Source organism: Triturus cristatus, chromosome 5_1, assembly GCF_964204655.1.
Source record: "Triturus cristatus chromosome 5_1, aTriCri1.1, whole genome shotgun sequence".
NCBI classification, from domain to species: domain Eukaryota; kingdom Metazoa; phylum Chordata; class Amphibia; order Caudata; family Salamandridae; genus Triturus; species Triturus cristatus.
Window position 1 is genome coordinate 472568909 of NC_140587.1, and position 1153433 is coordinate 473722341.

General features: G+C 46.0%; 4 protein-coding genes and 1 pseudogene across 9 annotated transcripts; 1 reads left to right on the plus strand and 4 right to left on the minus strand.

Annotated features, from left to right (window-relative positions):
• Window positions 1-73241: 73241 nt before the first annotated feature.
• Window positions 73242-297271, minus strand: DECR1 (2,4-dienoyl-CoA reductase 1). The gene is made up of 10 exons (XM_085605309.1): window positions 296960-297271; window positions 249012-249214; window positions 206692-206749; window positions 184053-184139; window positions 140400-140547; window positions 125745-125844; window positions 103532-103604; window positions 75596-75742; window positions 73564-73626; window positions 73242-73475 (listed from the first exon to the last, which is right to left on the minus strand). Exons 1-10 carry the CDS (start codon window positions 297062-297064, stop codon window positions 73416-73418), a joined length of 1044 nt encoding a protein of 347 aa, XP_085461435.1. The 5' UTR covers window positions 297065-297271; the 3' UTR covers window positions 73242-73415.
• A 192-nt stretch (window positions 297272-297463) lies between these two features.
• NBN (nibrin) lies at window positions 297464-741068 on the plus strand. 2 transcript variants are annotated; one of them, XM_085605307.1, is made up of 16 exons: window positions 297464-297599; window positions 330806-330939; window positions 364691-364839; window positions 373596-373755; window positions 397537-397640; window positions 437468-437585; window positions 491829-492019; window positions 519261-519358; window positions 560624-560765; window positions 567234-567515; window positions 569418-569874; window positions 586699-586788; window positions 619905-620057; window positions 647050-647163; window positions 653368-653417; window positions 739911-741068. In XM_085605307.1, the coding sequence occupies exons 1-16, from the start codon at window positions 297569-297571 to the stop codon at window positions 739942-739944; spliced, it is 2307 nt and encodes a 768-aa protein (XP_085461433.1). In that variant the 5' UTR covers window positions 297464-297568; the 3' UTR covers window positions 739945-741068. The 2 variants fall into 2 exon arrangements, with proteins under 2 accessions (XP_085461433.1, XP_085461434.1); XM_085605308.1 differs by lacking the exon at window positions 364691-364839.
• Window positions 741069-763960: 22892 nt separating this feature from the next.
• LOC146831079 (E3 SUMO-protein ligase KIAA1586-like) lies at window positions 763961-784864 on the minus strand (annotated as a pseudogene).
• A 6977-nt stretch (window positions 784865-791841) lies between these two features.
• On the minus strand, window positions 791842-1015334 carry OSGIN2 (oxidative stress induced growth inhibitor family member 2). 4 transcript variants are annotated; one of them, XM_085605311.1, is made up of 7 exons: window positions 1015183-1015316; window positions 999014-999106; window positions 939753-939895; window positions 922383-922519; window positions 880431-880622; window positions 815209-815300; window positions 791842-793199 (listed from the first exon to the last, which is right to left on the minus strand). In XM_085605311.1, the coding sequence occupies exons 3-7, from the start codon at window positions 939817-939819 to the stop codon at window positions 792167-792169; spliced, it is 1521 nt and encodes a 506-aa protein (XP_085461437.1). In that variant the 5' UTR covers window positions 939820-939895; window positions 999014-999106; window positions 1015183-1015316; the 3' UTR covers window positions 791842-792166. The 4 variants fall into 4 exon arrangements, with proteins under 4 accessions (XP_085461437.1, XP_085461438.1, XP_085461439.1 ...); XM_085605312.1 differs by having other exon boundaries at window positions 999007-999106; XM_085605313.1 differs by lacking the exon at window positions 999014-999106 and having other exon boundaries at window positions 1015183-1015334.
• Window positions 967297-972567, minus strand: LOC146831081 (uncharacterized). Of its 2 annotated transcripts, none has more exons than XM_085604099.1 (2): window positions 971657-972567; window positions 967297-968167 (listed from the first exon to the last, which is right to left on the minus strand). In XM_085604099.1, exons 1-2 carry the CDS (start codon window positions 972186-972188, stop codon window positions 967551-967553), a joined length of 1149 nt encoding a protein of 382 aa, XP_085460225.1. In that variant the 5' UTR covers window positions 972189-972567; the 3' UTR covers window positions 967297-967550. The 2 variants fall into 2 exon arrangements, with proteins under 2 accessions (XP_085460225.1, XP_085460224.1); XM_085604098.1 differs by having other exon boundaries at window positions 967297-969184.
• Window positions 1015335-1153433: the final 138099 nt, after the last annotated feature.

Here is a 1153433-nt window from a genome sequence, read left to right on the forward strand (position 1 = left end):
TGCCATTAACCACCATGAAAGCAGTGCGTTGGCACCCCTCCCAGTCCACCAAGACCAAAATCTGTGAGACAGGTCTATGTTGTGTCACACACCTATGATCCGTGTTCGCCTATGACAAAAATAACTAGCATTAGGGATCCAGACAACACTAAAGTTGGGCATTCAAGGCAGGGGTACATGTATCTTACCACACAGAGGACGTTTCCATCCTAATAACCCTTTACACTGTAACAAAGGGCTGCTCACATCCCAAATATTGCTAGCTGCTAAGCAAATTATCCTTTTATCATGGGGTCAGCAGACCCTCCCCCAGAGCATAGATGGATTGAAAAGCTGATGTGGGTTTTGAAAAAGGAAAATTTATCAAAAGGGGATTGTGGCGAACACAGATTTTACAAAAAATTGAGCCAGCTTCTCGACTCCACCCTTCAGCAAAGACTACAAAGAAGTCTTCTGTCCCAAGCGACTCAGGGCACTAAAGATTTTGGTGATTCAAAACTTGATCATTTCTATGCCATGGTCTTACCAAAGCAGTGAGATATCGTCCCCAATACTTGACTAATCCCAAGGAACAGGGAGTTAGGGTCAAAAAGGCAGTGATGGGGACCATGGAGGGAGGCGGCAGGAAAGGAAGGGGGATGACATTGAGGAAGGAGGGACGGAGGGGTTGGGGAAAATGTTTGTTTTTATATACCTGTCATGCAAATATAGTTAAAAAGCAATAAAAGGTATCTAACCTTAAAAAATGCATGAACATGTGTGATTTAAACAGAGATGGCTGATCAAGCAATTATAGAAAAGCCAATAAGACTGACAAATAACATTTAACTGTTGCCCCAGCAAGGAAATGCTAGGCTAGAGACAGGAAAAAGGTAGAAAATCTAACAACTGGGACTGTAAGGGTTGGATATGCTGGGAAGACACCAAGCACCAAAATATTCCCAGCGTCCCGCATAGATGGTCTTCGTAGAGGGAGTACTACCAAACCAAAACAGATTGAAAACAGGAGGGTCTAAGGGAATTTTAAAGACCACAATGGATTTATTCCCCACTCAACATGCTAACCAACAGTACAAAATCCTAGGGTCTAAAGAAAAAACTAAGAAAAAATGTGCTCTAAAAGCTACAAGCAGATGGATGTATTAACTATTTCAACAAAGTCACAAAATGCCTACCTAAAAACACCAAAGGGCATTTCCCTTATTAGGACCAAATCCCTCACTCACCACAAGGGTGACATGCTTCATCATGGGGATTCTCCTCTCCAAGGAAAACCTAGTTCCTTGGAGGGCTACAACCCTCTCAACTAGAGAGAGGAGCACAGGGATGTTTTTGACTATCTAATAGGATATCCTAAATCCTCATGTGACAAGCGGAAGTATGAGTGAAGGCGCAGCGCAAAAAAGAATATTGTTTATGAATGCAACAGTGTAGTATAAAACTGGATAAGGGTTGTACAAACAAGCATTTATTCAAATACACCCTTTGCCAGGATTAAAACCAGCGCACCAGCGGTATGGATTTAAAACCGCTCTGGTGACAGTGAAAAAGATGGTCGACATGTTTCAGCCATATCGCCCATACGTGGGGCAGGCTTTCATCAGGACCTTAACCAGGTGCTACTGCGAACAACGTGAGAACCAGTGCAAAAAAAAAAAAAAAAAAGGATACTGGATATAGTATGTCAATTTATCCAATCACTCTCAGTGATGAATTAATAGATAACAACCCGGCATTTCACTAATCAAACTATGAATCACATTTATTTTTTCTTCACTGTTATATACTTCTGTAAACATTATGATATTGAAACTGGATTATTAGTTAATAGTTTGTTTGTGAATTTTTCTGGTACCACAGTACTTCCGCAGTAGTAAGAAAAAAGTCAGTTTTGCTAATCTTTTTCTGGGGCAGCTTTATTACCGCTGTACCAATCTTACACCCCCAAAAAATAATAATAAGCAGCACCACTCCTGGTAGCAGAGACAACACAAGCAGCATAGAGAAGCGGAGCAGCGGGATGCCGAGCCGAGCCAGGGCGGGGTGCAGGTCACCGGCAGTTCAACCACTCTGCGGCTTGGAGTTTCACCCTCGTGAATCAGCCCCCGCGTTTTAACCACCTCAAACAATGGCAACGGCAGTAGCAGGCACAAGCAGGTGCCTGGGCAGGGATGAGCCATTCTGCAGAGCGGAGTTTGACCCTCGTGAATCGGCCCCCGCGTTTCACCACCTTAAACAACGGCCTCAAACAACGGCAGTAGCAGGTACCAGCAGGCGGCGGCAGCAAGAATGAGCCCTCGATTGCATCTCGGAGGCAGCCCAACTAGGTTTGGGTGCGGCCTGCGATTGCGCCCAGTGAGCCCTGCTTGACCCCCCCCCCCGCCCTCCCCCCTTGGCGTCTCTCTATACTCTGTCCTCCATGAGGCTTTCACCGGGCCTCTTTTACCATCATTCGCCACTTGCCAATAAGGGACCTACGGGAAGGCGACAGGAGCCAGGGAAGGACTGGAGACATACGACTTGTCACCCTCATCAACCTTGTCAATCTATCGCCATGCCCGCCATCTGGTACCCTCTTCCCCCTAGGGACCCGGACTTTGATCAGGTACCCTTTTTCCTTCTGGTGGCTGGTGAGCGTGAGCACGCACCTTGGGGTGCGGAGGGGCAGGGTGTGGAACAGCAAGGGTAAGGGCCGCATCACAGGAGCCAGAGTGGAATGCTTAGTACATCTTACATTTCCACCCCCCCTAGCCGGCCTACCTCACCTTTGGTCTGTTTCAGCGATCCTTCCACCTACTGACCTCTGCCAAGCCCCTTGAGCACTCTCCCACACAACACCCCTCCTCACAGGATCACTGGCACCCCTCCTCCTTCTCAAGGTCGGTTATAGGTGTTGCAATGTCCAAAAAAAGCGCCCGCTTGCCAACACTAAAACAGAACCCCAAGCCCACAGCTGTGGACATGCTTACCAACAAGGCGGCTAAAGGGGGGGGGCACCCGACCAGCCCAAGGACCAGCCCAAGGTTGGCAAATCGTACGATCTGACCAGTTGGGTAAGGCCCCAGGTCTCCGCCTCTGTAGTGAGCAGCCCAGTGTGGACAAACTTGGATGCAGTAAACAGGGACGACGAGACTTCCAAGAGTTTTGAACCTTTCATAGTTACAACGACCTCCACACTTATACACGATGACGAGGCCTCTAAGGGCTCCGAGCCTTTCACAATCACAACGACCCCCATAGCCACAACTGTAAAAGAGGAACACCCAAAGGCTAGCACCACAACAGGTGAGGGTGAAACAGGACTAGCCCCCCACTAACGGGAATGGAGCCACCCCTTTGGTCTACCACATCTATACTGCCTAGGAAGTGGAAGAAAGGATCCCAGGCCTGCCACAATTTGGGAGCTTCCCCAGCTCTACCTGACACTCATACATCAAACTATGTAGCAAACCAGGAAGGGGGCCCGTTATTGCAACAGCCGGGGGCTTACTGGACAACACCGATAATCCGCATAAAAGTCTAACAATTTCGGCTGACACCCTCTACACCCCCAAAAAAAGGCACGGTCACAGCTGCATCGTTACAGGGCGTAACAACTCACATGAGCAAGGATGGACCATGCATCACCATAGGATCATCCTTTGAGTCTGAGCCTGAGACAAGTGACTCTCTACATAGATCACCATCGCTCCTGCTATTTGAACTTTCATGTGCACAGGACAATCTGTTAAGGTCAGTCGGCTCCTCCCTTTCCACCGCCATTAACGTGTTAACATGGCAATCGGAGAAGCTCGAACTACAAATGGACACCCTCCAAGTTATGGCAACAAAAATGGCCGAGATGGCCAAGAGAATCGATAAGATGGCCCCAATCAGTGATAACCCCACCCTTCCAACTCCCTCCCCCGAATGTCTGTGCCCAGATCTAATTGACAAACCGGCATCGCTCCCGACTGTACTTTCCTTGCTGGTGTAGGAACGAAAACTCAGCGTTAGAACATGCTCAGACCCCGCTAGCATGGAGAAGAGCACACAGGACTTCACTGTAGTGTCCAGGGACGAAGACCCGGGATCAAACCAGCCACACCAGTTGCCAACAAGCACAGTAACTCGGCCCTACCCCCCTCATACCCAGAGGGAATGAAGGGAGGGAGTAACCACAAAGGGGATTTTGCCCCCAACAACACAGGGCCTACAAGCCAGCTGGAAGTATCTCAGTCTGCCCCGCCAATAACGCGGAGGGAGAAGACACGTCTTAAAACACTAAAAAAAATGCTAAGAGACCCCCAGCGAAATTTAACACCCTTAGAACAAAAAAATGGAGCAGCAAATCGGACAATTGAACCGTTAAACAAGCAATCCCTTTTCCCCATATTCTGCAAGAATCCTCACATTAAACCTCCATCAGTACTAGCCCCATTGACCATGCATACAACCAATATGCCCTCAAATGCGGAGGTCGCCACAAGGGGCGTTTCTAGGCAGATGGGGAGTAACACGCTCGGGGACATAGCAACAGCAGGTCTTGATCCAACACTGAATCAGCACTGTTCACCAGCACCCACCAATCTAACTGTAAACAACAATAGGAAGGCCAGTGTGGTGGGGACTGACTTAGCAGGAGGCCTTTCGACCGGGAACAATGCTACCACCTGGCCCCCAAATCGGGCTCCAAGTTCCATCGGAACCCAGAGTAATTTCAGACAGGGAAGAAATTCAACAAAAAACCTACACAACCTCAATGGGCAATCAACATCACACCTTCACCAGTCCAAGGCCGCCCCGATTAGAACAGAACCTACAAGAGCACACCAAGGGACTAAATTCGTCCTCCCAGGCCTCCCGCAGGTTTCTCAGCCCACGTCGAACCACACAGACAAAATTCCCACAGTAAAAAGGCCCCTCCATAAAGGCAGTATCTCCGGGTACAACACGGTATTGCAAGGTGAAGGTTACTCGGCAAAAACGAGAATGACCCCATTGTACATTTTGAAGGGTAACCTCGATTCTCTTAACAGAACAAATACTCTGACACTCCTCCAACATACACAGACATTGTCCCACAAGTAGCCTGTGGGACAATGTAGAGACATTGTCAGGGTGCAATTCGTTCCCTTGACCTCACAATCAGGGAAGGAACAAACCATTGTAACTTAGGCCAACCCGGACATTGCCGATAGTGTTCTCATTGAAAAAGAACAATTCCCAGAATGGGGAATCGACATGTGGAGGCTGGAACAGGAGAAGCATCCATCCATTCTACAGGCACCCACAAAGAACTCATCCACGGTTAGCATACTGAAGGGGATCCGACGTGGGGAAGGCACCCTTGTACATACAAATATGAACATTCAGTGCAGGGTTGATGGTTCGTGTGGGGGGAGACAGGTCACTTCCATTCTCAAAACCCTCTCCCCCTTTTGCGCCCCACCCTCTCCAAATTCAGCCTTTTGGGGCTGGGTTGCCTCCAACTTGGCCGACAAAACTCAGGCCCCCATCAAGTAAGGCGCCCTGGTCGTCAAAATCCAGGCCCTCCCCAAGCAACGGCTCTGTACAGCATAGATGCTCATCAGTTAGCATCCAACCATTAAGTATTATGACTTGGAACGTCGCAGGGATGACCAAGGTTCTGCAAAGTCCATCAGCGATCACATTCCTGGAAGGGGACGATTTAATCTTTGCCCAAGAAACGTGGGCAACCGCATCCATCCCATTATCAGGCTACGCGGAATACTTCAAACCCGCAGCCAAAGGAAACGTATTTGGGAGACCCTCTGAGGGTATCTCCATATATATTAAGCATGTCCTAAAACTACACTTTACAGAGATAAAGAACCCCTCTGACATGTTCCTAGCCCGCACTATGAAAGGCCTTAACACGGTTGATGGCCCATTATCAATACTTTTAATTAATGTATACCACAATCCCCACGGGCAGGGTTCTAAGGACAAGCTTACTCGGCTGATTATACAGATCGAAACCCTGCTCACACAATTTGCATCCATAGGGGAGAATTCATCTGACGGTAACCCCTCTGGGAGTACTGGGAGATTCAATGCCCTTATTCGGGCATATAATTTAGCAACAACTCACTCTCTATCTATAAAGTCCAAGCCAGGGGTAATTTACGTACCTACCTACAACAATCAGACCACTATAGATTATATTCTATTAAGTAAGAGGCTACAAAAACACATGCTAAATTATGCAGTGCTCCCACGGAGCGAAAGCGATCATGCCGCCTTAATGCTGCAGTTAACAGTCACAGCGGAATCCCGTCATACTCTCCGCTGCATTGGAGCGTCCAAGGGTGAAGAACAGCACAGGCTCCTTAGAAGAATTCAATGGGGGCAGACACCAATCAACGAATTCGCCTCATAGAAATCGACATGGATCGGCTGGCAGACCGGCCCAAACAATTGGGGTCTCATAGGTGAATGGGAAAAACTTGCATACGAACTAGCTTCGTTGCTCCTTGGGAGCACCACTTACAGAACTACAGTAAACCCAACATATACTCTGGGTCAAGTTCCAGCGATCAAGCAATGCTCCAAACAACTAAACATCAAACGCAGGGAGTACCAAAAAACTGGGTCAGAGTCTTCCAAAAAGCAACTTAAATTAGCAGCAAAGACCTACTCCCAACAGGTTTGGAAGGCAAAACGCGAATTCACAGAGGCAAAATGGATGAAGATCTTCGAGCTGCTGGCGTCTTGCAAGTCCCAAGAATTCTGGCAATACCTAAACAATCTAATCCATGGGACTTCCAACAGAGAGAACCCACTCGATGCTGGCAACTGGGTAGCTCATGTAAAAACTCTGTACACCGAAGATTTTAATGCATCTCCAAATAATTCTACAACATCAGGGGAGGGAATTGGCAACATCACTGCAGAGATCACGGTATCCCTGGCCAATCTAATTCTTCCAGGCAAGGGAATAGTTTGCACGACCCTAAAAAAGATACGGCACAACGGAGCGCCCGGCCCTAACGGTCTGCCTGGCTCCCTCTTCAAGGAGGACATTGATTTTTTGTCTGATAACCTGGTACAGCTATATGCAGAATGTAGGCTTTTGGAGGATGTCCCAGACACTTGGAGGAGCTCACTTTGCAACCAATATATATAAAAAGGGCCAAACCCCGATCCCAGGAACTACCGGATGATCGCCCTTTTGGACATCGAGGGCAAGGCCTACTCAAGTACACTTCTGGCGGAACTAGTTGATTGGGCTTGCACTAAAGGTCTTTTGCCCTTCTACCAGACGGGGTTCAGACCAGGGGGCTCTACCATAGATAACATTACTGCCCTGTCATATTTAGTCCAACAAGCGGTGGCCCATCACTCTCCGATACTCTTCGCCTGCTTCATTGACAATTCAACAGCCTTCGATGGGGTAGACCGTATCATCCTTGGCAGAAATTTGCATGCTGGAACAACAGCACGTCTTTATTACAAGCAATTAGATCGCTGTATTCTCGAACCTGGGTAAGGGTCACACTTTCCAGGGACTCTGCCACAGAGAAAATTACTACAGATCGGGGGCTAAAGCAGGGATGCGTCCTGGCACCAATGCTTTTAAATTTGTACACCGTGGACATGGGCTGAGCTTTGCATTGAACTACTTTAGCTACCCCCAGGATCGGCCACACAAGGATCTAGCTGATGCAATAATCCGACGACCTGGTTCTTTTGGACCATACTAAAACTGGACTTCAATAAGCACTTACAATCCTCTTCGAATATAACGCCCAAAACAAGCTGGTCGCTAACCCAAGCAAGTCCCAAATAGGGATTTTTGGACATTACCGAAAAAAAACTGGCAAAGTGGAGTTTAGGTCCACTGATCTTAGACTGTGTACAAACCTATAACTACCTTGAGGCTGGTTTAGCTAAATGGGTTGCCCACGGGCCCACCTTCACAAACTGCAGCAGAAAGGAAAGATGGTCACCCATACTCTCTGTAAACTATATGCCATCTTAGATAGTCCAACAACTACGGCCATTCAAATTGTATTGAGGGCCAAATTACTACCGTCACTCAACTACGCGCAATAGGCATTTCCAGGGAAGTTTGCGCAGGACTTGGAAAAAATCACTGTACAGCTTACAAAAATATATTTTGCTTACCAGCCTGTACTAGAAACACCTTGATTTGTCTGGAATTTGATCTCAACCGAACAAAATTAAAAGAGCTGGCTTCTCTGACGAAATACTTTTATCTAACAATGGCGGCTCCGGAGAACAGCATGAAGGCCGTCATAAAATTCATTTTCCTACAACCTAGCAACCCTTGGTCCGCCTGTCTCACTTCAGCCAAAGATCTTCTGCAACTTGTCACAGAGAACTGGGACCCTAGCATAATCGACTACACCACCATCAAAACAACAATAAAAAAGCATTTACGATTACGCTCTCGCAGTCTGGACATGAAATACTTGGCAGCCAGAGACTTTCATGAGACCCAAAGTCTCCCCCACATACGGCTTAGTCACAAAGCCCACCTCACGCAGCCCGTGGGGAGACAAGCCTTACATCGGATCCTAGCAGCCAGACTACATCCGCTCCCCCTAAAAGGATTATATCCAACTGGGAAAGCACGGCTAGGCATTACGGAGTGTCGCCTCTGCAAATACAAAAGAGAGTCCCTGGCCCACATCTTACTTTGCTGCCCTGCTCTGCGGCTAGTTCGCAGAACCCATCTTAGACCTATTCTTCTCCAACTGGGCACCCATACAGCAAAGGAAGCAGTCCAACAGCTTTACACTCTGGACATTGCGAAGCATATGGCCAACTTTTGGAAATTTGTTCACCATACCCGTATAATATTGAAGAACAAGTCCCCCACAGGCTGAGTGCGGTGAACAGTCCGGCGGCCCCTAAATGTCAGGGTCATTGTCTCGGAGGTCTGGCCATCGCTGAACTATTGTCTCACTTAGCTTCAAATCCCATCGCTATGTCACCTGTTTTAATAAAAGAAGGATAAAAAAAAAGTGATTTTAACAATGTCCTGCACATATATATATTCTTCGACCCCCAAAAGTGTTTAACGTTGTATTTTGTAATGGTTTTGATTAACCACATAAATACAGAATTCATTCATTCATTCACTCCTGACTTAGCACTAACCACAGCTCTCCAGTCAGGAGGTTGTGGAGAGATCACAACATATTAGCAGGCCCTGCCCCCAACGCCACACTCCCAAAGCCCCCTACAGCCACCTTGCTGCATCCAACGCCTTGCTCAATATAGTTAGTCCCTAACCTCATGGGCGGAGAACGGGCAGAAGAGAAAGGGGAAAGGGGCAGCAAGTTTACTATGGTAACAGCAGGTTAATAACAGCACAACGGACCACAGAGGTCCGGGGGGAAGGGGCACGGACACACACAGACAACGGAGGACAGGAAGGAGGAGGGTAGGGGCACAGACAGCAAACTGGTCACGGGGTGCCGGACACAAAGGACAGTAACAACAAGCTGACTTTGAAGGGAGGAGGCAAAGGGCATAGGCACACACACAGAAAATAAAGACCAGGATGGAGCGGTGCAGGGCAGCAAGCTGATCAGGCAGGACAAGCATTGGGGGCAGAAGTAGCAGAACGTATCATGGAGGGCAGGAGGGAGGGGCATGGACAAAGACACAGAGAATGTAGAACAGGTGGGCAGAGAAAGGAACAGCAAGCTGGCACAGGGAGCAGGCCGAATCAGGAGAGGAAGCAAATTGAACAAGGGCAAGGTGTGGGGTTGGGGGAAGGCAGCAGCACAACAGAGGACACCTCAGAACCTAGCAGGTTGGGCGAGGGCCAGGGGCAGCATTATGGACCACGTGGGAGGTTGGAGCAGAGCCAGTACGCGCAATATGGCGGACAGGGAGCATGTAGCAAGATGACCTCACAGGGCAAGGGGACAGGCAGCAGCAGCTAAATGGATCACACTGGGAGTAGACACAGCACCCGCACCACTGAGGGCAGGTTCGAGGCACCAAGCTGACCTCGGGTGGTAGCCTGGAGGAGGACAGGGGCAGTATAACAGATCACACAGGAAACGTGGTCAGCAAGCTGACCAGGAAGCCAGACACCAGGGGTAATGGCAGCACAGTGGACTACGAAGGGCAGGAGGGAAGGGCAGGGGCACACGCACAGAGAACATAGGGCAGGGGGGAGGAGGGAACAACCAGCACGGTGACCAGGAGGTAGTGGCAGCACAATAGACCACAGTGGACAGATGGGAGGGGCAGGAACATGCATGCAGAGAACAGAGGGCAGGCAATGGCAGGGACAGCAAGCTGACCACCTGGGCTATCCAAAATAGACAGAGGCAGCTAGCTGACCAAGGAGTGCAAGAGGGAAGGGGCAGAAATAGGCAGAGGGATCACAGCACAGCCTATTGTCTGGAAGCTTTTTATACTATACTGGAAGGTGAAAAAAAAGTCTCACTAAAGGTCATTATCTGTCAGCTTCGCCATCAACTTTTCCGGATACTTTGGTACCTCAGGAGTCCTAAAGCATTTTAATGCTTGGCGCAGCAGACAACTTAATGCAGCAAAGAAGAGACATCAGGAGGATGAAAGAACCTGACATGTTTCGGGCTCCGCCCTTCCTCAGAGGTTAATGCTGCTGCGCAGAAATTCCACCACGTGACTCTCCAATATGCACCCTTTAATCATGCATCAAACTCAGGTGAGTATCTTCGCAAAGAATCCTGGGATTGGAAGTCCAAATAATGCCCAAGTGAGCTGGCAGAATTCCTGAGCAAATTTAAAGTTCATTAATCGCGGGCACACTGCCAACACCCTCCCCCATTCAGCCTCTCGCCAGTTTGTTCCGCAGCGCTATCCAACAGAACAGCTGCGGAGCCGCTTGCTAACTCTACCTCCAGGTGATCTGGACTGATCCTGAGTCCCTGCGGGTGCCCTTAAGGCTATGTTAAGAAAAGCACTTTGGCGAAATACCTTGACTCAGCTAAATGAACGCTAAATATGGACCCAGCACAGTCGACAGACCTCCCAATCACTAAAGCACAACTAAAGAATAAATTAAAGATGCACGCCAGGAAGGTCAGGAGGGAACTTGACATAAATCGAGCAAAGAACATCAGAGGTGCGGAGGAGCTTGCAGCATTACGTGAAGCCTTCCTCTGTCAACCATACCTGAGAGCAACTATTGGAAAATACACTTTTAAGAATATCTTAGCAGTTAGGCTCCTAATAACGCCTATAAGGGAATACAGGGCACACTGGAAGAGCTGGGTTCAGGAACAGGAGTAATGTAGGCTGTGCCAATACCACTCCAAATCTGTTTCCTACATTGAATGCTGTTGTTTAAGCCTAATACAACAGAGACAAAGGTACTTAAGGCCAATCTTTTTTCAGCAAGGACAAAAACTTTCAAGGAGGCTCTATGGCTCATCTGTACCTCAGTGATTCCAAAGGAACTAGCACAGTTCGACAAAATCTTCTTGGAAGCCAGTAGGCTTCTACGAGAGGTTAGACAAGTGATGAGGACTGCCCGTCAGGGGACTGCTACTATTTTTTAAATATCTTAAGGTGTTCTTTATTTTCATTTACCGAAGTACAGTCCTATTCATTTTAACTTAATCTACTTGCCTAGGTGTAGTCTGGTCCAGCTAAGATCATAGTAGTGGACTAAACACTATACTAGTTTAGTGCACCTCAAACTCAGTACGATACATGAAGTACAACATGGACTGAACTTACAATGATATCCAGGCTATTAGTGCAGTTTCACACGCACAGTTTGTTCAATTGCTCATTTACACAAGTTTTGATCTCAAACCAGCTAAGTTTGCACATGTTACTCTGGTACTATCGCACACAGCACTTGCATGAATTATATAATGAGATGTGTATCCGTACAGATTTTTAAGTTTGATTTACCTATGTTTGCACTATTTTCACTTTGTACCAGGAATTTTAACAAACCTAAATTGTCTAAATAAACTATTAAATACTCAAACGTTATGGTTTGGACCACAAACCATAACTGGAGAACGAATTTTAGCCTATAATTCATTTTAACTGTCTTTTCTATTAATATATTCAGCATTTTTTTTATTTTTAAATGTGCATTTCATGTGTATTAGGACCGTTTACAAGTTACTTTCAACAGGGAGGATACATTTCCAAATATTTACTATTCAATTTATTTGCCGGACTAAAAGCCAAGTTCACTGCATAAGATGATAAAAAATGGGGGCCCACGTTTTAAGAACACAGGAAGACTTTCCAAATTAAAACGAAAATACTTCTGTTGGTTCTTTTAAATAAATCTATTGAGGAGGACATGCTTTGTTCGAATTCTTTTCTTCTGATCTCTGACTTCTGATTCCATGTTCAAGGACATTTCCTACAACTTTAGTGGTTGTCTTGGCAACCAACTTCCTGTGGCTGGCTCTTGCAGATTCTTCGAGATTAACAAGTGTCCCGTTGGCACACGCATTGCACCCGGTGACCTTGTACAGCTTGAAGGCTTACAGTGATGGCTCCATATTTCCTATGAAAATGTTTCTAACATTCAAAGAAAGAGGCTATAACATAGGATCAAGTCACAATATATTCAAAAGACCCCCCATTTACGTTCCATGTTTGCAAGAGTTGTGACTTTCAGGCTCCAACTGCTGTGTTTCTAGTTAAGGGATTTTTATGTTTTCGCTCGGGTAAATACTCATTAGGTCTCGCCTGACCCAGCGCATGCGCTGATCTGGCAAACCTTTTTGTGAGGGCTCAAAAAATGCTACCATGGCCAGCCTAGAGCTACAGTGCATGTGCGCGGGAGCACGCTTAGGAGCAGAGGCTGGCAAACCTCGTCATGCTCATTAAGCGCCCGCGATCACTTTCACTTTCGCCCGCGATCACTTTCGCGGCGCCCCTTTGATTTTCTTGTTCAAAGAACATCAAACATCAAACAACATGTTGTGTTAATACTTTGCTGCGCCCGTTTGACTTACAATGTGCTTTCTCTTTCCACAAACTCAATGTTTGTGTTCCTTTATTTTTAGATGCTTTTAGTATTACTGTTTTGTGACTTAAAGAACATTAAGGAAATGTTACTGTGAAACTGGACAACGTTCACAGTGTTTATTTCTGATCGCAGCGGCTGCTTCATGACCGTTGCACCATTCAGGGAGTCCTTTAGTTGGCGCTTTCATGAGGACATGATGAGGAAGCTGGAAACTTTTGGCACATTCTCTTTAAAAGCACAGCATGTTGGAGACTGGTTAATTGATTAGACCTATGTAGCGCTTTAGATCTCAAAGCGCTATGGTGGGTGCAGCAGATACAACTCATGAAATATGGGGTGCAACTCACAAGAAGGGGGCAGGTTTGAGTGCACATTGGCTGCAATCAAACTCTTAAGATGATGGGCTGTGTGTATCCATTATCAGCACTCAGTCTTCGCTAAGTGATCTTGTTTGTTTTGTTGTTGTGTTAATGCTTTGCTGCGCCCGTTTGACTTACAACGTGCTTTGTCTTTCCACAAACTCGATGTTTGTGTTCCTTTATTTTGAGATGCTTTTAGTATTACTGTCACACACACAACACAGACCACCACCACACCCACAACCACACACACAACCATACACACACAACCACACACGACCACACATACAACCAGACACCCACACACAATCACACACACACAACCACACACATATACACAACCACACACACAACCTCACACACACAACAACCACACACACAACCCCACACACACACACACACAACCACACACGTACAACCACACCCACAACCACACAACCACACACACACAACCACACACAAACACACACACACACAAACCACACACAACCACACAAAAAACCACACCCACAACCACATACACAACCACATACACAACCAAAACCACACCCACACACACACACACACAACCACAACCACACACACACACAACCACAACCACAGACAACCACACACACACACACACACACACACAACCACAACCACACATCCACACACCCACAACCGCACCCACAACCGCACCCACAACCACCACACACACACACACAACCACACCAAGCATTGGCATAGCCAATAGGTCTCGCCTTTGGGACCTTATAAGTGTTTAGCCATGAAACAGTTGATGTGGTTCGACCAAAGATATTGTGCTGCATAACTAAATACTTAGAAGGTCCCAAAAGCGAGACCTATTGGCTATGCCAATGCTTGTGCTTATAGCCTCATTGAACTGTCCTGATTTATTCGCAGTCACCCTGTGGCATGGACGTGGAGCCACCACGGTGGCTACCATGCTTCACATTGCCGTGAGATGGAGTCCTGATGGCGCGTTAGACTGGGCTTTAAGTTGGATGAAAAAACTGGGGGGTCTCTAAAAGGGGCGTTGCTAGTGTAATTAAGGGCGTGGCTTTAAAACACATAAGCTAAAAATGTGTGTTTAGCATAGTATGCCACGCGACTTGTATTTTGCTGTTTCTGTCATTGCATCCATATATACAATACAACAAGTAACATCATACCTACAACAAGTCAGGACTATTGGCTTTGTCAATAGTGGTTTGTTGCATAAGATATATAAGCAGAAACAATGGCGTGCATACTCATGGGTGATGGCCCTTCCTACCACCAACATGCTGTGGCATGGCTTTATACTGTCTGATGATTGAGGGCCAGTCCTCCAAAACACCTTGCTATGTGATTGCCTTAATTCTATCTCATAGGTGATGTTTCTTTCTCCTAACACCATGCTGTAGCATAGACTCGATGCTGTTTGGTGATGGGCGATTTTCCTAGCACCATGCAGTTGCATTGGTTGATGCTGCTTGATGGGGGGGGGGGGGCTCCCAACACCATGCTGTGTGATTGCCTTAGTGCTATCCCAGGGGTGATGTTCCTTCCTCCTAACACCAGGTTGCAGCATAGACTTGATGCTGTGTGGTGGTGGGTGATGGTCGATTCTGCTAGCACCATGCAGCTTGGTTGATGCTGTTTGAAGGTGGTGTGGGACTCCTAAAACCATGCTGTGTGATTGCCTTAGTGCGATCCCACGGGTGATGTTCCTTCCTCCTAACACCATGCTGTAGCATAGACTTGAAGCTGTCTGGTGGTCGATTCTCCTAGCACCATTGGCTTGATGAAGTCCGATGGGTGGTGTGGGGCTCCTAACACCATGCTTTTGATTATGTTTTCTGGTAGATGATGGTTGGCTGGATATAAATACTCAGCAGTCTTTGTAATCTTAGACAGCAAAGGGTTGATTAAGAGTTTGGTGGACAAGAAACTCTGCCATAAACGTGGTTGAGTACCCATCCATCAAATCCTTGGCTCGCGTCATATTTCTAATTGCAGTACCCCCAGTGGCTCGGCCGTTAGAAAGCTTACTCCGACAGAGTAGGGCCCTATTTAAGCAGATGGTCTGATGTGTTTTTTCTGTCAGTCACTACCAGGAAAAGCCTGTCTGAACCAGACTGAACCAAAAGGAACATCCCCCCTCCATACCTTGAGAGAACAAGCATTGGCATAGCCAATAGGTCTCGCCTTTGGGACCTTATAAGTATTTAGTTATGCAGCACAATATCCTCGGTGCAACAACATTAACTGTTGCATGGCTAAACAGTTATAAGGTCCCAAAGGCAAGACCATTTGGCTATGCCAATGCTTGTTTTTTCATTGGTCTCTATCCTTCACTGTTTGTTGGCAACATACATCTTTCTCCACGTCAGACAGTAATCTACTGAAGATCTGCAACTGCACCATCTCTTACTACTTATCACTTTGTTGCTGCGAGCATGATTTCCCCCAAAATGTGTGTGGGGATTTACTTACGCTTGGATTACTCTTGAATTTTCAGAAGTAACTCGCTCAATGAAAAATGCATCGGGAATTTTGGCAGGGTTGGGATTTGCTCTTTGTCGTATTCTGCCCTCTCGAGTATGTGTTTACTGTTTTTTTTTTTTTTTTTGCTCAGTTTTTGGTTATGTTAAACGATGACAGAATCTCTCCCATCTCAGTCAGTAAGCTTTCTGCTGCAGTCAGCTGGCCGCATTATGCTTCCAAAGGAGTGTTCAATGCACGTCAATGTCTTCAGGCGGTGTTCAGGGTTCAGCTTGAACTAAGAAATGTGATGCTCTAATTACACGTTTTCTTAAGGAGGTAGGTTGACAGATGACAAATCTACTAAATTGCTTTAGAAACATATTGCTTCATGTAAATATTTGCATGCCAGGCCTTCAAGCAGAAAGGCTCATATTATGTAAACATAGCGCTCTTCTGCCCTTCACATGATAAAACCAGCAAGAATTAGCGGCGATTAGATCGGTGAATCCCCAGCCAGCTGCGCCTATACCGGTCCTTACCGGAATGCCATGGTGGGTGAGCCTCATTGTTTGGGGAGGTGCCCTCACTACCTAGTAGTCAATTCCACTGGGAACTCCAGTGGGCCTCTCAGACAAAGACTTAGAAAACAGGACGCTCTGCCACTTTCACATCCCTTCTTGGTACTAACTTCTCTGACCTATAACGTTATGAAAACTTTTTCAAGACCTAAAATGGATAACCTGGTGGAAATGAAAAACACCTCTCAAGTTACAGCCTTAGACCTGAGATTTATTTTCCCTTTTAGTATCACTATTCTGCAATCTAATATGGGCCAGTGTTTCAAATGAGCATATGTCTATTGCAGTCAATCCTTTTGAAATGATAAAACGTTCACATTTTCCAAAATTCTAGCACCAGGGGGCTCTTTGACATCAGCAAAGGTGCAGACGTGGCCCATGGAATCATCTTAATGAATCTAACCCTGACCAATCAATCAATCAATCATCGTATTTATATAGCGCACTACTTACCCAGAGGGTCTCAAGGCGCTGGGGGGGGGGGGAGGGATCCGCTACTGCTCGAACAGCCAGGTCTTGAGTTGCCTCCTGAAGGCGAGGTGGTCCTGGGTCAGGCGGAGGTGGGTGGGGAGGGAGTTCCATGTCTTGGCGGCGAGGTAGGAGAAGGACCGCCCCCCTGTGGTGGCTCTGCGGATGCGGGGGATGGCGGCGAGGGCGTGGCTGGTCGAACGGAGCTGGCGTTTGGGAGCGTAGAAGTTGAGGCGGCCGTTGAGGTATCCTGGGCCTTGGCTGTGTAGGGCTTTGTGTGCGTGGGTGAGGAGACGGAAGGTGATTCTCTTGTTGACCGGGAGCCAATGCAGATCTCTCAAGTGTCCGGAGATGTGGCTGCGACGGGGGATGTCCAGGATGAGTCGTGCTGAGGCGTTCTGGATCCGCTGGAGTCTCTTCTGGAGTTTGGCGGTGGTTCCGGCGTAGAGGGTGTTGCCGTAGTCCAGACGGCTGGTGACGAGGGCCCGGGTGACCGTCTTCCTGGTCTCGGTGGGGATCCACCGGAAGATCTTACGTAGCATGCGCAGGATATTGAAGCAGGACGAGGAGACGGTGTTGACTTGTCTGGTCATGGAGAGGGAGGAGTCCAGGATGAAGCCCAGGTTGCGTGCGTGGTCTGTTGGTTTGGGTGCGCTGCCAGGGGCCACCAGGAGTCGTCCCAGGCGGAGGGTGAGGATCCCAGGATGAGGACTTCCGTCTTGTCCGAGTTCAGTTTCAGGCGGCTGTTCTTCATCCATTTGGCTACCTCTTTCATCCCTTCGTGAAGGTTGGCTCTGGCGGTGGTGGGGTCGTTGGTAAGGGAGAGGATCAGCTGGGTGTCGTCGGCGTAGGAGATGATGTTGAGGTTGTGCTGGCGTGCGATGTCTGCGAGAGGGCTCATGTAGATGTTGAAGAGGGTTGGACTGAGTGAGGAGCCTTGAGGGACGCCGCAGATGACTTCGGTGGTTTCGGATCTGAACGGGGGGAGGCGGACTCTCTGTGTCCTTCCAGCGAGGAAGGAGATGATCCACTCCAGTGCCTTCTCTCGGACTCCGACGTTGCTGAGGCGTTGTACTAGGGTGCGGTGGCAGACAGTGTCGAAGGCCGCGGAGAGGTCGAGGAGGATGAGGGCCGCTGTTTCTCCGTTGTCGAGCAGCGCTCGGATGTCATCGGTGACTGCGATCAGGGCGGTCTCGGTGCTGTGGTTGGCCCGGAAGCCAGACTGCGAGGGGTCGAGGGAGCCGTTCGTCTCGAGGAAGGCGGCCAGCTGCTTGTTGACGGTCTTCTCGATGACTTTTGCAGAAAACGGGAGCAGCGAGATGGGGCGGTAGTTCTTGAGGTCGGCGGGGTCAGCCGATGGCTTCTTGAGTAGAGCGCTGAGTTCGGCGTGTTTCCAGCTCTCCGGGAAGGTAGCGGTGTCGAAGGAGGTGTTGATGATGTCCCGCAGGTGGGGTGTGATGATGGCGTCGGCCTTGTTGAAGACGTGGTGAGGGCAGGGGTCGGTTGGAGATCCGGAGTGGATGGAGTTCATCGTGCGGACGGTGTCTTTGGTGCTGATCAGTGTCCAGGAGCGGAGGGTGGTGGTGGGGGGCGGTGGTTCGGTCGTGGTGCTCGTCGGTTGAGTGCTGAAGCTGTTGTGTATGTCCGCGATCTTGTTGTGGAAGTAGGAGGCGAGGGAGTTGCAGAGGTCTTGCGAAGGGGTGATGTAGTTGTTTCCGGCGTTGGGGTTGGAGAGCTCTTTGACGATGTTGAAGAGTTCTTTGCTGTTGTGTGCGTTGTTGTCTAGTCGTTCCTTGAATGCAGTTTTCTTGCTGGCGCGGATGAGTTGGTGGTGTTTCCGGGTGGCGAGCTTGAGGGCAGTCATGTTGTCCGGTGTTGGGTCTCTGTGCCAGGTTCTCTTGTGTGCTTGGCAGTTCCTCTTGGAGCTCTTGAGTTCGTCGGTGAACCATGGGGCTTTCTTGCTGCCGGGTCTGCTGGGTGGGGTCCTCAGGGGGGCGAGCTCGTTTGCGCAGTCGCTGATCCACTTCGTGAGGTTGGTGGCCGCCTGGCTAGGGTTCGTTGTGCTGGTGGGGGGGTTCGTGCTCAGGGAGGAAGCGAGCTGGTCGCCTGTGATCTTGTTCCAATTCCTGCGTGCAGCCTGTTGCTGGTGGTGGTGGATCGTGGTCCTTGCGAAGCTGAAGTGGACGCAGCTGTGGTCCGTCCAGTGGAGTCCGGTGGCGTGGCTGAAGGCGATGTCCTTGCTGGATGAGAAGACGGGGTCGAGTGTGTGTCCGGCGTAGTGGGTGGGGGTGGTCACCAGCTGCTTGAGTCCCAGGTTGGCGAGGTTGTCCAGCAGGGTGGTGGTGTTGCGGTCGTTGTTGTTCTCCAGGTGGAAGTTGAGGTCCCCGAGGAGGATGTAGTCAGCGGAGCAGAGGGCGTGTGGGCTGATGAAGTCGGCGATGTCTTCGCTGAATTGTGTGCGATGTCCAGGGGGTCTGTAGATGAGGGTGCCTCTGAGGGTGGTCTTGGGGTTGATGTGGACTTGGAAGTGCAGGTGCTCGGCGTTAGCGAGGGTGTCATCGGTGTTGGTCGTGATGCGGATGGTGTTCCTGTGGACGATGGCGATGCCTCCTCCGGTGTGGTTGATGCGGTCCCTTTGGATGATCTTGTAGCCGTCTGGGATGGCGATGGCGATGTCAGGTGCGGAGGAGGCGTTCATCCAGGTTTCCGTGAAGAAGGCGACGTCTGGGGCTGTGGTGTCGAGCAGGTTCCAGATCTCGATGGCGTGTCCAGGGTGACCAGATTATGAGAAACAAAAATCGGAACAGGCCAGACATAGAAGTAGGACTGAGCGTTTAGTTTTAACTCTGTCTTGTCCCGGTTTATGCTAGCCTTGTAAATGACTATATATATATATAGTCTTTATGTATGATCTATATACACATTTACAAGGTTACCAACATTAGGTATGAGGGGGCCTCCAGATACATGGCTTGATGAGATGTCCAGTGGCATATTTTTCTGCCACTTTGGACCCTGTGGCCTCCGCTTTACCTGGTTGTTTAAAAGCGGTAGCTGCCACTTGCACAAGTTTAGAACAAAGCGAGTCAATTGTGATGGGACACCCAGTAAAGGTGCATGTTCCACATTCAGTTGAAATTCTGCTGACAAGAACTCAAACTCAGTATCTTACCCCTAGTAGGATGACTAAATATGAAAGAATAATATTAGGATCTGAGAATGTGACAATAGTCAGGTGTACCGTTTTAAATCCACCCACTTTGTTGCCATATGTATACAGAGAGGAAGTGAAAGATGAAGTCGAGCACGACTGTTTGGACGTGACCAAACTTTGCACCAAACTCCGACCAGATATACGGGAAGAACCCTTGAAAATTGCTGAACATGAGCTCTTTGTAGATGGCTTGTGTATGCGCCATGAGGAGGAAGGACTACGTGCTGCTTACGCTGTGTGTACATTGGCTGGAATAGTCGAAGCATCCTATTTACCAGGAGTCAAATCTGCACAAGCAGCTGAATTAGTGGCTTTAATTAAATCATGCCGAATTGGGAAAAATTGGAAAATAACCATATTTACTGATAGCCAGTATGGTTACTGGGTTGTGCATGATTTTGGCCAGCTCTGGATGCAGAGGGATTTCTTGACTTCTTCAGGATTCCCATGGAAATTACGTAAAAGAATTGATTGAAGCAATACAATTGCCAAAAGAAGTGGCAGTGGTCAAGTGTGCCGCACATCAGTCAGGAAATGACTATGTGACAGCTGGAAATAGGTATGCTGACCAGGTTACCCAACACTGTGCAAAATATAAAATAGCAGTGAACAAAAAGACTGAGACATGCGGAATCAGTTGCCAACTTATGCTACTCTCTGTATTAGAAACATGGGAAGAAGTAAAGCAATTACAAGAGAAGGTAGACTTGAAAGAAAAAGAAGAATGGGTGAAAGAAGGATGCGAAAAAAGGTCCCAAGACAATGTGTGGGTTTATCAAGATGGCAGACCAGTAATGCCAAATTGTTTGCTTTCTCAATTTGCTAGGATGTACCATGGAGACACCCATGTAGGCAGGGATGCCATGATCAGACTTTTTAAACAGGATTGGTATAACACAAGGTTCAGGAATGTAGCAGAGAGTCTATGCTGGAGGTGTTGTAACTTGTCAGCAAATGAATCCAGGTCACAAGACAGTAGTCAGTACAGGGAAAATTGGTAAAGCAGAAGGTCCTTTTATGAGGCTGCAATTGGATTTTATTCAATTACCACCATGCAGAGGTTTGAAGTACATACTCATCATAGTTTGCTTATTCTCACTGTGGGTGGAGGGATACCCTACTAGAAGAAATGACCGTATAACAGTTGCCAAACTATTACTGAGAGAACTGATTCCACGGTTTGGTTTTCCAGTGACCTTGGAATCAAATAGAGGGTCTCGTTTTAATAATGAGGTAATTTAATTAATCTGTGAAGCATTTAAAATTGAACAAAAACTGCACTGTGCATACCGCCCAGAGGCTTCTGGAGCGGTAGAACAATTGAATGGCACTATAAAAGCAAGACTGGGAAAAGTATGTGCATCTACCCCTGGAATGGCCTGATGCATTACCTCTTGTTCTGATCGGGCTCAGAATCATTCCTGACAGGAATACAGGATTGAGTCCCCATGAAATACTCATGGGAAGAGCAATGAGGCAGGCATGCATACCAGGACATAAACTGTTAAATATATCTGATGACTTGGTATTGGAATATTGCAAAGAACTGGCTGACCTAGTGAGTTCTATCTCTCACCAGGTTGGAGAAGACGCAGTTGCCAGACAGCCGAACCAAGCACATGATCTGAATCCTGGTGATTGGGTGGTGGTGAAGGAACATACACGAGAATCGTGCCTGGCACCCTGGTGGGGAAAACCACATCAGGATATATTGGTTACAATCACAGCAGTGAAATGTGCAGGCTTGCCTAATTGGTTTCATGCGAGCCATACTAAGCGAGTACCAACACCTGACACAGAAGGTCCCCAACTGACTCAAGCAGTTGAGGCTGCAGAAGGTTGTACAGCTGAAGGATCTAGAATATCAGATCCTGAAGTAGCTGACCAAGAACAACTGAGCACAAGTCAGGATGACTGGATACCAGTGGTTGACATACCTGAAGTAATTGTGAGAACCAGAAGCCAAACTAGGCTAGAAAGACAGGAAAATAGTGAGGACCAGACAGGTATAGAAGAACAGGCTCAGGAAAGTGAAAATACAATTATTAGAGAACCTGAGCAGGAACAGATAAGGAAAGAACAATCTACTCAGACAGAAGCGGACAAAATAAATCACGAGTCTGGGAAGGGACAGATAGGTTTAGAAGAACGCGTTCAGGCGGCAGAAAGCCAAAGTGCAGTAAGACCTGATCAGGACCAGACAGGAAAAGAGAAACATGTTCAGGTAGAAGAGGATAAAATCGAAATGAAACCTGAACATGGTTTAGCTAAGGAAGAAGAACACATCCAGGCAGAAAAGGACATTGCAAAAACAAGCCCTGGACAGGACCAGACAGAGAGGGTTTTCGAAGACGAAAAGGATCAAATCGTGCCCCAACTTAATGAAAATAAAAGAACACTTGAAGACAGTGATAGTGCAAGCAAAAAGGGTCAAAAGAGGTGATAATTGGCCAAGTGTTGTGAAAAGATTGAAGTATCATTTCAAAACAATTAATCAAAAACCTGACCAAGTAAATGAAATTTCAAGCCAGTCTGAGACATCTGCTGAAAGACCCAGACGACGAAGTCAAAGACTAAAAGTATTGAACAATAATTTCAAAGGACCTGAATGGACATATGTAATTCTCAAAGATTTCGTGAATTTAGATTTAAATGAAGAAATTGATGAGGAAATAAATGCAGAACAGATTGCCGAAGAAGTGAGGCCAACTTGAAATTTCTCCAAGAAATTAATATTTCAAATTTTAATCTAAATTAAAGAAGAGAAATCTTATGACAAAATGGCTGATGATAGGGCTGCTGGAAAACCGAAACAAAATTGTGTACAAAAATGTTGTAAAATATGTATATGTAGTATATTTTTAGTGCTCATAATAATTTGGTTAGTTCTGACAGTAGCCATTCCTTATTTGATGGTTACAAATAAAAGACAAGTACGCACGAAAGGGTAGATAACATTAAAGAAGATAGAGTAGTATTAGAAGCACCAAATGAATCTAAGACTGAAAGAAATAGAGTAGATTTAGATGCATCAGATGAGTTTGATGTGCACCACACTGTGACAAATAATGACACTACTTTAAATGTTTTCACAAATTTATTAGTACAATATGTAGACACTATGGAAGTGAGTGATTGCTATGTGTGTATGAAATTACCAGCATCAGTAGCAGAAGGCATAACATACCATCATATTCCTTTAACATATGGTATTTCTTGTAGTGTTTTAGCAAGTTTGTTTTATAGAACAAACTTGCTAAAACACTACAAGAAATACCATATGTTAAAGGAATATGTGTTTTAGCAAGTTTGTTTTATAGAACAAACTTGCTAAAACACTACAAGAAATACCATATGTTAAAGAAATATGATGGTATGTTATGCCTTCTGCTACTGATGCTGGTAATTTCATACACACATAGCAATCACTCACTTCCATAGTGTCTACATATTGTACTAATAAATTTGTGAAAACATTTAAAGTAGTGTCATTATTTGTCACAGTGTGGTGCACATCAAACTCATCTGATGCATCTAAATCTACTCTATTTCTTTCAGTCTTAGATTCATTTGGTGCTTCTAATACTACTCTATCTTCTTTAAAGTTACAGTATTATTATTCTAATGTAGATGTGATTTTCTCTGAGGTACCTATGCGTAAAAGCATGAACCCATTTCTTAGTACTAAGGATGCACAGGTTATGGGAGAATATTTTCTAACTATGAAAACAATAGATCTAGCTGAAGCACACAAGCACAATTTAACATGTAAATTAAGTGAAGAAAAAATATATTTTTGAACTTAGTTGAGCAAAAGAGACAGGACTTCCAAAGAAAAGCTTCTGAACAGAAACCTCAGATACCTCAATGGGCTGAGAAAGAAAATATGTACACAACCGGCAAGACTCATGCTGCTATGTCCCTGTACTTTGAAAAGAAAGGGAAGGTCTGCCTCCATAGATTAAAGACTAACTATAACAAAGTATTTCTTGGTTCCAGTGAGTGTGAAAATAATTTTCTTGTAATTGGGGGATGGGGACTGAAAGGTGGAACAGATCCAGTATTTCCTGGGATTTATTATGTATGTGGAGACAAAGCATATTTTAGGCTGCCTGATCATTGGTACAGGAGTTGCTATTTTGGAATAGTACTCCCAAAGGTGTACCATGTGAAAAGAATCACAGGAAGCAATGAAAATGGACAGGAACTAACACATATAAAGAGGACTAGTTTATCAGAAATAGTAGGAGATATATTCAGTGTATTGATACTTTCAGTGGGAGTAATTCTAAACTCAGGTAGGATTTGTCAATTATCTATAGTGGTTGATCGTCTATCGACTGATACTGCTGGAGGGTTCTTGATGATTAACACAGAATGGTTGTGATTAGATCTATGGTTTTGCAAAATCGACTTGCTCTTGATATGTTATTGGCAAAAGAGGGGGGAGTCTGTAAAATGCTGAAAGCGCAACATTGTTGCACTTACATTCCTGACAAAAGTGTCGAAATTGGAGGGTATATTAAAAATATTACAAAATTGGAGGAAGAGTTGAAACCACTGGAAGTTGACAGTGCATGGAAGAAATTAAAAAAAATAGTATTACAACCATAGGTGGTTGGTTTTCTAACTTAGGTAATAGCCTTATAGGTCAAATTATATTACCAGTATTAGGAATAACACTATTAGTCCTAGCAGTAATGACATGGTTCAAGTGTTGCAAGAAGAGAAAGAGAAATACAGTAAACGAAAGGTGAAAGAAGAGAAAATACGATGAAATACAGTTAGAAGAAATGAAAGGAGATCTATACAAAAAGATGAAGAATTGACAAATTAACAACGAAAAAGAAAGGGTTGAAAAGATTGAAGAGGGAATTGAGATGTGCTAAAGTTGGCATCTGATTTGGTGGGAAATTAGTGATGGCATTAAATGCCATCAGAGAGGGGATTGATAGAGCAAGGACTCGTATAAAAAGAGACTTGCTCGGAGGCAATCCTCTCAAATAACTTGTAACTCCGTAATAATTGTGTTTGTACTAATTTGCACTACATGTTCGTACACACAAATCTAGGGGAAGCTTGCGTATGTGTTTTACTAACAAGTAATCCGAGTGTTTCTAAAATGGCTGCTAAATGCGGTATTCTGCATTGCGCATGCGTCTACTACATTTACGTAGTATGACATGCTATCGGTTGGAGGGAAATCTTTGCAGCTACGCAGTTGCTCCTAAAATGGCCGCTTGAAACTCACATGATAATGCGCATGCTTCGCTAAAACTAAACTTAGCAAGTTTTACCAAGATGCTAATGCGAAAGATTTTTATAAGTAAATGGGATTAGAGTGGAGATAAGTAGTATACAGTGAAACTATTTTATTTTGATTTCTAAAATGTCTCTTTCTGACTTTACTATTAATTCGTATTTGGGCCTCTGAGGGTGACTGAAATCCACACCCCACGTGACGACTGCACTTGCACAGTTGTAACCTGCCAGGAACCATGATGAAGCTCTTGAACCACAGCCAAGGCCGCGAATGTTGCATTGTCCTGGGAACCTAACTGTCTTACACGGAACTGGAGGAAGCTGAACATTAAATCGTATACATTGTATTGATTAACTTGTGAATACGGGTGGGAAACAAAGCATGGGAAAGTAAATTAAGGGGTGGAAACATTGAACAATAAGCTTAAAGAAAAGTATTAAACTTAGCATGGTGTGATGATCATCTCCCCTTGCTTGTCCAATCAGAATTAGGCGTTTCAAGAACATTGAAATATTTGGGAGTGGTGGTTTCCCTTAGAAGAGTATAATTGAGGTAGTTTAGTTAGTTACCTAGAGAGCTCATGCTGCAGAGATGCTGAGAGACAGAGATGCTGTCCGAGAATTGAGCAAATCCTAAAGAAGATCCGAACTACAAAACCTAGAACTAAACTAAATAGAGAACATTGCAGAAGAATCGAGGAGGAAGATAGTGTCAGAGAGGGGTGAGGCACAGGCGTCGTATCTAGAAGAGGTCACCTTTCCTGTCCTGAGTCTATCCTGAATCCTGTCTTGAAGCCTTTGGTCGCCTAACCTGTCCCAGGGGACTCTTTTTCCAGCTCCTAGGCCAAGGGGTTGGTTTCCACACCATTCTAGGTAAGTATAACTCTGTGTAGTATGTCATTGTACTGCTCTCTCTGATTTTCTTCCATTCCAGGTACTGTCATTTTATAACTTAGTCAAAGTTTCTGAATGATCTATTTTTTCCTTCCTTGTAAAGAAAACGGTATACGAACTGTGCTTTATGCTTCTGGTTTCACATGAAATTTATCATATAAACTTTTAAACTTTCTCGAGTCTGTGGTCATTTAAAGTATTTACTTGATGGTATTTACACCTAAACTGCTAACAACTAGGTCCATTGATCAGAGGAAATTATATTCGGACGGAAGAAATGGTAAGAATTGGTGAGGTAAATTTATCTCGCAGGCATTAGCACACAAAATTGATCCGAGCAGGCGCTTACTAGCGTATGAATGGTTATGGGCCCAGGTGAGTATGTGGATAGTGTGTATCATTTAGCTGGTAACGCTCCGCTCCATCAGCTGGCACTATACTTAGCTGTCTAGCTACAATGCAGGCACCCTTGCACCATAGTGCAAGGGTGTCTGCGTGCAGGGAAAGATTGTTTATGTGTAGGAAGGTGTCCCTTCCTGCAGATAAACAATCTTTAAATACTGTTTTGTCACTTCTATGTGAGCTGTATAATGTAGAAGTCCCAAAATTTCATTTTTCTAAAAAAATTGTTTATGTGCAGAAGGGGGCACCTTGCTACACAAACAATCCAAGGCGTTTTGCTTTTTCCATGTGTGCTGCACACCCATGGACAAAGCAAAACCAAGGAGAAATAAAGCACTTCTCTTCATTTCGTCAAGTTAAGATCAGGCTTTCCCTGGTTTTAATTTTGGCGCTGCCTCCTATTAACCCACCCTTATAGGTAGGGGCCAGCGTCAAAATCAATGGGTGTTGTGGTGGAACGCCCACCGCAACATCCACTGTCCACCCCTTTCACACTAAGCATAGCGTGAAAGGGGGCCTTATTTACAAGGCAGTGTTAAGCCACTTTAAGTGGCTTAACGCTGCCTTGTAAATAAGGCGAAGCCCCTATCGCCACAGGAACATTGGAAAAAGTGACGTTCCCTTGGGAATAGGGGCTTGTACATATGCCCCTGTGTCTCATCCTGAATCAGTGCTGCTCCCAGCATTAATTTTTGATCAGCTTCAGTTTTCCAAGCCAGTGGGCTGGGATTATTTACCCCACCTGCCACATTCGTCCTTAGTAGGGCCTAAGTGTGAAACCTGGACAGAAAGATTTCCGATAACTCTTTCCCCTGTACTATAATATGCTCTTCTAATCCTTTTCGCTCCCACATCTATGTATTCAAGGCAAGGCGTGGCGTTCAGATGTGAGAGTTTAAACCCAACCACATACCTCCCACCTTTACTTGCCTGCGACCGCGGATCAGAAACTCTTAGGAAATGTATTAATCATCTATTGTCCTTTCTATTTAAAAATGAGCAGGAAAGGAAACTAGGTTCTCCTGGCCTGTTTTGCATCACAAAGTATTGTCTCCGCACAACAACTGAACATCCCTGATAAAAAAGCATTGGCAAAGCCAGGGCACAAGTCCTATAAAAAGAAGTTGGGGGACTGACCAAGTTAGGCAGCATGCAAATGGCATAATGACGCATGCCATTACAGCACATGATGTCACAACCATGACATTCCACGTGGCATCACTGGAAGTGACATTACAAGAAGTTACATAAGATACTACGATCCCACATATATGTTTATCAAGTGTTTCATGAGTACATTTAAGTTCATTATGATATTTAACAAATGAGATTTGGAGTCGGGGTTGTGCCAAAAAAGTGGTGCAATCCTGACGCAAATTCTGGGCCTAAACTAATTTTAAAAAGTTAAACCCTGCCACAAAGAAACTGGCAACAAGAAAAAGCATGGTAGTGGATCTGTTCTGCTTAATTGGCTGCAAAGTCTGCATTTTAAAATATTTTAGGGAGTTAAGGCATCTGCTACAAAGGTGCCCAGTACATTTCAGGGAATAATAATAATGGTGAATTAACTCTGGAGGTTTACGTATTTGTTGGAGAGATCTGTGTTTTGTGTAGTCCCGAATTTGAATCAAAGTAGTATAGAAGATTAAGTTGTCTGCTGCAAAACATAATCACCCACTGTTCTTAGGGGGTGGGGAGATGGTGCATTTGGTAATTGTTGAACGTTTATTTTGTTGCTTCCTTCTTCGGGTTTGTTATTCATGATATTGCAACACGATCTTATACAATGTTGTGAGCATAAATGTATCCCTTAATTATGCAATTGTGCTCTGATATGTGTATGTTATAACTAATGGTGCTAAATGGCAGGAGTATTTAATCTACTATGGCAGGTATATAGACGATTGTCTTATTATATGGACTGGTAATGAGTCACAGTTGCAAGACTTCTTTAAATTCATGAATTTGAATTCATTTAACATGTCTTTCACCATGTCATAGAGTCGGGAAAAGATAGTCTTCTTAGATACTGAGCTTTTTGTGGCAGACGAAAAAATCAATAGTAGATTGTATAGAAAAAGTACCTCCTGTAATTCTACTCTGTATGCCACCAGTGCGCATCCTAAAGCCCAAGTAAACGCCATACCTTATGGTGAAATGTTTAGGGCACGGAGAAATAACAGTAGAGAGGATGACTTCCTTAGCTGTGTTAATGATATGGAAAAACGCTTTTTGGAAAGGGGCTATAATAAGGATATTATTATTCAAGCCAAACAAAGAACATTGAGACTATGTAGAAAGGATACCCTAAAACAAAAAACTACAGTTAAGGCTAACAAGACACAATACCTTAAATTAGTAACAGATTACCATCCAAAGTCGCACAAGATCTACAATATCCTTAATAAACACTGGCACCTACTAACCTCTGACCCCACACTAGGTGTTCATTTAAGCAGTAGACCCAGCATTGTATACAGGAGAGGTACGACCATTCGCAATCTGATCAGTCCAAGTTATCCCAGAAGTACTAAATCTGAATATTCCTGGCTGCACAAACAAAATATAGGGTCCTTCAAATGTGGACACTGTAGTATGTGCAGGTTTTCAATTCACAATATCAAGGAATTTGAATACAATGGCTCACCAAAATATAAAATCTTTCAACACATAGATTGTTCAACCAAATTTGTGGTATATGCCATTCGCTGTAAGTGCCAAAAAATATACATTGGTAGTACCATCAGATGCCTTAAAGAAAGGATGGCTGAACATTTTAGGGCCCTAAAAAATGTTGACCTCAGGTATCCCCTGGCTAACCATGCTAAAGACTGCTTAAGCCAGAAAGGGAGTTCTTCTTTCTCCTTTTCTTTTCATGGCATTGAAAACTTATTGCCTGACAATCGTGGGGGTAACAGAGAACTTAGAGTCCGCCAATGTGAGGCGAAATGGATTCTAAAATTACGGGCTGTGGAACTGGGGCTCAACGTGGATTCAGAGCTACAGTATTTCTTGGGCTGTTAAACTGCTTTACTGTATTACCCTAACTGTCCCATTGATTCACTGGACATGCTGCAGTCATATATGCAATTACCTATGGAAGTGTGATGGGAACTCATGAATATTACTGACTGTATAAGAAACTGTATGTTATGGTTTTTAACCAAGTGCATCTGTAACCAACATGATTGTTAGGGTTGTTATCAGTTTGGAATTTGAAATGTTATTGGTACCCCGTATAGGTTCTGTAATGTTAACCATATATATTTTTTCGATTGGGTTGTCTTAAGTAATTGCGAGCTAGCAACCTAGCAACGGTCTGTATCCCTTTCATTTCCCTTCTCGTTTCTCTGCCCTTCTATCTCGTGGTTTTAAATTACTCTTTACTTTATATTTCACTTTGCTTATGCACATCATCATAACGGCATGCTTAGATTTGCACATAGCATTAAAATAGAATTTTATGTCACTTAGCAAAAACTCAGGAAGCTAAACAGACTTATGCTGAGCCGTCATGGGATATACTCCTTCAATATAGGAAATAGATTATACTAATGGCTACTAACTAGACTTGAGATTCGTTTTTTCTTCGTTGTCAATTGGCGGTTTGATTTTCCCTTGGGATTTACTATTATTCTTCTTAAATAATAAGTTGTATGATGGTGTCTGAAAGTAATCTACCAGCGACGCTGCTCCCGTAACCTACTTTAAGATGGCGCTGGAATTAGAGACACAAACATCCTGTTAGTCCTTCCTTGATTGTTAAGAGCACCCGCCTTTTATATATAGAAAAACATGGCGCGTTTGTAAGACGCCAGCTGAGTGAGGCAAGATACGCCTTTACTCTTCGCCTCGTACTTGGAGGTAAGACATGAATTTTATAATGCATGGCCCGTTATACGTTTTTTTGTTTATTGTAAATATACAATTAGGTCTGATATGATATTGTGGGATAGCGTAATGGCTTTTTAATTCAATGCATCTAATCGGCTTACAAATATTGTCGATAACAAATGTCTGTGACCAATATGGTTGCGATGGTTTGTAGAACGATTAGGACCGTATGGGGTTTTTTATAATAATACTTCCAGCATACATTTATGCTTTTCTTTTAATTTTAGGTAACGGAATACTTTTCCGAAGGAAGCATCTAGTTGGGCTGGCAGGCACATATTTGGCCAACCCCACTTATTATTTCCAGCTTAAGCTAATTACAAGTTGGAACTAGGGTGAGTGCTTTATGTTATTATGAATCAGTTGTCGTGACACATATTTATAGGGTGTCAATATCCTTGAATTTATTTATTACTAGGATCGATATTGTCATATTGCGCACTGGTCTCTTAGACCGGACCGCTTATAAATAATGTTGACAATGTATTTCTCTAACCATTACTGTTGCTGTGGCTCTTTGGACGTTTAGGACCTTATTGGTTTTCATTTAACAATATCTCTAAGCAGTTATATATGCTTTTCGTTTTGTTCTAGGTAACGGAAAACATTGCTAAGGAAATATCTAGTTGGGCTGGCAGACATTAAATTGGCCAACCCTATTCATTCATTCACTTTTTCAAGCTAAAGCTAATCGAGATTTGGAACTAGGGTGAGTGCTCTATGTTACTAGAAACTTTATTTGTGACACATATTCATGTATGGTGTCACCGTTGCCTGAGTCACGGTTTATTTGGAATCATCGTTTGGCTGCTCTTGATACACGGCGTTTTTTCTAGTTTGGTTATTTGGCGGCTCTATGTTTCTGGACTAATATTTCGTTAGCTCACAGTGACTATTTCTGGTGTTTTCCTTTCTGTTCTTTTTTCTATGTTAATTGAGTGTCACTTGGATGACTTGAATTCATTTGTTGCCACACCTTGGTTTTTTACTTTTTTACTTTCTTGGTTTTCCTGACTTTTTCTCACAAACACGGGTTCTCTCTCCTAGGTGGAGGTCTGTAACTCGTCTAATTTAATAGAGATAGAATTTGTAATTTTGCTGTATATCTATTTATTACAGCCCTGAGGAAGTCTTTTGGATTATCAACCATAGACGAAACACGTGTTGGCTGTTCTCTCTATGACCGAATGAAATAAACCTTTTTATTTCGAACAAAGTTTTGAATGGATTTGGACTACTCTATGTCCGGGTAACAAGGCGTCTTTTATTTAAACAAGTCTCCGCAGGATAATATCAAAGTTATAACCAGAATCTACAACGGAAGATGAAGATCGGATATGGTTCTCATCTGTAAACACACAAACTTGTGATTTAAAAATTAACTTTCATGAACTTTAAACTGAAGTTAATATGTATTGAGTCTGCTCAGGGAACTATAATTTCTATGTTATAACATTTAGCTGGTTCTGAACTGGGGTGGTGAATTGAGCTAACGAATGATGATGGATTCAACCCAGATCTGTGACTCGGTGTGTGTCTGAAAAGTTTCAGCGCTCCGTCCATCATCTCCTTGTGTTTTCTTTGTTCGCCCTAAGTTGGCAGGGTATGCCCAGACGTGGGTCCCTTGCTCACTTTGCTACTGGATACAAGCTAGCCTGACTGATGAAGGGTGTTACCCAGAAACCGGTCCCAGGATGCTTGTTTCTGGTTCAGGGAAGACCTGGTTTGGCAGTTCAGGCTGGACTGTTCCTATGAGGCACATGGTCAAGACTAATTTGCATATAGCTGGGTCTGAACTGAGGTGGTGAATTGAGCTAAAGAATGATGATGGATTCAACCCAGATCTGTGACTGGAGGTGAGTGTCTGAAAAGATTCAGCGCTCTGTTCATCATCTCTTTGTGTTTGCTTTGTTGTAACATATGCCAACTGAAAATGCAATAACATTTGTAATAAAAAAAAGTATCCTCCGAAGCACATCATGTAACATGCAGATCACAGATTTTTATTTTATGTAGATAGGTAAGTGGATTACTGCTTTAAACACAGTGATCCTTTTGTTAATTGCAGTTCATAAATTGTTATCCTTGTAGTAGACCACAGTGAGCTATGAAACCCATTTGATTCCTAAACCTTGTAACCCTGGGTCGTGTCTCGTGTAACACATCTTGTACATTGATTTGCACACTTACATGATTTATTTTGAATGAATAATGTATACATTATGTAAAGCGCTCTAACACTGCATTGGGATGAGTAGCACTATAAAAGAAATAAAATACTGCTATTTACATTTTTATTTGTGTAAATACTAGGACCGACAAACCCATCTGACATTCTTACAGTGCATGCACTTATATAGAGGGATTGAACACAGTAAAAAGCATGCATCTATTAAGTACCTGTAAAGAGATGACAAGCTGTGTACTTTTATTTCCTCTTAGTTGCATTTGCATTTAAGTGTGAGGTTCCAGGCTGCCTCTAGTTTGATACTCGATCAAAAGGAGGCCTGATGGCCCCCCTAACTTCTGCCTTTATCTTTAACACAGTTGGAGGTGAAAAAAAATCCCCCTGGCTGCCTGCACGTTGCTGCTGGGAATGAAAAGTAGACAACGTGCAGGAGCGGCTGAATGTGTCCCAGAGTCTGAAAATGACAGTGGGACAAGTTCAACATATTTCTGTGGGGCCCAACTTCTTGGCAGGGAGGACGGTGTCCACCATGTGAAAATAGTGGGTGGACGCCATGTACCCGTGTGTAGCCCAGACTCGTGCCCTGGCAAAGCAAATAGGGGTCGCCTACAAGAGGAATCCATGTTGTACAGCAGTGCTGCTGCTGTGCAGCATGCTGAAAGTTAACAAAAAAAGCGCTATGCCTCAAAGCACTTTTTTTTAACCTTTCTGGCGCAAGAGAGGATGGGAGTCAACACAGTCAATGAAGAGTGTGGGAAATAATGAGGTATGATACAGCCAGCAGTGTCTGAGTCAGAGCATTTTTTTTGCAGCGGGTGGTGGGCTGCAAGGATGAATGAAGCAAAACAGACACCGATTAAACACCAACAATGCAAGGAGGAAGGGACAAGCAACACTGACAATGGGAGAAGGGATGGCTGGTCGGTATATGCAACATGGACAACAAACGGAGGAGGTCTGATTAAGACAAGCAACATGGACAATGGAAGCAGTGATTACGGACAGGGGCAAGAAACATGGACAAAGCAAGGAGGGAGAATGGAAGGACCATGGAGGGGTGAAAAGTACACAAGGGAGACAGCTCAAAAGCACATCTTGTAAAGTGCCTACCCACAAAGAAAGAACTTGCTCTAAAAAAATAAAAATACATCTGAAGTATACAAGTTATGCATCCGGGCACCAGGGGAGGGCTAAATACATTAAGAGAAACAAAACCTATGGTTGCTGACCGATCAAAAGCAAGCAAATGAGACTGACAGTGAAACCAACCAATGGTAAGCAATGGGTGTCCTTTAATCCTCTGTTAGAAAACAACACATCTTGCAAGAGGCAGCACATGGAAGACTTAAAAATTAGGTACCTTCTGCTGAAAGACTTTAAGATAGTCTCTGATTAGAGCATGGTAGAATGAGTCAGCCAAGGTCTGTATTTCTAGTAGGGTATGGAAGAAGGGAAAGGTACCGATCTGCCAATAACAGAACGCTTTTTGACTAGTGATCCTACTGCTCCTCAGAAAATTCCACTGTGGACTCTATCGGGAAACGGATACGTTGTCTCATGGAGATGGTAGCCAATTCAGCATGGATGCTCCAGGACGATGTTGTTGTATATTAAAGAGTCTTTGGGGGACATGCTACACTCAGCTGTAGCAGCAGATGTCTTCAAATCTCCACTGTAACCCGAAATAAATAATATAAGGGACTGTACGAAATTGGGTTTAGTTGTGCAGGATGTGAGGCCTGCACAATAAGTCCACATTTGTGTCCTTACTGGGAAACAAGTACACCATTGTACAACTTGACTCTCTATGGGTAGCGAAGCAAAGCAGTACAAGGCCTTCTCAGGGGGACAGCGTGGGCTAGTAAATTCCATCCACTGGCACACAACAACTAACACTCACTAAATTATTATTGAGTCAATGCTTTTTCTTTGAAAAAGGAAGCATACATTTATTACACACACACTACAAAATGCTATACATTAAGTTACAGATATACACCTTTGGTGACATTCTAAAATCAGATTTGACCCATAGTGGCCATGCCCCCAAAATCACAATACCCCCCCCCCCACCTACACCGGAATCAAAATCACATTATAAGGGGGTGTCGTTTGAAATAAAGCAGGCCTGTAGGCTTTGCATTAGGTCACCATGTTAAAATATAAAGCAATAATCCCATACTACGATTCAGCATTAAAACCATTTAGATTCATTAATCGTTTCAATGTATTCACTATCATATCATATGCATTATATTGTCTCAACACATTGTCAATAATACATAAAGTCCATTTAAATATGTGTTAGAGTCTTTCTGTTACCACTGCAGGCCACATAATGCAGCCATGACACTAACCATTAGGGGTTCTTACACTCCCGAACTGAAAAGCAGCAAGCTCCAGGAGTGCTTAAATAATGTTGCACAACCCCCCCAGGTCATGTATCCTATTACCTGGGAGTCATAGGCTTAATTGTCTTAAATCATTCCTGAGGGTGCTTCTGTTGCACCACCTGCAGCCCCCCCCCCCACTCAACGCACTGGGTAACCGTTATTGGTGCCTTTGCCCCTCTGTGGGGCACCACAAAGTAGGCAATATGCTAATGAGCCCCCTAACTGGACATTATTGAGCGTGCCAGGCCGGAAAGCCATGAGTACAAAATGAGCGGCTTCTGCCACTTTGTATGCTTTACTCCACAGCCTCAAGCTGTATTGTATCTTTAGTTTTGTTTTAATAATGTGTGCCTTGGTCTCACCTGGGGCACCCACAGCCATCCATAAGGTTAGGGCAGAGCCCATTCCCATGCAGCCCGGTGGCTCCCTGCCCAGCCGACTTGGGCTCATGCTAGCATGGGAGCTGCAGTGATCTTTTCACAGCCCATGTCTTCATGGGCTGATACTTGTAAGTGCTGGCCTCCCTACTTCCCCAACTCATGGACGCAGGGTGCAGGAGACAGCACAATTGTATTGGGGAGTTCCTTTCTCTTCCATTTTTTTCGTTATGGGGTCCATAAGACATTGCTTGCATTGGATCCCAGAGTATAGGGTCTCGGAGGGAGGCTCCATGTCCGTTCCTCTTCATGGCCAGTGACACTGACCCCCGGGAACAGGCCTACCCCAGGGATAGTTTGGATAGCAGCGGTGGAGTCACATACACTTTGTTTCTCTCCAGACAGGTGTAAATGGGCATCTTCAAAAGTGCATAACTAAGGCCTCGTTGGGCAAATTTTGTTTACCTTGGGCTCGTTTTGCTCCTGGCCTCTAAAGGAGTTCACTTTGTGGGGATCGGGTTTCACTGGCTCCCTGGGCCAGCCCACTCCATGGCTTTCCTCTCCACAGGTCCTATGGCCTCCGGTTCATCTTGCAGGGCACCTAGGCGGCAGTGGAATCCATATCTTCCCCTAACTGGTCCTCAGGTGGGGGGGGGAAGGGCGCCAGTGCCACTTGCCCAGGAGAGAGCCATCTAGTTCTTGGGTCAACTGTAGGCAAAGTTCATAGTCAATTAGGGGGCTTCTCCTTTGAGCGGTCTATGATTCTGTTGCTGCCGCTGTTCAGGTCCAGAATCTTGCTCACTGTCTGCCCCTTGTGCATGGATTTATAAGTATGAGTGGGAAGTTCAAGATGCTAGGAACCCCATGCCAATATTGGGATGACACATAATCACTCCACAAATGTCCCAACGCTCCTGCACCACATTTGGGGACAATGCAATATGGATGTACCATTCTTTCCCTGTGCAGAAGTCCTGAGCCCACCCAGAGGTGTGGTTAGGTCAAATAACTAACCCTCCCTTGTGGGCACTCCAAACCAGTTCTGGGAAAGCCCCCCCAACTTCCACTGGGTTTGGAATCAGTCTCACTGGAAGGACAATAGACGGGTGGCCCAGGTGTTAGCTACATCTGCCTGTGACAGGGAAGGCCCATCTGAAGATATTCCAGTTACTAGGCACAGCCCAGGCCATCCTTTTAAGGAAGGAAACTCCATTCCCACACCCAGGGCCAGATTTTCCACTCTCTGGGAGCAATCCACATTTCACCGCAGGAGAGCCATCTAGTTACCATGTGACAGTTGAATACTTCTAAGCTTTAGGAAGAATATTTGTAACTTTTTTTTAAAGTATTTTGCTGAATAGGTAGACAACATTTTATTTCACCATTAAATTGGATTTTTGATTAGCTATAAAAATGAGTCCTTGAATGATTTCTATTGTTGCTATCAACCTGAATTTAGCATTTATTAAATGTAACAATGTAGCCCAGTGAAGCAGTCAGCCTCGATACAGTGAAAATAGCATGTATGAATATTTTACTGTAAGGACATGTTCAACATTTCCTTTGACAAGTCCTATCTTTAAATAAGATGCAGTCTGCCGTTATGGGCAATAAGGCCGAATTACTAGTGACTTAGTAATATTTAGAAGGAAGGTTGAGGCCTGTCAAAAGTGGTTATTTTGACAAGTCAAATTTGCAGTTTACCTGTGTGCAGAGATCAGGCTGCGCGCGATGGTAGCCTCCCACGTGCATCCCACACATGTGCGCACTAGTGTGTGCACGCATGTGGCCCGCCCAATGCCCCTTACCAGAGCTGTGCTGCTGAAGTCTTATCTTAAAAGGCAGACACTAGCGATAAACATGCTAGGTTCAATTACCATGCAATTACAGTGAGTGAGACTTAGGTAGTCAAACTGCACCCATAGTAAAGGTCTAAAAACCATGTGATCAAAATCAGAAAATCCTGGCGGACTAAATGGGTGGAACCAATTTGCAACAGGACAGGGATCTCTACCAATCAGCCCAGTTCGATATGCAACTATCAGCGATATCTGCCATCAGGTGGTTTGGGTAAAATGAATCTTTGGATTGGTCCTGTCATATTTGGTAGTTAAAAATGGATTTTGATCACTAAGACTTTGTCATATTCCCTCTGGGTTAGGCTGGTTTGAGTTCCAACAGAAAGGCAAATGTAAAATATGCAGTCTGGTCCGGGTAGGTGGTGTTTCTGGCTCTGGCAGGTTGGGACGTTGGATGAAATGCTGGGGAGGAGTAGGATGAGTATGCTACACAGTTGCTGGTGAGCTGACAGAGTGAGGGGTTGAGATAGCTCTTGTGATTAGATGCGTATTTAACCTTCTTTTCACTTGAACGCTTGTGAGCAATTCCATTGCTATCAACCTCTGTGCACCTGACATCAGTAGCGGGGCTATTGGTGCTCAAATGGAATTTACCTGTAAAAAATGAATTATGTTGCAAGAATAATGAAATCTGGAGCACATAATGGCTTACTACTGTGTAGTAAAGCACCAGTCTGGCTCCTTAGTGACGTACCAGAAACACACACATTCCAACTGACCGCTGAGCATACCACGGCCTCCAGGAACTGGTTTTACTAAGCCAGATACTGTGACTAGATATATAAAGACTAAATTGTAATAATTTTCCTTTACTACACAATTTGGCACTGAAAGTTCAGCTGTTTCTCTACTTCTTTCCAGGCTGAGACTATTTTTGCTGAACTAGAGGAAGGCGAGTTGCAGAAGGTTGATTGAGGCCTGAGTATATGCAACATAGTTTAGGTTCTACACATGGACCCAGATGCCAAAGTCCTTAATAATGGGTGCTATTTCACCTACTACAGTGTGGAAGGTGTCACTTTCTCCAGTTCCATTCATCATGGAGCCTTTTGCTATACTAATTTAGAAGGAACATAAATACAAGGGTATGCTGTTGAGGAATAATCACTACAAAAAGAAGGGCCAGGGAGATGAATGAACAAAGAGAAAGTAGTACACCCTCCTAGAAGTAATGAGCAGTGTCTAGAAGAATGTGTAGTGTGTGGCTTGACTATGTAATGGCAAAACTATTCAAAGAACGTCAAACTCTCCCCACAACATGTGGTATGCTTCACCATGGGTTTTCTTCACTCTTCCAACTCCATGTAATTCTTATCTACACTACAAATGCTTTAAACCTCTTCACTATAGTCACTTGGTTGCATTGCTCTAAATTGTGTTCGAAATTTAACCCTGGGGCAAAGGGGTCCGTTTTCCAAATGGATTCTAAGCACCTCCCACAATGTTAAACATCATCAGAAACATGAATTCTAAAATCAGTGTCTTAATGTGCCCACATGATTCTGTATTCCACTGTGCCCATCAAGGGACCTGCACATTTATAAGAGCAAGATAGGGCTCAATGAAAATTATTGTTCTTGCCAAAGATGTAGAATCTCGATTGGATATAGCATGTGAAGGATATTGCTGTGATTCCAGCCCTTAGGCATGCTGATTAGGCCTGTGCCCAGTACGCATAAAAATGAAGTCCTAATCACGTTGTTACATGTGATGGAACTTGTGACTCTAAAAGCTATGCAAGTCAGGCATAACTGTAGCAAATTAATAAAGTTAATCACACACGGTATAGAAAGTCAAACTCGCCCATTCCACATAGACTTTATAGTAAGAACTACCAAATTCCTAATAATAAAATAGCTCCTTAATATCTAGTTTTCATTCCCTAGCGGTGAGTAGGACCAGCAGGAGGGATGAACAGACAATCTTGTCAGTGACAGTACATATGTAGATCAAAAATAATTATTTGCCAAAAAAGCGTGAGTTGGAGTGCTTTGCACAAGAACTGTTAGATGCTGCGAGAGTAGTTTACAAAGGAACAGCTCAGCATGCCTATTTGACATATAGACATTTACTAAGTACATGGAGCCAATGACTTGAGAATACACAAAAATATACATAAATATCATTAGTATAGTATCATTCGATTAATATGAAGCGTCATCGTGGCGGAGCTCGTTAAGGAAGATGTGTTCAGCATTACATCACTGATGTTTTAAATATATTTGAGAGCATCCTCCCTTGCTGAAGACCTGACAGGGCTGCAAGAGAGGCAGTGTGCAGCATGGTGAAATAAGCTGGCCTTTAATTCTTTCGTGATGAAGTGAAACAGAAACGTGCCTGCAATGCAAGGCGGGGCTGCTTGCCGAGTTAGAAATGTAGTTAATAATTAGGTATTCACAATGTGGCCTTCTCCATGGCAAAGTCTACATGCCCTGCGTGCATCAGCCCCAATGTCGTTTCCTTTGATCCTCCTGAGTCTCAACACCTGGAGGCATAATGCCCACAATACCAGAGCCGATTCTAGGATTTGTGGGGCCCCAGCCCGAAAGGGAGTGTGCGAGGCCCCTCTGATTTACATAAGTGACACATTCAGTGCTCCCAAAGATGCTTGTGCAGAAAGGGAGTGTGCGAGGCCCCTCTGATTTACATAAGTGACACATTCAGTGCTCCCAAAGATGCTTGTGCAGAAAGGGAGTGTGCGAGGCCCCTCTGATTTACATAAGTGACACATTCAGGGCTCCCAAAGATGCTTGTGCAGACTTCCCCTGGGCCGCAGCTCCTCCTCTCAGCCACCGACAAGCACCTCTTTTACAGCCCATATCGAGCTGAGGGTGTGAGAAATGCTTGATGGCTGAGAGTTAAAACTGTGAGGGCGCTAAAGTGGCGGACAATGGGCGTCCCGCAGTGTCTCTGAATGGGCAGCTGGGCAGGAGGCCTAATTGCAGGACAAACCTGCAAAATGTGTCTCCATGCAAATGGGACAAGAGGAAGTGTGCCCCTCCCCTAGGCCTCCCCACGCCATCACTGAGAGGCTCAGGGAGGGGGCTCTCTCCCAGAGGCCCAATTGCAAAAAGACAACTTTTCTTTCTTTCAATTGGATCGGCAGGAGTACAAGAGGACCGGAGGACCGGAGGCCCTAGGCAGATGCCCATGCCTAGCGCCGGTCCTGCACATTTCAAACAAGCATTGGCATTGCCAATAGGTCTGGCTTATGTATGCACTGTCAAGCCAAACCTAAAAATGCAAGTGTGTTGACTGCCCTCCTACCATCTGTGCAGTTGTCTGACAGAAACGTCATACATTATTTAGTTATTAAAGACACTTTAATGGCATTTCAATGGCATGTGGGTGCCTCTAAAAGTTCCGGCTCAGGCAGCTGGATTAATAAACCAAATAATCACAGCTGTGTGAAGGCCAAGCTCTTTTTTGTGGAAGCATAGAACTTCCGTCCAATCAAAACAGGGATTCCTGGATCCCAATATGTGGGTGGAGCCAAAACTCCTCTTCTGGTGATATTCACATAATTGCCTATTGACGGCTGCACTGTAAAGATACTTACTTACTCGTTTTCTATTAGAGCCTGCAGTGGACGCTTTAAGAGCGATACTCCCGCCAAATATACCTATAATTCTTTGGGGCACTCATCTATCATAGACTACTTTCTGGTGAGTTTGGCACTTTGTGCAAAAATTTTAGATTTTAATGTGCCTTCCCGCTTAGAAAGTGACCATAATCCCCTGATAATTGAGATGGACTATCAGTTATCTAGTGGGGACAGCGCCCCAGATAATTTTCCAAGTAATAATTTAAGAATAGTGCAAGGCGGGAGAAGAATCCGCTGGGCGGATGCCTACTCATCCATTGAAACTATGGCAAAACTATACCATGATGCCATCCCCTTCCTTGAAAGGGCACACTCCACCTTAATTGACTCTTCTAACATGGTGGTTGAGACAATGGCTGAAATCCATAATGGAATGGTTACCCTTCTAAAGGATACTTTCTATAGAGAAGGCGCTGCCAAATCTAAACAATGTGAAGGCAAAAATCTATGGTTCAATAAATCATGTAGGGATGCTAAAAATGCGCTATTGCAGGCTCTAAGGCTAGGCAGTAGGCCCGACGTCATCACAGCCAGAGTGGAATATAAAAAACTGTTAAAAAATGCAAAATCAGAATGGGAGGTGGATCGTTGGGTGGCCATCACATCCGCACTTGAGGCCAAGGACCCAAGAACCTTTTGGAATCTAGTACACACAGGGACTCCAGAAGGGAGAACCACGATCTCCCCGAATATCTCAGAAGAAGCCTGGTCCACATATTTTAAAGATCTATATTCACTTCCTCCGTCATGCATAAACCAAGTATCCCCTGGGCCTCCAGCTATGATTCCCATATGCCCAGTGCAATTTTTCACTCTGGAGGAAGTAAAGCTGGCCATTTTAAGTATTAAGTCTAATAAAGCGCCGGGACTCGATAAGATTCCCGGGGACTTATTTAGAGATGAACCAGCAGTCTGGGGCCCATACCTCCTGGTCTTATTCAATGCGATCTTGAAGGGCCTACCACTGCCAAGTACCTGGCTAGGGGCTGAGATCATTCCGATCTACAAAAGGGTTGTCCCCTCCAGCCCTCAAACTATAGGCCGATCAGCTTAATTGACGTCACACAAAAAATTTACGCTAGACTACTGCTTCATCGATTAGAGATTTGGATTAACGCCAATGATATATTGACACATTTACAGGCGGGGTTCCGGGCAAAAACATCAACAATTGACCAATTATTCCGGTTGCAAGTGCTTCATTGGAAGCACGTGACCTTGGAAGGGGGTAGTCTCTACCTTACTTTTGTTGACTTAAAGTCAGCGTTTGATATGGTGGAACGGAATCAGTTATGGTCCTTATTATTATCAATGGGGGCCCCACCCTATCTTTGTCAACAACTGAAGTATTTACATGATGGCACTTATGCGAGAGTACGGTTCGGTAAACAAGGACAGTTAACTGGTCCTTTCCCGATTGAGAAAGGTGTTAGACAGGGATGTGTCCTTGCTCCGACATTATTCTCTTTGTTTCTCAACGGGCTTATCGAAGACCTACTAGCCGCAAATGATATCGACTCCCCCAAATTGGGTTCCCGGAGATTCCCCGCTTTAATGTTCGCGGATGACACGCTTCTGCTTTCAAAATCCCCGATGGGGATGCAGCGCGTGTTAAATCAATTCTCTAAATTCTGCTCTAAAAGAAATCTGGTGATCAATGTAAATAAGACTAAATATATGGTATTCAACGCCAATACTGTCAACTGCCCCCATCCAACAATGGATGCCAGACCTCTCGAAAGGGTTCCGATCTTCGAATATCTGGGTCTGACCCTTAATGATAAAATGGGATGGGGCCCACAATTGACCAAAGCTAATTTAAGGCTAACACAATCGGCTGGAGGAATTCTGAAAGTACAAAAGAATTGCACACATAAAATAATAAGTGCCCCCCTTGAAATTTTTAAAGTCCAAGCCAGGGCATCTTCCCTGTATGGGGCAGAACTTTGGGGACACATATCGGTTAGTAACTTATCTCTAACTGAAAATAATTTTATAAGACAGCTGTTGGACTTGCCTCAAAGCACACCCTTGGTCCCCTTAAGACTAGATCTAAATATTTATCCAATCGCAGAAATCATTGCCTTTCGGCCCTTACTTTACTGGAAGCGCTTGTGGAGCACCCCAGAATTGGTGCACTACAAGGAGGAGCTCAAATTTGTGCTAGCCACAATAGGATCTGGTAAGATACCGTGGTTGGCCTTTGTAAAAAAATCACTTATATTGACTGGGCTCGAGGAACTCTGGCTTAACCCTGAAGTCTCCTGCCCAGCCATTTCTAAACAAACTATGATAAGTATGATTAAAGAAAAAAATCTAATGAACCTCTTCTGCTCCACAAAAAGTTCAAGTTTGACCGATAATTTCTTGGATATCAAGCTCTCCTATAGCTTTGAGTATGTGATTGACCAAATTCAACCCACACTGGCAAAGAAATTGTATCTACAATTTAGATATGGTACTCTACCTCTTTTTCAGAAAATTGATAGGTGGAAAGGGGGCCCCGCACGACCTTGCCCAGGTTGCCTACAAGAGAATGAATCTCCGGTACATGTCATGCTCTTTTGTCCAGCTTATTCCTATATTAGGAAGAAATGGATAATTCAGCTATGTAAGAACTTGGGCATAAGGCAATATTTGGCTTTTTTTAGGGTCTTGAAAACAGATACTGACGCACTGATCGCCTTTACAGTAGCTAAATATTTACACTCTATGTGGATAACACGAAGGAAGCTGATAAACGACACTGTAGCACTTTAATAATAAGCCTATGACCATCAAGTCCTTTGACCTACCTTTTTATATTTTTAATGATCTGTTTCTTATCAATTTTAGTATTTTTTTAACTTATTTATATTATTTTAAAACAAAATGTCTAATAATCATCTAGGAATATGAGATTTATGTATCGAAATGTATTAATTGACTTTTGAATTGTATTGTTTTTTTTTCTGTATGTGCTTTTATGGTAAATCTAACCGCAATAAAGCTGATTTGACTTGACTTGTAAAGATAGAACATAAAAACTAAACAATGAGGGCCAATGTACTGGACACAGCACAGGGTGCCAATAGGAAAATGGTGCCCACGCAAAAATAGTAAGTGTGTTTAGCAGAATGTGGCCTGAATATTTATTAATATTCCTTATACTGAAAGCCTGTTCGCTCAGAAAATAACTCTTCATATTTATAAATAATATGTCCTGATCCAAAATGCATACAATGTATTCTGCCCAATAGCTCAGCAAGTAGGTCTGTCACACAGCTTAACATCTTACTCATAATAAAGGTACTAATCTACCAGTCAACAGAGAAGCAAGTCTTACTCCACACCTTTTGTACACAATTTACAAATTCCAGGCATTCCAAATTACTCCCTTCTCTTCTTCGTCTACTGAGTGTATGTGTTGGAACGGCCATACATATAATGGTACATTGCCTGGGGGGGCAGGCCACAGACCATCCTTCAGTTAGATTTTCTTTACCCTGTGCCGGATTCAAAAACAGCATTTGGTAATAAGTAAAGTACTATTCACGTCGTACTACAAAATGCAATTCATAAACCAGGGGCTAGAAAAGGCCGCTTCTCTATCTAGACTGTGTGGAGGAATCTACTAAATGGGAGGAGGGGGTTAAGAAAATGTATAGAGGGGTTTGAAAGGGACATGCTAATATAAAACACACACCTATAAATGAATAGGACAATTGCAGTTAACAAATACACTTGTAAAGTTACTATATGCTAATACATAACACACACACACACCCACGAGTGAATAAGAATTGCAGCTAACAAAATACATTTCTACACTTACTACATCCCTAAAAGTGTCCAAACGTGTAAATGTACTCCAGCCCAGTCTTTAAAAAAAAAATACTTTTATAAAATTTTTACTGTCATTTTATACATAAGCAAACAAAGTGAGCATACCCACAATACATCATATTGTATTGTAATTGTATTTATATGGCGATTACTACCCCTGTCGAGGCGTCAAAGCGCTTTTTCAGCGAGTACCACGCTACTCCAGGACCCATAAAGGATTAGTGTTGAATTAGTATAGTAAAATATGCAAGCAATTTAAGTGGTAGATAGGTTAGTCAGTTATTTGGATGCGGAAGGATAGAAGAGGAAAAAAGGTTTGTATTTATAAAGCGCTTGTTACCCCTGATGGGGTGATGAAGCGCCTTTCTTTTTTTTGGGCAGTAGCACGCTACTCCGGAAACCCATAAAGGATTAGTGGTGAATTAGTTTGGCGAAATATAAAAGTAATTTGAGTGGTGGATATTAGTCAGTCATATGAAGCATTGAGGGATTACAGACATGGTTCATTGCCGAGAGAGAGATTACTACAGCACTGTCCATTATTGTTAGGTAAGTGATTGCAGGAGGGGGCATGGAGCAGTATCAGGAAAGAACATCCTTCGCTAATCTTCTATCTCCCCCAGCCAGGGCTTGGCAAACCATGTTCTATACTCAACCGAGTATTGGCTGCGAGCTTCCCCTCCCCAGGCCACAGAATACCCTTCATCGGCCCCAGATTTTCTTGTACTTCCTAGCGCAACCCCTAGCATTATAAACCACTTGTTTGACCCCCATGCAAGTGTCCGTTCCTGCAATCCATTATTCCTTGGTGTGGACCTTCTCTGCCCCTTAGAACCGCATAATGTCCCTTTTCACCACCACCAGGCCCAGAGACCAAAACACTTGCGTCTTGCACGATAGGGCTGTATCCCCCGGCACACCCAGGAGCATGAACTTGGGATCTGGCAGAATCTCTTCTAATATGTCACCCAGTTCTGAGCAACCAGTACTTCTGTATCGCTGAGCATCCCCACAGCATAAGATAGAATGAACCTGTATGCACATTACCGAGTAGGCATTTGGGAGATGGGATCCTCCCCATTTTCTGCAATCTGTCCTGCGCTATAAAAACTCTATGCAAGACTTTTAGCTGTATCAGGCAGAAGTGCGCCCTGATGGCCACCTCCCAGGAGTGCATTAGCCCCACCTCCCAATTCACGTCCTCCATTTCTCCCATGTCTCGCTCCCAGCATCGCCATAGGCTTCCAAAGCGAACAGATTAACGCTGAGTACTCTGTATGTGGACGAGACTGTCCTCCCTCCCCAAGAATCCTGTCTGCAGGTGGGTCTCTATCAGGAAGGTGTCAGACAGTGAAGCCCATTCCACCATCTCTGCCCGTAAAACCTGTCATAGCTCGGTCTATTTATAGTGTTGTGTGTGAGAGGTCATGTTCTTCTTGTAAGTAGGCAAATGATGTGTTTGCTCTGTCGGGTCTCGAGTCTCCCAATGACAAAAGCCTTGCAGCTTACTCACTTTGTGGAGTGTTTCTCACACCCAGATCAGTGTGGACTTAGTCACTGTCCCCTTCCATCCCCCCTGGGACTTCGCCTTACCCCATGCCATTAGCATCATACATGCAGGCATCAGAAGACTCGTTCAACCCTTCCCACCTTGTTCATAGTGCCTCCAAGAAGGGTCCACCATGGAGCACCTGCCCAGTTGCACCCCAGGATCATCCAGGTGTACCACAGGATGATCCCTCAGGGCATGTGCCCAGTCATTTATCACCTGTATTTGTGAGGCCCAGTAGTACGCCCTGAAGTGCATGAGTGAAATTATATCAGTATACACTGCACTGCAGAGTGTTGGTAACGCTATATGGGGGCTACCCCATCCCACAGAAGTCGCCTAACCTCCCTGCCCAGGCGACAGAAGAACGTTTTGGGTATGGGTAATGGTGTGTTCTGTAGGATATATCAGAGTTTGGGGAGGGTAATCATCTTGAGGATGGCAGCTCTACCCAGAAGCATCAGAGGGAGGTTCCTCCACCTGGCCACATCCTCCTGCAATTGCACCAGTTGAGGGTCCAGGTTTTTGTTTCCGAAAATGTCCCAATTCCTGAGTATTATAAATACCCAGGTATAGAAAGCCCTCTGATGTCTCCCGCAGGGAATAAGAAATCAGTATGTCCTGGTCCCGCTTTAAATAAAACTGACGTTCACCAATTTACCCTATAGCCAGAGTACTCTTCCAACTCCTCTACCCTTTCTAGCAAGGGATTCAAAGACACATGAGAACGTCAATCACATATAAAGAGATCTTCTCCGCCAGCCATGTTCTCAGGCCGCAACCCGTCTCCAAGGCCCGGACCCAGCAACCCAGTGGTTCTATGCACAGAGCAAATAAGAGAGGGGACAGGGGTGGCCCTGTCTGGTTCCCCACCCCAATGGGAACAGCGCCAAAGTCATTCCATTAATCCCCAATGTCACTGTAGGCTCGTGTTCAGAGGGGCCACCCAACAACAAAAGCACTTGCCAAAACCCAACTGTCCAACCAATTGTGCAGGGTCTGATGTTCTGTCTTGTGACTGACATGGTATGAATCCCGTCTAGTCGTGATGGACCAGAGTGGGTATCACTTCCTTCAATCTGCAAGCCAATATAATAGCCAGAGGTTTAGCCGTGCCATTCAACTAAGAAATTACTCGAGTCCTGTCATGAAGTAAGTCTAGCACCACACAACCACTCACTAGTACTGTAACATGCTCTAATAAAAATCAGTGGAGGCTGGGAATAATAAAACCACATGGAAACAAATACGAAATAAACTAAAATATATCAGTATTTAAATATATAAATATTTGCATGAAGTGATTAAAAAGTATATTTTTATATATAGATATGTATATTTATTACTCCTCCACATGATGCCGTTTTAGCTGCTGTGCACCAGACAACAGGGGAACGTCGGATTTAAAGAAGACAGCTTTCTTCGTGCTTTAAAACAATGTTGGACTGTTCACAAGAAATGACTAGCACAAATAAATGCTCTTGGCACAAAGAGTATGTACCAGAGGAATGCAGGGTAGTGTTCTATTGTTCAATTTTGAAAATGGAAAAAAGAATGAACATTATTTACAAAGGGTTGATATTTAGAAGTATATTTAAAGACACAGAAAGTATTTATTGATAGTACTATTTTTGTACGGTGAAAAGCATTTGAAAAAATTGTAAAACCTCTATGTTTGTGATGATGTAAGAGTTCATGCAAGCGTATATGACCAGAAAGAAAAAGGTGCCTCTCTGTTGTGAACAAGGCTGGCTAGAACGTCCGAAACACGTAACGGTGCAATAAACAAGAGTCATTTTGATCAGCTACCAGTGTCGGCTCCTCTTTCTTGTGAGCAGTTTAACGTTATATAACATATATATATATTTTTTTGTCCACTGGCAAAAAAACAAAGGTTACAGGGACATTATAGTTAGGCTCAGATATCACGGGAAGAAAACCACTGAAATTCAGCAGTTATAGTTACCTGAACTAGCTATAACTTACACTCATCAATGCACTGCTTATGACCTCACATATTACATTGCTCATGACATGGTCAGTGCATCACTGATGAAATCTCAAATGACATCACTGATGACATCATCAAGTGTTTTCTAAGAGTTTTAAACATATGTACTAACGTACTACAAAAGCTAGATTAGTACACTAAATGCAATAGTAATGAGTGATACTATTTTTAACATATTGTAATCTGAGTAGCTGTGTGACACTGTATCAGTGTGTGAGTGGGTGTCTGAATGCATGTATGGGTGTATGTGTGAGTGAGTGGGTTTCGGAGTAAGAGTGGTTGTATGAGTGAGTTTTTTAAAGTGGTTGTGTGTATGGTTTTGTAAATGTTGTGGGGGTGTGAGTGGGTAGGTAAGTGGTTGCATGGGTTTGTAAGTTATATGTGAGTTGTTGTATGGGTGTGAGTAATTGTATGGATGTGAGTGTGCGAGTGGTTGTATGGATAGGATTGGCTGTGTGGCTGTGAGTGGTTTTGTGTGAGTAGCTGTATGGGCCTGAAAGTGAGTGTTTCTATGGGTGTGTAAGTGTCTGTGTAGGTGACTGAGTACCTTTATGGATGAGTCAGTTTCTGTACTGGAGAATGAGTGCATGTGTGAGCGCCTGTATGGGTAATTGACTGCAATGAGCAGCATAATAGGAAGAGGAATTGCTATTCTGAAAATATAGTTATTTTATTAAGCCAGTATGAATGAATGTGTTGGAAATTAGATATGGGTGAAGACACACAATGGTCATACTGTTGTCAGCAGATTGAAATGATAACGGCTAATAGCATTTTTAGGATCATTCATTTTACGTTCCTGCACAGGATGTACTATTCCTCAGCACAGCTACATCGGTATAATCTAAAACCTACTGACAACTGCGAAAGATGCAGGGCGACTTCCTTCACCTAGCCTGCACGTGCAGATCTATTTCTAAGTACTGGGAGGAGGTGGGAGGGGCCCTATCCCAGATGGTGGGAATGCAGATAAGCCTCACCCCGCGGCACTTGGGTATCTTATGGCCAAGCACAGGGTAGCATGCAGGTGGGGAAGGGCCCCTAAGTTCAAGTCATGGTTGTAGGATCTGGTATATTGCCAGGAACAGCTTACCACGTGCAGAATTACTACCACTAAGTTCAACACCCCAAGACATATGGGGACCCCTCAAGGCATATCTCATGCAATCCTTATAGGCAAAAGACGCTCAGCAAGACCCATCCCACACATTAAAGAGAAATCAAAAAAAATAATTAGATGATGGTGCTTGCTTATTGTATGTCATTTACACCCACTTACACTCCCAAAAAACAACTTATCTACCCTCTACTCATCTAGCCAGTGAATGACACACTCAGTCGCACACCCATACAACCTTTCACACACCCCCTGACTCACCTATGCATCCACTTACATAGGCATTCACACACCCATATAGGCACTGTCACAACTACTCAAACACCTATACAGCCATTCACGTACCCAGCACTCAGTCAGTTACACAAACACTTACACACCCATACACCAGTTATGCACTCAGTCACCCATGCATACAGCCACTCATATACCCATGTATACACCCATACTCAGTTACACACCCTCTTACACACTGACATAACCACTTAAGGTACTCACTTGCTTTTAGTTGGCACTCTAATTGTATGTATACTCAAGTTAAATGGTTTTTATTTTGCTTTTCAGATATCTACTTGTGTTTAAAGATTAATGGAATATGGAAGGATGAGGTTGAACGAAATATTAAGAAGTATGCTTCTTGACAGCAGCCATAAACTGGACAGCAGATGGCATATTTAGTTCAACTGGCATTTGGCACAATGAGTGACCATGTCTTGCAGTTTTGCTTAAACAGTGGGGATGGTAAGTATCTGGTCAGGTGGTTAGGGCCCCACAGATGATCCAACTGCTGATAAGGCACTGCCTTCCCTCTCTCATCATCCTCTGATGCTTCTGTGTATGTATGGTTTTCAGGTGGTTCAAAACAGAGACTGTGCCATGTGAACACTTTTTACAGTACAGGTTGACAGTTATTTTTCTGCATAGATTGCATTGGGCAAATTTTGCATATTTCTTTTTTCTCCTGAAGAGAAAAATAAATATTTCCAAATGTATGAGGAATTCTTTGAAGGTGGTAAGTCGTCTTCTTTGTCCTGTTCTTTCCGTTCTCTTCTATCATCAGCAGACGAGCTCTTAACTTTGAAACTCTCTTCTTTGAAGGAAAGGCTATAATACCATAGAGCTGTGCTTCTGAGACTGTATCCAGAGAGAAATGACACAGAAATAACAGATTTAGGGTATGATTTCAATGTGAATGGGTGGACACATGCATGGGGGCATCGCAGTGGGTCCATAAAATGAATAGAAAACAGAGAACGACTTTGTGTTTTGTATTTGTAAAAAGTTTATTAATTATGTTCTGTTCATTTTGAAATGTATAATCATAAATGTGTAAATAAAAAGTATTTATAAACTTATAGAAATGTATGTTACTACATTGAACTTATAGGTGAAATTGTAGTACAATTTATATTAAAAATACCAGTGAAAAACATTAAAAAACAAATGTTACCAGGACGTCAAAGTTAGAAAATAGAATTAAAAAAAACCAAGTTAACTAAAGGAACCAAAGTTTACAGGGATGTTATAGTTAGGTTCAGATTATACACACAAAAAACCATAGCAGTTAGGTTACCTAAGCTAACTATAACCTGTGCCGCCGTAATGCACTTCTAATGACCTCACATATTGCATAACTCATGACATGATCAGTGATATCACTCATAACATCTCACATCACATCACTGATGTCATCATCCAGAGAAGTAATCTTCAATATACTTCATCAAATACCATTTAAATTTAAGACAACACAGGTGAGAGACGTACAGCACAGCGCTCACTGTAACCTTATCAACTACTACACTCACTTAAGTAAGAGACAGTTCTCAGCAGACAGTCATGTGTTCCTTAAACCACTGTTGTAAACACTAAAAATCAAAGTAAAATGTCTATCTGTATAAGCTAGTCTATTGCAAACCCCAATACTACTTGTGAACCTGGTAAGAAGTTTTAGTGCGAATGTCAGATTTACACAAACCACTAAAACATACAACCAGTAGTAAGATGTTAGCAGATGGGTCACTCTATCACAAACCACTAGTAAAATTAATCTTTATCCTGGACAAAGGTGTAAGCAGAGAGTTAAGTCTGTTGTAAATGTCTACTACACTGAGACATCACCCTAGAGAAAGGTCTTAGAGAACAGATTAATTTATTATAATTTACTACTAAAGTCATTCGTCACAAAGGACACTAGTCTAAGGAAACTGGTCAGTATGTCATAAAACAGAAATGTACTCAGCCATTACTGTGTAATGAAGTCTCAATGAATAGCTTAGACTTTCGCAAAGCACAAACATACACATACATCAGTATGGGACATGTGTCAGTGTAGAGGCTAGTTTACTGATAAATAGTACACCCACTTTCAAAATTGGAATATAAATCAGATGACATACGTTATAAAATAGTATCACTCAGTCGTACAGTAAGAATTAGTAATTTAACTTATGCAGTAGCTTAGTATATATATCTTAAAGTCTCAGAAACTCACTGGATGATTTCATCAGTGATGTGGTTTGAGATGTCATTAGTGATGTCATTGACCATGTCATGAGTAATGTAATATGTGAGGTCATAAGCAGTGCATTGAATGTTAGCTTAGGTAACTATATCTGCTGAATTTCTATAAATTGAAAATATATCACCCAAAGGTTACAGGGACGTTATAGTTAGGGTCAGATTTCACTAGCACAAAACCATAGAAATTCAGCAGTTATAGTAACCCGAAATAACTATAAATTACACCCCCTCAATGCACTGCTTATGACTACACATATTACATCATTCATGACATGGTCAATTACATCACTGATGACATCTCAAACCACATCACTGATGACATCATCAAGTGAGTTTCCACTGGATGATGGTACCTGGCATACCGAACCTGGGGTACTGAACCCCCTAAAGCTTTGAGCGAGACAAAGAGTCCAATTCGTACTCCAACTGTCCAGGAAGCAAGCACCAGTTGAGGGTCATCAAGAGTAAGACCCCTGTGATCCACTTCGTGGGTGGCGCAGCTGTCCCGGAATTGCCTCTCCAAGCTGCCTGCCCCCGACAGCAAGCACATCTTGATGCGTGCCTGACCTATATGCTCTGCACCCAGCCCGCCTGGCCTAGGCAATGATGTTCAAGCTCTGCTCCCATGGTCTTGAGGCAATTGTGACCTGCTCCTTCGAGTGAGACCCCTCCGGACTTACCTTTAATTCCCTTTGTGCCGTGTGTTTTCAAGAGGCTCCCTTCTTCGTAGCGTGCCAGCTACCAACAACCTCACCACTCTGCTCTCGGCGGAATCCGGTGCGCTCCTGAGAATCAGCTGGTGGAACATTGGGCCAGGCCTTACTACTTACTTAAATCCCAAATGTGAACCTTTAAATACAACTTTGTGATTTTATATTCATTTTTCAATTTTCTCTCATTGACTTCAATGGTGGGTAATTGAGCACAAAAGTAATTCTCTTTGCGAATTTTGAAAATTGTTATCAAAGTTCTTGGTCAGAAAAATGACAAAAATCAGTGTTATTTTCATAAATTGGTCTCTGATTTATTCTAGAGTGTGTCTCGTTTATTGCCTCTGTGAGTACAACAAATGCATAGCACTACCCTATAATAACTACTCACCCACACTACCACAAATAGACATTTACTATTATCTACTTTTGCCTCTGTATATCAATCTGAGTCTCACTTAGTTTTAGTACACTATATGGAGAGCCAGCGTCTAACAGATGTGCAATTATTTGTTCAAGTTGTGACTCACAGCAGGTAGCAGATGGGTTGTCTCCAAACTGGAGCAGTCACAACTTGAGCACAATGGAATGTGAGGTTTCTGCACCTCACTGGCATTAGCCTTGTCAAAGCAACAATCAGGGAGAGACAACGGAGCTTTCTGACCGTAAACAACTGATTCTGCAGTTCCACATTTCACTCCTACCATCTGCCAAATGACAGAACTCAGGAAGAACTAATCAGCAGCCACTTGCTAACAAAGTCTTAATGCAATTTCTAAAAGGAAAGCCCTCTCTTCATCCTCCTCATTTCAGTGTCTGGATATCCATCCCAGGAATGCAGGTAATACACTTACACTGTATGGGGAACCTGTCCTCATCCTTCATTTTGTGCCACACTCGACATACACAAAGTGTTAGAGCATGGTTCTGGGCATTCACATAACAAATAACTATTTACATAAAGACCAGTAGGCCACACATTCACTGACTCAGATAAAAATGGCCTGGTCACACTATCATTCACTAAACATGTAATGCTGCCACTGAGGAAAGGAAAAGTAGTCCTCTGTCCACTATGAGAATACTGTAGGTACGCCACTCCAGATGACAGGAAGGGCCTTGTTCTAGCACACCACAGTATTAGAACGACCATAGTCTCTCTCTCTCTATTGTTTATTTCTTAGGAACAGTGACTCCAGTGGGATTTAGTTGTTACATTCAGGAACACGAGTCACCGGACCTTCATCTAGCTCCTTGTCCCTCCCCTCACCCAGTATTTTGCCTTGATCTAGCATAGTCAAGGACAAGCCTAAACCTCTACGTACAAGGTAGATTAGTGCAACACCACGTCCCCCCCAAAAAGTTGGGATATTAGATACACATTCAGTTGGAACTTAGGGTAGGGGAACACGCCTGCATGCTATGAAAAGTAAAATGCGATCCCAAAAGTTAGGTTTCAAATACGTTGCTTGTAAAATTCAATTTTGCAGTTTAATAGCTGTGAACCAATCACAATTGGAATATAATAGAATTAATTATCTGGTCACAACTAAAACATGGATTTCCAACATATGTTGTCAGTCAACAACTGCAGGTCTGTGCCCTAGGGTTAAAATGTCAAAATTGAAAACAAGAGACCTAACCTTCAGTACCAATTTGATGCCATGATCCATACCAAAAATTAATCAAATGCATTTTGAGCTATATTTGAAGTGTAATATGAAATTGAGCAAACAGGACTTGCAAGAACATTTTCCAGAGTTTTATGAAATTAGGGTTTTGTCGTGTAGTTCCTATAAATCTATATAGGATCTGTGCGTTTTGACAACACAAACTAAGGGATTGGAGTCCAGACTGATTCCAGACACCCCAGAAGGATAAGTTAGTCTGTAGACTAGGTAGCTCACGGTACCACTATAAGCCCCACAACCTTACCAAGGAGTGAATAGTTTCTTAGCAACTATCGAACATGACAACCCTGACCCTGCTGGGATTGTGGAAACAGTAAAGTATGTTTTGCTCCTACGATGCTAACCCTAACTAGATGTACCTAGCATGTATGTAGGTGTATAGCCAAGAATCCCCCTAGAAAAGAGCAAACCTCATTACCGGATGTGAAAGATCGAAGGACCTCGTCTTGGTCTCGAGTTGGACACCCCACGAGGTTTGTCAGACCACTGCGAGCTGGAGTGTCTGCGTGCAGGGACTTCAGCGTCTCGTGTCAGCATGGAAGTTTCTTCTCCACTGGTTTACCCAGCGAAGATGTGGTGCTTATATACCCGAAAGGTACCCTCAGGGGTTCTACATAGATGTGACATGGTACCGTGGGCATGTCGGCCAAGGATGACGATATTGGTGACACTTATACAGAGTTATTATGCAGAAGATGGTAACCCTGCTATGATACTGAGAATCTTCTGGCTTAATAAATGAGGCTAGTTTTCAGAGAAAATCACACAACATTTATGAGGCACCTAACTAGGTAAAAGGTCAGGACCTGAACCGTTATGTAGAACAATGGTAAGACAATTGTGGGTAAAAGGTTGTGCAAGTACCTAGGCCTATATTGGGGTACAATGGGGTTCATAACACCTACTCCTCATCCAACCGGACGACAAAGTAACAAATGCTAAAATATGCCTGTTTAAAAGCATCTAAAATATGAGTATAAAAACATCTAAGATCACGGTATGGTTAAAAAACTATATGTGCTCAAATGAGTCAATATACTGATAGACCAACTGAGCACGCCGAAAGCTTTAGTGCTCAGTGAGAGCAAAGAGAAAAAATAAAACAAAAATTAGGTTTTGAATTCCAATTCAGGTTGTTTTTGAAAAAGCCAAATTGTTCCCAGCACACGGAGAGCCAAATGTTTATGTTTCCTGTGTGGGAGACGCAACTTCACTGCTGCTTGCCTTCGCAGACGACGGACACTGTACCACCTCTTGGATCAGGTCATAGAGCAAAGGTGATCTTCTCCAGTTCCCACAACCGTTGCTGAGGAAGTACTCGAAGCCTGTGGTAGAGCCGGTGTCCATTCCAACAGGAGCTGAAGCAACCCGTGAAGGCTCCAAGAATGCTGACATCAGAATTGGAATACGAGGACACTGCACTACATGGGCCTTGAATAGGTCCAGCAGTACGTCCACATCCAGAGGCCCAACTGATGGAAGTGTTAGACAGATGTCCAACACGCATTTGTGTCCGTAGAATAAGCAGCGGAGTACAGGCAAGAAACAGTGGACCAAGACTGATCTGAATGACAGAAACCAAATGCTCACTTAGCTCACAAAGCCAAGGTGTGCCCTGATGGAGTACCATGCGCTCACAGCAATGACAATCCAAGAGCACTTTTTCCATTTTTTTGGAATTCAGGACGTCCATTATGTAGAAGGAAAATTAAAACCAGGACACCCACTACACATAGTAGGACCAGCGGAAGCCCTCCAAAAACTCTTCCTAACACAGACTGATGGAATTACTCCAAAGATCGTCTGCTTAATAGCCCAGAACATATGTTCTTAAATAGATGTACAATCGTATCAAACATGTTAAAGATACGGTGTACCATTTCCCCGAAATGGAGCGGGAAGTTAGTTCGGACTAGTGCCTGTATCTCAGCTGAAGACCTTGCAACCTGGAGATCAAAACTCTCTCTCGCTGAGGTTAAGGCCACCTTCTTCTGTAAAAGTATGGCTTTCAGTCTGCTCAGAGAATCAAACTGTATAAGGGAAAATTCAACAAAGGCCACAGCTGCGCCTCCCTGACTGTGTGGGTCGATGAAACAATACTCGGAAACATGTAACCCTGGAACTCACTGTAACCAGATAGGCCGTGCCTGATGCATAAAGAACAATTGAAGGACAGAATGCAGAACAAAGTCATAATTTCACCCCAGTACAAAGATCTGGGCCTAAATCCATAGTTTTTTTGCTCCCCATGCCATTCCAGTTTGAGCCCAGCAATATGCAAATCAGTCTTTAACCTGCGCCCAAAGGGAACAGTTCAGCCCAAACTGCCAGGCCAGATCCTTCCTGGACTGGAAACAAGCATCCTAGGACCGGTTTTGAGGTTTCACCCCTCATCAGCCAGGATAGCTTGACTCCAGCAGCATGGAGAGCACGCGACCCACGTCTGGGCATACCCGTCCCACTCAGTGTGCCAAATACAAAAAGAACAATTGATGGACATAATGTTGAACGATGTCATACATTCATCCCAATACAGAGATACGGGCCTAAATCTATTGGATTTTCCTCCCCATGCCATTCCAATTTGAACCAAGCCATATCCAAATCAGTCTAGACCCTGAGCCCAGTGGGGGCAGTCCAGCCTGAACTGCCAGGCCAGGTCCTTCCTGAAATGGAAACAAGCATCCTAGGGCTGGTTTCGGGGTTTCACCCCTTATCAGTTAGGATAGCTGGACTCCAGTGGCATGGAGAGCACGGGACCCACGTCAGGGCATACCCGTCCCACTCGGGGGTGAAAAATGCAAAAAGAACAATTGATAGACAGAATACAGAATTATGTCATCGTGGTAGCATCCCACACCAACCTTGATCATTCAACATCAAATAACTCCAATTGAGAGCAGTTTGAACACCGGATGAATCACAGTAGCTGGGGACCCTTTCACGTGGCACGATAAGCTTGCCACCGAAGCATTACAAGCACCATGAAGCATAATATTCGGACAAATTAGAGACATGCTTAACGAAGTCTCGCAGTCTGTACTGCTGAGCAAGAATTCAGTGTCTTCATTCCTGCATCTAAATATGTCCGGTAATTCCTAAGATTCATGGATGTATTCCCAACCCAAAGCTTCATATGTGCTTACTTGGTGGTATTGTAGACAGTATTGAAATTGGAATGTTGTTAACGGCAAGCTTATATGCACATAGATTAACCATTCTGTGGAAGGTGACTCAGCCACAGTGAAAGGTAATTGGCCCAATTTTTCAAAGTACAGCATTGCATACTTTGCATCTCTTCGTGCCATTGTCACCTACCTCTGTTAGATCATAAGCAGTAAACAGAGAAGTACAGTTAATATATCGCCAGGTCACGTAACCAGAGCACAACAAATTTAGCGTCCATCCTAATAATAGAATGGATCGGAACTGTGATTGTCCATGTTGAAGAATGGACAGATCCTGTACCATTATATCTATTGCAGAAGATACAATGTTGCCTAGTGAATAAATCCTGGATGTTAGTGTGGTCATGCCATTGTCAACCACTGCCAAAGCCTTCTCTAGGTTAACACTATCAATTTCACGCAATCTCTCCGCAGTTTCCTGTTGAGAGATTTTCAATACTTCGTTGTTAATAGCGTAAAAAAAGAGTTTACGATGTGGTTTACGGTGACCTAGTAAAAAATCCCTTAGATCCATGTCCTCAGAAAGTGTTGTTTCACTGAGACAGGGTTGAGGTTGTTAGTCGCTTTAGGCATAACTTCCCAACACTGTAGGAGGTCACCGCCCCCAGATGTTCTTGTTGTACACAGCGTTATTCAGGCCTTTGGATAAAAAACCCTTCGGTGGACCCTTGAATCTTAACTCACACCCATTTGTGTCAAGAGGCCAAACCAACCATTCCTTCCAATTGGGGTCTGAAGAATTGTATGAATCCTTGTTTATAATGTCTAGCATATCCTCCATATGTTGTGTATGGTTTTGCCATCCCTCAAAGCGTGAAAGCAAGAGAATTTGAGCTGTGTTCAAGTCCTTTATCTTGGCTAGTCCAAGACAGGATGTCTGTTGCACTGTGTTGTTCAGGAAGATAATCTGCTGTAGTATGAGACAAGCTCTAAATAATGCCTCAGTTCCCTGAACTTCCCAATCTTTAGTCCCCCAGAAGGATTTTGTGTCCATGGCGTCCCTCCAAAAGTCGAAACCTTGTAGAGACAGCTGGGAAATAAAGGAAGCAGAGTATATCTGTTTCGTATTAGCATATTTTTCTTTGCAGGTCTAGATGCAACCGTATATTAATATGAGGTCGGGTCTGCAGTATTAAACCCAGAAAAATAAGCAAACTTTTGTGAACTGCCTTTCGGCGGTGTTGCGCAATGTTCCCAATGATGAAAAGTATAAACATTAAGTGGTATACTTGTTCTGTGCAAGAAATGATTACCATAATGTTCGGAACAATACACTGTGTCAAAATCAGATGTATCATCATACAATTAATTACTGGAAAATGTAGCATATTGTTCAAAATCAGCGAGCATAAAATTTAGTTTTAAAATCCCAATCATTAGAGAAAGTATTGGAGGTGATGATATCATTCAAAGAAATTCTGAATACATATGGTATTTTCAGAAAGTCAGTGGGACTAAATACATCATATGAAACCCTATCCCAAACTATTCCTTCAGGAACGGGAACTGCTGTAATGTTCACGAAGGACAGGTCTCTTTGTTCATGATGAGATGATGTATGTGGTTTCAGGACGAAGTTCACATGTTGTACTGCGGAGCATTCTGGGAGATAATGTCCATTCAAGAGCCGGAAAAAGACAGTCATTATGCCTATCCACAGGACTAGGAAAAGTAGACCAATTGCAATCCAGAGCTGTAACCGGGAGAAACAAAGTAGGTCTTTTTCAGCCAAAGATAGAGACAATATATTTTTCCTTTGTGGGAGACAGAAGCTGGTAGTTACTCACGTTCATTTGGATCCAGAGAAAAATCGATGAGGTAGCCAGATGCAGTGCGATCTCTCTTTGGTAGCTCAGCAGGTTTAGTTGAACTAGCAGATGACTCGTTTCGAGACCTATTCACATAGATGTCGGTATTAGGCCTTTCCATTGTTGCCGTCTCCATTACTTCGTACAGTAGAATCTTCAAACGTTAATAGTCTTTCTGTCTGAACTTCCTGTATGGTAGCGAGAGGAGATCGGCGGCTACCCAGGAGCCCACGCAGCCTGCTATTCAGTATCGTCCATATAGTGTGGTTTGATGAGATCAATGGAGACAAATCTCTTTTCTTTCTTGCCGGCAATAGGCAGAAGAAGTACTGTTCTTGTTCCTTCAATGGCTAGGATAAAGACAGGCATTCTGTAGGATGGCCCAAATTCTTTTTTGTCCACAATCTTTTCTCTGACCAGGTCCTCGATCTTCGGACCCACGCAGGTCTTGCTGAAACTGCTTTCACCTCCCTCAGTGGCTGTGCGTTTTACTTGGACGTTGGTTTGTAGTGCCCGGAATTCACTGAGTTCTTGTAAAACAGCCAAACGATCATTGATATCAAATGCTTTTTCATTTGCCACTGTGCTACCACAATCGAGGTCAGGTGCCCACATTCTCGTCCCAAACAGAACCTCATATGGAGTACGGCCTTCTAGGGAACTTCTTGGCATTTTATTAAGTACCCGCTGGACCCCTATATGTGATTGACCCAACTACCACCGAGCCTAAATCCCTTGCTGTTAATGATTGCTTTAAGCCCCAGTTTTTCCTCTCCACAATCAAATTTCCCTCTGGATGATACGGAGAGGAGTACCGCAATGCTACATCTAAACTTCCATGGCTTCCTTGTAAACGCGAGAGCTGAACGCTGGGCCACAGTCAGAATGTAATGTGCCAATTGCATATGTCCCTATTAAAACAAACAAATCCTTTATAACAGTTCGAGCCTCAGCCGGGCGCTGTGGCCAAACCCACAGGAATCTAGAGCAAGAATCCACTGCCACCAAGATGTATTTGTAAGCCCCATCAGATTGTAAGGGGCTGCAGTGGTCCAAACAGACACATGCAAGTTCTCTGTTCAATAGTGGTGTTTGTGGCAGACATTCTACGGTGGAACACGTCATCTGCTGACTGATGTCACACTCAAGGAAAAAGCCCTTGGTCTGTTTGGTAAGACCTGGCCACCAATAACGTTGTTTCAGTAATGAAACTGTTGCAGTAATACCTGCATGTGCTGAACCCAGACCCTTGTGTGCAGCTAGTATTAAACCAAATCTGCGATCCATATTTGGTATCTCCATCCCCCACGCCTGGAATTTGAGCATATGGTATGTTTTACACATTTAACTTGTAGGAGTACTGTAGTGGAAAACCTTTTGGCAAGGCTGAGCTACGGCAGAAGTTCATACTGTCGCACTGGCGGCATCATCGGCCAATGAATTCCCTTCAACCTGCACACCACCACGCTGACTCAGCGTATGAATCACGTGAGCCTGTGGCAAGCCTTTTTTCAGCTCTGCCACTTGTTCCCTAAGCAACTTTTTAAAAAATATCTTTATTGATATTTGAAACAATCATACAATATCCGCATATATAGTTCCGTAATCATACAGTTGGGATTCCTGAAGCTCCATGACCACCAGGTAGGTGAATGGAATTCATTCTATACAGTTGTAATGTTCCTACCTTCAGGAACTGGGTCCCATAATCATACATGCTACTTTGACGGATTCTAACCCCAAGGATCTTCATAGGTTATGTCCCAGCACTTGCACGCACCCGAGGTCAACAACATTAATCCCCAACACCCACCCCCAACTAATCCTTTATCCATGTCTGGTGTGGGTCTCATGCTTTAAAATATAGCGCTCCGAGGACGAAGCACATTCTCCATTAAAAAATGACAAACTCGTGAATTTGAATCAAATTGGTGTGCGGGACATACATTATTTTTTGCAGTCACATGGAATCGTCCTACTATGACCCAGCACCCGTAGATAAAGAAAATGAACTATGAATGGACATTTTTTATCATCTCGTCGATTATCAAAAACTTGTGTTACATTCGATTTTTTGAGGTTGATTTGTTGGGAGTCAGCTGAGCTAGCATTTCATTAAGTTTTTTGTTCAAATGAATTGTTCCCGTATATTTACAACATATTAGTCAACCATTTAGGGAGGGCGGGGTATTTAAAGTCATGATCACTGAAACTAGTCCAGTTAAATAAGAACGTGGATAAGCGTGTTAGACGAAATGTATGTTGGGAAACGTATGCTTAGAGAGTTAACATGGACACAAGGTGGAATTGATTAACCAAGTAGGAGTGGTTACGGGTTAGTTTAAAAAGAGGGAGGGTGAAACAGACGACTTTTCTGGAAGACGCAGAGTTCGCGTTTGCATTAGAAAGATTTAAGGTACGAAAGGACCCTTTATTAGTTTTACGATAAAAATCAGCGTGATATATTGATGTTTGATTTGCTCGGGGCAACATGCTAGATCAATCCACCATGGGAAGGTTTTTTGAATAATTTTAGCGGGAAAATGTTGTTTATGGGAATTCAGAGAACAACAGACAATTGATGTTGGTAAAAACCCACATATCTATGTAACGGTATCTTTTAGATTTTTTTACTTTACAGATATGTACCTCTGACGAAGGGCAATAATGTGCCCGAAATACATCGGGTTAAGCATTTGATATTCAAATATGGAACTGGGACTCCAGCATGCTTTATTTAAGGCGATTGAGCATAGTACAAGCATTTGAAAATTGAATATAACTGGTTTCACCATATATACAACTGAGAAATAAAATGAGAATCTTGTGAAGATATTTGGCGTGAATTTGATTAAATCGATGGTTATCATCACCACATGGTGGCAGCTTCCCAGGACTGATATTATAAATATCTGCAACCTCTCATGTTATTAACCCCCATCTCTGCCCTTACAGTGCAAGTCCACCATTGCCCAAGCTATTCCTGCTACTCAGCTTCTCTCTCTACCCCATTTCTCTCCGCCCCACTTGCTATCTTGTTCCCAAAGCAATTTGTGCTTTATTGTGCAACTTTTTGAATCTCTAAACCCATTCTGGCCCCAATAGTGAAGTTATTCATTGTAAGACTGGACACAGTAAAATGAATTGCACACAATAAGTGTGCAGAATTCGTAATCTGTGTTTTTTAGTACCATTATCAGGGCTTTCAGTTCTGCTAGCTGTGCACTGCAATCTCCTAGGCGACTGAGTCTGCCTATTGCTAGGACAAAACTTACCAACCTGCAAATGTCCCTTTACAATCACACATGCGGCGTTGTATTGCTGTTTGCTTCAACATCTTGGCAACCTGGATACTGGTCTTGACTTTGTCCGACAGCCGGTAAGACTTGAAGACTTGGTTTTTACTGGGGGGCTGTCCCCTGTGTCCACATCATGGGTATACAGGTGCGTGATCCCAGGAGTGAGGGAGAACAATGAGGAGTACTGCTCCAATACCTGGCGGCAGCCCCTCTGTTGCTCAGGGGTCAAGGATGGGGAGAGGACTACTCCCTCCACCGATCCATCATTCTCTTGGGCCGCCAGAAGGTCTGGCAGAGGCTCGCTCTCTTCCTCTTCGCTCCCATCCATCACCATAAGGAGAGTAAGCTCTGATCGCTCGTGGTGCGGCTTCAGGCGGTTGATGTGGAACACCCTGTGGGGTTGTAGGGGGGTCTTGAGATCTACTACGTAAGCGGTCTGGCCTCTTTTCTCCAAAATTTCATATGGTCCAGTCCACCGGTCCTGGAGGGCGCTAAGCTCCCCAGGCTCCATGACCCACACCTTCTGTCCAGCATCCAACTCCATTGTCCGAGCATTCTGTTCATATCACTCCTTCATGACGGCTTGACTGGCCTCCAGATTGTCTGAGGCTTCCTTCCACAGCTTGGCCATCTGGCTGCGGAATGCCAGCATGTAGCTGACCACATCACAGGGAAGCTTCCAGGGAGACTTCTCCCATCCCTCCTTCACAAGACTGAGGGACCCCTAACGGGGTGTCCATAGAGCAGCTCAAAGGGGCTGAAATCGACCCCCTTCTGCGGCACTCACGGTAAGAGAATAGCAGACAGGGTAAGAGGACGTCCCACTTCCGTCTCAAGTCCTCTGGCAGGCTCCGGATCATCCCCTTCAGGGTCTTGTTGAAGCGCTCTACGAGCCTGTTATTCTGGAGGTGGTAAGGAGTGGAGAACCGGTAGGTTACTCCGCACTCCTTCCACATGGCCTGCATGTAGGCCGACATGAAATTTGTGCCCCTATCGGACACCACGACCATGGGGAATCCCACTCGCATAAAAATCCCCATCAAGGCCCGCGCCACTGCAGGTGCAGTGATGGTCCTCAGAGGGATTGCCTCCTGGTACCGGGTGGCGTGGTCCACCAGCACCAAGATGAACCGGTATCCCGAAGAAGTCGGCGGGTCCATTGGCCCGACAAGATCAATGCCTACCCGCTCAAAAGGAGTACCGACAACCGGGAGCAGTTCCAGGGGGACCTTCTACTTAGTCCCAGTCTTGCCACTCACCTGACAAGTCTTACAGGTCTTACAAAAGGTGTCAGAGGCAACTCGCATTCTGGGCCAGTAAAAGTGTAGGACCAAACGAGCAAATGTCTTATCCTGGCCCAGGTGTCCTGCCAGTAGTATCTCATGTGCCAATTCCAGCAGGAGGGCTCGTTAGCATTGGGGGACCACTAAGGCCCTTGATGACCCATGCACCGGGGCCTTAGGCTCACTGTAGAGGAGGCCATCCTCCCAGTAAATATGGTAATTGCCGGTTTCCTTACCAGTCGCTTGGGCTTCGGCCTGCTGCTGCATGTCTTCAAGCATGAGTCACTCTCTGAACCTGACAAAATTCCTCCCGGGTAGGATCTCCTTCCACCTGCCACTCTGCAGGGGTTGGCAAGTCCCCCACGGGAACAACATCCACCTCCGCGGACTCCGGGGTCACCTCCACGGGCTCCTCATCCATCTCGCAGAGTGTATCCTCCAAGACGTCGTCTTGTCCAACAGTGGGCTGGGCCATTGTTCCAGGCTCCAACCCGGGTTGAGTTCCTTGCCGGGCAGCCATGGACTGCGTGACCATGCAGGTCCACCCTGGTAACCCCAGCATCTCAGCGTGGGCGTTGAACTCCACCTCCTTCCAGGCGGTATGTTCCAAGTCGTTTCCGAGCAGGCAATCAACTGGCATGGCAGGGCTCACCGCTACTCTCAACAGGTCCACTCAAAGGGAACTTGGGCCACGGGGTAATGACCCTGGCTGTTGTCAGCCATTACTACCGGGTGGAATACTCCCCGAATGACCTGCTCTGGGGACACCAGCTGACGTCTTACCATCGTCATGCTGGCACCCGTGTCTCTCAGAGCCTCCACCTCCTCCCCGTTAACCCAGACCCTCTGCCGCTACTTGGCAGTATTCGAGGGGACCTGAACCTGTGGGACCATCTCTCTATCCCCCAGGGACACTAGGGTCAAGCCTGTCCACGCACCCCCCTGACCTAGGGACAACTCCTCCCCCAGCGCTACACTGGCCACCCCGGGGTTCTTACCTCCTGTGGGGGCTGGGGTCCTTTTGAGAAACTGGGGATCCCCCTTGTAGCGTCCAACCTCCCCGCACTCGTAGCACCGGAGAGCTCTGGGCTGCTGACTCTTGTCAGGGTAAGTGGGTTTCTGGAATCCAGATTGGGGTGGGGAGCCTACCCCTTTCCCTTGCAGTCTATTTTGGGGGCCTTTAAAGAACTCCTTTTTATCTCCCCCCTCTCTCTTCTGAGAAAAACCCTGTCCACCTTTTGGGGGGGGGGGGGTCTCCCCCGGGTCCCTTGTGGGACACCCGAGTGCTGACCCAGGTATCTGCCTCCTCCGCAAGCTCCCGAGGATCAGTCAGCTTGCAGTCCACCAGGTGTTCGCGCAGCTCTGGAAAACATTTATCAAGAAGGTGCTCCCTTAAAAACAGATTGTACAGCCCTTCCTAGTCACTCACTTCGCTGCCAAGCACCCAACCATCTAATGCCGTGCGAGCATAATCAAAAAAATCCACCCAGTTCTGTGTGGGGAGCTTATGACTGTCAAAAGTGTATCCCTGGCCACCGGAGGTATGTACCTATACAGGCCACCCCGCCAGTAACTATCGGGCACCCCATGGGCTACCAGAGACACCTCATATGCCGCCAACCACTTATCAATGTCATCCCCTACACTGAAGCTGGCTACCACCTCCTTCGGTAGGTAAAACTTAGGCTCCCGTGGAGCCTCAGCGGGTACGCTGCCACCATTCCTGTTGCCATGCGCCCCTATCTGCAATGCTCGGAGGTCCAATTCCTTCAGGCTAAGCTCATGCGCAAGCTTCCTCTCTTCCATAGCTAGCCTCTTCTCTTCTCGCTCCTTCTCCATTTTAGCAAGCTCTAGCCTCAATTGCCTCTCCTCCCTCCTGTCCTCGTACTCCTACACAGACACACTCCCCGCTGACACACTACTACCTGCCCTGGAACGTCTTCCTGGCAGCACATTCTCACTGGTGTCTACGTGCGGTAGGTCTAGTTCTCCTGGAGCAGCCGGCTCCCCCTGTTCCTCATCCACTCTCCCTCCCGGGTGGGCCAATTCCCATGCCCTCAAGGCTTTCTGAAGCTCCTCTCTCTTGGCGCCTCGCTTGACGGACACCCCCATCCCCTGACAGAACTCCTCAGCTGCGCCACCGTAAACAGTTCTAGGTTGGCCAGCTCGAAATCCATCCTGACAGGTGGGGCCCCAGACAACTTAAGGAAAGAAAACTAGGACGTAAGCAACAGGTTTGACACAGGAGCCTGTACAATCAATCAGGCAGTGAAGGGTGAATTGTTAGGCTTGCGTTACCATAGGTGTCCTGTTGCGGCGCACACTGAATCACTGGAGGGTGCTGCACAACCACAAGTCCTTATCCCACCGCTGAACACCAATGTTAGAACTGGGGTCACCAATTCCGACATGGTAGCTTGGCGCGAGGCAGGAAGGCACCCGAAGGCAATGTGTAAAGCAGTGGTGTAGCACACACTCACCCTGAGACAGTAACTCGCACGCAATAGAAGGACACCACACCAGGTTGTTTTATGAAACAAGACTCTTTATCTACTTTTAGTTCAGGCAGGTAACACTTCTGAGGTACTAGGCTAATGTAGGCAACATCTCTTAGGCATCACTTCAATAAACATAATAATTCTGATATTCAGGGACAACATAGGCAACATTTCCCATAGGCATGGTCATCGCGTGCAACATTTCGTGGATCCGAGTACATCAAAACATTTCCTATGCATGTGGATTATTCAAGTAACATTTCTTAGGCCTGGGTATCATAGAAGTAACATGCACAACATTCCCTATGCAGGGGCACTCTAACCAGAACAGTCCCTATGCAAGGGTTAATTCAGGGTATAATTCTTAGGCAGTGTTCATACTCCAGGTAGTACCTTCCTCACTAGAGGCCCCACCTAGGCAGAGCATTATTCAATTTAGGCCCCGGGAAAGTGGCAATGCGGGGCAGATTCCCCTAGGAGTAGTCGTCCACCACTCCCTCCAGCGTGGGTTTGCAGGCGTCTGGCCCTCAGCTGTCTCTCACTCACCAGCCGAGTCCCGGGTAGGCGCCCCCTCCCCAGGCAGCCCGCTGCTCTTCTCTCGCGGGCAGAATTCCCTTTCGGGGATGGAGTCCGCGCAGGCAGGGAATCAATCAAGGGGCTCCCACTGGCAGCGGAGCCCCTCCGTTGATGTTCGTGACCCGCCCCGGAACTCAGGTCTCCTTGCGGCCCAAGAGCCAATAGGGTCGTGGCGTCCTGGGGGCGGCTGTCAGTGGGCGCGACTTGGAGGGGGGCGCGGCCGATGACGCGGCCTGCGCCCCAGTCGCGTAACAACGGGTGCGCGCGAGGCCTAGGCCCAGCGCGGCCTTCGTTAATACCGTGGCGGCCCTCCCCAGGCTTTGCGGGCCGCGGCGGTGCAAGGGACTGCACGCTCTTCTCCTCAGGCTGCCTCAGCTCATTTACTCTCCTGCCACACTGGGCAGCGACGGTGATTTTTGACAGATAGCGCGCTTACCGACACAGCACTAGATCGCAGGTACCTGGACTGCGGCGGTGATCGGGGCATGCAGCGCTGGGAAGTCACAGCGCCATGGCAGGGCACAGCCACAGTACACCAGATGGGGGACAGAAGCGGGCACTATAGCGCAGGATGGCCACAGCGCTTTAGGCAAAGGGCCCAGCCTCAGCAGGAGGCAGCAAAGCTTCTCAGTCCAGCGCTGGCAGCAGGGGCTCTTCAGATTAGCGCTTGGTTGGCACAGCGCTTTACCTGGTGATCCCCCAGTAGCAGCAGCGCTCACAGGGTCCTCAGCGCTTCAGTCCTAGCGCAGGTGGTGGTGGTTCTCTAGTTGCAGTTTCTTTGGTTGCAGTATCTTAGGGGAAAGGAAGGGGGTTGAGTTGGCAGGCACAAGAGGCAGGATGGTTCCCTGCAGCACACTGGAGTTAGTCTCCTGGGTTTCCCCCTCACTGGGCAAGGTCAGAAGTCTGGCAGAGTCCCTCAGCTATCTGGGGTACAGCAGGGCCTAAGCTCAGCCAGTCTCAGTAGTGTAGGTTCCCCCCTAGGTCCAGTGGTGCCCAACTGACTAGTCCGGTTTCCCTCCTTTCCTCTTATACCCCTAGGTCAGGTGACTCTCCTGAAAGGCAGCAAAGCATAACTCCTCCCTGGGCTGGAAGGTTCCAGGAGCTTCTACATGTCTGTCTATGGGACAAAAAGGCGGGACGGCATACAGTAGCATTATGTCCCAGCCTGCTCCTGACTACTGGTACGTGTGTGTTCAATGGCCACTCCGCAGTAGCAGGGTCCTGTGGCAGCCTGTTATTAGGAGAGAGCACCTGCACCTCAGCACTTTTTGGCAGTAGTAAGGCACCCAGAGGCCTAGGTCCAACAAAAAGATGGTGGCAAAAATAAGGCGACAAGGGCAAAAAAAACGGGGTAAGACCACCCTAGGGCTGACAGGTCTAGCATTATTCATTTATCGGATACCTCCAGCAAGCATGGACAAAGCCAACAGGTTGGTCTTGCTTTAGGTGCATCAGTGTTACCTTACTGGATACAGTGAGCTTATGGAGAGGCACAAAAAACACTGGTCAGTCGTAGCTATGGGAAGCTCAAGATTTAAGTTTGCATGTTTTAAGCAACTCCCTTATTTATATAGGTCCGCCTCTGAGAAAGGATTCCCAGTTATGCTTTTAGGTCACACCCCTATTAAAAACCCACCACTGTTTTCATCCCACTAAAAGCCCCGGGGAGAGAAGCACGTCAAGCTCCCATCATGCTCGCAGGTGAGCCAGTTCCGGAGCAAGCAGGATGGTCGCCGGATAGCAGAGTTAAGTGTCCTTTGCTGTCCGGCAAACAATCTCATCTTTCTTCCGTCTCTGCATTAATTACAGTGAATAGCTGCAAGCAGTAAACGGCAGCGGCAGACACGCAACGTCTGGGCATTTCTTCGATCACCTGAGGGATCTGTTTTCTGACCGGCTGGGGAACTGAAGGAGCCGAAGCTCACCGTAGCACATCAAGAGGCAGCCATGCGGTAAGCTTCTAATATAGCTTACAATGGCAAGAGGGTTAACAGTGGAGTAGTGTGTAGTGCAGTAATATCAGAATGCATGGCTTGACATTTATTTCATCACTACATCGTCACCTTTAATAGTTTTAAGGCCGCTCTGCCTGGGAAAAATCACAAGTTGCCCGAAGATTGGCTAGCACGAATCTGCGCTATTCAATTAAGTCGCTAAGTTGCTGAAACCCTTTCCACCCCTCCCCTAGTAGCATGCACAACTGCAGACTTAGGGGTGAGTAAAGAACTCTCGGGATATTGCTGGGGGAAGGTGCTTGAAGGTGAATATTATATAAGCAGCTGATGGAGTAGGTGTAGCGTGGTCTGAGTGTTTTGTAGACACTTTTGGTGTGTGTTGGCTTTGATAAGCCAGTCGTCTATGTAGGGGAAGACATTAATTTGTCTTCTGAGATGAGCTGCTATTACTGCTAGGCATTTTGTAAATACCCTGGGAGCAGTAGTTATTCCGAATGGAAGTACTTTGAAATGATAGTGTTTGCCTGCTATCACAAATCTGAGACATTTGCGATGAGCTGGATGAATGTGAAAATATGCGTCTTAAGTCCAGTGTGGACAAAAAATTCCCTTGCTCTAGGAGAGGAAGAACCTGTTGAAGCGTTACCATATGGACATTTTATGACAGCACGTAGTGGTTCAACACTCAAATCCAAAATTGGTCTTAGGAACCATCCTTTTTGGGAATCAGAAAATGAAGAAAGTAAACCCCTGAACCTTGGTACTGAAATGGAACTGGTTCTATGGCTCCCTTTTGTAAGAGAGATTGCACCTCTTGTTTGAGTAACTGCAAATAGCCTGACGACAATTTGTGAATGTGAGGAGTAATGTTTGGTGGATCGGAGGTAAGCTCCAGGCAATAACCATGTTGGATAAGGTCTAGCACCAATTTGACGGCTGTTATAGATTGCCAAATGGGGAGAAACTGTTGAAGTCTTCCCCCGACAGGTGTCGAGTGATCGGGGTGGGAGTGTGGGCAAGTCACTGTTTACTAGGGGAAGGGATGTTACCTGGTGTGGCGCCTTTACCCTGCCTATGGACTTTTTCATCTATATCCTCCTCTGTAGAAACCTTTAGAGGGAAAGGATTGATTGTTGCCTTTGTAAGAGGAAGCATTTGGTTCTGAGAATGTTGTTTCGGACCCTTCTCTGTAAAATGAGTGGCAAAAGGAGCCTCTACTGGATGGGGACTGGAGCGCCTCCATAGATTTCGCCACTTAAGTGTCCTTTTCCATTTTTCTAAGGATTGGTCATCTACAGGACCAAACAGGTGTTCCTTACCAAAGGAGATGTTTAAAACGGACTGTTGAATCTCAGGCTTAAACCCTGAGATCCTAAGCCATGCATGCTGTCTTTTAAGGAGAATGCTGGTATTGATTTCCCTAGCTGCAGTGTCAGCTGCGTCTACAGCACATCTTATTGAGGAGTTAGAGATGAGATTCCTCTGTTCAACTAACTGTTGTGCCTTAGTTTTGTGTTCATCTGGGAGATATTGGAGCAGTTGCTCCATCGCATCCCAGTGTCCCATTCGTACATAGCTAGTAGGCCCTGTGAATTTACGATGCGCCAGTGGTTAGCAGCTTGAACAGCTACTTGTTTTCCAGAGGCATCTGTAAGTTTGGATTCTTTATCTGGGGGGGTGCATCACCGGATGTTTGTGAGTTAGCTCTTTTGTGAGCATTGAACACTACTAGGGAGTCAGGAGGTAATTGTCCCTTAATAAACACAGGATCAGATAGTGAGGGTTTATATTTTTTATCTACCCTTGGAGTTAAAATACGTGCCCTGGCAGGGTCTTTAAAGATATCATCGGCATGCCTCATCAAGCCTTTAAGCATAGCGAGTGTTTGACTTGACCTATGTGTGGACTCAAATGTCTCAAATAAAAAGTTCTCTTCTAATGTTTCTTTATGTAATGGTACCCCATGATACTCTGCTGCTTTGACAATGAGCTGCTGATACACCATATTATCATCAGGTAGTGATGGTTTTGCAGTATAAAGGTCTGGCTCAAAGTCTACTGAAGGTTCAATGGTGTAATCATTCAATGGGTTTTCAGGCAAATTAGTATCATCATCACCCTGATCCACATCTGGGTCTGTGTATGGGGATCCCAGAGGTGCTATGTGTAATGGATCTTTAATAATCAACTGAAGTGAAGATGGTGAAGGTGGAGACGGTTGTGGGGCAGCATAAACAGGGCTAGTAGCCATGTATTTTTTTCCTCTTCAAAAGGAATCTCATCAGAAGTGTCCTCTGCAGGAAGCTTGTGTTTTGCTGGAGTTTTAGCCAAAATATGTCCAGTATCAGGATTAATATACATTTTCTTTTGATTGGGATCTAATTTGACCTTAAGAACGTCTAAAATTGGTTCTGGAGGCTCGAGAACAATGTCCTTGGATTTCGGCGTCTAAATCGACTTGTCTTTAGAATGTTTCAGCTCCGAAGGGTGTTTGTGTTTTGAAGCGGAGGGTTTCGGCTCCGGAGCATTTTGTGTTTCGAAGCGAAGGGTTTTGGCTCTGAACCATATTTGTCTTTGGAGCTTGATTACGGATCCAAAGGTTATTTCGGCAGACTTGGTACTGAGCCCGAATGCTTGACGGTTTGTTTCTGTGCCAAGCGGGGAGGCGGGCGTCGGAAACATTGTCTCTGTGCCGACCTTGGCCAGAAGGCAGAGGTGGTGTCGTAGCCTTATGAGCTTTGGAAGAAGATTTAGGGGGCAAGGGGTCTTCGGTACTCATGGCACCCTGTCCCACAGGCTCATCTTTGCACTCCAGATCGATCTTGAGCTCAGAAACGGACTCTGGAACGGAGAGGGCCTCTTCTTGCTTTGCGGCGGACGCTTCGGATCCTTCCCCGAAGATATCTGGAGTGTGTTGGATGCTTTGGCGCTGCATCTCTCTTCGTCAAGCCCGTTGATTGCTTAGAGTCTTCTTGGACCGAAACAACTTGCAAGCATTGCAGTTTTTCTCATTGTGCTCCGGAGACAGGCACAAGTTACAAACTTGATGTAGGTCGGTGCAAGGATATTTGGCGTGGCACCGAGGACAGAATTGGAATGGAGTCCATTCCATCGGCAGAAGGCTGGACCGACGCGGCTTAGCCCTGCGGCTGTCCACGAGGTTTTCTATCGAAAATGGAGAGTTTGTTGATCGATTCGATACGCAGAGAACAGGGAAGCGCTTACGGAGACAATACTGTGGAGGGCAGAGTGGACTGCGCACAGAGGGGAACCCGAAGAACGGTTTTCAACCCGGAGCGCAGCAACACACGTCTGAACCCGATGGCAGAAAAAAAAAACAATCTATCAATGGAGTTGATATTGATTTGTGAACTATCACATAAAGGAGGAGTCACCTTACCTCGTGACTGGAAAGACTTCTTCGAAGAAAAATAACTTGCAAACATCGGGACCCAACAATAGACAGCAGGAGTATGAAAAGCTTCCGTATCTACAGCACACATGCCTCAAACATAATGTTTAATGGACCTTTCCCAAAAACACTCAAGTGTTCTGGTCCAGCAAAACTGTGTGCTGCTCACCAAATTGTAAGTTTACTTTAGTCTTTGAAAATCTCTGCATCGTATGCGGTGCCATTCAATGGCACTGTGCTTAATGGAGGTCTGCCATATGCGACCCTCGGATCTTTCACATTTAAAAAGTGGTGACAAAAGTATTTAACTGGGCCTACAGTTTGTAGAAGCATACGTGCATATTTGTTGTTTTGTGCGTACACAATTAGTGAAACAATAAAAAAAGACAGACAGCCAAGATTTCACTAAGTGCTCAATGTAAAATTTCACTTGTTTGGCGATACACAAATGATGTATAATGAACATAGCTAACCTTTTAATGGCAGACTTTTTCGCAAATTCTCAGCAGCAATATTCTCCAGCCAGAACTGCCACCATTAGCGAACTTGTGAAAAGGCTTTTCTATACAGCTGATTAATGTACACTTAACATTAGACTTTGCAAATGTATTTACAATCGTATTATTCATCTTTAGCGTGTTTCCTCACCCTTATATACCAGTCACTACCAGCATTTCAACGGGCACACAGAGCTAGAACACAAATAATTCAACACAGAGGGCCAAGCTTAAGAAAATACAGAAAACATAAACAGAGGCCAATGTGGTGCAGAAGAACAAGGGGGAAGGATGTAAAACTCCAGGGAATCTAAGATGATAAAGTAGGAGAGAGATAGTGCACATGTACACCTTGATTTGCATTACGCAAGAAACATTTCTTACATTTAATAAAATCTGCTAGGTCAGAAATGTGTATACTTGCATTCCTAAATAGGTTAGTAACAATATAAACATTAGTGAACCATTAGAGTAAAAAAATGTATCATCAAGCTCTTCAAATCCAGTTCACACAAAAACACAAGTACGTTTTATGAGCCTTTTGTCTTCCGGATGAGTGATTCCATAACATCCCACTGTTCCTTGGTGACCTATAAAGGAGAAAGCAAAATGGACTTAGATTCTATGGTTTTTGTTAGAAGCTGCAACATTTTTGGATTTTTTTGGTAAACAAATTACCTGTTTTAGGTCATTGAATTCTCCTGCCAACGAAACATATTTTCCACCGTCCATTCGAATTATCTAGGAAAAGAAATATAAACAAACTTAAATCTAGCTGCCCGCATGACAGCAATGAAAGAGAAGCTGCTTCTAGAACATCTGCAATCATGAAATGCAGTCCATGACCAAAAGATTATTGTATCTGCTTTTGTGACAACTTTTGTACCAATCCATATCATGGATTGTAACTTTACCACCTATGTTTGTACTTTTGAAATGATGCAGCTTTTTTGTGTGTGGCTTGCGCATCTTTTTTCAACATGGCACTACTCTTCACAAAATGCTGGTTAAAAAACTGCCCGCACCTTCAACTGCAGTTACTTCAGGGGACAAGTCGGGGATGGAAGGGGGAGGACAGAGTCCACTTTTTTTTTTTTTTTTTTTTAGAGATGGGACTTCATTCTCCTTACCGAGGCCGAGGGGGAGGTGTCACCTGTTTCAACCCTATGTGTATACCCTGAATCAGGTTCTTTCTGTTTTTTATAAACCGGCTCGCAGGGGAAGCATCCCCTTTACTTGTGAAAGAGGTCCACTTTGAATCTCTTTATCTGATTTGTAACAGAGAACCTCGCACCATCAAACCTTTTATAGACTAATAAACTGCAAATGGGCAGCGTTTTTGTGTTTAGAAGCTGGATAAAATGTACCCGATGAAAGCCAAAATGCAACACCAAGTTTGACGGTTACAAAAAAAATACTCTGCACATTTTATTTACTCTCTGAATACTGCTTACATATGTTATACTAATTGTCATCTAAATTACTCATTGATATGTGGAAAACCTACGGGATTTATAGAAAGTAAAAAATTTACATTACTACGTGATTATGTGAAATTGTTGTTTTTGTAAAATTTCATTCAGTTTCAAGTGGGCAATATTATAAGGACATGACTACTTATTCCGACCTCTGTTCCTTTGACATCTTCGTCATTTTCACATGCTTAATAGTCACTACTCCTCTCACTGTTTTGCTTAGAACTTGTGCCATAAATAAAATGCATTTAAAACACATACGTGTCTTGCTTGCTCACAGTAGGAGTAGCAGAATAATTCCTCAATTAAGTAAAGCAGCCTGTAGTATTCTTACTTTGTCTTTCTTTTGCTTTATTGTTTCCTTGCATGTTTATTATGTGCCCTACCCCTTTAATCCCCGAGTTCCTTTTCAATCCTCCATTCCCTTTTAGATTCTTGTTGATAGAAGGCTCATTCACTGTTAGCCTTGTCTCCCACTTGTGCAGTTCTCTGCGCCCTGGGTCCTGTTACTTCTTATGCTACTTCTAGAAATAAATACAGCTGTTCCAGCCTTCATTTGCCTCCGGTTCCTGTTTACACGCTGTTCACCCACACCACACAGCCATTCATTTAAAATACATAAGTCTTGTTGCAATCACCCATCCTCTACATTGTGTCAGTGGATGCAGTGCTTAAATGGAAGTTAATTAAAGTTCACACGCGAAAATAAGTACCACACCGCCTTGGACATAAGGACAAATCAGTAATGGAAAGTGCACCACGTCACCTCACCACATTCTAAATACACAAGTGCAAACAGTGCACTTGAAGTGCTCTCATTCCACTGCACTTTAGGGACATAGGTGAATGCACGCTTTCAAATTCATGCATGGCTTTACACAGGCCGCATTCACAACCTGAAAGTGAACACGTGCTTAGGGTGCATTTGGATTAGACAAAACTGCACCTGTACCAGTACCACACAAAATATCCATCATTGTACATGCACAGAACAGACATCTTCACTGATTTAGAACTGCGTCTTTTTAAGTTCAATTTTACATAGCACTAACATGACCCTTCTGAGTGCTGTACAGCAGGAAAGGGAAAAGAAAAAAAAAAACACACATTTTGATCTTTCTCATCAAGTAAAATGTTATTTTAAGAAGAAAATTATTTTGTAGAAAATTACAATTTGTTTGGATTAACTGCCTAGTGATTTATGACCTTTAATGACAATGAAGGTTGATACGTACTCCTCCAGAAACCCAGCTTGCATAGTCACTGCAGAGATAAGCAGCCAGATTGGCAATTTCTTCAGGGGTTCCCAAACGTCCACACGGAATTTTCTCTTTCATTGGTCCCTCGAATGCGCCTGTGGGATCAAGACGACTAAAGGCACCCTAAAGATGGAGAATACATAGGAATTGGTAGAGTTATTTGGAATGTTCAGCACCTAACTCATTCTAAACCTACTTATAGTATTTCTGATGTATGCCAAATACTATAGAAACCAAGAATTTATTTGAAAACCCATCACCCAACTAGAACATGCACAACATTACAGGATGTTGCCGTTTGCAATTCTGGGTCTGGAGAACTCTGGATGTCTCAAGGAACGTGGGTGTACCATACATTGTTCCTGGACACTCATCCAAGGTGGAGGTCAAATTATAGACTCTGTTGCAATTGGAAGGTTCCCCATAACATGGTACAATCTGTACAACCGTGGATCACAATTCGAGCAGGGCAGAGCGTCCTGTGTTGCCAGCACAAATCGTTCCAGGATTGTTATAGCTTTGTTTATGAGCGGCAGGTGAATTAGTCACATTCCACTTCTCTTATGGATCGAGCAAACTAATGGTGTGATGTATTATTTTAGAAAAACGTAATTGGAATCCATACCATCCTGCTGGTTTACTGTGCTACGTTAAATGTGTGGTGGGAGTGCGTGGTGGTGGCTCATTTCTGGGAACAAGTGTTCCACCAAATCTCTGAGATCCTGAAAATTATGCTTGATCCCCATCCAATCCAAGCTCTTTTAGGAGCGCTGTGAAAGGAGGACGTCTTCACCCTCCTTCAGGCAAATTCATCACACACCATTTCATTGCCGATGCATTAGTGGTTGCTTTTCCTTTGAAGGGCCCAGAGGCCCAACCATGACCCTTTGGTGCGCTAACATTTGGGATCTATATGCCATGAAAAGGTTGACCGTCATGGTGTGCGACACGAGGCTTCATTTAGATAAAGTGTGGAACCCTTTCTTGACATACGCCCCTGACCTGTTGGGCGAGTCACAGTTCCGCATCCGCATCGCTGCAGGCCTGCCTCTTGTGCCTAGAAACCGCCCGCATTACATTGGCTTTTTGCGGATGACACTTTCTCCGCTGCTCTTGCCCTCCAGTCTTCCCTTGTCCCCTCCCACATCCCAGGACTTATATTGGAGGCTGCAGGGGGGCATGCAGCAGGCACACCACCGGCATGCCAAAGGCAAGCCCGTGGGCGCCTGGACCGCGCTCAGCGCCAGGACACCTGGTCTTTCCACCATCCACCGCTACACAACCAAGAGTTCCAGGCCCTGGACACCGTAGCACCAGCTGCTTCACGTCCTCCCCACAGTCGACCAAAGGACCCTTCACCTGCCACCCCTGCTGCTTCACCTGAGACTGTGGATCACCTACCCACACTGACACACGCGCCACCTCCACGCAGAAGACTACGAACAACCCAGAACCGCTCCAATGCATGCTGCTCAATGCGCGCTCCCTCTGCAAACAGAGTCACTGTGTGACAAAACACGTGCTGGCTGTTTATGAAAAAATAAATTGTGAACTTTTGAATGTACTGAAGACCATAAGTTCCTATACAGACAATAAATTATATTTATACTTTTGTTTGAAGAACAAGTCCTTAACATTTGGACCTCATACGAATTTGTAAAACTGTTGGAGCGCTTTTTAAAATTTTTATATCAGTTGCATATATTCGGTTTCTAAATATCCAGTGATAATCACACCTTGAGTAGTAAGTGTATAACCGGATTGCACCATCTCTGTATTAAACGTTTTACTTTACTATACCCACGACAAACATAGGTCTTCCTATAAGAAGTACAATTACCAAACCACTAATACACCCGACAGACCACGTCTGCAACCTCAGCATCATCCTTGACAGCCAACTGACCATGAAATGAGACGTCAGCCCAGTCGCCTCCTCCTGCTTCTATACCCTTTGCATTCTCCTCCGAATCTTCAGATGGATCCCAACCAACACCAGAAAGACCGTCACACCACTTTCTTCACCAGCTGCCTCGGCCACGGCAATGCTCTCTACACCGGATTTTTCACTCTGCTCCTCAAAATGTTCCAGACTGTACAGAACACCGCAGTCAGACTCATCCTGAAAATCCCCAAACGGACCAGCATCAACCCCCACCTCATAAACCTCCATTGGCTACCAATCCAGAAGAGGTGCCAGTTTAATGTCCTCACGCTCGCATACAAAGCTCTACACAACCAAGGACCTTCCTACATCAACCACCTGCGCTTTGAATTGCTCGTCTCGCAAACACCCCACGTAATCCAATGCAGCAGGGGCGTTGCTCCTCCTACATCGCAGCCAAGACCTGGACAACCTGCCCCTCCACCTCCAAACAGCACCCTCCCTGACGGACTTCAGAAAGAGACTCAAGGCCTGTTTTTTCGACGGAGACACAGCATCCCCAGCGCACAGACACCCTGAGGGGTGACAGTGCTGTGCAAATACCAGTGATTGACAGATTTACGCGGCAGGTGATGACACGCCCCTATGGCCTGACAGCTACTGCAGGCCTTGTGTGCAGCAATGGAGGAAACACTGACTGACAGGTGATGAGGAGCCTGGTAGTTCCTGGTGTATGGATTGGGGGCCCCCCTCCTTTGGTTCTCGAGGCCCTATGAGTTTGCAATATACTTGGATAGGGTGGTCGCTTGTTCATGTGGTATGATAGCTGAAGGGGCTGTATAGAAAATGTATTGGAGCTGAGGATTGCTTGGTTTTTATATTAATTTTGTGTTGCCTACTCTGGAACATCACCTGTGACCAATGGCTATTGAAGTACTCTTTTGGTTCCCACTGTAATAGGCTGACAGCTGACATGTAATTGCTTTTGTAGGCTTTGTATGTTATTCTTTTTGTTTTTCCTTTTGTCCTTCAATAAACAAATTTGTTAAAAAACAAAATGTCTTGTGACATCTGTCCTGATGAACCTCTTTAAATGTTGTTTTGAACAGTAGCCATATCAGACAACGCAAGAGTGAAAATCCATGTCTATACTCCAAACTTCTGTATTTTAATTTTGATGACAGCAAAAATCTTTTTTTCTTGTTGTGTTGCGAAAATAGACATTTTCTCAATTATTCACTTCACCTAATCACTGTGCCTACAGGCATCACACCTTAAATGTGTATGCTGAAGTTCAAGCATGGAGTTATAATTATGATCCCTTCCCTTGTGAAATTGTCTCGGAGGTCAATGATTTGATTCCACTTTAACTCTTTATGTTCTCATAAACATTGACGCTGTGTGCTCTTAATAACCAACATCAAAAAGGTGTGATCTTAGGAGTAGAATTAATCAGAAGGAGCCACTGTACATATACATACAATTAAATTACCTAGGAATATCGGGTTGCATCCTTGTTGAATATCTCTGTCTTGTTAGGTGTCATGCACAGGGAGGGAAAGCTGCCTTCCTTAGGTTCCGATTGTCACTTACAGTCAGATCTTTCAAAGAGAATAACCTGGTCATCACTGACAATTAAGCAAGTCAGGTGCAAGAACAGCGAGAAGCTATTTCAACATGCTAATCCCGGATTGTGATTAGTGCACACCTGGCTGGATGCGGACATGTGGCCTACCACTCGGGAATAATACTGTGATCGATAAAGACATAACACATTGATTAATTGTTCATCTCCAATTCTGATTTTCTCAGGCTTGCATAGAGTTTTTGTGAGAAACTGGGTTTTTGAATCACAGGCGTAAAAATCATTCTGAAGCAACAACCACAATCCTTGCCACTTTGAACCACAAAAACACTAAAGTAACTGGTGCTTAATCCTCTGGTAGCTTGGCATAAAAACAGTCAGGCTTAACTTAGAGGCAATGTGTAAAGTATTTATGCAGCTCACTAACAGTAATAAAGTAAAAAGACAACACAAGAAAAATCACACACCAGTTTACATAGTCAGAGTCAGAATAATCATTATTTGGTGATAAAAACATCATTACAATACATCACAGTATCTGCTCCTATTAAAAAACATTTGCAATGCAAATTGGTCTCGCATTTGTGATTCAAGATTCAAGTGGTCCCTGAGAGATTCTTTGACTGCAGTAACAATTTTGTTGCAAGGTTTTTTTTTTGTAAAGGGCGAAAATATTTTTTTCTAAACTTAAGTAAATCCAGAAAGATAGAGTACATAATCGGGGGAGGTCGGTGGACTAAATGAGTTTCACACAAGCTAAACTGTATTGTCAATAGGAATTCGGCTCCACGAACTTTCAAACTACCTTAGTGGACCACATATGAAGCAAAACGGCAAAAATTACTGTTTTGCACTGGGGTTCAGCATACTGTCAAAATCTTGACGGTTATAACTTTGAATCCAAAGTGTAGTTTGTGTATAGATTTGCTTTAGTCCCTACTTCCTTTCATTAGACTATGTGCTGGGCAGTAGATCCATCCCCGATATTCTTCCAAAATTACATCCGATATTTAGTTGACAGAAGATCAACTACTGCAAATAACAGTACCTTTCAGGAACGCCAAGTGAATCATATGCTTAAATAAACTGTAGTAGCCTACGAACATGCTTATAAACACTCTATACCACGCTAATCCTCCAACTCAACAAAAAAAGGTACAATGCGTGTTTCCAGTCTAATCTGACTCTGAGGCATTGGCTGTCTGAGATTAAACAATTCACCTGTCCAAATACTGGTCAAATCAGGATTTTGATTGTGGGTAACCTGAAAGGACACTGTCCCCACTACACTTCCCAATAAACCAGGAATACGTTTACTTGCATAAGCATCGATTGTTCGACTAACACTCCTCCAGCTAAAGGTGCAAAGCAGGCAATCTCTTATCTCAGGGATGTCACAAGTAGGTTTGACAGCCGTCAATAGCATAATCATGCAATCCTTAAGAGCAAGATGGGGGGAATGGAGATTTCACCATTAGAGGTATTCCAAGTTATATACTTGGACAGTGAGCAAGAGCTGTACAATCAATGAGCAGCAAATCATTAAACGTAGCAGGGGTAATCAATTTAACTAGCTTTCGTGGGGCAAAGACATTTGATTATATGAAGATAATGCACTCAAATCAATTAATGTAGAGCAAAAGGTTTGAGGGCAGAGTCAGTGCTCCCTTTTCGCATTTACTTAACTAAGTATATATGAATGATAACATTATGCTGCCACTTTACTAAAAACTCAGACATGCTGTCAAAATGACTGTATACCTGAGTAAATTACACTTATATAAGCAGGTTTGAATAGAACTATTAACATAACATTGAAATGGCAATCACGTCCAGATACATACACCCTACAATAGGGGAGAGATGAAAGCACAAGGCTGAGCATCTTCATTCGTTTATCCTAAACTCTTGCACACTCCCACAAGGATCAGTGAATTTGTGTGAAGTTGTAGCAAACAAGAAATCAAGAGTTACATACAGTTATTCAAAATGAGTAAATGTGTGTGTTTTTGAGCCTACTGGGTTAAAATGACAAAATATAGCATGTCAAACATTTTAAGTATTGGCAAGTGCAAACAAGTAAATACAACAACAATGGCAGGAAAGCCGCCAGACTTTACAGTACTTTACTAACACACAGTAGAGGTATGGGTCGGTTAGCAGCTCAAGGTTCTCTAACACACAGAACGGGTACATTGTAGGCAGCAGTGCAAGCTTCCCTGGCAAACAAAAGCATCCCTTGTGTTTGAGCATCTTGAAGTTTCTAGATTAGTGGTGTAACGAGCAGCTTTAAAACAGACCAGGTGCCCCGCAAAATCCCAAACTCTTACAGCCGCCTAAGGAATAAGTTTGCAATAGTCCTTATCTATTACAGGCAGGTGGTTGGGTTGTCCGACGCTTCTCACAGCTCCTCCCGCAAGGACTTGACTTCTCCCAACCCCCTTTCACATTAAGCTAAAGTTTTAGCCCCAGCTCTTCCACTTTACTAAAGTGCCCTGTGTACCCACAACCCGTAAGTGCCTGGCATCATCCTGTCCCAGCTCCACTCACCTGAGCCCGGGCCTTGCTCACTGGGTTGAAGCGCTGACTGAAGCTGTCCGCAACCAGGATGGCTTGCAGGGGCGGCTCTTCCTCCTGCTCAGCCGCAGCCGGCCCTCGGCCGCCCCTACTAGGGCGCTTCTCTCCCCCCGACTTGCTACAGTGGCTGCCATGTCCAGCTGAAGCCGGAGGCCACGCGCGATGACGTCAAAGACCATGGCCACGCGGATCTGCTGTCACTGAAAGAGTGCCGTGGACAGGGAATATAGACTACAGCATACAGACATCAAAACAAAAGAAGGACGTGTGGCGGGACTCGTTACTAGGCAACAGTTGGACATCCTATGTGCTCTTCCTCTGGTACTGTGAAACAATAAAAAAGCATTTGCAATGTAATAGGACTCGCATTTACGCGAGACCTACTGCATTGCAAAACAGGACTGCGGGCGGGAGAGAAGGCATGAACTCTCAAAGTGAAGGGGCCAGTAGCAATGGAAGGAAACAAATGACGACATGGCCATCATAAGGAGGGACTAACAAGCTTAAAACAAATCGGAAGGCAGCATTTAGGAATGACAAAGACACACGCCAATGAAAAAGATGGGCTGAGAGTGAGCGGAGCTTCCACTCCATACTGAATAGTGCATGCCTCGCAAAGCGAGCAGCACATGCGCGCTGCCGCTATAGGCTCGACCTAAAAATAGCATATCCATAGAGTATCTCAATCATAAAAGAAACCTCATCTTGAATAAATAGAATACAAAAATGCCTACTTCGTACAAATAAGAGGTTCAAGTAGGTTTGAGATTCCTTAGACCCAAAAATATCAGATTAAAAAGAGCAATGTGCAAAGGTAATTAAGACTGTGGATAGGGCGCTTATATTCATCACAGTCTCTGCCAAGCCATCCATCAATTGAAATATGGTAACAGAAATACTTTTACAGATATGGGCATATGACACATAACAAATTGCATGGAATCAACACTTGTTGCAATAAAATACTATTTCCCCACTAGGCTTCTCATTCTCACTTCTGCATAGATAAACTTATAAATCATTAGACCAATATATTTAGTTTGTAAGAGCTGTAAGTAAAACAGTTCAGGTTTGCACCTTTTAATGTTTATAGACTTTAACAGCGGGATTAGGAATGTTTTCCTGGGTGCATCATATAACTTACAGAAAAAAGAAAAAGTGCAGCGTAGACTACACTGAACACGAGTCACAGGGGTTTAAGGACAGAGTCTGTATAAACCTAAACCTCGCCAGTAAAATCTTTGGGAATGTTGGAGTGGAAACAAAAGATAGGGCTCCATTGAGTTTGCTGTTACTAATGGAAGATAGCTGAATTTCTTCTTTTTCCATCACTAAACCTTCTCTTCACCTTTAACATAGGGCTAGATAATTCTGTTTTAACTAATGTTTAGAAACAGTGGAGATATTCTGTGGGTAGCCAAAATAATCAGCTCTTACCAGCATGGCAAATTGCTCCTTAATGTAGCTAAGCCATGGGATGCTATGTGCCTACTCAAGAGATAAACAGTTATTTAACATCTCTTGGTTAAGTAAGGTTTCTTGCTTGGTCCAAATTGAGTGCCATAGCTTGAGTGGGGCTAGTTTAATACGATCTTCCAGAGCCCATATGCCAGAGAAATATACGAGGTTGTTGGGTACAGAGAGACGCCTTCTCAAGAATACATTTTCTTTAACCCGTGATTTTCAGGTGTCTCGATATCCTCAGAACCCAGCTCCATATGCAACAGTAGAGCAGAAGCATGCTTAATAGATATTAATCGTCACATCTATAGGTTTGGAGCACAGTTTGCTAGCAAATCGAAAAATGGCCTCAATGGTTTGATCAAACAGGGATTTTATAACCTTTATTAGATGTGACAATGTGACTTTACAATCCAATGGGAAGTCTAAATAGGTGAATGTTGGGACATCGGAGAGCTTTTAACTAATAATGTTGTTTGATCTCAGTCTAGTACATGTTTTACCTACTACCATCACATCTGATGTTGCAGAATTTGTCCTTAGGCCCACTTCATCCATACATAGTGCAAATGTATTCAGCAACCTCTGAAGGCCTACACCAATCCTTTACAACAGGGCACAATCGTCTGCGTAAAGTAGAGAAGAGCACTTCCTAAAGCCCACCCGGGTGCATCTGCCTTTCAAGTGTTTAGCCAGATGTCTAAGTTATTAATATATAAACAAAACAGGAATGGTGCCAAGATGCAGCCTTGTACTTCATTTCATGGGGAGGAGAGCATTGCCTGATTGCCCCATATCCTATGCAACCAGCCGCATCTTCATGCAACTGGGCCAGAAGGTGAAGCAATGCACCATCCATACCCATGTCAAATATTTTCTGCCATAGTTTCCCTCTGTTCACCCAGCCGAAGGCTGAGGAGAGATCCAGAAATCCTAGGTGGAGACAGCTCTTCTGTGCCACCATATATTTACTAATTACAAGGTAAAGATTGAGGCATTACTCAACAGTGACCAAGCTATGACTGAATCCATACTGCACCTCAGAGAAGCAACCCTTCTCAGCCACCCTAAAGGTCCACCCAATTCAATAAGATCCTGCTCATAACTTTACTTGATGAATTGATGTATAAGATAGGGAGGTAGCATCGGGGGTTTGCTCCGTCACCCATCTTAACTATAGGGATTAGAATAGAATTTGACCATGATTTTAGAGGTCCAACCACAATAGCACTCCTCCATACATTAGTTAGTAGTGGTGCCCATAGATCAAGATTATCAGTGAAAAAATCCACCAGGGTCAGGAGCCTTATTTCTAGTGCTTCTAACCTCTTTCAAGATGGATGGTACTACTAGCCCGTCCCTAAGGACTTTTGAGAAAGCAATATCATGAGTACTGTCTATTTCAGTATTGCTACCGTATACCTAACAAAAGTGCTCAGCCCACTTAGATAGTAAAATGGGTACATCAGAAAGAGTGTTGAGAGCATCTTCAAAATAGGGGCCATTAACCATTTGCCAGAAGAGGCTAAAATTATTCCATAAGCTGGCTTCATGCATGTGTCCCCACGCTTCTGACCTAATGATAGCCTATCTGTGCGCAATGACTTGTTTATAATTCTGTCTACAGGATCGCACCAGTCCCATGTCCTTCAGCATCTGGTTAAAGGCAGAGATAAGATCAGCATGTGGCTTCGAACACTTCCTGTCAAACCACCTTTGTTGCTTAGGCTTCCTAGCCGGACTCTAGCTTGTCAGGATCTCAACGGCAGAGTGATAAATTCCAACAAAGGCCTGCAGCTCATAAGCAGGGTCCCATTAATTGTCCAGAAAGATAATTACTTGCTCCCTACTTCTCTCAACTAATTCTTTCAACATGGCCTCTGAGTCGAACAGGGCCCATTTACGTTAAATACCCATATTCATTTTGAATACTATTGGCATGGTGGCAGGTGCATCATATTGCTTCTCCATGCCCAGAACAAAGGAAACAGCTCGGGTTATTGTCACTCTAACAGTTATTCAATATTGACAAATCAGTGGCTTGGGACTTATATTGCGGGGAAAGCGCATTAAGAATAGGACTACCCGTACCACTTCCTATATAAGTGATCTATTCAGTTGCAGGGCGAGCTACAAGATCAATAGCAAGGAAAACAGAATACTTAGTCAATATAGAATTAAAAACATCTCCACATAAGCTATGCTCGAAATGACATTGATTCTCAGCGTCTCATCCTATTGCCCCACACACGGAGTGCTTGGAGACTAAACGCAACTTACAATCAAAATTCCCTCCCCAAATCACAGTAAAATCCATGTTTCGCTCTGAAGAGAGTTAGCTATGTCTAGGCTACTGGATATGCAATTGTGATGGTAATAATTAACAATAACAAGCATTTCCCTGGGTTTATGCATGAGAATAGCAATTTGGAAGTGGGGGGTGGGGTTGGGAATCAAGATACATTTTAAAAATCCCCATGTCCATAGAGGTTGGAATCAGAGTCACCAATTTGCCTCTATGGTGCCCCCCACCTTGTAATTACCGCTGGGGTGTGAATGGATAAACAACTGTATATATGGACTGCATCACAGGCCCATGTCTCTTGTAAACATACAATATTAAAATTCTTGAATGTTTCAAACCATTCAGGATTCTTCACCTTGCTGGAGAGGCCAGCCACATTCCACAACATACATTTAAAATCATATTTAGGAACCATAAGTTGTTGGTCCAAGGTGAGCAGCTATAGTGGAATTTGTATTTTTAAGTCATCTGTGTCAGTTCGGCCAGTAGGGAAACTGGATTCTCCATCTCTTTGGCTAGGAACTTTAAGCTCTCTCTACCATTAGAGCTAAGACTCGAGGACATTATTGCCAGACACTCAGTCTTGGACATCGTCCATCCTTTAAGATTACATTTAAAGTCCAAAATTTCAGACGGACCATAGACGACCCCATATTCAAGAGTCAGTCTACTTGTTCCAAGAGCGAGAACCGATTACATGCTGGTATTGCAAAAGAGGCTTTGGTTAGATGCCACTCGGGTGGGAGATTTTTTTATATATACCTGTGCCAATAGGTATATAAAAAAAAGCCCAATGGTCCTGCCATAATGAATCAATGGGACGGATGTGCTAGAGTCCTACTTTACAGCAAAGTCTCCACAACCTGTTTGCTCCGGAAATTGATGAGTCACCAGACTCCACCTTGAGAATGGATCCTACCCAATAAACCCGCTGTACATTGATTATATTACTGAATAGAGTTTCACAGCTGTATTGCTCTGTAGATTTAGCCAACCAATGGGCCACTTAATTTTTTAGCTGATAGTTATCCTTGTCCTCGTTAGAATTTAAAACTGGGACATTTTTCAAAACTATCATCAACTAGGTGGCTTTGGGTGGTGGTTGGAGAATCCTGTTGGTTGCTCTCGAGCCCAGGCTTTGATGTTGCTGACCAGTTCTGTCTCACCTGCAGTGAGCTATATCTACTGTGCGGTGAACAGTTCCTCGATCAGTCACCAGAGTGGTGCTTACTGTTGCAGGGTCATTCTGTGGTATATTGGAGTTCGCAGAGCCAGAATGTACTTTGATACCCGGGGTGGTTTGGAGGGCTTTTTTAGTGGTCTCCAGCCTCTCCTCAATGCAGTCAATGTAACTATTAATTATTCCAATGGCATTTGAGATGACGTTCATAATAGTGGAAGTTAGTGGGGTTTCTTTAGATGCCTAATGGGGACATCTTTTCTCCATTAGGCCTTACCTTCGATACAGCAATGCAAATAAAGAGGATTAGTGAGATGGTAGAACCAAGAGGGGTGGTCCAGCCCAGCCTCGGACAGGCGTAAATGGGCCCTGTCTTTGTGCACGTGGGCAAGGAAAATGTACTTTGATACCCGGGGTGGTTTGGAGGGCTTTTTTAGTGGTCTCCAGCCTCTCCTCAATGCAGTCAATGTAACTATTAATTATTCCAATGGCATTTGAGATGACGTTCATAATAGTGGCAGTTAGTGGGGTTTCTTTAGATGCCTAATGGGGACATCTTTTCTCCATTAGGCCTTACCTTCGATACAGCAATGCAAATAAAGAGGATTAGTGAGATGGTAGAACCAAGAGGGGTGGTCCAGCCCAGCCTCGGACAGGCGTAAATGGGCCCTGTCTTTGTGCACGTGGGCAAGGAAAACCGCTAGAGAATGTGTTCCACGCAGCAGAAAGTGTCCTGCGCTTTTCAAGTGCATCACATTAAGTTTTGATCCCTCCTCGCCACTGAGAGAGCTGGAGGATGTAGTCACACCACATCCAGGACCTCCAATGCATTGCAGGTGGTGCGGGCAGGGAAAACAGCCTTAGAACGTGCCACCATTGCCAGAGAACGTGTCCACCAATATAGAAAAATAGAGTAAAATTAAGTAAATAAAATGAGCCAAACCAACAAAAATCCAATCAGTAGAACTGGAGATATTGAATTTTAAACGTTTAGATAAGAAGTAGCGTCAAAAGGGGGCAAAGCGCCAACTGATGGTATCTGGTCGCACCGGCACAGGCCAAAATCACAAGTTCAGGCTGACTGCAATGGTGCGCAGGCCGGGGCACAGGACCAAGATTGGCCCGTTGAGGATTGTACCTTATGTGCTTGGTGTGCATTCTGCACGGTGTTGCTTTGCGAGGCTTCACGTTGCCCAGCATCTGTTCTGATGAACCTGTACTGCGTTGCATCGCCGGGCTTTGTGTTGCTCTGCGTCAGTCCCCATGAAGCTGGCCGCTGTGCAGACAGGGCTTTGTGTCGATTCTGATGAGGCTGGCAGCTTCTGGTGAGACTTTCACGGAGATTTGCATTGTTCTGCATGTCTTCGTGTCACATCATGGTGGATTTAGTGTAAGAGCTCTCTCTGATGAAAGCCAAAGGCACAGACCTGGGGAGGCACCACTTGGGGATTAGGTATTCACACCAGCAAAGCCAAGCAGGACTCAGGTAAGTCCAGTTGAAGGTCCAGTGCAGCAAGTGAAATGGGCAGTTTCAGGAAGGCCTCTGGAGCATTTGTGCCCTTGTAGCTCAGAACAGGAGGTCAGTCAACTGACCCTTGGAGTCACTCGGGTAGCCTGGGATGAGGGGAGCAAGTCCAGTTTTCATTCTCAGGGAGCACAGCAGGCCTCAAGCAGCAGGGCTGACCTTCTATAGAGTGCTCAGGTGCGGGGGTATATGGAAGAGTGTGTTTGAGGGACCTATTTTTATTCCAGGTGCCAGCTTTAAAGTGGAAAGAACTTCTATAGCTTCCCCCCCAGATGGTTCTGAAATGTCCTTCCTCCATGTCATGGGGTCAGGATGTCTGGAGTGAAAAAAGGCTAGTGTGCAGTTCTTTCTGAATGCAAGACAGAGCCCCCATTGGAGTGCAAGTGTGGTAGGTGACAGCTCCTCCTCAACCCATCTTGTCACGATGACTGTCCTGCCAATATCCAGTCCCTCTTTGTGACACTGTCTGGGAGGAACTCACAAAGGCCTACTGTCAACTACAACTAGTCATGAGATCTACGACACAGGCTACAGGCACTTAAAGGTTAGAACAAGAAAATGTCAGCTTTCTAAAAGTGAAAAATGAATGAGCCACGAGAAACCCCTTTCGAGTTTGAGTATACAGTGAAAAAAGGTGCTACGCTAACAAGGAGATCGTTTTTATATGAACACAAAGAATCAGTTGAATTGTATGCCCTTAGAACGGTGACAGTATGAATATATCCAAGGGAAATCAATCAAATGAAGGTATATTAATATATACGTGTCAAAGAAAGGGAAGACAGGCGTATGGCATTGAGTTATTTATCTAAGTTTCACAGAACGAAGGGCCAATCAACAAACACATGAGACATTGAGCACACAAATATCTGATCAAAACAGAGTACACATAGCCATAGATTAATGCACCTAAATCCACTCTGAATGTTCATGTAGTCAGTTCTTTTACATGTATTCAATAGCATTTAGGACGATGAGCCAACAACAATTATATCACAGAAGTGAATGAGTTTTTACATGGATACTTACTGCTCCTGAAACGCAAACCCTTAAAGACTTAAAAGCTGAATCAATCAATCAGGCGTTTGTTAAGCGCGACTACTCACCTATAAGGGTCTCAAGGCGCTGGGGGGGTGGGGTTATCAGGCTCCTGTCCATCAGGAGGGGAGGGGGGGGAGGGGGGGGGGTCGTTCAAAGAGCCAGGTTTTGTGGTTTCTTGCGAAGATGGGGAGCGATGTTGTATGTCGGAGGTGGCGCGGCAGGGCATTCCAGGCTCGGGCTGCCAGGAAGGAGAAGGAGCGGCCTCCCGATCTGGTCTTTCTGGTGCAGGGGACCACAGCGTAGGAGAGCTGTGCAGATCGTAGGGTCCTCTGGGGTGCGTGGAAATTGAGTCAGCTGTTCAGGTATGCTGGGCCGATGTCGTGGAGGGCCTTGTGGGCGTGGGTGAGCATCTTGAAGGTGACTCTAGCTTCGGGAACCAGTGGAGTGTGCGCAGGTGCTCGGACATGTGGCAGTGTCTTGGCAGGTCAAGGACCAGTCTTGCGGCGGCGTTCTGGATGTTCTATAGCTTGCGGGTGAGGTTTTTGTTTATTCCGGCATAGAGTGCATTGCCGTAGTAGAGTCTGCTGGTGATCAGGGCGTGAGTGACGGTCTTTCTGTGTTTGAGGGGTATCCATTTGAAGGTCTTTCATAGGAGGCAGAGGGTGTGGAAGCAGGAGGACGAGACGGAGTTGATCTGGTGGTCCATTTTGAGCTCGGAGTCCAGGATGATTCCCAGGTTGCGGGCGTGGGGTGGGTGGGCTTCCGAGGGCAGGAGGCCACCCGGTGTCGTTCCATTCGTCGGGGTTTGGGCCCATGATGAGTACTTCTGTTTTGTTGGTATTTAGTTGTCGGCAGCTGGTTTTCATCCATTTGGCAACGGCTTCCATGCCGTCTCGAAAATTGTGTCTGGCGGTATTGGGTTTGTTGGATAGGGAGAGGATGAGTTGGGCGTCATCTGCGTATGACACAATGTTGAGTCCATAGATTCTGACGATGGGGGCGAGCGGAGCCATGTAGACGATGAAGAGTGTAGGGCTGAGGGAGGACCCCTGGGGGACTCCGCAGGTGGTAGGTGTAGGGTCGGAGAGGAAAGGGGGGGAATCTGACCCACTGCGTTCTGCCGGAGAGGAAGGAGCAGATCCAGTTGAGGGCCTTGTCTTGGATCCCTGCGTCGTGGAGTCTGTGTATTAGGGTGCGGTGAGAGACTGTGTCGAACCCCGCTGAGAGGTTGAGGAGGATGAGGGCTGCTGTTTCTTCTTTGTCCAGTAGGGTGCGGATGTCGTCTGTTGCAGCAAGGAGGGCGGTTTCTATACTGACTTTACCATTATAGATGGTTTTAAAATATATTTAATTTGAGTGTAAACATGAAATTCTTAACTGCTCCCAATCAAATGTTAACACTTATTAATTAAATATAATAAGGTAACCCAATGTTATCCAATAGGAGATGTAGGTTTTAGAGAAGTGAAAAACAAATTTAAGAGGTTAGTTTTTCACTATCCGGACTTTTAAAACTTAAAAGTAATTTCCAATTGTTTAAATACACTACACCCTGTCCTATGGTCTGATTAGGGCCTACCCATGGGACGTAGTACATTAAAAAAAGAAGGTTTAAGGCTAGCAAAAGGTTTATTTTGTCAGGTCGAAATGGCAGTTTAAAATTGCACGCAGACTGCAATGACAGGCCGGAGACATGTTTTAAAGGGCTACTTGAGTGGGTGGAAGAATGAGTGCTGAAGGTGCACTAGTAGCATTTAATTTCCAGGCCCTGGGCACAGGTTTTACCACTTTACAAGGAACTTCTAGATAAATTAAATGTGCCAAATTGGATGCAAGACAATTTTATCATGTTTAAAGGAGAGAGCACATGCCTTTAGCACTGGTTAGCAGTGGTAAAGTACACGCACAGTCCTAAAATGCCAACAAAAATGGGTTCAGAAAACAGGAAGTGAAAAGGGGAGAGGATGTAGACTAATGGCTAGAGCGGTTGACCTCAAAGCTGGGGAACCAGGTTCGAGCTCAACATCCTGTGATTCTGGGCAAATCGCTTAATCTCCTCGTGCCTACCAAAAATGAATGTGTCCGCCTGTAACGTAACTGGTGCTCATGTAAAGCACTCTGATACCTTCGGATAGAGTTTGCGCTATTTAAAACTCTTCAAATAAAAAAAAAGGCAAAAGATCAGGGGGTGACCCCGCAAAGAGGACCAAGTCACAGTTTTAATTTTTAAATGGCATAGAAGCATAATAAACAAAAACAAAAGTAGTGAAGAAGTAAGAGTTAATCCCATTCTACCTTTTTCAACTTGGAATATCTCCTGCAGGTATTATAAATTAGACAAAAACTCATATTCTTTGCATCTGCCCACTAATATATGTACCCCACTCTCCCACCAACCCAATATATTGCTATATAATTCTATAGAGATTGTGCTACCTTAAATCCACATGGCTAGTCAAGGTAAAACTACGACTTAAGTGGGAAGATTCAGTTACAGATGTAAGGATTAAGCCAGCTAACAGAATTATCCACAACCTCCCTTTACACTTAGCATGCACTAAAATACCCAGGATATATTCCAGTCAGCAACAGTGGATTGCATTACAGGCATTGTAGATCATATGTTTTCCTCACCTGACTTGTGGCCACACCTCACAAAGACACACAGCTGTGTCTCACTGTAAGAAAACTGTTTGTTGGTTGACTGGGGTGGGAGTCCTGGTCAAGCAGCAACCACAATCCTTGTCAGGGTAAGGCAGAAGCAACCCCCAAACTAACCTGTGCTCAACTCCCTGGTAGCTTGGAACAGAGCAGTCAGGCTTAATATAGAGGCAATGTGTAAAGTATTTGTGCAGCACTTCAAACAGTAATACAGTGAAAAGCCACCACAAGGAAACTCTCATACCGGTTTAGAAAAAAAACAAAAAGTAAAATCTAGTGAATTATTTGGCTCCAAAATAACAAAACTCCAATCAGTAGAATGGGATAAATGCAATTTTATGGTTTAATTCTCAGGACCCGGCTGAGATGCAAAGAAACATAACAGTGTCTCGAAGTAAACAATTAACACCCGACCCCCCCACCCACCCACTACCGGAAAAAGCGAAAGGATAAAAGGAAAAGAAAAGGCAAAAGCCACCCCCCACCCACCCATGGTCCAAGTTGGTGAAAGCGCGCTGGACCAGGTATGCATCAAGCCTGGTGTTCTTATATCTTAGGAGGCGGAATCTGGTACAGTTAGGCGCAAGAGAAGTAAATATCTCGGGCATGTCAGCTCCCGGAATTCTTGTGCAAGCAGAGTGAGAAAGAGCTGCCACAGGAAGGCGGAGCCTCTCTCGGCCAGAGTAAGAGAGATCTTTTCCATTCCCAAGACATGCCATAGTCTTTGATACCAGGAGTGCGGGGTTTTTTCCAGTGAAGCAAGATCTTTTGGACGGCTGTGCCTAGAGCTGTTTCCCTAGTCTAGATATTAGGGGATAGATAAGGGGGTTGGGCACCCCTAGAAGGACATACGCGGGGAGTCTAGGGAGTTCTGTATCAAGGGGTTTGTCCTCCTCGTCCAGTACGTGTGTCCAATAGTTACGTAGGAGTACGCAATCCCAAAGATAGTGAACTAGTGTGCTCCTCTCACCACACCCCCTCCAGCAATCAGGACTCTGTCGCGTCGGCTTGGTGGAGTCTCTCTTGGGTGTAGTTCCAGTGATAGACTGATTTGGTGAATGTTTCAGTGAGACCTACGTGTGTTGCTGTGTGGCGTGCACTATAGCATGCCCCTTCCCATTCCTCTGGAGTGAGGTTGCGCTCCAATTCTCGTTCACATCGGGCCCGCCCCGCATAGTAAGTGTGGGTGTATCTGGATTGTAGCATCTTATAGAGATCCGAGATCAGTTTCTTGTCCGAGGACCATGTTATGAGCCAACGCTCATATGGCGTAAAGAGTCTCAACGCCTGTGTACGGTTGCGCATACACTCCATTTCTGGGAGACCATAGTCGGTTCGGAGCTGCGGAAAGGAGATGATCTCTCCCTTGGCAAATAATAGACCTAACATGCGACATCCAGCCTCTCGCCACAAGCAAAAGGACTGGGAGACTGTCCCAGGGGCAAAAATCGGGATTATCCAAAATCGACGTAAGCGGTGAGGGAAAGGTCGTGACGCGTGTTCGTCTGGTCCCAGACCGTTAGGGTTGTGCACGTTACCTGCGAGGCATAGAGATTTGAAGGGAATCTTCATGAGAGAGGTGCCTGCAACTGCTGGGTCTTGGAAAAGCCAATTTTTCTCAGATTCGGCCCGGCTCCATTCGACCAGATATCTAAGCTGTGTAGCTTTATAATAGAGCGTGAGGTCCGGGATCTTGAGTCCCCCTTCGTGGGGTGGGAGAAAGCTAACTGCTCGTTTAAGTCGTGGTTTACGACCCTGCCAGATGAGAAGTGAGAGGTCTGATTGTACCTTCTGGAGCCAGCCAGTGCGGGGCGGCAGAGGGAGTGTTTGAAATAAATAGAGGATTTTAGGAAGCACTGTCATCTTTCATCTTTATCGCCGCGACGCGCCCCAGGCAGGAGATCCGGTGATGTCTCCACCGCTGGAGCTCGGAACATATGTCAGTATGGAGGAGTGAGAAATTAGCTAATCTCATGTCCAGCAGGGTTGGGGCCAAATGTATACCCAGATATGTGACGTGTCATCCGACTAATGGGCTTGGGGAGGACGACTATCGCTGCCTCCAGCATGGAGGGGGGGATGGCCCCGGACGCCGCAAAAGAGTTAAAAAGCTGGGTGAGCAGGAGAGTAAGTATTGCGCAAAATTGTTTATAGAAGGCTGCTGTGTAGCCATCTGGGCCGGGAGATTTACCCAGTTTCAGGCTGGTTAATGACTGAAATAACCTCCTCCAGCCTAATCTCTCTTTCAATATGGGCTGCCTGGTCTGGTGTTAGGGTGGGGAGGTGGGCCTCGGTTAGGTAGGAATCAATGTCCACCTCATTCAGCGGCTGGTCATCGTAGAGTTGAGGATAAAACTTGCGGAAGGTGTCGAAAATAGCCACGTCATCGGAGCACGTATTACCCGTGCCGTTCTTGGATGCCCTCACGTAAGCGGACCTCACGGAGCCTGTGCGCAAGGAGGCGGCCACATTTATCTTCGCCTGTCTAGAAGGAGTGTCGTAGCCGCATTGCGGCATATTCTGCCTTGTTCCTGTCTAAAGGCGACAGTTGCTTCCGAGCGGCCATGAGTTGTCTCCAAATACGGTGGCTCCAGTTCGTTGGTGCATCTGCTCCAGTTCACGCACCTTCTGCTTCAGTTCCTTCCGTTTTGTCTTGCGATCTGCATTATCCGCGGAAGAGAGAGCAATAACCTCTCCCCTGATGACCGCATTAAGGGCCTCCCAGCGCGTGGAGAGAGCGGTGTCTGGTGTGTCATTGTACGAGAGGTAATCCTCTATTGCACGCTTTATCTGGGTGACTGTGTCTGGCCTGTGCAACAGAGCGTCCCGAAAGCGCCAGTGCCTGGCCGGTCGTCGAATCTGTGGGAGTGCCAGCGTGATTTCCACCGGGTTGTGATCAGACAGGGAAGCCGTTAGTATGTCGATTGAAAGTGTGGCCTCGCGGAGAGTTTTAGTTCCGAGAAAATAATCGAGTCTTGCGTAGGTTTTATGGGCGTTGGAATAGTATGAGAATGCCCGCGAATGAGGGTGGTGGTGTCGCCAAAGATCTGCGAGGTCCAGGTCGTGTAGTCTGGTGAGCCCTGTGGAGGAAGAGCACAAACCTGGTTCGTGTGCTGTGCCGACCTGCCAAGGTCATTGTTGAATACTATGTTGAGGTCCCCCCCTAGTAATATGTGGCGCTCCTGAGTTGCAGTGGCAGCCATTAGAGCGTCTTGCAGAAAGCGTTCCTGTCCCTCATTAGGGGCGTATACTGAGCCCACAACCACTGTGTGCAACCCCTACAGTGAAGTGATAGGTGAGAAGTCTGCCCTTAATCTCAACTCCCTTCTAAGTTGCCTTCCCCTGGAAGAGAAGAATTGGGTTGGGAAGGCACGGGACCGAAGCCGGTGGCAGTCCTTGGAGAGGAGATGGTTCTCCTGAAGTAGGCAGATGTCTGCCCGCATACTCTCTAGGTATGAGAGGAGTGCCCTGCGCTTAATGGGATTAGTGAGTCCTCTCAAGTGAAAAGTAAGAACCTTAAGTTAAGGTGGCGGCATCTTACACCGAGATATGGATTAAAACAGCAGCACTACCAGGGCGCCTAACGCTAGCGCGAGAATAGAGGCCTCGTGATGCCTTCTGGACCGGGCTCCCCCAGAAATAAAGGACAGCGAAGAGGGATAGGTAAAGTGAAGAAAGAAGTAAAGACCCATGAGAATTGAAAAAGAGAAAACAAGGCACAACTGGTGCCAAAAGGGAAAAATAAAGAGTCAGTGAGTTCAATCATTAGTCCGTCATCCCAGGATGAGGAGTAAAAAAGGTCGAATGGTGGCCTATGTGAACTACCCCCCCACCCCCTCTGCCCCCGAACATCAGTGAAAGACCACATCACGGCAACTGTGGGACAGTTACTTGCTGTTTGTGGAGGCCAGGGCTCCCGGCAGTGCCGCTAGGGCAGCCTGCTGTTCATTCTTGGCCTACTGTGGATCGGCCTTCGTGCGTGGTGCCATCGACGCTGCCGCCTCCACCTCGGGAGGCCATCACTGGATTCCCGATCGAGCGCTCTCCATCATCAGAGTCCTCTGGAAGAGGGATCCCCAGAAGTTTGCTCGCCTCGGACAGAAAGCGTAGTTGGAACAGCTTCCCCTCATGACGGAAGACAAGGCGGAACGGGTGCCCCCAGGAATAGAGATGTTTCTTTGGCGCAGGACCTCTGTGATGGGCCGGAAGGTCCGGCGTTTTTGGAGAGTGATGGCGGCGAGGTCTCGATAGAGGGCCAGTAGTTGGTTGCGGAAAGTGATCGGCTGCAGCAAGCAGGCCTTACGGAGGATATCACGTGAGGCAACGATGCAAATTGTCTGCCAGCAGTCTGCGCAACCCCCTTCGGTGTATAGCTCTACATCCACCCTTCGGATCCGTGAAGGCACAGGCAGGGTGTGTTTGGGGATAAGGGCGACGGGCCACGGTAGCCCTCCGAGTCAGAGCATCCGTGCGTGTGGCCAGGGGTGATGGGCCCAGCATGGAGGTCTGCGATGCACTACTTTCAGGGCCCCGTTGCCTCGCCGAGTCACTTGGATCCACCGCCAGGGACCGGTCTAAGGCGCCCCAGGAGATCCGGCCTTTCAGGGCGAAGGGGCCGCAAAGGTCTGTCCAGTAGGCCCACCAGTCGTGGAAAGCGATCCAGGAGCACCCGGTCGGGGCCGGGCAACAGGGATTGCCACAGAGGTGCGCGTGCAGCAGGACTCACCGGCGAACGTCTCTGTAGTGCTTCTCTGCGTTGGGGCCCAGAACGCCCCAGGAGGGCCCGGTCCGCTCTCAACAGGCTCCTGCATTCTCAGGGCTCGCCCGCTCAACGCCAGTCTCCAGAGGGCCCTCACCGATGACGCATAGGCCTCAGGGACAGGCCCGCAGGTCGCAGCAGGAAAGGTCGGTGGAGCAGGGCCCGCCGCTGCAGGGCACCAGGTCGCCGTCTTGTGCTGCAGGCCAGGGGCCGAATTACCCCCTGATGGCCACCCCCCCACCGCCAGCTCTAGAAACGTGCAGAGGACGTTGCCGCCACCGGCCGCACTTACACGAGGCGGTGGCTCCCACCGCAGCAAGCAGCGGCCGCAGCGATGGGGCGCAGTACATCAGCCCACACAGCCGCGGGACTCCAGCCGCTGAAGCGTGGATGGGTCAGGGCACTCCAGGTGGACCGCCGCCACCGCCACCGCCCCCCAGTAGCTCCGGGCCTACCTCCACCCGGGTAGCAGTCGCCAGGTCCTCCACTCCCAATCATAAAATGGCGGGTTCCGTGTCTACGGGCGCCCACGAATCCGGAACTTCTTTTCATACCTAGCAAGAACTTATAGCAAAATAGGGGCGAAACACACATGATCATTACACTCTGCAAAGAATGCATAACCATGCTCACTCTCCATACCGAACTATTTTCTTTCAGATTTATCAAAAGCACATATACAGGAATATCAGATGTAATACGCACACAGCATCTACTTTAGGCGAAGCCCCTTCGCTGTGTCCTGGGACAGCCAGTGGTTACTGTGCAGTATTTGGGGTGGGTTCTGTTTTATGTTGGTGTGCTGGAGAATCATATATTGTTGAACTCGAAATGGATAATCAAGAAACTCACTTTGCACCCTTCAGTCTCAAAGAGTATTCAGGACAAACAATCAAAGTTTACTTTGCTACATAATGACATAGTAGTGGCACACAATAAGCTCAATGAAGTGTTAAAGTTATTACACTGAAAAATAATTTGTCTTTATTTACAAGTAGTGGTAAGTAGGGCATTTAAACAAAGTAAGCGCAAATAAACATCTGAGGCTTAAATATGATCCAAAATATATCTTTACAGCTCTTTTACAGTAAGGGGTTATGATCAAAATCACCTTGCAGTCTATTTGCAATTGTGTCCTTTGGGCTGAGATAAGTACTCCGCAAATAAAGCCATTGCACATCATCAGTGGACTCTAGGAAAGGATGTCAAGTTTACTGGGGCATAACAGAGTAATCGGGACCAATAGAGGTCATCATATGTGTCTTCTTGAAACATAACCCCTCACCCAACTAAAGGTAACATTCTTCATCTTGGGGATGTGCTCCTTGTTGGGCTGGCGCTGCAATGCCCAATGGCCCCCTCAAGGGGTCTCAATGAAGGACATCTTTTACCTTGCCTCAGGGTCTAGAGTCGTCAGACCTGTGTCCTCTAGACGTATATGTGGGGAGGGAATCTAAGTGAGGGATCGTGGAGACAGGTAGGCTTAATGTAGCGACTACAGACAGGTCAAATGACTATTTGGTAGTCAGGATTCCACAAATCCCAAGGGGCCCTCTTACTATGAGATTAGGCTCATATGCGCCTTTTGGACAACACTCGGTAATCAGGGATGTAAGTGTCAAAAGATTTAGCAATCACCTTTATGACACTAAATGCAGATCATGTTGAGGTGGGATTATATCTGTGTTCTAAATAGGACTCCCATTTCAAGTAGATTAGGTTTACACGCAGGTCCTGACAAACTGCCGCTGATCCAGGTAGGACGACAAAGGCATGAAACATGTTGACTAGATTTTAAGGAATCAAGGAGGCATCATATTCTCAGGATTCTCTTTAATTACCTTTAACAACGTAACTAAGGCCCAATAATAAAGTATTCTATTAGGAGACCTTCTATTATTTTAGCCATCTAAAGACCAATCTTCCGCTCACTTAGATTCTCCTCCCCACATATATGTCAGGAGGATACTGGTCTGCTGACTCTAGACCTTGAGGTAAGATAAACGATCTAAGGCATTGCAGCGCAAGTCCAACAAGGAGAACAGCCCAATGATGAAGCATACCACCTTGGGTGAAGAAGGGTTTGTGCTTCAAGGCGTCTCTGTGGACCTCTATAACTGCAGGCACCTTAAGTGGACGACTGGGACCTTCCCTATGGAACCGCACACCAAATGTTAGAGATACATGCACTTAACTAGGAGATGTGCTGGACAGGAATTCCTCTCTACCCCCTCCAACTATTTGGTAATGTGCAACAGAATAGGCCAGAAAAGCAAAAGCAGAAAGGAGGATGCAACTTTTGTACAGTAGGAGGACATTCATCCCTGCAATTTATCTCACCAAATTTCATTCTTAAACTACAGCATCCTCTGGTTGAGAGCACTGAAACCAAACATGTTGCATCCGAAGCACGTGACGCTTCAGAACGCATTCTCAAATGCTAACACTGCTTTATAAATTTTACATTAGCATTTTTAACTCTATATTCTCCTTTGTCATCAAACTTTATAAACTTTGTATTCCTATTTTTAAAGAGCAAGCCTGCCCCATATAAGCCACTTGCTCCAAGAAACCATTGGTGAACATGCACTCTATAAACAAAACTAACATAACCTATCAGTGCTTAGCGTTCGTACTGTGATGTTCAAGCAGCAGTTATCCAGAGGCATTATAAAGGGTAGCATACATTTCCATTCTTGGTTGGCATATATTAAATCAGAAGTCTAACTATTGTTAATAGGGGCATGTTCCTTATTCCAACGGGTTGAGTTTTGTTACTGAAGCTAAATTGATGTCCCTCAATGAATTCACTATAAATGATCCATTTTGGGGGCTCTCTTGGGGGTTGGAATGCTTTAAAAATAACTCAAAGTGAGTCTAAGACATGCAAGAGTCATGATTCCAGCAGCTTGAATTGTGTTGCCCTGCATTTGTGTTTCTTGAATTTGGCTTGGGCCATTAGTTTGGAATTGCATTCCTTCAGGGTATGGCTAGGAGTTTAGAGGATAACAACTTCCGTGCACTTTCTATTCAGTGGCCAAGTGAATTGGACAAATCTGGCGAAAAGTAATCCAAATTCTTTCGGCTGAGGTAGAATGATGGCTGCTGGTTTTGAATCCTCGGAAATTGACAGCTCTCTTACTGTGCTGCATTAGTTCAGATGTGATAATGCCAGATTCTGGTGAGATTGATACCATGATTGGCTAGGGGAGCAGGAAGGATCTCTGCATCATAGGCTGAATGCTGGAATATTTATTGACGGTTAGGCCCTTTTGGGCATACGGGAGGACAGGATCAAGCTAAATTCAGTGGTTTTTCACCTGTGTCGGAATTTCAATTTCACTCCGTTCCTGAGGTGAACAGATGGGACTGAATCAGGAAGGTGATCACCAGTGACCATCAGGTCAGTTTTTCATAGAGGCACAGATGAGTCTCCATCACTCTATGTCCAAGGCAGAACATGATTTAGTTCCCAAGTTCTGGTTTGTCCTGCTGTTGTATGTGGACCCATCTTATCTCAGCGCATATTTGTAATTTCAGTTAGTATCTCATGTTTACTTCTGGTAAAGACTGCTAATAGATGTTTAACAACAGTAGTGACAATACTGCGAACACTTCAGGCACACTACAGACAAAGAGTCTGCCCTTTTGGCTCTCAATTGCCATGAAGGATGGGAACCGATGTATGGCTGGCATGTAGATAATACAGTATTTGTTTTAGGTGGTCTAATAATGTCTAGCATGGATGACTAAAGGCTCTCTCTACCATAACCATGACAGAACTGGTGTCCCCTATTCTCACTACAGATGTTGCAGAATGTTTTTTTTGCGACTAGACTTTGCAATAGGCTTAGTTTTTAGGTCTCGCCTACGCAGCACGCATGCGCTGCACAGGAGGACCTTTAGCTGTCGCTCTGCTGTTTTTGGAAGCACACACTCGTGCTTGTGGCGGCATCCACCTTGCGGGAGCGAGCAGCGGCGCGCAAGCTAATTGGCTGTTGCTCGCTCCCCCAAGACGGATGGTGCCACAAGCACGAGTGTGCTTGAAAACAGGTGCTGCTTTCACTTTCATGGCCGCGCGGCCAATGCTTGTTTAGCGTTATTTTTATACACAATAGCTCGTCACTAAGCATCAGCTTTCCGCATTGTCTCACTTATTAACATAGTAGTTTAAACACATTCGCATGTGTAAGCGTGTACAACCAACATAGTTAGTCACATGTCTTAGCATGTACACCCAGCATACTTGCATCCCAGGTTAAAAGCGAGAGGCAAGTTGAAGCCACATCGCCTCAAGGCGCTTCCCATTTCAGTAGACGATATTCCCGAGGCACCATAGACACATCGATGCTCACAGACGACGCTGAGCTAAGTTCGGGAGGCAGCATTTGTAATCAGATCCCTAGGTTGGTAAAATCGTAACCTCACCACACCTCCTTCACTCATAGAGGGAGAACACACGCTTCCTTAAATGACTTGAAAACGCCAAGCATGCACCTTTAATAGAGTTAATAGAGTTATGACTTTGGCAAAGAAATCCAGCTAAAGGTGCAGCTGCTGCAAAGATCGCCCCTGGGTCCGAAATCGCATCCTAACAGGAACCACTCATCCTCTCGAAATTGCTGCTATAAGCACCGCTGGGTTGGTTAATACCAACGGCTGTTTGAGCGCCAGGCACCTCACGACATCGACTCTATGTGAGGAGCGTACCATTTGCATATTTGAAGGGCAGAAAAATCACCAAGGCAAATTACCGAACTCTTACTTCCATAGACGTGTGTGTGTTCATCGCTACGAAGAAAGCTCTAGTGCAAGGCATAGGGAGGCGCTTGCTGTCCTGTTTTCATTCAATCAGTCCTTCCTTCACAAAAATCATTGCCTTCAGGCGCTACATGTCAAGAACACCTAGGCTTGAAGATGGACTGCAGGGGGCCTGGACGATTGTGCTCACATAATGCAGTTACCTACTAAGGTATTCTCCTGTCAGAGTCCATGTAGAGTGGCTTAGAATGTCATCCCTGGAGTAATACTAGCGCTGCAACGCCATGTCAGCAGCAGACTACTCACTATACAAAAATATCTCTTACGTATTTTTTTTGTTGCTTTATGTAGTGCGAACTCGGGAGGCATTATATTAGCACCATTTATCGGTACACAAGGACACCATTTTTTTTTTGTAGGCACTGGGAGATTAAGTGATTTTCTCAGAATCACAGGATGTTGAGCCGACGCCGAAATTCGAATCTCGTTCCCCAGTTGCCAGGTAAGGAGTTCTGGCCATTGTGCTCCACATACATATGGTCTGGGAGTGATAGGGGGTAAACAAGCCTGCATAGCCCCGCTTTTCGCGGTGGAAAATCAGGCCTGCTAGGAGACCATCAGCTCTAGCGGAGGAGGGGTCACTGTTCAGTAAACACGCCTCCTGGGCGCCATTGCGGTGCCGAGTAGGGGAATGCTAACCATCCCAAAGGGCTAAGGCGGCATTCCGTGGATCCAGCTGACAAATTATTACAGCAGCTCTGAGTGACAGCTTCAGGCTTCCCCGTCGCCAAACTTCTGGCGCGAGCATCAGCATTCAGAATGAGGTAAGAACTTTCTGGAAGTATGAATAAAAGCACACTTTTCACACAGCTCACCCCGACAAGTAACTTTCACCAACGTCTCACCATGGCCACTTCTTCAGTAGTCATGCGAAACACCGGATTTTAAAAAATTCGATTTAGACACAAACACATTTAAAACAAGCATTGGCATAGCCAATAGGTCTCGCCTTTGGAACCTTATAAGTATTTAGTTATGCAGTACATTATCCTTGGTGCAATAACATCAACTGTTGCATGTCTAAACACTTAAAATGTCCCAAAGGCGAGACCTATGGGCTATGCCAATGCTTGTTATATTTGCAGCAATGCCAGTCTGTTATTCTTTTGAATAAACCTCGCATTTCAACAGAATTAAAGTGAATGCATAAATGCATGTCTGACATGATGTCCGTCAATCGTTGTCTATAAAGACCTCAACATCTCATTGACTGGGTTACCAGGGGTTCTGTGCGTCTGAAGATAACTAAGTAGTCTGATTTGGTCATAGAGCATCCTGTCACACATCAGGGAGACATTTGATGACACTGTTGATGATGTGCAGGCAGTTCTGCACTTGCACAGGTCACGCTTTTTTACAGCCTCAGCAGTACGTTTCACCTCGGAGGTGTGGCAGCCTTTGTGAATGAGGCTGTGCCACGCTGGACGGTTCAGTGCAAGGGTTTCCCACTTGGCGGTGTTGATCTCGAAGGACTTCAGGGAGGCCTTCAACGTGTACTTGAACTGCTTCTTTTGTCCTCCATCTGAAATTTTCCCTGAGTGAGTTCTCCGTAGAAGAGTTGTTTGGGGATGTGCTCACCTGAGAATTCTTACAACATGCCCAGTGCATCTGGTCTGGGCTTTCATCAGCAGTGTACGAACTGACGGCAGACTGGTTCTGGAAAATAATTCAGTATGCAGCACTTTGTCCTGCCATCCGATTATCAGAAGCTTGCACAAAAAGGATATGTGAAGTGATTGAGCCGTTGTGCGTGAATCCTGTGTATGACATAGATAGCATTACAAAGACTATGGGGGTTTTCTCCAAATCTTGGTGCTTTTAGTAACAAGCTGTACCATACACATTCACCTCTGAAAAACGTTAGTTTAGTTAAAAGGAATTTTCAATGAATGAGTGGCACTACTGAACACGAGTGATGTGTCCTGCAATACAGTTATTTATCTTGGTACAACAAAAGATTTCATGTTTTGATACTTTGCTTTCTGTTATTACATAATCCTATATTGCAATTTAACATATTCTGGTACAATATTCATTACCATGAAAATGTACACTTTTCAGATTGTGCCTGTGAAATATACGCACTTGGTGTGCAAACCAAACAAAGTTTACCTTGGTTTTTATTGGTCCTGGCTGAATCACATTAAATCGCATCCCATATCGACCCCATTCACTAGCGAGAGACCTAAAATTGAAAAGAAACCCCATTTAAAATGGATAACTCACACTCAAAGCCATAATTAATTAACCTGTTCATCCCACTGGGAAACTGACCAAACTCTGTCAATGACAAAATACTAAGCCACATGAGGTGAACTTTAAAAAACAAAATTAAAAAAACTAAATCCTGAACATAACAATAAAGAGGATCCAGAGCACTGTTTGCAGAAGGTAAACATGCATTGACCATACCGAAAGGTCTGCCCATGGCAGACTAGTGAAATTGATAATTCGCATTTTTTATTGGAAGGATATGCATGAAAAACAAAGAGTAAAAAAACATTCTGGCACCTAAACATGGCCATCATAAATTGAAATAAAAATGTAGAAATTTAAATCATTCACTGATATGGCTGTTTTATTGGCAATTTCATTAGTCCTGGGTGGTGAACTCCGCTCTGTTTGCGGAGTTTCCTGCACTCTGCAGAGCTTGTGGAGTGCAGAAATCTCCACTTCGCGTTGCGCAACAGAGTTTTTTCCCAGTACAGCGCGAGCTGCAGCTCGGGTAGAATTTCTACCCGAGCGGCAGGGAGAATAGCGCAAACAGCAGCTCGCACTACACTCCGCCACTTCCGCAACTATCACAGAGGTTTTTTGTAACTTTGCTGAGTTCCGTGTAGCAAAACTCCTCGAACTACACCCAGGGTTAGTTTTTATACACAAGGCCTTTGAGTTGTGCCATGCATTTTATTTTTAATTGTGAAGGAAACGAGAATAAATTAATGCCTAACCAAAACACTCAGAATACAGGTAGCTATAATCTTACGTTCTCACTTAGACACTTTATATGGCTAAACTTTTAAAAGGAGACAGAAAATGCACCACACAAAGAGCTGGCAGTCAACAATCGCTGTTAGGGTAAACAACAAAAGTCACTCAATGAGCCTGTGCTTGATTCTCTGGTAGCTGAGCACAACAGCAGCCAGGTTTAACTTGAAGGCAATGTGGAATTTATTTATGTAGAACTCAAACAAAAATAAAGTGAAAAAAAACAACACAATAAAAATCCCAAAACAATTTAGAAAAATAGTTTCAATAAATAAAATTACATCAAAATATCCAAAATCCAATCAGTAGAACCGCAGTAATTCATTTTTAAAGTTTCTAGAGGAAATAGCGCCAAACGCACCAATCGCTCTTAGACCTGGCATCCTTAGTGTGGTATTTCACCAAACGTTTTGCCTTCACTCCCTGATTTTTGCTGACCTCGTTTTAGTTTGCATTAGGACTTTGTGCACTTTACCCCTGCTAACCAGAGCTAAATTGCTTGTGCTCGCTCCTTGAAACATGATAAACATGGCCTAAACCTAATTGGCACATTTAATTTAGTTCTAAGTCCCTAGTAAATTGTAGCACCTATACCCAGGGCTTGCATGTTGAATAAGCTACTTACCAGTATGCATCTGTTCTTGGCATGTAGGGCTGCTGACATTCATATCTGTGCATAGATCGCCGCCTAGTGTTGGGTCCGGATGTTTGCACGTTGTTGTCCTGGAAGAGTCTTCGAAGTATCCTGAGATAGGTGACTCCTCCCCTGGACCACAGTGCGCATGGGCATCCTCTCCATCCCCAGATTGTTTTTCGCCATTGTGGCAGTGATGGAGTTGATACAGGAAGTGATGACCATGCTATACAGTAATTCTGAGAGCTGCAGCTGCTACAGGCGCCGGGGAGGAGGGTGGGCGATATGAATGTCAGCAGCCCTACATGCCAAGAACAGATGCATACTGGTAAGTAGCATATTCAGTTCGAGGCATGTGGGCTGCTGAATTCATATCTGTGCATAGAATACATAGCAGTACCTCCTATTAGCGGCGGCTACCAGTGCCAGCTGCAGCAGTCTGAAAGAGAGTTTTGAGAACAGCCTGTCCTACAGCTGCCTGCTGTTTTGAGTGTACATCTACACAGTAGTGTTTGGTAAATGTATGTATAGTGGACCATGCGGCTGCTCTACATATTTCCTGTAAAGGAATGTTTCTCAGGAAAGCCATGGATGCCCCTAACTTACGTGTTGAGTGGGCTCGTGGGGGAATCGTTAATGTGCGTTTAGCTTTTTGATAGCAAATTTGAATACATTTAACGATCCATCTGGCTATACCTGCTTTGGAAATGGCGTTGCCTTTGTGTTGTGGAGAAAAGGCAACGAAAAGTTGTTTTGTCTTCCTAAAGTGTTTAGTTCTGTCAATATAGTACATGAGGGCCCTCTTGACATCTAGTGTATGGAGCATTCTTTCAGCGACATTTTGTGGATTCTGAAAGAAAACGGGCAGTTCAATAGTTTGATTCATGTGGAACTGCGATATTACTTTAGGCAAGAATTTGGGGTTGGTACGCAGTACGACCCTGTTTGCGTGAACCTGTATGAATGGCTCTTGAATGGTTAGTGCCTGGAGTTCACTAACTCTTCTTAACGAAGTGATTGCGACTAGGAAAGCTACTTTCCATGTGAGGAATTGAATCTCACATGAGTGGAGAGGTTCAAAGGGTGGACCCATTAGTCTGGTGAGGACCAAGTTGAGGTTCCACACTGGTGCTGGCGGGTGTCTTGGGGGAATTACTCGTTTGAGTCCCTCCAAGAAGGCTTTGATGGCAGGCACTCTGAATAAAGAGAGGTGCTGCCTGTTCTGGAGATAGACTGCTATTGCGGTTAAATGGATGCGTATTGAGGTGTATGCTAGATTGCATCGGTATAGGTGTAAGAGGTAACAGATAATGTTTTGAATGGATGCGTCTAGCGGGTTGATGTCATTGTGGGTGCAGTAAATGACAAACCGTTTCCATTTAGCTGCATAGCAAGCTCTGGTAGTGGGTCTCCTGGCCTCCTTGATGATCTCCATACAGTCAGGTGGCAAGTTTAGGTAGCCAAACTCTAAGACTTCAGGAGCCAGATTGCCAGGTTCAGCTGTTGCGGATCTGGGTGCTGAATTTCGCCATGGTTCTTTGATGCGTTGCAAGGACGCTGCAACTTGTCGCACCGAGAACGCCGAAGGTTCTTTGGTGCCGAGTGGTTCCGTAGAGGTAGGCGTTGATTGCTTCGGAGCCACAGGCTCATTGAGTCGAGGAGAGGTAGTAGCGGTCGACGGAGTCGATGACTTGACCCGTATCGCTGCCTTTGAAGTGGACTCCGATGTAGCGGCCATCTTAACTTTGGTAGTTGGGACCGACTGCTTCGGTGCCGGGGGCCGAGGCGCTTTTGTGGGACCGACGGCCCTCTTTTTCGGGTCGGTACCGACATCCGCTGCAGCGAGTTCGGCGCCGAAATCCCGTTTAGTGCGTTCGGAGCCGATGGACTGTGCTGGCGTCAAAGGAGTGGAGGTCTTCGAGTGCTTCGATCCGACCACTGCCAGTTTCACTTTCAGTTTCTGAGGAACTGGTGCGACGATTGGTTTCGGTTTCGTTGAAGGGAAACCACTCTTTTTCGGTATTAATGGCTCTTGCTGGATGTTCGAGGCCGGGCCTGAAGGCGGGGCCGAAGAACTTTTGGATTGATCTCGGGTAAGGCCCGGAGGCGATCCCTCGACCGGAGCCGTAGAATGACGCACTTTGATAGCCTCCGTTTCGACGGGTAGGCCCTGCTCTTCACCAGAGCTATCTCCTTCGGCCCCAAAGGCCTCATCGTAGTCCCCTACCTCGTCGTCGGCTTCTTCCCTGTGAAAAAGCTCTTCATCGGCGTCTTCCGATTGGGAATCGTGTTCGGAAGCGGGGCTGGAGTTTATTTCTTCCACGCTTTCAACATCTTCGTCCTCGGTGCTGAAGATGTTTGCCGGGGCCGGTGCCGATTGCTGCGCTTCTAATCTCGCTGCCCGTCGATTCCGGAGAGTTTTCTTGGATCGGAATCGGGCACAGGCCATACAGGTCGATTCGTCATGATCCGGCGAGAGGCATTTGTTGCACACCGGGTGGACGTCGATGTGTGGATATTTGGCGTGGCATAAAGGACACCGCTTGAATGGGGTCCTCGATTCCATCGTCGATGTAATGTCGATGTTCGGATGAAACGGATCCGAAAACTGGAAGAAGTTTCTAAACTAAGTAAGAAAAGCTGTCGACACCGAGCGGGAACAGTACCGACGAAGCTAAAGGCCTTTTGGCCTTAAACGAAATTTTCCAAACTTGAGCTAAGATAAGCACATCCGAACCCAATGGCGGAAAAAAACAATCTGGGGATGGAGAGGATGCCCATGCGCACTGTGGTCCAGGGGAGGAGTCACCTATCTCAGGATACTTCGAAGACTCTTCCAGGACAACAACGTGCAAACATCCGGACCCAACACTAGGCGGCGATCTATGCACAGATATGAATTCAGCAGCCCACATGCCTCGAACTAATTGTTACTAGAAGTCAGCAGCACACTAAATTAGACTTTTAAAACATATCTCAGGCCTGCTGATGCAGCTTGTGTTGCAGTTTAAACTGCTATTTTGTCCTGGCAAAAGGCCCTTTTTAATACTTATGAGTCACCCCTAAGGTAGGCCCTAAAGTCTCTTAGGGCTGAGTGCATGGTACTTAAAATGTATGACGCGTGTTTAAGTTTAGCATGTCCCGACAGTGAAAACCTTAAGTTGTGAGGCCGATCTCTCCCATAGACTAAAACTAGGTTACCATATTACATTTAATAAGTGCTAACTACAAATTGGGAGCAGATAAAGATATGCTGTTTACCCTCAAATTAATTGTAATGTATAATCCTCTTAAAGGTGAAGTCGGATTTTAAGTTACAATTTTGAAAAGGCCCCTTTTAGAAAATTGCCATTTTCTTGTCCCAAACAACTGTGCCTTTCTGATAGTGTTCTGGGTCACACAACAGAGAATGGCTCTACTGTCGGGGATTGTGTATTGTCTCCAGAGAGACAAAGGAAACCTAGGTGTGAGTGGAGAGGGATTCCTGACAAGATGACTGGGGAGGAGCAGTCTCTTATCTTGATTACATTTCAAAGGGTCCTGCCTGCAGAACACACAAAGGAACTTGACAGCATGCCAGCCTTGCCTTTTGTCAGACTAGAGGGTTTGGAGCCAGGACCTGGGAAAGAGGAAGAACTGACCATAACCAGTTTTGGGAGTAGGTCAGGGAATTACACCTTACAAAGGCTGGCACGACATATAAAACTAGAGCCTTCAGAACCACTCAAGAGAATACTCCTGGACCTGTGGAAGATTCCGAAGAAGGACCTCCTGCCAGAAGGACTTACCTGCTGCTCGAAGGACTGCAGTGCTGTCTGAAGAAGGAAGATTAGACCTGCTTGCCTTGATCCCAGGCTGCCCAGAGTGGCTCCAAGGGTCTGTTGCCTGAACTGTGTGGGCTACAGGCTTCCAGAGACCTCCCTGCAACTACCCAGCTTACCATCATCAACTGGACCGGAGACCTGCTGCTGGCTACTGCTGGAGTGAGTCCTGATCCCCAAGAGGAGCCCCTCCAGGTCTTGAAACTTTGGCAGGCATCAGTAAGAGCTCCCCCTGGAGAAAAAGCTGAAAATCTTCAAGCTTGGGCTCTTCGCAACCATGATTGGCCTGTTCATGCAAACAGTCTGCTGCCTGTAATGACCGTCAAAGCGAAGATCAAAAAGGACTAGCTTTTTGTGCCAATAGTGACCGTCCACAGTGGTAAACCAACACAAGGCTCCAGCGATTACTTGTTTTTCATACTACAGCAACAATAATCGGTGATGTTCAGCCTCCACTTTGTGCCCTCCGCTAACACAAACTGAACTCTTTGTGTTGGACTTGAGAAGGGATCTCTTCAGAGGGACTAACCTGGTCTCTGTATCTGACCCACACTCCACTGAGGTTGGTCTGCTTTGAGGCGCTATTTTCACAAAAAACTTCATAAAAAATCAATATCTCTGGTCTACTGGTTGGAATTTTGTCATTGTGGTATCAGTTTATTAAATTTTTCTCTATGTTTCTAAATCAGTTTGGGATTTTTGTTGTGTTTTCGCTTTATTACTATTTCTGTGTAAAATAAATACACACTGTCTCCAAGTTAAGCCTGGCTGCTTTGTGGCAAGCTACCAGAGGGTTAAGCACAGGTTAATTTATTTTACTTTTATGGTTAACCCTAACAAAGATTGTGGTTTTTGCATGTTTGGGCCTTCTACCTCTCTCAGCCAATAACCCATTTCTATAAGAACCAATTGTGGTCAATTGGTTACGCTGGACCTGGCCAAAGTCATTCGTTTAGGCCGACTACGATGGAGCGCAGATCAGAATGCGGGACCAGGTTCTTCCCACGGATGATTTTACCTCCACTGGGTCCATGTACATGCGGGGCACTGCAGGGAAGCATTGATTGGGGGTAGATGCAAGGAGATCACTGTTGGGGAACAGGCCGGGAGTCACGGACGGTTCCCGTTCGGTATGACGAATCAGTCTTCGCTGGAGCTTTGCATTGGCAGTCACCTCAGACGCTGCCACTAGCGCAGGGATGAAGAGCAGGTTGTCGCTGGAGATTTCCGTAAGCGGACATCATGGATGGTCGTTGGGCAATGCAAGGAGTTGTTTGTGGTCGCAAAGAGCTCAAAAATGTCTGAATTGGAGTCTTCACCTGGATAAAAGGACCTGCGGTTTTGGGGCAGGAGGTCTAGACTCTCTTAAGCAGAGGCTAGCAACAGGGCTCAGACAGGTCCAATTGGTGCTGGTCAGCTTGGCAGTTGCAGAAAGGCCTCTAGAAGCTGGTTGTATCCCTGTAGCTCAAACAGGGGGTCAGCCAACTGACTCTTGGAGTCACTTCGGGGGCACCTGAGTTCAGGGCAAGCAGGTCCCCTCTTCCTGCTTCTGAGTGCAGGACAATCCTTTTCCTGAATCTTCCACAGGTCCAGGAGTGCTCTAATGAGAGGTTCTGATGGTGTCATTTTGATCCCTAGTGCCAGCCTGTGGTTAGGGGATGCCCATTTATCTAGCCTTCCGCCTTTACTGAGTTTGGCTTCGAAATGTCTTAGATAACAAAGGACAGGGAGGTCTCGGTGTGAGCTGGATTTGTCAGTGGCAGTGCAGGAACCCTTAGAAGTCATGGAAACAGTGGACAAGCCCTGAGGTTATCCTTCAAAGCTCATTAAGGTCCTCCCCACCCCCAGGAAATGCTCCACACACAAGGCCCTTTTGTCGCCAAGTCTAGAAAGAATACACAAAACACCACAGGAGAGACCTTGACGGTCATGTGACCCTGGGCAGTGGTCAAAAGGCGCATTTGGTATAGGCAGAAAAATGCCAACTTTTTAAAAGTGGTATTTTCAGAATAGTAACTTAAAATATCACTTTTTAACTGCAATAAGGCAACCCACTGTTAGTCTATGGGAAACAGCCTCACAACAATGAAAAACGACTTCAGGAGTTTTTCCCTGTAAGAACAAGTAAACTTAAGGAAGGTCCTAATTTTTAAATACCATGTGCCAGCCCTATGAGCCTTTAGAGCCTGCTTTAGGAGTGACTTATAATTATTATTTATCTTTATTTCGGCACAGTTTGAGCCAGAAAAGATTCACAATTCAACTATACATAATAGAATTAGCCAACACGATACATTTTATAGTTTGTGAGAGAACAGATACAAATGAGCAATGCAGTGCTGGAGGAGAAAGAAGGGGATCATAAAACAACGAAAACGTTTATAAAAATATTAAACACATCATATCAAAATTTAAAACTGAACTAAACAACAACAAAAATTAAAAATGAGCAGGGGGATGGATTAAATTTAACTACATGTAGACTCCCTAATGATCCAAACTTACAATTTAAGACCACTCTTTTTGCGAACAAGATATATTGAGAGAAGAAATCTACTAATACTAAAAGCAATCGTTCTTCTGGTATCTGATTTAATAATTCTCAGAGCCTCCTTACAAGCTCTTACACCAAGAAGATTGCATAAAGGCTTAATCCATTTTCTCCTCGCTATCAAATAGGCCGGACAGAAGAAAATGATGTGGCGATCATCCTCCTTGGAACTATCATGACACATAGTACAGAGGTCACTTAACATTGTATCATTTTGCCCTATTTTGCCCTCCCTGGACCATCTAGCCAGAGTTGAATTATGCATAAGATTACCATATCTCCATTTCATAAATAGACTTTTAGCTAGGGGTGGTTCGATCTCATCAAGGAAGCTCTCAAATCTGGGGCTATCCTTGAAGATCAAGAAATTGTTTGTCAAAGTTCCTCCTCTATGCTCATTAATCGTGGTGTTTTCCATATAGCCCCAAAAAGCAGTCTTAACCAGTTTTTTTGCGTTTTGAGGTAGGCTTTCCGGTTCGTCCCAAAATTCGGACAAGCCAATTTTCGTGAACCAAAGACGAACATGTTTGAGCCAGGCAATAGAGTTTAACACATCCAGGCTCATTATTTCTTTTAAGCCATCCCTATAATCTATGAGTTCTGGTATAGACCAAAGCCTCACCCAAAAAGTCAAGGGCCGCAAAATATTATAATGGTCTGTTCGTTTGATATTTAAGCCCAGCATTAGTGGTACTAGAGGGGTACCATTCGGCATCCTCACAAGACTTGTCAAAAATTTATTTTCATTAATTGTGAAGGCATTCTTGGACATTGGTCCCCAAATTTCAGCCCCGTACAGTGCAGCAGACTGAGCCTTACACTTAAATATCTCCAATGCCGGCGAAACTGCTTTGCAAGAGCTCGCACCATGCATTTTTATGATGGGTATGGTGTTCTGCGTAAACATCAGTTTACTCTTCTCTACTTGGTTTTTCCATGAAAATTTAGAATCAAGGGAAACTCCCAACTAAATGAAGCTCTTAACTGATTCTAATTTTTGTCCATTTAGTACCAAATTCCCCTTCTGAGATTTATGGGGATTTAGGGCCATACATTTGTTTTTTTTCGCATTTATCTCTAGTCCCTCTTTAGTACAATACTGATGAAATGAATATAGAAGTTCTTGGAGGCCTCTGGGAATTTGAGAGATTAGTATGGTATCATCTGCATATAATAACGCGGATACCCTCTCACCATTCAATTTAGGGGAATCGTTATTACAGCCTGCCAAATATTTGGGGATATCATTCACAAACAAGGAAAATAGCGTGGGGGCCAGCACGCATCCCTGACGAACCCCACGCTCAATTGATATATTTTGTGAAAGTTCCCCATTTGGGCCCCATCGCACCTTAGCGAAATTCTTTGCATGCAACCTTATTATCTGTTGCAGCAAGCAAGCTGGTAACCCTTGCGAATGTAAAGATTCCCATAAGAGATCTCGTGGAACTAGATCAAACGCCGCTCTAAGATCTACAAACGCGATGTAGAGATGTCCCTTCCTTATGTGCACATACTTCCAATAGAGGCAGCAGGGTCTAAAAACTTGATCTACGGTACTTATTCTATTCCTAAACCCTGATTGAAACTTACTAAGTACCGAATTGTCTTCCATCCACAGGTTCACCCTAGCTAAAATATGCCTAGAGTACATTTTTTGCAAAATATCCATTAGGCTGATCGGGCGATAATTAAATGGATCAAACCGATCCCCTTTTTTAAAAATTAAAGCACCCCTCCAGCTATCAGGGAAGTCAACCCCAGATGCTAATATTTTGCAAAAATAGTTTATATAAGGCGCCCAAACGCTCAACTCTTGTTTATACAGGTCGCCGGGAACTTTGTCTAAGCCCGGCGCTTTGCCATTTTTTTTTTTTTTTTTTTTTTTTGAAACCGTTTATTACAAGTCTTAAAAGTATACAAGTATGGGCCCACAACCTTCCGGCCGGCCGCTAGCAATGGTAGGAACATACGACATACATTTATGGAACACGTGGTATTACAGGAGGAGCATTTCTCAGTAGGTAACAATGTCAAAAGCCACATCATCCAGGCCCCATTATGCGGTTTCATTTTAAATTAAGAACAACAAAAATAAAAACCACACCCACAAGGCAACCCACAATCAAAAATAGCAGCACGTGCTCCCCTAGAGGGGGGATCCCAACTATACACAGAAGTATAAAGAGGGGGAAGAGAACAGAGCGAGGACTGGGGGAACCCAATGCCCGGCAGCGGGGGAATGAGTCGGCTAAGGGGACGGGGCTGGCGAGGCATCAGGCAGCAGCGGAGGTGCACAGATACCCCCTCGGTAGGCGTTCCAGGGGCCCCATACTTTCACCCACGTCCCAGGCTTACCCCTCACCACATACACCACCTTTTCTCGAAACATGCACCAGTCCATGTGTTCTTTCCAGGCCGAGACCGTCGGGGGCCTCTGGGACCCCCACAGTTGAGCAATATCACGCTTGGCTATCATGTATCCCAGAGTCACCCACCACGTCTGCGGCGCCGAGTAATCAGTCGGTTCCCACACATTCAACAGGCATCTTCTCGCTTCAGGCAACAGCGCCACATGCGTAACCAGTCGCAGCACCTCATGTACACCACGCCAGAACCCTTCCACCTCCGGGCACTCCCACAAAATATGTAGAAAGGTCCCCAAAGCACCACACCCACGCTTACACAACCCATCTCCAGCATAGCCCATACGCAGAAGCTTTGGCCCCGTCATGTAGACCCGGTGGAGTATCTTGAGCTGGACGAAGCGAAGGCGAGCCGGTATGGCCACCTCCTTCGGGGAGGCCACCGCGGAGGTCCAGTCCTCGTCGTCCAACTCCAGCCCGTCGGCAACCCAAGCCGCACGAAGGGCAGTCAACAGGCCCGAGCGGTCGTTTATGAGCTTTTTGTATATAAGTGAGATCGTGCTGTCCGGGACGTGCCCATCCAGCATTCTATCCTCCAGGGGGGAATATTCCGGGATGGAGGCAACGTCCGAGAAGACGGAGCCCAGCGCATGACGGACCTGCAAATACCGAAAGTATTCACTGCCCTGCAACTGAAATTCCGTCTGCAGCATATCGAACGTTTTAAATCCTCCCCTCGTCCAAAGATCCCCCACTTTACTGATACCTATTATGTCCCACTTCTCGAAGCCCTTAGAGGTCCACAAGGAACCCAACCGCTCAGACGCGTATAGTGGTGATGCCCGGGTCAAACGGTCCTTCCACCCCATAGCTGCATTGGCCGCGTGCCAGACTTGCACCATGACACGCGTGGGGCCCGTCAGACGAGCATCGGGCGGGCTAGAGTAGAGCGCTCGATTGTAGTCGCCACCTGGCAGGAGCATCTTGTCCATTTCAAATGCCGGGTTTAAGGCGGGCCCGTAGAGGCCATGGTTAATGGCAGCGAGCTGGGAGGCCCAATAGTACCGTTTAATATCCGGGAGGGCAATCCCCCCGTCAATCCATGGGAGCGTCAGCTTAGCCAGAGCTATGCGCGGCCTCCCGTCCCAGAACAGGCGGCGTTGCAGACTCTCCACCTCACGGAAGTAGCGCGCCGGGACCAAGTCCATAGTGTTCTGCAAAGCGTACAGAAAACGCGGCAGAGACATCATCTTGAACAATGCCGCCCGGCCGAGCGGCGAAAGCGGCAGGCGCCGCCAGCGTGCGACATCTACCCGCAGACGCTGGGAAGCAGATTCCGTTCATACCGGGCCTCCGGGTCCAGAGTAATGAAGACACCCAGGTACCGAAATCCCTGCGGGGCGATCTGGATCGGACAGCCCCGCGGGAGAATAGGAGCCTCCCCAGAGAGAACATACACACACGATTTAGCCCAGTTGATGACGAGACCGGAGTTACGACCAAACGAGCGTAAAACATCAACTAGCACTATAAGTGATTTACGTGGGGAGGCTAGGTACAGAAGGATGTCATCAGCGTATAGGGATACGCGGTCCTCATACTCGGGGGTCCAACGGAGACCACGGATGGAAGGTTCCCACCGCAGCCACTCCGCCAGGGGCTCCAAGGCAAGCGCAAAAAGGAGCGGCGACAAGGGACAGCCCTGTCGCGTGCCCCGGCCCAGCTCAAACGGGGCCGATACTCTTCCGTTCACGACCACCTGCGCCAATGGGCCCGCATACAACAATTTGACCCAACTGATGAATCCTGGGCCAAATCCGAACTTCGCAAGCATCGCCCAGATGTATGGCCACTCAAGCGTGTCAAACGCCATGGTGGCGTCTAAGGACGCCAAAATGGCCGGTTCCCGTATAAATGGGACGCGCGCAAGCACCCCATGCAAACGCCGCAGATTAAGGGCTGTATTGCGATGGGGAATAAAGCCAGACTGGTCCTGATGAACCAGATCTCCCACCACACCGACCAGCCGATTGGCGAGTACCTTAGCGAGAATTTTAGGCTCCGCATTCAGTAATGAGATAGGCCGATAAGAAGTAACCCGATCCCGAGGTCTCCCTTCCTTGTGGATCACCACGATTGTAGCCAGACGCTGGTCAAGCGGGAGGGAGCCCAGCGAGTGGGCCGCGAGGAACATTGCGCGGAGGTGAGGCGCCAATGTATCCGGTCGCAGCTTATACAGCTCGATAGGGATACCGTTCGGGCCCATGGCCTTGCCAGAAGCGACCGAGCGTATGGCGAGGGCGATTTCGTCGGAGGTGGGAGCGGCGTCCAGCGACACCCTGTCCTCCCCGGACAGGGAAGGCAGCGCGATATCCCTGAGCAGGGCACGGGAATCCTCTTCCGAGCAAGAAGAGACCTGGGAATACACCTCGCGGAAATACTCCGCGAAACAGGAGACAATTTCTTCTGGCTCAGTTACACACACACCATTCATTTTCTCAATCAGCGGGACCACACGATTCGCTCTCTCCTTTTTATCCAGCCACGCTATCAGTTTACCAGCCTTATCACCCACATCATACAGTCGCCCCTGTTGCTCTCTACTAAGGCCCCTGGCCGCCTCCGTAACGAGGGCCCTATAAGCCGCCTGTTTGAGCTGGAGGACATGTAGTGCAGCATCCGTCACCCCATCTTCTAGATTACCCTCCAGCTCAGCTATTTCAGCCTCCACCCGGGTCACCTCCTCCCGCTCGCGCCTCCGGGCGTGGGAAATAAGGGATAGGGCCTCCCCTCTAAGTACTGTTTTGAAGGCCTCCCACAGGGAGATAGCTGAAGGCACTGACCCCACATTCTCCTCAAAATAGCGCTGGAGGGATTTAATCAAGTCAGCGCGAATGGTGGGGTCGCGCAGGTACCAGGAATTGATTGGGACCACCCTGCTCTCAGCCCTCGGAAAGACATCAAAATGCAACAATAGCGGGGAGTGGTCCGAGATACCCCGTGCCAAATGGCGCACCTCCCCCACCCTCCCGACATGGGCCGCCGGGACAAGGACATAATCAAGCCGTGAGAGACTACCATGGGCCCCCGAGTGGAAAGTGTATTGCAGCTGCGTGGGATGTTTTAAGCGCCAGCAGTCCACCAATCCCAGTGTATCCAAGAGGCCGGATAGCCACGCCTGTGCCCGGGGGAGGTCCCTAGGGGGGTGACGATCCACAGTCCCAGAAACCACCGCGTTGAAATCCCCCCCCACCACCAGAAGCCCCCCCGGAAGGCCAAGGAGGAGGCGCCCCAGATCTGCAAAGGTGGTCGACTGCAACCCCGGTGGGACGTACACTGACACAAAGACAACCACTTTGCCCTCCATTCTCCCCACCAAGACAGTGTAACGTCCCCTGTCATCGTGGAGCACCTCATCAATTTCCAACGGGAGCGAGTTCTTTACCATGATACCCACACCCCTCGAGCCTGACGTGAAGCCCGAGTGGGCCACGAGGCGGTAGCCACGCCGATTCATGGCGCAGAAGGAATTGCCAATAAGGTGTGTCTCCTGCAGGAAGACCACATCAGGCGAGAGTCGCTTCAGATACTCTAGGACCACACCTCGTTTGATCCTGTCCCCCAGTCCATTGACGTTCCAAGACAACAAAGTTAATTCCCTACCCCCCATCATACACAGAAACCATCATTCGTCCCCCCGAGAGCACAGTAGAACCAACACAAAAAAAGGGTTGCCTTGTGATAATAACGAACAACACCCCATCCCTGCCCACCCACCCCAACAAAACTCCCCCCTCCCTGCACCCCTGCATGAGCCCAGACAGCCCCCCCAACGTGCAGTGTGCCTGTCGCCCCATAGATAGTTAAACTAACTAGACCCCCAGAGGAGGAGGGAGAACCCCCAAGAGACCCCACACAACCTCCATAGGAGGGGAACTTAAGCAATCCGACGTATAGTCAAAAGTGGCATCATTTTTGTCCCGAGCGAGGCCTAATATTAGCCCCTCAGTCTTGATCCGGCGAGCCCTCTCCCCCGGCCGCTCCCCCCCTCGCCACCCCGATCCCGATCTCCAGACAGAGTATCCAGCCAGTCTCCGGCCGCTTCGGGACGATCAAAAAAGTGTGTGCGACCTTCCACCTCCACTCGCAGCTTAGCTGGGAAAAGCATGGCGTATTTGAGATTTAGGTCCCGAAGACGGCGCTTGACACCAAGGAAGCTCAGTCTCTGCTTCTGGACCGCAGGGGTGAAATCAGGATAGAAATTAATGTCCATATTGTCAAGTCTAATCGGTCCCTGTAGTCTGGAGGATTGCAGGATAGCGTCTCTGTCCCGAAAATTAAAAATCCGGGCGATGAGAGGTCTCGGAGCGGCTCCGACCTTAGGCCTTCCCCCGGGAACCCTGTGGGCCCTCTCCACAGCAAAGAATTTACTCAGCCCCCGTGGCTGGAGATGAGTAACAATCAGGTCTTCCACGAAAAGGTCCGCCGCCGCTTCCTCACGTCCCTCCGGCACCCCGATGATACGGATGTTGTTCCTCCGGGCCCGACTCTCGGAGTCCTCCAGGCGATGATCCATCAGCGCACTCGCCCGAGCAAGCCGGCGCACCTCCGTTTGCAGGGCCGCCACATCTGTCGTAAGGCCCGATGCGGTGTGGGCCAAAGAATCGACTCGGTCGTTGGTCTTGGAGAGATCGGCCCTTATCAGGCCAACATCTACGAGGACCGAGTCGATCTTCTGCGCCAGTGTGTCAAAACGCTGGCCCACAGAGGCCTTCATCTCGGCGATGGAACCCATGACATCCCGCAGAGTCAGATCCGTGGGCAGATCGGGGGCATCAGTAGGGCCCTCAGGGGACCTGCGTGGCACCTCAGGAGATCCCTTCTGGAGGGTATAGCGATCCATGCTGTTGGACTGATGGGCTGCGCCACGCCGGGTCGATTTTACCTTTGCCCGATCGCCATCTTGTTTCGTGGCCATGGTCCCAGTCTCCCGATCGCACCAGCCACGTCGTGAAGGGCGGGCAAGCCGGTCCACGGGCCCCGGGGGGGTGCCACCCCAGATCTGCGGGGCGGATCACAGCCGGCGGGCAGGCAGGGTCCCCCAGCGAGGCCACACCAACACACGAAGCCCCGCGACCCAACCTCGCATAGACAGCAAGGAGGGTGCGAAAGCGAAAGTGAAAGTGCGGGTTACGCGAGCCACCAAGCCCTGTCCGCCGCTGTTATTCACTTCGTCACTGGATCGCCCCACAACGCAAATCCGGGGTTCGGCTAGGAGAAGGCCGCAAACCTCAATCGGTGTTAAAGTCGGTGTCCGAGGGCCGATTTGGAAGCGGAAAACGGGCGCCACCTCAGCTCGGGCTCACCAACACAGTCCCCTCATCTGGGACAGGATATGGTCAGGATAGTCATAGGAGGTCGCGGAGGTCCTCGGGAGCCTCGCACCTACGCGGCCATCTTGGTTGCGCGCTAGCCTCCTCCCCCGCTTTGCCATTTTTAACAGCATTAATGGCCATTTCTGTTTCCTCTAGACTAAAATCCAATTTTGTTTCACAAGGGATAAACCACGAGGCATCCTCACCAACAACAGTTACCAAATCGGGTTTTTTAAATAAGGTAGTGAAGTGGTTAACCCAAGTAAGTTCATCAAGATATACATCTTTTGCTACTCTTCCTACGTGGTTCCCGTTCGCCATCAGTCTCCAAAACCCGACATTATCCTTTGTCTGGGCCGCTGCCAGCAGGTCAGTCCAACATGCTTCTTCCCAGGCTCTCCTCTCAATCTTCTGGGTTTACTTGTATTCTTTTCTCGCTAACCTGATTTCAACTGGGGTTTTAGTCTTTACTGCCAACAGGAGACTAGCTTTTGCTTGACGACAGATTTTACCATACCATGGCTAACTATGGGATAGATTGTTTAACTTCCGATGCTTTTTTTTGGGGCATTTTAGTTACCAATAATTTTAGTGTTTTAAAGAACTCATTATGCAAATTAATAAAATTAGTAGGATTTTCAACCTCCAATGATATATTTGCATGAGAAGAAAACGTGTTAACTAAGAGTAGATAAATTTCCGCTAAAACTTCACCGTGCTCCAGTATATAGGACCATTTTAAAGAGCGCCTATTATTACTAACCAATATTACATCGCTCATACCAGTTTGGACGTCTATTTTGTTGTTAAAACCAACCCCATTAAGCATACAAGGATTAAATAGTAGGTCCAGGGGACGATGGTCGCTCTCAGACCTATCTTTTACCTCAAAGTCAGTCATATATTGCCAAATATCTAAAGAAACAATTATATAGTCGAGGTTGCTTTTTGAACTATTCCTTACAAAAGTCGGGCTTTTTTCTGAATCTGCCGGAAGGCGGCATTGCATGCCCTCAAGCCAAACTCCGCAGTCAACCTCATTATTTGGACAGCCAGAACTGAACAATGTACTGGAGCAATATTATCTAACAGGGGAATGTTTTTTGCTCTATCTTCTTCTTCAAATACATCGCCCATGCCTAAAATTGGCTCATAGTTGCAGTTCAAATCCCCGGCTATTATTACCGAATATTTGTCTGCTATTCTGTTTAGGAAAGTGTCCAATTTTCCCAGAGTCACTGATTCTTTTGATAGGGCAGAAGGTCTGTTGTAAACATTAATTAGATATAGTACATTCCCATCATGTGTGGTAACTTTTAGTGCCAATATGTCCATAGAGTCAGTCTCAATTACTTCAATCTTAATTTTCAGGGTAACTTTTACCCAGATAATAAGACCTCCCGAGGCCCTACCCCTTACGGGAGGTATTGCATTGATCCCAAATGTCTTATAACCTACTCTATAATGAGTGTTAAGGGACCATGTTTCCTGGAAAAAGCACAGTTCACTTGATTCGATATAGCTGGACCACTCAAATTTTTTGTTAGTCCAGCTATATTCCAAGATATCAATTTCATATTTGTGACTATGCTATTACAATTAGACTATTGCTCAAAAGTTTGAGAGTCAACTTTCCTACCCGTAATTTCTGTACAAGACACACCGAAGGGACTCCTAACCTCTATTCTATTGGGGCACGCACCTATGCTAGTACCGCATAACACAGATTCTGGGCATACCTCTAATCCCCCTGGCCACCTTCGACTATCAAGGTCTTGTACAGTGCCGAGTGTCACACCTCCCTGGTCATGGTCTGTCCTTAACTTGCCCCCACCGAGATCATCATTAGCGATTCCTATTTCGTCCCTTCCTGCTTTGAAATCATTATTAATCATGGCCTTTCGCATAAGGGGCCCCTCACTAATGTCAATTACGTTTTCCCTGGGCAACTGCAGTCAATCTACCATATCTGGGCAGCTAAACCTATTAGCTGTAGGTATCCCTCCCCCGCTGTTAATGTATCTATAGCTCCCACATTCCATCCCTCCCCGCACATGATGTTTGGCCCTGGTCCAAGTCTCTCCGCAATGTGGTCGCTCATCTGGGAAGTAAAAGTATGAAAGCGGTCTGGTTTCTATGTCAGCCCTATTATTTTGTGGTCTCCACGAGCAGATATAATTTACCGCTCGTGGGTCCTTAAAGTTCACTACCACACAGTCCCCATCGATTGTTTTCCTGTTGTATCCCACCCAAGACACCCTACGCACCATTAAGATTTTACTCATTACATTTGGCGGTAGGGGTCGGTTGGTATTTAACCAATGTGATACTTTGTTTTTAAGTGCCCAAAAAGGTTCCTCAGTTGATTTACCCAATTCCTGAACCCCTGTCAATACCACTACATATGGGCAAGCTTCTGGCGGTAAACCGATATTAAGACCGCCTTTTGTCGTCCTCTCTATCGAGGACTTGGTATTAGGACTAGTCATTACTTGACTGAGATGGTCATTAGTTACGGGGGTTTTTTCTAACAGTTTCCTTACTGGGTCCTTTGGGGGGTTAGAATGTGGTCTTTGTGTCGATGGCAAAGGCTTGTTTGTTACCTGTCCTTCCGGTACTATACTCAGAGGATCTTTGAGAGGCACTTTTTCCACCCTGGCACTATACAGAGTTCTTATGCTCTCTTCCAACTCATACAGCTTATTTTCAATATCTAGCAATCTGTTTTCCCGGGGAGTAAGAAGAGTTTTAAGCAGCTTCCCCATGTTGTTTAATAAAGGGCCGGCCACTTCGTCAAGTATACCTGAATTACCATCTACGGTATCATCTAGAGCTCTTCGGTCTAGGGTTTCAGTCAATGTGACTAATTGCAATGCTTCCTGGCCATTCTGCATGGCATGCCCTTGTTCACCCCCATGCTTGGTAGATATTTTACTAACGCCCCGGGCTTTAGCTACCTTGGGCTTTCTGCCACCTGAGGCAGTGATATTAGCTCGTTTACATTTCGAGATGGCACCCTCCCGCCTCTCCCGCAATTGTCTACTATTTGTTTCCTCTTGAATCTCGGCTACTGTAATTTCTGGAATATTTTTCGATATAGCTGGAGAAAGCGGGTCAATTGGAAGCAGTGTTTGTGGTTGCACTAATAGATTAGGCATACTGTGCACAACTGCTTGTGTCTCTATAAGAGTCACTCTATTAGTGTGTTCTGGGGTACGAGCATTAGCAATATGGCCCATAGATGATCTTTTGGCCAATGCTAGATCATGTGACACCCTCCGTTCCATTAGGCTGATGCCTTGGTCTATAACAGAATTAGCCCGTATTATGAAACTGTCTAAGGTGCCTGTAAGCTGGGGCCCTCCCAGTGCAACCTTACTCCTGCTCTCACGTGTAGCCATTTTTTGACAAACACAAGGATTAATACCACAGTTTGGTATATAAATAATGTTTACAACAGCATAAATATAGCTACGGTTTCACAGGCAAAAGAGAAATGGCCCGGTCCGGTCTTGAGCGGCCTTGAACGGGCTTAAACGGGCCCGCCCTTGGCCCGGGCTTGTCCCGCGATACGCGGATAAGGGCGTAGCTAAATAGGAGGAGGCAAGAGCGGGAAGAGGCTCCAGGTGCGGCAGATGGAGAGCCGCAAAGACTGCTGGTCCTCGCAGTCCCGCTCGCGTAGGTGTCTCCAGATCAGCCCCAAGGTGAGCACAAATCAGCCCCAAACCAGGCAAAGTTCCAGGGAAACTGGTGGAAATCCAAAGTGCTGGCAGTCCTAAAAAAAACACAAAGTCCCGACTACGAGCGGCTCCCGCGAAGTGGGGGCTGCGAGTCGTTTTCTAGTGCTGGGAGGCGGGAGCGGGAAGAGGCTTCAGGTGTGGCAGATGGAGAGCCGCAAAGACTGCTGGTCCTCGCAGTCCCGCTCGCGTAGGTGTCTCCAGATCAGCCCCAAGGTGAGCACAAATCAGCCCCAAACCAGGCAAAGTTCCAGGGAAACTGGTGGAAATCCAAAGTGCTGGCAGTACTAAAAAAAAACACGAAGTCCCGACTACGAGCGCCACCCTGTATCAAAAAGGGAGGTTTAGGCCTCGCTAAATCTTTATTTTGCCAGGTCGAAATGGCAGTTTAATACTGCAGTACAGTCTGCAGTAGTAGGCCTGAGCTATGTTTTACAGTGCTATTTCAGAGGGTTTACAATGACTGCTGCAGCCCACTAGCAGCATTTAATTCACAGGCACTCTGTACATTTAGAACCATTTAATAGGGACTTATAAGTAAATGAAATGCCCCAATTAGGTGAAAGTCTATTTTACCATGTTTAAGGGTGGGAACACGTGTACTTTACCGCTGGTTAGCAGGGGCAAAGTGCTCAGAGCCCTAATGCTGATTAAAACAAATTCAGTTAAACAGGGGAGTGAAGGCAAAGGTTTTGTGGGAATCCCACGCCAAGGATGTCAAGTCTCACAACATGCCTGTAATTTTCCATACCTCTGGTGACTTTGGACATGCTGGTGGAGAAGTTGGTTTGGGTGTTTGATATTTTGTCAGCTGCATAGGATCTAAAGTTGTTTTCATGGGTGCAAGTGATGCTGGTGAATGGGCCCATGCAGGCATTGAACACTGTGGGACTGAGCGAGGATCTTTGTGGAAATCCGCATATGAGTTTGGTGGCAGCTTAGTTGAAAGGAGTCAGGCTGGCCGACTGGGTGCGGATTGTGAAGAAAGACTAGATACAGCTGAGAACTGGCCCCTGAATGCTATAGACGTTGAATGAGGATGGGGTGGTATAAGGCATCAAACGCAGAGGAGCGATCCAGATGGAGAATGCCAGCAGTGCCTCATATGTCCATGGTCAGTTGGATGTCGTCCGTTGCAGCAGTGATGGCGGTTTCAGTGCTGTGGTTAGGTCTGAAGCTGGACTGGTTGGTGTTGAGGTGGTGTTTGTCGTTGAGGAGGTAGGCTGGCTGTTTGTTTATGATCTTCTCAATTACTTTTGTCAGGAAGGGTAGCAAGGAGATGGACCGGTAGTTGATTAGTGTTTAAGGGTTTACTAAAGGTTTCTTTAGGAGAGGGAGTTTTGGTGTGTTTCCAAGTGCCCAGAAAGGTGGCTGTGTCGATGGAGTCATTCATCATTGGGGTCAGCTGGGTGCAGAGGTCTTGTGAGTGAGTGACACTGGTGGAGCTTGCTTCTGGAGTGATTAAATCTTTCACAATGAAAAAGATTTAGTTTGTGCTGTTGGTGCTGCATTCAATGTGCTCTGTGAGGGTGGAGCGTTTAATAGCTCTGATTTGTTAGTGTTATAATCTAGGGTTGATCTGTAGTTGCTGTTGTCAGTGTCGCCCTGGCTTCACCTCCATATACGTTGAAGTTGCTTGCAGTGGGCCTTGGTGAGGTTGAGCACTTCTGTGTATCAGCTTGCTCACGCAGAAGCTGGTGTAGATGGAGTCTAGTGCGTGTGTAGCGTGGGTGGGGCCTTTCATTCATTGGGTGAGTCTGAGGTTTGTTAGGTCTTCCAAGAGGTTGGCTGAGTTGGAGTCAGTCAGGCCCTCAAGGTGGTAATGGAGATCACTGAGGAGAACGAAGGAGCTGGAGTCAATAATCAGGGAGCGACGAAGTCTGCAATTGTTCTTCCCAAGTAGGCTCCGTGCTGGGGGCGTGGGGGTCAGAAGTGGAGGGTGTCACTCCGGGTGTTGTTGGCAGTGATGTGGAGCTTGAAGTTCAGATGTTACATGGTGCTGTTGATGCTAGCCGAGGTAGGGGAGGCGGAGGGGATGGGGGTGATAGCTGTGTCAATGACGGGTATCAACATGGGAGTAAGTCAGGGTTCTGTCGGAAAGAGTAGGCCCTGTGTGTGGTCATACACCAGGTCCCAGATATCGGTGGTGTATTTGGTGAGAGACCGGGTGTTGAGGAAGAAGCAGGATAGGAAGGGGTTGGGCTTGATGTGATGGGTTGGGGGTCAAGTGAGTGAGGATTAGTGGGAGGTTGTGTTGTGTGCGGTGCATGCAGGATTGTGGGAGGGTGCTGAAGAAACCGGTCCCAGGATGCTTGTTTCCGGTCCAGGGAAGACATGGCTTGGCAGTTCGGGCTGGACTGTTCGCATGAGGCACAGGGTCAAGACTGATTTGCATATAGCTGTGTCTGAACTGGGGTGGCAAAGTGAGCTAAAGAATGATGATGGATTCAACCCAGATCTGTGACTGGGGGGTGAGTGTTTGAAAAGTTTCAGCACTCCGTCCATCATCTCCTTGTGTTTACAGGGTGCTGAAGAGAGCAGGAGAAGTGGTAGGCGGAGCAGGAAAATGCACTTTTGGTGCCTTAATCTCAAAGGTTTACTGATAGGCATGAACACTACAGCTAACAATTTACATAATATGTCTAAATAGTCAAGAACCAACCTTTTCAAAATATGTTAGAGGAACTAAAATGTGATTATATAATACTCTTTAAGAAAAGTATGGTATCTAAACATTTTCTTAAGGTAGGCTTCCAGCAAGGTGGTATCAGTAACCTAAGTACTTTAATGAAGGAGTTCAGATGATATTACATTACACACTTAGACTTAAGCAGAGATGATGTAGTCACTTACTTGAACAATGCTTCTACACCAGCCTTGGCAGAGGCACTGGGAGCTACAAACCCCGATCCACTCTCGGCATAGATTGTTGTAATTGCTAAAAATGCTGCTCCTGAAAATCATTTGAGAAAATGGTATATTGTTTAAACACGTCAAAGTACAGGAACACATAACTTGTGTGATGCACCTTGAGAAAGTGTGTAACTTTAATTTGCTAAAGTAACACAGATAAGGAAAGAGGCTTCACTTTGAAAACTTTAAACAGCAAAGTGAAAGATAGGGGCAATCGAACACATGCAAAACCTGGTATTTCCCCAAATTACATTTTGTAGGTAAAAAAAGCAAATAATGGTACACACCAGCAGTACATCTAAGACAAATAAAAACATTCAGAGCCTAATGCATATCCCCAAAGGAATCCAACACTTCAACTTGCCTGAGTGTAACAAGAGTTCTCAACATAACTATTGCATTTCAGCATTTGAACCTAGATGAGAGGATCTTAACATCAGTTGTTTAACTGATAGGATGGTTGATTGGGTTAACCACCGCTGCTGAAATGTGTGGAACCGGCAAGATATCAGGGGGAAGTGCTGCATTTCTCTGGTTATTCAACAGTCAAGATGCCTGCCATTTTAGACTCTGAATTTACAGCTACATTGGTCTACCATTCTATCATAAATCCACAACACAAATCTTCTGTAGGATAAATAATATGCCATTTTTTCTTTCTAAAATGCCAACAATGCCCTGACAGAACCGTCAGGGGCCCACAGAACATCTACCAAATATAGTAATATGGCTGGTTGTTAAGTCGCAAACAAAACATAAGTGTCAATAGTATTAATCGGGGCAGTAACCTGTATGCATTGAGATCTATTACTCACGGCTTTGAAAGTTCTCATCTTTTCAGTCTACAAAGATAACTGGCGTAAACAGTTAATCGCTGCAAATTCTGGACTATTTTTCTCAGATATATAAAAAAAATTGCATTGGAAATGTATACATTTCTAAGCCTAATAGAAGTTGGCCATATGTTTTCACAACATCTGAAAAGATAAAAGCAAACCAGATGCCGGCTACAGAAGGGAACTCCTGTGCCGGATGGGTTTGCTCAGCACAAGACTGCAAATAGCAGAGCCCGACGCCTTCTCCACATCTCGCCAAGGCACCTTCCCAGACCTACCTTTCTTCAATGCCGGAGGGAAGGTGGCGGCATTCCTTTCAGGATAGCTGCATCTTTGCTCCCTTGCATCTATGTGTTTACATAGCTCTGTATGTCACGCACAAGGCTAGCCTACTGAATCGTTCTATTGTTCTAACGTTGACATCAACATCGGTGCTACAGACATGGACATTTTTATGCGAATGGCACCGAAAGCCTATAATGTTTACTTGAAGTACTCGCAAATTCTGCCCGAATAGCGCCACGTGTAATGTGAAACTCCTACATTATCTGAAGCAGCAGAACGCGAAACTGTTTCAGCTGCTCCGTACTTGCGTTTAATGTGTGTCCTCTCGCTAAAGACAGCTTTAGCTCCCGGTAAATGACAGCCTCGTAACCAATACTTCAACATATACTTACAATGAGCTTTGGGTCTGCCTCTTGCTCATGACTGTAATTATATACATTAATTTTCTCATTTAGATTTGATGGTTTTCTTCTGTTTTTTCCTCCCTGGAACATTTAGGTTTCGCCCACCTTTTGGCTGGCTGAGTGTATCCTTACGCTGCTAACTGTAGTGAACTATTTTTCTTTTCGCGTGTTTTGCTGGCATTCCAAAGCAAAACAAATTGGCTTAGCAAATGCTCGTTTAAGAATAGGAGCTCCTTTTGATCCCTTTCCCCACTCTGCAGTACGGATTGTCCATTCAGGGTTGCTGCATTCTCCTTTGCAAGCACATCCAGGCGCCATCTCGCTTAAAGACAGCACCCCCCCCCCCCCAAACAATCAATCAATCAATCGATCAATCAATGAGGTGGGGTTTTGTGTGGGAAGGAATTAACTGGAGTTTTAATGTCTCTGACCAGTACTGAAGCGACATGTTCAATTTGAACAACTCAAGGCTACAGCTTCAATGCTTGTTATAACACAATACACGTGGGGAAGGAAGATTTCCTTGATGATGGGGAGGCAGGACATCCTGAAAGCAGTAACTGACGTCAAGACACCCCCATAATGGGACGGGACCACAATTGCGAATCACTCATGCCTAACTAACCCGAGACGTTAGTGTGTCTCTGAAATCGCAGTGGCAGACTAGACTAATGGAAGGGGGGAAACCTATGTCACAGTGTCAGTTTTGCAACAAATCTGATATTTCTTATGTATCTCCGAAACACGAAGGAGAGGCAAGCCACAGCTTGGCCTAGATTCTGTCCTTGTGTATGCCGATGCCACATATTCAGGAATCAAGAAATGCTGTTTAATGCAAATGGCACCACGTTGCTAACACGCAATATTAGTTATTTACATTTGTTTCCACTGTAAAATATATGTTGCGGTGCCACAGTAATGTAATGCTATATTCACGCTGGGTGAGTGTACGAGAGTGGCATCGACTGCATAGTTGCCCCAAACTTTTTGCTGATGTTTTGACTGTTTTATGACTCTAGCCAGGCTGTGGCCCTGCTATCCAGGACCCCAGCCTATCTGCTTCCTCTCTTAAATGATGTGAGTACCCTAGGTACAAACCAATTGGATGCTGAGAATGCCCTGACAGTCCCTTGTAGATGGTACCCTAGGCACCCAGAGCATGGGTCCCTCAGTAGGCCTACCAGGGCTGCAGCACTTATTGTGCCACCCTGGGACAGCCATACAAACTGACACCACCAGACCACCAATGTAGTCTGGGTAAGGTGGTGCTAGCATCCCTTACAGGGATATAGGTACCCTATATCCCACCCCATTACAACACATATACTCTCATAGGTCACCCCTATAGCAGGCCTTGCTAATCCTACAAGGCAGGGTGCTGAGGTATGTGTGAGGGGGGCCCCTACCTGAGTAGGGCCTCTCTGCAACCTTCGTAATATCATTGCTGGGTTGTTTGTAGTGTAGCCATACCATATACTCTTAACCGCATTATAAGTCTATCGCGAAAGCGTGATAACTTGAGAATGGCTACACAGAACCATATCGTGTTTGGTGTCAAACATGTAGGAATCCTACCCCCAGTCCAGCCATGGGCATGAGGGCACGATTCCCCCCTGCTAGAGGGGCAATATGGGAAAAGCGGCAGAATTTAGACACCAATTTAAAAGTGCACACGTAGTACAAAATGGCTACTACCCGCCACCCACACGACTCTGGCTGGCTGTTGCTGGGGAAAATCCCAGCCTCGCCAGCTGGACAATAGGGCTCCTGTGGCAGGGAGGTGCTAGCATCTCCCCAGACAGGATATGTGGATTGGAACAGGGTGGGTGCACCATATGTTGCCTTTCAGAGTTGTACGTAGGCAGCTACAGCGCCTACATTCTGCATACACCGCCTGGAACCGGTTCAGGGGCATCCTGCCCATCGCCCAGGTGGGAAACACACAAAGGGGAGAGGGTGTAGCCACCCTTTCCCGCCTCACCTCTCATTGGTGGACACTACTCTGGACACTCCCCTAATCTTGGGGATAAAGGTGAATAACGTGGCCTCAGAGCCTCAGATTAATCTTGGACTTTACAGACTTGACCTTCGACGAGCTGCTGCCCAGCTGACTGAAGAAATCTCGCTTGGGGTAAAGGAGTTACCCCCCTGCTTGGCAGGCACCTGAAACACTGCAAGTGACCCGGTCGGAACTTCGCTGCTCCTACGGACTTCGTCGACTTCAAGCAACCTTGAGGTGGGTTTCCTAAGCATCCCAGAGGCCAGTGAGCGTGCACAGCAAGTCTGAGCACCGTGGACCGCGTGGGTGCCGAGATTCCCAATACCCCAGGACACCGGCCACCTCTTGCATAGCACACGACCCTGACCAGTGGGGAAGTTGTGCTTTGGCCCATTTTTGAGCCAACCACCAAGCAGCAATTGTGCCACAGATCAGCGCCCTAGCCCCCTCCGGTGGCCCATGGGCTCCCTTTTACGCACTTCATTTTGCTGCCTTCCGTGGTCCCTTGTCTCTCGACTTGCGGCCCTAGCAGAGAACAATCTTGACATTTAAGAGTTCCCCTAGTTGCTCCAGGCCTGCTCTACGATCTCTCCAAAGGAGACCACTCACAGACCTCGTGGGTTTGCACCAGTAGCTGATTTGTTTATCTTGCATGCGTTGTGGTTGCCAAGGCTTAGTGGATCCAATCCGGACACGAACACCACAGCGACCCTCATCCGACGTGGGACAGTCTTCCTCCAGCAGCTGGCCTTCCTTGAAGCCTCCCGGAGCCCGTGGCTGCAGATCCAAGCTACACCTCTTTTCACTTGAAGCACCAGACATTGAAGGGCTCTTTCCTTTGAGCTCCCTGGTCACTGTGCCGTGACCCAGACTCTGTCCCCTCTGCTTTCAGGTTCTTCTCTACAAGATCTACAACTTCAATCTTCACGGCATCGATGCTTTTGGCTAGCAGCAGTTTTGTACATTTTCCCATTGAAAATCAGCCTGCGACCCGACATAGAAAACGACCTTTGCACCCGGCTTCCCTGGGGCAGGTAACAGTGGTACCTCGGTACTCTTGTGGTAGTGGGCTCCTCAAAAGCTTAACTCTAAGTTTTTAACTTTGAACTCCTGCTAGAAGTGACTTTAATCTGTTTAAATCAAACGGCGACATTCTCCATAGGCTTTAATAGAGATCCCGATAGCAGCTATTTCCACTGCACGCGCCTCCCATGGGTCCCCTTCCTCATAACCTGGGGTGGATTCTTAAGGGGCCAGCGATCCTAAATGCCCTAGGCATTGTCTGTAGAATTGTTGTGGTTCTTATACCACTTTCTTAATATATGGTTTGGTCCCCCCCTGGGGCCCTCTGATTCCAGTGCTATTTATTGTATCTATCAATGCTTGTTTGAATTGTAACTTTGCCTCAGCCTCATAAAGAGACTTGTGGGATTCTGTCTAGAATAAATACATATATTTTATATGTATACCTGTGTGGGCTACTCTTTCATTTGGTCATTCAAGAGGTTATCTATGGTAAAACAATAAGCTTAACACTCCTTCAAGACTTAGCCTGAAGGCTGCTCTCCACAGCTACCACTAGGATAGCTTTCTTTAAAGGTTGTCTTAAACCTATCATCAATAAGAGTCGAATTGGACTGGTGCAAGGTGTCCCCTATAACTAGGAGACAGCGTATGCCAGGCCAACTTCTCACATTGGTGTGCAGCGGTTGGATTCAAGCTTGCCATTGTTTTACCAGATAACAAATTGAATTTCTAAAGTGAAAGCCACTTGGTACCAAAGGTACATATAAATTCAAGCTTAGAATATAATAAGTTCTACTGAACTTAGGAGTTGTGTGTAGAGGGTTTAGCACACCTTGACTATAACTCAAGAAAGGGTTCAGTAGGCCACACCTAGTGTAGGTAGATACACCACTACCACTACACTAGAAAATGTCTTTAAATGGAGGTGCCCATAAGGCTCTGGAAGGATCCCCAAAGATCCCAGTCGACAAATATGATGATCTCTCCTTTGCTGAGCTTAGGGAGATGTGCACCACTAGGAAACTAAAGACAACCAAAGGTGCCAACACCCAACGCCTCAGGGAAATCCTGCTCATAGCAGACTTTAAGCAGACTCTAGTGTCTGATGGGGTAGGCAGGTCGGATGGGCATCCCTCAGAAGAGGACACTCCCAGAGTGGACTCTGATGAGGACCAGGAAGAGGAAAATGATCCGGACCTGGAAGATTCAGACCACTCACAACATGGAGGTGATGGCCCAAGAGGCACTCTCTCCATCCCTAAAGGGAGGGTGGTGGATCCAAATAGAAGGAACAGATCCCCATCAGAGGGGTCCAACCATTCTAGGAGATCCAAAAGGACCTCTGCCTCTCCTCAGAGGAGAGAATCCTCCCAAGAGAGGAAATGCAGATTGCTCCAGTTTGAGCAGGCAAAGCTTCAGCTCAGGAGAGAACAGTTAGCATTAGACAGGGAGTCCCTGGAACTTCAGAAAGCTTCAAGAACGTGGGGTCTAGAGACCCCTGGTGGCAGTAATAAAACCCCTAGAGTTAGAGAGAAAGTCCCTGACCATAGGAACCTCCACAAGATTGTGCCCCCCTATCATGTAGGGGATGACATCCACAAATGGATCTCTGCTCTTGAGGGGGCCTGTAAAGTACAAAGGGTCCCAGTAGAGCAGTGGGCAGCAATCCTGTGGCTCTCCTTTGCAGACAAAGGAAGAGACAAGCTCCTCTCTGTAAGAGAAGAGGATGCAGATGATTACTATATCTTGAGAGATGCTTTAATAGATGGGTTTGGCTTAACCACTGACCAGTACAGACTTAAGTTCAGAGACACCCAAAAAGCACAGAATCGCGATTGGGTAGACTTTGTTGATTGTGCTACCAAGGCACTGGAAGGTTGGTTAACTGGCAGTAAAGTAAATGCCTTGGTAGCACAAGGATTGTATAATCTCATAATGAGGGAGCAGATCCTTAATAATTGTCAGAATCAGCTCTTATATCAGCACCTGGTAGACTCAGATCTGACCTCTCCCCAAGAATTGGGAAAGAAGGCAGACAAATGGGTCAGAACCAGGATTAAGCAGAAGGTCCAGCCCTTCTGGGGTGCAACTAAAAAGGAAGATGCCAAAAACTCTGAGAAGGGTGGGGAAAAGGGAAAAGACCAGCAGTCTTCAACAGGCCCCCCAAAAGCAGCATCTGAGAATACCCAGTCCAACAAGGCTAAGCAGCCAAGGAAGCCATGGTGTAAATTCTGTAAACAGAAAACCCATTGGACTTCAGATTGTAATAAGGCCAAAGACTCCACCAGTACCACACCTGCCCCTAAGGCACCTGTTCCCCCTAGTCCAGCTATAGGTGGTGGTACACAGAACAAGGGCATAGTAGGGTTGACCCTGGGATCTGGAGAGGACTCTGGCCTAGTCAGAACTCCTACTCAGGCTGTTCTAGTTTGTGATGGGGACCTGTCCCTGTTTGTGAGCCCCAGTGGTCTGGGCAAATACAAACAACAGCCTAAAATAAATGAAAGGGAGTCATTAGCTTACAGGGACACAGGAGCCAGTGTCACAATGGTGACTAAGGACCTTGTGGACCATAACCAGATCATACTTGGGGAAACTTACCAAGTGACCAATGCAAGCAACGTTAGTACTAACAATGCTATAGCAGTTGTGAACTTCTCCTGGGGAGGGGTAACTGGCCTCAAGAAAGTTGTGGCGAGTGTAGACCTACCTGTTGAATGTTTACTAGGGAATGATTTGGAGACCTCAGCATGGGCTGAGGTGGAGCTAAGTACCCATGCAGCAATGTTGGGTATACCAGCAGAAGTGTTTGCCCTGACAAGGTCAAAAGCAAAGCTGACAGGAACTGAACAGGCCTTGGATCCTGGAAAAATGGACCAAGGACCTTCCAAGAGGAGGAGTAGCAGGGCTAAGGCAGAGCCTTCCCCCAGGATCAGTCTGTAGAGACTCTTTTAGCAGAAGAGGATCTATCTCCTGAAGAAGGAACTGCCCCAGATGAACTGGAACCTGATCAGGTTGAGTTCTTGGGGGCAGGGGGACCTTCTAGGGCAGACTTGAGCCTGGAGCAGCAGAGCTGCCCCACTCTTGAACCCCTCAGACAGCAAGCTGTTGCTGAGGCTGCAGAGAATGCCAGTGGGACCCATAAGATATATTGGGATGATGGGCTCCTTTACTCTGAGGGTCGAGACCCCAAGCCTGGTGCAGCCAGGAGGTTGGTCATACCTCAAAAGTTTAGGGGCTTCCTGCTAACACTGGCCCATGATATTCCCTTAGCAGGACACCTGGGCCAAAACAAGACTTGGGACAGAATTGTCCCTCACTTTCATTGGCCCCAAATGAGTGAGGACTGTAAGAGCTTTGGCAGCTCTTGCACTACCTGTCAAGCCAGTGGCAAGGCAGGTAAATCCACAAAGGCCCCCCTGATACCATTGCCTGTGGTGGGGGGGCCCTTTGAACGGGTGGGGATTGACATTGTTGGTCCCCTAGACCCACCAACAGCATCTGGGCACAGGTTCATTCAAGTGGTAGTGGATCATGCCACTAGATACCCAGAGGCTATTCCACTTAGGACCATCACAGCACCTGTGGTGGCAAGGGCCCTCCTGGGAGTCTTTTCCAGGGTGGGTTTTCCTAAGGAGGTATTGTCTGACAGAGGTACAAACTTTATGAGTAGCTACCTCAAGGCAATGTGGAAGGAGTGTGGGGTTAACTACAAGTTCACCACCCCTTACCATTCTCAATGCAATGGTCTTGTTGAGAGATTCAACAAGACCTTAAAGGGTATGCTCAAAGGGCTCCCAGGAAAGCTTAGGCGAAAATGGGATGTTCTTCTACCCTGCCTTCACTTTGCATACAGAGAGGTGCCACAGAAGGGGGTTGGCTACAGCCCTTTTGAACTTTTGTTTGGCCATCCTGTTAGAGGGCCACTCTGTCTAGTGAAGGAGGGATGGGAGTTACCTCTCAAACCCCCTAAACAGGATATTGTGGACTATGTACTTGGTCTCCGCTCCAGGATGGCTGAGTATATGAAGAAGGCAACTAAAAACCTGGAGGCAAGTCAGGAATTACAAAAAGCCTGGCAAGACCAAAATGCTGTACTGGTGGTGTACCAGCCAGGACAGAAGGTGTGGGTGTCGGAGCCAGTGGCCCCAGCAGCTCTCCAAGATAAGTGGAGTGGACCCCATACCATTTTGGAGAAAAAGGGAGAGGTTACCTACTTGGTAGACCTTGGCACTCCCATAAGTCCCCACAGGGTACTTCATGTCAATAGATTGAAAGCATATGTGGACAGGGCTGACATGGGCTCGCTCATGGCAACAGATGAGGGACAGGAGGAAGAGAGTGACCATCTCCCAGACCTGCTCTCTCAGAACCCTGACGATGGGTCAGTTGATGGTGTAGCCTTGGCAGGCAGCCTCACTGACCAGCAGCAAGCAGATTGTAGACAAGTTCTTCAGTCTTATAGACATATGTTTTCTCTGACTCCAAGTCAGACCCCCTGGTGCACTCATGAAGTGGACACTGGGGACAGTCTGCCTGTCAAGAATAAAATCTACAGGCAACCTGACCATGTCAGGGACTGCATAAGGACAGAAGTCCAAAAGATGTTGGAATTAGGAGTGATTGAGCCCTCAGATAGCCCTTGGGCTAGCCCAGTAGTCCTTGTACCAAAACCTCACACCCAGGATGGTAAGAGAGATGAGGTTCTGTGTTGACTACAGGGGACTCAATGCAGTCACTAAGACTGATGCTCACCCAATTCCCAGAGCAGATGAGCTCATAGATCGATTGGCCTCAGCCAAGTATCTGAGCACATTTGATCTGACAGCTGGCTACTGGCAGATAAGGTTAGCTGAGTCTGCAAAAGCTAAAACTGCATTTTCTACCCCTGGTGGGCATTATCAATTTATTGTGATGCCCTTTGGTTTGAAAAATGCACCTGACACTTTTCAAAGGTTGGTGAACCAAGTCCTCTCAAGCCTGGAAGACTTTAGTGCAGCATATCTAGATGATATTGCTGTCTTCAGCTCCACCTGGGAGGATCACCTGATCCACCTGAGGAAAGTTTTGGAAGCCCTGCAAAAGGCTGGGCTCACTATCAAGGCTACTAAGTGCCAGATAGGGCAGAGTCAGGTTGTGTACCTGAGTCACCTTGTAGGTGGAGGCCAGGTTCAACCACTTCAGAGCAAAATCCAGACCATCACGGACTGGGTTGCTCCAACCACCCAGACTCAGATTCGAGCTTTCTTGGGCCTGACTGGTTACTATAGGAGGTTTGTAAAGGGATATGGATCCATTGTGACCCCCTTGAATGACCTCACCTCTAAGAGGATGCCCAAAAAGGTTCAGTGGACTGTCAGCTGTCGGAAAGCGTTTGATGACCTAAAACAGGCAATGTGCTCTGCTCCAGTGCTCCAAAGCCCCAACTACTCCAAAGAATTCATAGTTCAAACTGATGCTTCAGAGGTGGGGGTAGGTGCTGTGTTATCACAACTGAATGAGGAGGGCCAGGATCAACCAGTAGCTTTTATTAGCAGAAGGTTGACCCCCAGAGAGAAACGTTGGTCAGCTATAGAGAGGGAGGCCTTTGCTGTGGTCTGGGCCTTGAAGAAGCTGAGGCCATACTTGTTTGGCACTCACTTCCTAGTTCAAACAGACCATAAGCCCCTCCTATGGCTAAAACAGATGAAGGGTGAAAATCCCAAACTACTCAGGTGGTCCATTTCTCTACAGGGGATGGACTATACAGTGGAACATAGACCTGGGAGCAACCATGCCAATGCAGATGGCCTCTCCAGATATTTCCACTTAGAACATGAAGACTCAACTGGTCAAGGTTAGTTTAATGTCCCTGCGTTTGGGGGGGGGGGGGGGGTTTATATAGGAGAGTGGCATCGAATGCATAGTTGCCCCCAAGTTTTTGCTGATGTTTTGACTGTTTTATGACTCTAGCCAGGCTGTGGCCCTGCTATCCAGGACCCCAGCCTATCTGCTGCCTCTCTTAAACGATGTGAGTACCCTAGGTACAAACCAATTGGATGCTGAGGATGCCCTGACAGTCCCTTGTAGATGGTACCCTAGGTACCCAGGGCATGGGTCCCTCAGTAGGCCTACCAGGGCTGCAGCACTTATTGTGCCACCCTGGGACAGCCATACAAACTGACACCACCAGACCACTAATGAAGTCTGGGTAAGGTGGTGCTAGCACCCCTTACAGGGATATAGGTACCCTATATCCCACCCCATTACAACACATATACTCTTATAGGTCACCCCTATAGCAGGCCTTGCTAATCCTACAAGGCAGAGTGGTGAGGTATGTGTGAGGGGGGACCTCTACCTGAGTAGGGCCTCTCTGCAACCTTTGTAAAATCATTGCTGGGTTGTTTGTAGTGTAGCCATACCATATACTCTTAACCGCATTATAAGTCTATCGCGATACCGTGATAACTTGAGAATGGCTACACAGAACCATATCGTGTTTGGTGTCAAACATGTAGGAATCCTACCCCCAGTCCAGCCATGGGCATGAGGGCACGATTCCCCCCTGCTAGAGGGGCGATATGGGAAAAGCGGCAGAATTTAGACACCAATTTAAAAGTGCACACGTAGTACAAAATGTCTACTACCCGCCACCCACACGACTCTGGCTGGCTGTTGCTGGGGAAAATCCCAGCCTCGCCAGCTGGACAATAGGGCTCCTGTGGCAGGAAGGTGCTAGCATCTCCCCAGACAGGATATGTGGATTGGAACAGGGTGGTTGCACCATATGTTGCCTTTCAGAGTTGCACGAAGGCAGCTACAGCGCCTACATTCTGCATACACCGCATGGAACCGGTTCAGGGGCATCCTGCCCATCACCCAGGCGGGAAACACACAAATGGGAGAGGTTGTAGCCACCCTTTCCCGCCTCACCTCTCATTGGTGGACACTACTCTGGACACTCCCCTAATCTTGGGGATAAAGGTGAATAACGTGGCCCCAGAGCCTCAGATTAATCTTGGATTTTACAGACTTGACCTTCAACGAGCTGCTGCCCAGCTGACTGAAGAAATCTCCCTTGGGGTAAAGGAGTTACCCCCCTGCTTGGCAGGCACCTGAAACACTGCAAGTGACCCGGTTGGAACTTCGCTGGTCCTACGGACTTCGTCGACTCCCAGCAACCTTGAGGTGGGTTTCCTAAGCATCCCAGAGGCCAGTGAGCGTGCACAGCAAGTCTGAGCACCGTGGACCGCGTGGGTGCCGAGATTCCCAATACCCCAGGACACCGGCCACCTCTTGCATAGCACACAACCCTGACCAGTGGGGAAGTTGTGCTTTGGCCCATTTTTGAGCCAACCACCAAGCAGCATTTGTGCCAAAGATCAGCGCCCTAGCCCCCTCCAGTGGCCCGTGGGCTCCCTTTTACGCACTCCATTTTGCTGCCTTCCGCAGTCCCTTGTCTCTCGACTTGTGGGCCAGAGCGGAGGACAATCTCGACTTCCAAGAGTTCCCCTGGTTGCTCCAGGCCTGCTCTACAGTCTCTCCAAAGGAGACCTCTCACAGACCTCGTGGGTCTGCACCAGTAGCTGATTTGTTCATCTTGCGTGGGTTGCGGTTGCCAAGGCTTAGTGGATCCAATCCGGACACTAACACCACAGCGACCCTCATCCGACGTGGGACAGTCGCCCTCCCAAAGCTGGCCTTCCTTGAAGCCTCCCGGAGCCCGTGGCTGCAGATCCAAGCTACACCTCTTTTCACTTGAAGCACCCGACATTGAAGGGCTCTTTCCTTTGAGCTCCCTGGTCACTGTGCCGTGACCCAGACTCTGTCCCCTCTGCTTTCAGGTTCTTCTCTACAAGATCTACAACTTCAATCTTCACGGCATCATCGACGCTTTTGGCTAGCAGCAGTTTTGTACATTTTCCCATTGAAAATCAGCCCGCGACCAGACATCGAAAACGACCTTTGCACCCGGCTTCCCTGGGGCAGGTAACAGTGGTACCTCGGTACTCTCGTGGTAGTGGGCTCCTCAAAAGCTTAACTCTAAGTTTTTAACTTTGAACTCCTGCTAGAAGTGACTTTAATCTGTTTAAATCAAACCGCGACATTCTCCAAAGGCTTTAATAGAGATCCCGATAGCAGCTATTTCCACTGCACGCGCCTCCTGTGGGTCCCCTTCCTCATAACCTGGGGTGGATTCTTAAGGGGCCAGCGATCCTAAATGCCCTAGGCATTGTCTGTAGAATTGTCGTGGTTCTTATACCACTTTTTTAATATATGGTTTGGTCCCCCCCTGGGGCCCTCTGATTCCAGTGCTATTTATTGTATCTATCAATGCTTGTTTGAATTGTAACTTTGCCTCAGCCTCATAAAGAAACTTGTGGGATTCTGTCTAGAATAAATACATATATTTTATATGTATACCTGTGTGGGCTACTCTTTCATTTGGTCATTCAAGAGGTTATCTATGGTAAAACAATAAGCTTAACACTCCTTCAAGACTTAGCCTGAAGGCTGCTCTCCACAGCTACCACTAGGATAGCTTTTTTTAAAGGTTGTCTTAAACCTATCATCAATAAGAGTCGAATTGGACTGGTGCAAGGTGTCCCCTATAACTAGGAGACAGCGTATGCCAGGCCAACTTCTCACAGTGAGACAAAATGAACGTTCGCACTTGCAAGTGTGATTTTAGGCCTTCTCCAGCGTGGAAGAGCGCTGCTGTACACAACAGGAAGCCCAGTGAGCCATCCAACCCTTACTCTGACACAGTGGACAAGGCAGTGCATCTCTGCATAAGCAGGTCTTGTCAGGAGAGCAGCGTTTGGGGTTTAGAACAGAGAGGTTTAAGAAGAAAAAAAACCACACTTATAGAAAAAATCATGCCATCAGCCCTTCTACTGACCTTTCACCATTAATGCCTCACTACAAGTTTGTCTCGCGACTCCTGTTGTAATGGAGGCACCGCCCCGCCACAAGAGTGGGGGGGTCAAACGAGGATGCATTCTTGTTACCACACCAGACCTTTTCTGGCTTATGCACCACTTCCCCAAATGCTTCCCTCTCGACAGGAGTTAATTCCCAGCACGTGGTCACCAGTTAGAAGGTTTTTCTCCCCAGGAAGCCTCGGCGGTCATAGGCTCACCCGCATGAATAATGTGAGAGAGGATGCTTTAAGTTGAACAGTGTAACCACCATCACTGCTGTTGGCACCAGAACCGCTGAAATGAGGTTGCCAATTGCTCCAGCTACAATTCTTTCACCGGAATCACTCCCATACTAACTGTAAACGAGATGGGGTAAAGGTGGGCAGATAGTAACATGGCCTGGGTTTTGGCAGATGTCCTGTTACCAGCCTCCTCTAGACTCCCCCACCACTAACATCATGACGTCTCCATGTCTTTAAGTCTTTGTTTTATTTGCAATTACTGCTTCTGGATGTCCCTGAAAACTGCCCAATCTCGTCTCCTGAAGGACAGAGGATTACAGATTGTGCCGCCATATTACAAATTCCTATTCTATTCTCTCTGACTAACTATTCCAGTATTCTTCCCATCTTCTCCCGGCATGCATGAAATACTGTGCTCACACCAAGCAGCCGGCAGGTGGAAGGTTTCTATACTATGCTTCAGATGTGACATGTCATACAAGGAGTATGCGCCCTCTTGAGTTATGCTGGATGTTGCTCTGCTACTTTGAGAGAACGCATTGGCATAAGTGCTCTACCAACAAACAACGTAACGTCAGCTCCTCTTCCGTTTACAATGTGTCGGAATGTAGGCTAGAAGGAACAATATGTTGGCTGCCCCATGCTAGCTTCTAAAGTTAGAAGAAAGGAACAGAAGTTTCACTGGAAAAAATAACTTGGACAATTCATGGATCTTGTATAGTGAGTCAGTCAATGTCCAAAAACGTGTTGGGTGGAAGCTGCCATTGAAGATGGATGGGCATAGTTGTTCATGAAAGAAACTTTGCTGATGCAGAGTACAGTGCATTGGGCAGGACGTAAGGCAGACAAAGGAGCGTCAAGGTTGTGTATGGGTGGTCCCAAGCCAGTGCTACTTACCTCTCTGCGCTTTGATCAGCTCCTTCCCAATTTCCAGTGTGACATAAGCAGCGCCATTCAGGACGATCTCTGTAATGGTTCTAAAGGAGTTTGCGGACAGTCGTTCAGATGGCGACACAAAATTTCCAGCGGCATTGTTTATGACAACCTAGCAGTGATGGAAGACATTAACATGAATATTGCAAAAAATGTATGTGTGCAAAGCAAATAACAGTACAGAGAGAACAGAGGGCACAAAGGGTGCAATAAGGAAAAGAGTTGAACGATGAACCCGAAGTTCACCTGGGAGGCAAACAGGGTGGTACACAAAACTCTCCAAACATAACCAACAAAGATGACCCGCTACCTGACCTAACCCCAGAGCTTCCTTCACCTGAAGGAATTGTCATGGTAAAATATGTTATGCAGGACCAGAGCAATGCTCCCTCAAGCTGCCCATCGAAAGTGCAGCTCACGTTTGCCTTGCCGCTGCTTTTTTTTTTTTTAGGAAGAGAACATGAAAGCAAGAAAAGTCCTTCAAGGAGTAGGGCTGACTGTTCGGGTTACTTGCCTGTAAGCACATGACTGGTAGTGCATGGTAGCAGAATGGCTAAAAGTTTAAAATGACTTATTAATGCTCCTACAATCCCAAATCTAGGGAATGACGCAGAGGCAGGATAGCAAGACACCTTGAGTTACACTGACTTCCTGTTCACCTAAGAGAGGCTTCTGAGACACTTACTAGAGATGGTTTCCATCCTCCCATATCTTAGAACACTGATGGTAATTCATGGCTCCCAGGAGGCGTCTATGACTTGGGTACATTCACCCTTGGTATGCTGCTGAACTATCATAGCTAGGGAAATTATTGGCACATTGGAGGCATCGGTGACATAGATTGTGATACATGGGCATGTCAGTCAAAGTCTATCCAAGTATTTTAGTAGCAAATATGAATACTTAAGGAGAATGATAAGTTGACGTTCAGTCATCCAACATGGTCTAATTAAAAATGTGGTATTTCAGGAAAAAATTGTTCTTTTTAAATGTGTATTTTACAGCACAATGTGTGCGTTTTCACACGCTGACAATCCGAGGTTTGGGGAAAAATTACTACATTTTCAACAATGTATTCAAAACAGCTATTTGCAAGAAAAATAGTACTAGTGGCCAAATCTATAGCATTAGTGAAATATGTCTGCTGCCCTAACCTGTAAAGTCTGCGTCAACTGAGTGGCAGCATAGCTATATAAGGATGTAATATCTGTCTAAGTCTGCAGTGCACTGCCATGAGATTGCAAAATTGGTGTCTTTTTTATTTTTTAACCTGGTTCCTTCGAATGAGACTGTCAGTAATAAGATATTATTGAGAATCTACTTGACATAAGCAAAATGAAAAAGAAATGGATTGTAGGGCGATGCTAAGGTACATGATAGGCATTTAATTGCATTTTCTGTATCACCTCGTTTAAAACCTTTTTAGGGTCACTTTTCTAAAAATTGCACTATTCTGACACCATTTACTAAAATGTGTTTTGGGGCAGGTGACTCTGCAGCACTTACAAGAAGATTCGGGCTTAGCTGACACACAATGGAAGTTCTGGGATTTTTCCTGAGTGCCCTTTCAGAAAATATGCCTTTTAGCAATTTTGTAAAAAACAATGCATTATTTGACCTCATTCAAAAAAAGAAACAACCACTGAACACACTGGACCCCGGAGGACCTGCTCACTGTGCTACATGCTGTGTTTCCAGACAGGTGATATGCCTTACCACTTTCAAACGATGCCAGCCAGCACTGTTCTGTACACTTCAGATTGAAGAGTGTCACAGGAACAGCTTTTTTTCATAACTGGATTCCTTCCCGAGTGTTTTTTTTTTTACAATAGCAATAGAGAAGTTCTCTCTTAATTAACAAAGTGGAGTTGGAAGAATCAAATCAATCGCAAGAGTTACCAGCAGCGTTTGTATAGCTTTGCTAAAAGTCAGACACAATAAACATTGGTTGGTACTTTACTCAAGCGCATATTACACAGATTTCTGGAGAGCCATTGCTCTTCCTGATGTGACGAGGTTCTACTCACTGCTTAGGAGCAAGTTAAGTGAGCTGAATTTGACCCACCCTTTATCAGGATTTGGAACTCTTAATACCTTGCACTGCAGAAATGTCTAACTTTTTGTCAGCGAGTTCCTTGCCCTAAGTATTTTAAATCTATCCCTGATATTTTCTTCAGAGGTTTTGTACATCCTGGATTACATCTTCAGCTCCTCCTGGATTATTTTCTAATTCTGCTGGATGTGGTCCTCATCTACTCTGGTTCGGGGTTTGTGAGAGCCAGGTCCATCTACAATTCTCAATCTTGAATGATCCTTGCCAGCTTGTTTTTTTTTATGTTCTTAGGCTTTTGTCTCCAATTAGAGATCCTTCAGGGACAAACCTGTTCCTGCCAAGCGATATTCGAGAGAAACTAGCAACACAGTAGCTACAGGAAGGAGTCACCCTGACATCTAGCAGGTTCAAGAAGAAAAGGTACAACCACTGTGTCCAGCAATTAACATGGCGAGGTAGTGGTTACAGCCTCCATTTTTGCTACTGTGCTGCCGGTGCATCAGGACTTGCCCTAGCCCTTAATCACTATGCCGCTACCTGCTGCTGTCAGCACCACCACCATCTTTATTCGACTCTTAACATTGAAGGGGAAGAGCTCCAAATTGTTTAAACTGGTTGTGTCATGAGCACCAGATGCCACTATTTCCGTCAGTGGTGAGGTTGATGGTGGACACTGCTACTGACAACCCATCACCTCCACTTCCTTCTTGGCATCAATCACTTTCTACCTTTGCTACTAGTGGGTTTCTACCAAAACCATTTGCTATGAGGTATAAGGGCGGGTCGGACATTAGGCTTATCTAAAAAAGGATGATGGCAGGCCACTATAATTTTGGATACGTCTAACCAATGACTTGATTGCAATGACATCTAATGCTGTTGATGTGTGGTTGTTAGAAATGGCATCCTAGACGTGGTTTCCCCAAACTGTTTGCCTTCAGAACTCCTGTTTTTTACTGACTTCGTTTTTTGCTGGCCCTAGGATTCTGCACATTTTACCACGGCTGACCAGTGCTAAAGTGCTTGTGGTCTTTCCCTAAAGTATGGTAACATTGGCTTATTCACAATTGCTATATTTAATTTACTTCCAAGTCTCTAATAAAGTGCACTACATGTGCCCAGGGACTGTAAATTACATGCTACTAGTGGGCCTGCAGCACTGATTGTGCCAGCCCTTCAAACATGTCTCAGGCATGCTATTGCAGAGCCTGTGTGCAGTTTTAAACTGTCATTCGACCTGGCAAGCTAAACCTCTTGCCAGGCCCAAACATCCTATTTAATACATATAAGTCACCCCTAGGGTAGGCCCTGTACAACCCAAGGGCGGGGTGTAGTGCATTTAAAAAGTTGTACATGTACTTCTAAGTTTTACATGTCCTGGTAGTAAGAAAGTGGGCATTTTCTTGCCTTAGCCATTTGGTGCCTGCAGCATGTCTCTGATCACATGTATAGGGTGGGTGACAGCTGGGCTTTGTGTATGCCATCTAGACATTCACACAATGGGAGCTTAGGGGTGACCTGATAGGACACCCGGACAGGATGGCAGGGAGGAGCTGGACAAAGCCTCATTTTTCACCTGAATGGGCTGTGCACTGCCAACACACAAAGGGCTGCATAGTCCCCTGTAGTGAGTCTGGAGACAGGATAGAACGGACAGGGCCTCTGTGCACATGCCTTTGAAGTTTCCCCCACTTCCAAGGCACAACTGGGTATAAATACTGGATCTAAGACACCACCACTTCAGTACACTTCTGGACCTGTGGATTCTTTGCCAGGAAGAAGGACTGGTGTGCTGCTGAAATGACTGCCACTCTGCTAGATTGCTACTCGGCTGAGATCCTCCTTCACTTTGTTGACCCACTGCCTGCTGCCTTCTTGCCTGGGTGAGAAGGACTGGATCTGCATCAACTGAACTCAGAGGGACTACAATGGCTAGTTGGCCGGCCTCCTGATCTGAAGGCTCAGGGACATATGACTTCCAACATACCCATTTCTGCACCTCGACTCTGCCATCTGCGAGTTTGCCCTGCCAAGTGGTGCCACTCCAGTCCTGGACCATTGGAAGGGAGGCATCAAATGCTTGCTTCAGTAAATCCCACACATCCTCACTCAAACCGGCACAGTGGCACCGGTGCGTGGATCAGAACTGGCGCATCGCTTCTGTTGCGTGACCAGAACCTGTGCATCACCTCTGGTGCATGGCTCGGCCCGACACATCACCTTTGGAACCACCACTGCGCGACACTCTACCAGGTGCAATGTCTGCGCATCTCCATTGACAGCAGCCATGATCACAATGCGGAGAACTCTGCAACGCAGACCCTGTGCTCCTCAGAACAGACGCATCGCTGCTGCTGTGTGGACCGGGACCAGCACATAGCCGCCACTGCATGGATTGGCACCAACACATCGTTTCAATTGCACCATGCATCCCTCGACATCAACGCATCCAGGATCAATGTACTTTTGTTCAGCAAGCCAACCCTGGTCCCTGTCGCCAGCTCACGCTCCATCGCAGTAAGTCTGAACTTTAGGCTTTGTCCTGGTACAGCGCGACCAGATACCCCAAGTAAAAACTTATTGCTTCTAAGCAATATTGTATAGTTTATTCTTTTAAAAAAAATCATAACTCAATTTCCTATTTGATGTTTGTAGTTTTGGTCTTGTTTAGTCGGTAAAATATCCTTTATTTTTTTAAATAGGAGTGGGATCTATTTGTCTGGTGTTTTCACTGTTTGCACAAATACTTTACACATTACCTTCAAGTAAAGCCTGACTGCTCTGTGCTAAGCTACCAGAGGGTGAGCACAGGTTAATTTGGGGATTGCTGGTGCCTTACACTGACTAGGACTGTGAGTGCTGCTTGACTATGGCTCATACCTCAGTCAGGGCGAGAAAGCAAAAGTCACACAATTGATGGACGGAATGCAGAACAAATCAAAACATTCACCCCCAGTCAAGAGATCTGGGTTAAATCCATCATTCTTTTGCTCACCATGCCACCCCCGTTTAGACCTGGCTATATGCAAATCAGTCTTGACCCTGTGCCTCATGGGAACAGTCCAGCCCGAATTACCAAGCCAGGTCCTCCCTGGTACTGGTTGTGTGGCATGCTTGATATCACTCACGCTGCTGCTTTTGGTATGATGGAAGACGATCAGCAGACAGTGGGCCACTGATGATTTTTCTTGTCATATTCAACCGATCGGAGAGTTTGTAGGGCCTATAATTTACACCAAAACAAACCCGGACATGAAATAAACCATAAATTTCAAATAATTAATACAATATTTCAGTTACTAGTCTACAAATTCAAAAATACTGGCAGTCATTAGGCAACTTACTCCTCCGTACTACCCAGAGGCAGTGGCGAAACAAAAGTTTAAGGGGCCCCCCTGCAATGTACCCAGGGGTCCGCGCTCCGGATTTCAAACTGAGCGCTCAGGTTTAAGTACTGTGCTGATGGGCCCCCTGAAGCTCGGGGGCCCCCCTGCCCCACGGGGGATGCGGGGGCCTGTGTTACGCCCCAGCCCATAGGGTCGATTCTCTCTGGATTTAGAATTTTCCTCAGCACTTGATGTGATGGATTTGTATAATCAATCAACTCTAAACAGGCCTTTAGTCCCATGGTACAATTAAAGAATATCAAAGGAGAACACTGGCTGAACTGCCTGTGCAAACAACATCCATTTGGTGCAAAATCAGTTTGGCTGTTCCCTAATTTATATGGTGTTGGAATGTGGTTTATTAGTAGGGTTAAGTAGGCACCTACCACTAGCAATTAGGCCACAATCTCAATATAAGATCCAGTCAAGGTCTCAAATTATTCCCTCGCTCCCTGCCTGCTCAAAGCCATCAACCCTTCGTAGGCTTCACTTAGGAGACAGGTGGGTAAAGCATTTAAAAACACCAATACATAAAATAAGTAAGGCAAAACATACAATAAAAATCCGACACTAGTTTACATAAATAGGAAATATTTTTATGATTAAAATGACAAAAATCTAATGTAGGGAACTGGAGATATGAATTTTTAAAGAATAAACACTTTCTAGGGCCTAAAAGCCAATGCGCTACTTTGGGACACCTGGTTACGCTCACTGGGGCAGAGCCAAAGTTTACAGGGAGAGTGGGTTGGATACAGTTAGGCAGACTGCAGATGTGCACGGCGAAAACGCCACGGCATGGAGATTCAAGGGGTTCTACCTAATACTGCCAGATGGGGCAGTTCTGAAAGAAACTCCCTCACACTTGGAAGCACATTAAGATATTCGGACACAAGACTAAATAGTCTACCTCTCCAGGTGCAGAAATTGTTAGAACCCCTTCCGGGTTGGAATTTTCACCGCAACTAAGAGACTACTTGAAACTGACCCAAGTCCTGAAGAAGTCGCGGGGTAATCCCCTGTAACAGCGACAAAACACGTGTTGGCTAAGAAGGCTTAAGATCTTTAATTAAAAACATCTGAAAATACAAAGACAAGCATCATTGTGATATTTGATGAAACTTTATGTATTTACTTTTAAAAGTGTGCAGAGGACTGGTATATATAGTAGAGTGGTCTGCTGGCCACACACTTGGGGATTTGGTGGTTTTTCCCTACCTTATGCACCGTGCCAGATTACCTGCCATAACTGATTTTTACTTGTGATAGACCTTAGAGCGCCATTTTCCCTATTGCTGACCACCGACTGTATACCTAAGGGATACAGTTAGTGGTAGTCAAGTTTTTACCTTCTGACTCGGTCACATTTTTGGAGCTTTGACACAGTTACTGTTGGAGATTCCTGGGGGTGCTAAGGTCTACCAGGTAGGTAACCTTAACCTTCTTCTCTAGGATTGTGTAGGGCCCAGTCCACTTGTCCTGGAGGGTCCGGGGACCTACAGGCTCCATCACCCACACCAATTGTCCTGGAGTGTACTCAGGCATAGTAGCCTTACCAGAGATTTATGAGCTCGTGGCTGGCCTCCAGTATACTGCTTGCTTTGCACTTGTACTCTGCAATGTGAAATGTCAAGCCTAGTACATAATCAGGCACATAGTCCTTGGCTTCCCAACACCCTCACACCAGAAACAAAAACCCTCTTACAGGGTGTCCAAATAGCAATTCAAAGGGGCTGAAGCCAACTCCTTTTTGTGGCACATCCCTGTATGCAAAAAGTAGGCATGGGCGGAGAAGGTCCCATCTCCTCCCGAGTTTGTCAGACAAACCCATGATCATGCCCTTCAGGGTCTTATTGAGCCCCTGCACCAGACCATTAGTCTGGGGATGATATGGGGTGGTGCACTTGTAGGGAACACTACATTCTGCCACTTCGCCTTCAGATAGCCAGACATGAAATTTGTGCCTATATCTGAAACCACCTCCTTTAGGAAATCCACTTTGGTGAACACACCAAGTAGGGCCTAAGCCACTGAAGGAGCAGTGACTGTCCTGATGGGTATTGCTTCAGGATATCTTGTGGCATTGTCCACTACCACCAATATAAATCTGTTCCCTGATGCAGTTAGTAGGTCTAGGGGACCAACAATGTTCACCCCCAGCCTCTTAAAGGGGGTTCCAACCACTGGCAATGATATCAAGGACGCCTTTAGCTTGTCCCCTCTCTTGCCACTGGCCTGACAGGTTGAACATGAGCTGCAAAAATCCTTCACTTTGGTGGACATGTTGGGCCAATTGAAGTGGTTAACAACCTAGTCCATGTCTTACTCTGACCCGCCAATGGGATGTTGTGGCTCAATGTGAGGAGGAATTCTCTATACTTTTGGGGGACCTCCAACCTCCTGGTCGTTCCTTCCTTGAGGTCTCTGGCCTTAGTACATACGACTCCCTAATCCCAGTAGACTTTGTGTAATCCACTAACACCACCCTTTTCTTGCCTGGAGGCGGTTTGCCTCAGGCTCTCAAGAGAGGGACCATCTCTCTGTTCCTGACACAACTCCTCTCTGAAGGGTCCACACGTTCCTGTCAATTCAACCAAGCCAGACAGATCTTGAAAGGGGTGGAATCCCTACCTTAGAGTTCAGATCCCCCTCCTCAGGCTCAGATTCCTCCTACACCTCTGGAGATCTTTGGGCTGGCTCATTAGACGCTGTGTCCCTTTCTTGGTCATTGGAAGCTTGGCCCATTGTTCCAGGTTCCAAATGTCTAGCATTTCCATTCTATGCTGTCTGTGACCTGGTCACAGCACATACCCAACTCAGGCAGATCCTGCATCCTAGCATGAACCATTCTCACCACCCCTCACCAGTCAGACGCTTCAATATAATTTCCCAGTAGTGACTCTACTGGGAAGACACTTTACTGGAGTGCAGGAGACACAAAAGACTTCTTAGGGCCTGTCACACCTCCCCATTGCAAACTCACCACTGTCATGGGATGGAGTTTGGCTCTGCTGTCCGCATAGGTTACCTGATGATACACATCAAGTCTGATCTGCCTTGGGGAGATCACTTTCTCTAAAATTATAGTCACATGATCTTCTGTATCCCTCATAGCCTCAGCCTCAGTTCCAATGATTTAAGGCCTTTGCCTGAACCTCTCCATACTGGGAGATAAGGCGGCCAGGGTTGCAATTTCAACTCAAGGACACAGAGGTTGCCTCTGTTAAACTCTTCTACATCTCTAGGACAATCTCCGCCCCCACACAAACAATGCCAATCCCGTGGGACTGCCACATGTGAGTGGCTTCTTTGTGTAGACGGCATCCTTCCTCTTGTGTCTGGCTGAAGACAGTCATAACACATCCCTGCCTTCATAAGGTCAAGGAACTTTTTCTGCCTTGGCAGAGTCATAGGACTTCCCCTGATACCCCCTACTCTTGAAAGTGGACTGGCTCAGGGCCCCTCCCCGTGCAGGTGTTTGTGGACCTTTAGAGGACTCTTAATTTTTTATATACTTTTTTCCCTAGGCTTATCCCTGGGGGGTGGGCCATTCTCATCTTAAGGGCCCTTTCAAATGCAGTCAGCCATTTGTCAATGTGGACCCCTCTACATCAAACCCACCAACCCCATGGCATCTCATCATCTTCCTCATTTTCGCTGCCACCATTTTTTCTTGTTTTTGCCTCTGCTCACTCCTCTCTAGCTTGGTCCAACTTCTTCTCTGTCAGAGCAAGGATGCTAATGAACAAGTTACTTACCTTCAGTAACGCATTATCTGTTAGAGACAATATCTACCTGCAGCTTCCTTAGCTTTGAATTTCCCAGGCGTCAGACTAGATCCGGAAACTTGTGTGAGCAGTTATCCTGTGCACCCATCAGGTGGCTCCATTCGGTTCCACACGGCACTGGATGTGGCGTTGCCGTGACCTGTAAAGGCGCCACCCAGGTGTGCCGACATCAGTTACTTTACAAGACTTTCCACACCAGAAGCGCAGAACCATGAAGTGAACTAAGTAGTGTGTTCCCAAACTATGGCCCTGAAAAGGGAGCAACACTATCACTATAAATGTGTCAGCAGAGCAGAGAGGCATGGGTGAGTCTGTCAGTAATCTGCAGCTAGATATAGTCTCTACCAGATAATGCATTACCAAAGGTAACGTATTCATCTGATAGAGACTTCTAGCTGCAGATTCCTTCCTTTGAATTGATGCCCAAGCCATAGCATCCAGGTGGTGGGCTGCAGACAAACACTCTAAACTAAGAAGTCCTGCAGGACCGAATGAGCTAAGTGCCAGTCCCTGCGGATGGGACTGTCCAGGCAGTCGTGCATGGCAAATGTGTGCAGGGATGCCCACATTGCTGCCTGGCAGATATCCAGGTCAGGAACACCACGAGCCAACGCAGTGGTCATAGCTTTTCCTGTGCTGAAATGGGCCCGTATGCCCTCAGGAGGATGCTTTTTGCGAGGATGCAGCAGATCATGATACAGAGAATGACCCAGAGCAAAATGGCTCGCTTAAGAATTGCCCGACCTTTTCTAGCTCCTACATAACTCACGAAGAATTGGTCGTCCACACGGAACCCTTTTGTGCAGTCAAGGTAGAATAGCAATGCTCTTTTTGGGTCCAGACGGTGAAGTCGATCCTCCTCTTTAGAGGGATGTGCAGCAGCATAAAAGGTGGGCAGGATGACAGATTGTACCAAATGGAATTGGGGCACCACTTTAGGCAGGAAAAAAGCCCGGGTATGAAGCAACACCTTATCCAGGAATACCAAAAGATAGGGAGGCTTGGATGATAAAGCCAACAGCTCATCCACTCTCTTGATAGCTCATCCACTCTCTTGATAGATGTTATTGCCACTAGAAAGGCTGTGTTGATGGTAACCAGCCGGAGGGGACAATTGTGAATCGGCTCAAAGGGAGCACACATGAGATAAGTGAGAACCAGGTTCAGATCTCACGGAAGCATTATGAAGGGCGAAGGGGGTAACCTATGCACAAGCCCTTATGGGAACCGAGTTACAACAGAGGACCTCAATAAAGAGGGTTGGTCAGGCAGCAGCAAGAAAGAGTATAGAGCAGAAAGTTAACTCCTGAGAGTGGCAAGAGCAGAGCCCTGCTGGGCAAAGTTGAGAATAAAGAGAAGAATATCAGAAAGAGAGCAAGAACGCGGGTCAATAGACTTTTCTGTACAATATTTAAAAAAATGTTGCCAATGGCAGGCGTATACTGTTTTGGTGGAGGGCCGCCTGGCCGGCAATATAAGTTAACAAACTGCGAGAGGAAGGTCAACTATCGCCGCTCAATCTCCACAAAAGAAGAAGAAGAGTTGACAGGTACGGGTGGAGGACCCTTCTCTGCTGCGGTGACAGAAGATCCTCCGGATGGGGCAGCCTGATCAGAGGGTCAATGCTCATTTTCAGAAGCTCGAAATACCAAGCTCTCTGTGCCTGTCCAGAGGCACAAGAATGACTTGGGTCCAGTCGTTCCTGATTTTCATGAGCATTCTGGGCATAAGTGGTATAGGCGGAAAGGCGTACAGGAGGCCTGAGCGCCACTTGAGACGAAAAGTGTAGCAGAGTGACAACTTCTGTGGAAACTCCAATGAGTAGAACGGCTGACATTGTGTGTTCTCTTCTGAGGAGAAGAGATCTAAGCAATGGTCTCCCCACTGCTGAAAGAGATTTTGCACCACCTCTGAGTGGAGACGCCATTCGTGAACCGCTAAGCATCGACGCCGGAGTTTGTCTGCCCTGGCTTTCAGAGAACCTGCCAGGTGTGAACCGGCAGGGTTATGTCCTGCTGTTTCAATCATGTCCAGAGACACTGGGTCTCTTGACAAAGGGTCCACGACCCCACTCTGCCCTGCAGTACCACATGCGGTAGTGTTGTCTGTGAACACCTGCACCAACTCCCCTTGACAGGGGGAAGGAATGCTTTCAATGCTAGTCTGAGTGCTCAAAGCTCCATCAGGTTGATGTGGAGTCCGGATTCTGCCAGAGATCAGAGTCTGCTGGAGACCAGAGTCCTCAGATCTCCACCGCTCCCAGATGGCAGCCCCATCCCAGGAGTGACGCATAAGTCACTACAGTGAGATTCGGTTAAGGAAGGGAGAGGGGTCTGTCTCCGACCCAATCGCGGTTCGTTAGCCACGACTGCAGATCCTTTGTAGTTCACTCCGAGATCTGCACCATGTCAGAGGGTGCCCCCTGATGCTGAACCCACTGGAACTTCAGGTCCCACTGCAGAGCACGCATACGCAGGAGGCCATGAAGCCCAGCAGCCTCAGAGTCATGTTCACCGAAATCCAGGAAGAAGGCTGAAACACCAGTATCATAACCTGAATCCCTTGGACTTGCTGCTCGGGAGGATAAGTCCGAAACTGCAGAAGGTCTGACGTAGTCTGGAGGTGGGATACGACAGTCTGGGGGAGAGGCCGCCTTCAACAGCCAGTTGGTAGGGAAAGACTGATCCCTCCCCCCCCCCCCCAACCTACGCAGATGAGCTGCTACTACCGCCATCACCTTGGTGAACACCAAGGGGTGGTGGTAAGTCACAAGGGAAACCCTTTGAACTAAAAGTGCTTGTGGCCTACCTTGAAACGCATGTAACGGTGGGCAGGCAGGACGGGGATGTGAAAATATGTATCCTGCAAGTCCAACGCCACCAGACGGTCTCCTTGGTCTAGAGCAGGCAAGACCCGAGCCGGACGGAGCATTATGAATTACTCCTTTTTGAGGAAGAGATTGAAGGTTCAGAGGTCTAGAATAGGATGAAGAACTTTGTTCTTTTTGGGTATCAGAAATTAGCGGGAATAACAACCTCTGCCTACTTCAAATATCGGAACCCTTTCTACAGCCCCCTTGGCCAGGAGAGCTGTAACTTCCTCTTGGAGGACGCTAAGATGATGCTCTGCCAGCCATTTATGAGATGGCAATAAAGTGGGAGGGAAAGTTTGGAACGGGAGGGAGTAACCCCTCTGAATGATTTGCAAGACCCATTTGTCCAATGTTATGGACTTCCAGTAGAGGAGATGATGTTGGATTCTCCCTCCAACTGGGCACCCATGGTCTTGCAGAACCAAACTAGGAAGGTTTACAGGCTGCAGCTGGCGTGGAGTTGGTGGCGGATGACTTCTGGCTACCAGTACCACAGGATCGGAATGATATGCATCCACGTCCTTGTACAACTTGGGCAGGTTGCGCAAGACAGAGGCTGGGATATGTCGGACGTGGCTGATGTGAGGTGGCACTGAGAGGTCCAAGAAATTGGCCATAGCCCGCGAGTCCTTGAAGCGCTCCAGCTTCATGTCTGCCTGCTCTCGTGCTGGACTTGGCCCTTTTTGCAGGGTCATCTCAGAACTTTTTGCTTTCCACCTGTATTTTTTCTGACCTGTTGTTGGTGGTTTTATGACTCTGGGCACTTTATTACTGCTGATCAGTGCTAAAGTGCATGCGCTCTCTCTTGTAAACTTGGTAAAATTGGTCTACACCTGTTTGGCATATTTAAATTACCTGTAAGTCCCTTGTACAGTGGTATCCCATATACCCAGGGCCTGTAAATTAAATGCTACTGGTGGACTTGCAGCGCTGCTTGCGCCACCCACCTAAGTAGCCTTTCAAACCTGTCTCAGGCCGCTGCCACTGCAGGGCCTGCGCGTGTAGTTTACTGCTGCCGTGACGTGGCACTTAAAGTAGTTGCCAAGTCTGCAACTCCCCTTTTACTCCCTTTAAGTCACCCTTAAGGTAGGCCCTAGCTAGCCCTATGGGCAGGGTGTTGTGTAGGTAAAAGGTAGGACACACATAATGGTCTACTAGGTATCAGTATTCCGGCCGCTATATAAACGGTATGCTATACGAGTCTATATGGGTGATAATACTGAGGTCAGTAGCCTCTGGAAATGGTGTGTCGTTTGTGACACTTTTTTTATGGTAACAAAAAGCGAATATATCGAATTGAGCAAGTTGCTTTACATGGACAATAATAATAATCTTCAAAAGATCTTTTAAAGGATGCGTTCGTGTATTGCACTCTTAAAGTTCCGCTACTGAATAAGACTGAAATAGGACTTCGATTGATGACAATTAAGTCACAGGTCACATTTTTATGTACTTTGCAGATTGACACCAGAGATGAATTCACGCTTTTTACATATAAAGTGAAGTCCACATTTAAAACATTTAGTGACCGCACAGAGACTTATGCAAATGAACCACGTTCGATTCTATTAGTGTTTTCTAATTTTTTATTTATATGAGAGACAGGCTATTGCATATACTAATGACTAATGAGTAGAAATCCATGCACTTTTCAATGTATTATTGATCTGATATGTTGTCACTGTACAAATAATATAGCATGTTCTTCAATACATTGTATACTATGATACATTTTTCTGTTAATACATTGAATATACTGTGATTTTATGTCGGAATATAATATGAACATGTGTTGAATCAAAACTTAGGAGCTAAGACACAATTGTGTTTGTTTATAGACATACAGAATTTCACGTGCGGTGCTGTCAACATTGTTCTGGCACTATACTCATTACCAAAAAAGACAGCACGCCGATGAGGTATGAATCACAGTATTAGAAGTGACTTATTAACATAGACAATATCTTGATGTAAATTAGAAGTCAGGGGTGATCTAATATATGATCTATGAATTTATTTACTGACTATGAGACAGCCAAATTGAATGAGGTATCGTAAGTAAATGTAAATGTAAATGTTGTAGACTTGTAAAGCGCACAGCTGCCCCAGCAACGGGGCGTCCCGGCGCTGTAGACCGCTGGGGAACCCATCCTGGCTATCCCTGTGAGATGGTCCCTTTCTGGGTATCTCCAAGGTGAAACCAGGCATCCCTGGCGTCTGTGGGGGGCCGTTGTAGAGATGAGGCAAGCTTAATGCCCAGAGTTGCCGAGTGTGTTCCTGGTTAGAGTAGGTACCGAGGCGAGAATTATCGAGTCCGTTTTGACCCTGGTCCACGACCCTGCCGCGTCGGGAATTGAACCCTGGTCCCTGGCCGATTCTCTGCTTACGGGTCTGCCGCCTCTAACCAGTGAGCCACACCTCTCCACAGTATATTTACTATAGAGTTAATACAGTTATTATACTACTTTAAAGCACTACAGAGTAGATGTGTTCCTTCCTTAATAAATTAAAATTGCGAAATTCCAGGTACTATACAAAGCAGCTCCCCAGTCCACTAAGCTTGTATTGAGAATATTTTCCATTCGCAAACATAAATTATGCGTAATTGTCATTGGTAGAGTATTGTGATATATAAAGTGATATAAATTGTTATTTAGGTGGTATGTAGAGGTCCACCAATGTTTTAGCACACAAATATTGTATATAAGAATTGTAAATAGTGTTTTTATAAATTGCTTTTTAGCCCTGAAGAAGTCCCAAGAGGGATGAAACGCGTTGGCAAAGCAATCATTTGATGATTTTAAAGGAAGATAATTGATTTTCAATAAAGAATGGATTAAATAAAGCTACAATCAAGACTTGCGTCGTTTATAAATAGATATATGCATGGGAAGCCTAATAACTGTTATTTTGTATTGTTTCTACCACAATAAGCCACACTATATTGGGTAAAGAATAAATACACATCTCTCGGGTGCAGGATCAGTGTGTAGTTTGGCAACGGTGGTTTTTAACCACCAAATTGGGGTGTATGTGGGTCACACCCCAGATCTTACTGCACCGAGGCACAATATTAATACAAGGCAAATTTATTGGTGACGTCCGGTGCTTTCCTCTAAAAACTCTGACCCTGTTTCTTTGGTTAATATAGTTAATCCTTGAGCTTAGAAGCACATTCGACCAAAAAGAAAAAGCTATATATAACGAGTCACTATGGATTTTGATGATAACAGGGAGGAGCTACTGGGAGACCTATTTGGCAAGAAGAATAATGATACTGTACAAGTATCATCCAAAACATCAAAGACTGAAGGTCTAAAAAATAAGTTTATACGCTTGGAGAGATTATAAAAACAAGAGCTCGCCAAATGGTGGGACGGGGCAACACTTTAAAAATACCTAGAAAATAGGTGCATCCCACGTGGTCTCCGGATTCTCATCTTCCCGAACTATGAAGATTTGGATGAGGATCACCTAGGCGAGTGGGAGGATAGACTATATAAGGCCTCCTATAATATGATGGATATTCTGATTCGGAACTCGGAGCGTAAAGTTAAAAAGATTAGAGATGACATTGCACAATTAGAGAAAGAAATCAGTGACACCAATATGACGGATGTCATTCAGAAGAACTATGTTATAATGAAAAAAGAGTTAGCTAATTATCAAATCTATTTGAAGGATAAAAAGCAGGAAAAAATACAACGTGATCAGGGTGATTTTGAACGGGGGAGGATCTTTACTTTTGCTAGAAAGTTTGATGACATTCCCAACAAACTGCCTCAAGCCCCTGAACGGGCCACTAAAGATCCAAGTGTTTCGTCCAGTATTGCTTCCCTCTCTTCAATAGGGAGTGATTTAAGCAAGGGTCCCAGCTCGAGTATGATTAATATAGAACCACCATCTGTTTTTTTAAGAGAAGTTCAAAGGTTCCGATTAGGGAACAAAAAGAAAAACCAAACAGAAGAACAAGTAGGGGTGGCAAAAAATACAAGGGCCGGTACAAAGGCAAGGATAGCAAATGGACAGACCAAATAGATGAGGAGATTGTGAGCCCTAGCGTGGACAGCAGTGATACAGAAAATAAAACGAACACACTAAATGTGGTTAACTTATCTTCACGAGTTTTGAGTGAAGGAGAATTGTCAGTCTTGTGCAAAGGATTAAACTATTGTCCAACTGAGAAACCATGTTTAGAAAATGTACATGTTGATTTATACAAATTTGTTCGCAAGTTACGTTTAAAACAATTTTTTGATGAACATCCAAAAGTACGTGATGTGTTGGTTGATAATGCATGTAAGTCTGATCTTACCATTGCTGACATTGATGAGTCACATACTATAGCAACACTTTATGATGAAGTGGAAACTAATGATCTGGTCGATTTTGCACGCAGTCTAGATGTTGTAGAGGACACCACAGTGGATAGTGGATTACGAAATACTTCTAAGTTTATACCTCCAAATCAATCATGTGCTTCAATAGATGAATTTGCACTAAGATTTACACAGGATCTTTATCATCTAGAGGAAACACATAACATACATAGTAAATGCAAACATGTGTTTAATTTTACCAAAGTAGAGAAAATGTGTTTGAACACACTCAGAGATGACAAGAATATAGTGATCCGCGAAGCGGATAAAGGAGGTAACACAGTCCTGATGGACTATGCAGACTACGTTACAGAAATAGACCGTCAGCTTAACAATGTACAATGCTATAAAAGACTCAAAACAAATCCTACAATGCAAATTGAGAGTAACATCAATGCCAAATTATTTGATTGCCGGGAGTCTGGTCTAATTACTGATCAGGAATATAGATATCTTTTTGCTCAAAACTCGCGTCATCCCTGTATCTACATACTCCCCAAAATACATAAGGTGGGTAAGTTTCCCACGGGCCGCCCTATAATATCAGGAAATGGCGGTCCTACAGAATATCTAGCGGAGTACATAGATACGTTTCTTCAACCTCTTGTTAGAAATCTTCCTTCTTATATAAGGGACAGTAAAGAACTACTCTGTGAATTAGAAGATTTTCAATGGGAAATAGACAGCTTCACGCTCGTTGCGATGGACGTGGAGAGTCTATATACATGCATAGAGATGACCCAAGGCTTAAGATCTTTGACATATTTCCTGTATAAAAGGAATGCCAGTCATTTGGAGCATACCCAGATGTTACTGGAGATTGCAAAACTAATACTGACTCAAAATGCTTTTTTACATGGGGAACAGTGGTTCCTACAACAACAAGGGACCACGATGGGCTCCAGATTTTCTCCATCTTATGCCAATTTATTTATGGGACTATATGAGATGGAGCATGTCTGGGGCCCAAGAGCGCATCACTGGATTGAGAACATTCTATTCTATGTCCGGTATATAGATGATATACTGTTGATATGGAAAGGCAGTGATGAAGATTTGCAAGAATATTGTCAATATCTCAATGATAATAACTTTAATGTGAAATTGACATCTAACCATTCTAAAACAGAGATCACATATTTGGACCTGCGACTATACACTCTGGGTGATAGTATTCAGAGTGACATATTCAAGAAAACTACTGCATGCAACAGTGTGTTGCATGCGGCCAGTTGCCACCCTAGTGCCACCATTATGGCCATTCCGTTTGGCGAAATGGTGAGGGCACGACGTAATTGTAGCCAGGAAAATGATTATGAAAGAACATTGAGAGGCATTGAGGGAGACTTTAAGGCAAGAGGATATAACAACACTTGCCTGAAAAGAGCCTTGACTAAGGCTAAAGGATTACGCAGAAAAGATACTCTTGCAGACAGAGTGAGAGGTGATAGAGTGATTCCTCCGAGTGCTTTTAGGGACAAAGTAATTAACCTTGCTCGTGAAGGTCATTTGGGTAGGAGTTTAACAAAAGCTCGGGTGAGGGAGAAGTACTGGTGGCCTAGTATGGATCACATGATCGAGGCTGTGGTTAAGGACTGTTTGTCTTGTGCTGCTAATGATAAGTCTCACACCCCTAGCAAAGCTCCTTTGTCTCCTGTTGAGGTTCCCGAGAAGGTATGGACGAAGTTGGGTTTGGATATAGTAGGCCCATTTGAACTGTTACCTTCTTTTGAAAGGTTTGTTATTTTGCTGGTGGATTATACCTCTAAGTGGGTGGTCACCAAGTGTGTGTCTGTGGCTAACACGAAAACGGTGATAGACTTTCTTAAAGATGTTTTTGTTTCAGAAGGAGTTCCAAGGTTCTTGGTTACAGACAATGGGGTACAATTTGTTTCCCATGAGATGTGTAACTTTCTTAAGGATTTTAACATTGTTCACCAGAAGACAACTTTGTACTCTCCCCAGGCTAATGGGTTAGCTGAAAGGATGAACAGGGTGGTTAAGAGTTGTGCTCAGCGGGCTCTGGAGTTGAGGATACCCTTTGGTACTGTTTTGAGGGACACCTGGTGGGCTCACCGCACCACACCTAATGCTATCACACTTCAGTCTCCTTTTGAAGATTTGAGGGGGAGGAAAGCTCCTTCCAAGTTGAATCCTAGTTGGTTACCTGCTAGTGTTAACAGTGGTATGTCTGCAGACATGAGACGTACCAGGGTTACTGATTACCAGAGGAGGTATAAATCAAGTTATGATTCTAGGATGAATGTAAAATACAAGAAGTGGTGTGTTGGAGATCAAGTGCTTGTGAAGAATCCTAGACACACTTTTAAAGGTAGATCTGGTTTTCTGGGTCCTTTCACCATTGTGGCCATCAGGATGAATGTGGTCAGAGTTGACACAGATTGCTGGTGGAGTATGTCTAGACTGGTCAGATATTCTGGTGATTTCCAGGATGTGGGAGTTCCCAGACCTGCATTGACGGGTGTAAGAAGTTCTGATGGTAATGGTGCCTTTGGTGGAGGGGAATCCAGATCTCATTCTGCTAGGTGCAGAAAAGTGCCCATCAAATTGAGGGATTACGTGTTGCATTAGGGTCATCTTCATTTTCTGTGCAGCTGCCCTTTTGTAGCTATAGTAAAGAAACTTTATGCTGTTCTGTGCTTATTTTTACCTTTCCTGTTTTAATTTATGTTTGTTACAGAGTGTCATCTTCTGTAATTATTTTATTGTTGTTTTCTTGAATCTGAATTTTATTGTTAACATGTGTTAGCGTTTGTTTATTGGGAGGGGGATGTGTTGTGATCTGTATTTAGAATATTGGAATACTCTCCATGTAATGGAATGGAGTGATGAATTGGATGATGCATCACTCATTCCAGAGGGAGAGAGAGCAACGGAGTAACGTTGGTGCTGTGCTATGGATCCGGCTGTTTTGTCAATAAACCATTGACTTCCAACCTTTTAAGTGAACGGATTCCTTATTGCAACGCCGCTATGCCCAGGGATATGTCTCGACATTGGATGCAGTCCACAAAAAAGACTGCATCCATATATTAATCCTACATTAATTCAAAGATGAAAGAAAATACAGATATCCGTATAATATTGTTAAGAAGCCACAATGAGGGTATATCATTATTTCATCACACCCATACAATGCTCAATTGTGTATTTACCCGTGTTAAGATGGCGCCAATGAATACGCACCTATGCAATGCTCAAATTGCTTATTTGCCTGCGCTAAGATGGCGCCCACGCATATGCGTGTAGTCATGTGATTACAAAACTTCTTTGGAAAGATTACAGGTGCAAGTACTTTTGAGAGAGGATAAAAGACTTTGCAATGGATAGTTCGTGTTTTCTAACCACGTTTTTGATTCCAGTGCGGCATGGACATGGAGAAGGCAACATAGCAATGTAAGCTTTTTTACCGTTTCGCTGAGTAATGGATAACATGAGCCACGTGCTATAAACACTATACTTAAGACGCCCATGTAATTATTTGCTATATTTACTTTCACGTTTTATTAGGTGTTTCGGGAAAGTGCATTATCGTGTGCAGAGTGGTTGGGAAAGGGGTCGGGGTCTCTGATGAGTTCTGAGCAATCCCGCTGTGAGGGACTTACTTGTTGATGTTATTTAGCCCCGGGGAGGGGGTGGTCCCCGCGGCATGGGGGTCTGCACGCCCCCCCCCCATTAATCTTTCTTTAGCCCCGGGTAGGTGGTGGTCTCCAGGGCTTATAGAGACCATGGAGGGGGGCCTTGTGTCCCCCTTCCTTTTCATCAATAAACCCCCAGGGATTTGGTAGTTCCTGGGGCTCAATGACCCTCAGGAAGGGGCCCGTGCGCTCCCTCCTTTTAATAAAAAATAAAAATACGCACAAAACATGGCCGACCCGGGAGCTGTATTTAAAAAAAAAGTGCAGGAACCTTTTGTTTGCTTGTTGGTTTTTTTTTGCCACGGATTCACGGTACTGTCATGTGTTCACAGCTAAAAAAAACAAAATACGATTTTTGGCACTGTCGGGGTCACAGGGGGACCCCACGACCACACCTGGGAGGTCAAGGTATTCCTACCTTGCACCTTTTCTTTTATTTAACCGTTATTTGTGGAACTCAGCTGAAGCGGAGTCCTATGATGGCTGCCAACAGTTCCTGGTTGAAGTATTGGCAGCCAATCAGATCTCACCATGAGATCTGTGCTTAGGCTCCACCCAGATATTCTTATTTGCTTTCCCTTAAATTACTCAACAACTACTGAACGGATTTATACAGGATAACTGTACGAGTGATCTGCAAACCAAAAATCTACCTTCTTGCCAAATTTGGTGCAGTTCAGTCCTGCGATTCGGGCTGTACTCTTTTTCAAAGCTACTACAGGAATTAACATTGGAACTCGTTTTTGTTTTTTTTACCCCTCCCCCCTTTTTTCCCGGCCTCCGCTTGACGAATCACCCTGAAACATTCCATGCACAAGACTCACTGACACTTTTTGACAAATTTTGTGAAGATTCTTCGAACGATGCTAAGGATATAGGCAAGTAAGAAAAAAAAAAAGTTTACGATTTTTCTATTGAAACATGGTCCTAACTATAACTACCTACTGGTGACCGCCAGTAGGATATATATATATATATATATATATATATTCTCATTCTCCGATTCTCTCTCTCTCTCATTCTCTTGCTCTCTCGACAAGGGGCCACTGCAACTGCAGAAAATAATCATCACAAAGGCTTGAAATTAACAAGAAAATGGGCTAGAACGATAATGGAAAACCTAAATTTTATGGAAAATAATTACGGGAGTTTTACTGTAGCAATGCTCCAATCATGTTCCCAGCTCCCTGGGGAATGAATGGGTCAGTGAACTCTAGAAAAGGGTTGTGGAACTATTTTCCTCACAAGTAACTTTAATTGTACATAAAAGTGAACATACAAGGTTAAGAGCAATGATAGCGATCTTAAGCTGCGGCAAGGAACAAATGTTAATAATAAATAAGAAAGTCTCAGATTGCTTAGGGGGCTCTACATAGCTCTTTGGAGCCTTTCACCTGTAGGCCTCGACTGCGAGGTCCTGCTCGTGCATGGTGGTGATGGATTTCAAAACTCGATCAACAATGGTCCCTTTGAAATGATGAGGAAAGGAGTGTATGTATATGTGTTTGTATTTTATATATATATATATATAAACATATATACACACACATACATATACACACACATATATACACACACGCACATATATATACACATTATTTTTTTTCCAACACTAAAGACACGTGCCTTCAAACAAAATATCATTTTGTTCCAGCACGAAAGCGTGCAAATCAACAGCACAAGCAAATAAGCAGAATTACGCTTTGGGCTACCTTCTCCCTTTACTCGAGATGCACAAATAACCATGCCAACACCGAATCCATGAATCATTTATGCTTAAACTTTTGCATGCAGGTTATCTGACTACAGTGCTGGTAGAGTGCCCTATTCTGGGCTGGCATCTCGAGCAAGACAACATACCTTTATAAGAGAAATTGCACAGCATGCCTGATCTAGTGCACTCCTACTACACTGGGTACAGGCCCTCCAGACACATAAGACTGGAGCTTCTCTCAGGGGTCTACCACCTAGCGAAGTTTGGACTCCATTACCAGATACCCAGAGGGTGACGGGGACGGGCTCTCGCTGGTGACAAGCCCCACAGTTGGGAATTGATGCCATGATCATAAAATGAAAGCAGGATTAGCTTGGTCTGTAGGGCGGTGTTCCCATGCAATGCTAGCTCACGAATCCTCGTAACACCGGCAGTTTACGCCAAATAAATCTTTTGAATTTCGCGCCACAAGGACAAACAATGCCAGCTTCTTGCTGGTTATAATGTGGACGGTATATGTCAGGCAGCTATGAGACCAACAGTCAAGTGATGTCCTTGGGGGACGCAATCCACCCTAGGAGAGGGGCCAGAGGAAACCCCACTGCAGTACACCATGCTGTCCCCCGCCAAAAGACGTTCATAGTATCTCCCGGACCGCCTCTGGAGGTAATGAGCAAGCAGACAGGAAAGCTGACCTTTTTCTCATCCACAGTGATGGAACAAGATTACTTTCTTGCAGAAAAGACATCAGCACACAGTGGATCAAATTATACATAATGAACTCTGCTATCTCCCTAGAATAAGAATTCTAATTGACACTTTTTTATGCTACTTTTCACCTAAGAAACACCATGGATTTCTGCTACAGTCACCATGTATCTTCCAGATGAGCACAACAGTGCATATATATTTGGGATGAGAGTAATATTGCAATTTGGCATACACACAAAGATCATACAAAGTACATGGTGTCCCAAACACACAAATCGCACCATACAAGCTTGATGTGACATCGCCAAGAAACCAATATAATAGGCAAAAGATATTAGAGGAGACACTTGAAAAGGTTAACAAGATTAATTCTCATCAAGAAGGCATTTGATCTTTCTCTCCCGAGTGCTCAATACAATAGTGAGCGCTGAGATGGAGCACTCTCGTCAGTCTACCTCCATCAGTATCGGCTGGTTCAGCATGAGCAAAAGAAGCTGCTTGTTTTTTTATTTCTTAATGGCAAATCCCTCAATTTATGAGAAGTCACAGATCCCCTCACAAGAGAAAGACGTGATGCATCGGTCCAAGAGGGTCACTACCCTGATTGGAATGGGAATGCAACTGTATGTTTAATGATCGAAAGACAAAATGCATGAATGATTACATATCACGCGGGTATGAAAGCTCCAAACAGTTTGAATATAATCCACACGGAGGCCTGAACAACAATAAACCCCATGGCACGTGTACTTGAGCTCGTCGTCAGCTGCTCCCACCACTTTTCCCCCCTCGGACTCCTCATCCGTGACCTCCTTCCACTGCACTTTGCCTATACATGTAAACCAAGCCTTTGTTCACCCCAGCGCCATTTCCGGCAGAGAAATTCAAGGCCCTGTCAATTTAGGAGCTGAAATAGTTACTGTATCTCTTGATAACGTGTTACCAGCCCATCCTCCTCCCTTCCTTGGGCGTTAATTTGCCCTCCTCCTGAAAAGAACACAGCCTTCTTGAACACTGCCTAGAAGCATATCAACACGAGGAGACGCTTTGATGCACAAGCGCCTCTCAGTTGAAGCGACACCACAGCCGGCAGCAACTGAGACTCTCCCCCATTTGAATAGTAAAGTTGCATCACTCCATGACAAGCACCCCCAAGTACTGCACACCAACCTACCTCACTGCCAAGGTTTTTAAAATATATTTGTATTGGCACTATGTACATACTTACGCCACATTACAGTGGCAGTGATCCTCTTGGACTTGAGTGCTGCCTTTGACACCGTGAGTCATCAGGTGCTCCTCCAACGTCTGTCAGAGGTAGGTGTCTCAGGGACGGCCCTGAAATGGTTGGAATCTTTTCTTTCTGACCGTTTCTACCAAGTCTGGGAAGGGTCAGAGCAATCTGCCCTAATCCCTCTTCAATGTGGAGTCCCGCAGGGCTCATCACTGAGCCCTACCTTATTTAATATATATATGACTCCACTTGAAAGAGTGGTCGCCCCCTCGGGGGTGAAGATCATCAGCTATGCTGATGATACTCAGCTGGTGGTGGGCCTCACTCAGCTGGCGGAACATCCTGAGGTGTTACACGACTGCCTTGCCAATGTTCTTCGTTGGATGTCTATCTCCGCTCTCAAGCTTAATGGAGGTAAAACCGAGCTGATGCTCCTGGGCAACTCCAGCCCCTCCATTATTGCTAGCTGCTGGCCCCGGTCTCTTGGCGACCCACCATCCCCCAAGAAGGAGATCAAGTCCTTGGGAGTATGGTTGGAAGAAGACCTGTCCTTCAGGACTCATGCCAGGAAGACTGCAGGGGTTTGCTTTGGCTTACTGAGATCAGCCCGAAAGGTGCTACCTCTGCTTCCTGATTCAGCAAGGAAGCTACTGATACGTGGCCTGATTCTATCGAGGCTTGATTATGGGAATGCGTTGTTTCTCGGTGCTCCTGAAGCGACCTTCAAAATCCTCCAACAGGTGCAAAACGCAGCTGCGAGAGTCCTTATGGATGTTTCCAGGAGGCAGTCTGCTGCCCCGGCCCTCAAAGCGCTTCACTGGCTCCCCGTGAAAGAGCGGGTGAGATTTAAAGCGCTATGTACAGCCCACAAAATTCTACATGGCAAAGGCCCCCCCATCCTTGCTAATATGGCCCGTCCTTACAAACCCCCACGTCTGCTACGCTCGGACCAAAAACACCTTTTGCAGTCAGCGAGAGTAAGAAGAGCTCGTTCTGGGGGCAGGCGCTTCTCTGTGCAAGTGGCCTCCCTCTGGAACTCTCTCCCCCTCAAGATTCGCTCAGAGCCTAAGATCCTATCTTTTAGGAAACTTCTTAAGACTCATTTGTTTCCTTAGCAGTGATTAGCTGTGTCTTTCCTTCTGATCTTTTGCGCCGGGATGCCCCCGGGTAAGCTGAGCGCATTACAAATTTCATATTATTATTATTATTATTATTATTACAATGTCAAATACGTTGCATGTTTATGTCGGCTTACATATGGTGTAGTACATCGATGACACATTCAATATTTAGCATCAGGTCATTTTACAGTTTCGTATTCGGTTAACAAACATAACTTATTAACATATTATCCGACCCTCCTCCCTAACCCTCTTTAAATATATATAAATGCACGCTTCATTGCTCCTTTCACCACTCAATGCGTTCGTCAGGAGCGCTGCGAATAGTAAGATTATTGCCCTGTGTATCTGCCTGGATATGTATCCGGGATAAGGGCTTCCGGTATCTACAAGCGTGAAGTATCTACACAGCAAACGTGTCATCGCTTTAATATATGTGTTTTGACATATTTACCCAAGGAAGGAACATGATAGGGGAGTTCACGGAGGTAGCTAAAATGTTTTTGGGTAGATGATTTCAAAGCTATCAACATACTATCCAAACTTTGGGCAATTAAAGTTCTTTTTCATCCTGCACGTTCTTCCCTATGTAAGGGCTCCCTTTCGACTTCCAAACATTGCACAGCTATTGACTGCCATCTTGTGGTGGAAGGAGGGTTGGTTCTTTTTTCCAATTCACGGGTTTGTTTCCGTGAGCCAATATTACCGCTAAAGCAATTAGCTTCTGCGGCTTTGCCCTGATTCGGATGTGTGGAAAGACCGAGTACACACGGCTCCAGTTACATTATAAACTTCGCAACCGGCGACGGTAGTGAGTGCAGTTGTGCTCCAATTCCAAAACAATCACCGCGAACCACAGGCCACATAATGCGAGTGAGTAGTGTCAGACTCCGTACAATTACATCGAGGGAGCTGGGGGGAGGCTCCGTGACACATCTGGTCATTTTCTGAGCTATAAAACACCCTCTAATGAACATTCTAAACTGAATACGTGTATATTGTGCGTTGCACGATACTTTATATGGATATATAAGGATGTTTTCTATTCGGACTCGTGTAAGTGCCCGGATAAATCGGCTTCCCATTGTGTGCGAAGCATACTATATGTGATACATCCGTATGTCGCATGAAGGCGCCACATACCTAGGTGTCTGCTATCGCCCAGAGTATGCAGTGTTTGCATAACTGCATCTGTGGGCGGTGCAGATGATCATATAGACCACAGTATATGTAGTGCGTGTTTAATTCTCTCCAAAGTGAGGAAAAGCCCGCTTGGAATATTATAATATTGTACTAATGTCTAAAACTCTTGTAGATGCCCATTCAAGAATTATGCCCCAATCGTGTCGATCCCATTTACAACCCAAGGACACAGCTGGGATGAGGTCAGCCAACCTAAAAGGTACCGAGAGTCCTAATATTGGGGTCTCAGGGGTGTAATGAATGCTCCAGGCACGACAATTATTATTAAATATGTGTATTTATTAGAGCTCAGTAACGCTATTACATCAACCTCTCATTCCTACTCTAAACTGCCCTAGTATTCCTTTTTCAACCTTCTTTTCGAGAACTCCTATCTTAAACTTCTAAATGACATCACTACAGTATTACATTCTTCCCCTTCCCCCCCTAAAATGAGTGAGAAAAATAAAAAATAAATAACAGTGTTCAATAAGTCTCTCAGGTCTTTTTGAAATTCTTTCAGACTTTCTTTGTATCCCTTCACTTTGTTGGTCATTTGAGTGTATAATCTCTTGTTCAATATTTGGTGTGATTTTTCAGAAGAAAGTTTTGTTTCTTGTTATTATTCTGTCATCATTTCTTGCAGTCATTGCTGTTCCTTGAACTTTTGTCATTTCTAAAGGCACAGTATGAAATCTACTCTGTGACTTCCTCACTTGCTGTTGCCGAACCAATACAAGATCACCAACTTGATAATCTTGGCTCTGACACGTCCTTCCTTTTTTAGCATAGTATTTCATTTTCTCTTTTGCCTCCTTGTTTTTTCCACCTCTTCCTTATGAACTCTCGGAGGAAGTGGTGGTAGATGTGGCAAACGAGTTTGCCTTGATTGCCCAAACATTAGGTCAGAAGGACACTTTCCAGTTGATACATGTGGAGTATTTCTATAGTCTCTTAAAACTTGACACAGTGCTTGATTTATTGAAATTTGTGAAAGTTTTGCTCTTTGCACAGCTTTTTTAATTGTACCCATCAGCCTTTCCACCATTCCATTGGCTCGTGGCCACATTGGAGTTATCCTCCTATGCACTATTCCTAGATAACTCATTAACTTTTGAAATTCATTTCCATTAAATGGTGGTCCATTATCTGTTTTTAAGATGCTTGGAATTCCCCAAGTTGAGAAGACCTCATCTAATACTGGAAGTACTGCGGACGTAGATGTTGATGATATCAACTTCACAATAGGGAAACGTGAATACTCATCTATTATTGCTAGTAAGTAATGTCCAGATTCTAATGGTCCATAGAAATCTGCTGCTACGTTGGACCATACATCATCCGGTAATTCTGACATATGCAATTCTTCTATTCCTTTCTCTTTTGAAGTACATTGGCATATATAGCAAGATTGAACAACTTCTTCTACTTGTTTGTCTAATCTGGGGAACCACAATTTTTCTCTTAGAAAATTCTTTGTTGCAGAGATGCCTCTATGACTTTCATGGGCAAAATCAATTACACGACATTGGAGGCTTTCTGGTATTACTATTTTGTTTCCTCTAAGTAGTATTCCTGAAGAAGTCACAGATAATTCTGAACTTATATTTTTAAATGCTAGTACATAATTTCTTAATATTTGGTTGAAACCGACTTCCATTGTTTATTAGTCTCCACTTATTCTCATATATAATTTCTTTTACTTCCCGAAGTGTGTCATCTTTTTGTGTTTCTTCAATCAGTTCATCTTCTTTTACAATTCCTGGAACTGCTGATCTGACTATGAAGCATATGTACTCTTCCACTTCTGATTGTTGTTCAGTATGTATCTTAGATGGATGTCTAGATAGATAATCTGCTGGGTTATATTCTTTTCCTGGTTTATGAATGATTCTAAAGTCATAATCCATTAGTCTCATTCCCCATCTTTCAATTCTTGGTGGCATTTTTGTTTTTGGATTTCCAAAAATAGAAATTAGGGCTTGTTGATCAGTAATAATTAAAAACGATTTTCCATTAATGAAATCATGAAAATGTTCACATGCCCAAACAACCGCTAAACTTTCCTTTGCAGGTTGAGAGTATTTCTGTTCCACTTTAGATAAACTTTTACTAGCATGGGAAACTACATATCTCGGGGTTTCTCTTCCAGGTTTATGCTGCACTAAGATTGCTCCCAGACCCACAGGACTGGCGTCCACTACAAGTTCTGTACACAGATGTTGATCAAAATACCTCAAGTATGCTGCACTTGATATTTCCAATTTTATTTCTTTAAATGCTTGTTCATCATTCCATTGAAATTTCCGTCCCTTTTTTGTCAGTTCTCTTAAGGGCGAACTTACAGTTGCAAAAATTTTTACATATCGTGCACAGTAACTCGCCATCCCTAGAAACGATCGCAATTCTGTTATGTCTTTTGGTCTTTGTATTGCATTTAAAGCTGTGATTTTAATGGGATCTGGTCTCATTCCTTTTGCTGAGAATATATGTCCAAAGAATGTTAACTCCTTTTTATTTATTTCACATTTCTTTATATTTAATGTCAGTCCAGCTTTTTGGAGTTGTTGACATACTCCATCTAATGCTTGATCATGCTCTCCTTGTGTTTTTCCAAAGACTAAAATATCATCACTGTAATTCATACAGTTTTCTACTGGCCTTATGATATTTTTTATAATCTCCTGAAAAATCTAAGCTGTTGAGCAAATCCCAAAATGTAATCGTTTATATCTAAACAGTTCTAAATGTGTTGAAAATGTTGTGATGTATCTGGACTGATCATCAATTTCCAATTGATGATATCCTTTGCATAAATCAAGTTTTGAAAATACTCTTGCCCCGTTTATTATAGTGCTTAGCATATCATTTAAATGAGGTCCTGGATATCGCTCTCTTTCAATAGCTGTATTCGGAATTCTTATATCTACACATATTCTAATGTCATTAGTGTCTTTTTTTGGAACAATAACAATGGGACTTACCCAAGGTGTCGGACCCGTTACTCCTTCAATTATGTCTTGTTCAAGTAATGATTTAATCTCCTTCTCCACTTTTTCCTTGCATATGAACTGGTACTCTCCTATGTGTTTGTGCCACTGGTTTTATGGTTTCATTTATATGCAAAGTACTTTTCTTGTCTTTTAATTTTCCTAGTCTATCAAATAAGCTAGGATATTTTCTCAGAACTGGATGATCTGTTGAGATATTGCAATTCATTGCTAATAGACCCATGAGTTGAGTAGTTACATTGCTCAATAAACATGGTCCTGGAACTTCACCTTTTAATACGTGTATATCCTCTTTACTTGCTACGTTTCCATATTGTAATGTTTCTTCAAATCTTCCCACACATAAAACAGGATGTTTAGCTCCCCACTGAAAAACACTAACGTTTGATGGACTCAATGTGGGTTGTTCTTTCATTTTCATGTATTCAGTTATACACATTATATTGCATGTTGCTCCACTATCTAAAACAAACGGAACTTTTTGAAGTCCAACCATTAAATCCACAGAAGTGTTTTTTTTAATATATTCTCTTCTAATCATGTTAAGTTGTTGAAAACCACTATTTTCTTGCATCATGTAAAGTTTTTCTGATTGTTCAAATTCTTCATCTGAATTTATCAATTCCTTCCATATGTCTTACATATTTTGTATTTCTACTCTTTTTTGTATCTAAATTAATTTGCTCCCACTTTTCTTTTCTCATTCCAAATTCTTTTTTTTCTCTCTTGAATCTGCACACACTTGCAAAGTGATTGTATCTTCCACATTCCTTACATTGATGTCCTATTGCTGGACATGTTTTCTGATGTGGAAACTGGAATCCGCACCTGTAGCATAGTCTTTCTCTCTGTGCTGTGTTTCTATTTTTCCTCCTATATTCACTTTTTTTGACATTTCTCTGATTTGTTCAATTGTTTTGACTCTCCCTTCTTCCATGTTTGTAGCATGCTTCTGAGCTTGCATTTCTGTTTTTGCTATGCGCAATATTTCCTGTAGGTTGTATGTTTTTTCCAAAAGTTTTTTTCTAAATTTTATCGAGTTACATCCTTGTATTATTCTTAACCGTATGGCTTCTTCATTGCTAAATTTATTGAATTCACAAAACGTCACTCATTTTTTTTTTTTTAAGTCTAGTGACATAATCATCCATCGTTTCATTTTCTTGTTGACATGCCATATTAAAATAGTATCTTTCAAAATCCAAATTTCTTTGAGGGTAAAATTTTGTATTTAAGCATTTCATAAGTCCTTCATAAGTGTTTCTTTCATGTTCTGGGAATGTAATTATTAACTCTTCAACATCATCTCCTACAAGGTTGAGTAATACATCTTTTGCTTGTTCATCAGTATGTTTTTTACATGTTGCTTTTAAAAAATGTTCAAATCTCCTTGTCCATTTCTCCAATCTTTGTGGAACATTTTCTTGTTCAGATAAATTGAAAGGTAATGGTCTTCTGAAGATTGTACTTGAAATATTCCCAGTAACATCTTCCTCATTATATATTTCTGAATTCATGTTTACAACTTCATTACTTGTGCCTTCTGAAGTCATATTAATGTTAAATATTTGTATATTTTAATTCCTTTTCTATGTTTGCTATTAATTCCTTTAATCTCCTTCTTCACTTCTTTAATATGGCATATGTGTATATTCCACTTCTTTACGTTTTTATTTATTGTTTTTATGTGCACAGTATACTATTTTCAGTCTTCTTTTATTCACAGTTGTTTATTACTGAGCATTTCCTGTGCGCATGTGTTCATGGGCAGTTTCTCTCCTTTACACGTGCGCATTACAAGATTATATTCATGCCTCATATTTGTACAAGTATGTGTTCATGTTTATTTCTGACAGCACGCACACGCACGCACGCTCTGCTGTTTCTTTTGAAGAACGCGCTCGTGGTAATTTCTGACAGCACGCGCACGCCTGCTCAGCTATTTTCTTTTAAAGAATCTTCCTGCGCTTGTTTCTAACACTGCGCGCACTGAGTCATTAATCTGTGTTCCTTGCTGCAAAATGCCCAAATTAGCCTTTTAGACGGCCAGCTACTCACGATCGGTGACAACTCCTGAGTTTTCTCACAATCAGCTTTCAGTTTCAGATCCCGATCAGAGACTTTCCGCAGATCGACACCAGTTGACGATCACGGTTGACAAGACTTTCCGCAGCAGGTCAACAATTAATAATCACAGCTACCATGTCTTCTAACGTGTTCTTTTTCCTCCTCATCGCCACTGTAATGAATGCTCAAACACGACAATTATTATTAAATATGTGTATTTATTAGAGCTCAGTAATCCTGTTACATCAACCTCTCATTCCTACTCTAAACTGCCCGAGTATTCCTTTTTCAACCTTCTTTTCTAGAACTCCTATCTTAAACTCTTAAACTTCTAAATGACATCACTACATTATTACAAGGGGAGTAAGGGGTGACGTGTTCAGTAAGAACAGAGGCAAGTTTCTACACGCCAGGACACAGTAGAACAGGCATCCTGACTCTAAGTTCCTTCTGTTACGGGACTGCCTGGTCAATGCAGGTCCCTGGATTATAAACCTGGCAACACAGCTCAAATAACTCACACATGGATGTCTGGTGCGGCAATAGATCATGTGCGGTCTATGCCCGTTTATTTTATAGATCCAGCACGCCTGGCCGGAGGACGTGCTCGGCGTAGTTCCGAATGATAACAAGTTAAGCAGGACCGCTGATCTGCTACATTCCCTCCCAACTCAGTCTTAAAAACCAATGTTCATTATAAATGGCATACAAAGTCTCTAAACTGTTGGCTTGGTGGAGGATTGGGCCGAAGTTGTACCGCTGGTGGTCGCTCCTACTCGGAAGGCTTGTGCGTTATTGCCCGGCACTCGGTCTTCTACTTGGCTTCTACCGGGCATTGCCATTGGTAAAGTCTAAATACATTCCACAGTCTCAGGCCAGTCGGCCTTGCGGTCGTGGTCTGCCTGATCCCCCTGTTGGGATGTGCTGTTAACCCTTTTGAACCAAGAGATGTTCCTAGAGACCATTTCCCCGCCCTTCCTGGCTGTCACCATGGTTTTGACGCTCTTCAGCAGTGTCCAGAGGGCTCATAGGGTGTTCGGAATTTCCACACTGGCCTGCCATCTCTGATGACTACTTCCTGGCAAGATCGACCATACCCTTGCTCTGTGTCTTTTTGATTCATGCGGATGTTGCACTGTGAGCGCCAAGCTTGGGCTCCGTGGATGTCATGGGCCGGTGGCGCCCATCCTGGGTACTTTGGGATGGTATCTTGGCAAGATCCATTAAACATCAGAGTCCATGGGGCTTGTTGGGTGGTGCAGTGTGATGTTCCTCAATACTCACAGAGAACGACTGATCCTCGACGTACCACGCCACGTCCACATCACCCCCCACCTGAGAAACCTGCACTGGCTGCCCGTCAACAAGAGGATCACCTTCAAGCTCCTCACCCACGCACACAAGGCACTTCACAAGACCGGCCCAGCCTACCTCAACAAACTACTTTCCTTCTACACCCCCAACTGCCAGCTTCGCTCCGCCGACCTCGCACTCGCCACCATCCCGTGCATCCGAAGAACAACCACAGACGAGAGGTCCTTCTCCCACCTATACACAATAGTATCTTCCCTGGTTGCTTTGACTTTTCTGCTATCACCATATGGGAGACCCAAAATGTTGGTCCGGAAACCTTCTAAATTACTCCTTGCTTCTCGTGTTTCTTGAGCTCTTGTTCAACTAGTGGTCGGAGATGGAATAGGCACTGTAGCATAGTGCCACTGGTGAAACTGGGGTCAATATGCAGCTTGGCAGGTGGTGATTTGAGGCATCCTAGTCTGCTGAAGAGTCCGGGGAATTGCTCCATTTGGGCAATCTGATGTGATTTTATGCTCCTGGTAAACACTAGGCCCAGATGTACCGTGGTGTGGCTCCCTACCAGGGTGGCAGCCTCCTGGTCTATGATGTGGAAGGTCATTGTGACTTCTTGGTTGTTGGATTGTACTTGCACAGACATGCGTCCACGGCGGGGTAGGGGCAAGTGACATCCATATGCAAAGATATTGGTGTGTGTGAGGGGGGCCATATGAGGTCTTGGTTGTAGGCGGTTGTACTGTTGGACTCCGATCACTTTGACTGAGGCTCCTGTATCAATGATGGCTTTGACTTTGGACCCAGCGATGCGGGCGACGCACGTGGGATGTGGACTCCGGTGTCATTTTAGCTCTCTCATGAATGAAATGAGGAAGGTCTCCTCCTCCTCGGGAGAGGAGTCTTCTAATTGGCGAAAGTATGGAGTGGAAGTCCAGAAATCAAAAGCATTACAGAAAACACGTTGATTGTATTTTAGTGCTAAAGATTTGGAGAGTCTAAACCAGTCAGGGAAAAGATTACAGAGTAACTAACTACCTTAAAGAGATTGGGAGATGTAGAGAGATGGGAAGACAGAAGGGCTAAAAAGAAAGAAGGCACGGTAGTGACTCTGCCTTTGTACCTGTTGAATGAGAAATAACAGATGGAAGCAGAGATAAAGGGGGTATCCCATGACAGAAGTACCAGGAGGAGGGTATGTCAGGAGGGTACGTCCATGTCCCTTGGAACAGATCAGACATTATCATTCACAGATGATTTCCCAAAAATGAGAGCCAAACCGGTTGAGTGGTATAAGCAGGTAAAGAGATTTGTAAAGGTTCCAAAAGTTTTGCTTAAGGATTTAGAGACCTTATTTGATATCGTAGTTCCATCTGATTTATGGACCGAGTGTAAGATTGCAGTTGATTGGCCCGGAACCGAGCCTGCAAGAGATCCTAAAACTGGTGCACCTTCAGCAGAAGTGATGAGAAGCTATAATCAAGTTATCACCTATCTGAAAGGGAAGATTTTGCAGCAGAGATTGGGTTAAAATAGCTAGAACCAGTCAGGAATTGAAGGAGACAGTTCATGCGTATTATGAAAGGTTTTTACAGGTATTCAAGCAATACAGTGTAATTGAGAACATAACAGAGAAGAATATGGGACATTTTGGGTATCAGTTTGTATAAGGCTGGAGGCCTGAAATAAGTGCCATGATGCAGCAACATTTGATCTGCTGGCAGAATAAACCCATTGATGAAAATCTTTGGTACGGAAAATATTGTTGAGATGACAGATTCACATCATAAGAATTGAAAGAGAAATTGATGTTGGCTCAGATGAGGGCGGCAAAGAAAGGAAATGTGGGTTTTGATAAAGACTTTCCAGGTATGGTGCAGGGAAATAGTCAGACAACGACTAGAATGTGAGGTGAAGCTGGAAATCAGCCGCAGACTTTTGTGCCTCAAGGAAGAGGAAGGCGAACCCAAATAAAAATGTTAAAAAAGCCTATTCATGTCACATTTGCAGCAAGTGCGGGCGTTGGAAACGCGAGTGTAAGTTCAATACAATTAATCAAATGAATGGGCACACAATATCAGAGGGAGTGAGGTAGCCACAAATTAATAATGAGATTCAGAATCAGCCAGGGCAGAGTCAGAGAAATCAGAATCAGAATATGCCACAAGCTCCTATGCCTCAGTTGGATGGATGGGTGCCGAGACACAATGCAAACATGAGTTTTTATACCAATGATCAAGTAAATCTGAATGCACAAGTGGCATCACAGTACCTGGTGCAGATCGATGACAGATTCAGAGACGTCCCAATGACGGTGCCTGAGAGCGGAGGAGGAATGCATGCTTGGCACATCATTAGAGGTAGCTTAGACTGTTCCTTATGTGGATGGAAAGGTAAATGGAACGTCCATTTCATTTCTTGTAGATACTGGTGTTATCCATTCCACTGTGAGAACTGTGGAAATTCCAAATCTACTCCTTTCGGGAGAAAGAATCCAAGTTGTAGGAGTGTCTAATCAATTGGTATCGACCCCAGTGACAGAACCTGTACAGGTACAAATTGGGATTTTCGAAGATTTACATAAATTTGTGGTGTGTGATTCTACTCTAGTGAATCGGTTAGGACGAGACCGATTGAGCAAATCAAATTGTTCGATCTATTGCACGCCTAGGGGAATAGAACTCCATACAAATGATAAAGATGTGGTATTTCACATGGCCAAACAGAAAACGGAAGTAGAGGGATTATATCCCCTGACTGACTGAAAATAATTTGCCACTTGAGTAACAAGGTCTTACCGGAGGTTTGGGATTTTACAGGAAAGGATATTGGCCTGAAGAAAGGAGTAGCTCCGATTCAACTCAAATTAAAATCAGATGCAGACTTTTCTAGAACTCCATCTTAGAATTTGAGCTCAGAAAGCATTGTAGGCATAACACTTTTGATTGAGGCTCCGATTGAGCAAGGAATTTTGAGAGAGATTTTAGGAAGTCCATGTAACTCACCTATTATGAGTATTCAAAAACCAAATGGGAAATATAGAATCATGCAGGATTGGCGAAAAATCAACCAGATTGTGATACCATGTTGTCTGGTTGTGCCAAATCCAGCTTTGATTCTATATCAGATTCCTTGCTAGGCTGAATGGTTTTCAGTGATTGATTTGTGCCATGCCTTCTTCTCTATCCATTTACATCCGGATGGCCAATATTTATTTGCTTTCCGGATCATAAACCGTGTCTTGGCATGGTGCAGAGTTCCACAAGGGTATACAGAGAGTCCTTCTATTTTCAATCAGATAATGAAAAGAAATCTGGAATCACTGGAGATGCCAAATTACTCTGTGTTGGTGCAATACATAGATGATTTATTAGTCGCTTCCGGTACCAAAGAGGCTTGTGTTTATGACACTGTTGCCTTATTGAATCATTTGGCAATAAGTGGACATAAGGAGTTGCCAGAAATGATCGGAGTTGCCAGAAAAGATCTGATTTTGTAAAAGAGAGGTTCTTTATTTGGGACACCACATTGAAAAAGGAGTCAGAAAAGTGTCCCAAGATCGGATTACTGATATCTTGCAATTGAATCCTACGAGTACACAAAAAGAGGTTTGCACGTTTCTGGGAATGGTTGGTTATTGCAGGCAGTGGATACCAAACCTTTCCCTGATAGCCAAGCCACTTCAACGAATTACACACAAAGATGTGTCCAATCCAGTCCTATGGGATGACGAATGAATGCGCTCTTTTAATGAACTGTGGGATAGTTTGTGTCGAGCCCCAGCACTGGGAATGCCCGACTTCAACAAGAGTTTAACCTTGTTTTGCAGTGAGCGTGAAGGTTGCACACTATCAGTTCTAACGCAAATGCACAGAACTGCACGCAGACCTGTTGCATACTTTCAAGCTGCGTTGGATCCTGTAGCTGCTGCATTGCCTGGATGTTTGAAAGCAGTTGCTGCAACTTGTGGGAGCTTGGAACAGCATGAAAACATTGTGATGGGTCATCCTTTGAAAGTGCCTGTGCCACACTCAGTTGAGATTTTGCTTACTTGTACTAAGATGCAACATCTCACAAATAGTCGATTGACTAAGTATGAGAAAGTGATTCTGGGAGCAGAAAATGTGACGGTGACGAATCCAGCTACCTTGATGCCCTTGCCTGGACATGATGAAATTGTGATTGTTGAGGCGGATCAGGACTGTTTGGAAGTGACTAAATTGTTTACAAAACTGTGTCCTGGCATTCAAGATGTCCCATTGCCTGAATCAGATCATGTGTTTGTGGATGGATCCTGCCTGAGACTCTGGAGGTTCCTTGTGAGCTGCATATGTAATTTGTACTGTGGTGGATGTAGTTGAAGCATCATGGTTGAAAGGAGTGTATTCAGCACAAGTGGCTGAATTGATTGCACTTACCAGGGCTTGCAACATTATTGAACAATTAAGAGTCACCATATTCACGAACAGCCAATATGGTTTCTGAGTTGTCCATGATTTTGGGAGTTGTGGTCTCACTCGGGTACATGACCTCTTCGGGTTCACCTATACGAAACCGAGAGAGCGTTGAAAACCTTTTGATGACATTAAACTGCTGGCGCAAATTGGGGCGGTGAAGTTTTCTGCCCACCAGCAAGGCAAAGATTATGTGACGGTCGGAAACTGCTATGCAGACAAGGCCACACGCTATTGCGCTCTAAATTCTTATGTTTTCAATGGAGAGCCATTGCAGGAACAGTCAGATGCCACAGAATGCAGAATAATGTTTTCAGTCATAAAAACATGGGAAGAAATTAAGGAATTACAGGATGCAGTGCCACAAATTGAAAGGGAAGGGTGGATTAAAGCAGGGTGTAACTGTCGCCAAGAGGATGAGGTATGGGTGTACACTGATGAGACCAGTTTTACCAGACAGTTTGCCGTCACCTATGACAAGAAATTGTCATGGTCCCGCACATGTGGGAAGAGATGCCATGCTGCGTCTCTTTCGGCACACAAATATAATCGCTGATTCAGAGCCACTGCAGAAATTCTGTGTCAAAGTTGTGTGGTACGTCAAAAACAAAATGCAGGAAGAAAAACACTGGTCAGTAAGACTCATATAAGGAAATCAGGGGGTCGTTTCACTAGAATGCAAGTTGTCTTTGTGGAGATACCCCCTTGAAATGGATTAAAATATGTACTGGTTGTTATGTGTCTGTTTTCTCGTTGGTTGGAAGCCTATCCTACAAGACCCAATGACAGTCTAACAGTGGCTAAACTGCTTATTAGAGAGCTTATTCTGAGGTTTGGATTTCCAACCTCTTTGGAATCAGATAGAGGGTCACATTTTAACAATGAAGTGGTGTGAATGCTTTGCGCTGCACTGCAAATTGAACAGAAATTGCATTGTGCCTATCAACCTGAAGCGCCCTGAGTTGTTGAGCAGGTGAACGGAACATTAAATTCGTGATTGGCAAAGGTGTGTGCATCTACTTCTTTTAAATGGCGTGATGGTTTACCCTTGGTGTTGATGAGTGTGAGAGGTATCTCAAACAGAAGAACTGGACTATCCCCACATGAGATAATAATGGGGAGGGCTATGAGACAGCCTGCAGTCCCAGCAAACCAGCTTGTGAATATATAACTGCTGACTTGGTACTTGATTACTGTTAAGGAATGGCTGATGTGGTGCGTTGTGTCTCACCAGGTTAGAGAAGCTGCAACTTCAGCAGAACAGGAGCAGTGTCACGATCTGTGCTTTGGGAGACTGGGTACTAGTGAAGAAACAAGTGTGAAAATCCTGTTTGGAAACTCGTTGGCATGGAAATGAACAAATAACCCTTGTAATCACAACTGCTGTTAAATGTTGTGGTCTGCCTAATTGGGTACATGCTACCCACACCCGTCGAGTCCCATGTCCCCGTGAATATTCTGGATCTGAAGTGGACAAACTGGTGGTAACAGAGAGACGTCACATTCAGGTTGACCGCAAAGTAGAGGAGGCACCAGCTACTGGTTCTCGAAACAATGGTTCAGATGAGAGTCAAGGAGAGTTGGTCCCAGTTGGTAACGAGGGTCAAATTGAGGGGATCTGACTAAACAAAGTATTTACTCAGATAAAGTGACCAGTGTAAAAGAAAAACAAGTGTGAGGAGGAGACCGTTGACCCAGAACATCGAAAATATTGAGGCACATTCTAACTGCAGGTAGAATACCTCCAACTGTGATTGAAGTCTCGAGCCAATCTGAGCAAAGTGATACAGTCGAGGAATCTGCAGTACGCAGAACAAAAATAGCAAGGGTACCAAGCCAGAGATACGCAGCTCCAAAGTGGACATTTTTAGAAGTTGCAAATGACTGGGGAAAAAAAGAGTATTACGCGTTTTGCCTTAAAGACTACAACTCACAAAAACCACCTTGAAAGAACTGTTGTGAAAAAGACAAAAGAAATAAAAGAAAAGAAATCATTTAAGGGACAAAAATTTAGAGGCACCAATAAGGACATTTCTGCAAAGCTTACGGTGCAAAGCATTCTATATAAAACAAAAAATATCTATAAGCACCCTCAGACTAGAGGTGGAAAATTAAAACCAGTTTTCGTTAAGGCGTAAACATGTATGCTCTTGCCTTTTGGAAGTTTCTGTCATAATACTGGAGTTGTTTTTGATAATACTAAACTTACCTCATCATATCTATGTGAAATCTAACCTTCCTGTAACTACAAATGCTGAAAAAATAAATGAAAAAGAGAATGCGTTGTGACTATTGTTCTAACTGAGGAGGTTGTGCATCATGACCAGTCTATTATGATTCCTCATTAAATGTATTTACTAAATTACTTTACGAGTATGTAGACACTATTGATGTGAGAGATTGTTATGTGTGCATGCAACTACCTTCTTTGGTGTCAAAGGGGGTAACTTATCACCTACCCTTAATCTATGGTAATTCCTGTAGTGTATTAACACGTTTATTTTACTGCAAAGGGCAATTTCAATATTACTATTCAACTTATGCTTTGTTCTTTTGAGAAGTTCCGGTTAAGAACTACTTAAATGTAGTACCAGATACACGAAATGCTGAGATAATGGGAGAATTCTTTCAACCTACATTAACCATAGATACAGTGTATGCACAGACATACTTTGACTTGTGCCTTGCATAGTGTAGAAAAGGATTTTTTAAATTCTGTAGAAGATCGATGTTGGGAAATAAAAAGAAAATCTGAATCATAAATAAGGATACCACCATGGGCATGTAGATTGCCTGAATCAGGTGACAGACCGCTCTCTCACTCCGGAGATGGGGACATGCTTGTTACTATGGTTTCCCTACACCCGCCGCACGAAGGTCACTAGCAAGTTCTACGACCTGGGGCTAATCTTAGCCAAGAGAGAATTGACCCTGCACTGGAAGTCCAGGGGGGGCCTAGCTATGTGCGGTGGAGGGCAGCGCTAGTGAGATGGGCGGGAGCAGAGGGTACACTCCGGGTGCAGGTGGCTCTGAGGGGTGACTATGAGAAAGCGTTAGCGACGGCAAGGGCATGGGAAGCGTTAGTAGTGGAGCTCCAGGGGCTGATGGCTGAGGTAGAGGAAGAAGGGAGCGCATCAGGTCAGCAAGAGGCGAGGGGAACTGAAGATTGAGTTGGGAAGGGGATGGGGCGGCCCCCAGACACATACCGGAGGCCTGGACACGAGGGACGATTTGCTTACATAGAGAGGAGGTGAGCAACTGCAATTGAACTCCAGGGTCGGGGGGGCACATCAAGGGTGAAATGGGGGACAGGGGCGCACTGACACAGGGGGGGAGGGGGGGGGACGAGTTGGGAGTGGGAGGGGGGCTACTTTTATGGCACATGGGAGCTAATGCTGTAATGTACAGTTGTTGTTGCTTTGAAAACTAATAAAAAATGTTTCAACAAAAAAAAAAAGGATACCACCATGGGCACACAGGGAGGGTGAATTGAAAAAGAGGTAAACACATGCTGCTATGGCTCTGGATTGGCAACATAAAGGGAAGCTATGCATATTGAGACGCAAAACTGATCATAACAATACATTTGTTGCTTCCAGTAAATGTGATCACACCTTCCTACTTGTAGGAGGGTGGGGGAAATATTTAGCTGGTGCAGATCCTGTATTCCCAGGAGTATACTATGTTTGTGGGAGCAATGCTTATTACAGGTTACCGAAGCAATGGTATGGATGTTGTTACATGGGTATAGTTTTTCCAAACATGTATCCTGTGGATCAAAACAGTGGAAACAATGAAAAGCAACACACTAGCTTGAGAAGGGGAATCAGTGCAGCTAAAATTATAGGGGATGTTTTTGGGGCTATAATACCCTCAGTGGGGATGATCCTAAATTCATACACAATTGGGAAGCTTTCAACTTTAGTTGATCGGCTATCAACGGATACCACCAGAGGATTTCTTGTTATAGACACAGAAATGGTTGCTATCCGATCAATGGTTTTGCAAAACAGACTTGCTTTAGACATACTTCTAGCAAAAGAAGGCAGAGTCTGTTAACTGTTAAAGGTTCAACAATGTTGTACTTATATTCCTGACAAAAGTAGGGATTTGCGGGATATATTAGCAACATTGGGCTTGGGAAACCATTGGAAAGGGATTCACATCTGTGGGAAGTTGGTTTGCAACACTGGGAGTAAGCTTAGTGGGTAAAATACTGACACCTTTATTAACAATTGCTATTGGCTTACTAACAATAGTAGTGATATATCGATATTGCAAACGCAGGGGTGTTGAAGAAGAAACAATAGGAAAGAAAAGGAATAGAGCAGAAATTGAATCAGAATATAGACAATGTGGATACTGTTATGATGACATGAAAAATTTGGCACAGGCTAGATTGAAACAAATGAAGACAACTGCATTCTAAAGCGCCATCAGAATTACATCAGATGATAGGATAAGATTGTGTGATGGTTTGATTTGACTTCAAAGGGAGAATTGATAGAATTGATAGACTGTGGATATCATCTAGCATCTATCTTTATCAATTCCTAACTGGAAAAATCATTGACAACACTTTTTATTGGATGAGACAGGATAACCTGCTTGTCGAGAACATGAGTTTGCTTCGTAAAAGCATGCAGAGTTTTCAGACAAATGATTATACGAAAATGTAAGCGAAATTAGAAAAACAAGAATTTCATGCTGATGCATTTGTGTGATGTGAGAAAATATGAAAATGAAATTAATACAGAGAGTTTTGTGAATAACAATCAAATGTGTATTAAAATGAGTGCAATATATGCACAGTTGTACTGAAGAAATTTAGAAAATGTTCTCTGCTAAGAAAAACGGTCATGACAATGACAAGGACAATGATTATAGGCCTCTGAAATGCATATGGAAAGAAATACATACACTGAAAAGTGTCACGTTAATAAAGACTAGGCAGAAAAATTGTATTACTGCTCAATATTGACATGTAATTCGTGAATATAGTCATAACTGAATTAATGAAGAAGATTAAATGACGTTGCAAATGTGTGATTTGTTTTAATGAATATTAAGGCAATAGTGATTCAGCTGTTTTTTCATGTAGGTTTCTTTCTTTACGTTAATGCAAAATCATGTGAGGCAGTCACCTAAGCCATATGAGCACTTTCTGCAAAGTTTCACTTCTGTTCTGGTTAACAATGAATGCACTTCTCACTATAAACATATTTGATAGAACTGTAGCAAATATTGTTGCAAACCCAGGGAAAGGCACCTGGGATCGAACTGCCTATGAACAAATGCAAGTACCTCCTACTTCTGTGGATGTGACGAAATGCTGAGTAAATGAATATTAATGGGGTTTACAAAAAAGGATTACTTAACTCATCTGGAATTATATGATTCACTGATCACCCCATAACAACCCACCGTGAGTGGCCAATGAAAACCCCATGAACTGATGGGATTGGTACGTTAAGGGAGTATAATTGCCCCATCAAGGGGAAGACAGGGGCTGGCTGTCACTTTTCATCTTCCTGTCTGGCATGCTGTCAGTTTGATATTCGATTTCCAATTATAATTTTCTATGTCCGTTTCCATGTACTAGTGATGGAAGACTCTGATGTACTGATCTTTATTTCAAACTGCAACCTCTAATAGTGTGCTTTGCTGGCTGGCAAAAGTGTGAGGAAATAACTTTTCGGCTGAGGGGTTATCTGACTCCTGCTGTGGCATGCGGTGCTTGGACTGAGTTATCTGAGGACAGACCTGAAGTGGGCTGCCTTGCTTGGTTTGTATGATTAATAAACTGAATCTGTATCTTTCCCATGCTCTCTGTAGGCTGAATCATTGTTATTGAAATTGATCAGTGCTAAACTGTGTGATTACTTGCAAAAAAATCTATCATTAAATTCAACCTCTAAATTGTTTCCGAACTCTCTATACAATGAGAGGCACTAGATGTTTTTCCTGAATTATCTTTATCGATTCAGTCTCATTATTTTGGTTGTATTTGTTATCCTAAGGGATCTATATGAGCGGCTAAAGAAAGATTTGATTAGTGAATTGTGAAGATTAGGGTTAGATTAGCAATCATCTATTCCAGGTCCTCATAGGATAATTGCTTGCATCTTCGGAGTATTCTATTCCCTATCAGCTCAACATAAAAGATCCACCGGAGGACCTAAATTGTGTGATAATGGGGAGTATGGAATGAAAGTTATTATTAATTAAGTGCAATAGAAAATGGACCAGATGATATTAGATTTTTAGATGTGGTAAGACAAGTTTAGTAAACATTCCGCTGCAACAGCAAGACACTTTAATCAAGCAATGGCGTAAATTGAGGAAAGGCTAAAGGGTGGCTGACCGAAATCCTACTCTGTGTATTATTCACAAAGGTCATAGTCTAGCCCAGACCTAGAACCCGGGGTTCAACTGAAAGCAGTGAAATAGCCTACAAGCATAGTTATTTTGCTTTGGTACTTGAGGATGCATCTTTGAGCTTGGATAAACTGTAGACATCTACAGAAAAAAAGGATAACATCACAGTGAAATACATAAAAATGCATTCAGTATGGGTGAAGAAAAAATAAACACATGAGGCACAAGATGTACTAAATATAACAACATGGCATTAAGATTTTTTCCCTAATTTATTGTAGTAATATTATGCACACTTACAGATGGGTGACCTGCAACTTCTATTAATTCTGCTACAGCACTTTTAACAGCTGCCGGGTCTCTCACATTGCACTGCACCGCATGGACCTGTTGTAGAAAGAAAAATATTTTAGCGGCCAACCTTTATGTGGAATACTTCATTTAGTTGATGAAAACGAGGCATACAAAATGAAGACTAAACTTTTAAGAATTGCCCTTTCGATCCCGTTGAAAAAAGAATCAGGTCTACAGTTCGACGTAGACTAAACATAATATGTGTAATGGAAAAAGTCTAAAAAGGCTTAGATAAGGGTTAAGTAACCCTTAATAATAAGCATTTTTTTCCCTGTTACTACGATTCAAATAGTCATTTTGATTTTGTGGAGTGATTCACGCTTTCTCGGTCACTCTTAGGACACAGTCACTTAGGTGGTAGGATTGTCTGAACTCTACTCTCTTAGCCATGGGGTGACAACCTGAAGTAAAACAATCTCCAACAAAGCAAGGCATTAAAAAACACACAAAGGGAGACAAACTTTCACAAACATGGACACTGACGCTCGTGTGGTGTCACTCATGATCAATTAACTCATTTGCGGTCTGGAAAAGTCACAGCTCAGCAATTTCTTTGTGACCATAGCCTTGATGATTGGTTAACCCTTTCACTTATTAACTTACTTGGACACGGAGTGTAAAAATTACTCAATGACTAGCTGATAGGTTGGCAGACACATTAAGTATTTATTTGTGTTATTTATCTCATAAAGCCCCTTGAGAGTGCTTTGTGACAGCTAAACATAAACATGTAACCATAACTGTGGTTTACTGTTCATCCACCGGATTCACAAAAAAGTCAGAAATTTAGACACAAATGCTTAAAAGCAAAACTTTTGAAATTCAAAAAGAACCCATAACGGTTATTGTTTCAATGGGGTACTTACATGCTTAAATCTTTTTTGCATAACGAAGTGCACATTTCAACATATGGAAATGTCAGGCTGAAGTGAAATTGCACCCGTTCGTTTTTATTTTGTTTTACCATGTGTAAAAATATACTTCCATTGAAAAATATTTTCGTCTAGACCTTTAACAGTTTGGGTGGTGCTTTCTCCCCTGTACTACACTGAAAACAAATTTCTACCTTTGACAAGAGTAAAGCTCCAATATTTGCTTAGTGGATACTCCCTACAAAACATTTGAAAATATCCATATTGTTTGAGAATCAGGATTAAAATACACGACTTGTGAAAGTGGTAAATTATGTATAATTTAATTTTCATGGTAAACCCAGAAATTCATCATGAACGCCAACGGATCCAATGGTGTTTTATTAAGAAGTGTGTTCCTGTTGCACTTGTTCTTCCTCTGCAGGAATATTAGGATCTTCTGCAGCATGGATTTTTGTGGAAAGCTGCTATGACAAATTATACAAGGGGTTGCGTGAGGGACATGGCGGAAAAATCGGAGAAAAACATTACACACAGGTCTTTTACTTTTTGTGTCGGGATAGCAAGTCTGAGGTAGGCTGAGAGGATATCAACCAATGTTTTGTTGTTGTACAGTTTACGCTTGGATTCGGTTTGCGTAGCGTTCCTTTAGGCAAAGATCATCTATATGAGGCTACAAGTTTTCTCAAAGACACATATGCTACTTTGATATACCTTCTGCAAGCGAAAATCTGATGATGTTATTGGATAATTAACGTTCCTGTGACCATGGGGCATTAGCCTTTGTACATCCTGCTCCTTTAAAGTTCTTCTTTGGTATGTAAATCTGGAGCGGAACTTAATTCGCAAAAAGCAAAAAAGCTAAAACTGTCAAATAATGAAGTGCAGGGGGGGGCATCATTTTTCTTTAGACTCTGCTAGTTTGGTTGCAGACTATCAAGTGTAAGAAATTCGATCATTAATTTGGGAGAGGGAAGCCAGTCAGCTTAAAATGCAATAACCTGTTAGTATAAAACACAGTTTTAATGAGAAAACCTTGCTCAATCCCTGATCGCCACTACATAAGCAGCAGACATTTCCTACAGAAATGTGTGCTAGGCATCTATATTTAGGTTTACAAACAACAAGGGAAACCCTAGAACAAGAACCTGGGGTAGTATCAACTATGTCCCAAGCAGTGGTTCGAGAGCTAAAATAAACTATAAACCAATTAATGTGGAAAAAAGAAAAGATTGTGCAAAAAAGGAAAAAAAGCTTATGCTAACATAATTTTGAAATAACCATGTACATAATCACAAAAATAGTATTTAATATGAATTGAATATAATACAAAAGAAAACCACAATAGTAATGTGAAGGGCGCTCAGACAGTTACACAGACAACAACCAAATTATGAACATTGACAAGCGTAAACTGAAAAAGCAGTGGCAGGGAAAAAACATACAAATACAATATTTGACACAATACACAATATAGCAATAGTGTCCTCTCTTAATTAGGCCACGTTTTGTATGCGTCTACGGCGTTTAGACCCAAGGTCATCTTCAGGACAGAAGACTTCAAGAGTGAGAGCGACCACTTTTTGTTCTCAATAGATTTCCGTCATGTACACAAGGAGGCGGTGCCACTCATCCTGTGTAGGGCCAAATTGGCAAAATTCGAAGGGAAATCCTACAACTGTAGGTATGCCGAACCAGAATCCAACTGAATAATTTGTATTCGAATAAAACTAAATAGACTCCGGTTGCCAAGTTAAAAGGGAAGATCAGGGTGTAGATGTACCCCGCAATCAGGTCACAAAGTCACAAGCAGGGTTGGTAATTCAATTATTCAAAATCCCTGTGTGCCGCGTCCTGTCAAAGGTTTGAGTCCCGGAAATGGGGGCCGACGATGTGTACATGATGGAAATCTATCGAGAACAAAAAGTGGTCGCTCTCACTCTTGAAGTCTTCTGTCCTGAAGATGACCCTTAAAGCAATCTTGGGTCAAAACGCCGTCGACGCATAAAAAACGTGGCCTAATTAAGAGAGGACACTATTGCTATATTGTGTATTGGGTCAATTGTTGTATTTGTATGTTTTTTTCTCTGCCACTGTTTGTTCAGTTTACACTTGTCAATGTTCATAATTTGGTTGTAGTCTGTGTAACTGTCTGAGCGCCCTTCCCATTACATTTGTGGTTTTCTTTTGTATTATATTCAATTTATATTAAATACTAATTTTCGTTATTATTTATGTACATGGTTATTTCAAAATTATGTTTGTATAAGTTTTTTTTCCTTTTTTGCACAAGCTTTTCTTTTTTCCACAGGTATTTATATTTAAGCAACAATATTACAGACAGAAAACCATGCAATACAATTCTGAAAGCAAGTTAGTAAAATATGGAAACAGTTCATTCCCAAAATAAGACACAAATGGTAAAAATCAGATTAATTGACCAAGAGATATGAATTTTTAACATCTTAAAGTAAAAATACACACTAATTAAGAACAAACTACCAATCGAAGTCCAAGGTTACAGCTGACCCGGTTCTAGTGGCGATTTCAGGCTAACTGCATGGACTGTCGGTTGGGTAAGTCATGTGGGTTGCACAAGTCAAAAATAGTTTGTTGGGACTTGAACTTTTTTTTAATGGAAGTAAAACTCTTCAACGAGGATGCTGATGCCAGGGAGGGTCCATCCAACTCAGTTACACCAAGACTGATCTCTTGCTAGCACCAACAGCTCCAACAGAGATAAAGTTGAATTCTGTAGCCAACAAAATTGCTTCGCTGCTGAGGTGACTTTGCCATCATGTCCCAATCCCAAGTTTGGAGTAACTTTTTTGATTACCAGAAATCTCCAGTGGGGCAAGGAAAGATTTTGTAGCGGACGAGGGCGGCACAAAGTCAGATACTTCCTTTTCGGTGGTCCCAGGGTAGCCTTGAACTTTGCTTGAAACGGCAGAGCAAGTGACAAACTGGAAATTCATAACTACTTATCTTGCGTCTTTTTCTCAGGAAGTTTTGACACCTTTTTCTCGCTTCTCTAAAGTTCAAGAAATTAAAATATCTTTCTTGTAGATGGAGTTAACAACAGTCCGGGTTTCTCCCTCAGCTTTCAGGGGTAGCTCTCTCTTCAGCAACATCACCCAAAGGGTTTAATTCAGTGCATTCTCAGCAGGGTAGATGGTTCCTACAAATAAGATGGAGTCCAACCCCTGGCCTTTTGTATCTCTGAGAACAGAAAAGGCTGATCAAATAATGGGCCAACCATCAGACCCTTTGAAAGCACTTCCAGTCTCTTGCTCCTAGTGGATGGAGCAGGACACCCCTGAGTCTCCTTAACAAGCAGGTCTAGACAGAAACTTCCTTAAACGTTTACACTAGGTTCAGTCGGGTTCAGCTGGTGGCGGGAAACCTTGTTTATCTTGTGCATTAACCAGCAATTGCTGACAACCTCTCTTCCACCCCTACAGGATTCCCACAAACCAAAGATTCCACTTTTGCAGTAATTCAAAGTAATTCCTCGTTCACTTTCTACAGACTATCCCAGAAACATGTGTTGATAATAGCAAGTTCCTGACTTCTCTGTCCAGGACTCCTTAACTCCACCTAGGCCTTGCTCTTAGAAAATAACCCCATGAACCCCAACTGTTCTAGAAGCTGGTTATACCCAACAGGGAGCCGAGGCGGAGGTCTATGAGGGGACCTCTATTCAAATGCATCCTTCTCACTAAACCTCAGTTTAACATAAATATGTTAAAAGATAGGCATCAGCTTTGGCTACTTCTGTTGCCACTTTTTCCAGTGCACTCCCAATTGCCACCTTCCAGATAAGTGGCTTATGATTACTACTCTCAGCCTGCTCCCAGAAGCAATTTGGTTATCTAAAGGCAGAAAGTCCTGGTCACGACTAGTATAGGCATGTCCGCAGGTAAAAAAACGTCCAATCCCCGCTCTGCTCTACGCGGACGATGCCGTGATACTGGCTCGTACCCCACGCGAATTACAGAAGGCTCTGGACAGGTATGCAGACTTTATGGGTAGCCTTGATTTACATATAAACATAAAAAAGACATATGTAATGGCAGCAGGCATAGGGAAAAAACGGGTCAAAGATATATTTCTTAGTAAACAAAAACTTGAAGTTACGGCCCATTATCCCTATTTAGGCATCATGATGGATGATAAGTTGAATTGGAAAGCCGCAGTTGAGGCACGAAAACATTCTTTCATGAGAGCCATTGCTGCACTTATAAGTTTCTCCCAAAGGCTGGGTAAAAGGTCCCCGGTAGAACTGTTAAAAATCTATAGTGCTAAACGCCAGGCAATAGACCTATATGGGGCGGGAGTATGGGGGCACGCTGACCTAAGTGCCCTGCAGGTGGCAGAAAACACGTTTCTAAGGTTCCTTTTAGCGGCACCCAAACGCTCTTCCATATTAGCATGTCATATGGAACTGGGGATCCCGTATTTAGGGGACCTGGTAAAAATTCAACCACTCCTTCTTTGGCGACGAATATGGATCTCTGAAAATAACCTATTAACCAAACAAATCATGATGGAATGTATGTTACTAGATCACTCAGTGAAAATCAGTTGGCTCCTCTATGTGCGAAACTTTCTAACTGATTTAGGGTTAGAGTCTTACTATATATCACCTGAGACAATCTGTGAGATTTCAAGGAAGGATCTGAAAGCTAGGGCATGGAGCCATTTAGAAATTTTAAGGCTCACAAATGAAGCAATGAAAGCTTCTGCCCAACATGCAATTGCGGTTCAGACCACCCTGCTAATCCAGCCCTATCTGACACTTGACCTCAAAGTGTTTGAGAGACTTCTTTTGACGAGATTCAGGTTAAATCTTTTCCACCGATTAGTCGCCTTTCCTGTAAGAAACAGTTGGGACCCAATCCTTTCGCCATGCCCCTGCGATGAAATATCAGAACAGACGACTATACACACTGTCCTGTTCTGTAAATTTTATCATGGTCATCGCAAACTCTGGTTATTACCTCTGTTGAAATTCTGGGGCCTTAGGCGTTGTCGCCCGGCTATGTTACGACTCCAGTTTCTAGATTCTGAATGTATCTGCTATTATGTCGTCAATTTTTTAAAATGTATTTTTAAACATAGAACAAATTTGTGAAAAGTCTTATCTGTGAATTGGATGACTTTCTTTTTATCTAATGTACAGACAGTGACGACAAATCTTAGTATGGAATTGCCCTTTTTCCCTTTAATTACAGTAATTCTGTAACATTGTGAGAATATGTTTTTAACTGATATGTTGCTTTTATGGTTTTTCTATGCTGTAAAACCGAATAAAGAAGAAGTATATATAGTATAGGCATGACCACAGAAGGGAGGGTCAGCAGAGAGAAATTAATTATTGCTAAAGCTTCCAGGCATCACAAAGAAGGTCTTCTTTTACAAAAGTATCTTTCCAACATATTTACAAAATCTACCTTCACCACTGAACAAGGATTTTAATGAATAATAAAAATATATTTCGAACTGTATATGCTTTTTCCACTCCAAACTTGCATCTCAATCGGAACACACTACACTAGCCTATACGGTGAACATAGCGCTCAATATCATTTAAGCGCCAGTATCTGTTGCTTGCTGAGATGTGGGGACTACTGCTTCCAGAATCCAGCAGTGCAATCTCCCGCCAGGAGGTGGCCAAGCAGCTTCTCATTTGTCCAGAAGTCCCTCTTAAGGGCTGTAACACTCCCACAGAGTGGGACGTGATCGTGTGTGCCCGGGCCAAGGGCAGGTCCATCTGCGCACTGAGGAGGCTGGGCCGGGCCACCCCCCTTTAATCTTGCAGGAAGTGGATTTAGTGGATTGTGTTGTGCCTGAACACCCAAGGTGAGATTTTAACTTTTTTCCATTCCTACAGTTTGCAATCATGGGGAAGCGCAAAGCTATCAGGAGTATTTACTGAACACGCCCTTCTGTTTGCATTGACAGTATGCTCGAGAGGGCTGTTGGGAATATTGCTAATGAAATAGAACTTGTAGAACACAGGCTATCTCTGGAGCATGGACTATTGCCGTCTCATAATTCCGTTGCCAAGATTAACGCTTTTTGGCCCTCAGTAGGCAGGGCAGGCTCACCGCCTGGGAATGCTCGCCCCTGTGGCTCTTGTGTTGATATAATTGTCACCACTGCGGCTGAGTACGAGTTTGGTAATCCCCTAATTCTTAGTCTGCCCCAAGCCTAGCGGTTAAGATGGAAAGATTACCAGGGAGGACTGTTGCTGCAAAGCGGAAGCAGCCTCTCCCTTGTCCATCAAATAGAGGTCAGCTGCTTTCCAGGGGCCAAACTCTATCGCAGTCAGCAACACAGTCTTCTGCAAGCCAGACATGTGCCATTATGCTAGCGAACCCCTTACATTGGATGATTTTGGTGAGAAACTCAGTAGAATCCCTGCAGAGAAAATTAAACCTCTGACAGAGCGACTGGTCTGGATAGAGGGTCTTATGGCTTTCACTTTTAACCATGTAAGTACTGATTCCACGGCAAACAAGGGAAGTGGTCCATTCAGTCATGATACAACACACCTGCAAAACTCACTGCACATAACTCGCAGACTGTGGGTAACAGCCCTTGCGTGACTAGTCTGGATAACCGAGGACCAGTGTAGATTTCAACTGGGAGGGCGCTTGGGCTTTGTGAAACCTAGAGCTTCAAGTACCAGCGCCCAACTTACCTCAGTTCGCCCCTGTCTGACACCCCTACACTCTTCTTCTCAGGTTACCAGCAATTCTGCTCTTGCTCCTTGTCAAGATACTTTGAATCTTCCCCCCAACAGCTTGTCCATATGTTCTAATCTTGGCTGGGGATCCCCCTCTCACAGCTGGTCAGCAGGCGTCATGTGATCAGCTTCAGAACAAGGTTGCTCATTGAGTTTCCAAGCACAAACATTTTAATGTATGTGACCATAATAATGTGACTATAATGGCGAGGAGGGTGGGCTGGCTTGGTCAGTCAAAGACAAATATACCAGGGGAGTGCATTGTTATAAATTTCTGGAGACCTGCCTTCGTACAGAACATATTGAGAGTAAAGGAATTTAAGTTTAACTGAAGCCAAGCTGTTCATGCGACCCCCTTGGTTATTTTTACAAGCCTTCTATCCCCTTTCCAGACTTCTGTGGTGGTCCAGACCAGTCTCTTAGTGTTCCCTGCACAAATATGTTCTTTTCACTTAGAGGCTTGGAGAATATACATTGACACCATGGTGACCCATCGCAGACACAGCAGCCATCTATTAATATGGATTTACTTACAATGCACCCTGCCACTACGATCCTTGGGGACATTCAGAAGGGCAGCGGCCCAGGATGCCTGTGCTGCATCACTTAAATACACACAATGTTGACCCTGTAACACATCCCTTTACTTCCAGTTCTGGGACTACTCCTATGGATAGGGGAGCCCTGCCAATAAATATATTAAGTTGTAATGTGGCCGGTCTCTGGGCAAAGATCAAAATACCGGTTTGACTTAACTTTATCAAGGGCTATGATATAGTCTGTCCCTGCAGTGCAGAACTAGTCTCATTTCTTACCCCCCTTGATTGGGTTAACGCACTACCAGCTGTAGGCCCGACTGAATGTGAAGTACCCACCTTTCGGGGTAGAGGCAGCTTTTTTATAAATAGATTACATGTTTGTCACTCGTAGCCTAGAGGACCTACATATCCATGGCACAGTGGTCCCATCCAGCTATAGCGACCACAATCCCATTGAGATAATGTTATCTCTTCCTTCCAAGGAAAGGTTTAGGATGGACACAGGAGCCCGCGACTTACAGCCTTCATCTGACAATTTAAGGTTGGTGTGGAGACTGCAAGAACCAGCTCAGTTTTTTTATCACCATAATTAGGGCACATCTGGAGACGTTGGCGTAGTAACTAACTGAAGAGACTAATGTCTGTCAAGTGGTGGAGGCCTTCACTACTCTATGCATTAGTATTAGGAAGGCCCTTCTAAAGCCTCTATGCTCCACGACAAATTTTTCAGGATGGCTTAACACTGAATGTTCAGCTGCAAATAGGGCACGGTGTTAAGCCTTGGCTTCTAAACCAAGGGACCGTGTACTGGTGCCCCTCTAACGTAAACAATATAAAAAGGCCACGACCAAACGGTGGCAGGAGGCATTTGTTAGTCAATGGGATATGTTAGTGCAACCATCACAGAAGAACAGAAGTACATATTTTTGGCTTACTATATCTGTGTTGAAACGTAAAAGTAGGCCCCTTAATCCCATCTCGTGCCACATTGCTAGTGAGATGAGGCAGGAGCGCTTTAGTAAAATATATGCTGCACCATTAACCTCCAACACTTTTTCTATAGACCTTTGTCTTGTCTCACAATTTCAGACAATGCTGATCGAAGTTGAGGAAGCCACCAATCAAAGCGTCGATGGCAAGGCGCTGGGTCTCGAAGGACTCTCCTCTAACTGATAGGTGGGGTACATCTAATGTTGTGCCCATTTTTAGGTTGAGCTAGACAGCACATGTGCTGTCTCTTCGAGACCCGCTGTAATCGGTCTGTGGGCTTCTAGGCCAACTTCTTTCTTGCAATTGCTTTTCATTTGTCGATGTCAGTGTCCTTTAAAAATCCATGCTTGCTAGTGGTCGGTCTTGCCTCTTTGTCCCTCCTTTCTCTCTTCTGTTCCTCCCACAGAGCAGGGACTTAGTACGGTCTCATTCCTCTATGGTTCTTTATCTGTTCTTTGAGGAACTATTTTTTTCTTGCTTTCCTGCTTTGTTACTGTTGGTCTGTGTTCAGCTTTAGCGCCCAAGCTGCTTACATTTAAATATAGCATTCTTCCTCCCATCGCCTCTTAATGACAGTTGTGTTACTGACGCCTCCTGCTTGTATTATTTTTAGCCATTTGTTTGCAATCCTGGATGTTGACCGTCAGTTGGGCTTCTTTTGGTAATATGTGTGGTCGGTTTTGGGCTTTCTTTTAAGTGGATTGGGCTTGCTTTAGCCTTTTTTCAAAAAAACTTTTGGATGTCGACTTTGTTTTATTTGTCCCTCATTCCCCCACCCATTGACCACCCCTCAGAGATCGCTGTTCATTTATTTATTTTTAATTTAAATTGCAAGACCATTATGTGATTTGCTAATAATTATAAAATGGTAAGCTGATGCCGAGGCTCAAACCCTGTTCCCCAGCTCCCGAGTCCGCAGCTCTGACAGCAAGTGACGCGGCACTCCTCCCCCGCCACAACCAATAGGGTAATAGGTTGTTTGTGCACGGGAAGCACTCCAGTGCTTCTGGCGCAGAAATGTCCCGCTTGCGTCCAGGCTGACCGGTCTCAGCCGGTCGGCCTGGGCGCCCTCTTTAAAAAGAGGTGGTGAGGAGCAGAACAGTCTCTTGTTCTTGCTCCCCACAGATAGGGTCCCCGGGCCGGCTGCGGGCCCGTAACCTTTCTTTCTTTTTGTATTTACAGGTTTTTTGCGTGCGTGGAAGAAGGAAGATCGTCGCGGTACAACGAAGATCACGAAGATTGGGAGAGGCGTCTGTGGAACCTGCGCGCCGTGACTGATTTCCCTTTGTGCGCGGATCTTTGAAAGCGGAGCTCTGGGTTTGGCAGAGAGTGGTCTCCAAGCAGCGTCGGTTACAGCGGGAGCATCGGCATCGAACAGGAGCCCCTGTCGTCAGCTGTTGCAGAACATTTATACGGCGGTAAGTGCGGCGGTTTCGCGGGAGGGGGTTCGTTGAGGCAGCGCTGCGAGAGGTCTGGGACTCGAACTCTCAAGGTTGCAGGTTTAATTGGCATTGATTCTGTTCAGTTAGATCTCTTTCAAAGCATCGTAGGGTTTTGGACTGGGCCTCCATTTTAAGAGGATCGGAGTGAATGTGGCCTAATGGTTAAGGTCTGAGACTCTTACTCTCAAGGTTGCAGGTTCAATTCCCATTGATTCTGATCAGGAAGATGTCTTAAGTTTGGTGCAAAAGCAGGGACAATACAGCCACGGTGCCCTAATGGTCAAAGTCTGAGACTCTTACACTCGCACGCTGCAGTTTCATTTCTCAGTGATTCTAAAAGGGGAGGTGTGCAATCCCTGTTGCTGAAGGCTTAGTCTATGGTGTCGGGACTGGTATTTCCGCTGTAAGGTGGTGGCATTTAAGAGTGGGGTTTCTGTGATTGTGCACTGCTACTGTGTATTAAAGGGGTAAGGTGGCTAGTATCTGATCTTGGACTGTTACTGCGTGCTCACTCAAAGGTGTAGGCAATAGTATTTCCTCTGAAAGTCATTCTCAGTCCCCTGGTTTCCCAGTGTGAAAGGGGGGGGCAGCAGGCATTAGTCCCTCCTTTCAGTTCCAAGACACTGTTACTGAGTGTGTACAGTGGGCTGTAGGGTTTGTCTGCGAACTAGCTAGGACTTCGCGCAGCGCAACTGGTTTATTTGTGTTTCCACAGCTCCAGCATTACGTGAACGACAAGACGGTACCAAGGTCCAACGAATTCACTGGTGGTGATTTGAGGGGACACGTTTGGGCGGCACCGGCTAGCCAGCATCTCATTGCTTCTGGGAGTCACAGAGGGTTTGAGCGGGCGGCTCACCTGAGCTTACTGGATTAGCCAGTAAGTCGTGGCTCTGGTTGCATGGGTGCAACGGTTGGTTTGTGGCTGCTGCTTCCACAGGTAAGGGGTGACACAGTCAACTGCTGGGGGGTTTACGGCCACCCAAACAGGCAGGTCCCATTTAAGTTTTTTACACCTGTTAGCAATGGCCCCTCTGGTCTGGCGGCACGAGAAGCGATCGCGCACGGACGCCCTCCTGGAGGCTTTAATGCAGCAAGTCCAGGTCATGGGGCAGACTCTCAACAGGTTGCAGGATAAGGTGGAAGGTCCTGAGGTCCCAGAGGGGAGGGGTAGGCGGCCTATTGTACCACCAAGACACTACTCCCCGCCACCGCCAAAGAGGTACAGGCGCAAGCCAGGTGGGAAAGGGGCAGCAGTCCCGCCATGACGTGAGCCTGCACCCGCAACAAGCCCCCAGGGTGAAGGGGGCGCAGGTGACCCAGTCCCACCAGTGGACACGCCGGGCCCAGGGGATGCTGTGCCAGCAGGACCCATTGTTGAACCCACTATCCTCCCGGTGGGGGGGCGGGCGGAGCAAATCCACCTGAACCCGACATAGCCGCCAATTTAGCGGTAGTCCTCCCCTGGCTGGAGACGGTAGGGAACTGGTCTCACGCCGCAGGGGCGACAACGGGCGGGGGGATGCCATTGAAAGGGCAAAGAAATTGATGGCTGAACTAGCAAAGAGGAGGCCAGGCGAGGTGCCGGCAGTACCGGCAGAGGGCGTAGAACCCGTTACCCCAGCACCGGTCCCCGGTGGCGAGGTGCCGGCAGTACTGGCAGGGGGGGCAGCGCCCGTTCCCGCAGCACCAGCCCCCGGTGGCGAAGGTGTCCGGGAGATAAGCGGCGATGCAAAGAACACAGACGCGGGCAAGACGGCTGATGCAGCAGCACCAGCAGGTACAAGGGCAACACTACCTCCGCTAGGTTTGGGGGAGCTGCGCTCCGGGAGGTAGCAGTTGGGGCGGCATTTGTCGAAGGAGACTAAGGAAAGGATCTGGAGAGGGGAGTACGTTAGCATGTTTTCACTCTTGATTGATGAGGCAGACAGGGAAGAGGCGAAAAGGAACAAAGAATGGACACACTACAAGGAATGGTCCAATATATTCCTGAAATACAGAGTTGAAGAGAACTTGGCCAATTGGATACAGGGTTTCACTATATTCATGGCCGTCCTATTAGAGCGTTTCCCAGAGGTTGGGTCTGAAATGGCGTGTTTTCAGAACAGGATCACAGTTGCCCATGCCACACAGGGTGGGGATGGGTGGAAGGAGTTTGACAAGGAATTTAGAAGGGCAAAAGCACAGGATCCAACCCTAAGATGGAGCCAGACAGACATGTTTATTCATCTGAGACATTTGGTGCAGGGCACAGTTGAGACTCGGCGGGGGCAGGTGCCTGACGCAGTGCGATCTCAGCCCTTTAAGACAGGCCCTGCCGGTAACACAGGGGGTTCACAGGAAAGGCAGGGAGCAATGGAAAAAAAGGCGTCTGTTTTGACTTTAACAAACGGACCTGCAGTAGAGCTCCAGGCATATGTAGGTTCAAACATTCCTGTGGTTACTGTGGTAATGCATCCCACCCAGAGTCCAGGTGTCACAAAAAGTCCAGAGGCAGGGGGGGAAAGAAGCAAGAATAGCAACCTACTACTAGGGAAGGCTATTTCTCCTATTAACATTAGCACTATGATACCTTGGTTGGAGTCTTACAATTGCCACGAGGCAGCCAGGACGATCAGGGAGGGGTTTGTAGAGGGTTTCAGGATACCAGCCTTGGGTTACAATGGGGTGGCGCACTGCCGGAACCAGCTGTCAGTGAGGTCCAATGTAGGGATAGCAACAGCAAAAATCCTTAAGGAAGTGAGCCTGGGTAGGGTGGCCGGCCCCTTTGATAACGTCCCAATGAAGGATTTTGTGTGTTACCCTCTAGGGGTAGTACCTAAGAAAGCGCCAGGCGAATACAGGATGATTCACAATCTTTCTGCACCAAGGGGGAGTTCAGTGAACGATGCCATCTCTGACACACTCTGTAGCGTTAAATATGCATCTTTTGACCAAGCGGTAGACATGCTTAGGTCTTTGGGGCAGGGGGCTTTGCTGGCAAAGGCTGACATTGAGTCGGCATTTAGATTGCTGCCGGTGCACCCCGCAGATTTTCACTTACTGGGTTTCCAGTTCCAGGGGAAGTATTATGTCGACAAATGCATGCCAATGGGTTGCTCAGTGTCCTGCTCCTTATTTGAGAAATTTAGCTCGTTTTTGGAATGGGAATTCAGACGGGAGTCAGGGCATCGCTGGGTGCTGCACTACCTGGACGATTTTCTGTTTCTGGGGCGCCACAATCGGGGGAATGCAGGTCAACATTGTCAAAATTCTGTACGTTGATGCAGGAGTTTGGTGTGCCTTTGGCACCTGGCAAAACAGTGCGCCCAAGCACAACAATCAAATTCTTGGGAATTGAATTAGATTCTGTCCAAGGAGTCTCGAGGTTGCCCACTGACAAAGTCAAGGATTTCGGGGCGGCTCTGCAGCACTGCCTCAGAAAAGAGAAGGTTACATTGCACCAGCTACAGCAGGTGGTGGGGCAATTGAATTTTGCACTACGCATAATCCCAATGGCACGCCCTTTCTCTCGCGCTATAGCGTATGCCATGTCAGGCCTCAGGGAAAAGCATCACCACACCAGGCTGTCCGGCGAAGTGAGGCAGGACATGTTGATTTGGAAAAGACATTTATGCGCGATTTTAATGGGAAAGTGGTGTGGCCCAGCCCACCTAAGTCCAGCCCAGAGTTGGGCATCATGACCTACGCTGCAGGTAGCGAGGGTTTCGGGGCCATCCTGGGGCGCGAATGGGTAGCTCAGCGTTGGCCAGACTGGTGGAGGGAATCTGGAATCACCACCAACATAAGTTTCCTAGAGCTTTCTCCAATTCTAGTGGCACTGATTGTGTGGGCAGAGGTTTTAAAGAATCAGTCTGTGATATTCTGGTCCGACAACATGGCAGTAGTAGACTGCGTGAATAGCCAAACAGCCAAGTGTAGCATGATACTGCGGTTGTTGAAAGAGATTGTGTTGCAGAGCATGAAATTGAATGTCCTTTTTAAAGCTGAACACGTGCCAGGTATTCTGAACCACGCGGCTGACGCACTGTCTCGTTTTAAAATGCAGGCTTTCAGGTCGCATATTCCAGAGGCAGCAGTGCACCCATCACCTTTCCCAGAACATCTCTGGCAGCTTGGTGCCCCCGAGTATCGAACCTCGTGGCAGCGAGCCTAGCATCCAGAACCAGGAGTGCCTACGAAGGGGCGTTTGGGTCTTTTTGCTTGTTCTTGGGGGAACAGTGGGAGCACAAATGGCAGGACCATGAATTAGTAGTTGAATACCTGGTGTACATGAAGGAGCAGGGGCACACGGTTGCAGGGGCGAGAAGGCATATCTCAGCCATATCATTTTTGGCAAAAATGAAAGGAAAGGGGGACCCCACAAAGAATTTCATAGTACACCAGGCGCTGAAAGGGTGGCAACGCTTGCAGGGAGGACAGCCGGATGTCAGACGACCCATAGGTTTCGAAACACTTAAGAAGTTATTGGGGTCGCTGCAGCGGGTTTGCACTTCCACAGACGAAGTCATTTTGTTTCAAGCTGCATTCTGCATTACATTTTACGGTGCTTTTAGGGTAGGCGAGCTAGTCGCCAGGAATAAGGAAGATTGGCTGGGGGGCCTGCAAACGGGACATGTTAGCATCAAGAAGGATTCAGTGCTGATTTTCATCCGGAAATCAAAAACCGATCAAGAAGGTAAGGGTGAGAGCATAGTATTACACAGAGCATGGAACACACAATGCTGCCCGGTTTACAGGCTTGAGGTCTTTATGGCCCAACAGGCACGCACTCAGGGAGGGCCTCTCCTGATACATGGGGACGGGACACCACTCACGGCATTTCAGTTCAGGAAAGTCATGCTCCTAGTGTTGAAGAATGCCGGGCTAGACCCTGCCGATTTCGGGACTCATTCGTTTAGGATAGGAGCAGCCACTGAGGCAGCAGCAAGGGGGCTGGGGGACGAGCGTCTCAAAAGGATCGGTATGTGGTCCTCTAATTGTTTCAAGAGATATGTGCGGGTGCACATGCTCTAGTACGGTGCGACTGTCCAACTATTAGGTGCACAAGGGGGTTTTCCCCCTTTGTCTCCCTGTTACTCAGGGAAAGGGGGTGTCACAGTGTCGCTAACTGACAGGTGCTAGATGCAGTTTCGTGGAATTTTGTGTGTTTTATGCCAGCGTGGCAAGGCACTTACCCCCCCTCTTTTTGTTTCATCGTCAGTTGCAGTTTCTTCATCCTGTGACTCAGGAGAGAAGTCTGGACTCTTTCGCACTCACAGAACGCAAGAGTAAGCAGTAGTACGGCGGGCGCCGAGTTACGGACAAACAGCAAACATGGTGGCGCAAGTTCACTCTTCGCACCAGGAGGATCAACATGTGTGGATGATGGGGCACTCATATGTTCGACGTTTGAAGAATTTCTTTTCAGGAGCTACCAAGACTAGGGCCACTCAGCTAGGGATAAACGTATCCTTTTTCGGTCAGGGTGGTTTGTGCGTAGGTCAATTCAGGGAGTTGGTGAACCGAGCTTTGAAACCAAGTACGGGACCACCAGCAATCTGGATCCTGCACTTGGGGGGTAACGACTTGGCCCATTTAGGCAGGAGTGTGCTGGTCGAGGATCTCCTGACAGAAGTTGAGTGGCTAGCAAGGCAGTGTCCTCAGTCGATAATAGCATGGTCACACATGATTCCCAGGTCACACTGGAGGGGCGGGGGGTGAGTCAGTGAGAGCGTTGAATTACGCGGTAAAGCGGATCAACAACGAATTTGCTAAACTAATTAGGCCCCCTAGACTAGGGTCCATAGGACACGGATACATCAAGAGGGAACAATTTTTTCTTCTGGACGGGGTGCACCTCTCACATAAAGGGAATAAGGCTTTCATAGAGGACATCCTAGCTTGGGTGCAGAGCGTAAGGCGCAGTGCATGACCTTCCTAGGGGGTGAGGGGGAGACCAGGTAGTCGGGCAACTACGCTGGCCTGTGGGGGTAAGGTCATGATTGGTAAGCATAGTCTTCGGTCCTCAACGGTCAGCACCATATAACTCCAGGGGGTAGTGACAGCCAGTAGGTAGGCTGTCTGGGTGCGGGGGCTGGGGGAGTCATCCTGCCCAGTGGGCCTGGGGCCACCCCCGCACGCGCATTAAGGCGCCACTATGCAGAAGTCTGCAGCCCCCACGTAATGGAGTGTAAGGCACAGGGCGTAGGGGGGGCCCGGGGGAAAGTATCCATCCGATAAGCTGTAACCCCCTGCGCAACCTTATTAGTACACGGGGACCGGGGGAGCTGCCAGTCATTGACTTTGCCGTAGGCTCTAGATGGGACACGCAGAAAGTAAATAACATGTATTGATAGATTTATGGCAGGAGTGTCTTGTGTATTAGACTGTGTTAAGGTTAGCCGTGGAATATCCGATTATCAAAATGTATCTGTACTTTCTGCGTAAAGTTTCTGTATATAATGTTTTTAAATTTGTTTTGTTAATGTTAATAAATACAGGGGGCGGGTTACTCCAACCTAATCCAAAAAGTAAAACTATCTGTGTGGTCTCACAAGTGTTACACTGAAGGGGAGGGAAATGTCATCCATGACCACAGGGTCAGTAGTTAAAGTAGGGGACATGGGTAAGTACCAGACCATATTATGTATATTTTGCTCTTCGATCTCAAAATGTTTGAAATTATTTCCACCTTAAACGAGATTAAGCTAGCATGACCCCATTCCCAGCGAGGGAAGTTACAGTTCCTATCTGCATGCTTTTCAGAAATCATTTGCTTTTTAAACCTATCTGCTCATTAATATTCATTAAAGAGAATGTTGAATTCTTATTTGACGCGTCTACTGTAAAAAAAAAAAAAAAGGCGTATCCATGGTGATCAACCTTTCTGGTTGTGTAGATGTCCAATTTGTTGCAAGATACTAGCCTTTCTACCCGATTGTTTATACGCTAAATATATTTTTTTCACGTACTTAAAAAGATGCCATGAATAAATGGGTAAAACATTGCTGTGGGTTAGCAGTTAACATGTGGGTCATTTATTGGTGTCTTTCATAATAGTCTCGTTCAAGTTGTCGGTTTCACAATTGCTTCCGGGTGACAAGCACTGCGACAGCATTTCACTTCCTGAGTTTGTCAGTGTGGAAATATTCGCTTGGACTTTGTCCCTTGCGCAGACGAAAGAACAAGCACAAAGGGCAGGAATTGTTTTCTTATTCAAGGTTGTGAAAGAGCTTGCGGATATCCGGGCACGAGTCTCTACATAACCAAGTTCAGTGAACCTTTAGATTTAGAAATCATAACTAGTTTATGTTGGCATGAATTTCATGTGGTTTCCTTAATGTGTATCTCTTCACCCCTCCACTCCTACTGTTGCTTTGAAGCCGCGCTCTAGGTGGGGTTAATTTGAACTCTAGAACAAATAGATATGTGCTGATATTTATTTTTTTTAATTAATTTAGCTGCTTTGACTATACTTCAAGAATTTACTTTATATTTTTTACCACCTAAAGAGTGCTTGTTTGAACCCACAAATGAAGGAAACTTGTAGTCTTGCATTGGGTCCGCAATCTTCATTTTCCTTTACCTTGTTTTGTGCCCACTGAACACTACATGCCTGCTCAGGGTCGCAGCCTATCTTGGGGACACAGGTGGTAATAGTACAGCATGGCCACCCCTCACCATAAACGCTAGAATGGAAAGGGGGGGCCCTTGGCCCCTCCGCCTGCATGGCAGTGCGGCGACCTCCCCCGGACTTCTCGGTGGTGGGGCGTGTTCACTGGGGGCGCGCCCTACCACCGATTGGCTACCTACGTGACCCGGATGACGTTAATCGACATCCGGGTCGGAGGGGAGGGGGGGGGCCTCTGGGGGGTTAAAGCGGCGGGGAGCGCCCAGGTGACCCCCTTGTTCCCTGGACGCTCCCCCACATCGGACGTGCCCTGGCGCGCAGGGCGGTAAATTTTCCCCACCCACCATCCCTGGAGTACGTGGTTGATGCGTTGCTAGTCCAACTAGCGGGCATTGGGCGCGTGAAACTGTTATGAGATGTTAGTTTCTGATGAGGTTTTCTTTTAGGACTTTTTCTCCCATTGTAGTGATCAATATGGTATTGTGCAGTTATGTTTTGACTATGCTTTCTTGTAGGCCTTGTTCTCCCTAGGTAGTGAATGATACTGTATTATGTGTAACTGATGCAGTCGTGTTTAGGCCTTTTCTTTCCCTTGTAGCTTTATGGTGTTATACATGACGTGTGATTTTAGTCAGTGTAGTTGTCCTTTAGAATTTTCTCCCATAGGTCGTCGTATTTATTAGGTATGGGGGCATGCGGTAAGGTCATGACCGGTGAGCAACTATTTGAAGGTCTGAGGGGGCGGGCATCATCCTACGGAGGTGCCCGCCCAGGGGGAGGGGCCATTGGCTCCTCCTAGAACTTCAGGGGCAAGGTAACTGGTGCTTCAAAGGGGCGCGGGTTGGGGAGTCACGCTTTCCTTAGGCTGGTAGCCACCCCGCGCGCGCATACTCATGACGTCACCGGATGGCGCAGAGTAAGGGCCCTCCTTCAGTGGGTAAATGGAGTTCACGGCGTGGACCGGGTAATTACCGGGCCCGGCTGCGCATGCGCACACCTGTAGGGGAGGCGCAGCTAGTAGGACCTGACACCGGTTAGCGACCTTGCCATATGGCCCAGAAATGTTAGTATACAAAAATGCAGAGGAGGATGTTAGACTCGGTTAGGAAACAATCTGTATTAGAGTCTTTGTTAAGGATAGTCACTCACACCTGTTGACAATAATGTATCTAATGTCCTGCTGAATTTTTGTATAATTGTTTATCATGCAAATTTAAAATTTATTGTTTTTGTACTTAATAAATACGGCCGGGGGGTCTCTCGACCTCCCGCCTTCCAAAGATACCACGTCCAGGGTGCTGTGTCCGGGGGTGGTGTGGACATAGGGGGAGGGCGGTAGCCAGTCACTGACCATGGAGAGACCGCGGACTCATGCTTCTTTTGGGGGTTGCTCCTGGTAGCCGCAGGGGTTTCTTAATAATGAAATGTATATTGAGAGCATAAACACGTCGTTAAAGTGGTTCACAAGGCAATGAGGAGCAGACTGGCGCTTATCTGCCTAGTGGTTGGTTTGTAAAATATGAGTTACTGCATGTTGCTTCTCCCGCTCCTCCCCATCAATCCTTATGTGTTAAACTCCCACGCTCTCAAGAATCCTCCATTTTGTTCCGCCCCTTCCCCCTCCCTGGTTGCTGCTCACTCTTGCGTGGATTGCTCTCCACAGCCCCCATACCAGATGGCTCCCAATCCCTTCACCAAGGCATTGTTTGAATAAATAAAAGAAAACAAATTGTTTGAATAATTAAAACGGAAACATAGTCCGGATCCTTTAGAAGCGGACTGTGCCAACGTTCATGAGAAAATGCTTTTATTGAATTTCCAAGTCATTAAAAGAAATGGAAACAAAGGCCTGGTTCTGCTCTCTAGCCTGTGCTTTGCCACAAGCAACTCTGACAGCGTGCCACAGTGTATACTGCACATACAGAGCTTGGAAATGAACTGAGAGTCTATGCACTTCAGGGGGCGATTATTGCTCCCCCTTTTGTTCATGCTGCACAGCATTGGAATTTTAGCAAAGCTGTGCAGCGTGTACATGCTTTGAGGCTGATCGCTTGGCATATCAGCACTATATGCATTGGATACAAATATTCGACTATTAACAACAACTAAAGCATATTTAATAAGTAAAACAGAACAACATATGTTTTAATATGTCAAGATTTTGGTGTCCCGTGCTATATGCTACGAAGAAATTTTAATAACTTCAAACTGTGCCAGTCAGGATTTGATAGTCTTATTACAAGGGTATTTGTAATTTATAACTATGTTAATACTACTTTATTTTATTAAGGTGGGGAGGGCATATCTATTGCATATGTAAAAAAATTGGCATTTACAAAACTAATAGCTCCAACTCAAACAATTACGAGACCTATTGCATTTCCAATGCTTGTTAAAAAAGGGAATCAATCACTCCCTGGTTATCGACCGATTTTGTTAATCGATATTACGGACAAATCCTGGAAAGAGTAATCTATAATAGGTTCAGAGAGTGGGTGAGAGATGAGTCCGTGTTATACCCCGGTCAGTATGCGTTCAGTCGTAAAGTGGGAACTGTTGAACAGTGTCTCAACCTAAACCTGGTCCTGGGAAAATATACAGTTGCCAAATAATCCTCCCTCTACTTAGCATTTATAGGTCTCTCATCTCATCGATTGAGGGTTGGACGTAGCACTAGTCCACTTTTTGGAATATTTACAAGTACAGGAAGGAAAGGGTCAGTATCAGTACACAGGGTGAGGTATCTGGAGATAAGGTCATACATCGGAGTAAGGCAGTTGTGTGTGCTGGCTCTCCTTTTATTTATTCTTTATATTAATAAGTTTCCTCTGTTTCTAGCATGCTCCACACCCGATGTTACGATAATAAAGGGTAAGCCACTGCCTGCACTTCTTTGCGCTGATGACGCAGTGCTCATGGCATGCACCCCTTGGGCACTGCATCAGTTAGTGAATGCTGTCATACATTTTATGGCCTCATTCGATCTGCAGACTATATTCACAAAGTCCCATATTATGTCTTGCAGCCCCAGGAGCAAACCTCTCTCAAACATGACCATTGGCTCTCAGCGTTTGAGTAGCACTAGCACTTTCTCGTATCTTGGGTGTGATTTTCTTGGCTTGAGGGTCATGGTCTGCTAACATTGTACACCATTGCATAAAATTCTTCATGGGAAATTGGCTTTTATGTAGCCTCCCTCAATCAGCGGGGGGAGCTGTGACTCTCTTGCACCTCTTTGCAAATATATAAATCAGAATGTCTACCCATTGCTATGTATGGTGCAGAGGTTTGGGGCATTTCTAATTGTAAGGCCATTCAGCGCTTAGAGAACACACTAGTTAGGAACCTACTGTCTGTCCCTATATCAGCCTCGCATCTCATAGGCCACAAAGAACTTGGCCTTTCGAACCTAGTAGATCGGATTAGGGTTCGGCCAGTCTTGCAATCTGGAGGAACTCAGAGGCCGCCCTATCTAGTGATATTATAATGGATTGTCTTTCCTTGGATAGCGGGTTACTTATCACATAGCTGGCAAATATGAAGGCAGAATATTGTAAAATTGGCATGAATTCTGCGTTTACTGACCCCCTATCTTGCACTAGGGTAGATAAAAAGAATGTGCCACAAGCACTATAACTATGAGGAATTACGATGCTAAGGGAAATGGAGGGGAAGCTGAATGTGACTTACTTAAGTCTGAGTGAGTCCCATTGTTCGACTGACCACATCTGGGGTGCACGCAGTCTCTGGGAATGCTCTCTCTGATTCCACTTCAGATCGGACACAATGAAATATTTGATTTGCTTCCCCCAGGACTTTGTACAGAATTTAGATGTTTCGCCCAGTACCTGTGACAATGTATCGGATCAATCGATGCTTCATTTTAGCTTTTTTTGTAAAAGCTATGTAAGATATAAGACTCTTTAATTCCGATTTTAAAAAAGAATTGTCAAAATGTTGGTCAATGCAGTCCTGCTTTTTGATTTTTATTGTTATTAGCAAACGATGAACGGGCATTTTTAAAACCTGCCGTCCAGGCTCGCAGGTCCAGCTTGTCTTAACCATTTGGCCTCCTCATTGTATTTTGTCACCGTTTTTAATATCATTTTCGTTTTAGTCTTGATTTTTGTATTTTATGAATTGCACGTTCTAACTATTTACATTGTATGACACTTTTATAGTTGTAATAATGTCTCCGAATAAAGCTTGCTTGAATTGAATTAAATGTGTTTAACAATTGGTAAATTGTGCTCAATGCACTTTCTGTCATCCTTTAAATTAGCAGCTAAAATCTTCACCCACTCTCTTAAACTTGGTATACAATCAGTTTGGAAATGCATGACATGCAAAACATAATCACACAAATAACCCCAACGTACCTTATTTCCAGTTTCTGCAGAAATTTCGTTTGCTGTTTGTTTCAAAACATCAATATTCCTGAAAGAAAATAGATGACATTTTATCTAATCATAAATTTAATTTCTACAACAATTTAATTGAACCTTTTCATGAATTAGAAAATGGGGAATTTAGGGGGGTTAAACCATTTCCTTACAGGGCCACCTACTACCCAAAAACAATTAAGGTGGCCTGTTCCTTTGACCCACCAAGATTACACTGATGCCAATGGAATCTTACAAGGTCAAAAAGGGCGTCCTACATAGGATGCACTGGCGCACACCCACCAAAGTGAAATACTTCAACTTCAGGCTGTGCTACTCGCTGGGCGGATCCTACAATACCCAGTTGGCACCAACAGGGGCTATTTGCCAGAGATCTTGTAATCACTCTGTCAGGTGTCAGCCAGACAGTGGAGCGATGCCCATCACTACATTCTGGAGGGGGTGTGGAAGATTGGAAAGGTGATTAAAACTGGCTATGGGCTGCCTAAATACCAAATCTTTAATACCCATGGCAAGATTAAGATAATCTGTGTACCAGTAGGGGGAATAATGGGCACTAGATTCATTCAAAAGCTCAACATGTTTTGTGCCAAATTGTGGGACTTGACCCACCCCGCAGGGTCAGCCTCAAAACCTTCGCATTCACTTTCATGTTTTCTGAACCCATTTTTGTTGGCGTTTAGGACTTTGTGGACTTCAACACTGGTTAGCAGTGGTAAAGTGCTTGCACTCTCTTCCTTAAACATGGTAAAACTGGTAGCTCCTGATTGCACATTTCATGTATTTGTAAGTCCCTAACAAAATGATACTACATGTACCCAGGGCCTGTTAATTACATGCTACTAGTTGACATGCAGCATTCATTGTGCCACCCATTTAAATAGCCTTTTAAACATGTCCCAGACCTGCAATTGCAGGCTGTGTGTTCAGTTGTAAACTGCCATTTCACCTTGGCAAAATAAGACTTCTGCCAGGCTTAACCCTTTCTTTTTAATGCAAATAAATCACCCCTAGGGTACACCCTAAATAGCCTATAAGGCAGGGTGTGTTGTACTTAAAAATGTGGGCATGTACTTTTTAGTTTACATGTCCTGGGAGGGAAAAACGTTCAAATTAGTTTTTCCTATATTGCAAGGCCTACTTCTACCGTAGGATAACATTGGGCTACGTTATTACATTTAATAAGATATAATGTTTGATTGGGAACAGGTGGGAAAGTCCTGTTTGGTGTCTGAGGAAAAAACTAGTTACTTACCTGTACACTATGGTTCTCCAGTATTGATATCTTTCATAGATTCACATGCTTTGTATCTTCCCCGTCGAGAAAAACTGCATAGAAAAACCCATAGGGAAGTATATAGTTTGGTAACATATCACCATTATTATTTGGTCAAAACACCAACCAATCAGCTGCCAGCCCTGAGATCACAATCCCCAGCAGAGCCACCATACCTCAGATTTCCAACCAGCCCATAGAGTGAGCCAGGAATGAATCTAGAGATAAAAAGTGGTCTATCCGCTAAACAACGGGGAGGCGGGCGGGCCGCATGTGGATCTATGAAAGATATCAATACTGGAGAACCATAGTGTACAGGTAAGTAACTAGTTTTTTCTCCAGTATTGAATCTTTCATAGATTCACATGCTTTGTATCAGAATAGTCAGCAGTAAATAACTGAAGCAGCGTTGGAAGGATAGACCCCCTTTTTCTTTCTGTGTAGGACTCTGTCTCCTATTAGACATCGTAATGAGTTATGCTGCTCCAAAACAAAAGTTGTGCATATAAATGCTTATCACCATGTTAATATAACATGAAACAAGATATAACAGACAATCAAATCAAAATAAATACACACACATGTACATACACAGAGAGAGAGAGAGAGAGAGAGAGAGAGAGAGAGAGAGAGAGAGAGAGAGAGAGAGAGAGAGAGAGAGAGAGAGAGAGAGAGAGAGAGAGAGAGAGAGAGAGAGAGAACGAACCTTAGTGAAACAGGTGCCGTAGAACTGCTTGTCCAACTGCGGTGTAAAGACAATAATGTCTGGTAAACGTGTGTCTATTTGTCCATGTCGCCGCTCTGCAAATGTCTGGAAGTGATACTCCCGCGAACAATGCGGCCGACGCTGCCATCTTTCTTGCGGAATGTGCGCAAACTCTAGCGCGCAAAGGCTTTCCTGCCTTCTCATGACAGAGTGATGGCCGAGGCTATCCATCTTGAAATGGAAGATCTTGATAAAGCTAAGCCTTTCCTGGGCCCCGCAAAGGCAATAAGCAACTGGTCTGTTTTCCGAAATGATTTTGTCTTGTCAATATAAAATTTGAGACATCTTCTGATGTCCAAAGTGTGGAGCGATTTCTCTGCCACTGAGGATAGATTCTTGAAATATGTAGGTAATACAATGAGTTCATTGAGATGGAACACCGTAGGGACTTTGGGGATCAATTTTGGATTTGTCCTGAGAATGACTCCATCTGATTTAAATTGAAGAAATGGTTCAGAGACCGAGAATGCCTGTATCTCACTGACTCTCCTGGCGGAAGTGAGGGCGAGTAATAATGCCACTTTCCATGAGACGAATTGTAAGTCAGCCCTGTGAATCGGTTCGAACAGAGGCTTCATGAGACCTGACAACACTACATTAAGCTGCCACGGAATGGATGGTTGCTTAACAGGAGGAAACACTCTGAACAGTCCTTTTAGAAATTCTTATATAATCCTCTGCGACCAAAGCGATGGATGATTCAGCGTTCTACTATACCTCGATATAGCTGCAAATTGTACTTTTATTGAAGCATGGGATAACCCAGCTTTGGCCAGGTGAAGCAGGTATGGTAGGATTTGCTCCGGCGAGGAGTGAAAAGACTGCAGATGCTGTTCAGAACACCAATGGCAAAATCTTTTCCATTTTGCTGTATAAGTTTTATTGGTAGATAGTGCTCGAGGGTTTGCTAATATCTCCTTGCAGTCCTGAGGAATGTCTAATGAATACAATTTGTGCTCATTAGGTTCCAGGCCAGAGGTTAGTTGCGGATGAAGGACTTGCCCCTCCCTTATAGAGCTTAGGTCTTGTATCAATGGAAACTGTACTCTGGGAGTTACAGACAGCTGAAGGAGTTCCGAGAACCAGAACTGTCTCGGCCAAGCTGGGGCTACTAGTATCAGATGACATGGTTACGCTCTCATTTTCCGCATCATCCTTGGAATGAGAGGGAACGGGGCGAATGCATATGCAAACATCCCCGTCCAACGAATGTGTAGTGCATTTCCCCACGAGCCCTTCGAAGGGAATCGTCTTGCAAAATGTTTGCATTTCTTGTTGTGCTAATTTGAAAATAAGTCCAGAGTTGGTGTACCCCATAGTTTGAATATCCTCAATAGCTGGGTTTGATTTAGCTTCCATTCATGACAGATTGAAGCTGATCTGCTTAGACGGTGTGCTCTCGTGTTTTGTACTCCAGGGACATGCTGTACCTGTAGGGAAATGTTGTGCTGAAGCATCCAGTTCCAAATTTCTTGGGCTTGTGCTGAGAGATATTTAGACTTTGTGCCCCCCTGTTTTATTAAGTAAAACATTGTTGTCGTACTGTCTGTCTTTACTAAACCAGGTGAATTTCGAATTCTGGGTAGGAAGGCTTGCAGTCCCAGGAACCCTGCTCTTAACTCGAGCAAGTTGATGTGTAATTGAGCTTCCTGCATTGACCAATGACCTTGTATTTCCAGTTCCTAAAGATGCGCTCCCCATCCGTTTAACGAGGCATGTTGTCATTACAAAGCTTGGAGACTGGGGTTCGAACAGCAGACCTTGTGATAAGTTTTCCCTGATGACCCAACATGACAGAGCTTTTCTGATCTGAGGGTTGATCGTAATTCGATCCTCGAAGGATCCTTGGGCTTGAACCCATTGTTTGTCGAGTAGTTCTTGCAGCAGCCGCATGCGAAGTCGACAATTGGGGACTAATGGAATGCAAGAAGAGATAATTCCCAGCAATGGTTTGTAGATCCTCACTGAAGCGAATCTTTTTGTTTTTATTTGTGCTGACCGTTCTATTATCTTTTGCGTGCGCTCCTTCGAGGGGTACGCTTTTGCTTCCTGAGTTCGTAATTCGGCTCCCAGGAACTGGAGCGACTGCGCTAGTACCAGGGAAGACTTCTCCATGTTGATTCGCAATCCTAATTTCTGGAATAGAACTACGCAGCTTTCTAGGGCTTGTTGTGCCTCCTGGAACGATGCTCCTTTTATAAACCAGTCGTCCAGATACGGATATATCTGGTGGCCTTGCTGTCTCAAATGTGCCGCGACCGGCGCCATGCATTTTGTGAATACCCTTGGCGCGGATCTGAGGCCGAAGGGTAACACCTAGAATTGGTAGTGGCGCCCCGCCACTGTGAATCGTAGATACTGCCTGTGTTTGACGTGAATTGGTATGTGAAAATAGGCATCTAAGAGATCTAACGATGCCATGTAATCTCCTCTGTGTAACATTAGGAGAATCTCTTGCAGTGACAGCATCCGAAACAAAGTCTTTTTTATATATATATATTCGTTCATGCCTCTCAGATCCATTACCTGCCTCCATTTGGAGGACTGCTTTTTTCGCACAAGGAAAAACTGCGGGTAGAATCCTTTCCCTCGCTGAAGAGAAGGAACCTCCTCTATAGCTCCTTTCACGATGAAGACCAAGACTTCCGCCTTGAGAGCCGAGAGATGATTCTGGTTTCTGTGAATGGGAGGTTGTGCTGGAGGTTTTTGTATAGACTCTAGGGTGTGACCATGATGTATAATGTCCAACACCCATTTGTCCGATGTTAATGACAGCCACTGGTGCAAATAGCGAGAAAGGTAATGGATCTGATTGGGGCATGACACGGCGGACGGCGCCTGAAAATCGTCACTGTCTCCTATTGGAGCCCTGTGCCCTTCCTCTTGTGTTAGACTTTTTCCCAGACTGCTGATAAGAGGTGTTCGAGGAGCTAAATTGCTGATTACTACTGTACTGACGGTATCCCTGTTGATAAGGTTGATATCTGTTAGATTGAAAGGAAGATCTCCGATTGAACCGACCTCGATCCTCTTCCACAAAAAGTTTGAAAATGTCCTTGCTGCAGAGAGCCTAAGGGTTTTGCAGTATCCATGTCTGCTTTTATTCCTAGTAATGCCTCATCAATATGCTTTCCGAAAAGGTTCTCACCATCAAAAGGCATATCCACTATTTTTGCCTGCCCTTTGGGCCGGAAAGATGCAGCCTTCAGCCACCCCGGTCGTCGAAGCGATACCGCTCCAGCCATTTGTCTGAATCCAATCGATGAAATGTCCATGGCTATGTCGATGGACTCGGAAGCAGCCCTAGCTCCATCTTGCAGAATTACAGCCGCCTCTTCCTTCTTGTCGTCCGGAAGACGAGCTAGAAGTGAAGCAGTGTCCGACCATATCTGCCGGTTGTAACGACTGACAAGCACCAATGCATTTGTAGCTTTGATAGAGGCCGCTGCCAAAACTGCAAAACGGTTCCCTGCGCCATCCATCTTTTTTCCCTTTTTGTCAGGAGGAGCTGACAATATAGAGACCGGGTTCTTGGAGCGTCTTTGTGCTGCTTGCATTACTACTGATCCGGTTCGAGGGTGACCGATCAGGCATGCTGGAGATATTTCAGGGGCACAATACTTCTTATAGATCCTGGGAACTGATACTGCAACAAGGCAGGATTTTGCATAATCTTCAGCCCTTCATTCCATATGTGATCAATAATTGGAATTGTCCTTAACGACTTTCAGGAGGTTTCTTAAAATCGTATAGAAAGCATTCATTTTCTTTCACCAGCATAGGAAGCTTGAATCTTTTGGAAGCCTTCTTCATAAGATCATGGAAACCACCAATGTCTTCTGGTGGTGAGTTTGCTGGAGGTGGCGCTGGACCCGGCGAAGGAATGACATATTGATCACACTCATCGACTCCATGGTCGTCTGGTATTAACTCTCCTTCCTCTGGCTGATCCTCTGGTTCGCTTTCTGCGAAGTCAGCCCTAATTGTTATAACCTTAGGGTAGAGATCTTCAATCTGTGGGGCGCGCCCCCCGGGGGGCACGACGCCATCTGTAGGAGAGTAGGGTCTGCTATCCTATGGTCACCCCAAATTTTTGCTTTTTGCTTCACTGGTTTTTGACATATTGGGGCTGTGGGCCTGCTAATCAGACCCCCAGCCTGCTGTTCTCTCTACTAAATTGACACTATGTACCCTAGGTGCATAACCAATTGGAACTAGATCACCCTGTGAGCCCCCTGTACCAGTGTACACTAGGTACCCAGGGCATTGGTGTATCTAAGGCCTACCAGGGGCTGAAGCATGTATTGTGCCACCCCTGGCCTGGCCTAACAATTTGACACAACTGGCTGATCACTCAGCTGGGGTAAGTTGGTGTAACCACCTCTTACTTAGGTGTAGTATACCTATACCTAACCTTAAATGGGACACATGTTAACCTATAAGTCACTCCTATGGCAGGCCTTAACAATCCTGAAGGCAGAGTGCTTGGTTCCATGTGAGATGGTGCTCTGGCATGAGCTGAGCCTGTCTGCAGTGGTCGGAACAACTTCCTTCTACCGTTTCCAGATATCGTCATACCATATACTCTTAAGTGCATTATGAACCTCGCGGTTAAATGCTATCTTTGGTTTGGCTTTATCAAAACATGTCGAGTAAGGTGTCATACGAATTGGAATACTAACCCCTCGCCAATTCTGGCGACGGGGTTAGCATTCCACCCTTCTAGAGGGACACGACATGTACAGTACCTGAATCCCGGGTAAAATCAGACATAGCCTCAGCTCCACAAAATGGATGCTGCCACCACCGACACAAGTCTGCCCTCCTGCTGCTGGGAGTCCTTCCAGCTTGGGAGACGTGGACAAAGGGTTTCCTGCCAGGGGAGGTGCGAGCACCACCCCAGACAGGATTTTGTGTATTGGTCAGGTAGGGCTTGAATGGAATCAGACATGCCTGAGGCTCACAAGGAGCCTCGGTGCATATGCCAGTTCAAACCGGTCCTGGGGCACACCAGCCCCGGACCTGGGGCGAGCTGGACAAAGGATTGGGGGTGTAACCACCCCCCTTCCTGGTCCCACCCTTAGGGAGGGACCTAGCAGGTAGTCCGGCCCCTAGAATCCGCTTAAAGGTAGGAGCTGTGTCCTAAGGCTTCAGACATCCTGGAATCAACTTGAACTAAAGAAGAAGACGGGAACTTCGACGCTCTGCTGCACAGAGGACAGAAGGAAATCTCCCCTATGGTCAGGGAGTGACCATCTTGCTAACGCAAGCACCAACCAGCTACTCGACGTCTGCTTTGCCGCCGCCTCCTGCCGGAGCCCGAGCCCGAGCCCAGAGCCCAACAAGAACTCAACCTCCAGACCTCTCACAGCCCGATCCACAGTCCCTGCAAAGAAGGAACCCGTGGAGGTACCGAGACACGTGGAGCCAGCCATCTTGAAAGACCCACGACAAGCTGCAAGCGCGACAACAGAGGCTCCCTCCAAGTTGTGCTTTGGGTCCTGAGAAGCCCAACTTCCGAGCAGCATCTGCACCAAAGGTGAGCCCTCCAGCATCTCCACGATCTACGTGGGGCCCCTCTGCACTTTGCATCTCGACGCGCCTAACCGGACCCTGGCCCGTTGGCGACCTAACTTGAAAACTACGACGCTGGTCTGGTTGCTCCAGACTGGCCCCTGCTTCCCTCCAAAGGAGCAGCCCCTCTGACCTTGCTGGTCAGAGTTACAAGCTTTCTTCACTTTCCACGACTCCTGCCTTTGCCAAGGCTTGTTTGCTTCTTTCGAGTCGCCGACACCGCGAGCCTGCGTGGGACAGCTCGTGAACCGACTCCTGGACGTCGTCGACCTTCAGGGACCACGTGGCTGCGGAGACAAGCTACACCTCATCACCTGTTTGCACCCGAAATCGCCTGGTACCTACCTGGTGCCACGCTGGTCACTGGCTAGTGACTGTGAACACTGTCCCCTCTGCTTTCAGGTCTTCTACAACTCCGATCCATCCTTGGATCCACCGCATCTCTTCTGGACCGGCCGCCTGCAGCATCTTTGTCACCAGGCTCCATTGAACAGATAGACGAAACCCGACGCACTTCGAGACCTATGCACCCGCTTCCTGTGGGTGAGGTAAAGCTGGCACTCCGGTGCCCAAGTGTAGAGAAACATCTCTAGTGTCTGTGTTTTAAGTCTTAAGTTCGTAGCTCACCCAGAAGACCCTTTTTGCAGTAACTTTTGAACTTTTACGCACCCATTGAAAACCTATGGGAGCCCGCGTGTAACTTTCCTCACTGCACACGCGACCCGTGGACCTCCTGGTCACTAACTGAAGTTAGCTCCTTGTAGGCCCAGCGATTCTAGAGGCCCTAGGCCTTTTCCCTTTCCTGTTCGTGGTACTTATACCACTATTTTAGTATATGGTTTGATCGGCCACCAGGGCCTATCCATATAAAGTGCAACTTCTGTATATTATAACACTGTCTTGTTTAACGATTTGTGCTCCTGTGCTCATAAAGAGTCTAGGGGATACTTTGAGTAATAAATACATATATATTTTGAATATATATCTGTGTGGTGTTCTTTCATTGGTATAAAGGGGGGTTACATGTGGTAAAACAGCCGGCTTAACACGCTTTAACGAGTTTAGCCTCAAAGACTGCTTAGCCTACGCTACCACTAGGGCAGCTAGTCCGAAAAGGTTGACTTACAACCACACCATAAGGGTTGCTTGGCATGGTACAAGGTGGTCACTTTAACTAGTGAACATCATATACCAGGCCAACTTCTCACATTGGTGAGCAGCGGTTGGATTTGAGCTTGCTGTGTTTTACCATTGTAATCTCTTTGTTACCAATTGAAAGATCACATAGGTACTTGTAGGTACATATAAAACAAGATTAGATATACTTCAGTTCTACTGAACTTAGTTGTTGTAGAGCAAAGGGAGTAGCACACCCTGACTACAACTACTAGATAGGTTTAGTAGGAAAACCCAAGTGTAGGTAGTTGCAACACATCCACCCACACTTAAGAGCAATGGCTGGGGCAGAGGGGTCCAATGTACCCATCTCTGTCGAGAGTGACCCCCAGAGGGCACCAACCATCTTTGCTACCCTAAATCAAAATGAGCTCAGGCAGTTGGCAAACATCAGGGGCCTTAAACAGCCCAGGAACCCTACCTCTGCTGAACTCAGAGAACTCTTACAGGCTGATAAAGATCAGAGAGCTCTCAAACCTCCCAGTTAGACCCCTTAGGGACAGGAACAGGAGGCCCTCCTTGTGAAGATGCCAGTGAAGTACCCCTTTCCCACAGTCGCCCCTTAGTTTAGAATCTGACTACAGATGATGAGAATCAGCATAGGGACAGGGATGACAAAGGGGGTGAATCTGACAGTAGCAGTAGTTCAGATGGGAGAGATAGCCCAGTGACAGGTGGTAGACCTGGCTCAGCTAACTTAAGGATACTTGGGACTGACAGTGGGTTCACCCCATTGAATCTCCCTAGTGGACTTAACCAGGGGCTTGGGAGGCAGAGGAATCACTCAGGTGACTCTAATGCTTCTCATGCCTCTAGAGGCTCTCAAGGTCACTCCAGAAGGAGGATGACCAGCCCTCAGAGGAGGGAGCATGAGGCCAGAATGAAGGAAGCTCAGCTGAAGATCAGGAGACAGGAGCTAGAAGTAGCCCTGATGGAAGAGTAACTGAACAAGGCTAGGCAACTTAGAGAGAGTGGGTCTATACCCACTGGTGGCAGCATTGTCCCTAAGGACAAAGATGGGGTCTTTGACAATAGGAACCTGTCCAAGGTTGTGCCCCCCTACAAAAGTGGGGATGATATCCACAAGTGGATGACTGCTCTTAAGAGAGCCTGCAAAGTGCAGCAGGTTCCTGAAGACCAGTGGGCAGCAATCTTATGGCTCTCCGTTGAAGGAAGAGGCAGAGATAGACTCCTCACTGTTAGAGAGGAGGATGTCAGAAACTACAGAGCCCTGAAGAGTGTCCTGGTTGATGGGTTAGGCTTAACCACTGAACAGTACAGGTTAATGTTCAGAGATACCCAGAAGACACAGACTCAGGACTGGTCTGAATACATTGAATGTGCCACTAAGGCTTTGGAGGGTTGGTTGCTGGGAAGTAAGGTATCTGATTATACAGGATTGTACAATTTGATGATGAGAGAACAGATTTTAATTAACTGTCAGAACCAGCAACTGCATCAACACTTGGTTGACTCAGATCTGACCTCTCCCCAAGAATTGGGAAAGAAGGCGGACAAATGGGTCAGAACCAGGGTTAAGCAAAAGAACCAGAACCAGGGCCAAGGGGGTGATCAGAAGAAAACAGACCAAAAGGGTGGAGATCAGAAATCCAAAGACCAGAAGTCTTCAACAGGGCCCCAAACTAGTACTAATGAGGGTGGGTCCCAACAACCTAAAGGGAAGAAGAAAGAAGGTCCAAAGAAACCCTGGTGCAAATCTTGCAAGAATACAACTCACTGGACTAGTGATTGTAAGAAGGGTGGAGCCCCCAACACTGTTGCCCCTAAGGCACCTGCTCCCAGTACTACTGTTAGCAGTGTTGGTCCCCAGACAAAGGGTGTAGTGGGAATCACTATGGGAACTGAAGGAGATTCTGACTTAGACAGAACCCTTACACAGGCAGTCTTGATCTGTGATGGGGACATGGATTTGTCCCTGACTGTGAGCCCCAGTAACCTGAGCAAGTACAGACAGACTCCTTTAATAAATGAAAAAGTGGCTCAAGCCTACAGGGACACATGTACCAGTGTCACTATGGTGACACCAGGCTTTGTGGACCCTGGACAGTACATACCAGGTGAGAATTACCTGGTGACCAACGCCAGCAATGCCACTACTTCACATAGTGTGGCTGTTGTTAACTTCTCATGGGGAGGGGTAACTGGCCTCAAAAGGGTTGTGGTTAGTGCAGACCTCCCAGTAGAATGTTTGTTGGGCAATGACCTAGAGAGTTCTCTATGGTCAGAAGTGGAGTACAGGACACATGCAGAGATGTTAGGTATATCACCACATGTCCTTGCTGTGACCAGGTCACAGGCCAAAAAGTGCCTTACTGAACCACAGGTCTTGGATCCCGGAACAATGGACCAAGCACCTACCAAGAAGAAGAACAGGAGGGTTAAGGCTGTGCCTTCCCCCCTGCCTCCAAGTGATGATCAGCCTTCCCAGGAAGATGATCTAGAGAACCCTGAAGGAACTGTCCCTGAAGAGCTTGAACCTGACCAGGTTGAGTTTCTGGGGACAGGGGGACCTTCCAGGGCTGACTTGGGGCAGGCTCAGTTATCCTGTCCATCTCTTGAACCCCTCAGACAGCTGGCTGCTGCTGAGGCTGCTGGGAATGCTCAAGGTACCCATAAAGTGTATTGGGATGATGGGCTCCTTTATTCAGAGGCTAGAGACCCAAAACCTGGTGCAACCAGGAGGTTGGTTATACCTCTGCAATTTAGGGGCTTCCTTCTTACCTTGGCCCATGATATTCCTCTAGCAGGACACTTAGGCCAGAACAAGACCCGGGACAGGCTTGTCCCTCACTTTCACTGGCCTCACATGAATGAAGATACCAAGGAGTTTTGTCGCTCCTGTGTGACCTGCCAAGCCAGTGGCAAATCAGGTGGCACAACAAAGGCCCCCCTAATACTACTACCTGTGGTGGGGGTTCCCTTTGAAAGAGTGGGAATAGATATAGTGGGTCCCATGGATCCTCCCACTGCATCTGGGCACAGATTTATACTGGTGGTGGTGGATCATGCCACCAGGTATCCAGAGGCAATTCCCCTTAGGACCACTACAGCTCCTGTTGTGGCCAGGGCCCTGCTGGGAGTATTCTCCAGAGTGGGGTTTCCTAAGGAGGTGGTTTCTGACAGGAGTACCAACTTCATGTCAGGATACTTGACAGCTATGTGGAAGGAATGTGGTGTCAACTACAAGTTCACCACCCCTTATCACCCACAATGCAATGGGCTTGTTGAGAGATTCAACAAGACCCTAAAGGGTATGATCAAAGGATTACCTGAAAAGCTCAGGCGAAGATGGGACATCCTTCTACCCTGCCTTCTGTTTGCTTACAGAGAGGTCCCACAAAAAGGAGTTGGCTACAGCCCCTTTGAATTGTTGTTTGGGCACCCTGTGAGAGGCCCACTGTGTTTAGTGAAGGAAGGATGGGAGTTACCTCTCAAAAAGCCTAAGCAAGACATAGTGGACTATGTACTTGGTCTCCGCTCCAGGATGGCTGAGTATATGGAGAAGGCATCCAAAAACCTTGAGGCAAGCCAGGCCTTACAGAAAGCTTGGCATGACCAAAAGGCTGTCTTGGTTGAGTTTCAGCCAGGACAGAAGGTATGGGTGTTGGAGCCAGTGGCCCCAGCAGCACTCCTAGACAAATGGTCTGGACCCCATACAATCCTGGAAAAGAAGGGAGAGGTTACCTACTTGGTGGACCTAGGCACTCCCAGGAGTCCCCACAGGGTACTCCATGTTAACAGGTTAAAAGCATATGTTGACAGGGCAGACATGGGCTTGCTCATGGCTACAGATGAGGGACAGGAGGAAGAGAGTGACCCTCTCCCAGACCTGTTGTCTCAGAACCCTGAAGATGGTTCAGTTGAAGGACTGACCCTTGGAGGCAACCTCACTGAGCATCAGCATATTGAATGTAGACAGGTTCTACAATCATTTAAACACATGTTTTTACTGATACCTAGTCAAACTGACTGGTGTACCCATGTGGTGGACACTGGTGACAGTCTTCCCGTAAAGAACAAACTTATCAGGCAACCTGACCACGTCAGGGACTGTATAAAGGCTGAGGTACACAAAATGCTGGAACTGGGTGTCATTGAACCCTCAGAGAGCCCCTGGGCTAGCCCAGTGGTTCTGGTCCCCAAACCTCACACCAAAGATGGCAAGAGAGAGATGAGGTTCTGTGTGGATTACAGAGGACTCAATGCTGTCACTAGGACAGATGCACATCCTATTCCAAGGGCAGATGAGCTCATAGATAAACTGGCGTCTGCTAAGTTTTTGAGCACATTTGATTTGACAGCTGGCTATTGGCAAATCAGGTTAGCTGAGGAGTCTAAGGCCAAAACCGCATTCTCAACCCCAGGAGGACACTACCAATTTTTGGTGATGCCCTTTGGTCTGAAGAATGCGCCTGCCACCTTCCAAAGGTTGGTGAATCAAGTCCTTACTGGGTTGGATGACTTTTGTGCAGCATATCTTGATAACATTGCTGTCTTTAGCTCCACCTGGGAGGATCACCTGATCCACCTGAAGAAGGTACTTGAGGCTCTGCAAAAGGCAGGCCTCACTATCAAGGCTACTAAGTGCCAGATAGGGCAGAGTAAGGTTGTGTATTTGGGCCACCTTGTAGGTGGAGGCCAAGTTCAACCACTGGAGAGTAAGATACAATCCATCAAGGACTGGTCTCCTCCAACCACCCAGACTCAAGTTCGAGCTTTCTTGGGCTTGACTGGGTACTACAGGAAGTTTGTTAAGAACTATGGGTCCATTGTGACTCCTCTTAATGATCTGACATCCAAGAAGATGCCCAAAAAGGTTCAGTGGACAGTAAGCTGTCAAAAGGCATTTGATGACCTGAAGAAGGCCATGTGCTCTGCACCTATCCTGAAAAGTCCTGACTACTCCAAAGAGTTTATTGTCCAAACAGATGCTTCTGAGTTGGGTGTGGGAGCTGTGCTGTCACAACTTAATATAGATGGTCAAGACCAACCCATTGCTTTTATTAGCAGAAGGTTGACCCCCAGAGAGAAGAATTGGTCAGCTATTGAGAGGGAGGCCTTTGCTGTGGTGTGGGCTCTGAAGAAGCTGAGGCCATACTTGTTTGGCACTCACTTCAAGATTCAGACCGACCATAAGCCCCTCTTGTGGCTAAATCAGATGAAGGGTGAAAACCCCAAACTGCTTAGGTGGTCCATTTCCCTACAGGGGATGGACTTTACAGTGGAGCACCGGCCAGGTACAGACCATGGGAATGCAGATGGTCTCTCCAGGTACTTCCACTTAGGACATGAAGACGAGACTGGTCAAGGCTAGTTTAATGTCCCTGCGTTTGGGGGGGGGGGGGTTGTGTAGGAGAGTAGGGTCTGCTATCCTATGGTCACCCAAAAATTGTGCTTTTTGCTTCACTGGTTTTTGACATATTGGGGCTGTGGGCCTGCTAATCAGACCCCCAGCCTGCTGTTCTCTCTACTAAATTGACACTATGTACCCTAGGTGCATAACCAATTGGAACTAGATCACCCTTTGAGCCCCCTGTACCAGTGTACACTAGGTACCCAGGGCATTGGTGTATCTAAGGCCTACCAGGGGCTGAAGCATGTATTGTGTCACCCCTGGCCTAGCCTAACAATTTGACACAACTGGCTTATCACTCAGCTGGGGAAAGTTGGTGTAACCACCTCTTACTTAGGTGTAGTATACCTATACCCAACCTTAAATGGGACACATGTTAACCTATAAGTCACTCCTATGGCAGGCCTTAACAATCCTGAAGGCAGAGTGCTTGGTTCCATGTGAGATGGTGCTCTGGCATGAGCTGAGCCTGTCTGCAGTGGTCGGAACAACTTCCTTCTACCGTTTCCAGATATCGTCATACCATATACTCTTAAGTGCATTATGAACCTCGCGGTTAAATGCCATCTTTGGTTTTGCTTTATCAAAACATGTCGAGTAAGGTGTCATACGAATTGGAATACTAACCCCTCGCCAATTCTGGCGACGGGGTTAGCATTCCACCCTTCTAGAGGGACACGACATGTACAGTACCTGAAACCCGGGTAAAATCAGACATAGCCTCAGCTCCACAAGATGGATGCTGCCACCACCGACACAAGTCTGCCCTCCTGCTGCTGGGAGTCCTTCCAGCTTGGGAGACGTGGACAAAGGGTTTCCTGCCAGGGGAGGTGCGAGCACCACCCCAGACAGGATTTTGTGTATTGGTCAGGTAGGGCTTGAATGGAATCAGACATGCCTGAGGCTCACAAGGAGCCTCGGTGCATATGCCAGTTCAAACCGGTCCTGGGGCACACCAGCCCCGGACCTGAGGCGAGCTGGACAAAGGATTGGGGGTGTAACCACCCCCCTTCCTGGTCCTACCCTTAGGGAGGGACCTAGCAGGTAGTCCGGCCCCTAGAATCCGCTTAAAGGTAGGAGCTGTGTCCTAAGACTTCAGACATCCTGGAATCAACTTGAACTAAAGAAGAAGACGGGAACTTCGACGCTCTGCTGCACAGAGGACAGAAGGAAATCTCCCCTATGGTCAGGGAGTGACCATCTTGCTAACGCAAGCACCAACCAGCTACTCGACGTCTGCTTTGCCGCCGCCTCCTGCCGGAGCCCGAGCCCAGAGCCCGACAAGAACTCGACCTCCAGACCTCTCACAGCCCGATCCACAGTCCCTGCAAAGAAGGAACCCGTGGAGGCACCGAGACACGTGGAGCCAGCCATCTTGAAAGACCCACGACAAGCTGCAAGCGCGACAACAGAGGCACCCTCCAAGTTGGGCTTTGGGTCCTGAGAAGCCCAACTTCCGAGCAGCATCTGCATTAAAGGTGAGCCCTCCAGCATCTCCACGATCTGCGTGGGGCCCCTCTGCACTTTGCATCTCGACGCGCCTAACCGGACCCTGGCCCGTTGGCTAGTGGCCATCTTGGCGACCTAACTTGAAAACTACGACGCTGGTCTGGTTGCTCCAGACTGGCCCCTGCTTCCCTCCAAAGGAGCAGCCCCTCTGACCTTGCTGGTCAGAGTTACAAGCTTTCTTCACTTTCCACGACTCCTGCCTTTGCCAAGGCTTGTTTGCTTCTTTCGAGTCGCCGACACCGCCGACAGCGAGAGCCTGCGTGGGACAGCTCGTGAACCGACTCCTGGACGTCGTCGACCTTCAGGGACCACGTGGCTGCGGAGACAAGCTACACCTCATCACCTGTTTGCACCCGACATCGCCTGGTACCTACCTGGTGCCACGCTGGTCACTGGCTAGTGACTGTGAACACTGTCCCCTCTGCTTTCAGGTCTTCTACAACTCCGATCCACCCTTGGATCCACCGCATCTCTTCTGGACCGGCCGCCTGCAGCATCTTTGTCACCAGGCTCCATTGAACAGATAGACGAAACCCGACGCACTTCGAGACCTATGCACCCGCTTCCTGTGGGTGAGGTAAAGCTGGCACTCCGATGTCCAAGTGTAGAGAAACATCTCTAGCGTATGTGTTTTAAATCTTACGTTCGTAGCTCACCCAGAAGACCCTTTTTGCAGTAACTTTTGAACTTTTACGCACCCATTGAAAACCTATGGGAGCCAGCGTGTAACTTTCCTCACTGCACACGCGACCCGTGGACCTCCTGGTCACTAACTGAAGTTAGCTCCTTGTAGGCCCAGCGATTCTAGAGGCCCTAGGCCTTTTCCCTTTCCTGTTCGTGGTACTTATACCACTATTTTAGTATATGGTTTGATCGGCCACCAGGGCCTATCCATATAAAGTGCAACTTCTGTATATTATAACACTGTCTTGTTTAACGATTTGTGCTCCTGTGCTCATAAAGAGTCTAGGGGATACTTTGAGTAATAAATACATATATATTTTGAATATATATCTGTGTGGTGTCCTTTCATTGGTATAAAGGGGGGTTACATGTGGTAAAACAGCCGGCTTAACACGCTTTAACGAGTTTAGCCTCAAAGACTGCTTAGCCTACGCTACCACTAGGGCAGCTAGTCCGAAAAGGTTGACTTACAACCACACCATAAGGGTTGCTTGGCATGGTACAAGGTGGTCACTTTAACTAGTGAACATCATATACCAGGCCAACTTCTCACACCATCTCAGGGGGGGCGCGCACTCCTCTCTAATCTTTCCTTACGATCCCATGCTTTGTTTTGCTAACTCTCGGGGGGGGGGGGGGGGGGGGGTTAATTCACAGAGCTGAAACGCTTCAGCTGCAGTGGGATGCAGGATGTCTCCTCTGCTAAAACCGAAAGCAAAGGAACAGACAGTCCTGTTCCTTCGCGTTCAATATCACAGCAGAGGAGACCTCTTGCCTCCCACTGCAGCTGAAGCATTTCAGGTCTATGAATTAACCCCCCTCCTGAGAGAGATAGCTCTTCCCAGAAAGGAGACAAAGTTTCCAGGGATGTTTTAAGGCATGGGCAAGGTGGGCTCTGGCCCATGGCCCCAGCCTTTTATAGCGGGTGGGGGTGCTGAAAGAGCCAGCTCTGTTCTACAGAGTCTTGCCCCTCATGACCGTGACATTTTTTTTAAACACATTGTTGTAAATAGCGTTTTCTATCATTCATTTTTAATGTGTAAGAGTCTATTACAGACATTTTGCAGCCAACAGTTGTTTATGCGGTCATGTAACATCCATATAAAAAGTTATTTTAGATCAATACAGGACCTCGCATATGAGAAATGGGAGGGTGTGACAGAGATTTTTTGCAGTAATATTAGTGAAGTGCTGTTGTGTTACATACTGAAAACACACATCACTATCCCTGAATATCATATGTACACATATTTAGTATTTGACCAAAGGAGGCATGAAAGAGCTGAGACTGGATTATAAAATCAAAGCTGGTCCGAACAGGGGGCCCCCAAAATACATTTGGCCCAGGGCCCTCAAAATCCTTAAAACATCCCTGAAAGTTTCTTTTAAAATTACACAGGCAGGCACGCAAAATGCCATCCAGCCATGTGTTGTTTAAACAGCATGCAAATTGCTTGTCTTGACACTAAATATGGTTATAAATAAAGTAGTATGTATTCATTTGTAATGTGACTTTTCTGTTTTTGTTCCCTTTTATTATCAGTCATGGATCATTCAGGCAGCACTAGAAAACAATTAAAAGTTCTTTCTATTTATATTTGCTGTTCAAAGTATGCACAGACAAGAGCTGAAAATACGGCTTTAGGTGACTGCTTATTTTTATACCATCTGTGACATCAAAATAATGAGCTGGCTACCCTAATCATACGACTGGAAGTTTGTTGAGGGATCAGCACACTATTTCTTTCCTCCACCCTGATCCCTGGTTACTGCCATAATAGCAATAGTTTAATACATTTGAAACCCTACGCTGCGGTCAATAACATGCTGAGTTACTTCAAGTGTCTGGGATTGCACCTTGCATTCAGACAACTCGCTCCTCATTCTCGCCGTTCACTTTCACCCTCACCCTGCACTCACACTGATCCGAGACACTCACACTTTTCACCCACTTACCCTCCACTCACACTGATCACCATGCACTCACACCATTCGCCCGCTCACCCTGCACTCACACTGATCACCATGCACTCACACCATTCACCCACTTACCCTCCACTCACAGTGATCACTCTGCACTCACAGCGATCACAATGCGCTCACACTGATCACAATGCGCTCACACTGATCACCATGCGCTCACACTGATCACCATGCACTCACACTGATCACCATGCACTCACACTGATCACCATGCACTCACACTGATCACCATGCACTCACACTGATCACCATGCACTCACACTGATCACCATGCACTCACACTGATCACCATGCACTCACACTGATCACCATGCACTCACACTGATCACCATGCACTCACACCATTGACCCATTTAACTTCCACTCACAGTGATCACTCTGCACTCACAATGCACTTGTGCTGTTCACCCTGTACCTCACCCTGCAGTCACACGAGCCCACGACTCAACCTGCACTCGTGACACTTCACTCAACTGTCCCCCTCACTGTTCAATCTGCAATCTCACTCAAATAAGCCCACCACTAACCATACATTCATTCGTCCCACTCGGCACCAACATGCGCACCCAAATTCATATGGTCACCTCACTCACCCCTGTACACAAGTATGGGCATGTCCTGCCCCATCAAGGTTTTCGTCCTAAATTACAAAAGGAGACATCTAAATGCACTGCAATCCAGCCTTCCAGGGGCTCCTTGATAGAGACAGTTCTGTTTTTGCCTTGATGGCCTGGAATAATTCCTAAACAGATTCTTGCAAATACCATTTTGTTTAATCTCTTTTTAATGCGATTGATGTGAGGGAGTCTATTACTATTTGCAGAGAAATGTGTTTGTTTCATGCAACCACCATAAAAACATTAACCATAAAAAAGTTAGCTCCAAGCGAGTCCTCACATATGAGAAATTGGAGGATATCACAGATATTATTCACTGTAAAATTAGTGGGCTGCTGCTTTGTTACAACAGTTAAAACACATCACTATCTCGGAATATTAGATGTAAACGCTTTTAGAATTTCGACTACAGTGCCTGTGCACCGTTAGTAGCCTGGCTAAATAGGGTATGGCAGAGCTGAAAGTAAATCATTTAAACTCAAAGTTGTACTGAACGGGGGCCCCCAAAATAGTTTTGGCCCAGGGCACCCACAATTACTAACATGTCCATGCCATCACAAAGTCTGTCAGACAACATTACCCTGAAGTAAAATAGACAACATAATTAATTTATTATTAGTTCTATTTTTTTTAAACATAAGCCCGACGTGTCCTAAACTCCCACTGCTTCAGGCAAGCAACTTATTGTACTACTTAGGAATTCTCAATTAGGTGTTCATTCAAAGCCCTCTCTGTGAACTATCAACTGTTTTCGGATCCATAACTGGTTGGTGGGCAATTATCCCATTATAATGCTGCCTAAAATGTTTGTTAATGATTTCTAGAGAAGAATTGTTTCTCGTGTATGAGCTCTGAGCTAGAGAGTGCTTGAAAAATCTAACACTGTCTGCCTTACAGTCCCTGTCTTGGCTGAAAATGTCTACAGAATATTCAGCTTTGGGAGAAACTGCTATCAAAACTCTCTTGCCTTTCAGCTCGTCCTATTTATGTGAGTTTGGGTTTTCAGCACTTGCGGTGTTAAATACTAAGTACCGTTCAAGACTGGATGTGGAGCACAATCTCAGAATGGCAGTAGCAAAAATCCATCCACAGATTGATCGTCTCTGAAAAACAGGCACACCTTGTCACATTAATGTTGAGGGTGTTAATATCAATCTAAGTCATGTGTAAAACAAAGCATCCTAGTAAAAACAATCTGCACACATTTTATCTTGAAAAGTGGCGTTTTGAGCTGTGTAATAAGCCTCTGTCATTTCACCACACCCACTCACAAACCTGCAGTTTACTAAACACTATTATTGTATTGAACATTATTTGCTGGATATGCCCGGAATATGCGTGTGGCGGTCGATTCCAGAAATTTCTTTCAGGTGGTGGGGGGGGGGGCCCCAACATCTAAATAAATTCAGCTGGGGGGGCTCAACGTACAAAAGTTTGAAGACCTCTGCCTTAGGGGTATGAACCGCTTGCACCTGAAGTGGAGGTTGCACTACCGGAGTCTGAACCGGCTGCTGTGGTACACTCGTGGTGTTAACGGCAGGAGTATTGGCATCTGGGAAACGCCGATAATAGTAATTGATCATATGTCTCAAGTCGGAGACTAGGGAAATAGACATGGATATTGAGTCTTCCCTGATATTATCGTCCTCCTCTTCATCATATTCATAGGCTTCCTGGAATTATTCGTACCTCTTGGATCCTTGAACTGGCCGAACCTTAAATGACTGTTCTTCTTGAACCTCCTGAGTGTCCTCATCATCGGTCTCTTGACTTTTAATGTGGAGTTGCGAAGGACTATAAGCTACTCCGTAAGGTCCTTCATCTTCTGACTCCTGTAACTCCAGTAGTGGGGAATGTGGAAGCGGCGAGATTTTTGTCCAAGCCGTAAATTCTTCTGTTTTCTTGTCTGTCGACGAGCCCGTCAATGGTGGGAAACTTTTTATTCTGATGGATCTTGTCACTGGAGATTTGAAAGTCGTCGTCGACGCCACGCTCGTCGACGAAGTTGGCACATTCGCCGCCGACGGTGTGGTCGACTACAGTGTCGTCGATGACGCTATTTGTCGTCGACGACATAGTCGTCGCTGTGGCCGTCGACATCTTCTTCGAGACTGAAGACACCTTGATCTTCGTCGACGGGAGCGACAACGGAACTCTTTCCTCTTCTTGAGAGGTGTATGAGGCAAAGACAACGATGAGTCTTTGACCTTTGGCTTCTCGGTTTTTTGTTTTTTCACCTCAACTTTCTCCTCAGACAACTCCCTCTTATGTTTAGAAGAGGAGTGTCCTTTAGATCCCCCCTCAGAGTCAGAGGCTGAGGCAGTCTTCTTCTTTTGAAGCCATAATAATAATAATCGCGCTTCTCAGTCTTTTAAGGTTTTTGCTGAGAAGGTGCGACAGTACTTGCACTCCTTAGGGACGTGCTTAGGGTGAAGGCAAAACAGGCATTCCTTGTGAGGGTCCTCAGAGTAGAATCTGGCTTTCCCACAAGATTCTGCTGGGGATTGTGATCTCAGGGCTGGCAGCTGATTGGTTGGTGTTTGGACCAAATAATAATGTTACCAAACTATATATACTTCCATATGGGTTTTTCTTTTACTGCTATGGTTATTCTTTTACCGTGAGAATCCCACCATGACAACGGTGACGATACAAAGCATGTGAATCTATGAAAGATTCAATACTGGAGAATTGTAATTTAAAACCCTCTTTTATGGTAAAGTCGGATTTTAAGAATATAAAACCCTCTTTTATGGTAAAGTCGGATTTTAAGTCACAATTCTGAACATGTCACTTTTAGGAAGTTGCCATTTTCTTGTCCTAAACATTTGGGGCCTGCAGCCTGTTCCTGGGTTACACGACTAGGTGTACCGGTCAGTTGGAGGTTGTGTATTCCGCCACAACAGCATCACAATAGAGGGTCTGGGTGTTGGCAGGGTGGAAGGGTGGAAGGGTCACCTATCACGCTTGCATTTCAAAGGCACTGGTTCAGCTCACAAAGAAAGGACTCAAACTAGTCTATTGGGCCCCCAGAATGGGACCAGGGAAGCTGGAAATTCCAGACCCCTCTGTAAGCTGCAAGGGGAAAATGCAGACGCTTCTCCCACTTCAGAGTGGTCACGAGGTATTAAAAGGGGAGCCTCAGACCCACTCTTCAGGTCCCTTTGGAACCTGTGGAAGACTCAGAAGAATGACTGCCCGGCTGCTCCGCTGACCTGCTACCTGAGGAAGAAGGACTGGACTTGCACGGGGGGTGCTAGGTGGCGCACACGCGGAATGGCCGCCATCGAGTGAGGCTGGCGCAGTCATCCTCCATTTATCCTGTCCCACGACTGAGGTAGTGCCATCTGAGGATGGTCTTCGATCGCGCCCGTACTGGGGTGCATGAGTCCTGAATAGCGGACACCGCGGAGGTGCTGAGCGGCAGATATCGTTGGCGGAAGGCGGGACCGCAGTGACCCTGGGTGCAGCTCGGAGCTCCTGCGGGGCATCGGTGAGCACGCGAGCACCGCGGCTTCCACGAGGTCTCCAGGCCGCGGTGCTGCTCTGGTGGACGGTGCGAGGTGGTGAGTGCCGGTGATCATCTGGTGCGGATCGCGGAGCTGCAAGCCTTTCTCTCTGGCTGCCGCTGCTGGATCGGAGCGGGGATTGGGAGAAGGAGGGGAGCGGCGTGCCAGCACTGCTCACCGCACGGGCGGCAGATCGGCCATAGGCGGGAGCGGCGAACCGATCACAGAAGGGGGCGCCTGGCGCACCGAAGCGCGCGCGGGCATAGTGAAGGCCCTGAGGGAAGCGGCAGACATTGTGTGCAGAAAAGCCGGTTTAAGCGGATGCTGAGTGGCAGGAATTACGGTGTAAGGCCGGCGGCAGACTCCGTACTAAGGTGCAGAGGGGGTTTGGTGGAAGGAGACTGCCCCGGAGGAAGGTACACATAGCCACCTAAGCACTGGTGAGGGCACTACGAACAGGAGGAGAACGGCGCGCTGCTGCGGATAGCGGCGCGTGCGGCGGACCGACCAGCCATAGGAGTGGCTCTCGTTTTAATGGGAGGTAAGGACATCATGAGGGATGATTACTTGTAGGTTTTGTATGATGGGCTATGATGCTATACAAACTGTAGTGAGTGTAGGGGCCACTCTAATATGGCGGCGCAGCACTCTAGGAGTAGGGAGGCATTATTTCTTTTCTGCAACATGGCTCCCCTGCTACCTTGAAATGCCGCGAGATGTATGTATATTTTGTATGGGCCTTCCCCCCTTCCGTTGAGTTTAACGAGGGAGTTTGTTACCCCCATTGTGGCCTCGTGCTTTTTTGCTTTTTCTTTGTGACATTGATATGTTGTGCACACGATTGTGGCACACTACGCTGTATTAAGCTAGTCTAATGCACGTTATTTATGTCCTCTCTCTCTTTTCTTCTCTTTCTTGTCCTAGGTCTTTGGTCAGGAGCAGCACAATGGTACGCCCTGCCAAGAATTCTGGGTATTCAATCCCCTTTTAATTATCACGTGCACTTCACAATTCTTTTTATATCCTGGTCCTGAAGAAGCGCCAATGACCTTTATGGCAACAGAGGCGCGAAACATGTTGACCTTTTCGTAACACCTAGGCATAATGTGCCATTTGGGATTACACTCTAATTTAGAGTTTTTATTCTGCCAAGAGGGTTACTACTTCAAAATAACCGTCTATAGGTTACCCCTTGCCAGTTTTTATTCACTATGCACGCACTTTGTTACCCTCATATAGGACCCACACCCCACACACCCACATGCAGCATCCGGCATGCCTTAAAAGATCTCCGACAAAGCGACCCTTCGGGGGACCCGTTGGGAATTGCAGCGCCGGCCCAACGAGGAGCAAATGCCCGATGATGAAGCATGACACCCCTCGGGTGTGTGAGGGCAACAAGAGGCAAGACATGTTCTTCCCCCTGTTTGATGGGCCCACCTCACCTAGGACTCTCTTTTCTTTCTGCTTTTCCTTAGCAGAAGGTCTATGGGTTTTTAAAAAAATCTTTTTTTGACCCTACTTTTGGAACAGTGTCCTCTATTTTGTCGTTAATGTAATTTTGGGGAGCATGGACACTGGACCATTAATTGACTCCCCGGTCCCCCTTCTTCCTTTTTTGATAGAGTGATAGCCCGAATGTCGACACCCCAAAATTCTTTAATACTGTATGGGGGAAAATTATAAATGTAGGGTCCACACACATTATTTGGGGAGGAGATTTCAACGTTGCTATCAACCCGGCTCTGGACAGGTCGAATACTGCAACATACCATTACAATAATTCACAAGCGGCACTGTTAAAATCTGATTTGCGATGTCAACATAATCGGCGCCATCTTGTCCCCTCTCAGACCCGCATGCTCCCTCAAGCAGTAGCCATTTTTGAAAGCGCCATGGCCCCTCTGCCCCTCGCCGATCACCAGCGCGTTCCCTAGGCGCTGCAAACACCCCCCCCGCGCGCCGGCCACCCCCGCTCTCTTATACATGGGCCATAAACCCTCTCCTTCTGCGCGACCCTGCCATGGAACCACCTCCCGCGCCTGACCAACACCCCCCTTTTTCTCATCCCATACATGGTCATACATCCTTTCGGTAACCCCTTCCTCCATGCCTGATCGTCCGAACTAATCCCAGGCCATCACCTAGCCCTGCGGACACAGTTTATTGCCCCTACTGTAAAGGAAACACCTCACATCTAAGGGATCGCAGTAGATCAAGGCCCCTAACCCTTGTGACCTGACCAGTCGCACTCACCCCCCGGGAATAGATGGAATGCCCAGCTGTGTGATGGCCATCTCCTACTGTGGGTGGGGTGGGGACTTTCACTGTAGTTATGTGTGGGAGCGGATCTAAGCCGGGGATTCCGAGGATGCTCTTTCATGTACCAAAACAATCTCAAGAATGTGCCATGTGCTGTAAACCGATAATAAAACAATAAACCTGTGTATAAGAGGCCAGGCCTCAGAGATGCAGTTAGGGCACCTCGTGACGATACCTTGCTGTCTGATCTGATGTGTTCTCCTCCGGAGAGAATAAAACTTTGTTTCCTGCCTTCCAGTCTCCGGCGCCTGCCTCTTTTGTTGGTTAAATCATCGAATGGTATAAGAGGCGATTATCGCCGGGCAATCCTTGAAAGGTTATCGACTGCAACTGCCGCTACCATTTAACAGCATTACAGGGGATCCTGGGTGAGGGCAACTTGATTGACAGCTGGCGGCATCTGCACCCTCAGATCAGGGAAGGTACGCATTTTATGGCGTGTGCAGGGACATGGGCTCGTATAGACTACTGTTTGTTGTCAGAGGGCTGGTATCTGCTCTGCGCGGTGCGGAACATCCCGCGCGCAAGTTTTCAGATCACTGCCCGGTGAAACTCTCACTTGTACCTCCTGGATATGACATGCCCAGACCCAGGTGGCGATTACAACCTACCGCCCGGTTGGATGCAGTGTTCCAGAGGGAGCTTGGGGAGGAAATACGGGACTTTTTTATAAGGAACAAGGGGTCGGTAGACAGTGTGGAGACGATATGGGAAGCCTTTAAGGTTACCATAAGAGGGATATGTATCTCTAAGAGCTTTGGAGTTTTGAGGGATATTAAGGGCTCGCTTAACAAACTAGAGGCCAATTTGAAGGCATTGGAGACGCGGATGGGGTGGGGTGAGACGGGTCAGGTGCAGAAAGAGTTCCGGGAGCTGCTGTCCGAATACGAAGGTACGGCGGCGCGGGAGGTGAAGTTCCGAGGATGGCACTGGACGGCTCGCAGGTACGGAGAGGGGGAACGCCCGGGGAAGGCATTGGCCGCAATCACTAGGCGCCCTCGCTTCTCAACACATTTTAGGAGTTGAGAAACCTGGGGAGTCGCCGCAGAGGGACACTTCGGATATACTAAATGCGTTTACCACGCATTATAAAGGCTTGTATACCACGCAACGCGGGGGGGTCCTAGATATGGATGGCTTCCTTGGAGATGTGGCCCTAGGGTGGCTGGGAGATACACAGCGGGAGTTTCTCTGCCTTCCTTTTGAGATTGACAAACTTAGGGAGGCGATAATGCAGCTAAAGAATGGGAAAGCGCCGGGACTCGACGGCATCCCTGCTGAGTTTTTATAAATGCTTCATTGACATCATGGCGCCGGTCCTTAAGGAGGTATTTGAGGAATCCCTGGACGTAGGCATACTATCTCCGTCGATGAGGGAAGCTCTAGTCATCTCCCCGTTAAAGCCAGGTAAAGCACCGGAATCTTGTGATTCCTATAGACCGTTGTCGCTCCTAAATTGTGACACAAAAATATTAGCTAAGGTGCTGGCTAACCGCTTGACCCTCTTGATGGATAAGCTTATTTTACCGGATCAGTCGGGATTCGTCCCTGGACGAGCCACCACTCATAATCTGCGCACCCTGTTTTCACTGCTGCAGACTGTCGAGCCTGAGTTCCCATTAGCCGCAGCCTTTTTAGATGCCACGAAGGCATTTGACTCCGTGGAATGGGACTAGCTCTTCGGGGTACTTCAGCGCATGGTGTTCCCCCTCCAGTTCATATCTTGGATAAGAGTGCTAAATGGGCAACCCACTGCCAGAGTGCTGATAAATGGCCATCTCTCCTCTGCTTTCTCCATCACTAGAGGCACACGACAGGGGTGCCCGTTGTCCCCACTGTTATTTGCTATAGCCATCGAACCGTTTGCTTCTAAGCTCCGTCAACATCACCAGGATAAAGCATTTTGTTGCTGCCTGCGTCAAATTCTGATCTCTTTATACGCGGATGACGTGACTTTATATATTAGGCACCCCCAGAAAAATTTCAACCCCTTGCTGAGGGAGTTCCTTGTATTTGGCAGGTTATCAGGGATTGGCATTAACTGGGGGAAATCTCAGTTCTTTTCACTGACGGCAGCGGTCTGTAGATTTGCTCTTGACTTCCCGCTAGAGTGGTGCGATGGTGAACTTCGTTATCTGGGTATACAACTGGCAGGAGACAGGGACAGCGTGCTGCGACTTAACTATGGCACAGCTATCACGCAACTATCAGATGACATTACGCGATGGATTGCTTTGCCTCTTTCTCTTGCGGGAAGGGCATCTCTGATTAAGATGGTGGTCCTACCACGGTTCTTATATCTCTTCATGAATATACCCTACCACCCTGGATCCTATTTCTTTAAAACGCTCCGCACGGAATTGATTAGACTATTGCGGGGAGGCAAGCAACCGAGGCTTCAGTGGTCTATGCTCACAAAACCATATGCTCAGGGCGGGTTTGATGTCCCAGACTTTGAGGTATATTTTATGTGTGCGCAAGCACATTATGCATACTATTGGATCAACCCCCCCGCTACATGCCGCAGGTGGCGGCGGAGGACTGGCTCGCAGATCCAATTCCGTTGAATGGGGCCCTATACTCGCGTGCCCGCTCCCGAACGGAGCCACCTACAACAGTCACGGGAACGGTTGATGCATGGCACCGAATTGCGGCCATGCTTGGCTCTCCGTTTCTGTATTCGTCGCGGCTTCCGCTGCCTTACCACCCCTGCTTGCCACTGCTACAGGAAAAGGGATTTCGGAAACTATGCGAGCGGATCCAGGTAACTAAATGGCGGGACCTCTTTCATAATGGAGTCTTCCGCTCCTCGGATCAGTTATCTCAGGGAATCCAACCTTCCGCATTGGATGTGTTCCTTTACATACGGCTCAGACAGGGAATTCGAACCATTATACCAGACTTCCCGCAAGAGCCAGTTAATTTTCTCCCACTACACCAAATGCTGGGGTCCACGGATGGGCGGCACCTAGTCTCCAGGATGTATAAAAGCGTACGCGCACAGCAAAGGGGAGTTAGCACCCACGCACGCGCACACTGGAGTGCAGAGTTAGGGGGGGAGGTGACAGATGAACATTGGGAATACTGTAGACTGCGCGTAATACACTATAAGTACTTGCATCGCATGTATTACACCCCTGCTAAAAAATATAGGTATAAACTGGCGGATAATGATAATTGTGAGCGATGTAGACGACCGGAGGCTGGCTTCATGCACTTGACATGGGAGTGTCCAAAGATACAGGAGTTCTGGGGGCAGATTTTTGAGGCGCTTGAGAAAATGATGAGTCTCACGCTAGGGAGGGACCCCTTGATAGCTCTGCTGGAGTATACTGCACAAATACCCAAGGCCTATCGCAAGTTTCTTGATGTGGCGTTCCTTCTAGCCAAGCGCAGGGTGGCGTGCCGGTGGGGACGGGACGTGCTCCGAAGTTCAAAGATTGGCTGGCAGATCTACTATATTGTCAGGAACAATTGACTGTGTATGCTGAACTACAGCCCAGAGCTTCTAGACCCAAGGATATATGGGGACCACTGAAAGCGTACCTTCTCCTGCAAGAATCTGATGGGGTGGATCCGTTGCCACAGGGACCTGAACAATGTTCGTCAACCGTGGCGTAATGTTCTGTGGGCTCTGATGCAGGGTTTCCCTTTATTATTGCTACTTGATACTGAGGAGATGTGTGGGGGGAATGGAGGGAGGGGCGGGACCAGGGTCTGAGACGTGGTGAAATTTAGAAATGTGTTTTACTGTACTCCTCCAGATGCGAGGTTGGTGGGCCCTCTGGTACTCGTATGATCCTATGATGGACAAGTGTGGACTGGGGCGGGTTCCTCCTGATATCGCTACCGGGGTTGCAAAAGGAAAAGCGAGTATAGAATGACTGATGGCTATACGTTGCAGGTGCTGACTGAACATGCTGTGTTTGTTTTGGATATTTGGCGGTGTAATGACTTCTTGTTTTATGCTGAAAACCAATAAATAAAAGGACTGGACTTGCACCCAGGACTACCATAGTGACTCCAAGGGCTAGTTGGCTGGCTTCCTGCTCTGAACAATACAAATACAACAAGCTCCAACATCCTTAAATCCTGCACATGGAATCTACCTGCTGTGAGTCCTACCAGGGACCATTGGATGTGGGGTTAAAGGTACTCTGCCAGACAAGTTGTGGTCCCCATCAGACCCAACTCAGCACAATTCAACCCGACACAGCACAATGCAACCCAATGCAGCACAAGGCAACCCAATGCAGCCCTCAAAACCCCTCATTGGAACTGACACAGTGCAACAAAACTCAACATAGACCTCACATTGCAGCCCCTCATCGGAACCTACAAAGCATGATGCAGGACCACGCATAGTTCCTTGCAACTGCAGTTGTGCGTCACAATGCCCTACATCAAAGACAAGGTGCAATTCTCTGCTGACCTAACCTGGTCCCTGTAACAAGCCCAAGCTACATCATGGTCGGACTGAACTTTTGACTTTGTCCTGATCCGCACAATCAGATAACCACAGTTGGGTGTTTGTGCTTTTAAAAAATATTTTACCTAAACATTTAAAATTGCATATCTCTGGGTTTTCTAGTTGCATTTTTGTCACTTTTGTGTCAAATAATTTATTATATTTTACTATATTTTTCTAAATTGGTGTGTGTTTTTTCTTGGGTTTTTACTTTATTACTGTTGAAGTGCTGAATAAATACTTAACACATTGCCACCAAATTAAGCCTGCCTGCTTTTGTGCCAAGCTACCAGAGGGTTAAGCCCAGGTTAATTAAGTATATATATTTAATAACAACAAGAGCACCCAAAGAAAGGTCAACCAGGGACCCTGGGAATTATGTATTTGCGAACAACAATAGTCCCTAGAAAGGAAGGAGTAAAGGTATCAATAAATAAGGACCCAATCAGTACTTATTTTTTTGAGACTTGTCCAGCCGGACAGAGGTCAAGAATTTTACTAGTATATTGATAATGTGAAAATCTCAAAAATTCATAAAGTGGGACACAAGCCTGTGTCCAGTACATACAACAAAACAAGGAAACAGAAAACAAGAGGTTCAGGCATGAAGCAAGGTTTGTTACAAGTAGCATAAAAAATGGGAAAACAAACAATTCATTCAACACCCTTATGTATCACAGTTAGTGTATTACAGCATACAGGGTGTTTGTAAGTGTCGACGGCGTTTCGATCCTTTTAAAGGAATGCAAGGATCATCATGAGGACAACAACAATAATGCCTGTAAAGTATAACCTGAATAACCGCGGCAGCGGTTGGTTCAACGACGTTATCGTTATTTGGAAACGAGTTCCGTTACGGGTGGGCGAAGGCGTGTTGTGCCTCGTCTTAAGTCCTTGACAGTTAGGTAGGCAGAGGTCGATTGGGACTCATAGGATAATCAATGTTATTTGGGCATTGTGGAAATTCGGCAATGCAGGGAGCAGTATTCCGTCAGTGCGGCAGCTAACGTCCTTATTTATTGATACCTTTACTCATTCCTTTCTAGGGACTATTGTTGTTCGCAAATACAGGTTAATTAAGTGACTTTTTGCAGTTCACCCTGATAAGGATTGTGGCTGTTGCTTAAGTAGGGATTCACCCCCTCAACCAACAACACAATTTCTCATACTAATGCGCTCTAATAAGTCAGCGGCAAATCATCAGGACCAGCAGTTAGTGCCCTAATCTACCCTGAGCAGGATGTGCTAGTAAGATTTAGGTTTTATCCTGCTGGTGCTGAAAGTCATGTCTATTGTGACAGTAGGTGAAAGGTTCTCACATTGGAGATCTTGAGCTCATATGACTTGTCAAAAAATGCAACAAACAATACATTTATGTTCACAAAGAGAAATCTATTTAAAATGTTGTCATTCATGTGAAAAATAGTACACTTTCTGTTACCCAAGAGGACACATACAACAGTCTACACGAAGTCTAACCCACAGGACACACCCAAGACGGCACCAACGCACCATGACACCTCCTGTTGCAACGTCACTACAGCGGAACGCTTGGGCTTTTTCCAGTCCAAGCGAGACAGGGTCAGATTGGTAAGGCGGCCACTTGGGCAATGGCCGAGGGGCCGTTATCAGAGTTCCAGATGTGGGCTCTTTTTTTGGGCAGCATGGGCCGAGCTGGGCGGTGCCTGTGTTTTTCAGATGCCGCCAGCCGCCCAGTGTGTGCCCGACTGGCTTTTCTGGAGGCAGATGGGCCTCCATTACCTCCCTTTTACCAACGGGGCAGAGGGGTCACTACCTTTCTCTCGCTGGGCCAGCCCATTCATGTATGCAGATTGAGCAGGAGTAAGGGGCCTGGGCAGAAGTGGCCTCACTTGTATTCAGGTGTGGTTCACCAGTGTGAACTAATCTGTGTTTTAAAAAATAATCTAAGTGTAGTTAAGAAAACATGCCTCTGTCAGAGACAACCCCACCCACCCCTTCTTTTCATAAAACGTCACCAAAGTAGGGTATTTGCAGGAAGGCAGTACGAAAATGTGGACCCCTTTATTTGCGTGCCCAGGCCGATTTTTGATCCCAGTCCAACCCTGCAGCGAGGAGCATAGCTTGATAATGAAGCATGCCACTTTGGTGGGTGAGGGCAACTCCGTAATTGTTTATGACTAGTCAATGCAAGGAAGATGGGTGCTGGACCTCCTAATTTATTTTCCTATCCCTTCTGTATTTGTGGATCCACCAACTACCCTGCTCTTTACACATCCTTCACACCAGCCAAACACACAGCAATATAACGAAACCTTTCTTACATCATGGTATTATATCTCCAGCTCAATCAGATTGTTGTAGGACAAAATCAATTACATTCCTTTTTAAAATGTATTACGTGTGTCCTCTGCCTTATGATATTAAGGGGGGTTGAAGAAATGAATCGTTCCACAATACCATAACAAAGAACATAGGTAAAACAGAGATCAAATATATATACAAAAAACATAAAGGTAAAATTCACACCACCAAGGGCAAGGCCAGTTATTCGTTGACATATCCTGGGAAGTGTAACCTAAGGAAAATATTGATGAGAGTGCTCCAAAAAGAGAACAGAGAATTAGGACTGCAGACTGACAGGTAGGGAGCTTGGCAGTCGAGGTGCAGGACTGAAAAAGCACGATTTGAGGCTTTGGCAAAATACGGGGCGATCTAAATGAAGCAGATTTCTACCCCTCTTAATCCCAGTCCCACACGCCACCTGCAACTGACTTGCCAGATACACCGGGTTAAAATAGACAACGCTACTATCCATGATGCATTAAATTATGAACTGGAGAGACAAGCAAAGCAATTAAAAAAAATAATGGGGATGGTAATTTTGTGCACCCACTGCCAAACATTCTTCAGAGACAAAAATACGCCTTACTGGCTCAAGATTAGACTGAGGAGCACCAATTCAGGAGAGTGTTACAACTAGTCTTGAAATTAAAAAAGCAAAATGATAGACCGAAAATGAGAAATGGAGAGAGTTGTTGTAAGAGGGGTGCCCGGGGCGAGACAAGCCCTTATGATGTCTCCCTCCAGGGGGCTTCTGGCTAGTAGTGCAGTCTAGGGCATTAGGGTTCTGGCTAGTTACCATTAAAGAGGGGTTTGTTGGGAAGTGAGGTGCAGGGTCAAAGACAGATGGGTCTCCTTCCTAAGGTCGGTGACCCTGGTGCTAGGATAACTGCCTTGTAGCTGTCCCTCCCTTCCTCAGAGTGATGTTGTGAGTTTACATGTTGAACTACAGTTATTGGCTCATCTGGCAGGTCGCTATGTTGGATGAGGTGGGTAGGTAGGCTGGGATTCTACTACTATAGGAGACGCTGTGGTTGTAAAAAGGCCGGGCTGATGCAGCCAGAAGGGCTGGGATGACGCCGAATGGATGCTTGCAGCTAGGAAGTGGTTACAGGAGGGGGTGAATACAGGTAGTGCTATTAAGAAGGGGGCAGAAGAGATTTAAAGATAGGAATGGCAATTGAATGCAACAGTTTGGATATGTACGGAAGGATGGTGGTAGGAGGTGGCATGACTGCAGTCATGATGTGGTTTCCCAGGGCAAAGAGATTATACCGGTAAGCTAGGAAGGGGGGGCGGGGAGATGAACAATAGAAGGCTAAGTTAAAACTGATCCATTAGTGAAGTGGGAAGTTTTATTAATCTAATGTTCTAAAGGATAGTGTATGGACCTATCCTAATTAAGTGACCTTTAACTCTCAAGTGGTATCCTGGCTTTCTCCTGCCCCATCTTGGCAGATTCTTATTTTGTAAGGACGTTGGCGGTAGCCACTTTGGAGGTAGGCTCAATGTACCTGCCTCCTTGTCTTCCTGGTGATTCCTGTGTGAATCTCATCAGATACAGGGAGTCAGTCCACCCACCCACACACTGAAATACTTTTAGAGAACAGCAACTTGCTCCTTGATGTGTCTGGATAGCAAAAATCTCTTCAGCTGCAGAGTCACTTATGTTTCTCGGTTTTAACAGGTGGCCCCTTGTTTGCTTTGCTTGTGCTACTCTGCTCTTCTGCTGGGATGTAGGTGGCTATGTAGATAGGCATAGCAAAGCAAGGAGAAGAGGGTGGAGATCAACATCCGGCCAGTGTGGTGGTTGTGAACAAGCCTTGGGCTTCAGCTCACTCCTTGCCACAGCACTCTATTCAGCAGCATCTGCCTCTGGAAAGCATGGTTTTCTGGACTTTCTAACTGGGCCCTCGCGGAGACGCTCACCTGCAGAGAGTTTGGTTGTCTCAGCTCAGAATAGAGATCATACTCACTCAAAATGGTGCCTTTCAAACTCTGTGACAAGTCTTTCAAGTAGCAGGACAACATATATCAATGCATAACATGCACCGGACATCCCCCAGACCTACAGATGCGCGCAGAGGAGGGAATGGAGTAGTACATCAGGCAGGAGGAGAGCTCTAAGCTGCTATGAGAATCTCCAGGAAAGCATGTAAGACTGACCTCAACTTAAGTGAATCCTCCTTAAGAAATTGTCCCTATTCAGTCAGATGCTGGAGCAAAGTCAGATGCTTATCAGCAGGCCCATCTGGGAACTGAAATCTATTATGGTGTGAATTATGAGAATTATTAATGATAATTAAAAACTCTGGAGAAGTCACTTTTTCCTTTATATGAAGTGGAGTACAGCAATGAGTATAAATGAGTGATTAAAACATGTTTAAAATGTATTCATTGCAAAATATGTTTGATTCATCATAACCTTTGTAGGGAATGGTCTTGAAACAGATACCTGAATGCTTTCATAACAAACAGAGACTACGCCCTTTGGCAGGACTGCGAGGGGGAGTACAAGGGGTACACCTGTGGTGAAGAATATCACAGGAGTTTGTATTACATGCAGATTCGCCCCCCTACTTTCCCCAAAGTCAGATAACTGCCCCTCCATGCCCTTAAGCTAAAAAGATGTAGGCTCAGAGTCAGAAGCCGGAATCTACGAACCAGGGATAGAAGAGATAAGGGGTGCAAATCATGTCCCTGTTTAGAGTGAAAATGAGGATGATGAGTATTTCCATTCGGGTCATCCTGTGTGTGAATCAATTACCCCCAGCCTCACAAATAACCATTCTTCACTCATCAGTGCCCACAAAACAAAAGGCCAGAACTCCTAGTCATGAAAAAGTACAAAAGCAGTGGTATCCTCCAACAACCAACTCTGTACTCTCTCACTGAAGTAACTAGCCCCCAGTGGGAAGCATATTAGAAAGATCACACGGTCAGTGACACTGGAAACCAAAAAAAACTTGTGGCTAGCCATAAAGTTTCTAAACAGTTGGGCTCACTGGTGGAAAGAAAAAGGGAGGTAAAAAGCAATGAGCCCGCCTTGAGGACATGTCCTAATCACTTAGGCAACAGCTTTTAGAGTAAGACCGAAAATTGAACAACACAGTATGGAAGTTGGAAGACAAGGAGAAATGCGTTCAGCCGGATAATTTGAGAGTTCTGGGTATTCCGTAGGGGGCTTGGCATGACGATTCCTGAAGAATATAAAGTCTGGCGATTCCAGAGGGCTTTTCTGAGGGAAACATCCAGAACGACGACTCTGGAACAACGAGTTCCGGAGTCACACAAGCCAAACAACAACTTTCCGTAAGATTAGCCACGGATGGCAGTTTACCGGGCATGCCTTTACCACAAAAATGTGTGCTAAAGGAATGCTTGGTAAAAAAAAATCGAGGGTAAGTCGCTAGCGTGGTAGAGACTGCGTTGTTAAGGTAGTCGTTGAGTAACTTGTTGTTCCAACATACAACCCTTTTCTAAACCTAGCACACAGGGATATGGACCATCAGAGTCAGAGGCCTTATCGTTTTCCAACTACAAAATTGTGATTTATTTTTTCCAAAGAGACACAGTGGGTCTCGAGCTGTTTTGCCCCTATGCAGGCAAATTCATCTTGCACCAGCTCACAAATCAAGTAGAAAGTCCGACTAACTCGGTTTAGGTAGAAGAATCCATTTTCTTTGTGAGTTTTGATTGACTTCATGTGATGGCAGACTGATGCGGATGGCTTGTGCCAAATGACAGGACTGACCCAGGCAGTCAAGAATAATTATTTTATTAAGAGCATGCCAAGATAAAGATCCTCCAGAATATTCAAACTATCATGTATACATCAGTAATACATGTAAAAGAATTGTAGAACAATTGCATAAAACAGGTAACCTCAGATGTTGATTAAAATATGGGGTGGGGGGGGATACCAGTTACTGAAAGGGAGCTCTGTTTCTTCTGGGATGGAGTCTGAGACAGAGATACCTTTGGTGGTAGTAATGTAAATTTTTATGTGTGAGGGCCCTCACTTTGGATGGGATGGACATGACTGGTTTCCAGAGAAGCATAGATAACCTAAAAGTAGAGGAGGTAGGGAGAGGAATAAGCTGGGGCGGGGGATGGAGGGATTAATGTGGTGGTACAGATCTTCACTTGAAATGTGACTGAGCTAAGACCAGGGGCTAAGATTCAAGAGGGGAGCAAGGAGATGAAATTTACTGGGACACACATGTTTCTCCAGGAAATGCATAGACTTTTGGGGGAAAATCCAAACTTAGGAACTTTGGATATAATGCCCTGGATGCTTCAACTCAAGAAACTCCCATTAAAGGGGTTGCCATATTTACCAAGGCAATGCTGCAACAGGAAGGCTGTTAACAAGTGGGTGGTGTTTGTCATGGTAAGGGGCTACGAGGTTGGGTGATTTCAAATGTTATGCTTTCACAGGTACTCTTAGAGCTTGCCAAATTGGAGGATCCTGTGTGGGGACATCAATTTGCCTTTGGAACCATTCATTGATGCATCAAATAGGTGGCTTTAGAATGGTCTGATCATAGGCTGATAGTAATCATATTATTAAACCATATGGTCTAGTGGATGAAGGCACACATGTCCATCCCCTACACCAGGTTTCACATAATTCTCTGCACTTCATAATCAGTATTCTAGGATAAACGAGATGTTGATTGCCCAAGATAAGTCATACTTTTCTATGCAGAGTTTGTGTCTGTTTACAATCGACTTCTACTTAATATAGCCTTAGAATTTCTAGCCATAGAAGTTCACCCCCAGAGGAGGACCTTTGGTAGGACCGTATTGATTGATCATAAATATCTTGACTACATGGATAAAGTTATAACAAAGCTTCAGAAGGAAAAAACAAGAATACAGCTCCAATAGGTATATTTTGGGAGATCATTAAAGGGGTAAGGCAGTGTAAACTTGAGGTGTTATAATCCAAAGAGACGAAGAGTGCAGAAAGAGACAGAAAGAACATATTCAGTATTCGCTTTTGACCTTAAAATTAAAACACGATTTACTAATTCAGGACAATCCCCCCCAATGCAAGAAGCAGCAGTATATAAACCACTGGTGACAACCAGAATATTACACAAGTAAACAGTATGGAAAAAACTGTTAGAATATTCCACAAACAAAGGGCAAGTCTTTTAAAAACTGTTAAACAAGAGCCATATATTACCACTAAATGTTAAGGAACACTCTTGAAGGAAACATATTTAGGTTGCTCTTGATAAACATGGATCTGAATTCAAAAGCCTTGGGTATATCTTCAAGGATTTCATGTATTTTAATCAAATCTTTATACTGATCACTGCAATTTCTCAGGTAAACCGACCAAAGAATAAAGGCTTGCTGGCAACTCTGTGCTGACACAGTTGTAAAGATCCAAGCTTGAGAGCCCATTTCATTTTTACAGCTTAGAAAAGCAACCCAAAGATTTTTCTGGGAAAGGAGGTGAGTTGCAACTCTGTAGCCTCTGAGTTTATAACACGTTTTCAAAGGCTCATTCGTTTTTAGGTTGAGCCTAGCGTCAGCGCGCATGCGCTACTCGCTCTGCCAGACTGATGTAGTAGATTATGGGAGAGAAACCGTGCCCACTCTCCGTCCATATTTTTCATTGGCTTGTGTCTTTCGTAAATGCTGCCTTCAGATTCGTTGATAGGCTTGTTAGTCCCTCCTTAGTATAGCCTTGTCTTCATTTGTAACCTCCCATGACTACTGGCCCCTTTACTTCGGTTGGTACATGGGACCTGTTATTTAGTCTGTAATCACTATTTACTTTGTTGAGTTTCTCTGACTGCAGGCTGGACATGCACTGCTTCAGGTGAAACCGATTGCATTTTTTAAGCAGCACGGCTGCCCCGTACAACGGGCACCTACTTTCAATCACTTTAACATTATCTTGTGTCTGTTTCAAGCCCCCAAGTAAAATGGATTTAGAAATGAATAGTGAATTAAGTCATATGAATTCCGGGTAGCACATAATTCTGTACTAATTGACTGAAGCGGACAACAGCCCATCTGTGTCACATGTCATCTGTACTAAAGCCACTTGATGGGTTGTTTTCAAAAGCCCCTACCATCACCAATACCACAAGCGATACCACCCTCACCAATACCATACCCACCAATACCAATACCACCCCCACCAATACCCCCCACCAATACCACCATCCCCAATACCACCACCCCGAATCCCACCACCACCAAAACCATCATTATCTCTCTCAACACCACCTATACCACCACCAATACCATCACCACCAAGAAGACCACCATCACCACCAATACCACCACCACCACCAATACAAATACCACCACCAATGCCACGGCCAATACCACCACCCCGAATCCCACCACCACCAAAACCACCAAAACCATCATTATCTCTCTCAACACCACCTATACCACCACCAATACCATCACCACCAATACCACCACGAATACCACCATCACCACCAATACCACCACCAATACCACCACCACCAATACCACCACCACCAATACAAATACCACCAACAATGCCACCGCCACCACCAATACCACCGCCAATACCACCACCACCAGTACCACCAATACCACCACCATTACCACAAATACCACCACAATTACTACCAACACCACCACCAAAACCACCACCACCCCAAATTCCACCACCCCACATACCACCAATACCCCCACCACCAAAACCACCAAAACCACCACCACCAGTACCACCACCACCACCCATACCACTATTGCCAATACCACCTCTGCCAATACCACTACCACTACTACCATCAAAACCAATACCACCACCAATACCACCACCACTATTCCTATGCCACCAATACCACCACCAATACCACCACCACAAGTGGCTTATCCCTGATTGGCATATTTGTAAGGTCATAGTAAATAGTACTACATGCATAAAGGGCTTGTAAATTAAATGGTACGAGCAGGCCTGCAACCCTCATTTTGCCACCCACTACAGTAACCTTATAAAATGTGTCTCAGACTGCGACTGCCACCTGTAGTGCAGCATTAGGGAGAGGATGTATCCTAACGGCCAGGGCGGTCAACCCCGAAGCTGGGGAACCGGGTTCGAGACTCGGCAACGACGCTCAACATCCTGCGATTCTGGGCAAATCACTCATCTCCCCGTGCCTAACGAAAATAAATGTGTCCATCTGTAACGAAACTGGAGCTCATGTAAAGCCCTCTGATACCCGATGTCTCGTGGGTCTGGTTTGCGCTATATATAACACTCCCCAAAAAAATTACACTGTATATTCTACCCCAAAAAACTTTTTTGCAAGGTCTGAACCTTCCTTTTTAATACATTTAACCCCTTCAGTGCCCATGACGAGCTGGACTCGTCATGGGCCGCGGTTGCGCTGTGCCCATGACGAGTCCAGCTCGTCATAGACCCCGCCCGCTAATGAAAGCGCCGGCACTGGGCGGGGAAAGGGGCGGGCACTGAAGGGGTTAAATCATCCCTAAGGTAAGCTCCCAAGAGACCACATGGAAGGGCGCAATGTATTTAAAAAGTAGGACGTGTTTTTAAGTTTTAACTGTTTTGGTAGTGAAAAACTCAAAAATTTGTTTTTCACTACTCCAAGGCCTATCTCTCCCATTGGATAACATTGGGTTATCGGTTATCTTATTATATTTAACAATGCTAACTTTCGATTGGTAAAAGTCGGGGAGGTCAAGTATGGACTCGAATGGTAATTTTTAACTCTTTGTAATGGTATAGTCATACTTTAGGTCCCCATTCTGAAAATGCCACTTTTAACAAGTTCATATCTCCTGAAGTGGAGAGTGATTCAGTTGTGGACTGTGGAGACTGAAATCCATGCATAAAGAATCAAAGTAGGGGTGGTGCCTCCCTAACTAAAAATCAAATGACACTGGATGAAACCAAAATATTGTTCCCTCTGTTGCAACAAAATATTTAAATGGCTACTTTACATTTTTTGTTGCACACTCGCAAACTAATCTTTTAACTGTATTTAAGATATGGTGACATTTGTGTTGTATATAAATTGTCTTCTGGATTAATTCTCTACAAGTATCCAAGAAATTTTGTCATCTTAGTTTTGTTTTCTATATACGTTGTGTCTCATGTCTGTAAATGTATAGCATGTTCTTCCTAAAAAACTTTTTATAAAAACAAGCAAAGAAAAAATGCTACGATTCAAGAAAAAGGATCCGTGATTTATTCTATAAAAAAGGTCTGAAAACCATACACACAGGCGTGATATATCAGAGTGTATACCTTGGGTGAAAGATTGACAAAATAAAAGCTCAAATCCAAAAACAACAGAGGGAACAATATTTTGGTTCCTTCCATTTAAGTGTCATTTGAGCGATGGTCTGGGAGGCACCACCCCTACTTTGATACTTTTAAAAAGCTGTAAGTTTCTTGTCCTAACAATGTGGTGCCTGCTGCCTGTGTTACATGACAGTGAATAGCTTGGCAGTTGGCCATTGCCTACTCCTCCCAGACAGTGAGACCAAGGGGGACCAACTGCTGGCAGGATGGGCCGTTCTGCTAGGATAGTGGAGACAGGGCTTTTCCTTTCTCCACTCACATTTCAAAGGGCTGCCTCCAGCACACACACAGTGGGACCTGACACCAGTCATTTGTCATCCAAGAGTACTTGGAGCCTTTGTAGGGGAAAGGAAGAACTTTCCAGAACCAGACTTGGTGGTAGCCAGGATGTCACTCCCATTTCAATGGTTAGCACCAGGTGTAAATACTGGACCCCCAGAACCACCTCTTCAGTACACTCTTCGACCTGTGAAAGACTTCAGAAGGACTGCCTTATACTCTAGAAAACTGCCAGGTTGCTTGAGGCCTGCCTTGTTCTCCAGGAGGACTGTCCTGCTCCTTGAGGCCTGCTTGCTCCCCAGAGGACCGCTAAGCTGCTCAAGACCTTAATTGCTGCTTAAAGGAGAGACGACCATCACCTTGAACCCAGGGTTATCAGCATTACTTCAAGGGTCAGTTGACTGGCCTCCTGTCCTGAGCTACAGGGACACAACCAGCTCCAGATGCCTCCCTGCAAGTGCCCAGCTGACCTGCTGAAACTAGGACCTGCCTGGACCTGCAACAGGACTTGTCCAAGTCCTGCTAGCCTCTCCAAGAGTGAGTCCCTGTTCTTCAAGTGGTGCCTCCCCAGGTCCTGAATGCTTGACTGGCATCACAGTGCTCTCCTCTGTGACGAAAGGAAAAATCCTGAAGTTTTTGGCTCTTCGCGACTGTGAATCAGCCTGTTCATGCCGAGATTCTGCTGCCTGCAACAACCGCAAATGAGACCCTTGGGGGTGAGTAATTTGCGCTTTACAATTACTGGATTTTACTCCCAGTGTGAGGGGATAGTTGCTGCATGCAACAGGCCGTTGCCCGTGTTTAAATTCAGGTCGGTGAGCCCCATATGCCAGGAGAGGGACGCTGTGAAGCCAACTGTGATTAGGTGCCGTACTAGGAGCGTGAAGGCTGCACCGCACCTTTATAGTGACCCCGTATGCCATATACGGGGACACTGCCAACAAGTGCTGAGACCACTGCTGGGCCTAGCGATGACCCCATATTCCAGCAGCGACCGCTGTGGTGTGAACAGCCGTGCAGAAGAAAGGCTGACGCCTTGTGTGCAAGTGCCATGCCAACCCTATATGCCTGGAGAGGATGTCAGCACTAATTAATTTGTGGAGTTTAGGGTGCCGCCCTTAAACTGAAGTGCGGTAAGTGTGTCGGAAACTAAGCATAGAGGAAATGCCCCCGACCCATCCTGGTATACAGGAGGAGGCTGTAAGTCTATCTATATCACTGGGACAAGATAGGGATTGCAAGGATTGACACTTTCCCCACAGTGCGGAGAAATGAAATTACCTTGGAGGAGGAAACGTCGGAGCACCTCGGATCACTGCTGAAGCCAGCAGCGCATGGTCACGGAGAGCCCACGCCTGCAGAGTGCTGCCGTGACTCCTGTGAACTGCTGTGCCTCTCACATGCAGCCCAACCTGACCAAACAGGACTGCAGCATTGCAAGTACCCGCGGATGGGGCACCCACTGAGACGGTGATCACTTCCTCGTTGCAGGAGTGGGTAAGACTTGATACAGGCTTGTAGAGCCCTGGGGGACTTCCTGCTAAAGGGGCTTGGGCACAAAAGTCACTTTTGATTACTTTACAAGAGTCAGAGGGGACTCTTCAGTAAGGCCTACTAGTGACCATTCCCTGGGTGCGGCAACCAGTGAATGGTGCATAACCCCTAACAGAGTATGAGAAATGGGTGGGAAAGGGATTGTCCACCGAGGAAGGCTTTGACTGGGTACTTGTCCCTGTTGCATAGGATCCATAGTGGGCTGAAACCCAGAAAATCAGGAGTAAAAGGCTTCAACCACCACTGTGTGGCCCAGTAGCCCCTGCATGCCCCATGGCCCCTTGAGAGGAGTTCAAACAGTCCTCTTAAGGTTATTGCAGATGTGATAGCTAAAACTCCAACTATGCTACACCAATAAATGGCACTCATACATCACAGTTCTAGGCAACGCCCCAGCAGGACAGGGTACAGCTGCATATTGACATGCCTGGGTGCAGTTAGACAAGATTGAAAAAATGAGAAGCTAGTTCAAGTTTCTCTTTGGAATTGGGAATCCAGATCATAAGAAAACTGTGAATACCAGAAATAAAGAAAATCACATTAATTACCTGCTTGCTATGACACACTCCGCACCCAAACTGGAAAGTGCTAGAGTCATTCCTTTACCAAGTCCAGTACCCCCACCAGTTATAAAGGCGACCTTTCCTTTGAATGTGTTAGGTGGCAGCATCACTGCTTGTAGGGGTGGAAAGAAGGATGCTTGTTGCAAGTCTTTGCTCTGGCATAACGGTCTTGTTCCATGACTTAATAACTGTGGGAGAAAAAAAAGGTAAGCATTACTACAAGTTCATACATACCGCATGTCTCCTCATCATAGTATAATTTTAATAGATTTGGTTATACACTGCTATTGTTAATGGGGAAGGGTTTCAGACAACAGCATGAAATAAATTCTGACATATTTAAACTGGGTGGAAATAATGATTTCTTCTTTGTTATAAAAATTATTTCCTTCATTGTTCATTAAACTTTTATTACACCTAACACAGCATTCTCAAAACAAGTTATTTCAAGATGGCAAACATTTTACTTCTTGTTTAAAGTCTAATCTCTTGAATATTGCAGAGTTTCTTAACGAAACACCTGCATTACACTTAAAAAAGCAATGGTCCCCACTGTGGGAACACAGAGTAAAATCAAAATCTACCAGTTTTAAAACGCAACTGTGATGCACTGTTCAATACATAATGTGTGCAAACTTAGGCTTGCATTCTGCTGAGTGCAATACTATGTCTTTCACAGAAACCATTTCACTCTAGTAGTAGTGGCAGAAATATTTGAATACTGTTTCTATGTTATGCTTATATGAAAAATACAATTATTTATTGGTGAATAACATTTTCAATAGGCACAGAACTCAAAACAATATGGTTAAAAGAAATCCACCAGATAACAAAAGAGCTAGTTGCGTACTAGGTAACATCAATGACTGAAGCGTAAGATGCTTTGTCAAACCACAGCCACAGAACAGTAACATTTTAAATCTCTCTCCTGAGATGGGACTGGTAAATATTACTTCCTCTGCTACAGCTTTAACCCTTTTGGTGCGGTGTTCGGCCAATGGCAGACAGCTGCACTCTCTACCCGATGCTGGGGAGGGCTAGAAAGGGCCCTCTGGTGTTTTGCACCAGAGGGTTTCCTTTATTGTTTCTGCAGCTCAGGAAGAGCTTACCAAGCAGTCTGAGTATTTTTAGGTCGAGCCGAGTCAGAGCACATGCGCGGTCTGCAAGACCTGCTGTAATCAATAACCGACTTTATTCCTGCCTGCTGCTTACCATTGGCTCACCCCTGCGTTGCTCTTCTTTGCTGCCTCCTAAGTCGTTCAGGCAGCCAATATCTCACTTCCATTAAAGGCTCAGGAGCACCGGCCAAGTACAGTCTAGGTACGCTTGCATTCTTCATATGTATTTTTGGAGAACTCTTTTGTTCAACTGTTCCTTTCCGCACTGTCACTGCCTGTGTCTTTAGGCTGCTTGTGTCTTTGGTGCAGAGCCCGGTGTCTTTCCTTCTCCTACTTAGTGCAGTGCTAGTGTGGTTTCTTTTTTGTATTAAACATAGTTTGTGCTTTTCATAAGCGCTACTGTTTTTAAGGCAGAATTCCACCGATTATTGTTTAAATGTGTTTTACTTAATACAGTTTGTGAAATCAATAAACCACAGTAGACCTGTTACTAGACTGTCTCCCTGCCCCTCCATCCCACCGTCTCTGCTCTGGATCCCCCTCGCTTCCAATCAGCCAACAGGCTCCAGCCTGCGCCGACGTCACAGCAGAGCAATGGAGCCAGGCAGGCAAAGAAGGAGGGCTATGTTAGACAGGCACACCTAAACTTACAGCGCAAGGCACAAAGGGGAGCTACCAGTGCTTAGAGACGGGCACAGAGAAGGAGGGCTTCACATATTATTGCACAAATCTGTGCTTGCTCACATAAATAACAAGCACATCCCTCAGATGTCTTGCATAATACCTTCAGGCATGAGCATTTTGTTAGTTGTTTAATTACTGTGCACAGGCACCACGCTTTGTTTTAGCATGGCGCCTACTTTTATACTTACAACACGGGCGCAGCACTTTATGTTTGAGCACGGCACACACTCCTATTTAAAGAAAGCAATAACTTTAAGTCTCATTTGGAATTGTACTTATTTTTGGCTTTGCATCTTAAATGCCCTTATCTGGTGGCATCTTTGCTTTAGAAACACACATAGTATGTTTATTTCATTTTCTCAAACACATACAGTATTTTTTTCCCCATTATCTTTGTTTGTTTGACCCTGGTCGTTTTTTTTAAATTGTATTTAGTTTTTTGCGGCTTTCCACCTAAAACACGCTTATCAGGTGGCATTTGTACTTTATAAACACAGTACGTTTGTTTTGTTTTCGTTCCTTGGCTCGTGTATTGACTGTATTTATTTTGGACTTTCAGACTACAAAGCGCTTATCTGGTGGCATATTTACGTTAAAAACACAGACGTGTGTTTCTTTCGTTTTCGTAAACACACATGGTATGTTTTTTTAACACGTTATTTTTCTTTTGCTTTCATTCTTTGACTTGTGTTTTAGGACTGTTTTTATTTTAGGCTTTGAGTACAAGAGGTGTAGATATGGAAGCCTGTATTGTTCTCTTTACTCTGCAGCAATGCACGAGTCTGCCCAGTAACTTCACTATACAGTAGTATTCTCAGGGCTGGCAGGCCTTCCCCTGCTGTTTCTTCATCGTCATCTCCTCTGTGCTGTTAGAACGCACACCGGCACGCAGAAGATCAGAAAGACGGCTGACAGAGCTGGTTGAGACAAAAATAAGTGCCCATTTGTGAAAACTTTTGATACTGAAAGCATGCAACAAATGTTGGTGGGCCTCCCGATGCATTCATATGAGTGCAGTGGCCCTTCACGAATGCTCACAGGAATGAGTCCCGCGGTAAAGCTTCAGTGGACCTCCTTTAAGGGGGTTATTTCCTGATGCAAGGTAACCTGGATCTTTGCACACCACACCATGCCTTGTTCCCGTTTGAATTAGTTCACCAGCCAAAACCGCTTTTATAAAACAACACTTGTTCTTAGCATTAGGTCTACTATTGTACAGTGTTTAGATCACTAAAGGGCTTGCCCATGGGAGAAATGGGCATGGGACGCTGGCAGGGTCTGTGATCTTGTATATCGGAGGATGGTAATTATTTTGGAATTTCCCACTATAACGCGGTTATCTGGTGGCATTTTTACTTTATAAACGCACACAATATATTTTTTTGCTGTTGACTTGAGGGTTTTGCTTTTGTAAACACGTTATACCATGCTAGTGCTTTCTGCACAGTGCAAGGGGGGGGCGACAAGAAATAACTCTTTAAGCACCAATGTAAATGGCAAAGGACCAATGTACCCGGCATAACTGGCTGCTGTGTATAACCAAGGCACAGAAGGTAGTTTAGTGATTTGAGCTCCTGCTGCCAGGGGCGGATTGGCACTACGGGCACTCGGGCATAGGCCGAAGGGCCAGTGTCTCAGTGTACTCTGGACCGTTGTTTCCCTTTCCCAGTCCACAGAGAGCACTGACCGGGAGAGGAAAGCAGCCTCGCTGCGCGGCCGTTCAGCGATCATCAGCTGTGGCCTCTCCTTCACCCCCTGCCCTGCCAAGCAATCACGCTGATGGTGAGCTGGGAGGGGAGATTGTGTGCCAGAATCGGCATCCCTGGGGGACAGGTTTTACTCAGGCCTTTGAGCCATTTTCAACTCAGCCACCCTGGGGCCCACGTAGCCCTGAAACAGTGTTTGCATTAACAACTCGCCCAATGCCCTTCTCATTCAGGGCATAGTGGGCAAGGAAGAATGGGTCTCGCTGTGGGGGCCAGGAGATGTTGGGAACTCGCACCATCGTCACCTTAGGGCCCCCCCCCCTCACTCCCATGGATGGCCCAGCAGCTGGGTTTTTAGGTCTCGCCTGACCCAGCGCATGCGCTGGTCTGGCGAGACTTTTTGAGAGGGTTCCAAAAAGTGCTACCAGGCCAGCCTAGAGCTACAGTGCATGTGTGCGGGCGCGCGCCGGGCTTTTCCGTGATTACTTTCACTTTCGGGGCCGCACGGCCGCTTGGCATAGCCAATAGGTCTCGCTTTTGGGACCTTATAAGTATTTAGTTATGCAACTGTTGCATGGCTAAACACTTATAAGGTCCCAAAGGCGAGACCTATTGGCTATGCCAATGCTTGTTTGCTTTATCCCCTCTCCTGCCAAGACACTGCCCTGAGGCAGTGAAGGGCTGGGGAGGGCTGAGTAATTTACAAATAGCTGGGCCCTTGCTGTTTTTCAGGTGCTCCTGCGCTGGAGGGCTGGGGAATAAATTTGCAATAGAAAGGGGCCTCGTGTTTTCAGATACTTCTGCGCTGGAGGGCTGGGAAATAATATTTTAAGAGAAAGGGGCCTCGCTGCTTTTCAGGTGCTCCTGCGCTGGAGGGCTTGGGAATAATTTTGTAATAGAAAGGGGCCTCGCTGCTTTTCAGGTGCTCCAGCGCTGGAGGGCTTGGGAATAATTTTGTAATAGAAAGGGGCCTCGCTGCTTTTCAGGTGCTCCAGCGCTGGAGGGCTTGGGAATAATTTTGTAATAGAAAGGGGCCTCGCTGCTTTTCAGGTGCTCCAGCGCTGGAGGGCTTGGGAATAATTTTGTAATAGAAAGGGGCCTCGCTGCTTTTCAGGTGCTCCAGCGCTGGAGGGCTTGGGAATAATTTTGTAATAGAAAGGGGCCTCGCTGCTTTTCAGGTGCTCCAGCGCTGGAGGGCTTGGGAATAATTTTGTAATAGAAAGGGGCCTCGCTGCTTTTCAGGTGCTCCAGCGCTGGAGGGCAGGTGAATACATTTGTAATAGGAAGAGGCCTAGCTGTTTTCAGATGCTTCTTCGCTGGAGGGCTGGGGAATAATTTTCTAAGAGAAAGGGACCTTGCTGTTTTTCAGTTGCTCAGCTTGTAGGACATTGTTACCTTGGCCCGGTGTCCTTCCCAAAAACAATATCCTCCCACTTACATTCCGTGTGTGTTTCATGAAAGGGCACGCCTGCGAATGTGGGCCACTTTTTCCGTCAGTGCCCAGGCCAAATTGTGATCCCAATCCGACCCTGCCTGCTGCTGTAAAGTGTGTGTAACCTGCAGCAGTGAGCGTTCATGTTGAAGTGGTTCTCACACCCATGCAGCCTTTCACCCTCCAAGAGGAGTGCCCCGGATTTGTGTAATATCTGTGATTTAGATGCCAGTGTGCCATCCCTTTGCAGCCTGGTGTGCGTCCTACTTACTTGGTCAATACTGCAACAATACAGGATATGTCCCTGGCCTAGCTAAACCTTGCAAGGTACATTCAGTCTGTGTCTTCCTGGTTTGGATTTAGAATATTTGTTACTCAGGCTTCCCTCCCCCACTGCTCTATCTACATTTCCTAAACTGGCTACAGGTGAAGGAGATGGTGCTTTTTGAAGTGCCTTTCGAGCAGTTTTAAGGTTTGGCTTCGTAAGGGCCCTGCCTTTTTAAACAAATATTATTTTGCTACTTTTTTGTACTCCATTTAGGTTAACATCAGAGTTGCGTATCATAAATAAATAAATACAGTAATGTACCGTGTGGTGCTCGGGAGCCACCCCCAGCAATTAGTGCTGGGGCTGGTTTTAAATGCACACAAACGACGACAAATGTTTTACATATCAACCACATGTTGTTTACTCGCAGTGATGCTGATCATTCTTGCGGGGAACTTTTACAAGTAAACATCGGATACAACCTTACTTACTGGTTTGGAGACAAAGCAACATACAAACCAGACAAGGCCTTTAAATCCTCAGGCTCAGCACAGCAGGCCTGTATCCATCCTGGGGCAGCTATATATATATTTTAAACAAAGAGTTGTGAACGCTTAATATTTGCTGTTTGTAACACACATTTGCTCGTGTTATAACACTTCGTTTCCATCAGAATTAAATGCAATTTATAAAATATTTTGCGAGCAGCTCCTTTCTTGAAACAAGCATTTGCAATGCAATAGGTGGCGCATTACTGAAAGTTTGAGATATTGGTGTTGCAAGTAATAATGCAATGCTCGTTTTATTTGTAATGACGATCAGCGCGCAGGGTGCGCTGATGTCATTGTTATTGAAAGTGAAAGCAAAACAAGCTGATGGGCTTGAATGACTCACTAAATCAGTGCTCAGGGGCATATCTCCCTGAGGGCTGATTCTCTGTGGAGAGGTATTGTTGGAAAGGGGAGAATCTTCCCTTTCCAATGGTACCACTGCCCCCTGGATTCCTGCTGTGGGATCACCGCAGGAGAGTGATCTCCAAGCAGGGATCCACCCACTAGACACCAGGGAATTGTGGGAGCGGCCCCTTAAGCAAAAATATGTGCTTCCCCTCTCCCCTTAAAATTATCTGTTTTTCTGCCCCCTGGCTGGTAGGAAAAAGCCCAGGAGACACTAGTGATTTCTTTTTTTTAATTAAAAAAAATAAATAAATAACGGTAGGGATGGCCATGCCTCCACTCCTTAAAGTTATGACAACAGACTTTCGGCACCCCGTTCATGGGTGCAGATGGGGGTGTTTACTACACTATACATCAGTTTTCTTTTTTCTTAAATAGGGGGGTGGGGTGCTGCCCACAATGGCATGGCCATGCCCCCACTCCTAGTAAATGGGGCAGCAGTCTTTCTGTCAACCCTTGAGGCATATGGGATAATTACCCCCGACCTGCCTCTTTGGCAGAAAGCTCATGGCTATTCACCCACCCAAACTAAATGGGCTAACAGTCTTTCAAACCTCCCTCCCCCCGGGGGCAAATGAGAGCAATTAACTCAGAGAAATATCACTAGGGACTGAATTCATGCAATATCCCCCCCCTTTCCGGCATGGGCCTGTGCTCCCTCTCCACCCGGGGGCCAAATAGATTTACCTGAATATGCAACCCCACCCCTTCCAGGGGGGACAAAAACCTTACTAGACACGAGGGATTTCAAAAGGGCACTAAAATAAACAAAAGGGTGGTGAAACTTACCCTGGCATTGAGTCATATACCTGCCCCGATAGGGTCAATACTAACTTTCTGCATTCTTGGGGTGGGGGGGGGGGGTAGGAGTCTTGTCCCAATTGGGGAAGCTGACCCAAACTTGACCCTAGGGGGATTTTGACTTTGGAGCCATGGTAGTCCCCTTGTCAAGACTCCCACTGGCATTGGTTTGATCTGCTCCAGTCGCGGGCACGAGGCCCAGCCATATGTGGCGTACCGTTTTTATCAGCACAAGTGGGGTAACGCTAGGTGGTAGGAACTGTGTGGATTCCTGAGGCTTTCGGAAGTTTCCATTACAGAACAGAAATGTAAGGAAAATTTGCAGGGTATTGTGCGAAAGAAAATGTTGTGGGATCCATGCGAGGCACATCACCTTGGACTCCCCCCATGTGTCTAGTTTAAAAAAATGTTTTATTAGGTTTCTCTAGGTGCCGGCTGAGCTAAGTCCCAAAAGCCACAGCTACCCACCTTGCAAATAAAGGGTCAGTTTAGAGTGGAAAATGTAAAGTATCCATTTTGCGTGCTTCCTGATAACATATATTTATTCTTTTTTGAGAATTTCAGGGAATAACCAGCTGAGCTATAAAGTATGTGCTTTTAAAGGACAATGAAACATTTCCTAGCTATCGTAACGGAAAGTTTCAATTCTATTAAGGACTCGGAGGCGAGGATTATGCTATACGTTCTTTACTTCATTTTCAATAGCAGCCATTTTAACCAATACAAACAAGACCACATTTCCCAGAAGCCCACGGAAATTGGTGGAAAAACAAACAAGGGACAAACATATCCCCAAGTCCGATGTCCAATCATAATGCTGGGTCCACCATATAGTCCCTCTTCAGAAGCAAGCCAATATTCTTTTGTTGCGCGAGTCACGCTATCCGTCTTATTCTATGCGTCCTGCTTCCCAGAATCCGCTCCTGGAACCCAAAAATGTTTTTGCATACAAACCAACAAATTATTATTGGACAGCAAAACTCTGAAGCTTGAATCACAAAAATTCCCAAGAACAACTGATCCATATTAGGATACAAAACCACTTCAATTTTATGCGATTATGTCAACCAGTGCAAAAAATAAATAAATAACTAAATAAAGAGGAGAAAAACTGTACTTACTCCCAACGGGCGGGCATTTCTGAAGATCTCCACGGGGGGCATAATCCTCGCCGCCGAGACCTTAATAGAATTGAAACTTTCCGTTTCGATAGTTAGGACATTTTTCATTCTATGTCAGGACTGGAGGCTTCGGATTATGCTAGTTTATAGCTTACTTATCACCAAATGCGCCATATCAAAAATAGGCTTGAAATAGAACCTTTTTAAAGGTTGAATCTGAGGGCCAATCCGCCGCATTCATTATGTCCTCTAATCTTGCTCCAAGCGTGAAAGCCTTGGGGGCCATCGCACCCATCGCTGAATGAGCTCAGAATTGCTGCAGGCGAATACCAGCCTTCTGCATGACCCATCACACCCAACGTGCAATCGTAGGAGATGACACTGCCTTATGTGGCTTCCGGAGAGCAATCAAAAGTTGTCTCTCCCCTGGAGGTCTAAGCTCCAAAGACATTTGTTCATAAGCTTTTAAGCAAAGAACCACACACAGTTTCAGGGAATCTGGAAACTCTGGGTATTCTATCACTTGAGTGTGACGTTTGGTCCTTCGCCAAATGGTAAATGACGCCCATGAGGGAGAAAAAAACATTGCCTGTGATGTCCAGGGCTCTCACATCCGAAACTCGCCTATAGGAGAGAAGACAAAGGAGCATCACCAGCTTAGCAGACAGCTCCTTCCTTGACAAAAACTCATTGGATTGCCAAGACAAGAGCAAATTGAGAACTCTTTTGACGTCCCATAACTCAAGTATCTCAAGTCAGGGAGCAGTGACAGCCTGAGTCCCCTCAGTAGCCGACAAACAAAAGGGTGCTCCCCAACAGGCGCTCCTTGCAACGGAACATGTCCTGCTGAAATGGTGGACTGAAAGGTGTTCACCGATCGGTAGGCTAAACCCTGTTGGTCTAAGCTCGCCAAGAAGTTGAATATCTGAACTAAATCTGCACCCATTGGGGGGTGGGGAGCTTGCCTGGCTGCAAGATGGCCGCTAGGTGATTGAGCTCCGCCATTTACTGCAACTATCCGCATAATTTGCAGCCTCTGCGGCTCATAACGTAGAAATGGGGACTGGAGCTGTGATCCTGGCTTTCCGCTGAATCTGCCGAAGTGATCCGGTCCTTTCCAATGCCGCTGGTCCTGAAGTTACGGGCTGCCAAAGATCCTGCAGCCGCGCGCCCTAGAAACGTGGCCGACGCGCACATCAACTGCAACGGAGGTGGGGGAGTGCGCTGTGATCACCCGGCGTCCTCTTGTTGGCACTGCGCTCGGCTCTGGAAAGCCGATATGAATTGGCGCCCGTGGCTCGGCTGACGTGCGGAGACCTTTGGGGTTCTGCGGGTCGCAGTCCTGAGGCGCTGCCCTCGCCGCACGGATGCTCCGGATCCACCTGACGGAGGCGGCGCGATCTAGCACCCGACGCCTTCCAGGTGAGCTGCATCTTCTGGCGACCTGGGGAGTGACCCCCGACGGGCAAGTGTGCCTCGGCTCCACTCTTGGCTGCCCTATATATCACCAGTGTCCTATATTCTGCGCTGTGGCGCTGCCGGTGGATCTCTGGGGTCGACTGACCCGACACTATTGGGGACCTGACCTGTCTGGGGCCTGAATGTCAGTAACTCCGCAATTCCTGTCTGGCTGGAGGTGGGAGTCTGTAGGATACGCGCGGCGGAGTGCGCCCTGCCTAATACACCGTCAACAACTATCGTGACGAAGAACTACCTATTTGACCATATTGGCAGCCCGGCTTCTTTATCTGTTATTACATCCGGCTCCCCGCACAGTTCCTGGACCTCCCGCATCACTGAGCCTGTGTGTTGGTGGGTGCCTTTGGCTGCACTTTCAGGGCACAGATTGCGGACGCCACCGGCGTCATCATAGGTAAGCCAGATAAATCCCAACCCAAACTAAGGTTCGAGCACCACAAGTCTAGGCAGCAGGAGGAGGAGGCGGCAGCTGACTCGGCGATGGTAGACTCGGATAGCTCTGCTGAAGACCCAGTGAGAGACATTACACAAATAATTGCTGCCATGCAGAGTGGTCTAACAGCTATAGATGCCAAGATAGACACGCTGGCCTACAGGATGGATCGGATGGTGGAAAGAGTCGACAAGCACGCGGAGCACCTAGATATGGCGGAACGCCGTATCACGGAAACAGAAGAAGCCCAAACTGATGCCAGCCCCACACAGCGGCAAGTAGAGAAGGCACTGATCGTGCTGCAAGACCACACCGAGGATTTGGTGGCTAGGTCGAGGCGATGCAACCTCAGTATCACGGACCTCCCTGAATCCACGCCCACGGGGCCCATTAACCTTTTCATTGAGCAGCTTCTCAAAAGGCCGCTGGGAGCTGAAACCTTCTCCGCTATGTTTGTAGTGGAGAGGGCACATCGCTCACTGGGCCCTAAGCCCCGTCCCTCCCCCTCGGCCCACTATTGCCAAGCTCCTCAACTACCGGGACAGAGATGCGGCGCTTCGCAAAGCGAGAGAACTGAGCACACTTCACTATGAGGGCTCCTCCCTCTCACTCTTCCCTGAATTTACCATCAAAGTGCAGGAGGCCCGGAGGCAGTTTGTTCCCCTAAAGTGTAGGCTGCGAGATCACCATCTCTAGTATGCTATGCTCTATCCAGCGAGGTTGAAAGTGCTTTCCGATGGCAAACCGCGTATCTTCTCTGATCCGCAGTCTCTACAGAAGGCGCTGAAGTGCTGGGAGGTAGTGGGTAAGCGCAGAAGAGCGGAGGGCGAAGTCACATACGATGATTCCTTGCCACACACTCTGGATGACAATGACTGAACGCAGGAACTGGGTACCATTTGTTGTTCCCTGGGAACTTGGTTGGGCTATTCGGGGTTCCACAGCTGTTTTTCTAGCCACAGAGGGAGGGGGGGATTCTTTCCCTTATATTGATGCTGTTGGCCAATTGTGGTACTGTTTTCTTGTTTGATGTCAATCCACAGTTGATTACTAATGCAATGCTGTTGACCTTTGCCCCCCCCCTCTGAAGTTCATCCTAAGTATTTGAGGCTTTCTATACGCTTAATGTGGATTGGTTTTTGGAGACTGCAACTTGGGTAACATCCGCCCCTAGGCGTTACCCGTTGATATTGAAAATGTTTTGGCGGTTGAGGTTTGTGGTCCTCATTTCATTTTTTTATGGGCATATTGGGTTAGTCTCATTCTTGGGAGGGTTGAATGTCGTTCTTGCCCTGTTGGGGTATGCAAGACGTGGGCGGGGGGTGGTAATGTTTTTTTTTTGTGTGTTTGTTCATGATGCTTTCTTTTTGCAGGTCACATGTGGTGGTTATTATTTCTTGTTTTGGGAGGTGGTGCATCCATCTAATGAGGTGCACAACATTGACGCTTGCTGTACATGCTCATCACTGGTCAGTAGGACTAATCGGAAACATTTGAAACTCTTGATGTGGAACGTTAGGGGTCTTAATGACCATAGAAAAGTGCGTAAAATCCAAGCCTATCTGAAGAGAAAAGAGGTAGACATCGCTCTCTTACAGGAGACACATCTCCATCCCAGCTGCAGCCTGCTGACAAGTAGTCGTATGTTAGGGAATTTTCATGCTGCTGATTTTACCTCACATTCTAGGGGCATTTTGACCTGGGTTAATCCTGGTGCGAAGCTCCGTATGGTATGTTGTGAGGAGGACCCTGCTGGAAGATACACCATCACCTATTGCTATAATTCCTTTATAGATATATTGGTAGTAAACTCCTACGGCCAGAATTATGACAACCCTCAGTTCTATTACTCTCTCTCCCGGGCTATTCAATCACACGCCCCTTCATCGGTGGTGTGGGGCGGGGATTTTATTTGCGTATTGGATCCACTGTTAGACCGATCTAAGGGTCCTATGAGGCCGCCTTCGGCTGCTGCCAGGGCGATTGCGGATGTGTCTATACAGTTACAGGTGGTTGATATGTGGAGGGCTCGCACGAGGGATATGGGTGGGTTCACACACTATTCAGCCCCTCACGACATACACACACGTATCGATTATTGGCTCATTTCCCAAACCTTGCTGCCCATGATGCAGGAATGTGAGGTGTTAGCGCGGACGTTCTCGGATCACTCGCCTATTCTGTTGACCCTATCTGTACCTCAGCGCGGGCCTCCTCCCTTCCTTTGGAGGTTCCCTCCCTAGTCATTGCTGGATGCGGTCTTTAAGGCGGAGCTCAGTGATGCTATATCAGAGTTCTTTGCGCTCAATGTCGGCTCAGTGGAGTCTTTTGCCACAGTCTGGGAATCTTTTAAGGTCTACATTAGGGGTATAGCCATCAGCAAATATGCGGGGGTACTCCTTTCCATCCGTGGTAGATTGGCGATATTGGAAACCCGAATTGCTGCTTTAGAGGACGAACCCCCTCGAGGGTCCTCTCCACAACTGCTGGACCTCCTGAAAGCCGCGATAGCAGAGTTCAATGATGAGGCGGATGCCGAGGTTAAGCACATGGGCAAATATGCTACTGCTCACGTTTACGGGGAGGCGGATTGGCTGGGATCGGTCCTGGCAGCCATGGCAAAGCATAGGGTAGGCTCCAGTTGTGTTCCCATTTTATCTTCAACTCCTGGCTCCACCGAGTCCGATCCGGTGGTTGTTACTGATCAGTTCCGGAATTACTATCAGGAGCTTTCTAGCTCTAAGGTTTCCCCCAGCGACGCAGACATTTTGCAATATATCGAACTCCCTTTGTTACAAAACTGGCATAGGGAATTCTTAATGCAACCTATAGAGCTGCAAGAGGTCAGACTGGCATTGAATTCTATGAGGGAGGGCAGCGCGCATGGACAAGACGGGCTCACGGTAGCGTTCTATAAAACCTTTAGCGATTTATTGATACCCCAGTTGGCCACGCTGTTCCAGAAAATTGGCGCTGCTGGGATTAAGCCACAGACAATGCGGGAAGCCTTGATCGTTACCTCATTGAAGCCAGATAAGGACCCACTCCTCTGTTCCTCCTACCGTCCGCTATTTTTGTTGAACGTGGACACTAAGATATTTGCCAAGATCCTTGCAAACCGTCTATCCCCACTGTTGCCTCAGTTAATTGGACCTGAACAGGCCGGCTTTAGTTCTGGCCTTACGCGTACGCAAAATCTTCGTACGGTGCTCTACAGCACACCCGTCCAAACATCCCGGCAGTGGTGGTCTTTTTTAGATGCCGAAAAGGCGTTCGATTCTATCGAATGTCCATTCCTCTATGCAGACCTGCGACGTATGGGGGTCGGCAATGTTTTTTTACAACTGGTTGGGGTCCTCTATAATAAGCCAGGAGCTCGAGTCTGTGTGGGAGATGTAGTGTCTGACCCTATTGTCATCTCCAGAGGCACCAGGCAGGGTTGTCCCCTCTCCCCGCTCCTATATGCGCTGGCAGCTGAACCCCTGTTGAGAGCCTTGAGAGAATATTATGGTCAGAGGCCTTCGCTTTCCTGATTACAATTTGATAGTATCAGCCTATGCGGACAATACACTTCTGTACATCAAACACCCGGAAGTACATCTCCCTCCGGTTATACGAGAGGTGTTACGTTATGGGGGATTAGCGGGACTGAACATTAATTGGGATAAGTCCTTGATTTTCCAGCTGACTCCCTGTACCACTCCCGTGGAGCTAGATTTCCCATTGCAGTGGACCACTGACCCGGTCCGCTATCTCGGTATCCGGGTCCATTTGGACGCTGACCTGGTGATTCAAGCAAACTATTGCAGAGTGATAACGAAACAGGGTGAGGATGTGGACCGCTGGATTCACCTCCCGTTGTCCCTAGTGGGGAAGAGTCTCACTGATTAAGATGGTGGTATTACCTCGCCTTCTCTTCTTATTTGCTAACATTCCCATAGTTGTCCCGCAGCATTTAAGGAATTGTGGGTGTTGATGGGCAGACTGGCTTGGGCGGGTAACACGCCGCGTGTCTCTATGGACACCCTTATATTGCCATGCTCTGCTGGTGGCTTGGGCGCTCCAGACTTCGAGCTTTACTATAGGGTCGCTCAGGCGTCCCATGCGCATGCCTGGGTACATGGTCCCCAAACTCTGCCACATGTTCATATAGGAAGAGTCGCTGCTGCACCCGAGCCATTGCCTTGGCTCGGGTAGGCGTAGCGGTGTCCTCGACTCGGTGAACTCTCTTGCCCATGCATGGCACACCCTGCTTGGTATGTTTGCCGGAGCCCAACTATATTAGCCGCGAATGCATATTGAGTGGTGCCACTGGTTCGTTTTTAGTTCGGATAGAGGCGTGCTCCGTGCTCTGCATAGTCTTGGTTTGTCTGACATGGGCGATTTCTTTAAAGATGGCAAGATGGCCAACTGGGATGACACGATTGCGAATAAGGAGCAGCCTTCGGCACTGATGCAGTTTCAGTTTTACCTCACGAAGCACACATTGCACGAGGTGTTGGGTGAGGAGTTAGCGGAACCTATGGACTTCCCTCCTCTGTCCCTATTGCTCCGATCTCAGTCCCCAGTTAAGTTGGTCTCTAAACTGTATGTGTCGGCCTTACAGATTAGGATATCTCCTTACACAAAGACTCGTCTGGCTTGGCAGGCCGACATTGGGGAGCAACTCTCGGACGACGTATGATTTTATTGCTGCAAAGTCACACGTAAAATCTCTTAACGGCAGGCACAGATTGGCACATTTTAAATTCCTAATAGGGTTCACTATACTCCGGAACGATTGTACAGGTATGGGCTGCGTGACTCCGATTGCTGTGAACGTTGCGACAGTCCGGGTGCTGGTTTTTACCATTTGGCATGGTTATGTCCCCCTGTGGTGGAGTTCTGGCGTCAAATTTTTGCGACTCTCACTGCTATTGTGGGCTCTCCTATCACACCTGATCCTTTATTAGCACTACTGGAATACACGAAACCCCTGCGTAAAAACATGTGTAAACTGATAGCCATGGGCCTTCTCTTGGCCAGGCGTAGGCTGGCCATAAGGTGGATGCGGGGGCTTTTACCAACAATTGATGAGATATGGTATATTGCAACACCCAATCAGACGTGTACAATGAGCTGCTTCCACCTTTCTCCCGACCCTTCAGTTTTTGGGGCCTTTTTTCTCAATATCAGGAATCCAACCGTCCCAATGTTGTAGAACCAGCGGACTAAAGTGGTGGGTTACATTATTTAAAGTCTGCCAGATGTATCATTATAGCGATGTGGTTGTTGACTCCTGTACAGCGACTGTGAGGTAATTACTTCCTTACCTGGTATATGTCTCCCCGAGGGATGCTAATGTTGTACTGAGGATGCTATGTATATGAAATGCCAATTGCCTCCCTCCTCCCCCTCTTTATCATTTTGTGGCATTTTGAATACTGTATGTGACCTGTGTTTTTTTTCCTTTTGTGTCAAAGTGAATGTATTTTCTGGTTTGTTTGCATAAAACTCAATAAATAAATATTTAAAAAAAATAATCTGAGCCCACGGGATCAAAACCCAGTCGCACACACCGACGACACCATCACCGTCAGGCTGATCGAGATCTCTTCACTGTACCATCAGCCCAGAGAACGCTGAAAGGCCTGGGATTGACCATCTACTCCTGTAATCTTCCACACCATGAGACGCAGGGATCTGCTAAGCACCATCTGATGAGGAACCTGATCCGGATTCAGAAGCAATTCTGGAAAGTGTGTGAGTCGGATTGGAAAATCCCAGGAAAGTTCCAGTAGAACTGGAAACTAAACTTGCGACCTCCAAATCAGGGTGATGAGAACCACATGAGCTTGCTGCCGCCTAATCTGGGCCAACGCGATCATTGCAAAAGGCGGGAACCCATAAGCTTGTTCCTTCGTCCAATCTTGCAGGAAAGCATCCTTGGCCACTGCCAATATATTCGGCCTCCAGCTGAAAAATCAAGTAACCTGGTGGTCCAGCCTGGAGGCGAAAAGATCCACTGAGAAAGGTCCCCAAAGGTCCTGTACCATTGTAAAAACATCCGGATGTAACTTCCAAAGACTGGAGTCTCTGAAGTGACGCAAGTGCCAATCCGCCACCTGATTTCTCCTGACCGGGAAGATACTCCGTGGTCACCGAAATTTGATGATCTAGGCAAAACTGCCATAGGTTTGTCGTGAGATCCGAAAGCACATTTGATCGGGTGCCCCCCAGGTGGTTTATATATCGGATTGCCGAGATATTGTCCATTTTTAAAAGGACACACGACTAAACCCGGTCCTTGGTCCAGCACAGCACGGCAAAGGACCCCGCCAACAGCTCTAAGCAATTGATGTACAGAGCCTGTTCTTGTGGAGACCATGATCCTCTTGTGGAAAAATCTCCACACCTGGAGCCCCAACCTGACCTGCTGGCATCTGACTCTATAACCAAGTTTGGGGTCGAGCTAAAAATTGCTTGACCATTCCAAGCTTCCATGTGAGACAGCCACCAACGAATTTCCTCCCGTGCCTCCTTGGACAGGGAAACTGGATGTGAATAAGGAAGCCCCTTCTGCAAATGCTTTAATTTCAGACGTTGCAAGGCCGGGTAGTGCAAGGGGCCCAGAAATATTGCCTGGATGGAGGCAGACAGAAGCCCCACTACCCGGGCGATCTTTCATAGCCGGACCCTCTCCTTAGTCAGAGTTCGACGCAACTCGTGGCAGATCTTGGACATCTTCCGCGAAGGAAGGCTGAGAGTTGACTCGGTAGAGTTGACTCGGTAGAATCTATCATGAAACCCAAAAAGGTGACCTTTGAGCTGGGACCAACAGTGACTTTTTGGTATTGATCATGAAACCTAGACTTTCCAGGAGATCGACTGCTTGTTGTAACTGATCCCGCAACACTTGTGGATCCTGTGCCAACAGAAGCATGTTGTCTAAGTACACAATGAGACAAGTTTCCCACGCTACGAGGTACTCCATGACTGGTCTCAGCACCTTCGTGAAGCACCAAGGAGCGGAGGAGAGCCCGAAAGGAAGAGTGGTGAATTGGTACACTCCATAGAAACTTAAGGAACTTCCTGTGTGGTGGAAAAATAGGGATTGCTAAGTAGGCATCTTTTAAATCCAAACGGACCATCCAATCCACCGGGCGCAAAACGTTCCTTAAGAGGTGAATTCCCTCCATTTTGAAATGGCGGTACACAAGCCATTCGTCAAATTCGTGCAGATTTAAGACCGGGCATTGCCCCCACATCTGTCTTGTCCTCTAGGAAAATGTTGTTTATGAAGTCCTGTGGTTGTAACGAGGTGAGACAAACAGCCCCTTTTTCTAAGGGCTTCTGCATCAATTAACTCCTCTTGTTGGGAGAATTGGATAGGTCTGGGCTCGACTGCCTGACTGGGGTTGTCGCAGAATTCTATTTGAAACCCTTGTACCATTTGCAACAACCAAGCATCGTTCGTGATGGTTTCCCACACACGCACAAATTCGGCCAGCAGGCCGCCCACTCACAACAGAGACGCGGAAGAAACACTAACCGGTGTTAGAGCGTTGCCTCCACCTCTGAAACCTCGACCTCTAGATCTTCGTCCACAGGAGGGGTAAAAGGTATTATAGCGGGCTTGACTTTGATATTGCCCTTGAATGGAGACTTGAGTTCTGGAGGGCCTGGCTGGTCATGCAGCCCCTGCCTCGACCAGCCCCACGGAAAACCCAGGAAGAGAACACCTTTTTGATTTAGGACTGAGCCTTATCAAGCGACGTGAACGTGTTAAACTTGGCGAGCTTCTTAATAAAAGGCTCGCCAAACAAACCTCCTTGGGCCACCGCCCCTGCCTCGGAGTCGGCCAGATCCCCCAGCTTTGGGTCCACCTTGATGAGGAAATACCTCCGCCACTCCGTCGTGAGAGCACAATTCGCATTCCCCAGGAACACTACCACTCGTTACGCCCAACCCGAAAGTGCTTCTGGGGATGTAAAGGCTCCTGAGACCTTGGCTTCCTCTGCCATGTCCAGGATCATGGTGAGCGGGCCCAGGGCATCCAGAAGTTTTTCCTGGCACGCCCTCCAGGACCTGTCAATACCCTTCTTAGGGTCCTTAATGAACTTGGCCAAAAAGGTAGCCATTCTAGGGTCTAATTCTGGGGTTTGTTTAGCTTTCCCATCAGGGCCACGGACACTCCAACCGGCGGTGGCTACGGGCTTCTTTCCCCATGGGAGTCCGAATAAGACTAGCCATGTAGCCTGCCACCTTCACGGAAGGTGTCCACTTAGATGACTGGGGGTGAATAATCAACTCTGGGTCCAACATGCCCGAGTTGCCCCCTGCTCCTTGAGGCGCAGTAGGCCCAGGAGTTGCTGACGGGCATCATGGTCTGGCTGGCCGAGCTCTTCATCTGTGTCTCCTTGGGTATCATCCCCAACCCCTTGCGACGGATAGGCAGAATGCAGGGAGGGGTGGGGTCTGAGGGAGTTGCCCAGGACTGGTTCTGAGCCAGGAACGCTTCCCTCAAGCGTTCAAAAGCATCTTGATCCACTCCGTCAATCTTGGGACGCTTGGCCAAAGCTGGTTCTCCCCCTTGTGCACCCTGTGAGTTGCCAGGCACATTCAAAACAGGTGGGGCCCACCTAGCACTCTCACGCCCGATTTTTTGCGCTAAACGTTCCTCCATGGGCACGACTTCCTCCATCGCCCTGTAAATCGATGCATTCCAAGGACGCTGGACTAAGGGCTCTTCGTCCCACTGCATGTCAGCCTGTTCTGGTATGCTTTAATAGAGTACCAAAATTGGGCAACAGATCTCTGCCAACTGTACCTATATACTAATGTAGCAGTTGGCTACCTCCCAAGTCCTGATGACTGCCTTATGAACGCTGGGGACCAGCTAATATTTTCAAAGGGCGCAGCCCTAATTAACAAATGGAGAGGTCAGCGCCCCCGGACACAACCTTGCTTCAAGGAATTGCACAAAATATAAATTGCTCCTCAACAGGCCCAAGATTCCCCTGTGAGGGTGTCCCTGCAGGCCAGCCTTAGAGCCTGCCACTTGCAATGAACTTAGAATACATCCTGGCATCACAATGTTCACACACACCTACTCAGAGTATATCACTCGGAGGGTCTGACAAAAAAGCAGGCTTTCACTTGTACAGACCCTCGTACACGCGGGCATCTCTCTCCAGGGGTTGATGGGGGCTCAACCAACGGAGTGCGGAATTGGAACTGACAGGAATCCAAATTCTGTGCGCCGTTACCATTGAGAAAACGCATTCACCACAGCGCCCACTACAGCAGAGGTACGCCGCAGGGAATGGAAGGCAGACGTCACGTAGGGCTGATGAGCGGACCCCCAACTAAAAATAGCTTAGGTAACGCGCCGCAAACACTCAGCACCAAAGCAAAAATCGGGGAGGGCCGAAAATCAATAAATAAACAATTTGGCAAAGTTTCCAATAATAAGCTCAAAAGGCAGGAAAACATTACCTCGCAGTCGCAGAAGACGGATACGTGGCTCTGCGACTGCGATCAATATCACATTAGACACTCTCTAAGAAATGTATAAGACAAAGGCAAAAACACTCATCTGATGGCTGCGAGCAGCAAAGAAAGAGGATGGGTAAGAGTCTGAAGAGGGACTATATGGTGGTCCTGGCACTATGATTGGACATTGGACTTGGGGATATGTTTGTCCCTTGTTTGTTATTTCACCAATTTCCCTGGGCTTCTGGGAAATGTGGTCTTGCTTGTATTGCTTTAAGTAGCTGCTATCAAAAATGAAGTAAAGAAAGTATAGCATAATCCCAAGCCTCCGGTCCTGACATAGAATTACTAAACAAATTCCACTACATACAGTCTGGGTATTACTAAAATCTATTTTTTGAAAGGCCTTTTTTGTTTCCTGTCGAAGGTAGCCCTACCCACACAAGTGGGGTACCATTTTTAATCAGGAGACTTGGAGGAGTGCTGGGAAGAAGAAAAAATGTGGCTGCCCGCAGATTCCAGAACTTTCCATCACAGAAATGTGAGTAAAATATGCTTTTTTTAGTCAAAGTTCGAGGTTTGCAAGAAAATCTGGGAATAAAAAAACATGAGGAAATTCAGGGTGGGATGACGTGTGCGTGTCTAGTTTTAAAAAATGTCAAGGTTTGGCAGGTTTCCCTAGGTGTTGGCTCAACTAGGCCCCAAAATTCACAGATTCACCCACCTTGCAAAAAAGGGTCCGTATTGAGTGGGAAGATACGATGTATTCATGTTGCATTTTGGGACGTTTCCGTTGCTGTTAATTAGGCCTACCCACACAAGTGAAGTACCATTTTCATCAGGAAACTTGGGGGAATGCTAGGTAGAAGGGAATTGGTGGCTCCCCACAGATACAGGAACTTTCCTTCACAGAAATGTGAGGAGAGTGTGCTTTTTACATCAAAGTTTGAGGTTTGCAAGGGATTCTGGAAGAAAAAAAACCTGGTGAGAACACACAAGTCACCCCACCCTGGATTCCGCTAGGTATCTAGTTTTTGAAAATATACAGGTTTGCTAGGTTTTCCGTAAGTGCCAGCTGCCCTAGGATCTAAAATTCACAGCTACCCAAATTACAAAAAGAAGGGCCAGTTTTGAGTGGGAAAATATAATGTATTCATGTTGCGTTTTGGTCAGTTTCCTGTCATGTTTAATTAGGCTTACCCACACAAGTGAGGTACCATTTTTATCGGAAAACTTGGGGGAAGGCTGGGTAGAAGGACATTCAACACAGCTTCCAGAACTTTCCATCACAGAAATGTAAGACAAATGTCTTTTTAGTCAAAGTTTGACATTTGCAAGCGATTCTGGGTGATAAAACCTGGTGAAAGCCACACAAGTCACCCCACACTGGATTTCCCTAGGTGTCTAGTTTTAAAAAATGTACAGGTTTGCTAGATTTTCCTGGGTGCCGGCTGAGCTAGGGCCCCAAATCCATCGCTACCAATATTGAAAAAACAGGTCAGTTTTTAATGGATTAGTGTGATGCGTCCATGTTGTATTGTGGCCAATTTCCCTACCCACACAAGTGAGGTACCATTTTTATCAGATGTAGGAACATAGAATAGTAGAACATTTGTTATTATCAATTGCATTTCACTGCATTTGTGCCTTCCAACTGTAAGCCAGTGTATAAGAAAGACATTTTGAAAAATATCCTCTAAATCTTATGCTAGTACGGGTGTCCACAAATTTAGAGTTGAACAAATAACTACTGCTGCTTAACTCCACATCTTATGCCCATTTCAGAACTACATAGGTTTCCTGGATACCCATTTTTCACTCCACATATTTCACCATATGAATTGGCTTAGCAGACGTCAATCAGTAGGGTCTAGTAGACGCAATGGTACATTGCTTTTGCAAATCTGCCATCGCCACAAAAAGTTACAGATTAAAACATCCCAAATGGCAGTTTTTTCCAACTCGTTTTCAACATTTCTTTATTTTAACAGTTAATTTCTTTGGGAAAACCTTGAGGGATCTATACATATGAACCCTTGCTGAATTCAGAATGGTCTACTTTTCAGAAATCTATAGCTTTCTAGGATCCCCCATTGGTTTCACACTAATTTCTACCACAATCTGGAAATTAGTTGAGAGTAAAGAAATAGGACAAATAGGCTAAAACTCTGCTAAAAAAATGTTTTTTTAATTTGGCTCTGCATGGGCCTCAAAGTTTTGAAGATGGTGACTTTAACACAGCATACCATTCGTGTATGCCATTTTTAGGGGAAAAAACTGTTAGTTTTATCAAGAGCACTGTTTTCCTATTTTTCTCCATAAAACTCCTAATTTAGCCATATTTTGCCTACTTTCTCAGTCTCCTCCAGGGCAATCCACAAACCCTGGGTACCTTCAAATCAACAAGATGTTGAAAAAAAGGACGCAGATTTGACATGGATACCTGGGGGGCGGAGGAATTATAGAGCTCAATGTGCAAACTACCTCAAATAGCCAAAAAAAGAGCTTGCCACTGGTTGGTGCGGCCAAGCAGTAATTGGGTGAATTGCCAAAGAAAACAAAGAGGAAATATCTCCTTCTATAGTAATGAACGGACATAACATTATTAAACAAATCATTTCCATCAGGATACATTATCATATTGAAAACAAACATAAAATTTGTCACCTTTGACATATTCCTGAAGCAGCGCAAACCGAAAGAGCGCGGACAATGCTAGTTGGTTTGACTTTAGGTGCATGTTATGGTTTTTTTGTAGTCATCATGTGACAGTTGTGTGATATGTTCGAGGGTAGTAGCTAGGCTGGCTTGGCTTGCCATCTGCACTATAACAAAATTTTAGTTTAATGTTTTATTACATTCCCTTTTGGTTCAACTAAATATCAGCAGATGTGTTTCTTTTTATAGTTTGGTTCCCAGAACATAATTCAAAGAAATGTAAACATGAGTTTTATCAATGGCAAAGATTATTTTAGCTGTAAAATAAAACAGTATTTATTGGCTTACGAAAGAGAGAAAGTTTTTTTAAATTTTTTTTTAACTTAATTAAAACAGTTCCTCAACTTTTTGGGAAAACACAACCATCCAGGAACGGTTAATTTTGACAAATGAAATGCTTCAGCAGAAGTGTAATGCATGCAGTCTACCGCACTGTGAAACTGAGGGAGGAGCAGAATGCTAAACAAGCGTTGCCAAGGTGCCTGCTTCTTTGAAAGTAACGTAAATTTGAGCAATGGGTTAATCTTCAAATGTAAAGGGTGCTTGGAAGCCAAGGTATTGATTTTAATTGATAGAGCCACTTGAAGCTTTCTGACAACATAGATTAATTTTTATCTGAGCGGTATTGCAAGGGAATTACCAGCTGAGCTGTAAAGTGTGTGCTTTTAAAGGACAATTATTAAACAAATTGCACTACATAAAGTCTGGGTATTACTAAAATCCATATTTTTTAAGCCTTTTTTTGTCTTAAAACATTTTTGCACATTTTGTAGCAACCTATCTTATACTATGTGTAATGCAAGTTTTAAAATAATGACTTGCATGTTCAGAGTGCTTTCTGTCACAGGCTCTCACCTCATAGCGCTAAACATAAACAAGTCACTATTGTCCACTGGACCAACCAGGATTCAATTCTGTGGCTCTCTGGTTACAGACACAGATCTCAGCAGTGCACTAGCTAATGGAGGTTTCATAATGCAGGATAGCGCATTTCCCACTGTCTATCTTAACTTGCATTTATTTCTCATTTAAGCGGTGTTAATTTATGTGCAGTTAGCTGAAGGTGAAAGACGAAAAAAGTTTATTTTTTATTTTTGTATTAACGCAGTTGACCCCACCACCACCGACCCAGCCCCCTTTGCGCACATCAAAGTTCCCATACTTTTTTTTAATAAACTTTGACCACTGCACGACAGAACCATGCACATGCAGTGTTGACAACATTGTATCATGGCCAAGAAGTAGCTTGAAGTTTTGCCGCAAAAACAAAATGAGATTTTCATTTTCCAAGGTCTATTTTGAGCTCTTACAATCTAATGTTGTTTCTCTTTTATTTCACTTACAGTAAAATAAAGATTCTCACTTAAGATTAAAAGTTTTGTATTTAGCAGTAAACTGTCCACCTTCAACATCATTCATTATCCGTTTTATATTCTTTGCTCACTGAATGATGTTGCAACTTTTCTAGGGGTTTGTTTTAAAAATGCATTCCTTTAAAGCAGCATGAAACTTTGGAGGTAGGCTTCAAGAAACGATCAGTGTTCCAGAACACAAACAGCGGAAAAATCAAAGCTGCTGAAGAGTTAATTATGATTGAACAAGTGGGTATTCCGGCAACCCTCGTGCCAAGGGAGCAGGAAGCAACTTCCATGTTTCATGCGCTCTTAAGAGAAAAGAAATTAAATAAAGCAAATGACATGATATAAATTGGGTTAAGTAGTCATGTTGATTATATGCTGTGGGGTCCTTGAAAAGACCTTCCAGTACATTGCAGCACAAACATGGAAATTATGCGGCATACTACTGCATTTGTTGCTGCACCTTATTTGAATGACATTTAATAGTTGTGTTCTGATAAAAAACAGGACGTGCGAGAAAAATCCATGGTGTATGCTCTCAATAAGCTCAACCGCATTCTGCCCATCACCCATGCTCTCATCTCATCCTCCAAGACTTAAGGAAAAATCACATTTGAAGTCAAAAAGAGCTATCCATCTTGTCGCGGAATTCCACAGAATGAAACAAAAAAATTGGGGATGAATCCCTGCTTCCTGCTCGATCAATTTGTGTGCTCTTACACAAATACTTTCTTTCACTGTCTTCTTTTTGTTCGTTACTACATTTATGAGAGGCTTGTAATATGTGTGCTCTAGATGTGCGCTGTAAAAAACATTATCACTTTTGTACAACGCACACACGGAGTTAACTTATTGCCAGGGGCTCACATGTGTTAACGACCTAATTAGCACACAGAGAGCGCCTTGAAATAATGGACGTGCAGGATGTGCGCTGTAGAAAAAGTAATATTTTTTGTGCATCTCACATCCTACACGTTATGGAATCAGTGAATGCTACAAAGACTCCAGCTAAGCAAGGAACCCACTCATCTATCTACATAAAATCCACATCTGTGACCTGCATATATTACATGTTGAACTTTGCTGCGGGTGCAGGCACATTGACCAGGTATGCCATTTTAAAAGGAGTCAAACCTCACAGATTTCTCCAAAGAAAGTGCTTTAACCGCTAGTTAGCCTTCTTCGATAACACCCCAGCAATTGGTGGGTAAACATCAGCAGAAGATGTCTTAACCAGTAAAATTTAAAAATAAAGTATGTGATCAATTAAGTATGCCAGAATGGTTTTCTTGCACATTTGTCCTTGCTGCCAATTTCTTTAGGCCACAGTTCAGCAAAATGAATGCGCAAGCTGACTTTGAGACACCACTGCACATCCGCATGTAACTACATTCCCTTTCTACCCCTCCCCTTGAACCAGCATTTAAGGGATCCCACAGCAATTCCCGCGGGTGGATAACAACATCCCCTCCAGTGCGACAGTACTCTTCTTTCACTAGAATGGGATGACGAAATACTTAGACACTCGGCTCCCTCCATTTACAAACGTGCATGTAAAATTGTAAGGACACCAGCAAAAACTGGAAAATTTGCAAACTTTGGCTAACACGCAATTCCACACATTGGGTTGGTGTGAAATCTCAAAAAGTGTTTTTAGTACTGGATTGGTTCAAACAAAAGATGTCTTGTGGGACTCTAGGGTGAGCAGAACCTGTATCAATTGAGACTAGTTAGAGCAGAGAATGTCTCTCGAGATATTTTATATTTAAATCAGTCCCATTGCCTGCTATATACAGAGCTATTTTTGACGGCAAAGGTACACCCTCGTTCATGTTTATGTGAAATAACGAGAAGAGACTATCATGCAATTTCATGCATGTTCTTGTTAGGTCTCGCCTGACCCAGCGCTGGACTGGCGAGACTTTTTGTGAGGGCTCAAAAAAGTGCTACCATGGCATGCCTAGAGCTACAGTGCATGTGCGCGGGAGCGCGCGCTTGATCGCGATCACTTTCGCGACCGCTTTGATATTTGATCACGATCGCGATCACTTTCACTTTCGCGGCCGCAATGATGTTCTCCATGAGCCAATGCTTATTTTTCCTGTTTATTACTTCTATGTAGTAATGGTGGCACCCGTGCTTTAGCTTAAACATCTTAGGCTAAAGTCGGGTGCTGCGATTGCTTCTGAAGTAAAGAAATAGACAATTCTTTACTTTTGAAACAATCTCGGCACCCGACTTTAGCTGAAGATGTACAAGCTAAAGCATGGGTGCCGCCATTACTACAGAGCAGTAATAAACAGAAAGAAGTATTGGCATAGCCAATAGGTCTCGCTTTTGGGACCTTATAAGTATTTAGTTATGCAACTGTTGCATGGCTAAACACTTATAAGGTCCCAAAAGCGAGACCTATTGGCTATGCCAATGCTTGTAATTTTCTTGAAATTAAGTTTTGCTGTTTCACACTGACTTGATCAAACATTTGAATGATTAAACATTTGTAATCGGTTTTATTGAAATAACATTATTTCAGTTTTAATAAGTAGGAATTGTGAATTAAAATGCCTCTAAAGCCTTATTCGGATTCAGTGGTGATGGAAAACATCAACCTTTCTCCAGGAAGCTGCTACATTGCTGTAACAAAGAACATAATTTTTAATTGTTGCACAAAACTTTAGCCCCTAACGTCGTGGCGTTAACCATGTCTCACTTGGCTAAAGTTCTGAAGGTATTTACTCAATTGTGAAAGTCCCCGAAATTTGGTAATTTCACCCACCTCTGGGTATTTGAGTCTTCACACACCAGTTGAGGGTGATGTCCACATCTTGGATTAGGGGGACCAGACACCAGACCAACCAACAGTTGTGAGAGCTACAGCAGATGTCTCCCTGCTGATCATGTCAGACCCCCAGCTGCTCAAACACTTCGTAGATGAGGGGAACCAAGAAAAGAGTGGGGGGCGAGGGACTCCAGGTATAACCTACTGCAGCACTATTGAAGGAGGATAAAAAATAAAACAAATCCGCAGCACCCAGGCATGAAATTGTGGGCCACTTCTGCAGTAAAATTGCGGTAGAGGAGTTTGGGGGGCTATTACTGAGTTTCAGCTGGTTGGTCAGATTGAAGAGGCCAGTGGCAGCTATTGCTGTACATTTGTTAACTGGGGTCCATAAAGCGCAAACTGCAACCAGTACCCTTTGTGTCATGGTCGGAGGTCTTTCGAGCATTAGGAGAATCAAGGTATCTTCAAAGTTGTAGCGGGTAAGATCAAATGATTTCATGAGGTCTGGTAGTAAGCATAAGTATGCATTAAAGAGGAGTAGAAAAATATTTGAACCTTGGGTGATGCAGACATTAGACTTCAAAAGCGGTAAGGAAAAAAGCAGTAGCAAAATTAGGTTAGATCTTTTGGAGAGGAAGGGGATAATGTAGGTACAGTATGGTACATTAAAAACCAAAGTCACTGTGCGGCACACCCCAATTGATGGGAGGCGCCACCTAGCTGTTGCTCTATGGTGGCAAGAGCAGCCTGTGCCTCGATGAGGGAAGTGACGCCCAGCGGGCAGATATTAGTCTGCTCGCAGTCGAAAGAGCCCCACTGCAGTCACTCTCCTTCAGCCCTAATCACATTTGCACTCCCTCACTTCAACACCACTACGGCATTGTTCCTTCCCACTCTTCCATAGCCCACTACATCCAACCTTCCATCTACAGGATTAATCTAGCCAATGCCTCCTCTCAATCACTACCAAGACTCCGATTATGAACCTTACTGATACTGGCACCCCCATTTGCCCTCTCTTGGCCAGTTCCCTACACCAAAGTGCTCTCTCCAACCTGGATCCTTCTAGGAGTCCCTTCAATGATTCCACATTTGACAGTGTAAAATCTGAATTGCAACTGATTAGGGCGGACATCCTCAAACTAGTTCATCTCACCTCCAACCTTTAACAGAAGAGGTCCTCACACTCCTATCGGTCCCAGGCTAACATCACAAACTTCTTCCTGATCCCCCTCTCTATCCCTGCCTACACATGGGCCTCAAATCGTTGCTGGAGATCCACACCTAAATATAACCACTCCTTTCGGCCCAACAGGCTAGCCAGACAATTATCGAATAACAATATACTTTCACTCCTTGACGCCTGTAAGCATACCACAACGGATCACGCCACACCGGCTAAAAGAATCAAGTTTATCATTACTCACTCTTGCATGACGTCACTCCCTAGCACTAGGCATATTAATAAAATGAACCTCAAACCACTTCCCAAAATCACATTCGCATACATCCTCGAGGCTCTAAAACTTCGCTTAAATGCTCACTACTTAACTGCCGCTCAGCTGTTAAGCACACAACCAACATATCCGCTCTTATACTTAACCACGACGTGGACATCCTCATTCTCACAGAAACCTGGATGAACAAATCATCAGCTCCCACCCTCACTTATTAGTTCCCCCCAGTCCCAACCTCATCATACTTGACCGCTAAGGTCATTCTGGAGGTGGCCTAGCCTGAATATACAGGTCCTTACTCTCTATAAAAACAATCAAACACACGGTCACTCTCCTCCTGCGAATACCTCAGGGTCAACATCACCACCAATGACAATTCAAGTTGCTCCCTTCACATGTTCTACCACCCGCCGGGAGATAACCACACATTCATCGAACAAATCATGGAGGTTCTCTCTTCCAACAATGAAGGCTTTAATAGCCAGATCTTTCAAGGCAACTTCGACAATCAATGGAACAATCCCAACAACGCTTGCATGAACAGTTTTAAATCCATCTTCCAAGACCTCAACCTTATCCAAGCCTGCAACACCCGACCTACAACAGGGCTACTCTAGACTTAGTCACTGTCAAAGAGACTAAAGTAAAAATGTTATCTATCGTACCCTGCGACTGGACTGACCATCATCTCATCACCTTACTTGTCTCAGAACAACTATATCTAAGGGCCAACCTGTGAGAGCCAAACACTGGGTCAGTGCCACCAATAACATCAACTCACTCTCCTTGTCCAGCGCATCCTACTCAACCACGTTCTCTCCGACCAGTCGTCAGTGACGCGGGGCGTGCCCCAAGGCTTTACTCTCTCCTAGAACCTATTTAACCTATACATGGACCCCTATCAGAAATCTTCAATCTCGCCCACATCTCTTACCATATGTATGCGGACGATACTCAACTCTACTTCAAAATCACATCACCTGACATCAATATCCTCAATCTCACCTTGACTGAAATGCAACACCGGCTGACTCAAAATCACCTGAAACTCAGTCACCTAAAAACTGAATTCTTCGTGATCTTGCCCCCCTCCATCGCCCCCAATATGGCTTCTACATCTTACTGCCTTTAACTGCACAGCACACATAGTTGAATATGCTAAATCCCTAGGTATAACCTTGGACTATGCCCTTTCCATACAAAAACACATCAGTGCCACCACCAGGGGTGCTAACCCTCAGTTGCATCTTCTTAGGAAACTTGAACCCTTCTTCCCTCCGGAAGACCTCAAAACAGTGGTTCAAGTTCTTGTACTACTTAAACTAGACTACAGTAACTCTGCCCTTGAGCGAAAAAGTGGGATGTCATGTTAACAGCTTGGGAGGTAAAATGAATATAGATGTCGAAGATGTACATGCATGTCCTAGTTCTTGATAAACTGGAAGCAGTGATTAATAAAAACAAGTAAAAAAAAAAAAACCTCTGCCCTTGCGAGCCTACCGAAAACATCACTTGCACCACTGAAGGCCACCCTGAATGCAGCAGCTGGGCTCATTACAGGATCAAATAAAAGATCACATCACTCTAGAACATCTATTCCTGAAATGGCTACCCTATGAGGGTAGGATCCTACTCAAAATAGCATGTATGACTCAAAGCATTGCACCACAATACCCCTTCCTACCTGGCCCAGAAACTGATCCTTTCGAGTGAAAACAGCTCTTCTAGAAGTTCAAGCACTCTACTCTTCCTCATTATTTGTCTCTGTCAGCCTAGTTAGTTACCAACATGTTGATTGGCATATCAGTGTTTAACGCTTTGGATGAAATCATAGAGCGTTCATTGCCCTTAGCCAGATCAATGACTACTGTCTAAATTACAATTTCCATTTTAATGGAGGTTTTCCTAGACTGTGTAAAAACGGGAGGTGGCTATGCGAACTGATGCATACTGAAAGCTAGAACAATTGATGGTAACAAGGCAGAGAATACACTGACACAGTACACTGGTTTGGCTCTATAAAAGACTCAATAATGCAACCAACTTTTTTCCAGTGCGCCATCTGGTTTCTCCCATTGTGATGACCAAGAAAAAGGCACGAGATAAGATTATGTGCGGATTTACGCATGTTAAACAAGAGTATATTGGTTGACTGTCATCCTATTACTAGAATACATGAATTACTGGCCAGTCTAGGCAGTGCCAAAGTGTTTTGATTTACGCTCTGCATTTCACCAAATTCCCCTAACACCAGAGTCTCAGGATGTCACTACCTTTGTGACACCATTTGGAGCGTACAAATATCTCGGACTACCCTTTGGCCTAGCCTCAGCTGCCAGTGTCTTCCACAAAATTATGCAGGGTGTGAAGGCTTACCAGGATGATGTTTTGATTTTTGTCAAGGATAGTCATACACGCAATCAATTGCTGGAAGAGGTTTTAGATCTTAGAAAAAGTTGGGATGACAATCAGGAGAAATGTGTCGTTTTGGTGCAGAAGAGCTGGAGTACCTTGGCAGTATTATGTCAGCTTATGGAATAAAACACTGATTTTGTTTGATGAATACCATTAGGCAGCGATGGTACTCTGAAGAGAGAGACAGCCTAAGATCCTTTCTAGGCTTGAGCAAATATTATGCTCGGTTCATGAAGGGATATGCCCAGTTAGTGGAACCACTTTACTTAGAAAAGGAACAAACTTTACCTGGAAAAGGTTTTATTGATGTAAAGAAATGCATAGAAGAAGTTCCTGTGCTAAATGCTTATGAAGCAGGTAGTAAATGCATGATTACGGTAGATGCTAAAATGACAGGGTTGGGCCAATGCTCAGCAGGCAAGGAACAGACAGCTGGATTTGCCTCGAGGGCTCTTGGACAATCAGAAAAGCACTATAGCATCATCGAAAGGGAGACATTGGCATGTGTATGGGTGGTACACACGTTCAGGGTGTATATATGGGGGCACCAATAGGAGTTGCACACTGACCACAAACCCCTTGTTAACATCTTAATGAGAAAAGGATCAAATAATTTGCCTGCTAGGTTAGTAAGGCTGGTTTCAAATCTTCAAGAATGTACTTTTGAAGTTAGACATCTTCCTGGAGGACATGAAGACATTTGCCTAAGCGGCAGAAGAGTTCTCAATGGTAGGTGATGTAGGGATGTACCACCAGTTGTCTTAAAGGCACAAATTGGTGGGAAGTGCACATCAAAGACATAAAGGCATTTCAAAAACATCCAAGAGATTGGAACAGTTGTATTGGTGGCCTTCATTTGAAGCTATGAATCAATTTTATGATAAATGCGGTCACGTGTCATATTGTCGTTTTTCATTAACTTAGCATGAGCACATTGCAGCTTGCCTGCTGCTTTGCACATGTTACTACACATCTTTATTTTTTGCAATAATTTCCATGACTGCTTTCACATGAGACCTCATCACTGTGTTTACTCTCTGCATGTTACTGGGATTTTGACTGAACATTATATGCAAGGTCGAACAACAATGTCTCTTGTTATTTTGTTTTGGCCAGACCTTAGCCCTTAGACAAAACATACCCATGCAGCAGTTGTCTGGACAAAGTACTTGGGTTTTTAGTGGGGTACACGAACAGGCGAGACACTTGGAGAGGGACCTTTCCAGAGAGAAAAGCAAGAAAGAACCTATGACGTAGATCTACCATCTAAAGGCTATGGTATGAGGTCTGCTGACAAAGCCCAGGGATCTCTAGTACACAATACTTATTCATTTTTCAATAGAGAAATACTTGAATAATCTGACAGTTTGCTGTTCTCTTTGGGGTTGACTTTGTGTGTTGGCTGTGCATGAAATGAAGCATGGTAACAGGGATAGAGAAGTGCATGGTCCAGTAAAGGGGCAAGAGTGGGTTGAATAGGATATTTGGTGATTTTGAAAAAACAATGTTGTGGGTCTGTCCTTTAGACTGAGTTAATTCGATGACACTCTGCACCACGTTCAAAAGGCGGATAAGGACGACATGGGTAACTCTTGATTTAGTCGTGCTCCGATTTGAGTCACAGAGGAGGGTCGCGTCAGTGTGATGGATATGTCAAATTGTGAGCATTTGTCAAATACGTTTGCTCAGCTGGAAGGCCTATAGATGAGGTAGGTGATGGATTGGGTTGAGGAGAGCAAGAAGTACGATCCGAGGAGATCCATGGAATTGAGTGCGGCTCGTTTGACAAGGCCAGAATGACTTCCAGATGGAGACGAGACCTCTTTCTTTCAGGTACGGGCAGTCAGCATGCAGAATGCTATAGCCAGCAGGAATGAAGACATCTAGGATGTGTGAGGTGTGGGAGTAAGCCATGTTTCACTGATAAAGAGTATATCAAGTTTGTGATGTGTGATGAGAGTTTCAGGCTCTAGACTCTTAACAGGTGATGTATTTTTCTTTGGACACCCAAGCAAAGAGATGTCTGGGGAAAGGATGATTATCAGGTGGTATAGGTATTGGGAGATTGTTCAGGCAGCAGCCGATTGTAGGCGTTAGGCTACAGCCCTCTCACTCTAGCAGCTGAGGTGCTTCTTGTGCTGGCATAGCCTGTCAAAAGTTCCTTTAAGATGGTGGTGGCAGGAAAATGCGAAGGCAGCACCGGATAGGCAAGTTTAGCATGGCAGGCTATGTAACCTTCTCACGGTGTCAAATGGGTTTTGTTAGCACAGCCAGTGAAAGGTTTCTTGACGGTGGAGTTGTTGTCAGAAAACAGTTGGTAGCATATGACTGGCAGATTCAGCACGGGAGGGTTTTCACTTAAAAACCATAAACACTGGTAAAAGTCCACACAAAGGGAAATGGCTCATCAGTGCAAACAGATATAGACAGGTAAACACAGATTTCTCTGTACCCCAACAAGGAAATATGCCGTTCACACCAAATGAAGAATGAGAGAATTTGTAATTTTGCCAACAAAACGTGGCTTTGTTATATAAAGCAGGAGGAAGGAAGAGTGGCCTTAGATTAGTGTGCTTGCATTTTAATATTTAGAAATGTCACAAAAAGCCTGCCATTTATTTTTCATTTTGGCTCTCTGATTCTTGTTAACCTGGTGAACAGATAACATGGCTTACAAGTGTTTTTACATTTCATCTGATTATTATTTTCTCTAGAGAACTTGGTAAAATTAAAATCATATATTAATGTTCTCGAATGTTTTTATCCTGAAACTGATTGGCAGCATGGCGGCTCACAAGAATCCTTCATGGACAAGTGTTTGATCCCTAATGTTAGATTTGGAAGCAATATTAGTGTTAAGTATTCTCTGGTCTACAGTATTAAATAAATGGTGGCTGTGGGCTTTTTCCCTAAAGTGATGAAGGCCCTCACACACTTTAGGGATCAGATAACAGTGTGTGAACAATAGTGATAGGGAGGGTGCGTTTTGATCCCATCCCTCATGCTAGTCCCCATTGTATGCATAATACAATAATCCTTCCTTATATGTTCCATTAAGGTATGCGGATGAAAGAAAAGCCACCTAAGCAGTGGTCGAAGTGGGGGACAAAAAGTAGGGGAACTATGGGCGGAGAATCATAGGGCGGGAATAATCAGACGATTTGGTCAGTGGGCAGACTCAGAGGTGTGGCCAGAAAAAGAAACCATCCCAATTTGTAATATTTGTTTGGCATTTCACTGACCAGTTACAGCTTATTACATTATGTTAATCAAACAATGGATACACATGTTAATTTAAGGTTTAATATGAGTTATTGACATTAAAATATATACTCACAAAGTGGGATATGTTACCAATCACATAATGTCCCATATACGCTTAATAGTGGAATCACAAGCCATTTGTCTCCATGTCATGCAGTTTCTGTCATCAGCACTTCACCTCCCTTTTTGTGCAAGAGCAGTTCAAACATGAATTGCAAAATGTCCTAGTTGGCAAATGTTTTCCACATAACTATGGCTCTCGCATATTTGCCACATAATACATCATGTGCTGCATCATTAGACGATTTTAACTATAGCTCAAGCAGATCAAGTTACTAAAACATTTGACTAGTGTAGCTGCGAAGTGGAAGGCCCTATGCAATGATAGACTGGTCACCTTTCTCACTGCTGCATTTGCATATTACACTGGTACTGAGGCAAAATCTTTGCAGGGACTTACTATGTGTAAAAATGTTGAAATAATATATCAGAAACGTACTAGATTACGCTGCAGCCATTTTGTTGGCTGCATAATTTAGTCAACACTGAGACATAATGTTGTCCTCAATTGCTGCATAATTCCAGTGGCCCCAAAGAAAGCAGCACATGTTAAAAGTGCTTGACATGAAGCAGAGAGACCATGAAGTTTGCAAACTTATTTTGGTGTGCGAGCAAATCCTGCATTGCCAAGCCCTGGTTAGTTGCACTACTAATGCTGAAAAAAAAGCAAATGGAGGTACCAATGGGTGAGGCAGACTCGAGGGTCCTGTGACCTCAGTGACTGTCGCTCTACGGTGTGTTGCTTCGAAGGTCAGCCCGCAAGACTGGAGGTGAACTTCAGTATGTATTGTGGTAGACCACCCTTCAAGGGTAATCCACACTTCCCACCGCTGGGGTTCAGACACCAGGTTTTTTAAGGTCTAGCGGGGCCTTCAAAGGTCCAGAATGGGAATGTATTGCGTCAGGAGAGTGGTCTGATGGACTGGTCTTAAAGGCTGAACCTGGTTCCCCAGTTCCAAATTCGGCAGCTCTGGCCATAGTGCCGCATCCTCTCACCCATTGAACACCATACTGCCCCACTGAGAGAAACTTTCACTGCCATTAGCTACAACCCAGTTGTGTCCCGCTATAAACACCTGGATGTGATTCAATTCAAATTATGCACTAGACATAAGTAATATGCTTATATACCCACAATAACCCTGATATTCACATGGGGAGGGAACAAGGGGCTACGGGGTAATCAGGGCGAGCTGGCCTCCAAGTAATACATGTAAACGCAACAAGAAGCTACCCTGAATGAGTGTCTGATTCCAACGAAAAAGAAGGCGCACTACGCCTTCTTTTGTGTGGTGTTGGGCATATAAAAAAAATAAAGGACTGTCCTCACACACCATCAGGTGTCATGCTTCATCATCGGTAGTCCTCTCTCTCTAAAAACCGCGTTTGATAGAGAGCCGGCCTTCACCTGGAGACAGGGAGGCACTTCTACAACTAAATGGAGGCCAGTGCAGAAAACCGAGTGAGTGATTTAAAAATTAATGCAAAATCCACATGAAATTTTATTTAAGTGGGATTTGCTTAATATTAAAACTTAGGGTGGGGACACAGGGGTTTAGTACCCCCATCCGAATCTGCAACGTTTGTGCCGTTGTGTCCAGAAGGGTCCATGCCATTCATCAGGACGTGATAAGAGGGCTCCTATCTAGTCTCTAACAGACTAAGATAAATCCACTTTGGTAGGTTGACCTTTGTCAAACTCTACTTTGAGACTTCGTAACCAGTAAAGATAAAGGTTTACCACAGTGTCAAAAAAGGTTTTATAATACTGGAGAAAAGAGAAGAATCAGACTTGTATCATGCAAAAAAAATATATAATGCATGTGAGTGTGAACACACGGGTCACTGCAAACGTGGTGCACATGAAGATGGATACTGTGAGTCCAGCTCACCATCGTACCCCAAGTTAGGAGTTGGGATGTCCCACGAGAAGGGAGGAATTGAGTGACCCCTGTAGTCAAAATCTGAAATTAGAGTAAACGGGAAGTATTAAGGTATAGTAAATCAGGCTGTTAAATTTTACATCCACACATTCATACTGATTTAGGAAACGAGATCCATGGGCTTGGAAACTGAGGTTTGTTGCACATACAACACACTCAACCCCTTACTGCCTCAAGGTGCATCCCTCGTGGTGTTCCTACGATCTGTCGCCTCTTCCCCGCTAGTAACTGAACGCCGCTATGCGTGCGCATTATAAAGGTGCCCGAACTGCTACTTGATTGTTTTTAGGAGTGAACAGGCACCACCTTTATTAAAAATAGGTGTCAGATGTTCAGAGTTCCGTCTTAGTTGTGCGCAGCGCTTTAAAGAAGCCGACCGGTTTCCGCTGTCTGGCTATTGGTAGCAACACTTCTACCCTCAGGGTTTCCTATTTCAACAAGACCCGCCGCCTTTTTTATACAGAGGCTCAAACCGTGGCAGAGGACGACAAAAAAACCAAAGACAGCCTGCCAGAGTCTATTGGGGAGACCAAACGCCCAACGTAGTTGTGACGAGGAGCAGAGGGAGACACCTGGGACCATCGACGAGCAAGTAGCAACCAATGTGATAAATATGAGTGGCCCCACACTGACAAGACGAGGGGTCTGTCATTTCAAAAGGACTACGATTTGTCTTCACTCCAAGAAACGATTTCTTTACACTTCGCATTAAATTGTCACAATTCTTCAGGAAAATCAAACTGAGAGACTTCTTCGAGGAAAGGATCTCAATGACGAACAAGAGGTTAATAATACGGGCCTCAAGAGGAAGAAGTCCACATTCGTACCCCCTACACAATCAATCCCTTGCCACATCCTGGAATTTGAACCGGCGGTCCTGAAGGAAATAGATGTCATCAATTGTACACACAACAAGGGCTTTCAGAATCCTAGACGTGGAGAAAAGACAGCACTGGAAAAATTGGAAAAGAATACACGGCTTGTTATCAAACCAGCATATAAGAGAGGGGCCATCGTGGTGATGGACAAACATAAATATCATTCAGAATGCATGTGGCTCTTATCAGACCGGAATAGCTATGAGATCACAACAACTGACCACACACCAAGACTCACCACTGAGATCAAAACCCTGGTTAAAGAAGGCCTCGCCAACAATTGGATCACAAAGCATGAAGCCAAATTCCTTGTGAGTGACGCCCCACGCACTCCTAGATTCTACACTTTGCCGAAAATACACAAAAACAAGGACCCACCACCAGGAAGCCCAATTGTGTCTGGTATCTGTTCAGTGTTAGAACCTTTATCGCAGTTTTGCGACTGGTTCCTGAAACCCATTGTCCAAACATCGACATCGTATCTAAAAGACACAAAGGATGTCTTATGTCTTCTCAAAGATATGGATATTAACCCTACTGAAGACTGGCTTATTACTATGTACATAGAAACCCTATACACGTGTATCCCTCAAAGAAGGACGTTAGCAGTAGTTGAGGACATCCTACAAGAGAGAGTGGTACTTCCTCACCCCACGCAATTTCATCAAGGAATGTGCAGAGATGGCACTAACACAGAACTTTTTGGAATATGATGAGACCATCTACCGCCAGATCAGGGGCACGTCCATGGGAAGCACCTTTGTTCCCAGCATGGCGTCCCTCTAAGTACACCAATTTGAGGAAGACCAAATCTACAGCCAGAAATACCCCTTCAAACAAAAAAGTTATGGCGCAGATATATTGATGACGTCCTTATCTGGCATGGGAATCAACAACAAGCAACAGAACTTACCGAATGGGTGAACACCAAAGATGAACAACTCAAGTTCACATACATCATTTACAAAAACGAAGCTGTGTTTTTGGACCTGGTCATCACCCTAGACTAAGAGGGCATAAAAACAAAAGTTCACAAAAAACCAATGGATAAAAACAGTCTACTTATGTACAAAAGCTTCCGTCCGAGAGCACTGAAACAGAAGCTCCCGGCGGAACAGTTCCTACGCTTCAGGAGGAACTGCTCCTCTTTAGAAGCATATGACAACCAAGCCAACATTTTGGAGGACAAATTGATTCAATGCCATTACCCGAGGAAAATGGTTACCAGGGCTAGAAAAAGGGCCCGTAATAACAACCGAAAGGCCCTGTTGGCACTCCTTGAGAAACAGGAGAATGAGAGGTTTGTATGTGTCACTACATAAACCGCAATCTCCAACAAAGTCCGGACCATAATACAAAAGCACTGGCGCATACTTAATGGGGCAGGGAAACAACGGTCCGCAACCCTGTTTGCATTTAAAAGCAACTCGAACATCCGTGACAAACTTGTCCATGCGAAATCATCATCGCAACCGATCCAGAACCAGCAAACCCTATGGGACCATCAAAGACCAGTTGGCCACTACCTATGCAGGGATTGCGTGGCATGTCAATATACCCACCACACCAAGGAAAATGACATACATACGGGAAAAACCTGGATTTTAAGGAACCTTACAAACTGCAACAGTGAGAATGTGGTTTATTTGATCAAATGCCTGTGCAACCTCTTTTACGTGGTTATGACACTACGGAAGATAAAAGTAAGAATCAACAGACATCAGAGCACCATCAGATGCAAAAAGAATAACTCCAAGCTGAAACGCCATTATTTAGAACAAGGTCACTGTGATAAAGACCTGGAATGGGTTGTCCTGGAGAAGATTCACCTGGGCATCCCAAACTCCATATACGGGAACAACGCTGGGTGTACCGTCTCAAATCATGGGGAAATAGGCCTCGCCGATGATGTCCCATGGCTTCATATCGGATAAATCAGACATTCAGTCAGCAACTTTACAGTTTTTTCAAAAACTACACCAACTAGGGTATACATACTGCCCTCTTACTTGGCTATGACAAAGGAATATAGAAACTAACCACATTTGTGGACGTATATATACTTACAACATCTACCCATGTGAGGATGTGCACCATTTGCCCCAAATAGCTGAAATAGTATATAGTAGTTCCTGACCACACACCTATATACTTCTTGACACTTGCCACCAGCCCCCTTATATATGTAACCTCGGACGTTACAATACAACCGTCCTTAGCCCTTTCTTTTGCACCTTTTGAACCGTAGTTACAATGCCTGCTTATTCTTATACACTTGATATATCTTTCAATCCTCATAATTAGGCCCTTTGATTTACAATCCAATCCACCTGGGTGCTAACAAGCATGACATTCATGCATGACTAACTTGCCACACATGCACGTACTGAGAAGGGATACGGTTAAAATTCTAGAAAGAGACAGTGCACTTTGACGCACTCAGACACGCCCCGATTCCCCGCGACACTCCCTTATCACCGGGCTGCGTCTCCTGTGACCTTTGCCATATCTCCAGTTTGCTGCCTGTGACGCTTTAGTCAGGCTGCGCGCCCGGACAGCGGAAACCGGTCTGCTTCTTTAAAGCTCTCCGCACAACTAAGACGGCACTCTGAACAGCTGACACCTATTTTCAACAAAGGCGGTGCCTGTTCACACCTAAAAACAAACAAGCAGCAGTTCGGGCACCTTTATCAACCGCCGCATAGCGGCATTCAGTTTCTAGCGGGGAAGAGGCGAGGACAGATCGTAGGAGCACCACGAGGGACGCACCTTGAGGCAGTAAGGGGTTGAGTGTGATGGATGTGCAAAAAAACTCAGTTCCCAAGCCCATGGATCTCGTTTCCTAAATCAGTATGAATGAGTGGATGTAAAATTTAACAGCCTGATTTACTATACCTAAAAACTTCCCTTTTACTCTAATTTCAGAGTGTGACTACAGGGGTCCCTCAATTTCTCCTTTCCCATGGGACATCCCAACCCCTAACTTGGGGTACGATTGTGAGCTGGATTCACAGTATCAGACTTCATGTGCACCACGTTTGTAGTGACAGGGAAGAAGAGGAAGAAAGAGAAAGTGGAGCAGCGGACAGGGGCAGAAGTGGACACTATCCTTGTCTTCTCTAAGCAAAAAAGAGACTGTCATTTTCCTTCTCTGCACGTACTGCCCGTCCCTAAACGGCCAAGCCTTATCTATAGGCCTTGGCTATTTCTGCCGTCCTACGCCGCATTTTAAAAATAAGAAAGTAGGGGAACAGATTCTATTGAATTGATAATGTAGGGGCACGCTGTGCCCTGCCGATCCCACTCACTTTGACCACTGCACCGAAGAAACTAACACAGTCTCCTTTTAGAGCCAAGATTACCTTAGTTAGAGGGGAGGAAGGATTGGAGAACAAATGCACACTAAAATATCATTATAAGACTGCAATTTTTAGGTTTTGCCTAGGCAGCATTCATTATATGGGTATTAAGCTCCGCACATGTTCCACCCACCTTTACAATTGGCTCCTCTTCCCCTCCGTTGGAAATTACGACTTTTGAATGGTCAATAGACTTAGTAGTCCCTCCTTAGTACCTCCCTCTCTCCTGTTACCTCCCTTAAGGACAGCTCCTCTTACACATGTCCTTACTCTCTTACTTTCATTAGCAGTTCGGGAGGACTATTTTCTTAACTAAAGTACACTGCGCACGTGGGACACCAGCTTCAGCAATAGAGGCCAACTCTTGTTTGTATTTGCAGCGCACCATGTGGGCTTTCACTTTAAGAATGGCTGCCCCTTGTTTAATAGTAGCTTTCTGCCCATCGGTTTTCCACCTGTTGCTGCTTCTTTTATGATTATTTCTTTAGTGCACTTTTCGTGAGCGCTGCTCATGCCGTGCAGCCATATGCACCAGTGAACGACCGTCACCCAGCATCCGTAACCCCGCATGCTGTCACAACGCGCTCGTAACAACGACTGCGTTGTGACAACGCATACCATTACCCCGCAAGTCGTTACAACGACTTGCGGAGGGAGGGAGAAGGTGTTAGATTTAAAATCCAAAACCTTCCCTACAGTCCGCACAGACTGGAGTTGGAATAGTAAATTTTACTATTCCAACATCCAGCACCCCCTCCGCAAGTCGTTGTAACGACTTGCATGGTAATGGTATGCATTGTCACAACGCGGTCGTTGTTACGACCGAGTTGTGACAGCATGCGGGGTGAAGAGACATATTCATATGCGCCTCCCAGACTGCAATGCTAACTTCCTCCCACCTGGTTTGTACAACAGCCACGCGATTTGTTAACAATGCCCCAGAGTTTTTGCCACTTGCGAACATTCAAGTTTTAAGATTTTAAAATTAAATAAAATGTCTCCAAAACAGCATTTAAGCTTGAAAAATGAGATCTACAATCTAGTTAAGCTTCGTCTTTGCAAATTCACAATGGCGATTGGATCTTACACTCGCTGCAGCACTGCCATTTTCTATGTCCGTTATCATCCTCTCTGCTACTGATTTTCTTAGGTAGTCTAAATGCTGCATGCCGGAATAGTGGAGGAGCCGATGAATGGAGGCTTGTGCTGTTTTCTTGTGAAGGTTAGAGATAGCAGGGTCTGGTTATTAGTGTGTTTGGGTTGGACGAGTCAACAATTAGTCTGTGGGAGGGACATAGCTATTGGGAAGGCTTTGTGCATCTTGGGGGTATTCATTTGAGCCTGCTGTGTATTTAAAAAGTGGGCCCGTTCCAATAAATGTGATCAGCCAACAACGGTGTTGCAAAGTCATCCTGTGCCCAGGGCACCCCCCAACTTTCATTCAAAGACTTCCCAGAATGGTAGTGATAAATCCAACAAGATGATATTGTTGAATTTCTTCCAAAATGAACAGACAAGAAGTTATAAGACTTTCTTGTTTGTAAGTCCAGATTCTGCCTTCCAGTCGTCTGTCCTGATTGGTCAGAGTTATGTGGATTAGCCAGGCTGCTTTGAAGATGTGATAAAGAGACCCTGGGATTAACCAGCTCTTCTGGAAGGGCAGTGTGCTGTTCCACACAGGAATGCCAGGGCAGGGGGAGGAGTGGTAAACAATGGTCTTCAAAGAGGCGGGAAGAAACCAGTGTCATTTACAGCTCTAAACTTTTCACCTCAGCCAGAGCTAGGCTTATGGAAGGAATGCACAGCTGCAAGGGGGAAGAGTCTATGGAAAGTAGCCATCCTAGGGGCGTGTTTAGCCAGCTCTTACATCCCTGATGGAAAATCAGCCATTATGAATTTGGAGGATTTGGTGCACTCTGGGACAAAATAATGCCACACTCTACAGGATGTGGTCATAACCTTGGGGAGTTTCCCTGCTCCCATTGGTCAGGAGTGACCTCCTGCTTCAGCCAGAGAACTTGGAATAAGTATCTGAGACAGGCAGAGTCTCTCAGATCCACTGCTTGAAACTTAAGAAAGCAAGACTTTGCCATGCTGAGAAGTTGGGGTGCAAATTTTAAGGCCTGCCTTCTGAAGACTGCACCAGCTGAAACTACAGCCCTGTGGATTACCTTGCTGTAAAAGAACTAAAGAGTGGACTCCCTGCAAGTTACAGGTTAACAGAGCTTGCCCGGAACATCACCACCAAGGATCTTCAACCTAGAGAATTACCAGTGGATTTGTAAGGGTTTTGTCCAAGTGGATTGTGGAAACTGAAGTCCTCAACTTTCAAGGGCCATCTTGGAGCTTCCAGACCCTTGGAGTGAGTTTGAGACACGTTGGGACCGCTTAGGGGAACTTCATGAAGAAGCTCCAGGAGTTTGGAGAACTTTGGAAAAAAGCTCCATACGGGGACCAACCTCAACCTGGCCAGCCAAGCCGCCTGCCTTCAACCGCGAGCCGGCCGAGGCTCCCAGGTTCATCTCGCTTAAAGCTCCATAGGTCCGACTTCCAGAGTCTGACCGGGAGTAGAAGAAATCCAAGGCCAGCAAACAATCACCGAATCCAGCCTGGTGAAGAGTATCGAGGGACCCCGCGAGAAAAAGCTCCAGAAAATGCTTCAAAACGCGCGCTGATCTCTAGCGCGGTGTTTGTTCAGCTGTATCTCCTGAGGCACAGCCGGGAGTTAGGAAGAGCGCTATTGTGTTAATTGCTTTTTAAAAACTGCTAAATAATCTGTCTTCCGTCGTACTTGCACTAGTTTCCCCCCGATCAGCTATTTGACTGCTGACGTAGGCAGGGCCTCGACGTGACTGGCCGGGCGCTTTAGACACGCCCACAGCCATAGTCACGCCCCCTGTTACCATCTTCCACTATCATAAAATATGTGTCCCTACCGGAAGCGCAGCGGACGAGCGCAGCGGGCGCGACGATGGCGCGCCGAAGGCGCGCTTAAGGCAAGCTCGTCTGCGCTCGTCCGCGACTGTCCGGGGCTAGGGGCACGTCACTCTGCTCATCTTACCATCTATTCCCCCGCCCAATTACGCTGCCTCCGGGGCCCATGGTCGCTACCAGCCTCTACCTGTTCTCGTATTTCGTCTCTTGGCTTGTCTCTGCCTGCTCCTCTCGCCATCCCCCCTCCCCAACTTGCCCTCCCTTTTCCCTCTAGAGGTAATGTTCTTCCTGCTACCTCTAAAACCTTGGCGGCATACTATTTGAACACCCGGTCTGCAGTAGCCCATGCCCACGAACTTTCGGTACTGCTGGACCTTCATGCCCCTGATCTTCTTTTTTTAACGGAAACTTGGTTTTGTGATGACTCCCTCCCTGCCTTACTGGCCACCCTACCAGCTCCATATTACGCCCTCCGTGCAGACCGTCAAAATGGTAGAGCCGGGGGCGGGGTGGCGGTCATCGCCCGAACCGACCTTCCCTTTCAAACTCTGTCCCTGCCAGATGTCGCTACCACGGAGTATTTAGCTATTCGTACTACTTCCATCACGCCCCCTCTCACCTGCATACTTATCTATCGCCCCCCTCAATCCCCTTTATTGTTTCTCCCTGACTTTTTGGAAGTTTTGGCTACTATTACAGTTAATAACTCTTCCATTCTGCTCTTGGGTGATTTTAATTTTTGGCCCTCTGACCCAGCTGAATGCCCATCCTCAAAGGAATTCTCTGATACCCTTTATTCTCTCAACTTCATACCTCACATTCATTCTCCCACCCATATCAAAGGTCACATTCTTGACCAGGTTTGGTCCCTAAATTGCCCCGTAGAGTCCCTTACCATCTCGCCCTGTACATGGTCTGACCATCACCTGATCTCTTTTGCTCTTCCCATACACCCCCCGGTCAAGCCCCCACTCCCCAAAAACATCTGGGTTCGTGCCTGGGGACGAGTAGATCCCGAAAGTTTATCCTCCCTACTTACCACCTCTCTTCCTTCCCTGCAAGGTTTATCCACCCGTTCCCAGGTCACGGCCATTGAACAATGGCTCTCCTCAGGCCGTGACTCCATCGCCCCCTTGAAACGGGTCTCAACCAAACGAGAGAAGGACACCAATCAGTGGTTTAACGAAGATCTCAAAGCCACTACATTGGCGGTACGTCGAGCGGAGCGGGCCTGGAGGAGAAACTACTGCCCCTCTCTACGACTGGAGTTTATTAACATCCTGACCCTATACAAAAAGGATATCCTGGAGGCAAAAACCACCTATTTCTCCTCCAAAATTCTCGCAGCCGAAAACCAATCGAAGGAAATTTTCTCGATTGTACACAATCTGGTGTTTTCGGACAGAACCTCTCTTAAGCCCACTCCTTCTCAGGAACTCTGTCATTCCCTCAATAACTTTTTCATTCAGAAAATAGTCACCATCAAAGCTAACATCCCCCCTCCTTCCCCTACTTTTGTGGATCCCCAGTGTCCCCCCCCACCCCAAGGGACAACTCACCACCCTCCCACCTCTGACTAAGGAATCTCTGACTGCCATAATTCCACTTGTCAAATCTGGTTCCCCGTTAGATCCCTGCCCGGCTCATATTCTTCGTCATATCTTCACCAGCTGTTCAGACCCCCCCCCCCTTCGTCTCCTTAACAGCTCTCTTTCCCAGGGCGTGGTACCTAACCCACTTAAAACCGCAGTCATTGTCCCCATTCTGAAAAAACCGGGCGCCGACCCCTCAGTTCCCGCTAATTTTCGCCCCATCTCCCTTCTGCCGTTCCTGGCAAAAGTACTCGAGCGCCACATCACCTGCGCCCTGAGCTCTTTCATGGAGAAGAACGGGGCTCTCGCCCCCCGCCAGGCCGGGTTCCGCCCCGCACACTCCACGGAGTCCGTAGTTCTCTCGGTCCTTGATAACCTCAGGGAGGGAATGGATACCAACCAACCCCAGGCCTTGGTCCTCCTCGATCTCTCAGCCGCCTTTGACACGGTGGATCATTCCATCTTGCTTTCCCGTGTCGGGGCGGCGGGGATCGGGGGCACCGCGTTGGTTTGGTTATCCTCCTTCCTGAGGGACCGTACCCAGGCAGTTCGCCTGGGTGATTTTACTGCGGACTTTCGCAGTGTTCAGTGCGGGTTCCTCCAAGGCTCCTCCCTTTCCCCCCTTATATTTAATCTTTATATTTTCCCTCTTATTTTTTCACTGCAACAAATGGAGGTCGCCGTATTTAATTATGCGGACGACCTCCAGCTTGTCTTCAATCTTTCCTCTTCCCCCGATTCTGTTCTTAATTTCCAAACCATCATGATTCATATCCGGGACTGGATGAACCACAACCATCTGAAACTCAACCCAGACAAGACCGAGCTGGTGTTGACGGGTGGCTCATCCAGCCCCTGGTCCCCTCTCTTCTGGCCGCCTTCCCTAGGTCCCCCACCTGTTCCCTCTACCTCAGTCAAAACTTTAGGCATTAAGCTCAATTCTCAACTCACCCTTCACTCCCAGGTCAGCTCTGTGGTTTCTTCTTCCTTTCTTTCACTGCGCACTATACGCAAGGTGTCCCGTTTTTTCTCATTTGATGCTTTAAAATTGATCACCCTGGCCATGGTCGTATCCCGCCTGGATTATGGCAATGCCCTATATGCAGGTATACCAGCATATAGTCTCCGGCGCCTGCAGCAGATCCAAAACCAGGCGGCGCGCCTGGTGTTCAAACTTCCAAAGTCCCACCATATCACCCCCCTCCTAAAGTCCCTACATTGGCTTCCTGTTCGTGCTCGTGTCCAGTTTAAGCTTGCCTCCATCACCTTTCAAGCACGGCACCGGCTTTAATCTCAGATGAGATGATCCCTTATGTTCCATCCAGGGAACTGCGTTCATCTACCCAATCCCTTCTTACAGTCCCACGGTTCCGGAGAAAGAAATGGGGAGGCTCGAAATTTGCGACCCTCGCCCCGATCTTCTGGAACTCCCTGCCTCTCGAGCTTAGAGCTTCAACCCTGTACCCGCATTTCCGGAAACAGCTCAAGGCACATCTCTTTGCTAAATTCTTCAATTAATTCTTTAACAGTTCATTTTTTTCTTACTTAGTTCCAGCTCCCTTGCCCAGTCAGCTGTAGCGCCATGAAACCGCTGGTGTACGTGCGCTGTATAAATAATTTTAAATTCAAAATTTAAATTCAAAGTTTCTAAGTCCGAAGGTAAAAACTGTGACTGGGACCTACCAGGAGGGGAAGCCGCTCAGGGCTCCATCGCGGGCGACCTGAAACTTTGAGCCGGTCTATCGCGACCAGATTTGCCAACATGGTGCTATTTGTTTTTAAGTGCTATAAAGTGATAAATCTTTAAAAATTCTTATCTCCGGTTCCCTATATTGGATGTTTGTCGTTTTGGTGTCACTTTAAAGATAAAAATATTTCCTATTTTTATAAATTGGTGTTGGATTTTTAATATGTGTTGTGCGGCCGTGAAAGTAATCGCGGAAAAGCACGCCACGCGCACCCGCGGACATGCACTGTAGCACTGGCCTGGTAGCACTTTTTGGAGCCCTCTCAAAAAGTCTCGCCAGACCAGCGCATGCGCTGCGTCAGGCGAGACCTAACAAAAACAGTGCTCTCCTGTTACCCCAATACACGGCTTTAATTAATGTAAATAAAACCAAAAGTTACTAATTTGGCGATGTACTGAAAACACAAAAGTGGTGATTGTATTGCATTTTTTATGATTCATATTTTTTTAGGCCACCAAAAAACGTAAGCAAGGGAAACTGCACTGCATGCATAATTTAATTTGGGGCGCTGGGCAATCACTTGCATTGCAGCTAGTTTTATTGTAATGAGTGAAGCACTTAACTTAGATTTTTACAACAACAAAAAACCTGTTTTATTGAGTTTCTCATTAGAACAGAGCATACACACGCAGTGCTGAATTCAAAGTATATAGTATCAACAGAAACATCACTTTCACCCACCTGTGCAATGTCATGGAAAAGTAGGCAAACTTTTTGTTACAAGTGAGAGGTGGCAGAAGACATTCGTTAAGAACAGTATGAGACTGAGCCCAAGACATTAACCAGATATACAATAAAAAGATATATAGAAGATCACCTTATCTCCGATTTAAAATTACTTGGTCAGTTTGGCTGTGGGTGCCAAATAAATCTGAAAAGGGTCAAAACAAGTTGGTGAAGCTTTGTCATAGTCACAGATTATAAGTCTTATGTTGCATCCTCCATGAAGAATTAAAAAATGTAGAGAAAAAGAATATGAGGGTGTTTTGAAACATTTTTCACACATTTTTGTTAGGTACTCTGGCAAAGATAGGTTGCTGGTCTGTATTACGGTTGTTTTTTTAAGAGTTTTTTTGTGTAGGACCAAAAGTTAATAATTTTAAAGAAATTGTGACAATGTCAAAGCTGTGAGGCCAATTCAACAAGCATTGGTAAATGCATTAGGTTTCACCTAGGTGATTAATAAGCTGTTTTTTGTTGTACGTTGTAGCTTGCTGAGTAGTTTTACAACATAAGTTACAGAAAGCCTGTTAAAGTGACTTATTTAAGTACAAAAAGGCAATAATATATTGTGCTGTTGCTAGTGGTATAGTGTGGGTAAGTAATAGAAACATTTCGAAAAAAACATTTGAAATGCAATGGGTCTCGAATTACTGAAAGTTTAAGCTATTGGCGCTGCTCATAATAATGCATCGCCAATGACAAACTTTCAGTAATGCGAGACCTATTGCACTGCAAATGTTTGCTCCCAATAGGTTTAATAATTACTGTTGTTGCCACTATTTTGTTTGTTTATAGTCACAACTCTACACGTTATATGCACTAGAATTTGATTCTGGTTTCAATATATTCGTTAAAGTATATTTTTAGCGTGTATCCTTGGACTTTACGAATGTCGGGGCATATTAACAAGCCAGGCGATAAAATTATCGCCACTTTAGCGGCAGAAAACTGCCGCTAAAGCGGCGATAATGGGCTTGATAATATGCTCTATGGAATTCCAATTGAAGCCCATGTTAAATGTGAAGGACGTCTAACATGGGCTTCAATTGGAATTCCATAGAGCATATTATCAAGCCCATTATCGCCGCTTTAGCGGCAGTTTTCTGCCGCTAAAGCGGCGATAATTTTATCGCCTGGCTTGTTAATATTCCCCTTGGTTTCTAAACTTGTAGGTCGAAGTCGTGTTAAGTGCAGCTGCGACACTCGATCCGCCAGTAGATCATATCTTACCCGCTTAGCACCAGCTCCCCGCGTCCGCACACACAGAGCGGGATTCAGCCGAAACATTCCAAGTGCACCCATACCACCCTTGCAGAGAAGCTGCACGGCCTCCATAGTTTCCTTTCAAACACTGGCAGCAGACGTCTCTCTCTCACCTTGGGCTTCTAAAGCCTGGGCGGAAATACAAAAGAGCCCAGTGAGAGTGGAGCGATGACCAAGTCCACCTTGGAAGAGAGCAAGGGGGAGTGGCCTCCATAAGATTCACTATACCGAAAGTGCGGCGACCTTCCTTACACTCACAGCTTGATGTGGTTTTAATGGAATTTGCTTTTGTGTTCACAAGTTCGCATAACCTAGTAAAAAAAACTGCGACTCTGGAATCGAAGACCGCTAAACGTGTTCTCCGGTTGCCTGCAGCATGCCTTGTCCTCCAGCAGGTGGGGCTGCACCATACTAGTCGCGGGAACATCGCCGAAAGCCGGGAAGAGCGAGCGCGCAGGCGTATTCAAACAGCAGACAAGAACCTAGCACCCTATTCTCGCAACTATAAAGCTTTTCGCAACGTTTTCAACCCTCTGCTTTCACCGGGAGTTCCAACTGTGGAAAGAGTGAGCAAATATGTGGCGGTTGGTTGCTGTGGCACGAATAGGTAAGTTCAAGCACTGGTAATAACGTCAGTCTGTCTCTGAACGTGTCTCAGCGAGAAGGAAGGTATGCTTATTTTTGTCCATTAGTCTGTCTTCTCTGTTTATTCGTCTACCTTCTTTTTTTCAGTACTGGATGACGAGAGAACCCTGCGACGTAATGTTTGACGTATAACACCTGCGTTCGCAAGATCTGCGTACATTCTAACCAAATTAAAAACTTCTAGACAGCGTGCTGAAAATGCGGGGAATTTTGTGTAAACGGATTTGTCAATAATAATAAGTAACTTTATTGTATATGGTTACTAAAAACCCTCACAATGCGATTGAACCAGATATTAAAATTCTTTCCATTAAAGGCTATAATTCAGGAACTGCCTATCAATGGCAAGTAATCAAAACCCAAGCATTTGTTGTAGGCGATGTTAGAAAGAAATTCGTCCGTGGTTTACCGATCGAAGTGAACATTGATTAGTGCGTGTTTTGCCAGCTCTAACTGTTGATTCGGCAGTACAAGGTTTTAAGTCCACATTGATTTGTTCGGTATAATGTTTACTGTGATGTTAAATCCTGGTGGGCAACGGGAGAGAAACAACAAAGGACAATCCATAAGCGATGCTCGCAAATACCGCAGCCATCATGGAATGCTTGGTTTCGTTATTTGCCTCAACGGGAGCATTGTAAGACCCCACGATTTTCGCTTAAACTTTCATAGGAAATGCATTTGTTTGGAATAACACATTTGTGCTGTCAATTCCACCTTTTGAGACATTTAGTAAGTGGGTTTTCAAAGTGCTACCACAAGCTTTTGCTGGCCTCAAGCTTGCAGCCGCCATCTGGCTTTCTGTCATGGCATTCCATGCATCGCTCGATCAGGCGCCATTTGGCTTTCCTTTCGAACGCTCCTCCCTCTCCCCCACCACAGAGCGCGTCTAGCTCCTCCCGCTGGCTGCTGCTGCTCCCGGCGCCATCTGGCCTCTTTCCCTTTCAGGGCCGCGCGGCACTGTGTGCCTTCACAGTTCAAAAAGATGGCGGAATGGCATGCACAATGTTAATTTGTTTTGCGATCGCCTCAAAGTAAGCTCTGTATGTATTCAGCGCTCTGTGCCTTCACAGTTCAAAAAAGATGTCGGAGTGGCATGCACGATGTTAATTTGTTGTGCGATCGCCTGAATTATTGCAGTGCTCTTATGAGCATGGTGTCGCTATTTTGTGAAGGCATTGAGTTTTATATGTACATAGTCAAACGCTGCAAAAAGGTGCCTAAAGGCGACTGGCTCCTTAGAGCGAGGTTTAACTAAACCTAGGTTTCCCTCTTGTGGTCATTTGCTCAACTTCTTTCTATTTACGGTTAAAGTGCCAGGCGAAATCTTCTGTCTTTTGGTAAAAACACCTACGCTTAAATATTATTTCTATCTTAAATCAAAACAAACAAAAATAACGTTCTCAGAGTACAAGCTAAAGTCTCTGTGGCATCACCATACACAGTGCTTTCCACTTTAAGGTCTTTAACTTCATAGTGAGTGTGAGAAATGTGTGCAAATATGCTTACCCACCCTACTGTGCTGTATTGTTTAATGGGTGATCTGTCTGTGTACGTACTCTATGTGTATGCCTATCGGTTGTATTTGTCGGTGCTTCTTTGTAATTGGCTGTGTGCTCGTGCCAAAGTTATTGGTTAAGACTTTAATGAGCTAGTGCATGCATGCAGATGCAAACATGCACAAACTAATCTTTGTGTAGTTTGCACATTAAACAAGCATTGGCATAGCCAATAGGTCTCGCCCATGGGACCTTATAAGTGTTTAGCCATGCAACAGTTAATGTTGTTGCAGTAAGGATATTGTGCTGCATAACTAAAAGGCGAGACCTATTGGCTATGCCAATGCTTGTTTAATTATCGAACTGAGATTATTGTCCTTTTCTAGAATTGGACCACAGTGTTATTTCTCCCGGGGAATGTGCGTTTATGAAATCAAATCAAATCAAGTGTTTGTTAAGAGCGACTACTCACCCGTAAGGGTCTCAAGGTGCTTGGGGAGGGGGGGGGGGGGGAGGGGGGTTTTGCAGGTTCCAGTCCATCAAGGAGGGGTCTGTCGAAGAGCCAGGTTTTGAGGTTTCTTGCGAAGATGGGGAGCAATGTGATCTGCCTGAGGTGGAGCGGAAGGTCGTTCCAGGCTCTGGCCGCGCGAAAGGAGCAGCCTCCCGATCTTTTCTTTCTGGTGCGAGGGACCACGGCGTAGGAGAGCTGGGCTGATCGTAGGGTCCTTTGGGTGCGTGGAATTTGAGACGGCTATTCAGGTATGCTGGTCCGGTGTCGTGGAAGGCCTTGTGAGCGTGGTTTAGCATCTTGAAGGTGACTCTAGCTTCGATGGGGAGCCAGTGGAGTGTGCGCAGGCGCTGGGAGATGTGGCAGTGTCTTGGCAGGTTGAGGACCAGTCTTGCGGTGGCGTTTTGGATGTTCTGTAGCTTGCGGGTGAGGTTTTTGTTTATTCCGGCATAGAGTGCGTTGTCGTAGTCGAGCCTGCTGGTGACCAGGGCGTGAGTGACAGTCTTTCTGTGTTTGAGGGGGATCCATTTGAAGGTCTTACGTAGGAGGCGGAGGATGTGGAAGCAGGAGGATGAGACAGAGTTGATCTGGCGGTCCATTTTGAGCTCTTGAGTCCAGGATGATTCCCAGGCTGCGTGCGTGGTCCGTGGGGGTGGACGGGCTTCCGAGGGCAGGGGGCCACCAGGTGTCATTCCAGGTGTCTGGGTTTGGGCCCATTATGACAGCTGATCGTATGGCCACAGTTTTTAGGTCTCGCCTAGCGTTCCTGCGCACATGCTCCGCTCGGTGAGATTTATTGTATATGAGGAGTTTGAGAGAAGGGCTTGAAGCCCCGCCCCTTATTCCCATTGGCTTGCGTCACCGTTTATGGTAAACGGTGGTCTGCCATTGGAAATAAGCTTTCTGGGTTGTCTCCCTTTCGTTTTTTTGTCCGGCCCACCCGGACTGGCTCGTCTGCTTTCCGTGTGTCGCAAATGGATTTCTTATTAGGTCTTGCCTAGCGTTGCTGCTCACATGTGTATCTCGCTCGGCGAGATTTATTGCAGATAAGGATTTTCAGAAAAGGGCTTGAAGCCCTGCCCCTTATTCCATTGGCTTGCGTCACCGTTTATGGTAAACGGTGGCCTGCCATTGGGAATAAGCTTTCTGGGGTGCCTCCTCACCTGCTTCACGGGTGTCGTGAAGACTTTTCTTATCTACTTGTTTATTTAACAAGCAGATAAGAAAAGTCTTCACAATAGCTGTGAAGCAGGCACGGAGCTCAGAGGCGCATGGGGTCACGGGGAGGAAGGGATTCCGGCAGACTCTGTGTGCTTGTTATTAACATTGGCACTGGTACCGTGTCTGGTGCACTGAGGTGGTCTCTGCTGGTGGCCTTGCATACAGTGGCCACTAATGGAATCTGGTCTGTGATCACTATTGCAGCACTCACATTAGTGGCTCAGGCTCATTTACATTGGCCCTCAGAAGCCCCTGTTGCAGAGAAGGCTGGAGACCCCGCACCTACTCTGTAAACCAAAGCAGCTGTCTCCTGAAAGGTAAACGAGTGTAAAGTCTGTTGGGTAATATTAGTTGTTGGGCACCCCTTAAACTCCACATTGTGGAGCGCATAGACTCTCCGCAGAGAGTGCTGTGCGCTATATATCTCGTAGTTGCCCATATTTTCATAAATATGAAAAACATCCGAATGCCTGGCTGTTCTACTCTGTTGTGGGTTTCTGTGTTTGAGAAGCGCCCAGATGCACCTCTGTGTGTGAGTCGTTGTGCTATCCTAAGTGGAAATAGCATAACCTAACATGGTTCGTGGTCAGTCCGTAGGAGAGAAGCCAGACAGACGAGCACAGCGCAGAATGCTGCTTCGGAATCACCCCCGGCAGGTTGGATGGGGTCACGCACACAGTGCGGAAGGAGGAGGGTTTAAAAACGGCACTGCATTGTGCAGGAAGCACTGATTCTGTGACGTAGATGTCTGCCTGCTAACTGCGGGGCTCTCTCTGCCCTCCCAAGGCCAATCTCTGACGAAGAATTGTTGGACTAAGTATGGATTTTAAGGGGCGCTGCCAGCCCCTCACTTTGCTCACACCTTCGTTTACAGACATCAGTTCCCCGAGGGAATTCGGTAACTTCTATTGCCAATGTCTGAGCTGTGCTCGGGCGGGGCTGTGAGCCAGAGCATGTTGGGGTGCACGGGGAAGGTTTAGCCAGTGGACAGGGGGCGCTGTTTGTTTTACCATTGATGGCTCACTTGGGGGGGATGCACAACTGGAGCAGAAGGTCACGTTTGAGGTTTCGTGTCCACATCAGCAGGTCCCACCAGAGGCTTTGTGTCCAGCTCTGGAACATTGTGTTTTGTTTTGGAGGTCACGTCTGAGTGACTGTCGCCTGCCCCCTGTGTCCAGCGGTGGGTCCACACCCTAGAAGGATGAAGGGAGATTGTAGAACAGCCACCGAGGAGGCGCTAAGGCGCAACAAGGCATGGGCGTAACAAAGGCCCCCGCAACCCCCGCGATGCAGGGGGGCCCGAGTTCCAGGGGCCCCCTGCAGCGCACAGTACACTCACACTGTAAGTGTCCGTCTTTGGGAACTAGTTTTAAAGTTATGCTCGTCGCTTTTCACTGCAGTCTGCGCTCGCGCGCTTCAGCGCTGTCTTCATTAGAACTGTGACTTTCTTGGGCTTTACAGAACTAACTAAGCTTCAGAGAAGCGCTAAGGCCGGCAGCTGATATGGGACAGCTTCAGTGGGCTCAACGTGTTCCAGAATGTTCCTCTGTTAGGCGGGGGCAGTTCATCAGCCATATGCTTTCACTGTTCTCTGCTACTTGTATTTTTGATATTTTAGTTATAAAGTCTAAGCGACAGTTTCTCAACTGCAATAAACACAAAAAATACCAGGATGGAAGAACCAAAGGTGCACCAGCTTTCTTGTTCAGGTGACTGGGGTAAAGTGTCAAAGTGTCACACGAGACATGTCAGCATCACAAATCATCGCTCTGCAAATCTAGAAACACCACTTCTAGCACCTAGAGACACTAACAGCAGTTCAGGAAGACTGACTGTCATGGTCGGATGCTGGGTGCCCTGGAGCCGAGGTACCCCAGCTATGGGGTCATGCGGCCTGATTCGCTGCCCCTCCCTCACGTGCCTTGCCTCCGCCGTATGACTGCGCTGTACACCAGTGTCCTCAGCCACCCTCCCCCACCAGTGAATGACTACTCATGCGGGTAAAGAGGTAACGGACTGGAAGCCCTTCCTGGAATTAAACTCTTAATTACTTTCCTTCCGAGGCCACTGCCCTTTCGTTTCCAATTCCCTTGCACAGCGCTGCAGAAATTATGTTCATTTTCCACAGGTGTCTGAGCCCATGAGCGGCTGCAGAAGCGAGAAGAGCATGTGGCGTAGCGACCAGAGCCGCCGACTTTAGAGCAGGCTCAAATATCGGCATCGGATCAGCATCCTGTGATTCTGGACCAATCACTTAATCTCCCTGTGCCTAACAACAATGAATGTGTCCTTATGTAATGTTATGGGAATGGTGCAGAAGCAGGGGTGTATATGGCGAACAGTGACACCATTTGACGGCTTCCTCCCGGAGATAATGACGTGTCGGGCATGCAGTCTGAAGGTCAGATGTTCATGGATAAGGCTTTACGCACAGGCTGTTTCATCTCTTGTGCATATTTCAGAAGTTTAGTTTTTTTTTGCAGTGTTTTATTTTACTTTTATATCAGAGGTGTCATCTGTGATGCTCTAGCTGGACGTTTTCTTTTCTGCTGCCCTCAGAACCCAAGACATTGTAATGAGTGGCTGTCGTGTTTTCAGGATTTCATGTTGGATGTTGGCCTTCCATTGGGTCTGTGTGCAGCTTTGGCATTCCTAGGGGTGAGATTAATTCTATGAGTATGGAGGCCAGGTTACCAGCAGACAGCAACTGTCAATGGTGCATTTGTTCTATGACATGTTGGTGAAAAGGAAAGTTCAAGTGAAGATCGTTCAAGCGCTCTGAGGCCATCTGAATCTAGCATGTAGAGTGGTGTGGGCAGGAAGGACATTTTGCAGGAGGCATGGTTTGGCACTGCCAGGGAACGGCTTGACGCATTATACAGCCAGATAGTCAGTGGGGGTAAGGGCAGATTTGAAAACATGGAGGGTGTTTCTGAAGTATTTTAATACAATCTCTGTGTGTAATCTGGGAGAGGAGGCACATTGATCTTTTCCGATCTAATCAGCTGATGTAAGAGGAACTGTTTTTGGTGGGGAAGACAGTGTGCAGAGCAGTGGCCAGAGGACTGGAGAAGGGAGGGTCAGAGTTTTGCCTTTTTAGAATTCTTTTTACTTCTGGTGGCTTTGGCATTGCTGGGCGATCAATTCAGGAACACACAGGGTCTGTTTAATGTGTATACTGTGGCAGTGGTTCACCCTATAAAGAAGCAGTGTGCCCATGATGTCCACGACCTACGACTCTTACTGGTGCTTGTCTCAGGGTGCCTGAATTACAGCGTCATCTTTAGGGCATAGGATGTCCCAGGTATTGACAATGATGTTGCACATACATTATCTCATTTTAAGTGATGGTGATGCTGTGGGCTTGCACCATATGCAGATTGGGGGAAGGCTGCACACCAGCAGAATGATGGAGGACAGGAGAAAGCAGACTGTTGCATTGGTCCAGGGGTCCTTGGCGGCATCATGAAAAGGAGCGTATACTCAGATCTGGGCAGGAGCAAAGAGGCGGCCATTGGAGAATTCGCACAGTGGGAGTTGGAGAGAGGATGTGGTCACTTTTATCAAGTTGATGTTTGAAAATGGTCGTTCCTAGTGACAATCGCTGGTAAGGTAGTAGGATTGCTTTATGCTATTATGGGGTTACCAGCATCAGCTGAGGAAATGTATAGGTGGTCAGTGAAAGGGTGGGCGACATTGGCTCTGTTGAGGGGAGTTTTGTAGTTGCTGCCTGAGGTCTGTAAGGGGAGGTGGTATTATTCTCAATGGCATGTTTTTTGGGGGCATTTCGGGTGTCGGGGTTGAAAAAGGGAGCGGTTTGAGACAGGTGGTGGTGGTGAGGAGGAGCAAAGCGGTTGAAATGCAGGCCTGCAGGTCTACAACCAATCGGAGACGTAGATGTCCATCCATTGGTGGTGATGAGGAAATATCCCTTACAGCACAGGTCCAGTCTACTGTGGTTGTGGTGGTCAGGACGCCACCCACACAGCACAGGTCCAGTCTACTGTGGTTTGGTGGTGGTGAGGACGTATCCCATAACACAGGTCCCGTCTACTGTGGTGTTGGTGGTGGTGAGGACATATTCCATACAGCACAGGTCCAATCTACTGTGGTAGTGATGAGGATGTATCCCATACAGCACAGGTCTAGTCTACTGTGGTGGTGGTGGTGATGAGGACGTATCCCATAAAACAGGTCCAGTCTACTGTGGTGGTGGTGATTAGGATGCATCCCATACAGCACAAATCCAGTCTACTGTGGTGGTGGTGGTGGTGAGGACGTACCCGATACAGCACAGGTCCAGTCTACTGTGGTGGTGGTGGTGGTGAGGACGTATCCCATAACACAGGTCCAGTGTACTGTGGTGGTGGTGGTAAGGACGTATGTGATTGTTGTCTCAGTTACAAATGTTACAAATGGTGTAGTTTATATATTAAGAGTGTTTCCCATTTTCTTATTAAAACTTTGGACAAGAGGCATTTCATTAAATGTTGGCGGTTTCAAATAAAAATATACCATATTTTTGGGTGGTGGGGAAAAGAGGTAGGTGGTGGGCTGGGCCGCTGGGAGGGGGCCCCCTCCATGTACTTTGCAGGGGGGCCCCCTCAAGTTTCGTTACGCCACTGTTACAAGGGGTGAATTTGAAACCTGTGCGGTGAGATGCAAGGACGCAGGTCTATAGGTGAAAGGCAGAGGAAACATGATGGACACATTTAAAAACCTCAGGGGAATTATTGCATAGAGGAGAGAAGGGGGTGCGACGGGGCATTTACATACCTCAGGGCAGTGAATACATAGAAGGGAGGTGTGACGGGGCATTTAAATACCTCAGAGCAATGAATACATAGAAAAGAGAAGGAAGGTGTGACGGGGCATTTAAATACCTTAAGACAGTGAATACATACAAAAGAGAAGGGAGGTGTGATGGGGCATTTAAATACCTTCAGGCAGTGAATACATACAAAAGAGAAGGGAGATGTGACGGGGATGCCAAGCCTCTGCAGGCAGGCACAGCAAGGTTTATACTCTTTCAGCATGCACAAGGGTGTCTTTACCCTGGCACCGCACACTTTGATTGCCTGCTGGTGACCCTTGACCTGTCAATGAGGCTTTTATTTTCGTTATGAGGAGGAACAAGCCAGTCTTTCCTACTTTGAGTCAGAGCTGTGACCTGCAGATGAGAGGCATCTGCAGTGTGTGCATGAACCCACTAGGGTATTCTACCTGCTTCAATTATGTTTGTTTTATGGAGTTAGCTGTGCATTCCCCTATTGCCCCCTGTCCCCCTTCCCTCGCCTTCTGCTGGGTTCCTCGCTCCCATCTCTGTGTAATTCCCTCCCAGACCTGCTTTAGAAGGGGTCCTGAGGCTGCCTTAGCCAGCCTGGCTCAGCCTCTCGCCCCCCCCACTCCAGGCAGGTCCCGTAGAACTCTCGGAAGAGTGAAGGAATGGAAATGGCGTCTGTAATGAGGGTTGAGTGCACACAAGGACTATATAATAATGTGTTTACACAGCACCTCCTGCCCTCGCTCTGCGTCTCGAAGCACTCTGAAGGTTTCTTGTACGGACACACAATGGGATGGTGCTCAGTGTCCCGGCCTCGGAAGGATGGACGGCTGAGGCAGCCTTTACTGGCATGTGTTCTGCTCTGCTCGGAAGCTCTGTACAGGGCCCTCTCATCCCTCGAGGCTGTGCGCTGCACTTCAAGCTGCTCGGTGCTGTAGACGAGGGGGATCAGCCAATCCCAGATCCGGAAGCTCCCGAGACACACAAAAACACACTCACTTAAAAGCATTCAATGCACCACGCACCTTGGGCCCCTACCATCTGAACAGTTGCATTTAATTCCACCAACCACCCAGACACCTCCGCTCCGCAGGACTCCCAAGATTGCACACATCCAAAGCATAAACAGAACCAGATTAGGAGGATGGGCATTCCCTTGCATTGTTCCTACAGCGTGGAGCGGCCTCCCATCAGTGGCGTAGCTGGGGGGGGGAGGGGGTGGGCGGTCCGCCTGGTGGCCGCGCGGCACTGGTGGCCCGTTGCGGCGGCCTTTATAATTTATTTGGGGACACTCACTGACACTACTGTCACAGTAATGTCAGTGTCTCAAAATAAATTATACCGGCCTATACCGGCCGCCGCAACGAGACACCAGTGCCCCGCGCGGCCCAGTTTGAAAGTGCAAGCGCGCACCTGACCTGCTTGCTTGTTGTAACTCCTGCGCGGCGCCTGCGGACAGTGCTGCCAATTGCCGCCACGTCGTCCCGCGTTTGTGCTTGCTTATTGTTGGTTCTGCCCAGGTCCGTCAATCTTGTAGCGTGCGAGCGCTACCAATGACGCCCTGAGCATCATTTTGTCTCGTGATGGGAATGTAGCAGCCCCCCCACACAATCTTACAGACCAAGCTACGCCCCTGTCTGAATCCGTCTGTCCAGCCTTGCTGACGTAGTTTGAAGACAACTGGACGGATTACCACTCTCGTCGTGGGATCTCTGGGCTACAAAATCTGGGGCTTTTGCAGAATAGTCCGGCTCAATATTACCCGATAAGGCATTCAGCTTGCGAGACACTGCCCAGCGTCGTTCCGCTCCATTAACCCCCTCAGCTGTTTCACCGCAGCAGTGTAATTCTGCACCCCAGTTACAAGCACATGAGACCTCCCGGCCCCAAATAAAGTCTGCGGTCTCTTGCTGGGCTTCCATGCCCGCCGGCACCTCGAGCACGGGTGGGCATCGTGCCAACGTGGCGGCCTCCCTCGCCAGTGGCCCGTGCGCATCCCGCCTCTCTGAACGCGTAATTAATTCCATTCCAAGGCCCATTATCGTTTAAAACCCCCTTATCATCCGCCTGCTAACGGCACTTCAATTAGTCGTTTTAATTGTGGCATTCATAGCATCGCTGAGACTCCGGAGAAGGGGGACCACTCGACCGCAGTGCATCCTGGGAGAGTGGTGGGGAGGCTGGGGTGGGCACAGATCTGTAATAACCACACACGCAGCTAAAACCGTACACAAGCGGCTCCGGGAAGTCCTTGAACCGTAAGACAACCAGAATAAGGAAGTGCTCCCTGCCATGCTAAAGGGAGAAGGCTCTATACAGCTGCTCAGAACACCCCCGGGACGGAGGGTGGCCTAATCAGAACAACTCCTCTAGCATCTGAGAAGTCGGAGAAGTGCAAGTTCACGGCAAAGCTCACTTCTATCAGAGAGCTTCCTAGAACAGGCTCTAAGACGCAGCCCATGAGGACGTGGCATCATGATTCTGCCATCAGTTACGGTGCCTCAGCCTGCTTCTTTTTACACTGCCCACCACGACTCACCACAGCTGCGTGTTATTAATTGTGCCATGGGCTAATGCTGTGCACCAGATTCCGCTTTGTTTCTTAAACATCTCACCAGTGCAAGCTCCTTGCACTTCCCAGCAGTTCCAGTTCACTCTCGCCCTGCCTGCCAGTGGAAGCTCCTCACGCTGAAAAGTGTGGGAGGGGAGGATGGAGAGTAGATTTTGGCGCGTGAAGTAATAAAGGGCAATACAGCGCATGAAGTTACAGCACATCTGAAAACCCCATCTGACGTCATAAACAAAGGGCATTTTAGAATACATATTGCTCATTTTAGAATACTGTTGGACTTGGCCCTTTTTGCAGGGTCATCCCTGAACCTTTTGCCTTCCTTCTGTATTTATTCTGACCTGTTGCTGGCTGTTTTATGAGCCTGGGCACTTTACTACTGCTGATCAGTGCTAAAGTGCATATGCTCTCCCTATTGTAAATTAATGTATTGATTAGTGATTCCATGATTGACTGATTTGGTTTACTTGTCAGACCCTAGTATAGTGCACTGAGTGTGCCATGGGCTTGTAAATCCAAATGCTGCTGGTGGGCTTGCAGCACTGGTTGTGCCACCCACAGAAGCAGCCCTGTAAAATGTGTCTAAGGTCTGCCATTGCAGAGCCTGCGTGCAGTCTGGTATTGTCATGCTGACTGGGCAAGTGCACCCACTTGCCAGTCCCTAAACCTTCCCTTTTCTTCATATCAGACACCCCTATGGTAGGCCCACGGGCAGGGTGCATTGTAAGTATAAGGTAGGACATGCCCTGGTGTGTGTGGCATGTCCTAATAGTGAATTACAGCCATTTTCGTTTTTCACTATTGCAAGGCTACCTGTTCTCCATAGGCCAGAATGGGCAGTTAGATTATTACATGTTTATAATCTTAACTGACTCAGAGAACATGGTAGAAATTCGAGTTTATTATGCCTGAACTCAGAATGATAAAATGCATCTTTTAGTGAAGGTGGTTTTAACATTCTGTGTTTGAAAATACCACTTTTATAAAGTAGGTATTTTCTTGCCTAACCATTCAAACCTGCCTCTGCTAGGCTGTGTATTCCTTTGTCTGGAGTTTGAGTGACAGGGCTGGGGAATTCCAAAGGACAGGGTGAGGTGTCCCAGTGGTGAATAGAGAGATCTGCATCCAGATGGGTGGGAGGAGTTGCACCTGGCACTTGAATAGGGCTGTGCCTGCCTTCCACAATGCTGGCTCCACCTCCTGGGGAGCAGCTGATGTCTCTGCCCTGCACAGTGAATGAGGAGAAGGAATCTCGTCAACAAAGTGCTCCAGGGCTGTACTTGCCTTCCACAATGCTGGCTCCATCTCCTGTGGGGCGTCTGATGTTTCTGCCCTGCACTGTGAAAGGAAAGGAAAAGTCTGGTAAACAGAGTGCTCAGGAACTGGTTTGGACTTGGCAAAGGCCCCTCTCCCCTCAGAGAACAAAGGATTTTGGGGTATAAGTAGTGGGACCCTGATCCCAAGAAGTTAGATCACTTTTGGAACAAGAAGAAACCTTTACTGAGGAGCGGAACCTAAAGAAACTGAGGAGAGACTATCCCTAAACTGAAGTGCTGCTTGGGAGATTGGCCGGCAGTGGTTTGCCTGACTGCCAAAGGAAGGAGAAGAGACTTTGTGTGCTTATTTCAACTTGTAAGGATCTCCAAGGGCTTGGAACAGAGCTTGCCTCCTGCTGAAGTCTCAGGGACAACAGACTTCAACCCCCAGCTCCCCAGAGTTCTTTGGAAGTGCCTGCTGCTGTTTTGGGCCTTCTGAGAGACTGCGTGTCGCAAGGAGCTGGAAGCGCGACTCAACGAAGCCGAAGCGTGTCACCGTCGCTGCTGCTGCCGTCGCACTTCTGAACAAGGGTGTCGCCGCTGGAGTTGTCGCACTGCACCGCATCGAGAGAAGAGTCTCGCAACGAGGAAGAAGCGTGTCGCCGTCGCTGCCGTCGCACTTCTGAACAAGGGTGTCGCCGCTGGAACTATTGCATTGCACCGCATCGGAGAAAGCGCCTCACATCTCCGAGAAGCGCGCCACCGTCGGAGCTGCTGCCGTCGCATTTCTGAACAAGGATGTCGCCGCTGTAGTTGTCTCATCGTGCGGAAGCTTCATGCATCGTGGGAGAAGAGTGTCGCAGTTGGAGCTGTTGCTGTCGCACTTCTGAACAAGGGTGTCGCCGCTGCAGTCCATGCATCGAACCTAGAACTTCTCGCATCCCCGGAGAAGCGTGCCGCATCTGGAAGATCTTCATGTCTTTATTTCTTTGCACCAGAACTTTGCCGCATTTCCATCACTGCGACATTGCTTGTCGTGGATGCGCAACGCATCGTAAGGTACATTGACGCGAAGTGTCGCATCTTAAGAACTGAACTGAACTAAGCTAAAAACTACCATCTTAAAGTAATAGTATTGTGTATTTTTGTCGTTTATGGTCTTGTGGTAAATCTATATAAAGTATACGTATTTTTTATATAAAACCGGTGTGGTGTCCATTTGTAGTGTTGTCACTGGATTACTGTATGTGGTCACAAATGCTTTACACACTGCCTCTGAGATAAGCCTGTCTGCTCGTGCCAAGCTACCAAGGGGGTGAGCACGGGTTATTTTTGGAGTGTACCCCCTTACACTGACTTGAGGCAAGGGTCCCTATTTGTCACAAGTGCATACCTGTGCCAACTAGAGACCCCCAAATCTAACAAATACATATTGCGGTGTGATTGCTTCAAACTCCTATCTTGAACTCGCCACATATTACACCATAATCACACGAGTTACTGTCCTACCCCTCTGTATTTAGCTTGCACACATTGCATCGAAATCACATGAGTTACTGCCCTATCCCTTTGTAGTAACGATACACAGATTACACCGTCATCACACGAGTTACTGCCCTACCCCTCTGTAGTAAACACACACACATTACACCGTAATCACACGAGTTACCGTCCTACCCAGGCTAGGACAGTAACTCACGAGCTTGACCACTACGCGCTCTCGTGAGGAGTCAATTCTGGCCTGGGGCAGTGGCAGTGCTGCTGGGCGATTTGCTGGCTGGGGGTTGCTGCAGCAGAAGTGAACGAACCAACCCCTGTCTGCCATAGAGACCCTGGAGTGAGGTAAGAGGAGAGCTAATTGCTAAATGTTTTCACACGGTGTTTACAATACCTTTTTTGAAAGAGAAAAAAACACTTCATGTTATTTATTATGAATTTGCTAGATGATTGTACTATATATTTAAAACTAATAAACTGTGAAACTCCCTCCCACCTCCACTGGTGACCCCTTGTGTTTCTGTGGAGTGTGAGTATTAACAGTGGCCTTGTTCGTGTCTTTTAAGTGGCGTTTGAATTTTTCACTTTTGCTGATTTGGTTCGTAATGCACGGACGTCCAGGGACATGACCCCTGATGTGCCTGGGAAGATGTGTCGGGGTCGGGGCATATATATGTATCTCGTTGTTTAGTTATTCATCTTTACGTTTTCATGCCTAGTTTCTAGCCCTAGCTAAGAGTTTATTGCACTGTTCAGTGAAGTTAGAGGTAAAAGTGCATATGTTCAAGAGGTTGGTAGGTCCACGGTTTTGAAAGCTTCAATGAGGGTGTCCCAGTCCATTGCAATTGGTTTCTTCCACAGACCTCTATATTCCTCCCTGTGGAGTGCTCCGCTCTCCGCCCCTCCCCACTGAATAACATCTTCTTGCCAGGTTGAGATAGTTGGGGGGGATGTGGACTTCCATCGTTTCGTTATTTGATGTTTCGTGAGAAGAAGGACCAGGTCTATAAATTTAGTCTGTGCCGTGCAATTTTTGGCGCGGGGATGCAGGCCCGCCCAACAAACAATTCTCTGCTGAGCATAAGATAGGGCTCCCTATTGTCTCACTTATAACCTCTGTTACTTGTGGCCAATAGGTTTACAGTGTAGGGAAAGACCACAGCATGTGTATCAGTTTTGTGTCTTGTGTACGGCATCTGGGGCATGCTGACGACGCTTCTGGATACATAGTGTATGTGGTGTAACGTAGGCTCTGTGCAAAATCATAAATTGTATAAGCTTGAATCTGGAGTTGCATGAGACCTTCTTTGGGAATTCTGTTACAGTTTCCCATTCCTTGTCTTACAGGTCTCTCCCAATATCCTGTCCCCACTTGGCTTGTAGTTGAGTCAGGGGTACTGCTAGGTGGTTCCTTAGTCCACGGTATAGCCACCGCGTCAGGTGTTTGCCGTTACCCATTAAGTGTACTGCATATATGAATTCATGTGTGGTAGATTTGATACTGTCTGGGGCCCAATGTAGTTATGCTTGCATGTGTAAGAAATAGGGAGTCCGGTAGGTCGTGTGCATTTAGAAAATCCATGTGGTTTAACAGCGTACCATCCCCAAACAATGTCCCAATTGTGGACACTCCGGCCTGTTCCCATATGTGTAAGCGCTGCGACAGTCAGTGAGCCCGTTGGGGTGGAGAGGCCTAGAAGTGGAATATTTGGTGCATATGGAGTTGTCTTTGCCGTGTATTTAAGGGTCAGTTTCCAGTATATGAGGGTGACTTTTAATAGTATCAGTGCCCGAGTTGGGGTGCACACGGGGGGGTATAATATCGTGTGTAGTGTACAGAGTTCGAGCATATGGAGAGTGTATGCTGTTTCGTGCAGGTTATGTCTGGCTAGCCAGTATGATAGCCATTGCAGTTGGCTTGCTAAACAGTAGGATTTGAAAAGAAGTAATGACAGGGCGCAGCCCCTGGTTGTTGCCTTTGAGCCACCAGAGTGGGCTTTGTAATCGGTCTGTGTTGGCAAGGTGGAGCTGACTGACCCCGTTTAGTTCTAAGAGCACAGAGTGAGTAATTCCCTGTGAATAATTAATTTGCTGTTTTTGAAAGATAAAGAATCACAGGCTTCAACACTGTTAAGTTGTTTTTGGGTCCCTAGAGCACATCACGTTTGTGCAGATCCCCACTGCTTTAATGGGGGACCATGATATATGGTCATTTATTGTCAGCTGTAGATGATGGATCCCGGAACAGTGTCATGTATGTGCATGTTTGCATTGTGCTGAGGGGATTACCAGGTAATTGTTCACGCAGCTCTCTGATGGATGTCACATGCAGTTTTTCTGAGTCCCCAGATTGATCATGCCGTCTGTGTGTTCTCTTTTGTACTGCCAGTCACCGGTGTATTCAACTGTGTAGCCTTGGACCGTGTCATGTATGTGCATGTAACTTGCATGATCGAGGTAACTATTAGCGGTGATACAACGTGTCTCTCGGACCTCTTTCAAGTGCTCGCCGTCCTTTTTCTCCAGCACCCCTCCCCCCCAGGGGCGGCAATTTGAGGGATAGCCCTGGGCGCCACAAGCTCTAGCTACGTCTCTGCCTCCCATTTTTCACGGGTGACAATGCACTTTACAGATACACATAACATAGCTAAAGGGGGAGGCTGCCACGTGCTTTGACCTCAGATCTTGTGGCATTCCAGCTTACTCTTGATGTGTGGCAGCAGGAGAGTGGTGACATCATAGGGACAGGGTGGGCACCATGTATTTTCTTGTTTGTGTGTTTCAGGGGGGCGGCTTCCTATTGAATCTTTCAAACCGATGAGTAAATGTTTCTAGAATGCACTCCTGCACCAGTGCGAGCTCTATAGGATCAAAACTGAGAGTCTGAAAAAAGTGCATTATATGGAAAATAACCCTTACAATCGGTCTTCTGCACCAGTTGGTGAGAATTATGCCACAAATTCACTTAGTCCCAAGCGGACGCAGGTGAGATCCAGAGATGTTTGCTTTCCTTGTATGTTTTTATACGCCTGAATGTTGACTTTTAGGAGACTTTGTTTAGGACTAAGACGTATATCGGTTTTAACTGGTTATGAAATATTATAGAGTTGGATGTTTCACCAACATTACATTGTCAAATGTGCATGAAAGTCTCTCAAACCATTACAAAATGTCTCCCAATTAAAGAAGGGCCTTAGATCAGGACATTCCACACTTGCCTCTTCAAAGACATTTTCTAGATCATTGCTTGCACCAATCTGAATTAACGTATTACTTTAAGCAGTGGAGAAAACCATAGTTTTAGACGTGTTCCTGTAGGCGTAAAATGCTAGGACAGGCCATTTTAGATCCTGTAGTTTAATTTGCCAAAATATCGGCTGCAAGATAAGATTTCTGCTATTCTGTAGGAAAAGTAGGGCTTCAAAACACTCATAGTACTAGCAATTATTATATTGTATAGTGTTTTATATATATATATATATATATATATATATATATATATATATATATATATATATATATATATATATAATAAAATCTCACTTCGTATCCCATTACAGGGTGCTGAAGTGTATTGTGTGTGTGTGTAGCAGGCTACACCCTGGACTAGCACGTGGTTGTCAAAGTGTTGTATTTGTTGTGATCCTATCTCATGGTGTTGTGTGGGAGAGACCAGAGAGGTGTTTTTACCTTGTCTTGGGTGCACAGGGCTTAGGAGTGTGAAATTGTCCATCATGTGACTATGCATATCTAAGATTGGTTGGGAGCGCTCTGCTGGTCGGGACCTACCTGCATGGACTGTGTTACAGTCATCCGTCATGTGACTATGAGAGGTCTAAGATCGGTTTAGAGAGCTGTGTTGGTGGGTACCTACTTGGTGGTCTGTATGACACTCATCCTTCATGGGACTATGGGTTACGTAAGATTGGTTGAGAGCTCTGTGCTGGTTTGGACCTGCCTTGATAGACTGCATGACATCACCCATTATGTGGCTATGCGATGCCATAAATTGGTCCAGAATGCTCTGCTGGTCAGCTCTACCTAGATGGACTATGTTATAGTCACCCTTCATGTGGCTATGCAATTTCTAAGATTTGTCCACAACGCTCTGCTGGTCGGCTCTACTTAGATGGTCTGCGTTACAGTCATCCGTCATGTGTCTCTGGGAGGTCTAAGATTGGTTGAGAGCGCTCTGTTGGTCAGGACCTGCCTGGACGGTCTGCAGTACAGTCATGTGACTCTGCGATGTCTAAGATTGGTTGAGAGCGCACTGTTGGTCAGGACCTGCCTGGACGGTCTGTGCAACTATCGCGCAGGTTCCAGCTATATGTTCTTCAGCTCTTAGTTGCCTTGCTACAGGGTGGTTGGTCAGGGCGAATTAATATAAGGTATTTTATATGTTGCACAGTGATTCCTGGGTCCACAACACCTGATAAGGGAAACCACAGCTGTTTAGAAAAAGCATTTGCAATACAATAGGTGTCGCATTTACACGAGTTTAAGCTATTGGCATTGTAAATGACAATGCCTTTTATTTATGTTTTAAAAACCAAAACCTAAATAAAAGGCATTGTCATTTACAATGCCAATAGCTCAAACTCGCGTAAATGCGAGACCTATTGCATTGCAAATGCTTGTCTTTAGGAGGCGTCACGTGTACTGCACTCTCCGGGCTTCCTGCAACCACGCTGCCTTCACGCCTGGAGCATACGCTAGTCGGCTCTCTCATTGGTTAGCAACAGGAACAATATTAATTAAAGAACAGACCAGGCAATGTTTGTTTATTCTTCTGCGCGGTACCATGCACGTTACACTTTCATTATTTCTTCAGCGGGCCATGCGCTTTCTGTTTTACATGGCAGACCCACACAACACTCCCGTAATGCTTCCCTCAATGAATAATGACGGGCGCTTGTTTTTTTTACAATCTGGATAGCGCTGGCCTGCTACAGTATTTGAGTGAATAAATAAAAAAATAATGCTTTTGGCATGGCGCTGATTACTATGCAGTAGAAATAGTAACAGTGAGTGCTTAATTGGTTTGCCTTCGGTTAGCTGCAGTACACCTATATGTAGTTAATTACAAGACAAAGGCACATGATTTAATGAAGGATTTTATATAGCGCCTCAAATCATACGGCGGGATCAGTTACAAGAATGACCACGTTACGGTCCAATCGCTTTTGTAAGTTGCTCTTCGAAGAGCTGCATAGATGCCGATGAATCAATGGATGAAGGTATGAACGAACTAAAGCTTTTCGTAATACGAAGTGCACCGCGATAGGCTTACTTTACAATGCATGGCCGCTCGTGCATAGAAACAGTTCGTTACACCTCACATGGAGTAGACTTGTTGCCTGAAAAGGACAAATTAATTAGCGAGTGGATATTTTTCCATCGCAACATACCGTGCACGTGGACCCGCAACAGCCAAAGCACGTCCACTCGCTTCGTTTGCACGCGTTGTTACTCTCCACGGCGAGCTAGCTGGCCAGAGGGAGGCACAGGCCCCACCCAGCCATCCCAGCCGTCTCGGTGCTGGCCAGTGGCATGTGGGCGGTCTGCTCCTCGGGGAGAAGGGAGGGCGCTGGGCTCGCGCCCACGCGGGCTGTCATGTGCTCAGCGCGAGTCAGTATTAACAGCAAGCCGTGAGGCAGGCAGGTCTGGGACATGAGCGTGCGAGCCCCGTGCTTCCCTCCAGTGCGTGCATGCATGCGAGAACAGACAGCAGTGCAGTCGTGTATCTGGGATCCAACCCGGGGCCTGCTGCACCCCGCAGAAGGCAAAGCGGGAGGAGGATCCAGACCCCGCCAACACTGTGTGTGGGGTGTTTGTTGCCCGTGGATTGACTTTGGCGCTGGCGCCTAGAGGAGTTGCTCTGGTGTAAGACCTGTCGTGATCTGCAAGGTGGGCACTCGTCTAACACCCGGCACAGTTTCGCCCTACTTTAAAGTGTCACTGTGCCCCTGAGGCCACCTTATCCTTTCCCGGGGTGAGCGGACTGCGGTGATTTGCCCTGCCTATAAAGCTGCACCGTGCCAGGCGCCTGGGGTCTCAAGCAGGAGGACCCCAATGTGGGAGAAACCACTCTGCCCCTTCAGTATCGCGATGGATTTAACCCAGATCTTTTGACTGGGGGAAAATGTTTGCATTGTCAGCATTCCGTCCATCATTTGTTTGCCGTAACACCTTCAGTATCGTGGGCATGCAGGTAGGGGAAGAACTGTTAAGGGATGGGAGGGGGCGCTTGTTTGTATCGTTGTAATCCCATCACCCCCCACCCTGGGTAGAAACACAGAGAAGCTAATCCCATTTGTATTCTAAGAAGAGATTTTAAAAAAAAAATCAAATAAAACCAATTGTCATCGTATTTGCGCAGGGGGTGTTAAAGCAGTGGTACAGCTGTGGCGCTCTTTGTTAAAGGCATTGGTGAAGTTAAGGTGAAATTAAGGTGCATGTTACTACCGCAGAATGTTCATGCTGTCTCCGTTACATGTGCAGAAATGTTTTAGCGAGATTTTTAAAAAACGGACCACACGATTAAACGTGTGTTACAAGGCGGGCGGTTTTCACCTCCATCTTAAACTTCTCCGTGAAATCAACAGGTGGATAAACTGCAAAAAACATCTATAATGTTTTTGTTTTAGCGTGTTAGGTGCATAGACGACAAAAAACGTATTGTTAGTGTGCGGTAGCCAGCAAAACCAGTAACAAAAAGTGTCTTATTTTTAGTGTCATTGTGCTGGACAGGTGTGAAAATGTAATACTTGCCGGACAGCCAGGTAAACAGCAGGAAAGGTTAATCAACCATTGTATTTAGCGTTGCAAACAGGTCCAGCATCTTTTAGTGGGCAGTGCCAGCAGAAAACGCACGCGCTGGTACAGGGTCCTGAAGAAAGGTCATAAAGGGCCGTGGGCCAAGGCCGTGCTAGGCCTCAGTCCCAAAAAAAAGCATTTACAATGCAATAGGTCTTGCAATGACATTATTTTAAGCTATTGACATTATAAATGGCAATGTCTTTTAAAAAATTAAAAGGCATTGTTATTTACAATACCAAAAGCAACACCTATTGCATTGCATAGCGCGGTGTCCGTGAAGACGGTGCTGTGCTTATTAAAGTAAAAAAAAAAAAGACAATTCCTTTTATTTATGTTTTAAAAACAAAAACATTAAAAAAGGCATTGCCATTTACAGTGCCAAAAGCTCAAACTCGAAATCCAACATACAGTAATCCAAATACGAATATTGCTAAAATAGACTTAGAATACAGTTCCTTGAAGTCGATAGCTCAGTCCGGGGCTATAACGGCACAGTGAACAAATAAATCCAACATTTCAGGCCAACCTCTGCGTCGCAGGCCAACTGCGGTGTCGGTAAGACCCGCAAACTGTACCTTGGAAATGCAGGGCGTCATGAACCTTGCAATGATCACCGAATAAGCGTCGTCGTCAGCGTCGGTTCCGAAGGTTAGTGCAGAAGTCACACGCCTTGCAGATCAAACTCCCAGTAGTTGAAGTTAGGCGTACTGGTGTCAATGACGGGGCTGTGATGTGAAGCAGGATGATACGACGTTCTGTGCTCACAGGTTATGGTGCAGGCAGGGGCTCGGTGACGGCGTCCGTCGTTGTCGATATAACCAGGGCTGTGGTGTGAAGTGGGGCGATGTGGCGTGCAGTGTCCACAGTTAACAGTGTAGGCAGCAGCATCGGTTGACGAGGCAGGAGTCGATGGTGCTAGTGGACCGGGGCTGCAGTGTGCACGGGACAGTGCTTTGTGTACCTAACAAGTGGTGACCACAAGCCAAGTTGCAGGCAGTGGCGTCGATGTTGGCTTGGAGCCTGGTCGTCAGTGATACTAGGGTGGCAGTGTGGAGCTAAGCAATGTGAAGTGTGGTGCCCACAGTTCACAGTGCAAGCAGCAGCTCTGTGACAGCGTTGTCAGTAATACCAGGGTTGTGATTCGAAGTAGGGTGATGCTCGCTGTTGTTGTCGGTGTCAAAGTGGGTTTTCTTCTGTTGCAGCACAAAACACACCGTTCCGAGTGCTGGTAGCAGATTAACGTGAAGTCTTTGCTGTTCCTGAGACTTCTTGAACAGCGGTCAAGCTCTACCTCAAGCCCTTGGAGAAACTCAGGAAATCAAGTTCCAGAAAGTCCAGTCCAGTCCTTTCACTGCCCAAGACAGAAACAGCCACTGCAGGCCAACACAGCAAAGCAGACAGAAAAGTGGTATTCCCTCCTCACAGCTTCTCCAGCTCTTCTTCTTGGCTAATTTCTTAGTTTAAATGAGTTCTAAAGTACTGAATACACTAACAGGCAGAGGCACACAGGATGGGTAAATAGGAAAAGGCCCGATTTCTAAAAGTGACATTTTTAAACACACAATCTAAAAACCAACTTGGCTAAAAGATGTGTTAATACATTCTGAGTTCAGAGCCTGAACTCCATTTCTCTATTGTGTCCGAATGGAAAGTTACACTTGTAAGATGTTACAAGGCAGCTCCCATGTTAACCTATTAAACAGACAACCTTTCAACAGTGAAAAATAAAATGCACAGTATTTCACTATCACGACATGTTACATACACCAGTAAGTGTTCTACCTGTCACATACACTGCACCCTGCCCATGCGGGTACCTAGGACTTACCTGAAGGGTGCCTTACATGTAAGAAAACGGAAGGTTAGGGCATTGCAAGTGGGTGCAATTGCCAGGTCGACATGGCAGTAAAAACTGCGCACAGACTCTGCATTAGCAGGTCTGAGACACCTTTGAAAGGCTACTTGTGTGGGTGGCACAATTCCGTGCTGGAGACCTACTTAAAGTATTTGACCTAGAGGCCCTGGGCACACACAGTGCACTGTACCAGGGACTTACTAGTAAATCAAATATGGCAATCATGGAAAACCGATCATAGCACAATTAACAGTAGGAGCACTTGCACTTTAAAACTGGATAGCAGTGAAAAGTCCACAGAGACTGCAGTTTCGACCTGCTTGATATGTTCAGAGGACGACAGTATTGCGTCATTTCATTGATGTCAGTGCCTTCCTGGACACAGACTTTGCCCACTCAGAGCTTCCCCATTAGTCAACGACAGCACCATAACCTTTCTCTTCAACAACCCTCGTCATCGAGCCCCTCTTCAGATCCAGCTTGCAGCTTGCCTCACCAATGACTCGTTGACAACAATTGTTTCTCCATAAAAGTTTCAAAGTCTGAAGGTAAACTTTGAACTGGGACAAACCTGGTCCCTGTATCCAAGTGAAGAGTGGATCAAGGCCTGCCTAGGAGTAAAGACAGTGTTGACTAATGCCAGGTTTAAGCTTATTCAATATTACTGTTTACATATTACCTACCTCACCCAAATCAAATTAAACAAAATGTATTCGGAGCGTACTCCCAGATGTATGGCTGCTGACACAGAGTTCTAGCTACCGTGTAGTCATAACCATGATCTAGTAGCTATTCATTAGGATCAATATCAACCTAATCTACTTAGTGATTGGAGTTTTAATGTATGGGTTCATTGGTTTTCACTCAGTCTCACATACATTGGTTTCGGTATTGATTTGTGATATATTTAGCGATTACCTGTAGTTCAAAGACACATAGTACACAGTAAAAACACAATTCAATATTTCCAAATCCTTATTTCCAGTGTTGACTCTGATTTGCAAATCGTGAGCCACATGCTTATTTTGTTACACCAAACGCCTGCTTATTTGTTTGCATCAATCACATGCTTTGTGCCAAAGTATATCACCTGTACATATAAAAAACAAAACAAGACACACGCAACATAAATTAAAAATCCATCACAGTTGATAACTTACCCAAATTGGGTAAAAATTTGTGCCTCCTCGAGTTGTGCACCATGGCACGCCAATTCCGTTTGAAATAGGTAATCAATGTTTGGGTCAATTTGGCCCAGTTTGATTCAGTCTAAAAAGAGTTCAGTTCTGCCATACTTACAGTTTGGTGAAGACCGGCTCTCTGGACGACCCTTGAAGTAGAGACTTTTAGACGCAGATTCCTCACCTTTTGAATATTCCCCAGGTGTCAGACTGGATCCATAGACCTTCTAGCAGTACCTCTGTGCGCCAGTAGATGACACCGTGCATCTCCACACTGATACTGTGTCTTTCATGCGAAACCTAAATAGGTGCCATTCCATTGCTGACATCAGTTCCTTTCTTTCCTCAAAACCAGACGGAGATCCTGAGTTACAGGAAGATTCCTTAATAAGACTGGTCCAAATTGAAAATTCGGTCCCAATCCATGTGATATCCAGAATTTCCAAAAATCGTGTCCTAGGTCAGTCTTCGTTTAAATCAACGTCTTCAGGTAAGTTAAGAAAACTCCAATCATGCTCCAGTGAGAAGGGGGTGAAGGGGGTGCAGCACCATACATCTCGATCTCTCTCCTGAAGTTGCTACCCTTCGGAGCGGATCCTGCAATTTGTTCTGGCACAACCTGAGTTTCCGGATCCGTCTGCTATTCCTGCAGTACACATATTTCCATATACTTATCCTGCAGGCCTATTGACGCTACCTGCAGTTCGTGGTGGGACAGGAGCATTTTCAGTTTGAAGTGCTCTCCTTTGGTCTCACCAGTGAAGAAGGTAAGACTCCACCATTTGGATCCCAACAGATCTCTAAGCTTTTATATTGATCAGACCAAAGAACATTGAATGGAGGACCTGCTCTTTATTAGGTCTGTAGAGCAAAAAAAGGCAAGGCTGTTCAGAAGATAACCATCTCCCACTGGATCGTGCTCATCATTAAGATCTGCTACACATTTCTAAAGAAGCAGCCACTAGAAGGAATACATGACCGTTTTGTCAGGGCCAAAGCTGGGCTACCATGGTGTTTGCATGCAGAGTGCTTGTCCTGGACATTTGCCCGGCAGCTACCTGGGTGTCCCTCCATAAGTTTACAAAGCACCATAGTATGGACAGTTGGGTTCATCGAGAAGGGAATTTTGCTCACTTGGTCCTGCAGGACTTTCTGGTTTGGGTCCCTCTCCAGATAGATACTGCTTTCACATCTATTCAAAAGGCGAGGAATCTGCTGCTATAAGTCTCTATCACAATAACTTGTTACTTCCCTTCGGTAAAGCTCTTTCTGGTAGGGATTCTGTCTAGCCCCAGATTCCTCACCCTCCCTCCAATCCTTTCCATTTTGTGATTGGACTCTATCTATTAATAAGATCCCACGTCTAGGAATCTGCACACTGGTGACACCAATTTGCTTTTGGAGCTCTGCATCTTGAGGGAGCGGACCCTCTCAAAAGCAACTAAGATCAGTGCTCAGACATAGGGTCTATATAGGCCCTGCACATAATTTCCGGAACTGAACAGCCTCAGTACGGAGATGCAGGGCACCACCTACCGACACGCAGAGATACTGCTGAAAAGTTCCAGATCTAGTCGGACATCTAAGGAATATTCAGAAGGTGTGGAATCTGTGGCAATATAGAATCTCTGTCAGAAAGAACATTATTGAAGGTATGTAACGTGTTTGATGATCTAATTGAACTGGCAGGATTATACAATTACTGATGGACCCCCCAGGCACTAGGCCACCATAACTGTTTGCAGCCTAACGTGTCACTTTAGCACATAGATTCTCATTGAAGTGAATTGTGCTTATTATAACCTGAAGGGAAAGGGAAGGGTTGAGGAGTGCCATTTGCATGGTACTATAGGGGTGATCGAGCGTGAAAACATGCAGCATAGGGTTGGAACAGTCAATACCAAAAAACAGATGTGGCTATTTAGGCCGGTAGGTCGCTATTGTAAATTACATTGGGTTGGAGGATGGGGTAACAAGGTGATGAGTAGGGTTTGAAGTGTAATATTTGTCATGCAAATTGGTTTGGGAGGGAGTTCTGTTAAGAACTCTTATGCAGTTCTTGAGGTTTAACATGATCTAAAACGACAATCAACAAGCATTTGTAATGCAATCAGTCTCGCCTTTTGGACCTTATAAGTGTTTAGCCACTCAACACATATATGACATCTTACGGACAACATTCTTATTTTTAAAATATGTATTGCATTTCTGCTACATTGGGCCACTAAAATACAATATTTTAACACTTTTAGCCAAGCAGCATCATAGCACATAGATTGGATAACTGGGAGTCTGCAACTTGTATGTAACAAGCTACCAATAGTAAGTGTCCGACATACGGTCATCTGCAACAAAGTGCTGCAGCTTTAATGACAGAATAAAAGGGCAAAGGGAGGGCAGGGAAGGCAAGTTAAAGAGCGTTTTAGAAGATTAAATCGTATTACTGCTTACACTCTCTACTGAGTATGCCTTTAGTCTCAGATGAATACATTATCTAATTTTCAAGCATTTCTTAATCTCTGATAAGAAATGAAAGACACTTTAGGTTTCCATGAAGGAATGACGTTTACACTAGAACATGGCTGGCACTGTATTAGAAGACCAAACCCAAATGAAGGAAAACAATATATTTACTACATACCAGCCTATTTGGCTAACAAAGATTCATTAGTACCCTAGTCATTTCGTTTCTTTGCTTTCTGGTTCGTGCAGTCATAAAAGTATAAGCAAAACTGCAATTATTAGAGTGCAAAGTATTCAAGTTGAAGTTTAAAGTTAACTAATTTGTATGGAATTTTGAAATGATCGTTCTGCTTAATGCCCACTGACTGTTGCAGGAAGGCTCGGAGAGACTCTACCGCCAATCAGTACTAGGGAATTCTATCTGGCACACTAGCATTGGCAGAGACTCCACCAGTTTTCCAATCCTAGGTAATTTCACACATTACCAGACCCTCCCACTCACATACAGGTCTCAGAAATATGTTCTACCGTGGGATCGGTTCGATGCAGTAGGGATGTGCTAGAATTAAAGATGAAAGAAATCTGAAAAATAAGTCTGTAAGACAAGTCATAGACATGTACCATAAACGTGCTCTCCCTGTGGAAACAAAAAAACAAACAAACACTAAAACATGCTGATAGCAGAAATGTAAATACACTGTGTTGGTGGATAAATAAAAGTGCTGTTAGTTTGTCTTGGCGTGCTTTCGCTGTGCAACCATAAAAAAAATAATGGTGACCCTCCGGCCCCAGTGGGGGGACATATCAACATTCCCCCTTTGCAAAAATACAGCTTGTGGCGAATAAAACAGAAGGTACAATGGCTACCAGGAAATCCCAGTAACGAACACAAGATTGTCCGAGCTAGTATTCCAAGCCTGTGCGACTGCACCTGCAACGACAAGACTTCACCTAGAAGCAGTAGCAAATGTTATCTGTGAGCTTCGCACTCCAGCTGCTACAGCAAGACCTTTGAATTCACCACGGAGGCAGGGAGTGCGGGCCACATAGAACCCTACTTTTCAAAAGACTAAGAACATTAGCCATGAGCTGACTCTGCTCCGTTGATCTGATGAAGCCCCAAAGAACTGTTGTGCCATTTTTATGGAGCGTTATAACTAGAAACACTTCAACAAAGGTTTGACAGCAGTGAGAATCATTGCCCGGTTCACTTCAAACTTCTTGTGAACTGTGCACTGAAAACCATGAACAAAGCCTTACCTCAGCATGTAGCTCCACCCCTTGATCCGAGGAGAAGTGAGGCACACTGGGGACGGCAGGAGCTCTGCGAGGAGCTCAACAAACACTGACTGTCCTTAAGCACATCCAAACCCGCCCTGAACTAAGAGAGCTGACACAGCCTTGCGCAAAACGAAAGCACGCCATCTCACAAAAAATATGATGTAGAAAAGAGAAAAAAACATGCCAGAACCTATGTACTTCAAGAGGCGCCCAGCTTGCTTGAGTTACGACTCCCCTATAACAACATGGACAACAAAAGGAAGCGTCTGGGAGTGTGTGCCATGATGTTGCCACCTTTGCCATTCAACTTGCCTGAGACATAGACGTGCTAGCTTCATGGTGACAATGGGAGGGGAGTGGGGAATTTCCAACTTGGCCAGCATGACGAGAGAAGGGAGGGACTAAAGGCAACACGGAAAATGGGTAAATTCCAGCAGGAGTCAGCTCTTGCAGCTACAAGCAGGGAACATGAGCAGGAAATGAAAAAGAAACAAGTGAGGCAAAAGAAAAAGTAGTGCGGGACACTATAGTATATGGCCATCTGTGAAATAATCCATGTAACAGGGGCAGTCTCCAGGGTGTGACCAAAACAACGAAAGGCGGGAAAAATGTAACTGATCTATCAATGAAAACAAAAAAAATTGGATTAGCACATGAAGGGAGCAATCATAAACGATGGGCGTACTGAATGCCCATTCAGTAGATACAGCACAGTGACCTTTGTGTTACTTTAGCAAAAATACCTGTTATCAGACTCTAAGGCCAGAACTAGCGTTGCGTTGGTAAAATATGTTGAACTTTTCTAAAGTTATTTACTTTATTATGAGAAAGCCGTAACCAGAGCAGTACTTAATTGCAAACTAATGTTACAATACTTCGAATAACATGCTGTTATGTAGTTCCTACAAATCTATATAGGAACTGCGCGTTTAGACAACTTAAAATAAGGGATTGGTGTTCAGACTGATTCCAGACACGTCTGTATACCAGCTAGCTCACAGTGCCACTATAAGCCCCCCAACTTACCAAGGAGTGAATAGTTTCTGGCGACTATCGAACATGACAACCCTGATCCCTCAGGGATCATGGAAACCGTACAGTACTTTTCGCTTAGTCACTCATGCTCACTTTGTTTCACAAAGATACACAGAATAAACGGTGGGGACGTTTTCAATAAGTATTTATTGAACCAGCGTCATTCAAGTGTAAAATATGTGTGCTACAACAACCATTAGACAGAAACTGATATATACAATTACAAGAACCAACAGAGTAAATAAAAGGTAGAATTCTACTTTGGTGGTAAAACAGTGAATATATGCAGGCATATAGATACATGGTAGTAATCATGTGTTCTCCAAAGATGCAAACCCTAACTAGATGTACCTACGTGTACCTTGCATGTATGTAGTTGTGAAGCCAAGAACCCACCTGGGAAAAAGCCCACCCCATTACCTGATGGGAGAGAATGAAGGACACCTAACTGGGTAAAATGTCAACGTCTGAACCATTATCTAGAGCAAGGTAGGACAAATGTAGGTAAAAGGTTGTGCAACTACCTAGGCCTATATTGGAGTACATTGAGTTTCATAACAATGCAGGTAATTCACAGCTTTAGTTGTACATTACATTTTGTCTTGTACAATGGCCTTGCTTTCGCACATGCTCTGTAGATTCTTAATATGTCTTCTGAAACAAAAATCTATAAGGAATCTTCTGAAAACGCCAAGTGTCATGCTGCTGTGCAGTACTGAACGTTGACTCTTCAACCTGTTTCTCCATTGAGTGGCAAAAGGGTGACAGGAATAAGGAACGCTTGTTTCAGAAACATTGTGTTGCTGGTCGAATCCAGGTAAAACCCAGAGACGACAGTCATGGAGACCTCTACAGGGGTAGAAAGTAGACCCCGTTCAGGCAGAGCATGACGGATGGAACGTAATAACTTTCTGGATGCCAGAATGCTAACGAAATCTATGCACAATCAAAACAAAGGACAATGCACATGGGAAGGAAAGACATGAGTTGGCAAATACAGGCAATGCTGTGAGAAGAGAAGACAATAAGTTATATAAAAAGTGGTGGATGGAATGCATGAACTAATTTCAGCCACTGCTAATCACTTGGGCCGCATCCCAGTCCATCTTATTTTGCCCACCATGCCACTTCAGTTTAGACCTAGACATATGCAAATCAGTCTTGGTCCTGCTCCAGAGGAAACAACCAGCCTAAACTGCCAGGCTTGGGCCTCCCTGAACCAGAACACAAGCAACCCAGGGTCAATTTCGTCCCAGTCAGGGCTCATCAGCCAGGTGTAGCTTGGTTCCAGTGATACATTTGCACAGGACCTATGGGGCAACACACTAAACTATACACAAAAGAGAAGAAAGCAATCAAGGTGAAACACGTCTTGGACTGCTTGTGTTCAGGTCTTTCTATGAGAAAACAAATAACTGCACTTATCGCTCTAGGCTGAAGGGACACATGAACCACAGGGTGAAACCAGACAGGCCTTTGGTTAATGGAAGTGTCAGGTGAGACTTGGGGCTGGAAGGAAGCACTTTTCCTGGACACATGAGGATGCATGAAACCAATGAAGGACCTTGAGCTTATAGCAGGTATGGTAATTGGGAATGTGGTCTAATAAAGAATGAGGAGCTGAAAGGAGTGGAGAGAAAAATAACATAATTGTGCTCACTAACCAGGAGCAGGGTGAGAACTGGGACATCAGGTTAAGAGTCTTACAATGTGCTCACTTGCAAGCCTCACTGATATTTATGCTAGCGCTGCTTGCCTCGACCTAGCAGTGATGCTATGGTAGGTTGGAGTGTCATTTTCGAATAGGTAACCATCTAGGATTAGGAAAAGTTACAGCTGATATCGAGGGCAGCTTCCTGCCAACCACAAATGAAGGAATCCGTGTCAGCACAGTGTCTAACATAATACATTTCCCCAGCTCGGCAGCCTTGTCGTACAGCGATCCCCCTTACTTGCAGGGTCTTGACCCGACTGTGGACATCTGGATCAAATCCTCCTGAGTGTCTGCGAAGGACTCCTATGAACTGGATAGTGTTTGTCACTCATGCTGTGATATTCTAGAAAAGTAACTTGGAGTCATCTCAGTCTTTGTTGACTATCTCCTCTTTCCATCTTGGATTTCCACTGTATCTAAGAGTAATTTGGCATCACTTGGGCTCCTTTATGCTTTCTGTAGCATTCCTATACTTGTCCCTCTCTTCTGGCTTCTTTTTAGACTCTTGTGAGTTGTGTCCAGGTATCTGTGTCAACTGTTGCTCACTTTGGTGCTCAAGTGGTCTCTCCACAGCTATGCCTTTTCTCCAGTTGCCCTAGCTGCTTTGTGCACCCTTGGATATATTCTCCGGGCCTCTTCCCTATCTGTTGACTCTTTAAACAGTACTTGTTGTTATGCTGAGTTTATGCTTTTGCTTATGGAGGTGTAGCCCACCTGCCCCTGATAAGGTCGATGGCTCTCGCAGTATTGTTATGTTATGTTTAAATCATTTATTGAGCGCACGTACACCAATTGGTTTCTTGGCACTATTTCTAGGAGTGGCCTGGGCCCTGGTGATTTATTCAAATGGCTGAGTGAACAGCCATGTATTGAGAAGTCTCCTGAATCTCAAGAGGTCAGTGCAGGATCTGATGTCAAGTGTAAGGGTGTTCCAGAATCTAGGCACCAGCACTGCGAAACTGCAGCCGCGTAGTCCCTTCAGTTTGTAGGAGGGTGTGACCAAAAGGTTCATGTGGGCTGAGCGCAGATTGCAGGTGGGTATATATCTTTGAATAAGACTGGAGACAAATTTTGGGCTGGTGCCATGCAAGGATTTAAAGAAGGGCAACCGACTTTGAAGGTACAGCGTTGTGGTATGGGACGCCAATGTAGCTTCCTCATAAGAGGGGAACGTGTTGCCATCTGGGCTGCGGATAGATCAGCCTAGCAGCCTGATTCTGCACAAGCTGTAGTCTTTTGATTAGATATAGTAGTAAGCCAAAGTATAAGGAGTTGGCATAGTCTATGTGAGACATAACCATGGCTAGAACAACCTGCACCAGCGCTTTCCTAGTAAGGAGTCGGCTGATTTTCCTTATCTTCCTCAGCTGAAATAAGCAAGTAGAGATTGCTGATCCGATCGGGATTTCGTAGTAAGGTCACAATTGATTGTGACCCCGAGACTGTTAGCTGAGGAGGATGGGTAGGGGGAGAACCCAACTCAATTGGCCAAAAATGTGAGCTCCACGGATTCTGAACGCCCCCTGTCAAGATCAGTTCGGTCTTGTCCGGGTTTAATTTTAAGCGGTTGCTATTCATCCAATTACGGATGTGCACCATAGTGGCTTGGAATTCGGACAAGGAGTCGGGTGTGTTATCAGTGGTGAACATTAATTGCAGGTCGTCTGCATAGTTAAATGTGCACGTTTTTAGATCTGTAGAGAACCATCTCTGAGCCAGATGACGCCTATCTGATGTTATTGTCCTGAGGGGGCGTATTCCTTTCTAGATACTGTTAGCCAAGCTGTGATGTTTTCCTCACTAAGGTTAACGGAAGGTTGATTAATTGGGACTGTGTTCGCCAGTGAATTACAAAAGATATTTCTGTCAATGCCATTCCAGTTCCTTGCCGTGAACCCTTCATTAACTGGGGGTATATCCATGGGTATGTTGTTAATTGCAAAGGGGAAAATGTCAATGCAGACACTATAAGATTGGATGTCCAGACTTGATCAAGTGTATACCCCTTGATGTGTGTGGGGGATGTTACATGTTGAATACAATTCAACCCATTAAGTAGATCAGTCAATCTATGGAGAGGGGACCACCCAGTGCATTGTTGGCCCTATAGTTGAAGTCGCCAATCAGCAACATTTTAGCGTGGTTGATTATTAAGTTGGCTACTTGCTCACCCAACCAAGTTTGAGGAGGTAAGATGGTTAAAAATACATCAGATTCAAGTAATAAACACAATTCTTGAAAACTATAGTAGTTTTAAAAGTAGCTTGCGCAGGGCAGCGGGAAAAACCCAGAGTGCCTGCTCCCCCGCTGCTACCGGCATTAAATGGCCGGTTGCAGCCTTGACTCCTCCTCCCGCCTTCTGTGATTGGACGCCCCGGGTGGGCGTCAACCAGAAAATGAATGAATCCGCACCGCAACGTCAAGTGACTGAGCAACCAAGTTTGAGGAGGTAAGATTGTCAAAAATACATCGGATTCAAGTATAAAACACAATTCCTGAAAGCAATAGTAGTTTTAAAACTAGCTTGCGCAGCGGCACAATCCTAGTATTACTAAAGTATTGAACGTTGCGAGATTTGTTACACTCACATTTAAGTGTTGCGAGATTTGTTACACTCACATTTTGTGACAAATCTGCCACTTTTTCCTACCAATATTCTGGTAAATTGTGAGGCACAAAATGCTACCTTAGAAATGTTTTCTCTTGCAATCATTTATTTTTATGACTCTGTGGAAAAGTAAATGCTAAATTTGACTGTAATTGTTGGGTCATTTGTTTGTTACTGATAAGATAAGATAAGGTTGGAATCCTGATAGTGTCTGATCATCTTCACAATCCCATTCACAGGTGTATCTCTCACCAGATGCTGCCTTATTTCCCTTGTGATTCCAGATATTGTTTCCCAGTACTTCAAATGTGTATTTGTGTATCCATATATACTGGGTTCACCAATAGTTTTGAGCCCCCAATTCTATGAGCTAATGTTATAGCGTGACATTAATTTAAAATAACTGGGTTTAACCAATATGGCATGCCCTCGAATTTGTGCAGCCTTTTACAAGTGGCTGTAACATAATAATGGGCAGGTCTCCTTAACGGTGGTGGAAATTGAATTATATTGTGAGCATCGACGCATAAAAAAGTGAATGGTCTCTTCTGCTGTTGAATTGTGCCACACTATTTGTTGAAATCGAATTGACAACATTTTGGTACAACTCCACCGTGTAGGATACGTTTTTCTTTTTTTGGTTCCCACATTCTTGGTTACTGGAATTTCATCTGTGCAGTGAGTATTCAGTGGTGGAAGGATTCTACCCTATTCTTCCTAGACACCAAACCTAGCACTGGACCATTACACAAGAAAGCACATAACTCTCACCCCAAAACAAAAAAATACGTTAATCAGATGTTTTTCATTGCATGGAATTTGTGTCATGACTCCCTATGTATCAGCCCTTTTCAGGATATGGTTTGTTTTTGTTTCTAGGTGAGACTCATTGTTTTTTGATTGGTGTCGATTATGTTGTGGGACGCAAGAACTGCGCGATCTTGATTCAAGATGACCAGTCCATTAGTAGAGCTCACGCTACCTTTACGGTTAGCCATCCACAGTCTAATTTGGTAAGTTTTTCTTTTCTGTTTCAAAAAACAGATTAAGTTCAGTATTCTGATTGACATCACAGTCTCCCCAACAAAAATCCAGCTGAATTTCTCTCACTGAATGCAAATGCTCTTGGTCACCATTTAGTTAGAGAACGTTAACTGTAGACTATTGGATTAGCTGACGTGACTTATATTTCTTGACTCGTGAACTGCAATGAATTCTGTTCTTGTCTGATGTATTGAAAACTGCTTATACAATTGTTGAAGTCAAAGAGTAATAATTAGAAGTCCAGTATCTCACAGAAAATTGCTGTTGCTTTGAGAACCAGCACATCTAATGGTGGTGTTTAATGCTGTTTTGCTTTAGAATGCACGGTTGTTAATTTCTTTTTCAAAGGCGACCCCCATTACAACTAGATTACTTATGTGGATTGCATGATGTCTAGTCGTTGGAAACACAATCAAGCTATAATATTCAAAAAACAGTTAGATGCCGTCTTGAAATCCTTGGTCTTCTTGGGAAAATCAACAGAGAAAAAAGCGGGCTTAGCTAATAAGAAAAGATTAAAACACATTGCTTCTACGACTATCACATTGATGCTGTAGGATGTCCTTTCTGGAGCCGGGGAGAATGATGACTGAGCCTCACTCACTACAGCTCTATAATTCATACTCCCTCGCTTTGAAACCTGAACGTCTGCGTAGAGGTGAAGATAATCGGGTTTGGTTTTACTATCCTACATTCCTAATAGACCTCTTAGAGTTTCTGGCATAAGCAATGCATATCCTCAAAAGAGTATCACAACCCTTTCAAATACCAACTGTGACTATTTTGAAAATGCACCAGTATTTTCCCTAAATGCCAGATTGTCAGGTTCCTTATAGGCTCTGATTTTGCCACTAATTGCCAATTTTTGGTGTGGCTGTAGCCAAGCCCCTTGGTTGTTACTAACATTATATTTATAATAAATTGTACGAACTTTCAGCTAACCCTCTTCATTCATTGGCCTATTATTGTGTCATTCACATTTTCTTCTGCCACTACAGCCTAAGGCAATGAGTCAGACCCCTTCAGCCATTGGCCAGCTTCACTGTGACTGACAACACTCTGCTCTTTCATTAGGACTGTATTCCCACAAAAGTAATTCCATTTGGTGCCTGGGACTACTCAGGCAAAGTGTACTTTTTAGGACCAAAAAATATTTTTACTTTTTGTCATTTTTTTTAGATTGACAAGAGAAGAGCAGCTTCCAAATGATGGAAGGTTTGCAAAATCTATGAAAATCGAAACAAGCAATAGCAAAGCCAATAGGTCTTGCCCTTGGGACATACTGGCTTTGCCAATGCTTTCTGGCAATGTTGTTCAGCATTGGCAGGAATACGTTTTTTACTGACGCTGTGCAGCATGACCAAAATGAAAAAAGGAACGATAAAGCATCTGCATCATTTGGAGGCACAAATGCATGCATATTGACTTATGTATGTGCATGAGTCACCAAGCATGTGTTTGCCTATGAAATGATGTGTATGCCATTTTTTTTTTTTTAGCAGATCCGAGATGAACCGGTAAATAAAATAAAAACAAGCAATGGAAATGCAATTGGACTCACATTTGGTTGAGTTAAAGCTATTGGCAGCCTAAATGGCAATGGGCCATATGTATCAAAATGCTGTTTTGCGATTCTCAAATAGCGATTTTGTTGCGAATCGCTATTTGAGAATCTCAAAGTGCAATGTATGTAGGATTTGCAAAAACTTTTGCGAATCCTACATATTCCTTAATTGCAAATCGCAAATTGCGATTCGCAATTAAGGAATACCTCCGCATTCATTCCTATGGGCCTAGAGGCCCATAGGAATGAATGGGGAGATATTCGCAATTTGCGAGTACCCATTAGGTACTCGCAAATTGCAAATGCAATTTCAAGGATGTAAGGGTGTCAAAAGGACACCCTGTTGCACCACTGAAATAAGCATGGGTGCAGATATGGCTATGTGCGCCAGATGGCACTTTGAAAAATGCAAAAAAGTGCATTTTTCAAAGAAATTGCAAATTACCACCAACCTGAAGTTGGTGGTAATTTGTGATTCCTGAAGCCAAAATCGCACAACTTGGGTGCTTCCTACATTGCATTTAAGGAATCGCAATCTGCGATTCCTTAAATGCATTCGCAAAATAGGGAATCGCAAAATTTGCGATTCCTTATTTTGCGAGTGGGTTTTTGTGTGATACATTGCATACTGCTAAATTGTGATTGCAAACGCTGAAATTTGGCTTGATACATATGGCCCAATGTGTGATCTGGATGTTGTTAACTGTGGGGGCATGAGGCTCTGACATATGATTGGTTGTGCCGTAGTTGATATGACAAATTTAGCTGTCCTTTTGTTTTAGATGGGTTTTAAGGAAATAGGGAGATGGGGCTTGCTAGGTGATCCCTTGGGCTGGCCCTCCGTCATGCTACTGGTTTGGTACTTGAATGCCCAAGAAAAAATGCAGCCTCGCTTTTGTGATGGGCAAAAATCCCACAAATGGGCGGACATACTTGTATGAATCATGGGTTTACTAAGCAGTGGAAGTTCAAACCAGTAGCGCAAGTAGAATTGAAACAAGATCAACATCACTGATGAAAGAGACAAATCGAAAGCAATAGATTTTTACATGGCGGGCAGGTGCCACACTCTTCCAGTCCAGGAGTTAATAAAGAAAAAATCTAATGAAATTTACTGAAAACTCTGCTGTCTGTTAGTTTCTGCCATATAACTCAGCTGCTCTGTATAACAGGAAGTGCGTGGCTACTAGCTGAAACATAGAAATAGAAGAAGCACTAAAGAAGCAGATGCCTGTGTTCACCGATATAATTTGATAGGAAATACTCAGTCAATTTAAACTTCAATGTAAAACAAGAAAAACCATGGAGCGCATAGTCTGTGAAGTGGGCACCGCGCGCATCAGTACAAAGCATGAAACAAATATAAAGGGTGTGAAAATGAAGTGTGGTGTCCATGAAGTGGGTGCTGTGCTCAGCTTCAAAGTAAAACAAAAGTGTCCTGCAACATAAAGCATGCCATACATGAAGCAGGCGCCGCACTCATGAAAATAAACCGTGCAACTAATACAAAGAAATTGCAAAATGAAGCCCAGCATCTGGGAAGAGGGTGCCCTGCTCAGCGTCAAAAGAAAAGCAGCTGCATCTCGCACATAACTACCTGGGATGCGGGTGCTACCATTGTACGGGGTGTGGGGAGGCCGTTCCGGCTCGCCCCACCTTACAGTGCACATGGTGGTTGATGTGTGAACCGAGTACATGTGAAGTGGTAGCAAAGTTCAGGGAGTGGCAGGTGGTGGCGTTCAACTGCCTGAGGCTCCATGGATCTGTTCTGGGCAGCACTGTACAAGCAGCGAGGGGTGAGATGCGACCCACACTGCAAATAACAAGCTGCATTGGGAGAGGTTTTGTTGTGGGAATGCACGGAGATTAAGTGAACTGTGAGCGGCGAGGAGAGAGCGGAAGACAAAATAGTTCTCTGAAGCAAAACATATGACCATAGTGAAAGGATCCATGTAGTAGGGGCAGTCTCCACGCGTGACAAAACAGCCCAAAGTTGGGGCAAATGTATGCTATTAACCAACCAAAGCAAAGAAATTTGTAAATGCAGACAAAAGAACCAAAGGTAAGCGATGGGCGTGTTCAAAGCCCATAGGCTGAATACCACATGTCTCGAAGACAGCACATGCGCTACCTAGGCACAAAAATTCCCTTTATTTAACAAAAAAAGCATGGAGGCAATTAGAAATTTGCTGCCTGGCCCTCCCAAAAAAATATATATATATCTATATATTGCTTCATGGGGCTGCATCTGAATTGATTTTCATGAACATGGCCGAATACAAATGAATCTAAATTAAGACATTTAATTTTAAACATAAAGAAATGCACTTTTCTAGGAGTAAGGGATGTGAAAGCAGGGAAAATGAACTCTGGGAGAACTTTGAGACTGTATTTGTCATGAATATATCCCTAGATTTGATGTTCCCAAACGCTGATCTGAATGGTGTATTTCTTTATTTTACAACAACGCGCATTACAAGTAAGTGGATTATTCAGCCTTAATATGGCGTTATTTAAGCTGCTAACTTTGGCACATAACCGATGCAAACATTTTTTTTAAATGATAAAGGTGATTCGTTAATGCATATTTCAAATTGAAGGAATTAAACTCTGACATGATTGGTATTGTCATAAGAATTCAATTAATTTTATAGCCATTCTTAGAAAAGCCTAAAGTTTATAAATATTGGTTTTATGTTTATGTGCCGCCTGGATAAGAACATGGTCGTATTTTGTTTATGTTCTTACTTCTAAGCAGTATAAATATGTTCCATAAGATGGCATCCTTTAGGTGATCAAGGCTGCGGCACAGCCAAAACGTGACCTGTTTTCCGGATGGATCGATAAAGTAAACAGCAGTGTATTTCCTTCTGTCCCTGAGTGCCGTCTCTTTTGTTTAAATGGGAAGATGGTTGAGGGATATAAATATATATATATATATATATATATATATATATATATTTAAACTGAAAAAAACCATAGGTTTCAGGGGCGTTATACTTAGCTGGACTTTTCACTCGTACAAAACCATAGAAATTCCCCCGTTATAGTTAGTTCAGCTAACTATAACTCGCGCGCCCGTAATGCACTGCTGATGACGTCACATATTACATCACTCATGACATGGTCAGTGACATCACTCATGACATCCCTGATGACATCTCAAATGACATCATTGATGACATCACTGATGACATCATCCAATGAATGTGTGTTTTTCTGAAAATTACATATGTTTTATATATGTATATCTCAAGGTCGATGGAAGAATAAATGGGTATATAAGTGTCTAAATGGATGATTTGTTTTTCAAAAATTGATTGTATAACTGACTGATTAAGTGTATCTTAGTGAATACATGGCTTAGTGAGTAATGTTTAAATATGTAAATATCTGTATCAGTCTCTCATTTTGTGTATAAGTGGCTGCATGGGTTGGTGAGTAGCTACATGAGTGTCTATATAGGTTATTAGTTGGTTTTTTGAGTATCAGTATAAGTGTCTGATGTCTGTATGGTTCGGTGGGGGGTATTATGTAGTGCATAGGTGCATGAATGAGTGACTCACTGTTTGTATGTGTTGAAGACAGCATGTGTGCAGGACTGTATGGGTGGATGAGTGTGTGCATGGGTGTGTTAGTGAGTGAATGACTGTCTCAATATTGTTTCTATGAGTAACTACATATGTTTTAAACTAGTATATGTGACTATTGGTGTATATAAGTGAGTATATGTGAGAGTGAGAGATTGAAAGAGTTCCTGTATGAATAAGTATGTGTTTCTATAAGTGATTGTTAAAAAGACTAAGTATGTGTAAGTTTCTGTAGTAGTAAGTGTGGTGGTGTGTGTATAACTGTATATGCAGGTAAACGGATGTTTGATTCTTTATTAGCATGAGTGACTATGTGTGTGAGTAACTTTATGGATGAGTGGCGTTGTGTAACAGGATGTATAGGTGTATGAGTACATATGATGAGTGAGTACATGTATGAGTGACTGTATAGGACTGTTGGTGAATGAGTGGATGTGCGTGTGGATCTTACAATTACTGAATAGGTTGTTGTAACTGGTATTGGTATGTCCATTGTTTTGAAAATTTTAATTTCTATTTTTGAATGTGTGTATCAAAGGTTATATTAGGGGGAGAGGAGGTCTGCCACTCTATCACAAGGATGATGTCATCAGTGATGTCATGAGTGATGTCACTGACCATGTCATGAGTGATGTAATATGTGACGTCATCAGCAGTGCATTGCGGGCGCGCGAGTTAGAGTTAGCTGAACTAACTATAACGGGGGAATTTCTATGGTTTTGTACGAGTGAAAAGTCCAGCTAACTATAACGCCCCTGAAACCTATGGTTTTTTCAGTGAATTTCTAAGGTTTTTTAAATGCTAATTCCTAGCTATAACATGCCTGAAACCTATGTTTTTTTCAGTGAATTTCAAAGGTTTTTTAAATGCTAATTTCTAGCTATGCCTACAGAGATAGGACATGTGAAGAAAGAAGGAAAAACGCACAGAAAGAAAAAAAAGAAATGCAGAAAGAAGCAACAGAAGTCCTCAAAGACGAAGAAAAGTGCAGGAAGAAGTATAACGTGCAGAAAGAACAAACAGAAGAGCAGAAACAAGCCTTGTTGCAAAATCATCCTGTACCCTCAACTTTTTCAGACGGATACTGGTGGTAACTGAGTCTGACTAACCAGTCCTAGAGCCAGTGCTATGTTAAAAGACACTCAGAATACAGTGAAAACACCTACATACACTAGGGCACACTGTGTGTTGGGGTCCCCCTGTGATTAGCATGACCTTCTCTGTAAGCCCCTAGTATATATTAGGGCAGGGGATTAAAACTACCTCTTAAAACGCACCACAGGGCGTGTTTGAACACGTCACCTCATACCCCGTCCCCTCCCTTCCCCACTGTGTAAACACGCCCTGTAGCCGTTTTAAGTTGGAAGATTAAGTCCCCTTGAATCCTGAGGGTCCCTAGGGTCCAACTAGACCACTAGGTACCTCCAGTAAGCGCCACAGAGCTGCGTTGCAGAGAGGTGTAAAAAGTGGCACGGCCTGCACCACCTCTCTGCAACGCAGAGCAGTGGTGCTTACTGGAAGCACCTGGTGGGCTAGTTGGACCCCAGGGTCCCTCAGGATTGAAAGGGAATTAGTTCCCCAACTTAAAAACGCGCCACAGGGCCTGTGGGCGTTCTGAGTTGAAAGATTAAGTCCCCTTGAATCCTAAGGGTCCCTAGGGTCAAACTAGCCCACTAGGTACCTCCAGTAAGCGCCACAGAGCTGCGTTGCATGGAGGTGTAAAAAGGGGTGTGGCCTCAGAACACCTGTCTGCAACGCAGCTCCCTGGCGCATACTGGAGATACCTGTTGGGCTAGTTGGCCCTCAGGGACCCTCAGTATTGAAGGGGAATTAATTCCTCAACTTACAACTGGCCAGGGGTGCGTTTGCAGAGTGCTGCAAGGAGGGGGCGTGGCCTCCGGCGCGATGCCGGTCTTTTATTTATTTATTTTTAAGAAGGAGGGCTGTGTGGCCCTCTTTCTTTTTCTAATATATTAGCCCTGGGGACCCCATCCCCCAGGGCCTGCACCCTAATTTTTTTTGTTGAAATTTTTTTATTTGGCCCTCCCAAGGCCTTAAACGGCCCCGGGGACCCCAACCCCAGGTCATGGCCTTTTTAAAATGTTTTTATTCTTTAGGAGGGGGGCTGTGTTGCCCCCCAACTCAGGCCACTTATGGCCCCGGGGACCCCATCCCCCGGGGCCGGCCTTTGTTTTTTATTTTTAAAAATATATATATATTTATAGAAACACCTAGGACATGCTGGACAAACCGTATGTACCTATCACCATGACGATTTGCGTGATATTCATTAAAAGGCGACTATGCATACAATGAATCCACGTAGAATGTATTCACACCGCTAGTGAAGCTCTGACATGTCTGACACCCTACCGTGCCTAATCCCGGCGCCCCCGATGGTGGGTACTCTCCAAGTAGACAACCTTGTCGTTTATTTATACAAACATGGGTAGCTATTGACGGGCACATTTTATACACATGCACACCAAGCCATTCAAAGGGGATGCGACAAAAATTCGACCAAACTATGCAAGAAACCCCCTCACGGTTAATAAAACACACATCCACCGCCGGATGTGTAATACTTTTTATTTTACTCTCTGGAAAGGAGACAAACCTCACTTGAGAGTCACAGCGTGCTCCTGGCTGAGCCCAATGCTGTGTTACACCCACCAGTGCCCGCCGAGTGCCACACACCTCTGTGTTGTATTCCACCAGCTAGTGCGTATGCTATGACACTCTCTAGCCCATGTGCACTGTAACACCACCCCGTGAATATGTCATGCCACACTTGCCTTCGCACGGGTTATATTGCCCCATCTAACGTGCCTTCCTCGATGCCTATGTTATAAAGCACAGCGCTATGCCATACATATTACAATCTGGGATCCATATCTTTGTCACAGTGCATATGCAATGTTACACTACCCAGCACATATTTTATATTACAACTTTAGAGACTACTTAGGTTACACAACACTGCCCTGTGCATATTACACTCCAAGGCGCATATCACATAGCAAGCGCTAGTGCCTGTGCTATCTCGCGCTCTCCAATGAATCAGTCATTGCGCACAATGTATTGCATATTATATTTCACGCTCCGGTTCATCTTATATCACACTTTTTGGTGCATAGTTTATACCATATACTATATCTAGTTATCATTTTCAATCGCGCTCTCAGGACTATGTTCTATATAACACTGCGTCCACCTACCCTTTTCACGGGCATTCCATTTTGCGATGGGGGGTGGAGGGGCAGGGGGTGTTTCTGCCAAGTTAGCCCGGAGTCACAGTTACAAACGTCCTCTTCTTCCTGAATAAAAGTGAGATTATATTGCATACTTGTTCATATTTTAAGTAGTTCGCACAGACACACATTTTAAAAACAATAAAGTTCCTAATACCCACCTTCTATGAACAGTTAGCTTGCTGCCCCATCCACCTCCTCCCTATCCTCTGTTGTCTGAATCCATGGACTAGCCTCCTCCCTCCTGCCATGCATGGTCTGATGTGCTGCCACTGCCCTGCATTTAGCATGATGTACCAGTCCACTCATCCTGCCCTCCATTGCCCAATTTTATGGCCCATCATTGACCTCCTGCTTAGCCTCTGTGCTTTGCTTGCTGCCCCTATTCTCCTTCCCCCTGCCCTCCGATGTCTTTGTGCATGCCCCTGCTCCATCCTTTTTGACCACCATGTTCCATGGACCTGCCACTCCTATCTACTCTGAGTGTTCTGTTGAGCTGCCACTCCCCTACCACCTGCCTAGCATTTTCAGATGACTGTAACCTGTCCCTGCCACCTCCACCCTGCCTGTCCACATGCCATGCCCCTATCCCCTTCCTCCTGTCCTCCATGGTCTATTTTACTGCACACCCTTCTGCCCTCCCTGGTCTGTTGTGCTGCAACTGCTCCTCCTGCCTGCCCCGCGCGGTCTGTTGTGAGGCCCCTTCCCCTTAACTCTCTTGTCTGTGCCCAGGTCCTGACCCTCCCTTCTATCCTCCATGGTCCTTTGTGCATGCCCCTGCACCCTCCTTCTTGCCCATCATAGCCATTGTGCTGCCACTAACCCTCCCGCTTGCCATGCATGGTCTTCTGTGCTGCCATGGCCCCTCCCACCTTCCCTGTGTGGTCAGTTAGCTGCTCCTGACCCCCTCCCACCTTCCCTCCATGGTCTGTGTGTATGCCATCATAGTCTCACTGTTGCTCTCCATGGTGTGTCTTGTTTCTAGTGCCCATCCTGCCTGACCTCCATGGTCATCTTGCTGCTCCTGCCCTGCCCCCTTGCGCCCAGCCCTCTGTTTCCATGTGCAGACCCCTATTCCCTCCCTCCTGGCTTGTCAGTTCCATTGTAATGCCCCTGATCCGTCCCTCCTGCCCTTTATGGTCTGTTATGCTGCAGCTTTCTCTCCTGTCTGTCCATTATGGTCAGCTAGCTACCATTGCCGCTTTCCCCTCTGTTGTCTGTTGTCCATGTGCATGGTCCTGTCCCCTCCCTATTGCTTTCTATGGATTGTTGTGCTGCACTCCCATCCCGCATGCCCTGTTTGGTGTATTGTGCTGCTGCAAACCCTGATGCCTGCCCTGTAGGGTCAGTTTGGTGCACCTCTCAATGTCCCTCCTGTCCTCTGTTATCCGAGTCCATGTCCCTACCCCAATTACTCCTGCCTACCATGATCCAATGTACCATACTTACGAACATTTTGAACTTGGTAAGAGGGAGATTTTGAAATAAAACTGGGGTATTGATTTTCCCCTTTGAGTTACATTGAAAAAGAGAAGATTGTAGACCGGAAACAGATCAAGTAAAGCCCATTTGAGCTTAAAAACATTGGACGTTTCCTGGCTGAAACGGGTCTGTTGGCATGTATGGTTGTATGACCACTGCCTCTTCCTTCTGCCCACAATGGTCTATTATATTGCCACAGCCTCTCTTGCCAGTCCTGTATTGTTGGTTTGTTGCCCCTGCCCCCCTTTCCACTGCCCTCCATAGTCTGTTGTGCTGCCACTGCCCTTCCTGCCTGCCTAGTGTGGTCAAATTGTTGTCTCTGCACTCTCCTACCTGCCTTCAATTTTCAGAGTCCGTGCCCCTGGCCTCTGCCTCTCAACAGTATCCCAATGAACAACTAGATTGCTAACATTCTATATTTATTACAAAAGTGTGGAATGCCTGACGTCATCTTGATCTAATCAAAACTGTAATGCCTAGAGCATTTCCTTTTAGAAATTACATATATGAGAGGGTCTTATTTGCATCAAAATTATGGTTAGTGCTCTAAAAAACTAAAATGAGGACATATTTTCTGAGTTTTCAAATAGCGACAAAGAACTTTTAAATTATTTGTAATCTTAGTTTTTTCATCCAGTTGACCACTTGATTAAATGTTGCATCCAAGGGGAGAGGGTGTGGTGTTACTTCCAGAGCTGCAGACTTTGCAACTGGGGAACCAGGTTGGAGTTTCTGCCTCAGCTCAACATTCTGTGATTCTGGTCAAATCACTTAATCTCCCCATGTCTACAACCAAAATGAATTTGATCTTGTGTGATGTAACCAATGTTCATGTAAAGCACTCCAATACCTGACAAGTCTGTACTATATAAAACTGCAAATACACAAAAAATAAGTGTTTTGCACACTTCTGTCATTGGGCTACATTTGGGCTACATCTGGGTGATATTTGTGCTCTTTTGTCTCTGGTGGCCATTTTAGGAGATTTATTTGTTATGAAGTTTCCTAATTTCCTCATTTCCTGCAGTCTCCTCAGTAGGAAATGCTTTCAGTTTTTTACTTTGATTCCATCAAGAAGGTATTCAGATATGTCACACATTTGCCATAAATTCTGAATGTTAGCACTCTAGTTGCTCATTAGATCACTGTAGTAAAGCTACTGCTCACCACGGAAGTCTGCTGCTAGTATTAGAAGTGCATGTTTCAGTCTGCATATCAGAATTTTTTAATGAAATAGAAGAGGATTTGAGAAGTCACTCAAAATGTGCCCTAATTTTTCTTTCTTCAGCACTAATCATAATTTATATGGCAAAATGAACCCCCTCATTGTGTTCCTTTGTAAATTAAATGTTTTAAGTGTTACCACTTTATTCCAATCAAGATGGCTTCAGGTGTGCCATACTTTTGTCATAAGTAAGACTGTTAGCGCTCTAGTTGTTCTTTAGAGCACTCTGGGAAGCTGCAGTAGAACACAAAGGAATCAACTGACAGTCTCTGCCCTTGTTAGATGTACATGTTTTACTGAGAATGTCAGACTTCATTCTTACATGACTGAGAAAGATAATGTGAATTTACAGAAAATATGCTCTCAGTTTAGCTTATAGATCACCTTCCAAACCTCTGTGGGAAAAGCATGAGAAAATAGTTTTCTCTCAAACATGGTTCATGATATCACAGCAGAAGGCTTTTTCACATGGTAAAATCACCTTAGAACACACCACAATTCCTAAAATGAGTATGGTACCATCAACAAATGATTTATGATGTAACTAAAGTCTTAAAACCTTCTATTAACTGCAATGCTTTTTAATGAGGTGCTATCATGTATATTGGTCCCAAGATGACTGCCAACACTTCTTGGATGAAGTACTGACAGCCAATCAGATCTCACGATGAGATGTGTGGTTAGGCTCCGCCCAGATATGAATGTGATTTTACTTTTCATTTTCTCAGGAACTACTGAACAGATTGACACCATAGATGCAAAAGGCACATGATTGACCTGAGGACTACCTCTTTGCCAAATTTCAAGTAATTCTGTTCAGCCGTTCGGGCTGTACCTTGGACTAAAGGTCCCTATGAAAAATTGCATGGGGAAAACGCGTTTTGGGACCCCCCTTTTTTCTCATCCCCCGCTTGACGAACCCCCCCCGAGACTTTCAGGGTAGGAGCGGAGCGGAGCGGAGCGGAGCGCCCCACCTATTTTGAAAATTTCGCGAGGATTCGTCAACCGGCGCCAAAGTTATTCCAAATAGAATGTTGCGGATTTCCTATGGAAACACGGTCCTAACTATAACTATCTACTGGCGACCGCCAGTAGATTATATATATATATATATATATATATATATTATTACCTACTGGCAGTCGCCAGTAGGTAGTTATAGTTAGGACCTATTTTCAATAGGAAATCCGCAACATTCTATTTGGAATAACGTTCGCGTCGATTGATGAATCTTCGCAAAATTTTCCAAACTTTTGGCCAGCTCCGGTCCTCTCGTATCCTGAAAATTTCACGGTGACTCGTCAAGCGGGAGCCGAGAAAAAAGGGGGGTCCGAAAACGTGTTTTCCCCATGCATTTTCCCATAGGACCTGTTGACGCAGCTACAGCCCGAAGTGCTGAACGGAATTACACCAAATTTGGCAAAGAGGTAGTCCTCAGTTCAGACTCGTGCCTTTTGCTTAAATGGTGTAAATCTGTTCAGTAGTTCCTGAGAAAATCATAAGTAAAATCACATATATATCTAGGCGGAGCCTAACCACACATCTCATCGTGAGATCTGATTGGCTGTCAGCACTTCATACAAGAAGTGTTGGCAGCCATCTTGAGACCAATATACATGATAGCACCTCATTAAAAAGCATTGCAGTTAATAGAAGGTTTTAAGACTTTAGTTACATTATAAATCATTTGTTGATGGTACCATACTCATTTTAGGAATTGTGGTGTGTTCTAAGGTGATTTTACCATGTGAAAAAGCCTTCTGCTGTGATATCATGAATCATGTTTGAGAGAACTATTTTCTCATGCTTTTCCCACAGAGGTTTGGAAGGTGATCTATAAGCTAAACTGAGAGCATATTTTCTGTAAATTCACATTATCTTTCTCAGTCATGTGAGAATGAAGTCTGACATTCTCAGTAAAACATGTACATCCAACAAGGGCAGAGACTGTCAGTTGATTCCTTTGTGTTCTACTGCAGCTTCCCAGAGTGTTCTAAAGAACAACTAGAGCGCTAACAGTCCTACTTATGACAAACGTATGGCACACCTGAAGCCATCTTGGTTGGAATAAAGTGGTAACTCTTAAAACATTTAATTTAAAAAGGAACAAAATGAGGGGGTTCATTTTGCCATAGAAAGTATGATTTATGCTGCAGAAAGAAAAATTAGGGCACATTTTGAGTGACTTCTCAAATCCTCTTCTATTTCATTAAAAAATTCTGACATGCAGACTGAAACATGCACTTTCAATACCAGCAGCAGTCTTCCCTGGTGAGCAGTAGCTTTACTACAGTGATCTAATGAGCAACTAGAGTGCTAACATTCTGAATTGATGGTAAATGTGTGACACATCTGAACGCCTTCTTGATGGAATCAAAGTAAAAAACTGAAAGTATTTCCTACTGAGGAGACTGTAGTAAATGAGGAAATTAGGAAACATCATAACAAATAAGTCTCCCAAAATGGCCACCAGAGACAAAAGAGCCCAAATGTAGCCCAAATATTACCCAGATGTAGCCCAAGTATAGCCCAATGACAGAATGTCCCAGAGTGTTCTAACGAACAACTAGAGTGCTTACAGTCTTACTTATGACAAAAGTATGGCACACCTGAAGCCATCTTGATTGGAATAAAGTGGTAACACTAAAAACATTTAATTTACAAAGGAACAAAATGAGGGGGGTTCATTCTGCCATAGAAATTATGATTAGTGCTGCAGAAAGAAAAATTAGGGCACATTTTGACTTCTCAAATCCTCTTCTATTTCATAAAAAAATTCTGACATGCAGACTGAAACATGCACTTTGAATACCAGCAGCAGACTTCCCCGGTGAGCAGTAGCTTTACTACAGTGATCTAATGAGCAACTAGAGTGCTAACATTCAGAATTTATGGCAAATGTGTGACACATCTGAATGCCTTCTTGATGGACCCAAAGTAAAAAACTGAAAGTATTTCCTACTGAGGTGACTGCAGTAAATGAGGAAATTAGGAAACTTCATAACAAATAAATCTCCCAAGATGGCCACCACCAGAGACAAAAGAGCCCAAATGTAGCCCAAATATCACCCAGATGTAGCCCAAGTATTGCCCAATGACAGAATGTCCCAGAGTGTTCTAACGAACAACTAGAGCGCTAACAGTCTTACTTATGACAAAAGTATGGCACACCTGAAGCCATCTTGATTGGAATAAAGTGATAACACTTAAAACATTTAATTTAAAAAGGAACAAAGGGGGGAGGAGCTTCGCGCGCATCCAAGATGGTCGCGTGAGCACAGGGCTCCCCGGACCCTTGCCGCTCCTCGCAACTTATCCTGACATTATCCTGGATTTGTGGACGGATTCTGGAAGATGAACCTTGGCTGAATCCATAACTCTTTTCAGAACGTAAATCGGACCTGGGAGACCTGAAATACAGCGTCTTGCATTTTGGAGGCCCACCTGGAAGCTGTGCCCGGTGCTTTGGTGAACTGTGGGGCCGGGGAGTAGTTGAACAACAACGGCATCGGAGCCTTGCCAATGACCGCGCCCCCACTTTCAGTTTCGCTTTTGCACTTCTGCATGGCCTGATCGAGGAGCTACATCGCGCAGCTGGGGCGTCCTCCGGCCTTTGTACTGGACTGATTTGTGCCTTTTTCTCAACTCTTTCGAGCGGGCCCTCGGACAGTCTGTTTCTGATCTGCTGGCGCCCCTTAGCTATCGGTCCGGGCGGACCCCACCGGTGAGCATCGCTCAACATGGCGGGCAAGGGGGATCCCGAGAAACGGAGGACCAAGACATCCCAGCGTGGGGGACCAGTCCAGAGTAACATCATGGATCGTTATACCCAGGGTAAAGGATCCCCCGGGCCAGCAAGTGCCGCCGTGGAGGGCGCCGGTGGGGGCCCGTCCGTCCCCACGGAATTGTCGCTGCTGGACGTTATGGGCGCCATCAACGGCATAAGGGAGACCATCGCCCAGCAATACGAGGCTCTGGCCCGTAAAATTGACACGGTTGCCATTGAGGTTACGTTAATTCGGGCAGATCTCTCTAAGACTAACGAGAGGGTTCAGTCGCTGGACTTGAGGACATCCACTCTTGTTACGGATGTATCAGACCTCCAGGCAACTCTTGGCGATCTAAAGTCGGCAAACGACACGATGTCCCGGCGGCTGGAGGATTTCGAAGGTCGGGCACGACGCAACAATATCCGTGTCATAGGTGTACCGGAGACTTCCGACAATCGTCCGGTGAACCTCACGGTCGAAGATCTCATCCTCAATCATCTTGCTCCTTCAGGCCTGAGCAAGTTCTTTGCCGTGGAGCGTGCCCATCGTGTCCCGGGCGGTAGGCCTCGACCAGGAGCTCCCCCGAGGCCTATCATTGCAAAACTTTTTCATTACAGAGACCGGGATGCGATCCTGCAGGCCTCGAGGGTGCACGGCCCAGTTAAATATGAGAATTCCTCCATTAACTTCTTTCCGGACTTCACCCAACTCATTCAGAAACAGAGAATGGGCTTTCAGGGGGTGAAGCGCCGTCTTCGAGATCTGGAACTCAAATACTCTTTGCTTTTCCCTGCCAGGCTTCGTGTGGAATATGAAGATCGGACTATCTTTTTTGAACGCCCTGACACCGTGAGTGACTGGTTGGATTCCCTGCCGGACCGGGGCGAACGACCCGGGCGTACTGGCGGTGCCGAGGGCGGAGGGCCTCTGCAGGAATGATTCTTGGTCCTCCACTTTGACATTTCCTTCTGCGCCCAGCCAGGTTCTACTTCAACTGTATATTTTGTCTATTAATGTATCGTTTGGGTGCGGGCGGGGACGGGTCCCTTTCCTCCTCTAGGGTCTTTTTGTAGCATGGGATTGTTAGGGCGACAGGCACACTGCAAGTTGGGGGGGCTGTATAGTCCGCAGGGGTGCAGGGTGGGGGGAGTTGCAATGATCTGGGGGTGGGAGGGTGGCAGTGGTAGTTGGGTTTTGTGTTTTTTCTTTTCAAGGCGGTGTGTTTGTTCCTTTTTTAGTTTCAGGTGTCTGGCTGCGTGCCCGGGGACTCCAGCTTCTTGTGTTGGGATGGGGGGGGACGGGTTGAAACTGATGTCTTGGAACGTCAACGGATTGGGGGACCGTATCAAACGTGGGGTTGTGTTGCAATGTTTGCGTCGATTGGCCCCTGATGTGGTATTTCTTCAAGAGACGCACTTGGTGGGCAATGTATGTCATGCTATGAACAGGGGGGGCTACCGACTGGTTGCACACTCTGGCTTCACCACTGGATCCAGAGGGGTGGGCATCTTGCTGCGATCTTCCCTCCCGCTTGAGATCGACAAAGTCACTCTTGATGATAGAGGGCGCTATGCGTCCTTGACTGGACGGTGGGAGGGGCAGACTCTTTCATTGGTTTCGGTCTATGTTCCCCCGGGCCTCCAGACCTCCACTTTCTCTGATGTGGGTCATATGTTACTTGAACTTCCTGATAGTCTCTTGCTTGTGGGTGGGGATTTTAATTCCGTGATTTCTGGCGAGTTGGATCGCTACCCTCCCAGAGCCCTCTCTGCCGCCCAGGCGTGGCTCGGCGGGTTCCTGGACACTTTCGGTCTAGTGGACTGCTGGAGGTTGATACATCCGACACAGAGTCAGTACACATTCCACTCCGGGGCCCACGGGAGTCTCTCCAGACTAGATTATTTTCTTATGCCCGCGGCCCAGACCACCCGGGTCCGGGAGGTTAAGCACCTGGCCCGGGGCATTTCCGATCATTCCCCATTGTGGCTCCTCTTCGATACCGGGATGCGATCCGCTGGGCGGATCGCCCCCATTAACCCATGGTACTTGCGTGACCCCAAGATTCGCAAGGGTCTCATTAAGTCGCTTGATCAGTATTTTCTTGAGAATGAGGGGTCCGTCCTGTCCTCAGTGTCCCTGTGGGAGGCTTTTAAAACGGTTCTTCGCGGACACGCCCTATCCCTGATCGTGGAGGCCAAGAAAGCTAAGAACGGGGAGGTGGTTGCGTTGGAGGCTGAGATATCGGGGTTGGAGGCTCCCTTGGAGACGGGTGTCACTCAGGACGGGCTCCACGCCCTCAGCCTGAAGCAGTTCGAATATAAGTCCCTTGTTACGGATGCTGCTCGGACAATGTATAGGGAACAGCAGGGTAGACTGTATGATGCTGGGGATAAGGCGGGTAAATTGATTGCTTGGCTTGATAAGAAGGAGAGAGTGAATCGAGTGGTCCCCGTACTTCAGACGTCGGAGGGAGTGAGTGTGACTGACCCTGGTGAGATTGTGGAGTGTTTTGCGGTCTACTTCTGTGCTGTGTACTCCCCGGTGTCGGCTAGAGATGAGGCTGACTCTCGTCACTTGTTGAGGGATATTGCTTTGCCCTGCTAGTCGGTGGATGAGCGTGAGCAGATGGATGCCCCACTATCGGTCGACGAGATTGCTACCGCGATTCGCTCCCTTCGCTCAGGCAAGGCTATGGGCCCCAACGGACTTCCGATTGAACTCTATAAATCTGCAGCCGGATAAAATTGCGCCATTTCTCCGTCGTATGTTCTCGGAGTCGCTTGAACTTGGTTCTCTCCCTGATGACCAACGTCTGGCCACTATAGTCGTGATTCCCAAGGACGGTAAGCCCCGGGACCGTTGCGCCTCGTACAGGCCTATTTCTCTGTTGAACGCCGAGCCGAAAATCCTTGCCAAGGTTCTTGCGAACCGCCTGCTTACTGTTATTTGCGATCTGGTGCATCCGGACCAATCCGGTTTTATCCTGCACCGGAATACGGCCCTTAACTTGCGGCGCCTACATGGCGTACTTGCAAGGGCGGAATATCTTTCAGAGCCGGCCATCTTGGTTTCCTTGGACGCCACGATGGCCTTTGATACGATAGAATGGCCGTATCTTTGGGCCACCCTGGCAAAGTTTGGCTTCGGGGCGGGATTTATTAATTGGGTAAAACTCTTATACGCTGCTCCGCTGGCACAGGTTGTCGTTAATGGGAGGGTTTCCCGGCCTTTCGTTCTTGGGAGGGGCACTAGGCAGGGGTGTCCGTTGTCTCCCCTGCTCTTCGCGTTGTCTTTGGAACCGCTCGCTGCTTGGCTTCGTTGGGAACCGTCGATAAGAGGGATCCAGTGGGCCCCTGGCTTCGAGGATCGTGTTTCGTTGTACGCGGACGACATTCTCTTGTACCTCACCTCACCACGTAAGTCACTCAATGTGCTCTTTGACATCCTCACTTCCATCGGCAAGAACTCTGGTTTGATCATTAACTGGTCCAAATCTTGTGTCTATGCTATATCCGGTGGCTTTCCTCTCTTGCCTTCTCGTTTTCCCATTAAGGCGTCCCATTCCGGCTTTACGTACCTGGGGGTGTACGTCTCATTGGACCCGGCGGTCCGCTACGAGCATAATCTCCTCTCTCCACTTCGGAGATTGAGGTTAGACGTGGCCCGTTGGCGTCAGCTTCCCTTGTCTCCCCTCGGTCGTGCGGCGCTTTTTAAAATGATGTCTCTTCCCCGATTCCTTTACGCACTTCAGAACTCCTTTGATATTATTCCGGCGGCCTACTTCCGGGAAGTGGAGAGCTTACAAAGGAGACTTGTTTGGGACGGTCGTGCACGTATTGCTCTTGCAAAACTGACCCTCCCCTGGTACGACGGGGGCATCGCGCTCCCGGACATCAGGAGGTACTATTGGGCTTCCCAGCTATCTGCTATTAACCATGCAACGTACGCACCTGGTCCTAATCCGGCTTTCGAAATGGATAGATTTTTGTTGCCTGCCGGCAACTTTAACAGACCGCTTTACTCTCGATCGGCTGGGAGGAACTTAACCGGTCCCACTAAGATTGCAGTACGCTTGTGGAAGGCTGCAAATGTGGCCATGGGCTGGAATGATCGTTTGACGGGTGCGACCCCCTTGTTTGCGTCTGAAAGATTGGGAGGCCTTTGGACGACGAAGGGATTCGAGCGTTGGGACACGATTGGCATCAGCAGAGTAGGTGACCTTTGGGTGAAGGGTGCGGTTAAATCCTTCGCTGCGCTGCAGAGTGAGTACGAATTGAGTGAGAGGGAGTTCTTTCGGTACGTTCAGGTTCGGCACGCTTTGCTCTCGGCCATCGGGGCTGAGACTGCAGTCCCGGTGTCTTCGCCACTCGAGGACTGCATACTCGACGGTCACTTGCCCGACAGTACTATTTCCCTCATCTATAAAAAACTAATAAACGTTCGGGCGGATCTCCTCGTGCGTCTTCGGGAGGCATGGATCCGGGATGGGGTGGAACTGGACGATGAGGATTGGCAGTCTGCGCTGTCCTCCCCATAGGAGGTGGCCATACCCGCGCGTCTCCGTCTTGTCCAGCTTAAAATTCTCCACCGTGTTTACGTGACGGGCCCTCGTTTAGTTCTAATGGGTTTTTCTGACGACGGGCTCTGTAGGCGCGGCTGTGGGCTCAGCGCCACTTTTCTCCATGTTCTCTGGGAGTGCTGTGAGGTGGCGGAGTATTGGCGCCGGGTGCATGCTGTCATGGAATGTGTCACTGGGGTCGCTCTGTTGCCTGAGGTTCGCCGATGTTTGCTGAACGTGTGGGAGCCTAATGACTATAATGCGGCTCAGACTCGGTGGGCGGCCCTTGGGAACATGGTTGCTAAGAGGGACATCGCACAGCTTTGGGGTTCCCGGCGGCCTCCCACCGTGTCAGTATGGAAGGAGAACATGGATTGGTGCATGTGCAGAGAGAAGACTGTGTATGTGGCTCGGGGTAAGCCGGGGGCGTGGGGTAGAATCTGGGGTCAGTGGAACGCGTACCGAGGGAACATCTGCACACCCCCCCTCGTGGACACATCTGATGCTGCCTTGTCCCCCTGATCCTGAGGTTCCCGGACTATTACATTTTACCTGTAGATGGTTGTGGCTCTCCCGTCGCCCCCACCTCCCCCTTGATCATCCTCGTTTACCACCCGAGGGTGGAGTATGTATTGAGTGGTCCCCCGGCTGTGGTTAGACGCCCCTTTTTCGATGGTTTCCGCCTTGCTTTTTGGTGTTCTTTTATTTTTTCTTTCTTTGTTTGTATTTCTAAAATTTATGTATCCTGATAACCTCTGAGGTGCACACAGTAATTTATTAATTCGGCTGAGCCCCAGGAGGCCTATTACTGCCTTGATGTTGTTGAACATGTATATATTAGCGACCGGCCCTGGTGGTTGTAGGCCCATGTTTGTATTGAGTTTTTTGATGTGCAATAAAGGTTTTCGGAAAAAAAAAAAAAAAAGGAACAAAGTGAGGGAGTTAATCTTGCCATAGAAATTATGATTAGTTCTGCAGAAAGAAAAATTAGGGCACATTTTGACTTCTCAAATCCTCTTCTATTTCATAAAAAAATTCTGACATGCAGACTGAAACATGCACTTTGAATACCAGCAGCAGACTTCCCTGGTGAGCAGTAGTTTTACTACAGTGATCTAATGAGCAACTAGAGTGCTAACATTCAGAATGTATGGCAAATGTGTGACATATCTGAATGCCTTCTCGATGGAACCAAAATAAAACACTGAAAGTATTCCCACTGAGGAGACTGCAGTAAATGAGGAAATTAGGAAACTTCATAACAAATAAATCTCCCAAGATGGCCACCAGAGACAAAAGAGCCCAAATGTAGCCCAAATATCACCCAGATGTAGCCCAAGTATAGCCCAATGACAGAATGTCCCAGAGTGTTCTTAAGAACAACTAGAGCGCTTACTGTCTTACTTATGACAAAAGTATGGCACACCTGAAGCCATCTTGATTGGAATAAACTGGTAACACTTAAAACATTTAATTTAAAAAGGAACACAATGAGGGGGTTCATTTTGCCATAGAAATTATGATTAGTGCTGAAGAAAGAAAAATTAGGGCACATTTTGAGTGACTTCTCAAATCCTCTTCTATTTCATGAAAAAATTCTGATATGCAGACTGAAACATGCACTTTTAATACCAGCAGCAGACTTCGGTCGTGAGCAGTAGTGATCTAATGAGCAACTAGAGTGCTAACATTCAGAATTTATGGCAAATGCTTGACATATCTGAATACCTTCTTAATGGAATCAAAGTAAAAAACTGAAAGCATTTCCTACTGAGGAGACTGCAGTAAATGAGGAAATTAGGAAACTTCATAACAATAAATCTCCCAAGATGGCCACCAGAGACAAAAGAGCCCAAATGCAGCACAAACATCACCCAGATGTAGCCCACATGTAACCCAATGACAGAAGTTTGCAAAACACTTATTTTTTTGTGTATTTGCAGTTTTATATAGTGTAGACTTGTCAGGTATTGGAGTGCTTTACATGAGCATTGGTTACATCACACAAGATCAAATTCATTTTGGTTGTAAACATGGGGAGATTAAGTGATTTGACCAGAATCACAGAATGTTGAGCTGAAGCAGAAACTCCAACCTGGTTCCTCAGTTACAAAGTCTTCAGCTCTGGAAGTAACACCACACCCTCTCCCCTAGGTGCAACCTTTAATCAAGTGGTCAACTGGATAAAAAACATAAAGATTACAAATAATTTAAAAGTTCTTTGTCGCTATTTGAAAACTCAGAAAATATGTCCTCATTTTAGTTTTTTGGAGCACTAACCATAATTTTGATGCAAATAAGACCCTCTCATATATGTAATTTCTAAAGGAAATACTCTAGGTATTACAGTTTTTATTACATCAAGATGACGTCAGGCGTTCCACACTTTTGTAATAAATATAGAATGTTAGCAATCTAGTTATTCATTGGGATACTGTTGAGAGGCAGAGGCCAGGGGCACGGACTCTGAAAATTGAAGGCAGGTAGGAGAGTGCAGATGCAACAATTTGACCACACTGTGCAGGCAGGAAGGGCAGTGGCAGCACAACAGACTATGGAGTGCAGTGGAATGGGGGGCAGGGGCAACAAACCAACAATACAGGACTGGCAAGAGAGGCTGTGGCAATATAATAGACCATTGTGGGCAGAAGGAAGAGGCAGTGGTAGTACAACCATACACGCCAACAGACCCGTTTCAGCCAGGAAACGTCCAATGTTTTTAAGCTCAATTGGGCTTTATTTGATCTGTCTCCTATCTACAATCTCCTCTTCTTCAATGTAACTCAAAGGGGAAAATCAATATCCCATTTTTTTTTCAAAATCTCCCTCTTACCAAGTTCAAAATGTTCGCAAGTATGGTACATTCGATCATGGTAGGCAGGAGGAATTGGGGTAGGGACATGGACTCGGATAACAGAGGACAGGAGGGACATGGAGAGGTGCACCAAACTGACCCTACAGGGCAGGCATCAGGGTTTGCAGCAGCACAATACACCACACAGCGCATGCGGGACAGGAGTGCAGCACAACAATCCATAGAAAGCAATAGGGAGGGGACAGGACCATGCATATGGACAACAGAGAACAGAGGGGAAAGAGGCAATGGTAGCTAGCTGACCATAATGGACAGACAGGAGAGAAAGCTGCAGCATAACAGACCATAAAGGGCAGGAGGGACGGATCAGGGGCATTACAATGGAACAGACAAGCCAGGAGGGAGGGAATAGGGGTCTGCACATCGAAACAGAGAGCAGGGGGCAGGGGGCAGTGGGGCAGGGCAGGAGCAGCAGGATGACCATGGAGGTCAGGCAGGATGGGCACTAGAAACAAGACACACCATGGAGAGCAACAATGAGACTATGATGGCATACACACAGACCATGGAGGGAAGGTGGGAGGGGGTCAGGGGCAGCTAGCTGACCACACAGGAAAGGTGGGAGGGGCCATGGCTGCACAGAAGACCATGCATGGCAAGCAGGAGGGTTAGTGGCAGCACAATGGCTATGATGGGCAAGAAGGAGGGTGCAGGGGCATGCACAAAGGACCATGGAGGATAGAAGGGAGGGTCAGGACCTGGGCACAGACAAGAGAGTTCAGGGGAAGGGGCCTCACAACAGACTGCGCGGGGCAGGCAGGAGGAGCAATTGCAGCACAACAGACCAGGGAGGGCAGAAGGGTGTGGCAGTAAAATGGACCGTGGACGACAGGAGGAAGGGGATAGGGGCATGGCATGTGGACAGGCAGGGTGGAGGTGGCAGGGACAGGTTACAGTCATCTGACAATGCAAGGCAGGTGGGAGGGGAGTGGCAGCTCAACAGAACACTCAGAGTAGATAGGAGTGGCAGGTCCATGGAACATGGTGGGCAAAAAGGATGGAGCAGGGGCATGCACAAAGACATCGGAGGGCAGGGGGAAGGAGAATAGGGGCAGCAAGCTAAGCACAGAGGCCAAGCAGGAGGTCAATGATGGGCCATAGAATTGGGCAATGGAGGGCCGGAGGAGTGGACTGGTACATCATGCTAAATGGAGGGCAGTGGCAGCATATCAGACCATGCATGGCAGGAGGGAGGAGGCTAGTGCATGGATTCATACAACACAGGATAGAGAGGAGGTGGATGGGGCAGCAAGCTAACTGTTCAGAGAAGGTGGGTATTAGGAACTTTATTATTTTTAAAATGTGTGTCTGTGCGAACTACTTAAAATATGAAAAAGTATGCAGCATAATCTCACTTTTAGTCAGGAAGAAGAGGACGTTTGTAACTGTGACTCCGGGCTCACTTGGCAGAAACACCCCCTGCCCCTCCACCCCCCATCGCAAAATGTAATGCCCGTGAAAAGGGTAGGTGGACACAGTGTTATATAGAACATAGTCCTGAGAGCACGATTGAAAATGAAAACTAGATATAGTATATGGTATAAACTATGCACCAAAAAGTGTGATATAAGATGAACCGGGGCGTGAAATATAATATGCAATACATTGTGCGCAATGACAGATTCATTGGAGAGCGCGAGATAGCACAGGCACTAGCGCGTGCTATGCGATATGCGCCTTGGAGTGTAATATGCACATGGCAGTGTTGTGTAACCTAACTAGTCTCTAAAGTTGTAATATAAAATATGTGCTGGGGATTGTAACGTTGCATATGCACTGTGACAAAGATATGGATCCCAGATTGTAATATGTATGGCATAGCGCTGTGCGTTATAACATAGGCATCGAGGAAGGCACGTTAGATGGGGCAATATAACCCGTGCGAAGGCAAGTGTGGCCTGACATATTCACGGGGTGGTGTTACAGTGCACATGGGCTAGAGAGTGTCATAGCATACGCACTAGCTGGTGGAATACAACACAGAGGTGTGAGGCACTCGGCGGGCACTGGTGGGTGTAACACAGCATTGGGCTCAGCCAGGAGCACGCTGTGACTCTCAAGTGAGGTTCGTCTCCTTTCCAGAGAGTAAAATAAAAAGTATTACACATCCGGCGGTGGATGTGTGTTTTATTAACCGTGAGGGGGTTTCTTGCATAGTTTGGTCGAATTTTTGTCGAATCCCCTTTGAATGGCTTGGTGTGCATGTGTATTAAATGTGCCCGTCAATAGCTACCCATGTTTGTATACATAAACGACAAGGGTGTCTACTTGGAGAGTACCCACCAGCCGGGGCGCCGGGATTAGGCACGGTAGGGTGTCAGACACGTCAGAGCTTCACTAGTGGTGTAAATACATTCCATGTGGATTCATTCTATGCATAGTCGCCTTTTAATGAACATCACGCAAATCGTCATGGTGATAGGTACATACGGTTTGTCCAGCATGTCCTAGGTTCTTCTATAAATATATATTTTTTTAAAATACTAAAAAACAAAGGCCGGCCCCGGGGAATGGGGTCCCCGGGGCCATAAGTGGCCTGAGGAGGTGGGCCACGCAGCCCCCTCCTAAAGAATAAAAAAAAAAAGGCCATGACCCGGGGGTTGGGGGTTGGGGTCCCCGGGGCCGATTAAGGCCTTGGGAGGGCCACATTTATTTTTTTCAACAAAAAAATTAGGGTGCAGGCCCTGGGGGATGGGGTCCCCAGGGCCAGTAAATTAGAAAAAGAAGGGGGGCCACACAGCCCTCCATCTTAAAAAAATAAAAGACCGGCATCGCGCCGGAGGCCACGCCCTCTCCTTGCAGCACTCTGCAAACGCGCCCCCTGGCCAGTTGTAAGTTGGGGAATTAATTCCCCTTCAATACTGAGGGTCCCTGAGGGCCAACTAGCCCAACAGGTATATCGAGTATGCGCCAGGGAGCTGCGTTGCAGACAGGTGTTCTGAGACCACGCCCCTTTTTACACCTCTATGCAATGCAGCTCTGTGGCGCTTACTGGAGGTACCTAGTGGACTAGTTTGACCCTAGGGACCTTTAGGATTCAAGGGGACTTAATCTCTCAACCTTAGAATGGCCACAGGGCGCGTTTACACAGTGGTGAAAGGAGGGGACGGGGCCTGAGGTGACGTGTGCAAACACGCCCTGTGGCGCGTTTTAAGTTAGGGAAATAATTCCCTTTCAATCCTGAGGGACCCTGGGGGCCAACTAGCCCACCAGGTGCTTCCTGTAAGCGCCACTGCTCTGCTTTGCAGAGAGGTGGTGCAGGCCGTGGCCCTTTTTACACCTCTCTGCAATGGCGCTTACTGGACGTACCTAGTGGGCTATTTTGCCCCTAGGGATCCTCAGGATTCAAGGGGACTTAATCTCCCAACTTAAGACGTCCACAGGGCGTGTTTATACAGTGGGGAAGGTAGGGGACGGGGCCTGAGGTGACGTGTGCAAACACGCCCTATGGCGCGTTTTAAGTTGGGTAAATAATTCCCCTTCAATCCTGAGGGCCCCTGGGGGCTAACAAGCCCACCAGGTGCTTCCAGTAAGCGCCACTGAGCTGCGTTGCAGAGAGGTGGTCCAGGCCGTACCACTTTTTACACCTCTCTGCAACGCAGCTCTGTGGCGCTTACTGGAGGTACCTAGTGGTCTAGTTGGACCCTAGGGACCCTCAGGATTCAAGGGGACTTAATCTCCCAACTTAAAACGGCCACAGGGCATGTTTACACAGTGGGGAAGTGAGGGGACGGGGCCTGAGGTGACATGTGCAAACACGCCCTGTGGCGCGTTTTAAGAGGTAGTTTTAATCCCCTGCCCTATTATATACTAGGGGCTTACAGAGGAGGTCATGCTGATCACAGGGGGACCCCCAACGCATAGTGTTCCCTAGTGTATGTAGGTGTTTTCACTGTATTCTGAGTGTCTTTTACCATAGCACTGGCTCTAGGACTGGTTAGTCAGACTCAGTTTCCACCAGTATCCGTCTGAAAAAGTTGAGGATGCAGGATGATTTTGCAACAAGGCTTCTTTCTGCTCTTCTGTTTGTTCTTTCTGCACGTTATCCTTCTTCCTGCACTTTTCTTCGTCTTTGAGGACTTCTGTTGCTTCTTTCTGCATTTCTTTTTTTTCTTTCCGTGCGTTTTTTCTTCTTCCTTCACATGTCCTATCTCTGTAGGCATAGTTAGAAATTAGCATTTAAAAAACCTTTGAAATTCACCGAAAAAACCATAGGTTTCAGGCACGTTATATATATATGTGTTTATATATATATATATATATATATATAATCTACTAGATAGTTATAGTTAGGACCCTGTTTCTATAGGAAATCCGCAACATTCTATTTGGAATAACTTTGGCGCCGCTCGACGAATCCTCGCGAAATTTACAAAACTAATGGGGCGCTATGCTCCGTTCCTACCCTGAAAGTCTCGGGGTGATTCGTCAAGTGGGGGCTGAGAAAAAAGGGGGGTCCCAAAACGCGTTTTCCCTATGCATTTTTCCATAGGACCTTTAGACACAGCTACAGCCCGAACGGCTGAACAGAATTACTTGAAATTTGGCAGAGAGGTAGTCCGCAGGTCAAGGAAGTGCCTTTTGTAGGTCTGGTGTAAATCTGTTCAGTAGTTTCAGAGAAAATAGCATTTAAATCAATATATATATCTGTAAGCGCGCTCCGTGCGCTTACGGTAAGCTTACCGTACGCGTACGGTGACGTGCGCGAGCGCGATTCTGATTGGTTGTTAGATCAAAGTAAACATTCGAATCGGTCGAAACCAGGAAGTATCGGCCGCCATTTTCTGTCTCTCGCACTGAAAAACAAAGGTTGATAACATGAAAAGGGGGCAACGAAGAGAGTTGCATACCCCCTAGCGTTCGTCAGGGGGTTCACAAAGGACCAAAAAGTATGAAAAATAAATTTAATAATTTTTTTAAAAAATCGCGGAGTGCGCTTACGGTAAGCTTACCGTAAGCGTACGGTAAAAAAAAATAAAAAAATAAAAAAAATTAACAATCACATTTAATATATAAATCTAAGGACCCCCAAGGGAGAAAAAAACAATTGATATTTTGTAAAAAACGGCGTGGCGTGCACTGGACGAAATGCGCACCGTGCGCTCAAAAATTAACAATAAATAGATAACTTAGCATTTAAAAAAACGTACAAATTCACTGAAAAAACCATAGGTTTCACACACGTTATAGTTAGGAATTAGCATTTAAAAAACCTTGCAAATTCACTTAAAAAACCATAGGTTTCACACAAGTTATAGTTAGCTGTACATTTCACTCGTAAAAAACCAATGAAATTCCACGTTATAGTTAGATCAGGTAACTATAACTTGCGCGACCGCAATCCACTGCTGATGACGTCACATATTACATCACTCATGACATGGTCAGTGACATCACTCATCACATCAATGATGACATCTCAAATGACACATTGTGCATTGCGGTCGCGCAAGTTATAGTTACCTGATCTAACTATAACGTGGAATTTCATTGGTTTTTTACGAGTGAAATGTACAGCTAACTATAACTTGTGTGAAACCTATGGTTTTTTAAGTGAATTTATATATATATATATATATATATTATCTACTGGCGGTCGCCAGTAGATAGTTATAGTTAGGACCGTGTTTCCATAGGAAATCCGCAACATTCTATTTTGAATAACTTTGGCGCCGTTTGACGAATCCTCGCGAATTTCTCAAAATAGGTGGGGCGCTCCGCTCCGCTCCTTCCCTGAAAGTCTCGGGGGGATTCGTCAAGCGGGGGCTGAGAAAAAGGGGGGGTCCCAAAACGCGTTTTCCCCATGCATTTTTCCATAGGACCTTTAGTCCGAGCTACAGCCCGAACGGCTGAACAGAATTAGTTGAAATTTGGCAGAGAGGCAGCCCTCAGGTCAGGGATGTGCCTTTTGAAGGTCTCGTGTAAATCTGTTCAGTATTTCCTGAGAAAATAGCATTTAAACCAATATATATATCTATAGGCGCGCACCGTGCGCGCACGGTAAAACTTACCGTACGCGCACGCTGCCGTGCGCGAGCGTGATTCTGATTGGTTGTTAGATCTTAGTAAACATTCGAATCGGTCGAAACCAGGAAGTGTCGGCCGCCATTTTGTCTCTCGCACTCTGAGGGGGTGAAAAACAAAGGTCGAGAACGTGAAAAGGGGGCAGGGTGGACAGTTCCTGACCCCCTAACCGTGGTCAGGGGGTCCCGGAAGCACCCCCAAGGGCCAAAAAATCTTTTTTCGAAAAATCGCGGGGTGCGCGTAGCGTGCGCGCACGGTAGAAACGGAAAAATTCCGCGAAATGCGTAACGTGGGTGCGCGAAGCGCAACGTTCGAGCACCGTGCGCGCACGGTGAAAAACCTTAAAAAAATAAATTAAAAATAACTTAGCATTTAATAAACCGTACAAATTCACTGAAAAAACCATAGGTTTCACACACGTTATAGTTAGGAATTAGCATTTAAAAAACCTTGCAAATTCACTTAAAAAACCATAGGTTTTACACATGTTATAGTTAGCAGGACATTTCACTCGTGAAAAACCAATGAAATTCCCCCGTTATAGTTAGTGCAGGCAACTATAACTCACGCGACCGCAATCCTCTGCTGATGACGTCAGATATTACATCACTGATGACATATGTGTCTTTCTGAAAAAAAAATATTTTTAATATATGTATAGCTAAAAATTAATGGAAGAAGACATGGGTAAATAAGTGTCTAAATACAGTGATGTAATATCTGACGTCATCAGCAGAGGATTGCGGTCGCGTGAGTTATAGTTACCTGCACTAACTATAACGGGGGAATTTCATTGGTTTTTCACGAGTGAAATGTCCTGCTAACTATAACATGTGTAAAACCTATGGTTTTTTAAGTGAATATATATATATTTCCATTCCTCCGTCACCAACATCCGTTCCAAAAAGACGAAGATAGACCCAGGTATTTAGTGCATGTTCAAAGATTTATTTTCGGATGCCCTGCACCATCGCCATTACGCGTTTCAGCCTCACGGAGGCCATGATCACATGATACGATAACAGAGAGTTTTTTTCTTCTTTTAAAGTGCCAGTGCACAAAACCTTGTGTTTGAAACACTCCCACAGTAATTCATGGACATAGAAAGCAGATTGTCCCCGCATATGTAATGTATTCACTTAAATGTGCAAAAAACAGCTCAATACAGTACAATGATAAATATCAATGTGCAAATTGTCGCTGAACTCAGTAAATATATACAAATATAAATATATAAATACTCATGGATAAAATCATAGCATTGATAAAATACCCTAAAAATGCTAAACAAATCCACAGCTAAAACGTTATATCGGTTAAAATTATCTATCCTCATAGAGTTGGCAGCTTAATAGCGAATCCAATCTTTTTCTGGGATACACCGTCAAACATATATAGCTTAGTTCTCATCAATTCAAATTCTAGGCATAAATGCCGATTATAAGTATCAATAGCTCCAGGGAACAATGACCTAGGTATTGCGACATTAAGAGATCATTACATGCATAAAATTCTTGTTTATCTGCCCCAGTGGGCCCAGACATTCTCATGTGGGAAAATTATAAAGTGCAAAATGTGCTGTGCAAAGTGCGCCTTGTTACATCCTATCACAGCCGTGAATAAGGTATGTAAACATATACATAAAGGAAATGAGAATATGATGTCATTACTCCCCTATACTTATACACAGGATTAAAATCATCAGTTTCATTAAAAACGAAAAAAACTTCAATCAAGAGGCAGCAGTAAATCTGAATTCGGATATCTGCCAATAATAATTCATATTATAGACAGGTAAAAAAATCCTCACTGGCATTCAACCCCAGGGGTGCCTTGCTATCCAGTTTGAGTATATATCTTGTTTCCATCTGGCGTAATAGCCGTTCACGGTTACCACCCCTTCTCAGTGGCAAGACCGTGTCAATAACATAGTATTTAAGATGTGACAAGTTATTCTCGTGGCACTCCCTAAAGTGCCTCGCCACTGGGTATGCAGCATCGCAGTTAGTGATGGCTCTAATGTGCTGGAGCACCCGCTTGTGAACCTGCAGTTTGGTGCTGCCAACGTACCGCAGGCCACACGAGCACTCCAGCGCATATATTGCATACTCCGTTTTGCAGTTTAGAGCTTTGGTGATTTTCACCGGATTGAGCTGAAATGGCGTTTGGTATGTTTGTGTACTCATACCATATTTACAGGCTTTACAAATAGCACATTTTATAAATCCCTTTCTCTTGCCAAGCCAAGTGTTAGTAAGCCTGACCTCTGGGCTGCTCTTAACCAAGGAGCTACTCATAGATCGTGCTCTTCTAAATGCAATACTGGGGGATTTTGTCATTTCTTTCCCTAGGACAGGGTCACTACAAACTACCGGCCAACTCTTGTTGATAATCCTACGTAATGATTTATGCTGTACATTGTATGTTAGAATCAGACGAGTAGACTGAACCTGATCGATATCTGTAGTGGCATTGAGCCTCAATGTATCAGATCTCTGTATTTTGTTGGCCTTAGTCATAGCTAAATCCACGACATTCTCAGAATAACCCCTGTCCAGAAATCTCTCTCTACATTCCAGCTGAGCTAGTATACAATCCCTGTCTGAGCTGCAAATCCTACGGATCCTCAACATTTCCCCAAACGGGATACTGCTAATCAAGTGTGGAGGATGATGACTCCGTGCGTGTAGGACTGTATTGCCAGATGTGGGTTTTCTATGAAGTAGTGTTTCCAGTCTGTCATTAAACACAAAAACCTCCACATTAAGATAAAATATACTGCTCTTGCTCATCTGGGCCGTAAACTTGAGATTTAGGTTATTGATATTCAATTTGACAATAAAATCTTGTGCTGCCTGTTCCGTGCCATTCCAAATTAAAAACAAGTCATCAATGTACCAGCAGACAATCTGAGTTCTTAGAGTATCACCATGGACTGCCATGAGGACCTGCTCCTCCCAGAGCCCCAAATGCAGGCAAGCATAACTCGGAGAGAAGCAAGCCCCCATGGCGACGCCCCTAACCTGTTGGTGGACTTGATTGTGAAACAAGAAAAAATTATTTTCCAGACAATTAGCAATCATGTTCAAGATCATTTTGTTATGAGAATGTCTGATGATGGGACGTGTATTCAGGAAATGTTCCACAGCTTTCAAGCCGTCCTTATGATGAATGCTCGTATACAGCGATGTCACATCTAGGGAGATTAACACATATCCTGGTTCCCATTTTACATGATTAACTTTGCCAAGAAAGTCCCCCGTATCCTGTATGTATGAAGGTAATTTCTTGACATGTTCCTGTAAAAAGAAATCAACAAATTTTGAGGTGTTTTCCATAATGCTACCCTGGGCAGAGATTATAGGTCTACCTGGGGGTTTACATGCCTGCTTGTGAATTTTGGGTATAAAGTAGATCACGGGAATGGTGGGGTGTTCAACCTTTAGAAATTTAAATTAATTCAAAGTCAATAAACCTGCTGATTTCCAGGCTATCAGTTTGGTGTAGAACGTACTCCAAGAGGTTTTGACTGCTTGCATATCGCTACGTTTGTAGCAGTCTCTATCATTGAGGTGTGAGAGAGCTTCCTCCAATATATATATATTATTATACTGGTCAAGGGAGTAGATTGGGAGGGTTTAAGCAGCGCACTGGGATGGTAGTAGCAAATGAGTTAGTAGCAAATGAGGTAGAAAAAACACTAGGCAAACAAAGAAGCACATGAGGGGAGCGCAATGCATAGTGGGGGAGGTGGAGTGGGGGAGAAACATACCTGGGAGTCAGCTGGAAAATACACGCTCATGGAGTGCTTAACCAAAAATGAAAAAAAGAGTTCTCTAAAAGTGAGCAGTGGAAGGATAGAACTCAGCCAATCAGGGAAGAGACTATGCTCTAGGGGTGGGACCAACAGAAAATGGACTTGCTTGCACTAGGAAAACCATTGAATTAGAAGCAAGCAAAGGAGAGTGACATTACAATCAACCAATGGTAAGCAATGGGTGGGCCATACGCCCCTCTAAGTTCTTGGTTAGCCCACAGTAAGGTTTTTCAACCAGACAGCTTTTTGTCTGTGAAGCTCAACCTGAAAACCAGCACTGATAAAGCCAAAAAGGCGGTGCCAACGCCAAACCTATTGGCTGTGCCTGTGGTTGTTTATATTAAGCAAAATGTACTAATTTGTCCCATTACAACACTTTTTTTTACTTTTGGTACATATATAGTTTGTCATTGTAGGCTACTGTTACGTCTGCACAAAGTTGAGCAAGAGTCAGAATTCCAAACTCATGATTTACAGAATCAATAATTGAGGACCTTTACAAACCTAAATCCTGTGATTGCAGAAAAATCACCATTGTAGTGGGCACTCTTCATTCAAAGGGTTTGAATAGGGCTGGAAACATTGGTGCTTCCAAGGAAAGAATTGGATGAGCTTTAGGAATGATTATAAGTAATTTGCTGGACTCACCTAAAAAGTAAACTTGTGTGGAAATGTTTCATTCTAATGGGGTCTTTCATAGTTAGAACTTACATCCTCACCCTCATCTAACCATCTCAGAAAAGGGACAAAGACTAACCTATTTACTGGATGATTTTCCATCCCGAGTGATTACACATAGTTAATGCCGTCATAAAAACCCCTCTAGCAGATCATACTTCTGGCAACTCTACATCGGAATCCCAAAACTTTCAGCCACCCCTTAGACTTAACCAAGAGGATGTTTTCCTACTCCCCAACCTAGAGTGCCAGAAGCACCACCGTGATTCTAGATTGAATAGATCCTGTACACTAAGCTCCTCCATTGCTCTAGTAGTCCTATGGCATTCCTTACCGTATTGTTTTGATCTTGCATATCTACAGCAGTGAGTTGAGCTGATCAAGTCCTACTCTGGTAAGCCTCTAGTGCCTCAACCACATTAAATGTCCAAAAACTAGAAGTCTAAAAAACTCTCTGTTTTCATAGCTATAACTCACATCCTTATAACCGTTCATTGGGAGCAAGTGCAAATATTCCACTGTAGAAAACATAGGTAAGAGCTTAACTTCTGGGTCAGATAGTAGGGACTAAAAATGACTGATTTTTGGAAGCATGGTGGAAACTCAAAATCAATCACTTGGTATTAGTAGACAGTGGGAAACTAGGCAAGTGGTGTCTTCTATGACAGGAATGTTTCATACAACTATAGATGGGAAAGAGGCTAAAAACCTCAAGAAAAGAGAAGACAGTGAAAATTTCATGCTAAAATGCCACCTGCCAATTCTCATTTTTTTTCTCCGGTCATGTGTCTCATACCAGCTTTTGCCATTGCTTTGTTATCAGGTTTGTGTACTGCAAAGCATTCATGTAGAAAGTGGTTATTTCATTATTCCTGTTTCTTTTCAGGGTCGGCATACTGCATTACCTGAATTGACTATAAAAGATACTTCAAAGTATGGTACTTTCGTCAATGAAGAGAAGCTTCAGAATAATGTACCCAAAATTTTGAAATCAGGAGATCAAGTCACTTGTGGAGTTTTTCATAGCAAATTTAGGTAAGCTTTGAAGACTTTTGTTGATGCATTTTGCATGTGTTCTTATTTAGAAAGGTCTCTTTACAGATTCTCTTAAATGTTTGATACACTGTTACTATTGGAAAACTTTAATAACACACTTGAGGCTTTGACAGGGTATGGAGTAAATTTATTGCCATGGGCTTTTATGTTCCCAAACAAAAACACTGGAAGACAGTGAGTTCTGGTTGCCCTAAAATATAGAGAAGGTGTGGGAGGCATTTGAGAACTCTCCCTAAACTTTCTTAAACTGCTAGCATAACACATTCCTACTGGTTCAGGAAGGCACATAAAAGGCTGTGATGCTGGGCCCTTTGATATTACCTTACCTGCACATTGATAGTTATGCAGACAGGTGAACAGTTATCAGAAGCTCCTTCTCCGCCAAGACTGCAAGCAAAGATCAGGTGTTAGAATTGAATGGAGTCTAACAAACAGCAATCATTGTGCTCTCAGGAGGGAACCCATCTGAAAACAGATTAAAAACAATGCCATAGCACAGTCGCGATAGAATGTGGATGGGCGACATTGAAGCGTGCCTGTACCAAAGCATACAGAGAAGAAACTGGTTAGCAATAGCCAGCCCCCGAACATAAAATTACTCTATAGAGCAAACTGAATGGAGTCAGTGGTGGAGGTGACCTACTAATGGGTGCACCAGAGCTACAGCACAAGGCAAATGAGAGTTTACCAGGTTTCTGATTGATTCATTGTTCTCCCTAGACAGCCTTACACCCCCTCCTCCAGTGAGTGCAATATCATTGGGCCTTCCACCAGTCATGCAAAACCTGATTCGACTCTGAATGAAAACATATTGCGACAGACACAAGAGACATTTTGACAATTCACCTATGCTTAATTCACATGAACATTGCATCATTCCAGATCCATAAACCTATTCAAACCTGCTTTCTTGCTGTGGCTTACCTGCATAGACTGATAAACCTCTCAATCTGCAAACCAAGGCACTTGCAATTTCTGCCAGCCGGGATGGAGTGCACAATCGCCAGTAAAGCAAGGAGAGGCAAACCACACACTTTGCTACAGACTCTCAGACACCTCTGCTGTAAATGATCACACTGTGATTGCCAACAGCAAATGTAGGCAAGAACCAAGAAACATTGGAAAACACACTAAGATGCACAGAAAGACCCCAGTACGCTCAACAACTAGTGACTCACAAATAGACCCCACTGAGTTGGCATTACTCCGGAATTCCTTGAGCATTTTTTCAAAGAAATAAAGGTAGAAAGTAGATGTGATAAAGTCAGACTTTAAAAATGCTTTAAGGAATTAAAGAGTGACCCACCACATTGGGAGTGAAGGTGGAAGATCTGGAAAAAACAGTTGATGACTGCTAGGAAGAGCCACACAGTATGTTGACCCTGATTTAGTATCTTAGTCTCCTCAATAACAAATTGAGGAACGTCTGCTCAAACTAGAAAATGTAGACAACAGTTCAAGATGAAACACTATTTTAATCAGATGTCTTCGACAGAGATTGGAGCTATGCTACTGCATTCAGTCATGACCATGACTGGGGATCCTCTACTGGCTCTGGACACAACTGATATAATGGGTGCAAGAGGCCCGGGAAATAAACTCTCTTTATGTTCTCGTCCACATTCACTTCTTTGAAGAAAAAGAGAAGAGAACAACCTTAGTATGAGAATGAAGTCGGACGATTCATCAAGTCCACAAGATTTGGTCACCCAGTGAATGAAACAGGGACTACCGTAAATGGAGCCATCATTTCTTAAGAGGATTGACCTCTTTGCTGGTGCGATAAATAAACAAAAATATACTAAAAAGTGATAGAGGGAATCCTTGAATTCATCTCAGCCACTGAGATTCAAGCATTCCATCCTTTCTTTGTTGTGTATACTTTAGTATGAGCAGACTGAGGCATAACACATATGCAACATAGAGCACCTGATGAAGCCAGGACAAAGAAGAAAATATGTAATGTGGGAAGTATTGTCCCCCGTTTGGAAGCAGGGGATTTGCAGACTCCAAGAGAAGGGACACATCATGAGAGTTGGGATGCATACTGTTTGTTAGTTGATGTATGTGATGAATAAGGGTTTGGTAGCCCTCTGTTGGCTATTAGATAATTCATGTGCAGCACACATTATCACATTGGAAATTTCCATCGCCTATTGAGCAGTAGCAGACTAGAAGGGGCATAGTATCCTTACATCACCAATGCAATGTTGAAGATAATTGGCTCTAATGTCAAAGGCCTCAATGTTCCCATAAAATGCTGTAGCAGTGTTAAACATAAACAAGTACTACCAGCCCATCCCTCTGCTCTCCTTTCCCACCTAAGTCCTTGGAAAGGCAATCAACCGCCAACTCACAGAACACCTTGAGATCAACAGTCTTCTGGACCTCTCCCAATCCAGAGTCCAAACCAACCACACCACCTAAGCTGCCCAGATTGCTGCCACTGACGACATCAGAACCCTCCTTGACCCGGGAGAAACTGTGGACCTGATCCTCTTCGACCTTTCAGCAGCTTTTGACACCGTATCCCACTACACCCTTATCAAGAGGCTTCATCACATCATAATCCAAGGAGATGCCCTCAAATGGATTGCATCCTTCCTCAGCTGAAGAACCCAAAGAATACGCCTACCACCTTTCACATTGGAACCCAAGAACATCATCTGAGGCGTCCCGCAAGGCTCATCCTCAGCCCTACACTGTTCAACATCTAGATGATCCTCTTGGCCAACATCGGTAGAACCTGTGGAATGAACATCATAGCCTATGCATACAATACGAAGCTCATCCTAGCACAATCAGAAGACCCCTCTACCACGAAGGACAAATTCCACAGGTGAATGATGGGTATCGCCGACTGAATGAATAACAACTTCCTAAAACTCAACACATGCAAAATGTTCTTCAATAACAACACCTCCCAGTGGAATGACTCTTGGTGGCCTCCCTAACTAGGACCAGCCCCCACTCCGACAGACCACGCCTGTAACCTTGGCATCATCCTAGACAGCAAGCTCACAGTAAAAAACCAGTAACAGTCTTCCCCGTCTGCTTCCTCATCCATCACATGCTCTGTAAGATCTCCCCGTCAACACCAGACAAACCGTCACTCAAGCCCTAGTCACCAGCCGGCTGGACTACAGCAATGCACTCTACATAGGAATCACCACGCACCTCCTGAAGAGACTACAGACCATACAGAATTCAGCGGCCAGACTCGTCCTCAACCTCCCCAAATTGACCCGCACCACCCCTATCTCAAGAAGCTCCACTGGTTCCCCATTCAGAAGAGATGTCAATTTAGGATGCGGATCACACCTAAAAGACCCTTCACAATCAAGGACCAGCATACATCAACTACAGCCTGAACTTCCAACAACCCTACAGACACCTGCGCTCCACTCCTCTTTCCCTCGCACACAATCCCCGAATCTGCTGAAGCAACTGTGAAGGACACTTACTCTATCTTGTGGCCAAATCCTAGAACAACCTCCCCCTTCACCTATGGACCTTATCCTCTCTTCTGGAATTCAGGAAAAGACTCAAGACCTGGCTGTTCCACCAAACCCCCTAGTAGCTATGTTCTCAGTGCGTGGATACCCTCATGGGTAATTAACCAATCTATAAATCCTGCTTGATTGATTAAAACATGCATTGCAAATGGAAAAGTACATCTCTCTCATTTAGGAAACTGATTTCTAAAAGTCTGGTTTAGACAATACCTATCTTCGGTCCCACGAAGACAGGAGTAGCAATATTGCTTGCACGAGGGGTAGACTTTGAGATACTTTCCATCACAGAAGATGAAAAAAGCCAAACGCTGATCCAGAGGATCTCAATAGGTTTAGTGATGTACACCACTAACATATACATGCACCTAAATCACACTAAGAAAGATTCCTCAAGACTAAGGTGGCGACATCCTAACACTCGCTAGGAGGAACATTCTATTTAGAGGTGATTTCAACTTAGTTATGGATAACCTCAAGCTGTGATTAGATCTCCAGAACTATGATTCATGTCTGAAGGGGGTGATTGGTTGAAAAAACTAGGTTTGGTAGATATTTGGCAACCCCAACACCCAGATATAATTGACTTTGCTTGTTATACACAAGACGTACACTAGATTAGAACACTCTCTATGGAACTCTTTCTTAATTCCCAAAATATAAAAAACAGAGAGTGGACACATAGCCCTCTTCGACAATAATTTACCTAAACATTTTGATAGGACAAGACCAACCAACAGTTAGGCCATGGAGGCTAAACACCTACATCATACAAGATAAAACTACAAGAATCATTATTGATAAGTGTAGCAATACATGCTAACTAATTTCTCGGGCGAGGTAGATGTAAACATGCTCTGCGATACCTTGAAACGAGTGGTCCAGGTTAAATAAAATAAGAACAGTAAAGCAAACCCACTTATATGCCAAAGTGAGAGAACTAGAAAAAATCCATCAGAGGTAAGTGTTTAAAATCTGGCATCAATTGACACCACTAGAGATTTATAGCACTAAGAAGAAAGTGATGGCATTAAATAAAGACTAAACCAAATGCATGCAGTTGAGGACTAAACAGTTGTATTATAGGGGCACTTAATAGCCGGCAAAGTGAGGGCCAAGACTATGAATGATAGAAATAGAAAAATAAAAGATTATTTGTCTGAAACATAAAGACACAGACATACTCGAATTCTAGCGAATTCTATGGTGACCTGTATTAAGCAAACAGCATATCCAGTGTAGGGTGCTGTCTTATCTGTCACAGGCTGATCTCCCTGCTCTACTGCCAGAACAGACAAAAAAGGTTAAAATGAGCAATCAAATTTGATAGTATTATAGGCACTGGTGGATTCATAGTCAATAGTTTTAAAAACGGCAAGTCTCTGTCCCTGATGGCTTCACTTCACTATGTTTCCTAATTTTCTGCAGAGCATTAGCATTAACAAGTGTGTTCAATTCATTCACCAAGCCAGAGTGTTACACTTTCATTTCCTGGGGCCACAGTCACACTAATGTAGAAACCAGGTAATGTCAATGACTCCTGCACTTCTGTAGACCAATATCCTTATTAAATAAAGAGGTATAACTCCCCATGGGCATGCTTGCAGCCAGAATGAGTCTCATATTACCGGGCCTAAAAATGCCAGATCAGTCTGGGTTCATACCAGGGAAAACTGTGGGGATAACACAAGGAAGATCGTATGTATCATAGACAGCATACATAGAACATGAAACATGCCTTGATCTCTTAGCGAGTTGGCACTTCCTTTGGCCCCAAATGTCACTGATGGTTGTAGCTTGTTACAAACATCCAACACTTGTCTGAGTGAATAGGCACTCATCCTTAGGTTGTGCCGTGGTCAGGGGGGCAATACAAGGGTGCCCACTCTCCCCATTTCTCTTTGCTTTATGGAGTGTTTTGCAGAACACACAAAGGAATACAAATATCAGAGAGGTAGAGATGGGCAAAGTTTCTTCTTAATTTATGATGTATGCTGATGACATCTCGCTCTCGGAGAGGGATGTGGGAGGGATGCGTATTAAGATAACAGCATTTCCCAGAGTCCTATATCTCTTCCAGAAACGACCTCTCCTAGTGTCAACCTAGCTACTTAAATCATTTCAAAAGCCATTAAGCAATTTTGTCTTTTCAGGTAAATGGGTTAAAGTATTACATGCCCAGCACCCAAAAAAAGGGAATCTTGGCCTTCCATATATGTCTAAATAGCGCCAAGCTTCCCAATTACAGTACTTTGTAGAACGGAAGAGGTCAGAATTTGAAAGACAATGTAGTTTTATTACCCAAACTCTAGCAGGCAAAAATGTAAAGAAAATAGCTTGGCCTGAGAAGAAAATTGAATTTGGAAAATATATTCCTCCCCGTCACAAGAGCCTTTAAAAAAACACTATTTGACAAACAAACTAGCAAACTTAAAATTGACTACTTTTCCTCCAGACAGGATGATACATACACTACCAGATTTGACACTGAGAAGTGAATAATTCCAACAGAGCAGGAGTAACTAGCCACATTACTATATTGGAATAATTGATACTCAACAAAGAAGGAGATAAGAAACTTGTATCCAAACTGGAAACACTTTATTTAGTGGCAAACAATAGAAGTTCATGAGACACCACAGGTGAAAGGCTGAACTGGGCTGCATTCCTTTAGATATAGAGTGGGAGGAGGACATCTTTGTTAGGGCACACACAGCACCCAAACGTGCATCAGACAGAAAGGTGCTTGCAAAAGTGATATTATATTGGTACTGTACCCCCTATTTATCACACAAGTGGGATAGAGATGGGTCAGAATTTGCTGACAGGGCTGTGGGAACAGAGGCACACGGATGCAGATGCTGTGCCACTGCACAATTGAGCTGACTTACCGGGAGGATGTATTTAATGTTGTAGGTGAAATATATCTATCCCCTAATTTCTATCTTATACTTTACTGGGACTATCCAACAGATGAACATTCCCACTTCACATTCTAAAAGGCAGGTCAGTGGCACAAACAAGCCAAAAAGGCTTTGTGAGGGTACGGACAGGACCCCTTTGCTGAGGGAATGATGACGTAGATTATGATATCTCTTTGGGATGGAAAATATATCTTCTGCCATAAAACAGAAGTCCCACACACAGACTCTGCTCCATTTCTATCCTACCTGTCATCTAAATTCAGAGAACTATCATGGGTCAGATATCTAATACCACAGAAAATCATAGCACAGATGAAGGGTTGGCTCTCTAATGCAAAGAAACACCATAACGTCGAAGGGTGAACATTATCCATCAATGTAAGACACACTATGCTAAGGGTTATAAAGCACATCCTTTAATATTTTTCATCCTCATATACCCACCGGACAGTGGTTGTAGGTACAATAAATAATAAATATATCTTCATGAAAAAAACGGGAAAAATTTGATCAATAAAAACATATTTGAAATGTCTAAACTAGCCCAGGTCTTTCTACATGTCACTCAATGTTATTAGGCTAGTACAGTATGTACATATTTCCAATAAAGAGAAGAGCATCCCAATGCTTCATGAGTGTTTGCCGTCTTTGGTCATCTGTGGCTCCCCTTTATTCGATTTGGACTGTTTTTTGTCTTTTTGCTCATTAAATATTTCTTGATTTTTCAAATCGGTTTGGAAATTATGTTTTGTTTTCTAGATTTTAAAAAGACTTGGTAGTGCTTTAACATAACGTATTTCTCTGAGGAGTTGCCAGCTGTTTGTAAAGTTGCCACCAGACGGATATAACAGATATTCTCCTGATCTGTGTTGTATCCTAATGATATTAATAACCCAATTAATGACATACAAATTCAGTCAAAATTCATGTTTCACAAAAAGTTGTTCACACCCTCCCATCCCTATTACGTATATAACAATAATGCTCACTGATGCTTGAATAATGCATGAATAATCAGCCACGTACTGACACCCACTTTACTTCTGTGAGCCTGGTTTTAATAATTGCCGGAAAGCTATTGGAGGCTAAAAGTGGTAGAAAGTGACTTAGAGAAATTCTACACCCTGTTGGCTAGACTTCTGGACCACCAGGTGTTGTGTTTAGTATGCCAGCCGTCTTCAACCTTGACTCCGCATTTCCTTATCTAGCATGCACGTCCTTTGTTGTAGTAAGCATGAAGTGATCCAAAACTGCTCACATTGAGATTCACAGCAATGTGTGCCTGTTCTTAGTAAGGAATTTCCCATGGTGTTCATTCTTGATTCCTTCTAGGAAATCACTGATGGTCTGAGGTTCTTGATGAAGGAGGTGTAGGTACAGTGGAACCAGCAAACTAGTTTCACCCAGAAACAGCCACAGCTAGACCCCAGCCACCTGCCCACAGAGAGATCCTGCTATCCTGCCATTGACTACAGGTGGCTCTGGGGGATTCCTTTTCTTACTTCTAAGACTGGTTTGCATTACCGAGTAATGAGCCCAGCCCTTCCATACTCTACCCAGTGGTGGTTCAGATTGTTCTTTTCCTTACGAACGTCCTACCAATGAGCAGTCCACGTCAGCGAGCACTGTAAGGACTGAAGATGGATCCTACAAAACCTGCACGCAAACCCTCTTTGTAATTCAGGTCTTGCCTTTCTGCCTCTACTCACTACCTCATTTTCATTTTCCTCAGCCTGGACAGATAAACTGAACATATCACCTGCAGTCTCTCTAGATGAAGAAGGCCAATTAAGACTGCACACTCAAGCTCAGTAATAGTAACATTTAGGTAGTTATTTTGGAGATAATCCACTCTTTTTAGCAAGTGCCCTAGGCTTCCTTCCATGGCGCATGACCCATTTAATTTTGTAAAACCACTTAGGTGAAGTATTTATTTCTTGTAGTAAGAAGCATATTAGTACCATGGGTTTGAGAAACCTTGACGGACTCTTCATTTGGAAAATCATATTTTTAATAAACCATTGTAATTTTTGGATGACTGCTGTCCCAGTCATTCCTCTTGAATCTATGCATTGGTCTTCCTAGCTGCGTGAGGAATTCAGCTCTTCATGCTATATCATTGGTGCGTAATACCTATTCTCTCTCTCACTCAATCATGAGTCACTAAAATATATTAAAATTAGTGTTGAAATCCGTTCAAACAGTACCAGATACTCATATGCTAGAGCCAGGAACAAATAGTTTGTTCAAAACTACTTTAAGGAGCTGCATTAAAACTCATCATTTCTTCCTCTTGTAGGGTGGAATACGACCCTTTGATCACATGCTCCTCCTGTTTAGATGGTCCTGGGAAAGCAGCTTTAAGCCATGCTCTCCTTCAGTTAGGAGGGCATGCTGTGAATAACTGGACTGTGGAATGCACTCACCTTGTTATGAATTCTGTCAAGGTAACTATCAAGGTAAGTGGCTTTGACAAATCCTTTTCTAACAATTAATTCTATATTTAATGTAGTCTTTGTTTTCAGTAAAAACAGCTCATGAGTATGTGGCAGTACGGGTTTCTCTGTTTCTTTACATCTAGGAATTTTATTATTGGTACGCCTGACTGTATGTTGCGTACTTGTGTATGTGCGTAGCATTATGTGAGTGTGATTGTCTTTTAAAGAGGATACATTTCACGTTATTCCATCTTTAGGTCTCGCCTGACCCAGCGCATGCGCTGGTCTGGCGCGACTTTTTGTGAGGGCTCAAAAAAAATGCTTCCACTGTAGCCTAGAGCTACAGTGCATGTGCACGAGCACGCGCGCCTCACTTTTGCGGCCGCACGGACACTTTGATGTTTGTTCGCGATCTCTTTTTTTCCTCTTTATTACTTCTATGTAGTAATGGTGGCATCCGTGCACCGCCATTACTACAGAGCAGTAATAAACAGAAACAAGCATTGGCATAGCCAATAGGTCTCGCTTTTGGGACCTTATAAGTATTTAGTTATGCAACTGTTGCATGGCTAAACACTTGTAAGGTCCCAAAAGCGAGACCTATTGGCTATGCCAATGCTTGTTTTTATTTGTGATTAAACCAGTGAGATTTGTCGGAGGTGTGACTAGACACATGGTAAGACCAGCGGCTGTGCCTAACAGTTGTTGGGCATTAAAACGGATGTGCCTAGCTTACAATAAGCGTTACAACAAACAAATGATGGACGGAATGCTGACAATGCAGACATTCTCCCCCAGTCAAGAGATCTGGGTTAAATCCATCGTTCTTTTGCCCACTACGCCACCCCAGTTCAGACATGGCAATATGCAAATCAGTCTTGACCCTGTGCCTCATGGGAACAGTCCAGCCCGAACTGCCAAGCCATGTCTTCCCTGGACCGGAATCAAGCATCCTAGGACCGGTTTCTGGCTATCAGCCGTCATCAGCCAGGATAGCTTGACTCCAGTGGCGTAGTGAGCACGGGTCCCACGTCTGGGAATACCCATCCCACTTAGGGCAAAAAGCTTTATAACAAACAAATGATGGACGGAATGCTGACAATGCAGACATTCTCCCCCAGTCAAGAGATCTGGGTTAAATCCATCGTTCTTTTGCCCACTACGCCACCCCAGTTCAGACATGGCAATATGCAAATCAGTCTTGACCCTGTGCCTCATGGGAACAGTCCAGCCCGAACTGCCAAGCCATGTCTTCCCTGGACCGGAATCAAGCATCCTAGGACCGGTTTCTGGCTATCAGCCGTCATCAGCCAGGATAGCTTGACTCCAGTGGCGTAGTGAGCACGGGTCCCACGTCTGGGAATACCCATCCCACTTAGGGCAAAAAGCGTTACAACAAACAAATGATGGACGGAATGCTGACAATGCAGACATTCTCCCCCAGTCAAGAGATCTGGGTTAAATCCATCGTTCTTTTGCCCACTACGCCACCCCAGTTCAGACATGGTAATATGCAAATCAGTCTTGACCCTGTGCCTCATGGGAACAGTCCAGCCCGAACTGCCAAGCCATGTCTTCCCTGGACCGGAATCAAGCATCCTAGGACCGGTTTCTGGCTATCAGCCGTCATCAGCCAGGATAGCTTGACTCCAGTGGCGTAGTGAGCACGGGTCCCACGTCTGGGAATACCCATCCCACTTAGGGGAAAAAGCGTTACAACAAACAAATGATGGACGGAATGCTGACAATGCAGACATTCTCCCCCAGTCAAGAGATCTGGGTTAAATCCATCGTTCTTTTGCCCACTACGCCACCCCAGTTCAGACATGGCAATATGCAAATCAGTCTTGACCCTGTGCCTCATGGGAACAGTCCAGCCCGAACTGCCAAGCCATGTCTTCCCTGGACCGGAATCAAGCATCCTAGGACCGGTTTCTGGCTATCAGCCGTCATCAGCCAGGATAGCTTGACTCCAGTGGCGTAGTGAGCACGGGTCCCACGTCTGGGAATACCCATCCCACTTAGGGCAAAAAGCGTTACAACAAACAAATGATTGACGGAATGCTGACAATGCAGACATTCTCCCCCAGTCAAGAGATCTGGGTTAAATCCATCGTTCTTTTGCCCACTACGCCACCCCAGTTCAGACATGGCAATATGCAAATCAGTCTTGACCCTGTGCCTCATGGGAACAGTCCAGCCCGAACTGCCAAGCCATGTCTTCCCTGGACCGGAATCAAGCATCCTAGGACCGGTTTCTGGCTATCAGCCGTCATCAGCCAGGATAGCTTGACTCCAGTGGCGTAGTGAGCACGGGTCCCACGTCTGGGAATACCCATCCCACTTAGGGCAAAAAGCGTTACAACAAACAAATGATTGACGGAATGCTGACAATGCAGACATTCTCCCCCAGTCAAGAGATCTGGGTTAAATCCATCGTTCTTTTGCCCACTACGCCACCCCAGTTCAGACATGACAATATGCAAATCAGTCTTGACCCTGTGCCTCATGGGAACAGTCCAGCCCGAACTGCCAAGCCATGTCTTCCCTGGACCGGAATCAAGCATCCTAGGACCGGTTTCTGGCTATCAGCCGTCTTCAGCCAGGATAGCTTGACTCCAGTGGCGTAGTGAGCACGGGTCCCACGTCTGGGAATACCCATCCCACTTAGGGCAAAAAGCGTTACAACAAACAAATGATGGACGGAATGCTGACAATGCAGACATTCTCCCCCAGTCAAGAGATCTGGGTTAAATCCATCGTTCTTTTGCCCACTACGCCACCCCAGTTCAGACATGGCAATATGCAAATCAGTCTTGACCCTGTGCCTCATGGGAACAGTCCAGCCCGAACTGCCAAGCCATGTCTTCCCTGGACTGGAATCAAGCATCCTAGGACCGGTTTCTGGCTATCAGCCGTCATCAGCCAGGATAGCTTGACTCCAGTGGCGTAGTGAGCACGGGTCCCACGTCTGGGAATACCCATCCCACTTAGGGGAAAAAGCGTTACAACAAACAAATGATGGACGGAATGCTGACAATGCAGACATTCTCCCCCAGTCAAGAGATCTGGGTTAAATCCATCGTTCTTTTGCCCACTACGCCACCCCAGTTCAGACATGGCAATATGCAAATCAGTCTTGACCCTGTGCCTCATGGGAACAGTCCAGCCCGAACTGCCAAGCCATGTCTTCCCTGGACCGGAATCAAGCATCCTAGGACCGGTTTCTGGCTATCAGCCGTCATCAGCCAGGATAGCTTGACTCCAGTGGCGTAGTGAGCACGGGTCCCACGTCTGGGAATACCCATCACACTTAGGGCAAAAAGCGTTACAACAAACAAATGATGGACGGTATGCTGACAATGCAGACATTCTCCCCCAGTCAAGAGATCTGGGTTAAATCCATCGTTCTTTTGCCCACTACGCCACCCCAGTTCAGACATGGCAATATGCAAATCAGTCTTGACCCTGTGCCTCATGGGAACAGTCCAGCCCGAACTGCCAAGCCATGTCTTCCCTGGACCGGAATCAAGCATCCTAGGACCGGTTTCTGGCTATCAGCCGTCATCAGCCAGGATAGCTTGACTCCAGTGGCGTAGTGAGCACGGGTCCCACGTCTGGGAATACCCATCCCACTTAGGGCAAAAAGCGTTACAACAAACAAATGATGGACGGAATGCTGACAATGCAGACATTCTCCCCCAGTCAAGAGATCTGGGTTAAATCCATCGTTCTTTTGCCCACTACGCCATAAATGTGGTGAGGCTCTGATCCCTGCCAGAAGCCTCTCATCTAATTCTACCTCTGATTATTCCCTGAAGGTGCTCTGTGCCTGTCCCCGCTCTCGTCGTTTGGGGGGGGGGTGCGCTGCTCTGGTTTCTTGATGTGATTCCTGGGTGCAAGCTCTTTCTCTCTCTCTCTCTCTCTCTCTCTCTCTCTCTCTCTCTCTCCTTAGCTTGCATCTTTCCTCCACATCCCGTCTAGGTTCCCTCCTTCACTCTGAGCTATGCAATTTTCTTTTTGGTCGGACTTTGCCCTCCACTTCACTCTCTGTTGTTTCCTCTGGTACCTGAGCAAGTCCTGCAGCTCCACCCTCGTCATCGGTACCCAAGGACTCGGCCCTTCCCCACTCCCTATAACTATATCACTGCCTGGAACCACTACAAACCTCCCTGTCACTAGTGTGTGTCCACCTGGACCAGTGGGGGTGCATGTTATCAGCGCTGCTAGAGTTCTATGTGTCGGCAATGACGGACTGGGAGCTCTCGCACCAGACTGGGGTTGCGCTGTGACTGCCTGGGCCTGCTGGCCTGTTAGTCTCTTATGCCTGGGCTTAACCGCTCGTTGTTCAGTTGGGGGCCTGCCGACTTCTTCAACTGGCGGACTGGAGTAGCCTAATGCGGCAAGAGCACATCCATACCTGCATATGGTGGGGAAGGTTCTGACGCCTTGCTATCTGTATTGTAGGACTATCGATTTGGGCTTCCTCAAAGATGGCCCATCGTTCTAATAATGCCCCTCTCCTCTCTTTCTTTTGACCTGTGTATTTGATTTGTATGTGAGTTCTCATGTAATCAACTGCGCTAGTGTCAAAAGTTCCCTTCTTTGGCCAGGGAAATGTGTGTACCTTCATGCGTGTGTGCCATTCTTGACAAACCTTATTACGTCTTTTAGCCTGTGTAGGGAAGCTGGTTTGCATGTACTTTAATGGAAAATCCATGATAAGTTTGGTAGTTCTAGAGGATAAGACACATTAACTTCTTTTAAGGGAATCTTTGGTTTTGACCTAATCATGGGGAAAATATACACGGGGTTACTGCTTCTAATTACGTGCAGATGTATCTACAATTCAACATAGACATTTTAAACACACAAATAACAGCGCATATGAAGGGTTGCAACTAACGAAAAGTGCAATTTGTCAATAAAATAGTATCTAAACGATGTTGACTCCTAGCGTCAAATGTGTTTTGTGAGAAATAGCTGCATCTTCACATGAAACATTGGTTCATCAACAAAAACACAATACTTAAGACAAGACACGGTTTGGAGTAATTACCAGCACCACAACATCAGACATATACCTTGCATCAATAATCTCACCCTGTATCACACTCAGGTGCAAAGTGTACCATCTGTATCATGCCCAGCAGTCCAAGCGACCAACACCGAAAAAAACTGACAGAGAAACAATTATGACTATGTTAAAAACTCCTTAGCCCGCTCTTAGCACATGCTATCCTGTGACATGAAGAAGCTCTGCGTGGTACAAGGGACTAAGTACGCCTGATAGTCTGTCAATATCAGCTCCAAAATAAAGATAATAGCAATAGTTCACAGAAATAAAGGAATAACTCGGGAACCACAGGCCCCTCTTGGCCGAACACAAGTTGCACCTAATCTCCCAGGTCCAAATCTTTTCCCTAAATGTCCAAATCGCAACCTGTATCACACCCAGTGGGCAAGCTTACAATTTGTGTCATGCCCAGAGGTTCAAGAATACCAGCTGTGTCACGCCGAGCAGAAAAAGCGTGCCATCTGTGTTACGCCCAGTGGTCCAAGCAACCAACACCTCCCACTTCTTTCAGATACCAACGATGCAGTCTTTTACCCTCTGTGGCGGCTACTTCAGGACGGACCTACCCCTCGCATTCAGCAGAACTTCCAATCAATTGCTGTGTCTGCTCACCTTTCTTGTTGTGTAAATGTAAATCCATCCGGAAGGGGTCCCCTTCCTTTGGCTGCAGTCGGGTTCGAGGTACCAATCACCTCCTATCTGGCTCGCCAAAATGTTGCTTGAACATGAAATACCTTGAAAAAACAAGCGGCATGAGGCGTTTAGCAAAATGGGAACAATTTGTTTAATCAAACATTGCTTCCCGGAGCACAGTCACAGGCATAGGGGGTGAGGACTGTCTCTGTTTTATATTCGATCTAACAGATTTTATACAGTTCATTGAATGCAATAAAATAGTTCCAGCAATCCTTTTGTCGTAAAAAATGTGACCCTCTGTCTTTGGAGCCATAAATTAATGTAGTGACTGAGGAATCCAGGTGGGCCTCAACCTTGTGTGAACACAATGAACCTGTGGATAATGTGTCTAGATGTCCAGCATGGGGAGCCCGTGATCACAGCGTGTACTGTGTGTGCCCTGTTTGGCTACGTGTTCCTTACTTCATGTGGCATCTGACTTCATGGCATTTTGGGAACACGCCCACGCCTCCAGCCATATGTGCTTTGCAGGGGCCAATCTCCCTGGACCATTCTGGTGTCACTGCGCCTATCAGTGGGATTGATCTGAGATTTCCTGTTTGCATGTTTGTATACCAGCTACGTGCCACCCCAACTGTGATCTGTCAAACAGTGACCTTGGGCCTGGGTCCCATGGCCTGCCTAACTAAGTATTTGTGAGTCGAAGTTGACTTGGAGTTCACAGCGGGCAAATTGGTCAATAAAGATGTAATTTAGTTTTTATACATGATGGGGCCATGTTCCACGTTCTAGATTTCCTGGGAACCCCTGGTCATTGAACCATTGGTTCCTGTTTGAAAGTGTAGAGGGGAGGAATATCTTGACTACTTAGATTTACAATTCGAATAAACCATGACTCCGAAGAATCACAGACTCTAGGTTCTCAATTTAGTTAGTTTATTATAAAGCTAAGAACAATTGGACATACAAACACCTCAGAAAGAGGGTGTAGAAATATATGGGAACTTATACAAAGCCAAACCTACGGGCAAAGTTCAATCTATGAAGCATACAAAGAATGAAGAGTTCTAAAATCAGGACGCAGATGATAACTGCGCCAACATCAAGAGTGTTCTTCATTTGGTGTTTGTAAGTAAAAAGCATTAGTCTATCCCTACACTACAACTAAAATGACATCCCTACTTAACATTTTCCCAGGCAAGTTCAGGAGAAGGTGTCAGGGCATGAAGACTTCCTAAGAAGTGCACTCAGGTTGAATGGGTCGTAGCTAAGGGTGGGCGTAGTTCGCGAAGTAGCACTTCGCGAAGCTACGCAAAGTGAAGTTCGCACTACGCGAGCTACGCGTAGCACTTCGCGAACTGCGAAGTAACATGTTCGCACTGTGCAAGATGTTGTTTTCAATGATTGCACAGTGCGGACAAGCAACCGGCACTGTGCAATCATTGAAAATGGCATCTTGCACAGTGCGAGCTGTAGTTTTCTGCTGCTCGAGTAGATTTTTACTCGAGCTGCAGCTTTCTCAACGCAAACTGGTAGTTTCTCATCGCGAGCGGTCGCGAGCATACGCGACCCCTCGCAATGAGAAACCTGACCTTCTCGCGTTGGGAATCTCGCCGGGAGGTTTATTTTCCATGCTCGCGATCGCGAACAAGGAAAAAGTCTCGCCAGGATGTCATTTTGCTTGCTCGCGGTCGCCAACTTGACGTTGAGGACCGCGAGCAAGCAAAAAATGACCGCAGCACTACGCAACACTACGCTACGCGTGTTCGCACTGTGCTACGTGCAGTTCGCGTAGCGCGAAGTAGCGCGAACTTCGCAAACTACGCGAGCGTAGCGTAGTGCTTCGCCCAGGCCTAGTCGTAGCATAAAGCTACAGAGCTCATTCTAAGAAGCTGCTGCTCTCTCCTTAAGATCTCCCCTCCTAACACAACCCCTGGGGCACTGTCCCTAATTCCAGCATCAAAATCTTAGGACATACCCATCCTTGCATCAGGTGATCACGTCATCCAGCTGGACACCTCCTCGTAGGTAGCTTTCCAGTCAGTTTCGATCCACCCAGCCTTTGGCTTGATGACCTTGATTCCCAGGCCTTCTCCAGTGAGAAGGAACACCGGCCTGTATTATCAGCATCTTTTTTTTAAATGTATCTTCTCCTCTCTAAGCCTAACCCCTAAAACAAAAGCGTTATTCTAACTAACAAGATGCACTTCTCCATCTGCAACAGAAACGTGAGAAAGGGAAGATTCTGCATACACATGAGTATTGCGAACATCTCAAATTGAGAGCCAGGGAATTACACATAAGTTTTCCAAAATTGGCTAACATAAGAATCAACAAGAACTTTGTTTAACACTCTTCTACATAGACAATATTACTGTGCACGTTTTAATAAATACATTACATGTCAGTGCATTAGACTCTCGTTAGTTACTAATAAACAGTGTTAAACTTCACCATTTGAAGCACAATTACAACATTACTTTTTCCACGTTATGCAAAGCGGACTCAGAGTTTGCAAGAGTGGCATTATTTTTTGTTACATCCCTAGAATGTACCATAATCTGTGGAGCCAGCCTAGGTACGTGGAAGTTGGTTGCGTCCCCCAGTGTGAATAGATATTTTGAAGCGCGGCACCCAGGGCCAGTTCCATCTGCGTGATTTTAGTGGGAATGTTAAGGTGTTAGGCAATCTCAAGACTGTGTATGCTAGAAACCTTGGGATCTATGTATCAAATTGCTGATCTACTTCATCTAAAATCCTGGTCCTGTAAGAGGTCAAGACAGAGCAGTCCTAAAGCAGATTTAAGAGGGTACCATCTGCACCACATCCGCGCCAGCAAGTTGGACTGCGATCCGGGTTTCCCCTATTAAGGTGCACCGGTGTTAGGTACCAATAAATGGCTATTTTGGTGGCGGTTTCTGTACTGGCCGTGTTGCGCGCCGTGTGTTTGGCCCTGTATTAAATATCTCCTCACACCTTACCCAATAGGTCCCTCCCTACTTCTTTTGCCCACCTCTTTTGGCTGGGTGTAGGTTGCAAGGGAGCTGGCTGGCAGAGCATGGCATAAAGTTCGGAAATCAATCATTTATCGGTATTTTTCGTGACCAACCACTTCTCATATTTCGTTAATCGGCGACTAACTAGTGGAAGTGTAGTGGGGTGAAGCAACCAGTGGCTTATCTGCAAATAACATAATCTTTCCGACTCTGGTAGTGTGTACTGTTGTCTTAGTTGTACAAACGGAATAATGCCTTCCACATCAAACATATGCCCTGCAGGGTGTAGCATGCCACGCTTTGAATGCTTTACTTTCCAGACCCGGGGAAAAATCCCCATTCTTGAATAGAGGCGTCATGGGAAGGAGAATGTAGTGAGCTCCCTTATAGTGGCCTCCCCATCCCATACCTCCATCACTGTCTTTGTAATGGGAGACTTCTGTAGGCTCCGCGGCCTATCTAGTTTCTTCAAAAAGGAAAGGGTACCTTCCATAGGGGGGAGCCTCGCTATCGCCCCGTCTTGGAATAGCTAGTGTTTTTCTGACTTATCACTATTTCATTCTACCAGGTATCGCATCTGAGCCGAACGAAAATAGTCTACAAAGTTTGGGATCCCCAACCCTCCGTCATTTGGACTCAGATACCCCAGCTCCCATCACATGCGTGGCCGACTTCCCGCCCATATAAATTAGAGTTTACCTTTTTGTAGGAAAGCGAGAGTTCCTCGGGGGGGGGGATGGGGAGACCGGTAGTGTCTGAAACAGGTATAGAGCTTTAAATAAAATTGCAAATTCTTTGGCTGCGATTCACCCCAAGAGCAACTGGTAGCGGCGTTTCCAATTGTTTAAGTTTTCTCTAATTTGTCGGGACAACACGGCATAGTACAGACCGCATGCGTAATTGTTGGGGCCAGTTCAATCCCCAGGTATTGGATAGAGTCAGCAACCTGGGTCACTAGGAAGCAGTTCCCCATTGCCGTCAGGCCTTCATGTGCCCTGGATAGATCGAGGGCCTATGATTTGCCAACGTTTATCTTGAAGCCAGAAGCCAGACCAAAGGTTTCTAACTCCTCTTGAAAAGCTGTAAGCGACGTCTCCAGGGCCTCAAGAGATGCTAGTATATTGTTGGCTTAAAGGCTAAGTGTATGCTCCTCCCCTCCAAATTGAATACCTTTAATGCCTGGGTTGTCTCTAATCCGCTGAGCCAGTGGTTCAACATACAAGGCGAACCAAAGGGGTTACAAAGGGCACCCCTGTCTGGTCCCCCACTAGATAGAAAAGGGACGAGAGCAGCTGCCATTTCCCCTGACTGTAGCTGTAGGGAAGCTATAGCAACTCGCCACCCAAGCCCAAAATCGATCGCCCATGCCAAAGTGTGACAACGTCTGTTCCAAGTATCCCCAATTGACCCAATCGAATGCCTTCTCAGCGTCGACCATCAACAAGAGTGCATCTAGATCTGTGTGGTGGGCCTTATCGATTAAATGAAGGATCAGTTTTGTATTGTCGCTGCTTTGGCGGTTTTTAATAAATCCTGCTTGATCCGGGTCTATGATAGGCGGCATCAGAGGTCCTAGTCTTGCTGCAAGAAAACTTGTGAATTACTTTAAGTCCACATTTAAAAGGGATATAGGGCGATATGAACAGCAAAAATCTGTATTCCAGGCTTGGGTAGTACCACAACAGCCGCCGTTAGCATCTTGGAGGGGACCGAGCCCAGGCCCCTAAAGGAATTGAATAGTCTAGTTAGAATGGGAGCTGATAGCTGGCAGAATGTTTCAAAAAGCCTGCAGAGAACCCATCTGAACCCAGAGACATGAGAGGCTTGATGCGAGATATCGCCGCGATAACCTCTTTGATTTGTATGGGAGCGTCAAGTGAGTTAGCTTGATCTGTGGTTATTCTGGGGGTATTTTGTCCGTCTAAATATGTTGCTATGTGTTGATCTGTTAAGGCTTCCCCCTTATACAGTTCTGCATAAAAGTCCTGAATTTCTTGTGATATGGGTTCGTCTTCTGTCAGTTCCTCCCCCGTGCCCTGTAGAGATAGGATTTTTGTTTGCTGTCATCTGGCTCTCAGTGTACTTGCTAGGAGGCCTCCTGTCTTGTCTCCTCCTATGTAATAAGAATGTTTTAGTCGTAGCACAGGGTATTCAGCCCTATCCAAGTCGAGACCTGCTAATTGTGCTCTTGCCGCTCGCAACTGGCGCCAAACCCTGGGTTCCCCAGTACGCCTGTGCACCCTCTCTAGTTCTTTAACCTGTGCCTTCAACAGTTCCCTCTTTTCTTAACACATTTTGTTGTCTGCTGCAGATATTGCTATAAGTTCAGCTCTCACCACTGCCTTCAGCGCCTCCCACAATGTAGCGACAGAGGTATCTGGGGTATCATTTATGTCTAAGTAATCTTGTATACTGTTTGTGAGTTGTTGTGTCACTAATAGTTTATGTAGCATGCTTTCTCTCAACCGTCAGGTCCCGAAGTGTTTCTTTTGGGGCGGCCGTTGTAGTATGAGGGGCACTGTGTCATGGACTGAGAGTGCCACCGGTTCTATTTCAACATCTCTCACAGCACTGCTTACTTCTTTCGTACCCAATAGATAGTCAAGGCGTGCCGATGTTTTATGCGCGTGGGAGAAAAAGGAGTATTGGGTTGATTAGGGATGTGCTGCTCGCCACAGATCCACTAATCCCATTTTCTGTAGCCATTTACCCCCTCCCAATGACAGCACCCCAGTCTGGGTAAAGCGACTGCTTGATCTATCTTGGTCCGCCTCTAAGACTGTGTTCAGATCTCCCCCCCACCAGTGTCATGCAAGTTTGTGTGGTAATAACATCTGATAACGCTGTCTGCAAAAACCGCTCTTGTCTTGAGTTTGTTGCGTATATAGACCCAATCACAATGGAATGGCCCCCTACACGAAGTGTGTAAGCAAGTAGTCTACCTCTTATTTCCACAACCTTGCAACCTACCTCCCCTCTGAAGCGCTTAGCAATCAAGATAGCAACTCCAGCTTTCTTATCTTGGGTAGAAGAGAAAAATTGTTGGGGGAAGGCACGCGACCGTAGGTGGTGCCAATCTTAAGATAAATGATGGGTTTCCTGGAGAAGGCAAACATCTGTTTTAGGATTTTCTAAGTATGAGAAATAGCACGCCTCTTTATGGGGTTGTTGAGGCCATTCACATTGAGAGTGAGGACCTTTATTGTTTGATTTGACATGTTAGATGTAGTTGTGTATAGCTATGCTGAATTGTCTTTGGGCCGCATCTATTGCATCCCCCTTCCTCGTCCCTTGTGTTGACTGTATTGTACCTCTGATAGCTTATGGCCATAAGTACCGGTCCCCAACCAATCCAACCCCAACTGGAAAAGAAAGACAACCCCATTCAGTCCAGGACCCTTAGGGCGAGTCCACTTGTCTCTGGAAAACAAGTTAGTTGGGTGCATACTGTATCATACGAATCCCCCCCCCCCTGCTCCCTCGGATCCCCGCCGCCGTCCACCAGGCCCAGCTATGTACACTTCTCTGTCCCCTGGACTTTCAGATGCCGTCTTTGGAGAGTTTCTCATTAGACAGTGTCTCCAGAGCTGCCTGTCTCACCAGTGCAATCATTGCGGGGTCTGGTTTTGCCTTATTCTCCAGGATACGACCCCCTCTGACCCGTTGCCATTGTGCTCGAGGCGCCGCAGACCACCTTTCTCTGAATCTTCATTCTGTGGGTGGCCGATGCCCAGGACACTACACGTCTCCTTAAGTGAGCAAAGTTGATGGAGCTTGCCTTCCCATCTAAAGATAAGTCTAAAGGGGTGACCCCATGAATACGCAATCCCTGAGTTGCACAGGTGTGATGTTGCAGGTCATAAGTCTCTTCTTTTCTGCAGGGTTATCATGGCCAAATCCTGATAGCGAGCAATAGAATATCCCTGGTAAGTTAGTGGCTGTCTATCCTTAGCTTTACGTAGAATATGTTCTTTTAATTGAAAGTCTGATAGGTAGGCCAAGATGTCTGAAGGTGGAGCAGGTGAGCATCTCTGGAGGCCCCCCTGTGTGTACGGTCTATTTTAATTTCAAATTCAGAAGGGACTTCCAAAATTAATCTAAAGAGATCTTGTAGTTAAAGAGAAATGTCCGACCCCTCTGCCTGGGACGGAATCCCTTTGACACAAATATTGTTCCTTCAAAATCGATTTTAAAGGTCCCCTGTGTGTCCTTGGAGATCAATTTGCTGAGCTCGTAGCCGTATGACCTCCTTTTGGAGCTGCTCCTCCTCTTTTTGCGGGACAGATTGTGGTTTTCGATGCTTGCCACGCGGTCTAAAATCGCATCGACATCCTTTTGTATCTCTTTCAGTTCCTTGGAGAACTCCCCTTTGAGGGCCTCTAAGCATGGTGAATAGTGCTTCCAGGAAGGAGCATATGACAGGCTCCTCAGCAGGGTCTGTTTCCTGCCCCATTTGAGTGGTAGGCGATACCTGGCCTTCACCTCCAGTGGCCGTTGGGAGCTTGGTCGGTATGTCCTTTTACGTTCCCATCCTTCTTCCCCCTCAATAAAGAATTGACTGGTTGAGATTTATGGGTCTGCAGTGAGGTTGCCTAAGTCACTGCTGTTTGAATGCAGGGTTCCAATGAGGAGAATGTCCAGGTCCAAAGGTGCGCAAGTCACCTGTGGGTAGATTCTCTGCGCTCTCGCCAATTGTTGTTAACCAAATCTCTCCGCGGTGACTGCGGCTCCTGGGCCTCAGGATTCAAAGTAGCCTCGCTGTCTAAATGTGTCTTTTCACTCTATGGCTCTGTCTCATCTGTTCTTTTCACTTGCATGCCCCGCTTATCGAACCCCCACATTTAGGTACCTGCTCCTGAGTGTCCCCAGGCTCCCATCTACGTATTCTTTACTGTGCTGGCTCCCAAGTCTTTCTTTCCGCTATTAGGTGGGCGATGACCCCTAGCTTTGTGCGTTTAGAGCTGTCCAAGCTCGGGGGTGAAGGGTGGCAAGGCCCGCTCTCAGCAAGCCGCAAGCGTCTCTTGTGGTGGTACCTTGCCTCTCTTCCCTCCTCCCTTGCAAGTCTACTCAACCTCTTTGATGGTGTGTGCATTTGTTCTTCTCTTCCCCATCAGTTCACTTTTAGTTTTGGGGGCCTAAGAGTCCCTTATTTCTTCAGTGCGATTTGCGCAGAGGTAGGCCAGTATATGGAGCCGCAGCCGTTATGGCTGGGTTTGCGTGGAGGAGCTTTGCGGACCAGGTGTCGCTCCGTGGGCCCCACGTTCTCGGAATTGCCTCCTGGGGTTCTTATCAAGGGCAGGGCTGCGCTATGTGTGGGATTCATCACGGATGCGGCCTTGCGCTATATCATCCCCGGGCTCTTGGCTGTGTCAAAGAGCCTCACCTGTTTCTACTGTGGAAGCCCATCACAGCTTCAGTGCTCTGCTCCTGCCGTTACCAGTTATTGAGCCTCACTTCTTGTAATAATTGAAGTATGGGTGATAAGACCAGTTTGATTTACATGTATGTTTATTGAAGAGTTGGTAAATCAGGAATCACAGGATAACAACTGATGTAAGATAGATCTCCAATTCAGAGCCCCACCAGGAGCAGCTCCCTTGCTGCTCAGCCCATCCTCTCAACTGCCACTCCACACACAGTCATACCAGCATTCTATGATCTCACCACGCATACCAACATTCCAAGAACATCCACACTGGCTGAGCAGCAAGGTAGGGAATCAGGAAAGGTGCAATACACAATACCTGCATACTACACACCTTCCCCCTTTAATAAAGAAAAACAAAAGAATTATAAAAACAGTAAGCATAGTAAAAGCATATCCAAATATAGTAGTAAAACATTACATTAACGAACAAAACAAAACTAGAATATGCAATCCCTCCAAAAAGGAAAATATGCAATCAATCCCAATAGTGAACGCATTAAAACAATTAACTACTCCACCTCTTCCTCCTTTACAAGCAAACTAAGAAAGGACGTAATGCCCATTCCGCATAACAAACCAAAAACATGGGAACACTGCCCATTATGGACTTCAAAAAAAAAAAAAATAATAATGTATGGACACACTGCCCATTGCGCATTGAAATTAAATATGGGTCCAGTGCCCATTGCGCATAAACCAAATATGGGTCCACAGCCCACTGCGCATAAACCAAAAATGGATCAACTGCCCATTGCGCCTAAACCAAAGATGGGTCCACCGCCCATTGTGCATAAACCAAATATGGATCCACTGCCCACTGCACATAAACCAAAGATGGGTCCACTGCCCATTGCACATAAACCAAAGATGGGTCCACTGCCCATTGCGCATAAACAAATATGGGTCAACAGCCCATTGCACATAAACTAAAGATGGGTCCACTGCCCATTGCGCATAAACTACATATGGGTCCACTGCCCATCGCGCCTAAACAAATATGGGAACACTACCCAAAATACAGGTACACTGGCTATAGTGCATAACATAATAAAATATGAATGCTGTCCATTGCCCACTTCAAACTTATGCAACAAATAGAGGTAACTACCAATCCACACAGCTAAATAACAATATAAAAGGTAGCGAGATTGTAACACACATGCTAGGCACAAAGAAAACCATATAGGGTAGAATCAGTGTAAATCATTTTGTGAGATCATTCTATGATCTCACCACGCATACCAACATTCCAAGAACATCCACACTGGCTGAGCAGCAAGGTAGGGAATCAGGAAAGGTGCAATACACAATACCTGCATACTACACTTCTCTTGCCCCAATAATGTTCAGGGGCCCAGTTTCATGTATCCCACATGGAGGCCAAGCGGTACATGCAGCGGTTGCGTCCTGCTCAAAGTCCAACTGCAGCAGCTTTTTCTGCCTTGCCTGCTGCAGCACTAAGTGGGCCGGGCATATCTGGCCCCAGGCCCCAATCTGGTGTCTTTCCTCCCCTCGCGTGCGGCCCCCATCGCTGGGCGCTCACCCCTCCAAGTGCCCCTTGCTGCGGGCCAGGCCAGCCCTGCAGGCCAAGTATTGAGCAGAGCAAGCACGCACACCGAGGTCTTCAGTTCCCCCTGCTCACCTCGGCCTTGTCTCATGTGGGCAGGTCAGGTCTTCCGGCGTCAGACCTCTTGCTGTTCCGGGGGACTCACTTCAGGGAGCCAGAGACTCCTACTTCAGCGTCCTTCTTCACACAGGCTCCAATGCTCATTTGCCCCCGTCCTGGGCGCAGAGGAAGGCGATGTATTTGGGCACGGCCCGAGCCACGCCGCAAGGCCTCCGTTCCACCCTAGCCTCCCTCTGTGCCCCGGTTGCATACCTTCACTTCAGGGTCACGTTGACGGGATCTTCTCTTTCCTCTCCGCGACTTGCTGGTTCCCCTCGTCAACTGTTCTCCAGGGCAGCCGTCATTGGGTTTCGCTTTTTGGGTGCTCGGCTTCCATTCTGGGAATCAGAGCTCTACTCTAGGAAGCGGCCGTCATCTTGCGTTCCGGGATCCACTGCTTTTCAGGCGATAATCCCCAGCCTAACAAGCTGTATGCCCTTCAATGTTGCCTCTGGGAGTCGCACTATTGCCCCTCGCAGGTATGGGGCAATTTGAGCGGTAAGAGTGGCGGCTGGTGTTTCGGCAGGCAGACGGGAGTGGGGAGACGAACACAATCTTACCCGGTCACCATCTTGGTCACGCCCCCCTTGTCCATCTTTTTAAAGATACAAGTATTGTAGTTGTGGATTGGGGTCAAGTGTCTAGTTCCTGTTGAGTATCAGAGTGTCGCTGCAGGAGTTATGTTATGTTATCCGCCATTTGTAGCGCGCACGGATACTCAGAAGTTTTCCGGCGCGAAAGCCAGTTCAAAGGAGACAGGGAGGTGTGGACCGCGGCTGGATGATTAGTTAAAAAGCAGGGTTTTTAGCTGCTTCTGAAACAGCCTAAGGTCGTGGATGTTCCGAAGCTCGAAGGGCAGGGTATGCCAGGCCTTGGCCGCCATGACAGAGAGGGAGCTACCGCCCGTTCTAACAGCAAGGCATTGCCCCGCGGAGCGGAGGTGTCTGTGTGGCACATAGCAATCAAAGCGACTCCTGAGATACATGGGCCCTGATTTGTAGAGGGCACCGTGGGCGATGGTGAGAGCCTTAAACAAAACACGCTGACCCACCGGGAGCCAATGCAAATCCCGGAGAGATTGCTTAATGCTGGACCTACCAGGAATACCCAGTAGCGTTCTAGCAGCCGCATTCTGAATGGTCTGTAACTTTTTTATCTGGTAACCAGGAAGACCGATGTAAAGGGCATTGGCGTAGTCTAACCGCGAGAGAATGAGAGCTCGAATCACCATTTCTTTACTTGCTTTAGGCACTAGTGGCAGAAGTTTCTTAAGGAGTTTCAATGTGCTGAAGCACACTCCAGCCAATTTCTTAATCTGCGGTAGGAATCTGAGGTCCTCACTGAACCAGAACCCCAGATTTTTTTACTGGGCTTCCCATAGACTGAGGCATAGGGTAACCCTCAGGCCAAAGGTCATCCCTAAAATGCGGGGGGAAAGACCCATAGAGGAGTACCTCATACTTATCCTCATTGCATTTGAGTTGGGCCAGGGCTAACCATTTAAAAACTGCAGCCAGACAGTTATTTGCTAAATCAGGGGATGAATCATTTTTCTTCCACTTGAAGAGAACCTGGGTATCATCAGCATACGCTATGATTTTAGCACCCAGCTCTTCCGCCAGATGGATTAGCAGCATCACATAAACGTTAAAAAGAAGAGGACTCAAGGTTGAGCCCTGAGGGAATTCCGTGGTCAGACTTCTCGGTGTGGAAGAGAATGGAGGCAGCCACACTTGCTGTGTTCTATTTTCCAAGAAGTATTCGATCCAATCCCACACCAAGCCAGAAATTCAGTTACATCTATGTTCTCTGGAGTGTTGGTGTTTTGCCGTGTCTGACTTGGTCAATGTTATGAAGTGGAACCTCTCTCCAACTATCCAACCACTCCCATGCCTTTGTAGGATCAGTTAAAATTCATGTCTTACCATCTGCCACTATTCTTAATTTAGGCAGGAAGAGCCTGAAGTACATTATCCCACGTTGTTGTAAGGCTTTCTTAACTTCCAAAAAGCTACGTTGCAGTTTTTGAACCTTTAACCTGAAGTCGGGAAAAAAGTAACAGTGCCATTGTCATAGGTAATTGGAGGAGCACTGTGAGCTGTCTGCAAGATTACATCACAGTTCCTATAGTTAAATATACGCGCTATCAGGGAACTGGGAGGTACACCTGGTTTAGGCGGTGTGCCAGGGATTCGGTGGGCCCGTTCAACTGAGGAATAATTTGAAAGGCCCAAAGGTTGCATTACATTGAGTATAAGGTCCTCGACAAAAGGTCCACTGCTGGTCCATCTGATCTCTCCAGGACACCAATAATACGAAGATTGTTGCACCTTGATTAGCCTTCAAAGTTCTCCACTCGATCCTCCAAGGTTCGGGTCCTCACATGTAGATCTTTGACTTGGGACTTCAGGGTTGAGTTTTATGTCTGCAGGGCGGCAAGTGAGTCCTCCACTTCTTACATCTTGGCCCTCAATTTTTGGAGATCTGCTCTAACCAACATAACCTCCGTACTCACTATATCAATATTATGCTCCAAAGGAGTGCAAACTTCCTGTATTGCTTTCCTAATGTCATGTAGTGTTAGTGATTCTCCCTCTGGGGACGTTGGATCGGTCTTAATCCCTTGGGTCTCGGTTGAGGAGGCAATGTCTTTAGGCACAGCGCATTTGTCAAGTTTGGTTTTGTGTGTATAGCGGCTCCCTTTGCCACCACTCTTGGCTACGTGAGGTATGACAGCTGTGGGCAGACACAGTGTAATGTGATGGTTGCAGCCAGGGGAAGGGGGGCGGGGGGATTTGTTACAGTAGTCGACGCCACCTGCAGTGGGTAGCTAGTAGTGCACTGCGGCCTGTCGGGATTCACGCACTCCACCTCCCTTGGGTCCACAAGGCTGGTGATTGCAAAAGGCTATGAACTGGTAGAAAAATATGCAGTTACAGAGGAAGGTCACTTTTAAGGTTCCCCAAAATTGAAGGGAGATGGCAGTCCAGTGTCAAACAAGTCACTTAGTGGGCCAGGAGACAGTGGATGACAGTAACGGGGTAGAGCGCTGAGGTCTAGGCAGTCGATGTGACTCAGCCGCCTCGTCTGGCTGTCAACAGTGACTTACTAGCCCACTGGCCCACCACAACGTCCTCAACATCACAGGCACTTCTCTCAGTTTGGTCTGGATGTTTGTGCAGCACTACGGGCCGCATATCCAAGTTTGGGGGAGTGCTGCAATAGTGCAGGACCTCAGGTCACAGCGCATAAGTACCTGTCAGTTAATCGCCACACCTGGAAATGCAGTTAAGGGTTGTTAGGAGTAGCCAGATCACATCCACAGAGCCTGGTGGTTAGCCCGCTGTCATCAGGGAGCGCCGGGCAGTGTTAAGATAATGCGAGCAGTGATTGGCCCAGGGATCTGAGAGAGGACTGCTCGCCCAGCATCTCTGTAGGTATCACAGCTGGAGATCCAAGCAGCGCGGTCGAGGCTGTTGCCGAGTCAAGGGCAGGGTTAGAGACGGAGGAAGCACCACTTTTAGCGGGAGCGTTGGGAAGCCACAGCAGAAGGAGAGCGGTGAACACCTCAGGGATTAGAGAAAGGCTTGACCACACAGCGCATCTGCAGGTATTGTGGCCGGGGTAGCAAACAGCGCACCAGCAGCTGTGGCCGAGTCGGGGGTGCGGGTAGAACTAATAAAAGTATTACTTGCAGCAAGTGTGTGTAGCCGGCGTTAGTGTGAACAGCCACACGACATTGGAGCACTGCAGTCGTCCGGGCTCCATGACAGGCCTGGCTGGATTTACCGGCCCTTACTCCTTCCCCTCTGTCACTATTAATCAATCAGTACGCCGCAGAGCAGGGGGATTAATGCATGCTATTGCCAGTTACTCCCCTGGTAGTGGAGAAAGGAATTCACTCTGATGTTGCCCCAACTCCCACTCAGTTTCCGCTGCTGGTCACACACTAGAGGCCGCAACTGCGTCTCGCCTAGTAGGCTTCATGTCGATGTGCCGTACAGAGGTGTCACAGGATGTCCAAAACAGCTCTCCGGGCTTCTTTTACGGCATAGTCTCTGATTTTGGGTACGGATTAATGTGGCAGATTATTAGCGATTTAGCCGGTGGATGGGGAGAGCTGCTTTAGGAAGTGGACATCTTACTCAGTGGATGCCCACACCTCCCTGACACCTGCCAACATTTGACTGCAATAGTACACAACTATGATTGACATGACTGTATTACATCACTACCAAGCTAAATAACTGGAAATAGATCAGAACATAGCTGCCCAAAATGTGCCTTAGCAGCCACCTTTTCACTTTTAATTTTTTACTGCCCTACATCTATTTGTCACTGTCAGTCACTATTATCTGTTTTTGAGACTATAATCGGTGTTGCAATAACATCCCATTGTACCACAGTACAGATTAGCCTAAATAAAGATGTTCCACCCCAATCTCACGTTTGAATGTGTAACTGTTGGCATGGCCTGTATTAATATATAAAGGCAATAGAAGGATGATACTCCTGTCATCACAGACCAGTAGAAGTTTAAACTATTTTCTACCTGTTGATGCTTTTGGGTTTTGACCAACTGCAAAAAAGAGCCCATAGCAGCACTTTTTCCCAATAATTTTGGTCACTGATGACTAATTTCTGTAGGTCATGTTTTTTAAGGTTTGGCTGAGCGTTTTGACTGCCTATCAGTCTTTGATGGTACAAATTAGTTTGTATTCTTTTGATTATGGGGAGTGATTGAACTGATAGCATTGCTATAAATAAATCTGAGACACTAGTGGGTCAAAGCTTCACTTAAAAATCTAAGGCAGGTAACTATGGGTATAAGTTTGTTGACCACACTGCAGGTGGAAGTATTGCCAAGTGCACCAATCTCAGGAAATGTGATGGCAAATGTGCTTTTCATGAGGATATGACCATATCCCTCTTAGAGGATTCAAATGGTTGTATTAGATCAATAGCAGTCGTATTGAAGAGTACTTCTATTATGCATTGAGGGCTGTGAGAGTGATTTGGTCCTAACGCCTTGCCACACTTGTGCCGTGTTCTGTTGATGATTGTTTTAGCTCTAACATAGACTCCTGGAAGCTTTTGTGGACCATGTTCAGAAGAGTAGTATTCCAGCCACTATGCTTTTTATCCAATCTTTCTTCCATTTGTAAGAGTGGCTTTTTCTGAAAAGGAAGGTAGTGTTTTCTTAGCAGATGGTTTGCCCTCAGCAATCCTTACCAGCTACCATGTAGTAAGGCACATTTTGAATTAGTAATACCAGTATATAACTGGGCACTTGCTCCACCATAAATTGAAAGTTGGCTAGAGGACACCTTTTTACTTTCCATGTACACATCTAATCGAATTTGGGTTCCCTATTTGAGTGTCTTACCCAGTCCATGTCTTATAGCTGTTTGGATGGTCTCAGTGTCCCCAGCAGATGGTTTCCTTCTTCTCCATAACAGAAATTGCATTTGAACGTACCTGATTCTTGCCTGTCTCCAACTTCTCATCTGCCATGCACGGGAATAATTCCAAGCAAAGTAGTAATAACTTCCTATCTCACTAGAAGGGTGATGTCCTTGAGATTCTTTAAAATAATTTAGTACCCTGGAGCACTCTGCAAAGCCATGGTCATCTTCACAGTTATTCTAGAAATTGTTCTAAATAAATCTCAGATATTTTGTCTTCTTCAATTCTTGCCCGGAGTTGCAGGCACCTATTACAAGTGTGCCGAAAAGGGAAAAAGAGGGTCATGGGAATATTCCGGGGTTCTATTTTTTATTTTTAGGGATGGAGCCATTACAATTTGACAGTGTTTCCAAGATTTTCAACAAAGGGGCTTTAAATATCTGCATATGATGCGGTGCTGATAGGATAGATTGTTTAATACGTAGTGTGAAAAGTACCAAACACCTGAAGGCAAGCTACAGGGCCTACAGGTCCTGTGACCATCCAGACAATATAACCTCCACTCAAAGGATGTAACGAAAATTCTATATCTTTACTGTCTTGATTCTTTTATGGGTGGTGTGTAAGTAGTTTTTCTTGGGCTTTGGAGAAGGGAGCTCCTGTTTTCTTCAGGGTTTCTGCTTGTTGCACCTGACTGGCCACATACGTTTGTTGTAACATGCTATCTGTCCGCTACAGCCTTTTCTTGAGGCCAATACTGTCCTAGATCTGTTCCATGGTGGTTTAGGTAATTGCTATTGTGACTTTAAGTCCACTTCTAACACCCAATTTCGATGACGTTTATGGATGATTGTAAATCTCAGTACTTCCAAATATTTGACTTTATTGGAGGGTGTGGGGGAAAGAATAATTTTATGGTCAGCACTACTTAGGAACTGTCCTGTGTGGCAGCATTCTTCCTCCTTCCTCAGTGGTCTCTGAGGTGCTTATCTCTACAATACTTGCTGCACTGCCTCCAATTATAAAAGACAGCCAATTAGTCTCATGTCTCCTTTTTTGCACTGGGAACCTCCTATTCCTCCCCAAGGAGATAGCGTCACCACTTTGGTAACAAGAGAACACAGTGCAGGTTGCAGTCCGATGGATTACTGCAGTTCCCCTGTATGCATGTCTATATGTGGTATTTGTGTAGAGCAAACCTCGCCTAGCAAAGCGCTGTACAAGCTCAATGCCGATCATATAGTCACCAAGTGCTAAGAGAGGTAGCTGGGAGCTGGGTTCTGGGAGCAGAAGTATACCCTAACTGCATTTTGATGGAATGATCTTTAAGGAGATGGGCATTCAGCTCTTTCCTAAATTGAAGCAGCACCTGGGCGTCTCTGATGGATACAGAGATGTTGTTATATGTGCTTGCCGCATAAATGGAAAAGGTCTACTGACGTGCTTTTTTATACACTTCTTAGTCTCCACTCTGATGGTGTCCTTGTTGCGGTTGTGTGGCAAGAACCATTAGTGATTGTGAGCTTTTCTTCAAGATAAGTGGGAGTGCTGGTCGTTAAGACTTTGTAAATGACGCTATTGATTTTGAACATGGTACACAAGGTGAGTCAATGGAGTTCCATTGGGATGGGGGTGATGAGATCATGTTTTTCCTGGCCCTGGAGAAGACATGCTTGAGTGTTTAGGAGGCCCTTAAGTTGGATCACTGTGGAGTCTGCGGTGCCATGAAGCAAGGTGATCCCACCAGTCACATGCAAGAGTTAGAGGGCTTGAACAGCAGTTCTGAAGTCGCTTTCTGGAAGAGATGGTTTTACTGTTTATAGTTCATCTTTTTTTCTCCAATGAGTTCGTTGAGTGTGGGATTGTGTTCAGGGTGAAATAAAATGACTTGGCAATGAGTGAAAGTTGGCGTTCAAAGCCTTCAAGGTCATTAACTCAGATTTGTAATTTTTGTAATTGTTCTTGCATGCTGTTCTTGGGAAACAACAGGTCACTGATCCCTTAGGTGGCATTGTGGTTTTGTCCTTCATGAGGTGTTATGTCTGGCTCATCATCAGATAAGCACAGCGGCAGTCACTTAGATTGATGTGTAATCATCCATCTCTTCACACCCACCTTGTCCACTGTTCAGAAACTGTCAAATATATATATATATTATGTTCTCTGCAGATTTGGACAATGGGAACAGAATGATTTTCTTTAGACTACATACCTCAACGATGACCATTTCAAAATTAGGTATTTAATTGCAGACTCCATACTAATCCAAAGTGATTTATTAGAAAGGGGATGCGTTTAATGTGAGATTCAAATGTATATTTGCACTGCTCGTCTATTTGCTTTCCTTTATCTCTTAGATAAATTGTAGTAACTAGCCCAGTAAGGCCACATTGTCAAGTGGAAAATCTTTCAGCAGTTGCCGATCGAGCTACTTGTCTAATCCCATTTGCTAATATTAAGATTCCTAGGAAGTTAGTAGGAAAGGCAAAACCATTGATTTTAACTATCAGACACTGTCACCCGTGCAGTAGTAATACTGAAGAATAAAAAATCATTATGACCATTGTTATTCTGCCTTTTTGTGTTCTTCTAGACTATATGTGCATTGATTTGCATGCGACCAATTGTAAAGCCAGAGTATTTCGATGAGCTGATCAAGGCCATTCAGACGAAGCAACCATTGCCAAAACCTGAAAGGTAAATGACATGATCAGACTGTAAAAGTGTTTACATTTTTAATCATAGTATGGAATGGCAAAAAATGATTATCCATCAAAACCTCCTCAGCACTCTAAATTATCAATGTGAATAACTTTTGTGGTAGATGGAGCGAATTTACGTAGCAAGAGATAGTTCATATGGACTAGGGGCCAGATGTACTAAGAACTGGTCGCAATGTATGTGATTGCTTTTAAAGTAAGCAATTTCTTTTTAAATGCAGCCTGTTTTCCTTAAAGGTGAAAAGTTCCATGGACCACTGCCTACTCTTAAAAAATGTTTTTGTCAGCATTCAGAAGGGGGAGTGGTCTATTAGTGACACCATCCCATTTGCAATGTCTTACCAGCTTCTTTCAGGAGGTGCCAAAAGATTAGATTTTTGCGACCATAATTCGGTTGCAAAACATTAATACATGTCAATCTGATAGGTATTTGGAAGGGATGCCATAGACATGCCCCTTGCAAATACCAAATCGGTATTGGGTTACAAACCCATATTGCAATATGATAACATGTTACTGAATCACAATTTACGATTTGTACATAAGAAACTGCATTTCCGTGAACGTAAACATGCTTCATACGTCTGGACCTTGAATGTTTCTTCTTTTTGCACTAAAGACAGTAAACGTTCTGGCTAATTATGTCCATTCTTAAAATTTCCAGTAAGGAAAGTAAGGTTTCCTGTGATGTATATGTTTTCTATTCCTGGAGTGCTAGCCTGTCAAATGATACTTTTGTCCAGGGATAAGCCATTGACCATTTTAAATTAAATATAGTCCAACGTTAAAGACTACGTTTAGCAAGCCATTTTTGTTTTGTATGTTAAAAGTATGTGAAAATGATGGCGCAGAGCTTACATATCCGTATGTTCTCTACAGCCCATTTACCATGACCTGATGGTGAACTAAGTACTTCAACACTCTTGTGTACCAAGTACAACGTGCCATCCCATTTCTTGGTACCCTGAAGTGCTAGATCAGTTTCAGTTCTCCTCTTATCCTTTTAAAAGTGTCTAGTAACATCATGTGGCCAGCATCAAAGCCCAGAGACATGGGATGCAAGACAGTCAAATGACTAGAGGCAGTGAGTCTCATTTAATCTTCCAAGTGGCTTGTGTGTTACATGGACCATCTCTGCGCCCCCCTATTGCTGCTGTCTTGCTCATCTACTGACATTTACCCTGCCGTTTCTCCTGCTTCCATGGTGGGAGCTGGTTAGAGGAGCAAACTGGAGAGTGGACATAGAAGTGCCATGTCCACAATGGCAGCATGGCAGTCCTGTCATGGCTTATAATATTCCATAAGACAGATCCTCACCCCCCCCCCCCCCCCCAAAGTATGGCTCCTTCTTTGGGGTAAACAACCTTTACAACGCAGTCATTACATCGCACTACCTTTACAACGCAGTCATTACAACATCATTAACACCGCATGCCATTACAACTCAGCGATTACATCACGTCACTACAACGCATGTCATTACAACGCATGTCACTACAACGCATACCATTAAAACTCATACCATTACAAAGCATAGTTTTTACCCTTACACTATCCAACACTTACCCTACTGATGCACTCACTGGAGTGGGAGTAGTAATTTTTACCCCTACACTATCCAACACTTACCCTACTGTTGCACTCACTGGAGTGGGAAAAGTAATTTTTACCCTTACACTATCCAACACTTACCCTACTGTTGCACTCACTGGATGGGAATAGTAATTTTTACCCCTACACTATCCAACACTTACCCTACTGTTGCACTCACTGGAGTGGGAAAAGTAATTTTTACCCCTACACTATCCAACACTTACCTTAAATGCAATGTAATGGTATGCGTTGTAATGGTATAATGTGATGATATGGAATGCGTTGTAGATGTAGTTTTCTAAAAATGCGATGTGATGACATGCGATGTGATGACGTGCGATGTAAAATCATGCGTTGTAATGGATGTTGTGATGTAAAAACTTTGTTGTAAAGGCATGTGTTGTAAATGTTTGCGTTGTAACGTCATGCATTCTTCTTTGGATATAATATAACTAATGTTTTCTGTCCTGTGGGAGTTTTCTTTCAGAACCAGAGACTCATTTCTAGAATTGTTCTGTATGAGAGCACTATTTATGGATGGCCCTCTGATTCCACTCCTACCAGCCTTGAGTCTAGTGTAAGGGTTTTGCTGATGGCAGAGACATTGGGAAATCTTTGCTTCCCCACTCATTTCCCTATTATTGAGGAGGAGAAACCAAGAGTAGAGAACACATACAGCAGTTATGATCAGCTATCCTAGTACTGTTCTCTAAATGATGTGTTTTGTAAAGTTTCCCCCTTGAAAATAGTAGTAATACTTTCTTTGGTTTGAGATCCCCAGTTCAGTTACTAGGTTTCACACAGGCATCATAGTATTGGCACAGACTCACTGAACTTCCTTCCTTGAACAATGAGCAATAGTGAAAGTAGGATATAAGCTAAACAAATCATAGCCTTGTAACCCTACAAGATACAGCATAAACCAATGTCTAGAACCTAAACTCCACTGATTAGAGCATTGGAACAAACGATTTAGTAAACACAATTAATATAGGTCTTTCAAGCCTCTTTGATCCTGCCACAGGGTTACATTGCCCATAGACTCTCTTGTGTTTTTAGTGTAATGCCTTATTTTTTTGTGTGTAATTATTGTTTCATTTTTTATCTGACTTCTAAACTATCCATTACTATCTATAGAAAGCCTTTATTGCTCATCTTTGCTGCTTCTGTAGCCATGAAGTAGTCACATCCATCCAGTAGGAGTGCAATCTTATCCAGTGTACTAGGACTCCATTGTTAAACAAAATTACTCACCACTTATACTGCACAGTAAAATACAGACTTTCAGGGACCTAGAGAAAACTCTTGGCAGCACTGAGCTGGATCTAGCTTTGTGGGGAGTGTTCCGCCTAGAAGTAGCATATACAAGCCTACTTCATGGTAATCAAATTGTGCTTTGTGGATGAAAATGGCCCAATTTTAACCCATTGACATCTAGGGTTTAAGAAGGAGGTAACTCAGTTTAACCACAAAGGCAAAATGCTTTTGTTATCCTTCAAGCCCTGTAACAGAGTTGGATTTTTCATTGGGTTGATTGCAGTAATGAAGGTTCCAAAAAAGCGAATTCACGTTAGTTGACTTTGCCCTGTCCTAAAATATGATTTGCTGGAAGTCAGGCAGCTGGTTTTTGTAATTAGACAATTTTCTACATGACTTTTGAGACTGCCTCCAGATTTAGAATTTATCTGGATCTAGTTAGTTGCAAATGATCTATGGCAGGCATTTTCAAAGGGGTGCTGGAAACCCATTCTTTGTATCGACTGAAATTAACCCCAATAGAATATGTATACACTCACTAATGTGATCAATAAGAGAATAATATATAAGGCCTATGCAATACTGCTGATACAAAAGATTTAACTGAATGACCAAGGGACATCACTGAGCTGACTACTCTTTGTCGACACGCATCATAATTTTAAGTTGTGAGGATTGCCTGAGCTAAAAACATGAAGTTTGCTGACAGACGTTTGTAATTTACTTCTCATGTAAATACTCTCTGCCTTGCACCTCAACTATTTAATTGAGAGGTACCTTGCTGACTGGAGGAGGCAGGCTTGTAAGGTTAATGGTTTTGTTTGTGATTCATGGAACGCTACTTTCATTTTTGAAGCCTTGTAACATTATCAGAAGCTCTCCATAGTCTATTTCCCCTCTTCTCACACCACTTCCGGCACATTCATTCCTTGTTGATCTTTAGGAGTATAGTATATTGTTTAACTTTCACATGCCTTATAAGTATTCCAAAACTGTTGAAACAAAATGATCGCTTCTTAAATTGTTTCTATAATGTAATTGCACTAAACAAGACTGGCTTCCCTCACAGAGGTTTTAAGAATAAACTGGACCACGATTTGGGTGAGCCCGTATGAACAGGTTTTTGCAAATAAAAAATAATTTAATAGTGTGGGAAACTAAGTGATGTGAGAAGGGGGTCCCCTCAAATTGTTAGTGAAGGCAAGACTCATATTTGTTCCTTACCACATACAGGTTTCTATTATGAATCACAAGACTACAATTTCACCTCGGGTGCAAAAGCACAATACATCTTAGCATCAGATAGGGGCATGGTCTGTGGGCAATGTTAAAATACTGCAGATTACCTGTATTTGCAGAAATTGTGTTATAAATATCCATACCATCGCCAGCCTCTATATACTAAAAGAGGTTGCTCAATCTAGTAAAGATGGTTGAACACATCTGTCTGTCTTATGATGACGACATGGTTGCATCAATTGTGACTGCATCTTCACCCTGGGTGATGAGATGAGAACATTTCACGGTTTTTAACTCATGTTGATGATTGGCAGTTTTGTGCTAGCAAAACCGAAATCAGATTACGAATACTTGCCATGGAGCAATTATGACGGAATACCTCACTGCCAATGCCGCCTCTAATAGTTCAGTTGTCACCAATAAACCTCTGTTGTGAACAATGTCACAATTACCATTTCAGCTTTTCTATTTTCATCGATTAGTTCTATCAAATTCTACTGTTTCTATTTAGACTCTTCTATATTTCATAGAAAGTGTGACGTTTTCAGGACATATATAGAAATGTTAGCATCGTGCCTGCTTACTGTCTAGGATGACCTTTTTTTGTTTTTATAATGCTGGTTACCTATTATCAATCAGATAATCGAGATAATGCATCTGTCTCCAGGATTTAGCCTTATTGATGCTTTAGTGTCTTCAAGCCCTGCATTTGCTTTCAGGTTATAACATAGAATCAAAGATCATATACTATAAAAACTCAGTTATCCAATCATAGGGAGAAAGAGGACCTCGTGCTAGAACTATTACGCCAGATGGCATGCTGGTTTGCATTGCAAACCAACCTAAGTTTGAGGAGACTTCGGGGACAGTGAGAAGTAGCCTCCAGCCTGTCACTGTTAATTTTCTAGCCCTGAACAAGCTATGATAGAAGGGAAACATCCATTACAACGCAGTCATTACAACGACCTACCTTTACAACACAACTGCTACAATACAACTGCCTTTACATCGCATGCCATTACAATGCATGCCATTACAATTCATGTCACTACAACGCATGCCATTACAACGCATACCATTACAACGCATGCCATTACAACGCATTATAAGGTAAGTAATAGAGATTTGTTTTAGTATTAGGGTGGGTATGGGTTTTGGGGTACATGAGAATATTAATTTTTACCCCTACACTATCCAACACTTAGTCATTTGTACCCCTACTCTATCCAGCACCTACCCTACTGTTGCCCTAAATGTATTAGCCATTGTAATGATATGCATTGTAATAGAATGCGTTGTAATGGTAGTTTAAATAAATGTGTTGTATTGGCATGCGTTGTAAAATCATGCAATGTAATGGTAGTTGCGATGTAAAGACTGCTTTGTAAAACCATACGTTGTAATTGCTGCGTTATAACTTCATATATTCTGATAGAAAATAGCTGACTTGATATTTAATAACGAAAACACAGGTATACTGTGTGACCTATCTTCAGAAACTCAAATACAGGCTTGCTATCTACTGCTTCAGCTACAGTTAGCATAGTGCTTAGAAATGGCTTGAGGGAGGATGCTAAGACTTCAGGTTTGCATTTTGTGTGATTACGTCTATATTTTGTGCACTGGATTAATATTTTGAAGTAAACATTTTACAATATATATTCTGATTCATGTGTTATTCATTTACGAAAGAGGGCTTGCACTTCCACTCTGTTCCTAAGCTCATCTTGTGGGTCTGATTGTTACCAGTAAACACTTTCTGTGCAGTATTGCTCGCAAGGTTGTGTATGGTGCAGTCCTATTGGTTTTCTAATTCATATTGATGCATTGACAAAGTCCTTACGCTGGAGGATTCGAAATCCCATACCTGGGCCTCTGGACGGAGCCCCCAAATCATATCACATTGTTTCTTTTTCATATGACATCGCATTCAGGAGGAATTTGTCAAACATAGCATGGAAATGTATCAGGGAATGACTGATTTTAATCATCAACCCAACTAAACCTACTTCTGTTCCTATACTGGTTAAAATATTAGACAGGGAAACCAATCTGAAAACCACAGTTAAGATCACAATTTACAAAAAGCATTAAGATGAAATCAACAAATTTATGGCACAGCATAAGGAGTATATTACTGAATCCAAGCATGTGAAAATATAAAAAGACATTGAGAAATTCTCCACGAGGTTAGATATCCCTATGTCACAGATGAATACAACCAATGCAGTAATGGTCAAAGACCCAACTCCTAAAAGGGCCTTGATCTCGTTGGCCCAAAAATTCCTCTTTAACCACCTCTGCTTTAATATGTGTATTTCACAAATATCTATTTTCCAACCTAATCTGCCATTGGCTGCTGGTAGGATTATTTCTTTTGGTAGAAGACAGTAAAGGTGAAAAAGACAAAAGAAGGAAAGCACCAAAGTAAATGGACAGAAGACATTCAGGTTTTCATCCGCAGCAACATCAAGGAACAACATCCAAGGACAAAGCTTGAACTTATTGGTGAATTTTTATGATGCCCTAATTAGTAAAGCACACTTGGCGGTAGTAAACAGACATCATAGGGCTTATTTAGATTTGGGTGGATGCAAGGTCGACACCAAAATGTAAAGGTCTAGAATTAATCCTAAGACACAATTTTGGTACTAAGACAGATAATGACTGTTGTGAGTCAATAGCGTTTAAAGACTAAGAAGCCAGTATAAAATGATTTGGGTCGGTCCATCCGCAATAAGATTTAATCAAAGGTTTAAGCAAAAACAAAAATTCATAAGCAAATAACATAGTGTAGTGAGCAGTGAAAAGTTTTTTAAGAGACGTCCCAAGTGGAAAACCATAACCATAGAAGAAATAGGTGACAAAAATTGTGAGGATGAATGGCACATTGGTATTTACAAGACTGCCTTATTAGCATATAATGGAACACAACACTGGACTGTTCCCACAGTGTCAGGATTTGGGTTCAAAGTCTATTGGCGTCTGCAACGCTTCGCCCCTGTGCTGGATGTGAGGGTCTCTTCAGGACTAATGATTACCTGGGGGAATAATAATATGAGATGGGTTAGCTACTGTAGATAGTATAATCATAGATGGATGTGTCTGTGAACTACTACAAATAAAAGCATTTGGCATCCTTTAAAATGTCTATAATGCCTATCTCAATGGGTAGAATCTACATATATTATCTGGTGAATGAACTATCGGAAGGCATACACATAAGCAGTGATTAGTGGTCAATACACATATCTAGATTACAGTAACACTAGCTCTTACAAAGGATGAATTATAATTAGCTGGAGCATTATAAAACTCAAAAGATGATAAAGACTATAGCGATAAGGCACTCAGCCATCACTACACAACCTTATACTACTCCATAAGTTTGTGCAAAACAACAGCTCCATTAACCCCTTCCCCGCTCATGACGGAACCACTCCGTCATGAGCCACGGTTGCGCGGTGCTCATGACGGAGTGGTTCCGTCATGCCACGGCCGTTGGCTGCCGCTCCGCCCACGCGGGGCGTTTTCCCCGCCTGTGCGGGCGTCCAACATAAGTGGGCGGCGCCGTGACGGATCCACTCCGTCATGAGCACAGCTCAACCGTGGCTCGTGACGGAGCGGTTCCGTCACGAGCACAGCGCCACCGCGCCTCCCCCAAACCCCCCCCAGCGCCGCGGCGGAATTCCTGCCATGGCGAAGGGGTTAAAGCAATCCTTTGGAGACACACAAAACTGTCCAGTAGGGACACTCGGCCCACTAGTTGGCCAATACCATACATACACTCAAATCAATATGTGATGTATACAAGTACAATATCATTGAAAAATAGCAATCACCAGTCATATAAATGTAATGATAAGAACAATGCCATTACAATTTTGCCTATGCTGAAATGAAGATTTCTAAAAAAGCTAGAAGTTGCTGTGTTACCATGTATATCTGTAACTACATTCCCCAGAATGCATCATAATAAGCAGGATGGGCAATATGTATAAATAGTAACATAGTAAAGGGACTCACTAACCGTGAGTAAGACTCGGAGGAGTTAAAACGCATAGGTGTTTGCTACGCTTTAATAAATATAAGTGGAAAAATCTTATCGGAGACTGGAGTGCAGCATTTCTTTCAGCGATCTGTGAAAGTGGATGTACGATATATATATATATTTTCACTGAAAAAACCATAGGTTTTACAGACGTTGTAGTTCGAAATTAGCATTTAAAAAACCTTAGAAATTCACTGGAAAAAAACATAGGTTTCAGGGACGTTATAGTTAGTTGGACATTTCACTCCTACAAAACAATAGAAATTTCCCCTGGGGCCTGGCCACTTCGTTGGGGATCGTGGGGGGAGCCCCAATTCCCCCACGGTCCTGCCGGCTCCCCGCCTCCTGCGGGATGCGGCATTGCTTTTCCACACAGGGAACTGCTGACATGCAGCTCCCCGGAATGGAGGAAGGAAGTGTGGACATACCGAGGATATTAAATTGGATATTTGCCTCTAAGCTGCCAACAGCCCACTTGGGTGTTATTTTACAAAGAACTTCCAGTCCCAGAATTCATTGCAACATTTACTCACCTGAGTCACATTGTGGATATAATAAAGGGCGTTCACTGGATGTTCTGTTTGTTGGTATTCTGTGGGGAGCAGCATTAACCTTTGAAGAAGGGCGTTAGCCTGAAACGCGTCGGTTGCTGCAGACGCCGGTGTTGCCTGCAACCTTCCTTGACCTGACGACGCCGAGGGGGAGTGCGCCTCGCTCTTGGGCAACTGTGGTTTGAATATTTACGGCCGGTCCGGCCGGGAGGCGCACCGCCGCTTATGAGCGGTCCCGCTGCTGTGCTTGTGACAGCGCTGTGGGCCAAACAGGCGAAAGGCGGAATGGAGGAAGGAAGTGTGGACATACCGAGGATATTAAATTGGATATTTGCCTCTAAGCTGCCAACAGCCCACTTGGGTGTTATTTTACAAAGAACTTCCAGTCCCAGAATTCATTGCAACATTTACTCACCTGAGTCACATTGTGGATATAATAAAGGGCGTTCACTGGATGTTCTGTTTGTTGGTATTCTGTGGGGAGCAGCATTAACCTTTGAAGAAGGGCGTTAGCCTGAAACGCGTCGGTTGCTGCAGACGCCGGTGTTGCCTGCAACCTTCCTTGACCTGACGACGCCGAGGGGGAGTGCTCCTCGCTCTTGGGCAACTGTGGTTTGAATATTTACGGCCGGTCCGGCCGGGAGGCGCACCGCCGCTTATGAGCGGTCCCGCTGCTGTGCTTGTGACAGCGCTGTGGGCCAAACAGGCGAAAGGCGGAATGGAGGAAGGAAGTGTGGACATACCGAGGATATTAAATTGTATATTTGCCTCTAAGCTGCCAACAGCCCACTTGGGTGTTATTTTACAAAGAACTTCCAGTCCCAGAATTCATTGCAACATTTACTCACCTGAGTCACATTGTGGATATAATAAAGGGCGTTCACTGGATGTTCTGTTTGTTGGTATTCTGTGGGGAGCAGCATTAACCTTTGAAGAAGGGCGTTAGCCTGAAACGCGTCGGTTGCTGCAGACGCCGGTGTTGCCTGCAACCTTCCTTGACCTGACGACGCCGAGGGGGGAGTGCGCCTCGCTCTTGGGCAACTGTGGTTTGAATATTTACGGCCGGTCCGGCCGGGAGGCGCACCGCCGCTTATGAGCGGTCCGCTGCTGTGCTTGTGACAGCGCTGTGGGCCAAAAAGGCGAAAGGCGGAATGGAGGAAGGAAGTGGGGACATACCGAGGATATTAAATTGTATATTTGCCTCTAAGCTGCCAACAGCCCACTTGGGTGTTATTTTACAAAGAACTTCCAGTCCCAGAATTCATTGCAACATTTACTCACCTGAGTCACATTGTGGATATAATAAAGGGCGTTCACTGGATGTTCTGTTTGTTGGTATTCTGTGGGGAGCAGCATTAACCTTTGAAGAAGGGCGTTAGCCTGAAACGCGTCGGTTGCTGCAGACGCCGGTGTTGCCTGCAACCTTCCTTGACCTGACGACGCCGAGGGGGAGTGCGCCTCGCTCTTGGGCAACTGTGGTTTGAATATATATATATATATATATATATATATATATATATATATATATATATATATTCCAAATCTGCATTGCTAAAGATCCAACAGGAAAAAACAACGCTTCACGGCACCCAGTGCTTTTAAGGCAGAGTTTAATTAGGCCACACAAACTCTACGCGTTTCGGGAAACTCGGTCCCTTGATCACGAGTAAACGGACATAGTCAAAATACCAATAAGTAACGATGCATCACGTGACCTGATTTGTGATTCAAAAACAGTGAAAACAGACTGCACCGCGAAGTAACGACATCACCAGAGAATTCTTGTTTGAATAACATTAACATTCCCCATTGCTAACACAAAAGTGCCTATATCTAGCAATTGTAAACGAGTGTATAATGTGCAAAAAGTGCCCCCATGGAATTTACATAGTTCATCATGCCAATCCGATTTCTCAACTTAATTTTTTCTTAAATACGAAAAAACTTTAGACGGAAATACCGCCCATGTGGGCACACAATTCACAAGGTTACCCTTGCTTCTTTCGTTTAAGCGGACGCAAAAAATAAGGAAAGAACAGATGGGGTGGCCACATACTCCAAATAAGTAGCCCCAGTGGGCAGATTGTTACAGACTTCCAATTGTGAATTGTGTGCCCACATGGGCGGTATTTCCGTCTATTCACAAACCCAACAGGGTTGTGAATCATGACACAAAGTCGAATAACTGGGGACTTTGTTATGAAACTAAACAGAACTGTACTTTTCAGCACTTGCAGGCGAAAAACCACTGTGTTTTAATGGACTGCTGATAAAGTTTTTTCGTATTTAAGAAAAAATTAAGTTGAGAAATCGGATTGGCATGATGAACTATGTAAATTCCATGGGGGCACTTTTTGCACATTATACACTCGTTTACAATTGCTAGATATAGGCACTTTTGTGTTAGCAATGGGGAATGTTAATGTTATTCAAACAAGAATTCTCTGGTGATGTCGTTACTTCGCGGTGCAGTCTGTTTTCACTGTTTTTGAATCACAAATCAGGTCACGTGATGCATCGTTACTTATTGGTATTTTGACTATGTCCGTTTACTCGTGATCAAGGGACCGAGTTTCCCGAAACGCGTAGAGTTTGTGTGGCCTAATTAAACTCTGCCTTAAAAGCACTGGGTGCCGTGAAGCGTTGTTTTTTCCTGTTGGATCTTTAGCAATGCAGATTTGGAATATTTGGGTCTCGCTATCCCTTCACGGCCCGCCATCGTTAAGTGGCTCGAGTTGAAGCGACCATCGATGTTGGATATATATATATATATATATATATATATATATATATATATATTACCTACTGGCAGTCGCCAGTAGGTAGTTATAGTTAGGACCTAGTTTCCATAGGAAACTCATTTTTTGTTTTCCCAATATCTTTGGCGCCGGTTGACGAATCTTCGCGAAATTTCCAAACTTATGGCCCGCTCCGGTCAGCTCCTATCCTAAGAGTTTCGGGGTGATTCGGTAAGCGAGGGCCGAGAATAAAGGGGGGTCCCAAAATGTGTTTTCTCCATGTTATTTCCAATTGGAAACTTTAGACACGACTACAGCCCGAACTGCTGAACGGAATTACACCAAATTTGTCAAAAAGGTAGCCCTTGGTTCAGAAAGAGACCTTTTTGTTAAATGGTGTGAATCCGTTCAGTAGTTCCTGAGAAATTAAAAAAATAGAGGTCGAAAAATGCATTTCCCATAGGAAACTTTAGACACGGCTACAGTTCGAACTGCTGAACGGAATTACACTAGATTTGGCAAAAAGGTAGTGCTTGGTTCAGAAAGCGTCCTTGTTTTTAAATGGTGTAAATCCGTTCAGTAGTTGCTGAGAAAATCAAAAAAATAAAAGTTACGATATATAGAGGCACGGAGGATCCACGCACCCTCCCGACCACGAGCTTTATTCTAATTGGCTGTCAACACTCCAAACTAGGAAGTGTTGGCAGCCATCTTGTGCCTCGGTAACCAAGGCACAAGGAAAAACGAAAAACAAAAGGTGAAAAATAACAAAAGGTGGCTTGAGCCCCCCCACATGCCCCGGGGACCTCCACCTTGCCAGGGCACTAATATTCAAATTTGGGGGTCTGTGACGGACCCCCGAGCCCCAGGGACCACCACATCTCTGGGGCTGTGCATGTGATGGGAGGGGGGATGCGCGGTCCCCTCCTGGAGTCAGTGATGGCCCTGGGGACCACCACCCCCCAGGGCCGGCTCATGCAGTGTCCCTGGGTGTCCACCCCGGGACACTGCTGTTTGCTATAGCAGGACGGGAGCTTCGCGGCTCCCGCCCTGCCATAGCAAACTGTGGTTTGGATTATGAAAGCGAGAGCAGGAAACATGCTCTCGCTTTCAAAATCCAAACCACATTGCTTTTCCACATGGGAAGCTGTATGTCAGCAGTTCCCCATGTGGAAAAGCAATGCCGGCTCCCGCAGGACGCGGGAGACTGCAGGGACCGTGGGGGCATTGGGTCTCCCCCCACGGTCCCCAAAGGAAAGGGCCAGCCCGGGGGGATGGGGTCTCCGGGGCCAGAAGTGGCCCGGGAGGGGGGCCAAGCGGCCCCCCTCCACTGTGAATAATTTAAAAAGTAAAATAAAATGAGAGGCCAGGCCCCGGAGGATGGGGTCCCCGGGGCCATATTTGGCCTGAGGAGGGGGTCCACGCGGTCCCCTCCCCAAAAAAATAAAAAAGAATGGCCAGGCCCCGGGGGATGGGGTCCCGGGGGCCAGAAGTGGCCTAGGAGGGGGGCCACGCGCCCTCCCTCGATAAAAAATAAATAAATAAACGAGGCACAGCCCCGGTGGATGTGGTCCCCGAGGCTAATAATAGAGGCCTCAAGATGGGGGCCACGCAGCCCCCCTCCTACATTTAAAAATAATTTTAAAAATTATGTCCATGCCCCGGGGGATGGGGTCCCCGGGGCCAAAATTGGCCTCGGAAGGGGGCCACACGGCCCCTTTCCCTAAAAAACTTTTTAATTTTTTTATTTTGCCAAAAGAGAGAAAACATACATAACATCAATACACATGACAGGATAATGCATACAATGGCCGGGCACAGAAAAGTAAGAAAAAATGAAAGAAAAAAGTGAGGAGGGATAGGGAGATTTGGAAAGGGAAAGAGAGAAAGAGAGGGAAAAAAAAAAGAAAAATAAATCAATAGCACTTAATCCCAGTGTAAACAAACCCAAGTTTGTTCTATTCTGATTCGAGAGGAGAGGCCCCTGACCTTAGCAAGAGCCATCTCCATCTCATACACCCCTCTCAATAACTGCCAAAACTCCGCAAGCGTTGGAGGTTTTGGCTCAATCCAAACCCTAGCAATACATAAACGACAGCAAGCCATGATAATAGAAAATAAAGCAGCTGAAATTAAGCCGGGGTCCTGTATTAATCCCAACACTATCTCTTTCTCAGAAATAATAATGTTGTTGCCAGACAAGTTACACAACTCCTTTGTGATCAGCGTCCAGAAAACAGAAAGTTCCGGACAAGTTACAAACATATGTCTGATATCAGCAGCAAAAAATAAACATTTAGGGCAGCGGGTTTTTAGTGTCACATTAGGCGTAGCCCACTTAGAGATAATTTCAGGCGTGTAATACAAAAGAAATAACATACGATGTTGTTGAAGTTTTAAATTGATAGAAGCAACAGACGTATTAATACCTAATAGTGACCTATGTAAATCTGCTGTATTAACACAAATTCCAAAATAACGATTTAGTTTTTCTACAGCCTGAACATCATCATCAACTGCACCTGTAAGTAGATGTTCATAAATTTTACCTATACAGCCCCTGCCTCTAAACTGTAGAAACGAGCTTGCAGGTTCCCCCGGTATGTTAGCAGTCACTAAACCTTCCCCATTGATGAAAAAGTCTCTGATTTGCAAAAATTTAAAGAAAGAATGGCTCGGGACCCCAAATTCGTCTCTAAGGGAGGAAAATGATCTAAAACCGTCCTGATCATACAGTTGCCCTAACTGTAGTACACCGCACCGTTGCCAGATCTTCCAAGCGAAATCCCCAAACAAGACCCCCAAACGGGGATTCCCCCTTAGATAAGTATTTGCATGTAATTCAGAAATATTATAATACTTTACAATGTCCCGCCAAATCCCCTTTCCCATTTACATTTTTTTTATTTCTTAAAAAGGGGCAAGGCCCTGGGGGATGGGGTCTCCAGGGCCCAAAAAAAAGGAAATAGGAGGCGGGCCACACAGCCCCCTTTCTTAAAAAATAAAATTAAAAAAATAGCCGTATCTCGGCTAGGCCCCGCCACCTCCCTGCAGCACTCACGCGTTGTAAGTTGGGGAATTAATTCCCCTTGAATACTGAGGGTCCTTGAGGGCCAACTAGCCCACCAGGTACCTCCAGTATGCGCCAGGGAGCTGCGTAGCAGAGAGTTGTTAAAAGGCCTGGACCCTTTTTACCCCTCTCTGCAACGCAGCTCTGTGGAGCTCACTGGAGGTACCTGGTGGGCTAGTTGGATCCCAGGGACCTTAATCCCCCAACTTAAAAAGCGCCATAGGCGTGTTTGCACAGTGGTGAAGGAAGGGGGCGGGGCCTGAGGTGACATGAGTGCATACACGCCCTGTGGTACGTTTTAAGTTGGAGGATTAAGTCCCCTTGAATCCTGAGGGTCCCTGGGGTCCAACTAGCCCACCAGGTACTTCCAGTAGGCACCACAGAGCTGCATTGCAGAGAAGTGTAAAAAGGGGCGTGGCCTCTGAACACCTCTCTGCAACGCAGCTCCCTGGCACATACTGGAGGTACCTGGTGGGCTAGGGAAAGCGTTTGTAGAGTGGTGGGCAAAGTGGGCGTGGCCTGGTACGAGTACTTACCAATGCTGCTGTGTGGTAATAGTTTGGGAAGTTGGCCCCCAAGGATGTCCTTGGGAGCCAACTACCCCTCTTGTTACCTCCAGTAAGTCCCACACAGTGGGTTTGATAGACGTCTTCGGAGGCCATGCCCCCCTTTCTCTACCACTCTGCAAACGTGCCTCGTGGCAGACTGCGGGATGGGGGATGAAGTCCAATTTAGTCCCAAGGGAGTTTGGGGCCAAGAATCCCTCCTCGTAACTCCTGTAAGTCCTACGCAGCAGAATTCCTGAGCGTTGGTTGGACGCCCGGCACCCTTTCGCCACCACTTGGCAAGCGCGACTACTAATTAAAGTAGCATATTTCTGCACCTCTGACTTAGAGGTAGGTTTAATCCCCAGCCCTATTATGTACTAGGGCCTTACAGAGGAGGTCATGCTAATCTCAGGGGTACCCCAACGCATAGTGTTCCCTTGTGTATGTAGGTGTTTTCACTGTATTCTAAGTGTCTTTTAGCATAGCACTGGCTCTACGTTTGGTTAGTGAGTCAGTTACCACCCGTACCCGTCAGAAAAAGTTGCGGGCACAGGATGATTTTGCAACAAGGCCTCTTTCTGCTTCTCTGTTGGTTCTTTCTGCACATGTCTTGCTTCTTCCTGCACTTTTCTTCGTCTTTGTGGACTTCTGTTGCTTTTTTCTGTGCGTTTTTTCTTCTTTCTTCACATGTCCTACCTCTGTAGGCATAGTTTGAAACTAGCATTTAAAAAACCTTTGAAATTCACTTAAAAAACCATAGGTTTCAGGCATGTTATAGTTAGAAATTAGCATTTAAAAAACCTTAGAAAATTCACTTAAAAAAACATAGGTTTCAGGCATGTTATAGTTAAAAATTAGCATTTAAAAAACCTTTGAAATTCACTGAAAAAAACATAGGTTTCAAGCACGTTATAGTTAGAAATTAGCATTTAAAAAGCCTTAGAAATTCAAAGAAAAAACCATAGGTTTCAGGCACGTTATAGTTAGAAATTAGCATTAAAAAAACCTTTGAAATTCACTTAAAAAAACCATAGGTTTCAGGCACGTTATAGTTAGAAATTAGCATTTAAAAACCTTAGAAATTCACTGAAAAAAACATAGGTTTCAGGGGCATTATAGTTAGAAATTAGCATTTAAAAAACCTTTGAAGTTCACTGAAAAAACCATAGGTTTCCGGCACGTTATAGTTAGAAATTAGCATTTAAGAAACCTTAGAAATTCACTTAAAAAACCATAGGTTTCAGGCACGTTGTAGTTAGAAATTCGCATTTAAAAAAACCTTAGAAATTCACTTTAAAAAACAATAGGTTTCAGGCACATTATAGTTAGAAATTAGCATTTAAAAAACCTTTGAAATTCACTGAAAAAAACACAGGTTTCAGGCACGTTATAGTTAGAAATTAGCATTTAAAAAAAAAATTGAAATTCACTGAAAAAACCATAGGTTTCAGGGGCGTTATAGTTAGTTGGACATTTCACTCGTACAAAACCAGAGAAATTCCCCCGTTATAGTTAGTTCAGCTAACTACAAATCGCACCCCTGCAATGCACTGCTGATGTCATGAGCGATGTTATATGTGACGTCATCAGCAGTGCATTGCGGGGGCGCGAGTTATAGTTAGCTGAACTAACTATAACGGGGGAATTTCTCTGGTTTTGTACGAGTGAAATGTCCAACTAACTAGAATGCCCCTGAAACCTATGGTTTTTTCAGTGAATATATATATATATATATAAAACTTTCATGGCAAATTGAACAAATGGTATCCAGCACAATGTTGTAAAAGATGCAGACAATGATGTGATTAGCACTGAACCTTTTTGAAAACAGCGCAGAAAAAGGCAAACCCTAGTAAGGTGTCTGGCTGTGTTCCGTTGCAAGAATAAATTATAAGTATGGTCAGGCCCGGTTCTAGAGGGTGGGCCCGGTGGGCCAGGCCCACCCAAAGATGAGCCTGGTCCACCCAAACATGAGCCTTGGCCCTCGCAGTGAATCTGCCACCGATGTACAACAATAAAAAATGTTCAGATAACTGGTTATTTATCATCCTGCTGGAGAGCAGTCATTTGTCTGTTGGTAGTTTTTAATTGCAGATTTACTGTATTTTATGTGGATAGCTCAGTGGGTTACTGCCTTTGTCACAGAGATCCTTGTGTTACTGCAGTTCAGAAGTTACAATCCTAAGATAGGACAGTGACCTCTGAACTGTCATCAAAGAGCTGAATACAACCTTTGCTTTTTTTGTGTTGTGATATAGTTAGAATTTACCCAGTCTTTCATTATTATAATGTTGCTAAAAGGAGTTTGTTCGGGCAGATATACATTTTATCAGTAAAGCCAACCCGCAACCACTGGAGTACTCTTTAAATCCTGTGTTTGTGCTTCTCCAGACCAAACCCTCTTAAAATATATTGCCCACCAGTACAGATGACGTGATTCCTACACCTTGTAATCCTCATTAGTTTATGTGACATTCCTTGTTGTAGACTTATTTATTGTCTCTGTATAATGTGTGCATTTTTTTTTTTTTAAACATGTTTTTATTGCAGAGTTGTAAACAAGGCATCCAGTAAGTCGACCTGTACACGCTCGACATCTCAAAGCTCATCTGTCGTTGTAACAATGCACACAGCCATTCAGCCCACATCCCGGGGGCCGGGCGGCGTACCATCACAGTGACTCAGAGTGTCAAGGCGATCACCTCACAGAGATGTCAGGTCAACAGCGTAATGTAGTATCTGCTTTTATACCCGACAAACTCCCTCCCCACAAACGCCGCCAAATATAGTCAGCCACTCAGAGTCGGCTGCACCAGGATTATCCTTGTCCACTGCACCGGTCCACCTTAGCTCCCTCCCGGAGGCGCAGTGCCTACAGCCTATCGAATATCACATTAGAGGTACCTAAGGAGAGCTGCTCTGGAACCCCACTCCCTTCTGGGCCTTAGTCAGAGAGCCGGTCTGCCAGCGCCCGTAGTATCCCTACAACTATACCCCATGAACTCCCCCCCCACCCCTCCCACCCCCCAACTGCTGCTGCTGTGGGTTATACTTGTGGGTTCTGACGCTATGGCTCGCCATTTATCGGGTTTTGCATGTGGTCTCTCAAGCCTCCGGGAACCCCGCCTTCCAAATGTTCGTGCTCCGCACCCTCCAGTAGGTAGTCTTGCAGAGCCTGTACTATCATCTCCCAAGCCCTCGCCCACTCCAATCCCTTTTCATTACCTGTCTTGACAGCCTGTCGCCTTCTGAGCACACTGTCACATCCAGACCATTTCAACAGCTCAGCCGTCCATCTCCTAATGGAGGGGCCCTCCCGGGACTTCCAGTGCCATGTAATTTCTCTCTAGGCCAACATGAGACCTAGGTCAATGAATTTGCTCGTCACCTTCGTCTTTGCCGTGTGAGGGAACCAGAGCAGGAGACATGCCGCCATGTCGAATTCTACCTCCCGGTCCGTGACCGTGTTCAAAAGCTCTCCCACCTCAGCCCAATATGTCCCCAGCTTCGGGCACCCCCACAGTAGGTGGTCCAGCTCGGCCCCAAGCGCTAAGCATCTCGGGCATGCCGCCTCCTGCACCTGAAAGTATCGTCTAATCCTTCCCGGTGTCATGTAGGCCCTATGTAGGATGAAGAAATGTACCTGCTGAAAACGGGCATTCCTGCTACCCTTCCACGTCCTTCGCAGAATATGGCTCCAGACCGTGTCCGGAATGGGTTTGCCTATGCTTTCCTCCCATGTCTCCTTCAACGCTGTGAGCGGCTCTATCCCCTCCTGTAGCATTCTAGAGTGGAGGCAGGTCACCGCCTTAAGCGTACCCGCCGCTATCACCACGTACTGGCAGGCCATGTTTGCGGTAGGTTCCACAAGCCCTCCCCTCCAATGCTTTTGTATCGCTGCAATCACCGCCGCATGCAGGAGGTAACTCCCATCCGGGAGGCCAAACTGCTCCTGCAACTCCCCGAAGGGGGCAAGCACCCCGTCGACATAGAGGTCCCCCACCATCTGGAGCCCCAACTCCTCCCACTCCGCCAACGGGGACCAGTCGCCTCCATGCGGTAACGCCGTCAGCATCCCCAGAGGGATCTCCGGAGCATACGGACGCACTGCTTTCGCTCTCTTCATACTCCTGCGCCAGCACAGCTGAAGAGTTCTCTCCTCTATAGACAAGCCTCTCAGGTCCAATTTCTGTTGCATTACTATATAAGATAAAATGTGTCTCTGGATGCCGGTCCCCCTCCCTTGTTCCGGGCCTCTAAACACTCTAGCAATGTTCTGTGTCAAAACTTGGAGCTGCGCCGCCAGGTAATATAATTCGAAATCTGGGACCGCCAACCCTCCTTCGATTTTGGGCCGCATCAGAGTCGTCAGGGCCACCCTACGACGTCCGGTCCCCCATAGGAAACCGATAACCAACGTCCTCAGATCTTTGAAGATCCGCTGTGGGACCCAGTTTGGCAGGGTGCGGAAATAATAGAGCAGTCGAGGCAGAGCCACCATCTTTAACAATGCGACCCGGCCCTGCACTGATAACGGAAGGGAGGCCCAAAAGGTCATGCACCCCTTCAGGGCCCTTATGCAACGCCCTATATAACCGTCTAACAAGTTCGCGATGTCGTGATAGATTCGGACCCCCAGATAGGTGAAGCATGTAGCCTCCCAGACCACATCCACCGTAGGAGGGGGATACGGCGTATCCGCCCGCAGCGGGAAAACACAAGTTTTAGTCCAATTTACCCTGAGGCCCGACAGCCTACCAAAGCCCGACAGCATCCCCACAGCCCCCACCAGGGCCTCTTCGGTGTTCTCTAGGTACAGTAAGAGGTCATCAGCGTACAATGATATATGATGGGTCGCTTCACCACAGCTAATCCCACTGTACACCCTCCCTGTCCTCGCCCGTGCCGCCAAAGGTTCCATCGCTAAGGCGAACAACAGGGGAGACAGCGAGCAACCTTGTCTTGTCCCCCTGCGCACCGGATACTCTGAGGATATGACAGATCCCAGTCGTACCCTGGCAGTAGCCGAGGAGTAGAGGACCCTCGTCCAACGCCCAAAGCCATCTCCCAGGCCGAACTTCTCTAGGACCTCATCGAGGTACCCCCATTCTAGGCTGTCGAAAGCCTTTTCGATGTCCACTGCTAACACTGCTGGTTTCTGATCAAGGTTCCAAGCGCTATCCATTATGTTAACCAGGCGGCGAACGTTTATAGATGTGCTCCTGGTAGGAATAAAGCCGGCTTGGTCCCCATGAACCAGCCTTGTCATGTGTGGCAGCAATCTAGTGGCCAGGATACGACTCAGTATTTTATAATCCACCGTCAGCATAGACAAAGGTCTATACGACGTCACATCGGAGGCCTCCTTGCCAGGCTTCAGCAGCGGCACCACCAATGCCTCCCTCATCGACTGGGGTAGACGCCCAAGCGTCAAGGCTTCCGCGCAGACTAGCAAGAGCCTAGGCGCCAACACATCTACATACTGCGCATAGAATTCAACCGGCAGGCCATCTACTCCTGGTGTTTTATTTCTAGCCATCTGCTTGATGGCCACCCGGACCTCTGATAGCGTTATGGGTCCGCCCCGGTCTTTCGCAGTCTCAACATCCACCACTGGGAGCTGAATAGTCTCCAGATAGTCGGCTATTGCAGAGACACCCACCTCCAATTGGCTCTCATATAGGCCTGTATAATACGACTGGAATCGCTTCAAAACCGCAGCCTGCGAATAGACTACCTCCCCCGTCTCCGTTCTAATGCTCATGACCGGGCAACCTCTGGGTTCCGGGTTAGCTAGCCTAGCCAGTAGTGTTCCCACCTTGTCCCGCTCCGCATGCACTCTGGTAACATACAACTTATAATCAAAACACCGCAGGCGCTCTGTTTCAGTCGCCACTAACTCCTTCGCCTCAAGCAGCTCGGCCTGTAAGTCTGGCCGCTCAGGCCTGCGCCGCTCCAAATCCCGCAGTGCTCCCTCCGCCTTCCCCAAATCAGCCAGGACTGTCGTCCGTACATTCAAAAATCTGCCCATACAAATGCCTCTGGCCACCACCTTCATTGCATCCCATTCTATTGATCTCGTAGTAGCTGAGCCCTCATTCTCCCTAAAGTAGTGCTCAACGCCCTGAAGGACCGCATCGCTAAACACCAGGTCTTCTAATGTATCGGGTCGCAGCCTCCATGTGGGGACAGCTGACCTCGGCCGCTGCCACTGCACCGACAGCAACAATGGGTTATGGTCTGAGATAGTTCTAGTTAAATACTCCGTGTGGGCCATCATGGGAGCCAGGGGTCCGCTACACAAAATGGAGTCTATCCTAACATGCAGCGCATGTAAAGCTGAGAAGAAGGAATAGTCCCTGACTCCAGGATGTTGCTCCCTCCATACATCTACAAGGCCCCACCTCTCCTGCCAGTCTGCTCTGTGCGCCGCTAACCGGCGCACCGGGGAGTCGGCCAATGGGGGATGCGACCTATCTAGGGCTACATCAGTGATTGAATTGAAATCCCCTCCCAGCAATATGGGGCCTGCCAGGAAATGTGCCAGGGAGCCTGTCATGCTAGCAAAGAAGCGGGCCTGGTCCGTATTAGGCGCATATATACTGCACAGGACCACGCTCTGACCATAGAGCCGCCCCTCCACCGCCACAAAGCGACCTTCAGGGTCTACTAGCTGGTTCGTGGCCTGGAATGGGACCCTCACCCACACCAACACCCCCCTGGCAAACGCTGAGTACGTGGTCCCAAACACCTGGCCACGCCACCGCTTCTGCAGTGCAGTGTATTCCTGCTTAGTTAAGTGAGTCTCTTGCAGTAGTGCAATTTGGATGCCTCGTCTCACCAGCTGGGCGTGCACCTTATATCTTCGCGTCATAGTTCGAAGTCCACGGACATTCCATGTGAGGCATTTCAAATTAGGTAACGTCCCCATTGCAGCCACCACCCAACAATTTCACCAGTGTCAATTGGTCACCCACAGCATCGCAGTAGAACCCCCAAACTAAAACACCCCAACAAACTCCCCCCACCCCTCTCCCCAGAACAGGACCCAATAATGCAATATCAGCCCCCATCCAAACCTGCAACCGTCCCCACATCCCCTACTCTGTGGTCGTCACCACAGAAGGCCTTAAGGGCAACGAGAGGGTGATTCAGAGCCGACCCGGATCCAGCCAAGCCCCTGCCCCGAGCCCACGACCCCATGTAGGTCACAACACAATACCTGCTAATCCACAGAGCACCAGGGCATTCAACCAGAGCAGGAGTTGGGAATATGGCCTCACCCCCAGTGTCAACCGTTAAATAGGCCATCGGCCGTCTGTGGGGTGACCGCCGGCCTTCCAGAGCTCTCAGCATCCGAGTTTTCACCGCCCGATCGTCCTCCATCCTCACCGGAGTCCGAGCCCACCGATACCCTCTCCTGTTGGGAGCCCGTGATGATCCCCGTTGCAGCCAGTGCTCCCCTCCTGTCGTCCGCCATCTGGTCGTCCCGCACCGCCCTCTTGATTTTATCACGTTTGCGGATGCGTTGAGATTTCCGCACCTGGATCGGCTTCTGTCTCTCCTTCTCACCTTTCCCTTTGCGGTCCGTTCCAACACGATACAACTCAAGCCACGACCACACCTCCTCAGGGGTCTGAAAGAATTGAGTCTTATCACCCAAGATCACTCGCAGCTTTGCCGGAAAAAGCAAGGAATATTGTATGCCCTCGGTCCTCAGTTCTTTTTTCACAGCCAGAAAAGAAGCCCTGTTTCTCTGAACCTCCTGCGTATAATCGGGGAACACCGTGACCGAGCTATTCTCCACCTGAAACGGGCCCTCCGAGCGCGCCCTCTGTATCAATAGATCTCTGTCCTTGTAATGCAATAATCTGGCCACCATCGGTCTTGGAGGGCGGCCCTGCACGGGCGGGCGGGCCGGGACCCTATGCGCTCTTTCCAGGGTGAAAAAGGGGGAGAGACCCTCCGGGGCCACGATCGTTTTAAACCAGTTCTCCATATAGGCCACCGCATCATCCCCTTCAATGTGTTCCGGCAGGCCCACTACCCTCACGTTGTTCCTCCGATTACGACTTTCGGCGTCCTCCGCCCGTTTCTCCAGCGTCGCCAGGCGGCCAAGGATATCAGCGATTTTGTGTTCTGCAGTCACCACTGCCGGTTTGAGCTCCTGAAGCAGTAATTCATTGTCCTTCACCCTGTCTGTAAGTTTAGCATGATCCGCCCTCAAGAGGCCCAGTCCAGTGGCAACCTGCGCTATGTCGTGACGCAAGGCCTCCTTGGTCGCAGTGATCGCCTCCAATATGCCATCCAGCTGTTTATTCAGGCGACGTTCCTGCGCTGCGCCTTCCGAATCACTCTGGTCCCCGCTAGCCGCGGCCGGCCCCATCGCGTTGCTGCGCCCACAAGTCAGCTGCGGCTCAAAGCCCTGAGCGGCCATCTCGCTCCGTGTGAGCGCCAGAGCAGGGTCACCTCCGGTATGCGTGCCGGTCCCAACGTTCAGCCACCACGGGAGAGAGGGCCCCGAGCCCGGCCCCTGCACAATGATCTCCGTGTCCCCCTCGAGCAGCGGCCGCCCCCCCCAGGGGTCAGTTTCGTTCAGTCCGCACTCCCCGATCTCGCAGCAAGCTGTCCGTCCACTGCCTTATACCTCCCGGTCCGGGTGGGGCAGCGCTCACACCCCCCAAATGCGCCTGCAATGCGGACTCACCCCGATTTCGAGTCCACGTCGGGGAAGCCCCAGCTCAACCAACCAGGGGAGGCCAGTTCTGTACCGCAGAGGGGCACCGCTCCACGGCGGGTCGGCACGCCTGCCCCCAGCACTCCCCGATCCCAGAGCGTCCGATGCCCCGTCGGGCCAGCGACGGCAGCGCACAACCGCTGAGTGCCGATCCCGCAGGTCTCTTGCCAGCCCCTGGATCGGGCCTTGGGCCACTCCCCCCGCGGCTCAGCAACCACTCTCGTCCGTTCTGTCCCAACCTAGGGATCCGCGTCTCATGGGGAACATCGCCAGGGGCCATCAAGCAGCCCTGAGACCGGGCATAGCGTCCAGCACTCCTCTCACCCGCTCCGTCCCCGCTATGCACCTGCGTGCGGCGTCTGTGGCTTGGCGCCGTCGGGGTCCTGGCATCCACGGATATCCCAAATCACAGTCTAGCAGCGGGGCCCGTCTCGCAAGGCCGCCATACTCGACGATGGGGGAGGGGCGTCGCAGTCGCTCACGTCCGCTGCAGCTGTAAGCTCTGCTCACCTAAGCCGTGTCCGTGGGGGCACGTACGGCGGGGAGCTTGCACCGCTTTGCGCAGCAGGGGGTGATCTGCCCTACGCCCCAGCCGCGAGCCGTTGTTCTTCGCCAGTTAGGCTCCGTTGTTCGGGGCGGCCGCCATCTTGGCCGCAGAGCGCCGCACCTCGCCGTTCCATTTTCAGGCTCCGGCACCCCCCCTGGCCGCTTGTCGTCCCGCAGTCACTCTCCTCCGCAGCCCCGGTGCTCTGTGCAGCAAGCCCGCACCACCAGCGGTGTGTTTCCGAGGGTAAACAGGATAAATAACAGGATCAGGCACGGAGCTGCAGGCTCACGCCGCCATCCCGATCGGCGTCCAGACCACGCCCCCTCTGTATAATGTGTGCATGATGTAAAGTACTGTGACAACCTATGAGTAGCGCTATACAACAAATGAAATGCATATGAAAGAGGGGCTATGGAGAGATGGGGAGCACTGGTGGAGGGTGGCAGTGAGGGAATCCGAGGAGGAGTTAATGAGGGGGAGCTACCGATGGATGAGCGTGGTAGTGAGGGAATATGAGGAGGAGGTCATTGGGGAGGGCCTACGAAGCGATGAGGGGCACTGGTGGAGGGTGGAAGTGAAGGAGTCTGAGGAGGACGTCATGGGGTGGAGGGAGGAGCTACAGAGAGATGAGGGCCACCGGTGGAGGGTAGTATTGAGGGAATCTGAGAAGGAGGACAATAGGGGAACTGGTGGAGGGTGGCAGTGACTGAATCTGAGGAGGAGGTCAATAGGGGGAGGGGCTATGGAGAGATGAGGGAACTGATGGAGGGTGGCAGTGAGGGAATCCGAGGAGAAGGTCAAAAGGGGGAGGGGCTATGGAGAGATGAGGGGCATTGTTGGAGGGTGGCAAAGAGGGAATCCGAGGAGAAGGTCATGGGATGGGGGTGCTACAGAGATATGAGGGGCACTAGTGGAGGGTGGTAGTGAGGGAATCAGAGGAGGAGGTGATGGGGTTGGGGGAGCTATGGAGAGATGAGGGGCACTAGTGGAGGGTGTCAGTGAGGGAATCCGAGGAGGAGGTGATAGGGTGTGGGAGCTATGGACAGATGAGGGGCACAAGTGGAGGGTGGCAGTGAGGGAATCTGAGGAGGAGGTGATGGTGTGGGGGAGCTACGGAAAGATGAGGGGCACTAGTGGAGGGTGGCAGTGAGGGAATCCGAGGAGGAGGTCATGGCGTGGGGGAGCTATGGATAGATGAGGGGCACTAGTGGAGGGTGGCAATGAGGGAATCCGAGGAGGAGGTCATGGGGTGGGGGAGCTACGGAGAGATGAGGGGCACTAGTGGAGGGTGGCAGTGAGGGAATCCGAGGAGGAGGTGATAGGGTGTGGGAGCTATGGAGAGATGAGGGGCACTAGTGGAGGGTGGCAGTGAGGGAATCTGAGGAGGAGGTGATGGTGTGGGGGAGCTACGGAGAGATGAGGGGCACTAGTGGAGGGTGGCAGTGAGGGAATCCGAGGAGGAGGTCATGGCGTGGGGGGAGCTACGGAGAGATGAGGGGCACTAGTGGAGGGTGGCAGTGAGGGAATCCGAGGAGGAAGTCATGGGGTGGTGGGGCTATGGAGAGATGAGGGACACTGGTGGAGGGTGGTAGTGTGGGAGTCTGAGGAGGAGGTCATGAGGGGAGAGGCTACGGAGAGATGAAGGGCACTTTTGGAGGGTGGTAGTAAAGGTATCTACGGAGAAAGAGGTCATTGATGGGGTGCCAAAAAAGACTTTTGCACCAGCGCTAAAGCCGGCCCTATCATGGCCTTTCAGTGTTTGGTTATTTAATTAACAGTTGGGTCACTAGGGCAACTGTGGAACATACTTCAAAGTACATGCTAATTACATTTACTGCAATATTCAATATTTCAAATTTGACGGTGATTTTATTAATGGTTTTTTTCCGGAAACAATGAAAGTGGAAATGGATGGTGGCTGACATGGGGCTGGGGCCCAAGGTCAGCTATGAGATAAGGTGCACTGGAGAGGGGTGGTAGAAAAGTGGATAATCAATCCTGTAAAGGAGTGCGCTGCAGAGTCAGGGGTCAGGTGGAGGTAGTAATGGAGAGGGATTCTCCTTAAAGGCTCGCACAGAGGGAGCCCGAGTAGTGTCACTTGCCTGATACTCCCTCCTCAGAAACCTCCTCTTCCCATCAAAGGGATATTACATGGAAAACGACACTTTTTGAGAGTAATAACATTAAGAAAGAGATTTGGAAAAGAGTGCATTTTACTGGGCCTTGTAAGACTAAGAAGAGATAAAGGAGGCCCCGGAAGCAGGCCTGGCTAGACATATAAGTGACAAATGGGGCCCGCAAGGGCCCACCCCAATGCACCCTTGGCCCACCCAAATAAAAATTCCTGGAGCCGGGCCTGAGTATGGTCCTCAGAGTCTCTTGGCTGTCTTTAATACCTCCTAACCTTGCATCCATGCTGGCATTTCATGGTTTCTTCATACTAATTTCGGAAAGCTAGTCATTACTCTGGGGTGGGGTTGCTCTTGGGATCGCTCGACTTCTTTTAAAGATAATTTAAGCGTTCAATGTCAAAGGTGCCTTCTTCACGGGAGCATTTCTTTCTCCTAAACATCCTGCAGATGCTGTATTTATATTCGTTTCACACAGCGTGGGTGGGATTCCCTCTCTGCGGGACATTATTTTGATGTATTCTTTGGCTCCCATTTTCCTTTCTATTTCTTCACACACAACTCCAAGGTAAGTGCACTCTTTCGGCAGCCCGTTGCCTTGTTCTGCATCTGCTCCCTGGGCATGGAGGAATGGAATGGCCTGGGAAGAGGGAAAGGATTTCCTTTCCAGTTTAACCTCATAGGGAGGCCAGAAAGTACTTCCACGCTGTTGCACTGGCCCCTGTGCAATCGGAACACCGACATTCACCGCCCATTCAGACTTTCAGAAGGACTGGGATGTCTGTCTGAGCTAGTGTGCCCATTTTAAGACGCCCGGTGGGGTCTATATTGAGGACCTCGCAGCCCTGCCTTCCACCACCATCTCTCTGCTCTGGCTCTGTGGATTAACCTTTACAACACACCTCCACCTGTCGCATAGTCCCCTGCACTGCACCCATTCCTATCCATTTACTTCATCCTGTTAATGCCTGCCCAGGTGACTTAAGCTCCAGACTTTAAAATAGCGTAAAAGTAGCTAGTGTTTAATCAATAAGGCCATAACAGATTCATTTTTGAAAAGCAAATCGTACTATGTTGTGAGACCTGAGTGATGAGCTAAGACTGGGCCACCCTCCACCCAGGCTCATGTTGAGAACCCTTCATGCTTCCTTGGCGCCTCGGGTTGTCAAGTAAAGGGTTGTTCCAGCTCTATCGAAGCCACTGCGACGCCCATCCAAACAAACTACTATCTGTGCAAGAAAAACTCCAGCTCACGTTTCGGTCCAGTCTGTTAAGGGCTTAAATCAAAAGAGAAATTAGGGTGCCAACGCGCAAAGCGTCTCACGTCACAGACGCGCACTTCCGGCGGGTATTGTAAACATAGGCAGAATAACACGGTTGTCACGATTACGTTTTTGATGCTGAATCCATGAGGAACGTTTTAATTTTACAGGTTACTGCAAGTCATGCAGAGTCGTACAGTTTTAGTTTCCTGGAAGGTCTCGCATTGCGTGCGAGTCTGTTTCCTTGGTTACCATGGGGATATCTATAGCTACCTTGAGGAGCTGCGTACACTCTCTTGGGATTAGCTAAATGAACACAAAAACCCGTGTTATTAAAAAATGCCTTGGGGCTTAACATATCACAACACGAAATGTTTGTGCACATTTAATTATGGACTGCTACCCATTTGGAATGCTTTTATTTTCAGCTCGGATAATGGGCATAGTTAACTAGTTCATGTTCAGTCTGTTTTTACTAGTCTTGTTAATATATCGGTGGGTTGCTACAACATTTACTGTGCATAATGCTGAAAGCAAGAGCTCTGTGATCACTATTTCATAGTAATCGAAAGTAGTAGAAATGCCTGGAATCTCCCCATCTTCAGAAATGTTCACCTGCCAAAGGGTAAAACGTAAGTAAGTGGCCATCTGCTTTTTGAAAAGTAAGTTTACATCAGTCATGTTGGTACCTATTGGACAGTGTTGGAGTGCAAAAACCCTGGTAAAGGGGAAAGCAAAACCCGTACCGTTATACTTCCTGCGTCACAGACCTGACGTCACACTAACTCATTCACACATGCAGTCATTGGTGGGGCCCATAACACCAATATTCACACTAAACATTTACCGGTCTGCACACAGTTGGAGGGATGAGCGGTTCAAGCGCTCGACATGTGAGGGGAGTACCTAATAACCTATAGGGAAAGAAAAGTTAATTTTACAAAATATACATCAATATCCCTTCCACCTACAGATCTCAATCCTACACATCAAGGCACTCTGTAGTGATGGTGTATTGCTTTAAGTTTAGTTCTAGTTCCATGACTAGAACCTGGTTAGGTAATAGGAATGTTGTTGCATGAACAGGAGTTCGTTACTGGACTATCTGTTGTGCTTTCTGAGCAGCTTGTCCTTGATGTACTTGGCTCTCTTGGAATAAATACTTGAATTATATATTGCACCTGCCTCCACTTCTTCCTTTTGCTACAACAACCTCGAGATCCCTACACAGATTTGGTGACGATTTGGGATACGGAATTGGTTATTTTCCTGGAATTTTTTTTTTTAGAACTTTATTCGACCTTTCTCTTTTTTTAAAAAAAAAGAAGGAAGAGAAACGTAATATGGAGTTTCGCCCATCACCATCGACAGAAGAACAGAATCCGTCATAGCCTGCGGCCACTGAGGAAGCTGTCTCCCCTCCCCTTCACCGAGAGCGCAACTGTCGGTCGTTCTACTTTGGGGAAATAGACTTTCCTTGAGGACTTTCCTTGGTGCAGCTGAATGACCGCTCGTACATGCGGTAAGCATAGTAATGTGGTTCAGCGTAGTTGCTCATGGGGGAAGAATACATGCTTTATCTTAAAACAGAGCACTAACGCAACCGACTTACTTTAAAAAGTCGCATCCCCGCGCTTTCCAAAGCCGCGAGTCTTTCTTTCGAACGTGCTCTCGAATCCAGCGCAACTGTACAAGACCGAGGACGTACGTGGGGAAGGCGTCACAAAGCGTCACCACGTTACGTCTCAAGGGGCCATCTTGTTTTTGTTGGTTGACTGTTTCCATGGCAGCATAGTAACAGGACCTCCAGGCACGCTTCACTCGCTGCAATCTCAACATTTGTAGCGCGCACCTGGAACAAAACGCGCGCTACTAAATTTTCTTATAAAGGAAGTCCTTCAAAAAGGGTAAAGGTATTTTAAAAAAACAAAAACGTTGTTTTGAAAGTATTTGTTACATTCAGCTCATTATTTAAGCAGCTCTAAATGTCATGTTCAGCTGAGTACATCAGGGAAATTTTCGTGAAATTGAGATACTGTATTTGCACAACGCTGCATACTTGAGGAAGAGGTTAATTCACACAGTATACGTGAGGAACAGGTGAAAGCACCTATTTTGTTTCATGTTATTTAATTCCTGGTTACTATTGCCTCATTATTGACTAACATGCCTACCAACACATCATCCACTGATGCAAGAAATAATACTTCTGGGGATGGAAATGTCTCGAATCCACACATCAATTCACCAAAAGAATTTTTACCTACACCTGGTGAACCGATAGTAGCATGGTTGGACTGGAAGTAGTATTTCATCAACTATATTGCAAATTTAGAGGACATCAGTGGAACATTTTCACCTGAAAGGAAAAAGAGAATGTTACGGTACTCATTAGGCCCTGAAGGTTTACGCATATTCAATAAATTGCATAAACATGAGAGATCAGAGGGTGATCTGGATGTATTTAAATCAGCGATTTTGGATCTGGATGATCATTTTTCTCCCTCTGTTTGTATTGCTGTCGCCAAACATTCTTTTTTCCACAGGAAACAGGAAAAACACGAAACAATAGAGGAATATGTTTCTGCATTAAAGAAATTAGCGAGCAAGTGTAGGTTTGCACAACTGCATGACGAGTTCATCCGAGACCAGGTAGTCATGTACACTAAGAATAGGACCTTACAGGATAAGTTGTGGGTTGAAGGAGAAAGTTGTCTTAAGGACATCATTGCCATGGTTAAGAAAGCTGAACTATCAGAGCGTTGTGCTAAAGCCACACTTTCTCATGATAAAACAAGTACAGATGAAGTTGTGGGCAGAGTAAGTGGAAAAAAAGTTGTGTATAAAAATCACGGAAACACAAGGTTTGATAAAGGCAAACCAGATTCCACGGGAAAAAAAAAATATGACAGTGTAGAAACTAAAAGATTCGGCAATCTGATTTGCTATAGATGTGGGAGTTATTCACACTCCGCAGCATATGAGAAATGTCCAGCCAAATCGGCTAAGTGTTTAGAATGTGGTTTGATAGGACACGTCTCTAGAGTGTGTAGACGTAAACATAACAAGAATTCTAAGGGGAAAGTAAAGTGCGTTCAAGAAGGTGATGATGATAGTTCTTCAACTTCCAGTGATGCAGAAGTACAGGTGAACTGTGTCCAAAAAAAGAAGGTGGTACTAAACATCACTGGTAGTTCATCATCTAAACCTTTGTGCATGGTCTCTTTAGGGGGGATCGTAGTCCAATTAGCTGCTGATTCGGGATCTCCATTCACCATTGTCTCACAAGAGATATGGAATAATCAGTTCATTAACAAAATAGGTGAATGGTTAGAGCCTAATGATGTCTCTGCCGAAAGCTTCACGGGGGATAAAATAGACATGTTAGGTTTTAGGACTCTAGTTTTCAGGTTTAAAGAAAGACAAGCTGTGGGAAAGTTGTATGTAGCTAGAGAGGGCCCATCAGTCTTGGGATGGAGAGATCAGAAGTCATTAGACATCATCCTGAATCCGAATAGCAAGGAACAAGTATTAGTCTCCTGCGATGGGGAAGACACTAAGAAATGGGTCTTGCAAGAATTTCCAGAAGTTTTCAGCAATAGCATGGGTAGACTAAAGGGATTTACACATCGGATTAACTTAAAAGAGGGGGCTAGTCCCAAGATTCACAAGGCAAGGAACATTCCTTTTATTGTCAGGGATGAGGTGAAAGCGGAGCTTAAGAAAATGTTAGATAACAATGTCATTGAACCGGTAGAAGCAGCAGAATGGGTTTCTCCATTAGTCGTAGCACGCATATCTAATGGCAAGGCCCGTTTATGCGTGGACTTAAGGGATCTCAATGACAACATTTTAGTTGACCAGTTTCCCCTTCCCAGGATTGATGAGATGCTATCTGTGACACGGAACGCAAAGGGGTTTTCCACTTTGGACCTCTCAACGGCATATCATCAAGTTGTCCTAGAGAAAAGTAGCAGGCATTTCACCACTTTCTGTACACCATTTGGCTGTTATAGATTTAAATGCATACCTTTTGGTTTGGCATCAGCCGCTGCGGTATTTCAGAGGCTTATGTCAAACCTTTTCAGCCACATTTAAGAAGTTGCAGTCTTCCAAGACGATATTTTAATTATGGGTAAAGATAAAACACACCATGACATGATCTTAAGAGAAGTTTTGTCCATTCTCCGAGATAATGGTTTGGTGGCTGAAGGCAGCAAGTGTAAATTTGCTGAGAAATCAGTTACCTATTTAGGACATGAAATTGGGTGCTCAGGTATCAAACCAAAAAGGGGTCTGGTAAAGGCCATTCTCAATGCACCCCCACCAAAATCTAAGGATGAACTCCGATCTTTTCTTGGTTTGGCTGAATTTTATTCGAAATTTGTTAATAATTGTGCAAAAATGACTTACGAAATGCCACCTTAATGAAAAATAAGGCTACGTTTGTATGAACGAGTGCATGTCAGAGCTCATTCGTTAGCATTAAAGAAGCAATTGCTCATGCTCCCACGTTACAGGGCTTCGACCCACAGGCATTTTCCATCATCACGACTGACGCCAGTGGTACAGGCCTAGGTGGGGTCTTATCTCAAATGTCGGACCAGGGTAAAGAGGTAGTCATAGCTTTTGCTTCTAGTTCTCTTTCTCCAACGGAAGAGAAGTATTCAGTAATAGAGCGAGAAGCTTTAGCCTGTGTCTGGGCCATGGAACATTTTAGAAAGTTTATATGGGGGAAGATATTTTTGTTACGTTCGGACGATAAGCCTCCGATGAAACTACTTACGACTGAAGGTCTATCTAGAGCTTCAGCGAGGATTGCAAGGATGTCAATGCAACACCAGGATTTTGTTTACGAGGTGAAATATGTACCGGGCGCGAAAAATGTCATAGCTGATTTTCTCAGCAGGCTTCCTTTACCCATGAAAGAGATTGATCTTGATCCTTGGTGTGAATTTTCGGTAGCGGGGGTGTTTGATGACACTTCTGGTTTGCGTAGAAAGGATTGGCACCAGGAATGTAGCATGGACAAGATTTTAGAGACCGTTAGAAACAGAGTCATCCAAGGTTGGTCCAATGAGTGTAAACAGGATACGGTACTGAGAGCATTTTGGGAAGTTCGTGATGAATTGAGCCTAGATGGGGATTTTGTGTGCAGGGGTGGAAAAATTATACCCCCACTAGGAATGCGGAAAAAAATCATGGTCATTGGCCACAAAGGACACCCAGGAGTTTCTCGCACTAAGAGAAACATTAAAGCTTTGTATTGGTGGCCTAGGATTGATTTGGAAATAGAAAGATTTGTAAGGGAGTGTATTAACTGCGAGTGCTCCGACAAAGCACAGAAAACACTAACTGGCACATGCATCAACAATGCCATTTGCGATTCCTTATTAGCGAAAAATAAGGATTCGCTAATAAGGAATAGCAAAAGGCTATGCATGTAGAAATCGCTTACAAAATAGCGATTCCTAAACATTCCTTAATTGCTACTTGCAAATTGCGAGTTGCAATTAAGGAATTACCTTCCCATTCATTCCTATGGGCCTAGAGGCCCATAGGACTGAATGGGAAGGTAATTCCTTAATTGCAACTCGCAATTAGAGAATCGCAAATTGCTCATGCAATTTCAAGGGTGCCAGGGTGTCAAAAGGACACCCTGTTGCACCCCTGAAATCTGCATATGAGTACATCTTGCACACACACATGCCCCAAGGGCATGTGTGTGTGTAAAATGGAACTTTGAAAAAAGCACTTAAGTGCATTTTTCAATGTTTTTGCAAATTACCATGAAGTTCAACTTCATGGTAATTTGCTCCCCCTATTAGCGAAATCGCTAATATTTTTACTTTCATGCATTGCATTTAAGGAATCTCAATTTGAGATTCCTTAAATGCAATCGCAATTTAAGGAATCGCAATTTAGAGATTCCTTATTTTGCTATTTTTGCATTTGGGATGATGCATACCAAATGCAAAAATACCGGGAGCAAAGGGTCAGATTCTGAGCTGGAGCGGGCGGAACGAGAGCGCGAGGAGAGCGGGGTTCCTTGAGGCTGGGGAAAATAGACGTAATCCCCGACGACTGGCACGAATTAGAGTTAGGGACCACTGGAGGGGCCTACATCAGCAGCAGTTGGGGGGTGGGGTGGGCGGGGGGGGAGTTCATGAGGTAGGAGGGTAGTGTTATAACGAGTTGGATTTGGGGAGAGAATCTGATTGGACAGAAAGCAGAGGCTCTCATGGGGCATGGACCGGGCATCGCTATGAGGCGATAGTTGTGTTAATTTGCTTAACTGTCTAAATATGCCGCCCGGCCCCCGGGATGTGGGCTAAATGGCTGTGTGCATTGCTAAACCGCAGGGTGTGATCGGAGATTGTACGTGGGTGCCGGTTGCCCCGATGGTTGTTTTGCTTAAAATGCTGCAATAAAAACATGTTTAAAAAAAAAAAAAAAGGGTCAGATTCTGAGAATCTGCCCGTTTGCGACCGGTTTTTGTTTTGATGCATGTGGGCCTAAATCCCCCTATGTCATCTCTTCCTTGCCCAAATTTATCCTGGGAAGAAGTCGCTTTAGATATCATGGGGCCCTTAGTGTGGCAGGATGGCGTCACTAAGTACATTTTAGTTCTTGTGGATTTATTTTCAAGATGGCTTGAAGTTGAGGTTGTCACGAAAGTAAACACAGAGACAGTTATTCGTTTTTTGGAGAAATGTTTATTGAGAGAAGGTTTTCCAGCTTGCATTTTGACAGACAACGGAGTTCAGTTCAAGTCTGACTTGACGAGGGAGTTTGTGAAAAACACTGGCATTGAGCAGAAGTTCACAGCTTTGTATCACCCAAGGGGAAATTCAGTAGTGGAAAGGGTGAATAGAGTATTAAAAGGCATTTTACAATTGGCAAAGAAAGGGAAAAAGAATTGGGATGACGAACTTAGTAAATTGATTTGGTCCTATAGAATTACAAACCATGATACAATTGGGGAGAGTCCGTTTGGCTTAATGCGTGGTAGATTTCCCATTGCAAAATTAATCCAGGATGGATTGGTAGAAGCAGGAAATATGAATGGGATCCTGATCTTGGAAGGGAATCCATCATAAATTCACAATGCAAAAATAAATTATATTTTGATGCTAAACATGGTACTAGAGAACCATGTGTCAAAGTTGGACAGTGTGTTAAGGTTAAACTTGCGAGAAAATCAAGCAAGTTACAACCCAGGTTTTCGGATCCTAGAACCATCACAAGGGTCATGAGAAACACGGTGCAACACGATGATGGCAGTGTCCATCATATGAGTCGCATTGCGTTTTCCACAGATCATGGTATTACAAAAAAAATTATTTTAGAAGGGAGAAGAGACTATTGGTGGATGGATGTGTTTCCTTCCCTTGAAAAACACAATGGGATGTTAGGGGACACTGCTCTGGGGAGGAGTGCACAGTCCATACCTCCTTTGGTTTCTCAGACTTCGCAGGATGGAGCAAATGGTGATATCTCTCACTATCAAGATAACATCGGTGATCAACCCCCTTATTGTTTGGAGGAAATGGAGGGGCGACATCAGGAAGTGGGTAGTGAATTGGATGCACATGGTAAAGGGGTAATCAGTGACTGCACCAGTGGTTGCAAAACCAGCAAGTTTGGCAGGCGTATCACTGCTCCCAAGAAACTTGATGATTTTGTGCGTTTTTATTTGATGTGTATATGTTTGTTTCCCTTAACTTTATTTTTTATATGATTTATATGTGTGTGGTGTATTAAATGATATTTGTAAAAAAAATTAATTAAGAAGGGGGATGTGTAGTGATGGTGTATTGCTTTAAGTTTAGTTCTAGTTCCATGACTAGAACCTGGTTAGGTAATGGGAATGTTGTTGCATGAACAGGAGTTCGTTACTGGACTATCTGTTGTGCTTTCTGAGCTGCTTGTCCTTGATGTACTTGGCTCTCTTGGAATAAATACTTGAATTATATATTGCACCTGCCTCCACTTTTTCCTTTTGCTACAACAACCTCGAGATCCCTACACACTCCTCCCACGTGGTCAATGGACCAAATAGTTGGATTGGTTGATGGTGATCTTAGAACCAGCTAAAACCTATTTAAGATTTAGACCTTAACCTTCTCAATAAACCACAAACAAATTTCTTGTTAATCAATCTCTGTTTATCTATAGAGTATGGAAAGTTTATATCCGATTTTAATTAAATTGCAGAACATCATATTTACCTAATCTGTCTATCTGAAGTCCTCTAAGTCTGTCGTCATTTGTCAAAGCAGATTAATGTTCAAGTTCTGTGCTCAGCACCCCACAGTCTCAAAGATCGGCCAAGATCAGAGACGTGCAATGCCCATAAAATTAGGAAAAGTTCGTAGTCATCAGGTAATTGGGCAGCATCCGGACCATTTAGGATTCAGGAACGCAGCAGTCACCCTAAGTAGTAGAGTTCGCGTAGCGTCACCGTCGTTGTCTTCAGTCAGCAATTTGGTCAGTAGATCGGAGGTCCGAGATCCCTCTCTATTCTACCATGTACTTTTATAACAAAATCACAGTAAAAAGTTACATTTTGATCATTCCATACAGTCGTGATTGGTTGGTTGAGATCGTCCGAGGGGTTTAGCACAGTTTGAGGGGTGAGGTCACAAGTTCAGTTCATTCCGGTTTTTTGTAGACGTCTATTGTCCTGTCACTTGGCTGTTGTCCCACAGTGGCCTTGCCTTAGGACAGTGGGTTACGGGTCATGCAGAGGCTGCAGTCATCTTTGTCGCAGTTGCACAGTTCGCTCCACGCCTCGTGGGACAGTGGCCACATCGTCGTGTCGCGTCGGCGTCCATTTTGGAATTTAGGCCCAAACGCTAACTTAAGCAAAACAAACACCAAAGAGTAATTAATCCATAGAAATAATAAATCTAATGTTAACCCCTTACTAATCCCTCTATGTGCTTGTATTTATCTAGCGTATAGCGACATTTAAAGCGTTTATATTCACCCTTTACGTTGTCTTCTCGAGCAACATTACAGAGACATCACAAAAGCAACATATACCATGCAATATTCTATTTATTACATATACTACTGTTAGTATGCGTACTGATTTTAGTCATAAAGGTTATTTAGCCATGCAAAATGCAAACCCCACGTATATTTTGTATATTAATAATGTTGATTAATAAAACATGCAAAACTCATTTAATAAAATATTATAGTTAATAGATTATTCAATGAGTGATCTCATGCAGAATAGGGGGGTATACAAAATGTTGTACTACCCGCTCCATCAACAGAATAAATATAATACGGCAATGATGCAGTGAATATAATAAGGCAGTTTCATGGTTTTGCAACTAGTTATGGAAACATAGATTATAATGATATAGAGTATCCTCAAAACGTAGTCAATATTATTTTTCGTCAAAAGCCTTTTTCCTTTTTTTGTAAAGTGGTGCTAGGGGTAAGCTATTGTCTTGTTGTTAGAATAAAATGCGGAATGGACCAAGAAGTCAGAGCGATCTTTTTTTGTCCATGTTCTGCCTCAGAGTCGTCCTCTTTCATTGTTTGCATGATGTAGCGTGTGTTTGTGTAAGCTTGGTTTATTAACTGTTGTCGTATACATGTAGATGCTTTTCCATCTAGGACCAAGGCTTTAAGTGGGTCGGGTCCTGCCGGTGCTGAGCACCAGCAGTCCTGAAAAGCAGGTGATGAGACGGGTCACTATCCGGCTCTTTATTTTTGCCCTCACTCTCAGAGTGAAAAAAATAATTATTAACTCTGCAGCAGCACCACCCTTCATGGCCTTTAAACTAACTTCAAAGAGACTAGTTCTTTCACAGTCTCATCATTTCAGAACGGAAGCGTTTTCAATACTGTATAAAACGAAGCCATACTTAATGCAAATTTTGTTTTATGGAACTAACAACCATTGACAAAGGCAAGAGTCCTGGCTTGTTGTATGTTGAATGTTACTTATTGTATCTGGCTATCTGGATACAATGATAAAAACAGCAAAATACCAGTCGGACGGCACACTATGCTAAGCACAGATTTTTAGTTTAAGATTTTGTTAAGCCACGCCCTTAATTACATTGGCCACGCCCCTTTGAGATACTTACCAGTTTTCTCACCCCACTTCATGCCCTGTCTAGGACCCTCATTACAAATGGCCCAATGATTCCAATGGTCCTGGTGATGGGAGGTATTGGGCTCATTGGCGCTATGAGTTGCCGAATGCAGCCAAAATCTCAGTGTGAAGCACCAGATTGCAAACAAGTGAGCATGGAAACGCGTGGTAATTCCCCGATCTTGTAATCCCCATTATTTAATTGCCCCAAGATTACCAGGACACCCGGTAACTGAAATTCAAAGGTGTGGAAACAATAGGGGTTTTTCTGGGATACTTGTAATAATGGTCTTAGTGCAGCCACTTGTTCCTGCCAACATTAGCAGATGACAATTTATTTTTGAGGTCCTTGCATGACAATTTATTTTTGAGGACTTTCTATGTGAACGACTATCGAGTCTTTAGACAGGTGTAAAGCATAATGCACTGCTCACTTCCTTGCTGTAATGCTGCTGATGGTGTTTGGCCTCTGGTTCTGTCTTGACTGGTTCTGCTGGCTCCAATAATCACCCGCCCACTTGAGTAGCTGCAGTATTACTCCTTCCGTTGCTGCCCTTGCATGCTACCACACTGATGAGCTTTTGAGCAGAGGCCTCCTGAGGAATTTATGACGGTTTCCACTCCCACTAAGTTGGACCGTGTGTTTGGTGTGCCTGTTCAAAAGTTGTTAGTGTGGTTAGCATGCGAGTTGCAGACTCCATTTCTAGTAGGATAGCTAGTTTGTTGCTACTTTTGGGTAGTGGGCTCAGCCCCTTCTGTCCCTGTGACTCTTCTGTTTTTTCACTAGGTAGTCTGTTCCATAATCCACCCACTTGGAGGCTGCCCTCTCCCTTGTACTGCTCCCAAGCAGGTTAGTCTCTCCCTCATGTGTCTAACCCAAGGCCATCCTCTTCCTCATCAGTCTACACCGACGGTCTGCTCTCCAGCTTAATCCTAAAGTCGACCATGTGCTCATCCCGCGCTGCCCACAGTCTCCCATTACAAGTTTTCTTCTTCACCTATATAAAGCTGTTTGGGGTCCTCGCACTACCTCCTGCAATGCGCTCTCCTGCTCCTCCCCATCCATTCACAGATTGGCTTCTTCCTCACCCACGTGTCTTTGTCTACCTAGCCCATTCTCCCTCTGTGGCTGCACAATTGCATAGTAAAGCAACGCACAACTTCTTTTCCTGTTTTCTTTAGTTCACCATTTGCTAATGCAGCTGATGCTGTACCACATTCTAAAATTAGTTTGAAGATTCTTTGTGTTAGTGAGCATGTGTCTTTGCTTTTGCTTCTCAATCTGCCTTTGGGGAGGTAGTGAGGGTAATTTTCATGTGTCAGGATCTCAATGAGGGTACAAGTTTCTACATCGCCATGATTGCATGGTATATTGTAGATGAAACGTCTTCTTCCTTTTCATACAGTAGTAACACTATCATTTTCCATTAGCTACATATCTCTAAATGCGCCTAAACCTTTGTCTCGGTTTCTCCACTGCCATATCCTGTCCTTTGAATTATTCCAGGAAATCTCATAAGATAATGCTAAAAAACGTACCATTGTGTGTTGGCCCTCAAAAATCCCTTCCATCACCTTGTACCGCTCCAAAGGTTTCTCTGCTTCAATTTTTTTAATTTGCAATTCGCTTAACAGAATCATTGATGCTACCTGTATGACAACTCTGAGTTTTCTCAAGTTCCTCTTAATTTTTCACTTTTTAAATGTTATTAGTTAAGATTCACATCTTAATATGCAGAGTGGTGTAATCCCCAACCGTTCTCTCCACTATTACTGATAAAGTCATTAAAAAGGGAGTGCCCCGGTAGAGATCTATGTTGCAGTCCACTGGTTGTTGATTGGTTCCCAGGTATTAGGCACACTTAACAAATTGCATACTTCATTTTTGATAGAAAAGATTGTGGTCCTCTGTTTAAAAAAGTGTAGTCCTGAGTTAAACAAGTGTTTTCCTTTGTCTGATAGCTTTTACCCTCCAGTGGATGAGCCAAGTATAAATTCAGAAAAGTTTGATTTGTCTGCGCGACAAGAAAGAAGAAACATCTTTAGTGGAAAAACCTTCCTGTTCCTAAATGCCAAACAGGTAACTTATTTTGATTTGTTATGTAGGCTTGGGCAAGGCAACTGATTGTGATTTTTAATGCTGTTTTGGACAACCCAATCAAAGTTTATTTTTATTGGTGTAGTTAAATTATATTTATATTTAACTCTCTAAGGTTAATTTCTCCTACATTTATTAATGCTCACTTTTCTGGTTTGTGCATATTTAAACTATTAAGAAATTGGGCAATGGTTTTTGGCAATTGATCCTTTGCCAGATGAGGAGGGAGGGTGGTGGCTCCTGTTCCGGACGTCCACTAGCGGAAGCCGGGCCCACTCCCTATCGCTGACTGATGAGGGAAGGGAACAGGAGAGGGCAGGAGCCCGAAAAACACTATGCAAGTGAGCATAGATAGTGGCAGTTTCAGCTCAAAAGGACCTGCATCATCCACACGGGTTACTGTAAAATACCAGAAGTGGCCCAAACAGAAGGGTGGTTGAACTGTGAAGTTTAAGACCTCTTTTATGAGTGCAAGGAGACTTGAACAAGTGGTCCTGTTACCAGGACAAAGCACCAGAAGACAGCGGCTGGCAGGATTGATGAGGATTGAAAGGGGGGACCAGAGGGTACATTAGAAGTTATTTGAGAGAAACCTTAGAGGAGGAGGAGCCTAGCGCGCAACCAAGATGGCCGCGTAGGTGCGAGGCTCCCGAGGACCTCCGCGACCTCCTGAATTAATCCTGGCGATATCCTGTCCTTGTTGAGGGGACTGTGTCGGGGAACCCGAGCTGAGGCGCCACCCGTTTTTTGGGCTCGAATCGGACCCCGAACACCGGTGGGAGCATCGATCGAAGGTTGCGGCCTTCTCCTCGCCGGCCCCCCGGATTGGAGTAGTGGGGCGATCCGGGGACAAAGTGAATAACAGCGGCGAGCGGGGCTGGGCGACTCGCGTACCCCGCGCTTTCGCTTTCGCTTTTGCGCCCTCCTTGCTCTCAAGCGGGGTCGGGCGGCGGAGCGGGGTGCGGTGGTGTGGCCTTGTCCAGGAGCCCGGCTGACCCGGCGGTGGGTTGACCCGCGGTTCGGTGGTCGCCCCCGCCCCCCCCCTGGCACCCGTGACTTGGTATAGCGGCCCGTTCGGGGAGCTTTACACGACGGTGGAAGAGCCAGCATGTCCACCAAACAAGATGGCGACCGGGCGAAGGTGAAGACGACCCGCCGTGGCACGGCGCACCAGGCCAACAGTATGGACCGCTACACGCTCCAGAAGGGTTCTCCGGAGACATCGCGTGCATCGCCGGTGGGCCCGACGGAGGCATCTGCTCATCCGGTGGATCTGACCCTCCGGGACGTCATGGGCGCCATCGCAGAGATGAAGGCCTCGGTGGACCAGCGTTTCGACACCTTAGCGCAGAAAATAGACTCGGTCCTGGTGGATGTGAGCCTTGTGAGGGCAGACTTGTCCAAAACAAACGACCGAGTCGACTCCCTGGCCCACACCACAACGAGCCTCACGACAGACGTGGTGGCCCTCCAGAAGGAGGTGCGCCGGCTTGGCCAGGCGGGCGCCCTGATGGACCGGCGACTGGAGGATTCCGAGGGTCGGGCCCGGAGGAATAATGTCCGTATTGTGGGGGTGCCGGAGGGACGAGAGGCGGAGGCGGCGGATCTTTTCGTGGAAGAGTTGATCCTGACCCATCTCCAGCCCCGGGGGCTGAGTAAGCTTTTTGCGGTGGAGCGTGCTCACCGGGTCCCCGGGGGCAGACCTAAGACGGGTGCCCCGCCGCGGCCTCTCATTGCCCGGATTTTTAATTTTCGGGACAGAGATGCTATCCTCCAGACCTCCAGGCAACAGGGACCGGTCAAGCTTGACAACATGGAGGTACATTTCTACCCAGACTTTACTCCGGCGGTCCAGAAGCAGCGACAGAGCTTTCTTGGTGTTAAACGTCGCCTAAGGGACCTGAACCTCAAGTACTCAATGCTCTTTCCAGCTAAGCTGAGGGTAGAGGTGGATGGTCGCACGCACTTCTTCGATCGGCCCGAGGCGGCTGGGGACTGGCTGGACACTCTGCCTGGAGATCGGGGCCGGGGGGGCGGGGGGGGCGCGGCTGGCGAGGAGGGCCCGCCAGATCAGAATTGAGGGGTGACTGAATAGGCCTTGCTCTGGACGTTGTTCCTTCACCATTTATTGATTGCGTATGTTCCCCTCCTATGGAGGTCGTGCGGGGTCTGTTGGGGGCTTCCCTCCTCCTCTGGGGGACTAGTTAGTATTTAGCTATGGGGCGACAGGCACACTGCACTTTGGGGGGGCTGTCTGGGCTCATGCAGGGGTGCAGGGAGGGGGGAGTTCTGTTGGGACCGGGGGGTGGGGGGGGTGTGTTGTTTGTTAGCACCGCAAGGCAAACCCGCTACTGTGTTGTTGTTTTTAGGATGCTCGATGGGGGACGACCGATTGTTTCGACGTATGATGGGGGGTAGGGATTTGACTGTGTTGTCATGGAATGTTAACGGCCTGGGGGATAGGATTAAGCGTGGTGTGGTCCTGCAGTACTTAAAACGTATTTCACCAGATGTTGTCTTCCTGCAGGAGACGCACCTTATAGGTAACTCCTTTCATGCAATGAATCGGCGGGGATATCGTTTGGCGGCCCATTCCGGCTTCACCTCGGGCTCGCGGGGGGTGGGTATTATGATTAAGAACTCGCTCCCGTTGGAGATTGATGAGGTGCGCCATGATGAGAGGGGACGCTACACGGTTCTGGTGGGAAGAATGGAGGGTAGAGTGTTTATCTTTATATCAGTGTACGTCCCGCCGGGGTTACAAGCCACCACATTTGCGGACCTGGGGCGCCTCCTTCTGGACCTTCCGAGTGGCCTGCTGGTGGTTGGAGGGGACTTTAATGCGGTAGCCTCTGGGTCTATGGATCGCCATCCCCCTAGGGACCTCCCCCGGGCACAGGCGTGGCTGCCCGGCCTTTTGGACACGCTGGGCCTGGTGGATTGCTGGCGATTAAAGCATCCCGCATTGCGACAGTACACCTTCCACTCGGGTGCCCATGGTAGCCTCTCGCGGCTTGATTACCTCCTTGTCCCGGCGGCCCATGCAGGGAGGGTGGGGGAGGTGCGCCATCTGGCGCGGGGTATCTCAGACCACTCCCCATTGTTGTTGCACTTCGATGTCTTCCCGAGGGGGGATGGCAGGGTGGCCCCAATCAATGCATGGTATTTGCGCGACCCCACCATTCGTGCCGATTTGATTAAATCCTTACAGCGATATTTCGACGAGAATGTGGGGTCGGTCCCCTCGGCCATCTCCCTGTGGGAGGCTTTCAAGGTAGTTCTTAGAGGGGAGGCCCTCTCCTTTATCTCCCATGCCCGGCGGCGCGAGCGGGAGGAGGTGACCCGGGTAGAGGCCGAGATTGCAGAACTGGAGGGTGACCTGGGGAGCGGGGTAACAGACGCCAAGTTGCATGTCCTACACCTAAAGCAGGCGGCCTATCGCGCCCTCGTCGCGGAGGCGGCCAGGGGCCTCAGTAGAGAGCAGCAGGGGCGATTGTATGATGTGGGTGATAAGGCTGGCAAATTGATTGCGTGGTTGGATAAGAGGGAGAGAGCGAGCCGCGTGGTGCCTTTGATTGAGAGTGTGGATGGTGCGTGTGTCACTGAGCCGGAAGCCATTGTCTCCTGCTTCGCGGATTATTTCCGCGAAGTTTACTCCCCGGTTTCCCCCTGCTCGGAGGAAGACTCCCATGCCCTGCTTCGGGACATCGCACTGCCCTCCCTTACGGTGGAGGACAGGGACTCGCTGGACGCCCCTCCCACCTCGGACGAAATTGCCTTGGCTATTCGCTCGGTTGCATCCGGCAAGGCCATGGGCCCCAATGGTATTCCCATCGAGCTATACAAGCTGCGCCCGGATGTGTTGGCGCCCCACCTGCGCGCGATGTTCCTGGCGGCCCACTCGCAGGGTTCCCTCCCGCCGGACCAGCGTCTGGCCACAATTGTGGTGATCCACAAGGAGGGGAAGCCCCGTGAACGGGTCACATCCTATAGGCCGATTTCGCTCTTGAACGCGGAGCCCAAAATCCTCGCCAAGGTGTTGGCCAACCGGTTGGTTGGCGTGGTGGGCGATTTGGTCCACCAAGACCAATCTGGCTTTATACCGCACCGCAACACGGCGCTCAATCTGCGGCGCTTACACGGGGTGCTCGCGCGTGTCCCATTTGTGCGGGAGCCGGCCATCTTGGCGTCCTTGGACGCCACCATGGCGTTTGATACGCTTGAATGGCCATACATCTGGGCGATGCTGGCGAAATTTGGGTTTGGCCCGGGTTTCATTAGCTGGGTCAAATTGCTATATTCGGGCCCATTGGCGCAGGTGGTAGTGAATGGGCGAGTCTCGGCCCCATTCGCGCTGGGGCGGGGCACGCGACAGGGTTGCCCCCTGTCGCCTCTCCTGTTCGCCCTGGCCCTGGAGCCCCTGGCGGAGTGGCTGCGGTGGCACCCTTCTATCCGTGGTCTCCGCTGGACCCCCGAGCATGAGGACCGTGTGTCCCTCTATGCTGACGATATCCTTCTGTATCTCGCCTCCCCGCGTAAATCACTGATCGTCCTGGTTGATGTTTTGCGCTCATTCGGTCGCAACTCAGGCCTGGTCATCAACTGGGCGAAATCCTGTGTCTATGTGCTTTCCGGGGAGGCTCCGGTCCTACCACGGGACTGTCCAATCCAGATTGCCTCCCAAGGTTTTCGGTACCTGGGTATCTATATCACTCTCGACCCGGAGGCCCGCTATGAGCGGAATTTGCTACCCCCCCTCCGGCGCTTGAAGGAGGACGTGGTGCGCTGGCGGCGTCTGCCGCTCTCGCCGCTCGGCCGAGCGGCCTTGTTTAAAATTATGTCCCTGCCGCGCTTCCTCTACGCCCTCCAGAATACTATGGACTTGGTCCCGGCACGTTATTTCCGTGAGGTGGAGGGCCTCCAGCGGCGCCTGTTCTGGGACGGGAGGCCGCGCATTGCTCTGGCTAAATTGACGCTCCCGTGGTACGATGGGGGGGTCGCCCTCCCGGACATTAAACGGTATTACTGGGCCTCCCAACTAGCTGCAATTAATCATGGCCTTTACGGGCCCGCCTTGAACCCGGCATTTGAGATGGATAAGATGCTCCTGCCCGGTGGCGATTACAATCGAGCGCTCTACGCTGGCGCGCCCGACTCCCGTTTGACGGGACCGACGCGTGTCATGGTGCGTGTCTGGCACGCGGCTAATGCAGCTATGGGGTGGAAGGACCGTTTGACCCGGGCGTCGCCGCTGTATGCGTCTGAGAGGTTGGGCTCCCTGTGGACGTCGAAGGGCTTCGAGAAGTGGGACACGATCGGAATCAGCACGGTGGGAGATCTCTGGACGAGGGGGGGATTCAAAACTTTTGAGACGCTGCAGGCGGAGTTTCAGCTGCAGGGCAGTGAGTACTTTCGGTACCTACAAGTCCGCCATGCGCTGGGCTCCGTCTTCCCGGATGTCGCATCCATCCCGGAGTCTTCCCCCCTGGAGGACAGAGTGCTAGATGGCCATGTCCCGGACAGCACGATCTCCCTCATATACAAAAAACTGATCAACGATAGATCGTTCCTGCTGACTAGTCTCCGCGAGGCTTGGGTTGCCGACGGGCTGGAGCTGGACGACGAGGATTGGATTTCCGCGGTGGCCTCTCCGAAAGAGGTGGCCATCCCGGCTCGCCTTCGTTTCGTCCAGCTCAAGATCCTTCACCGGGTTTACGTGACGGGGCCAAGGCTTCTGCGTATGGGTTTTGCTGGTGACGGAATGTGTAAGCGTGGCTGTGGTGCGTTGGCGACTTTCATGCATATACTGTGGGAGTGCCCGAAGGTGGAGCGATTCTGGCGTGGTGTGCATGAGGTTCTGCGTGTGGTTACGCGTGTCGCGCTGCTGCCTGAAGCGAGGAGATGCTTGCTGAATGTATGGGAACCGAACGACTATTCGGTCCCGCAGACGCGGTGGGTGACTCTGGGATACATGATAGCCAAGCGTGACATTGCTCAATTGTGGGGATCCCAGAGGCCCCCTGCGGTGTCGGCCTGGAAAGAGCATATGGATTGGTGTATGTTTCGTGAAAAGGTGGTGTATGTGGCGAGGGGTAAGCCTGGGGCGTGGGTGAAACTCTGGGGCCCCTGGAACGCCTACCGCGGGGGTATTTGTGAGCCACCACTGCTACCGGCTGCCTCGCCTGCTCCGTCTCCCTAGACGGCCCCCCTCCCTCGGCCGCGGGCGCGCGGTCCCCCAGTCCCTGATCTATTCCCTTTCCCCTCTCCAGAGTTCTGCTGCTGGTTTGGATCCCCCACTTATGGAGCACGTGCTATCGCTTTGGATCGCGGGTTGCCTTGCGGGTGTGGTTTTTTGGTGTTGTTTTGTTCCAAGAAAAGGGAACCGTACTGTGGGCATGGAGTTGTGTGGCCTGCACCATTGATTACTCCTGTTTTACTACTCTGCACTGCTGAGAGACTTTTACTGTATGTATGCAATATGCTTTTGTCATTCTAGCGGCCGGCCGGGTGGTTGTAGGCCCATACCTGTAACTTTTACAAACTGCAATAAACGGTTTCAAAAAAAAAAAAAAAAAAAAAAAAAAAAAGAAGTTATTTGAGAGAGTTATTTCAAGTACATAACCTAGATGAGTGGGGCTAACCCGCCTGTAACTAATCCCCAGATATAGAACTTTCAGGCAAGGGAGCAAAGGATGCTATCTCCTAGCTGACCTGGTGAGGAGATTAAAGTAATTTACTAACAAGGAAATACAGGTTTTTAACTGGCTGCAATGTAAATAACAACTGTTAAATCTGGTCATAAAATTGTAAAGGCAATTATTGATGGCTGGGCTATATTAACCTGCATTAATTCATCACGCCCTCTTCATGGGGGTAACATCTTGAGCAATGAAGTCACATTCTTGCCATAACTCTCCTAGGAAAAACAAGCAGCCAGTAGGAAACGCTGAAACAAGGACATCGGCCACAGAGAGAATTCGGAGACCCATTCAAGAGCTATACTTAAGCCCTTAAGCTCAAGGACGTTTTCTGAATAGTTTCTGACACAATTTACGGAGCCCCCTTTCCAAGTGACTTCAGCGGATACTAGTGCAAATATGGATCCCAGCCTAGCCTATTGAGCAGAGGGAGAATCTACCAACCGCAGTGATCTTCAGTCACATAAAAAATAGACTGAAGAAGGTCATATGGGCTAGAGAATAAAGCATACCCTCACTTTGAGAAACTCTAATCTCCTTAGTCTCTGAGTAAGGAGTTGCGAAGTAAGGAGAAGGTTAAGGAGACGATAAAAGAGAAAGATATAGGTTATGTAATGGGATGTGATTTAATAGCTCCTATAAGGGAGATCCCTGCCACAACTCCTCTGAACCAAATAGACCAAGAGAACGCTCAAATGATGCATAGGAGCTGGATTATGTATCTTCTGAGAAATACATTACTCTCTTGGATTCTTCAAACCCTCTCACACCCGGTATAGCTTCTTTACATATTCGAGACAATCTTACAGGATATCAGGGAATTAAACACCTCTCAGGACCAAAATCCTTTACTCTTGCAAAATCATCAATCAGGCATTAAAACCAAGCTTACACTCATTACAAAAAGACTTAATAAGTCTGAAATGAGAATATCTCAATTGGAGGGTCAACAAGGCTAACAATAGAAAAGTTTGTATCACTATAAAAAAGAGATTAATGAACCAAAGGAAGAGCAAGAGGAACTGGAAAACCATTCACGTCGCTCCAATTTAAAATGTATTGGTATTGTGGAAAATGCAGAAAGTAATTTACTAACAAGGAAATAAAGGTCTTAAACTGGCGTTAATGTAAACAACAACGGTTAAATCTTGGTTTAAAAATGGAAATGCAATTCTTGATGGCTGGGCTATATTAACCTGCATTAATTCACCAAGCCCGCTTCGTGGGTGTAACATCTTGAGCAATGAAGTCGCATTCTCGCCATACCTCTCCTAGGAAAAAACAATTTGCTAATTGAGAGGATGATACAAAAGCATATATTGCCCAATTACACTGCAGACTTCACTATCACATGGGGCACATCAGGTTCCAGCATGTGTGAACCGCTCACACTTAAAACATCCACTAACAGTTTAGTAAATTTTGCAGACAAGCCAAAAAAGAACAGATAATCTCTAAGGCAATACAATAGAGGTCGTTTGGCTCCCCGGGCAGTTTTCTTTCAAAGTATTTTCAGATATGACTGTGCCAGCGGCAAAGAGATGGAAGGGTTTATGGAATTTATTGGACCCTCTTAGATAGGCATAAGTACAGGCATCACTAATTCAGCTATTCAAATGTAATAGTCTGCATAAGGGCAGATTTCAGATCTTTACTTCTATTGAACAAGCACAAGCCTTTTTTTTGTGTGTTCTTTTTAAATATCTTTATTAAAGTTTTCATCAGTTTCTTGATACAAACCAATCAAACATAATCTTATATTGCACTTACATGCAAAATTAATATCACTGTGGCAGTACATATATAGTCTCAGATAATATCACTTGACAAGCACAACGTAGTTTTACCACTATTTCTCATAAGGTAACGTGCATTGGTAGTTTGGTATGGGTATTTAATACCCACATACACCGTCACCTCTGATTGAGGGGTAGGACATGTCAATCATATGTATCTGCTGCTTACTACGATTAGTAAAATGCGAGTAGGTCTGCCAATACAGTTATATATAGCGTGTGTGTAATACAATTGCTAAGAAACAATAAACAATAAGGCATGAATTTTAGGAATTGAACAAAATCACTAATTTACCAGATATCTACATCTTCCAACCTTTGAATCATAACTAATAATCTTAAAATGAATGCAACAAAACTGTGAGATATCAAGTACACAAGGCATCATGCATCTAGTATATTATGTGCCTTTCGAGTAAAGTCATGTTAGCAAGCATGGGTTGTTGTTCCTAGTCAGTGTGTATTTGTGTGGGTTCCGAGGTATCCTGTATCTAGGGTCGTGTCCATGTCGTACTATGAAGGAATGTGGAGTCATTGCCCAACCTAATAGTCCTGTCCAAGGGTATCTTGTGTGCACGGCCTATCCGCCCCACCCGGGTAGCTTCTTCAGGCATCTTCTCCCACTTGCTGCACTTGGGGAGCACACATTGCTCCACTCGCCTGTGTGAGAGTTTTCAGAATATCATCCCAGGCTTGTGCAATGGGAAACTTACGCAGACCAGCTGTTTCTTCTCTATGAAGAATGGTGCTCTCCACCTGTGCCCAGTTTTCTAGAGTTTTGAGCCAGTGGGGTGCCTCTGGAGGGTCTTTGTGTTTCCATCTCTTAGTTATTAATCGCTTTGCGGTGATTAAACCTAAGTCGCAGAATCTGGAGCTTACTCAGTTAGCTATTGTACGTTTATAAAACCCCAGGATGCAAAGCTCCCATGTGTATGGCACTTCGGTGTTGGTGCTGCTGGTGAGAGTTGCTACTATTGTGCGCCAATAGGTGTGAAGCAGGGAGCAGGACCACAGCATGTCTAGTAGGTCAGCGCCTAGTAGATGGCATCTCGGACAAGCAGAGGTGGTGATGTTAAAGTATTTGTTAATCTTGTCTGGCGAGAGATACGCCCTATGTAATATATACGTTTGTATGAGTTTGAAACATGAATTACGCGGTATGTATGTGGCACTAGCCAGGACACGTTCCCAGTCCTTGTCTGTTCAGGGTTGACCTCTGACCTCAGCCCAGCTCGTCAGGAGTTTCTGCAGTGGTTTTAACACGTGTGTAAGTAGGGCCTGCACTAGCAAATGAATCACATGTGTCCCCGCCCCCATCACATGTAGATACTGCAGCAGCTGATGTGTTTGTGGCTAAGTTGACAAATCTCCCCATGTTAGTGTTAATGTCCGCATGATGGCTGCATGCAGGAGAGACTGGCACCGTCCATATATAGATCTCCCAGTGTCTCCACTCCTGCCTCCGTCCAGGGCGCCAGCTCTATTTCTGCTACAAAGTCTCTACCTCGGGGCGTACCTTCCAGTGGCAGTATTGGAGCGTAGGGGATGGTGCCTTTTGGGAGCTGAAGGCTCCTTCGGTAGCATCTGTGGGCTATCTCGATGTGTAACTGTGTCGGGCGGAGAGATTTCGCCAGTGGGTGAAATAAGCCATAGATTTGTGCCTGTGTCCATGAATACGGCCAGGTGCGTACCGCTTATCCACTTTGCGACCCACTGCAGCTGCGCAGCTAAATAATACAATTCTAAATGAGGGACTGCTAAGCCCCCACGTTCCGGTGGCGCATAAAATTTCTACAGCGCTATTCTGGGCCGCCCCGTGTTCCATATTAGGCCTCTGATTAACCCCTCTAGCTCCCGACATATACTGGCAAATTTGCAAAATAATACAGTAGCCTGGGTAATACTATCATTTTAGTGAGGGTGACACGACTCATCACATTAAGTGGAAGAGTCTTCCAAAATTGTATCTGCGCCCGTATGGAAGAGATGGCGCACACCAAGTTGCCTTCTATTATGTCCCCAGGGGATCTGTAGATGTATATACCCAGATATCTAAACATTGTCAGGTACCAGGCAAGCGCTGTGCCATTTATTGTTATATCAGTCGCGTCCACATTCTCGCTAAAAGAATAAGCACCCGACTTGGCCCAATTTACCTTAAGGCCTGAGATTTCCTCAAACCTGCGGAATATATCGGATATAGCTGGCGGTATATCATGCAGGTCTCTCATATACAGCAACAGATCATCGGCATATCGGGACACCGTGTGGAGACCATCTTCCATGGGTATATCCCAGTCTGCTCCACTTTCTCGCAGCATAACCGACAGTGGCTCCATGGCAAGGGAAAAAAGCAGTGGGGACAACGGGCATCCCTGTCTAGTTCTACGTCTAAAACATTCAAGATTAACAGACTTCCCCTTTGGATTTACTCAAATGCCTCCCATCATACAATTACAACCAATGTATACTGAACCAAAGACAAGAAGTCTGAAAGATCTTAGCACAATGAAAATCAGGTATATTGTTGCTTTATTTAAAACTTTTTTGTATCCCAAACTGTATTACAGTAATGTATCCACAGTTGTTTGGTACATTGAAGTAAACATCTTTATGAACACCATTTATATAGAAACATGACAATTCATTAAAATAATTCACATTTAACAATTCTAATCATTAATTGCACATAATTGAATCCTGGTAATCCTGCTCGTGTTTAATTGAAGCAGAGACCAGTTCCTTGCACGGAGCGTAACGTCTCCTCTTACGGGATTCTCTGGTGTCTGCTTCAATTAAACACGAGCAGGATTACCACCGGTATCGGAAAAAAGTGAAATAACCACACTCCTTCGAATTTAATGGGAAGGTGAAGAAATAAACAAACGAGCATTGTTTGTGTGCCTTAAAGCATCTAATTAATATGAAACGATCTCTTTGAATGGATGTATGTAACTTGGACGAGCGGTTCTAAAAGATACATTTGCAATATTAGGGATAAAGTGAATAGACACGCCATTCTGGTCAATTAAGGATTACGACCATATAGCCTTATCTTTGTATTGACTGTGTTTGGTATTGAGAGCTGTTTTTAAATATTGGTCCTGAAGAAGGTGTTACGTATCATACTTTACACCGAAACGCGTCGACAAGAGGACACAATTGTATCTGTGTTTTTAAAATCTTTTATAAAAAATGTTTTGATTTGCATATTAAATGTTTTACTTTATTTTTTGATTCAATTATGTGCAATTAATGATTAGAATTGTTAAATGTGAATTATTTTAATGAATTGTCATGTTTCTATATAAATGGTGTTCATAAAGATGTTTACTTCAATATACCAAACAACTGTGGATACATTATTGTAATGCAGTTTGGGATACAAAAAAGTTTTAAATAAAGCAACAATATACCTGATTTTCATTGTGCTAAGATCTTTCAGACTTCTTGTCTTTGGTTCAGTTTACATTGGTTGTAATTGTATGAGGCATTTGAGTAAATCCAAAGGGGAAGTCTGTTAATCTTGAATGTTTTATGTACCCGGTCCCTTTTGGTCAAACCTGAGAAACTCTCTCTTTGTATTTAGTTCTACGTCTAACCCTGATTGCATAAGACATAAGTTTGCCTGTGCGGACCTGTACCATGGGTCGCTGGTACAATAACTGCACCATTTGTAAATACCCGTCTCCTAGCTCATATTTACGCAGCACAGCTGCGAGGTAAGGCCACTCCACTGAATCAAAGGCCTTCTCCAGGTCAAGTACTAAGCAGCCTGATCGTGGCCACTTCTTCGTTGCATATTTCTGAACTCTAAATAACCTACGGATGTTAAGAGAGGTGTTCCTAGTTGGTACAAATCCGTTTTGGTCACTATGGACCAGGGCTGGTACAAACGGGGATATACGCCTAACCAGGGTGGAAGCAAGGATTTTATAATCTGTGTTTAACAAGGCCAGCGGGCGATAAGAACCAAGATTTGCAGGGTCTCTACCTGGTTTCGGGAGGGAGATCAGCATCGCCTCATTTTGTGTAAGTGTAAGGGTGGAGTTGTCTAGGGCCGCCGTGTACACTCGCAGCAACTCCAGTATTAATATATCGGAGTAGGCTTTAAAAAATTCGGCCGGTAGCCCATCCGGACCTGGGGACTTGCTGTTTGATAAGGAGAAAATACTCTCACGCAGTTCGTCTGGTAGCAAAGGGACACCTAGTTCGTCCTGTTGATGCTCCGCCAGACACGGCAGCATCAGGGCTGAGAGAAACTCCTGTATGTCTGCGCCCATAGCCCGCAAGCAAGACCGATACATCATGGTGTAATATTCTACAAAGGCATCGTGTATGTCTGTCTGGGTATGAACCATGACGCCATGCGCATTTTGTATAGACGTCACAGGTGTGGTAATTGTATCTTGCCGTATTAGCCACGATAACAACTTGCCAGGTTTGTCTTCCATGTGATGAGTGTGCGCCGAGTGTGCTGCGTAGTTCAGATTGCGGAGCCGGTCAAGTAATCTGCAGTGCTGTCCCCTAACTCGGGCCAAAGACCCATTGTCACCCTCTACAGCTTCTGCCTCCCTCTGGAGCAAGTCATTTTCGATATGCCTGAGTTCAGTCTCTATTTGCTTTCGCATACCCGCCTGCATACCAAGACATTCACCTCTAACCACTACCTTGAACGCATCCGATTCTACCTGGGTCGTCGTGGCGGTGTCAGTGTTCTCTTCAAAGTAGTGTGCTATATGCGTGGCCAGCAGATTCCGGAAGGGTGCATCCAACAACATGTCTGGCTGCATCTGCCAGGTCGGGATCGGCGACCGGGGGCGTTCCCACAATATCTCCAATATGTGCGGATTATGATCTGAATGCGTCCTACCTAGATAATAGACCGCAGATACATGTGGAAGTAGTTCATCAGAAAGCATGTACCTGTTTAATCGTACATGTAAACCGTGAGCGCCAGAATAGTAAGAGTACACCCTGTCATGGGGCTTGCGGTGTCTCCAGATGTCCCTGAGACGCCACTGCTCTGCCCAGTTAGTCAGCGCCTTCATGGCAGTGTGCGTGGCTCTGCCCGGCAGGGGTGGGAAGGAGCGGTCCAATGTGGCGTCAAGTACGCTATTGTAGTCTCCCCCCCCAGAAGCATAGGTATGTCATGCCATGGCGCTAGGATGCGTGACATATCATCAAAAATAGCGGCCTGGTCGGTGTTGGGAGCATACAATGATGCAATCACAACCTGTCTGCCATCTAGTGTGCCCAGCACGACCACATATCTTCCTTCTGTGTCTGTCAACGATTGTGTGACTGTAAGCGGGACCACCGGCTGCACCCAGATTAGCGCACCTCGTGCATATGCTGAATACTCCGTGGCATATAATTGACCTCGCCAGCGACGGTGTAAGCGTTGGATTTCCGATGTGGTCAGGTGTGTCTCCTGCAAGAGAGCTATTTGTATGCGATGTCTCTTGAGGTATGAGTATATCTGATACCTGCGGGACGGTGTGTGCATGCCTCGCACATTCCATGTACCAATTCTAACTGCAGACATGTTTTCTATAATACACAAACCTCCCATGCATCCTCATCAACCCATCAGACTTACTCAGTATATATGGCCCTGCAGTGCACAGCTTTCCCCACATGATAACTCGTGGCAATGTTTGTCGGATAAGAGCGGAGTGCGTTAAAAGACATCTCATAACAAACCAATATAATGACATAAACATTAAAATAATTCCAGAAGGGCGATGGTGCAACAGGCAATCGTCCAAACCCTCAATAGAAGCAACAGTCAAAACGACCTGGGGGGGTGCGCTGCGTGCTACGTACTAGTGATTAACAATATACGTGTCTCATGTTCTAGAGGCTCCCCGTCTACAGGCAGAATACAATATAATGTAAGCAAGCTATGTGTCTCTACCCGGGGACCCCAGCTAAGCCAACGGCACACTCTGGCGTCAACACAGCTATGACAGGGCATAAGATCAAACCCCTCCTTCCCCTCCAGTAACATGTTGGCACTCTTTGCTCCATACCCAGTGCGGTGGCTGACCTGCAGCCTCCGTATATGGACACATCGTTAGCGATTGAATACTTCTACACATACATCACAATACCTCAGTTTGGAGTCCAATCAAGGATAAAGTCTCATAGTGTTCATATGATGTGTTCAGCTGTTTGTGGAGTGACGTCCGGCTACTCAGTCGAATCCTGTGAGTTTTGCAGTCCATACACCAGCTCATCATCACTGGACAGGTCACGTTGGCTCGAGTTTGATGCGCCCCCAGCTCCCAAAGAGCCACTGATCTCTGCCACCGCCTGCAAGGCATCCCGTTGTCCGCTGAGAATCAAGTCCGTGTGCGGTCCCATCGGCGGCGAGGGCGGCATTCGGGTTCCCATCGATTTACTCTCTCCTACGGCGGCGGGAGGGGCCCCTCAGTTTTGGCAAGGTGGCCGCCACAGTGTCACCTTGGGGTCTCGCTGTAATAAAGGTGTCCAGCCAGTCCTCTGCTTCCTCTGGCGTGTGAAAGAAATGCGTTTTGTCACTCGCCAGTACCTGCAATCGCGCCGGGAAGAGCAGTGAATATTTCAGGCTGTGTTGCCGAAGACGTTTCTTCACCGCCATAAAGGAGTATCGTTGCCTCTGCACCTGGATGGTATAGTCCGGAAAGAACATTATTTTGTGATTGTCTATCTGAATGTCTTGGAGTTTCCTGGTTTACTGTAGGATGTAGTCACGGTCTCGATAGTTGAGAAGTCGGAGGAGCATGGGCCGTGGATTAGACCCCGTGGGGGGGCCTTGCAGGGACTCTGTGTGCGCGTTCTATAACGAAGTGTGATGAGAGGGTCCCCTCCAGCAGGAGATCTTTGAGCCACTTTTCCATGTGCAGTGCGGGTTCCCTTCCTTCCCATCGTTCCGGCACTCCCACTATGCGTACATTGTTTCTACGCACACGCCCTTCAGCGTCTTCAGCCCTCTCATCCAGGAACTCCACCCGGTTGAGCAGGTCCTGAACCTGCTTGTCCGTCTGGACCACTTGTGGTTTGATGTCAGCAAGTGTGGTTTCCAGGACTGTGGTGCGGTCTGTTAGCTTCCGGTGATCTGTGTGCAGATGAGTAAGGTCGATTGCCACCTTATCGATTTTAGATTCTAGAGGTGCGGGTTTGATTGATGTTTTCCTCCAACCGCTCCATCGCAGCGAGCATTGCATCTAATTTATTCGCTGTTTGATCTGTGTTTCCGTGTTTCACCATCTTGTCCGTTTTAGCCTTAGGCGGTAGCTGTGGGGTCTGTGTTCCTCCTGTTCCTGTCCGTGTCCGGGTGCCGCCCGACATGGGTCTACTGTTTCGCACTCCGGTGCCGCTCTGTATACAACAGGATTAGAAAGTGCTGTCCCCTGAGTGTGTATTGCACAAGAGGGCTCACTCCGATGGTGGGGGGACACAGGTGTTTTCAGTAAACATCTCCCAGTCCACAGCCGCATCAGCAGGGCACCACCTCTCCTCCTAGACGTGCAAGCCGCAGTCTGTTTACCAATCCCAGGTTCTAATCTTGTGTCTTGACTCTAGTGGTGGCGTCTGCGCATGTCCCAGGGGAGGGCAGGTATTGTCCACGTCTATGGCGTGATTTCCCCCCCCCCCCCACACTAGTAGCAACTGGGTTCACCTGCGTGTCACCATCCGGATGCTTCGCGTGAATACATGTGTGGTGTGGCTCAGCTTTGCGGAAATATATCAATATCAATAGTCCATCCCCCACCAAGGCAGCAATACGTGTCTACACTCTGGCCCGAGGGGTATATGTTGGGTGCCGCACATGAGGTGGCTGCCTCTGAAGTTCAGTATATCAGCGCCTATGCCAATGTCAACTGTATTTGCAAAATGTTAATGCCCGCGGGCGCAGAATGATGGCGTGCAACAAACAGTGACGTGGGAGAGGGCCCCCCGTCCCTAGGTCACACAGCAAACGTAGAGATAGTCAATGCTTCGGGCCCCCAGCCGCAGTGTGCTCCTCACCGTCTAGATCATGCAGGGTTGATGCGGAATAGTCCGCTGCAGCTCCCGGCCCGCCAGCGGGGGGCCAAGTACTTTAATCACGTCATGGCGGTGACGGCAGTCAGATCAGCTCGGGCATCGGGGAAGGGAGGGATGGGGGGGCGCTCTCCCCGTTCACGCCACACAGGCAGCGGCAGCACAAACTGGCCAGGTGGGGTCTTCTTTCATCGGGTTCTTTCTCGCAACCCCCTCAGTCGCGCTCGGCAAGACCAGAGCCCGGGGCGCCACGGGCAGCACCGCGGGAGCACCAAACAGCTTCCGCCCACCAGCGGCAAAGTGTAGAGAGCAGCCACACAGTGGGAGGCCGGGCGTCCACAGATCCACATTTACCGCTGATTACTGCCCTCTGTCGCTCCACAGCGATGTCAAAGGCCATGCAAGCAATCCGGACTCCGCCACCGCACACTGACTCCCTCCCTCATGGTTCGGCAGTCGGCAGATAGTCCAGTCCTGTAGAGGCTGGGGCAGGCGAGCGGCACAATGGGGGCCCCATTCACCCCTCACCATCAAGTAGCAGACAGCGAGGTAGGAACCGCATTCGCGAACACTTGTTGGCCCTTCAAAACAACTGCGCCATGTCTTGCGGCCTTGTGGGTGGAGTCAGATCCCGGGCTCCAGTAGCTGTGGTTGGCGCTGCCGGATCCATGCAGCCAGTCGATGTTGTCACTTCGGGGCTCGGGTGTGCTCTCATCGGTGTCGCTGCTTTAGGATGGTGTCTCGCACACGCTTCGTCCGGCCGGTGTCCCCTGCAGCGACTTCATCCGGAGATATTAGCCCGTTTAGGGGAGCCTCTTGCAGAGCTCTACCTAAACACGTCCGCCGCCATCGCAGTCGTAACCACGCCCCCCATTGAATAGGCACAAGCCTTTATGAACTCGTTATAGAGATCCTCAGCCGGTTGAGGGTCCAGGAGAACAAATATTATCATGCTCTCTGCAGGTTAAATGTATGTGAATGGCAAAATTCTCTACATCGTAATTTACTGGGGGGGTTTGTTTTTGTTTTTGATCTGTCGATAGGGATACCCATCCCCTGGTGAAATCACACTGTTGCTAATTCATAGCACCCATTTTATGAGGACGAGTCTTTGACCCCATAGTTGCACAGGCCGGCTTTCCCCCTTTGGAGGGTCGAAAAACAGTTGGGTTGGGGGGCATACTGGGAGAAGGGGTTGGATGTTTGTGGGTTGTGGGACAATTGCAGTTGTAAAAAACAGGAGAAACCTCAGTCCACAAAGAGATGCGCTGTACAAGGAACAATAATCCATGGACATTGATGTGCATCTGTATTCATGTTTTTTAGGGACAAGATTAAGAAGACTGAGCTACTTTTATGCACTAGTCAATTTATATGCATTGCACTGTATTTCATGATACTGTATTTCGGAGTATGCAGTATTTGTATATTTGTCTATGTTTATATATATGTATAATGGCTATGTCCATATCTATAAATATATATATATATATATATATATATATCCAAATACCACTCCAAAGCGCTTCTCGGCACCATGAACAGAGAGACGGACACCTTCTTCTTTGTAGGAAACTGCAGCCGCAGTATCGTATTTATTTAAATCATTGATTCAGTGCAAATGAAACGGGAAAATATATATATATATATATATATATAAAACAAAGACGCAAAGTCCTTACTTTCAATCAACTTTGACGTGCAAAGCAGGTACGGACACCATTTTTGTGAGATTATTGAGTGCTTTATTTCGTTTTCAGTGCATACCAGAGTTACTGGCTAATGCCTTCGTCCATGATGCGCTTCGACCGCCAAGACACTGTCTTGATCTCATGACTGCACTGCGTCATAATCCTTTTATTTAAACAAACCCACACTCCCAGGTGAGAACTTAACAAACATAGATAAAAGACTTCCCAATTCCACAATAAAATAGTTGTAAACACGGATCCAATATAAAATCTCATTGCCAATTTTGTAACCAATAATGTTGCACCACATCCTGACTGACATCATGGTTAAATACGAACTTCTATTTTAAATAAATATACATACATACATATATTACTTAGTGGCGATCTCTAGTAGGTAGGTATCATTAGGATCCCTATCTCCTGAGGTGCCCACCCTCGGGAGATAGCAGTTTGCGTTCGCTTGGAGGAAACTTTGATGACAGCTCCCACCTAGCGAGGGCAAACTGTAAGTCCGCTCCCAGTATGAGGAAGCAGGGAAACCGCTCCCGCTCACTGGGAGTGGACTTTTCTTCGGTTTTCCTGCTCGCTCTAAAGCAGGGAGGAAATCAAATGAAAAAATTGCTACCACACGCAGGGAGCAGCATTTTTGGCTGCTTCCTACATACAGAAGCAATGTCGGCTCCTGCTGGAGGCAGGGGATGGCAGGGACCGCAGGGGCATTGAGGCTCCCCCCGCAGTCTCCAATGTTGCACACTGGGTGTCCTGAGTACCCAGGATCAGGAAGTTGGGCCCTGGGGAGTAGGGTCCCCAGGCCCGAAATCATCCTGTGAAGGGGGGCTGTGAGTACACCTCCCCCATTAACTTTTGACCGGGGCCTGGGGATGGTGGTCCGCACGGCCCCCCTACCCTTGTTTAATTGTAAAGAGTTCCATGGTCCTCCCTTGTAATTGCCCTGAGCATTGAAATGCCTAAAATTATCTGCATGTTTCTCTCATTAGGCCTGCTGGTTTGCCTTGGTAGTATGCAAAGGTTTTCCCGCCTTTTTCTACATTGATGAACAGTTTACCAAAAGGCCCTCAAGGGTGTTTGCTGCTGCTTTTAGTGATGCGTTCTTGATTCAGAGGAATACAAGGACATCTCCACCGAACAAACAAGCACTTACTTCATATTGTTAAGAAGAAGAGCCTCTGTTTGGTGGAGATTTACCTCTTTGTAGTCTCGTTGTGTTCTCTTGACGAGGATTCATGTTATCACAGATTTGTGGATGAAGACGCTGCAGGAACAATCACATTGCCTGGAGACATTACCTTGTGGTCCTTTATGCAGCTGTAGTGTAGAATATGCACTAGACATTTTGCCAAAAAAGGTAGCACCTACTAAGTTACCAGTAGAAAGTACTCCAGTTGGATAGACATTTTCGCCCAAACTGTGGAATCTTCTTGGTAAAAATTAGGTTCCATTCTGATCCTGGTGCTCATTTCACAGAAATGAAACCTCAAAGAGAAGCACTTACACATATAAACACAGCAGGTGCCCTAGCTGAAGCTCCACTTCTGTAAAGCACAACTTATCTGAATTCTTGGGCTTGGCAAAGGCAAAGCAAGTGTGTTTCCTGTCGTATTCCATGTTGAAAAACAATGTGAAATTCTTATTGGAGGTGAACGCATCATTGATCTATTGGAGTGCCATCTGATCTGTAGTGACTGTGATGAGTGGTTTCGTTCTAGTCTTAGGAGCAGAGTCCATGATTCACCTTTTTAATTACCCTGAAAATGAAAATACCTCAAATCATCCGCAAAGTCTGCCCGTTTGGCCCCGTTCCAGTTTCCTTAGTAGTATGCAAAGGTCTTCCCACCTTTTCTGACACTGTGGATACCTTACCAAAAGGCCTCTTTTGATGCAGAGGAATTTTGAGGACATCTCCACCAAATAACCAAGCACTTAGCTCATATAGTTAGGAGGAAGTACCCTTGTTTGGTGGAGATTCCCCTCTTTGTTGTCTTGTCCTGTTCTCTAGATGAGGATTCATGTTATCACAGATGCGTGGATCAAGATGCTCAAGGAACAATCACATAGCCGAAATTACATGCACACAAGGTCACTGGAGACATTTCCTCATGGTCCATTAAGCAGGGGTAGTGTAGAATATGCACTAGTTATTATCCAACAAAATAGCACTTACTAATTAAGCAGTAGAAAGTACTTCAGTTGAATAGACATTATGTGCAAAACTGGGCTCTTGTTGGAAAGATGGCAGGTGAGGTTTGTTCAGGCCCAGTCACTCGCACCGCTACTGACACACCCACACAGACACTCCCACACCCATTCAGCCACTCTCTCATACACTCAGAGGCCCCCAAAACCACTAACACACCTACACCCACACCATACAGCTACTCACCCACAAAACCTGTAACACACCCATTCACAGATTCATACAACCAATCACACACCCATTAACACTCCCATATAACGACTCACGCACCCCTTTACACACCCAGAATACTACTCACACATCCACCCACACAGCCAATCACACACCCACCTATAGATCCATACAGCCACTCACACACCCACTTACAGATCCATACAGCCACTCACAAAACCAGTCACACACCAGCACAGCTACTCACACACATATACAACCCCTCACACATCCAATCACAGACCCTTACAGCTACTCACATACCCACTCACACACCCGTAAAGCTACTTACACACCCACTCACAGACCCATACAGCCACTCACACATCCACTCACCGACACATACAGCCACTCACACACCCACTCACACCTACAAAACCACTCACAGACCCATACAGCCACTCACTCACCCACTCACTGACCTATACAACCACTCACACTCTCTCTCAAAGGTGGCAGGTAGAAAAGAAAATTTACTAAAAAAACAAAGGTTCCAGGGATGTCATAGTTAGGAAATAGCATTAAAAAACTTAAAAATTCACATAATAAACCAAATATCACAGGGATGTTACAGTTTGGAAATACCATTAAAATACATGAGAAATTCATTAAAAAAAACACAGGTTACAGGGATGTTATAGCTATGAAATAACATTTTTTTAAAACATAAAAATTCACTGAAAAAAACAAAGGTTACAGGGATGTTATAGTTAGGAAATGGAATTATAAAAAAACCTTGGACATTCACTCAAAAAACAAAGTGTACAGGGGCGTTATCGTTAGGAAATTGTAATTAAAAAAACCTTAGAAACTCACTGAAAAAAACAAAGGTTGCAGGAACATTACAGTTGGGCTCAGTTTTCATTTGTGCAAAACCAGTGATATTCAGCAGTTATTGTTACCTGAACTAACTATAACCTACACTCCACAATGCAATGCTTATGACTTCACATATTACATCACTCATGACTTTGCAAATGCGCCTCTCGGCTGGTTCCGCCAAGCAGCAGTGTTCCAGGAGGCACATTTGCAGAGTGGTGGAGAAAGGGGGCGTGGCCTCTGACAACATCTCAGCTCTCAAGCTGTGTGGGTCTTACTGAAGTAACAGGAGAGCTAGTTGGTCCCCAAGGACCTCAAAGAGCCAAGGGAACTTCATCCCCCAACCAGCCGCAGCGCATGCAGGTAAGAGCGTGGGGCCAGATTGGGGGGATTCGACAGTCAACCACGAGGGAAAATTAAACAAATAATGTATTTTCCCTCGTCGTTTGTCAAAATCCCACTACCCAGCCCCACTGCTCTTACCTACAGAGGCCGCGGCTGCCACTAACTAGTAATGCACCAGGAGACGCATTTGCAGAGTGGAGGAGAAAGGGGGCATGGTCTCAGACGAGGTCGCAGCAATCCCGCTGTATGGGTCTTACTGGAGGTAACAGGAGGGGTAGTTGTCCCCCAAGAACATCCTTGAGGGCCAACTACCCCTCCTATTATCTCTCCAGTAAGTCCCACACAGCGGGAATGCAAACAGGTCATCAGAGGCCCTCCCTCTTTCTCCACCACACTGCCAACGCAGCTAGTGGTGCACTACTGGTTGGGGGATGAAGTCCACTTTACTCCTGAGGGACATTGGGGGCCAAGAAGCCGTCATGGTACCTCCTGTAAGTCCTACACAGTGGGATACCTGAGAGCTGGTCGGAGGCCCAGCCCATTTTCTCCACCACTCTGCGAACGTGACTGCTAGTTAAAAAAACATAGAAATTCACTGAAAAAACTAAAGGCTATAGGGATGTTATAGTTAGGAATTCACTGAAAAAACTAAAGGCTATAGGGATGTTATAGTTAGGAATTAGCATTTAAAAACCTTAAAAATTCACTGGAAAAAAACCCAAAGTTTAGAGGGACATTATAGTTGGCAATTGGAATTAAAAAAACCTTTGAAATTCACTGAAAAACCAAAGGTTACAGGGATGTTATAGTTAGGCTTACATTTCACTCATACAAAACCAATGAAATTCAGCAGTTATAGTTAGCCACTATAACTCGCACCACAGCAATGCACTTCTTATGATCTCACACATTACAACATTCATGCAAGGTCAGTGGCATCACTGCTGATATCACTGCTGACATCTCAAAAGACATCACTGGTGCCCATGACAAACTGATTGCTTGAAAAACAATGTAAAGGCCAAAATACATGTATTTGCTAGGCATTTACTTAGTATTAAAAATCAGCGTGGGGATTGGGGGAACTAGTTCCCCGTCACCACCAGTGTCGTTAACATGTTTCTGCCATATTGGCCCAAAGGGTCCGTGGCATTCTTAAGACAAGATCTGTACCTCGACACTCTCAAAGTCCATATTTAATTCATAGGCAATATGCCAATCAGACTATTCAGATCTATTGACCACTCACAGGAAATATCAGTCTAGAAAGTAATTCAAAAGTATTTTAATTTAGTGTTTCATAACAATGTCTCACTCTGTGCATAGTAAACATTCAATTTCTTGAAATAAAACATGTATCTGTTTTATCACATTTGAGCTGTTTTATCCCAAAATAGTACATGAAGGTCCAATTGTTGTAACCTCCTTGATAGCAAGAGAAGATGGCAGCCGACACGTGTTTCGTGTGTTTTGTTACAAACAAAACTTCTTCAAGGCTGCAAAGGATGTTGACACATATATAAATATTTAAAAAAACACATTACATGTATGCGCGTGTTATCCACAATAAACCAACTAGTGCAAAAAAGAATTTCAATAAGAAAGGTAAGTGACCTTGTGCTTGATATGCAAGAGATGTGAAGTGCTATTAATACTGTCAAAGCCCACAAAGATGAGACCCCAAAGGAAGAGCATACCCTTTCAGGGAAGCAGGAAAGGCAGAGCACCTAATTCAGGAAATGTAATGTAACACTATTTCCATTGGTGAAGAATGGACCAGGGACAAATCTGTGCCATGACTCTAAGAAGTAGAACATGCAGAACAGTATGGAGCAAACTTGGGGAAACATAATTGAAAGCAGTGAAATATACCAAGATGCTGAGATAGCCTACTAGATTTTGATAGACAAAACGGAAGATTGTATTAACTCATTTATTTAAGAACAGTCTACCTTAAAAATTGGATATGTGGGGAGCCACAAAATCGTGTGGTCGGTCCAAAATTTTGAAACTATCTAGGATTCTCAAATGAAATTCTGTAGAGCCTGAAAAGAGGAAGCATATAAGTAAGACAACACCTCTACGAGGTCGTACACATGGCTAAACCAGTTGCTGATCACATTCTTTAAGAGACAACATACAAGTAATACAAACACCTTGTAATCAGTGATGTCAGCACTGCGAGAACTGTAAAGGGATCCTACTTCAAGGCGAACCATGTCCTGGAACGAGATGTGTTCAGCACCCAAGTCGTTGCAGTAAAATCCTATCAAAAGTATGAAAGGTATCAAAATTCTGTATAAATAAATTAGGTAGACTTGTACTTTCTGAAAAGAAAAAAAAAAAAACGCCAAGTCCTAATTGTGTCAGAGGCCTGATTCATCTAAAAAAGTCTATAGTGGAATATCGTCCCAATGTGTGAACAGGAACGCTGCAATACTCTAAAAAAATATTTGTGTGCTAAAAGTCACAAACACGATTGAAAATATCACATGGCTTGCCCAGAATTTGTTCAATTATCCCCAAAAGAAAATCACATTTGTCTAACCAATCCATACACCTGAACAAACAAGAGAAATCTTGACATTACCTAAACTATCTCAATATCTTTTTAATGAACCAAATAACATTCTCATGTAGAGTATCGTCCTATCACTAAATGTTTACAAATTCCATTCCGACTTACTTTGTATAGAGTATCAATAAGTATGGGCGAAATTGAGCCCCTGCGAGGAGAAAAATAGAAGGTAAGAAATTCAACTTGAGCCTTTCACTAGTAAAAATAGACGTCTACCATTTAGCATCATGGTTCCAATAAGTGTTGTATATTCCGGAAAAAACGTACTTTGTGCTCGATGTATATTACAGACAGGCCATATTGAGCCCCTATAGGGAAACAGATTAGAAGTATAAAAGTATTTATGCAAAGTCTAACCTTAAGTTATGAACTAGACAAATCCCCTTCTTAAAAAAGTGCTCTTAATACCTTGTTGATTTGGAGGAGCCTCTCGTGAAAACCGGGGCTGCAGTACGTCCCTAAGGACAAGAAAAGTAATAGACAGCCAGACATCAATAGACGGTCTCGACAATATGTTGTTCTCATGCGGCCTCAAGCATGGTAGCTGAGGACCTTTCTCTACCCAAAACTACTCATTAAGAGACTCCCTTCGGTCAAAAGTTCTCTAACCTGATTTGGTCAGTACTATCCGACTCTCTGGTCAGTCCACCTCCGGTCCGGGTAATGAGTAAGGACAAAGTGTTACCGCCTATTTAAATACCCTCCACCCTCTCGATAAGAAAGGGGAGGCGAGATCACATCCGGTTTAGAGCTTGACCCGGAAAGGGAAACACTGACGTAGGATGTGGAGAATGAACAGAAAGAAAGGACTTCAGTTAGTTGGCAATGAAAAGTTGGCGGCCATATTATAATGACTCCCACCCGTAAACTCATTTAATATATTTGCTTCATCGATCTACTGGAAGTTAAAAGAATATTTCTGGTTACGAGCACCCATCTATAAAGGGCTGTGAATGAAATATATTCCCAATGATAACTAACACCGATTTTTGAAAAGAGGCAACTGAGAACGAAGTACTGTGTTGTTAATACATAGAAAATAAGGAATTATATGTGAAATTCCAACCATTGAAATACTTTATAGCACAGATGTTAACAAGAATTGTAGTAATTCCTCATAAAACTGACACCCGAATATTTCCTCATTAGCATAGCATTAATTTTACCAGGTATTAAAGGCAGTGTACTGGTTTTGCAAGAAAACGCCTGGTAAGGCACAATGTTTTTCTCCAATGTATACATTTAGGCCGATGCCACATAGCAGTATATTAGATACAGAAATCAGTAATGTAGAATCTATTTCCTCAATGCATACATTTTACTTGGTCCCACTAGGCAGTATAAAAATACAGAATTCAGAAAGGTTAGTAAGAACGATACAAATAAACAGTAACAAAGGAATACATTTTTAGTGACAAAGGAATGCATGTTGGTTGTTATTATTCAGTGAGAAATACATGTAATGCCTTATCAATATTTAATCCTTCTTCCACCGCACAAAGTCTCAAGATCCACTGAGTCTCTGCTCTCCTTAGTGCTAGTATCCTGTTCCCACCTCTTGGATCACAGCGTCCTTGCATAATGCCATGGAAGTTTAAGCTGGTCATTGCCATATTTGGATGAGTAGTATTGAAATGACCCGCTAGAGGGTAGCTCGTGTTGTTATTGCGAATTGCCCTCCTGTGCTCCTGGATCCTTTCTTTCAAAGGTCGGATGGTACTACCTACATAGATTAATCCACATAGGCATCGGATGTAATATACAACAAACTTGGTGTTGCAATTTATGAATTTTTGGATCTGGTATGTAGTAGTCGTATTGTACCTAAATTCTGTCATTTTGTCACACGCAAATCGACACATGTTGCACCTAGTGCATCTGTAGAAGCCTTTAGGCTTCTCTGGTAACCAAGTGGTACCTTATATGTTGTAAGGTCCGTGGCATCCATCAGGACTAAGGAGCTTAGGGCTCCTATCTTACCACTTCTGGTTAGATATTACCACTATGTTGGGTGACCTGTGTCATCCTCTACTAAATACGGGGTTTTCTTTGAACCCCAAGGCAGAGTCCTAATTGCCCCATGGGAAGAGGGTCAGAGGGACCCTGGTATTCACACTTGCCTCAAGGGGTGTCCCTCGCCGTTCTCCTAGTAGCCCACTCCTCTCCCCCGATGATATGACATGTTAAATATATATACCAAGGTGTATTGGTGAATCAGTGGGTGTATGAGTGCCTGAATGAATGAGTCAGTAGATAAGCCCAGATAAGCAGGAATCATATTTATGATATATGATCTAGATGTTAGTGAATGTCATTAGGTAAAAATGAGGTAAAGGTTTTCTCGTTTCACAAAAGGCGAGCGGTACAGAAGTGGATTTTGAGGCATCGCCTCGTAATTTTCAAATAAGAAAACCCACATAAAGAATTCAAACACATCAAAGTTCTCTATGTTTTCAGCTTGGTCAGGAAATGAAATGGTATCTTGCTCTCAGGCAGCACACAGAGAAGTGAGGAAATAAAAATCACCTGCAAGAACAACATGCTCAGACATTAACATAATAGACTGAAAAAGGTCAATCAGTGGTTCTTCTAGTGGAGAGCAAATCATAGCAAATGTAAAACGCACTCTGACTATTAAACCATTAACCCAAGCCCACCTACCATTTCTGTCTACCTGAGAGGCTATAAGCTCCATCTGCAAACGCTTATTGATAAAGATAGCAAAATTATCCCAGCTAATGTGAATATTCTTGCTTTTTACCCAGATTTAAATCCGCCGCAAGACTAGATTTTTTTTCTAGTCTCCGCAAGCACCGTCCTTATAAATTATATGCATCATCCCAGTGGGTTCTTTGTTCACTTTATATTAGAAATGCATATTAAGGGTATTCAGCAACCTGCAACTTACTCAAGATGGGCTCTGAATAAAATATATTTAAGAGACAAGTCCTGGGTTACTGAAATCAAAAAAAAAAAAACATACAGTATTTTTCATTCAATTTGCACTCAGCAAAGCTGGATGTAGTATGGGATGCATTTAAAGCAACTTTGAGAGCTATTAATATACCCAAGGATATTTTAAAGAGAAAATGCTTAAAACAGAAGAGAAACCAGTTAGCGGAGCAATTAAAACAAGCCCGGGAGAACTATATCTGTGTTAAAAAAAATAGTTAACATCGTCAGCGCTTGGAGCATGCTAATAAATGAATGCATGACTATTATTATAAAGTGGTTACCCAAAGAAATGAAGCTATTATGCAGCAGTTTTACTAATAAAGTGAATACTCTGGTAATTTGCTAGTGTTGCAGATACATCAAAAAGCAAAATTGTATTAAATCACTCATAGACCCAGAAACAAATATAAGGGTCACCAATAGTAAAATCATTCAGGACAGAGTTCTTCAACACTATAACTGTCTTCGTGATCAAAATTAAAGTACCGAATAAAATAGATTAGAAGATTTTTTATAAAAGCTCCCAATACCAGTTTTGGGTTCATGTGCAAGCGAACCCTTATTGAAGGAGGTGACTCGGGAAGAGGTAACAGATGTGATTAATCTTTTTCAAATGGTAAGGTATGTTGGGAGGATGGTTTTCCTGCCTAGTTTTATTAAAAGTTCGCAAAAACGTTGACTCTCGTGCAATTAGTAAAGTATATTTTACAGGGAAGTAAGGTCCCAGAATCTTTTAATACTTTGATGGTGGTCAGCTTTCCTAAAAAGAATAAAGATGGAGAGAATTTAAATTCTTATAGACCAATCAGTATGCTGAATTTGGACTACAAAATAATCACAAAACTATTGAAGAACAATTTGAATCCGATAGTAAGTTGTTTGATTGATAAGGATCAGAACAATCTTATAGTCGGTAGACACAATACTCACTGTGTGATTGAAGCCTTAGATTTTTATTACATAAGCAGATATCGGCCCACATGTTTTTTAGATGCTGAAAAGGTTTATGATTTGGTTAATCCGGATAGTCTTTTTTATTCTTAAATGTGGTTGGATATCCATTTTATTTTATTATCATATTAAAACATCTCTACAAAGGGTTGCAAGCACGATTGATTGTAAATGCTGCAAATGCAGAACAATGTAAGATTCACTGCGGAACTAGGCAGGGTGTCTGTTGTCTCCTATTTTATTTGCCCTATTTATTGAACCGTTGGTGGATTCGAGATAGTAATTGGATCAGTGCTCCAAACATGGGAATATAAAAAATTTAACTCTATGCTGATTATCTTATGCTTTTTTTAAAACCAGAATCAGCTAGCCAGTGTAACATTTTTGGGGCCTTTTTAGCGTTTCAAGAGATTGGTAAGTTTAAGAGTAATAAAACCAAAACTGAGATTTACTTAGTAAAATGCATTATAGACACTTTACTATGTTCACTCCCATTTTCGATCAGAGCAAAAGTAGCACTAGTCCGTATTTCGTTTTTACTCCCTTTTAACCTTTTATTCTTTTCACTTCCATGTTTTTTGCACATGACATTTTTTAGATTGTAGAAAGTCTTGACTTGTCTTTTATCTAAACTTATAAAACAGTCAGCACTTTAAACCAACAGAAGAGGGCAGCTTAGGTCTTCCTGATTTATAGCAATATTACTTTGCCACGTTTGCACATTTCTCCTCTCGTTTTCATGATAGAAATTCCAGACATGATAATTCAGAAAAAAAAAATTGTGAAACAAATACTGTCCGGATATAATATCTAGGATTTTATGCATCTAGTGAAATGATCAAAAAGTAAGATATATAGCTCTGATATGGATCCTGAAAAGAAAGGACCAATTATTCAGAGCATTTTCTATACCCTACCAGAATTCATCCATACGGCTTAAAGATGCTATGCTGAAGGATCACCCGATTCTCGAGGCACATATGGTTAAAAAATGGGGCTTAATGGTTTACTACTTTGGCAGATTTTCTTAAACAGGACAACTGGAAATTTTGAACATAGATAGATCCACAAATCAATTACTTAAAGTCCTTTAATCATTCTGTCATTTAATTGAGATTTATTTAAGGAACTCAATCCCAAAACAATCAAGGCTTGTTCAGAGTTGTTTGAAGACTTGATAGGCAATACTGCAACTAGATCCATTAGCTATTTGTAGAAAAGTAGTATCTGCTTTCATGATTACTTCCACTTTTTGCCAGTTGTATTCTGTTTTATGACTAGTCTGACTGGGATCCTGTTAATCAGGACCCCCCTCACTGTGCTGTCTCCCTAAATTTTACACTGTACTTTGGTTCCTTCCTAATTGACAACTGGTGTACCCTTCTAAGCCCCTAGTATATGGTACTGAGTCACCCAGGGCATAGGTACGCCAGGGGTCTCCAATGGGCTGCATCATGTATTGTGCCAACCAGGGGAGGCCACTTAAACTGTGACTACAGGCCTGCCATTGCAGCCTGTGTGTGTTGGTGCTTGCACCTCTCACAGCAGATATATGTTTCCTTATATCTGAGGTCACTATACTTAAAACCCATAAGTCACCCCGTGGCAGGCTCTTCAGTCCTGAGGGCAGGGTGCTTGGTTATAAGTGTGAGGGTACTCCTGCATTAGCAGGACACCCCTACAAACCCCAGAGTTGTGTCTCAGGCTTTGTGAGTGCAGTCAGTCATTTAATACATAGCGTGGACATTCAGTAAATTACGAGATATCAAACTATATATTGGCTGCACCAAAACCATCATGTTTGGAATCATGATCCCAATTATTGGGGGGCTCCCCTAGGGTATTGTATTCCAGGTACCAGCCTTTCCGGGTCTAACAGCAAGCTAGTGCTGCTGCCGACCACAGACATGTTTCTGCCCTCCTCATTCATGCTGAGCTGAGCTCGAGCAGGGGAAGGTAGAACAATTGGTTTCCATTGTGACCACCTCCCGGACTGGACTTAGTGTATTGGGCTGGGATGGGGGCGCTTACCAGCACCACCAGACTGCTTTGATGGGCACGTTTGGTGAACCCTCCTTGCATACTCCAGTTTGAGCCAGTTCACTGAGCCCATAGCTCCCACTCTGGCGCAGAACTGGACAAAGGACATTGGAGTATCCTCCCCTTTGTCCAGCCTCTCATCAGGGAGGGACCCTTGAATCGTTCCATCCCTTTCCCTACGGCACTTAAGGACTTACCTGTGGGTGGCTCTTCAGATTTGTTGTGGAACAAGATTTAACCCCAGAACCACTTCAACTTTGACCTCCTGGGCACCTGAACTTCGCTGGACTTTGCCTGGAAACGAGACTGCACCAAGGAAGACACCTGCTGCTCCTGGTCTCACTGTTCTGCACGTCTTCTTCATATCTTCATAGTTTGTGCCTGTGTTTCTTCCAGGTTCCTCTCCAGGCCTGTGGGCATCCAGGACACCCAAAGTAATCACCCTTGGAGTGAAGGAGTCACTCCCCTGCATCTACAGGCACTGCAACGAAGCTGACCAGTCTGTTGCTTCTGACGTCCCACGTACTTCAAAAGGGTCAGCAACACAGGTGGTGCTTTTGCAACTCCCTCGAGGCCCCCTCTGTCCTCTCAGCAAGTTTGAGGCCAGTATCCCTTGTCGGAACCGCTGAAACAGAATCCCTGTGCACAGCGTCACCATTCCTTCTGGACTAAGCCTGAAGTCTGCTCCAAACAGCTACCACTTAGAGAGCTTTCTATGGTGGTCTAAGACCACTAAAATCACCATAAGGGTTGTCTGGATTAGTGCAAGGTGCTTCACTTAAATAAGTGTGCACCATATACTAAGCCAGCCTCCTACACTATTAGAACGCCAGATTAGTTGATGCTAAAGAGACAATTGTCTTTTCTAAAAACTGAGAAGTGGTATAAATCTGAGGGAATCACTTTACCCCTAGGATCCCTGATATAGGATAAACAGTTATAATATTTCTATATTAAAGTCAGCAAATGTTCGCAGATTGCAGTTTTTTTAACGAAATGGCTGTTTTGCAGGACTACTGCTTTTATTCATAAATGTTTTCCTCAAGCACCATTTTATTGATTTAGATACTCGGAAAGGAATTGGAAGTTAATTCGACTAGTGTCATTTTTACATGCCCGAACTTGCGAAGATATTGGAATGAAATTTCTCAGTATTGTAAATCTATATTCGGTTTTACCCTCATAGAGTATGCTCAGATAATACTTTTTGGCTACTCCTCAAGCCTGCAATTAAGTTAAAAAACTAGTAATATAATTTTTATAATGACCTTAGTAGTTGCTTGATCGTTAATTTTACAGAATTGGAGAACTCTTTGCTTTGCCTTCGTTAGAACAATGGAAATCAAAAATGATAAGAGTCAGAGATTGCAAGAAGCTGTATGCATTAAGGTCTAGCTCAATGGTCGAATATATTGAACTGTGGGAGGATTTTATGTAAATAGCATGTGAATTTAGGGCAGAAAGGGGGGAAAGCCCAGGTATATCATATGATTGCCAGATGATTTAAGGAATCTGTGGTGGTTTCACCATGATGAAATGCAGGGGAAGAAACTGATTTGGTAAGCCGCATGAGTATGACTTTGGAATTTAGATATTTGTTTTGCAGTCATATTTCGTACTGAATTTGTAAACATATGAACTCTGACTTCTCCAAATTTAAAAAAAAGTTATTGCCAGCTGTGCTTATAGAAGAATAGTAAAATATGTGACAGCTACATTATTAGATTATTTATGGCATACAGAGCCTACTTAGTGGAAATAGTATAATGATGCCTGCTAGCTCTACTCCATTATATGGTAGTTTCCAGGAGGTTCTTGAAACTATACTATTGTGTCCTCTTGTTGTAGCTCCTGTCCCTCATGGGGTTTCAATGGAACTTTATTAAAAAATATCTTAACCTAATGGCACCTTTCTTTTTTTTTTTTTTTTAAACCGTTTATTGCAATCTCAAGAATATACAGGTATGGGCCTACAACCTTCCGGCCGGCCGCTAGAATGACAGGAGCATATGACATACATACAAAAACACTTGGCGTTGCAGAGGAGCAAAATCAGGAGGTATCAGCGTCGTGGGCCACATCACTCTGACCCCACAATACGGTTTCATTTTACACAAACAACACAAAAACCACACCCGCAAGGCAACCTGCAATCGACAGTAACAGCACGTGCTCCCCGAATGGGGGACCCCAGCCATCCACAGGAGTCTAAAGAGGGGAAGGGGAACAGATCGGGGACTGGGGGAATTCCGTGCTCGGGGCTAGGAAAGGAGTATGGCACCTTTCTTAAGCAGTGGCGTGAACTCCACATGTGCCTACGTCGTGGTTGCAATCTGCAATTATTCCAGCCTTTAAAAAAGTTTACATGACTGACACGTCAAGTTATCAGCCAATTTCTCTTATTGATTTTGAAGTTAAAGTGGTTGTCAGGATTCTATTTAGTCGAAGACAGGTTTAAACTAACACTCATGGGTATTGACATTATGGGTTTAGAGAAGGACCTGGTACTGAGGAGCAGTGTCTTAACATAAATCTGTTTTTATAAAATATGAAACAAGGCTCCCTGTGCTTGGTTTTCATCGTCTTAAGTTCAGATTTTGATTGAGATAACAGAACCAAGCTATGGTACATATTTGGCTAACCAGGATTGTACCGTGCCGTTATTGATTTTTGTAACAATTAATTTGGATTTGGATTTTTCTACACGAGTGAAACCCAATAGTGAATGCTTCCACAGTTTTGTTTTAGCCTGAGGAGCTCAACAGAGCAATGTCCTGACTCATCTCCTTTTTACTTTATATATGAACCATGTACAAATTGCCTACTTTATCCAGACGATGCAGTTCTGATGTCCAGGTCAGATGATGGCCTCAAGGAATTAATTACCTGTTAAATCTCCTTAGTGGATATCTTCAATCATGACTAGGAAGACTACCCAAGGCAGCACCCACCTCTTCTGGTGCTGCTGGCAAGATAGAAGACCAGTCCAAAGCACACGTCTTCCGGGCCCAACCTACACTGCATTTCACAATCCAGCTATCAGTCTCGACCTCGGTTTCAGCCAGTCCAACTTGTCTATGACATATCAGCGATATTGGGCCCATCCTTATCATGTTAACCAGATACCAACTGAACACCAATACCACCCTAGACACCTATCTGGGCTGTTAGAGACCTCCATTTAACCAAGATGTACAGTACTTTCACGGAAAAGTGTTGGAGGCACTATCTATTAAAGCCCAGATGCTGGAGACAAACAATATCTCTTGTGTTAACCGCACCATCTCTCCCTCTAAAGTCAGCCTGGCCATAGAGCTTCAGATTCTCAAGAAGGCACAGCAAATATGAGCGCATCCTTTCTCTGAGCATGTTATTGTAAAATCATTAAACAAATACTAGATCCAAGGCCCAGTCCAGTCTTTGTATCTGAGAATCCCTCATTTTAGCCTGTGTTGATCTTGGTGGCTTCCATGAAACCTAAAGCAATGTCCACATACAAGTGTCTGTAAACATATGAGAGGGGAATGTATCTGTCTGGGATTTCTACGTGAGATAAGCAAACGCCATTTACATGCTGACATGGTAAGCTCTCTATCTCTTCCAAGAGTTGGACTAGTGCACCTACTTTCTCCCAAGGTGTCCCCAGGAAGAGTACAAAGTCATGCTTATGCGAGGAAAATATGCCACAAATAAAATCTGCTGACTTCCACCGCAGGATCATGAATTGTGCTCTGTTCCTATGTCCAGTTGTGGCTCGGGTCCTTGGATCTGAAGCAGGGGCCCCTGGAAAAGTAATTAACTTCTCTTTTGATAGACAAAAATGTAATTGATTTCTTGACTTTTGAGGTCCCCGGGCAGTACAAGATGGGCACAGCTGTTGCCATCACTAAGTGCCATCCAGGTACCATCAAGAAAGTCTCGTTTGTTCCAGCAAAGGCCTTCATATCTCTCAAGCATAATGTGTTGTTCATTCCAAGTCACAGGCTGGAGTCTCCTCTTCCGTACGGAACAACCGGTTGAACAAGAGGCTCTTTAGAGGTTAGAACAAGCTCTTCCCACAGCCTCTTCTAAAGCCAGCAAGAGGCTTCCCCACTACTATCACCTTTTAACTAGGGGTGGGCGGAATTTGCGAAATCCACTTTCGCAAATTATCGCGAAAATGTTAAAAATTATCGCAAACACGCGGAAATATCACGAAGATGCAGAAGTTTTTTTCCCGCATGTTCGCGAGATTTTCTGCATGGTTGCGGCTCGCCAACTTACCCATGCGGTTGCTCGCGGGCGCGGCCATCTTGTTTTCAGTTGTCTCGCGGTGCATGATCGCGAGAAGAAAGACGTGATCGCGCGACGCATGATGTCACTGCGGGCGCGAACTGTCGCGAGACAGCGCAAATGGCTAAAAACAATACAACATCTCATGGAGAACGCGACCGGATCAAGAAAACTTGTCAGCGAATGCAGGGATTCAGGTAAGGCGATCGCGCGCGCGCGAGAATGTATTATTTTACAGCGCGAGCAAGAACCAAATTATCGCAAAGCTGCGGAATGCGGAAATTTTGACATTTTCGCGCTTTCCGTGGAACGCGAAAATGTTAAATTATCGCAGTTTCCGCGAACGGAACAAAATTTTAGCCCAGGCCTACTTTTAACACAAACAACTGCTGATGCGTTGATCAATTGTAAAGCATGGCAATGCTTTCCCATCCAGGTTGCTTCTTCCACATTCATCATCCTAGGAACTACTGCAGTTTTTGGTGCAGCTCCTCCTTTGTGAAGCAGTTTAACAGACACAGGCAGAATACGTGTAGACATATCACTCCAAATTTTTCTATGTAAGGAAAAAGAATAGGTGACTCATATTAGATCTCTACTATCTGAGCCAGTTTCTACAACTTCAGAAGTTCAGGATTGCGATTTCAGTTCATGTGCTGGCAGCTGTCCAAAGCTGTTGTACTTGAGATAAGCATGGAATGTGATGATTTCAGCATTCTTATGACGTTGGAATGTTGAGATTTTCCAGAGTCAGTTGAGAGCTGCTGGCTGACAAAATTAAATCTCCAATTTCTACTCTGCAACATAATAAATATATTGTTGTGCCTTTGTTGTAAATTGCAACTTCGATGTGATTAAGCATTTACTAAAGACATGAATTCTTCTGCTTTACACATGCCCCTTTTGTTATGTTGACTGAAGTCTGGACTCCATTTTGTATTGTCATGTCTCCACGTGTTCAGCACGAGAATAGTCTTATCTTTGTGTTAGTTGCTCTTGTAATCTGCCTAGTAACAGTCTATAAATAGTTCCTTTGTCCGTCTGGCGCATGCCCAGACTTGACCACATCTGTTATCAGTTAGTCCTTGCTTGACCATGTTTTCGCGGGCTTAAGGAGTATGTCAGCTCCGCCCACATATCGATCTTGTATTGCAAATGTCCATAAAAGGTAACATTCTTCGTCTCATGTTGTATCCTCCCACTTATGAGCCCCTCTGTTGTGTATAAAAGGGGACCGTGTATGCAAGTTCTTTGTGCTACTCTATGCAATACTGAAGGGTATTGTATGGATTGTAGGACCACCCTTAAGGGTTAATAAACCGTGTCTTTGTACTTTGCAGTTTCCGTGCCAACTTCCTTATAGATTTCTTTACAGGAGAGCGAACCCTTGTGTCCTGCGGGCCTAGCTGGGGCCTGTACTCATCAATTGGCGCCCGTCACGTGGGGCTCATCGGCGACTCGGATGCTCGAAGGATTGGTCGCGACGAAGGTGAGGAATTTGGCCGGGGATGTGATCACTGCCGGAGGCACTTTAGTCCTGGCATCCCGAGGTTTTTCTTCCTTCCCTTCCGAGCTGACCATCTGGGTGGCGCCGGTCCTCGACTGAGCTCTCTTCTGTCGGTTCTGCCGTGACAGCCGTTTGGGCGAATTTCGGAGCTTGGCAGTTGGAATCTGGACTCTTGATTGGTAAGAACCGTTGTACGGTACTTGCTCCGAGTTTTTTGAAGCCTGGGTTGGCTACTTGAGTTTGATTTGTGATGACCGGTCATATCTTGTATTGATTATTGTGAGAATATATGCGTTGCAACACATATAGGCAGGTAATGTGGAGATATTTCTCCGGAACTGTGTAACTTTGAATAGCACAACGTTTAAGTGCCATTTTTTTTGATAAATACTGCATATTCTGCATTATTTTTGAGCATGCCTGCTTTTAGCGCACTCCGTAAGTGGTGCTGCTGCTTTGGAAACCGGTTAAACCTCGAGGAATCTGCTCCAGCTCCCCCAGAGGGGACTCCTAATAGGGATATGTATGTGAAGCATGGTCTTTCCTCCATAATGTACAGCACAGTATGGAGGAAATATACCAAGAAGGATCCTGAGTTACGGTGGCCGTTGTATGGGTCGTTTGATATACGTAAGATTGAGTATGTGGAACAGTGTATGTGTAAACGGCGTGCGCGTCAAGACATGTTTGAGTGTGTGCGTAATGGTGTTTTCTCTCCCTCTAAGGCGCCTGAGGCGGTTCGGCGACTGTTTGCGTTGCGGGATGTGGCAGCAGACCTTAAAGAGAAAGCGCGCCAACACCTTGAGGAGGAAAAGCGGTCGGATTCGCGTACCGGAGGCGGCCATTCATCCACCTCTCAATCAGATAAGAGCGATCCAGTGCATGCTAAACCAATGCGCGAGGCGGCGCCTTTGTATGTTCCTCCTAAAGGAGCGGGGACTAGCTCGGATATTACCTCCGCCGATGCTAAGGGATATTTTGTGTATAATTGGGTTTATACTCCCTGGCACAGGGCTGACGTCATGGCATTAAAGAATGCGTTGCCTGATCCCCGCAAGAATCCAGCGGCCTTTTACGAAGAAGTCGAGGGGGCCTTGAATTCTTGTATTATGACCTTAGCAGATATAGATTTGTTCTTTGGGCTTATTCTACCACCAGATATGTGGCGATCCGTGCGGAAGGTGGATGATGTTGCCACTTTTAAGGCTCGATGGTCTGAACTTGAGGATGAGGATAGGGAGAGAAAGCCCGCGCAGAAACCACCTCAGATTATCTTAGATCTCCCCGCTGCTATTCTGACTAAGTTGAAGACCATCATTCCTCCTAAAAAGATTGACTGGAATATGCTAGCCTCGTGCAAGCAGAAAACCGATGAATCAGTTGCAGATTTCTTTACGCGCTTTGAAGAGACGTTCCATGATTTTAGTGGTCAGTCTCTTACGGATGATACGGGTCGGCACCTTTTTGCTGACAAATATGTGGCAAATTTATTACCGGCAATTGCAGCTCGCCTCAAAGCGAGTGAAAGTTCTTGGTCCACTACGACCCTGACAGCCCTCCTGACTATAGCTCAGTACTATGAGCGCCAGGAGCTAGAAGCGAAGGGGCAGGAGGAAAAGAAATCGAAGGATTTAAAAACGAAGGTGATGTTAGCACAAGTATATGGTCCGCCCCGACGGGGTGTAAATAGAGGTAGGGGAGGATTTTATGGTCCTCCCTCGGGCCGATCTGATCTGAATAGGAATCAATGTGCGTATTGTAAGCAATCGGGGCACTGGGCCAGAGATTGCCCAGCGTTGCATGCTTCGCGGCAGGGACACAGTCAAGGACACCATCAGGGTGGCCCGAGAGGTAGAGGGGGTTTCTCGAATTTTAGAGGAAATTCTAATGATCACGCTCGTTTTGACCTTGCCGGGCAGCAACGAGATAGGTCTAATGTTTTTGATCGGCAAAATCAGTATCAAGTGTCGGGGATTGACCGTTCTGGGTACCATGATTCTCAGCATGCATAGGAATGCGTTGGATGGGGGTTAGAATCAGTTGAGGTGCCAGTTGATCAGAAGGGTTCTTACGTATCAGCTGAGGTTTTGGGCTCCACTGATCAGTCTCTAGTGGACACAGGAGCGACTCGTAGTGCGCTGTCTAAACAATTGGTTCCGAGGGCTCCCCCATCTGGCTTAATGGTTACATCGGTAGGGTTTGATGGAACACTCTCCCGAAGCCCTCTTTCGCAGCCCCTCACATTTCAGGTTAATTCCTTTTCTGCACCCTGTCCGTTTTTGTTAGCTCCGAACACGCCGGACAATATTATGGGCCTTGATATGCTGAAGCACTTCAGAGCTACGATCCGGTGTTCCCCTGCTGGAGTGCGGGTGATATTGAATGACAATTACCCCCTGTCTGAACGGATGTGTGTGGTTACAGAAGATGCTGTGTTAGCTGCCCTCCCTCGTGCTCTGTGGGCCACCTCGGATACTGATGTGGGACAGATGGTGATTCCGCCTGTTCACATTAGTGTCCAGGAGGGGGCGGTGTTACCACGCCTTCCCCAGTATCGTATTTCGCAGGAGGGGGAAGAGGCTCTTATACAGATTGTGCAGGATTTGATCAAGGTGGGAGTGGTGGAAGAAGTTCCCTATAATGTTTGTAATAGCCCGATTCTACCCATTCTGAAAAAGGATACGGATGCCAAAGTCTATCGGTTTATCATTGATTTGAGAGAAGTAAACAAGATCGTGATACCTCAGTACCCAGTGGTTTCGGATATCACGACGTTGCTTACTTTGGTCCCGCCTACGGCGACCACGTTCTCAGTTATTGATTTGAAAAATGCCTTCTTTTCGATTCCCATTCATCCCGATAGTCGATATCTTTTTGGTTTCACTCTAAATAATAGGTCTTACCGATTTTGTAGAATTCCCCAGGGCTATACGGAAAGCCCTAGCATCTACAGTCAAGCCTTGAAAAGACAATTGGATTCCTTTGTGCTGCCTGAGGGTGTCGCCCTCATTCAATATGTCGATGACATCTTGCTGGCGGCTGACACTCCGGAGTTGTGTGAAACGAGTACGTTGTCTTTGCTTTCCTTTTTGGCATCCCACAATCACAAAGTCTCTCGGAAAAAGTTGCAATTCTGTAGACCATAGGTGACTTATCTAGGTCACCTTTTGTCTAAGGAGGGACGTGCACTCACACCAGATCGTGTCCAAGTGATTCTGGATACACCGACGCCGTCCACGCAGAAGGACGTGCGCGCATTTTTGGGTCTTGTTTCTTTTTGCAGGCAGTGGATATTAGGGTTTTCGTACATAGCCAAGCCATTGTTAGCCCTTTTGACAAAAGATACACCTATCCCGCTCCCTTGGACGAATGAGTGTGACACTGCCTTTCAGAAACTGCGACAGGCTCTCTGTTCAGCACCAGTGTTAGGGACTCCCGATTATACCAAGCCTTTTTCGCTTTATGTGCATGAGAAAGATGGATGTGCATTATCAGTTTTAGTGCAGATGCACGGCGACAAGCAGCGCCCTTGTGCATATTTTTCGGCTGTACTTGATCCTGTTGCCCGAGCATTGCCTGGTTGTTTTCGCTCGGTCGCGGCGACAGCTGTTTCAATACGCCAGAGCGAGGGAATTGTGTTATCTCATAAGCTGTTGGTATTAGTCCCCCATGCTGTTGATGCCCTGCTTAATCAGACAAAGACGCAGCATTTGACTAGTGCCCGTTTAACGGGATATGAGCTGACGCTTTTTGCTCCTCATATTACGTTGAAGAGGTGCGTGACGTTAAATCCTGCTACATTGTTGCCATACCCCGAGACTCGGTCTGAGGCACGAGAAGCACATGATTGTATCCTTGTGACCGAGGAACAAACAAAGGGTCGTATTGATCTCCAGGATACGCCCTTTTCAGATGTAGATGGAGAACTGTGGGTGGATGGGTCATGCCTGAAGCTACCAGATGGTACGACTTCAGCAGCGTATGCGATTACCACATTGCAAACAATAGTGGAGACAGCACGTATACCACAGAAATCAGCTCAAGCAGCGGAACTGATAGCATTAACACGAGCATGTGAGCTCAGTACAGGATTGTGTGTGAATGTTTATACAGATAGCCGCTATGCCTTCGGAGTAGCGCACGATTTCGGCCTGCTCTGGAAGGAAAGAGGGTTCTTAACGTCGCATGGAGTACAAATAATGCATGGGGAGTTAGTTCATAATCTTTTAACTGCATTGACATATCCGAAGAAAATTGCCATCGTTAAATGTAGCGCCCATAGGAAAGTAGTCGATAAAGTTGGAGAAGGGAATGCGTTAGCAGACCGGGTGGCGCGGGAGACTGCGATGCAGCCCGGTGCTACTGCCATGTATGTAGTGAAGTCGCAAGTAGAAAGATGGCATGATGCGAAGGAAGAAGTGCGAGAAATACAGAGGACCGCTTCTGATAAAGAACGGGAGCAATGGTCCAGTGTGTGGTAAATAATTTAATTACCGGGACTTAATTTGATACAGAAACATAATAAAAATAGCTCAGTAAATAAGAGGCAGAATCCGTGGTATTAGAGGTTCGGAATGGGCTTTATTCCAATGGACGATTCGAATCGGTTGCTCCAAGTTCCATCACCACGAAGGTTCAGGAAGTGAAGTACATACTTTATTGATAAGTAATTACTTTTATACAATAGGCATTACAGTGAAACAAATGCAAGAGGCGTAACAATTGATAGTGTAGATAAAATATACATACGTAGCAAAAGTAGGCGTAACTGGGTGCGACTAAAGAACGTCATCAGGTGTGATGTCATAATAGGGTGGTTCCATGAAAGAATTTCGCAATGTCAGCAGAAATACTTGGCAGAAATGCGCGCGCAGCAGCATGACGTGTGATTGACGTGCAACTAGGGGGTGAAAGGGGACTTGACATTTAGCTCTACATGTGGCGACAGAAGTCTGGAGGGTCAAGTCAACCTAATCCCAAATCATATCTAACATCCTATGTTTAAAGAACTAGTTTATCCAAAAGTGAGGTCTTCTTAGAGTAGAATCTTATTCTATACTGACTATACTGACTGTTAGTGCGTGTACAAGCGTCTAAGTGTCTACACTAGATGCGAGGGCAGAAATCTTCCATAATAATAGAGCTATGAATTACTTGTACAAAGACAGAGAAGCCGGGCCTGTGCTCGGTAGCTGGAAGAATGTTTACTTAAACTACTAGACAGGAATGCATTGGGCAGGGAGCGGAGCAGATAATTTCGAAGGTGAAATACAGTTTTTGGCAGGCAACAGGCTGATGTCAGGCTTCGTGGGCCGCGCAGGGAATGAGACAAAGTTCATGGTCACAGATGCAGGCTCAGACTGGAGTTTTCAGAGGCAGAAGGCAAGAAAAACTTGATGACAGAATCAGGGCCTACTTGCCTGGACTGTAAAATGGCATAAGTGAACCATATAAAGCCGGTGGCCTTTCATACTTAGGAATGGAATATCCGGCCTATTCATGGCGGATCTGAAAGAGGACATGTTGACGGTGGACGCACATGTGTTTGCGTCTTCATAACTGGAACTGGAGGGAACATACATGTACTTGTGATTCATACATGAAACCGTTGGGGTCCAAGATAGGGGACATAACTGATCAGAAAAATCCATATTTCCACATTCCCTCCTTGTCCCCTACTTGCCCATTAAGAGATATCAATCTTCATCAATCCGTTGATCTGTTCATATAGCATCATTTGTTCTTCTTTTTTCTTCTGGGATGAATGAAATCTGGGTGGTGGAATACACGATGTGGCACACAGACCACAGATCGCTGGTCCACATTGTAGACATAGACAGCAACTGAATAGTATGAGAAGGCCAATACCTAGGAAGGATAGGACCTTCCATCCAAAGGTAGATAATACACTCCAAAACCAACCGGACCAAGTCCAGGTGCCTGGATTCTGGTGTATCTGGCTTACAATCTTATGAAGGCGAGTTATGGCTTTATATACAGATGGCGAATTTTCTGGTATGAAAATGCAACAACTTGATCCGATGACCCTACAAGCTCCGCCCCTATCGGCCAGGATGACGTCAAGGACAAGACGATTTTGAAGCACAACAATCCGCATAGCAGACTGCTCTTCTGTTAAATTGCCTAAGGCGGAAATAGTTTCGTTCACTACTGCTTCAAGGGTTCTAGTTAATCTACGTATCAGCTTACTATTAGTAACTGTACCTATATAGGGAAAGAGACCTTTATTGAAATCTGTGTATTTTTCCCATGCTGTTTCAGTGTAATCGACTATTGGGAGATCTCTCCTTTCTCTGTTGTGTACTAAATGAGTATTTCTGTGATAATCAGGAGGAGCTAGGAAAACAGGTGGCAAAAGGAATCCAATGTAGCAGGTACCATCCCAATCTAGAGGCAAACGTACATATGCCGTCTGACCACATATGAAATAGGAATGGCGGGAAGCTCTAAATGTAGACTTGCCTTGATCACTAAATTCTATTACAGTGGTGCATCTACTATGGCCCATATGTATGGAACCATTCTTTCTTACACATAATTCACCTTTTACTGGAAATATTGACATAGCGGGCAAACTTGGAGTAGCTTCGGATTCGACATTTAGGATCATAAGATTAAGCGTGAAATTACCTAATCCATATACTTCATTTTCTAGATCAGTTCCTGTTCTTTTGGGAAGTCCCTCCTTGTTAGGGTAGCAGACTTTAAGTAAAACTAAGTTCAAATTTCCCCATACCCAGTTATCTTGATAAACTGCAGAATTCGAATCTAGGGAATTAATTAAACTAAACCATGCTCCACAGGAGCCATTGTGTGTGAACGGGTATGGAAAGAGAGGTAGAATTCCTTTATAATTCTGATAGGGAGGGAGTCGACCACATATCCAACAATTTGTAGCATTGCTAACCTGATGGGAATGATGTAACATACTAATAAACGTGTTATTGCGCAGCGCAAATCTATAAGACAACTCATGCGGAGGTAATTCACTAAAAGAATGTTCAGCAGTAACATTATAAACATGTCTAGAAATAGGATAATATATGTGCAACAATATACTTGCAGTAATTATTAAAAGACTTAAGAAAAACAAAATTAATAACGTCACTGTGCAATGACTACGCAGTGATTTACAGTACGCATGTCGTTTCAACATTTTTCGGGTGTTTTCTCTATTCAGGTCTAAGGGATACATGTCAGAGACAAATTCAACCGCTTCACCTTGGAGAGGACTTAAACAATCAAATTGCCTGACTGGCTAGACCTGAGTTTTAGTTTGTATAGTTCGTGATTACTTATTTCAACCAAAGGAAGTTTTGAGTCAATGGGTGAGGACACACGAGGTGTGGTATTTACATCCGATGGTAGTCCATGAAATTTCTTGATATGACTTGAATGAACCCAGCCTTTTCTGCCTTCAATCTTCACGGCTGTCCTTGTGGTGAGCAAGACCAGTTGCGGCGACTTCCACCTAGGATCCAGCTGAGTCTTCCGATCAAAGTTCCTCACCAAGACCAGGTCCCCCGGAACTACGTCATGGGGTTTCACCTCAGTGTTGTCAGGAAAGGCTGCAGCTACCTGTGAACGACAAGATTGTAGTGCAGACATCAAGGAAGCCAAGTAATCTGTCAGCATATTACAGTCAATATCAGTTATTTTGCGTGGTATCGGCGTCCCCCACATATTTGGTGGTCTGCCAAAGATCACCTCATACGGGGATAGCCCTGTTCGAGAGTGTGCTACCATTCTCATGTAAAAGAGTGCAACTGGTAATGCTACTACCCAGTCGACACCTTTCTCTCTGCATATTTTGGACAATCTGATTTTCAGGATCTGATTATGTCTTTCTACGAGACCTGCTGCCTCGGGGTGTCGGACACAGTGGAATTTCCACTGATAGCCTAACAAAAGTGAAACGTGTTTCATTAGTTCGGATGAGAACGGCTGGCCGTTATCTGAGTAGACAACACGTGGTAAACCGTATCGTGGGAAGAATTCTCGAACCAACTGTTTGGCAGTAGTCGGGGCAGTGTAATCTGAAACCGGGTATGCCTCTGTCCAACGGGAAAGAGCACAGACAACTACGAGAACATATTTGAATCCTCGACATCGTTCCATCTGGATATAATCCATCTGGAGGACTTCAAAAGGGTGATCAGGAGGCTGAAATCCACCCTGTTCTACAGGAACGCTTTTTCCTGGGTTGAACTGACAACAGATCATACAGGTACGAACTTTTTGTTTGGCTGCTGCTCGTAAATGTTTGTTGAACCAAATGTGTTGAATGCTGTCTAGCATAGCTTTTTCTCCTAGATGCGCTGGACTATGTATAGTGTTAATAATGACTTGGACCATTGAATCAGGAAGGAACCACACAGATTTTTCCTTCATCATCCATCCTTGATCCGTTTGGATCCCTCCTAATTCAGTCCATTTCTTTATTTCGTCTGGTGTAGCATGTGTCTGTATGTCAATTACGTCAAGAGTGGGATCTTTAACCGTCATACAATGTGTTGGCGTCGGGACTATTGTCTTTGTCATGTCGGATGTTTGAGTTTGGGCAGTCTGTTTAGCTGTTCTGTCAGCTAGATCATTGCCTTGAGAAATGATGTCAGTAACTTTCGTATGAGCTTTACATTTCATAATTGATATTGCAGTGGGTAGATGTATTGCATCTAATAAGGCATGAATGAGGGGTCCGTGCTGAATGTGGGCACCGTGAGAAGTTAAATAACCTCTCTCTCGCCACAGCACGCCGAAGTCATGTACAACTCCGAATGCATAACGTGAATCAGTGTATATGTTGACTTTTTTATTTGTGGCTTGAATACAGGCTTGTGTCAGAGCGATGAGCTCTGCGGCTTGAGCTGACAAGGTATTTATGCAATTTGTTTCAATGATTTCAGTGTCTGTTGTGACTGCGTAAGCGGCCACTAATTCTCCTGTACTTGTTCTCATACATGAACCATCTACATACAACGTCAGGTCTGGGTCTGACAATGGGACATCTGTCAAGTCTTGTCTGGGTTTCGTCGTGATTGTAATAACTTCAATACAATCATGAGCTAGTGGGTCTGTTCCGATTACAGGTAAAAGTGTGGCAGGATTCAATGTATTACAACGTCTGATTTCTATATGTGGCTGAAACAATGTTAATTCATACCCTGTAAGTCGCGCTATAGTCAAGTGTTGTGTTTGCGTTCTATTCACAAGAACCTCTACTGCATGTGGTACTTGAACTGTCAATGGATGTCCTAACACAATGGCATCGCTTTGTCTGATTGCTAAAGCTGTTGCTGCCACTGATTTTAGGCATGCAGGCAAAGCCTGAGCTACGGGATCTAATGTACTAGAAAAATAAGCACATGGCTTATATGATCCTGCTTGTTCCTGTGTGAGTACTGACAAGGCAGTACCTTCGCGTTCTGTAACGAAGAGTGTAAACTGTTTATTGTAACATGGTGTTGCTAAAACAGGTGCTTGGCATAAGGCTTTCTTTAGGCTTTCAAAAGCTTGTGTATGTTCCTGAGTCCAAGGGAGAACAGTCGATGTGGCTGCCTCCTGTGTTGTCAATTGAATGAGTGGTTTTGCTAAAAATGCATACTGAGGGATCCACTGCCTACAATATGAAGTGAGGCCTATGAAAGCCCGCACCTCCTTTTGTGTCTTGGGTATTGGCATGTTAGCTATTAACTGAATGCGGTCGGGTGTAAGCTGCCTTCCCTCCTTGGACAGCGAGTGTCCAAGATAAACAACTCGCTGGACACAGAATTGCAGCTTAGAAGGGGACACCTTGTGCCCCTTTTCGGCTAGAAATTGTAAAACTGTCAGTGATGCTTTCTCACATTCTGGTTCGCTTCTAGCGGTGATCAGCAGATCATCGACATATTGAAGCAGGGCAGTGTTGACTGGCATGTGGATACTGTCGAGTTCTCGTTTCAGTGCTTGGCTATAGATGCTGGGGCTTTCTGTAAATCCTTGAGGTGCGCGTGTGAATTTAAAGCTACGTCCATTTAAACTAAATCCGAACAAGTATTGGCTTTCCGGATCTATTGGGACGCTGAAAAAGGCATTCTTGAGATCAATTACAGTAAAGAATGTTGCTTCGGAATCAATAGCTGTCAGTAATGACGAGATATCTGGGACCACAGGGAATTGTGGTACAATGCATTTGTTCAATTCGCGCAGATCAATAACCAATCGATATACTGGCGGGGCCTTTGGATCTGTTCGTTTAAGAATCGGAATTATCGGTGAATTACATACATTGGAGTCTGTTTCCATAACCACTCCTTGGGTAATGAGCTCGTCAATGATTTGCAGTAAAGCCACTACAGCATCTGGTGGTAACTTGTATTGTCGCATTCGTGGTAGTACCACTCCTGCCTTTAGTGTAACTCGATATGGTGTAATATTCATGCAACCGACATCAGTAGGGCCTTGTGCCCAGAAATGTGTAGGTAAAGTCTGCAGTCGGGGATCCATGTCTCTAGACACATAGTGACCTTTGAAATCACGTAAAAACAATCTTACTCCTTCCGGAGAACAACATATTATAGCTCCTAGAGCTTTCAGTGTTTTTATACCTAACAAGTTTTCTGGACATGATTTAGTAAGCAATAAATCTGTAGTTCGGGTCAAAGGTCCTATCGTAAGTGGAAGAGGCTGTGATACTTCATTAACAATAGGTTTTCCTGAAAAACCAAGGGAAATATTCTGTGAGCCTGAGAGGGGTGCCCCTAGAACTTCACTACGTTTTATGGTTGTTCGACTTGCCCCTGTATCAAGTAAAAATTTTCTATCTTGGCCTAATAATTCACTATGTACATAAGGTCCTTCTTGGTCTACAGGGACCTCGATAAGGGGTAAGTCAACTTCCCTCTCTAGGCTGGTTCATGCGTATCGTTGATAATCGGGATAATCGTACTGTGCGGTCTGATACAGCTGTCGTGTCGTGGTTTGTGTGGCAGCAACAGGCAGCGCTGGTGCAGCTGGCACAAACTGTATAGACTGTGGTGGAGCTGGCATGGACTGTGCATGCTGCGGGGCTCCTTGTTCATTCTGATCCTGTCTAGGTGGCCGTGGTCTTTCTTTTGTAATACCTGTGGCGATATTACGCTTCAGGACTGGGCAATCGTGTATGTAATGTCCTGGCTGTTTACAATAGTTGCATGTCCCTTTTACAGGTCCTGCTGAATCACCGGAATGTGTCATACCCTTTTTATGTCCTTCAGCTGGAACTGTCTGGGAGACTAGCATTTTCATTTTTGTGTCTTTCATGCGTCTTTGTTCATGTTCTTGTTCCTCTCTAATTCTATTGTGATGATACTGTAACATTTGTAACATTTGTGATGGGGTGTTACCTTGCCAGGTACTCTCGAATTTCAATACTCTATTCTTCACTTGGGGTAAGGAATTTTCGACTAATTTTGTCACAAACAGATGTGGGTATGATTCGCTACTTGCTTTTATGCCACTATTTATACCAAAACATTTTTCAAATCGGGCATAGAAATCACTAGTGTCTTCATCTTGCTTTTGTTTACAGGCTGAGATTGTACCCCAGTCTTCCTTTTTCGTAGTTAATAAACGTGGCAGTACCTGTACTAGTAAACCTGGTAGTGCTTTAGTTTTATCCCCAAGCCCTGCTCCTGCAGTTCGGGCCTTTTCTTCTGCTTCTAATGCTGTCCAGTCTATCTTTTGGTCTCCCACCTCCCACTCTTTTTCCTTAAGTTTTTCATAAATGCCAGCAGGCATTAATACCTTTAATATTGTCATAATGTCGGGATAGGTATACTCTCCCATGAGTAACATGTCTTTAATTTCTCGGTGGAAACCCGCTGGGTCTTTGTCATGACTGGGTACCACTTTCTTCATTTGTAACAATTCTATTTTCGATATGGGTGTATATACAAATACACGTTTAAACTCATTGTCCTCGCCTTTTATTGGGTGTACTTCTCGTAAGGGATTCTGTCTGTCCATGTAATACGTGGTTCTTTCCTTGATGGGCAGTGAGACATGTTCTGGACATACAAAAAGAATGTACTGCTTTCTTGATTCTAGTATTTCTCTAATTAACCTAGTACCTGAACCTCTCCATCTATTCGTGAGTAATTCAGTCAATATATCAGGTAAGGGACCAGGATCTGAATGTTGGCTTTTATATAGTATAAGGAGTTGTTGAATCATATAAATCCCAGCTAAACGCTGTTCATCTGGGGTGAGGTTCAAAAATGTGTGTGCTACTGTATCATCACCATATTTTCCGGGACTGTCAACCCAATGAACGGCTGACCTGGCTAATTCTTGTTCATCCATAGAATCGAGTAAATGATAACCCCTTCGTTCTCGGAGTAATTTGTCAGCGACTTGGAACGAATGCTCAGGGGACCTTATATTTATTATAGGTGTTTGGAAATTCCTGTTATTATCTGGGCATATCGGACGTATCGGGTCAATAAAACATCGAGTAGTATTACAGGATCTTCCTCTACCTACATAGGCTATTGTTTCTGACTGTCCTGTGGGCAGTCCTGATCCTTCTTCCTCCTCGCTTTGTTCGAACTGGTCTACCGCTAATCTCTCTTCGTGTAGGCGTTCTATTTCTTTACGGATCTTTCGGCACATGGCTATTATACAATTTTGCTTATCATGTCTCCCTTCTGATATATTCTGGCTCCATCTGGTAAGAGTTTGCATTGCTTCCGGATCTACCCCCGGTCGGTCTTGATTTCGGATCACACAATTTATGAGGAAACGTAACAATTCCCCCTGTATCTCCACTTTCTGGTATTCCATAGCTCTGTTAATACATTCAGAATCTCGCCCTGTTTGGACAAAATGGTATATTTTATCTAGATGCACAGTCATTCCTGGTAACTTCCCTAAATACACCGCGGCTCGTCTGATACGTAATGATGCCATGATCATTTCGTCCTCTTTGCCGGGCACAGGGTCATATCTACAATCTACTAGAAGTTCCTTAAGCGTGCGGGCATTTATGAGTTTGGGAGTACGTGGATGTGCTGATTCTTGAAAGGTAAGTTTATTTACTCTGGGTGGCGTAGAAAAAATGTTGGTAGCACCTCCGGTAGCCCCATCTGGGGTATCGGGCGTGAAAGGATTCGTTGAACGCGATACAGCAACTATAGGTGAGGACACAGCTATAGAAGTAGCTGTAGGAACGGATGCGGAAACAGATGTGCTTGCCGGAACTTGTGTCAGGATTTGTTGCTGTAGAGATACAGGATCTTGGCGTTGAACCACCCCGGCAGACGGTCTATGTGGGGCGGGGTTAGCATACTCGGGAGCTGCGTCATCTAAATATGAGGAAAGAAAAACATCTTCTGCTGTTCTAGGATGCCCTTTAGAATGCATTTTTATTGGGAACAATGGGGGTGGCAAGTCTTTTGGTATCTCCGGAGTAGCCTTAGGTAATCCCTCGGCCAGGAGGGGGTACATACCATTCATAAGAGCATTTCTTTGTCTGTCTACTTGTTCTGATTTCACTCGTGTACCTTCTTCAATTAATAGATTTTCTCGGACTTTATTTGAACTCTCCTTATTTTTCTCCTCCTGTCGGAGTGCTTTTTCTGTACGTCTATGAGATTCCTTACGCCATAACTCAGCGGCGTCTTTCTGCGACTGTCTGGCTTTCCTTTTCCATAACTCTTCCTCTACTTTCATGATGCACTCTGCATCCCAGGTCCCAGCTGCGGGCCACCTCTGACTTTCTGGTAATTCCTTGGTGTAGTCTACCCATAAATCAAGAAATAATATAGCGTCTAAGCCGTGTTTATGATACATGAAGTACCCTGGAGTGTCCCTAGGAGGAATAGGAACAGCTTCTTCGAGTACCCCTTTTCTGGTTGTGATCTGTCTTAATTTCGAAAAGAGCGGCATATTGAGAACTGATCTGATACTTGATTTTGAACAAACTTAATACAATAAACACAATAATGAACAGTCATTCATACCACAATATGTAGGACGTATTAACACATTTAACATTTAACATTTAAATGAGCAACAATGATGATGATGATCTAAGAAAACTTAATCACTAAACATAATACTCGGCATTAGCTGAATTTATTCTGAATTTTATATACTTGATATACTAGATATACTGCTAAACAGTACAGATACACTGCTAAAACAGTGCAGACCGGATTTGTGTACCCAAACCCGTCTTGACCGGCACAACCTATGTGCACGTCAGAACGCCTCCGCAGTAATGGTACTCACCGGGTAGCTCGGAACGGAAGGCCTCGGAACTGAACTGAACTTGAACCGGACTGGACTCGACTCGGGACTTCGGAAACTTCGGAAACTGGTGGGCCTCTGTGTACCTCGGATCTTGCTCTCTCAGCTAGGCTCTGGTCGGGATACTTCGCACTTCTCACCGCCTCGTCTGGGTGTTGATCGCAGCCTCAGTCGCCCCCGCTTGACCGGAGGGAGATACAGGAAATCCTGCTGGTACGCGTTGTTGTCCGTCCAGCTGTGGCAGGAGACCGGGCCTGCAACGCACCGCCGGCGCGTGAGATGGGAAAGTGTCCCTATTCGGGCGCCATTTATGTGGTAAATAATTTAATTACCGGGACTTAATTTGATACAGAAACATAATAAAAATAGCTCAGTAAATAAGAGGCAGAATCCGTGGTATTAGAGGTTCGGAATGGGCTTTATTCCAATGGACGATTCGAATCGGTTGCTCCAAGTTCCATCACCACGAAGGTTCAGGAAGTGAAGTACATACTTTATTGATAAGTAATTACTTTTATACAATAGGCATTACAGTGAAACAAATGCAAGAGGCGTAACAATTGATAGTGTAGATAAAATATACATACGTAGCAAAAGTAGGCGTAACTGGGTGCGACTAAAGAACGTCATCAGGTGTGATGTCATAATAGGGTGGTTCCATGAAAGAATTTCGCAATGTCAGCAGAAATACTTGGCAGAAATGCGCGCGCAGCAGCATGACGTGTGATTGACGTGCAACTAGGGGGTGAAAGGGGACTTGACATTTAGCTCTACATGTGGCGACAGAAGTCTGGAGGGTCAAGTCAACCTAATCCCCAATCATATCTAACATCCTATGTTTAAAGAACTAGTTTATCCAAAAGTGAGGTCTTCTTAGAGTAGAATCTTATTCTATACTGACTATACTGACTGTTAGTGCGTGTACAAGCGTCTAAGTGTCTACACTAGATGCGAGGGCAGAAATCTTCCATAATAATAGAGCTATGAATTACTTGTACAAAGACAGAGAAGCCGGGCCTGTGCTCGGTAGCTGGAAGAATGTTTACTTAAACTACTAGACAGGAATGCATTGGGCAGGGAGCGGAGCAGATAATTTCGAAGGTGAAATACAGTTTTTGGCAGGCAACAGGCTGATGTCAGGCTTCGTGGGCCGCGCAGGGAATGAGACAAAGTTCATGGTCACAGATGCAGGCTCAGACTGGAGTTTTCAGAGGCAGAAGGCAAGAAAAACTTGATGACAGAATCAGGGCCTACTTGCCTGGACTGTAAAATGGCATAAGTGAACCATATAAAGCCGGTGGCCTTTCATACTTAGGAATGGAATATCCGGCCTATTCATGGCGGATCTGAAAGAGGACATGTTGACGGTGGACGCACATGTGTTTGCGTCTTCATAACTGGAACTGGAGGGAACATACATGTACTTGTGATTCATACATGAAACCGTTGGGGTCCAAGATAGGGGACATAACTGATCAGAAAAATCCATATTTCCACAAGTGAGGGAGAATTGGATGATGAGGGTTGCTGGAGAAATAAGCAGATGGATCGATGGAAATTACCCACAGCTTTTGTACAACCTATGGTTCAGATGGCACATGGGCTAGCACATGTTGGAGCTTCCGCAATTGTAAAATTGCTTACCCAAGTCTGGGAGCATCCAGAGATTGCTAGCACGGCAAAGAGAGTGGTGCAGACCTGTATGATCTGCCTGCGGTACAACCCAGGAAAGGGGACTCGGACCCCAGCAGGAGGGTTCGTAACGCCTACTGCACCCTTTGAGGTTTTGCAGATGGATTACATCCAGCTGGGGCCTGTACTCATCACCTTCACTACAAAAGCGATGGTTGACTGTTTTCTATGAAGCCTTTGGGTGTCTATTTCCATGATCACAATCCAAGAGGAGCACACAATGCCTCTGTTTTGCATTGGAAAATTGTCATTTTGTGTACAAGAAATTGGCATTTGGTCTCATTGCTGAACCTTTGTATCTTCACCATAATTTTTGATTAAGTGTCATGAATAGCCTATGCTATTCAAACCTTTATAACCACCTCATAAGAACAAAACCAAATAAGGATGGAGAGTCCAGTCTAGTTATTCAAGCTTGGGTTTTTAGAGAAGCACCTAAAATCCCCCTTGGTTCCATCCAAGTGGATTCATTTGATAAAGGCAAATTTGACCTCCATCCTTAAGAAAGCCTGTTCTCCTCCAGAGAGAGTAACAGTGATCTGTAAGACAATTGATAACTTCATGATCATAAGACTGTGACAGCCTAGTGGGTCAAAGGGCTTCTGGAACTTCAGGCATCCTGTATAGGGATAGTTCTTCATGCCAAGCTCCACATGTGCTCACATAAACTCCTTACTGTGGGCTATTGGAATCAGCTGCTGAACACTAATCCCATTCCATTCCACCTATTCCACCATTCATTGATTCCAGCTTTGAATGATGTACACATTCTCACAACTACTTAGTGGAATGCTGCGTCCACATTCCAGGCTCATTATCGACTCCTCAAAGTACTGGTGACAGCTTGTCACTGGGATTTCTCTATCAATGCCCTGTAATTTGATAAATCCATGTACAGAAATATCTTGCAGCTGAATGCTCTTATTAGGGTTGAACGCGGTCATGCCAGTAGTGGAGTCCAACACTATTTCTCTGTTTCACATCAGGATACACTTTTGGTCTGATTTAGATCTTGGTGGAGGGGGAATACTCCATCACAAACATGATGAATATCCCGTCTTCCATATTATCATCCCAATATATCCGGTGGAAATTCATAATACGGCGGACAGGATATCAGTTTGCGACGGAGTATTCCATCGGCTGAGATCTAATAAGGCCCTTTGCTTAGTTCTGCCAACCCGTGGTGGCCCTGACTGAGGGAGCGGGTATGCAGCACTTAATATTCATGTTAGTTTTTCCCACTTCAGGATTGATAACATCACAGTAGACAATCTGATTAGGTATCTTCACTTATCTCACAAGTGGGAGATTTGTCCAGGAAGTTGTCAACGTGGGCTCAGACATCATAGAGTGTGTATACTTTTATAAAACATCTGTGATACAACGGGTCCTCATGAATATCACAGAGCCTTGAGTCCCTAATTATCCTGCTGAATCAGGCTTGACATTACTGCCAATGGTCCTTGAACCTTCTCCAACTACTTTGCAGCAACATTTCTGGCTTCTGGTGTCTGCCAGAGTTGTTTTCTTCACGAGTACTCATTAAAGGAACAAGAGCAAATTGCTGAGGTTTTTCTAGTGGCCAAAGCCGAAGAATATCAGCAAGCTTAAGCGCTCAGTGAAGGATGTGATAATAAATTTGATTTCACATTGGCCGCACTAGGGGGTACTAATTGTTATCTTCAAAACCTACTTCATAGCAGTTTGGTGTTCAGGAAGAAATCGGGGTGTCCTTCATCACAGGAATTGAGGCTACCAAAAGTGGTTTGATGGGCCTAAAGTATTTGTTTCTTCATGTAAAGCACCCAACCTTTGGGACCTGAACCTGTGTCAGAGAAGGGGGCTGCCCGTTGGGCCTCATACGTGAGTCGGAGAGGGAATTGTACCATTTATGAAGCAGGTATACCATCGAACAAAGTTATATGTTAAGAGCTATAAAACAGTTTCTCTTACCCACACTAGATGGCAAGGTTATCCTCAGTTTAATAAAGTTAGTGACAATAAAGTTCAGCCCTTAAAGGTAAGTTGACTTTTTTCTACATAATTGCTGTTCTTTAAAAGTTTAATCTTTTGTTAGTTTTAGTAGTGACAAGTAAGTCAAAACATATTTATTTTTTCTGTCTACCCAAGCATAAGAAACTTAGCCCAGCAGTTTCTCTTGGAGGAGGGGAAGCTAAACTTTTACATCAAGGAAGTAAAGACATGCCCCTGCTGGATAGTCCTGGCACTTGTGTAATTGATGCAGGAAATGCAATTTCACAGCCTTTGATATGTGAATCTACAAAGGAATGGTGTGACTCGATTACAGCTGTGCTGCAAAGGTAATATTTCTAAATCATATGTGGAAGATGCCTAATCATTTAGTCAACTCTTCTTGGCGCTTCTACATCTCCATTTACAATGTGTGTTTGAACAATGTGATATGGTTCACAAACGAAACAATAGCACATATCCTCTTCATTTCAGCTCTTTAGCAGAAAAGAATCATATTTGAAGTCCATGAATCTACCACTTGTACGACATTCCAGTTCTGATGTTTGACTACTGTCTGCCTTCATTATACTCAGATGTATAGAGTAAGCAACATAGATCTATTTACCTTCAGTTCGTCTAGACTCTTGAAGGGGAAGGTGAAGGGTGGTATAGATAATGATAGATGTAAAGGAGCAATATCGCCTATTAAACACTTCACAGAAATAGAGATTCTCTCCTTTATGTCCCTAAACTCAACATGCCATCTGACGTTTTGATTTCAACCTCTCCCTAGGTAACTCAGTCTCAGCACGTCCTCAAGTTACACCTTAAAGACCATTCTCAATACCATGCTTTAACAATTATAAACACTGCCAAAGAATTTCATATCCTATATCTAATAAAGCTTTTATGCCTGCTTCTAGTTTTGATCAGCAAACAACCTCCACAGCCCTTAGATAGACTCCACTTCAATGCATTGCTTTTGTACAATCTTTTGTTGAACTCTGATCCAGCTCTGGACTGTGTAATATTTTGCGGTGACTGCCCTCTTTTGCATCCTCAAAAAAGGGCACAATCCCTGCTGCTGCAACTGCATTTTCTTGTGTCTTTAGACCCTAGTTCTCTTGAGTATAGCTGTAATGACCCTATGACTGCCTTGATGTTCTCAAATATCCCTTGTAAAAGTACAGTTGGTTTGGGAAGCTTGTAATGCGTGCAGATGCACTATTTCTTTTTGCTCTTCTCAGGCTATATTGTGTTCCATCAAGGGTGACTTCAAGGAATTCAGGCTGAAGACTCCACTCCAAGATGATCACCTTGTATTAAATTCCATTACACTTGTGTGTATAGTTGTGCCTTACAACATTCTAGTGAAATGTATATTCTAAGGAATTCAGGGGTAATGGAGGTTTGAACAGGAAGCGGAAGAGGTAGGGGAAGAAGAGATGGACAGAATTTGCAAGGTAAAAGAAAGAATCAACCTGAGCAGGAGAGAGTGCCAGCTAAAGGATTTCACCAGTGTGTTGGAGGTGTGTAATTACTTCATTTGGTTACACGGAGAGATATATGATCTATTCCACGCCCCATGTATATATCTAGTTTGGCTCTACAACATTCTTTAAGTTATGTCCGGTGCATTTTCATAAAGCAAATTCATTTTTATTCAACACACTTGAAAGTCTACAGTCTTCTAATTATGTCTGAATATTGGTGGATGTTTTGTGCCATATAGACTTTGTACTCTCTTTTATTCCATTTATACAGCTTCTTGTTGGGTTGTTATACAGAAACATCAGCTGTTTAGCAGTTGATCCTCCGGGATTCCAGTTTAGACGTGATGCTGAGTCGTGCTCTACCATGAGCTCTGTAGATTACAAATAGGCTTAAAAAAAGACTGCTGCCACCATTCTCTCTTACTTTTTAACAGATTTGCAAGAGAAACAAGAGAAACAACTGAGTATCTTCATCGCTACTAGATCTCCTTATTACTAACAACTTGCTTCACATAGCTCAGCACCAGACAGATCATTCATTACTCATCATAAAAATTCACATTTGGTGAGCTGGCATTCAGCTTGCACAGATTAGGACCTGATTTAAGTTTTGGCACTTGGCCTTATGTCTGCCAGGGGAATGAAGGTAATAGCTCTGCTGCCCTGACGGACCACCGCCTAATAGGTTTAGAGTTCTCTACCACCCTGGAGGAGCTCCATATGCCTTTGGAGGCGGCACCACCATGGCGGCTACTCTGAATGTACTGAAATTTTGCTGAACAAACTTTTTTATTTTACAAAAATAAATTTCCAAAACTGGAGTTTGTTTCTGTAAAACAAATAAAAAGTAATGACTCTGATACCCTGGGAGATTTCCTTCATGATATAGGGGTAAGGTTTTGTTTTTCTGTTCCTTTTAACACTTTTCCTGTCACACCTACAGAGAAAAAGAATTACATCAGACAATCGACTCTAAATAGGACAAATAGTCTGATACACTTACAGTGTTGGCCCCAATTTTGTCGAGTCGTCAGTGTAAGGTTTCTGCCGTCGATGGTAACTTAACCAAACTCCATCTACCTGCAGTCTTGCCAACATCATAACAAGCGGATTAGAGCATTCCTTAGAGTGACCTATATGGCCCTTCTACTATCTCTGTGCCTTCATTCATGCAGTCCCATTAGGGCACCCAGTGCACCCTCGCAATGCATTGTCATTCGGTTACCATACTCCCAAACACTCATACGATGTATGCACTACTTATGGCTACAGCAACAGTATTTTGTGTGTCTCTCCCTCAATTGTAAAGCAATACGCGGCCTGCTACATCAGGCCCAATTGCAGGAAGGCCAGTTTCACTACAAATCCCCATGGCCAGCCACACATCCGATCTGTACCCTCTTCCTGAGTCCAGGGCATGAAGAGTCCAACTGCTTGGCATGCAAAGCATTTAACTGAAATTAAACCATCTGTTACCACTGTGAATGCTGCTGAACAAATTACAAGATGCAGCTACAGGACCCATCCCAAGTCCCAGACCATCCCAAATCCCGGACCTCTTTGGTCCCAAAGACCTCAAGGGACTCATGAAGAAGTTGGGTCTCTAGCCTGTGCAGAAACATCAGAGCCCAGAGGTCCTGTCATCTGACAAGAAAGAAATCACTTTTTCACACAGCACAGGACAAAATTAACTCCTTGTCCCCTTATCTCAGGGCTCGATATTAAATCCTACTTTATTTAATCTCTATATAGGCCCTATTGCAGAACTAGTGGAAAAAGGCAATGTAGCAGGCGTATCATATGCCGATGATACGCAACTTATTGTCACCCTATCTCAGGACTCTGTGCAAATCAGTTCTCTCTATGCTTTGAAGAGCTAGCCTTATGGATGTCCAACCATTGCCTAAAACGAAATGGCAACAAAACCGAAATAATGAGAGTGGGGAAAGCACCCTTTATATGATTTTCAGCATGGTGGTCGGAGGTTTTGGGTGAAATCCCTGCCCCAAAAACAGAAGTTAAAAATCTAGGGGTGTGGTTGAATTCCAATCTAACGTTTGAGAGCCAAATCAGGAAGGTTGCAGGGAAATGTTTCGGGACTCTCAAAGTCCTAAGGAAACTCCTAGATCTGTTATCGATTACTGCCAGAAAAACTATTGTTCATGCCGTGGTCACTTCCCAGATGAATTATAGTAATGTTCTCTATCTGGGAGCATCAAAAAAAGGCCTAAACAAGCTTGAATCTATTCATAATGTGTCCGCTTGCCTAGTCCTAAACCTTCCAAAACAAACATATTCCGCGAAGGCTTTGGTCACCCTCCACTGGCTCCCTGTGAAGAAGAGGATCACTTTTAAGGCCATGTGCTATTGTTACAGAATTTTATGGAAAAAGGGTCCGAGATACCTTTGCTCTATGTTATCCTTTTACATCCCAGCACACAATTTAAGATCTAAAGGAATATCCCTGGTCACGTTGCCGAGAATTCAAAACGTTAGGCTGGGAACTCGATCTTTTGGATACCTCGCAGAAGAGCTAGAATTCTTTGCCAGCGATTTTGAGAACTGAACCATGCAAAAGTACTTTTTGCAAGGGTTTAAAGACCTGGCTGTTCCCATCTCCAAAGTAGAATACTTTGAGCCTCTTTATGTTCTGGGGACTCTTTGCCAGTTTAGCCCACCCGCTTGCTCCACACAGAAGTCCAGATTAGTGCAGGGACACACCGATGGTGTAACCATGCGCTTTACAAATTGATAAAACTAAACTATCTCTTCACATCTCCTGTGGATTGCACCTTGGCATTGACCTCAAACACTCTCCTACAGAGGCTGAGCACAGCCCCTGAGGGAGTGGGTCTTGAACTCCTTCGTGAGACAAACGAAGCACCCACCTTCGAGTCTATTATGGAGTCAGAGACCGCTCTTCTCCGAGAGACCCAATCGGCTACAGCAAAGCCTGAGCAAAGGGGCACTGAGCCTGGACACCAACCCATGCGTGTTCGACCCCTAGGCTCAAAGTAACTAGCGTCTGAAATGAAATTCGCTCGAAAGCCAACTCCAAATCCAGCCTTAAAGTCAGACTCAAGTGAGCCTCCTCTCACCATTGAGCTCCCAATGGTGCCCACTGTGAGGCAGAGGAAGATATTTATTCATCCCTTAACTGGGAAGATCTTTGCAATACTGCCTCTGCAAAATGACTCCCACACACATCAGTGAGGGAAAAGGAGAATGATCACCTTGGAAGAGCCAATTTCTCCCATGCTCAAGTTCTGTCTCATCTCCAAAAAGGTCAGGTCCAAGAAAGATCTGCCACAGCCTCTGGCTCCCACTCAACCACCAACTCCATGGCCTCCCACTCCACCAGCTTCTCTGTCCCAATAACTGTTACTTAAGTTAGGGTATTCCTTAAGAACCCCACTACCCGTACTGTAATCCCACTACACCAGAAGGAGCGCTATCATATTGATCGTCACGAAGATCCAAATCTTGGGCCTTAGCCCTTCATGGCATCTCCTCCAGATGACACCAAAACATATATTGTAGTTATCCAGAGGTCAGTGCAGCAGACTAAGGTTAAGCTCTGCTTGGTGAAGGAGGACGACGACTTCTTGGTTGAAACACTTTCCGAGACTGAAAGATCTGTGCAGTACCTCCTCACGTTGAAGAGCATGATCTGGTCCACCTCTAACAACTTTAAAGACCCAGCCAATAAGAGCGCTGTTACCCCATAGGTTAAAACAATGCTTGCCTGGTCTCATGGCTTATAACAGGCTCCATGTCTCTCTTGACTTCTTAGTGGGCTACTCTACAAGGAAAATGGCCTCAGCACAAGCAACAGTGATGCTCCTCCTCTAGACAAAGAGTGAAAAGACTGATGGTCCTGGGAAGCTGCTGGTTGTAGGGGCAGCCACACAATGAAGTATCGCAAGTTCTGTCCAGTCCTCTTGAGGTATGATCACTCGCATTGGTGGAAAATCGGGATGAGGGTAAAGCTCCTTCCTGCGGGGACAGGAACTAGTCTCATAATGCAGGCTGATTTTGAGTGGAAACATACACAGTGCCTTGGATTCCTCTCGCACAGCTTTTAGGGAAGTTAATACCTACATCCCCTTAAGCTGTCCTGCTTGGCTCAGGGTTTCGGCATTTAGGCCAGTACTTCCCCAGCAACTGATCAGTGTCCTTTTCAATGGTGAGCATCTGTTTGGCTCACAAGGTGACCGTATGCCGTAAAAAAATTAAAAGGACACAGAGACTGCAAAAGCCATGGGCACCTGGCAGACCCAAAAGCCCATATCTGCCATTTTTATTACGCAACAGACGAGAGTAGGTTCTAGAACAGTTCCTCCTCAGCGGCGGGCATGCCTGAAACAGCAGCCCTTTCAGGGCACAGCGGGCCTCTTCAGTGGAGGTGGATTCTGTGCAACTGGGAAAAGCAGAGGTAGAGGTGACTCCAGCAAGGACATCTCTGTCTTCAAACAGTGACTCACCCGCCATTCCCCCTCATCACCCCACCTCTGTCTGGGGAAGACTAAGGTTATTCTTTCCACATTGGAAGGATATAACCTCCTACAAATAGGTTCACCTAATGATACACCAGGAGTACTGCCTAGAGTCTGGAGTTCAGCGCCACCAAACATACTGTCTCATTGCCATGCAAGGAGTCAAACCCACCTATTGCTATTAAAGGCGGAAGTTCAAACGCTCCTCGCAAAAGGTGCCATCTAACTAGTGTCCCCACACCAACAGAAGATGTGTACTCCCTGTGTTTCCTAGTCCTCAAAAAGGATGAAACTTGGTGGCTGATACTAAATCCTGGGCCTCCTCAACCTGTATGTCTTGTCAGAGCTCTTCAAAAGGACCACCTACAGTGCTTCATTCTGCTTTTCTGCTGCTCTGCACATGGCATCACATGATGGCCCTAGATCTGAAGGACATATACTTTCATATCCAAATACATCCTGCTCATCACATTTACATGCACTTTGAAGTAAGTGGAAAATAATCCCTGTTCAAAGTTCTTCCCACACCAGTACCAAGGGTACCAAGGGTATTTACCAAGGTTCTAGTGGTGGTAGCTGCACACTTGTGTAGAAATACTGTTTGCGACTAACCTTATCTGGATGATTGGCTGATAAAAGAGCAGCAGCCAGGTACAATGCATATTGCACACTCGGAAACCATTGTAGCTGTTATACAAATATGGATTCACACTACTCAATGCCAAAAACTCGCTCTCCTGCCATGGCTCTTTCTAGCAGCTTTGTTAAACACCGCCCGTGACAGGGAAAGCCCTTCAAATTCAATAGAGGATGATCATATTTTAAAAGCAAAGCTGATGCCTCTTTTTCAGATACAGTGTCCTGTTATTGGATAATAGCTTAATGCATAGCTGTAGTACTGCACACAAGGTGTCACATGCATTCACTGTAAGAATGTCTAGGGAGGCAATGGTCGCAAGCAGTGGGTCAGTAGAAAGATTTAGTGTTGTTAGAACCCAGAACCCAGTGCACTCTGTTGTGGTGGAACAGCAAATATTTCTGGACCCTCAGCCGTAAGTGACCATTACCATGAAGGCCTCACTCTGAGTCTGTGTCATCACACTTCCACATCCGGGTCCACACACTTTACTTGATCACATCTCAACCACATGACTGTTTAGAGTACCTGAATGCAAAAAGCAAGCTTATCACATCAATTACCTGAAGTTCACAGCAATCTAATTGGCACTCCGAGCATTTTACAGTCTCATTTTTGGCAACACAATCCTGATAAAGACGTACAACATGACAGCAATATATTAAATCCAGAAGTGGTGAGTACTCACTGGTCCCAGCTGTCTGAGCTGGCTAACAGATGTGGTATTGGGCTATTCAGAATCAAATTTTACTCCCAGCGAAGCATCTGCGAAAGGTAAACTGTTAGAAATGGGGTTTCAGGTTGGTAGAGGTATGCACCCTGTCCAAGCAGGAGCCACCACTCTAGTCCGGGAAAGCTAGCTATACACTAAAAGATCATCTGTGCTTACGCTCTGGTAGCTTGGCACAGAGCAGTCAGGATTATATGAAGAGGCAATGTGTAAAGTATTTTTGCAGCACATTCATGCAGTAACACAATGAAAACACCACAAAAAGACTCCACACAGGTTTAGGAAAATAGACAATAATTTGATGAGTAAATCAAGCCCAAAACGACAAAAATCCAATAAGTAGAACCCGGGTTATGAATTTTTAAAGAATAGACCAACAAAGTGCTTAGAAGTAAGTAGCGCTAAGGATTAATTGAGGTCCCTCTAGACCTGGGTAAATCTAAAGTTCAGGCCGACTGTGATAGAGCGCAGGGCGGCTACAGGTCTTAGACAGGTGCTACTGACAAAGTACTTTGGATGAAGCATGCATTGACGTTGAAGACTTGATGCGAGTTGTCGGAGAGGCACTGCGTCGTCGTCGATCCTGTGGATGGAGGTGAAGCACTGGCACCAATCCATGCAGTTGTTGAGCTTCAGCATCAAACCCCTTTACGATGCAGATAATGTGTTGATGTCGAGCCTCGCAGTCTGTCGAGGTAATATCGCTGATCGGCTCCTCCATCGAAGGGCAATGCGTTGGTTCCGATTGGCGCAAAGTAGTCACTGTGTCCATTTTAATGTAGGAACAGCTACTAAAGCCACTTCAGAGGCCGGGGACTGGAGGGATCACCTCAAGCAAGTGTAGAACTCAGAGTCCAGCAGCACCAGCAGAATTGTAAGAAGCCTTTTAAGACCCTGAGACTTAAGAAAATTGGAGACAAGCCCTTGGAGTCACTCTGGATTCAACTGAGATGAGTCCAGTGCTTGTCGTCAGCAGGGCAGAGATCAGCAGGCAGTGGGGGCAGCTCAGCACAGCAGTGAAGCAGTTCCTTAGAACAGTCTGTCAAGCAGAGTGGCAATACTTGTAGCCCAGTAGTCCTTACTTCTGGCAGAGTTCTTCACAGGCCCAGTAGTGTACTGTCTTGGTTGGGTCGGAGCCCCAGTTCTTATATGAAATTTGCCTTTGAAGTGGGGGATGACTTTGAAGCAGCTCCAGGAAGTGCACAGTTCCCCTTTCAGCCCAGCCCTATCTGCCAGGCTGTCTGTGGGGGATAATCAGTCTTTTGTGTGGGGACAGGACATAGCCCATTCAAATGTAAGTGTCAGCTCCCTCTCCCCCTTCCTGCCCAGGAAAGCTATCAGAATGCAGATGAATGCAGATTAGTCTTCTGTCACACACACCCTTCATGTGTTTGTGACTATCTAGAGGAAATGCACAGAGTATAGCTGCTATATACCCCCAGACGTGTATTAAAGACAGGCTGCAGGCACACAGAGCTAAGTTAAGAGCAGAGAAATGTCCACTTCCTAAAAGTGGCATTTCTAAAATTGCAATTGTTAAATCCAACTTCACAACCGAAGAGGATTTATCATTACCATTCCAAAGATATGAAACATGATTTAGCTACTCCTTTCTAATCCGGAATTGCAGCTTAAAAGTGTTTTAAGGAATTCCCAGTGCTAGCCTATGAGAGTAGTAGGCCTCACCATAGTGAAAAACAAAATAGGCTGTTCATCACTACCAGGACATGCAAAGCATAAAGTACATGTCCTACCTTTTAGTTACACAGCACCGTGCCCTTAGGGCTACCTACGACCTACCTTAGATGTGACCTATGAGTAATAAAAGGGGAGTTTGAGGCTTGGCAAGTGGTTTAAAATGCCACGTTGAAGTGGCAGTAAACTGCACACACATGCCCTGCAATAGCCTGTGTTTGAAAGGCTACTTGTGTGGGTGGCACAATCAGTGCTTCAGGTCCAGTAGTAGCATTTAGATTACAGGCCCTGGGTATATGGGATACCACTTTACAAAATCTTACAGGTAATCTAAATATGCCAATCAGGTATAAACCAAGGTAACCATGTTTAGGGGCGTATCACATGCACTTTAGCACTGGTAAAATGCGCAGAGTCCTAAGACCAACATAAAGGAGAAAGACCACCCTAAGCATGACAGGTCGAACACATGTCCCCTGGCACCCCCGCAGCTGAAAGTGGGGAGATCTAACCAACCGCGAGGGAGTTCTCATCACTAAGGCAGAAAAAGCTTGATAGACTTTCAGCATTTGCATGGTATGTGTACCATTCTGAAGTCCTTTCCCTGTAGGGAAATACACATTATGAAACATTTTGGATTCTCACCCCTCCTTTGCATGAGCCATCTGAGGGGCTTGTGGTCAGTCTGAATCAGAAAGTGAGTACCAAACACATATGGCCTCAATGTCTTCAGTGCCCAGACCACTGCAAAAGCTTCTCTCTCTATAGCACTCCACCTCTGTTCCCTGGGGAGTAACCCAGAGATGAAGGCTATAGGTTGGTCCATGCCCTCTTCATTTAGCTGTGATAAAACAGCCTCTATTCCATGATTTGAGGCATCTGTTTGAACAAAAAACTATGTGGAGAAGTCAAGGGCCGTGAGCACAGGAGCTGTGCACATGGCATGCTTCAGGGAGTAAAATGCAGTTTGGCATTTTTCTGACCAAATCATATTTCTGGGCTGCTTCTTTGAAATCAGCTCTGTCAAGGGGCCAATAATGGTGCTATACCCCTTGACAAACCTCCTGTAGTACCCAGTGAGGCCCAAGAATTCTCTGACCGCAGTCTGTGGTTTGGGTGGGATCCCAGGTCATGATATTCTCTATCTTGGCCTGGAGGGGCTTCACCTTACCACTGCCTACCAGGTGCCCCAAGTACACCACATACCCCTGCCCTATCTGGCATTTACAGGCTTTGAAAGTCAGGCCAGCTTGTTGCAGAGTCTGAAGCACTTACTGTAGGTGAAAAAGGTTGTCTTGCTACTGAAGACAGCTGTGCTATCCAGATAGGCAGATGAGAAGGCAAGACCTCCATTCCCGGTTCACCAACGTCTGGAAGGGGGCACGGGCATTCTTGAGTCCAAAGGTCTTCACACGAAGTTAATAGTTGCCCTCTGGTGTGGAGAAGGTTGATCTCTCCTTGGCACCTTCTGTTAGGGCGATTTGCCAGTACTCTGATGTAACATCAAAGGTACTTATGTACTGGGCAGTCCCTAACCTGTCAATGAGCTCATCAGCCCGAGGGGTGGGATGAGCATCAGTCTTAGTCACAGAATTTAGCCCTCTATATAATCCACACAGAACCTCATTCAGGTATGGTGCCCCGTGTGGCAGCTTTTGGTTCCAGAACCACAGGACTGGACCAGGGTCTACAGGAGGGTCCTTTCATACCCAATTCCAACATCATAGAGACTTCACTCTTGATGCTGGCCCTCACCTTATCTTACAGCTTGCAAGATTTATTCTTAACAAATAAGTTTTCCCCTGTGTCCACATCATGGGTACACAGGTGGGTAGTCCCAGGAATAAGGGAGAACAGAGAGGAGTACAGTCCCAACACTTGGTGACCGTCCCTTTGCTGCTCAGGAGTTAGAGTGGGTGAAAGGATAACTCCTTCCACAGACCCATCTTTCTCCTTGGAGTCTAAGAGGTCAGGGAGAGTTTCACTCTCCTCTCCTCTTTCTCTTCTCCATCTGTCACCAACAGCATGGTGATCTCAGACCTCTCAAAGTGGGGGTTTGAGGTGATTAACGTGAAGTATCCTGTGGGGTTGTCTGGGGGTCTTAATGTCCACCAGGTAGGTGGCCTTACTCTTCTTCTCTATCACTTCAAAGGGCCCAGTCCAATGGTCCTGGGGAGGCCTTTGGTTCCACAGGTTCTATCACCCACACTTTCTGCCCAGGCTGTAATGCAACAGGGGTAAAATATTAGTCATACAACTCTTACAACTTAGCCATCTGGCGTCTGAAGGCCAGCATGTAGCTCACTACATCCTGGGGAGTCTTCCTGGGAGCTTGCTCCCATACCTCATTCACCAGAATCAGGAGTCCTCTAACAGGGTGCCCGTACTGAAGCTCAAAGTGGCTGAAGCCCACTCCCTTCTGTGATACCTCCCTGTAGGCAAACAACAGGCATGGTAAAAGGATGTCCCACTTATTCCTCAGGTAGGCCTCTAAACATGCCTTTCAGGGTCTTGCTGATTCTCTCAATAAACCCACTGGTTTGTGGATTGTAAGGAGTGGAGAACGTGCATGTTACCCCACACTCCTTCCACATGAACTGCATGTATGCAAACATGAGGTTTGTGCCCTTGTCAGACACAGCGTCCTTTGGGAAACCCACTCTGGTAAAAATCTCCACCAGGGCCTTTACCACAGCAAGTGCAGTCATGGTCCTCAGTGGGATGGCCTTTGGGTACCTAGTGCATGATCCACTAGAACCAGGATAAACCTGTTGCCTGATGCAGTCTGGGGATCCATAGGCCCAACAATGTCAATACCCACCGTCTCAAAAGGTCTGCCAAGAACCGGAAAGAGATTAAGGGCTGGCTTTCAGTCTCGGCCCTGCCTTCCCACTGGCCAGGCAGTTTACACATGTTCTGCAGAATGCATCTGAGTAGGTCCTAATTTTGCGCCAAAAAACATGTGGGACAAGCCTTGCAAAGATGTTTTCTTGGCCCAAGTGTCCTGCCAGGGGAATCTCTCTAGCCAGCTCTAGTAGGAAGGCCCTTTTGCATTGGGAGACCACCAGCAACCTTGCTGTCCCATGCACAGGAGCCGTAGGCTCACTTTAAAGGAGTTGGTTCTCCCAGTAAATGTGATAACCTCCAGAGACATCACCTGCTGCTATGACTTAAGCCTGTTTCCACATGCCCTCATGGGTTGGACACTCCCTCTTTGCCCTACAGAGCTCCTCCATGGTGGGTCCTCCTTCTACATGCCATTCAGCAAGTGTAGGCATGTCACTAAGGGAAGCAGTTCCCTCTACAGTGGGCTCCAAAGTAGCAACGGCAGGTGCCCCATCCACTTCACTGGGAAGACATTCAGAGGATGGTTTACCATGCGCTCTGCCTTTCCCCTTTTTTGTGGCTGGCTGGGCCATTGTTCCAAGCTCCAGCCCTTTTTGACTCATATACTGGGCAGCCATGGACTTTGTTGTTGCACAGATCTAATCAGGTAACCCCAGCATTTCCACATGAGCTCGAGGCCTACTTCCTTCCAGTTAGTGTGCTCAATGTAATTACCCAATAAACAGTCCACAGGCGTGGCAGAACTCACAACAAATTTCAGAAGACCTGTAACCCCTACTCAAAGGGAACAGGGAAAACTGGATAGTGACCCTCTCTGTTGTCGGCCACCACAACGTGATTGAATGCATTTGGAATTACCTGCTCTGGGGACACCAGCTGACTCCTTTCCATAGTCATGCTGGCTCCTGTATCCCTCAGAGCCTCAGCACCTTGCCTATTTATGGTGACCCATTGCCTATACTTAGCAGTATTTGAGGGCATATGGATCTTAGGAACCATTTCACTGTCACCCAGGGACACTATGGTAACCCCACTAAACTCCCCCCTCACCCCCCCATTAACTACAAAAAAACTCCCTGCCCCCCCAGCACTACACTAGCCACTCTTGGATTCTTTCTTCTAGTGGGAGGTGCTGCTCTTCGGTACTCTTAGGGTCCCCCTTGTAGTACCCATACTCGTAGCTCTCATAGCACTTGATGGGCTTGTGCGGCTGACCTTTTTCAGGGTCGTTTTTCTTCTGGTGGCCAGATTGGGAATGAGAATTAGACTCTCTTCCCCTGTGAACTGTTTTGGGGTTCTTTAGAGAAATGTCTTTTTATCTCCCCCCTCCTTCTTCTGGTAGGAACCCTGATCACCTTTTTGGGAGTCCCCACCAGATGCCTTGTTGAAACCCTGGTGCTGACCCAGGTGTCCACCTTCTTAGCAAGTTTGCTGGGGGTCCGTTAACTTGCTATCAACTAGGTGTTGGCACAGCTATGAAAAGCAAATATCAAGCTTGTGCTCCTTCAACATCAAGTTGTACAGCCCTGAATAATCATCAACCTTGCTGCGCCTCACCCAGCCCTCTAGTGCCTTGCTGGCTTATTCTAAGACATCCACCCATGCTTTTGATGAGATCTTGGGGCAGCCCCTGAATCTGAGCCTATACATCTTGGGTCAGTCCAAACTGGCTGACTAGGAGCAGCTGCAGAACCCACGTCTGAGGCCCAAGACTAGAGGGGGCACTCTGGCAAGGGTAGGACTCACAGATGGCAGAGTCCAGCTGCACCAGCATAATTTCAGGAAGTCTTTTATGACCCTGAGACTTCAGAAAACAGGAGGCAAGCCCTTGGAGTCACTCAGGGTTCAAGTGAGATGAGTCCAGTCCTTGTCCTTGGCAGAGATCAGCAGGAGCAGCTCTGCACAGCAGTGAAGCAGTTCCTTATAACAGTCAGTCAAGAAAAGTGGCAATCCTTTTAGCACAGCAGTCCTTACTCCTGGAAGAGTTCTTCACAGATCCTGTGGTGTGCTCTCTTGGTAAGGTCAGAGCCCCAGTACTTATACCCAAATGTGCCTTTGAAGTGGGGGGGTGACTTCAAAACAGCTCATTGAAGTACACAGTTGCCACGGTTGAACTTTCATCCCAGCCGTGTCTGCCAGGTTATCTGTGGAGGGTAATCAGCAATTTGTGTGATGACAGGACAGAAACTATTCAGATGTGTCAACTCCCTTTCCCCATTCCTGCCAAGGAAGGCTATCAAAATGCAGAGGAGTTCTGTGTAACACCCACTGTTCCTGTGTTTGTGGCTGTCTCAAGGGAATGCACAAAGTGTAGCTGTGACCCACCCCGGGGGTGTTTTGTAGACAGGCTGCAGGCACGCAGAGCTACGTCAAGAGCAGAGAAATGTCCACTTTCTAAAAGTAAAAAAGTGAAATGGTGAGTGCAGGTAGATGCGTGCATGACAGCGCCGTGACCGCCATGCACGCATCTACCTGCAGTTACAGCAAAAATGTAATTATCACAGAAGGAAAGGAGTGCACTCACCATTTCACGTTTTTTGCTTCGCAATTTTCCATCTCAAACATGAGTTGCACCCCACAAGTTCATTCAATGTTGACAAAATTGGGCCATTAAAAGATAATCACCTCAGAGACAGCATCACATTTTATGAACTCGAGCGGTTTGTTGACAACATGATTAACTTTGGACTGTATATATGACATGACTGAAGAGGAGATTTATTGGAGGAAAATTCAGTTCTGTTAAAAAATTGTTGTTATAATTTACTTTATATGGTTGCTTATAAAGCAAATATTTGTAATAATAGTGTTTTAGATTAATTTAGTCATTGCTGATTATGAAAAGTTGGTTAGCAGTTATTTTCAGTTTGGTTAATAGTTTTTGAGCACCGTAGTAGTGTGTGATGGGAATGTGAGTTTTTGCACGATCCAGCATTGAGAACGGAGGAGGTCACGGGGTTTTGAGTCTAATCAAGGGTTTATTTGGCACACATTTGCAAATAGGATTTAAAGAAGATTCTGGTGGGCGGAAGGTTAATTTATTTTTTGTTGCACACACAATAAGACACGTATATTTGGAGCTACCGATTTCAGTAGCGAGGTAAAGAGGTCATCGTTATATTTTTACAGATGTCGGAACAGCATGGGGAAAGAGGAGCGCATTTTTACGATACCGTGCCTTTGCTTTTTAGTTACGATAACTTGGGAATTAAGTAGGATGGATTATAAGGAAACACTTTTTGATTTTAGGATGTTTATAGGAATAAGGGGTTAGGAGAGGACTCCAGATCACTTTGATTAATTTAACACTAGAGTCTACCGGGCGTTTAGCAGAGGGTGGGTCATGGATACATTTTTGGAGAGGTTTCCGTTAATGTTAATATTTACAGTCAATATATGCTTTGTGCTCTGGACTCATTGTTTATACAGTCTTTTTTCATGTATTACAATACCCCTGAGGAAGAACTCATGAGAGTTCGAAATGCCTTGGGTTTTTACTGTGCTGGCTCGAAGGAATGTTAAAAGCACGTATCTATGCTTAAGCTTATTTGGCGACATATGATATTTGAAAATGCGCAATAAACATTCTAGCACCATCAGGCTGTCTCTGGAGCGATTCAATAAGCTGGGAGTACATGGATTACTTTATTGGATTACTATGGAGTACTACGGATCACTGAGAGGAATACGGTTTACTTCAGAGGAAAGTCTCCACATTTCAGCAGTGCAGCAGCAGGGGACACTAGTGTTGCCCTTTGGGAAGCACTTTCTAAAAGTGGCAATTCTAAAATTGCAATGTTAAATCCAACATTACCACCCAAGAGGATTTATCATTACCTTTCCAGAGATAAGAAACATGATTTAGCTATACATTTCGAAGCCGGAATTACAGTTTAAAAGTGTTTTTAGGAATTCCCAGTGCTAGCCAATGAGATGAGTAGGTCTCACAAGTAATTTAGCTGTTTGCCACTACCAGGTCATGTAAAATGTAAAAATACATGTCCTACCTTTTAGCTTCACAGCACCCTACCATTAGGACTATCTATGACCTACCTTAGGGGTGACCTCTAGGTAAGAAAGGTTTTGCAAGTGGTTTTACATGCCAAGTTGAAGTGGCAGTAAACTGCACACACAGGCTCTGCAATGGCAGACATGAGACAGGTTTGAAAGGCTGCTTGTGTAGGTGGTACAATCAGTGCTGCTGGTCCACTAGTAGCATTTAGATTACAAGCCCTGAGTATATAGTATACCACTTTACAAAAGATTTACAGGTAATCTAAATATGCCAATCCGATATACACCAATGTCACCATGTTTAAGGGAGAAGCACATGTACTTTAGCACTGGTTAGCAGTGGTAGAGTGCTCAGAGTCATAAGGCCAACAAAAAGGATACAGCAAAAAGTGGAGGTAAGCAGGCAAAAAGTTGGGGAAAGTCCACCCTAAGGATGACAGGTCAAATATGGACCATGATTTTAAAGATCTGTTAAGTAATTGATCTGATTGCCACTGCCCAAAATGCAATACAACATGCCAAAACATTGCTTATATGGATGAACTTGTCAGGGATAGTTACCTACACTTTTCCTCCACCACTTCTAATTGCAGACATTATGAGGTAAATGAGACAAGTATTCATTACCCTCATTCTGATGGCACCATTGTGGGTCAGGCAACTATGGTACTTGATAGTGCTAGAACTGTTGTTTCATCCCTACGAAAAGCTACGATTGAGGCCAAATCCCCTGATTCAGTGCCAGGGTCAGCTCAGATATACAGATATTTGGCACCCCATATCTTAGAGTTTGGCTTCCTTAAACTCCCAGAGGTGTAGCTGAAAATCCTGCACTAATCTCGTAAACCCACAATGTACGCTTATATGGAAACTATTTATCAATACTGTTTGGACCAACATATAGAGACACTTAAAGCTTCACTAGATAACTGTGCACATCAAACCATGTTTAATATTACTACTTCTGTGCACTTATGGGTATTGTTAGATGTTCAGCCTTAGAGTGGTCTTCCCCTAATCTCTTTGCCTTACTCCTCCATATTTTTCTGATGTTGTTTTATTGGTCTTAGGACTCTGTGCACTTTACCACTGTTAACCTTTTTCTAAAGTGTGTGTAATCACTCCTTAAAAATAGGTAATTTTGGCTTATACCTAATTGGCATATTTAATTTACCAGTAAGTCCCTAATAAAGTGGTACCCATGGCTTGTAAATTAAATACTACTAGTGGGCCTGCAGCCCTCATTGTGCTACCCACTTAAGTAGCACACCAACCAGTCTCAGGCCTGCCATTATAGCCTGCGTGTGCAGATGTTATCTTATGTTATAAAAAACATCTAAAGTGCATGTTCACCGAAAGTTTTCATGGCGCTGAGAGCACTAGCAGCAGGGCAAATATGCAGATTAGTCATACGCTTGTCTAAAAAGCCATGTTTTTTTTCAGAGTTCTGAATTGTTCATGAGATGTTGCTGCTCTAACGTTATCTGGAAGAGAATTCCTCTGTCTTGTAAACTGCCATTTCAAATTGGCTAAGTAAACCCCTTGCCAGACGTAAACCTTCCTTTTTAATATATATGTCACCCCTTGTGTTGGCCCTACACAGCCTGGCGGGCAGGGTACAGTATATTTAAAAAGTAGGACAATTTTGCATGTCCTTGGTAGTGAAAAACTCTACAACTAATTTTTTACTATTGTAAAACCAGCTTCTCATATAGGATAACATTGGAGTTACCTTATTTCTTTTAATAAGCTATAACCTCCAATTGGAAGCAGGTAGACAAGTCATGTTTGGTGTCTTTAGAATTGTACTGAAAAGTCCTCTTTAATGGTTTAGTCAGATTTGAAATTACAATTCTGAAAATGCCACTTTTAGAAAGTTAATAAGAAAAAGATGGTGTTGGGCCCTTAACAGCAACCTAGACTAGGTCCCTTTAATTGTGCAAACAAATACATTGTCTAGGTGCCAAACTCTGACTGGTCTTCCACAGTTTTTTCACATTGTAGAAAATGTTATTGTTCTTTTTGTCGTTATATGTGGTAATATTGATTTTGATTTCAAAATGTGTTTTGAAATGTACATTTGAACTTTTAAAAAAAGTTTGCCATGCAAAAGGAAATTTTAAGATTTCTATTGAAGAAAAGTGATATAAATCATCAAAAATGATATGTTTGGTCCTTTATGTTTGAATTGAGATACAGAATTTGGCACCTAACCACTGTATTTGTTTGCACTTTTAGAAAGTTGACATTTCCCTTATGGCCTTATCCTTTTGGTGCCTGCAGCCTGTTCCTGACTGTGTGTAGCTGGCAGTTAATCTTTGTGTATTGCTTCCAGATAGAGAGACAAAGCGAAGATAGGTGTTGACAGGATGGACCATTCTGAGTTAACGAGGGGGAGGAGCTGTTACCTACCACACTTGCATATCACAAAGGCACTGCCTGAGCGGTCTAACAAAGGGTTTGACACTAGTCTTTTGCGACCCCAAACAAGCTGGGGCCCGAGCAGAGAGGAAGGGGATGCCTGACACCCCAGGGCAATGGAAACCTCCAGAACCTTCTCCCTACTTCAAAGAAGGCCCCAGGTATAAATATTGGACCTCATATACCAGCTTTTCAGTACACTTATGGACCTGTGGAAGACTGCCAGGATGAAGGACAGCTGTTCTGCTGGAAGGACTTCCACTCTACTGCCCTGATGGCATTCTTCCTGTGTTGTGTTATCACTTTATTACTGTTAGAAGTGCTGCATAAATACTTTATGCATTGCCTCCAAGTTAAGTCTGACTGGTCTGTGCCAAGCTACCAGAGGATTGAGCAAAGGTTAATTTGGGGTTTGCTTGTGACTTCACCTTGAAAGGGATTGTGGTTGCCACTTGAGCAGGGTTTCACCCCACCCCCGCCCCAACCTGTAACCCAATTTCTTACAGGTATTTATATACAGGGGTTTCTCTCCAGCCAATATAAACTTACCATGTGCAGTATGCATATGTTTATGTTAATTTCAGTCTTTTCCTATAAACCAAAAATCTTCCTTTCTGCCTTTTCCCATCCCTCCTCTCTCTGGATCATCCTAAATGTTTCTAACTACTATGAACACCCAAAGTTCCTTCTCAAATCTTCCCTCCTTTTTTACCTATGACATCCAACTAACAACACAACCACTATTTAGAAAGACAACTTTACTACGTTCCCTTTCAAATCCATTCCCATCACTCTATCCCTACTCTAAATTCTACTAAAAATACAAGAAAGCAATAGCACAAACGTAACACAACTGATGCACAAAGGAATGAAAAGAAAAACAAAATTACGAATCTACTAACTATAAGCCTCTAACCTTGTGCTCTTGTGTAGTATGGTACTCACCGCAAAGCATTTCAACACCTTGTCACGGTATTAAGCACTTTATGGTTTAAATGTTTTTATTGATTACAATTCAAAAACAGAACCACGTGCATATAGCTTCCATCATATATATGACATGACTGAAGAGGAGATTTATTGGAGGAAAATTCAGTTCTGTTAAAAAATTGTTGTTATAATTTACTTTATATGGTTGCTTATAAAGCAAATATTTGTAATAATAGTGTTTTAGATTAATTTAGTCATTGCTGATTATGAAAAGTTGGTTAGCAGTTATTTTCAGTTTGGTTAATAGTTTTTGAGCACCGTAGTAGTGTGTGATGGGAATGTGAGTTTTTGCACGATCCAGCATTGAGAACGGAGGAGGTCACGGGGTTTTGAGTCTAATCAAGGGTTTATTTGGCACACATTTGCAAATAGGATTTAAAGAAGATTCTGGTGGGCGGAAGGTTAATTTATTTTTTGTTGCACACACAATAAGACACGTATATTTGGAGCTACCGATTTCAGTAGCGAGGTAAAGAGGTCATCGTTATATTTTTACAGATGTCGGAACAGCATGGGGAAAGAGGAGCGCATTTTTACGATACCGTGCCTTTGCTTTTTAGTTACGATAACTTGGGAATTAAGTAGGATGGATTATAAGGAAACACTTTTTGATTTTAGGATGTTTATAGGAATAAGGGGTTAGGAGAGGACTCCAGATCACTTTGATTAATTTAACACTAGAGTCTACCGGGCGTTTAGCAGAGGGTGGGTCATGGATACATTTTTGGAGAGGTTTCCGTTAATGTTAATATTTACAGTCAATATATGCTTTGTGCTCTGGACTCATTGTTTATACAGTCTTTTTTCATGTATTACAATACCCCTGAGGAAGAACTCATGAGAGTTCGAAATGCCTTGGGTTTTTACTGTGCTGGCTCGAAGGAATGTTAAAAGCACGTATCTATGCTTAAGCTTATTTGGCGACATATGATATTTGAAAATGCGCAATAAACATTCTAGCACCATCAGGCTGTCTCTGGAGCGATTCAATAAGCTGGGAGTACATGGATTACTTTATTGGATTACTATGGAGTACTACGGATCACTGAGAGGAATACGGTTTACTTCAGAGGAAAGTCTCCACATTTCAGCAGTGCAGCAGCAGGGGACACTAGTGTTGCCCTTTGGGAAGCACTTTCTAAAAGTGGCAATTCTAAAATTGCAATGTTAAATCCAACATTACCACCCAAGAGGATTTATCATTACCTTTCCAGAGATAAGAAACATGATTTAGCTATACATTTCGAAGCCGGAATTACAGTTTAAAAGTGTTTTTAGGAATTCCCAGTGCTAGCCAATGAGATGAGTAGGTCTCACAAGTAATTTAGCTGTTTGCCACTACCAGGTCATGTAAAATGTAAAAATACATGTCCTACCTTTTAGCTTCACAGCACCCTACCATTAGGACTATCTATGACCTACCTTAGGGGTGACCTCTAGGTAAGAAAGGTTTTGCAAGTGGTTTTACATGCCAAGTTGAAGTGGCAGTAAACTGCACACACAGGCTCTGCAATGGCAGACATGAGACAGGTTTGAAAGGCTGCTTGTGTAGGTGGTACAATCAGTGCTGCTGGTCCACTAGTAGCATTTAGATTACAAGCCCTGAGTATATAGTATACCACTTTACAAAAGATTTACAGGTAATCTAAATATGCCAATCCGATATACACCAATGTCACCATGTTTAAGGGAGAAGCACATGTACTTTAGCACTGGTTAGCAGTGGTAGAGTGCTCAGAGTCATAAGGCCAACAAAAAGGATACAGCAAAAAGTGGAGGTAAGCAGGCAAAAAGTTGGGGAAAGTCCACCCTAAGGATGACAGGTCAAATATGGACCATGATTTTAAAGATCTGTTAAGTAATTGATCTGATTGCCACTGCCCAAAATGCAATACAACATGCCAAAACATTGCTTATATGGATGAACTTGTCAGGGATAGTTACCTACACTTTTCCTCCACCACTTCTAATTGCAGACATTATGAGGTAAATGAGACAAGTATTCATTACCCTCATTCTGATGGCACCATTGTGGGTCAGGCAACTATGGTACTTGATAGTGCTAGAACTGTTGTTTCATCCCTACGAAAAGCTACGATTGAGGCCAAATCCCCTGATTCAGTGCCAGGGTCAGCTCAGATATACAGATATTTGGCACCCCATATCTTAGAGTTTGGCTTCCTTAAACTCCCAGAGGTGTAGCTGAAAATCCTGCACTAATCTCGTAAACCCACAATGTACGCTTATATGGAAACTATTTATCAATACTGTTTGGACCAACATATAGAGACACTTAAAGCTTCACTAGATAACTGTGCACATCAAACCATGTTTAATATTACTACTTCTGTGCACTTATGGGTATTGTTAGATGTTCAGCCTTAGAGTGGTCTTCCCCTAATCTCTTTGCCTTACTCCTCCATATTTTTCTGATGTTGTTTTATTGGTCTTAGGACTCTGTGCACTTTACCACTGTTAACCTTTTTCTAAAGTGTGTGTAATCACTCCTTAAAAATAGGTAATTTTGGCTTATACCTAATTGGCATATTTAATTTACCAGTAAGTCCCTAATAAAGTGGTACCCATGGCTTGTAAATTAAATACTACTAGTGGGCCTGCAGCCCTCATTGTGCTACCCACTTAAGTAGCACACCAACCAGTCTCAGGCCTGCCATTATAGCCTGCGTGTGCAGATGTTATCTTATGTTATAAAAAACATCTAAAGTGCATGTTCACCGAAAGTTTTCATGGCGCTGAGAGCACTAGCAGCAGGGCAAATATGCAGATTAGTCATACGCTTGTCTAAAAAGCCATGTTTTTTTTCAGAGTTCTGAATTGTTCATGAGATGTTGCTGCTCTAACGTTATCTGGAAGAGAATTCCTCTGTCTTCTAAACTGCCATTTTAAATTGGCTAAGTAAACCCCTTGCCAGACGTAAACCTTCCTTTTTAATATATATGTCACCCCTTGTGTTGGCCCTACACAGCCTGGCGGGCAGGGTACAGTATATTTAAAAAGTAGGACAATTTTGCATGTCCTTGGTAGTGAAAAACTCTACAACTAATTTTTTACTATTGTAAAACCAGCTTCTCATATAGGATAACATTGGAGTTACCTTATTTCTTTTAATAAGCTATAACCTCCAATTGGAAGCAGGTAGACAAGTCATGTTTGGTGTCTTTAGAATTGTACTGAAAAGTCCTCTTTAATGGTTTAGTCAGATTTGAAATTACAATTCTGAAAATGCCACTTTTAGAAAGTTAATAAGAAAAAGATGGTGTTGGGCCCTTAACAGCAACCTAGACTAGGTCCCTTTAATTGTGCAAACAAATACATTGTCTAGGTGCCAAACTCTGACTGGTCTTCCACAGTTTTTTCACATTGTAGAAAATGTTATTGTTCTTTTTGTCGTTATATGTGGTAATATTGATTTTGATTTCAAAATGTGTTTTGAAATGTACATTTGAACTTTTAAAAAAAGTTTGCCATGCAAAAGGAAATTTTAAGATTTCTATTGAAGAAAAGTGATATAAATCATCAAAAATGATATGTTTGGTCCTTTATGTTTGAATTGAGATACAGAATTTGGCACCTAACCACTGTATTTGTTTGCACTTTTAGAAAGTTGACATTTCCCTTATGGCCTTATCCTTTTGGTGCCTGCAGCCTGTTCCTGACTGTGTGTAGCTGGCAGTTAATCTTTGTGTATTGCTTCCAGATAGAGAGACAAAGCGAAGATAGGTGTTGACAGGATGGACCATTCTGAGTTAACGAGGGGGAGGAGCTGTTACCTACCACACTTGCATATCACAAAGGCACTGCCTGAGCGGTCTAACAAAGGGTTTGACACTAGTCTTTTGCGACCCCAAACAAGCTGGGGCCCGAGCAGAGAGGAAGGGGATGCCTGACACCCCAGGGCAATGGAAACCTCCAGAACCTTCTCCCTACTTCAAAGAAGGCCCCAGGTATAAATATTGGACCTCATATACCAGCTTTTCAGTACACTTATGGACCTGTGGAAGACTGCCAGGATGAAGGACAGCTGTTCTGCTGGAAGGACTTCCACTCTACTGCCCTGATGGCATTCTTCCTGTGTTGTGTTATCACTTTATTACTGTTAGAAGTGCTGCATAAATACTTTATGCATTGCCTCCAAGTTAAGTCTGACTGGTCTGTGCCAAGCTACCAGAGGATTGAGCAAAGGTTAATTTGGGGTTTGCTTGTGACTTCACCTTGAAAGGGATTGTGGTTGCCACTTGAGCAGGGTTTCACCCCACCCCCGCCCCAACCTGTAACCCAATTTCTTACAGGTATTTATATACAGGGGTTTCTCTCCAGCCAATATAAACTTACCATGTGCAGTATGCATATGTTTATGTTAATTTCAGTCTTTTCCTATAAACCAAAAATCTTCCTTTCTGCCTTTTCCCATCCCTCCTCTCTCTGGATCATCCTAAATGTTTCTAACTACTATGAACACCCAAAGTTCCTTCTCAAATCTTCCCTCCTTTTTTACCTATGACATCCAACTAACAACACAACCACTATTTAGAAAGACAACTTTACTACGTTCCCTTTCAAATCCATTCCCATCACTCTATCCCTACTCTAAATTCTACTAAAAATACAAGAAAGCAATAGCACAAACGTAACACAACTGATGCACAAAGGAATGAAAAGAAAAACAAAATTACGAATCTACTAACTATAAGCCTCTAACCTTGTGCTCTTGTGTAGTATGGTACTCACCGCAAAGCATTTCAACACCTTGTCACGGTATTAAGCACTTTATGGTTTAAATGTTTTTATTGATTACAATTCAAAAACAGAACCACGTGCATATAGCTTCCATCATATAAGGCTGTGATGTAACCGCTGATCTAAGTGACTGCAGAGCGCAATCCCAACAATGTGCGCTTAGCTGGCAGATAGCACGTACCTGGATTAACAATTAAGTGAAAAAGAAGGAATAAGAAAGAGGAAAAACCCCTCCCTTCCCCTCTGCCCCCTCCCTTTTCGTGCTCCACGTCCATCACACAAGCTATGCTAAGCCCCCCCCCCCCCACCCTCTCAGCAGTCCTCCCACCTTGTCTCCATAAGACGCAACAACCGAAGATAGCGGGGGCATGTGACCTCTCGGAATTCGGCAGCCAATAGTGACAGAAATGGTTGCCACAGCTCGTCATACCTGGTTCCCTCCCCCGCCACGGTAAGTACTAATTTCTCCATAGCAAGGACATACCACAGACGGTGCAGCTAGCCTGTACAAGTTGGGGTGTTGGGGGTGCGCCAGTGCGTAAGTATGTTTTGTGTCTCCGACCCTAGTGCGATAGCCATCTGTTTATCTCTGCGAGATTTTAAGGGGTAGATCAGACAATTGATGAGACCTAATAGTACATAGGCTGGGAAGCGTGGTATCTCAGTCTCAAAGTGCTTGTCCACTTCATCCAGCACCTGGGTCCAGTAAGGTTGAACGTGTTCGCACTCCCAAAGTAAATGTACCAGGTTGCCCACCTGGCCGCAGCCCCTCCAGCACATCGCCTCTTGGGCGCGGTCCATTGCATGCAAGCGCTAAGCTTTAAGCACTTTAAGCAAGTGCTTTTTTAAGCACTTTATAAATAAAATTTTCAAATACAATTTACAATTTCTCCAATTCATCATCTGCTATTTATTGCATTTGGAGAAAGCGTGCAAATCTGTTTGTTTATATTTAGCTGCTGTTGCAGCTTGCATGATAGATCTAAAACATTCATCTCTTTTTAAACCTGTGGTCAAGACCTTCATGGGGGGCCTTAAAAGGGTGATTGCTTAAGCGCCTCTAGTGCCAGCCTTAAATCTGAATATAGTCCTAATAAGATTGATGGGTCCTCCATTTGATTCTCTTATAATATGCAAGTCATGTATTTGAATGTCGCTATCTTATTTCTGAGGATGGCAAGTGCGCTGCGAGCATTAACAATAGAACATTTTATTCAGAATCACAGAGAGAGAATATTTGAATACAAACCATAGGTTTCTTACCAAGGTGCTTTCCTGTTTAAATCAAACAGTAGAGTTGTCCATCTTCTTCCCAGAAGCTGTACCAAAGGGAGCCTTACATACACATTATTTGAAGAAGAGGGCATTACTTTACTATATTGACTGAGTAAAGCCCACCCACAAAACAAATCCATCCACAAAATAAAACAAGTATTTGTTGTTTTCACAAACCTCACTAAGGAAAACCTATTTCTAAAGACGTAGTGCTAGATGTATTGTTAGGTGTATTATGCTAATATCAGCACTCATTGCATGTACTTCCTAGAGCACATTCCACTCTCAAAAGAGTGGCTTCTGTGGCTTTCATAGGTGATATTCACATTGCAGACATCTGTAGAGCTTCCACATCATTCACACCTCTAACATTCACCAAACACTGTTGTTTGGATATACAGGTTCGGCAAGATTATTGTGTTGACCAGATACTTCTGAGAACTTTGTCCCAAGCATCTACATCATTCACTCACTAGCCAACCACTTCACAGTCTATGCAAAGCATGTTCATCTACAGCCATATATGCTACGAACAGAAAATTTTACTTACCCAGTAACTGCTGTTGGTAGCTTAGACCTGTGCCCTCTCTCCCTCCCAAAAGTGATTAATGATTCAAGATGTTTGTTATATGTATTGCTTCACAATGCACAGGACCCGTATACTGTGTTCACTAAACACCACTAATATAACTCACCCATTGGATAAAAACAATCTGAAGTGGAGTCTTTGTCCTGGTGCATTGTGGGCAGTAGAAGCATGAAGCAAACAGAAAATACTACATACCTGGAACTACATGTTGAAAGCTTTCTCTGTTGCAGATTCACATTGCCCTTCCCACTCGCTCCCTTCCCCCACCATCACTGCCACTGCCACCTCCAAGACATAGAGGAAGAAAAATATAACTTTTAGGGAATAATTTGTAGCACAGGGAAACAGGCCTATTACAGAGGAACAAACATGTAACCTAAGATAGAGGCCTTGTCCCTGTGCACTGTGAACTTCAGAGGGATGTAGGAACTAGGTACTGAAGTCATACCTAAAAACAAATTAAAATAATTTGAGAAAAGCACGTTTTATCATTCCATACCCAGCACTAGATGGCAAGCATGTGCCAACCATATGATTCAACAACAGAACAATTTGAATGCTAATGTTTTCTTCAGCAGTATAATTTCTGTGCTGCAGTGATACTTTTTATTTTTTCATGTGTACACAAACATGGAAAAAGAATGCAATTCACATGCTAACTAGGGGCTAGTGGAACTTATGTAGTTTCACTCCACGGAATTCCACAGAGTTCCATAAAACCTCTGTAAGATTCCGCTGAGATTTCTGCCAATGTGAGAAAATATGCATGTTGCTTTGTAGCTTAGTGCGAGCATCGCTGAAAAATCAGCACAAACTGCACCATGCGGTGCGTAAGAACCTGCGGCCATTCGATTTTATTTTGCTGCCGCTTGAGTAAAAAATCTACTAGAGCAACAGCAAGTCTACTCAAGAATCAGCCCACCCGACCATGACCACTTGTGTAAGAAAATGGTGTTAGGCGACAACAAATCTTGCTTGTATTTCTGGATCCTCCCAGGAAAACATTCCACCACATGGCGATTGGGAGAATTTGGCCTGAACTCTGTGTTACAGGAGTACCGCGGAGTTGGCAAATTCCCCAATTCCACGGACTTCTAATGCTAATTCCTCCAGGTTGGACCTGAAAGCTTGTGCAAAAACCCAGGCCTCTGCTGAATTTACACAATACCTGAGATGGTAAAATGTTTGAATCCAGGTGCAAAGATAGTTTGGGCCTGGTTTTGCATTGTGTGCATTAGTCATAATGAGATGGTAATTGTGTTTTAGTCTAGTAGTACACTTTTTTCTAGTAGCGGTGTCTTTACATTTATTCTACACCCATCTCAGTTATTATTCTTGCTTTTTGTAATCATTTTTTGCAGTTCCATTGGATAACTCATTACTATCTGTTCTATGATGGGGTAAAGAGAAAATGTATATCTTTTTAATTAGATGCACTAATGTTTATAAATCCCATAATACATTTTCATAACTGAAAATTTACTGTGTGTGTGCCTTTTTTTGCAACTGTACATTATAAACTTACTTCGGAACTACTCTGTAACTTCAAACCAAGGGAAACTGTGTAATTAAAACTAGTTTATATAGGATGTACTCCTCCAAAACCTTTTGCAAAAACGTTACATGTATTTTGTCTTCCATAGAAAGGGCCTTAGAGCTATCCCTGAAGCGGAAATCGGACTGGCTGTGATTTTCATGTCTACAGAGACATATTGTAATGCTGCAAGCCATCCTACTGAAGGTAAAGCGAGATTACTACTTGTACATATGCACCTGTATTAGAACTGTAGTATGACTCTATGTGATGAGTCTTAGAACTGGCACCAATGGGATCTTTTATGGATTTCTCCTGGTTTAGCGTGGCACAAGATCGAGGGTAGATATAGCTTCCCCTGACAGTGGAAGTGTATTGACTGCATTTGTGTGACTGAAGGATGTGAACCTAGACAATGAAAAGAGGGAGGATGGAGTCAAGGTTCCCTTTAGAAATTCAATGGTGTACTTGTTTGCAGAGGGCTACTAATTTGTTTTCCGGATTTCTGGCATTAGGTAGGTGGTATGGCTAAGGGATGGGACACTGCAATTTCTGTTCAGGGTGAGAAAGCTTCTTGGCAGTACCTAGAAGAGTTCTTCCTTCAAAGATTAATTTGTAAAAAGTTCCTTTGAAAAGAGAAAAGTGGAGTTCAATATTCAGGGCTACCACGTTTGTGGGAAGTGCAAAGCGTGCAGATTCAGCAGTAGCAAGAGTCAATTTGAGATCCTAGTCCATCAGAAAAAGAAAAGTATAAAGACGTTTATTACATGAATTTCTAAAGTAGGGGTGTGTAGAATCATATGTCCCTGCTATATAAAGTGTATAGAAAGTACAATATACCGGTTAAGAAGTGTATATTGGAAAATATATGCACCATAAAACACCATGACAAACATTTCCCTGCCACCAGGCATTACAATGAAGTACATACAAATGAACTAGAAATGAAGAAGCATTATGGTATTGATAGCATTCTACAGCAAGGTAAAGGAAATTGATGTTGAGGCAAATGGAGTCTCGATACATTATTGATTTAGAAACTAAATCCCCACAAGGCTAAGTACAGATGAAGAAATGAAAGAACATTTATGATTCTCTGGGGGCTAGCCTTAATGTGCTATTTTAATATGCTTTTAATCTATCTTGATTATAATCTGATAAAACATTTTGGCAACTGACTGAATTTAGCATTTTTTATTCATATGAAACTTTGCAAATGTCCACACTGGTAGGGCCCTTACGCATTGTGATGCATGAGTATATGTGTGATGCATTCATGAATTCCTTCTTGTATCATCTTGTGCCTACTAGGCCGTATACTCTTTCTGTGATACAAATGAGCTTGTCATATTTGTCAGTTATTCTATATTGTTTGGTTTTGCTGGTCATTTAAACTGAATTATGAGTTTTATAAGGCAACATTTACCCACTGCTGGTGATGGCTAATTATGACTGAAGTTACTTATAGTGCAGATCTATGGTATGGATGACATGATATTTTCAACCACGAGGAATACATTTATTAAAATGTACCCTATCTCCGTGATATGATCACTTATACACCCAATGAGTTTACATGGTAATCTGAATTGACCGGTAGGTAGCAGAAATCAACTAATGCATGTTTAACTAATGGAATATTTTGGTTATATGCTATAAATACTACTCTTTGAGGGAACTTCCTTCTGTGCCACTTCAACATGCAGAGTCTAAACCGAATATAAATTCACTTACTATCACCTTACAGTTAAAAAATAATACTATTTATTTAAATTCAGTTAAAAAATATCAAATCACATTTAAAAAAACATGTTTCCTCAACAATCAAAGAGATTTTCCACATACTTATCACATAGTAAGAACATAAATCATTGCATATTCATGTCATACACAAAATCTTTTTTCAGAATTCCTATACAGTTTATACATAAAATCATTAAACAAAATTTCTGTCGACGTGTCGTTTCGGTGGATTTAAGTATGGTTCACACTGCTTTCATTTGGACATAGCATTAAAAACAGAAAATGAATATGTGTAGCCGGCAGACCCTTTTTGTGGTCCTATTTTCTTATAGCCCTCAATCATATAATGACAATCGTATTTACAACAGGATTTCCGCTGATATATGGAAGTGAGGAACTGAAAAAGCTGACTCTATAATAAAAGTATGACTTATCTCTATCTTATAAGTGTAGTTTGACTTTACTCTGAGCTAAAAGGGTAAGCAAACATAGCGGCGAGAGTTTGCTGCTAAATACCAAAGAAAGCATTTTGCGTAACACATGAAAGGGCGGAATAGAACATTTGACCCAGGGATGGGGTCCTCGAGGCCCGTAGAGGCTTGGGGAGAGGCTGTTCTCCCTTCACCCAATAAAAAAGAAAACAGCCCTTGGGGTGGGATCCCCAGGGCCGTAAAGGCTCAGGGAGGAGGAATGCACACCCCCTACCTCCAATAATTATAAAAAAGGTTGTTTCATGTGGGCATTGGGACACACAAATTAAAATACAAAACAAAATGAATAATAAATGAACGGCAAGAGCTGCTTATTCATTATTCACTTCTCCTTGTAGGAGCTCACTATAATGCCCTGTGAAGGAGCTTTGATTTTTTTTTTTTTACACCAAACATTTTTTTTATTTTCCGGTGGGGAGGAGGTCTGCACGGAGCGCAACAACCTCCGAGCAACGTTAAAAATAAAAAATAAAACAGTAAGTCCTTGTATCCATGACAGTAGGGGAGCTTACCTTATTTTTTTAAATCACTCCAAGCTGGAACTCTATGCTCTTCAGCTGGAGTGCAAGGCCCTCTTGTGGTTGTTTTTATGATTGTGCTTTGTGGGCTGAAAAATATATATTTTAAAACATTAACGTTTCAGCCTACAAAAAACAATATTAAAAACTATGTTAAAAGACTCACAGACATGTAGATTATTTTTTTAATTTAATGTTTTTATAATATTCATTATTATTAAATATTGCTTTGTGTGAATTACTGAAATATATATTGGATTAAAAATATTGGTGATTTTTGAAGAAAGGTGATAGATCTCCTTTACATATACTGATATTCTCATCCCTTGATAAAGCCAATAGGCCCACTTTTTATATTTTGGTGTTGTTACTCTTTGACAAAGTCAGCAAGTCTGCCTGAGTGAGGCCAGGACCTGTGAGACCAACTGCACGCTGTGTATGCCAGACAGCTGTGCGTGCCATGGGGTTGCTTGCCTGTGATGGGTCGGACTCCAGGCCTTGCGGACAAGCCAACCCCACGCCACAGCCTTTGACCCTGCGCGGTATGGGGTTTGATGCTCACGAGGCATTTGACGCACCTGCAGTGCTGGGTTGGCTTTATGTATGGTAATAGAATATTACTTTATGTTGAATGAACCTTAGAAATTCACTGAAAAAAACAAAGGTTAAAGTGATGTGATAGTTAGGACTTGTAATGTTGTCTTAGTTTACCTAAAAAAAACCTTGGAAATTCACTGAAACAAACAAAGGTTAAAGTGATATTATAGTTAGGTGAAAATTTAAGTGACAACGTTTATGATTTAGACTCAAAAGCCTACTGAATTTCACCAGTTATAGTTATCTTGAGTTACTTTCCATATTTTATAGTGGGTACTGGTAGAACACAGTTCTGTCCAGGTGTGGTACCAGCTTTTAGAGTTTGCCGTTGAATAAACAGGCTTGGGTGCTATCAGTCTCATTGTGCTGCCTTTTTGAAAAAAAATATCTTGAGAAAAGCTGAAGTGATTTTTTTGTTTTTTTAATGTCGAGTGTTCAGTTTTGCTGATTGTTAGCTTTTTAATGTCCTATTAGCCATTTGGGAGACCGTGTAACAGCAGTTTAATTTATTTCAGTACTATCGTATTTCTTTTAGTTGTTAATTGTGTACCTTTTTTTACAATTAAAAACTCAATGAAACTCAATAGAGAAAAGGCTGCATTAATCATCACCAGATTTTGCCATCTTAACACCATGCTAGAGAGCCCCTCTTCAGTTCCAATACGAAGGGTATTGAAGGCCAACCTCCTGTAGGAAAGTAGGATCTGCTTCTTACGGTTACCCCCACCTTTTTTGCTTGATGTTTCACTGTTTTGAGTAGTCTGGCAGGGATCCTGCTAATCATGACCCCAGCCTATCTGCTTTCTCCCTTAAATTGACATACATATACTTTGGTACACTCCAGATTGGATACTGGGGTACCCTTCTCAGTCCCTAGTATATGGTACACCATGTACCCAGGGCATAGGTACCCCAGAGGCCTACCATGGGCTGAAGCATGTATTATGCCATTATGCCACCCATGAAAGGCCATGCAAAATGGAACCCTAGGTCTTCTACTACAGCCTAAGTAAGAAGGTACTTGCAACACTTACATTAGATATAGGTTCACTATATCTATAGTCTCTACACTTAAAACTTATAAGTCAACCGTATAGCAGGCCTTAACAATCCTGAAGGCAGGGTGCTGGGTTTTTCGTGAGAGGGTGCCCCTGCATGAGCAGAGTCTCTCTGCAGTCTTTGGAGACCATTCTCCTGGGATGTCTGTGACTCAGACGGACATATAGGTAAAGGTGCATTATATACTCGTGGTAAATGCTATCTCGAAAACGGCTGCATAGAAACTTATCGAGTTTGTTGTCAAACACATTGGAATCATACCTCCACACCAGTAACTGGTTGTCAGGTGTCAGCAGCGCAAGAAGGAGTAATGTGCCACTAACCTCTGCGTAGCAGCCAGCAGGGACGATATCGTGCAGAGAATTTTCCCTTCTCACCAGGACACTGCCTCCCCCCACAGTATGGCTAAACACAGCTATGGAGGCGAGCACCCCACGGAAAAGGGAAGGGGATAAAGCAATAAAAGGGAACACAAAACAAGCATAAAACACATGCGTCAATTGTCACACCTCACACAACAGGCTTAAGCCCTTTTCCTGATGGTCATTCACCATGTACCTGGAATTAACGTGGCAGCCTGTTCGTACTTTGACCATGTAGGTCTACCACAGTAGGACTGGTTCGTAGACGTTACGTCTTTTCTGCAACCCACTAGATAGGCAGATTATGTGCCACTCCACCCCTGTTTCCTCACAGCAGGCAGGAGTGCACACTTCAATAGGTTTCTGACTCTGTTCTGTCGCACAGCTTCTATTTGTAAACGTATCTCCCAGGTTTAGGAATCCACCGAGGTGCAAATCCAAGAAAGCACATCAAAGGAAAAACGCGCGCTAATATGGAGGAGGACTCCCTTTGTGAAGTAGAGGTGTACAAATATAGGGCGCTTCGCGGTGACAACACAGTACCTGTCCGTTCCCCAGCCGGGAAACGGGAAGCGCTGCCCAGGGGAGAAAAACGCGCTGTAGGCGCAATCCGGGTTTTCTTGCTGCTCCTCTGTCGCCTGTTTTGGAAATCAGCTCAGCGGAAGATTAAAACGGGTGGATTCCCGTTTTTCTGTAGTGCGCGCCTTGATTCTTTTGAAGTCCTCTACTGATACTCCAAAATGCTGGCAAAGTACGGGGAAAGTAATCGGCTGAATCCAGTCCGCGGGAAGGAAAGCGTCCGCACGTCTCTATGGTCCGGAAAGGATTGTCAAGCGCCTCCCCCTTGCCCCGAATGCGCTTTTGTATCAGGAAGTAGACGTGGAAGACTCTCTGTCGCACGGCAACGGCCTACTGCCTTCTGGGATTCACAGTGCAGGAAGTCGCCTGGCCTTTCATACCACTGCCCTTTCACACGGGGAAGGAATACGCGGTGAAAGCGTCCCTGTCTGCCTCTATGTAAGTGAAGGATCGCGACAGAACCCCCTCTTAAGGATCGCCGACTCGGCGGTCGTCCTGGCTTTCCAGGTTTAGCCTCGTGGAAGCGTTCAATGAGATCAGGGCAGTAGAGGTTCTGTACCGGTACCCATGTCCTTTCTTCCACCCCGAACCCTTTCCATTCCACCAAATACTGCACTCGTCCCCTTACCAAACGGGAATCTAGGAGTTCCTGAACTTCGTATATCTCCTGTCCCTCAATTTCCATAGGGAGGGGGCATTCCGGCAACCTCATGTTGCTAGGACATGGTTGGAGCAAGGAAACGTGGAAAACGGGGTGAATGCGCCGTGACGGGGGCAAAGATGGCTTCATAGCCATGGGGTTAATGGTTTCTACTATGTTATAGGGACCTATGTATTTGGGTTTCAGTTTATTTGCCCCCTTAAGTTGCAGGTTCTTTGTAGCTAGCCACACCGTGTCCCCCACCTTGTATTCCGGTCCGCAAAGCGTTTGTGCGCCGCTTGTGCCATGGTGAGGTGTTGTTTTGTGTCCTGTAACACAGCTCTTAGATGTGCATGGTGTTCGTGAACGCTAGGGACCGGGGTCTGGACGGGCCATTCAAAAGGAGCATGTTAGGATGGTGTCCATACAAACAGAAGAATGGAGAACACCCTAGTGTGAAGTGTTCTGCGTTGTTGTAGGAAAATTCAGCCGTCTACTGTAGCGTGACCCAATCCATAGCGTTCTGGAGGGTAAAACATCAAAGGTATTGCTCTAGGGTCTGGTTTAGGCGTTCCGTATTTCCGTCTGTCTGGGGGTGATAGCTAGTGGACAGCCTGGCGTCGATATTCATGGCCTTACATAACGCTCTCCAGAATCGGGAGGTGAACTGCGTGTCCATAACGAAAACGCTGGGCAGCCCGTGGGCTCTGACTACATGTTGCAGAAAGACAAGGGCTAACTCTGAGGATGATGGTAACCCTTTCAATGGTATGAAGTGTCCCATCTTGGTCAAATGATCCACGACCACCAGCACAACCGTGTAACCTCTACAGGGGGGCATTTCCACGGTAAAATCCATCAACACCGTGTGCCAGGGTCGTGGAGGGATAGGCAAGGGTCGCAGCAGTCCCACTGGTTTGGAGTGACCGGCCTTTCCTTGAGCACACACTGAACACCTACTGAGGTACTCTTTCATATCCTTCCTTACCGTAGGCCACCAGAAGGAGCGTTCAATCCAGGCAATTGTTTTGTAGGTTCCCAGGTGTCCTCCTAACGTTGTATCATGAGCCCACGACAGGACCTGTAATTGAAGATCGGTGGTTGGCACATACAGAGCATGGTAACGGTACAGTAGTTCTTTGTTTTCCGCTCGGTGTCCGGGTTCTTCTTGGATCCAGGCCTGGACATCGATATTGGCAAGGGAAATCCTAACATCGTCTAGGAAGTCCTGGGAGGTGAGTAAGGCTATGGTCAGTTCTTCGACGGTTCCCTCCGCGAGAATCAAGGGGGGGGTCCAGATTCTCTGTTTCTATGGGATCCTCAGGGTCTTCAATGCGTGATAGGGCATCTGCCTTCCCATTTTGTGGTGCGGGTCTGTACTTGATGACGAAATCGTAATCGGAGAAAAAGAGCGTCTATCGCAGCTGTCGGGGTGTGAGTGCCTTGGCTGTTTTAAGGAATAACAGATTCCGGTGGTCAGTGGAAAATTCGATTGTGTGGCGAGCACCCAGGAGGTAGTGTCGCCATTCTTCACAAGCCCTTTTTATCGCAAGCAACTCCTTGTCGGAGATGGAGTAGTTTATTTCGCTGGCTGTGAGTTTTTTAGAGAAATACACTACAGGGTGTAGCTGTCCCGTCTGTGGGTGTCGCTGGGACAGAACTCCCCCTTTGGCATACTGAGAAGCGTCCGTTTCCACCACGAAAGGGAGAAAAGAATCAAGATGCCGCAATATAGGGGCCTGGGTGAATCTGTTTTTCAGGTCTTGAAACAACTGTTTGGCCTCCTCTTCCCACACAAAAGGGGCATTTTTTCTCAGTAACCGGGAAATGGGATGAATAATCCTCGAGAAGTCTTTGATAAATCCCCTGTAATAGTTGGCGAATCCTAGGAAGCTCTGTACTGACTTCATGTGATGTGGGGTTTTCCAGTGGGTGATCGCCTCAACCTTGTTTACACCCATTTGAAACCCATCCGCGTTGTTCACGTAGCCCAGAAAAGCTACCTCTTGGACGTGGAACAAACATTTTTCCAGCTTGGCATACAGGGAATGTCTTTGGAGCCGTTCCAACACTGCCTTGACATGCGTGACGTGGTCCTTGAGACAAGGCGAATAGATGAGGATATCGTCTATATATACCACACAGAAGATGTCCTATAGGCCCCGCAACACCTCATCCATGAAATATTGGAAGGCCGCTGGGGCGTTGCAAAGCCCAAAGGGCATCACCCTGTATTCGAAAAGCCCAAATTTGGTCCGGAAGGCGGTCTTCCATTCTTCCCCGCTCTTTACCCTTACGAGGTGATATGCACCCCTCAGATCTAATTTGGTAAAGTAACGAGCTCCCTTGAGTTGATCCAAGAGCACAGGAATCAAAGGAAGAGGGTAGCGGTTCTTCACTGTCACACTGTTTAACGCTCTGTAGTCGATACACGTCCGTAAGTCATCACAATCCTTCTTCGGTATAAAAAAATGAGGGGACGATGCCGGTGAAGAGGAATGTGTGATGAATCCGGATGCCAGGTTCTCCTCCAGGTAGTTCTTTAAGTACCGTGTTTCTGGTTCTGTCAGAGCGTATACCCGACTGCATGGTATGTCCGCTCCGGGTATCAACTCGATGCAGCAGTCATGTGCTCTGTGTGGAGGTAGTTGGGTTGCCTTCTGTTTGTCAAAGAGAGATTTGTACTCCCGGTAAGCTTCGGGTAGAGTGATCGGGTTCTCACACGCTACGGTAGTACAGGCGTTTGCCAACAGAAAGGCTTGTGTCTTGAAGATCTTCTCTGGCACGGTCGTCTTCTTTGTGCAGTGCACCTTGCAGTAAGGAGAACTCATGGAAACGGTGCGTGCAGCCCAGCTAACAACGGGGTCATGCAAGGTGAGCCACGGCATGCCTAGGATAAGACGGAACTGTGGTGCGTCGATATGGTCAAACGGTATGTACTCGTAGTGATCCGTACTAAGCAGCATTAGCAGGGGTTGGGTATGACTTATGACGGATCTGGATGTCAACGTTGATCCATCCACTGCCCTCACATTTTCAGGGGTCTTTTTCTTTTCCCAGGACACTCCAATGCTCCGTGCGTATGTTTGATCCATGTAGTTTCCCGTCGCTCCTGAATCGAGCAAGGCCTCCACCTGCAATACGGTAGACCCTCCAACCCATAGAGAGACGCCGACATTCAGATGTGCCACCGCAGGTTGGATGGTATTAGTAATGACAGGGGGCGGATCCAAGATGGCGGAGTGAGGATCTGTGCCGAGTAGCTCACCTGGAGGCTCCTCTCTTTCCCTTCTCTGGCGTAATGTTTGCGATCTGAGAGGCTGCAATTGGATGTAACGCTCATACTCAGGAAGACAGCGGGCGTTTTCCGAGGAGCGAAAAGAAATCGAAGCCGGTCTTGGAGCTCTTTGAAACTGGGAGTGGTAGCGGTGGTGGCAGCTCTCACTGATGCTAAGGCTTTCGGATACTGTTTGGCTTTTTCGGCAGACGATTCGAGGTCTGCTTGGGAGCTCGGGGCTCGGCTGGCTTAGCCTTAATCTCCGTGCCGTCTCTCATACTTGGTGGCTAAGGAGAATGTCCCTAAAAAATCCGCCACGAACAACGCGGAATAGTAAGCAAACAACAGGAGCAGCGGCCCCTCCGGCTGTAACTGTCCGAGCAGCAGTGGTGGCTGCGCTTCCCCCAATCGTTTTGGTTACTGGAGCTGGTGGAACTTCCGCGGATGGACATCTTGCTACGGAAGGGGAGCAGACGGATTTCGAAACACTGCCAGCACCATTACCATCAGCTGGGCCATTGCAGCAGGAAAGAGGAAATACCAGCAAACAGGTATTGAGACCACCTATTTTACTAGCGGGCTCGCATATAAAGAACTCTGGTAGAAATGTAGCCAAGACAGCGGTGAAATCTTCGGTAAGAAGGGGGGGGCCGGCCGGGGGCGAAGCAGACTGTGTTTCTTATGCCTTAGAAGCTATCCCCCTAAAAACTACTCCTGCTTCTAAGGAGGTACTCTTGGGTAATACAAAAACATGCGATGTACAGGGGCTTAAACAATCAAACTCACCTACCTGTAACACTACTCTCGTGGAGCCTGAAGGGATACTTACTGGCCCCTCAATGGAACAGACACGGGTCGAAGAGCCAATTATCACCACAACGGCTGAAACTGCTGAAACTCCGTGTTTCGGCTTAAACACGGTTGTACAGATTTCGGCTGGAGGGGTGAGCACCGTCACTTTGGATTCAATGTCTGTCGCCGAACCTATTAGAGGCTCTCAATATATGTTGCAAGATATTGGGACATTTGAAGCAGCGGCGCATATCTCCAGGAAAGGAGAGATAGCAGGGGGGTCCGCGGTGTTCACTGAGTCCACCGAACATACTGAACATACGGAGCATACTGAGCTTACTGAACCTATTGAGCAAGATTCCTTTGAGGACTATGATGTAGAGACCGGGACAGAGGACGAGGTGGGGGAGAGAAGTACTATCATACAGATAGTAAGGCAAAATCTCGTGCAGGAAGAGGACGCAAACTTAAAAGCAAGTCCAGGGCCAAAAGAGGAGGCAAGGCTGTTGCTTTATCAAATCGGCCTATCATAAACAACAATCAAAATTCAAAGAAGATTTATCTGGACAAAAGTCCTTTAAGAAAATGGATTGAAGCAAAAGGCCTGGTTAAAAACATGACGCTGAGATTGTCAGGGGTAAGCCCTATAGAATCCATAGAACCTACAGAGTTTCTGCCTACTATAGAAATGCTTCATCCTGCCGGCAGTTCCACTATATTGGAAAATAATACCCTAACTCCCCCACTCAACCTGTTACCGGACGGGCCAATTGATCAAGAACAGCTCCTGACTCAAGAACATGTGGGCGATCCCCTAGTACGGGTAGGTGAAAATTTACAATCTAATGTAATCGGAGCTCTATCATCAACGAGCAATGCCTCCCCCCCCCCTCCACAGGGAGCCCTTCTTTTGCAACGATATTTCCTCTAGCCAATCCAGCTATGGGTAAACATCAACGTACTGTTAAAAATGGATCAGGGCAAGAAGCGACTGACCTCTCTTCATTAGATACCATACTTCAGATCCTGAGTGACCAACGGGTTGAAGCTCAGGAGCATTATCTTCAACTGAGGGAGGACAATAGTAAAGTACAATTTTCTCTGCAAGAGCTTACTACTAAACTGGGGGGGATCTCGCAGGATATTGTCGGACTTCAACAACGGGTGGTCGAGATCGAGGAAACAAGCACAAAACCGATGGCTGCAGTTGACAAACATGATACCCAGCTGTCAGTGCTCCAACTAAAGGTGGAAGATCTGGAAAACCGACAGAGACGATCCAATTTGAGATTCTTTGGGATACCAGAAGGGTCTGAGGGCTCTGACTCGAGGGCTTATCTAGTGGGGCTGCTTCAGAAAGCTTTCCCAGACCTTGCAGATTGGGACTGGGACTCACAAATTCAGCGTGCTCATCGTCTACCCTTGGTTCTGTAAATAGGGAAAATCAGTTTCCACGCCCCTTTCTAATTTTTTTTGGTAACTTTTTACTGCGCCAAGCAGTTTGGCAGAGAGCTCGTCCTAACGCCCCTATAGTTATAGGCGAGTTTTCAATTTTTGCTCGCTCTGATCTAAGTAAGGAAACAATGGATAGACGCTGGATGCTCTGTAAATTGATTGATCCTATTAAATCCAGTGGAGGACAGGCATTTCTTCAGGAACCCGCCCGTCTCAAGGTCATCAAAAACGGACGTACCCACTTCTTTAATGACGCAAAAGAAGCTAGTATTAATGCGGGCAAGAGCTAGACTCAAAATTAACCTGAAGATTTAGTTCCAATTAAAATGTGTAAATATAATTCATAAATGGCATGTGTTTGCCGGGCCTTCCACTTAGAAACATTGGTTGTTTATGGGGGTCTTCTCATTCTTATTGTTTTCTTAAAGAGGAGGGAGGAATGGTGCCTCCTAGGTGACTTGCTGCGTGCGCTGCCTTTCCAGCGGCAGCCGCTAATGAAGGGTGGCTCTGGGGTGAGAGCCAGGTGGGAGAAGGGAGGGGGGGGGGAATCTAGTAAAAATTGTTTTCAGGCTGATGGGGAAGACTGTGGTGAGGACATATTAGTTTTATTTGTTTGGTTTATATGCAAAGAAACAGGAAACATAGTAGGACATCTGGAGATGGGTTTAAGGTTTTTATCACTTACAAATGTATGAAATAAAGTGCCAAGCTTGGAACGTAGCGGGGCTAAATAGCAAAAACAAGAGATTTCTGATTACAGAAGAATTAAAACTACACAACCCTCATATTGCTCTTCTCTCTGAGACACATATCGCTGGGAAGGATAAGAAACTACTTAATCAACTGGGATATGATATTGTGGTATGCTCTACCCTCGGGTACTCCATCAGGGGGGTGGCCATCCTTAAGGATAAACGTTTAGGATTGAAATATTACAGAACTCTTGCGATAAGGAGGGCAGATGGGCAGTTGCTCAGATCAGCCTTGAGAACCATAAATTTGTTTTATGCGTGGTGTATGGCTCTAATACAGACGAACCGTTGCTCTTTGACCAGCTGAATATTAAACTTTTGGATTGGGAGGGAGAACTTATCATTATGGGGGACTTCAATTGTATTATGGATTATAATATAGACACAACCAGGCCCGGTAGCTACCAAAGGATGCGCAAAACCAGGTCGTCTATTCTTGACCTATGCCGTATCCATAATATTAAAGACGCATGGCGGCGTTTATATCCAAAAATACCAGGATACACATATTATTCAGCGCCTCATAAACTTTGTTCAAGACTGGATATGGCATTAATAAGTGATAACCTATTAAAGGTCAGCTCCATGGTTTTATGCCCCCGAATCTCTTCGGATCATAACGCAATAATGCTGATATTTACTATAGCACACACTAGGACCTCTCCTAGACCATTCTCCTTTCCAAGATATTTAGTTTCAGACTCACACTATATGATGCAACTTAAATCGCACCTCATAGAATTCATAGACATCAACATGGATTCAGCTGCATGCTGCACGGTTTGGGACGCTTGCAAAGCAAGTATTAGGGGTTTTACTCAGGACTATGGGATTAGACAAAATTTGGAACGTAGGAAACACAACGCCCTGTTGATTTAAAAAATAACTACTCAAGAAGAAATACTGGCCTCAGCACTCCGATTAAATTCATTAACGACCACAGAAATCGGCCTTAAACTTGGCCTATTAAAAAATGAAGCAAAGACTAAGTTTATTCAGAAGAGGAGTACTAGCATTCATAAACTTAAAATAGCACAATATGAGGGGGGGGGGTAAAATTGGCAAAATTTTGGCCTATAAAGTTGCTGAGGACAGAGCACGTACTTTGATTACAAGTATCCGGGGGGACGGCAATAAAATCTATAAACAGCCACCAGACATACTAGAACAATTTGCTGATTTCTATAGAACATTATATACCCCAGAAAGCGCACCTAATCTAGATACAATTCGGGATTATGTTGACGAGCATTTAATAGACTTACAGAATATCTCAGGATTGGACTCACTGTCTGACAATATAACCATGGCAGAATTACATCAGGCCATAGCCTTACTACCCGCAGGAAAAGCGACGGGGGAGGACACAATACCTTTGGAGATATATAAAGCGTGTTTAGCAGAATTGGAATCTCTGTTATTGAAGGTATTGCATTCTGTTGGGCTAAATGGAAAAGCTCCTAAATCATGGAACAGGGCGAAAAAAATCTTTTTTCTGAAGAAAGACAAACCGAAGGAGGAGAGAGGTTCATACTGACGCAAAAATATTTAGCGTTAAGATTGTCCCCTATCCTTCCTCAAATTATTAACCCACAGCAACACGGATTTATAACTGGGAGAGACACTACAATGCATGTAAACATGGCTATTACGGCATTTGATGTAGCAGAGGTAGAGTCCACCCCACTCGGCATGATCTTGTTAGACGCCGAGAAGGCTTTTGACCGAGTGGGGTGGGACTATCTCTGGTGCGTCCTGTCTAAAATGGGGTTTGGGGGGCAATTTTTGCGGGGTATACAGGCTTTGTATGATAATCCAACGGCATGTACTAGCTACGGGGGCCTGACCTCTTCAGATTTTTTAATTTTACGTGGTACTCGTCAGGGATAACCCTTATCACCCCTCTTATTTGCCCTCTCATTGGAACCTTTTTTGTTTGCTCTTCAGTCCCAAACCCAGATTGCACCTTTTAGGTCTGGTTCACAGGTGCTAAAAATAACAGCATATGCTGACGACATTGCGGTCTACTCACAAGATATTGTGGAGGCACTACAAGGTATCGTCTTAGAGGCAGGTAAATTCGGGAATGTGTCTGGGTATAAACTTAACCTACAAAAGACGCAAATCATAGCTAATTATACCCTAGCCGTGGCGGTTCCCGAGATCTGTAAAGTTCCTACATATCTAGGGGTCAAATTAACGGCCAAACTACAGGAAATTAATAACATAAATTATAACGAATTAACTAAATCTACTGTTCTACTATTAAAAAAGTGGCATAAACTGCCTTTGAACTTGATTGGCAGAATTAATCTAATTAAGATGAAGGTACTGCCTAAATTTGTGTACCTATTTCGATCTATCCCACTGGCTCTAAATAATATGTTTTTTAAGCAATTAGATGGAGCACTCAGCAGATTTATCTGGGGCTACAAAAAAGCGAGAAGGTCGCTGAATCTTTTGAAAAACAACACGAATGTGGGAGGGCACAATTTTCCTGATTTTAAGCTGTATTTTTGGTCTGCTTTTGTTATGCGCATCCGCTCTTTACTTAACAGAGGAGGGGCACTTTTCTTTCATTCTTTCATGTTAAAACATGATTCAAATATGTTCTTGCTATGAGCAAATGACCCTAATTACTTCAAAAGAGTCAAATTTAAGACCGCAAGAGACCTAATAAAGATCTGGGGCAATATATTAACTTTCTGCAAAACTACCTTCTTCCACTCAAAGCTACAGCTGTGGGGCAATCCGGGCCTTCCAGGAATTTTCAACGATAACAACGCTCATAGTTGGTCTAGGTTAGGCATCAGTGTCTTAGGGGATCTATATGGTACACAAGGGTTTTTAGATTTTAACACTCTTAAACTGTTATATGATCTACCCGAAACTATGAGGTACAAACACCTACAGATGCACGACTATCTGATCAACAAAAAACAGGTTCTGGAGGTTTCAGATAGTGACATATGGACCTGTCTATACTCTTTAAAAAAACAAATCAGTAATAAGTAATACTTACAGTCTCTTAAACGGTCTTAAATCAAACGATTGCCTTAAACTTGCTGATAAGTGGGGTAGGTTTCTAGGTTTAAATATAACATCAAGAGAGATAGAGTGTTCCCTGTCAAACATCAACAAGCGTGTACGATCATCCAGTTTAAGGCTACAACAATTTAGAACAAGCTGCATGCTATACTATACGCCTGAAAGAATCTCTAAATGGTCCTCTAACAACTCCTACAGCGATCGCACGAAATGCCCCAAATGCTCCGCCGAGGCAGCCGATCTGGTACATATGTTGTTTTCTTGCCCTAGCCTTAGTGCCTTTTGAGGGGACATTCAGAAGGTTCTGAAAATCAAGCTGATTCAGCTACCCACATTTACTGCTGCTTCGGTTTTGTTAGATATCTATCCTATCTCTTTCCCACAGGCTGCCCTGGCTACTATACTCATGTCTTGTGCCAAATTAACTCTGGCCAGAGCCTGGACCTGCTCCGAACCACCTACGGTCTGGGATTGGTGGACACTGGTAATGGAGATTCACTCGATGGAGCTAGCATTAGCGAACCTTAGGGGAATACGCTCCTTGAGCAAATATGAAAAGAATTGGGGAACCTTTGTGGAATAATGGCGCTCTCTCCATCTGTTTAGTATAATCAAATATCGAGCTCCAAATGCGCTTAACAACGAGCTTCCTTTTATAAAACTCGTATCCAGGGCTATTTATTTTGGTCTTGTGTTGAAAGAATGCTATAATTTATCAGAGAATTTATACTTTGTTTTTCTATTTTTATCTGTGTTTGATTATATATATATGTCCGTCAATACATGTATTAATGTATGTTTTACTTTTCAGCCTGTCAACAAATAAAAAATAAAAAAAAAAGTATTAGTAATGACAGACGAGATCGATGTGCGTCGTCTGCCCGAACCAGCGACCTCAGTCTGACTCGGGCTCTTCAGTTTTCCGAAGGCCCTCTGGTCTCCAGAGTTGTTTGGGCCCTTGGCGTGATGTTCCGTTCCGGGAGCTGAGCCCTGGCACGGCATTCTCGAATGAAATGCCCTCCCTTTCCACAATAGAGGCAGAGCTTCATCTTTCTCCTTTTTTCCCGTTCTTCGGTAGTGAGGGGGCCTCGGATCCCCCCTATCTGCATTGTTTCTGGTCCATCGGTTTTCTTAGAGCGATCGTGAACCGGAGCCCGGGGACGGGGATATAAAGGACGTGTTTCCCCTCTATTCCTATCCCCTTTTCTCTCCTGTAGTCGGTGATCTAATTGCACCGTAAGATCTATCATTTATAAGCACGTGCAGGGCAGTTGTACCACCTGTGCCAAGACATCCTTCAGGTCTCCCCTCAGCCCTTGGTAGAATAGAGTGGTTCTCTTCTCTTGGGGCCAATCGGTCTCCACAATTAAACGGTTGAATGAGGTAATGTAGGACAACCGGTCCTGGGACCCTTGTCGCAAGGTAAGGAGTTCGCGATCCAGGGACATCATGTGAGACTTCCGATCAAAGAGATTCCTCATCTCTAAACAGAAATCCGCGAAGTTGTGTAACACAGGGTAGTTTCTTTCCATCAAAGGAATGGTCCAGCTGGCCGCGTTCCCTCCCATGTAGGACATCATGAAGGCCGTTTTTGCGGTTTTGTCCTGAAAGACTGAAGGCTTACACAAGAAGTGCAGCCGACACTGGTTGAGGAAAGTCTCAAACTTCTTGGGGTCACCATAGAAGCGTTCCGGAGGTGCCAATGGAATACTGGTGTTCTGGATCACGTGGACAGTAGGAACGGACTCGGAGGTCGGTGGGGGACCGGGAGAGGCAGCAAGGAACCCACCCCCATGTGTGGTGAAAGACGAAGGAGGGTGGACTGTTTGAGCGGCGGAATGGAGAGTGGCCCCTTAATGTAAGGACTCGACACTGGACCCTTACGTGATAGTCCCGCAACCTCCCTACGTAATGTGCTCATTTCTTTTCGCAGGTCCTGGTTCTCCAAACGCGAAGTTTGCACCTCCTGCTGCAGAGCCGTTAAGCTCTCCAGCAGCGAGGTCAACACAACATTAGTGTCCATCGTCGGGGCTGGGTGTCGTTCTTGGGCTTGACAATCTGTCAGGTGTCAGCAGCGCAAGAAGGAGTAATGTGCCACTAACCTCTGCGTAGCAGCTAGCAGGGACGATGTCGTGCAGAGAATTTTCCCTTCTCACCAGGACACTGCCTCCCCCCACAGTATGGCTAAACACAGCTATGGAGGCGAGCACCCCGCGGAAAAGGGAAGGGGATAAAGCAATAAAACACTGCCGGGAATTCTTGCTTCCTGGGTCTGCTCTAGGTGTGTACATAGGCGACCTGCATTGGAGGACACAGGGAAACACAAAACAAGTATAAAATACACGCGTCAATTGTCACACCTCACACAACAGGCTTAAGCCCTTTTCCTGGTGGTCATTCACCATGTACCTAGAATTAACGTGGCAGCCTGCTCGTACTTAGACCATGTAGGTCTACCTCAGTAGTACTGGTTCGTAGACGTTACGTCTTTTCTGCAACCCACTAGATAGGCAGATTATGTGCCACTCCACCCCTGTTTCCTCACAGCAGGCAGGAGTGCACACTTCAATAGGTTTCTGACTGTCCTGTAGCACAGCTTCTATTTGTAAACGTATCTCCCAGGTTTAGGAATCCACCGAGGTGCAAATCCAAGAAAGCGCTTCAAAGGAAAAACGCGCGCTAATATGGAGGTGGACTCCCTTTGTGAAGGAGAGGTGTACAAATATAGGGCGCTTCGCGGTGACAACACAGTACCTGTCCGTTCCCCAGACGGGAAACGGGAAGCGCTGACCAGAGGAGAAAAACGTGTGTAGGCGCGGTCCGGGTTTTCTTGCTGCTCCTCTGTCGCTTGTTTTGGAAATCAGCTCAGCGGAAGATTAAAACGGGTGGATTCCCGTTTTTCTGTAGTGCGCGCTTTGATTCTTTTGATGTCCTCTACTGATACTCCAAAATGCTGGCAAAGTACGGGGAAAGTAATCGGCTGAATCCAATCCACGGGAAGGAAAGCGTCAGCACGTCTCTATGGTCCAGAAAGGATTCTCAAGCGCCTCCCCTTTGCCCCGGATGCGCTTTTGTATCAGGAAGTAGATCTGGAAGACTCTCTGTCGCACGGAAACGGCCTAATGCCTTCTGGGATTCGCAGTGCAAGAAGTCGACTGGCCTTTCATACCGCTGCCCTTTCACACGGGGAAGGAATACGCAGTGAAATTGTCCCTGTCTGCCTCTATGTAAGGGAAGGATTGCGACACTGGTGTGGGAGGTATGATTCCACCCTTCTGAAGCAAGCTTCTTGGGGTCACTGGTCTTACTGTGGCCAGCCTTCTCAACCTGGACAGCACAAAATGGATGCTGCTGACCAGAGACACTTTTCTGCCCTCCTACTGTTGAGCCAAGCTTGAGCAGAGGAAGGCAGCACAGTAGGCATCCTGTCACAGGGAGATGTGACCACCTCCCAGACAGGATTTAGTGTATTGGGCCTGGGTGGGTGCACTCTGAGAGTGCCTGAATGCCTGCACTTGGGCCACATTTGGTGTCTCTGTGCATAGTCCAGCTCAAACCAGCTCTGGGAGCCATTGGCTCCTGCTCTGGCGTGAAACTGGTCAAAGGACATAGGTGTAGCCTCCCCTCTGTCCTGCTCCTCCCCTAAGAAGGTCCCCTGAAACTGTCCAACCCTCTCCCGTGGGTATAAAATGGGTTACCTCGCTACAGGACATTGGATTTTACGTGGACAAGATTCTACAAAGAAGAAACTACTGACCTTCGACTGTCTGGACACTTGGACTTCGCTGGACCTCGACTGGGCTCGACTTTGTCCCCCTTTCCGTCAAAAGCTTAGTTTGTGCTGCGACTCCACACAGGCTCCGTGCAGGACCTGCGGGGCACTTAAGAAAACAGAAAAATCTCCCTTGGAGTGAAGGAGTCACTCCCCTGCTTCGCAGGCACCTAAAGCGCAATTGACCAGTAGCTGCTCCTGAGCTCCTGCGGACTCCGAAGATTTTAGCAACATAGGAGGTGGGTTCCTGAAGGTCCCTGAGTTCGATCTGCCCTCTTACCGAGTTTGAGGCCAGTATCCCTCATGGGGGCTGCGTAACTCGAACCCCTGTGCACCGCGTCCATTTGCAAGTGCATGTCCTTATTGCCGATTCCTGAGCTTGTGCATTGGACCCTGTGTGTTCCGGACCCTGAGGAGTATTTGCACCAAAGAACTCCTGCCTCCTCGCACCGTGTGCTATGTGGGCTGGTACTTTGCAAACCGGCCCGAGGTCCCCTCGTGACTCCTGGTCCTTGGGCCTGTGGGTCCCCTTGAGGGTCATCTTAATTGTTCTTGGTCTTTCCTGGTTGCTCCAGACGTGCCCTGACTCCCCATTGCTTGAAGAGTCCCCTGGACCTTGCTGGTCCACACCGTGACCTGTGTGTCCTTCCTGCGTGGGTTGCTGTTGCCCAGGCTTGTTGGTGCTCCCGCTGGACACCGACCCCTCAGCACTCGCCATCCTTCGTGGGACAGTGGCTGCAGAGTCAAGCATCCCTTCTTCGCACCTGAAGTACCTGACATTGGTGGGAATTCATCTCCTGAGCCCCTGGTCACTCTGAAGTGACCCAGACTCTGTCCCCTCTGCTTTCAGGTTCCTTCCATCCAGAATCCAGGCTTGGATTCCACCAGACCGTTTTCACCTTCACGGCAGCAGCACTTCTTCACTTACTTCCATAGAGAACAGCGAGAGTTTCCGACACCACTTCCGACCTATGCACCCGGCTTCCCTGGGTTAGGAACTCCGATACTACGGTATCCATGGGTGGGGTGGCTCTTTAAGCTCTTAAGTTCCGAAGGGTTTGCTCGAAGTCCTCCTAGAAGGGTCCTTAAACTTTAACTTTGCAACTGCGACTTTTCCATAGAGTTGTACGGAGCACGCGGTCATGTTTCCTCACTGCACCTGTCCTCCGTGGGTCTCCTGTGTCATCACCTTGGGTGGTTCCTTGGGGTCTCAGCGATTCTACGTGCTCTAGGCACTGTGTCTAGTCAAGTCATGATCGTTACACCACTATTTTAGTATATGGTTCAATCTCCCCCTGGAGCCGCTGTGTATTGTGCTACTTACAACAGTTCTATTGATCCAGTATTATGTGTTTGATGTTCTGTCTTCCAGTAGAATATAGTAGAGAGTGCTAAATTAATAAATACATTTTTTTTATAACTACTGTGTGGTTCTCCTTCATTTAGGCATTCAGGAGGTGATATTCTCGTAAAGCAAGCCGCTTTACATTCATTCAAGATTAAGACTGAAAGATGCTCTCCATAGCTACCACTAGGATAGCTTTCATAAAGGTTATCTTTGACCTCATACATCATAAGGGTCGTGTGGATTGGTACAGGGTGCCCATTTTAACTAATGGACAGCATATACCAAGCCACCTTGTCACACCTCCTACCAGCCTTCACTTATGGCTATGAAGCATTTGCAGGGAAATTCACTGAAATTACGGAACAGCTCCACCTCAAGGCCTACAGGAGGGTCTTCAGGCTACCTCCATAAACAAGCGGTTGCCTAATCAGACTTGAATTAAGCTAGGAGGGCCAAGTATGGGCCAATATACTACTACAGGTGCATTATGGCTGCGTCCAACACCTTCAAATTTGTTCTCTAGGACGTATTTAAAACCATGAGTAGCCCTTGGTCCATCTTTTTAAATGAGTCACCTGATACCCTCCGAATAGACCTGTTGGCACTGAACAAACGCATGGTCTCGTACACGGCATTTAAGACTATCCTGAAAAAGCAGACAAAGGCCATGTCAAGGTTAAGCGACACCGATACTAGAATGACTGGCAATTTTGTACAATCATCCACCCTGTTTGAGGCCTCAACCATACCTTCACTGCTCAATTGGGAAAGTCTGCCTCACACAAATCATGGTTACAAGGATGATGGGCCTGCAAATTAAAGAAACAAACCCAAATTGACCAGCCCTTTCCAAGATTGTGAATTGCAGGCTGTGTGGCTCTAAAATAGAGACTTTTAACCTCATAAGGTGCTGTTGCCTGAAGCTGCTCCATGCCAGGCGCACCCTGTTAAAATCACTTTTCCTACGCCACAGTATAAGAACCTGCAACAACGCTAGTAATTTCTTTTTACCACGGTGGAGCTAACCGAACTGGCTCGTTTTGGTAAATATGTCAAAGTGGTACAGGGCCTCCTTAGAGACCCCGACAAGACTGCCCAATCCTGAATTTGGAAAAATTAAATCTAACCTCAAGAAGCCCCAGGTGGCATGCAGCTTTGAGTGCTTACTACATGCAACTTCATGGACATTATTCTAACTTTGTACTGCACACACCTAACATCATGCACAGCACTAGAATCCTGCCACTAATATCCTGTTTTCTTGCCACAGGTGTCACTGGTTAAATCTTGCTGCAATGGACTGAAGTCGCTCTTAAAAAAAAAAAAACTATGCACATTACAGTAGTTTTTTCTATCGTAATGCTTTTATGTTGGTTGTTGTTCTCAAGCCTATTACATTAGTCCAATAGTCTTGGCCTTAGTATTTATGCTTTTTAGCTATCACTAAATATGGTGCTGTTTATTAAGGTCTAAAAACAACCCCCTTTTAAGAAATGTTGGACTTGCAGACACTTTGGCAATTGCTGAGTATGACTGGTTCTGCTGCTAATCCTCATACAGAGGAACATTTTATTCTCATGTATTTTAATGCTTTTTATGCATTTGTGTAACTTATATATTGTTGAACCTATATATATATATATATATATATATATATATATATATATATATATATATATATATATATCCTACTGGCGGTTGCCAGTAGGTAGTTATAGTTAGGACCTATTATCCATAGGAAATCCGCAACATTCTATTTGGAATAACTTTGGCACTGGTTGACGAATCTTCGTGAAATTTTCAAAACTGGTGGGGCGCTCCGGTCCTCTCCTATCCTGAAAGTCTCGGGGTGATTCGTCAAGCGTGGCTGAGAAAAAAGGGGGGTCCCAAAACGTGTTTTCCCCATGCAATTTTCCATTGGAACGGTTAATCGCAGCTACAGCCCGAACTGCTGAACGGAATTACACCAAATTTGGCAAAAAGATAGCCCTTGGTTCACACTCGTGCCTTTTGCTTAAATGGTGTAAATCCGTTCAGTAATTCCTGAAAAAATCAAAAGTAAAATCATAGATATATCTATGGGCGCGGTGGATCCGCGTACCCTGCCGAGCACGAGCTGGATGCTAATTGGCTGTCAACACTCCAAACCAGGAAGTGTTGGCAGCCATCTTGTGCCTCGGTAGAACCGAGGCACAAGAAAGCACAAAAACAAACGCGCAGAATGCAAAAAGTGGGCTGGGTAGAAACACCCTGACCCCTCAAGCCTGCTCAGGGGGTCCCACAAGGACCCCGAGGGCCTCCAAATTATTATTATTTTTTTTAAATCGGCAAAATCCACTCAGGGTGCACGGATCATGCCGATAAAAAAAATACGAAGCGCGGTCTCCCGCGCTTCGATGCTAATTAGCCCCCGGGGGGGCCAATCCCCCCCACACTGCCCCAGGGACTGCCACACCCCGGGGCAAAGTATGAATCATTGCGGGGGGCACACGGCCCCCTGCAGCCCCGGGGACCGCCTCCCCCGGGGCTTAAAAGTTTAATGATAGGGGCCTCTAAGGCCCCCCCGAGCCCCGGGGACCGCCACCCCCGTGGCTCGACTTTATTGAAATTGCAGGGGGGCACACAGCCCCCCCGCAGCCCCAGGGACCACCACCCCCAGGACTTTTTTTTAATAAATAAATACCCTGTGTGGGGGGGCTCAAACCACCCCACACGCCCCGGGGACCGCCACCTCCCCGGGGCACTAAAGATTGAAATTGGGGGCTCGGACCCCCCAGCCCCGGGGACCACCACCCCCGGGGGTTTGTAAAATATGGGAGGGGGAGCCATTGATGGCCCTCGGGACCGCCACCCCCCAGGGTCCCGGGGTGCTCACCCCCGGGACACTGTAGTTTGCAATGACAGTGATGTCACCGACCATGTCATGAATGATGTAATGTGTGACATCATCAGCAGTGGATTGCGGGCGCTCGAGTTATAGTTAGTAGAACTAACTATAACGGAGGAATTTCTATGGTTTTGAGTGAAATGTCCAGCTAACTATAACACCCCTGAAACCTATCGTTTTTTCAGTGAATTTCTAAGGTTTTTTAAATACTAGTTCCTAACTATAACATACCTGAAACCTATGTTTTTTTTCTGTGAATATATATATATATATTCACTGATAAAACCATAGGTTTCAGGGACGGTGAGATGCCGGCTTTTTAAAAATATTTTTTTTTAGAAGGGGGCTGTGTAGCCCCCTTTCTTTTAGCATTTTTGGGGCCCTGGGGACCCCATCCCCCAGGGCCTGACCCCTTTTTATTGAAAAAAATATTTTTTTTAAACGGGAAGGGGGCCATGCAGCCCCCTACCGAGGCAAATTTAGGTCTCGGGGACCACATCCCCCGGGGCATGGTTATTGTTATTGTTCATTGATTCTTATATAGCGCTAATCATCGGCCAGGCGGCCGGCCTCAGAGGACCACAATAAGCGGCCCTGTGCATAGTTCTTCAAGCGTTCCTTAATGTAGGCCGGGGCTTTGCTGTAAATTGCTTTATGTGCAATGCAGAGGCCCTTAAATTTAGCTCTCTGCTTGATGGGGAGACAGTGTAATTTGCACAGCAGAGGGGAGGCGTGGGACCGTCTTGGCAGCCTAAAGACCAACCTGGCTGCGTCGTTTAGTACCACCTGTAGTTCATTAATACGTTTTTGAGGAAGGCCGATGTACAAGGTGTTGCCATAGTCTAGTCTGGAGACAATTATGGCCAATACGATCATTTGTAGAGAGGCGGTAGAAAGGAGGAGGACAAGTTTCCGTAGCTGTCTCATAAGCCCTATGCAGGTTCCAACCACAGTAGTGACCATAGAGAGCTCTGAATCCATTTTTATGCCAAGACTTTTCATGGCATGTGCTGGTGCATGGCCAGACTTGTTTTTTATTTATGAATTTGGAGGGGGGCCATATGCCCCCCTCCTCAGGCAAATTATGGCCCCGGTGACCCCATCCCCCGGGGCCACCCTTTTTTTTTATCATTATAGGGAAGTGCTTATTTCCTCCGTCAAGGGTGATCACTTTCACTTTCGCGCATGCTGTCTGAGTGCATAGCAATGAGGGACGCTTTTATATCCAGCCCGACAACGCACTGCCTCTTTAAAGCAGCTCTTTAGCGTGGCATCCACCCTCCCCTTTGTATTTTAAATATTAATTTTTTACGCAGCCCAGCATCCGCGCTTCAGCATTGGTGGCTGCGTATTTTATATACAGCCCCCGGGACGCTGCGCTTGTTTTTATTTTCAGCGTGCCATGCACACATTCACAGTGGTGGAAATGCACCTTTCTTTCTGCATGGCTCGCTTTTTTCCGGTCCAGCCACTAGGAGCAGAGGCAGCATTGGCTCCTTCATATGTTAGGAGGTAGGCGGGGCGTAACGCAGCTCTTTTCGCTCCCTCAATTGCAATGCAAAAGGTTTTGTTTCCAAGATGGCGTCTTCCCAGCTCATCAGCACTGTTGCAGATGGCTTTCCTCGAGGTATCCAGTTGTCCTGGTAAGTGTGGGAATCTCCCGTCTGCTCGAGTGAATGGTGTCACTGCCATCAAACTGGGTGCGCGAACCATGTCACCTCGATGTTAAATTTTTTCTTTTAGGCCGTTCTCTCGGCACGTTCATTCAGACAGTCTCCTCATTTCCTCTTACCCAATATTTATACTTGCGTGTACCGAGCTTCTGCCGGTCCGAAAGTTTGTAGATCATTTTACATTGAGTTTACAAAAAATTCAGTCATAAAATCAAACAAACAAAAAAATAAATGACCTGGGTTTATGCCGGCCACGTTCCCGGGGAGGGTAACACGGATTACTTTCATTCTTTACAGCTTCCCCCAAGGGCGCTATATAAAACCTTTCAACAGACTACAAATATATTTCGCATTCTTGCTCGCAAGAAGGTCGCCACAGCCCAGGTATAAGGCACTAGCAAACGCCCCTGATAATTAACCCCTTCCCTCCTACCTATCCAAACAAATTAAACAAGCATTGGCATAGCCAATAGGTATCGCCTTTGGGACCTTGTAAGACTTCACGTTTACATTTACTGCATCCTAAATACAAAGTAAATGTAAACGTGAAATCTTATACTTACTTACAAGGTCCCAAAAGCGAGACCTATTGGCTATGCCAATGCTTGTTTTGTTTTTAGGTTGAGCCTAGCTCAGCGAACATACACTGCTCTATGGGAGGCTTCTTGTGAGCACTCCAAACTTTTCCGTGTGGGTCTGACAACTCCCACACATTCGATTGGCCTTTGTGTGTGGCTTTCAATAATGAAAGCACGCAAATGACCAAAGGCCGGTGCATGTCCCACCTCTTCTCTAAAGGTTCTCTCACACGGCGGTTTGCTCTTGGGAGCCAGAAGCAGCGCGCGGGGTGGCCGCTGCATTTCTCCCTCGTCAGATCATGTTACTAATTAAACACAGCGCGGTCGCTGTCATTTTCGCGGCCGCGCTTGTTTAATAATTTTTTTGCTTTGCCCAGGGTGGCGGCTGCATTCCTCGTTCTACTTATCACTGAAACCGTTCGGGCGCCTTGCGGGTCTCCTCCCTTGCTCTCCCTCCCTGCTCCCAGGCCTGTACACCGGCCTCCCCCTTTTCACGTCTCCTCGCCCTGAGTGCTGTGTGTTTCTTCTAACAGCAGGAAGCTTCCTGTTCAGGCTTTCAGATTTGGCTGTCGGTGCCCGGCTCCTGCGGTGCTTGCTTGTGTCTCCTGTACCCTATCTCCCGTTTGACCTGGTCTGCTATCCCCTTCCCTTGCCTCACATTTCCGGGCCCAGTGGTTTCCTCCCACCATCGTCTGCCTTGTACCCGGCTCGCTGCTTCCCTTCACCCCGAACCTGGTTGAGTCCTGCCTTTCACCAAGGATCATTGCAGGGGTGCGGGCTCCCCTGGTCGCGGTGCTGATTGTGCTGGGCTGCTCGACTCCCTGTCTGGGCCGCTCCCTGGAGTGGTTCACAACGCTGGTGAACACGGCCTACACGGACCCAGCGAGTAACCGACAGTGCTGGGGAGCACGGAAAGCGGCTGCTACGGGCACAGCTCACCCAAGGAGAGCGTGCAGGGCCTGGTAGGAGTCCCGAGGGCCGCGCTGGCCCCCGATGCACCCCCGATGCCCTGGAGGGCTGTGCTGCAGACACGGAGTACTATGTGCCAGGGGACTCCGCCTGGCCTCATCTCCCCAGCGAAGTAGAGGATGGCGTCGCCAGGTCGTGGATTGCGCTGGTGGCCTGAGGGGGCTGCACTTTTAAGGAAAAGGTCTTCAACGCCACCTGCAGGAACGCCGTCCCTGTGGTCATTTACAACGAGCCCAAGGCGGGCAACGCCACCGTGTCAATGTCTCACATGGGTAAGAGTCTTCTGTCGCCCCCTCATACACACATAACCCCTGCCGTACACATGACCCACATTGCTAAGCACCCCTCACCACTCCGTTCTGTGTGTATAAGAGGCTCACTATAGACACAGGCAAGACATCTAAATTAGAAGTGCCGCCTCTCCCCCTCTACAGACCACCTCCACAGCCCCTGGTATCACCCTATTCTTCATCTAGAAGAGGCTCCCAACCAACGCAAGAATAGGGACCTCGAGAACTAGGCTGCCTCCATACCACCTCCCCAAACGGTCCCCCTAATACCACTGTGTTGTACCTCTCTGTAAAAGGCTTTGTCGTAAACATAGATACTTCAACAACAAGAAACGCCCATCCCTGAAATCCTGTCTTTAGACCACCTCCACACACAGCTTTTGGTATCACCCAGACCCCCTCCACACACAGTTCCTGATATCACTGTGTTGTACCACTGTAAGAGACTTCCTCCCAACAGGAACATAGACATGGCTGAAACGGAGAGTGCCCCGAGCTTTACACATTCTGGCAAGATCACCTCAACACGCAGCCCTCCCCCCAGAGTTCCTTCCCCACAGCTGACAACTGACCCACTCCTTCAACACACCATCTCCTTAGAGAAGCCACCCCACATTACTGATGCCTGTCTGAGCACTAGAGTACTATTATAATAAATGGAGTAACCCAGTAGGCTGTCCAAGGACCTGGGTATCGATTGGTAAAGAAAACAATTAGTCCCAGACATAAATTGCTTACAGTTGAGTTGTAGACGGTTTAGTTAATTGAGAAGATATACATCAAAATGTGATTTAATTAGCATACGTGCATAAGAGGCATATATCATTTACCATTGTTTGGTACTAGTTGAATAAGACACAGTAGTGATACGTTATTCTCTGCAATTCAGTTCAGTTTAGGTGCCTTCTGTTTGGTGTCATACTGTAGAATGTGCATATACACTTTTCTGGGGTAAATGATATATGCCTTTTATGCACATATGCTAATTAAATCGCATTTTGATGTATATCTTCTCAATTAACCAAACTGTCTACAACTCAACTGTAAGCAATTTTTGTCTGGGACCAATTGTTTTCTTTACTGAGCACTAGAGTAGGCTTATACACAACCTTTCACACCAAGCTACCCAAAATGACCCATACAATATGCAGGCCATCTTCCCTAACTACAGCCCCTCTCAACACTGCTTATTGCTTTTCAGTAAAAGGCTCTACCACCAGCTCGGCCCCTCTGTTTTTTAATTTCCTCACCAGACACTGGTGTTGTTACAACTGTAATACCAGAAGGCGTTTAGGACTCAAAGATCCATGTGTCGGTGGAAAAAAGAAGGTCATGTTTTGTAATTCACAGTTGCTTGCTTTCTGTTTGCTGGCTTTATTTATTTTAGGCTGTCCAGCATCTAGCACCACTTTGTCCCACCCATGGCGCATAGCCTGTTTGTAATGTGCTGCTTAACTAAACACTTATAAGGTCCCAAAAGCAAGACCTATTGGCTATGCTAATGCTTGTTCAATGTTTTTGTCACCTTTTTCCCTCTCCCTCGGTCTGAAGCACAAGATGGCGGCCAACACTTCCTGGTTTGAAGTGTTGGTAGCCAATCAGAGGCAAGCTCGTGCTCGGAAGGGCTCAGCCAATCAGATCTCACAATTCTCAAATATCGATATCTGTAAATCTTTAAATATCTCAAAAACTACTGACCAGAATTACACCATTCTTGGTTCTCGGTTCTTCAATGAGAATGAAGCTCGTGCTCGGGAGGGTTTGCGAACCCACCGCGCCCACATATATCGATATTTTTCTTTTTTTAATTTCTCAGGAACTACTGAACGGATTTACTCTATTTAAAATAAGGGCTGTTTCTGAACCAAGACCTAACTTTCTGCCAAATTTGGTGTAATTCCGTTCAGCAGTTCGGGCTGATGCTTTGTCTAAAGTTTCCTATGGAAAATAACATGGGGAAAACGAGTTTTGGGACCCAACTTTTTTCGCGCCCCCACTTGTCGAATCACCCCGAAACTTTCAAGACAGGAGCTGACCGGAGCGGGCCACTAGTTTTGAAAATTTCACGAAGATTCGTCAACCGGCGCCAAAGTTATTGGGAAAAGAAAAAATGCTTTTTGAATAGAAACTAGGTCCTAACTATAATAACTACCTACTGGCGGCCGCCAGTAGGATATATATATATGCGAGCGTAATTCTGATTGGTGGTTACATGTCAGTCAACGTTCGAATCAGTTGAAATCAGGAAGTGTCGGCCGCCATTTTGTTTGTTGTGGGTGCGAGAGTGAAAAAGAGAGGTGGTGAACGTGAAAAGGGAGCAGGGTAGAGAGTTCCTGACCCCCTAGCCTTTGTCAGGGGGTCTCTAAAGGACCCCGAAGGGTGAAAAAACATTTTATTTATTTATTTTTTTAAATCGCGGGGTGCGCGCACAGTGCGTGCACGGTGGAAAACCATAAAAAAATAAACATTTAAAAAAATTAGCATTTAAAAAACCGTACAAATTCACTCACAAAACCATAGGTTTCACGCACGTTATAGTTAGGAATTCGCATTTAAAAAACCTTGCAAATTCACTTAAAAAACCATAGGTTTCACACATGTTATAGTTAGGTGGACATTTCACTCGTAAAAAAACAATGAAATTCCACCGTTATAGTTAGTTCAGATAACTATAACTCGCGCGACCGCCACTCTATCACAAGGATGATGTCATCAGTGATGTCATGAGTGATGCCACTGACCATGTCATGAGTGATGAAATATGTGACGTCATGAGCACTGGATTGCGGGCGCGCGAGTTATAGTTATCTGAACTAACTATAACGGTGGAATTTCATTGGTTTTTTACGAGTGAAATGTCCACCTAACTATAACATGTGTGAAACCTATGGTTTTTTAAGTGAATTTGCAAGGTTTTTTAAATGCGAATTCCTAACTATAACGTGCGTGAAACCTATGGTTTTTTAAGTGAATATATATATATATATATTCACTGAAAAAACCATAGGTTTCACACATGTTATAGTTAGCTGGAAATTTTACTGATAAAAAACCAATGAAATTCCCCCGTTATAGTTACTGTAGGCAACTATAACTCACGCGACCGTAATCCTCTGCTGATGCTAATACTGTATTTAGACACTTATTTGCCCATGTCTTCTTCCATTAAATTTTAGCTATACATATATTACAAATATTTTTTTTTCATAAAGACACATATGTCATCAGCACAGGATTACGGTCGCGTGAGTTATAGTTGCCTACAGTAACTATAACGGGGGAATTTCATTGGTTTTTTATCAGTAAAATTTCCAGCTAACTATAACATGTGTGAAACCTATGGTTTTTTCAGTGAATTTGCAAGGTTTTTTAAATGCTAATTCCTAACTATAACGTGTGTGAAACCTATGTTTTTTTCAGTGAATTTGTACGGTTTTTTAAATGCTAAGTTACTTTACGCCATTCGTGGCGTGCGCACCCACTTAACGCAGTTCGTTCCGTGCGCACATGGAGGACATATTATGCGCTTCCTTGTGATAGGTAATCTGTTGAAATTTTTTGGGGAAATGCTGTGCTCATATATGCCATGCACAAATGGTGGCCTTCGGCCACCATTTGCACACGGGGTGGAGAGAGTGTGGATTTTTTTTTTTTATATTTTTTTACCGTACGCGTACGGTAAGCGTACGGTAAGCGTAATCGGCGAAATTTTCGAAAAATAAAAAATTACCGTTTTTTACCTTGGGGGATCTTTGAAGACTCAACTAACATGGTTATGTGCATGGGCGCTGTCTAAACAGCCCCTTTATATGTTTTTGGCATTTGTTTATCAGCTCCCCCCTCAGAGTGCGAGAGAGAAAATGGCGGCCGCCGCTTCCTGGTTTCGACCGATTCGAATGTTTACTAAGATCTAACAGCCAATCAGAATCGCGCTCGCGCACACCACCGTACGCGCACGGTAAGCGCACCGTAAGCGCACCGTAAGCTGCCACAGATATATATATTGATTTAAAGGCTATTTTCTCAGATTCTACTGAACAGATTTACACCAAACCTACAAAAGGCACTTCCTTGACCTGGGGACTACCTCTCTGCCAAATTTCATTAAATTCTGTTCAGCCATTTGGGCTGTAGCCCTGTCTAAAGGTCCTATGGAAAAATGCATGGGAAAAACGCGTTTTGGGACCCCCCTTTTATCTCAGCCCCCGCTTGACGAATCCCCCCGAGACTTTCAGGGTTGGAGCGTAGCGTAGCGCCCCACCTATTTTGAAAAATTCGCGAGGATTCGTCGACCGGCGCCAAAGTTATTCAAAATAGAATGTTGCGGATTTCCTATGGAAACGTGGTCCTAACTATAACTACCTACTGGCGACCGCCAGTAGGTAATATATATATATATATATATATATATATATATATATATATATATATATATATATTGCTTTATCTCCGTAAGCAGCTATCGTTCTTCCTGCCAAGGAACAGAGTGCAGACCACAAAGTTCGTATTGCTGTTTAAGGTTTATTCAGCCACAGCTTACACGACCAGCATGACGCGTTTCGATCCCTCAAGGACCTTGATCACATGACGCGCTCATACACCACGAGGTATCTTTAAATGAAATAAAGTTCAATGTGCAAATAACAAAATTGTTTCACAATGCTCAATAGCATACGTATAAAAACAAATTGATTTGTATACATTGATAAAAATATATATATTCCAGCAAATCAGTTATGTTTAAAACTAACCTCATTATAATAAATAAGATTAAAAAACAATAAATATCGCTGATTTGCTAAAAAAAAAGGGGGGGGGCAAATTTTTGCAAATATACCAAAGCAACGTCCAGGTATAAATACCTTGTTATAGTATATGTCTAAATAGAAGAGTATAATGTAAACGTTTCAGTGGATTTATTACAATATTTTTAGACCATACCTGCCAACACTTTCCTTGCTAATTGCATGTAAAATAGTGCAGGTGCAAACATGTTTAAAGTGCTAAGTGCTTATACTTATATTTGTCCCAAAATTTGTTAAAAAATACGTGTATTAAAAAACCCGATGTGTATGTGAATAGATAAAAGATAAAATATATATAGTGCAGCCTTGGGAAATCTAGTATAAGAACATAATGTTCTATCGTATACTGTTTTCATATCATAATTCCCGAAGGTTTGATAGGCAAAAAGCATGATCTTTCAGATTGCCCTGTAGCAAAGCTTATGTTGAACAAAGGTTTTTGTAGACATGTTGTGACGAAGGAGCAAAATGGCAGAAACTTATAGACAGGTGTATAGATCCTCCGTTTGATTGAGACCATTGGGATACTTAGTATCCAAATTCAAGATATATCTGGTCTCAAGTTGTCTAAGGGCTCTGACTCGGTCACCTCCTCTTTTCTTATATAGAATGCTGTCTATCAAAAAGTATTTGAATAGAGTGGGATCAGATTTGTGTTGATCCTCGAAGTGTCTTGCAACAGGATAAGTCGGATCAAGGTTTTTGATTGCTCTTAGGTGCTGAAGTACCCTCTTGTGTCCCTGAAGGATAGTACTTCCTACATATCTGAGTCCACAAGGGCACTCCAGCACATAGATGGCATGATCCGTTTTGCACGTTAGGTACTTGGTAATCGGGATTTCATCTTTGTTGAACGGTGTTTTGAATGCGGTGGTGTTAATGCCTTGTTGGCATGCTTTACAGGATTTGCATCTATAGAATCCCTTTCTTTGATTGAGCCAAGTAACCTGAGTTAGGTTCTCCAAATCGTTTCTGACCAGAGCGTCACGCATAGATGGAGCTCTACTGAATGTGATAGCAGCCCTTTTGGGAAGTAAGTGACCAATAATTGGATCTCCCAATATAATTGGCCAGTTCCTATTGATTAGACTCTTCAGGAATTTTCCCTGTTTACTGAAATTTAAGATAAATCTAAATTGGTCTTCCATCTTCTCAGGTTTTCTTTTATTTGGAGAAGAGTTGCTCTGTCTAAGTCATTAAATTTTTTGATGGCATTTTCAATAATTTTAGGAGAGTATCCTCTGGCTAAAAATCTTTTTTTACTTGCTGCCTGCGGTTGTTTGAGATCAGTGGGGTTACTGCATATGCGTTTTAAGCGCAGCATCTCCCCAAAAGGTATACTTTGTATGAGGTGCTGTGGGTGTGCACTGCTGGCGTGTAGTATCGCATTGCCGGCTGTTGGTTTTCTATGCAGTGTTGTGTGAATCTGACCTTCCTTTAAGTAGACCTGCACGTCTAAGAAATTGACCGATACTGAACTAATGTCTGCTGTAAACTTAAGATTTAGATTATTCTGATTCAAGTTTTCTACAAACACATTTGCATCACTGATGTCACCTCGCCAAATTATAAACAGATCGTCAATATATCTGACCCATTTGACAACATTGTTACTCAATTGTACAGTATATTGTCTTGTGAGGACCAGTTCCTCCCACCGGCCCATATGCATACATGCATAGCTGGGAGAGAAACTGGCCCCCATCGCGACACCGCGTTGCTCTTGATACAAAGAATTTTCGAAGAGAAACACATTGTTGGTTAAGCAAAAATCAACCATGTTGGCTAACATGTTGTTGTGTTGTTCAAACATAGCACCCCTATGTGCAAGAAAATGCTTTAAAGCCCGCAATCCATCTTGGTGGTTAATCGACGTATATAGGGATGTTACATCTAGAGTCATTAATAGATATTCATTGTGCCAAACAAAGTCTTGTATTTTCGAAAGGAAATCGCTGGTATCCCGAATGTATGAGGGCAGATTTTGCACATGAGGTTGGAGGAAAAAGTCCAAATATCTTGAGGTCTTTTTCAGGAGACTGTTGCGGGCTGATATAATTGGTCTACCTGGGGGGTTCAGAGGATTTTTGTGCACTTTTGGTATAAAGTACATAACCGGAGTCACAGGAGTTTCATTTCGCATGTATTTATATTCGTCTTGGGTTAATAGCCCCGCGTTTTTCCAGGCTATAAGCTTAATTCCGAAGGTATTATACATGTTTTTTAGTACTTGATGATCACATCGCGTGTAACAATCACGGTCCCTTAACTGTGACATGGCCTCTTCAGCGTAGTCTTTTCTATTCAATAATACAATATTTCCGCCCTTATCTGAATTTCGGATGATTATTTCCTTGTTTTTGCTAAGTTTGCTCATAAGTTGTTGATATTGCAATTTCCTGGTGTCACCTTTTGTATTTGTTTTGTTGTTTACAGTATGATTAAGTTTCTTAATTCCGCTTCTAATCTGCTCATTGAAAATGTCAATTGAGTCCCTAAAGTGATCGGATTGAATGTAGATCGGGGTTTGAAGGGGGTGCAGATCTTCATAGATGGAGCTTGGGTACTAAATTGTGACGAAGTGTCGTTCTCATTTGCCAGGGCTTGTAATACCTGTAGTGTTGGTATATCCATAGGAGTTAGACCCACTGGTGCAGAGCCTGAAGATTGTGTATTAGGAATTTGTTTTTTGTTGCTGTTTTGTTCCAAAAGAAGAAAGTGTTTCTTAAGCTTTAATTTTCGTATGCTTTTGAAAATATCCATTCTCGTGGAGGCGTAGTTGAAGGTACTTTCTGGGCAGTAAGAAAGGCCTAGCGCTAGGAGTTGCTTCTCCGCTTCATTGAGTGTGATTCGGGACAAGTTGATGACAGTTTGGCTAGTTGATGACTGTATTTCATCTATCGTCTCCAATTGCGCCTGGGTTGTTTCTTTTGTGGTTGTTTCTGTTGCGGACCATCGTTGTTTTGCTTTCCTTCTCTCCCTTCTTTTTCTTGTGGAATTCCTGCTTGTTTGTTTCTGATTCTTGGACGCAGTGTGTCCCTGCGTGCGAGGCATAAAAAATCTACCTCATCCGCAAGAGAGATACTAGCTGGTACCTGTGACATAGCCTGCGCTTGGAATTCCAGTTCCGTATCGCTTTCACGTCCTGAGCTGATACGGGAGATGGATGTTGCTTCTGATAGTCTTTCTAGTTCAGTTTGGGCTGTTACTGATCCTTGAGCTGTATTGCCATATTTGGATATTTTCAATTTGTCATATTTTTTGGCAAAAGTGAACACTCTGCCACACTCATAATCCATACGGTCGCGATGGAATTTGTATGTTTTTCTTTCCCTTATCTTGTCTTCCTCCTTTTTCAAACGCTTCATCATTTCTTCTTTTAGTTTCTTAACTTCATCTTGTTGCCCCATTGCGTTTAACTCAGTGTTTAAATCATCAATTTCAATTTGTATTTTTGCGCGGTCTGATTCCGCATATTTGACTAGTATGACCATCAATCTCATAGATGATTCAAGGTTGGTTTCTGCCCATTCCTTCATCATTTGTTTGTCTGGTTTTTCATAGCTGGGAGCTAAAAGGATTCGTAGCCCCCTTGGAACTCTTTTAACATCAAGATATCTCTGGAGGGATTTGCCCTCCCACCACTTGCTTTGTTCGCTCTTAATTAATTTTTCAAGCTGCCTTATTTTTTCACGAAGACTGGTACTACGAGTGCTAGGTGGTGCATTGTGGGTATTGAAGTCCTGTGTTGGAGCTTTGCTATCGTCAAACATATTTGCTGCCACTTCCTCTCTCTCTCTCAGCGCGTCCGCTGACATAGTGCTGCTGTATAGGCTGTATTTCAAAACTTAATAAGGTTGTTTGAGCGTAGAACAACAAAAGCTGCAAATGATTTCTTTGCTCCTGTGTTACGCTCATGAAATGACCTCCGTACCCAGCATTAAGCCTTCAGATCCCGCCCTTTCACCCGGTAATGGCGTCCCACGAGTCCTCCGACTCGCGTTCGCTTACCTTATGGCGATCGCGGGTCTCTTCACTGTGTGCTTGCTGGGGGGCCTGGCTGCCAAAAATCCTCCCGGATTATTTTCTTTTTTTGACTTGAGCCCAAGTCTTGGATCCTTTGATGACAGCCTTTGCCACAAGCCGGAGGGGGTCTGCGTATTGCCGGAGGATTCCAAATCGGTTACTTATTATGTTGCTTTATCTCCGTAAGCAGCTATCGTTCTTCCTGCCAAGGAACAGAGTGCAGACCACAAAGTTCGTATTGCTGTTTAAGGTTTATTCAGCCACAGCTTACACGACCAGCATGACTCGTTTCGATCCCTCAAGGACCTTGATCACATGACGCACTCATACACCACGGGGTATCTTTAAATTACATATTTTTGCATTTTTCTTAAAGTGACATGCATGCAAGGTTTTGTGGGGTCATAGACATGGAAGAAACATTTAAAATAGATTTTTGTTTCGTCTTATGACTAGTTCAATGTGCAAATAACAAAATTGTTTCACAATGCTCAATAGCACACGTATAAAAACAAATTGATTTGTATACATTGATAAAAATATATATATATTCCAGCAAATCAGTATGTTTAAAACTAACCTCATTATAATAAATAAGATTAAAAAACAATAAATATCGCTGATTTGCTAAAAAAAAAAGGGGGGGGGCAAATGTTTGCAAATATACCAAAGCAACGTCCAGGTATAAATACCTTGTTATAGTATATGTCTAAATAGAAGAGTATAATGTAAACGTTTCAGTAGATTTATTACAATATTTTTAGACCATACCTGCCAACACTTTCCTTGCTAATTGCATGTAAAATAGTGCAGGTGCAAACATGTTTAAAGTGCTAAGTGCTTATACTTATATTTGTCCCAAAATTTGTTAAAAAATACGTGTATTAAAAAACCCGATGTGTATGTGAATTGATAAAAGATAAAATATATATAGTGCGGCCTTGGGAAATCTAGTATAAGAACATAATGTTCTATCGTATACTGTTTTCATTTCATAATTCCCGAAGGTTTGATAGGCAAAAAGCATTATCTTTCAGATCGCCCTGTAGCAAAGGTTATGTTGAACAAAAGGTTTTTGTAGACATGTTGTGACGAAGGAGCAAAATGGCAGAAACTTATAGACAGGTGTATAGATCCTCCGGTTGATTGAGACCATTGGGATACTTAGTATCCAAATTCAAGATATATCTGGTCTCAAGTTGTCTAAGGGCACGGTGCGCGGCTATAGATATGTATGTGCTTTTAAATGCAATTTTCTCAGGAACTACTGAACAGATTGACTCCATATATGCAAAAGGCACTTTCCCTGACCTGAGGACTACCTCTCTGCCAAATTTCAAGTAATTCTGTTCAGCCGTTCGGGCTGTACCTTCGACTAAAGGTCCTATGGGAAAATGCATGGGGAAAACGAGTTTTGGGACCCCCCTTTTTTCTCGGCCCCCGCTTGACGATTCCCCCCGAGGCTTTCAGGGTAGGAGCTGAGCGGAGCGCCCCATTAGTTTTGAAAATTTCGCGAGGATTCGTCAACCGGCGCCAAAGTTATTCAAAATAGAATTTTGAGATTTCCTATGGAAACACGGTCCTAACTATAACTATCTACTGGCGACCGCCAGTAGATTATATATATATATATATATATATATATATATATATATATATATATATATATATATATATATATTACTGCCAGCTGCTTGTGTACAACCTCTGCAAACTCCTGACCAGAGGGCACGTCGTCCAGCAGACCACCCAAGTTCGGTCCATAATATCAATGCACACTCCTCAGTGACCAAGGAATGACGACGCCATGTCTTGACAAATATTACGTTTTTATTTGACGGCTGATCGGATGTGTTTCGCCTGAACCAGCAGGCTTGCTCACCAACAACGTTTTGGCAAAATCAACCATTTTTAAATGCTATACATCTGACATATCACTTGAAGAACTACTAACACAATATCATGGAAGACAGACTCGTAGTTCTACAATTAACTACGCTCTCAGTGGTATGTAAAATCAATAGTACTTTTCAAAACAGTGTTAACCACGCAACATTCATTGTTTACATTAGATTATTGCAATCTAATATAGCCACGATTTATTAACTCACTTGGAGACTTACTCCGTCCTTGACATTAATGTCGCCATCTTATTTTTTGTTAGCGCTGCAAGCTCCCATCTACCACAGTGTTCACTTCATAGCTTGATGCCAAATAATTTACTCAATTTGTCATGCGCTATTCTGTACAATGTGTAAAAATTCTGGTAACAAATCGTAAATTGGCGTGTACCAGTCTTACAATTATACCCTAGTGGGCTGTTGGTCAATTGCTAATAACTACCTCAAACTGATTCTGCCCAAGTGGGCATATAATCTGCGTCGACCTCAAACATTCGATACTGTAAATTCATAGTTTTCCCCCCACCCAAAGTGCAAATGTGACAAAAATACAAAATAATATTTTAAAGTGGTAACAAAACATTTAAATTCTTTTAAAACAGAGATTTTCGAGGTGTTTCCTGACTATCACAATTTGTTTTTAACTGATATGATCTACTAGCTGGTTAAATATTCAGAGAGATCACAAATGTGTATATGAATCTTCTTCCATATTTAGACACACAGGGGCCCTTGAATCTAATTCCAATATGTAGCGAGATTCCAATTTTCTCAATTTCTTCTCTCTATCTCCACCCCTCACATTTGGAGGAATAGAGTCTATATCAAAGTATGATAAACCTAGCACATTTTTATCATGGTGGTTTTCAAAGTGGCGAGCCACTGGACATGATTTATCACCATGTTTAATCGCTCTCAAGTGCTGCAGCACTCTTTTATGTACCGGCAGAATTGTTTTGCCTACGTATTGAAGATTGCAAGGGCATCTCAACACGTAGACAGCAAATTCTGTTTTGCAATTATACTGTCCTTTTATTTTCTTCTCAATGAGTGAACACCCCATCAAATAAGATGTTATATTCTTACCATGTGAGCACGCTTTACATTTCATGCATTTTATAAAGCCATCTTTACGTTGTAACCATGTCGATTTAACCCTAGTTGTATTAGGTTTAGGTGCCATGTTGTTGACTAGCATTTGTTTGAAAGATTTTTCTCCACAGAATGTAATCAACGGCTTATGTGACACTAATTTACCCAAAATGGGATCATTACGAATTAAGTGCCAGTGTTTTGACAGGATGTTCCTAACTTGTCCATGTTGTTTATTGTATGTTGACCTTATACATTGCAGTTGATATGCACTCCTCATCATAACCTCTAGATTTAAAATGAGAGCGTAAATTACGAAGTTCAAGATCTAAGACTTCTGGTTCACTGCAATTTCGCTTTGTTCTTAGACACTCCCCATAGGGTATACTTCTGATGAGATTGTTGAGATGAAAGCTAGTTGCATGAAGCAACGTATTGCCAGCTGTTGGTTTCAGATAAATCCTCGTATGTAGTTGGCTGTTGGTCAATTTCTAATAACTACCTCAAATAGGTAGTTATTAGCAATTGACCAACAGCCCCCTTGGGCATAATTGTAAGACTTGTACACGCCAATTTACGATTTGTTACCAGAATTTTTACACACTGTAGAGAGTAGCGCATGACAAGTTGAGTAAATTATTCGGCATCAAGCCATGAAGTGAACACTGTGGCAGCTGGGAGCTTGCAGCGCTAACAAAAAATAAGTTGGAGACATTAACGTCAAGGACGGAGTAAGTCTCCAAGTGAGTTAATAAATTGTGGCTATATCAGATTGCAATATTCAATCTAATGTAAACAATGAATGTTGCGTGGTTAACACTGTTTTGCAAAGTACGATTGATTTTACGTACCACTGAGAGCATAGTTAATTGTAGAACTACGAGTCTGTCTTCCATGATACTGTGTTAGTAGTTCTTCACATGATATGTCACATGTATAGCATTTAAAAATGGTTGATTTTGACAAAACGTTGTTGGCGAGCAAGCCTGCTGGTTCAGGCGAAGAGCGTCCAATCAGCCGACAAATAAAAACGTAATATTTGTCAAGACATGGCGTCGTCATTCCTTGGTCACTGAGGAGTGTGCATTGAGATATATATATATATATATATTCACTGAAAAAACCATAGGTTTCACACACGTTATAGTTAGGAATTAGCATTTAAAAAACCTTGCAAATTCACTGAAAAAACCATAGGTTTCACACATGTTATAGTTAGTGGAAATTTTACTGATAAAAAACCAATGAAATTGCCCCGTTATAGTTAGCGCAGGCAACTATAACTCACGCGACCACAATCCTCTGCTGATGCTAATACTGTATTTAGACACTTATTTGCCCATGTCTTCTTCCATACATTTTTAGCTATACATATATTACAAATATTTTTTTTTCATAAAGACACATACGTCATCAGCAGAGGATTGCGGTCGCGTGAGTTATAGTTGCCTGCGCTAACTATAACGGGGCAATTTCATTGGTTTTTTATCAATAAAATTTCCACTAACTATAACATGTGTGAAACCTATGGTTTTTTCAGTGAATTTGCAAGGTTTTTTAAATGCTAATTCCTAACTATAACGTGTGTGAAACCTATGGTTTTTTCAGTGAATTAGTACGGTTTTTTAAATGCTAAGTTTTTTTCCCTTATAATAAGCCCTGTACATTTGGTGGCCTACGGCCACCAAAAGCACAGGGGGTGGGGTAAGTGTGGATAGTGTTTTTTTCCATTGTAATAAGCCCAGCACATTTGGTGGCCTTCGGCCACCAAAAGCACAGGGGGTGGGGTAAGTGTGGATAGTGTTTTTTTTATTTTTATTTTTTTACCGTACGCTTACCGTAAGCGTACGGTAAGCGTACCCCGCGAAATTGCCGAAAAAAAAATAAAACCGTTTTTGCACTTGGGGGATGTTTGGGGACTCCCTCAACATGACTATGTGGGAGGGAGTTGTCAAAACAGCCCCTTTACATGTTTTTGGGCTTCCGATTTTAAAAATCTCTCTCAGTGCGAGAGACAAAATGGCGGCCGCCGCTTCCTGGTTTCGGCCGATTCGAATGTTTACTAAGATCTAAGAGCCAATCAGAATCGCGCTCGCGCACGCCACCGTACGCTTACCGTAAGCGTACGGTAAGCGTACCGTAAGCTGGCTCAGATATATATATTGATTTAAAGGCTATTTTCTCAGAATCTACTGAACAGATTTACACCAAACCTACAAAAGGCACTTCCTTGACCTAGGGACTACCTCTCTGCCAAATTTTGAGTAATTCTGTTCAGCCATTCGGGCTGTAGCTCGTTCTAAAGGTCCTATGGAAAAATGCATGGGAAAAACGCGTTTTGGGACCCCCCTTTTATCTCAGCCCCCGCTTGACGAATCCCCCCGAGACTTTCAGGGTAGGAGCGGAGCGTAGCGCCCCACCTATTTTGAGAAATTCGCGAGGATTCGTCGACCGGCGCCAAAGTTATTCAAAATAGAATGTTGAGGTTTTCCTATGGAAACGTGGTCCTAACTATAACTACCTACTGGCTATCGCCAGTAGGTAATATATATATATATATATATATATATATATATATATATATATATAATTTCTATCGATCATGCAATAAAAGTTATTAAGTGGAAAAAAAACCTCAATTGGTGGAAAGGATTAAAATAAAATAAAACTCTGAAGCCTGTTGAAATACTCTCTGTTCTCTGAATGATGCAATTGTATTTGTTATCAACTGTAGCAGGCCCCTGTGTGTAGAAAATCACATACATTGAACTGAAAAACACTGTAAGCATGACCACTTTCTAAATGTTATAAATTACAGAGTCCACGTCTGTGTCCAAAGCAACCATTTCAGGACCAACCCTTTCTCAAAGCATGGCTGTAGATGAGACGATAATGCCTGCTCCCACGTTTAATACCACCGCTTATGTGGCAAATACTGAACCTCAGGATCAAGACACATGGTAAAATATCCACCAATTTTTGGATTGTGTATTTCTTATGCTCTCCTTATGTCTCATTGTATTAGAACTACACTTGATTGTGGACTCTCAGAAGACAAGCAGTGTAGGACTGTGGCCATCTTGCAAAGTTAATATATATGTATGGAGCTTTATCACGATTCATGCCATATTCTAAAAGTTTTTTAACAATATTGCCTCCGCCGGCATTCGTTTTAATACAGTGCTTATAATTTATTCTCTTTTAAGCTCTTAGACATGAGATCCAGACAATATTATGAATTTAACCTACGCAACGTCTAGCTGTCTCTGCATATACCCCATTAACAAGAGTTGCCTTTCAGTGATAGCAGAGCTTTCAACATCGTGCCCTGCCACGGGGTAACAAAGTACCAGTTTCGCTTTTCTGCTGCCATGCCAGGTCGCTTGAACACTATCTGCTCCTTAGTTAGGGTTATCCTGTGCAAATGCCCAGGATATTCACCGGTTACTGATCTGACATTATTCTCCAGTCACTCCTATCTCTATTGGCTTTCATGCATAGCTAAACTGAAAAGTAGCCAAGTTTCTTGCACCAGAGTGAAGCCACTCATGTTCTTGTAAATATCTTGAGAATTTGGATCCAAACAGTGGACAAGCTGCTGCAATCTCCTCTTTCTTGTTGATGCTAACATGATGTATTAAGTATCTTGGCAAGTGCTCTTGAGAGTCCTGTGACTAATTTTTGTAAATTTTTCTGCACAAACTGGACATTGACGCCTGAGTCATCTGTCCTGGTTTGGTCTTACCTCAAATTCAGAGCTAATATAAACAGCATTAATTTTCACCACATGTTTTCAGCTCCATCTGCATAACTGTTAGCGTGGGAAAGCCATTTAATACACAGGGTTTATGGTATCAACATCTATTGCAACCATACATTTGATTCCATGTTCATTATGAATTCTTTCAGTGACATGAGTCATGTGAACCTAAGTCTGTAATACATACCTCAATCTTTTTACCGGGCACCTCATAGAGAGTGAAGTCCTATGCAAGTTATTAAAAAAAAAAACAAGAAGGAATGTGGAGTAAACTTCCACTTCAGGCAGGCAGAATCTAATTGAAAAACATAGACCATTTCAACTGCACTACACTTCTGCCTACTTAATACCTATGTTCAAAATTACTCCAGGTAAATATTACTCACGCTGATGTAAGAAATAATAATTCCTGGCAATTTTAGAGTTTACGATTAATCAAAGCCCACCTGGACTCAGTTATACTCCACTCATGAGGTAAACTAACAGTGAAATGCATATCACAAATTGATTTTCCTCTAGTGGAGACGGGCATGGGTAGTATTTTCCTAATGTAAACTCTTAGGTGGTATTTTACTGAAATCGTCTGCTTTAATGATCTGTCTTATATCATGCTCTCCTTTGGTTGCATGGTAGTTTGAATGATGCTTTGCTAATTAAGGGGCCAATTTAATAGTTGGCAGACGGATTGTAATCTGTCAGGGCAACAAATTTAGACATTTCTGTCAGCCCAATTGACATTTCAACTATTCACAGGAACCACCATTAAGACGGTTCCTGTGAATGCATTGGAACTTTGCCATGTGGCTCCAACAAGCATGAAGGAGCCGTACAGTAAAATTTGAAAACTTTTTTTATTTTCCAAAACAAAACTACAAAGTGGGCTTTTGTTTTAGAAAATACTTTGCCCCCTCGCCTTCCTAATGCGAAGGGGGCATTTTTAGTTTTTTAGTGCCCCTTACTGTAGGGTTTGCCTTGTGGTGACGGGCAGTAAAGAACATCTATATTTTCATCTATCTCAAATGGGAAGGCGTACATATAGCCAATTTTCAGAGGGCCTTTACTCCATCAGAGAATTGGCCAACTTTGGCCATGGCAGAAAAGGAGTAGTCTCCGCCATTGCCAAACTATAGTCTGCCCACATATAAATTTGGCAGTCGGACCATTATATTGGCGGGAAGCATTCCCCGTCTCCGTTGCGACAGAGAATGCTTATTCCCAATATATATCTGGCCCTAAGTGCTTAAAGACTTTAACAGAATTCAGGTTTGTGATCTGGCTAAAATAGAATGCCATTGGCAATTTTAACTTTCCGCATGGGTATTCACTTTGTCTAGAACAGGAGCGAACCAAGAATTTCTTTACTAAACATGTATTTGTCAGAGCTTTGGAGTAGCTTGTTATATATGATAATGCAAAAAAGGCATGATGGAATGAAACTCGCTTACTGCATAGAATTCTATAATTAATAGGCGCTAAGCATTTTGAGTTGCTAATTTGGTAAATATGTGACTCCCTACCCTAATGTCAATCCCAGTATAAGAAAGAGGGACATAATGTACTTACTGGAGAAGTAGGATGGAGCTACTGCAGAGACTTTATAGTTATCATTATCATCACCTATTTTAGCCGCACAATGTGTCTCTTCAGAACTCTGAAAGATCTGCGTGGCTCACGAGTTTTTAACCATTACGCCAGAGATTGATTGTCCATCTCCAAGATATGACCAGTTTTTCCTTGGTCATTTACATAAAGCAGTCATCTTGTGTGAAAATTATTAAAATGGTTCATAATTCATATTGAAACTTTAGACCATGAGTCGCAACATTTTTGAAAGTACAGTTAAAGTTACTAATACAGGCTATAATATTACTAATATGGTTGCTAGGAGAATAAACTTCAGGCCACATCGCCATGTATGACGTTACAAAATGCTGTATAATCTTCTCAAAGCAGAGAGGTGCTTCTAGAGGGATTGCGTGGTCACCAAACACCTCATGAACAGGAATATTCAAAATTAAACAACAGAGAGCCCTTGAGCACCAGAGCAGGTCTTCGTCAAAGTTGATACTTCTTTATTTTATATTTTACCAATCTAGCCAACACGTGTTTTATCTTGTTGAAAGACTTCCTCAGGGGGAAAAAAATCACACTATGTATAAGTATGAATTGCTCCTTTTATATTAAACAAATGAATACATACATAAACATAGCTACATTAAGAAAGGGATATTCACCTATTACAGACCACTGAATTATTCAGAGACAATGTGTCCAGAGAAGCAACGCAACCCATAGAGAAACATCATAAGTAACTCACGGAGCAAACCCCACCCAGTGTTAATGTTCCTTGTTCAATTGTAGAAGACCGAATGCATTCATTGCCAAAAGAAGGGAAATTAAACTAAAATGAAAATATAAGTAAAATATCAAAAAGAATTCCAGCAAATTCACATCCTTATTTCTGAAGTGAGATTATCACATAGCCTGAAACGAAACTCATATTAATCACCCATGATCATACGTTTAGCAAGTAAACGTGACATTCAAATCTATGACTTATGTGTATGGTGAGTAAAGCTTAAAACAAATCAAAACCTAAAAATCAAAGCCTATAACTGCAGGTGTTCACCATTATAATGAAATTTGTGTTCGTCATCTTAGTCAATAAAATTGCTCGATAATATCTGAAAACAAATTTACAATGATTCAGCGACTTATCATAATACCCCAAGTCTAATGAAAATCAAACCACACCACTCATCTACCAGACATCTTCAGTTGTACTAGTCAAGTATTATCAAGTTACCAATACAAACATCTTTTTCCTTACTTGAATAACAAATCTATAGAATAGTAATTATAGGGACCTTACCTGCACATCACATAGAATCATTGTCTATTGGGTATTGAGGTAATCAATACAGTAACATTTCTACAAAAGAAAATAAATAATCAATTGAGCTCCTTTCAGTTATTTGCCTTGACTCCCATCAAACATAGAAAGAAACCTGAAAAGAACACTCATAATACAAAAGGTTTTCATATGTTCAACATACCTATCTGCAAGCAAAGGAGTTCATAGGGCCTGAGAGATTGGAGTACTACATGGGCACCATCTAATCGGTATACATTGACATAAATGTAAAAAGAAGACTAAAGACCCAATTATGACTTTGGAGGTCCGTAGTCCGCCCTCGCATTCTGGCGGTCCGAACACCAGATTTCAATGCGGGCGGGGAGACTACCGCCAAGATACAAGCTTCCACGGTGGGGGGGCGGTGTAGACAGGGGCCGTCAATGGTGATGGTACCAGGATGTGCTCTGCGGTGGGAATTATGACTTGCCTTTCCGACGACCTTTTTTCATGGCAGGGACCCCGCTATGAAAAGATCGGCGGAAAGGCAGGTAAAAGGCCACAAAAAAGGGCCCCAGAACAATTTACCTTATGGGAATTGCAGCCAGAGGCACATATTGTACCTCTCTATGCCTGCACTGTTGTGGGCGCACCATTTGCCATGTACGATTTGGTGCATGGCAGCAGTGCACCTGACTTGTTGGAGGCACAGCAGTGCGACCAGCATTGCCTTTAGGCTCTCTCTCAGAGCATGCCGGCGTCATGGCTGCACCGCCGGCACACTGCCAGTCCGGCTATAAACCATGATGTGGTGCTTGGGATGCCAATGGCTTGGCTGCGTTCTCTCTACCGCCACCGTGGCAGGCTGGCGGTGTGGCTGACTAACTCGCATTTGGGCCCTAAATGCCATGCCTACCCGAACGTCAGTAACCTGCACAGGCCCCATCTTAACCTCCAGTATATGAAATCCTTGTTACCAAAATAACCGTAGTCACCATAGTTAAAATATTAAAATATCACGGTTCAAGCTTGGGAGACAGACTTAGACTGGTGCATGCTAAGAGAGAAAATAGTATACGTGGCCAGGGGTTGCCCCCGCAAGTGGTCCAAGACTTGGTCCCCCTGGAATACATACCGGGGCGAGATATGTACCCCTCTTCGGGTAACTGATGATGAGGATTCCCCTTCTCCGTGACTTCCAATGTAACTGAATTACTGTAATTTATGTACTTGCTTTCACTGTAACCCTAAATTGATTCTGTGAATTTTGTACCAATATGTCGAGAATGTTTAATAAAAAAGAGTTATAAAAAAAAAATATATATATAGCATAAAGGGTGCCAGACATAAAGTGTAAGGATACCCAGATCGAGGAAAGACAGACTCAACAAAACTTCCATAACATGGGCGCCATTCCAACAGTAGGTAATTACAGTCACCGAGGCAACTGAAATATACAACCCCCCGGCACTTCCTATAAAAACGCTCTAGTAACAAAAATATTTATTATGACACAGTAACTTCTAACAAAACTTAATGTAAGCCATTCATCATCCAACACAATTCTATTTTTACCATAAAGTAACAAATATAATGAAATAGAGAAAAGTAAAGGCACAAAAAGAGGACTCAATACCAATAATATCCAAGCATAAAAACCTTACATGAGCGCCATCCTAACTGCGAGTCTTTGCTATCCCCATCACCAGTATGCTCAAAATATTTGACTAAATGCCATACAGAAAAAACTGACTGGTGCAAGTAATTTAATCAATTCTATCGTATTTCAACCCATAAATAAAGATAAAAGCACCCGTACCACATCCCTGCTATACTCAGTGACTAAGTTAGTCCATAAAAATGTAGAAAAAATTAGGAAAATTAAGAGAGAGAAATAAACAAAAAGATACCCAACAAAAGTGTATCACAGAGTGTGCCCTAGAGCCCACTAAAGCTTAGGAGGACGTTACTGCAGAGTTTCCTGGGCTGTGATGATGGACATCAACCTTTTGCAGGCACCGTACACAGAAATACTCAACTGAGAGACAAGACTTTGCTTATTATCTCTGGCTCAATTCCCTCGGCCTTATGTGAACACTTGGCAAATCAGGAGCAGGATCGATAGATGCCAGTTTGCAACCTACTATATTGGCTCCTCCCCGTTAACCCTCCAGTCATGTGGCTTAAAGAGAGAGGATTCCCCAGCAGCAGGAGTAGGGGGGAGGGTGGTGGCGTAGTCTGGACAACATTATTTGCAACCCTTTTCAGCATGCTTTGTGGTGCAATAGATTGCCCTGTCAAGGCCTGCCTCAGGTGGGCAGATACTCGCCCCTTGGCTACGTGTGATGGTATGTTACAGGGAGGTTAGATGGGCGAAGGGTCATTAAGTACTAGACAGATCGCTTGACTATCATCAGGAAAACGAAAAAAGAGTTCATTGCATTTGCCTCACCACCCCCTGGAAACTGGAGGGTGAGCCTGGTAGGTGCATTCAGCAATGTTATTCTAAAGCCAAACGCACACCCTATGTTACCCTTATAGATGGTCAGCGTTGCTCCTTCTCTTTTCTTGGGAGAGGAGCAATGTAGAAATGGAATATTAAAGCAACGAAGCTTAAATGATCGTGACATGCCTACCACCCTTAATTGTATTTATTTTATTTTATTATTCTTATACTGCAAACTCAAGCACGTGGTGTTAGCATGCTTTACAGTTAAACACCCTAATGCATTGCATTTTTCAGTGAAAAATTACTAGTTTATCAAAATAAGTATGCATTAGATATGCACATTTTTTAATTGACTTTCTTCGTAGGATGGAAGTAAGCGGAGTTCAGGAAGTAAAAGAAACTCCTAGGATTGATCGAAGAAAAAAGGTAAATGTACAAGACATGCCCACTGTGAAGGAGTCTCTCGGCGCTGCGGGTCTTGAGAAAACAGCATCTTCATTGGTTAAGGAGAGCAAGGCTGCAGCTGAACAGAGAAGTCAGCATCTGTTACCGTCCAGTGCACCCAAACTTGGTAAAAACAAAGACAGAGCGTCACAGCAGCAGTCAGATTTAATGAAAAACTACTTCAAAGTGGCAGCGAAGAAAAGGTTTGTCAGTTCACACTTTCTTTGTTTTGTGATGGACACAGTTGTCGTCTCGCCCAATTAGTCAATGAAAGAATAGCTTCTGTTTTGCCACAGTTGTCAGTGTTGTATTTTCTTACATAATATTTCTTCACAGCTAATTTTCAGTCCTGGTCTAGCGCTCGTGTGAACATCTCTTCTATAAGCCCCTGTGTTGCCTGTTCCTACTTCTATAGACGTACACTACAACATGTTGTTATTGTCCACTTCTCGGTGAGAACATTGACCCTTCCTTGTTTGTGACTGAGTGAAATAGTATCTTTTTGTACCCACTGCATAACATCTATTTTGCATCTCAACTTAGAGGAATAAAAGAACATATTTTTCTATTTAAACATCGTGTCAGGCTTCAAAAAGAACAGCACTTACCATGAATAGGACATACATGGCGAGTGGGATTAGGATTATAAATTACACCCCACTTTAAAAATCAGCACTGTAAATCTCCTACTATTATGTCACTCCTAGGTTGGTAGTTTACACTCAAACATAGGCACAGGAGAGGGTAAGACATAAAAAATAAAAGTACATTTCTCACCCATGGTACCTTTGGTACTGTCAGTCCAGTAGGACCCATTTCTGCTGCTAACCTCCTCTCTTGTTTCTTGGCTCGGCTACAGGTAAACTTACACTTTTGTGTAAGTTTACTATGTTTTTGCTATTCACAGACTACTAATTAACAGTAAATTTATGACTGAGGAGACTCTTCAGTTGAGGCGGAGTACTTTGCACAAAGAAAGATAGGCCTGTCCAATCTTTTTATCTGTGGAGTTCTCCAGAAAGACTGGCCTGTCGTCGATAGGCTTGGCCTATCTTCAATATGCAGAGTTTTCCACCAGACTGGAGTCCCCACCATCGTAAACTTACTATTAATTTGTAGTTTGTGAATAGCAAAAAAATAGTAAACTTACACAAAACTGTACGTTTACCTTTGTGAATCAGGCCCTCAGTATACTATTGCTGTTGTACACGAGTATCCAGGGGCAGTGCGAAAAACCAAAACATGAAATGGTAATAACTTTTGGTTATTACCATTTTATGTTTCTTTTGGCATTGTGGGTGGGTGGAGCTGCCTTGGCAGGACAGGAGTGGTTTACCCACTCCTCAGTACGCATGACTGTTTTGGTCAGCCCTCTCGGGCCACCCAAACCAGTCATGCGCACTCTGCACTTCTCCATGCAGGCTGCATTGCACCCTACATGGAGAACATGCAATTCATCTACAGCCCCTGGGTGGCGTCCAGACCAATCACAACGCTCCACTTGAGCGTTGTGATTGGCTTAGGGGAGGGAAGGTAGGCTGCCTGCTTCCTGTTCCGGAGGCAGGAAAGCAGGAGCAGACCGAGCACTGAAGAAGCAGGACCTGGGCCGGCAGAAAGGTATGTTTTCATTTTTTTATCAATAACCCTCCCTTCCCTCGTGGCCCTCCACCCCTCGTGCTCCCCCCCTCTTGTGACCCCACCCGTGAGCCGTGCCGGCAGCGACTGCGAATATCATATCCTGTACAGGTAAAATTCAGTCTTTGTGGCAAAACTACTTCTCATCCAAAAAGGTGTGAATAGATTGATTTGGAATTGAATAAAAATCTGATCAAGCAAAAAAGAAATCCATGATATGTCAGTTTACATGCTAGAAGGTAAAAACATTTTTTTATTTGGAAAACAAATGCTATGTAGCAGACCTGTGATACAATAAAATGGACATCACAGCACTTCTGCACATCAATTAAGTTGAAAATGAAATTAATTAAAATGCTATATTGTCTTAATCTGTGTTATTTAAAGAGTTCTGATTGCATAATATAATTAAGTGCGCAAGATTGATTCTTTAATACCTATTGTTGTCATTCTTTTGCCTATAACTATAGAGAGCGAGATGATGATGTTGAGCAACAAATGTCTGCTCCTAAAGCGGCGAAGACTGCAGAAAAGTCATTGAATTTTTCAGAAGAAGATTTGCTTATTACCACACCATCGATGAGTAAAACTCTACCAGCACAAAATCAGAACAAAGGCTTTGTCACAAACAGTAAATCAAGTTCTTGGCCTGCAGAGATGAGCGAAAAGTCTGGATACAGAACTGGCCTACAATACGATGATGAGTCTGCTGCCGAAGTAAGCACAAGTAATATTGCACCACAAAAAAAGAGGAAAGAACCCGAGGACTTAGCTATAGGTTCTGAAGAATTTGGAAAGTGCTTAATACCAGAACTTAACACTGATATGGGAGATCATAGTCAAAACAATGGCAATGATAGCCGAAAGAAAAGAAGGTTGGATTCAGTGGATACTAAAATAAAGGAAGAAGATATAACCATAGTAGCAGTAAGTACTGTGATCATTTTTATATTTGTGTGAATTGTGTGCTTCATAAAAGTGGTTCTGTTATATCTCATCAGTGAAGGTTTGTAGAGCTAGCATCTTTCCACTTCACTGCTCATGTACCTTGTCCAAAGCTGTTAAAGACCATTCACTTCTTAGACATTCACCGAATGACAACAGTTTTAAGGGGTTGTAATTTATATTTTCGATTCTTTTACTTAGGACTTGGCTAAGGACCTTGCTGTTTTCAAAAAGGATTCCCTAGTAACAGCAATGGTTGTTCGGTCGTGTAATATTGTTGCCTTTTCTCAGAATATATTCCAGATGAGTCAGATGGGCCTTTTAGCATCGGACTCATATGACCCAGCTATTTAGGTTCAGGATCATCTGTGGAAGCTCACAGATGTGGCCCATAGGCAAAGTCCCGCTTCCAGAGAACCACCTGGCGTGAACAGAATTTCCACAAACATATTTTTTTTAAAGAATGCCTATCGACGGAAGTCTGAGGAAGTATGTTGATTTCTCCTCTATCATTTGACTCTTAATCTTCTGACATTGCTTACTTTTTTTACTGGGAACAAATGATCCTCTTTTGGAATAATGTGGTGATTTGGATCCGAGTGATATTAATGCTCTGTGCATACTGAACAGATGTGTCAGTGCATGATTTTGGATGCTCCTATTTCCTGTCCATGGGCTGCGTTTTAGGACCAGGTTATGTGAAGCTGCACTGTAAATAAGAAGTAGTTGTCTGGGGACTTTTTGTCTCCCTCTTGGGCATTTTTAGGTAGAAGCCTACCAGCAAAAGATATCCTGGGGACATTTAGAGAGCTGACTTAGGAATGCATTTCGTCCATTACTGGTCATTAGCTTTGTAGTTTGTAACTCACATTTTCTGGCTTTCTATTTTCTGGCTTTATGTTTTTTTAGGCTGTCCAGTTTAAGTTCGTCCCTCCTGTCGCCCAAACCTTGTTTACTGTATTCTTCCATGAACTCGCTTTTTTCTGCTTTAAATCTTCTTCTTATCTTGTCCCGTTTGCTGTGCATTCAAAGACAGAGGTCGAATGTCATTCTGTCTTCCGAGGGACCTTGATGTTTGATTTACTTTTTCTGACTTCAAAGTGAAAGAATTTAAGTGACAATCCTGCTGAGTGCCCATGTAGGAGGAGAGGGTGTAGGATGTTTTCTTTTCCTAGGAAACAGCCCCAAAAAAAAAAGAACTGTGCTGATGTTTCAGAATATATAAGAATATGTATAAATGTGAGGAGTGATCGTTCCGTTGCGACCCATTGCGGGGTCTGGTGTTTATGCAAGCAGATAGGGGAGCTGCTGTGATAGGTTTAGGGCCAACGGGTGGTAATCACAGGCCACCAACGGGTGGTAATCACAGGCCACCATAGGAACGGCGGGCCATGAGTTTGGATGCAGCTAAACGGGGGCAGGTGGAACCCCAAACGAAGACCCGTATTCGAGTATCTATGAGGTGCAGAGTATCTAGAGGCACCACGACTGGCATAATCCCCAGGGTATATGTAAAGCACGGCAATGTGACCATTTGTACAGCTTCTACTATGCCCCACATGGACAATCCCAGAAGGGACCTAGTTGTCTACGTCTGTTTTTATCTGTGCGATTAGAGGTGTCAGGTTATCTGCAACCATTCCTTTTAAGCCTCTGTTAACCACGACCCCAAGGTATTTAAGTCGGGAGTATTTCCAGCATAAGGGATAGCCATGAATCGCTGCCCTTGTGGTGCTTGAGATGAGTGGCAGGGCCTCACTTTTGTCCCAATTGACCTTGTAACCTTACAGGGTTACAAAGCCTTCAATGACCTCTAGTAGTGCCTGCAAAGAACATGGGAGATCTCTAAGGGTAAGAAGAATATCTTCTGCATATAAATATATTTTAGAGAGGCCTCCTACAATGGGGATACCCAATATGTGTGGAGAGTGGCGAATGATAGAGGCTAGGGGTTCCATGGGCAGCAAGAACAAGAAGAAGGAAATTGGGTAACCCTGGTGTGTGCCTCTTCATTTTTTTTAGGTGTCTAAGAGGAACCCTCCGCAGTTGCCTTGAGCCACGGGCAGTCATAGAGCAGTTGGACCTTGGAGATAAACTATTCTCCTAGGTCGAAACACTTCATAGCAGCAAAGCCTTTTCTGCATCTAGGGAGAGGGCTACCTCATCTTCTGGTAGGTCCTTTGCGGTTTATAGGGTGTGGGCCATGATGCGGAGGTGGTTTCTAGAGGAATGGCCCTGGTCAAAGCCAACCTGTGCATGATGAATAACGGATGGTATGACATTGCTCAGACCTGCAGCTAGAATGCTGGCCAATATTTTAATGTCCCCGTTAAGGAGAGAGATGAGGCGGTAGCTGCTGCACAAGAGTGGGTCTCTTCCTGGTTTGGGTAGGACCGCAATTACCGCTCTGTTAGACAGAGGACCTAAGGAGGCCATCCTTTCAGCCTCTTGTAGGGCAGCATTTAAAGTATCTATTGCCTCCTCTTCAGACCATTTGTAATATTCTGCAGGGAATCCGTCCTCGCCCGGGGACTTATGGTAGGGCAATCTTGCGATGGCTGTTGCTATTTCCTCTTTACTGATATCCCCTTCGAATAGTTCTCTACCTTTACTGTCAGACATGGCGTATAATTGTTCATAGAATGAGGCAAACTCATTAACTATGTCCTGGGGCCGAGTAAGTATGTCCCCGGTCACAGATTGGATAGTGGGGATAGCCATTGCACCCTCACGATGCCTTAACTGCGCCACCGGTAGCCACCCAGCTTTCTCCCCCTATTCATAATGCCTTCCTTTTAAACGCAGGAGGGCGTATTTGGCTTTGGAGGTATAGAGCCCATTGAGGGCCATATGGGCCAGTTCTAGGCGTAGGCGGTTGGGCACTGAGGGACGGGAAGAGTAGAGATGGGTAAGGGAGGGAATCTGGTTCTACAGTACGACACGATGGAAAGCCGCCTTCTTATTGGCCACGGCCACATCTCTCATCAGTTGCCCATGAATGGTTGCCTTTGCCGCCGCCCACAGAATCCTACAGAAGGTTACCGATGCCTTGTTGTCTGCTAGGTAAGTAGATAAGTATGTCCGCAGTTGTGTCTTGCTCTGGGGTGAGCGATATCACTGAACATTTAGGCACCATGGTTTACGTCCCGGAGAGACTAGGCCAGGGGTCTCCAACTTTTACTGTAGTGAGAGCTACTTCTGATCAGTGAAAATCGTTGTGAGCTACTAAAGGCCAAGCAACTCGCACATTTTTGGGAAACACCTCCCACACCCTCATTCATTGTCTTTAAGCCTAATTTCTTTGTGCCCAAACTGTGGTTTTGAACAAGATATATAGACCTATGGAGCTGTTCAAAGCTGTCAGCAGACTGAAAATCATAACATAATAAACTGTATATCTGTCTCACACCTCATTCACCACACTGCTACGCACTGTGTCACATAACTTGATAACGATAACTGCATCTTGGTGTTAATCAGGCAAGACAAGGAAATACTTCCCACATAGGATCACAAACCAAAGAAAACACTTTGAACCACCCACCCTACACTTGTCATGGCTTACTAACCATGTAGGTAAGTGCTTAAGTGCCACACCTTAGTAAGCGCTATAAAAATGCTGCAATAAAAGGCTTCCCCCTTCCTTCATTATCAAAAAAAAGTAAAACATGTGGAGAAAAGTTATGTTAGTAATACGAATCTATGTTGTCATCCTGCAGTCTTTTTCCCCGCAGGGAATCACTACGCGGTTGTTACAACGACCGCGTTGTGATTCCGCATACCATTACTCCGCAAGTCGGAACAACGAGGGGGGGCGCTGGATGTTGGAATAGTATAATTTACTATTCCAACTCCAGTCTGTGCGAACACTAGGGAAGGTGTTGGATTTTAAATCCAACACCTTCCCCCCCCCCCCCCCCCCCCCCCCCCCTCCGCAAGTCGTTGTTCCGACTTGCGAAGTAATGGTATGCGGAATCACAACGCGGTCGTTGTAACGACCGCGTTGTGATTCCCTGTGGGTGAAAAGTTTTGTGGTAAACGTTGTTTACCTAGTTATACATATGATTTTCTTTCATGTCCGGGGCTTTGCAGACTATTGGAAAAACAAATGGAAGATATTTGGAAAGGTGACAACCTTACTTTCTTTATAAAGCACTTCACTGAGTTCTACAACACATGCTTTAACGCTGCAAAGTCAATTTTCTGAAAATGCATACTTCTGCAATGTTGAGCAACAGACTGTCTGCTAAGCTTTGCACTCGCTGCACAGTCCTCTTCTACTTCCAGTAATAATATAATAGCATTAAACATATGGCAATGTCCCTGAGCACATACCTCAATAAACAGAAAGTTTCATGATTAACTACTCTAATATACAGATCAAATTTATTCAAACGTACACATCATGAAATTTTGAAAACGCTCTAAACAAGTGAGCATGAATATGTTCCTTAAAACAAATGTTAAATCTCATCACCCCTCGTGCATGCACACACACTCCAGATATCTATTGCACTCACCAGCCTGCTTTCCTCCTACATAGGCCATGAGTTTCTAAATCAGGGCAATCGAGTCCTTCATTGAACTTTCTTCTAAGTAACACCTCAAAAACCAAGCCATATAAAGACAGAACATCAATGGGATCAAAGTGCATGGGAAAAATCAGGTAAGGACTAATGAGCCTTGCTCAGACAAATCCCATGCAAGAAAAAATTGCATCATCTCAGACTCAGCCACTAAAATTGTAAACAGAAGCTGCCTGTATTAAATGCACACTAGTATCGAAGTACTCAACAAATCAAATTGTTTTGCATAGCTGTGGTGCACCAAAACACAGCTCCGTGTCACACAAGTAGAGCTGCGTTGCCACAAAGAAAGAGTGTGGGAGACGAAAGGCTGTGAGTGACAGGACTGGACAGAGATGTGAACTGTTTTGGGAGGATCGGATCAGTGCATGTAAAGCGCTTTGATTTCAACATCGGCTGGCACTGAGCTTTAAAATTGAAAGACTATATAATAAAGCACAGTGGCAGCGGATGTTAAAATCAAAGGGCCTGGCATGCACTGAGCTGCTTTTATTGACTACAACACGAAGGCAAATTTAAAGCGTGCTGTAGTCAGTGAAAGCAGTTCACGGCAGGCAAGCACTTTTGATTTTAACATTGGCCTCCACCGTGGTAGCAGCTCAGTGCCTGCAAGGACCTTCGATTTTAAGGTCGGTTGCCACCACGCTTTGTTACTGAAGGCAGATGTAAAGTGCAGTGGCAGCCGATGTTAAAATCAAAGGCCTGTCACTGGACTATGTCATTGCTAAATATAAGGTGATGATCTTTACTTGGCGGCTCCCTGTATCAGCGATATGTGACCCAGAGCTTTGCCAAGCCCTCAACAAGGCCAGCACAGATTACTACACCCTGAATGCTGATACTGCTAGCAACCGAAACATAGAATGAGATGCATTAAAAGTAGTTGAGAGGTACTGCGCACTCACAAGTAGCCTCAATGACCAGGAAATGGAACACAGAACTCTGAGACAGAGACAGAGAGCTGACCCGCCAGCAGAACGCCTCTGGTAAAGCTGCTCAAGCTGAAATTAGACTTGAGGCTCTTCAGGCAGAAATTGTAGAAAAAACGATGCAAAGAGAACTGTTACTGTTACGCTCTTTTTGTCAGGCACTGCACTGAGAGAGGGATAGAATGGGATGCCTTTTAGCCTTGTTGCTAAAAAGAGAACAGTCACCTACTTGTATAATGGCCAGTGTAGACATAGAGGGCACCATAGTAACCAGACGAGGGAGGGAATTAATAAGGCCCTTCACACATACTATAAGACACTTTCTAAACTAGCTCAACAAGAGCTAAATAATTTCAACAGCCAGAGCCATTCGGAAGGAATTCGGTCCAAATTTACTTGTTTGAACTACTTCTCATGTTTTATTTAGATGCCTCGAATAACGGCATGCACAGGCATCTATTTAAAAAAATAAAGCTCCTCTTCCCCACATACCTGCTGTCTGTCTGGTTCTGCTTAAGGTGGCTGATTCTGCTTAAGGTGGCTGACACTGCATCTCCTGTATTTCAGCATGGAGAACCAATTATGCCTTCAAGGCTGCCGATCCGGCCGAAAAAATGCACAGGATTATAGAACGGAGACATGCAGCAAAAGGCGCGCATAGTGGTTCTCCGAGGGCAGCAAACACTGCCCATGCGCTGGCCGACGTCAACCACTTCAACCCTCCCCAGATAGGCTCAAATAGCAGCTGCTTCCTACGGCAACTGCAAAAGGCCTAAAAAACAAACAAAATTACCATGATAACCTACTAAAGTGGAAATTAGGCCGCGAGCTACTGACAGGACACCTGCGAGCTACCGGTAGCTCGCGATCGACCGGTTGGCGACCTCTGGACTATGCCCACGTCGAGGGACAACAGAACCAGAGAGTGATCCTAGAGAGCGGCCTCCGATATGCGGGATTCGCCGGCAAGTTCTGCCACAGGATGGGATACGAGGAAGTAGTCCAGTCTGGACTGGGTGCCATGGACCGATGATAGGAAGGTATATTCCTTGTCTGTCGGGTCCCGTCCTGACTAACACCGCGTCGTGATCGAGATTCCAGTAACCTCCTATGATGAATCGAGTCACCCCAATCTCTATAAGCCGGTGGTTTAGGCGTAGAAAGAAGGAGCGTTTTACCTCTATCGGAGATACACTGAACTGTCTCCCAGTTTCAACTTGGCAAATGTGTATCTGCCGTCTTAATTGGACCATGTTTTCATAACTGTAACGGGCAGTGATTTGCGGTGAAATATTGCGACTCTGCATTTTCGCGGATGGCCCCCCTCGGCGGCAGCCGTCTCCACCACGCTGCTATGGATCACTCTGCCCGCCCAATCGCAGCGGAGTTTATCAGACTCCAAGGCATCCAGATGCGTCTCCTGCAGGTGAACAACATCCGCTTTCTTTGTTTGAAGGTAGGAGACCTTTCTTTCATTTAGTGTAGTGCATGAGGTCATTAACATTCCACAAGAGGATGCGCAGTGGTTGGGAGGAACAGGGGCTGGGTACTGAAATTTGCGATCTGAAGAACTCTGAAGGCGACCAGCTGCTTGTGGGAAGGGGCAGAGGGGTGAGAGCTAGGGTATATGAGGAGGTATAGTTGGGAGGGCGTGCTGTGTGGGAGGGATTGTACAGGCGGGGAGACAGTGCAGGCAAACACAGAGGAGGACTAGGGTAGGATTGGTAAACAGATAGGTGAGGAGAATTGGATCCATAGGATTATTCTATTGGGAAAGGGACCGATAGCAGGGGTGGGGGGAATTTAAAATAAATTGAAAAGGGAAACGAGGGGGGTATGAGGAGGAGGAGGTAGGTAAGGGGAGGCAAGAATGTAGGTGGAAGAGGGAAGGAGGGGAACTGCAAGGGGAGTGGACACATGGGTAGAGCAGCAACTGGGTACCCCCCAATAGTATTTGGAATAGGTGGGCAGGAATTGCCAAGGGACTTGTCAGGTGGGGGGGAACTGAAGGGGAGGGAAGGTCGTGGGGGAGGAGATGGGTAGGTTGCGCGCAAGGGATGCATCACTAAGGACGTAGAGCTGTTCGCTGGAGGTCTAGGCTTCCGGGTTATAGCATTTCCGGGGCCCCTTTGGGTAGCAGGGCTGGCTAGGGGGTGTTCCAGTGCACCGGCGTGGTTGTAGCCAAGGCTAGTGCTGGTCGGGCTTGTGGGGAATGAAATGAAGCCGGCTCCAGGGTCCCATGCAGGAAGGAGGAAAGTTAGTGGGGCATCACCGGTTATAGTGGTGAGAAGGGGAAAGGTCAGTTTTATGTGTAGCAGTGGTCCGGGTTGTCGTCTATGGGGTCGGGGGTCCTGTATCCCTCATTTGTGTGGATAGGTGCCCATGCTGGTGTAATGCATTTGACTAAGGACGGTCAAAGAGGGATTAATGGGAGGTAGGGTCCGGGTGGGGTATCGGGGTTGGAGATGCAGGGACAGGAGGCCCGTGGCTAAGTCCATGGAGGCCCTCCGGCAAGGGGTGGATATGGGCATAACGGTACACATAGAGCGAGGGTGGGTCCGGGTCTCAGATTCGAGAAAGGGAGGAGACGGTGTGGCTACGCTTCGGGTTGCCTTGAATAAAGTCAGGCAAGGAGGTAGGAAAAAAAGGAAAAAAAACTACTTGAATCTGCAGAGTCATAGCCTCTGTCATTTAATGTAAGATGTGGGAGGGGATTGGCGCCGGACCGCAGTGGACAATGACTTATAGGGATATGGAGGAGTGGTACCGCAGGGCAGCTCAGGTTTCTAGGTTCTTGATACTGTACGCTCGCTTCAGCCGGGTACTTAGGGCAGCATCGGAGAAGTGGGTTGAAAGACGGGATACTCGATATTAGGCAACCCCTAGTAAGTACGCAAAGCACAAAGATAGAATGCATGCAAACAACCAGTAGCAGTTAAACATTAAGATAAACATTTAAGTATGCAAAGAAACAATCTATAATAAGTAATCTGGTACTCAGCCGTCTGGCCTCTTCATCAGTTCTCTGTGCAGTGGTCCTTGTATCCCCTACAGGACATGGGGGACACAGTTCACCATGTCTCAGGATGCATCCTACTCGGCGGGGGTGGGGGTCAGGGGAGCGTGCGACTTATCCCTGTCATGCTGCTGCGTGAGAGCAGCCAGTGCTTGCAGAGCCTGGATCTTGTCTCCCAGAGAGCGAGCAACTCTATCAGGGTCTCTAAAGGAAGAGTTGGCGATGGTGGAGGGAGCTGTTTCCGGGGGTAAAGGCTTCAAGGTCCATATCCTTAGGAGTGAGACCTTCCAGGAAATTAGAGAGTTCCTATGGATTAAAGAATTCCTTGAAGACGCCGTCTCTGGTGATCTGAAGACCTGCCGGTTTGAAGAAGCCATATTTAATTAATGTCTAGTTGCCGGAGGAGGGGCCTAAGTGAAAGGAAGGCCTTGCATTGTTCGTTGGTTTCCTTAGAGAAGTCCGCTACTATCCAGATCTCATGGCCCTCAAATGTATACTGGCCTGCTCGTGGCATAGGAGGCAGTCAATAAGCAGTCGTGAGTGTGCAGGCGTTCCTTGGTGTGCAGTCCCAAACGGTGAGATCTCTGCATCTCCAAGGGGGTGGGTCCCAAAAGTTAGGCCAGTAAGTTTCAGGAGGGTGGCCCCAAGAAAAGATTTGACATCAAAGCCTTCCACGTTTTCTGGGACTTCGAAAAAAGCAGACGTTGTCTCGGTGGCTCCTATCTCCAAATCTATAACTTTACTGCTTAGGTATAGAAGTTCCTGATCTTGTTCCGGGGTATTATTGAGGCGGTCCTCCATTGCAGAGACACGTTGTGTTAGGCCATCCATGCGATTCTGGAAAACGGCTATGTCTGCATGAATGGGCTTGGTCTCGGTGGTTAGGGCGGAAATGGACATCTCCATGCCCTCCAACTGCCGGCCTACGGCTGAGATTTCTTGTAGTATCAGTTCCATGGTGGTATCCCGTGCGGCAGCCATAGTGGGAGGAGTTGGTCCCAATTCCGAAGAGGTGGCATTCTGGGCGCTGGTCGTAGAGTAGCCCTGGTTTAGCTCTTCTATAAAGAGGAGCTGTTATGCAGTCTTTCCTGTCGTCTTACTGGGAGACATCTCCACACCACACGCAAGGTCCGTAGCATGGGTGAGCAAGCCTCAGCTTCGTCTTCTGCTATCCCGGCTCCTGTGTTCAGTGGAGGGGTATAGTGTGTCCTGGGGTGTAACAGGCATGTGAGCCCAACAGGTTCATTTATATCATAGGATCCAGGTGCACCCGTGCAAGTTCAGTCTGTGAGAAAGAGGGGCGTGACCTATGCAAGCAGATGCAGCATAAGGGGCTTAGGGGCATCTGGTCTTCTGTGCTGATGGGCAGGCCGAAGGAGTGCAGTGTGGTTATAGTCAAGCTAGAGAGAGCCCTCTACCTAGGAGCCTCAGTTGCCTAACGAGCCATGTGAGGATAGGCCTTGGTGGGAGTCGAAGCATGCGGCACACACCCGGACAGTTTGTTGTTGGCGGAATCCGTGTCAGGGGCCCTCGACTAGCGGCAAGTGGTGATGAAGAAGATAATAATTGGTAGGGCCCTCGGTCACCCCTGGGTACACAGGACCATGGAGAAGGGGTCACTTTAGCAGCGTTGTCCCAGTGCAGGTGGGCTATATGCCAATAGTAGGAGAGGTCTTGGGTAGAATTTCTGCCTGCTCAGATGACAAGCGTGGGCTTGCAGTCCTTTTTAGGGGAGGAAACAGACAGGCAATGTATCACAGTGGGTGGGTCTGTGGATCCCCTAGGTTATATCCAGGCCTTCATGGTTGGGGGCCGAGTAGCCATCTCAACATGAAGCCTGTTGGGGTGCCTGTCGGTGGCCCCACCTCTTTGAAAGCTGCCTTGCGATGTGTGTGCAGGCACCCGCATCGCAGGTGGAGGACGCGGCTTTGTAGAAAGAGGGGGCGTGCTCAAAGCCCCATCCGGGCTGCCGGCATAATGGTGGGAGGAGCCACTCATTCTTTGTTAGTCTGTTCGGGTGCGCTTTGTTCTTCGCTGGGATCCGCTGCAGGCTCTTCACACGATCCACTTGCGTGAGGCTGAGAGGGGTGCACTCTGCGCGATCTGGACACTGGCGTAGACTCAAAGCCCCCTCTGGGCTGCCGGTAACAAGTCAGAAGGGGACCTCCTCCGCGGGACAACCCATCCTCAGGCGGTCCAGGCAGGTGCCACACCTCGTTGTGGGCCGAGGCTCCCGATCCTAACGCAGGCCCTCCACGTGATCCGCTTGGCGGGTCTGCTGGGGGCCATGGCTCCCAATCCTGCCACAGGTCCTTTTCCCACTTAGTTTGTGCGAGGCCGGGAGGGGGAGCATTCAGCGTGACCTGGACGCTGGTACAAACCTAAAGCTCCCCTGGGGCTGCCGATGACATGGCAGGAAGAGCTGTTTGCCATGGGCACCCCGCCCTCAGACAGTCCAGGTGGGCGCCACCCCTTACAGTAGGCCCCCGCTTCCGATTCAGCTGCAGGCCCTCTTCGTACTCTGCTGGATGAGGTTGCAACGGTGGCTCTCGCCACTATCGGGACACTGGCATTAGTGTCCATGGTCTCACTGATGCCTGGGGGTTGTTCACAGCCCCCCCGCAGCGCTAGAAGATGCCTCTACCACCATCGGGCCCGTCTCGACATGGAGCTCCGAGGTTAAGTGCCCATCGTTGTTCGTGGCCAAACCACGCCCCCGAAGGTGGTTGTTGTGTACCCAGCCAATGGCCAGATTACTAGGTGGCATGTTACAATTTGGTGGATGTTGATAGTTTATGGTTGGAAATCTGATATAAACAAACCTAACAACTTTTGTTTTTTTAAATAATGTTTGGTGAATATATGAATTGAAGTCCAAGTAGCAACTTTGCATATCTATGCTAATGAGATGTTGACTAAGAAAGCCTTTGCGGATCCTTTCTTACAAGCGGGAAGTGCTCTATTGGTAACATACTGTGTACCTTTGGCTTTAGCATAACCTGGTTAAACAAATTGATGTTTTTGTAGTACAAGAAGTGGCAAAGCAATTCAATTTAGCTGCATAACATACTGGGTTAGTAGACCTCCTGGCTTCTTTTAAAATTTGAATACATAGTAGAATGACCTCCTATAGTGGGGCCATTTTGAAGTGCTTGAATGTGAATGTACTGACTGACCTGCTTGAGAATGGGATTCAGATTCGTGTCCCTCTTGTGTATGAGAACGTACAGGAAGTACATCCACTTTCCTTGCTGACGTACCGGTGCTGTCTCTGTTGCTCCTTTTGAGAGTAAAGCAGTCACCTTTTCCAACAAGTGCAGCAAATAGAACTTGTTGAATCTATTGTAGGGGTTGTATGGAATTCCAAGCTATATTTATGGCCAGTGGTGAAGAGGTCCCACTGATCTAATGTTATTCTGTCTCAATGTTGAAGCTCAGTGTTGCCCCGACAGATTGTATATTCAGGTGGGTTTTTCAGAAAGTCTGTGTTTGGTGGCAAAAGTACCCCATCCTTGGGAACCTCTGCACCCAGAGCAGCAACTACAGTGGAGCAATTATCTGGCGTAATGGATTTGCTTGTGTTGCTGCTGACTGTCAGGTTGAAAGAACTGCTGTGACTGGTATTGCTGTTGGGATTGTTAGTGGCCAGCAAAAATTACACCTTTGTTGCTGCTGTTGGAGCTTAGTGTCCTTCTTTATTTTCACAAGCATCCCATCTACATATGGCTTGCACAACTGTTCCCTATCAAAGGCCCAGATGTTGAGGGGTTATTGAGCCTCAGGCTAGAATCTGTCATTCTGAAGCCATGCAGGACAGTGGAGGAGGATCCTAGTGTTGGTCTTTGTGAAGGCTCTATCTGCTTCTTCCAATGCACACCTAATACTGGCATTGGAAATGATCTTCCCTTCTTTCATTATCTCCTGTGCCTTTTTCTGACAGGGATCAGGCAGATTTTGCAGCAGTTTTCTGACTGGTGCATATCATATTATGATAAGAGAGCAATTGAGTTAGCAATATGCCACTACAGTGCTCCCTGGACCTCCAATTGCACGCAATCAATGGCGATGTTTTTGCTTTCCATATCTGGGGTGGGGTATCTCTTGTGCACTGCATCAAAGCTAGCTCTCTGGCTATAGACAGTACCAGCGAATCTGGTGGGATATACCTCTGAATAAAGAGAGGAACTTGTGGCACAGGCCTGAACTTTTGGTGCAAATTCTCAGCAGAGTTCCTGGCCATGGTCTTTGGCATGCGTCAGTATCAATTTTTTTTTTCTTCACTTTTGCAGAGTGTTTCGATGAGGAAATCCTCTTTCTCGTTGTCTACCAGTATTGGGACATTGTTTTACAATATCTGTATGTTTCACTAAAATGTGATCAGGCGAAGAAGACTCTAATGGTTCTTCCTCTTGGTCCTCTTAGGGTGCATTGGATCAGAAGTTATACCAACTTTTTTTTAATCGATATGCAAGAGTGGAATTGCTCTGGTGTAGCTGGTGTTGTACAGGAGGCAGTTTTCCTTTTCTTGGGAATAGGTTAGGCCCTAAGTTCCCTGTACATTGCCTCTTTAAGGTGTGTGGTGTGTACATGGAGATTGCACAACGAAAAGCCCTCTATTGGGCACTGTGCTCTAACATCCATCAGACTGTACTCTGCCCTTCTGAGTGTCGAAGGTTTTGTGGGTTTCTATGTCCTTTTCAATGACGAGGACTTGACTGAGTCCTCTGCACACAGACACTGCTCTGGAGATGAAGGCTATCTTCAGCACTGAATAGTGTCAAGCATTATAAGAGGCATTGACTGAACATGGAGGTCAAGTTTTCTATTGAGGTGGTTCCTCTGTAAGGCTGTGTTTAAGTTAATTCCTTTGTAAGATGTTTCTTACATTTTCGCAAGGTTATTGTGAACACAAATCAGTTTGTTATTATTTGCCCTCATGCAAACGCTTGTATGAACCAACTTACCAGCTTCAACAGAATCAATGGGCAAACTGTGACCCATTCATCCCTTACAAGCCTTCCTGGAGATAATGCGTACTCAGCATGTACCAAACCTGTAGGAGACTGTCGGGCATTTTAATTTATTGTTGAGAGCCCTGGCAACCTTTTGCCCAAAGGGCACACAGACAAGAAATCCACATTGTTTTAATGTTTAAAAGTTTAATTTTAAGCCACATATAATGCAGGATAATGCAAGCATTTAATTGCAGAAATCAATACAAATATAGCAAATTGGAAAGCACAGAATGTAAAAATAATGAAAATAGGCAACATATTACATGGTGCACATTTAAGGATAGATCCCTATTCTCCTAATATTTTGCATCTGAGGATTCAATATTTCAATTCAGTCATCACTTGTGTACTTAGACTTCATCTATCTTTCCAGTCAGAGGACCATCTGCAAGATTAGGCCAAATGATGACTGCAGAATGACTGTAGTGAGAGGAAACCTTGATGCAGGTCTTGTGCTGCTCTATGAAGGGATCAAACCCCATTCTTTCTCATTGAGGGGGCCTTGGACAGCTATTTCATAGCATCCAAATTGTTTATTTAAAAAAAAAAAAAAAACCTTGTGACCCATGATGTTAGGTCGGATAAATAACATGTCAATTCATTTTCCCATTCTGTTTAAGCCTAAAGTCTTTATATGTTTTCCTTAGCTCCCAACTATTCAAATAAATACATTAATAAATTAACTAAAAGCATACTATCAGAATTTACGATAAATGTAGTACATAGTGTTCTACAATAATGAACAAAAATGCCTCAACTTTTGTAAATATAATAAATTATATGGTCTCAGGCTTCAATAAGCAACAGCAAATTAAGGAGTGCTCCCAAGGGACATATAAAACAAAATATATAACAAGCTGAGTCTCTTTTTGAGGCACATCCGTGGGGATGTTGCTCTCCATACATGGGGACTGTTTCCTTTTGAGGCCGGATGTCTTGGGACCATTTGTCAACTCAACAGATGAGTTCCAAATGGTTGGCTTTGGCCTGGGTGCAGAGCTTTCAGGTGCACTGGAGAACCGGAATCGAAGTCATGTGGGGAGATAATTACCAGATAGCACTCTTTTCTTTGGGGCTGATGGATTACCCAACAACCCCAAATCTTTGTCATATTTGAATCTTCGTACATTCTCAATGACTCCACTGGTTGTAGACTCGTTAGAGTCATGGCGCTGCATGAGAGCATACTGAGCGCACATTTTGGCTCTTTGGTGCCAGGTAGTCTTCTTTGTCTTTTTGCAATGAAAGGTGTCGCCCTCTGAACAGACTCTCTTTTCTTGGCCTTTGGCTAGCAAGGGTTACAGACCCAATGTTGGTATTACCAGGGAAAGATGTTGCAATTGGGGATGAATTTAAAAGTAGCATTTTCCATAACTTCCTACCTTCCCTCCCAAATGAGTCACTGACCAGGCCCTACACTCTTTAGCACAGTCTCTTCTTGGTCACTGTTAGTTGGTGCGTTCAAATCCACTTTAAAAGTCTTTGGTTCCTCGGTCCTCTGGTGTCATCATTTCTCTCGATGTGCTCTTCAACAAAGCATTCAAAAGCAAGTTGCAGCCTAATGGCAGATAAAAACAATCTGAGGTGGGGTTTGTGTCTACCTTATAAGCACTTATTTGAATACTAGATGGCGAGAGTGTGCATAGGATGATATACAGCAGAACATGCTGCAAACATGTTTTTCCAAATCATCGAACATTGCACTCCCTGTACACAGAGTGTAGACTGATCTCTAAGATATCCTTTGTAGACATTAGAAAAGCCAAATCAGAGGCAAGCAGTATCTAAGCAATGCTGTACATCCAAGTAGTGTATTCAATAAAGCATTGTTGTTACCAGGAAAAATTATTGATGTTCTGCTTAGCTATCGATGCTTTGAATGAGGCATTGAGGTCTAGTGCTCTGCTGTATGGAATCTGTAGAGCTGAGCCATCTATAACTTTACGTTTGTCCACCAAGCACTATTAGAACATTGGAATGTTGGGAGCTTATTGAAAACAATGGAGTGCTCCTGACTTCTAATGGCCGGTAGAAGCGTGGAGCTCCAACATTCCAATGTTGTCCTTCACAGCTGTTACTCTGAACAAAGGCCTCACAGGGAATCCGAGGGGATTTCAACCCCCTTGGGCTCTGTGAGGCCTTTGTTTTATTTGTTAGAACATTCTGCTCTCTAGTGGGGGAATGTTCTACTAGCCTTATAGCCCTCCGTAGCTGGGCTATACAGGCATTAAAGTCCTGCTCCCTTGTTAAAGGCCCTTGTCTTCGGCAAGCTCCTTTCATGCTGGAGTGGGTCTTTAATGGTCAGTATAGCATACTACGATGGGCTATAAGGCTATATTGCATGGATATTAGTGTCAAAACAAATATCAAAGTGGATCAAGAAGTGTTGAAAATCCTGTCTGGTTTTAATGATCTAACCATGAATCTATGAAAGATACATCTCCATGTTTAGGCTGCTTGCTGGTGTGTGTGCATAACGTTACGATTAAATGCCACATTCTCTACTCTCTATCAATCTATCCGGAATCTTCAGTGGGTGTAGATTTGTGCCATCTTGAAATTAAATAGAGGAAAAAAACAAATACAAGATGGCGAAAGACATAAAGTGATTCACAATCTTACAACTGTTAGGACAGAAGAAGAGATCTGGTGAGCAGAAGTTAAAGTGGCTTCTGGGTGTTAGACATGTTCATTGATAAGGATACGTTAAAGTGATAAGGAGAGACTTTCATTGATCTAAGGTAGTTGCAAAATAAAATTAAGTATAAACAGTATAAACAAACAGAATGATAGTATGCACAGCTTGTGATTAGTTCATTCACCCTCAGACTATGGTACCTTGAGCGGAAACAAAAAACGTGTTGAATTATCTGAAAAACGTCATTGTGAGGCCCATTGTGTATTTTAGAAACAGAAATTTTATAATTTTAAGAGTGATTTAGGGAAAACCACGAATTTGGATCTAATGAAAGAGTGCCTTTTACTGTGTAGTAATAGTAGATTTCATCGATAATATCAGGCTCATTTGTGTTAATAGTAAGAGCTGAATATCTCCAAGGTGCTGCTTCAGATGGACATATAAAAAGACATCGGAATTTATGTAACTTTACACATGTAGTGATCGAATCGTGTCATGTTAGATCTGCATTGTGTTGTTTTTTTAAATTATTTTTATTAAGGTTTTATTACTTTTGTGGGAGAGTCTTGTTACAGCGTGTCTTGCTTGGTAAAGAAAACTGCAATGTGTTGTTTTTTAATAGGATAAATGCGAGTCGCAGTCCTTGCAGAATTTAAAAAGGGAATCCGAAATGAAAGTGGAATTATCGGAATCTCTAAGGAAGCCAACAAATGTAAGCAGCTCTGTGATTCTTACATTGATGCACTTGGGTTTTTTGCACAACAGTATATGTAAATACAACTTCTTTCCTATTGAAATGAACTGCCCTTTAAAAATAATTGTAAATAACTGTAGTTCCACTCATCAGCCTGTATCGTTCTGCTGCCTCCCAGAAGCACTATCTTGTTAATACTTTTTTATTGGACTTTTTACCACAGTGGATGAAAGGACAGTGTTTTTATTTGTCGACACTGGTAGAACATGATACTGCAGCAAACAACTATGGGCCTGATTTGGATGTCGGAGGCTCTCCGCCTGACATCCCTCCGACCGCCGTATTTTGATTATGGCGGTCGGAGGGAAAACCGCAAGGGGATTCTGCTCCTCTTCCAACAGGCTCTGTGACCCTGTCGGAACAGGAGCGGAATCGCAATCCCTTCATTGACGGCGGAGCCAGGCATGGCTCTGTCGTCGGGATTATGATGTTGGTTTCCGACAGCCAATTCATGTCGTCCTTTCCAATATGGATCAGCTGTCAGAAAGTGACTTTGGGGGCCCCCAGTAGGGCCCTCTTTCTCCCTGGTCTTCCACATATGGGCCTTGGGTGCCCCCCGCAAACTCCCTGCACTGTGTGGCAGGCTCCATGAGGGTGCAGGGATGTTCACAAACTTCCATTTTCCAATCAGAGCTTGTGCTGAGGGCGTTTTCAGCCTGTCGCACAAGCTCCCATTGGAAAATGGATGTTTCCAAGCACACTATCTGCAGTCGCATCCAAATTAGGGCGTTGGAACCGCCGACCTTTGGTCGCTCGGTTCCTTGCCTGCATCTTGCGTCTGTCCGACATCGTAATGAGGGGCTTAGTTATGAACAATACTGAAGATGGGGGCTGTACTAGATTTTCAATTGATCTCCAAGTCAGATAAATTATCTTAAAAGTTCCCAGTAGTTATTAAAATTTGCCATTATGCATGCAATACTGTTTGCTGCAAACTTTGATGAATTTAGAGCATGGTGACTCTGCATTGTACTTAAGATCTAGCAAATTATATTTATTGTTGTTTTAAATAAAATACATATTCGTCTTGGGAGACCAGGCATCATAGAATTAAATGTTCCCTATTATCGAAGCAGAGTATTGGTATGATGGAAATTAGCTTGGCCTTTCTAATATTTGAAGTTATCAGGCTTCATACAAAACGTCATGTCTAACGAGCTTCCATTTTTAACTCTTTTTGGCCTAGAGATTTAATTTATTTGGCATTCGAAACAGTTCCTTTTGGTGCAGCTCAGAAAGAACTGTCTAATCTTACGTTGTTGTTTCATAAAAACAATATTTGGACAAAGATAATCACGTCTCACAACGTTTCCTAGGATAGAAGAACAAACAATAGTATGAACAAAACTACAAGAGCAAGCAATAAGTGTGAGATGATTAATAGGGTTTTTTTGTTAACTTCTGTGATGTATTTTCTCTTGTTATCATCTTTTATGGGATCTATATAATTATAGTGGCGTACTTAGCTACAGCACCACACATTGTTTTGTCCCTGAGAGCATTGAGTCATACTAGATAATCACCTTCATTCTTGTGTGGCCAGGTCTCTTCTCTCCTGCTATATGACTTATTTCCCTACACTACACACTCAGCCCACATGTCTGAAATATACAGGTGGGGGGAAAAAAGTATGTTTTAGTCCAGGAGACTAGCTAGAGAGAAAAATGACCCAGGAAATAAGAACCTGTAGTATACTTTTTAATTTTGTGGCAGGCCAAATACAATTTAAAAAACAAGCAAGCATTGTGGAAATGAGCCTTTTAGGGGCCCAGCGGTGCAGGTGTTCACGCTTATCTATCCACTGGTTCTTAAACCAACAAAGTAGAGATTGGCACGGAAGCTGGACTATCAAATAACAAGTTTATTAATCTCACTTGAGTGGGACTACGTCAATACAATACCCTCAACCCACTGTAGGAGGTAGTCCATAGAATACAAAAACCAAGGGTGTTATATACTCTGTTTACAACTGAGTAAGCATGGAGACTCAAAGAGGAGGTACAGGCATATATAGGAATAGTTATTGACTAACATGGGCATATATAAATTGCTTGGTCAACAAAGTGGGAGGGGAGATGTACTGCTTACTTCAGTTGGAATAGCCTGACAGTTACAGTCTGAGAGAGGTGCATTCAAGCAGCTACAGGCCTTTCTGAGCATGCACAGTGCTCTGGCTCAGTTCTGAAGTAGTTAACTATAGTTGATGACTCAAGCAGAATAGAAAAGCAGGCAACAGTGAAGACGGAAGAAGCACGTGGCTAACACATGTCTAACGAAAATGGATGCCACAAACTTAATGGCTTCAGCTTATGCTAACAGTAATTTCTGTGATTTCCACAGATGGCCCTTTTAGCATTAGCTGAAGACATTTGCTATGCAATAGAGGAAACATGAAAGTTATCTCCTATATTCACTAACATCAGTTGACTAATCTCTTGATCAGTTACTAGTCGGGCATTTACATTTTTGGTATTTTGTTTGACTATGATACATGAGGTAGCAGCACAGAGGGAACAAAGCATCGGGCCACATTGTATACAAAGGTAGCGGGGGAAAAAGGATCGCAACAATTATATATAGGACTGATAATAACTTCCAGCCCCAGACGGAAAACAGTGTCCAAAGCCAACCAGTCCAAGTCCATGTCCCTGAGTTCTGGAAACAATTTTTGCTTTAGGGGACCAGGAGGACCAAACGGGGCAAGGGGAATTAGGACAAGGAGCCGCAAACGGCTGCTCCTCCTCAAAAGTGGGATGACCTAATGGGTACATTGCTAACAAAAAGAAAACATACTTGGGGAATTGAAGCCGCTGTACAACCAGCCAGAGGGGAGTCTTCTCCCTGTGTCCGTCTGAGCCTCACAGGCAGACTCTTATCGTTCATCAAATGTTCACTTCCCCCACGGTGGAGCTGCACAACTTGCAACCCAGAAATACAATCACGGCCCAGGCTTAAGGGAAAAAGACTTTCAGGATAGGGCAGTCACCCTCCAGGGTAAAAACCCTCAACGATCCTGTCTAGTGTCTCAGGCAGTGCACCAGTATTCTCCACTCTAATTTAACAGGCACCAAAGGCAAAGCACCTGTACCCTGAACTCAAGTCCTTCCCTAACTCTTGTGTTGCTCTACTGGCGCACTGCTCTTTTGTCGGGGCTGCAGATTGTACCTAGTGTGCCCAGGCACCTCTTGATCAACAAACAAAGGTGCAGGCTCACTTTCAGTTGGGTACCGGAACTCAGAGGCCTGATGCTGGAGTATCTGAAGCAACCCTTGTTTCTGAGGGGGTCGCCTCAAGCAAAACCTCCTTGCCGTCCTTGTCGGTCTGTGCCTCTCTCAGCTGGACATCAGGAAAAGAGGAACTCCGTCCTGATTTGTGACCCCGTCATTCACCCAAGACATTGGTAGGGGTACACGCTTCTTCCGGTCTTCCATCTTCACCGCTGTTATAGTTGCCAGTAACGCCTATGCTGGTTCCCTTTACCTCAGCTTCAAGCTGGACTGGCGTTGACTCTCGGGACGCCCCACACATTAACTGGGCATCCAAAGACTACTTCATATGGCGATAATCCGGTCCTAAAGTGTACCGTCACCCTTATGGACCTATTAGCGAGTATAAAACGAACTTTTAGTGAAGTGGCAAGGGTAAACTTAATTTTTCTGTCCTAATCCCAAGCAGCCGGGAAAGTCTGCATTCATTTACTAAACATATTCTGAATCCTTACATTAGTGTATTCCTATATTATTCATCTGAGGAACCTCAAAGGAAAGGAATTTCAAAACAACTATTCTTTGGTGTTTCTTGTGTTAACAAGCTTGTGTTCCATAAATCATATAGTTCAGAACACTTCTTCTACTTGTGATTTTTTCACTACTGTATAGGACTGTGGACACTTTTAGAATTATTTTCCTTACGTAAAAACAACTATATGTTTCGCTTAGGACCATGCTCTCATGTTATAGATGTAACAGGAAACCCTAAAACTGTGAACGTAACAGAGATCTGTATTGCATGAATAACTAACAAATTAATCTTAACATAGTGTTGGACTTGGCCCTTTTGGCAGGTTCTCCCCTAAACTTTTTGCCTGTCTCTTAGCCTTTTCCCTATGTAGTGTTAGTGGTTTTGGGCCTCTAGGCACTTTAGCACTGTGTCCCAGTGTAAAGTGCGTGCGCCCTGTGTTACATTTAGTGAGACTGGCCTGCCCTCCCATAGGAATGCATGGGGATATGTGTGTCCATGGTAATTCCTGGGGTGAGAGGAGTGCAGGGTTGGGTTTAGTATGTGCGAACTCGTGAGAATAAATGCTGTGCAATGGTGTGCGCAGATTTATTGTGACTGGTGGAGATGTGCCACTTCTAGAAGTTGGCATTTCTGTGTGCTATTTTTCCTGCCTGCCTAATGTGGAGTGCATGTCTGGATTTTGATTGACAGGCGCTGGATGGTGTGGGGAATTCCAGGAGCCAGGGTGAGTCAGCCCAGTGATGAATAGATAGATCTGCATCTAGATGGGGGGGAGGAGTGTCACCTGGGACCTGAATAGGACTGTGCCTTCCCTCCACCCTGTGGTGTGTCTGATGTCCCTGGCCTGTCCTGTGAATAGAAGAGAGGAGCTGGGCAAAACAAAGTGCTCAAGTGCTCCTGAATCAGTTGTATCTGATTCTCCCCTTGCCCTACAGTTTTAGACAAAGGATTTAGCTGTATAAAGAGGGGCTGTGACCCCATGAAAGTTGTTCTCTGCTGTGCTGGTCCTGACGCTGGGGGCTGCTGCTGGGCTCCAGGAGGAACCGCCACAAGGGACTGCCTCCCTGCTGGATGGCCCTGTGTGCTGGCCTTCCTCAGTCCAGCCTTGTGCCCCCTGGACCTTGCTTGGATTCTGGGGAAAGAGTGCTTCGCTTTGTCCCTGGACTTTGGACTTCACCTCTAGTGCTGGGGGAGCGTTCTGCTTCTATTCTTGAGAGCGCTTTATTTGCCAGTGGGAAAAGCGCTTTATTCCTGTCCTGAGGAGCTCTTCCGTCATTGGGCCTGCAGCATGATCGATGCTGAGGGAATCCCGAGCGTAGGGATTCCCCCCTGTGCTACCGACCCAGCAGAAGCCCACCCCGCGTTATTTACCGCCTTCGGAATTGCTTTCGGTAAACGGGTGCCCACCCCGCGTTATTTACCGGTTTCTGAGCATATTTACACAGCGGGTGCCCACCTCGCTTCTCTATTTACTTACAATGGGAGCCTACCCCGTATCTCGCCCGAGATCACCGCCTCGACCCGGAAGTCCAGAAGAGCGGCCTGGGTGTGGGCGGGGTGCTCCGCAAACCAGGAAGTGGACGGGAGCCTACCCTGCGCTCCTGGGACAAGAGAGGAGGCTGGGAGCACACGGGAGCCCACCCCGCGCTCCGGTGAAGAGAAGAGGCTGGGAAGCATGGCTGCAGGTGTGGAGGAGGACGGGAGCCCACCCCGCCTCCATGAGACACTGCCTAGAGCCTCGCCGGCTCCCCAGTGAAGTCCCGGTCCCAGAAGAGGGACCGGGCGAAGAGGAGTCCCCGCCAGGCAGAGCCGGTAAGTGAAGCCGGCTAGGGGAAGCAAAGTCAAGGCACCATGCCGGTGCCTCTCTCTCTCCAGAGCAGCCCCGCTTGACAGAGGGCTGCTCCAACGGGAACGAGAGGTGCCTGAGCGGCCCCGCCGTAGGGGGCCGCTCCAACACGGGGCCCACTTGTTGATTCTTAGAGCCTGTGCGTGGCTTTATCAGGGGCATTACTACTTAAATTTCCAGTGCGCTCCTAACCTGGGGCAAGTAATCAGAAAGGTCCCGGTGGGGCCAGATGGCACGTAGTACCAGGCTTCATTTTTGGGATACCCAGCTGCCCCACCAGACAGAGGGCAGCTGCAACGTTTTGTGCCCAATTGTTTTCAGAGGCACAGTTGGTGCCAGTGCTCCGTCCTTGAGCGGCCCCGCCTGCCAGAGGGCCGCTCCAACGTTGGCATTTGTTCTTAGGGCACATTGAGAGCCCAAGCCTCAGTTGATATTCACAGCTGCCCAGCAAGTAGTGGGCAGCTGCACCGTTTAGGCGCACAGTTCCTTGGGGGCATGGTTGAAGTTAGGAGTGAGACGCACTCCTTCGCCCCCATCCATTCCCAGCTGCCCAGCAAGTAGTGGGCAGCTGCCACGTTCAGGCCTGCGCAGATTGCGCATCCGTAACTTTTGCTGCCTAGGCAGCGCGCCCTGAATTTTGGGACATAGGGCATTTGAGCACCTTTGTGAGTGGCCAGTTGGCCAGGGGGAAGGTTAGATTCATAGGGCGCCAGGCCCTAATGTGATTGTGGTGCTAGGAAATGTAGTGTATGTAGTATGTTGTATGCACCCTGTTTTATACCTCTAAATGTGTTTTATGATTATGAGGTTGTTTTGCATAATGTGTTTATGCTGGTGAGGTTGGCGCAGAAGGTAATTCGCGCCTGATGTGATACTGTGCATAATGTAGTTTATGTTACAGGCTGATGCTAAGTACAGTGATTACCAGTGGTTACTGGTTGTACGTTTATGATCTGTTTTACTTTTACCAAGTTCGCTTTGTGATGATTCTGACAGTGGTCCATGTGGCCCTGTCATGTGTATATAATCCCCCTGTAGATACTGCCCAGTGCCAGTTGGCACAGTGTACATTGTGTGATTAGGATCTAATGTGTTTATGGTAATACAAAGGCTATTTTTATATATAACCTTGTGTGGAGTTCCTTTTGTGGGGTGCCTAGTGTGTCGCTGCTGTGTGTGTGTGTGTTGTGCAAACACTTTACACTTGGCCTCCGGGATAAGCCTGACTGCTCGTGCCAAGCTACCAAGGGGGTGAGCAGGGGTTATCTTTGGCGTGTAACTCCCTTGCCCTGACTAGAGTGGTGGTTTCTGCCTGGCTGTGGCGCAAGCCTTAGCCAACCAGAAATCCCATTTCTAACACATAGTGAGAACATACATCACTCCAGCAGAACTTGCTGTGTCAAACAAACTCCTATAAGGCTATATTTTTCTTCAAAATGTTTGCTACGGATCACACGGGCATTGCTCCTAGCATTGTGAACCATGTGTATACTACCTTTCGTGATCTGGACTATAACATTTTTATTCAGGGGGAAAAAACAGCTATTCGCATCTCTAATAAGGGCTGTCAGCTCAAATACATGGACTAACTGATAAAGGGCTCATGATTCCTCTGTGACATGGTGTAGTGCTGAAATAACATAAACAATAATGGTGTTGCCACCTGGGAATTTTGGAACAAAAAATACCCACATATAGTTCCCCTTAAAGGTCAAATAAGGGAGCATCTGTCTATTTTACCCATCCTTTTATTCTTATACAGGATGGGCAGTAACATGGCGTATTTATCTATTCATTTTGTTAATTCTAACAATTTGTTCAAACAGTATTACTTAATAGCCAATTAGACTTGCACTGGTGAGGTGCTTTGTCTCGATTTATTTAAGAACATATTATTCACAGCATCTTTTGAAATAAATCACTAAAGCGAGCCCAACCAATTGTCTCATGGCCGTTCCTAGACAGCTTAGACAGGCTCGAGAGAGAGGGAGAGAGAGAGAGAGAGAGAACACAACAAGCTACCCTGCATACTTTCCACGCAGAATAGCTCACAATAATACACATAATAGGCACAGAAAACAAGAAAAAAGGACAATGTGTTACTTAATTTTGCTTACCCTTAATTTGCCTAGGAGCTAGTTTCCTACACTAGTCTCCTACCCCTCTTCGACAGTAGGTAACCTAAACAGGTGAACTCCTGTCGACAATATATATATATATATTTTTTAAAGCAGTTAATTGTGAGTAGTCGTCACTGAAATACACAGCCGTACGCCTACAACCCTGAAGCCGGCGGCACAATGTTAGGAGGATATTTACACAGCTTTGTAGCCAACATCCCAGTGGGAAGGCAGCGTCACTCTCTCAGGATAACCGCGCATATCACTCAGCGCTTTATGATTTTGTGTATCAGCAATCATAAACATTTATATTAACTAACAAATAAATAAAGAATTTTCCAACATAATGTGCTCCCGTCAGGAACGCCTACATTCTGCATTTGACCCGTACCCGTTACCAGGAAATACATTCTCCCTCCCACTGGATGTCTCCAAGAACACCAATTCTCCCACCTGGGCTATCTCAGCAATTTATAAGTCTGGGAATTCCCCTATTCCTTTAAATATATGTGTGTCCATGTTTTGTGCACCCTAAACTGCCATCTACAGAGCGGAGGGGGGAGCATTGTCTCCTGTCTCTGCCGCTGTCTCATTAGGCGGATTATTCCCCTTATTAAGCAGATAAGTTGTGTACAGCCCCCAAACATTCTTTGGTCTGCTCCGGGGAGGAAGCAGTTCACTGAAAGTTTCCGATTGCGTGCAGCAATATAGTACATCATGCGACCATTGTTTAATCGTAGGGAGGGGGCCCGCATCCAGCACATTGCCACTATACGTTTTGCTAGAAGGAGCCCCATGTCTACTAATCTGCGTAGTGCTTTGGGCAGAGTTTTAGAGTAACCAAACAGTGCCACTACTGGATCTGGTGTGATCACTGTGGCCACTATGGTACTAAGCTCACTAAAGACCTTTTCCCAATAGTTGTATACCCCCGGGCACTTCCACGCTAAATGAATGAAATCTGCTGTCGGGAAGTGACATCTTTCACAGGTTGCGTCTTCCCTCAACCCATATCTGTTCAATCTTTCCAGCGTATAGTATATTCTATTGATATATTTGAAATGTATAGGCCTGTGCCTGCCGTGTAATGAGATGCGTCTCGTGTTGGCACAACAGTAATGCCACATATCGTCATCAATCGTCATTTCCAAATCTCTTTGCCAAGCCAGCCTGGCTTTGGTATACTGGTTTGATCAGTATGACATCGCCTGTTTATAAATATTGGAGACTATCTTTCGGGGTGACTTAGTTATAATAACGTACGACAGTTCTTTCACCTCTGGGGGTTCATTCAGGTCATCCCCCAACTGTTGGTGTAGCGCCCTGAGTACACTGTGGAACTGAAAGCGTTGCAGTAAGGTATACGTTTCTGCAGCATCCGTAATCTCATCCCATGACTTCCCCTGCTCCCCCTGCTTTGATAATGTTTAACTTGTGTAACGCTCGTATGACCCGTTCATCTTGACAGGGGGCCAGCCAGACCATCCATTCAATTGGCATCTCAGTGGAGTATAGCAGAGCCCCCGCCTGTTGTTGTAACAGGCAATACCAAACGTGTCGCGTCAAATTGATAGAATCCAGAAACCCCGTTCTACGATCTACTGGTTCGAAGATCGCGGCTGGGAGGGGTTCGGTAAATAGCCTTTCCATGCGAAGAAACGATACATCCGCCGCTCCATGAATCCAATTGTGAGCATGCGCGCCTTGCGCCGCTCTATAATATAACTCTAAGTCTGGTGCACCCAATCCCCCTAAATGGTATGGAAAAGTGAGTATCCGCCACTATATACGCGCCTGCTTGCCCGCCCATGCCAGTCGAACCAGTGACTTATTAATTCGGATAAAAAATTAGCGTGGCAGCACTATGGGAATATTCGTGAACAAGAACAGGAATCTAGGCAGTATCACAATTTTCATAATGGAGACCCTGCCCATCAAAGACAGTGGCAGCTTGATACATGTTTTGATATCGTCTTCCAATTTTGCTACTGCGGTGCCATGATTCTCTAAAAAGACAATTTCTGAGTCAGTGTGCAGTCTAATCCCGAGGTACCGAATCGAGTCTACTGACCATTGCAGGGGATAATCCATCTCAAATCGTGTCGTGCTCGGAGTGAGCGGGAGGACTATAGATTTTACCCAATTGACTTTCAGGCCAGAGAGTGCTCCAAAATGCGCCACCTCCCTAAGAACCGGGGAGAGGTTGTTTCCAGGGTCTCTCACGTACAACACCATGTCGTCTGCGTACGTAGACCCCACAATTTCATATGTGGGAAACCGGACACCTCGATGTCCGTGATCTTCTCTGAGCGCACATGCCAGATGTTCGGCAACTAAAGCGTATAACGTTGGCGACAAGGGACATCCCTGCCTAGTGCCCCTGGAGATGTCTATGGGATCAGTTACTAAATTCCCCAGTCGTATGCGCGATGAGGGGGCTTTGTACAACACACCAATCAGCTGTAGGAAGACCGGGCCAAGTCCCATCCGAGTCAGCACTTGCCGCAGAAAAGGCCACTCCACTGAATCGAAGGCCTTCTCTATATCTACGAAAACTGCAACAGCCTTGGTTTCTTGTTTGACATGTTGGATGGTACCGAAAACTGTACGAATATTGTAAGTAAGATTCCTATCCGGAATAAACCCTGCCTGTTCTGGAGCTACCAGCTCCGGGGTCAGCAGTGTCAAGCAATTGGCTAGAACTTTGGCAGACAACTTGGTGTCTACATTCAACAGCGAGAGCGGCCGATAAGAGCCGCATTCCTCAAGGGACTTTTCTGGTTTGGGGATGGCCACTATCATTGCTTCCCTCATAGTTTGTGGCATCTTGCCCGTTACACATAGATCGTCAAATAACGTAGAAATATGGGAAAGTATTTGTTCAATAAAGGCCTTATAAAAGCCCACAGTAAGGCCGTCTGTGCCTGGAGCACTAGATGCCCTCATACTTGCCAGTGCCTCCACTATTTCGTCCTTTTCGATGGGTTGCACCAGGAATTCTCTATAATTATTGGGTTGGAAAGGTAATTTGATATGTTCCAAAAAATCTAGGATTTCATCATTCATGACAGAAGAGCGGGAAGCATATAATTCCGAATAATATCTTTTGAACCTGTTCGCTATATCTGCCTCTTCAGTCAGCATTTCACCCTCTTCAGATCGGATTTCAGAGATCAGGATTTTACTGCTCTTGGTTTTCAAAACATTCGCAAGTACCGATCCTGGCCTATCTCCCTCTCCATAGACCCGCGCCGTGGCATACTTTCGCATGTGTTTCACTTCGCTATCTGCCACCTCCTGGTATTCAGCTGGCAGGTCCTTCATTGCGCCTGTAACTTCTTCGCTCTCTCCGGCCGACTGACGTGCCTCTAGTTCCCCAAACTGTTGTCCCAGGACCGTCAACCTCTGACGTATAGAACGCAGGACTCCCGAGTGCTTAGCCATGGCTACCCCTCAGATGTATACCTTAAAAGCCTCCCATACTGTTTGGAAACCCTCCACTGAGCCAATGTTAGTGGCGAAGAATGTGTCTATTGTGTCTGCCAACTCCTCCTTAAAGAGAGGGTCGAGCAATGAATAAGGTGGAAAGCGCCATGTGAATGGTGGAATTGTGTGCTTGGGTGTGGCTAGTACCAGCAAAAGTGGTGAGTGATCAGACAGTGTACGTGGTAGTATCTGACAGGATCGTATCTGACCCATGAGTGACGTCGAGGCCAACCAGTAGTCTATGCGCGTGTGTAAATCATAGTATGCAGAAAAATGTGTGAAACCTCCCTTCGCCGGGTGCAGCTCTCTCCATACATCTCTGAGGTCCTTACTAATCATAACGCTTTCTAGTGTTCGAGCATCCGCCACCGGTCTCCTCATCGGGCCTCCGGATCTATCCAATTTGGGGTTTCTAACCAGGTTAAAGTCCCCGCCACAGAGTATTTGTGCACTCGCATTTCCATGAATCGCGTTTGCTAATGTAGTAAAGAACTCCGGGCAGTCATAATTCGGACCATAGACATTTACTACAAGCAGGTCTAATCCCCTTCCCCGGCATCTGGAAATCACAAAACGGCCTTCACTGTCCTCCGTCAGCAGTTCAATCGTGTAGTCAGATTTAGGGTTAACCCAGGTAATTACCCCACGGGCGTGTGTAGTGAAACCCGAGGCATTGACATTACCCAACAGCCCCCTGCTGTGTAACATCGCACTTTGTAAAGGAAGATGAGTCTCCTGAAGTAAAGCAACATCAATATTATGCCGTCTTTGATAATTCAAAACTTTACGTAATTTGCGATGATCATTAAGCTCTCTGATGTTCCATGACAGTGCTCGGAGGGAGTCTATTGCCTTCGATGTAGTAGCCATTCTAAGTGTCGCTCTCCTTTTTAACAAGTCTGGTAGTGCGTCCTGACATATGTAGCTTGCGTGTATTATACGTACAAACCTCATTGACATCCAAACCAACAAAACTTCCACCCTGCGTCCCCCACCCCACTCCCACAACAGACCACCCACAACTCGGTCGCGCAGAATCCCCCAAAATAACCCTCCCACCCCTCCCTACCTCCCCCCCTTCTGTGTGCTTACAGTACTAGTGTGATTCACTCATGGGCGGAGGTCGCTCTGGGAGCAATGAACTGTCAATTGTAGATGATCTCTTGTCTCAGCCCCCGCACGCCGACTAGCAATCACACATCCCGCACTTTAGAATGCTCCTGGTCTGGAAAGTGGACTGGGGCTTTGTTACAAGGTCTATCTTGATCCCCTGGTCTACACTCTGTATGCGGAAGGGATGCCCTTACCTCTGTTTGTTTGCCCTAGATTTCCCCTCTATATCTATCTCCTGTTTCAGTGGCGCTATAGATCACTTTCCACTGTATAGCAGCCAGGTGCAGATATCAGCCCGTAAGTGGCAATCCCGCCTATGCAGTGTATGTGGACATGACACACCTCAGATAGAGCATCCAGTACAGAACGCCTGTCGTGTACCAGGCTTGGTGTCAACATACCTGTATGTAGGTACCCCCTTCACTCCCCTCCCCCTTCCCCCCCTCCTGCTCGTAAAGCGCTCATAGTACTTATCAGTGAAAAGAGAGTGAGGCAGTCTCAGTCCTGTTCTTCCAGCGATCCTCCCGTCGCCTCGTCTGGCAGAAGACATTCTGGACTCCGGCGCTGCTCTTTGGTCCAACCTTTGAGTGCCTTCTGTAGTACCTTCGGATCTGTGAAGATATGGGAACTACCTTATTTGTTCACCCGTAGTTTGGCAGGATACAACATGGCGTAATCTAGGCCCAGATCACGAAGTTGCTTTTTCATGGGTGCAAATTGTCTGCAAGCTGCCTGCACACGAGCGGTGAAATCCGGGAAGAGTGAGATCGTCGATCCCTCGAATGCCAATACTTGTTTTTCCCTAAGCGGTGTCGCTGTCCCAGTAGTTGAGCAGTTTTGCTATGATTGGACGCGGTGGGGCACCCGGTGACAGGCGAGGACCCAGGGAGCGATGCGCTCTCTCTACCACAAACATATTGGAGAAGGTGTTTTCCCCTAGAAGATTTACCAGTAGCTTCTCCACAAAGTGTTCCATATTTCCAGTTGGGGTAGTCTCCGGAAGGCCAGTAATTCTTAAGTTGCAGCGTCACGAGCGAGCCTCCAAGTCCTCTGTCTTGTCTTGTAGGAGTCGTATGACCTTCCCGAGTTGTTTATGATTCGAGTCCAGCATAGTGTGCGCTTCTTCTACCTCCGTGAGTCTCCGCTCAGACATATCCAACCTCTCCGCATGCTTATCCAGATGTTCCGCCATTCTGTCCATCTGGTAAGAGAGGGCGTCCATTTTCGTGCCTAGTGAGTTGATGCCGCTTTGCAAGCTCTTTTCCATCGACAAGAGCATACTCCGGATGTCCGAATCGCCGCCCTCCTTAGAGGTTGCATCCTGGGGCTTCTTCAGTCGTGGCATCCTTTGATTTCGAGCGTTTCTGATCGAACGTGAGCTTCGGTTGCGATCTGTCCGTGCTGCCCATTATCTCTTCTGTGTTAGGCAGTGCTGCGAGGGTCTATGTTTCCGCCACTTCCTGACTACATCTGTTGTGGGCAAGAATGAGGCTGCGCACTGTCGTTCCCAGTGCAGCAGTCAACAGCAGACAGGAAAGACAAGCCGTAGAGTCGGCTGACACGATGGCCCTATCAAACCGAAACCACCTCTGTCGCCATTTTGATCTTCACTGGCCGCTAGGACAGTGAAGGACTAGTACTCGCCCAGCCGAGCGATTGGGCCTACAGCTACACCACCCGCCTCCTGCTCAGCTCAATTCTGTCTCTGCATCAATGTGTACCAGGCCAGGGCCAGTTTACCTGCCTCCAAAGTCTTTTTCCAAGTGTGGGCCCCTGCTCCGGGTCGACCAAAAGCTGCCTGTTTGGCGACCTTTTGCGGCATACCAGGTATCTCTGGATCATTGGGAGGGAGCGGCTCCACAGGGTGACCGCCCGCTCAATGCTGCACCTTGCTCTCTGCCCAATTCAGCAGCAGGCTCCAATCGCTGCCGTCCACAATATGGCCTCCGCTGACTCTGTAAGTGCCAAGCCTGGCCTATCCAGCAACATAGCAATGCCCCCAGACTGGCCAGTTGCTCCACGTGCTTCCCGCTAGCTGCCGCCGCCGCACTGTCCCAGGTCCCACTCACCGGTAGCTCCCCAGATAAGAAGCTGTGTGCAGCTCCTGCCTCACAAACGCATACTGCTCTGTACCAATGTCCGTGCGGAGGTCTGGGACCGTCGCGCTGCCACCGGGTCCAGGATTGCAAGCTGCCGCAGACCCGCCGTGTTTCTGTCACCAAGGCCCAGAGACCTCTTCAGCTGTCCTGCAGACCCAGACTTCCAATGCTCACTTCGGCGGGAGTCAGGGGTTGGAGTTCGCGCATGCCGGCTGTAACTTCCCACAGCTCGCGGCACGCACTCTGACGTCGCTCTGCCTTCTGCGCTGCCCAATGCCGGGGATTTCAGGCCCAGCAAGGCGTCCGCCGCCGGCGACGATATCTCCGGATCAGTGGGGGTGATAGAGATCGGGAGCAGTTCCCCGTGTCGCGGGTGAATTCCGGTGTGTAGTTTACCGCCTGGGAGAAGTTAATATCCAGAGGGCCATCGGATAACTTAAGGATAATATGTCGGTGATACGGAGCTCAAGGCTCAAGCGGCCATCTTGGTCGCGAGCAAGCTCCGCCCCCCACCTGTCGACAATATTTACCCCCTTTTTGGCAGCTGGGCACAAACGGACTTGTAGGAGGTAAATAGCTAGGGTAATCCATATCAAGGAGGCCATATCCAATACTATTGGACTGTGCCACTTTGTAAATTTTGGTGTAAAAGCACATTGAGCTAACTAGAAAACATTAATCCAAAACCAACTACCAATTCCTTTAGCTTTTGTACTGTTTTAACATGATGGCGCATGAATGCAAGCTTAATTTCATGGCCTTTTTATCTGGCCCTAGCACAACAATTTTAATTTAAAAAACATTATTCTGTATACATGGCAGAGCTGTTCTCTGCACATAGCCCTCAGACGCTGCTGCCCCTTGATAACGTTATTCAGTAGTCTCAAGAAAACAGTAATATCCCCATCTACTCCTAACAGATTATGCAATATTTCCTTTAGCTAATGTTACCTAAAACAGATCAGTGATGGCCAATCTTGTTCCAGGAAGGCTTAATCAAGGCCATAAGTTCAATGAAACAACTAAGTAAATTCTTCCATTTCTTAAATGTAGTTAAACTACTAATGACCATATCTTAAATATTATTAACATGAATTGATAATTAATTTGACCCTAAATTTCCTAGGCATATTATAGCCTCAGACACCATTAGAGCAAAGTTTACATTACCTGTAGTGTTTTATCCTACAATGTTAGAATCAGGAAATGTAATTAATACAAAGGAATTAATTTGTTAAACTACTCTTCAACATTACAAGCAGGTATTATATCTGTTTTTCCTATTTAGAACAAGTGGCACTGAAGTGTGCTTTTGCTTAACATGTGTTATTTGCTGTAGACCAAAATAGAGCGGTACAAAAGGGGGTGGTGATGGATCAAAACCCAGATCTATTGACTGGGTGTGAGTGTTTGATTGGTTCTGATGCTCCGCCCATCATCACCCCCTTTTGTACCGCTTTGTTCACCATAAGTTGGCAGGGTATGCTCAGACGTGAGTCCCTTGCTCACTTTGCCACTGGATTCAAGCAAGCCTGGCTGAAGACGGCTGAAATGCCAGAAACCGGTCCTAGGAAGCTTGTTTCCGGTCCAGGGAAGGCATGGCTTGGCAGTTCGGGCTGGACTGTTCCCATGAGGCACAGGGTCGCACTGATTTGCATATGGCCATGTCTGAACTGGGGTGGCAGAGTGGGCTAAAGAATGGTGGTGGATCAAACCCAGATCTGTTGACTGTGTGTGAGTGTTTGATTGGTTCTGATGCTCCGTCCATCACCAACCCCTTTTGTACCGCTTTGTTCGCCATAAGTTGGGAGGGTATGCTCAGACGTGAGTCCCATGCTCGCTTTGCCACTGGATTCAAGCAAGCCTGGCTGAAGACGGCTGAAATGCCAGAAACCGGTCCTAGGAAGCTTGTTTCCGGTCCAGGGAAGGCATGGCTTGGCAGTTCGGGCTGGACTGTTCCCATGAGGCACAGGGTCGGACTGATTTGCATATGGCCATGTCTGAACTGGGGTGGCAGAGTGGGCTAAAGAATGGTGATGGATCAAACCCAGATCTGTTGACTGGGTGTGAGTGTTTGATTGGTTCTGATGCTCCGTCCATCACCACCCCCTTTTGTACCGCTTTGTTCGCCATAAGTTGGCAGGGCATGCTCAGACGTGAGTCCCTTGCTCACTTTGCCACTGAATTCAAGCAAGCCTGGCTGAAGACGGCTAAAATGCCAGAAACCGGTCCTAGGAAGCTTGTTTCCAGTCCAGCGAAGGCATGGCTTGGCAGTTCGGGCTGGACTGTTCCCATGAGGCACAGGGTCGGACTGATTTGCATATGGCCATGTCTGAACTGGGGTGGCAGAGTGGGTTAAAGAATGGTAATGGATCAAACCCAGATCTGTTGACTGGGTGTGAGTGTTTGATTGGTTCTGATGCTCCGTCCATCACCACCTCCTTTTGTACCGTAGACCAAAATGTTCCCCGTTCAATCAAATACAGCCCTGTTTATTTATTTATTTGTATTATTACTACAAGGGCTATAGACTAAATTACAACTTGCATTTACACAATTATATATGTACATGTACACATCAGGAAATGCTGTGATGCTTTAATAGTGTAATGTAGGCCTTTAAAAGTGGAATTCACACACTGTCAAAGTGGCTAACCTCAGATAAAAAAAATGCTCCAAAACTCCCTGCGTGGACATTTTGCTTTCAGTAGTGCTGGTCAGTTCTAAATACAGTACTTGGCCTCTGACCCTTAAACCTTTTGTCCCCTGTCTGAGCAAGGCTATTCTCATGTGGGCATCACAGCTCAAAGTAACTCTCGAGAAGCATGGCTAAGGGGTTGACTCCGGTGGTGATATTTTAAAGGTAGGAGGTAACTTTGCTGTCTTGTTTTTTTTTTTTTTATTCTTGTGCACTGTGCTTTTCTAGCACCTAAAAAACTGGCTCAAAATTTCAGTTTTCAGAATGCCATAATGCGCCCAGAACTATTGTGCATTAAGGCGTGCGATGTAATTCACATGTCTCTAGAGCTACTCTTTGAGTATAACTTTTTTTTTTTTTTTTTTTTGAAAACCTTTATTGACAGTTCAATAAGAACAAGTATGGGCCTACAACCCCCCAGGGCCGGCCGCTAAGCAATCAGAGCCATAACAACAAGTATAAACACAGGCAGCACTTCGGGGAGCAAAATCGTACTGCTAATACTGTGAACAGCGTAAGTAGGGCACCAGGAGAAAGAGGTTTTCATTTTATGATGAAACAAGGCAGAAGGATCAGGTGACAAGCAGTTTTAAACCAACGATCACTGATATGCGGAGTAATGAACGTTAGCGATTTACAGCAATCTATTAGGTCAGTGGCGCAAACACAAGAACATCAGGATGGGGAAGAACATAATATACAGTTGCGCCCGCAGTCCCCCGCCAGAACTCCCCAAGAACACCCCGGAAGTTGTGAACACATGGAACGGCAACGAGGCATAGCAAAAGGAGGTGTATCACGCTGATCCCAGAATAAGAAAAACAAAAAGAATCAGAGAAGAAAAAGGAGGCCATGGAAAAAGAGATGAAAGAATACAGAATCCCCTCCCCCAACCCCCCACCCTGCACCTCTGCAGATGAGTACGGCCCCCCCCCCCCAGCAGTGTGCCTGTCGCCCTGGAACCAGACCCGAAATATAGGTGAATAGGGAAAAAGAAGTAGGAAAGGACCCCCACCAGACGGGGGGGGTAGAGAAAGTATTTATAAACTGGAGGAGGGCCTTCATAACAGACCCCCGGCTTCTCCCTCCCGCACGGTAAGGTTCCCCTAAAGTGAACAAGGAACAGCACAAAAAACAATCTTCTCAAACCACGATGGGGAGCATTATGCACCTATTGTGCCAGTAGCCATGTAAGGAGAGCACGCCACCCCTAAGCCCGCCCGTCCACTAGGCGACCACCCCCGAGGGGCCAGCCTTATCCCTGACCACTCTTTGGAATTCTGCCCATGCCGACCCCTCGACCCAGCACCATACCCAATGTTCCTAGACAGAGGAATGTCCAACAACGACCGAGAAGCTACGCACACAGGTGGGGTGGAAGTCTCTGAGCATCAACACAGTCCGCCGCGTGAAGAAACAGGCTTCCCAGTGCTGCCCTAGGATCTGCACTGCACGCAAGGTTCAGGAAGGCAGAAGCAGCCAAAGCAGACATTAGTTGCTGGAGTTGTCCCTGGGTCGCAGGAGGGCATGTACGGGATGAGGCCACCACATCCCACTCAGGTCCAACGCCTCCGGGACAGATCAGGCCCTCAGAAGGCCGAACACACTGTAGCATACTGGCCGGAGCGTCCAGCTGTGTACTAACCTCAGGGTTGGCCGCCACAGCGTCCTCCTGCGCGCAGTGTGGGTAGTCTCTGTGTTCGTGCGGACAGGCGGGCCGCCACTGCCCCAACTCCGACGCCACACCATCGAGCTTACTCCCCAAGACCACGAAACCATGAACCAAGGAGGAGTGAAGAGTACCAAGAGCCTCGAGGAGGTCGCCGTACCCCAGCGCAGCTCTCTGTGATCTCGCCGCCACACTCCCAAAAGTCGTACGCTCACAGGCCCGCTGCGGCCCAGCGGACAGGATGGTAGGCTTCATCGCCCCAAGATGGCCGCCAAGTATGCCCGACCTTCACCGGGGCCGGGACCCCGGGACAAGCGTCGCGATGTCCACGTCGCGGGTGACCGGGTTCCGGGGGCAGGCAAAAAAACTATCCGTGGTCACGGGCAACAGTCGTCCCCACCACGGACCAGCTCCCGTAGAAATCCGGGGGCGGCCCGCAATGATCGGGGCAGGATACGGACGGCGGCCGGGCAGCTCACCAGCAAGGCAGGGGCAGTCACCGGAGGATCTAAGATTTGCACCCTCGGTCATGCACTCGGTCCGCTACGCTGGGCAGTAGAAGTGGCCACGCCGAGATGTAGGCCGAGTTCGGCACCGCTCCGGTGGGCCGACTCCACCCAGTCACCACCGGCCGCTGTTGTCGCACTGCCACCCGGCCACGGCGTCCACTCGATGTCCCGGCTCCAGGGCCGCACGGGCCGCAAAGTTCAGATGCAGTTTTCTCCGGCGATACCGCAGCTAGAAACCTCGGAGTCACACAGTCGGGAGCCCCTCTCCCTCAGAAACACGACCACGTAGCACAGGTTGAGGATCTCAGGCAGGATATCCGTGCGGGATACGGAGGTTCACGGAGCCGGGAGTCTACGCTGCCGTCCCGGTCGCCATCTTGGCTCCTCCCCCTTGAGTATAACTTTTAATGGTATTTGAGACTGCAGCCATTAGGCCATACTGGAAATCATATTTTAAGTTTGTCACTAAGATACAGTAATATTGTCATTGCTAGAGAAACTAATACTCAATCAATCAATCAAGACATTTGTAAAGCGCTACTCACCCGTGAGGGTCTCAAGGTGCTGGGTGGGGAGGTGCTGCTAATGCTCGAACAGCCAGGTCTTGAGTAGCCTCCTGAAGGTTAGTAGGTCTTCGGTCTGCCGTAGGAGGATGGGGAGGGTGTTCCTGTTCTTGGCGGTGAGGTGGGAGAACGATCTGCCACCGGTGGTCGCTCTTCGGATGCGGGGGACGGTGGCGAGGTCGGTGGAGCAGAGCTGGCGGTTCGGGTTGTAGAAGGTGAGTCGTTTGTTGAGGTATGCTGGTCCGGTGTTGTGAAGTGCCTTGTGTGCGTGGATGAGGAGCTTGAAGGTTATCCTCTTGTTGACGGGAAGCCAGTGCAGGTCTGTCAGGTGGGGTGTGATGTTGCTGTGGCGAGGGATGTCGAGGATCAGGCGTGCAGAGGTGTTCTGTATGCGTTGCAGTCGTTTCAGTAGTTTGGCCGGGGCTCCCGTGTACAGGGCGTTTCCGTAGTCCAGTCTGCTGCTGACGAGGGCCTGGGTGACCATTCTTCTAGTGTCGGTGGGTATCCATCTGTAGGTCTTTTGGAGCATGCGGAGGGTGTTGAAACAGGAGGATGAGATGGCGTTGACTTGCTTGGTCATGGAGAGGGTTGAATCGAGGATGAATCCCAGGTTGCGTGCGTGGTCGGTGGGTATCGGTGCTGCTCGCAGGGCCGTTGGCCACCAGGAGTCGTCCCAGGCAGATGGGGTGGAGCTGAGGATGAGGACCTCCGTCTTGTCCGAGTTCAGCTTCAGACGGCTGTTCTTCATCCATTCGGGGACGGCTTTCATTCCTTCGTGGAGGTTGGTTTTGGCGGTGAGAGGGTCCTTGGTGAGGGAGAGGATCAGTTGTGTGTCGTTGGCGTAGGAGATGATGTTGAGGTTGTGTCGTCTGGCAACCTGGGCGAGCGGGGCCATGTAGATGTTGAACAGCGTTGGGCTGAGGAAGGATCCTAGGGGTACGTCGCAGATGATCTTGGAGGCTTCGGATCGGAAGGGAGGGAGGCGGATGCTCCGGGTTCTGCCGGAGAGGAAGGAGGTGGTCCAGTCCAGTGCTTTGCCTCGGATTCCTGCGTCGTAGAGGCGAGTGCGTAGGGTGCGGTGGCAGACCGCGTCGAAGGCAGCTGACAGGTCCAGGAGGATGAGGGCTGCGGTTTCTCTGTTGTCTAGCAGGGCCCTGATGTCATCGGTGACGGCGATGAGGGCAGTTTCGGTGCTGTGGTTGCTGCAGAACCCGGACTGGGATGGGTCCAGGATGTTGTTCTCCTCGAGGTAGTGGGTCAGCTGTTTGTTGACAGTTTTCTCGATGACCTTCGCCGGGAATGGGAGCAGGGAGATGGGCCGGAAGTTCTTGAGGTCCCTCGGGTCTGCCTTGGGTTTCTTGAGCAGGGCGTTGATCTCGGCGTGCTTCCGGCTCTCTGGGAAGGTCGCGGTCTCGAAGGAGATGTTGATGGCCTTGCGGAGGTGGGGTGCGATGGTGGCGCTGGCTTTGTTGAAGATGTGGTGAGGGCATGGTTCTGACGGGGAGCGGGAGTGGATGGTGCTCATGACTTTGATGGTGTCGTCGTCGTTGATGTTGGTCCAGGTGAGTAGGGGGTCGCCGTTGGGGGTGGCCGTGGGGTCTGAGGTGTCGTTGGCTGCCGTGGTGGACTGGTTGTCGAAGCTGTTGTGGATGTCTGCGATCTTGCGGTGGAAGAAGGAGGCCAGGGAGTTGCACAGGTCTTGCGATGGTGGGATGTCGTTGGTGTTGGAGCTGGGGTTGGAGAGTTCCTTCACAATGTTGAAGAGCTCTTTGCTGTTGTGTGCGTTGTTGTCGAGGCAGTCCTTGAAGGAGGTCTTTTTGGCGGATCTGATGAGGTGATGGTGTTGGCGCATGGCGTTCTTGTGGGCTGCTTGGTTCTCTGGTGTCTGTTCGTGGCTCCATTTCTTCTCCAGTTTTTGGCAGTTTTGCTTGGAGGTCTGGCGGTCCGGGGTCAACCAGCTGTCTGTCTTGTTGGTGCGTGTGTTGGAGGGATTCTTGATCGGGGCGAGGATGTTGGCGTAGTCGTCGATCCAGCGTCTGAGGTTGCTGGCGGCGGCGGCGGGGTCGGTGGGGTCTGTGGGTGGGCTTCGGGCGAGGGCGGTGTGTAGCTGGTCTTCTGTTATTTTGCTCCAGCAACGGCGGGGGATCTGTCGGGTGCGGTGATGCGTGCTCGGCTTCTCGAAGGTGAAGTGGACGCAGCGATGATCGGTCCGGTGGTGTGGCTGAAGGAGACGTGGGAGCTTGCGGCGAAGATGGAATCAAGCGTGTGGCCGGCGGAGTGGGTTGGCGGAGTCACGAGCTGTCTGAGTCCGAGGTTGGTGACGTTGTCGATCAGGGTGGCGGAGTTGGTGTCGCTGTTGTTCTTGAGGTGGAAGTTCAGGTCCCCGAGGAGGATGTAGTCCGTGGACACAAGGGCGTGCGTGCTGACGAAGTCGGCGATGGAGTCGCTGAACTATGGCCTGGGTCCGGGGGGCCTGTAGATCAGAGTTCCTCTGAGGGTGGTGTTGGGATCAGTGTGGATCTGGAAGTGCAGGTGTTCAGCGGTGTTGAGGGTGTCGTCGAAGTTGATTGAGACCTTGAGGGTGGACTTGTGGATGATGGCGATTCCACCTCCTACTCCGTTGGTGCGGTCTCTGCGGGTGATCTTGTAGCCGTCCGGGGTGGCTATGGCGATGTCAGGTGCTGAGGAGTTGTTCATCCAGGTCTCTGTCAGGAAGGCGACGTCCGGGGAGGACGTGTCGAGCAGGTCCCAGAGTTCGACGGCATGTGTGCGCACGGAGCGGGTGTTCAGGAGTATGCACCTGAGGTGGTTGCGTCCTGTCCTGGCGGGTGGATAGGCGGGTCTGCTGCTGGTGAAGCTGCAGTTCCGGCAAGACAAGGGTCCTTGGGTGCGCTTCGGGGCAGCCTGGAAGCAGGTGTGTGCTCGTCCGGTGTTGAGTGCATGGAGGGTGCTGGCATCGTAGTGGAGACGGGTGTTGTGGCGTTCGCGGGGGCCAGGGTTTCTGGCGCTGGGCGTGGTCCAGGTGCGGACAGGCACAGACGGTCTTGTATGCGGGTGCCATAAGAAGGGGAGATGGGAGGGAGGAGCAGCTGGGAGGAGGGAGCGGACGAATGGGAGCGGGGGGGCTGGGACGCAGGGGACGTAGCGGCGGGAAAGTGGGATCGACGAAGGGTACAGAAGGAAAAAGAGGGGCACAGCAGAAACAGGGGGAATGAAGGGGCGGAAAGCGAATACAGTGAAAACAATTAAAACAAATAACAATACAGGCAAAAACAAAGCAAGCAAGCAGAAACCTATGGCCTACCACTGGCCACCAGGGATGAGGCGCAGGTGGTAGCCTGCGGGTGGAGGAGGGCCTCCAACTCACTGCAGAGCGGCAGCAGGGCTCAAGGGCGCAACACACAGGTGGTGTTGTGCGGCGTGGGGAGCGACCTGCCTAAACAGGGTCATGGGTCGCTCCCTTCACCGCGCAGCGGCCGCCAGAAGAGGGGGCGGTGGGAAGGATTTTGATGCACAATATATTTAACCATTGAAACATTGAAATCTTAACTTTGCACAGGGTAATTTTCTACATTGCTAAATATTATTGAGTTTTCACAATTGTATAATTAGACATTATAAAGATCATAATAATGCAAAAACGATTTTAGTGCAATGACTTTAAATCATTTTTTTCATGTAGTCATTTTTTGAATAATGATCACTAACCCTTTTGTTGTTTGTAAATATGAAAAGCAAGCCTTATTCCTTTCCTTCTGTCTTTAAATTCATTAGTTAGAACAGTTTGCAAAACTTCGTTTGAAACTAAGCACAGACGCTTTACTGAAACAGAGAAAGTTTGTTTCAATTTGTCTTGTAAAAAGCAGTAATTATTTACCATCAGAACCACAGATATGCTTCTTAGAAAAGCAACAAGAAAGAAAGTCCTTACTTTTATCCTTTCTCTTTTATCCACAATAATGAAGCTGTATTTCTAGTCTTCAACGCACGTGCTTTTATGCCATTTTGCACTAACTTAAAACACAGCGTTTATTAGTAGCTTGTGCCTGGGTAAAGCCTGTGTTATTTATTCAGCTATGTTTTATGACCGGCAGGCGTTAGCTTCTACATTTTTGCAGGAGATAAGGCATCGTGTTCTAGGACTGATTAATCCTATCTGACGATTAATGACACTGGTCCCCTTATAATTCCAACTGTTTCCAATATGACAGAAATGTGCTGTACTCTAATGTCCTCACAGAAACCTAAAAAAGTTGATAAACCACTCAGTACCTCCCTTTGCTCAGACAGACAACTTCCTTCGGACAGACAGCGTGAGCAGCTGTTAAAAGCTCTCTTTCTGGTGCTAGGAATGAGCATGGTTCATTCTATTTAAAACCCAGGCTTTCCAAGCCAGTCAAAATCTATCATTGGCAGTGTGGTAAAAGAAGGACTCCTTTATTTTAGCAGCAACCAATTACTCAGATAATGAGAATGCCTTTTAATATTTAATATAAAGTATCTAAGGATAATGCTGTAACATTTTGTATTGAGTCCTAGTTGTGTAAAACACACAAATTCGTTTTTTTTCTGTGAGGCCTATTTTTTCCTATTGAGTTTTAATTCTAATTTTTTACCATTGTGGCAATATAATAATTGAATGTTCACACATCTATACTTTGTTACTGCTTTACTTTTAATAGTAGAGTGCAGCTACTTAACATATTTTATATAATTCATCCTTTGAATTTTAAAGTTCAATTCTTCCAATGGCATCTGCAGAACATAATGACGACAAAAAAACAAATTGAGCTCATTCCAGACATATTCAAGAAGGGGCCACACACTCATAACACACAACACAGCTTGCTGAGGCAAGCCATTCTTACACAAAGAGCACAGTCGCTACTCACTCAAACAAGTACTTCACAAGCATTACCACCGGTGTCAGTCCACAAACCTGATAGACACTCAAACACACAATCAAACCACAAATCAACACCAGGACAAAAACAAGAGGCAGCCCACTGACTGTACCCAAACCAAACCAAACCAATTGTAAATCATATTTACAAACAATAGAGCTCTCATAAGCAGTCCAGAGACTGCACCAAAACAAGTAAACAGCCCAAAGACAGTTCCATGTTACAAATATCATAAGGCCTTTTTCTCGTATATTTGTTCCAGTGTACTATACATAATGGAAGAAATACCATATTTAATATACATAAACCTATTAGGTGTCCCCTCTAGGGGAGCCGGCTGACTACTTTCTAGATCCATATTGGTACCTCCAAGACAGCAACACTTTCTACGAAGTGTGCTAGGAGCAAGCTTGCCAAAAATATTATAGTAAATATAATATTATAACTAAAGTAGTACTTATCCCAAATATAGTACTTATCCCAAATGTGTGAAAATTAGAGACAAAACATCTCCTCAGTACCTGCCTTTGTACATTGCAATATACAAATCAAACAAAACCAGAATCTTGGCCAAGCAAATCCAAAACAAGAGTGTCACTTCAGTGACCTTACCAAACCAAAGTCTCCAACCTCCACCTGCCAAGCTCTGGGTCCACCTAATGGTCTCTAGAAATTTTTTTACAACAAGGGAGATCGCAGTCGGGACCAGCCAACACCTGGAGAGTCAGATAGGGAAAACCGGAAAAACACGTCGGGCTGCAAAGACAAAGGGTCTCCTCGTGCAGGGTACCTCCTCAGTAGATTCCTGTCTTCCGTCAAGACCACACCCTCGGATGGCCGCGTCTCTGATGAGCCCCACGTTGGGTGCCAATTTTTTGGAAATGAGCCTTTTTAGGGGCCCACCAGTGCAGTGGTTCACCATTATCTGTCCACTGGTTCTTAAACCAACAAAGTAGAGATTGGCACGGAAGCTGGAATATCAAATAACAAGTTTATTAATCTCACATGAGTGGGACTACGTCAATACAATACCCTCAGGCTACTGTAGGAGGTAGTCCATAGAATACAGAAACCAAGGGTGGCATATACAGGAATAGTTATTGACTAACATGGACATACAGAAATTGCTTGGTCAACAAAGTGGGAGGGGAGATGTACTGCTTACTTCAGTTGGAATAGCCTGAGAGTTACAGTCTAAGACAGGAGCATTCTAGCAGCTACAGGCCTTTCTGAGCATGCGCAATGCTCTGGCTCAGTACTGAAGGAGTTAACTATAGTTGATGACTCAAGTAGAATAGAAAAGCAGGCAACAGTGAAGACGGAAGAAGCACATGGCTAGCACATGGCTAACGAAAATGGATGTGAATCAAAGGGGGGGAGATACAGGCTATTCTTTATCCAGGTCCAGCATACATGTCCGTTAGTTGAGCTCTACAAAAATGGTATGCAGTTCCTAATGTCTAAAGCAGGAGGTAGTGTGTATTCATGGGCTCCAAATGTTGGTGTGGAGTCACAGAAGTGGGGCGAAGAATCCTCTCCTATTGGAAAAAGACCCTCACACACCCAGCCAGCTAAGTGTCTTGCTTCATCATCGGGTCTGCTCCTTATCGGGTTGGCGCTGCAATACCCGATCGGCACCCGAGATGGGGCCTTCTTGGTGGAGATCTTTATTCCATATGCCGATGGGTGAGGTGCGTGTGAGGGCCCTAGATCAGTGTAGGTGATAGTGATGTGTAGGGAAGTGCAGTAGAATAGGGGCCCCTACCCTAGTTAAAAGTAAAAAGGCGCGTATCTCCACTCTAAAGATGTGAAGCTTATGCGCTCGTAGAAAAGGTCAACATGTTTCTTGCCCATTAATCTATTAGATGGCAATTCTTCAGGACCAAATAGAATCTACCTACACTTTTTGGTTGTGGTCAGCAATGAAGTGAAGTGAGAAAGTGACCACCATTACATCACCCTAAAAAGTGGTACCAGTATATCTAAAAACACAACCTTCAAAGCAAAACAGAATGACAACATTAACGTATCATGTCACGATATTCTGGTTGAGATGGAGACAAAGGGCATCAAACAGTGTTCATGATGCAGCTCAAGCAAGCTAAACACAAGTGACTCGTGGCATGCATGATGTGAGCACTCAGTAGCACTTGAAACGTTTAAAAACATATTAAAACTAGGCAGCTGAGGAGAGCGTTCATCATAAAAGCTCACCCCATTAGGGTCAAGGTTGCATGGCATCAGTACCGGCTGGTGTAGACACTAATGTGTAGTGTCCTGGTAAGTAAGAAGAGAAATGAATCGAATGTAAATGGGAAGAAGCAATGTCTCCCAGGTTCATTTGCCTGGAGGTGGAGAAAGCCATACAATGGGCAATGGCACCCATCAGGACTACCCTATATGCATGTCTCCATGCGGCAGTGCTCATGCTCCAATTGGAGACACACCATTTGTTTATTCTGCCCAGAGACTGTGCAATGTGGCCTGGACCCCAGTCAGCGTGCCGGGTAGCCTAACTGACACTCACCGGGGTGAGGACAGGTCTGCATTCAGTGCACATAACGGGACACCACAGCCAACGTTCTACACAGGAATCTAAACAGTATACAAACTAACCCCGTGTTGAGAAGGTGGAGACACGGTGTCAAATATGCGGGACAATGGAAGCCAGTGCTGCCCCAAAGCGTATACTCAAGGGTATGTTGACCGGGAAAGGGGGTTGCCCTATGGCCAGCATGTTTCACCGTATCAACCGAGCTCCTCCCGACTGAATCGGGCCGGTGCCGGTAGCAAAAGGAGCCCGAGCACGAGCAAGGAAGACGTGCTCAGGGACACAGAATCAAGTTACTCACGGTTCCTCTGGAATCAGGGCAGCGGTTGTCCTACCCTCACGCAGCCGGTCCGGGCAGTGTTCCATAATGCCAGCAACTTGCATCTAAGTACCCGCGCGCGGCCGGCAGCGGGGGGCAGAACTTCCGATAAATCCTTCAACGCTCAGAAAAATAACTACAGCGAGAGCCTGATAGCGGACGCCATCTTGGGTTACCCTCATGAACCGCGAACTTCCCAAGACCCCGCCTATTGCAACCACGGGATCGCTGCATTCCCCATAGCAGTAAATGCGGTGAGTGCTGGAAAAGGAGTTCAATATATCAACTCTTGTCAATAAATCATGTTACTCACAAAGCCATCTGATGACCCACTGTTAATGCTTGAATAACCTGGAATTCATAATATGTTGTAGAATAGGCCAGAGCAGACCTAAATATATGCCACGTGGGGGTGTGTATGGTAAGGTTGTAAGTGTCTTGATAGTACATCTGCACCTGCTAGGGTTGGATTATAATAACAAGAGTGTGCACCTGCACATGCAATTTGGTTCTCGTCTGTGATGATCTGATGTTCAGAGCATGGGGAGTCCCCAATGTATGATATTTGCTGTATTGCATTCTGTGGCCAGCAAAGGTTGCTAAGTGTTAAGTTCATGATATCGATCAGGTCAGTAGAATCCAAGGGATATTTTCGTTGAGTCCTGACCGGTCAGTTGCTATTCGTAGGACCCACCGTTGTTCCATGCGAAACAGTGCATTTTTGGATATCCCAGGGTGTGTCTCTAGTACGCCCCATTCAAATGAATCAGGCAGGTGTTGCCCCTCTTTCAAGTGGGTGGTCTTTTTGGGGTTGTTCTTCTGGCACCTAAAGTTGCTTCTATGTTCCATTATTCGGATTTTGACCGGCCTTTAGGTCATGCCGATGTACAGCAGATCACACCTGCACTTCAGTTTATAAATACAGTTTGAGGTGTTGCAATTGGTATGTGCGGTCATTTTCCAACTAACCCCATTGGGAAACCTCAGTTTTTTGGTGACTTTCGTGAGGTGACAAACTGAGCACGAACCGCACAGGTAATGCCCCTTGGCCGGGGGGTAAATCCCACAGTTTTCTTTGCCAATTGCTCTGTTGTTTCTTGGGTCTTGTGTGGATTAACATATCCTTGAGGTTATTAGTTTGTTTGAACGCAAACCTTGGTATGGGTAAGTTAAGTGTTCCTGTGTTGAGGATATTCCAATGTTTGCGTATCATTTTCCTCATTCGGTTAGAGTCAGGGATATATGTGGTGACACACGTGATTGTCGGGTCAGGTTCTCTAATTCTGTCTTCCAACAGGTTCTCGCGGTTATTGTGTTGAGCTCTTTTGCACGCGGTGTCTACAACCTGTCTGGGGTATTCCCGCTGGAAAAGGTCTTTCTTCAGTGTTTGAGACTCCTTTTTGTAGTCAGTTAAAGTACTGCAGTTCCTTCTGATGCGAAGGAACTGACCGAAGGTTACGTTCTGTCTCAGGGCCCTAAGGTGGTGACTACTAAAAAGTAAGAGTCTGTTCCTGTCGGTCAGTTTGCGATAGAGGGTGGTGGAGATTTTATCACCCTCTAATCTGATCAATAAATCAAGGAAAGGAATCTCTGTCTCTGAGATGGTGCTGGTAAATCACAGAAAAGGGTTCAAGGTGTTGATCCATGTGCAAAATTCATCGCATTTAGTTTGTTCTCCTTTCCAAAGGATCAAAATGTCGTCGATAAATCTTTTCCACATGAGCACATTTGTCATGTATGGATTTTTGGGGTTAAAGATCTCTCTTTCCTCGAACACTGACATGTACATACATGCCAGGCTCGTCGCAAACGTGCTGCCCATCGATGTGCCCTGAGTTTGATGGTAGAGCTGGGTGTCGTATTCAAAGAAATTTTCTGTTAGCACTATGGTGGCACATTCTAATATGAAGGCCACTGGTGTCGGTGAATTCCACTCGCTACTGACCTGTGCATCTTCAATAACCTCGAGTGTTGTCCTTTGAGGGATATTGGTGTAAAGGGCCTCAACATCCAGCGTGACCAGTAGGTCTACTGATTCTGGATGTTGAGTGCCCTCGAGAAAATGTAGGACATCTGTGGTGTCCCTGATAAAGGAGGGAGTTGCTCTGACCAATGGATGTATGAAGTGGTCAGCAAACTTGGACAGAGGTTCCAGAATGGACCCGATCCCTGAGACGATGGGGCGCCCCGGGACCGGGGTGGTCCTCTTGTGAATTTTTGGAAGGCGGTAGGAATAGGGGGTTATGGGTTCTTTTGTTACCAGGAATTCAGCTTCCTTCTTGGTGATCCACCCTTGTGTTTCTGCAGTGAAAACCATAGTAGAAATAATTCTACTCAATCTCGGAGTGGGATCTTCTCTTATAGGAGTTTAGTATCTCCTATCACTCAGTTGTCTGTGGCATTCCGTGTCGTAGTCCAATGTGGACATGATCACTGTTGCCCCAACTTTATCTGCCTGTTTGATGGTGATACTGGCATCACTCGCTAAGGCCTTGATGGCCGCAGTTTCGTCACAGGACAAGTTATGGAATGGAGCAGTGGTTGTCGTACTATTCAGATCTTTCAGCACCGCTTGCTCGAAAGTCAGCACTTCGTTAGGAATCATGCTGCTATTTGGTGTGAAAGTGGAAGGTTTGTGTAGACCAGAGTTGTTAATTGGTGGTGGTGATTGGTCTTGGAAGAAGGCTTGTAAGCGAATTGTGCGGAAGAAACCCTGTACTTTGCATATGTCTCGCAATTTGTCATTTTTAGGGGCTGGAACATAACCCAGACTTTTCTGCAGGACCCTCTGTTCTGTGGGTGAAAGGGCTCTCGAGGAGAGGTTAATGATTAATTTCTCTTCCCCCCCTGGTTTGGCTCCTGGTCTCTACTGATCGTGCTGGCTGGTCCTGCCATTGGACTCTTTTTTGACCTCTTCAGCGCCCTCTTCCTCTGCCCCAACCTCTGTCTAAAAAAGGTGGCTCAGCCCCGGGTTGGAAGAACGGAGGTGTGCCTTGTTGGTTCATGGGATACTGCCAGTAGGGTGGTCCCTGGTATGGAGGTATGTTGTAAGGAGGATACACCAGGTGTTGAAAAGGTCGATTTTTTTCTGTTATTCCAGCTCCAGTGCTGGAGTCACTGTTAGATGATGATCCCCTGCGTGATGAGATGGAACCATCATTGGAGGAGTAACCTGTGGCTGTGGCAGTGTTGTCTGCTTTTAGGTATGGATAGATTTTCTCAGTGGAGAATTTGTGGATGTCCTTCTGAAGTTTTGACATTTTTTGTTTCATCAGGTATTCCCGATTGTCTGCTATTTCTGCGAAAATGGATGCCACAGACAAAATGACTTCAGCTTATGCTAACGGTCATTTCTGCGATTTCCACAGCATCACTACGCCAATTTTAGACTATTGAGACATTCATTATAATGACCCTGATAAACAATTGTGTCTTTCTGTATTAAATGATTTGGGGCTGTTTAATGCTTGCTAGTGATCTCTTTTTGTATATCCTTAAGCTGGTTACCTAATGTCCTTTTCTGTGTCTTTGTGGGTTACTAAGGTCCTTGTAAGAGAGTACTTGACATTGAATCAGACACAGTGCTCTCTAGTTGAGTCAGTGTGTCCACGGAGAGTCTTGTAGTCTCCCTCTGGTTCTTGGTGCCTTCAACCATCAGGAGCCCATTTAATAGGGACCTTGGAAATAATGTTTTAATCTCTGCATGAAAGCGATCAATATTTTTTCCCTTTAGTTCTGTTTATGCATTGACCTCACCACAGAAAATCTTCCTCAACAGATAATGCTAAAAGGGGCATGCACATGTAACTTTTATCCTTTTTTTCTCCATGTTTCTTCGTGGCGAAAATACCATCCCCTGCATGTTGAGAATTGCAGTAATTTTCCACACTATTAGAACACATACTTTAACATTTTCGTAGATGCCCTGATCCCAACCCTAACCCAAAACTAATAAATGCAGAAAATCTGTCATACTAACATAGTATTCTGCAATTCTAAATTCAATCTGTGGATATAAGGGACTGATTTAGAGATGGACTACTCCGTCAGAAACGTGATGGATATCCCATCTACTGTATTACAAATGCCATAGGATAAAATTCACTTTTAATACGACGAACAGGATATCAGCCAAATTCTAAATCAGGCCCTAAATGTGTACATGCCCCGATCTGTCATAACATCTTTAATTTATGCTAATGTCTGACCATTTTTGATATATCTATGCAAAATGTTCCTAGGACTTGTTAACTAGAAACCAAGTTCCAGTTGGTATCTGAGGAAGGGGAGGAGTTACCACCTGCTAAAAACTCAGGCATTGATTAGTAGGTGATCAGCGAAGTTCAGGAGAATCTAACTAGTGCCCAGTATCCCTGAATTTCCTATGCTGCAACCAGCATGTTGCCATTCCAGAGGCCCCCAGTAACATAAAAGTATTGGACAATTAAAGTGTTACAGGAAAGTCCTTAGTACCGGTTTAGCAATTAAGCTAGGTTTAACATGCACTGCAAAAATATCAGAAATTATTGCAGTCAGTCAGGTGACCCATTTAAATTGTGCCATAAATTCATGTCACTAGCAATATAGAGCAAAGCAAGGTAGATTCACATAAAGAAACGATTTTGTTTGAAGTCCAGGATCTTATTGCAGAGGTAAGAAGGGTGACTTACAGATGCAGGTTCTAAAAGGTGATGCAAGTAAGAGTTGTATTGTACGCCAAATGTTTGCCACAGTTGGACAGCAGAAATGTTAGTCCATTAAAGTATACATATTTATTGATCTATTTATTTCAAACATTTGTATAAAATCACCACAGTGCATGTTAGTCACATTGGGACGTTCCGTACATGTGATGAAAAGCAGATGAAGGCTGCATGTGCTCAAAACTATGACAGTGTTCAAAATAAAGTAGAGTGTCAACTGTGACCTGCTGTCAACAAAAAATTGCCATAGCCTGTCATTAGTCTAGATGAAAAGTAATTTTCAGTGGACATCTGGTGAGGCCTGGGCAGCATGTGGACCCGAGCATATCTATTCACATTCTTCATGGTGTCTTCCATTTGACTTTGCCCACTACAGACTCTGGAAATCTGAATTGTAGAACTGGTTGACCATCTCTGTTTTCAGTATGTTCATAAATAATGAGCAGTACTCATAGCAGGTGGGAGAATGTTTCATAGATGTGGGCCTAGTAATCTGAGGGACCCCCAACATGTTTCAGACTTTTGCACTGATTTTTCTCTTTTTGGTCACACAAGTTTGACATGCCTTGGCAAATGTTTTGTGCATTTGCCCCATACAAATTGATGAAACACAAACTTGACACTTTTCAGCAAAAAGGATACATTTGCATTCTCAAAAACTGTTGTCTGAGATAATATGAATTGTTGGCTTCATAAGATTTATCATCATGTATTTCTAATCCTGTGCTAAATTGCAAATACTGTTGTTTTAAGAACATTGAAAAACTTGAAGATTCTGACACATTACCAAGCAAATTACTACGGACTGAGTTTAAGTCTCTGATTGTCAGCAATCCAACAAGAAAAAGTTATCCGAAGGAGAAGACAGGCAACGGGATGCTAATTAACTACAAGAAATTTAAAAAGGTAAGAATGTTAGCCATATTTCATCATCAGGCCAGACACGTGCATGATTTTAATGTTTATTAATAAAAATTCAATGGATCATAATTTTCCAATCCTATACGTAAGAACTACAAACAAAATGGTGTTTATTATTAGGCAGACTAAAAAACACAACATAAATACATGAAACAACCAGCGTACTTGGAACATAAGTTACAATAGTAATTTCAATGCCACCGTTTGGACGAAAATGAATCACCATTTGCATTTATTTTACAAATTGACTGGTTTGCTAAAAAATAATTTAAATAATTGTATATTCTTCTAGCTACCTCTAATGTATCAATCAAGGTATTAAAAATCTGAAAGTTAAAATTGAGTGCAGGTTCTCAGCGAAAATATTTATTTACAAAATATGTTGTGCTTTTGCTGTGATTGTTATAAAGCACATATTTCAATTAAAGAAAAAAGTTATCCAGGGTATGTTGTGTCTTCCCCTTGGCAGTGTGTCCAATTGACTTATGTTACACTGTTTAAAGCATAGAAAATCTGTGTATTGCACTCTCGCTCTCACATCTCGTAACCCTCTCTCGCATCTCATAACCTCTAGTCCTTACTCTATAAAGGCTGTCAGGTTTACAGGACTGTTATTGGATTAAAAAAGTAAGACTGCTATATTCAAATGTTTGAATAAATAAATTGGTGGACACAGTTGGGGATCACTCACTTACCTTACTGAATAGTATGCCATTGTAGGTGTGGTCACCCCTGCCAACAGCATAGCACCTTGTGAAACCTTTAAAATGTTCGATTACACAGATTAATTTGTAGACCTCCATTTTAAGGTTCCTGAGATGTGATGCTTTAAGCATATGCTTGCTACTGCTTTTTTAATTTAATTCTATTTATTAAAGTTTTCAGGTGGGAGGGTAAATGTCACAGGCGTTGATCAGGCAGGATGATCAGTCTGTGGTACAGCATAATTCACCTTGTTGCAAGGTCCCCAGAGATATCCATAAAGGAGTCTGTTTAGCTACATCAGTGGAAAAAACCCAGGGCCTTCCATCACAGAGGAAGGACCTAGCTGAGGGACAACCACTCCATTTAACATATAACAGTTAACACCTGGTTTCAGACAATAAATGTGGTCCATTCGTATTACTGATCAGGTGTTCTATTGCCAGCATGGGACACAATTATTGGTGCCATTGAGTGAGCGAAGCACAGTCTGCCTTCTTGAAGTTGAGAGCTATCGTCCGCTTCGGTGGTCCTAGGCACTGGAGAGCCATATGCCACTCATGTTTGGTCATCGCCTGAAGATCTGTGGGCTTAAGGCCCTAAATCACCCCTTCTGATCAAGAGGGTAACGGGTAACCCAAAATACTGTCTATCAGTTTAAAAACATCTTGCCGAAATGGTCGGACCATGGGACATTTCCACCAGTTGTGCAATGCCTCTCCCATTGTGCCACATCCTCGCCAGCATTTAGGAGAGGCATTATGATGCATGCCGTGTAATCTGTAGGGGGTATTATGCCAACTGTACCAGACTTTGTAGTGTATTTCTCTCCCCAGGATCAAAATGGAAGAATTGGCTCTGCCAAGATATTCCAAGTGTTTGCCCCTAATCTGACTCCCTAAGACACTTTCCCAATCCCTATTATGGTGCCATGTGGGTGGGGTATTGTGCAACAGTTAGATTCAGTAGAGACTAGAGACCATACCCCTGGTGCCCTCAATATGGAGAAAAGGGTCTAAAAGCACATTTTGGCTCTGGTGGCTACAAAGCAGATCGTGGGGTGTCTAACCAGTACTGCATCTTAGCATATCAGAGCTGTTAATTTTCGGGAATGTCAAATGACTATTTGCATTGCTGGAACATCTTGGAAACTGCATTATCATATGTATTGCGAAAGGACTGACCCTCTTGAGCAAGGAAAAAAGACGTGTTATAATGAATGGGATTTAAAAGGGATGGATATGTCCCCATACCCTGCGATACCACATAAAGGTCACATGCTTAGAGGGTTGTGGACACTGAAGCGCTAATGTAAGTATTAGGGGGTCTAAGGCTCCTGTCCATCCGCCCTAAGTTGGCAGTGTATGCCCAGACCTGGGTCCCTTGCTCACTTTGCCACTGGATTCAAGCTAGCCTGGCTGATGATGGCTGTTAGCCAGAATCCGGTCCCAGGATGCTTGTTTCCGGTCCAGTGAAGACATGGCTTGGCAGTTCGGGCTGGACTGTTCCCATGAGGCACAGGGTCAAGACTGATTTGCATATGGCTGTGTCTGAACCGGGGTGGCAAAGTGAGCTAAAGAACGATGATGGATTCAACCCAGATCTGTGACTGAGGGTGAGTGTTTGCAATGTTCAGCACTCCATTCATCATCTCCTTGTGTTTGCTTTGTTCGCCCTAAGTTGTCAGGGTATGCCCAGACGTGTGTCCCTTGCTCACTTTGCCACTGGATTCAAGCTAGTCTGGCTGATGATGGCTGTTAGCCAGAAACCGGTCCCAGGATGCTTGTTTCCGGTCCAGTGAAGACATGGCTTGGCAGTTCGGGCTGGACTGTTCCCATATGGCTGTGTCTGAACTGTGGTGGCAAAGTGAGCTAAAGAATGATGATGGATTCAACCCAGATCTGTGACTGGGATTGAGTGTTTGCAATGTTCAGCACTCCGTCCATCATCTCCTTGTGTTTACTTCATCCACACCAAGTCCCAGAGGGGATGTTAAGCAATTGCATGGTCTATCAGACGCCAGATCTTCTCGGACGCTTTTATAGACCACTTCACCACCACTCTCAATTGGGCCACTGCATAATAGTTAGGAATACTGAGCATTGCCAGTCCCCCTGCCCTTCAAGGTGGAATCAGTAAGTTCTGACAAAGGACAACAATTGATGCTGGAGTTGTTTCAAGTATGAGGCATTCAGCCATATCATTAAAGCTTGAAACAAGTAAAGGAGGCATGGAAGAACATTCATCTTGATTGCCTTAATCTTGCCCAACCAGGAAAACATCATACAACCCCTGGAGTTCAGATCTTTTGTAATATCAGCCACCAGAGATTGGAGAGAGGGGTAGTTGGCTTGAAAGTGGTCCCCAATTGTTTCCGGGAGTTGGAAACCCAGCTACCTAATGGAGATTTTGCCCCATCAGAAATCAAAGAGAGCGGATAGGCTGGTTGCCTCCTCAGCACCCAGCGTCAGGTTCAATATCTCTGATTTGTCATAATTGACCTTATAGCCCGAGACCGGCTCAAAGGCTCTTAGTCAGTCGACTACTGCTGGGAGCGAGGTGCCCGGGGTAACCCACCGTCAATAATACATCATTGGCATACAGAGAAATTTTTAATTCCTGTGGCCCAAACATAATCCTCGTAAACATTTTGGACTGGAAAATGAAGCAAGTCAGGAGTTCAATGAAGAATGCAAACAGAAGTGGTGACAAGGGGACTCCCTGTCTAAAGCCTCTGGAGAGTGGGAGGGAGGTTGAAAGGTGCCCATTAATGGTGGACTTGAACATAGGGTGAGCATAGTTTGGGACGATCGTTCTCAAGAAACTGGAACAAAGGCCTATCCTCTGGAGTGTGAGAGACAGAAAGCCCAGTCCACACTATCAAAGGCCTTCTCTGTGTCTAAGGACAGAAGGATCACAGGTATGTCCTTGAGAGAGGCCTTCTCCATTGGGTGAATGGCCATCCGGATGTTATCTTTGGCCTGGTGCCCTTGGATGAAACTGCTCTGATCAGGGTGTGTCAGAGTCATGAGGACCTCATTTAGGTTGGTGGCCAGGATCTTCATTAACAGTTTTGCATAAGTATTTAAGAGGGCGATAAGACAGTAGAAGGCACAGTGCCTGATGTCTTTATAAGCCTTTGAGAGAAGTGTGGAGACTGCATGCCCCGTGGTAGATGTGACAGAGCCCAAGTCACTGCAATAATTAAAGAGGGCAACACGTTTTGGGGCTAACCTTACTGAATATGTTTTATAAAACTGGGACGTGAAGCCTTCTGGTCCTGGTGTTTTATGAAGTTTCAAAAGTTTAATAGCTTGTCTGATCTCCTTAAGTTGATTCTGTGCTGTGAGCCTAAAGACCAGAACCCTAACTAAGAAGTTCTTTTGGTATGTAGAGAGGGGAGGGTGTCCCAGATAGAGTTTGGCATAAAATTGCATCAACTCTTCTGCCTTTTCTGAGTCAGTGAATCTAGGCATCATAGACTCATCAAGTATTTCTTTAACATATTCCCTTTCTTTCTTACCTCTCAGAACCCTCACGAGCTGTGTTCCCACCTTGTCCCCCACGATGTAGGAGCGTTTCTTGAGGTGAAGAAGAGAGACCTCTACAATGCTGGTGAAATGCATACGCAGCTGGCCTCAGGCTGTAACCAGTGCACGGGTGATGTGTGAGAGGGATTCTGCAGTCTATCTCGCTCCAGGCCTCAAATGTCATGTTTCAGCTGTTAGACCTCCAGCCATCGTAGCCTAGCGCGCTCTGCCACAGACGATATAAAACGTCATCTAATAACTGCATTAAAGGGATGCCAGACCCCAGCAAGTGCAACCCCCTTTCTTCCTTAAGTTCAGAGTATTCATCAGTATGTTACTCTATCTCATCCCTGATCATCGGGTCCCTCAGCATGGAAAGATGGAGTCGCCAGTGACATGGTTTTCTCCAAGTTCCTTGCTCCAGCCAGGCAAGGACTGGTGCATGGGCCTAATCTCCACTTCCCTTACTGCCCCCAACAAGGCATTGATAAAATATAACAGTTGCAGGAGTGCATTCAGTGGACATTAGACTAAAATGTATGTCCGGAGGAGGTGACGTGTTTCTCACCAGGCATCCTGTAAACGTTACTCCACCAGGGTCCTTTTTAAGAGTTTAGAGAAGGCTCCTTTATATGTCCAGCTTCCTTCCTCCCTGTCTTTGAGTGGGTCCCATACCATGGTAAAATCTCCTGTCAGGATGATATCCCCTTGAACCGTGCTGGATAATTCTTCCAGGAACTGCAGGGAATAAGTATCCTGCGTCGAATTAGGTGCATAGACCATAGCTGAGGTAATGAGGCTTCCCTTCAACATCCCAACCAAGATGGGGTGTCTGCCGTCTTTGTCACTCTTGATGTGAGTAATCACTAATGCGAAGTTGGGTTTCAGGAAGTTCGCCACCACCTTTGCTTGGTAGGGGCAGAACAGAAGTATGCTGTTGGATAGGCATTGTTTTTTAAGTTTCCCTTGGTACTCCGAAGGAAATTAGTCTCCTGGAGGTATGATACCAGGGAGGATTCCCTAAGGATGCACCATATTGCCCCATGTTGTTTGGGTGAATTCAAGTCAGTGTGCATTCTGGACAATCGCAGGGCTAGCAGTGAAGGTCAGAGCAGGATATACTGCCAAGAATCAGTATGTGAGCTATACTGTGGTGGACGCAATCCCTTAGCCCCTGCAAATCAAAACATAATAACAACATAGTGTCAGAACATAAACATAACATCCAGTTCAGAATGGTGAGAAGACCATAATCCCACCACAAGGTTGGGGAATTTGGGCAAGAAGGCTCCCCTTCAGCAGATCTGCTGGCCTCCAAACCAAGAATATTCTGTTCAGTTGCAGCCTGACCACCAAAGGGCAATAACTGGATCTCCACCCCTGCTTTCACTTGTCCAGGCCAATGTCTACACTTTAAAAAATCCATGTCCAGAGGTTGCTAAAGCCAGACAAAGATTCAGAAGGAGAGACGATCTAGGTCGCTGAGCCCCACCAGTTTATCTGGGGCAATGGTTAGCGGGCTGCTGGAGCCAGCCTTGATCACCTGGGCAGCATACTTCCATCGGCAATCCGGCACTCTTTGGCGGCTCCAGTCCACAGGATGCATCTCATAAACTCAGGGTTCCAGCCGGGATCTGCTCTTATGCCCTTCCATGTGGCGATTCTGGTTATGGCTCCATGGGTGGCTCAACTTCCAAGGGTCTCCTTCACTGAGAGGGGGCCCTATCTTTGAACCTAGCCACTGACAGGACTCAGCTACATCATCTGAGACAAACCCAGCAAGGCTGACACTCAGTTTCAAAGGACAGACCGAAGGGATATGTCCATCTATGTTGTATTTTTTCTTGTGATATGTCAAAACTCTGCCTGACACTGCAGAAATAGCTATGAGACATCCTGGTAAACTGTGCATGAGTAGTGCTGAAACCGAACGACTCCCAAAGTCCTAGCTCTCTTCAGGACTGTTTTGAAGAAATAGTGGAATTTGACAAGCTCATCTCTGAGTTTCTGCTGATGTGCCATTAGGGGTCCACACAATGCACTCAGTCTAATCATATCTTAGAGTTTCTGTCATGCAGAAGTGAAAAAGGCATACTCATGACAAAGTTTAATATCTGAGTGCAGGACCTCTCTGGTCAGTACCCAAAGATGTAAGTTCTCCCACTGTTAGCAGTTCTTGAGGTCTTCCAGCTTGTCAATCACACCTCTAAGTTGTTTCGCCTTTGCAGTGCTCACCGCAGCCAAGGCAGATCAGTTTGCTTCCATTCACTACACTTGGCCCTCCACCTACAGGACCAATTGGCCCACTGAGTTGATCATAGTTCAGTTATTTTCGCTCCCAGGTCTGAGTGTTGGTCCACCATCTCTTTATTTAGGTCTTGGCATAGTTCAGATTTGAAACTGCAGAGACTCTCCAGCAATTCTACTTTAGTAAGCACCATAGACTCAGGGTGGGGGTTAGGAGCCCCTGGGTCCTCGAGTGTAGCCGGCCACAGCTAAGTTCTATACAGGTATTCAATGAGGCTGCCTGGGATGGTTTCTGCTTCTGGGTCCACCTCAGCCCCCAGCATAGTGGCCGTCCCCACGCGACGAGGGGACACTGCCAGTGAGTGGTCTGCGGTAGGTGTGGTTCAAGGGTCCACCAAGTTCACTGTATAGGGCCTTCTTCACGGGGTGTGACAACTACGCAGCGCTAGGAGCACGTTGGCTTCCACAGAGGGGCTGCCACACTCTGCGACTCCCAGCACCCGAGCAGGGCTACAAGGCCAAAAGTTCAATAGAGGGTGATTGCTTCCCCACTCCCATACCTCAGAAAATCCCCATCTGCCTCTAGCAGCCATCATCTCTCCCGCTTTCCAAACATTCCCCCTGTCAGTGTCTGAAACATGTGCCTCAGGGGCTCAGACAGCAGGGCAATCTGCTGTTCTGTGGGACATCATGGTGCAGCCTCCAGCACCAAGTCTTTTCTCCGTGGGGCCCACACCTCCATCCGATCGCTGAGATCCAAGGACCCGCGGGCACTGGCACTCCTCATGTGGTTCTCAGGGGCTCACCTCCTCACAGCTGTGTCTTCCCTCATCCAAGCAGGGGCTAAGCACCCTCCAAGCATGGGGCGCTTGGCGAGTGTCCATCTTACCAGCTTGCACAGGCCCGGTCCAACACACAGCATAGCCCTTGCTTTCTGAGTCGCGCTCTGGAGTCTACTTCGGATGGCTCAGGAGGGTTAATCTATGGGCGCCACAACGTCACTGGGTTGCTCCATGCCTCTCATACCACTTAAGGGAGCCATTGATGATATAGATTAAGCCAACAACTAGCCTGGCCTAAAGAGCAATGGTGGTATACGTCTAACAGCTTCACCATCATGGCCACATCCCCTTGCCACTGCTTTTAAACACCCTTTGCCTGACCACATTAAGCTGGTGTTGTTGTTACATGTACATTTATAGTTGCCAAGTGTCCTCAGGATTAGCTGAAGGTATCACATATAACAATGGGGCACCTTGCAGCTATACGTGGAAAAACGTGTGTCATATTTTTACCAGATGGTGTTGTCACTCTTTTCATGGGTACCTGTCACTACACCTTGCACTGAATGTTTAAAGTCTGGGATGTTTGGGAGTTATCAGTACTGACTTGTTGGAAAAGGAGGCTTATGTATCAAAGGATTTTACCCATTCTGTGTCTGATGGTAAATGTGATAGTGCATATTGGCCAAGATTCTTACAAGCCAGCCATTTTACCAAGCAGTGAGAGAATTAGACACTGCCAAAAGATAAAATATGATTTTAATATTGCTGGACTCTATAGAGTGTATAACATAATTAGATGTGACCTAAAACATGCTTTTAAACCCCGCACCTTTAATCCAAGAATACAACACTGAAACAAACAAAATAAAGAAGAAATAGTATTTTAGTGACATCCGTAAACAACAAATCTCAAGCTGCTATCTTGTATAACAAAGTTACATTGTGTTGGGGGCGTGGCTCGGCTGCAAGAGGAAATGGCCGCTTCTCCGTAGGGCTCCGGCTCCTGTGAACCCTTTCTGATGATCCGGCACATTTATCCAGCCCTTGAGGCGGCCCTCAAGATGTGCGCAGCCCCGCTGAATCTGGCCCGAACCGACACAACTAACTGCAAGCTGCGACGGCGGACGTAAACTGGGCTAAACATCGAGGCCTGTGGCTCCAGTTGGGAGCCGAGATACAGGGACGCTGGGCGTGGCGGCCCCATCTCGCTATTGTCCGCTCATGAGAGGCAGTGGTTGCGTCCTGCTGCCTGCCTGGAGGAGTAGAGATCCGCGGATGATGGGAAACCAAAAGCGCATCCCCGCATTGATCCCGGGGGTGCCGGTGAGCCCCCGGGCCTCCGACTGCATAATTGAAGGTGGGTGCGAACGCGCCCAGCGGGAGCAGTGGCTGGAGAGAGGTGGCCCACGCATGGTGAGGTGCAATACGGCGGTTCCCTGAGCGGACCCACCGGGTAAACACCATCCTCCCTGCGGCCCATCCTTGTATTGACCGGCAGTGTCCCTGGTGGCATGGAAGGTGGGTGCGAGCGCGCCCAGAGGAAGCAGCGGCTGAGCAGAGGAGGCGAGCGCATTATGTGGCGCAGCACGGCGCTTCCCTAGGCGGACCCACCGGGGAGGCATCATCCTTCCTGTGGCCCACCCTCGGAGTGCCCAGCCGTGTTCCCAGAGGCGGTGGAGGAGAGCGAGCTCCAGTTGGACTAACGATTTGTGACGCAGAGACTGCCTGTGGCCCGGGCACGCCCGCTGGTGCCGGGTTAGAGCGTGGTGTGGACTGAGGCTTGCTGGGGGTCATCGCCTAACGTTTGCTTGCCGGCTCCTGGGGAAAGGGCATGGTGCCCTCCTTCATCTCTGGGCCCCTGACGTCTGGACTAGCGGGCCCCCACTGACTGGTGCTTGGGACTTACCTGCATCCTGCCTGGGCTACCTTGGTGGAGCGGGGCGCGAGGCCGTTGGGGGTGTTGCCCTAGTGGCCTGGTTTGCGGAGAGGGTGCCCCATCTCTAATGCGTACGGCCCCCTGGGGCCCTGGGAAGCATGCCAAGACAGCGCCTGCGACGAGTGGAGGCCGGTGGTGGTGCCGGGGACGCCGTGGGCTGAGACGCAGCAGTTGGGATGTCGGGGACCAGAGGCCCAAAGACAGTGCAATCCAACAAACTCAAAAAGTACGCTTACCCGATTTGTGAAACACTGCAGTCGCGATGAAGATTACGGAGGGGCGGCCGCGGAACTATCTCTGTAGGATATGATGGACGCCATCTCCGGCGTACGGGTGTCCTTTGAACAGCGAACGGATGCCATTGCGACAGAGGTAACTCTTCTCAGGGCGGACCTCACTAAAATCGGGGAGAAGATCAAACAACTGGAGCTCACGACATCCAGCCTGGTCGAAGACACTTCCCAGCTGCAGCGCGAGGTAATAGACCTGCAAGTCTTTCGAAAACACATGGAAGAAAGACTGGACGACTACGCACTTGACGAAACAATGTGCGCATAATTGGAGTTCCCGAAAGCGGAGGGGCAGGCCACGGACCTGTTCGTGGAAGACCTTATCCTCAACCACCTCCAGCCTAAGGGGCTATCCAAGTTCTTCGTCATTAAGCAGGCGCATAAGGTCCCCAGCTGGCACCCAAAGCCAGGAGCGCCGCCCAGACCGATACTAGCTCGCCTACTGAACTATCAGGATAGGGATGTTATCCTCCAGTTTGCTCGGAAGGCTCCTCTGCTTCATTACGACAATGCAGAAATCTCCTTCTTTCCGGACTTCACCCTGGCTGTTCAGAAGCGGAGGAGATCCTTCTTGGCCATCAAAAGAAACTGCGAGACAAAGGAGTGAAGTACGCAATGTTGTTCCCGGCTCAGCTCTGGGTGGAAGCGGATGGTAGAGCCTGGTTCTTCGACCATCCAGAGGATGCTGCGGACTGGCTTGAGAACAGGAGAAAGGCGGAGGACCAGGGTGAACATCGATGATCCCACTTGAGCTGCCAAAGATACTGAACACTACAGAACCGTAAGCTGCAGACATTTAAATGACCAGCTGGAAGAACCGGACCTGGGTGATGCTATGGGCTGGAAACTTCTCCAGATACTGGCTTGTTTTCTCCCCCCCACCGTGGCTACGTAGAAGGGAGCATCCTATGCTGTGGTGGTGAGAAGGGCGGCCGAGGTCTTGGGCCTTGAGCTCCCTTCGGTGGCGGTCAGTACTAACATCCTGACAGAGGTGCTTCAGCCTGCGGCGTCCACTTCTGAACCCTTATTGTCGTTTAATGAAGCCCCCACTGATGTCCTCCTGGACTCCTAGTCCACGCCCAGCGCAGGGGCTCCTGTGGAGAGGACGATTGCCCGCCGCCACCACCCGGCCCTGGGTCCGAAGGGGCTACTCCCTTCCCTTCGAAACTACCCCTCCTACCATGCCACCGTCTTTCGTTTGCATGTCCGAGAATCATTTGGCACTTCTCTGCCAGGAGGTTTCAGCTCTCTTAGCCAAGGGAACTATAGAGAGGTTCCCTGCGCCAGAAGTATGTTGTGGTTGCTATTCCCGTTACTTTCTGGAGCCCAAAAAGGACGAAAGCCTGCATCCTATTCTAGCCCTTAGCACCCTCATCTGCTTCTTCCAGAAGGAGAAGTTCAAAATGCTCACATTGGCTCTGGTCCTGTCTGCCCTCGACCCCGGAAATTGTTTGGTGGCTTTGGACTTGCAGGATGCCTTTTTCCATATTCCTGTCTTGCCAGCCCACAGACGCTATCTACGGTTCACGGTGGGCCACGAGCACTTTCAGTTCACCGTGCTCCCCTTTTGCCTTACCAGTGCCCCTCGGGTGTTCACAATAGTGATGGCGGTGGTTGCAGCTCATCTGCGCAGATCAGTCTTCCCCTATCACGATGACTGACTGTTGAAGGTGGTGTCAGGTCTCTTTCAGAAGTGGGGAGAGCCTTGGTTAGATCTGTTTGCCACCGAAGAGAAGCGCCATGTCAGCATTTTGAGCATTGGAGTTTCCAAGGCGCACTTGCTCTGCGACGCTTTTCATTGCGAGTGGAACTGTGGCCTCCTGTACGCCTTTCCGCCGGTACCACTTCTGTCCTGAGTGCTCAAGAAGATCAAGCGCGACTGAGCTCAACTTATTCTTGTGGCTCTGGACTGGGCACGAAGAGTCTGGTACCCCGAGCTTCTGAGTATGACCATCGATCCTCCGATCTGACTGCCCCTTTGGGAGGATCTTCTGTTGCAGCAGTAGTGGACTGTTCTCCACCGAAACCTGTCCATCTCCACCTCCTTGTGTGGCGATTGAGTGGTGACAGTTGACAGCTTTTGACCTACCGGTTGAAGTCTGTAATGTCATCTTGTTCCATCTACAGGCGTCCCTCCACTAAATCGGTATACGCCTGTAGATGGAACATGTTTGTGACATGGTGCACAGCAAAGGCTGTGGATCCCCTTTCTGCCCCTCTTTCATAGGTCCTCTTGTACATATTTTCTTTGACCCAGCAGGGTTCTGCTCTGGGCACTCTTGAAGACTATCTTGCTGCTATCTCTGCTTTTCTTCGGCTGCCAGATCAGCCATCCTTATTCAAGTCTCCTATTGTAAATAGATTCTTTAAGGATATTACTCATCTATTTCCTCCATCTCCTTTCATAATGCCCCAGTGGAACTTGAATCTTGTTCTAACATATCTTATGTGTGCTCCCTTTGAGCCTCTTCATAACTGTCCTCTTAGGCTCCTTACACCAAAAACTGCCTTCCTTGTGGCCATCTCCTCTGCTCGCAGGGTGGGTGAGCGGCACACTTTGTATTCCAAGCCCCCTTTCTTCTCTGTGCATCCAGATAAAGTGGTGCTTAGAACGAGGTCTTTGTTCCTTCCCAAAGTCGGGGTAGAATAGTTTATTTTGTATAAGTTAATAACAAGCTTGACAATATTCAATAAACAACATGACCCATCACAAATCTACATTTCCAAGTTAAGAAGCATAAGATAAAAACAGCTGATCAACTCTTTATTGGATATGTAGGTTCCAAGAAAGGCCTGGCTGTTCAAAATCATACCATCTCTCGATGGGTTGTCCTTAGCATGAAGATCTGCTACGCTTTAGCGAAGAAGGATCCTCCAGTGGGGCTGGGTGCTCATTCCACCAGGGCTACGGCAGCAACCACTACATTGGCACATGGAGTTCCACTCGTTGATATCTGCCAGGCAGCAACGTGGGCATCTCTGCACACGTTCACCAGACATTACTGCCTGGACATTCTAGTTCAGAGGGACGGATATTTTGCCTGCTCGGTCCTCCAGGACTTTTTAGTCTATTCTTGGTTGGCACACCCTCCTCCTGGGATGGTATGCTGGGGTATCTATTCTAAGGTAAGGACATAGGTTAGTTGTAGATTCCTTACCACCCCACCCATCCTCCCCGCTCGGCGAACTGACTTCTAGGGATAGAGACTCCCTTACAGGGCCCTAGTTGTGGCGCACCAGTGGTCAGTGTTTTTCATGGCTCTGGGCTTCTGGCGTGGAAAGTCATGTCAGAACTGACGTGAGCGCGCAGGGGCAGCATCTAAGTAGGCACCGCAACGTCATCCCGGCGACCATGACGACAGGCACGGAGTCAACTGACGCCACCTACCGACGTGCACGGGGTACTGCTAAAGAAAAACCTCCGGATCTAGTCTGATGCCTGGGGGAAGTTCTAAGTTAAGGAATCTACTACTAACCTATGTCTCCTACAGATACATCATTAAGGAAGGTAAGTAACTTATTCAACTGAATGATCAGTTGGCTGCTTTGCAACCAAAGGAATTAATCAGATCCAGCACAAGTCAAACACAGACATTAAACAATGTGATAGTGATGAGATAGTAATGATCTCTGAAGAACTCAACTGCTTATTGTCTAGGGCGAAAAACAAAAGCGATGTAGTGGAACAGTTTGGAAGCAATCACTGAAAAGGCTACTCTAAGATTGTACTTCCCATTCCATGTTCAGTTAAACATTCCAGCAGAGTGTTGGGATCAGCCGTATTGGGTGCTGCTGAGAGGTCAAGAAAAAAAATGATTACAGTAGAATTACCTTGGTCTTAGATCGATCTGATCTCCTCCACTGAAAGGGTGAATGCATGTTCAGTGCCCCTCTTTGAAAGGAAACTTTGTTGCCATGAATCAAAGATGTTTGAATCGTTTAAAGGAACCTGCCAGTTGCTTTGCTCTAATGTGTTCTCTGCAATACTATCACAATCTCAACAGTGGTTATGGAATAACGTGCCAGAGACTAACAGAAATGTACTCATCAAGAAAGAAGAGGTCAATGACAAATGCCTCAGATTGACACTAACGTCATTTAAAACATGTCAACACTTACCAAAACAGACACTGTGTTCTTCACCAGATCAGTTTATTGCCACCTCTGCAAAGGGAAACACAAAATCTATACTTATCCTTCAGGGCACCATTAAGAGAAAACCCTCACATTCACATTAAGACCAGAAGCATTTACTGTTGTGAAAGGATGCATGTAGTTATATTCTCAGTCAACCAGCTAGTGGATGATAACTAGATTTTTACTCCATTTGTGACTTTACACACAAAGAATCTTTTGCCTCGAGATGAGAAGCAAATTCCAGCCTACTCAACAATATTTCACATCATTTTGACAGAACAAATGATTCTAGAGTATTATCAAAAAATAGGTTATATCTATCTCGTCTCAAACCCTTTAAAAGTCTCATTATATCATAACAAATGAAAATCTTCAACTGCCGGAAAAACTCCAACAGGATTAGGAAAGAGATTTATACAATGTCAATTTTTCAGCAGTTTGGCACCAATTAGTAAACAAGCATAACTATGAAACAGTTTATAGCCAACAAAGAATTTTAGTCAGGTTTTAGTATGTACCTAGCAAACTACTAAAACTAGATCTTACAGAAAAAGATAACTGCGGGACATGCAGGTGCCCAGCTCCCAATTTAACACATGTTTATGTCTTGCTGGTGGATGAAAATAGCAGATAGAATAAATGGGACAACCTCCCTTGACATTCTTTTATCAAAGTCAATTAAAACCTCTTTAATGGTGCCCCAGTGTGACCTATACATGACAAGCTCAAAATGAATGGCTCCCCAGGAGTGTAATGGTGGAAATGAAGTAATATAAAATATTGAAAATCTACCTCATTCTTGAGAATGGAGTTCATGATTATGGGACACGTGGAACTTTGCCTGCTGCTGAAGGGGACTCCAAGTCCCAGAAGTCTTTGCTGCTTGAGGGAGGAGCTGCCCTTCCACTCGCGCTGAAAAGCGCGCATCGCCACCTGCGACGCGGGACACGCAGAACTTTGCCTGCTGCTGAAGGGGACTCCAGGTCCCAGAAGTCTTTGCTGCTTGAGGGAGGAGCTGCCCTTCTACTCGCGCTGAAAAGCGCGCATCGCCACCCGCGACGCGGGGCACGCGGAACTTTGCCTGCTGCTGAAGGGGACTCCAGGTCCCAGAAGTCTTTGCTGCTTGAGGAAGGAGCGGCCCTTCCACTCGCGCTGAAAAGCGCGCATCGCCAGGAAGAGGCAGGGCAGGACCCGAGTTCTCTCGATTTTCCTCCCAGAACACCCTCATTATCCAAACTTCAGCAGCTATTTCAAGGTACTGTGATGACTGTAGGACGAAGGCTGCTTAATCTATTGGAGAAGTTTGTCTAAGCTGCTTAACCTGTTCATATTTGGGGTGTTACCAAATTGATCACTTCTTGTGTTTTTTACTTTTCTTTCTTTTAATTTTTAGCTAAAAATCATATCTTTTAGACGTTAGTTTAAATTTGTTTTTTGACACAAAAAACACTTATACTTTTTTGGTGTTTTGGTCGGGAATGGGCAAAAGGAAAGCAATGGAGAGTACAGGGGGGGCTACGGGTCCCGCTAGTGGGGTGGGTAAAGGGAAAAAGGCAAGGAAAGCAGTAAAGAATGTATCTGCCGCCAAAAATTGTGTGATGAATAGAATTGATAATTTAATTACGGAATGCGAAGGGCTATTAGGTGTTGAGCTTCCCTTAGATATTGTTGATAAAGATTCCACCCCCCTACGCTCAACCACCGTCCCCCAGATGTTTAAAAAATCTTTAAAAAAAGGAGCAGACATTGGCTGCGTGTTCTCAAAGTTGGGTGGTGGGATAGCTCAGCCCGATATTTCTCCCCCATTGTCCTTACCTTCCACTGACGATATTGTGGGAGAACTTGAGCCTTCCATCATCTGTGCGAATCGCTATGACGTTTTGGCTGGGGAATTGGATACTTGTGGGGAAGTGTATACTACACAAATTATCCCCCCCAGTAGTAAGCGCTCAAGTGTGGTAGTTCCTGCTAGCCCTCCTTTAACACAGACCCTTACCCAGATGGTTGTTTCTTTAAAGAAGGAGGTTGGATCACTGAAAGGGATGATTGAGGAACTTATGGGCACTGTTAGGTTGTTAGTTCAGAATGGCACCCTACATACGCCTGTAGATTCTCGACCTTGTAATCCAAAAGAACCATTCAAAGAAGGTGATCCCACATTTTGCGAACAACAACATGCACCCATTACTCAACCTAAACGAACCATTAAGTACTCAACTTCCCTTCGGATCGCCCCCTCTGTAGCTCAGCCTTGTAGCATTTTGCAGAAGCAATTTTATTCCCAGGTGGCCCAAAAAATTGATAGGCCTACAAGACTAACACCAGACCCCCTAATGGGAGTCAATGCCCCGGCCCAACAAATCAAACAATTCACCCTCCCTTCTTTTCAGCCACAGACGTTTTTTTTAGTAAATGTCCCTAAGATTGTTCTTAGCAGTAGCCTGGAGAATGCTGAATCCTTGAAAAATAAATCTATTCATTGGTTGCGGCATGTTAGGGGTTGCCGCTCATTGATCTAACCCTGATTAATTCTGATCTGGCGGAAAATCTATTGGCACTAGAGTATAGGACCTGTGCCCTGGACTCTACATCCATCCAGATCAGGCGTTTTCAAACAATTTCTGCAGCAAGGGCCCATGACAATGTGTTATCTCTGCCCAAATGCAGAGGGTCCTCACTTGAGGCGGTTGATTGACTACGGCAGGACTCATATGTAAGTCAGGTTTTAGAACTTTCTTCAAATTTTAATATTCTAAGTTCCCCTGCTATTACTCAATCATGCTCTGTCCCTGAACAATCCCAAGTTAGAGTAACAGCTAATAGAAATGGTAGTCCTCCGGTTCCTAGTACGAAGAACTACGGGTTGGCAGCAATTTGTGATACTTCTGTTCCACTTTCTATCCCATCCCCTTTGGTTCAACCATCTTCTTTGGGAAATGGTTTTTCTATTTCCCAGCTCAAGATTCTTTCATGGAACGTGGCTGGGCTCCAAATCAAAATGTCTTTACCTGACTGGAATATTCTGATTGAGGAACACCATATCTGTATATTCCAAGAAACATGGAGCCTAGCACCACTATATAAGTCTGGCTACACTTGTTTTTTTACATCTGCTGTACATACGGGTAGGGGGCGGCCTTCTGGAGGTCTCATTGTCTGGGTCAAGATTGACATAAACCGTGAAATAAAGGTGCAGCAATGTGTGAGCCCGGATATTATGTGGCTTTCGCTCAAGGGTGCCAATGGTGGTAAAACCCTTGAATTCTTTAACGTCTACATAAGGGGGACTTCAGGGGGAAAAGCATCAGATATTGTTATGTCGTTGGAACAAGAATTATCCAAACGCCACCTAGATTCATATGTTATGATAGCTGGGGATTGTAATTGTACCTTCGAGCCTTTAAGTTCTGAAGATTTGTTGGGGGTAGATGAAGACGACGCCAAGTGGGGTAACCCATTGCTAAATATACCCCCTATTAAGAAATGGTCACAGGTAGCAATACAGATTAGTGCTCTTACCTTAGAAGTAGGTCTAAGGGCTGCGAATGGCAGAACACCTTCTGATGTCGCTGGGGCTAATACATATAATAGGGTGTCTTGCCCCTCACAAATCGATTATATACTAATCGATGTCAGATTTTGGAGATTTATAATAGACATGGAAGTGATCCCTTCTATCGATAGTGATCATAATACACTAAGCCTGACAATAGATTAGCTCTGGGCTCCTTATATTCCTATAAATCAGGGGACAAGCCCTCTTATGAGGACAAAAGACTTGGCCCCCTCAAACTGCAGTAGGTGGCACAAGAGTCTCGAATGGCTGAGATCAAGTGTATACTCAGCGAAAGTTCATCTAAACTCCGTGAGGCCCAGAGTGAAGAGGACAGTCTGTTTAGGATCCCTGAATTATATGGAAGCATGATGACTCAGTTGGGGTCTCTATTTACTATAAAGAATCACGCTGGCAATCAAGCCAAATGTCGCAAAAACTGCCGGACTTGGTTCAAGGCGGACTGCAGACAGAAGAAAAAGGCCTTGATCTTAACGATAAAAAGTAGACATTATCCCTCAGTTAGGGACACTAGAAAGGATTATAAAAATGCTGTTATTCAAGCTAAACGTGATTGGGAGGAGACACACTGGCAGAATCTAAGGGATGCAAGTGTAGCCAGGGATCCCAATCTTTTGGGATGTGGTTAGGCGGTTGGGCAACAAAGAACCTGATCTAATCCCTAACCACATCACAAATCAGGATTGGTTTAACCACTTTGGGAAACTTTACTCGGGGCCCAGCCTAACCTCTCAAGATGGGTCTGTCGGCCAAATAAGTGGTTACCCCACTCAGGATGTCATTATTCTCTTTAACACAAAGGAAATAGAGGAAGCCATCATGAAAATTGTCCCAGCAAAAGCCGCAGGCCCGGATGGCGTCCCGGGTGTCCTTTTCCTTGCAGGCCCCCTTAATTGGGCAATTTATATTAAGGTTTTAATCAACTCGATTGTAGAGGGTAGTGCAGTACCCGACTCATGGAAAGGTGCAGAGGTGGTACCTATTTTTAAAAAAGGTGCCAGGGAGGACCCTGCCAACTACTGTCCAATTAGCTTGATTGATGCTATGCAGAAAGTAGTTGGCAGGGTGCTGCTTCAGAGAATCCACCATTGGGTAATTGACAAGGATGTTCTTTCCCAGTATCAAGCGGGTTTTAGGGCTTGTACAGGTACAGTGGTTCAAGCATTTAGATTGTTGCTAATCTATTGGAAGGTTGTCCTAATTGGCAAGGGCAGTCTTTATCTGGCCTTTATTGACCTGAAGACTGCCTTTGACCTAGTGCCCCGAGATCGGCTGTGGCAGCTACTAGGCGAAATGGGGATTGATCCTATGATCCTGAATCTGCTTATTCGCCTTCATGCGGGCAATTACGCCCAAATAAGGTGGGGATCTCAGGCACAGAAGACAGACAGGATCCCTGTAAATAGAGGAGTCCGCCAGGGTTGTGTAATGGCGCCCACCCTATTCTCTTTATTTATTAATGGGGTGGTCAGCTTTTTACAAGAATTTCCATTGGATGCCCTGTCTCTGGCAGGAGACAAGGTTCCTACCCTGCTCTTTGCGGATGACACTCTCCTCCTGTCTAAAACTCCGACTGGGCTCCAGAAGCTCTTAGACAGGTTCCATCTGTTCTGTAAATCTAGGGGGTTGGTTATTAACACCACCAACACTAAGCTTATGATGTTTAATCCCTACAAGCCACATAAAGTTAATTTTATGCTAGATGATACACCCTTAGAGCGTGCCCTAACGTTTGGTTACCTGGGGATTTGGCTTGCTGAGAAAATGCACTGGAGGCACCATATTGACAAAATGCTCTTGAGCCATAAACGTGTGGTAGGAACACTTCTTAAAGAACATCGCTCCTCGCAGAGCAGACCTGTGGCTCCTGCCCTCACGATTTATGCAGCTAAAGCTGATAGCTCAGCTCTCTATGGTGCTGAATTATGGGGCTTCAACAATGTCGATGGATTTAGTAGATCTGAACATGCATTTTTTAGAGATCTAGTGATGCTTCACAGCAAGGTACCCCTAAAACCCCTGATGAGTGATCTGGGTAGGCGCTCCTTTAAAGATATTGCTAGGCTGCGGCGCCTGTTATTCTGGGCCAGCCTGCATCGTACCCCAGAGCTTGGCAGCTACGCCTCTGCGCTTACAGAAGTGATGGCTATGGAGGGCAATCAAAAGATTAGTTGGTTATCTAACCTCAAAAAATTGGTTTTGGTGCTTGGCTTGAGGGACTCGTGGGATAATCAAATCCCACCCAGTAAGGTCGACCTAAAAAAGCTCTACTGGGCTTGGGTGGACGCACAAGAGCATTGCAACCCAAGACTAGGAAGACTTACAGACGAATTTTATTTACATAAGCAGCACATATTTTTAGAACCCTATTTAGATTTTATTCAGATACCATGTGACAGGGCACTTTACATTCAGTTCAGGATAGGTACTCTCCCGATACGAGAACTAACTGTAAAATGGAGTGACCCGTATCGGACAACAGTGGATTGCCCGTGCTGCAAGGCGCCATCTGAAACTTTGGCCCATTTCATGTTTGCTTGCCCTGCTTATAAGAAGGCAAGAACAAGATGGCTATAACCTATTTGTAGTTCATTGGCCACTCGTGAACACAGGGTTGCTTTGCGTATACTGAAAACGGATGCACGGACCCTTTTGGCCTGCGGCGCGGGCAAGTATCTTGGCCGTGCCTGGATAGTACGGCATAAAATACTACGCGCTACAACCTAGATGAACTATTGTATTTATAGCGCATCTCCTGTTGCACTTCCATTTATATATTTGCCCTATAAATTGAAAATAAGCTGAAATTGAACAAATGTATTATCACATAAAACCTTTTATCTGAAATTGCCCATTGTTATTTTAGTATGGATATTTTTAATTGCTGTTTTTATGGATTGTATGTATTTTAGACCATGTTTTATCTCACAATTTGTACTTTTATTACGTCTGTTTTTATGTTATTGCTTTTAAGATACTTGTTACCTAATAAAGCTACTTTTTGACTTTGACTTTGATTATGAAATTTTAACACTGGCCCTCACTGAGTGGACACTTTTCAAAATGTGATAAAAATCTAATTTGGGGTAATTTCCTTCATCTTTTTGACTAAAACATCCTACTTTATAGCAAATACTGGACATTTTGAAACAAGAAATTGTATATAATTTTTTTCTTACTGAATAATTTAAGTCAATTGATGTAAGTCTTACATATATTTTTTGATAATAATGTTTTACCTTACAACTGTTCTGTATCTAGAACAAACTTAACCTTGATAATAGAGATTGTAGCAGCTTATCATCAACCTGTAAAACAATGTAGTCTGGATTGACATACATGCTTCTTGTATATTGCAATATGTATATTGTCACTGCATGATATCAGAAAATTGTACATATCTATTTGATCATTTCTTGTGGTGGAAAATTGTATTTGTTATGTTACGATAAAAGTGCAATTCCATCATAATTTTTGCTGTTTTTTTCAGGTGAAAAACTGTTATAAGTTTAAGTGTGCCAGTATTGGATTAGATTGGCAAGCTTTTTAATTATTCCCCTTTGACAGGTTTGGAACCCCCAGCATATTAAACGGTATTGAAGGAACACATTTAATACAATTTAAATTCATTATTTGGACTTTAGTCTGGCCATTATATGTGTAAAGAAAGGGCTTTATTATGTGGTGTGGTTGTGCGACATCACCATGTAATAAAGGCACAATTCCATGTCCGGTCCCGTCAGGTTCATTTGCAGAACTTTAGCTCAGTCCTAGGTAACTGTGGCTGAGAGCCGTCCGGCTTTATAAAAGGAACAAGTGTAAAGCATTTAGAAGTACAAAAACGGTTGAATAATATGAAAGCACAACACAATAAGCATTGACACCAATTTATAAGAATAGCTTGATTTGTTATCTTTAAATAGACACCTAAATGACAAAACTCCACAGGTGAGTTCCAGAGATATAAATAAAAAATAAAAATAAAAAAAATCATACATTGTCATATAGCACAGTATATAACTGAAATTGACAGCAATTTGGGGCTACCATGACTAGCTATTTAGGGTCAGCCATGACAAGAAACTTGAAAACGGCTAGAAATGTACTCACGTGTTGACAAACTCCAGCAAGGGACCAGTCACAGGTACTAATAAAGTCCAGTTGAACAGTTACCTGGCAGTTAAAGCAGTCTCTAGTACACTTCCAGTGTCTATGGGTGAACTGCCATAGGAATCAATCAAGTGGTCCTGATGCAAGGGATGCTGAGCATGCTAAACCAGTGTCGGGGCTCTTCATGGGGCTAACTCTCTCTCCAGGAAAACGGTGGGGTGACTTTGAATTCAGGAGTCTATGCCGTTTGAAGTCTGGGTGAAGTCCAGCCAAAAACCAGTTGCCATTAGTCTACTGGTCTCCTATGTCCGCAAAATCAGCAGTTTCCTTCAACTGGCAGTTACTTCCTTGCTGGGTGACCAAACTATCATTCCTTGGTCCAGCAGGCAAGAATGCAACTTTTGGGGGTCAGAACTTTGTCAGGCTGCTCTTCGGCAGTCAGAAGCAATCACGCATTCTTGCGTATCATCTCACCAAGGCAGGCTTCTACAACTTTTGTGGTTAAGTGTCTGTAATAGAGAGTCCCCCAGATGACTCTTGGAGTCAATTCTGAATCTGGAGCTGGAGAACAACATTTCCTCAAGCAGGACACCACAGACTCAGAACTCTTGGATAGCCCAAGGTGCAGCAGGTGCAGTCCAGTCTTTGGTGCAGCCTCTCTTTTCTGGGTCCATAGATCACCAGGGCAGTCCTTCTTCGGTCCTCTCTCCAGTACAGACATGATTTGAGGTCTAGGTGCCACTGTTATGCCCACCACAAGCTCAAAGAGTTTGGACAGCTAACTAGCCAATTGGCATACTAGGTCCCTCCTTTCTGATGACAACATCCTGTAAAGTGTGGCATCTAGCTATCCCAGGGTACACTATTCTGCCCACTTTCAACATGACATAACCCTGATCTTGTTGTCTGGAACTCCCTAGCCTAGCTCATCGGTGTGGCTGCTTGGGGGATTCACTACCCTTGAAAAATGGTTCCGCAACAGCTTTTTTCTGTGTCTGAGATGCCGGCCTGTCTTCTAAAACAAAAGAGCACCTCCCCTTGTGTGTGACTAACATTTGCCCTTAAGAGGCAGTGTTAAACCTGGCATACTTGGTGTGGTTTCCCCCTAACATTTTGCTTTCACACCTGTTTTTCCTAACCATAGGACTCTGTGCTCTGTACCACTGCTAACCAGTGCTAAAGTGGTTATGCTCTTTCCCTAAAACATTGTAATATTGGCTTATGCCAAGGTGTCATATTTAATTTTCTTATAAGTCCCTAGTAAAGTGGCACTATGTGTAGCACTTTAAACATGTCTCAGGCTTGCCATTGCAGAGCCTGTGTGTTCAATTTAAACTGCCATTTCAACCTGGCAACGTTAGCCTTTTGCCAGCCCAAATCTTCCTTTTTAATTCATATAAGCCATCCCAAGGTTGGTCCTTGGACAGCCCAGAGGGCAAGGTGCAATGTATTTAAAAAGTAAGACCTGTATTTTTAGGTTTACATGTCCTAGTAATGAAAAGCTCTTAAATTCGTTTTTCACTACTGCAAGGCCTATCTCTACCATAGGATAACATTGAAGTTGCCTTAATACATTTGTTAAGTGTAATTTCCAAATTGGCAGAGATAGCTAGTTCATGTTTGGTGTCTCTGGAATCCTAATTTAAACTTCTAACTTATTGTGAATTCAGATTTTAAATTGCAGTTCTGAAAATGCCACTTTTAGAAAGTTGGTATTTTGTTGCCTTCGCCATTTGGTGCCAACAGCCTGTATCTGGTTAGCATGACTGCATGTGGGTGATAGTTAGACTTTGTGTATTTCTCTTAAACAGCCATACACAATGAGAGCTTAAGTGTGACTGGATTGGCCATTGCGGGCAGGATGGGCAGCAGGATCTGGGCACAGCCCTACTTATACTTGAATAGGATGTGGCCTGTCTAAGGGCTGCATACCCCTGTAGTTAGTCTGGAGCTAGGGAAGCAAGACTTATGTGCACTTTGAATGCATGCCTCCAGAAGCTTCTCCCCATGTCAAAGGCACACCTGTGTATAAAAGAAGGACTTCAGACACCAACTCTTCAGTATACTTCTGGACCTGTGGATACTCTGACAGGAAGAAGGACTGTTGTGCTGCTAGAAGGACTGCCACTCTGCTTGACTGCTGCTTTAAAGGAACTGCTGTCCTGCTGTGCTGGCCTGCTACCCTCTTGCCTTGGGAAGAAAGACTCGACCTGCAACTTCATTGTGAAACCAGAAACCAGACGGACTCAAAGGCCTAGGAAACAGGTAGGATACTGTGCCTCACACTCCAGCAAGGGACTTTGTTTAAAGAAGATTCTGTATTTATTTATATTTGACTTGCTCTGCGGGTGAGTCAAATTCGAACAGACACCCAATTGTCCTTTGACAAAATCAATAAATGAATAAAGCACAAAACACGGGAATATCTTTTGATGAAAATACAAAAATATTTATATATATATAGATCTAGTTAAAAGGAGTACACAAACAATGAATTCAGCAATAATTTATGAAAGAGGTGAAATCAAATTTGTCCTACACTTCATGAAGAAAACATATATTCCAATAAAAATGATGACAATGACATATCTCCTAATGAGAATAATGATCACTTGAATACAATCAATATTTTGGAAGTAGATGATGGAGTCAACGTTTCGGTCTTAAATGGCGTCAGTCCGTCAGACCATCTTCATATATTGCATATAAGGAAGGACCCTATTCTAGTCGGACTCAACACGATAAATCCTTGTCGTGGAGATTTGTTCAAACAAGCTCATATAAATGTCAGAGCTATCACTGATTCTCAGATTAAGGTCAATCCAGATTTATGGTGGCAATTTAAAGCTCAATTCAAATTGGTGGTGGCAGTTATAGGAGGGGATCTCGGCTCACCCAATTTCAGTTTCCCAACTGTATCTATCGGGGGAAAGATGAAAGCTGGCTTCAGTCCAGAAAAAAACACGAGGCGATTGACCTTGATCTGAGGATCAGTGATAGCTCTGACATTTATATGAGCTTGTTTGAGCAAGTCCAATATAAATATAAATAACTACAGAATCTTCAGTCACTTGTAGGCACCTTGACCTGTCATTGTTAGATTCGCCCAAGCCTCCAAGGGTATATTGGGTTTCCCCTGCTATTACATCACACACCTGCATGCAGTTTGCCCCATTGCATTATGGTAAATGCAGTACAAATTTGTGCTACTGCATTTGTAGTCTGTAATTTTTCGCCTAAGGGGGTGCAGCTAGTGCTGTATATCTCTAGACATGTGTTTCGGGGTTTAGCTCTTCATCAGTAGATAGCAGCAGGCTTTTTTCTAGGGTTCCTGGGAATGATGCAAAAGTCCTCTTAGGTCTCAGTATCACTCACTTGCACAGAGGTGCATCAACCAGAGCTCGTCCACTTGCTGGCTCAAGGGAGCCTTTTTAAACAGGAAACAGTTGGGAGCATACTGCCTCACACTCCAGCATGTAGTGTGTCCCATTGCATTATGGTAAAAGCAGTACAAATTTGGGCTTACTTCATTTGTAGTCTGTAATTTTCCCCTAAGTTATTGTTGTATATATCTAGACATGCAATTCTGGGTTTAACCATTCATCAGCAGAGAGCAGCAGGCTTTTTTTCGGGGGTCGCTCTAAATGCTGTTAAAGTCCTCTCAAGTCTTTGTACCACTCACTGGCACACAGGTGCATCAAACAGAGCATTTACCATAATGGATTGGGGCCATCTGTGCTGGGATGTGAGGCAGTGTGCTCCCACCCCCCTTATATTCGAAGGAAATCAAAGGGCTAGGGTGTGTAGTGTGTTTTACAAATGTTATGATTGATTGATTGAATCTTTTGAGCTCTTCGCAAATGGGTCAGTTCACACCGGAACCATGCAACTCAGACGGAAATTCAGTGCGAGCCACCACCAGCCCATCTCTTCACACAGCAAGCATCGATTGCCCGTGGAGGACCGCCACATGGAACTACAGCCTGTCCATCTGCCAAACCCAGCCTGCTTTTCACACCACGCCGACCACCGCCTATGACGCTCTCTTTGCTCCTTGAGACCCTCTCCAACGCAAACAGGACTAGTGGCACAAAAATGAGAATGTAAAACTTCAGTGAGACTTATCTGGAACTATATCTGACCCGCGCTCCATCGCTGTTGGCCTGAACCTTTGACTTTGACCTGGTCTAGTGCAACCAGATAGCCACGGTTGGCACTTTATGCTTTTAGAAGGCACTATTTTACAGTTTATTCTTTACAAATACATAACTCCAGTTCTTCTGATTGGAATTTTGTTATCTTGATCTTGTTTTATTTATTACATTAATCTGGTGTGGGATCTTTTTGTGTGGTGTTTTTGCTTTTTTGCTGTTTGAAGTAAAATACTTTACACATTGCCTCTAAGTTAAGTCTGACTGCTCTGTGTCAAGCTACCAGGATGTTGAGCACAGGTTAATTGGGGTTTGCTTGTGCCTTACTCTGACAAGGACTGTGGTTGCTGCTTGACCAGGGCTCACACCCCTGTCAACCAACAACCCAATTTCTAACAGGCGGTTTCCCCTTTCAACAGCATTTTGAGTTCACTCCATGTTTGGCTATCCTGCCAGGAGAAGGTCACTCCTTTTCCATGTGTTGCTTCCTGAAAGACATCCACACTTCTGCCCTGGCGGGAAGACTGCTGTCTGGAGCACATTATTTTCCTGTTTCTGTTATTCTAAGTCCACTGTTATATTTTACCATCTCCACTTTCTCCATTGCCCCTTTTCACCCTCTATCTTCGGCCCTTTCCATTTTGTCTGCATTGTTTTCTTGTTACATTTATTTTCTTCACTGCTGTTTACTCTTTGCTTCTTTTCCACTGACCCCACTACACAACTTTCCTTAAATATGTTTGCAGATTCTCCTGTTTCTGATTTCCCCGCTCATATATTACTCTCCGAATGTCTGTTTTCCCTATCTGCCCCTTGTGGCTGCTTTTTCTTTTGCTGTGTCTCTGCATCACGTATTCAATATGAAACGTGCTCTTCATAGACTATCCCTTCTTGTACCTTCTCTTTGTCCAAACGAGGTTATAAGCTGCTTCATTCATCATAAAAGATGATAACTCTATGCAGTTTAATGCATGGTAACATCTTCACCCTGGTTCCTAATTTTCTGCTTAGTTTGGGATTCATTGATTACATTGTCTTACTTTGGAAGACGAAAAATTAATCGTTTCTTATTTGTAATTATTTCTTTGTAGATTTAAAGAGATGTAGCAAACCTGACTTGGTAAATAAGGGGCCTTATTTAGACTTTGATGAATGGGGTACTCTGTCCCAAGTGCAGCGACTGTCCCGTCTGCCTTATTACAAGTGCATTATAAGCTGTGACACTTGTAATACAGCGGGTGGGATATCCTCTATGTTTTGACAGAGTATCCCATCCACCAAACTCTAAAAAACATTCTAAGTCTTCAGATTTTAACTTTTGTACTATTTTTTGAGATTTCGCTGAATTATAGGCAACTCAAAAGTTTAATGATGGTTCTCATAGCTAGGCACTGGATAAAAAAGTGGCACTGGATCACTTCATGAGCATAGTGCAATAAGCGTAGTATTTTTATAATGATCAAATTTAGAGTTGTCTGCCCTAATCTTATATTGTTTTTTATATAAATTATTAAGGTGTCATACCCTGGAGCAGATGGATTTCCAAACATCATTGGTGGATCAGACCTTATTGCTCATAATGCAAAAAAGAATTCAGAGTTGGAACTCTGGCTACGTGAAGAAATGGAGGTAAGATAGTTATTTAAACCAGCAGTGTTTTCTGGCCTTTAATATATTAGGTCAGTTAGTCATCCAGCCAAAGACCAATAAGTGATATTCAATTTCTACACCTTCATATTTTTTATAGCATACTTTTGCAACCCATATCATTAGGACATGTTACCACTCTGGGATTTTTGGCTCTGTATTTCCTGCTTTTGTGCTAGAAACCGCAGTGGCCGGCACAGGTAAACGCGGTGGGGCGGGCGGGGTGGGAGGGGGGTTTTGTCAACTGACGACGGAATAGGTATATTTAAATAAATAAATAATGCCTATTCCGTCGTCTGTCAGCTTCCCCCCCGTCACGCTCTGCGCCGCCTCACCACGCTTACCTGTGCCCGTCCGCCGCTGGCTAGAAATGAGATCGAAACCTACTAGAGGTGTTTAGAGAGGACATTGTTGTGGCAAGCACCTAAAATCCTTGAGAATTTCATAGATAATGACAATACATGCTTAGCAAATCAACCTAAATGTCTGATGGCTGTATGCAGTACAAATATAGATTGCATATAAATATACTCCAGACTCCATATTAATATTTTAGAATGTTGACACGCGGTTTCTTTTTCAGTTTCTATGTGGTAAAAGTAGGGTGTACTTTAAAAAAAAAGTTAGTAATTTCATTGACAGTTGCACTGACGTTTGTTTTGCATGCTCTCTAATGCTGGGATCAACCGCACTGGGCAACCTTTGTTTGCTGCTTTTTGTGGAAGTAGCGCATTGTCTGCGTATAAGCCTCATTTGTGTTCTTGAAAGCCTCAACTCACACGGATGATGAAATCAAAACAAAGACATGGTGTTCAAGATGAGAAAAATAGGAAGAAAGCGACCAGTAGATATGTGTAAACAAGTTATGAACAGGCCAACGGCTCTATAAATCCATTCTTTGCAGTCAAAGTCACCAGCCTTTTTAGTCGACTACTGCTCTAATTAGAATGCTTTCATCCAATAATTAATTTAATCTCCTTGGAGCTAAATTTCATGATGGAAAACATTTCCTCTAAAGTTTACCCAAATTTCAATACCTGTTTTCACTGGATACATGAGCATAAGATATGTAAACTTTGTTTTACTGACGTAGCATGCCAGCAATAAGATGCAAGTTTTCAGCAGCAAGTTAACACACACTTTAGATTTCAGTCGCCACAAGACTAAATGTTCAGATTTGTTGCTTGTACCCTTATAAATATTCCCAGACAAATGTCTGCCTCCTGCTTCTGCCACCATGCCTGTTGGATCCCTACTGAAAGCAGAGTTTTTTAAGCTCCTATTACTCCTGCTGGATTCCATTCATGGAGCTGCTTCATTGTACCTCGCCCACATGTATTTCATATGATCCATTTAAAAATTGAGGGAGTCTGCACTCTGCTAACCATAGCTGACTCATTCAGATTCTCATTACTCATGCCTCTATCTCCCTTGCACCATGAATTGCGTTTCTCTCCTTGATGAGCTCTGAAGAGCCAATTCCCTGCTCCTTCTTCCGACAGATATCAAAACCAGCTGAAACATTTCCTATTGCCTTTATCCTCCTCCTCCCAATATGGTAATTGATTTATTGAATAACTTTGCCAACTGTAGTTCACATTGAGCATATTTCGTCTCTTTTTTTCCACTGTTCAGTATAACTTCCCACTTCTCACATGTGCTTCAAATCTCGCTATTTTATGAGTATTCGACGTCTATGTGTACAATCATGTCTACTTGTTTTTATGCGACCACAAGGATATGATGGACAGAGCGCTGAAACTTTTCAGACACTCACCCCCAGTCACTATTAGATCTGGGTCGAATCCATCATCATTCTTTAGCTCACTTTTCCCCCTAGTTCAGACCCAGCCATATGCAAATCAGTCTTGACCCTGTCCCTCATGGGAACAGTCAAGCCCGAACCACCAAGGCAGGTTTTCCCAGGACCAGAAACAAGCATCCTGCGACCAGTTTCGGGGTAACACCACTCAACAGCCAGGCTAGCTTGACTCTAGTGGCAAAGTGAGCAAGGGACCCACGTCTGGGCATACCCTGCCAACTTAGGGCGAACAAAGCAAGCACAAGGAGATAATGGATGGAGCGCCAAAACTTTTCAGGCACTCACCCCAGTCAATATTGGATCTGGGTTGAATCCATCATCATTCTTTAGCTCACTTCACCACCTCTTGCTCACTTTGCCACTGGAATCAATCTAGCCTGGCTGATGAGGGGTGTTACCCCGAAACTGATCCCAGGTTTCCGTTCCAGGTAAGACCTGGCTCGGCAGTTCGGGCTGGACTGTTCTCATCAGGAACAGGGTCAAGGCTAATTTGTATATGGCTGGGTCTGAACTGGAATGGCGAAGTGAGCTAAAGAACGAAGATGGATTCAACCCAGATCTGTGACTGGGGGTGAGTGTCTGAAAGTTTCAGCGCTCCGTCCATCATATCCTTGTGTTTGGTTTACTTGTTGTTATGTACAGCACTTTTTTTTCCCAGGGAGTAGTTAGCTATAATTAGTAATGCACAACACCTAAGAATGAAAAAAGCCAAAGACAGAGAGCTGATCAGGATAATCTCATTGACTGATGGACCACTGTTTCTTTACCTACCTATACCTGCTCGGAAAGCAGGGTTGTGAAAATACATCAGCAGATATTGGTGGTCATAAGCAAATGTATTATATTGCAGCACTTCTATAGAGCTTTTCTATTCATAGTCACGGATCCACTTAGTCATGTGAGTAGTGTTAGTGTCACATGTGAGGTCCTGAGAGTGTGCTCCAGGGTTTATGCAGTGTCAGGAAATAGCTTATTGTGCACGGGGTGGTAAGTAAACACATGTGAGGATAGTATTGCAAGCTACAAATACAAACTACTCAGGGTTGTGGTTTGATGGTCATCTGGATCTTGATTTTGAGATTATCCATCTTTTTACAGCTTTTGTGCGTTCTTTATGGTTGTAAAATGTCCTTATTCTCTGTGGGAGCATGGTCCACTGTATACATGTCTTTACCGAAGAGGAGCTTTCACCTATACAGGTTGGAAAAGGGGCATTGTAAGGAGTGTGCCATTGTTGATCTGATTCATTTTTGTTACTGTAGATTGTCAGTTTGGATTGCAGTGAGGATTGTCCCATCCCTTAAACTGTCTGGAGTGCAGTGTAAAAGGCTTGGAATTATATCCTTTTTGCAACGGCTAACTAGTGCAATGCCCAAAAAGCGAGGGTAATGCGATCCCGTCTGTTCAGGTTGAGGACTTGTCGGGTGTGTGTGGTCCAGATTCTTTGAAGCTTGTTAAATTATTTTCTTCAGAGCTGATGTATTACCATGTGCATAATTTACATGTGGCAATATTAATTTAGATGTGGCAGTATTAGGTCTTGTGACACTAATATCCTGTGTGACGGCCATAAGTGCTTTTTTGTTTTTACCTAAGTTAAAGTAGATGCTTACTGTCGTATTTGCAGCGATCGGTAAGACATAGGATCATGCTTTTGCCAGGAGCCAAAGGTGATCATGGGGCATTGCCATAGATATATATTTTGTGACCAAATATAACCCTCCTCCCACTTCACAGATTCTATTGGCAGCACCAAAAGAAAGAAAAAGTTATTTTAAGCATGGATGAATTAGAAAAGGTATAGCTTTATCTGTAGATTGTGAATAAAACTTTGTACTTCTTGAAATGGCATTGATAATGTTATCTAAACTTGTTTTTTATCTGTCTGAATCTATGGGATATTTCCTAAATAAATAAAATTAGTAGATTATAACTGCGATGAAAGAAAAGCTAAAGTGTAAAATCAACATATTGTAAAAGGAAAAACGTTTGCACATCACTCTGTTGTTTTTTTAGATGAGTCTGCAGTATATAAGTAGTTTAATACATTTTTAAACAAATTATATAAATATGACTGTAGGCACATTAAAAACCTATCCCTTTACTGGACGTAGTGTCACTGAAACCATTTTGAGAACCTGCTGTGTTTTCTACTGAGATAACTGAGTGGGTATGCTAGGGAATGGCATTACATTTACTATCAAGTTTGATGAATCAACCGAACTACCAGGCCTTGCAAGAAGATGGGTGGCTGTAAATACGCTTTTGAATTGCATAGATAGACAGATTCAGGTGAGAACAAGGAACACCACATGGAGCAAATTCGAGCAAAGTGAGAGAGATATATTTTGGTGAAAAGCAGTGGGTTTTCTGGAGTAAACAATTGGAATTGTGTGGAGCTGAGAGATACATGAATCCAATTTAGCAATAAAGTCTTGGTTGAGGAGAATCTTGAAAAGCAAGGTACAATCGGTATGATTGGTGTTTGTGAAGGTGGATATGATCACTGACAAAGTTGTATGATACAACATTGTTACCTACATCTCTTATTATCTCCTATTTCAGAGTTCACCCCTTTAGAGTATTTGCGGTTAAAACCTCTTCGGTAGCCTACAGGAATTCTCTCCAAACATACAACGTTCCTCAGTGGACTTTAGGTATATCATTACTTTGCCACATTGGAGTCCGTATACATTCCACAAAAGGCCCATTTCACAGCTTGAGCTGTCAGCAATTTGGAGAACATGGAAAAATAGAAGACATAGTGAAATGTCAAGTGCAACACACATGAATGTAGGTCCTATTGACTCCGGTGTAAAAGCTGTAGACCCCAGTGATTTTCTGAACTGCTATCTTGTAAAAGCTTATTTGGCAACAATCAATGCAGGGCAACAATTGTACGTCTAGGTTTACAAAAGCCAAATTTAATAGGGGTTTGGAATATATGCCAGGCTTTTAGGTCATTTTTCTTCAAAGCCATGGAAGCATTAACACGTTTTAGATTTTGTGAACGGAGCTTGTCAGTTCCATGTTGAGGGTTTATTTTAATAGCCTTTTATATTTGAGACAACTGAATATGGCCATTGTCCAGGCTGATCTAAGTAATTGCATATAATATTGAGGAGAGTTAATTTCTGAGTTGAACATGTGCAGTGCAACTTATTAAATATTCTGCAAGGTACATAAACCATTTATTTTTTAAAATGTACAGAGTTTTTTTCAAAATACACAAAGACTTTGAAGAGGCATTCACTTTTATCTTGCAAGACATCATATTCGAACCCATGGGGGAAAGGCATTTTACCCTAATAAGTGTATGCAGAGACTCTAAAGTAGGAGAGAAAAGATGCACCATCATAGAAGTATACTTCTTTGCACAGAAACTCTTGAAGCTTGCAAAGTTCTTCTCTAAAGCCAAACGATCAGTATTCCGGGCTAGGATTTAACAACAATAAATTGGCCTTCAAACAAGAAACTGGTTCTAGTCTCTTTTTCTCTGAGCCCATGCCCATATGTGTGTATCAGGTTGGTACTAGGAGTTGTATATCTAGAGTAATCACAGTTGGAGCTCTGAACCTGATAAATTATTTTAGTGGATGGCATATGCCATGTAATGAACAAGGATTGTCTGTACTTTGGTATGCAGAGTAGTTTCGACAAGTGTAAGCAACTGTACTGACAGCACCCAGTTACATGCTTCTACTAAGGTTATTCAGCAGTCTTTATTTGTGAGCATTGTTCACAAAGGCTAGAGGCTATTTCTTTTCTTTTGCTTGGGTTTACAAAATGTCTTGAATTAGTGGCTTTTCTACCCTGTTACATGGCCTGGTGAGTACACGTTGTCCACTAAGAAACATCTCTTAAGATAAACAGTGGTCCAGCTGTTTGTGCAGAATACTTCCATTTAGCCTTTAACTGGTTGAAACAGGTCCTTGGATTGTAACCAGAATAATTGTGGCATGGACTTTGATTAAAGCTGAATAAATCTGCCCTTTTCCTGTAGGTGTTTGCTTTTTTTTAATCAAAGTGTGGAGTCGGCCATCATTAGTCTGTGATTGAAGTGTCTTGTTGGTACATTTAGAAACGAAGGCTATTACAATCTGTGTGTACATCCGATGCGCTTACACCTGTAGTTCATCACCTGAGATGGATTGCTCCGTTTTCTAGGTGCCTGTATATCTGTGCACTTAAAGTCAATGCCTTGCCATGGACAGTATGTAATGTGTGTGCCAGTGTTTACTTTACAAACTGCAGGGGTGAGCCTCATTCTCACATATGCTTTGCTAGTAGCTTAAGTGTTATTTGTTGAAAATAACTATTCTTCTAGAGTTACACAAACTAAAGATCTCTTTTTTGTATGGCAGGAACAGACACAGCATGCAAGAGAGGAATCATTGGCTGATGACCTGTTTCGGTAAGTTCATGTCTAAAATCTGTATTTGTGAAAGGATGTTGTGACATAAGTTTCTTTCCAAACCATTTGTCTTGGCCTCAGTGCCAGTTTGTGGCGCAGTTTGTTCCACTGTGAACACTGATATTAATGATGTGTTTGCCATTGCCATTGGAGATAAGGATGGTGTTGCCAACAGCCTCTAGTATATGACCACAATCTAACCAATATGTACCAAGGTAGATACATCTCTAAAACACCCAGGACCGTCCACCTGCTGAAAAAAGTATTTTAGAAGGCTCCCATCTGATGCTTTCCTTTTTTTTGCCTGTAGGACGACTTGAGTGAGAACACATTTTTTAGACTGGTGAAGTTGTGTTTATTGCCTCACCGCTTCCAGATATCTGCTTCAGCAGGACAACTCTTTTTCGGATGAGCTAACCATGAACCAAAATAATATATCCTGTGTCCTTGACCAGGTGCCCCTCTCCACCATTACTAAACTGAAGGGGTAAAATAGTAGCAAAACAAGCCAAAGACCCAAAGCTGAGACTTCTGCCATAGAATTCCTTAGGACTTACTCTTACGTTGCAGCCAACGTCAATGGTGACAGTGGCTCAACAAATATGTAATAAAATGGACCTTATGTACAGAAAGGTTTTACCCATTGTGTGTCTAAGAGGAAATGCATTAATACAAAGGAGCCGTTATTACTTTAAGTTGGTGCAAAATAGATACACTCTTAACACAGTCACTAACACAGAAGAAACCTTCGGCACTGCCACATACAATGAGATCACTGCAGTCTACATATAAACTATATATTGGATCAAAACGGTTCTAAAGGTATACAGCACCTCTCAAGGTGAGCTGAAGTGTCAAAGTCTGTAAACTGTGCCTGGCTGCCCTCAAACTCTCAATCAAATGTCCCTATGTGTCTCTCCATCAAACATTAAAAAGTCAGACAAATTTAAGGTATGAGTTTATAACCACTGCTGAAAACTCCTGATGTCAGTCAGAGTCCCTGGGCAGCTACCAATCAATTTCTGGACATTGGCATAGCAAGGATGCTTGCTAGCAAGGTACACTAACAATTCTGTGAGCACCAGGAACACTGTGAACTTCTCAGCAACTTCCAGTCTAGTTTCTGTCCTTATCTTCAGAGAGTGACTACCCTGATGAATATCTGCAAAGACATGCACATTTACCCTCCACATCTGCTCAGCGGTATTTTCACACAGATGACTACAAAATATCTGTTTATCAGCTCTCATAAATCTACAGTATTGGAGGAACAGACCTCAAATGATTCACCTTGTTTCTCTGTAACATACTTTATAAGGACATCCTTCCAAACTGGTTGGCAAAAAATAGGATCCTTCCCATCTAATGAGCCAATAATAGTCTTGGCAGTAGAATCCAGAGGACTTAGTGGGTATCACATTATAGGAACTTTTGACATCTTCTATTAACCCACCTTCTCATAGATATTATTAAGAAATCGCATCAGCGGCAAGCTCAAAAGGGAGAAATCATCGCCTGCTTCTCAGAACAAGTCCTAACCTCCTCCTTAGGGTCTGATAACGAGACATGAATTAGGCAGATTTAGGTGTAGGGATACCAGGTGGCCAGAATGTATTATTTTTTTTTTAATATTTCTATTATGTTTTCAGCATAATACATTGTATAGCTATTGTTTACATAACACCTCACACAAGAAGTATCCAAATAAGATTGAAAGCGCTTCATGCCAATAACATTTCCAATTCTCCCACCTCCCATATGGCTCAGGTAGAGTTTAGATAGAACAAATGTAGTCCAAATCATTGTAGTGATGTGGCAGTGTCAGGGTCTTATTGCATATCATATTTTTAACTTGGTTTTCGAAGAATAGTCTCAATCATGGTTGTGGCAACCCCGTATAATCTGTTATCCCAGTATATATGTTGTGCCTCTGCATTTTTTATGCATCCTCTGCTGGTATAACTGAACCAGTGTCATCCCCATTGATATCCATAAGCATTTGTCTACATGCTGCCACATTGTCCTCCAATCTATCATCCCGTTGTGCCTGCTTCATCCTGACTTCCTCATCTACTGCCCAATCAGACATGTCGTGCAACCATTCTTTATCTTCTGGTGATTGGGGGTTTAACCATTTAATGGCTATTCACCTTTTGGCCAGCACTAATCCCAATAGTAGAAATTTACGGGTAAGTTTCTTTTTTGCGGGAGACGGCATTTGGCCCAGGAACACTACTCAAGGGAAGTTCTCGATCTCCCACCCTGTGGCCATCTTCATATTCGGTAGTATATCTCTCCAGAAGGGCTCTGTGATTGAACAATTCCACACCACATGCAGGAAGTCTGTCTCTGCTGCGTTGCATCATGGGCATTTGTCTGATCAGGAAGGGTAGATGGCATGCAGAGTTTTTTGGGTGACATACAACTGGTGCACAAAATTATATTGTACGAGCTTAAAATGTATGTTTGAACTTACTGTGCACGTCTCCATATGGATCTTGCCCAAGTCACACACTGTCATTTAGTCCTTTTTCCCACCTGGTATGTGCCCTCAGGGTTATCTCTAGTGAGTCATCCCGTAACGCCCTGTAAGCTTCCGTCCTCCAGCTAGGTCTAGTATTCTGCTCAGCGTCTGCGAGGGGCCCGGTTATGCTGGGAAGCTGGGCCAAATCTTGCATGCTGTAGATGATATTTTGTTATACAATATATACTGACCTTGGCCCAGTGCAAATGAGTCAACAGTGTTGTCTCTTGTGATAAATTGCACCCATAGTTACAAGTTACCCAAGACATCAGAACCATCCTCTCGCCACTTCCAGATGGACATAAATCTTGCTATGTCCACAAACGGTTTGAATATCCATATCGGCAAATCACGTGTGCAAGGGGCTCTCAGGACCACCCGCTCCCATACAAGACCCACCTGCCTAATTAAGAATGGATACTTCTTCGGGATCCGTGCGTCACACATGAGGAGCTCCCACTTCGGTCTCCTAATGATCTTTACTCCCAATTGTCCTCCTTATCAAACCAATGTATCACATACTGGAGTTGTGCTGCCATATATTAAAACTCCTGGTTGGGGCGTTCAATACCCCCTCAGACCCAGGTCTGCTTCAGCATGGTCAGTCCTATTGGTTTCCGGTTCGCAGCCCATAGTAGGTCCATTATTAGACTTTCAAGTTTCCTGAAATAGTGACAGGTGATATCATAGCGCGCGCGCTGTAGAACATAAAGACAACGAGGCAGCACTATAATTTTTACAGATTATAATCATGTGCAGGAAACTGTTGCTTCTAAGTAGCTATCCTAATCCCCAGGTAACGTAGACCCACAGGACATCACGACAATGTAGTTGCTGGAGCGTCGCAGGGTCCATCGCTACCAGACGCCCCAATGGTAGCAGCTGAGATTTCCAGGCGTTGACCAAGAGACCCGACGCCTCCACAGACTCTGACAAGGCCACCAATAATACCAGCCCTGCCCCCGCTGGGTCACGCAGATATACTAGCACACCATCAGCGTATAATGGGAGCTTGTGTATGGTGTCTCCTACCTGGATTCCCCAGGCCTCTACTCTCCGCTGCAACGTTGCGGCCAGCTGTTCCATCGCTAACGGGATCTGTGTGTCACACATGAGGAGCTCTTGAAGAACATAACTGTCACTTGGGTCTCCTAATAATCTTTTCTACCAATTGTCCTCCTTATGAAACCAAAGTACCACATACTGGAGTTGTGCTACCATATATTACAACTCCAGTTGGGGCGTTCGATACCCCCCTCAGACCCAGGTCTGCTTCAGCATGGTCAGTCCTATTGGTTTCCGGTTTGCTTCCCATAGTAGGTCTATTATTAGACTGTCAAGTTCCCTAAAATAGTGAAAGTTGATATCATAGTGCGCGCGCTGTAGAACATAAAGACAACAAGGCAGCACTATCATTTTTACAGAGGCCGCACATCCCATCAATGAGGGGGTAGATCTCTCCAGAACCGGACTGCAGCCTGTAGCCCGATGATCACCCTGCCAATATTCATGTCCAGGTAACTATTGCGTCTAAGAAGCTATCCTAATCCCCAGGTAACATAGACCCACTGGACACCACGATAATGTAAGTTGCTGCAGCGTCGCAGGGTCCATCGCTACCAGACCCCCAATGGTAGCAGCTGAGATTTCTGGGCGTTGACCGAGAGACCTGGCACCTCCACAGACTCCGACAAGGCCACCAATAATACTGGTCACGCAGATATACTAGCGCACCATCAGCTTATAATAAGACCTTGTGTATGGTGTCTCCTACCGGGATCCCTCAGGCCTCTACTCTCCGCCGCAACATCGCGGCCAGTTTTTTCATCACTAACGCAAATAGCAGCGATGATAGAGGGCAGCTCTGTCTCATGCCCCGATGTAGAGAAAAGGCCGCCGAAACGAAGTCTGCCTCTTGGTTCAGCATAGAGTAAGTTGAGCCATGAAGTATACTTGGATCTAAAGCCCATTCTGATAAAAAAAAACTGCCAGATATACTCCCACAAGACCTAGTCAAATGCCTGCTGTATGTCAAGGAACGCTAACGCGTAGGGACCATCTTGTTTGCTTGGGGTGTGAAGGACATGAAACAGTCTTCGTAGATTATATGTGGTGCTCCTATTAGGGATGAACCCACAGTGATCCTTATGGACGAGGGCAGACAGGCAAGGGAACAGTTGAGAGGCCACTCAGTATCTTGATATCTACATGTCACATGTAAAGTGGTCTATAGGATGGCGCTTCCTCCACAAGCTTACTTGGTTTCTGTATCAGCACCACGAGCACCTCCCGCATAGTGTCTGGGTGGCATCGTAATTGATACTCCTCATGGTATACCTCCAGCAGTTTATCCACCACTAGGTCAGCATACTTGTGGTAGAATCATGCCGGGAGACCGTCATCGCCCGGTGTCTTTGCCGTTTTCTGTCCCCTCAGAGACACATGGACCTCCTCTATGGTCAGATCAGCCTTAAGTGCCTCCCTTTCCTCTGATCGAAGTCGGGGGAGGTCCACCCCAGCTAAGAAGTCCGTCACAGCACCTTGTGGCGCTGTATCTTTTATCATGTGCAACCGTTCAAGGTGAGCATCATTAATAGCCATTTGTGAGGTGACCAGTTTATCCCCCAGTCTCGCAGAGCCAATATGGGTTCCCGAGATTCCTGTTGTTTAGCTATACAGGCCAACATTTCCCCTGTCCTATCCCCCTCAGTGTGTAGTCACCAGGTGGCCAGAATTAGTATTTCCAGCCATCATCCCTACACTTAATGCCGACTGTTCTGAGTTACTGCATCAAAAAAACCAGGTGTGGAAGCACTAGGCAATTTGTAATAGGGCAGAGTGATATCCTACCCGGTGATACTGCTCTGCCCCCTTCATAATTATGATACTAAGGAGCTATTTAACATTTTTCAAACCTGGTGAATCTGAATGTTAGTAAACATTCTCACCAACTGTGCTGCCACTACAAGATTCCGTAAGTCGTGAGATAACAGCATAATCTGGCATGTTCACAGTGATGGGCTTAGACATGACCCAACTGTATATAGGTAGAGAACAACAATTAAAACACTGCCAGCTCAATAATTTAAAAGAGGTGTCACTCTTGAAAATGTATGCTTGAATAATAACATTGGTGCCATTCCAATTGATAATTCATGCCACGGAATGGACTATGACTATTAGAAAAAATAATATTTATTGGCTCGTATAGCGTAACATATCTCAACTATTTTAGAATATAGATAGATCTAGAAATTCACATATACATACACCAGAAGATTATGTTCCAATGTACAACAAACAATGCCAATGACAGAATACTTTAAGCAGTTCCAACCATACCCCGTCAGGCAATAAAATCAATTCTCACACACTATCATATCACAAGCATACTTCATTCATGCTAATTATATATCTCACCATCCATACCAATTAAAATATTGAATGCTAGAATCCAAGACAAACCATATGAGATATACAGGAGACAACTTTCGTTGAATAATGTTTGTACACCAAGGTTAGCTGGCATCAGTGTCCTTTCCACTTTCATATAACTTCAAGAATATTTTCTATTATATTTCATTAAAAAGATGCATAACGGTCTTCATTGCATAGAGGGCAAGTTTGTATAAAGCTCTGATTGATAGTTTATCATGCTTGGAATATTCATTCGACAGCCTCCAACAATATTCTGGTCTTCCGATACCAATTTAAAGAGCGCCCACATGCGTTTCGGTGGGAAAGCCCAAAGTGCGGAAACAGCCTTCTTCAGGGCGGAAAGAAAAATGGCTACAAACAAGAGGTAGAGGAACATCCTATATGTAGTGTATCTTCGTATCAGATGTTTGACCCGGGCAGCCTACTACATCAAATAAAGATACATAGGCAAGGTGGACACCAAAATCCCCTTATTCAAGGTAAGCATCGTCAAGACGCAAAGAGAGAATCAAGAGAGCCTTTAAGTAGACTCAGAATGGAGATTAACACAGAAAATCTGTTCACATTAGCGGCGTCTTATCCTAGACAGGCGCTCACAGGACCGAGGTCCAACTAGGATCCAAACCCTGAGACTAAGGAAGAAACAAATGTCCCGCCAACTAAACAATCCCGCCCATCCAGTCCGCGAGGGTTTTTTTTTGTTGTTCTCCACGTATCTCACCTGCTCTGCCACTCTACAACCTTGCTTCTAGAGGCCCTCTTCTGTGTCTGACGTTACCAAGTGTATACAGGCTCATCAGCATCTCGACACTTAGGCCAGCATCATTCTGGCCAGGCTTTAAGAATGGCATGACAATAACAACATAATCGCACAATTTCAGGAATGTTTTTACAAAAGCCTTTCCGCGATGTAGCAGATCTTTATTTTTTAACATCTTATTAATAAATACACAGCGAAAAAAACAAAACAAACTATTCATAGCTTTTTTGGGATTCCCTTTATGTCCTTTTTCAGGCTCAGAAGAGTTATATTGTTTTTCTGTTGTAAAATGTTCTGTCCTTCGTCTTGCAATCCCCCCACACTCCACCCAAAGAAAATATATCGTGCTTGGGCACTTCTTCCACCTGCTGAAGCTTTAATAAATTACCAATTTTTCATTTGTTATAAATTATATAGCAATATGGCCCACTGTTAAAGGCTACACATGCATGAAAGCCCCCCCTCTTGAGTTGTAGGCACAGGCTGCACGAACCGTGTAATGACAGTGGGACTTTAACATCGAATATAGACTGAGGTGCATTGCCTATAAAGTTATTCCACCAACTGAGGGTATATTGTCTTAATTAAACAGGGAGAAACAGAAAAAGACATATTGGAATGTTGGAGCAGAAAGTTTAAAGTATCTACTGTTGGCCCTATGCTGTCTTAAATACAGCTCCCAGCATTTCAGTGTCTCGCAGTACTTTCAGCATCTTCCTATGCTTTTTAAAGAGTTAAATAGGTCATTTTATTATTTATTGCATACCCATACTTTCAATGTGTATAGGTGACAGTGTTTTTTGTTTCATAATCTTCTCAGTCAGCAAGTGCTTATCCTTTTTCCTGCTCCTCACAAGTATAATCAAGAAATAGGTAGCGTCTCTATTAACTTTCTTTTCAGAGCTAGCATTTTGAAACAACTTTTCTTTAACAACAGTCTACAGTATTGATTTCCATCACTCTTAAGCCCAGGAGTGAGAAGTTAGTGACATTATGAGCAACGCACTAGGCCACTGGCACAAGAATGATGCTGGAATGATAATTTCCACTTAGGTACAGTGGCATTCAGCCTACACCTTCGAAAAAATAGTATTTTGCTGAACCATTGCAGATGAGCGCTGGTTTACCATAATAAAAGAATGTTGTAAAATAGCTTGACCTCCACTCTGGCTGTCTGTTTAAAATTAATTGATAAAATCGACGCTCTTTGTGTTTTTTTGACCAGAAATTGTCTGTAGCTAACATTTTGAAATGGTAACAAGACGTCTGTAAGCAAACATAGCAAAACATTATTTTTCTTCTTTTTTTTTTTACATTATATAATTGTGAATTCTACGTAGGCAAATCACTTGGAATGATTTCAATTTCACAAATTATCTTTGTCTATGGGTCTGTGAAGTTGCAACGTCTGAAGACTCACAACTGCGTATTTTTGGTAAACTACAGGAAAACACAGAGTTTGTAGCTTCCATGCTTTAAAATAACATTTGAAGCATCAGCTCCTCTTTGTAATAGCTGGAATCTGCTCAAAGTACCATCATGATCAAAGTTTTAGCTGGTCCAGCCCTGCAGCCTTATTCTTCCCCTCCCTTAGTACCCCCTCCACCCACACCATGCATGGCACCACTCACCAGCACTCTGAATGGTCCAGAGAAATGTATCCAGATGCTTTTCTGACTGGCATCGCCTGGTAGATGAGAGAGGCTGTGCTGCCTGCTTACCATTTCCAGTTTTATGTTGTTTTACCCAACATCCTGGACCAGGAAGTGGTCATGAGGAGGCTGGATTGTAGTTTTCGGCTTCACCACATAAAGTTTGGTAAAACGGAAAAACTTCAGCCTACTTCCCGAAGTCCTTGTAAGAAATAATGTCACCCCGATGTTTGTGTACGCAGATAACCAGAATCATGCGCAATATTAGTATCACTTATGAAATATTTCTAGAACACATCTTACAACAGCATGGTAAGGTCTGCATATAGAAAGAGCTATGTGTTCTGATTGACAAATTAATGAAATTGTCGATATCACGTGAAAGAAGACCCTCCCCAGCAGATCACTGTGACCTTTGGTGTTAACTAGTTACCACAGTTATATATATATATGTTTGCAATATGAGTTAAAGATGGTTTTAGTAGTATCAACGTTCGATACTATTTCCTCATCAGCTCTTTGACAAAAGGCACAACTTGCCGCAGTAGGTTTAATACAGCAGACATGGCATCTCTTCAAAATAAAATGTATTGCAGTAAGGCGTTTTCATATTACAGTCACTCACTTTGTACTTTCTAGCAACAATAATCAATCACAAGAATCGTTCAAGGGGGCAAATGTATCTGGTGGGTACAATAAAACACATGACATTTTGAGTGAACGTCAAATCATTTTTGAATCTTGCATCTTACCTGGTGCCTAGCAGATGCTGTTATTTAGCAACACACCATTCAGACATGTCTGTACAGCTAATGAATTCATGGTCCCCTGGAAGTCAGCCAGTGTGTGGCTATACTCTGCCTAGCTAAAGGCAGACACACAGCTCTGAATCTATATTGGATCCAGTCCTTCATAGGCTTATTACATACGTCTGGGCATTGTTCCACACAGATTAATTTGGAAACAATAAACATTTATTGAAGTAAAATTTACAATAAATATATTATTCCCTGAAAAGACTATCTTCTTATCCTGACTACTAAATTAGAATTGTATAATTTTGTAAAGAGTACTGAAGCCAGCTGCTAAGTCAAGTCAGAAGTGGGATCTGGACAACTTTCCATTTCGCTAACTACATGACAGGACCACACTATCTTTAAGAAGCCAACTGCCTCTTTCCTGTACCTGGGACATGCATCTGTGCCGGCAGGGTATATTCTATGCAACACGGTGGGAGTCAGTTATATCCAATGCAATTTAAAAAACGGTCGCTGTTTACATCTAGCATGGCACCTCCTCGCGTTGTATGCATTCCATAACTGGCCAGATCCCCATCTGATCCTTCAGTAGCAATGATATTATTCACTACGAGAGTGAAATTTGTGTTACTTGCCAACCAGAAGAAACTATGATTTATTTCCATTATTACTTGGAAGTATATTTTTCAGTAGCCTCTCACTCACAAATGATGAATGGGCAGTATTGTAGCATCCTCCCCAGCCCGGGAGCATGTAACAGACCGCGCCACACACAGAGCTCTGGTTTGTATGTCTTTATTCTTCAGCATGCAACCGTTAACTGAACACACTGGTTTACAAACTTTATTAACCACAGCCAGTTACACTCACCAGATTCCGTAATACTTGTAAGGAGCCTGCTGAGGACCATTAGAGAGGCCTCATACACACAAACACAGTAAACAGCATCCTCCCCCTTTAATAAATAAAAAGTCTGAACAAATATATCCACATTATAATTCTTCGATGAGTCGTCTAGGTGCTCACACCAGTCTTCCAGATGTAGTTGTGTGAGGTAGAGGAGAGGCAAGTTCATCTGGCATCTCTGGAGATACGTCAGATGCTTGACTTGCGCGCTCAGGTATACTTGCCTCACTATGAGGTCTGGAGCTGACGAACATTGAGGCAAATGCTTAAAGTGTGAGGAGTCTCTGGTTATGGATTTTCCAGTTCATTCAGCAGTTACCATATATCCTTAGCCACAACTCTTAGCGGTTCAAAATCAAACAGAGCGTCAGTCTTGTGTGTCTGCTTTAGCTTGACATAAACTCGGTCTCCTTTCTCGAACATCGTGTCTCGAGCGCTTTGGCTTTTATCAGTGTAAGCCTTCATTTTGCATTTGCGAGAGGTGTCACTGGCAAGGTCTATTGACCGACTGTCAATTGTGGTAATGTTTGTTCTAAGAGCTCTCCAGAACACAAGGTGGCAGGATTTTCTCCTTTTGTGGAAAGAGGAGTAGTACAGTAGGCACAGAAAACTGGGCATGAAGCTGACTTGAGGTTGATTCCTTCCAGTGCAGCACGCTGAAATACCCTTTTCAAAGTATTAATAAATTGTTCAACAGCACCATTTGCCAGTGGCCACAGAGATGTATTTTTCTGATGGTTGATGTTCAAGCGATTAAGAAAGTCTTTGAACTCCCTGCTATTGAAGGGTGGACCTTTATCAGATTTGAGAATGGAAGGAACACCCCATGTTGCGAAAATGTCATCCGGCCTCTAGACTCTCTCACATGTGGTTGATGATATGTCTTCCACCAAAGGAAAACGTGAACAAGTACCATGAGATGATGTCCATTATTAAGGTGTCCTAACAAGTCAACTGTAATCATCTCCCAGGCATGCTTAGGAAGATCAGACATTCAGCAGGTGCTGAGTCGTTTTGGGAGATAGACAGTTGCACAGATGACAATCTTTCAGCTCTCTTTCAACTCATTCCTCAAATCGCAGGAATCACACTCGATCCCTGACGGCTCTTTTAGTTGCAGTAATGCCACTATTTTATTTGTGTGCCAATTCAATAACTTGTTGCTTCATGCTTTAAGGGATAAGTATTCCTGCCCCTCTTCGTATGACACCATCATGTGTAACAGAAATCTCTTCCCGAACATTGTTACATTTATGGTACTCAACTACATCTGTAGAAGGTCGAATATGTTTCCTCTATGATTGCGTTGCAATGAATTCCTTAAGCTTAAGCATGTCTTTGTCAGTATTAGTAGCTGTTAGAGTCTGTTCAATAGAAAGAGCTGCAGGCGCACTTGACTTTACTATGAAAGTGATGTAGGCCTCTGTCAGGTCGTCACTCTGCAGGATCCATTCGCAGTAATAAGCTCCACCTCCGGACCTTCCAAACACCCTGAAGTGTATATATATATATACAAGGTATTTGAACGATACGGTGAGGGAAAAAACCCCAAAGGGGAAAAAACCTCAGGGAGGGAAAGGAAGGGACAGCAGGGAAGGGAAGCTGTAAAACAAAACACATAGGTTAATACGGTGCCTTCATCCTACTCTCAGTAATGTCTTGCTAAAGAATGGTGTGTCACCTGAGCTGACTCTGATTAGTAGCTTCAAGACGGCGATTCTCTCCTTGCGCCTTCCTTTCCCTATACAACACAAGAAAACCAGTTAGCTATCACTGCATTCATCGCAATCCTCCTCAATGTATGTGTTACTAACGTACGTAACGTACCCCCTAACGTGGAATTACTCAATTCTATGGAATCATCCATATAGTCAAAGTTATGACTAATATCCTGTTTTTAGTCCAACAAAAGCAATACAATAAATGAAACGTAATAAGAGGCCCGGATATAGTCACAAGGCCATCGGTGCATATTTCGGCATATACACCGATAGAAACAACAAACACTCCTCCAAGATCAAGGGTCAACCAAACACGGTAGGGCGTAGTGCCTATACTACTGCCGTCCGCTTTGGTACTTGTAATCCACCAACCAATACGTCATATCTTCATGACGGTAATGCGGAGGATTCCCCCAGCACTCCGCCACTTGCATCAATCAAATAGAATCCCGGAAATAAGGAAACAAGCCAGTTCCCCCTTCCCTGAAAAAACAACGGCCAGGAAAGCAGCACTACTCCCATGCATACCAGCCTGGTTCCCAAGTACGTACAAGAGCGATCCACTCTTCGAACAAACCAAGCGCACTAGGTCACCAAACACAATGACGATACCAGTGCCGGACGCTGGGAACCTGCAAACGCTCTTCGGATAACGCTGCCGAGAAATACTCCAGAACCAAGAGCAGCCGCTCTCGCTGAGTTCATCAAAATCACGAACACTCCCCTACCAGCCGTGCCTCGCTATATCCGGTCATTCAGCAAAGGCTTCTGGGAAATGTAGTTAAAATCCATTTTACGTGGGAATTGTAGTCCAGGCAGGCGCCTAGGCTAAACCCTGACAGTACGTCCTCCTCCCAAGCGCCTCCTAGGGCCAGGTTTGGAAGGAAACCTTCGATGGAAGGAAGCTATGGCTCTCTGTGCGTGCACGTTACTCCAGGGCTCCCAGGAGTCATCCTCCACCGAATAACCCTTCCAGGAGACCAAATACCAAAGCACCCCCCTGCGCAACTTAGAGTCACGTATGGACCGTACTTCGTATTCAAGTCCTCCGTCACAGTCCACCGGCGGGGGTGTCCTCCTCTGGGACGTAAGCGCCCTCTTCAATAAATGTACATGAAACACAGGATGGATCCTCAGAGAGCAAGGCAACCTAAGTTTGTACGCCACAGGATTGACTTGTCTCACTATCGGACAGGGGCCAATAAAGCGTGGATGAAATACACTTCTCAGTTTAAATCGGATGTACCTGGTGGACAGCCACACCTTATCACCCACTTGAAACTGAGGACTGGGATTCCTGTGCTTATCCTCCCAACGCTTATACACCTCTTTAGCCTTCAACAGATGAGTCTGCACCACCCTATGCACCTTCCTCAAAGTACGTATGCGAGCCATCACATTGGGCTGGTTGCCTACTTCTGGAGGGATATTGATGGGTAAAGTGTTGGAATCGTAACCGTAATTGGCTTTGAAAGGAGACACGCCCGTAGAGCTATGCCACGCATTGTTATATGCCAATTCGGCCATCCATAACAGGTCCACCCATGATTCCTGCGCTTACTTAGAATAACACCGCAGGTAGTTCTTCAAGGTCTGATTCAGCCTTTCCGTCTGCCCATCTGTCTGCGGGTGAAAGCTCGTGGAAAGAGCTGCTTCACTTCCCAGGGCCTGACACCAAGTTCTCCAAAAACGAGCAACAAACTGCGGGCCCCTATCAGACACTATCACCTGAGGAATGCCGTGTAGCCGTATGACCTGAGAAGCCAGTAACTGGGTGGTTTAGCTAGCCGTGGGAAGATTCGTACATGGTATAAAATGACCCATCTTAGTAAGATTATCTACCACCACCAAGATAGCCGAACACCCCTGATCCAGGGGCAAACCTGTTATGTAATCCAGGCTTATGTTCTGCCACGGGCGAACAGGCGTGGGCATGGGTATTAGTTGGCCTTTCATCTTTGTGTTCTCCCCCTTAGCTCTTGCACACTCCTCACACTCCTTCACCCACAGAGTAGCATCTTTAACCAAGGAGTCCCACCAAAAATATCTTCGAAGCAGATGCACGGTCTTGATAACTCCTGGGTGACACCAAACAAAAGCCTTTTTCTGTATCTCAATAGTGGGCAGGTACAAACACTCTCCCTGAAAAGGCAGCCCTTGTCTCACCACCCTTCCGGGTTTACTGACAGCCCATCGTTCCCATGCCATCAAAGACCTGGAACTCTTAATCATTTCCAAGAAACTCTCCGCCCGAACCACACACAATACCTTTGTTGCCGGAATAATGGCATGAGGGACTACTTCCTGTTGTTCCGCTGGCATCACTTGTCGGGACAAGGCGTCTGCTTTCCTGTTGTCAATGCCAGGTCTATAGGTCACCACGAAGTTATACTCGGCAAAGAAAAGCATCCAACGCATTTGTCTTTGCGTCAAATGCCTAGCCGAAGTCATATACTGGAGGTTTCTGTGGTCGGTGTATACGGTCACCGCGTGACAAGCCCCCCACAGGTATTGCTTCCACTCCTGAAAAGCACGCTTGATAGCTAAAAGTTCTTTCTCTGCTATGGTATAGTTGAGCTCCGCGGGGCTCAACTTTCTAGACAGGTAGGCCACAGGATGGAGGTGGCCAGTGAGCGAATCTCTCTGAGACAAGACAGCCCCTATCGCTTCCTCAGAAGCGTCGGCTTCCACCACAAAGGGCTGTTCTGTTACCGGATGTGCCAATACCGGAGCCGTAATGAACGCTCTTTTTAAGGTCGTGAATGCCTCATCGGCCTCTCTGGTCCATACAAACTGTACCCCTTTTTTCAACAACCTAGTTATCGGGACGGCTGTCTGTGAAAACTGTGCTATGAAACGGCGGTAGTAATTGGCGAACCCCAAAAAACTCTGCACTTCCCGCACGTTTCTTGGGGCTGGCCATTCCTGAACCGCCCAGACCTTCCGATCTGACATCTGCAATCCCTTAGGACTGAGGTTCAACCCCAGGAACTCCACCTCGTGTACACCAAACTCACACTTGCTCAATTTCACGTATAAGCGATGTTCTCTCAGCCTCTCCAATACTCTTCCCACTTGTTCTGTATGGCAAGATTCATCCTGAGAGTATATCAGTATATCATCGATATACATTACCACAAAATGTTCCACATAGTCCTTCAAAACATCAATGATAAAAAATTGGAAAGCCGCCGGGGCATTACAAAGCCCAAAAGGCATCACCAAATACTCGTAGAGACCATATCGCGTCTTGAACGCCGTCTTCCACTCATCCCCCTCGCGTACTCTGACCAGGTGATAAGCCCCCCGCAAATCCAGACGGGTATAGATTTTTGCCTCCCTCACCTGGTCGAGCAACACAGAGATGAGGGGGAGAGGATAACGGTTGTGTACGGTGTTTTTGTTCAAGACGCGATAATCCACACAAGCTCTTAAGTCCCCATTGGCTTTCGCAATAAAGAATATAGGAGAGGCTGCAGGGGAGCGGGAAGGCCTAATAAATCCTAAGCGAAGGTAGTGATCGATGTATTCCTTTAAATGAGTAGTTTCAAGTACTGACAATGCATATACTCTGCAAGTAGGGATTGTAGCCCCCTCCACCAGATCAATGCGACAATCGTACTCCCTGTGTGGGGGTAGTGTGTCCGCCTCGATTTCACTAAACACATCTCTGTAGCGACTGTATTCATCAGGGAGTTGAACATTTGTTTCCACTGCCGTAGCTGCCAGATAAGGAGTAGTTAAAACAGCCACATGAACAGATTGACTAGGCAACATATGATCCTGACGGAACTCGGGCAAGAATTTGAGCGTCTTAGTCCTCCAGTTAACCACAGGGTTATGACGACATAACCAGGGCATGCCTAAGATTACCTCATATTGAGGAGCTGCAATGATGTTTAAGGACAAAAGCTCGGTATGTGTATTCCCTTGCGTAACAACAGAGAGACCTACCTCACTAGTTCTTTCCGTTATGTGGCCTGATTTCAAAGGCTGCCCGTCTACCGCTAAGACTTCCTCAGGGTTCTCTCTCGGAATACGGGGTAAGGCCAGGCGGGACACCAGGCCCTCATCTATAAAATTTCCTGTTGCTCCGGAGTCTAGCATAACCAAAACCTGATGGATCTCATGCTCACATTTGAGCGTTATGCCGATGACAAGATGTGACTCAGTTTCCCCTATCCCAATAGTGGATAGCGAGGTGAGTTTCCATTCTTGTCCTCCCTCAGCCCCTGGTCTCTGGTTCTCAGACTGTACCGTCTCAGACGCTATGGAAGAAACAGCGACTCTCTTGAATCTATTGGCACTAGCGATCTTGGGTTTAGAGGGGCATTCTCTAACGTAATGCCCCTTCTTCCCGCAGTACATGCAAAGTCCCTGTGTTCTCCTGATTTCTCTCTCTTCTTTCGATAACGGGGCTCGGAGTGCTCCTATCTCCATAGGTTCAGGACTGCCTTCTATCCCTCCAGATGGCTTACGAGTGGACCGATCATAACTGAACAACCCCCTGTCCCATCTTCTCCGGCCACCCCCTCTCTCTGTCATGCGACTATCCAATCTTAAAGCCAGATTGATCATGTCCACGCACGTTGTTGGCTGAGGGTCCACTTGAGCCACCACATCTTTCAGATCCTCTTTTAACCCCTGATAGAAAAGGGACATTCTTTTTTCCTCAGGCCATTCAGCCTCAGCCACCAGTCTGTTAAACATGGTCAAATATGCAATTAACTCGCTTTTACCCTGCCTCAATTCCAAGAGTTCTTTGTCCGCAGTAAAAGTTGTTGCCCTACGATCAAAGACCTTCTCGAATTCTGCCTTAAAGGCAGACCAATCGGACAATATAGCATCGTTTTTCTTAACTAAAGGCACAGCCCAATTGGCTGCGTCCCCTGCCAAATAGGATATGGCGAAAGCCACTCTTGAGTGATTAGTAGGGAACGAAGCCGGTTTACAGGAAAAGTGTAACAATATCTGCGTTAAGCAAACCTGTGTCTTACGAGGATCGCCTGAGAACCTTTCGGGGTTAGCCAAAGGTATGGGTGGAGGCACCGTCACCTGTATGGAAGATGCAGGAGAAGAGGCATTAAAAGGATTCCTAGTCAACTGTTCTACCTTGTCTCTTAAGGCTGTAGTCTCGGCTCTAGCCGACGCCAACTCCTGCTGAACCAGGACTAAAGCATGCAACACATCCTCCATGGACGCCATTATCACTACGAATGAACCGGGCAGAATGTAATTCTTGGGTTCGTGATTCTGTCAGGTCGTCACTCTGCAGGATCCATTCGCAGTAATAAGCTCCACCTCCGGACCTTCCAAACACCCTGAAGTGTATATATATATACAAGGTATTTGAACGATACGGTGAGGGAAAAAACCCAAAGGGGAAAAAACCTCAGGGAGGGAAAGGAAGGGACGGCAGGGAAGGGAAGCTGTAAAACAAAACACATAGGTTAATACAGTGCCTTCATCCTACTCTCAGTAATGTCTCGCTAAAGAATGGTGTGTCACCTGAGCTGACTCTGATTAGTAGCTTCAAGACGGCGATTCTCTCCTTGCGCCTTCCTTTCCCTATACAACACAAGAAAACCAGTTAGCTATCACTGCATTCATCGCAATCCTGCTCAATGTATGTGTTACTAACGTACGTAACGTACCCCCTAACGTTGAATTACTCAATTCTATGGAATCATCCGTATAGTCAAAGTTATGACTAATATCCTGTTTTTAGTCCGACAAAAGCAATACAATAAATGAAACGTAATAAGAGGCCCGGATATAGTCACAAGGCCATTGGTGCATATTTCGGCATATACACCGATAGAAACAACAAACACTCCTCCAAGATCAAGGGTCAACCAAACACGGTAGGGCGTAGTGCCTATACTACTGCCGTCCGCTTTGGTACTTGTAATCCACCAACCAATACGTCCTATCTTCATGACGGTAATGTGGAGGATTTCCCCAGCGCTCCGCCACTTGCATCAATCAAATAGAATCCCGGAAATAAGGAAACAAGCCAGTTCTCCCTTCCCTGAAAAAACAACGGCCAGGAAAGCAGCACTACTCCCATGCATACCAGCCTGGTTCCCAAGTACGTACAAGAGCAATCCACTCTTCGAACAAACCAAGCGCACTAGGTCACCAAACACAATGACGATACCAGTGCCGGATGCTGGGAACCTGCAAACGCTCCTCGGATAACGCTGCCGAGAAATACTCCAGAACCAAGAGCAGCCGCTCCCGCTGAGTTCATCAAAATCACGAACACTCCCCTACCAGCCGTGCCTCGCTATATCCGGTCATTCAGCAAAGGCTTCTGGGAAATGTAGTTAAAACCCATTTTACGTGGGAATTGTAGTCCAGGCAGGCGCCTAGGCTAAACCCTAACTGCCTCAGTCACTTTGGACATTGAACTATGCCTCTGTAGTAGCACTCATGAAAAGTAACATGCAGACGCAACCCCAACCTCTTTTTTTTTTATGTTGTTTAAATATCTTTATTTGCATTTTGTAGTTTTTACATTTGATAGACATGCTTCAGATTTACAGAAAACTGTGTACGTGTACATCATAAAGAAACAGTTGGCTGCATCAAACCATAGTAATTAGTGTCATTTTCCCTGCTGAGACATGCTAAAGTGAACACTGTACCAATACTATATAGTAAGAAAATGATTACTTATTATGGCCTTCACATATTGCGTCTCACTTAGACGTCCTGAAGGGTGTAATATTTATGTCCTTTGGGATAGCAAGCTACTTGTCTTGCCTTCCATAATTTTGACGTTGAGTCTATGCACCCAAATGGCGTCTCGGGTAGTTCAGTTCAAAAATGCTTTATTCGGCATGTTTAAACAGCCACATAGCAAACATGAAATAACATACAACATCATACAATAAAAACTTTAAAATAACAGGATATAGGCCAGTAACATAGATAGGTACAAGATAGAAATAATTGATATGTTGACCCCAAAAATTGTTTAGGTTACCATCCCCGTATAAAGTGCCAGTGCATGATAGGATGAACAGTATAAAACAGATAAAATTATTCCAGTAGATATTTCGGAGGAGGAGCCTAGCGCGCATCCAAGATGGTCGCGTGAGCACAGGGCTCCCCGGACCCTCGCTGCTCCTCGGAATTTATCCTGACTTTATCCTGACTTGGCTGACGGAATCTGGAAGGCGAATTCTGGCTGAACGTTGACCTTCTTTCAGAAACCGAATCGGACCTGGGAATCCTGATCTAAGGTGGTTCGAACTTTCGAGGCCCAATCGATGGCTGTGCTTGGTGCGAGGGTGACCTGTGGAGCCGGGGCGTAATTGAACAACAGCGGCAGCGGATCTGTGCCAGTGGCCGCTCCATTACTTTCGGTTTCACTTTTGGATCCCTGAGGGGCTGGAAATCGTAACTGCTTGGAGCGGCTGGGTGTTTATCTCTGCTGGATGCCCTTGTCTCCGCCTGCCACCAGTGTGCCCGTTGACTTTGGTTTCCTCGCCCGGCCGCATCACGGTATCTGGTGCGGCTTCTGACTGAGTGGCCGGTGCCCCCTTGACGCTTGGCCGGTGGTCCCCGTTGGTGAGCGTGATTCTCATGGGTGGCAGGGGGGGCCCCGAGGGGCGTAAGACTAAGACATCCCTCCGCGGGGGACCGGTCCAGACGAACAACATGGACCGCTATACTCAAGGAAGAGGGTCCCCTGGAGCGGCCGGTGCCCCCTCGGACGAAGCTGGTGGTGGCCCGTCCATTTCTTCGGATCCGTCCCTGCAGGACATTATGGGCGCCATAACGGCATCAAGGAGACTATTGCTACGCAATACGAGGCCTTGGCCCGTAAAATCGACCCGGTGGCCATTGATGTCGCACTGATTCGGGCGGATCTCTCTAAGACCAACGAGAGGGTTCAATCGCTTGACGTGCGGACGTCCACCCTGGTTGCGGATGTGTCGGACCAGCGGGCCACTCTCGGCGACCTCAAGTCGGCCAACGATCTGATGGCCCGGCGGCTGGAGGACTTTGAGGGACGGGCCCGCCGCAATAACATCCGCGTCATAGGCGTCCCGGAGACCTCCGACAACCACCCGGTGGATCTCATGGTGGAGGAGCTCATCCTCAAGCAGCTTGCCCCCGCCGGCCTGAGTAAGTTCTTTGCCGTGGAGCGGGCCCATCGAGTTCCGGGCGGTCGGCCGCGGCCGGGGGCCCCCCCGAGGCCCATTGTTGCCAAACTTTTCTACTACAGAGACCGAGATGTGATTTTGCAGGCCTCGCGGGCCCATGGCCCGGTCCGCCATGAGAATGCGTCTATTAACTTTTTCCCGGACTTCACCCAACTTGTCCAGAAACAGAGGATGGGCTTCCAGGGGGTAAAGCGTCGCCTCCGTGACCTGGGTCTCAAGTACTCCATGCTTTTTCCTGCTAGGCTCCGAGTGGAACACGACGATCGGACAACCTTTTTTGACTCTCCCGCGACTGTGAGTGACTGGCTTGACTCGCTGCCGGGCCGCGGGGACCGGCCTGGGCCCTTTGCTGGTACCGAGGGTGGCGGGTCTCCCTCGGAGTGACTTTGGTCCTTGACTTTGCCATTTTGTACTGTTCGGCTGGGTTCAACTTCTTTTTTGCATTTTGTTTCATTATGATCTATGTGGTGGGCGGTCGGGGACGGGTCCCTCTCCTCCTCCGGGGTCTTTCCGTAGAATGGGGTTTATGGGGCGACAGGCACACTGCAAGTTGGGGTGGTTTTTCGGGTCGCAGGGGTGCAGGGTGGGGGGAGTTGGAAGTTGGGGGGTTTTGATTTGTGTGTTTTGTTTTTAATGCGAGGTCTTTGTTCTGTTCCAGTTTCGGGCGTTGTGCTATCTGCTGGGGGACCCTTGATTGATTGGAGGGGATGGGGGGGACGGGTTGAGGTTGATGTCATGGAACGTCAATGGATTGGGGGACCGTATCAAACGGGGTGTTGTGCTGCAGTATTTGCGACGTATGTCTCCTGATGTGGTGTTTTTGCAGGAGACGCATCTGGTGGGTAACGTTTGTCATGCCATGAACAGGGGGGGGTACCGACTCGTTGCCCATTCTGGTTTCACTACTGGCTCTAGAGGGGTTGGCATTCTCCTGCGCTCTTCACTTCCGCTGGAGATCACCAGGGTAGTCCCGGACGATAGAGGGCGCTATGTGGCTTTGACTGGGCGGTGGGAGGGGCAGTCCCTTTCCTTGGTCTCTGTCTATGTTCCCCCGGGCCTCCATTACTCCACCTTTTCAGACTTGGGTCGAATGCTGCTTGAGCTTCCTGACAGTCTTCTGCTTATGGGTGGGGATTTTAATTCGGTAGTCTCGGGCGACCGGGATCGCCACCCGCCCAGGGCCCTCCCTGCTGCGCAGGCGTGGCTTGGCGGATTCTTGGAGACCTTCGGTCTGGTCGATTGCTGGAGGTTAATGCATCCTACACAGTGTCAGTACACCTTTCACTCTGGGGCGCATGGGAGTCTCTCCAGATTGGATTACTTTCTTATGCCCGCGGCCCAGACTGCCCGGATTCGAGAGGTTAAGCACCTGGCCCGGGGTATTTCTGATCATTCCCCACTGTGGTTGCTTTTTGACACTGGGACGCGGTCTGCTGGGCGGATCGCTCCTATTAACCCTTGGTACCTGCGGAACCCCACGATCCGCTATAGCCTGGTCAAGTCGATTGACCAATACTTCCTTGAGAATGATGGGTCGGTGATGTCCGCAGTGTCCCTGTGGGAAGCTTTTAAGGCAGTACTCCGTGGGCAGGCCCTATCCCAGATAGTGGCGGCTAAGAAGGTTAAGATGGAGGCGGTGGTGAAGCTGGAGACCGACATCTTGGGGTTGGAGGCGGCCTTGGAGACGGGTGTCACTCCGGATGGGCTACATGCCCTCAGCCTGAAGCAGTTCGAGTATAAGTCCCTTGTCACTGACGCTGCCAAGACCATGTATAGGGAGCAGCAGGGTAGGTTGTATGATGCTGGGGACAAGGCTGGTAAATTGATTGCTTGGCTGGATAGGAAGGAGAGAGTGAATCGTGTGGTCCCAGAGCTCCGGGTTGCGGATGGAGTGTGTGTGACTGAGCCTGGCGAGATTGTGGAGTGCTTTGCTGACCACCTCCGGGCGGTGTATTCCCCGGTGTCTGATAGAGATGAAGACGACTCTCGTCTTCTACTACGGGATATTGCCCTGCCCGGCTTATCCGTCGAGGACCGTGAGCAGTTGGATGCCCCCTTGTCCGTCGATGAGATTGCTACTGCGATTAGCTCCCTTCGCTCGGGCAAAGCCATGGGTCCCAATGGCCTGCCGATCGAACTATATAAACTACGCCCGGATAAAATCGCGCCCTTCCTTCGTCGTATGTTTCAGGAGTCGAACGAGAGGGGTTCCCTTCCCGCCGACCAGCGTCTGGCGACTATAGTCGTAATTCCTAAGGAGGGTAAACCACGTGACCGCTGTGCTTCGTAAAGGCCTATCTCCCTCTTAAACGCAGAACCCAAAATCCTGGCTAAAGTCCTCGCCAACCGCTTGCTGAGCGTTATCTGTGATCTGATTCATCCGGATCAATGCGGCTTCATCCCCCACCGTAATACCGCTCTTAATCTGCGGCGTCTGCACGGCGTCCTAGCTAGGGCGGAGTACTTTTCTGAACCAGCCGTATTGGTTTCCTTGGACGCCACCATGGCCTTTGATACCATCGAGTGGCCATTCCTCTGGGTGGTCTTGGAGAAGTTTGGCTTTGGGGAGGGATTTCTTAGCTGGGTGAAGCTTCTTTATGCCGGACCAATGGCTCAGGTGGTTGTCAATGGGCGGGCTTCCCGGCCTTTTGCTCTCGGGAGGGGCACTAGGCAGGGGTGCCCGTTGTCCCCTCTGCTTTTTGCTCTTGCCTTGGAACCGCTCGCCGCCTGGCTCCGCTGGGAGCCCTCTATCAGAGGGATCCGGTGTGCCCCGGGCTTCGAGGATCGGGTCTCGCTGTACGCGGATGATATTCTTCTGTACCTCACCTCGCCGCGACAGTCGCTTAATGTTCTCTTTGATGTCCTCACTTCCTTTGGGAGAAACTCGGGTTTGATAATTAACTGGTCCAAATCTTGCGTGTACCCTATCTCTGGTGGCCCTCCCCTTTTGCCGCCTCTACTTCCTATCCAAACGTCTTCATCCGGCTTTAAGTACCTGGGGGTATATGTTTCGTTGGACCCGGCGGTCCGCTATGAGCAGAACCTCCTGTCTCCTCTCCGACGTTTGAGGGTGGATACGGCTCGTTGGTGTAGGTTGCCCCTGTCTCCGCTTGGTCGCGCGGCCCTGTTTAAAATGATGTCCCTTCCCAGATTTCTTTACGCACTTCAGAACTCCTTTGATGTCATTCCGGTGGCCTACTTTCGGGAGGTGGAGAGTCTGCAGAGGAGACTGGTTTGGGACGGGCGGGCGCGTATCGCTCTGGCAAAGCTTACTCTCCCCTGGTATGACGGGGGCATCGCGCTTCCTGACATTAGACGGTACTATTGGGCCTCCCAACTGTCGGCAATTAACCATGCCACGTATGCTCCTGGTCTGAACCCGGCGTATGAGATGGATAAATTCCTACTTCCCGGCGGTAATTATAACAGAGCGCTTTACTCCCGATCTGCTGGTAGGACCCTCACGGGCCCTACTAGGATTGCGGTACGGGTGTGGAAGGCGGCGAATGTAGCGATGGGCTGGAGTGAGCGTTTAACGTGTGCTACTCCCTTGTTTGCCTCAGACCGCCTGGGGAGCCTCTGGACGACGAAAGGCTTTGAGCACTGGGACACGATCGGCATTAGCAGAGTGGGGGATCTGTGGGTTAAAGGCGCGGTCAAGACCTTCGCGGCGCTCCGGAGCGAGTATGAGCTTAGTGAGAGGGAGTTTTTCCGCTACGCTCAGGTTCGGCATGCCCTGCTCTCGGTTTTTGGGGAAGGGACCACGGTCCCTGTTTCTTCGCCCCTCGAGGACCGCATACTCGACGGTCACGTTCCCGATAGTACTATCTCTTTGATCTATAAAAAATTGATAAATAATCGGGCTGACCTCTTGGTGCGTCTACGGGAGGCATGGACGGGGGATGGGGTTGAGTTGGACGACGAGGACTGGCAGTCCGCGCTGTCATCTCCTAAGGAGGTTGCCATCCCGGCCCGTCTCCGTTTGGTCCAGCTTAAGATCCTCCATCGCGTTTACGTGCGATTGGTCTCGATGGGGTTTTCTGAGGACGGGCTCTGTAAGCGTGGCTGTGGGCACAGTGCCACCTTTCTCCACATCCTGTGGGAGTGCCGCGAGGTGGTGGAATACTGGCGTCAGGTGCATGAGGTTATGAGGCGAGTCACCGGGGTCACGCTGTTGCCGGAGGTGCGTCGTTGTGTTCTGAATGTGTGGGAGCCCAATGACTATAACGCGGCCCAGACTCGGTGGGCGGCCCTGGGGAACATGATAGCAAAGAGGGTCATAGCGCAGCTTTGGGGTTCGCAGCGGCCCCCCACCGTGTCTGTCTGGAAGGAGAACATGGACTGGTGCATGTTCAGGGAAAAGACTGTGTATGTGGCTCGTGGTAAACCCGGGGCTTGGCGTAGAATTTGGGGGCAGTGGAATGTGTATCGTGGAAGTATTTGTGCTCCCCCCCTGGTGGAAACGTCTGAGGTAGCCTTGTCCCCCTGATCCTTGATGGTTCCTTACTTATCTGGCACATCTGAGTATAGATTTGGTATTCCCGTTTCTCCCCCCCCCCCTACCTCTTAGTTCCCCTTCTTCTTGACTGCCATCGGGTGGTCGGGTATGGAAGTGCCCCTGCTGTGGCCCGACGCCCATCTCATGTTTTCTTGCCTCGCTTTTGTTTTAAGTTGTTATTTATGTTAAAAGGGTGTATCCTGATTTCCTTTATGTGCAGTCTGATCTTCTGTAGGGTGCGGAGCCCCGGTGGGCCAGTCATTGTGTTTGCACTGTTTGAACTTTTTACCTACTAGCGGCCGGCCCAGGTGGTTGTAGGCCCGTGCTTGTACCCTTCTTTCTGCACAATAAAAATTTAAAAAAAAAAAAAAAAAAAAAAAAAAATTATTCCAGTAGACTTTAAATTTATATGACCAAAGAACAAAACATGGCAGTAAGGGTGCCAAAAAATGCCAAGTAAAGTGCATATCACGATTCTGGACATGTGCAAAAAGTCGCTTGTATTGCTCACTCGCTAAAGTGACAATGCAACTTATGAAAGGCCAAGAGAATTACATAATAATAGATTTCCTGGCACACATACATTTCAAAATATAAGTAGCTGTATAAAAACATATATCTGCACTCTCTAGATTAAACAATAACTGCATTGCACTCTTTGTAGTCCGGACATTATATTTTAAAAAGATAGGTTTTAAAAAATGACGTCTTAAAAATACATAAAATTTGCAGAAAAGCATAAAATGGCAACAACTCTGTTTGGATGAATCATCGCATGGGCATAAAATATTACTATGCTGCCTGGTGATAGGAAAGGACACAAGATGGTGTACTATTCCAAGCCTTAGGCGGGTAAGAACAAAGCGGTGGTATCTTCTTGTGACTTCGGTCAGATATGGCTGAAAACCTTCGTTTAAATTATTTTCACCATAGAAGACATAAGTACACTGTTTAAGACGGACAGAATCTCTAGATTGTCTTATGTAACGTAAAAAAGACACCTTGAGATCTAGTTTAGATATACTGGCAGCTTCCTCAGGAATTAAAAAGGGATCTTGATTAAAAAGGAGCTTAAACCAGTAATAGATATGTCTGAGCCAAGGTATATACAGACAATGGTCCAGCCTTAGACAGTCTCTGATAACTTTTTGTGTAAATATGGTTTCGGTTTTAGACCAGATGGAACGCCATAAAGTCAGGGGGCGAAGGGCTGCAAGATCTTCAATATAGTCTAGCCCCACCTCTCTGTGAATTAATTCCGTGGAAGCTGATGCGGGGGTACACAGTAGACGTCTCAAAAATGAGTTCTCATCGAGTTGAATATGATTACCACAAATGGTATGGTGCCCCCATACACCAGCACCATATAAAGCGGAAGAAATACACCTGGCTTTATAAATCGAAATCATATCATTAATTCTACTATTCCCAAGCTTGGAGGCAAATCTAAACACTCCATTAATGTTCTTTACCATTTTAAGGCGCACATTGTCACATTCGTTATCCCATTTCCCATCACCTGAAAATGTGACACCGAGGTAGCAAAAACTGGTCACGGATTGAATTTTATTCTCGTCCAGGAAAAAGGTCTTTTTAGCACCTTTATTGCTCCCGCAAGCCATTACATAAGTTTTTTCTTTGTTAATTAACAGTTTCCTATCATCAATAAACCTACAGAAGCAGTTAATTAAACGTTGAAGGCCTATTTGAGTACGTGACAAGAGGACGGCGTCGTCCGCATATAACAGTATTGGGATGGGGTCGCCATCTACTCGGGGTGCATCGGCAGGGACTTGCCTAAGAATTGAATCAATTTGATTAACAAATAAAGAAAAAAGCAATGGGGCCAGAACACAGCCCTGCCTGATGCCACGAGTCACTCTAAAAAAGGGAGTAGATTCCCCGTCAGGTCCAAAACGAACTTTGCAAGAGAGCCTTTCGTATAATCTGGCCAGAAAATGCACAATATCTGTTGGGGCGCCCATTTCCAATAGTATTGGCCACAAAATAGAGTGTTCGACCAGATCGAAGGCACTACTAAGATCAGCAAAACATAAAAACAAATTCCCTTTTTTGACCGTGACATATTTATTTATTATGAGGTCGAGGTTCAGACACTGCTCCATTGTACCCATTCCCCTCCTGAAGCCATATTGGACTGGTGATAAAATGGTATTTTCTTCTGCCCATGTCTCCAGTCTATTAAGGAGTATTCTACTTAAAATTTTAATCGATGAGTCCAGGAGGGAGATAGGGCGATAATTGCGTGCCTCGGACCTAGAACCCTTCTTAAATAAGGGGACAATAATAGATTGTCCCCAGGTCAAAGGAAGTTCACCCTCAATAGCAGCATTAAAAATGCGAGTTAAAATGGGTGCCCAAAGATCCATCTCCTGTTTATATAGATCCACGGGGACAGCATCTGGACCCGGGGCTTTGCCCCCTTTACTTTTTGTCAGCCCCTGATAGACCTCGTCCAGACTAATGGATAAAGGTGACGATGGCCATACAGAGTTGTGATTATCTAACAAATCTAAAACCAACCTATCGGGATTAAAAATATTAGTAAAATGATCAATCCAATCATTGCAATTTACATGAGATGTTATTTCGGGGATGGTATCATTCTTAAGGAAAGGACGATTGATTGTCTCCCAGAATAGAGCATTATTATTTGTTAGCAGCTAAATTTAGTTTATTCCATAGCTCTTCCTGTATTTCTTTTTTACGGACTTTCAGGGAGGTCTTATAATTGAGGCGTTCAGCTTTAATAAGGGTATTATCCCTAGGTTTGATATCCAGAGCAGCTTTTAATCTCGACAAAGCCTGTATACAGTTTTTGTCGAACCAGCCAACTGACCTGTTTTTTGGTGGCCTACTCCTCCCTGTCAATAAGCCAGCAATAACAGTATTAATTTGATAAAATTTGGAGAGCAATATGGCAGGTACTGTCTCATTACTTAGGCAGTAGTCAATTTCTGTTGTACATTTAATGATAACTTCTCCCAGAAGTTTAACAGAATTAATATTGGCCCACTTAATTCTTGGCCCATTTGGTCTCACTGCAACAATATCTCCAATAGAAGTGGTGATATCTGGATGTACATTTCCCCACGTCAGTAAAGTTACAGAGATACTGTTATGGTCGCTAACTGCTTGCTCTGTTATCCATAGATCAGTATAAGCAGTATTGCAGGAGAGAAGTATGTGGTCAATGTTGGAGCGGGCACCCCTGCCTGTAAAGGTTGGGCATTTAATATTGCCCTTATTCACGGAACAGTCAAGTAACTCTAGATCTAGTTTAGCTATCAAATTATTAAGGGCGTCTCGGGTAAATATCCATATCCGAGCGTGAAATTGGAAAGAAGGATAAGGCAAACTATAATACTTTTTTTTTTTTTGAATAATCAAATAAACAAAGCCATCGTTTATCTGCTGTGCCTGGGTCATCATGTGTATAATATAGGTAACGCTTATCCAACCTCTCCGCATCAGATCCGTCTGCCTCTTATTGTAAGAAGTGTCTAGTGGGATGTGTAATCTGAACGCTCATGCATTAGTGTTCTTCTCCCTCAGATACCATTTGCTACTTACATGTCAGTCCCCTAGCCATCCTTAACTGGAAGTATAGTATGCCAAGGAATCCACGTCTGCGTCTTGCATATCATCCGCCTGTAGGGAATTATCTCATACACTCCCTTTCTACGCACCTTAAGTCCGCAAGGATAGTGTCCCAGTGCTGCGCAATATTTACGCAATCCAGCTATTAAATCTCTGTGTAGTGATGTACTTTCTGCTTGTTCCCATACTATGAGTGATTTTCTCCAGCTGTTGACAACTGGGGGGTGTATGTGTTTCCATCTCTTGGTTATTAATCTTTTTGCACTATCAGTCCCAGGTCTATAAACCTGGATGTGACCTTATATTTCTTTTGTCTGGGGATAAGTCCTAATATGCATACCTCGCATGTATGTGTTAATGGGGTGTCAGTACATGTTATAAGTGTTGCAGTAATTGTACGCCAGTATGTATGCAGGGGGCGCAGGACCAAAGCATATGGAGGAGATTCGCATCTGTCTGTAGACAGCGTGGGCATGCCAATGTGAAAATATGTTTTTATTTTTACCGGGGAGAGATATGCCCTCTGCGTTATATATATGTTTGTCTGAGTCTAAATTTTGAATTTCTCGGGATATGAGTGGGGTTGGCTAGCACTCTGTCCCATTACCTGTCAGTCCACTGTTTTCCTCTGTCTGCCTCCCACCTTAACCAAAGAGCCGTCATGGGTTTCATTGTGTGAGTAAGCAGTGCCTCGGCCAGCCAATGTATTATGTGGGACCCATTGCCAATGACATTTAATATCGTATCAGGAGATGCATCTCTGGTTCGGAGGGTAAGTCACCACATGCCGCAGACAGCGATCTCGTAATAGAGCCATGGAGTAAAAATTGGCGCGCGGATAGATTGTACACAACCCCCACCTCTTGATGCGAGGGGGCATCTTCACTTTCAGAGTTCTGAAAATGGTGAGCAACTCCTAATGATCCATGACAAGGGTGAAATGCTTTACGTACAGAAACACCTGGAAGTGTTCACATGCCCATACTACAGCTAAGCTCTCTTTCTCAGGTTGAGAATAAGTATGTTTGGTCTGAGATGGACTCTAGCTCTGCTTTTTAATCTGTTTATTGTCGTCCTCTCAGCACAGCTAGACGCAATAGTCATCCCACCAAGATTGGTGGTGCTCAGTTAAGCAATCTTTTGTATGCCGACGACTTTGTCCACTTCAGCCTTACCCGAGTTGGTCTGCAACGACTGCTAAATAAATGATATAGTTATACCGCCATGAACAACCTGGAGGTAAACGTAAAGAAAACCCAAGTGGTCATACTTGGCAAGAAGCACCATAGAGGTGGTGGTTGGTCATATAATAACTCTTAACTTTCAGTAGGAAAATCATATAAATACTTGGGGATCAACATCGACTCTAGGGGCATTTTTGTCAAGCATCGCATCGACATCGCCTTGAAAGCTAAGGCTCTTCAAGTTAATCTTTCAAAAGTTTCTAAAAAATTGACAGGTCCCAGCCTAGCTCCAATGTTGGAGTCATGAGAGCTAAAATAGGCCCCACTTTGTCGTACGGCTTCGAAATCTCCGTAGGTAAACTCAGTACTAGACTAAACAAACATGTGATTTTTATAAAAAGGTCCTTCAGCTGCCAAAAACTGCATCTGCTGCTCAGATTCGATTAGAACTAGGCTTCCTAAACTACGAAATGTTAAGCGCAGGTGCTTATTTAAAATTTGCCAAAAGTTAAGGGAGGCCGGATCGGGTTCCCTTGAGTCATTGTTATGGTTAGATATCAGCTCTAGCAACCCTGGTGGGTCACACAGCCGTTTTTTTCACAAATGCGTACAGCAATTGACACTCAGCTTACCCGCTTTTAGCGCCAAGATGCTCCTTTGGAGTGAAAGCCAGCGCTTTACAATGATTTCATTCATTCATTCAATTTTCAGAAGTGACCTCTGGAACCTTAACCCAAGTAACGCTGCTTTTAAAATAAGCATCAAGAAGCGCACCCAATTGTGCTCCTACTCTTCAGACAAAGTGATCCTTGCCAAACGCAAGCACGCATGGGCAGTAATCAACTCTTATCAGTTGGCCTCTCTTCCATCATATCTTGCCTGTACATACCCCGTGTATCTAAAACAGAGGTTCATGGCACTTGGACTGGTGTAGTAGCACTTTTTGAAACATCTACCCCTTTGGCGGCGCCCATCAGAAAGGTTGCGGGGAATCGGTCGAGTATTTGGAGCATGTTGTATGCCTCTGCCCAGCATTGTTGCCCATGCGCAGATCAAAACTGAGGCCTGAGTGGAACAGACTGGGAGTCCGGTCCTGTAGGCAGGGTATCATCGCGGCATTGAAAACGGAGAACACAGCTTTAAACATTAGCCTTACACTCTTTATCCATCTTGAATTTCACAAGCTTAATCAGGAAATCCCAAGCCCTGTGTCAAAACTAGGAAACAAACACGGATGGTCATAACAATGGTGCATCTTTGAAACTGCTTTCCAGTTAAACCAGTGCACCCAGCCCCAGCCTCACAACATGGAACTTGAATCCATTTTTTTTGTTATTAGCTGTGCGGCTGAGGAAAGGACGCGTCATCAACGACTTGTCATTGACTATTGACTGTTGTTACTCTGAATTTACATTAACTTTGGGATGCTCTTTCTCAAGTCTGATGGCTTACCTGTTGCTTTTAGAAGTAACCTCTGTTTTTATTAACTGTATTTATTGATACTATGCCGCTATGTGGTTGTATTTAAGCGAAGGTTATCCTTTCCTAGAAGAAAAACTTTTATATTAGTTAATTTTACTGCCTCACTTTTATCGAGAATGATGGGAGGAGCCTAGTGAAAAATATTTTCTAATGTTTTTAAGTCTTGATTCTCATATGTGGATTGTAATGATTTAATTAATCAAACAATAAAATACTTGTGACTAGCTGACATAGGCCACAATGTGTCTCTGAGCATCGGACTCTCAATTTTGTTGAGCAGGGATCGCGCACAACCCTACCGGGCTTGCATCTACCACGATCTCTGTATGCAATTTCAGATCAAAGTAAGCCATTTCAGTTGCATTTTCAATTACATTTTTTATTGTCTTGAAACTTCGGTCGCATTCAGATGACCATTCAAACGGAACATCCTGCTTTGTTAGTTCTCATAGAAAGGCATTCGCAAAATCACAAATGTACCTGGAGCAGTAGCTGGCCATGCCAAGAAGGATCGCAGCATGGTCACATCTTCTGGAGGGAAAGTGGCCAACAATGCTTGTATCTTTTTGAGGTCAGGAGTCATTCCGTTTTCAGAGAAGGTGGCAAACTTGTGTGAGTGCTTTATTGTGTTCCTTTTGTGTAGCCACAGACACTAGTATATCATTTCTGTAGCTACAGGATTAATTATTCGGCAAATGACATCTTGCAGGATTTCTGCACTTGATGACACACCAAAACGGAGTCTTTTATATCTGAACTAGCCACATGAGTTGAAAACGTAGTAATGTGCCTACAGTTTTCTTCCAGTTCAAGTTGATGGTAGTCTTTGTTCAAATCAGGGCAGGAGAAAACTTTGCCGCCATTCACTTCGGTGATCATGTCCGCAATGTGTGTAGATCTGGATGTCTTTCTCTTTCAATTGCTTTGTTGGCTTGTCTCATATCAACACAAATGCACACTGAACCTCCACTGTCCTTTTTTAGCCCCACCACAATGGGTGAAACCCACGGCATCGGACCAGTACAGTGCTCAATAATGTCATGCATTAACAGCATGTCTAGTTTTCTCAACGGCTTCCTGTAAGTGAAAAACAATTTGATGGTGGCGCTGTACAACAGGACGAACGTCTTCATTAATATGAAGCTGCATCTTCATTGACTTAAGCTTCCCAAGTCAATGAAACAATGTCGGCAATTGACTCGGAGGGCGCTAGAGGGCGCCAGGCAAGATGGTCGCTCGATAGAGTAGCTCCGCCGGCCGAGCCATCTTTCCGACCAGTATCCTACAGTTCCTGCCAGCAATCTACATCCTGCCTACCGTAGAAGTACAGCGGAGATCGGCGGGCAACTATCCTGGTGCAGAGCTGCCCTCTATGACATCCTATGGCTGCGAACAGGGCCTGACAGCCTACTGGGCCTGAAGCGCCGCATGTCGGCCTGGGCTGGGCCTTTCGCTGCGAAGCTGCAGTGAGTGTTGAGCGGTTCTGCCCAGACCCCAGGGGTGGCGTGAGGGGCTCCAGTGATTCGGTTTGGGGCAGGTGAGCTGCACTGACTGGGCTGGGGGTGCGGGGTGCCCTGGTGAGGCTTCTTCCTTGGCTCGCTGGTGTGTGCTCTGTCGCCCGGTCCCGGTCTGCGCTGCATGCCGGCCATGGGCCGAGGGTTACTGGCTCCGCTCCCGCCGCTGCCTGACGCTACTGGGTCGGCTCGGTTTGTGTGACCGTGGGCGTCTGCGGTGACCGTGCCGCTGCCTGGGCCCGTGCTGAGGCATTTGCCCTCCCCCACCATCTATCTTGCGGGCCCCCTCTGACCTGCTTGCACAGCTACCTGCGGGAACACGCTCTGCGGCCCATAGCCGGGCTATTGGTAAAGCGGGACTCCACCTACGACCAGTTTTACTGCTACCAGCATAACGAGCTGAGGCGCACGGTGCGGCTGCCGGCCCTGGTGCCGATTCAGCACTTCTCCAAGGCACCATTTAAAGCAAGGCCCTTTTTGCTGAGAATTACTGGCTGACTGCGCCACCTATGCCTGCTGAGAAACAGTGCACTCCCCTCCTCCGCCTGCTTGGCACGCCGTGGTCAAGGGCGACTCCGGGCCCTCCAGTGCCTCCAGCCGCTATCACACACTGAATGCTTTCTCCACGCTTGGAGTTCACCTTCATGAAGACTTCGTTTCGGGTTTATCAGGACCTGAGGATAACGTGCATCCTTTACGCTAGTCATTTGGTCCGGGGAGAAGGATCACCCATATAGCTTAAGGGATCTACAATACCCGGCTGGCCTACATTGCCCTTGATTGATACTTGACGATTCATGGATTCCTTTAATGGATCTGTCGAACTGTGTTTAGCCTTGAAAAAGTCCTTTTAGGACGAAACACGTGTCGGCTGTTGTGTACACATATCTGAATTTTGTAAGAAGATGTATTAAAGAAACGTGCAAGTGAAATTCCAGAGCTAGTGATGGACTCTAACACATTATGGATACCAGCTTCCCTGGTTCATTATAATTGTTGTATGCCTTAGCAACTGTGTTAAAAAGTTGTGGAGTCCTGAGAGCCGGGTGTCTCCTTTGGATTTCCGATTTATCCTCCTAAAGGCAGAGGCGGATATTTTGCTTGAGAGCACCTTGAAGACTAATTCTATGGAATCTAACAGTTTATCTACATTCTTTCTTTAAGTGGATGTGCATGTAAATGCTCTGGCAAGCTTCTGCTTGGTGTTAAAAGCTATCACACACTGACACTCACCTGCCAGGTGCCATATTCTCTGAATATCTTTATGATTGGCCCCACTGGACAGATTTGTTTTTCTTTTCCACGTGGACTGCTACAGGGCCCTTTCTGCTTCTCCTGAGCTTGGGCGTGATTCGGCTGTGCGCCTGGGTGAAACTGTGACTTGCACATTCCATACCTTCGGTGGCAACTGCTGTTCTCCGTGTGGTGGGGCGCGCAGCTGTGAGCCACCTGCCGCGCTGACACACCGTGCCCTGTCTCCCTCATTCACGTTGCTGGCCGCTAGTCTCCTGCTCCCTTCCAGCACCATGGGGAAGTCTGAGCGCAGCCAACCACGCCTCACCTTTGAGCCATAACGATCCACAAAAACCTCCCAGCAGGCTGCTTCGGACTCTGAACTTGATGCACCTGGTGATCAACTATCCAATATTGATAAGACTCTCCTTGCAGTTTAAGCCAGCCTCCAATCCATCGATGGGAAAATAGATAATCTGAACCTACGTATGGATCATATGTCGCAGAAGCTGGACAAACACGCATTGCGACTAGGAGAGGCCGAAACATGCATATTGGAGACTGAAGATGGCCTACAACAAGTGATTGTGAAGGCGACATCTATGGAGAGGGTGCTGGCTGTCATACAAGCCTGTAACGAAGACTTGGAAGCCCGATCGCGCCGCAATAATGTGCAAATCACTGGCCTGCCGGAGTCCACCAATACTGGCCACCTCGAGACCTATGTGGAAAAACTTCTCCGAGACATATTTGGGGCGGAGAACCTGTCTCAGGAACTAATTGTGGAGCGGGACAATAGATCTCTTGCTTCTCGTCCCCCGCCGGGCCCGGCACTGCACCCCATCATTGCCTGCCTGCTCCATTACCGCGAAAGCAATGCCGTCCTTCGTCTGGCCCAGGAGAAAGGCACTATAACACACGAGGGCAGCACTCTCGCGTTGTACCCTGATTTCACCACCGCAGTGCAAGAAGCTCGACGCGAATACCAGTCAGTGAAAAAACTACTAATTGTGGCAAAGATCCCCTATGCCATGCTTTATCCAGAGCAGCTGCGCCTTGACGACAGTGGGAGACCTTGGATCTTCACCAGCCCAAAGTCTGCCATGGACTATGCGAAGACCCTGACCCGACGCAGCCGAGCCCCCTCGTCTGAGGCAGATGGTGGTGGCGGCACATCTCATGAGGCGCCAGACGAACAGTGATGCTTGAGGGGCGCATGAGTAATGTGGCTGTTCTGCCCCCCTCTGTCTTGCTCTGGTTTGTGACTCCTTCCACACTAACTGCATTGAGACTTGACACTAAGGCAAGGAAATGATGCTCATGGGTGTACTTTATGTTGCATGCAGTTTTCTATACTCTCTGACTACTATAACTCGGGTGCAGGAAGATCTATTATTGTATTGTGAACTCACATGCTAATGGCTAGGTGACACTGACACTTTTGCTCGGCCCCCTCCCACTACATCAGGAGGGATTCCGCGCTCCAGCGCTCCCACATAGGTGATCCCCATTACTGTTCACTATGTTGGTGCCACCTTTGAGGGCTATTTTGGGGGGTTCGGGATGGCTTTGGCATGTTGGGGTTGCTAAAGTGGGTGTGGGGTGGGGGATCTCGAAGGGATTGGTTATGTGGTTGTCTTTATCATTACGTTCGAGTTCACTGATGATGTGCTTCCATATAGTGTGGTGATATAATGCTCAGTGTATAATATGCTCTTGGCTTACTCACTGCTCACTCTGTAATTACTTGACTCACATGAAATGTACCGGGGCTCAACTCACCAAAGAAGATACAGGTGTTGGCATATTAGGCCGCTATGATGTTGCAATTGCTCTATTGTTGGAAACACACCTAGCCCCACACTCTGATACCTGTGCTGGTTCACAATGGTCTGGCTACACACTAGCCTCCTCCTACTCTTATTCTCTGGGGGTGCTTACGATGATCAAGAAGAACGTCCCATTCACCATGCTCAAAGCTTGTACTGACGATGCTGGGCGTTACGCCATGGTACCTGGGAAACTAGCGGACAGCCTAGTCACCATCGTAAACACATACGGCCCGAACATAGATGACCCTGGCATTTTTGAGCGCATCATATCTACCCTTCGTAGCTGGCCTGAAGCTATGATATTATGGGGAGGGGATTTCAACACACACTTTGATCCCAGAGAAGACAAGGCCAGTGGCAGAGCAGGACAATCCCCTAAGATGGCCCGGTTAATTAACGATGAAATGGCTGAACTGGAACTGATGGACGTCTGGCGGCAGCGAAACTGGGACAAACGGGAGGGCACATATGTTTTCACAGTGCATGGCAGCTGGTCCCATTGGATTATTGGCTGCTAAGCGAGACGGCGGAAGGCTGGGTGTCTCGTGTGGAAGGGTTGCCTCGCACACTGTCTGATCACAATCCAGTCTGCATTACGCTACATTTGCCAAGCACTACACGCCGATCGTTCACCTGGTGACTCCGCTTGGAGACCCTTTTAGATCCTCTCTATGCCACAACTATTCGCGACGCCATCACGCAATAATTCTCTCACAAGGGCTCGGTTGACAGAGCGATTACTCTTTGGGAGGCCTTTAAGGCCACTTTACGGGGCACTTGTATAAGCACGGCTGCTGGTATCCTGACAGATCTGCGGGGACAGCTTACTAAACTTGAATCCACACTGCAGGACCTTGAACGCACCTACGAGACCTCGCCATGCGATCGGACGTTGGTGTCGATCAGGGAGGCCACACTGGAATACACTACACTAGCGGAGCGGAAGATTAAATACATTGCTAGACACCATGTTGCCTGTGCGTACGGGGAGGGGGGGACAACCGGGACGACACCTAGCACATAAGATTAGAGATCGACTACACCACCACATTATCACTAAGATTACTGACGAGACTGGCTGTGATCACTACACCACCCCAGAAATTCGGGAACAATTCCGTACCACGTATGCAGACTTATACACTACAAGAGGGGTGGCCGACGATGATGAGCTAGATACATACCTTGCAGACATTGCCATCGCCTGGCTGTTGGATGGACAGAGAGAGTTATTGTGCCAACCGGTCACGGTGGAAGAGGTCCGTGCCGCGATTAAGTTCCTGCCCAACAGAAAGGCTCCCGGCCCCGACGGCTTCCCTAGCGAATTTGATAAAGAATATGCAGTGGAACTTCCCCTCATCTACTAGAGATGTACGCCGAGGCTTAATACTCTGGCAAGCTGTCACCCACCCTTCGGGAAGCCCTGATCATTGCCCTCCTTAAAAAGGACAAACCGCCAGACAGATGCGAGTCATATCGACCTCTGTCGCTGATTAATACAGACACCAAGATATTAGCTAAAATCTTGGCTGTTCATTTGCAGCCGTTTATGCAGGGTCTGATCCTACCGGATCAATCTGGCTTTATTCCGACCAGATCCACCTCGCATAACTTGCGAACTCTGTTTGCCATGTTTCATCTCCTTGATCCGGATCTGCAGGTGGCGGCTGTCATGTTGGATGCAGCCAAGGCCTTTGACTCCATAGAATGGAGATATCTTTTTAATATCCTGCGCCGTATGGGCTTTCCCCCATGTTTGTCAACTGGACATGGCTGCTATACACCGAACCGATGGCCTGTATCAGAGTGGAGAGTAACACCTCTGACCCCATATGCATCACTAGAGGGACGCGGCAGGGCTGCCCCCTTCTGGCCCCTTCTTTTTGCACTGACACTGGAGCCCCTTGCCTGTATTGTTAGGCAGGCCCTCCACTTTGTCCACCGCCCTGTCGGCATTTCACTATATGCGGATGACGTGCTCCTTTCATACGCGAACTGCATACCTCTACTCCGAGAATATGTCCGCTTCGGGCAGTTCCCCGGTCTACAAATTAACTGGTCCAAATCGGTGGTGGTCCCGCTGATGGAATGCACCCTACCGCGCGAACTTGACTAACCTCTGGAATGGGCAACGGACCCCGTGAAATATCTGGGGGTGTGAGTGCACAGGGACCCCGACACGGTCTAACGCAAAAATTATGGCCCTGCTTATGCGAAGTTTGAGCGACAGGTAGACAAAAGGGTGAAACTACCGCTCTTGCTGGCCAACCGTATTGCTCTAATCAAATTGGTGGTGCTCCCCAAATTTTTATATCTGTTTAGCAACATACCGCACCCTCTCACAATACACTCTTTTTTAAACTTTGCGATCTTTGCTCCTTAAGCTGGTATGGGGTGGTAAACAAGCCCGTGTGAATTGGGAAACGCTTACGCTAGACTACAGACATGGCGGATTTAGCATGCCAGATTTCTACTTATATTATTTATGCACTCATGCCCAATACGCACACTACTGGCTAGGTGCGCACAAATGTATCCCACACGTAACAGTGGAAGATGGAGAAGCCCACCCCATCCCGCTGGGCTCTGTGTTGACACACTCTAGGAGACAGACCCCCCTGATCAGAAATCAACACAGTGGATGCCGCCATAGGAGCCTGGCAAGCATTAGTCCGAATGGCCTGGAAATTACTGCTGTATTCCCCCATTTTTCTCTAGCGTATCATTCGAACTTATCAGTGACACATGACACAAGCGCTATGCGTGTCCTGCACCAGGTAGGATTAGTCAAAATGCAAGATCTGTTTCCAAACGGGGTCTTCCTGATCGACAGTGACTTAAACTACATACAAAATAGAACACCTCTATTTATATTCCAACTCCACAGGCTCAAAAAAGCGCTACAAGCCCACTATCATACCTTTCCTACGGAACCTTTGACACTACAAACCCTCCATACCCTACTGACCAGTCCTACGCGCCATAAACTTCTCACCAAGCTCTATCGATCTGCTAGAGAGGAGAAACAGATGCCACATAATCATAGTTTCGAAAAGTGGAATACTCGGTTGACCCCGCCACTCACACTTAAGGATTGGGAATATTGCTGCCAGCTCACGGGTGCCCTCACCTCCAACAGCAATCTCTGGATAATTCATTTTAAATACATATACCAAGCGTAATATACACCACACAAACTGTTCAAATATGGACTCCACGACACCGACATGTGTAAGAGGTGTGGCGCGATAGATACTGACTTTTGCCATCTATCTTGGGAACTTCATCAGCTTGTAATATCTTCTTCATCACTTATTTTACTATGTCACCTGCAAGGTTCTTTTGGCATTTGATGATCTTTTTCTCATTTGCTTTTATAGCATCAATGAAGGAAAAAAACGTTTTGATCCAGGCAGTCCATCTGGTGCCAAAATTCAGCTTTTTGGTGGTGTCGAATGGAGGTGGTGGTTTCAGGAACACAGGTGCTTCGTATTTGTCCTGTTTCCTACTGACATCGAAAGTATATGCTGTTCAGGCAGCATTTGATCTTAGTGCCTTGTGGCCCGGTGGCACCGCTCTTGTATGTGCTCTTCACCACTCTCAACTTTATGCATTATACCTGGCTGTCGCTGCCTTTAGTGTTTTTTCTGTGCCTGGTCGTCTTTGCCTTTATCGCTTTCTTGCACATCACCGTTGCTGCCTTTATTGTTTCTTCATGCCTGGTTTATGCCTTCTTTAGCATTTCCCCTTTGTATTGGTGCTGGCTTTGTGTTCAACTGTGGTGCAGTGTCTCTTCTTTCGACCTCACCAGTAGATTTTTGGTGGGCTTACGGACTGTGCTCCTCTGTAGGGTCTTCGCCTTCTTCGAGGGCCTCTCAAAAGCTTGAGTTGCACTTTGAGTCCACATACCCCAACTGTAGACTGCTTCTTGGGGCGCACGTGGCATGCACAAGCAGTTTGCTTGACCACTGCAACCTCTCAGTGAGAGCAGTCTTGTATCCTTGGGGGCACATATCCCCTATCTCATCGCCAGTTGTTGCATCCTCCCTAGCACGGGACCATGTAACAGACCATGACACACAAGTAGCTCTGGTTTGTACGTCTTTATTGTTCAGCATGCAACCGTTAATTGAATGCACTGCATCACAAACTTAATTAACCACACCCAGTCACACTCACCAGATTACATAATACTTGTAAGGAGTCTGCTGAGGACAGCTAGTGGCCTCATACACACAAACACAGGACATGACAAGTATAAATCTAATACATTAAACATTTCCACAACAGATCCCTTGAAGTGTTCTGACATAGAAAATAAGGTCATTGCATTGGATTTGTCCTTCTGCATGTTTTGTCCATCAATATCCATGTATGCTTTTTGAGGTGGTAAGCAAATAAGTTGGGGGCGGGTGTGCCTGTGTGGGTACATTTGTGTGAGTACGCACAAATGAACAAAGTGAGTAAATATGTTTAGCGCAAGGTTCCATCTAAGACTTTTGCAATTTTGGAATTCACAAGATTTCAAGGAATACTCCTTAGAAATCAGTGCAAACCCTGCAATGTGTGTGAATCTGGGACCATAATAAATAAAGTCCCCTCAAGCACAACAAGCGTGGGCTCCTTATTTCTGCTCCCTGGAGGCACTCTGGTATTACAGAAGGGGATGTAGATGCTTCCACGATCTGGTCTATAATACAGATCACGCCAGCACACATGTTGATCTTAAAGGAGAATTCCCTTATTTGCAAAGGGGCCTGGCCACAGGCAAAAGAGGGAAAAACTTTCCCTATTCACCCACACCATATTATGGATGTAGGCGCAGATGCAAAGAGGCCATCAGGGGCACACTGTGAGGCACATCTCTCTGAGTACCACCTGCAGGTGCCCTTTGAAAGGGGGGGGGGGAGTTCTCATGGACACCTCTTAGGCACCCCCCGCAGGTGGGTGAATTCACTCACTGCACCACCTGCAGGGGATCCCGGTCTCCCTTTGTAAAGGAGTCTGCGTGGGGACTTTAGCATGAAAGACGTAGCAGCTGCTTGAAGCTGCCACTCTGCTTTTCACTATAGCCCTATCCACGGGGCAGCTGCATGTGAGCACCCCATTATCTGTAAAGATGTGTATATTTATTACTTGCTATGCAGGGTCTGTGTGGTTGTGATTAATATGTATCGGTGTATTTGGATGCCTGTCCTTGGAGCGATCTCTCAGTGCTGAGTTTCAATGTGTCATGGAGAAATGCTTGTGTGTTTGTGTACGTTTTAACTCGTCTTTACTTTACTGTTATTCCCCAAAACTTTTTATTATTTTTTCATAACTGTCTGTTCCTGGCTTATCTCTCAATTTAAGGCACATGGAGTAAGGAACCTCGTGGTGCAAGAGGAACCATGACGTGCGACATCATTGTATCTTTTCCAACCAGAGCAACACATCCTATTGTTGTACTCTAGGCAGCCATTCCCTCATGCTGTCCTGCACTCAGTCTAGTGGTGCCGTGGAGGGTTGTTGGAAGGAACTAGGACAGTTTCACATCCCATGGGCCGCCGGGGTAGCCTGAAGGATCATAATGGCTGTAACATTCCCACCTGCTGAGGCACTTTTTGAGCACTCTGGTGTATGTTAATCAGGGCTTTAAGTGGGCCGGGTCTCACCGGGTCTGCGCACCGGCAGTTTTTTTAAAGGGGGCCTCGAAACGGGTCTCTATCGGGTTCTGTTTTGTGCCCTGGCACAGGCGATTCATTTTTTTCCCTACGGCAGTGACAGCGCTGCTCACTTTTCTCTAGTGGAGAAGTTACGGCATGACATCATGCCAGGAAAGCGTTGTAGGGAAATAGAAATCCTTTAAAGAGAGTAATTTTCTCTCTGGATTTTCCTTCTCTTGTTGAAACTCAGGAGCAGCAACATTGTCGTGGTCATTAGGGCTTTAAGTGGAAGCTTTTTGAATATTATATACATCGAGCCATAGTTGCTGCTTTTTAGGTCTCGCCTAGTGACGCAGCGCGAAGCGCTGTCGCTAGCGAGATCTATTGTTGTCGACTTGCTTTGGAAGGTGGACAGGACATGTGCACGCGCACAAAGGAATGCAGTTGTGAACGCATTCGGGAACGCGTATGACGGCATTAGATTAACTTGCAGGACAGGGGATGTGCACGTGTATGGTGCGAGCAGGAGTTGTAATAACGCCGCAAGCCGTACGCGTGCACATGAACTGTCTGTGCAGAAGCTTAACAGACAGGAGATGTGCACGTTTACAATGGGAATACATAGGCCCTGAGAAATGTAGGTATAATGCCCAAGAGGTTGCTATAAGTCTTGCTCTCCGTGCTAACTGGAATTTACCCGTTCGAAGATGGCCGCCACTTTGTGGTATTATAAGATCCTAATACGTCGCGGTCATTCTAAATAACTTACTGGTTTGGCGTCATAGATTTGGATGTCGCCTGCACATTACTGTCAATATTTACCTTTAGCCTATATCACTAACCCTAACCCGATTAATACACATACATCTGACCAAACGCCGTGCGTATTTTTCCAGCATCTATGAGCACATATACACGTGACTCTTATAAATTGGAAACTAGCAACAGGACTGTTGTTTATCATTTTTACCCCACAAAATACGGTGGGCATTACGTTAAGTAACAGCCTCAAATATGGCGCCTACGTTGACGATGAAATAGTAATGAATACACATGACAGATGGTCACGTGTCCTCCGATCACGAGTTTTAAACATGCCGCGCGAATTGTACCGGCAACTCGAATTGGAGCCAGACGCGGTTGGGGGCAGTTGCAGACAACGGACACACTCTCCTCTACTCGGAGGTAAGGAACACACCACGAATACTGAGGACAAACATATCTGTATCCTATCCACCGTTCCCTTTATGGGGCTTCTGCACACTGCTGTTCACACTAAGAGTTCCTCATACGGAACCCCTCACTTGTCTTGTTGATCCTTAGATGGGAACCTCACACAAATACTGAGGACAGCTACTGATGAAATACGTCTTCCTAACAAGGATTGGGCCCCCCCCGTCGATTGACTGTATGACCTGGAATTATCGTCATACATAAAGTATGTTCTTTTCGGCGTATTGCCCGCAATGAGCATTATTACATCATATTAATTGTTATGTTCCACCTCGTGGTTACTAACAGTTACGTGTACAATTTCTTTCCTTTGTACCCCTTTTTTTACAGTGACTGTTAAATATACAGTGTTCAGGTCAGTTTATTTTCTCCACACTGAACAAATAACACTGTTACTTAGATGTTCTCACTTTACCTTATACTAGGCACCCACCTACGTACCACCCTTTTTAGAATTGGACTCTGCATACCGCATGACTCACTGAATTTGTCAGCACACAATAAAAGGATATAAATCACATATGAAAGATCTCACAATATATTGCCCTCACGCTAGAGCTACATGTTTCTGGTTGGTCACTTATTGATGTAAGAAGAATAGTTCTCACCTGAACTCACGGTGCATGCTATATACCATAGCCTTGTGATAGCACCTCCCACATAGAGAAATCATAAGTCTAACACCAACCCTGGGAGCACATTTGTTTATATCAACAAATGTATGCAAACATCTTGAGATAACAGCTGAACTAATGTAAATTTATCATATCAATTTGTACCTAGCCGTGAACAAGTCGCATGTACAATAATACTAGAGGCGACGAAACACGTGTTGGCTTGGGAACCACTGTGAAGACTGCAAACTTACTATGAGAACTTGAATATTAAATTGAAGAAAGAAACGGAGATTCACTCGTTTCGTTTTCGTTTCAAAAGCTTTTATTCGATTTGTACATACAAATCATACAAGCAAAAACACAATTGAAATATTAAAATCACCAAATAATCTTTCCTAAAAAATGGAAAAAGCTAAAGTGCAACAAGTGAAAAGTAATCATGCCTCTATAGATCAACATGTTTTTATAAAATACACGACGGTCTTACATAGACTAACTGGGAGTCAGAAAAAATTACTTACTAGGCCTTTACTGGGAACTGTATATTAAAATTATTAAATAATCATTCAATACTGTGGGGGACTGCATAAATACCTTAATACAGACATGGATATAAAATTCAAAGAGAAATAAAACATATGTATACAGACAGGGATAACAACATTAATTTCATCATGAATAAACCCTGGCAGCTGTATAACACAGGTACAGACAGGTCAGTAAACAACATTAAAGTACAATACTTTTCCTGGCAGCTGTACATTTTAAAATAAAAGTAGCCAAGAAGAAACAAATCTCCTCGTTCACTAGTAAAGATAAAAATATCAATGCTGTTTGTGTGGTACAGATGTTGTATTTAATAAAAATTGGTTTAAGGTATTTAAGCCTAAAATACTGATAAAATTTACAAAAAAGTAAAAAATGGCAACTACTCTGACGAGAAGTACCATCACACGGACAAGGTGTGTTTGAACTAGTCTTTGTGTTTGGAAAAGCAACCAAGTGGTGTACTATACCCAATCTGACCCGTGTTAATACATACTGGTGGGAAGGGCGGGTCACAAATACAAGATAGGATTGTAGTCCAGGAGCTAAATTTAGATCTTTGTAAAATTTCAAAGTAGCAAGATTTCCAACAGCTTTGTCTCGCTCAGCCTTACGAAAATTAAGGAACGTTATCTTAATTTCTTTTTTTGAAATGGATACAACCTTTTCCGGCTCACGGAACACATTAATGTTGAACAAAAGTAGATACCAATGATGGATGTATCTTAGCCATAATACCCGTGAGGAATGATCCAAACCTATACAATCAAGGATAATATCCTGAGTGAATCGGGTCTCCGGTTTAGCCCAAATAGATCGCCACAATAAAAGTGGCCGAACTGCTGCTAAGTCAGAGATGTACTCGATCCCAACTTCGTCATGGATCAATTGTATGGAGGCGGAAGGGGGAACACATAATAACCTCCTTAAGAACTTGTTTTCCTCCTTCTGCAGGGAAATACCCTCACAGTGACCCCATACCCCTGCCCCATACAGAGCAGAGGAAGCACAACATACATTATATATGTTCGTCATATCATAGATACATCGTGAGCCAAGTTTAGAGGCAAAACGAAAAATACTACTAGTGGACCGTAACATTTTTATTTTTACGGCATCAAATTCCGCATTCCAGGACCCACTGTTACTATATGTTATTCCCAAATAACAAAAAGATTTAACAGAGGTCAGTTTTTCCTTATCTAGAAAGAAAGTATGTTTTACCTGCTTGGCTGCCTGACCACATGACATTACGTATGTCTTAGTTTTATTCACACGAAGCTGCCTAGCTTGTATAAACTGCGTGAAATTATCAATAAGGCGCTGTAGGCCCAACTGTGTTCGAGATAAAAGAACAGCGTCATCCGCATAAAGTAACAGCGGAACAGGTTTACCACCAATCAGGGGGGCATCTGCTAAAATGTTGATCAAGGATCGGTCTACACCATTAATAAAAAGGGAAAATAAAAGCGGGGCTAAAACACAACCCTGACGAATGCCCCGGGACACTTTAAAGAACGGGGTACATTCGCCAAGGGTTCCATAGCGGACTTTACATGAAAGTTTTTCGTATAGTCTGGCTAAAAAATACACTATTTCCCTTGGTGCCCCTGCATCAAGCAGAACCTCCCAAAGAATACTATGGTTAACCAAATCAAAAGCGCTGCTCAAATCAGCAAAACATAAAAAGAGGTTGCCACTTTTGGCCACAGTATATTTACTGATTAAAAGGTCTAGATTTACGCATTGGTCCAGTGTACCCAGACCTTTGCGGAAACCGTATTGGACTTTAGTTAAGATGTTAAAATCAGTTGCCCAGTCTTCTAGCCTCTTCAGCAAAATCCTGCTCATCACCTTTACAGAAGCATCCAGTAATGAAATTGGGCGATAATTAGAGGCCTCTGACTTATCGCCCTTCTTATGTAAAGGAATGATGATCGATTGACCCCAGGTAGAAGGGAATTCATTTTCAGCCGCACAATTAAAAATCCTTGTCAAAATGGGAGCCCATAACGCTGTTTCATCTTTATATAAATCCAGCGGGACCCCATCGGGGCCAGGTGCCTTGCCTCCTTTACTCAAAGAAATTGCTTCCTGACATTCTTCCAATGTTATAGCCAACGAAAAGGGCAACCATGGGTTTATATCTGGTGGAGGTAACTCAGAAGTTGGTCCTCCAGGGTTAAATATTTTAGAAAAATGATTAACCCAGTCGCTACAAGCCACGTATGAGGTCAGTTCTGGAACATTTTCTCTACTGAGAAACGGACTATTAATCGTTTCCCAATAGAGTTTACTGTTTTTAGTTTCAGCAGCCTCCCTCAGCTTGTCCCACGCCTCAGACTGTAATACCCTTTTCCTTTTATTAATGGCTAATTTATAACTAGCCCTGAGGTGTTGTATCACATTCTTAACACGAGGTTTGGTGCCTAGCGCATTCTTTAGGTTGCGGAGGGCGACAATACATGTCTTATCAAACCACCCCTGTTTTTGACCACTATTGGCTGACGGGGTCTTAGTGAAGATACCCTCAATAATGATGTTCAAAGATACAAAACATTCTATTAAACAGCCAGAATCACTGTTATCATCCAGACAATAACTAATTTGATTCTTGCATTGGGTGACAACCTCCTTCTGCTTAACTTTGGAATTTACACCGGTCCATTTAACCCTAAGGCCCTTTGGTCTAATAGGCACTATATCGGTTGTACATTTACCACCTGAAACTGTTGAGGTGCCATGCCCCAAGAGGGTAACACGTAGGCTATTATGGTCACTGAGACTTTCTTCATTCACATATAAATCAGTGTAGTCTCCACTGCTAGACAACAAGATATGATCAATAAATGAACCTGCATCTCTGCCCGTGAATGTAGGGCATGTTATTGCCCGGTTGTTAACATTGCAGTTTAACAGGGTCATATCTAGCATAGCTAGCATATTATTTAGGGTAGAACCGTAACTGCAGTGTTGGAAATGGGGGGAATCCTCCTTCCCCCCCTGATCTCTCCAATGACTATTTACTGCTACATCAAAGCCACAGATATTCCCGTTAGATAGATGGCAAGGCTGCAGATTAAAATCCCCAGCCCATACCACCTCAGCCTTTCTTTTCGAGATATCTAGAGCTTTAATGATTTCCTTTTCTAAAGGCAGTAAAATATCCCCCCTGGTTGCGTCAAAAATGTTGTTATAAAAGTTAACAATAACTAAGTCAATGTTCTTTCTGCATTCCACCCTTATAACTTGGCTGTGCGTCCCCACGGTTGTACTATATTTGACCGTAAAGTCACGCTGCTTAGTTGACACTAACAATAAAAGGCCTCCCTTAGCCCTACCCGAGCTGGATTTGGTTGCTCTAAGACAAAAAGATACATACCCTTCAATATTAATAGGGTCTGGACACCAAGTTTCCTGTAGTAAAATTAAATCAAAACCCTCGCCCAAAAAGCTGGTCCAAAAGGGCGTACCCAATTTACTAGTAAGACCAGCAATATTCCAGGAAATTAGAGAGATTCCTGCTGGTTTCCCAGCATTACCAGCAACAGGTAACTCCTGCTGGTTTACTGGTGATAATAAAGCAGGACCCTCTTCCCGAAAGATGGTAACCGAACTTAGGCTGGGGCTTGCAGTAGTTGTACATATATCCAGGCTACCCTGATTACCTATGTGCTGGGAAGGTCTTAATGATGACAATGCAATAGATTCGTGGGGTACAACTGGGGGCTTGGCCGAGGAAAAAGAAGAATACTCCATCTCAAAATTAGGGTTGTTTAGATCCAGTGCTTCTAGTGAGCTGAGTCAGTCTACCTCATCTAGCACGGCATATCTATTTGGGTGGGCGAATTGTGAGGACATGGGGTCTTGAAAGTGGGGCGGGTCCTGCCACGTTTGTTGCCAAGAATATTTATCCAATTGGGGTGGCTGAAAAGATTGCGGCCATTGGTAAACTGGCTGGGGTAAAGGTGGCGGAAAATGAAAAGGGTGTTGCCAGTGGGCTTTTGCTTGATGCATAGGAAAGAGTGGGGCATTTGGGGGCTGCTGCTGTAAATTAACATGACGTGGGAAAAAAGGGGGCGGATAAGGTGGTTGCAACCAAGATTTAGCAGGTTGCTGTGGAAAATATCCAGGTCCACTATCGCTTTGAAAAGTGGGGCAGGGAGTGTTGGGTCGTACAGGCTTTGATAGAAAATAAGACAAGGGAAGTGGGTTAATTTGGGTCGCAGGACCACTATTGGGTGCATTACACACGTAGCTTGCTGCCCCTACATCCCTAAAATTAACAGTTATTACATCCCCTACTATTGATTTCTTGCTTCTGCCCACCCAATCCCCTCTACGCACGGTAAGAATTTCACCGTTCATGTTGTTAGGTAGGGGTTTATGTAAATGGAGCCATTGAGCACATTTGTTCCTAAGCTCGGTAAACGATTCTTTTACTCCCTCCTTCAATGGGGGAACCGCCGTCAGCACGACTACAAAAGGGGAAACCTCTGGTGGTAGGTTTATGGACCTAAAACGTGTCTGCTTTAGTTTGGGCCCTTCAGGTTTATTTATAATGGGAGGTGCAGAAGTTAAATTAGGTTTCCCTGCTACTTCTTTAGCTTGGATAGTGGGGGTAGTAATATTAGCAACAACGGGATGTTGAGTCGCCTGGACAGGAGTATTCCCCTTTGTAATCTGAGCAGTTATTGGTTGAGCAGGAATATTCCCTATTTGCGGCTTAGGGAGTATAACTGGGTTCCCATGGACTGTAGTACCTTGAGCCTTATTTGATACACCATTGGGGGCCTGAGTGCTCGTTGGACATTCAGGGGTTGATTCTATGATCCCTTGTGACTGGACAGGCACTTGTACCTGCCTTTTTTGTGGCCATTTGGAGTGTATTAGAGAAGTAAGCCTATCCACCTTAGAAATTAAAGGCTTAATTTGAGCTGCTAAAGTGGCTTCTAGGTCTAGTTGTAAATCTTTTACCATATTTTGCACCCAGCACGGGATACCTGATGTCAATTGTGGGGTAGGGGAGATCAAATTATGGTTCCTAGCTGTGGCTTTTACTTTACTTTTGCCCTTCAATAAGGCCTTATGGGGGTTAGAAGCCCTTCCCCGTGGAGCAATGGGTACAGAAACTGTTTCCGCATCCTTATGCCCACTCAGACTCGGCTCCACTTTGTCAGATGACTGACATATTTCGAGATCTGGTGTAACCTCCAGGTCTTCAAAAGACAGGTCCGAGTATGATGGGGCAACCGATAGATCTACAGTATTCGGTACAGTCGAAACATGATTAGTGGGCACAGTTATAGGTAATGAACAATTATTCACATTCTGCGGAACAGGAGATTTAGCCTTTGCCAAAGGGCCCAGGGAAGAACGCCTAGCGTTAGCAAGGTCCATAGAGACTCTTTTTTCCAATAAAACAATACTTTGGTCAATAGTCTCGTTTACGCGTGAAATAAAGAGATCAATAGGACCAGTCACCTGAGCTACCGCCGTAGCTTTTTTCGCGCAACTTCGAGTTCTATTGCGTATGGTCGACATCTTGGGTATTGGTTTTCAGGGGTGAAGACACAAAGGTTCTGGGCCAGGGCCGTCCTCTGCCGTCCTTGAACGGCCTTAAACGGCCCGCTCTTTGCCCGGTCTTCGCCCCGGTAGTCGCCCCGTGCGCGTCCCGCGTGCGCGTTGTTACAGCAAAATATATGGAAGAGGCAAGTGAAGGGGCGGGAAGAGGACCAGCTGCGGCCGATCAGCGCCGCACTGCCTGCTGGTCCTCGCAGTCCCGCCTCACGTCCTCTGATGAGATGCTGGCTCGGCTTAGCCGCGTCGGTGCTTCCAGGCACTATGGTATTGGTCCAGCTACACAAGACTGCAAATTGACCTGGCCTGCGAGCGGCACCCGCGAAGCGGGGGCCGCGAGGCGTAGGTCTCAGCAACAGAGGAATGGAAAAAAAGGATCTGCACTCGCTGCACAACAGCTGACGAAGAGAGTCCCAGGCAGCTCACTCGGCAAGGTGTATTTGACCGGTGGAGGGGCGGGAAGAGGACCAGCTGCGGCCGATCAGCGCCGCACTGCCTGCTGGTCCTCGCAGTCCCGCCTCACGTCCTCTGATGAGATGCTGGCTCGGCTTAGCCGCGTTGGTGCTTCCAGGCACTATGGTGTTGGTCCAGCTACACAAGACTGCAAATTGACCTGGCCTGCGAGCGGCACCCGCGAAGCGGGGGCCGCGAGGCGTAGGTCTCAGCAACAGAGGAATGGAAAAAAAGGATCTGCACTCGCTGCACAACAGCTGACGAAGAGAGTCCCAGGCAGCTCACTCGGCAAGGTGTATTTGACCGGTGGAGGGGCGGGAAGAGGACCAGCTGCGGCCGATCAGCGCCGCACTGCCTGCTGGTCCTCGCAGTCCCGCCTCACGTCCTCTGATGAGATGCTGGCTCGGCTTAGCCGCGTCGGTGCTTCCAGGCACTATGGTATTGGTCCAGCTACACAAGACTGCAAATTGACCTGGCCTGCGAGCGGCGCCCGCGAAGCGGGGGCCGCGAGGCGTAGGTCTCAGCAACAGAGGAATGGAAAAAAAGGATCTGCACTCGCTGCACAACAGCTGACGAAGAGAGTCCCAGGCAGCTCACTCGGCAAGGTGTATTTGACCGGTGGAGGGGCGGGAAGAGGACCAGCTGCGGCCGATCAGCGCCGCACTGCCTGCTGGTCCTCGCAGTCCCGCCTCACGTCCTCTGATGAGATGCTGGCTCGGCTTAGCCGCGTTGGTGCTTCCAGGCACTATGGTGTTGGTCCAGCTACACAAGACTGCAAATTGACCTGGCCTGCGAGCGGCACCCGCGAAGCGGGGGCCGCGAGGCGTAGGTCTCAGCAACAGAGGAATGGAAAAAAAGGATCTGCACTCGCTGCACAACAGCTGACGAAGAGAGTCCCAGGCAGCTCACTCGGCAAGGTGTATTTGACCGGTGGAGGGGCGGGAAGAGGACCAGCTGCGGCCGATCAGCGCCGCACTGCCTGCTGGTCCTCGCAGTCCCGCCTCACGTCCTCTGATGAGATGCTGGCTCGGCTTAGCCGCGTTGGTGCTTCCAGGCACTATGGTGTTGGTCCAGCTACACAAGACTGCAAATTGACCTGGCCTGCGAGCGGCACCCGCGAAGCGGGGGCCGCGAGGCGTAGGTCTCAGCAACAGAGGAATGGAAAAAAAGGATCTGCACTCGCTGCACAACAGCTGACGAAGAGAGTCCCTCATTGTGTTACATGTTTTAATTAACGCATTTAATTTTTGTAAACTTTATTTTTGCGGGTGCTTGGGTACCTTTGTTGTTGACCTTTGTGGCTCTGTTCACAATCCTTTTGGGAGGCTAGTGGTTCTCCCCTACCCTTGAGCACCGCCACTGATTCAGGACGTCACTAATATTAGGTGTACTCGCTACAAGCGCCTAGTCTCTATTGAAAATACCACTGCCTAGTCTGAAACTACTTTGGTGGTTATACAGTGAGTCTTTTTAGGTCTCGCCAGATGTGCACGCTCATGGCAACACGCTCTGACTTTCGCGCACGCTCCATCTCAGCTTTCGCTGCGTCTTCGCAGCGGCCAGTCCCTGCTGTGATTTCATTATCTCCACGGACACACTAAAGCCCAGGGCCACGTCTAGCATGCCTCACCCCACTCACTGGCTTACGCCAAACACCCATTACCGCCGAGACGAAACACAGCCTGCCTCTGCCCGCCTGCCATCTCTTGTTAGCATCTCTTCAGTCGAGGCTCGGTTTAATAAACAAAGGCGGCTTTAATAATTTAAATCTCACTTCTGGGGATGCAGCGGAGCCCGTCAGAGGTGTTTCTCCCGCCGTCCGGGGCTTTGCATGTATTAAAACCGGGCTCTGTACCCAGAACGTCGACAGCGGCTGTGCTTTCGGCTCCTTCAAAGGCAGACAGATAAGCACATGGCGTCTTCAGTTCTTAGCGCTTAAAAAGCCCTTAAACAGGCTTTGTTTGTATTCCTGGATCCTCTACATTTGGAAGGGACAGTGAAACAGTCGAGCGACAGTGGTGGGAGCTCAAGAGCGCGGGCGGGCCGTGGCCCAGGACATTGGAGGTGCAGCGCGCGCTCCGTTCTTCACAGCTCCCCACGTAGCCCAGTTCTTTGTGTATCCGAGAGGTAGCCAGGTAGAAGTGACGGTTTATAGGCGGCAGGCAACGCTTGCAGAAGAGGCCTAACCTATCATTCACTCATTCATAGAGTTGCGGGAATTTAAAATGATGCTTAAAATGAGCAGCGCCGAAATTCCACAGTTACAATGCGATATGTACTATGAACATCCTTAACTAAGATTTTATCTCTTGGCCTCGATAAATTTGTCCCCCCAAGTCGCCCCATCTCACTTTTGGTAGTACAAGGGAGAGGGGAAAGCGGCAGGCCCCCACTGTGCCATCTTCAGGAGTAAGTTGTTGTGGGTCTCCCAGGCCCCGCCTCCTGACAGGACACCCTGCATTTCTCAGCCCAGCTACTTTCCTAGATTTCAGGCATCGGCTCAGTCTGTAGGTGACCCTGACTCACTCTATACAGAATAGTGCTGGCACTGATCATTACACACTCATGAATATAAGTGTGCAGAAAGCTAATTTATCAAGTAGAAAACAAAAAAACATTAACAAATACTTTCAGTTGCAGAGGGGGATTAGGCCTAGGCAGTGCTTTAAATGGAAAATTAGAAGTGCAGGTACCCTGTACCAGAGTACCTGCTTGTTTCTGTGAAGTACCGCTACTCTCCAATTAAAAGTATTATGTCACCCTTGAGAAGTGCAGGTACTCCCACTCTCAAAGTAAAAAAAGGTGCCAGTACTCAATACTGGACAGTACCAGCCCATTTAAAGCGCTGGGCCTAGGGGCAGGGCTACCGACTTTGGAAAGGGGGAGTGGGCAGGAATCTCGGCCTTGTTCAACATCCTGTGATTCTGGGCAAGTCGCTTTATCTCGACCTGGCTAAAGTGCAAGGCAAGTAAAGTGTAAAGGGCTCTATTGCCCATTGTCCAAGTGTGCGCTAGATAAAAGTGAAAAAAGCAAACCTCCGCAATGCTAATATCGTAAAAACCCTAGAATGGGTTTACACCAAACCAAGAAAAGCACACTTTGAGTGAAGTCCTACTTTCATGAAAACGTTAGGGTAATTCCATTCAGCAGTTTCGAATGTAGTTTGGCTGCAAAGGAGTGATTTCCCTTTGTAGCTAACATGGGAAAAAATCATTTTGAAACCACCGTAACTTTTTTTCTACTGCACAGAACGTCACCAAATGTAGCAAGTCGGGCCCTAATGCATGCACTATGCAAGCACCAAATTAGGAGCACATCCGTCATGGAATGCTTTTTCAATGGAAAGTGCGGCTGAACCATATCTACACAGAGATAACCGCCACTGTGTAATATGAATATATTACAAGCATTTGCAATGCAATAGGTCTCGCATTTACGCGACTTTGAGCTATTGGTACTGTAAATGACAATGCCTTTTATTTATGTTTAGGTTTTTAAAGCATAAATAAAAGCCACTCTCATTTACAATCCCAACAGCTTAAACTCGCATAAATGCGAGACCTATTGCATTGCAAATGCTTGTTTATCTTATGCAACTAACAACCATTGACAAAGGCAATAGTCCTGACTTGTTGTAGGTATGATGTTACTTGTTGTGTCATATATCTGGATGCAATGACAGAAACTGCAAAATAAAAGTCGGGCGACACACTATATGCTAAGAACAGATTTTTAGCGTACTTGTTTTTAAGCCACGCCTTTAATTCCATTGACCACGCCCCTTTGAGAGACCCCCCCCAGTTTTTGTCATCCCAATTAAGCCCTGATGTGAATAACAATGGCTTTAACGGCGGCACACACTACATAGGAAAAACACAATAATAAGCATTATAGGTTTGTGGTCACGTCTCGAAATAACCTTTGGGTCTCATTAAATATGTCTCGACAGTACTTCCAGATGGAATTAGTCCACATTACTTCACGGTAATTAATATGCTGAGTGTCTGATTTGGCAGCTATGCGATGCGTAGTTTTATTCCCCTCACCCTCTCTTGCCTCGTGAGGGTGTCGACGTGCCAGGCCTGCTTGTCGCAGCCGCATACCGCGGGATTTTGCCGTATCAGAATTGCCACAAATGGCCAGAATAAACATGATAACACTCTGCTTTAGGGGCAGCGGTCAGTGCTCGGCAGCACGGAGCCGCCTGGACTAGATACACTGCGGAAAGGATCGCTTAACCCTGTCACGAGCAGCCTCTGCCGGTTGGTGACGGGGCTTTGGTGATGGTGATGGTACTTTCCCCTGGACGCGCCATTTCTTTCTCGCTTGCCAAGACGATAATGAAAAGTTGCTTGGAAACAGCACAGGCCGGTATTTTACTGTAAACGACCCAGTCATGTAATTCCTCACTCAAACGGTGACCTTTCGTTCCCTATCTAAAAAGAGTTAAGTGGAAGAGATGAGAATTATAGTAACCTCAGAAGGGTTTCTCAGTTAACGATGTTCATGGCGAAAAGGCAAACCGTACTTTTGGCGCTCATAGAAGAGAATGGTGTAGGTTATTCCATAACACACCATGTGCAGGATTCTTGGCATACTGACGAATGAGAAGCTTAGCATGGTAGTGGCCACGGAGAGCATTACATGGACGACTTGGAAACCTGTGCTATACTTAAAGGCTTCCAACAAAGGTTGGGGGCAACAGTTTATCCTAAAAGCTTGCCCTTGTGAGCATGAGTTTGGTTTTACGGCGGGAGCATATAAGATCGGCTCACACAAATGCTGCTCACGTGCATAACGGCCGCACTGCGCCCATTCCAGGAACCGTACCATACTTGTGCATCTGTATTACTAACAAACACAGCCAACAATCGTCGTATGTGGTGGTAATTGTTGGCCGCAGTTTTTATTACTTATTACATAGGATCATGGGCCATAAATCATTATCCATCATAAAATCATTCTGTTGGCCCTTCCTTTGTTGCCATAAATCACCCTGCCTGATCACCATAAATCAGCAGCCATAAATCATGGGTCATAAATCATCGGTATGTCATAAATCATTCTGTCACAAGCCATCAGAATTTCGTGGTCATAAATCATTCTGCATGAGCATCATAAATCATCAGCCATAAACCATGGGTCATACATCATTGGTATGTCATAAATCATTCTGTCACAATCTGTCCTCATTCTGCTGTCATAAATCATTCTGCATGAGCCTCATAAATCATCAGCCATAAATCATCGGCTGGCCATAAATCACTGGTTTGTCTTTTTGCTCATTTGCAACTCCTAGGGTCGTAAATCACCCTGACAGCTCGTAGATTGTTCTTTGTTGTTTACCACGCCCCTTTGCGTGTGGGGGGTAGCCTTTTCCCTGGAGTTAGGCCCCAACTCGCTACCTTGTTAGTCTCTTTTGTGCCCCACCTTCTGGCGGGGGCTGGGCTGCGAGCGCCGTCTCCGTTTGCTACCCCAATTCACCCTGCCGTGCGGCACCCCAAAGTGAGTGGCCCTCCTTCTACACACCGCCCTGTCGGTGTGCTCCCATACAGAACCAATACACTCGTTGTTTCCGCCGTTAGATTTGCACTCTCTTTGTGCTCTCGTTGCGCGGGGGCAGTTTCCACCAGGAGTTAGGCCTCAACTCGCTACCTTGTCCAGACTGTTTTGTGCCCTGCCGACTGGCGGGGACTGGGCTGCAAGCGCCGTCTCCGTTACCTGCCCCCGTTTTTTGGGCAACTCACCCTGCAGTGCGGCATCCCAAAGTGAGTGGCCCTATTCACACACACTGTCCGTCGGTGTGTCTCCATATCCAACCCTTTTAGCCGTAGTTCCTCTGGTTTTCGTCAGCACTGCGACGCTGCTGCTCCCTAGGTGTGGGTGGGTGGGATTCGAAAATCGTTGGCGCCGCTCCCCCAGCTCCCATGATATGTAAGTGGGCTGCTACAGGGGGGAGCGACGCCTTATATCTCTCCTTCCTCTTCCCCCATTGTTCTTAGAAGGGGGGGCGGGGGCCTGAGGGCGTTTCGCCCTGCGGCGTTCCCGCCGGCGAGAACCAGTTCATTCCTTGTCGGGCTCTGGCGGCCATTATGGCACCGGCCCTTGAGCCCCCTTCGGGGGCGGCCTCTGCTATAACAGCCGCACTGCGCCCATTCCAGGAACCGTACCATACTTGCGCATCTGTATTACTAACAAACACAGCCAACAATCGTCGTATGTGGTGGTAATTGTTGGCCTCAGTTTTTATTACTTATTACATAGGATCATGGGCCATAAATCATTATCCATCATAAATCATTCTGTTTGCCCTTCCTTTGTTGCCATAAATCACCCTGCCTGATCACCATAAATCAGCAGCCATAAATCATGGGTCATAAATCATCGGTATGTCATAAATCATTCTGTCACAAGCCATCAGAATTTCGTGGTCATAAATCATTCTGCATGAGCATCATAAATCATCAGCCATAAATCATGGGTCATACATCATTGGTATGTCATAAATCATTCTGTCACAATCTGTCCTCATTCCGCTGTCATAAATCATTCTGCATGAGCCTCATAAATCATCAGCCATAAATCATCGGCTGGCCATAAATCACTGGTTTGTCTTTTTGCTCATTTGCAACTCCTAGGGTCGTAAATCACCCTGACAGCTCGTAGATTGTTCTTTGTTGTTTACCACGCCCCTTTGCGTGTGGGGGGTAGCCTTTTCCCTGGAGTTAGGCCCCTAACTCGCTAGCTTGTTAGTCTCTTTTGTGCCCCACCTTCTGGCGGGGGCTGGGCTGCGAGCGCCGTCTCCGTTTGCTACCCCAATTTTGTCAGGCGCACTCACCCTGCCGTGCGGCATCCCAAAGTGAGTGGCCCTCCTTCTACACACCGCCCTGTCGGTGTGCTCCCATACAGACCAATACACTCGTTGTTTCCGCCACGCCGCCAGGGAGGCTTACGTCTTCCTGCGGCTCCCCCCACATCTGGTCAGCTCTGACGGTAATCTTCCCCACGAACGCAATGATGCGCCCTGCTCCATCTTTGCCCTTACTGCTTTGGGACACCTGTGTCCTTCTTCGGTGTCTTACAGTACTGTCTCCTCCCGCCATGGGTATACATGAAATCAAAATTGAGAGACAGTCAGATGCCTCTTGTGGAGGCGTGATACAGCATACCTTCATCACACAACATCCTCTATTGTGCCCCTGCCAGACAGCCTTTTACTATCACTCTGCCTTTTGTTTTTTGTTTTTCCATCATTTTTCCATCATTTTTTTTTTTTAAAGCTCTGACAAACCACACTCTGCTGCACCTTACAGGTAGGCAGTACGGTTGCACCGATCGCCTGTTCTGGACCAGCCCAAACTCCGAATCTACAGTGTCACGCAATGGCTTGAGGTGCTCTTTGCACCAGAACTAATTCAACGCCAATCGACCCCATTTGCGACATTCACAGAATGATAGCTGGCGGCACTACATATGCTCCGATCTTATGCTTTGAAATCTGCCTCGTGATCTGCATATTATACGGTCATTGCAGCAGGTATGCTAACACAAGCACTGTGAAACTGTAGCCCAGCCCTCCCTGTCTGGCGCTTGATCCATGCCTACCGGAAAAGGGGGTCTTTTTACAGGCGCCCGGCGGCTAGGACGCACGGCGCTGGCAGGCACCCACACATGCTTACTTCTACTCCTGGTACCTCAGTCTGTCACGGGCCCCGGAGGCTGGGAAGCCCATAACTAGTGGGCGATGCTACCCTAGTCTGCGAGACGTTTTTACTTTGTTTGTTTGTTTGTTTGTTTTTGGCACTTCTATATAGCGCAGGCCCGACCCAAAGGTATTGAGGCGCTTTCGCTGCGCGCATGAACTCTTACAAAAGGACACATATATATTTATTTTCCTTACTTTTTTTTTTGTTGAAAAAAACCTTGCCAGCCTTTAGCGTACTATGCACCCTGGTCCCAGAACCAGAATTCAGTGTGTTTAAGAGATATATATATATATATATATATATTTTTAGTAATGGTGTCAGCCTCTCTGCTTTAGACTATCCTGCTCGCGATAGCTCGATTAGAGGGCCTCCATAGACCAGTTGTTCATTCTTTCACGAGGGCAAGCGCGTGGAGTCCTCCCTCTCCCCACAGGCTGCTAAACTCTGCGTCGACAGCCAGAATGGTCCCTATTTTTTTTTTTTTTTTTTTTAGTACAAAATGATGATGTTTATTACATCAGCCTCTCTGATTAAGCCTATACTGGTCGCGATAGCTCGCTTAGGGGGGGCCTTTAGCAATTCACATAGTCCTCTGCAATGGGATGGGATCCTTACACATACTGGTCATGCAAAGGCTCTGTCTGGAAATGGGTCTCTGAGTTTTCATGGACTGAATATCCCTGGGAGAGGTTCCTGGGAACACACCATTTTTGTGCATGTCAGCTTTAAATATATAGCTTCTTCCACATAATATTCTTGTTTTCAAGACAGCTTTCAACCTCGACACCCAGAATGGTGTTTCTTTTTTTTTTTTTTAATTGATGGTGTTTGTTACATACATTGATAGACGCCCACATGATACACGGGTTGTTCTTTGGTGTATGTACCTGGTGAGCAACGTGGCTCACTTCCGGTCCCGTCCACCGTTAGTTAACAGAACCAGTCTGGCGTTAACAGAGCTGGTCGTCCCTAAATTATATCTTATCGCCTCTTTTTTTTTTTTTTTTTTTTGTACCCCTTCCGCAGACATTTTCAGTGTATTTCTCCCTAATCTGCCTCTTGTCGGATTCTGGAGCACGGTTAAATGCCGTAAACGGCTCGCCTCTCACACATTATTTTTTTTTGCATATTTATATAGCGCGAACTCGACCCGAAGGTATTGGAGCGCTTTTACATAGCCCGCATTTACATTACACCATCAGGCACGGGGGGGTTAAAAGTTGCAATGTCCACAGCTAAGAAACACCCATCTGTAGGGGTTCGAACCTTCAAACTTCTAGTCCGAAGTCGGACGCCTTAACCCATTAGCCCATGACAACCCCTAAAGTATCAAAGCCTTAGTCCTATCGTCCATTCTTTTTCACAATAACGTGTATGTACCAAGTGCTTCAGCCGTTTCGAAGCTCTGTCCCCATTTTCCCCATTTTTTACAATTACTCTCTTCAACAACACTCAGTTTACTGTCCTTGAACGACTAGAACGCGTAGTTCAGAGGGCAGGACTCGAACCTGTGGATCTGGCTGCCAGCAGCCCCAAACCTTGCGTCATGTTGCTAAAAAACGCACGCCCCCAGTCATGGCAAATCCTTTTCCTTTTTTTTTTTTTTCACAGGGGCCTAAAAGTCAAGGCCACCGCTTCCATCTGTACCTCCGACTCCTGCGCCCTCCGCACCGCACTAATGGCGCCCCCTTAGCCTTCCGCTCGGGGGAAAACTCCTTTCCGATCGGTGCACTCGGAATGATGCCGGTGCACTTTAAGGAGTAATAGGGGCCAGCTTTAGTAAAGTACTTGTCCTAACTTTTCCCCTTTTTCTATTTATATGTTTATTTCAGTTTTTTTTTTTTTTTAATATAGAGCGCGACCCGAATGTATTGGCGCGCTTTAAATTCACGCCGGTTACGTTGCGCATTCGGGCATGAGGGGGGGGGTTAAGTGATTTCCCAAGGATCTTACTCGCCCGATGGTATTGGCGCGCTTTACATGCGCGCCGGTTACGTTGCGCATTCAGGCACAAGGGGGGAGGTTAAGTGATTTACCAAGGATCTCACTCGCCTGATGATATTGGCGCGCTTTACATGCGTGCCGGACCACCAGATGCGGGCCCGACCCCAAGTGTTGAACTCTGGTTTCCCGCACCAACATCGGCAGCCCAGCCGACGGACAGCATCCGCTCCCCCGCTGCTTAAGCCCTTACCCCGCCACTGCATAGGAGGGGCTCAGAATCATACCTCACTGCATGCCCCGCTTAACAAGACAAAGGCCGCTGCATTAATTAGGAGCGACAATTACGGCAATAGATGACTAAAAGCACCATCAATAGTTCATGAAAACCTGCCCCAGCCTTTTGATGCACTGTACATAAGCAGCAGTTACGTTGCAACATTGCCCTTTCCTTTTTTTTTTTGTGTGGAATTCACATGATGTGAGGCCCAAAACGGTATCCTCTGCTGGAAGGTCTACTGCTCTGGCCTTCTTCTGCCTGAACCTAGCCCCCGCAGTGACTCTCTTATATCTCTTATACAATACCATTGTTTATAGTTTTAATTAATGAAACCGATACATCGAAACCCCCGGTGCTACACACTGGATCCCCGAGTGTAACAGTCTAGGCCCTGGACCATTGGGCTTCCTGCCCCGGCCACATAATTATGCAAACCCACACCTCCGGTCACTAGCAAAGCGGCCGAACAGGGCCAAGTATGCTGCCGGGCCGCCATGCTTATGACATGGCCCGGACAATGACTATTTACCATGTTGTAGAGTCTCAGACCTAGTCGCTAAGGAGGGGTTGCTACGGGGTAAATTGAGGTAGGGCACCCGCCGGTGTCCCATTGTCGCTACTTAATATATACTTTTACGTATCTCGCACATCATCTATGTAATCCAGCTGGGTTTGAACAATTCACCCGCTATGACAGTCAGGGCCGTACGATTATGCTAACTCGCAGGGTGGTCGGCCTGAAACGCCGCCACTCCTCCATACTTGAGTCCTTACCCTGCCACTGCTTTCGGCAGCAAAAGCGTCTTCGACTGCTGCCCGGGGAGCTGGGGGTCATGCCTGCATCTTCCGGCCTCGAGCCTCGGTCCACTCTGCCCCGACCATACAGAACCCAGCGGCGGCTGGCGGCCGTGCCGCCCTCCATCTCCCGGTGACTGGGCTCCTTGGTCCCACTTGCTGGCCGGGGCCCATCTTCGCTGTTCACGGAGGCAAGACTGTGATTCGAAAATCGTTGGCGCCGCTCCCCCAGCTCCCATGATATGCAAGTGGGCTGCTACAGGGGGGAGCGACGCCTTATATTTCTCCTTCCTCTTCTCCCATTGTTCTTGGAAGGGGGGGTGGGGGCCTGAGGGCGTTTCGCCCTGCGGCGCTCCTGCCGGCGAGAACCAGTTCGTTCCTTGTCGGGCTCTGGCGGCCATTATGGCGCCGGCCCTTGAGCCCCCTTCGGGGGCGGCCTCTGCTAGTGCTACACGTTGTGCTTCAAGCAGTCTCACCTATTGTGGTGTGTAGTATTCACGAATCCTTAGTTGTGCAAGCAATCTGTGTGCAGTAAAGTGCACGACGTCCACTACACCTCCAATATGTACGACTTATATTAAATTACTTCCTTGCGCAACACTTGCATCGAGAGTGTGTTTAAAGAGATGGTGGCCCACTGGCCCAGCGTTCTTTCTTGCAGTGTGCCTCCAATGAAACCCTGCCCCTTAAAGGCACATCGGTCACAATGCCACAAACAGTCATAAAGTGTGAAAGCTATTTCATGCGGAACATGCAGCGGTGCATAGGACTCCTGTGCGCACTCTTGTTTTATGTATTCTGCACACACACTGCAAGCTTTCCAAAGGTGACAGCTTCCACTTTATGAATGTTTTCGCCTTGCCTTCAACAATGGGTAAATATTCAATGATTGGCAGACACAGGAAGTGTCACTATGCACTGGTGCATTCTCTTGTGAATAACAAAGTGGAGAGAGTGAGTATTTGCCACTCCTTCTCCCTTGTACTGTGTTAATGTGTGCATTTGCTTTGTAGTGGCAGTTGTATTTTACAATGTACATCTGGCAGTGCAAAACAATATTTATCACTCGCAGTCAGTTGTAGAGCTTTTTTTTATCAATACAAAGTAATTCAATTTTGTGGGTCAAACCTCTGTTTTACAAACTGCTTTATATTTCTACTGGTTTAGCCACTTGCTGCCTCTTAAAATCCCTGTATCAAAACCTGCGGGACATGTATTAAGAACCTGTCAATTGTGACCACTCTTTTGACTCTACATAGTATTTATTTGACTCAACTTTACTTCAACCTGTGAAATATCATTCCCCTTTATCTGGGAATATATTATTTCTAGATAGACCACATACTCGAATAAGAAGGAACTATCTAATACCCAGAAAAGTAACTTTTATTTCTGCTAAACAGGGGTGACACTGAGATATTGTGTCAGCCTTGCACCAGTGTACTTACAGGGTCTTTCACCAAGCTTACAACTGTGGCATGGCGACTTGAATTGACTTGTTTTGGTGCTGCTCACTTAAATCATTTGCCTCTAAAAACTTTGGAATGCACCGCAGCTAACATCTGTCTCTTACCGGGTAGTCCCTAGATAAGCTTCCAACTCTTCTGTGTAGCACAATGGCTCTGGTGCCCATGAAATCTCCCACAGATAAAGCTGGCAAGAGTATGCCCTTAGATTAGAGGTGTTGCTGCAGTCCCACAAAGGGTGTTTTACAGGCACACAGAAGGTAGATCCCATCAGGCGGTTACCTGCAACCCATATTGTGTCTCCTGCTTACTTGAGTCAGGAAGGTCTGGATATACAAGGCCTATAGCTCCTCTGAAAAATTAGCAAGTTACTTGCCTTCAGTAGTGCTCTTTCTGGTGGATACTCTTACTGCAGATTTGTTAACCATTAGAATATCCTCAGGCGCTAGACTAGATCTGGAGAATTTTACAGCCTTGTTGCTCTACACTGACTCAATAAAGATCTGGAAATGGTGGGGCAGGGCTCCATTTACGCGTCATCCTTTTTTTTTTTATAAATCTGTTTTTATTAGTTTAAACAAGAACAGTCTTTGGCATTTGACATGACAGGTAAGCATAGGAATGTGCAGGGGATCACCTCGTATCAGGGTCAATAACTACAATCCTGGTATGCATTCAAATCAAATTGTGATCGCTGCCCATGTCGGAGCCAGCTGCAGTCTCATGGGCAGTTCCAGGGAGTCACATCAGAAGTGACAGTAGTAACTGTGAATCAGCCAGACTCCTTGCCTGTACGCGGATGCCGCCCACCCCGTTCAGGTATTGTAGACAGGCAAATTACCCACAATTCCCAAAGGTTATACATAACAACAAACTCTAACAATGGCAGCATGAGCTATACATACATATGTGTTACCCCCCGTCTGTCATGAACTCCCCACCACTCCGTCCCCCCCCGGGGAGCGCTGGTGTGTGCGTGCGTGCGCCTCAACCGTGATCATCACTATGCAAGTGTGGGTGCCACGGCGCTGGGGGAAAGCAGGCAGAGGCCAAACATCCCGACAGTGGAGCAGCCCCCGGTCCGCCCCCACCCCCGCCAACCCTGGCGGCCACCTCCTGCGACCCCGCGCAACACTCCGCGCCCAAGCATCTGAGCTCCCCCAGCAACTGCCTCCAGCGGTCTGCCATGGGTTCCCTCCGTAGGCCCAGTGTTTCCTCCCTCTGGATAGCGGTCCCCTCGGCCCCGGCCCATGCCTGAAGTGAGGCGCTCCAAGCCTGCGCGTGCGGCGGTTCATGCGCTTTCCACCGCTTCGTGATGAGACGTGCTGCCACTACCAGCCCTAGGTCTATGAATCGGGACGTCACCTTATCCTTTCTTGATCGTTTCATAGTGGTGCAATATGTGTTCGGGCCAGTCGAATGGGATAGTACGACCCACACTCCCCAGCAACAGCCCACTGACCGTTCTCCAATAGGTGCCCAACCTCGGGCAGCTCCACAACATGTGCAACAAACCCACCCCGGCTCTCTGCATCTAGGGCACACTGCATCAGTACGGTGGAAGTACCTGTTAATTAACTCTGGCGTGAGGTAGGCTCTGTGCACGATAAATAACTGAATTTGGCGGAACCGCATGTTCCGGGGTATACGCACCGGGCCCTTGAGTATCCTTTCCCACTCCTTGTCCGCCATCGGTCTCCCAGGTCCAGGTCCCATTTTGCACAGAGGCGGTCCAAACTGATGGACGACAGCTCCCTCAGCGAAGCCGCAAACCAGCGGATCAGGTGCCCTCCCCTCCCCATGACATGTAAATATTGCATGGTCAAGTGCTGGGTGGGTTCCGTGGCCATATCCCCCCATTTTGCAGTCATGCTCGCTATCAGCGAGCGATGTGTCAGGAACCCACCGGGCGGGAGCCCATCCTCCGATACCAGGGTCTCGTATGTTATGAGCTCGCCTTCCCGGTACAGATCCCCCAGCGTGCGTACATCAGCTCCCCACCAATCCGCCAGCATGGGGGCCGTGAGCACTCCTCCCCCACCAGGTGAGCCTTCCAACGGTATAGCCGGCGCATACGGGACAACAATACGTGTGAGGAACAAGGCCCTCCGAAAACACCTATGCGCCACGTCCAGAAGGAGTGGTAGCGGGCGCGCGACCTTATGGAGAGGATGGAAAGACCTGGTAATCTGCTCCAGGGAGTAAGGCGCCAGCTCCGTGGCCGTGTCGTCCCTGCCTCTATCAGCCAGCCAGCGGGCCACCCATTGTAGCTGAGCGGCCAGGTAGTAGTGCTCAAAGCAAGGAGCGGCTAAACCACCCCTGTCTGTCGGCAGAAACAGCTTCGCAAGCGCCAGCCTGTGCCTGGCAGTGCCCCAGATGAGTTCCCGCAGCAGCTGATTAAGCTTACCAAAAAATGCGGGGGGAATATACATCGGCAGGTTAGCAAAGTAATACAGGAGGCGGGGGAGCATGACCATTTTTGCTAGCGCCACCCTGCCCGTAATCGTCAGTGGGAGCGCGCCCCAGAAGCGCACCTGTAGCCTGAGCGCCGCGACCGCCCTCCCCAAATTCCCGTCGAAAAGGTCAGCCGGGCATCGGTAAATTTGTATCCCCAACTAGCGGAAGGTGTCATCCTTCCATTGGACCATCGTGCCGTCCAGGCAGTATCTCGGATCTTCAATCCCGGCGCTAAAGGCGTACAGGCAGGATTTAGCTGCGTTCACACGAAGCCCCGAGGTAGCGGCGAACGTGCGCAGCAGCTGTGGCAGCCCCTCCGGAACACGCCCACATCCCGAACATAGACCAACAGGTCATCCGCGTAGAGCGACACGTGGTGGATGGCGTCCTCCAGCGGTATACCATCCCCCAGAGTCGCCCGCATGGCTGCAGCCAAAGGCTCGATTGCCAGGGCAAACAGGAGCGGGGACAGTGGGCACCCCTGACGGGTGCCGCGGCACACCGGTATCGCCTCCGAGACGTATGGGCCCAGCCGGACACGAACCGTGGGGCGCCTGTATAGCAGGTCGACCATCTTGAGGAATTCCCCGTCCAACCCATATCGCAGCAACACCTCAGCCAGGTAACCCCACTCCAGGCAGTCAAATGCCTTCTCCAAGTCCAGGATTAGGCACCCCGCTCTGGGCCACCTATGCACTGCCTCTCTGGCCACCCTGAAATATCGCCTAATGTTCAGCGACGTTGACCCTGCCGGGACAAAGCCATTCTGGTCGGTGTGCACCAGATGAGGAACCACCGGCGCCAGCCTCTCTGCCAGTACTTTTGCAAGGATTTTGTAATCCACGTTAAGCATCGCTAAGGGACGGTAGGAGCCCCGCGCCGTGTGATCTCTGTCAGGCTTGGGCAGGGAGACCAGGAACGCCTCCCGCATAGAAGGGGGGAACGACCCCTCCTCCAGCGCTTTGTTGTAGAGCTCTCGCAGTAGCGGCGCCAGGGACTCACGGTATGCTTTGTAGTACTCCGCGGGCAGGCCGTCCGGCCCCGGTGTCTTCCCGGATGCCATTGAATGTATCGCCTCCCCGATTTCCTCCAGGGAGAGAGGCCCGGCGAGCTCCCCATTGTGTGCCGCCGTGACCTCAGGGAGCTGGACGGAGGCCAGAAAGTCCCCAAGAAGATGCGGGGGGCCAGTTCCCTTTGCTTTGTACAATTGCTTATAGTGGTCAACGAAGGCCTGATGTATTTCATGCTGTGTGTAGACCAGCGCTCCATCCTCCCTGCGAATCGCTCCTATAGGGGCGCGTCGGTCCTCCTGCCGTATTAGCCAGGCCAGGAGGCGGCCCGCCCTGTCCGCCCTAGCGTGTGTCCTGGCCGTATGCGCGGCGTAATTGTGGCACCGGAGCCTCTCCAGGAGGTCCGCGTGCTTTCCCCGGAGGTCCTCCAGGTTGTGCGAGTGCCGACCCCCTCCTTCTCCCTTCCTCTCGTACCGCTGGAGTTCATTCTCCAGGCTCGTCAGGGAGTCTGAGAGGCTTCTGCGTATGTTCCAGTTAGCCCCAGGCAGTGGCCTCGGATGGTCGCCTTATGGGCCTCCCACTCCACCAGTGCACCACTCGCCGTCCCTTCGTTTGCTTCAAAGTACGCCAGAATGGCCGTACCGAGGGAGGATCGAAACTCCAGGTCCTCAAGTGCGCTCGGTTGAAGCCGCCAGGTGGGCACCGGCGGCCGTTCCACCACCCAGCTAAGCTGGAACCACAAGGGGTTGTGATCGGAGTGCGTTCGGCCCAGATATTCAGATCGCACTATAAGCGGGAGCAGTGACTGGGAGCCCACCAACCTATCCAGCCTGACGTGCAGGTCGTGCACTGCCGAGTAGTAAGAATAGATCCTGTCCCTCGGGTGGAGGGTGCGCCACAGGTCCTGCAGTGCCCAGTGTGCGAGCCAGTCCCCCAGCGCCCGAGCGTTGGACTCCACCATCGCAGCACGCAGGGGAGGGAAGGATCTGTCTAGCTGGACATCCAGTACCATATTAAAGTCCCCCCCTAGCAGCCAGGGGAGCCCCGCATAAGGGTGCAGAAGCCGCGTCAGGCGCCCCAGGAAGGACGGCTGATCCACATTGGGCGCGTATATCGAACCCAGTAACATCTCTTGCCCGTTCAACTTCCCCCGCACCAGCGTGTACCTGCCCTCGTCGTCCACTACCACCTCCTCGCACCTGAAAGGAACTCCCGCTCGCACCCATATCAAGGTGCCTCGCGCATGCGCCGAGTAAGTGGTGCCATATGTGTGCCCTCTCCATCGTCTGGAGAGCCTGCCCAGCTCTAGCTGCGACATATGTGTCTCCTGCAGGAGGGCGATCCCAACCGAGTGGCGTTGTAAGTAGGAGAAAATGGAGTAGCGCTTTGACGGTGTATGCATGCCCCGTATATTCCAGGTCATAATGTTAGTGTGTGCCATCGTAGAGTCGGTGAAGCCAGCCGGGCTGGAAGTGGAGTGCTCGCACCCGGGGGGGGGGGGGCGGCGGTGTGACCCAGGGTAACATATGAATGCGCTGCCGTGTGAACAGTGTAACTTCTGAGAACAGTTTAACAAAAGGGGCGTATTCCCAACGGGGCATCCGTCCAAACTTTAAAGAAGCTAATTAACAGTGCAGTGTGTCAGTGTAGTGCCTGATGGGGTACGCGCGGAAGTATCGACAAGTTGGCACAGTTCCCCCCTCCCCAGTCTCCTCTAGATGAAGGGAATGCAGCATCTCATCTAGCATGGAACTGCCGTGCTGTCCGGGCGCGGGGTGCAGCAGCAGGGGCTCCCCGCTAGAACCTCCGGTGGCGCGCGCCACAAGTAAGCCGCCCTCGCGCAGCCGAGTGCCTCCAGCGCTAATCCTACGCCTTCCACGGGATCCCCCAGAACCCCACCCCTCCCCCGGTACATGGCTGCAGGGCAAAAGTGTGGGCATGTCTACCCCACGTGATTCCCACCCCAGTGTAGTGCGGTATCATCCCATCACACAATCAAGTCAGCAGTCTGTGGGGTCACCACTGGTAAGGCCAGTTCCTCGGAGATCGCCGTGGACGGGGACGAGGCCCCACTGGTCCCCGGAGCACTATGCGCTCCGATCTCCATACAGTCGCCGCTGTGTGGCGTTCCCAGCGTCGCCACCGCGTCGAGGACCTCCTGCCGCTCCATTCTGATCCTCTCAGGGCTAGGCGCCACCAGCCCCGTCCGCGTCGACTGTCGAGCCCCCCACCTCTTGCGCTTCCTGGGTCCTCTCTCTGGACGGCCGTCAGGTTCTGTGCCCGCGGGTCTCGTCCCCGTCCACTGCCCCGTCTCCTCCAGCCAGTCCCAGACGTCCGCCGGGGAGTCGAAGAAGCGGGTCCCTTCCTTTGCCACCACTCGCAGACGGCCCGGGAACAGCAGAGAGTAGGGCAACATCAATTCCCGAAGTTGCCTCTTCACCGCCAAGTAGTTGCTCCTGTGCCGTTGCACAGCCGCGGTGTAGTCCGGGAAGAACATAACACGACTACTGCCAACTGTCGGGTCCCCAGATTTGCGTGTTTCACTCAAGACCGCATCCCTGTCGCGGTAGTTCAGGAGCCTGAAGAGGAACGGACGGGGCCGGGCCCCGGGTCTAGGCTGTTGCTCCGGCACCCTGTGCGCTCTTTCCACCACAAAGTGTTGGGACAGCGCCCCCTGCGGCAAGAGATCCTGCAGCCAGCGCTCCATGTACTGCTCTGGGTTCCTACCTTCCACGCCCTCTGGAAGTCCCACGACGCGTATATTATTGCGACGGGAGCGCCCTTCAGCATCATCAACCCGGTCTTCAAGCGCATTAACCCTATCCAGCACATCCTGCAGCGCTGCGCTGTGACTCTGGGTAACGGGCTGGAGCTCCCGAAGCGTCTGGCTCTGTACCGCAACCTTCTCGGCCAACTTACGGTGGTCCGCATGTAGGAGCGTAAAGTCGGAGGTAACCTTGTCGATCCTGGTTTCTAAGGACTCTCTCGTCTGTTCCAGGCTGGCGCTGAGTCTCTCCACCGCCGCAAGCATGACATCCATTTTGGCCGACAGGGCCGCCGAGTGCGGCTCCGCGTCTCCCCCTGGGCGGCCCTGCGCGGTGTCCAAGCTCCCCACGCGTGACTGTCCCTGCTGCGTTTTGTCGCGGAGCCGGCCCATCGCGTACTGCTGAGCAGTCGGCATCCACAGGCTGTCTCCTGATGGCTTGGGTGCAGCCGGATGTCGGTGCCTCTGCTCCTTCACGGCGCGCCTCTCCGCACGACAACCGGGGGCTCTGTCTCAGTCCCGGAGCGCAAGTGGCCAACCCCAGGCAGGTGTTGCGGGGAGGCGGGCAGCAGGCCCCCAGGGGGAGGCGCTGGTCCACTCAGGGGTGGCGTCCCCGGGTCAACGGGGCTTCCGGACCAGTGCGTCGTGCGTCTCTCCCCAGGTCAGCACACCACTGCCCTCGTCTTCTTGATGCGCCAGCCGGTGGGATCTCCCGCAGCTCCCCACAGCGGCTCCGACTGTGACCAACCAGTCCCTCACCAGTCACACCGGGTATACCCGCCCGGCGCCCGCCGGGAACGCACGTGGCTCCCCTCAGCCGCGCCGGCTGTGTTTAGGCCAGAGTCACCCCAGTGTCGCCGAGTACACCCGACAGGTGCCCGCCGGCCATTTGCTGGGCCCCCGGGCTCACGGAACATCACCACTCCAACACCCAGCGTGCCTCAGCCAGTCACTCAGAGGGTCTCCTACCTCCCAATCGCTGGGTCTTCGCCGCTGACCACAACGGTAGACGCCCCGCTCTCAGGGGCCACCGCCGTCGCTCCCAAGATGGCGTCCCTCGCGAAATGGCGCCCGTCACCGCCTGCACCAGTCCATAGGCTCCCAGCGGCGAGCGTCCCACAGTGGAGCCTCCGGGCTCGTCAGCCTGCCCAGTCGCACCTCCTCTCTGCCTCTGTGCCCCAGGCGGCCCCTCCTCTCCCAATGCACACCGGCCTCGGGGTGCCGCCGGCCGGTTACCTCCTCTCGCTGCTCATCGCAAGCGTGATCACAGTTCTCCCAGGCCTCCGCTCTCCCCGCAGCTGCAGCGCAGACCGCTCCGCAGGTTCTACGGTCTTCAGTAGCGCACTATTCACCCTGAGGCCTCAGCGCTCGTCGCTTCAGTGAGGCCCCAAGCTCTCCTTCTGCTGCTTCCCCAGTAAGTGTCTCACCGGCGACGTCGGTCCCCTTGACTCCGGGCGACGAGCCTCGCTGCATGCAGGCTGCACAGGCCTGCCAGCCTCGGTGCTCCCCCAGGGCGCGGCTCCGCCCCTCACCGCCACCAGTCTCCACATAGGCCGCGACAGGCCATCACGGCGCGGCCCAGGTCGCCGCCGCTCCGCAGCACTCCACCGCCGCACTGCAGCCTCCGGCCGGGAGCCCCTCGGCAGCCCCCGCAGCAATCTCACGGAGGCGCGCTGGTCGCTAGGCTCACAGTCCTCCGCTCGCCCGGCTCGTCCTCGAGCCGGCTTCCGGCTTCGCTTCAGCCTCCAGCGGTCAGCTCCGCCGCGCCGGCAGCCACGCGCGCCCTCTTCTCGCCGGCCCCGCCCGGGAGCGGCTCCCCACAGCTCCCGGATCTCAGGGATCGTCCCCGCCGTCGCCCCACACCCGACCAGCGCCCCACAGGCTAGGGCTGCCCCTCCACAGGAGAACTGGCAGGAGTTGTCGGGGGTAACGGTCGGAGCCTCAAGCTCTGGCGTCCGCCATATTAGCCGGTTGGCCACGCCCCCCCATTTACGCGTCATCCTTGCTTGCTTATGTTAGTTCCTTTCTTCTTCTGTGTCCTCAGTAGCAGAGCATTTCAAACTGATTGTAGGTGATAGTGTGCCATACTCTAACTTGGTATCTTATTAATATAGTATTTAGAAGACCATTCCCCGTAACGGGCAGGTGGATGGGCAGTGAGAAATCTGCAGTTAGAGTATCCACCAGAAAGAGCGCTACAGAAGGTATGTAACTTGCTCTTCTGATGTATTCTTCTAATTGCAGAATCCTCATTGTTAGAACAGATACCACAGAGGCGGACGATCTGAGAAGTTGAGTCAGACAAGGACGTCTTGCCAGACCAAGGAGGCAAAATTGCCCTCCCATCGTACTTGGCTGTCAAGGCAGTAGTATTTTGTGACTATGTGCACCGACGTCTACATCGCAGCCTGGCAGATGTGCTGAACTGGCTACCCCTTGCAATGCCATTGTAGTGGTTGAGGTTATGGTGGAATGAAGACTTTCAGGGGGATTGGTTCTTGGCCAGCGTGTAGCAGATTTTGTTGCAGAGTACTTTCAATCTCGACAGGGTCTTCTCTGTACCTCCTTCCTTTTCTTTGCAACAGAGAATCCCACAAAGAGCTGATCATCTGCACAATGTTCTTTCATGTAGTCGCTGTAGAAACTCGAAGCCTTTAAAGATTTGAGCCTATGGAGCCTCTCCTCCACTCTCGAAGGGGAAGGTGTTGCACACAATGTTGGCAGAGTAATAGATTGGCTGATGAGAAAAGATGTCTCATCTTTGAATAAGAAGCCTGCCCGGATCCTCAGCACCAATTTGACTGGGAAGAAAGTGGTGTAGGACGGCTGCGCCGAGCACCTAAAGTTTACTCACACGGCACACAGGTAAACTGTTTTGAGTCTCAGTAGTCACAGTGAGCAGTTGTGCATCATCTCAAAGGGAGTGCACATAAGAAATGCCAATACTAACCACAAATCTCATTGTGGGATGACAAACAGCGTTGGGGCAAACATGTGAGTTCGACCTTTGATAAAAATACATAACAACAGGTGATTTAAATAGCGAGGGTTTATCAGGTAAACCCAAATAGGCTGAAAGAGCCGATAGATAACCCTTAACTCTGCCCACTGCTAGGCCTTGTTATGTTAACTGGATTTGTATAGCACGGCTAATCACCAAAGGGTTATCCAGGCGCTGGAGCTGGTGTGAAGGTGGACTGCAGGAATTTAATTGAAGAGCTTCTTACTGAATTTCATAAGCGAGGAGGAGGCCCTAAGGTGAATATGGAGGTTGTTCCATGCTTTGGGTGCAAGGTATGAAAAGGCTAACTCTCCTGATCTGCTTCTGCGGATGCGCAGTTTGTGTGTGTGCGACAGAGCGGCAGAGCGTAGATGTCTGGTAGGCTGGTGGACGTGGAGCAGGAGTCGAGATGTGATGGTCCGATGTTGTGCACTGCATTATATGCATGTGTGAGAAATTTGAATTGGCATTGTTTGTGTATTGACAGCCAGTGGAGGTCTCTGAGGTGAGGCGTGATGTGGGTATGTTGGGAAAGGGTCAGGACAAGTCTGGCAGCGGCGTTCTGGATGGTCTTAAGATGGTGGAAGAGATGTTTGGCGATTTCAGCGTAGAGTGCGTTACCATAGTCAAGTCTGCTGATGATTACGGCCTGAGTGACAGTTCTCCTGGTGCTCTTTGGAATTCATCTTTAGATTTTTTTTGAGGATGCATAGCATGTGGAAGCAGGAGGAGCAGCCATGTTGATGAGCAGCCATGTTGAGTTTGTCATCTAATATGATCCCCAGGTTGCATGCGTTGTTGGTGGGTGGTGGGGCAGGTACGAGCTCTGATGACCACCAGGTGGAGTTTTTGATTCCGAGGTTTAGGACTTCATTTTTATCCATTTTGAGTTTCAGGAAGTTGACTGCCATCTATTCTGCTACGTGGATCATGCACTCTGTGAAGTTGTATTTTCAGTCTTGGCCAATGATATGACAAACAACAATAAATCCAAATGTTTGGCCTGCAGAACGTCGGAGGGATTAGTCCCACACCAAGCACTGAAATTCTCCCAATGCCCAGCACAGATTTTCTTTTTTGAAGGGCATCAGGCTACAAGAATGACATCAACTACTGTTGCCAGAAGATCAAGCACACTTAACTGCTGCTGCTCACTATCCACACATGAAGGTGTAGGTTGTGGAGACTCTGGTGCAGGACCCTGTCGATTTGCTAATACAGAAGGACCTCCCAACGTAGTAGACTGATCTGTGGGAAAATGCTCATGCTTACGACCTTTGGGTACCTATTCTCCTGCCCCAATCTGGGAATAATAAGATCAAGTGGGGCCTGTCTGCCCTGAATTCCCTCAGAACTCAAGGCAGTGATGGGAATGCATAACGGAGACCCATGTCCCATCACAGTCAAAATGCATCTCCCAGTAACTTGGCGGTGTTGGACATAGAGAGAAGGACGCCGTGCTCGGGATACTTTTTAAGAGACATGGGTCAACATTGACCGTATACTGTTCAAGGAACCTACCCTATAATACCATCTTGACTAAAGACTGCAGACTGAGGATGCAAAGCTCCTGAAGCTGCCCTCTTATGATCGGAATTCCATAGGGGCACAAAAAGACAAGTGCGTCCTTTAGACGGTTGATCCCAATACTGTAGGGACACAGAAGAAGGACCATAAGGTCTGCTCTACTTGAGAAGAGGGAACACTCATTGGAACATGACTGATGAGCCCTGAAGAAGTTCTTTAATAGGACGAAACGCATTGGCTACCATGAAGAGAAGAAAATAAAGATTCAAAGAATAAAGAATTGTATGGAACAGATTTTTTCTGTGTGTAGTGTGTGTAGATCAAATCATTTTTTGCAATCTCCCACTAACTTTCCTGGAGGAAACTCCAGTGCTCAGTGGGGTTGACACGCGACGTTCTCTTGTAGGATCTGGAATGCTTCATCTGGAAGTGGTTTACAACTAACTGCGGCAAGCCCATCTTGAGCAGCCAGCCATCGAGATACAAGAACACATGTTCCCCCATCCTCCTAAGGTGGACAGTGTTCACTGCCATCACTTCTGTGAGCACTCAAAAGGCCGAAGTGGGGCACAAACCCTGATCCACAGATAACAACTGTAGGACAGCAGGACAGGTGTGTGAAAATGCATGTCCTACAAATCCAGGGAAACCATCCAGTCTCATTGGCCCAGAGAATAAAAAATCTGAGGCAGGTAGAGCATTTTGAATTTTCTTTATGCAGAATGGCATTCAATGGGTGGAGGTCAGTATGGGTCTAAGGCCTCCATCTTTCTTCGGTACAAGAAGGTAGCATGAATAGCACAACTCCCTCTTTCTGAAGCTGGCATTGGCGCAGTGACACCCTTGGCCAGCAGAAGGTTGACTTTTTGCAGCAGGACTGAGGAGTGGTGGATTTTCCTCTGCATCTTTGACACAGGTCGTGCTTGGAAAATGTGTTATTCAAACTACAGTTTGTCTGTGGAGGGAGGCCAGGAAAACAGTAAGTAAAATCCCTGATGGCAGCTTCTCTGGATCAGAGCTGCTTGTGGCTTCTACCATTGGCTATGTATTAGGAGAATTGAGCATTGTGGATCCACTTACAATGACATTTCTCCAACCAATGTATAATGCTTGTCCTACTTAGTTTCTTTTACTTCGTTTTTGCTGCACATTTCATCATTTGAACTCTAAGTGAGTTTTTTGTTCTGTTTTGTCAAAATGTATTGCACTTAAATATGAGATTGTTTCTTTTGTTATTTACCATCCAAAAATAACTGTGTTGGTATCAGCCACCTGATCAGCTCCAGGTGGACTAATCATGTGAGTCATAGCAGATTCAAGAATCTAAAACTGTTTCTATAGAGGGGTAACTTTGCAGAAGAATCTAAGGAAAGTGGTAATGGTTTTCGGGATGTTTCCCAGGATTCCAGTAAGCTACTGATCAGCTCTCATTGCAGCCTCTTGAGAGCTTGCAAGAAACGTCTCTCCACTTTGGGGTAGTTAACTACAATAGTTGCATATTAATGCAGGATAGTAACTCCACTCTATCAATTGGCAGTACCGTGCTGTATGACACCACCATTACCATGAAGTTCTAAATAAATTACCCTGTAATGGGAATAACGTGAGATGGAAGTGAAATATTGCACGAGTCCCAGCATGTTTTCCCCATTACCAGGACATTTACTAGGTATGAATTAAACCTGTTTGCAGGTAGAACTATACCCGGGTTTAACCTCCCCAGGGGCAGCTCCTCCACGTGGGCAGAGGAGCATCGCCTTACTGCTTTCTCACAGTGCGAGAAGCAGAAACATAAAACTGTATAAATACCATTTTATGTTTCTGCTTCTTGCACTGCGAGAAAGCAGAAGAAGGGTTTGGTTGGGGGGGGCAGGTGGGCGGGTTGGGGAGGAGTGGCTAGCCCAATGTTGTGGGCCGACCAAACCAGTCATGCACACTCTCCTGTTTTCTCCATGTAGGCTGAATGCAGCCTACATGGAGAAAACGGCCTCCCCATAAACGCCTGTGCAGTCGGCGTCCCAGCTAATCACAACGCTGCCATTGCAGCATTGTGATTGGCTTAGTGGAGGAGAGGGAGGCTGCCTGCCTCTGCTTCCTGTGAGCAGAGAGAGGAGACGTGATGTGGTAGTTTATGATCAGAAGGTATTACAAATTCACACTGCAGCTAGGGCTCCTTGTTTACTCAGAGAATTCTGTGTAAAGGTTGACTGCATCTCTCCTGAAATGTGGAATTTCAGAGGTAGGATCATCGTTCTCACACGCCCTGCTATATTCCAGTGAAATCAATTTATTTCTGGCGCGTGTCAGTAAATGTATATTGTCACTTTTTCTGTCCCGAGCTCTAAAATATCTCAATGTGTATGTCTTATTTAGGAACTATTTAGAAAAATAATGGGGTGACCCGGTGTCCCTCAGAACCTGGGTATACGTAATATGTAGAAACAATGGTTCTGTCGGGATTACTCAATTTCTTTGGAGTGTTCACCACGTATATACATTTCATGTAACATAGAATGAGCAAAGCAAGGGGAGTGACACACACCAGTAAGAAGATTCAAATAGCAATTTAAAGAAATAACATATATTTTATGTATTTTAGGCTGACGAGATACATAGAACAAAGTATGGGTGACTTGTGATGAAGAAGTGACATATGGTGATAGATAATATATACAGTACACTACATAAGACAAAAGTAAATGTACAATGAATAGGGAAGGGTTCAATTTATATTTGAGTCATTATGATTTTTCACATTTGCTTCACGATCCATATTATAGTAAGCTCTGATCTGAAGCGTTGTGTAGACATGTAGGATGTGTCGACGTTTCGACCCCTTGTGTTGCGCAAATTTTAATAAGCGTCGCGGCGGGTCTTCTTCAGGACAGTAGGGGTATGCAGCCTAAGAGTTTAATTTTAGAGAAAGTAAGTAGTGTGTCAGGGTATGTAAAAATGACTGAGTGTTCAATTTAGAGGTGGTCATGCTTACCCAGATAAAAATTTGCAGGAATATCTGCGGGTATATGGGGCGTCTCAGGAGGGAATCCTTAATATTCAGGTTGTGCCCTAAGGAGTGATAGCAAGGATTAAAGCACTCCCATTCATGTGGTTTATCAAGGCTAAAGGAGGGCGCAGAGCCTCCATTTAAAAACAAGTAAAATGAGCGGTAAGTCTGCAGCAGCATACATGGGAACCTCAAAATTAAGTGGTTCAGTGGAGATAGAATATTTAAAGCAAGTCGCTATGTGAAGCCATACCTTGGCAACTCAATTAGAGTGGATGATTCCGTAGTTAGGTAGGAATAAGGTATTTAGTACCAGTCGCTCGATTTACTGAAAAAATAATGAATATGATACAGAAGGAAGGAGGATAAGTATTCTCCTCACTGTGATGCATGTCTTTTAAAGAAAGATTCTTGTGATTAACATCGATATTTTTGGTGTTCGGGAAGGGAACAGCTATCTGCACCTTAAAATATTTGAATTATAGGCCAACGTCCTAATTCTTAAAAACCAGGGAGGGAACACTCTTTTTGAGCCCTGACGAAAGCACTTGACCATTTTTGGCAATTTCAGGTGGGCTGAAACATGTTCGCTAACCTTTAGGGTCTTAGAACCATCAACTCCGAAGAGACCCATTTTTTCAATTTTTTGAATATCCATTGCATCCCCGCGAATAAAGGGATACCTGGGGAAGCAATAGGATTTTTAATCTTTAAAACCCCCCTGGCCTTTATCTTCTAAGAGCTCCCTGAAAGACCGTTGAGCCCACCCAGACCTTTAGGAGTCTGGGTGAACCCAGTGATGAAGCATGACACCAATAGGGTGTGTGAGGGTTAATTAACAAAATGAATTTTTTTCCTTCCCGCGACAGCGGTGTGTACCAACCAATAGGAGAGTTAGAGGCTTGTAGAGCCATTCTGGATTTGGATACAAGTGTGTGATAAATGGGAATAGAGATTGCCAGAGGAAGTTATCCGGTTTGAAACAGTAAGGACATACGGTATGCCAGCTCACATTGCGTAGCAGTCCATGTTATTAAGAACCAGATAACTGCCGTTAGACAGCTGTGTGAATGTTGGTCTGATTGTGGGAGTTGGCATGCTTTTAAGAAAGCACGCAAGATTGGGGGTTGTAAGCTTAGAAGCGTTGTGCAGTTGGACATTCTTGCATAGTAATGAATGATTGCCATTGTGGTCCCACTTTTCACCTGTGAGAAAAATTTGGTATCCTCTTTAAGACAGCGATATGTAAATGGGAGAAACCACTGCTCGTGAATAAACTCGCTACCTTATATAATCACATATAACATGACAAACAACATGTACACCTAGCAGACACAACAACACTACGCACTGTGGGAACCGTGGCTAGCGATGTACAAAAACCAAACATGGCATAGCACCTCTGCCACACAATGCAGAATGCGGGGAGAGATGAGAGCAAAGTATGTGCGAAGGTGGCAAGTGATTCTCGAATATAAAAGTATACAATGCAAAGTGTTGAGGGGATGTGCCGGACAGACTTGAGTATGCAGAGCACAGACATGTACATGTCAACATACACTGATGGTCTATTGAGTGAAGTCGACAGTGGACGCAACCATGATAGTACAGTCAGTAGGGAAGATTACAAAAACATAGCGCTTACGTGCCCCCTCCCTCCCCAAATCTTTAGCGTAGTGGGCTGGCTCGGCGTACACAAGGCTAGCGTAGAGGTATGAATAAAAGGTACTTTTTTCTGGGTGTGGTTCTCTTCCGGAATGGCGAACATGTCTGTCAAGTCTGCGCAGCTTACACCGCCATGAGGCTGACGCTGTGAGCGAAGGTGGCTGCGGGAATAATGCTCTCAGCCTGCTGCTACCCAGAAACCGTCATTTGTAAAAGAGGGCCCATCACGTGCCGGCGGAAGCTCCTGGGCCGAGGTCTGCGAGCTGGGAAGGCTCCTGAGATCAACGCTGGCTACCGCGACACAGGCAGAGAGCGCCCAGCCTGAGGCCCAGCACCGTGGAGTGCTCTGTATACTACTAACACAGTAGTCCAACAGGTACCAACAGTGGAACGGTGTCTTGATCCCACAATGGACGATGTAGAACTGCATCTGAGAGTGCAGATGAAGGTACTCCTTTCGACCAGCTGTAACCAACTCTAGGTCCCAACAGTGGAAGGGTGTCTTGATCCCGCAATGGACGATGTTATAACTGTATCTGAGAGTGGAGATGAAGGTACTCCCTTAGACCAGGTGCAAGCAACTCTAGGTCCCAACAGTGGAACGGTGTCTTGATCCCAGAATGGACGATGTCCGATATTACCTGCTGCTTGGTTTTCACAGAACTCCCTCCGTTGAGGTGCATCAGACTCTGTGCTTCCGTAGCTAATTGCTGTGCATGATCATTGGGCTTGGCTGACTGCAGTCGCTGGAGTACACCGCGGTACAGCAGGTCCGAACAGTGGAACGGGGTCTTGATCCCAGAATGGACGATGTTAGAACTGCATCTGAGAGTGCAGATGAAGGTACTCCCTTCGACCAGGTGTAACCAACTCTAGGTCCCAACAGTGGAACAGTGGCTTGATCCCAGAATGGACGATGTCTGATATTACCTGCTGCTTGTTGGTTTTCACAGAAGTCCCTCCGTTGACATGCATCAGACTCTGTGCTTCCGTAGCTAAGTGCTGCACACGATCATTGGGCTTGGCTGACTGCAGTCACTGGAGTACACCACGGTACAGCAGGTCCGAAGAGTGAAACGGGGTCTTGATCCGACAATGTACGATGTTAGAACTGCATCTGAGAGTGGAGATGAAGGTACTCCCTTCGAACAGGTGCAACCAACTCTACGTCCCAACAGTGGAACGGTGTCTTGATCCCAAAATGGACGATGTACGATATTACATGCTGCTTGGTTTTCACAGAACTCTCTCCATTGAGGTGCATTAGACTCTGTGCTTCCGTAGCTAAGTGCTGCACATGATTATTGGGGTTGGGTAACTGCAGTCGGTGGAGTACTTTGCAGTACAGCAGGTCCGAACAGTGGAACGGGGTCTTGATCCCACAATGGACGATGTTAGAACTGCATCTGAGAGTGGAGATGAAGGTACTCCCTGCGACCAGGTGCAAGCAACTCTAGGTCCCAACAGTGGAACGGTGTCATGATCCCAGAATGGACGATGTCCGATATTACTTGCTGCTTGGTTTTGACAGAACTCCCTCCGTTGAGGTGCATCGGACTCTGTGCTTCCGTAGCTAACTGCTGCACATGATTATTGGGCTTTGCTGACTGCAGTCGGTGGAGTACACCGTGGTACAGCAGGTCGGAACAGTGAAACGGGGTCTTGATTCTGTGATTGAGAATGGCAGAAGTTAAAGTTTGTGATGATTTGTGTGTACCCCCTCCAATCAGGTGCACCCAACTGCGTGCTTCCGAATCCAGCGACACGTGGCTGTGAGGCGTTAATGACCACTGCCTCTGGCCTACACTGCGGTCAGCAGGGCTCACAATTCAGATTGAGTGGAGATTGTTTAATTACAGAATCCAGTAGGCAACTAACTACAACGTCTATTGAAATATACACAATAGCCTTTTAGTATACTTGCTTGAAGAAGTTTTTTAAGATGACTTATAGGTCTAGTACAATGACCAATTTCTTCTTGGTAGTGGTAAAGAACACTGAATAACAGTCTACACAGTGGACAGCAGAGATCGCAATTCGAATTGTTTTGATTTATTTATTGCAGAGTTTTGTGTAATTTATGTTGTTGTATTTTGTGAAGAGGAAGTGAGAAAAAGTATAAATGGAAGGCTGTGCTCACTACTGCCTTCAATTTACACTGCAGACAGCAGTGTTCAGAATTCAGATCGAGTCGCTATTGTAGATGACGCAGTCCTGTAGGCAAAAGTCATTGCTCCAGTGCGCTTTGTCCGCACCACACATACGCATCATCACAGGGTCCGCACACGGTTTTTGAGGCTTCGCGTACGGCAAACTGGGCAGCTCAAGTCAACGCCACGTGGCTGTGGGCCCTTGCTGACCGCTCTCTGGCCTACACTGCAGACAGCAGTGTTTACAATTCTGATCAAGTCGCTATTGCAGATGATGTAGTGTTGTAGGCAACAGACATTGCTCCAGTGCGCTCTGTCCGCCCCACGCATACACATCATCACAGGGTCCGCACACGGTTTGTGTTGCTTTGGTAACAGCAAACATGACAGCTCAAGTCAGCGTCACGTGGCTGTGGGCACTTGCTGACCGCTCTCTGGCCTACACTGCAGACAGCAGTGTTTACAATTCAGATTGAGTCGCTATTGCAGATGATGTAGTGTTGTAGGCAACAGACATTGCTCCTAGTACGGCCCGCCCGCAGCACGCATCATCGCTGGCTGTGCACATGCTGAATGCTTTTGATGTGGCTATCTAAGTGCACTAGACCTGATGGACCCTTTATGATACAATCTTTTTGTGTATTATTTCAGATTACCTGCCTGTAGCTTAGTATACCACAAGTTATGGTTCTTTTACGATAGAATCTTTTCTGTATTATTTCACATCTAGTGTCCCTACCTTACTGCAGCACAAACTATTGACCCTTTTTTTACTGAATCTGTGTGTGTGATCCAATGATTACTGTTGTAGTTGATGCTAGCAGCAACCATTCCCTGAGGGCTGGTTTACACTCACCCCACATGCATTCAGCACAGACGTCAATGGATATGTGACCCTGGTAATGAAAAGGAGTCGAGCGCACGTGCCCGTACCCACTTCCACTATCTATCTGTGTCCGTGTGTTCATTATCTATGCATGATACTGCCCCTGGGCTGTACCACATTACATTGTGCTGTGGACAGCGTATGCAACCATGTTACCTCTGGCAGTGGGGAAAAGTTCTGTTATGTAGCTTTTAGATGCATGGCTGTCACAGGTGGAAGGCTACTTTACAGAGCATGAATATTGATGAAGATGATGGTTGCATGTTGTGTGTAGTGTCAGATATGTGTACATAGCAAAAAGTTTTCAAAAAAGCTCTGTAAGCATAAGAGGAGTCTCTCATCAAACGCTGTAGAGAGAATGGCTAAAATGGGTGGGGTACTCCAACTGTTACAATGGGAAATGTTATGAACCAATCAAATGCTTTTCTTTAAGGTCACATGGCAATTGCACACCGATCACGTAAGGAGGCTGCACCCGACGCGATTTTGAGAAAATATTACCATAATACACGTTTATTACAGTTAGAAATATATAAATGTTTAAAATATTTTAGATTATCGCTTGTTCTCATATACACTTTAATCTTATTTAGATATAGTTTTGAGACGGAAAAAAAAATGAGGGAATGGCGTTCTCGGAACGACACCATACGTCTATGACGTAACAGGGGCTGGCAGTGTGCACTCGTCGCATATGCAACGCGCAGCGGGCGTGACCCCATACGTACATGACGTAAGGCGTGGCTTGATACTGCGTACCCGTCGCATACCAAGTAGCAGCTGGCGAGTTTAGCAATATGGCGGATAGGATTCGGGTGCTGATGGAGCTTGGTACACTACCGGTACGGGACTTCAGATTTCTAAAAAAGAAAAAAAACGATATACATACTTTTTTTAAGATATAAAACATTACATATTTTTCAACAAAAAAAAGGATAATAGAGTTCCAAAATATTACAAAAAAAATAGAAAAAATATAGGTTTTATATATATTTAAAAAAAACTTTGAAATTCACTGAAAAAACCATAGGTTTCAGGGACGTTATAATTAGTTGGACATTTGACTCATATAAAACCAGAGAAATTCGCCCGTTATAGTTAGTTGAGCTAACTATAACTCGCGCGCCCGCAAAGCACTGGTGATGACATCACATATTACATCACTCATGACATGGTCAGTGACATCACTGATGACATCACTGATGACAACTCAAATGACATCACTGATGACATCATCCACCTGATAATCTGATGCACATACGGATGGCCTAATATAAACTTTGATACACGCACTCTAAAATACAGATTACTATTTTTGAAACCATACATCCAACAATGCCAGATACTACATACCACCTACTATTTCCTAGGTCTACACTCACATTCACTCACTTATATATGCAGTTACTCATCAATACAGTACTACAATATGCACTCATACACCTATACATACAGTCACAGTCTGCCACTCATCCATAGAGTTACTCACACACCTAGTCAGTCATGCAAATAATCAATCACATACCCATTTACTCATGTATACAGTTATACACACCAACTGTGTTATTTATACACACACCACATCACTTATTTATGCAGATACTAACACATATTTACTGTCTTATACAATCACTGATACAAGCAGACACTCTTTTATACACCCACTCCTTAAAATAACTTACTCTCACGTATAGTCATTTATATACTCCAACACTCACATATACTGCCTTAAAACATATGTAGTTACTCACACATATACCAGTGAGACATTCATTCACTCACCAACACACCCATACACACACTACCTCACCCATACAGCCCTTCCAAGATGTACTTTTGAATCCATACAACCAGTGAATCACCCACTCAGACATGTATGCACAGAGTCACACCCCCCCCCCCCCACCCACCCACACAGGCACTCAGGCAATCATACAGATACTCAGACAACAAATCAATAACCCATATAGACACTCATGTAGCTACTCACCAACTGAGACACTAATACAGACTTTCACACAGTTTAGTCACTAACCCATACATTCAGTAACACATGTTCAATCACTCACTTATACAGTCAGTCACGCACCTACTAAATAATCGATTCAGGGACTTGTAAATTCACTCTTGCTTCAATATACTTTGGCATAGATATATATGAAAAATATTTAACCTTTACAGAAACACACATTCACTGGATGATGTCATCAGTGATGTCATCAGTGATGTCATCAGTGATGTCACTGACCATGTCATGAATGATGTAATATGTGATGTCATCACCAGTGCATTGCGGGCGCTCGAGTTATAGTTAGCTCAACTAACTATAACAGGCGAATTTCTCTGTTTTTTTATGAGTCAAATGTCCAACTAACTAACGTCCCTGAAACCTATGGGTTTTTCAGTGAATTTCTGAGTTTTTTAAATGCTAATTCCTAACTATAACGTCTGTAAAACCTATGGGTTTTTTCCAGTGAATATATATATATATATACGAGGGACAGAGAGACTGTCAATATGGCTCAAGGCTTTGTGGGACACGGAGGCTGTTAATTTACTAAAGGACTGCAAGGAGATGTCTGCATGCAAGGTACATTGAAAAAAAGTTTCGTTTTATTCTATGCAAGATCAAATGCTGCATTGTCTATGAAAGACTATAAGGACTTACTAATAATGGCAAAACGAAATGATTACTGAAAGGTTTGAAGTAATGGATGTGCATGCAGACATGGCTGCCATAACATCGGTATTTGCACCAAGAACTCTGTCAGTCCTTCGTTGTTGTTTATTCCATGCACTCCTCCAATAAATTCACCCGTGAAGCAATTTAAACTTGTGTAACTTTGACGGCATTTGAAATGAGCACTGAAGAAGGCAGTGCGCCGAAATGCATTTGCTCTAATTAGCTGTGTGCCTGTTTTTGGAGCTGGAGTATTGTACGTGATTCACCCTCACGTTTGCAGGAGAAGGCACCCGTCCTGAGTTTTGGCAGATTGGGTGAAACCTGGAGATATATATATATATATATATATTCACTGAAAAAACCATAGGTTTCACACACGTTATAGTTAGGAAATAGCATTTAAAAAACCTTGCTAATTCACTGAAAAAACCATAGGTTTCACACATGTTATAGTTAGCTGGACATTTTACTGATAAAAAACCAATGAAATTCCCCCGTTATAGTTACTGTAGGCAACTATAACTCACGCGACCGCAATCCTCTGCTGATGCTAATACTGTATTTAGACACTTATTTGCCCATATCTTCTTCCATTAAATTTTAGCTATACATATATTACAAATATTTTTTTTTCATAAAGACACATATGTCATCAGCAGAGGATTACGGTCGCGTGAGTTATAGTTGCCTACAGTAACTATAACGGGGGAATTTCATTGGTTTTTTATCAGTAAAATGTCCAGCTAACTATAACATGTGTGAAACCTATGGTTTTTTCAGTGAATTAGCAAGGTTTTTTAAATGCTATTTCCTAATTATAACGTGTGTGAAACCTATGGTTTTTTCAGTGAATTTGTACGGTTTTTTAAATGCTAAGTTACTTTACGCCATTTGTGGCGTGCGCGCCCACTTAACGCAGTTCGTTCCGTGCACGGTTTTTATCAACTTTAATAAGCCCTGTACATTTGGTGGCCTTCGGCCACCAAAAGCACAGGGGGTGAGGTCAATGTGGATAGTGTTTTTTTTATTTCGATTTTATAATTTCATGTTGCCAAAATTACGTTTTTTTTCTCTATTAATAAGCCCTGCACATTTGGTGGCCTGCGGCCACCAAAGCACAGGGGGTGGGGTAAGTGTGGATAGTGTTTTTTTTATTTTTATTTTTTTACCGTAAGCGTACGGTAAGCTTACGGTAAGCGTACGGTAAGCGTACGGTAAGCGTACCCCGCGAAATTGCCGAAAAAAAAATAAAACCGTTTTTACTCTTGGGGGATGTTTGGGGACTCCCTCAACATGACTATGTGGGAGGGAGTTGTCAAAACAGCCCCGTAACATGTTTTTGGCCATCATGTTTGATAAACAACACTCAGTGCGAGAGACAAAATGGCGGACGCCGCTTCCTGGTTTCGGCCGATTCGAATGTTTACTAAGATCTAAGAGCCAATCAGAATCGCGCTCGCGCACGCCACCGTAAGCTTACGGTAAGCGTACGGTAAGCGTACGGTAAGCGTACCGTAAGCGGGCTCAGATATATATATTGATTTAAAGGCTATTTTCTCAGAATCTACTGAACAGATTTACACCAAACCTACAAAAGGCACTTCCTTGACCTAGGGACTACCTCTCTGCCAAATTTCTAGTGATTCTGTTCAGCCGTTCGGGCTGTAGCTCGTTCTAAAGGTCCTATGGAAAAATGCATGGGAAAAACGCGTTTTGGGACCCCCCTTTTATCTCAGCCCCCGCTTGACGAATCCCCCCGAGACTTTCAGGGTAGGAGCGGAGCGTAGCGCCCCACCTATTTTGAGAAATTCGCGAGGATTCGTCGACCGGCGCCAAAGTTATTCAAAATAGAATGTTGAGGTTTTCCTATGGAAACGTGGTCCTAACTATAACTACCTACTGGTGACCGCCAGTAGGTAATATATATATATATATATATATATATACACCTTGGGCCCCATTACGATGGCGGGCGGACACCGTAATGGTAAACGAGACCGACTGCCAGAGGTGCGGCGGTCCCGCTATGCCAATTAGGATGCGACTGCCACCCTGGCGGTCGCATCCCGCACCTTTTACATTGACATGCACAACGTGACAGGCACCACGCGGTGCCTGCCACCTTGTGCATGCCAATGAAGGGGGGTACAGTGGGTACCCCCAAATGCAGCCATCCACCTCCCACCCCCCTCGGGGGCCTGCAACGGGCCCCCAAAGCCATTTATCTTATGCCTTTCCATGGCGGAGTCTCCGCCATGGAAAGGCATACACACCGCATGCATGCTAATATGGATTGCGGTGCCTGCAAGGCACCACCACCATATTGTCTGCCTTTTCCGCCCGGCCGGCGGAAAAGCGGCGGACGGACTTTCTGTCCGCCGCTGTACCCCCCGCCATAGCAAGAAATGAGGGGGTCCGAAAACAAATTTTCCCCCAGCTATATCTTTACCCAGAAAGGTTACTTTTTGTAATTTGATGTAAATCTATTCAGACGTCAAAGAGAACTTAAGTTTAACAAAATAGTGACATCTAGCACAACGGGACTCCCATCGGACTTTTGCAGGAGTCCTGTGATACAAAACAGTAGGTATTCTGATAGGCTGCGACTGAGAGCTGTGATTTGCTGGTTGCAACACGAAGTGAAATGTTGTGGCCACCCATAGAGGCCTCAGGGACTCGTCTCTGAGTCCTAAAAATTATGTAAAAACATATACGTGGGCAGGGTGGGATTATCCTGACCACTGATCCCTTGCCCAGGGGGTCCCAGAGGGATCCCACCTGGGACGAAATCAAATTTAGGTTGCCACAGTCCATCTGGAGCCAACACAGCTGCACTGTACTTTCACAGGAGTCCCATGGGACCATAAAAAAAGAAAAGAAAAACACTAACATGGGGTAGGGATCTGTGGGGTATTGTACGTCTGCAGGGAGTTGACCGGTCACTGGGGCTTGGCCACAGGGCCTGGCCCTGTGGCCAACTCCAATCTGTTTGCAGCCAAAGGATGTGCAGGACTTGGGTATTTGCTACATACCAGGGGTTGCTGACTGCTGTCTGATTTGCAATGGATTATATTGGCCTTCCGAATCAACATTCCAATGTTTCTGGTTATCGCTAGTTAATGTAGAACATGCCACTCTCTGTGGTTGAAATGTTCTTATAGAATTACTGCACTGCGGCTATACTCATTGTTAAATGCTGTCTCTCCTGTTATAGTGCCATTATCCGTGTTTTAGATATATATCTCAAAGAGAGTGCATCTATCAAACAGTATTGTCCTCTATAGTGAGTTACAATGCAATACCACCATGTGGTCGGTCAGGAAGGATAAAAGCCCATGTCCACGGGACCTTACATTTCTACTCCTCAACAGCCACTACAACAACCATACAATCTGTTCTACGTTTCCCTCTTGGACTAGTTCCTTCAAGACGGATTCATGACTCTTTCAGTCTTCTATTCTATCCCGATGCCAATCCTCGATGCGTCCTTACTTGTGTGACTTTATAACCACTTAATGCTGTTTTGTTCAGCTATGACTCTTATGAATCCGCTCATGTACTTCTTATAAACGTTATCTCATCATATGTAAAGCGCTCTGATACCTTCAGGTCTAGCTAGCGTTGCATAAAACAAATACCTGCTTGGAAACAACGGGACAAAAGAAAGGACAACAGTGAAGGCACAGAGAGAAAGTTAAATTGGACGAAAGAATGATTGTTTTACCTGGAAAACCGAACAGCCTAGACATATCTTCCTAATTCCACTGTGTTCTCTTACTTGCAGGTACAATCCCAAATCCAACAAGAAACGAAGATGAGAGGGCAAGGGAGGATAAGGCAAATCATCACTCCCATCAGACCTTGGATGAAAATGGAATTCCTGCCTTCATTTGGGTTCATTGCCATGTACTCAAATTTAGAGGCTTCATGTTGAATTGGTTGATGAGAGTAAAAGCGAAACCACTAATACATCAATGTTCATTGTACAAAACTGTAACTTTGTATATAAAATGTACTTTTATTGGCGCCTCCTTCATATTTGTCTACCTAGTACATACTAGCCTTCCGTACAGCTTCTTTTCTCTGCACTATTTATTTAAACCGAACCCCTATATGGTTACAGTATCAGTAAATCAATAAAATTGGTCATTTGCTTTACATTAGATTAGGCAAGAGAGGTCAACAGTCTTAAAATGGGTTTTGCTCCTGTTTCTTCGAGGCTCTTCGAAGCCAGATTGTCTATGTTAGCCTACTTCATTGAGATGGGGTCATGACAAAAGGTGTCTCTTGGTCAGTCATCAATAACCATCTATTTATGGTAACACAGAACCTCTCCATCATGTGATGTAGCATAACTACTCCCACACAAACCTACTTGCATAAAGAGCCACAGTTTTACTCTGAAGCAAACGCCACATGGAATCACAGTGACACCCTCTAGTCAGACAGCCAACTAGTGTTGAAACACCCAGGTGCACAACCTCAAACAAACTCTTGCCAGCTTTTAGAAGCATCCGCATACGCATTGCAACCAACTAATACAAAGGAATACTTAAGACATAGAGTCGTACAGTCTCCCAATTTCTTAACCTTGTGCCAAACACAATTAGACCCAGGTGTGTTTTGTCAAATAATCCTACAACACAACTCACTTTCATACAGCAAAATACTCATTTGCTATCACACTCACAAACATACTCGTTACAAATAAATCACCCACAGTTATTCAATCTCAGTCATTCACATTCCAAGTCCATTAAAGAAACACCTTGTCACGGATACCATTTCATTCACGGCCATGAACACACAAAGAACACACCTGAGGAAATGCATGACCATTCCAGACAACAAACTCAATTCTTATTTATTTTTTTCAGCTTCTGTTGGATGGCGAAAATAATTGTGCATTGTTGTTTAATTAAACATCTTTAAAATGTTGTAACATTATTCTCCAGTTTCTTTCTTATTTCAGTTGCATAGCATTACTTTGAAACATACATTCTAAATATGTAATATTACCAGATTTTTCCTTTACCTTTACCTTGTGCAATAAAAATCTGCATGGATAGTTTAAGCTGTCGCTGGAGTTCCTCAGAGAAATAATGCACGCTTTTAGTAATGGGTTTGACATGTAGGGCCTGATTACGATGGCGGTAAACCGGCCACCGGCATGCTGCCGGTGGCGTGTTCACCGCCATTGTAAGGCCAATTTCCGCCCACCACATTGTGATGGGGGGTGGTGTGCGTCGCGGATGGAAAGCCCATCTGCCACGGGTCCGACAGCAGCAATCGTTAGGCTTGCCTGTCAGACCGCCCCACATCCACAGAATGTTGGCAATGCCTAGCAGGCACCGTCTGCCAGATTAGGATGCTTCATCCCCACCGGCCATTCCATGGGGATTCAACCGCCATGGAAAGGCTGGCAGGGATGTACAACGGGCCCCCCTTGTGCAGGGGCTGGTTGTTTGTGCACGTGGGTGGGCACCTATGGTGCCCCCCCTTCATTTCCCTGCACCATGTGGCAGGCACCGCATGGGAAATGCAATCAGTGCATTTTTAACATTACGGTGGGTGCTGCAGCAAGGGAAAAATTAAGAAGGGCACATGAAGGCAAATGCACATATAAAATCATACCTACAAAAGAGTAAGCCAGTTGCTTTTGACTAAAGTTACCCCCATATCTACTGCAACGCAACAGTACAAAAACAGCATCACACACTGCACATGATTTCACTAGTACTGCAAGGCAGTCTCATAGGAACCAATGGAGGCAGGGAAAAACATTATCGGATTTAGGGAAAATTGGAAAAAAAATGTTAACAATCCCTAAAGTCAAAACACTGAATGAACATATATTGAATAAAAGGAAGAAAACGCCTACAATTTCTACAACCCCACAAAGAAAGTTCACTGGAGAATACACACCCACTCTGCCCTCCTTCAAGTAACTTCCCATCACTGAATTCCATGAGCTAGTGAGATCAAGTAATTCAGCCAGCACACTCTCAGAACTTTGCCCCCAATGATATTCAGTTTTTTTCAGCCTTAGCAGCAGCCCCAATACTGAATATTAGTAAGCCCATAAACAAGCAGGTGTTGTTCAGAACTCAAAACACCACCCATACAATCGGTACTTCTGCTACTTAAGAAGAATAGGTTTGTCCCAACAGCTGCAGGCCCATTTTTAGCAGATCATTCCTTCACAAACTGATAGAAAGGGTTGCCTTCTCCCTGACCTCAAAACACCTGGAGGAAAACTCATTCCTATCTCAAGACCAAACAGGCACCCGACCAGGAAGAGTCACTGAATCCACCCTGATCTCCACTAAGGGCAACTTAAAAATGACAGTGAATAAAAGAAGTGGCAGCACTGATTTTCTTTGTTTCCTATCGGCAACATTCAACACCTTACATCATAAAAATCTTACTGAGAGGATAAATGAAATGTGTAAAAGGTGTAATTGGAGACATTCTTCACTGGATCAACTCCCACCATAAAGAAAAGTGAAGCATCATCTCTATCCCCCATTGTTATCCAAGCCTTATAGCATCTAGAAAGGAGTTCCACAAGGACCTATTATTTCACTCTTTTGTTTCATGTTTATACCAAACCACCGTCTGAACTCATCAGTTCTTTCAGCTAAACATGCAACAACTAGTCTGACAATACACTGTCTGCTCTCAAACGTAGATGACAGTCACCATGGGATGATGGTGAGCCATCTCAAACTCAGTGCCTCACAATCAGAAATTCAAATATGTGAGGAGTGGAAACATCACAACCCACTAACAAAGTCACCAGAAGAACTAGGAATGCTGCCAACAACCTCCTCTGAGTTAGGAACTAAAGAATTATTTTGCATTCACAACCCTGTTAATGATCACACAAGTCTATTTGCCAAAGCCACATTTCACCCAATGAGGACACTCCCAACAGATCTTCCTTCAACTTGGATTCCAGTAGAAAGTCCAGTCAACCACCTCACTCATCTTATTACATCAGGCTAATGCCAATGGACTATACCTTGAATCACTAATATCGACAGTGAGACCCCTCCACAGAATTCAAAATGTAGCGACACGGCTACGTTCTGCACCTTAAAATTGGCAACCACATCTCACCTGCTCGGAAGACTCTGCACTTTGTGCCTGTTGCCAGAAGACATACTTTCAGAGTACTGTGTGTAACTCACAATGTAATAAACTAAAAAGGACCAATATTTTTACAGAACAAACTCAAGATTTACTCCCACAAGAGGGCATTAGCATTGGATTAGCCTTAATACTAAATACTCAGCTATAAAAGCATAAAACTATTGGTGCTTAACTCTTGTCCATCCAACTTTCCAAACTATGGCATTTACTCCCAGAAATGATACAGGTTGCCATAAATCACCTGGAGTTTAGAGAGATACTGAACACGTAGCTAAACCCCCTTGAGCCTCGAATTGTAATATAGAGCAAGGATCTCACTTTCAACAGCAATTAAGAACTTTGGGACTGATTTACAAATATACACACAGCTCAATGCAGCAACCAAAGGTGCTGTATTGTGTTGTGTTGCCTCAAAGGCTGAGAGCAGGACAGCATGATATCTACTAAGATTGGAGCTCTTTCTGCCTGGCACACTTTGGCTGCCTTGTGCCAATGCAAACACCCATTTTGCAGTGTGTGTGTGCTTGATGTCTAACATAGGTTTTGTACTGGAAGGGTGCTCTTTCAATACAAAAACTATGCTTTGATAAAGTTTAGTACCTTCCCCACACTGTCAGTTTGCTGTACAGTGCTGCTCACATGCAAAGTTAGGTTGTGAAAAGTGGATATATCAAAAAACGAAATGGCGTTACAAAATCTAGATAAGTACACAACAGGTAGTACAAACTATCGGTTATTCTATCTATAAATCTGCAATTTTTTCAGTATTAGTACAATACACAATTTTTTCTTAAATAGTGATGCCTGAAACTTACACGCCTACTTCTAAATTTGGAGCGTCAAAGAACTTATTCGGTACAATTATGGGTTTCTGTAACAACCTCTTCAGACGTATGTGGGATTGCATCAAACTCTTGCAGCTCCATACTCTAAATAACACTCGATTGGATATAACTGTGATTCTTGAGTGAAAGTCAATCAACAATGGAAGAGCATCCCGTCACTGACATAATACACCAGAGTCCTTGCACCCCAACACATTCTCATTTATTCTTGCTCTTAGGGGCATATTTACTGGAAACTGTTGGAGCGCGGTTTTACACCAAATTTGGTAACACCTTGCTCCGTCAGTTTCAAAACGCAGGGATGCACCCTATTTACAAGAATGCATCGCATCCCTGTGTTTCCCCAAGCGCTGGCGCTAAAGAAGCTGCCTAGCACCAGTGTAGGCACCCTTGTGCCATGTTGCAAGAGTGCCTGTGCTGCAGGGGTGATTGTTTATGTGCAGGAAGGGCCACCCTCCTGCACATGAACAATCTTTACAGGCGATTTGCTGTTTCTACGTGTGTTGCAGAATGCAGCACACATGGAAAGAGCCAAATATGAGGAGAGATGTTTAATTTCTCCTCTTATCGCCATCTTAAGACCAGTATTCCCTGGCGATATTTGTGGCGCCGCCCCATACCTTGTAAATATGGGGCAGCGTCAAAAAGCAATGGGTGTTGCAGCGGAATGCCTACTGCAACACCCATTGAATGCCCCTTTCATGCTAAGTGCTGCGTGAATAAGTGCATTATTTACAAGGCAACATTTAGCCACGTTAAGTGGCTTAACACCTCCCCGTAACTAAGGCAAAGGACTTACTCCCACCAGAACTTCTGAAAAAAGTGACATTCTGATGGCGTTAACCCCTTGTAAATGTGCCCCTTCGTATCATATTCTCCATGACATCCTTTAATTCTTTATTCTCCAACACCACCACCTTCCTATAACCTTGCCTGCATATATTAGCAAAATTACCTAATGCTCACATGTGTTGCTCTCATTCTTCAGTGATGGACACAGGTTATGCATGGTGTCAGAAAGTGGATGATTAGTAGGTGAGGGTTTGTATCTTCAGCTAATTATAATACCACAATCGCTAATAACGTCCAATCAAGTCTCAATAAATTAATACTTGCTCAACCCTTTGTAGCTTGGCAATGAGACGTCAGGCCTAATTTAGGAGACTGGTATGTGTAAAGCCTTTAATCTCAACAAAACAGTAAATAAGTAAAAGGCATAACACAATAAAACCCAACACAATTTATATAAATAGAGAATATTTTTTATCTTTAAAATGATGCCAAAACGTCAAACATTCAATGTAGGGAACTAGAGATATGTATTTTTAAAGTTTTGATTTAAAGTGTGAATTCTAGCTCCAAAAGCATAAAGCTCCACTTGCAGCTATCTGGTCACTCTGGACGGGTACAAAGTCAAAGGTTTAGGTCAACTGTGATGGAGCGGGTCAGATAGGCTGAGTGCTAGGTCCTGGTCAAAAGTTTACCTTTGCATGTATGGCCTCATTTATGGCATTTTGGCGTAGGGCAGTGCAGCAAAGCACCTTGCTGCGCTGCCCTATGCCAAAGGGAAATGGCAGGAATTTACTGTATTTAAGCAATACGGTGCATTCCTTTCTACCTTCACTGGCGCCATTTTGGAAGCCTTCCTGCACAAAAACAATCTTAGGAGGCGTTTTCCTCTTTCTATGTGTGTTGCAGAATGCAGCAAACATGAAAAGAGGAAAAAACAAGGAGAACCTAACATATTTCTCCTTGTTAAGCCTCACTTTGGGAGGCGTATGGATTTGACGCTTCCCCAGGTTTACATCACTTTGTGAGTTTGGAAGAGCGTCAAATTCCATGGGTGTTGGGTGGGAAAACCCACCGCAACACCCATGGAACGCATCCCAAGCACAGAGTATGTGCTGTATAGCCTTATTCATGATTTATGAGGCCACTCAAAACCACGTAGGATGGCTTTGTGTGGCTTCATAAATCTTCATGAGAGCCCTGCGTCACGAATGTACCACTTTATGGGGTGCAAAAGTGACGCAGGGCTCTCATAAATAAGCCACTTAGTCTTTTTTTCTTAGAGCTTTTCTCTCGATATTGAGCCCTCGGGTTCCTCAAATACGAAGTTCGCTCCGACCATGGCAGCTTGCTGCAGCGCGATCCCTCAGTGAACCTTTGGAAGTCCTTGTCCTCAGCGTCGACGGTGAGGAGCTCCGGAGCTTTCAGCGAGACAAGCCAGTGCAGTCATGCCAAGTCACAGCTCGGTATCGGCAGCTTGACTGTCTTCTCCTGGAGCTTTTTAGCAAAACTTTGTCAAAAGTTCCCACACTTTGAGAACTTCTTTTTGGTTGTTTGCTTTGGGGTGAAAGTGTCCAACAGCACCAGCAGAGGATTCAGAAGCTCTGGTTTGCCTCTGTGGGTCTAGTACTCAATCTCCCACAATGCACCTGGACAGTCCAAGAACATCTAGTTGTTGCTGGTCAGCTAGTGTAGTCCTCTCTTTGTCTGTTGCAGGTGATTTCTTTCAGCACTTTTGTACCTGTTGCTGCTGAGGGAGTACACTCCTTTTTCTTTGAGTCAGACACAGTCCTTTCTTTGTGGAGCTTTGAGAGTGCAGCATGAGCAGTCCTACTGAGAGCAAGCCTTCTGTGGTGCAGTCCAAGTATCCAACCAACAGGGCAGTCCTTCTTCTTTTGTTCCAGGCACTATTCTAAGGAGCCCTTGCAGCTCTGCCATATTTATCCTCCATTCTGGGCTGGCAAAAAGGGGCGACACCCCAACCAATAGGAGTAAATTGTCTCCATCTGCTATGACTACTTCTTGCGAAGTGTGGCATATTTTTGATCCAGAATGCATTGTTCTCCAGAAATCAACATGCAGAAATGTTCTCCTTGGGGTGTGTCTGGCTAATCCAACCCACATGTGTGGCTGGCAATTCACTTCATTCCCTTTCCAGCGCCTCTCCTAATCTAACTAAGGGGGCTCCCATCTGGCTGGGAATCAAGGAAGAGGGGGTTGGCCTGTGTCCTGTGACATCTGTTCTCCTGCCTTTGAAGTCCAGCTTATCTCCAGTCCCTTTCCTCTCACTGACTTCTCCAAGAAGCAAATCTCCTCCCATCAATTGGCTGTATTGTTTCAGCCCCAGGCCTCTTCACACCTACTCAGGGAGCAGCCTGGCTCAGGCTGTCAAAGGCTGACAAATTAGAAGCTGCTACAGGTCTGTTTTAGGAAACCTCAGGATAGTAAGTTCCAAAACTACTTTCCATTTATAGTTATAATAAATCTGGCCTCGTCAAGTTGTTGGATTTGTTGTAATCTTCAATTTGATACTTTGAATCAAATTGGTAGCTAATTCCAATCAAAAGTTAGACTTTACTAAAGTTTAATACAGCCTTCCCATGTTAGCCTATGGGGCTAGCAGCACTAACATAGGGAAAATGACTTTGGTTGTTTTTCCCTACCAGGGCATATAAAACATCTTTTATATTGTCCCTCCAAAGTCAAATTTGGGCATAGTTTTATTTTAAAACAAGCCTGCAAGGCAGGCCTGGCTTTAAAATGACACCAGACACCACAGCAGTGCACACTTAAGTTCCTTAATTCCAGTGGGGTCTCTAAACCTACATGACCTACAAAATACTAGTGACTTACAGGGAGGTTGTCTTGGCCAATTAGAACAATACCATTTACCATATAACTTTTAAGGACAGAGCACTGGCTCTGAGCCTGGTTAGCAGAGCCCAGGGCACTTTCAGAATCAGTAACCACCCCCACCAGTCAACAAATGGGGGTGGGGGGTGGGATCAGGACATAAAAGGAATACTTTCCTACACATGGCTACATTACATCTTCAGCAACATATATAGCAGACTTTTCAACCCTCTGCATTCCCAGGCCCTTCTCTTTACAGTGCTGGTTTGAATTCCCTTTTGCTTCTTGCACAACCATGGACATCTGATGACCCCCTTGACCTCTTCATGCAGTTTGCAATGTCTAATTCGTTTTTTGCTTGCCAACAGTCTCTCATGTTTTTACACACCTCCTTACTAAATGGTGCTTAATAGTTCATTAAATGTCTCAAATTCACATTTGGCTATTAACACTCAAGATGCAACATACTTGTTGACAGGGCGTCTTGCATTTGGGGAAATAAACTTGCAGTGTCTGACCACCAAATTGAAATGAACACCAAAATGTTTCTCAAGTCTTCTCCTGCTGGTGGGCTGCATATGGGTAAATGTTCAAAGATGTTTTGGCCCACCATCAAATAGCTCTTTTTTGGATCTGAGCCTAAACACATCAATGGCACTAAATACACATTTAAAACTGCAAATCGTTCTTCCAACCTGATCGGTGGTTCCATTGGGAGCTTCAAGAAGGAGGTGGTCGGATATGGATTCCACTGTGTAGCACGTAAAACCAAGCACCCTGCCTTCAGGATTGATAAGGCCTGCCATAGGGGTGACTGATAGGTTTATATGTGCAGTGATAGGGTGAGATATAGTGAACCTATATCTCAGTAAGGGGTGCATGCACCACCTCACTCAGGCTGCAGTAGCAGACCTGTGGTGTCATTTTGGAAGGCTTCCCAGGGGTGGCATAATACATGCTACAGCCCCTGGTAGGCCTCTGGGGTACCTATGCCCTGAGTACATTGTGTACCATATACTAGGGACTTATAAGGGTACCCCAGAATCCAATCTGGAGTGTACCTAAGGTACATGGAATCAATTTAGAGGAAGCAGCTAGGCTGGGGTCCTGGATAGCAGGGCCCCAGCCAGTCTAAAGTCGAAAAACAGCGAAACATCAGCAAAAAGTGTGGGTAACCATAAGAAGCAGATCCTAATCTCCTACACAACAAAACGCAGGGAAAATAAACTAATCTTGACCAGTTAGGTCTTAATTGTTCTGAGTGGAAGTGTCTGGAGAGTCCATCTGCATTGGCATGGTTACTCCCAGGTCTATGTTCCACTGTATAGTCCATCCCCTGTAGGGAAATGGGCCACCTCAAAAGTTTGGGGTTTTCACCTTTCATCTGTTTTAGCCATAAGAGGGGCTTATGGTCCGTCTGAACAATGAAGTGAGTGCCAAACAAGTATGGCCTCAACTTCTTCAGAGCCCAAACCACAGCAAAGGCCTCCCTCTCAGTGGCTGACCAATGTTTCTCTCTAGGGGTCAGCCTTCTGCTAATAAAAGCTACTGTCTGATCCTGACCATCATTCAGTTGTGACAGTACAGCCCCTATCCCCAACTCAGATGCATCTGAATGAACAGTTAACATTTTGAAGTAATCAGGACTCTGCAGAATGGGAGCCGTGCACATGGCCTGCTTCAGGTCATCAAATGCCTTTTGACAGCTGACTGTCCACTGAACCTTTTTTGGCATTTCTTTTTAGAGGTTAAGTCATTCTGGGGTGTCACTATGGACCCATACCCCTTGACAAATCTTCTATAGTACCCAGTCAGGCCCTCACCTGAGTCTGGGTAGTTGGAGCAACCCAGTCCATGATGGTCTGGATTTTGCTCTGCAATGGTTGAACCTGGCCTCCACCCACAAGGTGGCCCAGGTACACAACCTGACTCTGCCCTATCTGGCACTTGGTGGCCTTGATAGTGAGGCCTGCCTTTTGCAGGGCCTCTAAAACATTCCTCAGGTGGACCAGGTGATCCTCCCAGGTGGAGCTAAATACAGCAATATCATCTAGATATGCTGCACTGTAGGCTTCCAGACCTGTAAGGACTTTATTCACCAACCTTTGGAAAGTGGCAGGTGCATTTTTCAAACCAAAGGGCATCACCACAATTTGGTAGTGCCCACTAGGGGTAGAAAATGCTGTCTTTGGCTTTGCATCATCTGCTAGTCTGATCTGCCAATAGCCAGCTTTCAGGTCAAATGTGCTCAGATATTTGGCTGAGGCCAAGGTATCTATGAGCTCATCTGCCCTAGGGATTGGATGGGCATCAGTCCTAGTGACTGCTTTGAGACCCTTGTAGTCCACACAAAACCTCGTCTCTTTCTTGCCATCTTTGGTGTGAGGTTTAAGCACAAGGACTACTGGACTAGCCCAAGGGCTATCTGAGGATTCAATGACTCCCAAATCCAACATCTTCTGGACTTCTGTCCTGATACAGTCCCTGACATGATCAGGTTGCCTGTAAATCTTATTTTTAACAGGCAGACTGTCCCAAGTGTCCACTTCATGAGTGCACCAGGTGGTCTGACTTGGAGTCAGGGAAAACATATGTCTATACCAATTGAGCACCTGTCTGCAATCAGCTTGCTGCTGGGCAGTGAGGTTGCCTGCCAAGGCTACACCATCTACTGACCCATCGTCGGGGTTCTGTGAGAGCAGGTCAGGGAGTGGGTTACTCTCTTCCTCCTGTCCCTTATCAGTAGCCATCGGCAAGCCCATGTCTGCCCTGTCAACATATGGTTTCAGTCTGTTGACATGGAGTACCCTATGGGGACTCCTGGGAATTCCAAGGTCCACCAAGAAGGTAACATCTCCCTTTTGTTCAACAATTGTATGGGGGCCACTCCACTTATTAAACAGTCAGCACAGCCTTTTGGTCATGCCAGGCCTTTTGTAATTCCTGGCTAGCTTCAAGGTTTTTAGTTGCCTTTTTCATATACTCTGACATCCTGGAGCGGAGACCAAGTACATAGTCCACTATGTCCTGTTTAGGGGGTTTGAGAGGTAACTCCAATCCCTCCTTTACCAGACACAATGGAACCCTCACAGGATGTCCAAACAAAAGTTCAAAAGGGCTATAACCAACCCACGAGTCAGGGGGGAAGGCACTGCCTAAACCCTACTGCTCCTCCTCTTGGGAGGCACCTGGTCCATTCTTCCAGAATCCAGGGCTGGTTGGCTTCTGAGGCGAAAAGCCGGGAGTAGACGCTGTTGCTGCTATAATTAGACCTGCTCACCTTTTAAAACTGCTTTTTAACTCTGTACAGCACTCTGGCACTTTAGGGTATCACGGAGCTGATCTAGCGCTCACGTGACCCCTTACACCGGCCTCCTTCGCCGCTGGCCACACCCACCGCTAGGCCACGCCCCCTTCCCGCCCTTCTTAAGCGCTGATTGACGAGCGCTCGGTTGGGTTGGCTCCTGAGGCGAAAAGCCGGGAGTAGACGCTGTTGCTGCTATAATTAGACCTGCTCACCTTTTAAAACTGCTTTTTAACTCTGTACAGCACTCTGGCACTTTAGGGTATCACGGAGCTGATCTAGCGCTCACGTGACCCCTTACACCGGCCTCCTTCGCCGCTGGCCACGCCCACCGCTAGGCCACGCCCCCTTCCCGCCCTTCTTAAGCGCTGATTGACGAGCGCTCGGTTGGGTTGGCTCCTGAGGCGAAAAGCCGGGAGTAGACGCTGTTGCTGCTATAATTAGACCTGCTCACCTTTTAAAACTGCTTTTTAACTCTGTACAGCACTCTGGCACTTTAGGGTATCACGGAGCTGATCTAGCGCTCACGTGACCCCTTACACCGGCCTCCTTCGCCGCTGGCCACGCCCACCGCTAGGCCACGCCCCCTTCCCGCCCTTGAGACCTCCTATATTAAATGTGCAACTACAGAACGCGCAGCGGACGTGCGCAGCGGGCGCGCCGTTTGCGCGCCGAAGGCGCGCCTAAGGCAAGCCCGTCTGCGCCCGTCCGCGGCCGGACGGGGCTAGGGGCACGACTCCATGCCAAATTCATCTCTTACTCCTCTGAGGAGCTTACCACCCTCCAAGGCCATTGGCCACTCTCGGATTGTGTCTGTAGGCACATTACCTCATTAGGTCTTGTACCTTCTTCCACTCCTACTCCACCGTTTTCTTTGCCCGCCTCTCCCCCACAATGCCCTCGCCCACCTGACCCTCTCCCTCCGACTCCGTCACTATCCATTCTTTTACTTAACACCAGGTCAGCGGTCAAGCACCATCATGAGCTCTTTGTCTTGCTCGACTCTGAGAAGCCTGACTTATTGCTCTTGACCGAAACCTGGTTTTGCGACTCCTCCCTCCCCGTTCTCTTGGCTACCCTCCCCCCCTCCTATGTGGCCTTACGGGCTGACCGTTCGGCAGGCAGGGCTGGTGGTGGAGTGGCGATAATCGCTCGATCGGAACTAAAGTTTCAAACCATTCCCTCTCCCCCCATTCCTTCCACTGAATTCCTTACAGCTCGCTCCCTCGCCTTTTCCCCCCCCATCACCTGTCTCCTAATGTACCGTCCTCCCAAGCCTTCGCCCCTATTTTTGCCGGCTTTTCAAGACCTACTAGCCAACATGGTGGTCAACTATGCATCGGTCTTGGTACTAGGGGATTTCAATTACTGGCCCTCGGACCCTTCTGAGTGCACAGCCTCGAAAGAATTTACTGAGTCCCTCACATCTCTAAATTTTATGTCGCACGTCTCTGTCTCCACTCACTCTCACGGTCACATACTTGACCAGGTCTGGTCCCTTAACCTTCCAGTCTCCCCGGTGACGGTTTCCCCCTGTCCTTGGTCCGATCATGCCCTTATCTCCTTCTCTATCTCTCCCAACTCGGTGCCCAAAGTTCCCCACGCCAAAAATACCTGGGCGCGAAATTGGAACAGAGTTGACTTTCCTACCCTGACGTCCCACCTTCGGAATACTATCCCATCCCTCTCTGGTCTTCCGTCCGACTCTCAAGCCAACATCATCAACACCTGGATGACTATGGGTTGTGACTCAGTGGCTCCCCTGCGTCGCATCTCCGCCCGGCGACCCAAGGAGTCTAACAGGTGGTTCAATGACCACCTAAAAGAATTAAAACTGTCCGCTCGTCAGGCAGAAAGGCACTGGAGGAAAAATTACTGTCCCTCACTTAAAACCCTTTATCTGACATCACTCGCCCACTACAAGACCGCAATCCTTGCTGCCAAAACTTCTTATTTTTCTACAAGAATTTTGTCTGCTGAAAATAAATCTAGGGAGATCTTCGGCATAGTGCAGGACCTAGCCTACTCCGACAGGGCTTCACCTCAAATCCCCCCATCCCAGCCTCTATGTAACAAACTAAACACCTACTTTCTTGATAAGATTGCTACCATTAAGGCCAACATCCCCCCTCCCTCCCCTGCTTTTGTTGACCCTTCTCCTCCCACTATTCAAAACCGTCTTACTTCCATCCCTCCCCTCACTGAAGAGGTATTCCTGGAGATACTTCCCAAAGTAAAATCAGGCTCTCCGGCTGACATCTGTCCGGCGCGAGTCCTCCAACAAATCTATTCCTCTTGTCCTGAACCTCCCATCACTTTCCTTAACAGCTCCTTAGCGCAGGGAGTAGTGACCCCTACGCTCAAATCAGCCACCATAGTGCCCATTCTAAAGAAGCCTGGCGCTGACCCATCCATCTCAGCAAATTACCGCCCCATTTCCCTGCTGCCCTATCTGGGCAAGGTGCTGGAGCGCTATGTCACCGCGGTATTCAGCACCCACGTAGAGGCCAATGGGGGACTGGCTTCCCGCCAGGCTGGCTTTCGACCTAGGCACTCGACTGAATCAGTCGTGGTATCAGTCCTAGACAACCTCAGGAAGGGTATGGATAACAACAAACACCAGGTGCTGGTACTCCTCGATCTCTCCGCCGCATTTGACACGGTAGACCATACCATCTTATTGTCCCGTGTCAAGGCGGCTGGAATTGAGGGATCAGCCCTGGTGTGGCTTTCCTCCTTCCTGAGGGACCGCACCCAGGCGGTCCGACTAGGAGACTTCACAACCACCCCACTCCCCGTCACGTGTGGTGTCCCCCAGGGTTCTTCTCTGTCTCCCCTACTATTTAATCTTTACATCTTCCCCCTCATCTTTGCTCTTCAGCAGCTGGAGGTCACCGTGTATAATTACGCGGATGACCTCCAGCTCATCTTTGACCTATCCTCTTCTCCCCTCTCTGTCTCCAGCTTCCAGCACACTATGTCATTTATCAGGGACTGGATGAACCACAACCATCTCAAATTGAACCCGGATAAAACCGAGTTGGTTCTTACCGGAGGCTCTTCCAGTCCCTGGAACTCTCTCTTCTGGCCCTCAACCCTTGGTCCCGCCCCCACCCCTTCTACCACGGTCAAAACACTAGGGGTCAAAATGAATAATCAGCTCACCCTTCACTCTCAAATTAGTTCTGTAGTTTCTTCCTGCTTCCTCACCCTCCGTACTATTCGCACTGTCGCCCGTTTCTTTTCCCCTCAGGCACTCAAAATGATCATGGCCGCTTTAGTGATATCACGGCTGGATTATGCCAACGCTCTTTACAACGGCATACCAGCATACAATCTTAGGAGGCTACAGTTGGTTCAAAACCAAGCCGCCCGGCTGGTCTTTGGTCTCCCTCGCTATCATCACTCCACACCCCTCCTCAGGGAGCTCCACTGGCTCCCTGTTAAGGAACGTTCTCTGTTTAAAACCGCCTGCATGGTATTCCAGGCCCGTCAAGGCACCGCCCCCGCCTTCATTTCCTCATTATTAAAAGAATATGTTCCCCCCAGAGAACTTCGTTCCTCCACCAAGTCCCTCCTTCAAATCCCACGCTTCAGATGCAAAAAGTGGGGTGGGTCCAACTTCTCCACCCTGGCCCCCACTCTTTGGAACTCCCTCCCAGACCACCTCCGTGCGGCTACCCATTATGTATCCTTCCGTAAGGATCTAAAAACGTTTCTTTTTAAACAGGCTTTCCATGCGTAATCTTCCCTTCCCGGGTCTACCATCGGTTCTCGCTTTGTCTCTGTAGCCATTACCCTTTATCAGCGCCAAGAAACCGTTCGGTGCACGCTGCGCTCTATAAATGTTTTAAATTAGAAATTAAATTAGAAATTAGGGCCTGTTCAGTGTTAGACATTTTGACCTGTGACCTGGTCACAGCAAATACATGTGCAGGGATTCATAGCATTTCTGCATGTGTCCTGAGCTCCACTTCTGCCCAAGCTGAAGTTTCTAGATCATTGCAAGCATTCAACAGGGAAGTCTGCACTTACCACAACTTTCTTGAGGCCAGTTACCCTCCCCAGGAGAAATTAACAACTGCCAAGGAATGGTCTGTCCTGACATTGTTCACTTGGTACATCTCACCAAGTATAATCTGCTCAGGAGCCACAAGATCTTTTGTCACCATTGTGACACTTGCTCCCGTGTCCCTGAATGCCAAAGCCTCTTTTCCATTTATCAAAGGCTGCTGTCTGTATTTGCCCAAGTTACTGGGACTCACAAAGGAGGACATATCCATGCCTCCATCACAGATCAGGACACCCTGAGTTGGAACTCCGACTAGGCCAGAGTCCATCTCAGAAACCAGGGTTAACCCTACTACACTCTTATTCTGAGTACCACCACTTGAAGCTGAACTAGGGGGAACAGTTGCCTTAGGGTCAATGGTGGCTGGAGTTGAGTCTTTGGACTTTGTACAGTCACTAGTCCAATGGGCTTTCTGTTTACAGATTTTACACCAAGGTTTCTTTTGGCCTTTTCCTATGTTTGATTGGGACTCCCCACCAGATGCAGATTTTTGGGGACCTTGAGAAGACTTCTGGTCTTTACCCTTTTCCCCACCCTTGTCAGCGTTCTTAGAATCTTGCTTCTTTGGGTCACCACCTTGGTTCTGAACCTTCTGCCTCACCCTGGTTCTGACCCATTTGTCTGCCTTCTTTCCCAATTCTTGGGGAGAAGTTAGATCAGAGTCCACTAGGTACTGATGCAACAGCTGATTTTGACAGTTATTAAGGATCTGCTCCCTCATAATTAAGTTGTACAATCCTTTGAAATCACACACCCAGACAGAGTCCAGCCAGTCTTGGTTCTGGGCCTTTTGGGTATCTCTGAACTTTAACCTATATTGTTCAGTGGTTAGGCCAAACCCTTCAATCAGTGCACTCTTCAAGATTTGGTAATCATCAGCATCCTCTTCTCTAACAGTGAGGAGCTTTTCTCTACCCTTGTCTGCAAAGGAGAGCCACAAGATTGCTGCCCACTGCTCCTGGGGGACCCTCTGAACTTTACAGGACCTTTCCAGTGCAGTAATACATGTGTGGATGTCATCCCCACTGTGGTAGGGAGGGACAATCTTGCTTAGGTTCCTATGGTCATGAGACTTCTCTCTACCACTAGGGATGTTGCTGCCACCATGGGGCTCTAGCCCTAACTTTCTTCTAGCTTTACGAAGCTCTAGGGACTCCCTTTCTAAGGCTAGCTGCTCTCTTCTGATTCTAAGCGGAGCTTTCTCATACTTGAGCAGTCTTTCTTTTCTCTCATGGGAGGATTCTCTCTTATGAGAGGAAACAGAGGTCCCTATAGATGTACCAGAAGGGTTAGACTCTGCAGAAGGAGACCGTGACCTTCTAGGTACACTGACAACTCTCTTAGGAGGAGTAAAGAGAGGGCCATTGTGGCCTTCTTCCTCATCTTCAGGAGGAGTTGTATCTTCCAGGTTAAGATCATTTTCATCTTCCTGGCCAGCTTCAGAGGTCAGGTCATGGGTATCCTCACCCCTTGGCCTTTCTTCATCTGCTACCCCGGACAACCTGCCTACCCCTTCAGACCCTGAGGTTTTTCTGAGATCCATCTAGGAGCAGTACCTCTATGAGGCGTTGAGTGTTTGCACTTTTCCCTGTCTTCAATTTCCTAGTACTACACAATGCTCTTTATTCCAAGAATGGGAGATTGTCATACTTTGTTGGCAGAAGCCCACTGGTTTCTGGTAAGGGGCCCACTGGCTCCTGGTATTGAAGATACCACTAGTGTGGTGTGGTGTATGCACCTACCTACTCTAGTTTGGCCTACTAAACTCTCTTGAGTTGTAGAAAGGGTGTGCTAAGCCTTTGACACACAACTCTAAGTTCAGTAGAACTTACTGTAATTTAAGTTTGAATTATATGTACCTCAGGTACCTTTAGTGGTTTTCAGTTAGCCACTCACTTGAGATTATCTGGTAAAACAATGGCAAGCTTGAATCCCAACCGCTGCACACCAATGTGAGAAGTTTGCCTGGTATATGCTGTCCACTAGTTATAGTGGGCACCTTGCACCAGTCCAAACAACCCCTTATGGATGATAGGTTAAAGACAACCTTATTTGAATGCTATCCTAGTGGTAGCTATGGAGAGCAGCCTTCAGGCTAAGTCTTGAAGGAATGTAAAGCAGCTTGTTTTACCAGTCTATAATCTCTTGAATGACCAAATGAAAGGAAAACCACACCAGGTATATATATAAAATATATGTATTTATTACTAAAAACACACCCTACTAATCTCTTTATGAGGCTAGAGATAAAAGCACATATGTTACACTTAAAATATCACAGTAAATTAGCACAATACACAATAGGCCCTAGGGGCGAACCGAACCATATATTAAGAAAGTGGAATAAGAACCACGACTTGGGGGGAGGAGCCAAGATGGCGACCGGAGCAGACGCTTGAGCGCCCGGCTCCGTCGGCCCGTGGCCTCGGACTACTATCCTGATGCCCATCCTCGCCGAATTTCGAGGTGCAACGTATGCGAAGACGCGCTGACCGCGCTGCCGCTTTCCCGGAGTCTCAGCCCGCCCGGATGCCCGAGTTGTGGGTGCTTTTGTCCTCTGCACTAAACCCCTGCGCCATTATGGCCTTTGCCGGCCCCCTGGAAGCTCCGCAGTTACCGGACCAGCTAGCGCTAACCTGAGCCCCGCGGTCCCGATCTCACCTCGCACCACGGATCGTTGCCGGATGAGCCCGGGGAGAGACGGCCGGACACCTTCTGCACCCTGTGCCTGACGGGCTGGAGCTGTGGGGTGGGCCCCGGTGCGGCGGGTCTCCTGCCCCGCTCTGAGGACCGCGCTGTGGGAGGCTGCTGACCCCCTTCACCTATTGCCTAGCCGGCGGCAAAGAGAACCTGCGAGAAGAGAAGCGACTGTCGGCCTTCCCTGCTGCGGCGTAGACCTGAGGGGAATTGACTCCTTGCCACGACCCCCCCCCTGGCCTTTGCAACGTACAGCGGCAAAACATGGCGTTGAGTGCCTGCTCGCGGCTGGGGGGTGATACTCCGGTCTCGCCCGCTGCCCACTTCGCCCTCCCTCTTCCGGACACCAGCTCCACAGTGCCGTCCCGGATTGCTGCCGATGTGGGGGCCCGGCTTCCGCTGACATGCGGCTCCGTTCTGGCTGTCCTGCGGGACTTTCAACTACAAATGTGCGCTGGCCTGCAGGCGCTGAGTGAGCGGTTTGACCCCATACTGTCGGCTGCGGGTCGTGAGCGCTTTGTTTGTCATCCACAGGGCGTGGGTCTCCCGGTGCTTTTGTCCTCTTGCGGGGACACAACGGCGGTGTATGATTGTGCTACACTGGTGCCTTCATCCGGCGTTCCCGGCACCCGGGATCCACCGCTCTCCACCTCAACTGCGGATACTTTGTCCCCCTGGTCATGGCTGCCTGCTTCATTGTTGCCTGCCTCACCGCGTCCGCAAGAGTATCCTGCTGAGCGACACCTAACGGCTTCGAGGAACCGTCCGCGGTGGCCTACTGCTTCCTTTTTGTGGAACTCCTGTTCTTTACTTGCCAGGTTTGGATTTTATGTGGTGCAAAGAGGGACCTCAATAGATGGTCGGCGGCCATTTCGTGATCCTACCTCACCATCTTCTCACAAGCGGCCATCTTGTCTTTGTCTGCTCGGGACACGGGGCCTTCATGTAGGGGCTGGTTTAATCCCAAGCCCGCGATCGGGCCAGGGCTAGATTGACTTCTATCGCCAGGGTTCATGGACGGGCTGGCCTGGGACTGGAACTGTATGTATGTTTTGTGCGCACTCGTCGCGACTTGTCTTCCTTCGCTTAAATTGTGGTGACATGGTATCTTCGCATGCAGTTTTTTGGCGTAGTGGGCTCTCAGTTTGTGGAGGCCATAACTGGCTGATGGTTTGGGGCGCTCTGGTGTCCCGTGGGCTCCTCCCCACCTTCTTTTCTGTTTTCTTAATTTCTTTACTCTATTCCTACTTTCTCTCTTGTCTATATTTCGGGTTCATTGGGCGACAGGCACTATGCCGGGGGGGGGGCAGGCCGTAGCCTCCGCATTGGTGTAGGGTGGGGGGGTAATACTCTGTTCTTAATTAGTTCTATGGGCCTTTTTCTTTTATGTCTCTGTGCTCTACTTGCCTCGATTCGGGGTCCGGGTGTGGGGTGGATCGAGTGGGGGCGGCTCTGGAGGGGTGCGTACTTGCTCATGTGACTATCCTGTTATATCTCTGCACCGCCTCACTGCTTGAGATTTTACTTCCATTGTTGTTTTTACTGATGTTGCTGCTCTCCCGTGTGGTGAAGCTATCTTGCGGACTCGAATCTCCTTTGTTCTTATCCTTCACTGACCTTTTTTTCCCTGATAAAATTATCTTAAAAACTTAAAATTAACCTTCACTTCTCCTTCCCCGGGTGTCAAAGATATCTCCAGTATGTAACTCATAACTCGTTGCTAATCTTGACCGTTGACGCACGGGGGATGTAATGTGGGTATCAGTGCTTTACTGTATCGTGGCCGGCCTGACGGTTGTAGGCCCGTATTTGTTCTTTTAAGATGCACGAATAAAGGTTTTTAAAAAAAAAAAAAAAAAAAGAAAAAAAAAAAAAAAAGAACCACGACTTGACTAGACACAGTGCCTAGAGCCTGTAGAATCGCCGGGACCCCAAGGAACCACCCAAGGTAGTGACACAGGGAACCCACAGGGGACGTGTGCAGTGTGAGAACACAGCCGCGAGCTCTGTTAGCTTCTATGGGGAAAGTCGCGGTTGGAATTTTAAAGTTTAAGGACACTTAGGAGAGGACTTTCAGCAAACCCCTTTAGACTTAGGGGGTTCTAGGGCCAACACCCACGGGAGCACCAGAGTACTCGAGTTACCTCACCCAGGGAAGCCGGGTGCATAGGTGTCAAATGGTGTCGGGTCGCATCGTCATTTTTAATGGCGACCTACTGCAAAGTGCTGCTGCCGGGAGGAAGAGAAGTATCCGGAGGGATCCAAGCCTGGATCGAAGATGTGGAGAACCTGAAAGAAAGAGGGGACAGAGTCTGGGTCTCTTGCCAGTGACCAGGGGCACGATAGACGAATGCCCACTGATGTTGGGTGCTTCAGGTGCGAGTAGGGGAAGCTTGACTCTTCAGCCACGAGGACCAGGAGGGGTCGACGATGACCAGGAGCTGGATTCGAGCTGTCCCACGAAGGATGTCGAGTGCTGCAGCGTCGGTGCCCGGATTGGACACAACAAGCCTTGGCAACAGTAACCCACACAGGAAGAGGAAAGATGCTTTGGTGCGGACCGCAAAGGTCCTGGGGGCTCCCTAAGCGATGGAGAGTCAGAGCACATCTGGAGCAACCAGAAAAGTCCAATTAAAGGTTAGAGTTGCCTTTACAGGGACCCACCAGTCAACGGACCAGGGATCGCGAAGGGACTTCGAGAGAAAACACAAAGGGCCAGCTCACGGAACACTCGTGGAGTGTAGGCGGGCAATCTTCAGTGCAAATGCTGCTCGGGGTCAGGGCTACAAGTAACTCAAAGCTCAGCTGCAGAGGTCACCTCAAAGCTGATGCTTCTGCAAATCGTCGCTGTGTCCAGGGGTTCGGGTTGCATGGTCTCCACGAGGGATACAGGCCTCAGAGTTGCTGAGCGCGCAGATCTATCTCAGAGACCACGGGAATCCACCTCCTGTGTTGCAAAATTCTTCGGAGTCCTCAGGAGCTTCGGAGATGCAAACTGGACTGTTGCATCTTTGGTGCCTGCCAAGCAGGGGAGTAACTTCTTTACTCCAAGGGAGATTCTCAGTCATCTAGCGTAGTGTAGATCGTTGAAGTTCCAGGATTCAGTTGCAGAGTTTCGTCCAGGGATATCTAAAATTCTGTAGTCAGAGGTTCCTTCTTTATACCCAAAGAAGGGGTTGGACTAACTCAGGGGACCCATCTATGGGAGGGTTTGGAAAGAGGGGTGGCTACACCCATTTCCGTAGTCCAGTTTCGCCCCAGAGCAGGGGCTGGTAGCCCCTGCAACTGGTTTGAGCTGGACTATGCACAGGGTCACCAAAAGTACCCCCAGTGCAGACTTCAAAGCACTCTTGGAGTGCACCCACCCAGCCCCAATGCACTAAAGCCTGTCTGGGAGGTGAGAACACCTCCCTGTGACAGGAAACCTATTGTCCAGGCCTCCCCTGCCGGAGTTTCGGTCAGCAGCAGGAGACCAGACTCGTGTCTGTGGCTGGCGGCATCCATTTTGTGATGCCTGTGCTCTGTTAGCTGGTACCGGGTATACTGGTGCTGTCATGTCTCTCCCTCTAGAAGGGTGGGATCATACTCCCACACCAGTTACTGGTGTGGGGGTATGATTCCAAGGTGTTTGACACCAAACACGACATGTTTCCGTGCAGCCATCCCAAAGTTAGCATTTACAGCCAGGTTATAATGCACTTAAGAGTATATGGTCAGGCTGCATCACAGACAACCCCGGAGAATAGATTCCGAAGGCTGCAGAGGGACTCTGCTCATGCATGGGCACCCTCTCACATAAAACCAAGCACACTGCCTTCAGGATTGATAACGCCTGCCATAGGGGTGACTGATAGTTTTATATGTGCAGTGATAGGGTGAGATATAGCGAACCTATATCTCACTAAGGGGTGCATGCACCACCTCACTCAGGCAGCAGTAGCAGACCTGTGGTGTCATTTTGGAAGGCTTCCCAGGGGTGGTATAATACATGCTGCAGCCCCTTGTAGGCCTCTGGGGTATCTATGCCCTGGGTACATAGTATACTGTGTACTAGGGACTTATAAGGGTACCCCAGCATCCAATCTGTTACCTAAGGTACGTGGAATCAATTTGGAGAGGAAGCAGCTAGGCCGGGATCCTGGATAGCAGGGCCCCAGCCAGACTAAAGTCGAAAAACTGAAACATCAGCAAAAAGTGGGGGTAACCATAAGAAGCAGATAGTACTCTCCTACACAGCATATTTATTGTTGTGAGTTCTAGCAACCTTTTGCCAGAGAAGAAATCCAGGCTGTGTTTTTTTTTGTAATGCTTTCTTATAAGCCATGTTAGTGCAGAATAAATAAAACAAAATCTTTGCAGAAATCGGTAAAGTCTTAAAGCATACACAAAAAAATTGTAATACTATGAAAATCGGCTACATATTATATATGGTGCAGTTTTAAGAATCCCTACTCACCTAATCTTGAAGTTTAAAAAGAAATGCCATAATGAGGGTAACAGTTCCAATAAAATCATCACAATTTTTACTTGTACTTTAAAAACTTCCCAATTTTGAGACTCTGTGGAAGGATGCTAGGTCTCTATGGCTCAGGATATTCTGAGAAAAACAGACCCAATGCCTTGGGTGACTCAACTCAGAGCTGAGGTACTGTGCTGCCTGGAAAGTTGATGTCCTGATCTCTATCATGAAGAGGGCTGTGACAGCTGTTATATACCACTAGAAGCTTTTCATTTGAGAAAAATAAACCTTGTGATCATGGTGTGAGGAGAGAGAAATATGAGAAGCCCCTTGAACAGTCCTCTTAGTCTAAGGCGATTATGCTTTTATTTTAGCATCATCTATTTAAATGAATATATGAACTAGAAGGATACTATCAAACACACGATTAATGTAAAACATTATGCACGTTATTGTACATTAATGGAAGAGAGTGCAACAGCTATTGAAAATGAATAACAATTTATTAGGCCTAAGCAAATTAATAAATGCATAACCTAGCAATGTCCCTAAAAGACATAATGCAAAATATGGCATTCCTCCCCTGGTACCCCCATCAAGGTGTGATGAATTTGATCTGACCACAAGGGTTTTTGAGGTAATTAAACCTTTTGATCATCATGTAAGGATGGAGAAATAATATGATGCTATGATGTACTGCTTTTGACCTCACATATAACTTCACAAAATACATCTGAAATCTATGGCAGTGCAAATTATACTTAGGTCAGTTACATATAACTGGTGGATTTCAGTAGTTTATGTTTTTGGAAAGTACTTCATGCGTAAGTGCATGTAATTGTATTGCACTTTTTAACGGTAAATATATAGAGCTGTTTTTCTTACACAGAACCATACTTATGAAGCTATGCCGTCGTGCTCACTATTACATAGCTGATCCTGGACAAAATTTTTTTAAGCGGAACTTGCAACATCTGCAAAGATACTCTGCAAGAGCGGGTATACGGATGAAAAAACATATTAGAAGTGTGAATGTCAGTGGTGTCTCTGTATAGGTACGTGGTGTGACAGATAGCAGCAGAAACGCACCCGGCAATGAAAGTGACAAATGTAAATCATGCCATTATCCATGTTATCCCAGAGGAGGCAAAACACTGAGTGCCTCATGTACAGTAACTTTGCTGAGATGCCCTGTGTCAAACGAAAAGGGCAGGTATTTGAGATACAGCACAGTCCTGCCTTCTTACACTGCCCTGCGCACAAACTGCTGCCCTGCATTGAAATCAGGTTCTTTTTGAGCAGGAAGGGACACCTTCCTGCACGAAAACAACTATTATGCCACCCCTGGGGAGGCACAGTTTTTTGATGCATTCCCAGATTTATGATATTTTGTTAATCTTTGAATGTGTCAAGAACCAGTGGGAAAAAAAGAACTGGGGGTGCTCTAAAAGGGGCATGGCACATTTCTTAAAGGGGTGTGGCCTATCCGAGTAGGGACGTGGTCTAAATCAAGATAACTAGCATTGTGTGCTTAAGAAAATCATGAAGTCGCATCCAGCAAAGGATAATAAAATAGGCAAAAGGTATATTTATTGAGTATAAGCCATAAAATACCAAACACTTTAAAAAACATGTAAAAATAATTTCATTACTTAGAAATCTATTGCAGGGTTTCCCAAAAACCTTGAAGAAATTCACTGTCTATTTTGCTGTGGTTTCTCACAACAATTTTCTTCAGCAGACCTTCTACCTTTTGCCAGCCAACTCTTTACATGCAGCTTTGCGTCAAATGTTTCAAATGGAGGACCATTGAGTTTTATGCTTAAGCATGAAGAAATGGTCTCTACAAGAAGAGAGGCCCTTGTTGGACTAGCAATTAAGTTCATTGCGCTGAAACCTCTCTCGCAATCCGCATTACTTCCTGGCTGGGTTTCCATGCAAACTACTAACTTTTTTAATGCTTATGGGGTTTTCTTTCCACCAAAATCTTTGAAAAGACTAAAAGCTTGGATAGTATCTCTTGCTGGCAGCTGAAACTCAGAACACAGTTTCTGGATATCTGTTTCACCATAAAGAATGCATTCATCACCAGGAGGCAAGTTGCCTGCATCTAGCACAATGAAGCTGGCTATAAGTTCTTTCTCAGAATCTGGGGCACATCGTTTATTGATATTTACAGACAGATTTTGGTAAAAGTGATTTTGATTAAGGGCAACAGAGTTACTTCTACCATGGAAAAGAGGAACATTCTTGAATTTGCCATTGTCAACTGCTCTCTGAGCCGCAGAAGCAAACTCCCCTGGTGAGTCCTCCATTGCTCTAAATATACATACTTGACTAACAAAAAGTCTGTGGGCATTAACAATTGTAATGTCCCTCCTCTGTAAGGAGAGTGATAAGTCTTTGAGCTCTTGAAGTGCATCACACATTACCCCCAAATCTCTGATAAAAGAATAGGATGTAAGCTTCTTCAAGAGACCTTCATACTTACTCCGGTCTCTTATGGGTCTGGATGGGTCTTTAGAAGCATTCTCAAAATGTTTGCACAAGGCAGGGAAGCAGTTCCAAACAGCTTTCACAGATCTGTAACTGGATGCTACCCATCTAGTATCAAGCATTTTCCTTAACTTCTGAAGCTGTACACATAGCTCGCTGGCGGCCAGATTTAGCTCTCTCTGGTTTTTTGGTGACCTGCTGTATGTGGCATACAATGAGTCCATGAAAATCTTGAAGTGATTGACCCCGGCAACCTCATCAACTGTATTTGCCACAGCAAGTTCTAGTCTGTGAGCCAAACAGTGCCATGTCAGTACAAGATTTGGAAATTCTGATTTCAGCATTGCTGCTACTCCTCCTGTTTTTACCAAACATTACTGCTGCTCCATCTGAACATACTGCAATCAAGATACCATGTAGCAGACTTTTTGTGAGTCCAACTTTTTCGAAGTAGCTTAAGAGAGCTGGCTTTACGCCAAGGGTATTTGTTTCTGCCAGCTCCAGAAGGCCGGAATAGATGGTCACTGGGGTACTTTCATTTCCAAAAATGCCACGGAGGTAGATGATTAAGGTAGAAGCATTGCTAATAGAAGTGCTTTCATCAATTGATACTGTGATCTTTGGTTTGTGTTGTCTGATATAACAGACCAATCTTTGTTGCATTTCCAGTGCAATGTGTTTTATTATTTCAGTTGCAGTCACATTGATGTGCAAAACACGGCCCATTGCACTGCCATTCTTTGTCTGAAGGAGAATTAGATCAGGGTGGTCAGTGAAAGGGCGATCTTTTTTTGCCAAGTAGTAGGCAGTGTCAAATACCCTGCATGTGCTCTCCATATGTTTTGCATTACATCTGTGTACTCTCAACACCAATGTATTTTCCTGCTGAGCTGTAAGAATGTCTTCAGCTGCCAAGTGACCAGCGCTCACCTTATGCTTCATAATCTTCTTCCTGGGCTGTTTCTGCCTGGAAGCTTTTCCGTCACCGGAAGGACCAACCTCGCCATCTGCCCACTCTTTACTTATGTGCATGCCCTGGGTGTTGTGCACTGAAAGACCTGTTGATTTAGCCTGTTTGCAGGAAGAACATCCAATATTGCCTGACTTAAGATACAACCATTTATATTTCTCTTGAAAGTAATACCACTGTTTAGTGTTCCAGCAGTCATGGAGTTTGACGGTTTCTTTCTCTGGCACACGTTGAAGTCTTTGTAAAGGTGGACTGTCCTTGGTAGATTCTTGCTGAGTTTTACTAGCCTCATCATTAGCTGGTTGCACTGGACAGGACTCCCCTGAAACACGCTGGCGCTTCAGTGACGGTCAATCATTGAAGACTGCATAGGCTTGCGCTTCAGAGCAGAAGCAGATAAGCCACTAGTAGCCATGGTAAAATTTAGATCTTCCTTCTTGAAGGCTGGACTGGTATATCTGAAAAAGAAAAGAAAATCTTCCTCTGCTGATTTTGGTTTCCAGGTGATAAAGCCTTGCGTCACGCAACAAGAATATTAAGCCTCTTATCTGTAACGAAAATTGAATAGTTTACTCCAGTGATCAACAATGTTTATTTGGAGTGCCATTTGGCAGGCAGATGTTAGTCTTCATTTTGTGCTGCTCCTAAAAGGAGCTCTCATTGTGCAGTGGAACAAGAATAGGCTACTGCATGGAATAAAGAATATCCTGAGGCACTGCCATCCTACTGCATCACTGCATCGAATAAAGAAATATTATTTTACACACTGTAGATAACCCCTGCTCACCCCCTTGGTAGCTTGGCACGAGCAGACAGGCTTATCCCCAAGGCAAAGTGTAAAGTATTTGTACCAACGCTCACAGTAACATAGCACAACACCACAAATGGACACTACACCAAGGGGCAGATTTACAAGCCCCTTGCGCCTCTTTAACGCTGCCGTTGCGTCACTTTTGTGACGCAGCGGCGGCACAAAACCAGCGCCATGCTGCGGGGCATTTACAACGTGACGCATCTGGGAGATGCGTCACGTTGTAAAGCCCTGCGCCAGAAGTAGGTGTTCCTGTGCAGAGGGGGGCGTTCCGTCGCAGGAACACCTCCTAAAAGTGGCTGAGTGAAATCTACAAGATTTCACTCAGTCACTTTTGAGCCCATGCTGCGTCAAAACCCTGCGCCTGCTTGAAGCAGGTGTAAGGATTGACGCAGCATTGTAACGATAGGGCACCCCAGAGCCTTGCTGGAGCTGCGTCGCGCTTGCGACGCAACTCCAGCAGTGCACTGCCTTTACGGCACAGATGCGTCACACATCTGTCCATTTTTACCCCATGGTGCGCCGCATTGTAAATGCGGCGCATCTATTGTGGCGGAGCCGTGACGCACAGTAACTGGCGCATCCCTGCTGATATGCAGGGATGCGCCAGTTATTGTAAATCTGCCCCCTCAAATTTATAAAAATATAAATTACTTTATATAGATTAGGCAGATCACAAAACGTCATAAACAGCAAATACACAATCACTCCTGTTTTAGAAAATGTTCTCTTGAAAAATATTCACTTGGGTAATGTTCTCTTAAAAATGCTCACTTGGATAATGATCTCTTAAAAATTCTCACTTGGATAACGTTCTCTTAAAAATGCTCACTTGGATAATGTTCACTTAAACCTGGTGAATAATGAAATTGACTGGAGGACTCCTGCTCCTAGCGTGTGGAACGTTATTTCAAAACTAGTGTGACTGAGATGTTTTTCAAAAATGCCCCAGCTGCACTCGTGAAGTCAGAGAATCACCCAAAGTAGCTTTTTTCCATATATCACAACTGTAAAACACCTTCTTTTTACACTACAACGGATTAGTTGGGGCAACTAATGTGTAATTAGAGATTGGCTAATGTGTAGGTGATAAGAAATTTTGTATATTTCCCTTCACATAAATGCGATGAAAATGCAATTAACTGTAAGCTGTAAAACAACATCGTCATTTGCGTACATGACTGCTATACTACGAATGTATCGTATTGTTTACTATTAAAATGCAACATAAAGGTTTTTTTAAAAAGTAGCGTTTTCCCAATCACAAAACTAGCGCTTTCTCAAATTACAAAAATAGTGCTTTCTCAAATCACCTCAGTGATTGCCATAGTCAAGTCACCAAGATTTAATCACCCCTGCGGCGGCCTGTCTGTAGCGCGTGTGTTCACAATCTCCCCCCTGTGCAAACTCCGGTCACGTGTTGGAGCCGGTTACCTTAGGATGTGAAGGGGGCTCTGCGGTCTGCGCTGATCTCCGGTGGGACGCGCCTCGGCCTCAGGGTCAGCTCCTTTCCTCGATGACAAGCGCGAGGGAACCCCGGTTGCTAGGGGACGCCTCGCGCCTCTCGAGACTCAATGTAGCTTCACCTGCCGAACCTCCGCGTTGCTGGGGGAAACCTGCGTTGCTGTGACCAATCCGAGCGCGGCTCGGAAATTACGATCCCGGGCCGGCGGTGGTGAATACCGGCAGGGTGTTTTCAAGGCTCCTTCTCAGAGCTGCGAACCCGGCCTCGGGCACACAACACAGCTCGAGGGGCGGCGGTGGAGTCAATGCACACACAGCGTTTGGGAGCAAAGCAGGCGCTCCAAAGTTCCTCAGCGGTGTGTTAATCCGCACAGAGCGCGAGGGACACGATCCTGGGGTAGATCACGCTTGAGGCAGAGTAAGGGGGACACAGCACACAGCAGACAGTCCCTTGGTCCTCTTCCTCAGCAATCACAGCAACTATAGGTCAGCTCCCAGACACTCGGCAATGGCAGCACTTTCTCAGTCTTCCTGGCTGTTCTTCTTTTGGCAGGGATTCCTTCTTGATCATGAAGTTACCTAATCTAATTTTACTGGGGCTCCAGTCCTACTTTTATACCCCAAAAGTCTTTATTCTTCTTGTGTGAGGGGTCCTGGAACCAGTCTAAACCAGTTCTGGGTGCACTCTGCCAGTGCACATCTTCTTCATTTGTGAGTGTGGGCCAGAGACATCAGACGTGCCGCAGGAGGTGGCGCCAGCATTGTTGCAGGTAGGCACAGCCCTTTTGAGACCCAAGTGCTACTCCTCCCCACCACTCTACATATAGATGGGGCTATTTAGCCTAGTGCTGACTCACCCAGCCTCCTGGAGCCACCCCCAGCCCCATGTCACTCACAAACCAGACAGTCAATACACAACCAGGCAGAGGCACACAGAAAGGTTGAACAGGAAAATAGCCACTTTCTAAAAGTGCTATTTCCAAACTTAGAATTTAAAAACCATCTTCACTAAAGGATGTGTTATTAAATCCTGAGTTCAGGGATACCAGATTCCCTATGTCTATCTTGCTGTTATGGGAAGATATGCAGGTAAACATGTTACCCTACCTTTGAGGCCCGAAAATAGAGCACCCTAGAGACCCCTTTCGAGGCCCCCCCAAAACAACTGGTGGGGCTCAGACCCCCACAGACCCCCCCACTTAAAGCCCGGTCAAGAACCATGGGCGTTGAGTGGGAACACCCACCGCAATGCCCATGGCACGCCTTCGAGGCAGTGTGAGACAACGCAGCGACTTGCACTGCGTTGCTTTTAACCATATCTACAAGGCCATTAAAATCCAAGCAGGGTGGCTTTCCGTGGCCTCGTAGATATGATTGAGAAGCCTGCACCACCGGAGCATTATTAAAATAGATGCTCCGGTGGCGCAGGCCTCTTGTAAGCGAGAGCCTGAATATTCTGCTATTGTCTCTTGGCTATCTGGGCTTGTGCTGCATGCCGCCGCTAATTAATGTTTTGCAATCCATACTGTAGGGTGGTTGAGAGAGGACAGATCTCTTCAATTCATTGTATCTCACCTCCTCATCAACCTTTTAACCACTCATGATAATCTCGATTTATCTACCTGCAATGAATGGTGAGGGACAGGAGCATAAGAATGATTACTCATTTAATTCCCACTCATTCTGGAATCACACTTGGACCCAGATTTTCTAAGATTTTGCGTTGGGTTTGCGTCACTTTGTTGATGCAGATCCAACACAAAATCCTTTGAGGTATTCACAAAGCAAAGCAAATGCTTATTTGCATTGCTTTGTTAAAAAAATAAAAAGTAACATAATGCAGCTGTTATTTGCCGAACGGTAGGCATTCCGTGGGTGGTGCATTGGGTTCTCGTACATCCGCCCATGGAGTTCGATGCCAACCCACATCTATAAAGACTTGTAGATATGGGTTTGCGCCGAACGGTGCCTGCATGAGGCTGGCGTAACAAGCCGAAATAGATTTATTCTACTCGTTATTTCTTCTTTGCAAGTGTGCTGCATTCTGCAGCACACATGCAAAGAGGACACAGCCACAAAGTATAGTTTTGTGTAGGAAAGCACCCCGTTGCTGCACAGACTAATTACTCTAATGCAGACACCCTTCCATTATGGCCCAGGGGTGCCTGTGTTAGTGCTAGGCAGCCACAAGTTCACCAGAACATGGACAGACCAGAATTTTACAATTTCTTTGAAGATATGGCACAGTTCTGCTCTCTCTCTCGTTTACGCAACGCAGAGCAGCAGCTTCACTTGCTGCGCTGTGTTGCATGAACTCTTTGAAAATATGTCCCCATATGTGCCTTAATTCTTCCCCTTTGTTGAAGGCCTTTACCAATGAGACAGTCATTGGCTCTTTATCAACTCAGCTGATGTTACTTATTGTGCTCATGAGTAAGCTCCTTCTCTATCACTTCATTCTTTGCTAAGAGAGAAAAATAAAAAAAAGAAGGCAAGAATATTCGTTCCTTGATGGGGACTGATACAATGACAAAACTACTTGCTGGGGGCGTGGCTACGATGACAATGGCAGCAGACGTGCCTGGGTAGAGCTCTGTAGGAGGCTCCCCTCACCAGGCTCAAAACTCTGAATGCAGGCATCCGCCAGGGCCCCAATTAAGCATGTACTCACATAAACGTGGACTGAAGCTCCGCTGACAATCTTGGCCTGCCCGGACCCCGTAGGCCACACCGGGACCATTGGATACATGGGCTGCCCAGCGGGCCGCTGCCAGGCGGGTGAGGGTGACTGCGCGAGCCCGTGGCTTGGCTCCGCCCACAGGGCCGAGCAACAAATGGCGCAGCTCGTATAGGCTGGTCCGGAGCTCATTACTGCGGACCCCCCTGGCGACAGTTTAACCAACGACCTCAGAGAAGCTGCAAGACCTTGGTGCAGCTGAAGCGGAACCACCCGCATACCCCTGCTGTCTTCACCCGACCGGACGGAGTATTCGGCGCTATTGGGCGAAAGTGAAAGGGGCTCGCCCGGGCCAGAATCGCCTTCACAACGCCCTTGTACGGAATGGTGCCGCTGTTCCATCGCGGCTGCGAGTCTCCTCATCCTCCAGCCACACTAACTGATGTATTGCTTGCCCGGCTCCTTTCAGAAGTGACAGAGACTCCCAGTGAGTGAGGCATCTCACCACCGATGGCGGCGCAGGCAGTGTCGCCTGTACACGTCCGGGACTTTGATCCCCTTACAGAGTTGCCAGCATTACTGCACGAGACATAGGGCGATGTGGGGTGGGCCCCCACGGCTGCCTAGGAAGGCGCCCCACATGACCCACATTGAGGGACCCCCCCTGCCAGTGCTGCGTGGGAGACCAGAATTCAATCTATGCTTGCAGCAGCAGTGGGACGCAACTACTTGAGGTAATAAATGAGATTCACTCCACTGAACCATATACCCGGACCCTGTCATCACAGTGTGCTGATCACGGAGGAATGGACTGAGAGCAAGCACGCTAATTCCGGGGTGAACACCGCCAGAGTACATGACCACAGAGGCGACCTCAGACCATCCCCCGAAGAGCATGAGATTAATTGTCACACCACCGCAATGCAACATGTGGTGTGGGCGGTGAAAAGAGACTCTGCCGCATGCTCCTAGGCACACTCTGCCCTCAAGAAGACCATCTGTGCACCTGAGACGATCCCTGCAAGTGTGACTGCAATTGTCTGGACGGCGACACCATTCCCCTGGACACGTAGTCACTATCAGGGTAAGCCCTATACCGAGCTATTAAGTGCTGGGACTGGGCTACAGGGGCCCGCAAGCCAGGGTTGAGAAATGGCTGCATTGCAGTGAGAGAGACCAGAACTACATGTGTGAACCCTTTGTCAGTATCCTTGGTTGTACAGCGCTACATGCTTGGTCCTCGCTAGCACAAGCGTGAAATAAACTGTGAGACCTGCGTGTCCAGAGGCACATCACCAGGGCCATCCCACGTAATGCGAGGCACTTTGTGTACATACCTTGCGACTAATGTCGGGTGGTACCCGCGCAAGGACCGGAACGGGAGGGACACAAGCACTATCTCCTTCAACTAAATCCAAGCCGGACAAGATGGCGAAGCAAGGACTCACGGATCAAACTTCCAACAAACTGGATGCAGTACTTGCTGCAGTGGAAAGGCTGGAAGACACCATCAATCAAACCCGCACCTCATTGGAGACCAAAATAGATAAGGTGGCCATAGACCTCACCCATCTACATGCAGATCACTGAAAGTTGGTGGATCATACCACAGCTCTGGAGACCACGCTTGCCGACATTAAACCGCAGGTGACACAAACAGATAAGCATGTCCAAAACTTATTAAATCGAGTGCAGTTCCTGTTGGAGGAGGCTGAAGATGCCGAAGGGCGATCACGACGGAATAATGTGCGTGTAGTGGGTCTGCCGGAGGGAAAAGAATGGAGGGAACCCACCGCTTACGTGGAAAACTGGCTACGTGATCTGCTGCCGGAGGGGACCATCTAACCCTACTTTGTAGTGGAGCGAGCACATAGAGTCCCAGCGAGACCCCCTCCTACGGGCTCAAATCCGCGGCCACTCCTTATTCGGCTCCTCAATTACAGGGACCACTATAGTGCAAGAAACCAGAAAGCTACAGGACATTCAAATAGACAATCACAAAATAATGTTTTTTCCGGAATACACCATACAAGTGCAGAGGCAGAGATTTTCATTGATGGCGGTGAAGAAGCGTCTCAGGCAAAGTAATCTACAATATTCCCTGTTGTTTACGGCCCGCGTACGAGTGGTCGCGAATGGCAAAACGCATTTTATTTCTACATCAGAGGATGCAGAGGATTAAATAGACACCTTTGATGCTGCAGGAACTCGGGGCTCAGAAACTATGGCAAAGAAGCCGGAGTTACAGGCCCCTTTTCGTCGCAGCAGGAGAGAGCAAAGATGTGCGATGGCGCGAACACCATCGTCACCTACTGCAGGGCCACACTCAGAATTGATCCTAAGTGGACAGCGAGAAGCCCTTCAGGCAGTAGCTGAAATCAGTGGCTCCTTATTAACCGAAGATCCCTCCAACTCCAGTCATAATGACCAAACAAGGGATGATGATCGTGCTTATGGCCTACAGACCTCACAGGACTCCTGCGACCAACCAACTGTTACCCCACAAACGGCTGACGACATAGTATGACCGTTGAAGAGTACCGCCATTGGATGTGATGCTGGCAGGGGTATCCAGGTTTGAGTGCAGTTATGTGTAGACAGTTATGGCAGGGTCCCACAAGATGGTCATCGATGAGAACTCAAATATGGACATGGGTGTGTGTGTGGTCCGGGTCAGGAGGGACTGGTTTAATTGACCTATTTTTTTGCCGATTATTGTGCTCCTGTATGTACTAGTAATTTAACAGCAAGCAGAAAGTTAGCGAGAGTAGCCCTCTTTTCTTTCTATATTCAGTTTGGAGATGGGGAGCCTCCGAGAAACAGCCCACACATTTTGGTATTTAGCACAGCGTAGTGCGAAGCGCACACCCCCTAGACACTTTTTGATGTTCTTTCTGTTGATGGTTTGGACTATTGCTGGTTGCATATTCGCCCTTTTGGAATTCATTAACCTCATCGCTGCTTATGACGGAGTGGTTCCGTCATGCGCGTCGGTCGCGCTGTGCGCATGACGGAACCACTCCATCACGGCCCCGCCCGCGCAGCGAACCTTCAGCACGGCGCGGTAATCCGCGCCGCGCTGAAGGGGTTAAGAGAATGATGTTGTTGTTGTTTATTTTTTAGATGTAATTTATTATGTGCCAGACTATAGAGCGAGAAATGCTGCAAATCAGAAAGCTGGGCGAACTGTTAACTGTTGGGTTTGTTATACCAAATGTGTTTAACAAGCAGACATGTATATATCTAATGTCAGTAGACTGCAAACGCTATGGTTTCACTTAGGATTGGCACATGGAATGTGAGAGGCATGCACGTGCCGTCACGCAGATATCAGGTATATTCATATCTTAAGTGACACCAAATACAAATTGCTCTCCTCCAAGAGACATCTAGCTAAAGCTGAATTTGCACACTTACATCGCCGCTGGCGTGGACAATTATATGCAACAGGGTATTCAGCATTTGCACGGGGAGCACTCATATGGGTTCGGCCAGGGATTCCATTTAATACTGAAGATTCATTGGTAGACGCAGAAGGCCGGTATGTAGTAGTCAGGGGCGCATTAGATGGTAGGCAGATTGTCATTGCGTTGCTCTATGCCCCCAACATGGAGCAGGCTGCTTTCCTAGACACACTATCGTGCGTGCTGACACCATGGCATGACATCTCCATGGTTCTGGGGGGAGATTATAACAGTGTGCTAGACGTCTCTTTGGACCGCTCCTTTCCGCCCCTCCCAGGCACGAGTCCGCATAATGCTATGAAGGCGCTGAATAGTTGGGCAATACAATGGCACCTAAGAGATGTATGGAGACATCGAAACCCCCATCATAAAGTATACTCCTACTATTCAGGAGCTCATGGATTACATGTGCGACTAGACCGCTACATGCTCTTGGAGGAACTGCTTCCACACATATCTGCGGTATATTATTTGAGCAGGACGCACTCGGATCATAACCCGCATGTGCTAGAGGTAGAATGGGAACGCGCCAGGCCGCCGATTCCCACCTGGCGACTGCAACCTGATGTCCACTAGATGCACCATTTCATAATCTGCTTGCCACTAACATCACACACTACTTTGAAGACAATGTAGACACAGCCACAGCGCCGCTAGTCGAATGGGATGCGTTTAAGGTAGTAATCAGAGGTGAATTCCTATGTGCTCAGGCGGGTATGCTAACAGAACTTTAAAACAAACTGCTTCAGAGAGAAGGTGAGGCGGTGAGGGGCTCCACAACATCATTACCGCGAGATAGAGAAGAACATTCCCGACTGTTAGAACGACTCCGCCATTTAAATTATGCAGCACACTCAGCGCGGACACACCACATGGGGGACAAGCCGGGTAAACTGCTGTCTTGGCTGATATGGCAGGATGCTGTGACCACACCTGTGACATCTATAAACACTGCGCGAGGCGTCACTGTACACGCACAGAGAGACATACATAGCACCTTTGTAGCACACTACACTGCAATGTATGACTCTCACTTGCAAACTACAGCCGCTGAAATACAGGTCTTTCTTACTGAATTTCCACTTCCACACCTAGCGCCACACCAACAAGAGGAACTGAGCGGTCCTATTCTGCCAGAGGAAATCAGGGGAAACAGTTTCTCCCTTTCCAATGGCAAGTCTACGGGCCCAGACGGATTGCTGGTAGAATTATATAAAGCCTACTCGGATATATTAATACCGGGGCTACTACGGGTATACAAAGCAGCAATAGAGGACTCAGCGCTCACGCCCACGCAAAATGAGGCACTGTTGATCTCCCTTTTGAAACCAGGCAGGAACCCTGAATTACCTAGGCTCCTATCGCCCATTGGCACTACTCAACACAGATTATAAAATATTTGCTTCCATGTTAGCCAAACGTATAGCCCGATTGGTCAAAACCTTGATACACCAAGATCAGAACGGGTTTGTTCCAACTAGGAGTACCTCTTTAAACATACGTAGGCTGTTCCGGATTCAGAAATACGCACTAGAACGCTGGCCACACTCTGGCTGTCTGGTGCTAGATCTGGAAAAAGCCTTTGATTCTTTGGAATGGCCCTATCTTGCAGCAGTATTGAGCAAATACGAGTTGGGAGACGAGTATTTGCAAATGGTGCAGCTATTATATCAGTTCCCTAAGGTACGGGCCCGCACGGGAAAGCTAATCTCTGACAGCATACGTGTGAGACGAGGAACTAGACAAGGGTGCCCGCTGTCCCAACTGCTCTTCTCTCTTGCCATGGAGCCGTTAGCGGTCCTGCTGCGGGAGAGTGGCACGGACTGGGGCATTCCCCTGGGAGATGGGCTACACGCGGTTTCCCTATATGCGGATGATCTGCTTTTATATGTGAAAGACCTGCATAATATTCCCCCAGCTATATCTGAACTCTTTCAAACTTTTGAAACAATGTCGGGACTCAGGGTAAACTGGTCTAAATCGGGTGTCTACTCTTTTAACAATAATGTGGCAGAGGTAGATATAGTTATTAATGAGACCACCCTCGTCTGGTACCCGACCACATTCAGATATCTAGGCATCTACATATACAGGTCCCCAACGGATATATTGGATGGGAACCTAGTGCGAGCCATCTCTTCTGTTAAGGCGCAAATACAGTTCTGGAAGACCCTCCCATTAAAGTAATGAGTATACTACAGAGAATATTGTACTATTTTGCAAATCTACCGGTTTATGTTCCAGTCAGATTGCTTCGGGATTTGGAGGGCCTGATCCGGGACTTGATCTGGAACAAGGGAAGGCCCAGAATAGCACTGCAGAAACTGCATGCGCCACCAGAACACTGTGGTTTGGCAGTTCCGAACATGGAACTCTATTATCTAGCAGCCCAGCTACAGTGGGTCACAAAATGGATGAGTGGCAAAAACCTGGCGGACACAGCGACCGTGTCGCCTCCATGGACGCAGACCCAATTATATAGTCTGTTTCACCCACTTGCAAGGTCTCCCCGCCCGCCTCAGATATACATTGAGCTAGCTCATAGATGCTACTGGAGGAGCCTACAAATCACCAGAGACACGATCCCTTACGCCCCAGCATTGCCGCTTACCGGAACGCCCAGAGGCAGAGATACTGTGAGAGAATTAGCGCTAACATCCTGACATGAGGCAGGCGTGGAAACATTAGATGACCTGTATGTGGAGGGCACGCTTTCGCCCTTTGAAACCCTGGCAGCAGACGGTGGCATACCTGTAGGCCAATTTCTCCTACACACGGCTATAGTGCAGGCTTTGACGTTGGCATGGGGAGAGCTGACAGCCGAACCACCAACACATGTACTGATACAGTATTTGCATGTTAAGGGGGAGGGATCGCATGTGATACACTGGTTGGTACAAGCCTTGCTCATGCACGTATTAAAACCATTAACGAGTCTTCATGCACATTGGGCTTAAGACAGAGGCCAACCCTCGACTGATAAATAATGGGGACGCATTTTAGCCAGCGCCACATACATACCGCGTAATTCCAGATTTAAACTTATACAAACGTATACATTGCACAGGCAGTACCTCTCACCGGACAAGATAAACAAATATTTCAACATCAACACCTCTAGTTGCCCGCGATGCCGGCTCAATGGCGCTGACTTCCTGCATATGTTGTGGTCTTGTCCCTTACTCCTGACATACTGGTGCAGGATTACAGAGACACTCGCGAAGTGCACCAACGCCCAGGTGCCCAACATGTGGGAAGTCTGTATCCTGGGGTTTTATGCTGGCACCAAAGACAATAGGGTAAGTTCTAGATTCTGCGACCTGGGCCTAATAACTGCAAAAAGGCTAATTACCAAACGATGGAAACATAAAGAGCCTCCTGTGACGGCTAGTTGATTGAAATCCCTAGAGGTATGGGCGCAGGCGGAAAGCACTGTTCTCCGCAGGGAAGAAACGGCGGGGCTGCGCAAGTACCCCATAGAGCAATCCAGGGATGACATCCTCAAAGCACTGCTACACTATAATGTTGTAACACACTCATCTCCCTTTGCAGCAGGCAGGAGATAATGTTGGAGATAACGCTTAGCGAACACATCACACTGCAGGTATTGTTGAAACATGGAACAGCTGTCGAGATAAGATTTGAACTTGTGTGGCCGAGACACGTTCCATGAAAGCGAACTTTGTTATACACCACCCTGTCATTCATTTAGCCATAAACAAAAACACGAATCACAGCTCGAACCATCTACAAATGATTTGGCTTAGCTACAGCATATATTAGATGACACATTTGGAACTGCTTACATTACTGGCATCATATTTGATTTCTCCTTTTCTTTTTATTTTTTTCTTGGTTATAGTTTCCACATTTAGAAGGGAAAAATAATATATATCACCTCCAAAGATATGCTTGAGTATCGCTTATATGTCATTATTTGCATTGTATCGGTACATGTCATTTATGTAAAGGGCAATGGTAAGCACTTGGGTGCATTTGTAGGCTTTATACAGCTGGCAAGGCTATGCATTCATGATATGCAAGCACAGTTATGTCAACAGAGGTGACGGTAAGCACGTGTAAAGGGAGACTAGAATATTTTATATATACACACACAAGAATGCATGCCACTATTGTATGTATAGTTGTGGTTACATGTTGGATAAGCCTGACCTCGCATAGGCAGAATCATAACAGGAACTCTTTTGTTATATGTAACGCATGTATAATTGTATGTTTAAGTGCATAAAAAAGGAAAAAACGAATAAAAGATATTTAATTTTTTTTTAAAAATGACAAAACTACTTGCTATCAGAACAATTTGCTGAAATCTAAATTAATTATTTCATGGGCCCATTCTATTGGTGCGATTAAGCCTCCTGAGACTCGGTCCAGACCACCATCACACTTGAACTGTTTCGACTGGTCTTCGATGGGCTTATATTTGGGAGGCGCTTTTTTGTTTGCTATTATGCAGGAGATACCCAATTCCAGACTCATTGAGTACTTGCAAACAAGGAGCCAAGTCATTTCCATATTTTCAAACCCTACACGGGTCCCATGTGGTCAGATACATCTTTTTCAAGGCATGTTCATCACGCACAAGACTATCTACAGTTTACGCTCACTCTTCCTGCAAGAAAAGCTGCAAATCTACCAGCATTGATGGAGCTTGACATCAAAACTAACACCTTTTCATATCAAGTAGCAAAAGAATTGGATGGTTGGTTCACCTTTCTCTGTCAGAATGGACAAGCTTTAGAACGCTCTTGCCGTACGTGTGGATATCGAGGCACATGCCTTGTACAAGAGAAAACATTAAGAAGAAACACATTGCACTTTCTTGAATGGTGTCTACAAGAAAACTCTAACTCAAAAAGGAAACCTGCTTTAGGTATGCATTTAATAAAGTATAACTTTTAACAAATCCTCTGCTATTTAGGCACGTCTACATATATAGCCAATTGCACAAGAAAACAATCAGAGCACCCCTCAGATCCTCACCTACAACAGCTATCAATTTTCTCAGAGGTCACATAACCATACACTCTAATATCCATGCATGCTAGAGCCAGCCAGAAATAAATCAGGAAAGGATCACACATCGCTTCAGGGCCACGTAAGTGGTTGCAATATGCTATTCAATTGCCAAATATAATACAACATTTAGACACCAGGTCTGCTGAAAATCTTATGACATTGCGAGCTCTTTAAAAGAACAAAGGGAACCCAGCAAAGAAGATTCTTCCCAAGGAGACCTCCACCATGAACAGCAGGAGCAAAATCAGACTTTTCCAGATGAGCAAAAAAAGGCACGCCAATGATTTGGTACTCTAAATGAAAAGCTCTTTTCATACTACCAACAAAATTAGGTCAAGCGATTACAGCGATATATCAGCTGGTATGTGTGTTTGATGTAAACTGATTTTTACCCAAATGCTAGTGGTTAAGGCCATGTAGGAAATAAAACATCAATCATAGAATCTTAGCTATGTCTGGCATGTGCCAGAAAAAAGTGGCAATATTAAGCAGGGATCCAGTGATTTGCTATTCCCCAAGGCAAAAAAAGTAGATACTTGTCTGGTCAGGCTTCAGTGGAAGTTTCTCATGTGGGCTGATTAAAATCTCCAGGAGCATAGAGTATCAAGGTTGCCTGGCTCAGGATGGTGCCACTTGTAGAAGGGCCATGGATACCTGCAGTATGTTCCTCACTAAATTTGGAGTGAGTGGTTGAGGAGCAAAAGCATAAGCAAATATCTCTGACCAGTTCATCCATAGTGCATAGTTCACAAACCTTTTTTTGGGGTGGCAAATGGGCCAGTAGTTGGGGTGCACCACTTAATGAAGTACCTGTGAAAGACTTGTTAGTTCTGTTTCTATTAGTGGACTTATTTTAGCAAATCTGAAAAATCATTGTTCATCCCCAGCAAATGCTCTGCTAACAGAAGTATGTAGATACGAATAGCCAAATGCCAAATCTCCTGTGCAATTGCAGACATGTGGAAGAGTGAGTGTCACCCTGTTTCTGGATATAGCATGTGGCCGTCATGTTTTCTGGCCTTACAAAAAATGATTTACCCGGGATTAAATTGAGGAAAGAAGTTAAATCCAGATGAATGGCCAAGACCTCCATGCAGTTCATGTGATAGCCTTGGTATTGTGGGGACCAGGTGCCCTGAAAGATCATGTGTACAGATGAGGTATCCATCCCATGACTGAGGTGTCCTTAGTAATAGTCACCTGTGAAAGAGTGTCGGGGAAAGGTCTGCCAAACAATACATTGTCGCAATTCCACCACAGGCAAGCACACTGAGTTTTGGCCTTTAATAACACTAGATCCTCCCATTGACCATTATCTTGTGGGCATTGCCTCACGATGCACTCTTGAAGTGGATGCATGTACAGCCTGGGATGCAGCACTATGGCTATGAAAAAAGCCATCGTCCCTAACATCATTATTATCCTTACAGTAAAAGGACATTCTGTATGAAAATGAGGCAGCAGCTTTTGAAATGGCATCACCCTCTCATGTTTGGGGTATGCTTTCCCCAGGATGACAGGGTTTAGGATGGACCCTAGAAGGGCTGGATCTGTTGGGCCTGGAGGAAGGACTTTTTGGCTTTGATGGAGTAAGGGCACTGTTGTTTGAGTGTGTGCTAGAAATTGTTGTCTTCCGCTGCTCTTAATCAGCCATTCACCCAGATATGGAAAGGGGTGGATGGTGTTGCTGACCAAATGTACGTCTTTTGTGATGATCCTGGAGCCGTAGTGGTTCTGAAGGGTAAAACTTTGAACTTATATTGGTATCTACTTATGACAAATCGGACATATCTGCGGTAGGCAGGATAAAAGTGCATGTGGAAATGTTTTTTTTTAAGTCCTACCCCACCAACACGTTCCCTTTGGAGACCAGAGGAATGATAATCTGAGGGTGGACATGTTAAAAGTGCTATAAAAGGATACTCTGGTAAGCAGACAAAGGTCGAGAATTGGCCAGAAATGCCCATTTCTTCTTGGATATTTAGAAGTTGAAGAGTATATTTCTTTAACACACTTCTATGGGGGCACCAGCTTGATGGCTTCTTTGGTAAGAAGTGGCTATATATCCTCCTTGAGCAGCAGAAGATGATCTGGGCTGAGGACGCAGCCCTCAGCCACACTCCTCCACCCACCATGACTGACGTTAACTCTGCACCCAACGAACTCCACAAATGAATCGTGGACTGTGCAAACACGCTCGCCCCCCTCCAGAGCTCGGACAGACAACGCACCACGAAAGGCACCTGGTTCACCACGGAACTCCGATAATCCAAGAGCACGTGCCATTGACTCGAGAAAGCATGCAGGTACAGCAGAACCTCGGAAGCACGCACCGTCTACAGGACCGCCATGTCAGAATACCACCAAGTCATCAGATCCACGAAGAGAATATTCATCCAGGACAGAATCCTCTCCAACTCCAGCAACTCCAAGCAACTCTTCAGCATCATACAATAATTCACCAAACCCCCCAGTGAAACCACTGATGTCCCTCCTCGCAGGACCTCTGCAACAAACTTGGCCTATTCTTCCATCACAAGATCAGGACTCTCTATGACAACTTTGACGAATAAAACCAAGGCATCGTCCAAACACCGGCCACCCCCCACGCCACCCAGCCGACCCCTGTCACCATAGAAGACACCACAAAGAACATGAGGCGTATACACTCCGGAGCTCCCACCGACCCCTGCTCACCGCACATCTTCCACAGAGCCGCATCCGCCATAGCACCTGAACTACGACATACAATCAACTGCACCCTCGAAACAGGCACTTTCCCCGACGACTGGAAACGTGCTGAAGTCAAACCCCTCCACAAGAAGCTCTCTGCAGACCCGAAGGACCCCAAGAACTACCGACCCATCTCTGTCCTCTGCTTCTCTGCCAAAGTCACCGAGAAGATCATCAACAACCAGCTCACAAAATCCATAGAATCCAACACGCACCTCTACACTTCTCAATCTGGATTCCACAGGGACCACAGCACCGAGACCAATCTCCTAGCCACCATGAGCAGCTGCCTGAAGCTCAACTCAGATAAAACAGAACTCCTCATCCTCGGATCCACCCCCTCCACGTGGGAGGACACCTGGAGGCCCCCCACCCTTGGCAACCCTCCCACACCCACAGACCACACCCGCAACCTCGGCAGCATACTCAACTCCTCCCTCCCCATGAGCTGACAGATCAACGCCATATACTGCACGTGCTTCCACACCCTCTGCATACTCCGCAACACCTTCAAATGGATCCTCCCCGAATCCAGAAATACCTTCACCCATGCACTCATAACCAGCAGATTAGACTAAGGGACCACCCTCTACACCGATTCAACAATTCTCTACTCCAGACCATCCGGAACGCCACAGCCAGACTTGTCCTCAGCATCCCACAACAAGACCACATCACCCAGCACCTACGAGACCTCCACATGCTCCCCGTCGAAAAAAGAGTGATTTACAAGCTGCTTACACAAACTTACAAGGGCCTCCACAACACTGGACCCCAATACCTGAACAAAAGAATCTCCTTCTACTCCCCCTAGAGAAACTTCCGATCCGTTGACCTTGCACTGGCCGAAATCCCCCTACATCTGCAGAGCCAGAATAGGAGGGAGATCCTTCTCCTATGTCGCTGCCAAACCCTGGAATGAACTCCCACTGAGCATCAGACGGACCCCCACACTGCAAGCATTCAGCAAGAGTCTCAAGACCTGCCTCTTTGGATGAGTCAGAGCTGCCCGAAATCCCCCCCTCCCTCCCAGCACCTTGAGACCCTCACGGGTGAGTAATGCGCTTCACTAATCCCTGATTGATTGATTGAGGATGTGGTGTCAAGGCACAATGTTTGGAGGCATGTTGTGGAATTCTAGGCAGTACCCCTGTCGTGGATTACTTTATGTGATGCTAATTTAAAAATATCCCCCAATGTTAGTAGGACCAAAGTAGAATTTTTAGATATCTAGATACATCGCCAGGAACAAAAACATGAGGTTTCCCTGTACACCAAACCTACAGAGAGAAACACTTTGATCAATTTTCTACATTTCCATACCCACTGCCAGAAACAGGGTATAGCATTTTGTCAGTTCCTCTGCAACAACAGGAATTGTTCCAGTTTACAGATAATTGTCTGGAATGCAGAGATATGAATGAAAAGCTGCATAAAAAGGGTATCCAAGACATTTGGTCCGGGAGTTATTCAAGCTAGCAACTGAGGTTCTTTTTGACCTCATACCTTACAGAAATGGGAGTTACCCTGCTGGTATCCAGATGATTGATGGATGGAACCCAGATATTTCATAAATTGCTAGAAACTAAAACAAACCAAAGACAAAAAGCCAACAAATACCATTACTAACCAGGTCAAAACTAAACGCTTGAGGCTGCCGTACACGCTTTCAATTTCTAGTATGCAACCATACTTAAAGTGTGGTAAGATCTTTCTGGACACATAAGGTGAAACACTGTTGATGGTTTGTGCATGTGTGAATTAGTCACATGCCTTCTGGGCATGTTTTTAGGTTATAACGCTATGTTCTAATATGTAAGATACTATCTATCTGTTTTGGTTATCCTATGTAGTAGTATGGAGCCCAGTATTGTTCTCTTTTTGTTGTAGGTGAACTTTTATCTTTCTCCTCATCTCACCTCCCCTTTTTTCTTTCAACGTGAGGATTGTTCTAGTTGTGCCCTGAGGAAAGAGGGCAGCTGTTTAGCCTTATTTCACCGAAATTAACGTTGGCACACAACAAGAGATATAAAGGACTTTTAACATCACCACAGAGGCTAGAAGGTCTAACAGATATTATATTTATTTAAAAAAACTGATGAACATAATGTCGTAAAGAAGATTGTAAAAACAAACCTACGATATAGGCATTCATGTAATGATATATACTTATGTTGGTTACTACAAAGGAATTTGGTATGATCAGTTTTCTTCACTTTTAATAAGTGGAGTAGACTTTGAAACGTTTTGGACCCAGGCGATGTACAGTGTTTCATTTTATTGAGTGCATTGCTTTGAGTGATATACGAGTAAGCCTGTGTTGAATGAGGAGTTTTGGGATTTGGGACATGGGAGGAGATGAGGTGCATGCATTTTGAGTATATTAAAAAATGTATAGATTGAATATGCATTATAGATTAATTAAGTAATTTTTGGGTATTGGAGGTACAAATTATATTGAATCAAATTTGTATTTAATAAATCGTGAAGTTTTTCATAAATGTAGTGGGCTCGATTCTATTGTATCGTATTTATCTACAAGTTAATTAAGTATTTGTAACTGTGCAGCACACATTAAGTGGTGGGGTGTTATTTTTGTGTAGCTAGTTTTTGTTTCCCCATCTCCCACCCTTTTGTATTTTTCCCAGGGGCCCTTTCTCTATATGGTACCTGCATGTATACAACCAGAGAGATGGGTGGTAGTGGACCACATATAAATACTGTATTGTCCGAAGCAGGTTTAAACTTCTCTCTACCCTTGAGATGATGCCACTGATCTTCACTGACTCACAAAAGTTACTGATTGCAGACGTTACCATGCCTTTGAACATGGGGAGGTATTGCACCAATTTTACAATCTTTAAGAGAGTTTCCATGAGTAAATTTTCCTCATCGTAGACAACATCCATCTTCAACTTGTGATGATAGGCGGCCCTCTAAATTACTCTATGATAAGCAGTGGTTTCATCACGTGGGGAGGTTTTGGTGAGGTGTAGGTCTAGGTCGGTGTATCAGTAGGATCCAAACTGTAATCCTCCATCCCCTTCTCTGGGCACTAGCGTCTCAAAATAGGGGTCCTGACAGCAGAAAGGATTGCCATGGTCTGTACCTGTGTGGAGAGATTCAGAAGGGGATTGTAGAAAGTGAGCTTTTGGAGGGGTGTGAGGATGTGGAGGTTGTGATAAAGGTGAATCCCTAGGTGCATAGAGAGATGGTGGATGGTTAGAGGCAGTGTCCCTAACCCTGGGGATGCAAGAGGCTCAAAGAGATAACCCTTCTTAAAGGCTAACATCTGTTTGGTTTTGTGGAGCACAGAGGGTGCATATATGGGCCAGACAAAGGAGGCTTGGCATAGCTCTTTCCTGTACAGGGCTGGATATTTTTATTTGCCTTCTTTCAGGAACCTCTGGCAGATGCAGCTGTACAGAGCCCAGCAGTGAGTATTCCGTTGGTGTCGAGAATGCATTAGGCCTGACTTTCAGCATGGACTTCAGCTCCGAAGCTGGGTGTTCGGTGCCTCCTGCCATCAACGGATGGTGTGGCCTGGAACCTTTTGGAGGAGGCTTGACCACCATTGAAGAGGTTCTTTGGATCAAGCAGTGCTGCTAGCAGAGCAGTACTGGAATGTCGGTGCCTTTTCAGGGTGAACTTGGAGCCCAATGTCCGATTCCCTCAGAAGCGGTGCTATGTCTCAGTCTGGGGATGCTTTGGAGGTCAAGATGACATACCATGCTGCTTCGGTGACAGCACAGGGCACTAGGAGTGGACCTGGTGCTTGCGGGCTCAGCACTCAGCCTTCTCCTGCTTGACGTTATTGACATTGGAGGCTTCGGAGGACACCATCTCCCAAATCTCGCCCCCTCCCCCGGGTGACTGGATGACTGGACAGGCTTGCGCCCTCCTCACTGGTTCTGAATAGATATTCTGGCCGTCAGATGTTGGGGGATTGAGGGGAGCATTGGCATTGTAATCTGTGATTCAACTTGAGCAAAAAAGAAAGGGTTGTTTCCATAACAACCCTTACAGTCATCCTCTGAAACTTGACCTGAAAAGCACCAAAGTCTAATCAATCCCAGTTGTAGGTGGGAGTGTGTAATGGAAATTCATTGAGAAGTAGTAAAATGCGGTGTGTCGAAAGAAGGTGCTAGGGTACTGATAAAGAGTTCTCGAACCAGGCACAGGATATGTAGCAATTATTTTCAACGTTGGTGGGAAGGAAAACTCAAAGGCCACTTCGAAAGACCCAGTGAACAGCACATTCGCCTCGGAGCTGGAACTCAAACGTCTGGGCACAATGGTAGAAGAAACCCATCTGAGATGGAGTCTTTGTTCTGGTGCCTTGTGGACTAAGGGAGGAGCCACAACAATTTTGTGACTCGAAACTTCTTTAAAGTAAAACATGTTGCAAGCTTCCAAGCCTAACACTAGACAGTATGCTAGGCATGTGTCTTTACAACCACACATTCTCTGAGCACCTCTATGGATTCTTTGTTAATGTAGAAACATACAAATGTTATTTTACACTGGAAGAGGAGGTAGATGGCAAAATATGTTCATTGACACTGTGAAATAATGTAGTATACATTTTCAGAAAAATGCATTGAACCATATTGCTATAAAATCACATTATCACCCTCTCTAATATAACTTATATTCATTTAGAAAAATCTCTTGTGCTGAGCTTTAGTCGTAAGGTAAACATGAACAAAAAATAAATTATTCCTGAGGCATTATCGGGCATCACATTGTATTTGAGGTGTGGGTTCATAAAGTTCTTGAACCATATTTGCAGATTGCTGCTACTACTGAGGAATGAAGAGCACACTGTATTTGTGCCTGGGTTGTACACATTATTTCCTTCTGACAATTTATAAAAAGTAGATTGTAACCACAGTCTACACCATGACGGGGATAATTTGGCTCAGAAGTAAATAAGGGCTAATGCAACAACCACAACAACCATTGGCAAAACAGTAGTCTCAGAAGTGAAACCTATTTGCTGTGGGAGTGCTTTTTAGGTTGAAGCCTATCAGACAGCAGATCTGTATGGTTTGCTAAAGACATCTTGGGGAAATTCATAAAGTTTCCCTGGGAATGCATTCCGCCGGCTGCCTACTGTTGGCTTTGTGGTTTATACCGCACATTTTCTGGCTTTCTAATTGCTGGATTTATTTGGTTTTGGCTGTCTAAATTCAAATCGTCCCTCCCAAGGCAAAGCCTTTTCACACTACCCCTCCTTGTATTCTTCCACCATTGCTCCTTTCTTGAAACATGTCTGTAAATGGTGTTCTTATCTTGTCACATTTGCTATGCATGCAAAGACAGAGGACCAATGTCAGTCTCTGTCTACCAAGGGAGATTGGTGTTTACTTTTCTTTCTCTGACTTCTAAGCGAGAGGATTTATGTGACAATCTTGCTGGCTAATGGGGGTAGAGGAGAGGTTATTTTCTAGAACACAACATTTAAATGAAATGTGCAAGTAGTTCAGAAAATGTCAATATTAGCAAAGCACAAATGAAGCACATTTTTTGTTAATTCTGGTGTGTTGGAAACAAATACTTTAATATGATCAAAACAAATCAATACACTAGGTATTGCTATTTCCACACATTAGTGTTTTTGCTTTGTGTAGTTTTATTAGTAATTCTGTATGTCTGTGCAAATGTAATGAACATTTCAATTGCAAATGTGTTGTCTATAAATGACAGTGTGCCCACACCATGCATACTCCACTCTACTCTGCACCACTCTATGCCAATGGCACTCTACTCTGCACCCCTCAAATTTACACCACTGCAATCTATGTCATTCCACTCTACGCCTCTCTACTCTACTCTGCACCACTCTATGTCAATGCACTCTACACCAGCCCACTTTACACCACTCTAGTCTAGGCCACGCCACTCTGCACTGCACAACTCCACTCTATGCCGCTCTGCAACACCGCACTTTATGCCAATGCACTATTCTCTGTACCACTCCACTCTATGCCCCTGCACTCTATGCCAATCCACTGCATGCCATTCTAATCTACTCTGCACCTCTGAACGCTACACCACTTTATGCCATTACTCTACGCCACTCTGCTTTACTCCACTGCATTGTCCCCATACCACTCCACTCTACACTACTTCACTCTGCCCTGCACCACTCAACTCTATGCCACTGCACTCTGTGCGACTACACTTTACTCCACTCTGCTTCACTCCATGCTACTTCACTGTACACCACTCTGCACCACTTTACTGTATGAAAATGCACTCTACAAAAGTCTGCTCTAGACTACTGCACTCTTCGCCACAGCACTCTACACCAATCCAGTATAGGCCACTCCACTCTTGTCATGACGTCTTGGATAGTCCCATCATGTATACCCCATTTGTATATACATTGTCCCATCCACACACCAATAACGATTTGAAACAGGTGACCGTTTACCTAGTTGCTTGCGCCTGTCTCTTCGACACCAGGCTCTAAGTATTCTATCATATTTCCTGTACCTCTCTACATAAACATGTCCCCAGGCACAGCAGAATTATTCTGTATAAGAGTCACCACTTTTTTTCATCCTTGGCCAACAGCCAGCTGTACATGATCACACTTGTTTGGAAAAGCATCGGTGATTGTTTTCAAAACATCCATGGTTGTTTTGAAAACATATCGATTGTAGAAAAAGCCCTGGAGTGACCACTTCAGTATAAAAGACCCTCAATCCCCCCTACAAATTTGAGGAGAATTCCTTTCAAACTGAGACGGGGTCCTGTATGCCGAATCTCCGACACGCAGCGGTCTGTAATCCCTTATGGGCTGTCATCCTCGAAGCAGGGACGGGGTCCTTCATTCCCAACCATCAGGTGAGAGGACTGGTTCTTCCCTGGGGGTTTCATGACTACAGTTACACATTGCTATACACATACACACCTACACATCCAAGTTAGGCTAGGTACATTTTAGCAAAATTACTTACGGTGCGCATTTTAGGGAATATGCAAGTGCTACTGTTTTTATCGGAACTGCTTCTAGTCATCTTATTAGCACTATGGTAGAAATGTATCTACTATTTACTATATTGGCACTAGCAATCTCTTTTGCATGCTTCTGTTTCCTAATTGTCGCAGCACATATGTTTTATACGAGGCTGTCGCTGGACCAATAAATACTTATTGAAACCTAATCGCCAACCTGTGTATTTTATGAGAGAAAGCAAGCTTGAGTGTCTGAGCGAAACATACTGTACTATTTTCCGCTATCCCTGAGGAATCAGGGTTGTCATGTTCAGTGGTTGTCAGAGACTACCTACACCACTGTAGGATGGTAGTGGCACTGTACAGCTAGCTGGTTTAACAGCTGACATATCCTGTGGGGTTGTCCCAAAGCGGTTGGGACACCAAGCCCTCAGTTTAGGTCATCCAAAACTCTGCACAACTCCACTCTATGTCAATACACTACACCAATGCTTTCTACACTTCACTCACGCCACTCTACACCACTTCACTCTATTTTGGAACAATCTACTCTATGCAAATGCACTCTGTGCTACTGCTCTGTACAGCACTTTATGCACTGCACTTTATGCCACTATACTCTAAACTACTGCATGCTATGCAACTGCACTCTATGTCACAGTACTTTATGCCACTGCGCTCTACTCTGCACCACTGTAGTCTACATCACTCTACTGTAAACCACTCTACGCCACTGCACGCTACAGGAATGCACTCTACACCACTGCACTCTACGATTCTCTACTCTACAGCACTCAACTCTACACCACTTTACTCTGCACTCTACACCACTCCACTCTATGCCACTGCACTCTACACCATTATTTCTCTACACTACTGTATTCTACTTTGCACCACTCTCAGCCACTCTACTCCACACCACAGCACTCTATGTGACTGCACTTTACACCAAAGTATTCTACGCCACTGCACTCTGTCACTCTACTATACACCACTGCACTCTACTATGCACCACTGTACTTGACGCCACTGCATTCTGCAACACTGCATTGTAAGCTGTTGAATTCTATGCTGCTGTACTCTACAATGCTCTACACCAATGCAATCTACATGAGTCCACTCTACTCTAGCCACTCCGCTGCTCTCTAATCTACACCATTCTACTCTTCAGCCCTCTATGCCACTGCACTCTACACCACTCTATGCCAATGCACTCTATGACACTCTGCACCACTGCAGTCTACGACACTCTGCTCAGCAACACTGCAGTCTACGCTACTGAACTCTATGCCACTCTACTCTGCACTGCTGCATTCTATGCCAGTGCACTCTACGAGACTGTACTCTGCATCACTCCAATCTAAGCCACTGCAGTCTGCAGCACTCCACTCTACACCCATGCACTCTATGCCACTCTACTCTGCACCATTGCTCTCTATGCCTCTGCATTCTACTATGCAACACACTAATCTACACCACGGCATTCTCCAACATGCATTGTACATTGCGGAATTCTATGCAGCTGCACTCAACACCACTGTACTCTGCGACACTCTATCCCAATGCCCTCTACACCAGTAATCTGTACTCTATGACACTCAACTGTATACCACTCTACGTGACTCCACTCCAATACACTTCACTCTATGCCACTCCACTCTACTCCACTCTTTGCAGTTCCAATTTATGAAATTCCATCTCCACTCTCCTCTACACCACCAACTTTCAGCCTGTGCTGCACAGCAGCTACGCTGGGATACAATATGGCTAAAACACATTGGCAAAGCCAAAAGATCTTGCATACACGAGACCTATTGGCTTTGCCAATGCCGGTTTTGTTAAATATCCACAGTAGATATATGTGCAGCCAAGAAGTACATATTTAAATTGGTCCATTAAAACATTACAAATTCATTCAAAGGTGGGCTGCTATGAACGTGAGCTCATGCACTGCAAACTTCTTGAGTGCATTTGTAATATTTGAACAAACCTATTCAGAGACAGACACAGTGGATTTGCATGCATTCACTGTGGGAAACTTTGAATGAATTTGTAATATTTGAACAAATCTATTCAGAGATCGCCGTGGTCGATGCGTGTGCATCCTAGAAGCCTTACATCCTGTCAGCCTGATTTGAATGGACTTGGTGCCCACTGCCCATGTGTGCACATCTACACTTGCCGTCAGCCATCTTGAAATGCGTTAAAACAATTTAAAAATGGACACCTGTTAACACGTAGCAGGAGAAAAAAGCGATGATGAAAGGGCAAGAAGTGGGAGGGGAGCAACAGAAGTGTAAGTGTGGGAGAGAGGTGATATTATAAGAAAACAAGCAGGTCTGGGGAGGGCAAGGATGCAATGGAAAAAGTGAGGTGGATGCAATTTGAAGAGCCCGGCACAAAGTGAGGAAGAATCATCACAAAGGGAGAGGGCAAGAAAACACACGCACTCCCTTGGAGTGCTTAAAAAAAAGAAAAATATTAATTTCCTGAATGCAAGCAATGTCAACAAAGGAAGGATACAATTCAACAATTCAGAATGATGTCAGAAATAAATGTTCCTTGTTGGAACAAACACAAGAATAAATAAGAAAGCTATTGGATAAAGAGGAGACAGCTGAGATAAACAGTACATCCATCCAAATATTATCAAAGTCTACTCTATGTTTATCGAAAACAGCAGGTCTGGCCAACAGCCAAGACCTAAAATGGGGTGCCAATATGCAAATACACTGAGCAGTTTCGTAGTATTGCAAGGATCCAAACAAGGGAGAGGTCAGCAATTACACAAAATAAAACGTGAAAGCACTAGATCCACTCTCGTAATGTGTATGAGATGGATGAAGAATACAGTTCGTTCCCTGTGTGGATTCTTTAAAAAGACAGACTAACTGCATGTGAGAAATATAATATTAAGCTCTTTATATATAAAAAAAAAGGTTTATTTCCTGTCAACATACATTTACTTTTCAGAATGTAAATTATGTTTCAGTAGAGCATGATACAAAATTAAAAGTCAATTTTAATTAATTTGCTTTATAATTGTTAGCATGGAATGCTCGTTCTGTGGACTAGAAGTGCAGTATCTTTTTAAAAGAGTTCCCATTGCTAGGCAACAGAGCTAATAAACTTCTGGACTGCAGCAGTTTGAAACCACAAAAATAAGTTTCTACCAATTATATTAGCATTCACTGTGAACCACTTACTACAGGCCAAGCGTGTAGAAAGCACAGGGTGCTTGACCCTTAGGCAATACCGTCCACATCGTCTCTCTCAACATTGAGTTTCTTCTTGTTCTGCCTTACCTCCAGGCATCGCGTGATGCCCAGCGCCCCGCCCTTCAAGAATCGTATAAAATTGTCCCCGACCAAAGGGCCCAAGGCAAAGAGGTTTGGCTCCTTTGTGGCTTCAAATGTGTATGGGTTGATATGCACAGGGTTTCCTTTGCAAGTGATTGGCTGATTTGGGATATGACCTATGCTTCGCCCTTGCTCTTTAAGAAAAAACAGATTAGGATTGGATCCTATCAATATTAAGGCAGCGCAGAATTTCAAAACCTTCAAGCCAGACGCACCCTGCAAGACACACTTCTTATCTGGCGTTAAGGACAGCACACAGTGCTCCGGGTAGCTGGTGTACGTCGAATGTAGGTGAGTAGCGGTGGTGTACGACTGAGTGCACATCAGGTGATAGACCTTGTGGTACTCTGGATAAAGATTTTTGGGAAGTTGCTTGAATATAAGGCTGGAGTCATTGGCATTTCTGCGGAACACGTGTATTACAGGCAGCTTATTGTTGTAGGCAGACAGTACAGCATCAGCTGCAGTGAGTCCAGCTCCTACAACCAAGACATGGTCAGCGCTGCCACACAACTTCCCTTTGCTAATGGCAACTTCAAAGTCATGCAAAGAGTGGTAGACAAAAGGCAAATGCTCTCCCTCGATCTCCAGTCTGGCAGGAGAATCAAACGTCCCAGTGGCCAGGGCCACACTTTCAGTGAAGAGGCAGAACGGCAGGTGAGACCCGTCGGCAGCTCTTTGGTAACCAGAGACCTCCCAGTTCCTCTTGATCATAGACTTCGGCTCTGCTGCGGGGTCTATGGGCAGGGCCTGTGGAGGAGAGTTTTCAAGCTGGTCATCTTCCTGGTTCCGATAAAGCTTTGTTACAGAGGTGACGTATGTGTTTTCAACAAAGTTCCTTTGCAGTCCCATCACTTTTACATACTGCTTGTAGTATGAAGCTATTTCTTCTGGAGTGGCTCGGTCACTTTTTATGTTTCTAGAAGGAAAACAGAAGCATCAGGTGTGCAGAACAACACATTCGAATGTATTTACGTTTTGAAAATAAAATCCAAGCTAAATACAATTCGAAATTTGATATTTTTTTCCAGCATAAATTTCTGATCTAGATTCAAGAACTCGCTATCATTTTACCACAGAAAACTTGGATTCATGTGACAACTTCTACAATTGAATTGTTTTTTTACCATGTACTATGTGTCTTTGAATTACAGGTCATCGCTAAATAAATCACAAATTCATACTGAAACCAAAGTATGTGTTATGGGGAGAAAATCAATGCGCCCATACATTAAAACTCCAATCACTAAGTAGATTATGTTGATATTGGGCCTGGTGAATAGCTACTAGATCATTGTTACAACTACACAGAAGCTAGACACATGTTGACCTATAACTATATAAGACAACTAAAGTTTAATAGATAGCGCCACACATTTTTAAGATCGGTAAGAGAACTTGTTCATTAAAGTTTTTCCAGAGAAGTACCTCTTTCACTGTTTTCAACCTCACACATTCGCACCTCAACCCCAATCTACTCCTTAACTCCCCACACCCGCACTTCACCAAACGGCGGACAAGAAGATCTCCGGCAAAGAGCCCGCATTGAGGGTGCCCGTCGGGCATTGCAGTGCCGGCCCGACGAGGCTCAAACGTCCTATGATGAAGCATGACACCTATGCGGGTGTGTGAGGGCATTTGATTTTTGCAGGGTCACGCCCACTGCATACCCTATAAAATAGTTGTTGACCCACATAGACACTCAGTCTTCTTTAGGAATTTCTATAACCAACCAGTAGTATCTTTATTTATATTATTTTGAAGCACATATTTTGTTGTATTAATGAATGGTGATCTATCCAGGTAACTTGGAAAACACACAAGAACTAGATAAGTTAGTAACAATGTCGCCTCAGCAGCTCCACCTATCAAAAGTGCAATCCTATTGCAGACTGGACAATTTGTGCCACACTAAATGAAAGCCTGGCACAGTAATTGCCTATTCAGTAGGTAAGTTAATGCCAAGAGGTGTATGACTGGCAGAGCTGAAGGGTTTGGGTGCCTTGAGTTTAGCAGGAGATAAGATACAAGTAAATCTCTCACTTTCCTACCCGAGTTTTCAATGGTCCTAATGCTCACGCTATAGGTATTTCAAAAGGAAGTCACTCCGTCTGCTGGGCACTAAATTATGCAGTCCTCAGCAACTGAGTTAGAGTTGGAGATGTAAAATTCACTAGTGTCATGGAGAGTAGGAGCTGAGGGGGAGCGTCTCTTTGTCTTGGCAGAGCGAACTCACCTACTACGATGGGGTGGGAATTAAAAGCAACCCTGGGAATCTGTTGTTATGCAGCTGCATACTGCGCTAAGGTGAGGTGGCAGTAAGAAAGTTCAACTGGCAGGATTGCGGATGAATGTGAGGTCAGGGGTTGGAAGGAGGACTGGCCGTTCCCAAAAAATATTACTAAGATGAGCAATATGATACATTTCAGAGCACTTTAGGCCATATATTTATTGATTAGAAGGCAATAGTTCAGCAGTTCAGAAGATAATTTAGGAAATAATCCAATACTTGGGGTTCTGAAAGTACTCAGGAGCTTTACATCAACTGCAGCAAATCTTGTATTTACCTGCTTAAAAGTGTCATGAAATGCACCCTCTTTCTTTCTTGTGCCTTTCTTTGTTCAAGAGCGAGGGTAGTTTAAAAAAAGATCGGAGTAAATATTTCTTCTGCAGAAATCAATTGTTCTGCGGGCAACTCTCTCACAAGTACACTTCATTTCTTTTCTCTAGAAACTCTGCTTCTGAAAATCAAAGTAACGAATTGGAATAGCTTCTCTTTTGCCAGCCAAAGACAGTTTGTCCAGGAATTTTAAATGTTTTTCACTTAAATTTCCTTTGAGCTCCATCCCTTCTGTTAGAGTTTATTAGAAGAAAAAAAAACAGTTTCTGATTGAAACTCTCTTGTAGAAATGAGTACGGTATAGATAGTCACAGAATTATGCACACAATTTTTTTTCCACAAAATACACATTTCGATTGGCCATGGGCTAACACAGATCAAGGGCCAGACGTCAGCGAGCTAGGATGTGTGTGTTTTGGCCATCTGATTAGCAGTGGGCTTTGCAGACAGTGAGTGAGGGAAAGAATCTATATGCCTGGAGTTTATTGGGGAGGACAAACCACCCCAGGGGCCCAAGGACTTTAGTGACCTAATTTAAGGGGGGGCACAAAGTGTTTTAGAAGACTGCAGCTGGCTGAGCACAGCAGTCATAAGAGATCTGATGTCTACTGCTTCAAAAAATACTGCTTGGTGAGATTGTACCGTGCACTATGGTCGACAACAAACCAGGTTGGAGTTGGTAGGGAAAAGTAATAGTGAATAACTATTAAGACCGGACAAAAAGCAACCCAGCACTGAACTGGGGATGCTGGGGGAGGCAACAGTTGGTAGCCTGGTGAGGGGAGGCAGGTTGATCATTCTTTACATTGCTGATAAAGGTGAGGTGTTTATTTTAGAAAAGGTGAAACAGTTGGACAAGTGTATGGGCAGTCTCAGTGGAGTGCTTTTGGTGAAAAACAGGCTCTAGACATTTGAATAGGATGTAGGATGAAGGACAGTGGTGGATCTGGGTGAATACAGAAGCATTTTACAGAAGGAGACCTGAGAGAAAAATGGGTAGCTGGGCAAAGAAGTGTGGTCAGCACTGGGTTTTTAGCATAGCTATGATTACCACAGATTTGAGGTTTTACAGGATAAAGTCACTTGTGGAAAGGTCTAATTAAATACATGTGGGATGGTGTGGGGAACTGGGCTAGTGTGAGATGAGTTGTTTGTGATGGTAGTAGGATTGTAGTGCACTGATAGCTCTTGTGAGGATGCTAGGGGTCTGCTCATAGGTATATACATGCTTGAGGGTTCAAAACTTTACTCACTTTTTGAGGCATGCACATTTATATTGAGTCAGTGAATTTGGGTAAGGACTTAACGCTGTGAAGCTGGTAATCAACAGTCAAGGTGAACAGAGTATAGCGGACTAAATTGTTCAGCAACTCAGCCACCTGCAAAATATAATCCACGCAAATACAAAAACAGTAGAGGGAAGGTATTTTATTATTTACCTGAGTGCATCCTCAAGTCTGTCTTGGGGTTAAAATTACAAGTCATGGGAAAGGACAGAAAGTCTGCCCTCGCCCTGATGAAGGCATGGGTGTGGGCAAACTGAAATACTGCCTATCTGCAGTAGCCAATTCAATGGGCCTTGTAAGAAACTGACATACTGGTTGAGGAGGGTGAAACCCTACTCAAGCAGGAGCCACAATCCTTGTCAGGCCAAGCCACAAGCAACCCTAAATTAACCTGTGCGTAACCTCTGGGAAGTTTGACACAGAGCAGTCAAGCTTAACTCAGAGGCAATGTGTAAAGTTTTTGTGCAACCCTACAAACAGCAAGACAGCAAAAACACACCACAAAAGGATCCCCATTGAGAAAAAATAGAAGAATTTTAAATAAATAATACAAGACCAAAATGATGAAAATCCAATCAGTAGAACTGGAGATATGCAGGTTTAAAGATTTCAGTAAAAATAACACCAGAAAGTATAGAGTGCCAACAGTGGATATCTGGTCTAGCCACACTAGGACAAAGTCAGAAGACCAGGCTGAACGCAAATGGATCAAAGACCGGCTACAGGGTCACAGTTAGGCCCGCTCAACAAAGTACATTTAATCCTGGTTTGCAGAGCATTGTAAGGGTCCGCGTCGTAAATGCGGGGTACTTAGCCGAAGTGATGTATTGATTCTAGGATGCTACGAGGCTACAGTGCAAGGATCCAGTCAACGAGCGCTTGCGATGCGATGTTTGGTGTGGAGCAAGCATCATGACGTTGGGGCAATGCGTCTGTTCCTAACAGCTCTCAGGCTGCGATACGGAGTCCATTGTCAAGGCTGCCCTTGGAAAGAGATGCAAGGGCCTGCGCCAAGGATTCATGGCACAGTGGCGGTTCCGATGAGGTGAAGGGCTGCAATGCAGGTCTTTGCAATGGAACTGATCCACACAGCAGTGGCGATTCCGCAGTTCTGCTCTGGGTTGTGCCGCGCAGCATAGAAAATACATCAGTTCCACTGGATCCACAGAGGCTGGCAAATAACTTTAGGCCCACTTCCAAGGGCTCAGGACTGGGGTGGCACCACTTGGCAGGGTAGACTCACAGATGCCAGAGTTCAGGTGCTAGGTTCAAGGTAGTTGGAGACTTGTCTCCCTGAGGATATAGTCAGGAGGCCATCTAACTAGCCTTTGGAGTCACTCAGGGGTCCTAGGTTCAACAGATGCAGGTCTAGTCCTTCTTTCCCAGGCAGGAGGGCAGCAAGCAGAAGGGTAGCAGTCCCTTCAGAGAAGCAGCCCAGCAGAGTAACAGTCTTTTCAGCAGCACAGCAGTCCTTCTTCCTGGCATGGAATCCACCACAGATCCAGAAGTGTACTGAAGAGGTGGTGACTGAGGTCCAATATTTATACCTGGTGCCCTTCCTCTGGAAGGTGGGAGAAGCTTCTAGAGGTTTCCATTTGAAGTCCCCAGCCATTCTGCCGTCTCTGCCCTGGCTACAGGGGTATACAGCTCTTTGCGTGAAGGCAAGACACAGCCTATTCAAGAGTAAGTATGGCTGTGCCCAGCTCCGCCCTCCCATTCTTCCAGTGATGGCACACCTAAGCTCTCTATTGTGTGTGGCTGTCTAGGGGAAATGCACAAAGCCCAACTGCCTGCTACACCCAGTTATGTGACCCAGAGAAGGCTATAGGCACTAAATGGCTAAGGCAGGAAAATGCCACCTTTCTAAAATTTAAAGACACATTTATGCATTTACCTTTCTAAAAGTGGCATTTGCAAAATTGAAATTAAAAAATCTGACTGTACCAAAAGATAGGATTTTTCATTACAATTCTAAAGACACCAAACGTGAACTGGTTACTTCTTCCTATTTGAAAAGGACAGCATATTAAATATAATAAGCTAACTCTAGTATTATCCCATACGAGAGGTAGGCCCTAAAAATTGAATTTCAAGAGCTTTTCACAACCAGGACAACGTAAAACTAAAGAGTACACAGCACACTTTTTAAATACACTGCACCCTGCACTCTGGGCTTTCCAGGGCCTACCCTAGGCATCACTTACATGCATTAAAAGGAAGGGTTGGGCCTGGCAAAAGGTTTATTTTGCCAGGTTGAAATGTCAGTTTAAAACTGCACACACAGGCTGCGCAGACAGGCCTGAGACACGTTCGAAAGGGCTACTTAAGTGCTTGGCACAACCAGTGCTGCAGGCCCACTATTGGCATGTAATTACAGGTCCTGGGTACATGTAGTACCACTTTACTAGGGAGTTATAAGTACATTAAATATGGCAATTTTTTAAAGGAAAGAGCATAATCACTTAAGTACCGGTTACCAGTTGTAAAGGACACAGAGTCCTAAGGCCAAAAGAAAATTCAGCAAAAAGTGGAGGGTAAATGAAAAAAGTTTGGAGGTGATGCTGCAAACAGGGTCAGGTCCAATATGACTCCCTTCCAGACTAAAGGCAGGGGGGACTGATTCAATACCTCGATGGACTTCCCTGCTTAGGCGATAGCATGTGGACAATGGCCCTCTACTGCAGAGGCACTTGTCAGTTCTACACCCCTCTGAATTCAGTTGGTTCCCTCTGTCTACACTCTCCTGAGCCACTCGACAGACCCATGGGGAACCCTTCTCCTCACTGCGGACCCCAAATGTGGAGCACCTAACCATAACTTGCTCATAGATGCTACCCAGTAGGCAGACAGTACCACTGTGCCAACAAAGTGATGTGGCCCATTCCACCCCTTGTATGAGAGTTCTATCCCCAACCTAAGGAAAACTCTGCCCAAAAGGACAGCAACCAAGAGAGCCCACTGAAAGCTCTCAGTGACAATAGGCAGGCACCAGAACATTCACAGCGAGGTGAAAGCTTCAAGCGGAGATTTTGGGTAGACCTCACTTCTAGCCTTGGAGCTGGCAAAAAGTTCCTTATAGGCTCCTGAGGGTTCTCCGACCTCTGCGGTTTCTCAGAGTTTAGGGCAACAACTATGGGTGTTAGGCACCCTACTTTCACTCTCCTTCTCACTAGTTCAGGTGTGCTATCCTGAGATTGGCCACTCAGGCCAAGGTCTATACCGAGGCTGAACAGTGAGCGGGTGTCAGTACTCCCTCACCCTGCCCCTCCATCTGGGTTCCTGTACCGTCCACTTGGGAGTGGCTATTCCAGAAAATGAAACTGCCAGAGATTGCCCCTCCTCTCAGTTCTCCTGACACCAGGGGCAACTCATTCACCAGAATGCAGTCTATGGGCATCTGAGGACTAAGTATGATTTCTCGGTGTCACCTCCCCACTTCACTCCAGGGGTAACAGGGGTGGAAAAATTCTTGCCCATGGGCCTGAGTTGACCTACATACCTGGCCTGTGTAGTGCTCAGGAAAAACTAACTGTTCCACTATCATGGTCTGGCTAGCTTCGGTGTCCCTCAGAGGAGTGACAGGGACCCATTCACTTTCACCTGGTGGAAGTGACTACTCCCACCCTTAGGGATCACAAGCTCAGCCTTGGAGTCTATCTCCACAGTAAGGGAGATCGTAGCATGGTCTATGACCTGCCCCTGGGGATTGCTCACCCCAAGTCTATGTTGGCCACCCCTGTAAAGGCCCCACCAGTGGCTGGTCTCTTTGGACAGTCTCCCATCTTGGGTCCTAACTGGGAGCATTTAAACCACTTGCTAGAACCTCCTAAGTTTCTCAGAAGGCACTTTGGAAAACTTTCCCACTGCCTTACACTTGTCTGGGTAATCTTTACCCTCCCCCTCACTCTACATGGGGAACCTGAATCACCCTACTTGGGGCCACCTCCAGGTACCTTCTTGGACACTCTGGTACTGACCCAGAGATCCCCCTCCTTAGCAAGCTCCCAGAGAATCAAGTATCTTTTTGTATGGTTACTCCCTAAGTTTGTGAACTGATACTGCTGGTTTTTCAACTCTGAGTGTGCACAGACCTCAGTGCCCTGACCCTAAAAGTGTATGTCGAATTGGTTATACCAAATTGGAAGTGCTAACTTGCCTTTAAGTCCCTAGTAAATGGTACCCTGGTACCCAGGGCATGCAAATTAGAGGGGTATCCCAGGGCTTGCAGCACTGATCTTGCCACCCTTGCGGTCTTTCAAGTAAAACAAGCCCCCAGTCCATCACTGCAGACTGGTAGAGCAGCCGTGTACTGCTAGGCCAACTTTGTCATTGAAAGCAATGGCAAAGCCACCACTTCCCCTGGACAGGTGTGTAAAACACCCCTCTGGCAGGCCTACCAAGCCCTAAAGGCAAGGTGCAACATATGACACAGGCCAAACATGTACTTTACATGTCCTGACAGTAAAACAGGCAAAACTACAGTTTTTACTGTGTAAAGACTTGGTCGCCCAATTGTCAAGTATAGGGTTACACGTTGACCCCCTCAGCTGTGCAGACTCCTGAATGGTGACACGAAAGTGGGCACTCCAAGGTATCAAACAACATTAAGCCCTACTTGTATCTAAAGTAAAAATGTATGTAACTTGTTTCAGTGTGCAGCTTTAGCAAAGCTGCCACTTTGTTGCCTTTTAAAACTTCTTTGTCTTCCCGGGCACACATGGAGCCTGCTCCATGAGAAAGCTAACTGCCCCCCCTGGAGAGATCTGCCAAAGACTCTCAGGAAGGAGCACAATGAGGGACTCCAGGCAAGGGACATATCCCCTCCCTCCTGCAGGAAGCTACTTAGGTGTTAGCCCCAAATGGCAAGCTTCATAGGTGATGCCGCCTTTGATGGGACCGTTGTTGAGGTAGATAGGCTGGCACAGGGAGCAGAGAGGGGAAGCCAGTTGGCAAGCCAGTTTTCCTAGAGGTGTGTAGCAGTGAGTTAGCCACATCCCGGGGGTGGGCTAGGGAGGTCTGTACACCAGGAGAGGGGTCTCGCCATCTTGGGAGTGGGCAGAATGGTGCATCCTGGGATAGCCAGATGCCATACTTCACAGGAAGTGGTCACTAGGTGGGAGGGAACCTGGTAGCTTACTAGCTACCAACCACATCCCACCCTGGGGCATTTTCCAATTATAAGAGGTGAACCCCAGGCAGCCAGACTTCAGATTTTGACCGACTCAGAAGAAGGACCAAAGATGGACTTTCCTGCTGCACTGAGGGACCAGCAAAGAGAGGCTGCACCGACCAAGACTGCACCTGGTGGCTAGCGAAGGGAGGGACTGTGCCTGCCACGCCCTGCTCAAGAAAAAGTTATCTCCAAAGCCCAGTCAAGCCAAGAGAACTCCAAGAGTCAGCTGACTGGCCTTCTGTTCGCAACACAGGAACACAACAGCTGAAGAAGCATGCTGGGGCAAGTTGATAATCCAAATTCTTCAAGCCACTACCACCACCGAGGACCAAAACCTGATGCACAGAGTTACGCCTGTGTACGTTAAATTCATGAGTGCTGTTGAAGAGCTGCTAGAACCCTCAGAAGGTGAGTTATTGACTTGGGTAGGATTGGTCTGTGACTGCGACAATGGGTGACTGGTAGTCCAGTGGCAACTGGAACTAGGCTAGACTGAAAAGGACTTTGTGGGACGTTGTCCCTGCAACCAAGACCCCCTCAATATCTTCGTGGGCCGAGGAATCCATGCAGAAGGCCCCCATCGACCGTGTAACATCCACAGCATCCTTAAAGCACCTTCAGCATCCTTCTACCCTTGCATCAGGACAACTCCAAAGTAATCCATTGTAACAAGGATAAAGTGCCTAGAACTGATGAAGGACTGCTTCTACTGTGAAGCAACTGTTTTTGAGGACCTTGCTGGTCCCCCTGACTAGCTCACTGCCAGACTTGGTTGCCCCAAGTAAGTCTAATCAACTGCATTGACACTTACCTACGTTTTCCGTGAAAAAGTTCCCCAGTGTCCAATTCATTGACTTTGCCGAGGCTTGTTTGTGGTTGAGTGAATATGCACTGATTTATTATTGCTTGTAAAATCTATTTCTCCGGAACCCTACAGTGGATCTTTTTCATTCTAGTGTCTAAATACAACCTATTTTTGCAAATTGGTATCGGATTTCTTGAGGTCGTTTCGAATTCTTCAATTGTTTTGGTGCTGTTCAAATGCTTACTACTTTTTCCTCTGTATAAGCCTTGCTGTTCAGTGCCACAGCTACCCAGGTTCGAGCGGAGGGTTTAAAAGATGAAACCCAAGGGTACCAAAGGGGTTGGTGAGTGTATTACACAGTGAGGTTGCACTACTATATCATATCATACACACCATTTCCTCAAACAAGTTGTACAGCCCATCATAATCATTGTCCTAGCTGCCCCTTACCCAGTCCCTCAGTGCCTTGCTGAAGTAGTCCAAGAAATCCACACAAGACTGATTTGGGAGGTTGTGGCTTTCCCAGAGACTCTGTCGATACTCTTCAGGGGTCAGCCCAAATTTAGCATGCAGAATGAATTTCATGGGGTGTACCTTCTAGGGTCAGAAGAATGTGCCTCCCCACTGGAGGTCTATGCTTCCACCGATTACCCGCCACCCCCACACCAAGTGCTCCTCCGAGGTTTTCTTTGCTCCCAATCACCTCACCATCTGAAAACCACTTGTCAATGTTATCTCCCACCACATAACTGGGCACAAGGTCTATGCATACACAGACCTTTCTGTCCTCTTCAAACATGGATTGTATGCTGCCACCATTGCTGCTGGAGTCTGATTGCTTTGCGTTAAGTTTCACGCTCATGGAACATTCTCCTTTCCTCCATGGCCACCAGTTCTTTCTCCATTGTTAATTTGGCCACATGCAGCTGAAACTCCTCTGCCTTCCTGTCTGCCAGTCCACTAGGGACGGTCTATGAAAGGATATGCTGCTTCCTGCTGTGGCAGGAAGTTGCAATTTAGGAGCGGAAAAGTCGTCTTATTCCACTGAAGGCTGCATTTCAGGTCTGTTGTCCAGGTCCTGATCCTGCTCATCTAGATCATCCCCATCAACCTGCTCATCTGTGGCTGTTTCTGACAAGGCAATCAAAACTTTCTGCAGCTCCAACGTCTTGGTACACTTCTTGGTGGGGAGGCCCCTTTCATTGCAGAATTGCTTGAGCTCAGCCATAGTGTAATTTTCCAGGTTGGTCAGCTCGAATTCCATCACTGCAGGCAAGGTCACAGACAGTCAGATAGCAAAGAGAGGTAGCAAAGAGGGTAGATTTGGAAAATCAAAAGTAGCCATTTAAGGAGAATTAAAAAAAACTTGAATTGATCTTAAATTATTTATGTGGGGTGGTAATGTAACACAAAATTACTGTATGGCACTGCACAAACACAAGTCCAAATCCTCACCGCTGACCACTAGTGTAAACAATTGGGTAACTGGGTGAAGGGCTACAACCCTCCTAAAGCAGGAACCACAAGCCTTCCCTGGGTGAAGTCACAACCAACACTAAATTAACCAATGCTCAACCCTCGGGTAGATTGGCACAGAGCAGTCAGGCTTAACTCAGTGGCTGAGTAAAGTGTAAAGTACTTGAGAAACACTTCAAATAGTTATGCAGCGAAAATACACTACAAAAGGACCCCACACCAGTTTTGAAAAATAGAGTATTGTACAATAAATAAAACAAGACCAAAACAACAAAAATCCAATCAGTAGAACCGTAGATTTACAGGTTTAAAAAGTTCAGTAAAAATTGGGCCAAAAAGCACAAAGTGCCAACTGTGGATATTTGGTTGTGCCAGACGAGGACAAAGTCAGAAGTTCATGCTGTCAGTGATCAGGTGCAGGCTGGCTACAGGGACCCAGTTAGGTCCACTGAACACAGTACCTTAAATCCTGGTTTTGTGGAGCATAGAGAGGGTCGACGTCGGAGACTCATTCTGCAATGCAACAAGGCTGCAATACGAGATCCTGCATCACTAGAAAGCATCCCGTCGATGAGGGCTTGCGATGTGAAGTCCAGCCTTGAGAATAAATCACGCAGTCAAGGCAATGCAACGGTGCTGAGGAACTGTGAGGGTGTGATGTGGAATCTGGCATTGGGATGCAGGGGCCTGCGCTGAGGATGTGGCGCACAGCAGCGGTTCAGACGAGGCGACCGGTTGTGATGCAGGTCTTTGCAACAGAATCGTTCAATGCTGCAGCGGCAATGCGTTGGTTTTGCTTGGAGTTGCACCACACAACAGGGGAGATGCATCAGTTCTGCTGGATTCACAGAGGCTGGCAAAGCACCTTAGGCCCATTTTCAACGGTCCAGGACTGGGATGGTACCACTTGGCAGGGTAGACTCACCGATGGAAGAGTTCAAGTGCTGGGTTCAAAGTTCCATGAGCATTTAGTTCCAGAGGCTCTAGTCAGGAGGCCAGTCAACAAACCTATGGGGTTCATATTGTTTTAGCTATGAAAGTTAGGTTGTTCATTTAGCGCTGGGAAGGCCTTTTTGGGTAGCTGGGCCGTATACAATCATAAATAGGCTTTCCTGTTTTCAGATTCTATATTTGGTCAATTTTGGTGTTTTTTTCCAGTGTTTTTAAGTGATTTCAATACCTTAAAAAACAGTGGTCATCAGTGATTACACATTTTCACGCCATTAAAAACAACAGAAACAGTGTTTTTTCTGGTGTTTATGGAACATTTTGCTTTTAGTATTGATTTCTGCACTGATAGTGCATGGTATACAGACAGTCTATGTACAATGTATATGAGGTCCAAATACTTTTTTACAAATCAAACTTATTGTAGTACACCATACAATACTTCTTCAGTGAATCTTTGGTCATGCGCGCTCACTCTTTCCTTCCCATGTAAACTTTGATCTGTGAAAAGGCCCTCAACATTGTCACTTGAAACAGCCATTGCCAAAACAACCAGTACACAATTTGCTAACGGTGGCGAATGACATAGCTTTCCATTTCAATACTGGTGCACCTGAAGATTGCGATTCTCTGGGACAGTTTCTGCAACAAATACTTTGAACTGGGCGCATATGCCCTCAGAGTTATTGAAGCGGTCAAACATGAAGCAGCATTTTTGGAAGTCTAGAGAAAATTCCCATGTACGGAAGAGATATAGAACTTGAGCAGAGTACTGTACCACAGTGAGGCTTTATTTACTTCAAATGCCATGGTTAGTGAACGGGGGTATGTCTCTACATCAATGCAAGCCATTTCTCATACATTGTAAAATAAAATTTCCTGAATTGCTCGTCAACATGTATTGATTTTGACAGGTCCTCGCACAACTTTTTCATATACGTAGCTGAACCACTGCAAATACAGACAATATTACTCCAATCGTTGTTGCACTTGGTAAGAACTTTTTGCACCAACATTCCAAGTGACATTGTGTTCCATATTTTCCAAACATCTGGTGCCATGTTTCTTTGTTATACAAGGTAGCAGCAAGAAAGACTGGCCTAACATTATTCTGCTTAAGTTTTGTTGTTTAGGCATGTCACCAAAATATTGTTTCTTCTTCCTTTTGTTTTTATCAGTTTTTTGGTCTTTGGTCTAACGATACACGGTTTAGAAGCATGTTTTAGGTCTTGTTTTTTTACTCCGTAAACTCCAGAGAATCAGGAAATATCAAAATCATATTTTGGCTACCTTTGATTCTTTAATTGATAGATAAAATGGCTGATTTCATAACAATCTTTCCCAATATGTACCATCACATTTACCCACAGAGAATGAGTAAAACCCCTTGATACATCAGCCCCATTTTCTAGCGAGTCAGTATTGATAATAGGTGAATTGCCAATCACCCAGACTTTAAACATTCAATGTAAAGTGTAGTCACAGGTATATGTGAAAAGAGTGCTGTCACCAAGCATCTGGGACAGTAGTGATTACATTGCCTTAGCCAATTCAGGAAGTAAAAATAAGTACTCTTTCACTCTCCTTTTCCTTTCTTTGAATGACATTTAGTTTATGGTTGTACAGGTGTTTTTTCGGTGTTCATATGTTTACACTGGTGAGGGCTATTTCTCTTTCGGTGGAGTTTTATCAGTTATTATAGGTTTAAACCTAGCCTAATCATAAATAAAAATAGAATTCAGCCTTCACAGTATGGTTCCATTTACAAACTTTATAGTCCACTTTCAGATTTTACCATCAAAAAAGCTTTTGTGCACGGAGCTACATTTTCAAGGTAATATATAAGCAAAAAGTGACCTACTTCCCTTGTCTTCATTTCTCTATTTAACTAGCTGGAACCTTCAGTACAAAGTTCGGCACATGCTTTGGTGAGTGTGGCAGAGGGTTATCCCTCTTTTTTTGGTCGAGCCTAGGCAGTGCATGCACGGTCTCGGTCTGCAAGACCTGGTGTATCTACAATATATGTTTTACCACGCCCCTCCATTGCCATTCATTCTTTGTTGTGTTATTTAGAAACGCGGCCTTTTGATTGGTGTTTGGCTTGCAACTGTCCCTCCTTTGGGTGTTTGGTTCCTTCCAGGTGATTTCACTCATTGTGTGTTTGGGTCAGCCATTGTATCGCAATCATGTGTTTTTTCCTGGTTGGCCATCGTTTCAAATACTCAAGTAGCATGTTGCAGAACTTTAATTGTTATCTGTTGAGGCCAAACTGCACTGCTCACACCTCGGTAGGGCTTCTGTGCTGGAAACAAGTACAACTCTGGGGAGGCTGGGAGGGAGAGAAACTTTCAGCTGCTAGCTGGCCTCTGTGGCCCACACCTGCTGTCCGAGGGGACATGCTCAGTCGTAGTAGGCAAGTGATATAACTCACAACTACCACAGGCTCCTACGTAGGCCGAAGGAAGAAAGTCTGAAATGCGCAGGGAGCAGGAGCTGCCACAAATGGCCCCATTTCCTCCATGCTGCAGTTGTTTCCTCGCTCTCTAACTTGTCTCTGTTGGCTTGGTTCGCGAAATTATCGCAGTCACTTGATGGCATTCTTCCTTTTTATTAGGTTGAGACTGCATAGCGTTTCAGCTCTGCTTGTTTTCCTGCCTGTATTTTTTGGCTTTTATTGGTTTGGTTTTGTGATTTCCTGATGGTATTGTTTTATGTGTGGAACAAGTTCTCCTTCTTTTAGCAGATTTTATCTGCTTTACAGGACCTATTTTTTGCCTTCCATTCCAGCTTCATTGTGTACTTTGGAACTGGAGTGTACGTGTAGCTTATTAAAATTAAACTTTGTTCATAAAACTCGCTTTTATTTCCCCTTATTGATAACATGCTTCTGTGTGTTTAGCTGTGTTCAAAAATGCATTACTTTTATTAATTAACTAATTTGTTTTCCTTTTATGTGTAGCCTATAAGTATTAAACGTTGTATATTGTGCAACTTTGTAACTGGGGAAACATGTTGGAGTGTCGGCTCCACAGTTTGTGATTTTGGGCAAATAATTGAATCTTCCTTTTTCCTATCATAAATGAATGTGTCCTCGTGTAATGGTCCTGGTGCTTATAGAAAATGCTCCAATACTTTGTTTCAAGTTCGCTTTATATTAAACTGCAAAAAAGAAGCATTTGCAATGCAATAGGTCTCACATTTGCAAGAGTTTAAGATATTGGCATTGTAAATCACAATGCCTTTTATTTATATTTTAAAAACCAACACATAAATAAAAGGCATTGTCATTTAACAATGTCAGTAGCTCATTCTCTCGCAAATGCAAGACCTACTGCATTGCAAATGCTTGTTACACTCGTTCTTGTTTCCTGTTTTTCCTTCCTTTATCACCCAGGTTCTCTTAAGTGATTCTACTACTGCATCTACTTGAATACTGCTCCAGCTGATTTCGATCCTCATCTACTACATTCCACAATTTGCGAGTGCTAGGTTTTGCTACTATATTCTATTTGTATTGTTCTGTCTGCCTGGAGGTTTTTTGGACCTTTATTTCCTCTGTTAAGAAAGAAAACTGTTGTTTCTGCGTGATATTCAGAGGTGTTAAGCAACAAAGTTGCTGGTGGAAGGAGTTGTTCTTTCGTTTGGCAGCCTTGATGAGAGAAGTTGCAACCACTGCATCCATCAGTGGACACTGTGCTAGGTTTCTAGAGTGCAGTTCTTTGCCAGGAAAGAAGTTATAAATTATTAACCCCTTCGCTGCCTTTTCCCCTCCTGTGCCACGCCCTTTTTTGGCTATTTGGGGTAGTGCGCGCTGAGGCCCCTGTAACTTTTTGACCACATAAGGTATCCACGCCAAATTTGCATCCTTTTCTTCCAACATCATGAGGATTCTAAAGGTACTCCGGGTTTGTGGATTCTCCTAGAGGGGTCACAGAAATTAGCCAAAATACAGCAAAATTTTGATTTTTTCGGAAAAATTGGAAAAACGGGCTGCAAATGAAAGCATCTGGGTTTTTCCCTGCAAATGTTATCAAAAAAGGGTTTGTGGGGTTGAAATCACCATTTTCCCAGCTTTTCGGGGATACCAGACTTTTGTCAGAAACCCAACATTTTTTACACAGTTTTGGCATTTTTCTGGGACATAGCCTAATTTTGCTATTTTTTGTGCTTTTGACCTCCTTCCAGTTAATGGCAGAAATGGGTACAAAAGCAATAATGGATCCTGGAAAGCTATACATTTGCGAGAAGACGACAAACTTCTGAATTCAGCAAGGGGTCATTTGTGTAGATCCATCAAGGTTTTTTTATAGAAACTAACAGTTAAATATAGGATAAATTGAAAATTAGTTGAAAAAAAAAGCCTATTGTGTCAACGTTTTCACCTGTAACTTCTTCTAATTATGACAGCTCTTTGAAAGCAATATACCATTACATCCGCTGGACATTACTGGTTGTGGGGATATATAGGACTTGTAGGTTCACCAAGAACCCGACGAACCCAGAGCCAAAAACTGAACAGCAACTTGCAATGGTTTTTTATTATGTACCGGGTATATAGTAATTATTCTGTAAAAATGTGTACATGGAAAAATCGGTATGAAAGACACCTATGTATTTCTGAAATGGGAACAAAATATAGAGTTTAGAAACAGTAGATATTTGCACATTTCTGAAATTGGGAATACTCATACTAGCATGAGAATTATCAGTCATTTTTTAGAATGACTTCTTTTTTTACACAATATCTTTCATTTGGAAGGCAGAAATGCATCGAAAGTCAATAGATAATAACAGTTCCTTTACAAAACTGAATTACCCTAAGTCTCCCGATAAAAATGGTACCTCACTTGTGTGGGTAGGCATAGTGCCCGTGACAGGAAACGGCGCAAAACGCAACGTGGTCACAACTCAATATCGCAGTGAAAATTTACCCTTTTTTGGCAAAGTGCCTAGCTCTAGTTTTTGAACCCTAGCTCTGCGGGCACCTTGGGAAACCTAGCAAACCTATACATTTTTGAAAACTAGACACCCAGGGGAATCCAGGATGGGGGACTTGACTGCCTCCCACCAGGGTCTGTTACCCAGAATCCCTTGCAAACCTAAAAAATTGTCCAAAAAACACATTTTCCCCACATTTCTGTGGTGGAAAGTTCCGGAATCTGCGTGGATCCACAAATTTCCACCCACCTTGCGTTCCCCAAAGTCTTACGAGAAAAACGGTACCTCACTTGTGTGGGTCGGCCTAGTGCCCGCGACAGGAAACGGCGCAAAAAGCAACGTGGTCACAACTCAATATCGCAGTGAAAATTTACCCTTTTTTGGCAAAGTGCCTAGCTCTAGTTTTTGAAACCTAGCTCTACGGGCACCTTGGGAAACCTAGTAAACCTATACATTTTTGAAAACTAGACACCCAGGGGAATCCAGGATGGGGTGATTTGACTGCCTCCCACCAGGGTCTGTTACCCAGAATCCCTTGCACACCTAAAAAATTGACAAAAAAAAACACATTTTCCCCACATTTCTGTGGTGGAAAGTTCCGGAATCTGCGTGGATCCACAAATTTCCACCCACCCCGCGTTCCCCAAAGTCTTACGAGAAAACCGGTATCTCACTTGTGTGGGTCGGCCTAGTGCCCGCGACAGGAAACGGAGCAAAACGCAACATGGTCACACCTCAATTTCGCAGTGAAAAATGACCCTTTTTTGGCAAAATGTCTAGCTGTAGTTTTTGAACCCTAGCTCTGCGGGCACCTTGGGAAGCCTAGAAAACCTATACATTTTTGAAAACAAGACACCCAGCGGAATCCAGGATGGGGTGACTTGACTGCTTCCCACCAGGGTCTGTTACCCAAAATCCCTTGCAAACCTAAAAAATTGACAAAAAAAACACATTTTCCACACATTTCTGTGGTGGAAAGTTCCGGAATCTGCGTGGATCCACAAATTTCCACCCACCCCGCGTTCCCCAATATCTTACGAGAAAACCGGTATCTCACTTGTGTGGGTCGGCCTAGTGCCCGCGACAGGAAACAGAGCAAAACGCAACATGGTCACACCTCAATTTCGCAGTGAAAAATGACCCTTTTTTGGCAAAATGTCTAGCTGTAGTTTTTGAACCCTAGCTCTGCGGGCACCTTGGGAAACCTAGAAAACCTATACATTTTTGAAAACTAGACACCCAGGGGAATCCAGGATGGGGTGACTTGACTGCCTCCCACCAGGGTCTGTTACCCAAAATCCCTAGCAAACCTAAAAAATTGACAAAAAACCACATTTTCCACACATTTCTGTGGTGGAAAGTTCCGGAATCTGCGTGGATCCACAAATTTCCACCCACCCCGCGTTCCCCAAAGTCTTACGAGAAAAACGGTACCTCACTTGTGTGGGTCGGCCTAGTGTCCGCGACAGGAAACGGCGCAAAACGCAACGTGGTCACACCTCAATTTCGCAGTGAAAAATTACCCTTTTTTGGCAAAATGTCTAGCTGTAGTTTTTGAACCCTAGCTCTGCGGGCACCTTGGGAAACCTAGCAAACCTATACATTTTTGAAAACTAGACACCCGTGTGCTTCCAGGGAGACATGACTTGCGTGGATCCCCCAAAGTTTCCTTACCCAGAATACCCTGCAAACCTCAATTTTAGCTGAAAAAAATCACATTTTTTACACATTTTTTTGTGGGAAAGTTGAGGCATCACCGGGCTGACACAAATTTCCTACCACCCAGCGTTCCCCCTGGTCTCCCGATAAAAACAGTGCCTCACTCGTGTGGGAGGCCCAAGTACCCGCGACTGGCAAGTCCCCAAAACGTATTGAGGCGACATGAAAATTGCCTACCTCAAAACGACCTGGTTTCGCAAGGGGGGTCACCTGGGTTTTTGGCCCGGTGCTCGGCGGCCACATAGGGGAACCTACCAAACCCACACATTTCTGAAAACTAGACACCCGGGGGGTTCCAGGGAGGTATGGCTTGCGTGGATCCCCCAACGTTTCCTTACCCAGAATGCCCTGCAAACCTCAAATTTAGCTGAAAAAAATCACCTTTTTCACACATTTTTGTGTGGGAAAGTTGAGGCATCACCGGGCTGACACAAATTTCCTACCACCCAGCGTTCCCCCGGGTCTCCCGATAAAAACGGTGCCTCACTTGTGTGGGAGGCCCAAGTACCCGCGACAGGCAAGGGCCTGGTGTTTAGTGGGCTTTCTGCCCCCAATGCCCCATCTGCCCCCCGGGGGGGGGGGGGCAGAAAGACTGTAATAATTGGGGGGTGGGGTGGGGGTATGGGCCTGCCCGTTTTGGGCAGCCCCCACCCCTATTTTTATTTTTTTTTTTTACAAAACTTCCCTGGTGTCTACTGGGCTTTTTGCCCCCCCCGGGGGGGCAGATTGGGGGCCGATGCCCCATCTGCCCCCCGGGGGGGGGGGGGCAGAAAGATTGTAGTAATTGAGGGGGGGGGGGAGGCATGGGCCTGCCCCTTTTGGGCAGCCCCCACCCCTATTTCTTTTTTTTACAAAACTTCCCTGGTGGCTAGTGGGCTTTTTACCCCCCCGGGGGAGCAGATTGGGGGCTAATGCCCCCATCCGCCCCCCGGGGGGGGGGGCAAAAAGACTAAAATTCCCAAAAATAAACAGGGGAGAGCAAAGGCCCTTGCCCAAGGGGCCGCTCCCCCCTCCCTGGTGTCTAGTGGGTGGATCCCTGCTTGGGGATCGCCCTCCTGTGGCGATCCCCAAGCAGAGATCCATTGGAAAGGGGAGATTCTCCCCTTTCCAACGATACCTCTCCCGTCTTTCTACGTGCTCAGGGGGCTGAGATAGCCCCCTGAGCACGTACAAAGTGAATCCTGAAATGAGCCTCTTGGCTCATTTCAGTTTCACTGTAATGACGTCGAAGCTCTTCCCCAGCTCCCGAGGCTATTTTTGCAGAAAGGGAATCCCTCTGGTGCCCGCACCAGAGGGATTCCCTAGGGTATGCCTCATGACAAGCCTGACTCGTCATGGGCACAGCGCGACTGTGCTCCATGACGAGTCCAGCTCGTCATGGGCATACAAGGGGTTAATAATGTGACTGACTGTGAAGTGCAAGAAACCTATTCTTCTTGACATAGCTGAAATGCGGACCTTCCCCTATCCTTTAGCCTTCTTCAGTGGAGAGTTATTAAGTGTGATGATGACCACTTATATCACCAATCATCTCATAACCTACTTTACTAATAAAGAGATTAACAGCTAGGCACTTCATGATGCTAGCCTCCATAACAAAAGATCACAGTCACATCTTAATACAAATAAGAAAAATCTTGATAACAGGCTCTGTGACCTTCAAATATTACAACTAATGGTAGAAGAAACTAATTGGAAAATATCTATCACTCATACATAAAGGACAACTCCCCTGTAAAGCTGTAAATCAGTAAAGCCCCTCCCATTCCAGACACTACGCATGAATGTGCCCTCAAGCTACTACCACAAAATCTCACTCTATACAGATTAATCCGTTGCACCCATTATACCATTCAACTGATTTTGAAACCCCCTTTTTTTTCAAGCTAACATCAAACACCAACCTATTCTTACAAATGGCCCGGCTTTCCAAAACTGTAGCACAAAATACTTTGTCCATTGTGCCAACTCGAGACAGAAAATCAGATGGACTGCAATCACTCCACAACCCACAGAGCATTACTTGTGTGAGATGCATTTTAGGTAACAGTCAATCCTGTAAGATATCACGGGGATAGTTAGTGGAATCAAATCCTCTTTCATCAGGGAAAGGCACACTCAGAACACTATTATACTGAAATCAAAATCCTATTCTAGTGCATACAATATGAACTGTAACAAAATAGCAGCAAAAATTCTTATCAAAAGGGTGACTAATAAAAAACATTGTAACATTGGGGTTATACCATAAAGCTTTCCTAATAGTAATATCTTCAACCCCACCTGCCTTTCTATTGGCTAACTAAACTAAGCACAGCACCAGAAAGTGACCTAATTCAAGTTTCAAAGATGGTTCGCACCTGCATACCTCTTCTGAACAAGAGAACCAATGTTCAGCAAAGTAACAGCATCTGCTATACTTGCTTGGGTCAGGAGGCAGGCAGATAAACCCACAGAGAAAAGGTTAGATGTACCTCCTTTGAGCCTTCAGCGAAGGTGATTACAGCTCTTTATGGCCTCTGGCTTGCATCTACAAAGGTTACACTATTTTCTTAGTTTCTATATAGCATCTCACCATTGTTGAACATTTTTAGAATAAACAATTTCCAGAAAGACACGGATAGCCTTTTTTTAATATATATTCTGTGAAACGTTTGAAGTTCACAGCATCTATAAAACCTTGTTTTTTATTTTAAAACAATCCCTGGAAAGGGGAATTCAATTCATACAGAAAAACATGAATGTATTCAAACAGACTTAATTATCATGTTGCAATAATTAACAACACTTATCAAGGTGCATTTATAGTTGACACTTAGGTCTAAATAAACTACATGTGTGTGATTCAAGATGGGGGTAATACCTAGAAAGAAAAGTATATGATAATTATAATAGGCTGATTTCAATAACAACATATTCAATACAAGTTTCAGCTTTCGTTCATCCTTTAACATCTAGGTTGACTCTTAAAATGATCCAATAAGCAAAACGTTCCCATGCCCCAGAAATGAACTAAATATGTGCCATCATGCAATTTCAAATGAGATATCCATAGCCTCCTGCACCTTAACCAACCCCCTGCAAGATGTATAACTTAATAACATAAAACCATTTTGCAGTTCCTACAAGAATACTCTGAGACTGCTGTATAAAATTCACCCATAGCACCATATTCACAGTGACACACATTTGCAAAAAATAGTTAACATTGTTTCTACAGACTTCCAATTCAGAAAAGGGTTCTGCATGCAAGAGATTGGCTAGGATGGCGAAGCAACTTCGATGCAGCCCAGCTCTCTTCTAATAATAAAGCAGAGGGACTGAACATACACCAGTATTCATTGGCTGGAGGTGACACAGAGTCCTACTACCATACATGTGCCAACCACTCACGGCACAAGCATGCACACGGAATGTCAGTGCAAGTGCTTGGGGCTCAGATTACAGCAGAACTTTAGATGAAAGGGATCAGCCGACCACACTGTCCTGGAAACAGAGAAGGTCTGGTCACACTATTTATTCATAAAATGTTGGTAAGCTGTCATCACTGCTTAATGTGACTCACCCCAGACATGGACAGTATGTCCAATATGGAAAGTGCAGAACATTAATTTATTATTGTCCTATACACACTAAATGACCCACGACTCTTCTTACAACTTGACTAGGGGCCTACAACATGTGGAAAATAAATATCTTTCTTTGTCATATTTGTTCTGCACAAAATAAATTCATAAAATGGACACTCTGCAGTCTACTACTACACAGAGGAAGACATTTACAAGAATATTTGCCTTGCAAGTACTAAACTGTGCTCAAACTAAACAACTCTTTTCTCTGATAATAAGGACTGTCACTGCCTAAATAATTGTTTTAGAAATATGCTCCTTCACTTTTTGATTCATCTAAAATATACTACCTATTTATTGTAAGTGGCATTTCTTTAGAGTGCTTTAGTCTTACCTTCGCTTGCCAGCTATCCATTCCTTAAATTTCAGCCCAGGGAGCTCCATCCAGTCTCCTAAACTGAGAGTCAACATCGAGCCTTCCATGGCCTAGAAAGAATTACAATCATATTACTGGGACAGTTATAGTTCTTCAAGCAAAAATATGAGATCTGATATTCATAGAGCTCATGAAATTAGCTTAGTGTTTGCATCTGTATTTAAATACCACAATATCCAAATCATAATTTATTTTACATACAAGCAGAGATCAAAATCTACTGCAGTCCACAGATTAGGGGAGCATCCCATTAAGTAACAAATATCTGGAGGTGTGAAAACCATACAACAGCCAGTGCAATATCATATGGCATAGATCCCCGACAGGTTGTTAAAATCATGGTCAGAGCAGTGATGGAGCTAGGCCTCTTTATGTTATCTGTGACAAATAGGAGTCACTGTCTCAGTCAGTCTCCATATAGGTTCTGCTCTTCTTTCTTTAGATGCCACACATATTGTCATGTACTGCCACTGGACTTAGACCTCATTAGGAGCAAAACACATGTGGTCTGTCCTGATGCAGATGAGGATTGAAGATAACCATCAAGAATAAAAAGACATCATTCATACATATATCAATGCACCAGCTCCTTATTGGTTGTGATCACATGCTCCAAAGTTATCAGAATGATATGTTAACTAACCAGTGTTATATGGGTGAAGGCATTTCCATTTCTGTAGAATCATAATTCAATATGTTTGTGTAAATTGCTGGTTTCTGCCCCTTTGTGGCTTGACCCAGGCTCCCATCCTTCCAGGAATGAAACTATTTGATGAATGATTCAGGATGTTCAGCCCTTGTTGGACAGCCAAGCGCTATACAAATCAACACCTCCTAATGGAACTCTGCAGTTCACCGCCTGCTGGCTAATATTTAGTTACAAAAATGGCTGTTTTCTATAGAACACTGAATTGTACACACAAAAACGTAATTAAAGCCCCAAACATTGGTATGGTTGTGCTTATTTATTGCGCTCACTCATGAAATGTATTATTTTATTATGCCCCACCAGTTACAAACTTCCCCACCCACCACTGGCTACACACCACCTTAATAGACTTGGCTGACAGTTCTTGAGGCACTGCTGAGCCATGAGCTACTGCTTTGTTGTTTGCAGTGGCGGCCCCTTCGCTAAGGAGGTGGGGGCGTCGCCCCACTGTTCAAAAGGAAAAATAAAATGATAATAACATATGGTTAGTATAATTTTTTCCCCCTATTGCAGTCAGGGGTGGGGCAGGGATGGCCAAAGCAGGGAAGGAGGGGTGCGCATGAACAGTTTGGCCGGCCCTCTTGGGCCGACCTAACATTTCATGCGCACTTTGCTTGATCCCACCAGGCTGCATTACACAGCCTGGTGAGGAACATGCACAGACCCTGGTTCCAATCTGAGAGCCGATCCACAGCGCTCAGACCAATCACAACGCTGTATTGCAGCGTTGTGATTGGCTTAGGGGAGCATGTGTGCCCCGGTGCTTCCTGCTGCCGGCCGGGACAGGATGATGAGGAGGACAGAGGATGGAAGAGAGGTGGCAGCCGGATGGCCGATAAAGGTAGGTACTTTTCTTTAATTAGTTTTCTCTCGCCACCCCCATCCCCCAGCACACCACCGCTGCAGGTAGCAGCCGCTACTAGTTGTTTGAAGATCGTTGGTTTTATCTATGTAGTACTTAAGGCTTTTTCTAGCACAATGTATACACAGAGAGTGCTCTACTGAAAACTATTAGACTATTCGACATTCCCGATCTTCTTTTTCTATGTTTTCCTTCTTTTCTTCATTTTTTAATCCTAGAACTTTTTGATATATCGTTTTTCATTGTTCTTTTTCTGCTATAGCTTCTGCTCTCCTCGCTCTCTCTCTCATACTTCTTTCTCAGATATACACACACAATCAAACTTATCCTGTCTACTTTTTCTTTTAAATAAACACTGCTCTACATATTGAACCTTTTTAAAATTGAATGACCCATTCACTGGCCATTGCAGATCGGAATCTTTCTTTGTGTATTTGTTCCACAGTGGACCGTACATTATGGAAGAAATACCATATTTGACGTACATGTCTCTATTAGGCGTCCCTTCTGGGGGAGCAGGCTGACTTTGTTCCAAGCTTACTTTGCTACCACCAGAGTAGCAACACCACCTACGAAGTGTGTTGAGAAATGGCATGTTTTGTAAATATGTGTAAAATATTACCATTTCAAACAAATATTCCAAAAGGAGAAAAATCTCCACATTACCTGGCTTCAAATTTTGCAAAGAATTAATAACAAAGCTAAATAAAAAGCCCAGGCCAAACAAATCAAAAGTGCCACTTCAGCGACCTTACCAAACAGAAGTCTCCAACTCCCACCTGCCGATCTCTTGGTCGACCTAATGATCACTGCAAAATTGCGCCAAAGAAAACCCCAGTTGAGAACGGCAACTACCTGGAGGGTCAAATCGGGAAAACCGGAAAAGTCACTTGGGCCTGCAAAGACAAAGGTCTCCTCGTGCAGTGCGCTTTCTCAGTAATATTTGATACTCCGTCGAGACCACTCCTTCGGATGGCTGTGTCTCCGATGGGGCCCCACGTGTCGGGCGCCAACTGTGGAAATGTGCATAAAAGTAGGCACACTGGTGCAGGGTCACCCTCCTGTCCACGGGTCCAAAGACCAACAAAATAGAGATCGGCACTGGAGTTGGAATAAATAACAAGTTTATTAATCACCCATGAGTGGGACCACATCCACACAACAATCTCAAGTGCTGCAGGAGGTAGTACACTGAATTCAAAAACCATTGTCCCTTTGATACCGGTTTTCTGCAATGTAAGCATGTGAACAGAAATAGGAAGAACAAGTTTTAGAAATAGTTATCAACAAACAAGGGCAGATGAGTAACAACGTGGTCAGCAAAGTGGTAGGGGGATAAAGAATGCTTGTGGCAGCAGTAACTGGTTGACAGTTAACATCTGAGACCAGGTGCACTGGCAGCTACAAACCCTCAGCAGGTGCATTGCTTTAGCTGAGTCAGGAAGTCAACTAAAATAGATAACACAAGCAGAGTGAAAAGACGAGCAGCAGAAGACAAAAGAATTACTAAGGAAACAAAATGGACACCATAGCCAAAATGGCTGTCGCTTATGCTAAGTAAACTTTTACATGTTTTCCACAGGACAGCTAAAGAGGGCATGCAGAAAATCCTGAATACCCTTTTGACTTAAAGGGAACAATCGGTCGTTGACTTCCTGCTCAATCCACCACCCTCTGTCATTGTAAATATGGGTGCCTTTCATGCAGTACTCTGCGTGAAAAGGGCATTCCATGGGGGTTCTTGTGGGTGTTCCCACGCAACATCCATGGAACCAGACACATTCCCAGATTTATAAAGTGTTGTAAACCTGGGAATGCGTCAGAACACTACGTCTCCCCAGAGGAGGCGTAGGAGTGGCACACAGAGGAGAAATACTTTTATTTCTTCTCGTTTTCTGAAGTCTGTAGCACACATGGAAGGAGCAAAACGCCACCAATTATTATTTTTGTGCAGGAAAGTGTCCCTTCAACACAGGCACCCTTGCACCATGGCGCAAAGCTGTCTGCGTTGGAACATGGCTGCTGTTTGTGCGTCAGCACAGGGGAAAGGACAGGAATACGGCGTATCTTGTAGATACGGCGCATTCCTGCCCTTTTATTTTGATGCACCGCAGTGCAGCAGGAAGGTTTGCTGCGCTGCAGTGCATCAAAATATATTAAATGAGGCCCTCAGGTCTTTGGTGGCTGCTTTCAGGCAATGCTTTAGGAATCAACCCTAATATATAATGACCACCTCCTTTCTTGCGGTTAAGGGCACAGTTTCCAGTGTGGAAGCTTAATGCATTTTGGGCATTGTAGTCTTAGTTTGCCTCCACTGAACTAATTACATTGACACATCTGATAGCAAAGATTTCTATGTGAAATGTTCAGAAAAGGAAGCAGTATCTGTGATTATGTTGAGTGGGGTGGAGTGGTCACACAATGTTGGTACCTCTTGGTAAAATTTCACAAGACTGCTATTGAACTTAGATGTGTATAGTTAAAAATCTCTCTCTGAGCTGCTTTCTTCCCCAGAAATATTGTATTGCAAAATCTGCCAATAAGGGTGTCAGACAGATGGTAGAGGTACCTGAGAATCTGTATGTGGCAATTATAAAGAATTCCTAACATGTCTATCTCAAGGTGAATGGCTTCAATTGAAATCCTCCATCCCTATACTAGGAAGCTCTTCCACATTTCCCCTTCTAATTTGTTTAAAACAAATGGTATTCAAGAAACATACATTCAATACCATATCAGGCCATTGGGGGAGGGTGTTCACTCGCAACTTGGAAAACTGATGAAGCTTTAGTAGGAGGCCAGTGGAAGTTAGATCTAGCAGAATTAGTTCCTCGGCATACATAAAGACATGTTTTTCAGAAGTTTCCCACTTTGGGGAAATATCCTTAACAACTTGGGTAAATCTGCTGTGTATGGGTCAAACAACAGCAGGCAACCTTGTTATAATTGATTTCCCACGTTTAAAATTGTAGAGTATCGTATATATATTCACATTTGAATGTGTATCGGGTGGAAGTATAACATTTCATTACTAAAGCCAATTGTTGATGAGACATGCCTTTCTGAGACAGCTTTATCCATAGGGCCTTCCTATACATGCAATTGAAAGTACTAGAGAAGTTGATGAAGCAGTAGTAGAAATTGGAGTATTAGTTGAGATGGAAACTACCACAAATAATAATCACAGTCCTTGTCAGGGTGAACCATAAAAGTCAATAAATAAAATTGTGCTCAACACTCGGGTACCATGGCACAAAAGTAGTCCGGTTTAACTCACAGTTAAGTATTTATGTAAACAATACAAACACAATGCTTCTCACAGGGAAAGCATGCCCTAATCGTACTGCCTTGTTCCCACTCAGGGAGAATCCAAATTCACCCATTTCAACAGCAAAAGCTTTTGACAATAGTTGTTAATGCTTGAATAAAGTTCCTTATTAATTTGTTCCATGCCAAATGAAATTAAAACATTTCAAATGTATCCATTAATATGTAGATTAATCCATGAAACAATTTAACTGTCCAAATTTGTAGATAAATTCACAAAACAAATTAATATTCCCAATGCGTTTCGGACTGGTTGCCTTTCTTCAGGAGACACTAAGCTCTGCGAAATAATACAATAAAATTAAATGCAAACGAGGTCCTCAGGGTCTGGGTGTTGATCCCATCACCGGGTGGTACATGTGATGGCTAACATTATACCAGAGTATGCATGTGTTAACTATCCTTATAATGATGTGTTGATCATGGTTTGAACAACATTCGCGAAGCAGTGCATCTTATGCTGAATCATGCTATATGGTGTGATCATTGTAAATCCTGTGAAACGCTCATTTTGTTTCAGTAGTTTAAACAGGAGGTTAGCCACCTGACCCTCAGAGTCACTTCTGGGATCCTGGGTTCAGGGCAAGAAGGTCCATTCTTTCTTCAGGATCTTCAATTGGCAGGGAGTCCTTCTTCTGACTCTTCGTAGGTCCAGGACTGTTCTGAGGAGGGTTCTTGGGGTGCCACATTTATGCCCAGTACCAGCTTGTGGGTGGGCGACACTTCTTACCAATGGGGTAAAGGTTCCCAGGGGCGACTCTACTCACTTTTGCAGCACTTCCTTTGTGTTGTACTTTAAACTCTCACAGCACCCATCTCTACCTAAAGCCAACATGGCAGAACCTTTCTTCCTCTGGTCAGAGCTCCTTGTGCCCACCAGATGTGTGGCTATAATAATGGTCAAACCCTCCTTTGTGGTGACTTGAAACCGGTTCGGGGTGCATTTCCTCTACGACTGGCACTGGTGTCTACATGGCTAGCAGGACAATGAAGGGGGCAGACCTCGGTGTGATTTATATCTGCTTGTGTATCTTCTTGTGATAGAAGGCACCAGCCCAGATGGCCATCCTGTCAGGGGGAAAAGCATCTCTCCACACCAAAGTCTTTTGTCTGCTGTCTGTGAGTAATCCACATCTAACTACAGGAGAGCCATTAGCAGTCAGAAGACACTGAACACTGGCAGAAAGCCACATTTGTCTTAGGCCAATTTCTAAAAGTGTGATTAAAAATAGTAATTTAAAATCTGAAATTATTATTAGGTTGGATTTTAAATTACTATTAGTTTGAGTTTTTGAATTATTGTTATAGCTATTCCCAGGTTGAAGTTATGAATTATAAGGTGTTCTAATTGAACCCAGTGCTTTTCTGTGGGTGAGCCTGCCTTGCCATAGTAAAAAAATAACTTTGGATACTTTTCACTGCCAGGACATGTAAAACATAAGTGCACTTGTCCTAGTTTTTAAATACCATGTACCCTGCCCTACGGGCATTTAAGGCATACCTTCTGGGTGACCCATAAGAATTAAAAAAAGAAATATTTAAGTCTGGCAAAAGGTATTGAATGACTCTAGAGACTTACTGTATTTTTTTATAACATTACTGGGGAGCTGCTGTACTCTCTACAGCCCCTCAAAACACTTTAATTTGTAGCTGGTGGAACACACTCCTTGGGGCACCACAATAATTTTGATATTTAAAATCAAAGCCCACACAGGGTGTTACGGAGCATTCCCAGGTGGGAGCAGTAAATATTAAATGATTGTCACTTCAATACTGAAGCGGCGACTATTTTTTTTTACATATAGATGCTGAGTGCTCCGGTTTTACCCAGATCACCCACTGCATACCTTTTGTTTTTATGGCAGCACGGAGAGGCTACTCCCACACTGCTGTGCCAGTGGTTTTCTTCTGCTGCCCGGGTCCCACACAGGGCCCCTAGAGCCTTTCTTTTTGTTTTTTGTTCTGTATTAGCAGTGCGGGGAGCCCACTACTGGGCTGCAAAGCCGGCTCCTACCTGCCAGCACAGCATCTTCCTGCCCCCTCCCCACTCATGCAGGCAGGGAGTGTATCTAAGGTGTTTGCTTGGAAGTGGAAGGGCACATCGCAATGTGGGGGGTGCCCAATGGTGCCTAATGATTTTGTCTGCTTTGCTGACCCAGGGATGGGATCCTGAGACCTTTCATAATGCGGCGACCCCCGTGGTAGGGTACACTTCGTGGTGGGGGCCCCACACACTCCCCTCCCCAAATTTGTAAATGAAATATAACATGTGCCTACCCAATGTGCCCGGTCCTACCCAAGTAGGCATTTTATCATAAAAGAATGTCCTGCCCTCCTTAAAAAAAGAATCTCACTGTACCTAGGTAGTACTGAGGTGCCATAAAAGCAGTATTTGATTTTGACCCCAGTGGTCCGTCATGCCCTCCCCCCAAAGTCAAGGGGCCAGGGTATCTATCCCCTGACCCCCCACCAGTTTTTACTTTTTTCTTTCTGCAACACAGGGACTGAGTTCTAAATGGCTGCCAAACATCTTTGTTGATGTTGATGGCATCCAATCAGATCTTGTTGTATGATCTGCCAGACCTATTGTATGCCCGCATCTCTAGATATCTATAAACCTAATTTCTTAAAAACTACAGAGCAGGTTCACACCAAATCAGGAAAAGCGTGCTTTCTGGGTTAAGATCTAGCTTTCTAGCAAATGTGGTGTATTTATATTCAGCTAGTTTTGCTGTAGATTTGACTGAGGTACCTATGGGAAGTTGCATGGGGAAAATTCATTTTGGGACCCCCTTTTTCTTAGCCCCCCAACCCCAATTGATGGATAATCCTGAGCTTTCAAGGAAAGAGCTGAGGTTGATGAACCTTTTTTGGAACTTTTGTGAAGTTTCTTAAAATGGTTCCAAAGTTATTTGCAAAACAAAAAATCCATACCTAAGTAAACTCAGTCCTAACTATAACTATGCAGAGGTAATCACAGTCTTTTACCAGAAAAATATTTATATTAATTTATGTAGAGGTCTATAAAACACTAATCATGTAGGCAGCAACTTAGCACTAGGTAGCACTTGTTTTTTTTTTTCTTGTTTTTTATTGAGCAGAGAAAGGAAGATACATTATACATGGTTTCAAGCATTACATTTTAAATAGCAACGGAATATATGCAAAACAGGAGAAAAAGGAAAAGAAGATTAATTCTATTATATCATACAGTGCAAAAAAATTCAAATCCATGGCAAACTATAGAGCCACTCCATTCATCTTTTAAAATCTCAGGATAAAGTGCAAATGCAATAACAGCAAATCATGACTTCATAAAATAGAGTACGAATGCAATGAAGATTAATTTCACCTAAAGTGCAAATGCAATATCAACGCAAAAATTCTATCGATGAAATGAACCATTTTTTTTTTTTGGGTCCTATAGTGTAAAGAGTAAAAAGATTAAAGTGCAAGAGCAGATAACAACCAATAAATACATTATAGATTCACGTCCAGGGAATGCAAGACATGGCTTCATGGAATAAAATGCAACTGATAATGCTCAAGAAGATTAATTCCACATAAAGTGCAGATGCAGTATCAACAAGTAATTCTATCAATGAAAAAAGCCATACCTGGGTCCTATAGTGCAAAGAGTGAAATAGTTAAAGTGTAAGTGCAGCTGACAATCAATAATTACATTATAGATTCCCCGTAAGGGAATACTACCTCCCCACCCCCCCATGGCTCACTCCCGGGCGAACTTTTTTTTTTTTTTCCCCTACTCTTTTAAAAAAGTTATCGAGAACCAATAGATCCAAAGCTATCCTTAATTACGAGTAGTTCTCTAAACGCCTTCCAATTTTTATCAAATTTCATTATTCCCCCAACTCTCCTAGCATAGGCCTCTTCAAATTTAAAGGTCTTTTTCATTTTATTGAACCAAGCTAGATGATTTGGTATCTCCTTTGATTTCCAATTTTGGAGTATCAGAGAGCAGGCCACCATACAGGAGATTGCTATAAGAGCTTTATCCGCGCTGGATAAAGTAGCTTTCTCCCTCACACCCCTCACACCTCCAAATAGTGCGATTTCACCTTGAGGAGAGAAACACTTGCCCAAGGCAGTACCCAAATCGCTTAAGATTTCTCCCCAAAACTGGTCCAATAAAGGACCAGAGTAAAAAATATGATGCCAGCCACCTTCATCCTCCTGCTGACACCGAAAACACCTATTTGGAGATTCAGGGAATTTTTTCTGTATTCTGGAGGGTGTCTAATAAACAAGCCACCTTGATAGGAAGGACATTCTTTTAAAGTTGGCAGCACGTAGGGATCTATAGCCCAAGAGACAGATTTTCTCCCACTCCTGGAGATTAATCCTACAGCCCGTCTCCCGAGCTATTTTTTCCAAATGGTTTAATACAGCCCTGTCCTGGACCTGATTCCTTAATAAAGAGTACCACTTACCCAACCCACAACAATTAGAGGCATATAAATCAATCATGATTTTGTGTGGAGTATTTAAAATGCCTGCCGTATTCAAAATAACATGGACTATCCGAAGATACTCAAGAAACGTGGGTTTTCTGTGGCCTTCAGCTCTTGAGGTGATTTCCTGCCAGGACAAGACTCTATTTTGAACAATAAAGTGCTTAAGTAGAAAGAAACCAGATTCCTCCCATATATCAATATATATGGGAGGAATCTTATATCGGGTCCTTTTAGGTAATTTAGATGTTTTTAGAAAAAAAGAAGATTGAACTCCTGCTTCTAATATCATTTTATCCAAAAAAAAAAACAATCAAAATTATGCTTGTAACATAATGTATCGACGACAAAATTCAACAAAGCAGCCTCGTAATAGATTCGTACCTGCGGGAGCGCTAGCCCCCCTTGAATTATGGGAAGATGCAGGATAGATAATTTAACTCTGGGGGCTTTTTTGGCCCAGATAAATTCCCTAAACAAGGTATCTAATTCATTAAAATATACTTGATTGATACGTATAGGGACATTTAAAAATAAAAATATTAAAAGGGGAAGGATAGACATCTTGTTCATAGAGACTCTCCCTATAATGGTGAGTGGGAGGACAGACCATTGTTCTAGTAGACTTTTTATCTTCTGCTTAGTCCTCAGATAATTCAATTCAAATAATTTATGATACTGATTCGTAACATAGATACCCAAATATCTTATGGGCTCTAGTTTCTTAGCTTGAGCCCTGAACTTGATAGGAAACAAGTTAGGGTCCGAATTAAAAACGAGTATCTCAGGTTTTTTTTCATTTATTTTGTAGCCACCGATCTGTTGGAACCGAGAAAATTTAGAAAAAACTCAATCTAGATTCTCTTTCTCCGGGGTTAGATATAAAATAATATCATCAGCAAATAGCTTAACTTTTGACATAGCAGGTACTGGAGGAATAATAGCAGCATTATTTCGAATTTTTAAAACCAAAGGTTCGATAAAAAAAGTGAACAGTAGGGGAGACAGTGCCAAAAATCTTTGTTGATGGCATCCAATCGGATCTTATTGTATGATCTGCCAGACCTATTGTATGCCCGCATCTCTAGATATCTATAAACCTAATTTTTCAAAAACTACAGAGCAGGTTCACACCAAATCAGGAAAAGCGTGCTTTCTGGGTTAAGATCTAGCTTTCTAGCAAATGTGGTGTATTTATGTTCAGCTAGTTTTGCTGTAGATTTGACCGAGGTTCCAATGGGAAGTTGCATGGGGAAAATGCATTTTGGAACCCCCATTTTTCTTAGCCCCCCCCCCCCCCCTAACCCCAATTGATGGATAATCCTGAGCTTTCAAGGAAAGAGCTGAGGTTGATGAACCTTTTTTGGAACTTTTGTGAAGTTTCTTAAAATGGTTCCAAAGTTATTTGCAAAACAAAACATCCATACCTAAGTAAACTCAGTCCTATAACTATGCAGAGGCAACCACAGTCTTTTACCAGAAAAATATTTATATTAATTTATGTAGAGGTCTATAAAACACTAATCATGTAGGTAGCAACTTAGCACTAGGTAGCACTTGTGTTGGCTACACCAAATACACAGGCAGGCACACAATAACTGTGAAAAATACTTTTTACTACTCAACATTTGATTTCTTAATTTTGACAATGAACTTTTAATGCACAAAATAATCCATTTATGTTGAAAGACAATGTTACTAGACATGAACCTAAGTTGACTGAGCTCAAAGGACCAAAACTACAATCACAGACTTTTAAATCAAGGAACTCGTTCAAGGAGATGCTGGTAACGCTAAGTTACAAAGTAATTGATGGAAATCAGAATAGTAACAGTCACCATACAAGGATAATTTTTAAAAGATCATTACTGTAAGAAAGTGGGTTATTAATTTTGGAATAGGTGCCCTTACCAACTTAGTTAACACAACCTAGTTAGGTCTCATCACAGTTCTCGGTGAAACTCTACTGCACCTGGTAGCTCTCGAACTAATGATAGGCAACTCTCCAGGCATTTCTTCAGACAAAGGTGTGGTAATACCAAACAGTTGAAACAACAAGAGAATAAAATCCCCAAATCGAATAAGAAAACAATATACAAGGAAAACTACAAAATATCATGTTAACAGGGTTCTAAAAAATAGGTTTGATGCACCAAGCAGGGCACACCAGTCATAGTTTTTAACTTGGAACTTTTCCAACGGGGCAAGGTCCAAAGCTCATAGCTGTGAGAGTCCTTTGAAGTCAGATATATCAATTTTGAGCTCCTGCTGAAGCCGGTGATTTAGTGTCAAGAGTTTTGAACAGGACATTGCAGGATTTCGCAGCTGATGAGACTGCTTTGCACCTGGGACTGATTTCCCATTTTATCCTGGCCCAAGGTTTTACCTTTGGACTTTGTCATCATTTTGGTTATCAGATTCCACCTGCAGCTCAAGGCTGGAAGCTGTAGCCAGGCAGGGCTCCAGAAAGCCGTATACATTTACTGCAAGGCCCTATTGAACCAGAATTACGCACAGCAAAAGGTTTTAAGCAGGATGAACTGGGTTTTCTTCCTGCTGAGGGTGAGCTCTCCCTGAAGAAGCCATAGCACCTTTGTCCCTGTCCTCCGGAGGTAGAAAAACGACTAAGTCCCACTTTTCTCCAACTTATAAGAATGTTCCTCCTAGTCAATCCTGCAGCCCTGAGGTCTTCAGGGCAGCCTTCTACACACCATGTCTCTCTCCAGCCAGGGCTCCTGTAGGATGTAACCCTCTATGGTCCTCTTGGAGTCAGGAGTCTTACTGCTTTGTGTCTTTAGAGCAAGAAAAATGGAGGCCAGCCACCCAGCACGTTGACAGTTGTTGCAGATCCTGGGTGCCAGCAGGAGTCGAAAGACCTTGAGTCATCTTCTTCAAGCAGTCAGCCAGAGGTAATCTGAGCACTAGGCAGTGATTGGAGAATTCCTTAGATCCAATTTCTGACTACTTTTGTGCAAATCCCCCACCTCATTTTTAAACACTTCCTCTTTTTGTTAACTGCAGACCTTCCTTACACCAAAGGCAAGATACTGCCCTGAAGGAAAAACCAGTCAAGGATGGGTCCTGAGCCTATGAAGTGGGGACGAGAGTCAAACTGGTTCTAGACCAGTTTTCTTTCAGGACGCACAATGGCTACTTTCCTAGAGTTATTTTTCTGCTAAAGTTATAAAAAAATCTACTTCCACCACTGAATCAGATTCTTGAAACAAAGTGAAAAATAACTTTAAATCATTTCTCTAGCATTTTCCCTGGTAGCGATATAAAACAATGACTTTATTTATATCTAGGCCTGTTTATAGCATACGCTACTTCACCTCCACAGTGAAAGCTGTTTGTATAATTGTTCACTGTGAGAGCATGCTATTGCCAATAAGAAGTATGATGCATTTTTATACATTAAGCACCCAGCCCAACGGGTATACAAACCACAGTTTAGGTTTGTCACCTAAGAGATACAAACAATGTAACAATTCATACAAGGCTAAGGTTTTTTTTATGCCCTGTGTCACTACAGCATTTTAAACTGCATCCCAGTCATGGCACAAAGGTGCTCCCTGTAGCCATATATTTTTGTGATATATGTGGGTGATGTAAATACACTGTCCAGCCCACATATGACATTTAGCTCTAACACCATTAGTAGAATTTCTCCACCAACCTACAGTGGACTTACTGAAAAGTTAAATACCCCAACTAGGCAAAACCAACGTTACAATACCATTTTAGGGGCAGAGAACACACACTGTGGCACTGGATGGTCAACATGCACAAACTCCTAATACCATAGAAAATAGAGTCCAGCAAAAGGTGAAAATTCCAGGCTGATCACGAAGAAAATGCAACTTGCTACAGTTACCAAATAGCTTCCTTATTGTGTATTCTGCTAAAATCAGTGTTATCGTTAACATAAAAAACAATTCTATTTGTTACAGGCCATGAATAATTAATGAAGGTGGCTTTGTCTAGATAAAACTCACCAAAGACCTAACCTATCTTAGTACGCCTTTAATCAATGAAGAAACTTCCAGCTCCGACTGACCGCAGGGACAAACAGAGAAAAAGTCATCCTTCCATTTTTCTACCACTTGACCCAATTTTTGTACACAAAATTGGATTATTCTGTACCAGCTTTACTGTGCACAGCTCTTGTTGGTTTCTAGCAACTTTCAAGCTGTGCAAATACAGGAACACACATATTCTGAACAAGCACCTCCCATCAATTCAAATTTTTAAGGACTATAAAATATTAAACAAATGTAAAATATATTCTTTGGTTGTTTTTTGATACAATGAGCACTACTCCAAAAATGCAAAACAGCAACTGTTTTAGCTTGCAAAGCATTAATTAAACCACATTTCCATTATGCAAAACGTCTGGCTGCAAGAATACGGCTCAGGATGCTTGGAGAGGTTCCAATAATAGAACACAGAACAGCATTGTACTACAAACCAAAAGAAGTGGTAAATTACGTTGTTTAGCTTGGCGAATAAAATATGTAGGCTTAGCAAATGTATCAGGGATGGGCAGACACTGGAGCAGTTCATTTTACTTTATCTTCTACCAGACAGCATGTGTCTATGTAGTGTCCATGATAAGCAATTTTCTCAAATAAAAAACTGTAGCTATTAAAAAACACAGCATTCTTGAGCCATTCCTCAATGAGTTACAGTCTAAAACCCTCAATACCAAATGTTTTAGATATTTGATATGGTGTGGACTGCACAGCACTGAGTAGCAGAGTTCTCTTTTTACTGTAGAACGAACAATTCATACACAAAGTACAGTACATACAACAGTAAGGAATAGTATGAAGCTCGGAGTCAGGGTTTAAGAAAACAAGAAGAGACGGGGAGCTCAACAAATCAACAGTGTACTGTTGGCTTTTACTTATTTACATTACTTCTGTTTACAGATTTGAGACACCACTGACTTGATTCACAAATGTATTTGGGTTGGGATTAAAAACAAGGTATGCATTCAGCTGTAGTGGAAGAGTTGTTCACTAATAATAGATAGTGGATATGATATATGCTAGTCCCTCAATAATAAGATTGTTTTCTTCCTTATCCTTACAGAAGGATCAAGGCAGCAGGAAAGTTCAGCAGTCCTGAAGGAAATTCCAGTGATCGCTAGCTAGCTAGCTATCTCTTTCTCCCTCTCTCTCTCTCTTTCTCTCTCTTGACATCCCATTCCCGTCTAGGGCCTCAGACCTGGCTGAGTCTATTGTTCACACAGGTCTCCGGTACTAGGGAGGAGTTGGGAACTAGCTTCTGGACTCGTTTTTCCTGCGCAGGAGCCCAGGTTAGTGAGAAACCCTAGTCTGACATATACACAGTGCACGATGAGTGGAATCCAGTGATTTTTTGTTGTTTTTTTCTGTAACCATAAATGCACTTTAATTGTGTTTTTACCTGTGAGTAGGTTTGTAAGAAACTTGGCGTCCTACCTACTCTGTCAGCTACAGTTTGGCAGGGCAAATTTCGCAAAGATCTATGCAAGGGAAAAAAAGTTAAGGGAAGGTAAAAAAGTATGTTCCCACAGTGTATCTCCTGACAGCTTCTCTGCTCCTATACCAGCATCTGTAACATGATGTTGGCACAAAATATACATTCAAATTCACCCAAACGAAAATATCCTCCCTTGGGATTGTGCTGGCGCTAACTTTGCTTTAACAAATATTTTTTACGTACACAATACATTCTTCTGTGTAGCGTTTCCCTCGGTCACACACGGACGATCACTTCTAATTTACTCTAAGTTATTGTGTTCAATTTACTATAGCTCACTTCGCTGACAGCTCGCTTGTAACTGGGCTCCTCACCCTCCGCCTGGGACGACTCCTGGTGGCCTCCCGCCCTGGGCACCGCACCCAAACCGACAGACCATGCACGCAACCTGGGCTTCATCCTGGACTCCTCCCTCTCCATGACCAGGCAAGTCAACGCCGTCTCCTCGTCATGCTTCAACATCCTACGCATGCTACGGAAGATCTTCTGGTGGATCCCCACAGAGACCAGGAAGACCGTCACCCAGGCCCTCGTCACCAGCCGACTGGACTACGGCAACGCCCTCTACGCCGGCACCACCGCCAAGCTCCAGAAGAGACTCCAGCGGATCCAAAACGCCTCAGCCAGACTCATCCTCGACATCCCACGAACCAGCCACATCTCCGGACATCTGAGAGACCTCCACTGGCTCCCCGTCAGCAAGAGAGTCACCTTCCGCCTCCTCACCCACGCACACAAAGCCCTACACGACCAAGGCCCGAGCTACCTCAACAGCCGAGTCAACTTCTACGCTCCCAAACGCCACCTCCGATCTGCCAGCCACGCCCTCGCCGCCGTCCCCCGCATCCGAAGAGCGACTACAGGAGGAAGGTCCTTCTCCTACCTGGCCGCCAAGACCTGGAACTCCCTCCCGACCGACCTGCGCCTGACCCAAGACCACCTCTCCTTCAGGAAGAAGCTGAAGACCTGGCTGTTCGAGCAGTAGCGGCACCCCCCCCCCCCAGCGCCTTGAGACCCTACGGGTATGTAGCGCGCTCTAGAAATGTCTTTGATTGATTGATTGATTGATCCCATTGATCGTTTAATTGACACACGCTCGCCACTTTCTGTTGAATTTCAACCTGGACGCCGCTGCCTAAGAACACGGCATTTCTTGGTTTTGTGTATATACGGTTAATCCGTCTCTGACATTTGGCTTAGACTACAATCGCTACTGTTAATTAATTATTTCAACACCCCTAACTAGTAATTGTCGCACGCCCGTTACTACTCCATTAGGCTTACCGCCCACCCGGATGTTAGACTATACATTACTCGTAGCACACGCGGTAGTTTTTGTACATCGAACCCGCATGGCTAATCTGCACGTAACCTTGGTGGTTTTTATTAACATATCTTTGGAAGTACATTTTGCATGCCGCCGACCCGGATCGGAAACTACGCAGTAACGCACGGCCCTCAAGTCTCTGTTACCAGCCTTTACTGTAACTTTCTTAGCGAGCAATTTGTAAGCGTGCCTTTCTAAACGGTTATAATCATCCCGATTTTAACCCATACCGCTCACATTTATTATTATGTCACACTTGGATTATTCGTGCGCGTTTGACCAACGTTGTACCATGTGGTTTTAATGTGGTTTCTCCGTTTCTTTTCCTTTCCTTTTTCCTCTAGGTATAGGTTACTATTGAACCTATTGCCTTAGTACTGCTTGATTCAGTTCCTCATAGTGTACTCAGATTCTATGTCCCACATCTCCAATCCTACTTTGTTGAGTATATAGGCGTTTCCTTTCTTAGTGTACTCCTTTCTGACTAGTAGAACTAAGATCCTAGTGTCATATGTCTCTTTTCTGTCTCCAAAACCATGTAGGAGCCCATCAGGCCCACAGTTCTAATCTCCGGCAGGAGTGACCCCTGCTGTTGCTGGTAAATTATACTTCTTGTTACATACCCCTTGGATTCGCTCCCTACCCTTGACACACCTCAGTAACTCTACATCTTTACCTCTAGGTGCTCCCCCTCCCCTACACTTACTCTTTTTTTTTTTTTTTTTTTTTTTGTTTTAAAAGTTTTTATTGAACAATAATTCGATTACAAGCACGGGCCTACAACCACCAGGGCCGGCCGCTAAGTACAGAATGAAATATACATTTATCAAAGCTGCAGTCGGTTCCCGGGGGTCGGCCCCGTAGTGAGTCCGGATAGTTCTAGAGGCACAGGAGACTTAGATCAAACAAACACAGAAAACTAAAAGAAAAACAAAAGGCGAGGCATAAAGACAAACGGCGCAGGTCAGGCTTCCTCCGGGGAACTCCAGGTCAGACCATTAAGCAGCACACGAAAGGAAGGAGTACCGGGAGGCTGGGGACGGGGGGGGGGGCCAAGGGAACTGAACGTCCATATGTAGTCATTCCAAAAGGTGCCCGGAACCGTCAAGGGTCAGGGGGACATGGCGATATCGGTGTCCACCAGGGGGGGCGTACAGATACCCCCGCGATAAGCATTCCATTGCCCCCAGATTCTGCCCCATGCCCCCGGCTTACCACGGGCAACATACACAGTCTTCTCCCTGAACATACACCAGTCCATATTCTCCTTCCATACTGACACGGTGGGCGGCCGCTGGGCACCCCAAAGCTGCGCTATATCTCTCTTGGCAATCATGTTCCCCAGGGCCGCCCACCGAGTCTGAGCCGCGCTATAATCATTGGGCTCCCACACATTCAGGACACAGCGACGCACCTCCGGCAGCAGCACAACCCCAGTGACCTGTCCCATAACCGTATGTACCCGGCGCCAGTAGTCCGCCACCTCGCGGCACTCCCACAGGATATGGAGAAAGGTGGCACTGAGCCCACAACCCCGCTTACAGAGCCCATCGTCGGAATATCCCATCGAGACCAAGCGAGGACCCGTCACATACACCCGGTGAAGAATCTTAAGCTGTACCAACCGGAGACGGGCTGGAATGGCGACCTCTTTGGGGGACGACAGTGCAGACTGCCAGTCCTCGTCGTCCAATTCCACCCCATCCCCCGTCCAAGCCTCCCGAAGGCGCACCAAGAGGTCAGCCCGATGATTAATCAGTTTCTTATAAATTAAAGAAATAGTGCTGTCCGGGACATGTCCGTCAAGTATGCGGTCCTCGAGGGGCGAGGAAACCGGGATCGTGGTCCCCTCTCCAAAGACCGAGAGCAGGGCGTGTCGAACCTGGGCATAGCGGAAGAACTCCCTGTCCGTAAGCTCATATTCGGCCTGAAGAGCCGCGAAAGTCTTAACCGCGCCCTTATGCCACAGGTCTCCCACTTTGCTGATACCAATCGTGTCCCACTGGTCAAACCCCTTCGTAGTCCAGAGGCTCCCCAGGCGATCGGAGGCAAACAAAGGTGTAGCACATGTCAGTCGCTCACCCCAGCCCGTGGCCACAGTGGCGGCCCTCCAGGTCCGCACAGCAATCTTAGTAGGACCCGTAAGGGTCCGGCCAGCCGAGCGGGAGTACAGCGCCCTGTTATAGTCCCCGCCGGGAAGCAGGAACTTGTCCATCTCATACGCCGGGTTCAGGCCAGGCGCATACGTGGCATGGTTGATGGCCGAAAGCTGCGCGGCCCAATAATACCTGCGAATGTCGGGAAGCGCGATGCCCCCGTCATACCAGGGGAGAGTAAGCTTAGCAAGAGCAATACGCGCCCGCCCGTCCCACACCAGTCTCCTCTGCAGGCTCTCTACCTCCCGAAAGTAGGCCACTGGGATGACGTCGAAGGAATTCTGGAGTGCATAGAGGAACCTGGGAAGGGACATCATTTTGAACAGCGCGGCCCGACCCAGCGGGGACAGGGGCAGCCTGCACCACCGGGCCGTATCCTCTCGCAATCGCCGAAGCGGACGCAGGAGATTCAGCTCATAGCGAGCCACCGGGTCCAGCGAAACGTATATCCCCAGGTACTTAAAGCCGCTCAGTGATACCTGGATCGGAAGCCGAGGCGGTAGGAGTGGAGGACCACCGGAGATCGGATAGACGCAGGATTTAGACCAATTGATCGTGAGACCCGAATTATTCCCAAAGGAAGTCAGAACGTCAAAGAGGACGTTGAGCGACTGCCGCGGTGAGGTGAGATATAGGAGAATATCGTCCGCATACAGCGAAACCCGATCTTCAAAGCCCGGGGCCCACCGGATCCCTCGAAGCGAGGGCTCCCAGCGGAGCCAAGCCGCGAGTGGCTCCAGGGCGAGAGCGAAGAGCAAAGGGGACAACGGGCATCCCTGCCTCGTGCCCCTGCCGAGGGCAAAGGGCCGAGAGACCCGCCCGTTCACCACCACCTGAGCCATGGGTCCCGTGTACAGAAGCTTCACCCAGCCAATAAATCCTTCCCCAAAGCCAAATTTAGCCAAGACAGCCCAGAGGAATGGCCACTCGATGGTGTCAAAAGCCATCGTGGCATCCAAAGAAACCAGCACGGCCGGTTCGGAGAGGAGCTCCGCCCTGGCAAGGGCGCCATGAAGACGCCGCAAGTTAAGAGCGGTGTTACGATGCGGGATGAATCCGCATTGGTCCGGATGAATCAGATCGCACACGACGCTCAACAGACGATTGGCAAGGACTTTCGCCAGGATCTTAGGCTCCGCATTTAGCAGTGAAATAGGCCGGTAAGAAGTACAGCGATCTCGCGGCTTGTCCTCCTTGGGGATAACGACTATCGTGGCCAAACGCTGATCGGCCGGGAGGGAACCCGCCGCCAGAGACTCACGGAACATGCGACTGAGGAAGGGCGCAAGCTTGTCAGGGCGCAATTTATATAGCTCAATGGGCAGACCGTTGGGACCCATAGCCTTGCCCGAGCGAAGGGAGCGGATCGCGGTCGCTATTTCATCCACCGACAAGGGGGCGTCCAGCCGCTCACGGTCCTCAACGGACAGGCAGGGCAAGGCGATATCCCTCAGTAGAAGGCGAGAGTCGTCCTCATCCCTGTCAGTCACTGGGGAGTACACAGCCCGGAGGTGGTCGGCAAAACATTCCACAATCTCGTCAGGCTCCGTCACACACACACCATCCGCAGCACGCAACTCCGGGACCACACGATTCACTCTCTCCTTCCTGTCCAGCCACGCGATCAACTTTCCCGCCTTGTCCCCGGCATCGTACAGTCGACCCTGCTGCTCCCTATACATAGTTTTGGCCGCGTCAGTGACCAGGGACCTATATTCAAACTGTTTCAGGCTGAGGGCATGGAGCCCGTCCGGAGTAACATTCGCCTCCAAGGCCGACTCCAGCCCCAAGATGTCAGTCTCCAGCCTCACCACTGCCTCACTCTTGACCCTCTTAGCCACCACTATCTGGGAAAGGGCGTGTCCGCGGATCACGGTTTTAAAGGCTTCCCACAGGGACATTGCAGAAGACACCGACCCCTCGTTATCCAGGAAGTATTGGTCCATAGCCTTAACCAGGCTGTCACGAGTCGTAGGGTCTCGCAGGTACCATGGGTTAATGGGAGCGATCCGCCCTGCAGACCGCGGCCCGGTGTCAAAAACAAGCCACAGCGGAGAATGGTCGGAGATACCCCGCGCCAGGTGCCTGACCTCTCGAATCCGACCAGTCTGCGCCGCGGGCATAAGGAAGTAGTCTAACCTAGAGAGACTCCCATGCGCCCCCGAGTGAAAGGTGAATTGACATTGGGTCGGATGCATTAATCTCCAACTATCCACCAGGCCGAAGGTCTCCAGCATCCCACCCAGCCATGCCTGGGCAGCGGGGAGGGTCCTTGGTGGGTGACGATCCAGTTCACCCGAAACCACAGAATTAAAGTCCCCGCCCATGAGCAGGAGGCTGTCCGGAAGGTCAAGCAGCATTCGACCCAAGTCAGTGAAGGTGGAGTTCTGGAGGCCCAGGGGGACGTAAACTGAAACCAGGGCAAGGGGCTGCCCCTCCCACCTCCCAATCAAACACACATAGCGCCCTCTGTCATCCGAGACTATCTTAGTGATCTCCACCGGAAGTGAGGTTCGCAGCAGAATGCCCACCCCCCTGGAACCAGTTGTGAAACCAGAATGGGCCACGAGGCGGTATCCCCCCCTGTTCATTGCATGACAAACATTGCCAACCAGATGCGTCTCCTGGAGAAACACCACATCAGGAGTCAAACGACGCAAATATTGCAGTACTACACCCCGCTTGATACGGTCCCCCAACCCATTGACGTTCCATGACATAAGCCTCAACCCGTCCCCCCCATCCCCCCCAATAGATCAAGGGTCCCCCAGCCTGCAGCACAGTTCCCAAATGTGGACAAAAATCAGTACCTCGCCCTGTAAACAAAAAACACACAGCAAAACAAACCCTCCTCCCCCCCAACCCCACCCCAGGACCAACTCCCCCCACCCTGCACCCCTGCGGGCCAAAAAAACCCCCCAACTTGCAGTGTGCCTGTCGCCCCACTAACCCCATTCTACGAAAAGAACCCAGAGGAGGTAAGGGACCCGTCCCCGCCCGCCCCCCTCACTGGTCCTGGTAAAACACAATATGCAAATGAAATAAGACCCGACTGTACAGTGCAAAAAGGCAAAATCAAGGACCAAAAGTCATTCTAAAGGGGACCCATCACCTGCGGTGCCCGCAGAGGGTCCGGGACGGCCACCTCCGTCCGGCAGAGAGTCCAGCCAGTCACTTGCAGCCACAGGAGAGTCAAAAAAGGCTGTCCGATCCCCATGTTCCACTCGGAGTTTTGCAGGGTAGAGCATCGAATACTTTAGGCCCAGCTCACGGAGACGACGCTTCACCCCTTGGAATCCCATCCGTTGTTTCTGGACCAGTTGCGTGAAGTCCGGGTAAAAATTGATGGTCGAGTTCTCATGACGAACCGGGCCGTGGGTCCGTGAGGCCTGCAGAATAGCGTCGCGGTCCCTGTAATAGAACAGTTTGGCCACGATAGGCCTCGGGGGGGCCCCCGGCCGTGGCCGACCGCCCGGAACTCGATGGGCCCGCTCCACGGCAAAGAACTTACTTAGGCCAGCCGAGGACAACTGTTTCAGGATAAGTTCCTCGACCACGAGGTCAACCGGGCGGCCGTCAGAGGACTCCGGTACACCTATGACGCGGATGTTGTTGCGTCGGGCCCGTCCCTCGAAGTCCTCAAGCCGCCGGGCCATATGGTCGTTAACCACCCTGATGTCTCCAAGCGCGGCCCGCAGATCCGACACATCCGCACCGAGGGTGGAGGTCCGTGCGTCGAGAGCCTGGACCTTCTCGTTAGTTTTGGAGAGGTCGGCCCGGATCAGGGTGACATCGATCGCGACAGTGTCAATCTTACGGGCCAGGGCCTCATATTGCGTCGCGATGGTTTCCCTGATGCCATCAATGGCGCCCATAATGTCCTGCAAGGATAGTTCCGTAGTGGCGGTCGCGCCTCCTTCCGCAGTATCCGAGGGGAGGCCAGCCGCGCCAGAGGGCCCCCTGCCCTGGGTGTAGCGGTCCATGTTATTGCTCTGGACTGCCCCCCGCGGAGGGAAGCCTTGGTCTTGCGGCCCTCGGGACCCCCTTTGCCCCCCATGTGAACACGGTCACCCGAGGGGACCTCCAATCAAGAGGTGTAAGGCACCAGCAAGAAGACCACAAAATGTCGGTATAGGGGGTCCGAGGCGATAGGCGCTCTAGTGGCAGATGAAAGAAAACCTCATGCAGAGGCCCAGGAAGCACCTCTCCACCCCGAGCGCACCTCCCTGCCGGTCTCCTGAAGTGCAAAACCGAAACCGAAAGTGGTGGATCGGCAGCTGGCACCGCGCTGAAGCCGCTGTTGTTCAATTGCAGCCCGGTCCCTCGGGTCACCTTCACCCCGGTCACCTCCGTCGGGTGGGTCCCAAAAGTTCCGACGACGACAACTCAGGATTCCCAGGTCCGATTTGAGTTTTGAAAAGAGATATACGCTCAGCTGGTCTTTATCTCCCAGATTCCATAAGCCACGTCAGGATATTCTCAGGATAAATTCCGAGGAGCAGAGAGGGTCCGGGGAGCCCTGTGCTCACGCGACCATCTTGGATGCGCGCTAGGCTCCTCCTCCCCCTACACTTACTCACCCGTCCTGAAGAAGACCCCAAGTCCAAGACTCTCAGTTGGCTGGACCACCAAGGGGTCGAAACGTTGACTTTTCTTTCATTATGATTCAATACCTGGATGACAGTGATTAATTAACTGCGGCAGTTGTTTATGATTTTCCATTTATTGTCTGTGCCAATTATTTGGCTGGTTAGGTATTTTACTATTGTATATATATGCACACCCTTTCCCTTGCACTACCACTTGCACTGATCCCACTTTTAGCACATGTCACCTCAACTGCACCTACGTCTGAAAGTTGCAAAATGCGTAATAGAGATGTATCTGTGAATCTTTGATCTATTGACGATCAATCGATTAAAACCATTCTCTTTGATTGTATGACAAGATTTGGTGTTGTCCTAATCCTTTCTGGTATTTGAATCATGAATTTGATGTTATCTTGTGAACAATTTCCACTGTGACTATTTCTTTGTGCACCACTTTGCATGTGGCACGAAAATATTTAAGCATATCGATACCCACAAGGTGGTCCGGTGTGGTAGGGGAAAGCCAAAATGGACATGCTGCAGTGAATTTATCAAGTCTGAATTCAAGTGGCTGTGAAAGTGGGCTAGGTGTCGGTGTCTCGTCGAATCCTATCGATGTAATCATTGTGCCGGGCAGGGGAGGCCTAGGAACCAATTTTTTTTATACAGAGCACTACGGGTAGCCCCTGTATTAACCAGTACCCGATCAGAAGATCCCAAGACATTTGCGTCAACATAGGGACCCATTTGATCTACTGGCACCTCAACCGGTTCCTTACCCCATCCTAGGCATCCCTATGCATAATTGGAATCTGCAGGGACATCAGCAGAATAATCTGACATTTGATATTGATTTCGTCTATCAAAAGTATTAGAGTAATTTGGTCCTTGATCAACTGCTTCCAATCTGGGGCGAGCTCCTGTGCCTCCCCTGCTTCCTGAATTCCCTGGGCGTCCTCTCATACTTACCCCTTCCCCACTGGTACTGTTGACCTCGCAAAAGAGGTCACTCAGAACGCCAATGCCCAGTCTCTTTACAATAAGCACATTGATCAGGGGACAAATTTGCTTGAGGAAGAGGGGGCACTCCAGGTGTATACAGTGCACGTCCACCTCTTCCATCTCCCCTAAATGGTGGACCATATACTTGAGCCAACATAACTTTTGTCTTTAATTCTTTAACCTTCTTATCCTCCCTGCCTTTCCTGTTCCTGTCGCTCATAATATTGGGCCATAGTCAAAAGGGAAACTGGGGAAGACGTGGTCCAAGAACTCTCGCTGGCCTTTAAGTGACTAGCTATTTCTGGTAACATATTAGCGACAAATTTGTCAACAAACAAATGCTTAACCGTATCATCGGCCAATGACTGACCACTAAAATCATGGAATGTCTCCTCAAACCTTGAAAAGAATTCAAAAACTGATTCATCCATTTTCTGTTTACAGGACGCTAATGTAGTCCAATCAATTTCTTAGGGGGTATGAGAGTTTTTAACTTAGTCACAATAGCTTTAGGAAGATCTAATATCTCCTTCTGAGGTTTCTGCGCAGGCTGTCAGGGCCATCAAACCACGAGTACTTAGGAAATCATCATTCAGGGTTAGGATATTACTTAATAATATCCTGAAGAAGAAGCGCTGTCCTTTTAGTTCCTACAGAGATCAAACGATTTCCAAGATGGCTGCCGAGATAGGATCGTCAGAACAGCAGGTTAGCGCTCTAGCTGCGCTTGACAATCACGATGTTACAGGTGCGCAGCCGTTATAACGGCGCACTTCACCAAGTTCCTGAGGAGATTAGGTCGTGCTTCAGAGACGCGTCGCGAAGTTAGTCAGGGAATTTATTCGTCGCGTTCTAAGCACATGCGAGAGTCAAAGCTGAACCCTGAGAGAAGAAGTTATCGAGCAATAGAAGTTTCCAAGTAAGACTGTTCCATTTATTTAGCACGTTTAGTTTCTGTTGAAGAAAAGAAGTACTATTTAGTTTTTGGTTCCAGTATTTCATCTCGTGCTACTGAATATGACATCCTAGAGAAGCGCAGCTCCAGCTCAGGAAAATAATAGCGCTACAAAACTAAAACTTAAGTAACATTTTTTGGGCAGTGAGTTCTGGGTAGACAAGGAGTATTCCCGATTGAAAGAGAGTTTAGCATTGAGTAGCTAGAGTGGCGATACTCTCACCGTAGATACCTCACAGAAATACAAGAGAGAGAGAGGAGCACCATAGATACTGATGTAGATAGACACACACTGAGCAACGAATGATCTTACCAAAACAGAATCCAGTTGAAGAGCGCAACCAGGGTCTAGAGGTTGCAGCGACTACTAAGAGACTACTAGATAGCAACCAAAAGAAAGAAGAGGAGCATTGGTCACAAAAGGATAGGGTAGGTACTCTGAGGGAGAATTCATAGTACAAACACAAAGACAAAAGAGAAAAGAGGTACCAAAAGTATAACAATCCTTTTCTTTTTTAGAGAAGACAACACCTATCCTGTCCCTCGAGAAAATAGATGGGCGAATAACCGAAGAACCGAGAAGGTTGAAAAGTGACTGTCTCTTCTCTGTCCAATTCCCCTTTCCCCCTCCAGAGTTCCTCGGTGTCATCGCATACTAAGGGCGTTGAGCACTGGGAAGGCTGGGAGTGGCATTGAGAACTTTCGACATTCTGCTCCTGAGCGTGAAGAATAAGGCGTTCCTGACAGAGTGAAGTGCCCACGTAATTGTTCGCACCTGAGCAGAATGGCGGAAGGATTAGACCTAAAAAAGTTAGGAGATATCCTGGAAGGTATCCAGAGGGAGTTGGGTTTAGTGAGAGAAGAGAATAGGGAGTTGAAGAAAGAAACTTCAGATTTAACATTTAAGATGAATAGTATAGCGTCTGGTCCTAGATTTTCCGCATTTCCAGAAGAGAGTTCCAGAGATGCACCAGACTCCCAACCAAAGGTCACTACACAAGTCATACACTCCCTGTCCCCTGTAATACCTCTGGCGCCCCCAGAGCGTTTCAGTGGAGACCCCCAAAAGGCGCAGGTGTTTCTGACACAATGTACGTTACACTTTATGTGTCGTCCAGCACTTTTCCCCGATGCGCAGTCTCGTGTGGCCTTTATCCTGTCTTATTTAAGTGGAGACGCAGCGTCATGGTCTATGCCCTTGGTGACCAGCAATGCTCCGATCTTGTATGATTTAGATGAATTTAAAAAAGAATTCCTCCGAATCTTTGACAGAAGAAGAGTCTCCCAGGCAACAGATAACGAATTATTGGAAATAAAACAAGGCAATCGAGATTTGGTGGCATATTTAGCTCAGTTCAACAAATTGGTGGTGGAGACAGATTGGCCGGAGAACAAGAGAGCAGCAGTGTTCTACCGTGGGTTGAGAGACGAATTAAAGGATGCATTAGCACAAGTACCAAACAGGCCTGCAGAGATTTCGGCATTAATAGACCTAGTCTTAGAAATCGATTTTCGCCAGAGTGAGAGGAGAGGAGAGAGAAAACGAGATTATCGCCCCAGTGTGGCCAGATTTGATCGTGTGAGAACAGAAGGCAGTAAGGATAATGATTCAACTCGTGGGAGTGAACCAATGCAAATAGGAACCATCCGAGGTCCGCTCTCTAAAGAGGAGAAGGAGAAACGGAGGGCAAACAAGCAGTGTCTTTATTGCGGCGCTTCTGGACATTTTGTCCGGGATTGTCCTAAGAGGCCAAAACTGAAGACGTCGGAAAACGCTTTGCACCACCAGTAAGTGGAGTTGGACTGGTGGTTGCTAATTCAGAAACAGCTCCAACCAAACACACCTTGGCAAACACCTTACAGTCGGCGGCCCCACATATGGTAATGATGATGACGTTAAGGTACCGAGGAAGAACTTTAAAGCAAGTGACGGTCATGTTGGATTCGGGGGCGACAGGCAACTTTTGTGATTTAAAATTTGCTGAAAAGATTGGATTAAAAGCAATCATGAAGGAAAAAAGCGAGGCAGTCAGAGCGGTCGATGGAACTAATCTTTCGTCAGGGCCCATAGTGAGTCATACGGAACCAGTGGAATTGGAATCTGAGGAAGGTCATCGAGAAAGTTTACAATTTAATTTAATTGATGCTCCACAGTTCCAATTGATTTTGGGGTTACCATGGCTCACTGAGCACCACCCTACCATCAATTGGGCTGCGCGTACAGTAACTCTAAACTCTAAATACTGTCAAGAAAACTGTTATCAAGACCCTCAACTTGATCAAGAAAAGACGTCGGCCTTTCATTTGAGTGAAAAAGAATCCGCACTCTGTGTGATAAACACCATTGAACTGCCTAAGGAATACATTGAATACGAGAAGGTTTTCAGTGAAGCAGAGGCTGAGAAGCTACCCCCACATAGGGGCTACGATTGTAAAATTGAACTAGAGCCAGGAAGCAATCTCCCTTGCAGCAGAATTTATGCTTTGACTGAGCGAGAAGATGAGCACTTGAAGAAATATTTACAGAAGTATTTAGAAAACGGATTTGTAAGACCATCACAATCTCCAGTCTCTTCTCCACTTTTTTTTATCCCGAAGAAGAATGGAGAATTGAGAACGTGTATAGACTACAGGGCAATAAATCGGATAACTATTAAGAATCGATATCCATTGCCATTAATCTCTGTGCTGTTGGACCAGGTGAAGGAAGCTAAGATCTACACCAAACTAGACTTACGAGGGGCGTATCATCTAGTCCGAATTCGTGAAGGAGATGAATGGAAAACAGCATTCAGAACCAAGCACGGGCTTTTTGAATATCAAGTAATGCCCTATGGTTTGTGTAACGCCCCAGCTGCCTTCCAGCATTTCATAAATGATGTGTTAAAAGAATTCATTGATCGAAACGCCATCGTGTACATTGATGACATTCTAATCTACTCGAACTCAGTAGAAGAACACACAGAGCACGTGAAGAAGATCTTGCAGAAACTACAGGAAAACAGTTTGTTTGTCAAATTGGAGAAATGCGCCTTCAGTGTTTACTCGGTGGAGTTTTTGGGGTTTGTGCTAGCACCAAGTGGAGTGACCATGGATGAGAACAAGATTAAGGCAGTGTTGGAATGGGAGTCTCCTAAAAATGTAAAGGATGTGCAGAGCTTCATTGGATTTGCGAAGTTTTATAGGAGATTCATTCCAAACTTTTCTCAGAAATTGATTCCAATGACTAGATTACTCAAGAAGGGAGTTCATTTTGAATGGACCTCGGAAGCAGATGAATCATTTAATCAGCTAAAAAAAGACTTCATCACAGCACCAATATTACTTCATCCAGATCCATCAGAGCCATTTTTTGTGGAAACTGATGCCTCCAATTGGGCATTGGGAGGTGTGTTGTCGCAAAGACACAAAAGCACCGGACAACTGCATCCAGTAGCTTATCGTTCTAGGAAATGAACAGCAGCGGAAGCCAACTACACAATTACTGAGAAAGAGCTGTTAGCTATCAAGGATGCGTTCAAGGAATGGAGACATTACCTGATGGGGGCAAGACATGTTGTGACTGTATATACTGACCATCGAAATCTAAAATTTCTGAAGTCAGCCAGAACTTTAACCCCCAGACAATTACGCTGGTCCTTATACTTCGCGGATTATGATTTTGTCATTACCTACCGTCCTGGTTCACAAAATGGTAAGGCCGATGCCTTGTCCCGAAGAGGAACAGGAGAGTTTACAGAAGAAGTCAAGGTACAGACCATCCTACCAGCAGAAAAGATAATTGGGGCAGTTTTGAGTGAGTCGCCAGAAGAACAAGATCAGGTATCAATGACTATGGTAGAAATGGAGAATTGGGTCGCAGAAGATCCTGAGCGAGAGATACGAGGAGGTTTACCATATCATCATGGAGCTCTTTACCTGCCAGCCCGCGAAATGCAGCAGAAAGCTTTGAAGGAAAGTCATGATGACATATTGGCTGGGCATAAGGGCATTGCAAAAACTGAAGACTTGGTGAGACGGCGTTTTTGGTGGCCCAGCATCACAAAAGATGTGAGACAGTATGTAACCACTTGTGAGACTTGCGCTAGGGGAAAGTCGGAGCGGCATGCGCCTAAGGGGTTACTTCACCCCTTGCCAACCCCCCCTCACCCATGGCACACAATAACCTTAGATCTCATAGTTGATTTACCATCCAGTAAAGGGTATGACACAATTTTGGTGTGTGTAGACGCATTTACTAAGATGGCTCACTTCATACCCCTAAAAGGGGTTCCCACATCAGCAACCTTGGCACGGGCTTTTAGTCAGCACATAGTTCGGGCCCATGGTATCCCTAAGGTTTTGATATCAGACAGAGGTTCCCAATTTTTATCCCACTTCTGGAGAGCCTTTACACAAAAGTTGGGTATTGATACTAGGTATACCACCAGCTACCACCCAGAAACCGATGGCCAAACCGAGCGAACCAATCAGGAACTAGAGCAGTACCTAAGGTTGTGTATGTTAGACCAAGAAGGTGATTGGCCGGATTACTTGTGGGCAGCAGAGTTTGCTCATAACAATGCAAAAAATATGTCCACCGGTTACTCACCTTTCTATCTGAACACGGGTAGGCATCCCCATCAATCTCTAAGCTTTCTAGATGTAGACGTGCCTGCGGTAACTGATTTGGTAGAACATATAACACGAGTACATAAATCAGCCACAGACAATTTAACCAAAGCAAAGGCCAGTTATAAATTCTATGCAGATAAGAAAAGACGAAAGGAACCAGATTTACAGGCAGGGGATAAGGTTTGGTTAAACACAAAGAACCTTAGACTCAAAGGAGTAAGGAAGTTTCAGCCTAGATTTGTAGGCCCTTATTTGATTGAGAAGAAGCTAAGTTCGGTTAATTATCAGCTTCAATTGCCTAAAGGCTTACGGTTCACCCCGTGTTTCATGTCTCTTTATTAAAAAAGGTTTCAGATGCCTTAAGAGTAAAAAGACCCCCAAAACCCATCCAAACCGAGCAGGGAGAAGAATTTGAGGTACATCAGGTATTAGATGCTAAGGTACGAAAAGGCCAATTGTATTATTTTCTGGATTGGAAGAACTATGGGCCTGAGGAAAGATCCTGGGAGCCATCCTCCAATGTTCATGCACCTCATTTGATTAAGGAGTTTCATAGAAGATTTCCAAATAAACCCAAGCTGGGAGGAAGCTCTTTGAGAGGGGGTACTGTCAGGGCCATCAAACCACGAGTACTTAGGAAATCATCATTCAGGGTTAGGATATTACGAAATAATATCCTGAAGAAGAAGCGCTGTCCTTTTAGTTCCTACAGAGATCAAACGATTTCCAAGATGGCTGCCGAGATAGGATCGTCAGAACAGCAGGTTAGCGCTCTAGCTGCGCTTGACAATCACGATGTTACAGGTGCGCAGCCGTTACAACGGCGCACTTCACCAAGTTCCTGAGGAGATTAGGTCGTGCTTCAGAGACGCGTCGCGAAGTTAGTCAGGGAATTTATTCGTCGCGTTCTAAGCACATGCGAGAGTCAAAGCTGAACCCTGAGAGAAGAAGTTATCGAGCAATAGAAGTTTCCAAGTAAGACTGTTCCATTTATTTAGCACGTTTAGTTTCTGTTGAAGAAAAGAAGTACTATTTAGTTTTTGGTTCCAGTATTTCATCTCGTGCTACTGAATATGACATCCTAGAGAAGCGCAGCTCCAGCTCAGGAAAATAATAGCGCTAAAAAACTAAAACTTAAGAAGCATATTTTGGGCAGTGAGTTCTGGGTAGACAAGGAGTATTCCCGATTGAAAGAGAGTTTAGCATTGAGTAGCTAGAGTGGCGATACTCTCACCGTAGATACCTCACAGAAATACAAGAGAGAGAGAGGAGCACCATAGATACTGATGTAGATAGACACGCACTGAGCAACGAATGATCTTACCAAAACAGAATCCAGTTGAAGAGCGCAACCAGGGTCTAGAGGTTGCAGCGACTACTAAGAGACTACTAGATAGCAACCAAAAGAAAGAAGAGGAGCATTGGTCACAAAAGGATAGGGTAGGTACTCTGAGGGAGAATTCATAGTACAAACACAAAGACAAAAGAGAAAAGAGGTACCAAAAGTATAACAATCCTTTTCTTTTTTAGAGAAGACAACACCTATCCTGTTCCTCGAGAAAATAGATGGGCGAATAACCGAAGAACCGAGAAGGTTGAAAAGTGACTGTCTCTTCTCTGTCCAATTCCCCTTTCCCCCTCCAGAGTTCCTCGGTGTCATCGCATACTAAGGGCGTTGAGCACTGGGAAGGCTGGGAGTGGCATTGGGAACTTTCGACATTCTGCTCCTGAGCGTGAAGAATAAGGCGTTCCTGACACAGGCTCCCTTTCCGTATCTATTTGTTCTAAATGTTCCCAGGTATCACCATATGCTACATTGTCATCTATTTTACGTATCGTTCTCCACATATCAGTAGGCAAAATAAGCCCAACGAACATATCAATATCTGGCAAGGTCATAGTGCAGGAGCTAATGGCACCTTCCACCTCCTCATAGAAGGTGGCAGTATTTTTCGGGGGTCGGGCAGCGCAGCTTTAAGAGACATCACGTCACCTCTACTCCAAGGAGTGTAAACCCAATTATATATAAAATATCCCTTTGCATCATCCGAAGTTTTATCGTCATTGGTTCCTGCACCCTTTGGAGGAACATACAGAGGTGCAGCTTCACGCATAGGTTTCACTGTAACTCTAGTACTACTGGGTGCAACCTCTTCCACCGGAGCATCTACATCCTGTGCTTAAGTTTGAACTACTTCTATACCTCTCTGTTTTCTAGCTAATTCTTGCTCCTTTCGTAAACGTAATGTTACATCTCGTATTTTAACCACTTGTCTAATCATATCAGATAGGTCAGAAAAAGGAAAAGTCCCCTCTGTTAATCGTTTATAATCAGTATTTATATCACCTGGCTCTAGTTCCTGAGAAATTGGTCTATAATCAAATAATATCTCCCAAGCAAATGTTTCAACAAAATAAAATTGCTCTCTATTTTTCCACTGTTGAACCACAGTTACAATGAGCGATTCAGCGTGAGGCCGATGAGCCTCCTCCCTAGCAGCGGTTTTTAAGGTATTCTTTTCTTCCTTAGTTAATGTAGAGCGAGTCTGTCGCCCATCTTGCTTATCTTGTTCTTGGTCGTCTGGAAACATATGCTCCTCGTCAGAAGCCACATCAGGGGCACTTGGAGTGGGAAATTTATACGGCGGTGGGGGGGCGTTCTAATAAGATGCAATCATCCTTAGATGTATCAAGTAGGGAATAGAGAGGGCGCCTAATAAAATAGCTGGCCATTTACGTCTAATCGACGTTCTCTATCTTCTTTTTCTATGTTTTCCTTCTTTTCTTTATTTTTTAATTCTAGCACTTTTTGATATATCGTTTTTCGTTGTTCTTTTTCTGCTATAGCTTCTGCTCTCCTCGCTCTCTCTCGTACTTCTTTCTCCCACATATACACACAATCAAACATATCCGGTCTACTTTTTCTTTTAAATAAACACTGCTCTACATATTGAACCTTTTTAAAATCGAATGACCCATTCACTGGCCATTGCAGATCGGAATCTTTCTTTGTGTATTTGTTCCACAGTGGACCGTACATTATGGAAGAAATACCATATTTGACGTACATGTCTCTATTAAGCGTCCCTTCTGGGGGAGCAGGCTGAATTTGTTGCAAGCTCACTTTGGTACCACCAGAGAAGCAACACCACCTACAAAGTGTGCTGAGAACAGGCATGTTTTATAAGTATGTGTAAAATATTACCATATCAAACAAATATTCCAAAAGGAGAAAAATCTCCACATTACCTGCCTTCAAATTTTGCAAAGAATTAATAACAAAGCTAAACAAAAAGCCCAGGCCAAACAAATCAAAAGTGTCACTTCAGCGACCTTACCAAACAGAAGTCTCCAACTCCCACCTGCCGATCTCTTGGTCGACCTAATGGTCACTGCAAAATTGCGCCAAAGAAAACCCAAGTTGAGACCGGCCACCACCTGGAGGGTCAAATCGGGAAAACCGGAAAAGTCACGTCGGCCTGCAAAGGCAAAGGTCTCCTCGTGCTGTGCGCTTTCTCAGTAATATTTCGATACTCCGTCGAGACCACTCCTTCGGATGGCCGCGTCTCCGATGGGGCCCCACGTATCGGGCGCCAACTGTGGAAATGTGCCTAAAAGTAGGCACACTGGTGCAGGGTCACCCTCTTGTCCACGGGTCCAAAGACCAACAAAATAGAGATCGGCACTGGAGTTGGAATAAATAACAAGTTTATTAATCACTCATGAGTGGGACCACATCCACACAACACTCTCAAGTGCTGCAGGAGGTAGTACACTGAATTCACAAACCATTGTCCCTTTGATACTGGTTTTCTGCAATGTAAGAATGTGAACAGAAATAGGAAGAACAAGTTTTAGAAATAGTTATCAGTAAACAAGGGCAGATGAATAACTATGTGGTCAGCAAAGTGGGAGGGGAAGAAGGAATGCTTATGGCAGCAGTAAATGGTCGACAGTTAACATCTAAGACCAGGTGCACTGGCAGCTACAAACCCTCAGCACGTACATTGCTTTAGCTGAGTCAGGAAGTCAACTAAAATAGATAACACAAGCAGAGTGAAAAGAAGAGCAGCAGAAGACAAAAGAATTACGAAGGAAATGAAATGAACACCACAGCCAAAACGGCTGTCGCTTATGCCAAGTAAACTTTTACACGTTTTTCACAGGACAGCTAAAGAGGGCATGCAGAAGATCCTGAATACCTTTTTGACTTAAAGGGAACAATCGGTCGTTGACTTCCTGCTCAATCCACCACCCTCTGTCATTGTAAATATGGGTGCCTTTTATGCATTACTCTGCGTGAAAAGGGCATTCCATGGGGGTTGTTGTGGGTGTTTCCATGCAACATCCATGGAACCTGACACATTCCCAGATTTACAAAGTGTTGTAAACCTGGGAATGCGTCAGAACCCTACGTCTCCCCAGAAGAGGCGTAGGAGTGGCACACAGAGGAGAAATACTTTTATTTCTTCTCGTTTTCTGCAGTCTGCAGCACACATGGAAGGAGCAAAACGCCACCAATGCTGTTTTTTGTGCAGGAAAGAGTCCCTTCAACACAGGCACCCTTGCACTATGGCGCAAGGCTGTCTGTGTTGGAACATGGCTGCTGTTTGTGCGTCGGCACAGGGGAAAGGACAGGAATACGTCGTATCTTGTAGATAAGGCACATTCCTGCCCTTTTATTTTGATGCACCGCAGTGCAGCAGGAGGGTTTGCTGCGCAGCAGTGCATCAAAATATAGTAAATGAGGCCCTCAGTTCTTTGGTGGCTGCTTTCAGTCAATGCTTTAGAAAACAACCCTAATATATGATGACCACCTCCTTCCATGCGATTAAGGGCACAGTTTCCAGTGTGGAAGCTTAATGCATTTTGGGCATTGTAGTCTTAGTTTGCCTCCACTGAACTAATTACATTGACCCATCTGATAGCAAAGATATCTATGTGAAATGTTCAGAACAGGAAGCAGTATCTGTGATTATGTTGAGTGGGGTGGAGTGGTCACACAATGTTGGTACCTCTTGGCAAAATTCACAAGACTGCTATTGAACTTAGATGTGTATAGTTAAAAATCTCTCTCTGAGCTACTTTCTTCCCTATAAATATTGTATTGCATAATCTGCCTATAAAGGTGTCAGACAGATGGTAGAGGTACCTGAGAATCTGTATATGGCAATTATAAGGAATACCTAACATGTCTATCTCAAGGTGAATGGCTTCAATTGAAATCCTCCATCCCTATACTAAGAAGCTCTTCCACATTTCCCCTTCTAATTTGTTTAAAACAAATGGTATTCAAGAAACATACATTCAATACCATATCAGGCCATTGGGGGAGGGTGTTCACTCGCAACTTGGAAAACTGATGAAGCTTTAGTAGGAGGCCAGTGGAAGTTAGATCTAGCAGAAACAGTTCCTCAGCATACATAAAGACAGGTTTTTCAGAAGTTTCCCATTTTGGGGAAATATCCTTAACAACTTGGGTAAATCTGCTGTGTATGGGTCAAACAACAGCAGGCAACCTTGTTATAATAGATTTCCCATGTTTAAAATTGTAGAGTACCGACTATATATTCACATTTGAATGTGTACCGGGTGGAAGTATAACATTTCATTACTAAAGCCAATAGTGGATGAGACATGCCTTTCTGAGACAGCTTTATCCATAGGGCCTTCCTATACATGCAATTGAAAGTACTAGAGAAGTTGATGAAGCAGTAGTAGAAATTGGAGTATTAATTGAGATGGAACCTACCTCAAATAATAATCACAGTCCTTGTCAGGGTGAACCATAAAAGTCAATAATTAAAATTGTGCTCAACCCTCGGGTAGCATGGCACAAAAGTAGTCCGGTTTAACTCACAGTCAAGTATTTATGTAAACAATACAAACACAATGCTTCTCACAGGGAAAGCATCCCCTAATCGTACTGCCTTGTTCCCACTCGGGGAGAATCCAAATCCACCCATTTCAACAGCAAAAGCTTTTGACAATAGTTGTTTATGCTTGAATAAAGTTCCTTTTTAATTTGTTCCATGCCAAATGAAATTAAAGCATTTCAAATGTATCCATTAATATGTAGATCAATCCATGAAACAATTTAACTGTCCAAATATGTAGATAAATTCACAAAACAAATTAACAATCCCAATGCGTTCCGGGCCGGTTGCCTTTCTTCAGGGGATACTAAGCTCTGCGAAATAATACAATAAAATGAAATGCAAACGAGGTCCTCAGGGTCTGGGTGTTGATCCCATCACCAGGTGGTACATGTGATGGCTAACATTATACCAGAGTATGCATGTGTTAACTATCCTTGTAATGATGTGTTGATCATGGTTTGAATAACATTCACGAAGAAGTGCATCTTATGCTGAATCAAGCCATATGGTGTGATCATTGTAAATCCTGTGAAACGCTTGTTTTGTTCCAGTAGCTCAAACAGGAGGTTAGCCACCTGACCCTCAGAGTCACTTCTGGGATCCTGGGTTCACGGCAAGAAGGTCCATTCTTTCATCAGGATCTTCAGTTGGCAGGGAGTCCTTCTTCTGATTCTTCGTAGGTCCAGGACTGTTCTGAGGAGGGTACTTGGGGTGCCACATTTATGCCCAGTACCAGCTTGTGGGTGGGCGATGCTTCTTACCAATGGGGTAAAGGTTCCCAGGGGCGACTCTACTCACTTTTGCAGCACTTCCTTTGTGTTGTTCTTTAAACTCTCACAGCACCCATCTCTACCTAAAGCCAACATGGCAGAACCATTCTTCCTCTGGTCAGAGCTCCTTGTGCCCACCAGATGTGTGGCTATAATAATGGTCAATCCCTCCTTTGTTGTGACTTGAAACCGGTTCGGGGTGCATTTCCTCTACAACTGGCACTGGTGTCTACATGGCTAGCAGGACAATGAAGGGGGCAGACCTCGGTGTGATTTATATCTGCTTGTGTATCTCCTTGTGATAGAAGGCACCAGCCCAGATGGCCATCCTGACAGGGGGAAAAGCATCTCTCCACACCAAAGTCTTTTGTCTTTTGTCTGTGAGTAATACACATCTAACTACAGGAGAGCCATTAGCAGTCAGAAGACACTGAACACTGGCAGAAAGCCACATTTGTCTTAGGCCAATTTCTAAAAGTGTGATTTTAAAAATAGTAATTTAAAATCTGAAATTATTATTAGGTTGGGTTTTAAATTACTATTAGTTTGAGTTTTTGAATTATTGTTATAGCTATTCCCAGGTTGAAGTTATGAATTATAAGGTGTTCTAATTGAACCCAGAGCTTTTCTGTGGGTGAGCCAGTCTTGCCATAGTAAAAAAATAACTTTGGATATTTTTCACTGTCAGGACATGTAAAACGTAAGTACACTTGTCCTAATTTTTAAATACCATGTACCCTGCCCTTCCGGGCATTTAGGGCATACCTTCTGGGTGACTTATAAGAATTAAAAAAAGAATATTTAAGTCTGGCAAAAGATATTGAATGACTCTAGAGACTCACTGTATTTTTTTATAACATTACTGGGGAGCTGCTGTGCTCTCTACAGCCCCTCAAAACACTTTAATTTGTATCTTGGGGTACACACTCCTTGGGGCACCACAACATTTTTGATATTTAAAATCAAAGCCCATGCAGGGTGTTATGGAGCGTTCCCAGGTGGGAGCAGTAAATATTAAATGATTGGCCTTGTCACTTCAATACTGAAGCAGCGACTATTTTTTTTTACATATAAATGCTGAGTGCTCCAGTTTTAGTTTTACCCAGATCACCCACTGCATACCTTTTGTTTTTATGGAAGCACGGAGAGACTACTCCCACACTGCTGTGCCAGTGGTTTTCTTCTGGTGCACGGGTCCCACACAGGGCCCCTAGAGCCTTTCTTTTTGTTTTTTGTTCTGTATTAGCAGTGCGGGGAGCCCACTACTGGGCTGCAGAGCCGGCTCCTACCTGCCAGCACAGTGTGTCGGCATCTTCCTGCCCCCCTCCCCACTCATGCAGGCAGGGAGTGCATCTAAGGAGTGTGCTTGGAAGCGGAAGGGCACATCGCAATGTGGGGGGTGCCCAATGGTGCCTAATGATTTTGTGTGCTTTGGTGACCCAGGGATGGGATCCTGAGACCCCTTTCATAATGCGGCGACCCCCGTGGTAGGGTACACTTCGTGGTGGGGGCCCCACACACTCCCCTCCACAAATTTTAAAATGAAATATAACATGTGCCTACCCAATGGGCCCTATCCTACCCAAGTAGGCATTTTATCATAAAAGAATGTCCTGCCCTCTTTAAAAAAAAAAAAAAGAATCTCACTGTACCTAGGTAGTACTGAGGTACCATAAGAGCAGTATTTCATTTTGACTCCAGTGGTCTGTAAGGAACTACACCCCCCCCCCCCCCTCCCAAAGTCAAGAGGCCAGGGTATCTATCCCCTGACCCCCCACCAGTTTTAACTTTTTTCTTTCTGCAACACAGGGACTGGAGTTCTAAATGGCTGCCAAACATCGTTGTTGATTTTGATGGCATCCAATCAGATCTTATTGTATGATCTGCCAGACCTATTGTATGCCCGCATCTCTAGATAACTATAAACCTAATTTTTCAAAAACTACAGAGCAGGTTCACACCAAATCAGGAAAAGCGTGCTTTCTGGGTTAAGATCTAGCTTTCTAGCAAATGTGGTGTATTTATGTTCAGCTAGTTTTGCTGTAGATTTGACTGAGGTTCCAATGGGAAGTTGCATGGGGAAAATGCATTTTGGGACCCCCATTTTTCTTAGCCCCGCCTCCCCCCCCCCCAACCCCAATTGATGGATAATCCTGAGCTTTCAAGGAAAGAGCTGAGGTAGATGATCCTTTTTTGGAACTTTTGTGAAGTTTCTTAAAATGGTTCCAAAGTTATTTGCAAAACAAAACATCCATACCGAAGTAAACTCAGTCCTAACTATAACTATGCAGAGGCAACCACAGTCTTTTACCAGAAAAATATTTATATTAATTTATGTAGAGGTCTATAAAACACTAATCATGTAGGTAGCAACTTAGCACTAGGTAGCACTTGTGTTGGCTACACCAAATACACAGGCAGGCACACAATAACTGTGAAAAATACTTTTTGCTACTCAACATTTGATTTCTTGATTTTGACAATGAACTTTTAATGAACAAAATAATCCATTTATGTTGAAAGACAATGTTACTAGACATGAACCTAAGTTGACTGAGCTCAAAGGACCAAAACTACAATCACAGACTTTTAATTCAAGGAACCAGTTCAAGGAGATGCTGGTAACGCTAAGTTACAAAGTAATTGATGGAAATTAGAATATTAACAGTCACCATATAAGGATAATTTTTAAAAGATCCTTACTGTAAGAAAGTGGGTTATTAATTTTGGAATAGGTGCCCTTACCAACTTAGTTAACACAATCTAGTTAGGTCTCATCACAGTTCTCGGTGAAACTCTACTGCACATGGTAGCTCTGGAACTAATGATAGGCAACTCTCCAGGCATTTCTTCAGACAAAGGTGTGGTAAGACCAAACAGTTGAAACAACAAGAGAATAAAATTCCCAAATCGAATACGAAAACAATATACAAGGAAAAATACAAAATATCATGTTAACAGGGTTCTAAAAAAATAGGTTTGATGCACCAAGCAGCGCACACCAGTCATAGTTTTTAACTTGGGACTTTACCAACGGCGCAAGGTCCAAAGCTCATAGCTGTGAGAGTCCTTTGAATTATTATTATTATTATGAAATTTATTAAGCGCGCGGCTACCCCCAACGGCAGCAGCAGAGAACATGAAAGTTAATAGCTGGCAAACAGCCATGTCTTCAGTTTACATCTGAACTGAGATTCTGATTCGATCATTCGGATGTTAAGCGGAAGGGCATTTTATAGCCTTGCAGTAATCACTGCAAAAGCTCTGCCACCTTCCCTTGATCTGTAGAACCGGGGGGAAGCAGAAGACAGAGGTGATTGGATCTGAGAGCTCGAGATGAATGGACTAGCTTCAGCCTATGTTTGAGATACCCTGGTCCCTTACCATTCAGCGCCCTGAACGTCAGGACCAGGGCTTTAAACTGAATGCGGGAGGAAATCGGAAGCCAGTGAAGGTTCTTTAGGTGAGGGGAGATCGAATGGCGGTAAGGGATATTACAAATCAGCCTGGCCGCCGCGTTTTGAACCATCTGCAATCGGTTTAGGAGATATGCTGGTGCACCCACGGATAGGCTATTAGAATAGTCCAGGTGGGAAGTAATAAGAGCATGCACGATAGTCTTCAAAGAATCCGTGGGCAAATAGGGGGACATCTTTTTTATCATGCGCAATTTGCCAAAGCAGGCAGAAGTGACTTTATGAATTTGGGTTTTACCCGACAACTCGTCAGATATATCAATTTTGAGCTCCTGCTGAAGCCGTTGATTTGGTGTCAAGAGTTTTGAACAGGACATTGCAGGATTTCGCAGCTGATGAGTCTGCTTTACTCCTGGGACTGATTTCCCATTTTATCCTGGCCCAAGGTTTTACCTTTGGACTTTGTCATCATTTTGGTTATCAGATTCCACTAGCAGCTCAAGGCTGGAAGCTGTAGCCAGGCAGGGCTCCAGAAAGCCGTATACATTTACTGCAAGGCCCTGTTGAATCAGAATTCAGCACAGCAAAACGTTTTAAGCAGGATGAACTGGGTTTCCTTCCTGCTGAGGGTAAGCTCTCCCTGAAGAAGCCATAGCACCTTTGTCCCTGTCCTCCGGAGGTAGAAAAAAGACTAAGTCCCACTTTTCTCCAACCTATAAGAATGTTCCTCCTGGTCACTCGTGCAGCCCGGAGGTCTTCAGGGTAGCCTTCTACACACCATGTCTCTCTCCAGCCAGGGCTCCTGGCTATGGTCCTCTTGGAGTCAGGAGTCTTACTGCTTTGTGTCTTTAGAGCAAGAAAAATGGAGGCCAGCCACCCAGCACGTTGACAGTTGTTGCAGATCCTGGGTGCCAGCAGGAGTCGAAAGACCTTGAGTCATCATCTTCAAGCAGTCAGCCAGAGGTAATCTGAGCACTAGGCAGTGATTGGAGAATTCCTTAGATCCAATTTCTGACTACTTTTGGGCAAATCCCCCACCTCATTTTTAAACACTTCCTCTTTTGGTTAACTGCAGACCTTCCTTACACCAAAGGCAAGATACTGCCCTCAAGGAAAAAACAGTCAAGGATGGGTCCTGAGCCTATGAAGTGGGGACGAGAGTCAAACTGGTTCTAGACCAGTTTTCTTTCAGGATGCACAATGGCAACTTTCCTAGAGTTATTTTTCTGTTAAAGTTATAAAAAATCTACTTCCACCACTGAATCAGATTCTTGAAACAAAGTGAAAAATAACTTTAAATCATTTCTCTAGCATTTTCCCTGGTAGCGATATAAAACAATTACTTTATTTATATCTAGGCCTGTTTATAGCATACGCTACTTCACCTCCACAGTGAAAGCTGTTTGGATAATTGTTCACTGTGAGAAAATACTATTGCCAAAAAGAAGTATGATGCTTTTTTATACATTAAGCACCCAGCCCAACGGGTATACAAACCACAGTTTAGGTTTGTCACTTAAGAGATACAAACAATGTAACAATTCATACAAGGCTAAGGTTTTTCTTCTGCCCTGTGTCACTGCAGCATTTTAAACTGCATCCCAGCCATAGCACAAAGGTGTGCTCCATGTAGCCATATATTTTTGTGATATATGTGGGTGATGTAAATACACTGTCCAGCCCACATATGACATTTAGCTCTAACACCATTGGTAGAATTTCTCCACCAACCTACAGTGGACTTACTGAAAAGTTAAATACCCCAACTAGGCAAAACCAAAGTTACAATACCATTTTAGAGGCAGAAAACACACACTGTGGCACTGGATGGTCAACATGCACAAACTCCTAATACCATAGAGTCCAGCAAAAGGTGAAAATTCCAGGCTGATCACGCAGAAAATGCAACTTGCTACAGTTACCTAATAGCTTCCTTATTGTGTATTCTGCTAAAATCAGTGTTATCGTTAACATAAAAAACAATTCTGTGTGTTACAGGCCATGAATAATTAATGAAGGTGGCTTTGTCTAGATAAAACTCACCAAAGACCCAACTTATCTTAGTACACCTTTAATCTATGAAGAAACTTCTAGCTCCGACTGAACGCAGGCACAAACAGAGAAAAAGTCATCCTTCTATTTTTCTACCGTTTGACCCAATTTTTGTACACAAAATTGGATTATTCTGTACCAGCTTTACTGTGCACAGCCCTTGTGGGTTTCAAGCAACTTTCAAGCTGTGCAAATACAGGACCATACATATTCTGAACAAGCACTTCCCATCAATTCAAATTTTTAAGGACTATAAAATATTAAACAAATGTAAAATATATTCTTTGGTTGTTTTGAGATAATGAGCACTACTCCAAAAATGCAAAACAGCAACTGTTTTAGCTTGCAAAGCATTAATTAAACCGCATTTCCATTATGCAAAACGTCTGACTGCAAGAATACGGCTCAGGATGCTTGGAGAGGTTCCAATAATAGAACACAGAACAGCATTGTACTACAAACCAAAAGAGGTGGTAAATTACGTTGTTTAGCTTGCCGACTAAAATGTGTAGGCTTAGCAAATGTATCAGGGATGGGCAGATACTGGAGCAGTTCATTTTATTTTATCTTCTACCAGACAGCATGTGTCTATGTAGTGTCCGTGATAAGCAATTTTCTCAAATAAAAAACTGTAGCTATTAAAAATCACAGCATTCTGGAGCCATTCTTCAATGAGTTACAGTCTAAAACCCTCAATACCAAATGTTTTAGATATTTGATATGGTGTGGACTGCACAGCACTGAGTAGCAGAGTTCTCTTTTTACTGTAGAACGAGCAATTCATACACAAAGTACAGTACATACAACAGTAAGGAATAGTATAGAGTTCGGAGTCAGGGTTTAAGAAAACAAGAAGAGACGGGGAGCTCAAGAAATCGACAATGTACTGATGGCGTTTACTTATTTACATTACTTCTGTTTACAGATTTAAGACACCACTGACTTGATTCACAAATGTATTTGGGTTGGAATTAAAAACAAGGTATGCATTCAGCTGTAGTGGAAGAGTTGTACACTAATAATAGATAGTGGATATGATATATGCTAGTCCCTCAATAATAAGATTGTATTCTTCCTTATCCTTACAGAAGGATCAAAGCATCAGGAAAGTTCAGCAGTCCTGAAGGGAATTCCAGTGATCGCTAGCTATCTTTCTCTCTCTCTCTCTCTCTCTCTCTCTCTCTCTCTTGACATCCCATTCCCGTCTAGGGCCTCAGACCTGGCTGAGTCTATCGTTCACACAGGTCTCCGGTACTAGGGAGGAGTTGGGAACTAGCTTCTGGACTCGTTTTTCCTGCGCAGGAACCCAGGTTAGTGAGAAACCCTAGTCTGACATATACACAGTGCACGATGAGTGGAATCCAGTGTCAAGTGATTTTTAGTTGTTTTTTTCTGTAACCATAAATGCACTTTAATTGGGTCTTTACCTGTGAGTAGGTTTGTAAGAAACTTGGCATCCTACCTACCTACTCAGCTACAGTTTGGCAGGGCATATTTCGCAAAGATCTATGCAAGGGGAAAAAAGTTAAGGGAAGGTAAAAAAAAGTATGTTCCCATTTTAGCTCCCATAGTAAATTTTGCAAAAAGTGTAGCGAAAGCCTCCGAACACCAAGCTTGGTATGAAAGTAGAACTTTAGTCAGCATGCTTCTTTGTGAAAACCCGTTCACTACTTTCGGTGTTATAAGTGTTTTAAAAAGTTAACACACGGAGATGATGGACGGAGCGCTGAAACTTTTCTGACACTAACCCCCAGCCAGGGAAGACCTGGCTTGGCAGTTCGGGCTGGACTGGTCCCATGAGGAACAGGTTCAAGACTGATTTGCATATGGCTGGGTCTGAACTGGGATGACGAAGTGAGCTAAAGAACGATGATGGATTCAACCTAGATCTGTGCCTGGGAGTGAGTTTCAGCACTCCATCCATCGTCTCCTTGTGTTTGCTTTGTTTTTAAAAAGTTGCCAGGTGGGCATGAAAGGGTTAAAGAAAAACTCCCTCCGTTTTGTGAAAAGTGCTGCTCCATTTTGTGGACCAACAAAGGTCAAGTTCTGCGCACACCGCCACTCACTCTGATATACACTTCGATAGAGGCAAAGGCACAGTGAGGCAGTGGAGATCCAAGGAAAGCAGAAGTTTATAAACATCACCTCTCACCACGAAACGCACTCCAGGATACACTCAGGGATATTAATACTACAATGGAGTCAAATTTACAGTGAAGCTTTGGGAATCCAAGGCAGGCAGAAATTTATGCACACCACCACTCACCCCGACACAAAAGAAGAAAAGTAAAATTATAATAAAAGGAGTAGGAAAGTAGTGATTCTACAAAATAGCCTTTAACAAATCTCACAACTTTTGTTAATGCAGATTTTAAATTCATTCTCATTCTCATGCTCTCGCTCTCGCTCTCTCTCATATATATATATATATCTCAACAGATTGCTCACAGCTGCAGTCCGATGTCTGAAGACTGCAGCCCCCAGAATGCATCTTGGTGGTAAGTACCAGTGGCGGAGTCCGTGCTCAATGAGCGCTGAAATATCAGGCAAAAGGGAGGTTTTTAAGTTGTTGAAGGTGAGACCAGGGTCCAACAGCTTCCTCGGGTCTCCATAACGCTCCAACCTCACTATCCAAATGTCAACTGGGCTGGGGCAATGGTAACAATGTGCCAAAGTCCTTCTTGCAGTCACAAACTGCAAGGCAGCCGCCCTTGTGTAGTTTGGAAAATAACAGTTAAAACTGAGTTATGATTATGGCTCAAACTTATAAAACTGTTGAAATTCACCAGTTATGGTTCATGGAGCAAACCAGAACTTAAAACTTCCCCTTCTGTCATAAATGACATCACAAAGGACATACTTTCTTCATATATGACGTGTCCACTAACATCACATCTTGAACCATAACTTGCACCACCTACTTGCAACATAGGACATCACACAACATCATTGATTACATCAACCAAGACAGCACTTATGACTTCAGCATTCACATTACTGCTTGTTGCTACAATGTGTTTACATTTTCTGAAAATATATAATAATATAGGTCCCACCTATGTACGGCTTTTTGAGGATGCTGTAATACATTTTAAATAACTCGTCCTGGACCTTATGTCCCTGTGATGAAAACTTTGGCGCTCTGTGACCCCCTTGTCTTCTCTTCCCAGGGGTACCCATGCAGTCAGTGTATCTCCTGACAGCTTCTCTGCTTCTATACCAGCATCTGTAACATGATGTTGGCACAAAATATACATTCAAATTCACCCAAACGAAAATATCCTCCCTTGGGATTGTGCTGGCGCTAACTTTGCATGTGCATGTCCATATTACTGAGGGGGCACACAAGCGTCTACGGCCCCTTCTATAATACTAAATAACCTCAGGGTGCAAGAAGTGTGTGCAAGTGTCGACTGTGTCACCTGGCATAATAAATAACACAAGCCTTCGTTGATATACCTGAGTTCGACCTAAGAAACCTACATGGAGCCACTGCATCACTTAACACCTATGTCACTACAGGTACTCTGAATCATCCTTTTGTTCCATTTAGACCGTGCCATACCACATTTTGGACCAGATGTACGACCTGCAAAATAGCACCTCGCAAATTACGACTCATTTGTGATTCGCAATTTGGCATGTACAACAGTGTGTTTAACACTGTTCGCGATTTCTAATGGGATCGCAAATTGCGAGGCTCATGAGCCCATTGGGAATGACAGGCCCTCCCAGGGATGGTGGCCTGCTGGGCTCAGCAGACCACCATGTCTGGGACTGCTTTTAAATAAAGCAGTTTTTTTCTTTTACATACAGCCCGTTTTCCTTAAAAGAAAACGGGATGCATTTTAAAAAAGAAACGTTTTAGTTTAATTTTTTAAGGGCAGGTAGTGGTCCCTCGGACCACTGCCTGACCTTAAAAAATATTCCTAGCGAAAGTCAAAGAGTGGGAGGGGTTCCCTGAGGACCCCTTCCAAATTGCAACTGCGTTACCACCCTCGTGAAGAGGGTGATAATTTGCGAGTGTTTGGCAACCGCAATTGCGGTCACTAAATATTCATACATTGTTTTGAGGAACACCCTTTCTAATAGCGACGCGCAATTCCTAAATAGCGAGTTGTAAATAAATTGCAACTCGCTATTTAGGAATTGTACATGGCCCTGGCCCATTTTGCATCCACAAACGGGTCGCAAACCCGTTTGCGGATGCTATTTAGGGTCGTACATCTGGCCCCAAGTATCTAGGGATATAAACTTAGCCGAAACCTTTCCTCCCCAGTTCCAAAAAGTGTTGACATCTAAAGACCACAAATGTCTGCAATCCCACCTTGGTCCTTATGTTAAACCAAACCAAAAATTGCGTATAACACATAGGTAGTGTTAGACCTGAGATCCTTGGCGTGGGTTTTTCCCCTATCTTTTGCCTCTACTACCTGGATTTTTGACGCTGTGCTGGATTTCGTTTTTGCTGGTTTAGATGCTTTGGACACTCTGCCACTGCTAATCAGTGCCAGAGTGTAAGTGCTCCCTGTGTAAAATATCATATTGATTGGATATACCTGATTGGCATATCTGTATCACCATGAAGTCCCTAGTAAAGTGCACTGTGTGTGCCAGGGCTGGTGATGACAGATGCTACTAGTGGGTCTGCAGCGCTGATTGCGCCACCCACCTGTGTAGCCCTAAAATGGTGTCTCAGGACTGCCACCGCAGGCCTGCCTGCAGTCCCCGGACTGCCATGTCCTCCTGGCCAGTGTCCACACTGACCGGGCCTAACCCTTCCCTTTTTATACACGTCAGTCAGCCCTATGGAAGGCCCAAGGTACCCCCCTGGGCAGGGTGCAGTGTATGTAAAAGGTAGAGCATGTACTAGTGCAGGTATCATGCTCTGGTAGTGAACAGCGGCCATTTTGTGTGTTCACTGCTGCAAGGTTATCTGGCTCCATAGGCTAACATGGGGGAGGCTGGTGCCAATGGCTATCCGCCTATCTTCTCATAGGAACAAGATAAGACATGAGTGTTTGATATCCCTGAGCTCAGCATTTAATAACACATCTTTTAGGAGAGGTTGTTTTTAAATCCTGAGTTGGAGAATAGTACTTTTTAGAGAGTAGCTGTTCTCTTGTCTGACCCTTCTGTGTGCCTGGGCATGCTTGTGGATTGACTGTCTGGCTTGAGAGTGACAGGGGCTGGGGATCCCCCAGGAGGTTGGCTGAGTCAGCCCTTTGCTGAATGGCGACATTTGCAAGTAGAGTGGAGGGAGGAGATAGCACCTGGGAGTGAATAGGGCTGTGCCTGCCTGCCACACTGCTGGCTCCACCTCCTGCTGGGCGGCTGACGACTCTGCCCCTCACTCTGAAAAGAAAGCAGAAGCCAGGAAAACAAAGTGCTCCAGCAACACCCAGAACTGGATCAGACCGGGCTTAGGACCCACTTGCACAAAGACTTCAAAGACTTTTAGGGGTATAAGTACAAGACCCCTGACAACAGATTTTTAGATTCTACAATCAAGAGGAACCTCTGCTGAAAGACGGACTGCTGAAGGACTAAAGGAAGATTGCCTTGCTGTGTGCTCTAAGGGCTGACCTGTTCTGCTGTGCAACTGAAGCTGAGGAGGAGAAGGGGCCTTGCTGTGTGCTGTGACCCTACCTACTTGACCTAACAAGACTTTGCTGTGTGCTGTGTCTTCAACTCTGAATCTCCAAGGGCCTGAGAAGAGCTGGCCTCCTGTTGTGCAAACCAGGGATAGAAAGGTTGCCAAGACTTTAAGACTCTGCGGTGCCCCCTCTGTGCTGCTGTGTGCTGCAAGGTCCGTGGACTGTTCTACCGAACTCCTAAACATCTACCTCGTGAAGTGCTGGGCTGCTCTCCGCTTTGCTTGAGAGCGCCGCGCTGACCCTTGCCTGAAATCGGCTGCCGTGAGGAAAAGATCGACCTGCTCATCGGCACGTGTATTGCGGTGGCCAAGAGATTGTGGGCGTCCCCTGAGCTGCTGCGAAGCTTGGTGGTGTCTCGATCGACCCGCTGACTCGGGGTGCCTCGAAACATCCTGCCCGCAATTCACCGCCACGGCCCTGGGCCCGAAATCGCTTCGAAGCTGTGTCTCCCCGTTCCGCAAAGCCGCGGAGAAAGGAGCGAGAAGACCGCGACCTGATTGGTTGGCGGTGGAGGCTTGGCCGGAGGAGCCGCGCTGCGATTGGCTGACACCCGGTGACGTCCGACGTCGTCACTGGAGGCTCGTCGAGGGAGCCGCGACCGGATTGGTCCATCGCTCGGGAGCTGTGGAAGCCCCGCACCGAACAGCCTGAGAGGAGCGCTTTAGTAATAAGCGCAGAGGCATCGCCAGAGGAACGTGGCTATCTAAACACCGAGAGTCTACGAACTGATTCTTTTTCGTGAGTACTGAATCACACAAGAGACTAGAGACTATCTTCTTACGATCCTGACAACGCAAGAAAGCGAGTAATGTGCAAACCCTTTGATACTTGATTGCCACTGCCGAAACTAGATAAAGTTATATTTATTGATATACTTACCTGTGTGGTCTACGTTTGTGGTGTACTAGGGGGGGTCATTGTAGTTGTTACGTGCAAATACTTTACACATTGCCTTGGGGATAAGCCTGTCTGCTCGAGCCAAGCTACCTAGAGGGTGAGCAGGGGTTATCTACCGTGTGTGTCCCTGTACCCTGACTAGAAGCAAGGGTCCCTATTTGGTCTAAGGTGTTTACCTCTGCCAACTAGAGACCCCCAGATCTAACATTGGTGGTCAGCGGTGCGGATTAGAACCAGTATTTGCACTTGACCTGCAGTGATTCTTTGTACATCACTAGTCTAGTTAGCAGTTGCATTGCACAAAGTTTTTGAAACCTATTTTTGGAAGACCTAGGAAGCGTCATGTCTCTGAATGGAGTAGGCGAGGAGGGGGAATTGCAATTTGAAGTAAAGGAGTTGCTCACATATAAGAAGGAGCAACTAAAGCAATTCTGCAAGCAGCTTGGATGCCCAGTGAAGAGCAGCGCTAACAAGGACGAGCTACAGAAAGCTCTAAGGGCCTGGTGGGAGGCCAAAAATGTTGTAACAGAAGATACTACTGGAGAGGATGGTACACAGGAGCATGGATTTGGATCCCATGATTTGCCAGTAACTGCGCCGCCTTCTAGGGCGGGCAGCACCCATTCCAGTAGGGGCCTTTCTCCAGAGGAGCTGGAGGAGAATCAGAGGGTTAGGGCCCATGAGATTGAACTTTTTAAGCTCAAAGCTCAAGCAGAAGAGAGGAAACTGCGCCTTGACAGTGAAAAGAAGGCGGAGGAGAGGAGGAATGCTCTCGCTTTGGAAGAGAGAAAACTCCAGTTGGCTCATGAGTTGAGCATGAGGGAGCTGGACATTAAAGCTAAACAGGTGGAGTCCAGTCCGAATGTTGGCAGCACACAACCAGTACAGGCGGGTAAAGTATACATACCGAAAGATTTGGTGCAGAATTATCAGAGGGGTGAGGATATCTATGCATGGTTTAGATCCTATGAGCTTGCCTTGAAGATGAATGAAGTGCCTGAGAAGAGTTGGGGAGCAGGTTTGTGGAAGCATTTTGAGGCCTCTGGGAGGGATGTCTTAGCACCCTTAGAAGCAGCAGGTACCTTAACCTACCCCACTATGAATGAAGGAGGCTTTATGCCTCAGGTATGGGCTTACACCGGAACAGTACCGCCAGAAGTTTAGGAACTTCAAGAAACTTGATTCAAGTACTTGGGTGGAGTGTGTGAGTATGTACACGCGTGCACTGGAAGGTTGGATAAAGGGCAGCAAAGTAACTGATTATGTGGGGTTGTGTCACTTGATTAGTTAGGAGCACTTGAGTAGTCTATGTGTTCCAGAGCTGCGCCAGCATCTTTTAGACAGCAAGTTAACTGATCCCAGTGAGCTTGCTAAGGAGGCAGACCGCTGGACTAGCACCAGGGTCAACAAAGGGGTGGTAAGTATCCCAGCCAAGGGTGGACAGGGTCCCCAGCAGAAAGGTGGGGAGGACAAGGGTAACAATAAGAAGTTCTCTAAAGGGCCCCAAAACAGTTCCCAGGAAAAGGAGTCCCAAGCCCCCAAGCCTAAGAAGTCTTGGCCCCATAAGGGCAGACAGGACAACAGACCTCCGCCTACGTGCTATGCGTGTAGGGAAGTGGGCCACATAGCCCCTAAATGTCCCAAGAAACCCCCAGCACCAGCTGCTGCTCCAGTCCCAGGGTTAGCTAGTGTAGCTTTGGGAGGGGATTTGATTTCCAGTGGGGAGGAGGGATTAGCTATGATGACCCTTGTCTCTTTAGGAGACCAAGAGATGGTCCAGGATACCTTGATACCCGCTAACACTAAAAAATACGGGCAGAAGGTGACCATCAATGGGAGGGAGATAGAGGCTCTGAGAGACACCGGGGCTAGTGTGACATCTGTCAGGTGTCAGTGGGTGTCTGAAGAGCAAGTCATTCCCAATGTACTCCGCCCAGTAGTGGCAGCTGACACTTCAGTGCGCCTCTGCAAGATGGCGCGTGTTCCCTTTACATGGGGGGGGGGGAGTCTCTGGTACCTTGGAAGTCTGTGTCAGTGATGCCTTGCCAGTAGATTGTCTGTTGGGTAACGACCTGGAGAGTTCTCCATGGAAGGACGTAGAGCACAGAACTCACTTGGAAATGTTAGGACTGCCAGCGTGGATCTGTGTATCCACACGTGCCATGACAGCCAGTAAGGGTGGATTAGTAGAACTGGAGCCTGGAACAATGGCCCAGGAACCTGCCAGGAGAGGAAGGGGCAGAGGGCGCGGGAAACCGGCCCCCACTGTTCCCAGGGTCCAGGAGGAAGCAGAACCTGAGGGGGATGCCCTGGAACCTACAGGGGAACAGGTGGCCGAACTGGGGGAATTGCCTGAGCTGACCCATTGGCAGCAAGAGGGTGGTCCCTCCAGGGAGGAATTCTGCCAGGCTCAGAAGGAGTGCCCTTCTCTCATTGGTGTGCGGCAGCAGGCTGCAGACCAGGCAGCGGGCCTAGGGTCCAAGGAACATTTGATTTACTGGGAGGATGACTTACTTTATAGCGACCCTAAGTTTGCTGAGCCCGGTGCAGCCCGTGTGCTGGTGGTACCCGAGCGCTTCAGGAACTTCTTACTGGGTCTGGCTCATGACGTGCCTCTCGCAGGACATCTGGGGCAAGACAAGACCTATCACAGGCTTGTCACCCACTTCTACTGGCCCCAGATGAAGAAGCACGTCAGTACCTTTTGTAAGTCTTGCCAAACATGCCAAGCCAGTGGTAAGAGCGGAGGAAAGTGCGTGGCACCCCTCCAGCCTTTTCCTGTGGTGAGCACCCCTTTTGAGCGGGTGGGCATTGATATCGTAGGGCCCCTGGACCCCAAGACTGCCTTAGGCAACAGGTTCATCCTGGTCTTGGTGGACCACGCCACCCGGTACCCGGAAGCAGTCCCTCTCAGGACAATCACAGCACCCGTGGTGGGCCGTGCATTGATGGGGATCTTTTCCCACGTGGGGTTTCCCAGAGAGGTGGTCTCCGACCGGGGTACCAACTTCATCTCTAGGTACATGAAGTCTCTGTGGGAGGAGTGTGGGGTAACTTATAAGTTCACCACTCCGTACCACCCTCAAGGAAATGGGTTGGTTGAAAGGTTCAACCGCACCCTGAAAGGTATGATTATGGGCCTAGCGGAGCCCATGAGACGGAAGTGGGACGTCTTGTTACCATGCCTGTTGTTTGCCTACAGGGAGGTGCCTCAGAAGTCCTTAGGGTTCAGCCCCTTTGAACTGCTGTATGGCCACCCTGTTAGAGGACCTCTCACACTGGTGAAGGAGGGGTGGGAGAAATCACGTGGGAAAACCCCCCAGGATGTGTTCAGCTATGTGCTGGCCATCCGCAACCAGACACAGCGCTTCAGGAAGCTCGCTCAAGAGAACCTAGAAGCCAGCCAGGAGGAGATGAAAAAATGGTACGACCAGAATACCACTCTGGTAGAATTTCATCCTGGGCAGAAAGTGTGGGTGATGGCACCGGTGGAGCCTTGTGCGCTCCGTGACAAGTGGACCGGGCCATACGAGGTGGTAGAGCGCAAGAGTGAGGTGATCTACCTGATCAACATGAAGACTCCTAGGCAGCCCCTGAGAGTCTTGCATGTGAACCGCCTCAAGCCCCACTTTGAGAGGTCTGAAGTGACAATGCTCATGGCTACAGATGATGGTGGGGAAGAGGATAGTGATCCTCTCCCTGACCTCCTGGCAACCAAGGAGCAAGACGGATCAGTGGATGGTGTGGTCCTCTCGCCCACCCTGACCCCAGAACAGCAGAGAGACTGTCGCCAGGTGTTGGGTCCGTTTGCCTCCCTGTTCTCCATGACCCCAGGTGTCACCAATTGGTGCGTCCATGATGTGGACACTGGAGATAGTCTACCTGTGAAGCAGAAGTTTTACAGAGTAGCTGACAAGGTCAGGGCCAGCATCAAGGAAGAAGTTTCCAAGATGTTGGCGTTAGGGGTAATTGAGCCCTCCAGCAGTCCCTGGGCTAGCCCAGTGGTCCTAGTTCCCAAGAAAGCTGCTACACCCGGTGAACCGCCAGAACTTCGGTTTTGCGTGCACTACCGTGGGCTCAATGCGGTCACCAAGACTGACGCGCACCCCATCCCCAGAGCTGATGAGCTCGTGGATCGGTTGGGAGCTGCCAGGTATCTCAGCACCTTTGATTTGACTTCGGGGTACTGGCAGATTGCCTTAACTGAGGGGGCAAAGGAGAGGTCGGCATTTTCAACACCAGAGGGGCATTTCCAGTTTCGCGTCATGCCCTTTGGATTGAAAAATGCCCCTGCCACCTTCCAGAGACTGGTCAACCGGGTACTGACCGGGCTGGAGCAATTCAGCGCCGCATACTTGGATGACATTGCTGTGTTCAGCTCCACTTGGGAGGAACACTTGCAACACCTCTGTGAAGTGTTGAAGGCTCTGCAGAAGGCAGGCCTCACTATCAAGGCCAGCAAGTGCCAGATAGGGCAGGGATCAGTGGTGTATTTGGGACACCAGGTGGGGAGCGGCCAGGTGGCGCCCCTACAGGCGAAGATTGATACCATTCTGGCTTGGGAACCCCCCAAGACCCAGACAGAGGTGAGAGCCTTTCTAGGACTCACCGGGTATTACAGACGGTTCATTAAGGGATACGGCACCATTATTGCCCCCTTGACAGAACTAACCTCTAGAAATCAGCCCAGGAAAGTGAATTGGACAGAGGCCTGTCAAACTGCTTTTGATGCCCTGAAAACTGCAATGTGCACAGCACCCGTGCTTAAGGCACCTGACTTTTCCAGTGAGTTCATAGTGCAAACAGACGCTTCAGAGCAAGGTGTGGGAGCAGTACTCTCACAGATGGACGACGAGGGCAGAGACCAACCTGTAGCTTTCATTAGTAGGAGGCTACTCCCCAGGGAACAGAGGTGGAGTGCTATTGAAAGGGAAGCATTTGCTGTGGTCTGGGCCCTGAAGAAGCTGAGGCCCTACCTGTTTGGGGCTCACTTCCGTGTTCAGACCGACCACAGGCCCCTCAGATGGTTAATGCAGATGAGGGGTGAGAATCCAAAACTGTTGAGGTGGTCCATCTCCCTACAGGGAATGGACTTCACGGTGGAACACCGTCCCGGTACAGAACACGCCAATGCTGATGGTCTGTCCAGGTTTTTCCGCCTTAGTGATGAGAACTCCCAAGAGGGTGGGTAGTTCTCCCCACTTTCAGCTGGAGGGGACACGTGTTAGACCTGACATCCTTGGCGTGGGTTTTTCCCCTATCTTTTGCCTCTACTACCTGGATTTTTGACGCTGTGCTGGATTTCGTTTTTGCTGGTTTAGATGCTTTGGACACTCTGCCACTGCTAATCAGTGCCAGAGTGTAAGTGCTCCCTGTGTAAAATATCATATTGATTGGATATACCTGATTGGCATATCTGTATCACCATGAAGTCCCTAGTAAAGTGCACTGTGTGTGCCAGGGCTGGTGATGACAGATGCTACTAGTGGGTCTGCAGCGCTGATTGCGCCACCCACCTGTGTAGCCCTAAAATGGTGTCTCAGGACTGCCACCGCAGGCCTGCCTGCAGTCCCCGGACTGCCATGTCCTCCTGGCCAGTGTCCACACTGACCGGGCCTAACCCTTCCCTTTTTATACACGTCAGTCATCCCTATGGAAGGCCCAAGGTACCCCCCTGGGCAGGGTGCAGTGTATGTAAAAGGTAGAGCATGTACTAGTGCAGGTATCATGCTCTGGTAGTGAACAGCGGCCATTTTGTGTGTTCACTGCTGCAAGGTTATCTTGCTCCATAGGCTAACATGGGGGAGGCTGGTGCCAATGGCTATCCGCCTATCTTCTCATAGGAACAAGATAAGACATGAGTGTTTGATATCCCTGAGCTCAGCATTTAATAACACATCTTTTAGGAGAGGTTGTTTTTAAATCCTGAGTTGGAGAATAGTACTTTTTAGAGAGTAGCTGTTCTCTTGTCTGACCCTTCTGTGTGCCTGGGCATGCTTGTGGATTGACTGTCTGGCTTGAGAGTGACAGGGGCTGGGGATCCCCCAGGAGGTTGGCTGAGTCAGCCCTTTGCTGAATGGCGACATTTGCAAGTAGAGTGGAGGGAGGAGATAGCACCTGGGAGTGAATAGGGCTGTGCCTGCCTGCCACACTGCTGGCTCCACCTCCTGCTGGGCGGCTGACGACTCTGCCCCTCACTCTGAAAAGAAAGCAGAAGCCAGGAAAACAAAGTGCTCCAGCAACACCCAGAACTGGATCAGACCGGGCTCAGGACCCACTTGCACAAAGACTTCAAAGACTTTTAGGGGTATAAGTACAAGACCCCTGACAACAGATTTTTAGATTCTACAATCAAGAGGAACCTCTGCTGAAAGACGGACTGCTGAAGGACTAAAGGAAGATTGCCTTGCTGTATGCTCTAAGGGCTGACCTGTTCTGCTGTGCAACTGAAGCTGAGGAGGAGAAGGGGCCTTGCTGTGTGCTGTGACCCTACCTACTTGACCTAACAAGACTTTGCTGTGTGCTATGTCTTCAACTCTGAATCTCCAAGGGCCTGAGAAGAGCTGGCCTCCTGTTTTGCAACCCAGGGATAGAAAGGTTGCCAAGACTTTAAGACTCTGCGGTGCCCCCTCTGTGCTGCTGTGTGCTGCAAGGTCCGTGGACTGTTCTACCGAACTCCTAAACATCTACCCCGTGAAGTGCTGGGCTGCTCTCCGCTTTGCTTGAGAGCGCCGCGCTGACCCTTGCCTGAAATCGGCTGCCGTGAGGAAAAGATCGACGTGCTCATCGGCACGTGTATTGCGGTGGCCAAGAGATCGTGGGCGTCCCCTGAGCTGCTACGAAGCTTGGTGGTGTCTCGATCGACCCGCTGACTCGGGGTGCCTCCAAACATCCTGCCCGCAATTCACCGCCACGGCCCTGGGCCCGAAATCGCTTCGAAGCTGTGTCTCCCCGTTCCGCAAAGCCACGGAGAAAGGAGCGAGAAGACCGCGACCTGATTGGTTGGCGGTGGAGGCTTGGCCGGAGGAGCCGCGCTGCGATTGGCTGACACCCGGTGACGTCCGACGTCGTCACTGGAGGCTCGTCGAGGGAGCCGCGACCGGATTGGTCCATCGCTCGGGAGCTGTGGAAGCCCCGCACCGAACAGCCTGAGAGGAGCGCTTTAGTAATAAGCGCAGAGGCATCGCCAGAGGAACGTGGCTATCTAAACACCGAGAGTCTACGAACTGATTCTTTTTCGTGAGTACTGAATCACACAAGAGACTAGAGACTATCTTCTTACGATCCTGACAACGCAAGAAAGCGAGTAATGTGCAAACCCTTTGATACTTGATTGCCACTGCCGAAACTAGATAAAGTTATATTTTTGATATATTTACCTGTGTGGTCTACGTTTGTGGTGTACTAGGGGGGTCATTGTAGTTGTTACGTGCAAATACTTTACACATTGCCTTGGGGATAAGCCTGTCTGCTCGAGCCAAGCTACCTAGAGGGTGAGCAGGGGTTATCTACCGTGTGTGTCCCTGTACCCTGACTAGAAGCAAGGGTCCCTATTTGGTCTAAGGTGTTTACCTCTGCCAACTAGAGACCCCCAGATCTAACAGGTAGGTACCAGTGCCTCTGGAGTAGTAGCCTTGTGCAAACCCGGTCCTCACCTAAAGTTGGTTCCCAGAAGCGTGCTCAACAGAGTAAAGACTTGTTTGCATTAGAGAAACTGCCTTTTAATGTGGGCTAGTACCATCCTTCAGTCCAGATCATAACAAAGCTTCTTTGAATATTTTCATCCCAGAAAACTGACAACGGAGCAGTGCGCTCTTGACAGACTACTGCCACTCTGCGTCAGGCTTATAATGAAGGAGTTCAAAGCTGATCTGTGTTAGGCTAAGACTATTGCTGCTGAGCCCTACCACTCTAAATAGCTGAACTTTTGATAAAATTACAGAGAGGCAATCGCACCTAGCACTGATACCTCCGCACAATCGCATAGTTGCGTTTACATTTTAATGAGAGCAAGTAGCACTTTAACTCTACTCCAAAGTCTTTTTAAAACAAATGAAACAGAAACCGTTATGCAAGTGATAAAGGTTGTTCTGTACACTCTTTCTTCTCAATGTGTAATATTGTCTTTGGTTTTATTGCTCGTGTAATGGCCCCCCCTTTGGTTTGGAAGAGTCTGCCTTCTGGCACTTCATGTTAAATGACCCTGCATGTGATCTTGTTAGTCTGTATAGTCCTTCACATACTTGTATTACTTTGTCCTCTACATGTCCATGTAATGCTCAAATACTCTGTCCTCAAGTACAGGCCATTGTTGCCAGGTTATTGTGTGTCTGGTTTACCTTTACCTACAATGGAACACTGAGGAACCCCTTGTGTTCATGTCAGTGTATCAGGCAAGTGGACAGGCTAAATTGACTTGCAAAAAAATAAAACCCTTAACATGGCAACTGTTCTCATCTGGAAAAAAATAATTACAATCGACCCATCTCACCTTCTGTAATCTTTTCTGAGAATATAGCTGAAGCCCCAGCAACTGTCCATTTATTAGCTTGAGGACAGTATGAGAGAAATGCACACATTGTATTAGGAGATACCTGCCATCAACATGATACACTGCAAACATGGTGGGATTTCATTAAAATGGAAATCAACCCTTTTCAAACCCCTTTTTCAAATGTTTTTTTTAGTACAGTTTTTGGAAAACCAATGTTGGTGTATATTTTGCACTAAAGACAAAGGGCATTATAAAAGAAGAAAACACTGAATCAGATCAGCAGTGATACAAGTACAGACCGTAGCTGGCAAGCCTTCACTAAACTGCATCTAGTGTTAAATACAAACATATGGGTTATATTGGATGGGAAAAAAAATAATTCTCGCCTCGTACTGGTCCCTATTCCACAGTCCTTGGAATAGGGCGCCTCCGTCCCACACTCCATTTCCAGCTCATAGTATCTCAAACAGGGGCCCCAGATTCTGGAAAATTTCTTCGGGAACCCTCTTGCCTTCTATGTCACACTCTCCGCACCCATGTAAAGGTCCATGCCCGCACTCCACTCAGCCACTGTAGGGAGGTTTGAGGCTCCCCAGTATCTGGCTATGTCCCTCTTGGTGACTACCAGCCCTAGGTTACATAGCAGGAGTTTGTAACAGGGGAGATCAACCTCTGAAGGAATGCGTAACAGGACATACTTAGTGCTTACCGACAGCTGTGTCCCCACTACTTTGCTCAATTCCTCTTCTATTTTGGTCCAATATGACTTTATGTGGTGGCATTCCCATAGCATGCGTATACAGGTCCCGCACTCTGTCTTACAATCGAGGCAATCAGGTGACTCAGCCCTCTTCATTTTATGTAGACTTGCCCCATCAAAGTAGAACCTGTGTAGGATCTTAAATTGTATCAGTCGCAGCCTTCGCTTAATGGCCACCTCCTTTGGGTGCATGAATGCATCTTTCCAGCCAATTCTCCGATGGTAACCTCCTATTGGGATCTGAGGACCTTTGTCTGGTATTTCTCCCTGAAGTAGTCTCCCCTCCAGGGGTGCGAACTCGGGGATGTCTGATGTGTCTAGCCTCTCTGCCTCCATGCATGCTGTAATGACAAATATTTATATCGTTGGATGTCACTCAGCTGATACTCGCGTTGGATTGAGCTGAAGGAAATCAGGGAGCTCTCCTCCAGAAGGTCACCTAGCCTGGATATCCCAACCATGTCCCAAGATCCAAAGCCCTGAAACATGTCCAGTTCTGGCAGACTTGTCCCCTCCCATAGTGGGGTTTCCTGTGCGTATCTCTTGTCCCACCTCATTTGTTGTTCCGTCCACTTCCAAGCATTGATCATCCTCTGAGTCACTGGCAGCAACTGCTGAACTCCTCTGCCCCTGTAGATGTAGTGGAGATAGGTACGAGTTTGAAACTGGAGCTTTTCCCAGGTGTATGTTGGATGATCGCCCAGTAGGAGTCCCCATTCATTAGTGACAACTGAGTGAGCTGCCCGCTTATATGATCGTATATCTGAGAATGCTATCCCCCCATTGTATTGACTGCGTTTGAGTGTCTGGAATGTGTGTCTCCTCATCAATTGTCTTAAAAATCTCCTCAGGGAACTTATAGTAAGTGCTTCGGAGGATGTAAAGCAACTTCCAGAGTGTGACCATTTTGTACATAGCGGCTCTGCCAAGTAGCATCAGGGAAAGTCGTCTCCACCTTTCCACGTCCTCGTGGAATTCTATTATACCCTGCGAAATATTATGATTAGGACTCGCCGTGATGATGGGTGTCATGTAGAGACCTAGGTATCGGAACCCTTCTCTGTCTACATGGAGTTGTCTGGGGAGATACTGCATATCTGGGCACTCCCCCAACCAGATAGAGGCTGGATTTATCCCAGTTTATTCTGTATCCAGCACGACGCCGGTAGTCCTCAAATGTCTGCAGTATAATGGGAAGTGTCGTGATGGGATTAGTGAAATACAGGAGGATGACATTTGCGTAAAGTGAGAAAAGCTCATCCCTAAGTAACTCCAGGTTGTCTCTAAAGCCTCTTATGTCTGGGTGATTTCGGACCAGGCATGCCAGCGGCTCCAGTATTAGGGCAAACAACAAGGGGCACAGAGGACAACCCTGCCTAGTGCCCCACACACGGGGAAATCCGCCGACATCACTCCGTTTACCCAAACTCGAGCCCTCGGGTTGCTATACAATAGATCTATCCAAGCTAAGAAGACGGGACCAAACCACAAATTCAGTAAGGCTTGTCTCATAAATGACCAGGGAATGGCATCAAAAGCCTTCTCGGCACCAGGCATAAGAACACGTGTGGGTCAGGTCTGTTTAGCACCATGTCTAGGCAGTTGGTCAACCTACAGACGTTAAATCTTGTCAACCTTTTCGGCATGAATCCGAACTGGTCACAATGAACGAGGGAGGAGATCACCGGTAACAGTCATGTGGCTAGGATAGTGGCCAATATTTTTGTTTCCACATTCAATAGCGAGATAGGTTGGTAGGACCCACAGTCCATGGCGTGCTTCCCTGGTTTGTGGATCACCACTACTGTGGCATTAAGGTGGTCTGGTGGAAGTGTATCCTCTGCCTGTGGCGCCAGGTACATCTTTAGCAGATTTGGACACAGCAGACTGGCGTTTGCCTTAAAAAAATTCTGCCGGCAATCCATTGGAACCTGGGGTCTTCCCCGATTTTTTCTTACCAATGGCTTTTGTGACTTCTTCCCGGGCAAGCTCTTTTTCATGCGCTGCTCAGTAATCTAAGGAGAGGATGGGGGTATAATTGTATTTAAGTAACTGCGAATTTGGGGGTCCTCCGTTAATATCCTGGCCTTATAGAAATCTGCATAATATCTTGCAAATACATCTGTTATGTTCAGGGCAGCCGTGTATGATACGCCATGTTCCTGAATGTAAGTAACCCACCTTGATTCCCTCTCTTTCCTACCTAGCCAGGCTAACAGTCTCCCAGCTCTATCTCCTCTCTCGTACAGGCGATGTTGCGTTGCCATAATCTGGACTTTCGCTTCTTGGTGAGCCAATGCCTGATATTCCCTGTGGGTGACTGTAGACGAATTGTAAGCGGATCAACATCTGGGCCCAAATGCCCTTCCATGTCTAAAAGCTTGTGCTCCACTACCTCAATCTCACTGGCCTCCTTCCTCTACTTGTGAGCCATGATGTTTTGTGCCCTGTATCTAGGCATGGTTTTGTAGGCCTCTCAGAAGACAACCGCTGAGGACACTGAATCCTCGTTTTCACTGAAGTACAGCTCAGAGTCTAATCTAATCTACTGCCCTGTGCCATAGGTCCCATGCATTTAGCCTCCACCCAGACCACGGTTGTCCACCCACTGGCAGCCAAACAGGTGAATGGTCTGAAAGTTCTGGCGCCAGGTATTCTATCTTGTCAACCGTCTCTATCTCCCCCGCCGGAGCAAGAAGATGATCCAGCCTGGAGAACACATTATGTGCACCTGAGAAGTATGAGTACATGTGTAGGGTATAGTTTGCGCAAAGGTCAATCAGGCCTAGTGTGTGTAAAAACCCAGCCAAGAGTGTTCTCCCTTGTTGTCACAGTGTTGCATGTGTATGATCTATGCTTGGATCCACTACATCATTGAAATCCCCTCCCACTACGTTTGTTAAGTGCTCAGACTCCATGTTTATATCTCAGGCACCTTGTCCAGTGTTTGTTTTGTCAGACTTTGGGGTGTGTAGACACTAACTAAAGTGAGTTCCCTCCAGCCCCATTTTCCCTGGACCGCGACAACGTACCATTGGGGTCTGTCCAGATTTTATTACTACGGAAGGGGGGCCTCTTTTTGAGAATCCAGCACGGGAGAAGTTGGTGTATGCACCTCTCCCAAGAAACGCGCAGTGTGTGTCCTGGAGGTGCGTCTCTTGGAGGATGATTATAATGGGTTTTAATCTCCTAAAGTATTTGGCCACCAGCCCCATCCTGATTTTATTTCTGAGTCCGTTGACATTCCATGTCAATACTGAATATCCGGTCTCACCCTATGTATGTGATAAATCTCCCTGTGGTGGCTAGAGGCCAATTGTTGCCGGAACTGTTGACACACCTCACTGCCCTTGATTCCATTACCTCTTTCTCTAACCCTTGACAATCAACAACCCTCCCCTTGTGTAACCCTGCATCCCAGGACCCCGTACAGGTCCCCCCTCCCTACTCCTTCCCACTGCCCACGCACATTTCTCCAACAGTCAAAATGACCACTGTGTCGTAAGTTAAGCCTGAGAGGTATGTGTCTCTCCCTACCTCTAAATCAACCCCATCCCACCCCGAAGAAAAAATTAGAGTTTTCCCAACATTAAACTGGACACTCACTAGGAGTAACGTGTACCTGTCAAGGGGCATCTACTGCCATCTTACTACCCTCCAGCAAGCCCGTGCATCTGAGCCTTCTATGCCTCCCTCGTGCACCTGCTGTTGTGGGAGCACTTGGCCTGCATTGTCTGGACTTGGCTCCTCCATGCTGGTGACCTTTTGGAGAAGTGGGTGGTCGCTGTCTGTTTCTGCCGAATGTTCCTGCTGTGATGGATCAGAGGTCGTTCGCCCTCGGACCCAGAGTTGTTTCCTCCCATTTGTCATTTGTGGCAGTTCTTCTTCCGTATCCGTAGTGTGGACTGCCTCCCCAGGGTGCAGCTCTGGTTAGAAGGGTGTCTCTACTTGTTTCTTGCTTGCCAGGCCATGTCTGCGGTTCCTCTTCTCTGTCCGTTATCTGGGTCCATGCCCATTGGAGTGTCATGGTCGGAAGCCCCCATCGAATCATGGCTGCCTCTCGGAGGAGGGCATGCCTCGATCCAAGTCCATGCCTCCTCCGGCGTCTGGAAAAAAAGTGATTTACCCTGAAAGATAACCTTGAGTTTCGCCGGGAAGAGCAGCATGTATTGCATGTGCTGCAGTCTCAGTTTTGTTTTGACGGAGTCAAAGGTTCCCCGTTGTTTCTGTACTTCCCAGGAGTAGTCAGGAAAAAACATTATTTTGGCATTGGCATGTCTAATCTCTCCAGTTTCTCTCATCTCGCGGAGTATCAGGTTGCGGTCCTGAAAGGTTAAGAAGCGAGCAATTAACAGCTCTGGGGGTGCTCGCGTAGGTGGGCTGAAACTGGCCATTCTGTGAGCCAGTTCAATTACAAAGCAAGGCAAAAATAGTGCAGCCAGGAGGGAGTTTTTAAGCCACTTGGTCAGGAATAGTCCAGTGTCTGTTCCCTCTGAAAAGCCTATGAAGCGTAGATTGTTCCAGGTGACCTCTTTCAGAGAGACAGCGAGACCTGTGACATCCTTGAGCAGGGTATGAGATCCGTCTTCCACCTCTGATATACGGTGTTCTGCCTGAGTCACACTCTTGGACACGTTGCAGAGGTCCTGGTGCGGTAGGGTTACTTCAGAACAAACCTCAGCTATTCTCCCTTCCAGAGCTTCTCTGGATGACTGTATCGCCTGCAGGAGGATCGCGTTGTCTGGCAGAGGCGGTGTTTCTCCTTCTGCTCCTGTCAGCAGGCCCACAACCTTTGCATATCTATACATTATCCTTTGGCTCGGTGGTTTCAGCTCCTTATCTCTGGCCACTGTAAATGATTAGTTCACCGTATCTCCTAGCTGAGATAGTGTACCTTTAGTGTTGTGTTGCTCCGAGGCTTACTTCCAGGCGTCTGCCCACCAATACGGTTACCTCTGCGGTCTGGGTTGTGCAGGGCTGTCTTTTTACTGACTGGCAGGTGAGGACCAGAAAGTCCCTCGTGGGTAATTGTCTGGGGGGGACCGCGGAGGGGGGCTCAGCAGTCTCTAATCGGTCCTCCATGGCCTTAGATGTCCTCGGGAAATGTCTTCCTTGGCTGCAGTTACCTCCAGACCAGTGCTCTGCCGGTCTGCTCCCCCCTAGGGGGTATGTCCTCTGCTCGGGGAACCTCTGCATTCACCAGTAGCTCACCCCAGGGCTCAGAGACCTCCTCACGGTCATTTATTGATGGGGCATCACCCACATCTCAAATTTTGCCCTCAACTCAGATCACTCTAAGGTGAATCAATCCATGTATCTCCCCATCGGCATCGCTTATGCCCTGGCAGCGTGCTACACAACCATACATTATTCAAAGCCACTTCATGAATCTTCCTCTTTTGCTACATGAAGGAATAATGATGCATAAGTACCACTAGGGGAAACTACTGGAAGTTTATTCTTTCAAGAATTACCCCTCCCCCTCAACAAGAAGTACTGCACTCATTAGAAATCATTATGCTGCTAAAGGAGTGCTTCCATTGCAATACATGGAGAGTGCAGCATTGCATTTCAAAGAAATTGGGTGCTGCTATGATCAGAAGTAATAGTGTGAGACTAAGCTGTGTTGTGCCTCTTTCCCATCAACGCTCCCTCTTGGCTAAGTCCTGCTCTGCCCTTGGGATTATAAAACATGAGGACTGCAGGCAAGCCGGCGGTCAGAGTTTATGAACTCAAACGTCAAAAACGCAATCAATTGGTTTACTTATAATTAAAGTGAAGGCCCCATGCAGACGGCTGACAGATATCAGATACTTTTCCTTCTCCCAATGAAAAATATCTGGTGTATGCAATTCATAGAAACACTTAGGATAAACTTAAATCCAGGCCCCTGTTTTAAGTGGAGTGGAGGTCACATTCAACATTGTGACAGGAGACTGAGAGATCAGGATTCCTTCTACTTGCTGAATTCATTTTGGCTTAGCAATCATGCTTTGACCTACGGTTTTCAGACCACAGTTCTTCCAGCAGGATTTGGACTGCTGACCAATATAAGTAATGGGAATTTCATCCCTCTGACTAAGTGTCTTTTCACTCTCTCCTTCCCACTTCCTGGAGGCCTCCCACCCCACCGTCATAGACGACATTTTGCGCATTTGAACACTTTCCATACAAATTCTGACACAGTGCCCTTCCTTCCCACTCACACTTTTGTCCAGAGGAAGACCCCACCAGTAAGGTTCTGACAAACACCTACGCAATTCCAGGGGTCGAAACGTCGACATACCACAGATGCCAGTAACGCCAACAGCGCAGGCTGCACTGTGACTTCTGTTTTACATGGCTACTACCTGTTTCATTGTAATACATTGTGATATGGACTATGTTTAAAATGTGTGGCATGGAGTAATATGCCCAACAATTTGATTGTGATAATTGTTAGTAATATCTTTCACTTACCTCACAACCTCACTCAATTCACTGCCCCTCCCCTTCGTCACCGAATTGGGCACACCAAGGATTGCTTTTAATGTCCTTTGTACATTTGTGTTTTCAAACCTATGCAACAGATGTTCAGTGTGATTAAACAACACTTGAACATTCTTCAAATTCTTTTTTGATTTATTTGTTATTCTCTAATTATAGTGCTTTGATTGATGTCGTTTAGGTGTTTAATTACAATTCAGGAAGATGGCTTAGTGATGTCAATACTCACATCTAAGTTCTGTAAACCTGCATATCACAGGTGCTTATCCCAGAGGGATTCTACACCGGTTATTTTTCTTAGGTTATGGACATGAGTACCATTGCACTAGTTCATAAGAACACCTGCTAGGTACAACACTAAAATATGCTACACATCACTATTGCTCCCCAATGCGTTTGGAAGGGTTTAACTGTTCAATACAATTTGTGGGAGGGGGATTATATGTATTATCAATACTACACCAATGTGCCATTTTGTTGATCAAAATGGGCAGAGGGTAGCAAAAAACTTTTCATCATCGCCGTGAGGAAATTGCAAACAATGGCTCTACACCCCATCAAACTACTTATTGTAGTAGTATTTTCCAGGGCCTCATATTTTTTTATGTCTGCTACTCAAAAATATACTTGACACATGCACAGTAATAAGGATTGTTCTTTGTATAGAGGAACACTCATGCTAAACAGGGTCCCTGGGCAATTCATTCCAAGTGTGGAGACTCTGGAATGAAATACGTTAACACTGCCTTCACCCAACACACACAAAGAATGTCAAGTGATAAAGTAGGTAGGTCTGAAAGTCATAGATATAAAGCCATTGCTGATAAATAGGCATGACAAGAACAAGGGTACCTTACAGAACCTCCCAGGGTGCGGGGAAACTCAATTGAGAGATCCTATGGGAGAAGGTACTCCTCCTAGACTGCATTGGTCCATAGTGTGAAGATAAACTGTTGCAAACCAGAATAATCAGAAAGGAGAGCCCTTATTTTGCACAACTTGATCAGCTACCCAAACCAATCTAGGTATAAAATATAAATAACAGTGGGGGTGTATCCTTCACTATTGATTAGGGAGCTGAACTAAAGACTTGTGAGTCTCGGACAGCCTCCTAAATTTGTCATTGCTTGTCTGTTGCAACGTAAACAAACTTAAGACGTTTAAAATGTATGATGTTGCAGTACAACTTTGAAGAGGCAATTAACAATCTGAGGAAGATAAAATACTCACATGCCAAGCACCACCGGGTGGTCCTTTGCCAAGCACTAGGTGAGGAATATAATGTTGCTGCTCCAGTTTCCACTGCAAAACGGATGGGTAGTCATACCCAAAATCGGCATCTGGATGGAGCAGCGTATCAAATAATACTGCCACTGGATTGGATGAGCGCCCTTCAAGTCCTTCTGACAAGTACTCCAAGTCCTAAAGAAAGAGAAGAAATGAATTTCCATAGTGAAGCCTTGATCTGTATCTTCGTCAATACAAGGTTTTTTCTGCAGTGATGGAGTAGTACAGCAATTCTTAACCTTTTGACTTCTGTGGTCCCCCACTTGATCATTACTGGAATCCGGGAGCCCCCACTAAATCAATATTGGGATCCAGTGACCCCCACTGAGTCATTACTGGAAGCCAGGGCCCCTGCCTAAACAATTTTGATGATTCGGATTGCTAACAATACACAAAAACATAGAAACAAAAATTCAACAAACAAAAACATAAATTATGAAATATTTTATTAAATTCACAAAAAATGTGGAAAAATAACAATTTTAATAATCATGAGAGAGTTGGAGCTTTTCTAAACAAAATTGAGGTCACCCATTGTCTGTACTACTTTCTGCTTGATGCACTTGCACTGCTCCAATGAATGAATATGAAGATAGCCATGCTGCCGATCCCCTTGGTCAACAAACAGTTTAAACACTCAGTTAATCTGCATATAAGGTCTATGCAATGCTGCTATTTCAAGTGCTTTCATCATAAACTCTTGTATTTAAGTAGAGTTGGAGAATAATTCCATTGCATAGGTCCATAGTGAGAAGCAAAGCAGATCAAAAATAGGATTGAAGATGAAGTTGATCAGAAGCCAGCTCACCTGTCTACAGTGTTTAAATGTTTGACCTTTGCACTATGGAAACTATAGAAAAGAATGTCTAAATCAATGTTATTACTACATGTGTCCAAATAACAGGTTTTTGGGAAAGGTAACTCAGATGGGTATGCCCAGACGTGCTTGCTGTCAAAAAGGACTCAGGCTGCACTTCACTGATGAGGTCTAAGTAGGCTGAAAATAGTCTGAAGTTCCTTGCCTTCCATTCTAGCAAGTACCAGGCTTAGTAGTTTGAGCTCGACTGTTAGTATTAGACCAGGACCAAGGCAGATTTGCATAAGGCTGGTCTCAATCTAGAGAGGCATTGTGGTTGAAGAAACAATAGCAGAAATGCGGATTCAAAATATTGTCAGTGTTTGAGAATAATTCAAATCTTCCCTTACTTTGTTCCTTAGTGGAATAGAGGCCTTAAGTAGGACCGCAATGCCCAGACTTGGATCCCATGCTTGCTTTGCAATAGAACTCGGGCTAAGCCTCACAGATGAGGTCAAAGTTGCATGAAACAATACTGAAGTGGCTTGTTTTCACTTTTAGAGGAGATCTTGCCAGGCAGTTTGAGCTGGAGAGGTTCTACAGGTGCAAAACCAATGCTGATTAGCATTAGGCTGGTCTCTGTGTAGAGTGGCACGGTGAGTGAAAAACAATGGACTGGAATGTGGTCTTGAGTGATTGCCAGAGGCTGAAATTAATTCAAGAATTCTTTCAATCACTTTATTTTTTGTTCTAAGTGTGATTTGGGGTACAGGGAGAGGAAACATGTTTGCAAGGGCTTATGAAAGAAAGGTGGGCACATGTGTTGGCATAAAATAATATGATCAAGGGCAACGTAAGCAAGATAACTAGTTAGAATAACTAACTGGGACCATGAAGTGACAATAAAAAGCTAAATGAATTGGGCTGCTCAGAGAAGGGCTAATGATGGTGATGGAGGGTGAATCGCAACACTTCAGCATATTACTTCTCAATGACCAGAGTCATGAGATCAAACTTTCAAGGAATTCCTACGTCTAGGAGGTCAGACCAACTGGAGCATGTCGACCATATACAAAGATGGCTCAGCAAAAAGTGCAAAAAGCACCAACATGTGGTATTTATTGGAAATAAAAACTTGCCTGGGCAAGATGACTTGCTGGCCAGAGAGAGATGGGCTACTCATTACTTCGGTTAGTGTGGGGAGTCCTCAGGAGTCTCCCTCCTATTTATTTCACTATTTGTCATTCTTTGTTGTGTGGATCAGGCCCTATGAGTAACAAAAGTGTTTTACAGAGATTCAAGCATAGATCAATGTTGCAGGACATCTTACAACAAGAGAAGGACATATGATGCATCAGGGCAAGCCAAAAGCATAACATTCCAATAGATCTACGGAGAAGACCGTTTTGTTAAATTATTAGGTGTAGGAGAAATAACTTAACCAATATGCATGTGAAAATAACAGAGAAGGCAGAGGTTGGCCATCGAGGGTAAGCTATTAGCTGAATCTAGATCAAAAACAGAAGAGACGTTTATACAAAAGACATTTCAGCTCATTTAAAGAGAACTAGCAAGGGGATAGTTTTGGTAGCTTGTGGCATAAATTTACATTTTTTCAGTGGTACCCATTAGAAGAATTATTTTAGGGGCATATGTATCAAGCGATATTGCTATCGCAAACACTGCGAATCGCAAAAAACTGTGTTTGCGACCGCAAAATAAACTTGTGCTATGTATGACATATGTTCGCATCGCATAATAGAAATTCGCAAATTTAGCGAATACCTATTTTGCGAGGCCCGAAATCTGCAAATTTTCATTGCGAATTCGCAACCTGTGACACGCAACCTGCGACACGCAACCTGCGATTATCGCAAATAGAGAAATCGCAAAATGGGAATTCGCAAATCAATGTATGAAAAAAATTGCAAATTGCGATTCTGTGAAATTCGCAATTGTGCACATTGATTTTACCACCAACTCAAAGCAGATGGTAACCAGGTGCAACCTATTTAAACAAGCCAAGAATGCAACAGGGACTTCCACAATGGCAGCCCTGTATGTGATAGCCAGGAGGCTGTGAATTCGGGCTGCAGCACAGAGAAGGAGGCGACAGGAACGGATCTTCAGAGTGTGCATCACTCTGTTCCAGCAGACTGACGAGGAGATCCATGAGAAGTATAAGCTGGACTCAGCCACCATTATGTACCTGATAGAGGAGCTGAAACCCCTGCTGGAACACCCAACACCTAGGACCCAAACAATTCCAACCCATGTGCAAGTCCTTTGCTCACTGCACCTACTGGCATCAGGGAGTTTAAGGGGTGATAGCTGCAGCAGGTGGGGTCTCCCAGAGCTGCCTGTCGCGCTTCTTCCATGCATTCCTGAATGCAATGGTACAGAGGCTACAACATCACATACAATTCCGCAGCACACAACAGGCATTACAGCAAACAAAACAGGACTTCTACCAGATTGCACAATTCCCCCACGTAATTGACTGCATAGATGGAACCCATGTGGCCCTCTCACTCCCATCAAACAATGAATATGTATTCAGGAACCGAAAATATATCATCAATGATATTGTAGCAAAATAGCCTGGCAGTACTCGCAACTCATTTATCTTTAGACATAGTGGGATATACAGACGTCTCAATGCTGGCGGGTTTGGTGAGGGCTACCTGCTAGATAAATGAATGTCAAACATTCTAACATACAGTAAAAGTCTGGGGTGGGAGGACAGTAACTTACCTCTTGTTTTCAATCCTGTAGGTTACAGTGCATATGCAGTGCGGGACTTCATCCTGACACCATACCTCAATCCAGCCAATGCAAAGGAGAGGAGATTTAATTGCGCACACAAATCTACGCGCTGTGTAATTGAGCGGACATTTGGGATACTAAAGAGCCAGTTCCGCTGCCTGCATAAAAGCAGAGGAGCACTACAATACAGCCCAGAGACCTGCTGCAAGATTGTGGCTACCTGTGCAATGCTCCACAACATAGCTACGAAAAAAGGTATTCCAGTAGAACTTACTGATACAGATGCTTCTGAGGATTAGGGCCCAGGTCCGCCTTGCAGACCAGCAGTTGGAGTTGGGCCAGGTGCTGGACGACAGAGATGTGATTAAATCACACAGAACTATTTCTAGGTGAGAAATAATGACACACTGCAAAAGATGTTTTGGTGCAGGACTGTGTTTAATCAATCTTTTAGCAGCAGGATAATGTTAGTCACACAGCCTGACAGACGCATCATGAGTGTCACTAGATGTTGCACATGTTAACGCCACAGTGCAGGTATGTAGGCGAGTCACAAGTCCAGATGTAATGGGTTGCTTCACCCATTTGCTATCCTCAGTGATGGCAGTTCATCTCTTCCGGGAACGGCCTGCTGGCGCACGCTCATGGTGCTGACTGCCCTCCCTTGACTCCTCAGGTGTTGTGCCCCGTCTCACACTGCGCCGTCTGGTTTCGGGAACTGGTGGGGTACAGCTCCTCGCTATCCCCTGAGCCCAGGAGTCCTGTCAGCAGCTGTTCCACAGCAGTGGTGAGCTGCACCAGGCCTTTGGCCACATCCTGGCTGCAGTGGGCCATCTCCACTTGCATGCTCACGGAGCGACGTGACAGCAGGGTCGTGGCAGTGCACAGGCGGTTCACCGCCTTGCTGTAGGTGTCCAAACGGCTGTAGAGACGTTGTTTCTCCCTGCATCTGGCTGCCTGCTCTTGCTTCATTGTGGCACACAGTACTCTGATTGCACCTGTCATGTCCCTGATGCCCTCCCTCATGTCACGTAGGTTATGGTTTACTGAGACCAGCTGCCGGTGAATTGGCCGCATCGATCTTGTTTGCAGGTGCTGTATCATCACCATGCTGCCTTCCAGTCCAGCAAACACAGTGTGTTCATCATCTGCAGCAGCAATGCTGGTGCTCCCCCTTGGCCTGCGTCTCTAGATCTTTCCTCACTATGTTGCAGAGTGTGCTGTTCCTGGACCTGTGCTGCACGCTGGCCTGGCTCAGCCTGGGCATCATCCTCCCCTACGGACTGTGTTTCTGCCTCTAAAAGTGGCAGTGGGGGCACAATGGTACGCTTTCTTGGTGGGACAGGAGTGGTCTGTGCTTTATCATCGGTGTCCTCCTGCCCTGCCTGCTACTCCGTATGTGCGGCCTCCTCAGCTCCTGCACTGTCATCCTGTGTTTCAGGTGGTGCTGTGAATGAAAAGGCACATTTTGATTTTGTGTCATGATCTGGATTTCTCAATGAATAACGTTTTCTCAGTTTGTGTTTGCTAACTGCTGTCTAGCGCTTTTGGCCTGAACTGAATTTCTCATACTGCTTCTACATTGCGGTGTCTTATTGCCCCACAGTATGATGTATCTGACTACATCTCCCATGATGCATTGCTGTGTGTGCTGGAGAAAAGTATACTGGAGTAGCATATATACTCTGTAGTTGGTGCATTCATGAGTGTGTGAATGGGATGGTGATGTGTGAGGCTGGATTTGGCATGCATCTTACCTTGGCTGGTGTTTGCAGGGTCAGAGCTGTCAATGTTGGCCACAACACTGACACTCTCAGGATGAAGGGTGGACTCCACCAATTCCTCGAGGGGTGTTGACTCTATTGCAGTTGGTATTCCCACACCAGTGTTCTTAGCCTCTGCCAGCCTGGTTGCCACCTTCTCCTTGGACCTGGAGCGCATGTCGTACCATCTCTTTCTCAGGTCCTCCACAGAGCGCTGGGTCACACCAATGGCATTTACCTTTGTCTGGATGTCCAACCATATTTTCCTCTTTCTGTACTCTGGGACATGGAGTGATTTTTCCCCGAATAATAATTCATGGCTGTGTACCATCTCCTCTATTATCAGCACCTCCTGCTCCCTCTCGCTGAACTTCTGCTTTCTCTTTCTCCCAGCCTCCTCCTTGTCTTTGTCCTTCTCTTTCTCCTGGGGATCCATTGGAAATGTTTGAAAATGCAGTGCTCAGTTCTCTGCCTCGCCTCACAGACTCTGACTCAGCCTCAGGCAATCAGGTGCAGCATGGGCAGTCCCACTTCCTGGGTGTGATGTCATCAAGCTGCACCTGAATTGCAGATCCCCTATTTTTGCGATTCTTTATTTGCGAATTCGCAAATAAGGAATCGCTAATTGCGGTGTCGCAGTGTAGTTCTGCGGATTTTTGAGAATCGCAATTTAATAGCAATTTTTTATTTACATCGCGTTTGCGATTCTCAAAATGCAATTCGCTAAAAATTGCATTTTGAGAATCACAAACACAGACGTTCATACATATGCCCCTTAGTGTCCTTTTTCGTAAGGAACGAAAAGGTTACTAGCAGAAGGGCATCAGTTCTACAAAGGGAGCAGCAGGGAAAGTTGGAAGGGGTTTTGCCTTGGGAAATTAAAGAATGGAATTATAAGACCCAATTTCCTTTTTCTGGAAAACTGGGCTAATAAGCAACTGTGGACATTAACATGAGGTTATGGTCCTCGAAAATAAATCAAGTGGTGCACTTCTTCACAGCAGGAACCTTTTACGACAGAAGGAATTGATGAGAAGAAACTTCAGATAACAATAATTGGGGCCATGGAGTTGGCTATTATTCTAATAGTGTAATACAGTTTTTGGCCAACAATTATATTTTGGACGATATAAGTGGGGAGTAGAACCCATCTTTGTAGTAAACTGAATTTTGGTCTACCAAAAGTTGTCTTGTTGCTGACATGGAAGAGATTATCAGAGTTCAATGTTTTCAAAATGTGGAACAAAAGTGCATGGTGCTCATTTGTTGCTGCTTCTGTTTGGTTAGTGCTGTATTCATGCACATCTCCATACTCTGTTCTTCATCAGGGTCATTCTATTAACAGTCAGCCCTCGTAAGAAAATCCCTTAGGTATTCTCTCACCGCTTACAACCTTTCTTGTTCTTTAAAAAAAAAATGCAAGACACACAAAATCGTCAACTACTGTTATAAGACTATATTGGAAAGAGTGAAATATCAAAGTAATCCATACAGAGTACTGGAAGCAGAATCAGACATGGCCTAGCCGCACAGAAATCTCCATGATTAGCCAATGCCTAATGGTACAAGCTGTATGAAATTTCATCGAAAAACAATTTCATGACATACAATTACTGAGAAACCATTTCACCTAAACTGTTTACCTGAAATTTGCATGATGAATGGCATTTACCATTTCATAGAAACCAATTCATAAAATGTATTTTTTTCTAAAATTGGCTTATGCAAGCACATTTTTTATGGTATGAATACAATGGTTGCAGGTCTTACTTTAAAAACCCTTTTGTTAGAGATATTTATTTCAGTGTTTAACTTCAGCGGACATTATTTCAGATTTATAGATTTTACACTATCAATTACTTGGGGTGTTTTTAGTTCTCTAGCCCCTCACCACCCCTAAACACTATTCACCCCTGACCCCTCATAGCTCCTAAACACAATCTCTCTCAGCCACCTAAAAAACTTTCTCACTAAGCCGCAGCTGCACACAACCCTGACCCATAAACTGCACTCATCCCAAACCCTAAAAGACCTTTCTACTCCTAACTTCCACCCAATCCTGTACCCTAAAAAACCCTCACCACAGTTAAATTATACTCATCTCTGATCCCTAAACTCCAACCATTCCTGAACCCTAAAACCCTTTTCTATGCCTTAACCCCACCAATCTCCTTAAAACCACCTCACCGACCCTAAACATCATTCATCCCTGAATTCTAAAAAACCCTCACCACCCCTAAACTCCACTCATTCATGAGCCCTACAAACCCGTTAGCACCTCTAAAACTCCATCCATTCCTGATCCCTAAAAAACCTGCAACACCCTAAATGCCACACATCCCTGAATGGTAAAAACCCTTTCCTACGCCTGAACTCTACCCATCCCTAATCCCTAAAAATCCCTCATCGCCCCTAAACGCCGCCCATCTCTCAACCCAAAACCCCTTACTACCCCTGTCCTGCACACAAGTTAAATGCAAGTTTGGAGTTTGCTTTAAAATTATGTGACATTTAAAATGTTTCCATTCATTTTTAATTTACCTTTAAATTGTATTTCCATGATTTGGTTTCCTACAATGTGGTTTCAAAGTTTTTGTTTTTCCAATAATACACATACATCATTCAGACCAATCATCACACGGAACATCAAACCGCACTGTCAGAACCACGGGGTTGTAGGACTTTACAACGCATGCCTTTACCACACATCCTTTACAATGCATGCCTTTATCGTGCAAGGGAAGTGTAGTTAAGAGAACTCTCTCTTTCTCTGTCTCCCCCTATCTTTATTTAAAATTAATAATAATGTTTTTCTGTATTGGGGTAACCCCCCAAGCTCCATCTTTTTAAAATTAACTTTACCATCCTATACCCCTACTCACCCCTACGCCCTAAAAATACACTTAGCACCCTATGCCCCTACCCACCCCTAAACGTTAAAAATACCCTCACCGACACTAAACGCTAAAACGATCCTTACCATCCTATACCCTTACCCATCCCTAAAAATACCCTTACCATTCAATACCCCTACTCAATCCAAACTCCTAAAAATTCCCTTACCCCTACAGCTTTATCCACCCTTAAACCCCAAAGCTACCTTTGCCACCCTATACCTTTACCCACCCCTACACTCTATAAATACCCTTACCACCCTACACCCCTACCTACTCCTGAAAAATACCATTACCTCCCTATACCCTTACCCACTCCTAAGCCCTAAAAATAGCCTTAACCTTTACCCACCTCTAGACCCTAAAAACAGCCTTACTACCCTATATCCAACCTAAAACCCTGAAAAAGCCCTTGCCACCCTATACCCTTGGCCCTTGGTCTTGTGCGCCGCTCCCCCTGGCAAGCTGCTTAGTTCCATCATTACGAGGACGACACCTTGGTTTCAGCCCTTGAGGCCCTCCTGGTTCGGTCTCACCGGCTCATTTTCATTGTCAATTACATTGTTTTGTTTGTGGCGCATTTCTAGTGCTATTTTTCTGATTTTTATTTGTTTATTTGTTTGCCCTCAGGCCAATTTGGTCCTTCTGTGTAGGGTTAGTTCGTTTTGGGCAGTTGTGGCTTTCATCCCCCACTGACTCCAGTCGTTTTTTTCCAGCTCCTGCTCTCCCACTGATTCCCACCCATCCTGCCAGCCCCAAGCACCTCCCAGGCCTACTTATGGGGCCGCTATGTGGCCGTGCCGCTGGCTCACCAATGGCATGCCCGTCTGCACCAGGACCATGCCCAGTGCTAGGGCACATGGCCCTCCCATCATCCGCCCCTACACTGCAGAAGAGCTCCTGGCACTAAACCCCGCATGCCGAAACAACAGCTGCTCTACATCCTCCCTGCGATCAACCAAAGGACCCTTCACATGCTGCCACTGCCATTTCTCCTTCAACATGGGACCACCAGCCCACACTGGATCCAGTGCTGCTGCTGCCCAGAAAACCATGAACAACCCAAAACTGCTCTAATGCATCATGCTCAATGCCTGTTCCCTCTGCAAACATGCCACGGAAATCTGAAACACCATCATCACCCCTCTCCCCGGACGTTGCCTTGATGACCGAAACATGGCTCAACTTCTCCCCGAACCCTGACATCGCCACCACAACACCCGATGGATACAAGATGATAAATTGAGACTGCTCCAACAAACACGGCGGGGGGATCAACGTCATCTTCAAGGAAACCATCCCATGCACTGCCACCAACAAAGACCCCACGCCTCTCATGGAACACCTCAACTTCAAACTACAGACTGACACCAATATCACGATAAAAGGCGCCTTCATATACAGTCCCCCTGGACCTCAAATGCTTTCTGCAATGCCATCTCCAACCTCATCGACCTCTAGTCATCAACTCCCGCCACTACGTCCTACTCGGCAACCTCAATTTCCACGTCGACAACCAAAACAACGCCAACCCCATCACCCTCTTGGATAACCTGAACAACAATGGCCTCACTCAAATGGTCACCAAACCCATGCACAAAACCAAGTCAGACACACATTCCACTCCATCTTCACCTCCAACGACAGAATCAAATTCAGCAATATCACACAACTCACCTGGTCCGACCATGCCATCGTCCACTTTACCATTTCTGATGCTCAGCACACCATCTCCAAGCATCACAACTCCTCCCACCGCAGCTGGGGTAAGGTAACTGAGACACAGTGGGCAGAAGCCCTCAGGACCACCCAACCCGAAGCTTCATCAGAACTTGACCTGGCTATCCAGAATTTCTCCGCATGGATGCGCCGACAGAGTCATCCCATTGAAACCAGCAAAAAAACAACAATACCTCAAAACAAGCCAGCTGGTATACCCCAGAGCTCAGGAGCACCACGCACAACTGTTACTGATTCGAAAGACAATGGCAAAACAAGGAACCCCTCTGATAGAGACGCTCACAAAACAGCCCTCAGCTACTACCACCTACACATCAAGGAAGCCATGAAAGCAGCCATCACAGCCCGCATTGATACTGCAACCAAACACACGAAGGAGCTCTTCAAAATACTCAAGGAATTCTCCAACCCAACATCTACCCCTCCCAAGAACTCTGCAACATCCTCTCGGACTACTTCCACAGCAAGATTGCCACCTTCTACAATTTCGAACTCCAAACCACTGCTCTCGACCTCAACCAACAAGCGCTCACCAGTTGTATGATCACCGCCTGGTCTCTGCTCACCACACAGACCACCTCAGCCATCATGTCTTCTATTCACTTCGGGGAGCTCACCGACCCCTGCCCCCACCTCAGAACCAACCCTATCAACACGGAACTCACCAGAATCATCTCCACAGCAGCCTTCCCAGACAGATGGAAAGAAGCATAGATCAGGCCCCTCCTTAAGAAACTCTCCGCTGACCCCAGAGATCTCAAAAATGACTGACTGATCTCCCTGCTCCCTCACCCAACCAAAGGACTCGAGAAAGCCACCAACCAAAAGCTCACCGAATACCTGGAACAAAAGCATCTACTCAACGCCTCACAATCAGGTTTCCATGCCAACCACAGCACTGAGACCACGCTGAATGCTGTCACAGATGACATTAGAATTCTCTTCGACGACGGAGAAACTGTGGCCCTGATCCTCCACAGCATCTTTGCTGCATTCAACACAGTCTCCCACCACCCATTCATCGGCAGACTCTACAACATCGGCATTCAACAAAATGCCCTCAAGTGGATCTCCTCTTTCCTTACAGGACTCACACAGTGGATCCAGCTGCCTCCCTTCACCTCTGAACCCAATCACATCATATGCAGTGTACCCCAAGGATCATCCCTTAGCCCCACATTGTTCAACATCTACATGACCCCCCTCGCATAAGTCGTCAGATCCGACAGCCGCAACATAAACCTTTTGCTCATCGAGTACCCCTCCAATGCCAAAACCAACTTCAGCCATGCCATAACCAACAAAGCTAAACTAAAGTGAGACAACTGCCTCAAACTCAACTCTGACAAGACAGAAGTACTGCTCTTCAGGAAGAGCACTTCCTTCTGGGACTATAGCTGGTGACCAGCGGAACTCGGTCTGACACCCACACCATCAGACCACGCACGCACATAGGCATCATCTTCGACAGCGAACTGACTATGAAACAAGTCAACGCAGTCGCCTCCTTGAGGAAATATGAATTTTGTGATCAGTTATGTCCCCTATCGTAGACCCCAACGGCTCCATGTACATGCTATGAGTACATGTATGTTCCCTCCTGCTCCAGTTTCGAAGACGCAAATATATGTGCGTCCACCGTCAACATGTCCTCTTTCAGATCCGCCATGAATGGGTCAGATATTCATTCCTAAGTATGAAAGGCCACCGACTTTATGTGGTTCACTTTCCACATTTTACAGATTTAGGCGAGTAGGCCCTGAATTCTGTCATCAAGCCTTTTCCTGTCTTCTGCCTCTGAAAGCTCCAGTCTGAGCCTGCATCTGTATCCATGAACTTTGTCCTACTCCCTGCGCGGCTAACGGTGCCTGATCCAGCCTGTTCCCTGCCAAAAACTGTATTTCACCTTCAAGATTATCTGCTTCGCTCCTCACCCGATGCATTCCTGTCTAGTAGTTTAGGTAAACATTCCTCCAGCTACCGTGCAAAGGGGCCAGGCCTCGCTGTCCTCATGCAAGTAATTCATAGCCCCGTTACCATGGAATATTCCTACCCCCTCGCATCTAGTGTAGACACTTAGACGCTTGTACACGCACTAACAGTCAGTATAGAATAGATTCTATCCTAGAGACCTTTCCTTTTGGATAACACAGTTCTTTAAACATAGGATACTAGATATGATTTGGGATTAGGTTGACATAACCCCCAGACTTCTGTCTCCACATGTAGAGCTAAATGTCAAGTCCCCTTCACCCTCTAGTTGCACGTCAAACACACGTCATGCGGCTGCGCGCGCATCTCTGCCAAATATTTCTGCTGACATTGCAGGATTCTTCTATGGATTCACCCATTTGTGACATCATGTTTAATGACGTATTTTAGTTACACCCATGTTTACGCCTCTATTAGTTACGTATGCACAGTTTTTCTGTATTATCAGCTGTTACGCCTCTTGCATCTGTTTCACTGTAATGCATTTTCTATAAAACTGCTCATCTGTCAATAAAATATGCGCCCTTCCTTCCTGAACTTTCGTGGTGATGGAATAGAAGGCCCACAATTCGAATTGTGTTCCTTTGTATAGGAATAAAGCTTTTTAAAACCTCTAATACCACGGATTCTGCCTCTTATATTTACTGAGTTATTCTTAATAGACTTTACCGCATAAAAAATAGTACCGGTAACGAAATATTTACCACATAAATTGGCGCCCGAATAGGGACACTTTCTCATCTCACGCGCCGGCGGTGCGTTGCAGGCCCGGTCTCCTGCCACAGCTGAACGGACAACTACGCGTACCCGCAGGATTTCCTGTATCTCCCTCCGGCCGAGCGGGGGTGACTGAGGCTGCGATCAACACCCAGACGAGGCGGTGAGAAGTGCGAAGTATCCCGACCAGAGCCTAGCTGAGAGAGCAAGATCCGAGGTATACAGAGGCCCACCAGGTTCCGAAGTTCCGAGTCCAGTCAAGTCGAGTCCAGTCCGGTCCAGTTTCAGTTCCGTTCCGAGGCCTTCCGTTCCGAGCTACCCGGTGAGTACCATTACCGGGGAGGCACTTTACGTGCACATAGTCTGTGCCGGTCAAGACGGGTTTGGGTACACAAATCCGGTCTGCACTGTTTCAGCAGTGTATCTGTACTGTTTAGCAGTATATATAGTATGTCTTGCATATAAATAAGTATTATCTAGTGTCAGTATTATGTCAGTAACTAGTTTTCTATTAGTTATCATTGTCCGTTAAAAACTGTTAAATGTTAAATGTTTAAATACGTTCTATACATTGTGGTGTGAATGACTGTTCATTATTGTGTTTTATAAAGTGTGTCCTAGTAATAAGGTCTAAAAAAAATGCCGCTCTTTTCGAAACTAAGACAGATCAAAACCAGAAAAGGGGTACTCGAAGAAGCTGTTCCCATTCCACCTAGGGATACTCCAGGATACTTTATGTATCATAAGCATGGTCTAGATGCCGTATTATTTCTTGATTTATGGGTGGACTACACCAAAGAATTACCAGAAAGTCAGAGATGGCCCGCAGCGGGGACCTGGGATGCAGATTGCATCATGAGAGTAGAAGAAGAATTATGGAAAAAGAAAGCCAGACAGTCACAGAAAGATGCCATTGAATTATGGCGTAAAGAATCATACAGACGTACAGAAAAAGCACTCAGACAGGACGAGAAAGGTAGAGAGAATTCAAATAAAACCCGAGAAAATCTATTACTTGAGGAAGGTACCCGAGTAAAAACAGAACAAACAGATAGACAAAGAAACACTCTTATGAATGGTATGTATCCTCTTCTGGCCGAAGGGTTACCTAAGGCTACCCCGGAAATACCAAAGGATTTAACTCCTCCATTGCTCCCGATAAAAGCACATCCCAAAACACATCCCAAAACAGCAAAGGACGTTTTCCTTTCCTCTTATTTAGATGACGTAGCTCCCGAGTATGCTAATACCATACCGCACATACCGCTTGCCGATGGTGTTCAACACCAAGAGCATCCGTCTGTATCCCCGCAACTACAAACTCCTACGCAAGTTCCCACAGGTCCGTCCGTTTCTACAGTTTTTCCCGCATCCACAATTTCTATCCTACGTCCAACGAATCCTTTCGTGCCTAGCGCCTCAGATGGTGCTACAGGAGGTACGACAGACATGTTTGCCACCCCGCCGCGAAATAAACAGACCCTTAGAGATTTAGCACTCCAACGTACACCCCAATTAGCGACATCCGACATGTTTAAAGAACAACTTGTGGATTGTAGATACGACCCAGTACCAGGTAGACAGGATAAATTGCTCATATCATCACTACGTATAAGACGAGCTACATTATATTTAATGACGATACCAGGAATGGGTGAACACCTAGACGAAATATATCGCTTTGTCCAAACAGGGCGAGGTCCAGAAAGTATTAACGAAGCTATGGAATATCAGAAAGTGGATGTCCAAAGACAACTACTACGTTTTTTCATAAATTGTGTAATTAGGAATCAAGACAGGCCCGGGGCAGATCACGATACCATGCAAAGACTTGTAAAATGGGGTCAGAACATATCAGAAGAGAAACACGATAGACAGGCGTGTATAATCGCCATGAGTCGAAAGATCCGCAAGGAAGTAGAACGAATACATAAAGAAAGACGAGAAACAGACAGAGTAGAATCAGAAGAGGAGGAGGAGCAAGAATCAGAACGAGTCGAAACAATAGCTTATGTAGGTAGAGGAAGACCCCATAATAATACTAGAGACTTTAACGACCCGATACGTCCAATACGTCCAGAATATAATAGACATTTTCCAAATCCTATGTTAAATACAAAATCCCCCGAACACCTATTCCAAGCCGTTGATAAATTACTCCGAGATCGAAGGGGGTACCATATGCTCGATTCCATGGACGAACAAGAATTAGCTAGGTCAGCAGTACTATGGGCTGACAGTCCCAGCGAATACAATGATGATGTACTTGCACACACGTTTCTGAATCTTGACCCATACGAACAGCGTTTAGCTAGTATATACATGATTCAACACCTCCTTATATTATATAAAAGTCAACACTCCGATCCAGGACCCTTACCTGACATATTGACAGAACTGCTCACGAACATATGGAGAGGGTCAGGTACTGATTTGATCAAAGAAATTCTAGAATTCCGAAACCAATATTTAAATTTCGTATGCCCAGAACACGTTCCAGTTCCCATCATGGGAAGAAAAATGTATCACATAGATAGACAGAACCCGTTACGCGAAGTACACCCAATAAGAGGTGACGGTAATAACTTTACACGCGTGTTTGTGTATACGCCTATAACTAAACTAGAATTATTGGAAATGAAGAAAGTAGTACCCAGCCATGACAAGGATCCAGCAGGTTTCCACCGTGAAATAAAGGACATGTTACTCATGGGAGAGTATACCTACCCCGACATTATGAAAATATTAAAAGTCCTATTACCCTCTGATGTTTATGAGAAACTTAAAGAAAAAGAATGGGAGGTGGGAGACCAAAAGATAGATTGGACAGCATTAGAAAACGAAGAGAAGGCCCGAGCTGCAGGATCAGGACTTGGGGAAAAGACTACAGCACTAGCAGGACTACTAGTGCAGGTACTGCCACGTTTATTAACTACGAAAAAGGAGGACTGGGGTGCAATCTCAGCCTGTAAACAAAAACCAGATGAAGACACTAGTGATTTCTATTCCCGATTTGAAAAATGTTTTGGTATAAATAGTGGCATAAAAGCCAGTAGTGAGTCATATCCACATCTGTTTGTGACAAAATTAGTTGAAAATTCTCTGCTGCAAGTCAAGAATAGAGTATTGAAATTCGAAAGTACCTGGCAAGGTAATACCCCATCACAGATGTTACAGATGTTACAATATCACCACAATAGAATTAGACAAGAACAAGAACATGAACAAAGACGTATGAAAGATACAAAAATGAAAATGCTTGTTGCTCAGTCAGTCCCAGTTAATGGTCATCAAAAGGGTGATTCCGCAGGTCCAACGAAAGGGACATGCAACTATTGTAAACAACAAGGTCATTATATACACGATTGTCCAGTCCTGAAACATAATATTGCTACAGGTAGAACCCAGGAGAGACCACGTCCACCTAGACAGGATCAGAATCAACAACCAATCCCTCAGCATGCACAACCTAGGTTAGCTCCGCAACAACTAGCTCCGCAACAGGGAGCTCCACAACAGACCGTAGCACCACCACAAGCGCAGCCTATTGCTGCAACACAAGCAACGACACAACAAATGTATCAGTATGCACAAGCAGATTATCCCGATTATCAGCGATACTCATGAGACAGCCTAGAGAGGGAAGTTGGCTTACCCCTTATTGAGGTTCCTGTAGACCAAGAGGGACCTTATGTACATAGTGAACTATTAGGGGAAGACAGAAAGTTTTTACTTGATACAGGGGCAAGCAGAACAACTATAAGACGCAGTGAAGTTCCAGGGGCACCCCTCTCAGGCTCACAGAATATTTCCCTTGGATTCTCAGGAAATCCTATAATAAATGACGTAACACAACCTCTTCCACTTACGATTGGTCCATTGACACGTACTACAGATTTATTGCTTACTAAATCATGTCCAGAAAACTTGTTAGGTATAAAAACATTGAAAGCTCTAGGAGCTATAATATGTTGTTCTCCGGAAGGAGTACGACTATTTTTACGTGACTTTAAAGGTCACTACGTGTCCAGAGACATGGATCACCGACTGCAGAATTTACCTACACATTTATGGGCACAAGGCCCCACTGATGTTGGTTGCATGAATATTACACCATATCGTGTCACATTAAAAACAGGAGTAATACTACCACGAATACGACAATACAAATTACCACCCGATGCTGTTGTGGCTTTACTGCAAATCATTGACGAGCTCATTACACAAGGAGTGGTTGTCGAAACTGACTCCAATGTATGTAATTCTCCGATAATTCCGATTCTTAAAAGAACGGATCCAAAAGCACTACCAGTATATCGATTAGTTATTGATCTGCGCGAATTAAATAAATGTATTGTACCACAATACCCTGTGGTCCCAGATATCTCGTCATTACTAACAGCTATTGATTCAGAAGCAACGTTCTTCACTGTAATTGATCTCAAGAATGCTTTCTTTAGCGTCCCAATCGATCCGGAAAGTCAATACTTGTTCGTGTTCAGTTTAAATGGACGAAGTTTTAAATTCACACGCGCACCTCAAGGATTTACAGAAAGCCCTAGCATCTATAGCCAAGCACTGAAACGAGAACTTGACAGTATCCACATGCCAGTTAACACTGCCTTGCTTCAATATGTCGATGATCTGCTGATCACCGCCCGAAGCGAACCGGAATGTGAAACAGCGTCACTGACGGTTTTACAATTTCTGGCCGACAAGGGGCACAAGGTGTCCCCTTCTAAGCTGCAATTCTGCGTCCAGCGAGTTGTTTACCTTGGGCACTCGCTGTCCAAGGAGGGAAGGCAGCTTACACCCGACCGCATCCAGTTAATCGCTAACATGCCACCACCCAAGACACAAAAGGAGGTGCGGGCTTTTATAGGCCTCACTTCATACTGTAGGCAGTGGATCCCTCAATATGCATTTCTAGCAAAACCACTCATCCAGTTAACAACACAGGAGGCAGCCACATCGACTGTCCTCCCTTGGACTCAAGAACATACACACGCCTTTGAAAGCTTAAAGAAAGCTTTATGCTAAGCACCTGTTTTAGCAACACCATGTTACAGTAAGCCTTTTACACTCTTTGTTACAGAACGCGAAGGTACTGCCTTGTCAGTACTCACTCAAGAACAAGCAGGATCACACAAACCATGTGCTTATTTCTCTAGTACATTAGATCCAGTAGCTCAGGCTCTTCCTGCGTGCCTGAAATCAGTGGCAGCAACAGCTTTAGCTATCAGACAAAGCGATGCCATAGTGTTAGGACATCAATTGACAGTACAAGTACCACACGCAGTAGAGGTTCTCTTGAACCGCACACAAACACAACACTTGACTATAGCGAGACTCACCGGTTACGAACTGACATTGTTTCAGCCACACATAGAGATCAGACGTTGTAATACATTAAATCCTGCCACACTGTTACCAGTGGGCGGAACAGATCCATTGGCACATGATTGTGTCGAAGTCATTACTATCACGACGAAACCCAGACAAGACTTGACAGATATCCCTTTGTCAGATCCAGACTTGACATTGTATGTAGATGGGTCATGTATGAGAACAAGTACAGGAGAGTTAGTGGCCGCTTACGCAGTCACAACAGACACTAAAGTCATTGAAACAAATCGTATTAACACTTTGTCAGCTCAAGCAGCAGAGCTCATCGCTCTGACACAAGCCTGTATTCAAGCCAAAAATAAGAAAGTCAACACATACACAGATTCACGTTATGCATTCGGAGTCGTCCATGACTTCGGCGTACTGTGGCGAGAGAGAGGTTATTTAACTTCTCACGGTGCCCACATCCAGCACGGACCCCTCATTCAAACCCTATTAGACGCGATTCATCTACCTACTGAAATATCGATTATGAAATGCAAAGCCCATACAAAAGTTACCGATATCATTTCTCAGGGTAATGACCTAGCTGACAGAACAGCTAAACAGACTGCTCAGAATCAGACTCACACAACTGACATGACAAAGACAATAGTTCCGACACCAACACATTGCATGACAGTTAAGGATCCCGCCCTTGATGTAATTGACATACAGACACATGCTACACCAGAAGAAATAAAGAAATGGACTGAATTAGGAGGGATCCACACGGATCAAGGATGGATGACGAAGGAAAAATCTATATGGTTTCTTCCCGACTCCATGGTCCAAGTTATCATTAATACAATACATAGTCCAGCGCACCTAGGAGAAAAAGCTATGCTAGACAGCATTCAACACATTTGGTTCAACAAACACTTGCGAGCAGCAGCTAAACAAAAAGTTCGTACCTGTATGATATGTTGTCAGTTTAATCCAGGTAAGAGCATCCCCGTAGAGCAAGGTGGATTTCAACTTCCCGATCATGCTTTTGAAGTCCTCCAGATGGATTATATCCAGATGGAACGATGTCGAGGATTCAAATATGTCCTCGTAGTTGTCTGTGCTCTTTCCCGTTGGACAGAAGCATACCCGGTTTCAGATTACACTGCTCCGACTACTGCCAAACAGTTAGTTCGAGAATTCTTCCCACGGTACGGTTTACCACGTGTTGTCTACTCAGATAACGGCCAGCCGTTCTCATCCGAACTAATGAAACACGTTTCCCTTTTGTTAGGCTACCAATGGAAATTCCACTGTGTCCGGCATCCCGAGGCCGCAGGTCTCGTGGAACGCCATAATCAAACTCTGAAAATTAGATTGTCCAAAATATGTAGGGAAAAAGGTGTCGACTGGATAGTAGCCTTACCAGTTGCGCTCTTTTACATGAGAATGGTAGCACATTCTCGAACAGGGCTATCCCCGTATGAGGTGATCTTCGGTAGACCACCAAATATGTGGGGGACGCCTATACCTCGCAAAATAACTGATGTTGACTGTAATATGCTGACAGATTACCTGGCTTCCTTGATGTCTGCACTACAATCTTGTCGTTCACAGGTAGCCGCAGCTTTTCCCGATAATACTGAGGTGAAGCCCCATGACGTGGTTCCTGGTGACCTGGTTTTGGTCAGGAATTTCGACCGGAAGACCCAACTGGATCCTAGGTGGAAGTCGCCTAAGTTGGTTCTACTGACTACAAGGACTGCCGTGAAGATTGAGGGTCGCAAAGGGTGGTTGCACTCGAGTCATATCAAGAAATTTTATGGACTACCATCCAGTGTCAATACTGAACCCTGTATTCCCTCACAGACAGACTCAAAGCTCCCCTTGGTTGAAAAATCAAAACCAGGACTTTATAAACTAAAATTGAGGTCTAGTAAGTCAGACAATTTGATTGTTTAAGTCCTCTCCAAGGTGAATCGGTTGAATTTGTCTCTGACATGTATCCTCTAGACCGGAATAGAGAAAGAAATCATCAAATGCAGCTGAAAAAGCATGCGTATTGTAAATCACTTCGTAGTCACTGCACAGTAACCCTATTAATTTTGTTTTTTCTAAGTCTTCTGATCACCGTTTTCAGCGTACTATTGCATATGTATTATCCTATTTCTAAACGTGCTTACAATGTAACCGCAGAACATTCTTTTAGTGAATTTCCTCCGCATGAGTTGTCCTATAGATTTGCGCTGCGCAACAACACATTCATTAGTATGTTACATCATTCCCATCAGACCAGCAATGCCACAAATTGTTGGATATGTGGCCGACTCCCTCCCTATCAAAACTATAAGGGAGTTTTGCCCCTCTTTCCATATCCGTTCACACACAATGGCTCTTGTGGAGCATGGTTTAGTTTGATTAATTCCCTAGATTCAAATTCCGCAGGTTATCAAGACAACTGGGTATGGGGAAACCTGAACCTAGTTCTGCTTAAAGTCTGCTACCCTAACAAGGAGGGACTTCCCAAAAGAACAGGAACTGATCTAGAAAATGAAGTATATGGATTAGGTAATTTTACACTTAACCTCATGATCCTGAACGTTGAATCCGAAGCTACACCAATCTTGCCCGCCATGTCAGTATTCCCAGTGAAAGGGGAATTATGTATAAGAAAGAATGGTTCCATACACATGGGCCATAGTAAATGCACCACTGTAATAAAATTCAGTGATCAAGGCAAGTCTACATTTAGAGCTTCCCATCATTCCTACTTCATATGTGGCCAGACCGCATATATATGTCTACCTCTAGATTGGGATGGTACCTGTTACATAGCATTCCTTCTGCCACCTGTTTTCCTAGCCCCGCCTGATTATCACAGAAATACCCATTTAGTACACAATAGACAACAGAGAGATCTCCCAATTGTCGATTACACCGAAACAGCGTGGGAAAAATACACAGATTTCAATAAAGGTTTCTTTCCATATATAGGTACAGTCACTAATAGTAAGCTGATACGTAGATTAACCAGAACCCTTGAAGCAGTAGTGAACGAAACTATTTCCGCCTTAGGCAATTTAACAGAAGAGCAGTCTGCTATGCGGATTGTTGTGCTTCAAAATCGTCTTGTCCTTGACGTCATCCTAGCCGATAGGGGCGGAGCTTGTAGGGTCATCGGATCAAGTTGTTGCATTTTCATACCAGAAAATTCACCGTCAGTATATAAAGCCATAACTCGCCTTCATAAGATTATAAGCCAGATACACCAGAGTCCAGGCACATGGACTTGGTCCGGTTGGTTCTGGGGCGTGTTGTCAGCCTGGGGATGGAGAATCCTATCCTTCCTAGGTATTGGCTTTCTCGTACTATTCAGTTGCTGCTTATGTCTACAATGTGGGCCAGCGATTTGTGGTCTGTGTGCCACATCGTGTATCCCACCTCCAAGTTTTCATTCAAAATCTCGGAAGAAGAAAGAAGAACAAATGATGCTATATGAACAGATCGATGGATTGATGAAGATCGATATCTCCTGAGGGTCCGTAGGGGACAAGGAGGGAATGAGGAAATATGAATTTTGTGATCAGTTATGTCCCCTATCGTAGACCCCAACGGCTCCATGTACATGCTATGAGTACATGTATGTTCCCTCCTGCTCCAGTTTCGAAGACGCAAATATATGTGCGTCCACCGTCAACATGTCCTCTTTCAGATCCGCCATGAATGGGTCAGATATTCCATTCCTAAGTATGAAAGGCCACCGACTTTATGTGGTTCACTTTCCACATTTTACAGATTTAGGCGAGTAGGCCCTGAATTCTGTCATCAAGCCTTTTCCTGTCTTCTGCCTCTGAAAGCTCCAGTCTGAGCCTGCATCTGTATCCATGAACTTTGTCCTACTCCCTGCGCGGCTAACGGTGCCTGATCCAGCCTGTTCCCTGCCAAAAACTGTATTTCACCTTCAAGATTATCTGCTTCGCTCCTCACCCGATGCATTCCTGTCTAGTAGTTTAGGTAAACATTCCTCCAGCTACCGTGCAAAGGGGCCAGGCCTCGCTGTCCTCATGCAAGTAATTCATAGCCCCGTTACCATGGAATATTCCTACCCCCTCGCATCTAGTGTAGACACTTAGACGCTTGTACACGCACTAACAGTCAGTATAGAATAGATTCTATCCTAGAGACCTTTCCTTTTGGATAACACAGTTCTTTAAACATAGGATACTAGATATGATTTGGGATTAGGTTGACATAACCCCCAGACTTCTGTCTCCACATGTAGAGCTAAATGTCAAGTCCCCTTCACCCTCTAGTTGCACGTCAAACACACGTCATGCGGCTGCGCGCGCATCTCTGCCAAATATTTCTGCTGACATTGCAGGATTCTTCTATGGATCCACCCATTTGTGACATCATGTTTAATGACGTATTTTAGTTACACCCATGTTTACGCCTCTATTAGTTACGTATGCACAGTTTTTCTGTATTATCAGCTGTTACGCCTCTTGCATCTGTTTCACTGTAATGCATTTTCTATAAAACTGCTCATCTGTCAATAAAATATGCGCCCTTCCTTCCTGAACTTTCGTGGTGATGGAATAGAAGGCCCACAATTCGAATTGTGTTCCTTTGTATAGGAATAAAGCTTTTTAAAACCTCTAATACCACGGATTCTGCCTCTTATATTTACTGAGTTATTCTTAATAGACTTTACCGCATAAAAAATAGTACCGGTAACGAAATATTTACCACACCCTCCGCATGCTCCACAGAATCTTCAGATCGATGCCAGTAAACACCAGAAAGACCATCAATGAGGCCCTCGCACCAGCTGTCTCAACTATAGCAACGCTCTCTACGACTGCATTTCCACCCAGCTCCTCAGAAGACTCTAGACCATACAAAATGCTACAGTTAGACTCATCCTTGATTGTTCTTAAATGGACCCATATCACCCAGCACCTCAAAAACCTCTAATGGCTCCCTATCCAGAAGAGATGCCAGTTCAAGATCCTCACGCTCACCAACAAAGCTCTACATGATGAAAGACCACCCTACATTAACCACTGAACTTACATTTACCCGCAAAACACCTGCGCTCCTCCTCACTTGCCTGCGCGCACACCCCTGCATCTGTTGCAGCTGAAAGACATGCCACTCCTTCTCATACATCGTCGCCAAAACCTGGAATGACCTGCCCCTCCATTTCACCTCGGTACAGCACCCTCCCTGGTAGGCTTCAGGAAGAAGCTCATCATCAAATAACTTTATTTTGCATTACAATGAAGAATGCATGAAAGTATGAGTAAAACATCATTACATATGATACAAGAAACCATAATTACAAAAGAATAAAAAATGTTAGAATACAGAGCAGCCAATATGCAATTAAATTTAAAAATTTCATATTAAAAGAAGAAAAAATAGCAGTGAGCATCGGGTTTCTAATTAGACAATCATTATAGAAATACTATCAGAAATTTACTATAAAGCTTTTTGAAATCTTGTAGCTGCCAATAAAAATGATGACATAGTGAAACACATGAACGCGGTGTCTAATTGATAAAATATAGAAAGTGCAAGTGTAGAAGAACAGAGTAAAAATGTGGTTAAAAGTGGTAGAATAAAATTCTTTCTCTCTAGTGTGTAAAATGGACAAAAAAGAGAATATGCTCAGTAGATTGGATTGCCTTATCTTTACAGGGGCAAGGGGGTAAATCGCTTATAGAATTTTCATCATTCGGGAGGCCCAACATTAACGGTATATAATTTAATCTGAATCTGATCAAAATATGGCGATGCGGTCTATTCTCCACAAACACATGGTAAGAGCTATGGTCTAAGGGAATATAAGGTAAAGTGTCATAGATCCTAACAGATTGTTTGCCTCTATATCTATCCCATCTTTCTGCTACTGCTTTCTTTGTAAAAATGTCTTTTAAGCTTGCTTTAGGGAATTTTTGGCATAAGGAAGGAGTATCATATAAATAAGCAAGCCCCAGGGAGGCCAGAGGGTGATGAACATATGAAAGCCAGGGGATTTTGTGAGCAAAATCTAGATTCATAATGTCTGTTAGGATCTTCTGATTTAGGTGAACCGAGCTTCTTTTCCAGACTGAAAGCCATAAAATGAGTGGGGCCAATTTGACTGCATCTGTGATAAAAGGCAAATTTAGGGGCTCATTACGATGGCGGAACGATCGATCGTTCTGCCATCACAATTAGATTTACCCACCGCCATATTAGGATGGCGGTGGGTATCGCGGCAGACGCAAAGTCCGTCTGCCATTTTTCCGTCGGTGGTAATCGTAACGATTGCCTAGCGGGCAGAGCAGGGCCACTATTATGGTGGCGGTGCCTAGCAGGCACCGTTCACCATATTAGGATGTGGGAAGAGAAAGTCCTTGCCGCCATGGAAAGGCTGGCAGGGATTGGATCTAGGGGCCCGTTACGGGCCCCCCTTGAGTTGGGGGGAGGTGGGGTGCACTTGGGGGGTACCTATGGTAACCCCCTATATTTCACTGCACCAAGTGGCAGGCGAAGCCGCAATGTTAAATTGCAGAATGCGACCACAATGGTGGCGGTCACACCCTAATTCGTGGTGCGGGACCGCCGCATGTCTGGCGGCCGGTCCAAACACCACAGGGAAGGTGGGCGGACTCAGGTCCGCCTGCCATCCTAATGAGCTAAAGGGAGTGAGAGCAATCTTTCAACAAATTTATCCTCTATCATTTGAAGTGCCCACACCCCCCCCCGATATCCCCCATATAGCTGCTCCGAATGTGGCAATGAAAACAGTTTTGGCCAGTAAAAGTTTGGACATTTCTCTTAATGGTTTACATCCTAATTCTTGGGGAACCTAAATATGGCAGCAGTACTTTGGGCCATAAGATTTGATCGCGTCTGCACCATCCCCTTCCAGTTCTGCTTGTCATAAAAAACAACCCCTAAATAGTTAAAACAATAACCTTGGTCTATTTTATACCCACCTAGATGGAAGCTAAACTGCTTCTTATTTGGACTCCCTGACGTCATGATATGGGTTTAAGCGTTTTTAACATGTAAATCCAATTTATTTATAAAAGCAGTGTAATATAAAACGTCATCGTCTGCGTAAAGCAGAATTTGAAGAGGAGTCGTCAGAACATGGGGAGTATCTTTCGCGTTGTTACACAAGGCAGTATTTAATTCATTAGTTAAAGGGCAAACAGAAACGGTGCCAAGACGCACCCTTGTCTGACGCCCCTTTCGATCTTAAAGGAATTAGTGCATTCGCCATGCCTTCCATACCGAACCATGGCGGTAGCGTCACTATCTAAATCTCTAATAAACTCTATAATTGCCTCGTTGACTCCCATTTCCTTCAGAATGAGACAAAGTTTACTATGCACAACACAAACAAAAGCCTTAGAAAGGTCTATAAAGGCCATGCATATGGTGCCCTTTTTTGCCACAGTATACTTTCCTATCATCAAGGACAAATTAAGGCATTGGTCAATGGTTACCCTGCCCTTTCTGAAACCGTACTGTACATCCATGAGGATCTTGTTATCCAACGCCTAAGCTTCCAGTTTATTTAATAATAATCTACCCATTAGCTTGGCCGTACTGTCAAGTAAAGGAATAGGTCGATAATTTGCAGGGGAGGAGGAATTCCCTTTCTTGAAGATTAGGATGATAACAGATTGCTTCCAGGTGGGCAGGGGACCAGACTGTGCAATTACGTTAAAAACCACATTTAACAGAGGAGCCCAGAAGGGAATATTCGATAGGATTAGGTCCATAGGGACCCCGTCAGGACCTGGCGCTTTCATATTTGGCGATTCAGTCAGTGCCAGTATAATTTCTTCCCCAACCAGCAGTGCACCAGGAGGTGCGTTTGCAGAGCAGTGGAGACAGGGGCATTGCCTCTTAAGAACTCTCACGAATCACACTGTGAGGACTTATTGGAGGTAACATGAGGGTTTATTGGTCCCCAAGGACCCTCAGTAACCAAGGGTACATCATCCCCCAATCAGTAGTGCGCCAGGAGACACATATGCAAAGTAATGTAGAAAGGGGGCAGGGCCTCCAGCAAGTTGCCAGAAGTTTTTTTTGTATTTTCTGTTTTTTAGGGAAGAGGAGCTGTGTAGCCCCCCTTCCCTCAGCTGATATCAGCCCCGGGGACCCAATATCTGGGGCAAGGCATGTTTTTAATAGGGAGGGGGGCCGCGTGTCCGCCCTCGGCCACGGGGTTTCCATCACCGGGGCCCAGCCTTTCTTTTTTCTTTTTATAAATAAAGGAAGTGGGCCGTGGGCCCCTCTCCTAGTCTGATTTTGGCTCTGGTAACCCCATCACCAGGGCCTAGCCCTTTTTTTTTTTTTATAAAAAGGGAAGGGGTCGGTGGTCCCCCTCGCAGGCTGATTTTGGCCCTGAGGCTTGACTTCTAGTCTGGGTGCCCTGGCCCCATCCAGGACACCCAGGCACATTGTTGGGGACCATGGGGGGAGCCTCAAATCCCCCACGGTCCCTGCCAGCTCCCGCGTCCTGGAAGAGCCGGCATAACTTTTGGACAGAGGGAGCTGCTGAACATGCAGCTCCCTCAGTCCAAAAGCAATCCTGGTCCACTTTCTGCAAGCAAGAGCATTTTTAAAGCTCTTGCTTGCTGAAAGCGGAGCAGTGTTTTCTATGTCTTGGCGGAAGCAGTAATGATCCAGCCAAGCCACAGCAAACTGCAATGTCCCGGGGGTGGGTGCCCCAGGACATTGCAGGAGCTTGCCCTGTGGATGACGATCCCCAGGGCCATTATTGCCCCCCTTTTTTCTTTGATTTCGCCCCGGGGAGGTGGTGGTGCTCTGAGATGCTTGTCTGCGTGGCCCCCCGCACTGTTTAAACATAAAGCCCCGGAGAGGTGGCAGTCCCCGGGACTGGGGGGTTCTAAGAGGTGCCCCCCGTTTTTAAATTAATAAGCCCCGGGAGGTGGTGGTCCCTGGAGCAGCAGGGGGGCCATACGGGCCTCTGGAGTAAGAGCTACCTTTCGGAAAAATTTGGTGTAATTCCATTCAGCAAATCGGGCTGTAGCTGTGTCGACAGTTTCCTATGGTAATAAACATGGAGAAAAACGCGTTTTGGGTCCCACCTTTAAATAAAAAATGGCTCTGGCCCCGGGGGATGGGGTGCCCGGGGCCCAAAAGGGGCAAGTGAAAGGGGGCCCACACAACCTCCCTTCATAAAATAAAAAAAAAGGAAGCCAACAACTCGCCAGAGGCCCTGCCCGCTTTCTCCACTACTCTGCAAATGCACCTTTGGGTGCGCTCTTGGTTAGGGGATGAAGTCACCTTCGCTGCTGGTGGTCCTTTGGGGCCTACTAGCCCACCTGTTACCACCAGTAAGCCGCACACAGTAGGTTTGCTGAGAGGTGGTTGGAGGCAATGCCCCTTTTTCCACCAATCTGCAAACACACCTGTCAGCGCACTGCTGGTGGGGCACTGTGGTCCCTTTGCGCCCTGAGGGCCAGTGAACCAGGAGACATGTTTGCAGAGTGGCGGAGAAAGGGGGTGTGGCCTCTGACCACCTCTCAGCAAACCAGCTGTGTGGGGCTTACTAGAGTTAACAGTAGGGCTTGTTGGCCCCTAAGGACCCCCAGCAGCGAAGGGGACTTCACCCCCCAACCAAGAGCACACCAGGAGGTGCGTTTGCAGACTGGTGGACAAAGAAGGCATGACCTGCTATCAGAACTCAGCAATTCTGCTGTGTGGGACTTACTGGAGGTAATAGGAGGGGTAGTTGACCCCCCCAAGGACGTCCTTTTGGGCCAACTACCCCTCTTGCTACCACCAGTATGTCCTAATCTGCAGGATTACTAAGAAGTTGTCAGAGGCCACGCCCCCTTTCCCCACTACTCTGCAAATGTGCCTCCCGGCGCACTACTAGTTGGGGGATAAAGTCCCCTTGGCTCCAGATGGACCTTGGGGACCAAGAAGACCTCCTGCTACCTCTTGTAAGTCCTATGCAGCGGAATTCCTGAGCTGGTTGGAGGCCCAGCCCCCTTTCTCCACCACTCTAGATACATGACTGCTAGTTAAGAAACCTAAGCAAATCACAAAAAAAAACAAAGATTACAGGGACGTTATAGTTACAAAATGGAATTGAAAAAACCTTAGAAATTCACTGAAAAAAACCACAGGTTTCAGGGATGTTCTAGTTAGGAATTAGCATTTAAAAAAACTTAAAAATTCACGGAAAAAAACACAAGTTACAGGGACATTATAGTTAGGCTGACATTCCATTCGTACAAAACCAGAGAAATTCAGACGTTCTAGTTAGGTGCTCCGACTATAACTCGTGTCCCCACAATGCACTGCTGATGACGTCATATATTACATCACTCAAGACATGGTCAGTGATATCACTGATGACATCACTGACGACATCACAAATGACATCACTGATGAGCTCATCTACATAATCTCCGATGCACCTCACACCCCAATATAACTGTTCATACACCCACTCCAAATTTCAGACTACCATTCTCGAAACCTTTGACACACCAATACCAGTACGTACATACCCACTGACTCATTCATAGGTCTACACACACATCCACTCACTCACCCATACAGCCACTCATACACCCAATCACTCACCAATACAGCCACTGATACATGCACTCATACACCCATACAGACACTGCCACTCATCCATAGAGTTACTCACATACCTAGTCAGTCACCCAAAGAGTCAATCACATTGCCATTTACTCCCCAACACAGTTATACACACACCACCGCACGTATTCATATAGATACTAACACATACTTACTCTCTTATACAATCACTGACACAAACTCGCACTCATCCATACAGCGACTCTCAATATCACTCACTCACATACAGTCACTTATATACTCCAACACTCACATATACTGCCTTTCACATAAGCAGTTACTCACCCATAGACCACTGACACAGCCATTCACACTCCGACATAGCTATATGCACACTCATTCACCCATACAGCCCCTCGCAGAAGCACTCATGAACCCAAAGACCCAGTGAATCACCCACTCACACATCCATGCAGGGAGTCACACATACACAGACGCTCAGGGAACCATACAGGTACTCAGACAACCAATCAATAACCCATATAGACACTCATGTACCTACTCACCAACCCAAGCAGCCACTTACATACCAACTGACAGACTGATACAGACATTCACACAGATTAGTCACTCACCCATACATTCACTGAGACACGTATAATCACTCAGTTATACAGTCAGTCACGCACCCACTGAATCATCCATACAGACACTCACACACACTCATTCTTCAATACACCTTGGAGTATATATATATATGGAATATGCTACTTACCAGTATGCATCTGTTCTTGGCATGTAGAGCTGCAGATCTATACACTGTGCATAGATCGCCATCTGGTGTTGGGCCCGGATGTTTGCAGTTTGTTTTTCCTCTTGGAAAGTCTTTGGAAGTCACGAGTTCGGTGACTCCTCCTTTGGTTCGTATTGCGCATGGGCTTCGGCTCCATCCTCAGATTGTTTTTCGCCAGCAGGGAAAGATGGAGCGTAGTAGTAACAGTAAAGAAACCCATGTGTGTTGTATCTAAATAAGATAAACTGGAACGGATACAGGTAGCCGGGGAGGCGGGTGGGCGTGTATAGATCTGCAGCTCTACATGCCAAGAACAGATGCATACTGGTAAGTAGCATATTCCGTTCGAGGCATATGAGCTGCAGATTATACACTGTGCATAGATTATATAGCAGTACCCAACCCTAGCGGCGACCGCCGGCATCCGTTGTTTGGAACAGTGTTTTTAGTACAGCCTGGCCAACACTAGCTTGTTGCTTGGTGTGCACATCTACACAGTAATGTTTTGTGAAAGTGTGTGGTGTTGACCATGTCGCTGCTTTGCAGATGTCATCTAGTGGTATGTTTCCTTGGAAAGCCATAGAAGCTCCTATCTTCCTTGTAGAGTGGGCTTTAGGGGGAACAGATAGCGTTTGTTATGCTTTGTGGTAGCAAATCTGTATGCATTTTACAATCCACCTAGCTATCCCTGATTTAGAAATAGGGTTGCCTTTATGTGGTGGAGGGAAAGAAACAAATAGCTGTTTGGTTTTCCTGAAAGGTTGTGTCCTTTGGATGTAGTAAAGTAAAGCCCTTTTAACATCCAGTGTGTGTAGAGCCCTTTCCGCAATGGTTTGAGGTTGTGAGAAAAAGACTGGTAATTCTACCGACTGGTTTAGATGGAATGGAGAAATGACTTTGGGTAGAAATTTGGGTTGGTGCGGAGTACAACCTTGTTCTGATGCATTTGGAGAAAAGGTTCCTGTATAGTGAGTGCTTGTATTTCACTAACCCTTCTGAGGGAAGTGATGGCCACTAGAAAAGTTGTTTTCCATGTGAGAAATTGGAGCTCACATTTATGTAATGGTTCGAAAGGGGGTCCCATTAACCTTGTGAGAACTATATTCAAGTTCCAGACTGGTGAGGGTGGTACTCTGGGTGGAATTACTCTTTTGAGACCTTCCATAAAGGCCTTGATGGCAGGTACTCTGAAAAGTGATAGGTTCTGTCTGTTCTGTAAATAAGCCGCAATTGCAGCGAGGTGTAACCGAATGGAAGTATATGCTAGGTTACACCTTTGTAGATGGAGTAAGTAACATATAATGTGCTGTATGGACACATTTAAAGAATTGATTGTGTTGTTGTGGCAGTAAACAACAAATCTTTTCCACTTTGCAGCATAGCATGCCCTAGTAGTAGGGCGTCTAGCTTCCCTGATAATATTCATGCAATCAGGGGGAAGGTTAAGGTATCCGAATTCTAGGACCTCAGGAGCCAGATCGCAAGGTTGAGCTGAGCTGGTTCCGGGTGCCTGATTATTATTATTATTTCTGAGTTTGTAGAGCGCCTGGTTACACTTACCAGTGTGTCCCCGCGCTATCAAGGATTGCAACAGCACCTACTCAGCAAAACCAAAAGGCAGATGGTTAGCCCTTGGGGAAGAGAAGCGTCTTCAGCTCCTTCCGAAAAATCAGTTCTGATGATTCTGTCCGTAGTCGGGGGGGAGAGGGTGTTTCATCTACGGGCAGTTAAGGAGCGGAACGATCTCCCTCCCATCCTAGCCTTCTTTATTCTGGGGATCGAGAGGAGTCCAGCATCAAGGGAGCGCAACTGTCGAGCAGGAATATAAGGAAGGAGCAGGTTGCGCAAGAAGCCCGGGCATTTCCCCTGAACTATCCTGTGGGCAATGCATAGGGCCTTGAAATCAACACGTTCCTTAATAGGAAGCCAGTGTAATTTCTCCAAGGCTTTTTTCGAAGGAGCTCTTCTTGGTACCAAGCGAGCGGCGGCATTTTGGATAGTCTGGAGTCTTCGATGGCAGCTTGCATTTGCTCCCAGATAAAGGACATTCCCATAGTCCAACCTCGAGGTGACTAGGGCATGTACCAAGGTTTTCCTAGCAGATTCCGGGAGCAAATCGAGCGTCTTTCTCAATTTACGAAGGATAGCAAAGCAAGTGCCAGAGACACATCGGGAGTGGTAGTCAAAAGTCAGTTTTGAATCAATCCAAAAGCCTAAATTCTTCACCTGATCCCTTGGGATCGGCAGAGGTCCCAAGGCCTGCGGCCACCAGGCCGAGGTCCAAACTGAGGGAGATCTGCCGACGAAAAGTACCTCTGTCTTGTCACCGTTTAGGCGGAGGCAATTGCTGGCCATCCAGACTGAAAGGTCTTGAAGACAGGATGTAAACTTTCTAGCAGCCTGCTCAGCTGGCTGGGTCAGAGCAACAACCAACTGAGTATCATCGGCATATGTTACTACCTCAACCCCATACTGTTCAGCAATGAGCGCCACAGGTGTAACATATAAGTTGAACAGGGTGGGGCTGAGGCTAGAACCTTCAGGGACTCCCTGCCTGAGATCAAAGACATCTGATCTGTTGCCCCCTTGCTCCAAATAGAAGCTGCGGTCAGTCAGGAATGATTCTAGCCATAGCCACGCTTTTCCCGTCACTCCCCCTCTCTTCAGACACTGTAGCAAGGTGTGGTGCGCCACAGTGTCGAAGGCGGCACTGAGATCGAGAAGTATCAGTGCTGCTACTTGCCCTTCATCCACATGTTTCCTCAGCGCCTCTGTGGAAAAAAGTAGGGCTGACTCCGTGGAGTGGTGAGCACGAAAGCCGGACTGGCTAGTGTGTAAGAGGCCATTTGCCTCTATATGTGCTGTGAGTTGTTGGTTGGCCAATTTTTCGGCTAGTTTGGAAAAGAAGGGTAGTAGGGAGATCGGGCGTAGGTTGTTAAGCTGAATGGCACTAGCTTGAGGTTTTTTTTTTAGGGGTAGCACGACTGCTTGTTTCCACCCAGGCGGAACCTTGCCTGAGTCGAAGGATAGGGAGAGTATGTGTCTAACATAGGGGGCTAAGAAACTCATAGAACTAGCCAATATTCTGGCCGGTGCAGGATCCCTGGGGGAGCCTGATTTAATTCCCCTCGCTACTGTCATCAGAAGTTCCTCCTCTGGAACATGGAACTGGCTGATGCAGCCTTCCTTCTCTTCCCCCCATCTGACTTCCTCGTGGGGGGGGAGCCTATTGGAGCCAGTTCTGGCATCCCAAGGAAAGGTGGAATAAATGTCCAACACCTTTTTTTGGAAGAACTCAGCGATTTTGTTACAGGCTTGCGCAGAGGCGCCCGCCTGTTCATCCGTGGAGGCTAGTGTTTAGATCTCTTTATAGATCACGAATAGCTCCTTGGTAGAGCATTTAGCCCTGTCGATGCGATCGGTATAAAACGCTGCCTTGGTTTTCCTGATCAAGGCATGATAGTTCTTGAGGCAGACTTTATACCGCGTTCTTGCTTCTAATAGGTAGGCCCTTCTCCAGGCTCGCTCTACCCGTTTGCAAGCAGCTTTGGCTTCTTTTAGTTCCGCATTGAACCAAGGTGCTGATTTTGTTAATCGCACCGGGCCCTTATTAGACCAGGGAGCTGCTGAATTCAGAGCAAGTGTAATGTGTCCATCCAAAGTTACGCAAGCCTCATTAAGTGTAGTGCCCAACACAGTGGGGGGACCTTCCAGGATAAAATTGTCCCTGAACCTGTCGTGAGAAAATTTAGCCCATTTCCTTTGTCTTCTCCTGTTGCAAGTGATTTGGCTCTGATTATTATGAGCCCTCATATGGAACCAGAATGGGACAAGGAAGTGGTCAGTCCATATCAATGGTATGGGGGATTCTTGCTTAATGTTATCCCAATTACTGAAAATGGGATCCAGCTGATGCCCTAGACGATGTGTGGGAAGGGTAGAGCATAGTTCTAGCTGCATAGTATGCAGCTCTTGCCGCATTTCTTGTGCTGCTGTGTTATTAACATCTTCAAAATGAAGATTGAAGTCACCTAGCAGGAGATATTTATTAAAGCGCATGGCTGAGGAGATGGTATTATGTACAAAACTGTCAGTGAAGGCCTTACTGGCACCAGGAGGTCTGTACACTAATAGACCCTTGATAACCGTGTTGGTGTCAATCAAGATGGTGAAGGCTCCTGTTTCACTGTCTGCAATATTAGCGGACTCTAGGGTGCATTTAACACTCTCCCTGTATATTATTGCGATGCCCCCCCCCTCTCCCGCTGGGTCTGTCCTGCCTACAGATTTTATAACCGTAGGGAAGGGCCTCCGCTAATTCAGGATCCGAGTCCTCATTAAGCCAGGTCTCTGTTAGAAACAACATATCCCATCTGTTATCAGTCAGGAGATCATGAATCTCTAGCCTATGTTTTTTGAGGGACCTGCAGTTGAGCAGGGCGCAGTTAATCTTCCTGCTATTACCCAATGCATTGGGAATACCAGAAAGGCTCCCTGTAGTGTTCTTGCTCAGGGTATATCCACAATGCCTGCAAGGCAGTTCCTGGTCGTAATTATTTAAATCAATGTCATGCTCACACTCCTTAACGATCTTAGTACGGAGATTGGTGAGCTCCTCCTTAGTGTAAGTACGAGGTAACAGGAGACTGCCAGGGGGTATGGCCCCGTGCCCCGGTCGGCCGTGGACGGGCGCAGACGGGCTTGCCTTAGGCGCGCCTTCGGCGCGCATCCGGCGCACCCGCTGCGCTCGTCCGCTGCGCGTATGACACATGTGTGGTTAAGTACCTTCCCTTCCGGCGGACGACTAGACCGCGTCCTGCCGGAAGTGGGTACCGGGTCAATGAGGTGTTTTCTCCCGCCGCTCAAACGTCAATGCAGCCGCGGCGGATCGGGCAGGGACACCGAGAATGCAAGGACACAGCCCCGAAGTGAGGCAAGTAAAAGCGTCACAAGTAAAATATATACAATGCTAAAAAAACAGTACAATGCTACAAAGAGAAAGAGGTCATATATGTTCCCAGGCGCTAAGTAATGAGGAGTGGCGCCGACAATCCGCCGTTCCCCAACACAGGATTACTTAAGTACCTTCCCTTCCGGCGGACGACTAGATCGCGTCCTGCCGGAAGTGGGTACCGGGTCAATGAGGTGTTTTCTCCCGCCGCTCAAACGGCAATGCAGCCGCGGCGGATCGGGCAGGGACACCGAGAATGCAAGGACACAGCCCCGAAGTGAGGCAAGTAAAAGCCTCACAAGTAAAATATATACAATGCTAAAAAAACAGTACAATGCTACAAAGAGAAAGAGGTCATATATGTTCCCAGGCGCTAAGTAATGAGGAGTGGCGCCGACAATCTCCATAGTTCTGGGTTAGGAGGCATGGTGAGAGGTGTAGCTTTTGGTGTGGTACTACTGAGAGTTCCAGCAGTGTGGTGTACCACGGTTGTCTGGCCCATGTTGGAGCTACTAGAATCAGTGTTAGGGAATGCTGTTGTAGCTTTCGCACCACTAATGGAATTAGGGGGAGAGGTGGAAAAGCGTATGCAGATTTGTTTGACCAGTTCATCCATATCGCATTGCCTTTGGACAATGGGTGTGGATATCTGGCGGCGAAGCTTGGGCATTTTTTGTTTTCGTGGGTGGCGAATAGGTCTATGTGTGGATGCCCCCACTTCTGAAAGAACGGGTGAAGAACCTGTGGGTAAAGTTCCCACTCGTGGATCTGCTGCGTTTGTCTGCTGAGCAGATCTGCCACGGTGTTTTGGACTCCTGGGACGTGTTGGGCCAGGAGAAAGATTTTTTGCGGAATTGCCCATCTCCATATGCTCTGTGCTAATTGAGAGAGCTGTGGAGAGTGTGTGCCCCCCTGTTTTTGAATGTAGTACATGGCAGTCATGTTGTCTGTACGAATGAGGACTGCCTTGCCTGAAATCTGCGTCTGGAAGGATTTTAGGGCGAGGAAGATTGCCAGTAACTCCAGATAGTTGATGTGGAGTAACTTCTGTTGCGGCATCCATGTGCCCTGTACTGTGAGATGTAACAGATGAGCTCCCCAGCCAGAGAGCGATGCGTCTGTTGTTAGGATTATTTGTGGGACCGGGTCCAGGAACGGTCGACCTCTGGAAAGGTTTGTGGTGTTCCACCACTGCAGACAGCGATGGGTGCGACCGTCTACCAACACCAGATCTGTCAGTTGCCCCTGGGCCTGGTTCCACTGGCGCGCTAAGCACTCTTGGAGTGGACGCATCTGGAGTCTTGCATGGGGCACTATGAAGATGCAAGAGGCCATCATCCCTATCAGTTGCATAAACACTCTTGCTGGGAGAGAGTGTTGACATATGAATTTTTGACGCAGAGCCTGTATATTTGCAATCCTGGCAGGATTGGGATAGGCTATGGCTTTTGAGGTGTCTATGGTGGCACCGAGGTATTGTTTTGTGTGTGATGGTACCAGGTGGGATTTTTGATGGTTCACCGTGAAACCTAGCTGGTGAAGTAGTTGGACTGTAGCGGCGGTATGTTGCACACATTGTTCGTAGGACGTGGCTTTTATTAGCCAGTCGTCCCGATACGGGAAGACGTGAATGTGCTGTCTTCTGAGGTGTGCAGCCACTACTGCTAGGCACTTGGTGAATACCCTTGGTGCTGTTGTTACCACAAATCTGAGGTACTTTCTGTGAGACTGGTGTACTGGGATGTGAAAGTATGCGTCTTTCAAGTCCAGAGTGGTGAGAAAATCGTTCTGGGAGAGGAGTGGAAGAACCTGTTGAAGGGTTACCATGTGAAAATGGTCTGAATGTATGTAAGTGTTTAGAGGTCTGAGATCTAGGATAGGTCGTAGAGTCTCATCTCTCTTTGGAATCAGAAAGTACAGGGAGTAGACCCCTAAATTTTGTTAAATTATGGGGACCTGCTCTATGGCTTCTTTTTGCAGGAGGGGGATCACCTCCTGTTTTAGTAGCGTAGTATGTTCTTGAGACATAGGGCATTGCCTGGGTGGAATGTTTGGGGGGGTAGATGTTAATTCTAGGCAATACCCTGAATGAATAATTTGGGTCACCCATCTGTCTGAGGTGATTGTCTCCCAGACGTGAAGGAAATGTTGTATTCTGCCCCCGACCGGAGTGGAATAGTCTGGAGGGAGCGGGGGAAAGTCATTGGGTAGGAGGTGTGGCAGAGCGGGCGGTATTTGTTTTGCCTCTGCCCTTATTATTATTGCCTCTGTATCCGCCTCTTTGATAGCCCTTTGTGAAGGTAGATTGAGGAGGGGATTTGTAGGACGTGGATGCACTATCCGAGGAGTAGCCTCTGCCCGTGCCCCGAAAGGAAGAGCGGCGAAAGGAGCGCCTAGGAGTGTGTGACTGTAGGGCTCCTATGGATTTCGCCGTGTCAGTATCTTTGTTCATCTTTTCGAGGGCTTCATCAACTTTTGGGCCAAATAGATGATGTTGGTCGAATGGGTGGTTCAATATAGAGGCTTGGACCTCAGGTTTAAAACCTGAAACTCTGAGCCAGGCATGGCGACGGAGAAGGACACTGGTGTTTATGGCCCTGGAGGCTGTATCTGCTGCATCTAGGGCACAGCGTATAGAGGTATTAGTTATTATTTTTCCCTCTTGGATCAATTCATTAGCCCTGTTCTTGTATTTTTCAGGGAGATGGTGCATGATGGTCTCTAACTCATCATAATGCGCCCTGTCGTATCTGGCCAATAGCGCTTGCGTGTTGGCGATACGCCATATGTTGGCGGCTTGTGACGCAGTGCGCTTCCCTGACGCGTCTAGGAGCTTGGACTCTTTGTCAGGTGGTGGTGCTTCGCCTGACGCCTGAGAATTTGAGCGCTTCCTAGCTGTCGATACCACTAGGGAATCCAATGGTGCAGGGCCTTTACTGTATGAAGGGTCTGTGGGGGCGGCTTTGTATTTTTTCTCTATGCGGGGGTTTAGGACCCTGGCCCTGACTGGGTCTTTAAAAACCTCTGGTGCATGTTTAATCACTCCCTTTAACATAGGTAGAATGGCAGTAGACCTATGTGCATTGTCAAAGGTGTCTAGAAGAAAATCTTCCTCCACTGGGTCAGTATGTAACTCCACCCCGTGGTAGTGTGCCGCCCTTTGTAATAGGTGGTGAAAGCCTAAGGAATCTTCAGGTGGGGATGGCCTAGATGGGTAAAGGTCATCCTGTGGGACATCTGGGATGTCCGGATTGTTATAGTCATCCCATGGGTCTGGAGATCCAGTAGGGGTGGGGTCTTGTGGCACGTCTGCTGGATCATAATAAGGGTCTCCTAAATCGTCTGGAACAGGAGACAAGGTTGGGGAACGATGAGGCAGGGGTGGAGAGGGTAGAGGTGGGGAGGGTGGAGGAGGTGGAGGAGGTGGGGAAGGCACTCTGAAAGGGGAGGTAGCAGTGTCTTTCCTCTTTGGAGGTGGAGCTGGTTTGTCCAAGTGTCTCTTTTTTGAAGACAATGTCAAATGTCCAGTTTTTGGATCCTTGGCGAGTGTCTTTTGCAGAGGATCCGGTGTGAAAAGTTCTTGCGACACTGGTTGTTCGGTCGGCGCCGAAGTTTTCGGGGCCGACGGCTTTTTAGGCTTGTCTAAGCCGTGCTTCTTTGGGACCTCCGATTTTTTGGTCAGTGCCGAAGAAGGCTTCGGCACGCGAGTGTCGGTGCCGAGGGCCTTGTGATGTTTGGTCGGCACCGGAAGGGCAGGTTTCGACACCGAAGGCTTTGGTACTGGGTTCAGTGTGGAGATGGAGGCCGATTTTTTCTTCGGTGCCGAAGGGTGTTTTTCGGTACCGGTGGTAGGCTGGCTCGAGCCCGAGCTGCCGGAAGGCTTAATAGGCTTCTTTACCGGGCCCGAAGGTGGGGTGTGAGAAGCAGTATCCTTGGTCTTGCCTAGGCCCGAAGGCAGAGGTGTGACCGAAGCCTTTTTGGGTATCGGCGTGGGTGTGGGAGGGGGTATTGTACTCATGACCCTCTGCGCCGGGGTGATGTCCTCCACATCTGAGTCGTCGGCCTCGGAAGCACTGACGAGGTCATCGTCCTCTTCTTCGATGTTCTGCTGTCCCGGAGCTTCGACATCGTCCCCGAAGATGTCGACTGGAGCGGAGGTCGAGGAGTGCGCCATGTTGCGTCTAGCTCGTCGATCTCGAATGGTCTTTTTAGAGCGAAAAGACTTGCAGGCGGGACAGTCTCGGGCCTCGTGTTCAGGGGAGAGGCAGAGGTTGCACACCTCATGAAGATTGGTGTGGGGAAACTTGGACCCACATCGAGGGCACTTCTTGAAGGGAGTTCTTCCCATCAGCCGAGACCGGAGCCGGAATAGGCCCGAAGGCCGCCGTCGACGACCCAAATCGAAGAAGTGCCGAAGAGAAGGTGATTAAGATGATTTATTATCTGAAGGAGCTCGATGAGCAAGGATTTTTGCGTCGATCGTTGAACTGGAAAAGTTCGGAACCGGAGCGCGAAGTATTACATCCGAGCCCGATGGCGGAAAAAAACAATCTGAGGATGGAGCCGAAGCCCATGCGCAATACGAACCAAAGGAGGAGTCACCGAACTCGTGACTTCCAAAGACTTTCCAAGAGGAAAAACAAACTGCAAACATCCGGGCCCAACACCAGATGGCGATCTATGCACAGTGTATAATCTGCAGCTCATATGCCTCGAACATATATATATATATATGGAGACCGAAACGCGTAGAGTTAACTGAACTGGCATGCTGAATATTATTTGGAATAAAAATCAAATTGCATCACTGCATAACTGCTTTCTGACTTGTGAGTGCGAGGGGCAACCCGGTGTGGGAAGAAGGATGATATATATATATATATATATATATAAACTTTTTAGAAACACTCAGTCGCTGGTTTATGTCATCAGTTCTGTCATTTGAGATGTTATCAGAGATGTCACTGACCATGTCATGAGTGATGTAATATGTGATGTCATCTGCAGTGCATTGCAGGGTCGCGAGTTATAGTTAGCTCCTCAGCTTACTATAACGGGTGAATTTCTCTGGTTTTGTACGAGTGAAAATATAAGCCTAACTATAACGTTCCTGTAACCTGAGTTTTTATATATATATATATATATATATATATATATATATATATATATATATATATATATATATATATATATATATATATATATATATATATATATATATATATATATATATATATATATATATATACTCATTAAGCTCTCCTGCCACATGCTCCGAACACAGGACTGGTGCTTTTCTCCATAGCGAGGACAGGAACTCGCTTACTCATCAGCTACCTCCATGAAAAATCTAGAGCTCTCACGGGGTTTCATTTGTAAGAATTTATTCTACAACAGCTATTGCCTCCACTAAATGTTTCGGCATGATCGCCTTTTTCAAGTGCTGGAAATGCAAGAATAAACCACAGAGTCTGGTTGGTTTATAAGCGATGTAATCACCCGTGCCATTAGAGTGTTCCTGGCCAATGGGAGGTTTGCAAATGTCAGAGTAAGAAATTGATAAGGCTCCCATGCCATCCGCGCACAATGATTACCCCAATGATTGAAAATGTTGAGCCCATGTGTTCATAATCTTAAAATCCATTCCCTGAAGGGAATTACACGGGTGTCATGGTGCATCACACTTATCTCTGCCAAATTTTACAACAATACCTTCACGTGTAGCATTTCACTCAGGCTCCCACAAAGCCCCTATCCAGGGGTAACCAGTCCTCCGTGAGCTTAACCCCTCGCCCCAGCTGCTGCGAGACATGCAGCTGTCCGTTAAATAACCACGACACCATGAGTTTGTATATCTAGCGCCCTCCATGGGCAGCTGAGAAATCCTTCGGCGGCGGTTCAGAGCTTTCTAGTTATCATAATTACGCTCGCCTGCCACATGCTCTGAACACAGGAGGGGTGCTTTTCTCCATAGCGAGGACAGGAACTCACTTACTCATCAGCTACCTCCATGAAAAATCTAGAGCACTCATGGGGTTTCATTTGTTAGAATTTATTCCATGACAGCTATTCCCTCCACAACCGCTGTCATGGAATAAATTCTTATAAATGAAACCCCGTGCGTGCTCCAGATTTTTCATGGAGGTAGCTGATATATATATATATATATATACACACACACACACACACACACACCTTAACTATGCTTACCTTGCGTGGTAAAGGTATATGGATGGTAAAGGCATTTGTGATAAAGGCATATGCATGGTAAATACTGAGTGGTATAGGCTGTTTCCCAAACTGTGGCCTTTACCCACACCTGGGTACTTTATCCATTTCCTTGTACATCTTGTTCTTCATGCAAGTTGAGGGGAAGCCTCGGTGCTCAGCTCAAAAGCAAGTCTATTTGAAGAGTTTGGCACCGACATTCCTGGAAGCTCAAAATGTTGTCTGTTTGAGTATATCGGTTGACATATGCAGTGAGGGTAAACGGACATACAGGACCCAGTGGTTTATCAGTGATAACCAGGAATTAGGCCATTGTGAACTAAAGAGCTATGTTTGCTTATTACAGATTCATGACAAATACACCTCTAACTTCACAATTCAGAAGCATTAAATAAAATTAAATATACAAAAAAATTAATGAAGAAAAAAAAGAAAATATTGGCCTTGGATATGCCAGTGTTGGGTCAGAATTTGCAAGCACTACTGTGAATCTATTCGTCAAGGCCAACCACAGAGGGAATATGAGGCTAGAAAAGGTAATGAAAAGAAAGATACAGTGAGGACGTATGACGCCTCCCACCACCTACTAGCAGGAGCTTAGTCTAAACAGCAGGTCACTTACCTCTATGACAAGTGAGATTTACATACTCATTCATACAAGTCCAAGTTGATGAAGATCTCCCACATGCAATGGATGTGGTTGAAAAGATCTATGAACACGTCTAACAAATTGAGGTATACAGAAGCATGTGCCTAAAAACACCTTTGTTGGATCTGTATAGTATCCACTTGTTGCATTGTCTGCCCCCTCTAAAACTAGATCTCAGGCAAAATCTGAAGAAACTTGACAGTGAGGAAGAAAAACGCATGTAGCAACTAAAATAAGCCACGCACTCAGGGAAACAAAGTCTGTAAACCTAACTTTGCTGTGGCAATCAAAGAACACTGCCAACCATTTCCAACAAATTGAGTCAACAAAAGAAGCACATATGATGCAAAGGACACAGGATACATAAGGAACAGAGCTAAAAATATGGCAACCCATATGCATTCCTAATCACCACTTCATATAGCGTGAACTCATTTCCTTGCACAAGATACACAGAAATACTGTCACCAATTGGCAGGGGTAGACTGATTTTTCATATACTGTAGGTAAATTAATGGAAAGCACAGCAACTTTTAAGTAGTTTACCAGTAGCAGAGGTAGATGAGTTGACAACTACTACTTAAATGACAACATGCAAACACTTTTCAGCCTTACCAGTTGTTAAGTGAGCTATAAAGAATTAGATACCTGAAAAGGACTTCAGAGAAAGCACATATGAACATACCTGATCAATAATAGAGAGATGTCTTGCTTCTTCTAATTTACTGTTCAAAATTGGGTTTGGATGCATCACATCAGGAGATAAATATGGTCTGTACCCTGAAAGCATGTATGAGAGACATATTCCAGATGGCCCATTACCTTAAGACAAGAAATGAAACAAGCTTAAATATCTACAAATAAATTGCTTTTCATTTATAACAGTAATTATGAATAAACTGACACAAGCCCAATGTATGTTATTTTAGTTTATTTTCCAAATTCTCAACACTACTTATTGGTACTTGAACAAAAGTTTCAATTCCATTTATAGGAAGTAAGACTTCTCATGTGAATTTACCAGTTTTCAAGATGAACCATGTATTATTTGGGCCCACCATGCAATGGAAGCTGAGATAGGTGAACAATTGGTCTACTTTGCACTTCAATACAGTTTATGGAGACTGGGGGTCTCTAATTGGCAGAGGTAGGTACCTTTGTCCAAGTAGGGGCCCTTGCGTCTTGTCAGGGTAAGGGGGTACACTCCTAAAATAACCCCTGCTCACCCCCTTGGTAGCTTGGCATGAGCAGACAGGCTTATCTCAGATGCAGTGTGTAAAGCATTTGTGAACACATACAGTAACCAAGTGACAACACTACAGATGGACACCACACAAGTTTTATATCAAAAATAAGTATTCTTTATATAGACTTATCAGAAGACCACAAACGACAAAAATCCACAATACTGTACTTAAAATGGTAGAATTAGCTTAGTTCTCTTTAGATGTTAAATTGCGACACTTTGAGTTCAATGTACCTTAAGATGCGTAACGCAATACAACAAAAGTGTTGCAGGGAAGGTGATGCGTCGGTTCCTTGCACACAAGAACGGTGATGCGTCGGGTCCCTACTGCTGCGTCGGTTCTTCTCTGCAAGGGGAGGTGATGCGTTGGTTTCTTATTGCGCTTCCGTGGCGATGCGGCACGCAACGCCATGATGCGATGAAGATCCGGTGCAATGAAACAAAGATGGCGTCTTTTCTTGATGCGACACGATGCAGACCGCGACAGGCCCTGCGACACGCTTCCAGGTGATGCGGCGGCATCTACTGCAACGTCGATCCTCTTCTCCGGAGATGCGAGGCGCTTCGGCAAAGATGCGAGCTGCGACAGGCTCTGACATGCTTCCTGGTGATGCGGCGGCGTCTGATGCGACGTCGATCCTCTTCTCCGGCGATGCGAGTTGCTTCGACAACGATGCGAGCCGCAACAGGCCCTGCGACACTCTCCGGTGATGCGGCGGCATCTGATGCGACGTCGATCCTCTTCTCCGGCGATGCGAGGCGCTTTCTCGTTGTGAAGCGGCAGTGCGGCGACACGCTTCTTGCTTGTGAGTCGCGCTTCCTGCTCCTTGCGACACACAGTCCCGATGTTAAAACTGGCTCAAAACGTTCGCACTTTCAATTTGGTGCAGAATGTTTCAGACTCCCTCCTTTTGGCTAATGTTCAAATCCTTCCACCACAATTTCCAAGTAGCGGATCAGGCTCTGCCACACCCCTTCTCGAGATCATTGTAGGATCTGTTTTTTTCTCTTTTTATCAAAACCATTGTCACGTTCTATTGGAGTGAACTGACAGCAATTCACAGAGTCCATCTATGGTTCTCCCCACAATTCTGGGGTCAAGCAGAATTGGTTTGCGCTGAAAATACAATAGCAAAATGTTACATAAGCAGGCAGTCAGGAATGAAATCTCCATCTCTACTGCCTTTAGCAGTTCAGATCTGCATTTGGGTAGAAAAACATCGCTTAGCCCTATCAGCTTCCTTTAATGTAAGAGTAGATCACTTGAGCTGAGTTTTCCTCCATTCCATCTCTAACCTAGCTCTTCTAGACTTTCTGGAAGTTTACAAGAGTTTCGAGTCTATGAAGGTGGACTCTACGACAGCTTCAGCAATGCTATTTTTCCATGTTGCCTTGCTTGGGATCCAGAGTTGGGACTTCGAGGACAGTCCAATGGAACGCTCTTAGACCTTCCCTTCTTTTGTGTGCCTTCCATCCATTTCCACTATTTGACAGATTATTGACTCATCTTGAGTGGCAGCCGCGGCTCCTCTGCAATGGCGGTGGATCGTCATCCCACTTGCTCAGAGCCAGCAACTGAAAAATAAAACAATATTTTACTATTGTTTTATTTTTCAGCTGCTGGCTGAGCCAGCATGTGCAGGGTGGGGCCAGGCTGGGCAATGGGTATGGGGAGGAGGAGTGGTAGATGTGCACTTTTAAGTGTGCATGTCAGTTTGACTGGACGTCTTAGGCCTGCCAAACTGACCTGCACACTTGGGTTTATGCAACCCAGCTGTATTGCACAACCGGGTTGGAGATACAGCACAGACTCCCTGTGCCTGAGCAAGCGTTAATCCAGCCAATTCAGGCCAATCCCCATGCTGTTCTCATGCTTGAGAGCAGCGCGGGATTAGATGGGGAATCATGATGCCTTCCCAGAGACTGCTGGGACCAGGAACTGGCAGCAGAGGAGCACGATGCGGCCTGCAGCACCAGGTAAGTGTTTTTTTCATTGTTAAACTCCCCCTGCCATGCGCTCACCCTGTGCGCTTTCCGTCCGCCCCCTTCCCCGTTCCCCTCCACCCGCCCGCCAATATTTATCTGTGTTGGCCACCACTGTCCAGAGGGAAAAGGCAGACCTAATATTCACATTCTGGCCCCAGAATACATGGATGCCCCAGCTAAGAGAAATGTGTCAGTCTTTGGAATGGATACTGCCTCAAAACACCTTTCCACTATACAGTCCTCTTCTGTCTCAGGTTTCCTGTCAAGATCTTCATCTGTCGTCCTGGAAGCTGAGAGGTGTGAGATCCAATACTTAGGTGTCTCTTTTTCTCTTATGAACATCACACCCTTTTCTTTGCTTCATGGTATACAGTATCCCTGCTTTTGTGAGCCTGGATAGATCTTACAACTCCTCCGAGAAAATTTTGATCAGGGCCCAGCAATATCCATCCATAGAGTTTGGTAGGCAGCCATAAGGGTAGAAAGGGGACCTTTAGAAGACCTCTTCGACATGGAACAATTAGGTAAGTCTCCTGAGAGGGTTTTCATTACGCCGCTTTACTTTTTCCTTTTAGGATTTACTTTTAGTTCGTAATCCCTCCTTTTGAGTCACTAGAAGAGTTTTTTTTGTCCTTCAACGTTTCCTTTTTAGAGGCCATTACCATCACAAGCAGGTTGGGGGAGTTAGGATTTCTTTCTGTTAGAGCTCCTTATTTGTGCACTTTCAATGACATACTAAATCTATGTTTAGGACTGGACTGTCTTTTTCTTTCCACCATAACCAGGAAATTATTATTTCTTCATTTTTTTGTTCTCTCTTTTGTTTAGAAGGAAGCATGGCATCTCCTAGCTGTTAACACAGCAATCAAGGTCCAGCTTGCTCATTCTGTTGAGTACTCTGTATGTGAGGAGACTTTGTCAATTTAGCTACTTTCAAACTAGGGTGTAAACCTTCTACCTCTTTCCCAAGGTGATAGATTAAAGTAGTAATGTTCCATGTGTTAGGTTCCAGATTTGTAGACCAGCCAAAGGCCCCTGCCATCCCCTTACCTATGATGGTAAGCAGAGTGGAACATGATACCAGGCTTAGGGATCAAGAGAAACAAGCATTTGCAAAGCAATCGGTCTCGCCTTTGGGATCTTATATGCATTTGGCTATGCAGCACATTAAAACACACAGGGTGATGGACGGAATGTTGCACATTGGCAAAACATTCACCCCCAGTCACAGATCTGGGTTTAAACCATCGTTATTTTGCTCACCACGCCACCCCAGTTCAGACATGGCCATATGCAAATCAGTCTTGACCCTGTGCCTCATGGGAACAGTCCAGCCCGAACTGCCAAGCCATGTCTTCCCTGGACCGGAATCAAGCATCCTAGGACCGGTTTCGGGGTTTCACCACTCTTCAGCCAGGATAGCTTGACTCCAGTGGCGTAGTGAGCACGGGACCCACGTCTGGGCATACCCTTCCCACATAGGGCGAACAGCAAAACACACAGGATGATGGACGGAATGTTGCACATTGGCAAAACATTCACCCCCAGTCACAGATCTGGGTTTAATCCATCGTTATTTTGCTCACCACGCCACCCCAGTTCAGACATGGCCATATGCAAATCAGTCTTGACCCTGTGCCTCATGGGAACAGTCCAGCCCGAACTACCAAGCCATGTCTTCCCTGGACCGGAATCAAGCATCCTAGGACCGGTTTCGGGGTTTCACCCCTCTTCAGCCAGGGTAGCTTGACTCCAGTGGCGTAGTGAGCACGGGACCCACGTCTGGGCATACCTGTACTGGGGTGAATGTATGCAGCACATTAGCCTGGGTGCTGAAACATCTACTGTTCTTTAACATGGAGGTAAAGTAAGCACCAAACTGCGTGACATGCCAGGTATGGGAACACATGGAGAGAAATATTGCCTTCCAGCAGGAAATGGTATAGTCCAAAGATCTGTTTTAATATACAATCAGGGCCTTCTGTGGTCACATCAATGAAAATACAGGATTTGAAAAAAATACTATTGTCTACGGGTGCTCGTAGAAGACATTTTCTATGGACTGGAGTCTAGAGAATCCAAAAGTGATTCAGGTATTTTACTGAGCTCTGCTGGTCGTTTTCTGTCAAGAAAGTTAAATAGAGGCCGTTGCCAGAAAAGTTTTAAAAAAGAAAGTCCCTCAGCAGAGAGCAATTCTGGTATTTTACTGACCTCTACTAGTCATTTTCTATCAAGACCGTTAAATAGAGGCAGTTGAACAAGCAGAAAGCAATTTTGGTATTGCAGAAAGCAATTCTGGTATTTTACTGACCTCTACTGGTCGTTTTCTATCAAGACAGTTAAATAGAGGCAGATGAACGGGAAAAAAAGTCCCTAAGTGGAGGCAGACAAGTACTAGGGCTGATCTCCAGAGCCCACAAAGTACATACACATATAAGTATATACTAAAGTATATACAAGAGGTCTCGAATGCTCGACCTAAAAACTTGCTTTATTTGAAAAGCCGTCACAGACATGGTGGTCTGTCCACGCCAGCAGGCCACCATTCCTGTGCGTGCTGGCCATTGCCAATGGGTCGCAAAATGAGACAGGTCCCTTGAGACCCATTTAGTAATCACAAATAGTGTCTCAGATCCTGTTGTACATCAGGTTTTGTGACTCGCACATTGCGACTCGATAAAAATCGCAATTTGCAGAACCCATTTAAAAAGTTTTGAAAGCCAAACTAGTCCTCTCTCTCAACTATGGTCACATAGTTTTCCATGGTGTACTAAACAAGTACCTTACGAATTTCCAAATCTCCGCTTACAAGAAAATGCTACCACTTCCCCGGCATGCCAGGAGAGCCAGGGTGAAGCTAAGCTGGGACTTCCTTGTCCGGACATCATATGCTAAGGGGACCTAAAAAAATATTACATCAGCACCTTGCTTGCCACATCATCCTCAATAAAGCACTAATCAAAACTATCTTTGAAGAGGCAGGCTCCCCATTGCAGGCACAGCTGGCAGTGGCCACAAGCCTTCTTGAAATTGAAGTCTGCAATCTGCAAAACTGGGACATCCCCGTGACAGCCTGGGAAAAAACAGTGAACTCACAGGTCAAGAAAATGTCATTTGAAAGGGACATGTAAAGTCTATGTCATAAATCAAACCTCTCCACATTGGATGCCTCCTGTATCTTGGGCAAAGCTCAGCCATATTTCGAGCAAGCACTGACAGCCCAGGCACGAAAGAAACTCACCTACATGAGACTGCTAGCACTGCCTTTCAGGGACTTCAATCTGTCCTGGGCCCGGTGGGACAACTCAGTTGCCTGTCGCCTATGCAGCAACAAATACGAATCGTGGCTTCACCTATTGTGCTGCTGTCCAAAGATGGCAAGCGAACGATGTTACCTGCTAACTCCACTTTGCAGGCCCTATGGCCTCAGATACTGCAGAGAAGTCTCAGATCTGTGTTTTTCTGCCAACACAGCACAAACCCTGGCCAGACTGGGGAAACTTACTGACGCAATCCGGGCCGCCCTGCCACAAACAATCAAAATCATTAACAGCATCGAGCAGGCCACAAAGCCTGAACGACAATGGTGGAAGGGACAGCAAAGTACCATATCAACCAGGTGTCAGTATTAAAACTAAAGTCAACCCTTATTGTTTTTAAATTGTTTTTTTCCTTTTAGGAGTTTTACAATGATACATTGCCAAATGTGTTTTAAAATTGTTTACATGTAAAGATTTTAAGTAATCGATCATGAATAAATAAATATAGACTCACAAATTGTGAGTCAATAAAAATCGCAATTTGCGAGTCGCAAAACCTGATGATGGTACATCTGGCTCTTACCCCTACTACAAGTAGGTGTTAACCCATTGACAAATAGGAAAGGGTCCCCAACGAACTCCTTCCCCTTTGTGAATGTTTGTTAAAACATTTTTAAGAGCAGGCAGTGGTCCCACGGACTACTGCCTACTCTTAAAAAAATGAAAACTTTTCATTTATCTTTTTGAAACGCATCCCATTTTCCTTTACGGAAAACAAGCTCCATTTTTAAAAGATTGCTTTATTTAAAAGCAATCACAGCAGGCCACCATCTCTGTGATTTTTGCAATTTCCAATTGGTCACAAGCCAAGACCTACCTTGTTTATACTTATAAGGTAGGACTATTTGCGACCCACTGGGAATTGCAAAATGTGTAAACCACACATTTGACCATGGGTGTTTGCGATTACTAAATAATCGCAAGTTGCAAAAATGCTCTATATGGTAATCGCAAATGATTACCTACATATATCTGGCCCTATGTCCGCAGAACTTATTTCAATTACTCAGTTACTCACAAGGATTAAAACACAACTTGGCTATATCTGCAAAGTTAGGTGAATAAGTTGGAAACATTTTCGTTTTTTTTCTTTCTTATGATCATTTGGTTGGGTCAGAACACGTTATGGGTCCCACTAGGGAGCCGACATGCACATAGTTAAAATTCAGCAAAATCATGTGATCACCCACATGTAACATTTTTTCACCTGATACTGAGAAGGACAGAGGTCACCTGCTGTGAGATGTGGTTGGTGACAGAGACTTCACTCTGCTTCCATTTGCCAACCTCTCAGGCTAACATATACATCTGTAGTTGGCTTTTACCCTTGAGTGATCTTACGTTTGTCTTTATTCACCTTGTATTGCAACCTACTTGTATTTTGACCTTACATATGACTTCTATATTCACTTACGTATTGACTTGTTTCTTTTCTTCTCTTAAATATTCATGTTTGTTTGTGGGTTCTTTCATAATGTGGTCTTATGCCCTTGGACCAGGTTCACACAATAGAAATACATGAAATGAAATAAATAAATAGTCGGCGCTGTTGTTTACCACTGTTGTCTCTGAGGCTCAGGTACTATTGCTCTCCAACTGAATAAATTATACTCCCTATGTGCACACCACTCTGAATTGATTTAAGGTAGAATTGGTAGTTCTTCAGCAATGATGGAGTAAATCAGGGAGCCTAGCTGTGGTGGAGAAGTACTTTGTTAGGTGGCAGGATGCTACTGTTGGTGCTCAGGAGTAAGGGCTTTTAGAGCACTCCTTCAGGGCTCCAAGCGTTGTTACCAGCCTTGGATCTAGTGTTTGGCTGTGGTGGGTGCTGAGGGGACCACAAGTGGCACGTAAGGTTTGAAGAAACAAGGATCGTGGCTCTGTGTCTTGTGTATGGTACCCATACCCACCTGGATGGGTGAGTTTCACTTAACCTCACCATGAAAGTGACCGGGGGCATTTTGTTATGTGGCAGAAGCACAATTTGTGCAAAACAATAGGATGCAGAGGGAGACGGCAATTTTTTATACCAGGAAGAGTGATCTATACATAGATTGCATGTTGTAAGAGGTGCTACCCCCAATGCATTATATATATGATTTTCCCCAAACCCTGTGGTGTAAAGATGGGCTATCCCTTCTGCCCTGGAACTGTGAGTTTAGGTTCTCCGGTGTAGATTACTACACATCTCTTAAGACCTTGCAAATCTGATTTTACATCATCCCTGGGTAGATCGAGGACTAGTTATTTCAATGTAATGTTGTGGGTTGAGAATCACACTGCATTCTTTTGTGAGCGTCACGCGGGCCTTACAGTGGTTGATGGGTGGGGTGGCATGGGACGGGGTCGGGGGGAGAATTAACCCATGATTACATGAACGCCTAATATTCGCATTCCGTGCTGCGCACAGAAGTGTTCGACCTATTTTTAAGCGGTACTATATCGAAATGTGGATGAGTGCTAACACAAACTCTGCCGGGAGTGGGGATTCTACACTCGAGGTACCAAGACAAAGCATGTGAGCAGTGCAGGACTAAAAGAGCTGCGTCTGAGACAGCATTGTTGATTCCTCTGAAAGTGAAGCAACAAGCTGAAGCGAAATGTGAAAAACAACTTGCCTGTGTTATATGTGGGACCATGTTGGTCACGCTGTATGGATGCGCTCCTACTACCACGGACACCTGAACGTAGCTCAAAACCTCCATATGGACAGCAATTAGGTAAATCTTTACATAAGTACTAAGCAAGATTTACCAAGAATGTAAGGCCTAGGCGCAGAGCAGGTTGGGAACAGTAGTTTCCTGCACGCGCGGTTGCTGGGGTATGGGCGAATGTGGTGGGTGCATGAAGGTACATGACACGAATAGGAGGTTAATGCGCGCTCCCCCAAGTTTATTTCTGGAACAGTTTGAAAAGTCCTAACCATTAATGACATTTTACTACATCGCCGTGAAACTGAAGGCACCACTTCCCCGATTTAAAACTTGACCATACTGCCTGAGGACCACCATCATGAAACCAGATGTGCTGAGTAGTATATAGTTTGCGCGCAGCAGTCGATGAAGCTTTCTAAGGTCTGAACACTCAGTTTGCATGTATAATGTGTTACACAAAATGACCGTGCACCTAAAGGCTCGCGCTCTGCATGTGCTATGAGCATGTTTACATACAACGTTGTTTGGCCAGTCAGTCACTCGAGTGGAAAGTGTTGTATAGTTCAGTTCAGACTCTGCAGGTGTGGTCCTGCAGGACTCAGGTCTCGACTTGGGCTGGAATGTGCACGACCCTCGGTATCTCTTTCAAATGCTAATGAGTTTGGAAGGCACTGCACCCCTCACAGCATGGGGTCGTGCCCCATAACAGAGCGCTGCATTTCAGTTCCTCTCCTGGCAGGAGTCACAGGAGACAGCCAGGCTTCCTCCCGCCTTGCCACCAACAAACCCGGGGAAGATAATCACATTAGCAGATCTATAGAATCCGCCCCCCCATTGAGTCCCCCCTCCCATTCTCCCCCAAGAGACAGACTTTAAGAAGCTGAGAGTGCGAGGGGGTCACAATCCTGAGAGACAGCAGAGCATGATGGCGAGCCTTTTGACTCTGGCAAGTGCGATCAGCGAGGAGAGGGGAGCCCGCAGAGACCCCAGCGCAGAGCGCGAGGTATGGCAGATCTTCATTCCGGCGCTTTCCATCTCGCCCACCATGCTGGGCCTCGAGAGACACCAGGGTGCACCAGGGCAAAGGAGCGCACCGGAGAGCCGGCCTTTGGGAGCCAGAGGATGGCACAGAGGTGACAACTATTGACTCTGTACACTAGAGGACAGCCCCCTTCACCACTGACGTCTGGGCAAGCCAAGAGGTGGCGGGGGCAGGGCAGGCGGGGAGCACGTGGATTAAACCAGGCAAGTGGCTATGATGATCCAAAATCAATCCCGCTTTGAAACAAGCATTTGCAGTGCAATAGGACTCGCATTTACGCAAGACCTATTGCATTGCAAACGGGAGTAAGGACGGGGGCAGGGGGGTGATAAGGCACAGACAACAGGAGTGGCGAGAAGGCACGGTCTGCGGGGGGGTGGGGGGGGGGGAGAAGGCATGGGCAACCATAAAGAAAAGAGTGCTCACAATCTATATAACACATACCGTGCAACACTCGAAGTAAAGGGTCCAGTAGCCATGGAAGGATACAATGCAGACATGGTCATAATAAGGAGGGACTAACAAGCCTCATAATCAGTCAGAAGGCAGCATTTACGAAAGACTATGACGAGCCAATTAAAAACATGGGCGGAGACTGGGTGGAGCTTCCACTCCATACTCCATTACTGCATACCTCGCAGAGCGAGCCGCGCATGCACGCTGCCGCTATAGGCTTGACCTAAAAAAGGAAAGGGAGTGAGAGAGAAACCTTAGACTGGAGCCTACTCTTCATATAATTGTCTGTATTGAGGGATGGCACCAGCCTGTGTGGATATTACATGAGTTGCTAGGTCTGAACTGGCTGTGAGACAGAGAACAATATGTAATTATATGATGCTAGCCAGTTGGATCAGTTATAACCAAATACCATGGCCTAGCTTACCGGTTCCAGCAACAGATGGTGCTAAAATGAGCTATTAGCAAACAAGGAATGTCCCAGGATGCTGCTGCAAACATACCTGTTAACTGCTAACTGCTACAAAGGAATAAACAAAAGACAACACAACAACAGGACAAGGCAAAGTACCACTAACTAGGGAACTATAGGAACCGATATGGAAGAAAACAATAAATCTACAGTATGCCTTATGGGTGTGACCTGATACAGAATCAGCACACAAGTGCAACTAAATGACTATTCTCTGAGCAAGAGCCCAACATGCTAACTGTAACAGATTCAGGTGGATATGCTAGAAATTAGTTTATAACACCAAGCAGTTTCTAATTGAGTTTGTTACCTTAGGTCCTACCTTTGAGGGGTTGACTGGTAGAGTGTTTCACAATCATGCCAGGTCTGAACACATCAGGGCCTCTACTAATAAAGAAAAGAAGATGCAGGGTGGGTCCAGCAAGACAAAAATGATTGCTGGGGCTGTCAGGGAGGAGCTGAAGACCAGAATGAATAAGGGTAGAAAAAACTCCACCTCCAAAACTGTCAGATTAGATACTGTTGGCCAATCCATTTCACACTGAACTGAGGCTAATTTACATATGGGTAGGTCTTATCTGAAGTGGCAAAGTGAGTGAAAAATGATGCTCTGGAATGCAGCCCAAGCAATTGCAGCACATTACTCTTATGCAAGCAACCCACCCATCACCTTTGAGCTTTTGAGCAGATAGCCTTTTACAATGAGGTGTTGCTGCCAGCACTGTGTGAATGCTTTAGGATGAACATGGAGGAAGCAGTTCCTAGTTAGGGCTTATCAGCCAGGTATAGCTTGGTTCCAGTGGCAGTGTGCCCGGTTCCCACGTTTGGACATGCTGTGCACGGGTCCCAACTTTTGGCATACCCATCCGATTTAGGGAAGTTCAGGATGAACTGTTCCCATTGGACCAGGGCCAAGACTGAAGTGCATATGCTGGGTTGAAACCGAGGTGCCATGATGTGCAAAACAGCAATGGATTGGGACATGGCCCAAGTAATTAGCAGTGGCTGAGATTAATTCATGCATTCTATGCATCACTTTTTTGTATACTTTAGTGTGTCAGGCAGGCAGTTCGCTCCCCACGCCGCGCAGCTCCACCTGTATGCGCCCGTGTCTCTGCCCAGCTGCCACTGCTGCTGAAGGAGTTCGAGGCCCGCCTCCACCCGCAGGCTACCACCTGCGCCTCATCCCTGGTTGCCAGTGGTAGGCCGTAGGTATTTGCGTCCAGTTTCTGCACTGTTTTTGTTGACTTATCAGCTTCTGCCCTGTATTGCTTATTTGTTGTTCTGTGGTCGATTTTTTTGCCTCTGCACTGTACTGCTTATTTGTTTTTCTGTGATCATTTTTCGCTTCTGCCCGGTTTTGCTCAATTGTTTTTCTGTGATCGTCTTTTGCTTTCCCCCCCTTCTGTGCCTTTTGCCTTCTGTTCCCTTTGCCGTCTCCCCACTCCCATTTTCCCGCCGCTGCGTCCCCTGCGGCCCCGCACCCCGCTTACCCATTCGTCCAATCCCCCCTCCCCGCTGCTCCTCCCTCCCACCTCCCCTTCTCATGGCGGCCGCCGGGTGGCCGTGCAGCGGACGCGCGCAGCGAGCACACCAAAGGCGCGCCAAAGGCAAGCCGGTCTGCGCCAGTCCGCGCCTGGACCGCGACCAGCGCCAGAGCCCCTGCGAACACCATGACACCCGACTCTGCTATGATGCCAGCACCCTTAACGCACTCAACACCGGACGAGAACACACCTGCTTCCAGGCCGCACCAAAGCACACCAAAGGACCCTTCTCCTGCCGGAACTGCAGCTTCACCAGCACCAGAGCCACCAATACGCCAACCAGGACCGGACTCAACTACCTCCGCTGCATACTCGTGAACACCCGCTCCGCCAGCAAACACGCCATTGAACTCTGGGACCTACTCGACTCAACCTCCCCAGATGTCGCCTTCCTGACGGAGACCTGGCTGAACCCCTCCTCGGCACCCGACATCGCCATAGCCATCCCGGACGGCTACAAGATCACCCGCAGAGACCGCACCAATGGAGTTGGAGGAGGAATCACCATCATCCACAAGCCCACCTTCAGAGTCTCGACCAACTCCGACGACACCCTCTGCACCGCCGAACACCTGCACTTCCAGATCCACACCGACCCCAACACCACCCTCAGAGGAACCCTCGTCTACAGACCCCCCAGACCCCGACCACAGTTCAGCGACTCCATCGCCGACCTCGTCAACACACACGCCCTCGCCTCCACGGACTACATCCTCCTGAGGGACCTGACCTTCCACCTCAAGAACAACGACGACACCAACTCCACCACCCTGATCGACAAGCTAGCAAACCTTGGACTCAGACAACTCGTCACAACACCCACCCACTCCGCCGGCCACACGCTCGACCCCATCTTCCCTGCAAACCCCCACGTCTCCTTCAACCACACAACCGAACTCCACTGGACCGACCACCACTGCATCCACTTCACCTTCCGGAAACCCACCACGCACCACTGCATGCAAGGGATGCCTTGCCGCCGCTAGAGCAAAGTCACAGAAGACCAGCTAACTACCACCCTTGCCCAGAGCCCACCGCCGACCCAACGACCCCGCCGCCCGCAACCTCAGACAATGGATCGATGACTGCGCCAACACCCTCGCCCCGCTCAAGACACCCTCTAACAGTCACACCAGCAAGAGAGCCGGCTGGTTCACCGACGACCTCCAGGCCTCCAAGCAAACCTGCCGAAAGCTGGAGAAGAACTGGCTCAGTGAACGAACACCGGACAGCTACGCAGCCCACAAGAACGCCTCCTGCAGACACCATCACCTCATCAGATCAGTCAAAAGAGCCTCCTTTAAAAACCGCCTAGACAACAACACACACAACAGCAAAGAGCTCTTCAACATTGTGAAGGAACTCACCAACCCCAGCTCCAACACCAACGACATCCCACCTTCGCAAGACCTGTGCGACTCACTGTCCCCCTTCTTCCATCGCAAGATCGCAGACATCCACAACAGCTTCAACGCCACGACAGCACCGACAACCACTGAGACCTCCACCCCACGACCACCATCAGCACCAACCGCCTGCTCTCCTGGACCAACATCAACAACGACGACACCATCAAGATCATGAACACCATCCACTCCGGATCCCAGTCAGACCCTTGCCCACCCCACATCTTCAACAAAGCCAGCACCGCCATCGCACCCCATCTCCGTAAAGTCATCAACATCTCCTTCGAGACAGCAACCATCCCGGAGAGCTGGAAGCACGCCGAGATCAACGCCTTACTCAAGAAACCCAAGGCGGACCCCAAGGACCTCAAGAACTTCCGGCCCATCTCCCTGCTCCAGTTCCCGGTAGAAGGTCATCGAGAAGACCGTCAACAAACAACTGACCCGCTACCTCGAGGAGAACAGCATCCTGGACCCGTCCCAATCCAGGTTCAGCAGCAACCGCAGCACCGAAACTGCCCTCATTGCCACCACCGATGACATCAGGGCCCTGCTAAACAACAGAGAAACCACAGCCCTCATCCTCCTGGACCGGTCAGCCGCCTTCAACACGGTCTGCCACCGCACACTACGCACACGCCTCCACGACGCCGGGATCCAAGAGAAGGCCCTGGACTGGACCACCTCCTTCCTCTCCGGCAGAACACAGAGCGTCCGCCTCCCCCCCTTCCGCTCTGAAGCCACCGGGATCATCTGCGGCATCCCCCAGGGCTCATCCCTCAGCCCAACGCTGTTCAACATCTACATGGCACCGCTCGCCCACGTCGCCCGAATGCACGACCTCAACATCATCACCTACGCCGATGACACCCAGCTGATCCTCTCCCTCAGCAAGGACCCCCACATCGCCAAAACCAACCTCCATGAAGGAATGAAGGCCATCGCCGAATGGATACGGAACAGCCGACTGAAGCTGAACTCTGACAAGACGGAGGTCCTCATCCTCGGTTCCACCCCTTGGGCCTGGAACGACTCCTGGTGGCCGACCGCCCTGGAAACAGCTCCAACACCCACCGACCACGCACGCAACCTAGGGGTCAACCTCGACTCCACCCTCTCCATGACTAAGCAGGTCAACACCATCTCCTCTTCCTGCTTTAACACCCTCCGCATGCTCCGCAAGATCTACAAGTGGATCCCCACTGAAACGAGAAGAACGGTCACCCAGGCCCTCGTCAGCAGCAGGTTGGACTATGGAAACGCCCTCTATGCAGGAGCCTCGGCCAAACTCCTAAAACGGCTTCAACGAATCCAGAACGCCTCTGCACGCCTGATCCTCGACATCCCCCGCTGCAGCCACATCACACCCCACCTGAGAGACCTGCACTGGCTCCCCGTCAACAAGAGGATAACCTTCGAGCTCCTCACCCACGCACACAAGGCACTCCACAACACCGGACCAGCATACTTCAACAGACGACTCAGCTTCTACACCCCCACCCGCCAGCTCCGCTCCGCCGACCTCACCCTCGCCACAATCCCCCACATCCGAAGAGCGACCTCCGGTGGCAGATCGTTATCCCACCTCGCCGCCAAGACCTGGAACACCCTCCCCATCCACCTACGGCAGACCCAAGACCTGCTGACCTTCAGAAGACTCCTCAAGACCTGGCTTTTCGAGCAGTAGCAGCTTTTTCCCACCCCCCAGCGCCTTGAGACCCTCACGGATAAGTAGTGTGCTTTACAAATGCTATGACTGATTGTCACCCTAAGTGGGACGGGTAAGTCCAGACGTGGGCCCCGTGCATATTGTGTGACTGGAACCAAGCTAAACCTGGCTGATGAGCCCTAACTATGGTGATACTGGTCCTGTGTTGGTTGACTTCCTTTTCTGTGAGGACAAGGCCTGGCCGTTTGGGCTCCAATGTGCCCATTGGAGTAGGGTCAAGACTGATTTTCATATGGCTAATTCGAAACTGAAGTGGCAAGGTGTGCAAAATAACAATAGATTGGGATGCAGCCCGAGTAATTACCAGTGACTGAGATCAGATCAATTAAAGCATTCTATTCATCACAGTTTTGTATACTTTAGTGTGTCATCCTAAGTGGGATGGGTATGCCTAGATGTGGGTTCTGTGCACACTGTCACTAGAACCAAGCTATACCTCGCTTGTGAGCCATAACTACGGTGAAATCGGCTCGGCGAACCTTATAGGAAGGACACTAGAAACTAGAGATTTCTGAGCAGTCTCTCTACACAAGAGTAAGTCACTGCCAATGTAATTGCTAATTCAGCATTAAACAAACATGCTTGTTTATGGTTCTTCCAATACTTTTTACTAAGTTGAAATGGCTTGGTCACTCTGACCTGGAGCAGTAAATCTCAGAACTCTAAGATGAGGTACCCAAAGACATTCTAGTCTTCCCATGGAATTCAATATTCAAACAAACAGTACAAGCTGCAGCACAATCCACAATGAAGACATGAGGTAGGTTGAGGTGTGCTGATCTTTTTGCAGGAAGCATGTGATCCCTACCATTTTGGCCTTTGAGAATACTTCTGGAACAAAGTGCACAGGGCTGTTTTGTAGCACCACATGAGGCAATTGTTAGACATTTTATAGACTCCTCTAAATCACTATTGGTGTTTTGCTTGTCTCTGTCAAGCTGGCCCCCAGCCATTGCCCTTGCATGTTCTTGATCTAGTCTTAGGGCCTGATTTAGAGTTTGGCAGATGAGTTACACGGTCACAAATGTGATGGATATCCCTTCTGCCTCATTACAAGTGCCATAGGGTATAATGCAGAGAAAGTGCTAGCCAACACTAAGTCAAATGCCATGCTTAAAATGATCCAGCCGGTCTATTATTCCAATCGAAATTTTGACCTAAATACAGCAGTGCAGTTATTGGCTACCTCACATTCTGCTGGAAAGGTACTGGGCTGCCAAACTCTCTAGCCAGAGACAACAAAGCAGCTTTGTTATGAATTAGCAAGAGATTACCTTTTTACGAGTGCTGCATAAACTGATGCCAAATTCATGCATGGAGGAATGTGTAACAAAACCTCAAAGATAAGCCTAATGTTTGGGAACTAAGGCAGTTAGTACCAAGAGTAGACCCACCTCTAATCCGTACCTGGCCCCCACCAATTGGAAATGATAATTGCATGGAGGATGAAAGACAACGGCAAGAGTGGCATGGGTCCTTGGAGGCACGAAGCCTCTTATAAAAGAACAACTTGGTAGCACATTTTGACTGACAACTTCCTGGCTGCTCTTACAGACTGCGTGATATCCCGGACTCAAACATTTCAATTATGCATGTGATTGCTGCAGTGCCCCAAGAAATACAGGATAGCTGACCTGGGGAACTCAACTCAGTGAAGATAGTTGTTTTATTGGCATTACTTAATTAGCTTCCATTTCAATACATTGTGCATGCAGTTCAAAAGATCTCTTCCATTTTAAAGCAGCCTCTGTCTGACAAATTAAGTTCTGGTACCTGTGGGAACAGAAACGCAAGTCATAGGTACCTGCCCTCTGCCTATGACGGAGCTTAAAAGTTAGGGTTGTGTAATACATGCATAAAATATCACATCTCAACCTATTCTGTTAATTATTTTTAAACGACTCGGGAAAAAAACGACTTCATCCAGATACTGCCTCTGGACATTTTCCTTTCCTCCTTCAAACAAGCTTCTGTTTTATTTAGTATTCTCTCATTAGCCGAAAGAACATATTGTTCTCAAAGAGCAACCTGCCTCTCAATCTAGACAATCTCCCCTCAATACGCCTTCAAGTAATGTCGGAAACGCCTTGACTCATAATGAGATGATCAGGCAAACAAGCAAGTGATAAAACAACTAACGTTATGACGCTGCATACAGCAGCCGATGTCATGGGTCCGAAAGAGAAGAAGGACTTACCGATTACCACCAAGGGAACAGTCAGCGGCGGGTCTGCTGGGAGAGTGCTTTCTTCTACCAAGGGCATAGTGTCAGGTGTTCCTCCAAAGGCTATTGTTAATAGGCTCCAACGTGGTCCCAACTGGCGAGGGCCACTGCAGGTTCTAAAAGAGAAAACGTGGTTACTAAACAATTGTTCGTGGTCATATACATCTTGCAAAAGAATGGAGTGTGTATTAGGCTAAAGAAAAACGCAAATATAATTACGTTTAAAACTACATGTCCATTCCAGTCAGAGAGAATCTATGAGTGAGTATTTTAGTATCTCACTCATCAAGAATTACAACTATTTACTAAAGTAAGAAAAGAAAAATTATTATCTTTAGTAATCCTGTATTGTTATGTTGTCGTCCTATTTTGATAACTTTTCTCCTTATGTGTTCCAGTTCCCAACTCTCGTTTTACAATTTAAATGATGTTTCAATTTTAACAGAGACAAACACTTTACGTAATAAATGTATCTAGAAATGTTAATGCCACAAGCAGCTGCTGATTGGTTCTGTGATTCGTATGGTGTAACTGAAACAAATTAATGTAGTTGAGAGTAAAATTACTGTGGTTTGAAATGGGGAAGATTTTTCTCACTGTGCCCCGTCTCAAATTTTAAATTGTTTTCACAGATAAGTCGCTACCGCCTATGGCTGATACTTTTGTACAACGTGGTCCTTGAAACAGGATACTGCTGCGCACATACATTCAAGTTCTTATGTATGTTGGTATTTCTATAAGACACTTTTGCCTTGGGTGTGGCCTCCTAGTGCTGTGGACTGTTTGAAGTGTTTCCGCATTGTTGTGGACTTTTCTGAAGACTGGAGCGTATCACACAAGATGCTACCTCCCTTGCCCTTATCAGTGTCTCTGGTTTCCCCTCAGTCTTGGTCTCTCGTTTCCTGTCTTCATGTCCTATTGAATCCATTACACTTGGCCTATCTTTATCCCAATGTCAACTAGAGCCAATACCTCCTGCCACTGAACAAATTTTTTCCTGTCCAGGTCTCAACATGTCACAGTAGCTGTCCCAGCCCGTCTGACACCAACCCTGTCCCTCTTCTGTCCCAGTCTCCCCTAGTGTCTGTATCTCCAAGTATCAGAATTGATCTTTTCCTTTCTCAGCATACATTTAACCCCATTCCAGGACCTTTCCTTCCACATCCCATTAGATGTCTGTAGTGGACCAACCTTGTTGAACAGTGTTTGACTTTCTCAAAAATATTGTCATTACTGCATGCAGCATTCCATTCTGATTTGATCACAGTACCATAACACTTATTCACAACATCAGTACAAGCAACCACACACTCACTACCAAACATTTCTTCCTCTAACCTCACTTCCTGTTCCTTGACGGGAAGTCTGGACAAACAATCCACCCTGGTGTTGGTGCTCCCACGTATGTACATCACATCAAAATTGCACTCTTTCAATTTAGATAGGATACTTCCTTTCAGTGGATGATAGAAATTTTGGAAACAAAAGCAACTGTTACTTCGGTATAAGCCACTTGTTTACATAACACAGAGCCCAACCTACCCTTATAATGCATTTGTGACCACTGACGTAAGTTTTTAACGCAGGGTCATTGGACAAAATATTTTTAATCTCATAGAAAACCTTTTTCTCGACTGCCCCCCAGCACAATTTCGCCTTTTTGCGTAACATCCTCTTAAAGGGCTCCATAAGAGTAGCATACCAGCAAACAAACCTGGAGTAGTAATCGCTTAACCCAAGGAACAGTCTTAATTCATCCTTGTTACTAGGAGCAGGCACTTCTCTCAGAGCTATAACGAGATCCTCCTTAGGTTTGATCCCTTAGGCAGTGATACAATGTCCAAAATATTCAAAGTTGCCTATTAAAAACTTACATTTGTCCTTATACACGGTCATACTAGGTGATTGCGTGCCGCAAGAGGCTTGCCATTTGCTTTTATTATAATAGTTATTTTACTCTTTATTGCTGAATTTTGCACATTCAAAAATACTGATTGCTCAAACTTGCACATTTTAAATACCTCGCTTTTAAAAAACTGGTGTTGTATGTATTTTGGGCTGCTTACCTGTGGGGTCTGATCCTTGTTTTGGTTTCGCGGTCTCCGGTTCGTCACGGCGAACAGTGCCGATTGTACGGAGGGACAGACGTGACTCCGCCCACACTGCTCATTACTTCCTGCCCCTGGGTATATGTTCCAGTTGACTCGTCGGCCGCGCAGCGGACGTGTGCAGCGGGCGCGCCGCTGGCGCGCCGATGGCTTGCCAAAGGCAAGCCCGTCTGCGCCTGTCCGTGTCCGGAGCGCGGCCAGCGCCGGCCATGCTGCCAGCGAAGGAGGACGTGAGGGTATATGTTGGTCGCGAGATGAACTACTGGGCCTCCACGGCTCAATCTGCAATGGGATACACCAGATTGATCTAGCCAAATTTCCACTACCGCATTTCTGTAGCGTATGTGGCCAGACTTTGAAGCAAGTTAAGGCTCCTAGTTTGTGAAAAGGCATCATCCTGGGGTAAATTGTACATCGCTGCCAAAGCATGCGGAAGAGGTTTGGTCAATTCTAATTGAGGCGACCTGGGATGTCATGTTTTTAACGGAAACCTGGCTAAGCGTGGATGCGATGACAACAATCGCACTAGCAATCCCACCAGGTTCAAAATGTGTTTTGCCAACCGAGATGGTGGGACAAGAGGGGGTGGGGTGGCTATTATTTTTAGAAACTCATGGGAGCTGGTGTCCTCGGCCCCTCTTCTTATGCAGGGCATAGAAGGCCTACATTTTTGTTTACAAATCAACCCCTCATTTGCCCTTGCGGGCATTCTTATTTATAGACCACCCGACTGTGCAACGTCTGCTTTGCAGACTTTGTGTAATTTTAAAACTCAAAAATCTGTAGTGTACACTAATTTTATGGCCCTGGGAGATTTTAATCTCCACGTGAACGACTCGAACTGCTCACAAGCAGCGCAACTGATCTCATCTTTAGCAGGGGCTAATCTCTTACAACGGGTGTCATCCTCGACACACATAGCGGGACATACCTTAGACTTAGTCTTTTCGAATATTACCGATACCAATATGGAGACCCCGCTCCCATTGGTCTGGTCAGATCACTTCCTGATTTCTTTTTCAATTACCTTGCCAAAAACAAAGCAAGCCAAGAGCAATCGAACTATTCAAAAGAGAAATTGGAAGAACCTGTCTGAGGCATTATTAAGCCCTATTTTGCTGGACAACTATCCCCGTTTTTTTCTCTGATCCCAATGCAGATGCAGATGCTATACATCAATGGATTGCGTATTCGGTGGAGCTAGTCGCACTGATCAGAGTAGTGAAACCCTCTAGATGCTCCCCCTCTGCCCCTTGGTTTTCCACTGTCCTGAATGAACAAAAAAGTAGGTGCAAAAAATTGGAACGACAGTGGAGGTTGGCCTACTGTGCTCTAGCTAAGGAAACTTACAAAAAAGCACTAAACGAGTTTCATAAGGCTCTAAAAGCAGCCAGACGGGACTATTTTGTTTCATGCATTCAGAATGCAGACCACTCTTGTAGAGAAGTTTTTAAAGAAGTTCAAACATTTTTTAAATCCAAGGGAATAGAGACGGAAGTGACACCATCCCTAGCCTTATGTGAAAAAATTCCCAGTCATTTCCAAGATAAAATTTTAAAGGTCTATGACTCATTTATGACCTCTGAGGCAACTGAGAAAGCGGATATATCACCAGGTGTAGTGGAGGTTTTTCCACTCACTAATTTTACTCCTATCTCTTACCAGGAGGAGCTAGTTGAAATTCAAAAAAGTCAGTCAGGTGCTCCAGATGATCCATGCCCTCCCAAACTGTGGAAAATGTTAGCCCTTTCCCTGACGGATGGGCTAGGTTATATATGGAACACCTCTTTGGACACAGGCATCTTTCCTGATAAATGGAAACATGCGACACTTCTCCCTTTGAGAAAGAAACCAAATGGCGACCCAGGTGACCTTAGTAACCTGAGACCCATCTCCCTGCTCCCCGCACCTGGTAAAATGTTAGAGAAACTGGTTCAGCGCCAATTGAACACTTTTATTGAGCAGAATGGCGCCTTACATGACACTCAATCTGGTTTTCGAGCAGGATTTAGTACGGAGACCGCTCTCCTCGAGGTGGCAGAGTCAGTAAGATGGTCATTGCACTCAGGAGCATCAGCATTGCTGGTGCTCCTGGATCTGTCCGCTGCATTCAATACTGTCGACCACGCCATATTGGTCCAGAGATTACAAGGTGTGGGCTTTGGTGGGAAAGTGGTAAGTTGGTTGTCATCTTATCTGAGTGGTCGTACACAGAGAGTTGCTCTTCAAACATTTGAATCCAAACCAAAACAGCTCAGCTGCGGCGTCCCCCAGGGATCTGCTTTGAGCCCTCTACTTTTTAATCTCTACCTTGCTCCACTGTTCTCCCTTATTGACAACTGGGGACTGTGAAAGCGATTTCCTACGCTGATGACACCCAGTTGGTTTTTCCATTTAAGGAGCGGACGGCAGATGCTTTTAAGAACTTCAAGGGCTGTTTGCGGGACATAGCGCTGTGGATGAATACAAACAAATTAAAGCTCAATGCTGGGAAAACAGACGTTTTGTTCTTCGGCAAGGGCCCAGCGCCAGATCAAGAGTTGTGATGGCCACCAGAAATGGGCTCACCACCATCTCCTGCCAGGCGCATCCGTAATTTAGGGGCGAGATGGGAGGCGGACCTTTCTTTTTCAGCCCAAATACAGCAGGTTTCGTCAAACTGTTTTAGTAAACTAAAAAGCCTCCGGAAAGTTCTACACTTTTTACCGGAGGATTGCCACAAATCAATAGTACATGCCACAGTTACATCTAGGCTTGACTATGCAAATAGCCTATACCTTGGCTTTCCCAATTACGCCATCTGTCGTCTTCAGATGATACAGAATGCGGCTGCGAGACTGGTTCGGCGTATCCCTTTCCAACACCATGTCTCTCCGCATCTACAGAAGCTCCACTGGCTTACAGTGGAGAAAATAATTAAATTCAAGGCCATGATACTGGCATATCGGGCCCTTAACGGAAAATGCCCTGGTTACCTGAAAGAAAGATTGTGCCTATATAAGCACAACTGTGCGCTGCGCTCAAACTCTCAGAACTTGCTGCGCACCCCACGCTTTGCAAAAACTCATCTGGGCGGCAGAGCCTTCACAGTTGGTGCAGCTTCGATGTGGAATGCCCTACCAGGTTCTCTACGGCAGGCTAATATAGAAACCTGTTTTAGAAAAGGTTTAAAAACGTGGCTCTTTAGGGCAGATTAACATGGTTTGATATGTCCACTACTCCTCTGGTCGCAGTTTACCTGCTGCTTCAGCGCCGGGACACCCCTGTTTGGGGTAGCTGTCGCGCTTTATAAGCCCCAGTATTATTATTTATTATTATACAATGCTTACATAAAATGTCCCGAACGTTATTTAATATACAAATAAGCTCAGTTAAATTTTTTGCAAAAATCAGGATATCACCCAGGAAGACTAGCACCCCGGGTACATCCTTAAACAACATGAACATGAGCTTTTGAAATACTCTTGCTGCTGATGCCAGACCAAACAGCAAGCATAGATACTTAAAAGCTCCAAAAGGAGAAATGAAAGCCCAATGGGACTGAGACTATTTTTTAAGCAGTATTTGGTGGTAACCTGCCTTCAGATCAATATTCCAAAAAACTTTGCCCCTTAAAAACTAGATAACTCATTAATCTTTGGAAGAGGATGAGAGTCCACGATAATGTTTCTGTTCAAAGAGCGTAAATCAACACACAAAAGGATCTTACCGTCCTATTTATTTTTTGCAATAACGACTGCACTGACCCACTCAGCTGCATCAATAGGTTCAATTTCTTTATCCGCACAAAGTTGATGTAAGTGTTTCCTCAAATCTCTTCTGACCGACAGTGGAACATCCCTAACTTTGTGCTTCAGAGATACTACACTTGGCTTTGAAATTATTTCATGGTCGAATCCTTTGACCGTGCCAATACAATTGGTAAACATAGTAGGATACGTCTCTAAAATGTGCTCAACACTACCAAAATCACTCTCAACCAACTTAATAGGAATAGTGGTCCCTGGTCTCAGGACAGGGCTTAATCTTCCTTGATCCATCCAACCCATTATATCACGACAATTAACTGCCATATATATCTTTGTTAATATTGATCTACCAGAAAATTGCAAAACATCATCAAAATATCCTTTAGTAGCAATTTCGGACTATCCCATGCAACGGCTCTGATATCATGTGTTTTAAGCACAGCAGTACTCCAATGCATCTTAAACATTACCTCCGACAGCATGGTTACTGGTGTTCCTGAATCCACAATAATTTGTAAATCCAATCTACCTATTCCAGCCATACAGAACGGTCCCTTTTTTTTAATAGCATTCATACCTGCATCACAGCCAAAAGTTTGCATACAATTGTCGGACTGATCTATAATTAAGGTTAATATGGTGATAGTATTAACACTCTCCTCCTCTTCAAGTAAGTACTGTTGTACAGCATCAGGCACACCATTGATCTTAACAGCACTGGTATTTTTGCATACTTTCATAAAAAGGCCAACATGTTTACATTTACTGCACTCCCTTCCTTGAGCAAGGCAACTTGGACTATTATCCATGTGGCTGTATGACCAACACCTATAACACATGCTTGATTTATTGGACCTTCCACTCTTAACATACTTAACAGCCTTCACACTGGTGTTGTCCACAACTCCAAGCACACCACCGGACATACCAGCTAATACTTTTACCAAAAGAGCATCTCGCTCAATACCCTTAGCAATTTTGACTCTTTCCACCAATGTGGGATTAGTACAACTGAGTAAATGCTCTTGCACTTTTTTAGAGTAGCAATTCAACACTATTTGATCCCACAAGTATTGGTCTTTTGCATTCTCAAAACTAAACGTTCTAGGTAAAATTCAGAGGGCAGCCACATACTGATCAATGTTCTCCTCAGAGGACTGCTTCCAAGACTAAAAGCTAAATCATTCTAAAACACTAGGTTCTCAGTAAAGTGTTGCACTAGTCTTTTTTCAGCCTCTCTACATGCATCTCCAGCATCCTCCCCTAGAGCTTGAACTTCAGGTAGGTTGTCGAAAATGTTGTGCCCCTCAGTACCTAGACAATTGTACAAAACTGCCAATTTCCTTGCAGGGATATAGCCAACACCATCAATAGCCACCAAGTAATTCTTGAAAACCTATACCCAAGGTTTCCATTCTAATTTTGGTTTTCCTGGAATTTCAAGAATATGTGGAGGTTGTTATACATTTCAACCGCCACCATCCAACATGTCAAAATATTCAATTCCCCCCCCATATCTCAAGGATAATATATTCCAATAACTGCAATGCATTGTTGTATCAGAGCTTCAAAAATACTGTAAAGATGCCAAACAGTAGAGCCCAAATCCTCCGTCTCATGCATAGGCAAGTAATAACTGTAGAAAATACAGTTGAAAGCATAAGCGCACCACGCACTTGACTCTTACTCCGATTGGTGCTTTCTTGTTAGAACTGGTGCCTCTGTGTCAGAACAGCTGAAATCATTATGGCGACACGCTCGCTATACATGTACGGACATGTACAGCTGGTTAACTGGGTAAACGCATGAGCAACTCCCGGACACTTGTCTGAATGACGCGTCAACACAATGGTGCACTCTGATTGGCCCAGCAATGAGTAAGCCCATCCCATCTGGTGCGGCAGCGAACAAAATACAGCACTCGAGAAACTCTGTATCTTTTACTTGGCAAAATGTTAGCCAAATACACCACCTGGAATCGTGCTTGGGCAGCTAAACAATTCCCAACAATAATTCAGGAATGCCCTGGGAACTGCCGATGGTGGGCTCCCATTGATCAGAGAAGAGAAAAAAACATCCTTGTCGCCAAATATGTGGTGGATGAGCCGGGAATAAATTAAGCAAATGCAAGGTAAAGAATAATCCACAACAAAGTTTATTCATTCTTAAGTTCGATCAAAGAGCCAATCCTCCAACGTCCCTCCAACTCTGCTGTCCTGAAAACAACTGGCCAAACTGGCAACCATAAGTCCGGACGCAGGAGAACAGAGCTTGGAACAGCGCTCCGAAGATGCACAATTACAAATAATGCAAGACAAAGAATTCATGCCGTCCGCATATATTAAAGCACGGCAACAAGCGCAGCACATCCTATACTACAACTACATACAATTTCCAGATACAACAGTGTCTTTTTACATATCAGCCTCAGAGGTTCTGAATGTCCATGCTTCCATATATGAGTGGCCATGTTCCCTTGTCCCATTGCTCTCCTAGAACCAATTCACAAAGTTAAATCTATGGACAGAAATTGCAGCACACTTAGATGTATGCTTAGGTTTAAATCTCTGCCTAGATGCAGTTCAGAATCTCTGGGCAGAGGTTTACATATAGTAGTAGGATTATGTGTGCCAATACCCAAACATTATACATACTAAAAGTAACTATAGGGGTCTTTTTTAGGCACAAATCTTTCAAATGAAAAACTGCAAAGCAAAAGCTTCAGTTCCCATCAGCCTACATGGAACTACTAATTGAAAATAAGAGGGAAACAAACATCACCTGATGAAAATAATAGACATATGACAATCATCAAAAGTGTAATGTAAATATGCAGCCCATGCCCTCCGCATTGAACTCTATCCCTCAAGCAGTGTGACAAAGTGGACACCTGATGTTAGTTACAGTTATTTTGTGTCACGTTTATTTAGGTGTGTGTCTGCTTTTTGGGTACATGAAATGAGTTAGGATTCTTTGAATGTGTGTAGGCTAATGTTAGATGCGAGGTTAGTCATGTACAAAAAAATACTTTAATAATATTTGTAATGTTATAAGTATATACATTTGTTATATTCACATTTTAAAATGTGATTTATATAGACAACTGCAAAGTTTACAGTTATAGGACTAATTTTATACAACAACTTTGTTTTTGTTTTTTGCATTTGTACTATGTGATGTAGATGGGTGTATGCAATGTATACATTTAGAAGGCCATTTTTTCCCTTCATTTTATTGTTTTTTATTTTATTTTTTCAATTTAAAAAACGTTTTTTTTTTTTATACAATATGGGTGGATGTCTAAAGTTACATTACCATACCTTTAGGTGTTGGGCTTTGTGCTGCTCGTAGTATTCACTGCTTACATTGTTTTTATGTAATTACTTAGCAGTACTTGTACTGTGTAACTTACCCCCCGGCTTGTCCAGAGTAGATTTGAGTCTATTTGGGTTGTACTACTACTGTAGGAGATGTGGGTGTAATTTTACTTAATTTCAACTGACTTACCCTTTGCTAAGTGTGTTTATGTATTTCTTTGTCTCTAACTTAGACTCTCCTCAATTGTCCCTTTCTTCTTCAAACTTTGTAGTGGATATTTTCCACCAACGGCCCTCCCACATCGGCATCAAAAAGGTAGAACTCTACATGTGCAGGGTGCTACACATTTGTTTCAGAGAACTCCACACATGAGGTATATGGCAGGCCTAAGAATAAATCCATACCCAAGTGATTTGCATTTACAAGCACGTGAAGAAGTACTACAGGAGCACTATTACACTTACTCATAAATGCGTTACGTGAATTGAGCCCAGAGTACATCCAACTTAGAGTCCATGATCCATTACTATGGTTTTGGTGTTTTTATATCCTAGTGTATCCCTCTCTTGCAGATTGTAATTCCCTTTTTGGGCCCGTTATTCTTGATTCCATGTCACACTGTAGGTATATTATGGTGGACTCTTTATACATGTGGTAGCTTTTAAGAGGTTTTGCTGGGTATCAGTCTTTGATTTGGCAGAGTTTGTTTGGGGCCAGGAGAAATACATATAGTGGATATGTGAGCAGGGGCAGAGTCAAAGATAATTGACGGGTCAGGCAGAGCAAGGGCAGAATTAAAGGTAGGATGTTCTACTGATGCATGTGTCTGTGCCAACTGATGCAGTTGATGGCGGATGCAAGTAGGCTCATTTTTCACTGGGAGTGTGTGTCATGGGAAACAACCTTTACAACGCAGTCATTACATCGCAACATCCTTTACAACGCATGTCACTACAACGCAGTCATTACATTGCATGTCACTACAACGCATGTCATTACAACGCATGTCACTACAACGCAGGCATTACATCGCATGTCATTACAACGCATACCATTACAATGCATAGTACCCCTACACTATCCAACACTTACCCTACTGTTGCACCCCCTGGAGTTAGAATAGTAATTTTTACCCCTACACTATCCAACACGTCCCCTACTGTTGCACCCCCTGGAGTTAGAATAGTAATTTTTACCCCTATACTATCCAATACTTACCTTAAATGCAATATAATAGTATGCTTTGTAAAGGTATTATGCAATGTAATGGAATGCGTTGTAAAGGTAGTTTCTAAAAATGCGATGTAGTGGCATGCGATGCAATGGAATGCGTTGTAAAGGATGTTGCGATGTAAAAACTGCATTGTAAAGGCATGCGTTGTAAATGTATGCATTGTAACGTCATACATTCGTGTGTCATACTAGTAGAGTGCACATGCAAGTACAAGGCAGTACAAGTCACTGTGGATGCAGGGGCAGTGTTGCTAGAGTGCAGGTTCAGGTACAATGCAAGTACTCATTGGCTAATGTTCAGTACTGGTGCCAGTTACAGTGACTTAGTTGCCAGTGTGTGCAATGCATGTACCAGTGTGTACTGGTACAGTGCAGGTGCCTATGGGTGAAAATCAAATGCTAACAGTTGCATGTACAGCTCAATGGCTAGTGCTATGGAAGTGATAAAGGGCATAAGTGTAATGAGTACAATTACTATGTCAAGTTTCTTCTAGATCTGCCAAGGGGGCAAAATTAAAAGGGAGCAAAAATGCTTTCTTTTCTAATAACTTTGGTGGCAGACTTTTTTCCTTTTTCTGGACCCTATTTTTGCTGATATTAGGAGTCTGTACCCTCAGACGCTGCTACTCAGTACCATAATCGGAGTGCTATGGTTCTGATCACCCAATTGGTATATTTACCTTCCGGGTAAGTTGATAGTAAATGGCACAGATATTGAACCTATGGTATGAAAGTTAAATGTCATGTGGGCTGCAGTGCACTTCCACCACCACATATGACAAAAATATACAGCTGCTAATGGCACTATTGTGCAGTAAAAAGCATTGTAGTGGCACGTGGAAGGCAAATGTGTCTTTGCAGTGTAAGAAAACTTATTTTATGTCTTAATGAGTTACCCTTAAGTGTGTAAGCTTACAGGGCAAGATGCCTAATACATAACAAGCATTTGCAATGCAACAGGTCTCGCATTAGTTGGAGTTGGAGTTTTTGGCATTGTTGTACAATTTTGCTGAATGTGTTTGTTTGTTGTGTACTGAATGTATTTTCCATGAGTGCCGTATTTTTTTATTACAACAACGCTGTGAGTGTTGTATTGTAAAACATGGCACTACCGATGTAAAATATAATTGTAAAACCGCGCCATAAGTGCTGTATTTTACAGAATTGCACTACTGTTTCCCCCAAAAATGCACTCAGTGCAACAACACCATGAGTGCTGTATTTCATGAATGCAACAATGCCTTGACTGCCATATTTCAAAAAATTGCATCACCGAGGTAAAACTTAATAGCAAAAACGCTCCATAAGTGGTCTATTATAAAACATCGGTTATAAAACATCGCACCACTGTTTATCCAAAAAGTGCAGCTTTGTTGCTATTGCACTAAAGTAAAGCGTTCAGCCTGTCGCATATTAAGGAACGAAAGGGACAATTCCACCCAAGATACACTTCTGGAGACTCTATAACATGCTGTTCCTAACTGTGTCTCTAGACCCCCCTCCCCCCCTTTCCACACCAACATGTGAAGCGTTGCATTACTGTGGCGTATTACAAAAAACATTACGGCACTGAAGCCTTATTAGTAATAGTACCGTGCAAACTTATTATAAGTACAACATGACAGGAGGCAATGTCCCTAAAGCACAAGAATGTGGCGTAATGCCCAGAGCTGCAAGCGGAAAGCTAGAAACCCAGGTACAAGTTAGGACGTTAGCTCACTATACTGTGATTGCGGGCAAATTAGTTAATGTCCCCACAGCTCCCAAAAGGCAATGTGTTCTTGTGCAATGCAACTAGTTCTCTTGTAAAGGTTGCCACTGTTTTTTGGGGGGAGTTTGTGCTATATGAAAGCGCAAAACAAAACAAAAAAACAGCAAGCCAGCACACCTCTGGTCAAGATGTCACTCCTCTAGCTGACACAGCACACGCACACTTATAAGGGCTCTGTACACCTTAGTACTACCCGTGAGGTGAAATGTTCCCACTACACATATAGCGCTGCCAGCGGACAGTATTCAAGCACAGACCCAGTTAGTATACGGTCCTTAAAGACTTATACAGCTTCGGGGTGTATAAAAAGAGGAAGCTTGTGGGACAAAAAGGGTTATCGGAAAGGCTTTTAATTGGCTGTTCAGGTCCTCTTACAGCACACTGGCAGAGACTTCATAGAAAGGGAGACACGTCTGGTAGGATGGAGAAAGGCTGCTCCAAGGAGAAAGAAATGAAACTGGTATATGGGCAGTGAGGGGCAAACGAATCAAGAAGCTAAAAATGATGCCTTTCAGTCACATCATGACCAGCAGTTGTCGTGAACATACAGAGAAACCCCTGACCGGAAACAGATACTGGATTATACAGAGCCAGCTCTAGCCTCGTGTAACAAGCGAAAGATCCGGCAGAGGCACAGGGGGAACTGGGGGAACTCAGGGACCGATGAGGGACCGAGGGGTTACAGCCGGGGTTTGATCAGTTATCCCAAACTTCTTGAGGCAGCGAGCATGGCTACTAACCTGGTAAGATGCTGGAAGCCTGGATGGCGATGACCTCACAAACTGGGAAGAATATTAACGAGACTGACTCACCGCCCCTAGGTACCAATCATGCGCACTGACATCAGCTAGCTCCTGTCCGGCAGAACGTAGAAAGCTTTCCAGTGGCGCTGTTCTAAGCATGCGAGCCCGCAAGTGGCGCGTGCGCGACAAGGCAGCGAGATCCCTGCCAGGAGCGTGCGCCATTACAAAGCAGCGTCCCGCGAGAGACGCCATGCACGTGCACATCGCCTGTCCGGGCGTGCACATGTTTTGTCTCCCTTCGCGCACCAAACCGACAACAATAGAGTCTCGCCAAAGCGAAGCAGCGCATGCGCTGCTTTCGCTAGGCAAGACCTAAAAAGTGGCACTCTACATAGGTGTCCTCACAGTGACTGAAGGCCCAAAAGCTGTTTCACTGTGTATGGTTAAGCTGCTTTCTCCAAGAATGGTCTTAAGATATAATCAAAATTATTATTTTGAATCTACACTTGGGAAAATGCTAGCAAAATGAATCAAAAATATTTTCTCTTAATGTTGAAATCAGATTTTTGATAAATTTAGTGGAAAAATTACTTTGGAACAATGTACTTAGTGCTGCCTGAACCAAACCAGTTGTTCTGCACATCTCAAAATCAGAGGCATATACACATTCCTAGCTGGTTTTAACGACCCTGGCATCCAGAAGACCACACCCTGGCCTCTGTTCTCTGGAAGGCAAGGATGCTGTCAACAATTGGTCACTTAGCAGACATTAGCCATCTGGAATTCGACAGGAATAGCTAACAGAAAAAAAAAGAGGAGCCTTAACACTACCTCTTTTGACTTGGAGATGTCAAGTGTGGCTGCACTCATCCATTCCTAGAGCCTCCTAGAACTTTTGACTCTAGATACCAGTGGATGGAGAACCCGTTTGAACCTGGACTATGTGGAGGAGACATTATCTAAATAGGGGAGTGGTTTTAGAGAGAGCCAGAAATGCTCCTGATGGAAGAAGGGTTCAGTCCTCATAGATTTTGGGGCTTTTGGGAATTTTCACACTAAAGCAAAGAGGAAATGCTGCAGAGGAGGTGGACATAGAGAAAGAAAGAAGACAGAATTCAGTAGTTGAAGTTCTGCGATCACTTGCTTGTGCACAGCAGAAGACTGAGACCTTCCCAACACCTCCTTGGAACATTCTTGGATGTCGGAAGATTACACCTGATAAAGATGGCCCAATTGAGTAGCAAGGACTGGACTCTATAGGAGCCCTTACTGGAGAGACTGGATGCGTAGAAGCCTGCCCTCAGGACTTGAGGGTTACAGGACTTAACAGCAGAAAACATTCCCAGTAGTTGGAGACAAGTTGGAACTTATTGATTGTTTCCACCTCTGAAGGATTGAGACATGGTGTTGGGGCTTGCCCAGGGAGTGGACAATCAATTCAGACAAGAATTCCAGGTCTATCCTGCTCAAAACCTTTTCAAGTGCTGAAAGTAGGTTTAATGAAACCTGACAGAAGAGGTAGAAAATCAAAACCAGTGGCAAAGCTAATTTTGTCCCACACTGAGATTTTGGTGTTAAATCCAACAGTTTCAGCAGGAGCTCAATGACAATGTAACCACCTTTCAAGAACCCTCCCTAGTTTCAGTTGAGGACCTTGCCCACTTGAGAATTCGGACTTCCAGAAAAACTTTGACTAGGACACCCTACTTGGTGTATCTTACCTCAATTCCATCACAGTCAAAGTGAAATCATGCCTAGGACCCGGTCAACAGTGAACTGTTATTTTTTAATAATGCTCTAATTTGTCTATGTGCTTTTTAACTTAAAATTACTATAAATTATAGCTCTGATTCGCCTAATTCAATTTCAATCATTTTGTTGTCTTTTCGCCAATTAAAATGCTCTCTATTTTTCTAATTTGATTTAGGGATTATATTGCCTTGTTTCGTGACTTTACAAACATCTCTGGGGATTGCCTGCTTCTTGTGCCATAGCTACCAGGGGGTGAGCAGAGATTTTTTTTAAGAACTGTGATCTGGTATAATTAGATTGTGACTATTAGAATGGTGGGGAGGGGGTCACACCATCTCAAATGTATTACCCAATTTCTGACAACCTTATTTCTGAGGCCTTAGAGGGGGTTGAGCAAACACGGATTCAGTGCAGTGCCTGGTTCAGTGTAAGGCACTGCAGCCAAACCGCAGTTGCACATGACTGAAGGCTCTGTGCAGTGCCAGATGGGCAGAACAAAAATGTGCGCGGCACATCACAAAAAACTAAATTATATGAAAAAAACACTTATTATGAGTCAATTAGGGTTTCTTGAACACCTACCACACTAAAATATGTTTAACACATTTGGAAATTCACATACAAAAACAGGCAAAGCCCTGTTAGGGTACAGATGTAAAAAATAAAAATCTATGAAATTCTCCAATTATGATTAGTGCCCCAAATAATAAGTTGCACACCTGCCATGCAATTCATGACTCTCAAACCAAATTCAAAGCCTGATGCCTCAGATGTGATGAGAAGGGTGGCATCATAAGGGACATACAAAAGCTCACTGGTGAGAATACAAATCCGGGTAACCACCTCCAGAGCCAACACAAGTTCTGTTGACGGGGAACCGGTATGCCTCGCGGTGGTAATCTCTTCGATTCAACCAACCGTGAGTAGACGGTAACTAACCCGATCCCCCTTTTTCCAAAACAGGAATAGGCTTTCCCGGCTCGCTGGTATCCCGAGGGAGCAATATCCTATAAAATCAGAGGTACAGATACCACAGATCTGACCTAAGATAACAAGGGTGGTGAGTAAACACTTACCCTGCATATTAGGAGCCACAAATTTGCTCTTAATCGATCGGTCCTGACGAAAGCCTCTAGAGGTCCCACGAGGCTGAAACATGTTGACCACCAACACCAGTGCGATAGACCAGTAATTGGGTCTATACACGCACTATATTGTTTTTAGTTTCCCACATCACAGATCTCAGGAATAAAACTACACGAGATTTGATGTAAGGAATTTTATTTCACACTATTGAGAACAAACACACCCTCATTTTTTATTCCTGGCCACTACTGTCAACCAAGTTGGTCTACCTCCAGGTGGAGGTCAGCATATTGACAAAGGAAAAGACCCAATGATCATGCTGTTATGGTACACTGAGGCGGAGAATCAACATATACCGCCCGTCGCCTGTGTACGAATATGAGGGTTTTTACAACGATGGTATCCCACGTTAACTAAGACCCTGGTGACACAGGACAAGTGGTCCATTCTCCCCCCACCCTAGTGATTTTTGTACTAGCCATTGGAAGCCGAATGTACCACAGCTTCTACTTCCCTCTCCATTGATGTTTTGAGAATACAAATCACCTTATCAATAACATTGCTAATCATATGGCAAACTTTGATATGATTTCATTCTTTGGAAATGCTTTGTGATTTGATTATGTATTTTCAGATGCTCTTTCCTACTATTTTAAATATTGTGGGGACTTACGAATTGAAGTTGATGTTACGGTTTACATGCCGAGTGTATGGGTTACAATGTGTGGAGCTAACCATAACTGGGGAATTTCAAGGGTTTTTAGTTTTAAGAAATGACTGCAGACTTGGCGGTCATTTCCTAATTTGGCGGGCAGAGGTTTACTCAAGGTGATGGAGAAATTACTCTGTCACCCTGACTACAGTACCTGGGGAGCTACAAGAGATAAAAGAGGTAAGAAAATAGCTGGGCAATGGGCCTTTAGTAAATCATTATTTTAAGGTTTCATTTGAGAGACAGGTTTTGTTCTTCTTCACCAGCAGAGGTGAGTAGCAGTGAAATGTGTGGAAGCAGGCTCTTATCTCTGAATAAAGGTCTGGTAACTGCCAGGGAAAGAGTTTCAAACCTGCAGGGATAGGACTTGGTTTCAATCAATAATCCAATGTTTCATAACGTACCTATGCCCATTTGGAGAATACAAAAACAATTGTTTGCAACATCTTTCAGCTCTCTGCCCTGCAAAGACATTTAGACCATATAGATGGTCTAAATGTAGTGCTTTCCTTCTTTTTGATCAGTTCTGATCTGCAGGTATCGTCAATATATGAATCTGCGCTTAGCTTCTATTTCTGAATGTTTCTACGGCAACAGAATTATGTGACAGATGCTAACAACATTCCCTGAGGAGATGTCAGCATTTCACCTTAAGCATCCATCAGATATGATAGAGTACTGCAAATGAAATAGAAATCTAATCACAGTAAAGAGACATTTCAGGGGAGATTTACCACTGTTAATACTCTACAACAGGCGCAGGTTAGCTGATCAAGTAGTCATACTGTCAAGATTCCTCCCATATCAGATTTGAAATCTTCTACCAACAAATGTACTGATAGGTCCTTTGGAAATTCTTGTCTCTAACAATGTCCTCCCATGAAGATATACATTCTGTGTGACTGGGAAATCCCAGTACTGGGCCAGGAATATTCATGTGATACACAAGTTTGTTCAAATCCCTTCCCTTAACAAAGTCATGATCGAGTAAGGGGGATAAACCTGCCCTGGGAAAATTACAGACCCATAAGTCTAATTGACAACATACAAAAAATATACAGCATGCAAATTTTAACAAAGCTGTGGGACTGGATCTCCTCGGGACAAGTGTTAACACATTTTCAGGTGGGATTTAAACCCAATGCTATTACAATTATTTATTTATTTTTAAGTTTGCAAAAACCTTTATTGAGATATTGCACGATACAGCGTAATAGACATCACTTCGTAATATAAATTGTGGCAATATACAGATCCCCCCTCCCTTCATCGCACACCAACAGCGATGAGGTAATCATCCCACCCCCACATTCCTACATGTTCGGCTATCAGAGTCATAACAGAAAGTTCAATCAATTACTGGTCACTTCAGTGTCTTTTAACACAGTCCACCATCAATCCCCAATCTGTCTTGTATACAGTTGCAACAAAGAACACCTTCTCCCCCAGCAGGTAAACCCCCCAGACTCCGTTTACAGGGCCACCTCTCATGTCAGGACCCAAGTGGTGCCCGAGTCAACCCCCAGGTCTATCGGCACATCCGGGCGTTATGGGGAATCCTTCCCTGGGTACCTACCTACGCCCCTCAAGCACAGGCTTCAAGCCTCCCTTCATCTCCCACCTCCAATGTGACGTCAACATTCGCTTCTACCGCCCTCTCCTCCTGAGCCAACAAATACACAGTTAAGGGACCCCATATGTCCCGCGGACACGATCTCGTAGGAAGTAGGTCCGCATATCCATGCAGTTGCTCCTGCCAAGTAGTCATTGAAGTAACCCAGTCCTTAAACTTGGGGGCCTGTCCCCTCCCCCATCTGCTCGCCACTTGCCTCCTGGCTAACAACAGGCCCATGGCGAGGAATTTCTTGTACTTAGTAGTAGTAGTGTTATTCAGTCCTAAAAGAGCGATCATGGGGCACGGCTGCAGCTGAGTCCCTATCATGCTGGACAGACCCTTAAACGTCTCTTCCCAGAACTCAGCCACCTTCCGGCAGCTCCAGGCCAGATGTACAAAGTCTGCCCCTGCCATCCCGCAGCGTAAACACCTATCATTATCTCGGATCCCAAATCTGTACAATTTAGTAGGGGTGTAGTATAACCGGTGCAAAAACTTGAAATGGATGAGGCGCAGCCTGCTGCTGCCAGTAATGGCCATTGTCTGTCTGCAACTGAATTCCCAATGTTCATCTGTCAGTGGAACAGCTAAGTCTGCATCCCATTCACCCCGGGCACGACTGGGGGCGGACTGTGCCGCCTCCTGCTGGTGTTTATATAATAGCGATATAACATGACGGGGGGGGGGGGGGTGTCGTCTGCAAAAGCGCGTGCAGAGGAGAAAATATGACCGGCTCCGCAGGGAAGTCGGGGGTCGCCGCCTTTAGGGTTTGCCGCAATCTGACGTACAGAAACGTCTCTAGCACGGTCGGTACCTGCTCCCCAAAAAACTGTTCTCTCGTACGGAATCGCCCTGCCAAATATAAGTCTCCCCAAGTATAATATCTCAGGCTATCCAGCATTCTCCGACAAGCCCCTTCCACCGTCACCGGTAACGCAGGGTTCCGTGCCAAGACCACTTTGGGCGAATACAATACAGAGGATCCCGAACAACGGGCCATTCACCGCCAAGCGCGTATAGTGCAATCCACCGTAGATGGGTCTCGCGTCTGGTCCCTCCCCGCAACAAAGAGGTAGCCCGTCGTGGGTGTAGGGGCCATATAGCCATCCTCGATCGCCTAGTGAGGCATAAAGGGCGGCGGGTGGAACCAGTAAGTAGCAAAGTGCGCTTGTGCACAGAAATAATACGATTCAAAATCGGGAACCTCAAACCCCCCCTGGTGGTATGGTAGCATAAACGTGCCTGCTTCCCCCTCCAGATGAGTCGTGTGAGTTGTGTTCTTAGTGTATGAAAAAAAAACCGCCCTGGGTGATATGGGATATTAACAAATAAATATAATAATTTCGGCAGCAGTACCATCTTGATTAAGGATATCCTCCCGGCCATAGATAGGGGGAGTCGCAGCCATTTGGTAATATTGTCAGTGATCGTATCCATAGCTGTCCCATAATTTAACCGCATGGATACCTCCCTATCTCTAGAGATATGGATACCCAAGTATTTCAGGTCTTACGATTCCCACCTCAGGGGGTAATCCATAGGGAATGGAGCCGTCACATCAGTCAAGGGAAAAACTGCCGATTTCGACCAATTGATTTGCACCCCCGATATGACTCCAAATTTAGTTATTTCCCGTAGTATAGGGTTGAGGTTATCTTGAGGCCGCTTTACATACAGCGTCATGTCGTCTGCATATAGAGAAATGAGCAGTTGCCTGGAGGGATAAATCAGTGCTTTGTCATTATGGTGTTGGCGAAGTGTCGCCGCCAAGGGTTCAATGGCGAGAGCAAATAAAATGGGGGACAATGGGCATCCCTGATGCGTGCCCCTGGAAATGTCGAAAGGTAGAGACTTAGCACCATTTAACAGGACAGACGCCACCGGTTTGCCGTAGAGTAGTTTAATCCAGTTCAATAGAGTGTATGGCATTCCCATACGCTCCAACACGCCCAGCAAGTAGTCCTATTCCAGGGAGTCAAACGCTTTGGTGGCGTCGAGGAAGACCGCTACTGCTGAGCAAGCGGGATCGAGGTCCTGCAACACTGCGGCCAACGTCCGCAGGTTATGCGATGTTGGGCGGCTCGGGATGAACCCCGCCTGATCAGGGAGAACCAGCCGCTGCATCAGCAGGCCCAGCCGAGTGGCCAACACCTTAGCTAGTATTTTAGTATCACAATTTAGCAACAACAAGGGGCGATAGGAATCGCAAGATATTGGGGGCTTTCCCGGCTTCAGCAACGAGGTTATTAAAGCCTCACGCATTGTCCTAGGCAGACCACCCTCCTCCAACACCGTATAGAAAACGTCTTTCAGAATGGGGGCAAGTATGTGAGCATAGGTTTTATAGAATTCTATAGGTAGCCCATCGGACCCGGGTGCCTTACCAGACTTCATCTGCATGATGGCTTCTGTAATTTCATCGAGTTCCAATTCCAAGTTCAGAAATTTTTGTTGATTTTCCCCCAGCCAGGCCAGTGCCGTATCCTCAAGGTATTCGTTCAGTTGGAGTGGGGTGCCGCGTTGAGAGGCATATAGCGCCTTGTAATATTCCCGGCAGGTGGACAACTGGTCCGGGAGGTTCCGATATACCTGCCCCTGACTATCCTGTATCTCCGTGATATAGTTCGAGAACCGGGGAGGGCGTATCGCCGTAGCCAGCGCTTTCCCTGTAGCCAGCGCTTTCCCCGGCCTATCTCCTTCCCCATAGCGCCGGGCCATGTGCGGTTTCCCTCTGAATTTAAGCTCCCTATCCGCCAGGACGCCAAATTCTGTCAGCTTGGTACGGATGGTAGCATTGATCCTATCCCCTCCCGAGTCCCCACCAGCCTCCTGTTCCAGTGCTTTCAACTCATCCTCCAACCTGGAGAGGTCCCTACGCAGCTCCTTGAGAATGCCTCCACCTTTGGACAAGCACCACCCCCTGACCGTTACCTTAAAAGCCTCCCTCACTACGGTCACACTAGAGACCGATGTAAGATTGCGCTCAAAAAAATCCTGTATGTCTTGTTCCAATTCCATTTTAAACACAGTGTCCTGCAGATGTAGAGGGTTAAGTCGCCAGCTATTATACGGGGAGTGTTGCAGTGGGACCTGTATTGTCGCTACTACCGGTGAGTGATCGGAATATGTCCGTGCCAAGTGGGTCACATCATGCAACCAATGCGCCATCCCGACCGAGAGGAACAGATAATCCAATCGGGCCCATGAGGAATGAACTGCCGAATAGTGGGTACCCTCCCGCTGCCCAGGGTTCAAGTGCCTCCAGGAGTCCAGCAGCCGACCATCTCCCACAATATCATTCAGTATCTGGTGCATGCGTGTAAAGTGTGCTGGGTTGGTACGAGATCTATCTAAACTTGGCTGCAACACCGTGTTAAAATCTCCGCCCCATATGATGTATGTGATGCCTATCTCCTGAATTTTGTTCCATAACCTAGTCAATGTGTGAGGGTCGTCAATGTTAGGCCTGTAATAGTTTGCGAATAGCACCTCATGATAGTGTAGTCTTCCCCAAAGCAGGCAGAACCTGCCGCCTCCATCCATCTCCACGCCACCCGGGGAAAATGGCACCCCTCGCTTTATCAGAATAGTCACTCCTCTGGAATAGGTGGAGTAGCACGAAAAGCAGCGGTGCGCCGCCCATCGCGAGGCAAACAGTGGTGTGCTACCGGGGCCAAGGTGAGTCTCTTGTAGCATGGCTACTTCAATATGATGCCGATCTAAGTACCCTAGCACCTGCCTTTTCTTTCTGGGGTTATTCAGGCCTCAAACATTCCATGTTGCAATCTTTAATCTATTGAAATCCCGTGTGGTGTCTGCCAGAACTTATTTTAGAACATCCAGTATCTATAGCCGTATTCAAGTGGATCCCGCTGTAGAACAACAAATAACTGATACCCAAAGTGCCCCCCATCAACTCCCACATCGGCAACCCCAACCTGCCGTGCATAGACACCCACCCCACCCCAACACATGTCAATGTCCCACATTGACTGTCCCACAATGTCAAAGAGTTAGGGAATGCCCACATGGGGAACGCTCAGGCCCACGATCTCCCACCTCCCGCCTTCCTTTCACCCAACCACTGCACCACCTGGCAGTGGGCAGTTGTCATGGGGCGGCAGGGAGGTGCCAAACGGGGCTTCATTCTGGAGAGCGGAAGAAGCAAGGAAATTATAATACATCACCAATTGCAGGCCCAGCAGTCACATCGAATCGTCCAGGAGGGTCTTTGGTAAGCCTCGGGCCCTGAGGAAAGTTCAATCCGGGTCCGACAGAGGGGAGTGTGACCCAGAGCGCCCCCGGGCCTCCGGAGTTCGCCCGCCAGTTGCGCTTCAGGTAATCCTCCACCTGTTGCGGACTCTGGAAAATATGTTGCGTGCCCTTATGTGTTATCTTCAATCTTGCCGGGTAGAGCATTGCGTATGGAATAGCTTGCGCTTGGAGCTTCTTTTTGACTACAGTGAATTTGCGCCTGGCATCTTGGACCGTCGGGGTGAAATCGGGGTAAAACGCCAACACTGCATTTTCGTAGTTCAATTGCTTTTTTTCCCGTGCCAGCCGGAGGACTGCATCTCTGTCCCGGTAATTCAAAAACCGGGCTATTACCGGCCGCAGCGCAGAGCCCGGAGGTGGACGAGCTCCCAACGATCTGTGTGCTCTTTCCACGGTTAGGTGCGCGGAAAAGGAGTCTTTGCCGAACAGCTCCACCACCAACCTTTCGATGAAATCCTCCATGCGGCCAACATTCGTGGACTCCGCCAGGTCAAGAATGCGGACGTTGTTCCGCCGGGAGCGGGCCTCCAAATCTTCATTTTTGTCTGCAATAATATTCAAGAGTTTATCCATTTGCGTCATGTGTCCTCGGCTGGTCGCTGCTCCGTCCTCAAGGTGGGAAATCCTGGTCTCGGTTTCCTTTATCCGCTCCTCATGCTGGTCCAGTTTGTGCACCACAGTGTCTATGCGCTCATTCATCGTGTCTATCTTGGCGCCAATAGCTGCAAGGCTATGCTTCATGCCTAATAGGAGGGACTTCCAATCCTCCCCCGGCGCATCTGGGGTTCCTGACCCAGTGCTCTCCTGCGAGGCAGATCGCGGCTGTCGGCGTGCCTCAAAGGTCAGTTTGGACTGTTTTGCGTCTGTTCGTCCCATTGTGCAGTAGGGCAGGAGAGGTAGCCCCACCGCCGGGATGTTTAAGGGGGGGCACTTCAGACCTCAATTCTCCCCCAGGTGGGCTCTGGAAATATCTGGTGCGGCGCGAAGCAATTGTCGCATGCACCCTCAGTATGTCGCGGGTACCAGTCAATGCAATTCATCCACGCTCACAGTGGCCACCTCAGTGCTCCCGGGGCCACTGCTGCGCAGCGGGGTACTCCAACGATCCCAGGGGAGACTTCCCTCACCCGAGACCTCTCCGCTCGGCAGTCCTGCCCAGTCACCGCGCCATTATCCAGCCGAGGCGCAGGGTGTTGTAACCGTACAAAATGGCCGACCATGCGCCGCAGCAGCTTCTCCTTGAGTGGTGGCGCTACTCCGCCCAGAGATCCCCAGCTAGTCCCGGTACTTGCCAGTGGTTTTAGGTCCCCACACGCTGCCAGGGGCGGCGGATCTGGTCTCCCAGGCCAGCGGCCCTCTCTCCAGCCCCCAGGCGTTCAGGGACCGATATTTGCAGCCTGTATGATCGCCGCCGTTCGGGCGCTCAACATCGCATGTACGCAAGCAGAGTCCAGCAGGCCGCAGCGAGGGAGGTCGCCTCTCTCCCCCGGCGAGTCTCGTTTCCGGCCCTCTCACCTCCAGCGCCGCGTCCTCCAGCCTCCTCTGCGCCCAATCGTACGGGTCGCCGCACTACTGGAGATGGCGCCCGCCACGCCAGCAAATCTCGGTCAGGGCGTCCGGCCTATCCTACGGCCGCAGTCCGACGTCCCAGGGTCTCCTGCTGTGTTATGCCGTCCAGTCTCCGCCCGCAGCCGCGCGGCAGTCCTCGTCAACGCTGGGCGCTCGCTCTCCGTTTCCAGGTCTCTACGCACAGGGCCCTTCAGTGTTTTTGGCGGTTTTTCACCAGAACGCTGGTCGTCCGGCCAGTAAACGCTATACCGCTAGACGCTGCAGCAATTCCGCTGTCCGGAGATGCGATGGGGCATAAGTTTCTTCGCCTCAGGATGGGGGTAAAGTGTATAATCCAGTTCGGCCGGGCAGGAGCCTCACAGGCGTGCGGCCATGTTGGTCGTGCGCCACCTAGCGCCCCCCCAATGCTAGTACAATTGATTAGATTATGCGGATTCTGTTCATCAAATGGTAGACTGTAGATAATGACCAGGGTCTGTTTTTGTTGACTTCATGAACCTCTGTGTCACATTTGATCTTGTCTCGAGGGCAAAACTTTGGGAGGTTTTGAAACATGGGGGTGCCCATGGGTTTGTCTCTAACACAGGCTTTGTATATAGAGTAGTTGCATATTTACACAAACTTTTTTTTTATCTCTAGGGTACATGGCACACTACATGGATACACACAATGTTGTTCCCCATGATGTGGATCTCTCTCTCTTACATAAGTATATATTTAATTACAATTTGATTTTGTGAATGAAAGTCCAATAGAGGTAGTTTGGGAGTAAATAAAAATCACATGCATTAAAGGAAATGTACCTCTTTTTCTGCATTTGTCAGCTTTGTAGTAGTTGGGAACACCGTCAGAGGCCCGGGGCCCTGCATGTAGGTAGATAATCCCAGTGGGTTTGGAAGAATCTTAAAGACACTGCTGTCCCAGTTGGTAAATAATCGATCCCTTATTTTTGTAATTTAAACATTAAAAATGTAATTAAATATTTTAATAGTAGGAATAGCGTTGGGGACAACACAATGTATGTAATTAAATAAGATTAAATTATAATTCAATATTTAACATAGGCTAGGGGTGGGACTAGCTAGTAAACTATATTATGGATACATTATTCTGTTTTACAGTAATAATAATGTATTTAATAGTGCATAATAAACATATTGTTAGTAAAGGTTAAGGCTAGGTATAAGTGTTGAGATAAAGATCATAACGAGGTTAAAAGTATTGATGATTGGTAGTAGAGGTAAAGGCAAGTGAGTTAATGGTCAAGAGATCTAGACTAACTCAGCCTCCCATCGGTGCAAGGGAGGTGGCACATTCAGTTATTTACAGCAACTGGGGCCTGATTCCAAATAGGGTAGTAGGCAGGGGTCGGAATTCCCAGATTTACAACAAATACAACTCCACACTATTTTCAAACCTGGTGAAACTATCCGAGCAAACATTCACTGAATTTCAAAACATGCGGAAATCGGTGTGGATAACAGCAATTCTGTGTATAATTCTGCATTTTCCACAGGAGAACTGATACTGGCGGTATTTACTGCACCACCTGGTGTCTGCATTTACTGGGAGAAGTAATTACAACACCCTTTCCACATCCCATTTGAACCAGGGCCTTCGAAAGCAAAGAAGTGCAATATTTTTTGTTACATGAAAAACAACATTATTACAATAATAAAATTATTAGGAGTGACACCTGAGTAAAAACATTTTATTTTTGAGTTAAGTATTCTTAGCATCGCACATTCCTAAAATCATTAGGCTTGGTGCTGTGTCTGAATGTTCCATTTGAAACATATGAATATGTTAGATATGAAACAAAGTGTGTAACATGTTTCCAATGGACAGTGTCACAAATCTGTTTTTTAGTTTAACCAAGACTGAACATGTTCACTGGGGGAGCAATTAATGCAAACCAATGTACTAACCAGTGAAGCAGAATGAGGCCCTGGAATAAAAAACACAGATTGCATTTTAATTCAAGGCTGTCTGAGATGGGTAATACAGATATACCAGCAATGTCAAGGCTGGCAACAAGGTCAAACGGGAAGGCAAGTTTGTGTTTGGTAGCTAAATAAATGTTTCAGGTTGAATGCTTCCACTAATAGCGAATGTGTTACGTATTCGCGATAAGTCGTTTCTAACAAAAAAGTGGACGAAGGAATGCTCCATTAAGTGAACTTTCTTCTTGAATGCAAGCGGCACTCTTACAAAAGCAGTTGGTAAACGCCCAAAAGTGTGTTTAACAGCACTGTGCGTGTACATCCGCTCACGCTGGCCCTGTGACGTGACATCCGATCAACGCTGACTCTGTCACGCGAGCGGCTGTTGGTTCATGCAGCAGTCTGCTGCACTTTGAGGCATTTCAGGGCGGGCCGCATTGGGAGGGAGGGGTGGAGGGGGGGAAGCAGGCCACTGACAAGATTGTTGTGTGTAAAAGGCCGCTTTATTGGAAACAGGTGCACATTACAAATTAAAATCCTTGGCCGAAACGCCTTCCAAAACTAGGCCTCACTAAATATAACATGCCTAGCCCCGCCCCCCGCCCCCTCCCCTAAATACCTTCGAGCCCGCCCCCGCCCGTACATTACAACATTACAACAATATAAAAACATTATAAAACATTACACTCCGGTATAACCCCCCAACAATCTCTAAATCCGAACCTTCTGTTAACCAAAACTCCCCTGCCTGCCCCTTTTCAGCTATCGGCCCCCAAACTGTGTAACCGAACTAAATTTACCAAACTAACCTTTTCCTGTCGATAACCCCAACTCAACCCCAATAACTCCACCAACTTCCGGTAAAACTGACCAGAATTCACCATAACCCCCGCACAGCACCTGCTCCAAGCGACAAAGTACAAACATAGCATAACCCCTTGCACATCTGTTCCCACAAAACGCCTGAAAAATTTCACAAAAAAGGGGAAAAAACTGGAAAAACTTATACTAAAAAACCCAAAACCCCGAAACGAAAAAAGGGGGAAACACACCCAAAAAACGTGTTTTTTGAGGGAGGGAGGGGGGGGGGGGACAAAAAACACGACACTAATCCTCGCTCCCGGCCACCAGGTCACCAAACCTAAAATGGTGGCCGGGGGCGGGCTCCCAATGAATTTATACCTGAGAAACATTCCGCTACTTTTGGGCTCTAATTGGGCTGCCTTTGGGCTATCTTTTCCCTACTAGCAAGCCCAAGTTCGAAAAACCGCGCAGGGCCCGCAAGCCCCGCCCTCCACACGCCCCCTCCCAAACTGCCCGGGGGTGGGGACTCCCTGCGGTCGCCTTCCCCCCCCAAGCCCCCCTTGGGAGGGAGGGGTGGAGGGGGGGGAAGCAGGCCACTGACAAGATTGTTGTGTGTAAAAGGCCGCTTTATTGGAAACAGGTGCACATTACAAATTAAAATCCTTGGCCGAAACGCCTTCCAAAACTAGGCCTCACTAAATATAACATGCCTAGCCCCGCCCCCCGCCCCCTCCCCTAAATACCTTCGAGCCCGCCCCCGCCCGTACATTACAACATTACAACAATATAAAAACATTATAAAACATTATAAAACATTACACTCCGGTATAACCCCCCAACAATCTCTAAATCCGAACCTTCTGTTAACCAAAACTCCCCTGCCTGCCCCTTTTCAGCTATCGGCCCCCAAACTGTGTAACCGAACTAAATTTACCAAACTAACCTTTTCCTGTCGATAACCCCAACTCAACCCCAATAACTCCACCAACTTCCGGTAAAACTGACCAGAATTCACCATAACCCCCGCCACCCAGAAAGAGGGGGGTGGTGCAACTACCCTCCCCTCTTTCTGCCCCCCAACAAAAAGGGGGCTTTAAACACAACGAGCCTGATTCTGCCCCCTCAAGCACCGAGACAAGACCTCCCTGAGCTCCAACAAATAAAGATCCATGCCCAACCTCGACAAATGGACCCCATCCCCCCGAAAAAACTCTACCGCCTCAAAGCGGATATCATTATGGGTGACTCTCCCGAAGCCCAAATCTCGACAAAACCGGGAAACCTCCAAATTCACTTTCCTCCGAGACCTATCAACCGCCCTGGGCTTCAAAGCCCCTCTCCACACCCTCCGCGGGACCAATTCCGTCCAGAGAACATGACAACCCGACCACTGCTCCTTCAACAACGCCAAGTCTCTTTTCATGGCTCGCAACAATACCACCCCTTTCACACTACAAAGATCATTCTCCCCCAAGTGAATTAAGAGAATATCCGGGCATTGACCCTTCACCATGGCTTTATTCAGACAGGGGATCAGCTCCCTCCAAAGCATCCCCCCCTTACCCTTCCATACCAATCGAAAAAGGCTGCCATTGAAACCCAAACTTTCCCCAAAATAACTTTTGCACGCCTGCACGTGCGCCCACTTGACGAAGGAATGCCCCACAATCCACACCGTCAACTCCCTCGTGTGTGGCCCGGCCACCGAACCTGAAATGAAAAACAAATATGAGACTCACACCAAAGCAGTAGACGCAGGCGCCGAAGGAGGATCCTCCCGTACATATTTGTGAAAGCAGGAAGAGGACCAACGCCCCAAGCGCATTATATCGCCCTGCGACCAACCCCGGTTATGCGCCTCAGTCGCTGCCCCAATCCTGAAAGAATGTGTCCCAAACTGCGCGCCATCCAACCCCAACCGCTGCAACCCCTTACGCAAGACCATGCGCAGCTGATAGTCAGATACGCGCGCCCCGTCTACGTGTTGAAAAACTAACTGGCCCCCCTCCCCCCCCGAGAGCGACCTCCACTGCCTGGCCCAGCGCAGCGGACATGTGCAACTAGGGGATCCTGCCTCCAACCAAACCCCTTTACCAACCCCCTTCTGATCTGTTTTGGAACTGGCCAACCAAACATGTACGCCAGTGTCCGATATGAAAACATCCTGCCAGCAAATACCCCGCTTCAACTTGGTCCCCAGGAGCTCCGAAACCCTGAAAGCTCCGAAAAACATGAAAACCATAAGGGTAGAAAACAATACAACTTCAAAGTCGTCAGTGCAAACTGCAGGCAACACAGCCAGCAAACGAGCCAGCGTCTGCCAGGAAATCGGCAAACGGGACACCCCAGTACCGCCCCGTTCTCTCGCCCACCCTTCAAGCATCCTGCGACCTATTTCCCCAGCAGACGGGGCATAACCCCAAAAAAGCTTCCCCATGAACGCAACCCCAGCCAACTTCCCTGCTATAGTGACCCGCGACAGACCCTTCTCAATGAGGTCAAGGATAAAATGAACCACATCCTCCGAACTGCGCCCCGGCTCTACCCTCCTACTAGCACCTGACTCCAAAAATTCCTTCCATGCCAAAGTGTACGCCGTACGCGTGGAAACCGACAAGGAACCTACCACCAGTTGAAACACCCTGCGTTGCCGACCGACCAGAGGTGCTCCGGCATCGGGGTCGGTGTCCTGTCCGCCTCTTTGGCCAGCCCATGGAATCTCTCCCACTGTGAACGAGACAAAGCATCCGCGATGTCATTGTCCACGCCCGGTACGTGCAAAGCCCTGAATGAAATGTCATAGCGCAAACAGCCCAGCACAAACACCCTCAGTAATTTCAGAATCTGCTCATCCCTGGCCGATTGCCTATTGACTATTTGCACCACCGCCATGTTGTCCACACGGAAAAGCACCCTCTTGTGTTCCAGCTCTTTGCCCCAAATGGTCAATGCCACCAAAAGTGGGAAGAGTTCCAAAAAGGCAATGCTCCGCCCACCATTCTTCCACTCCTGAGGCCACTGCTCTGCACACCAATGCCCCTGCCAGTAGATGCCAAAACCTTCACTGCCCGCTGCATCTGAAAACAGCTGCACATCCCACTGTACATCCTCGTCCCTGGCCAAAGGCACCCCGTTAAATGAGTGCAGGAAAAAGGACCACATCCGCAAATCCTCCTTCACCCCAGCCGACAGGCGCACATGATGATGAGGCAAGTGCCGGCCTGCTAAGGCCCGGCCCAGGCGCCGACAGAAAGTCCGCCCCGCCCGAACCACCCTACAAGCAAAGTTCAGATGGCCTAGCAACACCTGTATTTCCTTCACCGTCACCTTCGGTCGAGCCAACATCTCGTCCAGCAAAACCAACATTTTAGATTTCTTATCCGCGGGCAGCCGAGCCTGCATGGCAACTGAGTCAAGTTCAATGCCCAGGAATGAAATGACAGTATCCGGCCCCATTGTTTTCTCCTGAGCTAAAGGCACCCCCAACTCCTCCATAAGCTCCTGAAACGACTCCAGCGCACGCCGGCACTCCGAAGAGCCCGGAGAGCCCACAAAAAAGAAATCATCCAGATAATGTGTGACCCAGCTGTGACCAGTGCGGTGCGTGAAAAACCACTGCAAAAAACTGCTGAAGAGCTCGAAAAGAGCACATGACACCGAGCAACCCATGGGTAGCGCCTTATCCACATACCATTCACCCTCAAATTGTATGCCCAACAAAGGCCAGTCATCCGGATGAACCGGGAGCAGCCGGAAAGCCGACTTAATATCGCACTTTGCCATCCCTGCAGCTGCGCCCGCTGCCACAACCAGTGACATAGCAACGTCAACTGAGGAGTATGACACCGAAGCAGCGTCTTCATCGATAAAATCATTGACTGACGACCCTTCAGGCCATGACAAATGCTGAATCAGCCGAAACTGCCCCTCCTCCTTCTTGGGCACCACACCAATAGGGGAAATGATCAAATTAGGAACTGGCCATTCTCCAAACGGGCCTGCCATCCTCCCCTCATGCACTTCCTTACGCAATTTTTCTCTCACCACCAGCTTGTGCTCTGCTGCGGATTTCAAATTATCCGCCCACCTTCTCTGCCGGGGCCCGTGGTACCCCAAATGAAAACCCCACCTGAAACCATCCAAAAGAGTTCGCTTTGCCACCAAGTCCCCGTAGCCATCCAAGGCAGCCTGAAGCCGAGCCAATTTAATTGGTGTAGGAGCCCTTTGGCCCAGGACCTTGTGCGCCCCTACCCCCTCGCCCACCCTGTGACTGCTGCGCGCTGCCAGACAACCCTGCACCTGCTTGCTGCCCTCCTGATGGCCTAACTCCCCAGCAGTTGACGAGGGCATGCCGCTTGCCGCACTTAGAACACTCATGTTTGTATTTACAATACTCTCTCGTGCACAGGCCCTTGTTGAAGTCCCAACAGGCCCCGACCCCAGATTGTGATGCGGCTGAGCCTCCCACCCCACCCCGGGTGGGCTTCCCCTGAAAGGGCCGGTAAACTAACGGCAGACCACTAGCCGTAAAAATCGTCTTACCCCCTGGCGCGGCCCCCATGGTATGTTGCCACAGGTCATTATCCAACTCACCCCATTTAGCTTCAGCATCCCAAGCCATACGGGCTCGAAATTCCTCGTCATACTGAGCCCAAGCATAACCCGTACCAGTGATTTGAGCCTTTCTAATAACGTCCATATACTTAAATATGGCTACGCAGCGCTCGGGAAACTTTTCGCAGTAAACACTAGCATAAATTAAGAACGCCGCCGTCCAATTCTCGATTGTCAGCGGCACCTTAGGGCGCTTGGCCAACTCGTACTCCTCCTCCTTAGAACCCTCCTTAGACCTCACCTCCCTGTGTAATAGTTTCAGAATCTCAACATATTCCCCCTTCCAAATACGCTCTTTCGTCGCTAGCATTAAATGCGCACCCAGGGGCTTAGTCACCCCCATATAAGGGAGCTTCTTGATCTTTAGTTCCTTGCTCTGCGGCTTTTCCTTACCATCGCCTGCCTCTGCCTGAGACCCACTCTCCACCTTGGCCCCCGACAAAGCTCCCTCCGTCCCCGTGCCAACTCCCGTGTCCTTCACATACTTGCCTCTATATAATCTCCCCTCCGACAGACCCCCACCCCCGTCCTCCCCAGACCCCACAGACACCATAATAGGTTTGGCCCGTGTTTTTGCGCTCTCACCTGGCTCTAAAGAGGGTGTGCGGACCGACTCCGACCGCCTCATACCCCTCGCCAAAGAATCCCTTGGAGGATGCGCCCTCGCTGACGGGCCGTGCTCTCCTGTAGATTTCACCACCAAAGACTGTGTGTTGGGTGCCACACCCGGAACCTGCAACAGACTATGAGAAACATGAGAAATTCCCCCCCCCTCGGAGCCCCGAATCTCCCCTTCCTCGGGGCTGTCCTCATCATAATCCAGGAGTATGGGCTCATCCCCCAACAACTCCTCAGGAGCAAAATCCACTACACGGGCCTTACCGGACCCTGAATGAGCACTGCCGGCCTCCGCGGCCTTAAAACCATCCTGCGGGGGAGCCGACTGTACACGCCGGTCCTCCCCTCTACTCCGCCTAACACAACTGTCCATCCTCTCAGAAAATTCCGTCCACCTTGACCGGCGTGACGTTGGGGCCAGCGAGGCCGCGCCGGACCTTCGTGAGCTGGCCTCGACGGGATCCCCCGCCGGTACGGAATGTGCCGCGCAAGGCCTCATCCTCCCTTCTCCTCGGCGATAATGGGCCGCCCCTCGCCCTACCGAGTCTGCTGCTCTGCTACTTGACCTATCCTGGAAAGAAAAAGTTTGGACTGGTGTGCCAGGAGCAATAAAACTACTAGCTGCCCGCGATCCAATACCTCGCAGGAAACCCGCACTCGACACCCCACCAACCGACGCACTCACTCGTCCCACTCCCACGCGCTGCGCCGCCACCCTCTCCTCCTCATCCTCGCTCCATTCCAGCCTCGCATGACCCAACGCCGACGCCGCGACCTCGCCATAACCTCTCCCCGTAGACAGAGACCGGACCTGACTCGAACGGGCACGACCGCCCGCCCCATACACCGCCCTCAACCTGCTGCCACCTCCCGTTACCGACCCCCGGGCACCTGACCACCCCCCCGCTCCCTCCCCACCCAGGCCCCGTACGCCTTCTGCCCAGGAGGGAAAAATATCTAGGCCCTCGCTCGCCCCACCCCCCCCCAATTGCCTCCCCGACCCCCACAAACCAACCTTCCTCCCCAAACTCCTCTTCCCCAGCCCCCACAACAAGCTCCTCGCCTACGGCCTGCCAGCCCACCCCTCCCTGGACCTGCAGCTGCTCTGAAATCCCCCGCTCCAAAAACCCCTGCTCCCCCTGCCACCTCAAGTCCTGCGCCGAACACCACCCCTCCACCTGCGCCCATTCCCCGTCTCCCAGCGAGCTCGCCCCCACTGAAAAACCCGCGCCCCCCGCAGAAGAAACTGGGGAAAACAACAAGGGGCTATCCGGCTCTGACCTCCCACTCGCCCGCTGCACCATCCCCAACCCGCCCAACTCAGTTGACTTCACCAATCCCAGCCCTCCTGACGCTAAATCCCTAGAAAACCTCGCCCCTGCCTCATAGCACCTAACACTTCTACCCACCTCATAACCCTGTCCACCGTCACCCCCTGCTCGCTCCGCCTCAGTAAACTCCCCACGCTCCTCACCTGGGACAGGGAACGAAACCTCCGCCCCCTCCGCACTCCGCGCGCGTCCCCCCTCCCTCGCGCTCAATACCTCACCCGTCGGAGCAGAAGACGCGCGTCTCTTCATCCCGCGCCCGCCCCCGCGCTTAGCTCCTACCACGGGAGGGAGATACTCGCTCGCCGGCACCACAGACAGGCCTGCCCCACCCGCCGACGCACCCCCCGATCCCCCCGCCGCACCCGACCCACATGGCGAAGCGACACGAGCGAGGGCCGCCTTTCGTAGACGTGGGCGGCCCCGCTCACTCACCGTCATTTGTTTCACCCGCTTCGGCGATGAGCACGCCGCCACCGCAGCCGCCACTCCGGCAGAGGCCTGACGCGTAGGACGCGACGGCCCCGCCACCTCCCCCACGACCAAATCCATGCGGCCTGCTTCGGACAGCAACCGGAGGGCCTCAAGAACCCGGTAATCCTGCGACGCCATCGAAGATTGAAAACTGCCAAATACCTGCTGACAATACACCCTAACTGACAGGACTCTACCAACGACAAAAAACACGACACTAATCCTCGCTCCCGGCCACCAGGTCACCAAACCTAAAATGGTGGCCGGGGGCGGGCTCCCAATGAATTTATACCTGAGAAACATTCCGCTACTTTTGGGCTCTAATTGGGCTGCCTTTGGGCTATCTTTTCCCTACTAGCAAGCCCAAGTTCGAAAAACCGCGCAGGGCCCGCAAGCCCCGCCCTCCACACGCCCCCTCCCAAACTGCCCGGGGGTGGGGACTCCCTGCGGTCGCCTTCCCCCCCCAAGCCCCCCATGTCCCGCAACACTAACCTGCGAGCACGCAGCATACACTTCAATCCCTTTGCTATTTTGTGCATTGCTCCAATCGTCGATTTGTATTGCTGATAATAATGATTGTCAGTACGAAGGCCCTTTTGGGGAAAAGTAGTTTCTCGTGATCTAGTTCTGCTTCCAAGATAGTTCCTTTGGTGAATGAGATGTTGCACGTTAGAGACATGAAAGTGATTTGATGGGCGGCGCCAGACATTATTCCCTGGAGTTGATGAGAGTCTGTCTGAATCACCCTCCGGGGCTGCAACCAGCGAAGCAGCACAGGGGAGCGGGAGTACAAGCGATCTGTTGTATTCCAAATATGTCTGACTACAGAACCAAGAATAGAGGGTTCCATTTGATTCCATACGTTATTGCCGAGGGCATCCTTGTGACACCACTGGTTTTGGCACGTAAAACAAAACCAGCATTGGCAATAGGTCTGGCTTTTAAAAGATGTTGTATGGTCATGTGAAGCAATTCATGTAAATAGCAAGGAAATTAATATGTTTTGTTTGGAAGTAAAGAACTGTGGAAGTACTATTGGTGTAGTCTAAAATGGTAAGGTGACAGATGCACTGTCAAGACAGACCTAAATATTCATGTAGGTTAATAAGACAGACCTAAATATTCATGTAGGTTAATACAATCTGCCCTTCTGCTGCCAGAGAAAAACAAACAAAAAATGATCTTGTTTAATAGCATTATGTCATGTGTGTGTCCCTGAAAGTTCAACTTCAAGCAACTGAATAAATAAACAAAAGGATCACAGCTGTGTGTGAGGCAAGCACTTTTTGTGGAAGCCCACAACTTTTGCTCAATCAAAAGATGTACTCCTGGCTCACAACATGTGGGTGGAGCCAAAGCCCCTCTCTAGTAATGCTCACATAATTGTCTGGTGACAGTTGCACTGTCAAGCTAGACCATGGGTACTCACAAACTTTCTCTCGGGGGCCAAATTTACAGTGTGGTTTGTGGCCGAGGGCCGCACCGGTGGGGGCGGGGTCAGAGGGGGAGGGGCTAAAGCAAAAAAAAATTGTGACCATGAGGTTGAACACAGGTCCCTGAAGCAGACGCCTTCGTCCACTGAACCACCAGACTCGGCATACACATCTCCCTCTCCCTCTCTCCCTCTCTCGCTCTCTCTCCCTCCCTCCCCCTCCCCCTCCCTCCCTCTCCCCCGCCCTCCCTCTCCCTCCCTCTCTCCCTCCCTCCCCCTCTCTCCCCGTCACTCTCTCCCAGTCTCTCTCTCCCAGTCTCTCTCTCCCAGTCTCTCTCTCTCCGTCACCCTCCCTCCGTCGCCCTCCCTCCTCCCTCTGTCTCCCTCCTCCCTCTCTGTCTCCCTCCTCCCTCTCTGTCTCCCTCCTCCCTCTCTGTCTCCCTACTTCCTCTCTGTCTCCCTCCCAGTCTCTCTCCCTCCCTCTGTCTCCCTCCCTCTCCCTCTGTCTCTCTCCCTCTGTCTGTCTCTCTTCCTCTGTCTCCCTCCTTCTCCCTCTGTCTCCCTCCCTGTCTCCCTCTGTCTCTCTCCCTCTGTCTCTCTCCCTCTGTCTCTCTCCCGCTCCCTCCTTCTCCCTCCGTCCGTCTCCCTCCCTCTGTCTCCCTCCCTCCGTCTCCCTCCCTCCGTCTCCCTCCCTCCGTCTCCCTCCCTCCGTCTCCCTCCCTCCCTCTCTTTCCTGGTCTCTCTCCCTGTCTCTCTCCCTGTCTCTCTCCCTCGATCTCCCTCCCTCTCCCTCTGTCTCTCTCTGTCTCCCTCCCTGTCTCCCTCTCCCTCCCTCTGTCTCCCTCCCTCTGTCACCCTCCATCTCCCTCCCTGTCTCCCTCCCTCTGTCTCTCTCCCTCCATCTCCCTCCCTCCGTCTCCCTCCCTCCGTCTCCCTCCCTCCGTCTCTCTCTCTGTCTCCCTCCCTCTCTTTCCTGGTCTCTCTCCCTGTCTCTCTCCCTGTCTCTCTCCCTCGGTCTCCCTCGGTCTCCCTCGGTCTCCCTCCCTCCCTCTGTCACCCTCGGTCTCCCTCCCTCTCCCTCTGTCTCTCTCTCTCCGTCTCCCTCCCTCCCTCTGTCTCCCTCCCTCTGTCTCCCCCAGACTGCGCCTCTCTGTCTCCCTCTCTCTGTCACCCTCTGTCAACCTCTGTCTCCCTCCCTCTCCCTCTGTCTCCCTCCATCACCCTCTGTCATCTCACCCCCTGTGTGTGTGTCAGCCCTCAGCCCGGGCTGAGACAGCTTCCCAGCGCGCACACACAGCCCCACTGAGACAGCTTCCCAGCGCGCACACACAGGTGCACCCGAGTACTTCACAGGTCTTTAAAAGACCATTTACATGTTAATAAAGCTTTGTTGTATTTCACCACTTAGGCCCCTGCATCTCCACTTTGACAATCACTGGAATCCCCCGGCCCCACAGAGCAGAGTCTCAGAGTCCGGGCTGCTGCACCCGGCAGTGTTTGCAAATTCTTTTTTTTTTTTTTACAACACAGCCAGGTAGGATGTCTGCAAGGTCCGCGGGCCGCCAAGGAAGGCTTGCCGGGCCGCTGGCATCCCGCGGGCCGTACTATGAGTAACTGTGAGCTAGACCATAAAAACCTCCTGAAGGTTCAACCAGCATATCTTGTTTTGAAAAAAAAAAGAATAAACCCTGGCAAGTGCGACTTCTTATTTACTATGTAATCATCCAAAAAGCATGGGCAAAATAAACATCACTGAACACCTCTGACCTAAGGAATGGTTGAGTGATGGAAAAACGCATGCCCTAACAACGCATGCCTTAACCACACGGTCTAAACCCCGACCGCATCTTTACCATGCATGCCTTTATCACGCATGCCTTTACCACGCAATTTTGTGGTAAATATATGTTCGGTAAATGGGCATGTGTGGTAAAGATCACACTCCTGACCCTCCGCTCTAAACCCTAAAGACCCCCTAAACCTAACATTCCTACTTCCCGCCTACCCCAGCCCTACTACCCCTTGACATGAAAACTGCCCCTATCCTGCCCCTACCCTGAGCCCTACAACTCAGCCCCCTTAAAACTGCTCCGACCCCAGACCCCTCCTTGAGCTCTAAAACGAGCCCCCAATCTACTGCCCCATTAGCCTTAAAACTGACCCTTTCCTGTCCCCTGCCCTGAACCCTAAAACTCTCCACCCTTGCCCTGAAAACTACCACAACCTACAAATCCCCAAAACTAACCCCAACCCAAATAATCGACCCCACCTCCGTCCCCTTTCCCGAGCCCTAAACCTGCCCCAATCCTGTCCCCTACCCTGAGCCCTACCACTTAGCCCCCTTAAAACTACTCCGACCCCAGCCCCCTCCCCGAGCCCTAAAACTAGCCCCCAACCTAAAACCTAACCCCACCTACCCCCGCCCCTGCCCAATATCCCCTTCAGCCGTAAATCTGCCACTTTCCTGTCCCCTGCCCTGAGCCATAAAACTTCCCTCCCCTGCCCTGAAAACTATCACGATCCCCAACCCCCAAAATTACCCGCAACCCAAATAATCTACCCCCACCTCCGTCCCTTGCCCTGAGCACTAAAACTACCAACAGCCCTCCACCTGAAAACTGCCCCTTTCCTGTCCCCTGCCATGAGCCCCTAAAAGTCCCGCCCCCAGCCCTGAAAACTACCCTGACCCCCTCCCAGCCCTGAAAACTACCCCACAACCCCTACAAACTACCCCCACGTCTTACCTCTCCTTACCTATCCTCCTCGTCCTGATCCTGCCTCTTCCTGCTTCTCCAACCGGGAGCAGCAGCAACTAGACCACACATATGCCTTAACCACGAATATGCTTGGTTGAGGCATATTCGTGGTTTAAATGTGCATGCTTCCGCCTGTGTGGTTTAGCCCCGTGTAGCTCATGCTGCGTGGTTAAGGCTGTTTCCCCTAAGGAATTATAGGCACAACAGTTGGATGTGTCGATTCGCAAGGGCTCTTTTATAACGTGAAGCGGCAAGCCCAAATGAAGTTTTGCTTAGCAAAGTTGTGCGAGACCCCTTCTCCGTTATCTATTTATTTAAGTACGCTTTTGTCATATTTACTTTTAAAAGAAGAGATGCACACTTCATAGTCATCAGTAATGTAAGAGGAGACAACAGAGCATCCCACAGCCTGACCCTTGGCACCCTGCTGCCACCAGTTTTACAGAACCTCAACAAGGTAAGGAATGAACACCAATGGGAAACAACATGATTGCTACTTCTGGATTGGTCGACTACTTTGAAACTTGCCCACACTACTATGTGATGAGTGTGTCAGAGAGAGCTATAGACATTCTGAACAACAGTATGGCCAGAGCTGCACCTGATGGTGTTTAGAGCTGTGTTTTACAGTACTCCTGTCTCTCGCCACTCCCTTTTATTGTAGATGCCGAGCTCATAGAATGCGCTGTTTAGCATATTGCAGAATTCCATTGAACTCTGTAGCCTATATTCATGATTGCCTGTCTTGAAACTGGTTAACAATAATATGTTTTTATATACTGCTTCAAACTAATTTTCAGACATTCCAAAGTGGTGCGAATCATGTGTGTTAAAATTACCCAATTTAATGATAATGAATTTGACAACCTGCAAGAGATGGAGGGGCAGATTTGGCCTTGCATAGTTCAATCTTGTAACCTGCAGATCACATCAGTTGGCAGGGGTGAGCATGAACTCGCTAAGTCATCTCGCTGACTTTTTTCATCCAAGGCAAAACTCATGTCCTGGTATGTGCCTCTCTAGTTAACACGGAAAAAATCAAGGTCCTTTACCCTTCGAGTTCAGATTTCGAATTCTCATCGCCACATGAAAAGTACTGAATTTACAGTCAGAAATCCCAAATTCCGATTCCTATAATCGTGCCTTTCAGATTCTTTGAACTGCAAATTCCATTTACGTACGAGAAAGATCATGACGTATGGTGGATTATCTGTAGTCCTATGTAGAATTCTGGGTATTGGTACGGATGATGAATAAACAGGTTTTTCATTGGGATTCTAGTGTTCACCCACAAAATCATAACCTTCTCAAATGTTTTTGATGGCCTATTTGCAGACTTACACATAAGCCTAATTTTAAGATTCTAGCAGAGACACTCCCGCCAAGTCTTGGCCGGGAGGCAGATGCAATTGCAGTCTTTTGAAATGTACCTTATAACGGCAACTAAGAGGTATGAATGTGTTTAGTGGAATAGATTCTGACAGGCAGACGTGCCTGCTCTGTGGGGCGGACATGTTTCTCCATCTGGCGGTGCAGTAAGAGATGGCCAACCTGCTTGCGGATAGTGCTGGGAGACCTTATCCCACCTCGTCCCCAGGTTTGGTGAACTCTTGGTCTCTCCTACATGAATGCACATTACTGGCTGAATGGGACACTTTGCCATCCCTAATAAGAAGCAAAGGGTTGCTTCCCACTGCTTGGCAGCCACTTCTATCTACCTCTTATTAGGGCAGGGAGTTCCACTGCCAAGTTCATTTTGGTGGGAGGGGGTAGACTGAGTGGGGTGCACATTGAACTACCACGCCAACCCAAACACTGTGTGGGATGGGCAGCTATGGCAGGAGTGCCTCATGCCTCCTCTAACCACGGTAAATGTGCCACACTGAACAGGAAAAAGTGTGTAAACTGGGTGTGAAAGTACACAAAACATCCATATTCTAGTGGATGTAAGGAGTAATCTAGTCCTCAGCTAGAACATTATTTTCCAGGTGGAGAACTAAAAGCTACTTGTGCAAATGTCCAATTAACCTCTAGACTAAAGACAGAAGTAAGTAGATAGCACCATGATTACACGCACATACATCTAATGCTTGCATATATGTACATGGAAAAGCCTAGACATTTTGGTGAATAATACAATATATGAAAATTTACGCAATTTAATTTTGACTTTTAGGACCCTTTGTGAATTTGGTTCTTTGGGCGTTGTTTTGGTTTCATACTTTTCAATTAAGAAAATCAAATGAATGACACCATAAAATCATGGGATTAAAGAAGTATACTAACAAGTCCTTTGCCGGAGCCTTTCTTCCCTAATATTGCTCTGGCAGTAATAGACAGTAAGTTGGTCTATGGACACGGCATGATAGCTAGCATACCAAAGTATCTAGTCCAAAAATTAGAAATGACTCAAAACTCAGCAGCCAGAAGCGTCACCAGAACCTCATATAGAGCAAATGCAACCTCTGCTCTGTAGCACCTACACTGGATGTAGGTGGGGGCCTCGCCTTTAACATTCTGACCTTGCCACATACATCGATGCAAAGATCTTTCCGAAAAATTCAGACTCCACTTAACATCAAGGCTAGGTTATTTCCCACTTTTAAAATCTCTCTGCTAATTTTTTTCTCTCTTTTCTTCTGAGACTTTTGACTACTGCTAAAATGGCATCACTCGAGATTAAGCACTTTACAAATGACATAGATATTGTCAGGGGTATTCTACTTTCACTCAACAAATTCTGTACCCACTGAAAATTGCTCTTGTAACTACTGCACATATAAAGCACTGCCAACACTTTCCAGTATGCAGCTTTCTATTACTGAGCTGGGCTTTTGTAATTATAAGACGAAAGGACATGATCTCTGTGGTTTGTAAGAGCCCTTTAAGTAATCACCTTGAATGCACCTAAATAGGATTGCTCAAGTACTCCGGGTTTTTTTTACATTCTGGTTTTACAACAGCTCTGTTGAAATTTGAGGTTAAGTCTTTTGAAATAAAACACATTTTCTGCTATACCTAAAGTGTCTTTGTGGGGCATTTGTGATATTTTTTTCTTTTTTGTCTATCAATTAGTTTTTACTAAATCCACAAGTTTATGTGGTCAGGATGTGTTATTGGAAGGGAGAGAGAAAAAACCTGGGGAGAGAAAAAAACCTGTATCAGTTTCATATATGAACTGGCTCTGCCAAGGCACTGGCAGCAGGCAGACGTACGAACCTAAGGGGTGGGACACCGGAGAATAAAAATCAGAAACTGGTCCATCCATGCGCCTGAGAGGACAAAGCAGTTCACGTTCAGCAGGACTTTATGGACATTGTCTTTAAATGACCATAAAAAGTGGTGCAACTACTAATGTGGTATCTGGCAGGTTCATGCCATGCTTTTGCAGGATGAATGGCCTACCCATCGTTTTAAAGAATTCTGGATTGCACACCATCCTGCATTAGAATCAATTGATTATTTGGGATCCAGAGAACTGTCATCATCTGTATTGGTGTGCCCACTTCTGTTGCAGAGGGTTGCCTTAACAATGAACCCATCATTACCTAGGAATCCGCAATGATACCCTGATGGAGAGCCATACTTGTGCCCACCATACCCCAATGCCCTCTACCTTTCATTAGTAGGACAGTTATTCCTGTGCCTTTATCTAACAACATACTGTGACCACTTGGGTAGATTCCAATTTACCACTGGGTGCAGCTGCGGCTCCCAGAAGTTCCCAGCTCTTGAAATGATATAAATACACCCTTGTAGGTTTCAGTTCTATCAAATAGGTTAATCTACGGATATATTCAAGAACAGGCTGAATCAACACAGCCTCTAGTCAATGCATAACGTAGTGTGCACATACTATCCATATAGTTTATTTCCAATTCTGAAATCTATACTATGCCCAAGTAGATGGCACAATCAAGTGAATCACATTTGCCACAGACACACCATATATATATGTGGCAGTTCTTGAGAAAAGTGCAGAGGCAAATCCCAAACTATTTAAATATTTGAATTCAATATTTAAGTAGCATGTGGGCCATATTTTTCATCTGTTGCACTTTTAGGAAATACATTCTGAGAGTTTCCTCTGTCCTACACATAGAAATTACATTTGTAAATGAATTGTGAATTATTTTGTATACGGTTGCTTGAATTGATTTTGAATGATATCATTGTTTACGTGTAAGGATTTCTTATAAATGGATTTGAACTATGAAGATTCAGCTAATCTCCATAAATACCAGAGCTCGTCTGCATTGCATATATTGTTCAGGTACATTTGCCAACTGTCTGCATGACTAGAGGGTAGACCTTCCTTTCTGAAAGAGTGTGGAAACCAAAGCGTGACTAGATCTAAAACTGCAACAGAAGCAAGTTTTAGGGGGAAAACAGATTGAGAGCCACTGAGCGGAGCCCATAGAAGAGGAAGCATATGAGGCCCAGGCCTGCTGCCTTTGACCAATTAAAATGCAAAAAGAACAATTGATGGACAGAATGCAGAACAATATCATACATTCACCCCAGTACAGAGATCTGGGCCTTAATCCATCGTTTTTTTGCTCACCATGCCATTCCAGTTTGGACCCAGCCATATGAAAATCAGTCTTGACCCTGCGCCAAATGGGAACAGTCCAGCCCGAACTGCCAGGCTAGGTCCTCCTTAGACTGGAAACAAGCATCCTAGGACCGGTTTCCCTCATCAGCCAGGATAGCTTGACTCCAGTGGCATGGAGAGCACAATTGTGTGTCATTTGCTTTCTCGCCCTAAGTGCGCCGGGTATGCCCACACATGGGTCCCAGGCTCACTGTGCCACTGGATTCAAGCTATCTTGGCTGAAGAGGGGTGAAACCCCAAAATCAGTCCCAGGATGCTCGTTTCCGGTCCAGGGAGTACCTGGCTTGGCAGTTCAGGCTGGTCTGTTCCCATGAGGTACAGGGCCAAGACTACTTTGCATATGGCCAGGTATAAACTGGGGTGGCATGGTGAGCAAAAGAATAATGGATTTAACCCAGATCTCTTGACTGGGGGTGAATGTTTTGATTGGTTCTGCAATCCATCCATCAATTGTGTGTCTTTTGCTTTCTCGCCCCAAGTGCGCCAGATATGCCCGGACGTGGGTCCCGGGCTCACTAAGCCGCTGGATTCAAGCTATCCTGGCTGAAGAGGGATGAAACCCCGAAACGGTCCTAGGATGCTTGTTTCCGGTCCAGGGAGGACCTGGCTTGGCAGTTCGAGCGGTACTGTTCCCATGAGGCACAGGGCCAAGAATGATTTGCATATGGCCAGGTCTAAACTGGGGTGGCATGGTGAGCAAAAGAATAATGGATTTAACCCAGATCTCTTGACTGGGGGTGAATGTTTTCATTGGTTCGGCATTGCCGTCCATCAATTGTGTGTCTTTTGCTTTCCCGCCCTAAGTGTGCCTGGTATGCACAGACGTGGGTCCCGGGCTAACTTTGCCAGTGGATTCAAGCTATCCTGGCTGAAGTGGGGTGAAACCCCGAAACCGGTCCTAGGATGCTTGTTTCTGGTCCAGGGAGGACCTGGCTTGGCAGTTCGGACTGAACTGTTCCCACAGGATCAAGACTTATTTGCATATGGCCAGGTCTAAACTGGGGTGGTGTGGTGAGCAAAAGAATTATGGATTTAACTCAGATCTCTAGACTGGGGGTGAATGTTTTCATTGGTTCTGCATTCTATCCATCAATTGTGTGACCTTTGCTTTAACAAATTAAAAGGCATTGCCTCACTCTTGTCAGAAATCAACGTTCATGACAGCCCTGGCAGCCTCAGCATTCGAGTCACAGCACAAGGCCCTGGGTAAGCTGGAACCCGACCTTGAGTGTAATAGACAGACCTGGAGCACGTGGTGGAAGTGAAACAATAAATAATAAATAGACAGACGCTAGGTGGACTGAAGCACTGTGCTTCTGGGTGACACCTTGCCTTGATGTTTTCCAGCAGGCAGGACCCGCTGGTACCGCACACAAAATATGCCACACCTCTCTACTGGCCCAGACAAGCAGTCGTTTGTGTGCACATGGACATAACCCCACTGTTTTTCACTGTTGGCCAAAAGAAAGGTTCTGTTTCACAGTTTTTCATCAGGTTGGTATTTCTGGGCTTTCAAACCACAGCCAAGTGCCCCTAGGCTGTTTACCACCAGGCAGGTATTAGACAGTCATTGCAGTGTTCTTTGCTTTTAAACAGATTTCTGTGCTGGTTGTCTTCAGATGGTTGCTTCCATAATGTTTGTTTTTCAAATGGTGCTTCTGATCTGTTTGCCAACAAGGCATTTCTGTTTTCACCACCAAAGATGCTGTATGTCATCAAAGCATTTAATGACAATATCTTTCCTGAAAACAGTATTTTGACAACAAGCAGGACAGTATCACATGCCTCCTGACAAATGGCACAGCGCCACCGGAGGACCAAAAACATATAAGTATGAGAGAAGAACATGTCTGACAGCAAGCAGAACATAACAGCACCTCTCAGGTGACTAGGCGCATGGAGGTGCTGGCTCAAAGAGAAACGCCTTTGGAGTAAGTTTATGGTTAGAAAGAGCCTCAAAGCACCAGTCAGGCGCCAAACAACACACACTTCTCGGATTACAAATAGCAGTGCATCGTGATGCAAGGTTGTTACTGTGGGCGCACAATCAATGGGGTGTTCCAAAACTGCACATTCAAGAAAAGAGGAGCAGTACAATAACTGGTATGGATCTTAGACCTTGTGTATTGTTTCATCACACAAGCCAAATTTTACGGTAGATCGGAAATAGGTGGATAAGGAACCATGTTTAGTTGTCACGAAGTCAGATATTTATCGAACTTTAGCCCTGAGGTAAGTAATACCGTGAAATTAGGTGAAAATTGGTGTCTTGAAATGAGAATCAACACAAAATTCCTGATTTTCACCTGGAAGCCTCATAACTGTGCCTAGTGCCCACACTGCCCACTGCTCTCAGCCCAATTATGTGTATTACGCGAGGAAAAAACTAAGCAACTTCGCACCCCCGTAAATTTAATGTGGGATACATATGGCAAGGCTTGTGGTCGTGCTGCTTTGCTTAGTCTAACACTGTTCTAGCATTCCGACAAAGCTTACGCTGTCTGTAACTCTGCCTTTTGGCTAAGAGCCATTTGCATTTTGCCATTGTTCTCAACATCTTAGCCTACCTCTGACTTTTCCCATTATAAAAGGTACAGAATGGGCTCAAAAGTCCCAGAATGTGAACTAGATTCTCATTTTAGAAAAGGGCGAAACTGGTCCCAGGTTGCTTGTATTCTGGTGCAGGGAGGGGCCTGGCCTGGCAGCTCGGGCTGGACTATCCCCATTGGAGCAGGGTCAGGACTGATTTGCATATGGCTGGGTCCAAACGGAGGTGGCATGGTGTCCAAATTAACAATGAACGGCGCTGCCCGACAGAACCATTTTGTGTAGACTTTAACGTCAATACCCAGGTTCCGAGGGACACTCGGTCACACCGTTGACTTTAATGATCACTATGGTCAGCTGATGTCATTCTGCCCTCCTTGAATTTGTGTAAAGTGTTCTTAAATCCTGCACTTGATCTCAAATGCCACTCAGCCTGTATGTGATGGGATATTTGTGGTAGTGCAATCCTTTCTCCCTCATAGGGCAACACACTAAAGTATACAAAAAGTGATGGATGGAATGTTTGAATCAATCTCAGCCACTGGTAAATACTGCGGGCCACATCCCAGTTCATTGTTAATTTGCACACCATGTCACCTCAGTTTGGACCCAGAAAAACATGTACTTGCTTTTTCTATAAAATTGTGGTGTTTGTTTTTTCTAAAAGTAATGCGTATTGTTAAATCATTGTACAAAGACTGTACGTTTAAAGGAATTAGACCCTACTCAACGGAACCATTTTGTAGACTCTAACGACCATAGAGACCATGTCAGGACAGATTCTATGAGGATGATCTCTAGCGTAGTATAAGAGAATATTTTAGATAGCTGTTATCAATTAAGTGGCCTTCATTTAATCTTTTATCCTGCCACCAGTCAGACACGTATGTATAGCATGCAGAACACACATTTCTTTTAAAATTAAAAGCATACTCACTAGTTTTTAAAGGAGAATGCAGACAAAGTCCTAGTTGGAAAAAATGGGAGTACAACTGGATGAGAAAACAAAAGTGTGAATAAAGAGTTGTTTTCTTCCCTTATCCTAAATGGCCGCTGTTCCAATCTCATACTCATATCTCTGCCATTTCCTACTTTTGTCATTATCATCTCTAGAAAAACAGGACAATATGTCCACTTCTTCCTTTTGAAGGCATCAAATTTCTGATTTTCTAACCGTTTTCTCCCATCTATGAATGCTTCTGTAGGACTATATTTCAATCTCACTTTTTCTTAGACAGCACACCCTACCATAATTTTATAATGTGCAGCTTTTCTACACCGTCATCATCTTTGTTACCCTTGACATATTTTTATACATTCTTTGTTTGAATCTCTTTGCTTCATAACTTTGAACACTGCACTAGACAACTCTGTATCCATTCCTTACTTAAGGCACAAAGTAACACCACCCTCGTCAACCTATGACTTATCTCCATTTTAGTTGTTCATTTAATAATGTTTGAGCATTTGCAAGGTGCATGTTTTCAAGAACTCTTCAAGGCGCCACTACAATAGACAGCTGAATAGACATGATGGAGAGGTTAGACAAAGACTTAAATAGCTAGGTTACAACGTTTTTCTGAAAAAATAGGTTATTTTTAGGTGTTTCATATCATATGTTCTCTCTCAATACCTAAAGAATTTTAAACCTTGTCCCTGGTTTATTCGTTTTGCCCCAGGCTCACCTCGTTCACTTGTTCATCTGGATTCTTTTTTTGTGTGCAAACTTGCATTTGAAAGATAATAATGATCTTATGATTTTTAGTTTAACTCTTTTTTATTATGTTTTCTAGTAGGTTTATAGCATATTCTGTAAAAATGCATTAATGTATTTATTAAATGCCAGAGGAAAAGGTATCCTTCCATCAGAAATGTCATAGTGGGTCACTGAACACTAAAATATGAATAGATTTCCATTTCTTTGTTAGTCTCTTTGGAATTGGAAAGTGCCCCTACAGGTCAAGAAGTCCTTCAAATACTGCCAAGGAGAGTATAATGGCATTTTAATTCCAGCCATAATGTCAGAGCAAACATGCCAATTCAACCACCACAAGCTCAAATCTAATGCTTTCACAGAAATCAAGACTGAACACTTGGCCTCGAGATCATTGGGAGTACAAGTGCATCCTTAAGCGAACAACTGTTCATTAAAGTACAAACAAAGGATGGGCTCATCAAGAGTCTTCAGGGGACTCTGAGGATCTCAACTACCTCGAAGGTTTTTTCCTAAACATGTTGCCTGTCCTAGACACCATTTCTTGATCTTATTGAAGTCTGTGCCAGGTACCCCAGCCTCCACCCACGCGAATCGCTAAATAAAAGATCAACCCTCACTATCAGAGGGCGAGCCACTACCACACTGTTGAACTTTAGCCAGAGCACATAAAAGAAGTTTGGTCCCTTCAGCCTATCAATTGGATGTCTACGAGCCAGTGAATCAAGAACATACCAACTTTAGTCAAGTTAAAGACTGACTTTGATCTGGCCCATTCTAAGCACAAAAAAGCACCGTCCATCTAGAAGAGGGGGTTACTTTTGTACATTAACAACATATTGCCAGCCAACAGTGAAACAACTTTTTTTAAATGGTTCCGAGCTGAAAATGCATTGACCTGAGCTCTATTTTCAAATATAACAAAATATAATCTTTCATTTGTGCCATTCTTAAGCCTACGAGTGAATCCCTTCAGTACTTCAAGCGTTCTGATTTTCAAGAAACTACGTCACCTGACCTGTTCAGCAGTGGTTGTTCAAAGACTGCCACACACCACTGCAAGAGAATGAACTTACAAAATTGCTTGCAAGAAATATAAACTGCCTATGGCGAGATGCCAACGAAAGCATGTAACAAAGACAACAAGCATTTGCAATGCAATAGGTCTCACATTTATGCGAGTTTAAGCTATTGGCATTGTGAATGACAATGCCTATAGCTTAAACTCGCGTAAATGTGAGACCTACTGCATGGCAAATGTTTCTTTAAGTTTAAAACTGAGCGTGGAGCCGCTTCAAGGACACCGCGTGCGGTTTCTTTTCTTTTTTAATACTGATCGCGGTGTCCTTGAAGCGTGCACTGTGCTCAGGGTTAAAGTAAATAAAAGATAAAGCAACCGAGGGCATTTTCCTTGAAGGGGGCACCGCGCTCACTCTGAAAGTAAAAAAAAATAATAATAAACAGAGCGCAGAGTCCCAAAAGTGGACGCCGCGCTCAACCTGAAAGTTAGATAAAATGTAAATTTAAAATGATCGTGGTGTCCCTATAGCAGGCACTGCGCTCATTATGCAAATACCCAAAAAAGCAGCCGCAATTGTCCCCATCAGTGACAATAACAACAAAAATAGAGCTCACCTAGATAAAGCAGTCCTTGTAACGTGCCAGTCCTTATGGGCGGTAACAAATGGCGACAAGGCGGTAACAAGGAGGGACTAAAAAGCCTCATAATGAATCGAGAGCCAACATTTGCCAAAGACAATGACACCAGCCAATGAAAAATATGGGAGGAGAGTGGGAGAGGCTTCCACAGCATACTTGACTAATGCATGCCTGGCAAAGTGAGTAGCGCATGCACCCTGCCGCTAGGCTCGACCTAAAAAGGAATCACTACATTATGATGTACATTATAATGGATGCATGCCAGACCCCCATCGGTTTCTATATGAACCTCAGCGGTATTGCACTAACTTCAACAGCAAAGCAAGACCTGGATCACTGAAAACCCATTACACTGACACTTCCCTCCCGCTCCGACCCCTTTTCTCTGGATAGACACTGACTCAACACTCGCTGAGGCTGCAGATATGCAACGTCAACAAATTATTTTTGGCACTGCAGAACGCAGATGCCTGAGATGGAGCCCGAACTACCAGTCTACTTGTCGAAACGTGTCGCATTACTCTGGCTGCTGAAGCCTCCACAATGGGAGCTCCTGAGTTAACAGTTTCAACCCCATTTTGTTGCTCACACGCAAACAAAGGAATATCACCTCTCAAACACTCGACTACCTGCCTGGCACACTACTACTACACGACCCCAGAGCCTCTACATCTCCCACAACTGAGACCCACAACCACATCTCCTCTAACCCCAGCCCCATAGTTAAAATACTGAGCCTAGATGTCAGAGGCCTAAACGCTCCAGCAAAGCGCCTTGTCGTGCTATCACAGCTGCGGGATTCGGACTGCGATATCTTCTTCCTCCAAGTGGGCACCCATAACCAAAAGGCAATGACTTAACCCTCTGCCATAGCCTCCCCCCATTCCCTGTTCACGTCCCCTCCCCTTCTAGTTACCCCCCCCCCCATTTCTCCTCAATGACCTCTGGATGTAGGTAAGTGTATGTGTTAATTGATTAAACCAATAAAAAGATTTGAACCATAAAGTGTAAAAAGCCTAAGCCTTCTAAAAGATATTCTATGTCGGCGTTTTGCTTTTTGACTTATTTCCCTATGTTTACTTTCTTCCTTTCTGATTGCTGCTTTTGATCAGCTCATTGTGTTTTCAATTCTGGTTGCCTTTTTTGAGTCATTTATCTTTCGTCATCATGGTTTTTTTTTCTTTGACCATATCATTTCCAATGTCGCTTCGTTTTGTTCTCATTGTGTAGCTTTAACTGCTGCTACTTAAGAGTCATCTAGATCTTTGTTTGGATGTCAATATATGATGGCTGTTGGAGCATTCATGGTGAACTGAGTGACAGCTAATGAGTGTACTGCATTGTCATCGGATGTACCTCTGCTGGTTGGTCTCTAATGTAGAAAATACAGGAATAAGTAGAAGCAGGTTCTACGACTGCTGTTTTGCCAGCCATCTCTAAATCTGAAATACTGCGTTCAGCATGCATTCCTGGGTATGCTGCTTGTTGCAAATGGAACCCTTGCTTCGAAAGAAGAAAAGGATTATTTATTTTAAACTTGTTTTTTTAACTGCATAAGCACAGATTTTTTTTATTTCTTAATTATTAGGAAAAAGAATGAAATGTGCAGCCACCGCCAGCCATCACACTAGTCTTGCAAACACAACGGAATCATAAAAGCAGGCTCCGAGCCCGAGAATGCATCTATTCGGCAGGTAAGGCCGCAGTGCATGTTTTGGAAACTCGATCCATTATTTGATTAAAACTTGGCTTAATTCATCTTTGCAAGGGCAGCTCCACAACCTACACCGGAGACTGTAAGCTGCTGCCACCGTAAAGCAGGGGCGCACTACTTAGTGTCATGCTACACTACATCGGGCATGAAAGGCTGAAGAGAGAGCAGGGAGAGGCCACTGTGGTTAAGAACCAAAATGCACCCAAATAAAGAGCAGAAGAGAAAGAACGGCGAGTGTCAGTGAAGTGAAGGATGAGGGCTGGCGGGCCACCAACCACACACTAGCAAGAACAACAGCGAGCTGAGAGTGCCAACAATTGCTTTAGAGGTCTAACTTACAACCCCTGCGTATCCGTTTTCAAAGGACTCGTGCAAGTGCCCTGCTCAGGTCACCATTTAGAATTCCATTTCCGGAATTATTTACACCGCGTTGGCCCCGCCCCCTCCCATGATGCACTTTTGGTGGTTGGAAAGTAAGCACCGTGCTCTCTGCTTTTGCATTCCGAGGGAGGAGTCTAACTGAGGGCCAGTCTTTCAGAAATCACCAGCACAGAGTCAGCGATCTAATTTTCTCATCTAAAAAGTTGAATTCTCCTTGTCTGCAATCTCAAGTGATAATTGAACCAATACCCAAAGAAGGTCAAAGTTCCACAAATCAAGCCTAGATACTGCTCATTGCCCACCTTTCCCCTTGTGAATGGAAGTCTTTCAACGTCAGCTGATATATAGCGAAAAGTGAGCGCCTTGGGCTTAGATACTATACTCAGATCGTGTATTGCTTTATAAACTACTGTAATAAACAAGCTCTCCAAACAGTGCTTCTTTGTTACCGCCCTGCCTCCTTTAGGGATTGCCCATCCGGACTGGATCCTTTGCTTCACGGCTTGTTTATATAACACACCCCCTTCAGATAAGAAATTCCTGTCGGATGGGCCGTCCAAAAGGGAGACAGGGCAGAAACTAAGAAGCATCCTTTTCAATGGGAAGCCAGAGTTTAGCATAAACGCTGACGCGGCCCAATGAAAATGATGGGCGGGGCTTCAGGTCCCTTTCTGAAATCTCCTCATCACATTAGCTCTCGCAGAGCGAGCAGCGCGTGCGCGCTGCAACGCTAGGCGATACCTAAAAAACGTGACTTCTATGAGCCATTAAATTTGTTTCTTTTTCAAACTGGTTGATAATTGGGAACACCTTTGATGTACAATAAATCTTCTTACCTTTTACGATTCCTGTATTTCTTTGAAGAGATACCACTTCAGTCACCTACAACACAGGCCATGCATCAGAAGGTACAAGGACACCCAGAAGATTGTCTCCCTTCACTTCTCGAACGCCATCTTGCCCTGACCATCTGCTTTTGACGTCATAACACAAGGGCCTTTTCCAGCTCACCAAGTTAGTGAAAAGGTCACGCTGTATACCTTCTTTAATTATCTGTCTGCAAGTATATGATGCTATACAATACAGCAGTGTATTGACTCTTTGCAAGTCGAACAACAATACTGTGCAAAACAGTATTAATGGATTTTACACACAGGTCTGCAAAGACTTTGACGTACATATTTCTTTTATAATGTACATTATAAATTGAAAATAAATAATTTTAACCAATTAAAAATGGAGGGGCACAGTTAGGGAGCCAAACGTGTATTTTTTATAGCGTAGGGATATAAACAGAAATCAAAAGTGCTTACTATGGCCTCACAAGAATAAGAAAGTGCTATACAAATAAAAATACCAATATTCGCCGACTTGAACACAAGACAATTCCGATCATTTGTCAAACTCTGCACGATTTCTCTGTCATACTTGAGGAATTTTGGGACATAATGAACACCCATTGTAAATGTCTGGTACAGGCTTATTAGAAACAATTCTTCTCATGTGGCACACACGTGGAAAAATGCTGGCATACTTAATAAGAATCTTGACATAGCGAGATTCTGTGCCAAAATGCTGGTAGTAGCACATTAGAAGTAATACTTAGCACAAGGGAGAACAACCAGGGCATACGGGAGGGGCAGGGGGGGAGGCAACCATGACAAAATGCATGCTCTGATATACAGAAGTCATTTTTGACATAACGCTCACCCGTGGTATATGGATACCATTAAAGCAAACATTGTGTATCATTTTTTGAATAAAGGGGTATCCAGGGCATTTGAGGCATCAGGAACAAAATGCTGACCCTGGCACAATGGAGGTATTTTTTGACATATAGGAGAACCCATTGTACGTTTTGAAATTATTAGGTTCAAATCCTGGGGAGCATCAGGTTTCATTGAAAGGACTTGAATATTCAATAAGGGCCCTTTTAGAGACTACGTCGTTTTAGCACATTTAGTTGAGAATTGTGTTTTAAAATGCACTACTTGATCCCGTTTGTTTCAAAATGTTCTCAGGAAGGGAGAACTTCACCTCTCCTCCAACCCGTCTAGAAGTCTAGCTCACTTGCTCACTACAATTCAGAGAAAATGTTACACCCTACTACTTTAAAAGATCCGGAAAGCACACTAATCAAGGCGGTATTTAAAGTAGACATTAGTCTGTGTTGTGTGGTTATATTACTTTTCAATCTGTGATTCCCTAAGACACACCTGTTTCAACTGTTTGCACAACTTCTGTATAGTATTAGTCATGCAGTTATTGTGGAACTTTAGCAATGGCAATTATTGTGATGTCATCAGGATTAATGTCATGTGACATAACTTTTTTGGGGGGAAATTCAGGCTCCAAGGTCACATGATGTCACGTCTTGTAAAGCCATTAAGGTCAAAGGGTTTGTGAAGTCACTTCCACTGTCCCTCACATTTTGGTGAATTGATGTCCGTAACATAAATCAGCAGTTTTGTACCTATTTGCCACTGAGAGAGCCTCCCCAATCCCAACCCTGAGCAAGGAAAGCAAGAGGTTTTGGAGTCCTGGGCAGAAGTGGCCAACTTGCCTTCAGACTCTCGGGCAGCACTTCCTTGCAAGCTCATCCAGGCCGCTATTTTCTTGTGGCTCGCCCTCGATTCAAATCCAATAAGTAGATTTCTTAGGACATTCGGCCTGTGGGTTGTTGCACAGGTCGAAATTTGCTAAAGACATCTGTCGGGCCTGCAACATCTGGACCTTTACCCAGATCCCTGAACCCTACAACCACAGACTGCACGATCTACCTAGTAAGATGTCCCTTCCATTCACTAACTACCTGCAGTCAAGCAACTTAGCCACCAACAAGACCTTGGAAAACATCCTTCAAACAGTTGACATACTCAACCCCAATTCATGAGGCAATGTGAATGCATGACTCTGCCCTTCATGTGTCAATGCACAAAAATATGCTACCATTGTCAGTGTTGCCTCATCAATGCCAAATCTGCTACTAAGTACACCCACTATCTACAGACCAGGCCAGTCAATTCCTCTTCACTGTGGAAATGTGACTCATCCCAGCCTATCTGCAAACACCTTGCCCCCACACGATACACACAGTGGTGTACTTATTATATCTGAGTGAACTAGTCACCATCTCTACAAGCAACACCTTTGATTTCCTCAACATTGCCTACCACCGACTTCTAGCACCTCCATCAAAATTCTTATAATGCTATTGTCCCTATTGAATAGCAAAAAGCTACTTCGAAGAGTTTTTCACTCTTCTAACTTTTTTCTTGTGCCTAACAATTTCCTGCTCGCTGAAGTTTTCAACTGCTGGCTTGTAGACAATTCTAACCTCTCCTCATAGGATTTTAATGACACATGCCACAGGTCCTGCCAGGATATTACTACCACCACCCCCTGTATGACTAGAGTCAGTGATTAGACACTATAACACTACAGTATACACTACATGGTATACAAATTTCCAACCTCAGCATCTTCCTTTTCTTTTGGTCTCATCGCAGGACTCCTGAGGCGAAAAGCCGGGAGCGTGGATACTTTGTTTTTTAATTATTGTGTGTGATACTTTGTTCTTAACTTACCCAGCATACTCGCACTCTCTGGCATTTCCTCAAACAGCGCGCTGACGCTGCTACGAACCACCTCATCCTGGTCGCCATTCTCGAGGGCGAGGTGTGCCACGTGACACGCCCCCTCGGTTGGCCACGCCCCCTTTCCAGACCTATATATAGTGCGCGCAGCTCTCTCAGCGCGACACTAACGCAGGACTCCTGAGGCGAAAAGCCGGGAGCGTGGATACTTTGTTTTTTAATTATTGTGTGTGATACTTTGTTCTTAACTTACCCAGCATACTCGCACTCTCTGGCATTTCCTCAAACAGCGCGCTGACGCTGCTACGAACCACCTCATCCTGGTCGCCATTCTCGAGGGCGAGGTGTGCCACGTGACACGCCCCCTCGGTTGGCCACGCCCCCTTTCCAGACCTATATATAGTGCGCGCAGCTCTCTCAGCGCGACACTAACGCAGGACTCCTGAGGCGAAAAGCCGGGAGCGTGGATACTTTGTTTTTTAATTATTGTGTGTGATACTTTGTTCTTAACTTACCCAGCATACTCGCACTCTCTGGCATTTCCTCAAACAGCGCGCTGACGCTGCAACGAACCACCTCATCCTGGTCGCCATTCTCGAGGGCGAGGTGTGCCACGTGACACGTCCCTCGGTTGGCCACGTCCCCTTACCAGACCTATATATAGTGCGCGCAGCTCTCTCAGCGCGACACTAACGCAGGACTCCTGAGGCGAAAAGCCGGGAGCGTGGATACTTTGTTTTTTAATTATTGTGTGTGATACTTTGTTCTTAACTTACCCAGCATACTCGCACTCTCTGGCATTTCCTCAAACAGCGCGCTGACGCTGCTACGAACCACCTCATCCTGGTCGCCATTCTCGAGGGCGAGGTGTGACACGCCCCCTCGGTTGGCCACGCCCCCTTCAACGCCCCGACCATTTAGCATAAATCATGTGTCTTGGGAGGAAGCGCAGCGGACGAGCGCAGCGGGCGCGACGATTACGCGCCGAAGGCGCGCTTAAGGCAAGCCCGTCCGCGACTGGCCGGGGCTAGGGGCATGTCACTCTGCCCCGCGTATCACCTACTCCCCGGACCAACTGCGCAGCCTCCAGGGACCCTGGCCCATTATGGCCTCCACACGCTCTCGCATCTCTTTCCTTGGTCTTCCCCCCCACTTTCTCCCTTTCCAGCCCTCCTCCCACAGTTGGCCCCCCCCTTTCGTCCTGCCGCACAGTTCCTACGTCAACCCCTAAAGCTCTTACGGCCTTCTATCTTAACACCCGGTCCGCTGTCGCCCATGCACATGAGCTTGCGGTCCTGTTGGATCTTCATGCCCCAGATCTTCTTTTCCTAACGGAGACCTGGTTCTGCGATGACTCCCTCCCTGCCCTATTATCCACCTTACCGGCCACTTACTATGCCCTCAGGGCAGATCGCCGTCCTGGCAAAGCTGGGGGCGGCGTAGCGGTCATCGCACGCGTCGATCTACTTTTCCAAAGTCTATCCCTGCCTGACATCGCGACCTCCGAATTTCTGGTGATTCGCACCACTTCTACCTCCCCTCCTCTGACCTGCTTTCTCACTTATCGTTCTCCTCAATCTCCTCTACAGTTTCTCTCTGATTTCCTGGAAGTCTTGGCCACTATCACAATTAATAACTCCTCCATTCTGCTTCTTGGCGATTTCAATTTCTGGCCATCCGACCCCGCTGAATGTGCGTCCTCTAAGGAATTCTCCGAAACCCTCCAATCCCTTAACTTTACATCCTACGTTCACTCACCCACTCACATCAAAGGTCACATACTTGACCAGATCTGGTCCCTGAACCGCCCTGTGGAATCTCTTTCCATCTCGCCTTGCTCATGGTTTGATCACCACTTGATTTCTTTTTCCCTTCCTATCCACCCCCCAACTAAGCCCCCCCGCCCCAAAAACACCTGGGTTCGATCGTGGGGCCGAGTTAACCCAGAAAGTCTCTCCTCCCTTCTCAGTTCCTCCCTCCCTCCCCTGCACGGCCTCTCCACCCTCTCCCAGGTGGATGCCATAGATCAATGGCTTTCCTCTGGCCGCGACTCCATTGCCCCGCTCAAACGCATCACCTCCAAACGTGAGAAGGACGCCAACCGATGGTTTAACGTCGAGCTTAAGGCCACTAAACTAAAAGTACGTCGCGCTGAACGGGCATGGAGGAGAAGCTATTGCCCCACGCTAAAACTGGAGTATACCAACATTCTTACCCAGTATAAAATAGACATCTTGGAGGCCAAAACATCATACTTCTCCTCCAAAATCTTAGCCGCGGAAAACCAGTCAAAGGAGATATTTACAATCGTCCACAGCCTGGCGTTCTCGGACAGAACAACCCTCAAGCCCGCCCCGTCCGAAGAACTCTGTCTTTCCCTTAATAACTATTTTATTCATAAAATTGCTACCATCAAGGCCAACATTCCCCCCCCTTCTCCCTCCTTTGTGGACCCCCAATGTCCCCCTCCCAAGGGTGAACTCACCACCCTCCCCCCTATCACTAGAGAATGTCTGACCTCCTTAGTGCCTTTGGTCAAGTCTGGCTCTCCTCTTGACCCCTGCCCTGCCCACATTCTCCGCCATATTTTTGTTACCTGCCCAGACCCCCCCCCTTCACCTCCTCAACAGCTCTCTTGCTCAAGGCGTAGTTCCCTACCCCTTGAAGTCGGCGGTTATTGTGCCTATTTTGAAAAAACCCGGGGCAGACCCTTCTGTCCCTGCCAATTTCCGCCCCATCTCCCTCTTGCCATTTCTGGCCAAGGTGCTCGAGCGCCATGTCACCTGCGCTCTGAGCTCCTTTGTGGAGACGCATGGAGCCCTTGCCCCCCGCCAGGCCGGCTTCCGCCCCGCACACTCTACGGAGTCCGTTGTCATCTCGGTCCTGGACAACCTCAGGGAGGGTATGGACACCAACCAGCACCAGGCCCTTGTGCTCCTCGATCTCTCAGCCGCCTTTGATACGGTAGATCATACTATCTTGTTATCCCGTGTCAAGGCGGCAGGAATCGGGGGGACTGCCCTGGTCTGGCTATCCTCCTTCCCGAGCGACCGCACCCAGGCCGTTCGCCTGGGTGACTTTACAGCGGACGTCCGAAAAGTTCAGTGCGGGGTTCCCCAAGGCTCTTCCCTTTCCCCTCTCCTGTTTAATCTGTATGTCGCCCCCCTTATCTTTTCCCTTCAACAGATGGAGGTCGCCGTATTTAATTATGCGGATGACCTCCAGCTTGTTTTCAACCTATCTTCTTCTCCCTCCTCTGTTCTAAACTTTCAATCTGTCATGCTCCATATCAGGGATTGGATGAACCACAACCACCTCAAACTCAACCCCGACAAGACCGAGCTGGTCTTGACGGGTGGTTCATCCAGCCCCTGGTCCTCCCTTTTCTGGCCTCCCTCTCTTGGCCCTTCTCCTGCACCCTCCTCCTCTGTTAAAACCCTAGGCATAAAAATCAACTCTCAACTCACCCTTCACTCCCAGGTTAGCTCTGTGGTATCTTCTTCTTTCCTTTCCCTGCGCACTATACGCAGAGTGTCTCGCTTCTTTACTTTCTCTGCTCTCAAGCTTATAATTCTGGCCATGGTGGTGTCCCGCCTGGATTACGGCAATGCTCTATATGCCGGCATTCCTGCTTATAGCTTGCGGCGCCTACAGCAGATTCAGAACCAGGCGGCCTGCCTGGCCTTCAAACTTCCTAAATCTCATCACTCTACCCCTCTTCTGAAATCTCTACACTGGCTCCCCGTGCGAGCCAGAGTCCAATTCAAACTCGCCACCATCACCTTCTTGGCCCAACTTGGCCTGGCTCCGGCCTTTATCTCTTCTGAGATTACTCCATACGTTCCCACCAGGGAACTACGCTCGTCCTCCCAATCCCTCCTCACCGTCCCCCGCTTCCGGAGAAAGAAGTGGGGAGGTTCTAAATTTGCCACCCTTGCCCCGACCCTTTGGAACTCCCTTCCCCTTGAACTTCGTACCATTACTCTTTACTCACAATTCCGTAGACACCTCAAGACTTATTTTTTCACGAAGTCTTTTGAATAATCCTCCATCAACCCTCCCTGCCTATTAGCCCCGGATCCGGTTAGAGTTAGCGCCAAGAAACTGCTGGTATACGTGCGCTCTAGAAATAATTTAAATCAAATCAATCAAATCATCATCGTTCTGTCTTATTCAAGTTACACCACCCCCTCTCCACCTTGCAGCATAAACATTCATTTCACTCTCCTTCTTTCACTCCAAGAAAAATGTAAATCTGAACATTTAAAACAGCACTTGAGGAAAACCTCTCCTCAAACAACACCAGCAGTTTCCCTCACAACATCGTGCTTCAGAGTTACCTTGAATCCAACAACATTCTTGACGCCAACAAGTCTACCTTTAGCCCCCAAAAGGGGCAGAAACCGCCCTCCTAAATATTTGCGATGGCACTCTTCAAATGTATAGATGAAGGCCCACTCATCATGCTTATTTGTTTGAAATCAGCAGCTCAAGTCTCTGACCACTCCATACTGTGTTTCAAATCCTTTCTAATTCTTGAGGTGAGCTCTCAAGTTGCCTGAGTGGAAGAAACTGCTTCTCTATCCTATCTCATAACTTACAGAGCTCCCCAAGGCCCCCCCCTGTTATCCTTACTCTTTCTATAAAGTCTCTCATGGAACTCACCTGCACCTTCGATCTCCAAATACACTCTTATGCAGATGTCAGCCAACTCTACCTGAGAGTAACTAGAGTGTAGAATCAATTCAATAATGTCTCCAGGGGTCTAAGGACAATTTCAAAACACCCATAATCAAAATGGCGGAAAGACCTAACTCCTGGTTTTACAACATCTTAACTGCTGAGGAAAGACGACTAGCACTAGTCCCCACCCCCACTCTCCTCAGATAAGTGTTTCCCATAAAACGAGCACTAGAAACTAAGACTCTCTTCGACCCATTGATCTCAGCCTTAGCTTTCAGAATCGTGCTTGGGTTCCTTCCAACGACTCCAACTTATTAAAAAACTCTCCCATTCATACACAAAACTCCCATCCTACCAATTCAATAGACTTCAAAAACCTACTGTACACCTCATCTTTAGACAGCAATAGTCAACGCACCACTCACCACTGCAGGATTCTCCACCGACTTTCAGTCAAGGAGACAGGATCACCTTCAAGACTGTCTGTCTTCCCTTCAAATGGCTCAGCATCTGCCTACCTGCAAAACAAATAAGAAATGCAACGCTCAGACGTCTAAGATCCAACAATCATAATCTCCTCTCCATTCAAAAATCAAATCACTTGTAGACAGATGTTTCGTGTGGCTAGAGCCCTGCCTTTGGAAGTCTTCCTATTTGCAGGTGAAAATTCAGTAACCTTCTTTTTTTGACAAAGCAACTTTCAAGGAATTCACCAGTCGCCACAGTTCAAATCAGACTATGATTCCAAGGTGACTTTATGTTTAGCTCCGATAAAGAAACTCCATCCACCACTTCTACCTGCTCCAGCAATCCCTTAACTAGCTGCTAATTTGACCTATTAGATCACCATGGCGTCGAGGCCGGCGCGTTCATCAAGCTCTGCAACAGACTGCGCAACTTTCGTGACGGCAGCCTGGAGGCAAGACTCTGGAAAGAAATATCAATCAGGCAAACCAGCCAAAAACATCGGCGCCACCTGGAACACTCCCTGAAGTTACTCGGTGTCGAGGAATACTGGGGAACAAATCCATCCCAGCAGGCGTTAAAATCTGTCATCAAGAGAAGAGACCGGCTCTGGTCTTTTCATTCTGACAATGAAAAACTGTCCAGAAGGAAACACGCCTGGGCGGTTATTTCTGACTTCAAACCGGAGGTCCAATTACCTTACCAATCAAGCACATATGCACCTTTATGGAAGTAAAGGTTGACGGCACGGAGGATGGGAGAATGGCCTTTCTTAAAGCACTTACCCAAATGGCGTCGCCCCAGTGTTAACATAGAATGTAGGGAGTTCGGCTATCATACCGAAGCAATGGAGCATATAGTCTGTGCACGTCCCGCATTGAATAACGACAAAAGGACATTTCTGCGGGGTGAATGGAACAAACTTGGGAGTTCGAACATGCAGACAGGCTATAATAGCTGCTATGAACCCAGAAAATATGATGCTCAACATCAGGTTCACTAAAATTGTAACCAGAGTGGCCAAAAGACTTGGGTTAAACAGGGACGCAAATTCCTTTGCCCCTAGAAGCACTGCCATGACGCCCTTTGATCAATTTATGAACTCTTGACCATCCTGTGCTGTTTACCTGAATACTGCCTTTGTCCCCAATTTTAATTATTCACAAGCTCTCACCTTAGAACTTTTTAGAACATTTACGCCCGGCTTGCCCCTTCCCTGACTAAAAACGAGGCTACGGTCTTTTGACATCCTAGGTTCCGGACCCTAACGGCTATTAATCAACTATGGGACATTTTACTCTAACACTTTTTTTGTTTGTACCAATAATTTGTCTTTTTGACCTTTTGTATACATGAAATATATATATTTTTTTTAATTGTTATGGTTTTAAGTAATCAGACTATAAGATTTAATAGAATTAGCTGCCCACACATATTCAACCCATAACATTATCTCCCAAGGTTCTAGACAGAAGAATGATGGTACGAGATCTGCAGCTTGGAGAGAACACAATCTGCACCACAATACCACAGTGCGTAAAAAGAATGTGTTTCAGAGTTTAGTGAAAATTCAAATTATTTGCCATTTTACACAATTCCCAGATTTGAGGGTTTCACTTGGGGGATACCCGCACCTGCACAATAATGTATTTACTTTCCATCGGGGTGCAATGGAATTTAAGTGTTCCAAGAACAAGACATTTTGCAGGAGGGAAGTGTTATTGACAGGTGGGACTGAATGTTAAAAATCCCCTGCAGGAAACTTTAAGCTGTATGCAGGGACAGTGCTTCCATAAGATATGGTAAGGCCAGAGCCATAGGGCACCAGGTAGTAGTGGCACCAATTTACTGACACAAAGGCAAGCACATGCCTTTTTTCAGTGTGTAGGGCCTGTTTCAGCAAGTAGGAATTAGCTTACCAAGAGTGATGAACATCCCCACATTGCGAACAGACTGTACTCTTTCACAAAGAGGGAGTTGATGCATTACTACAATGTGGTTGTGCACAGGGATTTCTCCAGTACACTGGTTAATGCACTCTGCAAGTGCTGCCCTTCCTGAAGATGAACTCTGGATCCTCAAGTAGAGGTCACTAGCATATCTGAGTCTTCTTCTTTTCAAATACTTTTTATTTGTTTTTTTTAAACAACCAAAACCAAACATCAATATACGGCCACCACAAACAATAGTGACATAGAAATCAATACACATTCAGATCATGGGAGTCTACAGGTATGGCTCTGTTGAATGACAACAGTTACATCTATTGCCTGGGGTGGTCGAACCACAAATACGAACAGGGCACCCACTAATAACACCATGTCATGGTGAAACACCTTGAGTAATGCCCCACATCCGCCCGCCCCTCCCACCTTAACCCAGCAGAAGTTCTGTTCATGCAATGAAGGTTTGGATATGTCTCAAGCGACTCCCATGACGTGGGTCAAACTGGATCACGCGATGAGCCACCCACTTCTCCTAGATTTTATAATCATCATCATTTAATCTTTATTTCGGCAATATTCCAGCCATAAAAGATACAATTAAAACCATCATTACAATAAGATAATAGGACATTAAAACAGTACATACAGGTTCAAAATCCAGTATAAGACCCTAAACGCTAGCCACTATTCACTATTAAAAAACTTCTTTTAGACCACATAGCGAGCAGAAACTTCGATAGGGCAAACACAATATATCCTACAGTGTCCGATTTAAATTTTTTTAATGCAGCTGAGCATTTCTGAAAGCCCAGATTTTTGCAGATTTGTACAATCCAGAACTTCCGAGCTCTACTATAAGCAGGGCAAAAGAATAAAATATGGCATTCATTCTCTTTTTCAGCTCCACAGCCTGGGCATTGGGTGTCCCTAGATTTTATAATACTTCTGGGGGCAACCCCGCACTATATAATTAGAGTGTTCCAAACCTAGGAAGTGGTCAAAACACCCCTTCCACCTCTGCAGTGAAGGAGCAGTAGTATCTTTCTAGGCCCCAGTGATGTTCCGCTTGGCTATACCATGCCCAGCCACAGCAGGGCCACGGATACCAGTCTCCATCGACGTCATCGGAAAAATGAAGTAAGGCACGTCTGGGGGTCCATGGCAATGCCTGTTCCAATACTCCCTCTGAACAGTCAAAAACTCTCACCAAAAAGGGCGTCAGGACAAGGCCGCTGCAGACGGTTTCTAAGAAGTCTCCCAGGTCCACTCGGCAGGTCAAGTGTGTCACAATCAGTCCCTCTTCCAGAGTCTCTCCCTTGTATAGCACACTCTCTGCAGGTACTGCAGCTGAATAAGGTGGTACTGAGAAGTGATGGCTTTCTCTCTAGGAGCGACCAGCGCCTCCATCAAGTCTTCATCCTCCATGGGGCCCAAGTCAAAGGCCCATGTCTCCCTAAGGGACCCAAAGGTGCCCGGGGCATTATCGATTGGGGACTGGTATATAGAAAAGATCTTGTGTTCTGTAGTGCTAGTCAGTAATATTGTACCCTCCAGGGCAGTAAACTGTGGAATCTCCTCCAGACGAGCTAGGTGTGGCATGAGAGCATGGCAGACCTGGAGATATTTATAAAATTGAATCTTGTGGAGTTGGAACTCTTCCCGCAGGTCAGCAAAAATTTTAAAGAAGTCCCCTTGAGTATAGCCTCCAATCAGGAGATACCGATAAGGTCCCAGAGCCAAAACCCCGGTAGTCAAACCACCTGGCGAACGGCCATTCCGGCCCAAATAGGGGGGGGTCTCTCGGGTGATCCATCCCTTCCCTCTCATGGCCGCCTCCACATTCCTCCAGGCCACAAGGAAACACCCCTGTGGCCGGGGAGGCACAGGGGAACCTCACAACCATTTAGTAAATGGAGAAGCGTCTGTGTCCCCAACGCCCACCCCTCTGCTGCGTCCACAAACTATTTGAACCAACAGTCCTTCAGAACAGTCAGCTGGGCCGCCCTGTAATAAGACTGCACATCTGGAGTAGCGATGCCACCATCATAGGTAGATTTGCAACACTTGGAGAGGGCGATTCGGGGCGGACCATGGGTCCCCAGGAAACCCACAGTAGTGAGTCTATGCACAAGAATAAAGACATTGGAATGGTAAAGGGGAAGTTCTAAAGCTGATATATCAAATGCGGTACTGTCACCATTCTAAAAACCGCTGACCTACCCAAGAGGAAAAGGGGAGCATCTCCCAGAATTTAAAATCTGTCAGCCTGCTCGTTTGGGGCTCTACGTCCAACTCCCAAACTTCGGCCTCATCAGTGGTAATATATACTCCCAAATACCTGGATCCCTGATGGAGAACCGCAAGTTCACATACACTGAGGATTTACCGGATGTATCTGGAGCCCTGTAAAGTCTCCAAACTGTTTCAGCATTTGGAGCACACGCGGTCCCTAGTGCGGGATATCCATCAGGAAAATAAGCACATCATCCTCGTACAGGGCTATTCTCTCCTCGGCCCCGGGGCACCACTCAAAGCCCTGCAGTTGTGCATCCATTCTGGTCCTAACAGCCAGGGGCTCGATGGTCAGGGCAAATAGCAGGGACAGGGGACATGCCTTCCGTATGCCCGTTCATCCGAAAGGACAGGCAAAGAGCTCCACCCACCCTCACCTGGGCGAAGTGTTCCCTATAGAGGAGTTTCACGTAGCTGACAAACCAGGATCCGAAACTGATTTTAGCCAGGAGGGAGACTATAAATAGCCACCCGACCGAGTCAAAAGCATTGTGGAAGTCTACCTGCAGCAACAGCCATCTGATGACAGCGTCTACACAAAGCAAACTCGTTACATGCCCTCCTAATATTATGCTGCACAGCTCTCCCCGGCAAGAAGCCAGATTAGTGTGGCTAGACTACTGTGTTAATGACCCCAATCAAACGGTTGGCCAATGCCTTGGCCCACACCTTGACCTCTATTTTCAAAAGGGAAATTGGCCAGTATGAGTCACAGCGGTCTGAAGACTGATGGGATTTTGGTATAAACACTATGGCCACCATCATAAGGTTTAAAGGTAGTGGCTTGCCCCTCAGGGCCTCTCAAAAAAGACCCCCCCAGCAGATGCGGACCAGTAAGCGCCCCCAGTGGCTCTGTGGGACTAAGTAGGGAACCCATCCGGGCCTGTGGATTTGTCAGGAGGGGAAGAATCTGGAGCACTCCCCTCAGCTCGTCTACTGTGATGTCAAGGTCCAAGGAACATCTATCTTCATCAGAGAGGAAATGGGTCAGGAAGTCTTGCACAAACGCCTCCACCGCCGAAGGGCTCTCCACCTCCTAATAAGTGTATAACGCCTCACAGTAAGCCTCAAAAGCCAGAGTGACATGTTGATCCCCCTCATCACCCACTCCCCCCAAGACATTGGTTCAGAGAGGCTGCCCTCGAGCAAAGCCAATTTAAAGTATTGCAAGACTTATCTCCCCAATGACAAATATGGCTCCAGGTGGCCCATTAAAACCAACCTCTCCTAGCAGGGTTTGGCATAAGACCGATCCCCTGTGATCGCCCGATCGGAAGTTTCCAAGTATTGAGCCTCGAGGCCGTGGAGCAGTACCTCCATCTCCGACACCGCACGGTCTACATGGTTGCAGTGCACTGCGCGGTAGCCATTAATAAAACTGGGCAGAGTACCCTTGATTGCAGCCCACGAGTACACAGGGAGGCCACTGAGTCTACATTATGGTGGAAATATTCCTGGAAGTCCCCGTGGAGAGACACCTTGAAGCCAGCATACGCTAGGGTCTAGGTACTCAAGCACCACCGGTGGGGACCTCCCCCCTCTTCAGTGGCTATCAACAGTTCAACTGGCGAGTGATCAGACAGCCCTCACACACGAATGCTGGACACATATTTTGTGTGCCCCTGGGTCCCGGGGAAGAGGAAGTAATACAGCCTAGAGAAGGTTTTGTGGACCGAGGAACAGAAGGTATACCCCCTCTCCACAGGATAGGAATAGCGCCAGGCATCTAGCAAACCAATGGTATCTATGAAGCGGGCCAAGACTGTTATGTGTGGTGTGTGTCCCGAACTCCCAGTGGAACGATTTACTGGTAGAAAGACCAAAATGCGGCTGACCAAGGTTCTGCACCTCAGCTTCTTAGGTAAATAATTAAATATGTTGTCTGTGCAATCTCATCCAGAGTATGCCGCACTTATACTCCACTGGAAAACCAAATAAGAGAATTCTAGAAATAACAGACATATGATTTTGGCCAATTGGGAAGTAAGGGGGGACTTATACAAATTTGTATCTTTTCCTTACCAGGACCCTTGGCAATTACCTAACATTTGGATTATTTTATATTCTGATGAGATTTTGGTTGTGGAACACGAAGGTAAGACGTTGGTTTTACACGCTCTTGACCATTCTTGTAATGAAATTTAGATTTCTGGTTAGGACCGAAGTTACCAACAATAAAGGTGGCTTTGGATGTAGTATTATTTTATAAAAATAGCGCTAGTTAATATGGATAGGATATTGACGGCATGGTATAATTTTGGATGTTTACTTTGCGGCTAGGACCTGGTTTTTATTCTTCTACTAGAATTGATGAAATTGGAATTCAGTGGGATGTTGAAATTACCATATGATTTTTGGTAAGTTTCACACTAATGTGTGACCTATACTGGGCTCTGGGAGAATATTGGCATAAGAGTTGAATTGCCATTTGGCACTTTACTATAAGCCGGTGGGTTGGGTGATTATTGATTATTCTAACTGCTGATAGTGTATGTACCCATTAGACCCTTGTATGCTTCTTTTACCCAGAATTCAGTCCTTTACAGCAACTCGATAAATATCAAATAATAATCCGTGTGGAACCCACTGATTGTTGGAAATTGTTTGATTAATACCAGATATAGACACTTTTGGTGAGAGTTCCAGCTGGCCTTATGGTGTATATTATGATATGGACATATTTTCTGTACCAAATGGAGATATAATGTATTCCTTTATGTTTAATTTGTTTCTCGCGTTCCTTCTGACTCTTTGGGTGTACTATGTAATTCCTATTTTTCTTGTACAATGGGTGTATTATTGAAGACGGTTTTTTGATTGACCCGTCTGGACTATTCTCTGACTATTTCCGCTACACAATTTTCCTTACTGTGGTGTTTTCCGCTCGTTCCGACTTTGCATGGTCTTTGTTTCTATCTTTGTTTAAAGAACAACAGATCGACTTTTACATTCTGTTTCTTTTTTCTCCCCTTTTCCTTCCTTCTTCTTATTACTTGCAGTATTTTCTGAAATGAACATTGATGTTGATCATGAAATGTTTCTGGATGAGGCCTTTGCTCTAGAAAATGTCCTTGTAATTTTAGTTAGCCGTTATACCAATGTTATTATTTATATGTTGTACGTGGATATATGTGTATGTATATTGTCTATATTTGTGTATATAATGTCTTTGTATTTTGTATTTGGTGTGTTTTTATTTGTATATCTTTTCAGCCCTGACGAAGTTCCCTTTGGAACGAAACGCGTTGGCTGATGTCCAAATTTTAAACTTAAGAGTCATAAATAAAGAATATATACTTTGGAATAAATCTGGATCTATCTTGACTTCATTCTGGTGCACCGGCGTTCAATTCTCGAACGATCTACTGGTGTATAGGCCACGCAGTTCATGTCACCACCCAGAATCAAGAGATCGACTCGAAAATCTAAGATAACACTGCAAAGGACATGCATGAATGCCTCGGTCAAAGGGGGAGCGTAAATGTTAATTAAGGAGAAAGGCTTCACATGAAGAAGCCCATTGATGGCTACCCATCTCCCTATAGTGTCATGCCAGGTCTGAATTTGGTGAACTAGTATGTACTTTTTCAGGAGTATGGCCACTCCCTTAAACCCTCTATGGAATCCTGAATGAAACATCCTTGTGAAAACGTTTCGTGCCAGAAAGGGACATTTGTTGCCAACCAGGTGAGTTTCCTGGAGAAACTGGATATAAGGAGCAGCCTCGTGAGCAGCCTTCAGGATGGACCCCATTTAAACTTTTCAAGTAAGCCATTCACATTTCAAGTGAGGAGCCTTAGGGATTCCAAACCCTCCCAGAAGCTGGGTTCAGAGGTAATAAGAGGCATGGTGCATTGGGCATTGCTCATGGGAACAGGACCAGTGAGCACAGCCAGGAGATTTGTATGCGACATGTTCCGTGGGTGAAGCAAAAACAATAAAAACAACATTATAGTCTGAAACAGAAACCCCCTCTTCCCTACCCTACACTTCTAAAACTAGAAGTACCTGTCGCAGTCACGGCATCTGCGCATCGCCAAGATGGCACACAGGAGTCCATAACTCCCTCAAACTGTTAGTCCACCAACATTCCCCAAACTAAAACCCTACCCTTGAAGTGAGGAGCGGGGCATGAAAGTCCACAAGTGACTTAGTGGCGCCAGCCCTGCTGCAAAATATCAGTTAGAAGGAATCGCACTACATTTAACAATCATTCACATTATCATTGTGCAGCCAAGAGGTCCGCGAGTCTGTGAGTCACCGAAGACAGGAGAGGTTTGGACAAGAGGGGAGCCCAGTCAGGGTCCAGAGCCAGTGAGGACTCTGCCTCGGAGCTGGCCCCATGGTCGCAAAACTCAGTAGTCGCCTCTCTCCAGCGGCCTACCCCTTCTGGGACCATTGTTGTGTCCCCTCCAAGGCAGCCCCCTGCTCTGAGGTGAAATTTTCTACATTCTTTGACGCCCTGTTCTACAATCTGGGCCTCTCCTTTGACCACTGCCAAGCCACCCCAGGACTGTCAAAGAACAGGGATTTACCTCCAAATAAAACGGAGCCGTAGGATGTATTGGACGTTCAGAGTCTACAGTGAAAGGAATGGCATGGTTGTTGGACCCTCAGGGTATAGTCAAGCAAAATCATAACCCGAGAGGATTTACAGTGGAGGCAGCCCTGTGCATGGGAGGCTTGCAGTATGGCATCACGATGTGCGTAGTTCAATATGTGGGCAATAATGGGTTTTGGAGGAGCCCTGAGAGGGGCTGGTCATTCGGGGATTGTTGGGCGTGTTCCACTATGAAGCACGAGGAGACTGAGTCCCTCGGCAGCCAGTACTGGAACCAGGCAGTGACGAGGGCAATTGCACTGGGCCCTTCCGCCCCCTGAGGGTCCCCCACAACCCTGACATTGTTAGTTCTGGAGGGGCCCTCAGCATCTTGGGCTTTCGCCACTAGCTTAGCCACAGTACTCTGCAAGGTCTTCACCTCCGCTTGACATGTTCTTCAAGGAGTCCTCTGCCTCGGAAATTATAGTTTCAGCAGTGGGGACTTCTTCAACAGTGCTGCGGAGGCCTTTGCGATGAGCGAGAGGTCAGTATGGAGCGCCCCAATCTTCCCCTCGACAGAGGAGCAGAGTTCTTGGATGGCCTGGAAGATGGAGAACACATCCAGTGGGGGGTCCCTAGCCATCGCCTCAGCCCACCAGGAGGGCGTCCTGCCACGAGAGCAGCTTTAGTGAACTTGTCAATTTTACCTTACAGAGAAGCTTGGGGTGAACGTCTGAAAAGTTTCAGCGCTCCTTCCATCGTCTTATTGTGTTTGCTTTGTTTACCCTAAGTTGGCAGGGTATGCCCAGACATGGGTCCCTCACTCACTTTACCACTGGATTAAAGGTAGCCTGGCTGATGAGGAGTGTTACCCCGAATCCTGTCGCATGATGCTTGTTTCTGGTCCAGGGAGGACCTGGCTTGGTAGGTCAGGCTGGACTGTACCCATAAGGAGCAGGGTCAAACTGATTTGCGTATGGCTGGGTCTGAACTGGGGTGGCGCAGTGAGCTAAATAACGATTATGGATTTAACCCAGATCTAACAGTGACTGGGGGTAAGTGTCTGAAAAGTTTCAGTGCTCTGTCTATCATCTTAATGTGTTTGGGTTGTTTGTCTTTTACCATCAAGTGTGTCCCTCATGGAGATTGCCTCCGCGTCTGATCCCTCAGGAGGGGCAAGAAAGTGCAGTCAATCAGGCCAACGGCCCAGGTGGGTGCAGCAGATGGACGGTAGAAGGAACAGGGGAGAATCCAGGGAAGCTGGCCCCCCACACAACAGCTACACTATTGCCACGAACCCCACAAGAAAACACCAGAGGATGCCCAGGGTCCGTGTCGGAATGGTGCCCTCAGACTGTGTTACAGCCCCCTCTGTGTTGTGTTGATCTGTTGTGATCCCAACTAGGGACCATGTTGGAAAGCTGATACCATGAGGTGTGAATGGCAAAGGCTCTGACCGAGCCCACTACCCCGCTGAGGTGGACCAAAAAGAGTACGGTGAAGAACAGGAAAGTCTATTTCCCTAGGCTCAAACTCCACGTGGCTTATTAGTCCATGCACTCTAGGCTTGGGCATCCAACCCGTGCACTGCACCGGTCCCAACTGGGCCTCAATGTCTGGGCTTCAGCCTGATTCAGGGAGGTACGGGGAACCGGGCGAATTTCGTATGTGCGACGTAGGAGTGCAGGACAGCCAACCTAAGGGGCCCACCTGGCCAGCCGCGGCACCAGCCCGGCCTCATAGTCTCAATGCTGCCGGCTGCCCCTCGCGACCCTGCACAAATCCTCTGATATACCAGGGGCCACTCACCACTGTGGCCTCAGGCCCAGGTAAACCTGTAGCACTTCTCATCCTCTCTAGGCCTGGGCAGTGAACTCTGCTCCGTTCACGGACTTTGCAGAGTTTTCCGCACTCCGTCGGAGCACACAGAGTACCGAAAAACTCTGCTTCACTCACTCTCGTCAACATTAAGTTGGCGAGCAAGGAAAATCCAATAGACCACCTCCCAGCAAGATTTCTCAACCCAGGTGGTTGCGGGTGGTCATGACCGCTCGTGTTGAGAAACAATCCGTTTGTGTTGAGGAAGCTGTCGATCAAGTAGAAAATCTACTCAACGGTATAAAGAAGCAGCACCCTCTTGCACTGCAGATGGCGGTGGAATTTTTTGGTCACCTCGTCGAGTTCCACTCCGCAAACTATTCCAAGGCCTAATCCTCTACCGCAGTGACCCGACACCATGATACAGCCGTCGATCTTGCGGCGCGTGGGGGGCAGCAACCAGTGCTCAGCACCCACTGAGGTCCGCAGCTTGCCCCAGTGGTGACTGCACCCCGCAACTCAAGACACTGGGCTCCGCTTCTTCACACAGCCCCTTATGTGGAGGCTCGGGCAGACCACGGCTCGCTCCAGCGAGACTTGCAGGACAAGACGGCACCCCATGCCGATGCAGAGCCCGACAGCGAGAGTTAGGCCCTCGCCGTGGCCTGACATGCCCCCCGAACAACTCCATGGTGGTCAGCTCCCACTTCAGGCTGCCCAAGCTTCCACCTGCTTCAGGGTTCATGTCCAGGCACGTCCCCACCAAGCAGCCCCCTCAGATCCACGTCGCAGCTCAGGACCTGTGCCCCACCTCTTCTCACAGCCTCGATTGCAGAGGGCCAGGTAGGCTGCAGCCTGCTCCAGTGAGACCGGCATGGCGGGGCAAGGACATGACCGCACCCTGCACTTCCACAGGGTCCGCCAGCAAGAGGTAGGCCCTTTCTGTGGCCCGACCAAGTCACCGAACAAACGCCAAGGGGGTCAGCACCCACTCCAGGCTGCCCAAGCTGCCGTCTGCATCCAGGCCTGCAGTCGGGCTGATCATCGCCACATAGCCCTTCAGAGCCCACCGCCGTGAGCAGCCTTAATGCCTACCCCCGGGGATACTCCTCACTATAAGGCTGCAAGTAGGTGCCGCCACCGCATGCCAGGTCCCCACGCCGGAAGTAAGCAGTGGGGGATGCGATACCTACACGGATGAGGATGGATAAAGTAGTGCATGACTGCGGGAGTGTCTGCCATCTTCAGTAGTTAAGCCACACACCCTAGCACATCTGAGTCTTGAAAGAACGATCACTATTCCCCTAGAGTAGGGTTATTTTAATCACTACTCACTTGCCCTCCTAGGCTTGTATTAAGTTAAACAGCAAACCTTCACATTCATGTGCTGGAATTTAAGGGTGCTGTTAAAAATAACTATATAATCAATAGTAAATGTATGACTTTCGTACACATACACATTATTGGGGTTTAATAAAATCTCAAGTAGTACTTTTGGAAACCCCAAGTTCACATGTTTCTCAACCTATTCCTATATTCATTGGTCCAGACTTTCGAACTCACATGGTGCCAACGTGTGTCACATGATATTAGATCCCATCACAAGGTCTCTTGGTGGAGAGCTGGTATCACTCGGTGTACACATAATTAGCTGGAAACCCTGCAGAGAGCTGGTTTCCAGCTGATTGTTTGGAGGTCGTGCTCAGTCCAAGAGTCCTTCATGGAGAGTGAAACCTCCTCAGGACATCAACGGCAAGCTTATGTGATTTATTTTGGGTGTTGAAAGGGGGGGGGGCAGTGAATTATAAAGTGCCTCAGGCTGTGCTAAGCACAAAGCCCTGCCTCCTTAAGGCACCGCCCCTCCTCACATGGTAAAAGATGTTCATACGTTAGCAGCTCTGATTGGTCATGCTTCTGCATATTATGCTTCTTCACAGACTTATGTTATTGAAAAATGGTGAAATTATGCATTTTTGTTTGTTTATTCACTTCAAAGGCATATTTCTACATAGAGTAATCATTTCTCATTACAATTAGTGTGTCTGGTACAGATTTCCACTGTAAATGAACACTCACTTAAACTTTTTTTTTTACAATTTATAACAGGGGTAGAATTGATTTTATGGCCTCTATTTGTCAATCCTTTTATACATGATGGTCTGCCAGGGTTTCAGCAGGGTAAGAAGCTTTCATTTTTTGTGGGTGGATGGTGTGGGGCACTTAACAAAATGTTTTGGGGTCAAACATCTCCTAAGATGACTTTGGCTGATAGTGCACTTCATAAATATATAGAATTATAGGTGGGTAACACGTTTTGTTATCAACTGTTGCTACATCACAGCAGTGAATTATCAACGTATCAGGCCCATAAGAGTTTGTGGGAATTTACTAAAACATGCACACACACAGTTAATGTGCACTGAGTGTCATTCCCAGGAGGGAAGCGCTTTAAATTACTGATGCGCTTTCTCCATCTACTATAACAAGAGCACGTACATGGGGTTAAATCATGACAAAAGCATAAAACAGAACGTTTGCATTCTTATGGGAGTCACAGGTACTACCGAGTTCTCACTTCGCCCCAGCACCTTACATAGGGTGACCAACCTTCCGTAAATTTCACAGACCGTCCGTAATTTGGACTCCACGTCCGTTGTCCGTGAGGGTCCTTTTTACGGACGCCTTTTGGACCTTGCAGGGAACAGAGCTGCTCCATGCGACAGGCCTCAGTTCCCTGATGGGGCCGCCTCGCACTCATCCTGACAGCATAAGAGCAGCCCCATCCCGCCCATTGTCATTCTGTCTGCGGCTGATTGCCACATACAGAATGACAATGGGCCAGTTTAGGGTCTTACAGCATGTGGTGGCCTTCTCCTGCTGTGGTCTCTCGCAGGACATTCTGTTAGGGTTAGATAGAAGAAATGTACAAAACAAATGTACCAAGTTAAAAAGAAGAGGTTAGAATTCTTACACAGTCTCATCATTCCAAAGCTGAAGCATTTTTATCATTATATAAAACGAAGACATAGTTGCTGCCTTTTTATTTATTTTATGCAACTAACATCCATTGACAAAGCCAATAGTCCTATTGTTGTAGGTCTAATATTACTGGATGCAATTATAGAAACAGCAAATACCAGTCGGGCGGCACATTATGCTCAGCATATATTTTAAGGTGAGGTGTTTTAAGCTGTGCCCTTAATTACATCAGACACATCCTTTGGAGAGACTCCCAGGTTTTTAAATCCCACTTAAAGCCCTAGGAACAACACCATGTCACAGTCACCTTGCGTCCTGGCACTGTGCATCATGCATGATGACTTCCAAGTTTTCAGATTGCCTATGTGCAGGGGCATTGTGAACCCTTCCACACCCCACCACTTGCTTTAGGAACTACAGTGTGGGGGGAAGTTCTTGATGGGCCTCTTCTGTCTGCAACTGGATGGGTTGATTGGATAGGTGGCTAAGTGAAAGGGCAATGGAGAGGGAGGGTGGATGAATGATTAACAGAATGGATGGGCGAATGGGTGCATGGATGAGTGAAAAGAAGAATGTAAAGATTGATGAGTTAAAGAATGCATGCATGAGTGGAAGGGAGGGTGGAGAGCTGGAAGAAAGGATGGATGAGTGAAAGGGTGAATGGGTGGACGGATGAGTGACTGGGTGGATGGATGAGTAAGTGAAAGGATGGCTGGATGGGCGAAAGGGTAAATGATTGGATGCATAAGAGAATGAATGGAAGAGTGGATGGAAGAGTGGATGGATGAGTGAAAGGATGAATAGGTGAATGGATGAGTGAAATGATGGATGGAAGGATGGATGATGGATAGGTGTGCAAATGGTTGAAAAGGTTTGGATATGGATGGGCACACAGATGGAAGGACAGAATGAATGGTGAAGGACAGAATGAATGGTGAAAGACTGAATGATGGATGAAAGAATTAATAGATGACATTTTAAGTGACACCAAACTGCGACTTAAATGTTACACTAGTAATTGTAAATATTTGCATTTTTTTTAGGTGTAAGATTTTAGCGAGAGCCTCGTAGTTTCATGAGCTGTGCTTGAGATGTATATTGTGTTTGTAGCAATAGCCAAGGTGTCAAAAATAAAATATGTAATAGTGTATTGACACTGCATTCTTTAAGAAAGCTGCAGGGAAAAGCACATTTGTGACTTCCGTCAGCTTGTGCAACTCTCTGCAAAGCCCCCATAAGCAAAGTCAGATTCCATATTTTAAGTTCCACTTGCTGAAACACCCATATTGTGCTCCCTATAGTGGGTTCATCACAACAATCCTCCCTTTGGTTCACCAAAGCGTGCCGCTTTACATCTCAAAATGGCACTCAGAAATGAGATGCTACTAGCAAAGTCTTTCTGAGCAGAAATTCCTGGCCACTTCTCTCACCAAACATGCCTGCTCAGTACCATGAGTTGTAAACAAAATATCAGACTGGGCAACCCAGTGCAGTAACCATATAAATAGATTATAATCATATGAAATAACACAAAAAGACCTGCACAGTTGCTCAAAGCTGCATGCATACCAAAAAAAGTGAAGTGTACGATTGTCTCAACCCAATATAAAACTTATTTAGACTTGTACTTAAGTGGTTGTCTATTTCCGTACTTTTATACTATCGCGCAACTTCCTCTGATGTGTCTGTAAAACTTACCTTTCGTACGGAAGTTTTGTCCTGAATTTTGACCTTCTGTCCTGAATTTTTACACTTACATTCCTGAATTTGCACCCATGCCAGTTGGTCACCCTAACCTTACAGCCACACCATAAGCAACCTCACACAAAGATAAGCTAGCTATTCATTTGTATTCTCACCCAGGGCGACAGCGTATATTGAAAATGCCTGTCTATATTTCAGATCCCCTGGATAGATAACAGAGGCTTCCGTGGGACACTTCACGAGAATTAAAGAGAGCTACACAAAGACCCCGCTGACACCACAGAAGAGATGCGGAGTCATAGCGTGTTACTGAGGAACAGTACCAGCAATGCATTGAGGGCCATCGGCCTTGATGCACGGGTGGCATGCTCAACTGATGCTGCCAGTCAGAAGGACTTCTCTAGCGCAGCATCTTCTGGGCACCCTTCATCCACATTATGGAAATTCCGTGCAAGCGTGGGACCGAGAACGCAGATGCGCGGGGCAGCGATGCAGTCAGAGGTATGCCGGCTCCATTTCATCAGACCCTTCTTCCCTCACGTTTCAGTTCACCGATCCCCAGTCAGCACGCCTCGTGCTTGGGGGAAAAAGAAAGCACAGAAAACGTCATGCGGTTCCGAGGGTTCTTAATTATCTCAATCCAGATCCACACAGAACATCACCTGCCTCTGCACCGCGCAGATGGAAGCGGCGTGGCTTGACTGCTGCGCATCCCGGTTCATGGTCACCGTCAGGTTCAATGCAGCACAGCGCGCACCTGCACCTTGCCCTGCGCGACAGCCGCTGCTGCCCAGAAAAGATCCAGCCGCACGCCCCCTCCGGGCAGCACGCAGGACATCCATGTACTCACCGGGGGCTGCAAGGTGATGATGCTGAGGAGCGCAGCCGCTCGACCGGGATCAGTGCGCTTCTGTCTGATGACTGGGGAGGAGCAGGTTGGGGCTTACACAATACTTCACACCGCGCAAATCTACGAGCGCAGGAGGAGGCGAGCCGGGGGATTTAAACTGCACAGGCTTGTCGGAGGGCGGGGTGCAGACGTCAGGGAGAGGGAGGGGACACAGACGTCCTCTCTCCCAGGGAGGGAAAGAGGCAGTACCCGTCCTCAGGCGGAGGAGGAGTCACTTAGAGGGCCAACCTCAGAGGAAGAGGAAGGAAGTGCAGTCTTCATTGGAAGGAGAGGCGCGAGACTTCTCGTGTTAGAAGAAGGAAGTGTGTGAGCTGCGCGCGAGACCCAGCCTCAGCACTGCGACCTCCGCATCCCTCGCTCCCAGCCTTAGACGGCCCGCTCATAAGCGAGTATACGACACGTGAGCCTATTGTGACATCAGCAGGAAGGCCGCGGCCGTAGGACCATCTCCCAGAACAATCAATGCTGCCTGGTGGTAGCGAGACAAGAGGGGTGCGCAGCTTCTGAGACACGGCACTTATTGCTTTCTCCCTGTAGAGACCTGTAGAGAGGGCGTTGTGTGAAAAAAGCACTGTACGGTCTTAGCCAAAATATTTTAGCGAAAATAGTGGCGGGTAAAACAAAGTGGGTGGCTTTACTGAAAGTGGATCTGGAGGATCTGAAGACAACTACACAATTAGTTCAGGGCACAGGTTGCGGGGTACACGTAAGTAGACGGCGTTCACCCACTATTTTCACAGGGTGGACCCGTCCACCCTGCCAAGAAGTTGGGCCCCACTGTAAAATGCAAAACTCTTCCCGGTGTAGTTGTCGGACACATTCAGCTGCGCCTGCACGTTGTCTGCTTCGGATCCCAGCAACAGCTTGCTGTTGGGGCGCTCTCCAATTTCAGACTCCCGCTGGACCCATAACAAAGGCTTAATTTAAGGGGCCACCAGACATCCTTTTGTACAATTATCCTTGGCTGGAACCTCACACCGAAATGCTAATGCTGTGGAGGGGAATCAAAGGCACACAGTTAGTTAGCACTTCACACATACTTAAAGGAGAAGCACACTTTTGACTTTAAGTCACTGGATATGAGAGATATGCATGCACTGTAAGAATGTCAGATGTTTTGGTCTGTCCCAGTGTTATCACAAAATAATTCAAATACCACTAGTGATTATTTCTTTTTTAGCACTACTTCTCAAAATGCAGGTTCTCAGAGCACTTTACATCACACATACTCATTACATTGACAATACCTCATGCAAGTTTATACATCAATGTTCTGGATATGTTACATAAGACAATGAGGGTTACAAGGTGTAGGAGTCACATATCGTCTTTTATGGCTCACTGTGCTATATTAGGATTACAATTAATGAACTGCAAGTAACAAAAGAATCTCTGCGTTAAAAGCAGGAACCTGCGTAACTATCTGTATAAAATAAAAACCTGTCATCTGCATGTTACATGATGTGCTTTGCAGGAGGCACATTAACCCCGTTGCTATTTTGAGCTAAAACGGGCACTAGACAAAACCCAGATCTTTCAGCAAATGCATTAACCACCAAAGTTAGCTTACCATTATTATTAGTTCCTCAGATTTACTGGAAACGCATGGATCTCTGCAGCAGGTGCTTTAACCTAATAAGTTATTTTAAAATTCAGACTTTGCATCGAATTAAGGAGAACCGATTTCCTGTCTCCTTTCTCCTTTTTGCCAATTTTTTTGTGGTAGAGTTAAAAAAAAACATGCATAATTTGAGGCCCAGATTTTGCGTCATGGTTGCAGTCCTTTCCTAACACAACCCTGATGCACAATCTATTTTGGGATTTACCGTGTCACACAAATCCCGGTTGCATTGATTTGTTAAAAAACACATGAACGCAAGGCAGCACATTTCCCTGTCTTGCATTACTGTGTGTCAGGTAGGTGTTACATGCTCAGGCAGCTAAAGCAATTTATTCTACATGAAAATGTGCTGCCTATGGACTTTTGTGCCAGGCAGAGATAGTTTGTTCAGTCCTTGGGTAAAGAAAGATATACGCTGACAAAAGGCAACATTATTTTATGTGAAGCTTACAAAAGCGTGAGTAGTCATGTCTAAATCATGGGTGTTTGCATGTATACTCGTAATGTGCTCAAAGGTACTCATGATAGACCTCTTAAATATATGTGTGAGGTCTTAACATCTGATGTCCCTTCTTGTGATGTTACTTCCTGTAAAGTCATGGGTTGTGATGCCACTTCCTGTGTTGTCATTTCCTGTAATGTCACTTGTGGTCACGTACTGTGATGTCACCTGCATACTGCCTAACTTGGTTAATCCCCTTCACTTTATTTTTGTTTTTTGGACTTTTGCCCTGATCTAGTTGTAGCTGTGATGTCAGCGTGCCCAAATATACGGGAGCAGAAGTGAAGCCGTGATTAGAGAATGTTAATAGGGCTCATAGAAGGGTTCTTACTATGTGTTCGTACCACTGTTTCATGACTCCCAAGACCAGGAGTAGCAATGGCCATGCCAGGGGTACCAACAACACATATGGTTGCCACCTTTCCAAGAGAAAAATACCAGCTATTTGTTGTTTTTAAGTGTTTACAAAGTCCGGAATGGGATAGTACATAGGACTGTAAACAAAATTATATGTATTTATTTATAACGAAGGCTTCCGGTTTAAAGTTTTTACTGATTTTTACAGATAAATACAGATATAAATCAATGTGTTTCCTGTCTGTATTTATTTTTAAAAGCGGAAAAATACTGAAAATAGTGCTTCTTGTGAGAAACTCTCCATGCTGTCTTTCATGAATTCTAGGCAACAGCTGAGCAGGCAGGCATCATGAAGAGTTAAAATACAGGATGAGATTTCCTTAAATACAGGCATATGTTAACATATGTTTGTAGTATGACGCTAATATGTACCTGTGAGTGTAGTCTTTTATACGTGGCTGCTTAGTTTGCTAAAGCGTGACAGGCATCCATGTTTGAGTGCACGTCAAAGAGTTATATAAACCCAGAAATATACAATTTTACAGCTACATTTATTCTTGAAACACAAAATAAATATGGATAAATGCCAATAAGATGGCCAAACAATAAATATGGATAAATACAGACGGAAATGTTAACAAAAAAAATACCATAAAACTGGGAGCCCTATTTATAACATTAATTTTCAGTCTTTGTGTACTTTTATTATTAGTCATGCATCAAGAACGCAGCTCTATGACACATTTGAAAGTGCTTTCTTTTTATATCTGCTGTTTGAAATATGTGTTTTCGCATATTTTTGTTCCGGTTGGGACATCAATACTGGCGGTGTGGTAGAGAACAAGTCAGGTGGCAACCACAGAGACCTAGGTAGCAGCCAGTACAACCTTTAATTGACATCCAGTAGTGGTAAGCTCCCCTGGTATGTCTTTAGTGAGGTAGTGGCAAATGGTACAGTTTAAAGCACAGTTGGGATATAAAATTGGGTAACACCTGGGCAGCATTTACTATATGTTTTTGAGCAGATGCGGAGTTTATCTCAAAGGAGATTTTTGGAAAAATTTGAGCAGTGAAAGTACATTGAACAAATTACATTGCTGAAGTGTGGGCTAGTTTGAAAGTCACATTTATATGGTTGTGTTTGATTGGTTTTTTTTCCATTTAATTTGTGGACAAATGACTGGCAAGTGGTAAATCATACTTTTGTCCTATGACATTGGTGAAGCCTGGACCTAATGGAAATGTAACTTAACAAGGAGTTCAGGAGAAGGAAGTGACCCGATTAGGGCCACTCACGACTACCTCTCAGCCTTCCATACAAATGAATAGTCGGTCAGACAGTAGAGAATACAAACCAAAATTATTTAATAGTATACGCTCGAGAGGAGCCAGGTCTGACCGGCCTCCTTAGATTGCTGCAGAGAGACTGACTTTAGGCAACATGGAAAGGCATAAAGTACATTTCCAATACCCCTGAAGACATGCCCAGACAGGAATTTTCCAGTCTGAGAGCTGGTGAACTAAGGAGGAAGAAGGATGAGCTTCGATCCTGGGACCGGGTACACATTATCTTGCATTCAAGGTTACTCTGCCTGCCCACACCGCTCTAGGATGTGGGAGCAGGCCTATCTAGACGGAAAGGTATGCAATGATAGGGACAGTTTATTCATTAGCACATCAAACACAACCTTGAAGAAATACACGTACAGAGGGCACATTGGCAGCTGCTTTTCAACGAGGTAGACACGAGATGAGACAGAAGTTAGTTTCGATCATTACTCAAATGGCGGCCAATACAAAATGGTGCCGCAAATGCTAACTTAAATCACACAGTGCTAGAAGGAGTCAACCAAAGCATTTTCAGTCCAACAGACCCTCCTTTTAGCATTTGTAACAAGTTTGTCCAGTGTTTGGAAGTAAATAACTTCTTGCAAATGAGGAAGACTACTATTACATGTTAGTACACACATTATCAATATTCAAAAATACCTTCATCTATTGACATTAGGTCTTGGACAGCCTGCATCATTATAGCCGTAGGCTTAGTATCATGTACTGGGGTCTTCGCATGGGTGTCAATTTTTCGACACAATAAGCACAGCAAGCAGGAAGGCAATGTATGGACAGGGAACATGTGAAAATTATATTTGCAATTGCTACCAGAAAGATAAGGATCTTCCACCCCCAGGATGCTACTAGACCCCAGAACCAACCAGAAAGAGTCCAAGTACCATTCTCTTGGTGGATGTCAGATGCGGGCCTATGCAACTTCTGTATAGCAGCATATACATTAGGGGCGTGGTCTGGTATGTACACGCAGCAACTACTGCCAATGATGCAACAGGCCCCTCCCCGGTCGGCAAGGATGATGTCTAACACCATCCTGTTCTGTAGAGCAACAAGCCTCGTAGCCTGGAGCTCAGCTGTAATATTGGTCAAAATTCCTGCTGTGGTATTAATGACCACAACTACAACTCTGGTGAGCCGACAAATGTTAAGGCTATTGGACATAGGGCCCGAAAAGGGTATGATACCCTTCATAGCATCTGTGAACTGCTGCAGAGTGGTGTCTGTCTGTTCTCTGTCTTCTGTATTAATAGCCCTTCTAATTCGGAACAAATGGGCGTTCCTACGCAGCAATCGATGGTCCTTATGATAATTGGGCAGTGCTATGTACACTGGGGAAAGGAGGAAAGAGAGGTAACATATACCTGACCATCCGCTGGGAAGCCAAACATAAGCTTGAGATCCACAAACAAAGTAGATATGCGGTGGGAGCAAAGGCGGGCTACTGCTCGTGCTCAACATATATGTATAGTTGCAATTACTCTCTCCCTCTTTTACCTTCCTAAGCACTCAAACACAGAAACCAGCTGTTGTGTTGACTACTGACACCGGCATTGCCTCATCCTGAGTAATATTGCGCATTTGAAAGGAGCGAAAATATTCAGTGACGTTGAGCCCATGGAAATCCAACATTTCATTTTGAAGCCATGTTACATTTTTCTCTCTCTCATATACGTTCATGCAAGCTGTCAGATACAATGTATCAGGGTTCCCTTGTTCTCCTGGGGTAAACCCTTGGTAGACACGTATATATTCTAACAATGTGTGATAATCAGCAGATGTCATATTCATAGTACAAGAATGATAATAAATGTATACCATAGTAAACAATTCAAACCACCTCTCACAGCTCCCCAAATAAGACAAGGGCAACAATAACAGACTATCACTCTTATGTGTAACTGAAGGGAGCAATCCGCAGATCCAACAATTTGTAACATTAGACGTATCATGGACTTGGTGGAGCGTTTGTAAAAATACATTATCTACATATGTCTTTCTGTGTTCACCTAGTCCTAAAGTTCCTACTAAATTCATCATGGAACTAGCTAGTTTCGCATTAAAGAAAAACTACTTTAATTTCAACGGTGACTTCTATTTCCAAGTCAAAGGAGTTGCGATGGGTTGCCCCTTTGCACCAGAGCTAGCAATACTTTTCATGGCTAAATCTGAGGAGAAATTCGTCTATAATAACAACCCCTATTTCCAATTTATTGGAAATTGGACTCGCTATATTGACGATATTTTTATGACATGGACTAGTACAGAAGTAACCCTCAAAACATTTCACTGTTGGCTTAACGATCGCACTGAAGATATCAAATTCAGTTTGAATTACTCCAAAATTAAGATCCCATTTCTTGATGTAGAAGTATATCCATCTGACAATGGACTAGTGACAACTCTATTTAAAAAACCAACGGATCGAAACAAGATGTTACACTTTACAAGCAATCACCCAAGAAATCTGAGAGAAAATGTGCCATATGGCCAGTTTTTACGGGTGAGGCGTAATTGTAATTTCAGAGATGAATACATGTTCCACGCAACCAGATTGTTAAATAGTCTGAAGACAAGAGGTTATCTGAAGAAACTTCTAAAAAGGGCAATGAAGAGAGCGTGGTGGACTCCAAGAGAGGAATTACTCAAAAAACCCACCAAACCACCACTTGAAAGGATTGTCTGTGTCTCTACCTTTTGTCCCAACTCTAACAACTTGAAAAAGGTTATCACTCAAAATTGGCACTTGATTAAAAATCTCGACTGTTCATTTAAGCAGAATCCACTCTTTGCTTTCAAGAAAGACAGAAACATAGCTAACCAAATTGTGCGAGCATCTATGCCAAAAGCAAAACAAAGCACTTTACGTGATTATGTGGGACTCCCTCCAGTACAAGGACACCACAAATGTGGCACTTGTATCTGCTGTGACTCCACAGAAGAAGGCAATTTATTTGAACATAACTCCGTCTTCTGGAAACACGACTCTTTTACAAATTGTAAAAGTAAGTTTGTTATCTATGGTATACGCTGCCCCTGCCACCTATTATACATAGGGAAAACAAGCCAAGAGATTCGAACAAGGATATCACAACACAAATCACGAATTAATAAAAATATGGAAACAGCTCCATTGGTCATTCATTGGAAAGCCAAAAATCACCAAATTAATGATTTAAAATGGACAGTTATATCCAAAGTGGAACGCGATTTAAGGGGCGGTGATTTAGAACTCAAGCTATCTAGAAGAGAGGCTTTCTTGATATTGAAGTTTAACACAGCTTCTAATGGACTTAATGAACTCTCTGAATTATACAAATTGAGTTAACATACCAGCACATTACCAGGTATGAATCGTCAGCTTCACCATATACTCTTTTTCAAGCGATGCCTATTATGAGGAAGAATTCACTCTTTGTCATCACTGGGTTGCTTAAGCATCAATAAAGTCTGCTTGTTGTTCACAAATTGAGACCACGTTTTTCATGGAGGTCCTGGACTGTATTGCCATTTTTAGCTAATTCTGTTGGATGGGTTTATCAAGTGGATCAAACATCCTATGTATTTAATCTACCACCTTCATAGGCTCGATCCCCCGTTAAAACTTCGGTGTTTAGGGCTCATATATGTGGAGGTAATTTCGATTGTGTGTCATCTACAAAGTTCTCTTTAATTTTTATTGCAGGAGTGTGTACCTCTTTTTCTCCGTTCTTGCGGAGTCATAAACCTTAATACAGCCGTTCTGCGTCCTTCTTTGTTATTCGGGTTCCGTGCACATTCATTTATGCAATCTTTCTCCGTTTGCTCGGAGTCTTAATTGTTCTTTTCTTCCATTTTGAATTGGGTTCCGTGCAAATACGGCGCTTCAGCTCCAACTCAAATAAGTCCTCTTTTGCTTTCTCCTACATGCAATATAAACTTTGCGATCACGTGTTTCCTCACGTGACAGTAATTGGCGTCCCCAAACGGTTCGAGCAACTTACGGAGATTTTCTCAGGTAAGCCTGCACTTGAGGCTACTACATTAACAATCAAACTGTCTATAGATCTTGCCATATTAATGATGTATGTGCTAAGACAGGGTGCCCCACTAAAGCCTCATTAAAACCGATTTAGTTGCCTTTATGATTCACGTTCTGCCCTACGCTTCGTAACCTTGGTCTAAAACTTGACTTCGATATTATTTTAGGTGCAAAGTAAAAGTTCAACTCAGCCAAAACGTGTTCCCTCATCTGTCAGTAATTGGCGTCTGCAAACGATTTCAGCAACTCACGGTGCTTTTCCAGGTAAGCCTGCATTTGAGGCTGGTCTACTCTGGATTCTAATAACTTTAACATCTACTCCTCAAGACTAATTATCAAACTGCCCATAGATCTAGTCACACTACCGATGTGGTTTCTACAGAGTTTGCCTTATTAAAAATCACTGTATCGTCCATCATGATTCACGCTCTGTTTTACGAACTGTACCTCCCGTTAAAACTCGCATTCGACTATATTTGCAGGTGCAAAGCAAAGCCTGACTCAGCTAAACGGACCCTAACGCTACTTTAAGACAGCGTTCACCCATCTTTTTCCGGAAAGTTGTTTCTGACATTGACTCCAGAACAATGCCATATGTCTTTTACGGACATTTCAGGTATTAAAATTACAGACAAACTATGAATGATGACTTTGCACTGGAGAGAATGGACCCGCATTGAAAATACCTCTTAATTGATTTTTTGTTCACAGCCTGTGACTTAACCATCCATAGCCTGCGATTGATCATATTGTGAAAACTCTTCCACCACCAGCTACACCAAGATAGCAATCACGCGCTATTTGCATGATAACCCATGTAAGTTGATGACGAATGAGTGTATGTTTGGCACTACTAACACATTTGTCCAAACTTTGTTAGACTTTGTATCCTTTTTCTGTCATTTTTAGAGTCATTTGAAATAGATCGTCTGATCTTCTCTTCACTTGAAAAAGGTAATTAAGTTAGTACTAGGAGGACCCTGGTGTATTAAGAGGTTATTTGACGTTCTAGCGTTACTCATAAAAGGCTTTTTTGTCGATTTTTAACTACAGGTCCTGATGAGAGACCCTCAAAACTGAGTGGTCTCGAAATGCGTAGACCTTCTGGTGCGACCACAAGAATTTGGAATTTGCTAAAAAGAAACAATATTGAGAGTTATTATTCCAAAGATATTCTCTGTGGTCTTAGAAAAGTATATTGAATGTTTATGGTTTTTTCAGAAGATTGACAGAGACGGTTGAATGTTTGTTGGTACCAGTGTGTTTGGAGTGAAGAAGATTGTGTTGTCTTGAATGCTTGAAATGTGATTGAAGGGTGTGGTGTACATTGTATGAATTATGTCCCATTTATGTGAGTTGTAAACTTTCTTTGAATTTTTGTATTATGGAAGGACGATAAAGTATTTATGAAAAAAATTAAATTGATTGATTAAGTCTACAAAAAAAGTCTTACGCATTTTTGTTGTCTTCCAAAATGCATCCTCATAAGTTGGTTTGGGGTTAAATCAGTGGCAGTATTAGCAAATTTGTTGTTCATTCTCACCTTTATGAGGGGCCAAAGTAACAAACGTGTTCAGGGGTTTCAGGCATTGTACTAATCGGAGAGTGCACAGGATATTTTTCCTCAAGGAGCCATACTATTCCAAGTACCGCTATCAGGGAAATCGGAACAATCACCATGAAAACTATTTTACCCCGCGTAGACCAAATGGACCAACCAGACTCATCCCGCCCTAAACGCGGTGCTGCAAATGGCTGTTCCTCCTCAATAATTGGGCGATCAAACGGATACATTGTAACCAGAGGAAAGGAAATGCAATGGAGCTGATGACAAGAAAACAAGAAGGGGGCAAATGTTACCAGTGTCATTCTGAGCCTCATTGGTAGACTCCTATTGTTCATCAACGTTGGCGCTGGTGAGCACCGGCGGTAGAGCTAGGCGATCCTATCTCTTCTGAAAAAATCCCACATCGCTCAGGATAAGGTACCACCTTCCAGGGGACCACGCTCAATTTATCTTGTCCAATGTCTGAACAATGCACCAATTTTGCCTCTCCCTATTCTACTGTGGCCTAACTTATCAAGTCCATCCCTGCTAATCTGACATTTCCTTTGGTGCACTGTTCATCCATCGGGGGCGCAAATTGTACCTAGCTACTCCAGGCACAGAAGCGTCCGCAAAAAGGTGTTCAGACACAGGGGCCAGTGGGCTGGGACTCAAGCACAGATGGGCCAGCAGAGTGGGGTTCCTGAATGGCCCGGACCTTAGGGGGCACCGCTGCATTCAACACTGCACCATTCTCTGTTTGGGCCCACGTTAGCTGGGCATCCGAAAAGGGGACAAAGCGGGGCACCTGTTCCCACTCCAAGTCCCCGATGCCATCAGGAACCCATTGATCGTAGGGCAGGGGCAATGGCATTCTGCAGCAGTGATAGGTATGAATCCAGTTCTTTCGGCCGTTGACCTTCACAGCGGTGCGGGTGGCAAGGAGCACCTGCACTGGCCCCTTCCACCACGGCTCCAAACTTCCTTTCCTCTGGAAATGTCGCACCAAAACAAAATCACCTGGCCGAATATCGTGTCCCAGCCCCTCAGGTGCTGCGGAAGGGCGTCTTGGATCTGTTGCTGAAGAGAACACAGACTCTTAGTTAACTCATATAGGTAATTACCAACAGAGGATATTCAATTTCTGAAAATTTACGAGGCCGCGGGACACCCCATTCGTTTGCTGGGCGTCCAAACACTACCTCGTAAGGTGACATTCCTGTCCTAAAGTATGCCGTGGTTCTCGTAGACAAAAGGGCTAATGGTAAAGCATCTGGTCACTGCAACCCTGTGCTCTCCTGAATCTTTGCTAGTTTCAGTTTGAGGGTACTTCTCAACTAAGCCTGCTGACTGGGGGTGATGTGTGACATGAAATTTCTGTTTGATATGTAGACCTTCACACACTAACTGGATGACCTGTGAATTAAAATGGCTGCCGAAACAAGGGAAGAACTCCTTCAGGAGTGCCTTTGCAGTCGACACGGCTGTGTTTTCTTTAGTGGGGTAAGCCTCAACCCATTTACAAAAGACACAAACAACCACTAACACATATTTCACATTGTTGACTTGTTCCAGTTCAATGAACTCCATCTGGAGGACCTCAAAAGGTAAAGTGGGAGGTGCAAAATTACCAGGGGGTGTAAAGGTACCTTTCCCAGGATTATGCATCATGCATACCATACAATATTTGACTAAGTGGGCAGCCGTCTTTGGGATATTGTCATTCTGCCATACAGTGTCTAACATTTGCAAATACCCTTAGCACTGATATGGGCTGGGCCATGGGCCATTGTTACTACAGGTAGAACATATGTATCTGGCAACATCCATCTCTGCTTCCCTGACTTATCAATCCAACATCCCTCATCATTCATATTCGCTGTACTTTCTTGCCACACTGCTAATTCCTATACCGTGGCCCCGCTCTGTATCTCCTTCACATTTTCAAGTGTATACTCAAACATGGAGAACTCGGGCACCCACCTCGCGGGACCTGCTACAAACATTCTTTTCATTTTAGTTTGGGCTGTCTCCTTAGCTGTCTGATCTGCAAAAGGGTTCACCTTACCCAAATCGTCAGTGACTTTGTTATGGGTGCTGCACTTTATTATGGCCAATTTCTTAGGAAGTGTCAAAGCTGACAGAAGCCTATGTATAAGAGGGCCATGCTGGATGCATGTCCCATGGGAAGTAAGGAACCCTCTCTCTGGCCAGAGCCGCCCAAAATTATGAACGACCCGAAGGCGTACTGGCTGTCAGTATAAATATTAACAACCAGTCCCTTGCTCAATTCACAAGCTCGAATAAGGGCGACTAGTTCAGCTGCCTGGGCGGACAATTCGGGAATTCGTGATGTCTCAACTGCCGTATGCAGCTTAGTAATTGCGTATGCTGCAGTGGAGGTGCCATCCGGTAATTTGAAACAAGAGCCATCGACTTATAGTTTCCCTTGAGGGTCAGATAAGGGAACATCAGTCAAGTCTACCCGTAACCTTCGTCTCCTCCGTCCGAAAAATGCAATCATGCATATCAAGTTCCTCACTCTCGGAAGGGAGGGGTAGCAACGTGGCTGGATTTAAAGTGGCACATCTTTTAATTGTAACGTAGTGCAAAAAGGGTCAATTTGTAACTGGTCAGACGTGCACTTGTTTAAGCCCACGGCCGTTGCTTACCTCCAAAGGCCTGTGTTAAAACAGAAAGCGCACAACCGGCTGTCTCGTATACCTACAGCACGAACGGCTTCATGTAGTCAGGCATACCAAGCACAGGTGCAGAGCAAAGCGCAACTTTTAATTGCTCAAAAGACTGCTGACATTCAGATGTCCAAGGCAGGGGTTCATGCACATCTTTAGTGGTTAGCACAAGCAGGGGTTTTGTTAGTAATTCATAATTAGGGATCAAATGGCGACAGTAGGAAGTGATTCCAATAAAAGCTTGCACATCCCTCTGAGTTTTAGGGATAAGCATTTTCACAATGATGCTAATCTGCTCAGGGGGTCAATCTTCTACCCTCCGACAGTAGGTGACCTAAATAGGTGACCTCCTGTCGACAATATTGAAATTTAGAAAGGGGCACTTTATGTCCATGGTGAGCCAAATGGAGCTATAACTTAACAATACTGTCTTTGCATCCCTTTTCAGTGTCAGAAGCTATTCGTATATCATTCACATATTGAAGCAATACATTACCTGAGGGAAGGGTGAGGAAGTCCAATTGGGCTTTCAAGGCTTGGCTTTATATACTAGGGCTGTCTGTATTGCCCTGAAGAGCTCAACAGAATTGAAAGCTTCTGCCAGCTAGGGTAAAACCAAACAAATGTCTGCTGTCGGAATGGATCGGGATACTAAAGAATGCATTTTTCAAGTCAATGATAGAAAAGAATTGAGGAGAGGAAGGAATCATTGTCAAAAGGGCAGTAATGTCAAGGACCATCGGGAACTGAGGGACCACTATTTTCTTTACTGTGTGCAGATCAATCACAAAATGATAAACATCTGGGTGATCATCGGGGGAGTCTTAAGATGCCTTTTTAGAATAGGGCTATTACACACATTGGCTGTTGTCTCTTCAACCACTCCCTTCTCAATCAGTTCCACTATAATCCACTATAATCCGCAACAAAGCTCGCTCCCCCGATTGTGGAATTTTGTACTGGGGAATAAGAGGCAAAATGGCATTGTCTTTAACTTTAATGGAAACCAGGGGCATTTGCAATAGTCCTACATCCGTGTCACCTGTTGCCCACAAAGTGGGTGGCACATCCTTGAATTCATTAGGGAGGGGCGCATTTTTGGGCAGACACTGCTGAGAGCTGACCACATTCAGACCCATTGTCATGTAAACTCCTTCCTGAGAGCAGTAAATGGTGGCATGCAACTTCTTTATTAAATCTAGGCCCATTAAATTTTCTCCACAGTTTGATGTCAACAGGAATGGTGAGTCCACAGTAAAAGGACCTATAGTCAATGTAAGAGGTTTGGAAATGGGGCTTACAACCGGTACACCAGAAAATCCTATCGAAATGTTATTATGGCCAGACAGAGCTGCCCCAGGGACCAGTGACCGAGAAACAGAGCTATTCATTGCACCTGTAGCCACCAAGAATTCCTTAGCTGAGCCATCCAAATCTGCAATAACTTAAGGTCCGCGCTAATCTACAGGTATCTGGACTGGTCCCTCACTCTGTCCCTGGCTGTCCCAGCTGTGAGACATTCCTGTCACTTCATCAAAATTATAGTCATCATGGTAATACTGGCCACCCCTTTTTTCATCAAAATAATTACTATCTGTATGATCCTGCGATTTGGCAGCATGCTGGGTTCTGCCCTGTCCACCAGCTCCATTACCCCGTCCACTAGAACCTCGTCCTCTAGGGGCCGCGACTTTCTGCAGCAACACGGGACACTCGCTACACCAGTGTCCCTCCTCTTTACAATATGCACACTGATTCGGCCTTACAGGCGTGGTATTCCGGCTGGTCCGAGGCAGGTGGCGGGCAGTACTATCTCGTCCTTCACCATTTCCCTGAGAAACCTGCTGCAACAACACCTTTGTCTTCAATCTCTTGTGCTTTTTCTCCACCTTCTCCTCCTCATTTTCCCAGTGTTTATAATACCGTACCATACTCAATATTAAAGAAGGGGAGAATGTCGTCCACGTGCTCCCCGAAGCCTGTAACCGTGCCGCTATATCTGGGAACAGGTTCGTAACAAATCTGTTAATGAACAATCGAACACCCTCTTCCACTGACAAATCCTGTCTGCTAAAGTTCCAAAACACACCCTGGAACCGAGTGAAAAAATCAGACACACTTTCATCTTTCTTCTGACGATATGCCGTTAACTTGTCCCAATCTACTCTTCTTGGTGGAATAAGAGAATGCATATAAGGGATAATTCGGCCAGGCAAGGCTAGTATCTCAACCCTAGGCTTCTCACCTGGCTTCCTCTCCTGATCCCATGCTTTAATCTGATCCAATGTACCACCCACTTCCGCACCGTGGTCCTGTGTGTGTACCTGCCTCCAAATATCAATGGGTACCAGTAAACCAAAGAACATTTCAATATCCACAAGCGTCATCACTGTTGATGAAGTGGCCTCTGTCAATTCCTTATAGTACGCAGTAGGATTTTTCCTAAGGTCGGGTAACTGAGTCTTAAGGGACAACACCTCACTCCTCTTCCATGGAGTATAAACCCATTGCTCTTGGAACCAAGCCTTAACCTTTGGTCTGATAACAACATCATGCTGGTCTCGCTGCTCTGTTATCTCTGGGTGATATATGGGATGCACCTCTGAGACACCATCTTCGGGCTCTTATCAAGCAGCCTACTCCCGTAGGCAACCATCGAAGCAACATTATCAAACACCTGACCAGGCACCATGTCAACTACATAAACATGATCTTTAATATCATATTAATCTGTGGCGCTGCCTCTGTAAAACACTGCTCCCAAAGCCCAATCAAAGTGGCTGACGTGCTTAAGGGCATGCTGCTGGACAAAAGGCTCATAGTCTTTCATCACCTCCCACATATCCTCCACACTTTAAATGGGGTAACAAGCCCACTGATCTGCCTGGTTAGCCGCCACCTTTTTCTCGGCCTCCCCCACCTCAGATCATATCAACGTCCGTCCTAACCGGTGCTTGAGTTTCGTCCAGTCCTTGTCCTCATGGCCACGTACTGGTGTGTCAATATTCTGTGACACCGTGGAATAGGGGAAAACAGAAGGGGTGAAAACAGAGTTACCAGGCAATAACGTCGCTACTGTGTTGTAGGCGTAAGAGCTGGCGAGAGGGATGCCGAGACAACAGATGTTGCTGACATGTGCTTAAGGGCATGCTGCTGGACAAAAGGCTCATAGTCTTTCATCACCTCCCACACATCCTCCACACTTTAAATGGGGTAACGAGCCCACTGATCTGCCTGGTTAGCCACCACCTTTTTCTCGGCCTCCCCACCTCAGATCGTATCAACGTCCCTCCTAACCGGTGCTTGAGTTTCGTCCAGTCCTTGTCCTCATGGCCACATACTGGTGTGTCAATATTCTGTGACACCGTGGAATAGGAGAAAACAGAAGGGGTGAAAACAGAGTTACCAGGCAATAACGTCGCTACTGTGTTGTAGGCGTAAGAGCTGGCGAGAGGGATGCCGAGACAACAGATGTTGCCGGAACACCAACAGACATAGTTGCCACAGATGGCGAAGGCAAAGAAAGGACAGGAGGTGCTGTGGTCATAGCAGATGAAGCAGCAGTAGCAGAGGCAGAGACAACAGAACCAGAAGAATCGGGTAACTGAGGTCGTGGGGGAAGTACAGGGTATACGGGGGTCGTGCATCCAACAATTCCTCTACAAATGTATCATTATCGTCTCGGGTAACATAACACTTTTCACATTGCAATCGAAACTTCCCATCGGCATATTCTATTCCTTTCTCTGTTTTCTCTCTTATCATACGCTACAGCTTTCTGTCTGCATCTTTCCCTTCTGGGCCTCCTTCTCTGCTTTCACCCATCTCTGTTTAGTCTTTTGCCATGTTCTAAAGGAATTAAACATCGACTGCCTACTTCTTCTTGCAAAAAATTTATCCTGCAGGAAATTATGTTTTTGTTTATTGAAAGTGCCCGTCAACGGCCACTGCAACGCACTATTGTCCCTAGTATATTTGTGCCATAATGTACTAAACTAATAGAGTGGAGAGGAGCTGGCCTAACGGTTAGGGCGGTCGACCTCGAATCTGAGGAACTGGGTTTGAGTCTCGGCAAGGATGCTGAACATCCTGGGATTCTGGGCCAATCACTTTATCTCCTCATGCCTAACAAAAATGAATGTGTCCTCATGTCATGCAACTGGTGCTATGTAAAGCGCTCTGATACCCGATACCCTGTGGTCAAGTTTGCGCTATATAAAACTCAGTAAAAATAAAAAATGGGGCCAAGGCCGAGTTTCACGTACATGTTGAAGTTGGGAGTGCCTTCTGGAGGCCCAGGCTGACTCTCTTCCAAACGAGCATCAGTAGAATAACAACAACAACCCACACAACATAATTTACTGAAACATGGCATTTTTCACGAGAAAACTGGTTCACTATTTTTGCCGAGGAGATATTAGCAAATATCTTACCAAAGGTGGCCCTCAGACTTCACCAAATACAAACCAAAATGGTACCATGTTCGCAAAGAACTCAAACAAATTAAAGCGCTTGTCCTAAGACGGTCCTCAGTCCGCACCAAACACAAACCAACAAAATGGTGTAAAGTCATTGGTTGTGATGCCACTTCCTGTGTTGTCATTTCCTGTAATACCACTTGTGGTCACGCACCCTGATGTCACCTGCATACTGCTTAACTTGGTTAGTCCCATTCACTTCTTATTTTAGGACTTTTGCCCTGATGTTGCTGTAGTTGTGATGTCAGTGTGCTCAAATATACGGGAGCAGAAGTGAAGCGGTGACTAGAGAATGTAAATAGGGCTCATAGAAAGATTCTTACTATGTGTTTGTGCCACTGTTTCATGACTCCCAAGACCAGGGGTAGCGATGGCCATGCCAGGGATACCAACAACACATAGAGTTGCCACCTTTCCAAGAGAGAAAATACCAGCCATTTGTTATTTTTAAGTGTTTACAAAGTCCGGAATGGGATAGTAAATAGGACTGTAAACAAAATTATATGTATTCATCTATAACGAAGGCTTCCGTTTTTCCGTTTTGACTTATTTTTACAGATAAATACAGATAGAAATCAATGTGTTTCCTGTCTGTATTTATTTTTAAAAGCGGAAAAATACTGAAAATAGTGCTTCTTGTGAGAAACTCTCCATGCTGTCTTTCATGAATTCTAGGCAAGAGCTGAGCAGGCAGACAGCATGGAGGGTTAAAATACAGAATGAGGAGACGAGGCCAAGATGGCGACCGTGTGAGGCACACTTTTGAGTCTCTCCGGCGCCATCGTCAAATTGCAGCTTTCCAGCGGTCTGGGACCGGACCTTTCTGGCTGGAGGAGACTCTCCCAACATCGGCGATGTACCCCTGCCCTCAGCGGGAAGACGAGACAAGTCCCGCAGCAGAGGAGTGAAGTGGATGTGAGCCGATCACCACCGGGCCCAAGACACGAAGCTCCCATCGGGGGCCCTGAGCTGAGAGACACTGCTGCCGCTGGCGACCCTGCGGAATGAGGCGCTTCCCTGTTTGGACAGCCCTAGGAGAGACAAGTTGTATGGTGAGCAGTTCCTGTAGAGGGAGCAGTGGGCGCGACGCCGGGAGAACAGGCGCTTGAGGCCTACAGGTGCCGCGCAGCTGCTCCCGGTGGGGACCCTGCAGTGGGGTGCGCACATCGAGCGGCCGCGACAGACCATGTCTCCCCTGCCCTTCCTCATTCGTGGCCAGGAGAAGAGCCGGTGAGGGGGCTCCCCTGGAGGAGCATTAAAGCACAACTTACACCCGGCTGGCGTGCGTGAGAACATCGCTGAGGCAAGGGTGCGTGACGGCCTTGGCCGCATCGAGGGGTAGTGCCCAGTGCGCGACAGCCTTAACAATGGCCGAGAGTCAGGGTGCAGAGAGCCCAGGAAAACTGCCACTGCGGGGGAGACCTCAGGAGGTACCAAAGAGGCCCACACGAAGAACAGGCCTAGCACCTCATCTGGCTGCCATAACCTAGAAGCACTGCCTACGGGATCGGAGGAGGGCCAGGAACTGAGTGGCCCGCGTCTCACGGTCCTCTGACTCCAGGAAGCACACGGCCATAATGATCCAGGAGTGAGACCCACACGGAGTTCATGGTCTCATAAAGACAGGGGGGTTGGATACCCCAGTGGCTGCCTCTCAGTGGTGCATACGGAGCCCTCACTAGACTGCATCAAAGGACAGGGGCTTGAAATAGAGCTGACCAGCCTTAGGTGGAATAGTGCGTAGCTGGCTGCGGCGAAGGCCTTGGCCGGAAACAGTCAGGGGGAAGAGCAACAGAGGGCTACCTGGGATGCCTCTGGTGGTTGCTCCCCAGCCTTGCATGGTCGCCTATCTGTGGTTGGGCACACCGCATTGATGCAAGCTCATCAGGAACAACGGGGGCCTTCCGCTCGAGGAGGGCCGGCAGTGACCTGGAGTAAAGCAATACGTTGCACTCCACGAGCTATGGTGGGGCGCAGAACAATCGATCTAGAAGACATCGACATGCACAGCACAGGCTGCCCCACTAACATTACAACACCCTTGAATCCCCCACTTCCACCTCTGCTAAACCCAGGACCAATGGTATCCACCAGGCCTAAAAAAGACAGGTCTGTAAAAGACATGCTGGTCAAGCAATCACTGGCGTGCACCAACGCAAACAAACCCACAGGAGACGAAGAGCAAGAAGAAGGGATGGATAATCCAGATACCCAGAAACAAAGGCCTTTATGACCACGCTATTTACCTCTCTCCGCGAAGACCTGCTCTCCAATCAGTCTCAACTCTCAGCGGACCTGAAGGAAGCCAGAAAGAACTTGAATGACATAGGGGAACAAGTCGCTTCTATGGAGGATTGAGAGACAAGCAGAAACGAGGAGCTGGAGATGATGCAGCAGGAAATCCTGCGTCTGCGTGAACAACACATCGATTTACAAGCAGCCGCGGAGAACTTAGAAAATCGCTCCCGAAGAAACAATGTGCGTAACAGAGGAGCGCCATCCCACGCAGAAGGTGAAGATATCCGCAAATATGTTCTTGCCCTCTTCAAACAGGTGCTGGGCGACAAATGCCCCGAAAACATCCAGATTGATAGGATGCACTGCGTGCGCCTGCCCAAAGGCAATAAAGCTCCCCCGCCAGACATCCTAGTGTGCGTCCACGACTTCAAGACAAAAGAAAATAACATTTGTCAAGCCAGGAGGGCCCATCCTTTGGAATTTAGGGGGCACACACTGCTCTTCCAGGACCTATCCTTAACCACACTCATCAAGAGAAACAAATTTCGGGACGTCACAACACACCTCAGGGAGAAAGGGATCCCATACTCCTGGGGCCACACCTTTGCCATTATCTTCCATTTTGAAAGCAAGCTCTGGCAGATTAAATCCCTCAAGAAAGCACGGGAGGTCTTGGGACTTGTTATGTTATGTTAAACTGTTATTTCTATAGCGCACGGCTACTCCGTAGAGTGTCCCGGCGCTTTATCGAGGCAGCTCAGTAAAACAGAAAACATAAAACAGACAAAAGAAAAAAACAGAGGCACCCTAAAGGTTAAAAAGCCACGTCTTGAGGCTCTTCCTAAACAAAAGGAGAGAAGAGGAGGACCGTAGGTCCAAAGGCAAAGAGTTCCACAACTGAGGGGACCTCAGACTAAAAGAGCGACCCCCAGTGCGGGCCTTCCTCACCCGAGGAACCACCGCAAGAAACAAAGATTCCGACCGCAGAGATCTAACTGGGCGGTAGAAAGACAGTCTCCGCTGTAGATACTTTGCTCCGGCGCCAAAAAGCGCTTTATGCGCCAGGGTCAGTGCTTTAAACATAATCTGCTTCCGGATAGGTAACCAATGAAGCGATCGCACCAGACCCGAAGCTCTTGCTCGCCTATGAAGGCCAAAGATGGCCCGGGCCGCGGAGTTCTGCACAACCTGCAGCCGCTGAACCAGATATTCCGGAAGACCTACATAAAGGACGTTCGCGTAGTCCAATCTGAAGCCTATCAAGGCTTGCACAATGATCTTTCTATGCTCTTCTGTGAGTAAAGGCAGGAACTTCCGAAGCATCTTAAGAATGCCGAAGCAGGTACCCACCAGGCCAGAAATATGTGAGCTCAGTGACAAATTATTGTCAACCTTCACTCCCAGATTCTTAGCCAGGAGCGATGCCTGGACAGGGGAATCCATACCCAATGGCCACCAGGCCTGCCAGTCAGGGTCCAGAGAGCAGCCGAAAAACAACACCTCCGATTTACTGGAGTTTGCCTTGAGGCTGTTCCGCTGGAACCAGCCAAAAACCATCTCCAAGCAACCCCGGATGTTCTCTCCATCGAAAGCCTGATCTTTCCCACACGTGAAGAGCAGTTGGGTGTCATCAGCGTAGGATATGATCCGGGCCCCAGAGGACTCCACCAGTGCCGCCAAAGGTGTCATAAAGATGTTGAACAGAGTCGGGCTCAACACAGAACCCTGTGGAACACCGACTCCGAGTGGCGGCATCTCGGCGGAGCTCGGAGAGGCCCAGACCGTTTGTCGGCGGCCCTCGAGAAAAGATGTAAACCAATTGAACACCGTCCCCCTCAGACCGATGTCATAAAGTCTGGAGAGGAGCACCTCATGGGGTGACGGTGTCAAAGGCCGCCGACAAATCCAGCATGACGAGCATGGCCCTTCCTCCAGAATCCAGTGTCTCCCTGATGATCTCCGACACTTCCAGAAGTGCCGTCTCCGTACTTAAATTAGGACGGAAACCGGACTGCGATGGATGGAACAAATCATTGGATTCAAGAAAGCTAGAGAGAACGCCATGTACATGCTTCTCTGTAATCTTAGCCAAGGCCGGCAGAAGGGAAATCGGCCTGTAATTGGCCAGAACCTCAGAGTCCAACCCAGGCTTTTTGAGGAGGGGGATCACCATAGCTCTTTTCCAGGGCACCGGAACCCTCCCCTCCCTCAGAGATAGATTCACCAAAGGGTTGACTAATGGGTTAACCACGGCCGCCATCTTGGCCAAAAATTTGGCAGGACACGAGTCCAATGGTGAGCCCGATTTAAGGTTGGCCAGAAGAGCAAAAGAAACATCGGCCGAGACAGGAGGAAACTCAGCAAGAACCGCACCCTGCACGGACGGGGAGGACAATCCGGCCTTTGGACTGGAACACACCTCCACCGACCTCACTGGGAAAGAGTCCTGGATAGATTTGATCTTATCCTTGAAAAATTTGGCCAGATCACAGACCCAGCGCTCCGATGGAACACTGTGGGCCACGTTGGATCTGGGCGCCGTAAACTCCCTCACCACAGTAAAGATCTCTTTACAGGAGTTGGAGGCAGTCTCAATCCTCCTGGCCAGATAGTCCTTTTTCTCCCGGAGAATATCCTGATAATAGGATTTAATCATTGTCCTATAAGCCAATCTAGCTTCCGGGTCATAGCGAAGGCGCCATGCCCTCTCGGCTACCTTACACTGGGCACGAGTAGCACACAATGCCTTCGTGAACCATGGGGCTGAAACCCTCTTAGCCCTATCCCGAGGGGCCATTGCGGGGGCCAGATCGTTCAGCCTCTCCAACAGCCATCCCTGCAAGGACTCCACATCCTGCTCTAAATCCCCTGAAAGAGGGCAATGATGGTCCAACGCAGCCTGAGCCAGCAGCTCAGGTGTGACTCTGTGCAGAGCCCTTTGAACAGTGCCATGCTGGCTGGGGGCGCTACTGAATGATTTTTCGCCACCCAATACACCAAATCTGGCCAACCTATGGTCGGTCCAAAGCACCGGAAGGAGCTCAACATCAACAAGAGGAACCGAGGAGAAAACCTGATCTAAAGTATGTCCCTTGTCGTGTGTGGAACCAACCAGAAACGGGACAAGACCGAGAGGAGCTGTAATATCATGCAGTTTTTTTTACGTCCGGATCATCGCCATCGTCCATATGAAAATTAAAATCTCCTGCCAGAAGACAGTGCTCCGTACTTAATGCCATACCAGATATGGCCCCCTGAAGATCCAGGGGCTCTATATACCAGCAGCCCTTTCAGAGCTTGATGAGGGGTTATTCTGATAGTGAAGGCAAGGGATTCGGCTCCTGCAATGGTGTCCAGAGAACAGGTAGCTGACTTTTTTACTACTACCTGCCTTTCACTCTATCCTGACGAAAGATTGTATAATCAGGAGGAAATGCCGCCATAATGTCCGGATTGGACGTCTCCCCCAGCCAAGTTTCTGTCAGCAGGAGACAAAGTGGATTCTCTCTAACAAGGAGATCAAAGATCTCCAAGGCGTGCTTCCCTACCGATCTCGTGTTCAGCATTAAGCAGAGGTGTTTAACACGGACCTCATCTCTCCGTACAGAAGCGGCCGGGGCATAATCAGGCGACCAACCACAGGCAGGACACAACCGTTTACCTCTGTAACGGCCCGGGAACACAGAGCGGCAAGCACAAGAGGAGCTTTGCAACGCACGTAATTCCCTCGCAGTATAACAAACCATATTACCCACAAAACAGACTTCAGATGGAGTCTTCACTGGACGGGAAATGTAAACAGGAGAAGGTTCCGAAACTTAGAGACACTCGCTGGCAGCGGTTCGGCGGGCCCTCAACTAGCCACAGATCGGACTTGGAAACAATAGCCAACGAAAGAAATTAGCGCACTGACCAAATCGACGGAACGTCCGGTCTCCCCTTGAGGTGACAGCCTTGGACAACGGAATCCGTATAAGCGGATGGCGCTGGGGGACTCACACCCGTCCACTGTCCACCCCCGAGAGTTGACCGGGCGATTCGAGACTGCATACCACAGTGAGAGGGGCAGAAGACTGTTGGTGCTTCCTCCGCGGCCACTCCCACTTTGACGAATTGATGTCTTATACTGAGATATGATTGTTTGCTTATTATTTTTGGGAAGGGATTCTTGTGAGACTTGTTATTGAATTATTATTGTTTCAATGTTCTTGCTCTCTCACCTCCTCTATACCTCTCTGCTGGTCGAGGGGCTTTGCAGGGCAGTTTAGGGGCACCCGCAAAACTACTAAGTCTGGCGCGACACGCTGCTTAGGTGGGACGGAGTTCGCCTCCTCTGGCGTTTTTCCATGGTGGGAAGAAACGTAAAGATTGTTACCCTCAATGTGCGAGGCCTCAATCGCCCAGTAAAGCGTTCTGCGATCTTATCCCTCTTGGAGAATGCCCAAGGGGACATTTGTTTTTTGCAGGAAACTCACCTATTGCAGCGTGATGTCCACTGCATGCGTTCCCGGCGCTTTCCCTTACAGATATGGTCCTCCAACACAACACGGAAAACTGAGGGGGTAGCAATCCTTTTTAGCGCAAAATTATTGGCAAATTAATCTCTACAATAGCGGAAATCAAGGGTGACTATTGGCGGTCAGAATTCACTGGGAGTCCTCGCAACTCACGCTGGCTAACATATACACCCCGAACACACACCAGGAACAATTCTTACGCAAAGCCCTGGCGAGATCATGACGTCCACTTATGCAGCTATTTTGGTGGGTGGAGATTTCAACCTAGTCATGGACACAAACTTAGATCGTTCAGGGCAACGACTGGGACAGTCGGGGATCTATTTGGCAGAAGGCAAGTGTTGGCTCCTAGACCATGGATTCTTGGATGTCTGGCGTCATCACTACCCAGTTACACGGGATTAGACATACTATTCGACAGCACATAAAATGTACGCACAATTGATCACATTTTAGCTTCGACATCCCTAGCTCCAAATCTCTCTTATCCCACTATAGAACCTCGCTCTCTTTCTGACCACACCATGATCACAGTCTCAATGCAACGGTGCACGAGCTCCCCGCATCCCATGAGCTGGCATCTAAGGGACAGCCTCTTACAATCCAATGCGCCTGAATATTAGACTATCTGAAGATTAATGACACAGTGGGACGTTCCTGGCTACTGTATGGGAAGCCCTAAAATCTGTGGTTAGGGGAGAAGGTATAGCGATCTCGGTGGGAGAAAACTAATTACGACGGGAGAAAAGGCAGACAATAGAGCATTAAGTAAGGGAACTGGAAACCATTCACCAACGCACCTAGGGTATGGAGGGAATTAGAGAAGAAAAGATTATTACTGCACCGATTGGACCTAGATAGAGCTGAATATGCGCTCCTGAGGCTTCGTCACAAATTCTTCCTAAGCGGTGACAAATTCGGGAAAATGCTGGCACAAAGACTCGGAGCTAAGACTCAGGCGACATCGATTCAGACCCTTTACACGGAAGAAGACATCACCTGGGCTTCCTCTAGCTCGTATCTGCAGGACATACCTGTCACCAGGCTGCCGACAAATATAGCAGAGGAGCTGGAGCAGCCAATTCGCATCGAGGAAGTGGTTGCGGCTATCGCGCGTCTCCAAGTACACAAAGCCCCGGGTCCCGACGGATTTATGACACAATTCTGCAAGCTGTTTTGCCCGGAACTAACACCATTACTGACACAGATATTTAATTCCTTCTTGGAGACGGGCTCGCTAACTAATTCAATGCTAGAAGCTTCAATATCAGTTATACTCAAACCAATAAAAGACCCAACTGATTGTGGTTCATACCGCCCCATCTCTTTACTGAATATAGACGCCAAAGTTTTTTCCGGAATCCTGGCGGCTCGCCTGGATCTGTTGATGGCGGGTCTGATAGACCATGACCAATCAGGTTTCATCCCCACCCGGCAAGGGGGGGACAATATGAAGAAACTCCTTCATCTCATGGACCTCATACATAGATCTCACAAGGAGGTGGTGTTTCTCTCCATCGACGCTGAAAAGGCATTCGATCGGGTGAAATGGTCCTACCTCTTCGACACACTGGGACACTTTGGATTCAGGGAGGGTTTCATTAACTGGGTAAGCTGTATATATCAGGCGCTGCAAGCCTTAGTTAGGTTCAATGGTGAGTCCTCGCATTGGTTCTCTATAGCGCGTGGCACCCAGCAGGGCTGCTCCCTGTCGCTGCTCCTCTTTGCGCTGTATATGGAGCTGTTTGCCCAAAAAATCAGCGACAACCCCCCGATTAGTGGTATTAAATTTGGAGCTGACACCCATACCATAACCCTATACACGGACGACGTGATTCTCTCACTGATGAACCTGCGGCCTTGTTAACGGAGCCAGATCGATTCAGGGAAGTATCAGAATTCAAAGTGAATCCAAGCAAATCGCCGATCTTGAATCTTTCGGTTAATCCCGAACAGAGAAGCCAACTAGAAAGAACACTACCGGTGCCATGGGTAGAGCAATCCATAACGTACCTGGGCATATCGCTAGCCCCCACCATACCAAAGACCTTGACTTTGAACATTTCGGCCCTAGTGGCGCAAACGACGCAGGCTCTGAGTAGCTGGAACCGCTTGGGACTAGCTTGGTTTGGACGGGTGGCGGCTATGAAAATAACGATCTTACCACGCATCTTATATATCTTCCAAACCATTCCTTTGCCCCCCCCAAAAAATAATGGCGCGTCCCAAATGGGAGGGAGGGGTGGGTCTACCCTTGGTGCACAGAAATTTGCAGGCAGCACATCTTCTTCGATATATATTGGAAAGGAACCGTCCCTTGACCAAAAAATACTGGTCCTTCATGGACCAAACTGTGGCAGGGGTCAATATATGGAGGGAAGTCTGGCTCTCCCTCAAAGATAGAGCGTGGGGTCTGTACTCCTCACCTGTAACGGCGCATATGATGAAAATATGGGATAGAGATTGGCACGCTCCAGGGGCCTGATGTCTTTCCCCTCCCTGATTACCCCAATCACGGGGAATCCTGACTTTCCTCCGGGATGCAACTTGGTAGTATTTGATAGATGGCTAGAGCAAGGCTGTAAACTCATAGGGTCCCTATTTGATCCTGACGGATTGATCCCCTCTGAACAACTGGCGCAAGGCTACGATCTACCCCACTCGGATAAGTTCCTCTAACTTCAGTTGAGGCACTGGGTCACGGGTCTCACATATCAAGCAGCAGCGTCCCGAAAATTAACAGCCTTTGAGAAATGTCTTGAGCGCTAGCAAGATGTTAAGCACCTGATATCCGAACTATACAGGAAGTTATCTCAAAACACAAGAGAGGGCCGCACTAAGGGACAGACGAGATGGGAAAGGGAGTTGGGGCGGGTGTTCACGGAGAAGGAGTGGAAAGACATGTTCTTCAGAGCGGGCCACACTGTGCACAATGTAGCCGGAGCTGAATCCACATATAAAGTGTTATTCTACTGGTACTTTACCCCTGGGAGCTGATCGGAAAAATACTGGATGGGATGTGGCCAGACAGGCTCTCTAGCCCACCTGCTATGGCACTGCCTCAAGTTAGAACACTTCTGGGAAGCAGTCCTGGATGATATAGATAAGGCATTCAACACGGTTATCCTGCGCTCTCCAGCACACACGCTCCTTGGACTTCCAAGCGCAAAGACATTCCCCCTCCGTTCCCTAAGAGCCCAACAAATATCCCTTGAACTGCTAGCCGCACGCCAGGTTATCTTAGCACGTTGGGGTACACCGACCATACCGGACCATGCGGCATGGCTACACAAGCTCTGGATAACCCTAGCTATGGAGCGCTTGTCAATTGTGGCGGATCGCAAAGAAGAGAATCACAATGATCTTTGGTCCCCATTCATCCAGATTCTCTTGGCCGAACTAAGGGAAGCTACCTGTCCCCAATATTTGCGCATCCTGCGACTTCTTCCTGGTGGAGAGAGGGCTACGGATGGGTCCACTCATAGCACATAACTAGACTCCCCTTGCTGATTGGGGGAAGGGAGGCCTTGTCCCGTTTCTTGGATGAGCGCCGCGGGTCGGTGGGGGGGAGGAGGGGATGGGGGTGTAGAGTGAGCGTTCCTTCTGTTCGTTGTTCATATAAGCTTTCTCTTGCTCTTTTTTTGTTTTGCAACAAATGCTTTCAGAGAATCGTGATTGCTGCCTGCCCCCTGGGTTGTTGGCATAAAAGCTGTGTACACTACTCACTTTTTGATAAGCTGTCGGACGCAGGATTGTGGACATGAAGCTGTGTTTCAAACGGTGAATCTCTCAAATAAATAGAATGGTTCCATAAAATACAGGATGAGATTTCCTTAAATACAGGCATATGTTAACATATGTTTGTAGTATGATGCAAATATGTACCTGTGAGTGTAGTCTTTTGGAATACATTGCTGCTTAGTTTGCTAAAATGTGACAGGCATCCAACTTTGAGTGTCCGTCGAAGAGTTATATAAACACAGAATTATACCATTTTACAGCTACATTTATTCTTGAAACACAAAATAAATATGGATAAATGCCAATAAGATGGCCCAAAAATAAATATGGATAAATACAGACAGAAATGTTAAAAAAATAAATACCATAAAACCGGGAGCCCTATTTATAACATGAATTTTCAGCCTTTGTTTACTTTTATTATTAGTCATGCATCAATAACGCAGCTCTATGGCACATTTAAAAGTGCTTTCTATTTATATTTGCTGTATGAAATATGTTCAGGTTAGGGCTAAAAATACATACTTTAGGTGATTTCGCATATTTTTGTTCCGGCTGGGACATCACAATACTGGTGGTGCGGTAGAGAACCAGTCAGGTGGCAACCACAGAGACCTAGGTAGCAGCCAGTACAACCTTTAATTGACATCCAGTAGTGGTAAGCTGTCCTGGTATGTCTTTGGTGAGGTAGTGGCAAATGGTACAGTTTAAAGCACAGTTGGGCCATTAACATTGGGTAAGGCCTGTTTTTTGAGCAGATGTGATGTCTATCTCAAAGGACATTTTTGGAAACATTTGAGCAGTGAACGTACATTAAACAAATTACATTGCTGAAGTGTGGGCTAGTTTGAAAGTCAAATTTATATGGTTGTGTTTGATGTTTTTTTCCATTTGATTTGTGGACAAATGACTGGCAAGTGGTAAATCGGAAAACACTTTTGTCCTATGACATTGGTGAAGTCTAGACCTAATGGAAATTTAACTTAACAAGGAGTTAATGTGAAGGAAGTGGCCGATTAGGGCCACTCGGGTCACTCGCGACCCCCTCTCAGCCTTCCATACAAATGAAGAGTCGGTCAGACAGTAGAGAATACAAACCAAAATTATTTATTAGTATATGCTCGAGCGGAGCCGGGTCTTACGAGCCTCCTTAGATTGCTGCAGAGGGACTGACTTTAAGCAACATGGGAAGGCATTTCCAATACCCCTGAAGACACGTCCAGAATTTTCCAGTCTGAGAGCTGGTGAACAAAGGAGGTACAGAAGGATGAGCTACGATCCTGGGTCCGCGTACACATTATCTTCCATTCAAGGTTACTGTTCCTGCCCACACCGCTCTAGGCTGTGGGAGCAGGCCTATCTAGATGGAAAGGTATGCAATGATAGGGACAGTTTATTCATTAGCATAGCAAACTAAACCTTGAAGAAATACACATACAGAGGACACATTGGCAGCTGCTTTTCAATGAGGCAGACATGAGATGAGACAGAAGTTAGTTTCGATCATTACTCAAATGGCAGCTAATACAAAATGGTGCCGCAAATGCTAACTTAAATTGTACAATGCTAGAAGGAGTCTACCAAAGCATTTTCAGTCCAATAAGGGACTGTTCCATTATAGAGAACAATTTGTGACAAAATATGTATTTTAAAGCACAAAATGGTTGGTAACACTGTGAAAAACAGCAGGCTTTGAAATTCATTTTTTGAGTGGAATAGGGGTTTTGCTCCAAAGAATCATTGGGACAATTATTGTCCAATAGTTAAAATAAAAGCTAATCAGGCACTAGAATTGGTGAAAAGCAGGCATGCATTTAAACCGATTTAACCGGGTTTTGGGGCTCTTCTCAAAATATCTTTAGGGTCATGTAAGGAATTGAGTTATTAGTTGAAAGGGGGTCAGCCCCACACTGATACCAAACACTGTCTTCGTCTGGGTGAATTACGAAAGTCACTAAATAAACCTGCGCTTAACCCTCTGGTAGCTTGGGCCAAAAGCAGTCAGGTTTTACTTAAAGACAATGTCTAAAGTATTTATGCACCACTCAAACAGCAATGAAGTGAAAACCCACGCCAAGAAAAATGCCAAACCAATTTTGAAAACGACAGTTAATATTAATAAATAAAATTACAGGAAAACAACAAAAATCTAATAAGTGGAACAAGAGTTATGAGCTTTTAAAGATTAGGCTGAAAATAAGTCCAAAAAACATAAAGCACCACTTGTGCGTATCTGGTCGTGCTGGACCTGATCAAAGTCCAAGTTCAGGGTGACCGCGATAGAGTGAGTGTCGAGTAAAGGGATCAGGTTAGTCCTGCTCAAGACTTTACCTATTCAAGTCCAATTCTATGCAAGGAGCTGCAGCTGGAGTTTCAGGTTGGTGGTGGGGCGCGAGGAGATAGTTGTCGCGAGGCACAGGTTGGGCGTCGTAAACAGACGCTGTTGTAGCGTGAAGTGCCAGATGTCGCAGGAGATTCACATTTGAGGTTAATGCGTACTGTTGCTGCTGACAGACTGTCGTGGCAGACGTGAAGAGCTGTTATTGCTGGAGATTAGCAGCACAGACGGTCATTCACTGCAAGGAGTCCTTTCACATCACGAAGAGCTCAAAACTTCTGGATTTTCACCTGGACTTCAGGAGGAGTTAACTCTGATACCAGCCCAGGGTTCAGGACCTTGGGTGCACCTCTTGGGGATCAAAGCTCACTCCATCAGAGGTCAGCAGCAGGGCTCAGGCAGGTCCAGTTAGTGCTGGTCAGCTGGGAAGCTGCAGGGAGAGTTCTTGGAAGTTGTTGTGTCCCTGTAGCTCAAACAGATAGTTACCCGACCTTAGGAGCTACTTTTGGGGAACCTGAGTTCAAGGCAAGCAGGTCCAGTCTTCCCTTTTCAGACAGGAGGGCAGTCCTTCTTCAGAATCTTCCAAACATCCAGGAGAGGTTCTGAGGGTGCTATATTTATACCCTGGGTCAGCCTGTAGGTCGGGAGGCCCCTTTGTCTAACCTTCCCCCTTTCCTGGGTTTGGATCTTCTCTGTCTCAGGGACAAAGGCAAGCAGGCCTAGGTGTGAGCAGCATTTGGTAGTTGCAGGGCAGACAACTCTTACAAATCAGTTAGGCCAAAGGAAGAGCTGAGTACAACCCCCAGGTTATCCTTCTCATAACCCTGTCATGCACCCAATGCCCTTTTGTCCCCATGTCTGGAAGGAATACACAAAGCATCCCAAGAGAAATGTTTGCAAAGAAGAGCACACATACTTTACGACTCATTAGCTGGAGGAGTAAAGTGCACAGAGTGCTAAAAGCCAACAAACAAAAGTTCAGAAATGAAGGCAAAAATCTGGGGTGACCCTGCAGAAAGGGCCCGGTCCAACAACCCAGATAGTGGGTAATTATACATTTTATTTTAAAAAAGGCTTTATTAAAGATTTTTATGAAAATTTGCCATAAAGGAAGCTAGCCTGAATTTCATAGAGCAAAAACTTGTTTAACACTACGCATCTAAAGATGCAAATCCTTATCCTGTGGTCTCCATCAAATCCACTCCCTAACTTTTCTATTCCCTGCATCTCCTCCAATTCTTATTCAGTATGACATTGTTTTAAGTGCTAGACTGTCCCTCCCCTGTGCTACAGAGAACAAATGTGTTTACTAGCCTGATAAAGTTGTGTACAAGACGTGATATATTTTTATTCAAACTTTACTTTTACACCCTGATTTACTTTAGTCATAAATCATCAAATAGTTATTGATTATTAATGATGTTGTACTGCTGAGAATCTGATACCGCAACATTGTTTCCCAAATGGTAGATTATCTTATAAATGATGAATGGACCATCACAAATCTTCCACCTTTCAGAGGTGCATGAGTGTCTGAGTGGGTCTGTGAAAGGGTAAGTGAGTGTCTTAGTGGATGCATGAGTTTCTGAGTGAGTGTCTAGGAGGGTCTGTGAGTGGGTGTGAAAGTGAGAGAGTTTGTGAGAACCTCCATGTGTGTGTGAGTCAGGCTGTGAGTGAGTGCATGAGTCTCTGAGTGGGTCTGTGAGTGGGTGAGTAATAACTGAATAGATATCTGACTAGGTGCATGAGTCTGAGTGGGTCTGTGAGTAGGTGCAAGGGTTTCTGCATCGGTCTGTTAGTGGGTGCATGAATCTCTGAGTAGGTCTGTGTGGGTATGTGAGTCTCTGGGTGGGTCTGTGAGTAGATGCTGGAGTGTCTGAGTAAATCTGTGTGTGGGTGCGTGAGTCTCTGGGTCTGTGAGTAGGTGCATGAATGTCTGAGTGCATCTGTTGGTGGGTAGACAAGTCTCTGAGTGGGTCTGTGAATTTGTGTGTCAGTGTCTAAGTGGATCTGTGAGTAGGTGCATGGGTCTGTGAGTGGGTGCATGGGTCTCTGACTGACACTGTGAGTGGGTGCATGGGTCTCTGAGTGGGTTTGTGAGTGGGTTCATGACAGTCTGACAGGGTGTGTTGGTGGGTGCATTAGTCGATGAGTGGGTTTATGAGTCTGTGAGTGGGTCTGTGAGTGGGTGTGTAAGTATCTGAGTGGGTCTGTGAGTGGGTGCATGGGTCTGTGAGTGGGTCTGTATGTGGGGGCATGAGTCTGAGTAGGTCTGTGAGTGGGTGCATGGGTATCTGAGTGGGACTGTGAGTAGGTCTGTGAGTGAGTGGGTCTGTGAATGGTGGACTAGTCTCAGTGGGTCTGTGAATGTGGTTGTGTGAGTGTCTGAGTGGGCCTGTGAGTAGGTGCATGAGTCTCTGAGTGGGTCTGTGAGTGAGTGCATAAGTATCAAAGTGGATCTCTAAGTGGGTGAATGAGTCTCTTAGTGGGTCTGTGAGTCTCTGAGTTGCTACATGAATCTTTGAGTAGTTGTGAGAAAGTATGAATAGGTCTGTAAGTGGGTGCATGAGTATCTAAGTGGGTCAGTGAGTGGGTGTATCTATTTGAGTGGAACTGTGAATGGGTGCATGAGTGTCTGAATGCATCTGTGAGTGACTGTGAGTGTCTGAGTGGGTCTCTGAGTAGGTCCGTGAGTGCCTGTGTGGGTCTGTGAGTAGATGCCCGAGTGTCTGAGTAGATGAATATGCCTCTCTTGGTCTGTGAGTAGATGTGTGAGTTTCTGAGTAAGTCTGTTAGCAGGTACATGGGTCTCTGAGTGTGTCTGTGAGTGATTTCATGAGTATCTGAGTAGGCCTGTGAGTGAGTTAAGTCTGTGGGTGGGTCTGTGAGTGGGTGCATGAGTCTGGGTCTGTGAGCGGGTGCATGGGTCTGTGAGTGGGTGCATGAATCTGAGTAGATGTGTGAGTGGGTGCATGAGTCTGTGGATGGGTCTGTGAGTGGGTGCATACGTATCTGAGTGGATCTCTGAGTGGGTGAACAAGTCTATCTGTGGGTCTGTGAGTGGTGCATGAGTGTCTGAGTGGGTCTGCGAGTGGGTGCATGGGTTTGTGAGTGGGTCTGTGAGTGAGTACATGAATCTCTGACTGGGTGCATACGTATTTAAGTGGATCTCTGAGTGGGTGAACAAGTCTATCTGTGGGTCTGTGAGTGGTGTGTGAGTGTCTGAGTGGGTCTGCGAGTGGGTGCATGGATTTGTGAGTGGGTCTCTGAGTGGGTACATGAGTCTGGGTCTGTGAGTAGGTGTGTGATTATCTGAGTGGATGGACAAGTCACTGACTGTGTCTGTAAATGTGTGCATCTGTGTTGAGTGGATCAGTGAGTGGGCACGTGGGTCTCTGAATGGGTCTTTGAGCAGGTGCATGGGTCTCTGACACTGTGAGCGGGTACATAACTCCTGAGTGGGTCTCTGAATGGGTTAATGGGTCTCTGAGTGGGTCTGTAAGTTGGCACTTGAGTGTCTGAGAGGGTATGTGAGTTGGTGCATGGGAGTCTGTGAGTGGGTCTGTGAGTGGGTGCATAACTCTCTGAGTGGGTGCATCATTGTCTGAGTGGGTCTGCGAATTATATATTGTTTAAATGTTGCCAATATTTGTAAATTTGCCGCAGTGTTACACGGGAGGCCGTGAAGTTGGCTGTGAAAAATTACGATATCCAGATTGCTTTGTGAAACACTAACCTGTGAAGCCCACCGGAGGGCAATGTATTAATTAGCATGCAAGCAGCGTCTGCAAGATTTCAGTGTATCAATGAATAAGGAGCTGGGGGCTCCGAAACCGGTCAGGCAAAGGAAAGAAATTCAGGAATGCAAATGCTGGTTTCCCTCATTAAAAAATTCGGATGAATTACTGCTCTGTAGTGCGTCTTCGTTCTTTGGACAACTCAGGAAGGCATAAATCATGGCAGTCCAAGCTGTGGAGTACTGCACCACCATCGAAATCAGGATGGGGCCACAGTGGCTTGAACTGGTGAAAGCCATGAGTGGCAGAGCAGCTTTGAAAATAAAACTAGGCAACTGGTTTCCATGAGGCCCACTTGAGGGCTGCAAATATCAATTTTAGTAAACTGCAATCATGTAGAACCCACTGAAGCGTAAGTTTAGCTGCCAAGAAACCACGAAATCCAGCATGCTTTGTGAAACACTCACCTGTGAGGCCCACCAGAGGGCAATGTATTGATTAGCATGCAAGCAGCGTCTGCAAGATTTCAGTGTGCCTATGAATAAGGAGCTGGGGCTCCGAAACCAGTCAGGCAAAGGAAAGGAATTCAGGAATGCAAATGCTGTTTTCCCTCATCAAAGAATTCAGATAAATTACTGCTCCGGAGTGCGTCTTTGTTCTTTAGACAACTCAGGAAGGCATATCTCTCAGGAAGATATATATATATATGTATATGTATATATATCCACGAACTCCTCGTAAGCTTTTTCAATCCTTCCAACAAAAAGGAGCGTAGACCACATCAAATCAGCGATAAAGTGCGTTTATTTTCCCCTCAGTGCAGCGATGTAACAGCCATTAAAAAACCAATGAAATTCCCCCGTTATAGTTACTGCAGGCAACTATAACTCACGCGACCGCAATCCTCTGCTGATGACGTCAGATATTACATCACTGTATTTAGACACTTATTTACCCATGTCTTCTTCCATTAATCTTTAGCTATACATATATTACAAATATTTATTTTTCATAAAGACACATATGTCATCAGTGATGTAATATCTGACGTCATCAGCAGAGAATTGCGGTCGCGTGAGTTATAGTTGCCTGCAGTAACTATAACGGGGGAATTTCATTGGTTTTTTACGAGTGAAATGTCCAGCTAACTATAACATGTGTGAAACCTATGGTTTTTTAAGTGAATTTGCAAGGTTGTTTAAATGCTAATTCGTAACTATAACGTGTGTGAAACGTATGGTTTTTTCAGTGAATTTGTACGGTTTTTTAAATGCTAAGTTATGTGTTTATTAATTTATTTATTTTCAGGTTTTTCACCGTGCGCGCACTGTGAAATGTTTTTTTTGAAAAAAAAATCGCGAGGTGCGGGCACCATGCGTGCGCGGTGGGCGCTCGGTGCGCTTCGCGCACCGAGCGCCCACATTTCGCAGTGCTTGCCGTGCGCGCAGGGTGCGCGCACCTCACGATTTTTAAAAAAAATAAAAATTGTTTTTTTCTCCCTTGGGGTCCTTCTGTGACCCCCTGACCAAGGCTAGGGGGTCAGGAACTGTCCACTCTGCCCCCTTTTCACGTTCTCCACCTTTTTTTTTCACCCACTCAGACTGCGAGAGACAAAATGGAGGCCGACACTTCCTGGTTTCGACCGATTCGAATGTTTACCGACATCTAACAACCAATCAGAATTGAAATCGCGCACGGCAGGGTGCGCGCACAGTGCGCGCACGGTGCATGCGTATAGATATTGATATGCTTCTAAATGCTATTTTCTCAGGAAATACTGAACAGATTTACACCAGACCTGCCAAAGGCACTTCCTTGACCTTATGGCTACCTCTGTGCCAAATTTCACGTAATTCTGTTCAGCCGTTCGGGCTGTAGCTGCGACTAAAGGTCCTATGGAAAAATGCATGGGGAAAACGCGTTTTGGGACCCCCCCTTTTTCTCGGCCCCCGCTTGACGAATCACCCCGAGACTTTCAGGGTAGGAGCTGAGCAGAGTGCCCCATTAGTTTTGAAAATTTCGCGAGGATTCGTCAACCGGCGCCAAAGTTATTCAAAATAGAATTCAATATATATATATATATATATATCCCGGGGGCATTCTATGAAACAAGGAGGGTGGTGCTTGGGGCCCGCCTCCTTTGGCTCTGTAAACCCTGGGGACCACCACCTCCCGGCGCTAATTCAAACATTGATGGGGGTGCTCCCACCCCCCCCGAGCACCAGGGAGCACCACCTCTCCAGGGCTAAAAACACCTAATGGAGGACCTGCAGACCCTTGGGGCCTATGGACCACCACCTCCCTGTGGCCAAATAGTTTAAAAACAATGGGAGAGGGGCTGCACATCCCCATTCTCCGCCACGCTGCACCGTTCCTGGAGCCAATAATGGCATTGGGGACCACCACCCCTCAGAGCCGATGCCTGCTATGTCCCGGCATACCCACCCCTGGAACATAGCTGTTTGCTTTAGCTTGGCGGAGGACGGAGGGAGCTCCCTTTTCAGCAGCCCCCTCTGTGCAGCAGCAATGCCGCTCTTGCAAGAGGTGGGGAGTCGGTTTGGGACCGTGGGGGTCTTGAGGCCCCCCACAGTTATGAAGAAAAAGAGCGGAAGGCTGCAAAATAAAGGACAGAAACGAGCAGAGGGGGCAAAAAAAAAGGTCAGCAAGAAGCAGAAAGAGGCAGAATAAAGGTGAAAAAAGAGCAGAAAAAGGCAGCATAAAGGTCAGAAACTAGCAGAAAGTAGCAGAATAAAAGTCACCAGCGAGCAGATTGAGGCAATATAAAGGTCTGAAACGAGGTGAAAGAGGCTGAATAAAGGATAGAAACTAGCATAAAGAGGCAGAATAATGGTCAGAAACGAGCAGAAAGAGGCTGAATAACGGTCAGCAATGAGCAGAAAGATACAAAACAAAGGCCAGAAAGAAGCAGAAAGAGTAGAAAAAAGTAAAGCAGAAAATGAGAAAATGAACAGAGCCCACTCAGGCAACAATATGGGTTCTTGGGCCCCAATGACCCTCAGCAGCCAAGCTGACTTCATACCCTAACCAGTAGTGCACCCTTAGGCCCCTTTTCAAAGTGGTTGAGAAAGGGGCGGGGCCTCTGATGAGGTTTCAGCAATGCCCCTGTGGGAGACTTACTAGTGGCAACAATGAGGGTTCCTGGCCACCAACGACCTTCAGCAGCCAAATGGACTTCATTAGGGGTGCCCGAGCAATACTCTGCCCGCACACAGAACTCCTCGGAATTTGGCAGAGTTTTTTGTAACTCCACCGAATTCTGCGAAGTGAAACTCCAGGAGCTCTGCCCAGGCCTACAGAAAATAAGCAGAAAATGCGCAGAATCCACACAGGCTCTCATACACCCACTCAAAGAACAATTGACACTGTCACAGCTACTTCCAGACCAATTCACTCATGCACCTACTGAGAGGCAAACTCGTACAGCCACTCACAGACACAGTCAGACACTCATGCACCAACTTACAGAATCACTCATACTATCTCCCACCCACTCACAGATCTACTCAGAAATTCATAAACTGACTCACATACCCTCTCAGAGACTCACACACCCACTCATAGACCCATTCAGGCACTCCTATATCCACTTACAGCCCCACTCATACTCTCTCACACCCACCTACAAACCTACTCAGACACTCATATACCCACTGAGACACTCATACACTCAGTGTCAAAGGTTAATGGTTAATGGTTAACCTTACACATGCACATGCACATGCACTTAAAAAACAACGGTTACAGAGACGTTATAGTTAGAAAATAGAATTTTAAAAAACATGCAAATTCATTGAAAAACAAAGTTTACAGGAACATTATAATTAGGAAAGAGTTTAAAAACCTAGAAATTCACTAAAATAAACAAAGGTTACAGAGACATTATAGTTAGGCTCAGATTTCACTTGTACAAAACCAGTGAAATTCAGCAGTTATAGTTACCTGAGCTAACTATAACTTATGCCCCCGCAATGCACTGTTTATGACCTCACATATTCCCTCACTCATGACATCGTCAGTGACATCACAAATAACATCACCGATGACTTCTTCCACAGAACCACTCACATACCCATTCACAGACCCATACAAGTACTTTTGAAACGTCTCACTTATCTCTAGAGGCACTAACATACCCACTTGCTCACTCATGGATCCTGATCATATAAGCAGTCACTCACGCATACTGCCACTTACACAGCCACACACTCACCCATAAAGCTACTGACACACCCACTTATTCACCTATACAGACATTCACACACCCACTCACTCACCCATATAGCATCTCAACAGAGCCACTCTCTCACCCAAACAACCACTCACACCCTCACACACCCAGACAACCACTTACCCATTCACACATCCTTACAACCAATCACACAGTCCCTCCTATACCCATATAGCCAATTCCACTGACACCCACTCTTCCATACAGCCACTCACACACCAACTCATTTAACCAAACACTCACTCAAATAGCCACTCACTCATCCATACAGCTACTTACACACTGAGTCAATCACTCAAGCATTGATTCAGACACCCACTCATTAACCCATACAGCCACTCACACACCCACCCATACAGCAACTGACACACCCACTCACTCATCAATACAGCCATTCACACAGCCACTAAGTCACCCACACAGCTACTCAGACACCCACTTATACACCCATACTGACACCCAAATACCCACTATCACACCTGTATAGTCACTCAGACACCCACTCACACACAGTCACACAGCAACTCACATAATCCATGTTAAAAAAGGATTCTCTCATTAGTAGTACATAAAGTATACTATTTTAACTTTTGTGGAACCTTAGTATATATGTTTAATACACAATTTGTTTTTGAAAATACTCATCAGTGATGTCATTTAAGATATTTTCAGTAGCCACACCCCCTTTCTCCACCACGCCTCCTTGCGCACTACTAGTTGGGGGATGAAGTCCCCTTGGCTTTTGAGGGACCTTGGGGGCATATAGCCCTACTGTTACCTCCAGTAAGGCTTACACAGGTAGATTGCTGAGGTCATCAGAAGCCATGTCCCTTTCTCCACCACTCTGCAAATGCACATCCTGGTGCACTACTTGTTGGGGGAAGAAGTTCTCTGTAGTCCTGATGTCCTCGGGAGACAAGGGGACCTCATCCCTCCACCAGCAGTGCGCAGAGTGGCTTGTTTGCAGAGTGGTGGAGAAAAGAGGCATGGCCTCCGACCACCTTTCAGCAATACCACTGTGTTGGGCTTACTGGAGGTAACGGGAGGTCTTGTTGGCCCCTAAGGGCCCTCCGTAACAAAGGGGACTTCATCCCCCAAACAGGAGCGTGCCAGGAGGTGCTTTTGCAGAGTGGTGGAGAAAGGGGGTGTGGCCTCCGGGGAGTTGCCGGCTTTTTATTTTGGAAGGGGGGCCACGTGGCTCCCCTTCCCTGGACTATTTTGGGCCCCAGGGACCTCATTACCCAGGGGTCGGCCTTTTTTTTTTTTATATCTCAAAGGGAGGGCCTTATCTTTTTTTAAAATATTTTCTTAAAAGGGAGAGGGATCAAGCAGCCCCCCTCCCTGGGACCACTTTGGCCCCAGGGACTCCATCCCCCAGGGCCAGACCTCTCTATTGTGGACAGTGGGGGGAGCCTGAAGGCCTACTTGGTCCCTGCCGGCACCCGCCTTCTGCAGGCAGGAGCCGACATTGCTTTGGGATCCAGGTAGCTGCAGACATGCAGCTCCCTGGGTCCAAAAGCAATGTCAATTTACCTGCTCGTTTCACAGTGGGCAGGGAAACAGACACTGCTCCGCTTTCAGCAAGCAAAAGCATTTTTACTCTCGCTTGCAGAAAGTTTGCTATAGCTTGGTGGGAGCGGTGATTCCGCCAAGCCATAGCAAATTGCAATGGCCCAGGGGTGGGCACCCTGGAACATTGCTGGAGCTGGCCCAGGTAGGTGGTGTCCCCAGGGCGATCTAGGGCTTTTGAAGGGGGGCACCCGGGTACATTGCCTGCGCTGGCCCTGGGGAGTGGCGGCCACCAGTGCCATCTAGGGTTCCTGGAGGAGGGCTGCATAACCCCCTAATTTGTTTCAATTTGTCAGAGGAAGGCGGCAGTCTCCGGGGCAGCAGGGGAGGCCCTATGGCCTCCTCACATTACTTACAAAAAGCATTGTGCCCCGGGGAGGTGGCGGTGCCCGTAGCAGGGGGTCCATAGGGAAACTCCCACATAATTTTAATTAGCTCCAGGGAGGCGGTGGTCCCCATCGTGGGGGGGCTGCGAGGCCCCTCCACATTATTGGAATTAACCCTGTGGAGGTGCCTTCCCGGGAAGGCAGGTGGGCCCACTGGGCCCACCTGCACTCATAATTAAAAATGTGTCGTCTCCGCAGCGGTCTGAGAGACGGCAGCAGGTAGTCCTGCGGTGTTGAGTCTGGCAGTAGGGAAGCCCCTATGGCCTCCCCGCATTACTTACCAAAAAAACTATTGTGCGTCAGGGAGGTGGCAGTCCCCGGGGCAAGGGGGGTCTATAAGACCCCCACATAATTGGACTTAATCCTAGGGAGGTGGTGGTCCCAGGGCAGTGAGCGGGCCCAGTGCTCCTGCTGGCATTCATAATTAAAATGCACCGGGTTGACGGCGGTCTGAGAGAAGACAGCAGGTAGTCCTGTGGTACTGTGTCTTTGTGGAAAGTGTGACTAAAGCACCACCATCCAGAACCGCATGACCCTTGAAAAAACAGAACAGAGGAGAATCCTCAGAACAGAAATCTAGGATATGTGAAAGCCTCATGAGTGTGCATGGTGTACATATACAGAAAGGCAGGGATACATTTAATAGGCCCTGATAAAGGCCGCAGACCCAAATGGGCTCATAGCATGGGCTGAAACATATTGGCACTATCTTTTGAGCTTTAATTGAACAATTGAATTCAATAACAACCTCAACAAACATTTTATCCATACAGCAGGTACCCTATGAATAAAGGAAACCTTTGGGTATACCTGTAGCTACTTTTAACTATATATTTTTCATCTGGATCCCTGCTTATCTATCTAGATTTCGTTTAGGAACTCCCATTCTATCTTTGGTTGAGTCCCCCTTGGGGGTGGTATCCTACCAGGGTGTAGATAGGCCCCTATGAGGAAGCATGTCACGATAAGCAAGTGAGGTATCTATTTCAATATCTTTGAATATCCAAGAGATTTGAGGAGGGATCTCCTTCCTTCAAGCATGGTCCAATTCCCTTCTCCCCCAATTCATTTGAACATTCCAGTTGTTTTTGAGCATGACTAAATAAAAAGTGCTCCAGGGAGGTGGCTGTCCCCGGGGCTTTGATAAGCCCTAGGAGTGGGGGCTTGTGTGTCCCCTCCTATATTCACCAAATGCCCCTGGGACGGGGCCCACCCGGGGATTATTCTTTTGCCGCCGATTTACGGATACACCCACGAGTCCACTGAATTGTTTTTTAAACAAAATGCTTTTTACGCCATATCTGGGAGGTCAGGGTATTTCTACCCTGCCCCCTTTTCCTTATTTGGAACTTTTTTTCATGGAATTAGCTTCTGTCCGAGTCCCAAGATGGCTGCCAACACTTCCTTGTTGAAGTGTTGATAGGCAATCAAGTCTAGGATTTGCGAGTCCACTGCAAAGACTCGTCTTCCCAGATATCTATATTTTTTTAAGGTAGATATCTACAAACCTACTGAACGGTATCACACCAAATTTTAAAAAGCTCGCTTTCTGGGTCAACATCTAGCTTACCGCTAAATTTGGTGTAAATTCGCTCAGCAGTTCTGGCTGTAGTAATGTTTAAAAAATGAAAAATCCCCATAGACTTAACATGGGGAAAACGCGTTCTGGGACTCCCCTTCTTTCTTGGCCCCCACTTCACAGATCACCCCAAAACATTCAACACAGCAGCTGAACCAAAAAGGGTCAGTTTTGGGCAAATTTCATGGAGATTCGTCCAGTGGTGCCAACGTTATTGGCAAAACCAAAAAAGCTTTTCCTATGGAAACTTTGGTCCTAAGTATAACTACCTACTGGCTATCACAAGTAGGTAATATATATATATATATATAGTTATAGTTCGGACCTAGTTTCCATAGGAAAAGCGTTTGTTCTTTTCCCAATAACTTTGGCGCCGGTTGACCAATCTTCGTGAAATTTTCAAAACTTGTGGCCTGCCCCGGTCAGCTCCTATCCTGAAAGTTTTTGGGTGATTCGCCAAGCGGGGCTGAGAAAAAAGGGGGGTCCCAAAAAGTGTTTTCTCCATGTTATTTTCTATAGGAAACTTTAGACACGGCTACAGCCCAAACTGCTGAACGGAATTACACCAAATTTGGCAAAAAGGTAGCCCTTGTTTCAGAAAGAGACCTTTTTTAAATGGTGTAAATCCGTTCAGTAGTTGCTGAGAAATTAAAAAAAAAGAGGTCAAAAAATGAATTTCCCATAGGAAACTTTAGAGAAGGCTACAGCTCGAACTGCTGAACGGAATTACACCAAATTTGGCCCTTTTTTTTAAATGGTGTAAATCCGTTTAGTAGTTGCTGAGAAAATCAAAAAATAAAAGTTTCGATATTTAGAGGCACGGAGGATCCGCGGACCCTACCGACCATGAGCTTTATTCTAATTGGCTGTCAACACTCCAAACCAGGAACTGTTGGCAGCCATCTTGTGCCTCGGTAACCAAGGCACAAGAAAACAGAAAAACAAATGCAAAGAACAAGAAAAGGGGGCAGTGTAGAAACACCCTGACCCCCTAGGCCTGCTCAGGGGATCCCACAAGGATGCCCAGGGCTCAAAAAAGCATTTTAAAAAAAACAAAAATTGGCCGAATTCGCGCTGGGTGCGCGAATTCGGCTGAGAAAATAAAAAAAATGAAGCGCGGTCTCCCGCGCTTCGTTGTATTGAAGCCCCCGGGTGGGCGAGGCCCTGGGGGCAGTGAAAGAAAAGTTTGGGGGGGCCCAATCCCCACACACTGCCCCGGGGACCGCCACTTCCCCAGGGTAATATTAATGAGTTGTGGGGGGGCACGCAGCCCCCCGCAGCACTAGAGACCGCCACTCCCTGGGGCTTCTTTTTTAATCTGTGGGGGGCCTTGGAGGCCCCCAAACAAGCCCTGGGGATCGCCAATTTATTAATTATTTAGCAGGGGCACACCCCCTGGGGCTTTAAAAAACAAATAATAATACACCTGTGTGGGGGGGCTCGAGCTTCCCCACACGCCCTGGAGACCGCCACCTCCCCGGGGCACTAATATTTAAATGCGAGCCAATATTGGGAGGGGGGCCACGTGGCCCCCCTCCTGGAGCCAGTGATGGCCCTGGGGACCGCCACCCCCCAGGGCCGGTTCCTGCAGTGTCCCGGGGTGCCCACTCCCGGGACACTGCTGTTTGCTCTGGCAGGGCATGTGGTTTTGGTTTTGAAAGCGAGAGCAGGGAAACCTGCTCTCACTTTCAAAAATCAAACCAGATTGCTTTTCCACACGGGGAGTTGCATGTCAGCAGCTCCCCATGTGGAAAAGCAATGCCGGCTCCTGCAGGAGGCGGGGAGCCGGCAAGGACTGTGGGGGCATTGGGCCACATCCCCAACGAAGTGGCCAGGCCAAGGGGGATGGGGTCCCCGGGGCCAGAAGTGGCCCAGATGGTGGGCCAAGCGGCCCGCCCCCTCAAGGCAACACTCTGCAAATGCGCCCTGTAGCGCGTTTTAAGTTGGGGAATTAATTCCCCTTCAATACTGGGGGTCCCTGGGGGCCAACTAGCCCACCAGGTACCTCCAGTATGCGCCGCAGGGCTGCGTTGCAGAGAGGTGGTCCGAGGCCACGCCCCTTTTTACACCTCTCTGCAATGCAGCTCTGTGGAGCTTACTGGAGGTACCTGGTGGGCTAGTTGGACCCCAGGGACCTTCAGGATTCAAGGGGACTTAATCCCCCAACTTAAAATGCGCCGCGGGCGTGTTTGCACAGTGGTGAAGGGAGGGGGCGGGGTCTGAGGTGACATGTGTGCAAACACGCCCTGCGGCGCGTTTTAAGTTGACCATGTCATCAGTGATATAATATGTGACGTCAGTGAATATATATTTATATATATTCACTGAAAAAACTATAGGTTTCAGAGACGTTGTAGTATTTATATTTATAATTTTCTTTTAACCCCTTCGACGCGCATGACGGAACGGTTCCGTCATGCACGTCGGTTGCGCTGTGCGCATGACGGAACCGTTCCGTCATAGCCCCGCCCGCGCACGGAACCTTCAGCGTGGCGCGGAAATCCGCGCCGCGCTGAAGGGGTTAAAATGTTTCCAAATTTTTTTCAGAGTCGCGCAGTCAAAGCGTACACATCACGGTGGGTTCACGGATTCTAGCCGCAATTTTAGAAAAGTCGTGAAGGATCCGCGTACGGTGTGCGATGGCTGCGTGTTTTTCAGTTACATCATATACATTTAATATTACAAGATGTGCGCGATTGGTATGCGACCAGTCCGCGACTCCTGCTCCCGCGCATTCGCGACACATGTGCATTACGGTATGAGATGCTTGCGCGGTGGCGGGTCCCACGTGACATCATATACGTGCTGGGGCGCGCTGGATGCGCGACTCCTGCAAAAAACATGTTATGTTCCAAAATAATATGTATGTGTCTTTAATATACATATTAGGGCAAGAGATTATCTAAGATATTCATAAAAATAATATATTTGAACTTAAACGTATATTATTTTTAAATATATTTTCGCGCCATTGTAGAGCCAGAGAACCAGGTCAGCAGAGCTGCTCTAGAGCCTAAGAAGCAGGTCAGCAGAGCTGCTCTAAAGCCTAAGAACCAGGTCAGCAGAGCTGCTCTAGAGCCAGAGAACCAGGTCAGCAGAGCTGCTCTAGAGCCAGAGAAACCAGGTCAGCAGAGCTGCTTTAGAGGGAGAGAACCGGGTCAGCAGAGCTGCTTTAGAGCCATAGAACCAGGTCTGCAGAGCTGCTTTAGAGCCAGAGAACCAGGTCAGCTGAGCTGCTCTAGAGGCAGAGAACCAGGTCAGCAGAGCTGCTTTAGAGGGAGAGAACCAGGTCAGCAGAGTTGCTCTGGAGCCAGAAAAACAGGTCAGCAGAGCTGCTTTAGAGGGAAAGAACCAGGTCAGCAGACCTGCTTTAGAGCCAGAGAACCAGGTCAGCAGAGCTGCTCTAGAGCCAGAGAACCAGGTCAGCAGAGCTGCTTTAGAGCCAGAGAACCAGGTCAGCAGAGCTTCTCTAGAGCCAGGGAACCAGGTCAGCGGAGCTGCGTTAGAGCCATAGAACCAGGTCATCAGAGCTGCTTTAGAGCCAGAGAACCAGGTCAGCAGAGCTACTCTAGAGCCTAAGAACCAGGTCAGCAGAGCTGCTCTAGAGCCAGAGAACCAGGTCATCGGAGCTGCTGTTGAGCCAGAGAAAACAGGGCAGTAGAGCTGCTTTAGAGCAAGAGAACCAGGTCAGCAGAGCTGCTTTAGAGCCAAGGGACAAGGTCAGCAGAGCTGCTCTAGAGCCAGAGAACCAGGTCAGCAGAACTGCTTTAGAGCCATGGAACCGGGTCAGCAGAGCTGTTGTAGAGCCAGAGAACCAGGTCAGCAGAGCTGCTCTAGAGTCTAAGAACTAAGTCAGCAGAGCTGCTCTAGAGCCAGACAACCAGGTCAGCGGAGCTTCGGTAGAGCCAGAGAAACCAGGCCAGCAGAGCTGTTTTAGAGCCAGAGAACCAGGTCAGCAGAGTTGCTTTAAAGCCAGAGATCTAGGTCAGCAGATCTGTTCTAGAGCCAGAGAACCAAGTCAGCAGAGCTGCTTTAGAGCCATAGAGCCAGGTCAGCAGAGCTGCTTTAGAGCCAGAGAACCAGGTCAGGAGAGCTGCTCTAGAGCCTAAGAACCAGGTCAGCAGAGCTGCTCTAGAGCCAGAGAACTACTTCAGCAGAGCTGCTGTAGAGCCAGAGAAACCAGGTCAGTAGAGCTGCTTTAGAGGGAAAGAACCAGGTCAGCAGAGCTGCTCTAGAGCCAGAGAACCATGTCAGCAGAACTGCTTTAGAGCCATAGAACCAGGTCAGCAGAGCTGCTTTAGAGCCAGAGAACCAGGTCAGCAGAGCTGTTGTAGAGCCAGAGAACCAGATCAGCGGAGCTGCTCTGTAGCCTAAGAACTAGGTCAGCAGAGCTGCTCTAGAGCCAGAGAACCAGGTTAGCAGACCTGCTGTAGAGCCAGAGAAACCAGGTCAGCAGAGCTGCTTTAGAGGGAGAGAACCAGGTCAGCAGAACTGCTTTAGAGCCAGATAAACATTTGAGCAGAGCTGCTTTAGAGCCAGAGAACCAGGTCAGCAGAGCTGCTCTAGCTGACACTGACTGACTGACACTGACTGACTGACACTGACTGATTGACACTGACAGATACTGATTGACTAACACTGACTGACACTGACACTGACTGACACTGACTGACTGAAACTGACTGACTGACTGACACTGACTGACACCGATTGACTGACACTGACTGACTGACACTGATTGACTGACACTGACTGACACTGACTGACTGACTGACACTGACTGACTTACACCGACACTGACTGACTGGCACTGACTGACTACTCTCTACTACTCACTCTCTACTACTATCTACTACTCTCTTTCTACTACTCATCTCCACTATGCACTCTCTACTACTCACTATCTACTACTCTACTACTCTCTACTACTCACTCTCTACTACTCACTCTCTACTGCTCTCTACTACTTACTCTCTACTACTCACTCTCTACTACTCTCTACAACTCACTCTCTACTACTCTCTCTCTACTACTCTCTACTTCTCACTCTCTACTTCTCACTCTCTACTACTCACTCTACTACTCACTCTACTCTCACTCTCTACTACTCACTCTCTACTACTCTCTCTACTACTCTCTACTACTCTCTCTGCTACTCACTCTCTACTACTCACTCTCTACTACTCTCTACTACTCACTCTCTACTACTCACTCTCTGCTACTCACTCTACTACTCTCTACTACTCACTCTCTACTACTCTCTCTACTACTCTCTACTGCTCACTCTCTACTCTCTATTACTCACTATTACTCACTCTCTACTCTCTACCTCTCTACCTCTCTCCACCCCACTCTCTACTACTCTCTACCTCTCTTCCTCTCTACCTCTACCTCTCTACCACAACCTCTCTACCTTTACACCTCTACCTCTGCACCTCTACCTTTCTTCCTCTCTCTACCTCTCTCTACACGCACACATATGCACATATATATATGCATATGCATTTATATATATGTATGTGTATATATATATATACATGTTCGCTCCAAGTTTCGCCCAAAGCTGTTGAACTCTCGGCGGGTGCAATATCCGCAAGCGTGTGGGCAAAGACACGTTTAAAATTCAAGCTCCCAAAGACGCGAAGCACTCACGGGACCCATTCCATAGATTTAATTCAGCAGATGCATTTCGGCGTTCAAGCCTTCCTCAGTGCCTAACAACTTGGCAATTGGCAGTTTACAGATTTAAATGTACATCACTCCGATCCCATTGGAGGAGCACATAGTAATGGGCAGCAACGAGGGACTAACTTCAAGGAGGACAAAATACCCCTCTCTTTGGCGGCCATGATAGCATGTCTCTGATGGTTTGCAACCCGATGGTAAACATATCATTGCTAGTCTTTATGAGAGTTCTTAATATCACATTCATAATTTTCGCTCACATGCCGTCCGTTCATGCGGTCCCCCAGAGCTGCATTCCACTCTTGTGCCTTCAGTTGCCAATGCCTTAGTCGTATGTCTCGGTCCCTCGCCTGCTCAGATATCAAATTACACCATCCCACAGGCTTCAGTATGAATTACTTAGACCCCCAATTCATGATTGGCAGCAACGGCCATATATACATACATATATAAACATATGTATAATCTGAATATCTAGATAAATACAAATATAAATGCATGTATACATATACATATATGCATACATATGCATGTTATGTACATGAAAGTTTGAAAAACACTAATACAAGCAAAGCTAAAAAGCCACCTAATTACAAACAGAATTGCTTAAACGAGGGCGAGACCCTACTTTGGTTCCATCAAGAAGACATTCAGATGTGTCACACATTTGCCATAAATTCTGAATGTTAGCACTCTAGTTGCTCATTATATCACTGTAGTAAGGCTACTGCTCACCAGGAAAGTCTAGAGAGTAGTAGAGCACGAGTAGTAGAGTGAATAGTAGAGAGTGAGTAGTAGAGAGTAGTAGAGTAGTGGAGAGTGAGTATTAGAGAGCGAGTAGTCAGTCAATCAGTGTCAGTCAATCAGTGTCAGTGAGTGTCAGTCAGTCATTGTCAGTCTGTCATTGTCAGTTAGAGCAGCTCTGCTGACCTGGTTCTCTGGCTCTAAAGCAGCTCTGCTGACCTGGTTCTCTGGCTCTAAAGCAGCTCTGCTGACCTGGTTCTCTCCCTCTAAAGCAGCTCTGCTGACATGGTTTCTCTGGCTCTACAGCAGCTCTGCTGACCTGGTTCTCTGGCTCTAGAGCAGCTCTGCTGACCTAGTTCTTAGGCTCAAGAGCAGCTCTGCTGACCTGGTTCTCTGGCTCTACAACAGCTCTGCTGACCTGGTCCTCTGGCTCTAAAGCAGCTCTGCTGACCCGGCTCTGTGGCTCTAAAGCTGTTCTGCTGACCTGGTTCTCTGGCTCTAAAGCAGCTCTGCTGACCTGGTTCTCTTGCTCTAAAGCAGCTCTACTGACCTGGTTTCTCTGGCTCTCCAGCAGCTCTGCTGAGCAGGTTCTCTGGCTCTACAGCAGCTCTGCTGACCTGGTTCTTAGGCTCTAGAGCAGCTCTGCTGACCTGGTTCTATGGCTCTAAAGCAGCTCTGCTGACCTGGTTCTATGGCTCTAAAGCAGCTCTGCTGACCTGATTCTCTGGCTCTAGAGCAGCTCTGCTGACCTGGTTCTCTCCATCTAAATCAGCTCTGCTGACCTGGTTCTCTGCCTCTAGAGCAGCTCTGCTGACCTGGTTCTATGGCTCTAAAGCAGCTCTGCTGACCTGGTTCTCCGGCTCTAGAGCAGCTCTGCTGACCTGGTTGTCTGGCTCTAAAGCAGGTCTGCTGACCTGGTTCTCTCCCTCTAAAGCAGCTCTGCTGACCTGGTTTTACTGGCTCCAGAGCAGCTCTGCTGACCTGGTTCTCTGGCTCTAAAGCAGCTCTGCTGACCTGGTTCTCTCCCTCTAAAGCAGCTCTGCTGACCTGGTTCTCTGCCTCTAGAGCAGCTCTGCTGACCTGGTTCTCTGGCTGTAAAGCAGCTCTGCTGACCTGGTTCTATGGCTCTAAAGCAGCTCTGCTGACCCGGTTCTCTGGCTCTAGAGCAGCTCTACTGACCTGGTTCTCTGGCTCTAAAGCAGTTCTGCTGACCTGGTACTCTCCCTCTAAAGCAGCTTTGCTGACCTGGTTTCTCTGGCTCTACAGCAGCTCTGCTGACCTGGTTCTCTGGCTCTAGAGCAGCTCTGCTGGCCCGCTTCTTAGGCTCTAGAGCAGCTCTGCTGACCTGGTTCTTGGGCTCTACAACGGCTCTGCTGACCTGGTTTCTCTGGCTCTACCGCAGCTCTGCTGACCTGGTTCTCTGCGCTCACGATGCACGCACCCGACTTCGCGAAAATATATTTAAAAATAATATAAGTTTATTATAAGTACAAGTACATTATTTTTATGAATATCTTAGATAATCTCTTTCCCTAATATGTATATTAAAGACACATACATATCATTTTGGAACATAACATTTTTTAGCGGGAGTCGTGCACCCAGCGCGCCCCAGCACGTATATGATGTCACGCGGGACCCTCCACCGCAGAAGCATCTCGTACCGTAATGCACATGTGTCACGATTGCACGGGAGCAGGAGTCGCGGACTGGTTGCATACCAATCGCACACATCATGTAATATTAAATGTATATGATGTAACTGAAAAACACGCAGCCGTCGCACACCGTAAGTGGATCCTTCACGAGTTTTCTAAAATGGCGGTTAGAATCCGCGCACCCACCGTGATGTGTCCGCTTTGAGTGCGCGACTCCGAAAATAAATTGGATTTTTTTTTAAAGAAAATAATATAAATATATAAAAATAAAAAATGAAAACAAAATTAATCAATATTTCAGATTGAATTTCTTTTAAAATTTTTTTTGCAATTTTCCAAAAAATATATAATGTTATTTAATGAATAAAATATTTATAAATAAACAGTAAAAAAACTGTAGAAAATCAGTACAAAAATATAGGTATAACTACTACCACACTTAAAAATTAGGCCTGGGCTAAAATTTTGTTCCGTTCGCGGAAATTGCGATAATTTGACATTTTCGCGTTCCGCGGAGAGCGCGAAAATGTCAACATTTCCGCTTTCCGCAGCTTGGCGATAATTTGTTTCTTGCTCGCGCTGTAAAATAATACATTCTCGCGCGCGCGCGATCGCCTTACCTGAATCCCTGCGTTCGCCGACAAGTTTTCTTGATCCGGTCGCGTTCTCCATGAGATGTTGTATTGTTTTTAGCCATTTGCGCTGTCTCGCGACAGTTCGCACCCGCAGTGACGTCATGCGTCGCGCGATCACGTCTTTCTTCTCGCGATCATGCACCGCGAGACAACTCAAAACAAGATGGCCGCGCCCACGAGTAACCAGATGGGTAAGTTGGCGACCCGCAACCATGCAGAAAATCTCGCGAACATGCGGGAAAAAAACTTCCGCATCTTCGTGATATTTCCACTTGTTTGCGATAATTTTAAACATTTTCGCGATAATTTGCGAAAGTGGATTTCGCAAATTCCGCCCACCCCTATTAAAAATGAGCATTTAAAAAACCTTTGAAATTCACTGAAAAAACCATAGGTTTCAGAGACGTTATAGATAGAAATTAGCATTTAAAAATAACCTTAGAAATTCACAGAAAAAAACATAAGTTTCAGGGGTGTTATAGTTAGCTGGCCATTTCACTCGTACAAAACCATAGAAATTCCTCCGTTATAGTTAGTTCTGCTAACTATAACTCGCGCGCCCGCCATGCACTGCTGATGATGTCACATATTGCATCATTCATGACATGGTCAGTGACATCACTGATGACATCACTGATGACATCTCAAATGACATCACTGATTACATCACTGATGACATCATCCATGTGACAATCTGATACACCTCCTCATACACTAGTAAAACCTTTCATCACTCACTGTAAAAAACAGAGTACCATATTTGAAACCATTGACACACCAATACTAGTTACTACATACCCACTCACTGATTCCTAAGTCTACACACACACAACTCCCCATTCAACAACAGAATCATTTATAAATGCAGTCACTAATTAATAGAACACTATCAAATGCACTTATACACATATATAGACATTGACACATCAGCAGTGATCTTAGTCGGTTATGCAGTCATCCTACTCACTCATGAAAAAAATTAATCACACTTACATTTACTCACTTACACAATTATCCAACAACACCTCATTTATTCAAACACATAGTAACTCATAATTAATATGTTAAATTACAATTATACACTCATTCATATAGTTGCTCTCACAATCACTGACTCTTACACATACTTATTTATATACACCAACTCTCACATACAATGCCTTTTCTTTTTTTACTTTGTTGAAGATGTACAACTAAAACATATATTCGCTTACCAACACAAATAAATACACTCAGTCACCCAAACAACTGTTTCCACATGCACTCTTAAACCTATACACCTAGTCAATCAACCATTCACACATCTATGCATAGAGTTACACACACCCCATCCAACCACACACAAACTCAGTGTCCCATACAAATACTCACCCAACTAATCAATAACGAATATACACACTCATGTAGTTAGTGACCAACTGATGCAGCATGTTATACAACAACAGAGACAGTGCTGCACACATTCACAAAGTTTAGTTACTAATCCATGTATTAAGTGAGACACTTTTAATTACTCACTTAAACAGACAGTCAGACAGCTACTAAATCCTCCATCCATACAGTTATATATCCACTCAATCTTCAATACAGATTGGTATATATATAATACATATTTAAATTTCAAACTAAACCACATTCACTGGATGATGTCATCAGGGATGTCATCAGCGATTTGTCATTTGAGATGTCATCAGGGATGTCATCAGTGATGTCACTGACCATGTCATGAATGATGCAATATGTGACATCATCAGCAGTGCATTGCGGGTGCGCGAGTTATAGTTAGCAGAACTAACTATAACGGAGGAATTTCTATGGTTTTGTACGAGTGAAATGGCCAGCTAACTATAACACCCCTGAAACCTATAGTTTTTTCTGTGAATTTCTAAGGTTTTTTTAAATGCTAATTTCTAACTATAACGTCTCTGAAACCTATGGTTTTTTCAGTGAATTTCAAAGCTTTTTTAAATGCTAATTTCTAACTATAACGTCTCTGAAAACTATGATTTTTTTCAGTGAATTTCAAAGGTTTTTTAAATGCTAATTTTTAAGTGTGATAGTAGTTATACCTATATTTTTGTACTGATTTTCTACAGTTTTTTAACTGTTTATTTATAAATATTTTATTCATTAAACAACATTATATATTTTTTTGGTAATTGCAAAAAAAATGTAAAAAAATTCAAACTGAAATATTGATAATTTTTTTATTTTCATTCTTTATTTTTATATATTTATATTATTTTTTTTTTTTTTTTAAATTCGAATTTTTTTTAGGAGTCGCGCACTCAAAGCAGACACATCACGGTGGGTGCGCGGATTCTAACCGCCATTTTAGAAAAGTCGTGAAGGATCCACTTACGGTGTGCGATGGCTGCGTGTTTTTCAGTTACATCATATACATTTAATATTACGTGATGTGCGCGATTGGTATGCAACCAGTCCGCGACTCCTGCTCCCATGCAATCACAACACATGCACATTACGGTACGAGATGCTTGCGCGGTATATTTAGATATATTTATTTATTTTACCCACTGGCAGTCACTAGTAGGTATTTATAGTAAGGACCATGTTTTCATAGGAAAATAGTTTTTTTTGCCTTGCCTACATCTTTTGTGTTGTTTTAAGAATCTTCATGATTTTTTTTTTTAAAGTGCCCCGGTGAATGTAGCTGTGAATGGAACGTTTTGGGGTGATCCGTCAAGCAGGTGTGAGAATAGGGGGGGGGGGGCAAAAAAGTAAGTTTCCCTGGTAATTCCCATAGACTCTTTAGACACGCCTGCAGTACGAACCACTGGACTGAATTACACTAAATTTGGCAGGAGGGTAGATTTTGGATCTCAGATTACGCTTTCAGTTGTTTGGTCTAAATCTGTTTAGTAGTTGTTGAGAAATGTATGGAAATCCAAATTTGTATAACTACGATTGCGGCTAATTCACAAATAATAGTGAGCTCATGCAGAGATCTGCAGAGCTCTGATTAGCTGCCATCACTTCAACCAAGAAGTGTTGGCAGCCATCATAGAACTCAGGTTGAGCTGAAGTCCCAAAACAGAAACATGAAAAAACTGAAAAGGGGACTGGATAGGAATACTGTGATTTTTTGCCTTGATTAATGTGACAAAAACATGTTCAAATATGGCGGCCAAAAGAAATGAACCTTTTGCAGTCCTTTCTTGATTATTATAAAATGCTAAACACGTGATTTATGATGTAAAACCTGCAATAATGCAAATATCTACATTGTGACCAAGGTGCGGTGGTGACGAAACGCGCCAATACTTCTTCCGAAACAATGAAGAAAAGTTGGAGTTCAGTGGTTTCTCTAAAGTTCATAAGGAACCGTTGAATTATCTATCTATCTATCTATCTATCTATCTATCTATCTATCTATCTATCTATCTATCTATCTATCTATCTATCTATCTATCTATCTATCTATCTATCTATCTATCTATCTATCTATCTATCTATCTATCTATCTATCTATCTATCTATCTATCTATCTATCTGTCTTTCTGTCTGTCTGTCTGTCTGTCTGTCTGTCTGTCTGTCTCTATCTATCTATCTATCTATCTATCTATCTATCTATCTATCTATCTATCTATCTATCTATCTATCTATCTATCTATCTATCTATCTATCTATCTATCTATCTATCTATCTATCTATCTATCTATCTATCTATCTATCTATCTATCTATCTATCTATCTATCTATCCATTCCATCCATCCATCCATCCATCCATCCATCCATCCATCCATCCATCCATCTATCTATCTATCAGGTACATTATAGTTAGGCTCAGATTTCACTCGTACAGAACCAGTGAAATTTAGCAGTTCATAGTTACCTGAGCTAGCTCTTACTTACTCCCCCGCAATGCACTGCTTATGACCTCACATATTACATCACTATCAGTGATGTCATCAGTGATGTCAATACCCATGTCATGAGTGATGTAATATGTGAGGCTATAAGCAGTGCATTGCGGGGGTGTGAGTTATAGTTATCTCAACAAACTATAACTGCTGAATTTTATGAGTGAAACCTGAGCCTAACTATAACTACTCTGTAAACGTTATCTTTTTCGTTGAATAACTCTCTCTCTCTATATACATATATATATATATCTTGAGTCCAACACCCCCTAGTACCCAGAAAGGGTCCGACACAGCAAGGTAATTTCAAATGGTTTATTCACTGCCAAGGACGCAAAAGTCAGTAAAAAGTGAAATGTCTAGGCAGACGCGTTTCAGCTTTGTTCAGCCTTCCTCAGTGCCGGTTTCACGGTAAGTTGTTAATCACCTGGGGTCCATTTTGATACTGCCAGCTGCACTCCTATCTACAGTGATGACTCTGGCCCCAATTCCAACTTAAGGGTGTACTGTTCCATTTTTGCAATTCCATGGGGTGCAATACTTTAGACCGCTGCAGTGCGATATGCCACATCCGACTTGAAAGCCAATTCAGTAATTGGTTTATTCAAACATGCAGTGGTGTCCCAACGAAGCTGTTGGCAGACAGGTAGCAAATTCGTCACGGCAGCCGGCTCCAGTGAAAAAATAACACGGTGAGTTCTCTTGAAATCTCTTCCGCAGCCAATACTGCCTCATCCCAACCCATGCAGGAAAAATAATCACACTATGGTATGTATATATCTATTATCTACTGGCGGTCGCCAGTAGATAGTTATAGTTAGGACCGTGTTTCCATAGGAAATCCGCAAAATTCTATTTGGAATAACTTTGGCGCCGGTTGACGAATCCTCGCGAAATTTTCAAAATAGGTGGGGCGCTCCGCTCCTACCCTGAAAGTCTCTGGGGGATTCGTCAAGCGGGGGCTGAGAAAAAAGGGGAGTCCCAAAACGCGTTTTCCCCATGCAATTTTCCATAGGGACCTTTAGTCCAAGGTACAGCCCGGACGGCTGAACAGAATTACTTGAAATTTGGCAGAGAGGTAGTCCTCAGGTCAGGGATGTGCCTTTTGCAGGTCTGGTGTCAATCTGTTCAATAGTTCCTTAGAAAATCAAATGTAAAATCATAAATATATGTGGGCGGAGCCTAACCACACATCTCATCCTGAGATCTGATTGGCTGTCAGCACTTCATCCAAGAAGTGTTGGCAGCCATCTTGGGACCAATATACATGATAGTACCTCATTAAAAAGCATTGCAGTTAATAGAAGGTTTTAAGACTTTAGTTACATTATAAATCATTTGTTGATGGTACCATACTCATTTTAGGAATTGTGGTATGTTCTAAGGTGATTTCACCATGTGAAAAAGCCTTCTGCTGGGATATCATGATTGAGAGAAAAATATTTTCTCATGCTTGTCCCACAGAGGTTTGGAAGGGGATCTATAAGCTAAACTGAGAGCTTATTTTCTGTAAATTCACATTATCTTTCTCAGTCATGTGAGAATGAAGTCTGACATTCTCAGTAAAACATGTACATCCAACAAGGGCAGAGACTGTCAGTTGATTCCTTTGTGTTCTACTGCAGCTTCCCAGAGTGTTCCATAGAACAACTAGAGCGCTATCAGTCCTACTTATGATAAACGTATGGCACACCTGAAGCCATCTTGCTTGGATTAAAGTGGTAACTCTTAAAACATTTAATTTAAAAAGGAACAAAATGAGGGGGTTCATTTTTCCATAAAAAGTATGATTAGTGCTGCAGAAAGAAAAATTAGGGCACATTTTGAGTGACTTCTCAAATCCTCTTCTATTTCATTAAAAAATTCTGATATGCAGACTGAAACATGCACTTTCAATACCAGCAGCAGTTTTCCCTGGTGAGCAGTAGCTTTACTACAGTGATCTAATGAGCAAAAAGAGTGCTAACATTCTGAATTTATGGCAAATGTGTGACACATCTGAATGCCTTTGGAATCAAAGTAAAAAACTGAAAGTATTTCCTACTGAGGAGACTGCAGTAAATGAGGAAATTAGGAAATTTCATAACAAATAAGTCTGCCAAGATGGCCACCAGAGACAAAAGAGCCCAAATGTAGCCCAAATATCACCCAGATGTAGCCCAAGTATAGCCCAATGACAGAATGTCCCAGAGTGTTCTTAAAAACAACTAGAGCGCTTACTGTCTTCATTATGACAAAAGTATGGCACACCTGAAGCCATCTTGATTGGAATAAACTGGTAACACTTAAAACATTTAATTTAAAAAGGAACACAATGAGGGGGTTCATTTTGCCATAGAAATTATGATTAATGCTGAAGAAAGAAAATGAGGGCACATTTTGAGTGACTTCTCAAATCCTCTTCTATTTCATTAAAAAACTTCTGACGTGCAGACTGGAACATGCACTTTTAATACCAGGAGCAGACTTCCATGGTGAACAGTAGTTTTACTACAGTGATCTAATGAGCAACTAGAGTGCTAACATTCAGAATTTATGGCAAATGTGTGACATATCTGAATACCTTCATGATGGAATCAAAGTAAAAAACTGAAAGCATTTCCTACTGAGGAGACTGCAGTACATGAGTAAATTAGGAAACTTCATAGCAAATAAATCTCCCAAGATGGCCACCGGAGACAAAAGAGCCCAAATGTAGCCCAAAATCACCCAGATGTAGCCCAAATATAGCCCAATGACAGAAGTGTGCAAAACACGTATTATTTTGTGTTTTTGCAGTGTTATATAGTGCAGACTTGTCAGGTATTGGAGTGCTTTACATGAGCATTGGTTACATCACACAAGAACAAATTCATTTTGGTTGTAGACATGGGGAGACTAAGTGATTTGACCAGAATCACAGAATGTCGAGCTGAAGCAGAAACTCCAACCTGGTTCCCCAGTTGCAAAGTCTGCAGTTCTGGAAGTAACACCACATCCTCTCCCCTAAGTGCAACATTTAATCAAGTGGTCAACTGGATAAAAAAACATAAAGGTAACAAATAATTTAAAAGCGCTTTCTCGCTATTTGAAAACTCAGAAAATATGTCCTTATTTTAGTCTTTTAGAGCACTAACCATAATTTTGATGCCAATAAGAGCCTCTCATATATGTAATTTCTAAAGGAAATGCTCTAGGTATTACAGTTTTGATTACATCAAGATGACGTCAGGCGTTCCACACTTTTGTAATAAATATAGAATGTTAGCAATCTAGTTGTTCATTAGGATATTATTGAGAGGCAGAGGCCAGGGGCACGGACTCTGAAAATTGAAGGCAGGTAGGAGGGTGCAAAGGCAACAATTTAACCACACTGAGCAGGCAGGAAGGGCCGTGGCAGCACAACAGACTATGGAGGGCAGTGGAAAGGGGGGCAGGGGCAACAAACCAACAATACAGGACTTGCAAGAGAGGCTGTGGCAATGTAATAGACCATTGTGGGCAGAAGGAAGAGGCAATGGTAGTACAACCATACATGCCAACAGACCCGATTCAGCCAGGAAACGTCCAATGTTTTTAAGCTCAAATGGGCTTTATTTTATCTGTCTCCTGTCTACAATCTCCTCTTTTTCAATGTAACTCAAAGGGGAAAATCAATACCCCAGTTTTTTTTTCAAAATCTCCCTCTTACCAAGTTCAAAATGTTCGCAAGTATGGTACATTGGATCATGGAAGGAAATGGGGTAGGGACATGGACTTGGATAACAGAGGACAGGAGGGACATGGAGAGGTGCACCAAACTGACCCTGCAGGGCAGGCATCAGGGTTTGCAGCAGCACAATACACCACACAGGGCATACGGGAGTGCAGCACAACAATCCATAGAAAGCAAGAGGGAGGGGACAGGACCATGCACATGGACAACAGAGAACAGAGGGGCAAGAGGCAGGACCATAATGGACAGACAGGAGAGAAAGCTGCAGCATAACAGACCATAAAGGGCAGGAGGGATGGATCAGGGGCATTACAATGGAACAGACAAGCCAGGAGGGAGGGAGTAGGGGTCTGCACATGTAAACAGAGGGCTGGGGGCAAGGGGGCAGGGCAGGAGCAGCAAGATAGCCATGGAGGTCAGGCAGGATGGGCACTAGAAGCAAGACACACCATGAAGAGCAACAGTGAGACTGTGATGGCATACACACAGACCATGGAGGGAAGGTGGGAGGGGTTCTGGGGCAGCTAACTGACCACACAGGGAAGGTGGGAGGGGCCATGGCAGCACAGAAGACCATGCATGGCAAGTGGGAGGGTTAGTGGTAGCACAATGGCTATGATGGGCAAGAAGGAGGGTGCAGGGGCATGCACAAAGGACGATGGAGGATAGAAGGGAGGGTCAGGACCTGTGCACAGACAAGAAAGTTCAGGGGAAGGGGCCTCACAACAGACCGCACGGGGCAGACAGGAGGAGCAGTTGCAGCACAACAGACCAGGGAGGGCAGAAGGGTGTGGCAGTACAATGGACCATGTAGGACAGGAGGAAGAGGATAGGGGCATGGCGTGTGGACAGGCAGGGTGGAGGTGGCAGGGACAGGTTACAGTCATCTGACAATGCTAGGCAGGTGGGAGGGGAGTGGCAGCTTAGCAGAACACTCAGAGTAGATAGGAGTGGCAGGTCCATGGAACATGGTGGGCAAAAAGGATGGAGCAGGGGCATGCACAAAGACATCACAGGGCAGGGGGAAGGAGAATAGGGGCAGCAAGCTAAGCACAGAGTTTAAGTAGGAGGTCAATGATGGGGCATAGAATTGGGCAATGGAGGGCAGGAGGAGTGGACTGGTACATCATACTAAATTGAGGGCAGTGGCAGCACATCAGACCATGCATGGCAGGAGGGAGGAGGCTAGTCCATGGATTCACACAACAGAGGATAGGGAGGAGGGGGATGGGGCAGCAAGCTAACTGTTCAGAGAAGGCGGGTATTAGGAACTTTATTGTTTTTAAAACGTGTGTCTGTGCAAACTACTTAAAATATGAACAAGTATGCAGCATAATCTCACTTTTATTCAGGAAGAAGAGGACGTTTGTGACTGTGACTCGGGGCTCACTTGGCAGAAACACCCCCTGACCCTCCACCCCCTATCGCAAAATGTAATGCCCGTGAAAAGGGTAGGTGAACACAGTGTTATATAGAACATAGTCCTGAGAGCACGATTGAAAATGAAAACTAGATATAGTGTATGGTATAACTATGCACCAAAAAGTGTGATATAAGATGAACCGGGCGTGAAATATAATATGCAATACATTGTGCGCAATGACAGATTCATTGGAGAGCGCGAGATAGCACAGGCACTAGCGCGTGCTATGCGATATGCGCCTTGGAGTGTAATATGCACAGGGCAGTGTTGTGTAACCTAACTAGTTTCTAAAGTTGTAATATAAAATATGTGCTGGGGAGTGTAACGTTGCATATGCACTGTGACAAAGATATGGATCCCAGATTGTAATATGTATGGCATAGCACTGTGCGTTATAACATAGGCATCGAGGAAGGCACGTTAGATGGGGCAATATAACCCGTGCGAAGACAAGTGTGGCATGACATATTCACGGGGTGGTGTTACAGTGCACATGGGCTAGAGAGTGTCATAGCATATGCACTAGCTAGTGGAATACAACACAGAGGTGTGTGGCACTCAGCAGGCAATTGTGGGTGTAACACAGCATTGGGCTCTGCCAGGAGCGCGCTGTGACTCTCAAGTGATGTTCGTCCCCTTTCCAGAGAGTAAAATAAAAAGTATTACACATCCGGCAGTGGATGTGTGTTTTACTAACCGTGAGGGGGGTTTCTTGCATAGTTTTGGTCGAATTATTATTATTTTTTTTTAAACAATTTTTATTAAAACAACGAACAAAAGTACACCTTTCGTCATTACATGGTAGATCTGTGCGGTACAATGTGTTGTCATATCATTCAATTTCTGACATTGATTGCTATTACAGGTACATCCAAGCCCAGTTTTCCGCCACCCGCCACCTCCCTCCTCCTCCCTGACCCTCCCTCCGGTCGAGTCCCACGTGACAATACTGCCCTGAGTTTAGTCGCTTAGCTCGGACTCCGAGTTCGGTACAGGGGGTTCGCATAAGTTGCCTCTGTATGTGTTCCATTTTCCCCATATTCTCTGCCATCTCCGGGGGCAACCTCTGTTGACACACACCACCCTCTCCGCCATCATGGCACTATCTAGGTCACGGCACCATCTCATATGGGAGGGGGCTGACTGCGCCCCCCAGTATTGCGCAAGTGTCCCCTTTGCTAACGCTAGTCCGAGGGCCACCCAGGTTTGGTCAGCTGTGTTAAGGTCAGTGTCATCCCAGACATTCAGTAAACACATCCGGGGTTCCGGCGGGACATCCCGACCGGTAACCCGTGAGATCATGGCCATGACCTCCCCCCAGTACAAGGTAATGTCAGGGCATTCCCATAACGTGTGAAAGAAGGTGCCTAGTTGTCCACATCCCCGCAGACAGATCGGGGTAGGTGCCCTCCCCATTTTATGGAGCATGTCTCTAGTGTAGTATATCCGGTGCAGTATTTTAAGCTGCACCAGCTTTACTTTGGAGGGGATAGCCACCTCCCGGGGAGACGCCAACGCTTCAAACCATTCGAGTTCGTCCATGGGCCCCACTGCCGCCTCCCATTTCTTTTTAAGGATCTCCGTGGGGTCTTTTTGATGATTCACTAGTTTACGGTAGGTCAATGTAATAGCTTTCTTGGTGAGGTGGTCTGCGAGCAGCCTATCCTCTAGCGGGGAGGACTCGGGTAGGACGGTCCCCTTGGGTATAGCTAGCTGTAGGGCATGCCGTATTTGTAAAAATTTAAAGTGCTCAGTCTGGTTCAACTGATACTCTAATTGGAGCTTCGCAAACGGCACCACCCCCCCTTTTTTCCAGAGGTCACCGACCTTGGAGATGCCTATCAGGTCCCACCCCTCAAATTCTTTACTTAGGTGTCCCATACCTATCTTCGGGGAGAGCCAGAGCGGCGTCTGCTGCGTAATCACCCCTTCCCATCCCAACCTGCGCTGTGCTGTACGCCACACCTGTAACGTGTGTGCTGTGGGGCCTTGTAGCTTCTTCGCCCCTGATGTGACATATAAGGCGTGGAGTACTCCGTGTAGTCCCAGCAGCGCCCTGTCCATGCGGAAAGCGGGTTCATCTTGCTCCGCGTGTATCCATTGATTGACTGTTATAAGTTGGGACGCCCAATAATATAGACGTATGTTGGGCAACGCAATTCCCCCATCATACCAACTCTGCATAAGTTTGCAGAGCTATTCTATGAGGTTTACCCTCGCACAGCAGCGAGCCCACCTCTGCGTTGATCAATTTAAAATAAGAGTCCGGGACTGGGGCGGGCGCATTCTGCAGCGCATAAAGGAAACGAGGGAGAGCCATCATTTTGAATAGCGCCGCTCTCCCCAGCAGCGTCAGCGGCAGGGAGTGCCAACGTTTGACATCACTTTTTAGTCGTTTTAGGGGCGGCAGCAAATTGTGTTCTAGGAATAGTTCTGGATCAGGCGTGATGTGTATACCCAGATATTTGAAACCATCCACCGCCATCGGGATTATCACTCCTTTGGGGAGTTGTGGCGGAGGTCCCTGAAGGACGTATAGCACAGACTTCGTCCAATTCATCGAATAGCCAGAGAATCTACCATAGGAGTCACAAATATCCAGTTATGCCGCTATGGAACGTTTCGGTTGTGTCAAATAGACCAAAATATCGTCCGCATAGAGGGAGATACGATCATCCCAGCTCTCTGTCCATTTGAGTCCTGATATGGCTGGAGCCTGCCTTATCCATGCCGCCAATGGTTCCAAAACCAGGGCGAACAGCAGAGGGGAGAGAGGACATCCTTGTCTAGTGCCTCGTCCCAGTGCAAAGTCTCTCGATAGTCGGCCATTCACCGCCACTTGCGCCAGAGGCGCTGTATAGAGTAGCCGTACCCAGGCACAGAACTTTGGCCCAAAACCAAAACGCCGAAGCACCGCAAATAGAAAGGGCCACTCCACTCGGTCGAAAGCCATAATCGCATCCAGCGAGAGTATGACAGCATCCTCCTGGATGTGGGGCCCACTGGCCAGTATGCCGTGCAGCCGTCTAATATTCATTGCAGTGTTTCGCGCGGGCATAAAGCCTGACTGATCCGGATGGATAAGTGTCTGCAAATGAGGTTGTATACGGGCCGCTAATAATTTCGCCAATATCTTGGCTTCCACATTCAGGAGTGAGATGGGCCTATAGGAGGTGCACTCAGTGGGGGGCTTCCCGGGTTTCAAGATTGCGACCAGAGTCGCGACTCTGATGTCTCGTGGAAGTATACCTTCCTCCAGACTGGTCTCATACATTTGCAGCAGATGCGGCACTATCGTGTTCGCCTCTCTCTTGAACAATTCCACCGGAATCCCATTTGGTCCCAGCGCTTTACCTGACTGTAGGCCATAAATAGCTCGGGCGACCTCGTCTGCTGAAAAGCTCTTGTCCAGCACAAGTGCGTCATCTGGAGCCAAATGCGGAAGTCGTATGTCTGTGAGGAATTTTAAATTATCCTCTGTGGTGGTCGTCACCGCAGATGTGTATACCTGTTCAAAGTGAGTAGCAAAGGTCTCCGCTATGTCGTCCGGGTTTGTCACCTCCTCCCCGGAGGTCAGTCGCAATCGTGCCACCCACCGGTTGGCCTTCTCTTTTTTGTCGAGCCATGCTAGAAGTCGGCCTGCCTTATCCCCAAGCTCGTATATCGTATGTTGCGTTTTCGCAAGGCGCATGCGGGCCGCCTCCCAGAGATGGTCCCTATATGTCTGTTTCGCAAGGTTAAGTGTATGGGTGGTCGCGTCAGTGGGGTCTCTGGCATGCTCCCTCTCTGCCGTGGTCACTGCTTCCTCCAGTGTCGCCACCTGTTGTGACGTTTCTCGCTTGTGTGCTGTAATGACTGCGATGGCCTGCCCGCGCAGCACTGTTTTGTAGGCTTCCCAGAGGACACTAGGCGAGGAGACAGAGTGTACATTTTCGGGAACATATTGTTTTGTAGTTTTATGCAACGTCTTCCTCACTCCTGGGACCTTCAGGTACCCGGGATGTATCGGGAAAGTGCGCCTCCTACCTGAGAGGCCTGAGGAATATGTGAGCAGTAGCGGCGAGTGATCTGAAATGCCCCTGGGGAGATGCGTGACCTCTTGTATGCGACCAATACATGTAGGGGAGGTGAGGAGGTAGTCAATGCGCGAAAGACTATTATGCGCGCTAGCGTGATGAGTATATTGACGTTCTGTGGGGTGTCGCATGCGCCAACCATCAAGGAGCCCCATGGCGTTCAGGAAGCCCCGTAGGGGTGTGGGGGTCGTGTTCGGCCCTCTCGGGGGGTGTCTATCCCAGTCCGCGTCCACTATGGCGTTAAAGTCGCCCCCTATGATCAGCTCTCCCTGGGGTAGGCCCAGGAGGAACTTTCCCAGGGCCGGAAAAGCTAGTGAGTGTAGTGCAGGGGGGATGTATACCGAGACAATATTAAAGCTGCACCCCTCCCATTGTCCCGATATCGCAGCAAACCGCCCCTGTCCATTTCCCGGTCACCACCAAGGGGCAGCATTTCCGAAGAAGGATCCCCACTCCCCTGGATCCGTAAGTGAACTCGGAGTGCACTACCATTGTGAACCCCCATCTATCTAGTGCCTTTGTGGCCGTGCCAGTCAGATGGGTCTCTTGTAGGAGAGCCACAGACGGAGTGTGCCTCTTAATATGTTGCAACACCAGCCCCCTCTTAATTTTGTTGCCCAGGCCGTTCACGTTCCAGGACATCACTGTCAGCGGGGCGCCCGGGCCTGGACAATCACTCTTTGTTGCATTGGCCATTATTTCGATACGGGTGGCGCTTTGTGTGTGCGGTGGCCTGTGGCGTGGCAAGCCTCTGTGACGGGCTCTGGGTCCCTAATACATTTTTGTCACTCAGACAGTTCCCGCTTGGGTGTACCCTCAATTCGAGCTCCAGGTGTAGAAGAAAGAACAACCAATTAAGGAGCAAACACGAAGCCCCCATAACCATGAACGAAAACCAACCCCTAATCACCCCCCCCTCCCTGCCTCCCTGCCAGACGGGTCCCCAACTACCCGCCACCCCAACTTAGCAGAGTGCTTTGATCCCAAAAACAGTACTTGCGTGGCGGGGTCTTGAAGTCCGAGAGTCAATACTGTAGTTCCCCAGCCATCAAGACAGCCGCTCAGCCGGCCTTCGACGTTTTTCATCCCTAGTGGGCCTGTAGTCCCGACCCGTCACCAACAGCCCTGGGAAGTGCGGGTCGTCATGTTCACAGCGTTTGCACATAGTCAGGCCATCATGGGCGAGAGGTTCGATTCTCCACCACGCCGTCAGTTCAACTGCCACTGGTGTTCGTGTCATTCTCCAGTGTCTGCATTCGCGGAAGGCGATGCCTGTCGCTCCTGTGCGGAGTTCGTAGTGGCCTCCCTGTCTGTTTTATCTTGTCGTCGACGCCGCCTTGAGCGCTCATCACCGTCGGCTCGCTGCCACCCCTCAAGCCAGTCGTGGGCCTCCTCCGGCGTTTCAAAGAAGTATGTCTTTCCTTCCGCCACCACCCTTAGTTTTGCCGGAAAGAGCATTGCGTATGGAAGCTCTCTTCTGCGAAGGTCTTTTTTTACCTCCATAAAGCTTCTTCGGCGTTGAGCAACCGCCGCCGTGTAGTCGGGAAAGAAGGAGACCTGGGAATTCTGGATTCGCACCGGTGGCGCCACCCTCGCCGCCTGTAAGATAGCGTCTCGATCCCGAAATTTAAAGATGCGTGCCAGGATAGGTCGCGGGGGCGCTCCGGGTTTAGGCCTACCGCTAGGCACTCTGTGCGCCCTCTCCACTGCAAAGAGGGCTGAGAGCCCTCGAGGTTGAAGCCCAGACTGAATCAGATCTTCCACATAGAGGTCCATGGCATGCGTCCCTTCGCCTTCCGGGACCCCCGTAATTCTCACGTTGTTGCGTCGAGAGCGCCCCTCCTGATCATCCAGCTTGGCAGCCATGAGTTTATTGTCTTTCTCCAACTGACCAACTCTGTGGAGCAGCGAAGCGGTGTCTTTAGTAAGGGATTGTGTCACCTGTTCCACTTCCGTCACTCTGGCGTTCATTTTTTGGAAATCCGCTCTGAGGAAGGAGACATCCGCAGAGATCGTACCCACCGTGGTCTGCACGCTGGCAAGAGCCGCCATAATATCTTCCAGCGTCACCTTAGCGTCTTCCCCGGAGTCAGGGGCCCCATCTGAAGGCCCCGCACGCGCCGGCGGGCTTTTGGAGTCCTTGGCGAAGGCATATTTGTCGAGTTTGGCCTGTGCGGTCACTCGCTGGCCCTTTCCCCCCATCTTCACCTGGTCTGTCCCTTTCCGACAGGTAGTCCCCGCCGCCTGCCGCTAGTCTCGTTCACCAGCGCGGCCTGTCGGTTTTCCCTGTCCCAGGGGCTATGAGTAGGCTTCGGGGTTCGGGGTTCCTCCAGTCACCAGCACGGCTCAGCTAATGGTCCACTCTTTTGGGCCGCGATCGTCACCCGGGTGTCTCAGCGCCGCCACTGGCTCCGCGCGTTTCGGACCTGAGAACGGCACCGCTCCAGACCTGAATGGACGTGGGGCGCGGAGGAGGCCCCCTCCGCTCCCTTCTTCGGATGTTGCCAGCAGCTGCGTCTACACACTGTTCTAGGCCGGCCCTTAGCCGGTGGCAGGTTCCAGCGGGGGCAGGGCCCTCTCCCCCCTTTACGCCAAAGGTCCTCCGGAAATCTAGGTCCCGGCTTCTGGTTCGTGACAGGCCGCAGGGGCTTTCGCGCCCTTCACCGCCGCTCTGATGTCCCCTTTACCTCGTCTTTGTCGGGCCACTGGGCTGACCGGGACCCTGTGTGGACTGGCTGCTCCGGGGGTCAGCGGCTCGCGCCTTTCCTCCGCTTTGCTGTCTCCACTGGACGGAGCACACTGCGAGGGCACCTCGCGCCGTTTTTACCCTCAGGCTGCAGAGGTCGCCGGGACTGTCTCTGTCGTCGTGCCCCCTTCAGGCGCTCGTCACCAATGGCGCCGCTCTCCGCCTTCCACTGGGAGCGCGTACACCTCCTCGCCGGCCCTCTCGTCACTGTGCCGGGCCACTGGCCGAGATCGGCAAATTTATCCCCAGGCTGCAGGCGCCGAGCAGGGCCGCCGCTTACCGGACGTCCTCCGCTGTTCCCTGGATCTTCCACGCGAACCACGGCCAGCGCGATCGATGCCTCTCGTCTTCCGACAGCGATGGCTGTCTTGAGGGCAGGATATGTTTGCGGATAAAGTGCCGGATTTTAGGGGAAACTACTTCGCACTCGGAGCCTCGCTAGTGCGAGGCCATCGCTGTCGGCTGCAGCTTTGGTCGAATTTTTGTCGAATCCCCTTTGAATGGCTTGGTGTGCATGTGTATTAAATGTGCCCATCAATAGCTACCCATGTTTGTATAAATAAACGACAAGGGTGTCTACCGGGATTAGGCACGGTAGGGCATCAGACATGTCAGAGCTTCACTAGTGGTGTAAATACATTCCACGTGGATTCATTGTATGCATAGTCGCCTTTTAATGAATATCACGCAAATCGTCATGGTGATAGGTACGTACGGTTTGTCCAGCATGTCCAAGGTGTTTCTATAAATATATATTTTTTTAAAATAATACAAAACAGTGGCCGGCCCTGGGGATTGTGGTCAAAAAACATATAATTAGGAGACAGGCCCTGGGGGATGGGGTCATCAGGGCCAATAAATTAGAATAAGAAGGGGAACCACACAGCCCCCCTTCTTAAAAAATTAAAATAAATAAAAGACTGGCATCGTGCCGGAGGCCACGCCCCCTCCTTGCAGCACTCTGTAAACGCGCCCCCTGGCGAGTTGTAAGTTGGGGAATTAATTCCTCTTCAATACTGAGGGTCCCTGAGGGCCAACTAGCCCAACAGGCATCTCCAGTATGCACCAGGGAGCTGCGCTGCAGACAGGTGTTCTGAGGCCAAGCCCCTTTTTACACCTCTCTGCAACGCAGCTCTGTGGTGCTTACTGGAGGTACCTAGTGGTCTAGTTTGACCCTAGGGACCCTTAGGATTCAAGGGGACTTAATCTCTCAACTTAGAACAGCCACAGGGCGCGTTTACACAGTGGTGAAGGGAGGGGACGGGGCCTGAGGTGACGTGTGCAAACACGCACTATGGCACGTTTTAAATTGGGGATATAATTTTCCTTCAATACTGAGGGCCCCTGGGGGCTAACTAGCCCACCAAGTGCTTCCACTAAGCGCCACTGAGCTGCATTGCAGACAGGTGGTCCAGGCCGTGCCACTTTTTACACCTCTCTGCAACGCAGCTCTGTGGCACTTACTGGAGGTACCTAGTGGGCTAGTTGGACCCTAGGGACCCTCAGGATTCAAATGAACTTAATCTCCCAACTAAAAACGGACACAGGGCGTGTTTACACAGTGGTGAAGGGAGGGGACGGGGCCTGACTTAACGTGTGCAAAAACGCCCTGTGGCCTGTTTTAAGAGGTAGTTTTAATCCCCCTGCCCTATTATATAATAGGGGCTTACAGAGGAGGTCATGCTAATCACAGGGGGACCCCAACGCATAATGTTCCCTAGTGTATGTAGGTGTTTTCACTGTATTCTAAGTGTCTTTTAACATAGCACTGGCTCTAGGACTGGTTAGTCAGACTCAGTTACCACCAGTATCCGTCTGAAAAAGTTGAGGGTACAGGATGATTTTGCAACAAGGCTTCTTTCTGCTCTTCTTTTTGTTCTTTCTGCACGTTATCCTTCTTCCTGCACTTTTCTTCGTCTTTGAGGACTTCTGTTGCTTCTTTCTGCACTTCTTTTTTTTCTTTCTGTGCATTTTTTCTTCTTTCTTCACATGTCCTATCTCTGTAGGCATAGGTTGAAATTAGCATTTAAAAAACCTTTGAAATTCACAGAAAAAACCATAGGTTTCAGGCACGTTATAGTTAGGAATTAACATTTAAAAAACCTCAGAAATTCACTGAAAAAACCATAGGTTTCAGGGGTGCTATAGTTAGCTGGACTTTTCACTTCTACAAAACCATTGAAATTCCCCCGTTATAGTTAGTTCAGCTAACTATAACTCGCGCGCCCGCAATGCACTGCTGATGACGTCACATATTACATCACTCATGACATGGTCAGTGACATCACTCATGACATCACTGATGACATCTCAAATGACATCACTGATGATATCATCCTTGTGATAGAGTGGCAGACCTCCTCTCACCCTAATATAACCTTTGATACACACATTCAAAAATAGAGACTAAACTTTTCAAAACAATGGACATACCAATACCAGTTACAACAACCTCTTCAGTAATTCTAAGATCCACATACACATCCACTCATTCACCAACAGTCCTATACAGTCACTCATACATGTATTCACTCATCATATGTACTCATACACCTATACATCCTGTTACACAATGCCACTCATCCATAGAGTTACTCACACACATAGTCACTCATGCTAATAAAGAATCAAACATACATTTATTTGCATATAGTTATACACACACCACCACACTTACTTCTACGGAAACTTACACATACTTAGTCTTTTAAACAATCACTTATAGAAACACATACTTATTCATACAGGAACTCTTTCAATCTCTCACTCTCACATATACTCACTTATATACACCAATAGTCACATATACTAGTTTAAAACATATGTAGTTACTCATAAAGACACTATTGAGACAGTCATTCACTCACTAACATACCCATACACACACTCATCCACCCATACAGTCCTGCACACATGCTGTCTTCAACACATACAAAGAGTGAGTCACTCATTCATGCACCTATGCACTACGTAATACCCCCCACCGAACCATGCAGACAGTCAGACTGATACTCAAAAAACCAACTAATAACCTATATAGACACCCATGTAGCTACTCACCAACCCATGCAGCCATTATACACAAAGTGAGAGACTGATTGTGAGGGATTGCGGGACGAACTCACGAGTATGACGCCGTGGAAGCGCTCTGGTCGTAACCTCCCACACAACGTCCCCCTTAAGAAAAGGAGGGACTACCCTAAACTACGATATCCATACTCCTCTCTGGTTTGTCCACAGACGGGAGTCGAAGACCCGGAAGAGGGCGGGGTGAAACCCGGAAGTACAAACCAAACACCAATGAAAAGCGGAGGAGAAGGAACGTCGTTGTCAAGGACCAAACGCGAGAGAGAGGAAGGAACCCGGAACGAACAGCACGGAGAAGACGAAGTCGGAGAAAGGACAGCGGAAAGAGCGGACCCCGAGGAGGACAAGCAGGAAGAAGGCAGAGACGACGCTGTCAAGAATTCCTGTCATGCGAGGGGAGGAAAACGGTAACCAGCGAAAACGGACTACATCTCCCAGGATGCTTAGCGGTTGAGAGGTTATGTAAACAGGAGAGCTGTTACATAACTCAAGGAAAACACGCCCTTATGTAAACAGGAGAGCTGTTACATAACTCAAGGAAAACACGCCCTTATGTAAACAGGAGAGCTGTTACATAACTCAAGGAAAACACGCCCTATAAAGGGAGGAACTGGGAGGTACAACGCTGTCGGATATTGTGTTTACACCGACGTACCTGCTTAGTGAAGAGCAGTGTTCCGGAGTGGTGCTCCAGTAAGGCAAGAACGGAGGTAGGTCGAGTCGTTACTCCCTGGGCCGTGTCTTGCCCCATCGTCACCTGTGAAGGACCCGGAAGCTCTACCGGATAACCATTGAGCTTCGCTTTTTGACTCGGCTGAGTCAAAGTGCAGTGGCGCTTTTGCTGGTTGGAGTCGTAACTCCCAGCCCGACCAGAGATACAGGGACTGCCAGCTGTAACGCACACCAGGAGGTGTTTGCCGCGTTACAGACTCGGAAGTCCACAGGATCGATCGAGCGGCTGCTCTCGGTTCAGTCTTCTTTGCTTGTGATTGGGGTATCGGTGACGCATCACCAGGAGGTGACTCCGCGTCCCGGTGCAGTCTGAGGAAGAGGTTGAGCGGCTGCTCCCTTCAGGTAGAGACCCCGGCTGGGTGTTTCCCTGACTCCTCGATTCTCCCCAACACTCTTCGTGCCCCTCACAGCCTACCGATTGGCATTGTCGGCCATTTCATTTCTGCCCTCTGTTGGCATACGCCGGGATCGGCGTATATGCAGAGGACGGTTAGGACCATCCGTGCTGTGGGCTAGTAACGTACTTAGCCTGGAGGATTCCAGTGACTATAACCTTTGTTTATTCCTTGTATTATTTTTGCCTTCATTAAAATAACTAAACCTTCACAAGTGGTTGCGTTCTCATTATCGTGTCTGTTAAACGATCCTGAGACGTTCAGGGCGTTACAAAATATCCGACCTTAATAACACTAACTGTCTCCCGGTCGATAACAGACATGGCAACACTTGATGATGTGCTGGCTGCTTTAGCGACCGTGCAAATTGAATTGGCTGCCTCCAGGCAAGAAACAGCCGATGTAAAAGCCAGACTGGATGCTATCCAATTGGACCCGCTCACGCCCAGCACCTCCCTCACGAACCAGACCCCTGCGGTAGTAGTGGAAATGCCGGTAGCCGTCCCCTTGGCAACACCAGAGAGGTACAGTGGGGATCCTAACACAGTGCAGGTATTCCTCACACAAGTGGCGCTACATTTATCGTGCAAACCAAGGGCGTTCCCCACGAGTCAGGCTCGTGTGGCTTTCCTTATATCCTATTTGGCTGGAAACGCGGCACAATTGGCCGTACCTCTGGTGAGCAGGGACGACCCCATCTTATGTGATTGGGGTGCTTTTCGCGAGGAATTCCTGAAGGTCTTCGACAGAAGGGCTGACTCGTACACGGCGGACCGTGAAATGCTCGAGTTGAGACAGGGATCCAACGACCTGGTGCAGTATCTCAACGCGTTCCGAAGGCTGGTTGCGGAAACCAAGTTGCCTGTTGCTAAACAGACGGCGCTCTTCCATCACGGGCTGTGCGATGAGCTCAAGGACGCCGTGGCTCATATTGACCCACAACCCAAGACATGTGAGGGCCTTATCAACCTGGTATTACGGCTGGAACATAGGCTAAGTGAAAGAAAGGGGGATCATGGGAGAAAAGGAAAATCCCTTCCATCCTATGTGACAGTGGGAAGTCCTGAAACTTCCACCGCATCCAAGGGAGAACCCATGGACATCGGCGCAATACGAGCGAGCCTCACAGCCACGGAGAAAGAGTCACGCCGTAAACAAGGATTGTGCCTATATTGTGGCAAAAAAGGCCACTACGTACTTGAATGCCCTGCCAAACCGAAGACGTCACGTTATCGGGCCAACCGGTCGGTAACAGCCGTGGTGGACGTACCGGCGGAAAACTAGAGGACTCCCAGACCAAAGAAGGGGCATCTCGGAGTCACTCATCCATCCCTTCACTTTCCAACTCGGTCACTAAGGGACAACGACACCTGTTTCTCACGGTGCACGTGGGAGTGCATGACCAGTGGATACCCGTTGTGGCCATGGTGGATTCAGGGGCCACTGGCATGTTTATGGACCACAACGAGGCATGCAGGCTAGGGCTAGTGCTTCTTCCCAAAGCTGTACCCGAAGACGTCTATGCTGTAGACGGAAGGCGATTGGTGACGGGGCCCATCGGGCAGCACACGGGGGTCCTTCCGATGAGATGTGGGAGGAACCATTTGGAACAAATCGATTTTAACATCATCCGAGCGCCCCAATATGGCGTCATATTGGGATTGCCGTGGCTACAGAAACACAACCCCTCTGTGGATTGGCCAACACATCGCATCGAACTGACGTCACCGTATTGCATCCTGCATTGTGGAATAAGAACGGAATCCCTTGACGCAGATGAGAGCGGGAGTCAGACGGTGGCTACAGCGGCAGAAAAAGATGTGGCTCTCCCCCAGGCTTATCACAGTTTTGAGGATGTATTTGATGAGGTGAAGGCGGAAGTGCTACCACCACATAGACAGTTTGACTGCCAGATGGACCTGGTGCCAGGGGCCAGCGTTCCCAGCGGCAGGCTGTATGCCCTGACGGAGCCTGAAAACGTGCATCTCCGGGGGTACCTGGATAAACTCCTCAAGCTAGGATTCATCCGCCCGTCCAAGTCTCCGGCCGCCTCGCCACTCTTCTTCATCCCGAAGGCTAATGGGGAGCTGAGAGCCTGTGTGGACTTTAGGGCATTGAATGCGATAACCGTAAAGAATCGGTACCCCTTGCCTCTCATCAGTGTACTCCTGGAACAGGTCAAGAAAGCTCGTATCTACACCAAGTTGGATTTGAAAGGGGCATACCATCTGGTGCGCATGAGGGACGGAGACGAGTGGAAGACCGCCTTTAAGACCAGGTTCGGCCTTTTTGAGTACCTCGTCATGCCGTTCGGTCTGTGCAACGCCCCGGCAGCCTTTCAGTACTTTTTGAATGAGGTATTCAGAGAGGAGTTGGATATCTACGTGGTCGTATATATCGACGACATCCTCATCTATTCGTCCAGTGTGGAGGAGCACGTACACCACGTCAAAGCTGTGCTCCAAAAGCTGAGGGAAAACATGCTGTTTTGTAAACTCAGCAAGTGTGACTTCCACGTCACATCCGTGGAATTCCTCGGAGTGATGCTGAATCCAGAGGGACAGGAGATGGCAGAACGAAAGATCAAGGCGGTGAAAGAATGGCCGGTGCCCCAAAGCGTGAAGGACGTCCAAAGTTTCATTGGCTTCGCCAACTTTTACAGGCGGTTTATAGATGGATTTTCAGGATTGGTGGCCCCAATCACACAGCTACTGAGGAAGTCCAAGGAGTTTGTCTGGTCCCCTGAAGCGAACAAAGCCTTTGAGGCCCTGAAAAGCGCCTTTGGTAAGGCGCCGGTGTTGGCTCACCCCGATCCGGATCTCCCCTACGTGGTGGAAGCGGACGCATCGGATGTGGCGCTGGGGGCTATCTTGTCCCAACGCAACCACGACACAGGGGTGCTTCATCCCGTTGCGTACATGTCCCGCAAACTCAACGACGCCGAACGCAACTACCATATTGCGGAGAAGGAGCTTCTCGCAATCAAGGACGCCTTCACCGAATGGAGGCATTGGTTGATGGGGGCAAGACATGTGGTATCGGTGTACACGGACCATCGGAACCTACAGTTCATGACGGCCACAAGACACCTTTCTCCCAGACAGCTGCGGTGGATGATCTTCTTTGCGGGGTTCAACTTCCGCATCACATATCGGCCGGGGACGGAAAACCGGAAGGCGGACGCCCTGTCCCGTCAATCTGCAGTTAAGGAACCATTGCCTGCGACCGAGCATTCCATCATTTCCCCGAGGATGGTATTGGGGGTTATCCAACCGGATACTTTCCTGAGGGGAATAAAGAGAGGGATCAGGTCATTCGCATGGCGGAGGTGGCTCCTCAGTCACAGAGAATGGCAGCTGAAGGACGGGATACCCCTGAAGGGCAGGTGCCTATTGATACCCACGCCTAGGCTAAGGAAACAAGCATTCATCTGGTGCCATGACTCTCCATGCGCAGGTCATTTGGGCTTTGAAAAAACGGTGGCTAGCATGGGACGGCATTTCTGGTGGCCAACCATGAGAGTGGATGTCAGGAGGTGGGGACAGGAGTGTCCTACGTGTGCTACCATGAAGGCCGACCATGGCCGAACCCAAGGGCTCTTACATCCACTTCCGACCCCGGATAGACCATGGGATAGCATATCACTGGACTTCGTGGTGGGCCTACCGGTAGACCAGGGGATGACGGCAATACTGGTGGTGGTGGATTACTTGACGAAAATGGGGCACTTCATCCCCTGCAAGAGAGTCCCTACGGCCGGGGAATTGGCGTCACTACTCCTAAAGAATGTGGTACGACTGCATGGATTACCTGGGGTGATCGTGTCGGACCGGGGGTCGCAGTTTACTGCGCAATTCTGGAAGACTTGGTGCACTGCGCTGCATGTTAAGACCGCCCTGTCCACCAGCTACCACCCTCAAACGGACGGCCAAACCGAGCGCCTGAACCAAACGCTCAAACAGTATCTGCGATGTTTTGTGGACCAGGGCAGGGAAGAATGGGTCGACTTGCTATGGGTTGCAGAGATCGCCTATAACAACGCCACTCACAGCTCCACACAGTCATCTCCGTTCTATAGCAACTATGGCCAACATCCCAGGTTCTTGCCATTTCTACATCCGTTCAGAGAGGACAGGATTCCCGCCACAGCGGACAGGGTGGCACACATAAAAGACACGTTGATGCGCTCAAGGGCTGTCCTAATAGAGGCCAAGAGAAGATACAAGGCTGCGGCAGACAGGAAGAGAAGGCCCGGGCCACTGTACCGCATTGGAGACTACGTCTGGATATCCACAAGAAACCTGAGGTTTCGAAAGAACAGTGTGTTCCATCCCAAGTACATGGGCCCCTATCGAATTACCAAGTGTATGGGTCCCGTGAACGTGAAGGTGTGCTTGCCCCAGTCATTGCGGATACACCCTGTCTTTCATGTATCATTGCTCAAACCAGCACCCTCCAAGCCGTCTGGGACACCTAGGCCGGTATGCGTGGAGTCGGAGGTGATGTATGAAGTGTCGGGCATACGGGCGTCCCAATGGCGCAGGGGGAAGCTGTGGTACCTGGTTGCGTGGAAAGGCTATGGCCCGGAGGAGCAGTCATGGGAACCGGCTGAAGGGGTTCATGCTCCGCGCTTGGTCTCCTTGTTCCATCGGCGTTTTCCTGCCAGCGCTGGACCCGTGGGGAGCCGCTGAGAGGGAGGATGTACTGTCAAGAATTCCTGTCATGCGAGGGGAGGAAAACGGTAACCAGCGAAAACGGACTACATCTCCCAGGATGCTTAGCGGTTGAGAGGTTATGTAAACAGGAGAGCTGTTACATAACTCAAGGAAAACACGCCCTTATGTAAACAGGAGAGCTGTTACATAACTCAAGGAAAACACGCCCTTATGTAAACAGGAGAGCTGTTACATAACTCAAGGAAAACACGCCCTATAAAGGGAGGAACCGGGAGGTACAACGCTGTCGGATATTGTGTTTACACCGACGTACCTGCTTAGTGAAGAGCAGTGTTCCGGAGTGGTGCTCCAGTAAGGCAAGAACGGAGGTAGGTCGAGTCGTTACTCCCTGGGCCGTGTCTTGCCCCATCGTCACCTGTGAAGGACCCGGAAGCTCTACCGGATAACCATTGAGCTTCGCTTTTTGACTCGGCGGAGTCAAAGCGCAGTGGCGCTTTTGCTGGTTGGAGTCGTAACTCCCAGCCCGACCAGAGATACAGGGACTGCCAGCTGTAACGCACACCAGGAGGTGTTTGCCGCGTTACAGACTCGGAAGTCCACAGGATCGATCGAGCGGCTGCTCTCGGTTCAGTCTTCTTTGCTTGTGATTGGGGTATCGGTGACGCATCACCAGGAGGTGACTCCGCGTCCAGGTGCAGTCTGAGGAAGAGGTTGAGCGGCTGCTCCCTTCAGGTAGAGACCCCGGCTGGGTGTTTCCCTGACTCCTCGATTCTCCCCAACACTCTTCGTGCCCCTCACAGCCTACCGATTGGCATTGTCGGCCATTTCATTTCTGCCCTCTGTTGGCATACGCCGGGATCGGCGTATATGCAGAGGACGGTTAGGACCATCCGTGCTGTGGGCTGGTAACGTACTTAGCCTGGAGGATTCCAGTGACTAAGGGCCCGATTCACAGAACTAGCTTAAGACAAAATCCTAAACTTACTACCATTTTGGTATTCACAGAAGGCACTTACTCATTTTGGTATTCACAGAAGGCACTTACTCATTTCGGTATTCACAGAAGTTAGGAGTCCTAACTTTAGGACTCCTAAATGCCTTCTGTGAATACCGAAAGTCTTAAAATTAGGATTTTTCTCAGTTTAGTAGTAGTATAGTTAGGACTCCTGACTTTAGGACTCCTAAACGCCTTCTGTGAATACCGAAAGTCTTAAAATTAGGATTTTTCTCAATTTAGTAGTCCTAAGTTTAGACTTAGGACTACTAAATTGAGAAAAATCCTAATTTTAAGACTTTCGGTATTCACAGACGGCGTTTAGGAGTCCTAAAGTCAGGAGTCCTAACTATACTACTACTAAACTGAGAAAAATCCTAATTTTAAGACTTTCGGTATTCACAGAAGGCATTTAGGAGTCCTAAAGTTAGGACTCCTAACTTCTGTGAATACCGAAATGAGTAAGTGCCTTCTGTGAATACCAAAATGAGTAAGTGCCTTCTGTGAATACCAAAATGGTAGTAAGTTTAGGATTTTGTCTTAAGTTAGTTCTGTGAATCGGGCCCTATAACCTTTGTTTATTCCTTGTATTATTTTTGCCTTCATTAAAATAACTAAACCTTCACAAGTGGTTGCGTTCTCATTATCGTGTCTGTTAAACGATCCTGAGACGTTCAGGGCGTTACAGACGCAGAGTTAGAGGACCGGTGGTACGAAGATTGGTGGTGCCCTCCGGAGGACGCTGAGGAGCGGCCGTAACTCTGGAGAGTTACGGCGGGGGTCGGTGAGTGAAACCGTCACCGGGGTCTGAGCTGAGGGATTGAGGGAGGCAGCGGGAGGCCGGAGGTAGAGAACTGACGGGGAGGTTGGGTGGAGAACGGGGAAGGCTGAGTTACCGTATATACTGTGATTGCCTAGTTGAAACCGATACGGTCTCTGCGTCGATAAAATATCGGACCTCGCTACCTCATCCCGTAGACAAACCTAACTCTTCTATACTGCTAAAATAAGTACTCTCAATGCTTAGCCGGACTACGTTTAAATTGCCCTATTTTCCTTCACGATCCTATTTCCCTTCACGACCCTATTTCCCTTCACAATCCTATGTCCCTTCAGGGTCCTACAACTGATCCCGAACAACACTCGGTGGTGTGGTGACGGTGTTAAGAAAGTGCAACCTACCAACAAATACCAAACTGACAACCCCCTCTTTTTCCCTCCTATGAGCCTCCGGGAAGACGGGCGCGACACTGCCGAAGAACCCCCTGACACGTCCAACTCGAACCCTACAGATCCATCGTACGAGGAAGAAGAAGGACTCTCAGGAGGGAAACCAGAAGCTTCAACATCATCCAGAACTCTATTGTCACAGAAACCCAATAAAACACTTTCTTTGGGCAAATATATACAGCCTCCTCGCCTGTTTATCAAGCCTGCCCTCCCACAAGTGGTGTCAGAAGTGGGATCCAAAGGCGTCATGGAGGCTGCCTTAGCGAAAATGGCTGAAAATCAGGAACATCTGGGCAAAGTGATGGAACGCTTCTTGACGGTTGTTGAAGAAGACCGAGGCAAGTTGCAACAAGTACTCAGCGGACAGAGCCACACCCACGGGGCCGCTATGGATAAACTTACTGAGGCCCTCGGACACCAGAGAGGTACCACCACGCTCCCATCCGTAGTACTGCAACGATACATACCTGGCGAAGATCCGGATTTCTTTTTTACGAACTTCAAACGGATGGCCACTGCGGCTTCTTGGCCGGCCGATAAATGGGGCCAATATCTAGGACCTCTCCTATCAGGAGACCTACAAGCCGCATACCAGGCTGCTACCATACAGGGGGTGGTTCCGTACGCTGACATAAAACGCTGCATCATGGAACGGTTGGGGGTAGATGATGAAACCTATCGGAAGCGACTACGGCAAATGAAAGAAGGTCCCCAAGAAACACCCCGAGCTCTCTACTTTAGGGTGAAAGACATGGCGGATCGATGGCTGAAACCCGCTACCACGGATAAGGATGGGATCATGGCAAAAATCTATTTAGAACAGTATTTGTCCTCTCTACATCTCCCTATCCAAAGGTGGGTACGCCAACAGCCTAACCTTACCCTTGAAACAGCAGTGGAAATAGCCAGTGCATACAGTAGGGCCCAAGAGGTCCAAAAGGGGCGTGAAGAGACCACAGTAAAACCCACCAGCTCTGGGTTACATCGGCCAATGAGACCCCCAGGGCCCAAAAGACCAGAGACTATAACCGTTGTCCCAGGAATACAGCCTATACGTCCACAGGCAGTAGGTCCTCAGTGTTTCCAGTGGGGAGGGATGGGACATATCGCCCGGTTCTGTCCGCTGAAAGAAGAACCAATGGAAATAGGAGTGGCTCGTAATTACTATTGTTCCCCCACTGAAAAGGAAAAACCTCCATACCGCTGTACAATCTCAGTGAACGGACAACCCATGACTGCCCTTGCCGATACCGGCTGTTTACATAGAGTAATAAGGCCACAAGAACTGGGGAATCATGTCGGTCCTATCGATGGCACTGTCGCCATCTGGTGCGTACATGGGGATACCAAACCCTATCCCACAACACAAGTACGAATCCAGCATCCACAAGACCCCGGAACACTCCTCACTGTGGGTCTGATTCCCCGCTTACCGGAACAAGCCATAATAGGAAACGATTACCCCAAGTTGACTCAGTTGGTACGTGAGGCAGAAACCAAGGAAGGAGACTGGTGGTCTTCCGCTCCTTTTTCCCAGGAAAAAGATAAGGAGTGGCCTCCAGCAAAACCAAGGAAAAGCCGGAAACAAAGGAGAGCAGACAAAGCCAGAAGTCCCGTGGCGTTACCAGTTCTTCTGGATGAAAACCCCATGGAAACAGACAGGAACTTCCACGCCGCACAGCGAGAGGACCCACTTTTACAAGAAGCCTGGTCTCAAGCCCTAGACACTGAAGATCCCCACCACGTATGTCCCTATTTCTTTACAAAGCAGGGTTTACTGTACAGAAAGGGATCCCCCGCTCTACAAGCCCAGTTGTTGATTCCAGGCCCCTTCAGAGACAAGGTCCTCTTTCTAGCCCATAGCCACTTGTTAGGCGGTCATTTCGGCACGGAGCAAACTGAAAAACAGATCACCGAACGGTTCTATTGGCCAGGGATATATCATCAGGTCAAAAGGTACTGCAGAGAATGTCCTATATGTCAACGGAATAGTAGGTATCAACCCCCTAGAGCTCCACTAAGACCTCTTCCCATAATAGACGAACCCTTCCAACGTATCGGTATGGATATAATCGGTCCCTTGCTACCGTCCCGTAGCGGGTGTCGGTATGTTCTAGTTATAGTGGACTATGCCACCCGTTTTCCTGAGGCCATACCTTTACGTCGACCAGATGCCTCTAACATCTCCAAAGCTATGATTAACATCTTCTCCCGAGTCGGATTTCCGAAGGAAATCCTGACCGTCCAAGGCACTCCTTTCATATCCCGCCACATGCGACAGGTCTGCTCCCAGGTAGGGGTCAAACAGATTAGGACAGCGGCATACCATCCGCAAACGGATGGATTGGTGGAAAGGTATAATGCCACCATTAAAACCACTCTCAAAAAGCTTTTGGCCCTAGAAACCCGGAAATGGGAGGATATCCTACCGCTGGCTTTATTCGCCATTAGATGCAAGGAACAGAAGAGTACTGGTTACTCGCCTTTTGAATTGCTTTATGGGCGTAAACCTCGTACTTTCCTAGACATGGCACAAGAAGGATGGGAAAAAGAACCCGACTTCTCCAAACCCCTAACCGACTATGTGTCCAATTTACGCACCCATCTAAGCCAGATTAGAACCATTATGCGGTCCAACCTGGAGAACGCCCAGACAGCTCAGAAAGGGCAATATGACAGAAGAGCCAAAGAGAGAAGCTTCCAAGTAGGGGATTTAGTACTGCTAATGATGCCTTCATCAAACCAGAAATTATTGGGACAATGGCAGGGACCCTTTTCAATAGTGGGGAAGGTAACTCCCGTGACTTATCGGATAGAAACAGATTCAGCGAGACACACCTCCCAGATCTACCACGTGAACCTATTAAAAAAATGGGAGAGTCCTTTTCCTCTCGCAGTAAACATGGTGGATACCCAAATTCCCTTGTTCGAACAATGTATTTCCTCCGACTTAGGACCCGCTTTACGGGACAGCCTTTCCCAAACGTTAAACCCTCTAGCTGCCACCTTCTCCACCACTCCTGGTAGAACACCACTTATAGAACATGCTATAAAAACACCTCCAGGGAAAAGAGTTCGTCAACGGCCTTACCGTATACCAGAAGCACGCCGTCAAGTCATAAAAGAGGAAATAAAAACAATGTTAAAAATGGACGTCATTGAGCCCTCCGTGAGTGAGTGGAACTCCCGATCGTTCTCGTACCCAAGCCAGATGGCTCGGTACGTTTTTGTATTGACTTCCGTGAAGTCAATAAAATATCAGAGTTCGACACCTACCCTCTTCCCAGAGTGGATGAGATGGTGGAAAGGATTGGGAAGGCCAAATACATTAGCACGTTAGATTTGTGTAAGGGTTACTGGCAAATTCCACTCAGACAACAGGATAGGGAGAAAACGGCATTTTCCACCCCGGACAGGTTGTATCAGTTTAAGGTGTTGCCGTTTGGATTACATGGAGCACCTGCAACATTCCAGAGAGCCATGAATGTGTTGCTACAACCCCATACATCATACGCAGGAGCGTATCTAGATGACATAGTCATCTATAGCAACACCTGGGAACAACATCTTATACATCTATATCACGTCATTCAGACCTTAGGCCAACACGGTCTTAAAATCAACCCCGCCAAGAGTCACCTAGCAGCCCAGACCGTACACTATCTCGGGTACTTGTTGGGTGAAGGCCTCATAAGACCCCAAACGTCTAAGCTGACCGCAATCTCTCAAATTCCTCTCCCCAAAACCAAAAAAGATCTCAGGGCCTTCCTTGGGCTCCTGGGTTATTACCGCCGGTTTATACCTCTATTCTCCCAGGTAGCTGCCCCTCTAACAGACCTACTCCAGAAGAATGCTAACACCGAAGAGATACTATGACATCCTCCCCTTGCAGTCTTGCAAGCCTTTAATACCCTAAAAACAACCCTCACTTCAGACACAGTGTTAGTTAGTCCGGATTACTCCCTCCCCTTTGTCCTTCAAACGGACGCTTCAGATCAAGGCCTCGGGCGGTTTTATCCCAGGAAACCCCACAAGGAGACTACGGCAAATGAAAGAAGGTCCCCAAGAAACACCCCGAGCTCTCTACTTTAGGGTGAAAGACATGGCGGATCGATGGCTGAAAACCCGCTACCACGGATAAGGATGGGATCATGGCAAAAATCTATTTAGAACAGTATTTGTCCTCTCTACATCCCCCTATCCAAAGGTGGGTACGCCAACAGCCTAACCTTACCCTTGAAACAGCAGTGGAAATAGCCAGTGCATACAGTAGGGCCCAAGAGGTCCAAAAGGGGCGTGAAGAGACCACAGTAAAACCCACCAGCTCTGGGTTACATCGGCCAATGAGACCCCCAGGGCCCAAAAGACCAGAGACTATAACCGTTGTCCCAGGAATACAGCCTATACGTCCACAGGCAGTAGGTCCTCAGTGTTTCCAGTGGGGAGGGATGGGACATATCGCCCGGTTCTGTCCGCTGAAAGAAGAACCAATGGAAATAGGAGTGGCTCGTAATTACTATTGTTCCCCCACTGAAAAGGAAAAACCTCCATACCGCTGTACAATCTCAGTGAACGGACAACCCATGACTGCCCTTGCCGATACCGGCTGTTTACATAGCGTAATAAGGCCACAAGAACTGGGGAATCATGTCGGTCCTATCGATGGCACTGTCGCCATCTGGTGCGTACATGGGGATACCAAACCCTATCCCACAACACAAGTACGAATCCAGCATCCACAAGACCCCGGAACACTCCTCACTGTGGGTCTGATTCCCCGCTTACCGGAACAAGCCATAATAGGAAACGATTACCCCAAGTTGACTCAGTTGGTACGTGAGGCAGAAACCAAGGAAGGAGACTGGTGGTCTTCCGCTCCTTTTTCCCAGGAAAAAGATAAGGAGTGGCCTCCAGCAAAACCAAGGAAAAGCCGGAAACAAAGGAGAGCAGACAAAGCCAGAAGTCCCGTGGCGTTACCAGTTCTTCTGGATGAAAACCCCTGGGAAACAGACAGGAACTTCCACGCCGCACAGCGAGAGGACCCACTTTTACAAGAAGCCTGGTCTCAAGCCCTAGACACTGAAGATCCCCACCACGTATGTCCCTATTTCTTTACAAAGCAGGGTTTACTGTACAGAAAGGGATCCCCCGCTCTACAAGCCCAGTTGTTGATTCCAGGCCCCTTCAGAGACAAGGTCCTCTTTCTAGCCCATAGCCACTTGTTAGGCGGTCATTTCGGCACGGAGCAAACTGAAAAACAGATCACCGAACGGTTCTATTGGCCAGGGATATATCAACAGGTCAAAAGGTACTGCAGAGAATGTCCTATATGTCAACGGAATAGTAGGTATCAACCCCCTAGAGCTCCACTAAGACCTCTTCCCATAATAGACGAACCCTTCCAACGTATCGGTATGGATATAATCGGTCCCTTGCTACCGTCCCGTAGCGGGTGTCGGTATGTTCTAGTTATAGTGGACTATGCCACCCGTTTTCCTGAGGCCATACCTTTACGTCGACCAGATGCCTCTAACATCTCCAAAGCTTTGATTAACATCTTCTCCCGAGTCGGATTTCCGAAGGAAATCCTGACCGACCAAGGCACTCCTTTCATATCCCGCCTCATGCGACAGGTCTGCTCCCAGTGGAAAGGTATAATGCCACCATTAAAACCACTCTCAAAAAGCTTTTGGCCCTAGAAACCCGGAAATGGGAGGATATCCTACCGCTGGCTTTATTCGCCATTAGATGCAAGGAACAGAAGAGTACTGGTTACTCGCCTTTTGAATTGCTTTATGGGCGTAAACCTCGTACTTTCCTAGACATGGCACAAGAAGGATGGGAAAAAGAACCCGACTTCTCCAAACCCCTAACCGACTATGTGTCCAATTTACGCACCCATCTAAGCCAGATTAGAACCATTATGCGGTCCAACCTGGAGAACGCCCAGACAGCTCAGAAAGGGCAATATGACAGAAGAGCCAAAGAGAGAAGCTTCCAAGTAGGGGATTTAGTACTGCTAATGATGCCTTCATCAGACCAGAAATTATTGGGACAATGGCAGGGACCCTTTTCAATAGTGGAGAAGGTAACTCCCGTGACTTATCGGATAGAAACAGATTCAGCGAGACACACCTCCCAGATCTACCACGTGAACCTATTAAAAAAATGGGAGAGTCCTTTTCCTCTCGCAGTAAACATGGTGGATACCCAAATTCCCTTGTTCGAACAATGTATTTCCTCCGACTTAGGACCCGCTTTACGGGACAGCCTTTCCCAAACGTTAAACCCTCTAGCTGCCACCTTCTCCACCACTCCTGGTAGAACACCACTTATAGAACATGCTATAAAAACACCTCCAGGGAAAAGAGTTCGTCAACGGCCTTACCGTATACCAGAAGCACGCCGTCAAGTCATAAAAGAGGAAATAAAAACAATGTTAAAAATGGACGTCATTGAGCCCTCCGTGAGTGAGTGGAACTCCCGATCGTTCTCGTACCCAAGCCAGATGGCTCGGTACGTTTTTGTATTGACTTCCGTGAAGTCAATAAAATATCAGAGTTCGACACCTACCCTCTTCCCAGAGTGGATGAGATGGTGGAAAGGATTGGGAAGGCCAAATACATTAGCACGTTAGATTTGTGTAAGGGTTACTGGCAAATTCCACTCAGACAACAGGATAGGGAGAAAACGGCATTTTCCACCCCGGACAGGTTGTATCAGTTTAAGGTGTTGCCGTTTGGATTACATGGAGCACCTGCAACATTCCAGAGAGCCATGAATGTGTTGCTACAACCCCATACATCATACGCAGGAGCGTATCTAGATGACATAGTCATCTATAGCAACACCTGGGAACAACATCTTATACATCTATATCACGTCATTCAGACCTTAGGCCAACACGGTCTTAAAATCAACCCCGCCAAGAGTCACCTAGCAGCCCAGACCGTACACTATCTCGGGTACTTGTTGGGTGAAGGCCTCATAAGACCCCAAACGTCTAAGCTGACCGCAATCTCTCAAATTCCTCTCCCCAAAACCAAAAAAGATCTCAGGGCCTTCCTTGGGCTCCTGGGTTATTACCGCCGGTTTATACCTCTATTCTCCCAGGTAGCTGCCCCTCTAACAGACCTACTCCAGAAGAATGCTAACACCGAAGAGATACTACGACATCCTCCCCTTGCAGTCTTGCAAGCCTTTAATACCCTAAAAACAACCCTCACTTCAGACACAGTGCTAGTTAGTCCGGATTACTCCCTCCCCTTTGTCCTTCAAACGGACGCTTCAGATCAAGGCCTCGGGCGGTTTTATCCCAGGAAACCCCACAAGGAGAGAAACCGATTTTATATATTAGTCACAAACTGTTCCCGAGGGAAAAGAACTATGCTACTATTGAAAAAGAAGCATTGGCCATTAAATGGGCCATTGAGACCCTACGTTATTACCTGGACGGCCGGGAGTTCACCCTTTTTACGGACCATGCCCCATTAGAATGGCTCTCCCGAAACAAAGGACATAACGAGAGAGTCCTTAGATGGTTCCTGGCCCTACAACCCTACAGGTTCACGACCAAACATAGAAAGGGGAGCGAACAAGGAAATGTGGATTATTCATCTAGATTTCCCCAAGAAAAAAACCCTAGTGGAAAGACAGGAAGGGAAAGGGGATGTGAGGGATTGCGGGACGAACTCACGAGTATGACGCCGTGGAAGCGCTCTGGTCGTAACCTCCCACACAACGTCCCCCTTAAGAAAAGGAGGGACTACCCTAAACTACGATATCCATACTCCTCTCTGGTTTGTCCACAGACGGGAGTCGAAGACCCGGAAGAGGGCGAGGTGAAACCCGGAAGTACAAACCAAACATCAATGAAAGGCGGAGGAGAAGGAACGTCGTTGTCGAGGACCAAACGCGAGAGAGAGGAAGGAACCCGGAACGAACAGCACGGAGAAGACGAAGTCGGAGAAAGGACAGCGGAAAGAGCGGACCCCGAGGAGGACAAGCAGGAAGAAGGCAGAGACGACGTGGAGTTAGAGGACCGGTGGTACGAAGATTGGTGGTGCCCTCCGGAGGACGCTGAGGAGCGGCCGTAACTCTGGAGAGTTACGGCGGGGGTCGGTGAGTGAAACCGTCACCGGGGTCTGAGCTGAGGGATTGAGGGAGGCAGCGGGAGGCCGGAGGTAGAGAACTGACGGGGAGGTTGGGTGGAGAACGGGGAAGGCTGAGTTACCGTATATACTGTGATTGCCTAGTTGAAACCGATACGGTCTCTGCGTCGATAAAATATCGGACCTCGCTACCTCATCCCGTAGACAAACCTAACTCTTCTATACTGCTAAAATAAGTACTCTCAATGCTTAGCCGGACTACGTTTAAATTGCCCTATTTTCCTTCACGATCCTATTTCCCTTCACGACCCTATTTCCCTTCACAATCCTATGTCCCTTCAGGGTTCTACAACTAATGCCGAACAAGAGTCGGTGGTGTGGTGACGGTGTTAAGAAAGTGCAACCTACCAACAAATACCAAACCGACAACCCCTCCTATGAGCCTCCGGGAAGATGGGCGCGACACTGCCGAAGAACCCCCTGACACGTCCAACTCGAACCCTACAGATCCATCGTACGAGGAAAGAAGGACTCTCAGGAGGGAAACCAGAAGCTTCAACATCATCAGGAACTCTATTGTCACAGAAACCCAATAAAACACTTTCTTTGGTCAAATATATACAGCCTCCTCGCCTGTTTATCAAGCCTGCCCTCCCACACTGATACAGATATTTACATATTTAAACATTACTCACTAAGCCATGTATTCACTATGATACACTTAATCAGTCAGTTACACAATCAATTTTTCAAAAACAAATCATCCATTTAGACACTTATATACCCATTTATTCTTCCATCGACCTTGAGATATACATATATAAAACATATTTAATTTTCAGAAAAACACACATTCACTGGATGATGTCATCAGTGATGTCATTTGAGATGTCATCAGTAATGTCATGAGTGATGTCACTGACCATGTCATGAGTGATGTAATATGTGACGTCATCAGCAGTGCATTGCGGGCGCGCCAGTTTTAGTTAGCTGAACTAACTATAACGGGGGAATTTCAATGGCTTTGTAGAAGTGAAAAGTCCAGCTAACTATAGCACCCCTGAAATCTATGTTTTTTTCAGTGAATTTCTGAGGTTTTTTAAATGCTAATTCCTAACTACAACGTGCCTGAAACCTATGGTTTTTTCTGTGAATATATATATATATATATATATATATATATATATATATATATATATATATATATATATATATATATATATATATATATATATATATATAGGCTGTCCTGTTTTAGGTTTAAACCTATAATAACTGATAAAACCCCACCGGAAGGGAAATAGCCCTCACCCGTGTTAACATATAAACACTGAAAAAACACCTCCACAACCAAAAAATAAATGCCATTCAAAGAAAGGAAAAGAAGAGTGAAAGTCATTTTTTTTCTTGCTTAAGGGGCCAATGCAATATAACTTGGCTATACAAACTAGCAGCAAGAAAGACTGGGCTAACATTATTCTGCTTAAGTTTTGTTTAGGGATGGCACTAAAATATAGTTTGTTTTTCCTTTTGCTTATTTCGATTTTGTGGTCTTTGGTCTAAAGATGCCGGGTAAAGAAGCATGTTTTAGGTCTTTTACAATTATTTTATAAACTGTAGAGAATCAGTACATATCAAAATCATATTTGATATTTTGGCTGCTTTTGAGTCTTTCACTGATAGGTAAAATGGCTGGTGTCATAATAATCTTTCCCAACATGTGCCATCAAATTTACCCTCAGAAAGTTGGAAAAAACCCTTGATACATCAGCCCCCAGTTTCTAGTGATTCAGTATTGATAGTAGGTGAATTGCCAACACCTCAGGCTTTAAACATTGAATGCAAGGTTTAGTGACAAGTATATATGAAAAGAGTGTTATCACGAAGCATATGGGATAGTGGTGATAACATGAAACCATACCTTTGGAAAACATGGAACGCAGTTTCACTTGGAATGCTGCTGCTATGAGGTTCTTTCCAAGTTCCACAAAGATTGGTGTGATATTCTTTGTATTTGCAGTGATTCAGCTACATATATGAAAAAGTTGTGTGATGACCTGACACAATCTATACCTGAGCTGAAGTGCTTACTTGTAAGAGATCCTTGCCACTTGTTAGATGGTATGCTGTAAGCATCTTTACTATCTTCAGAGTTAATGAAGAATTCTATTAACTTTTTCGTCCATTCTGGTGCATTGTTTTGTTATGCGCGGGAATTAAAAAGCAAATATTTCTCATTTTGTGCTTTATGTGGCATCAACGAAAGAGTCATCCCGACTGTGTCACTTAGCTGATGGTTCTCAGTCCGAGGGGCTGTGAATGCTATATTATCCATGTGGCCACCATTTATAGAATTTTTGCTGAGTGATGATGCCAAAGGCAAGACATGTGAGGATCTTTGGTCTCATATTGATAGTGTTGTGAAAAAAGTACACTTTACTGCATTCTTAGATTTTTACAGGAAAACATAACTGCTGTAGTGTTCATAATAAAAAAAACTAGAGTCTGTAAACACCCTTGTCTGCCAAGTGTTCAGCATAATTGCTGTAGATGTGAAACATCTCCTTGAGAGTAGGCTAGGCGACAAGCTTAGTGACTTAGGAACTGCAACATGTTCCATGTTAGAGGGCTTGCCACTTGGTAAGCAAAGCAATGTTGAAGAGCAATTCGGGAACTTTTATTTTGCAATGCATGAGAAATGGCTTGCAATGATGCATAGGAATGTCCCTTCACCAACCATGACATTAGGGGTGGGCGGAATTTGCGAAATTAACTTTCGCAAATTATCGCGAAAATGTTTAAAATTATTGCAAACAAGCGGAAATATCGCGAAGATGCGGAAGTTTTTTTCCGGCATGTTCGCGAGATTTTCTGCATGGTTGCGGGTCGCCAACTTACCCATGTGGTTGCTTGCGAGCGCGGCCATCTTGTTTTGAGTTGTCTCGCGGTGCATGATCGCGAGAAGAAAGACGTGATCGCGCGACGCATGACGTCACTGCGGGCGCGAACTGTCGCAAGACAGCGCAAATGGCTAAAAACAATACAACATCTCATGGAGAACGCGACCGGATCAAGAAAACTTGTCGGCGAACGCAGGGATTCAGGTAAGGCGATCGCGCGCGCACGAGAATGTATTATTTTACAGCGCGAGAAAGAAACAAATTATCGACAAGCTGCGGAAACCGGAATTTTTGACATTTTCGCGCTCTCTGCGGAACGCGAAAATGTCAAATTATCGCAATTTCCGCGAACGGAACGAAATTTTCGCCCAGGCCTACATGACATTTGAAGTCAATGAAACCTCACTTTGGTACTCTTACAAGATCTAGATCCCTTCCATAAAGGGGAATTTTCTCCGTAGTTTCAAAAGTGTTGCTTCATTTTTGACCGCCTCAGTAACTCTGAGGGAATAAGCGCCCATTTCAACGCAAATGTTGCAGAACCCGCCCAGAGAATCGTAATCTTCAAGTGCACAAATATTGGCATGGAAAGCTATGTCAGTGGCCAGAGATAGCAAATTGAGTACTGGCTGTTTTGGAGTTGCCCGTCTAAAGTGCCAATGTTGAGAGGGCCTTTTCAGGAAGGAAAGAGCGAGCGCATAAGACCAAAAACTCACTGAAGAAGTGTTGTATGGTGTACTGCAAAAAGTTTGATATGCAAACATTTATTTTGACCTCATATACACTGTACTTACACTGTCTATATACCATGCACAATCAGTGCAGAAAGCAAGCAATAATAAAAGCAACATTTTCCATAAACACCGGATAAACACTGTTTCTGTTGTTTTTAGTTGTGCGAAAATGTGTAACCACTGATAACCACTGTTTTTTTACGGTATTGAAATCACTTGAAAACACTGAAAAAACCCCACCAGAAATGACAAAAATAGAAACTGAAAACAGGAAAGCCTATATATATATATATATATATGTAGCTCCTGCTTGGCCCAAACTTGCGAGATGCACTCGAGCTCGATCACGGGCCTCAAGCTGCAGCCCTGTTCAGTAGTAGAAAACGCTGGCTTGCTGACTCCTTTCACAGCCGCTACACCCCTGCCTGACGCGTTTCGAATTTCTTCATCAGAGGCTGGTGGTGAGAGGAAAATGACGCACAGTCCGGTGCTGACAGCTTCTGAAATACACGATCGCGCGCCCCCATTGGGCTGCTCTGAATGAGCCTGTGCGTTGCTTTCTGGAGGCTGTAGTCATGGAGGGATGTAGATATCCCCTTGTACTGTGTGCATAAATGTACTGTTGCTAATTTAAAAGCCCACCGATGGGCTTCAGCGAGCAATCGTTTCTTAATGTCAGCGGTCGTGCTCCACTCTCGTGGCCCCCATTTTCGCGGGTGGTGCACCTCGGCGGCCAGGGCGCCACCTAAATATGTAGCTCCTGCTTGTCCCAAACTTGCGAGATGCACTCGAGCTCGATCACGGGCCTCAAGCTGCAGCCCTGTTCAGTAGTAGAAAACGCTGGCTTGCTGACTCCTTTCACAGCCGCTACACCCCTGCCTGACGCGTTTCGAATTTCTTCATCAGAGGCTGGTGGTGAGAGGAAAATGACGCACAGTCCGGTGCTGACAGCTTCTGAAATACACGATCGCGCGCCCCCATTGGGCTGCTCTGAATGAGCCTGCGCGTTGCTTTCTGGAGGCTGTAGTCATGGAGGGATGTAGATATCCCCTTGTACTGTGTGCATAAATGTACTGTTGGTAATTTAAAAGCCCACCGATGGGCTTCAGTGAGCAAGCGTTTCTTAATGTCAGCGGTCGTGCTCCACTCTCGTGGCCCCCATTTTTGCGGGTGGTGCACCTCGGCGGCCAGGGCGCCGCCTAAATATGTAGCTCCTGCTTGTCCCAAACTTGCGAGATGCACTTGAGCTCGATCACGGGCCTCAAGCTGCAGCCCTGTTGAGTAGTAGAAAATGCTGGCTTGCTGACTCCTTTCACAGCCGCTACACCCCTGCCTGACGCGTTTCGAATTTCTTCATCAGAGGCTGGTGGTGAGAGGAAAATGACGCACAGTCCGGTGCTGACAGCTTCTGAAATACACGATCGCGCGCCCCCATTGGGCTGCTCTGAATGAGCCTGCGCATTGCTTTCTGGAGGCTGTAGTCATGGAGGGATGTAGATATCCCCTTGTACTGTGTGCATAAATGTACTGTTGGTAATTTAAAAGCCCACCGATGGGCGTCAGCGAGCAAGCGTTTCTTAATGTCAGCGGTCGTGCTCCACTCTCGTGGCCCCCATTTTTGCGGGTGGTGCACCTCGGCGGCCAGGGCGCCGCCTAAATATGTAGCTCCTGCTTGTCCCAAACTTGCGAGATGCACTCGAGCTCGATCACGGGCCTCAAGCTGCAGCCCTGTTCAGTAGTAGAAAACGCTGGCTTGCTGACTCCTTTCACAGCCGCTACACCCCTGCCTGACGCGTTTCGAATTTCTTCATCAGAGGCTGGTGGTGAGAGGAAAATGACGCACAGTCCGGTGCTGACAGCTTCTGAAATACACGATCGCGCGCCCCCATAGGGCTGCTCTGAATGAGCTTGCGCGTTGCTTTCTGGAGGCTGTAGTCATGGAGGGATGTAGATATCCCCTTGTACTGTGTGCATAAATGTACTGTTGGTAATTTAAAAGCCCACCGATGGGCTTCAGCGAGCAAGCGTTTCTTAATGTTAGCGTACGTGCTCCACTCTCGTGGCCCCCATTTTCGCGGGTGGTGCACCTCGGCGGCCAGGGCGCCGCCTAAATATGTAGCTCCTGCTTGTCCCAAACTTGCGAGATGCACTCGAGCTCGATCACGGGCCTCAAGCTGCAGCCCTGTTCAGTAGTAGAAAACGCTGGCTTGCTGACTCCTTTCACAGCCGCTGCACCCTGCCTGACGCGTTTCGAATTTCTTCATCAGAGGCTGGTGGTGAGAGGAAAATGACGCACAGTCCGGTGCTGACAGCTTCTGAAATACACGATCGCGCGCCCCCATTGGGCTGCTCTGAATGAGCCTGCGCGTTGCTTTCTGGAGGCTGTAGTCATGGAGGGATGTAGATATCCCCTTGTACTGTGTGCATAAATGTACTGTTGGCAATTTAAAAGCCCACCGATGGGCTTCAGCGAGCAAGCGTTTCTTAATGTCAGCGGTCGTGCTCCACTCTCGTGGCCCCCATTTTTGCGGGTGGTGCACCTCGGCGGCCAGGGCGCCGCCTAAATGTGTAGCTCCTGCTTGTCCCAAACTTGCGAGATGCACTCGAGCCCGTTACGGACCCCCAAGCCCCGGGGACCTCCACCCCCCGGGGCTTTAAATTAATTGGGAGGGGGGCCACGCGCCCCCCCCCTGGAGCCAATGATGGCCCTGGGGACGCCATCCCCCAGGGCCGGCTCCTGCAGTGTCCCGGGGTGCCCACCCCGGGACACTGTTGTTTGCAATGGCAGGGCGAGAGCCTCGCGGCTCCCACCCTGCCATTGCAAACTGCTTTGCTTCATTGAAGCGAGAGCAGGGAAACCTGCTCTCGTTTCAATGGAGCAAAGCAGATTGCTTTTCCACAAAGGGAGCAGCATGTTAGCTGCTCCCCATGTGGAAAAGCAATGCCGGCTCCCGCAGGAGGCGGGGAGCCAGCTGGGACCGTGGGGGGATTTGGGACCCCACCATGGTCCCCAACGAGGTGGCCAGGCCCCGGGGATGGGGTCCCCAGGGCCAGTAGTGGCCCGGGAGGGGGGCAAGGCAGCCCTCCTCCAAAAAAAACAAAATTAAAAAAAAAGGGCCATGCCCCGGGGGATGGGGTCCCCGGGTTAAATTATGGCCTCGGGAGGGGGGCCATGCGGCCCCCTTCCTGATTTTTTTTTTTTTATAACAAACAAAAATTGGAGGCAGGCCCTGGGGGATGGGGTCCCCAGGGCCAATAAATTTAAAGTTTCAAATTGGTGAATTAATTCCTCTTCAATTAGCCCACCAGGTACCTCCAGTAAGCGCCACAGAGCTGCGTTGCAGAGTGTGGCCTCTGAACACCTCTCTGCAATGCAGCTCCCTGGCGCATACTGGAGGTACCTGGTGGGCTAGTTGGCCCCCAGGGGATTGAAGAGGAATTAATTCCCCAATTTAAAACGCGCCACAGGGCATGTTTGCACACGTCAACTCAGGCCCCGCCCCCTTCCTTCACCATTGTACAAATACTCCTCTAAAATCAGCCGAACTACGAATTCCGATTTACTCACCAGTTATCAGGAGAGAACCCAGGGCTGCATCTTTTAGACCAGCACTAACCCTGAAAAGTAATTCTAAGCGTACTTACCAGTAACTTGTATTTCCTTCCATAGGAATCCATTGTGTGGTTTTCAGCAGAAATGTTTCCAAGTGCCATTTTTGAAACGTACAAATATTCCTCTAAAATCAGCCGAACTACGAATTTTAATTTACTCACCTGTTATCAGGAGAGAACCCAGGGCTGCATCTTTTAGACCAGCACTGACTCTGAAAATTAATTCTAAGCGTACTTACCAGGAACTTGTATTTCCTTCCATAGGAATCCATTGTGTAGTTTTCACCAGAAAAGTTTCTGTCTATTTTCACAAACTAAAAATATTCATAAAAAATCATCTGTATGACTTAAACACATTCTTTCAACTGTTTACAGGAGATTGGCCAGTGCTGGATCCAGGATCCACCTCTGAGCAAGAAAAAGTAACGATAACACTACTTACCTGCTAAGGGAATTTTCTGCCGTAGGATAACATTGGTTATCAATGTGAAAATGTTTCTAAGTGTCAACTTTTAAAATACAATAATATTCCTTAAAAATAACTACTGTAACCAAAACGCTTTTACTCAACTGTTTACAGGAGATGTCCAAGGACCATTGACACACCAATACAAGTTTCTAAACACCCACTCAGTGATACCTAGATCTATACACACATCTAATCACTTACCTATAGATTCACTCATACATGCTGTCAATGATCAATAGAACACTATCAAATATACTTTTACACCTATATCGACATTACACACCAGCACACATCCTAATCACTTATGAAGTCATCCTACTCACTTATGCAAACAATGGATCATACTTACTTTTACTTAGCTATGCACTTATAAAAACACCACTTCATCTATTTATATAGATAATAACTCATACGTAGTGTGTTATAAAAACACTATTACAAGTATACAGTTATCCATACAGTCACTCATACAATCACTGAGTCTTATGTATACTTATTTATATACAACAACTGACACATACACTGGCTTTTATTTTCATAGTTTGTTGGACATGTACCATTGAGACATATATTGGCTCATCGCCACAGCCATAAAGATATTCACTTACCCAAACAACTGTTATAACATGTAGTTTTAACTTCATATACCTACTGAATCAACTATTCACACATCTTTGGGCAGTCACACACCCCCCACCGAACCACACACACATTCACTCTCCCATACAAATACTCAGTCAACTAATCAATAAATAATATAGACTTTCACGTAGCTAGTAACCAACTGGTGCAGCAGTTTACACAACAACTGACAAAGTGATACAGATATTCACACAGTTTAGTCACTATCCAATATATTTAGTGAGACACTATAAATTAGTCAAGTAAACAGTCAATCACACTGCTACTAAATCCTCCATCCAGATATTTATATTTATATATCCACTCATTCTTCAATGCAAATTGCTAAATATATATAATACATATTTAAATAACGAATCAAACCACATTCACTGGATGATGTCATCAGTGATGTCATTTGAGATGTCATCAGTGATGTCACTGACCATGTCATGAATGATGTAATATGTGACATCATCAGCAGTGGATTGCGGGCACGCGAGTTGTAGTTAGTACAACTACTGTCACCAACACCATGCATTCTAAAGAAAATGTATGGTTTGACTCTACATGTAAAATAGCAAAGAGCTTGTTGAGGCTGCAATTATTGAGGGGGATAGAGCTAAAATTGGTATAGCCAGAAGCACTTATAAATCCCGATAAAGACAGGCCAAACGAGACTGGGAGGACAACTACTGGCAGGATTTGCTTGCCGCTATTAAAATCAAGGATAGCAGAGCCTTCTGGAAACTAGTAGCGACTAACAAACCTGGAAGTGTGACGTTCTCCTGTTTTAACATGTGCCCTCAAAAATGGGTGGCCCACTTTTCCGCTCTCTATTCCGCAAAAGAGAATAATGATTCTAGCAGAGCCGGAAGTAAGACTGGCTCTGCACTACTTTGTCTTACAAGGCAAGAGGCATATACTACTTCTGTTCCCTTAAGCCTGAAAAGACAGCTAGTGCAATAAATTTGCTTAAATTGGCTAAGGAGCCAGGCCCGGACAGGATTCCGGGTGACCTCTAGAAGACTGAGGCAAAAATCTGGTCAACTTATTTTAATTTGCTAGCAAATGCCATCTTGGCAGAGGGAGAAGTACTTGAATCTTGGAGGGGGGCCGAGATCATAACCATATTTAAAAAGGGAGATGCTAGCAACCCAGATAACTACAGGCCTATAAGCCTGATAGGTAAAGCCCCAAAACATTTTAGCCAACAAAATTTGAATAAATTGATTGACTGGATGGAGGCCTATAAAATATTGTCTCCATAGCAAGCTGGCTTTAGGGCAAAGGTTAGCATTATTGATAAGATTTTCGTTATTATACTGGAACACCATTCTTTTAACCCCTTTTGTGCTCATGAGTGCAAGTATGCACATGACGGAACCATTCCGTCATGAGCACACTAGCAAAAAATCCCTCTGCTCTAAACAGCAGAGAGATTTCCTATTTTTCTTTTTTTGCCTTGGGAGGTGGGAAAGAGTTTCCCCAACCTCCCAAGGCATATTTGTTGTTTTCTTTGTAATTACGATAACTCGCATGGCGTACTGTAGTCATCACAACAATAACTAAACTGAAACTTAGTTTCAGTGTCACAATTTCTGTGCTTGTGGGACTATGTCAGCCCCCGAGTACCGAAACACATGGGAGAGGTATCGCTGGAAAGGGGAGAATCTCCCCTTTCCACTGGTACCCTTCCCTAGTGGATCCCTGCTTGCGGATCACCCCAGGAGGCCGATCCCCAAGAAGGAATCCACCCACTAGCCACCGGTGAGGGGGGAGCAGCCCCTTGGGCAAGGGCTTTGCTCCCCCATTTTATTCTGCCACAACCAGTCTTTCTGTCCTGGGGGGCAGAAAGCACCTTAGAGGCCAGGGATTCTTTTTTTATAGGCCAGGTGTGGGGGCTGCCCAGAATGGGCATGCCAAAGCCCCCACCCTTCCCCCCAAATAAGGCAAAATACTTTCTTCCCCCCAGGAGGCAGATGGGGGCAATAGCCCCTGAACTGCCCCCCCAGGGGGGCAGAAAGCCCACTAGGCCCCCGGGATTTTTGTTTTATACGTAGGTGTGGGGGATGCCCAGATTGGGCATGCTAATACCCCCACTGCCCAAAAATTGCTACAGTCTTTCTGACCCCATGGGCAGATGGGGCAATAGCCCCTTATCTGCCCCCCCAGGGGGGCAGAAAGCCCACTAGGCACCAGGGATTTTTTTTTCAAGGTTCAGGATGGGGGCTGTCCTGAATGGTCATGTCACTTTCCCCACCCCCTAAAAAATGCCGCAGTCTTTCTGTTCCCCCAGGAGGCAGTTCGGGCAGTAGTGCCTGATTTGCCCCTGGGGGCAGAGAGCCCACAACGCACCAGGGATAATTTTTGTTTTATATGTAGGGGTTAGGGCTGCCCAGAATGGGCATGCCAATGCCCCTGCCCCAAAAGAAATTGCCACAATCTTTCTGCCCCCCAGGAGACAGATGGGGCAGTAGCCCCTGATCTAACCCCAGGGGGGTTAGAAATCCAACTAGACACTAGGGTTTTTTTTTATATGTAGGGGTGGGGGTTGCTGAGAATGGCCTTGCCAATGCCCCCACTCCAAAAATAATTGCCACAGTCTTTCACCCCCTGGGTGGCAAATGGGGCAACAGCCCCGTATTTGCCCCCCCCCCAGTGGTAAGAAAGTACACTAGGCACTCGGGGTTTGTTTTCCCCAAAGTTCAGGGTGTGGGCTGCCCAGAATGGGCATGCCAATGCCCCCATCCCCCCAAAAAATGGTGCAGGAGGCAGATGGGGGCAGTAGCCCCTGATCTGACCCCTAGTGCGAAATCCCACTACGCACTAGGGTTTGGGGCTGCACAGAATGGGCATGACAATGCCCCCACCCCAAAAAAATTGCCACAGTCTTTCTGGCCCCCTGGAAGCAAATGAGACAATAGCCCCATATCTTTCCCTGGGGGCAGAAAGTCAAATAGGCACTAGGGATTTTTTATTCCAAAGTTTGGGGTGGGAGCTGCCCAGAATAGGCATGCCAAACACCCCTACTCCTTCAAAAAATGCCACAGAATTTCTACCCCCCTGGGGGGTAGTTGGGGGCAACAGACCCTGATCTTCCCCCGGGGGGGCATAGGGCCCACTAGGCGTAGGTTTTCAGGGGATTCTGGGTAGGAAAACATTGGGGGATCCATGCAAGCCATACCTCCCTGGACTCCCCTTAGTCTCTAGTGTTCAGAAATTTGTGGGATTGGTAGGTCTCTCTACCTGGCTGCCCAATCCGGGGCCATAACCAAGGTGACCCCCCCTTGCAAAACCAGGTCGTTTTGTGATTTTGATGTCTCCACAATATGTTTTGGGCCCTTGCCTGTCACGGGTACTTTGCCCACCCACATGAGTGAGGTACTATTTTTATCGGTAAACCTGAGGGAAGGCTGGGAGGTAGGAAATTAGTGTCAGCCCGGTTATCCGAAAACTTTCACACACAGACTTTGGGGAACGCGGGTGGGTGGAGATTTGTGGATCCACGCAGATTCCAGAACTTTCCACCACAGAAATGTGAGGAAAATTTGAGGTTTGCAAGGGATTCTGGGTAACAGAACCTGGTGAAATCCACACAAGTCACCCCATCCTGGATTCCCCTGGGTATCTAGTTTTCAAAAATGTATTGGTTTGCTAGGTTTCCCTAGGTGCCGGCAGAGCTAGCATTCAAAATGTACAGCTTGGCATTTTACAAAAAAGGGTTAGTTTTCACTGTAAAAAGTGGTGTGTCCATGTTGGGTTTTGGGCCGTTTCCTGTCTCGGGCACTAGGCCTACCCACACATGTGAGGTACCATTTTTATCAGGAGACTTAGGGGGACATAGAATTGTAGATTAACTGTTATTACCTATTGACTTTCAATGCATTTCGGCCTTCCAAATGTAAGACAATTTGTAAAAAAGAAGTCACTTTGAAAAATGTCCTATAATTCACATGCTAATATGGGTACCCACAATTTTGGAGATGGGCAAATAGCAACTGTTTCTAAAGCCTATATTTTGTTCCCATTTCAGATATACATAGGCGTCTTTGATTCCTAGGTTTCACTCTTTATATTTTACCAAATGAATTACTATATACCCAGTACACAATGAAAAACCATTGAAAGACGCTGATCAGTTATTGGCTCTAGATTCCTCTGGTTCTTGGTGTACCTACAAGTCCTATATATCCCCAACACCAGAACGGTCCAGCGGATGTAACGGTATATTGCTTTCAAACATCTGTCATATTTAGAAGAAGTTAGAGGTGAAAACGTTGGCACAAACGGCTTTTTTCTTTCAACTAATGTTACAATTTTCTTAATTTCAACTGTTAGTTTTTATTAAGAAAACCTTGAAGGATCTACACAAATCACCCCTTTCTGAATTCCGAATTTTTCTCCTCTTCAGAAATGTATAGCTTTCCGGGATCCATTATTGCTTCCACACCCATTTCTACCACTATCTAGAAGGAGGTTGAAAGCACAAAAAGTAGTAAAAATAGGCTATGTCCCAGTAAATTGGCAAAACTATGTAACAAATGTTGGTTTTCAGACAAAAGTCTGCCTGTCCCTGAAAGTTGGGAAGATGGTGATTTCAGCACCAAAAACCATTTGTTGATACCATTTGTAGGGAAAAAATAGGCGCTTTCTTCTGCAGCACTTTTTCTCAATTTAAAAAAATAAATAAAAGAGAATTCTTGGTCTTCTCCAGGGGAATTCACAAACCCTGGATACCTTTGAAATCCCCATTATGTGGGAAGAAAAGGATGAAAATTTGTTGTGGATACCTTATCTGGACAAAAAGTGATAGGGGCCTAAGCGTGAACTACCCCAAATAGCCAAAACAAGGCTTACCACGGGGGGAGGCCTAGCAGTGAAAGGGTTAAAACAAGAAAAGCTCTATGTAGCTTTCATAGATCTTAGAGCTGCCTTTGATCTCATTCCACGTGTTAAGCAACGGCAAGGTCTTCTTAATATAGGAGTTCCCAGTAACCTTGCAAATCTCCTAAGCAAACTGCATGAAAACAACTTCGCACAGGTCTGCTGGGGCCCGAATGGTGAATTTATGGAACGCATCCCGATCGAACGTGGAGTTCGCCAAGGCTGCCTTCTTGCACCCTGGCGGAAAACAGTTTTGCCAAGAAACTACTCTGCCTCCCATTCAGTTCACCCCTCATTCCGCTCTATCTTGAACTGGAATTAAAAAGAGTAACTGATGTGGCCATACTAAAAATATTAGTTTACTGGATCTGTCTCTGGAGTACTCCAGAGCTTGCTGATTACAGAGACTCGCTTGATGAAGTGTTTAAGCTACCAGGTGCTAGATTGCTCCCCTGGATCAAACATGTGTTCACCTGGATGGGGAAGCTAGGACTTCTCAGATTTTGGGCTGACCCAAATAAATAAAAAAAAATGGATAAAAATCTATTGAAAGGTAATTATTGGGCATACATTGACGAAGAACTCACAAATAGAAGATCTGTGGGATCTCTGACCAATCAGTTTCTCGACTATAATTTCTTACACTTTTTTGAGAAATATTTTAATTTTGTACCCTCCTCTTTTCCTAAGAGCCTGATTTTACGATTTTGCCTGGGGACACTCCCTATAAGATCATTCACCCATAAATGGAGTAAAGAACAGGCAACCATGGTTTGTCCCATGTGTAACCAGACCTTTTTGTCCAGAGTATTCTACCTCTCCCTGCAAGCGGATCATTCCCATATGTCGTGAACTGGAGGTCTCTCGTTAGCAGGTAGTTCTTAGGAATTTAAAGACCAATACATCTCTTAGAACTGCTTTAGCTGTAAGCAAATTTTTTGAGGAAGTCTGGCACAAACGAAGAGCAATTTAAAAAAGTGAAGTGTAATGATCCTTGGTCCTCTCTTTTTTTATACACCCAATTGGGAACAATTATTTTATCCTTTTGTAAGCAGTTTTCAATGCAAGGACCTTATGATGATACCATCTATATATATTTATTGCTGCTCTTATTTTGCACTGATATTGGAGCATGGATCACTTTAGCCCTTGAAGCAATTTCATCAATGGGGTTGTGTCCTACTGTTCAGTGAATGGTTATTGTTGGAATCGCTAGTTGCACTGATTTTGACGTATTGGGCGTTTGGTATGACCCTTAATGAGGGCCGTTATCAAGCATCACTGTTAACACTGCGTGTAGGTACATGTTCTTTTATCCTTGAAGTTAATTGTATTAGTTTACTACTGGTTTTGACTCACCAATTTCTGGGTCCCTATCCACGCCCCTTGCCTTACCGATTAATTGCCTCTCACCATGGGCGGCCCTCCGGTGCGATCAAGCCCTGCTCACCCACCGGAATCAATTACCCTTCCTCCTTCTTCATCACCACGTCCCACCACGCTCAGCACGCATCGATCTGTAATCTAGTCCTGATGATGATCCTCAATTGTATGGATCCAAATGCCGCCGACATCCCAGCGCAACTTGTGGCGCCTTATATTGTGGTTCACCAAAATGCCTAATTATGCACAAATTTGTGTTAATACTTACCTGTGAAACTCAAGTACTTTTTGTCATTGTCACCTTCTCACCTTGCGCCTCCTATCACTGTTTCACTTGTCACATGCGCCGTCCACCTTGAGTGTTACGAGCACTTGTTTGCACAAAGTTTGTCTGGTTACTTACGTATTTATTGCTTACAGTGCTGTCACAACTGTTCCCAATTTGTCCTTATTGTTTCAAATTTATGTTTTCTCTTGTATTTACTCAGTACATGATGTCTCTGGCACATTTAACTAAACAATGAGTCTCCCTACTTGCAATGTTATGTGCATGCTTCTTTTCTAGTCTTGAAAATGATACCTGTTGAGATATTTCTGTGAAGCTACTGGACAGTGGTATTGTGTTAGACCTGTCAGCCCTTTGGGATGGACTTTCAGGTGGAACATCGGCCTGGAGTGGACCACGCCAATGCAGACGGTCTCTCAAGGTATTTCCGCCTTAGTGATGAGAACTCCCAAGGGGTTGGGTAGCTCTCCCCACTTTCAGCTGGGGGGACGCGTGTTAGACCTGTCAGCCCTTTGGGTGGTCCCTCCTCATCATTATTTATTTTGTCCCACTTCTGTCTCAAACCCTGTTATAATTTTTCCTTTTTGGGAACCACCAGACTTGTTAGTGTTGATGCAGGGTCAGGGAGCCATTTTCCCTACCCCTGGAACTTCTGTCTGAGGGCCTGAGACACAAAATGGTGGCCATCCATTGTCACCTGTGACATAACCAGAACTCACTGGAGGTTTCTAGAACCTCCTGGAACATTCTAGAATCCTGTGATAGTGAGATGCAGTTTAGAATGTTGGGAGGCCATCTCAGAGTGGCAGTTGGCATCTGACTGGAGAGGAGAGAGGACAGAGATAGAAGGAGGTCGGAGTAAGGCAGCAGAGGTGGAAACCAGTGCTTGGAGTGGGGTTCAGAAACCCACCCTTGATGCTAGTCTCTACTGACCAAGCCCAACCTAAAGCCCTGTGTGGGACCAAGACCAGAAGAACCATCTTAAGGACCTGAATATTTGGAACAGGCCTTAGAGAGGAAGAAAGCAAGCTCCTGACCTATTCAGCAGTGTCCTCCTGAAGTCCTGACGTCGAGAAGCCTGGAGACCTGGGGCCTGAGGTCGAGAAGCGGCGCTGACAGAAAGCAGACGTCGTACCCGGAGCCGTCAGAGGTCGAGTGAGGGCGCCGACGGAGGTCGTGGATAGGCACCGGAGGTCGAGTGGGGAGTCACCGGAGGTCGAGTGAGGGCGCCGACGGAGGTCGTGGAGAGGCGCCGGAGGTCGAGTAGAGATTCACCCGAGGTTGAGGTGAGGCGCGCCGGAGGTCGGGAGTGGAGATCGCACTCCGGAGACACCCGGAAGCGGGGAGACCGTGTCCCTGCGACGCCGGAAGGCGACATCGAGTCGAGACCGCCCAGCGACATCGAGTCGAGACCGTCCAGCGACATCGAGTCGAGACCGCCCAGCGACATCGAGTCAAGACCGTCCAGCGACATTGAGTCGAGACCGTCCAGCGACATCGAGTCGAGACCGCCCAGCGACATCGAGTCGAGGCCGTCCAGCGACATCGAGTCGAGGCCGCCCAGCGACATCGATCCGGAGCCGCCTCACGGCGTCGACACGGTGCCGAGCGGAGCCGATCATCGTGAAAAGGGCAGTAAGTGGTAGAGGGGGCGTCTGAGGCCCCGTGGAGCCCTGAAAGACCATTCTAGGGGCTAGAGGGGTGTTAGAACCAGCCTGGGAGTGCCAGGGGTGAACTAAGACTGGTGCAGTGACATCTGTGAGGGGCTGTGTAGTTTGGAGGGCCAGATCTTTAGGTTACCCTTGTTCTGCCTCAGCTTAGGCCCCAGCCTTGACCAATCTAGGTGGGACACCCCCATGCCACCCAAATGACCACGAGCTGTGTATGGGCAAAGTAAGACCAAGTTACCTCATGAAAGTGATCTGATCATTGATTGCTTTACTTTATTTATTGAAGGTGCTTTATTTATTGTCTTCCACTAATTTATTCTTGCACTGTATTTATTGTCTGACTGTATTTATTTGCCGTCTGTATTTATTGCACATCTATTTATTCTTTGCTTAATGAGGACCTGAACCTATTTATTGAAATTCCAATGTAGCATTATTTATTTGACCTGCTCTTTTAAAGGAAAATCCTACTGTATTGTATTTATGTTATGAAACCTGCAACTAAGAGAAAATAAGATAAAGACATATATATTTTCAACTTGTCTCCCATAATTTTTACGGTGTAGGGTCGTTTTTGGAACGGATGAACGCATGGTTATTGTGAGGGTGTGACGTACGCTTAACACGGTGCCTGATCCCCAACCGCTCGAGCCAAGCTACCACTGTGCTGGGAACCTGGTGACTGCTAACCCGGTTGCCCGGTTTCCAACATAAAATTGGTGGCAGCGGTGGGATAGAGCTGTGCTTGCGTCTACTCGACAATAACTTTGGGTAGTCCATAGGCCTACACCGGGAGTTTTCTCCAAGCGGACTTCCTAATTTTGAGTTTTGATTTTTCCAAATTTACTCCTGGTGGTGGGAGGAGGTATTACATAAGGTACCCCCCTGCATAGCTTCTGTAAGCAACTGTCTTCTATCCTGAGTGGGCAAAATGGAGTTTGTATTGGAGGATGTGGAAACTTACACTGTGGCCCAACTCAGAGAGTTTTGTCAGCGAGAGGGGGTGTTTTGTCCCCAAGGTGCAAAGAAGGGTGAGCTCCAGACCAGCTTGAGGGCTTGGTGGGAGGCACGACGAGAAAGTAAGGTTGAGAAGGAGGACAGGGATGGAGAGCCTGACAGCGAGGGGGCTGGTTTGTACCAACCTGAGGTGGGGAACCTATTAGAGGGGCCCAGAACACTTTCAAGGAAGGGCAGCAGTGTCTCTAGTGGCGGCTTATCAGAGGCAGTATTAACTGACCGGAGGGAGAAAAGACAGCTCACATGGGAGTTGGCGAAGCTGGAGAAAGAAAAGGAGGAACGGAGGATGGCTCACGAGTTGAGGCTCAGGGAGATAGATCTCCAGATCCTAGGGGTCGGGGCACACACTGTTCCTAATGGTGGCAGCGAAGAGAGAGAAATCACCAGGGAACCCAAACCCTACCTGCCAAAAGACATAGTAGCCAGCTATAGTGCGGGAGATGACATCGCCAAGTGGCTAGCGGCCTATGAGGTCTCTTTAAGAGTCCATGGGGTTCCAGAGAAATATTGGGGAGGGGGATTGTACAAATACATGCCTCCAGCTGGCAGGGATACATTATTGGCCCTAGAGCAGGATGAGCAGACCCACTACCCCACCATGAAAGTGGCGCTCGTGAGGAAGTTTGGACTAACACCCGAGAAGTATAGACAGAAGTTTCGGGGTAGCCACAAACTGGGCACACAGAATTGGGTGGGTTTCCTGGACTATGCAAAGAAGGCATTAGAGGGTTGGATACAGGGCAGTGAGGTGAGGGACTACGAGGGGTTGTTTGATTTGATGTTGAAGGAACACCTGCTCGAAAAATGTTTCCCTGAACTGCGTCAACACCTGGTGGATAGCAAGCTGACCAATCCCCGGAAGCTTGCTGAGGAGGCGGACATTTGGGCTAGTACCCGGGTGTCCACAAGGGGGACTGGAGGGGACTCTCAAAGGACCGGACAGGGCGCCCCCCAGAAGAAAGAGGGAGGGGAAAAGAAAACGGAGTTCTCTAAAGGCCCCCAAAATAGTTTCCAAGGGAAGGGAACGGGATTCACCCCTTGGGCTAACCCACCCAGAAACCCTAATCCTGGCCAGAGTCAGCAGCCAAGGGTTGTCCATTGCTTCGAGTGCGGTGGTGTCGGACACTATAAGGGAGATGTGAAGTGCCCGAAAAGACCACCCCCTCCCATCGGAGGAAAGGCCCCCGGAGTAGCTAGTGTAGTGCTCGGGGAGGAGATGCCTTTAGATAAGGGAAGGGAGTGGGCGGGTGTCACTTTAGTGTCCCTGGGAGAACGGGAGATGGTTCCTAAGATCCAGGTGCCCGCAAATACCACAAAGTATGGGCAGTGGGTCACCATCAACGGCGAAAGAGGGGAGGCTCTGAGAGACACAGGAGCCAGTATGACTATGGTACGTAGCCAACTGGTGTCTCCAGAGCAGGTGATTCCCGATGTACTCCACCCTGCCGCGATGGCTGACGGCAGAATGGGCCACTATCCGGTGGCCGAGGTTCCATTTGAATGGGAAGGGGTTGCAGGGTTGCTTCGAGTTGCCGTAAGCCCTGCCGTGCCAGTCGATTGTCTGCTGGGGAATGACATAGAGCATAATGCTTGGAAGGAGGTGGAATACCGGACTCATGCTGAGATGCTGGGTACACCTGACTGGGCCTGTGTCAGCACAGGGTCTGCGACTACCCGGAGGGGGAGTTCGTTTAGGCGGGAGCCTGGAACAAAGGCACCGCCGGCTGCCGACCAAGGGAAGAACCGAGGGCAGGAGGAGCCTGCCTCGGCATCCGCGCCCCGTGTGACGGATAGGCCACCGGAGGTGGTGGACCAGGAGTCCGCGGAGGGGGATGTTACCGAACTGGAGAACCTACCCATCCCGGCCGAGTGGCACGTGGAGGGAGGGCCGACCAGGGAGGAATTCTGCAAGGGCCAGAGGGAGTGTCCTACCCTTGAGGGACTGAGGCAACTGGCCGAAGCCCAGGCAGCAGGGAATGTTGAGGGGAACTACAATATTTACTGGGAGGATGGCCTCCTCTACAGTGAACCCAAGGCACCCATGCATGGATCGTCACGGGCCTTGGTTGTCCCTCAACGTTATCGAGCCTTCCTCCTGGAATTGGCTCATGAAATCCCCTTGGCAGGACACCTGGGGCAAGACAAAACCTTTGCCCGGCTTGTCCCACACTTTTATTGGCCTCAAATGAAAGTGTCGTCCAACACCTACTGCCGGACGTGTGTGTCTTGTCAAGCCAGTGGGAAAACAGGGGTGAAACTGAAAGCTCCACTGGAACCACTTCCTGTCGTTAGCACCCCCTTTGAAAGGGTGGGCATCGACATTGTGGGTCCGTTAGATCCGCCTACTACAGCTGGTCACAGGTTTATCCTGGTTCTGGTGGATCATGCCACACGGTACCCAGAGGCTATACCTCTGAGGACCATTACTGCACCTGTTGTGGCTAGGGCCCTGATGGGAATCTTTACCCGAGTGGGTTTTCCCAAGGAAGTTGTGTCTGACAGGGGGACCAACTTCATGTCAGCATACATGCGGGTGATGTGGAAGGAGTGTGGAGTGACCTACCGGTTCACCACTCCTTACCACCCCCAGACCAATGGTCTGGTGGAGAGGTTCAATAAAACCTTGAAAGGCATGATCAGAAGTCTGCCTGAAAGCCTGCGGAGGAAATGGGACGTCCTCCTACCCTGTCTGTTGTTTTCTTACAGGGAAGTGCCACAGAAGGGAGTGGGCTTCAGCCCCTTCGAGCTTTTGTATGGGCACCCTGTGCGTGGACCTCTCAGCCTGGTGAGAGACGGATGGGAAAGAACTCCCAGAAAGCTTCCCCAGGACGTGGTGAGCTACATGCTGGCCTTCCGGAGCCAAATGGCTAAGTTGTGGAAGCAAGCTTCTGACAACTTGGAAGCCAGCCAAGCAGTGATGAAGGCGTGGTATGACCACAATGCTCACCCGGTGGAATTGGAGCCTGGCCAGAAGGTGTGGGTGATCGAACCAGGAGAGCTTAGCGCCCTCCAGGATCGCTGGTCAGGACCATTTGAGGTGTTGGAGAAGAAGGGTAAGGCTACCTACTTGGTGGATCTGAAGACCCCTCGCCAGCCCCTACGGGTGCTGCATGCCAACCGCCTCAAACCCCACCATGAGAGGCCCGAAGTCATATTGCTAATGGTGACTGACGGAGCAGAGGACGTGGAAAGCGAGCCTCTCCCCGACTTATTTGCGTCTCAAGAGAAGGATGGGTTGGTGGAGGGAGTGATTCTCTCCCCGTCCCTAACTCCTGAACAGCGGGAGGACTGCCGCCAGGTCCTGGGGCAGTACTCTTCGTTGTTCTCCCTTGTTCCGGGTAGGACTCACCTGTGCGTCCATGACGTGGACACAGGAGACAGCCCACCTGTGAAGTCAAAGATCTACCGGATGACAGACAAGGTGAAGGCCAGCATTCACAGTGAAGTCACTAAGATGCTGGAGCTAGGAGTGATTGAACCTTCCAGCAGCCCCTGGTCCAGTCCGGTGGTACTAGTACCAAAAGCTGCACCACCGGGGGCCCAACCGGAACTGAGGTTCTGTGTGGACTACCGGGGACTGAACTCAGTAACCAAGACTGATGCTCATCCGATTCCGAGGGCGGATGAACTGATTGACCGGCTGGGAGCTGCCCAATATCTGAGTACCTTTGACCTTACTTCCGGGTACTGGCAGATCTCTCTGACTGATGGAGCTAAGGAAAGGTCAGCCTTCTCCACGCCCAAGGGCCACTACCAGTTCTGCGTGATGCCCTTTGGGCTCAAGAACGCACCTGCCACGTTTCAGCGTCTGGTGAACCAGATCCTCACCGGAATGGAGAGTTTCTCTGCTGCTTATCTGGACGACATTGCCGTCTTCAGTAACAGCTGGGAGGATCACTTGCGTCACCTGCAAACTGTTCTCCAGGCCCTGAAGCAAGCTGGGTTAACGATTAAGGCCAGTAAATGCCAGATCGGGCAGGGGTCGGTAGTGTACCTTGGACACTTGGTGGGTAGGGGAGCGGTGCAACCCCTCCAGGCGAAAATCGAGGCCATCATGGCCTGGGAACCCCCCAAGACTCAGACTGAGGTCCGAGCTTTTCTGGGCCTCACCGGATATTACCGCCGCTTCGTGAAGGGGTATGGTACCATTGTGGCCCCCCTCACGGAGCTCACGTCCAAGAAGCAACCTCGACGGGTAGTCTGGACGGAGGCCTGTCAGCAGGCCTTTGTGAAACTGAAGCAAGCCATGTGCGAGGCCCCGGTCTTAAGGGCCCCAGACTTTTCCAAGGAGTTCATTGTCCAGACGGATGCATCGGAACATGGCATTGGGGCAGTGTTATCGCAACTCAATGAAGAGGGTCTGGATCAACCCGTGGTCTTCCTATCCCGGAGACTACTTCCCAGGGAACAGAAGTGGAGTGCAATAGAGCGTGAAGCCTTTGCAGTGGTATGGGCTCTGAAGAAGTTGCGGCCATACCTGTTTGGCTCGCACTTCCTAGTTCAGACCGACCACAGACCCCTTCGGTGGCTGATGCAGATGAAGGGGGAGAATCCCAAGTTGCTAAGGTGGTCTATCTCCCTACAGGGAATGGACTTTCAGGTGGAACATCGGCCTGGAGTGGACCACGCCAATGCAGACGGTCTCTCAAGGTATTTCCGCCTTAGTGATGAGAACTCCCAAGGGGTTGGGTAGCTCTCCCCACTTTCAGCTGTGGGGGACGCGTGTTAGACCTGTCAGCCCTTTGGGTGGTCCCTCCTCATCATTATTTATTTTGTCCCACTTCTGTTTCAAACCCTGTTATAATTTTTCCTTTTTGGGAACCACCAGACTTGTTAGTGTTGATGCAGGGTCAGGGAGCCATTTTCCCTACCCCTGGAACTTCTGTCTGAGGGCCTGAGACACAAAATGGTGGCCATCCATTGTCACCTGTGACATAACCAGAACTCACTGGAGGTTTCTAGAACCTCCTGGAACATTCTAGAATCCTGTGATAGTGAGATGCAGTTTAGAATGTTGGGAGGCCATCTCAGAGTGGCAGTTGGCATCTGACTGGAGAGGAGAGAGGACAGAGATAGAAGGAGGTCGGAGTAAGGCAGCAGAGGTGGAAACCAGTGCTTGGAGTGGGGTTCAGAAACCCACCCTTGATGCTAGTCTCTACTGACCAAGCCCAACCTAAAGCCCTGTGTGGGACCAAGACCAGAAGAACCATCTTAAGGACCTGAATATTTGGAACAGGCCTTAGAGAGGAAGAAAGCAAGCTCCTGACCTATTCAGCAGTGTCCTCCTGAAGTCCTGACGTCGAGAAGCCTGGAGACCTGGGGCCTGAGGTCGAGAAGCGGCGCTGACAGAAAGCAGACGTCGTACCCGGAGCCGTCAGAGGTCGAGTGAGGGCGCCGACGGAGGTCGTGGATAGGCACCGGAGGTCGAGTGGGGAGTCACCGGAGGTCGAGTGAGGGCGCCGACGGAGGTCGTGGAGAGGCGCCGGAGGTCGAGTAGAGATTCACCTGAGGTTGAGGTGAAGCGCGCCGGAGGTCGGGAGTGGAGATCGCACTCCGGAGACACCCGGAAGCGGGGAGACCGTGTCCCTGCGACGCCGGAAGGCGACATCGAGTCGAGACCGCCCAGCGACATCGAGTCGAGACCGTCCAGCGACATCGAGTCGAGACCGCCCAGCGACATCGAGTCGAGACCGTCCAGCGACATCGAGTCGAGACCGTCCAGCGACATCGAGTCGAGACCGCCCAGCGACATCGAGTCGAGGCCGTCCAGCGACATCGAGTCGAGGCCGCCCAGCGACATCGATCCGGAGCCGCCTCACGGCGTCGACACGGTGCCGAGCGGAGCCGATCATCGTGAAAAGGGCAGTAAGTGGTAGAGGGGGCGTCTGAGGCCCCGTGGAGCCCTGAAAGACCATTCTAGGGGCTAGAGGGGTGTTAGAACCAGCCTGGGAGTGCCAGGGGTGAACTAAGACTGGTGCAGTGACATCTGTGAGGGGCTGTGTAGTTTGGAGGGCCAGATATTTAGGTTACCCTTGTTCTGCCTCAGCTTAGGCCCCAGCCTTGACCAATCTAGGTGGGACACCCCCATGCCACCCAAATGACCACGAGCTGTGTATGGGCAAAGTAAGACCAAGTTACCTCATGAAAGTGATCTGATCTGTAACTGTCATTGATTGCTTTACTTTATTTATTGAAGGTGCTTTATTTATTGTCTTCCACTAATTTATTCTTGCACTGTATTTATTGTCTGACTGTATTTATTTGCCGTCTGTATTTATTGCACATCTATTTATTCTTTGCTTAATGAGGACCTGAACCTATTTATTGAAATTCCAATGTAGCATTATTTATTTGACCTGCTCTTTTAAAGGAAAATCCTACTGTATTGTATTTATGTTATGAAACCTGCAACTAAGAGAAAATAAGATAGAGACATATATATTTTCAACTTGTCTCCCATAATTTTTACGGTGTAGGGTCGTTTTTGGAACGGATGAACGCATGGTTATTGTGAGGGTGTGACGTACGCTTAACACGGTGCCTGACCCCCAACCGCTCGAGCCAAGCTACCACTGTGCTGGGAACCTGGTGACTGCTAACCCGGTTGCCCGGTTTCCAACATATTGTATTTAGGAAAAATGGCGCCACTCAGGAGAATAGCACAAGTATTGGTGTGAACATACCTATGTTTGTCACAGTGCTGTAAGGTGAGGAGAACCACTGATCCCCCAAAACTAGCGGCCTGAGCCAATTAAACAGACAGAAGAAAATCCTCAGCACACGTAAATAATGTCACAGTAATTATAAAAGTGCGTAGTGTAAGCACAAATTGAACACAAGTAAGTGAATTCCTGGTCTTTTCTTTATTCTCTGGGTCTTCAAACAGCCGACACGTATTTTGTCGCTTACAAGGGAAATCGTTCCGCGACTTTATCAAGGCTGCACAAAAAACAAACAGGATAAGCAATGTATCACCTGATACACTATTAGGTGTACATAACGTTTCTGCAGTCTCACCAAGTCGTAGGTGAAAGAGAACTATCGGTAGATCTGTTCTGACATGCACAAGGTGTAAAGAGCCAAGATACGTTCTAGAGATGTCCCATTTGTAGCAAAGGATACAAAATGATATCCAAATTACCAAAAGCAAAGATGGAGTGAGAAACGTATAAGATAAATGTTATGAATAACACAAACAATCTGTGAGGAAACTGATCAGAAAGATTGTGAAACACAGGCAAACCTGGGATCGTGATTACAATTTCTGAAGTGAGAATTCCAGGGGTGGCTGGAGGATAGTGATTGAAAAATGACTGCAACCAAACCATATATCCCTATGCGTGATCTTAACATAACTAGTGATCTTATCATAACCAGTAACTTAAAAGAAAAATCTAAATGGACTCCAACTTTATTTGCGGGCAACAACATAGAAATTTTTCACAAACTAGCGATCTCAGATCTTGTCAGACAGATGGACAAAAAAACACACACTAGGACCAAGGGAGACAACTTGACACAGAGAACGTGAGGCCCTTAGAAATCTGATGTGCGACAAGGACATCACGATTAAGGAAGCTGACGAAGGGGGGAACATTGTTGTTATGCGCAGCTCTGACTACGACAATGACATCCTGTCACAACTTAACAACCAGCAATGCTATGAGCTTCTCCCTATCAACCCGATTTGGGCATTGACAGATCACCTTAACAGACATTTGAAACAGTAGCATGGACAGGGGTTACTTCATGACAATGATTTGACATACATGAGAGTAGACAGACCCAGGTACCCCTGCATCTATACGCTACCGAAGATACACAAAGATATTCCTTTCCCTCCTGCAAGACCCATAATCTCAGGCAATGATGGGCCGACTGAAAGAATTTCGGAATACGTAGATACTTTCTTGCAACCCATGGTCAAGAACTTACCGTCGTATATCCGTAACACCAAACATGTCCCAGGGATTATGGCAGACCTTAATTGGGATGAAAATATGACTTCGGTGACCCTTGACGTGACTGCTCTATACACCAGTATCAGAATAGACATTGGCCTGAGTGCTATTAGAAAAATACTCAACACTGGGTCAGCTAGCGCATGGATTCACACTAAGATGCTGATAGAAATTATCGAGTTAATTTTGGACAACAATGTGTTTCTTTTCAAAAGAAAAATGGTGCAGACAGAAGCAAGGGGTAGCCATGGGCTCCAGATTCTCTCCCTCGTACTCAAACCTTTTCCCTGTGTTCAATTTGTGCTTACACTACGCACTTTTATCATTACTGTAACATTATTTACGTGTGCTGAGGATTTTCTTCTGTATGAGATATTGCTGTTGTATATACAATTTCAGTGGCACCCTGAGGATTTTTCTTCTCAAACATTGACAAAGTCCCTTTCTGTGTGGGACTTACTACAAATTTAAAGTATTTTCTTCAAAAAAGTAACAAAGTCCATTTCTGAACTGGAATTTTGAAACTATTTCAAACTTTTGACTTCCAGACTTTTCACCTAACCAACCCACTTAGTGAATCAGACCAGGGCTCATTGGTGGTTTACCTCAAATCACGCCTATGTACCGGTCTACAGCTTCATTTGTGCTGTGTGGCACTATTTCTACCTAAACCTTTTTAATTTTAAAATTAGTTGTGCAATTATATTGTGTTTTGTGTGACTTTTTCTTCTGTGTATGTGCTGCTTAAATACTTTACACATTGACTTTGATTAAGGCCTAACTGCTTTGTGTCATGTTTCCAGGGATTGTGCACAGGATTATTTTATTTTATTTGTGTGACGTCTAGAAGGTGGTTACTTTATCCTTTGAGAGGGACACTTGACCACTCCAAATAAAAATCTACTTTTCTACATTTATTGTCTATAAAAACGTTGCTTCAAGCACCTTGTAAAATACCACTTTCAAAGTTAATTGATTTCAACATATTTTATAATAGGTAATATGGTAAACCCGACAGAACAATAAGATGTTTTGAAAATAGAGTAAAACTGTTAAGCCCTACACGATTTTCACATTGGAACAAAGTGAATCATTCTAAATTTGTCTTCTCAGCAGCCTGTCTCCCAATCACGTACATTATGTGAGCTAGGTGAACATTTTAGTTCTATACTAAAACTCTGTGCTGTTCACACGCAGTTGTTGGTGGAGGAAGGCATAGTGGTTGAGGGTTGATCCTGTAATAAGGTTGTCTAAGCTGCTGTGAATTTCCTCAGTAGGTATCGACCAGCAATATGCAAATCAAAATGTAACATTTTTGGTGGTGTACAGCTGTCTTATTTACAATAATTAGTATGTTTCTTGTCATGGAAAGTTTTGTTACCAATACATAGCTACTCATGCAACACTCCTTCAACCACAGAGAGCCAGCTAGGTGGCGGGAGACACATCGAAAGAAGTTATAAATTATGCAAAGTTTGAACATCATGAGGTGTTTTTTGTTAAAACAAATTCCCTTTTAGATATGAGAAGAAAGAATGAGGCAGAGTACATATGCAGCCATTTGCCACCTCAAGAGTGTTAGGTAGGATATCATTTTAAAAGTTTAATTTTAATCTTGTTAAAAATGGATGGAAAATTTATGTGCACTGCCTGCACCCAAAACGTACACAAATAACTTAATGAAGTATTTCCCTTAGCCTATCAATGTCCATGTATGGTCTTGGAACCCTTTCTGTCTAACGCCATTGAATGTTTTGCTGTTATGGGTCAGTGAGAGTTCTGTAACTCCAGCAGGCAGATTAAAGCAAAGAGAAGCAGATGAATATGAGGAAAAATAGGCATGTATAACTATATAGAGAAATTATACAAGGGTGAGAGAGGGTTAAAGAGGAAAACAGTGGTATTAACTAGTAAGCAAGAGGAAGAGGAGAGACATGGGAGGCAGAGATGCAACAATCTGAGAAGAGACCAAGGGGCATATGTATCAAAATTCGTTATTGCGAGAATCGCAAAACGGGATGTATTTAAAAATTCGCAAATATTTTGCGATTTCTTGTTATTCCTTAATTGCGATTAGCAAATTGCGAAATGGGAATGGGAAGTCATTCTCAATTTGCGATTCGCAATTAGAGAATTGCAAATTAAGAATAAATTCAATGGTGCAAGGGTGTCATAAGGACACCCTGATGCACCCCTGAAATGAGCATGTGTGCGCATGGCACTTTGAAAAATGCCAAAAAGTGCATTTTTCAAAGAATTCGCAAATTACCACCAACATGAAGTTGGTGGTAATTTGCGATTTCTTAAGGAGAAATCGCACAACTTGGGTGCTTGTTACATAGCATTTAAGGAATCGCAATTTGTGATTTCTTAAATGCTTACGCAAAATTAAGGAATCACAAAATTAGCGATTCCTTAATAATGCAATGCGAAATTGGCTCACACATCGCATTTTGCGATTTTTTATTCACAAAAGCTGTTTTTTTGCGAATCGCAGCATTTGCGAATACAAAATCATTTGATACATATGCCCCCAAGTGTGAATGGATAGACACAGCTGTGAATTTGGATACAAATATCGGCCTGGGAAAAGACAGAAAGTAATCATGGGAGGAACATAGTAAATATATCTGGTTATAAAATTCTTTATAGGCTTTCAGAGCTCTGTTCATTCTGATGCCATCCATACAACCCCCTACTAGAATATTTTATTATAGTTTACTAACATTTTGTTTTGTTTTTAACTCAGTGCTCAGCCTTTGGTCTTGCTTCCACATACAGACACTGGAGAGTTTTAAAATTGCTGAAATATCACATCCTTTGGACCCAGTCCTTTAAAAAGTCAGACATGCACTCCTGTGGAACTATGACTAATTTATAACTAATTTTCTGACTTTGGGCCTGATTACTATGCCGGTCGGACTGACCGTTCGACCGCTATCTTCGCAAGCCTTTTTCGAATGCCGAGGCTGGGGAGTTTCCCCCCACCGTATTATGATGCAACCGCTTCTACCGTGGCGGTCGCATCTACACCGGAGCAAATATCCCTGAATATGTCGCTGCAAATACATACAAAATCACAGAAAATATGAATTGTACACACATGCATGATATATATAGGGATATGACTTGTGCACCATGTACCCAATTGCTGGAGTGTGGTGGAATATGCACAGTCCAGTCAATGGGGTTACATACCGCATAAGGACTTACCTGGATTCTGGTGCCCACAGGACCATAGTCATCGGGGTGCAGCTGCTCAGGTTTAGGGGGATCTGGAGGAAGGGATCCACAGTGGAGATTTTTTGAGAGAAGAGTATTTGGGTGAGTATGTACTCCAAACCCATCACTTCCTACGACTCGAGGCAGTTGGTTGGACCCCTACGGTCGGGTCATCGAAAACCCACATCATAATCTGGACGGCAGTTGGAGATCCCTGTACTGCCCTATGGATGCTGTTTTTCTCTAACCACCATCTCGGCGGTCAGAGAAAGGCTGTTGAAGTCAGCGGTCTTTCAGTGGTCTGTCAGAGTACAGGATGAATGCATCGCAATCTGGCAGTTGGACCGACCACTTCTGATGAGTCTGCAGTGGTCCGACCGCCTCTGACAGGACATCGGAAGTAGGTCCAACCGGCATTGTAATCAGGCCTTTTGTTTGTTTGCATTTCCTAGGGTATTCCAGTATACCTAGGAAGTTGTGACAGTGACAGATTCATTGAAATACTTCTAGAAACCTTTAGGAATTTCAAGTTGCTAGCATATGAGGACACTTTAATAAGAGTAAATAAGGCAAGTGTCCATTTGCACATTCATAAATGTGACAACCAAGTGCAATTGGTCTGACCATCTTTTTTGTTTCTCCATGTGGAAAATATCTTTGTTCACTGTAGAAAACATTTCCCCTACGCCCTCATCTTCTCCATTCCCACTTTGGATAGGGAGTTTCTTAAGCATGTTTGCTCATACTTAAAAATACATAACTGGTTTAACAATATAAGTAAGCCAATACATGTACAAGACTACCTTCATGTTTTGTGCATCTAATGTCAACATAAGCATGCAAGCACTTTTGTGAAAGAGGCCATTTATTGTTAAACACATTTCGGCCTTTGGACTACAGAAATTGAAAGCAGTAGATAAAAAGGGAGGAGGGTAAGGCACTAAGACTGTGTTGTGCTCTACAGAGACCTGATTCTAAAATAAACTATTAATCTGGTGGGTAAATCCCTCTGAATTAAAGTACTGGGCCTACTGTTCACAAAGATAACGTGAGAATGAGTTTACAGAGTGCTAATTCCCTATATGTATTGGACTTAATTCCATACAGCCATCAAGGGTTAATGCATAAGACTTCCATATTTCCTTTTGCCATTATTTATGCTGTAAATACAAGGGTAGATGAACCTCAATTAAAGTCCTTTAAACAACATATACACATTCTACAATTCATACAAGTGGAAAAACAAAATTAATAAGCAGATTCTTCTATTCAGTGACTTATTTCTTAGTTTTTATGCTTCTGTTTTTTATTAATGCTTAATCCTTATACATGGATGCCATTTAGGGGTTTCAAGGGGTCGCAGCTGAGACCCTGGCTTGTCCCTTGTTTCTCTTGGCACTGCCTTGCGACCGGTGACCTCAGAATTGGCAAAACAGGTACCAAGAACACAGGAGTGTCTTTCGTTAACAGAATTTGGCTCCAACCTAATTTTATGCCAATTTTTATTATAATAATAGTAAATGTAGTATGTTATTCACTATTATTGTAATACAAAGTGGAGCAAAAAGGTCTGGAATGGGCATCTTTGGCAAGAAAAATAAAATGACTTTAAATGTATGTTGTATGCATGTATGTGAGTAAGAGTGAGTTTGTGTGAGAGAGCATGTATTTATGTGTGTTTGGGAAAGTGAGTGAGTAAGTATAAGTGAGTCAGAGTAAAAGTGAGTTCGAATGATTGAGTCAGGGTAAGAGTGAGTACAAGAGACTGAATGAAAATGAATGAGTGCTAATGAGTGCATGAGATGCATGAGAATAAGTGTAATTCAATGTAAGTGAGCATGAGTGAGAATCTTTTGATATGCTTGTAATTCTGCTGTTGGACCTGACATGCTTCTTGGCATTGAGAATCACCCTTGGCAACATGCTGGTACTGGCATATTGAGGGCTGTAGAAAAGTGCCCCTTTTTGCATGGTTACTCCCCACTTTTTGCCTGACATCTAATGCAGCCTGACTTGATGTGCGGTGGGTCCCTGCCAACCAGGTTCCCAGGACCTGTGTTCTTTCCCAAGACTGTACCTTTGTATCCACAATTGGTACATCCCTGGCCACAGTAAGCCCCTTGTAAAAAGTACCATGGGTAACAAAGGCACTGTGACCAAGGAAGGCCTCTAAAGGGCTACAGCACCTGTTGTGCCACTCGCAGAGGCACTGCATCTTAACACACACAGACTGCCACTGCAGGCTGTGTGTTTTAGTGCAGAGAAAAGTGAAGAGTTGACAGGGCACACATCCCTGCAATCCATTTTCTAAGGCCTAGGTAGGTCACCCCGTTAGCAGTGTGCACTAGCCCTAAGGTGAGGGCATGAGCCCTGTACTCCTACAGTGTCTAAGTCCATTCTTAGACATTGTATGTGTAGTAAAGCCATAAAGAGTATATGGTCTAGGAGTTGGTCATCACGAACTCCACAGCTCCATAATGGCTGTACTAGAAACTGAGAAGCTTGGTTGCAAACCTCTCATCACATTAAACCCACACTGATGCCTGTGTGGGATTCAATGTAAAAAGCTCTCAGAGGGCATCTTAGAGATGCCCCCTGAAAACCGACCATCCCTGGTGTGGTTCAATTTGCGACCACCAGACATGTTTACGGACCCCTCTTGGTAGAGAACCTCTGCTCTCTGTGTCCATTAACAAAGCCCATCCTGGGCAGAGATGTCATGCCTCCTTCCCCAGGATGCGCTGGGTTCACGAAAGGCGAAGCTACAAAGGCCTGCCATCTTTGGACGCTGTCCCTGCCCCCAGCAACTGTCTTTTAATGGTTCTGGCCCACAATTTTGGCGGGAGAATCAGCGGGAAACCCAAACGTGGAAGAGAGATGTGCCCACTTTAAGAACCCCACCCCTCAAGTGAGGGAGGCGAGGTGAAGCACACATCTCAGTCTCCTCCATCTTGAAGATGAGGAGACTCAGCCTATTAGGAAGAAGCTCATGGCCCCTCCCACTGGAGGGTGGCATAATAGGGGATGTACCCACCCCAAGGAAGGGACCCATTGGTCCCGACCTGCACACCCCTGAACTTTGCCTCCTCAGATTCGAGTAAGAAAGATGAAGGACCGAAGAGCCTGCTGACCCAGGAAGAAGAAGAGGACACCAACTGCCTTGGCCCAAGCCCAACTGGCCTGGTTCGTCTATGACTTGCCTACAACAAGAACCCCAGCGAGTCCAGCAGCCAGCAACTCCCCAGAGCCCGGAGGACCTGCCCTGTGACCTTCCCACAGATTCTGCCTCCTAAAAGCACCGGATTTGCTCAACCAAATACTCACCTCCAGAATCTGGATTCCATCGACTCTGCAACTCTGCACCACTCTGCACCCGACTCCCATGGCCCGAGTTTGAGTGGGCCAACACGCCAAGGAGGTCTCCCTAGCGATCCTGACCTGGGATTTGGTGATCCGTGACCTCCCTCAAGACTCCCGACGACACCCCCAGCCTCAACCTTAAGGGTCCCCCTGACCACGACTGGAGCTGGTAAGAAAAACCCAATGCCAGAAGACACCCCTGCACCCGATGCCCCACAGCCTTGGGTGGCCGAACCGGCAGTGTCCAGGCATCCCCCTAGATCCCAACTTACCTCTCCAGCTGGTGGTCATCTTCAGGAAGCCTCCCTGCCTGAGCCTGCAGCATCTTTCCAGAACCGAAGGTCTCCATTGGAAAACACAGAGTCCCCGATGTCCGTTTTTTACCCTACACCCAGCTACCCGAGTACCACTGGTAGTGCAACTCCTGTGCTGGTCATTGGTACCTGCAGTGCTGACCTTAACACAGGAGTTTGGCTACCATAACCGAGTGGCCTACTCGTCAGCAGACCCTAACCGAAGGCCCCTTTAGCCCCATTGGCTAACGTTGGGCACCTGCACTCTGTACCCGATTGTCTCAGTGCGGCTGGTGATGCAACTTGAGTTCCCTCCTAGACCTTGGGAAACCTTGGTTCTAATCCCCAAAGCTCACCCTCAGAAATCGAGTACTTACCTCCAAACCATATAGCCATTTTTCTCCCATAGGAACGCATGATAGAAGATTTTGGGCCTAAAATTGATCTAAGTGTGAAACTCCTAATGTGTGGATAAAAGTGAATTCAATTGCAAAGCATAAAAAGTCGCACTTACCCTGTATGTAGAACTCTTAGGCTGTGATATCTAGGCAAACCACACCAGTACTCAAAGTATTCCAAAGTAACTCAAAAGTAATCTAAAAGTATTTACTGTATGATACAAACTGCATTTAAAAGTGATACAAATCTGTAAGAATTTTAATTTCACGCACAGCTGCATTTCCTTGAACAGTCTTGCACATGGAAGTATATTTTACTCACCTGTGCCAAGTCCTGTTTGGTTCTAAAATAAAACATACGTATATATTTTTTATACTTACCTCATTGGTCTGGATTTTGTCTCTAAGTGTGAGTATCAGTCTTTGAGTTAATATAATATATGCTTAACATACCCTATAGATAAGCCTATTTGCTCGCCCACACTACCACAAAGAGAGCTATTACTTACCTAATTTAGTCTCTGCTATACCCCTGGGGACTCCCAGGCTCTCTGTGCACACTATACCTTACTTTGATTTTGTATGTTCAGAGCCAGCTTCCTACAAGGGCATTACTTGCATATGGAATTCCCACAGCAAAATGCTAGTGCAGAAACAAGGTAGGTTCATTTTGGCTTGGGACACCGAGAACAAATGCCAGTGCTGGCATACTGGAGGAAATTCTTGGCATAGGTAGCACCTTTGACAAATTGCTGGTGCTAGCATATTAAAGAAGATTCTTGGAATATGGGAGGACAACCATAGAAATGTCATGGGGCCATCCATGACAAAATGCAGCCCTCGATACATTAGACATAAGTTTTGATATTGATATAAGGGTCCCCCATGGTACATGGACAGCTGTATTAGCAAACGTCTGACACTGGCATGTTGTATGTAATGTTTGGGCAATAAAGGTCATTTTTGACATAAGGGGCACCCATAGTACATTTAAAAAAACATAATTGGGTCAACTCATGGGAACTATGAGGCTTCATTATCTTGGCACACCAGTAAAGGACTTGAATATTTAATGAGTGTCTTTTAAGTGCTTATGGTGTTTCTGCATATTTATGTGAACTTTTTGACAAAAAATGCACTATTATAGCCCATTCTTTTCAGAATTTTCTCAGGGAAGGACCCCCCTCTCCGCCCATCCTCTGTTCTCCCGTAGAAGGAATCATACTCAATTTGCTTGTTTACTACAATTCTGATAACTGTTCCCTTGACATTTCATATCCACACATTTATATAGATGATATATGAAATAGACATTTGTTTGTGTTGTTATAATAATTATTCAATTATTATGTAACTTCAGCAATGTTAATTATTGTGCTGTAATCAGGTATATGGTCAGGTGACATCACTTCCTGGGAAGGTCTATGATGTAACTTCCAATTACATAATTAAGCTCAAAGCGTATTTGATTTCACTTCCGCTACCTGTGGCAATTTTGTTAAACAACGCCCATATGTGGTACAAAACGGAAACACAGCCAACATGTCTTTCACCCCATTATGGAATGCATGACTGGAGCTTTTTCAAGGCTAAAACAATTAGCAAATAAGAGGGAGGAAGACAAGGGTTTTCCCATTTAAAAGACCCTGAGAAAAGAAAGTTTGTGTACCCTTGGTGATACACTGGTGTAAAACTCCCACACATTAAAAAAAGCAAGTGTTTGTCTCAGCCTTATATAGTGTTTGATCAAGTGAGCACACTCCTGGAGAAGCATATGTGAATAGCGTACCTAAATGTTGGTGAAGTGTGACAAAGAAAAAACTCGGCACAGACATGTTTAGTAAGGCAAGTGAGATCACTGAACACACTTATGTGCACCTAGATATTCTGGGGTTTCTCAGGATTCTACATTTCCATTGTGCATAACACAGGAACAAAGGATGTGAAGAAACCCGAAATTCTGAAACCATTTATCTCAGTGAGGCCTAGACAAACATTGGACCCTACCTTTTATTTAGAGAGTCCCTTGCCAGACGTAAGGTGAATCTAAGTTTGCTCACAATGTAGTACTACGCCAGTTATCTACTTGTTGCAGCACACCTCAGGGGGTCAGTAAATAGTCCGTATCATGCTCATAAGAGATTTTGTTAAGTTTTTAGTCTGTAAAAATAGGACATCTCAAGAAGGTCTGAGAAATGAATACAGTAACTAATTAAGAGAAGTATAGAATCCGTAAATGGCCTGATTGCTAGGCAGAGAATGAGTGGAAAAGGGGCAATGAGGAAGCGGTGGGGTGGCGGAGCACCCAGGAATATAGATGGGGTAGAATAATATTTATCCTCAATGATTCAAAGTGTTGTGTAGTTCCTACAGATCTATATTTGCTCGTTTAGACAACATAAACTAAGGGATTGGTGTCCAGACTGATGCCAGACACCCCCAAAGGATATGTTAGCCTTTAAACCAGCTAGATCACAGTGGCACTATAAGCTCCCTAACCTTACCAAGGAGCGAATAGACTCTGGCAACTATTGAATATGACAACCCAAGATTCTTCAGTTGTCATGGAAACAGTACTGAGAGATAGACAGAATTAAATAATGCGTATGTTTTCAATAAACATTTATTGAACCAGCATCATTCTAGTATAAAACATGTTTGCTGCGACAATCATTAGACATGAACAGATGTATAAGAATAAAAGCACCAACAGAGTAAATAAGTAAATAAAAGGTAGAATTCTACCATGGTGCTAAAACAGTGAATACATGCAGGCATATAGATGCATGGCAGTAATCGAGTGCACTCATACTATGCGGACCCTATCTAAGTGTACCTAAGTGAACCTAGCATGTATGTGGGTGTAACACCAAGAATCCCCTAGGAAAGAGCCAACCCATTACCTGATGGGAGAGAACAAAGGTCTCCGTCTTGGTCTCGAGTGGGATACCCTGCAAGGGATGTCAGACCACTGCGTGCTGGAGCTTCGGCATGCACCTCAGCATCTTGTCTAAGCGTGGAAGCTTCTCCTCTGTCTATCTAGTGTAGGTAGAGTTATTTTATACCAAAACAATAGCCTCTGGGTTCCTTACACAATTGATGTATTGTAAGTAGAATTGTGTCAATGAGCCTAGAACAGTACCTGCAATTAGGCAAAGTAGTTATTTCGCCCTAGGATGACGATGACCATGACTTTTAGACAAGTATGTTCATGCTGTTATGTACCATGTGCAGGGACTTTTCTAAGAATCCTCATGCATAATAAATGAGGCTAGTTTCAAGGAAACCAATCAACATTTATTCAGCCTATAACTGGATAAAAGGTCAGTGCTTAGAACCTTTATGCAGAGTAAGTTAGGACAAATATAGGTAAAAGGTTGTGTATCTACCTTGGCCTAGATTGGGGTACATTGGGGTTCATAACGAGAGGTCTTGTCAATTTTGCAGCTGCCCACCAAAACATGACTAATGTTGCTAGAATTAAAAAACGCAAAGCCTTGCTGGCTATGATACCTTGGATTGTGTATCCCAATAACGTTTAGTCAATCTTCACCCTTGGTCTGTGGAAATATGGATTTTTCTGGTCAGTTATGTCCCCTATCTTGGACCCCAACGGTTCTATGTGCGTGTCACAAGTACATGTATGTTCCCTCCAGTTCCAGTTATGAAGACGCAAATACATATGCGTCCACCGTCAACATGTCCTCTGTCAGATCCGCCATGAACAGGCCGGATATTCCATTCCTAAATATGAAAGGCCACCGGCTTTGTATGGCTCACTTATGCCATTTTTACAGTCCAGGCAAGTAGGCCCTGATTCTGTCATCAAAACTCCTTTTGTCTTCTGCCTCTGAAAGCTCCAGTCTGAGCCTGCATCTGTGACCATGAACTTTGTCTCATTCTCTGCGCGGCTCACGAAGCCTGACATCAGCCTATTCTCTGCCAAGTACTGTATTTCACCTTCGAATTATCTGCTTCCCCCTCAGCCGATGCATTCCTGCCTAGTAGTTTAAGTAAACATTCTTCCAGTTACCAAGCAAAAGGCCCGGTTTTTCTGTCCTCATGCAAGTAATTCATAGCCCTGTTACCATGGAATATTCCTACCCCCTCGCATTCAGTGTAGACACTTAGACGCTTGTACATGCACGCACAGTCAGTATAGAATAGATTCTGTCCGAGAGTCCTTCTTTTGTGGATAACATAGTTCTTTAAATATAGGATGTTAGATATGATTTGGGATTAGGTTGACTTGACCCCCCAGACTTCTCGTCTCCACATATAGAGCTAAATGTCAAGTCCCCGTCACCCCCTAGTTACACGTCAATTACACGTCATACTGCTGCGCGCGCATTTAGGCCAAGTATTATCTTATAGATCCACCTATGTATTACATCATAACCAATCATGTTCCTTTTTACTCATTATTACACCCATTTTCGGTTACGCAGACCAAACGTCAATGTCCTTATCAATTGTTACGCCTACTGTATTCACTTCATTATAATGTATGTACTATAAAAGTTACTTCTTGTCAATAAAGTATGTACTTCACTTCCTGAACCCCCGTGGTGATGGAACTTGGAGCATCCGATTATAATCGATTACTGGAATAAAGCCCATTCCGAAACTCTAATATCACGGATTCTGCCTCTCATTTTACTGAGCTATTTTATAATGTTTCTGTATCAAATTCAGTCCCGGTAAAGGAAAATTATTTACCACATGATGGCGCCCGAACAGGGACACTTTCTCATCTCACGCGCCGGCGGTGAGTTGCAGGCCCGGTCTCCTGCCACAGCTGGACGGACAATAACGCGTACAAGCAGGATTTCCTGTATCTCCCTCCGGCCAAGCGGGGGCGACTGAGACTGCGAGCAACACCCAGACGAGGCGGTGAGAAGTGCGAAGTATCCCGACCAGAGCCTAGCTGAGAGAGCAAGATCCGAGGTATACAGAGACCCACCAGTTCGAAGTCAAGTCCAGTGTCCGACGAGTCGAGTCGAGTCCAGTCCGGTTCAAGTTCAAGTTACCGAGGCCTTCCGTTTCCGAAGCTACCCGGTGAGTACCATTACCGGGGAGGCATTTCTGACGTGCACATAGGTTGTGCCGGTCAAGACGGGTTTGGGTACACAAATCCGGTCTGCACTGTTTTAGCAGTGTATCTGTACTGTTTAGCAGTATATCAAGTATTCCGAAGTATCTAGTTAGTGTCAAGAGTTATGCTTGGTGATTAGTTATGCAGACGATCATCATTGTTGTTTATTTTAAAGGTAAAAAAATGTTTAATGTTTAATGTGTTAAACGTCCTGCATATTGTGGTATGAATGGTTGTTCATTATTGTGCTTTTGTATTAAGTGTGTTCAAGATTAAGTATCGGATCAGTTGTCAATATGCCGCTCTTTTCGAAATTAAGACAGATCACGACTAGAAAAGGGGTTCTCGAAGAAGCCGTCCCTATTCCTCCTAGGGACACTCCAGGGCACTTCATGTATCACAAACATGGGTTAGACGCTATATTATTTCTTGATTTATGGGTAGACTACACCAAGGGGTTACCAGAAAGTCAGAGGTGGCCTGCAGCGGGGACCTGGGATGCAGAGTGCATCATGAAAGTCGAGGAAGAGTTATGGAAAAGGAAAGTCAGACAGTCGCAGAAAGACGCCGTTGAGTTATGGCGTAAAGAATCTCATAGACGTACAGAAAAAGCACGTAGACAGGAAGAGAAGAGTAAAGAGAGTTCAAACAAAGATCGAGAAAATCTATTAATTGAGGAAGGTATCCGAGTGAAATCAGAACAAGTAGACAGACAAAGAAATGCCCTTATGAATGGTATGTATCCCCTTCTGGCCGAAGGATTACCTAAGGCTACTCCAGAGATACCGAAAGACTTGCCACCCCCATTATTCCCAATCAAGGTACATCCTAAGGGGCATCCTAGAACCGCAGAAGATGTTTTTCTTTCCTCATATTTAGATGACGCAGCTCCCGAGTATGTTAATTCTGCCCCACATAGGCCGCATACCAGGGAGGTCTCACGCCAAGATCCAGCACCCGTATCCCTACAGCAACAAATCGAGTCACAAGTTCCGGCAAGCACATCTGTTTCCGCATCTGTTCCTACAGGTACTTCTATAGCTATGTCCACACCTATAGTTGCTGTGTCACGTTCGACGAATCCTTTCACACCCGACACCCCAGATGGGGCCACGGGAGGTGCTACCAATATCTTTTCTACGCCACCTAGAATAAATAAACTTACTTTTCAAGAGTCAGCGCATTCACGTACACCCAAATTCGTAAGTGCCCGTGCACTTAAAGAACTTCTTGTAGATTGTAGATATGACCCGGTGCCCGGTATAGAGGACGAAATGATCCTGGCATCATTGCGTATCAGACGAGCCGCAGTGTATTTAGCGAAGTTACCAGGAATGACTGCGCATCTAGACGAAATATATCATTTTGTCCAAACAGGGCGAAATCCAGAATGTATTTACAGAGCTATGGAATACCAGAAAGTAGAGATACAGGGGGAATTGTTACGTTTCCTCATAAACTGTGTGATCAGAAATGTAGATCGACCGGGGGTAGACCCGGAAGCAATGAAAATTCTTACAAGATGGAGCCAGAATATATCAGAAGGGAGACACGATAAGCAAAATTGTATAATAGCCATGTGCCGAAAGATCCGTAAAGAAATAGAACGCCTACACGAAGAGAGATTAGAGGCAGACGAGTTCGAACAAAGCGAGGAAGAAGGGTCAGGACTGCCCGCAGGACAGTCGGACACCATAGCCTATGTAGGTAGAGGAAGATCTTGTAATAAGAATCAGACTAGATGTCTTACTGACTCGATACGTCCGATATGTCCAGATAATAACAGGAATTTCCAAATACCTATAATAAATATAAGGTCTAACGAGCATTCGTTCCAAACCGCCGACAAACTACTCCGAGAACGAAGAGGTTATCATTTTCTCGATTCTATGGATGAACAAGATTTGGCCAGGGCAGCTGTCCATTGGGTGGACAGTCCCGGAAAATATAATGATGATACAGTAGTACGCACATTTTTGAATCTCACCCCAGATGAACAGAGGTTAGCTGGGATTTATATGATTCAACAACTCATTATACTATATCAGAGTCAGCATTCGGACCCTGGTCCCTTACCTGACATATTGACTGAATTGCTTATGAATAAATGGAGAGGTCCAGGTACTAAATTAATTAAAGAAATTCTAGAGTCAAGAAAGCAGTATGTTCTTTTTGTATGCTCAGAGCATGTTTCATTGCCCGTCAAGGAAAGAACCACGTATCACATGGATAGACAGAATCCCTTACGAGAAGTGCACCCAATAAAAGGCGAGGACAACGAGTTTAGGCGCGTATTTGTATATACGCCCATATCAAAAATAGAATTGTTACAAATGAAGAAAGTGGTACCCAGTCATGACAAAGATCCAGCGGGTTTTCACCGAGAAATTAAAGACATGTTACTCATGGGAGAGTATACCTATCCCGACATTATGACAATATTAAAGGTATTGATGCCTGCTGGCATTTATGAAAAACTCAAGGAAAAAGAGTGGGAGGTAGGAGACCAAAAGATAGAATGGTCAGTGTTAGAAGCGGAAGAAAAGGCCCGAACTGCAGGAGCAGGACTTGGGGATAAAACTAAAGCATTACCAGGTTTATTAGTACAGGTATTGCCACGTCTATTGACTACGAAAAAGGAAGATTGGGGAACGATTTCAGCCTGTAAGCAGAAGCAAGATGAAGACACTAGTGATTACTATGCCCGATTTGAAAAATGTTTTGGTATAAATAGTGGCATAAAAGCAAGTAGCGAATCATACCCACATCTGTTTGTAACAAAGTTAGTGGAAAATGCCCTGCCCCCAGTAAAGAATAGAGTATTAAAATTCGAGAGTACCTGGCAAGGTAACACTCCATCACAAATGTTACAAATGTTACAGTACCATCACAACAGAATTAGAGAGGAACAAGAACATGAACACAGACGCATGAAAGACACGAAAATGAAAATGCTAGTTTCTCAGACAGTTCCAGCCGAAGGACATAAAAAGGGTATGACACACTCCGATTCAGCAGGACCTGTAAACGGGACATGCAATTATTGTAAGAAGCCAGGTCATTACGTACACGATTGTCCAGTTTTAAAACATAATATCGCCATAGGTAAAACACAAGAAAGATCACGGCCACTCAGACAAGATCAGAATGAACAAGGAGCTATGCAGCATGCCCAGGCCATGCCAGCCGCACAACAGCCAATACAGTTTGTGCCAGCTGCACCACCGTTGCCTGCTGCTGCCACACAGACAACAACACGACAAATGTATCAGACCGCACAGTATGAATATCCTGAGTATCAGCGTTACGCATGAACTAGCCTAGAGAGGGAAGTTGACTTACCCCTTATCGAGATTCCTGTAGATCAAGAAGGACCTTATGTACATAGTGAATTATTAGGCCAAGATAGGAAGTTTTTACTCGATACAGGGGCAAGTCGAACGACCATAAAACGTAGTGAAGTTCCAGGGGCACCCCTCTCAGGCTCTCAGAATATTTCCCTTGGTTTTTCAGGAAAACCTATTGTTAATGAAGTGTCACAACCACTGCCACTTACGATAGGACCTCTGACCCGAACTACAGATTTATTGCTTACTAAATCATGTCCAGAAAATCTGTTAGGAATTAAAACCTTGAAAGCTCTAGGAGCCATAATATGTTGTTCTCCGGAAGGAGTAAGATTGTTTTTACGTGATTTTAAAGGTCACTATGTGTCTAGAGACATGGATCCCCGACTGCAGACTTTACCTACACGTCTATGGGCACAAGGCCCTACTGATGTTGGTTGCATGAATATTACACCATATCGAGTCACATTAAAGGCAGGAGTGGTGCTACCACGAATGCGACAATACAAGTTACCACCAGATGCTGTAGTGGCTTTACTACAAATCATTGACGAGCTTATTGCCCAAGGAGTAGTTGTGGAAACAGACTCCAATATATGTAATTCACCGATAATTCCGATTCTTAAACGAACAGATCCAAAGGCCCCGCCAGTATATCGATTGGTTATTGATCTGCGCGAATTAAACAAGTGCATTGTGCCACAATTTCCTGTGGTCCCAGATATCTCATCATTACTGACAGCTATTGATTCCGAAGCAACATTCTTTACTGTAATTGATCTCAAGAATGCCTTTTTCAGCGTCCCAATAGATCCGGAAAGCCAATATTTGTTCGGATTTAGTTTAAATGGACGTAGCTTTAAATTCTCACGCGCACCTCAAGGATTTACAGAAAGCCCCAGCATCTATAGCCAAGCACTGAAAAGAGAACTAGACAGTATCCACATGCCAGTTAACACTGCTCTGCTTCAATACGTCGATGATCTGCTGATCACCGCGAGAAGCGAACCGGAATGTGAAAAAGCATCACTGACAGTTTTACAATTTCTAGCCGAAAAGGGGCACAAGGTGTCCCCTTCTAAGCTGCAATTCTGTGTCCAGCGAGTTGTTTATCTTGGACACTCGCTGTCCAAGGAGGGAAGGCAGCTTACACCAGATCGCATCCAGTTAATAGCTAACATGTCAATACCCAAGACACAAAAGGAGGTACGAGCTTTCATAGGCCTCACTTCATATTGTAGGCAGTGGATCCCTCAGTATGCATTTCTAGCACAACCACTCATTCAGTTAACCACACAGGAGGCAGCCACATCGACTGTTCTCCCTTGGACTCAGGAACATACACAAGCTTTTGAAAGCCTAAAGAAAGCTTTATGTCAAGCACCTGTTTTAGCAACGCCATGTTACAGAAAACAGTTTACACTCTTTGTTACAGAACGCGAAGGTACTGCCTTGTCAGTACTCACACAGGATCAAGCAGGAGCACACAAACCATGTGCTTATTTTTCTAGTACATTAGATCCCGTAGCTCAGGCTTTGCCAGCATGCCTGAAATCAGTGGCAGCGACAGCTTTAGCAATCAGACAAAGCGATGCCATAGTGTTAGGACATCCATTGACAGTTCAAGTACCACACGCAGTAGAGGTTCTTGTAAATAGAACACAAACACAACACTTGACTATAGCGCGACTTACAGGATATGAACTTACATTGTTTCAGCCACATATAGAAATCAGACGCTGCAACACATTGAATCCTGCCACACTTAAGCCAGATACACCAGAACCCAGGCACTTGGACTTGGTCCAGTTGGTTTTGGAATGCGGTATCAGCCTGGGGATGGAGAGTTTTATCCTTCCTAGGTATTGGCCTTCTCATACTATTCAGTTGCTGTCTATGTCTACAATGCGGACCAGCGATTTGTGGTCTGTGTGCCACATCGTGCATTCCACATCAAGATTTTCATTCAAGATCCCGGAAGAAGAAAGAAGAACAAATGATGCTATATGAACAGATCAATGGATTGATGAAGATTGATATCTCTTGAAGGGCAAGTAGGGGACAAGGAGGGAATGTGGAAATATGGATTTTTCTGGTCAGTTATGTCCCCTATCTTGGACCCCAACGGTTCTATGTGCGTGTCACAAGTACATGTATGTTCCCTCCAGTTCCAGTTATGAAGACGCAAATACATATGCGTCCACCGTCAACATGTCCTCTGTCAGATCCGCCATGAACAGGCCGGATATTCCATTCCTAAATATGAAAGGCCACCGGCTTTGTATGGCTCACTTATGCCATTTTTACAGTCCAGGCAAGTAGGCCCTGATTCTGTCATCAAAACTCCTTTTGTCTTCTGCCTCTGAAAGCTCCAGTCTGAGCCTGCATCTGTGACCATGAACTTTGTCTCATTCTCTGCGCGGCTCACGAAGCCTGACATCAGCCTATTCTCTGCCAAGTACTGTATTTCACCTTCGAATTATCTGCTTCCCCCTCAGCCGATGCATTCCTGCCTAGTAGTTTAAGTAAACATTCTTCCAGTTACCAAGCAAAAGGCCCGGTTTTTCTGTCCTCATGCAAGTAATTCATAGCCCTGTTACCATGGAATATTCCTACCCCCTCGCATTCAGTGTAGACACTTAGACGCTTGTACATGCACGCACAGTCAGTATAGAATAGATTCTGTCCGAGAGTCCTTCTTTTGTGGATAACATAGTTTTTTAAATATAGGATGTTAGATATGATTTGGGATTAGGTTGACTTGACCCCCCAGACTTCTCGTCTCCACATATAGAGCTAAATGTCAAGTCCCCGTCACCCCCTAGTTACACGTCAATTACACGTCATACTGCTGCGCGCGCATTTAGGCCAAGTATTATCTTATAGATCCACCTATGTATTACATCATAACCAATCATGTTCCTTTTTACTCATTATTACACCCATTTTCGGTTACGCAGACCAAACGTCAATGTCCTTATCAATTGTTACGCCTACTGTATTCACTTCATTATAATGTATGTACTATAAAAGTTACTTCTTGTCAATAAAGTATGTACTTCACTTCCTGAACCCCCGTGGTGATGGAACTTGGAGCATCCGATTATAATCGATTACTGGAATAAAGCCCATTCCGAAACTCTAATATCACGGATTCTGCCTCTCATTTTACTGAGCTATTTTATAATGTTTCTGTATCAAATTCAGTCCCGGTAAAGGAAAATTATTTACCACAGGTCTTGTAGTCTTTGTACACACCGCATAGTAACTAATGTTAAATCAATTACATTATTTCAACATTTAAATTATTATAGATATCATTCATGGGAGCCTGCAATGCCTGTATAAAAGCCCATCTCAAAGTTCCTCATTACAGGCAACTTGTGACATCTATAGTCACATGTAATGAATAAATGATGTAGCCGCTCAACTGTAATAACTTATTGCAAGTAAGTTCTGACTTCACAGTGCCAGCTGTCAGAGCCAACAGCCAAAGGGGAAGGCAGGTCACAGACCATAATTGAAGCTGCAATTTAAAAAACAAAAGTGGAATGTGGCTTTTCCTTCTTCTGCTCTGTTTTCCTAGTTGAACAGTGATAAGCACTGCCACTGGAATCAAGCTATCCTGGCTGAAAAGGGGTGAAACCCCGAAACCGGTCCTAGGATGCTTGTTTCCAGAACAGGGAGGACCTGGCTTGGCAGTTCAGGCTGGACTGTTCCCATGAGGCACAGGGTCAAGACTGATTTGAATATGGCTGGGTTCAAACTGGAATGGCATGGTAAGCAAAAAAACGATGGATTTAGGACCAGATCTCTGTACTGGGGTGAATGTATGACATTGTTCTGCATTCTGTCCATCAACTGTTGTTTTTGCATTTATCAATTGATTAACCAGTGGTCGTGCCAACCTCTGTTGCACCAGTTGTTTTTCCTGTACATTGCATATTTCTTGTGTCAGTGACCGTCTTCAGACACAGAAGCTATGCTGAGCCCGTATCTGTGTTTTGTCCCCTCTTTCAGTTCAATATAAAGAACCAAAGAACGCTTTCCCTTGTGAATGAATGTGCGCGTGCTCACCAAATTAGAATGCTCCCGCTCCCCCTCTCTCTCTGTCTTCTGTGAATATTCTATGACTACGTGCCTTGGGGCTCTCACCCTTCATTGTAGCGCTACCCAGCTAACTTCGCGCTATATAAGGACTGCAGCATACATCCAGAATACATGATGGATAATGTGACTCCTGCATGAAGATCCCGTGTCTGCTGATCAATAAGTTATTCACTTGACAGATAAGGACACCAGAAATAACTGAAAAACACTCCCCAGTCAGAATCCGGACTGGAGGCTATAGAACAGAAAAAGGCTGGTGTTCTCCATGTGATGTATTGCACGCTGGCCAGAGTGAGATTAAAATACCACAGGCTATGTCCACAAACAAAGAATGCAGTTTACAGATACATGTAGCAAACAACTGCCCAATAATGATTCTTTTTGCCAGGGGCAATAGCCTCCTTCAATAAGATAACTCAAGTTCAGACGAGCATTTGGCATTGTATCCCTTCCCTGGTGATCATGCCGGCGGCAAGCTTGCCACAGGGCGGGTTCTCTTCAAAGCACAGGCTGCGCCCTCATAAGATGAAAGGAGAGTGCTGTACGTGAGGTGTGGTTTGACCACATCTCATAACCGCATGATTTCAATCAGTTCACGCCCACACCACATCCCTTCTCTTAATAATATAAGTGAATACATGTTGTGCAAAAGCCATTGATAGGCAGTCATTTCAAGGTAGAAAAGATCTGCATTTGTAATATAAAGTGGCGTACCAACAGGTGTAGTCCATGTAAATGATGTAGCACATGACACAGGTGCTCCCTGCCGTGGCACCCCCTCTTTATAGGTTTTGTAAAGGATGATGCTAAGGCAATGCTACATGCGCAGCGCATTCATTTGTGGAGACTTACACGATCCAAGTTAATCAGCTCACTGTTCTAGATTTTGTTTTTGTTGCATATTTTATATAGCGCCGCGCGAACTCGACCGGAAGGTATTGGAGCGCTTTACATAGCACCGTATTTACATTACACATTCAGGCACGGGGAGATTAAGGGCCTCATTTATGAAAAGTGACGCATCACTGCGTGAAAACAGTGATGCGCCACTTTTCACTGCGCCCTCCCTGCGACTCCAGTGATGCGTCATATTTACAGTATGACGCATCATGTCGCAAGGAGTCACAGATACGTCAGTATTTCTGACGTATCTGTAGGCGCAAAAGTGACGCATCGCTGGAGTGTGTCACAAAAGTGACGCAACTCCAGCAATGTGTCCTTTCACATGGGGCAAGCCCCATGTGAAAGGGCCTGCGTCAGTCTTACGCCTGCCTTGAGGCAGGCGCAAGAAATTGACGCATTTGCACCCTAGAAGTGGCGCAGTGAAATCTCGTAGATTTCACTGCGTCACTTCTACGACCCTTTGTTGCGTCAAAACGCCCCCCTTGCATACATTATACCTGGCGCAGGTATAATGTGGCGCAGGGGTTTACAAAGTGACGCATCTACCTAGATGCGTCACTTTGTAAATATGGCGCAACATGGCACATGTTTTACGCCACTGGTGCGTCACAAAAAGTGACGCACCGGCGGCGCAAAAGTGACGCAGGGGCTCATAAATGAGCTCCTAAGTGATTTGCCCAGAATCACAGGATGTGGACGCGACCTCGAGGCTCGAACCCTGGTTTCCTGCACCAGAGGCGGCGGCTCAGCCGACGGACCACATCCTCTCCAATTCCATTACCAATGTCATCATCTAGAATTTATATAGCGCTAAAGACGGTATGAGGCGACTAGGTGCTGCCGGAATCCACATCCTATTGACAGACTCCAGCAGAAGAGGTGTATCTGTAACCGCTTTTTAAATGGGAGGAATTAATCAATTAGTTCATCAGGGAGGCTGCTTCAAAGCCAATGGCTACGGTTGAGAATGTCCCGCCTCCTGCCTTTTACTTTTTTATATGTGGAACTAAGGGCCAGATTTTCAAAAAAGACACGCAGCGCAGCACCCAAAGAGGCTGCACTGCGTTGCGTGACAGGGATGGAGCAGGAGAGGACCATATCTACAGAGACATGTCTCTCTCCTCCCCTCTCCCTAGCGAGGCGCTGATTTCAGCCACCATGCCCCAAGCACACGCCTTAGCGGTATAGTGATAGGGTGTGTGCCTGAGTCTAGTATTCCTGTACAAAATACTATGCCTAGACTAGTTTAATCTCTTTTACCACTTTGTACTTGTGCTGCACAGTGCAGCACGCATGCAAAGTGGTAAAATAAAGGAGAAATAAAAGCATTTCTCCTGTAACCTTTGGTGCTAAACCCTGTCTACAATTGTTTGTAGATAGGGTTTTGCGTCAAAAGGCGTGGGTGGTTACATGGGAACACCCATGTACCACCCATATAACACCCCCTTGGCTCTAAGTAATGCAAAGTAGTGCTTCACACTGTTTTGATGTACTTTTAGGGTACTTTCTGGTGTACAACCGGTTTGGCGCTGGAAAGTAAATTAGAAACAAAAAACATTTTGTGCTGGTTAGCCTCATGTTTGTGATCTAACCCAGCGCAAAATGTTTGCAAATCAATCCCTTTGTGGCAGATTTTCAAAAAAGTCAACAGGAGAAAATGCTGTACTGTGCTGCATGACAGGGAGGGAGCAGGAGAGCATCATTTTTGCAAAGATATGGCTCTCTCCTCCCCTCTCCCCTAGTGCTGGCGCTGATTTCAGCTGCCGTGTACCAGGCACACACCTTAGCGCCATAGTACTATTGTGTATGCCTGAGTCTAGTATAGGTTTTGTGCAGGAAAATACACCCTTCCTGTACAAAATACTATGCCTAGGCAAGTTGAAACACATTTCCCACTTTGCATGTGTGCTGCACTGTGACACACACATACAAGGTAGGAAAAGAAAGGAGAAATGAAAATATTTCTCCTATTAAAATCTTCTTTCAGATGGCATTCACTATTGGCGCTAAACCCTGTCTACAATTGTTTGTAGATAGGCTTTTGTGTCAAAAGGCATGGGTGGTTGCATGGGAACACCCAAGTACCTAATTTTTGCGCTGGAAAATAAATTGGTAAAAAACATTTTGTGCTGCTTAGAATCACTTTAATGACACTAACCCAGTGCAAAATATATTTAAATCTACACCTTAGGGCCTGTATACAAGTCTGGTAGCCCAAGGACCGCCAGAATCAGGGAGGCACGGTAGTGGCAGTCCAGCCACTGCCGCACTGGCGGTCCCACCGCCCCATTACGAGGGCCGTTCCCTGGAGGAGGCGTGGCAGCCAGAGACCGCAATATGGTTGGCAGAACCACCGTAGTCCACCAAGCATATTACGAGTTTCCTCTACTCCAGGGTTTAAATGGTAGTTCCTTCTCGTTGTAAACATTGGAGGAGAAGAAACAAAGGGAGCCTTACAGCATAACATGAGCCCCCCTGTGTGTACTCACAAACGTTCCTACACAGCATGGACTTTCACGTCCATGTGTGGCGTTCCTATTACACGGCTTTTCCAAGAGGCATCACCATGGGAACGTCTTCCAGGCTACAAATAACTTGTAATCTGGCAGGTGGGCGGTGGTGAGTCTCGGCAGTGGGGGGCTTTGCGCTGGATGTAGGAAGGTGGAATCTGACTACATGGTTGCCCCCACTTTTTTCCTGGTGTTTGAATGGTTTTTGACTAGTCTGGCTGGGATCCTGCTATCCAGGACCCCAGCCTATCTGCTTACTCCCTTAAATGACTGCAGTGCATATTAGATGCACTAGTGATTGGATACTGTGGAATCTTATGAGCCCCTAGTATCTGGTACCTTAGGTACCAAGGGCATAGGTACTTCACAGGCCTACCAGGGACTGAAGCATGTATTATGCCACCCCTGGGAAGCAGACTAAATCTGACACCACAGGCCTGCTACTGCAGCCTGGGTGAGGTAGTGTTAGCACTCCTCACTGAGGTATAGGTTCCCTATATCTCACCATACACACACATATAAACCTATCAGTCACCCCTCAGGCAGGCCCTATCAATCCTGAGGGCAGGGTGCTTGGTTTACAATGTGAGGGTGTGCCTCTGCCTGAGCAGGGCCCCTCTGCAGCTGGCAGAGTCTCTTCTCTGTGGCTGTTTGTGGATGCGGTTAAACCATATACTCTTAAGTGCATTATAACCTAGCGGTAAATGCTAACTTTGGAATGACTGCATCAAAACATGTCGTGTTTGGTGTCAAACAACTTGGAAACATACCCCCACACCAGTAACTGGTGTGGGAGTATGAGCCCACCCTTCTAGAGGGGACGACATGTACCCACTGTGGAAACACGGTAGAAATCTGAAAGAGCCCTGGCATCACAAAATGGATGCCACCAGCACAGACACTGGGCTGCCCTCCTGCTGCTGACTGAAACTCGCAGTGGAGGAGGCCCAACAATAGGCATCCTGTCACAGGGAGGTGTCACCACCTTCCAGACAGGATTTAGTGTATTAGGGCTGGGTGGGTGCACTCCTAGAGTGCTTTGAAGTCCTGCACTGGGGGAGCAGTAGGCTCCTCTGTGCATATGCCAGCTCATACCTGTCCCTGCTCTGGCATGAAACTGGACAAAGGGAAGTGGGTGTAACCACCCATTCCCCTGACCCTCCCAGAGGAGTGGTCATAAAGCTAGTCACTCCCTTTCCTTTAGTATAAGATAGGGAACCCTTGCCATTGCAAACTAGATATCCCTGGACGACGCTTTACAAGAAGAATCCTGGCCCTTCGATGTTCCACTACCTTTGGAAGACAGAAGAATCTCCCTTGGAGTCAAGGAGTGACTCCCCTGCTTGGCAGGCACCAAAAACTTGAATCAATGGTAGCAAACTCTCCCACTCCCGCTGGTGCCCGAAGTCCCTGCAGCCCCAGAAGTGGATTTTCTAACTTCTCGATGGCCATTGTGAGTCCCCAGCAGAGCTGATGCGAGTGGACCCCACGAGTGACGAGGAACAGCAATACCTGGGTACCATGCACTATTGTCAAGTACAACCCCTTCACGATGCTCTACGAACTTGTGCATTGGACCACGTGTGGTCCAAGCCTCCAGCAGGACATCCCTTGAAAATCAGAGGCCTACCTTGCCCCGAGTGACCGTGGGCTCCTGTGAAGTGAATCCTCACGAGGTGTCTTCGCGATCCCTTGCCCATTGGCTTGTGGGTCCGCTGAAGACTTTCTCATCAAACCAAAGGGCTCCCCTGGTTGTTCCAGGCCTGCCCTCACTTACCCTTGCTGGGTGAGTCCCTCAGACCTTGCTGGTCTGCACCACTGACTTTCTTCCATTTCCACGAGACTTGCTGTTGCCAAGACTTGTTGGCTCCAATCCGAGACCGACACCTCAGTAAGCTGCAGACTTTGTGGGACACTCCGAATCCAGCTCCTGGTTGCCCTCGACACCTCCTGGACCTCGTGGCTGAAGAGTCAAAACACCCTTGATCACCTGAAATCACCCGACTTCCGTGGGCATCCATCTTCCTGGCCCCGGGTCACTGGCAAGTGACTGGGAACACTGTCCCTTCTGATTTCAGGTCTTCTTCATCTTGAATCCAGCCTTGGATTCCACCGGACACTTCTTCAGTCTTCACAAGCTGCAAAACCTCTTCGGCTTCCATTGAAAACGACGACGCGACACGACACCAAAAGACACCTATGCACCCGGCTTCCCTGGGTGAGGTAACACAGGCACTCTGGTGCTCCTGTGGGTGTTGGCTCTGAAACTACTTACCTTGTAAGTGACTTGCTTTTAGACCTCCTAGAAGTACCCTTAAACTTTAAAAATCCAACTGCGACTTGCTTCATTGAAATCAATAGGGAACCCGCGGCTGTGTTTTCACACTGCACGCGTCTCCCGTGGGTCCTTTACTTACCTGCCGTGGGTGGATTAGTGAAGCCCCAGTGATTCTACAGGCCCTAGGCCTTGTCCCATTGCAAGTCGACTTACCTAAACCTCTTTTTTAGTATATGGTCTGTGTTGGAAATACCCCACTCCCACACCGGAAAGGGTTGGTGGTAACGGGGTCTCTCCAGACACACTGTGGTAGCTTGGCTCGAGTGGTCAGGAATCAGGCACCGTGCTAAGCATACGTCATACCCATACAATAACCATGCGTGCATCCGTTCCAAAAAACGACTCTACACCGTAAAAATTATGAAAATATCTCTGTGTATCTTCTTTTTCTCTTAGTTGCTGATTAAATAAATAATAACACAATCACAATATACAATAAATAGGGGTGATCATAAATAATAAAGGCATAAATATAAGTGCATTACATACAGGCAATTAAATATTCTGAGGCAATAAATACTGCAAACCAATAAATATTGTGCGACAATAAATACTGTGGAACAATAAATACAGTGAAGCAATAAATAGGTTAAATACAATAAATACAGTGCTCTCAATAAATAATTAAAAGCTGACAGTGACGCTTATAGAATCAGATCACATTGGAGATTACTATGGGCTGATTTGGCCCAGGCACAGCTTGTGGTTAGGTGGATGGCTTGAGGGTGGCTGCTCCCTAGCTTGGTCAAGGCTGAGGCCTAAACTGAGGTAGATCAAGGGGGGAATACTAGAGACCTGGTTCTCTCACTCTACACAACCCCTCTGAATTAGTCTCAGCTCACCCCTGGCACAGTCAATCTGGTTCCAGCACCTCTCTAACCCCTAGGGTAGTCTCTTAGGATTCCACAGGGCCTTAGGCGCCCTCTATTCCACTTACTGCCCTTTTTCTGAAGCTCCAACGCCGCTGGAGTCGTGTCGACGCCGTGAGGCGGTTCCGGTTCGATGTCGGCGGCCTCGGCACAATGTCAGTTCTTGACGACGCCAGTAGGCGGTTCCGGTTCGATGTCGGCGGTCTCGGCTTGATCTCGACCTCCGATTCGATGGCGTCGGGCAGTCTTGGCTCGATGTCGACTTCGGGCGGCTCCGGTCCGATGGCGACCTCAGTTTCGATGACGTCGGCCGGCCTTGGCTCGATGTCGACTTCCGGCGACTCCGGAGTGCGATCCTCACTCCCGACCTCCGGTGCTCCTCTCCTCGGGTTCCGGCGACTCCGGAGTGCGACCTCACTCCCGACCTCCGGTGCTCCTCTCCTCAGGTTCCGGCGACTCCGGAGTGCGATCTCCACTCCCGACCTCCGGCACGCTTCACCTCGGTCTCCGGCGACTCCGGAGGGCGGACTTCACTCCCCCGTCGACGCCGCTCACTCGACCTCGGGTGACTTCCTCCTCGACCTCTGGTACTTCTACGACCTCCGTCGGCGCCCTCTCTCGACCACTGGCGGCTCCGGGTACGACGTCTGCTTTTCCAGTCAGCGCCGCTTCTCCACCTCGGGCTCCAGGTCTCCAGGCTACTCGACGTCGGACTCCAGGGAAACCAGTATCCAGGTCAGGATCTTGCTGTTCTTGGATTCTAAGGCCTGTTTCTGCTGTCCAGGTCCTTAAGATGGTTTTTCTTGCTTCTTCCCACACAGGGCTCCAGGCTGGGCTCAGTCAGTAGGGACTAGTATCAAGGGTGGGTTTATGGACCCCACTCCAGGCACAAGTTTCCACCCCTGCTGCCTCACTCCTTCCTCCTTCAGGTTTCTGCTGCTCACTCTTCACCAGTCAGGTGCCAACTGCCAGCTCCAACTGCCAACTCTCTGTCTTAGCTTCCCAACATTCTAAACCGCCTCCAACTGTCACAGGGCTCCAGAATGTTGCAGAAGGTTCTAGTAGGTTCCAGTGGGTGCTGGTGATGTCACAGGTGGCCACCATTTTGTGCTCCAGGCCCTCAGACAGAAGTTCCAGGGGTAGATAAAATGGCTCCCTGAATCTGCAGCAACACTAAAAAATCTGGTGGTTCCCAAAAAGGAAAAATACCAACAGGGTTTGAGGCAAAAGTGGGACAAAATAAATAATGATGAGGAGGGACCACCCAAAGGGCTGACAGGTCTAACAGTCTGGTACGCCCCTAGGGCCCCAGCCATATTTGTGCTTAACTTATTGTGAAACGTTGACATTTGCATATGTTCCTGACTTCTAATCTCATAAAGAGATTGGTAGAGTGTGGCTAGAAATAAATACATATATATTTGATATATATACCTGTGTGGTGTCCTTTCATTTGGTAATTCAAGAGATTATAAGGTAAAACAAGCTGCTTTACATTCCTCTGAGACAGCCTGAA

What these genes read in the sequence shown, in the direction of transcription:
- DECR1 (XM_085605309.1), bottom strand. Translation starts at nt 297,064, where the DNA reads ATGGAGGCCGTGCAGCTTCTCTGCAAGGGTGGTATGGGTGCACTTGGA. An exon ending in GAGTGTGTCATAGCAAGCAG is followed by an intron (nt 206,750 to 249,011) that starts GTAATTAATGTG and finishes ATTTTCTTTCAG; the next exon opens with GAATATTGATGTTTTGAAAC. An exon ending in AAGTTGCAGGTCACCCATCT is followed by an intron (nt 140,548 to 184,052) that starts GTAAGTGTGCAT and finishes CATCACTGCTAG; the next exon opens with GTTGTCATAAACAATGCCGC.
- NBN (XM_085605307.1), top strand. Translation starts at nt 297,569, where the DNA reads ATGTGGCGGTTGGTTGCTGTGGCACGAATAG. An exon ending in GTTTTTCATAGCAAATTTAG is followed by an intron (nt 364,840 to 373,595) that starts GTAAGCTTTGAA and finishes TTCCTCTTGTAG; the next exon opens with GGTGGAATACGACCCTTTGA. An exon ending in GGCTACGTGAAGAAATGGAG is followed by an intron (nt 647,164 to 653,367) that starts GTAAGATAGTTA and finishes TTTGTATGGCAG; the next exon opens with GAACAGACACAGCATGCAAG.
- LOC146831081 (XM_085604098.1), bottom strand. Translation starts at nt 972,188, where the DNA reads ATGAGGCCTTGCGCGGCACATTCCGTACCGGCGGGGGATCCCGTCGAG. An exon ending in CACACCCTCTTTAGAGCCAG is followed by an intron (nt 969,185 to 971,656) that starts GTGAGAGCGCAA and finishes TCTCGTTCACAG; the next exon opens with TGGGAGAGATTCCATGGGCT.
- OSGIN2 (XM_085605310.1), bottom strand. Translation starts at nt 1,015,044, where the DNA reads ATGCGCAGCAGTCAAGCCACGCCGCTTCCATCTGCGCGGTGCAGAGGC. An exon ending in CACCCGGTGGTGCTTGGCAT is followed by an intron (nt 815,301 to 880,430) that starts GTGAGTATTTTA and finishes AATTCTTTCTAG; the next exon opens with GCCATGGAAGGCTCGATGTT. An exon ending in TGGATAGCTGGCAAGCGAAG is followed by an intron (nt 793,200 to 815,208) that starts GTAAGACTAAAG and finishes TTTTCCTTCTAG; the next exon opens with AAACATAAAAAGTGACCGAG.